The sequence below is a fragment of the Schistocerca nitens genome, chromosome 8 (genome assembly GCF_023898315.1).
Source record: "Schistocerca nitens isolate TAMUIC-IGC-003100 chromosome 8, iqSchNite1.1, whole genome shotgun sequence".
Taxonomy (NCBI): Eukaryota; Metazoa; Arthropoda; class Insecta; order Orthoptera; family Acrididae; genus Schistocerca; species Schistocerca nitens.
The window spans coordinates 177,072,788-178,197,684 of record NC_064621.1 but is presented as its reverse complement, the minus strand read 5'-3'; the positions used below and the strand labels follow the sequence as shown (position 1 = coordinate 178,197,684).

Sequence of the window (1,124,897 nt, the reverse complement as noted above, 5' to 3'; positions counted from 1 at the left end):
CTCATGCACAGGCCAAGCGACAGACACGAGGTGATGATGATGATGGCGTGTGACGGGGGCCTCCCGTTGGGTAGACCGCTCGCCTGGTGCAAGTCTTTCGATTTGACGCCACTTCGGCGACTTGAGCGTCGATGGGGATGAAATGATGATGATTAGGACAACACAACACCCAGTCCCTGAGCGGAGAAAATCTCCGACCCAGCCGGGAATCGAACCCGGGCCCTTAGGATTGACAGTCCGTCGCGCTGACCACTCAGCTACCGGGGGCAGACAGGCATGAGGTAACGCCCAACTGGTAAACAACAGACCTAACGCAGAGGTAACACGGTTACGACTTTAACTGACCAAGGCTACTAAGGAAAATATCGTAGTCTATGCTTACTTATGATAGTCTACGTTAGACTACGGTAGTTTTGCAACTCTGCTTGCGCGTCAAAACAAGTCCTAACGGTTCTAACGTGACCATCGATACCAACGGTAAGACATGTAGAGCTCATATATCGTAGCAGGCCGCTAGAGAAGTCCAAACTAAATGGCCCAGCTCACTGGCAACGTAGAGTATCGTGCGGTAGTTTCTTTCCTGCGCTTTAAGGGGAAGAATGCTGCAACAATCCATACAGCTACATGTATATATTTGGTCCCTGTTCTTTCAGACATGCCCAAAAGAACAGGCGACATATGCAATGATGAGCCAAAAAATTGTGACCATCTACTTAAAAGCGTGTTGATCCATCTCTGGAACGCGATTCAGCAGTGATTCTGAGTGCCATGGATTCAACAAGTACTTAACGGGTTTCCAGAGGTTTCTGGCTCCAGATGCCTACGCACGGGTCAGACACTTCACGTAATTACGGGCGATTGGTTTGTGGGCATGGATCTGGCGCCAAATAGCGTTCCAGTTGAGTTTCATCCCACTCAGATAAGCCGAATTTGATAGCCAAGACATCAACTTGAATTCACTAACATGCTTCTGAAATCATTGCAGCACGATTCTGGCAATGTGATAGGGACAGTTATCCTGCTGAAAGTTGACAAACTGCTAATTGGATTCTGTCTAGGGTTCTTCGGCCGACGTTCATCTAACGATTTTACTGACGTTTCGCAAGCACGAATGGCTAGCATTGTCAAAGCTTCACCCTCCATTGCCGGTGGTGAACTGGAGCCGAGCTCGCGGCCGCAGACTAAATGTACCTGGCGCGCCAACGTCCGAGCGCTTCTCCACGGTCATTTGCGGTGCGGTTCTCCTCATGCCACCTGCGACAGTCGTTCGCTGCAGTACGGGAACCAGGATCCGTTTACCTTAAGGCTTTCCTCTTCTTGTTGAAACTGTTCGCGTGCTTTTGTATTTCTACAGCTTCTCTGAACAAGCGCGTGTGATAGTGCTTCTCTGCAGCCAGAACTTCCGTGTCGGCGAACTTTATTACGTGGTCGGTCTCACTCAGTGAGTGCTCCGCCGCGGCCGATTTCTCCACCTGCCCCAACGAACAATCTCGCTTATGTTCTTTGATCCTGATGTTGATTGATCGTCCAGTTATTGCGACATAAACTTTTCCGCATGTGCATGGTATACGGTATATTCCCGACATTTCATGTAAGTCCCTTTTCTCCTTTGCCGATCTAAGACACTCTTTGATCTTCCTTGTCGGTTTGAAAATCGTCTTTACGCCGTGTTTGCGCAATATACGGTCGATTCTGTCCGTCACTCTGGGAATGTATGGCAGAAAGGCCGTACCCGACTTTTCTTTTTCTGATTCCTTACTTCGCCGAGTGTTTGGCTCTGTTACACTTCTAATATAACTTGTGGAGTGCCCATTGCTCCTCAGAACGCTTTCCAGGTGTTGCATTTCGCGTCTGAGGTGCTGCGGCTCACATATTCGTCCTGCTCGCGTTACGAGCGTATTAATCATGCCTCTTTTCTGGCTCGGGTGGTGGTTTGATAGATTGTGCAGGTATCGGTCCGTGTGTGTCGGTTTTCGATACACGTTGTGTCCCAGGTTTTCGCCATCCCTTGTGACCAGCACATCTAGAAATGGTAGTTTTTTGTCCTTTTCGACTTCCATGATAAATTTTATGTTGGCGTGGAGGCTGTTCAAGTGTCTTAGGTAATCACCGAGCTGTTCTTCACCATGGCTCCACACCACGAAAGTATCATCGACGTATCTGTACCACACCTTAGGTTTGCAAGTCGCCCAGTCCAGTGCCTGTGCTTCGAATTGTTCCATGAAGAAGTTGGCCACCACTGGACTGAGAGGACTACCCATGGCGACGCCTTCCAGCTGTTCGTAAAAATCGCCATTCCACGTGAAATAGCTCGTGGTGAGACGTGCACCAAACGACATCCTGGTCAGCTTCGATGTTGTTTCTTTGTATATGAAAGTGCCTCTCAGTGACGCTCTGGAGCACATCGGTTCCATTTCCCCGCAAGACATCACAAAGCTCTTCCATGCATGTCTCACCACGAGCTATTTCACGTGGAATGGCGATTTCTACGTACAGCTGGAAGGCGTCGCCAATTGGCAGTTTGTCAACAAGTGGCCACGAAAGCCTTAATAATTTTGTACTGCTGGAAGTTGTCACCGCTGTTGAAGAAGACATGAAACATAGGGGATTACAGGTGGTCCCTAATAATGTTCACGCAGTCCGCTGCTGTCATTGTACCTTCGTTTACTACCGCAGGTCCCACGGATGCATAGTTGAATGCCGCCCTGTTGTGTGCATAGTTCCCCGTAGTCAGTGCATACACAACTTTCCCACTAGAGCGCGCCCCGCTAAGCACAACTGCGCAGGCGCAGCGCTCGTCCGTCTCTGCACTACGAGATGGCGCTGCCTTAGAGACGGACCAAATTCTGCTTCCGCCGATCCGCGCATTAATATGTAACGCAGCCAATGAGATTGCTGCTAACGTAGAACCTTTTCTTCTCGCGGATCACACTCGAGCAGTGATACCTGAACACGCGAGGTATTATAACGAGTCTACAGACCTCCGCTTAGTCAGTCTGCATTTGTCTGCACCAGTCTGTACCAGTCTACATTAGTCTGTACCAGTCTATAGTCAAGTTTCAGTCTGCACCTAATAAGATTACCATATTCCTGTACATAGCCATGAAGATAAATGTATAGACACTTTGTCAAGTATCAGAGATATGTGAGAATAAGATTAATGTACCAAGACCAAAGGAACGTCAGATTGTCAATTGTAAATATCATCTAGAATCAAGTTACGTAATGTTTATGCTTGTTATTATTTTAATAAATGAGTGTGAAAATTAATCAAGTGCTGTTTAAAGTTGGTCACCGTCAATCTGCTACTCTAAGCGTGCAAGTGGCATTTCTATCGTCTGACCTAATGACAGAAGATAAACACGCCACAATAAGACCACGAGACATATTGCTGTCACTCGCCTACTTCGTTAGAGCGACAAGTCAAATAATCTGATGGTGTGTGTACCGAAGGTCTTACAGTACGCACACCACACGCCCATAACACAATACTGCTCCCACCGGCCTGCTACGTGGCACGCTGCACGTTTCGAGCAGCTGTTCGCCTTAAAGACGGCATACCGGGACGCGACCATAGACCTGGTTTAACGATAAGCGGGATTCATCCGACCAGGCGACACGATTCCATCGTTCCGCGGTCCAATTTCGATGATCCCGAGTCTACTGTAATCACAATTGGCGATGTTGTTCGGTCAACATGGGAACACATAGGGATCCTCTACTGCGAAACACCATGCTCACCACTATGCACTGAACGGTGTACTCCAAAACACCTGTGCCTACGCTAGCACTGTACTCTGCCGTCAGATCTGCCACAGATCGCCGCCTATTCTGTTTCAGTGGACAACCCCCGATCCCTATATTGCGTGACGAAGTATGGACGTCCAACTTCTTGACGTGGTTTCAGGATTCTTCAACCACGTTCCACAGATGCTCACGACAGTAACACGTGAACAGCCGACCAACTTCGCTGTTTCCCAAATGTATGGTTCAAATGGCTCTGAGCACTATGGGACTCAACTGCTGAGGTCATTAGTCCCCTAGAACTTAGAACTAGTTAAACCTAACTAACCTAAGGACATCACAAACATCCATGCCCGAGGCAGGACTCGAACCTGCGACCGTAGCGGTCTTGCGGTTCCAGACTGCAGCGCCTTTAACCGCACGGTCACTTCGGCCGGCTCCCAAATGTTTGCCCATTAGTACTGGGCCACAATAACCTGAGTTTTCTCAAAGTCACTGAAGGTGGAGGATTACCGATTCGCGACACTTATCGTCGCTAGAATGATTTCGTATTCGTCTCTGCTCCTCTCATGTACTTCTCTTACAGCGTCACGTGCCCTCAGCCTCACCAGGCGGCACACAACGTCGTGGTGGGCAGTGATCAGGTTTTCGCTCATCGGTGGAAATACTAATCAGACAAAACATTATGACCACCTGCTTAACAGCTCGTTTGTCCATCTTTAGAACGAAATACATCACTGATTCTGCTTATCAGGGATCCGACTGTTTGTTGGTAGGTTTGTGGAGGTATGTGGCATTAGATGGCACAGGCCATGATTTGCGTATGCAGTAATGCCACCCATAGTGAGCCAGATGGGTCCCATAAGATTTACATCAGGCGAATTTGGTCGCCGAGACATCAACGTGAATTCACTATAATGCTCCTTAAACCATTGCAGCACGGTTCTGGCTCCTAGACACTGACAGTTATACTGTCGAAAGATGACATCGCCGTCAGGAAAGACACCAACCATGAAGGGATACTGGTGGTTCGCAGCTGTAGCGTCTCTTCGATTACTACCACACATCCCATGCACGTGGGGGGGGGGGGGGGGGGGAAATGTATCCCATAGCATAATACTGATTCCACCAGCCTGCGTCCGTGGCACGTTTCGAGCCGCTGTTCACCTAGATGATAGCCTTTGTGGAGACCAAAGACTTAAAGTAGTATAAATGTGATTCACCATACTGTCGAATTCCGACGGTCCCGTGCCCACTCCAATCGTAATTGACGATGTTGTTGGATCAACATGTGAACACGTATGGTTGCATAGATCTCTGTGTTCAACAATGTGCAATTAACGGTGTGCTCCAAAACACTTGAGCGTGCACGATCATGTGCTCTTTCGGCAGAGATGCCACAGATCGCAATCTATCCTACTTTACAGAGCAGCCAAACGTCCGAACCCCACGTTCTGTGAAGAGTTGTGGACGTCCGAACATTTAGCACCTAATGGTAGTGTCACTGACATTCTATCTCTTTTCGTAGCTGCTCGCGACAGTAGCAAATGAACATTCGACGAGCTTCGTCGTTTTCTAGACACTCGTTCACAGGCTCTGCGTAATAATCTTGTCTTTGTCAAAGTCGCTTATCTCAATGGATTTCCCTATTCGGAAACCCATATCTTCGCTAGGGTCATCCTCTGTCCGGGTGTCTGCTCCGCCTTTTGTTACCACATCACGTACCCACAAGTCACAACGCCACCAGGCGGCATTGAATGTCGTGGTGGACAGTGATCATAATATTTTGGCTGATCAGTGTACAATCACGGCGATTGTGGCCAACGGTCCCTTCGGTGCAGATGCTCACCAAGCTGAGTCTCTTACGGTAATGAGGCTAATGAGGGGGCACAACATCTATAGTGTGTTGTGTACGTTGAGAATTTGGGTCTGACAGGTGTGCTAGGGTAGTCCATGCAGTCATGGTGACGAATGTCTCTCGATGCCGTAGTGGTCAGAGCATCTGCCTAATAAACAGGAGACCTGGGTTTGAATCCTGGTCTGCTACAAACTTTCAGCTTGCCCCCATTGTATAAATTAATGCCCATTGGCTACTAGTGTCTTCAGTTATTTTTGTGTCTTAATCTATATAGAGATGGTGGAATTGTGTGGCAGCAGTCATTAATAGGGGGCAGGAGGGGATACCTACTCCCCCTAAAATTTAGAGTACAAAGACTTTATTCGTATATTGAGTAGATAACTATATAGTCTCTAGGATAAGATAAGTTTTTTGTATCACTGATAAAATTTTGTTCTTGTGGTACGGCATGTCTCGAAACTGACCAACTCATTTATAACAAAAAGGAAAATTTCAGAATTTTGCCTCCCACCATGGAAAAGTTCCTGCAGATGCCAGTCATTATTGCAAGAAACCATGTTTAGGTGAAGTAGACACTGCCAGTATACCTGAACACTGAACAAAGACGGATGATGTGGTAGAAAATGACAGACCATCTCTCTCTCTCTCTCTCTCTGAATAACGAAGAATCACCAGACCAGTCGTGGTCCAGGTACTCAAAGACCGCCCTATCAGTATCGAAGCAATAGTAGAAAACAAGTCACGGATCAGTTTTCAACAACTTTCTCGACATTGTAGGCATGACGCAGGTCTCCACCTGTTTTGTTGAGCGACTACTCACACCTACTCAAAAAGCCCATTGTTGGATGACCCATGTATTGTCACATGTGGAGAGTGAAATGAGATATCAGAAAGACAGCAGATTTGGTTTAATTACCTTTTTTATTCCGCCCCTCAGCTGTAGTACTTCAGGAACATCTTGGTGGAGGCGCGCAGTTGCCTCTCATGTGAGACAATAGACGTCCAGTATTGATGACAAAGCAATCTGAGAGTGTCGTCACACGAATTCCCCTGTCAGCGTCGCCTCCAGCTGCAGCTGTGATGACCATGGCAGCGGAGCTGACAACTATGTGATGGCGACCTTGACCTGCCTCTCTGCTCTGGCGGCAGCTGCTCTTGTGACTCAGGGGAGGCTGCTCCATTGCTTGGTCGAACAGTGGACCCTGTACCTCATTCCAGATTGTCACTCCACCTGTCACAGACTCATCGTGAAGGCTGTGACACTGAGACGAGAATATTTTGGTACAAGAATGGCTGAGTATTTATATGCTCCAGACTTCGTTCGTTCAGGGCTTAAGGTATGTTCTCTAAACACTTTCGTGGTGGCAAGTGAGGAAATGCTTCCGACCTTCCGCTAGCTAGCATACTTGGCTGTTTCTATACCGTGCCCAGCTGGCTCAGCTTTGCAGCTCCTGTCGGTCATGTTTTGCTTCGCAGTCCATAACACTCTTGGCTGCCTGTGGCCAGCTCTGTTGTAACTTACTTCCGCTCTGGCGTACCTTTTGAAGGAATACGGTTGATACGTTACATTGCTCTCCTTTCCATCAAGACCTGGTCCTTTGAGTCGAGCAAACACTACCCTTTGTCTAGAGCTTCTAGAGACCAGTCCTTCTGGTCCTCTTTCATCTCTTAAGAATTATTCTAACAGTTGGTTTCCTTAATCCTATCACTCAATCTTACACATTTATACAGAGCCCCTTGCCCTGCTCCTTAACTCAAACATCATGGAACTTGTTTCATTACTAGGCTTTTTGTACAATAAATTCTAACTCTGTATTCCAAACTTACAAGATAAAATAAATCAATTATCCTTAATATTACGCCCTTGTGCGCTCATCCTCATTCTGCTGCTTTTGTGCTTGGGATATCCAGTCCACTGGAATCTGAACCATAGCTGGATCTGAATCCAGTCTTGTGCTTCGTCTTCTACATACCAAAACAAGGACTATGCTCTGCATAACAAGTGGAGATCTGATGGTTGGTTTGTCAATAGTCAGTGTCGTCTCTTTCCAGTACCGATTTTCCCGATATAAATTTACATGATGCAATAAGGTTTCCAGGGAGACTCGTTCCACCTGCTGGTTCAGAAGCGTATTTATAGACCGCATTAATTCCGGCCCTAGAGTTTGATTTAAGCTGGTTATATTTGTGGTAGCTAGCACTTCCATGGATTCCTTTGGCCAATACAAACGAGGCTGCGAAATATTCAGATGAGTTATCCATGAAATCGTGGCGGGGCAGGTGGAAAGTAGGCCCCATTATCTCGCACGCTGTTCCATTTAATATCAAACCACGCCCGTTTAATTCTAGCCTCTTTGCTGACGTAAGCTTCCCCTTCCCAAAATAACTAGCCACTACTACCGTCGATGGTAGAGTACAACCAATGCGCCTCGACCTGCTGAAAGTACAATTCCGGCTCGTTCACTTCTTTACTGCGTTGCTTTACCTCCTTTTATCTCATTAGCCATTTCACTGCACAGGAATCCTGCCCCTCTCTTATTACATTACTCGAACAGATAGCAATTTCTCCTCGGTAAAATTTCTGTAACTTTGCTTCCTCCATTTCTCCATAGGGTATCTGCCCTCTTCTTTTGCAATTAATAATGGTCGCTGCGTTTTTACTCTTACAAATTTCTTCAATATCTCCCACTTGACATACGCACGAACTGTGTAGCATTCATAACATGCTTGTTTCCTTGCCACTGGTATAGAAACGGAAATGTAAACTTTCGCTCCATCAGCTCTCATCGTTACTGTGGCTGCCTTCAAATAAAAAGGAACGTTTTTGTGCTCTGGCTGTAAAACCAACCCCAACTTCGCCGGTAGTTCCTCATGTACTTGCTTAGACCCTCTAAATACTGCTCTGGCGACAATAAGTTTACCTGCAGCTGACCTCTTAAGCCTGCTGCTTAGCCTCCTGTAGTTCTGTTACTTTCCTTCTGCTTTCCAAACATTATCTTCACGGATTGCAACCAAGACTTCTGTTTGGGTTTGCAGTTCTCTGATATTCTGATTAACTTCCTCTTCCACAGTTCTGGCAAACCGCATTACTTCTCCAGTCAGTTGTTGTAGCAGTCGTCTGATATTCAATACGTCCTTCTGTAGACTTGCAACCTATACCTTTCTCCTCACTATCCCTTTCCTATCTGCATCTCCTATCTCTATAATAACTTGCGGACTCCCTTGAAAAGGTTTCAGCCACCCTACATGTACAATTGTCTTTCTCTCCGCCAAATGAATCCTACATTTACTGGTGATGTAGTCTCTACCACTTGGTATGGCACCTGATACTCGGCAAAAATTTTCTTTGTCTTTCCCTTCAGCGTAAACGAAGTTGATGGCATGAGCCACTGACCAATCTGATACGTGCCAATCTTGCTGTACGCCCCACTGCTTCTTCCTGTTTCTTAGTGTTCGTGTTTTTGCCTCTGTACTCTATTCCATATTTCCCCAATCACTCTGGTAAATTCCTTAACAGACTCTTAAGTTTTCCCTTTTTTCGTTTTCAGCATGTCGAATGGTGATGGCATTTTACGACCATATACAACTCCATATGATGATAATCCTGTATTCGTAGGCTGTTTTGAGTTGTAGGCAGAGATGAGGTGCTTCAAATAGACATCCCATATGGTGCTATGTGAGTCAACATAGTATCCAAGCATGTTCCCGATTGTCCTATTCACTCTTTCAGTTCTTCCATAGGCTTGTGGATGGAGAGGACTCGTCCTTAACTTCTTCACATTCAATAAATTACATAATTCTTTGAATAGTTGTTCAGGCGCTTCAGAATCCTACCATTCAGAAGTGCTTGCGCCACTGTTGCTGCCTGCTGGTTTGGCACCACTACCATTTACAGGTATCTTGAAAAATTATGTACGATTGTGAGTACATACTTGCTCCCAGCAGATGTTTTACTGAATGGACCTAAAACACCAATCCCCACAAATTCGACAGTGGTACGAAACTTCCTGGCAGATTAAAACTGTGTGCCCGACCGAGACTCGAACTCGGGACTTTTGCCTTTCGCGGGCAAGTGCTCTACCATCTGAGCTACCGAAGCACGACTCACGCCCGGTACTCACAGCTTTACTTCTGGCAGTATCTCGTCTCCTACCTTCCAAACTTTACAGAAGCTCTCCTGCGAACCTTACAGAACTAGCACTCCTGAAAGAAAGGATATAGCGGAGACATGGCTTAGCCACAGCCTGGGGGATGTTTCCAGAATGAGATTTTCACTCTGCAGCGGAGTGTGCGCTGATATGAAACTTCCTGGCAGATTAAAACAGTGTGCCCGACCGAGACTCGAACTCGGGACTTTTGCCTTTCGCGGGCAAGTGCTCTACCAACTTTTTTTTATTTTTATTTTGTTTTGGGCAAGTGCTCTACCAACCTTTTTTTTTTTTTGAACGCACGACGCTTGCCACTATTTTTTTTTTTTTTTTTTTTTTTACAAACACTAAATGAAATGCATCCTCTGCCAAAAAGAAAGAAAACAAAAGATTTTAAAACAAATCACAAATTGAAAGGAACAGGGATGTGGTTTTTATTTATTTATTTCTTTATTTTCAAGAAGGATCACTCTGTTAAAAGGAACATATAGACCATTTCATCGTATAGTATGTGCATTACATAGTGAGTGGTGAGAGAAGCGTGAGGTTCATCATCAGCTGTCAAATGTGCACACCGACTGCACCCGGCACATTCCAACTGCGTGGGGGGTCAAGGAAGACTGCCTGAAGATAATTGGCAAAGGTTTTCCGATAGTGGGACCATCTATGAACCTCACTGTGGGCTTGCTGCAAGAAATACCAAAAGTCAAGTCGCGACGTGGCAGTATCCCCATAGAGGTACGCGATCGTCCAACCTTTGATCCAGATGATCGACTGTGATTTAGTCGCCGGAAAGTAGTCACTCTCCGGATGTAACAAGGAAGCAGTTGTAATATGTTCGGGGTCACACGGAGGTAGCAAGCCACCATCTGTCTTCCTAGGAGCCAGACGTCCTCCACCGCGATACAAGTTAAGCGGTGATGGTCGTCATCCACTTGGTGACATTTCGGGCATAGTGGAGTGTCCACTAGTCCAATTGCATGGAGCCGTTGGTGGGTGTTGAACTTGCCACAGGCGACAGAGAACCACATTGCCCGAACGAAGGTAGGAAAGAATTTTTGGTGCACATGTCTCCAAATCTTCGGCCAATGCAACCTGGGGTGTTTCAGTTCCGTTACATTACAACTTATCCGTCGTAGCAGCCAAACATAAAAATCCTTCGCGCATGGCGGTCTCGTGCGCGGAAGCTCGTCTCTGATATAACTAAGTTCCACGATAAATGTTGAGACATGCGCAAAATGTGGCGTAATGTTGCCCACCGCCACCGGAGGTGTGAGGGACGCTGGAACCAGGAGATCCAGTAGGCGGGATGTAAGGGAATCACGCCCGCTACGCCATTGCTTATACATCGTGGCTAGAAGGAGCGCCGTCGCACGGCAGTGAACATTCGTAAGTCCGAGTCCCCCCTTGTCCGTAGGGAGAGTGAGCGTTTCGTATCGCACCTTGAGGGGCGATCCAATCATCACGAAATAGCCTAGTGCTGATTGAAGTCGACGTCCGAGCGTGAGTGGTAGGGGCAGGATCTGCGAAATATCCACCATTCGAGAAACCACATAAGTGTTCAGGTACTCGACTCGCTGCAAAGGATCAAGGCGCCGTAGGAGATGTTGTCGGACCATGGTACGTGTTGTCTGTAACATACGTCGGTAGTTAACTGCTGCAGTATGTTTTACAGATGAGGTAAAGTCTATGCCGAGATAACGGAATCGTTGCACATAAGGAAACGGACTGATTTCTTCCGGCGTAAGGCCCCTTCCCACCGGCATTGCCGCCGATTTGTTCATGTTCACTGCACTACCCGCCGTCACACTGTGGTCCAACAACAGTTCAAGGACCGTCTTCACCTCTTCCTCAGAACGAACGAGCAGCAGGAGGTCGTCCGCATAGGCACGACATTTGAAGGTGTAGCCCCGTAGTTCCACTCCAGAAAGAGAATTGGTGAGCCTCCCAATTAATGGTTCCAACGCTATCGCGAACAGCAGCATCGAAAGAGGGCAGCCCTGGCGAATGGATCGTCGAATTTGAATGGGCCCTGCTATACGCCCATTAACCTGTACCAAGGATTGTGCGCCCCCGTAAATCCTTCTAATGAGACCAGTAAAACGGTCTGGAAAACCCATTTGTTCCAGTACAGCATACAGATAGTTGTGGCGCACCTTATCAAAAGCACTGTCAAAATCAACCGCCACCATCGCCGCTTTAAGCCGGCACTCCTCCGCCAGCGCTATCACATCACGGCATTCGCCAGTAGCTGTTTGCACATTCACCAATCCACCCGGTGTCGTCTGTTCCGGAGAGAGAACGCTACGAATTAATATACGACATCGGGACGCTAGCAACCGTGCAAAGATCTTATAGTCGGCATTAAGCAGGGTGATGGGGCGATAATGTGTGGCCGTAATTCCTGGCTTCGGTTTATGTACTGGCACCAGGAGGCCTTCCATAAAAGCCGGTGGAATAGGCGCATCGGAATTTAACATCTCGTTGTACATTTCCGTCCATCGCGGTGCCATTTCGTTGCGAAATTCGCGATAGAATTCAGCAGGAAGCCCATCAATGCCTGGGGACCGATTCAACGCACCTTGTGCGATCGCATCATGTACTTCCTCACAGCTAATGGCTTCCAGTAAGGTTCCCGCGGCTTCCACCGTCAGTGTACGGGAGACGGACGTGGCTATACGGTCGAGGTCATCGAAAGAGGCTGCTTCTTCCCGATAGATGTGTTGGTAATGGTCGACGAATGCAGAGACAATGTCCGCTTGACGCGTCACTCTTCGGTCTTCGCGGGTGATTAACTCCCGTACCAAAACGCGTCGTCGGTGCTTTCGTTCATTCACGACGTGGTGCATGGAAGGAATCTCGTGCCTTACCGTATCGTGACACCTGGCACGCACCATGGTTCCCTGAAGATGTTTCCGAGCTAAAGCCACTAGTTTAGCTTTTATCCTTTTGCGTTCGATCCAGATGTCCTGTCCCGGCGGGCCATCATCCAGGTCGCGCAGTGCTGCAAAATAAAAGTCGGTGGTACGGCGGCGCCATTCTGCCATTTCCCTGCTATATGAGATGAACGTACGGCGAAGTGCCGGTTTAGCACAAGTCAGCCACCAATCAAGTTTCGTCGCATACCTTCCAACCCTTCGCTCGCACATCGTCCATGTCTCAAGGATCCGTTGACGGCATTCAGGATCATGTAGATGTTGAATGTTTAGTTTCCACGGGGCCTTACTGTTCCACACCTCTCTACGGGGAAGAAGCACCGTACAGATGTAAGCGCTGTGATCGGAAAATGCCAATGGCCAGCGTTCCGCGTCCTGGACATCATTTGCATGAGCCCGTGAGATATAAATGCGATCTAATCTGCTCGCCGAATGACTTGTCACATAGGTGTATCCCGGTGCAGCTCCATGTCGTAATTCCCACGTGTCACTAAGTACAAGGTCGTTGACAACGATTCGCAACTCCTGGCTGATGTTTGCTTGCGGCCATTGGTCTTTCTGGCTGAGAACACAGTTGAAATCTCCACCAATTATTACACATTCAGAACGTCCATGGAATAGTGGAGCAATGTCTTCTGCATAAAATCGCGCCCTTTCCCGCCGCCGATTGTTTCCCGACGGTGCATAAAGATTGATGATGCGTGTCCCAAACGTCGTGAAAGCCATTCCCCTGGCCGACGGAAGATAACACACGTTTTCCACTGGGAAGCCATCTCGCACGTAAACTGCCACCCCACTCCCATTGTGATCTCCATGTGACGAATAGGATTGGTAGCCTGCGATGTATGGAAGTGCAGCTATGTGGACTTCCTGCAGCAAAGCAATATCCACATCAGATGCCCAAACCGTTTCCTTCAATAGGTGTATTTTGGCCGGTGAACGCACATCATTGATATTTAATGTCGCAATACGGTTCGCATGGCGTTGAATCCCACTCTGTCGAGGCGCAAAAACATCTCCCTGCACCGGCGCCGGGGGTTGAGTGAGAAGACGTTCTCTCGCCCCTCTCCCTTCACCTTCAGCAATTATTAGTCCGTCTTCGTGAGTGCCGGCTGCCTCTGTATGACGTCCGGCGCCTCCTCAATATCCTCATACCACATCTTTTCAGGCTGTGATAAATTCGTGTCCATAGCCACAGCATCTGCGTCTGGAGAGCCAACTGGCTGTGATTTCTCTTCAGCAACACCACGTACCGGTACCGTCAATGTGACAGACCGCTGTGGGTCGGATCGAACAGTTCCCAGTGCCTCATCCTGTTTCGTAGAGGCTGTTGTGTCGTCTTGGTCCACAGGCACATCGTCGTCGGGGCAAGGGGAGTCATCCCGAGGAGATGTCGTGCGACGCCGCCGTTTCCTCCTTTTCGGGGAACGCTGTTTGCGTGATCTTCCGTCCGTGTCCTCAGATTGCAGGGAATCACGGCTGCCCGAAAGAAAAGCATCCGTAGGAACTGGAAGTGTTTCTAGTCCCATCGTTGAACTTGGCGGGAGTTCGGTCGAAACTAATGACGTCGTCTCAGAGTGCGTTTCAGACGGAACAGCATCCGTAGTGGCTGGAACTGCTTCTTGTACTATCGGTGTGCTTGGTGGGAGTTCGGTCTCATCTGATGTTGTCGCCGTAGATTGTATGCTCGACGGAGCAGCATGCTCTGTCATCCCGACGTCTGCGACAAGGTTTCGGAGAGTGCCATCTTGATCTTCCACCGGGGCTGTGTCCTTTCGGTCATCAGCGGACGCAGTGAGGGCTTTGGCATAGGTGATCGGTAGTACTGTCATCGCCGGCGACGGCTCCCGCACATCTGAAGGCAGTTGCGTAATCCGGCGTTGCATACAGTTCGACCTGAGGTGTCCCTCCTGGCCACATCCAGAACATGTACGTGGTTGACCATCGTAAATCACCACCGCCCGACAACCACCAATTGTCAGATAGGACGGTACATGCTTCTGAAGATCAATAGTGATCTGCCGCACTCCGTTAACAACGGGGTATGTGGCGAATTGTGTCCAGCGTTCTGCTGTGTGACCATGTACTGTGCCATATGGCTTAAAAGCCTGGATAACTTCGTCAGCCGGGAGCTCAAATGGCAGCTCAAAAACACGTATTGTCCGTATACCCAGACCAGCATGTTCTACAGTTACCGTGCCGACATTCCCGTCACTACGGCAAAATCGGAGACCTGCTTTTGTCGCCTGTAGAATTCTCTCACACGCCGCGTCATTTACCATCTTAACATACACCGTGGGACTAACGATGGATAGGTGAATTCCGATAATATCGTTTGGCGGTATCTTGACGTCCTCTCGAATGAATCGTTCCACTGCTAAAGCCTTTGGTCGTTCGTAGTCTTTGCAGAAATTGAATCGTAATGTAGTTTTCCTGTACTTGTTCGCCATGATCGTTGTTACTAGCCCGCGTGCAGACTAAGTCCACAAGTAAACAAACACTCGCACACGCCGCACAGGCGGAAGTATCGGACCTCCGCTTCGCACGGCTGCTAGCGCCGAACTACCAACTGAGCTACCGAAGCACGACTCACGCCCGGTACTCACAGCTTTACTTCTGCCAGTATCTCGTCTCCTACCTTCCAAACTTTACAGAAGCTCTCCTGGGTTGATCTTTACTTATAATATGACTTCCTAATATGCTACTTATAATGTGACTACTTTGATTTGCTACCACTTCCACCACAAAATTACACTTTTCTGTACTCAGTATTAACTTTGCTGCTTTTAATATTAGGAATACTTCCCTCAATCGCTGCATACGCTGTTCCATATCACTCCCATAGACGATTATGTCGTCGAGATACACTAAGCACTGCCATGGTTTTAACCTCTGAGTAGTCTGTCCAACAATTTCGGAAACGTTGCAGGTGCATTTTTTAATCCGAATGAGAATCTTCTGAATTGGATAGTGTCCCCACAGTGCCGAAAACGCTATCCTGTGTCGATTCTGTGATGTAACCTCTATCTGGTGATAACTCTCCAGATCCACTGCTGAAGTACACTTGCGTTGCCCTAAATGATCCAAAGTTCCTGTTATGTTTGGCAAAGGGTAGGGATCCATTATGGTTTTCACAAGTAGATGTTTGTAATCACAACAAAACCTTTGTTTTCTTGTTACATCCGTTGATCCATTGACTTTTTTTTGGCATGACGACTATTCTCCCTCTGTGCTTTATTACTTTCTTCAATTATTCCATCTTTCAGCTGTTTATAGATAAATTTCTTCAAGTTTCTAGATATTTTGTATGGTTTGCCGTAGACTGGTAATTCATTTCCCATTGGTATGTGGTGCTGTGTAATATGTGTAGCTGGTAATGGAAATATAAATCCCTACATTCCAAAAGTAATTTTTCCAAGCATTAACTATTGCTTTCCTCTAGGTGCTTCACTTTTCCTCATAATGCAGTTTCCAGTGATTATCCGTGGTTGACACCCCTTGTGACCCAATCGTCTTCCTCCAGGAAATTTATATTAGCAATTAAGAACTTCTATGTCCTCTGTGCGAAAATTATCTATAGAAACAGGTACCTTCTTTTCACCCTTTATTTCTTGTATTCATTCAGTACTTCTTTTAACTAAGCAACCCACCTAACCTAATACTTCGTTCTCTTGTAACAGTTTCGCCACACACAAAATTCCTACTGCAAGCTAGACTCAGTACTACCCCAAAGTGATTTCCCAGTACACTTAGGTACACAATTGTGCACATCAAGTCTTAGTATGGATGTTCACAGTTTAATTGTATCATCCTTCACAACAGACTCCCCTCGCAACACCACTACACTAGCAATGTCTCATCTAACTGAAAAATTTTTCCCTGAGGTTCCACCCTACATTGTTGAAGATTGATTATGGCCCAACTCTGATACAAGAAATCCAATCCTAGAATCATGTCATAGCCCTCACTCATGTGTAGAACAATCTCTACACATTGTAGGCAAAAGGCATCCAGGCAAAAGTCTACGTCCATCCATCGTAATGGTGTGGTATCGTTGTTCTCCACTGAAACTGAACCATATCCATGAAAAAGTCTTTGTCCACCGACCCTAATGGCGTGACATCTTTGTCCAACAATCGACGCAATCTGTACTGTGATGGGTTCCATTGCTTCTGTTTCACCAGACCACTGCTGACGACTGACATGCTCCCCTGTGTCCATTAATATTGTGCAATTCTTTTTTCCTACTATTCCACTTTACACACAATCCACCTCTGCATACGATTTCATAGCATCCAATGTTACTGAACATGGCCATAGGTGCACCTGGGGTTCCCATTGGTGTTTAACACTTTATTCTTCCCCAGTCCTCTACTTCTAAAATTATTAATTCCTCTTGCTTTATTTGGATCAGCCTGAGGCTGACGACACTGCCTCCTTACATGACCCATTCGCCAACTCCTGTAACATTTTATACTAGCTGCTAACATCGTCCATTTACACTGCATTCCAGTCGACAACTTGATAGTGGCAGGGCAAGGGTAGCATCACCCCACACTGCATTGCTGCCAAATTTATTCAAGATGGTGGATCCAAGATGTCGATGAGAGATATGGCTACATTGCAATGACGTCAAATTTTGGCGGGAATATAAGTCAATTGGACTACATCCACTAACCTAACCCACTGCCTCCCCTCCCCCCTCCTCCCCCACCACTCCCCCAGAAAATGGTGTGAAAATTTTGGTGGCAAGAAAGGTCAATTTGGCTCTCTTGACTAACATAAGAAAACAGCAGGAAAATTTTGGCGGGAAAATAGATCACGTGGCGTACCTCCATTAAACTAAGTCATCCAACCACCACCTCTTCCTTCAATGGGCATAAGTCTTTATTTTGCATGCAGTGTTTATTTAAACAGTTTGAGTTGTCATAGATTGTAGCTCCATCCAGTGTGCTCACGATGAGGTCCAGAGTCCAACTGACCTAGTACATAGTACCGCCACCAGAGGGCACTGTTATCCCATGGTGGTCTGGGTAAAAATGGTGGGAAAACGACTCAGTCTGTATCCAGATGCTGGAAAGAGGAAGGAGGGTACTTTATTTATTTTCAGTGGGAAGTTGGAACAATTTATTTAGGGATGGATTTCATACAGTTTATTTATTATGCTGATACAAAACACTCGCCCTGACGTGCTTGGGATCACAATACATAGCCTACAAACTTGCAAAATATTCGTAAATTACCGAAATAATGCAGTACACTGATGTACAGACATGCAAACAACTCGTAAATTGTAAAAATAATACATGTATAATACTCACAGGCTCACTAATTGCAAACTGTTGAAATAATGCATTGCACAGCCTATGTATATGTTCGCAAAATAATGCAGTACACTTATATACACACACGTTCACTATGAGTAAAATTGTCAAAATAATGCATGTATAGTGCTATGCAAACACACTCACAATGCTTAAATAGCCGAAAATAATGCAGTGCGCAAACACTCATTGCACTTAAAAAAGCTTTCGAAATAAGAAATTCCATCACAATGTGTCAGCATTCTGTTCCCTACAGAGCTCCAATGTATGCACATCAGGTTGGCGCGAACATGCTGGTCCCACATGCAAGACATGTCTGCCCACGCACGTGTTTACCGTAGCTGATACAAAGCTTTTGTACGTATGGGTCAAGCACAGGCCTAATTGCCGAGTGAGGGATGTTTGATTAGTGACTCACCATCGCAAGCGCAGCTAAAAGGATCTCAGTGTTATATTGACATCACATGTCGATGTAAATAAGAGTCAAGTGTCAATGTCATAAACTGTTAAGTGTCGCAGAAATAGTTAATGACCACTTTTGTTGTTGTAGGAGCTATTGTGGTATATCACCTTGTCTGCATGGAAATTCTTGTCCTAACAGGACGTGTTTATGGAAATAGCCCAGAATAACACCGGCATTCTTCCTGGTGGTCCTAACAAGGCACTCCGTCCATCATGTGTTCCCCTTCCTGGAAATCGTAACGTCCTGCTTTCAACATACATCTCAGAAATGGTAAACGTTTTCACCGCTAAAAGCCTTCATCATGCCTGTGCAGAGTTGCGAAAACACCGTTAATCATCCTTGTTGTTCGGAAAGAGAGCACTGTCTAAGCACAGACCAAAAAATCAGAACAATCACACATACAGAATTCGAAGCACTGTCCTACAAAAGAGAAATATGGCTAGAATTTTCGGTGTCCAACAGCTGCTGGTCTGGAGATGTTCTAATGCCACAATGGCGGATGAGGAACAGCATCACACCAGTGATGGATGGTCTGCTCCAACTTGTCTTTGATCACTTGAACAAAGAGGACGTTTCTCTCAGAGCTTTCCATAGATACCGTGTCCCCATCTTGTTCAAACCATTCTGTAGAGGCTTCTGTGCTCCAGCACAAAGGATGTCTTGTGAATGAATGGAGCATTCTAATTGGCTCTTACTGAATTTACCTGCCAAATTACAGATTCTGCCGGTGTGGGAGCACTGTCCACCATTTCTTCAGCAGCGAGACTTTCAGCAGCAAAACTATTTTGTATAGATCACCATGTCGCAGTGACAGTTAAAGCTTGCAGAAGTGGTCTACAGATCGTGAAATACAGAAAGACACTCCCTGAATTACACTGCTCTGCCACTGTCGAGGAAAGCTTGAATATTTCAGCTTGAAACCGATCTTCAGCGCAGCTATATATCACCACATATCGTGTCGATGTAGTAAAAACACAATTCGTATCCTGCGCCATACAAAAACATCACTTCTGCATCCTGCATATGGCTGTAGACCATCAGACAGTCGTACATATACCACAAAGACAGACAGCATTAGCGCATGGGCCGTATGCAGTCCTCACAACACAAGCTCGGTAGGTCAGACACTGCAGCTGAGGATCACAAGTCATCTGCCCTCACACACACACTGGCCCGACACGTGAACACAGCGCCCTCAGTGGACTGAAGCTACTCTCCAAACTGTTGTACAAAGGCTGGGTCGCTTCCCCTTGGCACAGAGGCATTACTGTTTCTGGCCCCGATCTGCTTGCTTGCTTGCTTGTTTTCTACACCCACCTCCAGACTATGGGGTTACAAGAACATATGTATTTTCACACAGTTTGCCAGAATATCATACCATTTACGCGATACATCTCGATATCAAGCACATAGCAATATCGCTTGCATAGCAGTATCGCATGCACAGTATTATTCCGAAGATATAGACAGGACATTATTTCTCTAGACACCCGAAACTTTAGAGAGCTCTAACGTGCTATAATCCACTAACTAGAAACGTCTCTTGTCTGAGAAGATCTTTACTTGAAAACTCGAAAAAAAATGGAGAAAATTGATATTTCCACTCGTGAATACCAATGTTGGTGATATAACAGATTCCAAATCATCCTTATAATTTACAAAGTCAACTACCTCTCTTTCACGTGCTCGATGCACACAACACACACCCCAATCGATGTTCTCTCAACCAAATAAAGACAGGAAATGTGCAGAATGAGACAACCGGAAAATTTACATGAGAGGGAATAATGGTCCAGCGCAAACACATGTCCATATTGAATCTTCTCAAATTTCTATGGCGAACAATTTCGATCATGAAGGCTGTCCAACACATACTATTAGTTCGCTATTCAGTCGTCTACAGGGTGACATCATTAGGTTAGCTACATTCATATACCCCAACTGGTCTTTCCGTTCATGTGGCTCCATCCGTTGGCAGGAAGCATGAATTATTCCCACCACAGGCCACCGCCGCCACATACTCCTCGCACACCAGGTAGAATCGTCCTAGGAAACTGGCCTCATATATATTTTATCCCTGTACTTACAATTAAATATTAGCATCACACTCTCAATTGGTCGACATTCGACAATAACAAAGTATCGGAAATACACCCTGCTGTTGGCAGTGGCTCTGGAAATATAGATATCTGTACCATTCTTATGACTTGACGTACTTTTCCAATTCAAAAAAAAATCTTTCTCTCCATTTGCGCTTATTGCAGCATTCCACATCAAATCCATACCTTCCTTATGACTGGACATAGTGATTTTCTTTGCACATGCTGGAACACACACACAAACTTTATGAGCCTGATGCTCAAGGTGAACTTATGACACATCCCTTACTACTAAGTATAATACTTCACCAATAACTGATTGCTGGTGAACGAAACAATACTGAGCGAAAATCAGCGATGAGTGGATATATCGTGTAAGTTTTTCTTGCGAGTTGTACCGCAGTGTCTTAGAAAGAGAAACGTAAATGCCTTACAAGCCACCGGAATTAAAAACACGATCGCAACGGCTGTGTTAAACACGATCGCAACGGCTGTGTTACTGTCACAAGCGATCGTGGTTCTACAGGTGCTCACAAGTATCAGTAATGATATCCATGTTAAAAACTATACAAGAGTTATAAAACGAGGTATGGCATTACCTCCGAATGAAGTGGTTTTTCCATACAAATACTGCAACACTGAATATAGACGACGATCGCTGGAGCGTATATTACAAACCGAACGTGCAGTTACATGCCACCGACAGTGAAAACTCGTAATAAAATCACCGAATTTAGAAAGTGAAGCCGGTATTTGCAACTCCCTCATACCAGCGCTAGATATTTCTCCAGTATTCATAACACATTGAGTCCTGATGCCACACCAGAGTTCCTTCGACATATCCATTTGGTTATAGGTGATGATTGTTTGAGAATGATCCCATACAGTACATGGTGTGTTGACTGAGGTCGTAAGAAGTGTACACTAGCTTTTCAGATCTATAGTGTTGCGATTTTCAATAGAAATTCTGTCTGTGATCTGCAATCAAGTCTTTCCATCCAACCACATACCTGCGTTGGACCCTATGGAGGAGTCCTTTAATGAGTACAGACACTAGTGAATCATATTTCTGGCACTCTCATACATCGAAACGAATCACCTTTTTCGGACCTGTCTGTTACAGTAAAATTCCAATGTGGTTTTAGACAGCATCTTGCCACTGCTCCTCAGCCTCTGCCGTGCCACCCCTGCAGCTTTGCGCATGTGATCATTCCAATTTAGCCGTGCAGAGGTCAGAGAGAGCTATATCTACCACATTCTGCAATCCGTGTAGAAACAGACTAAGCTGAGTTAATGCTATAGGACTGTGTTTCCACCACTCGCTGGAATTGGGGACGTTCTCGTAGCTCTGCCAACCGTGTACAATGTGTAAGGTCAGCGTCAACGCCTGCTACTGCAACACAAATAATTTGATTGACTACATGATCCTGCCCTAATTCTTAGATACCTCCACTACTTTTCCTTATCAAGTCCAAAAACCGTGCCAGAGTTTCCTTATTTCTCTTACTTATTACCCCTAATCGTTCCCTTTGGTGACTGGCACTATTTCTTTTCTTATATCTCAGAACTGACTCTTTTCTCTAAATCCTTCTAATGTTGTGACCCCCTTAAGGGGCTCCGGAACGCCCTATACTTGCAATGTTAAAATAACGCTTATAAATTACATCTTTCCTCACAAAGTATTTGAGGTAGGAAGTTGAACTTTTTACAGATTATTTATTGAAATATGGGCTACAACTTAACACAGGGATTTTACAAAATTTTAGTTCAGTTATTAAAGATGATTTTTTTTCAATTGTAATGAAAATTCACAACATTTTTTGCAATTTTTATTTATATATTCAAAAATATACAGTTTTTTGGAAAAAGGCTGTGTTAAATTATGCAGAAGGTACTGTGTAACATTTACTGAAAGTTTGAAACAAATATGTTTGGAAGATCCTTAGAAAACGTAATTAGTATGAGAAAATAAAAGTTTTGTGAATCGAGCGACAAAGATTGGATTAACTTTTTAGTGCATTCCAGGTCCATAGGATGGATTATCTTCATCCTCTGCAAACTCCTCCTCCAGCTTCCTCTTGTTCCTCCTCCTGTTTTTCCCACGCCCGGGTTCCCGGGTTCGATTCCCGGCGGGGTCAGGGATTTTCTCTGCCTCGTGATGGCTGGGTGTTGTGTGCTGTCCTTAGGTTAGTTAGGTTTAAGTAGTTCTAAGTTCTAGGGGACTTATGACCACAGCAGTTGAGTCCCATAGTGCTCAGAGCCATTTGAACCATTTGAACCTCCTCCTGTTTACTGTTGCTTGTATTTCTAGACTCTTTACAGCCCTGTCTGCAGCCCGAAGGCGTTCCTTGTCTAAAGAAAGCATCGCTCGTACCATGTTAGAACCTATCTTCACTCCCATATTTCTAAATACCTTGCACCTTACAATGTTGCCATCATTGAAAGTCGCAACAGCATCATACACACCAAAGTGAAGTGTTTCTATTCCAACAAATACAGTCTTGGGGATTCTCGACCATATAACACTATTTACACTTTCATTGGGGTTTTGAGTTTTTCCGTGAATACACTTTTTCAACAGTTCAGGTGCTGCTAAGTCTCTGAAAATAGGTTTTATCACCTCCATTATTGCATGAGGCACACTATGCTTATGAGTGTACACTTCACCAGTTAGCAATCCTTTGTTATATTTACACCAACTGTCTTCTTCTTTGGGACACAAGCTATGTTGGAGATTTTCATCGTCTTTATTGTTTACAGTAATAACACATACCTTTGGCTTTCCAACATTTCTCCTTTTTTTAAAAGCCTTCAGAGGATTTCTAATAACTTTACTTTTACTCATTATTATACTTCAACAAAACAGAGACTCAAGAAACAGAATTAATTACGAATATTTTCGAGATAACGACAGAGTAAATAAACATGAAACAATCGACAATCACACCAGCGATATATATTGAACCATCACAGGTTAGCCACAACACATACTTTATCTCACATCACTAAAATGTACCTGATGAACACGGACGTTAATAATAACACCATTTGACAGCAGTTTAACAGCGCCACAGTGGGTCACGCCCATGTAGAACACATTTCAAAAAAAATTTAAAAATAGTTGTAGTCTTCGGAATTGAATAAATTATATATCCATTAAAAGGTAATAGTCTGCAGATTCAGAAAACGCAAAAAAGTAAAAATTGAACTTTTCATGATTTTGAGCCTTTCCGGAGCCCCTTAAGAGATTCTGTATACCCTACATAGCAATTAACTTCCTCTGTTAGTCCCAATTTTGCAAAACTCAGTAATTTCTTATCAGATCAACCTTCCACCTCAGCCAGATTTTCGAGGTCTCCCACAAAGGCCTGCGCATCCACGATTGCCTCAGCAGAAAAAGAAGCAATTAAACTTGCTGCTGATAAATCTACACTCCACTGTGACGATCACGATTCTACCGACCGATGCACTTCTGTATTACCTGCAGTAAATTGTGCTACATTTTCTAACAATATGTTTACTGCTTCCAGCTCTAACACAATTTTCAGCTCTGGTTCTGTCAAAGTTTTGTCCTTGATAACACTCATTTTGAGAACTAACACTCACAAGACAAGAAAACAAAATACATAAAGTCTAATGGTGATCCATCTCAACTCCCACCAGTGCCTAGCCACATGCCCCCAAAGATTACATGTATAACATTATAATGAAACTGATTCCATACATGGCGCTGAGTGGCCCTCAATGTTACCTCTAAAACTGTGATTCTCTGCTCACAATAAATTCTACTTTACAAAAATGCATGACCATCAAATCTTTTGTCTGTGACCAAAATACAATCAAAATTTTTGTACTCACCATAATGTACGGTGTAGATTCAAATGCTGGTCTAAGAAGGGGAAGTAGAAAATCTGACATCAGTGTTACATGACCCATGGATTGTAAACCGTGGAGAGTGGAATGTGATGTCAGATCTACAATAGATTTGGCTTAATTAATTTCTTTATGGCCCTAGGCCATAGTACATCAGGAACAGCTGGGTGGAGGCGTCCAGTTGTCTCTTTGCGGGACAATAGACGTCTGGCATTGCTGAAAGTGCAGTGAGTGAGTCTAGGCATGGCATCACTCGAGTGCCCCCGTGAGCGACGTCTCCAGCTGTGTCCATGATGACAGCACAACAGTGCAGCTGGCAATTATGCAGGGGCTGCTGTGACCTCCCTCTAGCATACAGGGGGCTCTCTGTTCTTGCGGCCGCTATTCTCGTGATTCGGAGCAAGCTGCCCTGTCCTGTGGTCGAACAGCAGCCCCTGTACTGCATTCTGGGACGTTGCTCCAGGTGTCACAGGCTCGTGATGAAGGCTGTCATACTGAGACGAGAATGTTTTAGAATATGAATGGCTGAGAACTTACACCCCCCCCTCCCCATGAACCATGGGCCTTGTCGTTGGTGGGGAGGCTTGCATGCCTCAGCGATACAGATGGCCATACCATAGGGGCAACCACAACGGAGGAGTATCTGTTGAGAGGCCAGACAAACGTGTGGTTCCTGAAGAGGGGCAGCAGCCTTTTCAGTAGTTGCAGGGGCACCAGTCTGGATGACTGACTGATCTGGCCTTGTAACACTAACCAAAACGGCCCTGCTGTGCTGGTACTGCGAACGGCTGAAAGCAAGGGGAAACTACGGCCATAATTTTTCCTGAGGGCATGCAGCTTTACTGTATGGTTAAATGATGATGGCGTCCTCTTGAGTACAATATTCCGGAGGTAAAATAGTCCCCCATTCGGATCTTTGGGCGGGGACTACTCAAGAGGACGTCGTTATCAGGAGAAAGAAAACTGGCGTTCTACGGATCGGAGCGTGGAATGACAGATCCCTTAATCGGGCAGGTAGGTTAGAAAATTTAAAAAGGGAAATGGATAGGTTAAGGTTAGATATAGTGGGAATTAGTGAAGTTCAGTGGCAGGAGGAACAAGACTTTTGGTCAGGTGAATACAGGGTTATAAATACAAAATCAAATAGGGGTAATGCAGGAGTAGGTTTAATAATGAATAAAAAAAATAGGAGTGCGGGTAAGCTAATACAAACAGCATAGTGAACGCATTATTGTGGCCAAGATAGACACGAAGCCCATGCCTACTACAGTAGTACAAGTTTATATGCCAACTAGCTCTCCAGATGATGAAGAAATTGAAGAAATGTATGATGAGACAAAAGATATTATTCAGATAGTGAAGGGAGACGAAAATTTAATAGTTATGGGTGACTGGAATTCGAGATTAGGAAAAGGGAGAGAAGGAAACATAGTAAGTGAATATGGATTGGGGGTAAGAAATGAAAGAGGAAGCCGTCTGGTAGAACTTTGCACAGAGCACAACTTAATCACAGCTAACACTTGGTTCAAGAATCCTGGAGATACTAGAAGGTATCAGATAGATTTTATAATGGTAAGACAGAGATTTAGGAACTAGGTTTTAAATTGTAAGACATTTCCAGGGGCAGATGTGGACTCTGGCCACAATCTATTGGTTATGAACAGTAGATTAAAACTGAAGAAACTGCAAAAAGGTGGGAATTTAAGGAGATGGGACCTGGATAAACTGACTAAATCAGAGGTTGTACAGAGTTTCAGGGAGAGCATAAGGGAACAATTGACAAGAATGGGGGAAAGAAATACAATAGAAGAAGAATGGGTAGCTCTGAGGGATAAAGTAGTGAAGGCAGCAGAGGATCAAGTAGGTAAAAAGACAAGGGCTAGTAGAAATCCTTGGGTAACAGAATAAATACTGAATTTAACTGATAAGAGGAGAAAATATAAAAATGCAGTAAATGAAGCAGGCAAAAAGGAATACAAACGTCTCAAAAATGAGATCGACAGGAAGTGCAAAATGCCTAAGCAGGGATGGCTAGAGGACAAATGTAAGAATGTAGAGGTTTATCTCACTAGGGGTAAGATAGATACTGCCTACAGGAAAATTAAAGAGACCTTTGGAGATAAGAGAACCAGTTGTATGAATATCAAGAGCTCAGATGGAAACCCAGTTCTAAGCAAAGAGGGGAAAGCAGAAAGGTGGAAGGAGTATATAGAGAGTCTATACAAGGGCATTGTACTTGAGGACAATATTATGGAAATGGAAGAGGATGTAGATGAAGATAAAATGGGAGATATGATACTGCTTGAAGAGTTTGACAGAGCACTGGAAGACCTGAGTCGAAACAAGGCCCCAGGAGTAGACAACATTCCATTAGAACTACTGACGGCCTTGGGAGAGCCAGTCATGACTAAACTCTACCATATGGTGGGCACGATGTATGAGACAGGGGAAATACCCTCAGACTTCAAGAAGAATATAATAATTCCAATTCCAAAGAAAGCAGGTGTTGACAGATGTAAAAATTACCGAACTATCAGTTTAATAAGTCACAGCTGCAAAATACTAACGCGAATTCTTTACAGATGAATGGAAAAACTGATAGAAGCCGACCTCGACGAAGATCAGTTTGGATTCCGTCGAAATGTTGGAACACGTGAGACAATACTCACCTTACGACTTATCTTAGAAGAAGGATTCAGGAAAGGCAAACCTACGTTTCTAGCAATTGTAGACTTAGAGAAAGCTTTTGACAATGTTGACTGGAATACTCTCTTTCCTCTCTTTCAAATTCTGAAGGTGGCATGGGTAAAAAACAGGGAACGAAAGGCTATTTACAATTTGTACAGAAACCAGATGGCTGTTATCAGAGTCGAGGGACACGAAAGGGTAGCAGCGGTTGGGAAGGGAGTCAGACAGGGTTGTAGCCTCTCCCTGATGTCATTCAGTCTATATAATGAGCAAGTAGTAAAGGAAACAAAAGAGAAATTCGGAGTAAGTATTTAAATCCACGGAGAAGAAATAAAAACTTTGAGGTTCGCCGATGACATTGTAATTCTGTCAGAGACAGCAAAGGACTTGGAAGAGCAGTTGAACGGAATGGACAGTGTCTTGAAAGGAGGATATAAGATGAACATCAACAAAAGCAAAACGAGGATAATGGAATGTAGTCGAATTAAGTCAGGTGATGCTGAGGGAATTAGATTAGGAAATGAGACACTTAAAGTAGCTATTTGGGGAGCAAAATAACTAATTATGGTCGAAGTAGAGAGGATATAAAATGTAGACTGGCAATGGCAAGGAAAGCGTTTCTGAAGAAGAGAAATTTGTTAACATCGAGTATAGATGTAAGTGTCAGGAAGTCGTTTCTGAAAGTATTTGTATGGAGTGTAGCCATGTATGGAAGTGAAACATGGATGATAAATAGTTTGGACAAGAAGAGAATAGAAGCTTTCGAAATGTTGTCCTACAGAAGAACGCTGAAGATTCGATGGGTAGATCACATAATTAATGTGGATATACTGAATAGAATTGGGGAGAAGAGGAGTTTGTGGCACAACTTGACAAGAAGAAGGGATCGGTTGGTTGGACATATTCTGAGGCATCAAGGGATCACCAATTTAGTATTGTAGGGCAGCGTGGAGGGTAAAAATCGTAGAGGGAGACCAAGAGCTGAATACACTAAGCAGATTCAGAAGGATGTAGGTTGCAGTAGGTACAGGGAGGTGAAGAAGCTTGCACAGGACAGGGTAGCATGGAGAGCTGCATCAAACCAGTCTCAGGACTGAAGAGTACAACAACAACAACAACGAGAACTTACATGCTCCAGACTATGTTCGTTTAGGGCTTAAGGCACGTAGTTTATTCTGTGGTGGCAAGTGAGGAAGGGCTTTCACCCTTCCACTAGCATATTGCAGCATCGGCTAAACAGCATCCAGCTTGCTCTGCTTTGTGATGCCTGTCCCCCGTTTTTTGGTTTGCAATGCATAGTACCCTTGTCTGCCTGCATCTCGCTCTGCTGCAACTCACTTTTGTTCTGGAGTACTTTTTGACTGAATATGATCGATACACTACACACTGAACTGAGGCATCAGAGGAATATTGTAGCCATGTTAGGAATATTCAGAGGGTGCTTTAGCCTTCTAACCATTATGGACGAGTGATGAATATATCATTATGACAGTGAGAAAAAGGAGCAAAGCAAGCAATTATAACATGTGGATTCTCTACAGCCAAAGAAATATCGATCACACAATAACTACAGCGTTTGCTACTAAGAAAGTATAGCACAATCTCAAAAATAATCTTGAACAGAACAAATGGATTACGAACATAAGAAGACATCCTTGGATGTGAAATTTATACATCAGATATATTTATCCATGTAAAAAATACAAAAGGGGCTAGAAACATTGTTTGATTTTTGTGTTAGTAGCCCTGAATTTTGAAAATTTAATAAGAAATTCTATAAAATTAAAAACGTTTCTGAGTCTTGTCAAGAACTATATCACTTTCAGGCCTCCTGCCTAATCATTTTCCTGTTACTGAAGAGTGACTCACATTAACTGTTATACTTCAGAATCCTTTCTTTGTTTTAACACTACTGTTTGCACCCATCACAGCAGTTTCTGCATAGGTAAAACACAAACCTCTAGTGTGACATCTTGGATACTCTAAATAACGTTTTGCAACTTAGGATTTCTGTCTGGCTATTATATCATCTAACTATCCATCGTATTTGCCACAGACATTTTGAAGCTGTTGAAGAGAAACTTTATAGCTAGAAGACTCACATATCTCTCACAATGCATGTGCAACACAATGATAATCATTCATCAATAATTAAGTTTTACAACACCAAATTTAAAATTATATATGTTCTGTTTCACAACGAACTTATGAGTCTGTTTTAATATGTATATTATACAATTCTCGTCCATAACAACAGAGCAAGGTTCAAAAATAAACCATAATCATAGTCTGAGAAGTGCAGTGTGACCAGTGTATGGACACAATTCAAAATACATGAAAAATACATTCACACGTGAAATATAGTTGTGTAGTACTGCTACAGCTGGACCTAAAGATTCATAAAAGGTACCTAATGCCTTGTATGGGACTATTACATGATCGGAAAATCACCTGTATGGCATATTAAAAGAAAATAAAATGAGTGAGATTAAGGCTATTTAACGAAGTTGACCTTTAGTCACATCAACAGACATTTAAAATATCAAAAATTATTTTATCTCATTTACAGCAGTAACTTTGTTATTATTGCATACAGCAAGTGCTTCAGTTTTTAAAACAGTCTTTTTATGGCTAAAGGAATTGTAAGAAATTTTTTCCAGAGATTTAAGTCAATGTTCCAGAATGAGATTTTCACTCTGCAGCGGAGTGTGCGCTGATATGAAACTTCCTGGCAGATTAAAACTGTGTGCCCGACCGAGACTCGAACTCGGGACCTTTGCCTTTTGCGGGCAAGTGCTCTACCAACTGAGCTACCGAAGCACGACTCACGCCCGGTACTCACAGCTTTACTTCTGCCAGTTTAGGTCAATGTTGTTACTCATCAGATACTTCATATTACTGAGCAAGCAAAGAAAGTACATTTTGCAGCGTGAATCAGCCATTTTTACTTAAATTTAGCATCAAATGAAGTTAATTTTGATTTTCCAAATAGTTTAAACGTTACTAAGTTTATTATTGTTAAGTATAATTCATGATTCTCTCATAATTAGATATTTTGAATTTGTTTAAATTCTGAATTCTCAATTCTGGACGTATAAGGTTGGCTGATATAATTATTTTCACTAATTTTATAGATCTGAATGTTTACTAGATCAGTTGTGAATTATTCTAAGGCATGTGGCATACAAGCAGCACAGTTCTCCCACTCTCCTCCTCTCTGGTAGCACTGTTTGCAGATGAATATTGCACTTGAGGCAGAATTTACACTGTGCCAGCAGTCTGGAGTTTCAAGGTTAGTGCACTACCTGCCTTTCTTTGCTGTATGCATCACATTGTGTGTGTGTGTGTGTTGATGAGTGGGAGGTGGGGAGAGTGTGTGCATACATGCATGCATACTTAGTTTACAATGATGGCATTAATTACTTCTAACTTATTCATTTAAAATCCATATAAAAATTAAAACAATCCTATCTTAAACATTCGAAAGAGTTCTGTATTTACACTACAGTTCAGAAAATGTATCTTGTATTATTTTTGAATCCATCAGCAGTTGTGATATTCAGTCTATCAATCAGGCACTGGAAACTGTCTAATTCAACAATCTCGAGAAAAATAGCCTTATTCTCTAGGATCTTGTAAAGTCTCTCAGGAATATTAAACTATAGTACTCTCTCTTGACAGGATACGTAAATCGACATTGTGTTAGTGTATCAGCTACTCCCAAGGAGATTTGATTTAAGGGAAATGCATTCTCAACTGTCTTGTGACCTAGGGTCTCATTTCCCATCCCCACCATTAATGTAACAGATCCTTCATCTAAATATTTAACTAGCACTTTGCATATTTTTTCTGTACAGTAAAAAACTTTTTACCCTTTGGCTCCACTTTGCATCTTTCTACTGAATTAAACACTTTTTCACTTGAATTAAGAAAATGGGAAACATAATACTCACTAAGTAATATTATAAACATGTCATCCATTGTTTCTCATTCTTAGTGTCGTTTGTGTTCAGCTCATTATCAGCTACTTTGCATTATGTTCAAACTGAGGACCTCTCTGATATATCTGACTTTCGCTAAATATTACACGATTATCCTCTTCTTATTCGATTATTTTGCTCTATTTTATATGTTAGTTTACAATTATGTGGAACAGTAATAAATAATACATTAGATTTGCGATGTAAAGTGAACTGTGCTACTCTAACAGTACAGTTTACAAAGTTTTGCACAAACATACACACTGAAAAACATCTGATACTATAAACGTGACTCCAAATCACATTTTCCTACAACAGTCACTAGTAATAAAATTATGTTGTTAACATATTACCATGACCAGATTGTATCTGATAACAATGTTTATTTCAGCTGGTAAAGCAGTCTTCTAGAGAAAGAAGCCTAACAGTTATTTAGACATAGATATCAACTGTCTAACATAAAAGTAACTCATATAGCTCAGTTTAGAGCTGCAGCTCTTCTGAGCCAATGAAATAAACATTTGTGTTAATTACTGAGAAAACTCAAAATTTGTTGGTTGTGTGTGCTCAATGAAAATAGTGAATGTATAGTTTACTGATGTGTAGGTAACATAACTTTTTTATTTAAAAAAATCTGTATTTCCGTTTTTTAGTAAATGAACAGGATATGTACCAATTAGTGTTAAGCTTTCTAAGAAATGAGGTTACTAAATATTATTAGATTCTACTAGAGTCTTTCATACCAAGATACACTTGTGCATAACAGTTTAGATAATGCATTCATTTTACTTTCTTCCTAAGTATCTGTATGTGCATTCATATTTTCGCTCTTACTTTAGGTTTGAGGAAAATTATATTAAAAATTAATTGACCTGTTACTTGCAGCAAGATGAAACTGTTTAACAAACTAAACTGTGGTTTAAATATGTCATAGATCATCAGCAGAGTACGTAGTCTGCCCAATAGAAGACATTACTTTCAGTTGGTATAAAATGCTTGGAATATAACTGGAATTAAAACGGAGCTTTTTTTTTTAATTTCGCATCCTTCCATATCTACAGAAGTAGAACTGCAAAACAACTGTAATGACACGATATACGGTTGTAATGACATGAAATTCAAATTCTTGCCATTACATATGTTGAAACAAACAAACAGAATGAAGGAGTTGTTGAATATTTGCACATGTCCATTATATTTTACAATTTACACACACAAAAATCTCTGTTATCAACAAAAAGAAAATTATGCTTAAATACAGGGTGTCCCATAAAGAATTACCCAATTTTAAATACGAGTAGAATTATTTATTAGGAAGAAGGGCTTAACACCAACAAATTGCGTATTAAATTACTCAGAAAAGACAGATGTTTATGAAAATCCATCATAAATGTTCAATATGTCCTCCATTGGCAACACAGATGACATCTAGCCGATAGCCGAATTCACCCCAAACTGGGCATAAGGTGTCTTCTGTCACTGAAGCTACAGCAGCTGAATTTCTGGTTTTTAGTTCATCAATGTCACGAGGTAAGGGAGGAATGTAAACACATTGTATAACATATCCCTACAGGAAAAAATCACATGGTGTTAAGTCAGGGGACCTAGGAGGTCAAGAGTGTAAAGCTTGGCCTCGCAGTCCTGTACGCCCTATCCAACGTTGAGACACATTGGCGTTGAGGAAACTGTGCACGTTGTTCTGCCAGTGCAGTGGTGCTCCATTTGCTGATAGATGAAATTTTCAGAGTCAGGTTGTGGGAACAACCAGTTCTGTAGCATTGCAAGATATGATTGTCCTGTTACGGTCTCTTCCTCAAAAAAGTAGGTCCATAATCCTTGCTTTGCGAAACAGCACAAAAAACATTCACCTTTGATGAATCAAGTTCCTGTTCAATTGTTTCATGAGGACTTTCGAGCCCCCATACACGCACGTTATGACAGTGAACCTGACCGCTAATATGAAAAGTTGCCTCATAGCTGAATATCAATTGTGACATAAAAGTGTCATTTTCGATGCCCTCTAGAATAGCATTGCTAAAGTCCACTTGCTTCACTTTGTCAGTATCTCGAAGAGCTTGTACCAGTTGTTATCGGTGTGGTTTGAGGGCTTAATGACGCCGTAACACCACTCTGTCATGCATGGTAATGCAAGTTCTCGGCTAGCACGACACATAAACTTGCGGGGGCTCCACTCAAATGCTCGTTGGATTTGTTCTACTGTTTGTCCACGAACGTGTAGCCGGCCAGGACTTTTGCCTTTGCAGAGGCACCGTGTTTCTTCAAACTGTTTATACCACCGTCGAATGTTCTTTGGTGATGGTGGTTTAGCACGAAATCCAATCTGCAACGCCCTTTGAAGTGCGATCACTGAGAGAGTACGACTAAATTCAATAACACAATACGCCTTCTGTTGCGCGGAGACCATATTGCGCGAGACTGGCTGAACGCTCCAGCTCAGCGCTCGTAGCGACATCTAGCGGATTTTTTTCCGAAACTCTAGGCCATGCCGATTACATCTAGCGCTGTTACAGTTACCTAGTGACATTTGTCACAATATTATTACAAGTTAAAATCGGGTCATTCTTTTTGGGACACCCTGTCTTTTATTCCCAAGTATTCAGTTTCCCTGATAAAGAAACTGCAACTATAGGATATACCAGGATGTGGTAATATATTTATCTAAAGAATTATATTCAGAAAATATGAGCATGTGTAATGGAAAAACTTCCTTAACCTATGCTACATTTAGAGTATCTAAGACCAATTTCTGTTCAGTGTTTAATCAAAGAGTACTGAAAATATGACATGTAATATTATATATCAACGGAAAATGTAGCACTTGAAGATTTAGATCATATCCAGAGAAAAATGCTATGCATTTTATCATATTAACAGAATCGTCCGTCGGTTCTTGGTAGAACAACATTATAATAATAAATGAAAAGCACCAGTTTGCATTTGTTCTACAATATTACTTTTATTGCTAACCGGTTTTCGGCTTACAAGGCCATCTTCAGACAATTACTGAGCATTATTACCAAAGAAGTTAAATGTTAACAGAGAACATTGGAAGAGAAGTAACACATCTAGAGTGAAGTAGAAACATGCAGTAAGTTACATCTTTGCAATGAAATAGTAAAAACTAAATGGTACATAAATATCAATGGAGTTGACAGGAAAACCTTTAGCACAAAATAGGAATAGCATGCCTACATAACAGTTTCTATTAAGAAACAAAAGTAATAAAATAAGATAAAATTAGTACTAGACAAGGCTGCATCAACAGGTATGAAACATGGAGAGTGATACACAACAAATTAAAAAAGAAGAGAGAGTTTTTGATGTAAATATGGAATACATAAGGAACTTAAGTAATATCAATAAGATAAACAGAAATTAATAAATGCAGGAAAATTGAGGTGTTTGAGGGAACCTACAGTTTGAGAGTGTGGTGGTACTGCATTTTAACATTAACATTATAATCAAAGCAGTGGCTGTGTACAAGTTTTCATTAAATAAATGAGCAAAGTAAAATATGAACAGTATTTGATGAGACAACTACAATGGGAGTTAAACATGGATAGTGACACAAGTACAAGTTAAAAGGAAACCCTTAACTATTGAAACTACAGCCTATGTGGAATACAAAGACAACTGCAACAAATATAACAAATTAATGACTACAGGAAAATGGGAATATGTAGGAAGAGAGAGTGTGGGAAGTAATGAACAACAAAGATGATTATATGAAGTTTAGGAGAGGGGAAGTGTTGAGTTGTGTCTGGTCATTTAGGATGAGATCTGGACTGTGAGCAAGATGTTTGTTAATTTCCAGGGCTTCCAGCAGGTTGAGTTTATGGCCTTTGTTTGCTAAGTGAAGTACATGGGACACTGGCTGGTAGTTGTTACCCTCACTCAGTACATGCTCAGCAAATGCAGAGTCTGAATTCTGCAACCTCCATCTGTGTTCATGTTCAGCCAGCCTTGTTGATATGTCTCTGTCTGACTGACCAATGTAAAATTTGTCACAATCAGAACAGGTGATTTTGTATACCCCACTGTTGGCTAATAACTGCATCTTGTCTTTGCTATTAAAAACACACTGGGCTGTAGTGTTCCTGACGTAGTAGGAAACCCTATACTTGCAGGATTTCAGTGCTTTGGCTACAGTCTGTGATACCTGACCTAGAAATGGTAGTGTACACCATTTCTTACAGACAGTGGATGGGGAAGCAGGTGGGGCATAGAGGAGGGGTATAATTTTCCATTTTTGTTTCCTGTGCAAGATATGGTCAATAAGAACTGGATTGTAGCCATTGGCTGTGGCAATAAATTTTATTATATCTAACTCTGCTTTAAAATCATCTCTGGACATGGGGATAGATATGAGACACTGTACCATTGAGTGGAAAGCTGCATGTTTGTGAGCTATGGGGTGTTGTGAGCAAGAAGGTATTACTGTGTCTGTAGTTGTTGTTTTTCTGTAAATTTTGAAACAATGTGTGTGTGTACTGATGTCAATGGTGAGATCTAAGAAGTTTATGGATTTGTTGCCAATTTCCGTAGTGAACTGGATATTTTTATGTTGACTGTTTAGGTTTTTCAAGAATGTGTTGAGTTGTCTTGTAGTACCAGTCCACATACACAGGACATCATCTACATATCTAAACCAGTATTTGATGTTTGCACTGAAAGGTTCTGTTTTTAGAAAATTTTGTTCAAAATGGTCCATAAATATTTCAGCCAACAGTGGACTAAGAGGGAAACTCATAGCTAAGCCATCTAATTGTTTATAAAGAGTGCCTTGGAACTGGAAATAGTTCTGTGCAAGGCATGTCTGTGTGGTCAGTCTCAAGTCATTCAATTCCACAGGATTGACATTAGACTTGTACATCAGCTCTGTCAGAGTATCAATACATTCTACTACTGGTATGTTAGAAAACAAACTGCTGACATCAAAGGATACTAATTTATCACTGTGTGAGGCAGATATAACATTTAACTTCAATGCTAACATTTAACTTCTTTGGTGATAATAATCAGTAAATGTCTGAAGATGGCCTTGTGAGCCGAAAAAGTAATATTGTAGAACAAAAGCAAACTGTTGCTATGCATTTTCTTAGTATTTGATTTAACTGACATATTACAATGAAATTAGGCACAAGATTAAGCCTTCATTATTCATATTCCCAATAACATTTGATACACTCAAGAGATTTTAATATGTGATGTATCTAATAGTTGTAAAATTTAATTTGATTACTGATGATTTTTTTTAGATTCTCGTAAAGAATTTTACATACTGCGCAGTCAGTGTTTCCTGGAGGCCAGTGAAGGCAGGACATACTCTTGCAAACTGCACCTTGTGTGTCTGGTTTAAGATAAATACTTGTACACGAAATAAATGGCCAGTTTATTGGTACAATCTACCTGGCACCATTAGTTGTGGATATTACATGGACCACCTTCCCTAGTAGCCTTTTTTAAAATATTCACAATGTTCTATGAATGGCAATACTTTGACTAAGAACATTGTGTTCATGCATGAAGAATTACTGTAGCAATTTTTAGTTGCAACCATAAGCTGTGAACCCAGAAGCATTGTTAACTAAAATGAGATGTTACCAGTTGTCAGTGGTGTTTTCATTCATCAGTTTTCAGTTCTATGACTGAATTTATTTTAAGCCTCTATTACATTACAGCAAAAACTGTTGAATAAATAACACAAAGTGTATACTTATCATATAACATGTCCATCAGTTTTAGAATGTAATTGTCATTGGCTAGGAAGTAAAGTTTCAAAAGGGAATTTTATGCTGAAATTCACATTTTTATTGACATCATTTCAGAAACGACTTACTCAGAAGTACATAAACATTTAGATGTGAAGCTGCTTTTTAGAATGAGTGCATTCCCATGGCCAGAAATCAGTTTTTTTCAGATCTCTCCTTGAGATACAGCCAACCTAACCTTGAGGAATAGACATATCTTTTAGCTGTAGCTTTGATTATGTCAGTTACCTACAATTATGTTTGAAGTATAAATGAATTTAAACAGAAATTCTCGACAGCGCAAAAAGAACTTCACAAATCAAGGGTGAGCCATAGATGAAGATTCTACTACAGCTACAGTACATCCGCTAAGAATTATTTATATTAAAAATAATTCACCAGATGATAAAGCCTACTAGTCAATACCTACCATATATTCACTGGTACCACTTGTAAGTAATAGTTATGCTGCAGTTCCATTCTCTGACAATACGTCTTTTAAAGTCAGTTTTTGTACTACGGTTTGATTCATATAGGACTACTTAATCAATTACATAAAAGTAATTTGTTTCGATTCTACCGCATTAGATAGATATCACCCGGAACTACAAGTAACTGTAGGATAAGTAAAGGCATTGCTTAAGCACCAATTTTGTAAGTGCATACATAATTATTGCAGATTTTCACACACGATTTGGCGACCAGTGATGGAGAGCCTTCTTCTTTGAAAGTGCAGAATTTTTTGAAACCCATAACTCTTTGATTATGATCTCTTAGAAAGTGTTCTTAAGCAGAAAACTCTAACGAAGCAAACCTCTTTATTGATGCATATTTTAACACAAATACAGCCACATGTAAGAGAATATAAAATCTTCCACAATAACTGTCCTTTTTAGTCTTCTTCAGTTATGTAGGGAGAGGCCGGAAAGCAAGCCACAAGCCACCCTTGTTGGCAGTCAGGACAGACTTGGGGTCCATTTCGATAGATGCGGGGGTAAGTGGCGTGCAACATATTTCCAGACTGAGAACTATGGCCGCCACGCCCATCTTCACTTGAGAGAGTGCGAATCGCTGACCTGCAAAAGTTTCATTGCACGTCATACAGCTACAGTCTCCAGTTACACAAACATATAACGAACATCTTACTACATATTACGCAATATGTAATTTCAACAATACCAATTATACTGCTGCAGACTTTTTTGTGACTAAAAGATTAGGTGGTAAAACATCTCGTTCGGAATTAAAATTATGTGACATAATTTGAGACTGCCACATAAAATTACATAGCTTGAAAAGTGCCAGGGAATAATTATATACTGCTCTGTACATTTCGTTAACATACACAGTGGTATGGCAAAATACCATTTAAACATTTATAGAACTTATCGACTTCACACCGTAATACGTAGGTTGGAACTTAAACAGTGGCAACTATTTATTCACAACCGATACAAAAGAGTTACATGTTTGCACCTGTTACTGTCCTTCAATGTAGTCACCAGCGATGTGTAGAACCCGTTGCCAGCGATGTGGAAGGCGTAGTATACCATCAGCAGAGCCTGTTCTGTTGATGGTGCGATTGGAACGGTCTACTGCCTGTCGAATCTATGGAACAGTCCTGAAGCGAATGACACGAAGTGGTTCCTTCATCTTCGGAATCAAATGAAAGTCAAAAGGACTTCAGTCCGGGGAGTATGGTGGATGGTACAGTACTTCTCAGTCCCATCTACCGAACGGAGCAGCCACAACTTGCGCTGTATGCGGCCGCGCATTGTCGTGCAAAATGATGGGTGGGTTGCGCAGAAGGTGTCGCCTCTTCTTTCGCAAAGCTGGTCGTTTTTGGGGCATCAACTGCGACCACGCGCATACAGCGCAGGCTGTGTGGCTGCTCTGTTCGGTCGATGGGACTGGGAAGTACTGTACCATCCACCATACTCCCCGGACTGAAGTCCTTGTGACTTTGATTTTATTCCGAAGATGAAGGAACCACTTCGTGGCATTCGCTTCAGAACTGTTCCAGAGATTCGACGGGCAGTAGACCGCTCCATTCGCACCATCAACAGAACAGGCTCTGCTAACGGTATACTATGCCTTCCACATCGCTGGCAACGGGTTCTACACAACGCTGGTGGTTACTTTGAAGGACAGTAACAGGTGCAAACATGTAACTCTTTTGTATCGTTTGTGAATAAATACTTTAGTTGCCACTATTTAAGTTCCAACCCTCGTAGTTATTTAGTGTAACTACTTTCGAACTGCTGAAAGTCTACTAACAATTGGACGATCAGAAAGCTTTCTTTCGAGGCCCGTAGGTTCCAGAATCGGTATGGCAGTGAGGCAAAATCGCGTGAGCGTTGAGACAATTACCCCACCGACGCACCAGATCGAAGATCTGCCCTGCTGCTTGAACATGTCCATAACTGCCCGCTGCACACCCTTGTCCGACAGGAATCGTCGACCCGTCAAGGCCTTATTTAAGACACCAAAGGTGCGATAATCTCATGAGGAGAGGACTATAGAGCACGTACTAAGGTGTCACCCACTTGTCCGTAATGGATGAGGCTGGCCTCCCAGATAGATCGGCAACTTATGTTGAATCGCGACCAGCAATCCACCATTCCACAACGGTGGCTTTCGACAGATATGGTGCCCCATATACACTGTTCAATTTTTCAAGCACGTTGGTCCTGTCTGGACTCATGTAGTAATAATGTCGTCACAGTTTGCGTTTCCGCATTTACCGCACGCTCGTCAGAAGACATTAGTACCAACTAATCCATCTAATCCATCTAATCTGTCGATGCTTATATACCCACATCGGAGTCGCGCTACGTTGCAAATACGATGAAGCAACGTGCTCAGACGGAAACATTTTGATCATCCCGACCACACCCGTAAAGTTCAGCAAAGGACAGAGAAAGCCTTTACCATTCTGCAAAGACAGCGCCATTCGGTAAGCTGATCTGTCGCTGCAATTCTTGCCACATCAGACAGAAAAATAATTCACATTAGGATACCACTATCCTTAGATTCACACACTACAAAAGGATGTGCGGCATTCTGAGGCTATCATCCCTAGCAGGCTTTCAACAAAAAGGAAAATTTAAGCGATAAACCTCGCCTCTTCAAATTTAAGTTGATGGGCTTCCTAGCTACCTACCCATTTCATTCTACACAGCAGTGCTTCCTAGTAGTTCACAGTGTTTCGCAAACGTGAGCTACCCACATGGCAAGACAGTTTTCTCTGATCTACGGAAATAATGACTCTTTCCTTGAGTAAGCAGCTTTTCTTCTGAAGGTCCCACGATTTTCCAGAGAGCCATTAACGCATCTCCTCTGGCATTCGGGGAGGTGAGCCTGCCCAAAATCGAATCCCTCTCGCTGGTTAACTAAGAGGGCTCGTGAGCCGACCAGTCTGTATGTAATTTTTAGGAGATTTTCCACATCCAACTAAGTGAATACTGGGCTAGTATCCACTTTCGGCCAAAGACACACCCTACGGAAACATTTGGAAGAACGTTCTCACACTTCTAGACCAGACAGATGACGTACACAGATTCCGCCTAGGGGGGGGGGGGGGGGGGGGGGTAGGGGAAAGGTGGCATTGTAAAGGGCTTCCAGAGAACTGTCACTAACAATGATAGGTTAATAAATGTCACTTGCTGGGTGCCAGGAAGTGATGTGTTGTTGTTCATCGGTTAAAATCTGCAGGGCGAAAGGCACGATTTCGCATCTCAGAATGTAACAAGTTCTGTCATCACGAAAGGGAAACAGGTAAGTAAGACAGGGACTGAGTCTATCCCCCGTGTTGTCCAGTTTCTATACTGAGAATTCTGTGATGGAAACGAAAGAGAAATTCGGAAACTGAATTAAAGGTCAGGGAGGGTAAAGAAAATGTTGTAAATGTGTTAGCGACGGTATAAGACCTGGAAAGGGTCACAAGTTAGTTGTCACTAGCAATCGTTAAACTTTCTGTTGCCTAGTGTAGTGAACTTGTGCATAGTACTTATGAGTCATATGACACCAGTCGTTTGAGGTTATGTTTTTTCTTGTTTTCTGAGAAACAATAAATATAAAGTTAACTGCAGAACATCGTGTATTTGTTTTGCGAACACAAGTAAAAGTGACTATTGTCACAGTGATGCTTGTGATTTGTTTGTGGAACGTTTTGCATCATCCAACCACCATCTCGACATGGTATCCGCAAATTAAACTTAAGATTTGAAGAGACTGTGTGGGTAGCATAGCTTCCTCAATCATGTAGGCCACAGTGTGTCACTACAGAAGGGAATCTTAATGTTGTCACGCAATGTTTGGTGCAGTCTCCGACTAAATGTTAAAGGTAGGCAATCAAGGAATATGGAATAGCAGCGGCAAGCCTACGAAGCATTGAGGAGAAGCTGAAGTTGAGACTATATAGACATATTTTACTGCAAGGCCTAAATGAAGATGATGTGGACAGGTATATGGAATTCTGCGAGCTGTACACAATCCGGCAAGAAGCCTATCCCGAGTCTTACAAAAGCATTGTTTGGAGGGAAAATTCTACTTTTAAGATGAATGACATAACTGTGACTATCGGGATTTTTTGAAGGAGAATCTTTGTCGTTTTTGTGCCACTTGTGTTTATTTTTCTCGTGATTTCTGTTTTATGCTTTCCTTCTTGGTTGCACCTTTACGGAAATACGTTCAAGGTAAATCTATTTATTGAATAATAAATTGTAATGAACAGAAATCTATTGCATTGTGCCCTTTCACCTTAATCACAATATTACATTTTAATAGCTCATGTCACTGAATAAGCAGTGACATTTAGAATAAGAATTAGCTGGCTTGGCCACGACATGTTCAGTCGCCATTGTGGCCATCTCATTGAGATAGCAATTGTTTACATGTACTACATAGAACCTGCTTGTTTTATACTGACGAAGTGAACAGAAACTCCTGCACATGTAAGTTTAAATTCCACGCTCATTAGGTTCTAATTAACCAAGCCTGTTAATTCAAAACTTCCTATTCAAAGCACTAACTGACAGCGTGAGGGAAAGGTACTTTGCCGTAAGAAATCTGTAATTAACAATTTCAAAAAAATGGTTCAAATGGCTCTGATCACTATGGGACTCAACTTCTGAGGTCATTAGTCCCCTAGAACTTAGAACTAGGTAAACCTAACTAACCTAAGGACATCACAAACAGCCATGCCCGAGGCAGGATTCGAACCTGCGACCGTAGCGGTCTTGCGGTTCCAGACTGCAGCGCCTTTAACCGCACGGCCACTTCGGCCGGCTAACAATTTCAATGTAGACTTCTCTTTCACTGATGTGGCTCGCGTTTTATGTGATCTGAAACGACAGTTCATTAATGAATCAGTCCGACTTTGGACATTATTTAGTCAAAAAGATTTTTTGTAATTTTTTGCTCAGATAGCATATAACAGGCGTTGCATGGCGCATGCGGGCTGCAGCCTCTATTGGCGTTTTGGTCGCCTCCTGCTGCCTGCCTTCTGGAAAACTGTCACATGTGTGTTAGACACCTTCGAAGCAGTGATACGATGTTGGCTGCTGACACCACAGGTGTTAAGCCTCGGTACAGCAACCGAGCGAGGTGGCGCAGTGGTTAGCTGGACTCGCATTCGGGAGGACGACGGTTCAATCCCGTCTCCGGCCATCCTGATTTAGGTTTTCCGTGATTTCCCTAAATCGCTTCAGGCAAATGCCGGGATGGTTCCTTTGAAAGGGCACGGCCGATTTCCTTCCCCATCCTTCCCTCACCCGAGCTTGCGCTCCGTCTCTAATGACCTCGTTGTCGACGGGACGTTAAACACTAATCTCCTCCTCCTCCTCGGTACAGCAGGAACAAGATGGAGCACACCTTGACTATGTTGTTATTATGAGAGACTTTGTAAATAAAAACTTTGATGACTGGACTGGCAGAAGAGGTACTACTGAATAACTTGTACGATAACCAGATACCTCACCCATGTATTTTTCAGTCCGGTGGCGTCTAAGAAAAGAAGCTTACTTCGTCAAGATTTGTGATTTTGACCGTTAGAAAGAACGAAACCAATCATAAATTTAAAATCTATAGCAATGAAAGATCTGCGAGAAAGTTTTTATATTAGTGTTCAGAAGATGTAATATTTGTTTAAACGGAAACCGCATTGAGCATCTTTTGTAGGTCCATTGAAATCTACGTGTATTGATAATAAATTCAAATTATCATTTGTTCAGTATTACTGCACCAAATGCATTTTTAACAACTAAATTAATAGCCCACCCAGTATAACAAACGACGTAGAAGCAACTGACATTTGAAGTTCCAGAAGTTCATCATCTGTCACATGATGCGGGCAGTGACACTTGAAAACAACGTGTGCAAGCTCTGCGTGTTCCACACAGCGTAGGCACGGGGACTGCACAACAGGACAAGACGACGAGTTCACCAGTGTCCAGCAGAGCGAGGCGTTTGCGTAATCAGGGTCCAGCAGCAGAGGTTGGTGGGAATATGGATGCTTAGCGTAGTTGGTGTTCACGTGCTTGAGGTGGCTGCCCAAAAAGGACTGATTTTCACCTATTCCCGTACTCTACATCTACATAATTACTTTGAAATTATCGGTCAAGTGTGTGGCAGAGAGAACATAGAACCTTTTTTAGACTATATTCCACTTTCAAATAACATGTGGGGAAAATGATGACGATCAAGGAAACAAAAGAGCTGGCCATAGTAAAATCTTAGCAAATGGCTGCCTAACACAGTCAGATTGTGGATGTAGCATGAGATCGTTGCACTCAATGAGTGAACGAAGGAAAGAAGAAAGGAAGATTAGGGTTTAAGGTCTCATCAACTTCAAGGCCTTAAGACATGGAACACAACCTCGGATTGTTTCGAGAATGGGAAAGGAAATCGGCCGTGCCCTTTGAAAGGAACCATCTCGGCATTTGCTTGGAGCTATTTATGGAAATCACAGGAAACCTAAATCAGTGTCATTAGACGCGAATTTGATCCATTGTATTCCAGAATGCGAGTCAAGTGAGCTAACCACTACACCAACTTGCTCATCTGAATGAACTCAGGTAGAGTGCGTACATGAGCAACATTATTATGTTTTCGTCAAAGTGGTGAAAAGTTAAAGTTACTAACTGCAGAGTGGCAAGTACCCGTAGCAAAACGCGTGCACGACGGAGATGAAGCTGCATTCGTGGATCTGTATCGAAGCTAAGAGCGTCTGGAAGTGGTGGCACTCAAACATTTTATGGCTTCGAAGGCGCCACCTTCAAATAAGCTTCTGACTCAAATAAATAGGGCACTGTTAATGATGTGAAGTGCTGGAGACCAAAACCTAGCTATTGCGACATAGGGAAGCGGTGCGGTCTTTTGCCAGAAGAGATTTCACGTTCCGGATCAGTTCCAACTGTCGAAAATCGGTCATTACTGTATTCCTGCGCCTCGACGAGGAAGACACTACTGTCAGAAACTTGAAGAATTTTTAACGGTTACCTCGATTTTGAGTATCAACTTCTGTCAAAACGACTTCGGACAAAATCCATCTTCAGAGTTCACTTTCTCTGTTTCTTAGGAATTTTTATAATTTCTCTTTTATTTTTAAATATTTCTTAATGAGTTAAATCACAAACTAAAATTAAAGGAAGTCAAAATAAAATTCAAAGCAGAGAAATGAACACACCGGTGGGCTGTTCATTATCAAAGGGCCATAAATCCATAATTATATTATTATTATTATCAATTATTATTTGTATATTTCTTTATTTGTGGCGTATGGTGGGCACAAAAGCAAGCGTTCCAACAAGTAGTGATGCTGTTGTTTTAGAGAGAAATTGGAGACTAACTTCACGCAATTAAACCCATTTTTTAATATTGTTGCTTTCCATTATCTTCTAAAGTTTTTTAAACATGAACTGAAAGTCCAAATTAAAATCAAAGTGAAAGCTTAAAAGGCATTTGAGTAAAACACCTGTAGCAATTATTGGAATCTGTAACGTCTAATGAGAAACAGTTGCGTAACAACGAGAGATCACAAAAAATCATTTTATCTGCTGTGTCCTCCAGAAGACAGTAACACAGCTGTACACAAAAGAGCGCCCAACTGCCAACAACTCAGGCAGCACTGTCTTAAAGTTAGCGTCCACAGAGGGCGCCACATGGCAAGGACTATAGACACAAATAACTCCCAAGCGATCATCAATCTGCCTAACGCTGATATAAACAGACACTCTGCTCCACTCAGCATCCTCGCAGTATCAACAGTACTTCAAGACAGCATCAGAAACATGTCTACAGTCACCCCAAAAAAGAGCCAAGTGGACATTCTATAAGTCATTGTAGTTATCGTTCATTGGATTCAGGACTTGACCAGAGTTGAAGACTGATCCATGCAAATGAACTTTAACTATGTCAGACAAGAGTTAGTACTGTAAATTGTTACCAATCCATATTGCCAACATTTTTGTCATTGCTATTGCCTAACTCTATCTGGCTCTGTGACGAGAGTGTACAGTTGCTGCATGCAAGCAAGCTACCTACTTTCGGTGGTTGTGGGTTCTCTCCATGTCCCATATTTATGTCTAACGTGAAGACTACTGGGTGAATATAATAACGTCACTATAACCATATCATAAGTAGCATATATCAAGACAAATGACGACACACTGAACTTACCTTTTAAAAACACAGCACTCAGTCTAGAAACTCACCCAAACAGGAGCGTGGTCCCATTCCAAAAGGTGTGAACGCTATCGTGGATAGTCGGTCCTTGTTGTCTGAAGAGAAACGTTCAGGATCGAAGACGTCCGGCTCTGGGAAGTAGCGAGGGTCGCGGTGCAGGCCCAAGATGGATATGACCACAGTGGAGCCTGGCTGTAACGTTACGGAGCGGCCGGCAGGGGTCGTCAAGGGGTAGGCCGCCGTGCACGTCTTCTTCAGGTCGAATCCAGGTGGGATCAGCCGCAGGGTCTCTGCACATGGCAGGTGCAGGTTTGAACGTGACGCCACAATCACACATAGAGGCTTGACTTTACAGGAGGTATTTGAGACTGGACACAGTGGCTGTGTCAGACGGACAGCGGGAAGAAACTATGTTTGAGGGAACTTAAAGTTTTGGACAATGCTGAGCAACACTGCCAACATAGACAACCATCTGCGAGGCCAATGTGTAGAAACATGGGACTAGTTGCAACGGATCAGTTTCGTAGACCTGAGGTGGGCGCTACACACTTCTAAACAGTGTCTGAACACTGCAACATAGAAAACTGTAACACAATGTGTACTGCACTGAACTCCGATGTGGCATCTAGATCTGTACATCTTGGTCAGGCGATGATCAACAGCATGTACAATTTTTAGAAAATGCGCAATATTGTGCTGTCTTCAATAATGTTATATTATTTTGCTCCTGGTTTCGGTACTGAATCATCTTCAACGGCATCTATGATGATTTGCTGACGTTGATGATGTTTCAGAACCGAAACCGGTAGAAAAATAAAATAACATTATTACAGACAGCACAGCGTTATGCATTTTCTAAAAAAAGTCTAGATCTGTCTTAAGGGAACCAAAACTTGGTAGACGACGAAGCTCTTTTTTCCACTTGCTGTTGTATCACTCCCTCACCCCACGTTGCGATGTGACTGTTTAAAACATATTTGTAAATTCAAAAACACTAATGTAGCAACATTAATTTCTGTGGAAATGTATCTCGAAGGATAAATATTTGCCAGATACAATAATTTTAATATTTTGTTTTAGATGAACATAACATATATTCGTAGTTTCTCCTCGTGTAGTTCACAAATAATACCCATAAAATGTGATTCTTATAGCTTTTTATATAAAATATGTACATATAGCCCCCCATGAACCATGGACCTTGCCGTTGGTGGGGAGGCTTGCGTGCCTCAGCGATACAGATGGCCGTACCGTAGGTGCAACCACAACGGAGGGGTATCTGTTGAGAGGCCAGACAAACATGTGGTTCCTGAAGAGGGGCAGCAGCCTTTTCAGTAGTTGCAGGGGCAACAGTCTGGATGATTGACTGATCTGGCCTTGTAACATTAACCAAAACGGCCTTGCTGTGCTGGTACTGCGAACGGCTGAAAGCAAGGGGAAACTACAGCCGTAATTTTTCCCGAGGACAAGCAGCTCTACTGTATGATTAAATGATGATGGCGTCCTCTTGGGTAAAATATTCCGGAGGTAAAATAGTCCCCCATTCGGATCTCCGGGCGGGGACTACTCAAGAGGACGTCGTTATCAGGAGAAAGAAAACTGGCGTTCTACGGATCGGAGCGTGGAATGTCAGATCACTTAATCGGGCAGGTAGGTTAGAAAATTTAAAAAGGGAAATAGATAGGTTAAAGTTAGATATAGTGGGAATTAGTGAAGTTCGGTGGCAGGAGGAACAAGACTTTTGGTCAGGTGATTACAGAGTTATAAATACAAAATCAAATAGGGGTAATGCAGGAGTAGGTTTAATAATGAATAAAAAAATAGGAGTGCGGGTTAGCTACTACAAACAGCATAGTGAACGCATTATTGTGGCCAAGATAGACACAAAGCCCATGCCTACTACAGTAGTACAAGTTTATATGCCAACTAGCTCTGCAGATGATGAAGAAATAGATGAAATGTATGACGAGATAAAAGAAACTATTCAGGTAGTGAAGGGAGACGAAAATTTAATAGTCATGGGTGACTGGAATTCGTCAGTAGGAAAAGGGAGAGAAGGAAACATAGTAGGTGAATATGGATTGGGGGGAAGGAATGAAAGAGGAAGCCGCCTTGTAGAATTTTGCACAGAGCATAACTTAATCATAGCTAACACTTGGTTCAAGAATCATGAAAGGAGGCTGTATACATGGAAGAAGCCAGGAGATACTGACAGGTTTCAGATAGATTATATAATGGTAAGACAGAGATTTAGGAACCAGGTTTTAAATTGTAAGACATTTCCTGGGGCAGATGTGGATTCTGACCACAATCTATTGGTTATGAACTGCAGATTGAAACTGAAGAAACTGCAAAAAGGTGGGAATTTAAGGAGATGGGACCTGGATAAACTGAAAGAACCAGAGGTTGTAGAGAGTTTCAGGGAGAGCATAAGGGAACAATTGAAAGGAATGGGGGAAGGAAATACAGTAGAAGAAGAATGGGTAGCTCTGAGGGATGAAGTGGTGAAGGCAGCAGACGATCAAGTAGGTAAAAAGACGAGGTCTAATAGAAATCCTTGGGTAACAGAAGAAATATTGAATTTAATTGATGAAAGGAGAAAATATAAAAATGCAGTAAATGACGCAGGCAAAAAGGAATACAAACGTCTCAAAAATGAGATCGACAGGAAGTGCAAAATGGCTAAGCAGGGATGGCTAGAGGACAAATGTAAGGATGTAGAGGCTTGTCTCACTAGGGGTAAGATAGATACTGCCTACAGGAAAATTAAAGAGACCTTTGGAGAGAAGAGAACCACTTGTATGAATATCAAGAACTCAGATGGAAACCCAGTTATAAGTAAAGAAGGGAAGGCAGAAAGGTGGAAGGAGTATATAGAGGGTTTATACAAGGGAGATGTACTTGAGGACAATATTATGGAAATGGAAGAGGATGTAGATGAAGACGAAATGGGAGATAAGATACTGCGTGAAGAGTTTGACAGAGCACTGAAAGACCTGAGTCGAAACAAGGCCCCGGGAGTAGACAACATTCCACTAGAACTACTGATGGCCTCGGGAGAGCCAGTCATGACAAAACTCTACCATCTGGTGAGCACGATGTATGAGACAGGCGAAATACCCTCAGACTTCAAGAAGAATATAATAATTCCAATCCCAAAGAAAGCAGGTGTTGACAGATGTGAAAATTACCGAACTATCAGTTTAATAAGTCACAGCTGCAAAATACTAACGCGAATTCTTTACAGACGAATGGAAAAACTGGTAGAAGCTGACCTCGGGGAAGATCAGTTTGGATTCCGTAGGAATGTTGGAACACGTGAGGCAATACTGACCTTACGACTTATCTTGGAAGAAAGATTAAGAAAAGGCAAACCTACGTTTCTAGCATTTGTAGACTTAGAGAAAGCTTTTGACAATGTTGACTGGAATACTCTCTTTCAAATTCTGAAGGTGGCAGGGGTAAAATACAGGGAGCGAAAGGCTATTTACAATTTGTACAGAAACCAGATGGCAGTTATAAGAGTCGAGGGGCATGAAAGGGAAGCAGTGGTTGGGAAAGGAGTGAGACAGGGTTGTAGCCTCTCCCCGATGTTATTCAATCTGTATATTGAGCAGGCAGTAAACGAAACAAAAGAAAAATTCGGAGTAGGTATTAAAATTCATGGAGAAGAAGTAAAAACTTTGAGGTTCGCCGATGACATTGTAATTCTGTCAGAGACAGCAAAGGACTTGGAAGAGCAGTTGAACGGAATGGACAGTGTCTTGAAAGGAGGATATAAGATGAACATCAACAAAAGCAAAACGAGGATAATGGAATGTAGTCAAATTAAGTCGGGTGATGCTGAGGGAATTAGATTAGGAAATGAGACACTTAAAGTAGTAAAGGAGTTTTGCTATTTAGGGAGTAAAATAACCGATGATGGTCGAAGTAGAGAGGATATAAAATGTAGACTGGCAATGGCAAGGAAAGCGTTTCTCAAGAAGAGAAATTTGTTAAGATCGAGTATAGATTTAGGTGTCAGGAAGTCGTTTCTGAAAGTATTTGTATGGAGTGTAGCCATGTATGGAAGTGAGACATGGACGATAACTAGTTTGGACAAGAAGAGAATAGAAGCTTTCGAAATGTGGTGCTACAGAAGAATGCTGAAGATAAGGTGGGTAGATCACGTAACTAATGAGGAGGTATTGAATAGGATTGGAGAGAAGAGAAGTTTGTGGCACAACTTGACTAGAAGAAGGGATCGGTTGGTAGGACATGTTTTGAGGCATCAAGGGATCACAAATTTAGCATTGGAGGGCAGCGTGGAGGGTAAAAATCGTAGAGGGAGACCAAGAGATCAATACACTAAGCAGATTCAGAAGGATGTAGGTTGCAGTAGGTACTGGGAGATGAAGAAGCTTGCACAGGATAGAGTAGCATGGAGAGCTGCATCAAACCAGTCTCAGGACTGAAGACCACAACAACATGTACATATAGATGACAAATATATAATAAGAAACAAAACATTGTTCAATGTTGGTTTCTGTTTGTAATTAGCTGAAAGTAGAATTGAAAAATATGTCTACAGAAACAGAGAAGAAACCTATAAATTGCAAAAATTAGTTCTCTAATAAAAATATCTGGACGATTTTTTTACTTAGGTGTTCATATTGACAAGGCTCATTGTAAAGTAAGCCTCCCTTCTGATTTGTAAGCCTGTGTACTGTAAAGAGTAAGTGATTCGCCAGAAGGTAAAAAAAATAAATAAAATAAAAGGGTAAAAAAAATTGTCACGACGTGAGGAGTAAATCTACTATATTACACTCACTCCCCTCGCATATCAATTTTGATCGTACTTAAACTTATCTGTTAAAGAAAGACACTAGTATAGGAACTTGTCGAGATATGGGAAGCCCTTTCTCAGTGTGAAGATTAAAAGCTGGTAAGAGAGATGTTTGGTAGACACAGGGAGCCAGAATTCTCGGATCTTAGCGGTGATGAAATAAAACACAATGAAAACTATAACTGAATGCCTGTAATAGCGGCAAAAACAAAATGAGCCACTGGAAAACTCAGAAAATTAAAGGGCAAGTATTATTAACGTTTCAAATCGAAGGTGTAATATATAGTCACAGTTGTCTTGTAATTCTTAATTTAACTGAACGGTTACATAAAGCGAATGCACTTGAAGACTGGAAATAACAAATTTTCTATGATGCAGATTGAGAGGTTCATACGTCATACACAAAATTTTTGAAAGAATAACAACGTTAAAGTTTATGGGTAAATTATCAGATTAATCTTTGAAGAGGATGGAGATTACATTGCAGAGGACGGTGAAGAACTGAATAGTGAAGAAGAAGATCTTATGAAGTTTATAAAAAAGAAAGGGTCAGAAATAGGGGTGAGGCTAAGTGATGCCTAGGTAAATAGTTTAACAACCTTGTTGTGGCATTATGTAGATGTATTTAGTGGTGTTTGAGGAGACTCAAATTTTTTCAATGTGTTAATTTTATATAAAACACTGCTAGAAAAAAAAGTGCGACAGCCTCAAAAGTTGCCATTTTACTGACAAGTGATACGACAGGTAGTTCATCATTGTAGTAGTGCAAGTTAGATAATTCGGACCAAATGAAACATACATGTTACAGTAAAGAGTACTCAAACAGTCGCATCAGTACACAGCGCACCCCTCACCTGGTGACAATGCAAGCGTGTATTCTCGCATGCAAATGATCGTACAGGTGCCGAATGGCATCCTGCGAGAGATTTTCGCAAGCACCTTGAACCTTTTGTTGCAACTCGTCAGTCGTTCTTGTAGGCTCTGGAGGACGAGTGAGTTTCCCTTTCTCTACATCACATACGTGTTCAATTGACGAGACAGCTGGTGATCTTGTTAATAGGGAGGTAGTTGTAGACAGTGCAGGGCATAGTGTGTCGGAGTAGCCGTATGTGGACGCCCATTTTCTGGAAGAAAAATTGCATCATCTTTCTGTCGAAGAAATGGCAGCAGCACAAGAATAATACCGAGTGCAATGTAGTGGCCACTGGTTACTTTACCTTGCGGAAACACCATATGTGACCATGAAGCCTTGGGTTCGGTTGTGTGTCGTAGGCAAATGCACTCCCAAATAGGCCGTTCCTACATGTGTATGGCCATCACTAAAGTACAAAAAGAACCTCTGTCATCACTGAAGAGAAAAGAGTGCCATTCCATTCTCCGTCGACTCTTTCACATCATCAGAGTAGCGGTGCTTGACGTTGTCATAGTGTCAGTGTTAGCCTGGTCACAGGTACATATGATCTTCGTCCTACTACAAGCATAGGGTTTCCAATAGTCCTTAATGACACATCACATAGAAGGTGTGCGCAGATTTCTTCGCTGGATGATATTCGGTCTGCCACTGCTGCTCTCAGAATGCATAGATCTTGACATGCGTCTGTACTACACGGATGTCCAGAACCTGGTCTTTGGGTGTGGGAATGTTCCACAGATCACTGCAGAGAGCAGTGACACACCACTGATACATTGTACTCAATTGTGCACCAACCAGTCGACACGTCCGTCCAACTTCTCTCACGTTTGTAATGCGACTCCGTTCAAATGATTGAACTTTTTCAATAGCAGTACATACTCACTGACGGGGCATGATTGAACCCTAAAATGAGTGTTGCAAGCACTGTTACCACTAAATTCAGCACAGTTACTGCTTGCAGAGGGCGGACAGACAGGCCTCTAGAACGCCATCTGATCGCTGATGACTGTGACAGGTGGATCACTAACACTAGAACCTCTCAGTATGCACATATTGTATTTTGGTGCCATTGAACTCATTCCTCCGGCAGTGTAATGTTCAAACTGCAGAAAGCCTGTTGCTGGATAAGACATTCGAAAAAGGGAAAGAACTGGGATAATTGAAAGAAGTACAAGTGAGATAACACTTCTTCAGTAATTGTCGCAAAATGTGGCTTCAGTATCAAATTACTCATACATACAGACGTATGAATACACACGTATGTTTAATGATGAATATAGATGAGTTATTACATGATTTTACGTGAATTACATTGATATCAAGCCTATAACAATTGCTTTTCATCAACTACTTGGTTCCTGAATCAAGGAAATATGTATTTTCTGTATTATAGTAAATGTTGTCAATACATCTACATCTACATTTATACTCCGCAAGCCACCCAACGGTGCGTGGCGGAGGGCACTTTACGTGCCACTGTCATTACCTCCCTTTTCTGTTCCAGTCGCGTATGGTTTGCGGGAAGAACGACTGCCGGAAAGCCTCCGTGCACGCTCGAATCTCTCTGATTTTACATTCGTGATCTCCTCGGCAGGTATAAGTAGGGGGAAGCAACATATTCGATACCTCATCCAGAAACGTACCCTCTCGAAACCTGGACAGCAAGCTACACTGCGATGCAGAGCGCCTCTCTTGCAGGTAGAGCTTGCTAAACATCTCCGTAACGCTATCACGGTTACCAAATAACCCTGTGACGAAACGCGCCGCTCTTCTTTGGATCTTCTCTATCTCCTCCGTCATCCCGATCTGGTAAGGATCCCACACTGATCAGCAATAAGTATAGGTCGAACGAGTGTTTTGTAAGCCACCTCCTTTGTTGATGGACTATATTTTCTAAGGACTGTCCCAATGAATCTCAACCTGGTACCCTCCTTACCAACAGTTAATTTTATATGATCATTCCACTTCAAATCGTTCCGCACGCATACTCCCAGATATTTTACAGAAGTAACTGCTACCAGTGTTTGTTCCACTATCATATAATCATACAATAAATGATCCTTCTTTCTATGTATTCGCAATACATTACATTTGTCTATGTTAAGGGTCAGTTGCCACTCCCTGCACCAAGTGCCTATCCGCTGCAGATCTTCCTGCATTTCGCTACAATTTTCTAATGCTGTAACTTCTCTGTATACTACAGCATCATCCGCGAAAAGCCGCATGGAACTTCCGACACAATGTGCTAGGTCATTTATATATATTGTGAAAAGCAATGGTCCCATAACACTCCCCTGTGACACGCCAGAGGTTACTTTAACGTCTATAGATGTCTCTCCATTGAGAAAAACATGCTGTGTTCTGTTTGCTAAAAACTCTTCAATGCAGCCACACAGCTGATCTGATATTCTGTAAGCTCTTACTTTGTTTATAAGGCGACAGTGTGGAACTGTAAGTGAAGGAAAATAGCATCTACCTGGGAGCCTGTATCTAATATTTTCTGGGTCTCATGAACAAATAAAGCGATTTGGGTCTCACACGGTCGCTGTTTCCGGAATCCATGTTGATTCCTACAGAGTAGATTCTTGGTTCCTAGAAACGACATGATACGCGAGCAAAAAACATGTTCTAAAATTCTACAGCAGATCGACGTCAGAGATATAGGTCTATAGTTTTGCACATCTGCTCGACGACCCTTCTTGAAGACTGGGACTATCTGTGCTCTTTTCCAATCATTTGGAACCTTCCGTTCCTCTAGAGACTTGCGGTACACGGCTGTTAGAAGGGGGGCAAGTTCCTTCGCGTACTCTGAGTAGAATCGAATTGAAACTTCCTGGCAGATTAAAACTGTGTGCCCGACCGAGACTCGAACTCGGGATCTTCGCCTTTCGCGGGCAAGTGCTCTACCAACTGAGCTACCCAAGCACGACTCACGCCCGGTACTCACAGCTGTACTTCTGCCAGTATCTCGTCTCCTACCTTCCAAACTTTACAGAAGCTCTCCTGCGAACCTTGCAAAACTAGCACTGCTGAAAGAAAGGATACTGGGGAGACATGGCTTAGCCACATTCTAGAATCGAATTGGTATCCCGTCAGGTCCAGTGGACTTTCCTCTGTTGAGTGATTCCAGTTGCTTTTCTATTCCTTGGACACTTATTTCACTGGGTGTTGTGTGATGTCCTTAGGTTAGTTTAAGTAGTTCTAAGTTCTAGGGGACTGATGACCATAGATGTTAAGTCCCATAGTGCTCAGAGCCATTTGAACCATTTGAACACTTATTTCGATGTCAGCCACTTTTTCGTTTGTGCGAGGATTTAGAGAAGGAACTGCAGTGCGGTCTTCGTCTGTGAAACAGCTTTGGAAAAAGGTGTTTAGTATTTCAGCTTTACGCGTGTCATCCTCTGTTTCAATGCCATCATCATCGCGGAGTGTCTGGATATGCTGTTTCGAGCCACTTACTGATTTAACGTAAGACCAGAACTTCCTAGGATTTTCTGTCAAGTCGGTACATAGAATTTTACTTTCGAATTCACTGAACGCTTCACGCATAGCCCTCCTTACGCTAACTTTGACATCGTTTAGCTTCTGTTTGTCTGAGAGGTTTTGGCTGCGTTTAAACTCGGAGTGAAGCTCTCTTTGCTTTCGCAGTAGTTTCCTAACTTTGCTGTTGAACCACGGTGGGTTTTTCCCGTCCCTCAGTTTTACTCGGCACGTACCTGTCTAAAACGCATTTTACGATTGCCTTCAACTTTTTCCATAAACACTCAACATTGTCGGTGTCGGAACAGAAATTTTCGTTTTGATCTGTTAGGTAGTCTGAAATCTGCCTTCTATTACTCTTGCTAAACAGATAAACCTTCCTCCCTTTTTTTATATTCTTATTAACTTCCATATTCGGGGATGCTGCAACGGCCTTATGATCACTGATTCCCTGTTCTGCGCTTACAGAGTCGAAAAGTTCGGGTCTGTTTGTTATCAGTAGGTCCAAGATGTTATCTCCACGAGTCGGTTCTCTGTTTAATTGCTCGAGGTAATTTTCGGATAGTGCACTCAGTATAATGTCACTCGATGCTCTGTCCCTACCATCCGTCCTAAACATCTGAGTGTCCCAGTCTATATCTGGTAAATTGAAATCTCCACCTAAGACTATAACATGCTGAGAAAATTTATGTGAAATGTATTCCAGATTTTCTCTCAGTTGTTCTGCCACTAATGCTGCTGAGTCGGGAGGTCGGTAAAAGGATCCAATTATAAACTTAGCTCGGTTGTTGAGTGTAACATCCACCCATAATAATTCACAGGAACTATCCACTTCTACTTCACTACAGGATAAACTACTACTAACAGCGACAAACACGCCACCACCGGTTGCATGCAGTCTATCCTTTCTAAACACAGTCTGTGCCTTTGTAAAAATTTCGGCAGAATTTACCTCTGGCTTCAGTCAGCTTTCCGTATTTATAACGATTTCAGCTTCGGTGCTTTCTATCAGCGCTTGAAGTTCCGGTACTTTATCAATGCAGCTTCGACAGTTTACAATTACAATACCGATTGCTGCTTGGTCCCCGCATGTCCTGACTTTGCCCCGTACCCTTTGAGGCTGTTGCCCTTTCTGTACTTGCCCGAGGCCATCTAACCTAAAAAACCGCCCAGTCCACGCCACACAACCCCTGCTACCCGTGTAGCCGCCTGTTGCGTGTAGTGGACTCCTGACCTATCCAGCGGAACCCGAAACCCCAGCACCCTATGGCGCAAGTGTGTTTCCCTTTGGCTTAAGTGTGTCAGTATCAGAATTTGTCAATTTCTTATACTGTGTATTTAGACAGTAACCGAAATCAAAGTTAACTATTTATTTAGCTCACATAAAGTATCTAATGAGTATTGCGAGGAGCATTATTCTTTCAGGAGAAAGATTTGTGTTAAGTTAGGGAACGGAAGAGTGGTTTTAAAACTAGAGAAAAGTAAATCTGCCTTGAGTGAGTAAAAATTTTTAGATCTGCGCTTCACCAAGACTAGTGTAATTTCTGATACAGATAAAAATAGAAGCAGTTAATGAATTTTTAGAACGTTCGGAGAGAAAACAATTACAATACCTTTCATTAGTCGATTTTATAGAAAACATATAAGTGGATAGTGTATGAATGAACTAATTTATACTATCTTTTGTAGAAATATGTTACATGGATGTAGGATCCAAAATGTTAAGCGACTTTTGAATCCATAAAGCCAGCTTTGTGTAACGGACGTTATTTAGACCTTACCTAACATTGTCACCTTTCGTATCTTGCGACTTTAGCTATTATGGTTTGGAAGCTTATTAAATTTAAGGAGAAGTCATAAATGATGAAAGTAGACAGCAATCTATTACTTTTTTTGGTAACTCTTAAAGCACAGAGAGTGTTCCTTTCTGTACACTGGGCCTTCATTATGTTTAAAAGCTATTTAGTACGACATGAAACTATAGTTTATTCTGATCAAAACGCATTTAGTTATTTGCAAGGACGTCGATTGGATCACCGACGCTTAATCATGTGGATCACCTTTCTTTCAACAACTTGATTATGAAATTAATTTGTAAAAACTTTGGAAAGTGTAGTTGCTGATGCAGTCACAATTGCCAATGGGGGAGACTGAAACACAGATAAAATTCTTGATAAAATCGTAGCTTACACTCATAAAAGTTATGTTCGTTATGGCGTGTAAAACTGTTTGTATAAATTTAAATAAAATTTGTAGGTTTACGGTACGACAAAGAGGTAACGAAGCAAATGTCGTAGGGAAAGATAAGTAATAGGAGTTGCCAGCATTATTATATAAAATAGAATTCCCCAAAAAAACCATTAACCTAGTTATCACTGACGTTTTATGGTCCACTTTAAAGTTCGAAACGAGGATACAACGTTATATTTCACGTAGTGGATTTATTCACAAAGAATGCCATATTGTATGCAATTAAGAAAGCCACAAATGAACCTTATATTAAAAATAGGAAAATTATTTTGTTCATGTGGAAAGCTATTGTATCAAAATAGTGGATCGCTTACGTGTCAAAAACGTAGAACCCAGTGATTGAAACAGAACATGAAAAGCCGCATTTAAATTTCACCATCCACATAGTAATACGGCAGAAAAATAGATGACACAACTAGGTGGACTTGTAGAATATATTGTACTCAAAAACACCCTACTCGGATTTATTATGTTATCGATTCAAAGATAATATGGATAGTTTACATTACATCCCCACAGGAATTTCGCCATATGCAAACATTTTTGACAAAAGTCTATAAATATTGTCATTGAGATCATTCAAAATGCACTGTGTTCACCTACTTTTGCACAAGAGAGAGAGAATTCGTAGTCAAAGGAGTGTGAAGAAGCAGAGGGAGACTAGGACAAGGAGACCTGATGCTAGTGTAAAAGTGAGCCAGTTTAAAGATGGAAACCTGGTATTAGAGAAAACACAAGAGAAATCAGTGATCATGGTTTACTGTCTGTTATCATTACATAAAATACCAAGTGGAAATTACTCTTTCAGACCGTCGTCGGGTGTTTCCAGCTGACGTTTTATCTGATTGTGCCAGACAAGAGTCATTTTTAAAAACAGGAAAAAAAGTTATCACTCTACATGGAAACTTACGTGACACTGAGAAGCAACCACTTGAGTGCGAGGTCGAAAAGGCCAATGATTTTTATGGCATTCGACGCCCCACGTATTGTCTACTACTCAACCACAATATTAGCTGCTAATGACAACTGGGAGTGGCACTGGAGGCAGCTAACGGTGAGTGCAGCACGAGGCTAAGGGGCTTAGTTGAACTGCTTAGTCGACGAGTAACTCACAACAGTGCTTGTAGTGGTGTTGATACAAAGCAGAGTAATGACAACGGTAGACAAAGCAAATATTGCATTACATCTACATCAACAGTTGCCGAAGTTGACATTTCGTCAGAAAGGGATTTCGCAGAGTGAGAAAGAAGTGGCGGTTGAAATATTGATGTTCCTGCAAGATGATCCAGTGACATGTATGGTGTCGTACACGCTCGACTGTGCGGAGGGTGTACATGAGGTTTACAGTGATGACGATACGTGCTTAACAGGTGAAAGTGATGAAACTTCCTGACAGATTGAAACTGTGTGCCGGACCGAGACTCGAAGTCGGGATCTTTGCCTATAGCGGGCAACTGCTCTACCAACTGAGCTACCCAAGCACGACTCACGCCGGCGTCTTCACAGCTTCAATTCTGCCAGTTTGGAAGGTAGGAGACGAGGTACTGGCTTGGGTAGCTCAGTTGGCAGAGCAGTTGTCCGCGAAAGGCGAAGGTCCCGAGTTCGAGTCTCGATCCAGCACACAGTTTTAATATCAGCGCACACTCCACTGCAGAGTGAAAATCTCATTCTGGAAACATCCCCCAGGCTGTGGCTAGGCCATGTCTCCGCAACATCCTTTCTCCCAAGAGTGCTAGTTCTGCAAGGTTCGCAGAAGAGCTTCTGTGAATTTTGGAAGGTAGGAGACGAGGTACTGGCAGAATTGAAGCTGTGAAGACGGGTCGTGAGTCGTGCTTGCGTAGCTCAGTTGGTAGAGCTGTTGCTCGCGAAAGGCAAAGGTCCCGAGTTCGAGTTTTTGTCCGGCACACTATTTTAATCTGTCAGGAAGTTTCGTATATCGCACACTCTGCTGCAGAATGAAAATCTCATTCAGGTGAAAGTGATACTGACACAGGTATCGAGCCCAATAGTTCACCCACAATGTCACACAGGCAGCCCCAAATCCCGTCTCCATGGTTTTTGCGCATTTAGAGGATGCTCGATAGAATTTACAGGATGTGCATGATAGTAATTTACTACGTTAAGCACATCAAAATGTGAGCGACATAAAGTGAGTTTAAGGGCTATAGTGGATGGTTGCATAACTTCAGACAGTGCTACAGAATTGAAAGACGTAAGATAAAGAAATTTCAAACAAATGGTCAAGTTGACGATGCTCAGAAACTCAGGAATAGGCCCGAAAATTTGTCGATGAGATAAACAAACTTATCCCATCGTTTAGTATGGAATGTTTTTCCAGTTCCGACCGGTCGAGATTTGAAGAGGAAATGTATATGAAAGGAACCCTGGAAACTAGAAGTACCAAGAGAGTTGTATCAAATTGTTGTGTACATAGTTCCGCGTAGTCAGTGCGTACACAACTTTCCCACTAGAGCGCGCCCCGCTAAGCACAACGGCGCAGGCGCAGCGCTCGTCCGTCTCCGCTCTACGAGATGGCGCTGCCATAAAGACGGATCAAATTCTGCTTCCGCCGATCCGCGTATTAATATGTAACGCAGCCAATGAGATTGCTGCTAACGTAGAACCTTTTCTCCTCGCGGATCACACTCGCGCAGTGATACCTGAACGTGCGAGGTATTATAACGAGTGTCCAGACCTCCGATTCGTCAGTCTGCATTAGTCTGTACCAGTCTATAGTCAAGTTTCAGTCTGCACCTAATAAGATTATCATATTCCTGTACATAGCCATGAAGATAAATGTATAGACACTTTGTCAAGTATCAGAGATATGTGAGAATAAGATTAACGTACCAAGACCAAAGGAACTTCAGATTGTCAATTGTAAATATCATCTAGAATCAAGTTACGTAATGTTTATGCTTGTTATTATTTTAATAAATGTGTGTGAAAATTAATCAAGTTCCGTTTAAAGTTGCTCACCGTCAATCTGCTACTCTAAGCGTGCAAGTGGCATTTCTATCGTCTGACCTAACGGCAGAAGATAAACACGCCATGATAAGACCTCGAGACATATTGCTGACACTCGCCTCCTTCGTTAGAGCGACAAGTCAGATAATCTGATGGTGTGTGTACCGAAGGTCTTACAGTACGCACACCACAAAAATCAACTAACATCAGTGCCTGAACGCAGTTGTTATCACAGCGTTACAACAAAATGATTCTTTTTGCATTCTTTAAGAGTGTATATCTAGCCGTACATCCTGTACAGTTTGTACCTCCCATGGAGTACGCCATCCATCTTGGTGGTGCGAACCTTAGTAATCACTGTGCCCCACCATTTCTCATTGGGTGTTCTGGTGGAAGCTAATCTTGAGTGTAGACGATGACCGTTTTGTGAAATGTGATACATACATCTCATATAAGGTTGATCTCTGCACTTCCCGGACACTCATTTTCTGTCGCTCTCCAATCAAAATACTGAGTCGTTGGCAGCTTACATTTTTCCTCTCATAGTTGTTAACAAGATATTATGAAATGAGCCCTACTAAAGACTGAACATGCGACCTCGCAATAAAGGGGTTCCTTGTGAGTCGCTCAGTCCTCAGAAAACTAGTCAAGTTTCTTGATAAAGAATTGATCGCACAGCAGAATTTAAGAAGATGGTGTTTGATGTCGAGAGAAAATTCATCGATAAGCGCCCTTCATTTTCTGTAGACTACTGGTTATCCTTTCAAACAATATCTATGATCGAAAATTTTATACAAGATTAAACCCTTCATTTTAATAAAAAACAAACTATTCATTACCAGAATGAGATTTTCACTCTGCAGCGGAGTGTGCGCTGATATGAAACTTCCTGGCAGATTAAAACTGTGTGCCGGACCGAGACTCGAACTCGGGACTTCTGCCTTTCGTGAGCAAGTGCTCTACCATATTTTTTTGTGTTTTTGATCGTTGTGTTTGGTCGTTGCGGACGTCACATGACATCCTTCAAGATCCTTTGTTGGTCGCTCCACTCAGTGTTTTTTTTTTTTTTTTTTTTTTATTGCAGAGGCCAACTAGCTCTCTGACCGAAGACGCTGACCTACCGTGCTGGAGCTGAGCTACCCACGCATGACTCACGCACCGTCCTCACAGCTTTACTTCTGCCAATACCTCGTCTCCTACCTTCAAAACTTTACAGAAGCTCTCCTGCGAAACTTGCAGAACTAGCACTCCTGAAAGAAAGGATACTGCGTAGACATGGCTTAGCCACATCCTGGGGGATGTTTCCAGAATGAGATTTTCACTCTGCAGTGGAGTGTGCGCTGACATGAAACTTCCTGGGAGATTAAAGTTGTGTGCCGGATCGAGACTCGAACTCGGGACCTTTGCCTATCACGGGCAAAGCATGCCGCAATATCCTTCCTTTCAGGAGTACTAGTTCTGCAAGGTTCGCAGCAGAGCTTCTGTAAAGTATGGAAGGTAGGATACGAGGTACTGGCAGAAGTAAAGCTGTGAGGATGAGGCGTCAGTCGTGCTTGGGTAGCTCGGATGGTAGAGCACTCACGAAAGGCCAAGGTCCCGAGTTCGAGTCTCGGTCCGGCACACAGGTTTAATCTGCCAGGAAGTTTCAAACTATTCATTAAAAAACATAAGTTGCTTATATCAAAGTATTCATTTTAAAATTCTCTTAAATTTACATAATTTTTACATACTAAATTCGGAACACTCTGGATATGTCCCCTACGTATACTACGTGAAGACAAAAGTGATAAGTGTAGAACCAAGGTAAGGGAGGCACTGACCTGAGATGACCATGTCCAGGTAAGTGGCCTCTTGGATGACGTCGTAACCCAGCTGCCCTCCATGCTCGCTGAGAGCTTCCTGCAGCTCCTGCCGCAGCCGCTGCTGCACGTCTGGGTGGAGCGCCAACTCGTACAGTACGAACGACATGGCCGTGGAGCTGGTGTGCACGCCGTCCGTCATGAAAGTCATTACTTGCGCCGCTATGTCCAGATCCGTGAAGACTGCAATGGCATGACATCGTGAGCTACGTGACACATTAGTTTCCCAACAGACAAGCATGAAACCGTCGGATGAAGTCACTTTCTGCTGTGATTAGTAAACTTCTTTGGTTGTATAGAGCATATCAAAATTGAAGACGCAAAAAGACAATGGCACAAGATACTACAGGCGAAATCTACTTTGTAACCACGGGTCTGCCGGCCGCGGTGGCCATGCGGTTCTAGGCGCTGTAGTCCGGAACCGCGCGACTGCTACGGTCGCAGGTTCGAATACTGCCTCGGGCATGGATGTGTGTGATGTTCTTAGGTTAGTTAGGTTTAAGTAGTTCTAAGTTCTAAGGGGCTGATGACTTCAGATGTTAAGTCCGATAGTGCTCAGAGCCATTTGAACCACGGGTCTGTAACAGAAAAGTCTGCGAAGTAATCGCGAATTTGTGGTTACCTATCATCATTGTTTGCAAACACAGCCCTAGTCAAGAAATTGGCAAGGCTTAGAAAAATTTACTGCACAGTTTCGTAAAGATAAGTTGTTGTTACTGAATGTTGAATAAAGTCCTACTTTCGCATATTATAGTGTCAGAAGTACCAGGACACAGACTGTGCTGATTTAAAAATATAAATTTTTGTATACTTGAGTAATTGAAAGACATATAAACGTGATAAAATGAACACACAGGGAAAAAAGAGTAAGAAATCAATATTTACATAATACACACAATAGTAAGAAATCAATATTTGCATAATACGCACAAGAGTAAGAAATCAATTTTTACATAATAAACACATTTACACTAGTTGTGTCCAGTATTTGGCAACACTGACTGCGTTGCTATAAGCCAAGGCCAGTTTCAGTCCTGTGCAAGAGTATGGGCAGAGACTACACTTCAGGAGACGGCTTGTAGTTTGTTCACCTCCACACGTACACAATGTGTCTCCGCCTTGAGCGATGCCCCATTTCTTCAAGTTGTCCTTCGTTCTTGCAACGCCGGAGCGCAGTCTGTTCAAGGAATTCCATGTTCACCATCCTTCTTGGTGACCAGGCGGCAGAGTTTCTTCAATTACGTCCCGCTCTGGATGGACACGATGTCTTTTTTTCCACAGCTCAACCCTGGCTATACTTTGGTCTGTGTCAATTGGAACAGAAGACTAGAAAGTTCTTCCTGGACTTCAGTCGAGGTGATTGGCGGCTGATGCTCGTGCAAGGGGTGGAACGGGTTATTGCAGACCTTTTGCCTCTCGTTGCTAGCAGCTATCTCTATCGGGTTGGGCTATAACTGCAAGTGTATACAGCTTCTGTATTGGCATTGGCTTGAGACAGCCCGTGATCAGCCTGCAGGTTTCATTCAGGGCGGGGTCCACTTTTTTTGCATGTGCAGAATTGTACCACACTGGAGTGGCAGTGCAGTAGTAGAGTGCCAGGGGAGTTGTTCTTACTGTCTGGGGGAGGGCACCCCATCCAGAACAAGTCACCTTGCGCAGTAGGCAATTTCGCGATGGAACCTTGGCTTTAAGGTTGGTGCAGTGTGTCTTAAAGGTCAGGGAGCGGTCAAAGGATAACACCAAGGTAAACTGGAGCACTGTAGTGTTCCAACTCAATTCCATTCCAGTTCACATGCAGCTGCCGGGAAGCTTCTCTGTTCTTCAGATGAAAAGCACATGTTTTAGTTTTTGATGGGCTTGGCTTGAGATGGTTTCCCTCGTAATATTCTCAGAGAATCTTCAGAGCAGCAGTGAGATTTTCTTCTTACCCTGAGTTTCCAATTCCAGGTCGTCTGCATATAGGAAGCTTCTTGAGAGGAAGTGGTTGGTCATTGGTGTAGATATTAAACAGCTTTGGTGCTGAGACACTGCCTTGCGGGAGCCCATTCTTTTGTATTCTCCATCTATCCGCCTGCCTTGAAATTCTACAAAGAAACGTCGATTCTGCAACAGCGTGACAATGATTTGCGTAAGCCTGAAGTCCATGGTAAGGTAGTAAATCTTCGTTAGGATGATTTGATGTTGTACAGTGTCATCGGCTGAAAAGAGATCGACAAAGGCCACTCCAGTGATATTTCCTAGCTGAAGACCATCTTCTACGTGCTGCCCCACCCCCCCCCACCCCCCGCCCCCATGAACCATTGACCTTGCCGTTGGTGGGGAGGCTTGCGTGCCTCAACGATACAGATAGCCGTACCGTAGGTGAAACCACAACGGAGGGGTATCTGTTGAGAGGCCAGACAAACCTGTGGTTCCCGAAGAGGGGCAGCAGCTTTTTCAGTAGTTGCAGGGGCAACAGTCTGGATGATTGACTGATCTGGCACTGTAACACTAATTAAACCTGCCTTGCTGTTGTGGTACTGAGAACGGCTGAAAGCAAGGGAAGCTACAGCCGTAATTTTTCCCGAGGGTATGCAGCTTTACTGTATGATTAAATGATGATGGCGTCCTCTTGCGTAAAATATTCCGGAGGTAAAATAGTCCCCCATTCGGATCTCTTGGCGGGGACTACTCAAGAGGACGTCGTTATCAGGAGAAAGAAAACTGGCGTTCTACGGATCGGAGCGTGGAATGTCAGATCCCTTAATCGGGCAGGTAGGTTAGAAAATTTAAAAAGGGAAATGGATAGTTTAAGGTTAGATATAGTGGGAATTAGTGAAGTTCGGTGGCAGGAGGAACAAGACTTTTGTTCAGGCGAATACAGGGTTATAAATACAAAATCAAATAGGGCTAACGCAGGAGTAGGTTTAATAATGAATAAAAAAATAGGAGTGCGGGTAAGCTACTACAAACAGCATAGTGAACGCATTATTGTGGCCAAGATAGATACGAAGCCCACGCCTACTACAGTAGTACAAGTTTATATGCCAACTAGCTCTGCAGATGACGAAGAAATTGATGAAATGTATGATGAGATAAACGAAATCATTCAGATAGTGAAGAGAGACGAAAATTTAAGACATGGGTGACTGGAATTCGACAGTAGGAAAAGGAAGAGAAGGAAACGTAGTAGGTGAATATGGAATGGGGCTAAGAAATGAAAGAGGAAACCGCCTGGTAGAATTTTGCACAGAGCATAACTTAATCATAGCTAACACTTGGTTCAAGAATCATGAAAAAAGGTTATATACATGGAAGAACCCTGGAGATACTAGACGGTTTCAGATTGATTATATAATGGTAAGACAGAGATTTAGGAACTAGATTTTAAATTGTAAGACATTTCCAGGGGCAGATGTGGACTCTGACCACAATCTATTGGTAATGAACTGTAGATTAAAACTGAAGAAACTGCAAAAAGGTGGGAATTTAAGGAGATCGGACCTGGATAAAGTGAAAGAACCAGAGGTTGTACAGAGTTTCAAGGAGAGCATAAGGGAACAATTGACAGGAAAGAAATACAGTAGAACAAGAATGGGTAGCTTTGAGGAATGAAATAGTGCAGACAGCAGAGGATCAAGTTGGTAAAAAGACGAGGGCTAGTAGAAACCCTTGGGTAACAGAAGAGATACTGAATTTAATTGATTAAAGGGGAAAATACAAAAATGCAGTAAGTGAAGCAGGCAAAAAGGAATACAAACGTCTCAAAAATGAGATCGACAGGAAGTGCAAAATGGCTAAGCCGGGATGGCTAGAGGAGAAATGTAAGGATGTAGAGGCTTATCTCACGAGGGGTAAGATAGATACTGCCTACAGGAAAAAAGAGACCTTTGGAGAAAAGAGAACCACTTGCATGAATATCAAGAGCTCAGATGGAAACCCAGTTTTAAGCAAAGAAGGAAAAGCAGAAAGGTGGAAGGAGTATATACAGGGTCTATACAGGGGCGATGTACTTGAGGACAATATTCTGGAAATGGAAGAGGAGGTAGATGAAAATGAAATGGGAGATATGATACTGCGTGAAGAGTTTGACAGAGCACTGAAAGACCTAAGGCGAAACAAGGTCCCGGGAGTAGATAAAATTCCATTAGAACTACTGACAGCCTTGGGAGAGCCAGTCCTGACAAAATTCTACCTAGCCGGCCCCGGTGGTCTCGCGGTTAAGGCGCTCAGTCCGGAACCGCGCGACTGCTACGGTCGCAGGTTCGAATCCTGCCTCGGGCATGTATGTGTGTGATGTCCTTAGGTTTAAGTAGTTCTAAGTTCTAGGGGACTGATGACCACAGATGTTAAGTCCCATAGTACTCAGAGCCATTTGAAAATTCTACCATCTGGTGAGCAAGATGTATGACACAGGCGAAATTCCCTCAGACTTCAAGAAGAATATAATAATTCCAATCCCAAAGAAAGCAGGTGTTGACAGATGCGAAAATTACCGAACTATCAGTTTAATAAGTCACAGCTGCAAAATACTAACGCGAATTCTTTACAGACGAATGGAGAAACTGGTAGAAGCCGACCTCGGGGAAGATCAGTTTGGATTCCGTAGAAATACTGGAACACGTGAGCCAATACTGACCCTACGACTTATCTTAGAAGCTAGATTAAGAAAAGGCACACCTACGTTTCTAGCATTTCTAGACTTCGAGAAATCTTTTGACAATGTTGACTGAATTACTCTCTTTCAAATTCTGAAGGTGTCAGGGGTAAAATACAGGGAGCGAAAGGCTATTTACAATTTGTACAGAAACCAGATGGCAGTTATAAGAGTCGAGGGACATGAAAGGGAAGCAGTGGCTGGGAAGGGAGTGCGACAGGATTGTAGCCTCTCCCCGATGCTATTCAATCTGTATATTGAGCAAGCAGTAAAGGAAACAAAAGTTCGGGGTAGGTATTAAAATCCATGGAGAAGAAATAAAAACTTTGAGGTTTGCCGATGACATTGTAATTCTGTCAGAGACAGCAGAGGACTTGGAAGAGCAATTGAACGGAATGGACAGTGTCTTGAAAGGAGGGTATAAGATGAACATCAACAAAAGCAAAACGAGGATAATGGAATGTAGTCGAATTAAGTCGGGTGATGCTGAGGGAATTAGATTAGGAAATGAGACAAAGTAGTAAAGGAGTTTTGCTATTTGGGAAGCAAAATAACTGATGATGGTCGAAGTAGAGAGGATATAAAATGTAGACTGGCAATGGCAAGGAAAGCGTTTCTGAAGAAGAGGAATTTGTTAACATGGAGTATTGATTTAACTGTCAGGAAGTCGTTTCTGAAAGTATTTGTATGGAGTGTAGCCATGTATGGAAGTGAAACATGGACGTTAAATAGTTTGGACTAGAAGAGAATAGAAGCTTTCGATATGTCGTGCTACGGAAGAATGCTGAAGATTAGGTGGGTAGATCACATAACTAATGAGGAGGTTTGAATAGAATTGGGGAGAAGAGGAGCTTGTGGCACAACTTGACTAGAAGAAGGGATCGGTTGGTAGGGCATGTTCTGAGGCATCAAGGGATCAGCAATTTAGTACTGGAGGGCAGCGTCGAGGGTAAAAATCGTAGAGGGAGACCAAGAGATGAATACACTAAGCAGATTGAAGAGGATGTAGGTTGCAGTAGGTACTGGGAGATGAAAAAGCTTGCACAGGATAGAGTAGCATGGAGAGCTGCATCAAACCAGTCTCTGGGCTGAAGCCCACAACAACAACAACATGTGCTGTGTCAGGTTAAAGGTCTGTGTACGTCAGTTCTTTCCTGCCCTGAATCCATCTTACTGTAGGATGAGAAGAGGTTCGTCCAGTACTGTTATGCGGTTAAATAACAGTCATTCGAAAACCTTGTAAAGATGGCACAGAAGTGATATTGGCCTGAAGTTCTTTGCATCTATTGGCTGCTTTCCAGGTTTCAGAACAGCAACAACTTCAGTCTTCCTCCAGATTTTAGGGATTTGGCATCGTTCCAGGCAGTTGTTGAAGAGCTGTAAAATCCATTGCTTGGTAAGGTTTCCAAAGTGACGAATCTGCTCCATACGCATATCATCCGGTCCGGCTGCTTTGCCTGTCTTACTATTTTTATGGCGTCTTCCAACTCTTTGATAGTGAATGGGTTGGACAAATTAGATGTTTTTTTCTTCGACATTTCTTTCAAGCTTCGATATTAGAGTTACATGTTCCGACTACAGTACGCTCGCATATCAATACCACCCTACAGGCATTTCACAGTTGGCAACGAAATAGCAAGTGTCCGTGAGACGGCGACGGCAGTCGCGCAGGATCTGGCGGTCCCAGTGGTGTACACCCACTGAGGCGTGGCTCCAGCGGCTCTGGACTACGAGCACACTTTGCCATCGCACTGTGGGACTGCCGGCGCCAGATGCTCACCCCACTCGCACGTGGAGCCTTCGCGCTATGACGCCATCGTCTGTGCTCAGTATAGCGAGCCTCATCCTAGCTGCCATTGATAGCTGGACTCTGTTTCTTGCTCCAGTAGTTGTAACGAGTCTTCGTATTCTTGGAGAAATACAAGTAAATCTTCTGTTTGTTGTGTTAACTTACAGTATTTGCTAACCATTTCTGCTCCTGTCCAGCTTTCCTACAACGACAGTTGCCGCGCCTCTCTGTACGAAGTCGTACCCAACACATACGTATTAAAGGGTGTGTTCAATGTGTCGATCTTACAGCTGAATGCAGTACTGTATCCGTATTTGGTATCGAATTACTTCGAACACCTTTGCGTGATTTAAAAATTATTGATGAAGATTTACAGTTTGCTGCTCCAGTTCTTTTTTATTTTGTCTCACAGTAGAAATAAAATTTGCTGATGCTCTATCATGAATGTACCACACGCCCTGACGTTGCTCAAAGGAAATATCCCCAAGTAGTCCTGGAGAATGACGCAACTGTGCTTCTGCCGAAGTACGCAGTACCTTTTCGACAACGCTACCAGTTTTGTAACTAGGAAGAGCTTACAAACAATGAAGCCAACTATCTCTCAAAACGTTCATTTGGAGGCCCATGATACGTTTTGACTTCTAGTACTGTATATTTCCAGTTGTCTCAATTTCTGTCGTTAATATTGCCATACCATTTAAGTGTGATTGGTCAGATTCGACTTTTATGTCATTCTCAAGCGAGCATTTTACATAGCACCAATGAATTGTATGTATGAATGCCTTGTGCAAGCTTCCGGATTGACCTTTAGTTCTAAAATGGCCATTTGTACGTAAAATCACAGTGGATAACATACTCATCCAAACAGTTCATCGAAGCACCAGAATTGTATGTAATGGAGTGTTTGAAAGTCTGTATCTACGAATGCACTAACACGTAGTGTGATTCCGAGCCGGCCGCTGTGGCCGAGCGGTTCTAGGCGTTTCAGTCTGGAAAGGCGCGACCGCTCTGGTCGCAGGTTCGAATCCTGCCTCGGGCATGGATGTGTGTAATGTCCTTAGGTTAGTTAGGTTTAAGTAGCATTTGAACCATTTGTGATTCTAAAAAATGGATCAAACTGCAGAAGGCGACTGCTGAAAAGATAAAGTACAAGTAAGATCTAATGAAGATTTTGACTATGTGATTTCCAAATCACAGGCAGTTATATTCATATTATTCAGCACTCTATACATTGTCTTCCAATGGGACGACACGCTGAGGTTAACTGTTTCCTATTATTGCAATCGCCTCGCTCCGTTGTCTCCTTATTGTCTGATTCCTCCATAGACTGTGTGGTAGACGAGGAGCCATAATTCTAACAGGAAACAAATCAAATGCTTTTGCATATTGAAGGAAATCCCAAAATGAAGCGGGTCGAAGTCTCTGGGGGTGGTCTTACAGAAGGATACTGAAAATTAGGTGGTTCAATAATAAATCTGAAGGTTCTCCGCAGAACAGACAGATAAAGGTGTATAAGCAAAACACTAATAACGGGAAGTAACACGACGATAAGACACATGTTAAGAAATCAATGAATAAGATTCATGGTACAGAGGGAGTGATAGGGGAAGCACTTGAAGGAGAAGACAAGGACTGGAATAAATCCAACAAAGCATTGAAGATGGATGCACATGCTGCTTTGAGATGAAGGTACTGACACAGGAAAGGAAATCGTTGGAGACGACAGTATCAAACTCGTCAGAGTACTGATTATGCAACGAAAGTGGAACAGTGGAGTAATAGTTTGTATGTGGTCCGATGAACCCTATGACAAGCACTTAAGTGTGAATTGCAGAGTAGTCATGTAGATGTAGACGCTAATGGCAAGTGACGGGGTGTTACAAGGCTTCACTATAACATTGACATGTTACCATCCTGTTCTCTTATTTCCTTTGCTCGACAACTGGCCCATAAACAGTTTGCAATATTGTTTTGGTGTTTGGGCGAGATAGGTGCGTTTGTGGGAAATGGTGATTATAGAAATCACGTGCGTAGTGTACGTACGCCGTATGTGGAAGAGCATGTCTGATCAACAGCTGTACCATAATCAGACAGATAGACCAGCATTATGGAGTAAGTCAGACACCGGTATCACTTGAAACACGGGCAGGGATTCATTGCGGACGTACTTTCCACTACGGCAACGGGTTTTTCACCATCTTGCCACCATCTTAGATCTCTTATAATTCATTCTGTTTACGGATGATACTGATTTACGAGAGACGGTATCAAGCACCACATCACTGATGCATGTCTGCACATGTTGGCAACGAACCAGCGGTACCAGTTTGCCTTGATATGTGGAAGGAATTATTGGTCACATCTAGGTACAACATATTACTCTTCAATGGTGAGGTGCACCTGCACTTCTTGTCAGACATACGAGGCCTGTTCAGAAAGTAATCTCCGATTGATTGCCAAATTGAAACCACACTGAACATCAGAAATATTTTACTTGTAACAATTAACTACACCTTTCAGCTACTTCTCTGCGTAGTCGCCGTTCTGACTTAGACTTTTGTCATAGCGTTGTACCAACTTTTCAATAGCCTCATCATAGAAGGCAGCCGCCAGTGCTTTCCGCCAATTCTCCACGCTGGCCTACACCTCGTTGTCTGTGTCAAAATGTTGTCTTCAAAGACAGCGGTTCATGTGACCAGAGATGAAACTCAGGGGGAGACAATTGCGGACTGTATTGTGGGTAATCTCACATTTCCATTTGAAAACGATGCAGGAGCATCTTCATTGCCCCTGCAGAATGCGGCTGAGAATTGTCTTGAAGAAGAAACAGCACGACAGTTATGTAATGTTAGCTGCATAGCTTCAGGCGAAATTTCTCACCAGGCCCTCGTACTTGGCGGCAGACACTATTTTCTAGACATCTTTACGCACTCATTGCGAGCTCAGAAATGAGAAGAGCGACGTGATGCTAACTGGGGTTATACTAGAGACACTACCCAACACATCTGTGCAAAGCTTTATCGGATTTTCATAGTCGTTTCCATTTCGCGACCGATCGGAGCTTACTTTCTGAACGCCCCTCATATATTCACTCCTTGGTGAAACGAAGGCCTTCTTGCGAAGAACAAAAGTAGTATTTATTGAGGCAACCTCGCCGTGGGAGAAACAATGCTATTGTAGAATTTGTGTTCGCAACTGATAGCGGTTATAAGCGAGAGTAATACTCCACAACAATTACCTGGAGAAGAAGTTTTGCTTGTAAAGTTTGTCAGTGCTGCCATACAATCATTGTTTCACACAGTCGCAGTATAGAAAAGGCTAGTCAAGAAAGCAGCGCAGGTTAGCTTTTAGTGGTCTGTGGCTTCAGTGATGGAGCACTCTGTTCGGTAGGGCGAAGACTTTTCTTTTTAGATGGGAAACGGAGAGGATAGAGATACCATCATGGAAGATCAAAACTGAAATGACCTGAGGGACATTTGTACGCCGCGCCTTGCAGGTACGAGCACAGTGCTCCGTGGCCTGCGTCAGTTCGACTGTTACGGTCATTGCGATGATGAGATACACATACGCTTTAGTCACTGACAATGAGCATCATTTCGACCAACACAGAAAAGGCTACGTTCGTAAAGTTCTGTTTAACTTCACTTATCTTTGAATAATAGTAATATTAACGCAGGATATTTGTGGACTGTGATTCGTTAACCACTATGGTGGTAAAGCCTTACTCCTCACAAGGCGCCTCGACAACTTTTTCCATGATGGATAGATTGTTAAGACAGTCCAGTTCCATGTAACAACCAACGCAGCCCAAACAACATGTGCAGAAACTTGGACAAAGTACGAGGTGCATTCAAGTTCTAAGGCCTCCGATTTTTTTTCTCCGGACTGGAAAGAGATAGAAACATGCGCATTGTTTTAAAATGAGGCCTCGTTCATTGTCAATACGTCCCAGAGATGGCAGCACCGTACGGCAGATGGAATTTTACCACCACCGGCGAGAATGAGAACTGTTTTAAATACTTAAAATGGCGACGTTTTCCTTACTTGAACAGCGTGCAATCATTCGTTTTCTGAATTTGCGTGGTGTGAAACCAATTGAAATTCATCGACAGTTGAAGGAGACATGTGGTGATGGAGTTATGGATGTGTCGAAAGTGCGTTCATGGGTGCGACAGTTTAATGAAGGCAGAACATTGTGTGACAACAAACCGAAACAATCTCAGGCTCACACAAGCCGGTCTGACGACATGATCGAGAAAGTGGAGAGAATTGTTTTGGGGGATCGCCGAATGACTGTTGAACAGATCGCCTCCAGAGTTGGCATTTCTGTGGGTTCTGTGCACATAATCCTGCATGACGACCTGAATATGCGAAAAGTGTCATCCAGGTGGGTGCCACGAATGGTGACGGACGACCACATGGCTGCCCGTGTGGCATGTTGCCAAGCAATGTTGACGCGCAACGACAGCATGAATGGGACTTTCTTTTCGTCGGTTGTGACAATGGATGAGACGTGGATGCCATTTTTCAATCCAGAAACAAAGCGCCAGTCAGCTCAATGGAAGCACACAGATTCACCGCCACCAAAAAAATTTCGGGTAACCGCCAGTGCTGAAAAAATTATGGTGTCCATGTTCTGGGACACCGAGGGCGCAATCCTTACCCATTGCGTTCCAAAGGGCACTACAGTAACAGGTGCATCCTACGAAAAATGTTCTGAAGAACGAATTCCTTCCTGCACTGCAACAAAAACGTCCATTCGGGCTGCGCGTGTGCTGTTTCATCAAGACAACGCACATGCACATCGAGCTAACGTTACGCAACAGTTTCTTCGTGATAACAACTTTGAAGTGATTCCTCATGCTCCCTACTCACCTGACCTGGCTCCTAGTGACTTTTGGCTTTTTCCAACAATGAAAGACACTCTCCGTGGCCGCGCATTCACCAGCCGTGCTGCTATTGCCTCAGCGATTTTCCAGTGGTCAAAACAGACTCCTAAAGAAGCCTTCGCCGCTGCCATGGAATCATGGCGTCAGCGTTGTGAAAAATGTGTACGTCTGCAGGGCGATTACGTCGAGAAGTAACGCCAGTTTCATCGATTTCGGGTGAGTAGTTAATTAGAAAAAAAATTGGAGGCCTTAGAACTTGAATGCACCTCGTATTCACATCACTCGTAGCGCCATTGCGGGTAGGCTGGTCCATTCGAACGAGCGCGGCAGCCCATGATGTGGCGTGTGCTGGACGTGGGTGTCTCTTGGATCACTTGCTCTAGGCCACAAGGCATTATGTAGTCCAGTGGAATGCACTACTACCCATAGTGCTGTATTGTGTGAAGAGAGAGCTTCCAATGCAGAATCCAAGTACTGCTGGACATATGAACAATGTTTTTTCTATTTATTACCCTATCAGTGATAGACTTCCACAGTTCGTACCCATCGTTAAAAATCACTGAATATAGTAGAACAGAAATGACGACAGAAGAAAGGATAACATCCTTACTCTTCCTAGCCAACAGGTTGCAGATTATATGACAGAACAACGTGATAGACTCACCATACGTGAGCACTTACGCACAAGTCACACTAACACTCAAGAAAGAAAATAGAAGTAATCCGCTGAATTGCAGACCTATATCGCTAAAGTCGATTTGCTCTAGGATTTTGGAACATACACTGTAGTCGGCCGCTGTGGCCGAGCGGTTCTAGGCGCTTCGGTCCGGAATCGCGCTGCTGCTACGGTCGCAGGTTCGAATCCTGCATCGGGCTTGGATGTGTGTGATGCCATTAGGTTAGTTCGGTTTAAGTAGTTCTAAGTCTAGGGAACTGATGACCTCAGATGTTAGTGCTTAGAGCCACATATACTGTGTTAGAACATTACGTGTTCTCAAATAAAACGATTTATTGACAAACAGCCAACACTGATTCAGAAAATATCGTTCTTGTGAAACGCAACTAGCTCTTTATGCATACCAAGTAATAAGTGTTACTGACAGGGGATGTCAAATTAATTCCGTACTTTTAGATTTACGGAAGGCTTTTGACACTGTACGTCACCCGGGACTTCTAATCAAATTGTGAACTTATTGACTATCGTCTCAGTCGAGATTCCTGTCATAAGAGTCACAGATCGTAGTAATTGACGGAAAGTGGAAATTGGAAATTTGTGGTAATGTCTTATCAGTCCCTAAGCCTACACAGTACTTAATCTAACTTAACTTACGCGATGGACACCCAGACACCCATGCCCGAGGGAGGACGCGAACCTCCGACGGGGGGAGCCGCACGGAGCGTGGGAAGGCGCCCAAGACAGTGCGGCTACCCCGCGCGGCTGACGGAAAGTCATCGAGTAAAACAGAAGTAATATCTGGCATTGCCCAAGAAAGTGTTACAGGCCCTCTGCTGTTTCCCATCCACACAAACGACTTACGAGACAATCTGAGTAGCACTCTTAAATTATTTGTAGCTGACGCTTTTACCGTCTTGTAAAGTCATCAGACGATGAAAACAGATTGCAAAACGATTTGAACAAAATATCTGTTCGATGCGAAAAGTGGCAATTGACTCTAAATAACGAAAAGTGTGAAGTCATCCGCTAAATTTCGGTTACACGGTAAATCACACAACTCTAAAGGCTGTGAATTCAACTATATACTTAGGAATAACAATTACGGGTAGCTTATGATGGAACGATCACATAAATACCGTTTTGTGTAAGGCACACTAAAAATACACTGAGAAAATGCAACAGGTCTATTAAAGAGACTGCTTACATAACGCTTGTACGTCCTCTTCTGGAGTGTTGCTGTGCGTTGTGGGACCCGCATCGGGTAGGATCGACACAGGACATCGAAAAAGTTCAAGAAGGGCAGCTCGTTTTGTACAGGGGAGTGAGCGGCACGGATATGAATCACGAACTGGAGTGGCAATCATTAAAAGAAAGGCGTTTTTCGTTGCGGTAGTACCTATCTTCTCATGCAATTTGAATCAAAAAAATTGGTTCAAATGCGTCCCCTAGAACTTAGAACTACTTAAACCTAACTAACGTAAGGACATCACACACATCCATGCCCGAGGAAGGATTCGAACCTGCGACCATAGCGGTCGCGCGGTTCCAGACTGAAGCGCCTAGAACCGCTCGTCCACTGCGGCCGGCCCAATTTGAATCAGCAACTTTCTTCTCGGAGTTTGAAAATATTTTGATGGCGACCACCTACATAGGAAGTAATGATTATCATAATAAAATAAGAGCAATCACAGTTGTTCGTACAGAAAGTGCTTGTCTTCCTGCACTTTGTTCAGGAGTGAAAAATGTAAAGAAATATCTCGAAGGTGGATCGATGATCCCTCCGCCTGGCACTTAATTGTGAACTGCAGGGTTATCACTTAGATGTAAATGTAGATGTAAACGTGCAGCATAAAAAGCTTCTTAGGAATGCTGTAGAGTGTAAGGACCAAGATTTACACTCACAGGTTTTGTCGGCGAGCACCTGCCCCGCGCCGTCCAGGTATCCCTTGGTCTTGAGCTCCACCAGCATCTGCAGGTAGTCGTTGCGGTAGACACCTTCGTGCTGGCGGCGGGCCACCGTCTGAGACACCACACCGCGCAGGAACTTGTCCACTTTTTCCGGCACACACCTGTCACAAACGCCCTAGTATAACGCTGGATGTGTAAAATGACCACGATGCTGTTTCGTTAAATAAGTCTGTTCACATTGTCAGCCAGCAGATACACAATCTGGTGTATATTGTTTATTTATGTTAGGGACTAAAAACCCATGAAGTCAACATCGCACTTGCAAACTTCTTTATTTGGACTGATTACTAGTGTCGGTTAACAATCTAGCCATCTCGTGACCTAATAAATAAAACAGACTTTTTTCTCATTTTAGCAAATACAGCAGCTTACAGAACTGCACATAATACTGTATGTAGCAAGGTTTAAGAATATACAGGGTGTTTGGGGAGGAAAGGCAATATTTTAAACAGTGATAGTATAAGTAATTCTGAACAAAAAGTGTTATATGAAGATAGGTCCTCAAATGCTTTGTTAGGAAGGTATGGGTATTGAAATGAACATTAATTATGCAAAATTGATGTGCATAACGTGAACGTATACGCTATACAATTGTACCGTAACGCCATTTACTTGCAAACAATGCACGGGTACATGCCATGTTTACGCTATGCAACCTACCACGTTTTATGATCATGTGACGTACGCAGTACGTAGTACAATAACCAGTTGTGCCGTGTAAGCCGTGTTGTGTAGTGTACCGGCGACGGATCAGTTAGATGTGTAGTGTATGGTGTTAACTGTGTTCGTACAAGTGCTGCTAACAGTGCCACACGTCTACAGTAATGAGGAATACGCAGATATGGTGTATGTTTATGGCTTCTGCGACGGTAGTGCTACCGCTGCGAGAGAAGAATACCACAGGCGCTTTCCGACTCGACGATTACCTGATCGCAGGGCGTTTACCAAAGTGTTTATCACTTTGCGGGCAACAGCCTCGCTTCCAAGTAGGGATTTTTCGTCCGAACGTGCACGTCAACAAACTTTGCAAGAACAGGAAGAAATTATCGGAAGTGTTGAGCAAAGTCCCAGTACGAGCATGTGAAGAACGTCCCTGCTTATGAATGTCCCACAGACACGTGTATGGGAAACATTACATGCGAAAACTTGTATCCATTTCACATATAGAATTACAATGTCATGAGCAAACCTTAAAGTTTTTATTTCTTCTCTTTCTACTCCAAATTTTTCTTTGATTTCCTATACTGCTTTCTCAACGTACAGATTGAATGGCATTGGGGATAGGCTACAACCCTGTCTCACTCCCTTCGCAACCACTGCTTCCTTTTCATGCTCCTTAACTCTTATAACTACCGTCTGGTCTCTGCAAAAGTTGTAAATAGCCTTTTGCTCCATGTATTTTACCCCTGACACCTTCAGAATTTCAGAGTATCACAGTCAACACTGTCAAAAGCTTTGTCTAAGTCTACAAACGCTATAAATATAGATTTGCCTTTTCTCAAGCTATCTTCTAAGAGAATTCGTGGGGTCAGTATTGCCTCGCGTGTCCCTACATTTTTCCGGGATACATACTGATCTTACCTTATATGGAAAAGAATCGAAGTGTCAACTGAAGTTCAATTTTACCTCAATAAAAATATTACCGACATAAACAGCATGGCGCTATAAGCAACCCATGTTTACGCTGAATTCGGTGCCTCCTCTACTGGATAATGTGAACTCCAGTCAACAGAGTTAAGTCATGTATTCATTTTTTACGACGATAAAAGCTTAATGAAAGTGTACCACAATAAGTATTTACCACTGTGCTACTTTTAATACGGCCAAGAAGGAAAACAATTTCAAAGTTTACATATTGCTTTGGACAGACTTCCGGTACTAGTACTAACAATAAACAAAACTAACACTTTTATGACTTCATGTTTGAATGAGCAGTCGTACCTTAGGCGGAGAAGAGACGCCAAGCGGGGGCAGACATAGGCTATCATGAATCTGATGGCGCTGTTGGTGTTGGGCTCCAGAATCAAGTTGAACATCTCCAGCATTTCAGATTTTTGGTCACTGAGGGCGCCCCCTTTGATCCCCAGCGCACAAGAAGTCACTACGTCAGTCGTGTATCGCAAACATATCTCGTGGGCCTCCACACCATCTGAAACAGAAAAGCCCATGGCGCCTGTAACGGAGAAACCACGTCAACATTGCACTGTCCAAGCAATCCGTGGACAAATAGCGGTAGTTATATTGTTGCGACAGATAACCAAATGGGGTGTATAAGATGGGCGCTATGATGGATAGGTGCTGAATAATTTCTATTTTTTAAAAAGGATTCATGTTATCTGTTCAGTTTTATGAACATTAGACGTTTTCTAACATCTATTCGTACATATTTTACAATTCTGTTGCCCAGTATAAAAAAGATTAAAATGCAATTGAATTTTGTACTCTAATAATAATAATAAGGAAAACAACTTGAAAAAGATTCTGGATATCTAGGCGACAACAACATTTAGGCTCAGCAAGTGTGTAATGTAATGATTCATAGTAACTGTCAGTATCATCAGCTTTAATGCCAACAATATCATCATCATCAGTGTCGCATTTCATCATTATCGTCATGATCCATATCGTTTTCTTTAGTGTTATCACCACCACCACCTTATTTCAAATTCATTTATTAAAGCAGTTTTTAATATAAAATAACTGCCTATATCAGAAGATAAAACAGTAAAGCAAATCTTTGTACAAGACAAAGGTTTCTTTGATAGTTGTAATATATTCCTAGGCACACAGCCCTGTTGGAGGGAGTAATCCCTCGCCTTCTTTCGACCTTAAACTGACTTATATACTTATATGGATCTGCAGCCGTCTAGAACCAAATTATAATTATATATTAATACCTTCAGCTGCTGACGGTCGTTGATATATATCAACGGGGACAGGTGAAAATGTGTGCCCCGACCAGGACTCAAACCCGGGATTTCCGGCTTATATGGCAGACGCTCTATGCATCTGAGCCACCGAGTGCACAGAGGATAACGCGACTGCAGGGACTATCTCACGCACGCTTCCCGCAAGACCCACATTCTCACCTTCTATGTCCACACACTACATTCGTAGTGTCCCTACTCAACACACTCATTACTCGTGGAAAACATTCTTACCAAGTCCCGTAAGAGTGTCTGTTCCGAAAGAACAGACACCATATCCATATAAGTATATAGTTCTGGCAATACCGGCATGACCTTCCTCTTCTGTGCGGATGCACACGTATTACCCGAGCTCTACATACAAGGTGAGACTGTAGGCCTCGCGGGAGGCGTGCGCGAGATAGTTCCTGCAGTCGCACTATCCTCTGTGCACTCGGTGGCTCAGATGGATAGAGAATCTACCATGTAAGCAGGAGCTCCCGTGTTCGAGTCCCGGTCGCGGCACACGTTTTCAGCTGTCCCTGTTGATATACACTCCTGGAAATGGAAAAAAGAACACATTGACACCGGTGTGTCAGACCCACCATACTTGCTCCGGACACTGCGAGAGGGCTGTACAAGCAATGATCACACGCACGGCACAGCGGACACACCAGGAACCGCGGTGTTGGCCGTCGAATGGCGCTAGCTGCGCAGCATTTGTGCACCGCCGCCGTCAGTGTCAGCCAGTTTGCCGTGGCATACGGAGCTCCATCGCAGTCTTTAACACTGGTAGCATGCCGCGACAGCGTGGACGTGAACCGTATGTGCAGTTGACGGACTTTGAGCGAGGGCGTATAGTGGGCATGCGGGAGGCCGGGTGGACGTACCGCCGAATTGCTCAACACGTGGGGCGTGAGGTCTCCACAGTACATCGATGTTGTCGCCAGTGGTCGGCGGAAGGTGCACGTGCCCGTCGACCTGGGACCGGACCGCAGCGACGCACGGATGCACGCCAAGACCGTAGGATCCTACGCAGTGCCGTAGGGGACCGCACCGCCACTTCCCAGCAAATTAGGGACACTGTTGCTCCTGGGGTATCGGCGAGGACCATTCGCAACCGTCTCCATGAAGCTGGGCTACGGTCCCGCACACCGTTAGGCCGTCTTCCGCTCACGCCCCAACATCGTGCAGTCCGCCTCCAGTGGTGTCGCGACAGGCGTGAATGGAGGGACGAATGGAGACGTGTCGTCTTCAGCGATGAGAGTCGCTTCTGCCTTGGTGCCAATGATGGTCGTATGCGTGTTTGGCGCCGTGCAGGTGAGCGCCACAATCAGGACTGCATACGACCGAGGCACACAGGGCCAACACCCGGCATCATGGTGTGGGGAGCGATCTCCTACACTGGCCGTACACCACTGGTGATCGTCGAGGGGACACTGAATAGTGCATGGTACATCCAAACCGTCATCGAACCCATCGTTCTACCATTCCTAGACCGGCAACGGAACTTGCTGTTCCAACAGGACAATGCACGTCCGCGTGTATCCCGTGCCACCCAACGTGCTCTAGAAGGTGTAAGTCAACTACCCTGGCCAGCAAGATCTCCGGATCTGTCCCCCATTGAGCATGTTTGGGACTGGATGAAGCGTCGTCTCACGCGGTCTGCACGTCCAGCACGAACGCTGGTCCAACTGAGGCGCCAGGTGGAAATGGCATGGCAAGCCGTTCCACAGGACTACATCCAGCATCTCTACGATCGTCTCCATGGGAGAATAGCAGCCTGCATTGCTGCGAAAGGTGGATATACACTGTACTAGTGCCGACATTGTGCATGCTCTGTTGCCTGTGTCTATGTGCCTGTGGTTCTGTCAGTGTGATCATGTGATGTATCTGACCCCAGGAATGTGTCAATAAAGTTTCCCCTTCCTGGGACAATGAATTCACGGTGTTCTTATTTCAGTTTCCAGGAGTGTATATCAACGCGCGTCAGCAGCTGAAGGTATTAAATATAATTATAATTACAGTGACTCACCCAGCCAGCTAGAATTTAAAATAAATAAATGTCTGCGAAAGAAGGAACACCTCCTCATCAGTGCATATAACCCGAGCAGATACGACGTGTAACTGTCTATTGGCAGCTATGTGATATGCCTAGTCTGATGTATTGTTTATGAAATAGGGAAACGCACGTTTCATAATGTTATCAAAGTTTCCGTTTTACGGAGTCGACCGCTGCGCTCTTCAAAACCGAATTACGCAACGTACTGTACATGTGAACTCTTTATTGACATTTAAAATTATTTATTCAGATCTGGTTTAATTATTTTAAACGCTGTTGCACGATTAGAAAAGCTTGAAGCAAGTACGATCTGAGCAGTTAAAGTCACCACTCTAGAAACAGTTCATGATATCGTCAGAGGAGGTAGGAAACCAACTGCGCCTAAGACAGCTGAATCGTAGATGTCTCAGGTGATCAGGTACGTTACACGATACGCGGAAATGTGATCATGGAAAAGACTGTGCTTCGGTCAAAAGTCAGAGCGGTATATGGAAGTACAATTTAACGATATACTCTGAACAACATTGTGATCATATCCGTGTCATTGAGTCAAACGTTTATTCATAGCCGCACACTTGGCTCCAACCACAACTTCTGGGAGTTCTGCAAATAACTGTCTTGTTGGGCACAAAGATGATGCACGCAGCTTTCCGAAATATCGACGTTTTAAACGTGTTTGGTAACTAGGACAAAAGCAGAACCTCAACGCATCGTTGTTATGAATCGTTATTGGTTCGTCTAAAACAAAAGTTGATCAGAAATGGGCCAAGACTATCGAACATAGAAGATTCTACGGGACAACACAGTGGCAGGCAGAATGTGTAAAATGCATCAACTGGGCTTTGAATTGCTCCCCCCATTCACCGGACTTTCCTGATTCAATATCATTTCGTAACTTGATGATTTACATTGTAGGAATAATACTCATTAAATGGGGAGGCTATTACAGTGCAAATGGGGATTTTGCGAAGTCAAATAAATTATTCTTCACTGGTACGACTAAACTGATATCTTGCAGGGTTTGTTGAAGGAGTCATTAAATTATGTCCTCCCCAGGTAGCTGCGTGGTCAGCGTGACGGACTATCGTACTAACGGGCCCGGGTTCGATTCCCGGCTGGGTCGGAGATCCGCAAGTCGCCGAAGCGGCGTCAGCTCAAATGACTTGCACCAGGCGACCGGTTCACCCGACGGGAGGCCCTAGCCACATGGCATTTACACTTACATTAAATTATACAAAAAATAACACTTATTTCTTTACCAGGAATCGATCTCTGCCCGTTTTTTAATATCAGGTTAATCTAAGTGTAATCACTCTTTTGTTATTTGCGCAAAATGAGTGTCGTTTCTCTAGTGGACGAGACCAGAAATGTTCTCCGCTATCGTGTCTCGTTACTGTGATACTAGCATAAAGTGTTTCGGTCTATTTCTAAACGCAGGGTTGAGCATCATGCATAAATTTTAGGACAGCTGTTTCGAGAGGTGGAAATCAAGAACAAAGAAAAAAGTTTTAATTTTATAGAGCGTTACGGACAAGACACCAGAACCTACGGATGTCTTATTATTGATGAGTATTCTGAGTGGCGTGTGGGTTGAGAAACAGGGGGATATTTGGAGAGGACGTTTGTAGAACGTGAATTCTGAGGTATGTCTGTAAAAGTACACAGACGTAACGTCTCTGTACTATTCCTTGGCATCCAAGCCGATGCATTAATAATCTGTAAAATTGCTTTGAACGAACATTACACATAACATTGAGTTGACAAAAGCCATGAGATACCTCCTAATATTTAGGCGGATCGTCTTTTGCCCGGCGTAGTGCAGTAACACGACGTGGCGTGGATTCAACAAGTCGTTGGAAGTCCACTGTAGAAATACTGAGCCACTCCTCCTCTATAGCTGTCCATAATTGCGAAAGTGTTGCCGGAGCTGGATTTTCTGCAGGAACTGACCTCTCGATTGTTTCCCATAAATGTCCTATGAGATTCATATCGGGCGATCTGGGTGGCTAAATCATTCGCTCTAGTTGTCCAGCATGTTCTTCAAACCAATCGCTAACAACTGTTGCCTGGTCACATGCTGCATTGTCATCCATAAAAAATCCGTCTTTGTTTGGGAACAAGGAGTCCATGAAAGGCAGCAAATGGTCTCCAAGTAGCCGAATACGACCCCTTAATGATCGGTTCACTTGGAGCAGCCGATGCCGGCCATTCCACGTAAACACAGCCCATACCATTACGGAGCCACCACCAGCTTGCACAGGGCCTTGTTGACATCTTAGGTCCATGGCTTCGTGGAGTCTGCGCCACACTCGAACCCTACCATCAGCTCTTACCAACTGACATCGGGACTCATCTGACCAGGCCACCGTTTTCCAGTTGTCTAGGGTCCATCTTCGGAAGAGGCACTGCAGGCGATGTCGTGCTGTTATTCGGGAGGACGATTCAAACGTGTCCGGCCATCCTGATTTAGGTCATGTGTGATTACCCTAAATCGAATAACGCAAATGTCGGGATGGTTCCTTCGAAAGAAGACGACCGCTTTCTTCCTCCAACCTTTCCTAATCCGACCTTGTGCTCCGTCTCTAATGACCTCGTTGTTGACGGGCTGTTAAACACTAATCTCCTCCTCCATGTCGTGCTCTTAGCAGACATTCGCGTCCGCCGTCTACTGCCACAGTCCATTAACTCCTCATTTCGCCGCACTGTCCTAACAGATACGTTCGTCGTACGTCCCACGTTGATTTTCACGCAGTTGTTTTTAGCACTGACAACCCTACGCAAAAGCCGCTGCTCTCTATCATTAAGTGAAGGATATCGCCAACCACATCGTCCGTGTTGAGAGATAATGCCAAAAATTTTGTATTCTCGGCACATTCTTGACACTGTGGATACTGGGTTATTGAACTCCCTTACGATTTCCAAAATGGAATGTCCCATGTGTCTACCTCCAACTACCACACAGAGTCAGTTAATTTCCGTCGCACGTCCATAATCGTGTTGGGAACCTCGCATTTATCACGTAGACAGATCCGCCAATGCACTGCGCTTTTATACTACAGCCATCTGCATAAGTGCACATTACTATCCCATGACTCTTGTCACCTTAATGTATAATACATACAGGGTGTTTCAAAAATGACCGGTATATTTGAAACGGCAATAAAAACTAAACGAGCAGCGATAGAAATACACCGTTTGTTGCAATACGCTTGGGACAACAGTACATTTTCAGGCAGACAAACTTTCGAAATTACAGTAGTTACAATTTTCAACAACAGATGGCGCTGCGGTCTGGGAAACACTATAGTACGATATTTTCCACATATCCACCATGCGTAGCAATAATATGGCGTAGTGAAATTACCCGAAACCTTTGACAACGTGTCTGGCGGAATGGCTTCACATGCAGATGAGATGTACTGCTTCAGCTGTTCAATTGTTTCTGGATTCTGGCGGTACACCTGGTCTTTCAAGTGTCCCCACAGAAAGAAGTCACAGGGGTTCATGTGTGGCGAATAGGGAGGCCAATCCACGCCGCCTCCTGTATGTTTCGGATAGCCCAAAGCAATCACACGATCATCGAAATATTCATTCAGGAAATTAAAGACGTCGGCCGTGCGATGTGGCCGGGCACCATCTTGCATAAACCACGAGGTGTTCGCAGTGTCGTCTAAGGCAGTTTGTACCGCCACAAATTGCCGGCCGCGGTGGTCTCGCGGTTCTAGGCGCGCAGTCCGGAACCGTGCGACTGCTACGGTCGCAGGTTCGAATCCTGCCTCGGGCATGGATGTGTGTGATGTCCTTAGGTTACTTAGGTTTAAGTAGTTCTAAGTTCTAGGGGACTAATGACCACAGCAGTTGAGTCCCATAGTACTCAGAGCCATTTGAACCATTTGAACCGCCACGAATTCACGAAGAATGTCCAGATAGCGTGATGCAGTAATCGTTTCGGATCTGAAAAATTGGCCAATGATTCCTTTCGAAGAAATGGCGGCCCAGACCAGTACTTTTTGAGGATGCAGGGACGATGGGACTGCAACATGGGGCTTTTCGGTTCCCCATATGCGCCAGTTCTGTTTATTGACGAAGCCGTCCAGGTAAAAATAAGCTTCGTCAGTAAACCAAATGCTGCCCACATGCATATCGCCGTCATCAATCCTGTGCACTATATCGTTAGCGAATGTCTCTCGTGCAGCAATGGTAGCGGCGCTGAGGGGTTGCCGCGTTTGAATTTTGTATGGATAGAGGTGTAAACTCTGGCTCATGAGACGATACGTGGACGTTGGCGTCATTTGGACCGCAGCTGCAACACGGCGAACGGAAACCCGAGGCCGCTGTTGGATCACCTGCTGCACTAGTTGCGCGTTGCCCTCTGTGGTTGCCGTACGCGGTCGCCCTACCTTTCCAGCACGTTCATCCGTCACGTTCCCAGTCCGTTGAAATTTTTCAAACAGATCCTTTATTGTATCGCTTTTCGGTCCTTTGGTTACATTAAACCTCCGTTGAAAACTTCGTCTTGTTGCAACAACACTGTGTTCTAGGCGGTGGAATTCCAACGCCAGAAAAATCCTCTGTTCTAAGGAATAAACCATGTTGTCTACAGCACACTTGCACGTTGTGAACAGCACACGCTTACAGCAGAAAGACGACGTACAGAATGGCGCACCCACATACTGCGTTGTCTTCTATATCTTTCACATCACTTGCAGCGCCATCTGTTGTTGAAAATTGTAACTACTGTAATTTCGAAAGTTTGTCCGCCTGAAAATGTACTGTTGTCCCAAGCATATTGCAACAAACGGTGTATTTCTATCGCTGCTCGTTTAGTTTTTATTGCCGTTTCAAATATACCGGTCATTTTTGAAACACCCTGTATTTAGTTCCTATCGATATTATTTCTGGAGAAGACTGTACAGAGAATTTCGATTTACAATGTAACAGTAATTACATATTTGACTTGCGTTAACATTCCAACTGTCAATGAGGTAGGTGAATTTTGTTTAATATTGTTCGTTGAATTTGTTCAGGACAGACGTACGATGACACCCGTTCAGGTTCTTCGCTAATGTGTTCACTCAGTTCTTTTTTTTTTTTTTAATTGCAGGTGATAGCCAATCCTCTGACCGAACACACTGTACTACCGTGCCGCCGGCTGCCATTTGACTCTCCGCGCATGGCTCGCAGACACATCCAAACTTCCATATGTCGTCAACAAACTATACTAGTACATTCATTGTGTATATTCCCGTACAAGTGAGACATTTTACTTGCAAGTCGCTGGCCCGGTATCGGCAGATAAATACGATATTGCAGTGCCTGTTCTATTCCGAATTACCATACAATGTACCTTCGGACGTGCATGCATGGTTGGTGAGAACAGTGTCGCACTTCATCCAAGGATTCTCTTTTACGTTCCTCGAACATTTCTGTCACACCTTGGTACTGGCTCGTGATACCATTAAAAGTGTAATGGGAGCTCCACTGTTAAACGCAGAAGAGAGAGCGCATATGTGGAAAGAGTACACTAAAGACCTATACGAGGGGACGGAACTGTCTGATATGATACAAGAAGAATTTGGAATCGATATGGATAATTTAGGTGATTTAGTATAGCAGTAAAGAAACAAAAGAAAAATTCGGAGTAGGTATTAAAATTCATGGAGAAGAAGTAAAAACTTTGAGGTTCGCCGATGACATTGTAATTCTGTCAGAGACAGCAGAGGACTTGGAAGAGCAGTTGAACGGAATGGACAGTGTCTTGAAAGGAGGATATAAGATGAACATCAACAAAAGCAAAACGAGGATAATGGAATGTAGTCATCGGGTGATGCTGAGTGAATTAGATTAGGAAATGAGACACTTAAAGTAGTAAAGGAGTTTTGCTATTTAGGGAGTAAAATAACTGATGATGGTCGAAGTAGAGAGGATATAAAATGTAGATTGGCAATGGCAAGGAAATCGTTTCTGAAGAAGAGAAATTTGTTAACATCGAGATTTAAGTGTCAGGAAGGCGTTTCTGAAAGTATTTGTATGGAGTGTAGCCATGTATGGAAGTGAAACATGGACGATAACTAGTATGGACAAGAAGAGAATAGAAACTTTCGAAATGTGGTGCTACAGAAGAATGCTGAAGATAAGGTGGGTAGATCACGTATCTAATGAGGAGGTATTGAATAGGATTGGGGAGAAGAGAAGTTTGTGGCACAACTTGACTAGAAGAAGGAATCGGTTGGTAGGACATGTTTTGAGGCATCAAGGGATCACAAATTTAGCATTGGAGGGCAGCGTGGAGGGTAAAAATCGTAGAGGGAGACCAAGAGATGAATACACTAAGCAGATTCAGAAGGATGTAGGTTGCAGTAGGTACTGGGAGATGAAGAAGCTTGCACAGGATAGAGTAGCATGGAGAGCTGCATCAAACCAGTCTCAGGACTGAAGACAACAACAACAACAACAACAACAACAGTATTAGAGTCAGAATGTAAAAAGAGTCTAAAAGACTCAAATAAGGCAGAAGGCATAGATAACATTCCATCGGAAATTCTATTCAAATTGGAGCATAGAACCTATGAGACAGGAGATGCATCATCAGACATTCTGAAAAATATCCTCCACAAAATTCCAAATATATCAATGGCAGATAAATGCGAAAACCATCGCACAATGTGCTTAGCAGTTCACCCATTAAAGATGATGACAAAATTAATATACAGAAGAATGGAGAAGAAAACTGAGGATCAGTTAGGTGATGATCAGTTTTGGTTCAGGAAAGGTAAATGTACCACAGAGGTAGTTTGCTGTTGATAATGGAAGAAAGACTGAAGGGAAATCAAGACACGCTTGTCGGCCTATAAAAAGCGTTAGACAGAGTAAAGTGTTTAAAGACACTAGAAATCCTGAGTAAAGTAGGAGTAAGCTACAGGTAGAGTAAGCTAAGGGTACCAATGAGACTGGAAGACCAAGATCGAAGTGCTCGGATTAAAAGCTATAAGACAGGGATTCAGTCTTTCGCCCCTACTGTTCAGTCTATACGTCGAAGAAGCAAGGATGGAAATAAAATAAAGGCTCAAGAACGGAATTAAAATTCAGGGTGAGAGGATATCGATGATAAAGTTCGCTGATGACAGTGCTGTCCTTAGTGAAAATGAGAAAGAATTACAGGATCCGTTGAATAGAATGAACAGTCTAATGAGTAAAGAATATGGGTTGTGAATTAACCGGAAAAAGACAAAGGTACTGAGACGTAGCAAAAATAAGAATAGTGGGAAACTTAACATCAAAACGTGATCGCGAAGTAGGCGAAGTTAACAAATTCTGCTACTTCGAAAGCAAAGTAACTAACGACGGACGGAGCAGGCAGAATATAAAAGCAGATGAGCACTGTCAGAGAGGAATTCCTGGCCGAAAGAAATCTACTGGTACCAAACACAGACCTTAAGTCGAAGAAGAAATTTCTGAGAATGTACGTTTGGATAAAAGCATTGTACAGTAGTGAATGGGAAAACCGAAACACAAGAGAATCGAAGCGTTTGAGTTGTAATGCTACAGAAAAATGTTGAAAATTAGGTAGCCTGATAAGATAAAGAGTGAGAAGGTTCTGCACAGAATCGGAGAAGAAAGCAATATCTGGAAAACACTGACTAGAGGAAACGACAGGGTGATAGGACATGTGTTAAGACATCAAGGAATAACCTCCATTGTACTATAGGGAGCTGTAGAGGGTGAAAAGTGCAGGGGCAGACATAGATTGAAATAAAATAAATTAAAAAAAAGGCTCCACTGACGTGTTACGACACTGGCTGCACTTCTCTAAATTAGTTCTGTGTCTCTTGTCACGTCTACTTGATAATGATTCCAAACGCTGGAGCAATATTAACATACTCTAGAATTGGTCGCTATTAGCGTCTTGCCTTGTATGCGATTTCTTTTTCAGATCCGCTCCATTTTTCCAGAACAGTGCCAACAAATCTAAGCCTATCATTCTCCCGCCCTAATACTGCACTTACGTCCGTCCCCGTTCTTCTTACAATGAAGAGTCAAAGATACTAGTACGCCTACCTAATATCGTGTAGGGTCCCGCAAGCACACAGACGTGCCACAAAAAGATGTGGTATAGGCTTGACTAATGTGTCAAGTAGTGCTGGCGGGAATTGACTCCATGAACCCTGCACCGCTCCCCATTACTCCGTAAGAATACGCGGGGGTGGAGATCTCTTCTGAGCAGCACGTTGCAAGGCATCCCAGATATGCTCAATAATGTTCACGTCTCGGGAGTTTGGTGGCCAGCGAAAGTGTTTGAACTCAGAAAAGTGTTCCTGGAGCCACTCTGTAGAAATTCAGGACGTGTGGGGTGTCGCATTGTCCTGCTGGAGTTGCGCAAGTCCGTCGGAATGCACAATGGACATGAATGGATGCAGGTGATCAGACAGGTGCTTACGTATGTCTCACCTGTCAGAATCGTAACTAGCCGTACCAGGGTTCCCATATCATTCCAACTGCACACACCCCACATCATTACAGACTCTCCACCAGCTTAAACAGTCCCCCGCTGGCATGCGGGGTCCATGAATTCATTAGGTTATCTCCATACCCGTACACGTCCATCCGCTCGATACAATTTGAAACGAGACTCGTCCGACCAAGCGACGCGTAAAGCTTTGTGTCGTACTGTCATCAAGGGTACACGTGTGGGCCTTCGGCTCTGAAAGCCCATAGCGATGATGTTTCGTTGAATGGTTAGCACACTGACTCCTGTTGATGGCCCAGCATTGTATCTGCAGCAATTTGCGGAAGGGTTGCACTTCTGTCACATTGAACAATTCTCTTCAGGAGTTGTTGGTCCCCTTCTTGAAGGATCTTTTTCCAGCCGCAGCAATGTCGGAGATTTGATGTTTTACTGAATTCGTGATATTCACGGTACGCTCTTGAAATGGTGATACGGGAAAATTCCCACTTCATCGCTACCTCAGAGATGCTGTGTCCCATCGCTCGTGCACCGACTAAAACACCAGAAACTTAAATCTTGATAACCTGCCATTGTAGCAGCAGTAACCGATCTAACAACTGCGCCAGACGCTTGTTGTCTTATATAGGCGTTGCCGACCGCAGCAGTGTATTCTGCCTGTTTACATCAGGCAGAAATTTGAATACGCATGCCTGTACCAATTTCTTTGGCGCTTCAGCGTATTATGACCACCTCCTCCTCCCGCCCTCCCAAAAAAAATACCTACATAGTATGACCCCCCCCCCCCAAATACTTACATGATGTGGCGTGCTCACGATGTTCACAACTAATTATGTTATCGCTTATTATCAGATTCTTCCTCTCTTACAGGCATTATCTTCCATTTATCGACTTTAAGAGAGCTGCCATTTATTAGATCAAGTGGGATTTCTACGTTTCGTCCAACGATCTTATCCTCCTGTGGACAAAAACATCATCAGCGACCAATATAGTGCTACTGATAATCACTGATAAATTGTTGTGCCGTTATACGACACGTTCTTTATAACAACCTGGCGTCGTTCTATTGAGTGCTTTAAAGATGATCATTGGTTCTGCGTCTGGTGGTGAACGGCATGCGAGTTAGCCTTGTGTTGGCCTCCGAATGGAAAGATTCTTTTTACAGAGAAGGAACACAGTTTGGCAAGTGGCTAAAACGTGAAAAACATCGAGAGTGCCATTGTACTACAACGAAAGGTGGGCTGCTTATTACACACTGGTTTGCGAAACTTAAGGACGAAAGTAACTTTCGTAGTTGTGATTGGTCAAAAGTAAAAGATGCAGGACTGCACCGTTTAGTACTAATATTTCACCGAGCGAGGTGGCGCAGTGGTTAGCACACTGGACTCGCATTCGGGAGGACGACGGTTCAATCCCGCGTCCGGCCATCCTGATTTAGGTTTTCCGTGATTTCCCTAAATCGCTCGAGGCAAATGCCGGGATGGTTCCTTTGAAAGGGCACGGCCGAATTCCTTCCCTAATCCGACGAGACCGATGACCTCGTAGTTTGGTCTCTTCCCCCCTAAACAACCAACCAACTAATATTTCATTGGTTACGATGTATATCAGTCAGTCAGACGAAAGTACGTTCGCGCGTATTTTATGAGCTAAGAGAATTGCTTTGTGGAGCGTAAGTACAGTTCAGATCTCAGATGTGCCATGTTCGATCGTGGATGTGTGAACAGAGGCGAAAATTTTACGGAATAACGGATGAAACATGACCGTGAAGTGTCGAAAAGTGGACGCGAACGTGTGAAAAAGACGAACACATGGAAGTCCGACCTTAATATGTAAACTGTGAGTTTTGAACAACGAAAATTCGCATGTCGTGTCGTACAATGCATGCCAGCAAACTGAACATTCGTAGTGGTCAAACTGTGTAATATTTGAGCGAGCATTCAGCCGCAGAAAATCTGTTTATTATTCCATTGTGTAAAGGGTTTGGTTCATTATCAAAAGCAGGCTGTTACGAGTCGAGTGTGATTGTCTGTGAATGACGAAACTGTAACTTAGGATTAGCACTGGCTTGGTGGTATTTTGTGTCAAATAAGTAACAATATATTGAAGTTTTTACTTGCAAACTGCCTTTCAATTAATCGCTCAGCCAACCTGATACTGAAAAACATTTGTTGCACCCGTTGGATTCGTATAATTCTACTGGTTCTACTACAGATTGTCAAGTAGAAGAACATCATTCGTTTTTAACAGGGAGGACGTGGGTATCGGATTGCAGAAGAAGAAATTTACAACAACATGAGTGGACTCTTTTTGTAGAGGTAGCAAAAGTAACCCCGCCGTTACAACACCAGACGTTATTTTCACTTCTTTTCAGCATTTTCCATCCATTATAACGTATTGGATTCTATTGGTCAAATATTTATCGAACCAATCATATATGTGTCCATCGTTTCCAGACCAAGGCCGAAAATCCGTCTCTGGCGCCCAAGTCGTCGATGTGACGTCAAAGCCTTACATTCCACCTTTGCGCAGGCGCTCACCGTACAAAAGAGGAAAGATTGAAAATTGTACCAGTTGTTTGGTAGTCATGTCATTTTTTTCATTTTTTGTATGTTATCGATATGTACGAGGGCAGTTCAATAAGTAATGCAACACATTTTTTTTCTCGGCCAATTTTGGATGAAAAAAACGGAAATTTCTTGTGGAATATTTTCAAACATTCCCGCTTCGTCTCGTATAGTTTCATTGACTTCCGACAGGTGGCAGCGCTGTACGGAGCTGTTAAAATTGCGTCTGTAACGGATGTGCGTTGCAAACAACGGGCAGTGATCGAGTTTCTTTTGGCGGAAAACCAGGGCATCTCAGATATTCATAGGCGCTTGCAGAATGTCTACGGTGATCTGGCAGTGGACAAAAGCACGGTGAGTCGTTGGGCAAAGCGTGTGTCATCATCGCCACAAGGTCAAGCAAGACTGTCTGATCTCCCGCGTGCGGGCCGGCCGTGCACAGCTGTGACTCCTGCAATGGCGGAGCGTGCGAACACACTCGTTCGAGATGATCGACGGATCACCATCAAACAACTCAGTGCTCAACTTGACATCTCTGATGGTAGTGCTGTCACAATTGTTCACCAGTTGGGATATCCAAAGGTTTGTTCCCGCTGGGTCCCTCGTTGTCTAACCGAACACCATAAAGAGCAAAGGAGAACCATCTGTGCGGAATTGCTTGCTCGTCATGTGGCTGAGGGTGACAATTTCTTGTCAAAGATTGTTACAGGCGATGAAACATGGGTTCATCACTTCGAACCTGAAACAAAACGGCAATCAATGGAGTGGCGCCACACCCACTCCCCTACCAAGAAAAAGTTTAAAGCCATACCCTCAGCCGGTAAAGTCATGGTTACAGTCTTCTGGGACGCTGAAGGGGTTATTCTGTTTGACGTCCTTCCCCATGGTCAAACGATCAACTCTGAAGTGTATTGTGCTACTCTTCAGAAATAGAAGAAACGACTTCAGCGTGTTCATAGGCACAAAAAACTGAACGAACTTCTCCTTCTTCATGACAACGCAAGACCTCACACAAGTCTTCGCACCCGAGAGCTCACAAAACTTCAGTGGACTGTTCTTCCTCATGCACCCTACAGCCCCGATCTCGCACTGTCGGATTTCCATATGTTTGGCCCAATGAAGGACACAATCCGTGGGACGCACTAGCACTACGCGGATGATGAAGAAGTTATTGATGCAGTACGACGTTGGCTCCGACATCGACCAGTGGAATGGTACCGTGCAGGCATACAGGCCCTCATTTCAAGGTGGCGTAAGGCCGTAGCATTGAATGGAGATTACGTTGAAAAATAGTGTTGTGTAGCTAAAAGATTGGGGAATAACCTGGTGTATTTCAATGCTGAATAAAACAACCCCTGTTTCAGAAAAAAAATGTGTTGCATTACTTATTGAACTGCCCTCGTATTTCTGAGAGAGAACAAATTATATTACTGTTAAACAATCCTTGGTCTTATCGTGGCACAGTCATTTCCTCGGTGCATTCCGATACTTGATTGAAGTGTGGTGGATGATGGACGTATTCAGTAGTGCAGTGTTGAATTGTGATGGTATCTGTTAGACGAAGAAATATTTATTGTAAAGGAGAGCAAGGATAAGAATGGCGTATACATTGAAAGGTGAAATGTATATAAATTTTGAATAATGTAACTTTTTTGAAGACAAGAAGTCGAGTTAAGACTGCAACACTGGAACACTGGGCACCTAATTTGTGAAAATTATTATTGGCATCTAGTTAAATTTGTTCCCTTGTTCAGAGCTGAGAGAAAGACCACCCCAGTTCCCTGAGTCATAGATTAACATATTAACCAATTAAACTGTTTGGTTTTTGTAGAAATTCTCTGTTAACATTGTACCTTTTTTAAATCATTGTTCACTTTGTTAAGCATAGTATTGTTCAGACCAGTGTTACGTGTTCACGCGAAGTTTTACTCTGTCATTTTGAATACATACTTCATTCTAAAATCGGTGTCTTGGAATATCATTTCATAGGAATCGTTACTCTCCCCATCTCACTGCTCGTCATTACGCCTTACCACATTCCGCCATGTGGTATGCAATAGTTTGAATATACACTACTGGCCATTAAAATTGCTACACCAAGAAGAAATGCAGATTATAAACGGGTATTCATTGGACAAATATATTATACTAGAACTGACATGTGATTATATTTTCACGCAATTTGTGTGCGTAGATCCTGAGAAATCAGTACCCAAAACAACCACCTCTGGCCATAATAACGGCCTTGATACGCCTGGGCATTGAGTCAAACAGAGCTTGGATGGAGTGTACAGGTACAGCTGCCCATGCAGCTTCAACACGACACCATAGTTCATCTAGAGTAGTGACTGGTGTATTGTGACGAGCCAGTTGCTCGGCCACCATTGACCAGACGTTTTCAGTTGGTGAGAGATCAGGAGAATGTGCTGGCCACGGCAGCAGTCGAACATTTTCTGTATCCACAAAATCCCGTACAGGACCTGCAACATGCGGTCGTGCATTATGCTGCTGAAATGTAGGGTTTCGCAGGAATCGAATGAAGGGTAGAGCCACGGGTCGTAACACATCTGAAATATAACAACCACTGTTCAAAGTGCCGTCAATGCGAACAAGAGGTGACCGAGACGTGTAACCAATGGCACCCCATACCATCACGCCGGGTGATACGCCAGTATGGCGATGACGAATACACGCGTCCAATGTGCGTTCACCACGATGTCGCCAAACACGGATGCGACCATCATGATGGTGTAAACAGAACCTAGATTCATCCGAAAAAATGACGTTTTGCCATTCGTGCCCCCAGGTTCGTCGTTGACTACACCATCGCAGGCGCTCCTGTCTATGATGCAGCGTCAAGGGCAATCGCAGCAATGGTCTCCGAGCTGATAGTCCATGCTGCTGCAAACGTCGTCGAACTGTTCGTGCAGATGGTTGTTGTCTTGCAAACATCCCCATCCGTTGACTCGGGGATCGGGACGCGGCTGCACCATCCGTTACAGCCATGCGGATAAGATGCCTGTCATTTCGACTGCTAGTGATACGAGACCGTTGGGATCCAGCACGGCGTTCCGTATTACCCTCCTGAACCCACCGATTCCATATTCTGCTAAGAGTCAATGGATCTCGACCAACGCAAGCAGCAATGTCGCGATACGATAAACCGCAATCGCGATAGGCTATAGTTCGACAATTATGAAAGTCGGAAACGTGATGGTACGCATTTCTCCTCCTTACACGAGGCATCACAACAACGTTTCACCAGGCAACGCCGGTCAACTGCTGTTTGTGGCCCGCATCTCGTGGTCGTGCGGTAGCGTTCTCGCTTCCCACGCTTGGGTTCCCGGGTTCGATTCCCGGCGGGGTCAGGGATTTTCTCTGCCTCGTGATGGCTGGGTGTTGTGTGCTGTCCTTAGGTTAGTTAGGTTTAAGTAGTTCTAAGTTCTAGGGGACTTATGACCACAGCAGTTGAGTCCCATAGTGCTCAGAGCCATTTGAACCATTTTGCTGTTTGTGTATGAGAAATCGGTTGGAAACTTCCGTCATGTCGGCACGTTGTAGGTGTCGCCACCGGCGCCAACCTCGTGTGAACGCTCTGAAAAGCTAATCATTTGCATATCACAGCATCTTCTTCTTGTCGGTTAAATTTCACGTCTGTAGCACGTCATCTTCGTGGTGTAACAATTTTAGTGGACAGTGGTGTAGTTTGGAAATTATATTTAGAAAAAGAAACCTAGCTCAGCCGCTGCCTGCTTGCTCTTTGCTGTTGTGCTTTCGACAACTCTGCAACAATGTTGTCAAGACGCAAGGTAAGTGGAAATTCTGATTAGGGCCAGATAATTGTTTTACCTCAGTCGCGTATTTATCATAAAGACAAGTTGTATTCACACCAGTTAGAGTTCACTTCAGTGAGCATATGAGTTTAAGTTGGATAACAATTTGTGGGGACGTATTCTTGGTGATACGTAGATCTTTGGGTTAAAGTTGGGCTACATCTCAGACAGAAACAATTGTGGTGTGAAGGTTACACAGCTACTGAAGCTACCTCCGCCAGCCTTGGAGTAGTCCTTGAGCACCCGCACCAGGTCGTCGCACACTTCCTTCATCAGCAGGAACATCGGCTTCAGGCGGCTCGCCGTGAAGGATGGACTCAGCTGCGAACGTAGCTTCCTCCACCTGTCAACAACCGCGCCTCTTAATACAGTGCTGCCACGTCAGCGCCCAGGTAATACTGTGAAGGCAAACTCTGTACAGCGTCAGACATAAGGTGATATCAGCTTTTCAGTTAGACATAATAATGAAAAAGCAGGAGACAAATAATCATAACAGAGATGCTGTTACACGCAACATAGAAAGTAAGAGAACAAAGGGCATCATAACACTATTCTGTGCTTCAGTAGAGACTTTGTTTCCTTTATTTATCTGTTATTTACATTTCCACCCTAGAAGGACGGATTAGAAATGGTCAAATTGCCGCTCTTCAGACTTTCATTAAAATAATTAAACATATTTGTAAGAGTGAATATGAATAATCTTTATGATAGGATGATGTGTGAGATGTTGAGACGTATGAGGATTGTGGAGTGATGGAAACCTGGTTAGCATTTTCTAGGTAAGGAATTCTGGTGCAGTTGGAATTGCATAGGAACTGACTTGAGAAAGGATGTAAATGAGTATTGGGAAGGGATATACACTCACGCTCATAAATTAAGGATAACTGCTGAATGTAGTGCCACACATCGTGGCACTACACAAAACCGGCGCTAATAGCTTAGGCACATAGTTACACACGACACAGGTCTGTAAATCCACAGTATCGGTGATAAGTTGAGAAAACCGTCCCGAAACACATGTGCTACAAAACGCCACTGTTTCCTACGCATGTACCCCGACATCAATATGGGATATGATCACCATGCATACGTACACAGGCCGCACAACGGGTTGGCGTACCATGGATCAGATGGTTGAGCAGCTGCTGGGGTATAGCCTCCCATTCTTGCACCAGTGCCTATCGGAGCTCCTGGAGTGTCGTAGGGGTTTGAAGACGTGCAGCGATACGTCGACTGAGAGCATCCCAGACGTGCTCGATGGGGTTTAGGTCTGGAGAACATGCAGGCTATTCCATTCGTCTGATACCTTCTGTTTCAAGGTACTCCTCCAGGATGGCAGCTCGGTGGGGCCGTGCGTTATCATCCATCAGGAGGAAGGTGGGACCTACTGCACCCTTGAAAAGGCGGACATACTGGTGCAAAATGACGTCCCAATACACCCGACCTGATACAGTTCCTCTGTCAAAGACATGCAGGGGTGTACCTGCACCAATCATAATCCCACCCCACACCATCAAACCACGAGCTCCATACAGGTCCCTTTCAAGGCCATTAAGGGGTTGGTATCTCGTTCCTGGTTCACGCCAGATGAAAACCCGGCTAGAATCACTGTTCAGAATACAGCTGTACACGTTCGTGAACATAACCTGGGACCACTGTTCCAATGACCATGTAATGTGTTCTTGACACCAGGCTTTACGGGCCCTCCTGTGACCAGGGGTCAGTGGAATGCACCTTGCAGGTGTCCAGGTGAATAAACCATGTATGTTCAGTCGTCTGTAGACTATGTGTCTGGACACAACTGTTCCAGTGGCTGCGGTAAGGTCCCGAGCAAGGCTACCTGCAGTACTCCGTGGCCATCTGCGGGCACTGATGGTGAGATATCGGTCTTCTTGTGGTGTTGTACACTGTGGACGTCCCGTACTGTAGCGCCTGGACACGTTTCCTGTCTGCTAAAATCGTTGCCATAATCTTGAGATCACACTTTGTGACACACGGAGGGCCCGTGCTATGACCTGCTGTGTTGACCAGCCTCCTGTCGCCTTGATATTCTACCCCTCGTAACGTCATCAATATGTGTGCTTTGAGCCATTCTCAACACACAGTCACCATAAGCACGTCTGAAAACGTCTGCACACTTACTCGCTCCACCGTACTCTGACATACACCAACACGCTTCTGCGTATGTGGACTGCTGCCAGCGCCACCGTGCAACGACCGCAGGTCAAATGCACCGCATGCTCATACTCCAAGGTGAATTAAACCAGCAAACCGACCACCAGAGCATTGTTTCACCATGTATCAGCATTATACTTAATTTACGAGCATGAGTGTGCATGGAAGGAGATGGATTGGATTTCAGAGGTATGAGGAAAGAAGGGTTAAAGTCTTTATTTTAAAGTCAGGTTAGGTTATAGTTGATGGGATAGACAGATCTCAGATTTCACGGTCTGGGCGGAGAATCAGGTTGAAAACAGACTGGTATGTGATATGGAATGTGCAAAGATGCAAGCAGTGAAGGATAAGACAAGAGGCTGTAGGACATGAGGGAAATTCCCAGCTTTGTTGTTGTGTATAACTTTACTGTGGCGACACAGACTTGGTTCAAATGTCATTCTTCACCAAAATACGTACGACCATCGCATCATTGCTTTTCCATTGGTAATTCGGCAGAAAGCCTGAGCTGGATTTCTACACAAATCCTCTGCAACATCTCAGGCCTAATTCTTCAAATATGGCGGAGTTCTTGAACAGAGCTAAGAGAGTGTAACCATTAAAGTAAAAACGCTAGCCTTAATAAATCCTGAAAGGAAAAATCGGGATGCACCACTTCCGGTAAAGCAGTTGTGCATGCAACGGACGCGATTCGGCATATCAACTGCACTAGAAATCGATCCCAATGGAAACCTCGGACATGGTTTAAGGTAATGCGTGGTGCGAAAACCAGCAGCACGGGGAACGCCCTGTGAAGCCATGCACAAAGTCTATGCTGTACAGTCCGTTAGTAAAAAGGTGTCTCACTTGCTGTACATCATATCTGACAATTGTGAACGCCATAGCAATACGGATGTTTTCAATAAAAAAATAAAAAGAAAGTTAATGCCGCTCGCAAATTGTGGTACTTTACTAACCGTTGAACGATAGTTACATAATGCGGTTGTCATAGACTTCGATAATCCGAAACAGTACATGCAGCGAGTACGTTAAGTACTTACAGCAGACTGATTCGGTGATAAGTTTCGATGTGAGTCAAAACTTAATGTACTTTGTTGATGGATAACCAGAAGAAGCTCGGCTAGTCGTCAAGTTTCTAATCGTCGAATTAGAATTACACACAACTGAAATGTTGTAATGCTCCTGTTTGTTCCCTTTGCCTTCCAGATAACTTCCTGACCCCTCAGACATATACACAGTGGATAAGATGTCCACCTAGAGACGTACTTGGGGTCGATATTAACTCTACTGACGGTATTTTCAGACGTCATTTAGTGAAGTTGATTGTTTTGATTCAAGGAGCAAGTGATCTAGAGTGGCTTGTTAGCGAATACCTTTGGCTGAAAAGTGATACAATGAAAGTCTCTAATGAAGAAAAGGAAGCCACGTGAAGTAAATGAAATACAGGAGATTCGAGAAGATAATTGCATTTTCATCAGAGAGCATTTTATGAATTTGTGCTGCTGTAAGGCAAACATATCACTTCTTCTAAAATTCCAGTGAGAGACTCGAAACGTTTAAAACAGAACAAGACGCTGGTTTGATTCAGTATCTGACAGGACGTGGTTCATATCCACACTATTTACAGGAACCAAGATAGCGGATCAAACCAGTTATGCTTGCTGACCCATTGGTATAGCTGACCATGTCCTGTTGGAATCACCTGTTAGTGAGTCCTTGATGGTATAAGGGAAACAGCAGCTTCAGGGCAATCCATTCTACAAGACATCGCAAGATGAGGTCAGGTCGGCTTCTTGCACGTAAAAGAGAGCACGCTGACCAACAGATGCCTGCCCAGGGCAGAAAGCTATGAATGGCGTAGAAAAAAGACGGCTCGACAACAGGATAAGAACAAACCGAATGAAGGGGAAACGCGCCAAGTAAGCCGTCAGATGGCTTTGGATCCGAAACCCAGCACTCTTCCTGTACGAAGGCAATTCTGAAAGAGAGACTGAATCTCCAGTACCTAATGAATCGCAGAAGTGGTGAAACGGTAAATACGTCGGTGCCTATTAACTTGTTTTCTGAACTATGAGGTTCCTGAAGCTAGTTTGAATAGGAAAGTGGAAGTAAAGTAGCCTTGCTATTGAGACTGCTTAAGATTACCAAAAAATTGTCATAGTAATTGTCGGTTCCTTCACCTGCCTTAGCAATAGTGACAAATCCCTTTCTTATCCTCTCTTGTCTTTTCTGTTCCTTTTTTCCATTTTCTCTCTACAGGATGAACCAGAACTCCACCGACAGAGGCGGTATTGTGGCCCAAAACAAGAAAAAAATGCCTAGTAAACATGGACTCTCAGATGCATACCTCCAGAGCTTTGAGTACCAGTTCATCTTCCCTACTGTATGAAATAGATATACTACGGAAAGTTATTTACCCTCCATATTCTGAGAGATGGTAGGACGGACGAAAACAAGAAAAAAATTTCTAGTAAACATGGTCTCCAAAATTCGTACCTTTAGATCTTTGAGCTCGTGTTGATCTCCGCTACTGGGAAACGCATTTCCTCTACTGAACAAGTGCTCATAGCTCTTAAGACAATCATTTTTAGATTCCATGTTACTGGAAATCTTTTCTTGCTTTGTTCCATACTACCACTCTGAAAGTTTCACGGCGGAGTTTCGGATCGCCCTGTATATCTTACTGTTTATTTTTATTAGTTTTTTCAATATCATTATTGTATTTTTACTTCGTAATATTAGATGTTTCTATGGGATAAATTTGTTACAGTTAAATTAAGTTTTACATACCCTTAGAAAAAGTAAGTATAGTTCGGTACACACTACCATCCCAGTCGTCTGCTGGAAAGGAACGAAACTAAGGCAACATACCGAAAACTTGGAGAAACAACAGTACAAGTGTACACGTATTCTACGTTACTTGTACAAAAAAAATTGTATGAGGAATCACAATAAAAATCAAAAGGCTATGATTCCGATCACGAATCGGACGCAGGACTATTTTTGTCACTTATCAAGTTCTTCGCCTTGCCAATGACTTGTTCATGTAGAATATGTCAAATTACACCATAGCCTAGAGTTCACATTAAACTGTAGGACCATCCTTTACTGCTTCCGTAAGTCACTTCAGAGGTAAGAGGAAGGCAACGGCATACAGCCTCCAACAGGACTAAGTTCAGTAAAACAGCATAGTGTTCAAAACAACCTTAAGTTGAAAACAGTTTGTGGTGCTTCTCCTATTTCGTGGTACAGGAATGAACAGGGTGTCCCAGGGATAGGGCAGGAACGTTCATTTGAAGAAAAATATTTCATATGGACATATGCCCTATTTCGCATGGTTTACGAGATAGAACACAATTGATGTGCATTTGTTTTTTGGTTAGTGCCGCACACTTCAGCGTCTTACCCCCTCCCCCCCCCCCCAGCATCTTTGACGTTTTATTGTAGCCCAACCTATTTCGTTGCCTTCAACCTTTTTGCTCGAAACGTCCTTGTGCCATTAAACTTGAACACGTAGTTGTCTATGGTCTCTTGGAGTGAAATAGTGCGAGGGGTTGAATGCATCAGAGACAAGCATCAGTTAACTGTGTTTGTACACGCGCCGGCTAAAATGCCACACATCTGCAAGAATACGCAGATATGGTGTATGCTTCCGGCTTCTGCGATGGTAGTGCTACTGCTTCTGTCGAAGGATCCCGTCGGTGCATTTCTGACACGCTGAATTCCTGATCGTTGAGTCTTTACCATATTTCCAGTACACTGCGTGAAACAGGTATTCTTCCAAGTTCTCATTTTCCCTCTGAACTTGTAGTTCAACAACCTGTGTAGTAACACCAACACATTGTTGAAATGGTGCAGCGGCAGTCCTGTTACAAGCACACGTCGACTTTCTAAGCGTGTCATTGTCTCACGAACACGTGTACCCAGTTCACATTGGTGTGACGCCACACGACTTTAAATTCGTCACAGGTTAAATAACAGTTGTCGTTTGCTTTCATTAACACACTATTCACTAAGGAAGCCACATTTTTTTTTTTCATCGGTCTTCTGACTGATGCATTTCTCTCCTGTGCCACCCTCTTCATCTCAAAGCAGCACCAACCTACGTGCCGGCCGTTGTGGCCGACCGGTTCTAGGCACTTCAGTCCGGAACCGCGCTGCTGATACGGTCGCAGGTTCGAATCCTGTCTCGGGCATGGATGTGTGTGATATCCTTAGGTTAGTTTAAGTAGTTCTAAGTCTAGGGGACTCATGACCTCAGATGTCCATTCGCCTTGTCAGTGTTTTCCACATATTCCCTTCCTCTCCGATTCTGCGCAGAACCTCCTCATTCCTTGCCATATCAGTGCACCCAATTTTCAGAATTCTTCTGTAGCGCCACAGCTCAATTGCTTCGATTCTCTTCTGTTCCGATTTTCCTACAGTCCATGTTTCACTACCATGCAATGCTCTGCTCCAAACGTATATTTTCAGAAATTTCTTCATCACATTAACAGCTATGTTTGATACGACTTCTCTTGGCCAGGAATGCCCTTTTTGCTAGTGCTTGTCTGCTTTTGATGTCCTTCTTGCTCCGTCCGTCATCGGTTATTTTGCTGCCTAGATAGCAGAACTCCTTAACTTCATCTACTTCGTGATCATCTATTCTGATGTTGTTTCTCGCTCTTCTCATTTCTGCTACCTATCATTACTTTCGCCTTTCTCCGATTTACTCGCAATCCATATTCTTTACTCATTAGACTGTCGAGTCCACTCAGCAGATCATGTAATTCTTGTTCAGTGTCACTCAGGATAGCAATGTCATCAGCGAATCGTATCATTGATACCCTTTCACCCTGAATTTTAATTCCACTCCTGAACAATTTCGTCATTACTTCTTCGATTTACAGATTGAACAGTAGGGGCGAAAGACTACAGCCCTGTCTTACACCCTTTTTAACGCGAGCGTTTCGTTCTTGGTCGGCCACTCTTATTATTCCCTCTTGGTTCTTGTAAAAACTGTATATTACCCATCTCTTCCTATAGCTTACCCCTATTTTTCTCAGAATTTCGATCATCTTGCACCATTTTACATTGTCGAACGCTTTTTCCAGGTCGACAAATCCTATGAACGTGTCTTGATTTTTCTTTAGTCTTGCTTCCATTATTAACCCCAACGTCAGAATTGCCTCTCTGGTGCCTTTACGTTACCTAAAGCCAAACTGATCGTCATCTTATACATTCTCAATTTCATTTTCCATTCTTCTGTATATTATTCTTGTCTGCAATTTGAATGCATGAGCTGTTAAGCTGGTTGTGCGATAATTTTCGCACTTGTCACCTCTTACATTCTTAGAAATTTGTGGATGATGTTCTTCCGAAAGTCAGACGGTGTATTGGCAGACTCATACATTCTACACACCAATGTGGATAGTCGTTTTATTGCCACTTCCCCTAATGATTTTAGAAACTCTGATGGAATTTCTGCTACTTATCATTACTTTCGCCTTTCTTCGATTTACTCTCAATCCATATTCTTTATTCATTAGACTGTCCAGTCCATTCAGCAGAGCATGTAATTCTTGTTCACTTGTGCCTTATTTGATCTGAAGTCCTTCAAAGCTCTCTTAGATTCTGATTCTAATACTGGATCCCCTTCTCTTCTAAATTGACTCCTGTATCTTCTTCTATCACTTGACAAACCTCCCCCCTCATAGAGGCCTTCAATGTACTCTTCCCGGCTTTTCTCTCTCTTCTCTGCATTTAACAATGGAATTCCGGTTGCACTCTTAATCAATAACACACATAATAATCCGCAATGGTCGCAGGAAAATCCACACGCTACAATTGAAACCTATTTCCAGTTCGGTCTTCGATTAATGTTTGGTGCGGCACGATCGGTAACATGTTGATATCTCGAGTCAATTTAAACTAGCGAATGACGGAACAGAATTACTTCTATTTTTGTAATGTTTGTTTGTTGAACACCTGGAGGACGTTTCTTTGGCCACGCGGACTACAGTGCACTGCCAGCATGACGAAGCTCCTCCATATTTTACCAGACAGGTGAAGGAACATCTCAACTGCACTTACGCTAATCACAGACCTTATGCCATTAGATTAATGTTTATGGAGTTGGGTGAAGTCTGAGGTGCACAAACGGATGATGAGATGAACTGTTTGGTCGCATCATGGATAGAGCAGTCCTCATTAGGGAAGTGTTCTCCCAAGAGTTGCATTGAAGTTGACAGTGGGATATTCGAACAGTGAAACACCTCTTATATGACATGTTCGATAATGCTTAGAGGAGAATGAGTTAAACATACATATTTTTCAATTGTTAGTTTGTAAAGCCCATTTTGTAATGTCTTCTAATTGCTGTACATGTTTACATGTGTCAACCTGACGATATATTGAATAGTAAAGAAAATAAATAACAATGTACATTAAATATGTTCTATTTCAGAAATCATTCAGAGTAGGGCATATTTCTGAATGAAGATTTTTGCTTCAAATCCTGTGATATCCCTGAATATTGACCATTTGTCCTGGGCATCCTGTATTTAAATTGCCTACTGTCTGTCCCCACACTCCCAATCCTGAGAACTCAAAGGGTAAATAACCTCTGAATCAGGTGAAACTACCCAGAAAAATGGTCCACAGATAACACCCAAATTCCCAAATAAGGGCAATGGACACTTAATTGAAACTCTCAATGTTTTGGTCCTGGATCTGCACCTGATTACATACACAGTTAAAGTTCTTCCCTACATGAAATCTGAAGTACAGAGTTCTCCAAGGTTCTATCGCTTCCTGTGGTATCATGTATCGATACCACCCCACAGGCGCCATAGCAACGGAATTTATAATTTCCGCCTGATGCCGACAGCGGTCGCTCGTGTCCCGGCAGACCAGTCATGCCACACCTCCAGCAGCTTCGTATTCCGAGCGCCCTCTGCCGCCACAATGTAGGAGAGCCAGTTGCTGCCCTTCTCCCAACAAGGGCTTCGACACTATCGTTCGCGCCTCGTCCTGTGATAACTGGACTGTTTCTTGCTGTATTACTTGTAATGAGTCTTCGTAGATCTGGAGAAAGTAAGTAAATCTTCAGTTTATTGTGTTAACTTGTTCGTCCGCAGCTCGTGGTCGTGCGGTAGCGTTCTCGCTTCCCGCGCCCGGGTTCCCGGGTTCGATTCCCGGCGGGGTCCGGGCCTTTTCTCTGCCTCGTGATGACTGGGTGTTGTGTGATGTCCTTAGGTTAGTTAGGTTTAAGTAGTTCTACGTTCTAGGGGACTTATGACCATAGATGTTGAGTCCCATAGTGCTCAGAGCCATTTGAACCATTTTTTTGTTAACTTGTTTTTTCATCATTTCTGCTGCTGTTCAGCTTTCCTACAACAACAGCTGCTGCACCACTCTACAGCTCACCTCGCCTCACCATTATTATTAAACACAGTTTTCGGAAATGCCTTCACCAAAGAAGACGAAGTAATATTCCTGAATTCCAATCAAGAACAACTGCCAAAAGTGAGAAACATAGAAGTAGATATCCTCGGAGTAACGAAGCAGCTTAAATCACTTAATAAAGGCAAGGCCTCCGGTCCAGATTGTGTACCAGTCAGGTTCCTCTCAGAGTATGTTGATAAAATAGTTCCATATTTAGCAATTATATACAACCACTCGCTCACAAAAAGATCAGTACCTAAAGACTGGAAAATTGCTCAAGTCACACCAATACCCAAAAAGGGAAAGTAGGAGTAATCCGCTGAACTACAGGCCCATATCACTAACGTCGATTTGCAGTAGGGTTTTAGAACATATACTGTATTCGAACATTAGGAAGTACCTCGAAGCGATTTATTAACACACAGTCAGCACGGATTCAGAAAATATCGTTCTTGTGAAACACAACTAGCTCTTTACACTCATGAAGTAATAAGTGCTACCGACAGGGGATGTCAAATTCAAATTGATTCCACGTTTTTAGATTTCCAGAAGGCTTTCGACACCGTTCCTCACAAGTGTCTTCTAACCAAACTGCGTGCCTACGGAGTATCGCCTCAGTTGTGCGACTGGATTCGTGATTTCCTGTCAGAAAGTTCGCAGTAATAGACGGAAAGTAATCGAGTGAAACAGAAGTAATATCCGGCGTTCCCCAAGGATGTGTTATACGCCCTCAATTGTTCCTGATCTATATTAACGACATACGAGACAATCTGAGTAGCCGTCTTAGATTGCTTGCAGATGTTGCTGTCATTTAGCGTCTTGTAAAGTCATCAGATGATCAAAACGACTTGCAAATTGATTTAGACAAGATATCTGTATGGTGCGAAAAGTGGCAATTGACCCTGAATAAGGAAAAGTGTTAAGTTATTCACATGAGTACTAAAAGAAATCAGTTAAATTTGATTACGCGATAAGTCACACAAATCTGAGGGCTGTAAATTCAACTAAATACTTAGGGATTACATTTACAAACAACCTAAATTGGAACGATCACATAGATAATATTATGGGTAGAGCAAACCAAAGACTGCGGTTCATTGGCAGAACACTTAGAAGGTGCAACAGGTCTACTACAGAGACTGCTTACAACACGCTTGTCCGCCCTATTCTGGAGTATTGCTGTGCGGTGTGGGATCCGCATCAGGTGGGACTGACGGATGACATCGAAAAAGTACAAAGAAGGGCAGCTCGTTTTGTATTATCGCGAAATAGGGAAGATAGTTCCACAGACATGATACCTGAACTGGAGTGGCAATCATTAAAACAAAGGCGTTTTTCGTTGCGACGGGATCTTCTCATGAAATTTCAATCACCAGTTTTCTCCTACGAGTGTGAAAACATTCGGTTGGCACCCACCTAAATAGGGAGAAATGATCATCACGATAAAACAAGAGAAATCAGGGCTCGCACAGAAAAATTTAAGTGCTCATTTTTCCCACGTGCCATTCGAGAGTGGAATGGTATACAGACAGCTTGAAGATGGTTCATTGAACCCTCTGCCAGGCACTTTATTGTGAGTAGAAGAGTAATCACGAAGATTTACATGTAGATGTAGATTGTGTACAAAGTCGTACACAACACTTCCAATAAATAAATATGATTTTCAGTTTATATAAGTATTTTTAAAAGGATCATCTGTTGTGCTTATTACTAATCATCACACCAAGTACTACACTTCATTGCTCTCACACAAATATCCCTAAACTACTAAACAGAATGAAGAGATACCGAAACACTCATTCATATACAGGATGTTCGGAAATTCGCGTTGCGAACTTCTAGGACTTGTCGAGGGGTGTGAGTAGGTAATATTTTGAATTTCAACCCCGTCCGAAAACGTACCGTTTTCGTGCTACAGTCGCTTGAAAACATGGGGGTAACGCGTCCACTTTTACGGGTAGTTGATTAGGCATACTCTATAGCTGAGAGGTTTGCCCTCTGTAATAAGAAACTGAGTGAACGGATCAACGATGAACTTGAACAGGTGTCATGGGACGTCCACAACGAACAATAACGAACAAAAAAGGCAGTCTGGTTTTGGCAGGGCAACAGAGCAGACGCTTCCGTGTTTTCCGTGTGCGGAGCGCGAGCTCGCCTTGTTTCCATTCTGACGGCCGTTGCTTAAGTGCCGGCTTTCCGTATACGATCCACGGCGATCCGTTACCGTAAATCTACACTCCGATTTACTTTCTGCAATGATTGTGCCGACCCAAAGCACTCGAGGTGGAGCGTTTTCTGCAAGAGGAAGTGAAGATACCGGCGACCGATATTATCGGAATACATTTGTCGATCGTGAGCAGCACTGTCTATGTTAAAATCATTAACGACGCTCGCCGGTCTGAGTGGCCGTGCGGCTCTAGGCGCTACAGTCTGGAACCGCGAGACCGCTGCGGTAGCAGGTTCGAATCCTGCCTTGGGCATGGATGTGTGTGATGTCCTTAGGTTAGTTAGGTTTAAGTAGTTCTAAGTTCTAGGGGACTGATGACCTCAGAAGTTGGGTCCGATAGTGCTCAGAGCCATTTTGAACCATTAACGACGCGGCGTGCGAACACATCCTACGTGAGACCAAACAGGGGCTCCGCTTCTGTAATGCCGATGGCAATGTAGGGGCGGTAACCGTCGACCACGCGGGTTTAGGTAAGCGTACGATACGAATTTCCGAATTGCCATTCGAACTTCCTGCAGAGGAAGTCGTCGCGGCACTCCGAGCGTACGGCACAGTTCCTGGCCACACTGCAGAGAAGTGGACACAGTTTTTGACAGCCGGCCGCGGTGGTCGTGCGGTTCTGGCGTTGCAGTCCGGAACCGCGGGACTGCTACGGTCGCAGGTTCGAATCCTGCCTCGGGCATGGGTGTGTGTGATGCCCTTAGGTTAGTTAGGTTTAAGTAGTTCTAAGTTCTAGGGGACTGATGACCTAAGATGTTGAGTCCCATAGTGCTCAGAGCCATTTGAACCATTTTTTTTTTTTTGACATACCCTGTCCTACACGGCGTCCGACAGGTCTCCGAAGCAACGTCTAGTCCTAAGACGGGATGCCGTGCAATAATTATATAAGACGGCCAGCCTCGGACCTGTTCCGGATGCGCCAAAGAAAGCCACCTTAGATCCGAATGTCAACGGCGTATTACGCAACTTCCAGCTGCCGGAGGACTACCCCCGTCGCATCCTACCGTGCTACCGGTGACCTACGCTTCTGCTCCTCCTTCTCCTACCGCTTTTCGACGCCACCGTGTCGCCACAAAGGAGCCCGACCATACCCCGACGGAGAGCGCCTCGGACGGCCCACCGCCTCGGCCGGTCATCTACCCCGCTCCGACGGAGCCGCGCGACCGGCCGCTGACCCTACCTCGGCAGCACGATGGAGATCGACTCGTTCATCGTCCCTACGGCGGCCTTCCCTCCAGAGCGACGCGACTCCCTTCCTTCGGCGGACAAGGAGGCTCGCATTAGGAAACAACGTTATCCGAAACGTTGCAAGAGGAGGCGCCGCACCGTTTCCGACCAACAGGAAAGTTGCAGGTCGAGGATGACGCAACCATCGATCCGCACGACTACCCCGAAACCGCTACTGACGACGAAGATGTTATGAGCGCGGAGGCATCCACATGTGTGCCTGCGCCCCTCTCCCCGATGCCCCATGCGGGCGCTGAACTGCTTACTGGACGTAGCACAGCCGAAACTACACCACAAACCACTACATAATCTTCTGCAGACAAAATGGACGATACACCAATGCCCGCCTCCACGCCGTGGCACGAGGAGGAGGTCGGGGAGTGGGACCTGTTACGTGATCCTGCGCCGTTGGGGCCAATCCACCAATCATAGTCTCCCCAGAATCCCCTGCTGGCGAGCGGGACAACGTTCCACTGCGACGCCCACACCGTTGGGCTGACGCCAGAGTGGACCAGCCTCCAGCAGCCCGCCACCATGCCTACCAGATAACAATATCCGTTCCATACTCTCATACTCTCCTCAGAATCCCCTGCTGTCGAGCGGGATAACGTTCCACTGCGACGCCCACACCGTTGCGCTGACGCCAGAGTGGACCAGCCTCCAGCAGCCCGCCACCAGGCTTACTGGATAACAACAATATCCGTTCCATATTCTCATACTCTCCCCAGAATCCCCTGCTGGCGAGCGGGATATCGTTCCACTGCGACGCCCACACCGTTGCGCTGACGCTAGAGTGGACCAGCCTCCAGCAGCCCACCACCAGGCCTACCGGATAGCAACAATATCCGTTCCAGGGGGAAAATCAGCCTTATGCAGGAAATGTTCTGCGGTTTTGATACTGAATTCGCCCTTCTGCAGGAAGGTCACTTGTCCAGTCTCCTAGATATCAATGGCTATACCACACACGTCTCCGCGAGTGATCCTATGGGCCATGGAGTGGCCACCTACGACCGTCGTAGCCTTCCTTCCATCAACGCGGGGCGTGGCACTCACTGCCTTGGAGACACGCATCATTCATGTCTACGCTCCTTCAGGCACCGACCAACGACATGAACTGTGCCAGTTTTATTCAGAGGAAATCGCCCCCCTGTTTTCAGGGCAATACGACCACTGCCTACTAGGAGGTGAGTTTAACTGCGTTCTGCACCACAAAGATCAGGTTGCACACTATACTATATGCCAGAAACTGTGCATAGTGGTGCAGGACCTCCTGCTTCAGGATACCTGGGAAGTTCAACATGGCGACCGTTCTGACCATACCTTTCTTACCAGCCATTCCGCAACCCGTCTAGACAGGATATATGCCTCACAGACTCTTAGATCTGCAATACGGGGCGCCGAACGCTGGCTACTAGCCTTTACCGACCATTGCGCTAACATCTGCATGGTCCTCCTTCCGCCGCAATCTGTATGGTGGGCCGTAGGCCATGGAAACTAAATACTTCTCACCCGCATGACCTGACTTGTCGCGAACAAGTCACTGAGACATAGACAGCCTTCCCCGCTACCGCTCGACAATGACATGGTGGATGGACTGCGCCAAACCAGCGATCCGGAGGACACTGATGAGATACGGGGAGGACATAGCTGACTGGCATCGCAACACTGTTGACTTCTATTATGCGATTCTCAGAGATCTGGACACTCAGCCACCAACCCCAGACAACCAATTGGAACGGCAAAGAACTAAGGCGAGGATAACTGCGCTGGTACGCCGGAAATTGCAAAGGGTGGTGATACGGACACGGCTCCACAATCATACAGGTTTGGAAATTCCATACATGCGTCATATAGTGTCCGACGATCGACGACGTCGTCGGCTGATCATCAACACTCTGACCACGCCTCATGGCCCACAGATGACCAATCAGAAGGACATCGTTCATGCATTCGTCAACTACTACCGCCATAGAAGATGCTGATACTGAAGCAGACGATTCCATTTTCCATTACATCACTTGCACCCTTCCCCACACGGAAGCTGACAGTGGCGGTCACAGGAGACGAAGTCGACAACGCAGTCGACAAGGGTGCAGTCAACAGATCGCCCGGCATTGACGGCTTACCGATTGAATTTTACCAGGACCTCATGGCACCGTGGTGGACGACCATGTATCAAGTACTGATGACATCTGACCAAGCAATCCCACCCGCCTTTGTTGAGGGCATCACCATTTCAATCCACAAACCAGCCCGTGGTTCGACGGTCATTAGTTACAGACCGCTCACCCTACTCAATGCCGATTATAAGATTTTCGCTCGATTACTGGCAATGCATCTCCGAACGAACAATACTCCCTCATATCCTCTCTCCAGAGCAAACGACGCCTAGGGGACGGGTTAACATACAGACTGCCACAGGGGAACGCCGCGTCTTAACTGCGATGCCGGCGGCCTGCGAACTCCGTGCAGCGGTTGTCGCTATAGACTTCGATAGTGCCTTCGATAAAGTGATCCATCGTTTTCTGTTTCCGGTATCAGCCCGAATGGGCATCCCCACGAATTGATCATACGTTATGGGGCTGCCGCTGTCAGTGCCATGAATGTCGCCAAATCATCAGCCATGTACATTGGACGAGGCCTCCAGCAAGGTGAAGTGGCACCCCTGCTTTCCGGTACCTGGGCATTACCTTTACCCCCACGGTATCACGCACAGCGGCAACGAATTTCCGTCGCCTATTACACGTCATCCGCAGAACCTCCTGGGCCGCAAGGACACACTTCAACGCGTCGAGTTTCTTAATCGTTTTGTGGCATCAAAATTGGTCCACATCGCGCAGTTTTTCCCTCTGCCGTCGGCGATTGGGTGCAACCTTCAGGCGGCCTTTGGCTGTTATCTCATGGCTGGTTCCATGAAACACTTACCCTGCCCCCATGGGGCTCAAGCTGCGGCCTTGTATATGAGTACTATGAGAAGACAGTGCCTGAGGTCCTCCTACCTGCTTCCACCTCATCGCCAGTTAAAAGCATTTATACATGGAAATCAGATTAGTAACATTTCAGTTTTTAGTATTTTCAACTTATTTCGCCAGGGTAACAATTCTTGATTCACGGTTATATGACAAGATCTATACTTCTCTCCACCATACGTTTATTGTGCACCACATAAAATAAAATCTATCTCTGTAAATGAAAGACATTATTCTCGTTTCGAGAAATAATCTCTTGCGGGAGAGAGAAGAGTAATATTTATTTTTTCAAGATTAAAGATTATTTTTCAAGCAATAAATTTAAAATTAAATTACATCCAGAAACCGGAGAGACAATATACATTCTGAGCCATTGACAGTTTTAGAAATGAGTAAGCCTTCTGTGTTATTCCTTGCTATCATCGGATAGTCAGGAAATTATCTACTTTGTATCGTTCGAGCTTGGTAGAATTCAACGCACTTTACAGCAGTGTTGCAATGAACTGTCAATTTTGTCAAATGGTACCAAACAACAATGATTGAAGATAAGAATCGCTACCTTACATCCATCTAAATGGATACCAATGCAAAATCTGAAATTTCACGACAGATTAAATCTGCGTGCCGGACCGAGACTCGAACTCGGGACCTTTGCCTTTCGCGGGCAAGTGCCCAACCAACTGAGCTACTCACGCACGACTCACGAGCTCTTCTCACAGCTTCAATTCTGCCAGTACCTCGTCTCCTACCTTCCAAACTTCACAGAAGCCACAGCCATGTCTCTGCAATATCCTTTCTTCCAGGAGTGCTAGTTCTGCAAGGTTCGCAGGAGAGCTTCTGTAAAGCTTGTAAGGTAGGAGACGAGGTACTGGCAGAAGTAAAGGTGTGAGGAAAGAGCGTGAGTCGTGCTTGGGTAGCTCAGTTGGTAGAGCACTTGCCCGTGAAACGCAAAGGTCCCGAGTTCGAGTCTCGGTACGGCACACAGTTTTAATCTGCCAGGAAGTTTCATGTCAGCGCACATTCCGCTGCAGAGTGAAAATCTCATTCTGAATGCAAAATCAGTCTGCACGTTTTGTAAATACAGATGCTGTGAAGCAGCACAGATGTTAACGCAGAGCGAGCTGTAGCCAATTACAAGTACAATGAAGTATGCAGTCAAGAACGTTTATACTTCTCCACGAAACAGTCTAATTTAAAAGATTTTCAGTTAAACGTATTATTTTGTAGGCGATACTTACTTTTCGCCTTTCAGAAAGAATGGATTCCTCGCGAACAACGGGTCGAGGTTCTCGTCGACGCGGGCACTGTTGTCGTGGAAGGATGGGAAGTCCCTGACGAGCATCGTCCTCGCCAGATCAGCATCCCTCACGAGCAGCAGCGGATCCCGCAAGCGGTAGAAGCCGCAGAATGGCTGGCCTTCCATCTGGCTGTAGCAAACAAAAGGCTGCACACTTCAGTTACCTGGCGTTCTACTTGCTATTCGGTCACTTGACCCTGTAGTGGAACAACGATGTGAAGGTTGCACAGGATCATCCAGGATCACCCAGTGGTTCTCAGTGTATAGATGTAGTGGGAGATTGCCTGACCCGACAGCGTCTGACTAGGAACGTACAGGGAAACCAGAGAAATTAAGTGTAATCTAATAAAAGTAACGTGTGTGTCTCCTGCGAAACTAAACTCCGTCCGAGCAGGCCTCGGAAGATCTAACGGAACCGACCAACAGTCATGTCATCCTCAGCCAACTGTCTCGATCGGATGCAGATATGGAGGGATATGGTGTCAGCACATGGCTCTCTCGGCCGTTACCAGTTTTATATACGATACTGCAGCGACTGCGTTGTTCAGAAGCGCGATGCAATGTTCTTCCGGACGTGCATGCATGTCCACAGGAGCAGACACTGCGGCGACTACAGCCACTATGAAATACACTAAACGCATTCGCAACCGCGAATATGGACAACCATCAACTGTGTACTGGAATGACGACTGAAAATTTATGCCGGACGAGGACCCGGAACACGGATTTTCCCCTTACCGCGATCTGTCGCCTTATGATTAGGCTACCATGCACGCTTCACGGCCTGACCTGAACTTCAACTATGCGTCTACAGCCTGCACTCATAAATCCATTACACACTCCTGGAAATGGAAAAAAGAACACATTGACACCGTGTGTCAGACCCACCATACTTGCTCCGGACACTGCGAGAGGGCTGTACAAGCAATGATCACACGCACGGCACAGCGGACACACCAGGAACCGCGGTGTTGGCCGTCGAATGGCGCTAGCTGCGCAGCATTTGTGCACCGCCGCCGTCAGTGTCAGACAGTTTGCCATGGCATACGGAGCTCCATCGCAGTCTTTAACACTGGTAGCATGCCGCGACAGCGTGGACGTGAACCGTATGTGCAGTTGACGGACTTTGAGCGAGGGCGTATAGTGGGCATGCGGGAGGCCGGGTGGACGTACCGCCGAATTGCTCAACACGTGGGGCGTGAGGTCTCCACAGTACATCGATGTTGTCGCCAGTGGTCGGCGGAAGGTGCACGTGCCCGTCGACCTGGGACCGGACCGCAGCGACGCACGGATGCACGCCAAGACCGTAGGATCCTACGCAGTGCCGTAGGGGACCGCACCCCCACTTCCCAGCAAATTAGGGACACTGTTGCTCCTGGGGTATCGGCGAGGACCATTCGCAACCGTCTCCATGAAGCTGGGCTACGGTCCCGCACACCGTTAGGCCGTCTTCCGCTCACGCCCCAACATCGTGCAGCCCGCCTCCAGTGGTGTCGCGACAGGCGTGAATGGAGGGACGAATGGAGACGTGTCGTCTTCAGCGATGAGAGTCGCTTCTGCCTTGGTGCCAATGATGGTCGTATGCGTGTTTGGCGCCGTGCAGGTGAGCGCCACAATCAGGACTGCATACGACCGAGGCACACAGGGCCAACACCCGGCATCATGGTGTGGGGAGCGATCTCCTACACTGGCCGTACACCACTGGTGATCGTCGAGGGGACACTGAATAGTGCACGGTACATCCAAACCGTCATCGAACCCATCGTTCTACCATTCCTAGACCGGCAAGGGAACTTGCTGTTCCAACAGGACAATGCACGTCCGCATGTATCCCGTGCCACCCAACGTGCTCTAGAAGGTGTAAGTCAACTACCCTGGCCAGCAAGATCTCCGGATCTGTCCCCCATTGAGCATGTTTGGGACTGGATGAAGCGTCGTCTCACGCGGTCTGCACGTCCAGCACGAACGCTGGTCCAACTGAGGCGCCAGGTGGAAATGGCATGGCAAGCCGTTCCACAGGACTACATCCAGCATCTCTACGATCGTCTCCATGGGAGAATAGCAGCCTGCATTGCTGCGAAAGGTGGATATACACTGTACTAGTGCCGACATTGTGCATGCTCTGTTGCCTGTGTCTATGTGCCTGTGGTTCTGTCAGTGTGATCATGTGATGTATCTGACCCCAGGAATGTGTCAATAAAGTTTCCCCTTCCTGGGACAATGAATTCACGGTGTTCTTATTTCAATTTCCAGGAGTGTATATATTTCAGTACAGGGGAAACACTTTAGTTGAAAGTCGCTTCCCTGATGTCGGTAAATCAATGTGGTATTGCAGTGCCTGCGTTGATCGGAAGTGCGCTGCATTATTCCTTTGGACATACCTTCATGCTCATAAATTAAGGATAATGGCTCTGAGCACTATGGGACTCAACTGCTGAGGTCATTAGTCCCCTAGAACTTAGAACTAGTTAAACCTAACTAACCTAAGGACATCACAAACATCCATGCCCGAGGCAGGATTCGAACCTGCGACCGTAGTGGTCCTGCGGTTCCAGACTGCAGCGCCTTTAACCGCACGGCCACTTCGGCCGGCTTAAGGATAATGCTTATATATAGTGAACAAGGCTCTGGTGGCGGTTTGCGGGTTTAAATCACCTTGGGGTATGACCATACCATGCATTTGAGCTGCGGTCGTCGCACGGTGGCGCTGACAGCAGTCCACATACGCAGAAGTGTGTTGGTGCCTGTCAGAGTACGGTGCAGCGAGTAAGTGTGCAGACGTTTTCAGACGTGCTTATGGTGACTGTGTGTTGAAAATGGCTCAAAGCACACATATTGATGTCGTTATGAGGGGTAGAATACCAGGGCGACTGGAGGCTGGTCAAATACAGCAGGTCGTAGCACGGGCACTCCGTGAGCCACAAAGTGTGATCTCAAGATTATGGCAACGATTCCAGAAGACAGGAAATGTGTCCAGGAGCTACAGTATGGGACGTCCACGGTCTACAACACCACAAGAACACCGACATCTCACCATCAGTGTCTGCAGACGGCCACGGAGTACTGCATGTAGCCTTGCTCGGGACCTTACCGCAGCCACTGGAACAGTTGTCTCCAGACACACAGTCTACAGATGACTGAACAGACATTATTCGCCCGGAGACCTGCAAGGTGCATTCCACTGACTCCTGGTCACAGGAGAGCCAGTAAAGCCTGGTGTCAAGAACACAGTACATGGTCATTGGAACAGTGGTCCCAGGTTATGTTCACGAACGAGTACAGCTGTATTCTGAACAGTGATTCTTGCCGGTTTTTCATTTGGCGTGAACCAGGAACCAGATACCAAGCCCTTAATGGCGTTGAAAGGGTCCTGTATGGATGTCGTGGTTTGATGGTGTGGGGTGGGATTATGATTGGTGCACGCACACCCCTGCATGTCTTTGACAGAGAAACTGTAACAGGTCAGGTGTATCGGGACGTCATTTTGCACCAGTATGTCCGCCTTTTCAAGGGTGCAGTGGGTCCCACCTTCCTCCTGATCGAGCTGCCACCATGGATGTGTACCTTGAAACAGGAAATATCGGGCGAATGGAGTGGCCTGCCTGTTCTCCAGATCTTAACTCCATCGAGCGCGTCTGGGATGCTCTCGGTCGACGTATCGCTGCATGTCTTCAAACCCCTACGACACTTCAGGAGCTGCGACAGGCACTGGTGCAAGAACGGCTATACCCCAACAGCTGCTCGACCACCTGATCCAGAGTATGCCAACCCGTTGTGCGGCCTGTGTACGTGTGCATGGTGATCATATCCCATACTGATGTCGGGGTACATGCGCAGGAAACAGTGGCGTTTTGTAGCACATGTGTTTCGGAACGGTTTTCTCAACTATTACCAATACCGTGGACTTACAGATCTGTGTCGTGTGTGTTCCTTATGTGCCTGTGCTATTAGCGCTAGTTTTGTGTAGTGCCACGTTGTGTGGCACCACATTCTGCAGTTATCCTTAATTCATGAACATGAGTGTACATGCAAGTCTGAAGGAACAGGCATTGCGGCGTCTGCACACGTTATGAACCACATTAAATGTATTCGCAGTTGCGAACACGAACAACCATCAGCTGTATACGGGAATGACAGACAGTCAAAATTTGTGCAGTGACTCGCGCACGGATAGCTAACGCAGTTAAGGCGACCGCTCGCGTTAAGACGGAAATCCGAGTTTGAGACCCGGTCCGGCGCAAATTTTCATTGTCGTCATTCCACTATTCAGCTGATGATTGTCCATATTTGCAACAACAAATGCATTTAATGTACTTCGTAACGACTTTAGATGCCGCAGTGCCTATTCCTTAGGATTTGCATGTTAGAAAGAACATGGCATCGTACTTCTGAACAACACCAGCACTGCAATATCGTATTTATTCGACGACACCGGGCAAGCCACTTCCATTTAAAATATCTCCCCTGTACCTGAAAATACATAGTGGATGTACAAGTGCATGTTACAGACACATGGTTGACTACGAATGGAGGTTTGGGTCAGGCCGTAAAGCGTGCCCTGGTATCCTAGGAGCAAAGCAATGCCCGCGATAAACAGGAAGTCCGGGTTCGAGTTTCGGTTGGTTCGCCACAGATTTTCACTGTCGTCATTCGATAATACCACTGACGGCTGTCCATATTCGCAACTGCGAATATGTTTCATGTTGTCACCGATGGTGCTCAACTTTGGTGATCTGACGGGAAGCGGTGTATCGACCTGCGACTAATTACCAGGCCTACTTTCACTTTTAGCTAACAGTCTAGCCCCAACAGATGCCATTGCCATCATACATCCGGCCCCGCCCCTTGCCCCACATTCAAGCAATTCGGAAGGCTCTGGTGTCGAACACCTAGATGACAATTTTCTTAAATTTTGTGCTATTTAAGCGATATTACGCAGTGCAAATATCTATATACAGCTAACGAGGATAACACGGCAAGTGCCATAACCCGATTTGCCAGACACTTCGCTCAGTGGAAGAGGGATTTAAACAAGTGAACGTGTATCTCGGCTTATCCGTAGATACTCGACCGTTTCTGAGGAAACGACAATCGAAGTTTTCGAGGTATTTTCGAGGTACATCATGTGGTCTTCGACGCTCGATAAGCTCAGGCGAAGTGGTGGCTCAGGGGCTCTCTGCCCCATATTCGCCGCTGTCGACACCGACATGCACCGTTTCGTTTGTGATATGGCTGCCCACTGTTGGTTCCTCACACGCCGCCTGTTGGCATCGTTGTTGCGACGGACGCCTCAGTCCGTAGAGCCCACCGAACCGACTCATCCTGACATCACTTACTACCCCGCTACTCGACATAATGCCACGGTGTAGGTTAAACGCATGGCGTTGTCACACTTTTTTAGTGAGAGTTTTTTTATTTTTGGCACCATTCTAACGAGCAACTACGCGGTTTTACAGTGCGAGGTGTTGTACGATTCTCTCTTTGCGATTAGTTGGAGTCGTTGTTAACGCATCCTCCAGCGCATTGGGGTACACTGGGTGTGAAAAGAGATTGAAGGTATGGCACAGGATGGACTGATGTGAGACATCAACAGTAATTACAGAGTATTTAATCCTAGATGAACGAGAAGACGACCTTGCTTAAATTTAAATAATTAAATTAAATAAAAGGAAATATTGTACCCTTTCCCTTATTCCTCCTTCTTCTATAGAACGATCGAAGGCTTGTTTCGTTTCTCTTCGCGAGCGGAACTTAAAGTGCTGGCAAAAATCCGTCGTCGTTAGCTTTTAGGGCGAAAGTGACGGTGGTATTAGATATTGTTTTTGTTTGTAGGTTACATTTTTGGGGTACTATGGGTGATAGAAGCGAACTTTTGAAGTGGAAGTGGTCTAGTGGAAAAAAAATGTTACAAAAAACAGTTGTTAGCGTCGCGGCTTCTTAGTTTTGCGCCCAGTGTACGAAATTCGATCAGTACATTAATTTTTGTTTTTCATTTATATATCCATATGTGCAGAAGAATACTACACAAATCTTTTCCACTGCATATTGGTATAATGTCGTTCTTATCGATGTGCTAACTGTTTGACAGATGAATGACTTAAACAAAAGAACAAGAGAATTATCTGAAATTGTTTTCGGTGAAATACCTGTGTGTACCTATACTCATAATCAATTGCAAGCGCCAGTTATCGGAAAATTGATTCGTTATGCTTGGTCCGGCGCGAAATTATTGCCAACGCGCGAAGTCTTCACCAGTGTTAACGACGTTTGTTTCCCGAGAGAGATTCATATGACGAAATGTCACTGTGATAAACCTACTTGGCGCGATCCTCGTGGTTTCTGGAATATCTCTGTTTCGAAGGGAATGCATCAAATCTTCCTGAATAATAAATATATGAATAAAATATAATAAATATAAATAAATAAATAAAATATAAATGAGAATTGATATGAGAATGAAATATCGAAATACGGGAATTTAAGAAGACTGTAACCATTCAGTATACCATACACACACACACACACACACATATATATATTATATAATAAATATGTGACACATACTGTGAAATCCAGTTATAATTTTACAATTAATATGACGACCTTGTATCATTCGTGCAGTAACCCTCTAAGAACATGGGTAGATAAATGAAAACAATGAAAACAATTTTTTTTAAAAACAATCAGATTTCGTTCATGGGGCGAAAAATCAAGAAGCCATTACGTTAACCACTACGCCACCATTTCGCGTGAAGATATTGCGCGGTAAGAGCCACATAAATGACCACAAAAATAGCTCGAAAACTTTGACCATCGATTTTTCAGAGACGGTCGAGTATCTACGGATAAGCGTAGACATGTGTACGCTTATTTCGATCTCTCTTCCACTGAGCAAAGTTCCTGGGAAATCGAGGGTCGGCACTTGCCTTATTCTCTTCGCAGGTGCAACTATCATATCCATCCATCTGTCCTAAGGTTTTGGTTCAAACCCCATCATGTGTAGTACACTTAAATGTCGACCGATTTGAATGAAAGTTAGCCGGGCATCTGCAGCCCTCCACCACCCCCACGGCCTCTGGCCTCCATAAAGCTCCCCCCTCCCCCCATAAGCCATCCGCATTTGAGGTCATAATGCCCTCACTGACACTGCTAGCATGGAGATTCGAGCCTGTCAGGTGTAAAAACACGATATTTTTTCTACATGTGATTTCTATGGCATCTATGGCATCTATGGCGACAACTACGATTGTGTTACACCTGATCCCATGGACCAATACATGCAGCTCGATAGGCAAAAAATCCCAACTTACTTTGTGATCTGACTCCATTTTTTTTTTCTTTTGCAAACTGCGCTTTCTTCTTATACGAAGCAAAATGCGTAGTCTTGGTTTAATCCTCCTTACATACTCCACATTCAAAGATACCAGCACTTCCTGTAGCATATGACTGATAATATACAGGGTGAATCACCTAAAACTTGCACCGCAACTTCGGGTGCGCAGAAGGGAAGTGTGTTAGTATCGTTGCTGATCATGACGTAGGTTAATGACCTCACAGACATTATTAACAGTAAAGTCAGAATTTTTGTAGGTGCTGCAGTTACCAATAGTTAACTACTGTCTGAAAAGAACTGCGTAAATGTTCAGTCAGAAACGGTACATTTCCAAAGATCGGCTTCTCTTCATAATATTATGTGTATCATGTATTGAACCGGGGACCTAGAAACGACGGAGAGACTTCGTCCCCGCCGTATCAGGCCACAGCAGTCAACCCACCCCACCGCCGCCTAACACCGAACCCAGGATTTTTGTGTGGTTCGGCCCCCAGTAACGTCCCATACCAGACGAGTGTACCCCAAATGTTTGCGTGGTAGATTAATTATGGTGTATGCGTACGTGGAGACAACGTTTGCACAGCAGTCGCCTAAGTAGTGTAATTGAGGCTGAATAAGGGGAACCAGCCCGCATTCGCCGAGGCAGATGAAAAACAGCCTAAAAACCATCTACAGACTGGCCGGCACACCGGACCTCGACACTAATCCGCCAGACGGATTCGTGCCGGAGACCGGCACGCCTTCCTGCTCGGGAAACAGCGCGTTAGGCCGCGCGGCTAGCTGGGCGGGCTAAATGTTGCCTACTCACTCCCCGCCATAAGTCCTAGAAGTTTGTTTTCCGGACACCCTGTATACTTTCCTTACATCATTGCTTAACCGCGTCACCAGCAGGCGGCATTCAGTCTCGCTATGGGCAGCGATCATAATGTTTTGACTCATTGGTATATCAAACTTAATAATAACTGTGAATAAAAATTAACCAACTGACATAGAATCAGAGTAAGTTCGTGGTAATGCAGGACACCACAAAACTGCAACATACAAACCCACGGCAGCGACATTCCCTTTCCTCGTCTGTAGGTTACAGACAATCGTATGCTTGGGACTAACATCGTAGTTGGTGGTGTGAGAGATGAGAAAAGACAGCTTGACCGAATGGCGCCGAAACTCAATTTAGTGGCCGAACTGAGGTGCGAGGCGAGCAGCAGCCTGCCACCGGTACGTTAGACTCGGGCACGTGTAGAAAGTAGTTAATGAGCCTTCTGATACATTCTGCGCCGGTAGAGGTGCAATGGGGACGCTGTGCAGGTAAAAATGTTGAATAGAAAAAATGGTTCAAATGGCTCTGAGCACTATGGGACTTAACTTCTAAGGTCATCAGTCCCCTAGAACTTAGAACTACTGAAACCTAACTAACCTAAGGACATCACACACATCCATGCCCGAGGCAGGATTCGAACCTGCGACCGTAGCGGTCGCGCGGTTCCAGACTGTAGCGCCTAGAACCGCTCGGCCACTCCGGCCGGCCTTGAATAGATTTATTCCAATATTAAAGAGATTGAAGTCTGCTACAGCGAGTGTTAATTTACACACAAACGGAAGTTCGTCTGGTAGTCTAAATGACGCAACAGTTAGTGTAACGCCGAAGTCTAGAGACAGAAAAATCACTGCCATAAACTCGCAAGGATAGGAAGGAAAACCTTCATAGGCTGCTGATGGACAGTGACGATAATATCTAAACACAGGTTCGTCATCCAGAACCTATGAACAGATGTGAACCGAAAAAATGAATATTTGTTGCACTCGAAGGAACATAATGCCACCCTAGCTGCAGCAGACAAAACTGTGCATCCGACTGGTACTATGCGCTGAAGTTTGCATGACTGTGGTATATAAGGTGTCACAAACCTTTGGAGTCAAAACTATACAGGTAGCAGATGATCCCAAACTGAGTACTTCAGGATAAGAGGCAATAATAGGAAATTAATATGTCAGGTACTGTGGAATATTGAATGACATGTGCGTGTGAGTACGCTTAAGTAAACTGGTTTTGTTTCATCGCGCACTACTGCCTGCTGGGCCTTGTCTCCGAAAACTCCACTCATTTGTCTGGGATGTGCTCATAATGGAGTACAGCACTCATTATCTTTCATTACTAGGGGTCTAGGGGCAACGTCTTTCATTAGTAATCATAACGTTCTTGGTCGCGTGTTCGAACCCCGTCACTGCTTAAATTTTGAATAAAAATCATCAGCAATCGCGGCCGAAGACTTCCGACATAAGAAGTCACCCTCATTCGGCCAACAACCTTGTGGCCTGTAACTGAAAAAGTGTCATGGTGACCTCTCCATTGCCAAAAGATTCCGGATTAGTCCCCCATTCAGATCTGCGGGAAGGGGCTTTCAAGGGGAAGGTTACCATGAGAAAAATATTCAGCAGTCAACGAAACAATAGCGTTCTACGGATCGGGGCATGGAATGTCAGAAGTTTGAGCGTGGCAGGTAAGCTAGAAAATCTGAAAATGGAAATGCAAAGGCCTAATGTAGATTAGTGGGTATCACTGAAGTGAAAGGGAAAGAAGACAAGGATTTCTGGTCAGATGAGCATAGGGTAATATCAACAGTAGCAGAAAATGGTATAACGAGAGTATGATTTGTTATGAATAAGTAGGTTGGACAGAGAGTGAGTTACTGTAACCAGTTCAGTGACAGGGTTGTTCTCATTAGAATCGAGAGCGAGCCACCATCGACAATAATAGTTCACTTACACATGCCGAATATGAGGAGATAGAGGAAGTGTGTGAGGATACCTAACGAGTAATTCAGTAGGTAAAGAGAGATGAAAATCTAATAGTCCTGGGGGTTGGATGCAGTTGTAGGGGAAGGAGGAGAAGAGAAGGTTACGGGGCATCAGTACCATCACTTATTAATTTATGTGGTATATATCTGTCAACTGCTGTCGAAAACATTCCACAACTTTTCTACACGTAAATGATCAGATCGGAAGGAGTGGAGACTGTCTCTTAAAAGGGCGTTAAGAGCATTTTTATCGGATTTTTTAAACAAATATACTTTGCGTTTCTTTTTGATGGTTGTAGGTGTATTCAGCCTAGCAGCAACTGCCTTGTGGTCGCTAATCCCTGTATTCGTCATAATACTCACTATTTGTCCATGATTATTTGTTGCTGAAAGGTCAAGTATGCTTTCGCAACCATTTACGCTTCGAGTGGGCTTGTGAACTAATTGTTCGAAATAATTTTCTGAGAAAGCATTCAGTACAGTTTCGGATGACGTTTTATGCCTGCCGCCGGCTTTAGACGTATAATTTTTGCAGGATATCGAGGATAGATTGAAGTCACCACCGACTATTACTGTGTGAACGGGGTACTTATTTGAGATGAGAATCAAGTTTTCTTTGAACTGTTCAGTAAATGGCTAAAATGGTTCAAATGGCTCTGAGCACTATGAGACGTAACATCTATGGTCATCAGTCCCCTAGAACTTAGAACTACTTAAACCTAACTAACCTAAGTACATCCCACAACACCCAGTCATCACGAGGCAGAGAAAATCCCTGACCCCGCCGGGAATCGAACCCGGGAACCCGGGCGTGGGAAGCGAGAACGCTACCGCACGACCACGAGCTGCGGACAAATGGTTCAAATGGCTCTGAGCACTATTGGACTTAACTTCTGTGGGCGTCAGTCCCCTAGAACTTAGAACTACTTAAACCTAACTAACCTAAGGACATCTCGGCTATCCTGGCGGGTCCTCAGGCAGGATTCGAACCTGCGACCGTAGCGGTCGCGCGGTTCCAGACTGTAGCGCCTAGAACCGCTCGGCCACTCCGGCCGGCATCTGTTCAGTAACTATATCTTCTGAGTCGGGGGTCGGTAAAACGATCCAATCAATAGTTTAGTCCGATTGTCAGGTATAACCTCTACCCATACTATTTCACACGAACTATCTACTTCAGTTCCGCTACAAGGCAAACTACCTCTGACAGCAATAAATACTCCATCACTCACTGTATTTAATCTGTCCTTTCCGAACACTGTTAGATCGTTTGAAAAAATTTCGGCTGAACTTATTTCCGGCTTTAGCCAGCTGTCTGTACCTACAACTATTTGAGCTTCAGTCTATTAGGGCTTGGAGCTCTGGTTCTTTCCCAACACAGCTACGACAATTTACAACTACAATACCAATCGTTTCTACAACTACCTTACTGTGTTTTACCAGCCCACTTTTAGACGGGCGCCCCTTCTGTGGTCCCCTGAGACCCTCTAACAACCTAAAAAAACCGCACAGTCCCTTCCACACAGCCCCCGCTACCCGTGTGGCCGCCTCCTGTGTGTAGGACTCCTGACGTATTAAGCGGAGTATCAAAGATAGTTATTAATTTAAGGAAGAAATTTCTGAGAATGTACGTCTGGAACATAGCATTGTTTGGCAGTGAGACATAGTCTGTGGAAAAACCGGAACAGAATAGAAACATTTGAGACGTTGTGGCACAGAAGAATGTTGTAAATTAGGTGGACTGCTAAGGTAAAAAATGAGGTTTCCCGCAGAATCAGAGAGGAAAGGAATGTATGGAAAACACTGACAAAAAGAAGGGGCAGGATGGTAGTACATCTGTTAAGATATCAGGAAATAACTCGCTTTATACTAGGAGCTATAGAGGGTAAAACCCGTGGAGAAAGACAGAAACTGGGATGAATCCAGTATATACTTAAGGACATAGGTTGCAAGTGCAAGAGTCTGAATGAAAAGGTTGACACCGGAGGGGAATTCGTGACGTGCAGCATCAAACCAGTCGAAAGACTGATGGCTCTAAAAACAAGTTATCGACGGTGTAGCGTTCAACAAGCTGTAACAACGTAAATTTAGTAGCCAGCGCCATAAGATTTATGAATGTAAAATTGTATCTAGTCACTAGTATATAATATAATGTACTATAGATACTATAATGCAAACTGCCAGAAAACTGTCAAAATATCTGTTGCCATTATATTCATGTATATAGCGCTCTCTCTCATAATTATTTTTGCTTTGTTTCGTCTTTACAATATTTAACAGAATTTGAGAACAAACATATTTTGTTTGTGAGACAGTGCGTGTGGTGCTATATAGTCTCTGTATATTCAAAGCTTAGGAAAGCGTTAAATATTGCTTATTATCCGATGAAATATGGACTTCTTCAAAATCATCGTGACAGTCTTTGGATTAGTTTCATATTCGTAGATATGTAGGCAAAAGGGACAACCATCAATACAGAGGCATATGTGAAGACTCTCAACAGACTCAAAAACCATTTCTGGCGTGTTCGGTCTGACAAGGTTCCAAAAGGAACCTTGCTCCACCATTACAATATTCGCCCACACAGAAGTCTCTGAAGCCGAAAACACATCCCCAAATTGAGTTCGACATTTTCTCATTCACCCCATAGTGCAGAACAGGTGCCATCAGCAGATCTCCACCTGTTTGAATCCCTCAAGGCTTCTCTATGTGGTACAAACTTTTAAGAAGGTGAGAGCATAATTCGTGCAGTGAAAGCATGACTGTGAACGCAGGAGATCTTTGACGAACAGGGAATATATGCTCTTACACAGTGCTCACCTAGGTCCATAGAGCATGATAGAGCCCGTGCAGAAAAATAAAACATGTAAAAGTAATGGGGGCATTTGCTGCCCCTCTCCCCCTTCCGAACACAGAGTTTTTATTCATTACTGCATTCTGTTACACTTTTAGAAGTGATTCCCGTGATTCCGGTAGACCTCTCCTTTAAATAATTGTACCAGTACAGAATTTAGTTCTTGTGATATGCCACACCTCGGAACTGATTGACTCATTTATATCAAAAATACCACTTTTAGAGTCTTGTAGAAATTTCTACTGACGGACATGTACACTCAATATGCGTGAATATTCGATTACATAGTTTTGGTGTTTCGTTGACCTTACTTGTATATGTCTCTGATGACTTCGGTGACGTGTTTCCTGCCGAGAATGGCGTCCTTCATGTTCCCAAATGGCACCGAAGGCTCTGGGCAGGGCACTCCCAGACTCTGCCAGTATCCATAGTTCCACGACAGGTACTTCCATAGGAGCCACACCGTCAGAACAACGAGGGCACCGGTAGTACACCAGTCCATGGACATAGCGCTCGCTATCTACCAGAAACTGGAAAATAACAAAACAAGATAAGTATTATCAGTCATTCTTCTTTCATTACAGTTCATAGTGAGAAGGGCTAGTCCACCCAATGCGCATCGCTAGCATTTCCGTGAACAGTTGAGTAAGAGCTGATTTTTAGGGAGCAGTTCCTTACCATACAAGTCACAAAAACCTCTCGTCGAACCCCTAACACATTCTAGCTGTATATCTCATCTGACAAACCATTCCAGGCGGCAGTAATGGAAACCTCTGTGCGAGCTCGAATCTCTCTAATTTTACTTTCTATGGAGGCTTACCAGGAATAGTTCTTCAAATAAACCATCCACGACTAGAACAGGAAAAGGCGGAAGCAACAATCACGCACAAAGTTTCCTCTGGCACACACCGTAAAGTGGTTTACAAATCAAATGATTCAAATGGCTCTGAGCACTATGGGACTTAACATCTGAGGTCACCAGTCCCCTAGAACTTAGAACTAATTAAACCTAACTAACCTAGGGACATCACACACATCCATGCCCGAGGCAGGATTCAAACCTGCGACCGTAGCGGTCGCGCGGTTCCAGACTGAAGCGCCTAGAACCGCTCGGCCACTGCGGCCGGCAGTGGTTTACAGACGGCACATGTAGAGGTAGAGATCTGGAGAAAGGACTGGCTAGTGCAACAGTCAAACACCCTCTCTATCGAGGCAGATGAGCACAGCACAGGCAACATACGGTCTTGCGTTATCTTGCTAGAATATAGCGTTATGAAGACCTCAAAAAAGTATACTGCTCGAGAGTACAGTACACAGAAGTACAGCGAAGCAGACACACACTCTCGTACTTTGTCAGAAAGCGTGAGAAAATCAAAGTACATCTCTCATACTTCAAAGAAATGTTGGAATTGTCAAGATATTATAAGCTAGCACAAACAGTCCAAAAGAACAAATAAGTGAGTAATCCATACGCAACAGCAAAGTCAATATATCTTATAACAAATTCAGCGGAACAAACAGCTTAATAAACTTTAGCGAAGTGTCTTGGCCATGGCTAGCGCCATCCTTAAGTAGCAAGGGGTAGCGCACATGTCATACCACGTGGCTTCAGCACACAGAGGTCTCAGTACAGAGAGCACAAACCACTGTTGCCATGAGTCGCCTCCAGCTTCTTCATTTCCTCGTCACTCGCTGTGTGAGACACCAAGCCTCTCATTCGTGTAACTGACGTGTAGGGCTGGTAATGTCCAAGGCATTACTTGCCTGCTTGAACCAGGCGTGGGGGGAGGGGGGGGGGGGGGGCATTGGACTGGGAGGACAAGGATCAGCCTCCCTGAAAGCCTACACCTAAACAAATCTCAGCTTCCACTTTGTCCTGTGTAGTTCTTCGCTTCATGGATGGGGTTCGTATTGGCATGAGGTAGAAGGCAGAGGAGACTGTCAATGCCAGCTAGGACGCTATGTAATGAGGTGGCAGCTTTGGTGGATGGTGGTTGGGCATCCGCTGTGTCATAATTTTCCGGAGGAGGTGGGGGGATGGCGGTCTCTCAGATGACACGGGGGGATGGTGGTCTCTCATATGACATGGCCAGATCTGATTACAGCTGGGGATCAGATAGTCCCGCCAGCTGCTATCTCAAACATTTTATGCCCCCTCTTTCCAATGACAGTACCTGGAGTCCATAAAGCGAAGAGTATGGGGCCCAGCCAAGGAAGCCCAGGAAGCTCTCGGAGCCTTATAATGTGCCGTGCCTGCACCCTTCTAGCAGCCATTCTGGGCTATGGTCATTGTCAGGGGTGGGCCGCTATGTCACGAGGAAGTTCCTGAATGTGCCCCCTGCTCTTGTTGTTGTTGTTGTGGTCTTCAGTCCTGAGACTGATTTGATGCAGCTCTCCATGCTACTCTATCCTGTGCAAGCTTCTTCATCTCCCAGTACCTACTGCAGCCTACATCCTTCTGAATCTGCTTAGTGTATTCATCTCTTGGTCTCCCTCTACGATTTTTACCCTCCACGCTGCCCTCCAATACTAAATTGGTGATCCCTCGATGTCTCAGAACATGTCCTACCAACCGATCCCTTCTTCTAGTCAAGTTGTGTCACAAGCTCCTCTTCTCCCCAATTCTATTCAATACCTCCTCATTAGTTATGTGATCTACCCATCTAATCTTCAGCATTCTTCTGTAGCACCACATTTCGAAAGCTTCTATTCTCTTCTTGTCCAAACTATTGATCGTCCTTCCCGGCGGGGTCAGGGATTTTCTCTGCCTCGTGATGACTGGGTGTTGTGTGATGTCCTTAGGTTAGTTAGGTTTAAGTAGTTCTAAGTTCTAGGGGACTGATGACCATAGATGTTAAGTCTCATAGTGCTCAGAGCCATTTTTTTTTTATTTATCGGCCACGTTTCACTTCCATACATGGCTACACTCCATACAAATACTTTCAGAAACGACTTCCTGACACCTAAATCTACACTCGATGTTAACAAATTTTTCTTCTTTAGAAACGCTTTCTTTGCCATTGCCAGTCTACATTTTATATCCTCTCTACTTCGACCATCATCAGTTATTTTGCTCCCCAAATAGCAAAACTCCTTTACTACTTTAAGTGTCTCATTTCCTAATCTAATTCCCTCAGCATCACCCGACTTAATTCGACTACATTCCATTATCCTAGTCTTGCTTTTGTTGATGTTCATCTTATACCCTCCTTTCAAGACACTGTCCATTCCGTTCAACTGCTCTTCCAAGTCCTTTGCTGTCTCTGACAGAATTACAATGTCATCGGCGAACCTCAAAGTTTTTATTTCTTCTCCATGAATTTTAATTCCTCCTCCACACTTTTCTTTTGTTTCCTTTATTGCTTGCTCAATATACAGATTGAATAACATCGGTGATAGGCTACAACCCTGTCTCGCTCCCTTCCCAAACACTGCTTCCCTTTCATACCCCTCGACTCTTATAACTGCCATCTGCTTTCTGAAAAAATTGTAAATAGCCTTTCGCTCCCTGTATTTTACCCCTGCCACCTTCAGAATTTGAAAGAGAGTATTCCAATCAACATTGTCAAAAGCTTTCTCTAAGTCTACAAATGCTAGAAACGTAGGTTTGCCTTTCCTTAATCTTTCTTCTAAGATGAGTCGTAGGGTCAGTATTGCCTCACGTGTTCCAACATTTCTACGGAATCCAAACTGATCTTCCCCGAGGTCGGCTTCTATCAGTTTTTCCATTCGTCTGCAAAGAATTCGTGTTAGTATTTTGCAGCTGTGACTTATTAAACTGATAGTTCGGTAATTTTCACATCTGTCAACACCTGCTTTCTTTGGGATTGGAATTATTATATTCTTCTTGGAGGGTATTTTGCCTGTCTCCTACATCTTGCTCACCAGATGGTAAAGTTTTGTCAGGACTGGCTCTCCCAAGGCTGTCAGTAGTTCTAATGGAATGTTGACTACTCTGGGGGCCTTGTTACTACTCAGGTCTTTCAGTGCTCTGTCAAACTCTTCACGCAGTATCTTATCTCCCATTTCATCTTCATCTACATCCTCTTCCATTTCCATAATATTGTCCTCAAGTACATCGCCCTTGTATAGACCCTCTATATACTCCTTCCACCTTTCTGCTTTCCCTTCTTTGCTTAGAATTGTGTTTCCATCTGAGCTCTTGATATTCGTACAAGTCGTTCTCTTTTCTCCAAAGGTCTCTTTAACTATCGTGTAGGCAGTATCTATCTTACCCCTAGTGAGATAAGCCTCTACATCCTTACATTTCTCCTCTAGCCATCCCTGCTTAGCCATTTTGCACTTCCTATCGATGTCATTTTTGAGATGTTTGTATTCCTTTTGCCTGCATTTTTATATTTTCTCCTTTCATCAATTAAATTCAATATTTCTTCTGTTACCCAAGGGTTTCTACTAGCCCTCGTTTTTTTACCTATCCTCTGCTGCCTTCACTATTTTATCCCCCTGCTTTAGTCACCCATTATTGTATCGGCCGTTAAAAATTGAATTTTTCTCGAATTGCTTTGTTTTTCGGAAATCCTGCTCATCCAAAACACCTTCCTGGAGCCTAGTGGCACTACACCGTGCGAATCACTCCTTAATGTATTTGTTCACGGTTTAACTGGTTTGTCTTACACACTAGACGCACGCACCTCGTGACAGCTCTACACTGGCAACAGCTTTCTGTCGCCGAAGGTTAACTTTGGTGTGATGTTCAGTTGGAACGTTTACTTTCAGACTCTTGTTGTATCCTTCACCCACTTCATGCTCATCGTGTGCATCAGACTTCGGCTGTGCTGTAAACAGGTCGCTGTGCAGGTCAGCTGCTTGCCCTGCAAGGCTGTGACTCATTACTTGCCCTCGAGCTACTTCCCGAACTTCTGGCGTTTCACTCTTCAACAGATTCAGTCCTCTCGACTTAATTTCCCACTCTACAAACTCGTCTTCTCTTCCTTTTCATCTGTTCACAATGCTTCTGCGGAAACATTTGCGTCTATACCGTTTCTGCCATAACATTTTCGACACAACTGTCAATAATTTCTTGTGTATTCCCCGTAGAATCTAAAACAATAACATTATCTGCAGTTCCTATTTGGACGATGTAAAAATCACCAGCATATTCACTTCTTCGTGCATCTGGCCCAGGCTCTATGGCCTCAGCACAACATCCATCATCGCCCAAAGGGGGAGATACTACTCCACTTAAACCACCCATGTTGCTATCCCCACACTCAGTCACTTCAGTAGAGCCCACACTCAATCCTGCTACCTCAGACTCCACAGTTCCCCTGCATATCGAAGCTGGTACTTGTACATTATTCTCTTCAACGTCAACAACGTGATTATTATGTGCATCGCGTGAATTTCCACGAATTTGTATTATGCCATCATCTACAACTGCTTTTATTTTCCCACTAAGGAAATCATCCACCCATCTGCTACGTTCTTCCCTACTCCTTTGAGGACCGAATGGTTCAAGTACATTAACGGTAATTAGCAGGAACTGGTAAACTATCCACAAGCCTGCTCTTCTCCCTTTCAGCTTCCTCCTTGTCCCTCCTCTCTGCTTCTTCTGTTTCACTTCTCTCCATAATTAACATAATCCGCACATCTTGAGGCCCTTTTTCCATTACCCAGTCCTCCTGCTTTCTCCGCATCTTCTCCCTATACTCCGGAAGTTTGTAATAAGCTGCTTCCTTCACCTCAGCATCATCTAATCTCCTAGATCGCTCTTTCTACTCCGCTAGCCTCTTAAAATTCTCGATACCTATCCTGTGGTAGCACATTGCATTACTGGAAACCCTGCTCTTGTGGTGGTGACCACTATATGATTACCTCTTGTCAGTTACACAACCATAAACGAGGAAACAGAAACCACTTAAACATACCACTATCCTAACACTTAAATACTGAGCCATATTCCTTGCTCTGCGCGAAACAGACTCAAATCACGAGAACACTTAATAACAACACTGTCATATTACTTCTTATAGTCACTTAACAACTCTCGCCTGAGAGGCTGCTCATAACCGCTACTACACATCGAAACAACACCAAACTTAGCTACACCTCCTGAATCACCATAAAAACAATAGGCGATGAGCCATACCTCTTGTTCATGATACCCATATTGCCCGTAGTAACCAACTGAAAACTAACACATTTATATACGAAATGTACACGCAGTTGCAAAGAGCTGTGTAAGGGAATGACGACAAAGAAAATTAGTGCTAGATCGGGACTCGAACCTGGATTTCCACCTTTAAGCGACCTGTTGCCCTAAACGCTTTGGCTGTCCGCGTACGACTCACAGCCTAACCCAAACTTTTGTATGTCGTCGTTCCTGCATCACAACCTGTACGAGTACATACATTATGTAATTCCCATACAGGGGAGGGCATTTTAATTGAAAGTCGCTGCCTGGTATTGGCGGATAAATGCTACACTGCAGTGCCTGTGCCGTTGTGAAGAACGATCTTCTTAACAACACAGACACTGCAATATCGAACTTATATTCAAGCTTCCTCCAAATACCATCTGCGTCCACCTGCCACACACTCAACTTAACAAGTATGTCTCTACCCCTGATAAAACCCACTTATCTGCCATGACATCGCAGTGGAACAAAAATAAAATAAAAAGGCTTCAACACGCGTCGACGAATCTGCACCCATGCAGCGGTAAAATCATCTTCTTCATCCACGGATGTCGGTTGTAGGCATTGTTACTACCACCGCTGTCACCAGAAGGTGCGGTGACTGGCTCAACGATCCCCTGCTGACACCACTCTGAAGAATGGCGTCTCCTTCTTTGGTGAGAGAAGACTGCTGATACCGGGATTTGACCCGTTGCTCTATGGCAGGAGTCGGAGGCGGCAGACGCTATTCTATTAAAGTCCTGGGAAGCGAACTCAGTGCTTCCGGCAGCAAGTGCGTACGGCAGGTTGGTGGTGATGTGGCACTAAATTCCGTGAGGAACTTAGTACTGGTGGCAAGAGGCGCATCCCGGTCTTGAACTCAGGTGTGCTGTTTGCGATGCCCAGTCGTCTCGGCTGTCCAATGTGCTGGTGGTGCTGGACTCCAGCGACGACAAGTGCTTCTGTTTCAAAATTCAGACATATTTATATCGCTCCGAGGCGCATTTGTGTCACTGAAACCTGACACCTAGTCACGTCGCCTGTAACAAGAGACTTGTCCTGGTGTGGTGACATCGACCCACCTGCTTCGGTCATTTTTCTCCTGGGCACAGCTAACCTCATCTCGCAATCCCCTTACATGTATCTTATTCTGACTCACATGTCGCAACACCGTGGTTATCGGCCTGCAGCTGCTAATGCAATACTACTTCTCATTACTTTTGCTAAAAAGCTGGATACACAGTGATCAGGTATTAAACGCCGCTACAGCGGCAGAAATCGTTGAGTGCAGATGACACGAATTGTGGGCATTGTCTGACCTTGCTTTCTGTAAGCACTTTAAACTGCAGAAATTGTGGAGAGGGCCCAGATCATGGATTTGTAGCTGTTTCGTCTGGAGACGTAAGAGACAGTATCCACTACCAGCAGCCAAATTGCCATCTGGAATACAGCAAGATTGTCCTTGCTTGGTCCTTGGCGGAAGGAGGGGAGGGGAGTGCTTGATACTGGGTACAGATATGGCAAGACTAGATTACATATTCGTTGTCACGTCTGTTCATCACAAGTGAATGTAAAGCTAAACCAACATCTTGGTACAAAACACATCCCAGTGCAATAGGTGGATCAACTGGAGAATATAGGGTCAGAGGGTGGAATGGGTGATGACGATTTATTTTGTTTGCTTGGTGGTCATGAAGAGTATGCTATCCGTGACACTGAAACGATGGTTGTACAGAGAACTTCCTTGCACACATCTCGTCTGACAAAGCAAAATTCGTTCACTTTCCTGACACCTTGAATATAGAGTGTCAGGGAACCCTCGTGAATCTAATGGTCAAAAGTGCCACACACGGGAAAAGCTACTAAATCGCTATTTGACAGATTATGAATAAATGAAGAAATATCTATACCAACTAAATTATAGTGGTGCATTATATGGTACAATAATTCAGGAGGTCACACTATCTGCTAAAACAAATTCGATGATCGAGCAATATTCATTGATTTATTAAATATGTGAAATATGTGGAAGTAAGACCTTGATGGTTGTTGTTACGGCATAAAGTCAAGCGCCGGCACGCCATTCGGAAACGAGAGAGCAGAGGGGGGCTGTGAAGAAGACGTCAGCCAATGGCACCCTTGCTGACCCCTCTCCAGGACGATAACGCGACGGCAGCGGCCTCTATGCGAAGAGGACATAAGCGCCGGGTCTCCCACTTCTACAGTAGCATCAAGATTAGGCACTTCAAGACCAGCTACTCAGGAATTGTACATACAGAAGAACATTGTTTATTTTATCTGTCGCCTTTTGCTTGCGACACATCTGTTTAACACGAAGTTAAGCATTGTAATGTACTTTTCGTAATAAAACTCATTATTACGATGTGCCTGAATTGTTGTCTAGCGATCCGAGAAGCAGGTTTCCTAGAAACCCCATCTTTGATAACTAGGCAGGATTCAACAGTTGTGGTTAAGGGAACAAACACAATTACCTCTCTCATGACTCAATGACTCATATTCTCTCGACCTTAACTGTTAAGATGCGTGATTACTCGACTCAAACAGTACAAGGTGAAAAGGCCAAAAGATCATTAAATCAAAAATGGTTCAAATGGCTCTGAGCACTATGGGACTTAACTTCTTTGGTCATCAGTCCCCTAAAACTTAGAACTACTTAAACCTAACTGACCTAAGGACATCACACACATCCATGCCCGAGGAAGGATTAGAACCTGCGACCGTAGCGGTCGTGCGGTTCCAGACTGTAGCGCCTAGAACCGCTCGGCCACTCCGGCCGGCAAAGATCATTAACTACTCGCCTAAACTCTGTGGTCTTCAGGAAGACATATTACTGTTAATCTAGCACCACGTTTCCTAACCTGAAGTCTAACCATCCTATCGCACTTTGGTGTCTCAAACTTCACATTACACGGTGTTCTCACCACAGCTGGTTCGATTATTGCATTCGCAACGAGGTCACGCTGCTGTAAGTCATGCCCTCACTTCGTGTGCGAGCAGCTTGTGCAGACTGGCTGCTACCCAAGGATGTCTGCACAAACCATTAACGCTAATGGTCAAAGTCCACTGCACTGCCCAGTGCAGGATGGAAGAATTGTATCTCGAATCAAGGCAAGCTACAGCTCACTACCTAACTCTGAATAAGAACAATTAATCTCTACAAACCAGACTATACTCCTAAGAATTCTGTCGCAGAATAAGATACCGCCTGAAACAAATGCATGACCAAACTTACCCCTCCAGCTTCTCGTGGCAGGTGTCGAGTTCCTTCCCCACATGAATGTAAGTCAGAAGACAAACATCTATCTTTAAGTGTTCTATGCTTTCATGAGACTCTGAAAAAGACATTACCCGTCCTCAAACACTATGCTTCCGCATTCCCCAGCATCATTTTTTTAGCAAAAAAAGTTTTCTGGCGTACCTCAGCCAGCTCAGCGCCGCTGAATGGACAGTTTTGTCAACCAGAGGTTCTATCTGCATTGGTCACTCCTTGTTTCTAAACAAAAGATATGAGTGATGCGACGTCCCGTGCCGTCTTCAGACACAAATGGGCACCACAGCTCCCCAGTAAGTGGCCCAATCAGAGGTCGCCATCCCATGCGCTCACTCTGTCACGATCCCACACAGGAAGCCCATTGTAAATTCCTCTCTTCCCACCAGCATGTGACAACTTCTGACGAACGCTGACCTGCTGCCGACTCTACCACATGCATACACTAATACTCACCAATGTGTTTTTTGTGCTATCGTGTATCAATACCATCGCACAGACGTCTGAAAGTTGGCGACGGAATTGTAAGTTTCCATCAGACGCTGATGTGGAATCCGGTGGCCCGCTGAACCACACCCCCAGTGGCTCTGCCCTTCGCGATATACAGGGTGTTACAAAAAGGTACGGCCAAACTTTCAGGAAACATTCCTCACACACAAAGAAAGAAAATATGTTATGTGGACATGTGTCCGGAAACGCTTACTTTCCATGTTGGAGCTCATTTTATTACTTCTCTTCAAATCACATTAATCATGGAATGGAAACACACAGCAACAGAACGTACCAGCGTGACTTCAAACACTTTGTTACAGGAAATGTTCAAAATGTCCTCCATTAGTGAGGATACATGCAGCCACCCTCCGTCGCATGGAATCCCTGATGCGCTGATGCAGCCCTGGAGAATGGCGTATTGTATCACAGCCGTCCACAATACGAGCACGAAGAGTCTCTTCATTTGGTACCGGGGTTGCGTAGACAAGAGCTTTCAAATGCCCCCATAAATGAAAGTCAAGAGGGTTGAGGTCAGGAGAGCGTGGAGGTCATGGAATTGGTCCGCCTCTACCAATCCATCGATCACCAAATCTGTTGTTGAGAAGCGTACGAACACTTCGACTGAAATGTGCAGGAGCTCCACACATGCTGTGTTGTACTTGTAAAGGCACATGTTCTAGCAGCACTGGTAGAGTATCCCGTATGAAATCATGATAACGTGCTCCATTGAGCGTAGGTGGAAGAACTTGGGGCCCAATCAAGACATCACCAACAATGCCTGCCCAAATATTCACAGAAAATCTGTGTTGATGACGTGATTGCACAATTGCGTGCGGATTCTCGACAGCCCATACACGCTGATTTGTGAAAATTTACTATTTGATCACGTTGGAATGAAGCCTCATCCGTAAAGAGAACATTTGCACTGAAATGAGGATGGACACATTGTTGGATGACCCATTCCCAGAAGTGTACCCGTGGAGGCCAATCAGGCGCTGTTAGTGCCTGCACGCGCTGTACATGGTACGGAAACAACTGGTTCTCTCCATACAGTGACGTGGTCAACGTTACCTTGTACAGCAGCAACTTCTCTGACGCTGACATGAGGGTTATCGTCAACTGCACGAAGAATTGCCTCGTCCATTGCAGGTGTCCTCGTCGTTCTAGGTCTTCCCCAGTAGCGAGTCATAGGCTGGAATAATCCGTGCTCCCTCAGACGCCGGTCAATTGCTTCGAACGTCTTCCTGTCGGGACACCTTCGTTCTGGAAATCTGTCTCGATACAAACGTATCGCGCCACGGCTATTGCCGCGTGCTAATCCATACATCAGATGGGCATCTGCCAACTTCGCATTTGTAAACATTGCACTGACTGCAAAACCACGTTCGTGATGAACACTAACCTGTTGATGCTACGTACTGATGTGCTTGATGCTAGTACTGTAGAGCAATGAGTCGTATGTCAACGAAAGGACCGAAGTCAACATTACCTTCCTTCAATTGGGCCAACTGGCGGTGAATCGAGGAAGTACAGTACATACTGACGAAACTAAAATGAGCTCTAACATGGAAATTAAGCGTTTCCGGACACATGTCCACATAACATCTTTTCTTTATTTGTGTGTGAGGAATGTTCCCTGAAAGTTTGGCCGTACCGTTTCGTAACACCCTGTAGAACGGTCAGTGGCAGCGACACAGCCCACTCGTACTTAGAGCCTCTTAGCTATGACATCATTGTTTGTGCTTAATTTAGAAAGCTTCAGCCTTGTTGGCATTGTGATAGCTGGACTCTGTTTCTTGCTGCATTATTTGTAATGGGTCTTTGTACACTTGGAGAAATACAAGTTAAGTACATAATCTGCTTATTGCGTTAACTTGTTCGCTAACCATTTCTGCTCCTGTACAGCTTTCCTACGAAGGTAGCCCACTTCTGCTCACCGTTGTGTACGAATTCGTGCAGAACAGTTTTTCTTCACTATGACGTCAGAAACTCGGAACACTCGACTTTGACGTTCGAATATGTAGTCCATCCGACCACAGCTTGAGGTATGAAAACAGTCCAATAGTGAGTACTGATTATCTGGGAATGTTTCAATAGCAGGTCTATAGCATCGTGGACAAGGACCTTTCAAGATTTTTTGAGAAGGGAAGAACAAGACGTTAGTGAAACTTCAGTCCATGATTATCGGATAGCTACCTACCTTACTGGTCAATGTCGCTATTCACGGACGATGTTATTAACATTTATTTTTAGCAAAAAGTATTTTTTGGCATCCCTTCAGCCAGCTCAGCGCCGCAAAAAGGTTAAAAAAATTTGTCAAGAGCGAGTAGCACTCACTGACTAAGGATCCCGTACAAAGTTAATATTACATATATAGTTCATCCATCTTGAGTATCGACAATTCCAAGGTCGTTTCAAAATCTCTACAATAGTTCCTAAGATTATCTAGTACACACAAACACAAGCGAGTGGGGGGCTTCAGTTTACATATGTAGAGAGAGAAGTTTTAATAAAACATATTTTATTTACTTACTAAAACATGACTACATCTAACATTTTATGTTTGCATGCAGTAATGTTCCTCTGTTATGCTTTTGACGGATGATGAATGTAATGTACGTTCAAATGGCAAAACATATTTTTGTGTGATATAATTATAGTTTTCATATTTTTTTACTTTAGCTGTACTTTGAAACCTTGCTTCACACTGATTTTCATGATTCTAGGTCAACGGGAAGTTTTGATGAGTGAGCTTTCGAATATCAAAATATGTTACATAAATGAAAGACCCTTTTGATTGCATGGACTTAGATTACAATTTTTACGCCGCCAAGGGACCGTAGACTTTAATGCATGACATAAATTTCAGCTTGATACACCAAACTGTTCCAGAGAAGAAGGGTCTTAACAGACGAACAGACAAACAGAAGGTTAAAAAAATAGACAAAGATATTTTTTCGTTTGACGTAATTACAATTGGCAATCTTCGGATTTTTCCTTACTTGCACTGTGAAACCTTGTTTCTCGCCAAATTTCATGATTGCAAGTCTACGGGAAGTACCCTAATGGTTTTTATGCGTGAGTTTCCGAGTATTGAAAATATGTGGCAAAAATCTTTTTATTGAAGTGACACAGAAGCTTAAAATTTTTACACCTTCAAGAGACCACAATCCTTAATTTGTGACATTAATTTGAACGTGATACATTTACCCCTTCGTGAGAGAGAGAGAGCTCTTAACAGTCGCACAAACAGACAAACAGGCGGAAGGACAACAAAGCGATCCTATAACGTTTCCCTTGAGGCACAGAGCCCTAAAGAAAACTGAAAATATATGCGGACATATTCGTGGACGCGAGTGTGTGCAGTAAGAATAGTTAGGTGCCTACATCATCTGAAACGTCGAAAAAAGTGTACATGTTGGCGAAAATAAGAGTGGATGAGGAAGAACAATCCAATGCGAAATACCTCTGCAGTAAGCAGTCTGTCTTCATTTGACTGGGAATTAATTACATGTGGTGTTCCTCAAGGTTCCACTTTGGGTCCATTGCTTTTCTTGTATGTATTAATGACCTCTCATCTGTTACATTGCCAGATGCAAGGTTTGTTTTGCTTGTAGATTATTCAAAGATTGCAATAAGTAGCAAATCAAGTACAGATTTAGAAATAGCTGCTAATCAAATTTTCACTGACATTAATAAGTGGTTTAAAGCTAATTCTTTGTCATTAAACTTTGAGAAGACATACTATATGTAGTTCACAACCTGTAAGAGATTTCCTTCCAGCATGAGTATAACATATGAAGACATCTAGATCGAAGAGGTTGACAGTGTTAAACTTCTGGGATTACAACTCGATAGTAAATTCAGTTGGGAAGGGCATACCACAGAATTGCTTAAGCGCCTAAACAAGTCTGTATTTGCCGCGAGAATGATGTCAGATGTGGGAGATATCAATATAAAAAACCTTGCATATTTTGCTTACTTTCATTCTGTCATATGGGATCATATTCTGGGGCAACTCATCAAACCGAGCAAAAGTTTTTAGGGTGCAAAAGCGTGTGATAAGAATCATTTGTGGTCTAAATTCAAGAATATCTTGTAGAAACCTGTTCAAGGAATTTTGTATTCTATCCACTACCTCTCAGTATATTTAATCCTTAATGAAATTTCTTCCAAGTAATACATCTCCATTTCCAACCGATAGCTCAGTACACAGTATCAATACTAGGAATAAGAAGAATCTACATAAAGGCCTGAAATCACTTACCTTGGTCCATAAAAAGGGTCCAATATTCAGGAACACACATTTTTAATAAATTGCCAGTAACCATTAAAAACTTGGTTTCAGGTAAAACACAGTTTAAACAGAGTTTGAAAAACTTTTTGGTAGGTAACTCTTTCTACTCCATAGATGAATTCCTTAACAGAGACTGCTGAGCCAGCTTAAGTAAAAATATCAGTTAGATTTCAATTTTGACAACACTTGGTCACAGCAGTCAAGATTGGGTATTTTGTGTATGATAAATTTATTAATAGTGGATAACAGTGTTTCATGCTGACAGTGTGTTAATTCTGTAAATATTAGTTGTCACAGTTTACTATATTGCATTAACTTATTTTCGACTATCTCCTGACAAATGATCAGGGTAGTAAGTATTATATTCAAATGTTTTATGTTTTTATGTCATACTTTCTGACATGTTCCACACCCACGAGAATCATCTAATTTTTTGGGTCTATGGAACGAAAATTGAATCTAATCTAATCTAATGAAGTTTTTTGAGCTCCTCTCGTGTGCCCAGACTTATAGGAGGCCTTGAATTGCCGTGGAGACGGAGAAGACCGTTCGCACTTTCGTGGCGACGAACACGCTGAAGTCGTATCTTCAGTTTGCTGAGGGTATCAAAATATACTTCCAAATGGATCGTTGCACTACGACGGAGGCAATCAAACAGAATAACCGCTTCAAAGCCCCACATGACTATCGGGTGAGTGTGCAACTTTGAACTTTTTCTTACGGAGGAGAAGTGGTATGACGCCACTCGGTGGATTGCCGTTTCGTTCCCGGTTCGAAGTAATGAAAACGTGTCTCATCGCCTATGACGATGTTCGACAAAAATTGCCCACGATCAGCCTCGTAACGCGCTACCACTTCCGCACAGACGATCCTCTTCGGTCTGCATGGTCTTCTGTTAGGCGGCGAGATTCAAATGGCTCTAAGCGCTATGGGACTTAACATCTGGGGTCATCATTCCCATAGACTTAGAACCACTTAAACCTAACTAACTTAAGGACATGACACACATCCATGCCCGAGGCAGAATTCGAACCTGCGACCGTAGCAGAGGCGCGGATCCGGACTGAAGTGCCTAGAACTGCTCGGCCACAGCGGCCGGCACTAGGCGGCGAGAAATCCAGCGGTCACGGTCCTTTGAGTACCCCAAGTGCTGAACAAGTGTGTCGGCATTACCAACAGAGACGTCCAGTTGAACAGCGAAGTGTTTGATTGTGATCCGTGGACCACATCGAATGAGAGTGTCCGCACGTTCCGATATTGCAGGAGGTGCAGCTGTATGTGGCCCGCCGGCACGCGAGAGATCGGACAGGTGCACGACTTGTGGCTATGATGACAGACGAGGCATCCCAATGAGTCACCGTGCTCTTATTCACTGTCAGGTCTCCATAGAGATTCTGCAAGGGCCTATGAATATCTGCGATACTTTGGTTTTCCGCCAAAAGAAACTCAGGGACAGATCTCTGCCTGGAACGCGACTCCGCTACAGATGCCATTTTGAAGGCTACGTGTAGCACCGCCACCTACTAGAATTTCATGAAACTATAGCGGATGAAGCCGGAATATTCCACTATGTCCCAAAACAAATTCTCCATTTTTGCAACCCAAATTGGCTCAAAAAAATGTGTTGCACTACTTATTGAATGCCCGTCATACGTTGCAGGACGCAGCTGGAGTGGAAATACCAATGACGCAAAAGCAAGTGAGATGTATTTTCACACCGCCGCATCTCGTCACATAAAACACTGATTTGAGTAATGAAAGAGGCGAAGACCCATTTATTTGCCTGTCACGTCACTCGGCTGAAGAGTGGTGGATAATGTCGCTAACAGCCCTCCCCTGCCCATATGGGACGAGGGAATGAAATCACAATAAAGGAGAAAAAAATATTTGCCAATGTATAATATTTAGCTACGCATTTTAATTATGTATTTTGACGATTTACAGGGAGAAATGAATCCAGCGTCACTGACGCGCCTAAGAGACTATAGACTAATTCAGCGTGCATGTAAAAACATCGATATTAAGGACAGACTTTGAAGACATTTGAATATTACAACAAAAACAAGCGCGCAACCAATCGTCCACTACCGGACGATATTACGCTCTTTTTATCTCCTGTATAATACGGACGCAACATAAGATTTGTAATTTGTTTAAATCTATTGAGAAATACGGTTACTTTGTTCCATGTGAGACTAGTATGTGTGAAAAACACAGAGATTAATGAATTGTCATTTCTACGTCATTTCTAAACTTTTCAAACCACTCAAGCTCTGTCATTGTTATTGACGTAAGCGTTAACATGTTATATGTTCACCTCTCAAATTGCACCTCGCTCGCACAAAGCCTCGCTGTTCCACAATGGTACGCGACACTTTCTAAACGGGAAACGGAGCCACACAAGTATATCTTGCTTTCCCTTCTCAATCTGATGCTTAATAATAATAATAATAATAATAATAATAATGTTTCCTTACATCAGATGATATTTCAAATATTTCCTTACATCAGACAAGGCAGAGCCATTGCAGAATCGGTGGGCCAGTTATTTACACCTGAGCCGCCGATTTATTGTGGCTTGTGTTACAAAAACCGACGCAGTAGCAACACAAGTACAGTGAAAGACAGTATGAATACTCCTTTTTTGTAGTCAAACGTATCAGTCTATTTACTACCAGTACTGAGGAAGGATCTACGTTGGTCTACGAGTCTACATGCCTCAACTGGCTCCCCGAAGTCTGCTGCTGCGAGGCGTAGCTCTGGCATAGGTGTCATGTCCTTTGCTATGGATTTAGAGCACTCTTAACTGGTGGGCCACCTGCCGGCCCTACTTAAGCTGCTGCTAGCATCCAAACTGCAGGTCTCTGGCTCATGTCTGGGGCTAGGTGGCCACTCACCCGCCGTCACTTGGGCAGACAAATTCCTGGCTGCCAGCCTGTGCTCGTGGGCAGACGTTGCTGTGGTGAGCACCCCTTCTACCCTGGGTCCACGTAGTGTTCTCGCGCGCCACGGCGAGCCCCAACCACAGCTACTTGGTCGCATCTACGCAACGCAGCTGCCGTATTGGAACGCCGACTTGGTAGTGTCGAGGGTATTGCCTTGCCGTGGCGTCATCGCTTCCTCGCCTGCACGAGACCGCAGTACAATGGGATGAGCACGACATTTTCCGCGTCAACTTATAAGACTATGTTTATGGTTCATCTAAATTTTTCAATTTTTTTGCTTTAAAATTTTCACATATTGGTACCATATTTTCCGTATATGTAAAGTAAATTGTACCATACTGGAGATCGAAGTTCTTTGCATTGTATGTGAGTAATGTATGTATAATGCTATGTAAATCGTTTATTACGTTAAATTATTTTCTGATGACATTTTGTATTTAAAAATATGTGTGTGTATAAACTGTTCATGTTGATGTAAATTTGACAGTTGTAAGAAATGGTCACGCTTCGGAACAGTGTAAGAAACAGGTGTTATGTAAAAGCCAGTGTGATTTTGTTTCAAAAGAAAGTGGATCTGAGGAGTGGAAAAGGTGGCAAGAGCGCTACCTAGAGCAGGCGGGGGAAGTTAGTCACACGGTCTGTAGCCAGTAATGACTGAGGCAACACTTTTGAGGAGCAGAAGAAGCTATTCCTGCAAATTTGCACAAAAATGCTACGGATGAAGACTGCAAACGGCTTACCGCATAGCTGCGAGTTGTTGGGCAACTGTATGTAAAATTGAACGACGCCAAGAAGAGAAATTGAGCCCGTACAGCAATATACTATGGGAGTGTAGAAGCTATAATTGTTCGCCACACCCAAACCTTCAGCCACCAGATAAGATTTATTTATATTTTAGTTTTGTACAGCATGAACCATTAATTTAAACTGTGTTTTAATAATCATTCTTGAACTTTAAAGAAACTGATTCACCCTGTTATTTCATCCTAATAATACACCTATATAGGGTTCCTTCCTGGTAGTTGATTATTCTCAGTATCCTGTTTTACAGACTTATAAAGTGCCAAATTAATATAAAGAGGCACCATTTAAATTTTTTGTGTAAATAATGAGAAAGTTTTCTCAACTATTGCAAAGAGTTATAGTAAAAGTTTGCTTATGTAAAATTCACTCAGAGTGACGCAAAATTACTAAAATCTATTAAATAAATATACAGAGTTAGTTCAAATAGTAATAGCTTTTGAAAGTAAATTCCAGTAAGAAAGAGGATTTCTTGAAGTGAAATGTTCAGTATAAGAAGCTAAGTACACTACTGGCCATTAAAATTGCTACACCACGCAGGTGACGTGCTACAGACGCGAAATTTAACTGACAGGAAGAATATGCTGTGATATGCAAACGATTAGCTTATCAGAGCATTCACACAAGGTTGGCACCGGTGGCGACACCTACAACGTGTTGACATGAGGAAAGTTTCCAACCGATTTCTCATACACAAACAGCAGTTGACCGGCGTTGCCTGGTAAAACGTTGTTGTGATGCCTCGTGTAAGGAGGAGAAATGCGTACCATCACGTTTCCGACTTTGATGAAGATCGGATTGTAGCCTATCGCGATTGCGGTTTATCGTATCGCGACATTGCTGCTCGCGTTGGTCGAGATCCAATGACTGTTAGCAGAATATGGAACCGCTGGGTTCAGGAGGGTAATACGGAACGCCGTGCTGGATCCCAACGGCCTCGTATCATTAGCAGTCGAGATGACAGGCATCTTATCCGCATGGCTGTAGCGGATCGTGCAGCCACGTCTCGATTCCTGAGTCAACAGATGGGGACGTTTGCAAGACAACAATCATCTGCACGAACAGTTCGACGACGTTTGCAGCAGCATGGACTATCAGCTCGGAGAGTTGGCTGCGGTTACCCTTGACGCTGCATCACAGACAGGAGCGCCTGCGATGGTGCACTCAACGACGGACATGGGTGCACGAATGGCAAAACGTCATTTTTTCTGATTAATCTAGGTTCTGTTTACAGCATCATGATGGTCGCATCCGTGTTTGGCGACATCGCGGTGAACGCACATTGGAAGCGTGTATTCGTCATCGCCATATTGGCGTATCACCCGGCGTGATGGTATGGGGTGCCATTGGTAACACGTCTCGGTCACCTCTTGACGGCACTTTTGACGTCACATTTCAGATGTGTTACGACCCGTAGCTCTACCCTTCATTCGATCCCTGCGAAACCCTACATTTCAGCAGGATAATGCACGACCGCATGTTGCAGGTCCTGTACGAGCCTTTCTGAATACAGAAAATATTCGACTGCTGCCATGGCCAGCACATTCTCCAGATTTCTCACCAATTGTCTGGTCAATGGTGGCCGGGCAACCAGGCTTGAGGAAGGACACTTATGTTATAATAAAATATTTATAATAAGAAAAATTACTGAAACAAGTCGGGAATTGGGCTTAGAAACGCATTTAGCATTTACTGATTTTTGAGAAAGCCCTTGAGAAGGCAAAAAGACCCCTTTTGAGGAAAATATTAGAAATAAAATGTCTCCCTAAACATCTTATTAATACCATTAAGAGTCCATATGCAAATTATAAGTTCAGGTTTGAAAATGTCAGATCAAATGTTAGTAAATCAAGGTGTTCCATGAGTGTACAGTATACCACCCACTTTATTTAATTTATACATTGACGTCCTAATTATGAAGTGGAAAGATGAAAGGCACTTAGGAATTAAAATAGGGTCTAGTGTACCATTAACTACTGTGTTACATGCTGATGACCAGATAATTATACAGGAAACGGAAGATAATTTTTAAAGAACAGCATATAGGTTGATCCAAAATGCAGTGTATTACAACTCAATTAAATGTTCAAATAAGACAATGATAATGGCTTTCAAAGGAAAGAATTCAGTAAGATTGAAAATAATAATAAATGAGAAAATTTTAGAACAGATATCCCACTTCATCCATGTAGAATTTGATATTAGTTTTAACTGTGACAAAGACATTGAGAAGAACTTCAATAAACATCAAGTTATCTGCGGAAAAGTTGGAAGAACTGTAGCAAGAAAAACAAGAAAAGAAACACAAATGAAATCCTGTTATTTTATAGCTGTATCTACTCTTGTATTTGTTTCCGAATCATGGACAGTAACAAAACAAAGAAAAATCACATATACAAGCAAAAGAAATGAAATTCAAAAGATGTGTAAAGGGCTGTAATAAAATGGATAAAATAAGGAATAAAACAATAAGATCAGATTATAAATCGTTTCAGTTAACGACAAGATAGAAGAGAACAGAATGAAATGGAAAGATCATGTTGAAAGAAGGACAGAAAAGAGATTACCAAAAAAGGTGATGAATTATCAGCCAACTGGAAAGAGAGAACTACGCAGATCTCATAAGAGATGTACGGATGGATAATAGAAACCGGAACAGGTGATTACAACAACTAATCCTTGGAAGAAGATGATGATGATTAAATATGTAATGTGTAATGAATGTGTTCGAGAAACTCGAAATTTCATTAAATATGTTTCACATCAAATTTTGTTATTCATTATTTAGTTATTAGTGTCCTGATTGTAATGAAATTTTTGTATTATTTTAAAAAATTATTTAAAGAGACATGATTAAATTACGATGCTCATGAAGTATGCATAGTTTAAAATTTCCACACAGATGAAGTTTATTTGTATTAGCCTTGCCGTATCTCAATTGTAGCCTCCAATATTATATTGTTGTAAACCTAAATCTCAGGTTTTAAAAATTAATACTTTTGGCAAAATTAATGAGTTGATTGTAAAATTATTGTAACTAAAAAGTTCCTGTTTAGCGAAAATTCTCATGAGAAATGCGAGACTGTAAATAGGGATGTTGTGCACCAATTGAACAAGTGTGTGCTTAGCTTTCGATCTGTAAAGATGCTTTGCCACTCGTCTCATGATATTTGTGGTCTGTCTCACATGTCTGCAGAAGCTGTGTCGTGAACAGCTGGCCTGAAGCTAATAAATGACGAAAAAGGCGAAAAATGTGTTTCAGTCATCACATAACAAATCGACATTAAGGCCGTCAGGAGATGATGGGAGAGTTAGCTGGTGTGATGCGAGGTGCTACGAGTTCTGTGACGTCACTTCCTGCTATTCGAAGCTCACGAGAGAGACCAGATGTACCGCGTACGTCACAGCACGTGAGACAGGGGCCAACGAGATATCCAGGCCCTGCAATATACTTGTGACGTAACACTAGTGGGCTTGTCCGCCTCATTTCGGGATCGCTTGGCTCCACACAGGGCGCACGGGAAACCAATATTTGATTGGAAAGGTACTGACAAAAGCTCTTAATTTTTTCATGTACTTCCGAGAACTTGCATGCATTTAAGCGAGCAGTCAAGAAGTATTAAACTCGTCTGAAATAGTTAGTCGCTCCCCACCAGAGATGGCAGGTGACACTAGTAAGACGTGCAGTGTCATGTTCTGTGACATATACAGCCTGTCTTTCTCGCAGGATTCGACTTGACTCTTTCAGAGAAGTTTAATAATTCTGGACTGCTCGTTTAAAAGCATGCAAGTCTGTAATAGCACACGACAAAATTAAATCCTTTATTGTGTACCTTTTCGATTAAATATCGATTTACCATGGGCCATGTATGCGGCCGAGCATTCCCAAAGTGTGGCAGACAAGACGACTAGTGTGACGTCACAAGTTCGTTGCAGGACCCATATATCTCGTTGGCCCCACTGCTATTTCACGCTGAGGAACCATTTCGTCACGTAAAATACAAAATAAGTTCTGCAATATTTTGGCAACGTGCCACTTAAAGTAGAACCATTAGGAAGGGAGAACGCTCCCTATGTCACAAGCAGAAGGCCCTGTGTCAAACCGTATTTGTTGTGCATCTTCATGTTTCCGCGCCGCAAAGACTGTTCCATAAAATTTCAGGCACGCAGCCGCATAAATTCAGCTTTTTTTTCAGCATAAATTCAGCACTCCAGAAATTTTATGGAACTATATTTCTTGCGTTCACTAGCAGCCAGTATTCTGTGGCTTTTATGATAGACGTCATACCCTATGAATATATGCTGTTTCTAATGTCTCTAGAATGTCTAGAACAAATTGTTATTGATACGATTTGTTGTTGATGGGAAATCGCATACAGGTTGTTAAGGAAGTTTCGTATGTAGTAATTGTCACTTTGTAACTAGCGTGTTATGAAAGTAAGCCATTTTAAAGCACCGACCCATTGAAGATACGTGAAAACGTGTCGTTGTTGTTAGAATTTGTTATAACTGAGTTTGACAGAGCACTGAAAGACCTGACTCGAAACAAGCCCGCCAGAGTAGACAACATTCCATTGGAACTACTGACAGCCTTGGGTGAGCCAGTCCTGACAAAACTCTACCATCTGGTGAGCAAGATGTATGAGACAAGCGAAATACCCTTAGACTTCAAGAAGAATGTAATAATTCCAATCCCATTGAAAGCAGGTGTTGACAGATGTGAAAATTACCGAACTATCAGTTTAATAAGTCACAGCTGCAAAATACTAACGCGAATTCTTTACAGACGAATGGAGAAACTGGTAGAAGCCGACCTCGGGGAAGATCAGTTTGGATTCCGTAGAAATATTGGAACACGTCAGGCAATACTGACCCTACGACTTATCTTAGGAAATAGATTAAGGAAAGATAAACCTACGTTTCTAGCATTTGTAGACTTAGTGAAAGCTTTTGACAATGTTGACTGGAATACTCTCTTTCAAATTATGAAGGTGGCAGGGGTAAAATACAGGGAGTGAAAGGCTATTTACAATTTGTACACAAACCAGATGGCAGTTCTAAGAGCCGAGGGACATGAAAGGGAAGCAGTGGTTGGGAATGGAGTGAGATAGGGTTGTAGCCTCTCCCCGGTGCTATTCAATCTGTGTATTGAGCAAGCAGTAAAGGAAACAAAAGAAAAGTTCGGAGTAGATATTAAAATCCACGGAGAAGAAATAAAAACTTTGAGGTTCGCCGATGACATTGTAATTCTGTCAGAGACAGCAAAGGACTTGGAAGAACAGTTGAACGGAATGGACAGTGTCTTGAAAGGAGAGTATAAGATGAACATCAACAAAAGCAAAACGAGGATAATCGAATGTAGTCGAATTAAATCGGGTGATGCTGAGGGAATTAGATTAGGAAATGAGACACTTAAAGTAGTAAAAGAGTTTTGCTATTTGGGGAGCAAAATAACTGATGATGGTGAAAGTAGAGAGGATTTAAAATGTAGACTGGCAATGGCAAGGAAAGCGTTTCTCAAGAAGAGAAATTTGTTAACATCGAGTATAGATTTAAGTGTCAGGAAGTCGTTTCTGAAAGTATTTGAATGGAGTGTAGCCATGTATGGAATGAAACATGGACGATAAATAGTTTGGACAAGAATAGTGTAGTGGACTGACAAGGCAGCCAGTCCACAGTGAAGTAGCCGAAAGGGCACGCGTCAACTCACGCCGTCTGGCGTTAAGTCTGGAACAGGATTCGTAATGAATGTGATAAAGAAAAGAACGTAGCTACTAGAACACTTAACTTTTATATTGTCCTTTGGTATACAGCATTCTTGATGATACAAGTGAGACTATCTAGAGATACATGCAATGGTACAAATGGCGCCTTGCTAGGTCGTAGCCATTAACTTAGCTGAAGGCTATTCTAACTGTCTCTCGGCTAATGAGAGAAAGGCTTCGTCAGTGTAGTCGCTAGCAACGTCGTCGTACAACTGGGGCGAGTGCTAGTCCGTCTCTCGAGACCTGCCTTGTGGTGGCGCTCGGTCTGCGATCCTGACAGTGGCGACACGCGGGTCCAACATGTACTAATGGACCGCGGCCGATTTAAGCTACCACCTAGCAAGTGTGGTGTCTGGCGGTGACACCACAAATAGAATAGAAGCTTTCGAAATGTGGTGCTACAGAAGAATACTGAAGATTAGATGGGTAGATCATATAACTAATGAGTAGGTATTGAATAGGATTGGGGAGAAGAGAAGTTTGTGGCACAACTTGACTAGAAGAAGGGATCGGTTGGTAGGACATGTTCTGAGGCATCAAGGGATCACCAATTTAGTTTTGGAGGGCAGCGTGGAGGGTAGAAATCGTAGAGGGAGACCAAGAGATGAATACACTAAACAGATACAGAAGGGTACTGGGAGATGAAGAGGCTTGCACAGGATAGAGTAGCATGGAGAGCTACATCAAACCAGTCTCAGGACTGAAGACCACAACAACAACAAATACTAATTAATAACAGTTCGGCGATTAAAGCGTCTAGGGAACTAGAAACACGAAATTGCTGGACTTAGAATTAAATCATAGCGTAGTTGGCTGAGGCGTCATGTTATGGCACTGAAGATCGATCGGTAGAGGTTTCGCATCTTACCGTACACTTTTTTTCACCTTTGTGGTTAATAAAATATTGTGGAACTTCCCTACGAAATTAATGGAAATAATTTCTGTAATATTTGATGTTATGTAAATGTAAGTGTGCTGTCTGTCAGGAGTGAGTTTGTTGGGTTTGGTGAACTTCTGTCAGCTGATGTCCTTACCAGATGGACATGTATCTTCCGTTTTTGTTTTATTACACGTCCACGGATATTGAAGTTTTTATTTATGTATACCATAGACAGGAGAATATGACTAGCATAGGCTAAGAAAGGGAATGTGAGTTTTAATAGAGTTAACGCAGGAATTCTATGTTTGTCCATTTTTGTGAACAAACTGTATCGTTTTGCGAGCGAAATAAAGCCGACAACTGCTGCTGGAGAGCGCTGAGGACGCAATATCACGTTAACCAGTACGCACTGTGTGCCAATGGCGGTGTGTCTCGTGACGTTGGATATCCCATCTGTACGCATGTCAACGTTATCTGCTTCGTCCCATGTGCTGGCTGCATTAGACAATGAGCAGGTGGAAAGAGAGAAAGATAAGGAAATTTTGGAAATTTTTGGTAAGCTCGTATGGGACCAAACTGATGAGGTCATCGGTCCCTAGACTTACATACTACTTAATCTGACTTAAACTTACACTAACGACAACACACACACCCATGCCCGATGGAGGACACGAACCGCCGACGGGGGGGAGCCACTCGAACTGTAGCAAGACGTTCTAGACAGCACAGCTACCCCATGCAGCAGAAGGATAAGAAGACATATTTTGATTATAACTATTTCTTCCCAATAATAATTAAGTAGAGCAAGAATTATGAATGTTTACGCCTAAGCGCCTAATACATTTATTTTGAGATTTAACTTTGCTGCATACTCCAGAATGAGATTTTCACTCTGCAGCGAAGTGTGCGCAGATATGAAACTTCCTGGCAGATTAAAACTGTGTGCCGGACCGAGACTCGAACTCGGGACCTTTGCATTTCGCGGGCAAGTGCTCTACCATCTGAGTTACCCAAGCACGACTCACGCCCCGTCCTCACAGCTTCACTTCTGCCAGTACCTCGTCTCCTACCTTCCAAACTTTACAGATGCTCTCCTGCGAACCTTGCAGAACTAGCACTCCTGAAAAAAGGATATTGTGGAGACATGGCTTAGCCACAGCCTGCGGGATGTTTCCAGAATGAGGTTTTCACTCTGCAGCGGAGTGTGCGCTGATATGATATATACAAGGTTACTGGAGCATTTAAATTCACATATTTGCTGTCAAATGTACAATTTGGTTTTAGAAATGGTTTAACAACTGAAAATGCTATATTCTCTTTTCTCTGTGAGGTTTTGGACGGATTAAATAAAAGGTTGCGAACGCTAGGCGTTTTCTTTGATTTAACGAAGGCTTTTGACTGTGTTGACCACAAAATATTACTGCAGAAGTTGGACCATTATGGAGTAAGGGGAGTAGCTTACAATTGGTTCGACTCTTACTTTAAAAACAGAAAGCAGAAGGTAATTCTCCGCAATATTGAGAGTGGTAGTGATGTTCAGTCCCATTGGGGCACTGTCCCCAAGGGTCGGTGCTGGGGCCACTGCTGTTTCTTATTTATATAAATGATATGCCTTCTAGTATTACAGGTGATTCAAAAATATTTCTGTTTACTGATGACACCAGCTTGGTAGTGAAGGATCTTGTGTGTAATATTGAAACAGTATCAACTAATGTAGTTCATGAAATAAGTTCGTGGCTTGTGGAAAATAATTTGATGCTAAATCACAGGTAGACTCAGTTTTTACAGTTTCTAACTCATAATTCAACAAGAACCGATATTTTGATCAGACAGAATGGGCATATTATAAGCGAGACGGAACAGTTCAAGTTCCTAGGCGTTCGGATAGATAGTAAGCTGTTGTGGAAAGCCCATGGTTCAAATGGCTCTGCGCACTATGGGACTCAACTGCTGTGGTTATCAGTGCCCTAGAACTTAGAACTACTTAAACCTAACTAACCTAAGGACATCACACGCATCCATGCCCGAGGCAGGATTCGAACTTGCGACCGTAGCAGTCGCACGGTTCCGGACTGCGCGCCTAGAACCGCGAGTCCACCGCGGCCGGCGGAAAGCCCATGTTCAGGATGTTGTTCAGAAACTAAATGCTGCTTTATTTACCATTATAACAGTATCTGAAATAAATGACAGTTCAACACGAAAAGTAGTCTACTTCGCATATTCTCATACGCTTATGTCATAAGGTATTATTTTTTGGGGTAATTCTTCTGATTCAAAGAGGGTATTTTTGGCTCAAAAACGGGCTGTTCGAGCTATGTGTGGTGTAAGTTCGAGAACCTCTTGTCGACCCCTATTCAGTAGTCTGGGAATTCTGACATTGCCCTCACAGTATATAATTTCTTTAATGTCCTTTCTTGTTAGCAATATTAGTTTATTCCCTAGAGTTAGCAGCTTTCACTCAGTTAATACTAGGCAGAAATCAAATCTGCATGTGCAATGCACTTCCTTGACTCTTGTGCAGAAAGGAGTGCAGTATTCTGCTGCATCCATTTTCAATAAGCTACCACAAGAACTCAAAAATCTTAGCAGTACCCCAAACACTTTTAAGTCTAAACTGAAGAGTTTCCTCATAGCTCACTCCTTCTATTCTGTCGAGGAGCTCCTGGAAGAGCTGAAAAATTAAGCAAATTCCAGTTGACATTGTTGATTTTCTTTATTTAAAATTACGAATTGTCGCCTGAATATGTTACTTATATTTCATTATATCTGTTTCTACTATCATGTTATAATTTCATGTATTGACTCGTTCCATGACCATGGAGACTTCTCCTTAATTTGGTCCCGCGGAACAATAAATAAATAAATAAATAATTGAAACTTCCTGGAAGATTAAGTTTGGAAGGTAGGAGTCGAGGTACTGGCAGAAGTGAAGCTGTGAGGACGCGGCGTGAGTCGTTGTTGGGTAGCTCATATGGTAGAGCACTTGCCCGCGAAAGGCCTAAGTCCCGAGTTCGAGGCTCGGTCCAGCATACAGTTTTAAATTGCTGCGTACTGATTAGGTTGGAATATTACAGTACCCAGGTTCAAAACAAATTCTTGAATAGGAATGATAAGACACTTAGAAACCTGTAGATGTAAAGCTTTTAGCTGTAGATATTTAAAAGTCTGTGCGGATTTTATTCAAATGACAGGGTTCCTATCGCAATGATTATAGTTAATGTGGCCTATGGCATATGTAGCTAATTCGATAAACGCAGCTGCTTTAAAAAACCCTACAATGCGTCGGGTGGAGCGCACTTTGTTGCTCTTGGAAGGTAGCCACTTCCGTGCCAAAAGGAACTCTGCTCGGGCAGCCTCAGGGTGAGACAAAGACGGAGTCGCGAAATACTCACGTCTGGCAGCGAAAGCGACGGCCCTCACAGCTCGGCGCTGTACACTACTGTGTTCCCCGCCAGCGGCAGCGAAGCGGAGGACCTTGTTACGGACCCCTCGTTATGACCAATTGCGTCCGAGCGCGTGCACTAGCACCGTCTCACACGTAGGAGGCAGCTGCAAGACCAGGGGCGCATCCAGGGGGCCACTGAGGAAGTGGGGGAGGGGGGGAGGGGGGTGGCAGTAGGGGCAACTGTCCCACTGAGAATCCGTAAGTTTACGAGTATGAAAAAGGACCTGTATACGCAGCCGCCAGATTATGATGACCTGAAATACTTCGAAAATTATCACTAAGCAGCAGCAAGACCAGGGGCACATCCAGGGGGCCACTGAGGAGGTTGGGGTGGGAGGGGTGGCAGTAGGGGCAACTGTCCCACTGAGAATCATTTGTAAGTAGGCTGTTCATGTTTTCTTATTGGTAACGCCACGTAGCGCTCTGTATGAAAATCACTGGCTGTGCGGTGTGCAGTCTGTGGCTGGTTTGCATTGTTGTTGGCTATTGTAGTGTTGGGCAGCTGGATGTTAACAGCGCGTAGCGTTGCGCAGTTGGAGGTGAGCCGCCAGCAGTGGTGGATGTGGGGAGAGAAATGGCGGAGTTTTGAAATTTGTAAGACTGGATGTCATGAACTGCTATATATATTATGACTATTAAGGTAAATACATTGTTTGTTCTCTATTAAAATCTTTCATTTGCTAACTATGCCTGTCAGTAGTTAGTGCCTTCAGTAGTTTGAATCTTTTATTTAGCTAGCAGTAGTGGCGCTCGCTGTATTGCAGTAGTTCGAGTAACGAAGATTTTTGTGAGGTAAGTGATTTGTGAAACGTATAGGTTAATGTTAGTCAGGGCCATTCTTGTGTAGTGATTTTTGTAAGTCAGATTGCGTTGCGCTAAAAATATTGTGTGTCAGTTTAAGCACAGTCATGTATAATTGTTCTAAGGGGACGTTTCATATGTCGACACTTAGCCGGGGATACCTCACTGGAATCTTCTGATTTTTTCTTGTAGTTTGTGTAATTAGTGTAGCTTTTGTTTATTGCTAGCGCGTAAATATAGAGTGAATTTCCTTTGTAGTTGCAGTTTTTCATTGTTGTACAGTAAAACAGTTGTGGCATGCATGTAGATTTGCAGCAAGTATTTCGCAGCTGCGCTTGCAATTAACGAGATATTATTTTCAGTGCTACGTTAATGTGTTCTCTTATTTTTGCTCTTCAAATTGTGCTTTTCTGTGTTATCGTGTGAAATATTGTGACAATAATGGCGTGTGTAAAACGTAATACTAGGCTCCAAAGTGAACTGAGAAATGACAGTGAAGACGAAAGCAGTATGTTAGCGCCACCGAGTAATGAATTAACTAATGTTCAAAGTAGTAATTTGGTAATTGTGCATAGGGAAATGGAGCGGGCTGCAAACAATGGTGTAGACAGTGAAACAATTAGTGAACAGGGAAGCATTATCGATCGATCGGTCGGCAACAGCTTGCCTCAGGAATCTGGAATGACAGGACACAATCTTGCAAATACTGTAGATTCAGGTTTTGCGTCCTCACCGTTTTCTCAAATAAGTCAAGACACATTTTCTGCTTTTCAAACTGCAAATATTGCCGGTTCAAATGCATTGCCGAATAGCACTGAGGAACATGTTTCAGACACCAGTGCATTGTTATTACAATTAATGCATCAAATGGGACAAAAGCTTCAAAAGTTAGACATAATGGAACAAAATCTTCAAAAGTTAGACACAATGGAACAAAATCAGAGACAAACACAGCAAAAGCTTCAAAAGCTAGACTCAATGGAACAAAAACAGAGACAAACACAGCAACAGTTAGACATAATGGAACAAAATCAGAGACAAACACAGCAAAATCTTCAAAAGTTAGACACCACACTTGAACAAACACGTGAAGATTTAACTACTGAGTTACATAACATTGAATCGAAATGTCAAAAAGTCTGTAATGACGTAAAAACACAGATTTGTGAGCATTTTCAACCTATTTTTTCGCGTCATGAAAATGCATTACAGAATCACGAAGCAGTCATAAAAGAACTGCAAACTATTGTTCATGAAAATCATGAGACCTTGCAAGCTAAAACTGACTCAGTTCCATCTACCGATTCGGTTACGCAACTTGCAAAAACTCAAGAAAACTTAAAGGACACAGTAGATACTCCGAAAATTGGTTCAGAAAGACACATGGAGGAAATTAGTTCATTATCAGAGAAAGTAGTTGAACATTCGGATCAGCTCAATAATTTATCTACGAAGGTAGATGATAATCTGAATGACACAAAACCGGTAGTCTTTAATGACACAGAGGAGTGCGAACAAATTAAGAAATTCAAACAAAATCAGAAACAAATTAATACGCAACACCAAAGAGAAATCCGGGAAGTACAAGATCAGCTGACACAGGTAATATAAGAATTACGTATTTCAGAGGACACTCGCGCTCCAATACGGGAAGAGGGACATAGAAATACGGAACAGCCACAAAATAAAAACACAGGACACTTCGGAAATTATGAAAGAAATTGGCAAGGTACACCGAATTTTGGGATGGAAACGACGTAACGATGACCGCTGTTCATTACTACACGTAAATTCAAAACATTTAAGAATTCTGGCAACGACATTCATCCACAAGCGTGGCTTCATCAATTCTCTCATTGTTTTCCTCCCAACTGGTCATTAGAACACAGATTAGAATTTATGTGTGGCTACTTAGAGAATGAACCAGCTGTAAGAATGCGATCGGTCATTCACGATTGCCGCAGTGAAGGAGAGTTTTACCATGCCTTCCTCTCAGCATATTGGTCTCAAGCCACACATGACCGAGTAAAACATGGCATCATAATGATGAAACATTTCGAAGAATCTGAATTTTCCAGTCTTGTGAAATATTTTGAAGACACGTTGCACAAGAATCAGTACCTGTCAAACCCATACAGCCCCTCAGAACTCATCCGCATTTGCTTAATCAAACTACCTGAACATTTACGACATATTATTTTGGCAGGACGTTGCAAAGATAACATTGAAGCTTTTCAGGGACTGTTACAAGAAATGGAAATTGACACTGACAATCGCGGAACGCGAAAACAGGAACACAACAATTACAGGTCACATCCGTTGCAATTCCGTGATGAAAGAAATAATAACTGGACACGACGAGGCTATTCTCATAACACAAATCGTGACCAAAACAGACACCACCCGTATGACAACAACTGGCAGAGTAATAGTTACAGAGAAAGTTCGCATTTCCGTAGTAATGAATATGACAGAGACAATAATTGAAACAGACAATATGGTAACCAGAACTATTATTATCAAGGGTGACAGAGTAATTTCAGACGCAACAATTCAGCGCGCAGTTACGATTCAGGGAGAAATTCTCCGCCACGTGACCGACAAGAAAGAAACTGTGGAATCTACCGACATCACGACAGACGATATAATCATAACGACAGACCTGAATTTTATCAGAACTGGCGGGATTCAAACAGAGCAGGGTCCTCTCGACAAGGTGAATTTGTAGAAGTTAGGTCTCCTAATCCCAATAACGACGCGCGCCAACAAAGAGACAGACAATGACTCGCACCGGCAGGCAGCCACGTGCGCCGGCTGGGCTTGAGAAAAATAACATAGCTAACCTTGAGAAAAATTCCAGTGTTCCTTACCAACGTAACCACATGATAATTGCGTTGAAACTGAAACTCTGCGTACTAGGAAGAGTAAAGGTTTACACCACATTGCACATGTAAAACCGTTTATTGAAAGATAATCTGCCTTTTAACTTTGTCTTAGCCATAAAACTTTTCACTTTACATTTCTAGTATGCTTTGTCAGACTTAGAATCTGTTAACATGCAACAATGTTTGAAGTTAAATATCCAGTCAAGAACCAAGAGAAATTATTTAAACAGAAATTACGAATGCATTGCTATAGTGAGCAGACGACACAGTGTTGTTATTTGTACATTCTTGCTTGTTAGTTCCACGATCACGTAACGACTATAAGGATCACATACTTAGAACATATACCGGCAACGCTAATGAGATTTTCATGCAACATTTTGGTTTACTTGAAAAGACATTCTTTATTTCAAGAACTTTCTGTGGAATTAAAGATGACTTAGCATTTGGTTTCTTTGACAGGTACACGATTATATCACGACGCTACTAATGTGTGACACAATTTACATTGTTGCTTTTGTGCTGTATCTGCTTTATATCTGCACAGTTTTTTCTGAATTCTTCTGGAAAGTAAAACATGTTTTAGTAATAACTTTTGTGGTATAGCTACAATGAGACTGCCTTTTCCGTAGCACAACAATACGTTACAGCACAGTAGTTTCTTCATCACGGCAATAATCGTAATAACTAAGATATCTATACGCAAAGCATTTCACTTTTATTTATCATTAGCTAAGTACATTGGCTTCTGCAGAACCTAGCTTTCGGAGGACGATAACTACGACACTTCCACAGAGATTATCTTACAACAAGACGCACAGTTTAGCGCTACAGTACACGTATTTGAGTGATTAATTTTGTACTTAAATCATTTATTTTTAAAGATATTTGAAGTACAATGATACAAAGGTTTTCCGTGATACATTTCAGTCCATTGCTGTAATCTGTAACACCTGAGGGTATAATTACATTAATCCTCAGGGGGGTACACGCTTACTTTGTGTACCATGTGTTTGGCAAGCACAAGGAGCCCTGGCTAATATGGTATTTGCTTATACAACTTTACACTTCGGTACCATATTTCTCTAACACATAAATTACACAGCTATCTGATCATTTAACTGAGAGACAAACATTTTTTTTACTACATCAGTGACACATGTTTATGCAGTTACACAGTTGGATAATTTCATACTTATGAAATTGTATTTTGTCTGTGCTTTGTGAACTGTTCGTATATTTTCAGAACCATTGTGAATGATATATTTGATATGGGATCACGATTTTTATAGTACGTTTGAGGTAGATGACACTATTTAAATGAGCAGAGAATTTTCTTTAGGTTTTGAAATTATTGCAGAAAGCTACGACGTTTTCAAGATTTGACTGAGGTGTTATGATGTTATTATTACGACGACGATGTCTATTATGCTGCTGAGGTACGTTTATGATCAATAAGATGATGCTACCATATATGAGGAATTTGATTATGCTACGTATTTCTTATGATGAAATATTGAAGAAGTGTCGACGAATATGTATGTGTGTAATAAAGTAAGGAGTAATGAACAGTGGTTAGGGTCTCTGATATGTGAAAAAGGATGTTGGAAACCAAGAATCATACTTTAAGAATTATGAAATGTGTGTACATGCGTGAATTTATTACAATGCTGTCGAAAATTTTTTGGACACTGTTATATTTATAGTATTTTGTTTCTACACTTTTCTACTGTAATTTCTCGACTTGTGAAATTTTATTTGTATATGAGACTGTCACTGTAGTGCAAACTTGTGTCGTAAATATTTCGGTAAGAAAGTTAAGTGACCACCTGCACGTAATGCGTCGTGGGCACCCAGCTGCGCAACAATCGCCTGGAAAAAAGCCATTTGTGTGTGCCTTTCAGAGGCACAGGTGAAAAAAAAAATAGGGGCCATTATCATCACTATTGACATTCCTTTGTAGAAAGCATCGCAAATACCACACGCTCAAACTTGAAAACATATGATAACACTGTGGAGCTCTTAATTTATGATATTTACTGAAATGTCTAATGAAATGACGAGAAATATTTTATGTCTATACACCTGATTATGACTACTGTCTTTCTAGTTGAGAGATTTTTTTTACTACCTTATGAAATGCCATATGGCTAATGAATGATGTTTCATGCCTTCCTTTGTACATATTTGCTCATTTTCTTTAATATCTAGTTTCTAGCTGCATTGCAGCATTGGTTATTACAAAATTTAATAGATGTACTAATATCACTATTTTCTGTCTACAGACCCAGTAAAGAATACGTTTCTCATATATTTTTTTAGAAAATAGAGCACAAATAGACATTTCCCTTCACAGGAACTGCATAAATATTTTTTTTTTTTTACAATTTGGTAACATGTCTGCTAGAGCAAGTTACAGTGATGCATCACTCTAGTGTTAAGATGGGACATAGCTATTAAACATGGCCATTTTTACTGTAATATTTTTTCTGCTTGGGGTTTGTCATGTTTAGATATAAGTTATTGCACTTGCTGCTCCTGTTTGCCAGGCATAATGTTACTGAATTAGACTTTGTATTATGCTGTTAAGCCAGTTTTACTACGGATTTATTTTTCATGTTTGCTGCACAGTGCCTTATATTAGTTGTAATATTGCAATTGCTTTGCCAATTTCCATTTTTTTGTCATTGCTGTGTTAATTGTTTTGTGCTGCTGCATTGCCTCGTCCCTTAGTTTATGCATCTGAGCTCAGTAGATTTAAGTTAGCTTAAGAGGGAGTAGCCTATAAGAGAATGAGTTGCGATGAATTTGAAGAAATACACTGAGAGGTTATACGAGAAAAGTACAGAAAGCAGGTATAGATAGGACTTTTTGGGAATAATGAAGAACGAAGGGAGATCTCCGAGAAGTAAAGAAAATTTTGTTTGCAAAATACTGCAGTAAAACAAACCCTGTCCTTTCCTTGTGTTATCCCACTGTGTGTTTGTGTACCCTTGTGTATTTATGTTCTTCCTGTCTTTATATGTTTATCTGATAAGACTTATGTTGTAGAATTTTTCTAATACTCAGCTACATGAACTATGATGAGGAATACTGTTATCCTCAAATATAATTTGCATTAATAATATGTTATTTACTTTGTAAAAATGTTAGACATTATTAATTCTCTTCTGTTTTAATGCTCATGTGTGAAGTTGATGTTTCAATAATTATTCTCATCTTTTATGTATTTACTTATGTCATAATTCCTGTAACACTGATGTATATGTTTATTTCTATTCTTTTGTAAAGCCCCTATTACTACAAATGTTATCTGTATTATTATGTTTTTAATGATGTATTTTGTACCTTTGTTATTGTATTCTTATGTTATAAAATTGTAATTGATACCAGTTCATCAAATTAAGTAACTTGTAAGTTACATTTCACTGCACACATTTCTGTTGGTCATAGTATATGGACAACATGTGAGAAGTAGGGACTCATAGTGTTTGCACGTGTGTTAATAATTCAGCAAGGGACTGGATAACAGCATTGCTGGTTCTAAGGACAATTAAAAAAAAAATCTGTGAGTGAACAAGTGGTGGTTTATGGACTTGCTATATTGTCCGCAAGACTCTTCGATGGTGATTGTGCACCTGCACAGTCGCAACAGATGGTTGCTGGCTGTCTCTACAAGGACTACAGTGGGTCTGTATCGTTGATGATCCACCAATACCATTATTTCTACAAGGACTGCAGTGGGTCTGCACCTCTGGTAGCCCACCAATACCATAATCTCTACCAGGACTACAGTGGGTCTGCTGTGTGATGACCTACCTACCAATACTCTTCAAAATTTCGACTGACTCTGCTGTGGGTTTGCTCTGTTGTGGACCAATACCTGTCTGCATGTCAAGAGTCAGCACTGTCTTTCCGTTGGAAGGACAACACTACTTCTTCAAGACTGCATGGAAATCCACTACTTCCGTGTGCATTTTCTTTTATTGCTCAGACTTTGAGGAAAAAAAAACACTGCAATTTTACTGTGATGGATGATCAAGACTGTCTTTATGGACTGTGAGAAAATTTTAGCTTTTGACCAACATTGTATCAATAAGTGTGTGCATTTGATTTCTTTGTTATTGTAATTGTGAAAAAATTTTAACAAATATGTATTGGCCAGTGCCCAAAAAAATTTGTAAAATTTTTTGTGGGGAGCATGGGGGCTATGTAAGTAGGCTGTTTATGTTTTCTTATTGGTAACGCCACGTAGCGCTCTGTATGAAAATCACTGGCTGTGATGTGTGCAGTCTGTGGCTGGTTTGCATTGTTGTTGGCTATTGTAGTGTTGGGCAGCTGGATGTTAACAGCGCGTAGCATTGCGCAGTTGGAGGTGAGCCGCCAGCAGTGGTGGATGTGGGGAGAGAAATGGCGGAGTTTTGAAATTTGTAAGACTGGATGTCATGAACTGCTATATATATTATGATTATTAAGGTAAATACATTGTTTGTTCTCTATTAAAATCTTTCATTTGCTAACTATGCCTGTCAGTAGTTAGTGCCTTCAGTAGTTTGAATCTTTTATTTAGCTGGCAGTAGTGGCGCTCGCTGTATTGCAGTAGTTCGAGTAACGAAGATTTTTGTGAGGTAAGTGATTTGTGAAACGTATAGGTTAATGTTAGTCAGGGCCATTCTTGTGTAGGGATTTTTGTAAGTCAGATTGCGTTACGCTAAAAATATTGTGCGTCAGTTTAAGCACAGTCATGTATAATTGTTCTAAGGGGACGTTTCACATTTAGTTTACGACTATGAGAAAGGACCTGTATCGGCAGTCACCAGATTATGATGACCAGAAATACTTGGAAAATTATCACTAAAATAACCTGAAAATATCGACAGAATGACGTAAAAATCATATAAAACATATGTAAAGCGAGTTCTAAAATGAACTAGAGTAACGAAAACCTTTATAGTAGGTTGGAATTCAAATTTAAAAAAGGATAATTAATTTAAATACGCTATGTTTTTCTTTAAAAAATCTCATTCTTTTAAGATTTACGAAAGCTGTTGTGTAATCATCTCAGAGACGACAGAAAAAGGGAAATTAATGTTTTTACCGCTGTTCCAGTTGATCCGCATGTTAGCTCCCGTGCAATCGCACGAGAAAGTGGCATGAGCCAGGCAAATGTCCTACGCATTCTCCATCGACATAGGCTGCAGTCCTGTTACATCTCTCGCAATCAAGAGCTGCATGGAAACGATATGAGAATAGTGTGAACTTCTATAGATGGGCATTAAGACAGGATACTCCAGGTGTATCCTTTATCTCGTTTAGTGATGAAGCCACACTTACCAATCATGGCTCGGTAAAAATGGCTCTGAGTACTACGGGACTTAAAATCTGAGGTCACCAGTCCCCTAGAACGTAGAACTACTTAAACCTAACTAACCTAAGGACATCATACACATCCATGCCCGAGGCGGGATTCGAACCTGCGCGGTAGCGGTCGCGCGGTTCCAGACTGAAGCGCCTAGTACCGCTGTGCCACTCCGGCCGGCGGCTCGGTAAACCGCCGAAATATGCACTATTGGTCTGTTGACAATGCCTGTTGGCTTCGTCAGGTGGAACACCAGCGTCCATGGAATATAAGCTTGTGGTTGAAAACTAAGCAGTGAAATAGAGAAACATGTAAGGAGTTAAACAAAAATTCTTTTTTAAATAATCTGTCATAGTTCATGTTTTATAACAAATCTGACCTTTACTTATGAATAACACTCGTACCATGTGATACAAAATTCATTAGTACTTACATTTTGTATTGTTTAAAACGAACTAGCTTTTATTTTTGAAATACCTGCAAGTGTCTGAAGATAAAGCGAAGTTCAGTGAAAACAGTAAGACCTATCAAAAAAATAAAAACATGTTTTTGCTACTCCGCGCCACTTGTTAAGAGTATTCCAAATTAGTTAATACATCCTGTCAATCTTTAGTTTCTGCAGAGTTACATTGGATCACGAAGAGCATTTTCAGGTTGTTGCTGAGGATAGGTTCGTACCTGGAAAAGGTACTCTCTACATCACAGGAGCGTATTTGAAGGCGGCAAGGTCGCTGCATCCCAGCTTTGGTTCATTGTCTTCAACTGTTGTGGCATTCCCAGGAATACTGTCACTAAATTTGCACAATGTAGAAATCCAGCATTCTACTGGAGATCACTTTACGATCTGTTGTTCACTTGGTCAACCACATGACGACGAGCTCGATCCCAACTCGCTCCGCACATTTTCACAATATCCAGGGCGTCACACAGCTGAGTACCAGCAACTCTCAGTCGTGTGTTGGCTTTTGATATCACAGAAAAGCTGGCGTTGGTGTTTTCCAAGTTTCCAGAAAAGATATTTGTAAAGACCCTCTTCACAGTTTTAACAGCACTTGATTCATTGTTATCAAGATCACAAAAGATTGCCTTCATTTTGGTCTGAGTAGTGCGGTAATACTCAGCAGCATTAAGCCAAGAACCCCATCATTTAAGAACGGACTGAGGGAGGTGGGGCAGTGAAAGTGCTTGTTCCTTGAATTTATGCATTATTAGCGGAGCTTTCAAATAGATTTTCATGCCACAAGAAATTAGTTTGTTCACATCGGGGTAATTTGGTCACACCTCTTCTGCAACTCTGTGTAAGGCATGTGCAAGGCAAGCGACGTACGCTATACTGGGGCAGAAATCTGAAGTCCCCTTGGCCGCCTTAGCCTTGTATGAAGCACCATCTGTTGCTAGCAGCGAAACATTGTTCACCTCATCCGGTCACAGCAGCTTCATAGAGTTGTCGATCAAAATGGCAGTTCTCGAGTTGAAACTTCCTGGCAGATAAAAACTGTGTGCCGGACCGAGACTCCAACTCGGGACCTTTGCCTTTCGCGAGCAAGTGTTCTACCATCTGAGCTACCCAAGCACGACCACGCCCCGTCCTCACAACTTTACTTCTGCCAGTACCTTGTCTCCTACCTTCCAAACTTTACAGAAGCTGTTCTGCGAACCCTGCAGAACTAGCACTCCTGAAAGAAAGGATATTGCAGAGAGATGACTAAGCCACAGCCTTGGGGGTGTTTCCAGAATGAGATTTTCACTCTGCAACGGAGTGTGCGCTGATATGAAACTTCCTGGCAGATTAAAACTCTGTGCCGGACCGAGACTTGCCCGCGAAAGGCAAAGTTCCCGAGTTCGAGTCTCGGTCTGGCACACAGTTTTAATCTGCCAGGAAGTTTCATATGAGCGCACACTCCGTTGCAGAGTGAAAATCTCATTCTGGAAACATCCCCAAGGCTGTGGCTAAGCCATGTCTCTGCAACGTCCTTTCTTTCAGGAGTGCTAGTTCTGCAGGGTTCGCAGAAGAGCTTCTGTAAAGTTTGGAAGGTAGGAGACAAGGTACTGGCAGAAGTAAAGTTGTGAGGACGGGGCGTTAGTCGTGCTTGGGTAGCTCAGTTGGTAGAGCACTTGCCCGCGAAAGGCAAAGGTCCCGAGTTCGAGTCTCGGCCCGGCACACAGTTTTTATCTGCCAGGAAGTTTCATATCAGCGCACACTCCGCTGCAGAGTGAAAATCTCATTCTGGAGTTCTCGAGTTGTTTACTGTATCGAAAGTTTCACACGTTAGGCGGAACATTTCTCCAGCCATGTCAACTCTCAGAACACCAACAACAACGTTTGAAACATAACGCCCACACATATGGGTGCTTTTTATCCATCGACACCCAGACCTTTTGGTCAGCAACACTAATCCTTATTTTGTTGATAACCTCCTCGTAGCAAACGGATAAATTGTTCATTCTCAGTGTTGATTTACCTGGAACTGGAGTGTTCTGTACTTCTCCACGAACTGTCTGAAGCGAGGGTTCTTCAGCTTCTCCAATAGGATGTTGCAAGACACCGTCATCTCACACAAGTATCTGAAGAATGATTGCACTGTCGAAGGCGGACCTGTCTGCTTAAATAACAGCGTTTGTCTGCTTTCATTTTCAGCACGTCTCTTCACACAGCTGCTGTGGTTGAAGGTATTACTATGTTGTTGCCCATTAAAGCGCTTTTCTGCACTAAACTTAACTTCACATAGTGTACAAAAATGCATTTCCTTGTCAGTGCTAAAGAGCTTCTCTCCAAAATCAAGAACGAAACCTCGCAACTTCATGCTGTCGAAGCATTTTACTTTCGACATGTCGAACCAGACTGACTTTGTATTCAAACTGAGTAGCGTGAGAACGTGTGCAATGTTTATTACATCGGAAGCCGCCTTCGTTGGCTTCGAGAGAGTTTTGTCGACCCCTTATTTGTGACAATATCACCTGAAACATTGTAATGTGAGCAGCATTTCCATGTTTTTATTCTTGTGTCCTTAAATATAGGACAAATATATGGATTTTTGGCATAAGTTGGGCGAAATATTATCTACTATGGCAAAAGTTGTTGGCCTGAATATGATCTGTTACTAATTAACGATGTAAACATGAATTTTATGCGCAATAAAAATACATTTTCATACGCTACCTAGATTCGTGCATAAATTGTTGCAAATTTTATACCACAGTTCAAGAAAAAAATACGACTTGTCATTAGAGTCCAGGCCCTAGCCATAATACTGGATAGTCACTTGATAAAAAAAAATAAGCTAGCAATATTATCTGTCAAGTCACAGGTAGTGATATTTACTCGCATAAATGTACATCATCTTGCTGCGTAGATGAAGTTATGAGACCCTATGTGAATGTTATCTTGGACTACTGTGCAATTCATGACTGATATGGTAATCCCACATCAGACATCGCTAGAATGGACGATAAACGGGCATTGGCTCCTATTCCGCCACAATTCTCAGTCCGAATACACTGCTGGGGTGACATCAATTAAATTACGACCCAGTCTTCTCTCTCTATGATACGAAATTAGCCCTTGCCAACTTACACGCAATACAGTACCGTCGTGTTGCAGTCGGAAGGATACATTCCACACCAAAAAATGCTCTGCTCTTGGACGCAACGGAAATGCGTCTCAACATTGGCGCCAGTTTCTGGGGGATAAAATTATTTTATGAAGAATGCAGACACTGGACACCACCACTACTCAGAAGTTAAAGAGCTTTTTCGGAGCAGCTATTAATTCTCTCTTGCAACAAGAAGCGTGCTTTTTAACAGAACTGCTATTTAAAAGGCGTACGCCTTCTGACCCACTTCACCTCACGAACCAGTACTTCGAAAAACCATTTTGGCTAAATGGCTCTGAGCACTATGGGACTCAACATCTTAGGTCATAAGTCCCCTAGAACTTAGAACTACTTAAACCTAACTAACCTAAGGACATCACACACACCCATGCCCGAGGCAGGATTCGAACCTGCGACCGTAGCAGCCCCGCGGTTCCGGACTGCAGCGCCAGAACCGCACGGCCACCGCGGCCGGCGAAAAACCATTTTCTCAGCTGCTCACTTAGTGCGACATTCATTTGCTCCACCAAAAGTAAGACGCCAAACATTAAGACCATATTCACGCGGCCTTGAAAAACTGAGTGACCGGATGCGATTCAAACTTTCACTCAGAAACTATAAATAACTGATCTACCATATGTCCTTGCCTTTGTAAGTTCATCTATGTACAAGATGACTGAGCGACTTCAGCTGCTCAGTATAAAATGCAAAATTGGAAACACCTTCGGCCGTTTATACACATTGACACCGGTGTGTCAGACCCACCATACTTGCTCCGGACACTACGAGAGGGCTGTACAAGCAATGATCACACGCACGGCACAGCGGACACACCAGGAACCGCGGTGTTGGCCGTCGAATGGCGCTAGCTGCGCAGCATTTGTGCACCGCCGCCGTCAGTGTCAGCCAGTTTGCCGTGGCATACGAAGCTCCATCGCAGTCTTTAACACTGGTAGCATGCCGCGACAGCGTGGACGTGAACCGTATGTGCAGTTGACGGACTTTAAGCGAGGGCGTATAGTGGGCATGCGGGAGGCCGGGTGGACGTACCGCCGAATTGCTCAACACGTGGGGCGTGAGGTCTCCACAGTACATCGATGTTGTCGCCAGTGGTCGGCGGAAGGTGCACGTGCCCGTCGACCTGGGACCGGACCGCAGCGACGCACGGATGCACGCCAAGACCGTAGGATCCTACGCAGTGCCGTAGGGGACCGCACCGCCACTTCCCAGCAAATTAGGGACACTGTTGCTCCTGGGGTATCGGCGAGGACCATTCGCAACCGTCTCCATGAAGCTGGGCTACGGTCCCGCACACCGTTACGCCGTCTTCCGCTCACGCCCCAACATCGTGCAGCCCGCCTCCAGTGGTGTCGCGACAGGCGTGAATGGAGGGACGAATGGAGACGTGTCGTCTTCAGCGATGAGAGTCGCTTCTGCCTTGGTGCCAATGATGGTCGTATGCGTGTTTGGCGCCATGCAGGTGAGCGCCACAATCAGGACTGCATACGACCGAGGCACACAGGGCCAACACCCGGCATCATGGTGTGGGGAGCGATCTCCTACACTGGCCGTACACCACTGGTGATCGTCGAGGGGACACTGAATAGTGCACGGTACATCCAAACCGTCATCGAACCCATCGTTCTACCATTCCTAGACCGGCAAGGGAGCTTGCTGTTCCAACAGGACAATGCACGTCCGCATGTATCCCGTGCCACCCAACGTGCTCTAGAAGGTGTAAGTCAACTACCCTGGCCAGCAACATCTCCGGATCTGTCCCCCATTGAGCATGTTTGGGACTGGATGAAGCGTCGTCTCACGCGGTCTGCATGTCCAGCACGAACGCTGGTCCAACTGAGGCGCCAGGTGGAAATGGCATGGCAAGCCGTTCCACAGGACTACATCCAGCATCTCTACGATCGTCTCCATGGGAGAATAGCAGCCTGCATTGCTGCGAAAGGTGGATATACACTGTACTAGTGCCGACATTGTGCATGCTCTGTTGCCTGTGTCTATGTGCCTGTGGTTCTGTCAGTGTGATCATGTGATGTATCTGACCCCAGGAATGTGTCAATAAAGTTTCCCCTTCCTGGGACAATGAATTCACGGTGTTCTTATTTCAATTTCCAGGAGTGTTTTTGAATGTACCATAGAGGCAGTGGCCGTGTTGCAAGCCTCCAGATCGTCAAATCAGTTGTACTGAAAAACCGCTACGGTCGCAGGTTCGAATCCTGCCTCGGGCATGGATGTGTGTGATGTCCTTAGGTTAGTCAGGTTTAAGTAGTTCTAAGTTGTAGGGGACTGACGACCTCAGATGTTAAGTCCCATAGAGCTCAGAGCCATTTTTTTGTACTGAAAAACATCTCGATGATCAAATCTGACTCGTTAACTTTGCTATAAGCTCTCAACAACGAAACAAAACGGAGAGGCGATGCCGTTTATTTTATGAACGCAATACAGAAGGCTGCTGAGCTGCAGCAGTACGGACCTTTGGTGAACTTTCTTCGCATACCATTGCACCAAGGGCTTCTCTTGACAAAGGACACAATGAGTAGTAGGGAGATGGGGTTCCTGGTGCACTTTTGATATCAAATTGATATACAAATTAATTAAACTGATCAATTAATTACCCCTACCCCCCACCTATCACCAACCCTGTCCCCGGATGATGTCATGTTTTCTCCAGTTGACACGTGGGTCCCTGTGCCCTCCGCCTTACCACACCTCCCCCTCCCCCACATACCCTATTAGCGAAATTTGTCTGGAATTTCGAATTTTATTGGGAACTTCAAAAATGATGGGAATTTCTTCGTCCCAGGGATGTAATAATGTCCCACACCCCCCCCCCCCCCCTCCCACAGAAATTGGCAGGAAATTCCAATTTAGGTGCGATTTTTTTTTCTCCACTCATGTGACAGGAATTGGTGGGAGAGGTTCAGCCTATACTTAGCTGTCATTGTGGAAGCATCGCAATGTGTTAGATCAAAGAGGTGAATGTGAAGGATAAGACTTTCAATAGCTTTTTTACATGTACACATTCAAAAGAGGGATGGAAGACTATGATAATGGAAGAGTGTAAGAAAAAGAAGCAGAAGAATTCGGTTCAGCAGATTGTGACAATGCAAAGGGATGGAGCCAAGATGCATTTCACAACTGAAACATGCTCATACGCATGTGCAAACTGTCGAGATATTCCGCATGAAGCATTCACTCTTCCAAAATGGAAGAGGTGGGCAGATGATGCTAATTCGCTTCAGTTGAAGCATATTCATATATGTGGTATATACCATTGGAGGGCAAGGAAAGCGTTTCTGAAGAAGAGAAATTTGTTAACATCGAGTATAGATTTAAGTGTCAGGAAGTCATTCCTGAAAGTATTTGTATGGAGTGTAGCCATGTATGGAAGTGAAACATGGACGATAAATAGTTTAGACAAGAAGAGAATAGAAGCTTTCGAAATGTGGTGCTACAGAAGAATGCTGAAGATTAGATGGGTAGATCACATAACTAATGAGGAAGTATTGAATAGGATTGGGGAGAAGTCTGTGGCACAACTTGACTAGAAGAAGAGATCGGTTGGTAGGACATGTTCTGAGGCATCAAGGGATCACCAATTTAGTATTGGAGGGCAGCGTGGAGCGTAAAAATCGTAGAGGGAGACCAAGAGATGAATACACTAAGCAGATTCAGAAGGATGTAGGTTGCAGTAGGTGCTGGGAGATGAAGAAGCTTGCACAGGATAGAGTAGCATGGAGTGCTGCATCAAACCAGTCTCAGGACTGAAGACCACAACAACAACATACCATTGAAGTGTTTCAACTGCTCATCCCCGTCCACTTCTCCCTCCAGCAACCCACCCTCTTACATCATTCAATGATTTTGTAAATATATGAGTAGATCGCATATTAAGAAGAAGAGCGGATGCATAAAACCTCATACTGTACAGAAGTCCGCTTAGTATATAACGAGATGTCAACTAAGCACCGAGTCATCGAGGCACGAAAGGTTGTTCAACAGAAGTTACGGCTTCTGAGGTTGGGACATTTGAAGTAGGAGCAGACACTGCGAGAAAAAACCTTTCAACCAGTTACTCAATCTGTCGATGGAGTCTCTGCGAAATTCCATAACTACGACAATGACGCTATTGCTGATTTCATAAACCGTCACAGCGACACGAGGATAGACAAAATATTCGGTGTCGGGGATGAAAAACCATACATGTTGGGCACACAGCCTATAACTTTAACTGAGACCATAATACACACCGGCGACAACAGTTTCAAAGAAAACCCGGTCTACTGAACCTCATTTTCGTAAGACATACAAAAACTGTAAACTATTCACATAAATCTGGAAATGTATCGTGAAATATTGCTTTTGAGTAATCTGCATAAGAATGAAAAAAGCTGAAGCAATGTGAAATGCAAATTCATTATGAAAAGTATATAGGATGGCGAAAAAAGTAGCTTTGGTAATGGTATCGACATTCAGCACAAAAGAGTGAGCAATCGACTCCTGCAGTATATATATTCTGACGATCCCAATGAGCTACTAGATCGGCTACAACTGCTCGTAGCATAGCTGCCACTGGTAATAGGCTACAGCTAATTCGGATGAGGTTGTTTCAGTAAAAAGGACAGAGGTATCATCGAATAAGTATGGAGACTATAGTTCGAGAACTACTCAAACCACCGTGCAACAAATACTTCGAAGATATGTTATGACTAAAGGTTTGGACGACCTGTGGCAGTCGGATCTTGTCGAAGTGAGGTCATATTCACGTGTGAATAACGGATTCAAAGACGAGGGTTGGAACTTGAAAAGTGGCAACTATTTATTTACAGCTCGTACAAAATAGATACGTGTTTAAAAGTTTTACTGACCTTCTGAGTAGTCACCAGCATTGTGTATAACCCGTTGCCAGCGATGTGGAAATCGTAGGGTATTCTTTAACAGTGCCAGTTGTGTTGACAGTTCGAGCGGCATGGTCTATTGCCCGACGAATCTGTAGCAGTTCTGAAGCGAATGCCGCGAAGTGTTTTTCTTCAGTTTAGAAATCGAGTTGAACTCACGAGGGCTTAAGTCAGAGGAGTGCAGTAGGTGGTATAGCACTTAGCAGCCCCATCAGTCGAACAAATCAGTAACAGCTTGCACTGTACATGCTTGAGCATTGTCCTGCAAAATGATGGTCAGGTCCTGCAGAAAGTGTCATCACTTCTGTCTCTAAGCTGGTCGTAGGCTGTGTTCCAAAAATGAACAGCGTAGAGACAGAAGTGATGACACTTTCTGCAGGACCTGACCGTCATTTTGCAGGACAGTACTCAAGCAGGTACAGTGTAGGCTGTTTCTGATTTGTTTGGCTGATGGGGCTGCTAAGTGTTTACCACCTACTACGCTCCCCTGACTTAGGTCCTCGTGAGTTCAACTCGATTTCTAAACTGAAGGAAACACATCAGAACTGCTACAAATTCGTCGGGCAATAGACCACGACGCTCGAACTGTCAACACAACTGGCACTGTTAAAGAATACCCTACGACTGCCACATCGCTGACAATGGGTTATACACAATGCTGGCGACTACTTTGAAGGTCAGTAAAACTTTGAAAAGCGTGTCTATTTTGTACGAGCTGTAAATAAATAGTTGCTACTATTAAAGTTCCAATCCTAGTATATTGTAATGGTCATCGATACTTATAAATTTTCTTGGGCATTAGGCTTGAAAGTGGAAACGGGGAATGATGCCGTGCATGTGTTAGGGCGATTGCTGCAGATGGGGAAAAATCGAAACCGTGACAGTCCTCAAACACATCTCGGCTGCAAGTTTTACAGTAGATATTTCAAGACTGTGATGTCACCACTCGACGTTCACGCACCCGAAGGCAGTGCGCATCGTCTTAATTATATATGCGTTGTGGGCAATGTTGTATTTACCCGTAGGCATTTACTTCCAATTTTGTGTAGTGTGGTCAGAAACTTCAGCTTAGGATTGTGTCATCTTTATTTGCGGCCCGCCTGAAGGCGAGTATCGTAGAAGGTCTGGACATAATAGTGAAAGCCCAAACGTGGATGCGATTCAATCGTCACGGCTCACACAAAGGAATCGATATCCTCCCGCAAATTATTGCACAGTATAATCCGACCAAACATCGCATTATACACTCCTGGAAATGGAAAAAAAAACACATTGACACCGGTGTGTCAGACCCACCATACTTGCTCCGGACACTGCGAGAGGGCTGTACAAGCAATGATCACACGCACGGCACAGCGGACACACCAGGAACCGCGGTGTTGGCCGTCGAATGGCGCTAGCTGCGCAGCATTTGTGCACCGCCGCCGTCAGTGTCAGCCAGTTTGCCGTGGCATACGGAGCTCCATCGCAGTCTTTAACACTGGTAGCATGCCGCGACAGCGTGGACGTGGACCGTATTTGCAGTTGACGGACTTTGAGCGAGGGCGTATAGTGGGCATGCGGGAGGCCGGGTGGACGTACCGCCGAATTGCTCAACACGTGGGGCGTGAGGTCTCCACAGTACATCGATGTTGTCGCCAGTGGTCGGCGGAAGGTGCACGTGCCCGTCGACCTGGGACCGGACCGCAGCGACGCACGGATGCACGCCAAGACCGTAGGATCCTACGCAGTGCCGTAGGGGACCGCACCGCCACTTCCCAGCAAATTAGGGACACTGTTGCTCCTGGGGTATCGGCGAGGACCATTCGCAACCGTCTCCATGAAGCTGGGCTACGGTCCCGCACACCGTTACGCCGTCTTCCGCTCACGCCCCAACATCGTGCAGCCCGCCTCCAGTGGTGTCGCGACAGGCGTGAATGGAGGGACGAATGGAGACGTGTCGTCTTCAGCGATGAGAGTCGCTTCTGCCTTGGTGCCAATGATGGTCGTATGCGTGTTTGGCGCCGTGCAGGTGAGCGCCACAATCAGGACTGCATACGACCGAGGCACACAGGGCCAACACCCGGCATCATGGTGTGGGGAGCGATCTCCTACACTGGCCGTACACCACTGGTGATCGTCGAGGGGACACTGAATAGTGCACGGTACATCCAAACCGTCATCGAACCCATCGTTCTACCATTCCTAGACCGGCAAGGGAACTTGCTGTTCCAACAGGACAATGCACGTCCGCATGTATCCCGTGCCACCCAACGTGCTCTAGAAGGTGTAAGTCAACTACCCTGGCCAGCAACATCTCCGGATCTGTCCCCCATTGAGCATGTTTGGGACTGGATGAAGCGTCGTCTCACGCGGTCTGCACGTCCAGTACGAACGCTGGTCCAACTGAGGCGCCAGGTGGAAATGGCATGGCAAGCCGTTCCACAGGACTACATCCAGCATCTCTACGATCGTCTCCATGGGAGAATAGCAGCCTGCATTGCTGCGAAAGGTGGATATACACTGTACTAGTGCCGACATTGTGCATGCTCTGTTGCCTGTGTCTATGTGCCTGTGGTTCTGTCAGTGTGATCATGTGATGTATCTGACCCCAGGAATGTGTCAATAAAGTTTCCCCTTCCTGGGACAATGAATTCACGGTGTTCTTATTTCAATTTCCAGGAGTGTAAAAATCGATGTTCGTGATAATAGACTTCTAGATACATTATACAATCGTATTAAAATGCTAGACACACGCATACAGTAATTTAATATAGGTGATTCAGCTCTAGGTCTTATGCAGTTGAGAACAAATATACGTCAGACTGGTCAACCGAGATATTCAGTTTCCAAAGTCCAGAGAACAAATTCTAGAACCTACCTCTTAAAGGACAGCAGAGGTATTGAAACTGCTGGATGCCTTTACACAGAAGAGTTACAGAAGAGCTCGGAACCAGATGTGTATCTCGTAGTGAGGGTCATACGGCGTTGAGGAAATACAGCGTTAGTTAAATGGCTTGGTCTTCCCGCAACACAAAACACCTGGATCGACGCTGACGGTTTGCTGTATAACAGGGCGCGCAGACCGCAACCGCCTCAGTGGCATAACATGTGCGACAGGAGATGCATTGGAGGGGGAAACGGTATTCTCGACAAACTATCAGTCGAATTACACATTTCTGGATATAGTTATTGTGGACCTCAAACAAAACTTCAAAAACGATTGGCACGCTGTGATAAGGGGATACATCTGCTCGACGAAGCATGTATGGAACACGACCTAGCATATGCAGCAAATAATGATCGTCACACCGCCGATAGAATTTTAGCTGATAAAGCTAAGACAATACGTGCGAGAAGTGATGTTGGTATAGGTCAACGCACTGCAGCTTATGCAGTTGAGAACACTATACGTGGTAAAGTTAAGTTGGATTTGGGTGTGAAGAAGTTCAGCCAAGTTATAAGCTCTGCAGATAGGGCGCTAAGGAAGAAGATGACAACCAAACGGTGCACGAAAAACTGCATCCTGAAGCAGAAAGGAGAGAGCAAAAGAAAATCGATTAAAACACCCAGGACTCAACCAATACCCAAGACATCGGATGGAATTACTCCCTTCCTCATTCTTGCCATAGCCGGTCTCTTCGCAGTGGGATCACTGGGTGCGGTAGCTGCGGCTATTGCCAGAACAGTGAAGAACGCACGAACTCTCAGGAGCAACTGCAGGAGGCACGCAGACATAACCGAATGATGGAGGCAACAGCCATCTGAAAATGGCTACTCTTGAAACCATACAAGAAAGGACTAGGTCTCTTCATAAACAACAAAAAAAAGCCCTGCCCCCTAGCAGTCCTATCAGACAGGGCGCTTACGAATACAGATCTGATTAAGTTCGCTAAGCAGAAATTCAACATTTTGAGGTGTGTTTCTGCGGAATGCATTACCGAAGAGTATGTGGAAATCAGAAGAATGCGGAATTGCGAATCTAAACGTAGCATGAGGACCTGGAACTCACTGGGTAGTAGTATATGCTTTAAAAAAAAAAAAAAAAAAAAAATACAGAAATAACGTGTGCTGTTTCGACTCACTTGGCGACCTGCGCCTCCAAAAGAATTACGAGGGCGGTTCAGAAAGTAACCTCCGATTGGTCACAGTGCGGGTTGTGGAGGGAGTAGCGACGCCATCTGTGCGTTCACGCACTCAACAGGTCAGTCGGCATCAAGCCGTGGTCGAGTGAACGTTGTACGTGCGCTAGTTTAGTTTTTGTGGCAGTTTGAAATATGTGCTGCAATAGAAAACCCCGCCAAATGTGAAGTGCGTGCTGTCATAAGGTTTTTTACAGCCAAAGGATATTCTGCAGCAGCTATTCATCATGAGCTTTGTGCCATGTACGGACCAAGAGTTATGAGTGAAGGAGTTGTCCGTGAATGGGTACGTTTATTTAAAAGTGGACGAGAAAACGTTCATGATGAAGAGAGGAGTGGTAGACCATCATTGGTGACTGACGAACTCGTTCAGACAGTTGATGCAAAAGTTCGTGAAAATCGACGTTTCTCAATGTCGGAGTTGTCTACTGGTTTTCCACAGATTTCTAAGACTCTCTTGTACGAGATAGTGACAGCAAGATTGGGTTACCGTAAGTTCTGTGCACGATGGGTGCTCAAAATTCTTACCGACCACCACAAAACTCAAAGAATGGCCTCTGCATTAGACTTTCTGTCACGTTATGAGGACGAAGGAGAACCATTGTTAAACAGAATCGTGACCGGTGACGAAACCTGGATTAAGTACGTGAACCCTGAGACAAAAGAACAATCAAAGATGTGGGCACATTCAAATTCGCCTACCAAACCAAGAAAAGCCTCGCAAGATTTTTCTGCCAGAAAACTGATGGCAACGGTGTTTTGGGATGCCAAAGGGGTGTTGTTGGTTGAATTCATGGAACGTGGTACGACCATTAATCAAGACGTGTACTGTGAAACAATAAAAAAGTTACGACGGGCTATACAGAACAAACGCCGTGGTATGCTGACTTCCGGTATCGTTTTTTTGCACGATAACGCCCGTCCTCACTCTGCTCGCAGAACAACGGCCTTTCTTGAGTTCTTCAAGTGGGACGTTATCAACCATCCACCTTACAGCCCAGACCTGGCGCCAAGTGATTATCACCTCTTCATGCATTTGAAGAAATGGCTCGGGTCACAGCGGTTTGATGACGACGAAGAGCTCAAAGATGCGGTCACAGGCTGGCTCCAGGCACAAGCGGGTGATTTTTATGCAGAAGGAATTTCAAAGCTTGTGAAGAGATACGATAAGTGCCTCAATCGCTATGGAGACTATGTAGAAAAATAGTGCAAAGATGTAGTTGTAAGATGTATATATTAAAATATTTTTATTTAACTTGGTGTATTTTTTTTAAATCAACCGGAGGTTACTTTCTGAACGGCCCTCGTACAACGCACTTCACAGGCAGAAGACATGCGTTCTACAATTTTCGACGCTACAAAGGTTTTAATACTTTCCTGTGTGTTCTTCTATGCATCATGTTCCTTCTGACGATTACGATTGATATATAAGGACGGGAATTAAGCATCCATTCACCTGTTCATGTTTAGATGTAGTGTCATACACAGCGACTTTAAAAGAACGATCGCCTGTATTACGAGCGAATTACTTCCCACCAACTGATTTAAGCATTGGAGATTGGAGTATCGCGCTGATTGGACTAGATACATACAACACCATCCCAAATATCACAGAGAATAACAATAAACTGCGTCTGGAAATTAATGGTAAAAACGAAATTGTGGAAACTGAACCTGGTGTATACGATATTGACGATTTAAACGAAGTTTTAACACAGTTTAGAATAGGGATTGAGCTCCGTGCAAACATCAGTGCAATTAAATCTGAAATAAGGACGGTGAATACATCGATTGACATTAAGCAGAAAGGTTCAATAGGTCCACTACTGGGTTTCACGAAGGGACATGTTTTGAAGACGGTTCCCAATAAATTTTACAAATCTGATCAGACAGTGAATATTCTCCCTGTCAGTACATTCCGTGTTGAGCGTAACATTGCAACGAACTCATATCTCGACGATAGACTGGTTCTTTCAACTTATGGATTCTTCCCCTCATTTGGGACAGGATATAAGATTGTTGAAGCTCCTGTCTACGCCATATACCTTCCAATGGCAATTCAGACATTTGACTAGCTGGAGCTGCGTATTGAGGACCAGGACAACTAACTTATTGACTTTCATGGAGAGGAGATTGTTGTACGACTACATCTAAGACAAGATGGGTAAGGTATAAAACCAGCGCACAACACAGCACTTCGCAGAAAAACCGCAAGTTAAGAACAAGTGTGAAGTACGAGTTTCTTACATCTGTAGGCTTGAAACCTTGCAATGGCGTCGTCGCTTAGCATGTACCACCCAGTGGAACATCATGACCGAATCATACGCCAGGAATATTTCTCGCACAATCCTTATACTTCAACGGCGTTTAACAAGAATGATGAAATTAGGATTTTCATCCAGCTCCAAGACGCTTTGATTCCTCCATGCAAGAGTTTCTTGGATGTTGCTGGATCATTAAGAAAAAGGATGGTAGTCATACAGTGGGATCAAAGCTTACATGTATTGCTTTGGCATTCCTGTTCTAGGAAATACGATACGAACTTAATGGGGTAGGGATTGACGGTACACGTAATATTAACATAGCTTCATCCCTTATAACATATGTCTCATCATCACCGTCGAATTTGAATGGTTTAGAAAATGCAGGATGGTTCATAGACGAGCCTGTGGGCAGAACAGCAGAAGAGTAACTCCTATTTACTGCATGCGTACCTCTTATGCATACCTCTTAACGCTTATGGGGTATTTTGAGGATATGCAGCGAATTGTGATGAATGCTAAACAGGAACTTATTCTGGTACGGAGTGCAGCGGATAGCAACTCGCGCTCAAGGAGCTCAAGAGGAGAATCAGATCAATAAAATTATACGAAAAATGCCACACATCACTGTGGCAGACGCGGAGCATTTGAAAGTTTTAAAAGTTTTGAATACCGGTACATATCTGCCATTAACTTTCCGCTCATGGGATGTTTCTGAGCCCACTGCTACAGCCTGCGAGCAGACAGACATGGCCTATTAAAACCTCTGTGCGGCTGGAAACACCGAAATTCATCATATTTGAATTTCAGACCTATAGAAGGGGACACTTAGCAAATGATTCCGCCATATTTGACAACTGTAATTCAGCTAATGCCAGAGTCTACTTCCATTCAGAATTCTATCCATATGACAGTTTACTGCTATAGTGGGACCAGAATGTATACAGTCTAGCATTTGATGTGTATGCAAGGTTCCTTGCTTCTTACCATGAAAATGTTGAAGAGGAAGGATGCCTACTCAGTCCACAGGAATTCAAGGCGCTGGCATCAATCATCGTAATGGACTGGTTATGCATGACAAGACAATTAAATCAGGGCCAATATATGCACGAATCGAATTTGAGTACTCCTCAAATTTCCCAGAACACGTTGAAATGTAGGATATAGTTCTACATGATCGTGTGGTTAACTATTGCAGCGCGCAGCGTGCTGTATAAATAACGAAGTGCTGTGTCACAGCCAAAGGATTTCACAATGACAACTTGGAGTGTGGAAGTCGTTGCTGGCATTCATGGTTTCCATAATGATGAGTGCAGACAATTCGTATTTAAACATGTTGCATACACAGAACATGCTGGTACAATAGAGACATTCTCCGCAAGTATTGCATCACCTAGGCCTTTCAAGGACGTGAATTGTGCTAAAACACAGAGGAGTGCAAAGTGCTTAACACGTTTCTTCTATGGACTCCACTGGGACAATCCTGGTATACCTTATAAAGACATGATGACGTCACTTCGAATATTCGATCATCCTAATACCATCATACAAAAATCAAAAGCGAGGAGAAGATCACATGGATGCAGCGAATCTTCAAATTGGCATCCACTCAAGACCTGGACAGGTGCCCTGCTGTCCATCATCTCAAGACAAAGATGTGTGAAAATAGTGTTTTGTCTGCTTATGAAAATATAAAATTACTTTTAAGTTGGAGCAATGAAAATAAATGATTTTTTTACCTATGTTTTTCTTTCTTTCTATCTAGCTCCCATTTAGGTAGTCTGTAGATGTGCCCAGATCCTAAGTCTGTGGGTTTGTTCAAGCACAGGTGATATAATTTCAGACGTGTTTGCTATAGTGTATGTCCTTGAAAGCAGACACGGTCACGCGCCGCCTGTTCCCAAAAACCTATACATGTAGCACTACAGGCGAAATCCCATGAAACATTACACAAATTTTATTTTCCTCCATCTTAAATGTCACTTCACTCATGCTTCAAACTAATAACTTGTGCATGTTGCACAACCTTTATATGCAAATGTAAGGATTTGTGAAATAACAACAAAGAGGTATGGTAACGAATAACAGTTTTTCTTTATTCAGAGATAAATATTCACAATAGTAATACAGCCTTACAATCACAAATGTTTTTGTTTTTACAATATACGAACTAATACTGCTTTTAAATTCACTGCTCTAGCTGCTGTTTCAAATTTTTTTCATTCGCAGGTCTTTGTTTTACAAACGAGAATACTGGTTTGAAAAATTTTTTACTTTACATTGCAGTACTGATTACAGCTATTACAGAGGTACAGTTTGTCTTACACTAATGCTGTTACTAGTGAAATTTCACCCAAACAGAAGACTTAATTTAGATGTTGACCTGGCTGGTTTTAATATTTTCCACCTCAAGCAGCTGAAATAATTTAATGATACAATGAAGTGGATGACCCTAAAATGTTCATCCCAAACAGCTGCACTAAAATGAACTAGGTGGAACTCACACTTAAAACTAGTATGATTTGAACAGCTAGCAGTAGGTGAAACTTAAAAACTATTCCATTTACACCGCACTCACACAATCACCCACACACATGAAGTGCATTAGAGAGAAAATGCGGTAAATCCATTTTTTTCTTGTTTCAATTTTTAACTTTTTTGTTATTTTACTCCAGTTTTTAAATTTTTTACATATTGCACATTTTTAACATTTTTTATAATTTTTATAATTTTTTGCATCACATGGTGCTTATGTATTCGGGCACACATAGTATGCTACTTATTATGAAAAAAATAATAAACGGAATGTATTTACACACAGGCATACATATTTACACAGGCACCCACACTCAAATGTACTCACAAGCGGCACGGAAAAAATCACACATGCAACCACACAGTACATCAGACACATACAATATTTGCACTATGATATTCGGCACAAGCTCTCACTCGGCCAGTCACTCACCCTCTCTCATTCACACCGTCGGAGTCTACCCCCACCACCCACCCCCACCACTCTCGTACTTCAAGTGACACTCCAAAATATCTAAGAATGATACCCTACAGATTTCTCACATACAAGAGTTACTGCATGAACTGATGGAGACCAAGTTGAAAGTTTTCTACTAGGAATAATCTCTTTAGAAATATGGCTGGTTCACAGTGGAGTAGTCAAGCAGTAACAATTCGAACTTCCGTGTTATTTGACAGCTTCAACTTATGTTTGAAAAGAAATAGCTCTGGACCAGAAAAGGGATAAAATGGAGCAGGAGGTAGCGCAGCCATTACCGGACTTCAAATGCACATGCAAATGCTGAAATATAGGAAGAACTTTGTGAGATCATCAGATGTACTCACAACCACAGACGAAATAGCCAAGTTACTGCCGAAAGTGACAACCACCGTGTTCAGCGTGGGGCCCTGGAGCATCGTACTGCATCTGCAGCAACAATCTGAGCAGCAGTTGGCACCACAGAGATACAACGAACTGTTACAAATTGGTTACTTCAAGAACAGAGCAGAGCCAAACACCCTGTAACGTGGATTCTGCTGATCCCAAACAATCACCATGTGTGAATTCAGTGGTAGCAGACAAGAGCTCACTGGATGGTAAGGTGGAGGTCTGTTGAGTTTTATAGTGAAAGCTGGTTAGAATTCAGTGCCAATGGTGGGCTTGTGTTGGTTATAAGGAAGCAAGTTGAGGACCGACAACCAACTTGTCTGTGTCCTACACATACTGGACCTACACCTGGAGCTATGGCCTGTGGTGTGATTTTGTATGAACAGCAGAAGCACTCTCGTGCTTAGCCCAAGCAACCTGACTGAAGATTTGTACTTCCGTATGGTGATCTGACCTGTTGTGCTGCCATTCAAGAACAGCATTCCAGGGAGTGTTTTCCAACAGGATAACACTTGCCTACACACCGCTATCATAGCCCAACATGCTCTACAAAGCCTCGACATGTTGCCTTGGCCTGCTTGATCACCAGATCTGTCTCTAATTGGGCACATATGGGACACCATCGGACAACATCTCCAGCATCATCCACAAACACCATTAACCATCCCTGTATTGACCAACCATGTGCAACAGCCATGAACCTTCATCCCAAAAACTGACATACAGCACCTTTACAACCCAATGCATGCACGTTTGCAAGCTTACATTCAACATTCTGGTGGTTACACTGGTTATTAATATACCATAACTCCACATCTGCATTGCTCATCTCGCCCTGTTGTTAGCCCATGATCTTGCAACATTAAATATGTTACCTAGAGAAATGTATTCCCAAAATTATATTACTCTACATTAAATATTTTTTGTGTTCCCGTTTTTTGCTGTCATCGTATTTAATGCTTTTGGGTAGTTTTAATAAGCCACAAGTTAATGAGTCAATGAGACAATTAGAAAGGATTATGTCTAACAATCTCTTTTATTTTTGAGTTACTCTCAGTCAGAACACATCATAAGGCATACTCGAAACTAATTCAGTTCCTTGTTTCTATTTCATAGCTGTCATTGTCGAAAATCTACCTTCACATCTATGAATTTTGATTCCCACATTTCATTGCCCTGTGATATGCTTAGGTAGTGTATGTGTTCTGGTGAAATGACAAGCACCGGCATGATATTGTGTTTTACAGGGTTTTTAGCAACAGCAGACGGTGGGCGCGAGGCGAAATCGTCCGGCGACTTGGTGTTTCCATGTATCTCCTCAGGCCCAGACGGACTGCAGCGCTGACATCACAATCAACTTCGCCACTGTCATGTGCACCGTCATCCTTCTGTGTCTCTGAAAACTGCCTCCAGGTTCACGGATCCCGAGGACACGACGGCCACTACATCTGCCAGAGGGTGTCATTACGACACCGCAGGACAACCCTATTGAGCCTTCGCCTCCTCCGTCTGCTTTCGTCCTATTGATGAAGCTGGACCCACCCACACCACAGCAGCTGATGCCTTCTACATCTCGTTCTTGGCCTCCAGAGGTCGACACATGCCCTCCTGGTCGTTTTCCGGGGGCCGATTCCGCCAGAGCGAAGGCCGGATGGTGGGGTACAACTGGAAGCTTGACGTCCCCTGCAGCTACAGCTTCCGGTCCAGCGAATCTCCCACCGTCGTGCCTCCCCGCCGTTTTTGCCCTCCCTACACGACGGGTCAGTCGCTTTCGGGGAAGGGGAAGGAGGGGATGCAGGAATGTTCCGGTGTGTCGACAAGCGCCGGCACGACATGAAGAACAGAAGGACAGAGGGCTGTGAAACGACATCAGCCAAAGTATACTGACTATGACAACGCCAAGACAGGAGCGGCATTTATACGAAGAGAATATAAGCGCCGCGCCGCGCCGTGTAGCCACGGCCGGCAGTGGAAGACGAGCCGTCATACAACGCTACAGCAATGACTTATGAACTGATTTGTTTTGCTTCCAAAGAAATTGTACATACCGAAGGACATTGATTACTTGCATGTCGCCATTTGCTTGCGACGCGCTTTTGTGAATACCCAAAGTATTGTCAATATAACTTACTGTAATAACCTCCATTAATACGAATTATTTCAATTGTTGTCCAGCGATCCGAGAAAACAGCTTCTTAGACACTCTACAATAGACGAGTGGTTAGGATACTACAGTATGAACTCCGTCTCATATAAGGAAGGCAAATATTCACAGTGTGGGTACACGCTTACTACAAAACATGCTTCCCCTGCACTATTTCTCTTCTTAGCGGACTTAACTCCAACTGCAGTCCGCGTCCTCATGTAGAGTCAAACAAGTTAGAAAGTGTGCACTATACTTACTGTTGTAAATCACTTGATTGCTGAACTCCTTACTTCTGAACTGGCAGACACTGGAAGACTTCAGGCTGTTAATGCTTGGAGTCTGACCGCTCTAATAATAATAATAATGTTGTATGGTAGCCCTCGTGTATTAGTTTGGTGCATATGTTCGTAGCGTTTATGTTCTGCTTGATGGTATTCTGGTTGCTATGAGTTTATTTATTGATCGCCATCTTTTTAGTTCAGTGTTGCTATTTGAGTTTGCATGTTGTCACTTCATCATTTGGAGATAGTGAGTGGAGCTGTGGACGCTAGAAAATTTCAGACATATTCTTCCGTTTGAGTTCAGTAGAAGGGTGTGGCTCGAAGACTTCTTAAGTAATGGAACCCAGTACGTGTCCTCGATGGTGAGTGTTCATCGGAGGTGAGGGTATCATCTGGAGTGCCCCAGGGAAGTGTGGTAGGTCCGCTGTTCTTTTCTATCTACATAAATGGTCTTTTGGATAGGGTAGATAGCAATGTGCGGCTGTTTGCTGATGATGCTGTGGTGTACGGGAAGGTGTCGTCGTTAAGTGACTGTAGGAGGATACAAGATGACTTTGACAGGATTTGTGATTGGTGTAAAGAATGGCAGCTAACTCTAAATATAGATAAATGTAAATTAATGCAGATCAATAGGAAAAAGAATCCTGTAATGTCTGAATACTCCATTAGTAGTGTAGCGCTTGACACAGTCACGTCGATTAAATATTTGGGTGTAACACTGCAGAGCGATATGAAGTGGGACAAGCATGTAATGGCAGTTGTGGGGAAGGCGGATAGTCGTCTTCGGTTTATTGGTAGAATTTTGGAATGATGTGGTTCATCTGTAAAGGAAACCGCTTATAAAGCACTAATACGACCTGTTCCTGAGTACTGCTCGAGCGTTTGGGATCCCTATCAGGTCGGATTGAGGGAGGACATAGAAGCAATTCAGAGGCGGGCTGCTAGATTTGTTACTGGTAGATTTGATCATCACACGAGTGTTACGAAAATGCTTCAGGAACTCGGGTGGGAGTCTCTAGAGGAAAGGAGGCGTTCTTTTCGTGAATCGCTACCGAGGAAATTTAGAAAACCAGCATTTGAGGCTGACTGCAGTACAATTTTACTGCCGCCAACTTACATTTCGCGGAAAGACCACAAAGATAAGATAAGAGAGATTAGGGTTCGTACAGGGGCATATAGGCAGTCATTTTTCCCTCGTTCTGTTTGGGAGTGGAACAGGGAGAGAAGATGCTAGTTGCGGTACGAGGTACCCTCCGCCACGCACCGTATGGTGGATTGCGGAGTATGTATGTTGATGTAGATGTAGATGAAGGGTGACAGCAGCGGAACCAGCCATAACCATTTGCGCTGTGTATGGGGGTAATACCATTGAAAAAAGCGCGGCAAGAAAATGGTTTTCTCGTTTTAAGGAGGTTCGTTTTGACATTAGTGACTCCAAACATTCAGGGAGACCTTCCCAATGTGCATCTCTGCATGGTCGTCATCAATTGGCTCATGAACAACATCGACCATTACCATCCTCAATCGTTACTGGTGACGAGAAATGGTGTCTTTATGTTAACACAAGGAAAGGAAAGGACCGGTTGAGCCCACACACAGCAGCAATTCCCTGCAGCGCATCCTCAAAAAGTAATGTTATGCATCTGATGGAACAGCGAGGATGTGGTGTACTGCGAATTGCTTCCCGAGGTGTAGCAATCACTGATGACATTTACTGCCAACAGCTGAGACGTCTTGCAGACGCAGTCCAACAACGAAGATCTGGAAGACTGCGAGAAGTGATGTTACTCCACGACTCTGCTAAGCTGACAAAAGACACTATACAGCAGTTGGGTTGTGAAGTTATTCCACACCTACCTTACCCGTTTAATCTTGATCCCTCACGTTTTCACCTTTTCCGCTCTTTATGGAACAATCTCCAAACAACTTCCTTCCTGGATGAAAATGCGCTCCAAACATAGCTCGAAGTGTTCATCGCCTCAGAATCACGTGATTTCTACAGTCGCGGGATCTAAACGTTATCCCAGTGTTTCCAGACTGTTGTAAATAGTGAAGAACAATATATTATTATCGATAACTTCATAACCAATATTAGAGTCTTACAAAATTAAAAATAATTTAGTTTCATGATTGAAAACCAATCAAACTCTTTTGGTTTTTACCGCTCAGGTGGTAATTACCATCAGGTTACGGACTTTATTACAGTAAACAACACAAATTGTGACGTGACGCAACTTTTAACAATACAGGAATCTCTTCAATGCACCACGCCGTTGCGTAGCAATAGTTGGAGACGAGTCTAGTGGCGAGCAACACGAATGCTTCTGTCCCCATCTGCAAAACCATGAATTTCAGTAAGAGTGCCGAGCAACGATAGCTGTTAGAAGGTAAGCCAATAATAAGAATTTTATTTCTGCTAATCCTTGACACCAAAAACGCAAATGTCAAATCGATTGCAAAACATCAGTTCTCTCAGACATGTCTATTTAATGAATATGGAGGTCCTCCACACAGCAGTTTTAAACAGGATAATTTAATTTTGCCAACCAGTAATCCAGACTATTTATCACTGTTTGTCTGAAGCAGTTTGCCCTGGAGAAACATTAATTTTATAAGTCTTGTAAGTAACGGAATTTCGCAATACTAAATGTTACACACTCCCATTGAAGTTGCCATCTCAAGTATAGACAATGCTCAACAAGATTAATACATCACTACGGTGTCCTGAAACACACATTCATGCACATATCGTGAGAAATTATTTATATAATTTCGAATGCGTTACAGACGGATATCAGGCATTAAACCACGTTTTTTTGTCAGAACACTAAGTTACCTTTTAAAATCGTAGATGATTTATCAGTGGAATGAAATTCCATTTGAAAATGTCATCTCAGGTTATCGTCTTTGCGTCAGGCTGTTCTTATCATCAGTACGATTACAGTGTGCATTCATTTTCTTGACTTCTCGTCTTTGTAGTACTCACATGGTAGAGGTCGCTGGAATTCGAGCTGCTAATATGTTGTTTTTTCTCGCTGCCAACTTCGTCAGTTAAACCAGACTGTGTGGCATGGACTTGACGCTGTGGATTTCATTGTTAAATGCCGTGTCTCTTTATGATGATATGTAATTTCTATCGTTCACATGTGACGTCTTAGTCACTGTGTATCCCTTGACCTAACATAAGTAGTTTCGTCGCGGCGTGCACATTTAGACTGCTTCAGCGACGCAACAGTGTCTTGACCTTGCACCGTCCTTGATGCAACAGCGACGCCAATTCGCTGTGGTCAGTATTTCTTCCAGCGTGTGGCCACAGTCTAGTATATACAGTCGTGACACTCACTGCTGTGAAAGTTGTTACCATTTGACAGTTCAAGTGACACTAGCGCCCCTAGCAGCCAGAAAGCTCGCCTTCCTCTGACAGCAGACGCTACGTAAAAATAATGTTTGTCTTTAGTTCGTTTTGTACGTAATTTACAAAATAGTTAGTATATTTTTGCGTCACAAGTGTTAGGAGAACAGCGAGAGACATAAATGATAGTGAAATATAAGTAAACAGAGCACGAACTATTGAATGAAATGTCTTAAGCTGCAACATATTCTCGAATGAATACTTAAGAAGTAGCATAAAATCGCACTTATTCTACTGTAAGTAAGAGAATACACACTGTATATCCCACATATGAAGTATACAGATGCTCTTCCTTGTGTAAAAATGAAGCGACACATCACTTTCCATTATGTTCTGCTTTGCAGGAAGCCTGCTTCCAAAAATAAAATTTCCATCTTATTCTTTGTGCTGTCAGGTTATCTCAATAAAAAGCATGACTGTTTTAAAACTTTATTATACCCCATTGATACATTTGAAGAAAATAAAATTAAACAATTGAGTCAGTCCTAACATTTTAGCAACCCAATGAGCCAGCTTCATCACTCTTTTATTTCTTCTCTTGCTCCTACAGACTAAGACTTGATTCCTGAATTTAATAATGTAAAAGACCCTCACTTTCACAAACAGTCTTATTAACAGAAGCTTGGTTTCAGCACAGCACCCAGGTGGAAAATTGGGGATGTCCATCAACATGTTCACAAAGAAAGCACCACAATTACTTATGTGAGCATATTCATCAAAAGTAGAAGTCATCTTAGTCTCACAATGAGTTAAAAATTTTTGACATCTTCTGTACAAATAAATAGGCTTCCAAAGTTGCCTTCATAACTTTTAAAATGACAATAAACTTTGTCATTTGCATCTAAGTCTTGGCTGCCATCTACAAGTACTGTCCTACATTTATAACAGTCATGAATTGTAAGCAGTTTCTTTAATACATACCCAAACACGTATCTCATGCTGTCTGCCTCTCTGAGGTCTGTTTGGACTTCCACATTTGGTAGTCTGATCATTAAACTCGTGTCACTGACGTCCAACAGTGGTGAAACAAGTAATTTGGGCACTGTTTTCATATCCACTATTGTCTGACCCCAGTTGATCCCCTCACAATTGGATGTAGCTACACTGTGTGTGTTCATTAATTTGCTTAAAGCACAATTATTAAATGCAGCATAAAACTGTCATTGTGATGGGTTGTTACAAAAACCACCTTTATGCCTTATCACTGAGAAAACGTTTTCCAGTGGATCTTGATTAATTTTGCATGTTAATAAATATAACTTGGTTCCATCCAAAACATCATCAATAAACATGTTCAAAGCACTTATGTCACCCAGAAGTCCTTTAACACACTTAATCCTAGATGAAAAACCTTTCCCATCAACATCTACAAATTTCCATGACTGTATCCATGGCTTCGGTGTCTTTAATATTTCCAAATGTCTTGAGACACTTGTAATGCAGTTCCTTAAGAATACAAGAATACAGATGATGAAGAAATTGATGAAATGTATGATGAGATAAAAAAAATTATTCAGGTAGTGAAGGGAGACGAAAATTTAATAGTCATGGGTGACTGGAATTCGTCAGTAGGAAAAGGGAGAGAAGGAAACATAGTAGGTGAATATGGATTGGGGGGAAGAAATGAAAGAGGAAGCCGCCTTGTAGAATTTTGCACAGAGCATAACTTAATCATAGCTAACACTTGGTTCAAGAATCATAAAAGAAGGTTGTATACCTGGAAGAATCCTGGAGATACTAATAGGTATCAGATAGATTATATAATGGTAAAACAGAGATTTAGGAACCAGGTTTTAAATTGTAAGACATTTCCAGGGGCAGATGTGGATTCTGACCACAATCTATTGGTTATGAACTGCAGATTGAAACTGAAGAAACTGCAAAAAGGTGGGAATTTAAGGAGATGGGACCTGGATAAACTGAAAGAACCAGAGGTTGTAGAGAGTTTCAGGGAGAGCATACGGGAACAATTGACAGGAATGGGGGAAAGAAATACAGTAGAAGAAGAATGGGTAGCTCTGAGGGATGAAGTAGTGAAGGCAGCAGAGGATCAAGTAGGTAAAAAGACGAGGGCTAATAGAAATCCTTGGGTAACAGAAGAAATATTGAATTTAATTGATGAAAGGAGAAAATATAAAAATGCAGTAAATGAAGCAGGCAAAAGGGAATACAAACGTCTCAAAAATGAGATCGACAGAAAGTGCAAAATGGCTAAGCAGGGATGGCTAGAGGACAAATGTAAGGATGTAGAGGCTTGTCTCACTAGGGGTAAGATAGATACTGCCTACAGGAAAATTAAAGAGACCTTTGGAGAGAAGAGAACCACTTGTATGAATATCAAGAGCTCAGATGGAAACCCAGTTCTAAGCAAAGAAGGGAAGGCAAAGAGGTGGAAGGAGTATATAGAGGGTTTATACAAGGGTGATGTACTTGAGGACAATATTATGGAAATGGAAGAGGATGTAGATGAAGATGAAATGGGAGATAAGATACTGCGTGAAGAGTTTGACAGAGCACTGAAAGACCTGAGTCGAAACAAGGCCCCGGGAGTAGACAACATTCCATTAGAACTACTGATGGCCTTGGGAGAGCCAGTCATGACAAAACTCTACCATCTGGTGAGCAAGATGTATGAGACAGGAGAAATACCCACAGACTTCAAGAAGAATATAATAATTCCAATCCCAAAGAAAGCAGGTGTTGACAGATGTGAAAATTACCGAACTATCAGTTTAATAAGTCACAGCTGCAAAATACTAACGCGAATTCTTTACAGACGAATGGAAAAACTGGTAGAAGCGGACCTCGGGAAAGATCAGTTTGGATTCCGTAGAAATGTTGGAACACGTGAGGCAATACTAACCTTACGATTTATCTTAGAAGAAAGATTAAGAAAAGGCAAACCTACGTTTCTAGCATTTGTAGACGTAGAGAAAGCTTTTGACAACGTTAACTGGAATACTCTCTTTCAAATTCTGAAGGTGGCAGGGGTAAAACACAGGGAGCGAAAGGCTATTTACAATTTGTACACAAACCAGATGGCAGTTATAAGAGTCGAGGGGCGTGAAAGGGAAGCAGTGGTTGGGAAAGGAGTGAGACAGGGTTGTAGCCTCTCCCCGATGTTATTCAATCTGTATATTGAGCAAGCAGTAAAGGAAACAAAAGAAAAATTCGGAGTAGGTATTAAAATTCATGGAGAAGAAGTAAAAACTTTGAGGTTCGCCGATGACATTGTAATTCTGTCAGAGACAGCAAAGGACTTGGAAGAGCAGTTGAACGGAATGGACAGTGTCTTGAAAGGAGGATATAAGATGAACATCAACAAAAGCAAAACGAGGATAATGGAATGTAGTCAAATTAAATCGGGTGATGCTGAGGGGATTAGATTAGGATATGAGACACTTAAAATAGTAAAGGAGTTTTGCTATTTAGGGAGTAAAATAACTGATGATGGTCGAAGTAGAGAGGATATAAAATGTAGACTGGCAATGGCAAGGAAATCGTTTCTCAAGAAGAGAAATTTGTTAACATCGAGTATAGATTTAAGTGTCAGGAAGTCGTTTCTGACAGTATTTGTATGGAGTGTAGCCATGTATGGAAGTGAAACATGGACGATAACCAGTTTGGACAAGAAGAGAATAGAAGCTTTCGAAATGTGGTGCTACAGAAGAATGCTGAAGATAAGGTGGGTAGATCACGTAACTAATGAGGAGGTATTGAATAGGATTGGGGAGAAGAGAAGTTTGTGGCACAACTTGACTAGAAGAAGGGTAGGACATGTTTTGAGGCATCAAGGGATCACAAATTTAGCATTGGAGGGCAGCGTGGAGGGTAAAAATCGTGGAGGGAGACCAAGAGATCAATACACTAAGCAGATTCAGAAGGATGTAGGTTGCAGTAGGTACTGGGAGATGAAGAAGCTTGCACAGGATAGAGTAGCATGGAGAGCTGCATCAAACCAGTCTCAGGACTGAAGACCACAACAACAACAAGCCCTTTGATACTATATGAATTAAATATGTCAAAAATATCGTTTACTTTTTGGCAAAAATCTGCAGTAACAGTAGTAGATGATGATATGCTGCCACAAGTAACAAGTGTCTCAATGCCTGCTGCAACTACATGACTCAACACACGAACTGCAGTGCTTACCTTCATTTTTGAAAATGCTGGCAGTTGGACAGCTCTTTTAGTGAGCTTGGGGGCCAACTTGTACTTCCTTTCACAATCACTTGAGTACAACTGACGAAATGTCCTTCCGTGAAGCAGTGTCAATCCATCCTTCATCTGTTGTGTGGATAGTGTTATACCTGAATAGATTATTATGTATGCTTTTTATCAAGTGTGGGGTGTCATAAAAAAAGTAGATCTTACTCCCTTCGTGTACTAAGCATGGATTAACTGGTGTGATACCCAGTCTGTGCCTCCACTCCACAAAATTCGTGCCTTGGTCAGTCACTCATGTTTTTACAACCAAACCAATCTGTGTGAGTTTTTTGACAAATTCAAAAAATATGCGCATCAGATGGGTGGCTCCTACTGGTCCTTTGGATAAATAATATACTAATGGCTGTTTAAAATTTGAGAAGATGCCGTTAATCATTATAACTAATGCAGTATTGGCAACCACAGATGTACGTATGAAACCCATGTCCACAAATCCAATAACACGATCCCTAGAGCTGTCATATATAAAATTTTCCATTAGTGACATCTCATCCATAGACAAATTAACAATTATATCAGTTTCAGGTAACTGCTGCACTTTCTGCTTTAAAAGATGAAATAGGGTATGTTGTTATTTATCCCGCAGTTTAATTGTACACCTTCCACATACCTTTGTAAGGTACGTACTGATGGAAGGCTAAAACAGTGTGATAAAAAACTGTATGCCTGGGTACTATAATACAACAAACTAAGTGCAAATAATTTAGTTTCATCTTTCCATCTCGCACCACGTTTTCCATTCAGTGGTATACTGATTTGGCTTATCAATAAATCGAAAGTATCTTTTCTCAAGTATTTGGATCCAATACATTTTAAAATGTGCTTATCCTTTTGTACTTGTGTCCTGTGACGTTGTGGTTGCAGTTTATTCTTATGATGGGCACTTTCCTTGTCACGTAGTAATTTTGTATGAAGTCTAGTGATTTGCACGTTTTTACATTTCACACGATTTTCCAACACGCAAATAATTTCACGTAATCTAAGCGTTTCATCTTCAAAACATGTCTGTGTTGCAGATTCCGTTGTTAGTGATTTTATATATGTCTCTCGTGTAGGAACACTTGTGGTAGCTGTTTGTTCTGTGTCAGGAGACAGTTTTATTGTTTTGCAGTAACACTTTCACGTTTGTATAGCAATTTTCTCTTCATCGTCACTAGTTGTGGCTTATTCGGCACGTCAAATAACGTAGGAACTGCATTCCATACCAATCTCTTCTTTTCCGCGCTCATGAACTGGTTTGACTCGAAATGTATTGCGAAACACTTCACGTTATTGTGCAAATAAAGGACATCTTTTTGCAGCAGGTCCTGTCTTCTACTATTTATTAAACATTTCTTGCTCCTAAAAAAGAAAAACAAATTCAGTAATTCAATGCAGTTTAGAAACAAATCGTAAATAAAGACCGCTCTAATGTGATGTTTCATACCTCTCAGGGTCCTTAGGAAACCTGAAGAATGACAAATGTGGTGTCTTCTTCCTATTATTACTGCAATTTATTGCGCTACATACGTCGCCTTTTGTAAAAACTATGTGAAAAATGAATATAAACGATACTGTTTACATTTACTGAATACCGTATTTAGCAGCGTAGCTTCTCCACCGCTTGGTGCGCTGTTGTCGCGGTGTATAACAAAAATCAGCGAGAGTGTCACGACTGTATATATTAGACTGTGGTGTGGCAGTGTACTTGAGCGGACGGGATGGCGAAGTACTCGGACAATCGCCTCACACAGATTGCTGTGATTTTGTATGAAGAAGAGGCAAAACGAGCGAAAAAACGGAAGCGGGCTCATCAGACGTGGATATACAGAGTAACAGAAGGGGAATTTGCTACTATGTACTGTGAATTGACGGTCGATTGATCAAAGCTATATGAATGTTTCATAATGTCAGAAAATTCATTCAACTTACTATTGAACAGGTCAGAAGTTTATCTGAAAAAGCGAAGCATACGCTGGAGAAAAGCCATCACACCAAAGAACAGCTCACCGTTTGCTTGATGTTAGTTCGTCTATAATATAATTAACACACAAGTTGACAGTTTATAAGTCATTAAATATATGAAATTAACATTCATCATTATTGGCTTCTGTTGTATAGCCTTGAGTGTTTTTCTTGTGTTTCATTGATACTGATTCGTTAAGGCCAAGACCACATGTGAACTTTTCGTTTCTTATATCTTTTACCTTTCTTCCGACATTTGGCCGCTGGAAATACGCTAAACACTATTTCATTTAGCTATCGCATGAGGCGCAGTACGCTTTGTGGTGTCACCGCCAGACACCACACTTGCTAGGTGGTAGCCTTTAAATCGGCCGCGGTCCGGTAGTATACGTCGGACCCGCGTGTCGCCACTATCAGTGATTGCAGACCGAGCGCCGCCACTCGGCAGGTCTAGAGAGACTTCCTAGCACTCGCCCCAGTTGTACAGCCGACTTTGCTACCGATTGTTCACTGAGAAAATACGCTCTCATTTGCCGAGACGATAGTTAGCATAGCCTTCAGCTACGTCATTTGCTACGACCTAGCAAGGTGCCATTACCAGTTACTATTGATGCTGTAAAACATGTACCGTCAAGAGCGATGTTCACCAATTATGGATTAAAGTTAAGTATTCCACAGCTACGTCCTTTTTTGCTAGTCTAATTCCTTGACGTGTTCCAGACCTCACGCCAGCCTGCGTGAGCTAAAACGCGTGCCTTTCGGCTTCCTCTCATAGTGGGTTGGCTGTCTTGCCAATCCACAACACGCTTCACAAGATTGTACGAGAAACCTGCAAGATAAAGTACAGACAATGTGATGGGCGAATTGATGCCTAATCCAAAAGAGCAAATTTGGAAGAACATCAATAAGGATTTTTATGAAATGTGCAATTTTCCCAGCTGTATAGAAGCTTTGGATGAGAAACACGTTATTATTCAGCCTCCTTCGAAAACCGGTTCACTATTATTTAATTGAAAAAGACAGTCTCTATAATTTTGTTGACTCTTGTAGAAGCTCAATGTAACTTAATTGCTGCTGGGAAGAACAGTGATTTAGGGATAGGAGGGGCGGGGGCGAGGGGCCCAATTCACATTTTGGTAAAGCGCTTCAATAAGGTGCCTTTAATGTACCAGCAAATTCTACCATACCAAACACTGATACTCAAGTTCCAACGTTTTTGTACCTGATGAAGCATTTCCTATTAATGCGACCATATTCAGAGTATAATCTGAAAAATCGTAAGCGTAACTTCAACTCTCGTTTGAGTCGCGCCAGGAGGACATCAGAAAACAGTTTTGCCATATTGCCTCAAAAATTTAGACTTTACAATAGGCGGATTTTTTATTAAAAGATACAGTAGAACTATATTTAATTACATCATTCAGCAAGTGCATACGAGCAGATCACACATTACAAAATTTACAGTTGCAGGAGGGATCACAATGACAGACACATTTCGTGTAACAGAAATATTCACTGGGTTTCTGCTCAGTTATCAAACATCTACACATAAGAAAATGTAGTAGCTGCATCCAACACTCTCAAAACAGTAATTTTTTGTCTAACTTGCTTATATTCATTCATGTAAACTTGGAAATATACACACATTTAATTATTAGTTGTTTTTATTTACCCTCCTATTTTATTCCAGACTGTGTTCTTGAGCTCTGTGTTAATGATTGCTCAGGTTTTGGATATAATATAATGGAATGAACACACACACTTTATTGGAAATTAAATATCTGGAATGAACGAACATCCATCACCGCCAATCAAAACATGCATATAACAAATCAAATACCGGTATATGTTACATAAGTAAAGAAATAAGCCTCTGCTCTATGTGTTAGTTTATGCATGTGCAAAGCACGTTGAGAACAGATTCATTTAGACATGCAAATGAAATGCGACTCAAAGATGAAGATGCAACTAAATGTGAAACTGTCTTTCAGCTTCATTTTCATTTGGCAGGAGTATGAAAAAGCTGTTGCAATGAATAGGTGGACAAAGCGGCCAGTTGGTCTCAATCAGTAGAAGATGGTGTTTGTAATTCATTCACTGTAGCAGACTGGTGATAGATTCCTTCAAATTGTTACAGTTAAGGGTTGGGAGAAGTTGACTGTTGGCTTTGAGCAGTAGATGTTGTATTGTGATATCCACTCCCTGAGGTAGAGAGCTGAGAGCTACCGGCAGGAGAAGGTAGTTCAGAGTTCATTGGTACACAATAATTCAACAAGCGAGACAGCACCGGAATTTTCTGGTGATCCATAAGCATTTTGAACTCATATTTTTGAATAGCAGGATATATATCTGCTTTGGTGTAATTCCAGTAATGTGGCATAATTTTTTCAAAGCTGGAACAATTCCAGACAGAAAAGTGCCTATGGGGTGTAGAGATGGCTATGAAGGGCAGCCACACTTTCTTTCTCTGTAACGAGATAAGTAGTAGCTGCAGGGAAGGGTGGCAGTCTGTTGTTTTTTCTGGTGAAAGGTGGTTCTGCCTTGGTGTCAGTGATGGTCGTGTGTTGGTAGGAGAAGGCCAGGTGAGCTCCTGCAACCAGTCTGTCTGAGTACTAGGTACATTGGACCTATGCCTGGAGTTATGGTGTGGGGTGCCATTTCGTATGACAGCAGAAGTAGGCCTACTCTCGTGGTTATCCCAAGCACTCTCACTTTAGATTTGTACGTCAGTATGGTGACTCGATCTGTTGTGCTGCCGTTCATAAACATCATTCGAAAGGGTGTTTTCTGACAGGACAATGCTCGCCCACATACCACTGTTGGAACCCAACATGCTCTAAGATGGCCTCGTCAGTCACCAATACTGTCTCCAGTCTAGCATGTATGAGACATCATCAGACAACAACCGCAGTATAATCAACAAACAATAACCGGTCTGTATTGACTGACCAAGTGCAACAGGCATGGTGCCCATCCCACAAACCAATCTCTGGCACCTGTACAATGCAATACATGCATTTATGTATTCATGAACTTTCATAGCTCTACATTAATTATTTTTTGGTGCTGCAAGTTTTTTCTGTCAGTGTGTTTCTGTTGTCGATTATTATCATAAGCACCATCCTTGCCATTTAAAATTTCTTTATGTCTCTAATGGTTCGCCCATTCTTATACTTCACTCAACTTTCTAATATACGAATATTTTTGTAAACGTAATTGCTTTTGCTTCAAAAGTGAATGTGTTGAAGTTTTAGTGACAGTTTTGGAATTGGTTTCTTCTATGTTGGGAATAGTTTTACGCTTTTGATGATATATTATCAGGTCTGTGCAGTTTATTCTTAAGTACAGGTGTGATGGCCTATTTATGAGGTGTGTTTTTTGAGTAAGTACCATTTTGAAATTAATATAAGATGTACTAAGATATCTCAATAATTTTATTTTTATATGAAAGCCTGTACCTTAATCTACGCATTGACACCATTACAGTCTGATTCTTCCTTGTACTGAGTGTTTAAGATGCCTCCGATAATCGTGAGTCCTGCCGACTGTGAAGTACGGGCTGTTATAAGATTTCTTAGTGCTGAAGGCCTAAAAGCGATCGATATTCATCGTGAGATCTGCGCAGTTTACAGAGAAAACATTATGAGTGATGGAATGGCAAGAAAGTGGGTGAGAGCATTTAAAGATGGCCCAACAAATGTGCATGATGAACAACGGAGTGGGCGTCCTTCGGTCATTTGGTGAAAGTTTGATGCAGGAAGCGGACAATAAGGTGAGAGAAAACAGACGTTCTAAGATTTCCTCCTTGCAGGATGACTTTCCTTATGTTTCTCGTAGTGTTTTGTATGGCATTGTGACCGAGCACTTGAATTACCGAAAATTGTGCACACATTGCGTACCGAAAATGTTGACGGATGTGCACAAAACCAAACGTTTAGACAGTGCGTTGACTTTCCTTGAGCAGTACCACAACGATGGTGATGATTTCTTAAGCCAAATTGTTACGGGCGATGAAACATGGGTGGCCTACGTCACACCAGAATCAAAGCTACAGTCCATGGAAGTTGAGCAAAGGCCTCAATATTGACAGAAATTATGTAGAAAAGTAGATTAAGGTACAGGCTTACTAACCTTCAAGCAGCAACTAATGCAGAAACCTCACCTATCAACCATCCAGCAAAAATCCCACAATAGACTAAAACTGCTAACTGGCTGAACATAGAGAGACTACACCCCTCCACTGTCCTTCACATGTACAAATCCCTAATCTGCCCCATCCTTTGCTATGCAAATGTTGCATGGATATCTGCCCCTCCCAAGTTCTATAAGTCCCTCCAGATCCTCAAAAGCCATGCACTCAACTTCATTTTCCACATCAATTTACCTTCACCCACAAGGATCCTTTAGCAGCTCATCACATTCGAGCCTCTCCTCACTCACATTGAACGCCTCCAGTAATCGCACCCAGATAGCTGTAATTTATGCTAAATCAACACTAATCATACCAGCAAAGTTCTTTTGTTATTTAAACTTCAGGAGATTTCTCCACCACAGTAGTAGTTCACTATACTTCCATTTTAACTTCATAGTACTTTGTACATGTTCTTGAAAATTTTTTTCTAATAAGTGGTTTATGAATCTTTTACTCCACTTTAAAGAAGCTAAGTTGTTGTGACTCGCTGATCTTTCAAAGTGCCACCGCGCAGTTACGCGCGTCCTCTACATGCGGCACTGTCTGCCAGCCTTGCAGCAGCAGCACCACCTAAGTGGCCAGCCAGCCAGCGGCCACTAGACTCGGACTCAGTTATGATTTGACTGTTAAAGTGTACACACGTCTTACTCTGTTTGCTTGATCCATGACTTTCATGTATTGCGTCTTCGTTGAAATATATTTGTTCAACTTGAAGTTATAACACTAAGTAAGTGTGGAAGGGAACCTTTGTAATAGTTTTCTATCATGCTGTTGTAGGTTCACAGCTTGATTTTGAACTCACTTCTTGGTTTGCCTTGCTAGCACTGCAGCATGCATATCAGCAACTGGCTCTTACCCCATGTCATTAATTCTTCAAATATCATTCTGTCCCTATAAAATCAACCAACATCGCTGCCTAGGTGGTTGCTGCCATCCACGTCATCTTGCTTATGAAGTGGAAATGTTTCAAAATCTTCATGTCAAACAATTCTGATAAAGATAGATTGCTACACACTGAAAAGATGGCACATTGAGTTGCAGCCAAGCACTATACAAAGACTGTTACACACTAAGCTTTCAGCCAAAGCCTTCTTCAGAGAAGAAACGAAAACACACACACAAATTCACACAAGCAGGCACACCTCACACACACGTGACCACTGTCTCTGGTCACTCTGGGCAGACTGCAGTTGTGCTGAACAAAAGCATCAGTTGGGAGTGGAGCAGGGAAAGGGAAGTGATAACAGAGTATGGTTGGGGGGGGGGGGGGGGGGAGGTGTTCACAGAAGAGCACTGACAGTAGATTATCGTAAGTAGAGGCTGGGACAAATCTGCAGCACAGCCATGAACACCCGCTTGGCACCCTCCTATGCCAACCTGTTTGTAATCCATGTAGAGGAAACCTTCCCAGCCTCCCAAACCCCAAACCCCTGGCCTAGTTCAGGTTTATTGATACCATCTTCATGATTTGGACTCACTATTCTCAGTCCTTCACAACCTCAACAACTTCTCTCCCATCTGCTTCACTTGGTCCTCCCCAGCCCAACATGCCAACTTCCACATTAATCTCCTCTTCTCTGATGGCTCCATCCACACCTCTGTCAACCTTAAACCACCAACCACCAATTATAACTGCATTTTGACATATGCCATGCCAAAAACTCCCTCCCATACAGTGTGGTCACCCACAAACAGCATACCTGCAGTGACAAGAACTCCTTTCCCCACTATTCTGAAAGTCTCGCAAAGGCCTTGACGGACAGGCAGCACCCCTAGGCCTAGTTGACAAATGGATTTCACATACCATATCCTCACACACCCCCAATCCTCCCACCACCCCCAAGAACCAGCTACAGAGAAGTACCCCATTTGTCATGCAGTACCACTGTCGATTGGACCATCAAAACCAAATCCAGTGTCAGGGCTCCCCCCCAGGGGATCCACAACTCTTTTGTGGATACGTGCGTAGCGAGCACGGGACCCCGAGCTGATGTGGCCTTCCTTCCTTTCCGGGCTGCATACCTTCCCTTTCCGCATCCTTCCCCATCCCCCATCTTCGCCCCCCCCCTCACCTCTGGCTCCTTCCTTCCTTTTCTCCCCCTCTGGGGGAATGGTTTGTGCCTACGTCCGGAGACGGACGCTTGTAAATGTACCACATTCTTCGCCTTCCTTACTTGTAAGTCTTCGTCCTTCCTTTGTCCCTCTCTTTTCCTTACCTCTTCTGTCTACCCTTTTCTCCGCTGCGGCGTTTGAGACCTCTTCTTTCCTTTCCCTTTCCCTTTCTTTCTTCCTCCCTGTGCGTGTCTGAAGGCCGACCCACGCACTTCCATGCGTAGCCGGTGACGGGGTAACGCGTAATTCCCCGCCCCGGGTAGACAGGTAGGACATGTACGTACCCCCTGGTAACGGCCAGGCCCAGGGAGGGGTGATTACCCGAGCTGATACCTTCCGAAAGTGCCGATTGGTCCCTCCGTCCGTTTGTCGGGAGGTGTGACCTGAGGTGTGAACAATCACCTAAGGCGGGAGTGCCCTCAGAGAGGGCCCCCACAAGGGAGGAGCGCGCCATCGGAGACGCCGGTAATCATGGGGGATTCTTCCGCAATGGTTTCCTCATCTTCCACTATGTCTGCTCACAAACGTAAGTTCACTGAGTCTCAACCACAGTCAGTTCTTCCATCGTTGCCACAGTTCCTTGTTGTTTCTCGGTCTGACGAAGGTCACGACTTCTCCACAGTCAACCCCTTCATTATTCAGAAAGGTGTCGACGCAATTGCAGGTCCTGTAAGGTCTTGTTCCAGATTACGGAATGGCACCCTGTTGTTAGAAACACACAGTGCCCTCCAGGCACAAAAATTGCTGCGTACCTCATTACTACACACTTTCCCTGTCCGGGTGGAACCGCACCGTACCTTAAATTCCTCGCGTGGAGTCGTTTATACACGCTCCCTCGATGGACTGTCTGACGAAGAAATTCAGCACTACCTGTCTGACCAGGGCGTAACGGCTGTTCATAGGGTTATGAAAAGGGTTGACACGAAGATCATTCCAACCCGCACTGTCTTTTTGACATTTGACAAAGTGCAACTCCCATCGAAAATCAAAGCAGGCTATGAGATAATTTCCGTTCGCCCTTACGTCCCAAACCCTACGCGTTGCTATCGGTGCCAGCGCTTCAATCACACCAGCCAGTCCTGTTCTAATCCGGCCAAATGTGTTACGTGTGGCAGGGATGCCCATGAGGGTGCTTGTCCACCTCCATCCCCTCGCTGCATCAACTGTATGGGTGACCACGCTGCTTCCTCTCGAGATTGCCCCGTTTTTAAGGACGAAAAGCTCATCCAGGAAATAAGAGTGAAGGAAAAGGTGTCGACCTTTGCTGCTCGGAAATTATTCGCCAGTCGACAACCCACCGTGCCTCAGACAGGCAAATACAGCACTGTCCTTGCTTCTCCTCGGCCAACAAAGGAGGCAGCCACGCAGACTTGCGACCTCACCTTTAGTGCCACGGTCGTCCGATCGGCCAGCGCAAAGATCGCCCGTTCAACTTCACCACTTCCGCCTGCCCACTCTTTGGCTCACCCTTCGTCGGGTTCTGCTAAATCTCGAGCCCACAAGTCCGACACCAAGACTTCGAAAAAAGAGCATACTCGTGAAGAGTTTTTACGTACGGCAACTTCACCACCATCGGTTCCTCCTTCCTCTAAACCTCATACTTCCAAGAAGGCTACAAAGAAACCCAGTTCCTCTCCTTCTCCGCCAAGGCGTGTCCCATCCACAGCGCCACCTGGCGGAAATCGCCCTCGGCCGTCTTCTGTGTCGCCGAGGCGCACTGCTGGTGGCCGGTCAACCGGCCGATCGCTGGTGGCAGGAGCTGCTCCTGACCAACCTATGGATCAGGATCTTCCGCCTTCGGCTGAATGCCATTCCATGCTGTCGGTCGCAAGCTCTGAGCAGTCGTTGAGTTGACAGCACCCTTGGTCACATTCCTCCATTTTCTGTTCACCCTATGTCCATTATCCACTGGAATATCCGCGGCATTCGAGCCAATCGGGATGAATTGTCGATCCTCTTACGATCCTACTCGCCGGTCATCTTCTGTCTTCAGGAAACAAAGCTGCGTCCTAATGACCGCTTTGTTCTCCCTCAATTTCAGTCCGTCCGATATGACCTCCCCTCTGTGGAAGGCACTCCAGCCCATGGGGGACTCATGATACTTCTCCATGATACTCTCCATTATCATCCAATCCCCATAGACAGTTCCTTCCAAGCTGTCGCCGTCCGTCTTTCCCTTTCTGGATACACATTCTCTCTTTGTACTGTCTACATTCCATCGTCCACACCAATGGCGCGAGCTGATCTCCTTCATCTTCTTGGTCAGCTTCCACCCCCCTATTTGCTGGTTGGGGACTTCAATGCCCACCACCCGCTTTGGGGATCTCCACATCCTTGTCCACGTGGCTCCCTATTGCTAGACGTCTTCCACCAAGCGGATCTAGTTTGCCTCAACACTGGGGTCCCCACGTTTTTGTCTGCCTCCACGACAAATTTATCTCATTTGGACCTTGCGATCGGTACTGTTCCGCTAGCTCGGCGCTTCGAATGGTTCGCCCTTGATGATACACACTCGAGTGACCACTTTCCATGTGTCCTTAGGCTGCAGCCTCAACTGCCATATCTGCGCCCGCGACGCTGGAAGTTTGCCCAAGCCGATTGGACACTTTTTTCGTCTCTAGCGACATTCGATGACCGTCGCTTTCCCAGCGTCGACGATGAGGTCACACATATTACCGACGTTATTCTTACAGCTGCGGAACGTTCAATACCACGCACCTCCGAATTGCCCCGGCGCCCCCCAGTTCCTTGGTGGAACGAAGCATGCCGTGACGCAATACGTGAGCGGCGACGTGCTCTTCGCATTTTCCGTCACCATCCTACTTTGGCAAACTGTATCCGCTATAAGCAGCTCCGTGCGCGATGCCGTCGCGTCATCCGCGATAGCAAGAAGGCAAGCTGGCAATTCTTTATTAGCTCCTTTAACACCTTCACTCCCTCCTCGGAAGTTTGGAGTCGGCTTCGACGGTTCTCAGGCGCGCCTAGTTTCTCCCCGGTCTCTGGGCTCACTGTCGCGCATGATACCTTAGTGGACCCCGTCGCAATTTCTAACTCATTGGGTCAGCACTCTGCTGAGGTCTCGAGCTCTTCAAATTACCCGCCAGCGTTTCTCCCGAAGAAACGTGCAGCGGAAGTGCGACATCTTGCTTTCTCCTCTCAAAATCACGAAAGCTACAATGCTGTTTTCTCCACGCGGGAACTCCAACATGCCCTTTCTTCTTCTCGCTCCTCCGCCCCAGGATCGGATGGTATCCATGTCCAAATGTTGATGCATTTATCAACCCATAGTCTGCGTTACCTCCTTCGCCTTTATAATCGAATTTGGACCGCCAGTACTTTTCCCAGACGATGGCGGGAAGCTATCGTCGTTCCCATTCCGAAACCTGGAAAGGACAAACATCTCCCCTCTAGCTATCGCCCCATTTCTCTTACGAGTAGTGTCTGTAAGATTTTGGAGCGTATGGTGAATTACCGTTTAGCTTGGTGGCTGGAATCACGCGATCTTTTAACACCTGCCCAATGCGGATTCCGAAAGCATCGCTCTGCAGTTGACCATCTTGTTGCTCTCTCCACTTATATCATGAACAATTTTCTCCGGAAACGCCAAACGGTAGCAATATTTTTTGATCTGGAGAGAGCATACGATACCTGTTGGAGGACAGGCATCCTCCGCACACTGTTCTCTTGGGGCTTTCGAGGCCGGCTGCCCCTTTTTCTTCGCGAATTTATGGCAGAGCGAACATTTAGGGTGCGGGTGAACACTACTCTCTCCCGTACTTTCTCTCAAGAAAACGGGGTACCCCAGGGCTCCGTGCTGAGTGTTGTCCTGTTTGCCATCGCTATAAATCCAATTATGGATTGTCTCCTTCCTGACGTCTCGGGCTCCCTCTTTGTGGACGATTTTGCGATCTACTACAGCTCTCAACGGACCAGCCTTCTTGAACGACGTCTTCAAGGATGTCTCGATCGCCTCCACTCTTGGAGCCTCGAAACCGGCTTCCGTTTTTCTCCCAGTAAGACCGTTTGTATTAATTTTTGGCGACGTAAGGAGTTTCTTCCGCCCTCCTTACATCTAGGTCCTGTCAACCTTCCGTTTTCAGACGTCACTAAATTCTTGGGTCTTATGTTTGACAGAAAACTGTGCTGGTCCTCCCACGTTTCCTATCTTTCGGCTCGCTGTCTGCGAACGCTCAACACCCTCCGTGTCCTGAATGGTACCTCCTGGGGAGCGGACCGAGTGGTCCTTCTCCGCCTCTATCGCGCCTTAGTGCGCTCGAAATTGGACTATGGAAGCATAGTCTACTCCTCTGCTCGGCCGTCTATTCTTCGGCGTCTCGACTCTATCCACCACCGTGGATTACGTTTAGCGTCTGGAGCTTTTTACACTAGCCCTGTGGAAAGCCTTTATGCTGAGACTGCTGAACCTCCGCTGTCCAATCGGCGAGCGGTCCTTCTGAGCCGTTATGCTAGCCATCTGTCTTCCATGCCTGCTAATCCAGCCCATGACCCTTTTTTCGACGCCTCCTTTGATGTAGGGTATGCAGGCCGCTCCTCCTCCCTACTACCCCCGGGAGTCCGCTTCCGTCAACTGCTCCATTCTCTTTCCTTCCGCTTTCCTAAAACCTTCTTGACAACTTGGGGTACAGCACTGCCTTGGCTCCGTCCCCGGATCTGTCTGCTCCGTGATCTTTGTCAATTTCCCAAGGATGGTACACCTTCACTTGTTTATCGTCGGGCATTTGCTGCTCTATGTGCACAAATGACGGACGCCACCTTTATTTACACCGACGGCTCGAAAACATCGTTGGGTGTAGGGAGTGCCTATATTGTTGGCGACGCCCCAAATCACTTTCGGCTTCCCGACCAGTGTTCGGTTTATACTGCGGAGCTTTTCGCTGTTCTCCAGGCTGTCCACTACATCCGCCGCCATCAGCAGATACAGTACGTAATCTGCTCCGATTCTCTCAGCTCTCTCCTCAGTCTCAAAGCTCTTTACCCTATGCACCCTCTGGTCCACCGGATTCAGGACTGTCTGCGCTTGCTCCACCTGGGGGGCGTCTCGGTGGCATTCCTCTGGCTCCCGGGACACGCTGGTATCTGTGGGAATGAGGCGGCTGATATAGCAGCCAAGGCTGCAGTTTCTCTTCCTCGGCCAGCTATTCAGTCGCTTCCCTTCACCGATCTACGGAGCGGTTTATGTCGCAAAGTTGCTCATTTATGGCATGCGCATTGGTCAACACTTCCCCGCAATAAATTGCGGGAAGTGAAAGCCCTTCCTTGCGCTTGGACCTCTTCCTCCCGAACGCGTCGTCGGGAGGAGGTAATTTTAGCTAGACTCCGGATAGGGCACTGTCTTTTTAGCCATCGACATCTTTTAAGCGGCGATCCTCCCCCACTCTGTCCCCACTGCTCTCAGCTGTGGACGGTCAGACACCTTTTAATTGAATGCCCCTATTTTAATCCGTTACGCTCCCGTCTACAGCTATCGCCTGATTTATCGTTGATTTTAGCAGATGACACGCGCTCAGCCGACCGCGTTCTCCAGTTTATTAGTGACAGTGAAATGACGTCAGTCATTTGAAGTTTTATCGGGGGACCATCAAGCCCTCTCTGTAGTGGACTTTTAAGCCTTGTTTCTGCTTTTAGTGTCTCCAATTCTTTGAGTTTCGTTCCCATTTTTGCTGTTTTCCATTTTCGGCTTTTATTATTTCCTCAGTCACGGACCGGGCGCTACTGACCATAGCAGTTTTGCGCCCTAAAACCACAAAAAAAAAAAAAAAAAAAAAAAGTGTCAGGGCTCCGACTATCTATTATGCCCTGAAATTGGGTATATACTAAAGATCCTCCCCATCCATTCCAAAGGGGTGTTCCATTCCCTTCCCAACCTTCACAACGTCATAGTCCATCCCCATGCCACTCCCAATCCCAGCCCGTTGCCACAGTGACATATCCCCACGGAAGACCCAAGTGCAGGACCTGCCCAGTCCACCCAACCAGCACTTCCTGTTCTAGTCTTGTCACAATCTTATCCTACCCTGTCAGAGGCTGGGCCTCTTATGAAAGTAGCCACACAGCTCTGCTGCAATCATTGGACAGCTTTCCAGCCAGCTGTCCTCCAGAACTAATGGCCACTGCCAAACTGTGGCAAAGACTCTGCGGCACAATATGCGGCTGAACATAATGTGCTTGGTTTTAATGGCTGCTTCATAATCTGGGTCATCTGGATCTTCCCTTTCACTGTCAGCTTTTCTGAATTGCACAGATGGGAGTTATTCTTATAATACATTCTCCATTCCCATATTTATCCTGGCCTCAACCTAGGATAACCTATTGTCGCCATACTCACCACCCAACAGTTTCTGCCCCCTCAGTCCTCCCCATTCACGTCTCCTCACGTCTGCCATTCCTTGCCAACCCAAGCGCCAGTCTCTTCCCCTCTCTGCTCCTCCCCTTCTCCGCTAACCCCCCCCCCCCACTACCCCCTGACACTGCCCATGGTAGCCTTGTCCCGCAGCCTTTTAGCCCCTGCACAGCCTGACAGCACTCTTTTCTCCCCCCCCCCCCCCCATCCATACTCTGCTATCCCTCCTCCTCCACTTCCAACTGCTGCTTTTGTTCAATGCAACAATTGCAGTATGGTGAAAGTGGCTGGTGACAGCAGTCACCTGTGCATGAAGTGTGCCTATGTGTATTTTCCTGAATCAGCATGTCATCTTTACAGTGAGTAGCAACCTGTGCCTTTCATAATTGATATACCAACATGGACTTCCCATTTTTTGATTATACCTTTTGCAATGATTATCCAAGAGAGATTTCTCCTCTTACCACAAATGTCCCACTCAGTACTGTTACTGTACCAACTTGTTTTTTCTCTATTCCTTGCCTGATGTACTCATATTTCTAAAATCCATTTCATTAACTGTTGCACAAAGGTTGAAAAAAGGACATTATAAAGTTTTTCAGCAGAGTTTGTTGTGGACTCCTCCGCATACTGTGCCAAATTGATACCTAGCCCCTAGCAGTCACTGTCTCATTCATATACAGGCCTGTTCTACTGAGTAAGCACTTTCTCTATCTACTGTGTGTAACCAAAATAACTTCTGCACTTCTGCGAGTAATTTCATCACTCACTGCCCTCCACTAGAAGATGTTATGAGATGACTGAGGCCAGTATTCAAACTGTGCTCTCTCTGCCTCATCAACAGAAGGATAAGGGATAACTGGCATTCATGGGTAAAAAAATAAAAAAAAAATAAAAAATTGGTATGTTGTAATTATTAGTAAACATACAGGTCACAACTCATGTATTTTAAGCATATATTGATACAATGTCATTTTATCAAAATATTCTTGGTAATACACGTCCAGTTCTCACTACTCTTCATGTTATGATAATTATCAGAATGTTACATATTTCAATATGTTCAATGTCAAAGAAAGAAAGACACTTCTTTCCCACTGATAAATATTTTATCAGGTTGTGCACATTGTGCATACAGCTGATTTTATATAAATTAATTTCAATCAGTGTAAGTTGTATCACTGTTTGAAAACTGTAACCAACTAACAGCTCTTCCTTTATTAAACATGGAAATATTTTTTTTGTAAGTCAAAAAAATAAAAAATCTATAACGTATTACTGACAAGCAATTGAAAAACTTTACGGCATTTCCATCAAGTGAACTGCTCGATGAATCAAAGGTATACAACTCACAGCAAAATACTGTAGGGTAAACAAGAAATAGAATGGTGTCAGCAGGCAATAAAGGTGTGTGTACATAGTAAACTGTCGGGAGCAGATTTGCCCCTGTTAAACCTGATACATGTCAAAATATAAAAATCAATTTTTCATATGGAGCATAAAACTTATTCATGATGCCTTGAACATTAACCATAGAAAATCAACAGCTTATATTATACTCTGTTAACAGTACAGATTAAACTGACAAATGCAGAAAATTTACAAAACAAAAGTTCAACTTATACATTTCTGCTTTCATTTTATGAAGTTCACTGACACACTACTTGGCACCAGTCTGCTTTTTCTGCATATTTACATTTTTTTCTGCTGGTTACAGTACATTAACCTCTCTAGAAGGATGAAATTAAAAATAACGATGTTACTATATCAATACAGTGTTCATTATATGTACTGTCAAATAAAAGGAAGTCTGCAGCCTATAGTGAATACTTAATTGCACATTCACATGCACACAACTGAAAAAAATTGCAACCGTTGTTACTTCTGTACATGCTGCACAGTCTTATTCAGCAAGTATAAATCTTAAATCATCAAAAAGCTGGCAAATAATTTATTTGTCATTTAATATGTTGCTTCTCACACACACACACACACACACACACACACACACACACACACACAAAACCAACAATGACCTTTTTCTCTTCCATTCAGCATGTGTAAGTAAATGTGGATTTGAAAATACATTATACTATTTTATAAGCTGAAAGATTTCCAGTTTAATAAAAAGCATAAGACTTAATACCCTTATCATATGATAAGGGTTCTGATTCTAACCAATTAGTTATGCACTCACTGTGATAAATACACACCATTTGTGGTTTTTAGATGAACATACGACTGCTTCTTTCATTACTGAACAAAATATCATTAGTAAGACACCAATCTATGACACTCTTGAAGTGATGAATAAATTTGGAATGTATTGGACACTTACTGTGCCCCCAGCAATCTGTCAGGATTATAGCTAAAATCCTGCACAAATTATCTTATGAGTTTGTGAACATGTTCATAACATTTAAAGCTTAGTATACTGAGTTCCATCACCAGTTTTAGTGTTCTATAACACATAAATGATAATGCTATTAATGATAACAAAATGTTCTTTTAAAGCTTTGTAGATTTTACAATGCGTCAGAAGAGCATATATCAATAGCAGGAATTTTGAAGACATGACAACTAATTTTCAGTGATAACTCCATAAGTTAAATACAGAGAGATTATATTCAAAATTATACAAAATATGAATGATTCACACAACAATGTATAAATAGTTTTTAGATAAGGCATTTTTAAACATTTGTATAAAAATACTTTTGGTCATTCCACAGGTTAAAATTCACTGGTGAATGACATTGTGCAAGAAAATGGATGGAAGAATATTACAATGTAACATGTTAGTCTGCTCACATTTCTTTGAGACACTTAATATTAGCCAGAACCATTTATATATATGTTCGGAATAATAAATGAAAAATAATACTGTGTTCTACTGTTTATAGTAAACAGTTACCTCAAAAGTTAATATTTTGTAAACTATTCAGAATACTTTCTCCATTAAATCCTCACCTCACAACACAATGAAGATGAGACTACTCATATATACTAAATGTTCTAAAATTATTGTCTTTGTACATCTTCTCTACTAACATACAAATATGATTTAGCAACATAATTAACTTGCAATTATAATGTATAAATAAGTTTAAAGTAAGAAGTATACATTTATCTTATGGCATGTGCTGTACATTAGGCTGCTGTAACACTTTCAGTCATACAGAGATTCGTGTGTCACAGTTTTCATTTCTACAAAAATAAATACATTCTTTTACAGATTAATTATTTCATCCATAGTTTCATTTTATTTTCCTTTATAAAATGAAGGATTTCAAATCCTATGATGTAACTGTTGCCTATCATCTAATTTGAAAACTAAATTTTTAAAAATGCTGAAAGATCCTGCTATCTGGAATGATTACACATACATAAGAAATGATAATGTGGTTATCCCTTAAGGGACGGCAACCACATAACTAAACCAGACTCAAAGATATATTTCCACAACAACAAGTAGTACTAATTATAGCAAGAGAAGTTACATTTCAGCAATTAATACTGTTGCCTCCTTCATAAGCATCACTGTTACCCAAGTACAAAATCGAGTCACTGGTGGAAGACTGACACCAAAATGTACGTAAATGAAAGTATAAATATTGTCATCACTTTCAGTACTTTATCTCATTAATCCAGGAGCCTTGCAAATATTTTGGGCAATCAGCATGAATCTTCAGAAAGATGTGTCCATGAGAGAGACAGAAGGAATGTCAGCATACTTCTACGAGTAAAATGTGAGCACAGAGGTCTGATTTCCTCTGACCAACAGGAATGGAGGCATGTCTCTGGTAAGTACTTCCAACCATGCCATGTACAGTGCAGCAGAAACCACATTTTTCCTCGGCATTGGGAGAGTCCTGAAAATTTATATGTGAAGAAAAATATTACATTATATTTGTGAATATACTTGAATAGTGCAAAGATAGTAAAATGTGATACTGAAATACAATATGACATAAATATACATTTTGGTTTTCTAAATTATATTTTTAATGTATATAACTCAGTAGACCTTAGTTGACAATTATGACGTATGATATGATGTGCTATAAGGTAATTCAAAATTGTCTGCTAGATGAATCCCTTTTTACAAGGCGGGTGTTCGTAATCTGTAGGAAGAGGCTGCTTACCAAAGTGTAGAGCTATCAGCTAGGTGAAGGTGACAATTGCTGAACAAAGCAGACTTGGTAAGAGTCTTATAAATTCAGTTTTAATTCAGTGGAAATATGAAAGGTGTAGTGATCATGTGTGTCCTATCCTTTTCAAGTTCAGACTGTGATTCTGTGTTGTTGACAGCAGAGATGGTCAATGTGTAGTGACTGTTTGCTGTGCCTGTTTTTAAATCTACTGGTTGTTTGTGAAAGCCTTTTGGAAAGTAGTTGGATTGCTACAGGGCTTTGACTAGGGCTAGAGACAATTTTTAACCTGTCTTGCATGTGAGGTTAACCTAACTTATTTAGATTGACAGTGTATTGGTAGCAGTGCAGTGAATTAATCCAGATCCACCAACAAACAGTTGTGAGGAAGTTTACGGAGCAATACATCACGTAATATGTCTCACGTGCTGAATACCATGAAGAGTGCTTGGTCTCTGGCCACAGCCACGAGTGGTTCTTTGCCCAACAAACTCTAAGATGACATGCAAGAAGGAACAGACACAAGCAGACATATTTAAAGACAGAGTTTGGGCAGAGATGTCAGTCGAGGCAGAAGTGCAGAGGCAAAGATGTTGTTGAATGACAGGTGAGGTATGAGTGGCGGCAACTTGAAATTAGCGGAGATTGAGGCCTGGTGGATAACGGGAAGAGAGGATATATTGAAGAGCAAGTTCCCATCTCCGGAGTTCGGATAGGTTGGTGTTAGTGGGAAGTATCCAGATAACCCGGACAGTGTAACACTGTGCCAAGATGTGCTGGCCGTGCACCAAGGCATGTTTAGCCACAGGGTGATCCTCATTACCAACAAACACTGTCTGACTGTGTCCATTCATGCGAATGGACAGTTTGTTGCTGGTCATTCCCACATAGAATGCGTCACAGTGTAGGCAAGTCAGTTGGTAGATCACGTGGGTGCTTTCACACGTGGCTCTGCCTTTGATCGTGTACACCCTCCGGGTTACAGGACTGGAGTAGGTGGTGGTGGGAGGGTGTATGGGACAGGTTTTACACCGGGGGCGGTTACAAGGGTAGGAGCCAGAGGGTAGGGAAGGTGGTTTGGGGATTTCATAGGGATGAACTAAGAGGTTACGAAGGTTAGGTGGACGGCGGAAAGACACTCTTGGTGGAGTGGGGAGGATTTCATGAAGGATGGATCTCATTTCAGGGCAGGATTTGAGGAAGTCGTATCCCTGCTGGAGAGCCACATTCAGAATCTGATCCAGTCCTGGAAAGTATCCTGTCACAAGTGGGGCACTTTTCTGGTTCCTCTGTGGGAGGTTCTGGGTTTGAGAGGATGAGGAAGTGGCTCTGGTTATTTGCTTCTGTACCAGGTTGGGAGGGTAGTTGCGGGATGCGAAAGCTGTTGTCAGGTTGTTGGTGTAATGCTTCAGGGATTCTGGACTGGAGCAGATTCGTTTGCCACGAAGACCTAGGCTGTAGGGAAGGGACCGTTTGATGTGGAATGGGTGGCAGCTGTCGTAATGGAGGTACTGTTGCTTGTTGGTGGGTTTGATGTGGACGGACGTGTGAAGCTGGCCATTGGACAGGTGGAGGTCAACATCAAGGAAAGTGGCATGGGATTTGGAGTAGGACCAGGTGAATCTGATGGAACCAAAGGAGTTGAGGTTGGAGAGGAAATTCTGGAGTTCTTCTTCACTGTGAGTCCAGATCATGAAGATGTCATCAATAAATCTGTACCAAACTTTGGGTTGGCAGGCCTGGGTAACCAAGAAGGCTTCCTCTAAGCGACCCATGAATAGGTTGGCGTACGAAGGGGCCATCCTGGTACCCATGGCTGTTCCCTTCAATTGTTGGTATGTCTGGTCTTCAAAAGTGAAGAAGTTGTGGGTCAGGATGAAGCTGGCTAAGGTAATGAGGAAAGAGGTTTTAGGTAGGGTGACAGGTGATCGGCGTGAAAGGAAGTGCTCCATCGCAGCGAGGCCCTGGACGTGCGGGATATTTTTGTATAAGGAAGTGGCATCAATGGTTACAAGGATGGTTTCTGGGGGTAACGGATTGGGTAAGGATTCCAGGCGTTCGAGAAAGTGGTTGGTGTCTTTGATGAAGGATGGGAGACTGCATGTAATGGGTTGAAGGTGTTGATCTACGTAGGCAGAGATACGTTCTGTGGGGGCTTGGTAACCAGCTACAATGGGGCGGCCGGGATGATTGGGTTTGTGAATTTTAGGAAGAAGGTAGTGGGTAGGGGTGCGGGGTGTCGGTGGGGTCAGGAGGTTGATGGAGTCAGGTGAAAGGTTTTGTAGGGGTCTTTTGGACCATATGTACGGTGACAATGACTAATATTGTTTTCTTTCAGTGCAGATGAACACCATGCCTGATCTCTTACTGGAGTCAGGATCTGCAATTAGAAGATTCCTGGTAGGTGATGCTCTGTCAGTAGCATGTAGCAGGCTTGGAATTTTGGTCAGAATGGGAGAATGCTCAGATGGCCAAGGCAGTTAAGATGACAATTGCATAAAACAGGAAATCTGGGTCTGAGCCCCAGTCCAGCACAAATTTTCACCTGCTACCACTGAAACATTTCATTGTCCAAATGTAGCTAACATTGAAGAAACCTCTGAACATATGCCTACAATCCATAATCCAACCAGAATTGTACTAAAGCCTGGTGAAACTTTAACAGAAATGCACTACCAGCATCCCAGGACCTATACAGAAGTATTTCAACATATTCCATGCCTTTAGAAACATTATTTTCAATTTCTTAAGGTGTAATAACTACAACAGTTTATAACAAAAGATGGCCAGGAACTAAAAGTCTCTCTCACATTCAGAAAGTCTACTCAGTTGCAAAACCTGTGGACTGAAAATGTGTGGCGAATGGTCGAAATCAAGAAATGCTGATTTCTGTGTTGAGAAGCAAAACATCTGTCCCCCCTGCTCTAACACCTTAATTAGTGTTTGCAGATTGTGCACATTTCTGGGTTGAAGAAAGAGTAAAATACAGCAAAATCATCCATATATAACATACAATACACTGACTTCCTAACTGTGGATGCAATCAAACAATTATTAAGCTTTGGATGTAGTGTTATTGGTGGTAGTAACATGGTAGGATTGAAAAGGCAAGCTTGAAAGCCATCATTCTCTTGTTAAAAATGCTCCAACAGGGCTTACCCGACATCATAACACAATAAGCAATGTGAAAAAGAGGATTATGTATATGTTGAGAGACGTGTTTTGAATCCTGATTTTTGGAGCTACCGAAGGCTATGAGGTCACTAAGCTGCATAGAATGGCTTCTCAAGGTGGAAAAAAACCAAATACTTCCAATAGATATAGATTGCATATGAAAGATTGTCCAATAGCTGCCTCCAGCAGGTATAGATTATCAATTTTAGAATGATATCTCCAGTATCCAACCTGAAACTCATATTTGGGTTGACAGGAGTCAGAAACCCAAACAAGGTAGCAGTGTATCAATTGATCAATTTCCCTGAAATATTTCCTACATAGCTTTTGGGGGGAGGGGGGTGACCCTCTGATGAACACTTAGTTAAGTCCAGGTCCTCCCTTGTTTCAAGAGTGGTATTAGTACTGCATCCATGAGGTGAGGTAATCTCCTGTCTCCCTGATACATTGCACCTGTCAAACTCCACAGAAATTGTTGAAACAACAGTTCCTACTGGCTCTCTGTCATGACTGTGTTGACAGAAACCAGGATCCTGGCTGGCAATGGTGATCACTATAGGAAAATATGCCTTGATTGTCTGCAATATATTTATCTTACTGATCTAGAGATTACCATTTCTCATTATGCCAGTAACTCAGCACGTTCCACTTTGGGTATAATTCCCCCTTATAATCTCCAATATTAATGTTGACTTTGTAGAATGTAGTTCAGGAGTTCATAACACTGTCTCTTTTTGTTCTCCTTAATAATGCAGTGGCATTTGACTCTTGTCACTTGAATGACCGCAATATTCATTGCAATTGGTCAACATTAGTGTTGTTGCAAAACAGCACAACTGCATGTGATAGCAAAGTGGCACTTCTGACTTCACCAAAGACAGACACTCTTAACCCTTTTGTTGCTGTGGGCGTGTCCATCCGTATGCATCCTGAGCTGCCAACCTTTCACTGCTGCAGATGTGTTACTTCCATATCTCAGTGAATAAAAATGTTTCAAGCATTTATAATACTACCTATGTGCCTCATTGCATGCTATCATTGCAAGAAACCTTGTTTCGATATCTTGAATCATTTAGGAGATATGACATGATTTGCAACTGGAAATAAAACATATAACTCAAGAACAAAATGAGATATTGTTCTGCTCTCAATGTTAAATAAAATTTCAGTATCTTATGTACGTTTCATTCAGTGCAATGTATGAGGTAAAATCGAACATACACAACTTTTATGCAGTGAGTTTTTACATTTACACTTTAAAATTTCCTGCAAGTTTTTTACTTAATTTGATGCAGCGACAGAAGTATGATGGATAACAAAAAGAAATAGAGTTCTTCATTGAGTGAAGATATCAGACTGTAAGATGTGCAAAAATTAAATTTTTTCACTAACCAGTTTTTGAAAAATCTGATAAGTATTTCATATCACTGGAATGCCATCACTCAGCACAGGCACCAGGATTTGGTGAGCAGTACAGCCATAATAAAAGCGGCCTCAGCACAGTATGCAGAGAGGATGTCTGTAGCATCAAAAGGGTTAATAGATGGGCTAAAGTCTTTGGAAATGATTCATCATTGTCTCAGTGGATCACATCTGTAATGTGACCAAGACACTGTCTCAATGTTCCAAAACAGTTGTACTTGGCTGTGCAGTACCTGTTCAGCCTTGCTGGACACTCATAATAAAAGAGCTGTCTTGATACCAGAAACTTACACAGAAAGAACTGAGGAAAAGGTGCCTAAAAGTTTACATCTGGAGCACAGTGCTACATCTAAGTTAAAATTCAACTATCAGAAATTGGGAAAGAAGAAACTGGAAGCATCTAAAATGTGGTTATCAAAGAATATTAAAATTTATATGGTGAGATAAAGTACTAACTGAAAAAGTATTAAAACAATGGGCGAGGAAATAAGTCTATGAAAAAACCTTGTCAGAAGAGAGGACACGTTGATGGGACACATGTTACAGCACCCAGGAATAGTTAACCTGGCACTGGGAGGGGCAGTAGAGAAAAAAACAGTACGGGAAACCAAAACTAGTATATGTAAAACTGAATGTAGGGAAGATGATGTGAGTAATAATTACACAGAAATGAAAAAATTGCACAAGATTGGATAAAATGGGGAACAGTATCAGACCAGTCAAAAGACTAATGAGTTACAAAAATAAAAAGAAAATGTGATGTATTTTGGCAGTGTCCTTTTGGGCACAGCTTGATATGTAAGGTGTCTCTAGATCAGAAAGTAGTCAAGCTCAAATAGCAATCACTATCTACTGAGCAGTGTCAGTGAAGGCTGAGGGACATATGAAGAAATTGATAAGACAGAATAACCCTGTAGCAGTGCTGAATTCTGTGCTTATAAGAGACAAGGTTTTGAAATTCGTGAGGCTCTCAACAGTAAGATTTATCGGATGTTTATTACAACAATTGATACATATCCATGAAATGCTACATTGAGTGTTAAATTTTGGATCAGGTAGACTACACCTGCCATATGTAGTCAGATGCCATATTGATAAACCAAATTGACGATAGTCAAAACAGCACTTGTAATTGAGTTTGTAAAGATGAACGTTCAGGTTACTACTACTTACATTTTCAGGTACAGCTGTCGGTTTGGATGGACTAATCATCCAAGCTCTTTTAGTTGGCTGAAAGTGAATACCCTCCAACAGGTCACTCAAACTATTGGGAGGTTAGGAGAGTTATTAGTTTCATAAATGTCCCACAAGCAGCTAAGGAAGGGCAGTCAATATGGACAGAGCCCCAGAGGTTGTCCTTTAATGACTGTTTCACCTCAACAACCATCCACACCATTGAGTTCTTTTTATTCTTCATCCTCACTATCCTGTCTTTAAGCTGAGTTTCCTGGCTGATTCTCTAAGGTGTTCACCATTTGGAAGAGGGTGAGTTGGTTAGTTGGTGATGGTGCATGTGTGGCTTTATCAAAAATACCACAAATATATTACAATGTTGTTTCTGTTTGGTACACAAACAGAATAAACTTACTGAAACAGAGTAAACTTACTGACTGCCCAACTCACTGGCAGTAGCATTATGTTTTCAAGACATATAAATAAACAAAACTCAGATTTATGTTTTTAGTCAGTCTGATAAGAGTCTGTCAAATGCTTTTCCCTGTTTATGAACCACATCTGTATGATATGTCTTTTATTTTGTTTTACCCTTCCACTATAGCACTATGACAGCATTACCACCTAATATTTACAATGATATTATGAAAAGGATAAATTGCTACTCACCATATAGAGGAGATGTTGAATTACAGACAGGTGAAACTAAAATACTGATACACGCACACGCGCGCACACACACACACACACACACACACACACACACACACAGTCACGGGACAACTGATGCACATGTGACCACTTTCTATGGACGTTGAGCCTGGCCACAGTGGCCAGAGACAGTAGTCCTGCGTGTGCCAGTTGTGTTTGTGTGAACATGTGTGTGTTTTCTACTTCAGAAGGAGGCCTTCTGGCTGAAAGCTAAAATGTATGGCAGTCTTTTCACTGTGCCTGTTTGTGACTCAGCGTCTCTTCTAAATGGTGAGTAGCAATCCAACCTTTCCATAATATTGTTATTATTCCATCCTGGACTTACCAATTCAAATGTTTGTCATTTGTTGATGTAAAGCAATAAATGTATTTTTACAAATGAAGTAACATGACCTACTCATTATTTAAAAGGAGAAAGCTACTTACATTACAACTAGGTTAGCATCGAGAGAGTTTTCCATCGCAAGTTCCCGTAGACGAAGATGCCGGTTTGTTTTATCTGTCATCGCTATAAGCTCTGCCTCAGTGATGGAAACTGAAAATAAAAAGAAAAAATCATCACAAATTATCAAATAGGTCTGTAATAATTATAAAATCACTAGCTGTTATCCATGGTTATGCCACACGCACGTAATTTTGTTATGAGTGATGGTGTGTAAGTACGCAAGTAATTTATGAATATCTGGGTATATTGTGGTGTAGAAATGTAAGTATGTATGTATAAATGTATGTAGTGCTGGTGTGTAGGTACATAATGAATGTGTTTTCATTATTGCAATAAGTAAAATCTTAATTAAAAATATTAAAAACTACATTTTTTTCTCTTGCTTATCAGTTATTTATTGCATGATCTTAATTCAACAGAGTTCTATAAACAACATTTCTGGTCTTGCCATATTTTTCAAAACTGTAAAGATTTTGTTGGTTAGATACATGTGAGCATGCCATATAGAGTTGTCCACAACGAAAACAAAGGTTTTCTAAATGTACACATGGCAACTCTGAGTGTTTGTTCTTGAGCTTTATTTATGATCATACCAAAAGCAATTTGAGTGGGAACTGCAATCTTTCAAACTAACTAAAAGATGGAAAGAGTGTATAGAAACAGGAAAGATGGAACAACTTCCAGGTAGTGGAGAGGGGAAAAAAGTAGTTGTTACAGAAAAAGGAAAAAACTTTTAAAATGTCAGTGAAAAATATTCACAACAGAAAGGATCTCTTCCCCCTGACCCCCACCACTCGCCACACGCACATACACGCAAACTAAATTAAATACAAAATTAAAAATTATAAAATATCTGTTATCTACTACAAAATGGATGCCTGTTTCAAGAATTCAAGTTGTGCACTAAAATAACAAGATTTTCTATATTTATTAAATAACATTAAACTGACAAAGAAAACAGCAAGCAATTTGTAATGAATGGAAATAAAATGAACCACCAAGACTGCTGCAGTTGGTTATTTCTTTATTGTCACAAATGGTTTCCCTGCATTAAAACAGCATCCTCAGGTGAAAACTGTGTCACATTAGCGCACCAAGATGCCCCCAACATAGTCAAAAACCAAACCCTGAAGAGGGGAAGTCATCAAAATAAATAAAACAGGACAATGGGGCTTTTGTGGTGTTTGCATGCGTACAGCACAGGAGGAGGTCAGGTATGTACTTCCATTCACTATGAAGTTTAATTGCTGCGCCTGCCCACATTACATAGTTCTATGTGGAAATAATTTGACGTTTGGTCCAGTGCAAATTTTATAATATTTGTATGCGTAATAACGTCAGCTGCCCTCACATGTCTGTCTGTTCAGATACGAATAGCTTGTGATGTGCCGCCCCCCAGCCCTCCCAACTGCCCCAATGCACAATGACACGGCACACATAGTGTTGTTGCTGAACGGCACATACAGAGGGGCATGGGCAGGAGCACGAACCTATGAATCATGCTACTGAAATAGCTACGCATTATTCAACAGATTTAATAACTTTTTAACATGGTTTATGTTCACATATGTCAAAAAAGAGGTTTCATTCATTACTTCAGCCTCTTAGGGGTCTTTTTTTTTTTAAGTAGCTTGAGTTTTTCCAATGGGCCTCCACACCAAATTTCCTCAAAATCAGTTAGTGGTATAGTAATGAAAATGTAACAACAGAGTAACTTTCATACTTGTAATATTAGCATGGATAAGTGAAATATTTATTGAGAGAAAAGGAAAATTCACTTGAGAATATTATTAAATTATGAGCCAGAAGGCTGGGCATTACTTACCTTCAAGAGGCAAAATATTTAGTATTCCTAGCCTCTTCTTTTCACCCAAATAAACTGACTGAAATAAATCTCCGACAAATTTTAAATTTCTGGTTTGCTCATTTTTATATATCAGCATAACCAATGCTAGCACTGACTAGGATACATTAATATCGAATACCCAGTAAATAAACAGCTAGTTTGGAGTCAAATAAGAAACAAGATTTATTTCTTTTTCTTATGATTTATGTGAACCATCATTTCTCCATATTTTCATGTATCTCATCATACTTCCCAACCAGCATTATCAACAAAAAGTCAACTCTTTGCTGTTATTCATACTAGTTTTCTGTGACAGATATTTCCTTATAATGTGATTATGCTAGAAAGTGAGCATATGCAGGAGGAAGACAAGGAGGAGGAAGAGGAGGAGGGAGAAGGGAGTAGGAGGTGTGCCCGGGGGAAAAGGATTATGTGTGTGTATGGGGAGGGGGGGGGGGGGGGAAGGAATGGTTGTACAGCCTTCACTGGGTGGAAGAGAGAGTGGAGGGAAGGGGGAGAGAGATGTAATATGTAGAATGGTAGAATCATGTGTCTTTATTTAATATTGTACCACATGTTCTATTAATTTAAAAAGTATGTGATTTGCTTGGTTGATCTGATCATTTATGAGATGTTCAATTTTTGTTATTGTTTCATAAATTTTTAGATTAAAGTGTTTCATGTTGCTTATGCTTATGACTTCCATGTCTGTGTTTTTGATAGTAATCTTGTGATGGCATTGGAGTGAATGGTATGCAAAAGTTGAGTGATTTGTTTTTCACCTTGATGAACTCCACTTTTATGGAAGCCTTACATCGACACAACTAGTAACATCTGAGTCAAACCATGTAAGGTTTCCAAATTATTACCTCTGCTCCAAGGTTTCATCCCTGTGATCATTCCCATTCTAAAACCTGCCCCATGCAACCACTCACTGTCACCTACTCTGGCTCCACCACTGGTAAAACCTTCACCAACAAAGACAGTGCAAATTGCAAAATCATACATGGTGTTCACCAACTAACATGTGTCCACTGAACAGTTTTTTATATAGTCTAACACTGCCACTATTTTTGAGTGTTCTGTGGGAGCACAGCAGTGTGGCATTGCAGAGGCCTTGGGCAGTCAGTGAGTGCAGTATGTCCGCAAGCCAGTTATTGTGATGAGGTTATTTAAGCATTGTGTGACAGACCCGGCCCAGCACTGTGAACCTGCCAGTGAAGTGCTGAAACAAGGGTCCTACAGAATGGGCAGAGGAGATTTGAGGAAACAAGGAATAGGTTAAGGAGGGACAAAAAAGAAACAGAAGGAAGGGAAAGAGCGGAAGATTTGTGTCTCCTTTAACTATTCCCACGGAACGTTCAACTGATGTTACTATAGTTAAAGTCTATCAACTGTGTGAAGAGTAGGATGAAACCTAACAACTGGCGGGACAATATTTTAAGTGGAAAAATTAAGGTAACTAATGAAGAGGGTAATGATGTTGCACAGAGCTGGCCCTATGTGCAGAGTGCTAATGTTGTTGACATTAAGGTGAGTAACACAGGAAGTGTCAGCTCCAATATCAGTAGAATTATGGAATCTGAAGTAGTTATACTTCCAGACAAAGTGAGTTGGAAGAGGGGTGGGAGGTGGATGGGTGAGAGAAAGGGAGGGGGTGTACCAAAGTTACTAAGTAAGTGCATAGCAACATGGATGACTTTAAGTACAGCAGTACCTGCCCCACTAGTTGAGAATGGGTGTTGTTTAAAGGCTGTAGACTCTGAGCTTGATGCACAGGGAAGTGCATGTGCCACTGATTATCAGGTTGTGCAGAGTGGAACTGGAGCTGCTAATGTTACTGTAGATACTATAAGAGATGCACAAGAAACTGTTGATGTTGTGATGCAGATGATGTGGAAGAATCAGTGTAGATACATGTGTTTTCTCAGAAGCAGCAAGAGTAAATATGCTTGCAAAGTTTTCTAACCACGCGAGCAAGATGGACTCTGTTGACGGGACCTGCAGTTTGGAATGTTGTAGTAGCACAAACATGAAGTGAGAGCCTTGCAGAGCAAGCTGCTGAAGGGTGCTGTGAGCTGTTTACAGTGCAGTGCAGTGATGTGCACAACAAGCGTATACTAGGTATGAGGCAAACTTTCTGCCGGAACATCATTCCACAATTAACCTTTTGTGACACATGGTGGAACTTCAAGAGACAACATTTCAACTAGAGGAAACTGTGGGCTATGGATTACTGTCACAACTTTCACCCAATGTAACAAAATAACAAAGTATTAATTTGTATGGTATAATGTCGCAAGGCAACAGGAAGTTGCTGTGGGTGAGCAGGAGCAGCAAAAAGCCAAGCATTTCAGGAGGAATTCAGTCTGTGATTAGCACTACAGTGAGAGAGATAAGTGGAAGTACCCATCGATGTAATGTAAGTGGCAGTACCATATGTGATTCATGTGCAAGGATTGGTTTGGGAAATATCTTTTTAGAAAAACATAAGGGGAACTGTTGTCACAAGGACAAAGTGCCAAATGATTTTCCAAACCAATAGGTTAAAAAACTAACAGGTAGACTAAGGAGATGCCAAACATAAGAGTTTTATGGAGTCAAACCCTGTACTGCTGAAAGTAAATGCAATGGATAATTTAAAGAGAGAGCAAGACTTTTTCAGCATCATTCTTTGTTGTATAACATTTTAGTAGTAAGTAGCACTGAGAAATGTATGTCCTGCTGTTTAGTATGTTATAAGGCTACTGAACAGGCCATGAGGAGCTTGAAAAGTGTGGTAAGCTGTATGTGTAGAGTTGTCAGCATGACATGGCTAGCAGGATATTAGTAGCTGTATACTGTGTTGTCCATTCTCACGATAACTAATGGCCTAGTAATTAGTGTGACAAGTGTACTCTTGCAATGGTAAGTTAGGATCTAATGAACTAAACAATGTGAGGTAAATTTGCAGCCATTGAACCTTATGGTTCATGCAACGTAGCAATTTTTGTAAAAACTGTACACTGTTGACCATGCAGCCCATTCCAGTGTAGGTGGAAACATAGTAGGCAGCCGTTGAGAGAAGGATGTCAGCATGCCAGTTACTGCAATGGAGCTATTTACATGTAGAGAGACAGACCAGGCCCTGCACCACAAACCTGTCAGTGTAGCTGCAAGACAGGGGTCTTACAGAATGGGGCAAGCAGTTTCTCCACTGGCAGGCCACAGAAATGTTGCATCGGCACAACAAATGAGCCAATGTCTTGAACTGCACAATGGGTCAGCAAGCAGCCACCATTTGAGCCCAGCCAGCTGCCACCATGGCACCACCTACCAGCACCAAGCCTTTCTTCTGAGACTTGGTGCCATTCCAGTAGTAGGCCACTCCAAGCGCTTTCCAGCAGCAGCCCAACTCCTGCCCACGAGACATCAGATCGTGACCAGGGTGGCACAGCTGCTCTCCCTTCTTCACTGGTGTGGGTGCCCTGGCACCTAGAACTGCTGCTCACAAGGACAGGACTTCACACCAGGAGGCTGACATCCTCTGCAAGTGTTTCAGTTGCCTCCTGTACCACAGACACCACTCGCATGCAGCACAGCATGCCTAACAGGGACGTGTGCTGCTAGGTAGCTGTGGGCATCAGCATTTTGCGATGCAGAGTCATGACCTGATGGCTGGTCACCAGCCATCACTGCACCACTCGCTACAAGGGGCATGGCTACCACTCCGTAGCATCTGAGTAGAGTGGCATGGGCTGTAATAAAGTGATTAATAGTTGATATTGTTTTACTAAGCTGCTACCTGCCTGCATCCTCACCATGACCCTCTGCTGCTGTACAGTTCTACACAAAACTGCTGCCCAACCCTGCACAAAAGTGGGCTGACACCCTCGGGTCAATTTCAATAGGAATGTCCATTTCTAAACTAGCTGAATGCATGAATAGATGTACAACAACTGTTAGCCTTGGGTACATCCAATATCCAGCTAGTGAATATGTTCTACAGTACGACTCAAAGGATGTGATTGCTTCCTACACCAAACAGGCTATTTAGATCTTCTCACCAAATACTAGTTTCCCTGAACTCTGGAGATGGGAACTTCCCATTCTACAAATCCCTCCTGGATTTAATTTCCATTCCTACACTCTCCTTCTTTTCTTCATCATCATCCTCTTTTTTGTTATATATATTTTATGGATATTCTGTATACTGTGTTTCACTATTATCTTTATTGATTTTACTTTTTCTTCTTTGAGCTTCTCCCTTCCCTCTTTCTCGTTGTCTCCCCCTCCCAACTTCCTTTTATACCTAGTTCTGGACAGCACTATTTATGTCTCTTTTTCTCCTAATTCATCATTACTTACCATCTCAGGACTAAAGTTGGCACATTGCTCACCAATGTACAATGTTTGACCTCCTATTCACTCTAACGCCCCCTTCCCCCTTTCACCTTGGTCTCCCCTCATCTTCAAAGCCGATGGGCCCCTCCGATCCTGGGGACTGACTGACTGGTCCTTCCTTCTTAATATTTCCCAGCCTATAATTCTCTCCTCTGTAAGGATGAATCTATTAGCTCCAAAAGCTAGGATAGAGTCATGTACTTTTACACGTGTCTGTTGGCTCAAGTGAATTGTCCTTTGGATAGAAAAGGTTTGTCTTCTTTCATTAATTTTCCTTTATTTCCTTGGTTAGAAGAAAATAAATACAAAAATGACAAAAATATATAATAAATACTTACTGCCATCTCCACTGTCACACTCTTGATTATCAGGCAATCTGAAACTACTGATAAGGTCTTCGAAGAAGGCAATGGTAGAGTCCTTTGGCCTCTTGGTTATATCTGGGATTACTTTTAAATCAGAGTAATCAATTCTAAATTTTGCCAACAAACTTGCCATGCTGCAAATAAAATAATAGTTAATGAACTAATTTAAATCGTCACAACTCACTTTTAAAGAAAAATATTATTGTGGATATAGTCCTGGTGCAGCTAGCTTAAGTATTGATTTTCTGTATTTATGTCAAACAGGCTCAGCAGAAGACATGGTGGGAGTTCCCAATGGGCAAATAATGTCTGGGATCATTTAATCTGTTTTGATTTGGAACACAATAATAACTTTTGTCAGTAGGTAATGTAGGAAACTCTGATGACAGAGATAATTAATATTCACACCAATCAATTATCCCAAGGCAACAATGAGCCTGGACTATATAATACTCATGATTAAGCAGGAAGAGAGTAAGAGAAGGGAATCCAGTACTCACAGCAAGTTTTACCAAGTGACTGTTCACTTGGGAAGAGGGGACCTAGCAATAATGAAGTACATTCAGTTCCTTCCTCTCACACCCCAGAATACATCATTTCTTTTGCTATGTCCATTAAGTTATTTTGTTGAATGCAACTACTAAATTAAAGAAACAGCTGCAGACTGCGATTAGCTCACTATTTGGCAAATATAATGTGTACAAAAGACATTTTCTCATATTTTCACATCAAGAAAATTCATCACATTAAAATTTTAAAAAATTACAGTTAACATAAAATATTTACATCACTGTGAAAGTACTTTAAATCAATACAAGCACGCTCTACTAGGACTAACACTAGTAACAAATTTGCTGCTAATAATCTGAGTGATTAACTGCACTGCTAGACAGCTAAATAACACATGCTTGTACCAAGCTGTATTAAACAAAATGCACAGAATTATGAAAAATTGATGGCTGTTCGAGCAAGCGGCCCATTCTGGCTGAGAAAAGGAAAAAAACTTGGAAAACTTATAGACACAGGAGAAGTCAGCCAGGCCAACATAAGAGAGTGAAATGGACCATTTGTACTGAACATTTTAAAACTTGAAATCTTGGAGGTAATGGAAAGTGTAGTAAGCAAGTCTAAGGTTAGAGAAAATATGTCATGAACAGGATCAAAATAAATGAAATGAAAATGAAAGGCTAGCAAAACAAACAAAAAAAAAAGGCAAAATAGCACATATGCACCTACGTCACAAAAATCACATTGCAGACAGTGGTCTGCAACAGGATACTATATGTTGCCATTATACACTCTTCTTATGTATTCCTCCATTCTTACTAAGACTTTAGTAGTTTTTATAACATTATAAAAGGAAGAACAGTGATTATACATATAGTTACTTATTTCATTCAATTCTGTACAGAAAGAATAAAAACTGAGAGCAAATCTGGATAATATAGAACAGAGACAAGCAGAATAATCCTGGAATCTGGAATCTGAGGGAAATAAAGAAAGGTGGAAAAAGAGTGGTGAACATGATAGAGGGCACATGTAAAAATTATAAACATATTTTGAAGTCAGCTAAATGCTTTCAGCTACTTCGGTAGTGCAATAAAGAGGAGCTATAGTTATAATGCTTATTAAAAGTAATGGGTAAGAGTCTTTAAAAATAAAAGTAATTTTGCAATAACTTTGTTTGCCACCTAAAGACGTAAAAAGAAATACGATATTTAAAGAAATTAGTATGAAAGGGTAACGCTCAACATAATATGGAAAAGAAACTAATCAGATGCCTAGTAAAGCATCAAACCTTCTAAAAACCATTTTTTAGGAAAAAAGCCTAGGTGCTGGATAAGAAATATGCTCCAAGAAACACATATTTATGCAGTGCAGCTCCTTGTAAAATTAACAAATACATACCTCCTCTGCTCAAATTCAAGTTCACTCTTTTTATTTGCTAAAGCAAATACTCTCAGCTTGCATGCTGACCAGTTTCTTCGAGTTGAAATGATATACGGCAGTAGAAGAGTGAGACCTGCAAACATTAGAAGTAGTAGACACTCTCCAACATGGACGTAACTAACTGTTTCAATTAAAATCATCTACTAATTAGTACAAATCCCATTCCAAAATGAAAACATCAACCAAAGAAGCAACTGGCTCCACTGCAAATTAAACTGCCATCAACCAAAGAAGCTATTGTCTTCATTACACATTAAACCAGCAGTTATTAAGAGAAAACTCTTAGTAACTTCTCTAGGTTCTTTTTTATCCAATTGAGGTGGAACAGTGGTATGAGAAAACCACACACAAAGACAGATGGAGAGAGAGATGGCAACTAGCAACTACTAAATTACCAATTAAGTTACAGATATGAAATTATGTGCAAGAAATGATACTGGGCACATGTAGAAGAAGAGACATAAGTTTTTGTGCAGTATCGAACATTTTGCACAGAGCACCAGAATACAAATTACTCTGATGATAAAACTGCACTGTTGATTTACTGCAGCTTGTTACAATCTCAGACCAATCAGTTGAATCAAATGTTGTGTTATGTCAATTCTGATGTAAATTCCTGGCAGTGTGTGAGTTACTCAGTTAGCTGCTATTAAAATTCATAGATTATATGTATGAGTCATTGGAATGAACTAGATCACATCAGTTTTAGGGGAACCTAAAATTAATGTAGAATGCTTATGCATTTTGTACTCAAAATTTCGTTCACGGTGCTTTTGAAATTGTTGAAAGAAACAACTTTAATTTCATTTTAAAACTAATTTTGCTAGGTGGTGGTGGTGGTTAGTGTTTAACGTCCTTCGACAACAAGGTCATTAGAGACGGAGCGCAAGCTCGGGTTAGGGAAGGATTGGGAAGGAAATCGGCCGTGCCCTTTCGAAGGAACCATCCCGGCATTTGCCTGAAACGATTTAGGGAAATCACGGAAAACCTAAATCAGCATGGCCGGAGACGGGATTGAACCGTCGTCCTCCCGAATGCGAGTCCAGTGTGCTAACCACTGCGCCACCTCGCTCGGTCAATTTTGCTAGGCTTCAGAAGAAGTATGAGAAAAGACAAATGCTCACCATGTACAGGAGATGCTGAGCCACTGACAGCCATTTCTTAAATATTTTATCAACAATTTCCTATTATTATATAATTTTTTTGAGTCTAAATGACAGACAATGAAACTGATAACTGGAGGTCAGCTATCAAACTTGAGCATAAACACAGCACGTATTCACAGCTTCTCTATTTCACACAATGAATTATCAGTTATTGTAGGTAAATGTGGGGGTAAAAATTGTATGGGGGAGGGGAGGGGCAACAAGACTTGACTCCACTAATCAGATACAAATGAATGTAGGTTGCAGCGCAGGACAGACTAGCCCGGAGACTTGCATCAAACCAGTCTTTGGACTGAAGACCACAGAAACAAAATGAAAGGGAACCTTTATTTTTGTGTAATGTATCACAATACGAAAAAAAAAATTGTTGATACCCTAACACAATATAATTAGCAGGACAGGCACAACTTTGGAAAAAAAGTGGCACTTCTCTGATTATGATAATCAGCTGCTTTTTATTTGTTGCTGATGTCATAACATTTACATGTAATTGTCATAAAAATATCATTCACTTGCTGTAAGAACAGATGCAAACTGACAATGGGCACTGTTACCAACAGTGTAATTAAAACAGATTTTCAGTTTATAAATATACACCATAATATATTTTAAAATCTTTTTCGATGTACTTCATAATTGGCAGAAGTTTCCAATTTCTTGCTTGTGCCTTTTGATAGTTTTTAAGGACCTTTATTTAAGACTATGAGCACCAGTTTTGTGTGCTAGGCAAGATGGCAAAAACCACATGGAAATTGTTCTAATGAGTTATCATTGTAAATTTAATTTGCTATTGATAACCTCTAGCACCATAAAAGGCAGATGTTTGAGGTTGTCTCTGGAAGATGCTTAATTACTTGCTTTACACAATATTATTACAATCCAGTTTTGCAGAGTAACTGTTTGTTTGAGTGTGTCTGCAATGCTTCAGAAGGTAGTTCCATAGAACAAAGTCGAATGCAGCCAAAATTTTTATGCACGTCAGAATATTGAGAAACATTCACAATCGCAAAATATGTCAACTTGAGATTGTTTCAGATCATAACATCTAAAAGTTTTATAAAACGTGTTTCACTTAGTTCACGTCTATTAATATCTAATACTTATGTCTATTAATATCTAATACTTACACAAGTTCCTAATCATTATTTGTTTGAAACTGCATAACTATATTTTTTAAAGTTGGTTAGGTTAGGTTGTTGAAATATTTGTTGGGAACCAGGTACTGACATGGAGGCCTTGGTTAATATGTTTATGTCACTAGCAAAAATTACAGTTTCTGCACTTCCCTGTAATATCTGTGTTAGGACATTTAAGAAGATGAAGAGCAAGAATAAATAAATGCCAAACACTGTGTGGCTCCTCATTTCTATGTTCTCACATTCTGAGTTTAGTTTTATGTTTGGTACAGTTGTAACTTATTATCTTCATTATAACTCATTTTCTTATGCAAAATTATGCTGTTCTTCTTTTTAGTAGTGACTTCTTCTCAAAATCCGGGTATTACTTTTACGACTGAATCATATTGGATAATTCTACTCACCTCCATCATCATACAGCCACCACACATCAATTGTGCCCTTCTTCTGGTTCCTCTGAAACTGTGTGAGATTGTTCAACACATCTTTTGGTAGTGAATTGCCATCAGCACCTCTGAAACAAGACATACAAGTTTTCATAATGAATAATTTTTTTGGAGAAGGATGAGTAGAGGAGATAGATATACAGTGAAACCTCTTTATAACATTCCTCCATATAACGTTTTCCTCTATGTTACGTCCGTTTTTCTCGGTCCCGACTAAAAGCCCATATAAACAATGTTAAATTTTCCTCTTTACTGTGTTTCCTCTATATTACAATTTCCTCCATGTAACACTCATATTTTTGGAACCCCAGTCAATTATTTACCTCTTCATAACATTTAAGTGACTGGATCTAGACGCATCGTTTTCTGTTCTGTGGATTCACAGTTGGCACCGGCTCGGAAATCCCGCACTCAGAGTGTTTCATTTGTCAGCGGCAGAACCCGGTCATGTGATACGTGACGCACATTCCACTTACAATCTTTTTGGCGCCATTTCAGTTTCTCGGAGAATTTGATGCCAAAATGGTGAGTGCTGCAAGAAAAGTGCTGCTGTTTGTGGACAGATGTGCGGCACATCCACCAGATGTATCTTTCTGAGAAATGTGAAAGTATTTTACAGGCAATGAATTTAATTATGTACTCGTGGAGGGGAGTCAGTGCTGAGACTATTGAAAACTGTTTAAAAAATGTGGGATTCTGTCAGAATCAGATGGCAGCTCCTGTGGAAGATGTTGCAAGTGATTTGCAAGAGTTTTAGGAATTAATAGGCAATGATTCTGTCACTTTTGAGGGCTTTGGGGCTGTGGATTACAACGTGGCAACCACAGGAGTACAAAGTATTGAGGAGCTGACTGCAGATAGAAGCTTGGAGAATAATAGTATAGTGAAAGTGACAGTGACAAGGAAGATGACCCTGTGCCCTCATATACTAAGGCAGCTGAAGGCTTTAAAACATTTAGGAGATATATGATGACCCATAGACTTGAGGACAGAACAGTAGTTCAGCTTGATCATTTGGAGCAAGAAAAGATTGCAATAGTGTCTAGGAGAAATAGAAAACAAACAGGCGTGCTTGAATATTTTAAAAATCGTAGGTATGTGATTTTCAGGTTGCATAGGTTCCAAGAGTTTGTGCAAATTTAAGTTCCATTTCATAATTTAATTATTAAAGTAATTTTTTGTAACTAATTCTTTTTTTTAATCTGTACCATTTACTGTGTTTTTATGTAGTATGTTCAGTGTATCATAAACAAAATTTGGCTCATATTCTACAATTGAGTCAACTGAAGAACGGGATACCACCTGTCAGCTTTGGACAATGATGATGTCATATCTTAAGAATCTGTTATAACTTTTTACAGTACAAACTGATCCATTTCCTTTCACCCATCCACCTATTGGGCTCCATGTTTTAATCACAAAAAACTAATCATTTGTTACATTGATAATTTGCAATGAACATCATATTACAGTGTTGTGAAAATTTAAAATGTAATCTATGGCACCATTTGTCAAAGCTTATTAGTGGTATCCCGATCTTCAGTAATGCCCGATAATTATTATTTGGAAGCCTTCCTCTTTATAGTGTTTTCCTCTATACAGTGTTCAGAATTTGTGGTCCCTTGAAAAATGTTATATAGAGGTTTCACTGTATCAACATAATACCAACAATTTACTGTAGACATGCCATTCCATACACAGCATTAAAAATTCACTTATTTCATCATAACACTACTATCACTAATCAGCTACTGCACTGTTGAATGATAAGGTACACATTCTGCAGTTGAATACTGACAAGGGAATGGTCCAAGCTAACATACTGAAACCTGCCCTGAAATACAATGAAGAAACACAATGTCAAAATTTTAGCTGCTAGGACACACTGCAAATACTTTTTAAAAATGTTGAACATTGCCAAATTCATAGCTCAGCAGGTGGCTGGAGAAATATAAGTCCTACCGGAGCTGCAGCAGACAGTGGATGTGCAATATGGAAGGAACATAATCTTTATTGTCAAAACAGTGGTAGACAGATAACACAACACAATGCAATCTTAATTTGTAAAGTGAATTTCAGATTTCATTGATTGTTTCTCTGACACAATTGTTCACTGTTGCTATTTGCTCAAATTCTTGAGTCATTTAATATTCATAATAATTAGCAGATGCCTCTGTGGCACTGCTAAGAGTTAACAGTGGAGATAAACTGATTTAATTTTCTCTGTTTTCTTATCACATATGCTTGCTAATAGCATCTGTCTTCATGCAGGTTTCAGAGTTTCGCAGTACTGTGGAATCCAATTAATGTTTTCAACCTTGCAAAAATGAAATATAAAGAACTTGGAATGCAATTTATTAGTTGATTTCTTGCACATTCATTCAAATTATCTCAACATTTCATTAGAAATTGTGGAATCATTAGGGAAAAACAGGAAATAACTCTGATGATTTCATGAATTACTGTTTGAATGATGATTGTTCTACTTCTTGAATCCCAGAACAAAAAAAACAGCACCTTCCTAGCCCGAAGAAAACATGTACAGTAATAGCTTTCAGTGACAAGGTCAAGGCTGTGAATTTTTTGTTTAAATGAAGGAGAGAAAAACTATTAAAATTAAGCAATGTGCAAAGCCACTTTCATTTCATAAAATCTGAACACAAATTGTAAAAATGTGAGAAAGATTTACATTAAGTACAAAATATATGCCAAAACGAAACTTAACAAAAGTGTGAAAGAAAAACTATTCAAAAGATTTAGAACTGTTTCAGAGACAGTTTACAGTTACTGAGGGAGATCTGCAGGAATGAGCATTCTGAACTGCAAATGAGATGAGTATTACCAGTTCCAAGTGTCTTTAAACTGGCTGAAAGAATTCAGAAAATTATATGGAAAAGGAAGTTGCAAAATTACAAATTTTATTTCAAGTACATGTGTACAGATGTCATTACACGGCAATACTACAGAGAAATCCATAGCTGATAATTAGACGAAGCTTCTTGTTATCTCCTAAATGTTATGTGTAAAGCCAGTGTCAAGTTTCATGCAAGATCTGCATGAAGACTGCACTTTTTCATTCAAAGCGAATATAGGGCAATGTTTTTTGTGCAGTTGATGAATGCTATGATACATTTTTATACAACAGCACCAGTGATAACTATCAGTGGATTACTGTTTCCACAGCATATGTCTTCAGGAACCTCAAGTCAAATTAGGACTTAAAATTTTAAAAAGACTGTTTACTAGGAAAATCTTGTAATAAATGTAGAAAACTTGAAAAAATGAGAGATAATAATTTTCAATGTTACTTATGAAAGTCTTTTTATAAGTTGCAGAAAATAATCGATTGCTTTTTCTGGACTCTTGCCCTCGACATACTGGCACCTCAGTCTTTAGTAGGATGCTGAAAATACTTAAAACAATTTGGATTCCACACAGAACTAGAGTGTGATTCAGACCCTTGATGAAGAAATTTTTCAACCAAACATAGTGATTTTGAAAAGTGCTTTGTCATTTCATGTTTATCAGCAGAACAGTATTGTTATAGTTCAGTCCTTTTTGCATTGTCAGTTTCCATCATCACGTTTTATGAATTTGATCAAATAAGTATACAGCACAATATGCAGAACAATGGCCACAAACATTTCTTACTCCATTCCAATTCTGTCTAAATAAAACTAGTACTTGCTGTGAAGTGCTCAATGCATTAATTGCCCGGTGTAAGGTAAATGTCTGTTATCATAAACATCTTTTAAACACTTTAGCATTTTTGTGACTACACCAGAGAGTAAACAAGAACTGTTTCATTGTTAGTAAAATATACATTATTCAAAAAACCATCACAACTATTGTGCTATAGGAATTGTTGAAAAATATTATATGTCAACAAATTAAAGTTCCAAATGATGGAAGTCATCCGTAATGTAAGTCATACACTGCCTTATTTTCTTTCTTCTGCTACTCACTTACTGTAAAATTATATCTACAGCAGTTCAATTGTTGATATGGATGGCAAGTCACTCAACAAATTAATGCTGTGAGACATTTTTGGTGTGGTTTAAGTGCGTAAATTCACATGTGCATACCTTGTATTTCGAGCTACATTCTCTTGTCATGGGCGTGTCTGCTTATTCACCACTTTGTGTGCTAGGCAGCAAAGCCTGTACAAACCGCTGTTACAAGCAGTAATTTGTGTGGCAAAAATTAGTAAATTTCACATTTTTTAAAAACAGTGTGTCTTAGAAGCTAAAATTCCAACAATACATTTCTTTTGATGTATTCTTCCTGTGTGAAAACTTTCAGTGTAGGTTCTGACATGTAGGACTGGTCCGTTCCCTTGTGAGTGGTATCAGCATGTATCGTCTGTTACTCTGGTATTTGGAACTGACACAGGTACACTGCAGAACCTATTCATAAGCTGCAGTGATAAACCTGTCATCAATAAAATTTATCTGCTACACAATATGGATGTTACATGTCTTAAAAAAAAAAAAAAAGAGAGAGAGAGAGAGAAGAAGAAGAAGGATAACCTGAACACCACACAAAAAAGAAACATTGAAACCACTTGATGCCAGAAAATCCAGTGCTTGATTTGTGATGGTATGCACTGATACTCGATAATGTTATGTCTGATGAAAAAAATTACAACTGCAGATTTTTAGATGTGGTACAATGTAGCTTTTTTATCTATACAAATGTTGGATTCACACTTCTAAAATAAGCAGAGAAGCATTAATATAACATTTTAAGAAGTCTTAATTTCAAAAACAACCCTTCCCCCTGGAAGGTCACAGTACTGGAACCTCTTTTTTCACAAACGAAGAGTGAGAAAATCCGTACAGACTTTCATTAATTGCATGACATCATATATCGAGAAGTATAATAACACAGTCTTAACTCTGTGAGGAAACTGGAACAAGACATGTGGTACACTGAGTACTTTGGTGTTGTTGTGGAATCAGACAATAACTGTGGAGAAGATAAACAGTCATTTGCTCAGTAGGACTGTTTTTTTTTTTTTTTCTCTTTTTTTTCCTGAGATGGCATATAATATCATCATTCTCAACATTGATTAAGTGTCTGGAAAACATTTATTTTTATTGTTTTGTTATCACTGATTCACTTCTTGTTGTGGTCTTCAGTCCAAAGACTAATTTGATGCAGCTCTTCCTGCTAGTCTATTCTTTGCAAGTTTCTTCATCTATGCATAACTACTGTAACATGCATCCATTTGTACCCACTTACTGGCTTCAAGCCTCAGTCTCCCTCTACAGCTTTACCCCCTCACTTCCCTTCATTACCAAACTAATGATTCTCAGGATGTGATCCACCAACCAATCCCTTCTTTTGGTCAAGGTCTGCTACAAATTTGGTCTTCCACCCCCCTCCCCCCTTCCTCCTCATTAGTTATTTGATCTACCCATCTCATCTTCAGCATTCTTCTGTAGCACCACATTTCAAAAGTTTCTATTCTATACTGGTCTGAAGTCTTTGTTGTCTATGTTTCATTTGAGTCTAAGGTGAATTTTAGACATATAGCTTCAGAAAAGACTTCCTAAAACTTAAATTAGATTCAGTGTTAACAACTTTCTCTTTTTGCAAAATGCTTTCCTGGATTTTATATCAAATCTACTTTGGCCATCAATAGCTATTTTGCTGCCCAAACAGCAAATCTTGCCTATTACTTTTAGTATCTCATTTATTAATCTAGAGTCAAGCTGCTGAAAGAACATCTGTGACAGCTGGCAGCTATGTTGCCAATGTTATTACATGGCTGTTTGTTGTTATGCCACATTGGTCACCCATTGCTTGACTGTGTGTGACCTTAAGTTATAGGGGTCACAATGCAGAACTCTCACCATGGCAACTTTTATGAATTCCACAGCTCGGATTGGCACCATAGTGTCCCCTCGACAGAAAGCATTCCACATCCGTGAAGCATTTGGCTGTTCTTCCAGCAGCCTAACTATAATTCCCCCAGCTTCATCTGATTTGATTAGACAACATTCCATTATCCTCATTTTACTTTTGTTAATTTTTATCTTATAGCTTCTTTTCAAAACACTATACGTTCCTCTCTTTCCAGTCCTTTGCCATCTCTTAGAAAATTACAATGTCATCAGCAAATCTTAATTTTTTTTCTGTCTGAAATTCAGTCACCCCCTCCCCCCCAAATTTCTCCTTCTGTTCCTGCACAGCTTGCCTGTGCAAAGATTGAATAACATCAGGATGCAACCTTCTCACTACCTTCTAACTACTGCTTCCTTTCATATGCTTCAACTCATATCTACAGTCCAGTTACAGTACAAGTTGGGGATAACATTTCACTGTTTTATTCCTGCCACCCTCTGAATTTCAGAGAGTATAGTTCAATCAACATTGTCAAAGATTCTCTAAATATATAAATGTTGCTAACACTGGTGGACCTCTCTTCAACCTATCTTCAAAGACAAGTCATAGATCAGCAGTTCTACAGAACCTGAAGTGATGTTGCCCTAGGTCAACCTCTACCAGTTTTTTCCATTCTTTTGTAAATAATTCATGTCAGTGTTTTGCAACCATGTCTTATTAAACCAATAGTTCAATAATATTCACACTTGGCTTCCTTTGACATTGTAATTATTCCATTCTTCTTCAAGTCTGAGGGTATTTGGCCTGTCTCATGTTATGTGCTCCACATGGAAAATTTTTGTCATGGATGGCTCTCCCAGGGATCTCAAAAATTCTGAGGGAATGTCGTCTACTGTATCTCAAAGTATCATATCACGCATCTCACCCTTGAAACTTCCTGGCAGATTAAAACTGTGTGCCCGACCAAGACTCGAACTCGGGACCTTTGCCTTTCGCGGGCAAGTGCTCTACCATCTGAGCTACCGAAGCACAACTCACGCCCGGTACTCACAGCTTTACTTCTGCCAGTATCTCATTCTCCCATCTCACCCTTATTTACTTTACTCTCGTCTTTCTATAATATTGCCTTAAACTCATTTCCCTTGTGCAACCCTTCTATATCTTCCTTCTACCATTCAGCCTTCCCTTTTTTGATTAGTACTGGCTTGGCATTTGAGCTCTTAACATTCATTGATAGAGCTGTTTCTCTTTCCTCCGGCTGTCTCTGATTTTCCTATAGCTGTCATTTATGTTTCCTCTGGTCGTGCATGTTTATACAGCCTTGCATTTGCCCTCCAGCTATACCTGCTTGACAGTTTTGCACTTTTTGTCAATCGCATTGTTTAGATGTCTATATTCTCTTATACCTTCCTCATTTGCTGCATTTTTATATTTTCTCCTTTTGTCAGTTAAATTCAATATCTCATTTGTCATCAAAAGATTTATAAAGGTGTATATCCTTTTGGCTGTTGGATCCTATGTTGTCTTCACTATTTGATCTCCAAAAGCTATTTCTCTGTCTTCTATTTCAGGGTTTCCCAAACTGTGTTCTGAGAACACGGGTTTTCCACAGGAAGCAAATAAGTGCTCCATGAAAAATTATTAATATCATAACATTTTTAACGTTTTGATGATACTCATTTAACACATGTAAATTTCATAACCGACCACTGTTGATGTCACAAAACCTCATGTGCATGTGATTGCCAATAACATTAGGCATATTTTCCAGCTATGAAACTAGCATATATTGCGCTGCCACCAGTTTGGTCCCTTCTTATTAATAATTGTTGGCAGAAGTTGGAAGTCATCACTGTTGGAACAACTGTCAACCAATGTGATCCAACAGTGTCATTACACGCTGCATCTCTGCCTGCCCGCATGTCAAATGGATGTTCAAAATGTCACACCCCTTCTACACATAGAGTAACTGAGTTACAACAGTGTACATGTAACTTGTTTCATAATCATTACTACAAACAAGCACCACATTTCAACAAGAATGCATCTGTAATACACTTTCATGAAACCCAGCTGATATGTATGGTGTAGAATAAAGATGGCAGAAAGTCTTTTCACCACACATCCAACCCACTCAACTAAGACCGCTTTGGTTCTCTTTCCTCTGTTGTCAGCACTTTTCACAGCAATGGGCTAGTTGTCTTGGTAGCACAGTACTGTTGACAGCACTAATGACACATTCTCCATAAATCTGATTAAAATACATCAGTAAAATACTTCCTCTGTTGCCAGCATTCTGTGTAGCAACGGACAAGTTGTTTTGGCAGCACAATACTGTTGACAGCATTGATGATACATTCTTTACAAATATGATTAACATACACCAGTAAAATACTTGTTAAGTCTTCAGTATACAAACATCTAGAGGTGGAGGAAGCTAATCTGTAGGAATAACACATAATTCAAAAGTAAGTATGTGTTTCCACAGTCAAATTTTCACTCTGCAGTGGAGTAAGCACTGATATGAAACTTCCTGGCAGATTAAAGCTCTGTGCTGGATGGAGATTCAAACTTGGGATCTTTGCAAAGATCCCAAATTTAAGTCTCAGTCCGGCACAATTTTAATCTGCCAAGAAGTTTCATACCATTGTACACTCCACTGCAGAGTGAAAATTTCATTCTGGAAACATCCCTCAGGCTATGGCTAAGCCATGTCTCCACAATATCCTTTCTTCCAGGACTGCTAGTTCTGCAAGGGTCGCAGAAGAGCTCTGTGAGGTGTGGAAGGTAGGACGAGGTGCTGGTGGAAGTAGAGCTGTGAGGTTGGGTTGTGAATCATGCTTGGGTAGCTCAGTGATAGAGCACTTACCCAAGATGAAAGGCAAAGGTCCTGAGTTCGAGTCTCGGTCCGGCACACAGTTTTAATCTGCCAGGAAGTTTTAAGTATGCATTGTTTTATCAATTAAAATTAATCAAATCCCTGTATTTGCAATGCTAAGTTGAGCTTTGATGCCCTGCTTGTGATTAGTACCTGTGAAAGGAATGGACTGATAAGCTCATCTGAACCAAAATAAATTAATGTTGGAGTGGTAGTATAATTTTTTTTTTCACATTTTATTTTTCTTTTATACATGGAATAAGACGGGCAGCAGACATGTATTTTCATTGCATACATTTTTGCTTTAGTTCATATGTGCCATTACGAGATACTTCTTATTTTTTGATCATATCTGTTACAGTATTGACAGGAGATGGTGGTAGGGTACAGGAGACTTCGCTTCACTTGGTAAAATTGGCAATCTATACAACTAAAATGAGGCACTCCATGACCACATCATTCTGAATAAATGGTATGAAATAATAAAGACTGACTGTTGTTACATCCACAAATGCAGAGGACCATTTTCCACATCCCAGTATTAATTAATCTCCATTTGTTTGTAACTGTACTGTAGAAGTTGATGGAATACATGCCAATATGTTTGAACCATGTTTGGTGAACCTGAGTTACACCCACCTACACTCAGTGCTTTAAATGGCTCTCTGATTTTTTTATGTAATGTAATTGGGACTAAAATTTACACACATAGATCTAATCTCACAAATTTTGGCAAAAGAGTGAATTATGGTTAACTGTAAGGCTGAAAAAATGAAGCACCAAATAATTTACCAAAATTCCATATGAAACCCACTGAACAGTTTATTGTTTGGAGTAGGAATTAGTAAATAACACATTTATATATAATATTTCATCACTGTCTACTGCTGAGCTTCTGACGGTGCATACAGCCAAATAAATTCTTCAAGATGAACCAAATCAGTGGAAAATGTAAATGTGAATCAGCTGTTTCATGTTTTGATTCTCCACTGACTTGGTTCATGTTAAACAATTTTATAGTTAATAGAATGGTTCCTAATTTAATTTCATAAATTCATTTCACCTGAGAGCTGCATTTACTGTTGAAATGATAACACACACAATGACACGTGATAAAATTTTGTATCCTGAAATCACGTTTTCACACTTGCTCATAAAAATGATCAGGCTTACATATTGAGAAAGCTATCGGCAGAGAATGATGTTCTGAATTCGAACACAGCACATGCCAGTACACTTTTTGACTGCTGCAAACCTCAACAATCTAACGGATGTTGTACTATCATGATGAAGTCATGTTGAATGTGTCAATTGAGAGATAAATAATGTAGTGGGTATGTTTGAATATTAATGTTTCTGTGAAGGGCTTCCATGAAATTTGTTTCTGCCATTTGCAGTTAATACCACAACTGATGAGGCAGGAGCATGCCTGACAGATCACCACTGAAAGACAAACATAGCAACATCCCCCCCCCCCCCCCTCGTTTGTCTGTACACCATGTGGCAGATATGTTATTGCTCCATTTCCTGCACTTCCTTGAGGCTGAACTGCTACTTAGCATTGACACGTTACAGGCCTACATACTTTTGTTAATATGTTATTTAAAGCATAAAGAAAGCATTTCAACATAATTCTTTTTTTTTTACAGAATTTATATTATGCTAGCTGTCCGACGATTATAAGCGTCATATGCATTTATTGCAAACAGAGAAAGAATTAGAGTCTGAAAACACCAAAAGATCTATCAAACTGAGAAAAAGAAACAGAACTCATCTGCAATGTGGTGCTATGGAAACTCAATCCCATATAACAAATAAGTTTGCAAGGTTTAGAGGTGATGTTTTTATAGCAAACCACAAATAATTCCACATACTGTACAGAAACCTCGTGTTCTGAGCAATAAATGTAACAACAGTCAAATAAAACAAATACAAACAGTTCACAAATCCAACACGAACAGATCTTTCTCTGAAGATATGACATCTCATTACATTACAGATGTTTAATTGTGCAACAGTTCAAAGGAGAATCCAGGTTTGTTTGGACACGTTATGCACACGTATGGTGTATCCGTACGCTTGTCCCGTTCAGCACACTTCCTCATAACTTGCTTCTTCCCTTCAGTTGCGTCCCGCTTTTACACAATGCATGTGTCTTTACAATATTTGTTACGCACACCTTTTGCAACATCCATTGGTGGAAGTACTTCCTGAATTATTTGTATTCTATTTCTTTGGCCAGCGGATAGTCTCTTGGTCACATAAATAATATGACAACATCTGGTCCTGCCTATCGGTCCCAGGTATACAACTATTATATTTGATAATTGGCAGTGGTTTTGAGACTATTTGCTGGCGTGCATTCGACACATGTCCAATTGTATTAGGATATTCTGTGGAAATACAGGAGACCTCTCATCTATCCTTTCATTTGCCAATCATTACACTGTCCGAATAGCGTACAATAGTGTCTCCTTTCCCCAGTTTTGTGCATACCACATCTTTAGGGGTATTTCTCCTATTTACCCTTAGTGTCCTGGTGCAACGTGTTTTTGCATTCAACAGGGTTTTAGCTAAAGCACAGCTGTTGTAAAAATTGTCCATGTAAACGTGATGACCAACATGCAGCTTCTCTTCCAACAAATGTAATACTATCTTTTCAGCATGCCCTTTTCCCCCCATATCACCACGCATCCCCATGTACACAGCGCATTTTTCGCAAAATGCAGTGAGCGTAAGACGAGCAAATATCCGTCTCTGCCCATACTCATTGCAATTCCTCTATTTTCGAACAGTCGGTCTTTCTTCCAGTAGTCTTGTAATTGGGCATATTTGATATTACCCATATGTAATGAAATACCCAGGAAGACTAGTATTTCTCCTATACTTACATGTTTCCAATTACTAATTCTAGAGCCCCCTTTTGTATTTTCGCTCGTAAATATATTGTGTGCATTACTGTTTGTTTCATCCTCTACGAACTCCAGTATGTCATCTGTAATCAGTAGCCTAAAGAAATCCATTGGCGTATTGCCAGCAAGATTTATCTACAAACATTCTGCTTTTGTAAATGGATGATACTGCATTCCATGTGGTTCTACATGCCAAGTCGCACCTGGTTTGCTTACTTCTGCGAGCACGGGTTTTTATCATTGGTGATTTCCTTATCATCGTCATCCGTTTTTGTCAGATTCCAAACTGTCGCGAAATGTATACGACAGTTCTGCTTCCACACTGTCATTACTATGGTATGTTTCTGCAGTCTCCAAATTCCAGCCACCCTCCTCTGGTTCGTCCCCTCTCAACTCAACATCACTATCTTCTAACATGCTTAGTAACTCATGGTCAGTATATTGTTCACTCTTCCTAGTCTTTTTCGGGTTAGTAGGCCCCGGTATCGGTTGGTCCACCACCATTGCAAACAATGCCCAACACAGACGACTAAAGATGAAAACACACACCTGCAGACAGGAAAATGTTACGTGATATCTCGTTGGTTGCTTGCACTAACACGAGTGCACAGCCGAACAAACTAAAATGAGTACTCAGCTAGTGGACGCGCCACTTATAAGCTTTACCTGCACTGGCTTGTTGATCACGGAAACACTTGTAAGCATTGGCGGCACTGGCATGTTGATTGCGGAAACGCTTATAAGCATCAGCCAAAGCAAACGTGTTAAACTTTGGATTCATGTGTACTGCCATGTCAGAGGCTCCTGTGTTTTATGTCAAACAGAACTTATGAACAATTCTTTGACCCAGCCTAACTTTGGAAGCACTTAGAAACAATGCATGCTGATCATAAAGGAAAAGACATCAACTTTTTTAAAAGCCAGTGTGACTCAATAGAAAAATCTAAACATCAAATAATTACTTTTGCAAAAACCAAACATGAAAATGTAATTTATGCATCTCACTGTGTTAGCTGCTGTATTGCGCTTAATTGTTAAGTTCATTCAACTGGAGAAAAACTTGTTAAACCATGTGTAAAAGACACAGTGTAGTGCATTATTAAAGAGCAGACTGCCACAACAATAGAAGTGGTACAATTTTCTAATAATACTGTTTCATTACACATCAAAGCTCGTTTTGCTGCCACAAGGAAGGAGTTGATTTATCAATTTAGAGTTTGCAGTGATTATGCACTAAAAAATGGACAAATCCACAGATATCACAGGACTAGCTGAACTATTAGTATTTGTTCGATGTATATTTAATAAAAGTATTGAAAAAGATTTATTCATGACCACATATTTACATAAAAAAGCAACAGGTGAAGATATATTTCACTGAATTAATGATTACACTATAAAACATGAGATCATTGGAAGAAGTGTATCGATATTTGCAAAGATAGTACTTCAGATCTGATAGGAAAAATCAAGGGAGCTGTACCATTTATGATATGAGCAGCTACAAGAAGCAGCAGCAGTCATTGTATTTGCTTAGGCAATCTCTAGTAACAAAACATAGTGCCTAGTGATTTGAAATACATCTGAAATGCTCAAAATAATAAACTGTGTAAAATCTCAACCACTGCAGTCCAGATTGTTCAAAATTTTGTGCAACAAAATAGGTAGTGAACACAATGCACTTTTATTACATACAAAAGTGAGATGGCTATCCAGAGGAAAAGCACTAGAAAGGCTTTATTACTGAGTTACTGGACTCCCGTAATATGCAGCATAATTCAGTACAAAATTTTATTGAAATTTTAAGAAATCCTTTATTGTTGATAAAAGTTAAATATTTTGCAGACATTTTTACAAAGTGCAGCAAAATTAATCATTGCAAGGAAATAGTGTTACAATTTTTAATACAAGAGACAAAATTGAATCTTTTGTGAGAAAATTAAAATTTTTGATTTATTCAGTTCAAGAAAACAATTTTAATTGTTTTCTTGCATTATGTGGATGTTTGACTGAATTTTTTTTTTTTTTTTTAATATATGAAGTAGTTTCTAAGCTGTTCACAAAGCACTTACTTAACTTGGGAAAAACTCTTCTGCAATACTTTCCAAAGATCTGTGAGAATAATTCCAAGGCTCAAAATCCACTTTCCATAACAGCTAAGGCTTTAAGTGTAAGAGACTATAAAAATCTAATTGATGAAAATCTAATTGAGTTAACAAGTGACTCTAATATAATCAAAAGTACAAAGATTAGCCATTATGTAATTTCTGGGTAGATTTATCAGAAGAAGCTGAGTTGATTAGAACAAGCTATTATTGTTTTAATTGTGTGAAGCAGGATATTCTTATAATACGGCAATGCAACAAGAACGAAGTGCTCGTATTAAGAAGGGTGTAAGACAAGGCCGTAGCCTTTCGCCTCTACTGTTCAATATGTACGTCGAGGAAGCAATGATGGAAATAAAAGAAAGGTTCAGGAGTGGAATTAAAATACAAGGTGAAAGGATATCAATGTTACGATTTGCTGATGACATTGCTATCCTGAGTGAAAGTGAAGAAGAATTAAATGATCTGCTGAACGGAATGAACAGTCTAATGAGTACACAGTATGGTTTGAGAGTAAATCGGAGAAAGGCGAAGGTAATGAGAAGTAGTATAAATGAGAACAGCGAGAAACTTAACATCAGGATTGATGGTCACGAAGTCAATGAAGTTAAGGAATTCTGCTACCTAGGCAGTAAAATAACCAATGACGGACGGAGCAAGGAGGACATCAAAAGCAGACTCGCTATGGCAAAAAAGGCATTTCTGGCCAAGATAAGTCTACTTATATCAAATACTGGCCTTAATTTGAGGAAGAAATTTCTGAGGATGTATGTCTGGAGTACAGCATTGTATGGTAGTGAAACATGGACTGTGGGAAAACCGGAACAGAAGAGAATTGAAGCATTTGAGATGTGGTGCTACAGACGAATGTTGAAAATTAGGTGGACTGATAAGGTAAGGAATGAAGAGGTTCTACGCAGAATCAGAGAGGAAAGGAATATGTGGAAAACACTGATAAGGAGAAGGGACAGGATGATAGGACATCTGCTAAGACATGAGGGAATGACTTCCATGGTACTAGAGGTAGCTGTAGAGGGCAAAAACTGTAGAGGAAGGCTGAGATTGGAATACATCAAGCAAATAATTGAGGACGTAGGTTGCAAGTGCTACTCTGAGATGAAGAGGTTAGCACAGGAAAGGAATTCGTGGTGGGCCGCATCAAACCAGTCAGTAGACTGATTGAAAAAAAAAAAAAAAAAAAAAACGCAATGAAGACAATGTTCAGAAACAGGCTTGACACCCTACCAGATGTCAGAATTCAACTTTCTACTACTGTACCTGACAAGAAGAAGATTTGTAATTTAAGGGCACAAAATCTCTGAAGCTATTGAAAACTTGATTCCACTTTCTCAGAGTGTTCACTCTGGATTGCTGATTTTGTTCAACCTAAAAGTTGCATTCTGTTTGCAGCAGCCGGATATAGCGGTCATGTGTGCTTGTGTATGTGATTTCTTTTCTGAAGAAGGCTTTGGCTGAAAACTCGATATGTAACAGTCTTTTTGTTGTGGCTGTCTGCAACTCAACATGTCATCTTTATGCTCAGTAGCAGTTTATCTTTTTCATAATATTGTTGACATTCCAACCTGGACTTTTCACTGTTTGAAAGTCCACATCAGTATGGCAGGGCAGAAATTTGAAACCTGTTTCTTCCTATCAGTGTTGTATTGTGGTACATCATTTAATTATTCACCAGTTACATGAAAGACAATTCAGTTTCCACCACATTTCTTCATTATATCATCTATTTCAATGTAATACAAGTTTATTCGTTTTGGGTTACCATAGAAGAGTATTGTTACTAAAATACTGAAGCTTATTATATTCAAACTGAAACTGTATGTATTAACAATCACACTGTGTGTCAGTAAAACTTCATTATCCAGATATGCATGAGGGAATTTTTACCTGTAAAGATCAGCTTTTGATTCTCTCTTCTTCTTTTCCCGCACGCTTTCTGCTTTGTTCTTATTTTCATCATCATGATCTATTGTTACCACTGATGAATCTCCAACATTTGTGGCATCAGGGTTAGTGTTTATTTTTCCCTTCTTCAGATTGGGTGTTGGCGGTACAGACAAGTCACTTGCACTGCTTGCTGCAAAGCGTCAAAAGCAATCACAATACTTTGAGTGGAAAAATAAACACAAGGAGACTTTTCTAGTTTCCATAAATAACACAGCAACAGGTGAAGTACAACTTGTACACACAATATATATGAAAACACATTAAGAAATGCAAAGTTATCAATGGCGAATTTCCAAGTAAGACACCAGAAAGGCTCAGATAGTATTTCATAAAAGAATAATAACCCTTGACCTGTTTTTTTGCTGAAAATTTTCATTTAAGATATTTTCAATATAAAGAATGCAACGCATCAGTCTATAGGTATAAAACATATTCCATTACCTATAGTATTTTTACCCTCCAGCTGTTGCACTTATTAACAAAAATGAAAACTCTTACTGCTTGTATAAAACAACTTTCTTTTTGCTCATAATAGTTTAAAGAATCATTCTCAGACTCTCAGATAGGACCCATTATCATTCTGCAGCTATTGTGAAATATACTATTTCCTTGCAACCATCAGAAATCCACAAGCTGATTATTACAGAAAAGGACTCAGGTAAAGAAAAACCTAGAAACAACCAGAAAAGCATAAGTGATTTATCAATTTTTTATAAGTGCTGCAGTACTTCTTTCAAGACATGAGGGCCAAACATCCTTTGAGGAGCTATAATATAATTTGCTAATATGAAGCAGGGGTCCACATCAGACAGTACAATCAGATAACATAATACCAAGTCACAGGGTTTTTGATATATGTAAGCCCATTGGAGAAGCACCAGCAGGACAGATAACAAATTGAATTATCAACAGTTATTAATTTTCTACAAAAGCTGTTGTTGTTACAACTTGGATATATAGAAAAGCTATGATCACACAATTCTTTATTAAGCATTATGCATTTCAAAATTTCATCATCAGATAGAAGTTGTGGGATAAAGTGTTCAAAGAAATTAATGAGAACAAATCACTGCACAGCAGTGAGCAATAACAGAATTTTCAATTTCTACAATTAATATCATACATCTAAATCAAACTTTAGTGAATGGCTCATGAAAGTGAGCAAACAGACTGAATATAACACAGGTCTCCTCTCATATAGGCATACAAGATTTCATTTCTATGGGCAATGCTAGTGCCACATACCAGCCTTTGTTTACTTCTCAGATACCTTATCCCAAAGTCAGTTTGGCAATGGTTCTCTTTGAACAGACAGCGGCACTGTCAAATACACCTATATGAGATGGGATCTGCATTGCATCCAGTCTATAAGCTCACTTTAGTGAACCTTTTACTAAAGTAAATATGGGATTAATTGCAAAAATTGAAAATTCTGTATATGCACCACTCCTGTGCATATCTGTATTAGTATCTACACATTTATTTGTTGTCATTAATTTTTATCTGATGATGAAAGTTTCAATTGTGTGATCAAGACTGTTCCATATTTTCAAGCTTTGCCAAATCTGAATGGTCGCTTGCCTCTACCACAGCTGTGTTTTTTCCTATCATATAATGACTGTTGTTGTTATTGTTGTGGTCTTCAGTCTGAAGAATGTTTCAATGCAGCTCTCCACACTAGTCTATCCTATGCAAGATTCTTAATCTTTGCCTAACTACAGCAACCTACATCCATTTGAATATGATTACTGTATTTGAGCCTTCTTCTATCTCTACAGTTTGTACCCCCATCGACACTTCCCTCCATTATCAAACTGATGATTGCTTGATAACTCAGAATGCAACCATTCCTTTTCTCTCCAATTCAGATCAATACCTCCTCACTGGACATTCAATCTACCCATCTCATCTTCAGTATTCTTCCCTAGCATCACATTTCAAAAGCTTCTATTCTCTTCTTGTCTGAATTTTGTGTTGTCTTTGTTTCATCACCATACAAGCCAACACTCCAGAAAAGTATTATCATTTTAACTTTTCAAACATGGGTATAACCTCAAATGAATAATGAAGAGAAATAAAACTGAAATCTGTGACAAACTTCATTTTATAACTGCTAAGAGTAATGGCCATTAGTGTTTGCTTTAACTGAGGACCCCCCTTTCCTTTTATGTCCCCCCCCCCTCCCACCACCACCACTGCCACCCACCTTTCTCTTAAAATAAAATAAAAAAAGTGAAAGTTACTCTTCTACCCTCTGAGCTCCATTATGACACTTCGGCAAATGAAGATCATAAATATATATCACACATTTTCATCATTAGAATCCCACAAAATGACCAGTGGACACAATGGATAAAACAGTGAGTGAATATTCCTGTAACAAAATAGAAATTCCAGGCATTCATTCATGAACAATATGCCAAAAATCCTTACAGGAAGTTTACATTGCCAGACAAAATTCTTTGTAAGTTCATAAACTCATAAGCCATGTAAAGAATCATGAACATGAGCACATTGTCATGAAATGATCTAGTTCATGTATTGTGGTAAAAAGGAGGACAGAATATCTTGAATGAAATCTAATAAGTGTTTTTAACAGTATTATTATGAATGTTTGGAGAACTAACCTATGCTTACCCCTACATCTACGTACATACTCCTCAAGCCACTGTATGCTGCATGACAGAGGTTGCCTTGTGCTACTACCAATCATTTAATGCCCTGTTCCACTCACAAATAGAGCAAGGAAAAAAACAACTGTCTATTTGCCTCTGTACAGGCCCAAATTTGTCTTCTCTTTGTGGTCCTTACACTAAATGTACACTGGGGGCAGTAGAATTATTCTGCAGTCAGCTTCAAATGCCAGCTGTTTAAATTTTCTCAACAGTGTTTCATGTTTCATGAAAAGAACATGATCTTCCTTCCAGTTCACAGAGCATATCCGTAATAATTGCAAGTTAATCAAACTTACTGGTAACAAATCTAGCAGCCCACCACAGACTTGCTTCGATATCTCCCTTCAATCTGACCTCTTGGGAATCCCAACCACTCAAGCACTATAAACTATACTTACCCAAAATTCTCCCAATAAAGTTTCCTACTACTACCCTTATGTGCTCATTCCATTTCAGATCGCTTTGCAGCATTATGCCTAGATATTTAATTGGCATTACTGTGTCAAGCAGCATTACCAATGCTTTTTTTTAACATCATGGGATTGTTTTTCCCATTCATCTGCATTAGCTTACGTTTTTCTACATTTAGAGCAAGCTGCCACTCATTACACCAAGTACAAATTTTGTGTAAGTCTTCTTGTATCACTCAACAACAACACTATTCCATACATCACATTATCATCAGCAAACAGCCAAAAATTGCTGTTCACCATGTCCATCATATCATTTCTGTATGTAGAGAATTAGAGCAGTCCTGTCACACTTCCCTGAGTACTCCTGATGATACTCTTGTCTTTGATGAAAACTTGCATCAAGGACAATGTACTGGGTTCAATTACATAAGAAGTTTTCAAATCGATCACATATCTGGCGACCTGTTCCATGAGCTCAGACATTCTTTAGAAGCCTGTGTGAAAGACTTTCCAAAAACCTAGGAATATGGAATCTGCCTGTTGTCCTCCATCCATGGTTTGCAGAATATGTGAGAAGAGGGCAAGCTTAGTTTCACATGATCAGTGCTTTCTAAATCCGTGCTGATTTGTGAAAAGAAGCTTATCTGTCTCAAGGAAATTTGTCATAGTCAAACTCAAAATATGTTCATGAATTCTACATCAAACAAATTAAGGATAGGTCTGTAATTATGTGGGTCCACTTCTCATTTACCCTTCTGATATACAAGAGTCTCCTGTGCTTTTTTCCAGTCGCTTGGGACTTTGGACTGCATGAGAGATTCACAATAAATGTAAGTGAAGTGAGGGGACATTGCCATAAAGTTCTCTCCGTAAAACTGAATTTGGATTCCATCTGGACCAGGCAATTACAACTTCAACTCCTTCACTGCTCTATGCCAAGGATGCCTGTTGCTAACTACTTCAAATTGGTCAAGAAGTTAATGGGTACAAGCCTTGACCCACTTAGCGATTTTACATGGGACCAGAATTTTCTCAGGTTCTCGACAAGATCTTTTGATAAGGTATCTTTTTACAGACACACAAATTTCTCATAACTTTTGTTCACTGACATTTGCACATTCTTTTCTAAACCAAGAGTGCAACAATCCCTGCTTCCTCAGTATGTTCCAAACAATGTTATTAAACCATGGTTAGTCTTTGCCATCCCTGATCCACTTACTCGGCACATAATTCTCCAGAGAGTTATTTACAGTTGGTTTAACCTTTGCCCATAATTTCTCTAAATCCAACTACATGCTACTTCCATTCTGATGGACTAAATTGAGAGTATTAGTAATTTAATAGTGTGAAATATTCAATGAATAGGTACATTAAGCTGAAATTAAGTTTTCTGTTAGGGCACAAAAGTAATCTCAGATAATTCTAAAGTTTCATACAAAAAAAAAGTTAGTACGCAAATGCTGCTTTTAACTGAGAACAAGTTATGGTATGCAAAGAGTGAATACTGATATGTATTAATATTACAGAAGTAAGGACCAACATCTGAATACAGCATATTATCAATTTTTAGACAAGTTTCAGCTTATTTGTTTTCTCAGGTTTAGTTCCACAGTCCTTTGAAATTTCTTGATAGATGACATCATTTCTGCTGAGACTGTAGACTAGTTTATTTGGTCACTGCACCTACCTACCGTTTGTTCATCAGCATGAATCAGAACATGTACTGTGCTTTGTTTTGGAGGATACTGTGCTATTAGATACATATATTCATGAACTTGTCTGCTTAAAGATGGCTGCATATGCAAAAATGACCGACAGTAGTTTAAATAAAAAGGATGCAGAGTCTCAGCAGAAATAAAGTCTTCTTACAAAAAATTTTAATTTGTCTGACACCCATTCCAAATTACTATTACCTTTCACAATCTAAAATATATTTAAAACAATAACAATTAACACTGTCATATGTTTGTACTTCGTGTGACTAACAAGCAAGCGGTAAAATATAATATAGTTGCCATATATTATGCATGTGTTCCCAAAGTGTCGTAGGTGTCTCTTGTGTACTTTCAGAACATGCATGACTGATGAACATATTTTAAATTTAGTGCAATGGCTATGTTGTGTCAAATATATTTGAAAATGAAGTCAGGCAAAATACTAAAACCATTTTTTGCATCTATCCTATGTTTTTCCAAGTTAGAACACCACTTCATGTACAAACCATCATCAACTGTACATTCTGTACTCATCTCAAAATTTACCACCAAATAATGAAGATAAAATTGCTTTCTGTCATAGTAGTATCAACTATACCTCCTCCTGTCATCTTCTGAATGTGAAAATTATAACTTTTGGAGGTTCTATAAAAGTTTTTTTAAAAACTGTCTGGTGGTTTTGCCTTAGGACAATAGTACCACTAGTAAAATACTGATACAGGCCAATACCATCAAATCACTGCTTGCTGCAATTTCTTCTGAGATCAGACCAAAGCAACACCTCATCCCTGAGAAGTCATTTTCCAATGCTCAGGATTCATTGCTTTCCTGCCCATATTTTCAATGAGTCTACTTCTCTGTTTCCTCTTCAATCACATAAGTAGCACTTTTCCTTGACAACTGTGTGAATGTCTGTTAAGTGCATTCACCTTCCTGCTGCCATTGCCCACAGTACACCACCCTGTTTTGCTTTCTCACTTGCTGAATTTGCTTAGCCTCAACATCCAAGACTCCCTGATTATCAGAGAACCAACAGACTTTGCTATTTTAGTTAGCAAGTGGCTCTATTCCAAATAATGCCATCATCAACAGGAGTTCTTACTTGGATAACCTGCAAGAAATGTACACAAACCAAAACCTCTCAGTTTACACTTTACAGCAGCATGTTAAGGCTATCTAACCATTACATGCCAATCAACAACACCACATGCTGCCAGCCATCAGACTGCACCAGACAGTGAGTTATGGTCCAATGTTCAGTAGTTTGATGGCTGTGCTGTTCGGTTTTTATGAACTTACATCACATTCTGCTTGAATACATATTTGTCACTGAGAGGCAACATTCAAGTGCCACTGCAAATCAGTGTTATTATGTGTCCACTCTGGAATAAGAATATATGCATCTCATGACAAAAGAGCCATGTCAATAATAAACATAGAAAAAGAAACACTTTCCAGATTTTGGTTGGTTGATATATTTGACTCAACGCATCTGGGGTTTGCAGTAGCCACCAGAAAGATCGCGGCAGTGCACATCGGCACAGGGCGTCACGGACAGTAGTTGCCACAAGTAAAGTCCCGTCCAGCAGAGGGCAAGCGAGAATTCGGCCCACGCTTTCTGCCGGCACAACAACAACAACTCAGGCAGCGCGGGCCATGCCCAGTCAGTTTTTCATCGGGCATGCCTAGCAGACAGTTCCCGGTCTACACTATGTGAAGTGCGACGGACAACGTGAATCAAGTTAACACACAATTGGCAATGAGTAGGGTCGTTCTTTTGCGTGTTGCGTCGTCGTTCCGGTTTCGCAGCTTATCCACAGCATGGAGGATTTAGTGCAGGTTTTGGTTGAGCAGCAGACAGAGCTCATGGCAACCACGAAACAAGTGCTTCCGGCATTGCTCTCCACGCAGTCTGCTCCAGCGCCGTTCCCTCCTCCCTTTCCCCCGTATGACGAAATGGCAGAGGATTGCGACGCATATGAACATCACCTTCGGCAGCATTTCCAGGCATTTCATGTTGCCAATGTGGAGGTATCATGTGCTCTTTTCTTGTCTTGGATATCTCTCTTGCTGTATCAAGTTTTGAGGCAGCCAGCGCCGTTGCAGGAACCCTCGTCCTTGTCTTTTGACGCATTCTGTTCATTGCTGTCTTCATATTATCGCCGCCGCATGCATGTTTTGGCGGCTAGGGTCGAGTTCTATCAATGCAAGAAACAGCCCCATCAGTCTTACTGGGCGTGGGCCGCTACCCTGCACGGTCTTAGTCGTAAGTGTCATTTTGTCACAGAGCAGTCGCGAGAATCGTATGCCCACATTATGGTGCGCGACGTCATTGTTCGTTTGGCCCCTGATAGGAAGGTCCGGCAACGGGCCCCTTCCCTTGAGGAAGTACTGTCCATTGCTCAATCGTATGAAGTCTCTCACGCCGCAGGTCAACAGTTGGAAGCGTGATGCAACGTCGCGGCGGTTCAGGGTGGCGTGGCCGCGTCCACTGCATCCGTGGTGGACGACGTGCGATCGGTACAATTTGGCCGTTACGGCCGCTCCTGCACGGCGTGTAAACAGAGTTCCAGACGCTGGCCCGTTACCGTCCTGTGCGTCGTGCTCTATACATCATGATCGGTCAGAGGGCTCCCAGCGTTGGGCCGTTTGTCGCAAATGTAATAAAAAAGGACACATTGCTAAAGTTTGCCGCTCAGCCTCAAAAGAATCGAAGGAAGCAGGTACAGAGGACATGGACGTTGACATTCAGGAAGTTTCCCGGCCAGGCTCCCGATGCATCGGCACACAAACTCTTTATCGAGGTGTCGGTTCGGTCGCGCCGATTACAACTGCAAGTAGATACGGGCATGGCAGTTTGCTTGTTGAATGCATAAACTTGCTCTGACCTTGGGTCACCCCCGTTGGCACCAGTTTACCGGCGTCTCCGCGGTTATGGTAAACAGTTCATTCCCCTACTGGGTCAATTCACTACCGACATTACTTACAAATCAGTCACTCAGCCTCTTACTTTTATTGTTGTCAGTGATGTGAGCTCCGCTAACCTTTTTGGATTGGATGCCTTTCAAGCTTTCGGTTTTTCTATCGCAGACACCATACAGTTGGTCTCCGAAGACGTTCCCAATCAATCATTGGAATCTTTGACCTCTGACTTTAAGGATATCTTTGAGGAGGGCCTGGGGCGTGTTTCAGACTCTGAAGCTTACTTAACATTGAAAATGTCGGTTCGACCGCGTTTTCTACGCGCGAGGCAGATCCCCTTGGCTCTCCACCCTCAGGTAAAAGCAGAGCTAGACCGGCTGACAGCCCTCGGGGCCGTTCTTCCCATTTCTTCTAGTGATTGGGCTTCACCCCTCGTTATTGTCATAAAACTCTCGGGAAAATTACGCCTTTGTGGCAATTTCAAGGCCACCATTAATTCTCAATTGGTGGTGCACACCTATCCCTTGCCTCGTTCTGATGAATTGTTCTCTGACATGGCGGGAGGCCAATATTTTTCTTAAATCGATCTTTCGGAGGCTTATCATCAGATACCACTTGATGAGGACTCCAAACAGCTGGTGGTCGTCAACACCCCGTTTGGCCTTTACCAATACCAGCGGTTGGTTTCGGAATATCCAGTGCCCCGGCGATATTTCAGCATTATCTTGAGCATGTCACGTCGACAATCCCTCATTGTATTAATTACCTGGACAACATAATTGTCACAGGCCACAACACAAAGGAACACTTGCACAACCTTCGAACCCTCATTCTCAAATTCAGGTCTGTGGGCCTGTGTTGCAACCTGCGTAAGTCGAACTTCTTCCAACCGACCATTGAGTATGTGGGCTACACCATCTCTCGGCACGGCGTCCAGCTGCTAGGAAGTTTGGTCCAAGGTATCATCGACCTTCAGCGGCCCGTTTCACTGAAGGAGTTACAAGCTTTTTTGGGCAAGATTGCCTATTACCACCGGTTCATTCCCAGGACTTCCACCATAGCCCGCCCCCTGTACTGCCTTCTGCGCAAGGGTGTTCCTTTTGATTGGTCGCCTGCATGCGAGCACGTTCACCTCGTTGAAGGGCCTCCTCACATCAGCACCTTGTTTGGCTACTTTTGACCCCAATAAGCTGTTGGTCCTGGCTACAGATGCTTCGCAGTATGGGGTGGGGGTGGTCCTGGCTCCGAGCAGCCACTGGCGTTGCATCTAAAACTCTTAGTCCCATGCAGGCCCATTACTCCTAGGTGGAAAAAGAGGTTTTGGCCATTGTCTACACTGTTACCAAGTTTCACCCTTTCTTGTATGGCACGAAGTTTCAGTTAATCACTGACCATAATCCATTAATATCGTTATTTGGCCCCGCCTCTCAGATTCCGGATAGGGCAGCTCACAGACTGCAGTGCTGGGCCTTGTTCCTCTTGAAGTACCATTATGACATTCATTTTTGCCCTACTGGACAGCATGCCAACGCCAACGCTCTTTCCCGTCTTCCGATGGGCCCGAATACTAAGTTCGATCAGGAGGAGATTATGTGTTTTCATTTGGATGTGGCATCCCACCAAGCGGTTGATGGCTTCCCGATCACTAGTTCTAGAGTTGCCAGGGAAACGGCAGCTGACATGGTTCTCCGACAAGTAGTTCGCCTCGTTCAGCAGGGGTGGTCGTCCTGACTTCCAGGCTGGGCCTCGGACCCTCTTCATAATTATTTTGTTCTACGAGACTGCCTCTCAGTCTTCGAAGGAGTTCTCCTTCTGGCTACCGACGATACAGCTCCTCCCGTGGTTGTTCCTGCAAGTTTGCGAAGGGAGGTCCTCCCCTCATTACATGAGGGGCACTGGGGTGTTTCCCGTACTAAAACCTTGGCTCGCAGACGTGTATTGGCCCAGTACTGACAGAGAAATTGGGCACTTGGTGGCCGCCTGTTCCCAGTGTGCGAGCCAACAGGCGTCTCCCAGGTCAGCGTTCTCTTCATGGCCACCTGCAACCCAGGCATGGGAACGTGTTCACATAGATTTTGCGGGCCTGTTTCTCAATGGCTTTTGGCTCATTGTCATTGATGCTTATTCCCGATTCCCATATGTGGTTCACTGCTCCTCAACCTCTTCAGAAGTTGCAATCTAGGCACTCGCAAAAATCTTTGCTGTGGAAGGTCTGCCAGTCACCCTAGTATCAGACAATGGACCTCAGTTTATTTCACAGACCTTCCAGGATTTTTGTAGGCGCTTCGGTATTTGGCACGTTTGCTCTCCCCCCCTTTCATCCACAATCGAATGGGGAAGCACACATTTAAGACGCAGATGAAAAAGTATGTGCACGAATTTCCTGTGGAGGAGGCGTTGACGTTTTTCCTGACGGCATACCGGACCACACCGATGGGAGAACACAGCCCCGCAGAGCTCCTCCACGGGCACCAACCTAGGACTCTGCTGAACCTCCTCTGGCCTGGTCCTCACCAGTCTTCGCAAAATGGGGTACCCGGCTTTCCACCGGGTACGTCGGTCTGGGCATGTGGGTTTGGTCGCAACCCACGTTGGATACCAGTGGTGGTCCTGTGCCACAATGGCCGCCGTCTGTATACCTTGCAGGCGGGGGACCGGGAGGTACGTCGTCACCAAAATCAGCTACGTCCACGTTTGAGCACCTACCCTCCGACCCCTCAGGCACCGGCTTCCCCATTGCCGGCACCCGTGTTGTTTTCTCAGGGGATGCTACTGCCCCTCCCACCTGTGACTCTGCCACACTGTGATGGTTCTCAGCCTTGGCGGCCTCCAGTAGCTCCAGCACCAACATCGCCATCGTTAGAGATGCCCCGGCGAGAGCCGGCCCCCATCGCAGGCCCGGTTTCTCAGGAGGCTGGTTTACCTGTGGTCGTGCCTTCCCCATCGTCCCCGCCACTGGGTCTTGCCCCTCCCGAGGTGAAACAGGATCCGGAGTTCGACAGCTTGTCGCCTGTTCTGTCTCGGGATCCGGTGGTGAGACGATGGGGGCCTCTTCGTGTGGGTCACTTCCAACCGTATTCGAAGGTTCCGGCTCGAGGGTTGGCAGATCCCCTCGACTCCAGCACTCCAATGGACGTGGAGGTCATCGCTACTGCATGACGCTCCACCTTCCGATGCAGTGGATCACAGTGGCTTCACCTCCTGAAAGAGGAGGAGCGCAGAAGCCACCAGAAAGATCGCGGGAGGCGCACATCAGCACGGCGCGTCATGGACAGTAGTTGCCGCAAGTCAAGTCCCGTCCACTAGAGGGCACGCAAGAATTCGGCCGCGCCCTCTGCCGGTGGAACTACAACTCAGGCAGCACGGGCCGTGCCCAGTCAGTTTTTCATCGGGCATGCCTAGCAGACAGTTCCCGGTCTACACTAGGTGAAGTGCGACGGACAACGTGAATCGTGTTAATACAGGGTTACCACAGGACTGACAAATTTTCAAATCTATACAATGAAAATGAAGCTGAAAAAATGTTGTGTACCTCAAAGTAAAAAAAAAAAGTGTAAATCTGTGTAACTGCAAAAGAATGAAACAGCGCATACTTGCTGCATCGGAAGTTGTGTGAAGCTATGTGCAGATAACACTGTGGCTACAGGGAGGTTGCAATGCCGGAGGACTGTGGTGAAATGCAGGACAACCTGGAGAGGACTGCCAGTAGGTGCAGAGGCTGGCAGTTGCCAAGTTCCTCACAAAATCAAATGTCCAATTTCATGTGCCACTTTCCAGTGAGCAATGATTTCTTTCTCAGTGAAGAGAATCATTTGGTGAAACATGATCATTTCTGTTAACAGAAGCTCTGAGTCAAGAGCAGCTTTCCATTGCAGAGAGATAATTAACAACCAATAACAATGTGATATGGCCACTTGCATTCTGAATTTATGTGGATATTCCACGTGCTCAGTTATGCAGTATTGTTCCTCCAATAAAGATAAGCAGCTAGCATATAGGTGATTTAAAAGTCTCACATCAGGAATGACAGCATGATACTGGAGAAGTTTGCTGAGATTCTTCTTGGCCTTCCAGGAAATTCTGTATATATGAACATTTAGGTTTTATTTTCATGACACCTGTGACCAAAAGAGAAATTTGAAATTTATAATACTTTTGTTCAAATGAAGCATGTCATTAAAAGGAGTGTTGCATGAAATTCATAAACAAAATTCTCTTACATAAACCCACTACAAAACTTGTATTTTATATGAGTTGACTCCTACTTTTCCACTTTGCATTTCAAAGACGATGTATCACTGCTAACATTTGACAAGTCACATCCACAATTCCTGTTCCAGTGGTGTCCATCATTGATTGAAATAATAATGTATGAACATACTATGTACTAGAAAATGTTTGCAGTCTCCTTATGAAAATAAGGCATGTGGATTCTCAGAAAAAACCTGTGTGTACTGGAGAAAAATTCAAACTGCACAGCAAACAATTACAACAATTTTTGCTACTTCAAAAATTTCACATCCAGTAGCAAGACTGAGCCAGGATGTTTATTTTTTTTCATCAAACAACCACCATCACACTGGATGTATAATATATAATCAGTACACAGATTATATTACATTACTTTTCTCCTAAAAACAGTAACAATTAATTTTTGGACTTTTTCTCGATTTTTACAAATACACATATTGTAAATTCTGTTCATCCCATCTACCCCAGTGTTACTGGAAACAACATGAGATACAAGACATAAAATGATTAATGTTACTAAAAGAAGTATTTACCAATACAGATCATAGTTTTTAATTTTCAATTTAGTTGATTTTATATAAGGTTGAAATGATATTACATTAAGCATGTGCATGAAAAAATACCTAATTCTAATGCCAATTTGAAACTAAGCTGCTTTACTTCATATAACCAATAAAAATTTCTAAAGCTGAGCTCTGTTCAGTACTGTAGCCTATTTTCTATATACATACATAAAAATAAAGAAGCAAGCATGTATGTATGTCCTGCATGTCCTCCAAAACCTCTGGATCGATTTAATCCTAATTTGGCACACAAATAGCATACTTCAGGAGTATCAGCACTGTGGGGATTACAGTCTCCTAGCTCTTATAGGAGCACAGATGTGGACAAGAAACGGTTTTTTCAGACTATGACGTGTAGACTGACTTGCATGACAGGCATGTGTTGGTAGTATCAGCCTTCATTATCAAGCAGCCTACACCTCAAGGGCAAGAAGCACTTTACCCAACCCCAATGTGGAAGCTGCCCTGCACAGCTGGCATATTGTGCAGGAGTAGCCTTTTGCCGTAGTCCATCAGATCACCAGGCTTTTTGCCAATCAAAAATGTGTGGGACATGGTGAAACGACAGGTGCAGCAAAGTGGCTCATTGCCAACCATCACAGATGAACTTTGGAAACAGGTGAATGCAGCATGGATGGCTATACCACAGGATGCCATTCATGCCTTATATGTGTCAATGCCATCATGTACGGAACAAGTTGTCAGGGCAAACACATGGGTGGACACACGCTGAACTACTCAGAATTTCTGCACAACATACTAATGTACATGTCCTGTGAATATGAATGTCCTATCTCAAGTCGTTCAACGTGTTGTTTTTTTCTGATTGGATGTATAAAGCAGACTGTATGTTTGTGTGTATGTCCAGGATGTCCTCACAAACTCTTTAACTGATTTCATCCAAATTTGGTACACAAACCTCAAACTTCACTAGTATCAGCATTTCACAATAACTTCGTAGCTTCAATAGGATCAGAGATAGTGGAAAATGTACTTTTTTTCAGCCCCTGCCTTATAGGTTGCCCTGTGTGAGAAGCATGTTGTGGGAGTAGTATTGGCTTGCTTGTCGACCCGTTTTGCAGGGGCAACAAAGAAGGCTGATATGGATAGACGAGGGGATGGATAGGGAGAGAAGGGTAGGAGGGAATGGATAGGGAGGGAGGGGAAGGAGGGGATGGATAGAGATAGAGAGCGAGAGAGAGGGGGGGGGGGTTGCAAGGAAGAGATGGATGGAGAGAGGGAGCAAGGGGAGGTGGACAGAGAGAGAAGGGGAGGAGGAGATGAATAAGGAGATGGGGTAGGAGGTGATGGACACAGGGGGAGGAGACACACGGGGAGAGAGCAAAAGGAAGAGATGAACAGAAATGAGTACTGGAGAAGATGGATAGAGAGAGGGGGGAGGAGGAGGAGATGGACATAGAGAGGAGGAGGGTTAAAGGATGAGAGTATACACGAGGGTTGGAACTTTAATAGTGGCAACTATTTATTTACAGCTCATACAAAATAGATACATGTTTCAAAGTTTTACTGACATTCAAAGTAGTCACCAGCATTGTGTATAACCCTTTGCCAGTGATGTGGAAGTTGTTGGATACTCTTAGCAGTGCCAGTTGTGTTGACAGTTCGAGTGGCATGGTCTACTGCCTGACTTCATGGCATTCGCTTCAGAACTGCTATTAATTCATCAGGCAACAGACCACACCGCTTGAACTGTCAACACAACTGGTACTGCTAAGAATATCCTACAACTTCCACATCACTGGCAATGGGTTATACTCAATGCTGGTGACTACTTTGAAGGTCAGTAAAACTTCGAAACACGTATCTATTTTGTACAAGCAGTAAATAAATAGTTGCCACCATTAAAGTTCCAACCCTCGTATTAGAGGGCATGTTCTTCTGTCAAGACTACTGGGAAAGTACTGTTGGGTAGATGATCCAAATGGCCTGTACAGTAAATCAGGCTCTCAGATCTCTTGGGAAATGCCACAGAGCATGCTCAGTAGCTCGTTATCGATCATATATGTGGTGGACAATGAGTATGTGTTCACTTATGATTTCTAACTTTCTGTTGGTGATCATTCACTGTATAAAAGTTTATGTAGTTAATGTATGGTAGCTAATAAACAATCTGACCAGCTCTACATGTGAGCCTGCCTTTGATGTAATGTGTCTTTTGGATCCTTGGCCATTTGGATACTCCCAACTAGCACTAGTCTCCATTAACTCCAGAGATGGAAGCTTATCTCTAACATATATCCTCCCATTATTGCTATACTTAACTTCTGTTACAATGACTCGCTCCCCCATCCCAAAAAAATCCTTCCTCTAAAACAATTTTTAGGTCATAACCTACTTCTTTTTCTTATATATTCTTTTTCCACAGAGAAGTAGCTCTCTCTCTCTCTCTCTCTCTCTCTCTCTCTCTCTCTCTCTCTCTCTCCCCCTCCCATGTCTTTGTCTGACCTTTACTTATTGCTATATTGCCACCTTCCATCATCTCTGAACTGAAGCTGGTGCATTACATACTAATTTATCTTTGATCTTCAATTCTTTTGGATGCCTTTTACTTCATAGATTCCTTCCTTCTTCCTTATACAACATGACTTTTAGCTGGGCTTTCAGTTGTCTGCCACCTAAGCCCAACCTCCCCATAAGGATTTTCATTTTTATTCAAATATGCATTTCACAATCTCAAACTGCAACAACAAATTAATTCCATTTACATACATCTTGGAGCTTAAGACCAAAAATGATTGCTAATTAGCCTTTCATCAGCAAGTATGTTTATCAAGTAGGTTTATTCAATACATTTTAATGTTAGTTTATGCCAAGAACTAACACTGAAATCAAACTACCATAACCAGATATATCATATCATATGAAAAATTGAAAATCGGGTACTATTTGCTCCCCGCATTCAAAACACGAAAGATTTAATATCTTGTGCATAACAGTTTACACAGTACTGATACTATAAACTTTACTGTATTATGCGAGGTATTATTGTTATTTCACTCATGGTTATTAGAAAGAAGATCTCTGTACTTCATTTACACAATAATTATCAGGAAGATAGCGCAGCACTCAAGATATTATTAAGCCCACTATGCTACATTCGTAGAAATAACCAATAGCCTTAGCTTGAGGCTATGATAAGCAAAAACGAAGCATTTGTGAACTGTGCTAAACATTTTAGAACTACACTCTATGGTATAAATGTTGCAAGGAAGAGGCTGCAGGGCATGCACAGAAGCGTGTATATACACCGAACTGTTTTTGGAAGTGTGTGCAAAACAACACTAACATCTCTGTAACTTACCCCTTGACTTTGTTATCTGACGAATTCCTACACTGATAAATTTGTACAGATCTTCATTTCATTGAAACGGAATCAAGGAGGAAAAAAACAACATAACATATTAAATTTCACTAACATCTTATAACTTTTTTGGTAAATGAAATAACTACTTTTAAATTTTCAGCACACTCATTATCTGAAACACTACAAAGATACTATAGAAGGAAAACTAAAAATAGTGATATTTTTTGGAATAATTATGTGAAAAGAAAAAAATTAGAAATTTTATTCAAATAATTATAAAGTAAATAATATTCCATAATGAGAAACATTCAAAAAAATTTGAAAACATATATTTCAGAAAACCCACATAAAAATATGAACCAACCTTGTGAAATCTGAGGGAAAGACTGATTTCGAGGAAGACTTTCTTGGGAATTTTGACGCACTATTGAAACACCTTTCTCTGAATTTACACCATTGGCCATCTTCAACAAATCCTCTTCATCAGCTACCACTTTTGAGTAATCTAAGCCACCCTGTAGTCGTAGTATGGCTACTGCAATGTACATGTCCAGTGCCTTGCTGCAAATAATAGCCATACTTGATGTACAATTGCATCCAGACAGTTTTTATTGAGTCATATTGCATTAGCAGCATTTCATGTTCCATTAACGAGACCTAGGTTTAATTAAACTTACTGTATCACATTAAAATACATCACTAGTTCATTTCTATCACATTCTGTCCAATCAGCCTTATAACCCATCAATAGGATGTTGGGTTTCAGCTTCCCAACTCCAGATGATTGCAGTAAAGCTTTTGCTCCCTCTTCAAACTTCACTTCATCAATGTGTGTGTAGAAGGCTTTAATTTTATGTGATTTTAACCAGTTATGAGCTTTGTATGTCAACACATTACGCACTCTTTGACTCAAGGCATCCTGTAAAAATATTTTCAAGTGAAATTAGTTTATATGCAAATGGATTAATTTACTTAACTTTGCAACAATTTATTGTGCAATAGTCAGTGTTATAGGCAAATGTAAAAATATGAGATACAATATGCATATAAAGAGATAAAATGCCTAAGCTCAAATTTCTAATACATTATGAGACAGAACTGCTGGCTATTACTTACCTTAAGGGGGCAAAATGTATACTGCAGGCAAAACATATACTGCAGCCAATAGACACTAAAAACACACACAAATAAGGGACACACTACCTACCTTCCATAACTAATACAGGGATATGTTACGTTGGGGAAAGTTACAAAGGAAGTTTCTACCGAAGGACGAAACACACACACACACAGGATACTCATGCTCAGTGCTTAAGCTAGAGGGACAGTAGAAGCTTGAGACCTATTGAACGTATACGAACTTTACATGAGCCTATGCGCTACCCACCCTTCAACTGCAAGTACTTGTGACCCATCCTCCTTTTTATTACAAAGTTTCAATCCTAAAATGCCCATTATCCCAATGATGTTAAAATCTATTTAAAGATATGAAACAGAACACTCAACTTAGAAAATTGGTGAAATTACAGAGAGACAGAATGGTCTAGTAAATAACAATGCCGTTTTAGTTATGTCATGTTCCGTACATCATTTTCCCGATTATTTTATCGATATGATGTGGAACAAGTCAGAGTACAAGATATATATACACACATGAATAGTACTAATATTAATATTACTGAAATTTTTAGTTCTACACATGCAACTACATTTAGAGGTACTTTTTTTACCATTTCTGAAACAGAAACTCGTCCATGGAGTAGAAGTAGTTGTCCAAAAGAAATGATTTTAAGCTAGATATAAAACATGATCTGCTACCTGCCAGACACTTTATGTTGCTGGGCAAATGATCAAAGATTTTTCTTGGTGACTAATGTACTCCTTTTTGAGCAACTGACAGCTTCAATAACGGATAGGAAAGATCATTTTTCCCTCTAGTGTTGTACGTATGAACACCACTGTTCTTCATGAACTGAGATGGATTATTTGTAATGAATTTCATTAGCAAATATATGTACTCTAACTCTTTGAAAACGTGCCTTCATGATGTCCTCGGGTGACCACCACTAATTATTCTCACTGCTCTCTTTTGTGCAATCAATACTTTATGTCTAAGTGGTGAGTTACCCCGGAAAACTATTCCAAAAGACATTATTGAGTGGAAATATGAAAAGTACTTTAGGAGGCTGATCTGTTTATTGCCAAGACTAGCAATTATGCAAAGAGCGAAAGCAGCTGAACTTAGTTGTCTGAGAAGCTCAGTAATAGGCTTCTCCCAGTTCAAGTTGTCATCAATGTGAAAACCCAAAAATTTAGAGAAATTTTCCCTGTTAATTGATCCCTGTTCATATGCTACATCAATTGTTGGTATGACTCTATGCGGTGTACAGAACTGGATATAGTGAGTTTTTTTCAAAATTAAGGGAGAGTCCATTTTCTGAGAACCACTTAATAATTCTTTGAAAGGCATATTCAACAATATCTTCAGCTGCTTTTCCTGGAATGGGATTTATTATAAGACTTGTGTCATCTGCAAAAAGTATTAGTTCCGCTTGCTGAACATTAAGTGGGAGGTCACTCACACGAATAAGGAACAGCAGAGGACCCAAAATTGAACCCCGTGGGACTCCCTTTGTGATAACTCCCCATTCACTAGAATTTACCACCCTCCCAACATTATTTGTGCTATTCAGCACAACTTTTTGCTTTCTGTTCTTTAAGTATGATTCAAACAGCTGTGTGTGTAGCCTTCAATTCCATAAAACCTGAGTTTTTCTAAGAGTGTCACATGATCCACACAGTCAAGTGCCTTGGATAAATCACAAAAAATACAAACTGGTGATAATTTGTTATTTAGGGCTTGTACTATTTGATGGGTAAATGTGTAGATAGCATTCTCAGTCAAGCAACCCTTCCGGAATCCGAACTGTGACAAGCTGAGTAAATAATTTTCACTTAAATGTGAGACTACTCCTGAATACATAACTTTTTCGAATATTTTAGAAAATTAAGTCAGCAGTGAGATTGGTCTATAATTATTTAAGTCACTCTTGTCCCCTTTCGTATGAAGAGGTTTGACAATTGTGTATTTCAATCTGTCTGGAAAAATTCCCTATGCCAGCGAAGCATTACATATATCGCTAAGGACTCCACTTATCAAATTAGAACAACACTTCAATATTCTATTAGAGACTCAATCAACACCACATGAGCTCTTTTTTTCAGTATATTTATAATTCCCTTAATTTCAGTGGGGGATGTTGGTGTTATTTCTAAAGGCCTAAAGTACTGGGGAATGACATTTTTAACATATTTTTTTGTTTCTTCAACTGAACCCTTTAACCCTATTTTTACTGCTACAGTCAGAAAGTGGTTGTTAAAAATACTTGCAACTTGTGAATTATCACTCACAACATCATCATTTAGGTTTATTGCTATGGTGGGCTGTGCACTGTCAGGCTGCCCCATCTCCCGTTTGATAATATTCCATATAGTTTTAATCTTATTATCCGCATTATTAATTTCTGTCAGAACACATAAGCTTCTTGACTTCTAAATGCCTTTCCTTAAAATATTTAAAAGGAGAAAACTATAATCCTAGTTTTTGAAACTATGTATAAATTTACAAAGCTACTTAAAGTTTCGCTATTGGCACTACAAGAAATTTCAGTACTTCTCTACTGCCCCATTTTAATATACAGATCTACATCCATACTCTGCAAACCACTATGAAATGTATGGCACAAGGTACTTCAAACTGTATCAGTTATTAGGACTGCTTGCCATTCCACTCACAAATTGAACAAAAGAAGGATGATTGTTTAAACATATCTGTGTACACTGTAATTAGTCTATGCTTGTCATTGTAGGAAATGTAAGGGGGGGGGGGCACTGCCATGAGTGGTAATATAATATACCAGTGGTCATAGGTGTTGGAGCAGCACCTTTTTTAAGATAGGTAGGACAGAACGAAGTCAAGTTCTGAGAGAAGTAAAGATTGAAACAAACCTTCAGTTTGATAAAGAAATCAAACAGCATAATCCTGGCACATTGGATCAGCGAACACAGCTGTTTGTTAAAAATTTACAGCAATCGGCAGAAATTTTATTTCCACCCGTCATCTCAGTAAATGTGAAATGCCAACTATCTTTAGTGCATCAAAATATTCGATGGCTTAGAAATAAAATTAATGAACTACTTATGTGCATTAATGAATTAGAGTCATTGAACCCCGTTGATCATGTGACCCCTGGTATAGATATGTTAAACCTTACAGAATTAAAGTTAACCTCCTACTTCTGTAGACAAAAGATGGAGAAAGGAGGAGTTACCACATCTGTTAAAAACAGTTTTAAATTGTATTGACATTAATAAATTTTGCTTAGAGCAGCACTTAGAAGCAAGTGCAACAGAGATAGAATTTCATAATAGGTCCTGTGTAATAGTAGCCATATACAAAGCACCTTCAGGAAATTTCAACCTGTTTATAAACGGTCTTGAAGATTTATTATCGCACCTAAAATTAAAAAACAAAGAACTAGTGGTTGCTGGTGATTTCATATATATGTCCTGAAAAATACTGTCAGTGAACAGCTACTGAAATCAGTTACATTGTCATTAAATTTAATTTCTACTGTAAATTTCCCAACTAGCGTATACAAATGTTCTTAGACTGCCATTGATAATATATTTATAGACAATTCTAGGCAACTAAGCCACATTACAAAACCAGTAGTAAATGGGCTATCTGACCATGACATGCAACACCTAACATTAAGTTTTGAAAATTGTCAGGGTAAAACATCTATCAGAACTGAGTACAGAAGGCCAATAAAACAGTCAAAACTGAGAAATTTAGGAGATTGCTCAAAGAAATTAATTGGATGAATGTTTACAGCATCCAAGCCACAAATGGAAAATACAAAACATTCATTAATAAAGTTAGCACCTTATTTGAAAATCGTTTTCCCCTGAAGGTAACTCAAATTAAGCAGAAGTCTAATAAGAAACCATGGATCACATAAGGGATAAAGATATCATGTGAGACAAAAAGGAAACTCTATCTGATATGTAGGGACACCTTTGATACTAGCATTATAGCTCATTAAAAAAATTACTGCAAAATATTGAAGAAGGTTATCCAGAAATCTGAACACCTGGATTATGAGAAGATGATAAATACATCCAGCAATAAAATAAAAACAATATGGGATATAGTTAAGTAAGAGACAGGTAGGACAAGAAATGAAAAGGAACAAATAGCTCTAAAAATAAATGAAATCCTGGTAACAAACGCATGTTGTGTTGCAAACCATTTAAACAAGTATTTTGTCTCTGCTACTGATAGCATAGGGTTGTCAGGTTCAGTAAATAATGCAATGGAATATCTGAGACCAGTGCACACAAGCAGTCTCAGTAAAATGGAACTGACACTTACTTCACCCAAAGAAATATAGTCCATCATAAAGTCCTTGAAATCAAAGCATTCTAGTGGTTTTGATAACATATCAACAAAGTTAATAAAAGAGTGTTCATGTGAGCTTAGTCATATCGTAAGTTATTTGTGTAATCAATCATTTGTCACAGGAACATTCCTGGACTGGCTTAAATATGCTGAAGTTATACCTCTCCACAAGAAAGGGGACAAAAAATTGCCGTGAAATTACCGACCGATCTCACTTTTGTCAGCTTCTTCAAAAATCTTTGAAAAGGTTATGTTCAAGTGTCTACTTAAGCACCTTAGTGAAAATAACATACTGTCAAAGTCACAGTTTGGGTTTCTTAAGGGTTCTGATATTGAGAAAGCTATTTACACTTACAGGGAAAATGTCCTTAATTCATTGGACAACAAATTAGAGGCAACTGGCATGTTCTGTGACCTGTCAAAGGCATTTGACTGTGTGAATCACAGCATTCTTTTAAGTAAATTAAAATATTATGGCGTCACTGGTAGTGCTGCAAAGTGGTTTCAGTCATATCTTGCTAATAGAAAACGAAGAGTGTCATTATGTAACACTTCAGCAGTAGGCAATCAGACATCATCTGACTGCGAAGAAATTACATGTGGTTTTCCCCAAGGTTCCATACTAGGTCCACTACTGTTTCTTGTGTATATTAATGACCTGTCATCTGTTACATTACCAGATGCCAAGTTTGTCTTATTTGCAGATGATACAAACGCTGCAATAAATAGTAAATCAAATATAAATTTAGAAAGGGCAGCTAATCAAATTTTTACTGACATTAATAAGTGGTTCATAGCCAATTCACTGTCATTAAACTTTGAAAAGACCCACTATATTAAGTTCAGAACTTCCAAGAGATTTCCTTCTGGTGTGTGTATAAAATATGATGACATGGAAATAGGAGAAGTTGACAAGTGTAAAATTCTTGGGATTACAACTTGATAATAAATTCAGTTGGGAGCAACATACTAACAAACTGCTAAAGTGCCTAAACAAGTCTGTGTTTCCAATGCCAATGATGTCAGACATAGGAGATATAAATATAAAAAAACTGGCATATTTTGCTTATTTTCACTCTATTATGTCATGTAGTATCATATTTTGGGGTAACTCCACAAACAGCGAAAAAAAATTTAGAGTACAGAAGCATATAATAAGAGTAATGAGAAGTGTAAATCCAAGAACATCATGTCAAAACCTATTCAAAGAATTGGGCCTATTAACCACAGCTTCTCAGTATATTTATTCCTTAATGAAGTTTGTTGTAAATAATACATCTCTTTTTCCACCTAACTGCTTAGTACACACTAACAATACTAGGAATAAGAACAATATACATAAAAATTTAAAATCACTTACTCTTGCCCAGAAAGGAGTCCAGTATTCAGCAACACATATTTTCAATAAGTTACCAGCAACCATTAACATTTTAGTTTCAGACAAGGCACAATTTAAACATAATTTTTGGTGGCCAACTCCTACTCCATCCATGAGTTTCCCAACAAGTGCAGTAGACCATTTTAATGAAAATTTATTATATTTTAATTCTTGACAATACTTGGTTGTAACAGCCAAGTAACTACCTACTGCGTGAATGATGAATGTATGGAAAGCAGATGTAAGTCTTAAATCTGTAAATAGTGGAAGTTTAATTTTAAATCTTGTACATAATCTGACTGTTCTTAACTGAGGATCACTGAAATGAATAATCAACTTTAATTTTTGACAATACTTGGTTGTAATAGCCAAGAAACTAGCAAATGTCTGAATGATGGATTTAATGAAATCAGATGTAAGTATTAAACCTGTAAATATCAGAAGTTTAAATTTAATTCATGAACATAATTTTACTGTTTATTGTCTGAGGATCATTAAAATGAATAAAACTCAAGTTTTTCTAATTACATTTTGTAATGTGTTTATCTGACATGTTCCACACCCAGAAGAATTCCCTCTTTTATGGGTCTATGGAATGAATAATTAATCTAATCTAATCTAAATTGTGATAGATGTGTGAGGGACATGTAGATGTTGTACTACATTCCTAGATTCTCTGTTTAAAGCTGGTTCCTGAAATTCTATAAACAGGCATTCTTAGAATAGCTGGTGTCTACCTTCAAGCACATGACAATTAAACTTCGGCAGCATTTCCATAACATTCTCAAACAGACTTGTGATCATTCCCGCTGCCCTTCTTGGTACACATTTCATATGCCCTGTCATTTCCATGTGGTATGGCTCCCACACACTTGAGAAATATTATAGAATGGGTCACACAAGTGTTTTGTAAGCAATCTCCTTTGTAGACTGATTTCGTTTCCCTAGTATTCTATTAATGGACTGGAGTCTGACACCTGCCTTACCAACAAGTGAGCCTATGTGGTCATTCTATTTTGCAGCCCTACAAACTGTTAATGCAGATATCTGTATGAGTTGACTGGTTTCAATAGGGGCTCACTGATATTGCAGTCATAGGATACTAAGTTTTTTTCATTTTGTGAAGTGTGCGATGTTACATTTTTGAACATTTTGAGTTTTTGTCTTTTCTATAGACTTTCAGTAAACTTTTACTTCAAAATTATGATGCAAGAAACTCTCATTCCTTCCTAAATTAAACACAAGATATTTACAGCAGATAACACTCTCTTTACAATAGTCAAAGAAATCAGCTTCTACTCACTGAACAGAGGGAATCTTGAGATGGATAAAACTAAAATACAAAAGAGCTTCATCAGCCATTTAGCTCATTCATTGATATAATCAAGAAATGTGAAAACAATGAAAATTATTATTTGTCCTGGGAATGTCAAATCACTATTCACATACCTGAATGATATGACCACACATTAGTAGAGATAAATTTTTTGTCATAAGGTATGCGAAGTCTATCAGAGGTGGTCGATGACTGGGCATCGCAGATAGTACCAATATCTGAGGCCTATAATTCTTCACATGTTCTTCAACATTGTTCAGCTGCTGTACAGAAAGCAGGGCATTCTTGTATGTTTGTGCTTGGGTTGAAGAACCCCAGTTCACTTCTGCACACATGCAAATGACAGAATATTGTTAATGGAAAACAAACAAAAAATTAACAAGAAAGGTGTTAACAATAAATAAAACTACAATATTAATACTTAAAGAACCACTGAAAGCATTACAAGCACTGACTGAGTAAATTGATGTGTTATACCCCAAACGCAGTTTGAAAATGGTGGTAAGAAATGGATGTTTCAGTTTCATTCTAATCACTGGAACAAGGACACTCTCTGAAATAATACATTCTTCAAAAAAATGTTAGCAATGAAAAACATTTAACAATGAACTTGAGGCCTGAAACTGTCAAGAACTGATTGGAAAAGACTAAATACAACACGCGGGACATCTTTCTACTTTGAATACCAAGATCTGGGAGTTAAATATAATTTGTTAATGCTGCTGTTAGCCTATCCATGAACGCATAAGTGAAAAGTATAAATTCATTCTGTATAATGCTGCCTAAAGATAAAACTATAATTTCATGGAAAGGAAAACATATTAAAAGCAATTGTTATCTTTAATCATAAATTTAAAATTTTAAAAATGATGTTATATTTTGAGTGCTTATTTATAATTTACCTGGTCTTCGGTATGATACTATGAGGTATAAAGCCATAACACAAGCAAGTGTTATGAGCGCTGTCCACCAACTAATTAGAAACATGACACCCACACACAGAATAGCTCCCAGAAGGCTAAGCCACATGTTGTAATACTGTAGAAAGAGAGGGGCAAGCGTGTATTCATTTCAAGTACATGAGAGTATTTAATTAATTAATCATTACAATCTAATTATTTTAGCTGCTTCCTTACCCTAAATTTTGGCCTCCATCCAATTGGTTTGGCAAGTGAAGCATGAAATGTACTGAAGTTTATTAAAGCATAAGCTGCCAAAAAGAAGTTGGAGATCAATGGTGCTATAGCATTCAGTTCTCCTGTAATCAAAAGAAAAAAATTAATGAGGAATAACACCTGCTAATCAGAAACATGTGTGTAAATTAATCTTTACTGCCATCTTTGTGCAAAAGTAAAATGATATAGCACAAGCCACATTGTAACTAGGCTATGTTTAAAAAGGCTGAAAATATGTTGTTTTGTGCACATAGGAATTAACTTTTCGCCTAAAGCATAAACAAGTCATTTTTCAGAGAAAATATGAGAATAAAAAATGGATGCACAGAATTACAGATCAATAGTGTCAACATTTGTCTGTTGTCGGATCCTGGGGAATATTTTAGGATTGCACCTTAAGACATTACTGCAGGAAAAGAAGATTTTCTCAAAAAACTGACATAGGTTAGTGAAAAACCAATCATGTGTAAGACAACTTGCTTTACTCATAGATATTTTTTTTTTCAAATAACAGATGCATTTGGACCAGAATATTTCATGTACCTACACTTCCCAAAGTCAAAATCATTTGACATTGTACTACACTGTCAACCAATGACCAAGATATGACCATACAGATTATCTTCACAAGTATGCCAATTGCTTAAAGACTTTTTCTTTTTCCTAACAGAAATGAAAATATGTAATAGGGCTGCTAATAATCTCTCTCTCTCTCTCTCTCTCTCTCTCTCTCTCTCTCTGTGTGTGTGTGTGTGTGTGTGTGTGTGTGTCACCCAAGACATAAAGATGACCCAGCTATTCCCAAAGCTGTACTAGAGTAGCAATGAAGAAGAAGGTTGACATGGTGTGACAGTAATTATGAGAGGAGGTTTGAATAAGGAAGGAAGGAGAAGGATACGCAAACTATGCAAATATATGCACCTAAAGTTGGATATTCTATTAAAACAAGGAGAACTTTGAAGAGGGAATGCAAAGACAACTAAGAAGACAGAAGATGATGATATGGGAGCCCTAAATGCACATCTGAGCAAGGAAACATATTAGAATGAGGAGGTATTAGGAGTGGGAGGGTGAGGAAGGAGAAACGAAGAGAGTAGAAAATTGTTAGGCCTTCGTAAAAACAATGGGCAGTAGTAGACAACGCCTAGTTTAAGAAGAAGGAAAGTCTAATGTAGTGTAGTACAGCTATGATTAGTCAAGCAAATTTGTGGCAGAATATATAATATGTGACAGGACAAAAAAGAACAGTCACAGACATCAAGGTAATACCCTCTGAAGCCTAGGTAGCGATCACTGACTTAGTAGTGAAAGTTTGAAGGATTACAGAGGAAAAGAGGGTAGAAAGACAGGAAAGAAGGATAATAGTGTCAAAGTTGAAATAAGAAAAAGCCAAAGAAGAATTTCATAGAATAGTAAAGGGTGATGCACCAAGGGATGAAATTCAGTCAGTAGAGGAAGGACAGGATGGTTCAAAACAATTACGGTGGAAGGAGCAGAAGAACCAGTGGCAGGAAAAGGTGGAAAGAAACATCCTGGTGGAATGATAGAAAATGGGATGATGTTGCAAAGAAAGAGGAAGTATTCCATATATGGTTTCAGAAGAGAACAGAAAAACAAGAGAGGAAAGCAGTGAGTAAAAGAGAGTGGTAGCAGGACAGTAGAGGAAATGGATGGAAGAATGGACAAAAATGATGGAAGAGGACACTGACAGGAGTGAGAAGGCCTTCTATGGATTGGTTAAGGCTAAGAAGAGGGGCATGATGGAAAATGTTGGACTAAAGGAAAGGAAGTTGAGAATGTACAGGAAATTAAGGGAGGAACATTACGAAGAGTTATTACTTCCCAATGGAAATATGAAAGAGAAAAATGAGGAGCCAGGGAACGTAGATTACATCAAGATGGACCCAACCTGGATGGAAGTAGAGTAAGTGATAAATACCGTGAAAGGAAGAAAAACATCTGGACTGAATGAAGTAAGCATGGAGATGTTGAGAGCAGTTGGCATTGTTGGAGAGCAATGGCTATACTGGGTAATAAGAACAGTATGGAAAGAAAGAAGAACACCTGAAGACCAGAGAAAGGGAATCATAGTGCCAGTTTTTAAGAAGGGTTGCAAGAAACTATATCAGATTTCTAGGGGAGTTACTCTGATGTGTCATGCTGCAAAGGCATTTGAGAAGTTTCTGGAAAAGACAGTATGGAAGATAGTATGAGGAGGATAAAGAGAAACAGTATGTGTTTTAAAGTTTCCACATCCGATAATTAACATGTAATACACAATCAAAGCCAAGGTTGTTGTGGGCAGAGCACTATACAAATACCAAGAACCCCGAGCCAGAAATTCAATGTCGAAAGCAAGGCTGGTGTTCATATAGAAGCTAGGTGATATTTAATAGAACTTGTGCAGCCTACTACACAAGACTGACCCACAGTCACTTGATTAGCTCCATGTTGCTATCGGGGTGCCCCATGTGACCTCGTGACAGTGCCTCTGCCACACTGGTGTCTAGCTGGAACTCCACAGACTGAATGAGCAATGTCAAAGCCAAAGTGAGCTTCCTAGCAAGGAAGCCACCAGTTCTAGAGCTCTGACTGTATATAGCACAGTGTTGTCCTCACACCACTGCTGAGCATGCAGACAGAGAGGGCTGCTTGTTGACAGTTGCCAGCCAGGTGACTGCACTTACCGCAGACCCAGCAGTTTGCTGCACAGTGGATGCATTGGTTTCTGTTATGATTGCTGCACATTCCAGACAGGACTAAATCTTCTCTGATATGGAGGGGGAAAAAAAAAGGTGTGATGCTGATGAGGGAGCAGAATCATTGATATTTAAGTCTCTCAGGAGGCACCAATGATCTGGACGCTCGTGAACTTTGGCAGTACTTAGGAGCAGAAGTAGAAGATGGTGAATTAGAATCATCAGTCGATCAGTGTTTGTGAAGGTGACTAACAAACTGGGAAACCTAGATGTCATTTGCAGAAACCTGCTGAGCTTCCAAAGCACCTTGAAAGATTTAGCAATTTGGACTACCTCATGAACACTATGATCAGACTTGGCTAGAGCTTCTGCAGTGCTCTCCCTATCAGGGGTAAGGTGCCCAATTACTTTTCGAGTAAATGATCCAACATAGGAGACTTTACAGTTCTGACCACATGGAACTGCACTTATGTGTGAGACCCTGCACATCCACGTTGTTTATGACATTCTTTAACATGGAGCCTAGCCACAAGTTGCACCTGCTGACTGTACTATCTGATTAACAGAGCACAGAGAACACTGAAAGTTATTTCACTAAGGTTTAAGGGTGGTTTCAATTTTTCCATCACTTCATATAAAAGCAACTAGTACAAGACAAAAGCAAAGCACTTTCTGCCTACTAGAAATGTAATTAGCAAAAAGTGGAGTTAAAAACAATGAAGGTAGATTTCCCAGCTCTCCTGCGATTCATTAAATGCAGCAAACAGCAGTGGGCACAATGCCGCAACTGCTGTCTGATGTGTTTGTTGATACCGGACATGGGCTGGAGAAGACTGGCCTACTGCTCCTTGTGCTCTTGAGCCACATATCACCATAAATGTGACAGGGTGTGCCAGAGAGATGCTAACTGTAGTACCTAAGATCTGTATCAATATTCTCCACTGGTGGGGATATTGAAGTTTTAGACCAGGGTATGAAGATGGTAATGGTATAACAATGGATTTCCTGGACACTGGGGAGGTGTATGATCAACATCATGAAAGTGTGAGTCATGTAAAAGTAGGAGAGAAGACAGACTGATTTGAAAATAAAAATGGGCTGATGCAAGGGAGTGCACTATTCGCTCTACTTTTCATCACCATGATAAAAGAGATAATGACAGGAGTGACAGCATGAATAGGAGATGAAAATGTGATAGCAGTGATGTTTTCAGGTGATCTAATGGTGTGGGGAAATGGGAGAGGAGAGGTACAAGGAAGGTTAAATAAATGCATGAAAGTGGCAGAACAGTATGGTTTGAAATTTAATGTAAAAAAGTGTGAAATAATGGTGTTAACTGGAATACAAGAAGAATAGCAGTGAATATAAGTATTAGAGTACAGGCACTAAAGAGAGTGCAAAGTTTCAAGCACCTGGGACACATACCAGAAGACAGTGGAGGAATGAAAAGGACATTAGTGAAAGGGGAAAGCAAGCTCATGGTTTCCCGCAGATTGTAAGAAGACTGTGCTGCAGCAAGGATGTACCAACAAAAAGTAAGGAAACTGAGGGTATTATGCTCCAATACTCATGTACGTATCAGAAATGTGGCTAATGAAGAAAAGGCAGGTGAGCAAAATACAGGCTTGTGAGACGAAATTTCACAGAAGTGGAGTAGGACTTATCAGAATGAATAGAGTAAGGGATGATGTGCTGAGAGAAATTGTGAAAGACAAGCCTGTGCAAGAGACCACAGAAAAGAAAAGATTAACATGGTGTGGGCAAGTTGAAAGAATGGGAATTGGCTGAATACCAAGGCAGGTCACAAAATGACAATAGGCAAGAGACGTACAGGAAGATCAAAAGAGAGAGAAGGAATGTGTAATGAGGAGAAGAGAAGATTGGTACAGAATGAGAGAGAAAAATGGCATGGGGACAGGAAAAGATGGAGTGGCTTAGGTGCTAAACAGACCCAGCCAGGGCCTACAGACTGTAAAAGATGATTTTGATGATTTCTATTTAATGTACCAAATGATAACAAAAATAATATATAATAACTCATAAGAAAGAGAAAGAATACTATAGCATCCACTATTTATAGCAAACTTCTGGGGTCTATCACATTGTTTAAACACCCGGATAAGAAGTGATATGAAACAGAAAGCACATGTTAAATCAATGGTAGGATAGGTGGAGGAAAGTCTTACATACATGGGTACAATTCTGATAAAGTGTGGGACATTTTAAAGGAAACAGTATACAAGGCACTAGAATAACCACGTACAGAATATTGATACAGGGTTGTGCTCCTCATGATTCAGGCATGACAGAGACTCACTACAAAGATTCCAACAGGTCACCACAGCCCACACCAAAGAACAACAGGAATTCTCACAGATCTTAAATGAGAATCTTTTGAAAGAAAGTTGACTTTTTTTTTTTTTTTTTTTTTTTTTTTTTTTTTTTTTTTTTTTTTTTTTTTTTTTTTGCAAAACCCTGTTGGACATATGTGGAGAACTAGTGTTCAAGGTGGACTGTAAAACAAGTCTGCTGTCTGCACTGTATACCACATGGGGGGGCCAACAGAATAAGATGAGCAATATCACATACCACATCACGGAGATAATTCTTTCTTTCTTCATCAATATGGTGATGGTATGGGACAGAAGGATACTAATACTGGTATGAACTAATCTCTGTTATGCACTGTACATTGGTTTGCGGAGTATCATCATCAAAGGCCTATATTTCCTAATGGAAAATTCAAGTAGCATCACGCAGACATTTTTGTAGGTGACTCAGGAGTCCAGTGCAAAAGCCCACTTGATATCCACAGATGGAACAAGTGTGTATCACCTTGAAAGAGGGGTCTGATTAGATTCGATTCAGTTATCATTCCATAGACGCAAAAATGAGATGAATCTCATGGGCGTGGAACATGTCACAAAGTATAACATAAAACACATAGAACATTTGAATGCAATCCTCACTTCCCTGATCGTTTGTCAGGAGATTGTCGAAATATGTGAATAAATTACAGTAAACTGTAACTGCTAATATTTACAGAATTAATACACTGTCAAAATGAATCGTAGTTATGCACTTTTAATGAATTTATCTTACACAAAATACCTACTTTTGACTACTGTGACCAAGTGTTGTAAAAACTGAAATCCAACAAATGTTTTTGCTTAAGCTGGTCTAACAGTCCCTGGCAATTGTCTATATGCTCATTTTGCAGGTAAGTTGTGGTACTTACTGCCTCCCTCCATGAGTTTCCTCCATACGATGCAGCCTTCAGCAAGCTCCACCTATTTATCTCAGTAATATTAAATGTGTTGATGTTGCATTTGATGCAGTCCTTAAAGTGGAATACGGGTTTTTCAGGGTGTCTCTTGGCATATGCTGTCTCATTAAGTAGTGTGTGTCGGGGAAGATGAAAGTGATCCATGCAATGCAAATGTCCTAGCCACCATAGGCGGCATTCCTTGAGAGTGGCAGTGGTACTCAGTACTGCCATAGTATTCAGAACCATCTCATTTGTTACATGGTCCCTCCATGTTATGCCCAGAACATTTCATAGGCAGTGCAGATGATAGGTTTTGTTAATGTATGATGTCCACATCTCAGCACCATACGATAGGGTGCTCAGTATGGATGCTCGGTAGGTGAGCGTTTTTGTAGTTACCCTAAGGTGTTTGCTGTCTCATGCTCTTGTGCAGAGCTTTCCGAAAGTAGTCACCACTTTGCCAATTCTCTCATTCATTTCACTGTGCAGAAAAAGATCTTCTGACACAAGTGAGCTGAAGTATCAGAATTTGTCAACTGCATTCAACGAAGAGCCATCTAATCTTATGGCAGACATAGACATGTATCCTTGTGCTAACAGCCTTTTTAATATTCTCGAAGCTAGAAAATGCTTGCATGCAGCAGCAAGTTTTTTCACATGGCTTTGAAGTTTGTCTTAAGTATGTAGTATGAATGCTGCACCATCAGCAAATAAAAGGTTACTTACAAATAAGTCCCCACTATAGCACTTGGACCTAAGTAGCAAATATACACTAACTTCAAAAAAACCAGGATGGAATGTAATAATATTCTGAAAAGGATAGTTGCTACTCACCATACAGCAGGGATGCTTAGTCGCAGATAGGCACAATAAAAAAGACTGTTGGAAAGTGAGCTTTTGGCCAACAAGGCTTTTGCCAAAAATAGACAAACAACCTGTGAAACCAGTCTTGTGATCTACAAGTTAAGCTGCAATCACTGTGCTACATTCTATGTGTGCATGATAACCAACAAGCTGTCTGTTTGCATGAATGGCCACCGACAATCTGTGGCCAAGAAACAGCTGGACCACCCTGTTGCTGAGCAAGCCGCCCTACGTTATTTTCTTCATTTCAATGACTTTGGCCATATCTGTGTGAGTTGCAGTTGTGTGTGTGTCTGTGTGTGTGTGTTTTGTCTATTCATGACTAAGGACTTGTTGGCCAAAACCTCACTTTCCGACAGGCTTTTTATTGTCCCTATCTGCGACTCCACATCTACACTATATGGTGAGTAGCAACTATCCTTTTCATTATATATATATATATATATATATATATATATATATATATATATATAGAGAGAGAGAGAGAGAGAGAGAGAGAGAGAGAGAGAGAGAGAGAGAGGGAAACATTCCACCAAGCTTTCGCAACAAACTGTTGCCTCATCAGGAAAGAGGGAAGGAGAGGGAAAGACGAAAGGATGTGGGTTTTAAGGGAGAGGGTAAGGAGTCATTCCAATCCCGGGAGCGGAAAGACTTACCTTAGGGGGAAAAAGGACGGGTATACACTCGCACACACACATATCCATCCACACATATACAGACACAACCAGACATATTTAAAGACAAAGAGTTTGGGCAGAGATGTCAGTCGAGGTGGAAGTGCAGAGGCAAAGATCTTGTTGAATGACAGGTATGAGTGGCGGCAACTTGAAATTAGCGAAGATTGAGCCCTGGTGGGTAACGGGAAGAGAGGATATATTGAAGAGCAAGTTCCCATCTCCGGAGTTCGGATAGGTTGGTGTTGGTGGGAAGTATCCAGATAACCCGGACGGTGTAACACTGTGCCAAGATGTGCTGGCCGTGCACCAAGGCATGTTTAGCCACAGGGTGATCCTCATTACCAACAAACACTGTCTGCCTGTGTCCATTCATGCGAATGGACAGTTTGTTGCTGGTCATTCCCACATAGAATGCATCACAGTGTAGGCAGGTCAGTTGGTAAATCACGTGGGTGCTTTCACACGTGGCTCTGCCTTTGATCGTGTACACCTTCCGGGTTACAGGACTGGAGTAGGTGGTGGTGGGAGGGTGCATGGGACAGGTTTTACACCGGGGGCGGTTACAAGGATAGGAGCCAGAGGGTAGGGAAGATGGTTTGGGGATTTCATAGGGATGAACTAACAGGTTACGTAGGTTAGGTGGACGGCGGAAAGACACTCTTGGTGGAGTGGGGAGGATTTCATGAAGGATGGATCCCATTTCAGGGCAGGATTTGAGGAAGTCGTATCCCTGCTGGAGAGCCACATTCAGAGTCTGGTCCAGTCCCGGAAAGTATCCAGTCACAAGTGGGGCACTTTTGTGGTTCTTCTGTGGGAAGTTCTGGGTTTGAGGGGATGAGGAAGTGGCTCTGGTTATTTGCTTCTGTACCGGGTCGGGAGGGTAGTTACGGGATGCGAAAGCTGTTGTCAGGTTGTTGGTGTAATGGTTCAGGGATTCCGGACTGGAGCAGATTCGTTTGCCATGAAGACCTAGGCTGTAGGGAAGGGACCGTTTGATGTGGAATGGGTGGCAGCTGTCATAATGGAGGTACTGTTGCTTGTTGGTGGGTTTGATGTGGACGGACATGTGAAGCTGGCCATTGGACAGATGGAGGTCAACGTCAAGGAAAGTGGCGTGGGATTTGGAGTAGGACCAGGTGAATCTGATGGAACCAAAGGAGTTGAGGTTGGAGAGGAAATTCTGGAGTTCTTCTTCACTGTGAGTCCAGATCATGAAGATGTCATCAATAAATCTGTACCAAACTTTGGGTTGGCAGGCCTGGGTAACCAAGAAGGCTTCCTCTAGGCGACCCATGAATAGGTTGGCGTACGAGGGCGCCATCCTGGTACCCATGGCTGTTCCCTTTAATTGTTGGTATGTCTGGCCTTCAAAAGTGAAGAAGTTGTGGGTCAGGATGAAGCTGGCGAAGGTAATGAGGAAAGAGGTTTTAGGTAGGGTGGCAGGTGATCGGCGTCACAGGAAGTGCTCCATCGCAGCGAGGCCCTGGACGTGCGGTATATTTGTGTATAAGGAAGTGGCATCAATGGTTACAAGGATGGTTTCCGAGGGTAACAGATTGGGTAAGGATTCCAGGCGTCCGAGAAAGTGGTTGGTGTCTTTGATGAAGGATGGGAGACTGCATGTAATGGGTTGAAGGTGTTGATCTACGTAGGCAGAGATACGCTCTGTGGGGGCTTGGTAACCAGCTACAATGGGGCGGCCGGGATGGTTGGGTTTATGAATTTTGGGAAGAAGGTAGAAGGTAGGGGTGCGGGGTGTCGGTGGGGTCAGGAGGTTGATGGAGTCAGGTGAAAGGTTTTTGTATGACAAACGAATCTGCTCCAGTCCAGAATCCCTGAACCATTACACCAACAACCTGACAACAGCTTTCGCATCCCGTAACTACCCTCCCGACCTGGTACAGAAGCAAATAACTAGAGCCACTTCCTCATCTCCTCAAACCCAGAACCTCCCACAGAAGAACCACAAAAGTGCCCCACTTGTGACTGGATACTTTCCGGGACTGGACCAGACTCTGAATGTGGCTCCCCAGCAGGGATACGACTTCCTCAAATCCTGCCCTGAAATGAGATCCATCCTTCATGAAATCCTCCCCACTCCACCAAGAGTGTCTTTCCGCCGTCCACCTAACCTTCGTAACCTGTTAGTTCATCCCTATGAAATCCCCAAACCATCTTCCCTACCCTCTGGCTCCTATCCTTGTAACCGCCCCCGGTGTAAAACCTGTCCCATGCACCCTCCCACCACCACCTACTCCAGTCCTGTAACCCGGAAGGTGTACACGATCAAAGGCAGAGCCACGTGTGAAAGCACCCACGTGATTTACCAACTGACCTGCCTACACTGTGATGCATTCTATGTGGGAATGACCAGCAACAAACTGTCCATTCGCATGAATGGACACAGGCAGACAGTGTTTGTTGGTAATGAGGATCACCCTGTGGCTAAACATGCCTTGGTGCACGGCCAGCACATCTTGGCACAGTGTTACACCATCCGGGTTATCTGGATACTTCCCACCAACACCAACCTATCCGAACTCCGGAGATGGGAACTTGCTCTTCAATATATCCTCTCTTCCCGTTACCCACCAGGGCTCAATCTCCGCCAATTTCAAGTTGCCGCCACTCATACCTGTCATTCAACAAGATCTTTGCCTCTGCACTTCCGCCTCGACTGACATCTCTGCCCAAACTCTTTGTCTTTAACTATGTCTGGTTGTGTCTGTATATGTGTGGATGGATATGTGTGTGTGTGCGAGTGTATACCCGTCCTTTTTTCCTCCTAAGGTAAGTCTTTCCGCTCCCGGCATTGGAATGACTCCTTACCCTCTCCCTTAAAACCCAAATCCATTCATCTTTCCCTCTCCTTCCCTCTTTCCTGACGAGGCAACCGTTGGTTGCGAAAGCTAGAATTTTGTGTGTATGTTTGTGTTTGTTTGTGTGTCTGTCGACCTGCCAGCACCTTCATTTGGTAAGTATATATATATATAAACAAAGATGATGTGACTTACCAAACGAAAGCGCTGGCACGTCGATAGACACACAAACAAACACAAACACACACACAAAATTCAAGCTTTCGCAACAAACTGTTGCCTCATCAGGAAAGAGGGGAAGGAGAGGGAAAGACGGAAGGATGTGGGTTTTAAGGGAGAGGGTAAGGAGTTATTCCAATCCCGGGAGCGGAAAGACTTACCTTAGGGGGAAAAAAGGACAGGTATACACTCGCACACACGCACATATCCATCCACACATATACAGACACAAGCAGACATATTTAAAGACAAAGGGTTTGGGCAGAGATGTCAGTCGAGGCGGAAGTGAAGAGGCAAAGATGATGTTGAATGACAGGTGAGGTATGCGTGGCGGCAACTTGAAATTAGCGGAGATTGAGGCCTGGTGGGTAACGGGAAGAGAGGATATATTGAAGAGCAAGTTCCCATCTCCGGAGTTCGGATAGGTTGGTGCACACACACTGATATCGAAAACACTGAAAATGATATGATGGCCAACTTTTTGAATGATTATACTGAGAAATGTGTCTCTTTAAATGTGATTGATATCATCTCTTTATTTCTTCCAAGTCATTCCAACACAAACAATGAACCTCACATAAATTGTGTTGCTTTGCACATGATAAGGCAGTATGTGAATGAAAATAAACTGAAGGTTAACTTCCAGAGTAAAATACCACTCACACAGGTCTCTGCCCCCTAAGGTACAGACCACTGTATTCTAAATAAGAAGAAGTGCACTTGTTTATTGAAAAAAAGGAATATATCTACAAATAAGAATGCCATAACCTTCAGAAGCTCTGTGTCCTTGGTTGTATCACTTTAAAAATCTGATGTTTATGTGCTCAGTTTTCAAGTCATTTCAACTGAAATAAAATGAACCTCACATAAGTTGTGTTGCTTCACACATGATAAGGCAGTATGTGAATGAAAATAAACTGAAGTTTAACTCCCAAAGTAAAATACCACTCACACAGGTCTCTGCCCCCCAGGTACAGACCACTGTATTTTAAATAAGAAGAAGTGCACATGTTTATTGAAAAAAGGAATATATCTACCAATAAGAATGCCATAACTTTCAGAAGCTACTGTGTCCTTGGTTGTATCACTTTAAAAATCTGATGTTTATGTGCTCAGTTTTCAAGTCATTTCAACTGAGATAAAATGCTTGAGCTTTAAACAGCTGTCACTGCCATTGTCCTCAGGAGTTAAAACTTCTGACTACCAGGGTAAGTCTCATATACATGATCTCTCATGACCTCATTGTTGAAGGGATGTTAAACACTAATCTGTGATCTCATATACCGTATTTACTCGAATCTAAGCTGCACTTTTTTTCCGGTTTTTGTAATCCAAAAAACCGCCTGCGGCTTAGAATCGAGTGCAAAGCAAGCGGAAGTTATGAAAAATGTTGATAGGTGCCGCCACAACTAACTTCTGCCGTCGAATATATGTAGCGCTACACAAGCATGCTTTGTGGGCACAAAGATAAATACTGGCGCCAAAACCTCTGCATCAGTAAATAAATTTAAAAAAAAGGTAGAAGACGAGCTTTTTTCTTCTCCGCCCCGAGTTTCGACCACTGCATTTTCATACATTATCCAACGAAGTAAATACAAATTCCGTATTGTTTATCTTCGAATGTAGCAGAATTTCAATTTACTACGAAAATCCGACTGGCAAGACTGTTAGGGATGTTTGTCAATATGGCCAACTCTACGTTCCGAGTTTTTTCCTACCTGTGAGAAGAGATGGTTGCTAATAGGAACCTGATGAAATGTGAATCACATGCAGTATTCTCTTCACCATAAGAATAATACGAATATAAACATTTTGCCATGTATTCTTTCGTGTTTGTTGCTATCTCATTTAAATCCTGTCTGCGTACTAAACTACGAAACTAGAGTGAGACAACAGCAAACGCAGAAGAATATACGTATCGTGTCATGTTTATATTCGTATTATTCTTATGCCTAATAGTGATACAGTCAGAAATGAAGCACGGCAACTGACTAGATTTTAAATGTAAGATGACTAATTTCTGTGCAGAATTTGATGTACTAAAGAAGCGGCCGCAAAGATTTTCAAACGGAGGAAAATTTTCGCAAAACTCTCGTTCAGAACATGTTCTACCATACGCATGTTCTATCATACATTTGGTTCTTGTTGATCATTATCAAAGAAAGCAGCAGTGTAAGTAACAACAAATAGCAGTCTCTTGCCATTGTTTCGCTAATGAGACGATTCCTCTTTTTTTTTAAGCGGCGGTAGCACGCACAAAAGCAAGTCATGCCGCGAGCGGCGACAGGCCGTAAACACGCACTATCAAAATGTGACAAACAATGCATTACACAGTACAGTAATGCATTTTCAGTTTAGAGTGATGCAAACACCTATAACAAAGAAAACGGCACTTATCAGATCAAAGCAAAATAAGCAATGGATTCAAACCAGACGAAGCACGTGAAAAAGGAAGGGTACCCGTATAAATACGGACGGAGCGCCTGACACATAGCAATGGCTACCTGGTAAAGCTTAACTGCTAAGCTTACGACTCGAACCAAACTACTGTAGCTGTATCGTCTTTCATTCGACCTAAATTGTGTCTCATATTACAATGGACCAACTTTGTTTCGATTTGGAGGTGCGGCCTAAAACTTTTCTCTCCCCTTGAATTTCGAGTCTCAAATTTCAGGTGCGGGTTAGATTCGGGAATTTTTTTTTCCTTTATTTCGAGTCTCATTTTTCAGGTGCGGCTTAGATTCGAGTAAATACTGTATATGAAACAGCAGCATCCTGAATGCTGCACAGATGTACTGAATCAGTACATGCTCAGAAGGTGAGTTACACTGTCCATGATAACACCAGCCCACTTGGGTGCAATTATGTCAAAAGATGTGGGGAGCCTGCACCATATTCGAAACTGCCATTCCTGCTGACCTGTAACTCACAAGCATTTTCTTCTGATTCTGTTCAGGGCCCAAAATGCCTCTCCATGACCCACTAAGTGTGAACCCTTGTTCATCGTAATCAAATGTCGATTGCTTCTTTCTAGTGTAGAAACCCTGGCCCAAGATGCTCATCTCCGCAAATAATATTCTGGGGTCATTCTGTAGGTGATGTTCCGCCACAGTTGACTTGCCTAATTGTCTTTGTTTTACAGGACACTTACGTTCAGCACAGTGCTCAGTGACTGAGCACATGGTTTGTCCTATGTACACACTCTTACCTACATCTGCAACAAGGCAGTTATGTTTACAATGAGCATTGTTACTTGTCCTGTAGCTGAGAACAAGCTTCTATCTTTAAATCTACATAATAGGATAATTTGTGCAAACAATAGCTGAAAAATATGTTATCCTCATCATCAATTGAAGACATAAAGTCTGTAAATGAGTCTGTGATCATACTGTGGCACTTTATTTATAAAGGTCCATCTTGAACACACAGATTTTTATATTTCATTGCTACCGGTTTGGACTATTGCCATCTTCAGATCATAAAATATTCTGATGTAGGTTTCAACATCAAAATCTATACATGCATGTACATAGTACATCATCATCATCATCACTGTCATCATCACACCATCTTCCTTGATCTGATACGGTCTTGTGAAGTTCTCCTGCCACCTTTCTATTTGTCGACCTAGAGATCTTATATCAATCATCAGCTGGAAGTGTAGCAGATGTTTAAGACTTTAATAAAAGAATACATGACCCTACCCTGAACACTGATAGAGATCAAATGACACTGGTTTCATTACTGGCAAGAAATACCATCAAAGGGTAAACACACTGGGAAGTGAACATTAGAATTTCAAGATCTTTGAAGACTCCTCTGCAAAATGGTTTGGTACCTGTTTTACAACAGGCCAAAAACATAATTTGTTGCAAAAAGGAATAGGTATATCATCTCTTCTATGTATATAGTGGCCATGGACGAAGTTTATCTTGTACAAATTCACAAGCACCTGAACAGTTTTGCATACAAGAGTAGTATTGTTTTGTGTCTCAACAGTCTGTACAGTATATAATCATATTTGCATTTCATTAGCAACTACGATAATGGAATTAAGTGCTTGGTACCTGTTGTGATTGTTCCTAATAAGATCTTCTTTTGCAACTCACATCAATGCAAAGTGCACACAAAATTCCAAATAGTTTAGTTAGATATAAAGTTCTGCTACATATATTATTAATGAACTGTGACAAAAACTTAAAATTATTCTGTTCATACACCCAAAATGGTATGGTGCAGCATTTATTGAATCTGTTTAAATTCCACTACAATGTGTGTGAGAGAGGGGGGGGGGGGGGGGGGGGGCAGATGCGCACATGTGTGGCTGCACAAATTTGTGATATTTTTCCCCCTCTCCTCAAGAAGTCCTAGAAAGATTTAACCTCTACCATTAACAAATCTGATCTACTGAAACACTTACAGTCAGACAAATTATGGTCATCATGAGTTATAAATCTAATGTGCAGTTTTGATTAAGAATCTTCACAATATTATGCAAAACTTACATCACACTTCTTACATAATATTTAACAGTTGTGAAACTACAGAATTCATATACAAGTTAACAGACCAAACTTGAAAATAAGAGAAATGTTGTCCCTTCACAATTTTGGTACACATTTACCTTTCAGAAATAGAACATGAGATATTTACTAAATACATAAGTTATTTGAAGATTTTTTTAAAATGTTTGTCATTCTACAAAAGTACAAGTCTGACTCACCTACAAGAATAAAGGCTACTGCAATGAAAAATGTCAACACATATCCTCTAACAGGTTCATTGTTTTTTCCATATCCTCTTCCAAACCATGTAATGTAAGGATACAACTGATCTTTACACAAAGCTTGAAACACTTTTGGAGCTGAGACTAAACTTGCCAGAGCAGATGACAAAGTTGCGGCAAAGCAACCAGCATAAATAAGAGGTCCAAAACCAGAAACCAATTCCATCACCTGAAAAGGAACAGTTTTAATTTTCTGTAATACAATAGCATACTCGTTTCAATTGTAGCATTACTGTCAAATAATTCAGTTAAGATTTAATTCCTATTTCTGAAACACAGTTACTTGGCTATTTCTACATTTACATCTATAATCTGCACACCACTCTGAAGTGCATGGCAGAAGGTACTTTCTATTGGAGCATTCCTAATACTGATTTGACATGCTCAATCCGAAGATGCAATGATATAAGATCATTACTCATCTTAATGAAACAAGCATAACCAGTTGCAAATGTAACTGCCTTAGTCAGGTTATAATGTATTACAGTATCTAAATGTTCAATGAAGAATATGGTGCAGCCCTGTATTTTGTTCCTATAACATGTTACTGTGAACAGTTCAATGATAGGGTTGTTCTTATCATGATCAACATCTGACCAACACCAACAACACTATTACAGGTATACATGCCAAAGTTGCAAGCAGACGATGAAGAGACAGAGAAAATATATGATGATACTGAGTAGGTAATTCAGTATGTAAAGGGAACTGCTAATCTAATAGTCATGGGGGATTGCAATGTAGTTGCAGGGAAATGAGTAGAAGAAAGGGTTACTGGAGAATATGGGCTTAGGACTAGGAATGAGAGAGGAGAAAGACAACTTGAGTTCTGCAATAAATTCCACTTACTATTAGTGAACACACTGTTCAAAAATCACAAGACAAGGATGCATACTTGAACAAAGCCAAGAGATATGGCAAGATTCCAGTTAGATTACATTAAGGTCAGGCAGAGATTCTGAAATCAGATGTTGGATTGTGAGGAATACAGATCGCAACAGTCGTACAATCAGCTAAACAGCTCAAGCTTCCAAGTTGCTTACAAGAACAACATACAGATGAATGGAAAAGAAAATTGAGGACCTATTAGATGACAATCAGTCTGGCTTTAGGACAGGTAAAGGCAGCAAGAAGGCAGTTCTGACATTGTAGTTGATAATGGAAGCAAGAGTGAAGAAAAATCAAGACATATTATTCATAGGATTTGTTGACCCGGAAAAGCATTTTACAATGTAAAAAATGGTGCAAGATGTTTGAAATCCTGAGAAGAATAGGTGTAAGTTATAGGGAAAGATGGATAATATACAGTATGTATAGGAATTAATAGGGAACAATAAAACTGGGTGACCCGGAATGAAGTGCTCAGAGTAAAAACTATGTAAGACAGGTATGTAGTCTTTCCCCCCTACTGTCCACTCTATACGTCAAAGATGGAAGTGAAAGAAAAATTCAAGAGTGGGAACTAAATTCAGGGTAGAAAGATATCAGCAATAAGATTCGCTGATGACACTGCTATTTTCAGCGAAGTGATGAAGAATTACCTGATCTGTTGAATGGAATGAACAGTCTAATGCATACAGAAAATGGACTGAGAGGAAATCAAAGAAAGACTTTCAGTAATGAGAAGTAGCAGTATGGAGAACAGTGAGAAACTTAACATCAAAAATGGGTATCACATAGTAGACGAAGTCAAGGAATTCTGCTACATAGACAGCAAAATAGCCCATGACAGACAGAGTAATGAGGACAAAAAGGCTGACTAGCACTGGCAAAAACGGCATTCCTGGCCAAGAGAAGTCTGCTAGTATCAAACATATGCCTTAGTCTGAGGAAGAAATTTCTGAGAATGTGTGTGGAGCACAGCAGTGTATGGTAGTAAAACATGGACTGTGGGAAAACCAGAACAGAATTCATTCAAAGCATTTGAGATGTGGTGCTACAACAGAATGCTGAAAATTAGGTGGACTGATAGGGTAAGGAATGAGGAAGTTCTTCACAGAATTGGTAAAACATGGAATATATGGAAAACACTGACAAGAAGAACAGACAAGATGATATGACATCTGTTAAGGCATTAGAGATTTGCTTCCACAGAACCAGACAGAGCTGCAGAGGGTAAAAATTGAAACAGAAGACAGAGATTAGAATACATCCACCAAATACCGTAGAACCCCTATTTAACGTTTTTCTAGGGACCAGAATTTTTTAACCTTAAATGGCAGTTTACCTTAAATCGAGGTTTCGATAGAAAGCAAACCTTTTCCAGAACTCTTTGCCTGTATTGACATAAATTGCACCAACACACATAATTTGCACAATAACACCAATAAAACAAGGAGATACCTACCCTACACACTATACTGCAATTACAACTTTTTTTGTAGCACTAATACAGTAGTCAAAGATCGTAGTTTCCCAGCACACTACAAAATTTAAACATCCACAAAATACTTACACAATTACAGTAATATAATAAATCGAGTTACTTTTCCTATATGCCACACATGTTTACACAACTTTCACAGTGCTTCATTTTTTGATATACTTGTAATCAAAAATGATAGTCTGCTTTTTAGCACTGTTGGATTTTAGGTTCAAAATGTCCATCTCCAATTGATTTACTCTGTGTATAACAGGGTTGTCAACTTTAAATGCTGTGACCAATCTCCGGACAATGTCTATGCTGGCAGTAGCTTCATTGAATGAGGGTGTTTCCATTTCTTCATCCCTAACATCATTGTTTTCTTCGATATCTTCATCATTCTGCTTTACTTCATCTTCACAGATTTTCTCAACATCTCGGAGGCATGTAGTGATGGCATCACCATCACAAGCCACAAATTCATTAAAAGTAATGGGTAAATTGTTAGATACCTGCACCCAATCATGCATGTCCGCTACTGCTTTGTCACTGCTTTTGTCGTGAGTGCTCATTTCATTAAATTCAGCCTTATGAAAGCAAGTTGAGTTGGTTTCCTTAGTTACCATTTTCCAAGCTCCTTTGAGCATATGCATTGCTTGCAGGATGTTCAGTTTAAGCACTTCATTCCAATCAATAAAGGCAAGTGCCATAAGGACAAGAGCTTTCCGATACTTGCTTTTACGGCTATGAATAATCCCTAGATCCATGGGCTGGAGTCTGCTAGTGCAATTTGCAGGAAAGAAATGCACTTTCACATTCCGCAGAAATCCTAAGTCTGTTGGATGAGCAGGACACTTGTTCATAAAGAGAACAACCTTCCTGTTTCTACCACCCATTCGTGCATGAAAAGCTTGCAAGAACTTTTGAACAAGTTTGCAATCATCCAGGCACTTTTGTTGCTATAATACTTACATGGCAGCATAGCACTGTTCTTAAAGCAATGTAGTTTGTGGAACTTTCCAATTACTATGGGATCCAGTTTGTTGCTGCCAACTGCGTTGCTGCATAAGAGAACAGTAATTTTCTGCTTGCTCATTCTTCCTCCATAGCATGCTTCTCCTTTAACACTTAAAGTTTTAGAGGGCATGAGTTGGTAAAACAGGCTGTTTCATCCACATTGTACACATCCCGAGTTTCGAAACCATTCAAGAGGAGTGGCAGCTCCTCTTCTTTCCAGTGTTCAACACTTTCATTACTAACTGCATCATTCTCTCCACATACTGCCCTCTAAGTTATCCCATAGCGTTTTTTGAATCTATCCAGCCAATCATTTGAAGCTTTGAATTCTGTTAGCCCAAGTTTCCCTGATATCATAGATGCTTTCATTTTTATCAGTGCCCCATCCATTGGTAAATTTTCAGCACATGCTCCATTGCACCACTCCATTAGCTCTGATTCCATTTCTTTGTACAGCAACTTTTTAAGATTTTTTCTCTGCTTTCTCCTTATTCTTCAATATTCCTGACAATGAAGACTGTGCAAGTCCCAAGCGTCGAGCCATTTCACTTACAGGCACATTTGTGTTTCTCTCCACTTCCTGAATCAAGTTCACTTTCTCTGCAACAGACAGAGTTTTTCTTTTTGCTGCCATTGGTCCAGAAAATGCTTTTCTGTTGCTGGAACAAGCCGAAAGTTGTTACTTTTACTGTCTCCATGTCTTACCGAAGTTCAAAAGCAGACTGAAACAAACGTTTTTGCGAGCACTGCTCTCATTAGCTGGAGTTGTCAAAATGTAAAGCCACGCTTCTCAAGTTTCTTCAGAACGTCCATTTTTATGGTGTATATGTGAAGAGTTTTTTTTAATTGCTATAAATATTTGAAAAATTGCTAAATTCGCCCATGATAACAAAATTCCTTAACATTCATTACTCAAAACTAACACCATGGCTTCTGTGGTGGCTTCTAGTAGCAAAAGGCAGCAATAAAGGCCGCAAGTGCTTACAGTGGCAATTAGCGGCAGTTTTCGGAACTTCTTAGGCTTTGCACCCAAATGTAAAATGCAGGTGGTTTTTTGGATTCCAAAAACCAGAAAAAAAGTGCGGCTAGCGTTCGGGCTGCAAAAGCCACTATTGTATTGTTTTCAATATTTAATATTCCTAATGCTAAATGCAGATTTTGTCATAATGCGAATTACGTTAAATCGAATATAAAATTGCATTGCACTTATGGAGTAATTTTCAGGACTTGACATTTCTTCCATTAAATGCGGGTTTACACTAAATCGAGGTCACACAAAATTGGGGTTATACTGTAAATGAGAATGTAGGTTGCAATTGCTACTCTGAGATGAAAAAGTTGACACAGGAGAGGAAACTGTGATGGGCCACATCAAAGTAGTCGGAAGACTGATGCCTTTTTTTAATAAATAAGTGTATAAATAAATAAAAAATGTTTCAGGGTTTTGGCAATAATATACTGTTTTGAATTGACACTGGCCCGTTTTGATTAATAATATGAGTATTTCATTTTGTTCTGACTTAAAATATCAGTACATGCATAATCTGCAATTAATAATAACAATAATTCATTGTTTTAAGTCACGTGAATCCTCTATTTGTCATATGAAAGTGTGTTAATTAATACAAAACAGAGTTAAGATGATTGTATATTGAATAATTACTGCACACATGAAAGTATTCATCAAATTTCAAAATAAGAAAGACATTTCATAACATAAAAATTATATGTAAATTATGTGAAAATAATTTTGTATTTCAATCAATTTCAAGAAGATTGTTGATTCACTTGTCACACATATTCTGCAGAAAAGTTGTTCATGTGTAACAAATCTGACTGTAAGACACATATTGACTAATAAAATATTGTAAATATTTAGAATTCCAACTTTGTGTTGGAAAAAGGATCAGGAACTGTATTTAGTTTTATTATTTCTTTATTCTTCTGTCTTAGTTGCACTGACAATTTGGATTTATTGTGACTGGTTTTGCATATGCCAAATTGTTATCAAACTGTTATCTGAGTGGTTATGCAATGATTAATAACATTTGTACATTTTCAGCTATTTACATCTGTTCAACTTTGAACATTCTATGTCATTAATATAAGTGCCTACTATGCACTACACATTATAGAGGACTGTCCTTAATGTAAGCGCCTACTATACATTATACTGGAGTGCAAAGTGGACACTTATATTAAGGACCCAGAGAGCTCAAAGTTGAACAGTTAGGAGTAGCTCAAAATGTACAAATGTTATTTCATTGATCATTTTATAATCACTCACCTAATGGTTCATTAAGTAATGGACATGTCTGAAACCAGTCGGCATTAATCCGAATTGTCAGTGCAACTGATATGGAAAATCAAAGAAATAATAAGGCTATAAATATGAAGGTGACTATGACAACATGGCTTTAGTCTTAGTTTTAGTTCAGTTATGAATCATTCATAGTTCACTTACGTCTTAGTCTTAGGAGTTGTTTAATATTGTCATACTCTTAGTTTTGACTCAGTTTTTGTTTGACATAACATGAATTATTCAGTTTTTAGTGCTTTAACGAGTTTTTGTGGTAAACACCAGAAATGAAGTGAGGTAGAAATGTTTCAGTTTTTGTCTGCTCATGCATGAACATCCCAGGATCAGATCTCATCCCCCAAGAAAGCTAAGTATATTTTATTTTTTTTAAATTCTGCTCTGCAAATATTATTAATGCACTAAATTAGCAGTAATATTTTATACAATGCACATAATATATTCAGTAATGTCAAGCTTAACTGCAGCTTCTAATTTACGAATCCTGTGTGTGTGTGTGTGTGTGTGTGAGTGAGTGAGAGTTAGTTTCTGCAAAAAAGTGAGTTTAATGCCACACTCACCCTCCACCCCACACCTTGTCCTGCACTTTCACTACCACATCTCATTTTTTTTTTTTTTTTTTTTGTTAGTTGAAACATTTGATGATATTCCCCGTTTTGTTAACGTTCCACTAAGTCATTACAAATTTCAGTAATACTGAATTCTGTTCTGCTCTACCATAATCCCTACTGAATGTACTGTTTGATCTCCTGTAGTACAAAGCATTGCTATGTTTTCATTTCCATCTTACTTTCACTTTAAGTAGCATATTCTGTCATCAACATTTTCTACAAATTTTTTCTGCTTTTCAGAGCAGCTGTTACTATTCCAAATGTATACTGTAAGACCTTTCATGCTCTTCCATCTCTGTCACAAATGTGCAAGGAAAATAAGAAACCAAACTTCTAAAAACTGAAAAACTTACCCATTACAGACTACTACTCATTCACTAATTCAATCATTCATTTATCATGTTTTGTAGATACCATCAAGAAGGAAAACCTCCAGGAATGTGGAGCAAGTCAGTGTGTGCATCAACAAAAGACAAACAAATCGTAAAAACTTAACCTCTATTTCGTTTTAACCATAATCTATTACAATACTGCTTAATGCTATTCATGTTTATGCAAGTTAAATTTAATCAAATGAATTAGAGAGATAGAGGTCTTACTTTTTATAAAGAGAAAAGAGCTGCCTTGTCAGTTATATTAAATAGCTGTTGTTCATTTCATATTGTTACCATAATATTTACTTGATTACTTTGGAATTTTTCAAAGAAAGTAATCACCTGCATCTTTCAATATGATGAGTCCTGTTTACAGTAAATTACTACTTCTCACATTGCTTTACAACTAATGTGGCTAACAGAACTTTTGCATCCTTGAGTCTAGATATTCAGATAACTTTTAAAAAGGGTTGCTTGTGAGATATGTTTTTAAACTGGTTGCATTTCCCAACTTCTTGCTTTATGTTAGGTGGGAGCTTGTTGAACACTTTTGTACCGGAGTACATAAGTAAAAATTACTCTTTTGAATACATTGTTGTCATTTGGTCTTGGCACCATAACTGTTGGCTTAATAACCCATGAGATAAATGACATGTTTAAAGGTTCAGGCTAGCAAATCATACCACACTGTGATTACATAAGCACATTCCTTGAGATACTAACAGTTTCTGATGTCATTTGTGTCTTGTTAAATCTATAGTTTTTGTGACAATCCTACTCAACATTTAGTGATTTCCATCATACAGGACTGGCTAAAGTGCCTACTGATCTTCACTGATAATGAAGGCCCTATGAAAGATCAGGACCTTAGTGTCCCACTGATGTTACCACTATTAGAAATGAATAGTTGCTAATTTAGAGACAGGTGCAGAATGAAATGAACTGAGTCATGGTTGAAGGTCCCATCTTGAGATTCACCTCAAGAGGTTTAAACAAACCATAGGAAACATAATCAAGATGAACATACATAGAACTGCATCCCACTTCTCCTGAAGATGAGCCCACTGTCTTAACTGCTGTGCAACATTTCTCAGTTTGGCTGCTCATATCCTGTCATAAACTATGCAAGCAGCCATCACACATAACACTGCTGCCCTTGATGTGCCTAATACATTGGCAGACTTTGATGCACTTGTATTAGCTTGGAAATCTTAATTTGCTCCTATTCTTCCACTTATTCAACAAGCCTGAAGACCTTTTAACTGTGGAATTAAGATTTGACCCAAGCATAACATTTATGTTGTAAAATACTCTTTTTTCTAGCATGTTGTACACCATGGATCTTTTCATTATTTTGTTACTTATGTAGCCAATTTCCAGAGACAAGTACACCACACAAATGATGTACAGCCTTTCACTCTATACAGACTTATTTTTTGTGTAATAACAACTGACAACTGCAATGGCCAAATGATGAGCATTATTTTCTCACAAAAATCCATTGTCCCACTAAATAAGTGTTACACTCATGAAAACCAACTAAGTTTCTTTTGTTGTAGATAAAAATAAATATTGAAGGATGGAAGCTGGTACTACTGTTTACACAAGCTCTGTTGAAGATAACTACACCAGTTATCTTTGTCACATCTTATTAAATTCGTCTTTTCTCATAAGCAGTATGGGTCCTCACTTGATCAGACACATTGAGTGATATGGGATTCAACATAAGATGCTACTGCATAATTTGTGGTCAAAAATAACTTGACATCATCTTTCCTAACCTGTTGGTCACATACCATACACTTCAAGTATTTTTCACCAACGGGAATACATCCACATAATCCCAAACTGGATACTACAACAAATGTAAAATTTAATGAACTTGTCTACAGAATCAAAACTGTAGAAGTAAATTGTAAGTTGCAGGTGTCTTCTGCAACTCTTTTACATCAGAACCTATCATAACAATTCATTCATATTTTCAAACATATCAATTATTACTTAAGCCAAAAAGTTTGTTATCATCTCTGATGGGCACATTACAAAAAATATTGAATACAAGATCTGCAATATAATGTCTGCCATACAAGTTACACTAGCTGAAAATAAAATTTTTGTACTCACTGTAAAACTGTTTTGTAGCCCCCAAGCACACTCATTGCCAGTACAATTCAAAAATGTTCCATTTATATAATCTTCCACACTGCCTGTTGCATCACGGGCAACACAGGCTCCTGCCATAAATGCCATGAGCAAATAGGAGATACTTGTTATTAAAATAGAAATAAGTGTTCCCTTTGGAATTGCACCTTCTGGGTCCTGTAAAATGTTACAAGTAATTAGGTTTACTCCATGAGGAATATTAAATCACATGCATTAATTAAAAGCAAGAACAACAGAAGAATATTATCACACCTTTAAATCTCCTGATATATTTGCACCAGCCAAAATTCCAGTAGCTGCTGGGAAGAAAACGGAAAATACCGAAAAAAAGTTTTGCTGCATTCCTTCACTGTATCTATAATCTGGATAGAAGTTCTCCTGTATCAGTGAGGCTAAAACCAAGGAAAAACTTTCTGTAGAAAGTTATCTATGTAATTCCTGATTAGGGTTGGAAAGAGACAGGACAAAATTTTTAAAAAGAGAGAAAAGGTAGGAAACTGAGACTGCAAAGTATTGGATAACTACAATCCAAGCGTAACAGATTTTAAGTTGACACCACAAAACAGCACCAGCACAAATGATGAGTCACTGACAGTTACTATTAGACAAGTAGTTACCATATTTATCTCACTGTACTGCTGTTTTATGCTTCTACTTTTGAGTTACTACTATATTCAAGTTTTGTAACTATTGCATTAAATCTAACAAAAATACATATAATATTTCTTTTTACATCTGTGATCTTACCATTATATCCCAAAAAACCTTTAGCAATTGACTCCTCGTTCTGTGGTCCAATAAATGTTCCTATCATAAAATCGACAATGGCGACCAGCAAAATAACAAGCAGTACCAGCTGTGCCTGCAACAAAAATTCATCATTTCTCACTCCTTGTTTCTCAATCGTACAAAGTTTCATTCCTATCGAAATGCTTCACCTTAAGCTCCACACCATAATGGATTCATCAAACATCTACTTTCCTTCTTCCGATCTCTTTAATGGAAACACATTTTTGTTAACAATCTCTCCAACAAAAACCAACTTAAACCCGACACTGAACCTTGCCTCTCCCAGTTGATACCACCATCCGCCTGTGACCCTCCCCCTCTCCAACGTAACCACCCACTGGTTACCTTCCAGGAGTTCCTTGTCTCCAGCTTGTTTTCACCATCCTTCCCCAGAGCTATTCCAAAGAATGCAAACCTCTCAACAGAAGAAAGAACGACCCTCTGTAACCTCAAGACAGACCATGATTGAATCATCATCCTTGCAGACAAGGGTTTCATCACTGTCGTGATGAATCCAAGTGACTACCTGACAGAAGGCATCTGCCAGCTATCTGACTCCTCCCCCTACTAGTCCTGTCACACCGATCCCACTCCAGAAGTCCAACACAGCCTCCAGTCCCTACTCAAATCTCTAGGCCGATTCAAAAATCTTTCCCCTGAATCCATCTCCCTCCGTACACCCGTGACCCCCACACATCCACATGCTACATGCTCCCAAAAATCCATAAACCGAACAATCCTAGCCACCCCATTGTAGCTCGTTACTGTGTTCCCGTTGTTAAATCTCCACAATTGTCAAAAAACACCTCCAAGCAAGTGCCTGCTGCAGGCAAGCCAGTCCCATTAAAAGTAAAATCCAGTTACTGCAAAATGTTACAAGAAATCAGGTTTTCCCCATAAAGAATATTAAATCATGTGCATTAATTACATTCCAATACAACAGAGGGGTAATATCTCACTTCTATTCCATTTGCACTTCCTTAATTGTCAAACTCCGTAGCTGAGCTGTTGGAGTGGTTGACTGTCATGAAGGTGACCAGAGTTCAATTCTAGGTACAGTCAGGGTTCCTTGGTGAAAGGACTAGAACGGGGTCCACTCAGCATTGTGATGCCAGTCAAGGAGCTACTTGAGAAGTAGTGGCTCCTGGGTTTGCAAAGCCAGCAACAACTGGAAGAGTGGTGTGCTGACTGTACGCACTTCCACACCACATCCAAATGATGACATCGGCAGACGATCACATGGCAGTTGGTCAATACCAATTAACCCATATGTGTCCAGAATGATGGCATTTTCCCTTTTACTTCCTTCATGGACTCTTCAATCTTGATGCCACATATCTGTAGACCACCATCCACCATCCCCTGGCCCATACCCTTGCTGTTATCAAACACTACCTCACCCAACATCCCTCTGACTCCAAACAAATTACCTTATTCCTTTATATACCTAACCATTTACACCCTCACACATAACTACGTCTCATTTGAGGAGAATATATACAAACAAATCTGTGGTATGGCCATGAGCACCCACATGGTGCTCTCCTGTAGCCATCTGTTTAAGAGCCACCCAAAACTCAAAACAACTCCTCTGGTAAGGTTCACTGATGATATCTTCATGATCTGCACCCAGTGTTAAGACAGCCTATGCTCACTCTTCCACAGCCTCAACACCACCTCTCCCATTCACTTCACCTGTTCCTCCACACACTACTATAATTGTTGAGTTTTATCTCTCTGATGGCTCCATCCATACTTCTGTCCATATCAGGCCTACTAACCATTAACAATACTAACCATTAACAATACCTGCATTTTGACAGCTGTCATCTCCTCCACACCAAAAAATCACTCTCATATAGCTTGGTCATCCATGGATGGTGTAACTGCAGTGACAAGAATTTCCTTGCCCAGTATGCTGAATGTCTCACAAAGGCTTTCACAGACAGGTGCTATCCCCCAAACCTAGTCAGCAAACAGATTTGCTGCACCATATCCACACATGACCCTAATCCTTCCGTGACCCTCAAGAACCACCTGCAAAGAAGCAACTCCCCCTCCTCCCTGTTGCCTGCTATCATCCCAGATGGGAGCAGCTGAACTGTACCCTTGCCAGGGTTTCGACTATCTATCATCATGCCCAGAAATGAGGGATATCCTACTCTCAGACCTTCTCATCCCTCCAACCCAGGCATGATTCCTGCCCAGTTCATCCAGCCAGCACATCCTACTCTAGTCCTGGCACAGGACTCTCCTATCCCGTCAGAGGCAGTGCCACCTGTGAAAGCAAACAAATCATACATTTGTTCTGCTGCAATTTCTACATAGCATTTTACGGGACCCTCAACCAGCTGCCCACCAGAGCAAAAGGCCACCACCAAACTGTGACCAAGAACAGCGTTAATCATCCAGTGGCAGAACATATGGCTCAGCACAATTTGCCCAAGTTCAATGGCTGCTTCATAACCCAAGCTATCTGGATCCCCCCCTCTCCCTGCATCAGTTTCTCTGAGAATAGGAGTTATACTTGTAGCACATGCTTCATTCTTGTAATCCTCCTACTCTCAGTCTCCACAAGATGATTCTGTCAACCTCCTCTACCAAAGTCTCCCCTTCCTCTAACCTGTTAACCTGTCACCCCCTCCCAATCCACCCCTGCATGTCACTGTCATCATGCGCCACACAAACTCACCGGCTCTTGCGCCCATGTATCACATTGCTATCTCGTGCACCTGCTGCCTCTGTCTAAGCCATCCACCACCCTTCTCCAACCCCTCCTCCTCCCTCACTCATCCAAAAGCTAGCAAAGTTTTCATTCTTTTCTGTGTGTCTGTTGATGATTCAACACTTCTACTGTTTTGTGAGTGCTCCTGAATTTATTTTCATTTCACTAAAGAGCACAAAAATAGTTTTCACAAATACTTCTGAATTAGTATTTTTTAAACAAAAAGTAAATATGGTCAAAACAGTAAGCACATATATCTTACTTAAAAAGAGAATTAAAAAAATCTGAAAAAAGAAAACTCCAATAGAAAATACATTCTCAACAAAGGGCACCACTTAATTGTGAAAACACACACAGCTAAAAACCAAATGGAAGTACGGCACTCATACACTGTGCATATCCATTTTTTAATGAAGTGAGAGACAGAGATTGTCTACTACAGTATGTAAGCATGGAAAGAAATTATGATGGTCCTTACCTTCGCCTCCCATTCCATTCCAATCACAACAATGCAGAGTAGTAACATTATTGTTATAACACCAATGATACGCATATCATTTAGGCTGCCATCCACCATAGTGGCACCATGCATACTAAGTAGTCCAACCAAGGATTCACAGAATCCAACAACATACATTGCACAAGCAACAGCATTAGCTAACGAGAATATTAACCCTATCGATCCTCCAAATTCAGGACCCAAGGATCGTGATATCATGTAGTAGGTGCCACCTAGTGAAATAAAAAAATACATTCTACAATGAATTTTTATACAAAATATTCACACAAACATGCAGCTAAATCAGGAGAATTTTAAAAACAGTGTATAGTGAAATCAAATGAATATAGGATACAGACCTCCTTTTATAATTCCATTTGTACTAATGGCTGACATAGATAGTGATGTTAGTGTAGTTACTACACTAGCACAAATTATTATCAGCAGGCCCTGTCCTATAAATAGAAAATAAGACATGTTTTATACAGAATATCAATAAACTAAGAGTAATGAATATTTGTTGGTCATAAATTAATGAGTTCTACATAAATGACATTCAGACTCAGACAATGCAGCCAAAGTCTGCAGCTGAGATTAGTGCGACAGTGAATGAAATACATGAAGCTCCATATACAAGTACAGATCATGTCATCAAATGTTTGCATACCTGGTACAATTTAATCACATCAAAACGTCATTTAAATACAATAAATTATATATAATTTGGAAAATATAATGAACATGTTGATCTGAATTTGTTGTCAGGTTATGAAAATGGGGCAGTGCAATTTTAAATCTGAGATGACTCATATGCTTAGAGTTTATTCCCTCTCCGTTCTACATGGGGCATCATACTTTTTGTTCCACACAGTCATGCTATGTGGCCACCAAACCATCAACATATTTTAAATTATAATTGTTTCCACCTTAAAATACCATCGAAAGAAACAAAGGGTCTGGTAATATCCACAATATTCCATAATGACACACATCTTTTAAGTGTATTTTCCATTTCAATTTTGTCCGCTTTGATAGCCGAGTGGTCAGCATGATGGAATGCCATGCTAAAGGGCCCAGGTTCAATTCCCGGCAGGGTTGGAGAATTTTCTCCCCTCAGGAACTGGATGTTGCATTGTCTTCATCATCATCTCATCCCCGTCGATGCACAAGTCACCGAAGTGGCATCAAATCGAAAGACTTGCACCGGGTGACCGGTCTACTCAGTGTGAGGACTAGCCACACGACATCTCATTTCATTTCAACTTTGGTCCAAGGATAAATTACAATACTCTTGGGGAGCATGTAGAATGGAGAGGGAATAAACTCTAAGCATATGAGTCATCTCAGATTTAAAATTGCACTGCCCCATAACAGACATTGGTAGGGCTTTTATGTATATTTCTGGCTGGATTTACACTGCCTGACAAAAAAAGTAAAGAGTCCAGAAGACAACGTGAATTTTCACTCTGCAGTGGTGTGTGCACTGATCTGAAACTTCCTGGCAGACTAAAACTATGTGCCATACCAACAGATTTCTATCTGCCAGTACCACATCTCCTACCTTCCAAATTTCACAGAAGTGCTCCTACTACCTTGTGGGTATGTATTTAGAGTTACAATTCTCTGTGACTGGTAAAATGGCCACCACACTGCATGAGTGACATTCGTGTTTAGTGTTGTTACCTGGCCTAGTATATTGTTGTATCTGGCCTAGTAGGTGTACAATGAGGTGAGAAAAGTCATGGGATACATTCTAATATCATGTCAGACCTCCTTCTGCCTGGCATAGTGCATCAGCTTGAAGTGGCACGGACTCAACAAGTTGTTGGAAATGTCTTGCAGAAATACTGAGTCATGCTGCCACTGTAGGCATCCAATCCATAACTGCAAAAGTGTTCTTGGTGAAGCATTTTGTGCATGAACTGACCTCTTGATTATGACCCATAAACATTTAGTGGGATTCATGTTGGGCGATCTGAATATCCAAACCATTTGCTTCAACTGTCCAGAATGTTCTTCAAACCAATCACAAACAATTGTGGCCCACAGACATTGCACACTGTCATCCATAAATATTCAATCTTTCTTTGGGAACATGAAGTCCATGAATATATGTAAATGGTCTCCAAGTAGCTGAACATAACCATTGCCACTCAATGACCAGTTCAGTTGGACCAGAAGACCCAGTCCATGCCATGTAAACACAGTCCACACCATTTTGGAGTCACCACCAGCTTGCAGAGTGCCTATTGACAACTTGGGTCCATGGCTTTGTGGGGTCTGTGCCACACTCAAACCCTACCATCAGCTCTTATCAACTGAAATCAGAACTCATCTGAGGAGGCCACAGTTTTTCAGTCAACTAGGGTCCAACTGATATGGTCAGGAACCAAGGAGAGATGATGCAGGCGACATTGTGCTGTTAACAAATGCACTCGTATTTGTCATCTGCTTCCACAGCCCATTAACACTAAATTTCATTGCACTGCCCTAAAGGATATGTTCTTTGCACAGACCACATTGATTTCTGCTGTTATTTTACGCAGTGTTGCTTGTCTTTTAGCACTGATGCAAGCGCCACTACTCCTGGTCATTAAGTGAAGACCGCCATCCACTGTGTTGTCCGTCGTGAGAGGTAATGCCGAAATTTGGTTTTCTCAACACGCTTTTGACACAGTGGATTTCGGAATATTGAATTCCCTAATGATTCTCAAAATGGAGTGTCCTGTGTGTCTAGCTCCAACTACCATTCCACGTTCAAAGTCTCTCAATTCCTGTCATGTGGCCACAATCATGTTGGAAACCTTTCCACATGAATCACCTGAGTATAAATGACAGCTCTACCAATGCACTGCTCTTTTATACCTTGTGTACACAATACTACTACCATCTTTATAAATGCATATCACTATCCATTGACTTTTGTCACCTTAGTGTATCAGTGGCATTAACAGCATCATATGTTGAGTGAGCATTCTGAAGAGCATGGACGTGCTGCATACTCATCTGACAGCACCTGACCAAGTTCTGGACCTCCATTTGATCGGCTGGTGCAGTCACGCAAATCATGATATGTGGACTATTCGTCTCTACCAGTGGCTCGATGTCGGAATGCATAGTCCCAGTCTACCATGTCTGACCACCACAAGGGACGACTGCCACACTGTGCACCAAGCATATCTTAACTCTTTCACATCTGCACCTGCCATCTGAGAACAAGTGATGGGCTCCCTCCAACATTCTTTGTCATCATGCAACATTGGTCAGAGCATAGCAAGAGCCAGACTAGTGAATTACAGTCCCATGCATTGGCTGCCATTAACACCACAATTACAGACAATTGCTTTTGAAGTGGTGCTGCGAATGGGAAACATGGACTGCTAATCAGTAGTGTTGCATTGTGTTCAGCTCTGTCCCGGACTGTTGTCAGCGAGTATGGCGGCAACCTGGAGAGAGGTCCTATTCTTACAATGTTTTTGAGAGCCATTAAGTATAACTTCAGGTCATGAATGGTATTGATTGAGGAAACTCTGATGGCACAGCAGTACATTGTGGGCATGGGTCCTCATCTGTTACCTCTAATGTGACAGTATCATGGTGTCATTTTTCAACAGTACAATGCTCGTTCACACACAATGATAAGAACTGTCTGTGTGATGCTGAAGGGTCACCGTGGCCAGTAAGATCTGCAGATCTGTCGCCGACAGTACACATGTGAGATCAGCTCAGACGTCAACTCCATCCCGGTGCCACTAACCGTGGTATCGAGGACCAGTTACAATTATTGCTGACCAGCCTGCCTAAGGAGAGGATACAATAAATGGCTTTACGACACCCTTCCCATCTGAATCAGTGCATGCATGCAGACCAGATGGGGTTTAATCACTTGGCAACATTGTAAACAGGTCTTTTTGTTTTGCAGATAATAAACATGGCTGCTCTTTCAGATGAAGTACTGTATGGCATACATCAGCCATCGTCTTTCCTCTTTTGAACACACTGATATTTTCCATTCTTCTGTCTCAGAGTAAGAATTTTTTATAGCTATTTGCGATGCATGAGTATGAAGCATTTTGATCATGCTGCATTTAGAGATCTTATATGCCTGCACTGATATAACAACATTCAACAGATCTTTAAAATCAAAGAAGTCAGCTGTATGCATTGGAATGGCATTTGGACCTCTCGAGGTAAGCACTTCTTTGCACAAAGAGTATGCACTTTCTAGTAATGAACACATGAAACATTTCCTCCATGATTTGATACTAGGAATAAATGTGTGGAGATGTAACAGAGTATTGAGACCACAATAGCACTGAAAACACACTTTTGAAAAAATGGCACTTAGAAATTTTCCTTTTCCACTCTTCATATAATCACAGATATTGAAAGCAATAAGGCTGCCACATTAATAATTGATAGCATTCAACCATTCTATGTCCAACACACAATTCAACAATGCATTTCATGAGACATTGCTCCCATCATCAGTTTGTGAAAATATCCTCATGAGGCTAAAATACTAAAAAGTGTACCAATACATTTGTGGCATTCATAAATTAAAATGGAACAAAAACACATTGGACTGTGGGTCCTTGTCCTACATTAAAACTGTTGACTCCTGTCAGTAGTTCTCCCATCTATTGGCTCAACTGGAATGCTAGTCTGCCGGTCACCTTCTTTTCCTTATTTTATAAAGATCCATTCAGTCTAAGTAACTACAACAAAACAGTTGTTGCAAACCATAAGTACAAAACAGCTCATCTCCTTAAGGGCACAGAAGATGACTCAGAAATCCTGCATAAACAAAAGAAAGGGTGAAAATTTGACTTGCAGGAAGAATCTGACATTGCCATTTGTGAAAAGTAACATGACAATATTCTCAACATGAAAGTGAAAAGACAATGAAACGAGATTTCTTATTGTTTTTCAGAATTATTTTAAAGCAGATCCATAATTATAAATTTGCAATACTTCTTTCATGGAATAGCTAGAGACTGATGATCACAGATGACAATACGCAAGTAGCATCTTTCAAAATGAAGAACAGTAGGTGACCAATATAAGAGCAATTTGGTTGAGCTGATAGCTGTGCCTAAACAGTGATACCATGGACATGTAAGTTCACAATAACTCCTGGACAATTGTAAAAAAGTGAACTTGACCCTTTTGGAGCCTACAGCAGATCAGGACATGATCTGGTGCACACTGAATTGCGAGATTGGGACGACTGTTGATAGGAGTCATCAGTTTTCATATTAGATAAGAACCGACAGTCCAATGTGTTTTTATTCCATTTTATTTTATGAATGCTACAAATGAACTGGTATACTTTTTAGTGTTTTAGCTTCATGAGCTGAGTCTGGCAACCTGATGAGATTATTGTTCCTTGAAATGCACTACTGAGTAGGGCATAGAACATAAAATGGTTGGATGCTACCAGTCATTACCATTAACATATAACACCAGCTGCCTCACATTCTCAAAATGAATAATATTAAACAGCATTGCTACACCTGATACCATTCATACAATGTCTAATCAGTCCAAGTACCTTATAGGTCTCCCATAAAATGTCAATAGTATGACATCATTATCCCCACAATGCTCAATGAATTTGTGTTGTTAAACATGTTACACAAATACAAAAAACTCAAATGGAATAAATGTTAAAATAAGAATTTTATACACAGGTACTTCTTCATCCTCATAGGACATCATTAGTATGAGTTCCAGATAAAAATAAGCCAGAAATGATGAAGGCGCATGTACAGCACATTCAAAAAGATGTTTACAAACTGACATGGCACACTGGGCATACAACAAGGATAAGGTCACAAACTTCACAAGAGGGTGGTACAGTCACGAGACAGTGTTGCTATACAGACACAGGCAGAGCACAAAGAGACCTTCACCATTCACACTGTGGAAGTGTTGATACTAAAATGGCTAGCTATACATATTGCAAAATGGCCAAGATGCATTTGATTTATAGTGCGGCCAAATGCAATGGACAGGAAGCTGTGTGATTGTATCATGCAAAATATCCCGATAGAAAGGTGCCATGTCACACATTATTCACCACACTGCATCACCAAAAGTGCACTACTGGCTCACTGTGTGCAGGAGCTTGACACTGGTTCCAATGAACAACACGGCCAGTTGTAGTGGAAGAAAGCATTCTCAAAAGGGTATAGCATACAGCATCAACAAGTGCATGAGGTGCATTCGGCACCACTGTTATGCCCCAACCTTCCATCTGGTGTATTGTAAATGACAAAGGACGGCATCTGTTTCATTTCCAATGCATCCAGGCATTACAACTGGGGGACTACAATGAGCTCTTATGATTTGCATGAAAGTTTCTGCAGGTATCTGTTGCAAACTGAAGCTTCACAGCAAATGTCCTCTTCACCAATGAGGCCACATCCTCACTCGAGGATGTGATGAATGTTCACAATCCGCATACACGGGCAGATGTGAACTCACATGCTACACATATGCATGCCTCACAACATAGATTTACCTTTAACATGTGAGCTGTCATCACCAGAGACTGTTTATTCAGCCATATATTCTCCTGGACTGACTTGATGGTCACATGTATCCCATATTTCTGAAAGAGGTTTCTGCTGGACATGCTGAATGATGTTCCCATGCCTATTCATTGCTTCATTTGATTTCAGCATGCTGTGAATTTCAGCACACAAGTGAGGGAACATCTGCAGGCAAGCTTTCCCAGCCACTGGATTGGCTGTGATGGACGAGTCACATGTCCACCACAAGAACCCAAACTGTCCCCAATCAAATTTTTGCTGTAAAATATCTGAAGGGACTCATGTATGAAACACCTGTTACAGTGCCAGAGGACCTAGTGGCAGCAGGATGTCTTCAAGATACATCAGGTGTCCTTGAGAAGGTGTGGTAATCATCAATGCAGCATCGATTGCAGGCATGACTCAATGCATGTGGACAAAACTTTGAGCATCTCCTGTAATGAGTGTCCATTTGTAGCATGTGACTAAATAACTGTAACACCGTTCAGTAGCCCTGGATAGCCTTTGTAAACCCCGATTCCCATGTGATTATTGATCCTTCTTGTATGCCCAACATTCGATGTCAGTTTATAAACTTTTTTTTTAATCACCTTGTATAATATTGAAGTATTAATTACAAGTAAATGCCTGATGAAATGATCATAGCTTTGAAAAAAGGTTGAATACAACATATTGCTAGACTGCTAGAATGAAGTTCTTCTAGCACACAATAATAGAAAGAACTGATTCATATGATTTTCGGGACAACATAGTTAGAACACATTCAGATATTAAAATAGATAACAGTTTCAAAATCATTACCTGTACAACTAATATAGAGTAACTTTGACAGATTACATTACTTACCAATCCCCGCTTGTCCAACAACCCAGGAGAGACGCAAAAAGAGCATAACACCCCATATATTTAAGAGATTCCGGACCAGTACTCCTTGAATCCAACCAAACTTGACCTGCCCTTCCATTTCGCCAGGGAGACTGGTGGGTGGAGCTGAAGGCTGCATGGACAAAGAAAAAAGCAACTGTCATTGTTTTATCCATCACTGAGAAATATTTATATCATCTCACTATATAATTCACGTTTCACAAACATCATAGGTAGCCTCCAATGTTGTCTGAAAACTTCCCTATGTTTCTTCTCTTGCCCAGATATGATCTTACTTTCTCTTTATATTTTATTAACCTGTCATTCACACACTTTTTGCTGCAAACAAGATGTGTTGATTCTACAATTTTTCAATTGCTGTTGCAAAACTGCAAATATAGTATCACTGTACATAGCTTAGACAGACAAAAATGTTGAAAAGCCTGTGCTAGAGCACCAGAATGTTACAGACTTGAAAGCAGAGGAATTACAAAAAATAAAATAATATCAGATGCAGCAGTTAGGGTATTTATGCATATCAGATGCAGCACTTAAGGTATTTGTGCATCTGTGTAATCATAAAGAGCTGCACATTCTTCCACTGAACAGGAAGAGCAATAGATTGTTAGATAATGGTATACTCTAGACTTTTAGAGGGAGTCAAAGGGAAAAATATTTCTAACAGTGTTACAGCTTACAAAAATGACATATATGACCAAAAAAGTACTTTCATTTATAGAATGTGTCTGGATATAGGGATGGGGGAAGTTTACAGTTTGTGAATAACTGCAGTAATTCAGTTATGCATGATGTGATGACTACATCACCACATGTGAATTCTGATAAATAACAGTGAATCATAGTGCAAACCTGTAATGTAGAAGCAACTTCATCCATTTATTAAAGAACAGATTATGAAGGCTCAGAGTGCTTGTCTCTCAGTCTCAGATATAACTCCTGTCATAGATCTGACACAGTTGAAATGAACAAGAACTTGTCAACAGAGGGAAATGGATGTGAAGAGCAGCAAATGGCTGCTAGTCAAGAAATATGCCAGAGTCAGTAGTGACCTGCCACTGTGTACTTCCTGTCTCGCATGGTTTTGTACAACACAAAACACAAGGAGAATGCCAACAGACTGATTGGCAAACTAGAGCAATGTTGATTATTTTGATGAGTCATTGGTTTTAATATACTCTGTACTGGAGCACATACATTTCTTGGGTGAAGTAAATTAGGCCCTAGATGTATCATGAATTGTGTTGAGAGTGATGAGTGTTTGGTGAAGACTTGAGTACATTGCAAGAAGTTGGATCCCTACTATTTTAGAGGAATACAAAGCAATTTCATCACAACTTTGGAGAATTTATGTATTTGAGAATTTTGTACTACTTTGCATACTCTTGTAGACATCTGTGGTGGTGACGCATCATCTAGCCATTACATACACCCATCGGACTCTTAACTGCTCGACTATGGAGGCTGCAGGAGTACCTACGTGCTCTTTGGTAGGTATTTTGTCCAGAACAGATTTTTACTTGCAGCAGTGTATGCAACGTTTTGAGGACTCAAAATGTCCAGCCACAACTCAGGGAACTTCTTCACGGCTTCAACTATGTCAATGACCCTCTCCTACTTCCCAAACTTCACTGGAGCCCTCCTGCATACACTATTTGATCAAAGGTATTCCAATACCTATTCATGGACATTAATGTGGGGTTTGTCCACCCTTCAGCTTTATAATGGCTTGGACTCTACTGGGGACACTTTCAATGAGGTGTTTAAATGTCTGGGGGAATGGCAGCCCAATCATTCTCAGGACCCAAAACCGGAGAAGATATTGATGTTGGGCACTGGTTCTGGAGCACAGTTAAATTTCTAACTCATCGCAAAATTGTGACATTGCATTTAGGTTGCAACTCTTTGCATGCTAGTCCATTTCAGAATAATTATTTTCCACAAACAGTGCATCACAGATGGATTGTATTGCTGATACTATTATCACCTCCAAACTGTTCCCCTACTGTACACAGTATACAATGCCCTACAGTGTGTTCAAATTTTTCTGCATGTAGCATTTTCTTAAGCACAATAAGGAGTCCACACCTTAACCATGAAAAACATTTCAAGTGCATATCACCACAACTTCTGTACTTCACTGTTGGCAATACTTATGATGGCAGGTAATGTTCTCTGAGAATTCACCAAATCCAAATCTTTCCATCAGACTGACACAGGATATAATGTGAGTCACCACTCCAAATCATTCATTTCAAGTCATCCACTGTCCAGAGGTGTCACTCTTCACATCACCTAAATCATCATTTATCACTGCTTACAGAAATGTGTGTCTTATGAGGAGCTGCTTGAACACTGTACCCAGTTCTGTTTAACCCCCTAAGCGTCACTGTGCTAGCTGGACTGCTGGTAGCATTTTGGAACTTATTAGTGATTCCTTCCACTGATTTCATGTTATCTTTTACAACACCCTCTGCAATGATTGATCGTCACTTTCCACCAATACATAAGGTCTGCCAGCTCTTTCTTTACCTGTGATCGTTGCTTCACAGGCTCACTCAATGACATCACCAACAGTTGTGTTGGGTAGCTTTAGAAGGATTGAAATGTCCATGATGTATTTATTATTCAGATGACATCCAATGACTAACCCACATTCGATTCACTGAGCCCTCCGACAATCCATTGTGCTGTTACTGATTCTCTAGTGACAACACAATATTTACTCCTTCCTTCACACTGGTGGGTCCAACTCTCGTGACACCTACTGGACAATTCTGCATTACACAGGTTTTCCCGTACTTCTGTTCAGATAGTGTACTTCGATGGACTAGTATTCCTCAAAGAAAGGATATCGTGGAGAAATGGCTTGTTTCCACAATAAAAAGCAGCTGTCAGAACAGAAGCAATAAGGAAATCATGGCTCATTCCTAGACAGCTTAGTCAGTAACACAAAACACAAGGTTCTGGGTTCAGGCGTGTCTGAAACACAGTATTAGTCAGTCAGGCTATTTCAAAACATCTTTCGTCCTTTTACATAGTCATTATATGATTATTATTTTTTCATGTACTTTTAGGTGTTGTTTTATTGTGAATTTTGTGTGACATGAGGTCTGTGAGCACAAATTGGAGTAACTTTTTGCTTAAACTTCCTGGAATATTAAAACTGTGGACCAGATTATGACTAGAATCTTGGAATTCGTCCTGAGCTATCAAAGCACATCTCATGACTCACCCTAACAGCTCCGCAAAACTTCTCCTGCACATCTATTCCGTGGAAATGTTCATGGTCACTCTCTTGGCCAGGGCACTGCCACACGAGTATGGTCGAGAAAAATGTTTTGCACGTTACATGCCTACATTGTCAACAGCTGTTCTTGATAATGCCCCCAACATTTTGTTGCTGTGGGCAAGATGCCTACTATAGCAAAGTAAAGGAGGAGATGATTAGCTTCAGAATCAAAACTTTGAAGTAAGTGATAAATTTGCAAAGGTGGAGCTTATGGATCTAATAAACAACAGCTCCCCTATACGAAAACGATGAGCTGGCAAAAACATACAGCGATACAGTCATTACGCTGGCACCTTGTCACTGCCGTTTCAACCGAACAGAATTCGTCATCATCATCACCATCCTTTCAAGGATTGGGTTATCGCCTGTTCCTAACTCGCAAACAAAATCATTCCAATCTTCCAATATCTCATTTCCTATTCGGTTAGTGGTTCAGGATCTTCTGGGGAATTCTGTGACCTGGCTTTCATGAGGTGTCGTCTGCAATTTTCTCGAAACTTTTGAAGTTTTTCATTCATGTTGAAAACATTTAATTCTAATATCTTCATTTCTAATCATGTCTCTTCTTGTGCAGCCCTTCTTCCTCCTTCGGAACCTCAGCTCTGCTTTTATTTATTTATCTTTTAAACCCGGCTTTCAATTCAGTAGGATAACTCAGGAACTACCGTCACTTTAAAGATTTCATGGTGGTCTCTCTTTTTGTACTTTATGGCTCAACATTTTGCTGATGGTACCAGGGACAATTTGGATCTTGTGTATTAGATTTTGTACAGACCCAAATTAAAGGTTACGCTACCAGCAACAATAACAAAAGAAATTACAACTGCCCGCAGTCGAGGCACTCTATAACGAACTTCTTAGGGAAATCGGATCTGACGACTGGAAGAATGCCGTCATGAAATGGATTCGCATACTGTGAATATGTTTTAGCATCAGCTATTTGTGACAAATGAAAATATGTGCTGAACCGGGCCTCTCACCCGGATCTCCAACTTGTCGTGAGTGGTCGCCTTAACCACTTTGGCTATCCGAGAGCGCAACCAGTGCACTCCAGACCTCCGATGTCGCGCAGTCGCAATCCAAGTACTCGCACGTTCATGATACTAAGCATAGGACGACATATGGAGGTTTGAACAGGCACTGGAGCGTGCTCGGATAGCCGAAGTGGCTAAGGAAACCGCTCATGACATGTGGGAAATGCTGGTTAGAGTTCCGGTCCGGCAAAAATTTTCATTGATCACAAGTAGCTGACGCTAATACGAGGGCAGTTCAATAAGTAATGCAACACATTTTTTTTCTGAAACAGGGGTTGTTTTATTCAGCATTGAAATACACCAGGTTATTCCCCAATCTTTTAGCTACACAACACTATTTTTCAACATAATCTCCATTCAATGCTACGGCCTTACGCCACCTTGAAATGAGGGCCTGTATGCCTGCACGGTACCATTCCACTGGTCGATGTCGGAGCCAACGTCGTACTGCATCAATAACTTCTTCATCATCCGCGTAGTGCTAGTGCGTCCCACGGATTGCGTCCTTCATTGGGCCAAACATATGGAAATCCGACGGTGCGAGATCGGGGCTGTAGGGTGCATGAGGAAGAACAGTCCACTGAAGTTTTGTGAGCTCTCGGGTGCGAAGACTTGTGTGAGGTCTTGCGTTGTCATGAAGAAGGAGAAGTTCGTTCAGATTTTTGTGCCTACGAACACGCTGAAGTCGTTTCTTCAATTTCTGAAGAGTAGCACAACACACTTCAGAGCTGATCGTTTGACCATGGGGAAGGACGTCAAACAGAATAACCCCTTCAGCGTCCCAGAAGACTGTAACCATGACTTTACCGGCTGAGGATATGGCTTTAAACTTCTTCTTGGTAGGGGAGTGGGTGTGGCGCCACTCCATTGATTGCCGTTTTGTTTCAGGTTCGAAGTGATGAACCCATGTTTCATCGCCTGTAACAATCTTTGACAAGAAATTGTCACCCTCAGCCACATGACGAGCAAGCAATTCCGCACAGATGGTTCTCCTTTGCTCTTTATGGTGTTCGGTTAGACAACGAGGGACCCAGCGGGAACAAACCTTTGAATATCCCAACTGGTGAACAATTGTGACAGCACTACCAACAGAGATGTCAAGTTGAGCACTGAGTTGTTTGATGGTCATCCGTCGATCATCTCGAACGTGTGTGTTCGCACGCTCCGCCATTGCAGGAGTCACAGCTGTGCACGGCCGGCCCGCACGTGGGAGATCAGACAGTCTTGCTTGACCTTGCGGCGATGATGACACACGCTTTGCCCAACGACTCACCGTGCTTTTGTCCGCTGCCAGATCACCGTAGACATTCTGCAAGCGCCTATGAATATCTGAGATGCCCTGGTTTTCCGCCAAAAGAAACTCGATCACTGCCCGTTGTTTGCAACGCACATCCGTTACAGACGCCATTTTAACAGCTCCGTACAGGGCTGCCACCTGTCGGAAGTCAATGAAACTATACGAGACGAAGCGGGAATGTTTGAAAATATTCCACAAGAAATTTCTGGTTTTTTCAACCAAAATTGGCCGAGAAAAAAATGTGTTGCATTACTTATTGAACTGCCCTCGTACATATTCGCAGCATGTGGATCGACTTAATGATTTCCACAGCTGCAAACTGTCAAGCACACTGCATTGCATTAAGTGTAATTTACTGCATAAACACATACACTGTCGCCATTAATTATGGAAAGCAGTCAATCACATGCAGCACATTATAGAAAAAGCAAGGCAGACTGAAAGCTATTTTAAAAAACCGTTACAGGAAATTATGTCGTTAAGTAACGACAGTGATAGCGCCACTTCAAAAATGTCTGACACGGACGAGAGTAATGTCAACAGAGTTTCTCCATTGTTATCACAAAAAAAGATGCACAGGCTGGTTCAGTTGAATGTTCGTAAGTATGCAGTTACAGCATCTACATAGCAAAACTACGTTTTATTACTGCTATGAATTTTATTTATTACTATTAATAAGAAGGTGGTTATCAACAGCTGTGTCCGAATGAAATTCATCTCAGGAACTCAGTCTTAATTGCTCAAAACAATTTCCGCTCACTGCCTGCATCATTGTAATTGCTTCAATACTAAGGTAGTATATTTTGTTGTCACTATTCTTCTTACCAAACTGGTCAGTTTCCTGGTCTCGATTAACAGCCTTAATTCTCTTATTTTAAAAATAAGCAGACAGTTTGGTCAGAAAACGTAATAACATGTTAAGCATAAAGTATCGCTCCGCTTCTCTCAATGAAATTAAACGGACAACTGCTGATGGCCTCACGCCCTATTTAACTCAAATTATCTCGCGTCATAGATGTCCCAATGAAAATATGATGTATTCTTAAGATGTTCTTCATGTAATGTGTTCACCTAAATTCAATAACAAAAAGTTTCCCGCATATAGAAGATATATAACTCATTAGGAAACGCAATTTCGTACATTCATAAACTTTTTGGCCACAAATAAGACTAAGATGAAAACATAATGCAGAAATTCTAGAAGACATTGATAGCAGTTCCAACTTTGGAGATAGAACAGTTTGCGAGACTGAGCGAGTTGAATGAAATCTAATCTACGCGTGTGTTCTGTGAGGGTCGTGGCAACTCAGGTCCGTGCCATCACATAATGCTGCCCAAGTCTCAATGCTGTGGTAATTTAGACCGGACTATAGTAAGCGCTCCTTGTAAGTAGCGCATGAAATTTCTCTTCAAATAACATTTCATTTGTAACGAGAAACAAACCTACGTTTTCCGTCGGCACCTAAGCAGAGGACCTACATTTTCATTCCTTTACAGTGGTGCTATTACCGTGATGGTAGAACATGTGCGTAAAAGTGTTCAGAATATAGGAAGGAACATGATGTGACAACGAGAACTGGATCGAGCCTGCAGGTATGTTTAGCCTGCCTAAAGATAAAACGACTGGTAATGTAACGCAGCTTCGAGTACTAGTCTTGGCACAAATTATCATCTGTCTCTTCAGACAAATTTGGGGGTAGTCAAACAAATTAATTATGACGTCGGAAAAATCAAGTTACGTAACTAATCTTTTGATTGTTTGTAGGTACATATCTGTAGCCTTGGTAGATATTGAAATCCCTGCGCCAAAGAACGTAGCACGCCATTAGAGGAGCCAAAATAAAATGGCGCAGCCATTGAGAAACTGTCGTAAGGTAGTTAGTTTTCGCCACCAGCGGAAGTTTTTCACCTGTGTTTAAGCAACCCGGACTACTGAAGAAGGCATCTGGCGTAGCCTGACACGTCTGCAACATTTCCCGCTGCTATCGAAACTGAATTACCGCAAGATAGTTCACCTTTTTCAGCAGGCCGCGCCACATTGTTTTTTTCTCCCTCATCTACTAGTGTGCTGCGGTACCATGTGTACCAGCACTGCAGACATGTACCTAAAAACAAACACAAAACAATTTCATAACTATTTTTCGAGATAATAATTAAAACTTCACGATAAGCACCACATTATTCGAATCATATACTGCTTCCAAGATGACAACTGTAATGAAAATGGACTGTAAAGGAGACTATCGGATAAACGTTGGTGCACAGAGATAACAAAATGTTGTGAGATGCTCGCCTTCCAAAACTCTTCGAGGCGAGGACTTCCCATCAAAGTTCAACTTATTCGTATTTAACGTTGAATATGATAATGTTTGGGACCACAACGATGAAGTCACTACAACGAAACATCTGGAGATTTTCCTGGTAATGTTTTCCAGATTCCAACCATACCATATAACTTATGCTATAGGACTCGGCTCCCTTGAACTTAGGCTGGTCGAAAGAGTAAAAGGATGACTTTCGAAAAATATGGTTTGAAACGTAAACATCAATATCGGCAGTTTATGGTGAGACAGTAGCAACGTCAGCACAGCTGAATAAGAGTGATACAAATTCTTTGAAACCTTTTTAGAAATGCGCCAACTGCTCTGACACTCAATTAAGGTACTGTCCAAGGAGGATGATCTGATTAAAAAAGGTACAGTTTCGAATTACGAGGGCTGTTCAGAAAGTAATGCAACACTTTTTTCTAAAATTAGGTTGGTTTTATTCTGGATTCCAATACATCGTTTTATTCCCCACTCTTATGACTACAATACCTGTTTTTCAATATAATCTCCGTTCAATACGGCGGCCTTACGCCAAATTATTGGGAGGACCTGTATACCCGCATGTTCGACGTCGGGGCCAACGTCTTTCTGCATGAGTAACTTTCCCGGGAGAAGTGGCGCGACACCACTCCATGGACTGTCGTTTTGTTTACAGTTCGAAGTGAATCAATATTTTTCGCATGTGAGGATTTGCGACAAAAACTGCCACGATTAGCCTCGGAACATGCAACAATCAATTTCGCACATGTGACCCTTCGTTCCAATTTATGGTCTTCTGTTGGGCGGCTAGAAACACAGCGGGCACACACATTTGAATATCCCAACTTGTGAACGAGTGTGTCGGCACTGCCAACAGGGACGTCCAGTTGAAGAGCGAACTATTTGATTGTGATCCGTCGATCACCCCGAATGAGACTATCCCAACGTTCCAACACTGCAGGAGTCATAGCTGTGTGCTGCCGGCCGATGTTTCGATGATGACAGATGCCTCGCCCAACGACTCACCGTGCTTTTGTTCACTGCCAGGTTTCCGTAGACGCTCTGCAAGCACCTATGAATATCTGCTATACTCTTGTTTTCCATCAAAAGAAACGCAATGACAGCTCTGTGCTTGGAACGCACCTCGGGTACAGACGCCATTTTGAAGGCGACATATAGCGGCGCCACCTATCGGAACTTCCTGAAACTCTACCGGCTGAAGCGGGAATATTCGACGGTGTTCCACAACAAATTTTGCAACTTTTCAACCGAAACTGAAAGAGTAAAATAAGTGTTTCATTAGTTATTGAGCGCCTCTCGTACATCGAGCTGCTTCTTCAACAAAACCTGAAAGGTATTACGGATGCAACAACTTTTCTTTACATTTTCGCACTGTCGTGGAATGAAGCATTGAAACTGATTCTCTACGACGTACTTTCCAAACAGGACCAGCTAAATCAGAATAAGATCTTGACAAGACGGTTTGGTCTAAAATTACTTTACCGAATCAGATGTTCTTCTATGGGCGCGGGAGTCGAAAATCGGACTGTGTCATTTCTGAGTATGCTTTAGTAACGCCCCGCTCGCAAGTCCCACTTGGCTTCAAAGCCAACCTTTCAGCTTGTCTGGCAGAGTTTTCCGCCACATGCCAGACGATAATGGCGCGCCGGCTGTGAAATATTTGCACAGCAGGAAGCCATTAACACTTCCAGAATGCGGTCGCCCTCGTATTCTTTTCAGTGGGCTGAACTTCATATTCCTTTAAAGGCAATTGAGTACAACATTTCTTTATTGCGGAGCAAGCATATAAATCCTATGATTTCTGAGAACTAATTTCCTTCTTCGTAACGGCAAGAAGTTTCCTCTGGCAATATTCCCTGTACCCGGCGAGCCTATACTTCAGGATGTCTAATGATGACCTCTAGCGATTGCAGTCGGCATCACTTCGCGGAGGTCAGGGGCCCTGACAGTACTCTCCAATTATCAAATCATTAACAACAGCAGTCAGTTAACAAGCTACCCCATCCGAAAGGTTTTTATTTCGACTTACAACTTCTTGGACATAGTTCTTACCCCAAGCCATTCTTTCTGATTGCAGAAACGATAACATTGTGCAGTCCCTTATAGGAATACATTCCAACAAAAGAGTCGTCGTTAATGTATGATTACACGATTATCACTGAAAGCAGTCATATCCGTTAAACATCTGGGCGTATGCGCATAGAACGAAATAAAGTGTAACAACCACATAAATCTAAGCGTAAGAAAGGCAGATACTAGTCCGTGATTTACTGGAAGAACCCCCAGTTAGTGTAGACCACCTACGAGGGAGGTAGCTCACAAAACCATTATTTGACCGATACTTGAATACTGCTCGGCAGTATGGAGCACTTACCAGGCTGGGTTAATAGAGCCGGCACAGCGATCCTCTCTTTTGGCGAACAGACGTGGTCGACCAGAAATTTGGAGATGAGTGTGCCTAACCCCACTTCCCATGCTGTCCAACATCAGGCCACTGTTATATACGAATGCCCCACAATTCTGGATACTGTACGATTCAACGCGGCCAAATGGAGACCCACCATGAGGTCCATTTCAAACTCTGTCAAGTGCTGACAACGCTGTCTCACACGTGTACAAGGCTCCTGGTGTCATTCATAGTGATCACTCAAAATCTTATGATGTTCGCGGCCTTTCTATATCCTACCAGCGCTGGTAAAGACACTGGACACGTACAATGCTAATGCAATCTCGTGGCCACTCTACCTGTAACAAAGGACTCCAAAAATAATCATTTACAAATGCGCCGATGGTGTGTACGAATACGAAGTTAGATTGACATCCGACCCTGTGTTCTGGGTGTTTCACTGTTTCACCTTTTTCACACTGTACACTGAAGCGCCAAAGAAACTGGCTTAGGAATGCGTATTCAAATACAGAGATACGTAGCCGGCCGGGGTGGCCGAGTGGTTCTCGGTGCTGCAGTCTGGAACTGCGCGACCGCTGCGATCGCAGGTTCGAATCCTGCCTCGGACATGGATGTGTGTGATGTCCTTAGGTTAGTTAGGTTTAAGTGGTTCTAAGTTCTAGGGGACTGATGACCTCAGCAGTTAAGTCCCATAGTGCTCAGAGCCATTTGCACCATTTTGAGCAGAGATACGTAAACAGGCAGAATACGTCGCTGCGGTCGACAACGACTATATGAGACAACAAGTGTCTGGCGTAGTTGTTAGATCGGTTACTGCTGCTACAATAGCAGATTATCAAGATTTAAGTAAGTTTGAACGCGATGTTATAGTCGGCGCACGAGCGACGGGACACGGCATCTCCGATGTAGCGATCAAGTGGGGATTTTCCCGTACGACCATTTCACGAGTGTACCGTGAACATCAGAAATCTGGCAAAACTTAAAATCTCCCAAATCTCTGCGGCCGGAGACAGATCCTGCAAGAACGGGACCGACATTGAGAAGAGAATCTTTTAGCGTGACAGAAGTGCAACCCTTCCGCCAACTGCTGCAGATTTCAATGCTGGGCCATCAACAAGTGTCAGCGTGCGAACCATTCACCTAAACATCATCCATATGGGCTTTCGAAGCCGAAGCCCACTGTAGTAGCCTTGGTGACTGCACAACATAAAGTTTTACACCTCACCTGGGTCCGCCAACACCGACATTGGACTGTTGATGATTGCAAACACGTTGCCTGGTAGGACGAGTCTCGTTTCAAATTGTATCGAGCGGATGGACGTACGGGTATGGAGACAACCTCATGAATCGATGGACCCTGCATGTCAGTAGGTGACTGTTCAAGCTGGTGGAGGCTCTATAATGGTGTGGGGCGTGTGCTGTTGGAGTGAGATGGGACCCCTGATACGTCTAGATACGACTGTGACAAGTTTGACATGTTTGTAAGCATCCTGTCTCATCACCCGCATCCATTTATGTCCATTGCGCATTCCGACGGACATGGGCAGTTCCAGCAGGACACTGCGACACCCCGAAGGTCCATAATTGCCACTGAGTGGCTCCAGGAACACTCTTCTAGTTTATGGCTCCAGGAACACTCTTCTAGTTTAGACACTTCCGCTGGCCACCAAACTACTCAGACATGAATATTACTGAGCGTATCTGGGATGCCTTGCAACGTGCTGTTCAGAAGAGATATCCACCCCCTCGCACTGTTACGGATTTATGGACAACCCTGCAGGATCACGTTGTCAGTTCCCTCCAGCACTACTTCAGACATTAGTCCAGTCCACACCACGTCGTGCTGAGGCACTTCTGCGTGCTCGCGGGGGCCCTATACGATGTTAAGCAGGTGTACCAGTTTCTGTTCAGTGTATTACGAATACTGTGTGACGAACTGGGAAGCTAGCGATGCGGCACGGTTAATAAGGGGGAAGAGGGTTGGGAGGAGGGCAGGGAGTAGAATCAGACTTCTTCGTCAACAAGAGGTACAAACAGGTATCTTAACGAAATGTAACTCATCCGCGAAGGAAGTAGCTTATAAGGCGCTTGTTCGACCCAGTCTTGAGTATAGCTCATCTGTCTGGGATCCCTACCAGATAGGACTGATAGAAGAGATAGAGAAGATCCAACGAATAGCGGCACGTTTCGTCACGGGATTGTTTAGTAGGCACGAGAGCGTTACGGAGATCCTCAACAAACTCCTTTGGCGGACGTTATAAGAGAGGCGTCGTGCATCATGGAGAAATCTGCTATTGAAATTTCGAGAGAGCACTTTCCGGGAAGAGTCTGATAACATATTAGTTCCCTATACTTACTTCTCGCGTAATGGCAGGAGGAGAAATTCGAGAAATTTGAACCAAGACCGAGGCTTACCGACAATCATTCTTCTCACGCACTATTCTTGAGTGGAACAAGATTGGAGAGACCAGTTAGTGGTACAAAAAGTACCCTCCGCCATACACGTTTGCGGTGTATGATGCAGATGTACAACAGGAGGTATAAATGAAGATGGACAGGCATCGAGGACGAAACTTCAAGGTACGACATAGTCTGGTGTAGAAGCTGCCACATATAGACGACGGCCAGCAGTTGCGAGGTTTGGTGGCGGGCTGTGACGTGATGACTGCGGAGGAGTGCGCGGGTCAGGGGTCAGCAGCAGCAATTGTTCGGGTCACCAAGGCGCGCATAGCACAGGTGGCTGACTCACTGCCCCAACTTACGCCGACCACGGCTTTCTGGAGTACTTACGCAGGCAGAGAGAATGTTAATGCACTGGAAACGATGATTTGATCTAAGCTGACTCACTGCTGTCATTACCGCGTGGGTTATCGAGTGGTGATGCAACATAGCTTCGCCTTCGACTGCGAAAGGTACGACTGCCGATTGAAATTGCGCCTCCAGATCCGATAGTTTTCAAACGAATTGTTTATTCGGTCGAGCGACCTCGGGCTATCAAAAACGTACGAGTGACATTCAACAAGTCATGCAACACATTTTTTTCCTCCGCCCATTTCGGTTGAAAAAAATGCGGAATCTGTTGTGGGACATCGTTGAGTAGAATGTCTACGGAGAACAAAAGCACGATGAGTTGTTGAGCGAGGCGTCTGTCATCACTGCAAAAAGTTCCGCATAACTGCCCGATCTCCAGCGTGCGGCCGCCCGCACTCAATTGTGACTCCTGCCACTCAGTTGTGACTCCTGCAAAGTTGGAACGTGCGGACACTCTCATTCAAGGTGATCGATGGATTACAATCAAACACCTCTGTTGGTAGTGCTGGCGTACTTGTCCGCTCGTTGTGGTACGGATGGGTGTGTGCCCGCTGGCTACCTCGCTGCCTACCAGAAGACCGTAACGTGCTTCCGTCTATCTGGACCAATGAAGGATGTACTTGGCGGGAAGCAGCACGCGGATGACGGAGAGCTTATTGATGCTACGAGTCTTTGGCTCCGACCTCGACCAGTAGAGTGTTACCATGCGGGCATACAGGCTCTCCCAGTAAGGTGGCGCAAGGCCGTCGCTTTGAACGCAGCATATGTTAAAATGCAGTTTTGTAGCCAAAAGAGTGGGGAATAATATGGTGTATTGCAATTTTGAATAAAACCAACCTGCTCTCAGAAAAAAAGTGTGTTGTATCAGTAACTGAATGCCCCTCGGAACACCAGAGTCCAAGAGAATGAGTCGCGGAACTTCCACAATGTTTGTGCAACTTCGCTACTGTAGCGCTGCCAAGCGGCGAGCTTGTATAAACAACGGAGAATCGATTGTGTGTTGTGTACTGGAGTGGGACAGCACTTTCAAATGAAGCCTTATTTAGGAGCTTATTGTGGTGCTATGAACTGTAGCAGCAATCAGAAATATAATCCTCCAATTAACACTTTTTAGATTTCCATGGGATGCGGAGAGGCGAGTCGTGCTATGAATAACAAGTCCTCAATTTAGGATGGTTTGTTACGTGTTTCAGGCATGCGAGGTGATGTTTAACACATCAATCCACTCGTAGTGTTTTCAGAACTTCTGGTGCTACAAAGACTGGCAAGAATTTATCGAACTTTTCACGATGTTACTACTGCAGAAATGTCTGAATGTCTGAACGGTTCTTACATGCATATAAACATATCAGTCGAGAACGTTTGCAGTATTTGGCTTCGAACTTCAATTTCACAAAAAAATATATTTTTATCTTATTGAGTAATTACTGCATTGAATAAGAAAACGCGTAGTCCCTCTTGTAAGTAATTGTTATGGGTGTGTGTAAACTACCAAGAAATTGTTAAAATAAGCAGATCCAATGCTGAAACAAATAAATTGAAGTTATTTGTGAAATTATTGGCCTTCGAGACTTCGTGATTAATTTAGTGGAGGGTGATTGGATTCATTACTATATAGCAGATGAAACTCAACACGTCGTTCTTAACTAGAGGAAATAGAAATTCTAATTAATAAAACGAAACTTCCTGGGAGATTAAAACTGTGTGCCCGACCGAGACTCGAACTCGGGACCTTTGCCTTTCGCGGGCAAGTGATTACAGAGATAGACAGCAAGCCTCATCAGTTTCAATATATATATGTGGCGTTTTAATAGAACCTTAAGAGAACGAGTCAGAAAGAAAACAAAAATAATGTTTTATGCAGGTTTGACGGTGACGTATCTACTGCACAGGAGTGAAATTTGTCGTCTCACAAAGAATGATAAGAGCAAAAACCCAGGGAACTGAAATGAGATTTATAAGAAAAGTGTAAGGTTTCCCACGGCAAGACTAAATTAAGAATGAATAAATTAGATGAGAACTGAATGTTGAACGGATGAACAACAAACAGAGAAATATAGCAGCAAGTGGAAAGAGGACAGGAGCAGAATGTCAGAAGAAAGACTGGCGAAACAACTATTGAGATATAGGGCGACGGGTAGAAGAAACTCCAGAAGTGTGACCAAAATAAGATGGGCTGAGAAGACCGAACTGCAACGTAGCCTAATAGATGGAAGTTAAGACGATGATGAAATACGCAGCTGTAAAGATAATTTCGGGAGCACCCCAAGAGAGTGTTACATGCCCGTCACTGCATACAGTATTTTTAAGTGATCTAATGCATTGGCCAGCAAACACATTAGTCAAAAGAACCAAATACCAACATTTTATCTTTTGAGAGCCAAATTTTTTAAACTTCGACTATATAGGCACGTTCATTTTTATAAACTTAATTAGGGTACTGCTAGGCTGACTTTCGATAAAAAAAAATTAACCTATGCTCGTTGACGGAGGTTGACCCCTGCCAACTCTGTCATCGACACTCGTCTACCTCCTTTCGTTCATCCTCTCTGTATGTCCAAACAACCTGAGTATATCTTCCCCAATACTCGACACTTCATCATCTTTCACTCCGCAAATCTTTCTAAAATTAAATTAATACACTCTACTTAAAGCTTGAAGTCTTAGTTACACTATAGTTACATTCAACAAACCTTGATATCACACTTAATAACGATATTGTTTACTTATAAAATTAAATTATAAGGTATTCATAGTACTAAATTGTGAAAATAACTCTCAGTTTATATGATGGTGTTTTCAGTTTTAGACACGGTTGTTGTTTCTTATCAATAAGACGATTTCTCAATTTAATCTTGATAATATGGAATTGCCGCGCGCAGGGATGCAGATATTAACTACAGTTCTAGTGCTTCCAGCGGGGACACGCGCTCTGAAGTAATGTATTGTAAAACAGGATGCAAACATACGACTTGATGATACACGTTGGAACTTATCTTTCTGGATTTGTTTTCTCGTCTGAGGATAAAGACACGTAAACGCCAACTACTCAATAAGTCGTTACAGAGCTCTGGGCACAGATAAAACTACATAAAATAGCATGTAGAAATATAAGTAAGTAAAGGAGTCATATCTACAAGTACATTTATTTGTTATTACACAAGCTTATATTTCTTTGTCATTATCATCGTCTCTTTCACTTATTTTCAGCTCGGAACTCAGTTAATACTAAATCGTTTTCCAAATGATCTCTTGTGGGTTCATTATTAACATAATCATCTAATTCTTCTTTCACCCGAGTGTAAGCTTTTTTCACTCTTCTCGAGAAACAGTTCCATACTCTTCAATGGAATAGATATTCCTTCTACGGATTCATTTTGTGGAGCTATAAAAATTACCTCCAGTGTCTGACATCGAAGCGTTATCCCTCTCTCCCCCCAAAACTCACTGTCTCCAGTTTCGCAGACGCAGTGACAAGCAGCAAAAGCGATGCTGGTGGCAACGAGTGCGCCTCGTCTGGCAGCATCATGTACATTCCTGTGTAAAGCCACTGCTTCAAAATGGACTCTTCCAGGGCGAAAACCGACCTCTGCTTGTGGACCACGAAGTTTCATTCACACTGTACATGCGTGCCCACATGAGGTGTTTTGTAGAAGAACCTCACGCATGGGGCCAGAGGGCCGCATCTGATTCGCGAACCGCGATTTGCCGACCACTGACCAAGTGGATAACGCCGGAAGGTAGAGTCCGCGCACGATAATGTGGCCGATGTGCAGTGAGCAGTTTTCGTCCAAAGAGCTGGGCCAGTTCATTCCCTTGTTCGAAAGGGGAGGCTGACAGTGTCTGCCACCTTTCGGGCGGGCGGCGATTACAGAATCGAGGCACACGCCCTGCAATCTTTGCCAAACGACTTTACAGAAATTACACTACTGGCCATTAAAATTGCTACACCACGAAGAAATGCAGATGATAAACGGGTATTCATTGGACAAATATATTATACTAGAACTGACATGTGATTGCATTTTCACGCAATTTGGGTGCATAGATGCTGAGAAATCACTACCCAGAACAACCACCTCTGGCTGTAATAACGGCCTTGATACGCCTGGGCATTGAGTCAAACAGAGCTTGGATGGCGTGTGCAGGTACAGCAGCCCATGCAGCTTCAACACGATACCACAGTTCATCAAGAGTAGTGACTGGAGTAATGTGACGACCTAGTTGCTCGGCCACCATTGACCAGACGTTTTCAGTTGGTGAGAGATCTGGAGGATCTGCTGGCCAGGGCAGAAGTCGAATATTTTCTGTATCCAGAAAGTCCCGTACAGGACTTACAACATGCGGTCCTGCATTATCCTGCTGAAATGTAGGGTTTCGCAGGGATCGAATGAAGGGTAGAACCACGGGTCGTAACACATCTGAAATGTAACGTCCACTGTTCAAAGTGCGGTCAATGCAAACAAGAGGTGACAGAGACATATAACCAATGGCACTCCATACCATCACGCTGGGTGATACGCCAGTATGGCGATGACGAATATACGCTTCCAATGTGCGTTCACCGCGATGTCGCCAAACACGGATGCGACCATCATGATGCTGTAAACAGAACCTGAATTCATCCGAAAAAATGACGTTTTGCCATTCGTGCACCCAGGTTCGTCGTTGAGTACACCATCGCACGCGCTCCTGTCTGTGATGCAGCGTCAAGGGTAACCGCAGCCATGGTCTCCGAGCTGATAGCCTATGCTGCTGCAAACGTCGCCGAACTGTTCGTGCAGATGGTTGTTGTCTTGCAAACGTCCCCATCTGTTGACTCAGTGATCGACACGTGGCTGCACGATTCGTTACAGCCATGCGGATAAGATGCCTGTCATCTCGACTGCTAGTGATGCGAGGCCGTTGGTATCCAGCACGGCGTTCCCTATTACCCTCCTGAACCCACCGATTCCATATTCTGCTAACGGTCATTGGATCTGGACCAACGCGAGCAGCAATGTCGCGATACGATAAACCGCAATCGCGATAGGCTACAATCCGCCCTTTATCAAAGTCGGAAACGTGATGGTACGCATTTCTCCTCCTTACACGAGGCATCACAACAACGTTTCACCAGGGAACACCGGTCAACTGCTGTTTGTGTATGAGAAATCGGTTGGAAACTTTCCTCATGTCAGCACGTTGTAGGTGTTCGCCACCGGCGCCAACCTTGTGTGAATGCTCTGAAAAGCTAATCATTTGCATATCACAGCATCTTCTTCCTGTCGGTTAAATTTCGCGTCTGTAGCACGTCATCTTCATGGTGTAGCAATTTTAATGGCCAGCAGTGCACTTAGTAAAAAAATCAATTGTGCATTACTTATAGCTTTATACGTCAAGTTTATAATGACGTGCCCATAATTTCCTTAACGGTCATAGTTATTGTGGTATTTACATGGAAGTAACACACTGCGCGAAATTCGAAAAAGTTTGCAATGAGAAGTAGTGGTACAGGTTATTTTGTGTTTGGTGCAAATTACGCAATATGTTGCTGCGTATGAAATTTAGCTAACATATCGAATTTTGCTTAGACTTGGGTGGAGGTCTCTATCCGTCACCAACATCGAGAAAATTAATCTGACGTAGCACACTCATTTATGATCGCGCTGTGCCAGCGATAATGCCAGAATCAAATGTCTACAATATTCCTAATATTTCATAAACGGTTTGAAATATCGAAATGACATTTTGGCAAATTAAAGCATACAAAGACAAGAGTATTTTACCATATGGTTAATTACACTAACTACAGACTTTTTTTATGAAAGAATGTAATTTTTAGGGTCCATCGATAGCTGGTGAAGAGAGAAGTGCTATGGGTTTTGGAAAAACGTAAGCGAAGACATTACACGTTTATTTTGTACTCAGGATGTGCTTTTTTAGTAAGCTACTAACCTTACTTTTCCTCGGTTCCGCACTTAATAAACTTAATGGTTCTAGGTGCTTCAGTCTGGAACCGCGTTGCTGCTACGGTCGCAGGTTCGAATCCTGCTTTGGGCATGGATGTGTGTGATGTCCTTAGGTTAGTTAGGTTTAAGTAGTTCTAAGTCTAGGGGACTGATGACCTCAGATGTTAATTCCCATAGTGCTTAGAGCCATTTGAACCAATAAACTTAATAAACCACTGTTTCAGATTTCTCTCACGATTGCGTCTGCACAGCATGTTAGACAGGTGACACTATGTAAAAATTTTAACATGACAACAAGAGAAAAGAGTAGGTTTTATTCAAAATTCGCCACTCATGACACTTCTCTGAAAGTTACAAATTGTTAACACTCCAATGGAAAATAAATCGCTGCATTTTTAGTGGAATTATTTTTAGATACTAATCAAAGCAGAGGAGTCACATCTTTTTGAATGGTCTCGATGGAAGTCTGGGCGTGGAGGGGCTCTACTTAATACTTACAAGAAATGTGAGTGTCGTATTCGGTTTAGAGCAGCACTACCCCTCCAGCGCTCTGCATTTCCCCTACAGCACCTGCCTGTAACCCCTAGCAGTACTGCTCTCCCCACACACACCTTACCAACTGCGCGTCTACCAGCCACGGTATTCTGAACGGACTCTGAATGAGGATGTTCACAGGCGATGCAGTTATGTATAAGAGCGTAGCAACGCGAGAAGGATGTAGCGAACTGTAGGCAGACCTGCAGAGGATACAGATTGCTGCAGAGACTGGCAGTTGACCCTGTACATAAATAAATGTAACGTACTGTGCGTGAATAACCGAAGAGATACATCGCTGATTGATGAATCTTTGGTGAAAAATCGCTGGAAACAGTAACAATCCTAAAATACCCAAATGTAGCTGTAGGCAACGTTCTAAAACGGAGGACCACATAACAAAAATTATGGAAAAAACAAATGCCAGACTGAGATTTATTGAAGAATCTTAAGGGAATGCACTTTCTTCCGCGAAAGAACTTATAAATCATTCGTTGGACAGACTCTTGAGTACTGTTCATCAGTCTCGGAGAACCTTACCCCAATGAGTTAACAGAATAGAAGGAGAAGATCGAACGAGGAGTGGCGCGCCTTGTCACAGACTCGTTTAGTAACAGCGAGAATGTTTAGGAGATGCTCGACAAACTGCAGCGGCAGACGCTACAAGAGAGGCGTCGTGCATCAAGGAAAGGTTTACTGCTGAAATTCCGAGAGTGAGCGTTCCAAGAAGAGTCGGGCACCACTTCCTTCCGCCCACAATCGTCTCGTAAAATGACCAAGACGGGAACATCACAGAAATTGGAGCTCATACTGTTTACCTGCAGCCGTTCTCCACATGCGGCACTCGCCAACTGAACGGGAAACGATGGAAAGAATAGTTAAGTACTTCGAGTACCCTCCGCCATACACCGTAACGTGGCTTCCAGAGTATATAGGATGTTTCACAGCACCTGCTACAGGCTTCCACGGGTTGCAACAGGGACTTAGTAGATGAAGTTTTGATACGCAACTCATGACCAGAAACACCGTCTCGATGTACGAAGTACAGCAAAACTACTGCACACTGTAAGACAGAAATGAACAAAATAATTTTACAAAACATCTTTACGGGCCTTCAGTATAATTTCTTCTGTTGCTCACGACAGCTTCCCAACGTTTTGGCAACTTCTGTATTCTGGATAGGGGACCTTCGTTGTTGAGGTGTCTGATTACTCGGGGCACCTCACTGGAAGCTTCATCAGTTGAATCAAAACGTTTCCCACAGAGTTGTTCCTTCGATTTGGGAAACAAATCAAAGTCTGGTGGGCTTATATCACGGCTGTATGGTGGGTTCTCCTGTTCAATAACGTTGAGACAATTCTGAGATTCTTTCGCTACCTGCTTTCTGCTCTCCATTCAGTTGATGCGGAACCCATCTGGCAGCAACTTTTCTCATCTTGAACTTTTCAGTTATGGTTCTGTAAACTGAAGTGACGGACATTCTGGTCTCAAACACAATTTCCTCACATGTTTTTCGTCGATCCTCTCTCAACACTTCTAGTCGTGAACACACCAGTTTCTCGCAGACGTTGTTGTAGTTGTACATACATAGTATATGACGTCATAATTACAAGAGGAACTGAAGACGGCGCCCTTTGTTTAGTTTCTGTCCGTATCGTGAAGCTGTAGATTTGAACGTGATCCGATTTTCAAACATATTTTATGTCCAAACGGTATATTTCTAGACATCTGTTACTTGTTAAAACTTCATGTACTAAGTCCCTTGTAATAGAAATTTCTGAAACACACTGTGATAAGTATATGTAGCGTAGGTTTCGATGTTTAATGCGATTTGTTATCAGACTGTCAGTCAAAGGTACGTCATTTCTTTTTATTTTCAATACGTGTATTTTCGTTATACGAGGGCAGTTCAATAAGTAATGCAACACATTTTTTTTCTCGGCCAATTTTGGTTGAAAAAACCGGAAATTTCTTGTGGAATATTTTCAAACATTCCCGCTTCGTCTCGTATAGTTTCATTGACTTCCGACAGGTGGCAGCGCTGTACGGAGCTGTTAAAATGGCGTCTGTAACGGATGTGCGTTGCAAACAACGGGCAGTGATCGAGTTTCTTTTGGCGGAAAACCAGGGCATCTCAGATATTCATAGGCGCTTGCAGAATGTCTACGGTGATCTGGCAGTGGACAAAAGCACGGTGAGTCGTTGGGCAAAGCGTGTGTCACCATCGCCGCAAGGTCAAGCAAGACTGTCTGATCTCCCGCGTGCGGGCCGGCCGTGCACAGCTGTGACTCCTGCAATGGCGGAGCGTGCGAACACACTCGTTCGAGATGATCGACGGATCACCATCAAACAACTCAGTGCTCAACTTGACATCTCTGTTGGTAGTGCTGTCACAATTGTTCACCAGTTGGGATATTCAAAGGTTTGTTCCCGCTGGGTCCCTCGTTGTCTAACCGAACACCATAAAGAGCAAAGGAGAACCATCTGTGCGGAATTGCTTGCTCGTCATGTGGCTGAGGGTGACAATTTCTTGTCAAAGATTGTTACAGGCGATGAAACATGGTTCATCACTTCGAACCTGAAACAAAACGGCAATCAATGGAGTAGCGCCACACCCACTCCCCTACCAAGAAAAAGTTTAAATCCATACCCTCAGCCGGTAAAGTCATGGTTACAGTCTTCTGGGACGCTGAAGGGGTTATTCTGTTCGATGTCCTTCCCCACGGTCAAACGATCAACTCTGAAGTGTATTGTGCTACTCTTCAGAAATTGAAGAAACGACTTCAGCGTGTTCGTAGGCACAAAAATCAGAACGAACTTCTCCTTCTTCATGAAAACGCAAGACCTCACACAAGTCTTCGCACCCGAGAGCTCACAAAACTTCAGTGGACTGTTCTTCCTCATGCACCCTACAGCCCCGATCTCGCACCGTCGGATTTCCATATGTTTGGCCCAATGAAGGACGCAATCCGTGGGACGCACTAGCACTACGCGGATGATGAAGAAGTTATTGATGCAGTACGACGTTGGCTCCGACATCGACCAGTGGAATGGTACCGTGCAGGCATACAGGCCCTCATTTCAAGGTGGCGTAAGGCCGTAGCATTGAATGGAGATTACGTTGTGTAGCTAAAAGATTGGGGAATAACCTGGTGTATTTCAATGCTGAATAAAACAACCCCTGTTTCAGAAAAAAAATGTGTTGCATTACTTATTGAACTGCCCTCGTATCTTCTACTCGTTGATTACACAAGTAATTTGCGACAAAACTAGTTTTCTTATACAGGGTGATTCTCTGATGATGTTACAGACTTTCAGGGATGATGGAGACCGGTAAATGTATCAATATGACATAGGGGGTGCTGGTCCGAAAACGACTGAGTCGAAAATTATAAGTGAAAATCGTTCTGATAGCTCTGACAATGGAATACATGTGCCGGTACTTTTGTTGCTGTGATTGCATGGTAGCCAACTTTCAGAAGTGGTAGCATGGACCAAAACAAGAGAAAAAGTGTAGTAAACATGGGCTCTAAAATGCTTACCTTAGCCGGCCGGGGTGGCCGAGCGGTTCTAGGCCCTACAGTCTGGAGCCGCGCGACCGCTACGGTCGCAGGTTCGAATCCTGCCTCGGGCATGGATGTGTGTGATGGCCTTAGTTTAGTTAGGTTTAAGTAGTTCTAAGTTCTAGGGGACTGATGACCTCAGAAGTTAAGTCCCATAGTGCTCAGAGTCATTTGAACCATTTTTTGCTTACCTTAAGAGCAAAGAGCCCACTTTGATGTTCGATAGTGCGGAACATATCTCTTCTACTGCAGGCTCTTTGCTCTGCATATTTTTGGAGGAGGTAGTATGGACCAAAACGATAAAAGAAGTCACGTAAGTATGGGCTCTAAAACGCATACCTTGAGGGTTACGGGAACTGTTCAGTAGACGATATATTTCACAGCAGTGAATACGAAAAAGTGTTCATAGCTCTTGCGGTATGCACTTTAGTGCCCATGTATGCTGCACTTTTTTTCTTATTTTGGTCCATATTACCTCCTCCCAAAATATGGAAAGCGATGAGCTTGAAGCAGAAGAGTTGTGTTTCACAGTATCGATGATGAACAAGTGCTCATAGCTCTGAAGGCATGCATTTCAAAGCCCATGTCTACGAGATGTTTTTGGTTTTGCCCCATACTACTACCTCTGAAATCTGGATATCTTACGATATTAACAACAGTATCAGTACATGTATTCCACTGTCAGAAGTATCAGAACGAATTTTTGCTTATAACTTTCGACTCGGTCGCTTCTGGGTCAGAGTCCCTTATATCAAATTGATACATTTGCCCTTCTACATTATCCCTGAAAGTCTGTAACATCATTACGGCATCACCCTGTATAAATAAATAAACCTACGGATTATTCCAGTCTGCTCTTATTCAGAAATGAAAATTACTTAACTGCTGTACCCCATCTCCTAGGAAACAACTGTGCAGCTTCCGACTCTGACTTGGGTTCCGATAGAACACCTCCGTTCCGTCCCTGCCTTCGAGAATCACTCGCGCAGCATGGCCGCCAGACTGGATAAGGACGCAGGTCACTCTGTTTATGAGTGAAATGGCGGTTGCACGGAAGTAAAGACCAAACATTCCTAACGATTGTCTGTTCCAGCATTATGGAGCACACTCTAAGCTTGGAGGTAATGATATATCCGGTGCTTCTCTCAAAGATGCAGCTCGTGTTCAGTAAAAACAGTTTGTGTGAAATACACCTTTTTTTAAAAAAAAATTGCGCGCGACATTCTGAGAGTGGCAGATGTAGAGAGCATGTAGATTCCGTCCAGCTACGTCTGGGAAAGGCGTTGCACACTGCACCACATCGTCCACTGTTAACTAGGATGCGACGATACACAATAGCATCACGAATTTGTGATGGCTGCAATATCCACAAAACATTCACTGAAACTGAAACGACAAGCTACGAGAAACCGTTAAGAGACGGCAAGTAAGCCATTCTGGGGGTTTTTAGGGTGCAGGCATAAACAAAAGAATCAGATGAGTCGTAATGTACAGTTTTATTTAATGTATACCACTACATATGAAATATAATCACCGGACAACTGCGCTCTGAGGGTTCCACACAAAATTAAATGTACAGACAGTTCATCTATAGGTTTCGGCGAGTACGTTTGCTAGTATCAAACTGCATGAGGTAAATGGGCGTGTCTTTTGATTGCATTGACTTAGAAGCTTAAATGTCCGCAGCTCGAAGTCTTGCGGTAGCGTTCTCGCTTCTCGCGCACGGAGTCCCGGGTTCGATTCCCGGCGGGGTCAGGGATTTTTCTCTGCCTCGCGATGACTGGGTGTTGTGTGTTCATTATCACTTCCTCATCATTGACTCGCAAGTCGCCGAAGTGGCGTCAACTAAAAAAGGACTTGCAATACGGCGGCCGAACACCCCGCATGGGGCCTCCCGGCCAACAATGCCATACGATCATTTCATTTCATTTCAGAAGCTTAAATTTTTTTGACCACTTCAGTATTTGACATAAATTTCAGCTTGATACTTCTAACCGTTCTTGACAAAGAAAAGAAACCCAGAACAGACGGCCGTATCTTTTGATACCACTGAATTACAAGCTTAAATTTTTCACATCGCCAAAGGACTACAGACCTTAGAAACTGACATAAAATTCAACATGATAACTCTAGGCGCTGCTGAGAAAAAGGGGTCTTAACATACGGACAGACAGACACTGACTGACAAACAGACAGACGGTTAACAAGGTGACCCTATAAAGGTCCATTTTTAACGACTGAGGTACGGAGCTCACAGAAACAAGATATCCATACAGATGTACAAAATTAAAAAATCCTTTTATATACTGAAGTCCAGTCTCCTTATCCAGTCAAGGCTTCTCGGTGTGGCCTGGAAAAATCGTTTGGATCACCCAGATAGGCTCTCAGTTTACACTCATCTGGTTCGGTGCTCCACAATCACAGCTTGGGTTGGACTGCTTACCGCATTTGTGCAGTATGTATGCTCACAACCCGTGTCCTGTCGCATATAATTTATATTCCTCCAGAGATTCCGTGGGAATTCAAAACCATTATGTCCCTGTAGAGGGTCAAAAATATGTCGCACTTCAGATGGAGCATTCGCAGTCCAGGTTTCAAGCTATTGCTGTCGATGGTGGAAGCGATTTTCAACAAGCTGTTGTGTCAGTCATAGAAGTGGATTTATGAAACTGAATCAGTTTATTGTAAACCTGGGAGTATCTTCTTGGAAGATGAGGTGAAGATTATTCATTATTTTTTAATATTCTTTAACGTGACTTCTTGTTTTCTTAACAGAGGAGAGGCTATGTACCTGTGTTGGTACCAGGACAGTGGAGTAATTCTTATGCACCCATGTACCAATGTAAGAACATTTGTATTGAGCTGAGTGTCTTATTTACGTGAGACCTGTTCAGCAACACATCTGAGCACAACATTCAGCTATAGAAAACGCTAAACTGGAAGCAGAAGTTAGAAGCGTATCTGAGATGTACCCCAGTTAGTACTGCAGGGTTTCTGGGTAAGATTGTTTCGTGTGCTTATCTTCCATAAATTATTTCGGGATGTTTCCTGAAAGACAGTGGCCTATCAAGAATCAACCCAAGATAATTTGGGTGACTGTAGTAGGGAAGTACTGTGTCCTTCATACGGACCTCCAGTTTATAGTCTGCTGCTCCCTTGTGTAACCGGAAACTGCTCACTTCGGTTTTAGAACGTTTATTACGAGTCTTCACACGATGAAAAATTTATGTAGATAGTTGAGATCATCAGTTAGAGTATTTCAAGTACTTTAAATTCGCTGTGCTGAACTGCTAGTGCTAGATCGGCAAACTTCTTTGCGCTTGTTTTAGATATTTCAAAAATATAAAAGTTGAAGAGCACAGACGATACTACAGAACACTCAGATATTCCGTGACTTATTTCTTTGCCTATGAGATTATCCTTGCCTACCTTAAAAAATATTACTGATTAGTCTTAATGTGGTTTAGCAGGGGATGACTCTGATCAATTTTCATAAGAGCCCTGGTTTAGACACTATATCGTAAGCGCCAATCAAGTCGACTAGCACTACAGATGTCTACAGTTGTTTCTGGAATCGAGCTTCGATTGCGTAGTCACGCTCAGAATCCGGTCTGTGCAGCTCCTGTTTGGTCTGCAACATGCTGGTTATACAGGGATGTTTTCAATGACTCTTGTATCTATCATAATTAGCAGAAGTATCTCCAAAAGTTTGTAACAACAGCTGACAAGGGCTATTGGACGAAAAGTTTCTACTTTATCCGAAGGTTTCTTCGGTTTCTAAACAGCGATAAACTGAGTAATTTTGAAAGCTTTTGGTCGACATCCCGGTTTTGGGATCGATGTAAAATATCTGATTAGACGTAACCTAGTACTCTTCCTACAGCTAGTTAGAAACTCATGATGTATCCCAACAAATCCAGGTGCCTTACCTCTCATTACATCCTGGAGATCTGTTTCCGGTTCCTTCAGTGTGAAGTCCTGAGGGAATTTGAAGGGGTGAAAAGGACTGTAAGAGATAGAAATGCAATGGGGAACAGAGGTGCGAGCTGCACCATGATATTAAGAAAAGAGAGATAGGGGAGGATTTGTCTAGGTAGGCGAGACAGCATAGTATCAGTTGGAATTAGAGGTGAAATAGTGGCGTTGTTGTTGGATAGGACACACGTAAGCATTCGTTGAAGGTGAGGGAGGATGGGAATTCGACGAGACGGTTAGAGATCCATGTGGAAGGTAAAAAAAAAAAAAAAAATGCAAAGGAAAAGGTGGAGTTTATAGTATTCAAGGATGTGAGGAGCGGATATTCACGCAACACTGGCGTTGTTGAGGACAGCTTGGATCAAGGTTTTGTAGGCGTGAAGGATAGTGGAATAGTATAATTCCCATGTCTAGCTGGTCAGTAATTTTAGCTTTTTTGTGGTCTCTGTTCGATGGTTAGTAGGCGGAATTCCCATGTTGCCGGACTAGTGTTACCGCGAGGTATTTTAGTTTGTTGGAGGAGATAAGCTCGGGTTGCTTCGTACCAGAACTACTGCTTGACCTTTGAGAACGTTAGAATACGAACTTGTTCCTCACAGATGGAGAGAGCCTGCGAGAGCAAGATCGGACCCCAGAGTAAGACCACTGAACTTGGAGAAATTGCAGTACGGCGCGATACTAAAGAGCAGAAACGACGTCGCCCTTTACGAGAACACTTAACATTTAGCGCTGCCCGTCCAAGGCCAAGCTAGCGAGCTTTCATCGCTATCCGAATAACGCCCAGACGCTAGCCCCAATCACGCCCCTGTGGTTCATCTTGCCGCGTTACGAGAGCAGTGAGCGGGTTGCATACTCAGCCGGCGTTACTGCGATCGGCAGTTTCGCTGGCATGCGGATACAACAACGGTTATGACTTCGCGTACTGGTCCAGACATGCCCCTCAGAACCGATCAGCCGCCGGGTCGTCTTCTGCGTATAGCTCGCCACATCGACCGCACTTCAGTGACTGTCGCGGATATTTCCGACGGAATCGTAAAAACCCGCAACTCAGTCCGTGTGTTACCGGCGACACGAATGCAGATTGTCACCTTCAGTTCTCGGAACCGGCGATCCCGCCTGCCCAGGTGGGTACAAAGGAGCAGATTTCTGCGAAGGCCCACGTTGAGAAAGTCCCTACGTTGTACTGTGCTTTTCAACTTTCAGAAACTACAAGTACAGATAGTGAAGGAGTAGACCAATGACCATGTCGAAAAACTTATTCCAAGGCTAGCAATTATACGAAGAGCAAAAGAAACTTAGCTTAACTGTTTGAGAACCTCAGTAATATCCTTCTTTCAGTTCAAGTTATCAACAATATGTACACCAAAAAATTTGGAGCATGTTACCCCATTTACTAATGCCTTTTCACGTGATACATCACCTGTTGGTACGGTTCTATTTGTTGTACGGAACTGAAAATAGTGAGTTTTCTCAAAATTTAGGAATAGTCCATCTTCAGAGAACCATTTAATAATTTTTTTTGTATACCTTCATTAACAAGCTCTTGTATTGCTACGTCTCTGATGCATAATACAATAGTATCGTTTGAAAAAGTACTAATTCTCCTTGTTGAAATGGCAGGTCACTCACGCATACGGGGTGTTTCAGAAGTGATGGCCAATAATTCACACATGGAAAGTACAGGTCAAAAGTAACTAATAAGCTCCAATAAACACGGGTCCGCAAATCAACCGTTGCCGAGGTATCGGACTAATTCGAGTTGGGAACCAATTGTAAACGCCCTTGGATACCGCAGAACTTACGTTGGTATACCAAGATTTGGAATCGACTATCTCTTTGCGTATGCGCAAGTACTTCGCTTTTCCCCTTCGTGCACTGTGCCGTACCGGTCTCACAAACAGCTACCAACATGGAGGCACCATGGGCAAAGGTTACACCAATGAAAAGTACGCTGACAGGCACTTCACATATGGCAAAGTGAATGGCAGTGGCCTTGAGGCTGCACGATTATATGAAGAAGCTTTTCCTCTCCGCAGGCAGTCCGACAGGCATACATTTAGCCGGTTACATCGGTGTCTTAGAGAAACCGGGAGTTTCGCACACCATGTACTAGAAGGTCGACCCAGAGCCAAAACATCCAACGTTGAGGAAAGGGTGTTACGCTTTGTACACGAACGTCCGAGTACTTCAACAATGAGGATTGCTACCCCTGAGCGCGTCCTGAGTTATAACGGCGTTTGACTAATTTTACATCGGCAAGTACTCTATCCATATCATCTCCAGCAAGTGCAAGCCTGTCCGCAGCTCGTGGTCGTGCGGTAGCGTTCTCGCTTCCCACGCCCGGGTTCCCGGGTTCGATTCCCGGCGGTGTCAGGGATTTTCTCTGCCTCGTGATGACTGAGTGTTGTGTGATGTCCTTAGGTTAGTTAGGTTTAAGTAGTTCTAAGTTCTAGGGGACTGATAACCATAGCTGTTAAGTCCCATAGTGCTCAGAGCCATTTGAACCATTTGAACCAAGTGCAAGCCCTCAACAATGCAGACTTCCCTCCTAAGGAGAATTTCTGTCAATGGGTGCAACAACAGTGTACCCTGAATCCGCTGTTTGTAAGCAGTATTCTGTTCAGCATTTACCCTTGACGGACTTTTAACTATCAAACGGTCGCACATGGGTCGGTGTCGTCAGTCCTAACGCAACACACGTATCACATCAGCAGCGTTATTCGTTGAATGTCAGGGCAAGACTGCTCGGAGACCACACTTCCTACCACAGAGACTAACTGGACAGCAATACATACGATTTCTGCGGACTGTACTTCCAGATGCACACGATGATGGCCCACTGAACCAACGCCTGAACATGTGCATCATGCTTGACTGTGCTCCAGTACATTTTCATTTACGAGTGCGCCAGCTTCTAACTTGGACGTATGGTCGACATTGGAGAGGTAGAAGCGGGCCTTTGCCGTGGCCTCCAAGGTCACCGGATTTAAATCCCATGGATTTCTGTGTGTGGAGCCATGTCAGTAGCCTGTTCTATGCTAACGAGGTCAACTCTCTTGAGGATTTACGCTTGCGGATTGAAGCGGCCTGCCAGCATTTACAGAATTCCCCAGGACTGCCTGAGAAGATTTGCAACTCATTTCAGAGACGGGTTCAACGTTGCATTCACACGCATGGACATTTCGAAAACCTACTTTAACGTTTCGAGATGCCATGTGTTACTAGACATTGACGAAAATGTGTCGTATCTCGACAACTGCTGATTTGTAAACCCCTGTTTATTGGAGCTTCTTAGCTACTTCTGGCCTGTACTTTTCATGTGTGAATTATTGACCATCACTTCTGAAACACCCTGTATAAGAAATAGGAGTGGACCCAAAATTGAACCCTGTGGGACTCCCTTTCTGATTTTTCTCCTTGGTCACTAATATTATCTACCGTTACAAGATTGTCTGAACTATTCATCACAACGATTTTGCATTCTGTTTGATAAGTACGATTAAAACCAGTTGTGTGAAGAGATATCAATGCCATGAAACTCGAGCTTTTCTAAAAGCGTAACATGTGTAGAGAGCGAAACACTATCGAAAGATCAGAAAAATTACGAACCGGCGATATTTTATGATTTAACGCTTCCAATATTTTGTGAGTGGATGTGTAAATAGCATTCTCAGTTGAGTAACCCTTTTGGAATCCAAACTGCGTCTTCCTGCAATCGACCATACCAACTTTATGACGACGATGTAAACGAGTTTCAAAATCAAAAAGTGTACAAGAGTAAAATAATGTCTAAAAACGTCGCAGTCTAGAATATATTTCCGGCGAGACACAGTCGCAACTACTGAGATCCATCACCTGTTGAGCAAGCACCACAGTCCCCGGTCCGCAGAAAAATTACGAAACTCCGTTGACTGAGACCACACACAAAGGGACCCGGCCTCTGGGAAAATCTAAGGACAAGATCCGACGAGCGGGGCCTGTACATCAGTGCGAAAGGACGGGCCATATCCGGTAAAAATATCAGCGCAACTGTCCAATAGTTCCGGGTTCAAATGGCTCTGAGCACTATGAGACTTAACATCTGACGCCATCAGTCCCTTACAACTTAGAACTACTTAAACCTAATAAACCTAAGGATACCACACATATCCATGCCCGAGACAGGATTCGAACCTGGGACCGTAGCAGTTCCGCGGTTCCAGACTGAAGTGCGTAGAACCGCTCGGTCACAGCGGCCGCCAATGGTTCCGGTCCGTCACAGAAATCCGCTTGTGTATAGCTAGCTAATGGCGTCATTGAAATGCAGTAAGGAGTGGCATGGCGTCAGCATACTGCTTCCCCGACCTTGGATCCTCTACTTCTCACTCAAGTAACTCCGTAGTTGGCATCACGAGGGTGAGTGCACGCCATTCCAGTCCCCCCCCCCCCCCCCAACAAGGAAAGATTCCTGTCAGTACCTGTAACTGAATCCAGCTACTCTGCATAATAGCCAGATGCGCTGACAACTTAGCTACGGAGACTGACGCAGGTGCAACAATGGTTAAAGATAATATGGTGGGTCCAGTTGCATAGAAACACAATTTAAGGTTTTTCTTCGCAGGCGGCTATTTTAATATTTACCATGCATCTTATATTTAGTGTATACGTGCTATTTACTACGTATCTGATAAAAGTTATATACGAAACCGTGGAGCTCCCAACAGACTTCAAAAACGTACCACTGTGTCAATATAAAAAAAAAGCATTTGCAAACATGTGAACAATATAGGACCCTCAATTTGGAAATACACTGCTCGAAGATCTTGACCTCTATCATTCTAATGCGGACAGGAGGCAGAATAGATGCAATGATCGCGGGCAACCAGCTTGGCTTTAGAAGAGGTGAAGGCACACGAGAAGTAATACTCGGCTTACGATTATTAAGTCTTGAGAAAAAAGACTAGAGAACGGTCAACACACATATATTGCTTTCATCTACTTAGAAAAAGCGTTTGACAAGGTAGACACCGACAGCTTTTTAAGATGCTGAAGGAGATTGGCTTAAATCATAAGGACAGAAGAGTAATGCAGAGACTGTAAGGACCGATGACCTCACTGTTTCGTCCCGTTCCTCTATCAACCAACCATTCAGAGCTGTATAGCGAAGAAGTGGCTGCGATAAGATGCGCAGAACGTCAAGAAGGAGCTACTATTAAGCACGATGTACTATAGGCCTGCTCACTCTCACCTGTCTTGTTCAATGGACACGTTCGGAGAGCCATAGATTGAAGCTAGGGAGAAACTAGGAGCTATAGTAGCAATTAAAATTCATGATAAGAAAATAGACACGCTGAGACTTGCTGATGATATCGCCGTGTTAAATGCAGACGCAGAAAAATTAGAAGCGATGCTGGCCCAGATGGAAACCGCCCTCAGCTCTTTCTATAATACGAAAATTAATAATGGTAAAACAAAAATCTTAGCGGTGACCAGACTAAAGACCGTTGTCAAATGCTCACTTACCAATCAGAGACTGGAGACCGTCGAATCCGTTGCCTACCTAGGGAGTAAAATTACATCAGACGGAACGTCAAGGGAGGATATTGCTAACCGAATCCACCAGGCAAAAGCTGCTTTTGACAAGAGAAGAGACCTTCTCACATCCAGCAGCACAGACAAACATCTCAAGAAAAACCTCATAAAGACGTATGTTTGGAGCGTACTGCAGTAAGAAAGTGGAATGTGGAAACTAGGAGAAGCAGAAAAACACAAAATATCAGTCTTCGAGATGTGGTAGTATCGCAGAATTCTCAAGATCTCCTGGGTAGACAAGATATCAAATTCAAATGACTCCAAGCACTATGGGACTTAACATCTGACGTCATCAGTCCCCTAGACTTAGAACTACTTAAACCAAACTAACCTAAGGACATCACGCACATCCATGCCCGAGGCAGGATTCGAACCTGCGACCGTAGCAGCAGCGCGGTTCCGGACTGAAGCGCCTAGAACCGCTCGGCCACATGGGCCGGCGACAAGATATCAAACGAAGACGTTATCCACAGAGTGTAGGAAGAAAAGCCTTCTCTCCTGAAGGTATTCGAAAACGAAAGGGACGCATGGGTCGCCCGTCTGCTGAGACATGATGGTGTAATTAAAAGTATCACTGAAGGGACAGTAGAAGGGAAAAACACAAGAGACAGACCGAGACTATAGTTCATCATCCAGATCACGGACGATACCAGGTGCACCATCTATATCGCTCTCAAGAGGAAGATCGAAGACCAAAATGCATGGCGAACTGCTGCTAACAAACCTGATGCTCCAAGACCTAAGAAGAAGAAGAAGAAGATGATGATGATGATTAATCAATCTGCATTTTATCTTTGTTGAGCGAAGCAACGAATGTTCATATAGTTATTACCAGGCATTCAGTCATGGACTGTAACTTTTAGGTTATAGATAGTTTTGTTAATAATACAGCATCCTCAGTCACCAAACGCTTTACGGAATTCCAGCTCCATTCTCAAGGACTACAATGACGATATTTTGGCGTAACATCAGCTTCAGCTTACAACTTACCAGCAAATGATCGACGTAGTTGTTAGTTTAACGCGAAACAAAATCGTCCGGGACGAGAAAATGAAATAAATTATTATTTACATGATTAGGTTCTACGAGACTTTATACTGTTTCGGGTTCTTTAGTCGAATGACCGTACCCGGAAATGCTATGAAAGGATTTCACGCAGGGTGAATACCAATTGCAAATGGAGTCAACGTGGTTCACGCGGTGTCAGTACGTGGCTAACTTGGGTTTATATCATTAACACTCGCTGCTGTATAGTCTAGTATGTACGACATGTCACCGACTTATTTGAACTCCCTTACCAACTTGACAAGAAAAAGTTACAGCACTGCATACTATATCTTGCTCCAATTTTATCAGATTATAGCGAGGAATTGTATAGCAATACGTACGGAACTGCTTATTGCGAACAATGTCACCCACGGGGCGCCTTTGCGACAGGCGAAGACGGCCCAACAAACATTATAATGGCTCTTCCAACGCCTGAAAGTGAAATGGGAACAATGGTCTGTGTAACAGGCAATGTCTTACAAGCAAACACAACTGCATAGATTCAATTCCAGGGCGATTCAAACTAACACGGAGCCATTCGTTTGCAATCATCAGAACTCAAAGCGACCTGTACCCCTCAGCAGTCCTCCAACCATCCTGCTTGGCTGACAAGCAGGTTGCCTACATCGATGTAGATCTACCCGTAGAAAATTACTGCTACCTTCAAAAATTGTAACTGGTATATCGTCCGCGAAAACTATTTACTGTTCAGTCAGCTCTCAGTTTGACGCAAACAAGTACTGCTAACATATACCTATGTTCATTTGCATCGTGCCGAACATTCAATCCAACTTTTTTAAACATTTACATGACACGTGTTTTAAAAGGTCACTTCCCTGAAACAAAGAGTAAACCAGTGTGTTCATTGTCATTTCTTTTCTATTTCATTTCCTCACTTTCATTCGGAATTTTCATATTCGTCTGTAGTAACCTCTATGTCTATCGGTCCTAAAACTCTAATCTCCGTATTTTACTTTTAAATTTTTGGTTTAACAAATGGCTCTGAGCACTATGGGACTCAACTGCTGAGGTCATTAGTCCCCTAGAACTTAGAACTAGTTAAACCTACCTAACCTAAGGACATCACAAACATCCAAGCCCGAGGCAGGATTCGAACCTGCGACCGTAGCGGTCTTGCGGTTCCAGACTGCAGCGCCTTTAACCGCACGGCCACTTCGGCCGGCTTGGTTTAACATGTTACTTTAAAATATCTTACCTGTCGGAGAATAACACAGGAGGAAATTAGTATAAATGCACGTGGAAAAAACATGTTTATTTACGTAATTGGTATTGCACGCATTTTTGTACAGTTTACAACAAAGCAAAACAAAATGAATTCTCATTTCACCATAAGAATTAGGGCGAGTGCTTAAAAACTGAAAAAGGCAGTCTTTCGAGTTGGAAGGGGCGGAAGTTAGTATAAAGGCAGGTGCGCTAGATGACGCGTATGGTGGTGAATGTCAACGATTCGCTACAGTTACAGTCTGGAGGTGTGTCTGCTAATGTCGTACGGCAGTTACTGTGATAATGCCGAGTGGAGAGCCTCTGTCGGACGACAAACAAGCAAGTATTAAAGCGTACAAAGAAATGGACCTGTCTAATCCCCATATCGCTTAGAAATTAAGAAGTTCCAGTTGGTTATTGATCATTTTGTCAGATTTAGTGCACAGTATGGCAAAAATGGCAAATATGGCCGGCAACGAAAATACTCAGCCTCAGATACACGATTGATTCTGCGCAAATGCAAAAGTTACCGGCTTGTGTTCCTCTCAAATCGTGGCTGATCTGAAATTATTAGTCACTTCCCGACGCTTTAGACATATCGTGGCTCACGACGCGAATCTGGTATTCAAAATACGGCTCCATAAGCTACCTTTAAACAATGCGCGAGGTGGCTCGACTGAAATTTATCGAAAAAAATATGTCGTGTAGAGCAGAACGGAAAAAAAGCAATTTTCAGTGATGAGAAGAAGATTAATTTGGATGGGCTAGATAGTTTTCAGTATTACTGTATCTGGACAGCATTTTGTGCTAAAGGCGCGTCCAACATAGCATAGTTGCATCCCAGAATGAAGTCCGACGATTTTACAGGAATTCTGGATATTGAATTCTTTCGTATGTACGAGGAATTTGACGATGATAATCTACTATTCCAACACCAACGATAAAGTTGGGATTCACAGGTCTGCCAAGACAAAGTCGTAGTTTCAAGATGAGGGAATTCCACTTCTGAGCTGGCCATCAAGAAGTTCGGTTTTAAATCCCACAGAGAATCTATAGAGGATCCTAGCACGACGTGTTTATCGCAATGGACGACAGTTTGAGACTGTGGCTGAGATGAAAACTGCAATTCGAATGGTGTGGATCTCAATCTCGGAAAAGAAATCACTGCCCTTTTACAATCAACGTTTAAGATGATTTTCCCAGATATTAAAAACAATGGAGGTTTGACTAAATACTACGCCCCACCGAGCTGCCATCGTGGAGGAGCACCTTGAAACAGAAGATATGAGGCGAATGGAGTGACCTGCCTCTTCTCCAGACCTAAAGCCCATCGAGCACGTCTGCGATGCTCTCGGTCGACGTATCGCTGCACGTCTTCAAATCGCTACGACACTTCAGGAGCTCCGACAGGCACTGGTGCAAGAATGGGCGGCTATACCCCAGCAGCTGCTCGATCACCTGATCCAGGTATGCCAACACGTTGTGCGGCCTGTGAACGAGTGCATGGTGATCATATCCCATATTGATGTAGGGGTACATGCGCAGGGAACAGTGGCGTTTTGTAGCACATGTGTTTCGGGACAGTTTTCTCTACTTATCACCAATACCGCGGACTTGCAGATCCTTGTCGTGTTTTTCCTTATGTGCCTATGCTATTAACGCCAGCTTTGTGTAGTGCCACGTTGTGTGGCACCACATTCTGCAATTATCCTTAATTTATGAGCATGAGTGTACATTAAATCTATGTCTCTGTCACACAGTCTCATATATCGAGTTACTAGATTTCATATTCTGGACAGTATAGACTCACATAGATAGGGAGAAATAGTTACTAAAAAGTCCAAATACATAAATAAATTGGCAAGAACAGTAGTCAATGACCTAATGGTGAAAAAAAACTCTTTCTTCTGGAAAAAATATTACGCTACTCTATTAACCAGTGACGTTCAGCCATCAGCCTTCCATGACATATTGGCGTTGTAAAGAAACTTCTAAAGGAACTGCTATTACTGCACACTAGGTGCTAAAGAAAGCATGGGGCGACAGGTACAGTGATGTTGATTGAAATGCGTTTGAATGTCAAGAGGACAATGGATGAAGTCTTCAGTGACTATCGTAGTAGAATCTCACTGTAACATCTCTCACAAATAAAAAACATTTTGATTAAACCAGAGGGCTGTCAGTTGCACCAAAGTTACTGTCCAGACACCCGTGGACGACACAGTAACTGAAATTGACGGGACACAGTAACTGAAATTGACGGTAGCATAGCAAAATCATAAGTGCTAAACTCCGTTTTCAAATCTTCACTGAATAGGATAATATGGAGGTACAGCCACAGCACAATTTTTGCACCACTGGAAAGACGAATGATACAGATATTAGGCTCAGCGGTGTTGAGGAACAGCTAAAACCGCCAAAATTAGACAAGGCTCCAGGGTCCGACGAGATACTTATAAGAGTCTATACAGAACTTGCAGCTGTGTTAGCTTCAGTTTTAAACATAGTATACCACATATCTCTTGAGCAAAAAACTGCTCAGTGATTGAAAAAAAAAAATAACAAGTCACTCCTGTCGACAAGATGGGTGACAGAAATGATTCATAAAACTATTGCCCACATTCACTGATGTCCATCTGTTCCAGAACTCTATAATATATTCTGAGCTCAAAATATAATGAGGCACAATGTACTCTTGTATACCAACCCGCATAGATTCTGAAAACATTCGTCATGTGAAACTCAATACGCGCTTTTCTAAGACATGGACCAAGAAAATCGGAGAGATGCACTATTTCACTCAGTTTACTACAGAAGTACGATTATATAGGGAATCAAAATTTGTGACTGGCTGGAGGCGTTCTGGGTAGTCAGAAAGTAGCATCAACAAATATAGCAGTAACCTCAGATGTGACCCAGCGTTGTTGCTGTTCATATTAATGACCTTGCATACGAAATTAACAGCGACCTCATACTTGTCACAGTTGATGCAGTTATCTGTAATGAACCACTGTCCGAAAAAAAAAAAATAAATAAATGCAGAAATCAAATCTTGATAAGATTTCAAAGCGATGCAAAGATTGGTAACTCGCTTTGAATGCACACAAACGTAATGTCATTCAGTTTTCATAACATAAAAACGTGGTATCATATGACTACAGTATCACTAATTCGCAGTTAGAATGGGTCAATTCATACAAATACCTGGGTGTAACAATTTGCAGGAACATCATACGGAATGACCACATAGGCTCTGTCGTAGGTAAGGCAGTGGCATCCTCCGGTCCACTAGTAGGATACTTTGAAAGTGCTGTCAGTCTACAACGGGGACTGCTTACAAGTCCGCAACTCGTGTTCTAGTGGTTAGGTCGCTGCCTCTAGATCACGGGGCCATAGGTTCGATTTCCAGCCGGGGTATACATTTTCTTCGCTTGTGTTGGCCTAATCATTTCATCTCAAGTCGCCGAAGTGGCGTCAAATTGACAGACTTGCACCAAGTGCATGCCATACGGGGTCTCCCGGCCAATAATGCCATCTGATCATTTCACTGCTTAAAAATCATTAGTGCGTCTCGTCTCTTTGAATACTGTTAAAGTGTGCGGGATCCGTACCAAACAGGACTACTTCTTTCATCTTTTTCGTGGCCTTTAACCGTATCTTCACGGGGCAGGTTGTTAATTAGTGGATTTGGCAATATTAGCGATAGTGGGTGGCCGGATGCCCTTTCTGTCGCCACCCCTTTCGCCCTGGGACGGAATTTGTGTATCACACTGTCTGCGTCTAGTGCTATCCCATGTGTAAGTGTGCGAAAGCTTTTTAAACGGCTGCGAAACGTGTAATTGAGACGGTGCGTCGATACCAGCCTGATGCTCACATAGTCGGATGTGGAAAACTCCATGAAAACCACATAAAAGCTGTCTGGCACAGTGGTCCCCGTTATTGATCAGCCGGCCGGATTCGATCAGGGATCGGCGCGCATTCCCGCAACCCGGAATCGGATTGCTAACGCGCACGTTCGTACCAAATGGAACTAAGACGCGAAGACGGAAATAACCCAGTGAAGAGCAGGTTTGTTTGTCTCACGGGAGTGCGTTGCGGAAACGATGAAAAAACTGGATTTACTTGTTTCATTACTGATGTATGACTAGATTCTGTAAAAGTTACATTTGCGAGAAAAAATACGTAATAAAAAAGATAATGATTCCAACAGACACAATGGTTGCATACATATTACGACAGGAGTCGTGCTAAAAACAGTACTGGGAAAAATGAAGAGGACATCTGGCAAGCGACAGAGACTTGAGAGCTGCTCCAAACAAAACCTTGAGGTTTATAACTAAAATAACAAAACAACAACACGTTAAGGGGCCTCGTAGTTGTTTTCTACACTCTGTGCTAAGTTACTGCTGTAGAACAGGAAGAGTAATGGTCTCCGTACCGAGCCTTGAACATCTCAAGCTACAGAGCCAACATAATCTGATGGGAGTTTACTTCTGGTTATGCAAGAGAGTACAGCGATTGTCTGCAACTTCTCAAAGATATAAGACTGAAACAAATTCTCTGGTTTTACCCTAATTTTTCAGCTTCAGTCACTTTTATTTGTCAATATTTACTGGCCACTATCAGTTGCTTTACAATTAAGAGTATATTAGTTTTGAATTGCAGATTCCCTTGGCAAGTTCCATTTTCTGGGGGTGCCAGCGAGGTTATGTACCGAAAGATGTACTTATTTCAGTGCGCACCATTAAGGACGTTGGGTGTTTAAATCGTTACTTATATCTTTGCTGTGTATATACCTGTCTGACACACACAGCACAAGAATAAACACAAAGGCATCACTTCACACATCCACATATAGCTGTTTACATTCCAGAGGTTCTTCACTGCTATAAGAAAACTTATTTCAGCTGCTAAGGTAGTACACACACTAAGAATACAGACATTGTTGTATAAGCATATTTACATCGTGGCATGTTTCTAATTTACTATTGTCTACCTACTTCAAAGTCCATGGTTTAGCGGCCTACTTTTCCTACTTGCGTCCATTTCACGATATGACGTCTGTTACGTTACATGAATCTAACGACTATCAAAATGTCGGAAGAATCGTGAAAAAAAAAATCTCTTTTTTTTGGGAGCTTCGCTCCTTGATTCGGCATACAGTTCTCCTTACGCACGACATGACGTAAACTTTTTAAGGCGCAAGACTTGGCCGATTTGTTCCGTAACTTAACACTGAGGACAATACATTAACAGGCGAATCGTTCTCACCCGTGCGCGAGCATCGAATTGTATGAGGATTGCATTAACTTATAAAAGACGGCAGTTTCTGTCACCGTGACGGCAAGACGGTTACGAAGCCGTGGCGCCGCTGGCAGGAATATTTATAGGATTATTGTCATGTCCAACTCTAAGAATAGTCCCACGTCTGCGAGCGTGGCTATTCTCTGCGGACTTAATGGGACACCAGCTGATGCACTGGTCGGCAGCTTCTTTCAAGGCTTCAGTACCGGAACCTCTTCCACAAATAAGCGTTTCATCTTCGTTACGTAAACGGCACTCAACACAAACAGGTGGTTGTTTTGTGGTGTAGAGTTGCAATGGCCAGATAATCGTTGAAACTTGAGCAGTCTTCAAGTTTGCAGATGAAATCCCATGATAAGTGAATGCTTTGCTAAATGTACAACTATGAGGAATAGACTACCTGTTAGCTTGTCACGTTGCCCTTTACATGCCATGAAACATGACACCACTGCAAGTAAAAGTTTTTATACATACTCGTACAACAGAGGAAAAATGGGGGGAAAAGATAGAGAGAGAGAAAATGCGAGATCTTCCAGGCAACATTGTCAAAGTTAAGAAAGCACACTCTCCACAAGTTCATTCTACCGTGTCAGAGTCAAAAGCGCGAGCGAGTCCAAATAGTCAAATATTTTGCTTCTTCGCATTCTTTTTTAAAAAATTTTTTTAGCCGTAACTACATCACTTGACGCACAAACACACAGTCGCGCTTCACACCATGACCTTTTATACCTGTCGCTACAACCGACGGAATTACTCTAATTCACGTATCTCCTCCACACCAGAACGTACCAGACCACAGATTTTCATGATGCACTCTTCCGGTTTCCTAAATACGTACAACTAATGAGACAACACACTGTAGTAAGTGTCTCCAATGAAGCGATATTTTGTTGCATCCATCCACCCACTGAGATTGTAAGTACTGCTCCACTTTTAAGCACTTTATGGTTCCGCTGCTCCAGTTACGAATGACGTTCCTCCGTTTATCTCTTAGCTGTTAAAATGGCAGTTTAAGCGAAAAAAAAGCAATATTCCGATTTAGCCAGCCTTCGACGATGAGCTCATTCGATCGAAAATAAAATAACGCGGAACAAATACCGGAAAGAAAATAGACCATGACCTTTTCAAAGGAACCATCCCAGCATTCGGCTTAACATATTTAGTGAAATTTCACAAAACCTCAATCCGGATGGCTGGACGGGAATTTGCACTAGCATCCTGGGAGTTGTTTCAATGATCTGTTACAACAATAACAAGCGAAGAGGTGTGGCGAGAAACAAATTCAGTTCGTTTATGCCTTACGTTATGTATAACTCTCACATACAGAGCCGGAGAAATACAGTAAAATAGGCCAATCATCGAAATTACAGGAATACCAGTACGTTACAGTATTGTGTACTCCTATATTACAATACACATCACAGAGAAATTGTGTTTTGTAAACAAAACTGAAATTGTCCGGCTCCCCACATTTCCAACTGGAATGGTATTGGCATAGTTTCATTAGCTATAGCCTTTCCTTGCGGCATTGTTCATTTGAACAAAGAAGTAGAAGGAAGAAAGAGAGAGAGAGAATTTAAAGAAATGTTGACTCGTTTTCGAACATTTTTGTCTTTTTTTCGTTTTTGTGGCACTAAGTTGTTCAGGTTTTATCCGTGGGTCCTGTTCTAATTTCCTCTGTGTTTCATTTGACTTGCTGGTAAGATCATTTTCACGTTCCGGATATTCTTGCACAAAACAAGGAAAGAAGTATTGCAGCGGCAGAAATTTTGTTAAGATATATCTGAACTAAGATATTTGATCTACGTGTCCGTCTTGTGGCTTGGCCTATCTTTCCATGTACGCAATCGACTCCTCGAACGTCGCAACAGATTCTTATATAACTGTTCAAGCAGTTCCTGCGAGTATGTAAATTCTCCGTTTGCACACTGCCAAACACAGTTTTTGTACTGCACTGTCAGCAAGGCTCTTAGGTTCAGGGAGACCACAGTAGATACAGCCTAATAAATACAGCGCATTAAATAAAATGTCACATTTTCTTACAGAGGGGAAGTACTGACCAAAAGTAAATGAACAGGCCTGTAAATAGATCACCGAAACGAAAAGTTGTTGAGATATGGACCATCCAGTGCTATTACAGCCATTCGTCTGTAGAAAGTACAGGAGTGTTAGCGTTGATATCCAACATTCTTACATGTCTTTAACCCCTCCTTCTCAAGGAATCTCGTATTCATGTGAAAATACCTGGCTGGCTTCGGATTTGGGTTCATGTGCGGCACGCACGCTGCTCTAACGTGTGCACGCTGTCGATAAGTGTGGAATACACTTGTGCCTTCAAATTCCCCAATATCCCGAAATCTCAGGGATTAAGATCACAGAAATGGGGAGACCACGCTACTGGATATTCTCGACCAACTCAACGTTCAATATGTGTTTGTGTTCGGTAGTGTCGTAGGAAGCGCAAAAAATGGGCTGGTGGACCTTCGTGCGTAAACTATATCCGTTGTTTTCTCGCAAAGGTTGCATTCTCAAAGAACACGGGTAATTTATCACACAATGTGGTGGTAAACAGCACGTGTCAATTTCTTCATCAAAGTGTATGGTCATATGACAATTGTCTCTACGTTTCCCGCCCACACACTGAAATTAACGCAAAATTTATGCCCTTGCTTTCTTGATCGCTCGAAGATTTACTTTTGCTCACACGTGCTTATTGCGGTAATTTATTACTCTGGTCTTTAGAAACCGCACCTCGTCGGTAACTGGAGAATGCAAGCAGTCAGTACGCTACACGCGCTATGACTGATGTAGCAACAGATGTAGGTAGTATGACGGATATCAGCTCCACATCAGTGGAATAAGAGGCAAACATAAATAACCAACACGAAATAACCAATAAACTTCAACTAGGTGACATGCTAATCCGCAGCGTATTTAACTTTCTCGACACACGTAAAGTAACACTCATTTTAAAGGGTGCTTATTACTGGACATACGGGTATGATACTAGATTTGACCAATACTACGTCCTTTAAGAATATGGGATAAGCTTCTTAACCTAGCAAAATAAGCAGTACATCCTTTAGCTGCAACGATCTATGGTTCCCTTAAATTGCTAGCAAGCGACATACACCGATGCCTGCAACGCGCCTCTACAGTTATGTCTCTTCAATGAAGTGTTCGCACTTTCGTCATTTCCAGAAAGAAGTGAAATTGAAAGGCGTGTCCACTTTACTATTATGTAATTTAGTTTTTTTCTTAATTGACAGTCATCAAGGTGGCTTCACTGTCTTTTCAAGGGGGTATGACAAAATGTAAACAGGTCTTGTTTGTACGAAGAAGGTAAACTGTTTGCAGGATTGTGAATGTTTGATGAATCATTAACTATGGAATGAAATAGAATATCTCAGTTTTTATTCCTTTGCAATTTAAAATCTTCGAACATCAGGTTGAGAGAATTTAATATATATTCGCTGCCGTGAGTTTCAAATTCCAACTTAACACGTCCACTTTCTACAGCCCCCAAATGTGACTTGACTTCTTCACACAGCAACTTGCTGCCAAGTGCGAACAAGAAAGACAAAAAATCTAGTATACGTACAGGTGAAAGAATTTATTCATTGTCACAGTTATTCAACAGAGATGCCTGAAAATAGTCTTACGAAAAATTTAAGTATTATGAAAGTTTGCGTAAATATTAACCCGAATGGATTTACAAAATTAGCACCCTTAGTTAATTTTAATTATACAAATATGAAATATTCATGCAATGAAATGGTAGTTCACTAATTATAAAGATCGATTTTATACGAAGTTTAAATTTAAATTTATGTGGACAGATCGATACCCGCTGGTATCGTAGATTTCAAACTATGTAACGTGTGTTGAAGAAAATCAAGGCCCTGTCAAATACGCTTACGAAACGTTAGTGCTGAATTGTGCACTGAAAAACTACTTCGAGTCGGCATATTGACGAGGATCGTACAGCTCTTAAGCCTCCACAGTAACCTACTTTGTGTGTCTTCAACGGTCAAAGTTCTTTGTTCACACTCCTTTCTATTCCTTGAATCTATTTATCGACAGACTTCTCTACGTCTTCTGTTCGTCGGCCTATATTTAAATATATTTTTGGGTATTCTTTCTTATCCTATTCCCGTTAATTGTCCAAATCAAGAAAGTTGTCTGCGTTATATTTAATCCATTATGGTATCTGTCTTGTTGTGATATTTCTTGTACATCATCATTTGTTCTACATTCCAATATGTAATGTGCAACTGATTTACAATCTCTTTTCCTTTCTTATTAGTCTTTTGACTGGTGTGCTACGATTTCCTCTCCTGTACCTTCAATTCACACACACTGTCATCATTATTTAGCGCATATATTTCTGTATCTGTCTTCTCCAACAACTTTTACTCTCCACAGTATCCTTACATACCATGGAAGTTATTCCTTGAAGTTTTAATACATGTCCTATCATATTGTCCCTTCTCCTACTCATTATTTGCCACAGATTCTTATTCTGTGGAGAACCTTCTGTAAGACCATATCTCAAATGCTTCGATTCTCTTCCTCTTTGGCTTTCCCCAGTCCATGAATCACTTCCAAACAATGTTGTGCTTCACAAGGGCATTCTCAGAATTTTTTTTCCTTAAATTAAATCTTACGTAAGTGAACTTCTTTTGCCTAGGAATGCGCTCTTTGACAGAAAAATCTGCTCTGTCCTCCTTCCTTTGTTGGTTTGGTTGGGTTATTTTGGGGGAACAGACCAAACTGCGAGGTCATCGGTCTCATCGTGTTAGGGAAGGACGGGGAACGAAGCCGGCCGTGCCATTTCAAAGGAACCATTCTGGCATTTGCTTGGAGCGATCTAGGGAAATCATGGAAAACCTAAATCAGGATGGCTTGGAGCGATTTAGGGAAATCACGGAAAACCTAAATCAGGATGGCCGGACGCGGCATTGAACCGTCGCCCTCCCGAATGCGAGTCCAGTGTGCTAGCCACTGCGCCACCTCGCACGGTTCTCCTTGCTTTGTCTGCCATGTGTAATTTTGCTTACAGTGTAGCAGAAGTCCTTCATTTCGTGTACTTTGTGGTCTCCGATCTTAATTTTAAGTTTATTGTAGATTTCCCTTCTCCTGGTCCTCATCAGTTTCGTCGTTCTTCAGTTCACTCTGTAAGATAAGAGCGAATTTTATTTTATTTCCAGTTTTGCTATTCCACATTTGTGAATTGAATGAATCAACGCTGTAATACATACGGAATAAGGAGCGAGCGGTAGGCCCCCATACTGGCTAGCAGAGGTGGCTGGCCATCTGGCTCTTTCGTAGCCAGTGGGGTGAGGTGCCGATGCAGAAATCGCTCGTGACGTCAGCAAAGAGATACATACGCAGAGTACGTTTGTTCTGGTGCAAATCAAGTAACTGTTATTAAAAAATATTTGCTAACAAAAGTGCCTTTTGCCGCTCAAACATTAGGATGAGTCTACAGGTCATAAATACTACCTTTCAGTAATTTTACAATGATGTTAAAAAGAACGCTCACAGCTGGTAAAGTTCTTGTTTACTGGAAGACGGCCGGTTTCGCGGCTTTAATACGCATCATCAGGTGAACATACTGGTAAAAAGCGAAGTACAGTGTCACCACTTTTTGCGGATATTAAAATTAGTAAAGAAATTTTACAATGTCAGGTAATACTGATATTAATAAATAGATCAATAACTTTGACATAACCGAAGATGTACGATCTTATACAAACTTTACCGATTATACGCCCAAGTTACAGACAGGGCGCCATAGTCGGCCATCGTCGATATGATGTCTTTCGATCTAGTCATGCGGTAGACCATGTACTCGTACTGTTTGTATTTAGCTTATAATCAGTGCGAACAAATTCATTTTACGGTGTTTCTTAAATAAACACACCATATGGCATACCGTTAAAATTATTTGCACAAAAAACTTCTTCTCATTTCATTACGTAAAACATAGACAGTAGTATTGCACTTTCAAAATGCGACGGCTCTGCAAGGGTAGCTAAAACTACGAGAGTACCTCCACGTAAGAAGTGGGAAGAATTCCTACGCGGCGGCTCACTGAGTCAGTTCAAGGACAGACTGGCTTAATTATCGCAAAACACGAGTGGAAAAGCGTGGCCAGTTACACCCTCCCCCCCTTTATACCACCATCCACGGACTAACCGGCGAAACTGAGACGTTTCTGAACTTTTAGTACGAATGGTGTGGCTCTTGCAACTCTCAATCCATAGTGTATGCAATTAGTCCTCACTTTCGCTGAGGACAGCAATGTTATCAGCGAATATTATTTTTTATATTCTTTAACCCCTAATTTTAATTCCACTCCTGAATTCTGCTTTGTTTACGTCAATACGTCTTCAGTGTACATGTTGAATAGCAGCCCTTATCGACCCGATCCCTCCCTCTTCGTTTTCCATTCATATTGTACTCTCCCTCTAATGCAAAATATGATCAGCTTCCACACGGGTCTTGCGAATGCTAGCATAATCAGGCTTTAGCGTCGAGGAAGGTGTCTGTGGAGTGTAAATTCTCTCTCTCTCTCTCTCTCCTTTTTTTCCACTGTTCCACATCATTCGCCGTTATAAATTTAGAGCACAGTTCGACTGTTAGTGCGACAGGTATTTCCAGCTAGTCTTCCACTGTGGAGGAGGTCGGTACGAGATACAGGTAGCTGTAAGCTACGTACCAGCAGCGGGCCGGAGACAGGGCGAAGAGCTTCTCAAGGCACGGCACGTCAGCACAAGCGCCGTCGGCTCCCTCGTGGCGCTTATCTCTGCTTGCTTTGCGACTCGCATATGCTGATTATGTCTGACGTCGGGCTGTGCTTGCAGCCCAAATCCAGCCACGAGACCTTCAGCATACCTCTGCTGATATCTTTATTATTATTATTGTTATTATTATTATTTCCTGCTCTTTATTATTCCATGGTGCTATTTTCCATGTGGCAACTCCTAAGAACATTATTTTCCAATTCGCTGTCCTTTTCTGAGGCACGATTGTCATGAATTTATCCATCTTATTCCGGAGCTCATTATTATTTCCGCGAGCAGTGGTAGAATTTTTTTTTCCCAGGCAGGATACTAACATCATCCAGGAGCCCCCAACCTGGAGGCTTTTGTTCTTCGGAGAGTCCTTCGCCCCGGCCGGATTGCCTTCATTATAGCTCTCAGAGTCTCGCCTCCCTTGAAAGTAGTGAAGATGAAAACGGAAGACATTCTACGCTGATGATGCTCTACTGACAACAAATAATGAGGATAACTTATAAAGATTACTTCACCAATTTAATAAAACAGCTAAGCAATGAGCATGGAAATCTTATCTAAAAGAACTCTACCAAAGCGCCTTTACGATGTAAATTAGTAGGTGGTGTGTCAATTGAACAAGTGATGAGCTTTAATTATAGCTTTAATTATCTAGGTACTGTTATCACTAACTATAAAGGCTTAACCATGGAAATGAAAATTCAGGTAACAAAGGCAGTAAGGGTAGCCGGATGCCTGCAAAATACTGCATGGAGAAACACATTTGTGACAACTGAGGGGAAAATAAAAGCATATAAAACGACGGTGCGTCCTGTTTTGACATATGCAGCAGAAACTACAGCAGAAACGAAAAAGATAAAAGGTAACGGCAGTGGAAATGAAGGCACTAAGACACAGCCAAGAAGTGACCGTGTGGAACAAAAGAACAAATGTGTCGGTAAGGCAACAGTGTGGAATACAAAATATAAATAAATTGAGACTAGGACCCAAAAAAATTGGAAGGATCATACAGAAACGACAAGCGCCGCAAGACTGCCTGAAATTTGTAAACATGGGTGACCAGAAGGAAAACGACTACCCGGTCGGCCACCAAGGAAATGGAACACCAGTTGGTCCAGTACATCCACGGAATGAGGCACACAAACAAGGGCAACGACAGTAGCAGAAGAATATTATTACCATTAATATTAGGTATCTTAGATTATGTGCCCAGTTCATTTTTTTACAGCTGTATTACATTTCAAACGCTTACAGTTTATCGTCCTCCGGTTTGCACGCAGTCTGCGTTTCACACGTACTCCCGGTTGGACACACGTGGCAAGGGCTAGAACGTTTTACTTCACTTCTGTCTTGAGCATAGCTGCTCTAAATGCTGGCCGCTGCTTTTTAGCAATGTAATTTTACGATTTATCAAAATTTCATACTGATGAAGACATCCCTAGTAGGATCGAAGCCTAGATCAATGTACCTACCAGTTATGTGCAACCGGTTGGCTGAGTAACCCTATGCTGAAATTAGTATACGGTTGCTGAGTAACATCCATGATTAAAACTAAAAAAAAGTCATGATGATTAGATTTAAATGTCTTTGAAGCTGCCAGATAATTCGGTATCCTAGTTCTCTTCTTTTACATCTCTAACTGTGTCCAGGATATAATCGCCTTGTTTTCTCCTACGATAAGAGCATATTTAATTCTGGTTTCCAACTTTTACACTACTATAATTTTTGGATTAGACCGCCACAGCTTGGCAACCGATGTAGATTCGTGCGACGACTGATCTCGCATAGGTCTTTTTTTATCGTCTTTCGAACCATGTTACTAATATCGTGACAACGGATAAAACTTTCACAAACAACAGGACGCCACAAACTCGGTTGAAAGAATGGAAAAAAGTCAGAGTATCCTTGTTGGAAAAGCCACCCTGGCATTCGCCTGAAATGATTCTAGAAATCTACGGAAAGCCTAAAAAAAGGGAGCCCTCACATGGATTTGAAGACTTTACCTCCTGGATACGATCCGTTGTCTTTACGCACTGCGTCACATCACTAGAAACTTAACAGTCGAGAGTACTGGTGGAATATGTGTAAATGTCCACCAGACCTTCAGAGTCAATTTCTTTCAATAAAGAGCTTTCCCAGATGATCCTCATAAAAGACAAGGCAGTCTCCTACTAGGACTGTTGAAATTTTTAAAAATATCGGGAATTCGATGTATTGATATTTAAAAAATATCATTATCGACTCGCAATATACCACCAAAAATTATAGCTATATCTGAAGAACAAATATCGACGTACCTGCCTATAAATTATTGGCTGCACATTGTATATGTACCGCCACTTTTAGAGCTGTGTATTTAAATATTGATTTAATATTAGATATCCAAATCAACAAGCTAGCAGCCTGCCTATTTCCCTTAGAGCAAGACTTGAAAGGTAAACGGTGCACGATCATGCTTGGCGATAACCACTTTGCTAACTACAGTAACTGCATGTAAGTGGTACAATAAAAGGTGTCCGGTGGGTTCCTCGTTCAGTTTCGCCACATACCGGATTTTTTCGGAACACTTAATGTCGACTTCCCTGGTTTTTTTTTTTTTTTCAATTCTGCAAACGCCAGCGGCGTTGCAGCTGTCGTGTCAAAACTGCGTGGTGAAGCTAAACGTTGCAGTTTCTGTTGGTAGCGCCGAGAGCCGATTACACCATGTCCCCTCGCACGTCTCCGCCCACCACAACGACCAGTTTTGTCATTTAGATTTTTGTTCATCATTTTCATCAACTGTTTTTGAAGAATGTCGATGTTGACTTCCGGAAGGCGTTCGATACAGTTCCGCACTGTCGCCTGGTAAACAAAGTAAGAGCCTACGGAATCCAGCTGTGTGGCTGGATTGAAGAGTTTTTAGCAAACAGAACACAGCATGTTGTTATCAATGGAGAGACGTCTACAGACACTAAAGTAACCTCTGGCATGCCACAGGGGAGTGTTATGGGACCATTGCTTTTTACAATACATATAAATGACCTTGTAGATAGTGCGGCTTTTCGAGGATGATGCTGTAGTATGCAGAGAAGTCGCAGCATTAGAAAATTGCAGCGAAATGCAGGAAGATCTGCAGCGGATAGGCACTTGGTGCAGGGAGTGGCAACTGACCCTTAACATAGACAAATGTAATGTATTGCGAATACATAGAAAGAAGGATCCTTTATTGTATGATTATATGATAGCGGAACGAACACTGGTAGCAGTTACTTATGTAAAATATCTGGGAGTATGCGTACGGAACGATTTGAAGTGGAATGATCATATAAAATTAATTGTCGGTAAGGCGGGTGCCAGGTTGAGATACATTGGGGAGTCCTTAGAAAATATAGTCCATCGACAAAGGAGGTGGCTTACAAAAGACTCGTTCGATCTAGACTTGAGTATTGCTCATCAGTGTGGGATCCGTACCAGGTCGGATTGACGGAGGAGATAGAGAAGATCCAAAGAGGAGCGGCGCGCTTCGTCACAGGGTTATTTGCTAAGCGTGATAGCGTCACGGAGATGTTTAGCAAACTCAGGTGGCAGACTCTGCAAGAGAGGCGTTCGGTATCGCGGTGTAGCTTGCTGTCCAGGTTTCGAGAGGGTGCGTTTCTTGATGAGGTATCGAATATAATGCTTCCCCCTGCTTACACCTCCCGAGGAGATCACGAATGTAAAATTAGAGAGAGATTGGCGCGCGAACGGAGGCTTTCCGGCAGTCGTTCTTCCCGCGAACCGTACGCGACTGGAACAGGAAAGGGAGGTAATGACAGTGGCACGTAAAGTGCCCTCCGTCACACACCGTTGGGTGGCATGCGGAGTATAAATGCAGGTGTAGATGTGAAGTAATAGCAAACTAGCTGCGCTAAAAATTGTTCTTTAACACCCCCCCCCCCGTCCCCCCCAGCGGAATCGGAGTTCTTTTGTGCCACATATACTTGCTTCACACAGTCAAAGAGAAAGATTGGGCGTGACGAAGGCTAAAAAAGTAGTAACACTCCTTCACATACTGAAAGCAAAAGTATGTCCTACTACAATTTCAAAAGTTCAACTTTAAATATTTTCCGAAAATTATGAAAAAAAGTAATATAAAATAAAAATATCGGCGCTTGAAATTGATATATCAGCGGAAAAAATATTGCCCAAATACCCAAATATATCGATATCTTCTGTAAATAATATCGGTATATCGATATTTCACCAACAGTCCTACCTCCTACCAATGATACGACCATTCTGAATTCTGGCATGCGGTTTGCAGGTCCCTCGTGACCTGACCGTCGACGCGCCGCTGACAAAGTGGCCAGCGTCGGCGTCCCGGATAGGAGAGGGCAGCCACGCTGCCGTTGTTTACTTTTCTCGCGACCTAGCCGCAGGTACTTCCGCCGTGCCGCTCCGGTTGTCACACTTCGCGAAGCGCAACCAAGGCCGCCGAGGCCGGCCGCCGTCTGCGGTTGTGTTGCACTCTGACTAATGGCGTCATACGGCGAACACTCAACGCGGGGAACACGCGCGTGTTAGGGGAAAAGCGTCAGGCGGCGTTCACCTGCTTCTGTTGTCTGCCGACGATGGGGTCGATTCCCATCGACGGCAATTTCGGTGTAAACTACACTGCCAGAAAAAAAAATTAATGCACCCTTTTAGAGATTTCGAGTCAACTTAAGATTTATTGTTGCAACAGTGCATACGGAGTATATGAAATGATTACACTTACAAATGGTTCAAATGGCTCTGAGCACTATGGGACTTAACTTCTGAGGTCATCAGTCCCCTAGTACTTAGAACTACTTAAGGGGGGTAGGACGTCAAACGGGCGGACTTGGAGCAGGAGAGGTATCACAGGACATTTTTTTTAACAACCAGTGTCTATACTTTTACAATTAAATTCATAAAACTTTGTCAGCATCACCAGGAAGGATTCAGGATTCACACTCACTGCAGTGGAAGTTCGAAAACTAACGAAATAAATTTTTTACGTGTCAAATTTCACTTGCTAATGGCAGCATTTGTTGCTATAGGTGCACTTTTCTTCATAAGTTAGAGAGATTCTTCGATGAATTTTGCACAGCATGCATACCATACTTACAGGTGTATGAAACTCTAGAATTTATTTAATTTATGAAAAAACGAATGAGCTGTTATATTTTAAACTTCATGTGTAGAAAAAAACACAAATTTTATAGTTAATTACCTCAATTTTTACCACAGTTTTTAATAGATTTTGAAAATCCTAGAGTTTCATACACCTTTAAGTATGGTTTGTATGCTGTGCAAAATTCAACGAAGAATCTCTCTTACTTATGAAGAAAAGTGTACCTATAGCAACAAATGCAGCCATTAGTGAGTGAAAAAAATGATGAAATTTCATATCTAAAAAAAATTTATTTTGTTATGTTTTCGAACTTCCACTGCTGCGAGTGTGAATTCTGAATCCTTCCTGGTCATGCTGACAAAGTTTTATGAATTTATTTGTAAAAGTATAGACAGTGGAAATTAAAATGTCCTGTGGTGCCTCTCCTGCTCCAAGTCGCCCCGTTTGACGTCCTACCCTCATTAAACCTAACGAACCTGCGACCGTAGCGGTCGCGCGGTTCCAGACTGTAGCGCCTAGAACCGCTCGGCTACTCCGTCCGGCTGCTTACACTTACAGATCAATAGCACAAGCAGTTCTGAGGTACCATATATCGACCTATGCTGAAACACTCATGTTAGTTGGTGGTGTAGCTTCCACGGGCAGCAATGCAGGCGGTGACTCTGGCATCCAGTCGATCGTAGAAGTGGCAAATAGTGTTCTGAGATACGCTATGCCACGCCTGCTCGACCTGTTCACGTAGTTCTGTAAGAGTTGTTGCTTGACGAGTAGCAGGAGTCAGTTCAGACCCATCACATCCCACACGTGATCGATTCGAGACAAGTCTGCAGATCATGCTGCCTAGGGAAGTTTCTGCACGTCTTGCAGAGCACGTTGAGTTTCACGGGCAGTGTCTGCCAGAGCTTTATCCTGTTGGAACAACACATCACCTTCCCGTGGCAAGAACGGCAAAAGAACGGGTCTAACAACATTCTGCACGTACCGAGTGCTGATCAGCGCCCCCTCCAGAAACATCAAAGGCGAACAAGAATTGTAGCTTTTCGCTGTCCAGACCATAAGGCCGGGGTTTGGGCCAATGTGTCTTGTGCACCCTACGAGACAGCTTTAACCCAGTCTACATCGTATGTGCAAACCCCCATCACCTGCATGCAGACAGAATCTGGTTTCACCGCTGACGACCCTGGTGCGCCATTCCATCTTCCAAGTGACCTTCTGACAACACCATTCGAGCCGTGCACATCTAAACTGTGGTGTTAGTGGAGGAAAGAGGTGGGCGTGCCTGTAATCCCACTGCTAATAACCGTTTCTCACAGGTCCTGATGACACGTCTGAGCTCAAAAGCGCTCGTATCTAGTATCTGTACCACGTGCCACTGCTGTACATGGTCGCTTTCGTTCTTTGGGGTCCGCAGTGCAAAGTATGTCTTTTAATGACATGATTATTTATGAATAATATCCAACTACACTGCTATGTAAGTTGTTTATATTTTGTCTCATTCACAATGAGCCCATTTCCGCAAATTGCCATCGTTAGTTGCTCTGTAAATACATAGATGAGCGATGGTCTTAATATAATGGTTTTGTAACTATGATCTGAAAATTTATAATATGTCGTTAGGTGTTTTACCTTACATGTAACATCGCTGGTGTCAAGTCCTGTCTGTTTTGGGATTATTACTTTCTCCCAGGTGTAGAATGGAGATGTATATCAGATGTTACTTGTTTTCCAAATATGCTACTTTTCTGACAGTTGGTCAGCGATGTTACACGTTTACATAGTTACCATTATAAATAAGTGATGTGTGAAGTTCAGTTGTTTATTTTTTTCATATAGGTTTGTCTCTAATTGCCTTTTTGCCTAAAGTTAGTTTTAGTTTCATTTTGCATTTTTAATTTTTCGTAATAATTGTTGTTGTCTATGATTTATGACGGAGTTCTGTCTCTGTTTTACACTACTCATATTATCGCTGTTACTATGGATATGTGTTGTTTAGAGTCACTGATATTATTATTTTACCCGTTTTCCCGATTGATAATGTGAATAAAGTTTTCTATATACTTTTTGTGCTAAAGGTCAGTTTGTTCGTTCAGTAAATTTGTTGGGTTGCTGTATGCATCTAAATATATCTCTATTGCCTTAAGGATGTCCAACAATGTTCCCTTTTGCGTAATATGGAGGATTTCTAGTGCCACGTTTATGGGTTTTACATAATGTTTCTCTGCTAGGAAATGTTGAAAAAATTTGGATAAGTTGGTATCACTTTCTCTGGTGTGCTCTTTATATCTATATATATTACGCAAAAGGGAACATTGTTGAACATCCTTGAGGAAATAGTTTTAACTTTAGGCAAAAAGGTAATTAGAGACAAACCTATAAGAAAAAAATAATAATAAACAACTGAACTTCACACATCACTTATTTATAATGGTAACTATTTAAACATGTAACATCGCTGAACCACTGTCATCCAACAGTCAGAAAAGTAGCATATTTGGAAAACAAGTAACATCTGGTATACATCTCCCCTGGGAGAAAGTAATAATTCCAAAATAGACAGGACATGACAGCAACGATGTTACATGTAAGGTAAAACACCTAATGACATATTATAAATTTTCAGCTCATAGTTACAAAACCATTATATTAAGACCATCGCTTATCTGTGTATTTACAGAGCAACTGACTATGGAAATTTGCCGAAATTGGCTCATTGAGAATGAGATAAAATATAAACAATTTACATATCAATGCAGCTGGATATTATTCATAAATAATCATGTCATTAAAAGACATACTTTGCACAGCGGGCCCCAAAGAACAAAAGTTATTCTAGATAGCTTTCGTTCCAGGGGATCGAACTGGATACGTATCATCGTAACTAGCGACGAAACATGACGGATCCGCAGAGAGTAAAAGCATCCTGTGTCTTGATCTTTAACGTTAGTCAGTCTTGGACAATCAACAGGTAAAATTACGAGGGACGTCCAATAAGTAATTCAGCATATCTTTAGCTGCGGCCCTACGCCTTCTTACTGGGAGGGCCTCCAATACCCACGTGTTACCACTCTGCTGGTCGGAAGGTGCGAGATCCGCGATTTGGGTTGTATGAAGAAGAACAGTCCAATCAAGTGGATGTCAGCACTACCAACAGAGACGTCCAGTTGAGCAGCGACATGTTTGATTGCGATCCGGCGATCATCTCGAATGAGAGTGTCCGCACATTCCAACATTGCAGGAGTCACAGGAGGAAGACCGGACAGGTTTACGCGACGTTGTTGCGATGATGAGAGACGCCTCGCCCAACGGCTCATCGTGCGTTTGTTCACTGCCAGGTCTCTGTAGGCATTCTGCAAGGGATTATGAATATCTACGATGCTGTGGTTTTCCGCCAAAGGAAACTCAATGCTAGCTCTCTGGTTGCAACGCACCTCACTTACCGACGCCATTTTGAAGGCTACGTACAACACCACCACCTACCGGAACTATAGCGGGAATATTCGACGATGTTCCACAACAAATTTCGCCTTTTTTCAACCGAATTTGGCCGAGAAAAACAATGTGTTGCATTACTCCTCATAACACGTCTGGATTTTCGACGTTTGTCAGTCTGTGACGCTTACCAGGTAAGATTAATAGGAGAGCGGGAGAGAGAGAGAGAGAGAGAGAGAGAGAGAGAGAGAGAGATGCTCCAAACAAGAGTGATGGGATTCGTAACAGCTGCACTTAGTAAAAGAGCTACGTCTACAATTTCTTCGCTCCAGGTGGACTCACATCAGTACGTATGGAAAAGTAGAACCACAGCTTGGTATACTAGACTGGCGGTTCTTAAATTATCCGAAACAATGCAGGAGTCAGATGGCCAAGCCTCCATATGCCACGCCTTGAGGATGGTGCGCCAAGCAAACCACAAGATTACTTGACGAGCCACGAATCTAACCACATCTGGTTCGACCTCGACTCCCAGCTCTACTCCTTGAAAGTACCAGTTCCTAGGTATTGTTTTGTGCCTGCTAGCGATGTGTTCCTAAATAACATTCACAGTCAGTTCGGGAGAAGCCAAAAGTGATTTCATAGATGTATTACGTGCATAGCTCCTCCTTTCGACATTCAAATTTCTATAGGCGGCACCTTTACATGCAAAGAGGAGCCACGCTTTCAAAAAGAATCTTTATGTCCTTCCTGATGAAATTATTTCACATTCGACGTACGTGCAACTTTGAAGACTCACGTAACATATGTCTGCGTAGACGTGCCCCGACGTAAGGACGGGACGTCATGCATTCTGATCAGCTTTCTCAATATCCAACGCTTCACGCTGTTACGCAACGCCACACTCAGGTCAATACGATCGTTATGCGATTTGGTAGTCAAAGTGATTCCATCCCCTCGGGGTCAGTGACAAAACAAATGTAGAACACAGTTTTCTAGCCATTCATTGACGCGTCTCGTTCCTGTAGTAGTGCCGTCTATACCATGTTCTAGTCATTGTGCCTGTCAAACGAATAGCGTTAACGTGAGACCTACTACGGTCGACTGGGAAACGAGCAGGGTACAGAGAAAAAAAGAATACAGATGAGGACTTCCCGGCAGTGAAAACTTTTCACCTTGTCTACCACGACCAAGCGAGGTGGTGCAGTATTGAAAAAGAGGACGCTCAGCCCCCCTCCAGCTATTTACATTTCGATTTTCTGTAATTTCCCTAAATCGCTTAAGGAAGGGCCGATATAACCTTTCACGGGCTGTTAAATCTTGTCTTACTTCCTTCTAAATTTCACTGACTCAGATGTGGGTTCTTGGTGAAACACTGTATACTGTAGTAACCAAACGAAACACATTTTTAGCCTTGCTTCACAAACTTTGTAGTAATAAAGTCGTAGTAATGACCTACGTTTCGAGTTATGAGTCCATTCACCGAGCGAGGTGGTGCAGTGGTTAGCACACTGGACTCGCATTCGGGAGGACAACGGTTCAAACCGGCGTCCGGTTCAAATGGCTCTGAGCACTATGGGACTTAACTGCTGAGGTCATCAGTCATCTAGAACTTAGAACTACTTAAACCTAACTGACCTAAGGACATCACACACATCCATGCCCGAGGCAGGCTTCGAACCTGTGACCGTAGCGGTCGCACGGTTCCAGACTGTAGCGCCTAGAACAGTTCGGCTACTGCGACCGGCAAACCGGCGTCCGGCCAGTCAGATATAGGTTTTCTGCGATTTCCCTAAATCGCTTCTAGCAAATGCCGGGATGGTTCCTTTGAAAGGTCACCGCCGACTTCCTTCGCCGTCCTTCCCTAATCCGATGGGACCGATGACGTCGCTGTTTGGTCCCCTACTCCAAATCAACCAACCAATAAGCCCATTCTACGCCACACTGGCGTTGCAGTCGGGTGCATTGGGCGATGAGCCATCATTATCACGAGATATCACTCCGATCGTCAATTTAATATGGAAGAGATAACATTCATGCGTCTTGAGAAACTTTACTCTTGCGCACAGCTTAAATCGTTTAAGTTCTTTGAAAACGATGATATTCAGATGCCTATAATTGTTCTCTGAATTTTAATCACAGTGGCCTGAAAACATAACAGCCAGGCAAATCGTCCGGCCGTATATAATTACAATTACTGCTACCTCTGTGAAGCTGGGCGGATTGCTAGTCGATTTATAACCCTTTCGCTGTTACATACGTGAATTCTGCAAGCCGTGCTGAGCGCGGTTTTGTGCTCTACTGCTCGCCAAATGCTGCTCCCTGAGCTCAGGGGCGGCCTTCCGGCTGCTATGAAATAGTTTCCATCAGATTTTTAGAAAAATATTCAGTGGAAGAAATAGAGTTTTGCGCACCTTATCGTCTGATACATTCGCTCAATGAAGGACTGAATTTGATTTCGTTATTCGTCATAGTCATTGTGCTGCATCTAATTAAGGAAACTATTGCACGGAGTTTGCAGAGGTATGGATGCATTGCGTTAAACTTTGCGTATCGTTGATTTTAGCTCATACATTGCTATATATAGAATGTTGTTGTTGTTGTGGTCTCAGTCCTGAGACTGGTTTGATACAGCTCTACATGCTACTCTATCCTGTGCAAGCTTCTTCATCTCCCGGTACCTACTCCAACCTACATCCTTCTGAACCTGCTTAGTGTATTCATCTCTTGGTCTCCCTCTACGATTTTTACCCTCCACCCTGCCCTCCAGTACTAAACTGGTGATCCCTTGATGCCTCATAATATGTTCTACCAACCGAACCCTTCTTCTGGTCAAGTTGTGCCAAAAATTTCTCTTCTCCCCAATTCCATTCACTACCTCCTTAGTGGTGGCCAAGCGGTTAAAGGCGCTACAGTCTGAAACCGCGCGGCCGCTACGGTCGCAGGTTCGAATCCTGCCTCGGGCATGGATGTGTGTGTTGTCCTTAGGTTAGTTAGGTTTAAGTAGTTCTAAGTTCTAGGGGACTGATGACCTTAGAAGTTAAGTCCCATAGTGCTCAGAGCCAGCCACTACATCCTTATTAGTTATGTGATCTACCCATCTAATCTTCAGCATTCTTCCGCAGCACCTCATTTAGAAAGCTTCTATTCTCTTCTTGTCCAAACTATTTATCGTCCATGTTTCACTTCCATACATGGATACACTCCATACAAATACTTCCTGACACTTAAATCTATACTCGATGTTAACAAATTTCTCTTCTTCAGAAACGTTTTCCTTGCAATTGCCAGTCTACATTTTATATCCTCTCTACTTCGACCATCATCAGTTATTTTGCTCCCCAAAGAGCAGAATTCCGTTACTACTTTAAGTATCTCATTTCCTAATCTAATTCCCTCAGCATCACCCGACTTAATTCGACTACATTCCATTAAGCTCGTTTTGCTTTTGTTGATGTTCATCTTATATCCTCCTTTCAAGACACTGTTCATTCCGTTCAACTGCTCTTCCAAGTCTTTTGCTGTCTCTGACAATTACAATGTCATCGGCAAACCTCAAAGTTTTTATTTCTTCTCCATGGATTTTAATACCTACTCCGAATTTTTCTTTTGTTTCCTTTACTGCTTGCTCAATATACAGATTGAATAACATCGGGGATGGGCTAACCCCCTGTCTCACTCCCTTCCCAATCACTGCTTCCCTTTCATGTCCCTCGACTCTTATAACGGCCATGACAATGAGCAATTGACAATCGAAGTTATGAGCTACAGCGACTCGTGTGTAAACCAATCGAATCGGCCCCAGTCGTTGTCGGTTCACTGGGAGCAGTGCCACTTGCATTGCGTTGATAAAATATTTATCTGATAAGTACAGAGGGCCACTTTACTGCGCTATACACGAATTATCCACTGAACAGTCCTCGACGCTTGAGAGGTATATGGCTAGTGTTAAAAAACGAAATCCAGTATAGTGAACTAATCTGCTGTGTTTACCGTTAGAAACAATATGTATAATTTTAATAATAGTAACAATAACAAAACTTCTCAAACCGAATCCGCATCGTGCCACGCCAGACAATAGACAGTTTTAATAAGGGCACAACATTACATTGACTATGAGTAAGTGTCCACAGATCTGTTTCTTAAAAATTAAAAAAAACTAACTCATATCTTAATTAAAATTAAGGAAAGACTTTTTGATACTTTGAGATACTATAGAAATCTATACTACATGTGAGATGTTTATAGAAGATAGAGGCTTTAAACTTCACACCACACTTGTTACGAGTTACGTATTGACAAAATTGCGGCAATAAATCAATACGTATTATGATGCAGCATTATCTCACGTATCTCAGTGTTTAGGAAGTCATCTCTCTTGACCTCTCTCGTACAAGGATATATTCAGCGGCATATATGTATACTGTCAGCAAAATATGTTGCGAACAGAGTTAGTTGCAAGGAAGTAATAAATTTAAACGTCATGCGCGATGCGTCAGTTTTTCATGCAGCTCAGTGTTTATGACACCAAGTATCCTGATGTCATACAGTTATATAATTTTACAGTTACATTCAGCGGCATATGTGCATGGTCCCTGCAAAATGTGTTGCAAATAGAGTTAATAGAAAAGAAGTAATAAATTTAAAAATCATGCACAATGCGACAGTTTTTCACGCCTCTCAACGTTCATGACGTCCTATCTCCTGAACTTTTTGGTGGTGTCCTCATATACTTTTGTACGTGCATGTAGCGGCATGTGTGAATACTGCCTGCGAAATGTATTGCGAATACAGTTAATAGCACGGAAGTAATACATATAAACGTCATGCATATGTGGTAGTTTCTCACGCATGTCAGTGTTCATGACATCATATTTCCTGTACAATGATAAATAGGTGGTGCTTGGTCGCACGGAGATTGTTGTCCTACAGTGAGGGATATGTAAACCAAGTTTGCTTGAAATCGGTCCAGTGGTTTAGAAGGAGATGTGGAACACACACAAATGGTTCAAATGACTCTGAGCACTACGGGACTTAACTTCTGAGGTCAGCAGACCCCTAGAACTTAGAAATACTTAAACCTAACTAACCTAAGGACATCACACACATCCATGCCCGAGGCAGGATTCGAACCTGCGACCGTAGCGGTCGCGCGGTTCCAGACTGTAGCGCCTAGAACGGCTCGGCCACCCCGGCCGGCGGAACACACACACACAAACACCCACCCACAGAGATATATATATATATATATATATATATATATATATATATATATATATATATGTGTGTGTGTGTGTGTGTGTGTGTGTGTGTGTGTGTGTGTGTGTGTGTGTGTGTGTATTCCACACCTCCTTCTAAACCACTGGACCGATTTCAAGCAAACTTGGTATACATATCCCTCACTGTAACTGTTGGAAAGAGCACATTCGAGTTTTACATGGTTCCTGATAGGTAGCAGCAGTGTACTCCCACTTCAGTTATCGTAAAAATGGTGTCGGGACAATAGAAAGCGTTTTGCATTCTACGTTTTGCGCAGTAGCGGTCAGTAATAACTGTTCAGCGTGACTTTCGTACTAGGTATAGTGTGGATCCTCCTGCAACACAGAGTATTACGCGATGACATGAACAATTCCCAGAATCAGGTTGTTTGTGTAAAGGCAAATCCTCGGGCCGTCCCCGAGTGTCTGACACAGACATCATACTTTCACAAGGGAAATCCGTTCGCCGTGCAGCTCGACAGGTCAACATGCCCCCGATGTCCGTCTGGCGTGTGTTGCTTCGACGTTTACACATGAAACCATACAAAATTCAGATAGTGCAAGTTATTCGTGAAGGTGACAAACAACAACGTGTGGAGTTCTGTAATTTCGTTCTTGCCAAAATGGAGGATGACACTTTTCTTCCACGCTCAGTGTTTAGTGACGAGGAAACGTTCCATTTAAATGGAAAGGTGAACCATCATAATGTGAGAATATGGGATACGAAACAACCACATGAAGTTGTACAATATAAGAGGGACTCTCCAAAATTTAATATGTTTTGTGCAGTTTCACGGGAAAAGATGTATGGTCCATTTTTCTTTGCCGACAGCATTGTTACAGGAAGCACATGCTTGAGAATTTTTTTTTCCAACAGTTGGAGATTGATTCGAACGACTTTATTTACCAACAGGGTGTGGCACCGTCACACTAGTACCTGAAAGTGCGGGAATTTTTAAATCAAAGGATTACTGATCGACGGATCGGTCGCACTGGACCAAATGATTCTGCCTTACATTACTGGCCTCCAACGTCACCAAACCTGACTGTATGTCATTATTTTTGTGGGTGTTTATAAAAGACTCTGTTTATGTGTCTCCGTTACCAACAACAATGAATGAACTGAGACATCGCACAACATCAGCTGTGGAAGCTATAACTGAAGACATGCTCGCTGCAGTGTGGGAACAATTTGAGTAACGCGGCGAAACATGCCGTCCATCTCAAAGGAGGCATATTGAACACCTATGAATAGGTATGAAAAAAAAACTTTTTGAGTTTCCCATTCATCAAGAAACAAAATTCATTGTAAACGTTCATTAGTTTCAGAAATATAGACGTGACAAATCGGATGATTCTTTTTGATGCGTCCTGTATTGCAGCTCTAACCATTTACATACGCACTAAAGGGTGTACATGTACGAAATTACACTGGCAACCGACCATTTGTCCTGTTTCCTTTTTTTTGTGAGGCAGTGTAATTTAAATCAGACTATAACTTGAGCTGCTCCTTCCCCTCCCCGCCCCACATCCATAGAACGCTCTAGAGTAGCTTAACACATAATCGTGTGAGTGAGCTGAAACAGTTCGTAGACAAGTAGTGAGGTATAAGGAGGTATAGAAGTAGAACGACAACCAACTATGCAGGCTGGCTACGGTACTGTACGGTACGGTGCGTTGCGTGCCACGACCAATTTCCCAGACTCATGCGCGCAACTCATTACCAGCGGGTTAAAATTGTATCTTGATTTTTACCCTGTTCCACAATGCTTATCCGGGCCGCCCTGAATTACTCTGTACATTACGCAATCACGGCAGTCAAACGATACAACCGCCCCTTTACTGAGGCTGACAGTTCACCAAATGGACTGCCATTAGCCGGTGCTGTCGACAAGTAGAATCGAAAGCGGCTTTATACCAATGGGCGGTAAGTTGCGTGCGTGCAGCCGATTGCTGTAATTCTGATACGTGTTTACCTTTCCAATCTATCTTCCTGCACGTGATCCGACAAACGATGTTTCTCCAGCCTTCGCTCCGCTTACTAATCCAGTGAATCGGACTGTCTGTCCTGAGACGCACGTTTATTTCTACAACTACTCTGCTTATGTGTTTGCGCGGTCTCTGAAATGTGTATTGCTATCGAATACATTCCTCAGGTGTTGGTATCTTGGTTCAAATGGCTCTGAGCACTATGGGACTCAACATCTTAGGTCATAAGTCCCCTAGAACTTAGAACTACTTAAACCTAAGGACATCACACACACCCATGCCCGAGGCAGGATTCGACCGTAGCAGTCCCGCGGTTCCGGACTGCAGCGCCAGAACCGCACGGCCACCGCGGCCGGCTGTTGGTATCTGCCCCGTACCAAAAAAAATTCCACGCACGGTTATTGGCGTGTCTATGTATCATAGCAAACCATCTTGGCACAAGTAGATCTTTTGTATCTCTCAAGCCGAAGAATGCGAGAATTACGACAGAGTGCAGCAACTCTGTGATACATCCATGGTTGTTCCAGAACGTACTTACAAGAACATTTGGTACCTGCGGACCGTTGACTGCGCAGTGGTTTTTCCCAACTTCGACACTGAATACAACATAACGGCAATTGCAGTTGATGAAAAATTTCGTTTATTGAAGCCTTAAGCCTAGTTTACACGACGACACTAGGTTTCAGGCAACTGCGCTACCCACCACTACGCCTGCGCGGCGCGCGTTTGCGCAACTCATTGATGAAACTGAACGCTTTCGGCTTGTTCCAATTTTGGCGACACTAGAAGCGCGCGTCTTCGAGTTTAGGTACGTCTGTAGTGAGTAAACAAACTGAATGTTGAAGTGGCGAACGGAGGACACTGTTCGTTTTTTCGATAGCAATGCTTTGATAGATGTTTGTGGGATTTCAATAACGGTCGTTACAAAAACGAGCAGTGACATGTCCCTGCGCTTGGGGCCGTCACACACTATCTAAACACGGATGGGTTGCAACACCTGAGCTGCAGGCCACAATTCACTAAATTAGGAGTAGATATGGAACCAATAAAGAAACACACACGCAAGCAAAATACCTGGCTGCGGAACTGTACACGCCTCCAAGACAAAGACCCCATGGTTCCGAGTGGACAGATGCTTTTTTAAGGAAAACTATTGACTGGAGAAATGGCTACACATGTTTGGAAAGCTGAAAGAACCAATAAAGAAACACACACGTAAGCAAAATACCTACCTGCGGAATTGTACACCCCTCCAAGACAAAAACCCCAAGGTTCGAGTGGGCAGATGCTTTTTTAAGGAAAACTGTTGACTGGAGAAATGGCTGCTACACATGTTTGGAAAGCTGAATTCTTTGTTCAACATTAATTTATTCAAGACGTCACAGCAGTGCTTCCCATTCAGAAATTGTAGAACATAAGTTTAAATTTTACACGTTGCCACACTACAGTTCCATATTCAAGAGTGTAGTCTGCAAACCACTCTTCTCAATGCGGCCTGCTTCGAATAATTATTGCTGCCGGACTGCAGCTTTGCGTCTACAAGTATCAGTTCCCCAGCATATATGCTTCTCCTTGTTCTTGGGCAGTAAACTGCGGTTGGTTCAAATGGTTCAAATGGCTCTGACCACTATGGGACTCAACTGCTGTGGTCATAAGTCCCCTAGAACTTAGAGCTACTTAAACCTAACTAACCTAAGGAAATCACACACATCCGTGCCCGAGGCAGGATTCGAACCTGCGACCGTAGCGGTCGTGCGGTTCCAGACTGTAGCGCCTAGAACCGCTCGGCCACTCCGACCGGCAAACTGCGGTTGTGCACACTGTTAGGGAGCTGTTTTCCCCTGCCGGTTATGAATTTCACAGGTAGCTCTTATAATTTTATCAACTATTTGTAGGCGTAGTAGTGTCGGATTTTCATAAAAGCGAAATTTGGAAACCAGAGTTCCGGACGGATTTTTCACAACAGGGCGAGCTGTATTCTTTATCTGAAACACTTTTGACTGTACTCTTAAAAAAGCTTAATTAAACATTTTGTTCATATAAATGCATCATCATCAACTAAAACTGCATCTTATAACAGGCTGAGTAGTTCTGAACGTACTGCAGCAGTGTGATTCGTAATGTCAGTTACGGAGACAATGCTTCACGCATTACAGTACCTTCATTAGCTATTTTTTGTTGCATTACTAACTCTATTTAGAAAAAATAAGAAAACTGTTGTGGTGACATTCTAAGATGATTAAAATAACTTCTACTGTCTTCCACTACAGTTACTTTCAGTAAGGCTGAGCAAGCTACATGAGGTGCATTTTCAACTTCTCGCGGAATGAATAGTCCATTAAATTTCAGGCATGCAACCGCCAAATAAAATTTCCTCCACTGATATTTCGAACTCGTACCGACCGGCCATCCTCAGAGCGAGTCACGCCCTTATTACAGCCAGACAAGTCAGCTGTGGCTGAACATTGTATTGATACAGGGCATTCCTTGAATTACAGTGAAGATTTTAACACCCACCTCTTCCTTTTGGGAATCTGTCTTCAAGGAAGCTATAGAGATTAGTTTAGCCAATAATTTAATAAATAGAGATAATGGTTTTAATGTGGACAAAACATGGAATCCGGCTCTTGCGGTAATTAAACTGCATAGAAGTCGTCATGGTGTCACCGCCGCCGATTATACATCGATAAGCGAATCGAATGTAGAATGTCTGTACGCCTTCGCCTCAGACGGCGCATGTGTCTTCTTTGCCGCCGACGAGCATCTGTGACCCGCATGCGCAGTACCGCCGCGGTGGAGCATGTAAGGCCGCGCTTGGCATCTTGTCATCAGTCTCCTCCTTTTTTTCTTTTCCTTTCCTACCCCCGTTTTCCTCCTCATAGGTCCGGATCCCCCCCACACATCTGCCGCCGTGTCACCTCTATAGTGCTGTTACAAGTGAGTGTTCAGTGTTGTGCGTCCCCTATCAGTGTTGCGAACAGCCACCATACTGTCGCTAGTTGCGTTTTTTATCTCGTGCGAACAGAAACCAGACTGTCGCCGTGTTTTTTTAATTGTGCCTATCTACTTTGTGTCTTCATCCGCATCGTCACCGCAGCGTTTTTTTGTATTTTAAATTCCACAACTTTCCGCCGTTTTACAGTTTTTTACAATGTCACCGTTTTATCGCCTGTTTTACTTGTTTGTTTATATTCTTATTACGTTTTTTAACTTTTCTGTAGGCTGTAGAGCAGAATATTACGCTGCTACCAGCCCGCCCCTCCCCCTCTGGGGGGGGGGGAATCGAAATGTAATAAAGGAGAAAAAAAAACTTGTCGTCAGTCTTGTGACTCACTCTGGGGATGGCCGGACGATACGCGGTCGAAATATCAGTGGAGGAAATTTTATTTGCGCGGCTGCATGCCCGAAATTTAATGGACTAAGCTAGATGAGGTCTTTTCTTTACCCAGTTACGAACCCAAACGCGTTTCTAACTTCTTCCCTTACGCACTGATTTCATACAAACAACCCAAGCTGCAACCTACGTGCATTACCCATACAAAGCTTCAGCATCGGTGAATGGCTGCGTTTTGTTCCCAACGCCATTTAATAAAAGCATCCAGGACAAAATATTATTCGTCTACATGAGACATCACGCTACAGCCACTTAACATACATTGCTGCAGCATCACTGAATGGCTTCATTTTGCCGGCCGCAGTGGGCGTGCGGTTCTAGGCGCTACAGTCTGGAACCGCGAGACCGCTACGGTCGCACGTTCGAATCCTGCCTCGGGCATGGATGTGTGTGTTGTCCTTAGGTTAGTTAGGTTTAAGTAGTTCTAAGTTCTAGGGGACTGATGACCTCAGAAGTTGAGTCCCATAGTGCTCAGAGCCATTTGAACCATTTTTGGCTTCATTTTGTTCCCAACGCTTGGTTAACGAAAGCACTCTGGGCAAAATACCATTCGTCTGCATGAGACGACACGCTACTCCCATGTAACACCGCCTCTAGGCTTGATAACTGATTGATGATTAAATCCCGAGAAGCCGCCAATGTGCGGAGGGTGTTGATTGCTACGTTTCACCCGTCGTTCTAAATAGTGACAGAAATGTTCTCCGTAGTTAAGATCAGTTGAGGTGCGGTAAGCTGCCCGAGCATTCGTCGAACCAAGAACGTATGTCTGTACTAATTCAAACAAGGTTGGTGTTGTCGTGAAAGTCGAGAGCGTCCACAGCATGCTCATCGTGAAGACGTACAAGAAAGGGCAACGCTTGGTCACAGATAATGTTGAAATAAACATCCTGGTCCATGTTAACGGTGGCCTGAATGAGTGGGCATAGGTCATGGTAGGAAAGACATCTTCCACACACTGCGTGTGGAAGATGTCTTTGGCCTACTCTTCACTCGATGCCGTGCATCATTTTAAACGAGGCAAAACCGCGACTAATTAGCCACACAACTCACTTCCAGTGTGTGTTTTGTCTGGCAATGAAGGTGGGCAGTTGCTGTGAGCAACAGCCTTTTGGAGGTAGCTGACTCCGAACGCCCACTGCATGCAGTTAGTTCCCTTCTCAATGTTCGCTCGTACACTAGCTGAGGTGGAACGGCACTTACTGACTGCAGCAATTCTTGTCTGGTTCTACACCAATTGTCTCATCGTGCGAGACACTCATCTCCGGACCCTGTGAGTTAGGATTTTTATCACTGTTCTTAAGCCGTTTTATGTGGCTGTGAATAGTACACCACGTCCTGTATACATTGGGCAGTACACAGCGATGTGGCAGCACCAACCACTTCTACGCCCATTTAAAGCAACAAAATTGCTCATTTAAGATGGTGACTAATAATGTGGTCGATAAGCTTATGTTTGCCGCAGATTAAGCTGTTTTATTTCATCCTGCACATAGTTCGCTATGACAATATACATACGTTCATCAGTTTACAGCCATATATTGTAGGATATTCTGTTTCTGTCTCGTCCTCTTCCTGTATCGTGCCAGCAGTTGATCCACAACTTTAATTATTGATCATCATGGCTTTTTTTATCTCTGTGCTTGCATAAAATACGATTAACAGGATCTACCTCCTCAGAGAACTCAGTTATATGGCTGTGTTTACCCAAGCAAGTGTATTAGAGTTGTGGGAATATGAAATGACAGATATTTTGAGAAGAAAACAAAATCCCAGAAGATTGGAGTAAAGCAGTCATCTCTCTGTTCAACAACGGCAATCGACGGAAATGTGGGAATCAAAGAGGCATCACGATGCTGTCACACACCATGAAGCTGTTAGAAGAGGTCATAGAAATGGGACTTAGTAAGATAACAGATCCTTTGCTTGAAGAAGTACAACATGGATTCAGGAAAGATCGAGGTACTATGGATCTTATTTTTGCAGTAAGAATGCTGACTGAAAAGTAGTGGGAATACGGAAGAAATCATGTGATTTGTATTTGTGGATACTGAAAAAGCGCATGGTAGTGTTCGTCGAAACAAGATATGGGAATGTTTGGAAGACCTAAATATGCCAAAGTACCAAATTGATAAAGTCAAGATGCTATACCAACTGTGTTCAGATAGGCAACGGACGATCAGAATGGGTTGAAACAAATAGAGGTGTCCAACAAGGAAGTGTCCTCTCACCACTCTTGGTTGTAGTTCAAATGGCTCTGAGCACTATGGGACTTAACATCTGAGGTCATCAGTCCCCTAGAACTTAGAACTACTTAAACCTAACTAACCTAAGGACATCACACACATCCATGCCCGAGGCAGGATTCGAACCTGCGACAGTAGCAGTCGCGCGATTCCGGACCTTGCTTGTAGTAGTCACGAACAAGATCCTAAAAACTACCAAGAAAACGGACAGCAAACCAAATACCCTGGTTTTTGCCGATGATTTGATACTGTTGGGAGAGACAGAAGCTGAAGCACAGAACAAACTTAATGATTGGAACAACACACTCAAAAATTTCGGGCTACAAATAAGTAAAACAAAAACAGTAGAAATGACCATCAATAGACAATGAACAACCTCAAATATATTTGTAGGAGAAATCAAAGTACAATCTGTTTTCCATTTCAAGTACCTAGGAAGCATGATCTCGAAAGACAACATCATTAAGCAGGAAACACTCAGCATGACACAGAAAGCATCCAATTTAACAGTCAAATCAGAAATATTCTCTGGGACGATAAAATGCCACGAAAAACAAAAGCTACCATGCACCACACATATTTCGTACCAATCCTAACATATTGTTTAGAAACATGTACCCTACTAAACAAAGACCTCAGCAGGATTCAGGCAACAGAAATGAGATTCATTAGAACTATGGACCCAACAACTACAAAGGGCAAAATCAGGAATGAAGTGAATAGAAAAGTTGCTGGTATTGTGGTTCCTGTTATCAGCATCATAAAGAAACGCAGGCTTCAGCGGTATGGGCACATAATGAGAATAAACAGCGAAAGACCTGCCAAAAGGTATTTCAACTTGAACCTCGTAGGAAGAAGATCATGGGGGAGATCAAGAAAATTCTGTATAGAGACTGTAAGATCACATGTGGAGGAGAAAGAGCACAAACGGGAAGTTGTCCTGGAAGAGAAGATGGATGAAGACAGAAGGAGATGGCGAGCGCTTGTACACCACACCCAGGAGTTGATAAACGATGATATGATGATGATGATGATGAGATATTCTGTAAATTTGAACTCTGTGGATACCAGGTAATCGCTATTGTTCACATTATGTGTATGTCTATTGTATTTCAGCATTAGATTACCTTCTGTGACTGACCATTTCAATCACAGATACGTAGTGAATATAGGATTATCGCTACGTAACTGCAACACAGATTGCTCAGCCAATATTTCTATCAGAAAGTTAGAAGCAAATTTTAAGACCAGAAAACACACAATGACGAATATTTACATTCGATAATGAAGACTGTTATAAAGTGCCATATTTACAGCTTAAAGTGTTACAAAACGTAGCCATGATTCCATCGACTAACTAAACCGTGTGTAAGGCCGGCTACATCTGAATGAGGCCCTTCCTCCACTACTTCAGATAGCAAGCCAAACTTGTAAATACCCGTCACCTGAGGATAAGCCTGTCGTGATTCGAGAGCTAGCTAATTGGAGAATGAGCGTGATTTTAAAACAGCTTCATAAATTGACTGGGCGCAGTAACAATGCAAACCACCCGATGGTATAGAAAGTGCAGCTGGGAATAAAAATTAAATATTTTCTTCGCTACCTGTCAGCTGAAATTAGCACGTGGACTCTGTCGCTGGCGTAGTGTTTTTAGACGAATTCAGATACAACCTGTGGTACACCCATAGCCGTCTGTGTGCCAGATGTTACCATCATGAGCGCAATCTGAATTGTTGATCGGCAGGCAGAACGGACAAATGTCAAGTGTTGTGGTTTGGGCCACCATTGGATACATTAACCCCATCTACTCCGTATTAAGACCAAACCTCACAACAGCAGTTGGAAGTTTCAGGGCCCGAGATTGATAGCTTTCTTCAGGCTATCCCATATGCTGCTTTTCAGGTAGACAATGCTCAGCTACATGCAGTGGAGGAAAGCAGCAAGCCTCAATGGAAGAACGTCGGATACTGCTGCTTTTCTGGAGTACAATGGATGTAGTCGATTGCATATGTTTAGCACTTGTTTGCATCGCAACTACACCTTGCAGTCACATTACTGTGGCCATCTGCCAGAAGCCTGAATAACCACATTTTGAAGCGCGGACCGCTGCAAGACGGGCAAGAGGGGTGTCAATGGTTTTTTCTGGAAGGTATCAAGAGGGACGTGAAACTATGCAGACTACGGGGCCGTGCCTAGCTGCGCTTTCTCGGTTCAGGCTCCCTGGTACAAACAGTCCAATCGAGGTGGTCCCACAGATTCTCGACTGGGTTTTAAACCAGGGAGTATGGTAAATTCATCCTGGTTCTCTTTGAACCACACACGTACACTGTGAGTTGTGTGACACGCTGCATTGTCCTGCTGGTAGATGCCATCGTGCCGAGGAAACAAACTGGATGTACGGGCGCCTTCAGAGTGACGAGATCGCCCACGGAATGCCACGAAAACATTCCCCAGGCTATACGCTCCTTCCTATGGCCTGTACCCTTTCGACTATTGTTGCAGTCTATTTGCTTTCAGACGTTTCCAGCTGTACAAGCCAAAGGCCATCTGTCCGATGGAGCATAAAAATTATTCATCTCAAAAGGTCACCTGTCGCCACTCAGTGGACGTCCAACTGCATTCATCGCCGATGAACAGCAATGAGCATTGGTGCATGAACCAGGTGCCTGCTGCGGAGGCCTATACGCAGTAACGTTCGCTGAACGATCGCTGGAAAGACACTGTTGGCAGCCCTTGTCTCACGTGGGCGGTTAGTTGCTCAACAGTTGCATGTCTATGTCCCCGTACATGTCTCCGCAGCCATCAGTCATCGGTCACCCCTGTCATCTATGCCGCACGATGGACCACAGTTGCTTCGGTGCCGGTTTTGAATAAAGCCATTTTGCCATGCATGGTATACTTTAACCACGGCGGCATGCGAAGAGTTTTGGAAATGCTTTCACCCTTGGCCCGTAAGCAATGCTGATGCCCTTCCGGACGTCAGATAAAGCGCTCCGTTTCTCCATTACAACAACGACTACACTGTTTTCCGCGTCCCCCCCCCCCCCCCCCCCGCGACACGCTTTATATACCCTCCACTGCTAGTGCTGCCACATCCAGTGAGTAAGTTGCCGTAGCCCATTAACGCCAAATTCCGCCGCAATGTTCTAACGGATACGATCGTCGTAAGTTCCACATTGATTTCTGCGGTTATTTACTGCAGTGTTGCTTGTCCGTTAGCAATGACAACGGCACGCAAACGTTGCTGCTCTGTCACGTGTAGGCCGTCGGCCAGTGCCCTGTCCGTGCTGAGATGTAATGTCTGAATTTGTTATTCACGGCACACTCTCGACACTGTGGATCTCAGAATACTGAATTCCCTAACAGTTTCCGAAATGGACTGTCCCTTGCGTCTAGTTCCAACTACCATTCCGCGTTCAAAATCTGTTCATTCCCGTCGTGCGGCCATAATCACGTTGGACACCTTTTGACATGAATCACCTGAGCGCAAATGACAGGTCGCCAATGCACTGCCCTTTTATTCCTTGTATACGCGATACTGCCGGTTTCTGTATTTCTGCATATTGCTATCCAATGAATTTCGTCAACTCAGTCCTTGTTTCTGTTACAGCAATAAATTCATTTTTCAGTGGAAGTGATTTGTACCACCCCTTCGACAGCGCGTAGGTGTTAAAGCATTCGACCCATAACACTGGTCAACACTCATTTTCTTGCCAAGGATATTTGAGTGGCTTTAGGATGGGTTAGGTGCTGCTGAGGACGATTATAGCAACCATTTATGCAGTTTGGCTCTAGTTTTTGAGATAATGCATGATTTATTCAAAAAATTAGAAAAAATTGCTAATACTGAACTCGAGCGCTACAAACTACAATGAAAAAAGAAAATAATCTTTATAAATAGCTTCTATGAAAACCTGATAGGCATTTGTCCACGTATAAAACATAATTGAAAAGTTTCTCTATAAGTATATCATTTTCCGTCCATGACGAACCGCTTCCTGCACGCTTTCCTTTTATAGGTCTCTTCAGAACAGTCACGTTGCAGATTCCAGCAATAATCTGCCATCATATGCCTGTACCATCTTCCTTTATATCTTTCCTCTATTCCTTTCATATCTTGATGGAACCGCTCTCCTTGTTCCTCACTGAAATCACCTAGATTACGAGGAAATCGATCCAAGTGGCTGTGAAGGAAGTGCAATTTTATGCTCATGTTAGCTCCTAAGTTTTGAAAGTTAGTGAGCATGTTTTTGACCAGTTCCTCGTAATTGGGAGCTTTATGATTGCCCAAAAAACATTTTACAACAGCGACAAAACTGTTCCAGGCCGATGCTTCAGTGACAGTCATGACACTTGTAAAATTGGTATCGTTGATGAGCCTGCGAATTTGAGGACCATCAAATATTCCTGCCTTAAGTGTTTCACTACTGAGTCCAGGGAACGTATTGCAGATGTATGTGAAGCAATTACCATTTCTGTCTAAAGCTTTGGTGAATTGCTTCATTAGTCCTAACTTAATATGTAATGGTGGAAGAACAATCTTCTCCCTACTAACCAGAGGTTCATTAATGATGTTTGCTTCACCAACAGCCATATGTTCCCTTGGAGGCCATGTTTTCTGCTTCCAATGTTGGTGCTTTGCCCTACTATCCCACATGCAGATAAAACATGGGTGCTTTGTGTATCCACTTTGTTGTCCAAGCAAGAAGTTCACCATTTTCAAATCAACACAAATCAACCACTGGTGCTGCATATACTGAATTTTCTGCAGAACCATCTTGATGTTAGCATATGCTTCACAAAGTTTTGTTGAGTGGGCAATTGGAATAGATGCGTAACGATTGCCATTGTGTAGGAGAACACATTTTAAACTTCTAGTGGAACTGTCTATGAAGAGACGCCAGTCCTCTGGTCTATATTCCGGCAGCCCCAATTCAAGTAAAAGTCCAGGTATATTGCTGCAATACACTATAACCTCTTCTTGGTTGAAGTATGGAAGAAGGTTTTCCTCTCTCGTCCGGTAAGCTGTTATTTTAACACTTGGATGAAGACAGTTCTTATCCTTAAGCCTGGATGCTAAGAGTTCTGATGCTTGCTTTGAAAGATTGAGTTCTCGTATCAAGTCACTGAGCTCCTTCTGGTCGAACTGCTGGGGTTGTGTCTCACGTCCTTCGTATTCCGAACCACTACTTGTACATTCTTCGCCGTGCACATCGTCATCTGATGATGTTAGCGTGGGTAATGTTGTGAAGGTTGGTACAGGAACATCGTTGCTGTGCACCACCGGTCTTCTTGCTGACTCCAAATCGGGATATTCCCACTTTCGTTTTTTGAACCTATTAAAACCTTTCACATCAACAATGCAAAAATAGCAATCATCTGTATGGTTCTTCTGCTCTCGCCATACCATAGGCACTCCGAAGTTTAAGCTTTTCCTTTTTCGTTTTGTCCACTGCCGTAAGCACTCCACACAGCATTTACAAACTTTATGGGGTGTCCACGCCTTGTCTTGATCTCCAAGTTTAATTCCGAAATATGCCAGATACGCTTCCTTCACAAAAGGAGTGATATTCTTCCTGTTCTTTTGAAGAACGTATTCACCACAAATGTAGCAGAACTCATCTGGATGGTTCACGCAAAGACGGCGTGAAGAACTCATGTTTTCCTAAAACAAAATTGCACAAATACTACAAATTATGCAGAACTTTCTTGTATTTGCATGTCAATCACATCCAACAAACATCATTAATTGTTTTGTGTGAAATGAATACTCACCTCTTATTTGCTACGTCACGATGAAAAGGTTCTATCTCCTTGAAGCTGCACTGCACATGTGTGTGACTTTCGACCATCGCCATTTTTCGTGTTTACACTGAACGCTACCTATCGGCTGTTGCGGGGATTACCTCGGCCAACAAATGAATGTCGAGTACCGCCGAATTCAAATCTGCACAACCCTCAATATCTTCAACACACGCACCGCACAACAGGATTGAACACATGCTGACAGTGTGATGTTTGCATGATGTAATCCTCAACCACACAGATGCACTCCCTGAGCACAATTGTTTAGTAAAGATAGTACAATATCACTAATTAAAAAACAGGTAGCAAATACATTACACCATATATGGACCCTGCAGTCGATATTATCCACATGAAACTCTCATTTCCACAAATAACCTATATCTCAAAAACCAGAGCCAATTTGGAAAAAGTACAAATATACTCGGAATGAGTATCATAACAATATCCCATTTTCGTTCAAACTTCCCTGGCAACGAAAAAAAAAATTTATTTTGTAGAGCTGTGTAATTTTACGCTTAGTTTGTTTTGCTGGACGCGTATCAAGGCTCCTTTTATTTTCTCGCCAGTTCCTTTTGAGTTCTCGTTCAGCAACAAATCGATTCGCTTCCTAACCGAAATTCTAATATTTTTATTTCGTCACATGTAGATTGCCACGTTCAATTCAAATTTGTGCGAAGTGACTTTGCTTGTAAATTTCTTGTTGTGGTATTTTTAACGCGGATGCTTGCACCAGAATTTCTAAAAGACACGTTCGTCTGCGAAGGCACAAAGCGTGCCTTATAACGGATTGTTGGTTTGCAGTCGCTGACCGAATGCCCCTAGGCGCCGTGATCAATGGCTCCAGACTACGGGAGCAGCAAAAGTGATTACTAATTTTGCACCGCGGTTATAAACAGACTAGTGGTGGCTTTCAGCTATTCTCTCTCTCTCTCTCTCTCTCTCTCTCTTTCTTCTTCTTTTCTTCTCCTGAAAGCCACAGGCAGCCGGTTACTGCACCAGAGCAGCTGCACTTAATCTGACGTGCGGATTCCATCTGTGTCTGGCCCATCTCCCAGTCTCGCGAGATAGCACGAAGCTATTCGAATAGGCAACGTCTTTCTCCCTTTCTTACTTATTTCCCATGATCTTTTTACAATTCCGATTCCGGAGAAAGTATTGCAGTTCATGGAGGACGCCGGCGTTGCAAGTATGCATAGATGTGAATATTGGCACAGGATAGAAACCATCCTTTTTGTTTTTTTATTTTTTGAAAAATAGTTCGTTACTTTGTCTACAGGAATGTCTTCATGACGTAATTACTTGACAAGCTCTACCGACATTGCGGCATTTTTACGTACAGTTCCAGTTAGGCGCCGGCCGCTGTGGCCGAGCGGTTCTGGGCGCTTCAATCCGGAACCGCGCTGCTGCTACGGTCCCAGGTTCGAATCCTGCCTCGGGCATGGATGTGTGTGATGTCCTTAGGTTAGTTAGGTTTCAGTAGTTCTAAGTTCTAGAGGACTGATGACCATAGATGTTAAGGTCCCATAGTGCTCAGAGCCTTCAGTCTGGAACCGCGCGACCGCTACGGTCGCAGGTTCGAATCCTGCCTCGGGCATGGATGTGTGTGATGTCCTTAGGTTAGTTAGGTTTAAGTAGTTCTAACTTCTAGGGGACTGATGACCTCAGATATTAAGTCCCATAGTGCTTAGAGCCATTTGAACCAAGCCTTTGGCAAAGTTTTGTTTCTGTAGTAACACGTGGATTATTGCGCTACATAATTACTGGTATTTAAAAAGAATAAATTTTCAAAGATAAGCAGAAAGTGGATAACGACAGCAACTGGGTTGGGTTGTTTGAGGGAAGAGACCAAACAGGGAGGTCATCGGTCACAGCAACTGGCTTATCATGCAATCTTGCCACCGAACAGCCAGTAGACAATTGTGTAGATTTAACAATTGAACGCATTTTTAAAGAGTTAACAGCTACAAACAATGTCGAAACTGTATCAGTTATTTCCTGTGGTGGGATTAACAAACAAGTGCATGAGGGAATTAGGACAGGTCGAGAATAAACAGTTAACTGTACCACCAGCGTTGTGAAACGCAATGGAGAAGTTAGTACTGTACAGAACTTTGACTAACGCTTATAATTAAAGCTGCATGGCCCTCTAAACAAAAGACAGCGAACCAGAGAATACATACTGTCAATAGAGTTCTGGAGTAGCCACGAGTGCATCAAATACAGAATTAATTTTGGCTTGCCTTCATGCTGTGAAGTTCAAAAAATGCAAGGCCATAAGCTGTATAGCCGGCCCAGGTGGCCGAGAGGTTCTAGGCGCTACAGTCTGGAACCGCGTGACCAGTACGGTCGCAGGTTCGAATCCTGCCTCGCGCATTGATGTGTGTGATGTCCTTAGGTTAGTTAGGTTTAAGTAGTTCTAAGCTCTAGGGGACTGATGACCTCTGAAGTTAAGTCCCATAGTGCTCAGAGCCATTTGAACCATAAGCTGTACAGCTACAATGCCAGTTGAAATAGTGTGTTAAAGCCATCAAGTTTTCCGCGACGGAGTCCATACCTAAAGAGTTCTCGATTTACTTGCTGCGTCAAACTCAGGTAAAATGGAGACATCATTGAAAGCTTGGAATTTTATCCGAATTTGAAGCGGCAAGTAAAGAGAGAATTTTTGATGCGTAATAGTGTGTTCGTTGTTGCATGTTACTCGAAATTTAGCAATCAAACAAATATCGATCTCAGTAAGCGACTAATAGCCTTCTTCTCATTCTCGATTGCAATTGACGAAAATTATATTTTTATGTATAGGCGTGGCAGAATAAAATGTGCATATACTTTACTTTAAACAGATATTACAGTCAGGATTTCCTTATTGATCATTGGTGGATAAATCAAGTGTACCGTTCTCAGAATTATGCCTCAAATTCAGCAGCTGAGAGACTGCAAAGGACTTGGTATATTTGTAATATAAGTTAGAGACATCAGTGAAATGAAGGAAGAAGACTAGAACATGGTGTAGCTTCCTTCAACTGGTCGTTGGTCATTCAAGAGAAAGCCAATACGCAGACAAACACAGAGCCACTCAGGGAAGCAAGTAAGCTAGTACAAACAACTGAAGGCCGCCGGCATGCCACCGACCTAGTGCGTTCGCAGCCAGAGGTAAGTGCGCGTAATACTGCAACGATTCGAGATGTAAACAGTACGACGTGGCTTGATCACAGACTAATCTGTGATGCGTACCACATACCGGCTTTGAACCGGGCTGGTTACGGAGCGGCGTAGCATAATTGTATTGTGTTGGTGCATTAAATTCGTAACGTTTTTCCATAAATTCAATAAACACAATAGGCACGTGTTAACAGCGGCTTTAACGGCTCGTAATACATTCCACTTCGCTATTTACAATAGTGTGCCAACGCTGGGGTAACTTTTAGATTCCGTGACTGAAGAAATCACGTGGTTTTGAGGCGAAGAACTCGTCGAGCCATGTTCGGAGCGCATTTTCATCTAGAAAGGAAGTTCCTCATAGGTTGTTCAATAGAGGGCGGGAAAAATGAAAATCTAAGGGGGCACAAAATCAGGTGAATAGGATGGATGCGAAATGACTTCCCAACCCAGCTCCTATATAGTAGTTTTTGTCAGTCTAGCAGAAAGCGGGCAAGCGTTTATCATGGAGTAGCCTCACTTCACGCACTCCTCCTGGTCGTTAAAATCATCCTCCGCAAAACGAGGAAACCATTTCATTGCCGTGCTCCGTCAGTGCATTATCCCCATACACGACGCAAATGTTTCTGGCTGCCCCAGCTGCTGTCACCCCTCTATTAAACTCGAACGGAAGAATATGTCGGATGTGTTCCGATTTCTCCACTTGGCAGTCAATTTTCAGGCGTCCACTGCTCCATTCAGTATCCCCAGATGACAAAAGACACTTTTAAGTTCAAATTGTTCAAATGGCTCTGAGCACTATGCGACTTAACTTCTGAGGTCATCAGCCGCCTAGAACTTAGAACTAATTAAACCTAACTAACCTAAGGACATCACACACATCCATGCCCGAGGCAGGATTCGAACCTGCGAATGTAGCGGTCACTCGGCTCCAGACTGTAGCGCCCAGAACCACACGGCCACTCCGGCACACTTTTAAGTACCTGGCTCTGTCATCAGAAGCACTGAGAAGTATCTATTTATTATTTCTTAATGGTGCCTAGTTTTGAACACCTGTGTCCATTTTCAAACCAATCGTGCCGTAAATATGACAAATACAGGCGATAGCCCATGCACAGAAACTGCCCCTGCAGTAATCAAAGAGGTATACGGCTGTTAAGTTCAGTGGCTCAAATGGCTCTGACCACTATGGGACTTAACATCTGAGGTCATCAGTCCCCTAGAACTTAGAACCACTTAAACCTAAATAACCTAAGGACATCACACACACCATGCCCGAGGCAGGATTCGAACCTGCGACCGTAGCAGCAGCGCGGTTCCGGCGCTGTTAAGTCGACATCACTCACGAACAGGACAAGAAACAACATTGCCACAGTGCTCCACAAGCCCTATTTCATACTTTCAGACATTGGTTGCTTCCTGGAAATATTTGCAAATATCACTTTCTACAATCCTGAAGAATTTAAAAAAAAAAATCAGTAGTATCCTTTGTGAGTTAACCTCCGTTAATTCTTCATGCTATCGCTAAACTGCTGTGGAGCGTTTGCAATGAAACGTCGTGATCGGGGGAGGGAGGAATGGTGAACAGCATTTAGTACGTACAGAAGAACACGTGGATTAGTGAAAAGGACGTAAAAATGAATCCATGTAAATCTAAAAACATCAAAATAAATAAATTAAAAACATTGTATATAGATAATTTACATGAGATGCCAAGAATCACTACAGATCGACTGTCAAAAAACGTATAATTAAATAATTTTCTGTATATTGTAGACCACTGAAGATTTCTACTAATAAAAGGCGAAAGACGTTTGGTTCACACAAATAAAACATTCAGTTGCAAAAGACGGCACTTCTGATCTTTTTCGTGAGCACAACAACTGAAGTACCAAATGAGGAAAGTTAGCTGCAAATATTAACAGTATGATTCCCATTTGTTTCGTGCTTGACTAAACCGTTACAATCAGAACATTACTTTTTTTAAAAGTGGTGTATGTATATCGAATTTGGAGACTCTTCTTATAACGGGCGGACCTCTCGCGTGAGGGGAAGCAGTAGTCACGAAACAAAGTTAGCACAAGTATCGACCGGCACAATCTCCTTGGGACTCCTTCAGGCGTTATCATGCGCACGCACGCAGCTTTCGTGATTTCGCTGCGCCTCTTTCGTATTCCAGAGGATACCGCGAGAGTAGCGGCAAACCGACGCGACCGTCTGCGCTTTGCAGTCAACGCTGATACCAACGCTGCAACGAAACTACACTCATGCTCATAAATTAAGGATAATGCTGATACATTGTGAAACAACGCTCTGGTGGGCGGTTTGCGGGTTTAAATCACCTCAGAGTATGACCATGCGGTGCATTTGACCTGCGGTCATCGCACGGTGGCTCTGGCAGCAGTCCACATACGCAGAGGTGTGTTGGTGCATGTCAGAGTACGGCGCACAGAGTACGTGTGCAGACGTTTTCAGACGTGCTAATGGTGATTATGTGTTGCAAATGGCTCAAAGGACACATATTGATGACGTTATGAGGGGTAGAATACCAGGGCGACTGGAGGCTGGTGAAACACAGCAGATCGTAGCACGGGCCTTCCGTGTGCCACAAAGTCTGATCTCACGATTATGGCAACGATTCCAGCAGACAGGAAACGTGTCCAGGCGCTACAGTACGGGTTCAAATGGCTCTGAGCACTATGGGACTTAACATCTATGGTCATCAGTCCCCTAGAACTTAGAACTACTTAAACCTAACTAACCTAAGGACATCACACAACACCCAGTCATCACGAGGCAGAGAAAATCCCTGACCCCGCCGGGAATCGAACCCGGGAACCCGGGCGTGGGAAGCGAGAACGCTACCGCACGACCACGAGCTGCGGACGCTACAGTACGGGACGTCCACAGCGTACAACACCACAAGAAGACCGATATCTCACCATCAGTGCCCGCAGACGGCCACGGAGTACTGCAGGTAGCCTTGCTCGGGACCTTACCGTAGCCACTGGAACAGTTGTCTCCAGACACACAGTCTACAGACGACTGAACAGACATGGTTTATTCGCCCGGAGACCTGCAAAGTGCATTCCACTGATCCCTGATCACGTGAGAGCACGTAACGCCTGGTGTCAAGAACACAGTACATGGTCAATGGAACAGTGATCCCAGGTTATGTTCACGGACGAGTCCAGGTATAGTCTGAACAGTGATTTTCTCCGGGTTTCGATCTGGCGTGAACCAAGAACCAGATACCAATCCCTTAATGTCCTTGAAAGGGACCTGTATGGAGGTCGTGGTTTGATGGTGTGGGGTGGGATTATGATTGGTGCACTGGGACGTCATTTTTCAGATGTCCGCCTTTTCAGGGGTGCAGTGGGCCCCACCTTCCTCCTGATGGATGATAACGCACGGCCCCACCGAGCTGCCATCGTGGAAGAGTGCACTGAAACAGAAGATATCAGGCGAATGGGGTAGCCTGCCTGTTCTCCAGACCTCAACCCCATCGAGCACGTCTGGGATGCTCTCGGTCGACGTATCGCTGCACGTCTTCAAACCCCTACGACACTTCAGGAGCTCCGACAGACTCTGGCGCAAGAATGGGTGGCTATACCCCAGCAGCTGCTCGACCACCTGATCCAGAGTATGCCAACCCGTTGTGCGGCCTGTGTACGTGTGCATGGTGATCATATCCCACACTGATGTCGGGGTACATGCGCAGGAAACAGTGGCGTTTTGTAGCACATGTGTTTCGGGACGATTTTTTCAGCTTATCACCAATACTGTGGACTTACAGATCTGTTTCGTGCGTGTTCCCAATGTGCCTATGCTATTAGCGCCAGTTTTGTATAGTGCCACGTTGTGTGGCACCACATTCTGCAATTATCCATAATTTATGAGCTGCTGACAGCAAATATCAAACGCCACCCTCCCCTTTACAATAGTGAGTCTTCGGCTGACACAAGAGGTCTCGAAGGTAAGCAATATAATTTAATTGGGGGAACTGTTTACTTGAAATCACATCCATATCTTGCAAAACTGTTGTACAATATATTGGAAGTAATATCAAAAATAAATGTGGTGTTATACACTTCTAGGAGAAGCTAGAATTCCATTAGCACTCGCCAAAAAAATAAACACTTACATATACTGAGGTGAGCAAAGTCTTGATAGCGATATGCACATATACGGATGGCGGTAGTATCGAGTACACAAAGTATAAAAAGGCAGTGCATTGGCGGAGGTGTCACGCGTACTCAGGCAATTCATGTGAAAAGGTGTCCTAAGCGTTTATGACCGCACGGCGGGAATTAACAGACCTCGTTCGCAGAATGATAGTAGAAGCTAAACGCATGGGACGTTCCATGTCGTAAGTCGTTAGGAAATTCAGTGTTCCGAGATCCACAGTGTCAAATGTGTGTCGAGAATACTACATTTCAGGGATTGCCTGTCACCACGGGCAACGCAGTGGGAGACGTCCATCACTTAACGACCGAGAGCAACGGGATTTGCGTAGAGCTGCTGGTGCTTGAAATAACCGCAAGGGTTGGGTTGTTTGGGGGAAGAGACCAAACTGCGAGGTCATCGGTCTCATCGTGTTAGGGAAGGACGGGGAAGGAAGTCGGCCGTGCCCTTTCAAAGGAACCATCCCGGCATTTGCCTGGAGCGATTTAGGGAAATCACGGAAAACCTAAATCAGGATGGCCGGAAGCGGGATTGAACCGTCGTCCTCCCGAATGCGAGTCCAGTGTGATAACCACTGCACCACCTCGCTCGGTATAACCGCAGGAATCAATGTGGGACGTACGACGAGCGAATCCGTTCGGACACTGCGACGAAATTTCTCGTTAATGGGCTGTGACAGTAGACGACCGACGCGACTGCCTTTCCTAATAGCACGACATCGCCTGCAGCGCCTCTCCTGGGCTCGTCACCATATCGTTTGGATTATAGACTGGAAAACCGTCGTCTGGGCAGACGCGTCCCAATTTCGGGCAATAAGAGCCGATGGTAGGGTTCGAGTGTGGCGTAGACCCCACGATACCATGGAGCTCCATAATGGTGTGGGCTGTTTTTACATGGAATGGACTGCGTCCTCTTGTCCAAGGGAAGCATGTTCCCAAAAAATGATGGAATTTTTAATACGCCATGTTACGGGTCGCTACTGTTTGCTATTGATTTGAAGAACATTCTGCATATCTCGAGAGAATTATATGGACTTCCGGATCGCCCGACATGAATCGCATCGAGCGTTTATGGGACATAATCGGGTTGTCAGTTCGTGCAGAGAATCGTGTACCGACAACTCTTTCGCAGATATGGACGGCTATAGAGGCAGGATGGCTCAATATTTCTGCAGGGGACTTTCAACGACTTGTTGAGCCCATGCAATGAGCAGTTCCTGCACTACGCCGGGCAACAGGAGGTCCGACACGATATTAGGAGATATCCCATTACTTTTGTCAGCCCAGTGCGAACAAAACTAAATTAAACAGACCAGAAAATTGATAAAATTGTTTATTCTTACCGATAGTGGCATATTTTTAGAAATAGTCACTTATCTTCAACTAAATACTTAGGGATTACAATTACAAATAACCTAAATTGGAACGATCACATAGATAATATTGCGGGTAGAGCAAACCAAAGACTGCGATTCATTGGCAGAAGACTTAGAAGGTGCAACAGGTCTACCAAAGAGACTGCTTACACCACGCTTGTCCGACCTATTCTGGAGTATTGCTGTGCGGTGTGGGATCCCCATCAGGTGGGACTGACGGATGACATCGAAAAAGTACAAAGAAGGGCAGCTCGTTTTGTATTATTGCGAAATAGGGGAGATAGTGTCACAGACATGATACGTGAATTGGAGTGGCAATCATTAAAACAAAGGCGTTTATCATTGCGATGGGATCTTCTGATGAAATTTCAATCGCCAGTTTTCTCCTCCGATTGCGAAAACATTCTGTTGTTACCCACCTACATAGGGAGAAATGATCATCACGGTAAAATAAGGGAAATCAGGGCTCGCACAGAAAAATTTAAGTGTTCGTTTTTCCCGCGTGCCGTCCGACAGTGGAACGGTAGAGAGACAGCTTGAAGGTGGTTCACTGAACGCTCTGCCACGCACTTAATTGTGAATAGCAGAGTAATCACGTAGATGTAGATGGATATATTTTATTACACGTTGAGTTTAAGCGGTGTGGATGTTGATGATTACGATGAGTGTATAAATAATGCGATTGAAACAGAGATATACAAAGCAGGACGTCTTAAGGACAGTGCACTAATCCAAATTCCTCGAGACAGAACTGTTTGATGCATGACGAACAAAAGTCGCGACGATAGCGTGAGCTGGAGTTGCTTAAAATGTCACGAAATAAAACAAAAATTAGAAAGGAAGATCAATGTCTGACGCCCCGTCAACGGGAGGAAGGAAGATTGGGAATAACGTCCCGTCGACATCAAGGTCACTGGAGACGGCGTCCCTTAGGCGACTAGGTTTTTCAGAGACGGGCAGAAACTCGGATAGGATGATGAAGGAAGTAGACTCTGACCTTTTACAAAGGAACCATCTCAGCATTGGCCTCAATCAATTTACCAGATTTGCGGAACAGCTAAATCTGGGTAGCAGGACGGGGATTTGAACCTCTCTGCTATACAATGAGAGTGCGGCGATTTAAATGCTGCGCCTACTCGCTTGTTGATTACGAAACAAATGCAGCACGTCACTGCAAACCCTAGGCAGCAGGCAAATTGTGTAATTGGGCAGATGAAGTCATTTCCAGAAAAACTTCGTGTTCTGTACTCTGCTATTACAACTGAGCACATCTCGTAGATGAAAATTCCAAGACAGTTTGCTCCATACCATGTGACGAAGAAACAAAAGGGTCAAATATTTGTTGTATCTTTCAGTCACCCGCAACGTTACTACCGCAGACAGTACGTATTTCTGTCACATATCGTCACCACGTACAAACATTACGACATCGTTTCGAGAGGAAAGCACAGTCACATCCTAAAACTGCAAATAAGCAAATTCTTCTCAGTGGAAAAAAGAGAGAAGTACAAGGCCACACAAACAAGTCTTACGAAAGTCATAACGAGCTTCGTTTCCGCCTACAAGGGGTAAGAACTTGTTGATTTCCTGTGGCATGAGTTCCCATCTCCTCTTTTCCCTACTCAACACGCAATGCATTGATGACATACTGCATTCTCAACAGTGCGCAATGAAATCGGCAGGTGCGTCATCCAGCCCAATCAGAATACTGACACACGTTTTAGTTCAGTCGGCAAGTAGTAGAATATAGTGTGGAACACAAGTTTTCTAACTCGAGAGCCCTGTGCCACCTTGCTGAAACCGTGAAACCGCGAAATTTTTCACTTTTTCAACTTTTGTTCCTTGAACAAACAAATGACAAAAATCAGTCAGATCTGTCCTGTAGAACGTTATATTTCCTACAATTTGCAATGACTAAACGTCTTTTTATATCAGATACTTACCGCGATACAGAGCTATAATAGAACAGGAAATACCTAAAATCACCAAAAAACTACAAAAAGTGCACCTTTTAGCATTCTAACTTTAATATTACAACCTTTTTTTAAAGCATAACCGTACGTGCCTCTTAACGATCAATGTTATCAACCCAAGAAGCCTTTCGTGCATCAAAGGCCTGTTCGCTTCCGCCTGGTATGGAGAATTGGGTACACGGTGTCAGTGAGAGCACCAATGCGATCGGTCCGAAGCCTTCCGTTAGCGTGTAAACATAAAAGGGTCTTTCAGTTTACAGAACATGATGTTATGCACTTGGCGAGACGGACTCTGCTGAACTCATTGTAGTTGACGTTTACTGGCAACAACTCGAACTGTCTTGCGGCCGCGACTGAGAGGATGCGACAGAAATGAAGTGCTTGAATAGTCGTTGGACTACAAAAAATGCTCGCCCACACGATGCTAACACAACGGTTAGCGTTGTTGGTAGGATATTCCACAACCATCAAATTCTCTTGATTCTACGCCCTTTAACCGTCACAATTTTCATTCTCTATCCAATAACGACTCATGGGATCCTTCGATACGAAAGATAATTCCCAAACTTGGCTTTACGTCGTTTCAAACTACAAAACAGCACGGAGGTTAGGAGGCGGAGATACTACCTCATCGGTTGGAGCAACGGAATCATACAAACGCCGGCCGCGGTGGTCTCGCGGTTCTAGGCGCGCAGTCCGGAACCGTGCGACCGCTACGGTCGCAGGTTCGAATCCTGCCTCGGGCATGGATGTGTGTGATGTCCTTAGGTTAGTTAGGTTTAAGTAGTTCTAAGTTCTAGGGGACTTATGACCACAGCAGTTGAGTCCCGTAGTTCTCAGAGCCATTTGAACCATTTGAATCATACAAACTGCAGGAAATGATGCCTGAGAGAATAAGATGCAAAACGGTCCTACGGACATGTGCCTGGAAATGCATATCTGTGCTGCAGGGTATTTATTAACCAGCGGACAAATACTCCCATCTGAGCACCAAAAAATGCGAATATGTTCCTGTTTATTTATGGACTCAGACTGGAAAATGGAGCACCAGCTACCTCACTTCACCTTCCACAGCACCTTTCAAAATTTCCCAAAAATCTTGCAAGCGAACATACTCGGGCTTTTTTTTAACATGTAACTCACCTCAAACTCCCACAAGTTCCCATAGCTGTGCCTTCCTCATACCTATTAGTCCATCGCTGTAAGTCGCTCACATCCATCCAGGCCCAGTTGCCCTTTCTCATTCACTCATTCAGTCCAACTCATTACCTCTGTGTCTCTCTGTCACTGTCATCTGTGTCACAGCCACTTTCACAGGCTCAGTCTCTTATCATCACCGGCTCTCATCCACTTTCTCTTTATCTCCCCCTCCCCCCCCCCCTCCTTCACCCTTTCCTCGCACTGTTGTGTCATTACCGACTATGTTCACTGCCACTGAGTCCCTCTCTTTCTCACACATTATCACTGTCTCCTTCGCTCATTCTATGATGCAACCACTGTTTAGCATCTTCCAGTACTTATTACTTTTTCTTCTCTTTTCCACTGCCACACTCTTCTTCTCTCTTAACATAAAAAAGCGCGAATATGTTCGCACGGCAAAACTTTGGGAAATATTTTAAAGGAGCTGAGGAAGGTATAATGATGCAGCTGGTGCCTCACTTTTCAGTCAGACTCTTTTTAAATAAACGGTAACAATTCGCATTTTTTGCGCTCCGATATGAGCATCTTTCTGCTGGTTCCCTTCTTTTCTCTGCTGCATCAGGACATGAAACTCGTATGAAAAGAAATGTATTGGTCAGTTCAAATGGTTCAAATGGCTCTGAGCACTATGGGACTTAACATCTGAGGTCATCAGTCTCCTAGAACTTAGAACTACTTAAACCTAACTGACCTAAGGACATCACACACATCCATGCCCGAGGCAGGATTCGAACCTGCGACCGTAGCAGTCGCGTGGTTCCGGACTGCAGCGCCTAGAACCGCACGGCCACCGCGGCCGGCATTGGTCAGTAATTTTACATCTCGTGCAAAAAAATTTTGCATGAGCTTCAGTATTACAACACGGTGTTTCCAGGTGGAAACGGAGACACTTCACAGAATATTACTCTGTGTTACATCACTTTATACACTACGTTATCGCCTCACACCAGATTTTATGTGCGTAATTTTCGTGTGCAAGAAGGGTAAATTAGAATCTACGCATCTAGTAAACGGTAAAGAAATGAAGAAAATATTCAAGGTTCTTTGAGATCAGCACCTTAGGAATACATCGAAAAAATTACAGCCATTTGCTGCGAATAGCCGTCTCTGAATCCGCGTGTGGTTTTGGTAACCAAGAAAAAGGTTCTTGGGGTGTTTCTCGGTACGGATAAAGATTTTTGAAAACGGGAAGATGGCTCTTCTACGTAAACGCCTAGAGAATATACTGTTAAAATTTGAGCAATTTGCTACGGTTGTTTATTATTTAGATTTCACCTCATACCGGAATTTACATGTAAAAGTGGAGTAAATTTAAACCTCTGTATCTGGGAAATGGATACAGATATCAAGAAAATGTTCAAGGCTGTTCGAGACAAGGATCTTATGAATGCCCCGTAAAAATTTCATCCATTTGCTAAGCATAACCCTCTTGGAATTCTCGGCTGTGTTTTGGTCAGCCTGTGACGGGGAAAATATACACACATCAAAAAAAGTTTTGCATCACCTCGGTTCCGAAACCTGTACAGAAAATTGGAATAGAGATAAACATAAACATCATTTCCGCCATTTTTATTGCTCATGAAAACCACACATTGCATGTTGTACCACCATACAGCGAGACCTTCAGAGGTGGTAGTCCAGATTGCTGTACACACCGGTACCTCTAAAACCCAGTAGCACGTCTTCTTGCACTGATGCATACCTGTGTTCGTCGTGGCATACTATCCACAAGTTCATCAAGGCACTGTTGGTGCGGATTACCCCACTACTCAACGGCGATTCAGCGTAGATCCCTCAGAATGGTTGGTGGGTCACGTCGTCCATAAACAGCCCTTTTCAATCTATCATATGCATGTTCAATACCGTTCATGTCTGTATACGTGTAAGAGGTGGCTTAACCAAAACGATCGTAAGCACCTATTTCCAACAGGTGGTCGCCAAAAGAGCCACACGTTTGGTTAACACTGCAGACGGAGCTTACGAAACGAGAGGACACGGTAAACTGTAAGAAGTCGAAGTCATTTGGTAACGCCAACTGGAGATGCATGGAAAATCTGACACTGTCATCGAATAAAAATCATTTACTAACACTATCAACTACGTCTACATGATTACTCAGCGATTCACACTTATGTGTTTGGCAGATGCTTCACAGAACCACTTTCTGTAGTCGCTCTACTCTCGAATAGCATGTAGGAAAAATGGTCAATTAAATACTTTCGTGTCAGCTCCGATTTATGACGACGGTCATATCTCCAGAAATAATGGAAATCAACAGAATATTTTGGCATCAGGAGGAGAATGTTAGTGATTGTAATTTAGTGAAACGCTTTCGCCAGTCATTTCCGTGATACTCTCCCCCCTATCAGCTGCCCTTCTTTGAACGTTTTCGATGCCATCCGCCAATCCTGTCTGGTATGGATCCGATACCACGCAGCAACACTCCAGAAGAGAACTGACAAGCGTAGTGTAGGCAGTCTCTCTAGTAGATTTGTTGTACTTTCAATGTATTGGCGATAAAAACGGTGTCTTTCATTCGTCTTCCTCACAACGGTTTCTATATGATGGGTCCTGTTTAAGTTGTTCCTAATCGTAATCCCTAGGGGTTTAGTTCAATCTATAATCTTTTATTTTGTGTTGCTTATCATCTAAACGCAATTTATTGGAATATTTTTCGTACTCGTGTGGTGAGCTTCAAATTTTTTATCGTTCTAGGTCAAATACTAGATATCATATTTATTATGTCTAAATCATTTTGTAATTAGTTTAGATCCTGTAATGACTTTATTAGATGGTAAACGGCAGCATCATGTGCAAACAGTCTAAGTGGGCTGCTGCGATTGTCTCCTAAATTGCTTGTATAGATTAAGAACAGTAGAGCGTTTAAAACATCCCCTTGGATAATCCCAAACATCCCTTCTGTTTCACTACATGACTTCCCGTCAATTACTACGAACTGTAATCTTTCAAACAGGAAATCTCGAATACAGTTGCACAGCTGAGGCAATATTCTAAAGGTATGTAATTTGATTAGAAGCCCCTTGCGCGGAACGGTGTCAAAAGCTTTCTCGAACTCTATAAATACAGAATCAATTTGGGATCCCCTGTCGTTTGCACTCATCACGCGATGAATAGAGTACCAACAGTGTCTCACAATGACGGTATGTTCTGGATCAGTGATGGTTATGTGTCAGTAGAGCGTTTCCTTCGAAATGTTTCACAATGGGAGATGTAAGGGGAATGCGGCATCATCAGAGAAGAAGAGAGCTATAAAAAGTGACCTGAAGAGTCCACACGATGCAGACTACAGTTACAGAGAAGAATTAGATGAAGGGATAGGAGAACTAATTGGGAAACAAGAAAACGAAGTGTAGGAAAGCCTTGACCGTACAGAAGGTCTGTCACATAGAGGTAGATCATTCACTGAATGCCGACGTCATAATCTTCCCAGAAACGCGTTATCTCTGAGCACGGCTTCCGCGTCCATACGACGGTAAATAGCATACCTCGTTCCCTTGGACGTATCTTCTCAGAACCTTGGAGTGCAGGCGAGACGCGAATAACGTGCTTCGCTGAAGGCATTATGCACCTCGTGACTTCTAGGGAATGCGAGCTTTCCGGAGTTACCAGCGCAAGATCAACAACGGGTAACCTTACAGATTCTTTGGCGTTAGACGCACAGTCTGTGTGTAATCCTCACTCTGATGCGGGCTATGGCTATTCCCGCCTTCGATATCCCATTTGTCATGATTATAGTATGGTTTAACGCGTCCCATACGGGTTTCAAATCTGCTGTTCTGAATCAATTTTCAAAAGCAGGCATCTGAGAGAGTGTGAGCAACAATAGTCGCAACTTATTCTGAAGAAGCAAACTCTACAGAGGTTGGGCAATGGTTGTCAGTTACGTAAATGGTTCAAATGGCTCTGAGCACTATGGGACTCAACTGCTGTGGTCATCAGTCCCCTAGAACTTAGAACTACTTAAACCTAACTAACCTAAGGACATCACACACATCCATGCCCGAAGCAGGATTCGAACCTGCGACCGTAGCAGTCGCACGGTTCTGGACTGCGCGCCTAGAACCGTGTTACGTAAAAAGCTGCTATAATATCATCATCGCCATCGCGAAACGTTACAGGACATACGAAATGAATTTAGAAATCAATGTTTAAATCTGACAACCAGATCACAGCGTTCTGCGTCACTTAATTCATGTAATTCAGACAACCATTAAGAGCATGGAGAGGGCAGTTCTCCACAGAATGTCCCACTATCTGTTCCTCCGCATCACAGTCACATGCAGTACTTTCCTGATAACCTTATTTCTTCAACATGTTGCCACATATCCCTTGCCCTGGTCGGATGGCAGAACCCTGCAGTCACGTCTTGGGATATTGAATAAGGCGGGCGTTGTGGGGTCGGTGTCCATTCCAGCGTTCATCCCACTTCTCGGTGACGATCGAAAACGTCTGTGATCCGAAGATCGACCCAAGACTGCTTACATGACTTCCGGCATATAGCCATTGGGACCTGGAAAGCGCTACTTAGAAATGAGTGTGTTTGTGTGTGTGGCAAAATTAACTGTCACACCTAGAGAAATCACTGCTCGGCTGTGAAGGCGGTAGACTTCCACGTCATGTTTTCTTCGATACCTTGGAGAGGATCGTTTACGGACAGCTGGAAGCCGTGTTGGCAGCTGTTGACCAATTTCGTATGTTATTGGGCTCGATGTACTATTGTCCTTGCCCCCCCCCCCCCCCCCCCCGACAAGCGTGACTATGTGAAGTTTGATAGTTTTCCCTACAGCGAGTTTGACTGCATGAAAACTTGAGCTGGCACAAAACCTACATGCGAATGCAGCTGATGTGTTATTGCGTGGTCTGTGGATCTTTCGCAGCTGTATTTTTGTATGGATGTGGCAAGAAGTCCACTCTAGTACGACTGCAGGTCTGAGACACTGTCAACCGAGGGAATACATTGGATTTTCATGCGGGAGGACGACAGTTCGTATCTCGGTCGACTCATCGTGATTTAGGTTTTTTGTGGTTTCACTGATCGCTTAAGACAAATGTCGGTATGTTCCTTTGAGGAGGAAGCGATCGATTTCTGTCGCCACCCTTCCCCAAAGCCGGCCGGGATGGCCGAGCGGTTCTAGGCGTTACAGTCTGGAACCGCGCGACCGCTGCTGTCGCAGGTTCGAATCCTGTCTCGGGCATGGATGTGTGTGACGTCCTTAGGTTAGTTCGGTTTAAGTAGTTGGAAGTTCTAGGGGACTGATGACATCAGAAGTTAAGTCCCATAGTGCACAGAGCCATTTGAACCTTCCCCAAATTGAGCTTGTGCTCCGTCTCTAATGACTTCATCATCGACTAGACTGACAGTCTGTGTTGAGCACAGGATGCCATGTTACCTGCACTCGCTGCTGGCTGGGCTTCTACCAGATAGTCGCAGCACTGTGTGCTCCTCCGGTTCCAGAAGCCACCTTTAATGTTACGTAAGACGATTAGATTTCTTGACTGAAGATACCGGCACAATTCTTTAAGAATGTATTTAGAACATTGTTAGCAGCGTCACTTGATGGTGTTAAATGAAAGAGAGATATCAGGGGGAATGACCATAAAAATATTGCGATCGTAAAGGGAAATGACACACATAAGACTGATCGGGAGAATCCTGAAGAATTGTAACATACGAATGAAATACGCCGCTTACAAAACCTTCATACGACCAATGTCTGGGTATTGTTCGTCGTTATTGGACCCTTACAAAGAATGGTTCACGGGCGAGAGAGAGAAAGAGAGAGAGGGACGGGGGGGGGGGGGGGGGAATTCAAAGGGCGGGGGGGGGGGGGAATTCAAAGAAGATCTGCGCGCTTCTAGACGGGTTTGTTTAACACGCGCAAGAGCGTCACATAGATGTTCAAAAATCTCTTACGCGAGACCCAGTATGGAGAGTGCCTAACATGGTGATCAGCGGTGCTTTCAAAATTTGAAGAGTCTGCTTTCCAATGCTAGTACAGAAAATCAGAGAAATCTTTACTTCTGTAGCAATCACAATAAAAAATTACAAGGAAAAATGGATGAACAGAATACCGGTCGTACAGTGTAGGCTTTTACGTTCGGTACTGACATCACATAAAACTTCCGGGCTGATAGATAAGCCGTGGTCGATGTATAAAACTTTGTCGTCGACTGAGGAAGACATCTTCCGAAATAAAGCGGCGAGCTGCAACCAGAACTGGGGAGAGCGCAGAATATATAGGCGGTGTAGAGGGCACCATAGTGCACCGACTTATTTAAAAGATGAGGTCGACATTCAAGAAGAATGCTTATTGTAACAAGAAGATAGACTGAACACTTCGCCCTAGGAAGAGAATCACGATCAACGACGAACAACAGTGGCCCACGCCGAAAGTTTTCCTTCCGTTCATTAGTAAGATTACAGATCGCATTGGAAAAGTGTTGAGCAATAATGGTGTGGAAATTATCTTCAGACCCAACAGGAAGATAAAATAACGTTCATGATCGGCAAAAGATATACTACATCCTTTGGCTACACGGGTGTATATACAATTCCTTGTAGCTGCGGACTGATTTATATTGGCACAACGAAAGGAAGTGTCCCGTCTGGTTGAACATAAGAGGAACTGCGCCTGGGACATACGGATAAATCGGCAGTAGCCAACATGTTTAACGAGAGTATGACCATGAAATAAAATTCAGTGAGACGAACGTCATATCGAAAACATCGCATTGTCATGCGCGCATGTATAGAGAAGCTATTACGATTTATAAGCACCGCATTAATTTTAACAGAAAAGAGGAAGATGGTAAGTTAGATAAAATTTGGATGTCAACGTTGCACCGAAAGAATAACGATCGATCACTTTCAATCGAGAATGTTGGAATTATCAGAGATAATCTCGCAGCTGACGGGATGTGATGGACTGTGGTGCCCTCTACATCGCCCATATAGGAGGCGCTCCCTCCAGTTGTAGTTCTCCGTTTCACCACTATAGATGTCTCCCGCAGTCGGAGATGGAGCGTTAGGGGGAAATCTTATAAATTGACCACGGCTTATCACCCTGGAAGTTTCAAGTGAAGAACAAAAATTTATACAGGCACTGTGAGAAGGGGGAGGGGGTATTTGTAGTTCATGAGACTGGTAGTATTAAGCTGAGTTTGATGTTTTGGCATTAACTGAGAACTGTGAAAGACAAAAAAAAAAAAAAAAACTAGTTCACGAAGTAAATTTATATTGTAAGACATCTACAGTTCGTGTCTTTCACTGATAAATATGAAACTGTTCTGTAAGCAGCGACGGAAGAAAGCATTAATATGCAAGTGTATTTCTCTCAGAAGCCTTTTCATTTCCTATGGTCACCACCAACAAGTTATCCGCGTTAAAACGAAATGAAAAGAGCGATTACATGGTGCATTATCATCCATAAAAACTCCATCGTTGTTTGGGAACACGACGTCCATGAATCGCTGCAACAGGTCTCCAAGTAGCTATTTAATTCATAGCTATACATCGATGAGAAACGTAGGGAATGAAACAGAACGTTTTAAATAAAGAGTTTTACCTATTTTATGTATGTTCCATACGACTCCCGCTGGTCATACGGACAGCATCTAAGCGATAATCAGTACCACGCCGTACATTCTGAAGCATTTAAGCATGTGGGGAGCATCGATGCGAGCACACCAGTGAAGCACATATTAAGTTCTGAAACACTTTTCGGCAAAGGAGGGCAATACACTAAGTCTTCCACATATCCCAATAAAAAAAATTCTGGGGAGTCCGGGCCCAAAACACGTGGGCAGCTGCATCGCATAAGCGTCGTCATATTCGGACGATGCCGACTTAAAAATGTGCGAACCCCCACACCCTAAAAGGGGGATGCTCCGTCTCGCTGAAAAATGAAATTCGTCGGATTGCATAACACGCTATGACTCAGTTCAAAATGTTCAAATGTGCGTGAAATCTTATGGGACTTAACTGCTAAGGTCATCAGTCCCTAAGCTTACACACTACTTAACCTAAATTATCCTAAGGACAAACACGCACAACCATGCCCGAGGGAGGACTCGAAACTCCGCCGGGACCAGCCGCACAGTCCATGACTGCAGCGCCATAGACCGCTCGGCTAATCCCGCGCGGCTGTTAACTCAGTTATTGATCAAATGCGTCCGGGTATATATCTGTTATCGCTTACGACAAGGATTTGTTTCAGTTATGCATCGCGCCGGCTTACAATGAGGTGATAGAAGTAACAGGATACCTCCAAATAACGAGTCGCATTTCCTTTTGCCCGGGTTAGTGGAGCGACTCGACGTGGCATGGTCTCAACAAGTCGTTGGCGTCCCCGGCAGAAATAATGAATCATGCTGCCTCTATAGCCATCCATAACTACGAAAGTGTTGCGGGTGAAGCATTCCGTGCACGAACTGACCTCTCGATTGCAATCCACAAACGTTCGATGGGATTCATGTCGGGCGATCTGAGTATCCAAACCATCGACTCAAGCTGTCCAGAATGTTCTTCAAACCAACTCCGAACAACTGTGGCCCGGTGACATGGTACACTGTCATCCATAAAAACTCCATCGTTGTTTGGGAACATGACGTCCATGAGGTCTCCAAGTTGCCGAACATCCAGAGGACCCAGTCAGTTCCATGTAGACACAGCTCACACTATTACGGAGTCATCACCAGCTTGCACAGTGCCCTGCTGACAACTTGGGTTCATGGCTTCGTGGGGTCTGCGCCCCACTCGAACCCTACCATCAGCTCTTACAAACTGAAAACGGGACTCATCTGACCAGACGACGGTTTTCCTGCCATCTAGGATCCAAGCGATATGGTCACGAACCCAGGAGAGACGTTGCAGGCCGCGCGGGATTAGCCGAGCGGTCTGGGGCGCTGCAGTCATGGACTGTGCGGCTGGTCCCAGCGGAGGTTCGAGTCCTCCCTCGGGCATGAGTGTGTGTGTTTGCCCTTAGGATAATTTAGGTTAAGTAGTGTGTACGCTTAGGGACTGATGACATTAGCAGTTAAGTCCCATAAGATTTCACACACATTTGAACAAGAGACGCTGCAGGCCATGTCGTGCTGTAGCCACTCTGTTCTAAAGGATACGGTGGTTGCACGTCCCACATTGATTTTCGTGGTTATTTCCCGCAGTGTTGCTTGTTTGTTAGCAGTGACAACTCTACGCAAAGGCCGTTACTCTCAGTTGTTAAGTGAAGGCCGTCGGCCAGTCCATTGTCCGTGGTGAGAGGTAATGCCTGAAATTTGGTATTCTCGGTACACTCTTGACACTGTGGACGTCAGAATATTCAATTCTCAAACAATTTCCGAAATTGAGTGTCCCATGCGTTTAGTTACAATTCTTTTAATTCCCGCCTTGGGGCAATAATCACGTCGGAGACCTTTTCATATAAATCATCTGAGTACCAATGACAGGTCCGCCAATGCACTGCCCTTTTATACCTGGTATTCGCGATATTACCGTCATCTATACGCAGGGTGTTACAAAAAAGTACGGCCAAACTTTCAGGAAACATTCCTCACACACAAATAAAGAAAAGATGTTATGTGGACATGTGTCCGGAAACGCTTAATTTCCATGTTAGAGCTCATTTTAGTTTCGTCAGTATGTACTGTACTTCCTCGATTCACCGCCAGTTGGCCCAATTGAAGGAAGGTAATGTTGACTTCGGTGCTTGTGTTGACATGCAACTCATTGCTCTACAGTACTAGCATCAAGCACATCAGTACGTAGCATCAACAGGTTAGTGTTCATCACGAACGTGGTTTTGCAGTCAGTGCAATGTTTACAAATGCGGAGTTGGCAGATACCCATTTGATGTATGGATTAGCACGGGGCAATAGCCGTGGCACGGTACGTTTGTATCGAGACAGATTTCCAGAACGAAGGTGTCCCGACAGGAAGACGTTCGAAGCAACTGATCGGCGTCTTAGGGAGCACGGAACATTCCAGCCTATGACTCGCGACTGGGGAAGACCTAGATCGACGAGGACACCTGCAATGGACGAGGCAATTCTTCGTGCAGTTGACGATAACCCTAATGTCAGCGTCAGAGAAGTTGCTGCTGTACAAGGTAACGTTGACCACGTCACTGTATGGAGAGTGCTACGGGAGAACCAGTTGTTTCCGTACCATGTACAGCGTGTGCAGGCACTATCAGCAGCTGATTGGCCTCCACGGGTACACTTCTGCGAATGGTTCATCCAACAATGTGTCAATCCTCATTTCAGCGCAAATGTTGTCTTTACGGATGATGCTTCATTCCAACGTGATCAAATTGTAAATTTTCACAATCAACGTGTGTGGGCTGACGAGAATTCGCACGCAATTGTGCAATCACGTCATCAACACAGATTTTCTGTGAATGTTTGAGCAGGCATTGTTGGTGATGTCTTGATTGGCCCCATGTTCTTCCACCTACGCTCTATGGAGCACGTTATCATGATTTCATACGGGATACTCTACCCGTGCTGCTAGAACATGTGCCTTTACAAGTACGACACAGCATGTGGTTCATGCACGATGGAGCTCCTGCACATTTCAGTCGAAGTGTTCGTACACTTCTCAACAACAGATTCGGTGACCGATGGATTGGTAGAGGCGGACCAATTCCATGGCCTCCACGCTCTCCTGACCTCAACCCTCTCGACTTTCATTTATGGGGGCATTTGAAAGCTCTTGTCTACGCAACCCCGGTACCAAATGTAGAGACTCTTCGTGCTCGTATTGTGGACGGCTGTGATACGACACGACATTCTCCAGGGCTGCATCAGCGCATCCGGGATTCCATGCGACGGAGGGTGGATGCATGTATCCTCGCTAACGGAGGACATTTTGAACATTTCCTGTAACAAAGTGTTTGAAGTCACGCTGGTACGTTCTGTTGCTGTGTTTTTCCATTCCATGATTAATGTGATTTGAAGAGAAGTAATAAAATGAGCTCTAACATGGAAAGTAAGCGCTTCTGGACACATATCCACATAACATATTTTCTTTCTTTGTGTGTGAGGAATGTTTCCTGAAAGTTTGGCCGTACCTTTTTGTAACACCCCGTATGTTCATTTCGCTAGCCCATGACTTTTGTCACATCAGTTTACGATGCACCGTGCTTGTGCAACGAACTAAATTTCAATTCTTTAGGTCTTTTACCTCATGTTCTTAGCGCTGTACCGCTATGTACTAAATACACTCCTGGAAATTGAAATAAGAACACCGTGAATTCATTGTCCCAGGAAGGGGAAACTTTATTGACACATTCCTGGGGTCACATACATCACATGATCACACTGACAGAACCACAGGCACATAGACACAGGCAACAGAGCATGCACAATGTCGGCACTAGTACAGTGTATATCCACCTTTCGCAGCAATGCAGGCTGCCATTCTCCCATGGAGACGATCGTAGAGATGCTGGATGTAGTCCTGGCGCCTCAGTTGGACCAGCGTTCGTGCTGGACGTGCAGACCGCGTGAGACGACGCTTCATCCAGTCCCAAACATGCTCAATGGGGGACAGATCCGGAGATCTTGCTGGCCAGGGTAGTTGACTTACACCTTCTAGAGGACGTTGGGTGGCACGGGATACATGCGGACGTGCATTGTCCTGTTGGAACAGCAAGTTCCCTTGCCGGTCTAGGAATGGTAGAACGATGGGTTCGATGACGGTTTGGATGTACCGCGCACTATTCAGTGTCCCCTCGACGATCACCAGTGGTGTACGGCCAGTGTAGGAGATCGCTCCCCACACCATGATGCCGGGTGTTGGCCCTGTGTGCCTCGGTCGTATGCAGTCCTGATTGTGGCGCTCACCTGCACGGCGCCAAACACGCATACGACCATCATTGGCACCAAGGCAGAAGCGACTCTCATCGCTGAAGACGACACGTCTCCATTCGTCCCTCCATTCACGCCTGTCGCGACACCACTGGAGGCGGGCTGCACGATGTTGGGGCGTGAGCGGAAGACGGCCTAACGGTGTGCGGGACCGTAGCCCAGCTTCATGGAGACGGTTGCGAATGGTCCTCGCCGATACCCCAGGAGCAACAGTGTCCCTAATTTGCTGGGAAGTGGCGGTGCGGTCCCCTACGGCACTGCGTAGGATCCTACGGTCTTGGCGTGCATCCGTGCGTCGCTGCGGTCCGGTCCCAGGTCGACGGGCACGTGCACCTTCCGCCGACCACTGGCGACAACATCGATGTACTGTGGAGACCTCACGCCCCACGTGTTGAGCAATTCGGCGGTACGTCCACCCGGCCTCCCGCATGCCCACTATACGCCCTCGCTCAAAGTCCGTCAACTGCACATACGGTTCACGTCCACGCTGTCGCGGCATGCTACCAGTGTTAAAGACTGCGATGGAGCTCCGTATGCCACGGCAAACTGGCTGACACTGACGGCGGCGGTGCACAAATGCTGCGCAGCTAGCGCCATTTGACGGCCAACACCGCGGTTCCTGGTGTGTCCGCTGTGCCGCGCGTGTGATCATTGCTTGTACAGCCCTCTCGCAGTGTCCGGAGCAAGTATGGTGGGTCTGACACACCGGTGTCAATGTGTTCTTTTTTCCATTTCCAGGAGTGTAGTTATAGCCGTTTCTAACCGCTTACTCATTTTCAACTGCGGCGTACTTCGCCAGTACTGGGCAATTTATAACACTGAAATAATGCACAGTGGAAAAACGCACAGGCGCTACGTTTCCGATCGCGCAGTACGTTTGGCTCCCACTTTCGGTACCGGTCTAGCTAACAGACAAAGACCAACGATAGGCAGCTCTGATATATCGCCGCAGCAGCTGATGCGCTGGCCACGTGTCGCCGGTTAAAATAGTCCACTACTCATCGTTCCCAAAGGGCCCTCAGCCAGAATCAGATAAAGAGGCTTCTTCTGATCTACCACGTGTCGCAGGTGCAATAATACACTGCTTCCCGATCATGTCATTACATAAGACGTTGTATTTTCTTCAGCTGATTCGTTAACTCAAATTTGTACTTTAATGTATTATACTTAAATGTTCCCTGAGGCATTTAAGTCTCTTTTTATTATCTACGATAATGATCGAAACAGACTAAATGAATTGAAGTCTGTGTTGGGGAGTGCACCTAGCTTAAGTATTTCGTGCAGCAATTTGGCTATCGTGCTGCGGTGGTGTAATGGTTAGCATTTCTGCCTAGCAAGCGAGAAGTCTCTGGTTCGAGTCCCGGCCGCAGCGTAAATTTTAATTCATTTCGTCTGCTTCCATCATTAATGTATTGTGTTAAAACTCCCGTCGACACCCCATATGAGAACGTTAGCCAGTTTAGTAAAACGTAACGCTGCCATCAGGACCAAAGGACGGCACTTACAAGGGAACCTCCCCATCGCACCCCCCTCAGATTTAGTTATAAGTTGGCACAGTGGATAGGCCTTGATAAACTGAACACAGATCAATTGAGAAAACAGAAAGAAGTTGTGTGGAACTGTGAAAAAATAAGCAAAATATACAAACTGAGTAGTCCATGGGTCACATAGGCAACATAATGGACGATCTGAGCACAGGAGCGCCGTGGTCCCGTGGTAGCGTGAGCTGCTGCGGAACGAGAGGTCCTTGGTTCAAGTCTTCACTGGAGTGAAAATTTTACTTACTTTATTTTTGCATAGTCGTCTGTCCGTTCGTTCATTGACGTCTCTGTTCACTGTAATAAGTTTAGTGTCTGTGTTTTGCGACCGCATCGCAAAACCGTGCGATTAGTAGACGAAAGGACGTGACTCTCCAATGGGAACCGAAAACATTTGATCGCAAGGTCATACGTCAACCGATTCCTCCACAGGAAGACACATCTGATATATTCTATACGACACTGGTGACGGCATGTACATCACAAGACAGGAATATGTTGTCGACCAATCTAACTTGTACACTTGGCGAATGGGTAAAAAGATTCATCTACCTTGCCCGATTTAGGTTTTCTTGTGGATGTGATAATCACTCCCAAAAAAGTAATGAAAACATAAGAGTTTGTCACATAAACTGAAAATAAAAAATTAAACTTTACACTCGATGGAAGATTCGAACCAAGGACTTTTCGTTCCGCAGCTGCTCACGTTAACACGAGACCACGGCGCTCCGGAGATCCCATTATCCTTGACATTGCCTATCATCCCATGAACTACTCAGTTTGTATATTTTGCTTATTTTTTCACAGTTCCACAGAACTTCTTCCTGTTTTCTCAATTGATCTGTGTTCAGTTTCTCAAGACCTATCCACTGTGCCAACTTATAACTGAATCTGAGGGGGGTGCGATGGGAAGGTTCCCTTGTTAGTTGACCGGCCACCGCATCATATTCTGCCTAATGGCGTCGTTCGTTCAAGTGTGCAAGGGCGCAGGGTCAGCATAGCGCTCTCCCACCCACCGTCAACTTTCCAGACTTGGAAATGGTACTTATTCAGTAGCTCCTCATATGGAAATTACAGGCTTGGAAAGCGCTGATACGGAGGAGGGCTTGCTAAGTTCGTGGTAGAATATATTTATTCAAAGAATCATTCAGGCACTTGTGTAAGCTAAGCACAGAAATAGGCTGTCCTTTAATGACCCCAACACGTTCAACAATTTGTCAAGTTTTACTATGTTTGCCAAATATTCGACCGTGTACGCAGCTATCAGGTGTTTGTGCCTCTATTGTTCAAGAGTACGATACAATGCATGCATGCATGTCCGAAGGAATATGAACTGCGGCGAGTACAGCCGTTATGATAAAAATGGAATGTATTCGCAGTTGTGTATAATGGAATGACGACAATGAAGATTTGAGCAAGTGAGATTCGAACCGGATTTCCTACTTCTCGCGAGCGGTCACCTTAACATTGTCCGCCCCCGGTAGCTGAGTGGTCAGCGCGACAGAATGTCAATCCTAAGGGCCCGGGTTCGATTCCCGGCTTCGTCAGGGATTTCCTCAGCTCAGAGACTGGGTGTTGTGTTGTCCGAATTATCATCACTTCATCCCCATTGACGCGCATGTCGCCGAAGTGGCGTCAAATCGAAAGACTTGCACCCGGCGAATGGCCTACCCGACGGGAGGCCCTAGTCAGACGACATTTACATTTACCTTACCATTAGACTATCTGAGCATGACTCACGGCCAGATCGAAACTTCTATATGTCGACAACCACCTGTCTACAACCCGCACTCATCCGTGCGGCTGGTCCCGGCGGAGGTTCGAGTTCTCCCTCGGGCATGGATGTGTGTATTGTCCATAAACTAAGTTAGTTTAAGTTAGATTAATTATTGTGTAGCTTTAGGGACCGATGACCTCAGCAGTTTGGTCCCATAAGACCTTACCACAAATTTCCAAAAATTTTTCAACCCCCACTCATACATCCATTATGTATATTCCCATATAGTGGAGACATTTCAATTGAAAGTTGTTTGCCTGGTGTCAGCGAATAAACGCGATGTTGCAGTGCCTATGTTGTTCATAAATATGATACATTTCACCTGTATGGAAATATATATAACGGATGTACGAATGCAGGTTGAAGACTCGTAGTTGTCGACATATCGAAGTTTGGATCTCGTCGTGGGGCGTGCTTGGATAGCCTAATGGTGCATGCATGTCCGAAGGAACATTGCAACGCACTTCTGAATAGCACAGACACTGAAATATCGCAAAATCATGTTCATCCACCGACATCGCGCAAGTATCTGTATGGGAATATACATAATGAATGTACGTGTAAAACTTGTAGAGACATGGTTAACGACATATGGAATTTGGATCTTGCGATGAGTCGTGCTCGCATAGCCTAATGATGGTGATTTATGTAAGCATGATGATCAAGATGTGGACACGACACCAGAAACCTCTGACGGGAAACCGGATAGATGAACTGGCATTGTCTTCTCGTCTGATGCCGGTAGCAGTGACTTACATCTCATCATCGTTCGCCCACGTACGAAGCTTCCATACGTACACAGTGATGTACGTATGGAACTACCGACTACCAGGACGGCAGTACGAGATATGTACTGCATCTTGACTCGAGGAGGGCCGAGTAATGCCGTATAGAGGCAGCAACAAACTGACTTGGGCAGCTGTATCGCGTATAGCGCACCACATACACCTTGATACGGGGATGTTCACTGCATCAGGTTGTAAATCGGAAATATGTGACACGTGTCAGGTTACATACAATTCACCTGACGACTACGCCTCTGTGTCCACAGTCCAATGTTATAGACACAGATGAATATTGCCTGATATGCGGGCCTTCGGCGGCAGTATAATGTTTGGTTGAAAAAATGATCACCTTCCTCCTTCAGGTGGTGCCGCAAGCAATAGCACCATAGATACAACTTCTCCCAGATATGACATATTTCAGCGAACTAAGGCCAACGCAATGAGTTGGATTCGGTGTGTGACTATACCTTTTACGAGAGGGCAGTACGAATGTGCTAGCCTCTTGGGCCATACTACAAGAACGTCACTCACTGACTATGCAAAATCGGTGATAACGAACATATTACGCATTTTTTTAATGACTGCCTTGTTTGATGCCCCACCCAGTTGGAGTGTACCGTGTAGGAGAATATAATTACTAGATAGGATTAGGCCGAACAAGACCGAGCGAGGTAGCGCATTGGTTAGGACACTGGACTCGCATTCGGGAGGACGACGGTTCAAACCCGCGTCCGGCCATCCTGATTCAGATTTTCTCTGATTTCCCTAAACCGCTTCAGGCAAACGCCGGGATGGTTCCTTTGAAAGGGCACTGCATACTTCCTTCCCCATCCTTCCCTAATCCGATGGGACCGATGACCTCGCTGTTCGGTCTCTCCCCCCCCCCCCCCAAAAAAAAGACAACAACCAGCCAACCAACCAACCTAAACAAGAAAAGACCAGGCCAGTGGAGAGGATCCACACACCACACGAGGTACAACGGGATCGGCGAGAAAAGCGCCCACGAAGGGGGACATGGTCCTTTATTGTTCTGTACTGAATGAAGCAGTTTATGTTTATTATTTGTTAGAACATTTACGTAAAAAAAAAAGGAAACTGGCGTTGAAAAAGTGCGTTTTCCAGAAATATTTTACTTTGTAAGAAACATCGTCTTATTTTCACATAACAGAAATTTTTAATTGCCTTATCATTTTAGGCAACGGCCTTGCCGCAGTGGTTACACCAGTTCCCGTGAGATCACCGAAGTTAAGCGCTGTCGGGCGTGGTCGGCACTTGATTGGGTGACCATCCAGACCGCCATATTTCGGGGTGCACTCAGCCTCGTGATGCCAATTGAGGAGCTACTCGACCGCATAGTAGCGGCTTCGGTCAAGAATACCATCATAACGACCGGGAGAGCGGTGTGCTGACCCCACGCCATTCCTATCCGCATCCTCCACGGAGGATGACACGGCGGTCGGATGGTCCCGGTAGGCCACTTGTGGCATGAAGACGGAGTGTTTTTTTATAATTTTACCTGCAACTTTTTACTCATGTAGTACGCCTTTCTTTTTTCTTTTTATTTTTTTTTACAAAACTTTGTTCCTTCTTTCAAGAAGAGACCGAAAAAAGGTAATAAAGAAGTGGTCAGATCAAAAGGCAGAAAAAGTGGCCTGGGAAAAAAAGGTGACCGCTCGCGATAAGCGGGAAATCCGGGTTCGGGCCCCGGACCGGCACAAATTTTCATTGTCTCATTCCATTATATGGCTCACGGTTGTCCATATTCGCAACAGCGAATACATTTTATATAAACATAGAATGTGTTTGACAGAAATTCTGACTGACGGAAAATCTGACAAGATGTTGATATTTCGCCACATATGTTTCGTGAAAAAGAGTTACATTACCGTTTATCTCACTGTATCGTGCGCCGGCCGAAGTGGCCGAGCGGTTCTAGGCGCTACAGTCTGGAACCGCGCAACCGCTACGGTCGAAGGTTCGAATCCTGCCTCCGGCATGGATGTGTGTGATGTCCTTAGGTTAGTTAGGTTTAAGTAGTTCTAAGTTCTAGGGGACTGATGACCTCAGAAGTTAAGTCCCATAGCGCTCAGAGCCATTTGAACCATATGAACTCTATCGTGAGTTTCCACAACTACAGAAACTACGAACAAGAATAAAAACAAAATATCACTTGCTGTTACCACAATGGTATAAGTGTGGCATCTTTCTCAGTCATACGTTATGTAGGAAAATGTTAGGAAGAAAATAAATATTTTTACGCACAACGTAAGAGCGGGAGTGCAAAAAATTAAAAAAAATTAAATTTCTCCTGTTCTTCCACTGACGATGCAGGCTTTATATTCCCATGCTGTGATGTTTTAATCTGGGGCTGACGCAGATTCGACGTCTGGACTTAGAGAGGAGCAGTCGATTTGCGAGCAGATTGGACGCGCCAGGCCAGTATCCATCTCCGCTTACGAACTCATCGTACCTCATATTCCGCAACTGATGTTAAGTTTCACAGCACAACGGCGTACGAAATTCGTACAGGATCATAGGCTCGTTGTTTCAGATTAATTCGTCAGTCACAGTATGGTGACCTCTTGGCCATGATTATACACTTTTACACTTCCTGTTTCCTCACAAGTCAATGGAATCATCACCACCAATTTAATTTCGAAATTAGTAGTCAATTAACACAACTTCTTATCCGTTCGGTCTGGTCTGAGAAGTTTTCCCATCTTTTCCTTCCCGAAGATCCACAATTATTTCAAAATGGTTCAAATGGCTCTGAGCACTATGGGACTCAACTGCTGAGGTCATTAGTCCCCTAGAACTCAGAACTAGTTAAACCTAACTAACCTAAGGACATCACAAACATCCATGCCCGAGGCAGGATTCGAACCTGCGACCGTAGCGGTCTTGCGGTTCCAGACTGCAGCGCCTTTAACCGCACGGCCACTTCGGCCGGCTCCACAATTATTACGCGTTCGTATGTGTATGTGCAGCTATACATCAATGACGAGTATTTTGTCCTTATTTAATGCGAGCAATCATTTAAATCTGCAATCATTTAATGTATGTGATTAATACCCATTTTTTCAGTACAGTAGCAGATGTTCCCCATCACTACTTACTAATTATTAATGTTTACCAGGCCACACAGGTGCGATCCACGTGTTAGGACTAACCCTTTCCTTCTGTTTCCTCGCGCACGGTTTGTATCCATACACATGGGCCGTAGTGGTATAGTTGTATCTTCAATGGGGATATTCATTAGATGTCAGTGGAAAATCAGATTAACTTAAGGCTTAAAACTAATGGCCTCCTGCAACTGTTCTATATGTCACAGAGAATTGTGACTCTTAATCACTTATATAACTGCCCACGGTGTGTACTTATACTAAGCTGTACTGACATCCAGCGACGTCTTCTGGGTGTTTAACTTTTTTTATGACGCAGTGTATGTAAATCAGCTGGAGGACAACGTCTTTAACTCCGTATGGCTGTTCGCTAACGCTGCTTCTGTCTATAAGACGGTTGCTATGCCAGAGTAATACAGCTCAATTCTGGAAGACTTGAAGCGGATTGGCGATTGAAACACGGACGAAATTGACCCCGAAGATGAATGAGTTTAACCTATTGTGCATAAACAGGCGAAGACGTTCATTACTGCTCGCTCCCAATATCGGCGATAAACCACTAGAAAGCAGTAACAGTCGTAAATTACATAAAAATAAATGTGCGGGGGGGGAGGGGGGGCTAAAATGGAATGACCACGTAAAACTAATTGTAGGTAAAGCAAATGGTAGACTTATATTCATTGGAAAAATTTCAAGGAAATTTATTTGAACCATGAAAGAAGCGGCTTACAAAATTCTCGTTCGAGGGACTCTTGAGTATTTCTCGTTAGTCTGGGAACCTTATTAAGGATAAACGGCAAAGACAAAGAAGAGTCAACGAAGAGCGGTGTTTTTCGTCACAGGATCATCAAGTAAGCGCGAGAACATTGCGGAGACGCTCGACAAACTACAAAAAATGGTTCAAATGGCTCTGAGCACTTAACATCTATGGTCATCAGTCCCCTAGAACTTAGAACTACTTAAACCTAACTAACCTAAGGCTTAACATCTATGGTCATCAGTCCCCTAGAACTTAGAACTACTTAAACCTAACTAACCTAAGGACATCACACAACACCCAGTCATCACGAGGCAGAGAAAATCCCTGACCCCGCCGGGAATCGAACCCGGGAACCCGGGCGCGGACAAACTACAGTGACGGACGTTACAAGAGGTGTGCTGTGGAGAGGTTTACTGTTGAAATTCATGGAGTGTATGTTCCAAGAACAGTAGTGTGACCTATTGTTATGGCTCATAAATGTCTCGTAAAATGATTACCGGTACGGCGTAAGAGATATTAGAGATCATACGGAGGTTTATCCACAGTCATTCTTGCAATGTATCATTCGCGATTAGAATACGGAAGAGGGGTAATGGTAGTGTTACCAGGAGTATTCTCTGCTATACACTGTTACGTGGCTTGTGGAGTATAGATGTACAGGGGTGGACAAAAGTATGGAAACACCAAAAACAGATAATTACCGTGCCCAATACAGTGCAGGAAAAAGGCTGGAATTCAAAACAACATCCAGTCGTCTCGCAATGGATAAACATAGCCCCTGTATGGTTTTCAGGTGAATCTTATACCACTCTTCCAGCAAAATGATGGAATGTTCAGGTAAGGGAGATGGAGGTGGACAGCGATTACGTGCTCTTCTCTCCAAAGTAAAACACAAAGGCTCTATAATATTAATATCTGGTGACGGTAGTGACCAGGTGAGATGACCCAATTCATCCTCGTGCTCACAAAACCATTCATAGATGATGAGGGACATTTGAATACCGGCCCTGGCGTCTTCGAGCGCAGCATCACAATAGGGAATAAATATTGACTTTGAGTTGCACGCTACCAGTCAAAATGGTCACACAGTACTCGGCTGTAATGCGACGCTGGAGAGCAACCATGGCACCCAAGGAATAGAACGATATGACCTTCCAAATCGTCACCGAACCCCCGCCACCTTTCACTCTCGGAACGTAAACTCAACCAGAAGTTGGAAACAGTACGAAACAAGACTCATCCCACCAAATGACGTTATTCCATTGCTTCACAGTCTAGCTTTTATGGCTTCGGCTCCAGTTTTTCCTTTTAAGGAATTTTCCTTTTAAGGAAATCTTTATCAGTTTGGAATTGCAAAAAAAAAAAAAAAAAAAAAAAAAAAAAAAAAAAAAAAAAAGAAGTGGTTCAAATGGCTCTGAGCACTACGGGACTTAACTGCTGAGGTCGTCAGTCCACTAGAATTTAGATCTACTTAAACCTGACTAACCTAAGGACATCACACACATCCATGCCCGAGGCAGGATTCGAACCTGCGACCGTAGCGGTCGCGCGGTTCCAGACTGTAGCGCCTAGAACCGCTCGGCCACATTGCCCGGCTTGGAATTGCAGCTCACCCTGCAGTACCCTGCTTATCGAGCTCCCTTGTGTTCTTCTGGTGCTGACAAGGTTCGCAAGTGCGACACTCCGTTCTTTAGTGACTTTTATCGCTGTCGTCCTCTTATTTTTAGTCACTGTTCTCTTCAATGACCGTCCGTCACCATCACTCAAATACGCTTTCGTCCGCATCTTGACTTAGCGAACAATGTTTTCCCGCTTTCCCTGAATGCAGTATAAATCTTCGACACTGTGCCTCTTGAAAAACCGAACACTCCAGAACCCATGGTTACGGAAGCATCCACCATACGAGCACCAAAGGTTTGGCCACGTACGAATTCACTTAGCTTCGACAAAATGCACTCACGACTATACAGTAAACTGTTCTGACAGCGGCTGTTGGGAGTATATCGTTATATCAATGTATCGATTTTCTTCCAAAAATATTGATGTGTATCAATAACATTTTCTCCACACATACATCGATATAAAAATGGCAATTTCGATCAGCGATATTTTTATTTTATATTTTATTTTTTCACAATTTTCGGAAAATATTTGAAGTTGTTATTCTCAAACTGTAGTAGGACATAATATTATTTTCACCGTGTGAAGGGAGTCTTATTACTTATTGAGATTTCGTCACGTCCTATCTTTCTCTTCGACTGTGTGAAGCAAGTCTATGTGGTACTGGGGAATGGCAGTGTGAATGCAATAACAAGATTTCCGATATGAGGAAACAGCACACCAGTTGCGCTAATAAATAATTTTTAACGCAAATAGTCTGCTATTTCTTCAAGTCGACGTTCTTCAAAAACAACTGCTGAAAATTATGAACAAAAATCTAAATGACAAGATTGGTCGTAATGCTGACGTAATCGGCGCTCGGCACTACCAACAGAAACTGCAACGTTTAGCTTACCCACGCAATTTTGACACTACAACTGCTAGGTCGCTGGCGTCTGAAGAAATGAAAAAACAGCCAAGTGGACATGAATGAAGTGTTGCGGAGAAATCCGACGTTTGAGGAAACCGAACAATGGGCCCATCAGACACCTTTTACTGTGCCATTTACATGCAGTCACCACTGTTAGCAAAGTGGTTATCGCTAAGCGTGAACGTGGGTCGTTTTACTTCTAATTATTGCTCCAAGCTCTAAAAGCGGTAGCATTTGCAGTGTGCAGTCGATATTTTTATAGGCAGGTTCGTCGATATTTCTTCCGCACTGTCGCCTGATAAACAAAGTAAGAGCCTACGGAATATCAGACCAGCTGTGTGGCTGGATTGAAGACTTTTTAGCAAACAGAACACAGCATGTTGTTCTCAATGGAGAGACGTCTACAGACGTTAAAGTAACCTCTGGCGTGCCACAGCGGAGTGTTATGGGACCATTGCTTTTCACAATATATATAAATGACCTAGTAGATAGTGTCGGAAGTTCCATGTGGCTTTTAGCGGATGATGATGTAGTATACAGAGAAGTTGCAGCATTAGAAAATTGCAGCGAAATGCAGAAAGATCTGCAGCGGATAGGCACTTGGTGCAGGAAGTGTCAACTGACCCTTAACATAGACAAATGTAATGTATTGCGAATACATAGAAAGAAAGATCCTTTATTGTATGATTATATGATAGCGGAACAAACACTGGTGGCAGTTACTTCTGTAAAATGGTTAGGTTAGGTTAGTGTTGTTTAACGTCCCGTCGACAACGAGGTCATTAGAGACGGAGCGCTAGCTCGGGTTAGGGAAGGATGGGGAAGGAAATCGGCCGTGCCCTTTGAAAAGAACCATCCCGGCATTTGCCTGAAACGATTTAGGGAAATCACGGAAAACCTAAATCAGGATGGCTGGAGACGGGATTGAATCGTCGTCCTCCCGAATGCGAGTCCAGTGTCTAACCACTGCGCCACCTCGCTCGGTTACTTCTGTAAAATATCTGGGAGTATGCGCGCTGAACGATTTGAAGTGGAATGATCATATAAAATTAATTGTTGGTAAGGCAGGTACTAGGTTGAGATTCATTGGGAGAGTCCTTAGAAAATGTAGTCCATCAACAAAGGAGGTGGCTTACAAAACACTCGTTCGACCTATACTTGAGTATTGCTCATCAGTGTGGGATCCGTACCAGGTCGGGTTGACTGAGGAGGTAGAGAAGATCCAAAGAAGAGCGGCGCGTTTCGTCACAGGGTTATTTGGTAAGCGTGACAGCGTTACGGAGATGTTTAGCAAACTCAAGTGGCAGACTCTGCAAGAGAGGCGCTCTGCATCGCGGTGTAGCTTGCTGTCAAGGTTTCGAGAGGGTGCGTTTCTGGATGAGGTATCAAATATGTTGCTGCCCCCTACGTATACCTCCCGAGGAGATCACGAATGTACAATTAGAGAGATTCGAGCGCGCCCGGAGGCTTTCCGGCAGTCATTCTTCCCGCGAACCATACGCGACTGGAACAGGAAAGGAAGGTAATGACAGTGGCACTTAAAGTACCCTCCGCCACACACCGTTGGGTGGCTTGCGGAGTATAAATGTAGATGTTGATGTATCAATATCGAGAGCCCGTAATGAAATCTTTTTAAATATCGATATATCGGACTTCATATTTTTTTAAAAAATATCAACAGTCCTAGTTGTGACCACGACTGACACTTGCAACGTATTAAGAACACTGCACGGATGCCGATCATGTTTAAATACAGCAGAGCAATCTCCATGCTTGTCTAGCGTCTGCTTTTACGTTCAAGTATGTATTTCTCGTGGTGTTTCCAAATTTTTGTCCAAACCCTGCAGTTGTTGCCCTGCTACATGGAAACTGAGGTAAACCGGCCGCGGTGGTCTAGCGGTTCTAGGCGCGCAGTCCGGAACCGTGCGACTGCTACGGTCGCAGGTTCGAATCCTGCCTCGGGCATGGATGTGTGTGATGTCCTTAGGTTAGTTAGGTTTAAGTAGTTCTAAGTTCTAGGGGACTGATGACCTTAGAGGTTAAGTCCCATAGTGCTCAGAGCCATTTGAACCATTTGAAACTGAGGTAAGTTTACGGATGACCCTCCTGCGTTTCAAGGCTGAGAAACAGGCAGTTGCCTCTGATGCCGTGGAACAGGTAAGCTGTATTCGATGTACATATAGGGCCTTCGCCGGCCAACGAGTCACCGCCGGCCTGCCTGCTGTGTTACGCCAGTGATCAGGTCCCGCTTCTTCCCAGTGCCCAGTAGCGATAATGGATACACCGCGGACCCTCATCAAGACAACGGTCTGATCGCTAACGCTCCGTGAAACTGTGTGTCGTTAAGGTAATACGTGTGAGCAGCGTCGCCACTCGCCGCTCTTAAATATTCGTATTACCTCATCAGCCCTGGCCCGTTTATCCTTTCCCAGGAATGACAGCGTTATTTTTCCCCACTTCTTTTTATTTCTGAGAAACCATGTCCAGGTAGCTAAATATAAACACTGCAGCTTTCACTGAAATTGCTCGACCTAAAAAACTGTAGTGGGGACAGGCCTCGAAGAGTGCTTTATCCCTTCCTCCTCTCATTCCATATACATGAGCTCACAATTACAGGATTATCCCAATGCCAAACCGAGTAAAGAAGCCCAGTCACCATCCCGAGCAGAAAAGAGGAGTGACAGAAAGATTGCTGGACCAGCAAACAGGGTAGAAGAATCTGTGAGCCACAGTACTTGCAGGAAGAACTCGGTAATTTAAGAACTACTTTAAGGAGAAACAGTTACTCCGACAAGTAGGTAAATAGGGTACTACTTACTAAAAGATCTGGAGCTTCCAACGAAAAATAACCAACAACGAGAAAGTTTCCAGAATGAGATTTTCATTCTGCAGTGGAGTGTGTGCTGACATGAAACTTATGCTGATATGGCTAACCCATGTCTCCGCAATATCCTTTCTTTCAGGAGTGCTGGTTCTGCAAAGTTCGCAGGAGAGCTTCTGTAAAGTTTGGAAGGTAGGAGACGAGATACTGGCAAGCCGTGAGGACGGGGCTTGAGTCTACATCTACATCTACATTTATACTCCGCAAGCCACCCAACGGTGTGTGGCGGAGGGCACTTTACGTGCCACTGTCATTACCTCCCTTTCCTGTTCCAGTCGCGTATGGTTCGCGGGAAGAACGACTGTCTGAAAGCCTCCGTGCGCGCTCTAATCTCTCTAATTTTACATTCGTGATCTCTTCGGGAGGTATAAGTAGGGGGAAGCAATATATTCGACACCTCATCCAGAAACGCACCCTCTCGAAACCTGGACAGCAAGCTAAACCGCGATGCAGAGCGCCTCTCTTGCAGAGTCTGCCACTTGAGTGTATTAAACATCTCCGTAACGCTATCACGCTTACCAAATAACCCTGTGACGAAACGCGCCGCTCTTCTTTGGATCTTCTCTATCTCCTCCGTCAACCCGATCTGGTACGGATCCCACACTGATGAGCAATACTCAAGTATAGGCCGAACGAGTCTTTTGTAAGCCACCTCCTTTGTTGATGGACTACATTTTCTAAGGACTCTCCCAATGAATCTCAACCTGGTACCCGCCTTACCAACAATTAATTTTATATGATCGTTCCACTTCAGATCGTTCCGCACGCATACTCCCAGATATTTTACAGAAGTAACTGCTACCAGTGTTTGTTTCGCTATCATATAATCATACAATAAAGGATCCTTCTTTCTATGTATTCGCAATACATTACACTTGTCTATGTTAAGGGACAGTTGCCACTCCCTGCACCAAGTGCCTATCCGCTGCAGATCTTCCTGCATTTCGCTACAATTTTCTAACGCTGCAACTTCTCTGTATACTACAGCATCATCCGCGAAAAGCCGCATGGAACTTCCGACACTATCTACTAGGTCATTTATATATATTGTGAAAAGCAATGGTCCCATAACACTCCCCTGTGGCACGCCAGAGGTTACTTTAACGTCTGTAGACGTCTCTCCATTGATAACAACATGCTGTGTTCTGTTTGCTAAAAACTCTTCAATCCAGCCACACAGCTGGTCTGATATTCCGTAGGCTCTTACTTTGTTTATCAGGCGACAGTGCGGAACTGTATCGAACGCCTTCCGGAAGTCAAGAAAAATAGCATCTACCTGGGAGCCGGTATCTAATATTTTCTGGGTCTCGTGAACAAATAAAGCGAGTTGGGTCTCACACGATCGCTGTTTACGGAATCCATGTTGATTCCTACAGATTAGATTCTGGGTTTCCAAAAACGACATGATACTCGAGCAAAAAACATGTTCTAAAATTCTACAACAGATCGACGTCAGAGATATAGGTCTATAATTTTGCGCATCTGCTCAACGACCCTTCTTGAAGACTGGGACTACCTGTGCTCTTTTCCAATCATTTGGAACCCTCCGTTCCTCTAGAGACTTGCGGTACACAGCTGTTAGAAGGGGGGCAAGTTCTTTCGCGTACTCTGTGTAGAGTCGAATTGGTATCCCGTCAGGTCCGGTGGACTTTCCTCTGTTGAGTGATTCCAGTTGCTTTTCTATTCCTTGGACACTTATTTCGATGTCAGCCATTTTTTCGTTTGTGCGAGGATTTAGAGAAGGAACTGCAGTGCGGTCTTCCTCTGTGAAACAGATTTGGAAAAAGGTGTTTAGTATTTCAGCTTTACGCGTGTCATCCTCTGTTTCAATGCCATCATAATCCCGGAGTGTCTGGATATGCGGTTTCGAGCCACTTACTGATTTAACGTAAGACCAGAACTTCCGAGGATTTTCTGTCAAGTCGGTACATAGAATTTTACTTTCGAATTCACTGAACGCTTCACGCATAGCCCTCCTTACGCTAACTTTGACATCGTTTAGCTTCTGTTTGTCTGAGAGGTTTTGGCTGCGTTTAAACTTGGAGTGAAGCTCTCTTTGCTTTCGCAGTAGTTTCCTAACTTTGTTGTTGTACCACGGTGGGTTTTTCCCGTCCCTCACAGTTTTACTCGGCACGTACCTGTCTAAAACGCATTTTACGATTGCCTTGAACTTTTTCCATAAACACTCAACATTGTCAGTGTCGGAAAAGAAATTTTCGTTTTGATCTGTTAGGTAGTCTGAAATCTGCCTTCTATTACTCTTGCTAAACAGATAAACCTTCCTCCCTTTTTTTGTATTCCTATTAACTTCCATATTCAGGGATGCTGAAACGGCCTTATGATCACTGATTCCCTGTTCTGCACATACAGAGTCGAAAAGTTCGGGTGTGTTTGTTATCAGTAGGTCCAAGATGTTATCTCCACGAGTCGGTTCTCTGTTTAATTGCTCGAGGTAATTTTCGGATAGTGCACTCAGTATAATGTCACTCAATGCTCTGTCTTTATCACCCGTCCTAAACATCTGAGTGTCCCAGTCTATATCTGGTAAATTGAAATCTCCACCTAAGACTATAACATGCTGAGAAAATTTATGTGAAATGTATTCCAAATTTTCTCTCAGTTGTTCTGCCACTATTGCTGCTGAGTCGGGAGGTCGGTAAAAGGAGCCAATTATGAACCTAGCTCGGTTGTTGAGTGTAACCTCCACCCATAATAATTCACAGGAACTATCCACTTCTACTTCACTACAGGATAAACTACTACTAACAGCGACGAACACGCCACCACCGGTTGCATGCAATCTATCCTTTCTAAACACCGCCTGTGCCTTCGTAAAATTTCGGCAGAATTTATCTCTGGCTTCAGCCAGCTTTCTGTACCTATAACGATTTCAGCTTCGGTGCTTTCTATCAGCGCTTGAAGTTCTGGTACTTTACCAACGCAGCTTCGACCGTTGACAATTACAATACCGATTGCTGCTTGGTCCCCGCATGTCCTGACTTTGCCCCGCACCCGTTGAGGCTGTTGCCCTTTCTGACCTTGCCCAAGGCCATCTAACCTAAAAAACCGCCCAGCCCACGCCACACAACCCCTGCTACCCGTGTAGCCGCTTGTTGCGTGTAGTGGACTCCTGACCTATCCAGCGGAACCCGAAACCCCACCACCCTATGGCGCAAGTCGAGGAATCTGCAGCCCACATGGTCGCAGAACCGTCTCAGTCTCTGATTCAGACCCTCCACTCGGCTCTGTACCAAAGGTCCGCAGTCAGTCCTGTCGACGATGCTGCAGATGGTGAGCTCTGCTTTCATCCCGCTAGCGAGACTGGCAGTCTTCACCAAATCAGATAGCCGACGGAAGCCAGAGAGGATTTACTCCGATCCATAGCGACACACATCATTGGTGCCGACATGAGCGACCACCTGCAGATGGGTGCACCTTGTACCCTTCATGGCATCCGGAAGGACCCTTTCCACATCTGAAATGACTCCCCCCGGTATGCACACGGAGTGCACATTGGTTTTCTTCCCCTCTCTTGCTGCCATTTCCCTAAGGGGCCCCATTACGCGCCTGACGTTGGAGCTCCCAACTACCAGTAAGCCCACCCTCTGCGACCGCCCGGATCTTGCAGACTGAGGGGCAACCTCTGGAACAGGACAAGCAGCCATGTCAGGCCGAAGATCAGTATCAGCCTGAGACAGAGCCTGAAACCGGTTCGTCAGACAAACGGGAGAGGCCTTCCGTTCAGCCCTCTGGAATGTCTTTCGCCCCTTGCCACACCTTGAGACGACCTCCCACTTTACCACAGGTGAGGGATCAGCCTCAATGCGGGCAGTATCCCGGGCAACCACAGTTGTAGTCCGATCGGGGGATGCGTGGGACGAGCTGGCCGTCCCCGACAAACCCCCATCCGGACCCCCACAGTGATGCCCATTGGCAACAGCCTCAAGCTGTGTGACCGAAGCCAACACTGCCTGAAGCTGGGAGCGAAGGGATGCCAACTCAGCCTGCATCCGAACACAGCAGTTGCAGTAACGATCCATGCTAAAAACTGTTGTGCAAGGAACTTCTGAACTAATCTACAGAGAGCGCAAACAAATCGACAAAATTTAAACGGTTATTAAAATACAAGATTGCCTAGTAAATGCAGTAATGCTGCTACTTGCGCACTGCTGACACACTGCTCGGCGGCGGAAGGAGACTACGCGATTTTACACTATTCAGGTACTAAAACGCGATGCTACAACTCTCAAATACTATAATACGCCCGAAATTTATGAATTAAACAATGCAAGTACCAAAAACACGCAAAGAAATTAAGAATTAAACTATGTAACAAATGAGTGAGCTAGGAGTATACGACTTGCTGCTGCAGCTGCTTATCCAACGGCGGCAGGGAGCACACTGACTGTGACCAACCGACACTGGCCGTTCAAAACAAAAACAGAAGGCAAACGACTACGCGAATTTACACTATTCAGGTACTAAAACGCGATGCTACAACTCTCAAATACTATAATACGCCCGAAATTTATGAAAAACAATGCAAGTACCAAAAACACGCAAAGAAATTAAGAATTAAACCATGTAACAAATGAGTGAGCTAGGAGTATACGACTTGCTGCTGCAGCTGCTTATCCAACGGCGGCTTGGGTAGCTCGGTTGATAGAGCGGTTGCCCGCGAAAGGCAGAGGTCCCGGCTTCGAGTCTCGGTCCGGCACAGAGTTTGAATCTGCAAGGAAGTTTCAAATACGGGAAAGCTTTCACCTCACTTGCAAAAATGGTGACTCATCGCTTCAGGACAGTATCAAGAAGATACAGTGTTGACACAATATTTACACCAAATGAAAAACTGAAAACTGCAAACGACACACGCCTGCCACTTGCCACAGCAGGAGTATTCAGCATCCTTAGCACACGCGGGCAAGGGTGCAGAGGACCTACTAAAGTAGGGGCGGCGAGGTTTTCGGCTCGCAAGCCGTGCCTTCGCACGAGATCCACGGCGCTCGAACTAGCTGCACATTTACCCCACCCTCATGCTACGACACCTGAGCGCATGGAGGGGGAGAGGGAGAAATTACGAATACATCGCATTTAAATAGAAGTGCTGTCACACTATACAAAATGGTTTTACATTTCACATTTCTCAGCAACAAAGATAAAAAACAATACAAGTTTTCAGTAATATTTAATACTTCTTGGGGTACTAAAGACGCAATATAATTTTTATCTGGTACAAGCAGTCAGTATACAGAAAGACGCAAACAATTTCATAGATTTTCGTACTCAGGTTGCCACATAATCATCACTTAAATAGTTCCATAATTAAGAAAAGGTCTTTCAAATAGACGTGTCGATGGAATTATTGTAGCACTTTCGCAACCTTATTTTGGAGGCTTGTAAACGCTGCCTCAGAAAATCGATATAGATGCCCCGGAGAGCTTTAACGGAAAAGCACTTGCCGCGCGGGATTAGCCGAGCGGTCTCCGGCGCTGCAGTCATGGACTGTGCGGCTGGTCCCGGCGGAGGTTCGAGTCCTCCATCGGGCATGGTTGTGTGTGTTCGACCTTAGGATAATTTAGGTTAATAAGTACTTGTCATGAAAATGGGAATTACCTTGCAGGTCAATCAGTTACATCTGCACAATCGCAGGAGCACTTTCAACCGAAACAGCAAACGGTCTCGAGTATCCCCAAAAACTTTAGGAAACCATCCTTGTAACTATTTCAAAGTCATAATAAATTCTTCAAACCTCCCTTAACAACAGTGGGCTTAGGGAACTGGATTGCGTTTGCCAGACTGTGTCGTTTGCATAACGCGATTTCCTTTTTAAATTCACCCTCATCAAATCAGAAGTAAGTTGTTTCTCACCTAGCAATGTATTACTATGGGTAGTGTGCAGCTAAATCCACTTAAAATGGGAGGTTTCCAGACCATCCTGGTTGTTCTAATTTTCGTTGCTGCATTTCTTTTTCCATCATAAATTCAACAATAATGAGTTTTAAATGAAAAAAAAAAAGTTCGAGGCATGCCTATTTACTTAAGCAATGTACTTTTCACTAATTTATAAAGTCTCCATACTCCCTGTTCAGCTCCATCGAAAACTGTTGCAATTGTCAGTGAAGCAATGCATGGGACTTCAGAAACGTTACTATTCATACCACCAGTTCTTCACGTGCTGCATGTCTGCAAATTTAGGCCAAAGTGCTTCTTGATGAACATGACAAAGAATCCCGTGTGATGTCCTTAGGTTAGTTAGGTTTAAGTAGTTCTAAGTTCTAGGGGACTGATGACCATAGATGTTAAGTCCCATAGTGCTCAGAGCCATTTGAATCCCGTGTGTTGATCTTATTTTTTGCTCTTTCATTGTCTACTAAATTTTTACATGCTTTCTTCATGGTACTGTAATATTATTTCAGCGCAAATTTGCAGCACCCGTCGCTTATGTGGCTCCATAATACATACTAACAATTCTTATCTATCTCTTGTGCCATTTCCATTTATTTTTAAAGCCTTGTGACGCTAGATCACAAGACTGCCTCTTTTGTGCAAACAGCCACTGGATCTGTGAACGTCCTTCACACCACAAAAAAAACAGCGAGGGGTAAACACCCGTGACACCACGATTCTTTCGAGATGGAGAGGGTTGTGCCGACCGAAAAACGCTAAAACTCTGTACTAAATGAAATGTCGCACTGTACCGAGTGCCTCCGGAACGAACGCGCAAAGCCAAAACAGTGCGAGCCGTGGCCCTCACGCGGCCGGCTCTGAACTAAAGGAAGCATTAACGTCCGCCTTAAAGACACGTCTGATGACGTCACAATCCGATTGTTAGGTGGATACGTGTAAACAGTTCGGCATGCTGTGCTTGTTTGAGTTTCAAACTGGTATCTGAGTTTTTGTGGACCTTGATGACGTTTCCAGCACTAGGAGAAGAAACGTTAGGCTTAGAAATGGTCTAATGACCATATAAAAATCGTCATCAAGGGTGTTTTGAGCTACTAGCTAGTCTGCTGCCGAATCTGTTACGTCCATATTTCACCCGCTTAGCCACCTGCAGGGAGTGTGGAATACAGCAATCACAGTTTTACTCGAAATGTAAAGTTAGTGCACACACACATACTGCTCTGCCGTAATTTAAATGGTCTGTCCTCCTGTCATTATTATTATTATTATTATTATTAACAGTAACTGATGTTCTGCTCTAATTTGGTACACGAATTACACAATTTGTGTCGACTGAGGGCTTGAGAGGAAAAGCAATAGCGGCCAAATGGTGTCTAGGGGCACGAACTAGGAAGATTGCTGAGAGGAAAGAAAAAAAGATGTTTGGAACGGAACGGAAATAAACAGATGCGGCGTTTCTCGTAACACAATGGCCGACCCCACGAGTGACGGGGAATGTGAGCGTCAGAGGTCAATTAACGCGTTAAGAGTGATCATTTAAAGCGAACGGACGAGGCAGAAAGGAGCGCGGATCCGTCCGCGGCGGTTTCCACGTGGTTTTGGAGGGCGCTGTTGACACGTTCGTCGTTTCCTACGGGGATTTAGGCACTGAAACACGGAACACAAATCCTGTAATCGTCTTAGTTTACCGTATTTTCAGCAAATCAATTGCTGTAATCGTTTTAGTTTACCGTATTTTGAACAAATCAATGCTTATGAAACAATTAAATTACACGAGCCCTCACGGAAACTCAGACGAGGCGAGCAAATTCTTAGAAAGTCAAGTAGTTGAGCCCATATGTGGAGCCCGATACTTAATAAGCACCTGTAATGCTATGTTGAGAAATGTGGCTGTAGAACATGCTGATAGTACATAGTCCTAACTGCGTTCATTAAATTCAAAGACAAGACCAGAAAAACAATAAGACAAAGAGTTTATATACAGACAGTTCTTTCTAGTGGTACAAATGGAATACTTGTTGTCAGCATGTAGTGCACTCGAAAACACAACGGCTTATGTGATCAAACTTATCCTTGAGAAATTATTTGTTGGTACTTTCTTCCACCGACCGCTTCATTTATAATTATGAGAACTTGAATATGCTATTATTATAAGAGTTGAAGGGTATGAAAGGGAAGCAGCAGTTGAGAAGGGACTGAGCAGGTTTTAGCCTGTCCCCGGTGTTTTTCAACCTGTACATAGAACAAACTGTGAGAAAACCAAGGGGAAATTTGGAAAGGGAATTAACGTTCAGGGAAAAGGAATAAAAACATTGATCAATATTTTCAGGCGAATGCCAACAGCAATCACATACTTCAGAACACAGAGCTGTATTAATCTTTCTTTATTATTATTACCAGTTTCGGTAATATATAATCTTACCGGCAAGAAACATTACAGTTCCTGACGTGGGAAGCCACATATCAGCTATAAACTCTTAAAAGCTGTGCATCTTTAGCAAGATAGTAAATATTCCAACACAGAATAAGCAAAGACCCGTTAAACAGCAGTCGCAGTTTAATGGGTCATTGTTTATTTTGTGTTAGGATAATTTAGTGTCTTGCTAAAGACGCACAGTTATAAAGAGTTTATAGCTGAAACGTGATTTTCCATGTCAGGAATTGTAATGAAATGTAAGAAATATTAGTTATTTATAATCCGTCTTGATTGCAAAAATGTTTATTCACATGACCCGTTTCGGTTCCTCTAGAATCATCTTCAGATCTGCAATTTCGGTAACAGGAGTAAACCGTCCATACACAGCAACCAACACATGCTGCGTCACATTTAAAATGTTAGGAGCCTAATTAATTTTCAGCGTTATTTTGTAACAAAGCTTTTAAGTCACTTCCTGAAATTTTTTTTACAATTTCTCATGATTAAATTTTCGCTTAGACACAGTATTAGGTTCTAAACCTCTCCCGCAATTATAGGACACTGGATGACATAAGATCAAAAAGCTTTCTTAGACTGCGGCTACACACCACAGTGTAAACGTCAATCCAATGTAAACCAGTACTCTCCCTATATTATGTGTTTTCCTGAAGACTGCTCTCATACACCCTTCTTATTGAGAAGTCATTTTTTTCTGTAAATAGCTGTTTCACAGCTCTACTCTTTTTACAGTCGGGAACGACACACGGTTAGGATTCCTCCTTGAACTGTAGGTCTCCTTCCCCCGGTTGGATAACTGAGGTGTTGTCCGAAGAACGACGTCCCGTGGTAAAGCTGGTACCGCGCGACGGAACCACAAGTAAACATAGTCGCTGCCAGACGCAACGACGAGTGAGAGACGTCGCGTAGACACGCCAACAAGCGTTTCCATACGACATCGCTGGCGAAGGCTTACCTACGTCAGAGCTAAGTGCCGCTCGGCCCAGTCTGCAATCATCGCCGAAGACCACACTATCATCTCACTAGCGAGGCAGCAGTGCCAGAGTTGTATTAGACAGAACCATACAGCAAACTTATAGTCAGTTGTACTTTGAGAGAAGAGACAGTTATCTTGTACTGTATCAAATGATAAGTTAGTGTTCAGTGGCAGTAACAAGCACAAATGTCGTTCCCGAGGAAAAGAATTGTTTCAGAGAAAAGTGTTTTATCTTGTTCGACATATAATGAAGTGACCTAATATTTGGTGTGTATTGTAGTACCCAATCTACGTTCTCCAGAAGTACGAGTCTAAGAACCTACCACTGTGGCGACGAGTGTTATTTTGTGCGGAAGAACAGTAACTGGGATAGGTTAGGGACAGACAATTCGACAAAGTGGCGTCCAATTGAAAGATTTGTACCAAGCAGTTGAGCCACACGAAATTATTATTATTACTGTAGTATACTCTTCTTGAAATTTCTTTAGTCGCCTATTATGTCTGACGTTGCCAGATTGCACCATGACATCCTGGATGATCTGAGCGGCACTGAGCGCTTTAAGAACTGGACTGCTATTCCAAAACTAGGGTCGAACAAAGAAATAAAAGAAAGTAACTAGATGGAATGGTTTTCTACAAGCGAAAATTCGGATAAGGCCCGACACATAAGAATTCCATTTATAAAATAATGGAGAAGTCGCTTTACTGGCACTTCAGCATACCTTCCACCGAACACAGCCACGCAAAAAGGGACAGGGTACAAGAAACGAGGACGGGGAACAGAGAGATCGACAAAGAATTTGCAAGAACGGCTGCAGCAGGCGGCTGGCGCTAGCGTGCACTGTTCCAGTCCATGATAGCCGAGCAGGGAAACAGCAGAAGGGGACGTGGCCGCTGGAGAAGTGGGGAACGGGACGGAGCCAGTTCATTCCGGCTGAGTCCAGGGAAGGCGAGTCCTCCAGAGCCGGCCCCGTTCTTGCACAGCGGTATGTGGGGCTGGCCGGTGGAGGGGAAACAGTGAAATGGGACAGGGAGGGGGAGATCTGAACGCATACAGTGTCTAGGTTCGCGATGGTCTGACGACTACCAATGTGAGTGTACACAGTGGACCCTCACTGGAACGACAAAATTAAGAAGGTTATTCAGCTATATTTTCTGGATAGTTTGGTATAGTGGATCCGTTCTCTCCACTGGCTCGTTACAAGGTAACTGCATTTGGCGTGATTTTTTACCCGCGCTATCTTTGTTTCTCAACTGCACTGGAAAATATGTGCACAAACAGTGAAAACGTCGAGTGCACTATGTGTCTTGTTTGGAAATAAACTTGAACCATTCACTCACGGTACATAGTCGACAAAGCGTACCACTGACTCTCCTGTTGGGGAAACTAACTTCGCCATATAAATATGTACGAGGTTTGTCCGGAAAATACGTATAAAAGTTGAATCATAACTTTAATTTTCAATTATTCAGGTATTACAATATGGTCACCTTCAAAGTACTCGCCCTGAGACGCGATACACTTCTGCCAACGCCGTTTCCACTGTTGATAACATTGCTGAAAGTCTTCAGTTGCGATGTTGTGCAGTTGCGGTGTCATTTCCGCCTTGATGGCTTTACATCTCCCAAGTGCCACTCCCGAAGCACCATTTTGCATTTCGGGAACATGGAGAAGTCACACGGGGCTAAATCGGGTGAATAAGGCGGATGGTCTGTCACGGTGACTGAACTTCGGGCCAAAAACTCGCGCACAACGAGCGACGTGTGAGCGGGCGCATTGTCGTGATGAAGGATCCACCTGCCCCCTTTGGCCAACTCCGGTCGAACTCGGGCCACACGAGCTCTGAGACGCGTCAGAACTGCAACGTAAAAATTCCAGTTCACTCTCTGGCCGGGAGGGACAAATTCCTTGTGAACAATGCCCCTAGAATCAAAGAAAACAATCAACATTGTCTTCACATTGGACCTTGATTTTCGCGATCTTTTTGTTCTCGGTTCTCCTGCTAGTTTCCATTCCTTGCTTTGAGATTTGAGCTCCACATCGAATTCGTAAAACCAGGACTCGTCTCCAGTGATGACTCGGTTGAGAAAGTCCCCTCGTTCCTCTGCTTCCAACCAATCCTCACAGCACTCAACCCTCTTTGCTTTCTGTTCTGGCGTCAAGAGCTTCGGTACGATTTTCGCACACAATTTCTTCATTTCAAGTTTTTGTGTCAGGATTTCGCGAACGATTGTTTTGGGGATTGACAGTTCGTCAGCAATCATTCTGACTGTCAATCTACGGTCTTTAAGAAAAACAAGCCCGAATTCGTTCAACATTTGCATCGGAACTCGATGTCGACGGGCTTCCTGGGCGAGGGTCATCGTTCACTTCTTCTCGGCCATCCCGCAACCTTTTTAACCACTTGTTCACGGTTGGTTCCTTCAGAGAATTGTCTCCGTAAACCTGATTCAAACACTCAAAAATCTCACGGCCATTCTTGCCTAGCTTTGCAAAAAACTTGATGTTGACGCGCTGTTCCTCAATCAGAGAGAGCTCCATGCCGACGGCCGGTGAAAAAGGGTAACTGTCAACAAGCTGCCGCACACTCCTACCTTCACGCAGAGTGCTCTGACTCGAACTGAGCGTTGATGGGATTGATTACAGCAGTAGTCCCACCTGGCGGTGACTGCAACTTGTAACATAAAGACATTATTCAACTTTTATACGTATTTTCCGGACAAGCCTCGTACAGGCACATTCCAGTTAAATATACTGACATTATTATATCGCTGAGCAACCATGGAAAGCGATAGGGAAAAACGTGTTTGTAAAGAGGTTTGATAGCTTACTGTTCTTCTTAACTGTCGCTTTGGCCTGGGAGACCATATGCGTTCTCTTATTTCTTCACCAATCACTTCTGTTGCAGGTTTTCCTGGTCCATTCTCCTTTCCTGATGCACCTCGCCTCCGTGTCCTTATTAATAGCACTCTTCCACTTGTCCGTGGCCTTCCTCTGCCCTCCACGGATCTTGATAAGGCCACTGGCAGTACTCTTTTGTCTTCCATTCCAATTAGGTTTCCTGCACTCCTTTTCTTCATCCTTCAGCGAATATCGTCTTGTGAGAATAATCTTACCAGTTCTTAGTTTTTTAATACCGTACATTCCTGTGGCAGCCGGCCGAAGTGGCCGTGCGGTTAAAGGCGCTGCAGTCTGGAACCGCAAGACCGCTACGGTCGCAGGTTCAAATTCTGCCTCGGGCATGGATGTTTGTGATGTCCTTAGGTTAGTTAGGTTTAACTAGTTCTAAGTTCTAGGGGACTAATGACCTCAGCAGTAGAGTCCCATAGTGCTCAGAGCCATTCCTGTGGCCGTTTGTCCCTTTTGAGGCCAAATACTTATCTTAAAATCTTTCTCTCAAAGGCTATCAGTTTTTGTTCCACTGTCTCCGTTAATGTAAACGTTTCAGGTTCATATAGAGCTACTGGAAGAACTACACACTGGTACCGCCTGATTTTAAAATTTCTCGAAAATGCTCTACTATACAGCACGTCCCATAAGCCAAAATATGTTCTACTCGTATTTGCCGCTGCAATCCTTGCCCTATTGTCAATTTCGATTTTATACTGATCGCTGAAAATGCTTCCCAAATATTTAAATATGACTTGTTTTTTAAAAGCGACTTAATCAACTGGTAATGAGGTACCATCATCGGGCGCCTTGCTCACAACCATGCACTCAGTTTTCCTCCCATTTATTCGTAACCCTGCTTTTTTTGCAATATTTCTGCAAGAACTTGTCATGAATTGCAAGTCCTCTTTGCTAACACTTATTAGAACATCTTCCGCATATGCCAGACGACTAATCGTGTTATTAATCAGTCTTACACCCGATGGCTTTAGTTTTTGGTGTTCGCTATCTATTCTAAAATTAATTAAAAGTATTGGAAATTATGCGTCTCTTTGTCTACCCAGTTCTGAGTTCTAAATGATTTGAAATTCCTGTAATAATCTTTACTCTGCAATGGGCTTCCTCTGAACTCGTGTGTACGAGACGTAATTTTGTGGAAACTGTCTTACATTGGTGACTACGCCCCCATATGAGCTGTCATAAGCTTTTTTGAAGTCAACAAAAACCTTGTGAATATCAATTTTATGTTCCCAGCCTTTCTCGGCTAATTGTCTGAGCGTGAAAAGCTGATCTATAGTTGGTCTGTTCCGTCTGAAACCACACTGATACTCGTAGTCCCCTATAATTCCTCTGTCAATTTGGGGAAAAAGGATTCCCTGAGAACTCCAGGTTAAGGAGGAAGATGGTATCAAGAAGCTCCTGATAAATTAATGGTGAGTCGTAAGCGAGGGAGGGGGCAGAGCATACCACAATAATGACTTTTCTTTCCTCTCAGCCGAGCTATGCACCAGTCATAAGAAGCAGTTTCACCGCAGTTTGTAAACGTCTATAATTTATGTGGACTAATATTCATATAATTAACACCCTTTGAAATATTAAGTATTTCTAAATTTGTAATTAATAAAACTCAATAACATTCAATTTCAATGCAAGGTTAAAAACGTAGAATTCTCTGAGATTTCATGAAATTCCCTGAGATTTCCCTGATTGTTCCAAGTAAAATGTTATTTCCTGAGAATTCCAAGTTTTCTGGTAGAATCGCCACCCCGAGTAGAAAATGGTTCAAATGGCTCTGAGAACTATGGGACTTAACTTCTGAGTCCCCTAGAACCTAGAACCACTTAAACCTAACTGACCTAAGGACATCACACACATCAGTGCCCGAGGCAGGACTCGAACCTGCGACCATAGCGGTCGCGCGGTTCCAGACTGTAACGCCTAGAACCGCTCGGCCACTCCGGCCGGCCCACCTCGAGTAGACATTCAGGTAAAATTTTTTAGTTTATATTATGGAATGCAGTCGCCCTATATTTGTCATATACCAGAGGGTCGTTCTTTTCGTGCTTTCTTAGTACAGAACAGCTTATTTTCCGGCACACTAATAACAGTACGTCGATGACGCGAAAGTCGCGAAAGGACGTGACGCCGAACGATCCAAGTATCCACACCGAAGAAGACAAAGGAAAGTGCACACAATAAATATTCCACTGACGATATAGAAACATGTATGAACGTTTTATTAAACGACCATTTCTGTGATATTATGAACAATACAAAGAAACACCAACTTTGTGAAAACTTCGCAGCTTTTATCGCACAGAACAGGACTCCAAGGGTCGCAGGGGAAACTCTGAGATTTCATTTTGAAAGATGCATGAATGAGAGAGTCGTCATGTGTGATAACGAGACGACACAGTTTGAAAATGAGCATACTACTTCAAGCTTTTACGAAAAAATGATGCATGAAAGCACTAATAGCGGTCAGAGGTTTATTCAGCCGAAACTTCGCCTCATGCATATTCACTGTAAATAAATAGTGACGGAGTGATAGTGTGCAACGAGTATTGTTAAACAAAAGTGATGGGCAATGTTTAATTGGCATACAGACGTGACATTAATACCTTCGTGAGGACACTGTAATGTCCGCTGTTACTATATCCCCTCCCTGTTTCTCGGCGTAAACGCGATGGTGTAGCCAACCTGGCCGGATCTTTATTTCTCTTCGGTGACTAATACTTGCTGCTGCCAAAAGTAATCCCCATTTTAGTCTTCGCCTTCAGAAAGTTGCTGTGTACTGGAGTACGGACTACGGATGTAGATTAGGTCGAAGTTCGAAACAAATCTGGGCAGAACACAAGTTGGAAGAACTGTTTTTTCACAAATACGTGATTTTTTAAAAAATCGTTTCCCTGTTGCATAACACTTACTTGCTCCGTTCAGTTGATGAAAGCCACTGAATGCGATGTGCAGTGTTTAGAAGCTCAATTCGTTTTTAAATTTTAGTGCTGTCAACTGAGGAACGTATTTTTCATGTTGAGCATGTGTTTAGTGCAGGAGGCATTCGGTGAAAAATTCCCGGAAGCAGCTGTACCTCCTCGTACATTACTGAGATATTTCGAGATGCAGCTTCAGTATTAGATGCCGAACGAACTGGAAGACCACCTAAATTAAACGAACGGAGTTTGTTGGCTATTTCTGACTTTACGTAGCAGAGCCCAGCAAAATCACTAAACAAGTTGGCCCACGAAAAAGATATCGTGCTTGTAATCGCGTATAATGCGGATAATGAAAAGTGAATCCGTAACTGCAAACGGTTTACACATTCTATTCAGAGGAATACCAATGATATTCCTGATGTCACCTTGTATACAGACGAGGCTTGGTTCCACTTCTCTGGTCATGCGATCACACGAAACACGCAATTATAGTCAACGGAGAGGCCACGTGCTGTGCTCGAAAGCCATCGCGCGATCAGATAATAGGAGTGAAGCAATATCCAGAAGGCGCATTGTTCCACGTTTATTTTCTGAAAAACCGTGAACAGTGAACGTTATTGTTTAATGATCCACGATTCAGTGGCCAACTAAAGAAGACGAAATCAACTAGTCGTGGTTTCAAAAAGATGGCACTACTGCGCGCACACTGAGAACACTATGGGTCTTCTGCAAGAGCTTTTTGCTGAAAGTGTCATCTCAAAAAAGCCAAAGGCCCTCTCTCAAGACCTTACTCCACCAAACTGTTTTCTTTCGGGCGCAGAAAAATCTGCAGTGTGTCGCAATCGCCCAGACATAGCCCAATTTCCCACTAAACTGCTTCTAGCGTTACAGTCGTAAATCTACACTACGTTGCAATACAATACAGAGTGACAGCGACCGCTGATGATGGACGTAAGTACCAAATACGTCATAGGAAAATAATAATTGTGTATGACAAAGAATATCCAGCGAGTAAGTAACACTGTCGACTGAGAAACAATGAGGCCTTCGCCAGGATGAGAGTGCAAAAGATAGTCGGCTCGCACTGGTCGACCCGCATCTATGACAGTGCCGATGAATGTGACGACGTTATGAATCGCTAATGACGAACTGTGAAAGTGCCCGTTTATAATTTTCTGATGCTTACGTTTTGACGGTGCTTTGTGCGACGCTGAGAAAAAGACAAAGCCGCCGGTAAGGCTTCAACTGCTGGGCTATTAAGACGAGGCTCGTAACGGCAATCATACGTATGTGCCGCGTTTGCCGAGCGCTAGCATGAAACAGATTAATTTGTTTCCTGCGGTGATTCTCCTAAGGTGAAAATGGAATACGAGCCTTCTTATCTTGAAGTGAGATTGGATAGTGCGTCGAGAACGCGAGCTGTCTTTTCTCATCGCACACATCAGTCACACGCTTAGGTCACGCTCCCGAGATCTCTTTCTTTCAAGACAACTGGAAGTTTCTGAGTGGAAAAGTCCCCAACCAACTTATCAATTGTCGACCATACCTCCTATAAGCACTTGGACTTCCTGAATGAGTCCTTCGTGAAATTTCTCATCTGTTACACAAGGTTGGTTGGTTGTTTCGGGGAAGGAGACCAGACAGCGAGGTCATCGGTCTCATCGGATTAGGGAAGGACGGGGAAGGAAGTCGGCCGTGCCCTTTCAAAGGAACCATCCCGGCATTTGCCTGGAGCGATTTAGGGAAATCACGGAAAACCTAAATCAGGATGGCCGGACGCGGGATTGAACCGTCGTCCTCCCGAATGCGAGTCCAGTGTCTAACCACTGCGCCACCTCGCTCGGTGTGTTACACAAGACTTCGAATCCTATACTTATGATGATTTCCATGGAGAGAAGCATACTTTTACCATGATTTATTTCTCCCTACCGCAAATTCAGAGTAGGTGTGAAAGTAGCTCTTCAGTCGGCGTCACCTTGTGATCTAAAGGAAGCACGATTACGTTAAACATCCTGTTGACGACTAGGTCATCTCGAAAAGGAAAGAAAACGAGCGTGTCCTGTTCAATGGCTTTGAGCACTATGGGACTCAACACCTTAGGTCATCAGTCCCCTACAACTTAGAACTACTTAAACCTAACTAACCTAAGGACATCACACACATCCATGCCCGAGGCAGGATTCGAACCTGCGACCGTAGCGGCCGCGCGGTTCCAGACTGTAGCGCCTAGCACCGCATGATCACACCGGCCGGCCCTGTTTAGAGGAATCACGCCTGTATTCACCTTAAGTGGTTTAGGGTAACCACGGAAACGTAAATCTAGACGGCCCGACGGGGACTGGAACCGACGCTCTTTAGAATGCGAGTACAGTGTTTCGCCACTGTACCACCTCCCTCTATTTTGTAATCAGCGTCGAGTATGAAACACGTAGACTCGATCTCTTAAAATCTCTACTTCAAAAAGCAGGTGTCCACATTTATTTTTCAGTAAGGGTCCAGTACTTTCTTTAGGTTTTAAAGAATGTAATGTAGCGCCTGTCTTCTTCTAAAAAGTTGCCACTTACAGGAAATATACAGTTTGTGGATGCAAATGACAGATCTGTGGTAAATTTTTACATCAAAACAATTTGAATTTCATGGAAGTTTTCAATCTGTTTTTCATGCATTGTGGAAGCATAATACTGAAAATAACATGAAAACACACACGCGTGCTTAGAAAAGCAACACGTCGACATGATGGGCTCACATACTTTAAATTTGGGCAGAGTTGAAAAAAAAAAAAAAAAAAGGTATAGTCTCCTGATCCCGACCAGGGTTTTGGGAAGGTTTTCCTTGATTTTAAGGCAAACACTGGATATCTCTTCCCAATTACTCCCAAAAGGGAAACCTCTCCCAGCTCAGTTGAACATGCTTGAAAAGAACTGGATGCTCTAAAACGGACCGCCCTGATCACTTGAGTAGGGAATGAAATGCACGAAAAAATTCCCACAATCTGTTAGCCTTTGCAGAAAGTGGGTTCGAAGAGTCATATATGTTCCTATCTTTTTGTTATACGGTGTAGGCGGAAAAATAAATAAGATACGTTTCTGCCTCCCGACAAAGACTGGTTCGTAACTGTATTCGGAAAATAAAGACATGAAGCACAGAAAATTAGCTGTGTAAGTTTTGAGGACACGAACGTTCTTATCCAACGTCGTACAAATGTGTCGCTTGCTCTCTCAACTCCTGCACACGGCCCTTAGAACCTTACTGTAACCTGCATCACGTTCTCTACCGGAGCAATCCTTGGTCTCTGGAAACAAGTGGAAGCACATGGTGAGGTCTGTACAGTGCAGTGGAAGCGCTGAAGTCCCCCACCAGGAGCACGGAAACAGCTGTTGCGCGCCGCGCGTGTAGTCCTTATCGCCAAGTAAACAAATTTTTCGTGACAGCGCGAGCCGTCGTTTGTTTAGAATAGCGTGACACAGTTGTTGCACCGCCTGCCGAGGCGAAAAGAACAAAAAAGGACAGTGGAGCGTTAGGAACTATAAGAAAGGCAATATCTTTCTTTGGCATGAATTATCGTCGACGGAAATTCACTCTGAAGTTGGTCAAGATGTACATGGAATCGATTTGTGCAGTTCGGAAATTAAACGTGTCCACATGACGGAAGACACAAAACTGCAGTGACATCTGAATTCATTGAAAACGTAAATAATACAGTTTAGGCCTTAACGTGCAGCGCGCTACCTTGCATGACTAGCGCATGAGCGAAGCGGATTAATGATCATTGCCATCATGTGTGTGGCTTTTACACATGTAGGTAAGTGCTGATCTGCTCCCGCCTCAGGCAATGTGATTCGCAAATATGATAACATACAGAACGCTTGCACGATTCACAAAGTAGTGGCGCACACGAGTTCCATCCCTTACATTAACAGACGACTGTGACGTCAAAAACGGCACCCGATCAAAAAGTTACAATAAAACTCTGGGAGAGATAAGACGGTCAGCTATCAAAGATCAGCCAAGTAGCTGATATCGCAGCCATATCATAAGAAAAAGTACGGCAGAAAATGATTGACAAACAGAGCATTGTTTAAGATTGGTACAAATTTCTCTAAAGGTGAACAAAAGCAAAGGCGAAAACGGATATGCCATCGGAATGTTTGGACCGTTTTCAAAACCAGTGCAACCGGTTTCGTGAATGATCTGTGTCTTTGGATGAGACATGATCTAAAAACGAAATGACAATAAGAAACCATTGTCTCGACGCTGGATATCAGCTTCCACAAAAGGAGAAGCCGATTTCATCTGCTTGAAAGGTGGCCATTGCTTTCTGGGGCCCTTCTTGTTGATAGCGTTGCAAAGGGTAAATTAGTAACAGATGTAATACTGCGTAAGTTCCCTCGATCAAAAACTGTTGGCCATTGAAATTGCTACGTCATGAAGGAATAACACGTAACGTAATTTTACTTATTGCGTGTACGTAGCATAGTAGGAAAAATACATTGTTAAATTTTTATGAGATTTGGGGTTTTGCATGGTGAGAAATTTAGTACACGGAAATGTTACCTCTGACAGTACCAATGGCTCCAACCAGATTGGGCACGGAGTCGAACTGGGCTTGGAGGAGATATACGGGTACGTCATTCCATTGTTTTGTCTCCTGGGTACCGTACAATTGCTACGGTCACCCATCCATTGCCAGCTCTATTCTGATCATTATTTTGTAGAGTGAAATTAAAAACTCCTCCACAAAAAACAGAAGGGCCGTGCAAAAACACCGTCATTCCATACCTCTTTAACTCTGTACCGGAGTTCATCAATCCTACTGGTTGGCTACTGACGTCGTGCCAGTCTCTCGGCAACCCATGACCGATTGTTTCCAATGTATGACACACCTCGAGAACGTGCTGGCCAGGACAATAGCCGAAACCCTTCTGTATCAATGTTTGTCAGGACAGCACTGCCAAAATGTGGTCTTGCGTCATCATGTTGAAAGATAATGCGACGGTGACCACAAGGACAGAGCACAGCCTTCGTTCTCAACACGACAGAAATGTAAGCCTGCTGTCCAAATTACCGCCTATGCGGACAATAGGCGATCGTCTTGTGCACCCAATGGCAGCCCACGCTGGGCTTGTATGACGGCGACGAATGCAACCTGACAACGTACGTTCTCGTCAGAGTCTCCACACACGTATACGTCCACAGTCAGGCAGTATGCAAAACCGGGACTCTTTTTTAGAAGTCCGTATGGATCCTTGTCTTGCTGCAACAAGACCATTTCTTATCTCAACATACACAACGATGTTTTACTGGATTCCTGATACTCACGGTACACTCATGAAACGGTCGTGCGGGAAAATCCCCACTTCATCGCTACCTCGGAGACGCTATGTCCCATCGCTCGTGCGCCGACTATAACATCGCGTTCAAACTATCTTAAATCTTGACAGCCTACCATTGTAGCAGCAGTAACCGATCTAACAACTGCGCCAGACACTTGTTGTCTGGTTCTAGGCACTTCAGTCTGGAATCGCGCGACCGTTACGGTCGTAGGTTCGAATCCTGCCTCGGGCACGGATGTCTGTGATGTCCTTGGGTTAGCAGCGCCGCGTTCTGCCTGTTTACGTATCTCTGTATTTGAATACGCATGCCTATACCAGTTTCCTTGGCGCTTCAGTGTAGTTGCAGTACTGGCGCTGAGCAACAGTATCTAAATTGCTCAGTAGATGCACCACCGTTAATTTGTAAGGTTTCAGTTTCCGATTGTCACAGTCACTGACACACCTCCATGAAGAACTAAATGGCACGACGATTTTCTGGAACTTATTTCGAAGCCCGCTCCTGACTGATGAAGTTCGACACCGCCTCCAAAAATGTGACGTAGGGGAAGTCGGAGTACGCCTACAGTACGCTGAAGATCATTCTTCCGTCGAAGGAGAAAACAACATACAATGGCAAAAGCTTTCTGTATACGTATACGATTCATTTATAAACTGAAAAAAAACGAGTTTTATGTGGTCAAAGTGCATCTTACTACGAGCCTTGTAATTAATAGGTTGTTGCGGTTAGAGTAATCATTTCAGCGCAACGTGACACATAAAGGAGCCAGCAGTTCCGAGAAAGGATTGCGTTGTAGGTAACGCTCCTGACAGCGCTTACGAGTAAGTAATTCCGTAGCTGCTTGAGAAGAAAGCGACATTAGACACATCGTGAGGAATGAAGGGCTCCGATGAATATGTGCAAAGACGAATTTCCATGTGTCTCTTTACACATTACTGCGTCTCGAAAAGAGTACAAGTTAACTTGCAAACAACATTAAATGAAATCGCCAAATTGATGGTTAGACCGAGATTCCGATTCCGCAGGACGAAATCTTTAGAGACGAAGCACAAACTCGGAAAGGATAAGAATGTCGAAGGAAATCTGCCGTCTCCTTTTCACAGAAACCATCCGGGCATTTTAGAAAAACCAAGGAAACCTTTATCTCGATGGGGAGACGGGGATTTCAAACAGAAACCTCCTGGAAGAGTGTCCTCTGCACCTTTTAATCGATTGTCTTTTCAAGACAGTTGAAGCAATCCTTGAAGCAGCTGAGCTGGAGCAGTATCACGTTATGTGGCTCTGTTAAAAAGAAGGGATGGTTTCATAGTTTGTCGGACTTTTAGTTTATAATTAATCCAGTTTTCCCTCAGCGATACCACTCTCATCTGCACACGCAGCACTTAGACCTGCATACGTTCTTGCACATACTGAATTAACAATTATCTCTGCTCTCAATATTTACTTTGTCACATTTTTCCACATATTGCTTGCACAGTTCGTGTTTCTTTCCTTACGTCCTTTTTCTGCTTTGTCTATAGCAAAGGCATTGTTTCTCTTGTCAGCCAATTTTAGCGAGAAATGAGCTCGTGCGGCAACCGCAGTGAAATCCTCAATCTGAATTAAAGTTCCGCCTAACGACTGGTTTGAACACCACAGCGATTTTCAAGAAGTGGCCGTAATTAAAATACAAGCAACGAACACAACTACGACCGAAATGAAATTTTCACACCGCAGAGTGAAAATTTCATTCTGGAATCATCCCCCAGGCTGTGGCTAAGCCATGTCTCCGCAATAAAAAAAATGGCTCTGAGCACTATGGGACTCAACTGCTGAGGTCATTAGTCCCCTAGAACTTAGAACTAGTTAAACCTAACTAACCTAAGGACATCACAAACATCCATGCCCGAGGCAGGATTCGAACCTGCGACCGTAGCTGCCTTGCGGTTCCAGACTGCAGCGCCTTTAACCGCACGGCCACTTCGGCCGGCGTCTCCGCAATACCCTTTCTTCCAGTAGTGCTAGTCCTGCATGTTTCGCAGGAGAACTTCTGTGAAGTTTGGAAGGTAGGAGACGAGGTATTGGCGGAAGTGAAATTGTGAGGACTGGTCGTGAGTCGCGCTTGGATAGCTCAGTTGGTAGAGCACCTGCCCGCGACATGCAAAGGTCCTGAGTTCGAGTCTCTGTCCGGCACACAGCTTTAATCTGCCAGGAAGTTTCAACTACGACCGCTCCTCTGAACATTTTAAGATGGCGGCTGGCTCAGCTGTCGAAACGTTATGCCAAAAAATGGATTTGATATCTCGATAACAAACCAAAAAACATGCTGTTTATCAGTCACGACAAAAAAAATTTGGAAATCGCAACTATATTACAATACACACGGATTTAGCTATCCTTAATGAGAGACAAGTCAATACGCTAACTCTTCCCAAAGTGTGCCATTGGGTTTAGGTCGGTTCTAGGGACACGCCAGTCCTGCCGGACGGAGTGGCCGTGCGGTTCTAGGCGCTACAGCCGGGAACCGAGCGACCGCTACGGTCGCAGGTTCGAATCCTGCCTCGGGCATGGATGTGTGTGATGTCCTTAGGTTAGTTAGGTTTAATTAGTTCTAAGTTCTAGGCGACTGATGACCTCAGAAGTTAAGTCGCGTAGTGCTCAGAGCCATTTTGAGCCACGCCAGTCCAGTTCAGGAATTTTTGCAAACCACCGCCTTCCAGTTGCAACTTTATGGCAGGGTGCATTGTCATACAAACAACCGTCGTGTGCAAACGGATTCTCCACTGTACGCAGTGGCCTACGCAGCGCTGTAAAATGTGTTCGTATCATATCACATTTTGCGCTTTCTTAAGCGCAATACACATTCCGCAAGCCACTATATAGTACTAGGCAGAGGATACTTCGTGACAATATTAGCTATTTTATTTACTGTTCCATTCTCCTATGGTGGTAGAAAGATTTTCTACACGCCACTATCATCACCAAATGGCTCTGAGCACTATGGGACTCAACTAAAAAATGGTTCAAATGGCTCTGAGCACTATGGGACTCAACTGCTGAGGTCATTAGTCCCCTAGAACTTAGAACTAGTTAAACCTAACTAACCTAAGGACATCACAAACATCCATGCCCGAGGCAGGATTCGAACCCGCGACCGTAGCGGTCTTGCGGTTCCAGACTGCAGCGCCTTTAACCGCACGGCCACTTCGGCCGGCTAGGGGACTCAACTACTGAGGTCATTAGTCCCCTAGAACTTAGAACTAGTTAAACCTAACTAACCTAAGAACATCACACACATCCATGCCCGAGGCAGGATTCGAACCTGCGACCGTAGCGGTCTCGCGGTTCCAGACTGCAGCGCCAGAACCGCGCGGCCACTTCGGCCGGCCACTATCATCACCCTCCTCTCTATCTTCTGAATCTTCAAATTTTCCCTGCGTACCCCGTGATATTTGGGGAGTGCAGCCGGCCTCGTTTACTACTATTCACGATAAATCATCTCAATGCCTGCCAGACATCTTCAGGTGAGCCGTTCAAGTTACAGTGTTACACGAAGAAGCCAGCCGATGTCGTCGTTTTTTCCCTATTTATTGGCCTTTCGGCCTCTACCCATACAGCTATCTACAAAAAAATTTAATCTTTCGTACTTAGTTCGTACAATTTCTTAACATGCTTTTTTTTAGCCCGCATGGCTAGCCGCGCGGTCTAACGCGCTGCTTCCCGAGCGGGAAGGCGTACCGGTCCCCGGCGCGAATCTGCCCGGCGGATTAGTGTCGAGGTTCGGTGAGCCGGACAGCCTGTAGATGTTTTTTAAAGCGGTTTTCCACCTGCCTCGGCGAATGCGAACTGGTTCCCCTTATTCCGCCTCTGTTACGCTATGTCGGCGATTGCTCCGCAAACGTTTTCTCCACGTATGCTACGCCATCATTACTCTACCACGCAAACATTTGGGGCTACACTCATCTGGTATGAGACGTTGCCGGAGGGGGGTGGGGTGGGTTGGGAGCCCACTGGGGACCGAACCGCGCCGCACGTTGTGACCGAGCGGTTCTAGGCACTTCAGTCTGGAACCGCGCGACCGCTACGGTCGCAGGTTCGAATCCTGCTTCGGGCATGGATGTGTGTGATGTCCTTAGGTTAGTTAGGTTTAAGTAGTTCTAAGTTCTAGGGGACTGATGACCTCAGATGTTAAGTCTCATAGTGCTCAGAGCCATTTGAACCGAACCGCACAATAGCTCTTGGGGCGGCGGTGTGTGTGTGTGTGTGGGGGGGGGGGGGGGCACTGAGGGCTACGGCGGGACGAAGCCTCTCCCCGGTTTGGATACAATACAATGAAATGTTATTTTTAGCTGGTCACATACAAGATGTTTGCATGGAGAAATGGAACTATTTCGAACGAAGGCTCTGAATTAAGGCGGTGTGTGGTACTGCGTTAAGCCAATTAAAATAGAATAGATTAAAATAGTGAGAGATAAAACCTTAGCCGAAGGTACATACTGCATAATCAATAGATTTGCATTAGTGATAGTAGCACTAGCAACAGGTCCTAAAAGGGTCAGTTACAGTGAAGTGTTATAACTCGTGAAAATAATAAGCAAATTGATATCTACAAGTTCCCATTCTTTCTTCCAGTCCTTAATTGTTAGTCGTCTATATTTTTGTGGAAAGTCGTTTGTCAGTACTTCAGGATGCTTTACTCCGCCATCATACGCTGCCTATCTAGCCAGACTACCTGCAATTTCTTTTCCTTTTATCCCACAGCGACATTTCATTCAATACATTTGTTTTATGTTCAAATGTGTGTGAATTCCTAAGGGACCAAACTGCTGAGGTCATAGGTCCTTAGACATAAACACTGTTTAAACTAACTTATGCTTAGAGGGAGGACTCGGACATCCGGCGGGAGGGGCCGCGCATTCCGTGACATGGTGCCTCTAACAGCGCGGCCACTCCGCGCGGCCAATATATTTTGATATGGCGTTTATTGTTTAGTATTTCTCTCAATACAGATACTATTCTGTGTGCTATGGTGTGACTTATTTTCCACTGCTATTCTTAAGGAAGAAATGGCTGATCTGATATTTGACACAAAAATGTTATTTCTTTCGGACGTATATTGAAAACAAAGAAGAGCTTCCACAAGTAGTTCCACTGTCACGATTCAACACATGTGTGGCGAGTACCCTCATGAAAAGTTACTGGTGGAAAACGTCCAGCGGTTGCAGTCCCGAGCCGGCCGCAGTGGTCGAGCGGTTCTAGGCGATTCAGTCTGGAACAGCGCGACTGCTACGGTCCCAGGTTCGAATCCTGCCTCGGGCATGGATGTGTGTGGTGTCCTTAGGTTAGTTAGGTTTAAGTAGTTCTCAGTTCTAGGAGACTGATGACCTCAGATGTTACGTCCCACAGTGTTCAGAGCCATTTGAACCATTTTTGCAGTACGGGATCATCATCGAGCACTCTCTCAACTTACGCTCGTGATTCTTACGAGACATGTACGATGGTGACAGCAGAACTGTCCCACAGTCATTCTCGAACACCAGTTTCTCAAAATTTACCCTACAGAACGTCACCTTGCTGCCAAAGATTTTCGTTTACGTTCTTCGACAATTTACAGAGGGTGGCCAAGCATATGGAAACAGCACGAACACAACACATTACCATTCCTAATACGATGTATGAAAATCGTTCGCATCCAATCCTCTCGGAATGGATAAATACAAGGCCTGTATTATCAAGGGAATCTTATACCATTCTTCCTGTAAAACAGTACCAAGTTCAGCTAAGAATTATTTCGAATAGCGATCATGCACTCTTCTGTTTAAAGTAGACAGCAAATTACGCTGAAGCACCAATGAAACTGGTATAGGCATGCGTATCGCAACACAGAGATATGTAAATAGGCAGAATAAGACGCTGCGGTCGGCATCGCCTATATAAGACAACAAGTGTCTCGCGCAGTTGTTAGATCGGTTACTGCTGCTACAGTGGTAGGTTATCAAGGTTTGAGTTAGTTTGAACGCGATGTTATAGCCGGCGCACGAGCGATGGGACACAGCATCTCCGAGGTATCGCTGAAATGGGGATTTTCCCGTACGACCATTTCACGAGTGTACCGTGAATATCAGGAATCCGGTAACACATGATGCTGGCCGAAGTGGCCGAGCGGTTCTAGGCGCTACAGTCTGGAACCGCGCGACCGCTACGGTCGCTGGTTCGAATCCTGCCTCGGGCATGGATGTGTATGATGTTCTTAGGTTAGTTACGTTTAAGTAGTTCTAAGTTCTAGGGAACTGATGACCTCAGAAGTTGAGTCCCATAGTGCTCAGAGCCATTTGAACCATTTTTAACACATCAAATCTCCGACATCGCTGCGGCCGGAGAAAGATCCTGCAAGAACGGGGCCGACGACGACTGAAGAGAATCGTTCAACGTGACAGAAGTGCGACCCTTCCGCAAATTGCTGCAGATTTGAATGCTAGGCCATCAACAAGAGTCAGCGTGCGAACCATTCACCGAAACATCATCGATAATGGCTATTGTACCCTTGGTGACTGCACGACACAAAGCTTTACACATCACCTGGGCCCGTCAACACCGACATTGCCTGGTAGGATGAGTCTCGTTCCAAATTGTATCGAGCGGACGGATGAAGGGGTATGGAGACAACTTCATGAATCGATGGACCCTTCATGTCAGTAGGGGTCTGTTCAAACTGGTGGAGGGTCTGTAATGGTGTGGGGCGTGTGCAGCTGGAGTGACATGGGACCCCTGATACGTCTAGATACGACTGTGACAGGTGTGACGCGTATGTACGAGGTGCGGCTAGAAAAAAACCGGACTGATGCTGGAAAAAACATTTATTTACAATTATTTACAATTTCATGTTATCTCCTTCAATGTACTCTCCTCCTCGGTCTCTACACCGCTCCATACGAATTTTCCACTGTTCATAGCAATGCTGCAGATCATTTTCGGTAAGTCCATACATTACTTCCGTCGCTTTTTCTTTTACTGCTTCAACAGTCTCAAATCTAGTTCCTTTCAAAGCTGACTTGACTTTAGGGAAAAGAAAAAAGTCACAGGGGGCCAAATCAGGTGAGTAGGGTGGATGATCTAAGATGGGAATGTTGTGTTTTGCCAAAAACGTCTTCACTGACAACGCACTGTGAGCTGGGGCATTGTCTTGGTGAAGGATCCATGACTTTTTTTCTCCACAAATCGTTCCGTTTTCTCCGTACTCGTTCACGTAGGGTAGCCAGGACGCTAATGTAGTAATGCTGATTCACTGTTTGTCCCTCTGGTACCCAATCAATGTGCACAATCCCTTTGATGTCAAAAAAAAAAAAAAAAAAAAAAAAAAAAAACAATCATCATTGCCTTGAATTTCGATTTTGACATTCGTGCTTTTTTTGTCGTGGAGAACCAGGAGTTTTCCAATGCATCGATTGGCGTTTAGTTTCGGGATCGTAAGTAAAAAACCACGATTCATCGCAAGTAATAACATTTTGTAAGAAGGTGGGATCACTTTCAATGTTTTCCAGGATGTCAGAACAAATCATTCTTCGGCGTTCCTTCTGTTCAATTGTGAGACACTTTGGAACCATTTTTGAACACACTTTGTTCATGTTGAAACTTTCATGAAGAATCTGCCTAACACTTTCCTTGTCAACTCCTGTTAACTCAGACACTGCTCTGATTGTTAAACGGCGATCTTGTCGAACAAGTTTACCGATTTTTTCAATGTTTGCATCAGTTTTTGCTGACAATGGTCTGCCAGTGCGAGTGTCATCACTGGTGTCTTCGCGGCCATCTTTAAATCGTTTAAACCACTCAAACACTTGTGTTCGCGATAAACAATCATCGCCGTACACTTGTTGTAACATTACAAACGTTTCACTTGCAGATTTTCCTAGTTTGAAACAAAATTTGATGTTAACACGCTGTTCTTTCTGTACACTCAACATTTTCCGACGCACAGACAAAACGTCAACTACTTAAAACAGACGCCACGGGCAGACTGAGTGCAGGAGGCAGATGAAACTCGAGCAGTAGGCGGAGCGAGAGTCACGTGACAGGCCACGGTTTTTTTCTAGTCACACCTCGTAAGTATCCTGTGTCATCACTCGCATCCATTCATGTCCATAGTGCATTCCCACGGACTTAGGCAGGACCAGCAGGCCACTGCAACACGCCACACGAACAGAATTGCCATAGAGAGGCTCCAGGAACACTCTGCTATTTTAGCCACTTCCGCTGGCCACCAACCTTCCCAGACACAAACATGATTGAGCACATCTGCGTGCCTTGCATGTGCTGTTCCGAAGACATCTCCACCCCCTCGTACTCTTACGGATTTACGGACGGCCCTGCATGATTTCTGGTGTCAGTTTCCTCCAGCACTACTTGAGATGTTAGTAGAGTCCATGCCGCGTGCTCGCGGGGGCCCTACACGATATTAGGCAGATGTACCAGTTTCTTTGGTTGTTCAGTGTAGTTACTTTGGTGGCAGGGCGACAATTCATCCTCGTGCTCACAGAACCTGCCCTGGACGTTGCCAGATGTGTGAACAGGGACCCTGTGGTGCTGGAACATTGTTTCACCACTGTGGAAAAAACATGGGTTGGACCTGAACAGCCGAAATGTTCGTGTAATCCTTAGCAGTAATGCAACCTTGCACAGTAATCGTGGGGCCCATGGAATACCAAATATGACTGTAAACTTGGCTAGAACTTGTAAACAGTGTGCAACAAGGCTCAACCATTGCCCCATACTGCAGGTTTTATGGCTTCGCCACCACGTTTTCCTGATACGGGCATTTGTATCACTGATGAGTGGTTTTGGAATTCCAGCTCGCCCCAGAATTCACTGTTCCTGTTGCTCCCTTTGTGTTGTCTTGGCACTGACAGCGTTCGTGAGTGCGGTATTCAGTTCTGCAGTGACTTCTGCAACTGGTGTCGTTTTTATTTTTCGCCAAAATCCTCTTATGACCGCCTGTCACGAACACTCGACACACATTACTTTCCGCGTTTTAACTAAGCGGATGATGGTTTTCCGCTTTCCCAGTATGCGGCATAAATCTTCGATACGTTGCCTCTAGAAACGGCAAAACTTCGGCTACCTTGTTTACGAAAGCGCCCACCATGCCAGCACCAACAACTTGCCCACGTTCGAATTTACGTAGCACTGACGTAATGAACTCAGAGCTACACAGAACTGTGCTCTGACCAAGACTGACCCCTGCGACATATTGAACGCGATGCACAGGTGCCGCTCGTGGTGTAATGGAACAGCACAACGTACTGGTTTGGCTAGCATCTGCATTGATGTTGAAGCATGTACATCTCGCGGTGGTTCAATATTTTTGTCCAACCCCTGTATGTTCCTTTTTGGTATAGGTTCCACAGAGAATGGATCTCTGAATTCATTCGAGGTCTGTTCGTCACGCTTGATAAGGATACCACGCTGGAAAATTAGCATCTGGCGCACTAACGTCTTGCCGGGAATTTTCTCTACAAATGCACTGCACATTTCTAGAACCCTTCTAACAAATCAGCCATTCGACTTTGGTAATACTGATTTGACGTCGTAGGCGCATTTGATATCACTTCTTAGTAAACTCAGCAAACTAAGACTTAGTTGTTCCAATAGGCAGCACGCGAATCCTTCGACCTTTACTTGATTATTGCTCGTCGGATGGGATACGTACCAGATAGTATTGATGGAAGAAATAGAGAAGATACGAAGAAGAGAGGCGCATTTCTTTACTGGCCGATTTGCCAATCGGGAAAACTTCAAGGACATGCCATCCAACTCCAAATCCAGAGGCAGACGCAGCAACAGAGGCGTTCTGCTTCAGAGAATGGTTTACTGTTAAAATTTTGAGAGCGTACGTTTCCAGGACCGTCAACCAATATATTGCTTCTTCCCACGAGTATCTCCCAAAAATACCAAGAAGGTAAAATTAGAGAAATTGGAGCTCAGACGGAGACTTCCCGCGAAACATTCGCGACTGGAACAGAGCCCAGTGAGCTTGGCGAATACTTAAACGCTGTGCCATGTTCAGCACGTTCGCCACTACACTTGCTATCGGGTACTAATTCATGTCTTTGTATAACGTGTCCGGGAAGTAAGGACGAATTTCAATTTTGTTCCAATTTGTTATACGATGGTTGGTACCCGTGGTTTTTTCCTGTTTGTTACCTGCGATTCTTCCCCTTACTAGCCCGACAGCTTTTATGTGGTGAGCATTTTCGTCATGGAGCAGATGACAACTGGGCAACGTAACCAAGTGATAAAAAGTTATTACCAAAAAGAATGAAAGTCCCACGGCAACCGTTCGTGAATTGCGTGTGACACTCGGACATAATGCTGCTCCTAACGAATCATCGGCTCGGAAGTTGATCCGGACGTTTAAGGACGTGGGTTCTGTTTCAAACATTGAGAAAATAGGACGATCGCGTTCTGTTCGAACACAAAGTAAACACTGATGTCGTGCACGATAATTTGACCGGAAAAATCGGTTCACTACATGAAATCCTTTCAAAAGATCTGAAAGTGCATGCATATAAGGTTCAACTTATACAAGAGTTGAAACCTACGGATAATGGAAAGAGACATCGATTTGCTAAACGGGTCTTGGCTCGACAAGCGGAGAACGAGGAGAACTTAACAAAAAGAGTAATTTCCTGACATGAGGTGCACTTCCACCTCAGTGGGTAGCTACGTCAATAAACAAACAATGGTGCAAGTGGCTCTAAGCACTATGGGACTTAACATCTGACGTCATCAGTCCCCTAGACTTAGAACTACTTAAACCTAACTGACCTAAGGACATCACACACATCCATGCCCGAGGCAGGATTCGAACCTGCGACCATAGCAGCAGCGCGGTTCCGGACTGAAACGCCTAGAACTGCTCGGTCACAACGGTCGGCTAGTCAGTAAGCAGAGGTAACGAAAATCCACAAGTGTCTGTGGAGATGAGATGGATGCACAACGCACGACTGTGTGGTGTGGGTTCTGGGCAGCAGGAGTGATCGGCCTGTGCGTTTTGAAAATGACGAGGGAGCTGCCGTCACTGTGCAACCGTTAGCGAAACGAGCATTCTGATTGGTTTTTCCATCCTACTGATGAAAATGACGGGTTTTTGTTCCAACAAGATGGTGCGACATGTCACAGATCCCGTGATGTTGTTCTACTAAATTATTTTGTTCTACTAAATGAAAAGTTTCATCAGAAAATTATCTTTTTGCTGGCTACCATGAATGGCCTGCCAGAACATGCGATCTTACGCCTTGCGACTTCTTTTGTGGGCATTTGTGAAATCAAAAGTGCACGTGGACACACCACAAGCAATTCAGCAATGGAAGGATGAAATTGAAAGGGTTATTAACGGCATCCCACCAGATGTTCGTGAATGTGTCATCGAGAACTTCAATGAACGCACTGTTCGTTGATGCGCGACCTTGGGTTGTCACATGGAGGATATAATTTTCCATACATAAGTGGAAGAAGTTAATTAATGTACCTGTAAAAAAATAAATAATAAGCAAATTTAGTATGTTCCACACCACTATAATATTCGTCCTTACCTCCAGGAAACCCTCTATAAGGCATATCTAGCATATACACTACTGGCCATTAAAATTGCTACACCACGAAGATGACGTGCTACAGACGCGAAATTTAACCGACAGGAAGAAGATGCTGTGATATGCAAATGATTAGTTTTTCAGAGCATTCACACAAGGTTCGAGCCGGTGGCGACACCAACAATGTACTGACATGAGGAAACTTTCCAAACGATTTGTCATACACAGACAGCAGTTGACCGCACGTTGCCTGATGAAACGTTGTTGTGATGCCTCGTGTAAGGAGGAGAAATGCGTACCGTCACGTTTCCGACTTTGATAAAGGTCGGATTGTAGCCTATCGCGACATTGCTGCTCGCGTTGGTCGAGACCCAATGACTGTTAGCAGAATATGGAATCGGTGGGTTCAGGAGGGTAATACGGAACGCCGTACTGTATCCCAACGGCCTCGTATCACTAGCAGGCGAGATCAAAGGCATCTTATCCGCATGGCTGTAACGGATCGTGCAGCCACGTCTCGATCCCTGAGTCAACAGATGGGGACGTTTGCGAGACAACAACCATCTGCACGAACAGTTCGACGACGTTTGCAGCAGCATGGACTATCAGCTCGGAGACCATGGCTGCGGTTACCCTTCACGCTGCATCACAGACAGGAGCGCCTGCGATGGTGTACTCAACGACGAACCTGGACGCACGAATGGTAAAACGTCATTTTTTCGGATGAATCCAGGTTCTGTTTACAGCATCACGATGGTCGCATCCGTGTTTGGCGACATCGCGGTGAACGCACATTGGAAGCGTGTATTCGTCATCGCCATACTGGCGTATCACCCGGCCTGATGGTATGGCGTGCCATTGGTTACACGTGTCGGTCACCTCTTGTTCGCATTGACGGCACTTTGAACAGTGGACGTTACATTTCAGATGTGTTACGACCCGTGGCTCTACCCCTCATTCGATCCCTGCGAAATACTACATTTCAGCAGGATAATGCACGACCGCATGTTGCAGGTCCTGTACGGGCCTTTCTGGATACAGAAAATGTGCGACTGCTGCCCTGGCCAGCACATTCTCCAGATCTCTTACCAATTGAAAACATGTGGTCAATGGTGGCGAGCAACTGGCTCGTCGCAATACGCCAGTCACTACTCTTGATGAACTGTGGTATCGTGTTGAAGCTGCGTGGACAGCTGTACCTGTACACGCCATCCAAGCTCTGTTTGACCCAATGGCGAGGCGTATCAAATTTTAAAGGCCGGTAGTGTATTTCCTTACGATCGTAAATGCACGATACTTTTCCGCAGAGAACAGCATCATCAGCGAAATATGCGATACCGCTGCTGGCAGCTAAACTGACGCCACAAGATTTTCGGGTGCGACCGCTGGCAGCAGTCTTAAGAGCGAGACGATTGCGACAGGCAGCCGGCGAGGCACGGCCTCGATGCTGGCGAGCAGAGCGCTGGTCGCTGGCTGGCTGAGGCGCCGGCAAAGTCCGCCGCGGAGTCGTGCGGCGTGCCTACGCTCTCAGAGGCCGGCGAACCCGCCTCCAGGAAAGCTGCGAGTAGCCGTTAACACCGGAGAAAGCGTCACGACGGCGGCAATTGTTCGGGATACGTTTCAGGCCGATTCGCTGCACGGCGGACGCGTATTTTCTCCGCAGGTGAAGTAGATATGTTGGAAACTGTAGAGCAAAAAGAATGAACCCGGCGCGGAACACTGGCTAAGTGGATTCCAGTCGTCGATGAACGTTTACAGAGCTATCACTGGAGTTTATTTTTGCTCTTCTTACTCTGTCTGTAGACAAGAAGAGAATAGAAACTTTTCAATGGTAAATGCTAAAGATTAGATGAGGTGCTGACTTCCATTGGAAAGAAAAAAATATGTGTCATAGCTTTACTAGAAGAAGGGATCGGTAAACAGGGCATATCCTGAGGCATCAATTTAGTAATGCAAGGAAATATGAGGCACCAATTTTGTAATGGAAGGAAATATGGGCGCGCGCCTGTATGTGTCTGTTGGAGAGGGGGAGGGGGGGGTTGGAATGAGGAGGTGTAACTGCTGGACTGAAGAGGCAGACCAAAGCTTGATTGCTTGTTTATAGTAACCGCCTTTAAATGGACGTATGGATGTTGGTTCCAGCGGTTATCCAGAGATGAAGAGACTTCTGTGGGATACACTACTGTGGAGAGTTACATCAACACAACTGAATTGTAGTCACGATGCCGTAAAGAATTGCACAAGGTAATTGGAAGTATGTGCGATGTATGAATAAGGAGCAGTCAAATGAAAACCGAATACCAGCCACAGCGGCACCATGGAATAGTTCACTATGGGACTTAACATCTGAGGTCATCAATCGCCTAGAACTAGGAACTACTCAAACCTAACTAACCCAAGGACATCACACACATCCATGCCCGAGGCAGGATTCGAACCTGCGACCGTAGTAGCTGGATATACAGAGTTTTTCTTCTTGATTAATGTTTACATCGAATCTGGGCACGCCAAGTTCCTTCACTTTCATCCTAATCGTATGCTTCAAAAATTTACCTGACAAATTGTACCTTGAATTCGTATTGTGTTGTTTCTGAACCTGTGGCATGCTGCTGTTATTCGAAAGAAAGTAAAACTCACTGAACTCATTCATAATATATTCACAAAAAGAAACTTGCTAATTACGCAGGTTACGCACAGTCAGGAAGCAAGGAAAATGAAGTAATCGAAAATATTTCGCGCAAGGGGTTCCTTTCGCGCGCTTTATCCTCAAATCATTGCGGTGGTCGAGCGGTTCTAGGCGCTTCCGTCTGGAACCGCGCGACCGCTACGGTCGCAGGTTCGAATCCTGCCTCGGGCATAGATGTGTGTGATGTCCTTAGGTTAGTTAGGTTTAAGTAGTTCTAGGGGACTGATGACCTCAGATGTTAAGTCCCATTGTGCTCAGAGACATTTGAACCATTTTGAACCTCTAATCATTCCTGAAATCCTCGTTAGATGGTGATACTTATATTATCGTACTCTAGTGCACTCTGGCGAGACATTTGCAAAAGTAATCTAGCGGTGGATAGAATATCCAGTGGCAGAAATAAAAGAAAACTGTCTAAAACGCTATCAAAACAATCAGACAAATCGTCGATTAAAAATGCAACAAAGCATAAGAGAGATATATAGAGACAGGGATTCGAAACAAAGTTTCTGCAGTTTAGTTCATTCCTTTTTCGTGTAAGCATTGAAACGTGCAAATTGTGTGCAGATTGGTAGGACACCCTTAAGATGAAACACCGGAGCCTTCGAGACGCCCATAACGAGCTGTAGTCCGAAGAAGCTAAGCCCCCCAACCACTGCTACGTAGTTAAGCGGGATTTCAACGTGCAGCCTTAAGACTAGCTACTACTTGTTTGAAAACCATCCAGTGACATCACCTATTAACAGTTTCAAAAACGGAATTATTTAAATCCGTGTTGGAAATGAGCGACATATGTTTTGATAATTTAAATTCTATAATATTGTACTGAGAAATTTATTTTAACATATATTTTGGGGCGGCTCTCTCTCACAGCCTTTAACTGCGCGCCGCCCCTATACTAGATGTATCACGCATTAAAATAAAGCAAAAGTGGCTCTTTCACTAAAAGTTAGTTCTCATTTACTGTCTATATCCTTGACTGTGTTTTGAAACCTCTGCGGAGAACACATCGCTCCATTCTTACAAGACGCTCTTCCATTGTTCGTGCTGCGAAGCAAGACAATGCCTGCGAGTGACAAAGAGGTGAGGCCGACGCCCTAAAAAAATGTGTTCACAGATGCGCTTCTGGCGTCGCCGTAGCGTATCTTGACAGCAGCAGACGTGTCTCGGACACAGAGGTATGGCCTCGTCAGTGGTAGTGCAGGTACTCCATTCCGAGCGGCCACTATCGGCATTCCGAGATAACGCTTCTGACAGCCGCTGAGTACTGGATTAGAGTAGAAGTGTATCCATCAGACGGCGAGAGTGAACCACTTTCAAGCTTCTGTTTGAGTTGCAGAGATAGCCGTGTTGTAACGACTGTGGCGCGGTACATTCGCCACGTTGCGTTACAACACTTCCTCATGTCTTTATTATCCAAGAATTCACTTATCCTCATATATACATACACCGCGTTTATACAGAGTGAACCCGTGATGACGTTAAAAACCTTCAGAGATGATGAAGAAGGCTAAATGTATCATTGCTCAGGGCATTTTCGTTCCATCGTTACAACAACAAGAAAATGAGTTTTTCTCCCCAGACGCTTTTCGCTTTATTGAGGTAAAGCGTCATCAGTGGCTTGTAATTAAAAATATTTACAATTTGATTTGTTTGTAAGATAGGAAAACAGTCGTTAACAATTTGTTGGGTTTTACTGATTATGATCTCTGCTTGGTTCCCCGCCTACATCAGGATATGCCGTCTCGTAGCACGTATTTGATGTCTTTCTCCGTCAGACCCTGATACTTGTAGTCTACAACGAAAAATCTGAGTATAAGTTGTAGCTTCTAACGAATGAAAACGTGAAAGAGGTGCTAGCAGACTGCATAACCTGATGTAGGCGAAAAACCAAGTGGAAGTCACCGTTATCAAAAACCAAAAAATTGTTAACGAACTGTTTTTCGATCTTAAAAACAAATAAAATTGTAAATATCTTTAATTACAGACCACTGATGATGCTTTACCTCAATAAAGCGAAACGCATCTGGTGAGAAAGACACGTATTTTCTTGTAGTTGGAACCACGGAACAAAAATACCCTCAGGAATTGGAAAGCAACCACGGACAATATGGCCACACAAATGAGAAACTAAATGTGTCAAGGGTCACTGGTCCAGAAGTGACAGAGTCGAAAGTTATAGGCGAAAACCGTTCTGCTGCTTCTGACAGTGGAATACATGCAAATGTACTGTTGTTGTTAAGATTGTAGGGTAGACAACTTTCAGAGGTGGTAGTGTGGACCAAAACAGGAAAAAAAATGCCTAGCAGACACCGGCTCTAAAATGCATACTTTATGAGTTATGAGCTCTTGTTCATCGTCACTAGTGTGAAACAGTCCTCTTCTTATGAACACGTGCCCATAACTCTTAAGGTATGCATCGTAGAGCTCATATTTACTGGACTTTTTTTGGAACTGGTCCATACTACCTACTCCAAAAGTGTGGAACCAAAGAGCTTGCAGTGGAAGAAATGTGTTTCACAGCATCGAAGATGAACAAGTGCACACAGCTCTTAAGGTTGCATTTTGGAGCTCATGGTTACTAGACTTGTTTTGGTCCATACTACCATCTCTGAAAGTTGCCTACCGTAAAATCTTAGCAAAAACAGCTGTGGTACACTACTCCACTGTCAGAAATATCAGAACGATTTTCCTTATAACTTTCGACTCGGTCATTTCTGGTCCTACGTCCCTTACCTCAACTCGATAGATTTACCAGTCACCACTGAAAAATCTGTAACATCATCACGGTATCACCCTATATATGTAGGAGTTTGGACGCTGTGAAAGAACAGCCACGTTATAATCTGTATATATCACTGTACTTTCAAATACATTACTTTTAAATGCATTGAAATGAAATTACTTGGGTTTTAAACAACAGTTGAATCTTGTTAATGAGCAATAAAAGATTTGGATAGGGAAGTAATCAGCAATTAGCTTTAGGTTCGACATTGGACATATCGTTGAGGTTCTTGAACTAAGTATTTTGACACAAGGAACTAATACCTTGTTACAAAGAATAAAAACAATATTTTCATTTCGTTATTGATATTTTGAGTAGAATACCCTCTTGAAACTGTGAAGGTAATAGATATGAAATGTAGGGGGCGAAATGTTATCTACAACTGCAGGTATAAGAGTCCGAGGGCGTGAAGGGACCAAGTAATTGAGGAAGCAATGAGACAAAGTTGTAGCCTAATCCAGATGTTATTCAATCTACGTATTGTGCAATCTGTGAAGGAAACAGAGGAAAAATTTGGAATGGGAATTAAATTTCAAGAAGATGAAAAACAAACTCTTGAGATTTGCTGTTGGCGTTGTAATTGTCTCAGAGACACAACGGACTTGGAAGAGTTGTTGAACAGAATCGACTGTGTCTTCAAAAGTGTTTATAAGATGAATATCAACAAAAGTAAAACAAAAGTAATGAAGAGTATTCTAATTGAATTGGGCCTTGCTGAGGGAATTAGATCAGAAAATAGGACATTAGTAGTACGAGGTGAGTTTTACTATTTGCCAAGCAAAATAAATGATGATGGCACAAATATAGAGATACAAAATGCACATTGGGAATAGCAAAAAGAGCATCTCTGAAAAAAAACATATTTTGGTATTTAATACAAATTTATGTGCTAGAAAGTACTTTCCTGAAAGTATCTGTCTGGAATGTAGCCTCATACAGAAATTAAATGTGGACAACAGATCGGATAATCAATCTCGAGGTACTGGATGGAACTGGAGGAAAAAAATTGTGGTACATCTCGATTCACAGAACATTAGTCGATGGGACACAATCTGAAATATCAAGGAATTGGCAATTTGGCAGTCGTGCAAAATGTGGGAGGTTGGGGGGGTAAAAATTGAAGGAGGGGGCTAAGACTTTCGTATAGAAAGCAAGTTCAAAAGGATGTAGGTTGCAGTAGTTACTGAGATATGAAAAGACTTCCAGCAGATAAACCAGCGTGGAGATAGTCTTCTGACTGAACGCTACAACATGTCTAAATCCACTTGTTTACAACTCATAATGGAAAACAAACATCGTAGCATGTAACCACAACTTAGGGTTATGACCACACATCTTCAGGTTTAAAAAGGAACGGGAGTCATTGAAAAGGAACTGTCGAATTTTGTACATAAATGTTGTTTATACTTTGAGGTCGGTTGCAGACATAGTAAATAGTGCAGTGAGGTACGAAATAGTACGTTGAGGGTCACGATTATGAATGTTAACGGCATCAGCCTGTTGTCTCCTATGGGAGACAAATTTTTTTCCGGTGTGCTTTTCAGCATTGTTTGCGTAAAGTATTCGCTTCAGAATGGTCTTTGTCGTCCTTTTAAAAGATGTGCTAAAGTTCGGATGCAGAAATACAAGGGCTTTTTCCCCCCAACATCCCATCGGTCGCGAAATTAAAACCTCAGTGAAAATCCAACGAAGTTTTGCGCAGATGTGTTGCGCAGTGTCGCTAGTACGCCAGGCCAATCCTTCACATCGCACGTATCAGTTCTGAGAGCACAGTGAGATCGTAAATATGCCTAGAACAATAGAGCCGCCCGCGAAGTGTAAGTCTTTGCTGAGGGTTTCCGCCTGATTTTATGCAGCCCACATAACGTAACTGTCATGTATTTCCTTCAACATTCCACATACTGCAGGGGCAACAATGACACTCCGAAGCGTTTTTGATGGGAAGTGTTTGATCACCCACTATACAGCCCGAACTTGGCTGCCTTTGATTTTCATCTCTTCCCTCACGTGAACCGCTGGCTATGAGAATAGCATTTTGGCCCAGACGACGAGCTGCAGAACAGCGTAAGAAATTGGTGGAATGCACACGCGATTGTCTTCCTTGTAGGGATGGGAAAAACCGACTGGTTAAAACTGATACCGGTATTTTAGTTTTGAATACCCGTTACTTTCGGTATCTGTTTCGCATAGGTTATAACTTTTTTTTTTTACTTTTTTCTAATAAACGAGCAAATAAAACTGACATACCAATTTCCCACAGCAGCATTGTTAAAATTCTCCTTTTGAATAAAACTTTTTTTAGAAAGAGTGACGTTTAAGTTTCCATTGGTTTGAAATATTTGGTTATTATAACAAATGGGAAAAGTGATCAGTGCAATTATAATATCAACGTCGACAGTTACAAACTAGCAACAAACACATGATACAAGGATCGGTACAGCACTGTTGAAACAGTAATGTAGCTGTTGCCTTGTTGCGCGCCCTAACCTATGGTGGACGTGTACGTGCAGTGTGTAAGGCTTGTCCCCACCTGGCGTATATGGTAGTTCCTCACTTTTGACTTCCGACAGAACCTTGGTTATACTGCAAAATGCCACCATCAATTTTACAAATAGCGGTATCAGGTAAGTACATTGCTTCCCTTGCAGATTGAAAATTGGCGCTCGGCCGCTGTGACCGAGCGGTTCTAGGCGCTTCATTCCGAACCACGTGGCTGCTACGGTCACAGGTTCGAATCCTGCCTTGGGCATGGATGTGTGTGATGTCCTTAGGTTAGTTAGGTTTAAGTAGTTCTAAGTCTAGGGAACTGATGACCTCAGATGTTAAGTCCCATAGTGCTCAGAGCCATTTGAACCATTTTTGAAAATGGAAGTAGGTACAACAAATTTGAGAGATCGAAAGGAGAAAACATCCACTGGGTTCCTTGGAAGAGAAGGTCAATTTGACTGGTATTTTAATGACATGCTATAAACTTGATATAATGATTGTACTTTTAATTTTGTGGTTGTTTCACGGTGAAAAACAGATATCATCCAGAAGTGGGGATGCAGGGAAGTAATCAACTTGTGATCTTTCACTCTCGCTGTCGCCGCGCTCGTCTCAAATTTCGCCATCTTTGCTTGAGAAAATGAGGCCGACTTCTGCCACAGCCTCAACCCCATATCGATCGACATTTCATACTGCTTCACTTTCACAGAAATGTACCAATACTTTTTCGAAGTCTACGTTTATTGCTGAAAATAGCAATGATAAAAAAATGAAAAATCGGTTATTTCGGGTTAAAGAGGAGCCGTAAAAAACGGTATAACTAAATACCGGTTGTTTCAGCGATAACCGCCATCCCTAGCTCTACAACGAGGATATTGGAAACTGGTACTTCGCTACGACAAATGTCTAAGTCGGAGCGGCAACTATGTAAAGAAATAGCTGGAAAGTGTAGCTAAATGTTGCAAATACAGGGTTAGCCAGTGAAACGGGCAGATGAAGATGGCGTTGACAGCTGGAATGTGAGTGATGGGGGTAATGGTGGCCGGCTCAGTTCTACCACATGTCCCGCCATTTAGTTGCGATGGATCGTTGGACGGGTGAACATCGCGGCTACGTGGTTAAAGCGTATTATAAGAAGGGTGAGAGTTTGGTGAAAACGCGGCGACGTGCTTTTCGACGCCATTTAAACATACCGCGCAACAGGCCTGTTCCCTCGGATAACGCAATTCGTTCGTGGATAAATAACCTTGAACAAACTGGATCAACATCTAAAAAACGAGGTGGGAGTGCAAAAACCGTTCGAACCCCTCAAAACATCGCTGCTGTTCAACAGGCGATGCTCAGAAGTCCACGCCGATCTGCCAAACAACATGCTCTACCTCTTGGAATAAGTAACACTTCGGTGAGAAGTATTCTTCACCCATACAAAATACGGATTGTGCAATCTCTCAAACCAAGTGACTATCAGAAACGATTACAATTTTGTGAGGAAATGGCTAGAAGACTTGAGGAAAATGGCGACCAAGTAAACCACTTGTGGATGAGCGAGGAGGCGCATTTCCACCTCTCTGGTTTTGTTAATAAACAAAACTTAAGACACTGGTCTGAGGAAAACCCCGGCGCACTTCATGAAACGCCTCTTCATGCTCAAGGACCCAACCAACCAACGAACTCGCGCACGCGCGCCCTGACCGTGACATGGCTGGCCACAGTTCCTGTCGCGGCCGTCGGCGTCTCAGGGCGTTACCGCCGACGGAAGAGGTCGCGCCATGGCTGAGCTCGGGTCCGCAGCGCCCTCTACCTTTTGCATATAAGGAGGAGCGCTGGCCCCGAGACGGACAGTCTATTGTCGATTGTCTACTGCTAGCCTTTCGTGGAGTTTATAGCGGAGCCATTGCAGTGTGATATTTGTTATTGTATTCGACTAGGCTCAGTACACGGATTACTCTTGGATATTATTTGGACTTGTATTGCTGGTGCACATTTCGTCAGAAATAAAGATAAATTATCTCTTCATTCCAGCTGGCGCAATTCTTGTCATTAATTATTTTTCGGCCAACAGACATAGCTACATCCTGGTCACTACCCACGCTTTATACAATTTGTGGTGGCTGTCCCAAAAGTACCGCCGAGGACCTTGGGTTTGAGAGCCGTCACAAAAGATCCAGAACATTCTTACGCCAGAACTCGCCCGTTTTCCAGTGAATGAACACACAATGTTCCAACAAGATGGTGCAACAAGCCACACTGCAAGAGTTGCCATGAATGCTGTGAATGCTTTGTTTCCAGACGGCGTCATTTCCCGAAACGGGGCTATCCCTTGGCCCCCTCGCGCTCCAGATTTGACAACCTGCGACTTCTATGCGGTTACTTAAAAACAAGACTTTTTCAGAACGATCCACCCAGAACTATCCCAGCCCTAAAACAACGAATTCGGGACGAAATTGAAGGAATACCAGTCAATATGCTGCAAAATGTCATGGGAAACTTCCAGGCCCGGCTGCAGAAGTGCATAGATTCCAATGGAGGATGTTTGGCAGATGTTATATTGAAAAAATAAATTTTTCGCTTATTATACAGTGAATGGCTACCTTTTTACTTTATATTTATAACCATTAAATTAAAAAAATAAATTTTCTTGAAGAATTAGTTACTTATTTAAATCTCCCCGTTTCACTGTGAGGCGTAAGGCCGTATAACGATCCTGCCTTGGAGACGGTTAAGTGGGAGGTGTGTCTCAGAGCTGGATAGTGACACATGGTGACGTGAGACTGGACGTTCACGTAGTTTATGTATCAGCCGATAGAGGACAATATTGGATAGGGGGACTGTGATTTTAGTTTCGATTGTGCCCACTAGAGTGCACTAAAGTAATAGAATGTTTTTCATAAAGTGTTCTAGTATTTTCATAAAGTGTTATTATGTCTTTTTGTGTAAGTAAAATGTTATAAATGTGTTTTAGCAGTATGAATGATGCGTGAGTGTGGTTTAAGGTTAATATGAAGATAATTGTTTAACGAGTTATGTAGTAGGATTTAGTGTGGGAACATTTCGAAGAAGTATGGATATGGACAAAGGAGATTTTTGTAGAATAGTTTTGTAAAGTAAGTTTATGGTAAAGGGAAAGTTAATTCAGGTATAAATGACAATAGTAAATAACTTTATGCATAAGCAAAACTTCAGCATATTAAATAATTACGTCGGTAAAAAGTGCAGTCGTTAGGTTTACTATTTTGCGATTGGTTATTGATGAAAAGCGCGGACTGACGGGGGAGAATGTTGTTTTGCTATTGGCTGTTGAGTAAACTGACCAATGGTAAAGCAATGTTCTTCGCACGACTTTCTCTGCTGGTAGAGAAGACTGAGAGTATTCTAGAGAAGGGTGGGAGCCTAGCCATGAAACAGTTCGGACGTGTGAAGTAGTAGTTCCGATGGAAACGATAAGTTACCGGATCTAGCAGTGTTTCATACATCAAAAGTGTGGTAAAGTGACGGCATAATTATTCCGATGGGCGTGTAGAAATTTCGGAAATTTTAAGTGAATTTTGTGACGAAAAAAGACATATATTCCGCGTGGCGTATTGAGCAGGTCGGTGGCTAAGAACTGTGACTGCATTTGGTACCGACAGACTTAATACTTGGCGAGCATTCTCAATCAAAAACATTCAGTATTTTTGTAGCTATTACGTTTTCGGGAAATGCAACACCATAAACTTGGTAACGTGAGTGAAAGGGATTATGAGTGACAGTGTTAAGACTAGCACGGGCTTGGCAGTGATACTTGTTCACCTCAGTTTCAGAATATATTGAGGACAAAATTTCCAAACTTTCATTTGGGTGAAAACTTCCTCCCGAAACGTAGATTAGTGACTTAAATTGCACCCTGGTTCACGTCGAAGTACAGTAGGTTTCACTCGGTTTTCCTACTGATGATCTGCTGAGACAATGTTCACAGGTAGGTGCAGGTTCGTCGTAAAGGGACGGAAGGAACCTCGCCGCCGCAACTGGCTAACCCTGTAGAATATTTTTGATTTTCAGTGAGGTTTCCAATGCGCGACCGGTCGGGGGTTTAGGAAAAATATGTCCCTCGTAGCAAGAATGTTTCCATAATCTAAACGCAGAGCAAGCGAAAGGCGAGGAAGAGAAGGCGGGGCAGCGGGGCTGCGCAGTGTCAACAACCGGCCCGCAGCCAGTTTTGGGCGGAACGCCTTTGACGACATAATTGAGGCAGCAGGGCCGCCACGTCACGCAGATTGCGTACGCGATGCAATTCCGCGGTAACTGGGCTCCTCGGCTGCCTTGTGAGTAGGCTGTCGCAGCCAACTCAGCTCCGCAATTTGCCGAAAGTGGGCCGCCGAGAGCGTCGGCCGTCCAGCGGCTGCCATCGATTCAGTGGCTCTGCTGGGAGAGAGGGGGTCGAAAAACCAACCGCGATTACTGCCGGCGCAGGGCATATCCAGTAGAGGTGGGAAAAACCGTCCGGTTGAAACGCCTACGTATGAGGACGCTCTTCTGTGCCGAATGCAGGCCATTATCAAAGCTACGGTGTTATCGTGTTGTCTCCTGCGGGTGAGTAACGTTCTGTTCGGAGTGCTCAGTTAAGCATCTCAAGGAGCGACTGGTGGTGCCCCAGCCCTCGTGTGAATCGCAAACGCTGATCTTTCCACGTTGTCTGGATGCTAATAAACATGTACGCGACCATGACGAGCGTGCGAAACATTGTTACTCTCGATGCTGCGCCTCCGGGCTACGCAAGGGTAGCCATGTGACGTGGCCAGCGTGTTGCAGACGCTGTAAAACAGCGCGCTGGAGGCCATGAGGTTATGACGGTGCCCTGCTGTACTCACGAACACTCAGCGGCGTCTAACAGCTGTCACTCGTAGATCTATGAAAGATTTGCTATGCAACTACATTTATTTCACTTATTTGAGTTTACACTGAAATGACAGAAGTCAGGACACAGCGATAGGCGCATATGCAGACAGCGGTAATATCGCGTACACAAGGTACAAAATGGCAGTGCATTCGCGGAGCTGTCATTTGCAAAAAAAAATGGCTCTATGCACTATGGGACTTAACACCTGAGGTCATCAGGCCGGCCGAAGTGGCCGCGCGGTTCTGGCGCTGCAGTCTGGAACCGCGAGACCGCTACGGTCGCAGGTTCGAATCCTGCCTCGGGCATGGATGTGTGTGATGTCCTTAGGTTAGTTAGGTTTAACTAGTTCCAAGTTCTAGGGGACTAATGACCTCAGCAGTTGAGTCCCATAGTGCTCAGAGCCATTTGAACCATTTTTTTGAGGTCATCAGTCCCCTAGACTTAGAACTACTTAAACCTAAATAAGTTCAATATAAACACGAATTGAACTTTCGTGTTACAACTTGATTAGTTCGTTATTCAATTATAAACAACAGTTGGTTTACCAATGTTCTTCCACTAAATATTCGATGACATGGTTCATAATTATGAAAAACGAACAAATTATTATTTACAATGCTGTACGGCTTGTCTACATACTTCATTATGACATTTATGTCAGCCTCACGTGGTAGTAGCACCAACTTTGAATGTTAATGGTTGTGCTGGGTATGGATATCACATGTAGATAACTGACGAATTAGTGTGCTGGCCCAATGAGCAAGTCTGCTGTAAAAGCTTTCAAATTCGGAACGAATCTGTTCTAGAACTGTTCTGATTTCTAAGTCATTGTGGATTGGTGTGTTTCTAACGAACCACACAGCATTCAACATTATTCGCAATGTTTTATTTTGGATCTCTGAAATTTGTTCAAATGGCTCTAAGCACTATGGGACTTAACATCTAAGGTCATCAGTGCCCTAGACTGAGAACTGCTTAAACCTAACTAACCTAAGGACATCACACACATCCATGCCCGAGGCCGGATTCGAGCCTGCGACCGTAGCAGCAACGCGGTTCTGGACTGAAGCGCGTAGAGCCGCTCTGCCACAGCGGGCGGCTGTCATTTGTACTCAGTTCATTAATGTGAAAATGTTTCCGACGTTATTATGGCCGTACGACGGGAATTAACAGACTTTGAGGACGAAATGGTACTTGGAGCTAGAGGCATGGCCCATTTCATTTCGGAAATCGTTAGTCAAAAATGTGCAGAGAATACCCCTCACTATGGACAACACACTGGCCAACGGCCTTCACTTAGCGACCGATAGCAGCACTGTTTGCGTATAATTGTCAGTACTAACAGACAAGCAACACTGCGTGAAATAACCGCATAATCAATGTGTGGCATACGACGTACGTATCCGTTATGCCAGTGCAGCGAAATTTGGCGTTAACGGGCTATGGCAGCACATGACGACGCGAGTACCTTTGCTAACAACACGACATCGCCTCCAGTGCCTCTCCAGGGCTCGTGACTGTATCGGTTGGACCCTAGACGACGGGAAAACTGGTCTCGCCAGAAGATTCCCGATTTCAGCTGCTAAGTGCTGGTGGTAAGGTCCGAGTGTGGCGCACTCCCGACGAAGCCATGGACCCAAGTTGTCAACAAGGCAGTCTGCAAGCTGGTGGTGGGTTGTGTTTACATAGAATGGATCGGGCCCTCCGGTCCAAATGGACCGATCGTTGACTGGAAATGGTCATGTTCGGCTACTTGGAGACCATTTGCAGCCATTCATGACTTCATGCTTCCAAACAACGATGGAATTTTTACGGATGACAATGCGCCATGTCACCGAGTCACATCTGTTCGCGAATGCCTTGAAGAACATGTTGGGCAATTCGAGAGAATGATTTGGCCACTCAGATCGCCAGACATGGACATCATTGAATATTTATGGGACATAATCGAGGTCACTTCGGCACAAAATCCTGCACCAGCAACACTTTCGCAATTATGGACGGTTATGGAGGCAGCATGGCTCAATATTTCTGCTGGGAACTTCCGACGAGTTGTTGAGCCCATGCCACGTGGACATGCTGCACTACACCGGTCAAAAGGGGGTCTGATAGTATTTTACGAGTTATCCTATGACTTACTTTGTCTTCTGACGTCTACAAGCACTCGGGCACAGTTGTCGTCCGACGACTGAAACACCTCAGCAACATTGTATCCTCTCAACGATGTCTTCAGTAGTCAAATCGATGCCCACAAACACATAGTAAGAAGTATATTATATAGGTGCCGCTAATAAACTGAGTGCTCAGTTCGCAATCAGTCCTATTATAGGGTGAACTTGAACTTTACCGACGAAATTCGCGGAGGTTATTCGCAGATGTTTTCTGAATATTTTCGTATCCTGAGGTTAGTTCGGGGTATTTGCATTTTGTTTGATTTTCTACGCACATTTATCTTACTATCTGCGTCTGACTGAAAATATTAGCAAATCACTGTACATACCGACCGTACGCTTGCATACAAATATGTAGGAGTGTTAGGCTTTCACTAGTGTATGTTAGATGCAGGCACGTATACAATTGCCTACATGGGGTCCCAGGACGAATGGTCAGTATTCAGGGATATGACAAGAACGCTCATCATTTGAAGCAAAAAAGTCTAAAATGGATTCCTTAAGATCTTAAGATCTAACACATCTCTTCAGTGGCCAACATCTATGAACTAGCTTCCGTAGGATACTGTAACAGCGATGTTGTATCTGCAACCAAGAAATGGCTGGAGTCAGTTGGTAGTTGATTGTTGTAGACACAACATCGCTATTGCAGTATTCTACGGAAGCCAGTTTGTAGATGTTGGCCAGTGACGGGATGGTGTATACGATCAGAGTTCACCGCTCAGAGTCAGATAAGGCATGAAAATGGAATACTGGGTCACCGAAACTGGTTGCAATATAATAAAATAACACCAAACCAACGGGTGCGCGTCTTTCATTTTATTACATAACTGAACGGCTGAAGTTCCACGGACAATGTTCACAAAGATGGACATATAAAAATTTTTCGAGTTTATCCATTTTTATGTTTTCTGTCGTTTCTTTTTGCTTCTGTTGTTATTATTATTATCTTCTTGGAGATACGGTTCACCTATGCAACGAAACAAAAGGCTGTTTGTTTTTATACCATACGCGTTTTGCTTCCTTTTATTTACAACGCATGTGTCAGCAAGATCCCAAAAAATCGTCACTGAGAATGCTTCGTAAATAAGGTCCCGTACTCCGAGGAGCGTAGGGGACAATGCGGGAGACCCGCACAGATAAGGTCCTAGTGGTCGGAGGAAGGCAATGGCAAACCGAGTTGTAAACACTTGTGAGAAGCGACACCTGTGAGAAACTGGAATGTGGTGACACTTGTGAGAAATCCGGGATACTGAGGGACCGGCACAGGGTGTGTCGCAAATGCTGCGCCACTACCTGCTCGGCCACTACCTGCTGCCGCTTGGTGTGACTGAGCGCTCGGCTTGTGCCGGCCCGGGCAGCTGCCGAGGGACATTCACACTCCTGTGCAGCCGGTTTACATTATTTCAGAATTTTTTTGGGCAAGGAAGAGTGGCCTTAGTCAAATTAGAAATGGGAGCTGATTTTGCCCACACGATATCATGTCAACCGCCCGCATTTCGTGGTCGTGCGGTAGCGTTCTCGCTTCCCACGCCCGGGTTCCCGGGTTCGATTCCCGGCGGGGTCAGGGATTTTCTCTGCCTCGTGATGGCTGGGTGTTGTGTGATGTCCTTAGGTTAGTTAGGTTTAAGTAGTTCTAAGTTCTAGGGGACTGATGACCATAGCTGTTAAGTCCCATAGTGCTCAGAGCCATTTGAGCCATATCATGTCAACCGTTAGTTGCAGCACAGTTATGCTTAAGACCTTTTTCATTGGAATTTTTGTTCTGATTAATCTTACATTGGGCATCATTTCCGCTCAACTTCATGCCTAACGATGTTTACAGGAACTATAGAAACCGAAAATGCTTTCCATCTTTCAACCCCTCACCCAGAATTTGATATGATAGGAGTGGCAACCTTTTACCATATATTTAGAGGAGCCAACTAAAGAATTTGGTTCTCGGTAGAAACTTTTTTCTTTAACTATTTCGAAATAAACCTCAACTTTCCCGTACCACGCAGAGAAGTGTACTGAGGTCCAATGTGAGCCGTGCTAGCAATTAACATTAAGGAATGCAATTTATGTATTGAAACAAGATGTATTTATCGTCCACTCAAACAAACATTGTTTCTAAAATTCTCTACACAAAAATGCTCATTGCGATTGTTAGAAAAGCTACGACTTTTCAGACTTCATCAGTGAATCTTTTACAATTTGCAAGAGACATTTAGCTGACTTTGCGTCGTTTCCAGGGAACACCACGAGGAGGTAGTCTCTCTTCATCTCCTATTACATTTATTTACAATATTTACAGGATGATTATTTATTTACAATTTTTACAATAGGGCGATTGAGTGTTGCTGTAGCTTCAGCCATTTCCTTTTCATTGTAATTTCTGTTCATAGGCCACGCAAGTAAGAAATGATTTTATATTGCCGTCAACTTGCAAGTCTTGTAAGGGCCTTAGAAACTATCTCATCTGTCTTAATTGCGGACTTCTTTCTTCTTTTCCCACCTAGATTTAAAACTAGTCGTTCAAATCGGTACCCATGATATTCTCGTCCTCTCTGAGAATTTTTACTAAGGAGTAAAAATTTGGATGAACCTTCGAAATTATTGTATTTATCCTCCTATTCCATCCTTCTGAAACATTGTTGGTGCGGTGACGCCTTCCTGCGCAGTTCCATATATCCCTTGACAAGTCTACGTTATCCAGCCATTGTTCAACAAAACAGTCGTAAAAATCCTGCAGTTTTTCATTATCTGGCGTGCTCTCCTGAATGCATAGCCACCCATCATCTAACATGAGCAGGGGAATGTGAGCCAAAGCGGAACACAATCCTATGTGAAAACGAATTTCTTCGTTTTCCTTGTAGGCAGCAACAAGGCCGCAATTCTGCACTTGCCTCCACAAGCACTGATTGAAATGGTAGTTGCAGCCATTAATCTTTGCATCAGGAAACAAATGTGTTACTGATTGGATGATTGCAGCTTCAAAATCCATCATGATAGCTGTAAGAATCCATCCAGGTACGTTGCTCTTAACAGCTGTGAATAAGCGATCGTACGTTTCTCGCTTTTTATTGGGTAGAAAGGCGTACACGGTTGGAACTGTGTTTGTTTCCTCCTCAGAACTAGAAATATCGGCATGAACAATAAATAACTGTCCAAACTGCTGGCTGGAGCTTTTGAACGTTCCATCGACAAAGAACGAACTGCAGTCTGCTAAACAGGATTTTCCCCTTTCGCTGGGGAACACCAATATCCTATCGTTTGGTCCCGTGTTGTCATCTGCAAGTAAAAATTTGCTCCAATCATTCATTAGAAAATATGTTCTTGCAAAAATATTCCTGCAGCATCGGTCGGATCTTGTGTAGATCCCACGCTTTTTTGCCAGATGCGTTGCAGCGATCGTTTTGCACTCCTGCGTGACGGCGGTGATGTGACGATGTCGTATCCTTGACTGAACAGCGGCCCTACTTCTTCGGCGTAAACAGAGGAAACTGAAGTGTCCGTTTCATTTGCACGCCTTTTGGCGTTTGCCACGTGTTTTCGCACTTCATTAGCGGCGACGTCCGGAATATATGTATGGCTGCCTTCGCCTAAAACTAACAAGGGGAGGCCGCCAATTGTGAAATTCAGATTCGATTCATACTGCGCATAATAAAAGCTCATGGCCAGAGGTGTAATGTGGCAAAGCACCAAGATGCACTTCTCAGCCGTTGTCGAGAAAATCGACAGTTAAAAGAAACCGTTGTGGTGAAATACTCTCTACGATTAGTAATTTTCCACAGCGTCGTGGCGCAGCGGTAACCGCTCGGATTTGTAATCCGAAGGTCGCCGGATCGAATCTCGCACCATGCAAATTTTTTTTTAGTATTTGTTTTTTGTGGAATATATATCCCGGCAATCAGTTGCAACAATTATGCATATAATAAGTTGTTGAAAGTCGTTTGTCGTGGAAAAACTGGCGACTTCGAACATCATTATGTTTTCCGCAAACAAAGTTGTATTTCACAAATGTTATTAATTGTCTTCATAATGTTAACCACGTACAGTTAACGGAAGACGTAGAAACGATATTCCGAAACGAATACGTATAGCGTAAGTGAAACGTTCGAATTAGAATAGAGACCCCACGAACACAAATTCGCTGTGGCAGGTATGAAATATAAACTCTGTTACTCGCTCGTTACACTTGAAGGACGGATGTTGAATGGGCCGAAACGAGCCGCCGCATAACAGCGTAGTTGCCTGTTAACTTCGAAAGAAGGTAGATGCGGTCCCTAGCGCAACTTATAACATCGTCGAAAATCTGTGCGGACGGGTGAGCTTTGGCACGCCCTGTTAAAAAAACGGAAAAATGGAGGCGGTACAATTGGAGAGCGATCCGCCTTCACCAACATGAATAAGCAATTCATTAATAGTTTATATATATATATATATATATATATATATATATATATATATATATATATTACAAAAAAACTAATAATAAAAAAACTTGCATGGCGCGAGATTCGATCCGGCTACCTTCGGATTACGAACCCGAGCGCTTACCGCTACGCCACGACGCTGTAAAAAACTATTAATCGTAGAGAGTATTTCACCGCAACGGTTTCTTTTAAGTGTCGATTTTCTCGACAACGGCTGAGAAGTGCATCTTGGTGCTTTGCCACATTACACCTCTGGCTATGAGCTTTTATTATGCGCAGTATGAATCGAATCTGAATTTCACAATTGGCGGCGTCCCCTTGTAAGTTGTTTCTGGTGGATAGTCTTCCTTTATACTTCTTGTTTACGTTTACGCGCCGCCAATAAGCTATACCTTCATTGTTGGTATATTCCACTATATACTGGTAACCGTTATAAAACACTAGAGGCTTCCCTTTCGTTGACTTGGTGAATCTCATCTTTACAACAGCAGTACAGAACTGCAGTGCGCTACATGTTTGGTGTCCACAGCAGTACTGAACTGCGGTGCGCTACTTGTTTGGTGTCCCTGTAGACCGCCCGCTACCTGTTCGGCCGGGTCTCCTCACAAATGTCGCTCCTCACAACTGTCGCTCCTCACAAGTGTCCCAACCCCGTAGTGGGGATGAATGATGATGATGAACGCGACACAAAAACACCCAACCATCTCGAGGGAGGGAAAAATCCCTGATCACGCCGGGATTTATTACTTGCATAGATTTTATTTACTTGCATAGACGGACCACAACCCCAAGAATACAATGATAATGTACAGAAATTATTATGTTAGCGACGTCCTGTGCGCAATATTGAAACCATTCTTTCATCGGTTCAAAAATTGGTTCAAATGGCTCTGAGCACTATGCGACTTAACTTCTGAGGTCATCAGTCGCCTAGAACTTAGAACTAATTAAACCTAACTAACCTAAGGACATCACACACATCCATGCCCGAGGCAGGATTCGAACCTGCGACCGTAGCGGTCGCTCGGCTCCAGACTGTAGCGCCCAGAACCGCACGGCCACTCAGGCCGGCCTTTCATCGGTGAATAGCAACATAAGGGAAGATATTACTGTAGAAGACATGGCGATTATGACCCTTACGTTAGTACAAAATAAATTTCTTTGCTGTAAAAACACGGAAAATTTTGTTGGACCCATAAAGCATTGTGTGTTATAAATATTTCAATCAACAAATGGTCTAATTTTGAGAAATTATTTCCAAATGTTATACGTATTAAGGTACTGCTTCCATTAATATAGTAGGAAACAAATTTCTTTCAAGGGCTCAAAATCAAATGTGTTCAAATGTGTGTGAAATCTTATGGGACTTAACTGCTAAGGTCACCAGTCCCTAAGCTTACACACTACTTAACCTAAATTATGCTAAGGACAAACACACACCCATGACCGAGGGAGGACTCGAACCTCCGCCGCGACCAGCCGCATGGTCCAGGACTGCAGCGCTTTAGACCGCTCGGCTAATCCCAAGCGGCTCAAGGGCTCAGAGCTGACCAATAATCGGATGTGTTTTCGATTTCTGGGTTGGACAGAGAATGACGTCGTGTGGCTGAGTACTGTTCCCCAAGTTTGAGGGTGGCAAGAGGTAGGAAAACATAATCCACCCAAGAACATTCTCGAAGATGATCGATTTGGTGGTACAGTTGTTATTGTGCGGTTGGCATAATGTTGCAAGAGCATACTGGCCTCGAAATCTTTACACCTTTTAAACGCTTTACACTCAACGGACAACGTTATTGTGACACTGTACTCCTTCCCAGGGTGCGTCTTTTCGGGGGTGCATTCGGCCCTGACTTCATTTTTATGGACAACAATGCGCAACCGCATCGTACTGTGCAGATGGAGGACCACTTGGAACGAGAGAGTATTTGGTGAACGGACTGGTCTGTCCGTTCCCCCGACCTAAATCACATTAAGCATGTATGGGACGTGTTGGGAAGCGGTATTGGAGCACGTCCACAGGCACCAACACCCACCCAGCAGCTGTGAGCCGCGCTGCTGGAGGAATGGAACACGCTACCAGAAGAAATCCTTACCAACTTCGTGGCCAGCATGGGAGTAAGTTGCAGAGCATACATTGCCGTTCGTGGTGATCATTTACCCCATCAAAAACCATGTCCCGCCTTTTGTAATGTCCAGGGGAACATCATGAATCGCGGTGACGACAGTCTTTTTTTTTATCTCGCTGTGTATTTGTTTCGGTTATCGTCTGTACTATACCATAGCAGTTTTTTCTATGTGTGGTCCAAGTTTCATTCCTCTGTGTTACTTGGCAGTGACATTTTATGCGAAAGCTCTTTTCCTCCTAAAGTTTTCCACAGCAGTCTATTCTGCTCTGAATCCTGTGTACTGATTATTAGCGCCAAAAAACAATAACGCAATGTTCATAGGCTATGCTCGTTATTTCGTCCTCTCTTTCGTTCCCTCCAGTGTAAAAGCTTGTTCACAGAGACAAGGGAGTAGTAATGAACACTAACGAATTGTCTGGGAATGCTCGTTCGCTTGTGTTCGCCTTCATTCGCTCCGATGTACACACGGTTCAACGTAATCGCTTCAGCTCATAAGGTTTGCTCCCGTGTGAAAGTAACCTTATAGAGGAATCAAGCTGCTTGAAACTGAAGCACAGTGCAAGAGGAAAGCGTTTTAGTGGTGGGAGTAAGGGTGTGGCACCTGCAGACGCTTACTACAGCTAGAGGTCTCGTGGTATTGGCCGAATGCGAGCAGTGTCTCCCGCGCGAGCTTCAAATGCTCCCTTCGCAACTGTCAATCCTAAAACAACTTTTGACAGAGTAGAGGCAGACGCGCCGATGATCGTGGCTGCCCTCGAGCCGACGACCTCGACCAGCGCACCACGGTCGCCAGTTCCGACAGCCGACGGCCGGGATACTAGTCGAACGCTGCACGCAACCTCCCTGTAACCTCACATGGCCGACCTTGCTTCACAATAGGCCAGTCCCCCAGTGACACGCGTCTACGTACCAGACAACGGCGGTACTGTCACCGTTGCTGCCAACCGAAATGATCGAAACACGAGTATTCCGCAACACCACACCTGTCGGCAGTCATCAACCCTTTAAGCGTCAGAGCCGTCTTACCATGGACCAACGAGAGTGTGCCCTCGGTATGAGGCACTCAATGAAAGCGTGCTCTACTATGAGACGAAAAGTATTTCCCCTATTCTGTATTGATCACGGGAGAATTATAAAATGTAGAGTTACAGAATTTAATCCAGTCAATCTAAAATACAGTTCATTTCTGGTTTTATTTTACTTATTTTGTCCATTTCGACGATGTGTTTTCAGTGATACAATATACAAACATATCTTTACTCAGATGGTCAATCTCGGGAATATTTCTTTCGTTTCTAGAGTGTCGTCACACATATAATTTAAAGTTCACAGTCGCGTTTTTAGTCTATATTTCACGGGTGATATCAGGAACTACTGCAGAGCTTTTGATATGATTTTCACTAATAGGCTGATTCACGGGAAAGGTTTGTATACATAGTATATAAATATAGCAATGATGAGTGTTTGATATGCACTATGTGATCAAAAGTATCCGGACATCTGGCTGAAAATGACTTACAAGTTCGTGGCGCCCTCCATCGGTAATGCTGGAATTCAGTGTGGTGTTGGCCCACCCTTAGCCTTGATGACAGCTTCCACTCTCGCAGCCATACGTTCAATCAGGTGCTGGAAGGTTTCTTGGGGAACGACAGCCCATTCTTCACGGAGTGCTGCACTGAGGAGAGGTATCGCTGTCGGTCGGTGAGGCCTGGCACGAAGCCGGCGTTCCACAATATCCCAAAGGTGTTGGATAGGATTCAGGTCATGGGTGTTATTGTCGTGTAACCAGTCCGCCACAAGCCGTGCATTATGAACAGGCGCTCGATCGTGTTGAAAGATGCAATCGCCATCCCTGAATCCGCCATCTTCAACAGTTGGAAGCAAGAAGGTGCTTAAAACATCAATGTAGGCCTGTGCTCTGATATTGCCACGCAAAACGACAAGGGGTGCAAGCTCCCTCCATGAAAAACACAACCACACCATAACACCACCGCCTCCGAATTTTACTGTTGGCACTACACACGCTGGCAGATGACGTTCACCGGACATTCGCCATACCCACACCCTGCCATCGGATCGCCACATTGTGTACCGTGATTCGTCACTCCACACGTTTTTCCACTGTTCAGTCGTCCAATGTTCACGCTCCCTACACCAACCGAGGCGTCGTTTGGCATTTACCGGCGTGATGTGTGACCTCCCTCCTAACTGTCATAGTACTTGCAGTGGATCCTGATGCAGTTTGGAATTCCTATGTGATGGTCCGGATAGATGTCTGCTTATTACACATTACGACCCTCTTCAACAGACGAGGTTGGCCTGTACGCTTTTGTGCTGTACGCGTCCCTTCATGTTTCCACTTCAGTGTCACATCGGAAACAGCTTTCCTAGGGCTGTGAGTTCCACAGAGTGCCCCATCCTGCTCTCTCACGATGTCTAATGACTACTGAGGTTGCTGATAGGGAGTACCAGGCGGTAGGTGGCAGCACAATGCAGCTAATATGAAAAACGTATGTTTTTGGAGATTTCCGTATACTTTTGATCACATAGTGTATGTACTGCTCTCTGTACTATACTTAACTGGCGTTTGGAATGACGTCTCGTGGCAATGATGAGAGTTTCAAGTAGTAATCTACAGGGGATGCGGTATGTGGCAAGGAAAGCGGCAAACAGCCACCGCAACACGAGACAACAGCAAAGCTTGACCAGAGTCTACAAGATGTTCAGAAATTCCCGTTACAAATTTCTAGGACTTCCACATGGAAGTCAGTATGTTTTGAACTGGAACCCTTGTCCAGAAACGTACCATTTCCGTGCTACAACCATTTGAAAACATGTTAGTAACGGGATCACTTTTGCAAGTAATTGATTAGAAGTGACCAAATATAACACTTGTTTTTACAATCCCAAAGAAATTGCTCGACGGGTTCGTTTCAACGTGATGCAGAACAACCTTTTCCAATTTCGGTGTGCATCGTCTCCTTAGAGCACCACAGTCACGCCTGCTGACGGTGAAGGTACACTTCCTCGAAGTCGTGACGAAAAGAGTATGCGATGGAGTCAGAAGGTGGAGAATGATAATAAAGGTGACGAGCAGCTCTTGGGTTACCATTCAGAAGGTTTATGACGATGTATTCTGCAACTCAACTATGTTGCTCTAACACTCGCTCAGGCAGGTGAATCAGGCTCGAACCACGTCAGAGAGGTAGGACAGACGTCAAAAGACACCAGTGGATCAGACGTAACCGCCTCCCCCCCCCCCCCCACCATAACTACCCTGTTGCATACCTACCTATCAAACATGTATTCATACCGTACGTATAACTCCCACTGCGTTTTCTGTCTGTACGTAGAGACTACTCTTGGGAACAACTTAAGGATTTTGATACAGTTTCCACACTTACATAGACTGTTCCATGAGAAAGGTTTGGTGAATATAAATCATTATCGCTACTCCAGACACATCGTCCGGTCGTACATCGTCAGTGCTATCCGTGCGAAACCAGGAGAGGTTGCTAGTACAAAATAAAAATGAATACCAATAATACCGCAGAAAATAATGTGGCTCTACCATGTATCATATAGCACGGAAAAAAAGTTATGGTTGTACCTTTATGTTCCGTGTCCAACACAGCTAGGAAATACGTAGTTAATTTTCTTGCTTCTAATCCCGTGTTACCGAGCGAGGTGGCGCAGTGGTTAGCACACTGGACTCGCATTCGGTAGGACGACGGTTCAATCCCGCGTCCGGCCATCCTGATTTAGGTTTTCCGTGATTTCCCTAAATCGCTCCAGGCAAATGCCGGGATGGTTCCGTTGAAAGGGCACGGCCGACTTCCTTCCCCGTCCTTCCCTAATCCGATGAGACCGATGACCTCGCAGTTTGGTCTCTTTCCCCAAACAACCCAACCCTAATCCCGTGTCGTTTGTCCTTTCACTGTCACATTATTGTTTGCGAGTGCACCGAACCTTGCTTGCGCGAGCATATCCACACATCGTGAGGCCACACTATGCATCTATCGCGGAGACTTAAGGTTTGTCTAGCTTTGACTGCTACTAACCTGGGCTGAGGGTATTAATGTGAGAGTATTAAAGTTCATGGAGAAGGAATAAAAACATTGCACTTACAGGGAGACAGCAAAGGACTTGGAAGAGCAATTGAGTGAAATGGATAGTACCTTTAAAATCACAAACAAAAGTAAAACAAGGATAGTGGAATGTAGTCGAGTTGAATCAGATGGTGGTGAGGGTGTTTTATTAGGAAATTACAGACTTGCTATTAGCGCAGAAAAATAACTAATAATGACCGAAATGAAAGCTAACAATAGCAAAAAAGCTTGTCTGAAAAAGTAAAAATTGTTCATATCGGTAACAAATTTTTGTGTTAGTGTAGCCTTCTACCGAACGAAACGTGAACAATACGCACGCAGTTCAGTCAAAAAAAGAATAGAAACTTTTGAAGTGTGACACTGCAGGCGAATGTCGAAGATTATTTGTATAGATGCAATAAGTAGTAAACAGGGAATAATGAATTGAACTGGAGAGAAATCAAATTTATGGTCCAATTCTTCTGAAGGAAGGGTCGATTGATAGGACACACCCTGAGGCATCAAGGAACTGTGATTTAGGCACCAGATGGAGCTATGGGGGATGAAGGGTAGAAATTTTAGAGGAAGACAGGTATTACTATATTAAGCACGTTCAAATGGATGGAGGCTGTAGTTACTAAGATATAGAGAGATTTGTAGCGAATAGAGTAGTGTAGAGAACTGCCACAGAGCGGTCTATAGACTGAAGACCACCGCCACCATCCCCACCACCACCACCACAACCACTACAACAATTGCTACTATTACAAATATGACCACAATTAAAATGGCGTCGGCAAAACAACAGAACTTTGCATAAATGCAGGTGTGACCATGCGCTCGTCGTTGATTGTTTTGCAAATGAAGGTCCGTAGATCAACGGTTATTTGCTGAATTCAACGTTCCCCGATTTGTGCCGAACGTCAACGATTATTTTTTCGCTTGCGCACTACCTTGTGCCCCTTCTAAGTTTTTGTGTAACTTTTCTCTTACGAAGGTACATTGATTTACTCGTGTACAGTGGAAGCCAATCCAACCAAAAGCTGTTCATGTTTCTCGCAACGCATATCGTCCAAGAAAAATTTCTTTTTGATCCGCATTATAAACAAAATGCGGTGTACAGTCTACTTTAAAGAACTAAAAAAAAAATTAAAACAACAGTGCACTTTATTCCAGAGTGATATTCACTTGAAGGATGTTTGTTGACAGTGATAGCAAAATAAGAAGAAATCACTGTTTTCAGCCACAATTCAATACGACTGCTAAGTCGAACAGCGCTCATTGAAACTGCAACATCCGAACTGATTACTTCCGTCGGTCGCAGACATATCCCCAGTGCATTTAACAGTTTCGCCTATTGACAGCAGAAGCGAAAACTTGTGTATTCATAGAGTTAAACTAGTCTTCCTATTTGTCATTCATGAATGCCAGTCCTCACCTCCCGATCTGTCTCTATATTCTACAGTTTAGTAATAAATAACTATTCCAATCATAGTTTTACAAATGGCTCTGAGCACTATGGAACTTAACATCTGTGGTCATCAGTCCCCGAGAACTTAGAACTACTTAAACCTAACTAACCTAAGGACATCACACACATCCATGCCCGAGGCAGGATTCGAACCTGCGACCGTAGCGGTCACGCGGTTCCAGACTGAAGCGCCTAGAACCGCACGGCCACACCGGCCGGCTCACAGTTTTACAGACTGTCTGTCAGTCTCCCCATATGTTCTTACATTTACCACAAATTCTTTGTCATATAAAAGTACCATCAGTTAAGAGTGAAGCCAATATTAGTAGCACTATGTCCGTACAATATAGGAATCTTTCACACAATTGTGGGTTTACTCTATGAACTTACCGCCGAAATGAAGACATCTTAGTAAAATTGCGCTCACCTGCAACAAAAAATGTACGTTAGCACGTAGCACATACCTATGATAATATAACCAAAATAAAAGTCATAAAGTTTACAAACAGGTCATGTTACATGGTACAGCTCATAATGTCCTCATAACATAAATAATTAAGAAAGACATTGTCACTGTAAATTTGTACGGCTTATTTCCCTGTCCAACTACACTGGTTAGGTTTTCGTAAAACACATGTATCTTTTCTGTCACTTTCCAACAAGCTGAAAGTGGAATTGTTCAGAATATGAGCATGGGGCTACCACTTGCAACATTTATTTTATAATCATGGAAAGTTTCCGAAATTAATTGATTGAATCCGAGAGGTGCAGATTATCCCGCCTTGTTGCCGGACAGTCTTCTCCTATAGGCCTACAAAAACTCGTAGTTTAGTGTATGTACAGGAGTAACGTCGATGGCTGTCTCTACTAGAAGTAGAGTGTACCAGCTCGTAAATTTATACACTAATGTCTTTAAAAGTATGTTTGATTTTACTAAACATAACTTTCATCAAGAAGACATTCATATACTGCGTATCTGGAGTGTAAGAGAAGAGCAGTAGCTATAGTGGAGAGCAAAGACTAAATTCCAACTAGCAACTCCAGGCATTCATACAGAAGTCAGGTAAACAACTACAATGCCTATATTTTTAGGAAAATGGCAAACCTCCGACGTGTAACGCAAGATGTGAAAAGTTTAAAACACACAGACAAAATAGCGGAAAGGTACTCTCGATTGAAAGTTGTATAGAACAGTAGACTAGCAACTGACGACTGTTGTGGTCTTCTACACTACCACCAATGAAAGTTACCAGCCCTACACTCTTCGCAACACAAGTGACCGGTACATGTATTCAACTGTCAGAGGTATCAGAACGGTTTTCGTTTATAACTTTCGACTCGTTCGTTTCGGTACAGGGATTCTTCCTTGAAATTAATACGTTTACCGTTCCACATCGTCCTAGAAAGTCTGTATCATCATCACGAAATCACCCCATGTATACGTACATTTACAGACGCCCACGCCTATAACTTTGACGCTCTCTAGTCTCGTTGGGTGAAGTTTCCGGACATGGGTTCCTATTCAAAATACGATGTACTCACTCCCCTCTACAAGTCCTAGAAGTCTGTAACGGGAATTTCCGACCACCCTGTATAGGTTTTATGCAGTTGTACATGGTTTCAAAACAACAAGAAAGATTTTATACTACACTCCTGGAAATTGAAATAAGAACACCGTGAATTCATTGTCCCAGGAAGGGGAAACTTTATTGACACATTCCTGGGGTCAGATACATCACATGATCACACTGACAGAACCACAGGCACATAGACACAGGCAACAGAGCATGCACAATGTCGGCACTAGTACAGTGTATATCCACCTTTCGCAGCAATGCAGGCTGCTATTCTCCCATGGAGACGATCGTAGAGATGCTGGATGTAGTCCTGTGGAACGGCTTGCCATGCCATTTCCACCTGGCGCCTCAGTTGGACCAGCGTTCGTGCTGGACGTGCAGACCGCGTGAGACGACGCTTCATCCAGTCCCAAACATGCTCAATGGGGGACAGATCCGGAGATCTTGCTGGCCAGGGTAGTTGACTTACACCTTCTAGAGCACGTTGGGTGGCACGGGATACATGCGGACGTGCATTGTCCTGTTGGAACAGCAAGTTCCCTTGCCGGTCTAGGAATGGTAGAACGATGGGTTCGATGACGGTTTGGATGTACCGTGCACTATTCAGTGTCCCCTCGACGATCACCAGTGGAGTACGGCCAGTGTAGGAGATCGCTCCCCACACCATGATGCCGGGAGTTGGCCCTGTGTGCCTCGGTCGTATGCAGTCCTGATTGTGGCGCTCACCTGCACGGCGCCAAACACGCATACGACCATCATTGGCACCAAGGCAGAAGCAACTCTCATCGCTGAAGACGACACGTCTCCATTCGTCCCTCCATTCACGCCTGTCGCGACACCACTGGAGGCGGGCTGCACGATGTTGGGGCGTGAGCGGAAGACGGCCTAACGGTGTGCGGGACCGTAGCCCAGCTTCATGGAGACGGTTGCGAATGGTCCTCGCCGATACCCCAGGAGCAACAGTGTCCCTAATTTGCTGGGAAGTGGCGGTGCGGTCCCCTACGGCACTGCGTAGGATCCTACGGTCTTGGCGTGCATCCGTGCGTCGCTGCGGTCCGGTCCCAGGTCGACGGGCATGTGCACCTTCCGCCGACCACTGGCGACAACATCGATGTACTGTGGAGACCTCACGCCCCACGTGTTGAGCAATTCGGCGGTACGTCCACCCGGCCTCCCGCATGCCCACTATACGCCCTCGCTCAAAGTCCGTCAACTGCACATACGGTTCACGTCCACGCTGTCGCGGCATGCTACCAGTGTTAAAGACTGCGATGGAGCTCCGTATGCCACGGCAAACTGGCTGACACTGACGGCGGCGGTGCACAAATGCTGCGCAGCTAGCGCCATTCGACGGCCAACACCGCGGTTCCTGGTGTGTCCGCTGTGCCGTGCGTGTGATCATTGCTTGTACAGCCCTCTCGCAGTGTCCGGAGCAAGTATGGTGGGTCTGACACACCGGTGTCAATGTGTTCTTTTTTCCATTTCCAGGAGTGTAGTTTAGACGTAAGTGGCCCATACCAGCCGCAGGAGATGGGCAACCGCAAGAACAGCTTTGCTGACAAGAAGAAATGTGTTAAATTAGAATATAAATTTAAAACCTAGGACGTCTTTTACCGAAATTACTTGGCATTGTATGCAAGTGAAACATGGGTGATAAAATGTACAGACAAGAAGCGAACAGAGTTTCTGAAACGTGGTGCTACAAAGAACAGCTGAAGACTAGATAGCTAGTTCGAATAACTAATCAAGGACTACTCAGTCGGCCTCGGGAGGAAAGGAATTTATGTGATAAATCGACTAAAAAAACGGACACGTTGACAGGAGCCTTCACCTAAGAGCAGTTAACATAATGGTGGGAGACCAAAGGTTGTATATAGCACCCAGGTGCAAGTATGCAGATTGCAGTGGTTGTGCATAGATAAGAAGACGGTATAGACTAGAGTGGGGAATAACACCAAATGGAGCATTAAACTGAAGATTATAACCACGTAGCTTCTCTGATTTCGATGTTCATGATGGCGCGTGAAGACATCACATTCGCTACGAATGAGTACTAGAACTGGTTTAGGTTCACCTGTTTCATACTGACAGTCGGATAGCCACGGCTAATCTTTCGCCACCTCTCTACTTAATCTGTCATCGCTTGGCAGCGAGGCCCGAAAGGACTGCGTTGCCAATTAGACCCGGAGCTGCGTAAGGCTGTACGTGCTGCACGCCGCGTTTCTCTTTTTTGCGGATTGAATGTTCGTGTTGCACGAAACAGGGCTTTATACTCACGAGGAAGTAAGTGGGTAACAGCTTATAATCCGTTGCACTTGCTGGTCATAACAAATCAACGAATGGTTCTTAGCATTAATCTTTTCTTGCTGAGTTTCGAAATAGCCAGCGGATCTAGGCGCTTCAGTCTGGAACCGCGCGACCGCTACGGTCGCAGGTTCGAATCCTGCCTCGGGCATGGATGTGTGTGATGTCCTTAGGTTAGTTAGGTTTATGTAGTTCTAAGTTCTAGGGGACTGATGACCTCAGAAGTTAAGTCCCATAGTGCTTAGAGGCATTTAAACCATTTTTGAACAGCCGGTATGTCCATCTTTGGCACGGGTAACACTAGCGACGCCTCGTTACATGGAAGCAACGAGGTCTTGGTAGGTCGCTACAGGGAGTTGGCACCAAATCTGCAAGCACAAGTCACCTAATTCGTAAATTCCGGAGAGGGGGGACGATGAGTTCTGACGTCACCTTCAACCACATCCCAGATGTGTTCGATCAGGTTCAGCTCTAACGAGTTGGGGGGGGGGGGGGGAGTACATCAATTGGATCTATCACTGTGTTCCTCGAACCACTCCATTATCCTCCTGGCCTTGTGACACGGCGCATTATCTTATTGAAAAATGCTACTGCCGTCGGGAAACATGACCGTCATGAAGGGGTGGCCCTTGACCAGTGTACGATACTCCTTGGCCGTCATGGTGACTTGCACGTGCTACACTAGGTGCTCACGTGAATGTTCCGCAGAGCATAATGGAGCCGCTGGCAGTTTGTCTCCGTCCCACAATACAGGTGTCAAGGAGCTGTTCCCCTGGAAGACGACCGATTCGCGCCTTCCCATCGGCATAATAAAGACGTATAGGGATTCATCAGAACATGCAACTCCTTGTCACTGCGCCAGCGTCCACTGCCGATGGTCACGTGCCCATTTCACTCTTTGTTGTCGCTGTCGTGGCGTTAACATTGGCACATGAATGGGTCGTCGGCTGCGGAGGCCAATCGTTAGCAGTGTTCGGTGCACTGTGTGTTCGGACGCACTTGCACTCTGCCCAGCATTGAAGTCTGATGTTAGTTCCGCCACAGATCTTGTTATACCAGTCTGCCAAACCTTTGACGTCATCACTCGTCAAACGCGCTGGTGGAGAAATAGAGGGCGTTGTTTGGGGGAAGCGACGTCATCGGTCTCATCGGATTAGGGAAGGACGGGGAAGGAAGTCGGCCGTGCCCTTTCAGAGGAACCATCCCGGCATTTGCCTGGAGCGATTTAGGGAAATCACGGAAAACCTAAATCAAGATGGCCGGACGCGGGATTGAATCGTCGTCCTCCCGAAAGCGAGTCCAGTGTGCTAACCACTGCACCACCTCGCTCGGTGGGAGAAAAACAACGCCCTACCAAAAGAACTCCTTACCAACCTTGTAGCCGGCAGGAGAGCAAGTTGCAGAAAATGCAACGCCGTCCATGGTCATCAGACACCTTATTAAGAACCATGTCTCGCCTTTTTTAATGCCCAGGGGCCCACCGTGAATGGCGGTGACTTTTTCTTGGATAAAAGTGTTATTTCTGTTCGCCTCATCGTGTACTCCTTTTCGTTACCATCTACAGTACATCGTAGCAATACATTCTGTGTATGGTCCATGTTTCATCGAGCTATGTAACTTGGCAGTGAAACATCATGAGAAGGTTACGTCCATCGTAACGTTTTGTACGCCAGTGTAATTTTGCATTTCAAGATTGTTGTTTATTCTGTCTTCTGCCTTAGACGTTTTGGTGACGACGTATGACAGACTGCTTCAGTGCTGTGAAGATATTATTTTCACCGAAAGAAACGTAACTGGGATAACAAACGGAATAAATCATAAGCACATTATTACTCTTTAATGATGGCCGATGCAGACAGGATATTAATTGCAGACAGGCAATGACAGGGAAGGAATTTTCGGAAAAGAGGTATTTGTTAACATAGAATATAAATTTCATTGTTACGGAATCTGTTTCTGAAGATGTTTGTCTGGGAGTGTAGCCTTGGACGGTCGTGAAACACGGACAATAAACAATTTAGACAAGAAAAGAATAGAAGCTTTTGAGATGTTGTGCTATAGAAAAATGCCGAAAATCAGACGGGTAAATCGAGTAACTAATTTATGGTACAACTCGACTATAAGAAGGGATATGTTGATTAGGTTGATACGACGCATCGTGAGGCATCAACGAATCGTCAAGTTGGTAATGGACGGAAGTGTGTGTGTGTGTGTGTGTGAGGAGGGGGTGGGGTGGTTAAAAGTAGTAGAGGCAGACCAAGGTTTGACTAGTAGTAAGATCAAATGGACATAGGTTGCAGTAGTCACTGCAGAGATGAAGAGGCTTGCATAGGATATACTAGCCTGAAGAACTGCATCTAACCAGACACCGGAGGCCACGTGTCCTTTTAAGAGAAACAGCCAAAAAATAATGCTGAGGAACCTCCGAAATTATGTCGGTGGAGTTCGGGTTCATCCCGTATACATACAAAAACATCTATATACATCGGATAGGCATAAATCGGAGGTGGAGTGGACGCGATGACCTAGTATTTGAAAATAGCGAAAACGACGGAGATAATTATGATGGAGAGGAAGAACATGCGGCTGTGGACGCCTTGACAGGTGTGAAAGCCGCAGTATCGCCAGCAGGCGTACCCCGCGGCCCAATCTCGGACGAGTTAAGCGGGTGTGGGACGGCAAGCGTCCACGTGAGTGACGCAACGCTAGCGCAATAAGTGCCAGGACGTCCACCAATTACGTCGCAGGACCTCGTTAGCCCTGCGACCACCACCAATCACACGGGCTCGGGGACAGAGGGTACGTGACACGCCGGCCTCCAGCCGAGGGCAGCGCATTCGCAGCACAAGGAGCGGCTCTTGGCACGAGGCGGGTAGGTTACGAAACTGCAGGGAGAGAAACGTCTCCGGACGGCGGAAAGTGAGGAAACTTCAAGTTCATCTAGCGGCTCGTCAGAGGACGGAGCTGGAGGCAGAAAATGTTACCAGTGTTCTGCTGAAGCAGCGAAAGACATAACTGCTAAATTCAACGGGGTATTCAGAAAGTCTCTCCGCAGTGCCGTATGATTGCCGCGCGTGCCGTTTGATTGTTCGCCTGCCTGGGTTACTGCCCTTCAAGTGGACTCTCCCAACATTCCACTGTTTCGTTTATCTCAACCAGCGTCAGTAGTATCGTTGGTGTGTGTCGTTACGTGTTGTCGTGAAAGTTTAAGTTTAGTTCCTTTGTTCGTTTGTTTTTGTCACTGTTAAAATGCTAACCATTGAAGAACGTGTGTTTTTAGTAGAACAAGTTTTCAAAGCTGGCGGCAAATACACAGTTTCAGTTCGTCAAACATTTAATTCAGTTTTCCCGGAGACAACACTCCCACATCGCGATACTGTGCGAGATTTGATTAACAAATTTTGAAGTACGGGTTCAGTGACAGATGCACTGAGAAGTGGTCGTCGTAGCGTTTTGTCCGAGGATAAACTACTCGATATTTCCGATAAAATGTCCGTGAGTCCGAACAAGTCAGTAAGAAAACTCGCTCAGGAAATCGATGTTAGTGTCGGAACGGCTCACACAGCTGTAAGGTAAAAATTAGAACTTTTCCCATACAAAATGACAGTCGTGTAAGAACTGAAAAATACTGATCATGGCAAGAGACTGCATTATTGTCAATGGTTCAAAAATTTCGTTCAACAAAATGGAAGGGATATTTTTAATGAAACGCTTTTCACGGATGAACGTGGTTTCATTTATCCAGGTACATGAACTAACAAAATTCTCGTATGTGGAGTACTGCAAATCGATTGTGTATTCATGAGGAATCACTTCATTCTGTGAAAATAGGAGTTTTGATTCCAATTTCAAGACGTCGGGTTGTGGGTCCCATGTTTTTCAATGAAACAATAAACGCACAACGACAAGGCAGTGATATTCCGTACCCATTCATAGGACAACTTGTGTTAAGCGAAATACTGAACGATAATTTTCAACAAGATGGTGCAACCGCGCATACAGCTCGAGTTTCACTGTCACTGCTTGCTGATGTTTTTGGTAATCGCATAATTTCACAGGGACTTTGGCCTCCACGATCGCCTGACATAACACCACCTGACTTTTTCTTCTGGGGTGCAGCGAAAGCAACTGTCTATAAAAACCGTCCAAAATCCATCGAGGAATTGAAAATTGCAATATCCACTTTCACTGCTTCTGTTACAGAAGAAATGTTGCAGCTTGTGTTTGGAAACATGATTAGACGAATTAAATTGTGTGTTCAACAACAGGGGGGACACTTTCCACATTTAATGTGAAAATTTGTAAGTAGAAATTAATATTCAATAAATTAATAACTTGTATTTTACTGAGTTTCATTTCAGTATATTCACTGCCGCATACGGCACGCGCGGCTAACAATCATACAGCACTGCAGAGAGACGTTTTGAACACCCTGTATGTCTTTCGTCACCAGGATAAGCTATCGTTTGAATAAAAACCTTTTATTCACCACAACTTACAATCACAGAGACCATCATCAGCTGCATAAAACATGAAACCAAACGTGACTAATATCTACATATACGTACAAATTCTGCAAGCCACCGTATGGTGCATGGCGGAAGGTACCTTGAACCACTGCTAATGATATCCTTTCATGTTCGACTCGCAAACAGACAGGTAAAAACGACTATCTATATGAGTCCTAAAGAGCCGTAATTTCTATTACCTTCGTGGTCCTTACGCGAAACATACGTTGGCGGCAGGAGAATCGTTCTGCAGTCAGCCGTAAATGCTTGTTCTCTAAATTTTCTCAGTATCGTTTCACGAAAATAAGGTCTCTATTCCCATTTGCGTTCACGAATGATCTCCGTAGTACTAGCGTTGTTCAAATCTGCCGGTAACAAATCTAGTGGCTCGGCTCTGAACTGCTTCGACGTCTTCCCTCAAAGAGACCTGGTGGGGAACCCAAACACATGAGCAGTACTCGAGAATGGGTCGCCTAGTGTTCTATACCTCGTCCCCTACATCGATGAGCTGCATTTTGCCTATATCGATGACCTGCACTTTACCTATGTTAAGTACTCATAAAAGAAAATCCCAAAATTGTGATTCTACAAAAAATGGTTCAAATGGCTCTGAGCACTATGGGATCTGAGGTCATTAGTCCCCTAGAACTTAGAACTAGTTAAACCTAACTAACCTAAGGACATATCACACACATCCATGCCCGAGGCAGGATTCGAACCTGCGACCGTAGCGGTCTCGCGGTTCCAGACCGCAGCGCCTAGAACCGCACGGCCACTTCGGCCGGCTGTGATTCTACAGTATTAATTTATTTAATTACCCTGCTATTGTCCTACAAGGCTCTCATCAGTTACAATCTGAAAATCGCCTCAAGCTGAAAAAAGCTTAACTAAATAAATTAATACTGTAGAACACGGCGACCAACAATTTACGGCTGTCTGCTAACGATGCTGTGATGTACGGGATGGTTTCGAAGCTGAGTGACTGTATCAGTCTACAAGATGACTTAGACAAAATTTGTAGTGGGTGCGATGAATGGCAGCCTGCTCTAAACAACGTAGAAAAATCTAAGTTAATGCGGATGCATAGGAAAAACAATCTTCCGGCGATTTAAATACAGCATTAGTAGTGTGCTCCTTGACACAGTCACATCGATTAAATACAGGCATAACGTTGGAAAGCGACATGAAATGGAACGAGCACGTCAGGTTGGTAGTAGTGAATGCGAATGCTCGAATTCGTTTCATTAGGAGAAATTTGGAAAACTGTAGATCAGCTTCAAAGGAGACGGCGTATACAACGCTACTGCGACCCTTTCTTGAGAAGTGTTCGAGTGTTTGGGATCCCCGCCAGGTCGCATTAAAAGAAGACATTGAAACAATTGTGAGACATACTGCTAGATTTGTTACCTGTAGGTTCGGTCAGCACGCAAGTGTTCCGGTGATGCTTCGGGAGCCCTAATGGTAATACTTGAAGGGAAGGCGACGTTCTTTTCGCGGAACACTTGCTAAATGAGCAAATTTAGATAACCGGTTTTGAAGCTGACTACAGAACGATTCTGATACCGCCATCGTACATTCCGTTATTTTCGTTTACAGGTTCATACATAAAGGTCAATGGCCTACCTTGGATGTAAAGAAATAATCGTTCTTATTCGTGCAGTTGGATGTCTCTCATTGTTGTTGTTGTTGTGACCTTCAGTCCAGAGAATGGTTTGATGCAGCTCTCCATGCTACTCTATCCTGCTTCTTCATCTCCCAGTACCTACTGCAACCTACATCCTTCTGAATCTGCTTAGCGTATTCATCTCTTGGTCTCCCTCTACGATTTTTTACCCTCCATGCTGCCCTCCAATACTAAATTGGTGATTCCTTGATGCCTCAGAATATGCCCTACCAACCGATCCCTTCTTCCAGTCAAGTTGTGTCACAATTTTCTCTTCTCTCCAGTTTTATTCAATACCTTCTCATTAGTTATGTGATCTACCCATCTAATCTTAAGCATTCTTCTGTAGCACCATATTTGAAAAGCTTCTATTCTCTTCTTATCTAAACTATTTATCGTCCATGTTTCACTTCCATACATGGCTACACTCCATACAAATACTTTCAGAAACGACTTCCTGACACTTAAATCAATACTCGATGTTAACATATTTCTCTCCTTCAGAAACGCTTTCCTTGCCATTGCCAGTCTACATTTTATATCCTCTCTACTTCGACCATCATCAGTTATTTTGCTCGCCAAATAGCAAAACTCATTTACTACTTTCTGCGCCTCATTTCCTAATCTAATTCCCGAAGCATCACCCGGTTTAATTCAACTACATTCCATTATTCTCGTTTTGCTTTTGTTGATGTTCATCTTATATCCTCCTTTCAAGACACTGTCCATTCCGTTTAGCTGCTCTTCCACATCCTTTGCTCTCTCTGACAGAATTACAATGTCATCGGTGAACCTCAAAGTTTTTGTTTCTTATCCATGGATTTTAATTCCAACTCCGAATTTTTCTTTTTTTTTCCTTTACTGCTTGCTCAATATACAGATTGAATAATATTAGGGATAGGTTACAACCCTGTCTCACTCTCTTCCCAACCACTGCTTCCCTTTCGTGCCCCTCGACCCATATAACTGCCATCTGGTTTCTGTACAAATTGCAAATAGCCTTTCGCTCCCTGTACCTTCAGAATTTGAAAGAGAGTATTCCAGTCAACATTGTCAAAAGCTTTCTCTAAGTCTGCAAATGCTAGAAACGTAGGTTTGCCTTTCCTTAATCTATTTTCTAAGATAAGTCGTAGGGTCAGTATTGCCTCACGTGTTCCAACATTTCTACGGAATCCAAACTGATCTTCCTCGAGGTCGGCTTCTACCAGTATTTCCTAGCCGGCCGCGGTGGTCTCGCGGTTTTAGGCGCTCAGTCCGGAACCGCGCGACTGCTACGGTCGCAGGTTCGAATCCTGCCTCGGGCATGGGTGTGTGTGATGTCCTTAGGTTAGTTAGGTTTAAGTAGTTCTAAGTTCTAAGGGACTAATGACCACAGCAGTTGAGTCCCATAGTGCTCAGAGCCATTTGAACCATTTGAACCAGTATTTCCATTGGTCTGTAAAGAATTCGTGTTAGTATTTTGCAGCCATGGCTTATTAATCTGATAGTTCGCTAATTGATATCTCTCATACTGCCCCACAATCATTCATCATGAATGAGAAAGCTATGTAGCCTCTAAATGCAGTACATCTGAGCGAAATCACTTAAATTTTGTTGAGAGTATTTTCAAGGTCTAACTATTGTGTACTGCATGTTACATGGAGATTGGGTACCAGCACTGAATGTACCTAGAGGAGTGTGGGAAACCGCCTAGGAACGACACTCAGACGGCCCGCTTTAAGAGACCAGCAGTCGGTAATCTGGCGCACGCGTTCGATCCCTGTCTGGCTTCCCCGCCTGTCTCGTAAAACGCGCCACGCGTTAAGCTGCGTGAGCTGGTGTCATCTGTCAATTGTTGATGTGGTCTACAGTCCGAAGACTGGTTTGGCGCAGCCGCCCATCGTGTGCACGTCTCTCCGTTTCTGTATAACTACTACAATCTACGTCCACTTAAATCTGCTTAATGCAGTCAGTTCTTGATCACACTCTACGAGTTTTACCTCTCCACACTGCCCTGCATTACCAAATTAACTACGAGGGTCATTTCAAAGCTCTGCATACTTTAACACAGAATTGAAGAAAATAATTTACGTTACAAAAGATCTTTACAGGCCTTCCACTATTGCTTACGACAGAAGCAACTTCTGTATACCGCGTAGGGCTCCTTCGTTGTTGAGCTGTCTCGTTACTCGCGTCACCACACTGGAAGATTCATCAAATGTATCAAAACGTTCTCGGCGGCATTATTTCTTTAAGTTTGCAAACAAATCAAAGTCCGGTTGGATCATATCAGGACTGCATGGTGGGTGGGGAAGTATTTTCCCATCCATATTTGTCGAGCGTTTCTCCCACTGGTAGGGCAATATGCAGTCTTGAATTATCGTGCAGAATGAGAACACCAGCTGCAAGCAGGCCAGGTCATCACCGACGAATTTTCGGACGCACAGCATCTTGCAGAAACAGCTTGTAATATGCGCCTGTAACAGAAGTACCCTTGGGAACGCTGTTTGTAGCTATGACTGGATTCTTATCATATGCAAAGATCATCCGTTTCACCTTTGATTACTTTCGGCGTGGAGAGTCGAAACTTCTCCATTGTGACGACTGAGACTTCAGCTCTGGCTCAAAATCTCGTACCCAGGTTCCATCAAGTGCAACATTGCTTTTCAGAAACTGTTCTCCTTCTGTTCGATAACGCTGAAGCAATTCTGTTCTCTGGTCTTCACTCAGGTCATGCGGAACCTATCTGGCAAAAACTTTTCTCGTCTTTAACTTTTCAGTTACGGTTCCGTAAACTGAAATGACAGATATTCTGGGCTCATATGCAATTTCCTCATATGTTTTTCGCCTCTTTTCTCTCAAAATGTCATTAACAATAATCTCAAAGGTGTAGTCTGTTCCGCGCTGCTGCTACGGTCGCATGTTCGAACCCTTTCTCGAGCGTGGATGTATGTGACTTCCTTAGGTTAGTTAGGTTTAAGTAGTTCTAAGTCTAGTGGACTGATGACCTCAGATGTTAAGTCCCACAGTGCTTAGAGCCATTTGAACCATTTTTGTAGTTTATAGTCTGTAGCAGTTAATAGGCTTCCACTTCTTGGATTGTCCTCACTGCTTACCCGAACTCCACGGAAATGATTAGGCCACCGTGATACTGTGCTACGATCCACTACACTATTCCCACACACCTCAATCAAATTTCCATTTCTTTCCAAGTATGGATTCGATTGTGATACAGGAACGCTGGTCACTACGTGTAGTCCGATCTGACTCGGTTTCAGCTTCCAATTAAAAATGAATTACTCACGACACGGCCACGTGAACCAGAAAACACGTATATGACCACCACGCCTAAAGTCTCGCTCACAACGTACATGAATTTCTACTTGATCCCACCAACGTAACGGTCGCGCATGCGCAGTGTGCAGGACATGTGGAACGACCCTTGCATATCTTGATGTCCCATGATGTATTCCATTAACATACCATAGAGATCTTTTCTTCACGATTTCCTCTTCTCTACTTAATCGATATACCCATTTAACATCAAGTATTCTACTGCAGTATCACATTTCAAAAACTGTATTCTTATCTCTAATGTTTATCGTCCTTGTTTAAGTTACAAATAACGTTTCACTTCACATAAATACGTTCTCGAAAGACATTTACTGAAACTTTTTTCCAATGTTCTCGATTTTCTTTCCCTTCATAACAGCTTTCTTTCCTATTGGAAGTCAGTATTTAATAGCCTCTTGCTTTTTGCCGTCGTCGATTATTTTGCTGCACAACTTGAGTAAGCCAACTATTACGTACAGTATCTCATTTCTTAATCTACTTCCTCATCGTCATCTGACTACACTCTATTGCTTGTGTTTCATTATTTCTTATTAATGTGCATCTCATAACCTGTTTTGATGATAGTACACAGACCACTTAAGTAATTTTCAAAGTCCTTTACCGTCTCTGACTGAATTATAGTGACGTCGGCAAACTTGAAAGTTTTTAGTTCTTTTCCCAAAACTTCACATTTATTTCCAGTTTTGTTCTTAGTTTCCGTTACTGCTGGCTCAATGTACAGATTCAATGACACGGGCGGTTCTGCTGGCTCGGTGTACAGATTCAATGACATGGGCGGTTAGCTCAATCCTTCTCTTAGCTAAACTAGTGTATTTTTAATACTTTAGAATCATAAAACAAGTTTTTCCTGCCTTACGCGTTTTGGCAGTATTATTTACAACCCATCTTCACTGGAGTATAATACACAGACTTTTGTGATTAAGTCCGCAGCTCGTGGTCGTGCGGTAGCGTTCTCGTTTCCCGCGCCCGGGTTCCCGGATTCGATTCCCAGCGGGGGTCAGGGATTTTCTCTGCCTCGTGATGACTGGGTGTTGTGTGATGTCCTTAGGTTAGTTAGGTTTAAGTAGTTCTAAGTTCTAGGGGATTGATGACCATAGATGTTAAGTCCCATAGTGCTCAGAGCCATTTGAACCATTTTTTGTGATTAAACTAAACCTAAATGACGAACATCCACACCGCTGGAAGGTGATGTGCCTCTGTTCCCTTGCCCCTGCCCACACATCGCCTAACCTAACGTCTTGTGACTTCTCCTTTGGGGGTATATTAACCCTCGCGATACCAGGGTGGGGGGGGGGGGGCTTATTTAAGCCCACCTTTTGAAAATACTGAAATCTACTCAGGTATTTTATTTTTTAAAATTTTGTAAGAAATATTTATTGTCTTTAATGAAGTCTTCTTCCAGATCCTACGATTTTGATTAAGCTTAATCAGAAAATTTAAGTTTAAGGGAGGTGATCTTAAAGTCTCCCTCCCTTGGTAGTAGATGCGACTTCCCACAACGGTCGTCTTACTCCACAAATAATAGCATTACGAGGCCTCAGAGCACATGGACATTATATTTCTCTGGGTTGACAGCAACAATGGTCTCAACAATGAGTCATTTCCCTTTGGTTCTTTATTGTTTCCTGTTCAGTGACGCTTCGTAGAGATGGGTCGAACTCGTTCATTCCCGTGAAGTACTTCATTCATTTCACTCTTTGCCGTGAAGCGTTCAAATGAAGTAGTTCATTCATGAAGTACGGAAGCCTGGCGAAGTTGCCCAGTTCGCCGTTCAGCCGCGGCTACGCTCGCTTCGCCTCGCTCGTACAATAAAGCTTCGTAATACTTCATATTTTTACCAACAGATGGCCGAACTATGCAGTAACGTGCACGCAACGTTTTGCGTCTTACAGCGTCTAAGTTACCTTAAATACAGGATGGTCGAAGGGGACAAAGAAAAGATAAACAGAGAAGACTGTCACATATAAAGAAGGTATTACGTTTAATCTTGCTCGACGTTTTCTCATAAAGCGCCAAAAAGAGTCTTCATCTGCCAAGTGAAACCTTATTTGTTGTATTTATGGACTGAAAACTAGGGCTACCAACGAAATGCAGTTCAAGTTTATGTTCCTTTTAAAATTTAATCCAAAATAGAATGAGTATGTTTACCACTGTCACAAAGTCTATATACCTACGCTAAGTAATTATTCAGAAGTTTTCCTGGAGATTTTATTTTTATTGAGAATAATAACCCTCTAAATTCAAAACGTAAACTGTCACCTGTGGTCATTGGTACGATTTCAGGTAAAATCCCTCTTTATTTTATTCGAAAGCAGTTTTTGTGTCTGTTCACGCTTATACAATGGCTAGCAACACGCGATCGCGTAAAAGTAATGAAATTTGGGGTTTCTTCGCCGATTTAGGTTATGTGAAAGCAAAGTGCAACTGTTGTTCTAAGTGTATTTCACCGCGCGATTCGTCGACAGGCAGTACAGGGAGGATTGAAGTGAAGGGAGAATGAGTGACGTAGCGCCAATGTAGTGGGAGAGGGAGAGGGGAAGAGAGTGAGTGAACGAACTAGAAAAAAAGTGTGGAGTGTACTATCTGTGGAGAGTTTGAAGTACCAGTTCACTGAAATTGAGTGGTTAGTTCACACTTCACTGGAGTGAAGCGTTCATTTAAACGATTCATTCACGAGCTCCCCATCAATAACGCTTAGTACAGCGTGAGATACAACTGTGAATGAAAATGTATCGACACTCACTTTCTAACAGAGAAACATCACAGATTTTGGAAGAATCTACAGATTCTCGAATTGAATTTGATGAAACTGATGATGTAGTGAGAGAACCTGAAAAGGAATGTGTTGTGCGCGAGAATGTGGACAGTGATAAGAGTACCTACAGACGTTGAAGATGAACTGTGGGCACCAGAAACCGATGACGACGTAGCTTACGAGGTTAGTGACAAGTATATTACAAGCACTGGAAAAATTTATAGTTCCAAAGCTCTTCACATTAGATGACGAATAGCATAAAACATAGTGACAGAAAGAGAAGGCATAAGAGGCGAAGATAAAGTAGGAACAATAAGAGAATCATTTGAAGAGTTTTTGTCTACAAAAATCGTCTCCTACCTTCCAAACTTCACAGAAGCTCTTCTGTGAACCTTGTAGAACTAGCACTCTTGAATGAAAGGATACTGTGGAGACATGGCTAGGCAAAGCCCGGGGGATGTTTCCAGAATGAAATATGAAATTTTCCCTTTGCAGTCTGCGCTGATATGAAACTTCCCGTCAGATTAAAAGTGTGTGCTGGACAGAGACTAGAACTCCCTCAGGCTGTGGCTAAGCCTTGTCTCCGCAATATCGTTTCTTCCAGGAGTGCTAGTTCTGCAAGGTTTCGCAGGAAAGCTTCTGTGAAGTTTGGAAAGTAGGAAACGAGGTACTGGCTTAATTGAAGCTGTGAGAACAGGTTGTGAGTCGCGCGTGGGTAGCTCAGTCGGTATTTGCCTGCGAGAGGCAGAGGTCCCGAGTTCGAATCTCACTCCAGCACACAGTTTTAATCTGCCAGGAAGTGTCCTACATAAGGTATGGAACGAAGGTGACCACCGCTCGGAGGTGTGTCGTGTGATCAGAGGAGCACTCATAGAACATTCGTACCCTGCAGAATGAAAAGTTGACGGGTTTTCGGTTCTATTCACGCATCAATCTTATTTTTAAATGTATGATAAATACAGAACTTTGAAAACGAATGAATCGTTTATAGTAGCCCTGTACGTAACACATTAATTCATTTATTCAGTAATCAGACATTTGAACTGGTTTAAAGATAGAAATTAGGTTCTTATGGGGGATGGCGGGTTAGTGGTATCAAATATTGTAGGTTATTTCATAGCCGTCAGTGGCAGTAACAGCAGTATCAGTGCTATAAATAAAATAATAAATAAAAACCACTCTAGTTTTAATGCAGTGCCGAAAAGAGATGTACAATACTAATGCAGCTGAAATGAGACTGATAGTGAATACCGAGAAAACAAAAACAGGGTGACTCAATAGACTGATTCAACGAGAAGTTCTGGGGATCTCAACATCTCCAGTTCTGCACTTTTCGGTCTATATACTTAGACCACGGCCTTACGCAGACTGTGGAGCACTTGATGCTATACGGCAGCGATTCCGAACTTGGTGGGTAATTACCCCCTGAGGGGTCAAGTGAAATTTTCTGAAGGGGAAAACTAAATGATTCGATTCTGCTTCAGTCACGAAACTAAATTATTTTGAAAAGATAATTACTATTATCACAATTTTGTAAGGCTTTAATACTGATTTTCTAAGTTATCAATAATTACTTTTTCTCAGATAGTAGCATTAATGCCATGGAGGTTACAGGTTCCTCACATAGTCCACCCACTACACACACACGCTGTGCTTTGTCCCGTACATCGCTGATGATAGAAGTGAGACATATACATAACAAATGCTAAATATCTCAAGAAAATATCTTCTCCAAGTTGTAGATAGTACCTGCACTACTCCAGAAATTGCCTCATTACTCGCTTTCAAACAGATAAATGAATTAATTCACAGCACGACACTACAGTAACTTCATAAGGGCTACTACAGTGATGTACATAGTTTTATTATTATTATTATTATTAGTGGCTGTGGTCAGACACAAACCAATAACAGCCTGAAGTCGCCCAATTTCTGCCAGTTCAAAAGTAGGTAGTGCAGCAATCAAGTGGTTTACGAACAGTAAGTATACTACACACATTTTAACTTGGTTGATTTTAAATTGTGTTGCAGTGTGCAGGTCAAGCAAGTGCCGCAATGGAGAGGAGTAATGCAGGGGAAAAATGTTTTGTAACAGGTGTGTATAGTTGGCTTTCTTACCTGAGAAGTAGTTGTGGGTAGCACTTACGATGCACCACAAATTCCTTTGTTCATTCAAAAACACACACACACACACACACACGAACTAAATACCATTCATTTTTCATCATTTTAAAAATAAAAAAGTGTACAGGAAAAGCCATTCATTCTACAGTTTAGTTAGGTGCTAAAGTTGATGATAATGTGGGGGAGGGCGGGTGTACTAGCTAATGTCTAGTTGCACTCAGGGGTAATGGTCTAAGAAAGGTTGGGAACCACCTATGTAAGTTAGTCTCGTACCTACGCAACAGCGAGTGATATTCCGCTCCATATTCCCATAGGAGCGCTTCGAGGTCGATTATGCCCACTTTACAAATGAATCCCGAGCAACTTCCGTGTCCTGGGAATATTATACAACGAACACGCTGCGAGTTGAAGGTTATCCTGCTCACCGAAACGGAGCATGAAAAGAGCTTTGCATCTTCATACTGTGTACGTAACATCACTTTCCATGTGAACAATCCATCCTACACTGACTGCTCCGCGCAAGGGAAGGCTTTCGTAATTTACATGAATGGAACCACGTGTTACGAGGAAGCACCTTCATCAGCACCTTTCTTGAAACTAATACTGTATGTGGTATTAATGTAAAGTACCCAACGATAATAAATGTCTGGCACCGTGCTAATATCTTATTAAACCATGCAAAGAGTTTATTATTGGCTTGTAGATACAATCGCGGTCTTCATCCACCTGTATCCTCAAGAATGACCCTTTTTCGTTCTACGTATCTTGTCCGTCATAGGGAAATGCAGGTGCTTGAAGACAGTGTCACTGTAGTCAGTTAACACTACGAGCTTTGAAGTAGCACGGTGTAGTGAGAATGACTCCAATGTCTCTTAATTATAGAGTAAGTGTGACCTTGGGCGGAGGAAATTCTCAAAGCTAAAGTTTGATATTTTTTACTGTGTATTTAAATCTCAGGTAGGTGTCGCCAACGGTTTCAACTTACAACCAAACTACAAATCAGCTCATCTCTTTTCCTTTATTTTTCCTTTTTGTGAAGTAGGGTATGGTAAAATACTAGGAAAACAATTCGCATGTGAAATTAACTTCTCTACACAATCATAAGCACTTGAAGACGTTTCATAGTAGAATTGTACCACCCGTATGAGCTGAGACTGAAATACATAATAAAGGACATTTAGAACGAGATCACATGTATTTTGCTAAGGCATTACGCCTATACGCAGTTTGATAATTACCACAGGATTTGGACATGGAACGATGACCAGAATACAATTAGTTAGGATATTTAAATCTTTTTAACAGTAGTGCACCTGCATACCGTACGTAGCTCTCGACAGCTGAAGTGGGCAGCTACTTCCGCATCCAGTTGTTTCGGTAAACGTGATAATTGGTGCAGTTTCTTGGATTCTGTCAGGATCTCAGACGAAACAGAAAATTAATCTCGACCAGGTGACAAACAATCTATATTGTAGTGCCTGCTGTTTAGTTACGGCTACAACCAGTTTTCAGATCCAAGTATTACATGTCTCTAGAATGAAATTTTCACTCTACAGCGGAGTGTGCGCTGATATGAAACTTCCTGGCAGATTAAAACTGTGTGCCGGACCGAGACTCGAACTCGGGACCTGTTGCTAATGTTAGTGAGCGACAGTAGCCCTCAACGTTTCTGCTGTTAATTAATATTAGTGTTGTACATTCTTATTCTAATGTAATACGCCTAACTGCCCCTCCGGTATACTGAGGTGTTTCTTTAACCTAAAAAGCCCTTATACGTACGCTACAACTACTTTGCTAGTCAGGAAGCTACTTCCGAAGATCGTCATGTAATTGATGAAGACTGAGTCACGAGACTATCACCCGGCTCCAAACCACACAGGGATGATGAGACAAATCGCGAGTTGTGTTTTAGTCCGAGGAATGAGGCTAACGGCCTTCATTATTTTAGTCAGCCGCTAAATCCGAGCGACAGACGTCGACGGTGCCGACACGAACTACGACTTCCATACAGTCACAGTCACTGTTTTTTCTGGTTCCATAGCTGCGGGTCTCCTCCACATCTCAAACTCCCCCTCCAGGTACTCGCCAATCTACCTCCTCCTCTTCCTATCTATTCGCTATTTTCCTGAAGGGATCCATTAACAACCTTACACTGGTGCTCGCAATAACGAGGAATTCCTCTGTTCGTGCAAAACAGCATCTTGTAGGATGGTTAGCCTTATTCGCGACAGGTGGGGTGGCTTTAAGTAGCTCAGTCATAATTTCAGTAATGGCCAACACCTTATATGCGCTGTTAAGGGAATAGAAAAAGTCGTGTGGCCACTACGCACATATGCCTTTCGCGTCCGAGGCACCGTCTGCCGATCACCATGAGGTGAAGCCTAACGGCCCACTTACAGTGAAGTTGGGTTGGGTTGTTTTGGGGGAAGAGACCAGACTACGAGGTCATCGGTCTCGTCGGATTAGGGAAGGACGGGGAAGGAATTCGGTCGTGCCCTCTCAAAGGAACCATCCCGGCATTTGCCTGCAGCGATTTAGGGAAATCACGGAAAACCTAAATCAAGATGGCCGGATGTGGGATTGAAGCGTCGTCCTCCCGAATGCCTACAGTGAAGTGACAGAAGTCATGGGATACCTTCTAATATCGTGTCTGACCTCCTTTTGTCCGGAAGAGTGCAGCAACTCGACGTGGCATGGACTCACCAAGTCGTTGGAAGTCCCCTGCCAAAGTACTGACAAGGGAACCTCCCCATCGCACCCCCCTCAGATTTAGTTATAAGTTGGCACAGTGGATAGGCCTTGAAAAACTGAAAACAGATCAATCGAGAAAACAGGAAGAAGTTATGTGTAACTATGAAAAATAATCAAAATATACAAACTGAGTAGTCCATGTGCGAGATAAGCAGCTTTTAGAATAATGCCAGCTCAAGAGCGCCGTGGTCCAGTGGTTAGCGTGAGCAGCTGCGGAACGAGAGGTCCTTGGTTCAAGTCTTCCATCGAGTGAAAATTTTTATTTTCAGACAATTATCAGAGTTCAGGCACTCAAACATAATCAACTTCGCTCTCCAAACTTCCAGGACATGTTCAGATTTCCTTGGACATAAACAGGATTTGACGGTCTACACACGGAAAAATTTGAAAACGTTAAAAACATATGTTTTGAGAGAGCACAGAGGAAACTGTGCGACTGTGAAACTGTTGCATTCATTTGTTGCAGTTTATGTGACACACTCTTATGTTTTCATCACGTTTTTGGGAGTGATTATCACATCCACAAGAAAACCTAAATCAGGCAAGGTACAAGAATCTTTTTACCCATTCGCCAAGTGTGCAAGTTAGGTGGGTCGACAACATATTTCTGTCATGTGACGCACATGCCGTCACCAGTGTCGTATGGAATATATAAGACGTGTTTTACTGGATCAAATGTTTTCGGTTCCCATTGGAGAGGCACGTCCATTCGTCTACTAATCGCACGGTTTTGCGGTGCGGTCGCAAAACACAGACACTAAACTTGTTACAGTGAACAGAGACGTCAATAAACGAACGGACAGATCATAACTTTGCAAAAATAAAGAAAGTAAACTTTTCGGTCGAGGGAAGACTTGAACCAAGGACTTCTCGCTCCGCAGCTGCTCACGCTGACCACGGGACCACGGCGCTCGTGTGCTTACAGCCTCCTTTATATTGCCTATGTTGCCGATGGACTACTCAGTTTGTATATTTTGCTTATTTTTTTCATAGTTCCACACAACTTCTTCCTGTTTTCTCGATTGATCTGCGTTCAGTTTTTCAAGGCCTATCCACTGTGCCAAATTATAACTAAATCTGAGGGGGGTGCGATGGGGAGGTTCCCTTGTGAGCCATGCTGCGACTATGGCCGTCGATAACCGCGAAAGTGTTGCAGGTGCAGGATTTTGCATTCAAACTGACTTCTCGTTATATCCTTTAACTGTTCGATGGGATTCATGTCGAGCGATCTGGGTGGCCAAATTGTTCAGGCGTACTGCCCAGAATATTCTTTACACCAATTGCGAACAATCGTAGCCCACTTACATGGCGCATTGTATTCATAAACATTCCGTCGTTGTTTGGGAACATGAACTCAATGAATGGCTGCAGATGGTCTCCAAGTAGCCGAATATAACCATTTCCAGTCAATGATCGGTTCAGTTGGAGCGAAGGACCAAGTCCATTCCATTATGGAGCCATCGCCAGCTTGCACAGTGCCTTGTTGACAATTTGGATCCATGGCTTCGTGACATCTGCGCCACACTCGAACTCTACTATCAGCTCTTACCAGTGAAATCGGGACTCATCGGGACTCATCTGACCAGGCCACGATTTTCCATTCGTGTAGGGCCCAACCGATATGGTAACGAGCCCAGGAGAGCCGCTGCAGGCGATGTCGTGCTGTTAGTAAAGACACTCGTGTCGGTCGTCTCCTGCTATGGTTCATTAACGTTATATTTCGCTGCACTGTCCAAACGCACACGTTCGTCGTACGTCCCACATTGATTCTGCAATTATTTCACACAGCGTTGCTTGTCTCTCAGCAGTGACACCTCTACGCAGACGCCGCTGCTCTCGGTGGTTAAGTGAAAGCCGTCGGCCACAGTGCTGTCCATGGTGAGAGGTGATGCCTGAGAATTGGTATTCCCGACATACTCTTGACACTGTGGATCTTCGAATACTGAATTCCCTAATAATTTCCGAAATGGAATGTTCCATGAGTCTAACTCCAATTACCATTCCGCTTTCAAAGTGTGTTATAGTCATGTCGCCGGCTGTAGTGGCCGAGCGGTTCTAGGCGCTACAGTCTGGAGCTGCGCGACCGCTACGGTCGCAGGTTCGAATCCTGCCTCGGGTATGGATGTGTGTGATGTCCTTAGGCTAGTTAGGTTTAAGTAGTTCTAAGTTCTAGGGGACTGATGACCTCAGAAGTTAAGTCCCATAGTGCTCAGAGCCATTTGAACCATTTTTTTGTAGTCATGTCGGAAACCTTTTCACACAAATCACCTGAGTACAAATGATTGTTCCGCCAAACACTGCCCTTTTATACGTTGCGTATGTGATACTACCGCCATCTGTATATGTGCATATCGATATCCGACGGCTTTTTGTCACGTCAGTGTGTGGCACATTGGTACATCGAAAGGCGTAGCGGTGTCAGGTTGACAGGCAACGTCGACGGCACGAGGACAAAAAAATCTGATTTTCAGCATTTGATAAAATTCTTTGCCTGCTTTAAAATTTTTAAAATGGCGTCATAATCTACTCGTCAAGAGGTACCATCTTCCGTCAAAAGTCTACATGAGAAGTCAAGTGTTAAAGTTAGGAAAGATGTCTATGTCTTGTGCCAGCGTCCTCACGGCACGAAAATTACCCAGATTATATGCAACCAATACTTGAGAATGAGATCAACTAGCGACTTCCAACGAACACACCGAATGAGTTTGTTACTCTACAGCGGAGAGTCAGCTGATGTGAAGCTTTCTGGCACATTAAAACTCTGTACCGGACCGGGACTCGAACGTGGGACTTCGGCCTTTCACGGGCAAGTGCTCTACAGACCGAGCTACCCAAGCACGACTCACGACCCGTCCTCACAGCTTCACTTCCGCCAGTACCTCCTCTCCTACCTTCCACGTCAGCACGCACTCACCTGCTCAGTGAAAAATTCATTCTGCAAATATCCCCTAGTCTGTGACTAAGCCATGTCTCCGCAGTATCCTTTCTTCCAGGGGTCTAGTCCTGCAACTTCCGCAGGAGAACTTCTGTGAAGTTTAGAAGGTAGGAGATGTACTAGCGGACGGAAAGCTATGAGAACAGGTCGTGAGTTGTGCTTAAGTAGCTCGGTAGGTACAATACTTGCCCATTAAAGGCAAAAAAGTCCCGCCTTCGAGCCCAGGCCAGCATACAGTTTTAATTTGCCAGGAAGTATGTATTTTCATATACAATTTCAAATATTTTCGAAACTTTTTCTCTCTGGCATTCCGTACAGAATAGGAAAGGGATAAAAGTTTATCACTTACTGTATTTTCGCTGATAATGTGGCTAAATTTCAGCATGAGCTATGGCTTTTACTTTTTTGCTTCTTAACTACTAATTCGCAACACATTTTGCAAACTGTATCCACATATACTACTGAATTTATCAGCAGAGTTATATTATTGTACGGCACATCCATCGAAGACATTTCGTCATAACATTCAGATGCGTGAATAACTAGCTATTTTATACATGATAATTCGGTGGGGAGTAACTGGCAATTGACTATTATTTAAATCTAAGTACATGAAAGAATTTGGCGATTAAGACACTTAACTGGTGGTTCAGAAACGGACTTTTGTTCTGAAAGGGTGTATTCAAAAACACCTGTCTTCCCGTAGCGTGACGCAGAACGCCGTTCCTTAAACCACAGCCACCACATGCTTCCACTACGTTCACGAACGTCCGCTCTTCGTGGGACACACGCAATCGATCACCATACATGGCAAGGCTCGATGTCCTGCCACAAGCATACCGAGCCAGCTACCTGCATTGGGAGGTAGTGAAATATGCATCATATCCGCCGGATACGAGTCCTTGTATTTTTCCAGCTATTTCATCCTTGTGCAGTCTTTCGTTAGCATCAGCGAAACCACCTTCGTCGACGGGAGACAGGGCTACCAAGCAACAAATTACATCGAAGGTCTACATTATGTTTGGCATTGTGTGTGTGTCTGTTGTGTGTATGTTTTGTTAGATGTCGATGTAGAAAATGGCTCTGAGCACTATGGGACTCAACTGCTGAGGTCATTAGTCCCCTAGAACTTAGAACTAGTTAAACCTAACTAACCTAAGGACATCACAAACATCCATGCCCGAGGCAGGATTCGAACCTGCGACCGTAGCGGTCTTGCGGTTCCAGACTGCAGCGCCTTTAACCGCACGGCCACTTCGGCCGGCCCGATGTAGCAGCTGGTCCTGTTATCAGCAGTGCATAGTTTCTTCATAAAGTCAGATTCTCAGCTAAATAGTTAGTTGGTTGTCTGCGTGTCCTGTGAATCATACCCGTGGCCTCTCGCTGCATATGGAACACGTCTGTTTTACAATTACAGTCCATATTCTTAGGCGAAAATATGGTAACACGCCAACCATGACACCCTAAGGCTTTTACTTTCTTTCTGATGCTTTCAGTGAATTGTACTTACAAGGGGAGGCCGCCAATTGTGAAATTCAGATTCGATTCATACTGCGCATAGTAAAAGCTCATAGCCAGAGGTGTAATGTGGCAAAGCACCAAGATGCACTTCTCAGCCGTTGTCGAGAAAATCGACAGTTAAAAGAAACCGTTGAGGTGAAATACTCTCTACGATTTGTAACTTCCTACACTGTCGTGGCGCAGCGGTAAGCGCTCGGGATCGTAATCCGAAGGTCACCGGATCGAATCTCGCACCATGCAACTTTTTTTTTAGTATTTGTTATTTGTAATATATATATATATATATATATATATATATATATATATATATATATATATATATAAATATATAAATATAAATAAAATTCACAGCAATCAGTTGCAACAATTATGCATATAATAAGTTGTTGAAAGTCGTTTGTCGTGGAAAAACTGGCGACTTCGAACATGATTATGTTTTCTGCAAACAAAGTTGTATTTCACCAAATGTTATTACTTGTCTTCATAATGTTTACACGTGTAGTTAACGGAAGACGTAGAAACGATATTCCGAAACGAATACGTATAGTGTAAGTCAAACGTTCGAATTAGAGACCCCATGATATATATATATATATATATATATATATATATATATATATATATATATTTGAATTACAAAAAACAAATACTAAAAAAAAAATTTGCATGGCGCGAGATCCGATCCGGCGACCTTCGACTTACGATCCCAAGCACTTACCGCTGCGCCACAACGCTATAGGAAGTTATGCAGCGTAGAGAGTATTTCACCGCAACGGTTTCTATTAATTGTCGATTTTCTCGACAACGGCTGAGAAGTGCATCTTGGTGCTTTGCCACATTACACCTCTGGCCATGAGCTTTTATTATGCGCAGTATGAATCGAATCTGAATTTCACAATTGGCGGCCTCCCCTTGTTAGCTACGTTTAAAGTCTCTCTCTCTCTCTCTGTCTCATTCTCTTAAAAGTACACCCGCCCCCTCCACCTCCCCCCCCCCCCACACACACTCAAATTCACAGTACTAAAAAATAAGAAATTCAGCGTGGTCAAAGATTTGAACGAATACCTGAGTCATTTCTGTGCCACACTAAGGCTGGGTATGCATAGTTTAAATAATTTCTCCTTCTAGTGTTATATTTATGAATGATATTATTATTTTACATTGTGAACGACTGGTGACAACAAATCTTTTGTGACGCTATCGTCAGTATGACCAAAAGTTTACAGAGCCATCTACAAGAGGTTTTCGAGTGGCCACCACAACGTATTGTCCATATTATACGCTTCTGTGTAGCAAACCCTTTTTTCGTCAGTAATGAGCTACCCTCCAATATTGTGCCATTAGAAATTAGTGAATGAAATTAGGAGAAGTACGTCAACTGTCTGATGTTTATAACAATACCTCCACTAACAGTTAATTAGTTCAAAAATTATCACGTCGCGCACTCAAAGTATGATCTTTTTACAGAGCAACTAAAAGGTCTTTAATGTGGCAGGTATTGCTACATCAATTGATTACAGTCACTGAGGAAAATTAACAATAATATCACTTATCTTGTATTTGCAATCCAACAACGATTTCGCTCTGGCTTTGGCTCGTAATTAAAAATGTTGTGTAGGTAGCATGACTATCGCTGTTGGTGCGAAAGGCACTCGGATGTTCATTACGCCGACTTGAAGAACTTACGAAGACAATCTTTCAGGATTAATTTGATGATTTATGTTTTTCATTGCAATGTGCTTCATACTTTTTTAAACAATGGTCATTTGAAAATAATTCTTGATACTCACTTTTCACAAAATTCACATTTATTAAACTTTTTATACTTTTGCATGTTCAAACCATTACTTCATCATACAATTTCGCAGCTGTTACTGCTCTTAATAAAACTCACAACATTTTTCAATGTCCACAACTCAGACTCATCTTTTAATTTCCAACAAAAAGTCACGACTGTTCATACAACACAAATACTTGACTACTCTGTACGCTTCCGCGCCAAAAGTCACAGGCCAGCCTCAAAGATGACAATAAGTACAAAGATATTCACACTAGATATTATATCGATCTCATCATCTCAAAATATCGACGTACATACATATAAAAATGAAACCAAATTTGAATAGAGTGAAAAATATGAGACATTAGGTAGAAAAATATTCATTAATCTACGGTATCGAAAAATAGGGTTGGCGGGTGGTAATGGTTTCGCAAATAAAGAACCATTACATGTTCCTATCTAGAAAATCTGATACCTGTAACGCAAAATCTGCAGAGCTCACACATCGAAGAAGATCTGCAACATGTGACTTTCAGTTTAAGTTCTTACCAACAGAAGTACCTCAGAATTTAAAATACTCTGTTCCATTTGTTGGTACGTTTCCAACTTCCTTCACACGGGAAGAAGAATGGGGTCTACTAATGTTGAACATCGATCGCGCTATTTTTCTATTCCATACGACAGCCTGTGTGGTACTCCAAACACAATGCTCACCTGATGCGATGTAAGGAACTACTTTGGGAGATAACCCGTATGTTTGTGTCTTGCTTGTCAGCCACGACGTATAAAGTGCCGAACGTCTTTTGGAAATCGAAGAATATGGAATCTACCTGTGCATTTGCACCTGCTATTAAGAAGATGTTGCCAACGGCCTTGCCGCAGTGGCGACACCGGTTCCCGTCAATCACAGAAGTTAAGCGCTGTCGGGTTTGGCTAGCACTTGGATGGGCCACCGACCGCGTCTGCCGAACGCTGTTGGTAAACGGGGTGCACTCAACCCTAAGGAGGTAAATTGAGGAGCTACTTAATCGAGAAGTAGCGGCTCCGGTCACGAAAACTGACAACGGCCGGGAGAGCAGTGTACTCCATATCCGCATCCAGTGACGTCATCGGTAGAGGATGGCGTGGCGGTCGGTCGGTACCGTAGGACCTTCCGAGGCCTGTTGGGACGGCGTTTCGTTTTTATTAAGAAGATATTACGTCCACCGTAGGATTATGAGCGACGCTGTATAAGACGCTGTCCCAGAGGTCAAAGCGCCTGCAAACCGCTAACACTTGGCGACCGCTGAATGGACGGCAGCGGCTACTACATTCTGAGACCCGGCGCCGCATGCCGTATTCCGCGCAGGCCTCGTGTGACTCAGCGCCGGCCCGCAGCGGGCATTCCGGCACAGCGCCAACGAGTGCAGCGGTCACGGCCGAGCTCCTCGTACCCACTACGTGTAGGCGCCTCTCGTATTTGGAACGCTACGGAGGGTCAATATATCGTATCATTCCCTACATTTTTTATAAAAATTTCGCATGGATTTCACGGTCACAGACATCTTACGGGTATTCACAAAGTTTTAATCATTACTTCGAAAAAAAAAAATCAAGCGGCGACCATGAAATTAATGATGGTTTTATTCCTAAAGTACATATGCACCCTTAAGTACCAGACATTTTTAGGAGCGATACATGACTAGGTGGAGAGACACTGCATGCACTGTGGCTTTTCAGGAAATTTTCCACATCGATGTTCACCTCGTCGTCTTTCTTGAAAGCTGGCCAGTGTGGCCGAGCGGTTCTAGGCGCTTCAGTCTGGAACCGCGCGACCGCTACGGTCGCAGGTTCGAATCCTGCCTGGGTATGGATTTGTGTGATGTCCTTAGGTTAGTTAGGTTTAAGTAGTTCTAAGTTCTAGGGGACTGATGACCACAGATCTTAAGTACCATAATGCTCAGAGCCTTTTGAACCATTTTCTTTCTTGAAAGCTAGGACACGCAATGGTGTGTTTATCCGAAGAAACAGGAAGAAGCCACTGGGTGCGATGTCGGGAGAATACGGACATGAGGGACACGGATTGGGTTAGCAAAAAATTTTACAGCCCAAAGAAGCAGCATGGGCACTGTCTCATTTTCAGAATGTACTGAGGCATTGTCGTGGAGAAAAAATATCCCCTTCAACAGTTTTAGGTGACTTTTCCTTCAAATGGTTCAAATGGCTAGTATGGGACTTAACATCTGAGGTCATCAGAACAAATGGTTCAAATGGCTCTGAGCACTATGGGACGTAACATCTGAGGTCATCAGTCCCCTACACTTAGAACTACTTAAACCTAACTAACCTAAGGACATTACGCACATCCATGCCCGAGGCAGGATTCGAACCTGCGACCGTAGCAGCACCGCGGTTCCGGACTGAAGCGCCTAGAACCGCTCGGCCACTGCGGCCGGCCAGCATAAAAGGAAAACGTGGTGCCGAAGCCATGAAGCCTGGGTTACGGAACGATGGAAGAAAGCCATTTGGTCCGATGAGTCTCGATGCACACCGTTTCCCACCTATGGCCGACTTTACGTTCTAAGAGTGAAACATGGCTAGGGTTTGGTGATGATTTGGGCAACCATATCGTCGTATTCCCTGGGCCCCATAGCCTCGGTAAGGTCGCATTACTGCTAACGATTGTGTGATCATTCTGCTTGATTAGGTTCATCGCATAGTATAATGACTATTCATCAATCATGATGCTGTGTTCGCAGACGACACGGCCCCTGTTCACACAGCTCACATCGTCCAGGACTGATTTTATGAGCATGAGGATGCACTGTCGCATCTTCCCTGGGCACTACAGCCAACATATCTCAATATTATTGAGCCTTTGTGGTTCCCAATGGAGAGCAGTCACGCGACTGCTATCCACCTCCATCATCATTAGCTGAACTTGCCACTATTTTGCAGGATGAATGATATAGGATTTGGCTGAAAACTACACAAGACCCGTATTTATTCATTCCGAGACAACTGGAAGCTCTTCTGAACACCAACGGGTTTCCTAGGTCGTATCAGGCTTGGAACGTCTTGTGTTTTTGGTTTCCATATTTTGGTCCATCTCCTGCAAGTGACTGACGCAGAAAACTGTTTTCGTGCGAGTCCCAGAGACACAGTGACCGTACCTGGACAGGAAGGAAGGAAGGACAGAGGGACGAGGGTACAATCCTTGGGATGAGGAAGTCTTTGTAGTCTACATTTTATCTCGACTAAATGTGAGAACACTTCTCCTACGTTCCATTTTCATCATGCCACAACGCACACCTGTGTCTCACACACTACAGCACAGCACGGGTGAGCGATGACACTGACTGTGCTCCGTGTCTGGACTTCAACCACACCGTGCGGCAGCTGGCCTTCCCGCATGATGCAAGCTAGTGGAAACAGGTGGGGGAGCGCTCCTGCTGTTCGCACCTGCGACTTAATGGCGATGCGGGTGACGGCTCCCTGACTTATCGTGCAGGTGTCCAGCATTAGCGCCCACAGTGTCTGCCAGGAAAAAAAAATAAAAATAAAAATAAAAAAAAAGAGATGGATAGAAGGGCACGGGCGAGGATCTGTGCACAGTAGTCAACTTACGTTTACACGGTGAGACGAAACGATGGATTAAGGTCTCCGTGCGAGCAAGAGTTATTTTATCTAACTCGCGGCAACTCTCATTTCCAAAGAAACACCTATTTAATTGAGTCCACGTATATGCAGCAACTAAAGTCGGTAGTGATAATACTTCTCATAACTGATGCACAGCACTGTATATACACCTGGGCATATGTATTCGTACAACTGTCGCTCCTGGCTAAATGACGAATTAAGACTTATTGCATCACAATTGTTACTCACTTGAACCGTGTTACGTGTTACTTTGTAGGCTTAAGTTTATTAAATCTCTGGTTAGCAGTTTTATAATTGTTACTGCTTCTATGTGTCGTTAATAACAGAAACAAAAACTATTGGCATCCCAGTTTACATTGAATATTGATTTAGGAGCATAGCGAACCTTAGCTAACTGCGAGTACACCTGCAGCCTCACCTCAAGAAAAACGGATTTGCGATCTGAATGCAAGGGACAGCATCTTTTGAGGACACCAAGCAGATGGACAGTTTCAGAATCTCGGATGTGCCAGAGAACAAATAGCCCATTCACACGGCCTACATTCCGAGGAAGCAGAAAGGTGGAAGGAGTATGTAGAGGGTCTATACAGGGGCGATGTTCTTGACGACAATATTATGGAAATGGAAGAGGAGGTAGATGAAGATGAAATGGTAGATATGATACTGCGTGAAGAGCTTGACTGAGCACTGAAAGACCTAAGTCGAAACAAGGCCCCGGGAGTAGATAACATTTCATTAGAACTACTGACAGCCTTGGGAGAGCCAGGCCTAACAAAACTATACCATCCGGTGAGCAAGATGTATGAGACAGGCGAAATTCCCTCAGACTTCAAGAAGAATATAGTAATTCCAATCCCAAAGAAATCAGGTGTTGACAGATGTGAAAATTACCGAACTATCAGTTTAATAAGTCACAGCTGCAAAATACTAACGCGAATTCTTTACAGACGAATGGAAAAACTGGTTGAAGCTGACCTCGGGGAAGATCAGTTTGGATTCCGTAGAAGTGTTGGAACACGTGAGACAATACTGACCCTACGACTTATCTTAGAAGAAAGATTAAGGAAAGGCAAACCTACGTTTCTAGCATCTGTAGACTTAGAGAAAGCTTTTGACAATGTTGACTGGAATACTCTCTTTCAAATTCTGAAGGTGGCAGGGGTAAAATACAGGGAGCGAAAGGCTGTTTACAATTTGTACAGAAACCAGATGGCAGTTATAAGAGTCGAGGGACATGAAAGGGAAGCAGTGGTTGGGAAAGGAGTGAGACAGGGTTGTAGCCTCTCCCCGATGCTATTCAATCTGTATATTGAGCAAGCAGTAAAGGAAACAAAAGAAAAGTTCGGAGTAGGTATTAAAATCCATGGACAAGAAATAAAAACTTTGAGGTTTGCCGATGACATTGTAATTCTGTCAGAAACAACAAAGGACTTGGAAGAGCAGTTGAACGGAATGGACAGTGCCTTGAAAGGAGGATATAAGATGAACATCAACAAAAGCAAAACGAGGATAATGGAATGTAGTCGAATTAAATCGGGTGATGCTGAGGGAATTAAATTAGAAAATGAGACACTTAAAGTAGTAAAGGAGTTTTGCTATTTGGGGAGCAAAATAACTGATGATGGTCGAAGTAGAGAGGATATAAAATGTAGACTGGCAATGGCAAGGAAAGCATTTCTGAAGAACAGAAATTTGTTAACATCGAGTATTGATTTAAGTGTCAGGAAGTCGCTTCTGAAAGTATTTGTATGGAGTGTAGCCATGTATGGAAGTGAAACATGAACGATAAATAGTTTAGACAAGAAGAGAATAGAAGCTTTCGAAATGTGGTGCTACAGAAGAATGATGAAGGTTAGATGGGTAGATCACAAAACTAACGAGGAGGTATTGAATAGAATTGGGGAGAAGAGGAGTTTGTGGCACAACTTGACTAGAAGAATGGATCGGCTGGTAGGACATGTCCTGAGGCACCAAAGGATCACCAATTTGGTACTGGTGGGCAGCGTGGAGGATAAAAATCGTAGAGGGAGACCAAGAGATGAATACACTAAGCAGATTCAGAAGGATGTAAGCTGCAGTAGGTACTGGGAGATGAAGAAGCTTGCACAGGATAGAGTAGCATGGAGAGCTGCATTAAACCAGTCTCAGGACTGAAAACCACAACAACAACATTCCGAGGACAACTGGGGACAGTTACGTACTGTTGTAACACAGAGGAAGGAGCGCGCAAAGGGCATTTTGCGCTGGGTATTAACTGACATCAGATTCATTTGCAAAGCTTCCATCCTTTCTGTCGTATACATCCTTTCTGTCTTATACATCGCTAAAATGCGTAGTGGTATAGTAAATAAGCAGCTGATAAACTGTTGCGTGTACCAAAGCGACAATGCTCGTATCCCAGCACCCGAACGTAGTCCCACATGCACGCCCATGTACCTGAATTCTGTAGTGTCATACTGATTAAATCAATCGCTTAAAAATGTGCATTTGGGGATGGAAGTGATTCATAATTTATAAATGTAGAAGTTGTGTCCAATCCACAATTAATACTGGACCTCAGGCCAAGGTGCAGAATACATTAAATGTATTCGCTGTTACAAATAGAGAGAACCTTCAATTGTATAATGGAATGACAACAGTGAAATTTTGTGCCGGATTCGGACATGCATTTCCCGCTTTACCGAGCGGTCGCCTTAACCGCTTCTGGTCTTCGATCTACGACTTGATATTTTGAAAATATCGGGTATGCGATAGGTCGATATTTCAAAGGTCTCATTATAGACTCGATATGTCGAGGGAAGGTATCGATATATTATGGTACAATTATCGATGTAGGGACCATAAGAATATCGGCTTCACATTGTAAATATATTGCCGGTTTTCGAACTGCATAGTTAAGTATTGACTTATTGGTAGATATTCTGTACATCAGCAACCTAGCAGCCTGCTTATCCCCCTTAGAGAAAGAACTGAAAGGGAAAGGATACTCGTTCATGCTTGGCGATAATCACTTTGCTAACAATGGTACCTGCATGTAAGTGGCACAATAAAAGGTGTCCGATGGGTCTGTCGGTCGGTATCATAAGATATCGGATTTGTTCGAAACACTTCACGTCGACTTCCCTGCAGTTTCTGCTGGCAGCTCCGACCGCTGATTACGTCACCATTTCCCATCTTGCCGGCCGGGGTGGCCGAGCGGTTGTAGGCGCTACAGTCTGGAACCGCGCGAACGCTACGGTCGCAGTTTCGAATCCTGCCGCATGTGTGTGATGTCGTTAGGTTAGTTAGGTTTAAGTAGTTCTAAGTTCTAGGGGACTGATGACCTCAGAAGTTAAGTCCCATAGTGCTCAGAGCCATTTTTCCCCTCACACGTCTCCGCCCACCGCAAAGACCAATCTTGTCATTTAGATTTTTGTTTATCATTTTCAGGAAGTGTTTTTGAATAATCCCGATGGGAGGAAATCGTGCATTGGTGTGCTATTTCTTCACATCGGAAATCTTGTTATTCCATTCACCCCCCCCCCCCCCCAACAGTGCAATCGGATTTCTTCTTTTGTGCCACATAAACTTGCTTCACTCAGTCAAAGAGAAATAAATGAAAGCTAAAAAACTAGCAAGATTCCTTCACACAGTGAGAGTAAAATATGTTCTACTACAACTTCAAATATGTAGCCGCCCTTTGTGACCGAGCCGTTCTAGGTGCTTCACTCCGGAATGGCGCTGCTGCTACGGTCGCAGGTTCAAATCCTGCCTCGGGCATGGATGTGTGTGATGTCCTTAGGTTAGTAGGTTTAAGTAGTTTTTTAAGTCTAGGGGAGTGATGACCTCAGATGTTAAGCCCCATAGTGCTAAGAGTCATTTGCACCATGAAATATGTGCCGAAATTTGTAAAAAAAAATATAATATAAAATAAAAATATCGGCACTCGAAATTGCCGTTTTAATATGTATATACCGGGTGAAAATTCCGGCGATATATATGGATACTTCTGGAAGAAATATCGATGTATCGATTATTTTTTCAGCAGCCTAATCCGAGCAAGACCCACGTACAGACCCAATCTCCCGTATGTCATAGTTCATGATACACAATCTGCACTGGTACACATCACATAACGCCCGCACCGGCAAGACAATTTAATTGAATGACGCTGGCCTCATATTGGCAGGTAAATACGATTTTTCAGTGCCTGTGTTGGTAAGAAGAACAATGCAATATCGTAAGGCATAGAATGTTAATGATAACACATTGTCTAGGAATAAAGAAGATCCACGATTTTTCTAACGACCCACTTCCGCATCGGAATGTAGCCGAATTTCAGGACACGCGGGACTGAATTTCGTTCGCCATTGGTGGCAGCTTTGGGTGGGTCATATCAATGACAACGATCCAGCGAAGTGACCAAAAGTTGGAACCGGTTGTTTATCTACAGTAGGCTTCAAAATTTCTGTGCAATTTTCGTGTAGGAATGACAGTGAAGATACGACTGAGAGAACATCAGTTTTCTAAAGGTGAAGAGCTCCGGGAATTGCACCATGGTCAGCGACTTATGAAAGAGAGGACACGGTAACTGAACTGCAAGAACCCAGGGCCATAAGTCGTTGAACCCGGGACCATAAGTCGTTCACGCAGTGCAGCTGCCAGGAGATGGTCAACTGCTTGTATCTAAGGTCCACAGTTACCAACGGTTGTCAATGTACTGATTACGTCAATACAAGAACTAATGCAGCCGGCAGTGAGTGGCGGCGGAAAACTGGCGACCATCGAAAATATGACCACATCAAGCCGAAAGGTTGACTGCACCGTCACCCGCCCTTGTTCCTCATTACATCTACATCTACATGATTACTCTGCAATTCACATTTAAGTGCTTGGCAGAGGGTTCATCGAACCACAATCATACTATCTCTCTATCATTCCACTCAAGAACAGCGCGCGGGAAAAACGAACACCTAAACCTTTCTGTTCGAGCTCTGATTTCTCTTATTTTACTTTGATGATCATTCCTACCTATGTAGGTTGGGCTCAACAAAATATTTTCGCATTCGGAAGAGAAAGTTGGTGACTGAAATTTCGTAAACAGATCTCGCCGCGACGAAAAACGTCTTTGCTTTAATGACTTCCATCCCAACTCGTGTATCATATCTGCCACACTCTCTCCTCAATTACGTGATAATACAAAACGAGCTGCCCTTTTTTGCACCCTTTCGATGTCCTCCGTCAATCCCACCTGATAAGGATCCCACACCGCGCAGCAATATTCTAACAGAGGACGAACGAGTGTAGTGTAAGCAGTCTCTTTAGTGGACTTGTTGCATCTTCTAAGTGTCCTGCCAATGAAACGCCTTCCCCACAATATTATCTATGTGGTCTTTCCAACTGAAGTTGTTCGTAATTTTAACACCTAGGCACTTAGTTGAACTGACAGCCTTGAGAATTGTACTATTTATCGAGTAATCGAATTCCAGCGGATTTCTTTTGGAACTCATGTGGATTACCTCACACTTTTCGTTATTTAGCGTCAACTGCCACCTGCCACACCATACAGCAATCTTTTCTAAATCGCTTTGCAGCAGATACTGGTCTTCGGATGACCTTACTAGACGGTAAATTGCAGCATCATCTGCGAACAACCTAAGAGAACTGCTCAGATTGTCACCCAGGTCATTTATATAGATCAGGAACAGCAGAGGTCCCAGGACGCTTCCCTGGGGAACACCTGATATCACTTCAGTTTTACTCGACGATTTGCCGTCTATTACTACGAACTGCGACCTTCCTGACAGGAAATCACGAATCCAGTCGCACAACTGAGACGATACCCCATAGGCCCGCAGCTTGATTAGAAGTCGCTTGTGAGGAACGGTGTAAAAAGCTTTCCGGAAATCTAGAAATACGGAATCAACTTGAGATCCCCTGTCGATAGCGGCCATTACTTCGTGCGAATAAAGAGCTAGCTGCGTTGCACAAGAACGATGTTTTCTGAAACAATGCTGATTACGTATCAATAGATCGTTCCCTTCGAGGTGATTCATAATGTTTGAATACAGTATATGCTCCAAAACCCTACTGCAAACTGACGTCAATGATACAGGTCTGTAGTTCGATGGATTATTCCTACTACCGGACGAACGAACGAAGGAGGCTAATGCTGACGAAATAAAGCTCGGGTGAAGAGCCTGGTGTGAGTGTAGTGCAAAGGACACAGTATTTCGGCAATCGATCTTGCCATTGTCAGGTGTGCTGATGTACTGCCAAGGGATGGCAGGTGTGAGGTATATAACAGATTCCCCCTTCCCCTCCCTCGGGCGCTCTCACGGCCGTCCGCGCGGACCTACGAGGGAACACCCAGACGCGGGGCCACAAGCCGGGCGTCGAAACCCGGCGCCGACAGCCGAGAAATCGCCCGCGGTGCGGACGGCGGAGGCAGCGCCCGACGGAGGGGAAGGGGGAATCTGATATACGAGGTGCGACAATAAAGTAATGAGACTAATTTTCTTTGCAAGATGTGGCAACCCTGCAGGCTTGCGTAGGCACAATATCTTTTACCTCGGTCTATAAGCTGCTTCTAGTCCAAGCGGCACATCGATGCAAGTGCTCAGTCGTGAGTTGTGCTGAAATAAGTTAACACGTGTTTGTGCCTCTCGTCACGGAAATGGAACCGCATAATACAGGGTGATTCAAAAAGAATACCACAACTTTAGGAATTTGAAACTCTGCAACGACAAAAGGCAGAGCTAAGCACTATCTGTCGGCGAATTAAGGGAGCTACAAAGTTTCATTTAGTTGTACATTTGTTCGCTTGAGGCGCTGTTGACTAGGCGCCAGCGTCAGTTGATGCTAAGATGGCGACCGCTCAACAGAAAGCTTTCCACACTAACGGGAAAGTCAACCGTCACAATGTCTGTATATGGGGTACTGAGAATCCGCGGGAAACAACTCAGTATGAACGTGACTCGCCTAAGGTGAATGTTTTCTGTGCCATTTCAGCCAATAAAGTTTTTGGTCGCTTTTTCTTCGAAGGTGCTACTGTAACTGGACTACAGTATCTGGAGATGTTAGAGAATTGGCTGTTCCCTCAGCTCGAACAAGAAGCACAACAATTCATATTTCAGCAGGATGGAGCGCCACCACATTGGCACTTATCTGTTCGTAACTACCTGAACGTCAACTACCAGAGGCGATGGATCGGCCGCCAGGCAGCCCGTGACAGAGCACTTCATCACTGGCCTCCAAGAAGCCCTGATCTTACCCCCTGCGATTTTTTCTTATGGGGGTATGTTAAGGATATGGTGTTTCGGCCACCTCTCCCAGCCACCATTGATGATTTGAAACGAGAAATAACAGCAGCTATCCAAACTGTTACGCCTGATATGCTGCAGAGAGTGTGGAACGAGTTGGAGTATCGGGTTGATATTGCTCGAGTGTCTGGAAGGGGCCATATTGAACATCTCTGAACTTGTTTTTGAGTAAAAAAAAAACATTTTTAAATACTCTTTGTAATGATGTATAACAGAAGGTTATATTATGTTTCTTTCATTAAATACACATTTTTAAAGTTGTGGTATTCTTTTTGAATCACCCTGTATTATGCAACGGTATGCCATTTCTTTTTGCGTTAAACTGGGTGCAAACGCGACGACAACTTACGGTAAGCTTCAGAAGGCTTTTGGAGAGGAGCTCAAGCTTTTCGTTGGCATAAAATGTTTAGTGAAGGCAGAACGAATGTTGAAGATGAAAACCGCTTGGCCAGGGTGCGTGAACTCGTACGATCTGATCGAAGATTATCCGTGAAAATGATTGCAGGAGAACTGAACATAAATCGAGAAACGGTTCGTCTAATAACTGAAGATCTGCATCATGATAATGCGCCATCCCATACTGCTCTGTCAGTACAGCAATTTTTAATCTCAGAACAAATTTCAGTACTACCACAACCACCTTATTCACCAGATATCGCTCCATGCGACTTTTTTCTATTTTCAAGAGTCAAAACGACGGTCAAGGGACACCAGTTTCAAACAACACAAGATATCCAAAAAGCTGTGACGAGGGTGTTGAAGGATATTACAGGAGGTGAGCTCCAGAAATGTTATCATAAATGGCAGAAGCACTGGAAAAAGTGTGCTCAATCAGAAAGGAACTACTTTGATGGAGACAACACTAAACTTGATTAAAACGGTAAGCAACATTTTTTTCACATCACTCTCATTACTTTATTGTCGCACCTCGTATACCTCACACCTGCCGTTCCTTGGCAGTAAATTAGCACACCTGATGATGGCAACAAGGTCGATTGCCTAAATATTGTGTCCTTTGTACACTCACACTAGGCTGTTCACCTGACATGCATTTCATCATGAAATACGCCTGGAGAAATTGAAGAATCACAAGGCTAATGTTTTTCAATCCTCAACGTATTGCTCCGGTAAAGAACGTGACGACAAAATTAGACCAATTATAGCACACACGGAGGCATTTAATCAGTCGGTCTTCCCGCACTCCATACGCGATGGAAACATGAGGAAACTCTTACGCTGTACCAGCCTAAGTATTGTCTGCCATGCACTTCACAGTGTCATGGAAACAGAGATGCTTACATGGACGGCTGGTCTCACTGGACTGGATCAAGTTTCAAAAGATGGCATTAGAACGCCGGTCGCGAGAAACACGCGAAGAAGCGAAACTACGATGGTTTATGATTATGCGTACAGAAGAAGACATAGAGACAGAAATTAGCGAAACAATGGATATATCAGGCAATATATCATACACTCTCTTCACACTATGCGCAACATGAGTACACTTTGCAACTGGCAACAAAAATAATTAGCACAAACAACTAAAATCTTTTTTCAGTTGATTTTCCGTATCTCCTGATTCCTGACCTCTGGAAAACGCACAACTCTCATCTCACACAAGACTGCGTTCTACAGGCGCACGTGCGCTGGCGTTGCCAAGAGAATTGCGCAAGCGTTGAGAGTAAATGCGAGGCCCGGATTTCATTTTAGCTTTTTTAGATAACGTGCAGTGTTTCCACTGTTTAAGTGGTGCCGGGCATTTGTTTTCTTTCTCCTCCCTTCTTCTTACGATTCCTAGTAGATAAAGGAACGGCAGAGGCTGTAGTAAGACGTATTAGTCGTTGTCAACGGCGTTTCTTCGGATCGAGGATATAATTGCTGTTGTCGTGAAAAGTACTTGCACAGCTCTTTTTTTTTTTTTTAGTGACCTTTAGTTTCACGACCATACGGTCATCCTTATTTTACACTTGTTAAAAATAATCAGTTTCGAGTGTTACCTACGTACAATGGTACACATACTAACAGCAATATTATTGCAATTAAAGAGGGAAATCTAAACAAATTAGAAAATAAATAGCACTATTACATAAATTATAGTAAAATTTGCTGTATGTATCCACTACAGTGTTTATATCCATTTCGTCTTCTGTCGATTTGGGAAGATGGAGTCATTCCTACAGGCGACATCTTTTTTCGTCTCTGTTGTTATCCAAACTGATGCTGACAACTGGGAGTAGCCGTACTCGCAAGTGATCTTCTCTGACTCACCCCTGTTTCAAAATGCGCCTCTAGCTATATACAGCGGCAAAAAGCACATATACTTTATTATTCTTAAAGCTACGCCTTGTCGCTGAAACCATTCTTCTCTCTTTTTCACTGTCTTCTTCATTTATTGATAACCATGACATTTTGCTACCTGCTACATTTCTTTTACTATTTTCTTTCTTGGCCTCCCCTTGATTTCTTTCCAAACATTTTCCTTCAAGAATATTTGTTAAAAACTTATTGTCCCTAACCAACAACAAGAAAAAACACGACGCACCACGAAGCAATTACATGAATGGGACGGAAATCTATAGATGTAATGTACATGTACAGACAAACAAATTATTTAACTTTATCCATATTTCGCAGCTTCAAACGTGGCTGTGTTCAGTACACTGGATGTATGCGCCTCCAGTCGCAAGTTTTCGTGTTTTATTAAGTACACGATACATTTCGGAACCTGTGAGTCCATCATCAGGTGTAATTGGCCTTAATACATGTTTTATAAGTTACCTTCAATGAGGCGAAATGCATATTCCACATAATCCAAGAAAAGCGGGTTGGAATACTCTGGATAAGGTGGTCGAGCAGCTGCTGGGGTATAGCCTCCCATTCTTGCACCAATGCCTGTCGGAGCTCCTGAAGTGTCGTAGGGGTTTGAAGACGTGCAGCTATACGTCGAACGAGAGCATCCAAAGATGTGCGCCATGGGGTTTAGGTCTGGAGAACAGGCAGGCCACTCCATTCGCCTGATATCTTCTGTTTTAAGGTACTCCTCCACGATAGCAGCTCGGTGGGGCCGTGCGTTATCATCCATCAGGAGGGAGGTGGGACCCACTGCACCCCTGAAAAGGCGGACATACTGGTGCAAAATGATGTCCCGATACTCCTGACCTGTTACAGTTCCACTGTCAAAGACATGCAGGGGTGTACATGCACCAATCATAATCCCACCCCACACCATCAAACCACGAACTCCATACAGGTCCCTTTCAAGGACATTAAGGCGTTGGTATCTGGTTCTGGGTTCACGCCACATGGAAACCCGGAGAAAATCACTGTTCAGACTATACCTGGACTCGTCCGTGAACATAACCTGGGATCACTGTTCCATTGACCATGTACCGTGTTCTTGACACCACGCTTCACGGGCTCTGATGTGACCAGGGATCAGTGGAATGCACTTTGCAGGTCCCCGGGAGAATAAATCATGTCTGTAGACTGTGTGTCTAGACAACTGTTCCAGTGGCTATGGTAAGGTCCCGAACAAGGCCACCTGCAGTACTCCGTGGCCGTCTGCGGGCACTGATGGTGAGATATCGGTCTTCTTGTGGTGTTGTACAGTGTAGACGCCGGCCGCGGTGGTCTAGCGGTTCTAGGCGCTCAGTCCGGAGCCGCGCGACTGCTACGGTCGCAGGTTCGAATCCTGCCTCGGGCATGGATGTGTGTGATGTCCTTAGGTTAGTTAGGTTTAAGTAGCTCTAAGTTCTAGGGGACTGATGACCATAGATGTTAAGTCCCATAGTGCTCAGAGCCATTTTGAACAGTGTAGACGTCCCGTACTGTAGCGCCTGGACACGTTTCCTGTCTGCTGGAATCGTTGCCATAATCTTGAGATCACACTTTGTAGCACACGGAGGGCCCGTACTACGACCTGCTGTGTTTGACCAGCCTCTAGTTGCCCTAGTATTCTACCCCTCATAACGTCATCAATATGTGTTCTTTGAGCCATTTTCAGCACACAGTCACCATTAGCACGTCTGAAAACGTCAGCACACTTACTCGCTGCACCGTACTCTGACATGCACCAACACACCTCTGCGTATGTGGACTGCTGCCAGCGCCACCGTGCGACGACCGCAGGTCAAATGCACCGGATGGTCATACCCCAAGGAGATTTAAACCCGCAAACCGCCCAACAGAGCGTTGTTTCACCATGTATCAGCATTATCCTTAATTTATGAGCATGAGTGTAAATAAATTATTGCACGCGAAATCTGAGATGAAGAATGAAACAAGACCACAGCGCGTCGACTAGTTTCAATCTCTGTGATTGATGTCCTCCTTGTCGACGAAACGTTTTAACATTAGCTATACTTCCGCGTGTGGGCACCAGTGGCCTACGTACTTGGAATGTAAACACGTCTCATACGATGCAACCGCCGTCTCTGGCATACTCCAAGGCAAACGTGCGCTGCGAATAAACAGCGTAACGAGTCTGGTGTAAACAAGGAAGGAAGGAAGATTGGGTTTAACGTCCTGGCGACATCGAGGTCATTAGAGGCGGAGCACAAGCTTCGATGGTGTTAGGTACAGGGAAGGACATCGGCCGCGCCCTTTCAATGGAAACATCCCGGCATTTGCCTAGAGCGGTTTAGGGAAATCACGGAAAATCTAAATCTAGGTGGCCGGACGCAGGTTTGGACCGTCGTCCTCTCGAATGCGAGTCCAGTGTTGCACGATTGTACACACGAGTATGCCTGCGGCAACGGCCGTGCTTCACCAAGTCATCAGACTTTCTTCGAGTAGCCCAGCGTATGCTTGCTATTCTCGCTGTACTGTGCAAGTCGTTTTCACGCACTGGGCGTCCGGTAGAACAGCCCATACGTGCGAATGTGCGGAGAATGATCATCAGGTTTATATTCCCAGGTTGGCGACTGCCTTACTAGACGGCCAGCAGCTTCTCAGTGCTATGTATCTTGGACTTTATCAGCCATCGAATGTGGCAACTGCATCGTCTAGCATCATTTCCCTTCGTCCCCGTAAACGGACACATTTCCTCACAGATTTTAGCAGAGGCAAATTTTGAAATCTCGAAGACTGTAGCCATCCTAGCGCCCACGATAGTCCTTAATCAAATACCGGAAGAACTTATCGCTTCCTCAAAACGCTCTTTGTCTACTGACTCACTAATTCCATCACTACAGTGCAGCGAGCATTACGTGGCCAGAGTGACGAGTTCGGCATGATTCAGTAACCACTTAGCTGCGACGGGCAACGGCTGCAGGCTCGATTAAGATAATTTAATGGCACATGAAGCATGACAAAATCTGCAAATAGCGGTCACCGCTCAGCTAGGAACGGATCTTCCTCGACCATACAAATGTCGTGAAAAAGAAGTGTAAGTGTGGCGAGGGAGGTGGCTCTGTGGCGGAGATCCTGAAGAATTCGCGAAAGCTACGAGCTTCAAATCTCGTTCACTCATCCAGATTTAGTTTTCCCGTCGATACTTTCTATCCATAACTACCAATTCTCGGTCCTTTACCTAGCTCCCTTCCAGCAACTGACTAACTTTTCGTGCTGACTCGCGTTTTTGTCATCGTTCAGTAATAAAACCTCCGACTAGCTACATGCTATTGCACGGAAAGGTTTTGAGTACTGGTTGGAATATTTATTTATTTAATCTGTTCATACTGCAGCGATCGGGCCCTCTCTTACATCAAAACAAGATTTCATACACAGAGAACTTTTGCATTATAGTTTAATTGAATGGTAAGAATGTCACACATAGTGACAATATAACAAAAACAAATTTCGTGTGGCAAATGACCTGATGCAAATTTTTCTACTAAATGTCACTTCGGCGACGTGCGGGTCCCAAACCTACCCAAGTAATCAAACTTGGGAAAGGGGACGTACAGTTTAACATCGAATCCGAACCACGTGTCGTTTCTAGCGACTCCTCACATCTATGAGAGGTGAAGGATAGTTAAAATGAAGACTAAAAAGTCAATGGTCTGGGGATCGAGATTCCATTCCGCCACATGCTTTGCCACCTTTTTCCCCAGAATCGAAGCCCAGAATATTGGTACTAGCTCTATTACGTCATAATCCGTGGTCTGGAATACTGGCCCAGACCTGTAGATCATCAGAGAAGACAATAATAACAATATTGAACTAGTGAAAAGATAATGTGAACTAGTTTATATCTTACAGAAACATTTCGATCGATTCCACTGTCACTGCAGTAATTAAATTAGTGTTCGAAAATGTTCAAATGTGTGTGAAATCTTATGGGACTTAACTGCTAAGGTCATCAGTCCCTAAGCTTACACACACACACACACACACACACACCCATGCCCAAGGGAGGACTCGAACCTCCGCCGGAACCAGCCGCACAGTCCATGACTGCAGCGCCCAGACCGCTCGGCTAATCCCGCGCGGCAGTAATTAGTACTATAGTAACTAAGAAGTAATAATAATAATGGTAATGCTGTACGTCAGCCACAAAGAAAGATTGCGCCTTTTCATGGACGCATCAGTCCAATGTGATGGAAACACTAATGATAACGCAGGCCGAGAAGAAATTCAGATATAAGGTGCAAATTGATTCTCGACATTTTTTGACAAAATAGTATGAAATATAAGGATCTGTTAATCGAGGTCAGTCGACTTTGGAATAAGCTGATATGCCCACAATCACTGGTGCCCTGGAATCATTACCACATAATCCGAAGACATGCCGGTTTTTACTAAACACACTGAAATACAATATGAAGTACTGTTCGAAACATTTCATATCGTGCGTAAAGTACAGGGTTGTTCTAAATTAGTTACCTAAAAACAACGGTAAATACTTTCGGAACCACTGACTGATTATTATCCGTAAGCTCTTCAAATCTGACGCCGTGTTCTCAAGTTTCTACCGCACGACTCCAGATGTCACTACATTCGCTCGTTCTGCAGCAACAGTGCGTGATCCGACTAACAATGGAGACGTACAGCGGTGCGGAACGTGCTAAGGTCGGTATTACAGTATCATATTTCTTTGACAAAGAAATATGATCAAATATTCTTCAAATTTCTTGTGACAAAGATCTTTGACGTGGCGCTAAAAAGAGGTATTACATTGTCGTCACGTTTTTCATCAAATTTCAAGATGGCTGACAACAACGTGTTGGTATGCGCTTCAGTTGCTATAACTGCATATTAGTGCCTCAACTGCACTGTGTGTGAATTCGGAAGAAAAGCGGCGGAAAAAAGGAAACATACTTGGACGAAGCCATAGGTATTACGTCGAGATAGTAAAAGCATTCAGCAAAATTTGATACTAGAGCTGTTAGTGGAGAAACATACAAATTACTTACGAATGGATGATAGTGTATTTCAGAATCTGCTCAGTAAAGTAGTTTCTCATATTACAAAAGAAAATACTCTCTTGAGAAGTGCTGTATGTGCAGAAGACAGGCAAACCGTGACACTGGGATTTCTTCATACAGGAGAGAGACTAGTTTACAACACAGCACTGGAATATCACATTGCACATTAACCAAAATAATTCCAGAAAAATGTGAAGCGATTTATAAAGCACTGAGGGGCAATATATGAAGGTAAATAAATGTTTATTACATTGCAATCAGAACTATTTTTACTTTTGAATAATTTAATTAATGGGATTAGTGTTCCAACAACTACAAAATTAATAAAAAGTGCGAAATAGATTAAGCGCTTAACTTGTGGCATCCAGAATTAAAAAATAAATAAAGTACATTGGAAACCTACGAAAGAATTTTTTTTTTCATTTTAGAGTGTGACCACATCCTCTATTCCGGCTTGCTGAAAAGCTGCCTGGACGTTTCCAGACGTAAATATGTATGGCTGTAGTTGTGATTGTAGACATATAGTCGTCAGTAGCATATTCCACCTGCCCATGGTCACCCCCCACCCTAGTCGAAGCAAGTTTACAAAAATAAAAAAAAGAGTAGAAGGAACACACCAACTTTTAAGTCATGCTTACAAACACGTTACAGATAGTCAAATCGCTGAGGCGACGCCAACGCTCCAAGCGGTTACATTTCATATTGCAGTGAACAGAAGACGAACGACTTTTATGATCAAATCCAGGGCGGGGCCCTAGATTTAATCATATTTATTTGACGACGGGAGAGTTTTGAAAAGTTCACTATTACACCATAAAATTTCTTTGACATAAATAATTGACATACCAACTTTGACAAAGAAATATAATTGTGTAATACCACCTAAGAGTTTCTTGGTGTATCACAAACAGAATGATCCATTGCTTTAAGAAAACTCTTCAGAGTGGAGTATCACAAAGCTGCGCCTCGGGCAGAGACTATAAAACCATGATATGATCGGTTTGTGGAAACAAGTTGTGTGGCAATAATTGTTCTAAGAGACAGGTTACCTGCTGTCGTTTGGAGCTAGAAATGTGACTAGATTCTGATACTGTGAGAGAAATCAACCCAGACGCGAGTTTCTGCTTCGGTAAAAGGTTTAGAGAAAGCAGTTGTGAAATACGGAAGAAAAGGTGTTTTGCGTCGACGACAACGAGTGTTTCTAGTCGAGTGATCTGGCAGGAGGGTTAAAGTAGTGGAAGGAAAGGAGGGGTTGTATACATCGATCTGGCAGCAAAGCACGAGGGGTGTATAGCTATCTCTGCTTTGGATATGTGTACAGGAAATGACAAAACGTGATCAAATTGGCGAACGTCGAAGAAATATACACAGCTGCTTGTCAAGAGTTCCAAGTACAGTGATGTTTCCTGAGAAAATAATGGACGAATCATGTCAGTGCAGCCAACAATTAGATGTACGAGGGGCGTTTGAAAAGTCCGTGCAAAAATAAAAACTATTTACGTGTTTGGGGTAAACCTTTTTTATTTTTCGACATAATCTCCTTTTAGACTTATACACTTCGTCCAACGCTGTTCTAATTTGTTGATCCCGTCCGAATAATAGGAATTGTCCAAGTCTGCTAAATAGCTATTAGTTGCTGCAATCACCTCCTCGTTTGAATAAAATCTTTGCACCGCCAGCCATTTCTTCAAATTGGGGAACAAATAGTAGTCCGAGGGAGCCAAGTCTGGAGAATAGGGGGGATGTGAAACGAATTGAATCCTGTTTCCAATAATTTTGCGACCACAACTTCTGAGGTGTGTGCTGGTGCATTGTTGTGATGGAAAAGGACATTTTTGCGGTCCAATCGCCGGCGTTTTTCTTGCAGCTCGGTTTTCAAACGGTCCAGTAACGGTGAATAATATGCACCTGTAATAGTTTTACCGTTTTCTAGTCGATGAGGATTATAACTTGCGAATTCCAAAAGACAGTCGCCATAACCTTTCTGGCCGAAGGAATGATCTTCGCCTTTTTTGGTGCAGATTATCCCTTCGTAATACATTGTTTAGATTGTTGTTTGGTCTCAGGAGTATAGTAATGTGTCCATGTTTCATCCACAGTGACGAAACGACGCTGTAAGTCCTGCGGATTCTCCCTGAACAGCTGCAAACCATCCTTGCAACACTTCACACAATTCCGTTTTTGGTCAAGCGTGAGCAATCGCGGAACCATCTTGCGGATAGCTTTCTCATGCCCAAATGTTCATGCAAAATATTATGTACCCGTTCATACGAGATGCTCACAGCACTAGCAATCTCACGCACCTTAACTCTTCTGTCATCCATCACCATATCATGGATTTTATCAATGATTTTTGGAGTCGTGACATCCACAGGGCCTCCAGAACGTTCAGCATCACTTGTGCCCATATGACCATTCCGAAAATTTTGAAACCATTTATAAACTGTTCTAATCGAAGGTGCAGAGTCACCGTAATGTTTATCAAGCTTCTCTCTATTCTCCTGAGGTGTTGTGCCTTTCATAAAGTAATGTTTAATCACCACACGAAATTATTTTTCGTCCATTTTTTGACAGTCACTCGAATTCCTTGATTCACGCGAATACCGAACACAAAGAAATAGACCAATATGGCTGAAACTTGGTGTGCATTCTTTCCAAAGATGCTACTAACTAAACATGATCTCGATACGCGCTGGTGGTGCATCTCTCAGACTTTGCACGCACTTTTCAAACGCCCCTCGTACAAGTGTGTTCATTTCGTCCGAAGCTAATAAATGTTTTTAATTTTGTACTGCGTGGAGATTTGGTGTCTTGTTGAAAATTACGGATGTGTGTTAAACCCAGTTTCGATTTTACCGTAACTGTAATATTATTCATAGGATAATGTATTGGTGAATTTGGAGATGTGAGGGCAAAGCAACAGATAATAACAGATCTTGTTTATGAGAATAGTTGACGGGTAGAATAGAATGGACAGAGTACTGCGACATGTGTGATAGATTTAGTCACTCGTCGCCGAGTTCTCTGCTGCTCTGAATATAATTTACAACGGTCATTTTTTCACGTCTCTATGAGCGTAAAAAAAGACCGACACTTGTTATTTACAAACCTTCATCGTCAAAGTTGCCAGCAAGAGCCACTGAATCTAACAGTCCGTCGCGAGGTCGTGCGATCTGTCAGTATGTCACACTTGTGCGCGCAAATACCAGCGATCGATCGCTGGTCGCTTTTAATTCTCAAGAAATCTGATGAATCACATGCGAAGTATCGGCCATGTGTGTCAATATGATTTTTTTGTTTCGCTATGTCCACGTAAGGACTTCACATTAGAATTCGATGTGATTCAGGGAAGCTGAAGTTGGAGTTACCACCTTATTATGAAGGAATAAAAAAAAAACTACACTTTGATTTTGCAGTGAGCAGAATTCTGAAGCTTGTACTGTAGAAAGAGAAATTCACAGTAATAGTCTATACTAGACTCCAGCTGGTGATTTTGAGTTATGTATGAAACATCTAGACGCATTTTTAAAATTCTTATCTTCGAAACAGAATGAGATAATTTTAAATGGACATTTTAATATATCTGTTTATGGCATACATATTCTACAGGTGTAATTAAGTCCCATGTCTTTTCATATAACGAAAATTCCCCTTATACGATTTACAATAAGTATTATGGTAATCACCGGCTCTGCTGTTTTATAACGTATTTATACAAACATCGAAACTGCAAAGCCATTGAGTAAATACTTGCAATTAAACTACAGGACTAATGAATGAAAAAGAAGTGAGGACTTCATGAAACACAAGCTGGAAAGATGTACACATCACACTGGCGTGAATGAGAAATGTAATATATTCTGTTTTCTGTAACACAGCATATGGTTCCCCAAAGATTCCAAAACAAGTTAAATAAATTTCAGTTTACGCATATTTTGCTTGATATATCAAGCGACCGACAGATTGCGGACGATGTCGCCACCGATTTATCGCTGTATTGAACTTGCAAGTGACACATCCTGTACCTCATGGAAACAAGACGCTCCGACGTAATGTTGCAAAAGTGTGGAGAGATAAAGCGCCTAGCGAGTGACGGTTTGCTTGCTCAGATCTCAGTTCACCGGCTCGAGAGCCTTAACAAACACAGCGCTGCTCAGAAGATACCATTCTTTCAGCAATACTGTCTCTTACTGATAAAACACGCAGACTGCCAAGGCAGAAAGACAAATATTTCCCAAACGTCGGGAAACAAAGAAGGTAGTGATATGACAGTAATTCATGCAGTTTGGGGTCCATTACGTGCGGAGCTTATACAACAAAAGCATCCCAAATCCGCGAATTGCTCCTGTTAAGCCCAAAGTCCTTGAACAAATTCCGTCTCTGCAAGGTCGTGGAACAAAGCAACGGTATTAAGCAAATACAACTTCACTGTAGATTTCTCATTCTGGTGCTCAACAACGAAGATACAATTAGCCCACAAATGAAACTACTTGTGTATCTACGACACTGCATACGTCAACTTTAATTTTCTCCACATCGCATGGCGGATGATCAAGACGATACTCACTTCGATATTCTTCTTTTTTAATGTAATGAATCGAGTTTCTTTTTGTTCTAAGTCAGCAAGTGCACTTGTAATAGCAGGTAGAATTACGGTTTCATTAACATACGTTTTATGTAATAGTGGTCAGGCGAAACACGACATTATGGAATATTAATCTCACTTGTCTAACGATCACTTGTTTTACATCGACAAGTATTGATTGGATTTCCGAGAGGGAGACACTTGTACAAATCATCTAACGGCGGCTTACCCAAAAGAGATGTTTGTGCTACAAAACTGACAGCACTGAAAGTAAAACATAAAGTTATTTAATTAGTGTAATACTTCACGCTATCTTCTTCATGCATGATGCAGTTTTATTACTGTTTAGCGTCTGATTTTTAACAGGCTGCTAAATAAAGTATTTACCCCAATTAAAAGATTCTTGCAGAGATTTATATAAGTATTTCGTCAACTATAAAGAGTATCTAAGAACACGAATCTTATGAAACGTCATAAAAATAACCTATACCAACATTTTCAGCTACTACAGAATTTATGTCATAACATGAGGCTATAACAAAAAATGGCAGTTCCCTACTAGAAAAAATCTAATACCTGTCCAAATATTTTAATATTTTTACTCATCCATAGCACTAAAAATAATGTACACTAGGAATGCTATAGGGCTTCTGGAGCACTCAGCACTTAAATGCAGTAGAGAAGCATGTGATGCCACTGACTTCACAATCCAAGATGGCAACCACTTGACCTTGAAAAGAGCGAGTGTTAGTGTGGGATGTGGCAACTGAAAAGCATCATACATCAATTTAGATGCGGAAATAATTAATTTGATGGGCTTTTGCGTCTTACATCAAGCATGGTTCACAGATAGAAGGATGAACATTTACAAATGCTTCCATCTGTTAGTAACGATAAATAACACAAACATAAAGTAGCAGTTGATTTTATTTCACATTTTGAATTTTTGAAAAGTAGTGTTTGAAGTAAACTCATCTTCAGCAACTACATATTTCTAATTTATTAATTACATTGCATAAGTAAATGTTGATCTTTGACCATTTATGGAGAGCAATTTCATACTTCTCCTATAAGAGATCTCAAATATCACAAGTGGTATTATATGCTTGTGATGATAATTATAAGTCAACTAGCTTGAATGATGCATAGCCTCTGGAGCACGAAATTGTGCTTCAATGAGATAGATATCCCAGTAAATTCTGAGAATTCAACAGAACTCTCTCTCTCTGGGTCGCTGTTCTCTTCTGGAACAAAATCTAGATATTAAGAAGCAGCAGCTTGATTTATGTGTTCCTTAATCACACATGTTACACTGAGCTAAGAGAGTCAAGCAACACAAGACTTGTCGGAACAAGCAAAACTCTCAGGCAGTGAGTTCTGTCTTGCTGATACCTGCATACAAGTGCTGCTTTATTTAATTTATTGCTAAATACTATTGAACATGACACAAAAAATTCAGATCGTTCAGATACTTTTGAGCACCACGTAAAGCACTACTTTGAAATAATGCAAGTTACAGTTTTTAGGATAAATAGTTTAAACAACACGTAAAAAGGAAAACAAAATAAAATCTGAGAATTCAGGTACTTTTGAGCACCATGATGGGTAAATTGTGATTCGCTGTGACGTCATTGCCTTTGCCATGGAAGCAACCTGCACTAACGCTTACAATTTTCAAGATTAAGTAGCCGCCATCTTCGTTTGTAACTTCAATGATATCGCAAACTTCAATACCACATTTATGAGCAACGTGTTCCAGAAGCCCTATAGCATTCCCCCAATGTATAAATGGCACCCACGTGGTCTGGGAATAGAGGTTGGATTCCGAATGCAGTTTTCGTGTGCGTAATTGTGAATAATGTTCGAAAGTGCCATCTGCAAGAACGAATAGGGGCGCAAACCTGTAGTTCGAGTGAATTCGATACTTCATCAGATACACCTCTCACTTTTAGAACGGTCGAAACATACAAATTACTTCTACTTTATGGAATGATGTAGAGTAAAATTTCGAAAAAATTAGAAATTTTTTATTGCTTAATTTATTAGACTGTTTCTTTAAGAATAACATTGCAAAGTTTCATAATCGAATTCTGGCTAGAAATATGTTTTTAAAAAGTTTGTCTGGGCGTCTGCGCCTGACACGCCCCCTCTTTCTATGCTGTGATCCACACCTTCTCTGCGCTAGAAGGAGTTGTATCACCTGCCATGCCGGCCGGGTGGGCGAGCGGTTCTAGGCGCTACAGTCTGGAACCGCGCGACCGCTACGGTCGCAGGTTCGAATCCTGCCTCGGGCATGAATGTGTGTGACGTCCTTAGGTTAGTTAGGTTCAAGTAATTCTAAGTTCTAGGGGACTGATGACCTCAGCAGTAAAGTCCCATTGTCCTCAGAGGCATTTGAACCATTTTTAATCACTTGCGATGCATCATGAATGACTTCCTCATTCATTCTAGCACACACACACACACACACACACACACAAAAGCTAAATATCGTTCATGTTTCATCATTTTAGATGTAAAAGTGTTCTAAGAAAAGTCTTTAATTCTACATTTTAGTTAGCTGCTAAGGATAATGAAAGGGTGGGTGGGGGGTGGGGGGGGGCAGACAGGAGAGAGGGGCAGGGGAAGGCGGTGTACCAGCTAACGTCTAATTGCACTCAGGTCAAAAGAAAGGTTGGGAACCACTGTTCTGGGTGAATAGAGCCTGCAGTGAAATGCGATACTGTATGGGGAACCTGGTTTTTAGCTCGAACTCGAAGTGGGAAACATGACGTGTGTAATTAACTGAAGCTCCTGAAACAGACAGCAGGCTGTGAAAAGAGCTGGACCAGTGTCCGCCCCTCTATTAAAGGCTAGTACCGGACGCCGTCGCATCATCGCGGTTAGTGAGTGTAGTGGGCGGGTACTATATCGCTCGCTGGACGACGCTGACACCGCAACCATACGGTCGATAAGATGGAAGTAGCACTGCAACTAAAAGGCACACATACGCTTACGTTACGGATTTTCGAGACTGTGTTGAATGTGCGTTTTCACTTACATTGCGAAAGTACGTACCACACCATTACAGTCGTGTCATTTGGGCGCTAATGACCTCAGTAGTTGAGCGCCCTTAAACCCCACAAAAAAAAAAAAAAAAACAGTCGTGTCATTCTTTGAACTGCAGACTGCAGCTAGCAATCTGACACAATATACGAAGCGAAATGTAATATATATCTTGTACAGTAAACAGACGAAAACTTACAAGAGTCGAAGAATGTACAAGGGAGGCAGAACGAACAGCGTTGTAGCCTGTTATTCAACTTTTATATTGACTAAACAATGAAAGAAAGCAAAACGAAATTTGGAAGGGGAGTTATAATTCAGGGAGAAGAAATGAATACATTCAGATTTCCAGATGACGTTGTAATTTTTCCAGAGGCGGGAATGTACTTAGGACATCAGTCTAACAGAATTGATAGTGTCTTGAAAATATCATACAGGGCGTTAGGAAATTCCCGTTACAAACTTTTGGAACTTGTAGAGGGGATTGAGTAAGAAATATTTTGAATAGGAACCCATGTCCGGGAACATACCGGTTTCCGTGCTATAACCATTTGAGAACATGTTGATAACGAGAGCACTTTTACAAGTAACTGATTAGGCGTGATCCAGTACACTTGTTTTACCATTCCATTCATTAATAGCCAAAGGAATTGCTCTTGTACACGTTGACTGGTTCTCTTCAGCGCGATGCAGAACTACCTCTACAATTCGGATGCGCAGTCTCTCCTTGGATCACTAGTAACGCTTGCTGATAGCGAATGTATCCTTTCACGAAGCTGTGGCGAAAAGCTTATGCGATGGATCGGACGTTGTGGAGAACGATCTTGATCAAGACGACGAGCAGCTCTTACATTACCGCGAGCTTCACCATACAACATGTTCTTGTAGATCTATTATGCAAACACGTACTCAACTACGTTGCTGTCACACTCACAGACACACGAATGAGGCTCAAACCACGTCAGCGAGGTAGGAGGAGGAGGTTAGTGTTCAAAGTCCCGTCGACAACGATGTCATTAGACTCGGAGCACAAGCACAGATTACGGAAAGATGGAGAGGGAAAACGGCCGTGCCCATTAGAAGAAAACACCTCGGCATTTGCCTTAAGCGATTTAGGGAAAGCCTAAATCAGGATGGCCAGACGCGGGTTTGAACCGTGGTCCTCCCTACTGTGAATCCAGTGTGCTAACCATTGCGCTACCACGGTCAGTAGCGAGGTAGGATAGACGTCAAATGACATCAGCCCAGCCGGCCGCTGTGGCCGAGTGGTTCTAGGTGTTCCAGACATAAACCGCGCTGCTGCTACGGTCGCAGGTTCCCATCCTGTCTCGGGCATGGATGTGTGTGATGTCCTTAGGTAAGTTAGGTTTAAGTAGTTCAAAGCCTAGGGGACTGATGACCTCAGATGTTAAGTCCCATAGTGCTTAGAGCCATTTAAACCATCTGAACCACTTGAACATCAGCCCACCGACGTAACCACCCCCCCCCCCCCATATGACTACACTGTTGCATACCTACTTATCAAATACGTTCTCAAATTGCTGTAGCACGGAAACGGTACGTTTCCCGACTTAGGGTTCCTACTCAGAATATTATGTACTCACTTCTCTCTACAAGTCCTAGAAGTTTGTAACGAACATTTGGGAACAGCTTGCAGAAGATGTACATTAGTGAAAGTGAAACAAGGTTAATGGAAAATAGTTGAATTAAATGAAGTGACACCTGGTAGAATTAGGTAAGGAAGCGAGAATCTAAAGGCAGTCAGTATATGACTTTTGCTGCTTAAGCAGCAAAATAGCTGGCGATGGGCGAAGTATAGTGGATATAAAATGAAACCTGGCAACAACAAGAAAAGCTTTTTCTGAAAAAGAGAAATTTTTATCTCGGAACATAAATTTAACGATTAGGAAGGATTTACTGAAAATATGTGCCTGGACTGTAGTGAAATGAGGACGAGGACGCCAAATGCCACAAACAGAATGAAACTGGACTTTCTGAAAGTTATTCTTACGAAAAACGCTAAGTTGGTTCAAATGGCTCTGAGCAATATGGGACTTAACATCTGAGGTCATCAGTCCGCTAGAATTTAGAACTACTTAAACCTAAATAACCTAAGGACATAACACACATCCATGCCCGAGGCAGGATTCGAACCTGCGACCGTAGCGGTCGTGCGGTTCCAGACTGAAGCGCCTAGAACCGCTTGGTCACTTCGGCCGGCAAAACGCTAAGTATTAGGTGGGAATATCGGGTAATTAATGAATAGGCATTGAAACTAATAATGGAGAAGAGATGTGCGGGACATACTTAACGAAAGTGAGAAGAAGGGATAGGTTAATGGGACATATTCGAGACATCAGGGTAGAGTTACTTTGGTATCGGTGGGAAATGGGGAAGGTAAAATTTGTAGAAGACCATTGCTGGAAATACAGTAATCAGGCTCAAATAGATTAGAATTCAGTATGTCTGCCGATATGATGACATTTTGTGCAGTACCGAATAAGGTGGGAATAAGGTGGAGAGCTGTCTTCGGACTGAAGACAACAACAACCGATTTACGAAATCGTGGTCTTAAAGATGTGCACGAGATGCACTGCTTTTGAGAATGGAACTGTGGTCTTTCCCACTAACACTTCGTTTACTGCAGCGTAAGATATCTTAAGAGACTATGGAGACAGGTGGTTAAATTCTCCAACGCCTGTTGCCTCAAAAAATGAATATTTTTTACATTTTACTGGTAGCTGGGGCAGGATGGGCCGAACTGTTGATTCGTATCCACGCAACGCCCACCGCATCGTGACGTCATCCGAACGCTGTCGAAGGCTGCCAAGTCGAAGCAATGCTAAGCCCCTGAGCTCTTTCGGAGGATGAATTAGCGCCGTCCGCTTAATTTAACGCCCAGGTTCAACAACTCGTCTAATTGAGGGAAGCTGTGAGACTTAGTGTTAAATAAAGCAAATAAATTAGACAAGTACTGGGACTTGGTGTTAAATGTAGTAAATAGCGCTAATTCAACTGTTTAATGAGTTCCTAAAGCCACTTCGGCTTGAGTTGGCAGGGTTTAACAGCGTTCGCCGTCACGTCAATCTGATCAAACAACTGAACCGGTCTCTTGACGACATCTCTCACTGCATAAGGTGAAGCGTTAGGCAAAATAGTACTTAAAGCTATACGGGCTGACTACGTGATGATGTCACAAGTTTTCAGGGATGACGGTGAAAGGTAAATGTATCAATCTGAGGTTAGGGGACCTTGGTGCGGAAGCGACGGAGTCGGAAGTTAATAAGCGAAAAGTGTTATTATACGTCTGACAGAGGACGCCTTGTACTGAAAGCTCTTTGCTTTCCACATTTTGGAAGGAACTAGTGTGAACGAAAACAAGAAAAAAATTCCAGTAAACATGGGCTCTAAAATGCGTACTTCAGAGTGCAAAGATGAAAGAGTACTCAGAGCTCTTGAGGTATGCACTTTGGAGCCCATGCCTCCTGGACTTTCTTTTTTCTTCTTTTGGTCCATATTACCTCCTCCAAAAAATGGAAAGCAAAGAGCAGTAGAAGAGATCCACTGTCAGATGTATCAGAACGATTTTCGCTAATAACTTGCGACTCGGTCGTTTCCAGACCACGGTCCCTTAATTCGAACTGATACATTTACCCTTCTCCCTTATCCCTGACAGTTTGTGACATCATCACGGAATCTAGTACGTGAATATCGCTTGTGAAAGCCTTCACTGAAAGGTGCGTTTGACAAGTTCCGCGAGTTGAGCGATATCTAAATTGTGACGCATGTTAATAATATGTGAATGCGCATGCTCATGTAGAGATGTGTCCGGAAGCGTGAATAGGTGTCGAACGAACACAACTGAGGCGAATACGTCTGCTGCTGCCAGTCGAATATAGTTGTTTTAATGAATCGTGTCACTGAAACGGGACAACACATTAAACCAAGTTTTTTTTTTCTTTTTTCACTAGGCAAATTGTGAACAATGGCGATGGAGACGCTTAGCGACGCTAGCGCGAACCAGTAACAATGTGTTCAAGCCTGTTTCATAGGCATCGGCAAGCATTTAAATCTCGGGGCAGCAGCTCCAGAACAATTTAAAGACCGCAAGGCTTTTGTGATTACGAGGACGGCAATTGGGTTCCACTGGCCACTTTCAAGCCATTGTCAGCTGCCCCCTTAACTACGCTGTCCCAGAAACCAAATCCCCAACATACAAACGATGTCTTTTTAAGATCGAACGTGTTCGCCTCTCGTAAACAGTGGCCACAAGGAGAATATGCGGTCACAAAGTCAAAATAAATAAAAACGACAAATCATGAGGACAGTGGACCCTACGTGATGAATACGCTAGGAATAGATACTACTTGTGGTTTGGTGAACCATGTGTAGCTTTCACAAATAAAACGTTAATGGGACATTAAGCACAAAATTTCCTCTGAGCGATGCCAGGTAAGTACTGATATATTAATTACATTGTTAATGTTACTGTAGTTGTAGTATTAACTTTGTGTATGTGTTTTATCTGTTTCGTATCCATCATGAGAGACGACAAGATGTGGGTGTTCCAGCCGGCTACGGGCGTCGCAGCGTAGGAAGTAGCTGAGCGAAATTGCAATCCCACCGGCAGCCAGCTATCTCCCTACCGAGTTGTAAGACATTTTCGTGTTATTCCTTTGATTAAATTTGAAATAAAGTAAAATATTAAAATGTTGTTAGTAGTGTTGTATCTGAGCTGGTGAGCAGCTCACTACAAAGTCGCCTGTAAACAAATTTGTCCTATGACTAGTCGTCATTGGAGATGATTATGATGAGAAGTAATATGGAGATACGAAGCACTGAGGCATATACTGAAAAAATTACTATCAAGACTTCGACAGTTAATTTTCGCTGGGCAGAAGGACCGTTTGAAGTTTTAAGAGAAGAATCTAATACTTACATACGAACAATTTTAGGTGCGATTTATTATGAGCGCGAAGTAAATAAAACAATATCTCTTACATTATGGAATTTTGCTACTGTGAAACGTATGTAATTCGTAGCGCGGTTTAGGAGATTTGTTTGTTCATGAAAACTTTCGGTACGAGTTAGAGGATTAATGATTATGCAATAACATACATAGCTACGAAATCGGTGATCAGACTTCAGTGAAACATATTACGAACAGATTCCCGATTTCACAAACCGTAGTAAATATTCATACTGAAAATTATTAATAACAATTAAAGGAGAAACGTGTTTTGATGTTTGTGACCCACAACATAATCGCTAGCTGACTGTGCTATATAAATACATTTTTATGGGACATTGAGGAATGTTAAGGAAGGTGTATGCTTTATTTTACGTCTAAAAGACGGAGGGGATTAGTGTTTAACGTCCCGTCGACAAAGAGGTCATTAAAGACGGAGTGCAAGCTCAGATTAAGGAAAGAAATCGGCTGTGACCTTTCAAAGGAACCATCCCAGTATTTGCCTGAAGCGATTTAGGGAAACCACGGAAAACATAAATCTGAATGGCCGAACGCGGGTTCGAACAGTCGTCCTCCCGATTGCGAGTCCGTTGTGCTAATCACCGCACCACCTCGCTAGGTTCTAAACGACGGCTCAGTGTGTGATTAATTGATTGAACTGGCACGATGCCAGTACGCGAAAGCTAATTTGCATGTTGACGGAACCACAGATATTAATGAAAGGCTATAATCGATTAACAACAGCTTTTACTAGTTTTATTTTCTTCCAAAAATTTTCAATTACTATCCACGAGTTTCAACACACTTTTTACGTAAAGGAATTTTTCTTATTACTTTTGATTCGCGAAAGGAACTGCAGCCCACTAATTGGAAGAAGATATGATTACGAAGCGGAGGAGAATTGCCTGTTTGCATTAAAACTACGGATTCCGGTGTTATACGACTGCTTCTGGCTGGCAACAACACGGTCTGATAGTTATCAAATGAAGTTACAAGTTCTTATTCATTAGATAAATTTGTCGCAAGTATAAACGAACCGGAGGCTGTACGTGGAAGGGTGAATACGGTACAACGGACGTTGTTCTGCTACTGTTGCTATTCCCCACATACCCCATGGTAGAATTTCTGGTAGTAGTGTTCGGAAATCGTAGGCAGAAACATCGGAGACAGTGAAAGTTTGAGTCGCAACGTATTCAGATAGACAAATAGTCAAGGCGACTATTCTCGACAGAAAATCCGGGTCCGAATCCCCATCTGGCACCGATTTTCAACTGTCATTGCATGTTGTCCCCTACGAATAATGGACTTTTTGATGTGGGGTCGCTTGCCGCAACGTAGGTGCAATCATATCAGGGGGCATCTGTGGGGCGGCCAGTCAAACTTATGGTTGCCGAAGGGGGGCAGCAGCCTTTCCTGTGGTTGCAGCGACAATAGTCTGGATGATTGACTGATCTGACCTTGTAGCAGCCAACATGGCCTCGCTGTGGTGGTTCTGAGAACGGTTTAACGTAAGAGAAAACTAAGGCCGTTATTTTTTCCCCAAGATCGTGTACCTCTAAATATACTTCGTTCATCATAAGAATAAACCTGATGTAAACAAAATAATATAAACGCGATGACTGGCCAGAAGCCGTAGCACATGTACACTGGTGTTACGCTCTTGGAAGTAGGACCTACTTACGTATTAGATAACTTATTACTGTGTTATGTTAAGTGAAACTTAAAGATATTCTAATTTATCAACAGCAATCAATGATTTTCTTAATCATCAAGTGATACACGGGCTTTTAAAAAGTGACGAAAACCAGTTGTTCTTAACAGTTTTTACCAGTTTACAGTAAAAATCAGCTTTGAAGTTTTCCTAGGAACTGTACTTACAACAATTAAAACGCTTATTGAAACTGGATGCATAACTGAAATCAGTAACGTTGTAGAGTGGTAACATGGTACAGTCCGTGGATCAATAGTTCAATTCTTTCTGTGGATTTTTTTCGTTCAATTTGGAATATCTGTATCTTTTCAATGTAAAAAGTACCACTGCCTACAGTACGCTTTTGCATCACACTGCTCGCTCAGAAAAATTATCTTGTATTTAAGTTAGGAATTCCCATAACTCTCGTTTGTAATTACATTACTACGTTAGTTAATAATGAGAGCATATTATGCTTTCAGTCTGGTCTCCTAAGAAGTGTGCAGTTTTGCATTTACAACTTAAATGCCATTCGACGCCATATGGTTTCTCCGCTCGTCTCTTTCTATGTCTGAACTGCAGCCGCTCCCGTCACTGCAGGTTAGTTGCACCTCCTGGCTGACCAGCGCCGTCCAAGTAAAGGCGCAGGTAACGCTGTTGTCCTGTATTGTTGCTCAGTTGATGTGCGCGTAACACACAGCATAAAACGTGTCCTTATTATCCTTATTATCGTACTTCACTGTGCTCGAGGCAGGTTGGCTTCCGCTCCTCGTGAAACGAAATCCAATGAGATTCCAGCAAACGCTGAAGAATACAGTGTTAATGTTTATATCGGGTTTATTCTTATCATGAACACAGTATAATGCAGGGCTTAACAACTGGCCGGTTTTGAGCGCGAGTACTCGCGCCTGCTCAGGCACGTGCTCGCGAGCAGCAGCAAGGTCGTGAAGTAGGGGGGGGGGGGGGGAGGGGAAATGCGCGCGCACGTTTGAATAGGGCCGCAGCATGCCTATTGAATTCGCACCGACTGTGTAACGTTTAAAGTACTACCATCAGCTCTTAGCAGTCACTTCGCTGGTTAAGAATCATGTGAAGTCGCCGTTGTGTAGCCCCAACCATGTTTTCGCAGTTCAACCCCCATTGGGAGGAATTGCATCTGTTCACAGAAAAAGATGGTGTTGCAAAATGTTTAGTATGTCACAAAACGCTGAATTCTTTTCGAAATTTAATTTGCAGCGACATTATATGTCGTACCACGCGAAAGACTACGGACGTGGAAAATGTGATTGACCAGATCGTGCACAGGAAGTTATTAAACTTAAAAGGAAGCTATCCGAAGATCTGGACGACGAAGAAAAATCAACTGAGGCAGCTCTCAGAGTGGGTTACAAAATTGCTTTGCTTTTAGCAAAATCCCTGCGCCCCGTAACTGATGGCGATTTAATAAAAGAATGTTTGGTAGTTGCAGCGGAACATTTGTGTCCATCTCAAGTTGAACAGTTTCGGATTGTGCCATTATCTAACATGACCATTATGCGTCGCATACAGGACATGGCAGACGACGTCCAGAGCCAGCTTGCAAATATCTGTAAAGATTTTATGGCGTATTCTCTAGCTCTGGACGAAAGTGTTGATATCACTGGAACAGCGCAGCTTGCCATATTTATTAGAGGTGTTAATAGAGATCTTCAGGTGAGGGAGGAGCTCCTCGATGTAGCAGCCATGAAGAACACTACAACCGGAGGTGATATTTTAAGTAGTGTTGAAAATATAGGATTGTCGTGGAATTCTTTAGTTTCAGTGTCTACAGATGGTAGAGGCATACACTAAGCTAATAAAATTATGTGGCACGTGTACATTCTTCATTATTTGTTTCATTTGTCGCAGTAATAATTCGTGAGTGATATCCCTGCACGTGGCCGCGGATTTACATCGACTGGCGGCAGCTGTTGTGTACCCCACGTGACTCTCCCCACTCTCTGCTCTGGTCTGGTAGTGGGGGTAGCGTGCTCGCGCTGCTCCGTGCTCGCGCCTTGCTGCTCACAGCTTGCTCCGCGAGCACGTATGTTGTGAAGCCCTGGTATAATGGCTAAATGATGATAGCGCCCTCTTAAGTAAAATATTCCGGTGGCAAAATACACACATGTTCAGAAAAAACAGAACAACTTGAACGACTACAGATAGGACGTTCATATTCACAGGACATGTAGAGTAGTGTGTTCTGCAGGACTGGTTAGTATTTCAACCTTGTCGGCCCACGGGTTCAACGACAACTTCGATATCGCGGTGCAACACCACCTACCGGCAAAATGTGCCTGCCGCTGTCGTCACTATAAACAGAAAATAATGGATCAGTGAGACTTGACCAGAGGCGCAGGAAGCCTCACAGACGTTTGCCCGAACCGCACGTTAGATCAGAGAGTTTGAAAAAGGGCGCGTTATTGGCATGAGTGAATGTCATGCATACATGCGGGAAACGCTGCTCGTGTGGGACGAAATATTTCGGGAGTGCAACAGGTGTGTGCAGAATGGTTCACCGAAGGCCGTAGAACATGACGAGATGGTTCAGGTGGCGCCACCCAGACCACTCCCCAAGAAGATCGACACCTCATCCAAATGGCATTACAGGACAGATCTGAGCCCTCCTTGGCTCTGGCCCAACAGTGGGACACATCGTGCACTATCAGAGGTTACAGTCTACCGCGGTTTAATACGGTATGGATTACGTGCACGTCGTCCACTTCTCCGCCTACGTTTGACGAAAGTGCAGAAACATACCAGATTGCAATGGTGTATGGAACGACGTCACTGGGGCTAGGAATGGCATCAGTTAGTGTTTTCGGACGAACCCAGGTTCTCTCTGTTTGAAAATGATGGCCGCATTTTGATTTAGCGCAGACAGGGAGAGTGGCATCACAGTGACTGCACTTGCACAAGACATACAGTGGCGACTCAAGGCATTGTGGTGTGGGGTGCTATTGTGTACAACCAAAAATCACATGTAGTGCGTTTCCAGAGCACTGGAACCAATGTGACCTACGTGAATGATATGCGGCAGCCCGTAGCCATACCATTTCTGCACAACACAGCAGACGCCACTTTTTAGCAAGAAGCTCACGACCACATGTTGCCGCACGATCACATGTCTTCTTGGTGTCACAGGATGTCAGCCTTTTGCCCCTGCCCGCCAAATCACCGGACTTATCGCCAATAGAAAATGTGTGGGATATGGTGAAACGATAGGTGCAGCGATGTGGCGCAATGTCAAACGCCACAAATGAACTTTGGAACCAGGCGAATGCAGCATGGACGGCTATACCACAGGACGCCATTCGCGCCTAATACATGTCGATGCCATCACGCATGGAACAAGGTGTCAGGGCCCAAGGCGGACTCTGAGCCTACTAGGCTTAATGTACATGTCGTGTGAATATGAGCGTCCTATCTCTAGTCGTTCAAGGTGTTTTGTTTATTTCTGGACGTGAGTGTAGTTCCCAATTAGATCTTCAGGGATGATGTCGTCATCAGGAAAAACGAAACTATTGTTCTACGGGTCTGAGCCGGCCGGTGTGGCCGTGCGGTTCTAGGCGCTACAGTCTTGAACTGCGGGACCGCTACGGTCGCAGGTTCGAATCCTGCCTCGGGCATGGATGTGTGTGATGTCCTTAGATTAGTTAGGTTTAAGTAGTTCTAAGTTCTAGGGGACTGATGACCTCAGCAGTTAAGTCCCATAGTGCTCAGAGCCATTTGAACCATTTTTTACGGGTCTGAGGGTGGAATGTCAGATACCTTAACTGGATAGGTAGGTTAGGGAATTTAAAAACAAAGACCGGTAGGTTGAAAAAAATGGTTCAAATGGCTCTGAGCACTATGGGACTTAACATCTATGGTCATCAGTCCCCTAGAACTTAGAACTACTTAAACTTAACTAACCTAAGGACATCACACACATCCATGCCCGATGCAGGATTCGAACCTGCGACCGTATCGGTCGCGCGGTTCCAGAACCGCTCGGCCACAATGGCCGGGCAGGGTAGGTTGAAATTAGATACAGTGGGAACTAGTGTAAAACCGTGCATGTCGAACAGGGTTATCAACACAAAATCAAATAAGGGTAATGCGAGAGTAGGTCTAAAATATTCAATAAGAAAACAGGTATAGAAAAACTATGAGCCCGCCCACGGCACGAATCCGCCCGGAGGATTAGTGTCGAGGTCCGGTGTGCCGGCCAGCCTGTGGATGGTTTTTAAGGCGGTTTTCCATTTGCCTCGGCGAACGAAGGGCTGGTTCCCCTTATTCCGCTTCAGTTACACTATGTCGGCCATTGCTGCGCAAACACTGTGTCCACGTACGCGTGCACCATCATTACTCTACTAAACATTTGGGAGTTACACTCGTCTGGTACGAGACGTTCCCAGGGGGATCCACTGGGATCCGAACCGCACAATAACCCTGGGTTCGGTGTGGGGCGGCGGTGGGGTAGGTGGAATGCTGTGGTCTGTAGTGCGGTTGTGAACCACTGACGGCTACGGCGGGACGAAGCCTCTCCGTCGTTTCTAGGTCCCCGGTTCAATACACAATACACAAGCTGCTACGACCATAACAGTGAACGCCTTATCGAAGATATAATAGACATATAGCCAACACCCACCACAGCATATGCTAACCAGCTCCGCATTGATGGAGAGATGGAAAGAATGTCTGATGAGATAAAGGATACTGTTCAGGTAGTTCAGGGAGGCGATAACTTCAGTTTCGATGGGGGACTGGAAAAGCAAGAGAAGGAAAAATTGTAGAGCAACAAAATGACAATATGTAAATTGAAACGGCAACAGTGAACTGCAAATAAAATATTACAGTCGATAAACAAAACTACAGCAATGGAATACCAACATCCAGAATAAAAATGCTACCCTCTTACGCACCGACCTGATAACACAAGGGTAATGGAGTGTTATGTAATTCAGTCATGCGAAGCTGAGGGAATTCGGTCTAAGGCGCTACAGTCATGGACTGTGCGGCTGGTCCCGGCGGAGGTTCGAGTCCTCCCTCGGGCATGGGTGTGTGTGTTTGTCCTTAGGATAATTTGGGTTAAATAGTGTGTAAGATTAGGGACTGATGACCTTAGCAGGTAAGCCCCACACGATTTCACACACATTTGAACATTTTTTTGCTGAGGGAATTAGATTAGGAAATGAGACATTGTAGGAGATGTGTTTCGCTATTTTGGGAAGAAAATGACTGTTTATAGCCGAAGTAGAGAGGATATAAAATGCAGATTGGAGATAGCAAAAAAGCGTTCTGAACAAAATAATTATTAACAACGAATAAAAAATTTTACGTGTTAGGAAGTTCTGTGTGAAAGTGTTGGTGTGGAGTGTAGGCATGTACGGAAGTGAAACATGGATGAGGAACAGGTCCGCCAAGAATAGAAGCTTTTGAAATGTGGTGCTACAGAAGTGCCGGCAGCTGTGGCCGAGGCGCTTCAGTCCGGAACCGCGCTGCTGCTACGGCCGCAGGTTCGAATCCTGCCTCAGGCATGGATGTGTGTGATGTTCTTAGGTTAGTTAGGTTTAAGTAGTTCTAAGTTCTAGGGGACTGATGACCTCAGATGTTAAGTCCCATAGCGCTTAGAGTCATTTGAACCATTTTGCTACAGAAGACCGTGAAGATTAGGTAAACAGATCGAGTAACTAATGAAGGGATACTGAATAGAACTGTGGGGAAAAGAAATTTATGGCTCAGCTTTACTAAAAGAAGGAATCGATTGATAGCACACATCATGAGGTCTCAAGGAATCATCAATTTAGAAATGGAAGAAGAGTATGTATGTTTGCGGAGGGAGTGGGGGAGTGACTTATAGAGGGAGAGTAAGGTTTGATTACAGTAACGAGGTTCAAATGAATGCAGATTGAAGAAATTATGCAGAGATAAAGAGGCTAGCAGCACAGGATAGAGTAGCATGGAGTGCTGTATCAAACCACCCTGCAGACTGAATACCACAAAAGTAACATTAGACAACTATTACTTTTTAGTCAACGTTTCGATTAATTACAAAAGAAGCTTTCGCCGACGATTTCTAGTCGTTTAATAAGTGCTGCCGAAAGATATTAACACGGAAACACCACCAACTTTATCTCGTATTTTAAGTAGAAAAGAGCACACTTGCAAGATATCAGTCGCAGCAAACGATACCGCGCGAAAATTTCAGCCATAATTCTGATACCAAGCAATTATAACTTCCTGAAAGTACATCTTTTATGGTTTCGCGCGTATCGGTTGTTTGTCACCCACTCCGCTCAACTGGCAGCCGCCTATTGACCGAGCGTGAAAACAGGGTGATTCAAAAAGAAATAACTGGTTTCAGTCGTTTATTACAAACCAACTATGAAAGATAGAAACGCATTGGTCATGACATTGGATAGAGGAAGTTTGAAAATTTTATGTTCGCACCGTACACTCAACGTGAGCACCATACATTGCTAGAAAAACATCAAAACGGTAGTCCATTTCATTCCACACGCGAATCAACAGGCCCCTGTTCATTGAATTCACAGATTCAACAACTCGATTTTTCAGCTCTTGGAGAGTAGCTGTCATAGGTGGGACAGTGACTGTTTTGTATGTACCCCCACAGAAGAAAAACGCAAGGTGTGAGAACTGGTGATCTAGGAACAAGACCTTGTTTTCTACCTCTTCCAATACAACTTTGTGGGATGACGTTATTAAGACAACGCCGCACCTCAAGGTGAAAGTGAGCTGGGGTGCCGTCGAGGAGGAAACAACCAATTTTGCAGCATGTTCACGTACGACATCCTCATCACAGTTTCCTCCGCAAAAAAAAGTTAGTCCGCAAACTTTGTGAACAGAAACGGCACAAAACACATTCAGGTTCGGTGAGTCTCTTTCATGTTCGGCTACGACGACAAGGTTTTTAGAGCCCCAAATTCTTACATTACGGCAGTTTACTTTACCTGTTAGATGAAATGTCGATTCGTCCGAAAAGATAAGTGGTTCGGAAAAATGTTCTCTGGCGTATCCTGCAGAAATGAAATGCAAAATTCGTACCTTCTGCTATCGTCGCCGAGATGCAATAGTTGCAGTAACTACAACTTGTAAGGCTTCGTATGTAGGCGTCGTTTCAGAACACGCCACGCCACTATTTGAGGAAGCTGAAGTTTCTGGCCTGCCCGTCTTGTGGACTTTCGAGGACTCCGTGTGAACGCATCTCGGATACGCTCGACGTTTCCATCAGACAAGCGTGGCCGCCCAGTGCATATGCAACGAGCTTCAAGAATTTTGTATGCCAGTGCAGAAGCGGCTTCTTGCTGAATCGATGGCGGAATATACGTTGCACTTAAACAATGGACTGGTTCCGCGCAAATTCCAATACAAAAAATTATGTCTCTTGTGACGTAGTCGCCATGATGCGACAAATAACAACGGAGCAGTGTGAGAATTTTCAGTGTTCCTATACCCAGTGACGTGTGCAATACACTTCTATCTTTTAAAGTTTGTCTGTAATAAACAATTAAAATTTGTTCTTTCTCTTTGAATCGCCCATCTCTGTACAGCGAAGTAACAACCAGAGCCCATCTGTTTATGGGTTGTTGAAGACGAGGTAGACACGCTCTGCATCGCGGCGTAGCTTGCTGTCCAGGTTTCGAGAGGGTGTGTTTCTGGATGAGGTATCGAATATATTGCTTCCCCCTACTTATACCTCCCGAGGAGATCACGAATGTAAAATTAGATTCGAGCGCGCACAGAGGCTTTCCGGCAGTCGTTCTTCCCGCGAACCATACGCTATTGGAACAGGAAAGGGAGGTAATGACAGTGGCACGTAAAGTGCCCTCCGCCACACGCCGTTGGGTAGCTTGCGGAGTATAAATGTAGATGTAAATGTAGATGAAATCTTGTCCGAGAACACACTGTTCTACTCGAAAAATAGTAAATAACGCGAGTACGTAATACGTGAACCTCACACACATTTACGTTCACAATTATTTTAACAATAGAATGTATTGATATTGTGCGGCTATATACACACCTCAAAATCAAAATGGATAAACGAGAGCAGCTGAAGAGTTATTAGGATAGGAAGTTAATAATTTTCGATTTACAACTTAATCATGCCTATCGCACTGGAGATTACCACGTCTCCTGCAAGTGTACTTCGCTGTAACAATGCCCGCTTCAAAATCCGTAAGTAAATAACGATAAAAGCGATGTTAATAATTAAACAGCGCTACGCTACTGTTTTAATGACATATTAATGCGTTTCATTAATTTACACAGCACTGGTCAATCGCATCATAGCAGCGCGGGGTAGCAGAGTGGTCACGGTTCGAGTCCTCCCTCGGGCATGGGTGTGTGTGTTGTCCGTAGCATAAGTTAGTTTAAGTTAGATTAAGTAGTGTGTATGCCTAGGGACAGATGACCTCAGCAGTTTGGTCCCACAGAATTTACCACAAATTTCCAAAATTTTCGCATCATAAAAATGTTCAAAGTAAAGAGATGTCTGGCACCAGCTACAGGTTAGAAACCGCACACTTTGACACGATGAAGAAAACACGTTACCAATGTCAAAATAGTAATTCACAAATCTCTTATTCGTTCAACTTTATAGCACTTCACGCTCGGGCATTAGGCGGTGTACTTTCAGAAGGCCATGAATGCGCACTTCAGAATTACGGCCCAAATTTCGCGCGCGATCGATTGCTGAGGCTGGTGTCTTGCAAGTGTGGTTTTTTTCTCCTTAAAATGTGAGGTCAAGTTGATGATTTTTTTCTTGTAAGACGTTACTGAGAAGAGATTATAGGTATTTTATTTGGTCCTTTGTTTGTATGGGTTAAATGTGCCGCTCACCAACAATTTGAAATGCGCGGTGTATCATCATGGTGAAAATATTTCGAAGTTTGGAGTCTGCTGCGGCTACCTAATCGAACAACCGCGAAGCCATGAAAACGCAGACAGGGAGTGAATTTGTTTACACTGCATTCTGGCACAACGGATAGTTCGAAAGGGGCATTACAAGGGTCTTTGTGAGTCGTAATCCGTGGAGAACAACGGAGTACACAGACGACATAGAACTCGTTAGAAGTAATCTGTGGAGTGGACAGCAAAGACGGTCGCGGTAGTTGGTTGAAAGCCAAGGGGAGTCATGACAACAGCGTCTGCTCTTGTCGGGAAGAAAAAGATTTAGCGTTTTGAGTTAGTCCCGACGTCCCTAACGTTTAACGGTAGTGCCGTTAAAATACGACGATTGACCGAAAAGTCACAGCAGCGAAAATTTATGTCGTGCAAGTTGTCAACGTTCGCGGGGACGTTGATTCTTACGTTTCCTCTGTGTGCTCGTTTTCCCGAGTTTTTTTATCCAGGCCTTACTTTAAAATGGTTGCCATGCTTTCTAGGGCAAAACATTTTTAATATGCAGGTAATAAAAACGCCACAATATGACAAAAGAAGAGTTCAATATACAAACACGAACTGAACTTTCGTGTTACAACTTGATTAGTTCATTATTCAGTTTTAAACAACAGTTGGTTTACCAATGTTCTTCCACTAAATACTCGATGACGTGGTTCATAATTATGAAAAACGAACAAATTATTATTTACAATGCTATACGGCTTGTCTACATACTTCATTACGACAGTTATGTCAGCCTGACGTGGTAGTAGTACCAACTTTGAATGTTTATGCTTGTGCTGGGTATGGATATGACATGTAGATAACTGACGAATTAGTGTGCTGGACCAATGAGCAAGTTTGCTGTAAAAGCTTTCAAATACGGAACGAATTTTCTCTAGAACTGTTTTGATTTCTAAGTCATTGTGGATTGGTGTGTTTCTAACGAACCACAGAGCATTCAACATTATTTGCAAGTCTTATTTTGGACATCTGAAATTTGTTAGTAAGTGCAGATAGAGCACGTCCCTGTATGAGACAGGGATACAACACTACTGGTTTTACTATCGATTTCTAAAGTACGATTGAGAGATGACTTTCTTTTGTTATGCCTAAAGCTTTTTTTAACTTTTTACAGCTACTCTCTTTTGATATCTACATTCTATAATCCGATGTAAGCCGACGGCAACTGCGGTAAGAATACTTTTTTTTTCCGCCGTATGGCAACTGAACAAATATTATACCAGCAGTTATAGACAAAAAAATCACCTATTCTATGAGTATACAAGGTGTTTCACAATTCCTGTTAGGAATCGTAGGGAGGGCTTAGCAGATGAAGTTTTGCTGAAGAATCCATGTCCGAAAATGTACAGTGTGGATGTAAAGTACGTCTGAAGAACGAATCACTATCATATCCCCTAGTTCACGAAACGCACACAGTGGAGATAATGAACTCTGGCCCGTGTGCTCTACAGGAGGGCATGGTAAGAGCAGTGTTTGAGTACTCGTCGGCGTGTTCTCTTTTACCTGATGGAAGATGTCCTCTTCAAAGCCGGGTGTCACGTATGCATGGAGCACCCTCCCAGTTCCGAACTTACCACTTTCCCGCACCGTTGTTCTAGTCGTGATATCATAACTAAAACAGAGATTGAAGACCTCTTCACGGTTTGTGTGCGCTCTGTGAAGCGGAGATTTGAAAGTGATCGGACCTTCATTCTTATTTTACATCCAAACGGTACGTATCCTGACGTGACTTCCTTATCAAAACTTTATTTCAATAAAAGTTCAAATAAAACAACTATCTGCGTCAGTCACTCTTTTTGTTTCATCCCTCGAGGCGTTTCGCGAGATCACACGCTCATCTTTAGGTGGAATAATGATATTGCCCTACATTTTTTGTTAGCTGGATACAGTCAGTTTCTTGTTGTGTTTTCATTTTGCTAAAAAGACGTATACCACGCATTTGTTAGCGTAATATGACACTAAGATTATAAATTTTTCGCTGTAATAGAGTTACTTACAATCTTTTCCAGTGAACAGAAGCTTGCGGTTACTCACAAATATAGGGCACATTTTTAACTTAATTTGTATCACAGAACACGAACCAATAACATAAACACCCAAAGTGTCTTGTTACACGTTACTGGAGCAAAATGAAACTACAGCAAACAACTGGTTGTGTCCTGCAACCAAAAATGTGACATAATACGAGGATGAGTCAAATGAAAACCTTAAATATCTTTTTTAATATTATTTATTGCGCAGAAGTGGTACAAAGCTGTATCACTTTTCAACATAATCTCTCCCACGCTCAATGCAAGTCCTCCAGCGCTTCCTTTAGAAAAAAACATCTTTTGGTAGTCTGCGCAATCACTCATGCACTGCGTCACGTACCTCTTCATCAGAACAGAACTTCTTTCCTCCCATTGCGTCTTTGAGTGGTCCAAACATATGGAAATCACTTGGGGCAAGGTCTGGTGACTGTGGTGGATGAGGAAGACACTCAAAATTCAGGTCTGTGATTGTTGCAGCTGTTGTACGGGCAGTCTGGGGCCTTGCATTGTCATGTTGCTAAAGGACACCTGCTGACAGCAATCCGTCGCTTTGATTTGATTGCAGGCCGCAGATGATTTTTTAGGAGATCTGTGTATGATGCACTGGTGACAGTAGCCCCTCTAGGCATGTAATGCTCCAAAATGAGGCCTTTTTCGTCCCAAAATAGAGTCAGCATAACCTTCCCTGCTGATGGTTCTGTTGGAAACTTCATTGGTTTTGGTGATGAGGAATGGCGCCATTCCTTGCTCGCTCTCTTCGTTTTCGGTTCGTGGAAGTGAACCTAGGTTTCGTCCCCAGCAACGATTCTTGCAAGGAAGCCATCACCTTCTCGTTCAAAGCGCCGAAGAAGTTTTTCACAAGCATCAACACGTCGTTCTCTCATTTCAGGAGTTCGCTGCCGTGGCACCCATCTTGCAGACACCTTGTGAAACTAGAGCATGTCATGCACAATGTGGTGTGCTGACCCATGACTAATCTGTATGTCGGCCGGAGTGGCCGTGCGGTTCTAGGAGCTACAGTCTGGAGCTGAGCAACCGCTACGGTCGCAGGTTCGAATCCTGCCTCGAGCATGGATGTGTGTGATGTCCTTAGGTTAGTTACGTTTAATTAGTCCTAAGTTCTAGGCGACTGATGACCTCAGAAGTTAAGTCGCATAGTGCTCAGAGCCAACTAATCTGTAAAAATGCTGCAGTGTCATTCAGTGTCACTCGGCGGTTTTCCTTCACTATGGCTTCAACTGCTGCAATGTTCCGTGGAGTCACAACTCGTTGTGCCTGACCTGGACGAGGAGTATCTTCCACTGAAGTCACACCATTTGCGAACTTCCTACTCCATTCGTAGACTTGCTGCTGTGACAAACATGCATCACCGCACTGAACCTTCATTCGTCGATGAATTTCAATAGGTTTCACATCTTCACTACGCAAAAACCCCATAACAGAACGCTGTTCTGTCCTGGTGCAAGTCGCTAGTGGGGCGGTCATCTTTATACTGATACTGCGACGGTATGTGTGCATCTGCATTATGCTGCCACCTACAGGCCATTCTGCACGCTGTTTGTAGCACGCTTACCAACTTACAGGATAACGGCGCGAAATTTCAATTTGTTATTACAAATTTAAGGTTATCATTTGACCCACCCTCGTATCGTTGTTACACCTGAAGATGAGAGAGTAAACTCGCAAACGCGTCGAGCGGTGGAATAAAAAGAGTGAATGACGTAGATAACCGTTTTATTTAAACTTTTATTGTTATAAACAGTCGCAGTTCCTTACGGGGGTCCAACATCGACGACATAAAGAAAACTTTATCTCGTAAGTCTCCTTTACAACCCCTGAAGCTGTAATTGGACTAGTGAATCAGTGTATACATCATGTGGTTTTTTAATGGACAGTTACGGCAGGTAATTTCTGAGCCTCTGCTTTAGAGTAGGGCCTACAGTGAAAATTCGTGAACGACTTTAAACCGCCGCGGTGTCACCCGTTGTCTGCGAGGTTTGCTCCCCAGTCTGAGGGAACAGGCCGCCACAGTGGGGGGAGAACACGGCAGCAGCTGCGCCGCCAGACGAGGTGCTGGGTCAACCGTCTGCAGCCTGGGGCAGGTACAGGGCAGACAGCTATTGTTCGCCCCCTTCCCCTACTCCCGGCCCCCCTCGCAGTCCACCACACGAGGCTTCAGCAGCAGGAGTGCGAGGGGGAGCCGGTGCTACAGTCCGGCAACAAGCAGTCAAGCAGGAAGGCCGTCTGCTGCAGCCGCAGCCACCCGGGCGCAGCTCAGCTGACAAACGCATCGGAGTCGTTCCTGTCAGACTCACATCAGATACGCACACACTCACAAAAATGTCCTATACATTTGGTGCCCTGCAGATTGTAGAACTCGTAAATATGTCATTAACAATTAATTACACTACTGGCCATTAAAATTGCTACACCAAGAAGAAATGCAGATGATAGACGTGTATTCAATGGACAAATATATTATACTAGAACTGACATGTGATTACATTTTAACGCAATTTCGATGCATAGATCCTGAGAAATCAGTACCCAGTACAAACACCTCTGGCCGTAATAACGGCCTTGATACGCCTGGGGACTGAGTCAAAGAGAGCTTGGATGACGTGTACAGGCACAGCTGCCCATGCAGCTTCAACACGATACCACAGTTCATCAAGAGTAGTGACTGGCGTATTGTGACGAGCCAGTTGCTCGGCCACCATTGACCAGACGTTTTCAATTGGCGAGAGATCTGGAGAATGTGTTGGCTCTGAGCACTATGAGACTTAACATCTATGGTCATCAGTCCCCTAGAACTTAGAACTACTTAAACCTAACTAACCTAAGGACATCACACAACACCCAGCCATCACGAGGCAGAGAAAACTCCGGACCCGCCGGGAATCGAACCCGGGAACCCTGGCGTGGGAAGCGAGAACGCTACCGCACGACCACGAGATGCGGGCGAGAATATGTTGACCAGGGCAGCAATCGAACATTTTCTGTATCCAGAAAAGCCCGTACAGGACCTGCAACATGCGGTCGTGCATTATCTTGCTGAAATGTAGGGTTTCGCAGGGATCGAATGAAGGATAGAGCCACGGATCGTAACACATCTGAAATGTAACGTCCATTGTTCCGAGTGCCGTCAATGCGAAGAAGAGGTGACCGAGACGTGTAACCAATGGCACCCCATACCATGACGAATACACGCTTCTAATGTGCGTCCACCGCGATGTCGACAAACACGGATGCGACCATCATGATGCTGTAAACAGAACCTGGATTCAGCCTAAAAAATGACGTTTTGCCATTCGTGCACCCAGGTTCGTCGTTGAGTACACCATCGCAGGCCCTCCTGTCTGTGATGCAGCGTCTAGAATAACCGCAGCCGTGGTCTCCGAGCTGATAGTCTATGCTGCTGCAAACGTCGTCGAACTGTTCGTGCAAATGGTTGTTGTCTTTCAAACGTCCCCATCTGTTGACTCAGAGAATGAGACCTGGCTGCACGATCCGTTACAGCCATTCGGATAAGATGCCTGTCATCTCGACTGCTAGTGATACGAGGCCGTTGGGATCCAGCACGGCGTTCCGTATTACCCTCCTACACTCACCGATTCCATATTCTGCTAACAGTCATTGGATCTCGACCAACGCGAGCAGCAATGTCGCGATACGATAAACGGCAATCGCGACAGGCTACAATCCGACCTTTATCAAAGTCGGAAACGTGATGGTACGCGTTTCTCCTCCTTACACGAGGCATCACAACAACGTTTCACCAGGCAACGCCGGTCAACTGCTGTTTATGCATGAGAAATCGGTTGGAAACTTTCCTCATGTCAGCATGTTGTAGGTGTCGCCACTGGCGCCAACCTTGTGTGAATGCTCTGAAAAGCTAATCATTTGCATATCACAGCATCTTCTTCCTGTCGGTTAAATTTCGCGTCTGTAGCACGTTATCTTCGTGGTGTAGCAATTTTAATGGCCAGTAGTGTAGAAATATTGTATGGTGAACTTCAGCAAATGTTGACAACTACATTACACAATACACAGCTGTAACGGCACATTTTATTAGAGACGATCAATTTCCGTCTAGGATCAGACCATCAACGGATCCAAAAATAATCTCAGCTATGCATTTGCGTAATTAAGAGCAGCAGTATCAGACGTACATGGTTCCATCATCGATTCGTGTTAGCTGTATATACGAAACAAAGTGTCCATTTGAAATGAACATAATGCTACGTATTTATAGCTAATATCAATGATGGAACAATGTACATCCACTAACTGTTATTCCACTTAGCAAATGCAGCGATGAGACGACTTTTGGGTTCGATGATGGTCTAATCCTTGACCGAAATAGATCGTTTCTAATAAAATATATCGTTACAACTGTGCATAGCATAACGCAGTTCTTAATAAATAAGAGTTAATTGTTTGACATAAGCTGCTTGTTGCTAGCACTTTGTTTTATCGGACTAGTTCTGGGCGTTGTCCAACATCCGCAATATCTGTATTACAAAAGACACGTATTTCTTGTAACATGTTACAGATAATGTATATAGCAGTGTTTTATGCATAAGTGATTTTTGAGTTCACTGTAATGTACTTCCCTTACACATCATATTTCCTGGCGTACGCCAATGACAGTATTTCGTAATATGCTTCTACGATTGTATGATAAATATGCATATATGCAATCAGCATAAGCAATTTTTTTATGAAAATGCGCGCATTTCTCATTGGCAATTCCTGTACATTAATTACTATTTTTGGATGTAGATCTGCTAGCACAGACAATAGAAATTAGAAGTAGCATTATATAAGTATATTCTATGATGTATGACAAAAAATAATCTTTGAATGTACAGCAGTTGTAAGTCACAACTTCGTATATTATCGTAAAAAATACCTTATGCTGATTGTATATATAAGATTTTCAGAAATCCCTGTTTTGTGTTGACTGTAGCAGAGGACACATGGCAGTCCCTAGTGGCTTGCACCTCTGTTGCATGTTATTTTAATTCTGACTATCTGACGCTGTCAGGTATGACCGCAGCTTTCATATTTTTTTGGTACGTTATGCTGTAACATTTAATTTTAATTTTGTCCGAAGAAGGTGTCCCTTGTGACACCGAAACCTAGGTTACAAATTAATTGTGTTCGCGACTGAGGGCTGCGTTTTTCGTAATTTTGTAACGAAGTTTCACTTACAGTCAGTCATTTAATTAACGAGTAACTTCATTTAACTTTACTTTCAAAATTTAGTATTTCAGAACAAGTAACTGCAAACGCAGTGCTTTCTGATTCATTTATTTTCTCGTGAACTGTTGTGTTGTGGAAAAGGGTGACAATTTTCTGTTGCCACGCCATGCTTAATTTTCTTTGGCATTATTTTTCTTAGGATCCTGGATATTCATTGTCATCAGCATTTTTAGTATTACATATTACGTGGTACCTTCCCCCCCCCCCCCCCCCCCCCTGTGGTCCGTGAGCGGTCGCACTATATACCACCTATTTCAGAATTTATTGTGTTTAGATTAGGTTTAGAACAGATTCTTCCTTCAGAAGAGTTTGTACACTTTCCTCCTACAAACCAGTATTATTTTCCTTCGGCAGAGATTGCCTTACTCACTGTAAAATTTCATTACCCATACGCGATCATGGTCATTTATATCGCAATTCAATAGGCCGATTAGGAATGGCACTTCACTGGGCCGGACTGATAGAAGTCGGAAGGTGTGAGATCCGGGCTGTAGGGTGTAGTCCAGTGAAGTTTTGTGAGCTCCTCTCGGGTTTTCAGACTTGTGTGAAGCCTTGCGTTGTCATGGAGAAGGAGAAGTTTCTTTGCATATTTGTAGCAAAATCGTTTCTTCAATTTCCTGAGGATAGCACAATACACTTCATAGTTGATCGTTGCACCATGAGGGAGGACATCGAACAGGATAACTCCCTCAGACTCCCAGAGCACCGTCCCCACGAATTTACCGGCTCAGGGTGCCACCTTTCCTTCAGAGGAGGAGTCGCGTGGCGCCGCTCCATGGAGAGATGTTTCCGGTTCGAAGTGATGAACCATGTTTCATCGTCTGCATTGATGTTCCACAAGAAATTGTCACGATGAGACTCGTACAGCCGGCCGGTGTGGCCGAGTGGTTCTAGGCGCTTCAGTCTGGAGCCGCGCGACCGCTACGGTCGCAGGTTCGAATCCTGCCTCGGGCATGGATGTGTGTGATCTCGTAAAGTGCAAACAACTCCACACAGGTAGTTCTTCCTTGCTCTTTATGGTCTTCTGGTAGGCGGCGTTAGAACCTCCCTCATGGTGCAACGATCAACTATGAAGTGTATTGTGCTATCCTCAGGAAATTGAAGAAACGATTTTGCTACAAATATACAAAGAAACTTCTCCTTCTCCATGACAACGCAAGGCTTCACACAAGTCTGAAAACCCGAGAGGAGCTCACAAAACTTCACTGGACTACACCCTACAGCCCGAATCTCACACCTTCCGACTTCCATCAGTCTGGCCCAGTGAAGTGCCCTTCCTAATCGGCCTATTGAATTGCGATATAAATGACCATGATCGCGTATGCCTAATGAAATTTTACAGTGAGTAAGGCAATCTCTACCGAAGAAAAATAATGCCGGTTTGTAGGAGGAAAGTGTACAAACTCTTCTGAAGGAAGAATCTGTTCTAAACCTAATCTAAACACAATAAATTCTGAAATAGGTGGTATGTAGTGCAACCGCTCACGAACCACAAAGGCGGGAAAAAGGTACCACGTAATATGTAATACTAAAAATGCTGATGACAATGAATATCCAGGATCCTAAGAAAAATAATGCCAAAGAAAATTAAGCATGGCGTGGCAACAGAAAATTGTCACCCTTTTCCACAACACAACAGTTCACGAGAAAATAAATGAATCAGAAAGCACTGCGTTTGCAGTTACTTGTTCTGAAATACTAAATGACGGAAATAAAGAGAGAGAAAGTATTAGCTTTCACTGGAGTGAAATGTTGTTGCAAACTCCAGCGAACTGGAAAGAGTAATTATGCACTGTGTACACAAAAAAAGACCTTGTGATACTAATATAAACAGAAATATCCATTGAAAGAATCGTTTAAGATGAGTATTGGTGGACGAGTGTGTCGGCACTACCAACAGAGATGTCCAGTTGAGCAACGAAGTGTTTGATTGTGATTCGTCGATAGCTTCGAATATGAGTTCCGCACGTTACAACACTGCAGGAGTCACAGGTGTGCGTGCGGCCGGCCGGCCCACGGGTCCGGACAGGTTTGCGCGACCTTGTTGCAATGATGACAAACGCCTCGCCCAACGACTCACCGTGCTTTTGTTCACTGTCAGGTCTCCGTAGATGTTCTGCAAGTGCCTAGGAATATCTGCGATGCTCCGGTTTGCTGCGAAAAGAAACTCAGTGACAACTCTCTGCTTTGAACACACCTCCGTTAGAGACGCAATTTTGAATGTAACGTATAGCGCTGTCACATATCGGAACTTCATGGAAATGTAGGGGCTCAAGCGGGAATATTCCACGATGTCCCAATCTTTTCAACAGAAATTCGCTGATAAAAAAATAAAATGTAGCATTATTTATAGACCGGCCTTCGAATTTTATTACGAGCGCTGAAGATCAAAATCAAGAGTAAAAACCCTTGAATCATCAGCACCAGATCTTCGTCCTTCTTTGCGTGCATCTTTACGAACCCCGTCAACAGTGGAATAAAGAATAAGGTGTCACCAGATACTCCACACACTGGATACACAGAACATGTTGATATCGCCAATATGTATTTAACGCGGAATAGTGAACTGTATACTGACTACTGCGTGATACCCACGAGGCACAGGCTGGCAGTTATCTAAAATAAGGCGGGAGAAGTTTTAAAACACGCGGTGGTCGCGTGACGAGACAAAGCCTGAGTTAATAGCAGAAATTTTTCTGGCGTCAAGTTCCAGATTCATGACGGAAATAAAGAGAGAGAAAATATTAGCTTTCACTGGAGTGAAATGTTGTTGCAAACTCCAGCGAACTGGAAAGAGTAATGATGCACTGTGTACACAAAAAAGAGGTTGTGATACTTATATAAACAGAAATATCCATTGAAAGAATCGTAAGATGAGTAATGTATAGCGGCGAAGCGGCAACGAGAGACTATGGCAGTGAATAAGCCAGTGTTATCGAAATAACGTTCTCTGCTGGGATTAATTTTTGTGTTCCATATTTGTTCCATAATACGTACGGCAAAGTCATCAGAAATAAAGAGACACTATGCTTGTCAAATATATCGTCGTCTGCAGGTTGAAAACTAAAAGCAGTTATACTTATTATAAGTGAGACAACTTTCAAGTCAACCAAAACCATAATGTTTTAAGTCCAAGTAGACAAAACTTGGCATTTCCAAACAGTATTTAGAAAATGTGGTTATACTACGCCAAATCAATATTGATTTTTGTGGATTGATTCTGAGAGGATCAGAGGTGCAAAGAAATGTTCAAAATCTTCGTACCTGGTGAGAATCATCATGTGAATGGAACGGTCACGGAGGTCTAAATGCCGTTGTTACTGAAACGCACCAACCATGTTTACAGAGTTCAAAAATAAAATTTTGGCGACTGATATGGCGAAGAATCCTAGGAAGATTTGGTCTTACGTTAAGTCAGTAAACGGATGACAAATCATCTGAAGTCGCTCAGCAGTAATTCATGTATCGGAACGGGAAATGACAAACGTAAATAAACAATAAATGGGAACCATATCTATCGGATTCAATATCGCGTTATTGCAGTGCGAATCAGACTATTAATTTTTAAAATAGACTGCATTTCATTTTACAGATAGTTGCACAGTAGATTAATACGAATGACAGACTTCTGTCAAAAGGGTCTATAATATGTGTGTGTGTGTGTGTGTGTGTGTGTGTGTGTGTGTGTGTGTGTGCAAGGGCTTTATCGGTCAATTACAGAAGAATGGTAGACAAGAAAGTGCTCGAATTAACAAGGAGATAAGGCAGGACTGCAGTCTTTCTCCTCTACCGTTCAACCCGTAGATCAAAGTGGCAATGAAGGAAATATTAAAGAAGTGAGATTACCAGTCAGAGTTACAAGCTATTAACGGTAACATTCTTTAATTAGATTTCTATAAACAAAAGTGAGGAAGAGATACAAGAGCCGTTGAATGGACTGGCCTACTGAGGATTGAAAGTTAACCAAACAAGAGTATTGAAGGTAGCAGCAATGAGATCAGCGACAAATCTGACACGAAAATTGTGGTTCACGTAGTAGACGGTGTGAAGAAATTTTTCAATCTTGGATGCGATTCATCGCACAAGGGATGTAGCAAGGGCACAAAAAACAGTCTAGCACAAGCAAAGAGAGTATTCTTCGCCAAAAGAATTATTATTATCAAACATGGAGCTTAACTTCAGGACGAAATTTATGAGAAAGAACGTCTGGAACTCAGCACTGTGTAGAAGCCAGAAAAGAAGTTAACCGAAGCATTTGAGAGATAATGTGACACAATTATACTGAAAATGAATGGGGCTGAAGCTAAGAAATGAGGTAAAATCGGAGAAGAAAGCAATCAAAGCAAAACTGTGAAAAGAAGTAGGGACAAGATGACGGACATTAAGGAGTAACGTCCATGGTACCAGAGGGAGACGTATAAGGCAATAACTGTAAAGGAAGCACTGATTGGAATATACCAACCAAATAACTGAGGGCGTTGGGTACAAGTGCCACTCTGAGATGAAGAAGTCATACAAGTCATCATCATCATCATCACCTTCAGTATTTTGTAGCTCAGTCTGTTTCCAACATACGCCTCGCCATGTAATCCTGTTTTCCAATCATCTTTCTATGCTCACTCTGGTCCAAATTTGCCTCTTTTTTCAACACGCTTCTCCACACCTTTCAGCTGTCTATCTTTGGTCTTCCTCTTGGTCGTTACTTTGCATCTCTATTTAATTTATCCTCTTGTGATTCTCTTGTTTACCATTGTCTTTAATGGCCCATTTAGCCCTGATGTTTCTATTCTGCTCTGCAAAGGTTCGTCTTTCACTATTTCCCTTACCCTTTCATTCCTCATCTCTCCTTGTTACTCCTATCCTACTTCTGAGGAACTTCATTTCACATGCCTGTAATCTGGTTACTCTCTTCACTACACGTGTTTCAGATGCTTAGGACAGTGCTGGAAGTAGTAACTTCTATATACTATTTCTTTGCTTTTTGTGGGATGTCTTTGTTCCTAACCAGGCTCCTAACACTTCGCAGGAGTGCTTCTGCCTGTGTGTCACGTTCACAGATGTCTTTTTAATTGCTTCCATCTTTCTCTGTCACACTTTTCTAGTATTTCACAGTCTCCAACTTCGTCACCTGTTCAGCACCAATCCTTATTCCGTTAATTGGTCCATCTATCTTTCTATCCGTTACCAGAATCTCACGTTTGTTTGTATTAAATTTCATTCAATACCGTCTCACAGTTTCATTCCATGCATCCAGCTGTTCCTGAATGTCCTCCTCCTTGTTCCCCAATTCATCAAATCATCCGCGACTACCATTGCTTTTATCTTGTCTTATCCAGAATTTTCTGCCACCTTAGTCGTTATATCATACTAGGCAGTTCATACAAGTAAGTAGACTAAAAAAAACAGTACGTAGGCGATCACTGGTGTCAAATACGCTGCACTCTTTAAACCTGAAAGCCCTATCCCTCCCCCCTCCCCATGCTCCCTCCAACCTTATAACTTATATACTTATACGGGTATGGTGTCTGTTCTTTCGGACATGTCCGAGAGAACAGACACCGTAACCATATAAGTATGCAGGGTGTTACAAAAAGGTACGGCCAAACTTTCAGGAAACATTCCTCACACACAAATAAAGAAAAGATGTTATATGGACATGTGTCCGGAAACGCTTAGTTTCCATGTTAGAGCTCATTTTAGTTTCGTCAGTATGTACTGTACTTCCTCGATTCACCGCCAGTTGGCCCAATTGAAGGAAGGTAATGTTGACTTCGGTGCTTGTGTTGACATGCAACTAAAAAAAATGGTTCAAATGGCTCTGAGCACTATAGGACTTAACATCTGTGGTCATCAGTCCCCTAGAACTTAGAAACTACTTAAACCTAACTAACCTAAGGACATCACACACATCCATGCCCGAGGCAGGATTCGAACCTGCGACCGTAGCAGTCGCGCGGTTCCGGACTGTAGCGCCTAGAACCGCTAGACCACCGCGGCCGGCTGACATGCAACTCATTGCTCTACAGTACTAGCATCAAGCACATCAGTACGTAGCATCAACAGGTTTAGTGTTCATCACGAACGTGGTTTGGCAGTCAGTGCAATGTTTACAAATGAGGAGTTGGCAGATGCCCATTTGATGTATGGATTAGCACGGGGCAATAGCCGTGGCGCGGTACGTTTGTATCGAGACAATTTCCAGAACGAAGGTGTCCCGACAGGAAGACGTTCGAAGCAATTGATCGGCGTCTTAGGAAGCACGGAACATTCCAGCCTATGACTCGCGACTGGGGAAGACCTAGAACGATGAGGACACCTGCAATGGACGAGGCAATTCTTCGTGCAGTTGACGATAACCCTAAAGTCAGCGTCAGAGAAGTTGCTGCTGTACAAGGTAACGTTGACCACGTCACTGTATGGAGAGTGCTACGGGAGAACCAGTTGTTTCCGTACCATGTACAGCGTGTGCAGGCACTATCAGCAGCTGATTGGCCTCCACGGGTACACTTCTGCGAATGGTTCGTCCAACAATGTGTCAATCCTCATTTCAGTGCAAATGTTCTCTTTACGGATGAGGCTTCATTCCAACGTGATTAAATTGTAAATTTTCACTATCAACATGTGTGGGCTGACGAGAATCCGCACGCAATTGTGCAATCACGTCAGCAACACAGATTTTCTGTGAACGTTTGGGCAGGCATTGTTGGTGATGTCTTGATTGGGTCCCAATTCACCTACGCTCAATGGAGCACGTTATCATGATTTCAGACGGGATACTCTACTTGTGCTGCTAGAACATGTGCCTTTTCAAGTACGACAAAACATGTGGTTCATGCACGATGGAGCTGCTGCACATTTCAGTCGAAGTGTTCGTACGCTTCTCAACAACAGATTCGGTGACCGATGGATTGGTAGAGGCGGACCAATTCCATGGCCTCCACGCTCTCCTGACCTCAACCCTCTTGACTTTCACTTATGGGGGCATTTGAAAGCTCTTGTCTACGCAACCCCGGTACCAAATGTAGAGACTCTTCGTGCTCGTATTGTGGACGGCTTTGATACAATACGCCATTCTCCAGGGCTGCATCAGCGCATCAGGGATTCCATGCGACGGAGGGTGGATGCATGTATCCTCGCTAACCGAGGACATTTTGAACATTTCCTGTAACAAAGTGTTTGAAGTCACGCTGGTACGTTCTGTTGCTGTGTGTTTCCATTCCATGATTAATGTGATTTGAAGAGAAGTAATAAAATGAGCTCTAACATGGAAAGTAAGCGTTTCATGACACATGTCCACATAACATATTTTCTTTCTTTGTGTGTGAGGAATGTTTCCTGAAAGTTTGGCCGTACCTTTTTGTAACACTCTGTATAGTTCTGGCAATACCGGCCATGACCTTCTGCTGCTGTGCGGATGCACACATATTCCGCGAACTCTTACAGGACTTGGTAAGAATGTCTTCCACGAGTAATGAGTGTGTTGGGGTGGGAAACTACAACTGTAGTGTGTAGACATAGAAAGTGAGAATGTGGGTCTTGCGGGAGGCGTGCGTGAGATAGTCCCCGCAGTCGCACTATCGTCTGTGCCCTCGGTGGCTCCGATGGGAGCCGGCACGGTAGCTCAGCGTGTTCGGTCAGAGCTAGTTGGCCTCTGTAATAAAAAAAAAACTGAACGAATTTGAACAGATGTCATGTGACGTCCGCAACGACCAAATATAACGATCAAAAACGAACAAAATGAAAAAAGAAGAAAAAAAGATGGATAGAGCGTCTGCCATCTAAGCAGTCGATCCCGGCTTCGAGTCCCCGTCGGGGCACACATTTTCACCTGTCCCCGTTGATATATATCAACGCCGGTCAGCAGCTGAAGGTATTAAATTAATTCTAATTTCGTTACAACTTATAACTTGCTTGTGTCACAACAAATGAAATCATGACACTTTTTTCTTCGTTTCTTTTAGCAACCATATACACTACCTCCGTGATGGCGCTTACTTCATAAGGCAGCAGGTCCGGTAGTGAGGGTTATCAGGCCGTCACGCTCTGCTGTCTGCACGATATTTACCTCTGATAATGCAGGAGCAGATGGCTAGGGTGTCGCTCAGTGAATCCGAAATCCTGCGAGAACGTCGGAATGAAAAGGTTGTGTAGTCTAAACAAGACGCAAGTGTTATGGACGCAACAACGTGTGCTGGGATCAACGAAATTAAAATCGATTTTACAGTAATCTGTGTTTTTGTCTTATTACTTCCACAATGAAAGTTAACCAAAGAAGAGTACTGAAGAGTAGCAGAAATTAGATTAATTCATGAGTGCGGCTTAAAACACCTTACGTATTTGCACATAGTGGCAGCCCCAACTGCGCACTCAGTTGGTTGCTTGTGAGTAGGTTCATGCTAGCTGTCCATGATATCAGCGTTTTACGCGAAGGTTTTGGCTTCTACTTCAGCTGGCGGCCGCTTTTTGCGTTTTGGCACTCGTCACTTGTGCCAATATTTGTTTGCTACTTGCTATTGTTTGGCGGGCCCCGTGGCTTACCGAGCGAAATGGCGCAGTGGATAACACACTAGACTCGCATTCGGAAGGACGGCGGTTAAAACCCGCGTCCGGCTACCCTGACTTAGGTTTTCCATGATTGCCCTAAATCGCTTCAGACAAACGGCGGGATGTTACTTTTGAAATGGTACGGCCGACTTCATTCCCTAATCCGACAGGACCGACGACCTCGCTGTTTGACCCCTCCCCCAAATTAACCAGCCTACTGCCTGTCCCGTAGGAGCATTTGGTTTTCCCCTACAGCTTCGTGAAGGTATGGTAAGGGTGGAAAATTTCTTGGAAAGTGGAATATGTGTCGAAGCGCTGTATTCTGGATCCGCTGGACTGTCTCTACACCGGAAGCAACAGCAGCTAATTAATATTTTTTCTCACAATCACATGCATGTTACAATTGTTACACGTCTGCATTTCGTAGATTCGTTTTCTCTGCGCCCCCCCCCCCCCCCTCCTTTTTCGGCCTGTTCACCACATTCACCAGTTATGCTGTCCATGTAACATATATTATGTGATCAAAAGTATCCGGACACCCCCAAAAACATACGTTTTTCATATTAGGCGCATTGTGCTGCCACGCACTGCCAGGTACTCCATACCAACGACCTCATTAGTCATTAGACATCGTGAGAGAGCAGAATGGGGCACTCCGCGGAACTCACGGACTTCAAACGTGGTCAGGTGATTGGGTCTCACTTGCGTCATACGTCTGTACGCGAGAATTCCACACTCCAAAACATCCCCGGGTCCACTGCTTCCGCTGTGATAGTGAAGTGGAAATGTGAAGGGACGCGTACAGAACAAAAGCGTACAGGCTGACTTTGTCTGTTGGATGACAGAGAGCGCCGACAGTTGAAGAGGGCCGTAATGTGTAATAGGCAGATATCTATCCAGACCATCACACATGAATTCCAAACTGCATCAGGATACACTGCAAGTAGTATGACAATTAGGCGTGAGGCGAGAAAACTTGGATTTCATGGTCTACCGGCTGTTCATAAGCCAAACATCACGCCGGTAAGTGTCGAACGACGCCTCGCTTAGTGTAAGGAGCGTAAAAATTGGACATTGAACAGTGAAAAAACGTTGTGTGGAGTGACGAATCACGGTACACAATGTGGCGATTCGATGGCAGGGTGTGGGTATGGCGAATGCCCAGTGAACGTCATCTGCCAGCGTGTGTAGTGCCAACAGTAAAATTCGGAGGCGGTGGTGTTACGGTGTGGTCGTGTTTTTCATGGAGGGGGTTTGCACCCCTTGTTTTGCGTGGCGCTATCACAGACATTGATATTTTAAGCACCTTTTTGCTTCCCACTTTTTTTTTTTTTGTCATCAGTCTGCTGACTGGTTTGATGCGGCCCGCCACGAATTCCTTTCCTGTGCTAACCTCTTCATCTCAGAGTAGCACTTGCAACCTACGTCCTCAATTATTTGCTTGACGTATTCCAATCTCTGTCTTACTCTACAGTTTTTGCCCTCTACAGCTCCCTCTAGTACCATGGAAGTCATTCCCTCATGTCTTAGCAGATGTCCTATCATCCTGTCCCTTCTCCTTATCAGTGTTTTCCACATATTCCTTTCCTCTCCGATTCTGCGTAGAACCTCCTCATTCCTTACCTTATCAGTCCACCTAATTTTCAACATTCGTCTATAGCACCACATCTCAAATGCTTCGATTCTCTTCTGTTCCGGTTTTCCCACAATCCATATTTCACTCCAGACGTACATCCTCAGAAATTTCTTCCTCAAATTAAGGCCGGTATTTGATATTAGTAGACTTCTCTTGGCCATTGCTCCGTCCGTCATTGGTTATTTTACTGCCTAGGTAGCAGAATTCCTTAACTTCATTGACTTCGTGACCATCAATCCTGATGTTAAGTTTCTCGCTGTTCTCATTTCTACTACTTCTCATTACCTTCGTCTTTCTCCGATTTACTCTCAAACCATACTGTGTACTCATTAGACTGTTCATTCCGTTCATCAGATCATTTAATTCTTCTTCACTTTCACTCAGGATAGCAATGTCATCAGCGAATCGTATCATTGATATCCTTTCACCTTGTATTTTAATTCCACTCCTGAACCTTTCTTTTATTTCCATCATTGGTTCCTCGATGTACAGATTGAAGAGTAGGGGCGAAAGGCTACAGCCTTGTCTTACACCCTTCGTTCTTGATCGTCCACTCTTATTATTCCCTCCTGGTTGTTGTACATATTGTATATGACCCGTCTCTCCCTATAGCTTACCCCTACTTTTTTCAGAATCTCGAACAGCTTGAACCATTTTATATTGTCGAACGCTTTTTCCAGGTCGACAAATCCTATGAAAGTGTCTTGATTTTTCTTTAGCCTTACTTCCATTATTAGCCGTAACGTCAGAATTGCCTGTGTCGTCCCTTTACTTTTCCTAAAGCCAAACTGATCGTCACCTAGCGCATTCTCAATTTTCTTTTCCATTCTTCTGTATATTATTCCTGTAAGCAGCTTCGATGCATGAGCTGTTAAGCTGATTGTGCGATAATTCTCGCACTTGTCAGCTCTTGCCGTCTTCGGAATTGTGTGGATGATGCTTTTCCGAAAGTCAGATGGTATATCGCCAGACTCATATATTCTACACACCAACGTGAATAGTCGTTTTGTTGCCACTTTCCCCAGTGATTTTAGAAATTCTGATGGAATGTTATCTGTCCCTTCTGCCTTATTTGACCCTAAGTCCTCCAAAGCTCTTTTAAATTCCGATTCTAATACTGGATCCCCTATCTCTTCTAAATCGACTCCTGTTTCTTCTTCTATCACATCAGACAAATCTTCACCCTCATAGAGGCTTTCAATGTATTCTTTCCACCTATCTGCTCTCTCCTCTGCATTTAACAGTGGAATTCCCGGTGCACTCTTAATGTTACCACCGTTTCTTTTAATGTCACCAAAGGTTGTTTTGACTTTCCTGTATGCTGAGTCTGTCCTTCCGACAATCATATCATTTTCGATGTCTTCACATTTTTCCTGCAGCCATTTCGTCTTAGCTTCCCTGCACTTCCTATTTATTTCATTCCTCAGCGACTTGTATTTCTGTATTCCTGATTTTCCCGGAACATGTTTGTACTTCCTCCTTTCATCAATCAACTGAAGTTTCTGTTACCCATGGTTTCTTCGCAGCTACCTTCTTTGTACCTATGTTTTCCTTCCCAACTTCTGTGATGGCCCTTTTTAGAGATGTCCATTCCTCTTCAACTGTACTGCCTACTGCGCTATTCCTTATTGCTGTATCTATAGCGTTAGAGAACTTCAAACGTATCTCGTCATTCCTTAGTACTTTCGTATCCCACTTCTTTGCGTATTGATTCTTCCTGACTAATGTCTTGAACTTCAGCCTACTCTTCATCACTACTATATTGTGATCTGAGTCTATATCTGCTCCTGGGTACGCTTTACAATCCAGTATCTGATTTCGGAATCTCTGTCTGACCATGATGTAATCTAATTGAAATCTTCCCGTATCTCCCGGCCTTTTACAAGTATACCTCCTCCTCTTGTGATTCTTGAACAGGGTATTCGCTATTACTAGCTGAAACTTGTTACAGAACTCAATTAGTCTTTCTCCTCTTTCATTCCTTGTCCCAAGCCCATATTCTCCTGTAACCTTTTCTTCTACTCCTTCCCCTACAACTGCATTCCAGTCGCCCATGACTATTAGATTTTCGTCCCCCTTTACCTACTGCATTACCCTTTCAATATCCTCATACACTTTCTCTATCTGTTCATCTTCAGCTTGCGACGTCGGCATGTATACTTGAACTATCGTTGTCGGTGTTGGTCTGCTGTCGATTCTGATTAGAACAACCCGGTCACTGAACTGGTCACAGTAACACACCCTCTGCCCTACCTTCGTATTCATAACGAATCCTACACCTGTTATACCATTTTCTGCTGCTGTTGATATTACCCGATACTCATCTGACCATAAATCCTTGTCTTCCTTCCACTTCACTTCACTGACCCCTACTATATCTTCCCACTAATGAAGAGTAATTCGAGGATGGCGATTGCATCTTTCAACACGATCGAGCACTTGCTCATAATGCACGGCCTGTGGCGGAGTGGTTACACGACAATAACATCCCTGTAATGGATTGGCCAGCACAGAGTCCTGACCTCAATCCTCTAGAACACCTTTGGGATGTTTTGGAACGCCGACTTCGTGCCAGGCCTCACCAACCGACATCAGTAGCTCTCCTCAGTTCAGTACTCCGTGAAGAATGGGCTGCCATTCCCCAAGAAACCTTTCAGCGCCTGACTGAACGTATGCCTGCGAGAGTGGAAGCTGTCATCAAGGCTAAGGATGGGCCTACACCATTTTGAATTCCAGCATTACCGATGGAGAGCGCCACGAACGTTTAAGTCATTTTTAGCCAGGTGTCTGGATACTTTTGATCTTATAGTGTACTAGTCTGTGAGCATAGTCACTTGTACAACGATTTTGACCCATATGTTCTTATACTTTTAATCAGTGTGTATACCGTAATATGAGCTTCATTTGTTTTGAGTTTCTCTGTGAATTTCATTATGCTTGTGTTTTGGTACAGGCATGTAATTGCAAAAGATCAGATATCTTTGAAAAAAATCTTTCTTTAGCAATAAACTTTGGCTGATGTTGTGTCGATTATCTATCTAGTCTTCCCCGAGAAGTGTTGTAGGTCCTCCGCAGTTCTAGATCTACATAAACGATTTAGGCAACCCGCACTGACTGTTTGCAAATGACGCTGTCGTTTACTGTCAAGTACGATCATCAGAAACCAAAATGAATCAGAAAATGATTTAGACAAGAAATATGCATTTTATGTGGCCGTGGAGGTCTAACAGCGCCGGTACGGTAGCTCACCGTGTTCGGTGAGAGAGATGGTTGCCCTTGTGTAACAAAAAACTGAGTGAAGTATTCAACGTTCGACTTGAACAGGTATTATGTGACGTCCGCCCAGACCAAATTCTGAAAACAAGAACGATAAAAAAAAAGCGGACAGAGACTAGACTCCGGCCGTGGCGGTCCCGGGTTCAATCCCAAATAGTGGTGGGGTGTTTTGCTGGGTGCAGCCCATCCAGGACGATCCCAGGTCCACTCAAAGAGTATCAAGGATATTTCCTGGGGATAAAAGGCGGCTGGAGCGATGGTCCCGCCATCCGTCTACTACTAGTACACCAGCGAAGAAAGATTGTGCGCCACAGACCTTACTTTTAGTTTTTATCTGCTTGATGCGAAAGCAGGCAATTGACGCTGAACAATAAAAAAAATGAGATTCTCCACCTGCGTAATGTAAGAATTTGCCAAATTTCTGTTGCACGAGAAATAATACAAATCTAATGCGTGTAGATTAAATTAAAAACCTGGGGTTTCAAATGACACACAAGTTAAATTGGAACCGTCATACAGAAAGTGTAGTGGGGAAGGTGGAATCCAAGACTGCATTTTATTGGTATAACACTTAAAAGGTGCAACAAATCCACTAAAGAGAACGCCTACACTACACTCGACCATCCATATCTCTCGAGTAGTGCTACGGGTGCCTGCAGCTCGTTGTCTAGGCGGCACAGTAGCTCAGTGTACTTGGTCAGACGGCTAGCTGATCTCTGTAATAAAAACTGAGAGAAGTATTCAACGATAAGCTTGAACAGATGTCATGTGACATCCGTCCAGACCAAACGCCGACAACGATAACAAATGAGTTAAAAATTGTGGTCAGTGTCGTTGGCTTTAAATCGCGGGGCCCCGGGTTCGATTCGCGGCTCGGGGACTGTATGTTTGTGTTGTCTTAATCATTTCATCTCATGTTCATTGACACGCAAGTCGACTAAATGGCGTCAAAGAAAGACTTGCACCAGGCGGCCGACTAATCCCATACGAGAGTCTTCCAACCAGTTATGCCATATCGTCATTTCATTGTTTGCTGCACGGTACGAGATTTTTATCAGATAAGATTGACGAAGGAAATCGAAAAAGTCCGAAGAAGGGCAACGGTTTTGTATTATCGCAAAATAGAGGTGAGAGTGTCATGAATGTGACAAGCGGGTTAGAATAGCATTCAATAAAAGGAAGGTGTTTTTCGTTGAGGCGGGATCTTTTCAGGAAATTTCAAATCACTAACTTTCTCCTCCGAAAGCCAAAATATTTTTTTACTCTGATCTATCTATGAAGAAATGACCATCTGGATAACATAAGATAAATCAGAGCGTGCACGGAAGGACTTACCGGTTCATTTTTCCCCCGTGCTATTCGAGTGCGGAACGATCGAGAAATAGTCTTGAAGTGTTTCTATGAACACTCCACCAAACAGTTAAGTGTAAATTGCACAGTAATAATGCAGACGTGCACTGAAGAGCCAAGGAAACTGGTACACCTGCCCAATAACGTGTAGGGCCCCCGCGAGCACGCTGAAGTGTCGCAACACGACGTGGCATGGACTCGACTAATGTCTGATTCTTCAGAGGGAAATGGCACTCGGAAACCTGCAGGGCTGTCTATAAATCTGTAAGAGTACGAGGGGGCGGAGATCTCTTCTGAGCAGCATGTTGCAACCCAGATATGCTCAACAATGTTCATGTCTGGGGAGTTTGGTGACCAGCGGAAGGGTTTAAACTAAGAAGAGTGTTCCTGGAGCCACTCTGCAGCAATCCTGGACATTCGGGTGTCGCATTCTAGTACTGGAATTGCTCAAGCCACTGACGCAATATTCCGAAAACATTAAAGAAATTTTCTCCGCACTGCAAGAAAGTGATAGGCTTATTAAAAACGGTAAACCAAACGAGAAGCCAAAAAGTTATCGACCCAAAGCTTTATGTAGTATGCTACATAAACTCCTAGAAAGAATGGTGTACAATATATAAATAGGTCTTCGAAAATATACCTGTTGAACAGACCTAACTGTAGCTGCGTAGATCAAATCTTCTCCCTAGCAACCTTCATAGAAACTGGCTTCTAGAATTGATGAGACTCATCAGTCGCATTCATTGACCTGGCAGCTACCTATGATTCTGTCTGGAGGCAAGGTGCCATATTGAAACTTCTACAAGTCACCCCAGTCCTAAAAATTGGCAATCCCATCAACGATATCTCAGTAACCGATGCTTCGAATTATTAATGGGTAACAAGATGAGTTCACAGATGAAGTTAAACAATGGGCTATAGCAAGGATCTCTCGTGGCCCCCTCCTGTTCAGTTACTCTACATCAGATACGCCTGAAACCACATGAAAAAAGTTACGTATGCTGGCGCCTGGGCACTCGCAACGAGGCATAGAGGTCTTGAAGTTACCGAGTCCGTATTCAACAATGATCTATCAGCTATTGGTGAATATTTCTGTAAATAAAGTTTGCAGCCTAGTGCTGCTAGGAAGTCTCAACGTTTTACCTAAAAAACAAGATGGGAGAGAAAGAGCTCACGGTCCACCACGAAGGAAAATTACTGAAGCATAAGAGAAACCCAAAATATCTACGCTCAATTACAAACAGCATCTATTAAGAACAACTGCAAAAGTCAAAATTCGATATAACATCCTCCAAAACCTCTGTGGCGTATCATGTACTCTGTTGCGAAAGATTGTTCACCAGCTTCGATGAATAGCGCTCACGCAAAAGTTGTTGATACACAGCTCAGCCATACTACATATCCCTTAAAAAAAGAAACTGGTGCCATCAGACTCACACCTACTTTCTGGTTATCAATACTTAGCCACACATCACTTCCTTCTCCGCGGCGGGAAAGTGTGCTTGTACGGGAGTATAAAGAACTACAGAAAAATCACGACCTCCCCGTTCACGCAGAAATTCCAAGCACCAGCAAAGATGGGTTTCCCTTTCGTCACCCAGCCCTGGAAATCGCAAGAATGTTAGTTGGAAATGGCTTTAATACGAAACAACTTAAGTTGCCACGCACATCGACCCAGCCCCCTGGCTTTGAATTAATCTGGTTGGTTCTTAACCGAGAAAGAAACAACATTACAAGGTGTGCCGGTTCTCTTTACAATCGGACGAAAATCTTCAAGTTATGGCTGCGGTGCTGAAAAGCAGACAGCTCGTCATGTGATACAAGAATGTCCTCTGCAAGCTTTCGCTGGTGATCCAACAGAGTTTCTGGTGATGACCGAGGCATCAATGGGCTCTATATGTGGCCTGAATATTAGTTTGTATTTTGAGATAATCGTTATATTATTTCCTGTGATGCAGCCACACGCTAAATAAATAAAAAATAAATCGTTGTTCCAGTCAATGGCCGAACAAGTGGTGTAGCTATCTTGTAGCCTGTAAAAAAAGCAAAACGTGACTGCTTCCTCGCTACGAAAAAAGTGCTGCCGAAACGAGATAGCTACCGGTTAATGGTGTAATGTGATGGTACAAGTTGCGCGTGATCATGTGAGTCACAGTCAGTGTGACCACATGTGCCAGCAACTAGTGATACTGGCCACTCGCAGTTTGGCAAAAAACATTATCTCTACACGGACCTCAGACTTCGCGCGTCTGCATTTGCTTATAACTTGAGTTTCGCAATCTCATCGTTCGCTACTCCCAGAAATAAATGGGAACAGTTCTTCTTTTAATAATGTGTGTACTAGTCATGCAGAGTTCATTGCAGTTTACGTTGCAGATACCTGCCCGAAGTCGATTATTACACTCCTGGAAATGGAAAAAAGAACACATTGACACCGGTGTGTCAGACCCACCATACTTGCTCCGGACACTGCGGGAGGGCTGTACAAGCAATGATCACACGCACGGCACAGCGGACACACCAGGAACCGCGGTGTTGGCCGTCGAATGGCGCTAGCTGCGCAGCATTTGTGCACCGCCGCCGTCAGTGTCAGCCAGTTTGCCGTGGCATACGGAGCTCCATCGCAGTCTTTAACACTGGTAGCATGCCGCGACAGCGTGGACGTGAATCGTATGTGCAGTTGACGGACTTTGAGCGAGGGCGTATAGTGGGCATGCGGGAGGCCGGGTGGACGTACGCCGAATTGCTCAACACGTGGGGCGTGAGGTCTCCACACTACATCGATGTTGTCGCCAGTGGTCGGCGGAAGGTGCACGTGCCCGTCGACCTGGGACCGGACCGCAGCGACGCACGGATGCACGCCAAGACCGTAGGATCCTACGCAGTGCCGTAGGGGACCGCACCGCCACTTCCCAGCAAATTAGGGACACTGTTGCTCCTGGGGTATCGGCGAGGACCATTCGCAACCGTCTCCATGAAGCTGGGCTACGGTCCCGCACACCGTTAGGCCGTCTTCCGCTCACGCCCCAACATCGTGCAGCCCGCCTCCAGTGGTGTCGCGACAGGCGTGAATGGAGGGACGAATGGAGACGTGTCGTCTTCAGCGATGAGAGTCGCTTCTGCCTCGGTGCCAATGATGCCAATGATGGTCGTATGCGTGTTTGGCGCCGTGCAGGTGAGCGCCACAATCAGGACTGCATACGACCGAGGCACACAGGGCCAACACCCGGCATCATGGTGTGGGGAGCGATCTCCTACACTGGCCGTACACCACTGGTGATCGTCGAGGGGACACTGAATAGTGCACGGTACATCCAAACCGTCATCGAACCCATCGTTCTACCATTCCTAGACCGGCAAGGGAACTTGCTGTTCCAACAGGACAATGCACGTCCGCATGTATCCCGTGCCACCCAACGTGCTCTAGAAGGTGTAAGTCAACTACCCTGGCCAGCAAGATCTCCGGATCTGTCCCCCATTGAGCATGTTTGGAACTGGATGAAGCGTCGTCTCACGCGGTCTGCACGTCCAGCACGAACGCTGGTCCAACTGAGGCGCCAGGTGGAAATGGCATGGCAAGCCGTTGCACAGGACTACATCCAGCATCTCTACGATCGTCTCCATGGGAGAATAGCAGCCTGCATTGCTGCGAAAGGTGGATATACACTGTACTAGTGCCGACATTGTGCATGCTCTGTTGCCTGTGTCTATGTGCCTGTGGTTCTGTCAGTGTGATCATGTGATGTATCTGACCCCAGGAATGTGTCAATAAAGTTTCCCCTTCCTGGGACAATGAATTCACGGTGTTCTTATTTCAATTTCCAGGAGTGTATAATTATGGAAAGAGAGGTTACTTACTTAGTGTACGACGTTACTACGACCATACATTCAAAGAAAGTTTGTACTCACAAATATTTACGACATGGTAAATGTAACAGAGTAACATCTACATACATAGTCCGCAAGCTACCGTACGGTGCTTGGCTGAGGGTACCCTATACCACTACTATTCGTTTCCTTTTGTATTTCACTCCCGAATGGAGCTAGGGAAAAAAGAAATTCACGTTGGCGGCAAAGGAATCGTTCTGCAGTCAGCCTCAAATGCCTGTTCTCTAATTTTTTTCTGTAGTGCTCCTCGAAAAGAAGGGCGCCTTCCTTTCAGTGATTCCCATTTCAGTTCCCGAAGCATCTCCGTAATACTCGCGTGGTGTTCGAATCAACCGGTAACAAAACTAGCAACCCGCCTGTGACTTGCTTGGATGTCTTTCTTTAATACCACACTAAAACAGTGCTCAACAACGGGTCGCATTAGGGCCCTATACGCTGTCTCCTTTACAGATGAACCGTACTTTCCTAAAATTCTCCCAATAAACCGAAGTCGACCATTCTCCTTCCCCACTACAGTCCTTACATCCTCATTCCATTTCATACTGCTTGGCAACGCTACATACACAAACGAGGGGCGTTTGAAAATTCCGTGCAAACATAAAAACTAATTACGTGTTTGGGGTAAACCATTTTATTTTTTATTTTTCGACATAGTCTCCATTTAGACTTAAACACTTCATCCAACGCTGTTCTAATTTGTTGATCCCTTCCGAATAATGCGAATTGTCCAAGTCTGCAAAATAGCTATTAGTTGCTGCAATCACCTCCTCATTTGAATAAAATCTTTGTCCAAATAGCCATTTCTTCAAATTGGGGAACAAATAGTAGTCCGAGGGAGCCAAGTCTGGAGAATAGTGGGGATGTGAAACGATTTGGAATCCTATTTTCAATAATTTTGCGACCAAAACTGCTGACGTGTGTGCTGGTGCACTGTCGTGATGGAAAACGACTTTCTTGCGGTCTAATCGCTGGCGTTTTTCTTGCAGCTCGGTTTTCAAACGGCCCAATAACAATGAATAACATGCACCTGTAATAGTTTTACCCTTTTCCAGATAGTCGATGAGGATTATCCCTTGAGAATCCCAAAAGACAGTCACCATAACCTTGCCGGCTGAAGGAATGGTCTTCGCCTTTTTTGGCGCAGATTCTCCCGCGGTAACCCATTGTTTAGATTGTTGTTTGGTCTCAGGACTATAGAAATGCATCCATGTTTCATCCACAGTGACGAAACGACACTTAAAATCCTGCGGATTCTTCCTGAACAGCTGCAAACCATCCTTTCAACACTTTACAAGATTCCGTTTTTGGTCAAGCGTGAGCAATCGCGGAACCCATCTTGCGGATAGCTTTCTCATGTCCAAATGTTTATGCAAAATATTATATACCCGTTCATTCTAGATGCCCACAGCACTAGCAATCTCACGCACCTTAACTCTTCTGTCATCCATCACCATATTATGGATTTTATAAATGATTTCTGGAGTCGTAACCTCCACAGGGCGTCCACAACGTTCAGCATCACTTGTGCCCACTGACCACTCCGAAAATTTTGAAACCACTTATAAACTGTTCTAATCGAAGGTGCAGAATCACCGTAATGTTCATCAAGCTTCTCTCTAGTCGCCTGAGGCGTTTTGCCTTTCATAAAGTAATGTTTAATCACCACACGAAATTCTTTTTCGTCCATTTTTTGACAACCATTCGATTTCCTTGATTCACACGTATGCCACACACAAAGAAATAGACCAATATGGCTGAAACTTGGTGTGCGTTCTTTCCAAAGATGCTACTAACTAAACATGTCCTCGATACGCGCCGGCGGTGCCATCTCTCGGACTTTGCATGGACTTTTCCAACGCCCCTCGTATTTAATCGAAGTGACTGTATCAAATGTTCAGAAGTGTGTGAAATCTCCTGCGACTTAACTACTAAGGTCATCAGTCCCTAGACTGTATCAAGCAGCACACTACTAATAGTGTATTCGAACACCATGGGTTTGCTTTCCTACTCATAAGCATTAACTTACATTTTTCTACATTTAGAGCTAGCTACCGTTCATCACACCAACTAGAAATGTTACCTAGGCTAAGTCATCTTGTATCTTCCTACAGTCACTCAACGACGACAACTTCTCACACACCACAGCATCGTCAGCAAACATCCGCAGACTGCTGCTTACATTATCCGCCAGACCATTTATGTAAACAGAAAATAACAGGGATCCTACCACACTGCCCTGTGGCACGTCAGACGACACTCTTGTCTCTGATGAATACTCGCTGTAGAGGACAACATACTGAATTCTGTTAATTAAGAATCTTAGAGCCACTCACATACCTGGGAACCTATTTCGTATGCTTGTACCTCCGTTAACAGTCGGCAGTGCGGCACCGTGTCTAATGCTTTACGGAAATCTAGGCTTACGGAATCCGCCTGTTGTCCTTCATGCACGGTTTTCGCAGGATCTCATGGGAGAAAAAGGCAAGCTGAGTTACACACGGGCGATGCTTTCTAAACCCTTGCTGATATGAGGACAGAAGCTTTCCTTTTCCAAGGAAGTTTATTATATTCGAACCAAGAATACATACGAGGATTTTGCAGCAAACCGATGTTAAGGATGTTCATCTGTAACTTCGAGGGTCCGTTCTTTTACTCTTCTTATATACCTGTGTTACCTGTGCATTTATTATAATCGGTTGTGACTTTGTGCTGGGCGAGAGATTCACAGTGAATGAAACCTCAGTAAGGAGTCACTGCTGTAGAATTCTTTGTAAACCCGAATTGGGATTCCACCAGGACGTGGCGACTCATTTGCATTCAACTATTTCAGTTGCTTCTCTGCGTCAGGGATGCTTATTACTATGTTCTCCATACGGGAGCCGGTGCGATGGTCAAACGACGGTACGTCTGTACGATTCTCCCGCGTGAACGATTTCTGAACGATGGAGCTTTCGATATCCATTGGTCTCCCACATGCTAACTTCCGACTCTTCAAGCCTTGGGAATGACTCATGGGATGATTTAGTTCTTCTTTCAAGGCAGTGTCTATAGGACCTATGATGGGTTTGAGACTATTCTGTACCCACGCTCCATCACAAATAAAATACGTGTCACCTACTTCGCTACCAGTTTTCCAGGCAGGTTTACGGGATTTCAGCCTATTATAGCATTTTTCTTTATTTCCTGATGGATGGAATGTCAGCAGTCCTTCAGTATCCCGGGCCATGGCGTTTTGATCTGATGGGACTGGCTGTTGCTCAGCATGAATAACCGCTGGACAAGAGTGGAGTGGGAGTTAAGATCTAGAAGAAAGGGAAACATTTGGTCACCGAGAGTACTATAATGAATATGCTGATTATAGTTCACAGCAGTCTGACTGAGCCGGCCGGTGTGGCCGTGCGGTTCTAGGCGCGTCAGTCTGGAACCACGTGACCGCTACGGTCGCAGGTTCGAATCCTGCCTCGGGCATGGATGTGTGTGATGTCCTTAGGTTAGTTAGGTTTAAGTAGTTCTAAGTTCTAGGGGACTGATGACCTCAGAAGTTAAGTCCCATAGTGCTCAGAGCCATTTGAACCATTTAGTCTGACTGAGTGAGCCAAAGTGATAATACGAAAACGCTTGATTGAACCATGAGTGCAGTCGACACCTTGCATCATTTGAAAAGAGGCAAAACAGCGACTTGTTGCACGACGCTACACGACTCCAGTCACCTGTGGTCCAATTCCTGTATTATTTGATCCACTGAATACGTGCAGCTTTATATGGCGCTCTTTGCGATGGCCTTTTGATACGTACGCGACTTCAAATGTCCATTGTTTATAGTTGTCATCACAATGCTCTCCCTGAAATAGGATGAGCTGCGCCTTCATTCACCGGCAGCAGCAACTGCTGTTGAGTTTGAAACCAATTTTCACTAATTAGTCATGACACTCTTCCCAGATCCCTGACTGTTAGGATGTTTTTATGACCACTCCTCCTAAGCTCTGTGCAAGTGGTACAATTGGCTCTGAGCACTATGGGACTTAACATCTGTGGTCATCAGTCCCCTAGAACTTAGAGCTACTTAAACCTAACTAACCTAAGGACATCACACACATCCCTGCCCGAGGCAGGATTCGAACCTGCGACCGTAGCGGTCACGCGGTGCCAGACTGAAGCGCCTAGAACCGCACGGCCACACCGGCAGGCTGTATCTAGAAGTAACTGGGTATCAGTCGTATTCGGACAACACGATGTAGGACATCGTTAATCACGAAGCGGCTCTGAGACATTCACATTCAAATTTATATTAAATGTAAAAGTGACCACCATAATATTTATTCCATAACGTGATAGGAAAACCGTATTTGCTCTTATTTTATGTAAGAATCCTTATCTGTCCACGATACTGAAAATTCTAAGAGGGTGTCTAAGCTCATCTACCATTTCTACATTTCTCAAACGTTCTAAAAGGAAAGCAGAAGTTAGCAGACTGACATTTTCATTCAACTAACACGACTCTATACTAACGTAATACACTAGAATGAGTGTACGTGACACTGTCAGCGGCAACAACATGAAGTCATGTCGCAAGAATTGCCAATTCTGAGTTGATGATTTAGGAGTAGTAACTGTAACGGAACTCGTCCATACCACAATTCTGTTAATGTTACACTCCAAAATCTCTTCGATCTTGCATTCAGATGTAAACAATATTTATATACAATAAAAATAATCTTCTTCATGTTTGCTGAAGAACAATGGCAGCATACAGCTACCTTCATACGAAAATATTCATCGCTATTACGATCTAAAAGTAGTGAAATGCTTTAGCCTTGCTTAGCTAGACAGTATCTGAAAAAAAAGTCCACAACGGAAAGTATTCCTAATCAAATTTTATCTTAATCGATGAAGCAGTACTGGTGAAGTAATAAATATCTAATAGCACACTGGCTCACAATCTCTAAGCTGTAGTATAGAATTTAGTGCGACTTACAGAGACGATTCCAGAAACCGCAAAGATTGGATTCGCCTTACCTGAAACAGAGATAACAGCATGCAGTAGTAATACCAACACAAAATTCAAAGTTAAATTCATGGGTGAAATGTCATAATTATTAGCAGTGTTACTAGAGTTTGATCATATCCTTGGAAAAGTATTAAAGGACTGGCACGAACAAAAATCCATCTTTAGTAGTAACAAACCCACCGCATATGGCAGAAGCAGAGGAACGCTACAGACAAACCGCCTTTTAACAGGAAATGCTGCACCAAACTTTATTCATGATTTTTAAACAGACCGAAAGCAGATTGATTAAAAAAAGCTGCACATAAATACAGTAAAATCAAGCAATTCAACAATGTAGGTGCTTCTGCAATACAATCTAGAAATGAAATCGATAGGAAAGCTACTGAACTTACAAGTAAGTAAGATCATAACTGAATGGAGACTCTTATTTACAACAAGATGTGCGTCTACAAACATACAAAACGCTACAACTATATCATGAAGCAATGATGTCTCCAAGTACAGGAAACACGAGTTTTTTTTTCAAGATAGTACACAACGGAAAAATCGAGAAAATAGAAGGAAAAATCATATGAAAATCCATACGATGCCATTTATGACGGGCCATCATGTCAATCTACTCATACTGTTCCATCAACAAATTTGCTAGCAGATGTCCTTATAATGGCACGTGAGTTCTACGTAATATTCATCTTCAGCATCTTTTAGGTGCAGAAACGTTATCGGTGTACACACACACACACACACATATATATATATATATATATATATATATATATATATATAATCATCTGCTGCACGTTTTTGGCTTTGCCTGTTAATATTACTTATAAAGATTACTCGCATATCCTTTATAGTTTTCAGTCTCCAACGATTCTTCGTCCTGTTAGTGTGAAATGTATAGTAATTTTTGTGGCCTGTTACTGTTCATCCTTCTGACGTCCTCTTTCCATTTCCCAGTAGTAACGACGGAACAAGAATACCCTCACAAATTTCGTACTGTATTCTTCTATTTTTTAATTTAGAGATAATCACCATAATTCTGCACTTATTTATGTAATTCGCTTTCAGTGTTGCCTTGTGTATACTGCTAAATTTTTGAAAAATCTCATATCCGCTCTCTTGATTCTTAGTGTGTCCTTTTTTGTTGTTAACTAGGTTCCGGTTCCATACATTCCACCTGGGACCCACTATGTTTGGTAAATTTGTTACATTCTTTTGGAACTTTCGTCTAGCACTACGAGTCTTAAAGAATTTTAGTCTTATGTTAAAAATCAACTTCGTCTTCACGTGATGTATCGCATTCCAAATACTTAAAATTCGTTATTTGCTCTACTGTTTTAGAATTTATTACAATTTTGGACCTAAATGCCGTGACGTTTGTTTTGTTGTCAGATATAGTCTGTATTACTAATATTAAAAGAATAAAATTGTAGTTCACTTACTCAATCCAAAAGGAATACGTTTATGAGGATACAAAAAAGCACGGGTGATATACTACACCGTTATCTTACACTGACGATGTTCTCTTTATTTTGATTATCTCTGCGTTCATTTAAAATATGTTAAATGAATTAAGCCCATTGTGGCGCGCTGAGCTGATAATGCAGACGTGTGTGACGAAACACACAAAGTTCCTTTTAACAATTTCCAGCAGCTGTTGATGACAAATGGATTCATCTGCCAAAAAATTAACTGCATTTACAAGAAGCTATATGGAATCCCATATTGTATATTCATTCCGTCGCATCCATACAGATAGCCCATACAAGTTCCTCAGCGTGAAAGCGGTCTATGAAGTTTGAAAGGATAAGAGAAATGAGATCCGCATCCGCGGTGATTAACAACATTTTATAAAAGACTGTAGCCGGGTTGGCAGGCCAGAACTCTCAGGGTAGCCTTGCTCCTCGTCTGCCGAACTTGGCCGTCATAAGTTGCATTCCACTGACTAAAAACGTAGTGGCGGATTAAGAACACATTTTAATACATAGCTTGTCAAAAGTATAATACGTTCCGCAAGATACAACTTTCTGTCTAGTTCATGGAACGGCTTTTAAGAAATTTCCTGTGGTAGAGGAAGTCGTTTTACAAACGGTCGTCACGTAGCGGATATTGGTAAATATGTTGACTGTAATACTCTTTCAAATTCTGAAGGTGGCAGGGGTAAAATACAGGGAGCGAAAGGCTATTTACAATTTGTACAGAAACCAGATGGCAGTTATAAGAGTCTAGGGACATGAAAGGGAAGCAGTGGTTGGGATGGGAGTGAGACAAGAGTTGTAGCCTCTCCCCGATGTTATTCAATCTGTATATTGAGCAAGCAGTAAAGGAAACAAAAGAAAAATTCGGAGTAGGTATTAAAATCCATGGAGAAGAAATAAAAACTTTGAGGTTCGCCGATGACATTGTAATTCTGTCAGAGACAGCAAAGGACCTGGAAGATTAGTTGAATGGAATGGATAGTGTCTTGAAAGGAGGATATAAGATGAACATCAACAAAAGCAAAACGAGGATAATGGAATGTAGTCGAGTTAACTCGGACGATGTAGAGGGAATTAGATTGGGAAATGAGACACTTAAAGTAGTAAAGGAGTTTTGCTATTTGGGGAGCAAAATAACTGATGATGGCCGAAGTAGAGAGGATATAAAATGTAGACTGGCAATGGCAAGGAAAGCGTGTCTGAAGAAGAGAAATTTGTTAAAATCCGAGTATAGATTTAAGTGTCAGAAAGTCGTTTCTGAAAGTATTTGTACAGAGTGCAGCCACGTATGGAAGTGAAACACGGGCGATAAATAGTTTGGACAAGAAGAGAATAGAAGCTTTCGAAATGTGATGCTACAGAAGAATGCTGAAGATTAGATGGGTAGATCACATAACTAATGAGGAGGTATTGAATAGAATTGGGGAGAAGAGGAGTTTGTGGCACAACTTGACAAGAAGAAGGGACCGGTTGGTAGGACATGTTCTGAGGCATAAAGGGATCGCAAATTTAGCATTGGAGGGCAGCGTGGAGGGTAAAAATCGTAGAGGGACACCAAGAGATGAATACACTAAGCAGATTCAGAAGGATGTAGGCTGCAGTAGGTACTGGGAGATGAAGCAGCTTGCACAAGATAGAGTAGCATGGAGAGCTGCATCAAACCAGTCTCAGGACTGAAGACCACAACAACAACAACAACCATCGCGGTTTTAGAAGACGATGTCTGACCGTCTGATCGCCGTATTGTGCACTAAGCAGATCGTAACTCTTTCACATCCGTCTGCAACATTCCATGTAAAGCGCCACATTGTATTCAGAAATGAATCGCGTTTCTGCACTGGCCCGGATGACCATCGTTGGCCAGTATGGTGGCGACCTGCAGACAGGCCATCTTCTTCCAATGTTTTGGAGAGGCACAAGAATGCTACTGCTGGCGTCATGGTGTGGGGAAACATCAGGTATGGTTTCTGGTCACGGATAGTAGTGACTGAGGGAACTCTAATGACGCCACAGCAGTGCATGACTGACATCCCGCGTCCTCATGTGTTACTTCTGATGAGACTGTATCATGGTGTCATTTTTCAACAGGACAATGCTCGTGCACACATGACACATCTGTCTATGAACTGTCTGCGTGATGTAGATATAGTCCCGTGGCGAGTAATACCCTCAGATCTTTCCCCAACAGAACGTTGTGTGTGACCAGTTCGGACGTTAACCCGGAATATCAACGACAAGTCACAACAGCTGTGGGCCAGATAGGGTAGGTGAATCAGTGTATGTATCCAGGCCAGAGCAGGTGCACCGCTATACTCATAAGTGGGCTTATGCCGCCAAGATCTTTGTTAAAACCAATATGTATATGGACATACCCTGTTGCACAAGGTGCTTTATGTTTTTAAATATTTTAGTTCAAATATGGTTCAAATGGATCTGAGCACTATGGGACTTAACAGTTGTGGTCATCAGTCCCCTAGAACTTACAACTACTTAAACCTAATTAATCTAAGGCTATGACACACATCCATGCTCGAGGCACAAATCGAACCTGCGACCTTAGCGGTCGCGCGGTTCCACACTGAAGCGCCTAGAACCGCTCGGCCACATCGGCCGGCCAATATTTTAGTGATGACAAACCTTTTGTAATGTGCTATTTGTATCCACTTGAAATATCATGCGTGAGGTCAGCGTAAAATGAATATGTTTTACAACAAAAGAACCTGTAGATGACAGCATAGTCTGTCGAAACCGGTTGTCTTAAATAAAAAAAAATTGTTATGCGATCTTGGCTGTTGACTTTCAGTCCTCTCAAAATGAGAAAATTCAGCCAACGTCTTTGTACATTTGAGTCGATACTGTGATCATTGAAATAGCATTACATCCCCTCCCACCAGCGAAATTTCATTTCGTTTCCTCCTCTCCTTTCGGGTGCATCAATATTTTTGTTAGGCCCTGTATTTTCCTGACACTGTTCTCATTACTTTTTACCACAAAGTTATTATTAATACATGTACACGCATCGGTGCCGACTTTTATCCGCGAAGAAGTTAGTATTGTGGATATCTGTACCCTCACAGAACCTCGGCCTATGGGAGTTAGCAGTTGGTCCACGTACTTTTTGTTGAAGACGTCGCATCTAAAATGCCATCACTGTCGTTCGGCCCTTGAAAATACTCAGAAGTCAGTGTGACTGCACTAATGAGCCAGCAGTCTGAAAGCACTTGCAGCCATCTTCTTCGCGAGTGACTCGCGTTCCATTTTTACCCTTCCCGCATAGGTTGCAGGGATGTGGCTTCCCAGAAGTATGTCTGTATCAGTGCAGAGCAGTAACGCGGTGCTGTGCCGTGCTATCTCGCGAGGCGGTGTGCGCTGGCGTTCTTCTCGGAAACCGCGCCCACGCCGCCGTCTCGCCATCGGGCGGACGAAGGCGAATTGCCCACCGGCCTATACGGTTCCAACGCCGACTCCGGAAGTCTTAAGAAACGGAAGGCTAGGAGGACGAAGACAAAGGACAGGAAGAGCGTTACGCTTAATTCCCAGTGGTTACATTTATACCGGCCAAAAATTAGTCACCGTCAGGAAACACCACACTGATGCCGTCTAATGCCGCCTCTATCTCAACAGTTGCCGCAATTCTTCAAAAGAGAAAGTCAAAACGTTTCTCCAGATGTGCCAAATCCAGCTGAACCCGCTCGCCGATGATATTAAATCCTATACAGCTATCAAACGACGAGGATGTTGATTAATACGTTTCATCCAGTGTTCTAAATACCCCTAGCCATTTGAGTTGAAAACTTCCGGGCTTTGAGGCGTGGCCGATGTACAAAAATATTTGCTGACGTTTCGTCTCCTATTGTGAGAGATATCTTCGCAGATAAAACGATCACTGCATCAAGTGCTCGAGCCTTGCCCCCTCCCCGTCCCTAGTTTATAGAGCTGCATATAGAGGGCAGCACCATTCGTCACTTGTGCCGAATGTGTGGCGCCATCGTTGTCGATTGAAAGTAATTGATCGTCATTCTGTTGGCGGCAAGTCGACATCCATATTTTATATTTTATCTTATTTTCTGTTAAAATCATCGCAGTGTTTGTAATTGTGTTTGTAATTCTCTGTAGCCTCTTTATACATGTGCATATGACATACGTTTTCTTCGCTAAAAGGCTCATCTCACTGAATTTTATTTCATGTTTACCGTCTTGAAAACCATGTTCTGCTAAGGCCGATTTGTACAGAGAGACCATAACTGTAGGCAAAAATTTTTTCATTTAAATTTCTGGCGGAGAAAGTATTTAAATTGACGTAAACATATTTTTATGTAAATATTGGTAAATTTACTGGAAACATTATTGCAAACACTTGATAAAAATTAACATATTAATATTTTTAATTAACAACAACATTGTTCACTTCACATCAAATGAAAGCAGTAGTTTACAAAGCATATCTCTCACACAAAAATCGGTTTTTCAAAATTATTTTTTCGTAGATGAGCTGATAGATACCCTCTGGTATCGAAGGTTTCAAAATACGCATTATGCTTGATTACATGACATTGTTCATATATGATATTTTATATCTAACACACTGCGTTGCAATTCACTAAAATGGATTTTTCACTCGTTACGACGAGTGTAATCTCTTACTAAAAGTGGGCAAATGAAACATAATGTCCATAAACCAAAAGATACGAACAATGGAACAGATTTTTCAAACTAAGCCGGTTGCTGTTGCCGACTGTAAAAAATTACCGTGACGAACATTTCCATGGGAATCAATTAGAGTCCGCAGCTCGTGGTCGTGCGGTAGCGTTCTCGCTTCGCACGCCCGGGTTCCCGGGTTCGATTCCCGGCGGGGTCAGAGATTTTCTCTACCTCGTGATGACTGGGTGTTGTGTGGTGTCCTTAGGTTAGTTAGGTTTAAGTAGTTCTAAGTTCTAGGGGACTGATGACCATAGATGTTAAGTCCCATAGTGCTCAGAGCCATTTGAACCATTTTTTGAATCAATTAGAACCCTTTAAATATCTGTTTATTACAGCCACAACTAATAAATGAAATGAAATAAAGAAGGTATATCTCCAGAATGAGATTTTCACTCTGCAGCGGAGTGCGTGCTAATATGAAACTTCCTGGCAGATTTAAACTGTGTGCCGGACCGAGCCTCGAACTCGGGACCTTTGTTGTCAAAGGTCCCGAGTTCGAGTCTCGGTCCGGCACACAGTTTTAATCTGCCAAGAGGTTTCAAGGTATATCTCAGACAAATTCAGCGAGAAGAATAAACATTTTGATGACACGTTTCTTCATCCCTCCAGAGAACATGTGCTACGATTAACAGGCCATGAAGAGCGAAAGCCAAGAGGTGAACATAAATCACGTTTTGAGAGGTGAGAGAATTCTTCACGTTCATACCGTGGCAGAACTTGATACTAAACAGATTAAAATCACAAAAATCTAAAGTCGTGAGTTCATCTAAATATTTAGGGATTGCAGTTACGAACTATTTTAATTGAAACGTTCATACAGACAATGTTGTGGGTAAAGCGAACCAAAGACTGCGTTTTACTGGGTGAACACAGAAGCTGCAACAGATCTAAAAAGACTGCCTGCACTACGCTTGTCCGTCCTCTCCTGCAATACTGCTGCACGGTATGGGATCCGTATCAGATAGGATCGACGGAGGACACCAAAAGAACTCAAAGAAGAGTAGCTCGTTTTTTACTATCGCGACATAGGGAAGAGTGTGTCACAGATATGATACGGGAGTTGGAATGATTTTGCTGCGGCGAGATGTTCCACGAAATTTCGATCAGCAGCTTTGTTATCGAATGTGAAAATATTTTGTTGGCGCCCACCTACACAGGGTGAAAAAAACCATAGTAATAAAATATGACAAATCAGAACTGGCACGGAAAGATTTAAGTGTTCGTTTTGCGCGCACACTATTAGAGAGTAGAACAATAAAGAAATAGGTTGAAGATGGTACGATGAACCCTCTGCCAGGCATTTCATCGTGAATTGCAGAGAAGTGATGTAGTTGTAGATGTAGATGAATGCATCAAAGGAATTGACCACTTTCAATATAAATCATAGAATACAGGGGAAAAAAAAAACAAAATAGAAGGAACGTATTGAACTAATGGACAATGAAACAGTTCGAAAGCTCTTGTTGGACTATAACTGAAAAGTACGACAGAATAAATGGAGTCTCCATACGTGATAGGGGTGGAACTTCCCTTGGAGATGGAACAGACCTACAGACCTTAAAGATGACAACGAACATTCTCTATAATCTGTCAATGACAAGCACTTCCTCTGCAAATCGAACAGCAATATAAACCCCTTTTGCAGTCGAGTTATTGTTTAGCACACCAGGAATTTTCTAGTTTCACTTACGCGAAGACCGTGAAGCGTGCCATTATAGAGACGCAATTTAGTGCTACGATTTGATTATATCAGTGAGGAAGCCACTATCGCTCCAGGATTACCCGGACAAACCATACGAAAGGGAGGCTAATACAGGTATGCAGATGAAGAATGATCGCATCAAAAAGTTAGAAAGAGACATCAGGTAGCCCGTCAACGTTCAATTTTGGGAATTCTAGTGATCATTAATGACTCGAAAATGGTTCAAATTGCTCTGAGCACTATGAGACTTAACATCTGACATCATCAGTACTCTAGAACTTAGAATTACTTAAACCTAACTACCTAAGGACATCACACACACCAATGCCTGAGGCAGGATTCGAACCCGCGACCGTAGCGGTCGCGCGGTTCCAGACTGAAGCGCCTAGAACCGCTCGGCCACACCGGCCGGCAGAAATGACTCCAGCTGCTGTCAAAAATATCTCCTAACTTGGCCAAACGTGGCCCTGACTGTATGAGCTCATTTCGGATACGAGTGTGGCATTGTTTGGGCCAGAAAACAGCCGTCTGAAGCGGATATAGAGGCCGTCTGTTTGAAGTTGGCCGTTGTGAATAAATCAAGGATGGGGAGGGGCAGCTGACGTGTCGTGTAATGTAGCACTTTGCTTCATTCGGCGTGATATCCGACGGTGGCCCCGTCACTGGCAAACCGGTCAGACAGCCGCCGCAGACCAGGTCACGGCAGAGGTCTTGCGATTAACGACATGCCGAGTCATAAAATTTCCGCTGGTGTTCGCGAGAACAAACCCGATCGCTGTCCACGTGCTGAGAGCCGCAACGTTTTCCCGAGTCATGCATCGACTGCAGCACGAGCGGTCACAGTTCCTGTTCACGAGTCACAAACGAAAAGAACGAACGCGTAAAATTATACACAAATATCCTTAACATCTGTTTGCTGCAGAATCCTTGAACATATTCTACGTTCCAGTATATACTGGTGTCCTAATTAAAGCAACAAACTGCTAATTCCCCGTCCTTTGTCTAATTCACGATATAATCATGCGAACTGTCAACAGATGTCGTTACAGTCGTGTTCTGCACGGAAGATGGAATTCCGATCGACGGGCAACCACGCCGGCAATGACGTCACGGCACCTATCAAGCGGGTTAGTGTTTGCAGGGTAGTCCCACATCAACAATCGCTGTGTATGCAGTCACAGACGGTGCATTATAGTACAGAGAAAACGCCTACATACTCTCTGCTGTGGAGGGTCATAGGAAGAATGGAAGCAGCAGTGTCGCTCACTGATGGGGCCCGATGGCTTAATGTGAATCGATCCGTTGTTCTTCGGATGAGGCGACAATTTATAGAGAACGAAACTGTATCCTGGAAACCAAGACAGGGCCGACCACGTGTGACATTAACAAGAGTGGACCGTTATCTGGCTGTAAGGGCACGACAGTATCGCCTTACTACTACATTGCAACTGGCGTCTGACGTTGCAGCATCCCCTGGACGTGTTGTAGCGAACCAAACCGTGTAGCAGAGTGGCCTTTATTGTTGTAGACCTACTGTCTGTTTACCTCTGGCGCGTCTTCACGGAAGAGAACGTCTAGAGCGGAACCGTCAACATGCCAACTGGATGGTCGAATGGTGGGCCAATGTTCTTTTCACAGATGAGTCCCGATTTGGTCTGGAGAGTGATTCTCGAAGGATTCGCATCTAGAGGGCACTTGGAACACGATTTCGAGAGCCAAACATTGTGGAAAGAGACGATCCCCGGGTGGACAGGGATTACGTTGTCCACTCCAACACCTCTTTATGAAATTGTACGGCTGAATCAGCAAGATTTAACTGCTGTCAGGTACCGAGAGCAGACCTTGGGATCTCATGCGTTGCTGTTGCCAGGTGCTGTGGGCCACGACTTGGTACTGATGGACGATAATGGTCGACGGTAGATGTTGCACGCATGGCGTGGCATGCTCGCTCTCCCGATTTGAATCCCATAGATTATGTCTGGGACACACTAGGGAGACAGGTTGCATCACATCAGCATCCACCAACTACTCTCCAAGACTTGTGAGCAGTTCTGCAGGAAGAATTGGCGTTATTGCCTCAACATGGTATTGATGACGCCATCCACAACATGTCCCGTCGTTGTCAGAAGTGTATTGGTGCCATACGTGGTCACATCCCATACTGAATACATTAACCAGTTTTCGGAATGTGTGTGCAAATCCATTAAGTTTGAGAAAACGAAGAACATTTTTGTCCACCGTTATGGATGTTGCAGTTGATTATGTTTTGTATTCTTTACATTGTTTCTACTATACTATCACCTGTTTATACAGTTTTGTAGCAAAATAAACGCAACCTCGCAAAATTTCCCTTTGTTGCATTAATTTTGGACACCGGTGTTATAAGTTTACTTGAGAATGAAAAGTTTTTGTCCACCAATCACGAAGGATTTAGGAAACACTGCTCGTGCGAAACTCGGGTTACACTTTTCTCGCACGACATTCAACGAAGCATGGATGAAGAACAACAAACAGTTTCCATATTCCTTGATTTCTAGGAAGCATTTGACACAGTGCCCTAGAGTAAACTTTAACAACAAGTCTGAGTTTACGTAATAACATCTCAGATATGTGAGTTGCTCGGAATCTTCTGAAGTAATAGAACCCAGTGTGTTGTCCTCGACGGCGAGTGTTCATCAGTGAAAAGGGTCAGGAGTGCCACAGGGAAGTGTGATAGGACAGCTATTGTGGTCTAGATACATACATGATCTGGCGTACAGAGTGGGCAGCAACATGCGGTTGTTTGCCCATGACGCTGTTGTGTACGGTTAGGTATCGAAGTTGAGTGACTGTAGCAAGAAACAAGATGCTAGGCTGAATTTGTAGTTCGCGTGAGGACAGTAGCTTCCTCTAAATTATAGAAAAATGTAATTTAACGCAGATGAGTAGCAAAATTAATCCCGTTATGTTCGAATACACAATTAGTAGTCTGTTGCGTGACACAGTTACTTTGATCAATTATCTATTCTAGACAGAAAGATGCAGAGCCATATTACACTACTGGCCATTAAAATTGCTACACCAAGAAAAAATGCAGATGATAAACGGGTAATCATTGGACATATATATTATACTAGAACTGACGTGTGATTATATTTTCACGCAATTTGGGTGCATAGATAATGAGAAATCAGTACCCAGAACAACCACCCTTGGCCGTAATAACGGCCTTGATACGCCTGGACATTGAGTCAGAGCTTGGATGGCGTCTACAGGTACAGCTGCCCATGCAGCTTCAACACGATACCACAGTTCATCAAGAGTAGTGACTGGGGTATTGTGACGAGCTAGTTACTTGGCCATCGTTGACCAGACGTTTGCAATTGGTGAGAGATGTGGAGAATGTGCTGGCCAGTGCAGCAGTCGAACATGTTCTGTATCCAGAAAGGCCCGTACAGGACCTGCAACATGCGGTCGTGCATTATCCTGCTGAAATGTAGGGTTTCGCAGGGATCGAATGAAGGCTAGAGCGACGGGTCGTAACACATCTGAAATGTGACGTCCACTGTTCAAAGTGCCGTCAATGCGAACAAGAGGTGACCGAGACGTGTAACCAATGGCACCCCATACCATCATGCCGGGTGATACGCCAGTACAGCGATGACGAATTCACGCTTCCAATGTGCGTTCACCGCGATGTCGCCAAACACGGATGCGACCATCATGATGCTGTAAACAGAACCTGGATTCATCCGAAAAAATGACGTTTTGCCATTCGTGCATCCAGTTTCGTCGTTGAGTACACCATCGCAGGCGCTCCTGTCTGTGATGCAGTGTCAACGGTAACCGCAGTCTTGGTCTCAGAGCTGATAGTCCGTGGTGCTGCAAACGTCGTCGAACTGTTCGTGCAGATGGTTGTTGTCTTGCAAACGTCCCCATCTATTGACTCAGGGCTCGAGACGTGGCTGCACGATCCGTTACACCCATGCGGATAAGATGTCTGTCATCTCGACGGTAGTGATACGAGGCCGTTGGGACCCAGCACGGTGTTCCGTATTACCCTCCTGAACCCACCGATTCCATATTATGCTAACAGTCATTGGTTCTCGACCAACGCGAGCAGCAAAGTCGCGATACGATAAACCGCAATCGCGATAGGCTACAATCCGACCTTTATCAAAGTCGGAAACGTGATGGCACGCATTTCTCCTCCTTACACGAGGCATCACAACAACCTCTCACCAGGCAACGCCGTCCAATTGCTGTTTGTGTATGAGAAATATGTTGGAAACTTTCCTCATGTCAGCACGTTGTAGGTGTCGCCACCGGCGCCAACCTTGTGTGAATGCTCTGGAAAGCTAATCATTTGCATAGGCCAGCATCTTCTTCCTGTCGGTTACATTTCGCGTCATCTTCGTGGTGTAGCAATTTTAATGGCCAGTAGTGTAAATGGAACGAGCACGTAAGATAAGTCGTAGAATGGCAAATGGCAGACTTCACTTTACTGGGAGAACTTTAGAAAAGGGTGGTTTATCTATAAAGCAGATCGCGCATAGAATATATCGCCAAATCAAGATGCCGACCCTCCGAAGACACTGGATAAGGCAAAAAAAAAAGTCGCTATTAACCTTAACTTCTAGATGAACTACTTTAAACCCTACCAGCCTGGCGGTATTATAGTTTTTTTTTTTTTTTTTTTGTCTCTTGTCAAAGGTCGACCGTCACCTTCTTTTGTGAACTGAGACGCTGCAGTCCTCCGTATGTCAGAGTGAAATCGAAGAGAATGTAGTTACATCATAACCTGAATACATCTGTTAACATTTTAGCCCATTAATTACTACATATATTTATAATTCAGCCATCAAGCACATGCGTGTGCTTATTTAATCTATGGACGCACTGCGTCCTTTGCTCTACCTGATCACATTAACAGAAATGAAAAAATTCAGGGAACAAAAGGCAAGGGAAAAAAAACGGGTGTGGAGAGTTGCGTGTAACGACTGGCAACGCACACAAAGGCTGTTGACAGAGTGTTCCCTTGCCAAGGACTAACACATCTGCTTCACTGTTTCATCAGCTGCCCTTCTTTGATGTCTGTCCAGAGCAGTACTTAATGCAGACAACAACATGAATGTAAGACACAGAATTGCGGTGCAAATTCAAATGGTTCATAAGGACTATGGGACTTAACAGCTAAGGTCATCAGTCCCCTAGACTTAGAACTACTCAAACCTAACTAACCTAAGGACATCACACACATCCATGCCGAGACAGGATTCGAAACTGCGACCGTAGCAGCAGGGTGCTGCAAATCCTTTGCCTTTGAAAAACTGTGACTAATGTCACCAATCACCAACGTCTACAAGCTGTTTAACAACAACATGACACAGACTTCTGCCGACATCAAGATGAAACAAGGCAATGTATCAAGACATGGGACCGAGCGAGGTGGCGCAGTGGTTAGCACACTGGACTCGCATTCGGAAGGACGACGGTTCAATCCCGCGTCCGGCCATCCTGCTTTAGGTTTTCCGTGATTTCCCTAAATCGCTCCAGGCAAATGCCGGGATGGTTACTTTGAAAGGGTACGGCCGACTTCCTTTCCCATCCTTCCCTAATCCGATGAGACCGATAACGTCGCTGTTTGGTCTCTTCCCCCCAAACAACCAAAAAAACCCAACCCAACCCAAGACATGGGAAGAAAGTTTCGCCGGCTTTCCGACTACACGGGGTCGGCTTCTCAGAAATACCAAGCCACAACGAACTTCCACTTCCAGATACCACCAACGAATAAGGATAATTGTTAAAAACGTCCTACTACTTCTTCCACCGGTGATTATACGTTGCACCTTCCACTGCCTATGGTATCGTCCAGAGGTTGCGGAGCCGTAGCAAAGTCAGCAACTTGCACCGATAGTAGAGAAGTTAACGATGTCTCACTGCGTTCCGCAACGACGAATAGGAGGCGCTGGCATAGCCACGCCCTGTCTTCCAGCGCCGCAGCGCCACCGCATGAAGGACGATATGCAGCTGAGCACAGGAAGGCTGTGTCCCAGTTCGTGACCTCCGATCCGGCAGACAACATCAACTACTTGGGACACAAGTGTTACTCTTGCCTTAGACTGAACTGCCATTCTGAACTTTGTGATCTACTTGCTTCGAGAGAAGAGTTTAGTAAATGTGTGCGTCAACTGATGTTAATATTCAAAGACAGTTGTATATATTCGGCGCATTCCTTTGGCAATTGTCTGCATAAAGTTTAGTAAAGCTTTTTGTCAATCTTCCAATAAACTGAACTAATATTTTGTATGTTGTAGTTCCAGTCAAACCACAGTTATGACAGGACGATTGTAGTTTAGTCACGTCACAACATCGCCCTTTTACTTTTGACATCAGTACCAAACGATAACTGCTAGGGACGTATAGTACTAATTGTATTGTATTGTATAGCACTAGGGATCTAGAAACGACGGAGAGGCTTCGTCGCCGCCTTAGTCCTCAGTGATTCACAATCCCACAACAGGCTACAGCAGTCCACTCACCCCACCGCCGCCCGACACCGAACCCAGGGTTATTGTGCGGTTCGGCCCCCAGTGTACCCTCCCGGAACGTCTCACACCAGATAAGTGTAACCCAACTGTTTGCGTGGTAGAGTAATTATGGTGTACGCGTACGTGTAGACAGTGTTTGTGCAGCAATAGCCGACATAGTGTAACTGGGGCAGAATAAGGGGAACCAGCCCGCATTCGCCGAGGCAGATGGAAAACCACCTGAAAAACCATCCACAGACTTGCCGGCACACCTGACCTCGAGACTAATCCGCGGGGCGGATTCGTGCCGGGGACCGGCACGCCTTCCCGCCCAGAAAACAGTGCATTAGACCGCACGGCTAACCGGGCGGGCAGAGTACTTTTACTACATTGTACACTATTTTGCAGTATAATGTGCACATAGTAATTACAAAACAATGAAATGTTTCGTGGGTCTCTCAAGGGGGCGAGGTGACAAAGTGGCCAAAACACATGAGTGTTTGCTAAAATTACTCCGGTTCAAATTCTAATTTAAGTTACTTCAGCGCTAGGATCAAAGAGGCACAGCTAAATTGCCACCACCAGCACTGCCTGGCAATAAAGTGAGGCAACCAGAAGATATGGACAGGTGTCAACGCAACTTCGTTTACGTACATTCTATTGGGTGATATTTATATCATGAGAGTTGCAATACTCTGTGACTGGTAGAAACGCCACTAGAGGGCATTAGTGTAGATCGTCTTGAGCGTTGCTACCAAGTCTGGTATGGTACACAAGGGACATGAATAGTGTCAAATACTGGGCGATCACTGTGAAGGACACACAGATGCCGCATACTCGTGCGAGACAGCGTTATCAGACCCCAAAAGAGTTCGAAAGAGGTAACATTCCAGTTCTCCAGTTGGCCCGCTGGTCGAATCATTCAACTTTTACGGCATTCGGAATGACTGCATGGGAATGTGAAGGCACGTACATTCCCCATCAAGGTTCTGGACGACCACGTCTGACCACCACAAGGCAAGTTAGCCGTGTTGTGCACCAAGAATATCGCAGCCCCTACACATCTGCGTCTGCCATGCGAGAACAGAAATAGAGTTCCGCCAGCATTCTGTCATCCAGTACTTTACGTGGAAGGTAGCATCAGTAGGGCTAGGGAATTACCGTATCATGTTTAGGCTGCCGTTAACACCACAACACAAATGGGCACATTTGGAGTGGTGCCCATGACTGGGGAGCATCGACTGTTGATGAATGGCGCCGCACTGTGATCAGTGACGAACCGCGGTTCTCCATTGCGGATGACCAATGTCGCTGTGTATGGCTGCGACCTGGAGAGAGGTCCCATTATTCCTATGTTTTGGAGAGTTGTGGAAAGCCATCTAGTATGGCTTCAGTTCATGGCTGGTAGTGACTTAGGGAAACCACTTAAAAAGCACACTCAAGCTAGCCCATGTATTAGTATGTCGTCAGAAGATTACGAAACAGTATTTGTATTTTGTCTATGGTTATAGTTCCATAATTATCGATGTAATTTTAACTATTTTTAGTGAAATAAAAGTACTTAAAACAGAGTTTTTAAGATAAACTAGTTATCGAAATCGATGTATTTGGACTTAGTACTTTCACTGAAATACGTGAACTGCTTTAAACCCTTTTTTTCTACAAAAGTTTCACAATTACGATGAGCAATGCTGCGTTAACAATATTTGCAGGCTAATTTCATAGGAACTTGAGCCGTGGCGCCATTGAGTTAGCTGACTGTTCTGTCTGGCGCCACTGGCTCAGGTGTAGTATCGACTATCCCTCTTGCGGCCCCATTGCCAATATCTATGAGGAAGAGTTTGTATCTGTGGGTTGTGTCCTTAGAAGGTCTTTGCGTGCCGATATATATACAGGGTTCTCCGGCCCGAGCAGGCCCTTCTGTACCTTTTGTACACAGCGGACATGCCGCCGCCGCCAGCCCCCGTCCACCTTCTCCAGTTTGCCGATGACACCGCCTTCCTTGCCCTTGCCCCCACCCTGCAGCGCTCCCAACACCTTCTCCAATCCCATCTTGACCGGTTCACCGCTTGGTGCAACCAGTGGTTGCTCAAGGTCAATCCCTCCAAAACCCAGGCGATCATTGTAGGCAAAACCACCCCTTCCTTCCGCCTCCTTGATTTCTACATCACCATCTATTGCCGTCCTATCGCCCTCACTCCCACCCTTAAGTACCTTGGCGTCACCCTCGACCGTCGCCTCTCCTGGACTCCCCACATACGGACAATCCAAGCCAAGGCACGCTCCCGACTCAGTCTCCTCAAGCTCCTCTCCGGCCGTACGTGGGGTCTGGACCCCTCCACCATCCTCCACACCTATAAATCCCTCATCCGCCCTCTCCTTTGTTATGCCCATCCGGCTTGGATCTCCGCCCCCCCCTCCCTTTTATAAATCCCTCCAAATCCTTGAACGCCATGCTCTCCGCCTCGCCTATCGCATCCGTCTCCCCTCCCCCACGCGGATCCTGTACGATCTCATCCCCTTCCCCCACCTCTTCCTTTTCCTTGAAAGGATACGGATCCTGTACACCTCCCGTAAACTCGATCCTCCTCACCCGCTCGTCTCCCCGATCCTCTCCCACCCCCGCCCGTTGCCGCGCCTGTATTCCCACGTCCCACCCCGTCTCCATCTCTCAACCCTCCTTACCCTCTCCCAAGGTGGCTTCCGCCAGCTCCCCCTCCCTGATGATGTCCTCCTTCCCTGCATCTACCCCTCCTATCAACTTTGATCCTCCCCCCCCCCACCTCCTGTGTCCTATCCTTTAGGCACCCTCCCTCCCTCCCTTCCCTTCCCTTCCCTACTCTTTCCTTTCCCCCCTCCCTCCTCCCCTCTCCCCCGGGCTTCCCCTCCCCCTTCCTCCCTCCCCTCTTTCCTTTGCCCATGGCATCTCTGCTCTCCCCTCTCGCTCTCCCACTCCCCTTCCTCCTCCTCCTCTCTTGGCAGGTCCCCGGACTCGCACACGCATAGTGAACATTCGCGCGCCGGAGATCATCGCCTTCTGTGTCTCGTGTGTGTGACGTCGTTTAGTGTTTTTGGTGTCCGCCGTCCCACTACTACGTTCACTTGTGCCGTCGGATTCATCAGTGTTCTGTGCGCCGTGTCAACGTGTTTTCAGTGTTGTTATCGTCACGTGTGAACGACTCCGTGTTTTTTGTGTCTCTGTGACCTCTCTCTTTTGCCCGTCACTTTGTTCATTATCATTCTCCGTTTTTTATACTATTGTAAAACGCTATGGCTGAAGAGCGGCGTAGTGTGCCGCTGCCAGCCTACCTGATTTGTACAGGTTTTAAAATAACAATAAAGTAAAAAAAAAAAAAAAGCCCGAGCAGGAGGCGTGAAGTCTGGGGATTGGCGGTAGCGTCGCGAAGAGAGGTGGTCACGAGGTCCGAGCGGCTGAAGCCACGAGCTGCGCAAGGAGGGCCTGCGCAGAGCGAAGATACCGGAGTACTTCAGTAGGGTCAGCGTCGACTACAAGCAGCAGGCCGACGTTCCGTCGGTTGGTTGGCAACATTCGTGTCGACCGCTCGGGGCCTGGCTGCCCTCTTCTACCTGGCTTTCATCGGCACTACTAAGTAACCGCTGCGACGCACCGTGGATCCATGGAGCTGCTTGCTGTTAAAGGGTAGCAACATTCTGTAATCCTTGTGGTGATTTGTTTCATTGTCTACCTGCTCTCCTTATTATTTTCTGGCTTGTACACGAACCCTTAGAGTTTTAATATGGCGGCTCTTTGGTCGTAAATATAGACAGTAGTCCTCAGATTTAGTTATAAGTTGGTACAGTGGATAGGCCTTGAAAAACTGAACACAGATCAATCGAGAAAACAGGAAGAAGTTGTGTGGAACTATGGAAAAAATAAGCAAAATATACAAACTGAGTAGCCCATGCGCAAGATAAGCAACATCAAGGATAATGCAAACTCGGAAGCGCCGTGGTCCCGTGGTTAGCGTGTGAAACTGTGGAACGAGAGGTCCTTGGTTCAAGTCTTCCATCGAATGAAAAGTTTACTTTTTTATTTTCGCAAAGTTATGATATGTCCGTTCGTTCATTGACGTCTCTGTTCACTGTAAAAGTTTAGTGTCTATGTTTTGCGACCGCACCGCAAAACCGTGCGATTAGTAGACGAAAGGACCTGCCTGTCCAATGGGAACCGAAAATATATGATCGCAAGCTCATAGGTCAACCGATTCCTCCACAGGAAAACAGGTCTTATATATTCTATACGACACTGGTGACGGCACGTGCGTCACATGACAGGAATATGTTGTCGACCCACCTAACTTGTACACTTGGCGAATGGGTAAAAAGATTCTTCTACATTGCCCGATTTAGGTTTCCTAGTGGATGTGATAATCACTCCCAAAAAAGTGATGAAAACATAAATGTTTGTCACGTAAACTGCAAAAAATGAATGCAACAGTTTCACAGTCGCACAGTTTTCCCTGTGCTCTGTCAAAACATATGTTTTTAACGTTTTCAAATTTTTCGGTTTAGGTGTAGCGTCCCCACACTACGGCGCAGTTACCTCACATCGGACGGACGGACGGACAGATAATAATTGTCTGAAAATAAAAAAATTAATCTTTTCACTCGAAGGTGGTCTTGAACTCGTTCGGCAGCTGCTCACGCTAGCCACGGGACCACGGCGTTCCTGAGCTCAGATGTCCTTGATATTGCCTATCATGCACATGGACTACTCAGTTTGTATATTTTGCTTATTTTTTCAAAGTTCCACACAACTTCTTCCTGTTTTCTCGATTGATCTGTGTTCAGTTTTTCAAGGCCTATCCACTGTGCCAACTTATAACTAAATCTGAGGGGGGTGCGATGGGGAGGTTCCCTTGTAAGACACTAGTTGTCGTTTAAAAATTTGTCCCGCTATTATACTGCCTTTCCTTTCAGGGTTGTACCGGATCATTAATGTTCTAATTAATCAGCTCTTGGTCGTAAATACAGCCGCAAAATTACACTAAGGCACAGGTGGCCGTTAAACAAAAGGAGGACCTTGTGGCTAGATTTAGCTGTTAACCGGTTTAATTCTTTGATTGTAATTGCATTTCTCAGTCATTACTTATAATCTCAACAACTTGATGTATTAAGCTGTTCGTCTGTATATGAAAGACGGAGTCATTATTGGTGTATTTCAGCTGGATCTTGTGGTTTCGCCGAGTGAGTTCTCTAGTAATAAGTGTTCACAAGTAATATTTTAAGACGTTTCTTCAGAGCGGTCTTAATAACTGACAATCAGTTTAGCTTTGAAAACATTAACAGCCAACTGTCACCAGGGCTTTAGTCAAAGTAAAATTGTCTGAAGGGACGGATTGGGATCAGTCGCACCTTGGTTGCCGATTGAAATTAAGAGATTGGTTGCTTTGAAGTAAGCCTTATCATTGTCAGATTGTTTGCTAATCTGTTTACCTTTAAGCAGAGGTGCGCATCTTAGACCCGAAACTTTCGACGTACAGCTTTCAAATTGAAAGTTAAGTCATCTGTTATGAATTATTCAATCACTCTTGTCATCAATGGTGTTTAATATAGTTTTCATATGTTGCAGAAGGGCATCCGGCCGTCTTGTAATCATTGTCACATTGTCTGCTGTTTGGCAATACAGTACTTCAGACTTCTTTTGCAGATTTGTTCATTTTGTTAAAGAAAATTTTATGGTTAAATGCTTAGATTATCTGAAAAACACAGTTTATATATTGTTAAATAAACAGGTTGAGTGAAAAGAAAGTTATATTGGTGGATCCTTCCTTCCACGTTTTCCTTAGCCGGCCGTGGTGGCCGTGCGGTTCTAGGCACTTCAGTATGGAACCGCGTGACTGCTACGGTCGCAGGTTCGAATCCTGCCTCGGGCATGGATGTGTGTGATGTCTTTAGGTTAGTTAGGTTTAAGTAGTTCTATGTTCTAGGGGACTGATGACCTCAGATGTTGAGTCACATTGTGCTCAGAGCCATTTGAACCATTTTGAGCCATTTTTTCCTTAAGTCCAGTAAGTACCACGTTTCAGACCTAACTCAACAAAATGTATTATGATAAGCGAATTGCTTCAAAACCTTTTTTAGCTACAAAAGTTTCATAATTACGATGAGCATTGCTGTGATAGCAGGCTTTGCAACCTAATTTTATAGGAAGCAACCTCCACAAAACGTATTACGTCACCGTCAATTAAGAGGTAGTTCAGGTCTTCAACACATATTAGTAAATCTCGGTATAAGTTCTAGAAGAGAAACGAAATACGAAAACTTGAGCTAACGAAGAAAGCTGATATAAGTAATAAGATTTATATGGAGGCAGATAGTTTCAGTCAATTTCATGTAGTGACCGAAAGTGTCTTGTTACACTACATGAGAACCAACTTTCATAACGTAGAATTTGAGTTTATGGTTTACAAAGGAGAATTCATCAGAAGCAAATGATATGGAAATGACTGAGTGGTCGCAATCGAGCTTGGATTTCAAATGAAAGTTTAAGGTTCTAGAGAACTTTTCAAATCTCAAACACCTATGATGTACGTGTGCATACTGAAGCGAAGAATGAAAATTTTAACCAACACTGGGGGTCGAGCCCTGTCTCCTGCTCACAAGGCAGATGCGCTAACCACTACGCCACCCTGGCACAGCGGTTTTGTACAACTGCACGGATTATACTAGCACGCCTCCCTCCTCATTCCAAATTTCCATTCATGCCTCAGCCCACCGGAATTCCACCTCGACTCGATTTATGAAAAGTGCGGCGAGTTCAGTAGAAATATATGACAAGTCAACACAGGTATCGTACGCCTGATACAAAGAAAGTGTCGTCCAGCTGAAGAATTGATCTTCTGGAGATAATTCGTAGATTGAGTATAAAACGAAGTGAAGTGGTCGCGGTGTTTACTGGTTTCCGCCGATCAGATACCTGGCACAGTCGCAGCCTTTCACATACACTACACATCCAACACGGGTAACGGCGTGGAGAGACGCGAGTTCCATGACGTGGCCTTGCGTGCTGTCAGCCAGCTGCGGCATGCGTGTGTTCGGCCGCCTTCCGGCCGGGCCTTTCTCGCCCCCAGTAAAAAGCCACGCAGCGCTCGCTCCTCTGCCGAACACTTGCGCCGCTGCTTGCTGCTACGCCTCTAAACAAAACAAAATAAACAGCGATTCATATGAAGACAGCCGCATGTCGACGGAAAGTTTCCGTCGGACTCGCTTGCAGCGGTAAGTTGTGTCACCCACTTCCGACTGATTTTATGCAACCCGCCACGAATTCTGCTCCTGTGCCAACCTCTTCATCTGTGAGTAGCACTTGCAACCGAAGTCCAAACTTATCTGTTTATATGTATTCCAACCTCTGTCTTCCTCTAAACTTTTTACCCTTTTTAACATGTGTCCTATCATCGTGTCCCCTCTTCCTGTCAGTGTTTTCCATAAATTTCTTTTCAACATTTGTCTGGAGCATCACATCTCAAACTCTTCGATTTTCTTCTGTTCTAGTTATCCCACTGTCCATATCTCTAAGCCATACACGGCTGTGCTCCAAACATACATTCTCAGACATTTCTTCCTCAAACTAAGGCCTACGTTTGATACTAGCAGACTTTTCTTGGCCAGAAATGCCCTTTTTGCCGGTGCTAGACTGCGTTTGATGTTCTCCTTGTTCCGTCCGCTATGGGTTATGTTGCTGCCTAGGTAGCAGAATCCGCTACATTCATCTACTTCTCGATCACCAACTATGATATTAAGTTTCTCGCTGTTCTCAGTTCTGCTGTTTCTCGTTACTTCCGCCTTTCTTCGGTTTACTCTCAATCCACATTCTGTACTCACTAGACTGTTAATTCCATTCAGCGCGTCCCGTAATTCTTTACTTTCACTGGGTACAGCAATGTCGTCAGGGAATCTTATCGCTGATATCCTTTTACCATGAATTTGAATCCCACTTTGAACCTTCCTTTTACTTGGGTCTCTGGTTCTTCGATATCAGCCAAGCACTTCGTTCTTGGTCTTTCATTCTTATTGTTGCCTCTTGGTCCTTGTACATACCGTACATTACCCGTCTTTCTCCATAGCTTACACCTATTTTACGGAGAATTTCAAACATCTTGCACCGTTTTCTATTGTAGAAAGCCTTTCCTAGACCAACAAATCCTACGAATGTGTCTTGATTTTTCTTTAGTCGTGGTTCCATTATCAAGCGCAACATAAGAATTGCCTCTCTGGTGCCTTCAACTTTCCCAAAGCCAAAGAGAGCGTCATCTAACAGATCCTCAATTTTATTGTCTGTATGTTATTCTTGTCATCAACTTGGATACATGATATGTTTAGTTCATTGTGGGACAGTTACTGCATTTATCCGTGCTTGCTATCTTCGGGACTATGATATTTTTCAGGAAGTCAGACGGGATGTTTGCACACAATAGATTGCAACAAACCAAACTGAACAGCGAGTAAAGGTCTGCTCACCTTTTCCAGGCCCAAGTTGGCTGGAACAGTATGGCACATTGGCGCTTGTGTTTCAACCCTATGTCGCCGTACCAATACCGGCGCCTAATTGCAACTCGTGACACTGATACTACTAACAACGCAAATGCTGCAGCGCACATTGCCCATACGGTAATTAGTTTTGCTCTTCACTGGCACAAGCAGCGCACGTTTAATTACAACAATCCTGCAAATTCCTTAACAGAAAACATGTCCTCAGCGACCAAGCATTCTGCGTCTTTTCCAGCACGCACACTGACACAATGGATAAGGTACCACTTTGTTATAGTAATGGTGAAGGGTAGACAGTAATTTAAAAGAATCATCTAGAAGGATGGTTGTCAAACGAATTGACATACACTACTGGCCATTAAAATTGCTACACCCAGTAGAAATGCAGATGATAAGCGGGTATTCATTGGACAAATATTTTTCACGAAATTTGTGTGCATAGATCCTGAGAAATCAGGACCCAGAACAACCTCCTCTGGCCGTAATGACGGCCTTGATACGCCTGGGCATTGAGTCAAACAGAGCTTGGATGGCGTGTACATGTTCATCAAGAGTAGTGACTGGCGTATTGTGACGAGCCAGTTGCTCGGCCGCCATTGACCAGACGTTTTCAATTGGTGAGAGATATGGAGAATGTGCTGGCCAGGGCAGCAATCGAACATTTTCTGTATCCAGAAAGGCTCGTACAGGACCTGCAACATGCGGTCGTGCATTATCCTGCTGAAATGTAGGGTTTCGCAGGGATCGAATGAAAGGTCGTAACACATCTGAAATGTAAGGTCCACTGTTCAAAGTGCCGTCAATGTGAACAAGAGGTGACCGAGACGTGTAACCAATGGCACCCCATACCACCACGCCGGGTGATACGCCAGTATGGCGATGACAAATACAGCCAGTATGGCGATGACGAATACACGCTTCCAATGTGCGTTCACCGCGATGTCGCCAAACACGGATGCGACCATCATGATGCTGTAAACAGAACCTGTCGTTGTCTTGCACACGTCCCCATCTGTTGACTCAAGGATCAAGACGTGGCTGCACGATCCGTTACAGCCATACGGATAAGATGCCTGTCATCTCGACTGCTTGTGATACGACGCCGTTGGGATCCAGCACGGCGTTCCGTATTACCCTCCTGAACCCACCGATTCCATATTCTGCTAATAGTCATTGGATCTCGACCAACGCGAGCAGCAATGTCGCGATACGATAAACCGCTATCGTGATGGTACGCGTTTCTCCTCCTTACACGAGGCATCACAACAACGTTTCACCAAGCAACGCCGGTCAACTGCTGCTTGTGTATGAGAAATCGGTTGGAAACTTTCCTTATGTCAGCACGTTGTAGGTGTCGCCACCAGCGCCAACCTTGTGTGAATGCTCTGAAAAGTTAATCATTTGCATATCACAGCATCTTCTTCCTGTCGGTTAAATTTCGCGTCTGTAGCACGTGATCTTCGTGGTGTAGCAATTTTAATGGCCAGTAGTGTATTAAAATACTGAGGAATTATGAGGGTCGTTTTAAGTTCTCAGAAGTGTAGGTACTGCCAGAATGGCCAGTTGTGTTGAGGAAGTCAATACATATCTTAACGGGCAGGCCAAGAACTGGACAGACAAATATAGGTACAAGAAACGTAACTGCGAAGAAATCTTGGGTTACATAAGAAGTACTTCAGTTGAACGATCAAAGGAGGAAGTACAAACATTCTGAGTAAAAGACAGGAATACAGCAATATAAGTCACTTACGAATGAAATAAATAGAAAATACAGGGAAGCCAAGACGAAATGGCTGCAGAAAACTTGCGAAGAAATGGAAAAGCAACCGTCGTCGGAAGGACTGATTCGTCGTTAAGAAAAATCAAAACAATCTCTGGTGAAATTAAAAGCAAGGCGTCAACATTAAGAGTGCTATAGGATTTAAACTCAGAGGGGAAATGGCATATGTGGAATGCACTACGTGGGGGGAGGTACCGTCTGTTGACATGAATGAGAGCTTTGAAATACTTCCTTGAATCATTGGGGAAGTGGCAACCACGCTGTACTTCGATATCCTCGAGCCAGTAACGTGTAGGATGAATCCGTAATGTGGAGTTTTTTCTTTATTATTATTGTTATTATTATTATTATTATTATTATTAGGTCTGCGGTTGTCAGGTGGCTAAATTTAGTCGTTTTATTGTTGAGACAGCAGCAACTTTTTGTAATCGTATGTTCCGCTTGCAGAAAGTTCTGCCAAAGGTGGCCAAGTATGCCCTGAAGGAACGTTACACGTCGTCTCTTTCCTCGCGTGGAACGATGAACGCAAGAGAACAGGAGAGCATACGTCACAAACGACTGATCAAATGTAATGAACGTTGGCTGCCTGCGAGTGAGTGTGTGAATCAAGCTTGTGAGTCACCAAATGTTGTCCATGCCGGCTTTAGAGCTTTATGACACAACTTCGCTAAAAGAAAAGAACAGATGACAAGGCACATGAAGCATGCAGGGAAGTGAAAGAGTGGGGGCAGGGGGCGGGTAAAAATTGTAGAGAGAGATGAAAGCTTGACAGCAGTAATCAGGTTCAAATGGGTGTAGGTTGCTGTACTTATGCAGAGAAGAAAACGCTAGCACAAAACAGGTTAGTGTCAAGAGTTACATCAAACCAGTGCTCAGACTGGAGACGACAATAACAACAGCAACAACAACTGAAAATTGCTCCTACAGAATGCACGGAAGCTGCGTTATGCATAACGATTTATTGACACACAGTCAGCACGGTTTCAGAAAATATCGTTCTTCTGAAACGCAACTAGCTCTTTATAAAATGGTTCAAATGGCTCTGAGCACTATGGGACGCAACTGCTAAGGTCATAAGTCCCCTAGAACTTAGAACTACTTAAACCTAACTAACCTAAGGACAACACACACATCCATGCCCGAGGCAGGATTCGAACCTGCGACCGTAGCGGTCGCGCGGTTCCAGACTGTAGCGCCAGAACCGCTCGGCCACCAGCGGCCGGCAGCTCGTTATACTCATGAAGTAATAAGTGCTATCGATAGGGGATGTCAAACTGATTCCATATTTTTAGATTTTCAGGAGGCTTTCGACACCGTTGCTCACAAGCGTGCCTACGGAGTATCGCCTCAGTTGTGCGACTGGATTCGTGATTTCCTGTCAGAAAGGTTACAGTTCATAGTAATAGACGGAAAGTCATCGAGTAAAACAGAAGTAATATCCGGCATTACCCAAGGAAGTGTTATAGCCCCTCTATTGTTCCTGATCTATATTAACGACACAGGAGACAATCTGAGTAGCCGTCTTAGATTGGTTGCAGATGATGCTGTCATTTGCTAGCGTGTTAAGTCATCAGATGATCAAAACGACTTGCAAAATGATTTAGATAAGATGTCTGTATGGTGCTAAAAGTGGCAATTGACCCTGAATAAAGAAAAGTGTGAAGTTATTCACATGAATACCAAAAGAAATCAGCTAAATTTCGATTATGCGGTAAGTCACACAAATCTGAAGGCTGTAAATTCAGCTAAATACTTAGGGATTACAATTACAAATAACCTAAATTGGAAAGATCACATACATAATATTTTGGGTAGAGCAAACCGAAGACTGCGATTCATTGGCAGAACAGTTAGAAGGTGCAACAGGTCTACTAAAGAGACTGCTTACACCACGCTTGTCCGCCCTGTTCTGGAGTATTGCTGTGCGGTGTGAGATCCGCATCAGGTGGGACTGACGGATGACATCGAAAAAGTTCAAAGAAGTGCAGCTCGTTTTGTATTATCGCGAAATAGGGGAGATACTGTCACAGACATGATACGTGAATTGGAGTGGCAATCATTAAAACAAAGGCGTTTTTCGTTGGGACGGGATCTTTTCATGAAATTTCAATCACCAGTTTTCTCCTCCGATTGGAAAAAAATTCTGTTGGTACCCACCTACATAGGGAGAAATGATCATCACGATAAAATAAGAGAAATCAGGGCTCGCACAGAAAAATTTAAGTGCTCGTTTTTCCCGCGTGCCGTTCGAAAGTGGAACGTGTGACGTCGGTGGAATTCGTGACGTCGTATACAAAAAAAATTTACATATATATTTTTATTTTTAATTTATCAGCATGCTTCTTTCTCTCAGGGATATTGTCTTTTCTTGTCACTTTTACTTACGTGCCTAAGTAAATATGAAACGGGTTCTTGAAGGGCCTCAGTTATTCGTGTACCAACTTTAGATTTTGAACGCGATGACTGAAATATAGTTGCCGTTAACTGAATTGAATGAAATTTTGTTAACTTCTATTTATTGATTGCAAAGCAAGGCTTGAGAGAATTTCGATTGTTGCCGTGGAGCGGCCAAGATAAAACTTACTGAACTCATGGAATCTGTATAGTTTCAAAACATGAACTTTAACGTAAATTAATTATCTGTTGCAATTTAAAGAGGTTCTTATAACGAAATCTCTCGCATTTACAGTTACTGTTAAACACTAAAAAATAAATTAACACTAAAAAATAAATTAACACTTCGGCGCGTAATGGCGGACCAGAGGCTGCATTGGAAGATGAGCTTCTCGCAGCGCAAATTACTTAAAAAATGCTTATTAAAAGTAATTAGCCACTGCGAGCATTTGAGGTGACAACTATTACACAGAAATTCATTTTGTAATAATAATAACAAGTTTATTTTAGAAATAAATACGAATAACTTACATAAAATATGTGTAGCCGCTCAATGGCTGCCTTACGTATAGCGAAACAAAACAGTGTGTGTGTACCACAAAATACGTCCTTCCTCTTCGGCCGTACAATCGCGTCTCTTTCGATCCTTTTTTATTTTCATAGACATTAAATAAAGATGCTATCGCTGCATATCAGTTGTTTCAAGAACATTAACTATATCTTTTACACTAGTTGTATTCATAAAATCCGTAAACTATGATTTACAACCGCTAAAAATGTCAATATTTATGTGACGTTGCCCGCATCTCGTGGTCGTGCGGTAGCGTTCTCGCTTCCCACGCCCGGGTTCCCGGGTTCGATTCCCGGCGGGGTCAGGGATTTTCTCTGCCTCGTGATGGCTGGGTGTTGTGTGCTGTCCTTAGGTTAGTTAGGTTTAAGTAGTTCTAAGTTCTAGGGGACTTATGACCACAGCAGTTGAGTCCCATAGTGCTCAGAGCCATTTGAACCATTTGAACCATGTGACGTTCCGTCACAAACGGTAGAGAGACAGCTTGAAGGTAGTTCATTGAACCCTCTGCCAGGCACTTTACTGTGAATAGCAGAGTAATCACGTAGATGTAGATGAAAAAATTTGGGGCTGTTTCAACAGTGATATGAGCGATTAATACTAACATTAGTTGTAGCAAATACTTTGAAACACTGCGCTACTTTGCTGTTTTATTTTTCATTTTACAAAGAAAGAAGTAACGAACTCAGGACAGGAAGCAAAAAGTGTAATCGTCTCCGTGTGCGCAGTAGCGGAAGTCATAAAGCTGGCGTGGGTGGCAGAGTTGTAGATTTCATTGCCACCTCTTGACTTTTTTATGTGAGCGAGGTTAATGCCTTCGCGGGGAAACCGTAAATTCCTTGCGACGGCGTTCGTCTTTCTAAACGACGTTTGGCAGCGCGGCCGCGGTTACTAAACTTCGAAAGCGTATACGTAGTAGCTCCGCGCGTCACGCGCCTGTCAGCTCCCGGTTTCGTGCCACGTCTGGTATTGGCAAGGAGGGGGGTCTGCGTTGAAGGCCTCCTGGCACTGCACCTGCTGCTCCCGAGGGTTTGCGTCAGCTGGCTCTCACCAAACCAGATGACGTTGCGTTATTTACGTGATTACGACGGGAACGGTGTAAACACCGTGGGCGTTCAAAAAATGGTTCAAATGGCTCTGAGCACTATGGGACTTAACATCTGAGGTCATCAGTCCCCTAGAACTTAGAATTACTTAAACCTAACTAACCTAAAGACATCACACACATCCATGCCCGCGGCAGGATTCGAACCTGCGACCGTAGCTGTCGCGCGGTTCCAGAATGAAGCGCCTAGAACCGCTAGGCCACACAAGCCGGCACCGTGGTCGTTCCCAGCGACACACGTGGAAGTTGGTCCTAGTATATACACTACTGGCCATTAGAATTGCTACACCAAGAAGAAATGCAGATGATAAACGGATATTCAATGGATAAATATATTATACTAGAACTGACATGTGATTACATTTTCACACAATTTGGGTGCATAGATCCTGAGAAATCAGTACCCAGAACAACCACCTCTGGCCGTAATAACGGCCTTGATGCGCCTGGACATTGAGTCAAACAGAGCTTGGATGGCGTGTACAGGTACAGCTGCCAATGCAGCTTCAACACGATACCACAGTTCATCAAGAGTAGTGACTGGCGTATTGCGACGAGCCAGTTGCTCGGCCACCGTTGACCAGACGCTTTCACTTGGTGAGAGATCTCGGGAATGTGCTGGCCAAGGCAGCAGTCGAACATTTTCTGTATCCAGAAAGACCAGTACAGGACCTGCAACATGCGGTCGTGCATTATCCTGCTGAAATGTAGGGTTTCGCAGGGATCGAATGAATGGTAAAGCCACGGGTCGTAACACATCTGAAATGTAACGTCCACTGTTCAAAGTGCCGTCAATGCGAACAAGAGGTGACCGAGACGCGTAACCAATGGCACCCCATACCATCACGCCGGGTGATACGCCAGTATGGCGATGACGAATACACGCTTCCAATGTGCGTTCACCGCGATGTCGCCAAACACGGGTGCGACCATCATGATGCTGTAAACAGAACCTGGATTCATCCGAAAAAATGACGTTTTGCCATTCGTGCACCCAGGTTTTTCGTTGAGTACACCATCGCACGCGCTCCTGTCTGTGATGCAGCGTCAAGGGTAAACGCAGCCTTGGTCTCCGAGCTGATAGTCCATGCTGCTGCAAACGTCGTCCAACTGTTCGTGCAGAGGGGTTTTGTCATGCAAACGTCCCCATCTGTTGTCTCAGGGATCGAGACGTGGCTGCACGATCCGTTACAGCCTTACAGCCATGCGGATAAGATGCTTGTCATCTCGACTGCTAGTGATACGAGGCCGTTGGGATCCAGCACGGCGTTCCGTATTACCCTCCTTAACCCACCGATTCCATATTCTGCTAACAGTCATTGGATCTCGACCAACGCGAGCAGCAATGTCGCGATACGATAAACCGCAATCGCGATAGGCTACCTTTATCAAAGTCGGAAACGTGATGGTACCCATTTCTCCTCCTTACACGAGGCACCACAACAACGTTTCACCAGGTAACGCCGGTCAACTGCTGTTTGTGTATGAGAAATCGGTTGGAAACTTTCCTCATGTCAGCACGTTGCAGGTGAATGCCCTGAAAAGGTAATCATTTGCATATCACAGCATCTTCTTCCTGTCGGTTAAATTTCGCGTCTATAGTACGTGATCTTCGTGGTGTAGCAATTTTAATGGCCAATAGTGTACACGAGTATTTTGCTTAAGAGCTGGTACTGACACTGTAGGGCCGCTTAGAAAGGGTGGGAAAGGGGGAGGGTGTAAACTAGCCATTCAGATATATCTTTAATTTCCACCATGGTTATTGACAGAAGCTCACCACTTGCCAAGTGAAAAATAAAATAATATGCTGGGACTACATGCATTTTTCTGAAGATCTGCATAGTGACCAATTTTCCGTAGCTAAGCGTGTACTGTGGCCAGTGCCATGACAACATGACACAATGTCTGTTTTTCTGGTATCCGGACGCATTTTCTACGCATCTTCACATCCCAGTATCCGAAAGAACACAAGTGGTTGCAACAGCTCGTTCTGAATCGAACTCTGATATTAGACCAAATATAACGGAACAGATACAATTTTAAATAATATAACTTGATTAATTCAAAATTGTCGCAAAGGGATAGGATGACGGATGCTACCTTCGTATATAAAAGGGTTTAAAAGCCAATTTTATTTGTTGTATTATTATGCACGTCTTTTGAAGTAACATATTCTTGTTTGGGTGAACTCCTTTGCCACTATTCCAGAAGAGTAGTGCGGCCACTTTTCCCGATCGGATGCCGAGCCGACGCTGCTGATCCACAGAAGAAACTATCAGACTAAAATAAATAACAAGGAACTACATTACTAGGTCAAAGGACGTTGTTTAAACATTGACATTGTAAAAAATTATTACTTTCCATACAAGCTAGGTGACAAGAATAATATAAATAAGTCATTTCACATCAGATGACTCAAAAACAAAAACGGTTTTTACTGAAAATAGCGGAACGAAGTTTCTCTGTCAATGTAACTGACGTGTATATTAGAACTAGTCTGACCACTTCTCGGCAGGCAGCAGTGATGTACTGCGCATAAATTACGCAATGGCCACTCTTCCCGTTCTGACCACTTCGCCACAACTTCCCTTACCGATCTTACAAGGGAACCTCCCCATCGCACCCCCCTCAGATTTACTTATAAGTTGGCACAGTGGATAGGCCTTGAAAAACTGAACACAGATCAATCGAGAAAACAGGAAGAAGTTGTGTGGAACAACGAAAAAATAAGGAACATATACAAACTGAGTAGTCCATGCGCAAGATATGTAATGTGAAGGATAATGTGAGCTCAGTAGCGCCGTGGTTCCGTGGTTAGCGTGAGCAGCTGCGGAACGAGAGGTCTGTGGTTGAAGACTTCCCTCGACTGGAAATTTTAATTTTTTATTTTCAGTTTGTGACAAACTCTTATGTTTTCATCACTTTTCTTGGGAGTGATTATCACATACACAAGAAAACCTAAATCGGGCAAGGTAGAAGAATCTTTTTACCCATTCGCTAAGTGTACAAGTTAGGTGGGTCTACTACATATTCCTATCATGTGACGCACATGCCGCCACCAGTGTCGTATAGAATATATCAGATGTGTTTTCCTTTGGAAGAATCGGTTGATCTATGACCTTGCGATCAAATGTTTTCGGTTCCCATTGGAGAGGCACGTCCTTTCGTCTACTAATCGCACGGTTTTGCGGTGCGGTCGCAAAACACAGACACTAAACTTATTACAGTGAACAGAGACGTCAATGAACGAACGGACAGATCACAACTTTGCGAAAATAAAGAATGTAAACTTTTCACGCGAGGGAAGACTTGAACCAGGGACCGCTCGCTCCGCAGCTGCTCACGCTAACCACGGGGCCACGGCGCTCCTGTGTTCATACTGTCCATGATGTTGCATATCTTGCGCATGGACTAATGAGTTTGTATATTTTGCTTTTTTTTCCATAGTTCCACACAACTTCTTCCTGTTTTCTCGATGGATCTGTGTTCAGTTTTTCAAGGCCTATCCACTTTACCAACTTATAACTAAATCTGAGGGGGGTGCGATGGGGAGGTTCCCTTGTTAGTGTTAATTGGTAACCTACATAATTGAGTCTATTACTTAATAACAGTTGTTGTAATATGAGGTACGATCACGAATGTCTGCCAATTTTTTCGAATGTCCTTTTCTTCTGCTCATTGCATTGTATTACAACTCCCTAAATTTGATTTCATATTATCTGCTTCAAACATGTACCACATCTGAAGATGACCGCCTCTATAATGTACATTCACGAATCCATGCTACTTCCGTCTGACATGTCAACCACAGCAGCTGATCGTTGCTGGTTTAGCACGCTCTTAAATTGTCAGCATTGGAAGACAATAAAATATTCCCTCTCTCGCACCTACGAGGGTCACTTCAAAAGAAATGCACACTATTTTTTTAATCCATCTTTTATTCTACATGTTTGAAAGTTTTACAGTGTGTAGATACACCCTTTAGGAACAATATTTTAATTTCTCCACATAATTTCCATCCCTCTCAACTGCCTTACGCCATCTTGCAACCAGTGTCTGTATACCCGCTCGGTAAAATTCTGGACCAACCTGTTGGAGCCACTGTTTGGCAGCGTGCACAAGGGAGTCATCATCTCCAAACCTTGTTCCACGAAGAGAGTCTGTCAGTTTCCCAAAGAGATGATAGCCACATGCAGCCAGGTCAGGACTGTAAGGCGGGTGTTTCAGTGTTGTCGGAGTTTTGTGATCGTTTCCATGGTGTTTTGACTGAAATGTGGCCGTGCATTGTCGTGCAACAGCAAAGCATGCTGCTTTTGCCGATGTGGTCGAACACGACTCAGTCGAGCTTGAAGTTTCTTCAGTGTCGTTACATATGCATCAGAATTTATGGTGGTTCCACTTGGGATGATGTCCGCAAGCAAGAGTCCTTCGGAATCGAAAAACACCGTAGCCATAACTTTTCCAGCAGAAGGTGTGGTTTTGAATTTTTTTGCTTGGGTGAATTTGCATGATGCCACTCCATTGATTGCCTCTTCGTCTCTGGTGAAAAATGATGGAGCCACGTTTCATCACTTGTCACAATTCTTCCAAGAAATTCATCTCCACCATTCTCGTGCTGTTCCAAAAGTTCGCTGCATACCGTTTTTCTTGTTTCTTTGTGAGCCACTGTCAACATCCAGGGAACCCACCTGGCACAAACCTTTTTTTAACGCCAACACTTTCAGTATTCTGCAAACACTTCTTCCTCTATCCCAACGTAGCGTGACAATTCGTTCACCGTGATGCATCTGTCAGCAGTCACCAGTTCGTTAACTCTCTGCACATTGTCTGGTGTGTGTGCAATACGAGGCCTGCCGCTGCGAGGACAATCCTCAATATTGCCGTGCCCGCTTTCATCACGTAACCTGCTTGCCCACCGAGTAACTGTACTGCGATCGACAGCAGCATCTCCACACACCTTTTTCAACCTCTTGTGGATGTTTCCCACTGTCTCGTTTTCACAGCATTGGAATTCTATGACAGCACGTTGCTTCCGACGAACGTCAAGTGTAGCAGCCATCTTGAAGACATGCTGTGACGGGGCCACTCACGGGAACAGGTTGAACTAAGCTTGAAAACAAGCGGGAAGGATGTATCTACACACTGTAAAACTTTCACACATGCAGAATGAAAACTGTATTTTTACAAAAATAGTGTGCATTTCTTTTGGAGTGACCCTCGTATTAACGCCGCCGTGGACGCGGTACATACCACTCCGCCCCTGATGTAAGCGGAAAGCTTTACTTAGTTCACTGGCGCACTGATCAACACCAATTAAAATTAAGCACAACAAAATATTACCGTCTCTCTAAGGTTTCCGTTTGTTACTGAGCAAGAAAAATACTCTCTTAAGAAGCTCTTAATCTTTGCTGACGTATTCGGATACTGCTGTTAGTTGGTGGAAGAACTGTAAAATATGGCTGAAACCACGGGCCGAATGAACACTTGATTCGGGCCGCACAACCATTGATGTACACTGACGCAAAACTGAAAGTGATACGCCATGAACACCCGGACCGAATGTTACCAAAACGATAGTAGACTATTTCCACGCTGCGAGATATGTTCATGAAACTCCTAGCTGTTTTCAGTAGAGAGAACAATCTATTCGTACAGCTGAGGACTGGTGTAAGTGCATGACGGCAGTAGGATGTGCCTAATGTTACTGGACTTTCTTAGACGGTGATCGCAACACAGCATGCGCAGACGTGCACGTGTAGCTTATCGCCATCTCTCACACTCTGCGAAAGGTCGAATAATTGGCTTGAGGGACACGGGAGCATCACACCGACAGATCGCGCAAGACGTTTGACCGTCGTGTAGTGACTGCGGAAGGAGTCGCGTCGAGATGGAGACAACAGTGTGGTCAGAAGCACAGGTCCTTGCAGAAGGACTATACCACCAGAGGATCGTAGGAATGTTCGACTGAATCTGGCGAACACGAGGACGACAACAGCTGAAATCAGGGAGATGTTACAATCCTGGTATCACCATGAAAGTTCTGGAACAGAAATGAAGCTGGGTTGATATCTCAAATTCGCGTTCGAAGTTTAGCGCTCACCGTCATACCACAGATAACAGAGACTTGCATGTCCTAAAGCCAGAGTCACCTGGGACATTGAATGATGTTCTGTGGTATTCAGAGATGAATCTCTCTTCTCTCTGTGGCGGTAAGACCGCCGGCAACGTGCCCTGGACGAGTTGGGGAAAGGTAACGGGAAACAGCGATTCTGGAGTTCCATACGCCTCCAACTCCTGTAATCATGGCGTCGAGAGCTGTTGAATAAGACAACGGAAGTGATTTGGTAATTATTGAAGGGAGACAGAAATCTCGCCAGAATGTGGCGACCAGGGTAGCAAATGACATATTCCAGAAACGCTATGCAAGACCACAAATAGCTTTCACAAAACAAACGGCTAAAAGAATTACGCATTCTTGACTAGTCTGCATAGTTACCTGATTTATCAGCCATGAAGATGGCAAGACATACACTGTCATACCAAATTCCAGCTATCAAGTATCATAAACTGACATATCACATGTGTTTCGTGTTTAGCGTTAAACTTCTCATGATGACATACGAAAGCTGTTCGCTTCGACACCACAACGAATACAAGAATTTACTTGTGGTCATGAGGCTAACACCGGATATTGATTTTTGACGACAGTCATCTGTTCCGAGTGGAATGAAAGTTTATCTTCTACGAGGGCGTGCTGAGAAGTAATGCCACATATTTTTATGCTGTTCTCAATATCAGTTGATGTATTACATGTCATGCGCATTACCCGGTCGACTCTCCTGCTTCGCTGAGGCAATTAGCAACCCTCTGCCACTAGGGGGCTCTGAGCCCTAGCGTGTAACAAGGCGGTGTGTAACCTAACCATGTCGGTGAGAAACAGCGTGCTGTAATCGAGTTTCCAATTCGAAGAGTTCGTCCTCGCATGCAGTACCTTTTCCTTCGGCGTAACAATGCGAGACTACACACGAGTGCTACGATTTCTGCAAAAACCCGCTCCCTTTGGTTCACTGTCATCGATCATCCGACTGATTGTAATCTGTATCTAAAACTTACATAACACCATCGAGGAATTAATTTTTATAATGATGAAGCGGTGCAACCATAGGTGAGGTTCTGGCTCCGTCAACACAAACAGCCTACAGTGACGATATAAACAAACTTGTCTCTCATCGGGAGAAAAGTGTTCGTCGCCAGGAATATTATGTTGTGAAATAAATATGCAGACATGAATAATAAAGAAGTGGAATGTTAATGAAGTTCGTTTTATTTACAAGCTTTAAGGGGACATTGTATGTCCTATGCCGCCAATGTTAAATTATCGAATTTTGTGTCCCATTATCTTATAAACTTTTTAAGACACCAACTTACAATTTTCCATAACTATTAAATGCACCTTTCTAAATACTAGAATTATTACTAAAATTGTATTCTGGGGCATGTTATCTTGTTTCTCAAACACTCAATTTTTTGACAGAATTTTCTAAATAAATGAACATAAAAACAAAACAACTCAGGATATTTTGATTATTCTAGTTCCATACGTGTTGAATCTCACACTTCGCATGCTGTGAAAATTTCATATCTCTACCATCAGTACTTTTTTAGGAAACGGGTCATTTATTCCAAAAAATGTAGTTCAGAGATATTGAGGTTTAAAATTTTTTTATTAAAAATTCTTATACACACTTACATTTCTGCGTCTTTTATGCACTAGAATTGCCCTGGCCTATAGCCTGTGTCTTCACGTACACGAAGCTCATCCAGTTCCCGCAGTCCTTTACCTGTGTTCTGTCCAAATCTTATCCCTAACTTCTCCAGAACGTTAAGTCTATTATAGTTCCCACCATTAAAAGTTATTACAGCATAAGACCAGCAAATACATTTTAGGCACATGGCACCACACAACATTATTGAAGGACTAATTCACATTCTGGGTCTTCCCATGTAAACACTTCCTTAGTAGCTCAGGATTTGCAAAATCTCTGTAAATAGGTTTTAGTGGTATAATATCATTACGTTTACCGCTGTCACCCGTTTCTAAAGTTATTTGCCTTTTCGATGCACGCCGGCCGCGGTGGTCTCGCGGTTCTAGGCGCGCAGTCCGGAACCGCGTGACTGCTACGGTCGCAGGTTCGAATCCTGCCTCGGGCATGGATGTGTGTGATGTCCTGAGGTTAGTTAGGTTTAAGTAGTTCTAAGTTCTAGGGGACTGATGACCACAGCTGTTAAGTCCCATAGTGCTCAGAGCCATTTGAGCCTTTTCGATACACTAGGGGGCGTGGTCATTTCAGAAACACTATCGTGGTTTTCTTCACTGTTAGCACAGGCTTTTTCAAGTACTTCAGAAGAAAATGCAGTCTCACATATCTGTTACCCGCAAATTTGTGTTTCTTGAAGCTAGTTTTACGCTTAGTCAATTTATTTACGTATAAAAAGCAATAGAAGTTAGCTTACAACAAAAATAGCCGATAATCACACTACTTTCAACGAAAACTGGTATCAGAAGTAAAGGACTGATTTGTTTATTCGTAAGGCCAACTTCTGAGACGTAGCAGTAGGCACAAAACAAAGCAATTCACAGCCTTCTAGACTGTGCAGTTCCCAAGATATCACTGCTCAACTGTAGCAGTATATGTGTAGCCGCGAAATTTGACAGTCACACGTCAACATTCAAAATATTATTTGAGGGTCTTACAATTGTCTGATCTTAAAGTATTATATACCAAAATGTTCAGGAAAGTCCAAAGTACATTATGGAGTAGAAAACAGAAAATGTCAAATTTTTAAATGGTTCAAATGGCTCTGAGCACTATGCGACTCAACTTCTGAGGTCATCAGTCGCCTAGAACTTAGAACTAATTAAACCTAACTAACCTAAGGACAACACACACATCCATGCCCGAGGCAGGATTCGAACTTGCGACCGTAGCGGTCGCTCGGCTCCAGACTGTAGCGCCTAGAACCGCACGGCCACTCCGGCCGGCTCAAATTTTTAAGAGTTTTCACATACTGAGGGATTACTTTTCAGCACACCCTCGCAATAAAAGTTACCTGATATACATCTCCACGAAGTTTGGTAAATATAGGACTGGTGGTTCGCGATGTAATATTTTCCAATTTTTGCAGTTTGGCAGCTTAGTGTCACGCAGCGGTTTCATGTTTTATGTTTCCCATGAAGACACATGGATGCGTCGGAAGGGAAAGCAGCAGTATGCAGTAATTAACCAAATTCGAATGGCACAGCATGTTGAGCGACCTGAACGACCCCGAGAGATCGGTTCAACCGCCTACTTTTAAAGCTTTTCTGGCCAAGCGGTTTTAGGTGCTACAGCCTGGAACCGCGCGACCGCTACGGTCGCAGGTTCGAATCCTGCCTCGGGCATGGATGTGTGTGATGTCCTCAGGTTAGTTAGGTTTAAGTAGTTCTAAGTTCTAAGGGACTGATGACCTCAGAAGTTAAGTCCCATTGTGCTCAGAGCCATTTGAACCATTTTTTAAAGCTTTTCTTCTTTCGCGCAGTTTTCTTCCGCGAAATGTGACTCAATGTTGTGTCGTACGTGCACATCGTGACATAGGTGATTTTGATGAGTGAGTGTGCAGTTTTAGTATAGTTTTGGCGTTGTTGATGATGATGACAGAGAAAGGAGAGGGTGAAGCCCTGTGCCGGCACAAACACTATTCTTTCGAATAGCAACAAGGAGACCGCTTAGCATAATATCCGCTTCCGAAGGATGGGTCATTGTCAATAGCGCCATCCGTCCTTGCTCCGTGAGACATTGCGGAGAAATCTGGAATTTCAGGAAGGATAGCATAGGGACTGTTTATCTGGAACGGTACACTACCGCTTTTGCTGCCGTTTCCGCTCAAAGTCCAGTGATGACGATATCTTACACCACCAGAGTTCGACCGTCTACCTCCGAATCGCGCGCCATCTCACAACCGTACGTTAACAATCTTCGTCATGTCAGTTCTTTACTGCTTGCGAAAAAACTGTTACAGTTTTGTTTACAGTGAGAAGTCAGTTATGCTCTCCTACTACAAAAAAAAAAAAAAAAAAAAAAAAGGTTCAAATGGCTCTGAGCACTATGGGACTCAACTGCTGAGGTCATTAGTCCCCTAGAACTTAGAACTAGTTAAACCTAACTAACCTAAGGACATCACAAACATCCATCCTCGAGGCAGGATTCGAACCTGCGACCGTAGCGGTCCTGCGGTTCCAGACTGCAGCGCCTTTAACCGCACGGCCACTTCGGCTGGCTCTCCTATTACTTGGATATATTTTGGCACAAGAAGCAGCTTGTTGTTTGTAAGTAAGTTTGATGTAAACCGAACAGCAGAATTGGAATTAACGATACACGAGAATAATGGATTCTGTCTGAGCCTTAATCATCTCCCTGATCACAGCAATGTCCCAAGATCTCGGTGAAATTGGTGCAATACTGGCTAAAAGAATTCCGTGAGAACCAGTAAATTCCTTTCTTTTTTTGGGTCAGATCAAGAGTAGGGCAGCGTATTTCTTTGGCGGAGAAAGACTGCCAATTTTTCCCCTTCCACAATTGGCATCCTGTAACGGTCATCGTTATCAAGTCTTATTTTGTAGAACAGCAGTCTGCATTCAACTTTAGTGATGTGTAACCATTTGACATTTCTCCACATGAAAAGTTCACAGTCGCCGTCTGCTTTCAGTTGCTGTAAGTTGAATTTTTTAACTGGGCTGCAAAGCCTAGTAAGTTTTTTCTTGAACCAGTTCCTTAACAACGAAGGGCTGCATTTTACATCGTGGTCGTCTCAACCGTGCCCAGTCATAGGTATGTTCAATAGAGCCATTCTCTATTTTTCGACCAGACTGGGCAACATGTGACACCCCGTTTTCATGTCTCATGGCGGTAAAAATTTGTTATGACTTACACGTTCATTTTGTTTTGCGCAACACCCATACCTCAGTTCATGATTAGAACTTATTTTTAATTAATGTCTGGACAAATCATCCACTGCCATCAAATATCCTTAAAAAATGACATGTAGCTTATCAATTTCGAGTTCTTCATACTCAATGTACTTCACTAAAAGGCTTCTTTCGTTTTCAAATCTTACTAATTACTTGATTTGAATTAACTCTAACAAAGCAACAAGTAATCTATCTTCTGCTGTAGTCATTCATCTTCCACCACGTTTCAAATATTTTAACTGGAACTTTGCTCGGTATATTTCCTCTTCATTTCTTTCCTCATCCAGCCAGTGGCACGCTCTTCCAAGGTAGGCCAGTTTTCCACTTTCTTATTAAGTGATAGCTTCTTCTCATGCCAACTTTCCTTACTGCCTCCTTTGAAACAAAATTTTCTTATTTTCGTTGTATTCATAAACGTGTTCTGCAAGCGATCTGTGTCCCCCACGTTTATATCACCGCAGTGTTTGGATGTATACTATTATATTCTACATTATTGTGTTACCCTTCAATTATGCTATCTTTCTGTATTGCTGATAATCACTCGCGCATGACAATTACTGGCCGGCCTCTGTGGCCGAGCGGTTCTAGGTGCTTCAGCCCGGAACCGCGCGACTGCTACAGTCGCAGGTTCGAATCCAGCCTCGGGCATGGATATGTGTGATGTCCTTAGGTTAGTTAGGTTTAAGTAGTTCTAAGTTTAGGGGACTGATGACCTCAGATGTTAGCTCCCATAATGGTTAGAGCAGTTTGAACCATTTTTGAACAACTACGGATTTATAGTTTGCTCTGTTTCCCTTTGCTTGACGTCACGGAATTGTAAGCGTAAGTCACCTTGATTGGTCAAATAGAGAAGAGCATCTGAATCAAAAAATATCTACACGTTGTTTAGGGTCTACTAGCGAGAAAATAACTTGACAAAGGAAAAAGAGTTTATGCTCATCCTACTGCATTAAGAAGAAAGTAAATACCGTACGCAGGTATTTCTTTATTTTTTTACTTGGTGTCATCATCTTCCTCCTCCTCATCGGCTCCTTCTTCTTCTTCTTCTGCTTCTTCTCCTTTCGTGGGAATTAAATTCAGGATTTTTAGCTCACGATGAAAAAGTTATGTGAGTGGCATACATCAACATTGCGTATCGTATGCTCGTTGCTGAGTAGCGCTGACACAGATCACTACTTGTCCGTACGGGCTGTGCTCCCGGTTAACCAAGTATTGCGCAGGAAAGCGCGGGCTCACAGGAGCCGGCGTTATAGTTCTGTTGTACAATCATTAGTCTGGGCGTGAGAAGCTGTTCACATTACCCTTATTATTTAATCACACGGTATAGCGTGTCAAGTCTAAACAGAAAGGACATTACACACGATTTCCAACTGGCCGTTTTCGCCTCCGCAGTGGAAAGTGGGTTACGTCATTCACGATACGACTAGTTCTCTATAACCCGCACTGTTTCTCACTTTGCGAATATAAAGCACGTTTCATAGTTACATACGGTAACATAGGGTTAGTTTAGTACTTGAAAGTGATACGAATACGACCACGCCTTCAGACACAGAACATTTATTAATTTTTACTGGTTCAATAACCAGACAAAGAAGTACAATGTTACTTGGTTGGTTTGGTCGCAGGGAGTTGATAATGCTGTCATTTTGAGCTGTTCCACAATGGTTTGTACCTTTAACTTACTCTAAGACCAAGTTCTGAGTTCAAAATATCTGTTATTGCCAAGAAGACTGCAAATGCACCCTAAAGAAGAGAAAGTGCAACTTCAGTTAACTTTGCGTCTCTGTTTAATTTGACACATCGTTTTCTTTTCCAAGTATGCATTTCAAACAACTTTAAAGTTGTAAGTTACGGGGTCACTTTAGACTCCTGTTGAATCGGAAAGGTAGTTTAAGATCTTCGCACAAGCAAATGCAAATAATTTGAAGCCGGCCGGAGTGGCCGAGCGGTTCTAGGCGCTACAGTCTGGAGCCGCGCGGTCGCAGGTTCGAATCCTGCCTCGGGCATGGATGTGTGTGATGTCCTTAGGTTAGTTAGGTTTATGTAGTTCTAAGTTCTAGGAGACTGATGACCTCAGAAGTTAAGTCCCATAGTGCTCAGAGCCTTTTGAACCAGATAATTTGAGTGGAAAAACATTGCACTAGTAGACTGTCTTCTTAAAACAACGCAAATCTCATCAAAAAATCGGGGACATATTAAGTGCGAGGGATGATATTACCCAGGTCGTTTTGTGTAAACAAATGGAGGGAACTTCAAGGCCTCATGCATGGAAAAATATATCAGATACTGGAAATAACCTGAGCAAATACTTCACAAACTTCCACTTCCTACACAGATATCTGGTACGAAAATATTCCTGGTCGATATGAATCGCTGAAAGTACACTCTTCAGAGTTTTATGACTTGACTGTTTATTTAACTTGAGTTTCTGACAGTGATGTTGCATTCGTTGTAGCTGATTTAAAAAAAAATGGTTCAAATGGCTCTGAGCACTATGGGACTCAACTGCTGTGGTCGTAAGTCCCCCTAGAACTTAGAACTACTTAAACCAAACCAACCTAAGGACAGCACACAACACCCAGCCATCACGAGGCAGAGAAAATCCCCGACCCCGCCGGGAATCGAACCCGGGAACCCGGGCGTAGCTGATTTGATGCAATTAAAAAGTTTCATGAAGCCATCCATTGAAGTTATAAATCTATTGTATTGCAGTAAAAAAATCAAAAGACGCATGGAATTTTTTTTTGTTGAAATTTAATCTAGACTTTAATCTATATTTATTGATGGTACGAGAGTAGCATGCTGGTTTTTGGCTATGGTTTTTTGACATTATTGGACTAGTACATAAATTGAGCCCAGTTAATGGGGTCAAATTAGTACAACATGAAAAATATTTTACGCAGACATAGTCCTCTGAGCTACGGAAGAGGAAAGAATGAAAGATTAGGGTTTTACGATCTGTAGGCGGTGAGGTAATAAGAGACAGAGCACAATCCTGAATAGGGGATGAATATGGAAGAAAATCGGCCGTGTCCTTTTCAAATCAACCATCCCAATATTTGGCTCAAGCGCTTCGGGAAACCTTGAAAAATGTTAACTTGTAGAGCTGAACGGTGATGCAAGTCGATGATCGCCAACACTGGGTGACCTCGCTCAGTGACTAGGGAAAGGCTACTATCTGCAGAACCTACAACACAACATAATAGTTTTGCAAAAATTGAAATAGTCTACTTTTGGAGGAATTTCGCGACAAATAATTGGACAAAAAATTTCGTTTGCTTTCTGCATTGCATGTATTTGTAAAATTGTGACTGGTTTCGATTCCATTAAGCCATCTTCAGATCTAAGGACAGGGCCCTTTAAAAAGTGCGCCGGTTTTGATACTACAAATTATGAACTTTATATTTTCAAAACAGACAAACAAAATACGTCAACATGCTCCTCACATCTCCCCATTTCATCCATTGAAAATGGTGTCTTAGCATATCACCTAATACACCGCGCTGGAAATCAACAACTATGTCCGCCACGACAGTCTGACAAGAGTTCACTTGCATTTCGCCAACAACACGTCGAATTTCCTCCTCTAACTCGCGGATATTTCGGGAATTACTGACATACAGCAGTAATTTAAGACAACCCCCCACCCAAAAAGAAAACAACTCCAACGAGTTACAGTCACGCGGCTTAGAGGTCACTGTCGGTCACCATACGCGAGATGAGGCGATCCAGAAACCTCTCAGGGAGCTACCCAATTGTTTCGCAGGAAGTGTGACAGATGGCACCAGCCTTCTGAAACAATACCTCTTGAACGTCCATTCCATTGAAATGGGTTACGTTAACTGTCAGATATGGTCCTGAAACTTCCTGGCAGATTTAAACTGTGTGCCGGACCGAGACTCGAACTTGGGACCTTTGCCTTCGCGGGCAAGTGCTCTACCATCTGAGCTACCGAAGCAAGACTCACGACCCGTCCTCACAGCTTCAATTCTGTCAGCACTTCGTCTCCTACCTTCCAACCCTGAAGCTGTAAGGACGGGTCGTGAGTCGTGCTTGGGTAGCTCAGATGGTAGAGCATTTGCCTGCGAAAGGCAAAGGTCCCGAGTTGGAGTCTCGGTCCGGCACAGTTTAAATCTGCCAGGAAGTTTCATATCAGCACACACTCCGCTGCAGGGTGGCAATCTCATTCTGGAGATATGGTCCTCACAGATCTTGAAAAAAATGGCAGACGAGCCAGTCCACGTGACGGCCACAGCAAATAGTCAGTCGCTCTGGATGCATTTCCCTCTCTTTAACCATGCAGGGACTTTCTGACAGCCAGATATGCCAGTTGTGTTAATTCACAAATCGATTTAAGTTGAAATGCGCCCCGTCACTAGCGTCGATGTTCCTCCCAAAAGTGTCGACTTCACAGAAACCAGTCAAGAAAATCCCGCCAATTCTCATGACTGGCTTCTTTCAGTTGAACTCTGTAAGGATGGTACCGGAAATCATACCGGAGAATTTGTCGTACTGAAGAATATCCCGTGCCCAATTCTTGAGAACGGCGGAGAATCGACTTCATTGGAGTAACAGCCATGGCGTCACAGCAACATTTTGAGTAACAGCCATGGCGTCACAGCAACATTTTACCTAGACTGGCCACAACGAGGGCGCTCAGAACTCTTAACGTTCAGTATTGAACTTGACAGTAATTCTGAGAATTGTTGTTCATTCGGTGCTTTATTGCGCCCTAGAACAGCCGGAAGACGTCTCACAGTTGCTTAATAGCTTTCTCCGTTTTGATAAAACGGTAATTGGATTGTTTGGGGGAAGAGACCAAACAGCGAGGTCATCGGTCTCATCGAATTAGGGAAGGACGGGGAAGGAAGTCGGCCGTGCCCTTTCAAAGAAACCATCCCGGCATTTACCTAGAGCGATTTAGGGAAATCACGGTAAACCTAAATCAGGATGGCCGGACGCCGGATTGAACCATCGTCCTCCTGAATGCGAGTCCAGTGTGCTAACCACTGCGGCACCTCACTCGGTAAAACGGAAATGTTTTCAGTATTACTAGATGCTGCGCTACAGTAAACTGGTACGTGGTTAGACATACAACGAAGAAGTGTGAGGAATTCAAACTGGGGCAACAATCGGAATGTTTATGGAAACCGAAATTATACACAACAACCTGGTCAACTAACAAACAGAAATATACTGTGCGATTCGAAACTGGGCACACCTTTTGGAGAAACATTTACACTGAGATGACAGTCAAGATACTGGCGGAGCTGTCATTTGTACTCAGGGGATTCATATGAAGACATTTCCGACGTGATCACGGCCGCACGACAGGAATAAACAGACTTTGAACGCGGGATGGTAGTTGGAGCCAAACGTATGGGACATTGCATTTCGGAAATCGCTAGGAAATTCAGTATTTCGAGATCCGCAGCGTCAAGAGTGTGCCGAGAGCACCACATTCCACGAATTATCTCTGACCATCGGCAAAGCACGGGCCTAAGGCCTTCACTTAACGACCGAGAGCAGCGGCATTTGCGTAGACTTTTTAGTGCTAACAGACAAGTAACACTGCGCGAAAACAGCAGAAATCAATGTGGGGACCCCTACATCAGGTTGAAACCGGTTGGCGGTATAATAATAAGAAATGCGACTAAGACTGTTTTTAAATAATTGAGCACGACATCGCCTGCACACCTCTCCTGCGCTCGTGTCCATATTGGTTGGGGCCTAGATGACCGGAAAACTGTGGTCTGGTCAAAATGGTTCAAATGGCTTTAAGCACTATGGACCTTACCGTCTGAGGTCATCTGTCCCCTAGACTTAGAACTACTTAAACCTAACGACACCACACACACCCGTGCCCGAGGCAGGATTCGAACCTGTGACCGTAGCAGCAGCGCGGTAACGGAATGAAGCGCCTGGAACCGCTCGGTCACAGCGGCCGGCCTGGTCTGGTCAGATGAGTTCCGATTTCAGTTGGTAAGAGCCGATGGTAGGGTTCGAGTGTGCCGTAGACCCAACCAAGTCATGGACCTAAGTTGTCAACAAGGCACGGTGGAACCTGGTGGTGGATCCTTATGGTGTGTGATGCGTTTACATGGGCTGGACTGGGTCCTCTGGTTATGTTCGGCTATCTGGAGACCATTTGCAGCCATTCATAGACCTCATGTTCCGAAACAAAAATGGAATTTTATGGATGACAATGCGCCATGTCACCGGGCCACAATTTTTCGCGATTGATTTAGAGAACATTCTGGGCAGTTCGAGTGAATGATGCGGCCACCCAGATCGCTCGACATTGAACGTTCATGAGACGTAAACGAGAGGTCAGTGCCTGGACAAAGTCCTGCATCGACAACACTTTGACGACTGTGGGCGGCTACAGAGAAAGCATGGTTCAAAATTTCTGTAGAACATTTCCAGTGACTTGTTGAGCCCATGCCATGTGGAGTCGCTGTACTACACTCGGCATCTACATCTATCTCCATACTCCGCAAGCCACCTGACGGTGTGTGGCGGAGGGTACCTTGAGTACCTCTATCGGTTCACCCTTCTATTCCAGTCGTATTGTTCGTGGAAAGAAGGATTGTCGGTATGCTTATGTGTGGGCTCTAATCTCTCTGATTTTATCCTCACGGTCTCTTCGCGAGATATACGTAGGAGGGAGCAATATACTGCTTGACTCTTCGGTGAAGGTATGTTCTCGAAACTTTAACAAAAGCCCGTACCGAGCTACTGAGCGTCTCTCTTGCAGAGTCTTCCACTGGAGTTTATCTCTCGTCTCCGTAACGCTTTCGCGATTACTAAATGATCCTGTAACGAAGCGCGCTGCTCTCCGTTGGATCTTCTCTATCTCTTCTATCAACCCTACCTGGTGTGGATCCCACACTGCTGAGCAGTATTCAAGCAGCGGGCGAACAAGCGTACTGTAACCTACTTCCTTTATTTTCGGATTGCATTTCCTTAGGATTCTTGCAATGAATCTCAGTCTGGCATCTGCTTTACCGACGATCAACTTCATATGATCATTCCATTTTAAATCACTCCTAATGCGTGCTCCCAGATAATTTATGGAATTTTGTAGCTAAATGATAAGGGATCTATCTTCCTATGTATTCGCAGCACATTATACTTGTCTACATTGAGATTCAATTGCCATTCCCTGCACCATGCGTCAATTCGTTGCAGATCCTCCTGCATTTCAGTACAATTTTCCATTGTTACAACCTCTCGATACACCACAGCATCATCTGCAAAAAGCCTCAGTGAACTACCGATGTCATCCACAAGGTCATTTATGTATATTGTGAATAGCAACGGTCCTATGACACTCCCCTGCGGCACACCTGAAATCACTCTTACTTCGGAAGATTTCTCTCCACTGAGAATGACATGCTGCGTTCTATCTAGGAACTGTTCAATCCAATCACACAATTGGTCTGATAGTCCATATGCTCTTACTTTGTTCATTAAACGACTGTGGGGAACTGTATCGAACGCCTTGCGGAAGTCAAGAAACACGGCATCTACGTGGGAACCCGTGGCTATGGCCCTCTGAGTCTCGTGAACGAATAGCGCGAGCTGGGTTTCACACGACCGTCTTTTTCGAAACCCATGCTGATTCCTACAGAGTAGATTTCTAGTCTCCAGAAAAGTCGTTATACTCGAAGATAATGCGTGTTCCAAAATTCTACAACTGATCGTCGTTAGAGACATAGGTTTATAGTTCTGCACATCTGTTCGACGTCCCTTCTTGAAAACGGGGATGACCTGTGCCCTTTTCCAATCCTTTGGAACCCTACGCTCTTCTAGAGACCTACGATACACCGCTGCAAGAAGGGGGGCAAGTTCCTTCGCGTACTCTGTGTAAAATGCAACTGGTATCCCATCAGGTCCAGCGGCCTTTCCTCTTTTGAGCGATTTTAATTGTTTCTCTATCCCTCTGTCGTCTATTTTGATATCTACCATTTTGTCATCTGTGCGACAATCTAGACAAGGAACTACAGTGCACTCTTCCTCTGTGAAACAGCTTTGGAAAAAGACATTTAGTATTTCGGCCTTTAGTCTGTCATCCTCTGTTTCAGTACCATTTTGGTCACAGAGTGTCTGGACATTTTGTTTTGATCCACCTTCCGTTTTGACATAAGACCAAAATTTCTTAGGATTTTTTGCCATGTCAGTACATAGAACTTTACTTTCGAATTCATTGAACGCCTCTCGCATAGCCCTCCTCACACTACATTTCGCTTCGCGTAATTTTTGTTTGTCTGCAAGGCTTTGGCTATGTTTATGTTTGCTGTGAAGTTCCCTTTGCTTCCGCAGCAGTTTTCTAGCTCGGTTGTTGTACCACGGTGGCTCTTTTCCATCTCTTACGATCTTGCTTGGCACATACTCATCTAACGCATATTGTACGCTGATTTTGAGCTTTGTCCACTGATCCTCAACACTATCTGTACTTGAGACAAAACTTTTGTGTTGAGCCGTCAGGTACTCTGTAATCTGCTTCTTGTCAGTTTTGCTAAACAGACCCGGCCGAAGTGGCCGTGCGGTTAAAGGCGCTGCAGTCTGGAACCGCAAGACCGCTACGGTCGCAGGTTCGAATCCTGCCTCGGGCATGGATGTTTGTGATGTCCTTAGGTTAGTTAGGTTTAACTAGTTCTAAGTTCTAGGGGACTAATGACCTCAGCAGTTGAGTCCCATAGTGCTCAGAGCCATTTGAACCATTTTGCTAAACAGAAAACTCTTCCTACCTTTTTTAATATTTCTATTTACGGCTAAAATCATCGATGCAGTAACCGCTTTAAGATCACAGGTCCGACAGGAAATTGTGAGGTGTCCCATGACTTTTGGCAGCTCAGTGTGCTGCGCTATTCAAAACCGGCACGCTTTTTGAAGGACATTTACGTCGGCTGCGAGCCCATCAATTTCAATAAAACTTGTTGTGCAGTAGCTCGTGACCGTTGATATCCATCACGTGCACTAATATGGCCCAGACAGACGATGCAGACGCAGTGCGTTCCTGGGCACCGGAGGTGGGCTGTGCACCAGAGCGTGCTGCGTGCGGCGGGCACGCGAGCGCCTGCCCACGCCTAGGCCACGGCTGGCCTTGACCCAGTGTGCCACGGCTGCAGCCAGCCAGCGGGCAGCGGTCAGTAAGCCGCATTATCAGCCCTCGTTTGCGTCATCCGATCCCGCTGCTCCACGAGCTCCTAATTGGCCGGAGCCGATCACGGGCGCCCGACCGGTGCAGAAAAAACACCACTGCCCGAGCGCAAGGCGATCGGATATCCAATACTGGTACGCTGGTACAACATACCGGGTGATCAAAAAGTCAGTATAAATTTGAAAACTGAATAAATCACGGAATCATGTAGATAGAGATGTACAAATTGACACACATGCTTGGAATGACATGGGGTTTTATCAGAACCAAAAAAAAAAAAAAAAATACAAAAGTTCAAAAAATGTAGACAGATGGCGCTTCATCTGATTAGAATAGCAATAATTAGCATAACAAAGTAAGACAAAGCAAAGATGATGTTCTTTACAGGTAATTCTCAATATCTCCACCATCATTCCTCAACAATAGCTGTAGTCGATGAATAATGTTGTGAACAGCACTGTAAAGCATGTCCGGAGTTATGGTGAGGCATTGGCGTCGGATGTTGTCTTTCAGCATCCCTAGAGATGTCGGTCGATCACGATACACTTGCGACTTCAGGTAATCCCAAAGCCAATAATCGCACGGACTGAGGTCTGGGGACCTGGGAGGCCAAGAATGACGACAGTGGCGGCTGAGCACACGATCATCAGCAAACGACGCGCGCAAGAGATCTTTCACGCGTCTAGCAATAAGGGGTGTTCTTCTTTTGGTTCTAATAAAACCCCATGTCATTCCAAGCATGTGTGTCAATTTTTACCTCTCTATCTACGTTATTCCGTGGTTTATTCTCAAATTTATACTGACTTTTTGATCACCCGGTATTTTTCTTCCTTTCACGGTTCCGATAAGAGGGTGTCAGGATACAACAATAGCCTTGTTTCTATTTGCCGTTTACTATGAAATATTGCAGGAAATATTTTGTTGTGAAGATGATGTAGTGCCAAAGAGCAACACCTTCACTTCTTACACGTAAGTAACGACTGCACGTGTTGCGAGTACACAGATATATAAATAAAGGATGTAGAGCGAAGTGTGTCAGGTCAGCAGCTCGTATCGTGTGGGCGAAAAGATGACCCAAAAGAAATGTTTATTTTATAAATAAGAAGACAAATATTATGAAAAGAAGTAAACTAAAAATGGTTCAAATGGCTTTGAGCACTATGGAACTTAACTGCTGTGGTCATCAGTACCCTAGAACTTAGAACTACTTAAATCTAACTAACCTAAGGACATCACGCACATCCATGACCGAGGCAGGATTCGAACCTGCGATTTTAACGGACGCGCGGTTCGAGACTGTAGCGCCTAGAACCGCTCGGCCACTCCGGCCGGCAAGAAGTAAACAATTTAGACGTATATGAGTGTCAATAAGTCCTGCAAAATGTGTACGCGCGATCGTTACGGTGGTGGGATCAAGTAGAAATTCTTGTCAGTTGTGAGCGAGACTTTAGGCGTGGTGGGCGTATACGTGTTGGCTGATTGGCGTGGCTGTCCCGTGAGTAATTCCGTTTTAAAATGGAAGTTGAAATTGAGTCGGGTCGGATTACACGTAGTGACCAGCATTCCTACACCAAAATCGAATCTCTACGTGGAACGTACCCAATGGAAATTTACAACGCTTTGAGAGTGGTGTGTGGGAATAGTGTAGCGGATCGTAGCACACTATCACGGTAGTCTGCTCGTTTGCCTGAAAGTCGGGTAAACACTGAGGACAACCCAAGAAGTGGAAGGCCAACTGCAGCAGACTCCACCTCCGAGGTTATTGTTAATGTCGCTTTGAGAGAATATCGAGGAGAAACGTGTGAGGAAATTGCATTTGAGGCCAGAATATCTATCACTTCACTTTACGGAATCACAACTGAAAAGTTGAAGATGAGAAAACTTGCTACCGGATGGGTTCCGCATGATCTGAGTGAAAGGCAGAAAGAGGGTGGCAAAAGAATCGCAGAATTGCTTCAGCGTTATAGAATAGGAGGAGAACAGTTTTTCAAAAGGGTTGTTGGACTTGACAAGACCTGGATTCTAGATATCGAGCCAGAATTGCAGTCTCTAAGTCGTCACAATATAAAAGTTCCGACTCTCCAGTCCGAAGAAAAAATCTGCCGCCAACCATGAAGCGTGAAACTGATGATTATCATGGCGTATGACATGAATAGAGTCATAGCTTCAAAAAGACTGCCCCAGGAGACATCTGAAACACGCGTGTACTACAAGCTGTTTCTACAAAATATATATTGCCCGAAAATTTGTTAAAGAAGATCTGACAAGCTAGGTGGCCATGTCCTCATTTCACACGATAATGCGAGACCGCATATTGCCCTATCAGCGAATGAAACGTTCGGCAAAACTGGATTGGAAAATATTTCCCCATCCACCTTACAGTCCTGACATGAGCCCACCAGACTTTGATTTGTTCCGAAATCACGCAGTCGAAAATATTTTGTTAGAGTTCATGAAGCTTCCAGAGAGTAGTCCGACAGCTCAAAAATGATGGTGCGCTATCCGCAATACAAAAATGGTTCAAATGGCTCTAAGCACTATGGGACTTAACATTTGAGGTCATCAGTCACCAAGACTTAGAACTAATTAAACGTAACTAACCTAAGGACATCACACACATCCATGCCCGAGGCAGGATTCGAACCTGCGACCGTAGCAGCAGCACGGTTCCGGACGGAAGCGCCTAGAACCGCTCGGTCACAACGGTCAGCTATCCGGAATACAGAAGTTGCCAAAACGTTGGGAACCTGTCGTAAGCAACAATAGATATTATATCGAAGGCCTGTAAATGTATTTCATAAATTAAATTATTTTCTTCAATTCTATCTCACAGTGTGCAGAACTTTTTGAAATGACTGCCGGCCGTAGTGGCCGAGCGGTTCTAGGCGCTTCAGTCTGGAACCGCGCGACCGCTACGGTCGCAGGTTCGGAATCCTGCCTCGGGCATGGATGTGTGTGTTGTCCTTAGGTTAGTTAGGTTTAAGTAGTTCTAAGTTCTAGGGGACTGATGACCTCAGATGTTAAGTCCCATAGTGCTCAGAGCCATTTGAACCATTTTTGAAATGACTCGCAGAAATACTACGTATGACGGACAAATTATAGACTGCGATTGTGAATGAGTGCATTAATTTTTTAGAGCTATGAGAGCGATGAGTCATGAAATTCGACAAATTGCCATTGGACTTCGGTGAGCTCCAAAAAGAATTTCACTTGTAGAAACATTGTTCTTTCCGTACTTGTTAAGAAAAATTGGAGGCAAATTCCGCCTTATGTAAGACACGTTTGCTTAGTTTTGCTTTACTCAAAAACGTATCAGCAATTTCTTTGTAAGTTTTAATAGGTTTTTATTTATTTTCTTTCTCACATGACTGTCTCAGGTACGTATTTAGTAGTTTTGTATCTATCTCGAAATCTACAGTTTGTCGTGTTTCTTTATGGTGTGATCTTACTCCTCTTGTTTATCGTGAATTAAATGACACAACAGCAAAATACGTAAGAGTTTTAACATGTCATAAACGAAAGTAAGTTTAAGGTTTAACGTCCCGTGCACATCTTGATAATTAGAGATGGAGCACAAGCTCGGATTGTTTCAAGGTTAGGGAAGGAAATAGACCGAGTCCCTTCAAAGGAATCATACCCACCTTGCTCGCTACTCACAAACAAGGGAAGCAAGTCCGCATCATAAAACACGCTGTAGAACGCATGGTAGTTATAAAACTACCAAAATACATTAATAAGAGCGTCATGTGAGAAAGATAATAAGTAAAAAACCACTGAAGATAGTACAGGAAGTGTTGTAACATGTTTGAGTAAAACAAAACTAGTTAAACGGTGTCTTGCGTAAGGCGGAATTTCTATTCAGTTTTGATGTACATAATCCATAACTGCCGCGCGGGGTAGCCGAGCGGTCTAAGGCGTCTTGTCACGGTCCGCGCGGCTTACCCCGTCGAAGGTTCGAGTCCTCCATCGGGTATGGGTGTGTGTGCCGTCCTTAGCGTTAAGTTAGATTAAGTAGTGTATAAACTTAGGGACCGATGATCTCAGCAGTTTGGTCCCATAAGACTTTACTTCAAAATAAAGAAAAAAAAAAACTCATGGTGCTACACATTTTTCGTTCCACCTGATATATATTGTTGTTGACCACAACGCACAATTAAGAAAATCAGTTATCAACATAAATATTTCCATTCTCCATCGCAAAGTATTTTTATTAATACGTGACCGGCATCGATGCACAACCATCAGATATAAAATGCTGACTACGAAAATGGCTGTTTCCCGATTACCTTCTTCCTTCCGCGAGTCACATCTCTCCAATCAGTATCTCTCCTTAGTCTCGTGGTCTTCAGTATCTAAATCTACCTTAATAAGCAGTTATAGCTACTCCGTCTAGTTTTTCTCAAGGGCTACTAGTCTCGTTTATTTGTACACAACGCATCGGACGTCACTCCCACATTCACAGTATGGGCTGCCTGTTATCTTTATCCTGTGGAGAGTAGATCGCGGTAGGGTGGTAACCTACTTGTCCCTTTAACGAATGAAGGCTGCAATTAGTCTTATTCTTGCACAGGTGCAATCCTACCTGCTTGCTACCACCTAAATCCTGTCTTTTGACCCTCTCTAACAACCATCCCACTTCATTTCTCACATTGCTTCCTCCCCAATCCCATTTGCATCTAAATCCTTTAGCTAGGAAATTTTATCAAGCGCTCATCAAGGTAAACGTTTTTATTCTTATAAATGCGGTATATTTCTACGCCTCTTTTAAATATTTTATTTATAGGTTCAAGACAAAAGTAATATCAGTGTTCAAAAAGGGAGATAGCAATAACTGTGAAAATCATAGTGTGTTTGGCATGCTGGACATTGCATACAAATTGTACTCTGGCAGATGGAGTATTTGTGTTGAAGCAAATCATTAAAAGAACCAAGCGAGTTTAACAGAGATACCCACTTAAATATTCAAGGATTTTATAAAGGTACAGAGAATATCTGTGAAGAATAGTGAAAAAAGTTATCATTACTTTTGACAAATACTTGTACAAAGGTGCCTCAATCGTTCTTAGCTTTAAATGATTAATTAACAGCCTGTATTGACAAACACAGGCGTCAGGTACACTTCTCAACATATACGTCGACGATGCAATACGAGGATGTAAAGTCCATTTTACTGCAGTTATTCCGAAGAACAGTGGCACTATTTTATCCTACCACATTTATGAAGACGATGTCCCACTTTTGGCCGAAAAGGGATTTATTGGTTGGGGAAAATATGGAAAGTATATAATCAACAAGAAAATCAAAACCCCAACTTTAAAGGTAAAAGATTCCACAGGATAAAAAATTGTTGTTGATAATAACACATAATAAAAGATAAGTATTTAACTATTTAGGATGTGACATTACATATGAATGTGATTGAGATACAGAGAAGAAACTAGCAAAATTCGTAAATATATATGAAACATTCAGAAGTACCTTAAAAGCACTACATGTAAGGATGCTACTGAAATTTTGTAAGACGATAATCATTCCTACTTTACCGTATGGAAGTGAATCATGGCTCAAGCATAAAGGACAAGAGAATAAACTTCAGATAACAGAAATGAGATTTTTCCAAGCAGTAAAAGTAAAACAACGTAGTGGGTTACGAATTAAGAATGAACTGAACATCTGCAAATTAGGAAATAAAATCCATTAAAACAGAACAGAATGGAACGAACACATTATCAGAATGAGTAGCTAATCGTACCTCTGAAAATCTTGATATAAATCTAAAGGGAGAAAAATTCGACGAGGATCGAGAAATAGGTAGGTATCGAAACAGGCAAATGTCTAATCCTGCAAGTGTAGAAGAACAATATCACATAATGAGAAGTCAACGTAATATTCGACCTGTGCACGAGAATGGCATGTTGAATTGCTGCCAGCAACCCTCCCCCCTTTCCCCCACGCAAAATGAGGAAATTATGAACGGCAAATATGTAAAAATTGGATGAGGTAAGATTACTTCTGTAATGGCACAAAATTGCATTCAATTACAAGAAGAATGACTGGTGTCAGACATTACGGCTAGGTTAGCAAACCTTAACACGAATAGAGGTCGATTCAATACAAATTTAGCGACTAAAAACAGCTGTAGCTATTTAATGCTTAGCGACACATCGATATAAGCACTACAGAGAATGTAAAAGAAAGTTCATTTTTTTGCGTATTTTATAGTTGTTCTATATGACACCCCTTGGCCGCAGGGGCAATGGACAAGTGATAATCCATTTCACGTCGTATATTCTGCTGCATACGTGGAGATACCGACGTGATTGCATTGAAAATACAAACTTTTAGTTCTGGAATTGTTTTCGGCAAAGCAGGCGCATAGCCCCACAAAAAGTAATCCATTGGTGTCAGGTCCGCAGATCTAGCTGGCCAAGAACAGAACACAGCGTCGACATATCCAGTACGACATGACGGACACAACAGACTGGAAGACGATGATTTAGAAAATATGCGAACCTCCAAATTCCAATATCGGGGTGCTCCATCTTGCTGAAAGATGTAATCTGTAAAATCTGTATCAAGTTGTGGCACCAGTTAATGTCAAGCATGTTTAATTAAATGAAGAAAATAGAACCTTAGAGAAATTTTTTATTGACAATATCGCTTTCAAAAAATTTTTGTACCTGTTTCTACAGCTATAATTGTCATCTTCAGACATTCATAAACTTTTCTGGATGTACGTCACGTTCCACTGTGCGTTCATTACTCAAGCCATGTTAACATTTTAGTGGAGAATATTTTTCACATTTCACACAGGTTTTTAAAATAAAATTCCATGCAAGTTAGTTGCAAGTAAAAATATATACAGTCAAAATGCAAGTTGGCATGTCTACATATGTGGCATTCCTTTATTGCTTATCAGTTGTTAAAATCCACAATACAGAAAAAGTGCACATATATGCCAATATACATGACGATTGAAGCGCATCTTGGAACCTTCTCACTCGAAACACAAAGTGGAACTCAAACAAGTTTTGAACGCGATCTTGGCCATAAAAAATTTCTTTAAAGTACATGCAGATCGCTCCTTCTCATTCAATCGAAAAATGAACTGTTCAATTTTTGTGATGGCACTGAACGGAACACATTAACATCTGATGAGTCACGCTGGTGTTCAGTTACACACGAAAACTTTTCCGTAACAAGTACTAGCACGTTATGCTGGTTAACCTTGCCGCTTACATGGAAGGTTGTATCGTCGCTAAAAACGACACACGCAGCAAACATTTCCTCTTCTATTGCTTCCAGCACCGCTGTAGCGTAATTCGTACATTCGACTTACTCTTCGTTTACATTCCCCGGTTTCATTTTCATCTTTGGTCTAAGAAAACTCCAAACCGTTGTTTCTGGCATTTGTAGCTCCTTTCTGGTTTCATAATTCTATTACCGTGGAGGACGTACATGCGTAAGGCGATTGCTTCCAGCGTTTTGCGCTTTTTCGTTTGCAAAATCATCCTTATTACTTCAAACTGCCGACGTCATCTGTAAATGCAGTTGGCACCTGGAGGGGTTTGATCACTGACGAAATCTTTCCTGTAGTGTGGTGGCAGAACGGCTATTGTTAGATTCTAACACGCAGAAAGCATTCTCTACGAGATCGGCCATCTTCACGAATGACACGAATTTTTTGAAAGTTCAAATGTGTGTGGAATCTTGTGGGACTTAACTGCTAAAGTCATCAGTCCCTAAGCTTCTAAGCTTACACACTACTTGACCTAAATTATCCTAAGGACAAACACACACACCCATGCCCGAGGGAGGACTCGAACCTCCGCCGGGACCAGCCGCACAGTCCATGACTGCAGCACCTGAGACCGCTCGGCTAATCCCGCGCGGCCATTTCAAATGTGTGTGAAATCCTATGGGAATTAACTGCTAAGGTCATCAGTCCCAAAGCTTACACACTACTTAAATTAAATTATCCTAAGGACAAACACACACACCTATGCCCAAAGAAGGACCCGAACATCCTCCTTGATCAGCCGCACAGTCCATAACTGCAGCGCCTTAGACCGCTCGGCTAATCCCTTGCGGCGGATTTTTTGACTTACACATCAACGCGCATGCGCCAGCTTCCGAGTCACTGCGTCTGCGCATTCATCGAAATTTTGAACTTTCGTTTGCAATCCCTGTAATTTATGACGTAACGCTATGCATTACACAGTTACAGCCATTTGTAATCGCTGTATTCATATGACACTGCGCTGTGCGATAACCGTTAAACAACAAGAAGCGAACGAGTTTTGGGCTGCGGCCAGTGCTCTGGGAACAGTAACTCGCGCTGAGTTTGACGGTTAGCTGAGTGACACGGATATTCCGAGACGATGCGCCCCGGGGTTTCCACACCCACAGCTCGGCAGCCGGTGGCCGGTATCGCAGTCACGGCACGCTTTTAGCCGCCTCTCGGAAGCGAGTGTGGGCGGCGGTGGCGGAGCGTGGAGGCCCTCCGAGGCTGCAGACGCAGGGCTAGGCGTCTGGTCTGTGCTCTGGAGGGGCGCCAAGCCGGTCAACGGCTCGCCCCTCTCGCGACCCGCCACGCCCGTTCCGAGCACGCCAGCTATGCGGCAGGCGCCTGCGTGGACTCCAGAGAGGCGCCGCTTCTGGACTGGCTGCGCTGCAGGCCAGCCAAGCACTCCGCAGCAGACGGGGAAGGCTAGGGATCTCGGTACGTATCTAGAGCGGCAAGAATTTCTCGAGAGGCAAATTCTTCTTCCAGCAAACGAGCGCCCAATCAGGCGGCGCTAGCGCTGCGAGAAGCTGTTTGGCTTCGTAGCAGCCACGTGATACTACTTCCCTGTAATATCAATGACCACGACTACAATTTCTGGCGCTTTGTAGCGCTGCGGTCGTTCTTAGAGCCTTGATTGGGATATAGGAGCCACGCAATTAGATTCTGTGGAGTGAGTAGCTCTTGCTGTTATGCTGAATTCTTCGTGAACAACGAATTCCGTGGTTTGCAGCTTCTTTAGTGCATTTTCTACAAGTGACTGCTTACTCTCCCAATTATTACAAACCATAAGTAACAGTATAAGAAAAAAGCCTTTTCGGTCCTCAGATGTTTGTATTTATTACCCAAAAGAAGTTTCGCCTCTTTTGTCAAACTCATTTTAATGGATGTTCTTAAATGTTGCTGGGATAAATCAATAAGTATCTGCAATTTTGCTCTAATTGTTTTTAAGTTCCCAGAATCAGATTTTCGCTCTGCAGCGGAATGTGCGCTGATATGAAACTTCCTGGCAGATTAAAACTGTGTGCCGGACCGAGACTCGAACTCTGGACCTTTGCCTTTCGCGGGCAAGTGCTCTACCAACTGAGCTATCCAAGCACGACTCACGCCCCGTCCTCACAGCTGCACTTCTGCCAGTACCTCGTCTCCTACCTTCCAAACTTTACAGAAGCTCTCCTGCGAATCTTACAGTACCATCACTCCTGAAAGAAAGGATATTGCGGACACATGGCTTAGCCACGGCCTAAGGGATGTTTCCAGAATGAGATGTTCACTCTGTATCGGAGTGTGCGCTGATATGAAACTTCCTGGCGGATTAAAACTGTGTGCCGGACCGAGCACTTGCCCGCAATAGGCAAAAGTCCCGAGTTCGAGTCCAGGTCCGGCACACAGTTTTAATCTGCCAGGAAGTTTCATATCAGCGCACACTCCACTGCAGAGTGAAAATCTCATTCTGGAAATATCCCCCAGGCTGTGGCTAAGCCATGTCTCCGCAGTACCCTTTCTCTCAGGAGTGCTAGTTCTGCAAGGTTCGCAGGAGAGCTTCTGTAAAGTTTGGAAGGTAGGAGACGAGGTACTGACAGAAGTCAAGCTGTGAGGACGGGGCGTCAGTCGTGCTTGGATAGCTCAGTTGGTAGAGCACTTGGGAGCCGCGCGACCGCTACGGTCGCAGGTTCGAATCCTGCCTCGGGCATGGATGTGCGTGATGTCCTTAGGTTAGTTAGGTTTAGGTAGTTCTAAGTTCTAGGGGACTGACGACCTCAGAAGTTAAGTCCCACAGTGCTCAGAGCCATTTGAACAATTGGTAGAGCACTTGCCGGCCAAAGGGAACGGTCCCCAGTTCGAGTCTCGGTCCGGCACACAGTTTTAATCTGCCAGGAAGTGTTCTTAGGTTTGTTCTATGGCGTTGTGTGCTCACCGGCAGTTAGCTGGCATCGTTGTCTTTGCCTGCAGTAGGTTAAGGACGTTAAACCTACAACACGCATCTGCTCCAAAAGGAAGTGAGTCGACGCGGCAAACGCAATATTTCTTCTACATCTACATCTACATGGTTATTCTGCAATTCACACTTATGTGCCTGGCAGAGGGTTCATCGAACCATTTTCATACTACTTCTCTACCATTCCAGTCTCGAATGGCGCGTGGGAAAAAGGAACACCTAAATCTTTCCGTAGGTGGGTGTCAACAAAATATTTTCCCATTCGGAAGAGAAAGTTGGTGATTGAAATTTCGTAAATAGATCTCGCCGCAAAGAAAACAGCCTTTGTTTCAGTGACTGCTACCCCAACTCGCGCATCATATCATTGACATTCTCACCCCTATTGCGCGATAACACGAAACGGGCTGCACTATTTGCACTTTTCCGATGTCCTCCGTGAATCCTACCTGTTAAGTCTCCCACACCGCGCAGCAGTATTCCAGCAGAGAACGGACAAGTGTAATGAAGGCTGTCTCTTTAGTGGGTTTGTCGCACCTTCTAAGTGTTCTGCCAACAAAGCGCAGTCTTTGTTTTACCTTCTCCACAATATTGTCTATTTGGTCTTTGCAATTTAAGTTGCTCGTAATTGTAATTCCTAGGTATTCAGTCGAATTGACAGTCCTTAGATTTGTGCGATTCATCGTATACCCAAAATTTATCGGCACATTTACCTGTCTTGATTTATAACTTGCAGTATGCCTTTCAAGAAACGGCGCACTGACAATTTATCACATACACAGCACCCTTATCATTAAATGTCAGTTAAATACGCTTCAATGACATTAAGCCTTAAAGATGAACTATTATACCTAAGACAAAAAACAGAAATCGTACGTAGTGTAACGGATAGTGTCGTGCACGGCACAGTTAAGGACGTAGGACCACGTCGTTAACACATTCTGGGACGTTCTTATGAATGTATTACAAGTACGTTCTGTAATATTCAATGTTATGTATATTTACTTCTGATTAGAAAATGAAAAATGAAATAATTATTTGGCTGTTTATTTCCGCGACCTTGTCCTAATAACGTCGACGTCGATGGGACGTTAAATGTTTATCTTACTTCGTAACATAAAGCACAACAGTGGTACCATTTAATTTTGGATGTTCTGACGTTTCATGTATCTATAACATCATGTAATATTAACTGAAGACGCCTTTCACATTAAAGAAGGGTAATGAACGTGAACACTACAACACACCAAAGTCCTACAGTTAAAAACGAGTATTTACACAGCTACTGTGGAAAATGGCCACTCTACATAAAAATGTATCTACACTATTTAAATGGAGAGAATCTGCTTTTAACATGTAACACGAAAACGAAAGTCAGTCGATTGGGATATTACACAAAGGGTGAGATAATGTTGGTTTCAATATTTGCATACTAACTTACGAAAATATGATCTGATATTGCTTAAATTATGATGTGTGTGTTTAGGCAGGAAACTAAGAGGACAGCTTAAATACCTGTAAGTGAAAAAAGGAACATTCCTCCATGTCACACATATTTGGCTGTTCAGTTCCGAATACGTCGCTATACCGAAGGTGTGGTTACGCATGGAACCTAATCGCACAGCTTAAATTGCTGCGAGTTCTTCGTTATATTCTTCTGTGTCAAATATTTGAGAAAATGAGGGGAGAGCATGTTTTGCACATACGCAAGCTGAGGTGCTTTTTATGTCACTACCGTTTGGAGCAGATGGGTGTTGCAGATTTAACGCCTTGTGCGGTGAGTTGCGGCGTTATCACGTTAGTCCGCTTTGCGCTCTTGCGACGTAAAGATGGCGGCACCATTCTCTGTTTGCATCGTAAAAGAACAGCGTTGCGTAATCAGTTTTTTGTGGTCTGAAGGTGTACCAGTAGCGGAATTTGACAGAAGGTTTCAGCACAATACAGGGACACTGTGTTGTCACAGCGAGCCGCGCGTGATTAGCCGAGCGGTCTGAGGCGCTGCAGTCGTGGACTGCGCGGCTGGTCCCGGCGGAGGTTCGAGTCCTCCCTCGGGCATGGGTGTATGTGTTTGTCCCTAGGATAATTTAGGATAAATAGTGTGTAAGCTTAGGGACTGATCACCTTAGCAGTTAAGTCCCGTAAGAATTCACACACATTTGAACATTTTGTCACAGCGAAGTGTTTACCACTGGAGTGAAAAGTTGAAAAGTGGCAGAACGAGCGTGAAGGATGAGAAAACACCAGAGCGACCAGCTACAGCTACAAGTGATGCCAATATGAACAATCTGAATAACGGACGAGTGACTATTGACGATATGGCAAATTATGTGCGGAATAGTTATGGTTCTGCGTACGAAACGATGCACAACACGCTTAACTTTCACAAAGTCTATGCGAGGTGGGTTCCAAAACAACTCGACGAAGAGCACAAGCGTAGCTATGTGTGAAACTGTCAGCAGCTATCAGCACCTGCTATACCGCCATGATAATGAAGGTGAAACGTTTCCGAAACGAATTACCACTGCAGTTGGTCCACTTAAAAGATGCTTGAAGACACCATCGATTCAGCTTCGATCAACAGCCGAAGGAAGCGGTGCATACATGGCTTGCTGCGCAACTAAAATCCTTTTCTTTTTTTTCAGAGTATATCGCAAAGCTTGCGCAACGTAAGACCAAATTAATAAAAAAGCAGTGTGACTATGTTGAAAAATTATATCAATAAAAACCGTGTACTCTAGTTGTAACACATTATAAAAATTGATTGCAGATACTTACAGAGTTTCCCTCGTACACAGTTTTGGTTTGAAGGTCTTGTTTAGCTTCGCTCCACTTACGTATATCATCAGAAATAGCCCCTGCCGACGATGATGGAGATAGTCATCGTAGCTTTGGGGTTTTATCCAAATTTGGCGCGGTAAGTTTACCGATAGCATTTTATTCAAGAACTCCGTCGTGAAAGGCTTCGTAGTCAATATTGTTTTCATTTTTTCACCTGCGATGGTTTGGTGTACTTCTCCCTGGATTTCGTTCATTGCACTAATAAGAAGAAGAGGAGATAGAACTCCACCTTGCTTTAAAACAGATTCATTCCTACGAGTGTTTTGATGTTACGGTGGGTGTCTTCGCACAAATTCTTGATTCTTTTCGTAACTCCTCTAAATCGCAGCGGTAAATATGCAGGGATGGTTCCTTACAAAAGGACACGGCCTGTTTGTTTCTGCATCCTACCCCAATCCGACCTTGTCCTAATAACGTCGACGTCGATGGGACGTTAAATGTTTATCCTACTTCGTAACATAAAGCACAACAGTGGTACCATTTAATTTTGGATGTTCTGACGTTTCATGTATCTATACCATCATGTAATATTTCACATTAAAGAAGGGTAATGAACGTGAACACTACAACACACCAAAGTCCTACAGTTAAAAACGAGTATTTACACAGCTACTGTGGAAAATGGCCATTCTACATAAAAATGTATCTACACTATTTAAATGGAGAGAATCTGCTTTTAACATGTAACACGAAAACGAAAGTTAATCGATTGGGATATTACACAAAGGGTGAGATAATGTTGGTTTCAATATTTGCATACTAACTTACGAAAATATGATCTGATATCGCTTAAATTATGATGAAACCTATGTAAGAACTTTTGTATTCAAATAAAATCGTTCCAGACTTTATGTAGCGCGTTGAAAGCCGCGTCACTTCAAGATGTTTTGTCGTTTAGTAGTCACACCTGACATGTACAGTGTCCGAAGCACAGACGACGTTCCCGCGGATCTTCTTGGAACATCACAAGTAAGAACAAATTTGTACTCCAGAGCTGCGAGTTACGATGCCGCAGAACAAAAACAAATTGGAACTCCATGAGAAAACCATCGGCAACGTACCGCACTCTCCGTTGCCTGGAGATTGGCACGTTATGAGGCACCCCACGAATGAACTACACTAGTGGAAATCAGTGTAAAGGCATAGGTGTTTGCAGGAACATTAACAATGTCGGTTGGAATAGTTGTACACAATGTACACTCATGCTCATAAATTAAGGATAATGCTGATACATGGTGAAACAACGCTCTGGTGGGCGGTTTGCGGGTTTAAATCACCTTGGGGTATAACCATGCGACAATTGACCTACACTTCAGGAGCTCCGACAGGCACTGGTGCAAGAATGAGAGGCATACCCCAGCAGCTGCTCGACCACGTGATCCAGAGTATGCCTACCTGCTGTGCGGCCTGTGTACGTGTGCATGGTGATCATATCCCATATTAATGTTGGGGTACGTGCGCAGGAAACAGTGGCGTTTTGTAGAAGATGAGTTTCGGGACGGTTTTCTCAACTTATCACCAATACCGTAGACTTACAGATATGTGTCCTGTGTGTTCTCTATGTTCCTATGCTATTAGCGCCAGTTTTGTGTAGTGCCACGTTGTGTGGCACCACATTCTGCAAAAAAATGTTCAAATGTGTGTGAAATCTTATGGGACTTAACTGCCAAGGTCATCAGTCCCTAAGCTTACACACTACTTAAACTAAATTATCCTACGGACAAACACACACACCCATGCCCGAGGGAGGACTCGAACCTCCGCCGGGACCAGCCGCACAGTCTATGACTGCAGCGCCCTAGACCGCTCGGCTAATCCCGGGCGGCCACATTCTGCAATTATCCTTAATTTATGAGCATGAGTGTATATGCAATAATATGAAGTCCAGTGTACCGACTATTGGAACTCGGTATAAAGGCAGTCGGGTCTGAGCGTTGTTAGTGTGTTTGTACATGCCTTTACTACAGATAGGAAACAGACATCATTACTGACAGTGCGTGTCGTGCACATAAAACACGATTGTGACAATGCCACGCGGAAAACAGTTATCACTTGATAAAAAGGAAAAATCGGTACGTACAAGGAAGTGGTACTCTCTAATCGTCAAATTACCAAGAAGTTGTACTTTCAAGTATAGTGACTGATAATTCGTTAAGTGCTATGAACAGGACGTAAAATATGGGCAAAGTACAAAGTTATCTGAGGCATAGAAAGGGTTACTTTTGCGCGAAGCAAGCACAAGCCGATACACCTCTCAACGTGTTTCTGGTCTACAGTTGCTATTAACTGCCACACGCGTACGACAAACATCTTGCATTCAAGAAACGACTGCAAAAACCCGCTCCAACACCGAAACTTAAACAGGCTGGATTGGAATTTGCTGAAAAACATATGTCATGCATTTCAAAAAGGAATAAAGTTATCTTCATTGATGAGAAGAAGTTTAATTTAGATGGGCAGAATGGATTTCAGTATTAGTAACACGGTCTGCGAACACAGCAGCAGGTAAGAAACAACAAAATTTTGATAGTGGAAGTGTTATGATTTGGGCAGCCTTCTGCGCTAAAGGTAAGGCACGCATTGCTTGGATGAAAACTAGAATGAAATCTAACACGTACACTGTGATGCTGGAATGTATGAGGACCTAACGGACGGAGGTGTAATGCGCCAACAAGATACTGCATCTTTCTACGCTTCTGCCACAACCAAAACGTGGTCTGAAGGTAAAGATATCGATGTCTTGTCCTGGCCTGCACGTAACTCGGATTTGAACCTCGTGGAACACCTTCGGGAAGCACTTGTAAGGCGTGTTTATCGCAATGGAGGCAATTTGAGGCTGTACGTGAGCTGAAAAGAGCGTCATGAGAAGCGTGGGCGACAATTTCACGGCAAGAACTAATTTTTGAGGTAATTAGGAAGTACAGAGGTTGGAAAAAGTACTACAGATGCAATAACTCAACAGGAAGGTGAGTGCCTTTACATCAGTATACATCCAGGAAATGGAGAGGCCTTATTTTGTTACTCGTGTTATGAAATAAACTATGTAATTCCGTCACGATTGTTTATGTCTTGTATGTATCTACTACAAATTCTATACATGTATACTTCAGACATTGTACTATTACTTTCATTGAACCTGCCTTTATACTAGTTTCCGCTACTGTATAGTATCCTGCTGGCTTATCCCGACATTCGCGGTTTGCAGAAAATGATTCATAATCTTTCAATGCTGTCCCTTGATAAACCGGCTCCACAGACTGTTAATAGAAAATACATCCTGCGGGCTTGTTTCTTATCGGCTCCGTTATTTCTACGAGCTGCAATTTCGCAAACAACAGTCCACAACACTATTAGTCGCTGATACTGCGTGTGACTGTGTGTGTGTGTGTGTGAGGGGGGGGGGGGGGGGAGCGCGCTAGCGCCTTTCGTCCAGTTCGAATGCATATTTCACTGTTTACGGTGCTAAAAGCGGTTACACCGGTTGTACTGTATTCGTCTTGCGCAGCGGTTTAGCCTTGACTTTCACTACACATACAGAGCACTTTCGCTCTTAACTGGCATAGAAGCTACTTTCGAACATTTCTTCAATATCCATGCTGTAAGTGATACTGCCACAAGACGGTCTGACACTTTAAAACAAAAAAATACTTTTTCCTAGCATAACCAAAGAAATGTTTATGATTGTCTGCGCCATGTCAATATTGCGTCTGCCGCGTCGACTCACTTCCTTTTGGAGCAGATGTGTGTTGTAGGTTTAACGTTTTTAACCTAGTGTAAGCGAAGACAACGATGCCAGCTAGCTGCCGGTGAGCACACAACGTCATAGAACCAACCTAAGAACAATTAGAGCAAAACTGCAGATACTGCAACATTTAAATAATTCTTTTAAATTGATACTTTAGCCCAGGGACATCCTCTGAATGTCTTAAGTTGTATACTTCGACAGAATTTTCTCGTGCATAATTTTCATGTCAGAGACATAATGAATGTACTACTCGTACTTACATCTGTCTTCTGCTGGCGACGTTCTCAATAAGCTGTCTAAATATCTGTGGAGGAACAGCAGCCGATTCTCCCTGAAGAGGCGAAACCAGACAAGGTGGTATGTTGGACGCTACGGTCTGGAGCCAAGTCGATCTTCAAACTCACTTAACTTCAGATGTGTTCCATAGGGTTCAGGTTGGGACTCTGAGCAAGCCAGTACGCTTCAGGAACGTTATGGTCCACAAATTATTCCCTCGCAGAGGCTGCTTTATGGCAGTGTGCATTGTCCTGGTGACAAAATTTAAAGTGGTCAACACATTTTTTCGAACTCTTAGTTGTATGCTATATTTTTTAATGATTCTCAACGTTTTTGATCCGCTGATTTGAAATCTGTAATCGATTTTACTCTTCACGCTCTGGATTAATCAGAATTCCAGCCATTTGCGGTTAGATTAATTACTTACTTGTTTATGTCATGTTATTGTATCTTTCTTCTTTCAGATCTTATGTCATTTTATCGTGGCTACGAAAAGACATCAACGTACTTATGATCTAGACAGTTTCTGTTACATTTGTAAATACTACACCCTTATTCGTCAAAGCAGCAATATAACATCTTCTGTGAGGTAAGCTTTTAAAGCGTACATTGCACTCACTCTTGGCAACCAAAACAAAGTATGGACACCACATACTGTACATCACAATCGTGAGGAAACGCTGCGTGACTGGACCCAAATAATGCAAAAGGGTTTACGTTTAGAAATCCCCATGTGCAGTACATCACACAAGTGACTGCTATTTTTGTACCGTTAAGACAAAGGGAGCTGGTATGAAAAACAGTCATAAAATATCATATCTTAATGCTCCTAATTTGTCACAAAGATGAACATCAAGAAAAAGGTTGCATGGATGTCATCAGTGGTAGCAATGTAAAACTTTCTTGGCAATTAAAACCTGCTAACTATGAAAGTCTCATGGTGACATGCTGTCAGGATTTCATATCCTAGGGTAGAATATGATTATCAAACTCTATCTCCTATATAATCATCTTGATAAGTTTCCTGATTACTTAGGAGACTTAAGCGACCAGCAAGGTGAAAGATTCCATAAGGACCTCAATAATATTGAAGAGAGACCTGAGTCAAAACAAGGCCCCGGGAGTAGACAACATTCCATTAGAATTACTGACAGCCTTGGGAGAGCCAGTCCTGACAAAACTCTACCATCTGGTGAGCAAGATATATGAGACAGGCGAAATACCCTCAGACTTCAAGAAGAATATAATAATTCCAATCCCAAAGAAAGCAGGTGTTGGCAGACACGAAAATTACCGAACTATCAGTTTAATAAATCACAGCTGCAAAATACTAACGCGAATTCTTTACAGACGAATGGAAAAACTAGTAGAAACCGACCTCGGGGAAGATCAGTTTGGATTCCGTAGAAATATTGGAACATGTGAGGCAATACTGACCCTACGACTTATCTTAGAAGCTAGATTAAGGAAAGGCAAACCTTCGTTTCTAGCATTTGTAGACTTAGAGAGAGCTTTTGACAATGTTGATGGAATACTCTCTTTCAAATTCTGAAGGTGGCAGGGGTAAAATACGAGGGCCGTTCAGAAAGTAACCTCCGGTTGATTTAAAAAAATACACCAAGTTAAACAAAAATATTTTAATATATACATCTTACAACTACATCTTTGCACTATTTTTCTACATAGTCTCCATAGCGATTGAGCCACTTATCGTATCTCTTCACAAGCTTTGAAATTCCTTCTGCATAAAAATCACCCGCTTGTGCCTGGAGCCAGGCTGTGACCGCATCTTTGAGCTCTTCGTCGTCATCAAACCGCTGTGACCCGAGCCATTTCTTCAAATGCATGAAGAGGTGATAATCACTTGGCGCCAGGTCTGGGCTGTAAAGTGGATGGTTGATAACGTCCCACTTGAAGGACTCAAGAAGGGCCGTTGTTCTGCGAGCAGAATGAGGACGGGCGTTATCGTGCAAAAAAACGATACCGGAAGTCAGCATACCACGGCGTTTGTTCTGTATAGCCCGTCGTAACTTTTTTATTGTTTCACAGTACACGTCTTGATTAATGGTCGTACCACGTTCCATGAATTCAACCAACAACACCCCTTTGGCATCCCAAAACACCGTTGCCATCAGTTTTCTGGCAGAAAAATCTTGCGAGGCTTTTCTTGGTTTGGTAGGCGAATTTGAATGTGCCCACATCTTTGATTGTTCTTTTGTCAATCCAGGTTTCATCACCGGTCACGATTCTGTTTAACAATGGTTCTCCTTCGTCCTCATAACGTGACAGAAAGTCTAATGCAGAGGCCATTCTTTGAGTTTTGTGGTGGTCGGTAAGAATTTTGGGCACCCATCGTGCACAGAACTTACGGTAACCCAATCTTACTGTCACTATCTCGTACAAGAGAGTCTTAGAAATCTGTGGAAAACCAGTAGACAACTCCGACATTGAGAAACGTCGATTTCCACGAACTTTTGCATCAACTGTCTGAACGAGTTCGTCAGTCACCAATGATGGTCTACCACTCCTCTCTTCATCATGAACGTTTTCTCGTCCACTTTTAAATAAACGTACCCATTCACGGACAACTCCTTCACTCATAACTCTTGGTCCGTACACGGCACAAAGCTCACGATGAATAGCTGCTGCAGAATATCCTTTGGCTGTAAAAAACCTTATGACAGCACGCACTTCACATTTGGCGGGGTTTTCTATTGCAGCACACATTTCAAACTGCCACAAAAACTAAACTAGCGCAGGTACGACGTTCACTCGACCACGGCTTGATGCCGACTGACCTGTTGAGTGCGTGAACGCACAGATGGCGTCGCTACTCCCCCCACAACCCGCACTGTGACCAATCGGAGGTTACTTTCTGAACCGCCCTCGTACAAGGAGCGAAAGGCTATTTACAATTTGTACAGAAACCACATAGCAGTTATAAGAGTCGAGGGACACGAAAGGGAAGCAGTGGTTGGGAAGGGAGTGAGACAGGGTTGTAGCCTCTCCCCGATATTATTCAATATGTACATTGAGCAAGCAGTGAAGGAAACAAAAGAAAAATTTGGAGTAGGTATTAAAATCCATGGAGAAGAAATAAAAACTTTGAGGTTCGCCGATGACATTGTAATTCTGTCAGAGACAGAAAGGACTTGGAAGAGCAGTTGAACGGAATGGACAGTGTCTTGAAAGGAGGATATAAGATGAACATCAACAAAAGCAAAACGAGGATAATGGAATGTAGTCGAATTAAATCAGGTGATGCTGAGGGAATTAGATTAGGAAATGAAACACTTACGGTAGTAAAGGAATTTTGCTATTTGGGGAGCAAAATAACTGATGATGTTCGAAGTAGAGAGGATATAAAATGTAGACTGGCAATGGAAAGGAAAGCATTTCTGAAGAAGAGAAATTTGTTAACATCGAGTATTGATTTAAGTGTCAGGAAGTCGTTTCTGAAAGTACTTGTATGGAGTGTAGCCATGTATGGAAGTGAAACTTGGACGGTAAATAGTTTAGACAAGAACAGAATAGAAGCTTTCGAAATGTGGTGCTACAGAAGAATGCTGAAGATTAGATGGGTAGATCACATAACTAATGAGGAGGTATTGAATAGGATTGGGGAGAAGAGAAGTTTGTGGCACAATTTGACTAGAAGAAGGGATCGGTTGGTAGGACATGTTCTGAGGCATCAAGGGATCACCAATTTAGTACTGGAGGGCAGCGTGGAGGGTAAAAATCGTAGAAGGAGACCAAGAAATGAATACACTAAGCAGATTCAGAAGGATGTAGGTTGCAGTAGTTACTTGGAGATGAAGCAGCTTGCACAGGGTAGAGTAGCATGGAGAGCTGCATCAAACCAGTCTCAGGACTGAAGACCACAACAACAACATTTAACGAGTTCTCTCCGAAGCAGCCCACAAACGGAATAGCTTCAAACAAAAATTCCTGACTCAACAGAAAGCGTTAGTTAAGTCACTTTTATCAAACTGTAACCTTTTCATGATGGTACGTTTTTCACTTCGTACAACTTAACAGATTTAGTCTCTGTTTCTATTTTATTTGTATTTAATTTAATTTGTATTACCAGCTAATTTCAAGAGACTTAAATCGAATGTTTCTCTATGTACATAATGATTTAACGATATGAAATATTGACATTTTGCGGTTGCAAAGATACCTCAGATCTGAAATCTGCACCATCAACAACTGCTGATACCCGTAGCACTGTTGACCAGTGTTATCGTCATCTCCGAACTAAAGCTGTAAAATGTGTCCATATACTTCCGCATTTAGCGTTTTCTTAAGAACAAACAGGACACCACACCCTAATCACGAAAAATAGACCCACCTCCTCCTTACTCTAAAAAAAAGAATGGTCCAAATGGCTCTGAGCACTATGGGACTCAACTGCTGTGGTCATAAGTCCCCTAGAACTTAGAACTACTTAAACCTAACTAACCTAAGGACAGCACACAACACCCAGCCATCACGAGGCAGAGAAAATCCCTGACCCCGCCAGGAATCGAACCCGGGAACCCGGGCGTGGGAAGCGAGAACGCTACCGCACGACCACTAGATGCGGGCTCCTCCGTACTCTACCTTTGGCCCAACACATGATGGCAAGTAACGTTTTCCAGGCATTTGCCACACCCAAACCTTTCCATCGGAATGCCACAAGGTATAGCGTGATTGATCATTCGAAATCACTCGGTTCCAGTCATCCACTGTCAAGTGGCTCTATACGCCTCCTCAAGCGTCACTTAGGACTGGCGACAGTAATGTGTGCTTATGAGGAGCTGCTCGGCCGTTGTGCCACGTTCTTTACAAATCACTACGTACAGTCATTGTGCTAGTTGTACTGCTGGTAACACTTTGGAACTGACGAGTGATTTCGTCTCTTAATTTCATGCGATTTTTACAACCGCACTCCATAACGCTCGGCGGTCCCTGTCCGTTAGTACATGTGGTCTGCCTTGTCTTCATTCAGGTACGGTTCTTCTTTCGCATTTCCTCTTCACCATAACGTCACCAACAGTCGACTTGGATAGCTGCAGAAGTGTTCTAATGTCCCTTGTCGATTTGTGACCTACGTGACACCCAAAAGCTCTGAGCACTATGGGACTTAACATCTGAGGTCATCAGTCCCCTAGAACTTAGAACTACTTAAACCTAACTAACCTAAGGACATCACACACATCCATGCCCGAGGCAGGATTCGAACCTGCGACCGTAGCGGTCGCTCAGTTCCAGACTGTAGCGCGTAGAACCGCTCGACCACTTCGGCCGGCGACACCCAATGACTAGTCCATTTTCCGTCACTGAGTTCTCCTCACAGACTCATTCTGCTGTTCTGCGGTATAAGTACAGTCGATGTTTATTATTTCACATTAAAGCCTTTTTGTGAAAACAACTACAGAGAGGCTTTTCCTCTGCAAACTATACGACTAATTATCAATTTTAAATTTCATAAAAACAAAATAAGTTTCCTTGTTACTATAAATTTAATTTTTGTCCTACTTAGTGCAGGAAAATAGTTAAAGATGTAGTGAAGTGTCACAAGTTTCTATATCAGAAAAAAATTTTTGTATGTAAACATCTCGTGGAAATCGGGTTTTCTGCCGGATATCAGCGTCTTCCAAACACGATATTTCGACGTCATTACTTGACGTCTTCATCAGGTGTCACACCTGAAATTGACGTTCTGCCTAGTGTAAACACGCAACCATTTGACTACGTAGGCAGTGTCGTTCCGTCACACCTGATGAAGACGTCAAGTAATGACGTCGAAATATCGTGTTTGGAAGACGCTGATATCCGGCAGAAAACCCGATTTCCACGAGATGTCATCAAATCGCCGGGAAAGTGTAAGAAATTACATTTGTATGTAAAGTTGACATAAAAAAAATTTTGTATCTACAGTTGACTATCCTCTGTAAATTCTATGTGTCAAAACGTACAAATTGGATCTGAATTTTCTCCCTGTACGAACACCAGTTCTTTTTTAAGGTATACGATTGTCAAAGATGACAATACCTAATTACTGGTTTGTAAAAAAATGAAAAAATAACAATAGTTCGTTATTCCTATTTACTTAAGGCTTGGTTCAAAGCAAATATAAAACATCTTAAAAGTTTAGGCGGAACGGCACTGCCTACGTAATCAAATGGTTGCGTGTTTACACTAGGCAGAACGTCAATTTCACGGCACAACAATTGATCCTATTTCATTATAGGAATCCATTACGGAAGCTGCATTTCTATGACAGTGTAGCTCATGGAGTATTTTATTATATTGTTTCTTTGCTACCTCTCACTTGGACTTACTTCATGGACTTTTTTTCCCTTTAATGCATCCCAGATTACTGTGTTATCGTGCAATATGACATGCCAATGCCCTGATAACAACGTCATTATTCTACATGAAAAATGACAGAAATGGAAATGTATGAATATATTCTTAAAAAGTGAGACAACTCAAAATATCCTGACCTGCTTATTCAAAACTGACACAACGGTAGAAAGTAATTCTTCTAAAGTGAAACAGCTCAAAAAATCAACAATAGATCATCGCAAAAGGTAAAATCCACACAATAATCAATAGTATCTTATTTACTTGGGAGAGGGAACTGCGGTTAAATTAAAAAATTACTAACTTTTATGCCCATAGGACAGAATTGGAACCATTTCCATTTGTTCATTAAAACTGACGTAAATTGAAATTTCCAGAAATGATTATTCAGAAGGCAAAATCCGCATTATTTAGCCATTCTAGGCTAACCTTTATCAACTTTAATGACACAATCAAAAAATCAGGCTGCTTTTTTGTGACTTCTATCCACAATAACGACACAATTCAAAATAGTACAGTTTTGAACTTCTTAACAATATGTTGGCTATGGAATTCACTGCTAACCTAACAATGCGAAGCTTTTGTAGCTAAGAGCACGTTCTTATCCCAAACAATCAAAGTGACGAAACTGACCCATATAGGCCAAATTAAGAAATTATACAAAGACACTTTTGGTGCCTGTTCATGTATCGTTTATTCAACTCTGTCACAGAAACAAGTCAAAAATTGAACATATTCTAGGTGTGTCACCTTTGTAACAATGGTGCGATAAGTCGGGCCTGGTAGTCTAGCGATTAAGCGTATGCCTTGCATCCGAAAGGACGCATGACAGAATGGTGGTGGGACCATGGATTTTTTCAGTCTGCCTTTTAATCTAGTATTCCCCTCCCACTGATGTAGATATTCACCAGAAATGACACGTGCCTCGGATTCGAGTTTAACTTGTAGGTCCCATTTCCCCGGGTGGATAACTGGGGAAGATTAGGAACATGCAAATCGCCGAAGTGGCGTCCAATTGAAATACTTGCAACAGGTTTCTGAGTCACACGAAACTGTTATCACCATTAACTGTCCCAAATACAAAAAGCTCATCAAGTGGTTCAAGACTTCGTTGTTAATCTGCACAATTTTCTTTTCGATGAGTTTATGATTCAGTCTATTTCAACTGAGTTTCTGGCCTTTCGGCCTTGCAGTCTATGTTGCCGAGCACAAATGTAAACGTACGAAGTGTGACCAAAAAGCACCGGGAATATTCGTTTTTCTTTAAGTATCTTTACTTATTCATCAACATCAACTTTGGCCCCTTCAAAGTAATCCCCTCAGATATAACACATTTGTGCCAGTGCTTTTTCTAACCTTGGAAGCGCTTCTGGAACTCACTTTTCGTGATGGTGCTCAGCTCCTTCAGTGAATCTGTTTTTATCTCGTCAATGGTGGTAAAACGACGTACTTTCATGACTCTCTTATGCCTCGGAAATAGAAAGAAGTCACAGGGGGCCATCCATGTCCGGCGAATACGATGGCCGAGCAACATAACAGATTTGGCGGGAGCATTACCGTGATGTAGTTGCCACGATTGGTTTTTCCACAATTCTGGGTATTTTCTTCGGACTGCTTCACGCACACGGCACATAACTTGCACGTAATTTTCCTTACTGACAGGAGGACCACATGGCAGGAACTTGTAATAAACTACCCCATCGCAATCGAAGAAAACAGTAAGAAGAACCTTCACATATGACAAAACTCGTCGAATTATTTTCGGTCTTGGCTCTTCAGACAGTTTCCATTGGGGCGATTGTGTCTTGCCTTCGACGTCATACCCGTATAACCATGTTTCGCCACTTCTTTAAGAAGTTCTGGATCGTTGTCGATTTCATTCAGCAATTTCTGGGCCATGTCTATGCGACGTCGTTTTTGGTCAGAATTCAACAATTCGGAACAAACTTTACTGCTAAATGTTTCATGCCCAAAAGATCCACAAAAACTGTTTGGCATGAGTCAGAGGATACGCTGACGTCATCAGCAACCTCTCTGATGGTGATTCGGCAATTTTTCAGAAATCTTTTCTTTACTTCTTCCACATCGTCATCAGTAGTTTATGTGCTAGGGTGTCCACGGCAGTCGTCGTCTGCAAAATCTTCTCAACCATCTTTGAAATGTTTACAACACTCGTAAAATTTTCGTCTTACTCACAGCAGACTCGTCAAAAGCAACAGTCAACATTTCGTATGCGTACAGCACTTTATTACATTTTTCAAACAAAATATAATGCAAATTCTTTGGTTCATCTTTTCGTAAGTAAAAATTCGCCGAGCACTTGAAAGCTCGTATAATCTTTTCGACTGTTAACAATAAATTAATATTCAAAACAGCTGTTAAACCAAACATACACCAAGAACGTGCGTCTGCCAGGAATTTTCAAGACAAAAAAATTTTCGAAAATCGGATGTGTAAATCCCACGAAATTAAAAAAAAAATCTCGTTACATTTTGATCAACCCTCATATGTGTATAGCTATAGAAACCAAAGAGAGTTCGGCGTTCTAACGTGTCTGTAGACTAACACTACAAGAGTCACAGCTCCGAAAGCATTTTTTTTTTTCCTCTCTCTTTGCGTTTATGATACGTAGCACGTCCTATCCTCAGGCGGCCCCATCTGGCGTCTTGTCTGCCATTATGAGGGGTTACCACCAAGGCCTGCCGACCACCGGAGGGAACCGGTTTTGCATCCGCCTCGTCAGCCATTGACTCGGCGATTCGACGAAACCACTCATCCCGCCCAACGCCCCCCCCCCCCCCCCTGCCCCGCGAGGCCAAGACGATACTTCAGGACGCCATAAAGCCGCACCGTCCGAGACGATATCTGGAAAAAGAGGCTATTCTAGGAAAAGCAATAACGGCATGCACTGGACGCTAGGAACAGCTCTAAGGCCATGCGAAACTTCCACTCCAGTCTTACGACCTATTGCCGACAACGAAGCAAGCGCAGCTCAATCCATCTACAGAGTAAATGTGCTGGCATAATCGTGTAGCGCTGCAGCTACATAAATCGGTGAAAAGCTCTCGGATCTTTAGTGCTGAACTACTGTGACAAGATGACGGGCAGGACATTCTTTGAATAGTCACGGTATTTCAGCACTGCTACACGGTCGGAAACCTGAAAGCTTTTCATCTGCAGTATGCATCGGGAAAGTCTACAGTTGCACATGATATTGCGGTCTTCAGTCCGAAGACTGGTTTGATGCAGCTCTCTACGCTACTCCGTCCCTCGCAAACTTGTTTATTTCCGGATAACGACTCCAACCGACATCCAGTTGAACCTGGTTACTATTTTCACCCCTTGGCATTCGTCTACAATTTATTGTTACCCTCACACTTACCCCCATTAACAAACTGACGCTCCTTGATGCGTCAGGATGTGTCCTATCAAACAATACCTTCTTTTACTCAAGTTGTGCCATAAATTTCTTCTTTCCCAATTATATTCAGAACCTGCACTCGATCTACCAAGCTACTTTTCATCACTCTAGCCCACATTTCATAAACTTCTATTTTCTTCGTGTCAGAACTGTTTATTGTCCACGTTTCACATCCATACATGGCCGAACTCCAGACAAATACATTCAGGGGCCGGCCGCGGTGGTCCTGCGGGTCTAGGCGCTGCAGTCCGGAACCGCGGGACTGCTACGGTCGCAGGTTCGAATCCTGCCTCGGGCATGGATGTGTGTGATGTCCTTAGGTTAGTTAGGTTTAGTTCTAGGGGACTGATGACCTAAGATATTAAGTCCCATAGTGCTCAGAGCCATTTGAACCAATACATTCAGGAAAGACTCACAAACACATCAATTTATTATCCGGCTGTAGGATTTAGTAGTAACATATGACAATTTGTGCCGGACCGGTAGTCAGACCCGAAATTCCCACTTTACGCGGATAGTGGCATCAGCAACACTGGCTATTCATGCACGACTTCGGCCAGACTCAAATGCCCATACCTACTAGTGTCTATGTCCCATAGTGCTCGCATACAAATAGATTCCCGTACGGGGAAAGACATTATTTTTGCTCGCGACTGTCTTGCTTTGGCATCAAATACAGTGCGACAGTGTCTGTATTTTACAGTGTATGTGCAGTTTCATGCAATGCTCCTTCAGACATGCAAGGAACAGACACTGCTGACAATTGACACCCATATTAAATTACGAAATGTACTCGCAAATTGCGAATACGATTGTGCACCGGCTTCACGGTTTAATAGTAACAGACGAAAATTCGTGCCGGACTGGGATTCGAACCCGGATTTCCCGCGTTATGCCGGGGGTCACCTCAACTGCTTCGGTTATCCGACTACGCTTCCCATCCAATGCCAATTCTAAAACTGTCGCACATCACTTCCGCAGCGCCCCCTGACCACCATCCTTATTACTCGCAGCATTCGGTATGATTCAAAAAAATAAAATAAAATAAAATAGAAAATAAAATAAAATAAAAATAAAAATAAAAAATAATAAAAAATAATAAAAAATAAATAAAATGTTCAAATGTGTGTGAAATCTTATGGTGCTTAACTGCTAAGGTCATCAGTTCCTAAGCTTACACACTACTTAACCTAAATTATCCTATGGACAAACACACACCTCCATGCCCGAGGGAGCACTCGAACCTCCGCCAGGACCAGCCGCACAGGGTATGATCCCTGTCATAGAACCTAGTGTGCATCCACTCTGAAGATATCATAAAACGCCATTTGGGTGTACGAAGTGTAGAAGTATGAAACCCGAATTTGATTGCAATAATCACACGTCTGTTGTTTATCCAAAATAATCTCCATTGCTATTTATACATTTTCCCACGTGTCCGGCAGGCTATGAATGCCACGGCAAAAAAAAAAAAAAAAAAAAAAAAAAAAAAAAAAAAAAAAAAAAGTTTTTCTTCTGAAGCAAACCAGTCAATGAGCCACTTTAGTACATTTTCATACGATCTGAAGCGTTGTTGGAGCCAAGTATGGAGAATAAGTCGCATGCCCTAGTACTCGTATTTCCCAACTGAACGCATCGATCGTTTCCCTGACCCGTTTTGCTGTGTGTGATGGGGCGTTATCATGGAGCCTTATGACTTTGTGTTGCCTTTTTCCATATTCCGGTCGTTTTCCACGTAATGCTCCATTTAAATCGATCATTTGCTGTTGGTAGCGAACAGTATTAACGGTTCCACCAGGTTTTAGCAGCTCATAATAGATGACACCCTTCTGATCCCACCAAACACAGAACACTTTCTTCTTTCCAAAGCGATTTGGTCTTGCAGTGGATCTCGATGGTTTGCCTGGATTCGCCCATGATTTACGACGCTTAGGATTCTCAAAATATATTTATTTTTCATCACCTGTCACTATTCGATGGAGAAACGACTTTCTTTTGTATTTGGCGAGCAGCATCTCACACGTGGTCTTTCGATTTTCTTGCTGTCTTTCATTCAGTTCATGCGGAATCCGTTTCCCCAATTTCTGCACCTTTCCCGCAGCTTTCAACCGAAGAGAAACGGCTTTCTGCGTCACATTCAATTGTTCCGAGAGTTCCTGTTGAGTCTGAGTACCATCTTCATCCAAAAAGGCTTGCAATTCGTTGCCTTTGAACTTTTTCGGTGATTTCCCGCACTCGCCGTTTCTCACGTCAAAATCAGTGCTTTCGAATTTTTTAACCACTCGACGCACTGTGTTTCCCAAGGGCATGTTCGCCGAAAGCTCCGACAAGCACTCGATGCGATTCTGCAGAAGTTTTCTTCAAATATTAACAGAAAACCAATGCTGTCCGCAAAATCGAAGTTCGCAGGCACAAAACGCGACATGTTTACGGGTTTGAAACAGATACCGATGTATGGAACTTGGGTTACAGTGTGTTGACATTCTTCGTCAGCCGTTACAGGAAGCAGACGGCGCTGCAGACGCGGTGTCACAGGCCATACATTGACGGTTAGCACCTTCTATGGTGAAATTCCGGGTTGATACTCCTACAGCTGGTATGTATTACTGTTGTACGTGTGGTGTTTGTTCTTTCGGGCATTTCTGACAGAACAGACACCACGCATTGTAATAGTAACAATTATTTTACTTGGTTACTCTTCATCTTATAACCTCTTTTCGAGAAACTATCCGTTCCATTCAGCTGCTCTTCCAAGTAGTTTGCCGTATCTGACACAATTACAAATCTCAGATTTTTTATTTCTTCTCCCTGAAGTTTAATTCCCTTTCTAAATTTCTCCTTGAATATCTCTACTGCTTGCCTGAATAACATCTGGGATAGCCTACAGCCTTGTATCGCTCCTTTGTCAGCCACTGCTTCCCTTTCATGTCCTCCGATTCTAGAAACTGTAGTCTCGGTCAGTAAATGTTTAATTCCTGCAACCTTCAGTATTACAAAGAGTGCATTCGTGTCAACATTGTGAAAGGCTTTCTCTGAATTCTACAAATGTGGTAAACGTAGGTCTGTCTGGCTTATCTTGTATGGTAAGTCGTAGGGGCAGTATTGCTCACGTGTTCCTATATTTCTCCGAAAGACATACTGATCTTTCCTGCAGTCAGCTTGGGTGCTAAACAGTGCAAGCTCCACGCCAACAAACCATCGCTCCGTAATTTACAGGAATTTTGTGGTATCGTCCAAAGATCACGGCGCCACACCACAGTCGGCAACGCACATCCAGCGATGTCCCGCTGCAATCGGCAACTTCGACAGGGAGAGGCTAAAGAAGACACTCCCTCTCTCTCAGCACAGCAGCACCCTCACACGGAGGTCGAGCCAAGCTTGAAACCGCTCTGCCCCAGTTTGTGACCCTCAGCTAAAACAGTCAGTCAACATCATCAACTAAGACTAAAGAGTTATTCATGTCTCTGATGGAATTGTATTTTGAAATGTTGTGCTGCGCGGGATTAGCCGAGCGGTCTAGCGCTAGTCATGGACTGTGCGGCTGGTCCCGGCGGAGGTTCGAGTGCTCCCTCGGGCATGGGTGTGTGTGTTTGTCCTTAGGATAATTTAGGTTAAGTAGTGTGTAGGCTTGGGAACTGATGACCTTAGCAGTTAAGTCCCATCAGATTTCACACACATTTGAACATTTTTTTGAAGTGTAGAGCGCTGTACTTCAAGAGAAGAGTTCGTTAATTAGTGCATCACGTGATGCTTTAATAGTCAATGACTGCTGTAAAATATTAAGCACTCCAGTAGCCAAAGACTGTATTAAGTTAAATAAATCTTTTATCATTCCGTAATAAAGTGAACCAATATTTCACACTTTGCAGTTCCGATGAGCAATGCCCCCAGAGCAATCAAAGAACCCACAATTACGGCCGGACGACTGTAGTTCCGTATAGTCATAACAAATTGCATGACCTGTACTTAAGACATCTGGTGCCACATAACGCCAGAAATATACGAAAGACTCGCCGAATGCGTGACGTGCAGAACTGCAGTTGTATTGCGACCCAAACGTGAATGTACATGCTATTATCCAGATGGTCTTAACCCTAGGACGCCTAATTTTCTTATGTCCCCTGCTTTTTCCCAAGTAACTTTCATACTACATATTCCCTTTGAGTTATTGTTTGTTAGCTATTTTATGAAATGTTAGTGTCTATATATTTTATAGAAATTTCCTGCTTTGAAAGAAAAAATAAATAAACTTATTATGGGTCCAACAACGCCCCCCCCCCCCCCCCCCCCCAGGCTTCCATGCTATAGAAAATTTCCCTTAGTAGGATTTCGTTTTTCTCATCTCTACAACAATGCAAGTTAGTTTCTTGTTGGTTGATATTCACAACAATCCGTTTACTTTCAGAGGAAGTGATTGTTGATGTCAGTCTGTTGTTATTTATCTTGCAAACTTGCAGTGAGTTAGTGCAGTTACCAACACGTAGGCCTACAGTAACTTTGGTGTACTGTACAGCAAAAACCAAACCAAGTAAAAGCATACTGATGTTGTCAACAATGCACCACGATAAAGGCACTGTTGGAGGAGAGAAGAATAAAACCGAGATAAATGCATATTATAATTCCACTAAAGGTGGAATTTGAACCATTGATCAAATGGCGCGTATGTACACATGCAAGTGGGGAACAAAGAGATGGCCTCTATCTGTATTTTACTCTCTCATTTACATTTGTGCCACCATATTCATCCAGCAACATCCAAGATGGAATGAAAAGAAACACAACAAACGGAAACTTTATCTTCTGCAAGCTGGGATGGAACTAGTGAAATTGCAGGTAGAAGAAAGAAGTGCCAATGCAAGAGGGTTATCTAACCAAATTGTTCAATCAATGGAGACTATTCTACAAAAGAAAATCAAAGAAGTGGCAACAGAAGCACGTCAGCCTCCTGCAGGGAAAGGTCGGTGCCATGTTTGTATAAGAGAAGCTAAAACAAAAAAGAAGAAGTACAACAATATAAGTAAACCAAAACAGTATTGTGGACAGTGTCATAAACATGTGTGTAACACACATACAGAAAAAATTGTGTAATGTGTCTCTTGCCTTGAAGTTGAGGACTCAGAGTAGTCTATTGTATATGAACACATCTGTATTTTGTATTGTAATATGTCAATTTTTTATTCACTCAATCCAATATTTATAACAATTAACAACATTTATAAACGGATGCTTTAGTTAAAATACATAAACCATTTTGAAAGTTGTAATGTTTTGTCAGTAAACTCATTTAATACCTGTAGGCACGCCGAAACCCCCCCCCCCCCACCCTTAGGCATCCAAGTTAGAAAAAAAGGCTTGGGCGTCCTAGGGTTAATGCTTTAGCACCTCAGTATAACTCCCCCAATAGATAAAACAAGTTTCAGATTAAGAATTTCCTGCCAAGGCCATGTAGTCGGCATAAACACAGTTGAAGTTCTGTTCACAGGCTGATATCGACGGCTCTTTTGACGGCCGAAGACTCGCTACTCGGCGCTTGCAGCGAAGCACTGCAAAAACTGGCGCAGTTATGCAGCCCGTTATTCCTCCTACCTGGCAACACAGAGATGGCGCACATAAAAGTTTATGAACCGACTGTTTCATTGGAACGTCCACAAACAAGACGTGCTTGCAGATCGTACGACAGTGTGCAACACAGGCGGTGTGTTGACAGACGAGTGTCTGGCGCTGAAACTTCTACATCTAGGTTCGATCGCGAGACGATATAAAGAGGACGCGCTCATTTTAAATTGGCACAATATGCTTGCTCTTTCGTGGCGCCATTCAAGAATGGAGCAGATGATACCGACTGCACGAAAATTCTGACCGTCACATGAAGCACAGAGCCCTATTGTCAACCTGACAGGACGGTAGGCAAAAAATACATGGTGTTTATGGTGAAATAGATTTTTAGAAAGTGATAGTATAGATCAATTCCAACACATTTCATATAACATGTGTCCAGTTTTTATTGTTTGTAGTATAATAACCGCACCAGTCACAACAGAAGGCGATTTTATTTAATGGACGATCAGTTTCGGACTTGTGGTTTCAGGAGGTTTTACATCCAATTACATGTTTCAGTCCTAATGTCGGAGACCATAGTTTAAATAAAACACAAGTACCGTGAAGATAACTAAATAGATCCAACTGAAACAATTGGAAGTTGCTAAGCGAAATGTGTTGTTAAGTATTATAGCACCTACATACAGCTGGATCATTCATGTCGTTTCCACATTACATTCATCTCATTTTTTACAAAAGCTTCGATTTTTTTTACACATTTGCTGCATATTATACATCTTGGTAAACACTGATCCTTCCGTTATATGCTTTTGATACAGTAGACGTTAATAACTTCATAAGAACGTACACTCACAGCATCTAACGCTTTCGCATAGGAAAACAGGTGCTGTTTTCAAACGTTGTGGAGTGATATTTACAGAATCGTGTTTCTCGCACAACAGTATACAAGGTGTTCGCGCGTTGGACAACCACCAAACTTTTGCAGCCGAGAACAAAATACTAAACGTATTTATACGAATATACTCTGAATAAGTTGGATGCTTTACAAAAATGAAGTGATTAACCGCACAGTTCTTCCAACCCAGAAAAAATCGAAAAAAAAACAGCTAGTGATATCACAATCAGTTTCGACTTCTTAGCAAGTCATCATCAGATGATCTGACTACGTTATTATGTAAAGAGTTCAGTTGTTCTGTTACGAGGCCGACTAACACTTGGATCCTGAAGAGAAGCAGCAGTCTCTTCAGCAGTTGTAGCACTTGTTATATACTACTGGCCATTAAAATCGCTACACCACGAAGATGACGTGCTACAGACGCGAAAATTAACCGACAGGAAGAAGATGCTGTGATATGCAAATGATTAGCTTTTCAGAGCATTCACACAAGGTTGGCGCTGGTGGTGACACCTACAACGTGCTGACATGAGGAAAGTTTCCAACCGATTTCTCATACACAAACAACAGTTGATCGGCGTTGCCTGGTGAAACGTTGTTGTGATGCCTCGTGTAAGGAGGAGAAATGCGTACCACCACGTTTCCGACTTTGATAAACGTCGGATTGTAGCCTATCGCGATTGCCGTTTATCGTATCACGACATTGCTGCTCGGGTTGCTAGAGATCCAATGACTGTTACCAGAATATGGAATCGGTGGGTTCAGGAGGGTAATACGGAACGCCGTGCTGGATCCCAACGGCCTCGTATCACTAGCAGTCGAGGTGACAGGCATCTTATCCACATGGCTATAACGGATCGTGCAGCCACGTCTCAATCTCTGAGTCAACAGATGGGGACGTTTGCAAGACAACAACCATCTGCACGAACAGTTCGACGAAGTTTGCAGCAGCATGGACTATCAGCTCGGAGACCATGGCTGCGGTTACCCAGGAGCGCCTGCAATGGTGTACTCAACGACGAACCTGGGTGCACGAAAGCCAAAATGTAATTTTTTTCGGGTGAATCCAGGTTCTGTTTACAGCATAATGATGGTCGCATCCGTGTTTGGCGTCATCGCAGTGAACGCACATTGGAAGCGTGTATTCGTCATCGCGATACTGGCGTATCACCCGGCGTGATGGTATGGGGTACCATTGGTTACACGTCTCGGTCACCTCTTGTTCGCATTGACGGCACTTTGAACAGTGGACGTTACATTTCAGATGTGTTGCGACCCGTGGCTCTACCCTTCATTCGATCCCTGCGAAACCCTATATTTCAGAAGGATATTGCACGACGGCATGTTGCAGGTTTTGTACGGGCCTTTCTGAATACAGAAAATGTTCAACTGCTGCCCTGGCCAGCACATTCTCCAGATCTCTCACCAATTGAAAACGTCTGGTCAATGGTGGCGGAGCAACAGGCTCGCCACAATACGACAGTCACTACTCTTGATGAACTGTGGTATCGTGTTGAAGCTGCATGGGCAGCTGTACCTGCACACGCTATCCAAGCTCTGTTTGACTCAATGTCCAGGCGTATCAAGGTTATTTCGGCCAGAGGTGGTTGTTCTGAGTACTGATTTCTCAGGATCTATGCACCCAAATTGCGTGAAAATTTAATCACATGTTAGTTCTGGTATAATATATTTGTCCAATGAAAACCCGTTTATCATCTGCATTTTTTTTTTTTTTGGTGTAGCGATTTTAATGGCCAGTAGTGTATTATTATATAAAAGATTTAATAGCGCCTGCAGCTACCATTTTTTCTTCATTTTTTGTGATGTTGTACAATTTTAATATTAGCACATTTTGCAAGTATCCTGATAAAAAGTTAAACAGAGTAACAAATCAAATCATAATAATAATAACAACAATAACAGTTCATAACGCCTGTTGAAAACATGCCACGTAAATTGGAACCTTATTCTCAATCCGGAACATTTAAAATAAATTCTAGAAAGTCCTCGAAATTTTATATTGTTAAGCGAGAAGAAACCCTGCGCACTCAGTTTAAAGAGCACTCGGTGGTATGTGACAGTAGCCTCTCCACCTTGCTCAATGCAACCTTCCACGACCGCGTGTCTCTAGAGATTTTCCAGATGTATGGCCTGCAGAATCACCTGATATGAATGAAAGTGACATTTGGCTCTTGGTGTATGTAAAAGAACACGTTTGCCGGGGACACGTTCGGTCTCTACCTGATCTAAAGGCCACTATACAGGAACACAACGCTCGCACCCGGCGAACCGTCTACCCGAAGGGAGGTCGTAGTCAGACGACCGGAACTGCTGTGAGCAACTGTTGATCACGTCGTTTTACGGATGCAGCATCTCGTCGACGTCTCCAGTGCTCATACTGAACACACTGTGTAAGTGGTAGTTAATAATAAAATTAACATTATGGCATTTTCATTTGCTTGACTTTTCTGCCCTCGTCCCGTTTCTAATCCATTACGTATGGAAATATCATTCTTGCATTCAAAGAGGAATTATTTTTTCCCAGCGCAAATCGGTCCCTCATTAACGCATTAGCAAATCTACAAAATTATGCTGCCATACGATAATTATAGCCCACAACGGATCTTCTTGAGTAGCTGCACTTTAAATACAACCACTCGGTGTAATCATAAGATGTGGTGATATTATTATTATTATTGTTGTTGTTGTTGGTAACCATTATTATTGGTAATCATTTATAGTATTTTATCTTATTCGGCTGGTAAATTATATATCTTGGCCATTTTACACTGAAGAGCCAAAGAAACTGGTACATCTCTCAAATATCGTGTAGGGTCCCGCGCGCACACAGAAGTGTGGCAACACGACGTGGCATGGACTCAACTAATATCTGAAATAGTGCTGGAGGGAACTGACATCATGAATCCTGCAGGGCTGTCCATAAATCCGTAAGAAAACGAGAGGGTGCAGATCTCTTCTTAACAGCACTTTGCAAGGCATGCCAGATATTCTTAATAATGTTCATGTGTAGGGAGTTTGGTGGCTAGTGGAAGTGTTTTAATTCGGAAGAACGTTCCTGGAGCCAATCTGTAGTAATCTGAAAGTGCGAGGTGTCACGTTGTCCTGCTGGAATTGCCTAAGCCCGTCGAAATGCGCAATGGACACGAATGGCTGCAGGTGATCACACAGGATGCTTATGTACGTGTCACCAGTCAGAATCGTACATAAACGTATCAGAGGTCCAATATCACTCCAATTGCATACGCCCCACACCATTGCAGAGCCTCCACCAGCTTGAACAGTCCACTGCTGACATGCAGGGTCCATGGATTCATGAGGTTGTCTCTATACCCATACACGTCCATCCACTCGATACGATTTGAAACGGCCAGGCAACATGTTTCCAGTCATCAACAGTCCAATAGTGTTCATAGGCCCCGGCGAGGCGTAAAGCTTTGTGTCGTGCAGTCATCAAGGGTACACAAATGGGCCTTCGGCTCCAAAAGCCCACATCGATGATGTTTCGTTGAATGGTTTGCACGCTGACGCTCGTTGATGGCCCAGAACTGAAATCTGCAGCAATCTACGGAAAGGTTGCACTTCTGTCATGTTAAACGATTATCTTCAGTCGTCGTTGGTCCCGTTCTTGCACGATCTTTTTCCGACAGCAGCGATGTTGGAAATTTGATGTTGTACCGGTTTCCTGATATTCACGGTACACTCGTGAGATGGTCGTACGGGAAAATCCCCACTTCATCGCTGTCTCGAAGATGCTGTCTCCCATCGCTCCTGCTCTGACTACAACACCACTCTCAAACTCACATAAATCTTGACAACCTGCCATTGTAGTAGCCGTAACCGATCAACTGCGCCAGACGTCTTCCATAGGCGTTACCCAAGGCACCGCTGTATTCTGCCTGTTTACATATCTCTGTATTTGAATACGCATGCCTATACTAGTTTCTTCGGCGCTTCGTTGTATTTAACCCATCCCATCACCCTAACTCTATATGAAGAAAAATTATAGACACCTGCGTACATCACTTTTGTATGTCCAGTAGACTATCTCTGTATGCCTGCTATCTACGAGTAGTTCAGTATAAGTTTTTTGTAATAGCAAATTCATAGTGGCATGATCACATTTTCCATGGTGCGGTCATGTCGTGCATTTGGAGTGCGATGGTACGTGGAAATGCATGTCATTATAAAGCTGTGACATAGTAACCGTGCTAGTAATGCTGTTCTTAAGTCTTTACAACGTTGCACTCATATTTACAATGGCAGTGGACGCCGTTCAAATAGAAGATGTACGGGGAGTAGTATGGCAGAATATATCACCGCTCGATTTCTGTACAGTAGTTTTTATTAATCTCAGCATATTTTATGATCTGTTTAGTTACTGCGTTCATCTTTTAAGTAATTATTAATTCACTGAGTTCCTGTCGTGTCTGTATATCACGGTACTTGAAATGGTCTAAGACAAAAATTGTACAATCGTATAACAAACAAAGAAACAATGACAGCTGCAGGTGGTATCAAATCATTCAAAGAATATACCCGACTTCAATGAAGATCAAATTATTATTAATTATTCTATATAATGCGAATACGGGGTAACCACGAACAATTCATCATTAACTCCACTGACGCCAAAGAAATGAATACACGCCACGCAGACATCATGAAGCAAGGTAATAACCGACAAACAAACACGGGCAATGAACCTCATTACCACAGCACCGTAGCGCTTCCTTTCAACAGTTGTCGCCAAATAAGACGTGTGTGTTTCTTGTTTTGATGGACAGAACGTGTGTAATACTCCGTTTGAATATTTATTGTTCGCTTTGCTTTACGGTATACGGTATTTACGACTGTCGAACCTAGTTAAGCAATGAACGTCTGACATCTGTTTTAAACGTCGCTGCAGCTTACAAGAGAATGTCTCACGCACAAACTCATATTCTCGATCCACAAACAGTTATTCAGTTCGCATACTTGTTAACATCTCGCAGTATACTCAATGCCTGCATAGGCCTACAATACAAGAATCAACAATAACGTGATGCTTACCGTTTGTAGCTATATAAGCTGTCAACATTCATAATACATAAAACCAGTGCTCACCTTTGGTTGAATATTTAAAGTAGTACACTTGTGAGCAAAACTGTTGCATCACCATGCTGGATTCTGTGAAAGAAATTGGTTTTCGGTCACGACAAACAACCATGTTATGTAAATGGTTTAAGTTTTACACCAGTAAGAACTGCCGTTCATACAAAACCTTGTTTCAGAAGCTACTATGGGCTGAAATAAGAGCTGCTATAAGAAACTCTTGATTCTACATCGTGACTTGTAGTCTGGCTGACTGCAAACAGAAGTACAGGAGATCTACTCCAGAATAAAACGGGCCGTTCTCTTAATATAATCAATCTCGAGGCCGCCTGAAGAAGTATTGGAAATAAGATGAACCAAGATCGTACCGAAAGGAGATCGTGGTTTTCCATTCACTAGTGCCATCTACAAATATCGCAAACCCAGAGAAGTTTATTGTAACTAGCATGAATTTATAACCAGTCTGCAAACGTTGGGGGAAATTAAAATGAATTTACGAGAGATTTACATTTTCCACAACAATAATTCCATAAACTGTTCAAGATGCTTCATTGACATATTGAAACTTTCCACTCAGGAAGATAAACATCACTGAGTTCTACCTCGGATGGTCACAGGACACATATTCTAGTATGCGATAGAGATGTCACTATAAACTTACCGGCCAATATCAGACAGAAAATAAATACACAAGCACAAGTGCTCGGAAATATGTGCTAATTTTTCGAAAACTGAATTATAAACTCAGTGCGACAAGAAACGTTATTTATAAATGGAAACTTATTTCCTTATGGTTATCCTGGTGGCAACAATAGGGACAATCGTCTATTACAGATCTACAACTTTACTCCATACTACTACGAAGAACGATTCAGTATTCTATTAAAAAAGCCAGGACGTATGTTTGTGAAGTCAAAAAGCGAGAGATACGAGAACCATGTCGAAAGAAACTGATAATAAAGAAAGATGCTCTAAAAATGATTTATAGAGGCAGTAAGCGAAATGGGACATTAGGTTAAGTATGTAGAGGAAAATACACACCGCACTTCCTCCTGTTGGTTGTAAAACTGCGTTGTCCTGAAGCACTCACCCGTTTAGCCACTTTTATAAAATTTTAGTGCATTTCATTCGTAAGTGGCCCGTTTTCCAGCTGTCTATTATCTCATGTTAACCCACTTCTCCGAAGTTATCACCCGTAAGACACTTGAATTTTCGCTGTGCTCCCACAAAGCGCACGTGTCTCTCTGTTATCTCTTCGCTTCTTCTTCTTCTCCCTGGCGTTTTCCCGTCTAATACGGGGTCAGCTTTTTCAGGGTAGGGCATTCATGTGGCCGGACGCCCTTTCTGACACGCCACAGTCGTTAAGGTAAGCTAAGGTAGGAAAGTTGTGGGCGGCATCTGCCTGTGAATCGTGAAAACTTTGTTCTGTATGGTATCGTTTTTCAGCTGGTTGCGTAATTCACTGTTTGTGTATTGTATTATCTGAGACAGAAGTCGGGGACAAGCCCAGCATTTACCCTAACGAGCGCAGGAAACTACAAAGATATAGCTAAAAACCACTCACGTTGCTCTGTATACCAGCCCACACTCTTATCGGTCGCCCGCATCCGATCCACGCCCCCTTCACAGAAGCTATCCCGCCGCGCGTTACGCTATAGGAGCAGGTCTCTTTATCTCTTCCGCGAAACCTGTATCTTTAGATCATCCTATGGAAAACATTACCTCTAGATGTGCATGTGCATTACCGGGTGTTAGATCGTTCATTCTCAACTGATTCATGTCAACTGCTGTGTTTTATCACAATTATCGAGTGGTAACGAAATGGAGCACTTGTTTCAATGACTGTATCGATTGCTGTCTTTATCTGGAAGATAAAGCGTATACCCACGACTGCCGATTTCACGTTCAGATATAGATTTCTCTGTGATGTCAAGTGCCGCAGCTCAATCGTACTAAACTAGTCCTGCTATTTTTCTCCAAGACGTAATTCTATTGCCCAAAGGTTACTAGGTTATTTTACGAGACCAATTGTACTCATTGCTAAAGATGAACAACACGCAAATAATACCGATGTTCTAATTCACACGTACTTCGTCTTAATTCCACTACCTACTTCTGTGAGCATACCATGATCATCAGGTCCATTTCACTCGGTTTACATCGTTGATTGTTTTGTAGCACGCTCATATTATTTTTGGCGGACAGCAATGGAGCAAATATGTAACGCTTTGTCACTGCCGCGTAACATTGATAAAACTCGCGTTGCCTTGCAGGAGTTGGATAATACTTTTTTTTCTTCAACTGTGCAGTGACAAGAACATGTCAGTTATGGCAGTTGTAGGTGACATTATAATCTGCTGCGTATACAAGACAATAAACACAAGAATAACATCTTCGTCCCACTGTTGCCTCCCAAAAAGGCGTTATATATGTATGCCTCAAATGCAGTTTGAGATGTAATCTGAACACATTTCACCTGGTAATGTTTGCACGATCATCGAAACACGTAGTGACTGAAGCAAGAAGTCGTTGTTACTTGTTATTACTTGATTATTCATAGCCGTCGACAGTCAATTATGAACGAAATACTATTAAAGATCAGCAGTTAAATACATAAATGTACGACATTTAAAATTTAGAAAGCATTCTGTAATTGGAACAAAGCAACGATCGGTACAAAACGCTAAAAATCAAATAAAAACAGTCTCGATTGCATTTTCAGTTTTTTATTCGTTAGCGACCGGTTTCAGTCCCTTCCTCAGACCATCTTCAGGCTTTTCCCCGCCATCATGGATGTTGGTGGCGGCAGACGGAGCGAGATCCGTAAAACTAAGGATGTTCTGACTTCTACGGATCTCGCTCCGTCTGCCGCCACCAGCAGCCGTAATGGTGGGAAAAAGCCTGAAAATGGTCTGAGGAAAGGGCCAAAACCGGTTGCTAACGATTAAAAATCTGAAACTGCGATCGAGACTGTTTTTATTTGATTTTCGAAAGTAACTCAATTTCGCTGGCGACAGACATAATTAGACTGTGTAGAAATATCTATGACTCTTACGGCAATTAAAGTAGCAACAAGCCAATATTATTTGATCTACTTATTCAGAACACAGCCATTAATGGTTTTAGAGAAAGAAAGAAGATTGACGTTTAATGTCCGGTATACAAAGAGAACATTAGAGTAGGAACACAAGCTCGGATAGGACACGTATGGGACGGAGAACCCGAATCTGGATGGCTGAATTGGAATTTACACTACCCACTTCCAAGATGAGGGTCGAGTGTCTTACTATTGTCCCATTCCGCTCCGTACCGGAGTCGAACCTGAACGGCGGAACAAAGAGAAAGTTTACTCGATAAAGATTACACATTTAATCCATCTGATAGAACCCATTACCTGTCAGTGTGCTAAAATCGACTGCAATTCAGACCTATTCCATCGAGTCTACCTTAACCTTCCAAAGAGCATCAAATTACGTACTGAAATGCACGGAGATCATGTTGAAAATTTAATGTATTAAAATTAAGATGGCTAAAATGCGCTTTTTTTATTATTTATTAGAATTCCCTATGTTCCCAGACTTTATGGACAACCTGCAGGAAAAACATATGCCACGCTGAGATAAGTTGGGATAATCGTAAGACAATGTAATTCTCCCATGAAAGAAGATGCTTACAAAACACTTGTGAGACCTATTCTTGAGTATTGCTCATCAGGAACGTTACCAGACTGGCTTAATAGCAGAGAGAGAGAAAGAGAGAGAGAGAGAGAGAGAGAGAGAGAGAGAGAGAGAAATAAGCAGAAGATCCAACGAAGAGCGGACAATTTCGTCACGTTACCGTTTAGGCGTTCGCCGAAGACACTGATGTCATGCGCCCAGATAATTCTACCACCATCCATCATCGTTCAGTCGACGCTGGACTGTTACGAGGATGCGCAACAAACTCCAGAGGCAGACGCTGTAGGAGAGGCGTTTAGTGTTGAAATTCCGACAGCGTACTTTCCAGGAAGAATCGGGCAATATTTTTTTCCTTTCATATACATCTCGCGAAATGATCATGACGAGGCGAACAGCCTCGCCTCCTTGATTACACCGTTTCTCATCAGATTACCAAACGTAAGTAAGGTCTGGCGTGGTCAGTATTTGGATGGGTAACCCTCTGGGTACATCACGTGCTGTTGGCCGTAAAGACAAAGGCAACAGGTATGGCGGCATTAAGTTCCTCATCACTAGATTTTGCACATAAGTCCGGGATTAAATTCCAAACCTCTCCAAATTGTCTCATGAAGTAAGGGCATGTGACAATGCTGATGGTGACCCGTCCGACGGATGGGGACGTTAATCTCTAATAACGGCGGCCCCTTTGGATATTCGAGAGGAGTAGGTGTTGCGTAGGAGCAGGTTACGCCCTCTCTCTTCTTTCATCTTCACGCAACACAGTCACCTAACTTATCAGATACACTAAAATTCAACAACTCTCAAACGACGCGAAGGAAGGCTGCCATTATGCACCCAGGATCTAGTGGACAACGTCGGAAACTCCATAAGAAGGTTGCCCTACATGGTCTTCCAGGCCAACAATGCCATACGACGTGTTTTTTTTTTTTTTTTTTTTGACGAGAAGACCACAGAAATTTCAGATCATTCGGAAGTTTATTGAAAGCCCTTCTGTCCACGCGAAAGAACTTCCCCCCCCCCACCCCCGCCCTCCCCTCCACTTCTAACAGCCGTGTACCGCAAGTCACTAGAGGAACGGAACGCAGCCAAAACCTCTCAGACAAACAGAAGCTAAACGATGTCAAAGTTAGCGTAAGGAGGGCTATGCGTGAAGCGTTCAGTGAATTCGAAAGTAAAATTCTATGTACCGACTTGACAGAAAATCCTAGGAAGCTCTGGTCTTACGTTAAATCAGTAAGTGGCTCGAAACAGCATATCCAGACACTCCGGGATGATGATGGCATTGAAACAGAGGATGACACGCGTAAAGCTGAAATACTAAACACCTTTTTCCAAAGCTGTTTCACAGAGGAAGACCGCACTGCAGTTCCTTCTCTAAATCCTCGCACAAACGAAAAAATGGCAGACATCGAAATAAGTGTCCAAGGAATAGAAAAAGCAACTGGAATCACTCAACAGAGGAAAGTCCACTGGACCTGACGGGATACAAATTAGACTCTACACAGAGTACGCGAAAGAACTTGCCCCCCTTCTAACAGCCGTGTACCGCAAGTCTCTAGAGGAACGGAGGGTTCCAAATGATTGGAAAAGAGCACAGGTAGTCCCAGTCTTCAAGAAGGGTCGTCGAGCAGATGCGCAAAACTATAGACCTATATCTCTGACGTCGATCTGTTGTAGAATTTTAGAACATGTTTTTTGCTCGAGTATCGTGTCGTTTTTGGAAACCCAGAATATACTCTGTAGGAATCAACATGGATTCCGTAAACAGCGATCGTGTGAGACCCAACTCGCTTTATTTGTTCACGAGACCCAGAAAATATTAGATACCGGCTCCCAGGTAGATGCTATTTTTCTTGACTTCCGGAAGGCGTTCGATACAGTTCCGCACTGTCGCCTGATAAACAAAGTAAGAGCCTACGGAATATCAGACCAGCTGTGTGGCTGGATTGAAGAGTTTTTAGCAAACAGAACACAGCATGTTGTTCTCAATGGAGAGACATCTACAGACGTTAAAGTAACCTCTGGTGTGCCACAGGGGAGTGTTATGGGCCACTGCTTTTCACAATATATGCGGCTTTTCGCGGATGAAGCTGTAGTATACAGAGAAGTTGCAGCATTAGAAAATTGCAGCGAAATGCAGGAGGATCTGCAGCGGATAGGCACTTGGTGCAGGGAGTGGCAACAGACGCTTAACATAGACAAATGTAATGCATTGCCAATACATAGAAAGAAGGATCCTTTATTGTATGATTATATGATAGCGGAACAAACACTGGTAGCAGTTACTTCTGTAAAATATCTGGGAGTATGCGTATGGAACGATTTGAAGTGGAGTGATCATATAAAATTAGCTGTTTGTAAGGCGGGTGCCAGGTTGAGATTCATTGGGAGAGTCCTCAGAAAATGTAGTCCATCAACATAAGAGGTGGCTTACAAGACACTCTTTCGACCTATACTTGAGTATTGCTCACCAGTTTGGGATCCGTACCAGGTCGTGTTGACAGAGGAGATAGAGGAGATCCAAAGAAGAGCGGCGCGTTTCGTCACAGGGTTATTTGGTAAGCGTGATAGCGTTACGGAGATGTTTAGCAAAACTCAAGTGGCAGACTCTGCAAGAGAGGCGCTCTGCATCGCGGTGTAGCTTGCTGTCCAGGTTTCGAGAGGGTGCGTTTCTGGATGAGGTATCGAATATATTGCTTCCCCCTACTTATACCTCCCGAAGAGATCACGAATGTAAAATTAGAGAGCCACAGAGGCTTTCTGGTAGTCGTTCTTTCTGCAAACCATACGCGACTGGAACAGGAAGGGAGGTAATGACAGTGGCACGTAAAGTGCCCTCCGCCACACACCGTTGGGTGGCTTGCGGGGTATAAATGTAGATGTCGATGTATTCGCTAACGAGACAGGTGGAAGGGGGAAGAACATACTGTATCTCTGCCACACTCGGCTTCGCGAAATATAGTTGAAGACGTACACTTTTTGTTGTGTCATTTATACGTCGTTGCATACACTTATGCATGGAGTGGACAAAAATATGGAAACACCACAAACGGAATACATTATCATACCTAATGCGGTATGGGAAAACCGTTCGCGTTCAAAACAGCTTCCAGTCGTCTCGGCATGAATAAGTACAGGTCCTGTGCGGTTTTCATGGGAATCTTATACCATTCTTCCTGCAGATTAGAAGCAAGTTCAGGTACCGACGATAAGAGGTGAAACCGATCGCGCACCTTTCTCTCCAAAACAGACCATAAAGGTTCAAAAACATTGAGAAATGGTGACTGTAGTGGACAGGAGAGCCGCGACAACTCATCCTCGGGCTCACAAAACCAGCCCTGGCGATGCGAACAGTGTGGACCTGGAACACAGTATCACAATTGTTGAACAAACATTCTACCGTGGGATAACCCTGACCAGCCAAATGGTCACAAAGTGATATAACAGTGATGCGGCCTTGCAGAGTGACTATGGAGTCCACGGAATACTGCGATGTGGCTGCCCAAATCATCACCGAAGTCCCACCATGTTTCACCCTTGGGACGTAAACTCGGTCAGAAGCTGGAAACAGTGTGAAATAAGACTCATCCAACCAAGTGACTTCCTTCCATGGCTCCATAACCCAGTTTTTATGGCTTCGGCACCAAATTTTAATGTTACAGGCATTTGCATCACTGGTTAGTGGTTTTGGTATCCAGTTCGCCGTGCAATTCCCTGTTTCTGAAGCTCCCTTCGTGTTGTTTTGGCGCAGATAGGGTTCGCGAGTGAGTTCTACAGTGACTTTGCAGCCCTCCATTTTTCGTCATAATCCTCTTCAATCACTTTGTCCGCGTTGTGCCTTAGGAACTGATGTTTTTCTGCTTTCCCTGTGCCGGCCGGGGTGGCCGAGCGGTTCTAGGCGCTACAGTCTGGAACCGCGCGACCGCAACGGTCGCAGGTTCGAATCATGCCTCGGGCATGGATGTGTGTGATGTCCTTGGGTTAGTTAAGTTTAAGTAGTTCTAAGTTCTAGGGGACTGATGACCTCAGAAGTTAAGTCCCATAGTGCTCAGAGCCATTTGAACCATTATGCTTTCCATGTGTGCGCCACAAATTTGCGGTACGGTGCCTGATTACGGAAGAGCCCTCCACACGAGCACCAAACCCTGAATAAATATTTCATACTTCAGCTGTGGTCAAAGTTTATTCCCTGGGTGATGGCCTGTAGTAAACACAAGATAAAACATAAAAGAAAAGTCACTCGTGGTCTAGAGACTAACTGTAACAACACACTGTCCTTATTTTTTATGAAAAAAAGTATTTTTAATGGTTGAGAAACGCAGCTGGCGAGTCTCGACTGTTTAAATGTAAAGAAAGCTAGGGACGTGATGTGGAACGAAGATGCACTCGTCCCGAGCAGCGCGTGCTTCCGACATCCTTCCTGCGAGGCGGGCAGCACGCCTCTTCCTGCTATCAGTGTCCGCAGGAACTCGCTGACGTCACAGTCGGCGTCACGTTCAAACTGCGGTCGCTCCTTCGCTCCTGTGGTAACCAGTAACAAGCCAAATACAATTGCTTTCGTCAGTTTGGACCATTGGTAAAACACGCTTCACCTCCGCATATGCATTTCGTTCCCCTGGTCATGCTACTGGTGTCTGCCGAAACAGCAAGTAATCTTACTTCATCACAGAGTGACATAGCAGTATGTGTTTACTGCTGTATAAATGTGATACGTACTTAGAGGCGCGGTACATGAAAGGTAAAGCCTCTACATGGTCACGCCTTGTGTTTGACCGTATTTACAGTTTCCAGTTGTGGTCTTCTGTCCTAAGACTGGTTTGATGCAGCTCTCCATGCTACTCTATCCTGTGCAAGCTTCTTCATCTCCCAGTACTTACTGCAACCTACATCCTTCTGAATTTGCTTAGTGTATTCATCTCTTGGTCTCCCTCTACGATTTTTACCCTCCACGCTGCCCTCCAATGCTAAATTTGTGATCCCTTGATACCTCAGAACATGTCCTACCAACCGATCCCTTCTTCTTGTCAAGTTGTGCCACAAACTCCTCTTCTCCCCAATTCTGTTCAATACCTCCTCATTAGTTATGTGATGTACCCATCTAATCTTCAGCATTCTTCTGTAGCACCACATTTCAAAAGCTTCTATTCTCTTCTTGTCCAAACCATTTATCGTCCATGTTTCACTTCCATACATGGCTACACTCCATGCAAATACTTTCAGAAACGACTTCCTGACATTTAAATCTATACTCGATGTTAACAAATTTCTCTTCTTCAGAAACGCTTTCCTTACCATTGCCAGTCTACATTTTATATCCTCTCTACTACGACCATCATCAGTTATTTTGCTCCCTAAATAGCAAAACTCCTTTACTACTTTAAGTGACTCATTTCCTAATCTAATTCCCTCAGCATCACCCGACTTAATTCGACTACATTCCATTATCCTCGTTTTGCTTTTGTTGATGTTCACCTTATATCCTCCTTTCAAGACACTGTCCATTCCGTTCAACTGCTCTTCCAAGTCCTTTGCTGTCTCTGACAGAATTACAATGTCATCGGCGAACCTCAAAGTTTTTACTTCTGCTCCATGGATTTTAATACCTACTACGAATTTTTCTTTTGTTTCCTTTACTGCTTCCTCAATATACAGATTGAATAACATCGGGGAGAGGCTACAGCCCTGTCTCACTCCCTTCCCAACCGCTGCTTCCCTTTCATGCCCCTCGACTCTTATAACTGCCATCTGGTTTCTGTACAAATAGTAAATAGCCTTTCGCTCCCTGTATTTTACCCCTGCCACCCTTAGAATTTGAAAGAGAGTATTTCAGTCAACATTGTCAAAAGCATTCTCTAAGTCTACAAATGCTAGAAACGTAGGTTTGCCTTTCCTTAATCTTTCTTCTAAGATAAGTCGTAAGGTCAGTATTGCCTCACGTGTTCCAACATTTCTACGGAATCGAAACTGATCTTCCCCGAGGTCGACTTCTACCAGTTTTTTCCAGTCGTCTATAATGAAATCGCGTTAGTATTTTGCAGCTGTGACTTATTAAACTGATAGTTCGGTAATTTTCACATCTGTCAACACCTGCTTCCTTTGGGATTGAAATTATTATATTCTTCTTGAAGTCTGAGGGTATTTCGCCTGTCTCATCCCTTCGCCTGTCTTACCCCTAGTGAGATAATCCTCTACATCCTTACATTTGTCCTCTAGCCATCCCTGCTTAGCCATTTTGCACTTCCTGTCCATCTCATTTTTGAGAAGTTTGTATTCCTTTTTGCCTGCACCATTTACTGCATTTTTATATTTTCTCCTTTCATCAATTAAATTCAATATTTCTTCTGTTACCCAAGGATTTCTACTAGCCCTCGTCTTTTTACCTACTTGATCGTCTGCTGCCTTCACTACTTCATCCCTCAGAGCTACCCATTCTTCTTCTACTGTATTTCTTTCCCCCATTCCTGTCAATTGTTCCCTTATGCTCTCCCTGAAACTCTCTACAACCTCTGGTTCAGTCAGTTTATCCAGGTCCCATCTCCTTAAATTCCTACCTTTTTGCAGTTTCTTCAGTTTTAATCTACAGTTCATAACCAACAGATTGTGGTCAGAGTCCACATCTGCCCCTAGAAATGTCTTAAAATTTCAAATATCGCATAAACCTTGGCCAAGACAGCATCTTTCGTTTCGCCTGAAGTCTTTGGTCGTCTAGAACGAGGTTTGTCCCATACACTGCCTGTTTCTTCAAACTTGGTGATTAATTCCGCGACGGCAGTAAAACAAATAGGTTGACGACGAGGGTGTCGAAGGATAAATTCTTCCGCAATTTTGTAATGTGACCATCTTTCTCGTCCACTTAAAAGTACCAACTCCACTCCTTCTTCTTTAGACAGAGCCATCATTCGGTCTGGAAAAACAAACTTTATCAGAATTATTAGAATCTATTTTATTATTATTTATTTACTAATATTTATTAGAATTCCCTATGCATCCAAACTTTGTGTACAATTTGTTTTATGTGGTCATTGCACTTTACATGCCTCTACATGGTCACAACTTGTGTTTGACCGTATTTACAGTTTCCAGTAACTTGTGCCCAATAGTGTAAACGAATAGTAGTAGATTTCTTCGTTTATTTGTGCACAGTACTTCGCATTTATTTACGTTCAGGTTCAACTGCCCAGTCCCTGCACCAAAAATCAATCATCTTCAGGTCTTCCTGCATTTCGTTTCAGTCCTCTTCTTCTGCAACTTCCGACGTTGTCCAGTAGATCATTTTGATCTATATTGTAAGCAATAACGGCCCTATTACGGTTCCTCGGGATACCCCTAAATTACCTTTACATCTGTCTAGTTTTGTTCCGCCGTCTGAAGGTGAACCTGTCAGGTTCGACACCGGTATGGAGCGGGATGGCACAATAATAAGACACTCGACCCTCATCTTGGAAGTGGACAGTTTAAATTCCAATCCAGTCATCCAAAATCAGGTTTTCCGTATTTCTTCTTATATCGGTAAGGTGAATGGCCGGAATGGTTACTTTTAAAGAGCGCAGCCGATACCCTTCCTCCATACGTGTCCTATCCGAGCTTGTGTTCCGACTCTAATGTTCTCTTTGTATAGCGGACATTAAATGTCAATCTTCCTTCTTTCTCTAAAACGTTTAATAGCTCTGTTCTGAATAAGTAGTGTCTATGCTTCCATAACTGCCCTAAGATGCGTTATCCCATCTACATCCTCACTTCCTCAACGCTCGCAGGTTCGAATCCTGCCTCGGGCATGGATGTGTGTGATGTCGTAAGGTCAGTTAGATTTAAGTAGTTCTAAATCTAGGGGACTGATGACCTCAGATGTTAAGTCCCATAGTGCTTAGAGCCATTGAACCATTTGAAATAACCACTGAAAACAATGTTAATTTCTAATTGCACAACTAAGCGCTTGAGCTACGAGATCTACGAACGGATTTTTCCGAAGTCAGAAATACAGATTAATTGCGCGGAAATATATCTGCTAAGATCACACTTATCTCACAGCACCTTCATCCTATAAAACAGACGTGCGTCGTAAAACACGATAATAGCTTGAGCGTCGAGACTAAGATGACTTGTTAAGCAGACTGACTACCGGCAAACAAACTCGCGCAACGCATCTCATTACCACAACACTGCAGCGCTGCTTTTCAACGAGCGTAACCGATTGTGTGAAATGTTTTGATGTACCAGAGACGTGCAGCACTCGGCTCACATGTTTACTGTTCACGTTGGTTTGCAGCCTCTTTACGACCGTCAAACGTTGTCACGCAAATAACGCCTCAAGTCTGTAATGACAGCGCAGTTCATGAGAGAATGCACCGACAGGAAACCAGTCTCGTACAGGGTACAGCAAAACTTTAGAGTAACAGTTACGCAAGTGGTAGAGAATTCGGAACTAAGTACTGAATTTTGAAACGCTTCTTGAGGTCACCAGTGTTCTGACATTAGATGCGGCTTGTTGTGATTTACTCTCTTGAGCCAATGCCTGCATCTAACAAGGTGATCGTACGAACTTCCCATCGCCGATTTTATTCACGACATGGTGTGTAGGATACGACCAGGACTTCAACATATGTGAACGGGAAGACGAAACTCCCAACAGTTTCCGAGGAAATAGAGTTTGAAAACTGTACGCGTACTTGTACGCTTTATATTGTGCTGTTTAAGACTTTTCCTCCGACAGAGAGGACTGGATGAGTCATGGACTATGCGGCTGGTCCCGGCGGCGGAGGTTCGAGTCCTCCCTCGGGCATGGATGTGTGTGTTTGTCCTTACGATAATTTAGGTTAAGTAGTGTGTAAGCTTAGGGACTGATGACCTTAGCAGTTAAGTCCCATAAGATTTCACACACATTTGAACATTTTTTGAGGACTGGATGTCGCCGCGCTTTATGATTCGTCGACGATGACGTCACAATTGAATAATGAAAAAAACAAAGAAAGGGAGTCCCGTAATTCGGAAATTCTGCTCACACCCTGCTTATTATTAATGAAGGGCTATGCGTTACCAACTGACCTAGCCGAGAACAATGCACCGATCAACTACCATCTTCAAATATCTCTTCCTTACAAACGTAAAATGTGATGATTTATCTATTTGTTCGTAAGAAACAGCTGTCTTTTAGTAATGTACACAACGTCTCGCTCCATGTCGTAAACACTTTTACTCTAAAATGCGAAGCCTCGTTACACTAAGAGGTTGCGTGACGTGTAAATCTTCTGGGGCGACTCTCTTGTCTCAATATATTACCGCGCCGCGGCAAGTACACGGGACGCGTTTCAACACAGAAGCCATATTTCGCGCTGCACATCGGTGCGGCAGCTGTTTTCCACGCAAAAGAGGCTCGCTCTTTATTTACGACCTAATAAATATTGGCCGAGCGAGATGGACGACCTACGCGCACGAGCTGACGTCTGGTGGTCGGCGGTGTGGTTTTTCGGCGCATCGCACGCCGTTAGTGTCAGCAAAGCGACGCTGAAATTTCCGTGTCCAATGTACGGTAGGCCATGCAAACAGCTTAATCGTTCCTCTACGTGAAGAGGTGCAGCGTGATTCATTTCAGGCCCACTCCTCGCGAAAAGGTGAAAGCCCATTCCCAGCTGTATGCCTTGGAAACGAGCTCCCACTACCCTATTCACCGCAAGGAATAGGCGATAAATTGTAATTAAAAGATTATGTGCAATTTTGCTTATAATAGCTTATGCATGCGCCGATATTTCTTTCACGTCATTCGATTATTCTTAGTATTACGTATTCCTGTTTTTTTTCTGTTTTGTTTTAAAGCCTGTTTGGAAACGCACCCACTACCCTACTCTCTATTAAGCAGGATCGATTAATTACAATAAACAGATTAATATCATTTATTCTGATAATAGAATCGGATATGCCGATATTTCTTTCGCGTCAATTAATCTTATGTAATAGATTATCCTTACGATTAATTATTTCAGTTTTTTCTTTTTTTGTTTCAAAGCTTGTTGTCTATAGCTCCACTGAGGAAAAAATAAAGAGGAAGTGTATCCTGTTTCGCATAGTGTTGCTCGCAAATATCTAGGAACAGCGGCTTCCTCTGTTTATTCTGAAACACTGTTTTCTGACGCAGGGGACACATCAGTTCACTTCCTAAAAAAGTTCAACACACTATCTGTCTAAAAAAGAAATTACCTTTCTAATAAACATTAAATATGTATAAATTTCTGCTAAAAATAAAAATGGTAATTATCTATTTTATAAAACTGAGCACATATTGTTAGTTACGAAAAGAGAAATATAAGACACGATAGCATCGCTTTATTTCTTGTACAGCAAACCTTTTTATTGTAAAAAAATAATTTAAGCGGAATGCTTTATAGAACTAAAAATGAAGACGTAACATAAGAATGAACAGAATACTCGAATATTAGTATACAATTAATCGATCCATTTAAATAAATGAAAAGGCCGATTAATTAACTCATAACCGCCCATCCCTACCGATTGCCCTGCCCCGTGCCTAAAGCAGGCCTGTAAAGACTTAGGCCCGCCCTCGCTTTTCCGGGAGGGGATGAATATGGCTTCGGCCTTGACCGCGAATAATCTTTAAAGTTAGCGCGAGTACATTATGTTAGGATCATGTAGTCTTGAGACAGAGTATCAGGCACGGAAATGCGTACTGACGACAGAACTCCGGTCCCAGCGAGGCAAGAGCTCTCGCATTGGGATTAGTTTAAAACACGTGGTTTCGGAGAAAACGGCCGACTAAGCAAAGGGCTCTACACTTCACAGTGTGTGTGGTCAGGCTGCTCAATGACATTACGTCTGGCGTATTCATGCGTAAAGGACTTTTGAAACGTAGCAAAAAGCAGTCCCTTACAAAGGAAAACGCCGCCATACTGAAAATTACTAACTTCAGTAACCTGCAGTTACGACAGCAAAAAAAAATTTGGACAATACATCTATATTGGGGCATGTGTCTATTTGGTTTCTCTTGTCCAGCACGCAACAGATATAAAGTATAAATCACATTAAAGTCAAAATTAGTTATTTCATATAAAAATACCACTATTAGCCTGAAATGATTGTTAATCTCTAAGTAACCTAACTGAGGTGAGGTGATTATTGTTAGCGACCTCTGGAGGGTGTGACATCGTAATATCTCGGGCTGCAGTGTGACTTATTTGGTCAGGCTCGCTAAAGTATTTGTTCTAGTACGCAGAAGGAAGGTAAATGCGCTGATACAGAAATTTCACCTCTGCCGAAGTTACTAAATGGACTGATAAGAAATATGTAAAATTCTTATCGAAGATATTACCATTATTAGCATTTTTATTGTGTAGGTAGCGAGTTCAAAAATCTTATGGTGGAAAAAATTTCTCAGAATCCATGGATTTATATAAGCAAAGCCTACTTTGCCGTGCATAGTCATCACATTTACATACAACACCATTCATGTATATTACAAAAATGGGCATATGTACATGTGTATGTTCCAAACCAAACTTGGTAGACAAAGAGTGACAATTATTGAACTTAAAAAAAAAGAAAAAAAAGTAAATTAGTTACAAACTACGGCTGAACACACTTTACTCAAAATTTGACGCCACTGCGCATATTCGAAATTAGGTTATGATATGTTCGATATGCCTGCCATTATTGACGATGGTGTGGCGCAGACGAATAGTGAGATTCTGCATGACCCCCTGAAGTGTTGGAACATCGATGCTACCGATGGCCGCGCGAGTTTAGCCGAGCGGTCTAAGGCGCTACAGTCATGGACTGTGCGGCTGGTCCCGACGGAGGTTCGAGTCCTCCCTGGGGCATGGGTGTGTGTGTTCGTCCTTAAGATAATTTAGGTTAAATAGTGTGTAAGCTTAGGGACTGATGACCTTAGCAGTTAAGTCCCATAGGATTTCACACGTTTGAACGATGCTACCAATGACCTCCTGAATGGTTGTTTTCAGCTCAGCAATGTTTTTTTGGGTTATTGCTGTACGCCATGTCTTTAATATAGTCCCTCAAGAAGGAGTCGGGTGTGTTCAGATCCGGAGAATATGGCGGCCAATCAAGGCCCATGCCAGTGGCCTCATAGTACCCCAGAGCCAGAATGCGGTCCCCATAAGTGCTCCTCTAGGACATCAAACACCCTCCTGCTTCGATGGGGTCGAGCTCTGTCTTGCATGAACCACTTCTTGTCGAAATGTGGGTCACTTTGGGTAATGGAGATGAAATCATCTCCCAAAACTTTCACGTACCGTTCGGTAGTCACCATGCCATCAAGGAATATCGCACTCCGTAACTGCACACTGCAGTTCCCCGAAGTCACCAATTTTGCTTATATAAGAACCCATCCAAATAAAAAAGTCGGCTTCGTCGCCAAACCAAGCCAGCCAGCGCATAATAATTCCCATCATGCCCCACGGCCAACGGTGCAGTTTGAACGTCCTAACGCAAACCGCTCCGAAGTTATATGACGATTTTCTTTCATATAGCTCAATAATTTCCACCCTATATAGCTCTTACTGTCAGGCAGCAATCGCTGTGGGGGCAAGAACTATCCGTCTTAGTTCAGGAGATATGACATCATAAATAATGACATGAGTGAAAAACCGCCGCATCATACACGACCTTTAACTTCATTACTTATTTTCTACTAACTCTATTCGCAACTCATTTTGTAGACAGAATCCACATATGACGCTTTATGAAGCTACAAAATTATATCACTGTATGACACATAGATCAGGAGATACGACTTCATAAACACTGAGATGCTTGAAAAATTGCCTCATTATGCACGACAATTGAAATTATTGCTCGTTTGCTACTAACTCTATTCGCAACATAGTATCCACATATGCAGCTGGACGAAGCTACAAAAATACTGTATATCACTGTACGACACACAGATCAACAGATATGACGTCATTATCACTGAGATGAGTGCCGTTATCATGCATGAAGTTTTAATACATTTATTCGTTATTACTAGGACACTCCTACCGTCGAGTCAGTTTAAGGAAATCCCTGATACCTGTCAGCGCTTTTGACAGCTTTTTTACTGCGAAGCGCAAACGGCTGTAGGTGAGAACAGTGGCCATCTATAAAGCTATGAAGAGGCGTTGACATAGATACGTTTACAAAATCGCGTTGTAGACACCCGAAGCAGCTGCGTCCAGTTGCTTGAATATTTAACTAGAAATATTGTTTACAGTTAAGTTCTCAATAAAATAAACATTACGGAGAATTTGCATTCTACGTTTCTTAATCTGGATACTGTACTTGTACATTTGTACATTAAGCAAATTTTTTTGTACGACTCGATCTAAATTTCAAAGGTGTTTTCACGAATACATCGAAATTTTTCTCAATTTTACAGCAGGAACACAGTTCATTTGTTGTTTTCGTTTCTAATGTAAAAAAGTAAATGTCGTGTGACTAGGGCCTCCTCTCGGGTTGACCGGTCGCCGGGTCTTTCGATTTGTGGCCACTTCGGCGACTTGCGAGTCGATTGGGATGAAATGATGATGATTAGGATAACAAAACGCCGAGTCTCTAAGCGGAGAAAAATCTCCGACCCAGCCGGGAATTAACACTCTGTCGCGCTGGCCGCTTTTTTTTAATCTCATTTTGTTCTATATTGTTCGTAGAATTTGTTCGTGGCGGACGTCCGATGACACTCGTTCAGGTTGTTCGTCGACCCGTTCACTCAGTTTTTCTATTACAGCGGGTAGCTAAACCCTCTGACCGAACACGCTGAGCTACCTTGCCGGCTACCACTCAGTTACCGGGGGCGGACTTCGTTTCTAATAAAAATTTGGCAAAATAAATACCCTTGCAAAGCCGGCTTTGCCAGTTAATAATGATTAAAAAACGAGAGAGACAGTATGTAAGCTCCCCGGAGAAAATAGCGTTGTAGATCGCGGGCCGGAACTGGCTGTCCGCGACCGCATCCGGTTCCAATCCGGCCCGCGGAAGAAACTCGTGGGAGAGGAAGCGTCAACTCACACCGCACCGCCGCCAGGACGCTTTTTCGGATATTTCCGTTGACCCTCGGCTCGTCTCGGATTTGCAGCTTATGACGTAGACCAGTGTTATTTTGCGCATGCGAAGTACCATTTCGCCGGCGCTGGATACGAACAACACTCGAATGACCTGCCTGTCACCAAAAGTCGGAAAGTCATTCCTAATTGCTTTTCACTTCTATTCCCAATCTCATTGTCGTATTTTGTTTTTTTATGTTCTTTCTTGTATTAATATCTACCTCTTCTTCTATACTAATAATAAATCTGTAAAATTGTCGCCGGCCGGTGTGGCCGAGCGGTTCTAGGCGCTTCAGTCTGGAACCGCGTGACCGCTACGTCGCAACGCCCTGTGCGGCTTAAAGTCATTAGTTCCTTCATCTCTCCTTCTCATCCCATTTCCTTTCCACTCCTTTCACCCGAATTATCTATGCAATTCCTAGCCAACGATGAAACGCGCCACCTGGCAGCCTTGGGCGAAATTTTGTTCTCCGTGTGAGACGGGCTTTACAGGTAGCGAGGGCGTCGTGGTCCGCAGCGCAGCCACCTCTGGCCAGACAGCCGTGACGGCAGGCGGCGCCACCTACGGGCCGCCGCCCACGCGCAGAACAAAACACGCGTGACTCGACGAGAGCCACGGCCGCCCAGTTCCTTTTTTTCCCCTTCCCCTCCTCCCGGCACATTCTGCGCTTCCGCCCATTACGTCACGCGTCGGAAACATCGGCACTCCGTGGAATGTGAAAGAGACTTCTCAGGCCACGGTCAATACAGACAGCCGCTGTCCGCAAGTAGTCGCAAGTTTAGGACCACTATAGGTGTGCGGAGTTAGTGTCCGAATTCTGACAAGGGAAGCTCCCCATCGCACCCCCATCAGATTTAGTGGTAAGATAGCCCAGTAGCCCGTCAAAAGCTGAATACAGATCGAGCCTGAAAACAAGTAGTCTGTGTATTAAACTGTGAAAATAGAACCAATGCAGAAACAGTGAACGGTCCGAGGTCAATATGTGCTACGTCGAGCGAAGTTCACTAGCCACGGCGTCGTGGTTATGTGGTCACGGTGATGCACTGCGAAGGTGGAGAGCCGGGGGTACGAACCCCCCTCATTTTTTTTTTTTTCCCTCACAAAATTATGAGCTGTCCGTCCGGTCACGGCGTGTTTGTTCTATGCATCCAAGTCTATGTCTGTGTCGCAGTGTAACGTCCGTTTGCAACAGCGAGTTGTAAGGAAGGGACCTCCAGACGTACATACCTCCTATTTGTCCCACGTAAGTACCGCATACGAGGCATGTTTTTTAAGTAAATACAGTTTTGAAATTAAAAAAAGACGTGCTAAGATATCTCAATAATTTTATTTTAACGTGAAATCCTGTACCTTAATATAAGCACTGACGCCATTACGGTCTGATTCTTCCTTGTTTACATTGTGTACTGAGTGTTTAAGATGCCTCCGATAATCATGAGTCCCACAGACTGTGAAGTAGGGGCTGTTATAAGATTTCTTAGTGCTAAAGGCCTAAAAGCGATCGATATTCATCGTGAGATCTGTGCAGTTTACGGAGAAGACATTATGAGTGATGGAATGGTAAGAAAGTGGGAGAGAGATTTTAAGATGGCCGCACAAATGTGCGTGATGAACAATGGAGTGGGCGTCCTTCGGTCGCTAATGAATGTTTGGCGCAGGAAGCAGACAATAAGGTGACAGAAAACAGACGCTTTACGATTTCCTCCTTGTGGGCTAACTTTCCTAATGTTTCTCGTAGTGTTTTGTATGGCATTCTGACCGAGCACTTGAATCACCGAAAATTGTGTGCACGTTGAGTACCGAAAATGTTGACGGATGTGCACAAAACCAAACGTTTAGTTAGACAGTGCGTTGACTTTCCTTGAGCGGTGCCACAACGACGGTGATAATTTCTTACGCCAAATTGTTACGGGCGATGAAACATTGGTGGCCTACGTCACACCAGAATCAAAGCAACAGTCCATGGATGTTGAGCAAGGGCATCGTTTTGCTGCAAGTCAATGTCCGTCCGCATGTGGCGAATCATCCTCCGTACAGCCTCGATCTTGCGCCCAGTGACTACCACCTGTTCCTGCACTTGAAGAAACACCTGGGCGGTCTGCGTCTTCAAGACGATGACGAAGTCAAAACAGTGGTGATGCAGTGGTTAACAAGTCAGGCGGCAGACTTCTATGAAGAGGGTATTCGAAAACTGGTAAAACGTTATGACAAGTGCCTCAATATTGACGGAAATTATGAAGAAAAGTAGATTAAGGTACATGCTTTCATGTAAAAATAAAATTATTGACATATCTTAGCGCGTCTTTTTTTAATTTCAAAATGGTACTTACTTAAAAAAATACGCCTCGTACTATGGCTATTGTGTTCTGTTTTGGAACTTTTGGCTCTTGAATTCCTTTTTTGAAACATAGTTCGCACCAGTTTATTTGTTGTTTTCATTTTTGTGAGCGGTCTATGCGGCATCTCGCCTGCTCTCACTATTCATCAAATTTATTTGCGACGGTAATACATTCTTATCACGTGACTCATATTCTACAACCAATGTATAGTATGACAATAGCCAAGATTACAGAAGCAGAAGAAACACGTCAATGACCGGGGGGACAGTTCATGATTCCGTGAAAAGGAAAGGAGCAGAGGGGAGATTTGAACCTAGATCTCCTGCTTTGCAGTACAACACCATGGCCAAACAACCATGACGCAGCAGTTCTTTCAATGCGCTCAATGTTGCACAAACTGAGCTTCGAGCGTTCACTGTTTCTATTTTGCTTCTTCTTTTTCGCAGTTCAGTACACCTTCTTCCTGTTTTCAAGCTTGATCTGTGTTCAGTTTTTGACGGACTATTCACTGCGCCATCTCAGTACCAAATCTGTGGGGGATACAAGGGGGACTTCCCGTGTGAGTAACGTTGCCGCGGCTCGAGATCAACTTCGCGTATAGGTGCTTCTTCCAAACGTGTCGTTCTTTGTGACAGTGTGCTCCTATACAAAGAATGAATTAAAAATAAAAGAAACGAGTACAGATTCAGCAATAACCCTAGCCTATATGTTTCTTTTAATTTTTTTTAATTGAGTCGTAAGTCTTCATCTCAAAGTAGCAGTTGCAACCCAGTCGTCAATTATCTGATGGGTGTATTCCAAGCTCTATCTTCCCCCAATGTTTTTACCGTCTACAGCGCTCTATAGTACCATGGACATGATCCCCTGATGTCTTAACCCACGTTCTGCCATCCTGTCCCTTCTTGCCAGTGTGTCAGTATGTTCCTTTCTTTCCCGATTCTGCAGAGGACTCCCTCATTCCTTTATCTTATCACTCCACCTAATTTTCAACATTCTTCTGTAGCGTCACATGTCAAATGCTTCGATTCCCTCTTTTTCGGTTCAATGTCATACAAGTTGTCCAAACGCAGATTTCCAGAAATTTCTTTCTCTGTTAAGACCTATGTTTGACACCAATAGACTCCTCTTGGGCGACGATGTCCTCTTTACTTATGCTAGTCTACTTTTTATGTGCTCCTTACTTCGTCCGTCAAGGGATATTTTGCTTCCGAGGTTGCAGAATACCTTAACTTCGTCTATTTCATTCTTGTGCGCAACGTAGCTGTATGAGTTGTTACGCCAATTGTGCGACAATTCTCGCACTTAATCTGCCTTTGCCAATTCGGAACTGTGTGGATGATATTTTCCCGAAAGTCTAACCTCATTTCTGCTACTTCTCATAACTTTTGTCCTTTTCTGGTTTACTCTCATTCCATATATTCTGTACTGAATTGGATTGCCCATTCCTTTCGACAGAACCTGTCATTCTTCTTCGGTTTCACTGACAATAGCACTGTCATCAGCGAATGTTATCATTGAAACCCTTTCATCCTGAATTTTAATCCCGTTCTTGAACCTTTCTTTAATGTCTGTCATTGCTTCTTTGATGTGTAGATTGTACAGTAGAGATGAAAGACTGCATCCCTGTCTTTCATCTTTTTAACCCGAGCACTTCGTTCTTGGTACTCATATCTTTCTGTTCCGTCTTGGTTCTTGTACATACTGAATATTAACCGTCGTTCCCTATAGCGTATTCCTATTTTTCTAAGAATTTCGGACATATTGCACCATTTTACACTGTCGAACGCCTTTTCTAGATTGACAAATCCTATGAGTGTCTTGGTTTTTCTTCAGCCTCGCTTCCATTATCAAGCCCAACGTCGGAATTGCCTGCCTGGTGCCACTACGTCTTTCCGAAAGCCAAACTGATCGTCATCTAACAGATGATGATCCATCTGTTTTTCGTTCTTGTGAGCAACGTAGCTGTATGACCTGTTAAGCTGACTGTGCGATAATTCTCCCACTTATCTGCCTTTGCCATATTCGGAATTGTGCGGATGATATTTTTCCGAAAGTCTAATGCCATGACGGGAGTCTCATAGATTATACAAACCAAACTGAATAGTCGTTTGGTTGCCACTGCCCCTAGCTGTTTTAGAAATTCAGACTGGAATGACAGCCATCCATTTTGCCTTATTTGAATTCAATTCTTCCAGAACTCTTTTAAATTTTGACTCTAATAATGCGCCAATATGACAGCCATCCATTTTGCCTTATTTGAATCCAATTCTTCCAGAACTCTTTTAAATTCTGACTCTAATAATGCGCCAGTATGCGCAGTAGCCATCCTTCTCTATCCGTCATCATCTGTAACATTTGTCTGTAGGTTCTGCACTTCATTCCACTGATAACACTTTGTAATTTGAATGTTCTGACCCTGTGTCTTGACTTTTTCCCAGGATTTTGCTCCCAATATATTTTTATGAAACTGATGTGTCGAATTAAGTGTCCAATTAATTTATTTTTAATGCTCTGTATCCTGCCAATCGACGCCCTTTTCTCTTTATTCTGTTACTTTTTCATTAGATTTTCTTCGAGTCCAATGTGTTTTGTGGCTCTTCTCCATATCAATACCTCCATTGCTTCAATTTGTTTTTTACTTGTTTCCTCAGAGTTCGCCACTCACAGTCACAGCTTAAAATGCTCCAAATAATTGTCTTGATGAATTTTTCTCTTGTTTCTATATTAAATTGGTTGTTTGCCGATAAATTACTCTTATTTCTGAACGCTTGTTTAGTCACTGCAATTCTTCTTTTCATATCCAGTGTACTTTTGTTGTCATCTGTTATTTCAGTTCCCAAACAGCAACACTCATTTACTTGTATTTGTAATTTATCTAATTTAGTTGTATTTGTAATTTATATCCTACTTTAATGTTTTGCCTTACTTGAGGTTCGATTTATTAGTAATCACTAATTTAGTAGTGTTTGAGTTTATTTTTAGTTTTTGGCTGTCGAAGGCACTAGACAGAATTCTTGTCATTTTTCAAAATCTTATGAAGCTACCATATCATTAGCAAATCAGATAGCAAAACAAATCACACAATATGGCGAAATGACAGACGTTCTTCACGACACATAAATGTGAGTATGTTTAGTGCAGTGAAAGTGTATTGTGCTATAATCTAACAGATACACGTCGAAGGACAGAAAGAATTACGTAAACAAAATAGAATTTGACCACTGAAAGATGCTTTAAAGTAACGCGTTTCGTCTAAATAAGACTTTATTACAATTGCAAAAGACGGTATTTAATCTACACAACTTTGATATATTGTGTTTCCCATTGATTATGATCCTTTTAGTGTAGCTTTTCATTGTTCGTACTGCACATTCTATAAACAAACATGGAGAGAGGACAACCGTGTCGGGCAACTGTTCCTATCCTAACCTCTTTCTTAGTGCCCCTCATATCTATTTATGCACAGATTGGAAACCAGTCTTTTATCTCTTCAGTCTATTCCAATTTTATTCAGTTTCTCAAATAGTATCTTCCACTCCACTTTACCAGTGCCTCTGCTGTTCATTTCAATTCTTTTTGCGGAGCTTTGGCTAAGTAACCAGAAAAAGTAAGTGGTTCCCACCAATCTTCTATTTCGTTTTCTTTTTTTCCTTCTTCTCTTGCTCCTCTTCATCCTCACCCTTACTGTTGCTGGGCAGTATGATGCTCTTGTGGCAACCTTCCCTGATCTGGTTACTGTATTTGCCATTGTAAGTGGATGGATATGAAAACTGTTACATAATCAGTCTAGATATCACGTGTATCAAAAATACTGACAAGAGTACTTTATCGTAGTATGGAAGAGACAAATGAAATTATATTAGGAGAGGACCAGTTTGCTTTCAGGGGAAGCAGAGGTACTCGAGAAACAATTTCAGCAATGCAGTTTAATAACAGAGAGCAAATTTAGGGAGCACTACAGAACATAAAATTTAATTCGTAGATTCGGATAATTATTTTTAGAATATGGAACTAATCAAATGTTTTCTATTCTCAGGCTATGCGGCGTCAAGTACAGGGATAGAAACGTAATCCATTCTCTTAACGCAAAGCAGAATCGAGTGTTCACCGATACCTGACCTCGCACTCGAATTTGTTAACAGCGTATAGAAATAACTCGGAAACGGTCTCTCCTCTCGCCAGGTACACGCGTGTGTAACAAATAAATAAATAATAAAGAATATTTCAACAATTCAATATTGGGAATGAGATAGTGAGCAACACTTTCACATCTGGCACTGTGCTTTGCACAGTCGAAAAGTAGGTAATCTTCTCTGGAGGTCAGATATTTCGACATTAATTGTGCACAACTGGGTTAGGAATGCGGCCAATCAAAAGACGTCTCCCGTCAACATGGTTCTTCTGCCGACATCTGCGCTACGCGACGTCTCTAATAAGCACAACGCTTGCGGTCCAAATAGATGATTAATGAACACTGATGGAAAAGGAAAGAAAAACAGGACCGTTCTTTAATTGCACTGCTATGTTTGAAGGGCACGTGCAGTGTTGGCAAAATCGCAGAAAGCAACTCATACGGTCGTCCTTTTTAAGCATACTCGTCAAGAGACCACAATTTGCATGCTTCCTGTGCTGAAAAGCGTAGACAACTTTCGCCATTAATTGTTACGACAATGAGGAAAAAAATTTTTTTTTTGCTACATATACTTCATTTTATTATTTTGAGGTGCGATTCTCTCTCATGCATCACACCAATATCAGAGGTACAGCACTGTAAAATTACGGCAGATTACATTTTGTAACTGTATGTTCCTACACAATAAAGATTCCTTGCCCGTGTATGTTGTTATAAAGTGCTAATACACTCAGTTCCAGAGTGTCTGACTGTCCTCTTGCATCTGTATCTGATTTACACAGAGACGAGTCGGTGGTCGATTACTTCGTTTCATCGTCGATTCTGTGGCATACGACAGTCGCTACACAGCGGTCTGAAGCGAAGCCAGCTTACTCGTTACGCACGCGTTCTCTTTTTGACGAGTTCGTGTTCGCATTGTGTGTGGAAGATTGAGCAACTCAACACAAACATCATGTCAGATAGCCGCTGGGGGAAAATAAACACGCATCAGCATAATGGGAGAAAACGCTCAAATGCGGAGAATAACCAGCAAACGCCCTGACTTCCACAAAATACAGAAAACATACGAACCTAAGAAGCACGCACACACACACACACACACACACACACACACACACAGAGAGAGAGAGAGAGAGAGAGAGAGAGAGAGAGAGAGACACGAATTCACGGGAAACAAAGGATGCACGGTAACCGGAAAGTTGGCAGAGCTTCAGGCTACGTTTTACGAGCCGAACGGTTTGGTAAATGTCACCCGTCACAGGAATGACGACAAACGAAAATAAACTGACTAAAAAATTTTCACTGCTAATGCCAAAACAGGAACAGCCATAGCAGCTTACAACAACAGCCAGAACGTGACTCGCTTCAGTAAACACTGCAATATCAATGCATATGTCGACGAAATGCTTCTACGTCTGTGACAAACAATTACGAAATCTTATCTTAACTTTAGAGTACACTCCCATGGAAGATAGGAAAAATGTAAATGCGTCTGGTGACACTACAAGGAAAAACTAACCGTTTGGATGTAAATGTTTTTCTTAATCAAATGGCTGGGTTCAAATGGCTCTGAGCACTATGGGACTCAACTGCTGAGGTTATAAGTCCCCTAGAACTTAGAACTAGTTAAACCTAACTAACCTAAGGACATCACAAACATCCATGCCCAAGGCAGGATTCGAACCTGCGACCGTAGCGGTCTTGCGGTTCCAGACTGCAGCGCCTTTAACCGCACGGCCACTTCGGCCGGCGGTTTTCTTAATCCCAGCGAGAATGTCACTCGCTTGAATCAAGCTGCTTGGTCACGCTATCTTGCGATCTTTAGTAATACAAACAAAGAATCCATTTACAATACAGTAAACTTCGGAGTACAAATTCTCGCAAGACGAATACATGTTAGGAGAAGAAAAACTTCATAGCCAACCAAGATCGCAATAAAATACTGTATTGTTGATAACCGGTCTCGGTAAAACTATGTTACCACCATCAGATCTGTAATAACATTACGAAAGTTGCTACAAACTGTGCCGCGCTGGATTAGCCGAGCGGTCTTAGGCGCGGCAGTCATGGACTGTGCGGCTGGTCTCGGCGGAGGTTCGAGTCCTCCCTCGGGCATGGGTGCGTGTGTTTGTCCTTAGGATAATTTAGGTTAAGTAGTGTGTAAGCTTAGGGACTGATGACCTTAGCAGTTAAGTCTCATAAGATTTCACATACATTTGAACACATTTTTGAGCTACAAACTGTTATACAAATACTCACTGCCAAACTAACCCATAGAGGAACCAATGACAACATACCTTTGTTCAGGTTATTGTAAAGATCTTGTGCCATATGCATACAAAATCTTCCCACTAAATCTCCAGATGCATTCCATGTGACATGAATGATGTGTTGGCACGTCAAAAGTAAAAAAATTAAAATTACTACGAACACAAATCGCCCCAACATTGCAACCATATGATCACGCGTCATGCCTACTAGGGCGCCTCAAGACTGACTGTCAACAGCCAATGCCTCCAACTATTCTAATATTAATTATTTGAGCCCATGCTAGATCTCAGGCGTATCCCGTGAGTTCTTCAGAGTTCCATCAATACTGGATTGCCTTTGTGTAGGTTAATGGATGAAGACAGATAGCTACATGACAATTTTCCTAAGGATCGTTATATATTAATTCGTAATTTATATTCATATAATGAAATGAATGAGCTTTATTTGGTTACAGACGTCCATGTCCTGTCTCTGAAAATCAGGCATTAACTATTTTTACCGCTTTCTGTTGGTATGCCACATAATAATTATAGTCCTGATAAAGGTAATCACATCGCCTAATCTTTCCGTGCTCTAGGCATGGTGTGTTGCACCATAATAGTATAATTTTAAGATTAGTAGCGCTAGCCCCAGACTTTATATATTATATCCTAAAATTCTTTGGCATTCAGTCTAACTTCTTTTTAAAATGTTTAAAAAAATTTAATTTTCTTTATTAGCTATGCTGTCATAAAGGTCCTTGCAGTTTTGTGATGATATAATGCATTTATCGTAAATATGATGTATAGAATGCCCTAACTATGTTTTGTCAGGAAGATATCGTCAAGAATTTCTTTAGCATTTCAGAACCTTTTATATTTGGAAATCATGGTTGATTTTAAATTACGTATTTGACTTTTAATGGTAGAAAGTATGCAATGCAGCGACACTTTTCGAACTTTTTGTCAGTTCATCTCATGTTATGGCGCCCTAGTTTGCATGACGTGTGATCATATGGCTGCAATGTTGGGGCGATTTGTGTACATAGTAATTTTAACTTTTACTTTTGACGTGCCAATACGTCTTTCATGTCATATATTGTGCATCTGGAGATTTAATGGAAAGATTTTGTATGCATCTGGCACAAGATGTTTATAATAACCTGTACAAAGGTATGTTGTCATTGATTCCTCTATGGGTTAAGTTCGTAGTATCTGTATGAATTACAGATCTGATGATGGCAACATAGTTTTACCGAAACCGGTTATCCACAACACAGTGTTTTACTGTTATCTTGGCTACGAAGTTTTTCTTCTGCTAAGAAAGTAAATACAGATCGCCCCTTCATACTCAGTATGAGTAAATTAACAAATTCGTGTGGCGAATAATTACTTATTACCTTATTTCGTTTAAATTTTATGGGAAAAGTATCGAAAAATTTTATTTGTTTGCACTACTGAGCAAATATTTTCTGTGCGTTACACATACAACATAAACAGGGGTAGGAAACCAAACGAAATATAATTATTCTGTAAGAGAGACCTTCTAACCCTTACATTGAAACATCCCTGCAAACCTCCGAAATTTTGCTGATGGCGTTCTGGTTCGTCCTGAAAGCTGTGTCTCGCAACCTCTGCCACGTACTTAAGTGTGATCTGTAGGGCAGTCACGTAGATGTCGGTGTGGAAGATTAGGGTTTCACGCGTAGTCGACTAGAAGGTCAGTTGTACTGCAACTCGGGCTTTAAATGGAGCAGGATGAGAAATGAGATTGACCGTGACCCTTACAAACGGACCATACTGGCTGTAGCATTCGGGTCATCCTGGGGCTAGCCATAACAATGAAGGTAATAAATCACGGAAAAAGTGAATCTGTATGGGTGAACGGGGTTTTCAACTCACTGGACGGGCTTTTGACTCCGAATAGGAGTCCAGTATCTTAAGCGCTGCGAAATCTCATTTCATTCCGAGGAAAGTGAATGCATTTGAAAGTTTTTGGAATTTGCTTAAGTTTCTCACTGCGAAACGTAGTCCCGACATAGTAGCACGTATTTTTTTGCAAAAACTGCAGGAAAAAACCCTGTCATGCGCGCAAAACACCATTTAGACTGGATTTTCCATTTTTTCAGCGTAGGCTGCACTTTCATTCCGAAATAAACACTTCAGTAGTCAGAAATTAGTTAATTTCGCCCTCTTGGGCAATATCAGCCACATCACAACAAAAATTCTTTTGCTTACACCATTTTAAGATCCACACAGCACTGTGGGGAAAAATGATAACATGACATACATATATACATATTCTAAAGACTAATGGCTTGTCGGTGCAGCTAGTCTCTTCTGTCATTGGCTGTTCGTTTCAGTTCCATGTAGTTGTCACATCCTGTTCTCTTCTCGATGTCTTCAAATGCTTCTTCCTAAGTCGTCCTCTTTCCTTCTTTCGCAGCAATTTCTCTTCAACAACGTTAATGATGAAATTGTTGTACCTGGTGACATATCCAATAAATTTTATTTTTCTCTTTTTCATTTCCTTTAATAATCTTCTCTCTTCGTAGACTTACTTTAAGACTTTCAGGCTGGTTTTCCTTTCCGTCGAGCTCGTTGCAAACATTTTCCGCCATATTCAAATACCAGTAGCTTAAAGTCGATTCCTCTCCCATTTACCCAGAGTCCAACTTTCACTTCCATGGAGCAGTGAACTCTATACCAATGAAAATGTTTTTCTTAGCCATAAATGCATGGTTTGGCAATGCAATCCTTCATTTCCATTAAGCATATGTTGTCCTCTGTGAACATATTGCCGAGATAACAAAATTGTTTCACTTGATCAATTCCTAAGTTACTTGCTTTCATATTGCTTTTAATTTCTTCCACATTTTTCTGTAAGACCATTACTTTCGTTTTCGTCTGTTCACTTTTAACGTCCATACTTTAAGAGTGGCTGACAGGACTTGCAACATTACGATGTCATCAGATAATTTGATACAATGTATTGTTTTAGCATTGACTTTTACTCCCTTTGCCTTGTCCTTCACGACAGGAACAGTTTCCTCAGTGATCTCATTAAATACACATGGAGATAGAGGACATCTCTGCCTAACTCCTTTTCTAATGCTGGCCTCTTCCCCTACCGTATTCATATTTATTTCTGTTCTTAGGTTCTGATAAAGCTGGTTAATCATTCTTCTGTTCATCCAGTCCAGTCGTATTTTCTTCCTAGCTCTAAACGATAGGTCCAAGTTCACACTGAACATGTGTTGGCTTCCCAAAGAGAGTATCATAGCAGTATGGGCACACTTATCACAGATGTGGAGTCTATAAGCAAAATAGAAAAAGTACTAATGTTGCGCGGTTTTTATAATTATATCAGCATACATTACACATTAAAATACGTTACCGTAACTATTAAAGAGGAAGCACACGTGGCGCAGTCAATGTCTTAAAATCAAATAGGGTGCAAATAGGATGCGCGCCAAAGGACTTACACGACAACCGTATCTTTGACTGTCTAACAAGGGGTGTTTTGCTGAAAGAATGAATGTTCTACGTGTTTCAGAAAAATGACAGACTGCGAAACCGGCATACTGCCCGAAATTTCAACATCGCTGCGAGATCAGCGTTTTAACTACAGTGTAAATGGGAGGGTTACGTTTCTGTGCAGTTCATTCATGCTATCCAGAAATCAGTTTTAGCCATATTGCGTAACTGCATCTACATCTACATCCATACTCCGCAAGCCACCTGACGGTGTGTAGCGGAGGGTATCTTGAGTACCTCTATCGGTTCTCCCGTCTGTTCCAGTCTCGTATTGTTCGTGGAAAGAAGGATTGTCGGTATGCCTCTGTGTGGGCTCTAATCTCTCTGGAGGGAGCAATATACTGCTTGACTCCTCGGTGAAGGTATGTATTATTATTATTGGACGATGAAGCATCATTGTTGAAATGAGAAGTAGTAATAGTACCCAAATGGTATCACTTCAAGAAGCAGTACGACAAAATGTATAATAAAGTACCACTTACAGCAGGGATTCCGCAAATGATGGGCGTAGAATACATCTTACCTGAAACAGAAACAACAATAATGTAGCAATAACAGCACTGTACTAAATTAGCAACAATATTTACTTCTATAAGGCGCTGCAGTTTTGCAGCATTGAATTGTCTCCAAGAAAATAGTAGAAATGAATTTCATTCAGCACACAGGAACCCCAACCGAACTGCAACGTTTTAGCAATATATTTTGACATTCGCACAGACAGCACAAATGGATCTAATATGAATATAAAGCTGTTACTGGATTTTTTAAGTGGATGGGAACATGCGCTCCCCTCTATACAAGGGTGTCGTGGGGTTTCCTACGAGCAGTGGCGCACTAAACCTGTCAGAGGCCCGGGCCGGCAAAACAAATTGAGGCTCCCCTTGCTGCCCCCTCCCTCCTCCTCAACACACAGGAGTTCTCCGAGAGTTTCAAACGCAAACGGAACGAAGTCCCACTTTGCTTATCATCTTCATTTTGTGTCGTGATAATTTACGAGGTATAACGTTATTTTACGTAACACTGAAAGTGACTGCTCTTGTAATCTCGTTGCTATTATTTAATAGCTATGTTGCCCCTTATACGGCAGAAATCATTACATCTATTATTTATGTTTCGCAACTAAGTCGGCATAGAGCGAGCGGGGTGTATAAAAATGAATCCCTATTTCCCAAACCAAGAGGAAGTTACTGTCTACATAAAACTTCGTTCAGTGCATGGTGGAGGGTACTTTACTTACGGATTTCAACAAAAGCCAATGTTGGTCCGATCTTGATGAAATTTTGTACATTTGATCTTCAAATCCAGGAGAACATCACCGTCTACGTGAAATTTCATACGGTGTATGGCGGAGGGCACCTTACAACAGAATTACACACCGTTTGACTGATCAGCCTGGAAGTTGGCTCATGTATGTATGTTTTCGTAGTGATGGCATTTATACAAGCCAACGTATGCTGGACGGTGGAGGGTTGGCCTACCTTTAAATAAATTCAACATCGTTTCGTCAATCAGCATGAAAGTTGGCAGATATATGTATTTTTTCATAGACGGGGAAAGAGGAGGTACGGAGGCGGAGGAGGAGATATACGGAGAGAGAAGAACGTGATTGGGACGGGGGGGGGGGGGGGGAGGGGGGGAGGAGGTGCATCCAGAGAAGCGAGAGAAGCAGATTAAAAGAGAGAGGATCTAGGCGCTTCAGTCTGGATCTAGGCGCTTCAGTCTGGAACCGCGCGACCGCAACGGTCGCAGGTTCTATTCCTGCCTCGGGCATAGATGTGTGTGATGTCCTTAGGTTAGTTAGGTTTAAGTAGTTCTAAGTTCTAGGGGACTGATGACCTCAGATGTTAAGTCCCATAGTGCTCAGCCATTTGAACCATTTTTTGAATAAAAAGAGAGAGGGAGCAGCAGGTAAACAGACAAAGGGGGAAGGTGGTGAATGACTAATGGAACACTGTAATAAATACATAAATTAAGGGTGTTATTGTGAATTTGATGTACTATTAGAAAAATCGGAGGAGGAGGTGGACAGAGACGGGAAGATGGATGGAGAAGGAGAGGAGGATGGAGAGGAGGAGGAAGTGTTGTGAGAGAGGGGGGCAGATGGAGGATATGGAAAGAGAGACGGATAGGCGGAAGGAGGAGGTGGATAGAGAGACGAGATAGGACTAAATGTACAAGAGAGATGAGGGAAGAGGGAATGAACTGACATAAAACTGGGATGAATAAATATCCGGGCAACGCTGGGTTTACTGTTAGTAATTAAATAAAAGATTTACGCGACAATGGGCACGTTCATCTGAAAGAAATTACAGGATATTTTCCTATGGCTAGATGCGGCGTATAAAGTCTCGATAACTAGAGTGTTTTCTTGATGTCTACAGATCATAAAATTCGTTGCTTAATACAGATGACTCCACCAAAGTTCATCAAGTTGGAATTTTATCTTTATAAAATGAACTACATAATAATCAGCTGAAAATGCTCCTGTTGGAGCACAATAAAGGCAAATATGACCGTGTTTAAAAGACTCTGACAACCAGCTGTTTGAGTCCTCCTTCCACCTTCCTCACCAAAAATTCTGGAAGCTTCACAGGACGAGTGACCATGTTATGTAAGAAATTTACCAAGTAAAATTTCAGTTATGTTTAGTTAAAAATTCAATAAATAGCTGATTTTGTATTAGAACTTTAGAAATACCGTTAAAAGCGTACTTTTGTGAATGAAATCCGACAAATAATTAGTTTCGTATGACATATATGACGAAACTCCAGAACCGGCAAGTTAACTTTGCGAAATTATTGATGCTAGTAAAATGTGTGCTGAATTTACACATACCGTTTTGAAACAACAATATTTTTAAGGCCCACAGGAAACACCAGAATTTTTCACACAGAACTTCGCGGTAAATTTTTTATCATCCAACTTTTCGAATCTGTAGACCCTCTCCGTGGTGACGCTCGTGTTTCGGACTACAAATAAGTATCGTAACCGTGAACTTTCCGACTGACATGAAAATAAGAACACCCCTTCACATTTTATCCAGGCTTAGACCTGGCTAACGCACGTAGTACATAGGCATGTTTATTTTTTTCATTTTATTCATTTTTATTTATTTATTGTTGTTTTTGTTGTTATTGCTGTTGTTTATTTTTGTTGTTTTGTTGTTGTTCAACATTACAGTAGCAAATTGATAACCTTTTTTTCTTATCAATCGTAATTTATTATTCAATTTTTTGTAAAAAGGCTAGGAATTTTAAAGACCTTTTTAAATCTCAGGGTCTTCATATGTTTTCATAATGTCTTTTAATGTTTTGTCAAGATCTATGTACCTTTTCTTTCTTTTTTGAAGAGGTAGGTCAATGGAATCTTTTTTAACTTCAAAAATAGCATTCACTGCCTCCTCCTTTAGCTTTTGAATCAGAAAGTACCCATTTGGATGTTTCTGATTTATTGAGAACCTTCGACAGCATTCGTCATTCTGTGTCGTTGGTTAAAAACATTCCACATTTTAATAGGTATATTAGGATTTTCCATCCACTGATCAACGATATAGTCTGCAAATGCTGTGATCTCTCCGCTGGGCATTTGTTCCATTATTAAAATCCACGCTTCATCGACGGTGTTAAGTGGAAGATGTGCCACTGCAGCACACATGCGACAAAACAGTCGGACTTCCTCCCTATCCCTGTAGTCTTCCGTTAATCCCAGTTCCAGTATCTTCTTCCACAGACACTGGGTAAAGAGAAAATTACAACCGGAAAGTTGTGATTCAGGGAACACTGAATTCATTGCTTTAATTGTAGCCATTTCAAAATCTGACACTGCAGTTTTTGGTGACCACCCAGGCATCTTAGACTTCAACCCAAAAAAAACTCTTGTCTTTTGTCTGGCAACAAAGCAAACAGGAAATGTCTGGCAACAAAGCAAACAGGAAATATCTTAGTTGCCTCTTCTGTACTTCCGATGTCGACATGGACTGTGTACAATTGTTTGAACTGTGTCACTGTTTCGAACAGCTGTCAAATGTCCCATCCATAAGCACAGTTCCATTGTCACAAAGGATTTTCTCTGCTTCTTCACCAGCAAATACTAGAAGTCTCTTGCCAGGAACAGAGCCATCATCAATCTTCAAAAAACTATTACCTTCCGTTAATTTCAAAAGGTCTCCGCTAAGATGAATTTCCGAACTAGAGCCAGGGTTCTGCGTCGTCCCAATAGCTCCTCTTCTCGCCTTACACAATTGAGTCTTGGAGCTGTCATAATTCGGAATATATGCTACAAATTCTAATCTTTCAAATCTTGAAATTCCTGATTAAAAATTTGGGCTACAGGCACTGTCTTTTCTTCACGAACTCTTTTTTCTGTAATTATGTCTCCACATCTGTTTTATCAGGTGGACAAGAATGTTGTTGTTGAGCAACGATTTCACCATTTGCAATTTTTAAACGGCCTTTGCACTTACTCCGTTCATAATTGACGCACATTCAGTTCGTATATTCTTCATTTTTCCCATAAATACGGTAGCGATGACCATCCTTGATAAGACACGGCCTCCCTTTCGTTCTTATCACTTCCATCGTGTACACTGCATAGAACAGAAGTCGTATAGGAAAACACACTGGACGAAAGCTATCGACGACGACACAGTCTGAGAAACGGTGGCAACACCTGCACTGAGGGTGAGCGACTGGGGTAAACAAGCAGTGGGGGAGGTTCAGTTCGCAAACACCTCGTTAGAGAACCGGTTGCTCGGGACAGCTTCGCTACCTGCTGCAACCTTGTAGGAAACCCCACGATACGAAACCCCACGCAGCCCTATACAAGTTGTCCCAAGAGGAAAAGTGAATATTCGGGGATATGACACGAGTGATCACTCGAAGCAGAAAACTCCAGAAGCAGAAAAATCCAGTAAAATGGACTCTGAAATGTATACTGTACCCTTTATCATCTTGGATACTGTGAAACACACCTCTTCTCTTGCAAGCTCTTTGCTTTCCATATTTTCGGAGGAGATAATATAGACAACAGAGAAATAAAATCAGTATATATGGGCTCTAAAATGCCAACCTTAAGACCTATGAGCATTTCATCATCTTGGATATTGTGAAATATATCTCTTGCACCACAAGCTATTTGCTTTCCATATTTTGGGAAGACAACATATGAACAAAAATTAAATAAATAAAAAAGGAAAAATCCTAGTAAACATGGGCTCTAAAAGCCATATCTTAGGAGCTATGAGAGCACTTGTTCATCCTAGTTACAGTGAAAAACATCTCTTCTACTGAACAAGTGCTCACAGCTCTCAAGGTATGCATTTTAGCGTCAATGTTTACTAGACTTTTTTTTTTTTTTTTTTTTTGCTTCGAATGATAGTCCCTGAATACTGACCATTCCTCCTGGGCCACCCTGTATAGATGCGTCACATATTTCAGATGGCGTCGGCAGCGCATTTTAGGCCGAAAAGAAGTGCTACATTGGCCACTCCCAACATGACAGTGTTGTTTTCTCAAAGTACCTGGAAGTAAACCACAGCTTCATGGCCGAAACCGATAACTTCCTGTCGAAATTATACGCGTTTGTGTCAGAAAATACATTTAAAAAAGTATTTCAGGACTCACTGTCCTCTCCAGCACGACCGACATTCCATTCCTTCCTAAATTATTGTTCTGCCAGACGATGATGATGACGAGAAGGGAGAGGGTGAAATCCGGTGCCGGCACATAGCCAACTCCTCGCGAATAGCAGCAAGGGAGCCGCCAAGCTTAACGTCCTCCTCCGACGGACCGATCACCGTAACATCACAATCCTCACTTCATGAGACACTGCGGAGAAGTTTGGCATTTAAACCAGGGCATTGGCGCAAAGTCTGGTGATCAGGAACTTTACACCACCACCTCTCCTCCACTTTCTCTCTCTCTCTCTCTATTCGTTTAGTCGGTTCCGACTCTTCGTGACCCCATGAACCAAATCACGCCACTTTTTCCTGTCTTGCACTTTCTCCCGTAGACCTTCCAGGTTGGAACACATTGCTTCTGTGATGCCATCGATCCATCTCATCCTCTGACGTCCTCTTCTTCTAGTTCCTTCAATCTTCCCCAGCATTAATGTTTTTTCCAGCGAGGCATGCCTTCGCATTGTGTGCCCAAAGTAGGTCAGCTTTTGTTTTAAGATTAGACCTTCCAGGGAGAAATCTGATTTAATTTGCTCCAATATTGATCTGTTGGTTCTCTTTGCCGTCCATGGAACTCTAAGAAGTTTCCTCCAACACCACAATTCGAAGGAGTCAATTCTTCGCCGTTCAGCCTTTCTAATGGTCCAGGTCTCACATCCATATATCACAACTGGAAAGACCATAGCCCTCACAATACGGATCTTTGTTGCTAGTGTTATATCTCTGGACCTTATAACCTTGTCGAGGTTTGACATCGCCTGTCTACCGAGCAACAGGCGTCTCCGGATTTCATGGCTGCAGTCACCGTCAGCAGAGATCTGGGAACCGAGATAACTGAATGTGGTCACTACCTCCATGGTTTCTCCTGCTATATCCCATGAATTGGTAGGTGTAGTTGCCATAATTTTCGTTTTCTTCACATTCAGCATAAGACCAGCCTTTTCACTTTCGTCTTTCACCTTCAGTAAGAGTGTTCTCAATTCTTCTTCACTTTCTGCCAACAGGATCGTATCATCCGCGTACCTGAGGTTGTTTACATTTATTCCAGCTATTTTAATTCCTGTTTCTCCTTCATCTAGCCTCGCATTCCTCATGACATGTTCTGCATACAGATTGAATAAGTACGGTGACAGTATGCAGCCTTGCCGGACCCCTTTCTGAATCTTTATCCATTTCGTTGCTCCATACATAGTTCTCACCGTGGCTTCTTGGTCAAGGTATAAACTCCGTATCAGATGAATGAGGTGATCTGGTACACCCATGTTTTTCAGTACGTTCCATAATTTGTTGTGATCGACGCAGTCAAAGGCTTTGGCGTAGTCAATAAAGCAGAGGTACACATCTTTCTGGAATTCTCTCGCTTTTTCCATAATCCACCGAATGTTAGCAATTTGATCTCTAGTTCCTCTTCCTTTCCTAAATCCAGCTTGTTCTTCTGGCAGCTCTCGATCTAGATATTGGCGAAGTCTATTTTGTAAGATTTTCAACATAACTTTGCTAGCATGTGAAATAAGTGCGATTGTTCGGTAATCTGAGCATTCTTTAGAACTTTTCTTCTTTGGAATGGGGATGAATACTGATCTTTTCCAGTCTTCTGGCCACTGCTGCGTGATCCATATTTTTTGACATATTGAGTGCAACACTTTCACTGCATCCTTTCCAGTGACTATAAACAATTCTGCTGGTATTTCATCATGTCCACTAGTTTTGTTATCAGCCATATTTTCGAGGGCCCACTGGATTTCGCTCTCCAAAATATCTGGCTCTAGTTCAAAATTAACATTAACATCAGCAGTAGGAGCCCTGTCATGACGCAGTTCTTTCTTGTATAGGTCTTCTACATATTCTGCCCATCTTTCCTTAACATCCTCTGCTTCACTCAGATCTTTCCCGTTTCTATCTTTTATCATTCCAATTTTTGCCTGGAATTTTCCTTTAATTTCTCTAATTTTCTTATAAAGATCTCTTGTCTTCCCCATTACGTTACTATCTTCAACTTCCTTGCACTGTTCATTAAAGAATATATTTTTATCTCTTCTAGCTACTTTCTGAAAATCTTTATTTAATTCAAACATAGCTGATCTATCTCCCTTGATTTTTGCTTTCCTTCGTTCTTCTGCAACTTGCAGTGCCTCAACTGATAGCCATCTAGCCTTCTTACTGTTCCTTTTCTTGGGAATGTGTTTCTCTGCGGCCTCCTTGACAGTATTAGCTACTTCTGTCCACATCTCTTGCGAGCTTTTGTCCTCCAGCTGTAATACATTAAATCTGTTTTGTACCTCTACAGCATAGTCGGAGGGTATAGAGTTAAGGTCGTATCTGCAAGTTGGGATACTTTTTGCTACATTCTGAAGTTTCAGCCGAAATTTCACAATTAGGAGCTCATGATCTGATCCGCAGTCAGCCCCAGGTCTTGTTGTAGCTGACTGAACCGCGCTCTTCCACCTCTGATTACAAAGTATGTAATCAATTTGGTTCCGGTGTTGGCCATCTGGCGAGGTCCAGGTATATAGGCGTCGTTTTGGTAGTTGAAACAGTGTATTAGTAATTATCAATGAATTTTCTTGGCAGAATTCTAGGAGTCTCTGTCCAGCTTCATTTGTTGTACCAAGACCATATTTCCCTGTTATACCTTCTACAGCTTCATTTCCCACTTTTGCATTCCAATCTCCAACTATGAAGACGATATCCTTTTTTGGTGTTGACAGTAGTAATTCTTGTAAATCTCCATAGAACTGGTCAATAATTTCCTTTTCAGCATCGGTTGTTGGTGCATAAACTTGAATTACTGTGATGTTGAGGGGCTGACCTTGAAGTCTGATGGACATCATTCTATCATTTTTACATTTGCATCCCATCACAGCTTTTCTCACTTTATCACTAACTATGAATGCTACTCCATTACTTCTGTAGTTATCGTGCCCAGAATAATACACCATATGGCCATCCGAAGCAAATTCTCCCATGCCAGTCCACCTCATTTCACTTATTCCCAATATGTCGATATTAATTTTCTCCATTTCTCTTTTCACTATGTCTAGTTTTCCTTGATACATGGATCTTACATTCCATGTTACTATGCAGTGCTTCTCTTTGCACCATTTTACTCTTCGTGAAGCTCCTCTCAACCTGGTTCCCCCCGGAGATCCGATCGGGGAACTTGAAACTCCGGAACATTTTGAGCTGAGCGAAGCCATGGGGTTTTCTTGGGATAGTTCAGTGGTGGTTTCCCGTTGCCTTCCACTGTCCTCCAACTCCTATCTGCTCACCGACTCAGTTTCCCGCTGGGGTTGGCTACCCAACCTTCCGCTGAGTTGCTCGGCTTAACAGGGGCACCACGTGTAGGTAGGAAGTTGGAGAATTGAGGTGACAGAGGCTGTGAGAACTCTCTTGCTGAGTTCTTGTAATCGCGTATCACCCCCATTTTATGCCAGAGTCTCATGATGTCTGCAGAGACCCCCCCCCCCAGGTCATTTCCTCCACTTGCCGGCCCAATATTAGCAATGACGTCACATGACATCCGTTGAAGTTCGTTGTTGATCCCTTCACTCAGTTTTTTTTTTATCACAGAGACCAGCCAGCTCTGGCCGAACACGCTGAGCTACCGGCCCGGCACACACAGTTATAATTATCACTTCGAGAGGAAGTTTCGCATTTCAGAAGTTATGGACTATTTGAAACACCATCCCACAGTACCGTAGCACGCTGTTACAGGAGGCGATGCAAAGTTACGTAGCCCATTGATAAAGTGGGGACAAGGGGCTGTTATGGAAGTAGTGTTGGTTGCTTGGTTGATTTGGGGGAAGGGACCAAACAGCGGGGTCATCGGTCCCATCAGATTAAGGAAGGATGGGGAAGGAAGTCGCCAATGCCCTTTCAAAGGAAACATCCCGGCATTTGCCTAAAGCGATTTACGGAAATCACGGGAAATCTGGATGTCGGCTGCGGGTTTGAACCGTCGCCCTCCCGAATGCAAGTCCAGTATGCTAACCACTGCGCCACCTCACTCAGTTGCTAGCCGAGTCCGACAGCGCTTAACTTCGGGGATCTGAAGGGAACCGGCAGTTGGCATAAGCGCACTGTACTCCAAGTAAATTAATTCCTATTGCGACCGCTGGTATCCTCGTAATATAGGATGCAGTGGGGGTGGAAGCTTCCTGTTGTCCGAGATATTTTCTGCGGAATGCTCATATCTGCGGGCCAGCGTGTGGGAAAAAGTCAAAGCGGCAGGGAAGCGTGAGATTCTATTCTGGCTGCTGTCACCCCCTCGCGGCGTTGCCAAGCGCTGAGGGCGAGGCAGTCACAGCAGGGGTGGGAGTGAAGCACTCTGGCGAATGCCTCTGCGTGTCCGCGGCGTGGGATCCGTGGCTCTCGCGCCAGAGCACGTTAGACTTACATACAAGTCTTAATCAGCCGCGGCCAGCGACTCGCAAGGGCGCAATTACCGGCTCAATCAGGGCGGGACCTGACTTGTTTACTTCTGCCACGCCACGCACTCGGCGGCGGTACTATCGCCACGTCACTCCGCATGGCCTTCACGGCTACACTGTGTCACGTTAACGTACGTCATCCTACGACGTCAGCGTTTAATTATACACTACTGGCCATTAAAATTGCTGCACCCCGAGGATGAATTTAACCGACAGGAACAAGATGCTGTGTTACGCAAATTATTAGCTTTTCAGAGCATTTACACAAGGTTGGCGCCGGTGGCAACACCTTCAACGTGCTGACATGAGGAAAGTTTCCAACCGATTTCTCATACACAAACAGCAGTTGACCGGCGTTGCCTAGTGAAACGTTATTGTGATGCCTCGAGTAAGGAGGAGAAATGCGTACCATCACGTTTCAGACTTTGATAAAGGTCGGATTGTAGCCTATCGCGATTGCGGTTTATCGTATCGCGACATTGCTGCTCGCGTTGGTCGAGATCCAATGACTATTAGCAGAATACGGAATCGGTGGGTTCAGGAGGGTAATTCGGAACGCCGTGATGGATCCCAACGGCCTCGTATCACTAGCAGTCGAGATGACAGGCATATCATCAGCACAGCTGTAACGGATCGTGCAGCCACGTGTCGATCGCCGAGTCAGCAAATGGGGACGTTTGCAAGACAACAACCATCAGCACGAACAGTTCAACGACGTTTGCAGCAGCATGGAGACAATGACTGCGGTTACCCTTGACGCTGCATCACCGACAGGAGCGCCTGCGATGGTGTACTCAACGACGAACCTGGGTGCACGAATGGCAAAACGTCATTTTTTCGGATGAATCCAGGTTCTGTCTACAGCATCATGATGGTCGTATCCATGTTTGGTGACATCGCGGTGAACGCACATTGGAAGCGTGTATTCGTCATCGCCATACTGGCGTTATCACCCGGCGTGATGGTATGGGGTGCCATTGCTTGCTTACACGTCTCGGTCACCTCATGTTCCCATTGATGGCACTTTGAACAGTGGACGTTACATTTCAGATGTGTTACGACCCGTGGCTCTACCCTTCATTCGATCCCTGCGAAACCAGACATTTCAGCAGGATAATGCACGACCGCATCTCTGTACGGGCCTTTCTCGATACAGAAAATGTTCGACTGCTGCCCTGACCAGCACATTCTCCAGATCTCTCACCGATTGAAAACGTCCGGTCAATGGTGGCCGAGCAACTGCCTCTTCACAATACGCCAGTCACGACACTTGATGAACTGTGGTGTCGTGTTGAAACTGCATGGGCAGCTGTACCTGTACACGCCATCCAAGCTCTATTTGACTCAATGCCCAGGCGTATCAAGGCCGTTATTACGGCCAGAGATGGTTGTTCTGGGTATTGATTTATCAGAATCTATGCACCCAAAGTTCTAGTATAATATATTTGTCCAATGAATAACCGTTTATCATCTGCATTTCTTCTTGGTGTAGCAATTTTAATGGCCAGTAGTGTAATATATCAGAAAACAAAGTATACATCAGAGTAAGTAAGAGGGGTTTACGATAAGTAATGTAGCACATTTTTTTCTCGGCCAATTTCGGTTGAAAAAATGCGGAATTTGTTGTGGGACATCGTGGAATACTCCCGCTTCAGCCTCTATAGTTTCATGAAATCCCGGCAGGTGGCAGCACTATAGGTAGCCTTCAAAGCGATGTCTGCAACGGAAGTGAGTTCCACGTTGAGCTGTCACTGAGTTTCTCTTCGCGGGAAGCCAGAGCATCGCAGATATTCACAGGCGCTTGCAAAATGTCTATGGACTCCTGGCAGTGAACAGAAAAGCACGGTGAGTCGTTGGGATAGACGCCTCGTTTGTCATCATCGCAACAAGGTCGCGCAAACCTGTCCGATCAAGAGCAACGAAGGACCCTCTCTGCGGAATTGTCTGCGCGTTATGAGGCTGATCGTGAACATCGTCACAGACGATGGGGAGGTTATTGATGCAGCAAGACGTTGGATCCGGTGTGAACGAGTACTGTGGCACAATGGGGGCATAACAGGTTTTCCCAATTAAATTGTATAAGGCCGTTGCATTGAACGAAGACTAGATTGGAAAATAGGGTTTTGTAGCCTAAAGAGTAGGAAATAATATGGTGTATTTGAATACTGAATTACCCTAATCAGCTTCCAGAAAAAATGTGCTGCATTACTTACTGAAGGCCCCTCGAATATGATAGTATTAATAATGATGTGCGTTTCTAAACAAGATGGCACGGTGAAATATTCTAACACTGGCACGGAGATGTGGTTGGTATAAATGGGATATAGTTTTTATTATATTAACTAACACACTTAAATGCCTTGATTGCCAACTAACATGGAAATCCCGCCGACTAAGTATTCAACGAAATGCTCACAATGGACTACAACTACTAAAAATATTAACCCGTCGAAATGCTGATTACGCCCTTTCACAATCCTCCACAACTATAAAGCTTTGATCTGATACATCCTGTGTTATACAAACGTAGCATGGATTCCCACTCCTACAAACTTCTATCACGCACCGAGCGAGGTGGCGCAGTGGTTAGCACACTGGACTCGCATTCGGGAGGACGACGGTTCAATCCCGTCTCCGGCCATCCTGATTTAGGTTTTCCGTGATTTCCCTAAATCGCTTCAGGCAAATGCCGGGATGGTTCCTTTGAAAGGGCACGGCCGATTTCCTTCCCCATCCTTCCCTCACCCGAGCTTACGCTCCGTCTCTAATGACCTCGTTGTCGACGGGACGTTAAACACTAATCTCCTCCTCCTCCTCCTCTATCACGCCCTACAGATCCGAGAACGCCATGTGCTCCGCTAAGGCTTTCGCAGCCGCTTAATCTCCCCTAGAAAGAATCACCCATTAGATTACGAAGTTCTCCACTCTTATTTTCCATACAGAACACCGCCGAATATCCTACGTTACCCTAAAATTTGATACTAACTACCCTTTAGATTCCCCCTGCACACCGATCCAAATATTCTGCCTCGGCCGTTCGAACGCTTTCTCACAACGCCACCAATCCACACTCAACATCCGCCCCCAACAAAACTTTTAAAGATCTTCGTTTACCCGACCATGGAGTTCGCCCCGACATACACCCGTCCCAACCATATCTAGCAGAAGCCGCCTCTCCAACCCTTGTCAGGTCCTCTGTCCTCACCAGTCCCCTACACCTACATCCTAAGTCTTGGTTCGGAACTTCTTCGCCACCACTCTCCCAAATCTCTCAGCCAAACATCCATCAACGTAAAACCCATTCCACACCACTCAAAAACCTACAAATCCCACAATGCCCTTACCTCTCGCAGTCTACATAAGCTCAGTACTTCATTCACCAGCGTTCGTATTTTACATACACATCTGTACTCCACAAGCCACCTCAGGGTGTGTGGCAGAGGGTATTTTGCGTACCTGTGTCACTTCCCCCTTTCCGTATTCCAGCCGCGAATGATTCGCGGGAATAACGATTGCCAGTAAGCCTTTGTGTGACCTCGAATATTTCTGATTTAATTTTCATTGTCTTTTCGCCAGATATACGTAGGAAGAAGCAATATATTGATTGACTCTTCCAGGAAAGTACGCTCTCGGAACTTTAACAGTAAGCCACTACGCGCTGCAGGACGCGTCTCTTGCACAATCACTGGAGTTGGTGAAGCATCTCCGTGACGCTTTCGCTTACTAAATGAACCTGAACCAGAAGTGTTCCTCTTCTTTGGATCTTCTCTACTTCCTCTGTAAGTCCTATCTGTTACGGATCCTGTCCTGATGAGCAATATTCAAGTATTGGGCGAACGAGGTGTTTTGTAAGTACTTCCTTCGTTGATGGACTACATTTCCTGAAGATCCTTCCAATGAAGGCATCTGCCTTACCCGTGATTATTTATATGTGGTTGTTCTACTCATATCGGTCTGTACGCACACTCCCGGATATTTTATGGAAGTTAATGCGTCCAGTTATTCTTCTGCAAAGGTGTAGTCACACATTAATGTGTCGTTCTGCCTATGTATGCCCAATACATTCCATTTGTTTATGTTAAGGCTCAATTCCCACTGCCTGCACCGAGTTCCGTGGAGCTTCCTGCATTTCACTTTTGTAGCGCTGCGACTTCTCTTTGTACTACAGCATCATCCGCGGAAAGCCTCAGGGACCTAACGACGTTGTCCACTACGTCAGTGGTTCCCCACCTGGGGGAAATTACACCCTGAGAAGTAAAATGAAATTTTCTGAGGGGTACAAACCAAACGATTCGATTCTCTTTCAGTGACGAAACTAAATTATTTTCAAAAGTTCATTAATATTACAACAATTTTTTTAAGAGACTAATATTGATTATACAAGTTATCAATAATCGCTTTTTCTCAATTAGTAGCACTAATCCGGTGGAGGTTAGAGGTTCCTCACATTGTCCATCCACTACATACATATGTTATGCTTTCTCCCGTACATTGCTGATAATGAAAGTGGGTCATATACGTAACAAATGCTAAACATCTTAAAGGAATTTCTCCTCCAAGTTGTAGATAGTACCTGCAGTAGTCCAGAAATTTCTTCGAAACAGATAAATGAACTAATTGACAGCACGATACAGCAATAACTACATAAGGTTGTACACATCATTATCATTATTAGACTGCTTAGACACAAAGAATTACACCTTTAAGTCGTCCAATTTGTGCCAGTTCAGAAGCAAGGAGTCCCCCTATCAAGTGATCCACAAACAGTAGGTTTAGTCCACTCATCTGAACTTGTTTGATTTTAAATGGGGTTGCAGTGTGCAGGTCAAGCAAGTGCTGCATTGGAGAGGAGTAATACAGAGGAAGCTATGGAAGTAGGTTTTGTAGCAAATGTCTGCCCTCACTGTGGATAGTTAGGTTTCTTATCTGAGAAGAAGTTGTGGGTAGCACCAGCGATGCACCACGAATTCCTTCGTAATTTATCCTAACACCCCCCCCCCCTTCCCCCACGCACACGCAAACTAAATGTCATTCATCTTTCATCATTTCAAAAATTAAATTGTTCGAAGAAAAGTGTTTCTTTCTACAGTTTAGCGATGTACTAAAGTTGAGGATAACGTGGGGGAGGTAGGGGGGCAAATGGTTCAAATGGCTCTGAGCACTATGGGACTTAACTGCTGAGGTCATCAGTCCCCTAGAACTTAGAACTACTTGAACCTAACTAACCTAAGGACATCACACATATCCATGCCCGAGGCAGGATTCGAATCTGCGACCTTAGCGGTCGCGCGGTTCCAGACTGTAGCGCCTAGAACCGCTCGGCCACTCTGGCCGGCGTAGGGGGGCAACAGATGGAGGAGGAATACTAGCTAATGTCTGACTGCACTCAAGGTAATTTTGTAAGAATGGTTGAAAACCACTGTACTAGGTTATTTATATACATTGTGAAAAGTAATGGCCCTATAACACTCCCTGGGGATACGCGCGCAGTTACTTTTACGACTAATGACTTCTCTCCGTCTATGTTCTGTTTGCTAGAAACTCTTCAGTCCAGTCGCACAGTTGGTCTGATATTCCGTACGCTTGTATTTTGTTCATTAAGTGCCAGTGAGGAACTGTATCGAATGCCTTCCAAAAGCCAAGCAACGCGACATCTACCTGTGCGCCTGTACCTACAACTTTCTGGGTCTCTTGGACGAACAGAGCGAGCTGCATTTTCACACGATCGTTGTTTTCGAAACCCATGTTGATTCATACACAGGGAATTTTCGGTTTCCAGAAATATCATAGTACGCGAGCATAAAACATGTTCCAAAATTATACGACAGACGGACGTCAGAATACAGACCTACGGTTCCGCGCATTTGTTCGTGAGCCTTCTTAACAACGTTAATGAACTGCGCTTTTTGAAATTCATTAGGAAAGCTTTGCTCCTCCAGAGGCCTTCGGTATACAGTCAACAAATCAGACTAATATATTTTCATCTTTTAACCATCGAATTTCATTATCTGTGTTTTATTTTGTGAACACATTCATTTTTTCACACCATTTAAAATTTTTAATATGTTCTAAATTTTTAAAATCGTTTGGCTGAAGAGCGGCGAACTGTAATCGCAGGCATTCCATGTGCGTCGGCGGGGATGAAATCAACAATAAAGGAAAGAAACATACTATGTTGCTACTCGTTCAACAATAATTCAAGTCAAGTGCTCATTTGATGTGCGCAATAGTGTGCCCGTGTTCGGAGAAAAACACAGGTCACAGCCGTGTACAAAAGGGGTAGCAGAAGTGGTCCACAGAACTCCCGTCCTATCTCTTCGACTGTTGTAGAATTATAGAATATATTTTGAGCTCAAGCCGGCCGAAGTGGCCGTGCGGTTAAAGGCGCTGCAGTCTGGAACCGCAAGACCGCTACGGTCGCAGGTTCGAATCCTGCCTCGGGCATGGATGTTTGTGATGTCCTTAGGTTAGTTAGGTTTAACTAGTTCTAAGTTCTAGGGGACTAATGACCTCAGCAGTTGAGTCCCATAGTGCTCAGAGCCATTTGAACCATTTGAACCATTTTGAGCTCAAACGTAACGAGGCATCCCGAACAGAATGACCTCGTCCATGCCAACAAGCATGGATTCCGAAAACATCGATCATGCGAAACCCACTCGCACTTTCCTCACACGACATTCTGAAGACCATGGTTCACGGTAACCAGGTGCCTACTATGTGTTCTGGCTTCCGAGAAGTATTTGACTCCGTACCACACCAATGTTTGCTAACGGCAATACGTTCATCTGACACCAAATTTTTGAATCGACTGAGGATACCATGGTACTGAGGATGCAGCATGGCCGGCCGGGGTGACCGAGCGGTTCTAGACGCTACAGTCTGGAACCGTGCGACCGCTACGGTCGCAGGTCGAATCCTGCCTCGGGCATGGATGTGTGTGATGTCCTTAGGTTAGTTAGGTTTAAGTAATTCTAAGTTCTAGGGGACTGATGACCTTAGAAGTTAAGTCCCATAGTGCTCAGAACCGATGCAGCATGAGGTCGTGGACGCAGTCATCGACAACTGTAGATGTAGCCTAACTTCAGGCGTGCCCCAGGATAATGTATTATGTCTCTGTTCATTTTGTATATTAATGAGTTTGCAGACCGTATTAACAATTACCTCAGACTTTTTTCATATGATGCGGCTATCTGTAAGCCTAATGAAGTACTATCTGAAAAAGGTTGCATAAATATTCAGTCGGGTCTTGATAAGATTTCAATTTGGTAACTTGCTTTGGATGTACAGAAATATAGAACTGTGCACGTCACAAAATGCGGGAAAGTAATAACCTATGACTACAACATCAAAGAGTCACAAGTGGAACCAGACAACTCGTACAAATACCAGGGTCTAACAGTTTTAATGGATACAAAATGGAAAGATCACACGGGCTCAAGCGTAGATAAGACAGGTAGCAGAGTTTGGTTCATTCAAATTATACCGGAAAAATTTGTTATGGGAACAACCGAATGAAAATAATCTATTCTGTCAGTTGTTGGAAAACAATAGGTTCAGTCGATTGTAGTTTAATGTATCGGTTGGACTACGCATTAATTCTTTTAAATGAACCCAGTCTGTGGGACCAACCAAATGGAACATGACGACACAGTTGTTGAAGTTTTTCAATACTGAATTAATTATTTCCTTTCAGGTGAAACCAGTGTGTAGTAGTTTAATTACTTGAACTAACGCAAAGGTATGCAACTGGGCATATACTTACCCCCAGAGGGAAGCCCTATCGCCGTCGATGCGGGAAGACATCTCAGGAGATACGCCCAAGTTAAAATAAACATCGTACGTATTCATTTAATGATATAGTGAATGGACTAATTTACCTTCTCATTATTAAAACTATTTAATATATTGTTGTGAATCAAGTTGTTCCAGATGCAATTAATACATATCTAATGAAGCTGATTCATCGTTGGCGGTACAAAGTTTAGCATAAAAGTTCGCTTAAGGGGACGTGAAGAGGAAAGGAACTTGCCGAATTTTAGCGACTGTCCGCATTCCGTTTTACTGAAGTAGTGTAACGACGTCCACTAATAAAAAAATCATTTTAATCCAGTCCTTGAAAACTTATTCACCGATTTATTTGTGCGGAAAGTAAATAAACTGTGTAGAAAATTACGTTACGGGCTACGCACCAACCAATCATACCCATGCACGCAAAACTTATGACATTTCACAGCCTGTGAAAAGTACCAGTTATAGTATTTCACGGCTATGAATAATTACTATTCAAATTCACACACTGGTACTTCAGTTTTACAGTTTACCCTATCTCTGGCCATCACTGCGAGCAGTCTATAACCACGTTCACACCACTCCGGACCGCTGCGAGCTAGAATTGGCGTCGTCTGTTCCCTGGCGCATTTGATAACAGTGAAAAGATTCGGTCGTCTTGTCATTGTTGACTCACTATTGCTGACTGCACTACGTTATCGCCTGTCATCACTGTCACTGTCGTCACGATATCTGCTTTTTACTGAGTGCCAATAAGTAGCTTTTAGTGCAGTTTTTCGTCCATGTTTGTCAATAGACGTATCCTTGATAGTGAAATTTACGCCTGGAGCAAAATGCCGAAACGCGGGGAATGGAAGTAATCATATGACTGGATGAAAAGTGATTGTCACGCTAAATTCCGTGCAATATACTGAATCTACAAAGATGATTCATATTCTGAAACTACATTAATTACAGAAATTCAGAGAAAATTAACGAATGTGTTCACATATTTCTCACGAAAAAAATAATTTTGCCTAAAAAAAAAAAAAAGAAAAAAAATCATAAAGTCACCAAACGATTTCTCAAAAAATGCTTGTTATAAGTTTTCTGCTCACGTCATCTCAACATTTACTGGTGGAGGTTTATAGGTAATGGGTGAAACCAGCGCGAAGAGAAAGAGACGGCGTCAATAACATCAAAGAAAAAGTAACTGATCACACATTTAAAATGTAGCAGGACTTTTAAAACCAACCAAATATGCAAATGTAATGCCAGATGTACGAAAAATTCTTATTTATGTCAATAAACAAATAAATTTTCAAATTTCATTTCTGAAGTATACTTTTTTCATCCCTCCTTGAAATAAGATACTTTATTTGCCTCTAAAAAAGTTGGCAAACCTGGTTATGGTTCATGTGTAACCGGAAAGGCAGAAAAAGTAACTCGCCGGCCGCTTTGACCGAGCGGTTCTAGGCGCTGCAATCCCTAACAGCGCGACTGCTACGGTCGCAGATTCGAATCCTGCCTCGGGCATGGATGTGTGTGATGGCCTTAGGTTAGTTAGGTTTAAGTGGTTCTAAGTTCTAGGGTCTGATGACCTCATATGTTAAGCCCCATAGCGCTCAGAGCCATTTGAACCATTTTTTGTTTGTTTGAAAAAGTAACTAAAATCACTCAAACCCGGAGAGTAAGTGATAAACTTTCGTATAGCTGATGCGGCCGCAGAGATCAGTTTCATTTCGTTGTTTCATTCCACTGAAAGCGGCTGCACGAATAAACCGTTTTGCCATACGGTTGGTAAAAATAGTCGGTTGTCCCGTGACTAAGAAATTTGTAGTCACTACACAAATGAGACTGCCCACAAAACACTTGTGCGTCCCACCTTAGAATGTCAGACAAGTATGTGGGATCCTACTAAACGAGAGTAACAGGAGATATGAGCGTATTCAAAGAAGGGCAGCACGAGCGGTCACTGGTTTGTTTGACTCGTGGGAAAACCTTATGGGAATGGTGAAAAGCCTGAATCGGCAAACGCTTCAAGATGGATGACAGTTATGTCGTAAAGTTTCAGGAAGCAGTACTGAGTGCAGTATCTAGACATATGCTTTGCCCGCGACGACAAGATTACACTAATTACAACGCGCGTAGTGGCGTTTAAGTAGTCACTCTCCCTACGTTCCAAACGCGATTGGGACGGAAAGAAATCCTCTTATGTGGTACCCTAAGTACCCTATGCCGTGCACTTCACAGTTGCTTACAAAATGAGCGTGTAGACGTAGAATGGTTTCATTTTAAAAATGTATAATGCAGAATTACAGCAAGTTAAAGCATATAATAATAATTACTTGACAAATACGTTATGTCAAAATTTTACGAAAACCTAAGGAAAATGTTTTTAAAACCCCCACCATTAAAGTTGGAACGCCCTCTAGTGGGCGGTAGGGACCAGGTTCACTACCACTGAACTAGATGATCACTTTGTAGTCTATCTGTTAAGCTGTCCGACTCTTAAGACCCCTTTTTTTCAGGAAAGGGCAGACGTATCAAGTTTAAATTTATTGCTCATACTAAGGTCTACGTTCCCTTGGCGGTGTAAAGAATTTAAGTTTCTACGCCACTGCAGTCAAAAGATATGGCCATTTTTTGATACAAACTCATTCATCAAAACCTGATACTTCCCACTGACCTAGAACCATAAAATTTGGCAAGACTTAAGCTTTCCCAGTACAAGTATACAGGGAAAAATATGAAACTGGTTAATTCGCAATTGCACCACATAAAATATATTTCTGTGCCACTACAAACGTTGACTGCATTCGCAATCTTCAAAAAATCTCAGGAACTACAGCAGGGATTTTGATCTGAATAGGTTGAATAACTGTGCGAGGAAGACCTGTGTATATAATTTACAAATATTTTGTGCTGATTGGCTGAGGTGACAAGTACCCCGCTGCTACGAAAACGATGCCTTTGCCACCTAGCGGTGATAGGCGTAAGGTTGTCCGACTACTGCGCCATGCCGGCGGTAGCTAGCATTGCATGTCCTTTTGCAAACTGCTCGTTCTACATACAAACATACCATGACAGTCGATGCCAACGACACATACAACATTTCTACTGTTTCAAAGCAAAGTAATACTGGTAACTGATGCAGGATTGTACTTCCATTATTTGGGACGAGGTTCCGATATCCCATAAAACATCCGTTGGAGCATTCTACAGAACAAGTCGACATTTGAGTAACTAAAATAGCCCTATAACCGCTATACCGTATTGTTCTCTGGAGACATGCATCGAATCTCACCAGAAATTGCAACAGGGACGACAGCAGATGAAGTCAATGCATCTGCAACTGTCAATTAGCATAGCATGCTAAATTAATAGAATACATGAAAAATTAGAGTTTCGAATGGGTAAATATACAAAAAGTTTGAACTTAAAATTAGAACATTCTCAAAAGTCTTGGAATTCCCAGGACCAATATCTCTACAATATCAATATCGATAACAGGCAAAACTAGTCGAACTTCTCGATTCCCGGGACGGATGAATCTCTACAAACATATTGAACGGAACCCTCAGAGAGCGAGTAATTCATTTGAAGTTGGTGAACGTCTCTAGGGAGTATGATCCTTAATTCTCAACTGTTAAGAAATGAGCGTATGAATTAAAACGCGGCCGTATTGCTCTTGAAGATGAACGACGTGTAAAGCGTCTCAAAATCGCAGCCGTAGAAGAAGACACCAATTAAATGCTAAATCTGGTTTCAGTAGATAGGGGATTAATGAGATGGAATAGCTGACATCATAGGCATTTCCACTGAAAGGGTATGACATCTGCGTCCAGTACAGCAAGCCAGAAATGGACAGGAGACGTCTATTTCGCTTGCCGGAAGTATGTTTCCTCCGAGACAAAAGGAATTTTTTCCTGTTCAAGTGTGTGTGAAATCTTATGGGACTTAACTGCTAAGGTCATCAGTCCCTAAGCTTACACACTACTTAACCTAAAGTATCCTACGGACAAACACACACACTCATGCCCGAGGGAGGACTCGAACCTCCGCCAATACCAGCCGCACTGGCCATGACTGCAGCGCCCTAGACCGCTTTTTTCTTTTAATTGTTCTCATTTTGTTCGTTTTTGTTCGTTGTATCTGCTCGTAGCGGACGTCGCAAGACACCCGTTTCAGTTCGTCGTTGATCCATTAACTCAGTTTTTTTATTACAGAAGGGAGACCGCTCGGCTATTATTATCTCGAAAGTGTGAAACACAACCTGGTTTCCACTATTACAGGGCTTTTTGATCAACTGGGTAAAAATGCATCCGCAAAAAGGCCTGAATTGCTCAGTAAAAAAAAAAAATCGTTTTTCAATCGGAATAACGCACCTGCGCAGAAAGGTGCTTTGGCTACGCACGGATTGTTGCAATTTGTTCGCCCTACCCTTGTTCCTTAAATTTCCATCAATTCCGGGAGAGAGAAAGAAATTCCGGGAGAGTGGAGGAAAGCGTCATTTCAAGGAGCACTGCGTGATGCTAAATCCACCATGAGAAGCTACAACGAAAACAACCCAAAGTTTAGTACGAAGGACGAAGAGAATGCGAAGTAAAAGGCAACACGTAATAAAAATTGACCCAGAAGCAGGCTGTCCTGCAGTAATAACGTGAAATGGCTCCAGCAGTCTGATGCTGTGCAAAATGAGAGCAATGGACAGCTACTGAACGAGTGCAATTAGCTGTTGCGACATGTTCTCTTTTGCCCTCTGCTGTTAAATCTACTGGAACGAGGCAATCAAGTAATTATTTACTGGAACAACGTGATAATTTCGTCATAAGCAAATTATTTCGCTGTAGCCACTGCTAGTTCCATTACATCAGGGTCCTCAAGAAGTAGACGAGTGGCTTATATTACAGTGAACAGCACAGGACTTACCTTGGTAAGTTCATCGAATGCGGTGGTAACAAAAGCCCAATAAAACTAAGGAATTGAAATGTTAGGGGCATCTAACAGAATCAGTTGCCTCTTCTGTCAGTATAACATGAGAAACGCCTTGAACATATTTGGTGTGCATCGATGCAGTAAAACAATTCATTATGCTTCTTGATCACCACAGCATGTATGAAGAATGCCAGGTCTATGCTGTACGAGGTCTGTTCAAAAAATTCTGGAACATTTGCGACAATGGTACGTTGGAGCGAAATGCGGTTGGCATCCCTGCACACGCCTGTGTTTAATGTGTAACTTCCGGAAGTTTCACTGTTCTATGCCTGTTAGTTATTGTTCAGTGCTGTATTGAGTAGAACGTTGTGTCGTACAGTTTGTGAATTTCGAGATGGCAAAGTTAGAGTAGCAACGCGTCTGCATCAAGTTTTACGTGAAACTCAGGAAAATCTTTACAGAGGAACACCAAATTATACAGGAAAGCTCCGGTGATGAGTTCTTAAGTCGCGCTCGGTGTTCCGAACTGCTCACACGGTTTAAAAATGGCCGGACGGAAGTTGAAGATGACCGTCGTTCGGGGCACCCTTCGATGTCTACCAACGGCACTCATGTCAGGAATGTCAACGAAATTATGCGTGCCAATCGAAGACTGACTGTTCGAGAGATTGCTGAAGAATTTAACATTTCAGTTGGATCATGTCAGGAACGCCAACGAAATTATGCGTGCCAATCGAAGACTGACTGTTCGAGAGATTGCTGAAGAACGTAACATTTCAGTTGGATCATGTCATGAAATCCTGACACAGCATCTTGGAAAGCATCGTGTTGCCGCCAAGTTCGTCCCACGGTTCACGAATCAACACCAGAAAGACCTTCGCCTCGCAACCTGTGTGCAGTCTGTGAAGAGGTTTTCGACTGCGCAGAGAAAGAGATGTTCCTTAAAAAAATCGTAGCTGATGATGAGACGTAGGTCTACGGTTATGATGTTGAGACCAAGGCTCAATCTTCACAACGGGTCGAGAAAGGTTCTCCAAGACCAAAACATGCTCGTCAGGTCAGGTCAAATGCCAAAGCCATGCTGAAAGTTTTCTTTGACTTTGAAGGATTAGTTCGTCACGAATTCGTGTCACAGGGACAAACTGTTAATCGATGGTACAATCGGAACGTGTTGCGAGAAAATGTGAGAAGGAAACGGCCCGAAATGTGGTGAGACAATTCATGGTTCTTGCGTTACGATAACGCACCCGCACATTCGTCCCTGTTGCTGGGTGACTACTGCACACAAAAGCGAAATCACAGTGCTGCCTGATCCTCCGTACTCTCCAGACCTGGCTCCGTACTCTCCAGACCTGGTTCCCGCGGACTTTTTTATTTCCAAAGTTGAAAACACCGTTAAAAGGAAGAAGATTTGCAACGATAGACGAGATAAAATTCGTAGACGGCACTTTGCGCAATCCAGCAACAGGCGTACCAAAACTGCTTCCAGAAGTGGAAACGGCGTTGGGAGTGTTGTATCAATTGTGGATGAGAGTATTTCGAAAGAGACTGTGCACAATAAGTAAAAGATAATTTAAAAAAATGAGGTCCCACACTCCGAGGAGCGTAGGGAACGATGCGGGAGACCCGCACCGCCGACTAGGCAAGGTTTGCCATTGCCTTCCTCCGACCGTAATGGGAATGAATGATGATGATGAAGACAACACAACAACACCCAGTCATCTCGAGGCAGGGAAAGTCCCTGACCTCGTCGGGAATCGAACCCGGGACCCCGTGCGCAGGAAGCGAGGTCGCTACCGCAAGACCACGAACTGATAAGCGTAGAAAAATTTTGAGGTCAAAGTTTCGGAATTTTTTGAACATACCTCGTTTATTACAGCGAATAAAATAAGTGTGCCGCGTTACCCATTGTTTCATTTTCACTTTTTTGAACGTAAGGTGCTTACAAAAGTCGCTATCACGAGCTAGTACCTTTACGTAAAAAGGTCTCTGTCGCCATGTGCCGCTTTCGAATGAACAGTCTCATTCTGAAAAGAAGTGAGGGTGAAAGAAGCTGCGTTAACATATTGGCCATATGATGGTGACTAGTAGCCGCATTTTTAAGTTCGGAAGACCAGAGAAGACTGCGACCCCACATGGATTAAGAGCACGGTATGGTTGGCTATATGAAAATGACAAACGCCAACGCCAGTCATTTGAGAAAAAAATTGTTTACGATTGCGACTGAAAATCGAATTAAGTATTGTAAATACGGAATCCAAGCGTAGACCATTGCACTCATAACTGTTTGACAATGCAGAGGGCGAAAAAAAAGAGAGAAACAAACATTTTGTAGCATCACAGAATACACTGAAAAATCAGAGAGAGGGAGGAAAGAAGCTTTAGTGTTGATGTAAGTGATGTTTACAGAAGGATATGGAGTAAGGGCGCGAAAACTGAATGGGGTAATAAGTGCACAAAAAGATCTACCACAAACCTTGGAAAGAAGAACATTAATACCGAAACATTAAATGCGAATACCAACTTTTCTCTATTTCACATAGTACTCGTTTTTAAGGTTCCTTACCTCAATTTGTAAAAACAGAACCCTTCTAGCATCGCTTTGTTGTCCGTCTGTCTATCTGTCCGACTGTCAAGTACCCTTTTTCTCAGGAACGGATAGACGTATCAAGTTAAAATTTCTGTCACACGTTGAGTTCCATGGACCCTTTGAGCTGCAAAAAGTTTCTGCTTCTAAGTCGCTTCAATCAAAAGATACAGCCATTTATGTCACATTTTGATACTGGAAAACACACTCATCAAAACCTTATGGTACTTCCCGTTGATCTTGAATCATGAAATCTGGCCAGAAGCAGGGTTTCACAGAGCAAGTAAAAGAAAAAATCCAAAAATTGTTAATTTTTAATTATATAACACGAAAAAAATATTTTTTTGTCTTTTTTACCCGTCTGTCCGTCTTTTAAGACGACTGTCTCTCTGCAACAGGTTGCCGTGTTAAGTTCAAATTGATTAGTAATAATTTTATCTTGGAACTTTTCCACTTTTTCCGTGTTTGCGTAGAATATAGTTTGGGAAAATAAAGAAATAAACGAATAACAAGATGTTTTGCATCAAGGCGGACTCAATTTCTGATATTCTTGGTTTTCAAATTGATTAAGTCTATGGTCCCTTGGCGGTGTAACAGATTTAAGCTCCTAAGTCAATGCAATCAGCACATTCCGTCATTTATGTCACATATTTTGATGCTCGCAAATTCACTCATGAAAACGTATAGGGTACTTCCCGTTGATCTGCAACCATGAAATACAGGAAGAAGCAAGGTGTCACAATAGAATTAAAGTAAAGAATCAAGAACGTGTTAAATTGTAATTATATCACATAAAGAATATATTTTGCCATATGAACATACATTGCATTCATCACCCGTCAGAAGCATAAAAGATGAACATTACTGCATACAAACATAAAAAGTTTTAGTCGTGTTTTGGTCAGTAAATAAAAATGTTTTATTAAATCTTCGCTCTCTGTACTTATATAAATTGAAGTCCCCTGCTCCCTTCTTTTTATAGGTCCAGGCTAGTCTGAGGAACTACGACAGTGTAGAGATTTTGATACGGTCTTGGAATTGCCAGTGTCGATATCTGATACGGTCTTGGAATTCCTGGGACCAATATCTTGTCAGTATCGATATCGAAAACAGGCAAAAATCGTTGAGGTTCTCGATTCCTGGGATAAATGAACTATATTTATGCATAATCAAGTTTGTATGGAACATTTAGTGTGCGAGTCCTACTCATACTTTGCCATTTCTTTTTCTTTTTTTTTTTTTTTCGTCGCTACATGGATCCTTATGACTCTGCAACGTGGAAAGTTGTAAAAATATTTAATGCGCGGGCGTTCCTTATTTCCTCCTGAAAGTATGTCTAAACTGTTCTTCTTGTTGTCCGAAGACTAGTTTGAAGCAGCTCTCCCATGTTAGTGCAGCCCGCGGAAGCCACTTGCCGGCCGCTGTGGCCGAGCGGTTCTCGGCGCTTCAGTCGGAAACCGCGCTGCTGCTACGGTCGTAGGTTCGAATCCTGCATCGGGCATGGATGTGTGTGATGTCCTTGGGTTAGTTAGGTTTAAGTAGTTCTAAGTTCTAGGGGACTGATGACCTCAGATGTTAAGTCCCACAGTGCTCAGAGCCATTTGAACCGCCACCCAGTGGCACAATTCACGATGTCAGGACCAAGCTACAACTGTTGTGGGCCAGGTTGCCTCAGGGGAGGGCACGACGGCTTTTTGACACCATTCCCAACTGAAAATCAGTGCATGCATCCAAGCCAGAGCGGATGCAACGTTATGGTGATAAGTGGGCTCATACTGCCAAGATCCTTGTGACTCGATATTGTAACCTCTGAAATAACACCATGTGAAGTTTTATTTCGTGTCCTCCTCCCCTTCTGGGTGACTAACTTTTTTTACCAAGTGGTAGTACAGCAAAGTGCAAATGATGTCTTCTTCCGGTTTTGTCAAGTGGCGGAGATATCGCTATCGAGGATAAACGGAAAACTTCTAAACCAGCATCATCATGAGCAGCAGCCATTTGACATGCACTGGTCGATGACTGCCTCATCTAGACCTTTCCGTGGTTAACGGTCTTTAGCATCCGTGTTTTCGAATGTCATCTATCCAACTTTCGTTAGGTCTTCGTCTCGGTATTTCGTTACCTTTCGCAATCCTGGTCAATCTGCCACAAGTTCGTCCAGCCATACCCGTATGTACCACCCACCACTTTCACGTCATTTTCGTTACATTCATAAATATGTCATCCACTCCACTGCATTCTCTGATGTTTATTTACTTTTCTCTTTCAGTAAGTCCCAAAATGCACGTCTTCATTGTCAGCTGAGCAACCTTCAGTTTCTGAATGATTTTCGCATTAAAAGTTCAAATGTCAACGCCATGTGTCAAAACTGGTAATTAACGCTGCATGCTAATAGCAGCATGTTGATATAAGTCGTGTGTGAAGAAACTGTAATGAACCTGCAGATTTAGTGCCTTCGCCTTGCGATGTCTCTGACGACTGTGGCCCATGTGCCATCTTCTCGTTTCGAAACCGGCGCAAGGCCTTCGTGGTGCCTCGCTTAAATATTTACTGGGGCAGCATCGTCACGGCAGCATATTTATGGTTCTAATCTGTCATCTTACTCAATGCCGAGGCTTGGCTTGCACTAGATCACACCGGAACGTAGCGTAATAGGTATCATGGTAAAATGCTTAATCACATCTTGTATGCCGAGTAGCTCCATTTTATCTATGGGACATGTACTAATGAAAACTACAGGGTAGAGACTGGAAACCACGCATGGAATTAGATAATAGTTAAAAAGAAAACTGTAAGATTATCTCTCCGTTAATAGTAGTAGCTACATCCACAACTGTTGCATCATGTCCCAACAAAAGCTCAAGCAGGATTACCCACACTTTCATTGCTTTCAGTACATTCTCTCGGAGCACGAGTAAACTGTCTTATCAATGCACAAAGAATTGTTCGACTCCTATCCAAACTAGCACAAAAACGTATGAAGTAACAATTGATTCCAATACTACAGAAAGGAATGCTTTTAATATAGCCACTAATCCATCGATATAATCTTTAAATGATGAAATAATTAATAATAGGATTTCTTCTACGTTTATTTATTTATTATATTGTTTATTTAACACAAAACTTAATACAAGTGGAACGTAAATAATACAATGATACACAACAAAATTAAAAAAAAAAATCTTTCACACGAACGTCTAATCTTGCAATACACAGCATATAGGCTTGGGAGTCGTACACAGGCAACCGCCGCGGTTGTCGGTTGTGTGTGTGTGTGTGTGAGTGTGAGTGTGTGTGTGTGTGTGTGTGTGTGTGTGTGTGGGTGTTTGTCATGTGACCTGGTCAAATGACAAAAAGTTGTGCGAATGGATGCTGAGGGGATGATAAATTTCCTCAGTTGCATAGGGAATTGGCCCTCTTGCCGTGTTGTGGTCTGAGTCTATCCAAAAGAGCTCAAGAGGTTTTACTGATATGCTGTTCTCATAGAAATGATGTACAAATAAGGGCCCACAGTTGCGACACCCATATACGTAGATTTTAATAACCGTTAGAGTGTATACTTATTTTAAAAAGTTTTAAAAAAATGTGGGACAATACCCACCGATATTACCAAAATAAAATTAGAGTATTCCAGTGGTCTTTTTCCTCTTCGTGATTCTAGTACAAACAAACTTGTGTTAGTTCAAGAGCAAGCACAGTTTGAAAATTGTAAATCCAGGCAGTTGTCTGCTCCACGAGTCAGCACTAACTTGGGGAAAGAAAGAGAATAAACAAGTGCTTTGCATTCGGAAGAAGGAAGAGAATTATCAAATGGTTCAAATGGCTCTGAGCACTATGGGACTCAACTGCTGAGGTCATTAGTCCCCTAGAACTTAGAACTAGTTAAACCTAACTAACCTAAGGACATCACAAACATCCATGCCCAAGGCAGGATTCGAACCTGCGACCGTAGCGGTCTTGCGGTTCCAGACTGCAGCGCCTTTAACCGCACGGCCACTTCGGCCGGCGAAGAGAATTATCCCTCAAGGGTGGTGTTCAAAATACCGACCATGTGCTCGAATGCAATCTTCTAGTCTGCCATGTAAAGACTGATACACACGTTCCGGCAGTCACGATAAATTTCAGCCCAGGCAGCAGTAAAATGTAGTTTCACATCATGTGGCGTAGTCGTTCAACCTTTCAGTCTGGAACCAACCGGTTAAGACAAACTGCAGTTAAGTCGAATACTAATTGAGTACGCCGATATCTGAGGTTACCAATTACAGCAGCTATCCGCTTCATAACTGACAAATATGTGGTGAGTGTTTCTGCTATGCAGAAGGTCCGGCTTCAGTTCCCAGTACTGCCAGGAATCGTTTTTAATTTGAGATTGGAACATTTGAGTGAGAAGTGGTCACTCCAAAGTTTGGAAGCTGACCCCTCAGCCCTCCATACTGCATCCAAATAATGTGTTATGGCGGAGGGTGACAGAACGACTGGTCGATACGCTAGGTTGATAATTCCATCCGGAGCTGCGGAAGCCAGCTCGTAAGATGAAGAAGCCGCTTTATTCAGGCATACTAATGCAAATGGTAAGATGAAGTTGTATACCTGCACTGGCATCTTCATTTCCTCATGCTGAAGTTTGTGGATCTTTTGTGATAACTTTTAGGACATACAATGAAATGAACACCCTCTGTTTCATCTCCGCTACGCTCTTCTACATCTACATGACAACTCTTCAATTCACGCTGTGCCTGGCAGAGGCTTCATCCAACCACTTGCACATTATTTCTCCGGGCGAACTGCAATGTCTTTTATTTTGTTTCTCCCTACGTAGGTAAGCGTTAAAAAAACATTTCCGAGGAGAAAGATGGAGACTGAAATTTCGGGATAAGATCTCGCATATTCGAAAAATGCCTTTGTTTTAATGATTGCTATCCCAACTCATGTATCATACCCGTGACACTCTCTCCCTATTTCGCGATAACTCTCCCCTATTTCGCAATAGTACAAAACGAGCAACCCTTCTTTAAACTTTTTCGATGTCCTCTGTCAATCTTATCTGGTAAGGATCCCATACTGCACAGTAGTACTCTATCAGAGGGCGGACAAGCATAGTGCAGGCAGTCTCTTTAGTGGATTTGTTAAATCTTCTAAGTGCTCTGCTAATAAAATGCAGTCTTTGGTTTGCCTTCCCACAAAATTATCTATGTGATCGTTCCAATTTAAATTGTTCCTAATTGTTACAGAACTCATATGGATGACCTCATTGCCACTTTTCGCACCGTACAGATATCATGTCTAAATCATTATGCAGCAGGTTTTGATCTTCTAATCAGTTTACAAGACCATAAATGACGGCATCTTCTGCAAACAGTCTAAGAGACTGTCTCGTAAATCAATTACACAGCCGCGCGGGATTAGCCGAGCGGTCTAGGGCGCAGTCATGGACTGTGCGGCTGATCCCGGCGGAGGTTCGAGTCCTCCCTCGGGCATGGGTGTGTGTGTTTGTCCTTAGGATAATTTAGGTTAAGTAGTGTGTAAGCTTGGGGACTGCTAACCTTAGCAGTTAAGTCCCATAAGATTTCACACACATTTGAACATTTTTTTCATGCACACAGATTAGGAACGGATGAAGGCCTGTAACATTTCCTTGGGGAATGCCAGATATCACTTCCGTTTTACTCGACGACTTTCCGTCAGTTACTAATGGACTGCGATCTTTCTGGCAGGATATCACGAATCCTGTCGCACAACTGAGACGATACTCCACAGGCACGCTATTTGATTAGAAGCTGCTTGTGAGAAATGGAATGAAATGTTCAAATGTGTGTGAATTCCTAAGGGACCAAACTGCCGAGGTCATCGGTCCCTAAACTTACACACTACTTAAACTAACTTATGCTAAGAACAACACACACACCCATGCCCGAGGGAGGACTCGAACCTCCAGCGCGAGTGGCCACGCAATCAATAACATGGTCCCTCTAACCGCGCGGCGAAACGGTATCAAAAGCCTTCTGGGTATCCAGGAATATACAATCAATTTGAGATTCCCTGCCGATAGTACTCATTACTTCATGAGAATAAAGAGCTAGTTGTGTTGCAGAAGAACGATATCTTCTGAATCCGTGCTGACCGTGTGTCGTCAATAGATAGCTTTCTTGGAGGTAATTTATGATGTTCGAACAGAGTATATGTTCGAAAATCCTACTGCGACTGGACGACAGTGATATCGGTCTCTAAATCAGCAGATTCTCGTATTTCCTTTCCTGAGTATAGGAGTGATCTGTGCGACTTTCCAGTCTTTACGTACGGATCTTCCGTCGCGTGAACGGTTGTATACCTTTCCTAGGGATGGGACCGTTATATCAACATACTCTAAAAGCCATCTAACTGGTGTACTAGTTGGACTGGAAGACTCGCCTTTGTTAAGTGACTTGAGTTATTTTGCTACAATGAAGTTATCTATTTCTAACTCATGTTGGCAGCAGTTACTGAAACGAATTCTGGAATATTTCTTCGTCTTCTTTGGTGAAGGAATTTCGAAAAACCGTGCTTTGTAGCTCAGCTTTAGCGCATTGTCATCGGTGACATCACTACCGCTATCGCGCAGTGAAGGTACTGATTGTGTCTTGCCGCCGCTGTACTTTACGTACGACCGCAATCTTTTTTGATTTCCTGACAGATTACGAGACAGTTTATTTGCGGAAACTGTTACGAGCATCTCACGTTGAATTCACGCTGAATTTCGAACTTCAATAAAACTTCACCTAATCTTGGCGATTTTCCGTTCTTTTAAATTTGGCATGCTTTATTCGTTGCTTCTGCAACAGTGTTCTGACCTGTTTTGTGTACCATAGGAGGCTAGTTAAAGGGGTCAGTTCCGTCTCTTATTAATTTTTTGGGTGTAAATTTCCCAATCGCTGTCGACAGTATTTTTGTGAATTTAAGCCACATCTGGTCTACGCTTACATTGTTAGTTCGGAACGAATGGAGACTGTCTTTCAGGAAGGCGTCAAACGGACTTTTATCTGCTTTTTCAAACAGATATATTTGGCGTTTATTTTTGGGTTTAGATGTTGCGGTATCCAATTTCGCTGCAACGACCTTGTGATCACCAATTCCTGTATCCGCCATGACGGTTCCTATTAGCATAGTGGTTACTAAGAAGTCAAGCACGTTTCTGCAACTACTTACTATTCGGGAGAGCTCAAAATAATTTTCGGAGAAAGAATTTAGTACGAATTCTGGCAGTGTTTTACACCTAGCACCGGCTTTGAACGTGTAGTTCGTCAACCTATCGAGGGTAGATCGCAGTCAGCACCAACTATAACTATATGAGTTGGGTACCTATTTGAGATGATACTCAAGTTTTCTTTGAACTGTTCAGTAGCCGTATCACCTGAGTAGGAAGGTCGGTAAAAAGGCAGCGTTTATTAATTTATTCCGGTTGTCAGGTATAGCCTCTACCCATACTATCTACTTCAATTTCACTACTTCTAAAAGGAAGACTAAGTACGGCCAACTCTATGTCATCTATCCTTTCTGAAGACCGTTAGGTCCTTTGCAAAAATTTCGGCTGAACTTTTGTCCGACTTTAGTCAGCTTTCTATGCCTTTAACGATTTGAGCTTTGCCCGCATCTCGTGGTCGTGCGGTAGCGTTCTCGCTTCCCACGCCCGGGTTCCCGGGTTCGATTCCCGGCGGGGTCAGGGATTTTCTCTGCCTCGTGATGGTTGGGTGTTGTGTGCTGTCCTTAGGTTAGTTAGGTTTAAGTAGTTCTAAGTTCTAGGGGACTTATGACCACAGCAGTTGAGTCCCATAGTGCTCAGAGCCATTTGAACCATTTTTTTTTGATTTGAGCTTTAGTGCTTTCTATTAGCGCTTGGATCTCTGGTTCTTTTCCAATACAGCAACGATAATCTACTACTATAATATCTATGGTTCCTAGGTCTACACTGGTCCTGTATTTGAGCTGCTCCTTTGAGACTCTTTGTACTTCCCCGAGGCCCTCCAACCTCAAGAGCCGCGAACTCCGCTCCACACAGCACCCGTTATCCGTGTAGTGGAACCTGATACCCACCGTCCTATAGCACAAGAGGAGGAATCAGCGGCCTACACTGTCGCACAACTCAGCTCGGCTCTGTACCAAAGTTCCATGGTCGGTCCTGTCGATGATGCTATAGATGCTGAGCTCTGCCTTCATCTTGCAAGCAAATGACTTCAGATAGCCGCCCGAAACCAGAGAGAATCTCTTCCGATCCAATTCGACACTCATCATTAGTACCGACATGGGCCACCACCTGCAGCTGGCTGCACCTTGTGCTCTTCAAGGCGTCCGAACGTACCCGTTCCACGTCTGGGATGTCTCCTCCCAGTATACACGCAGAATGCACACTGGATGTCTTCCCCTCCTCGGCAGCTATGTCCCCAAGGAGCCCGATCTCGCGCCTAATACTGCAGCCCCCAACTATCAATAACCCCACCCTCTGTGACTGTCTGGATCTTGCAAGCTGAGAGTGTTGCTCTGAAACAGGACAAGCGGTTGCATCTGGTTCAGGTTCTATACACTGATCTGTCAGAACACTCTGATGATCAACCTCCTATCGATCTAAACCCGTCCAAGCGATAACAGCGGCGACTGGCGAGGAATGACTGCTAATCAGACGTACGCACGGAGCATTTAGTATCAGTGAGCGTCAGTGGCGGATACAAAAGGACTTCAAGGAGGAGGCGCTAAAGATATCTTGAGGTCCTTTTACTTTTACCGTGATAAAATATAATCAAATCACATGCAAAGCTTAAGAAAGGTTTATTTAAACTGATTATACAAGACAAAGCCATCTTATGATACAAAAAAGTTACAATGTGGTTCTCTTTCTTAAATGATGAATTCTATTCACCTATTCTTCCTGGCAAATTGGTTAATTACATCGTCTATAGGACAATCACCGTCAGGGTGAGTGTTCAAGAGAGCTAAGCCATTAAGTCGATCCTCTCTCATTGCCGACCTCCAGCTATGTGCCAGACAGAAAATACGATGACGCGGACGCACGTGCTACATAGGAAAGTACAACTACTCGATAACTCGATTCAGTCGAGTCGACTGACGAAAGAAACGGCTAACTGGCGGGGACGGCGCGGGTGGCAATGTGGGCGGCCCCGCAAGGGGGAGGAGATAGGTGGCGCCCCCCCCCCCCCCATATGTATCCGCCACTGACGAGCGTGCTGTTCGTGTGTAGAATGGGGAAGCGGCGCGATGTACCTGAGTTTGACCGAGGGCAGAATGTGATGGCGGGTCGTAGCAGGGCCGGCAACAGTGGCGGACGTTCCTTGGACCCCCACGTCCAACAGCCCCCCCTTCCCCCGTTCCCGACCCGCGCACAATGGCAACAGCCTCAAGCTGCTTGACCAACGCCAGCACCGCCTGAAGATGTGGGGGAAAGGTCATAACTCAGCCTGCGTCCCAACACGGCCACCACAGTCCCTATTCACACTAAAGACGGCGGAGCGGTACACTAGGCATTTATTAAAAGGCAAAACTGTGTCTACTAACCACACAAAAACAGGTAAGAAATATAGAATTAAAACACTAAACACAAAGTTAAATGGAAATGAGTCGCTTCTGTTGGAAGCTTTTACAAATATTTGACAAACGGACTCTGTACTTTAAACGCGAACATTTTCTTAAAAATGCACACACACACACACACACACACACACACACACACACACACATGTGCACACATCCTAATATTTACCATAAATATTGACAGCCGCCAAGAGTACAAGAGATTGACCTCATTCACAGATAATTCATCATACCAACAGCTGGTACCCCTTGTCAGCTTAAAACTGTATGTACATCAACTATTGGCACAAATGTATATCTATCTGCATATTTTATAGCATTAACCAATGTATTACCCCAATCTTTAGGCAGCTAATATATGCAACATGTAATCTTAAGACTCCTTGCCATGTAAATGTTTGCTCTCATATAATCACTCTTTCCTCTCTCTCTCTCTCTCTCTCTCTCTCACACACACACACACACACACACACACTTTCTCTCTCTCTTCCTCTCCTTCTGCCTCCAGCCCCTCACATCTGTTTATTAATCCCAATCAAAGAGTGTAATCTGTGTATGATTTTACTGCTGTAGCCAATATGATCATTGTAATTCAAGTCTGTAACATTTCACCTAATTGTTATTAACAAGTATGAAGTTTAAGCCATTTTAACATTTCGCCTGATTGTATAAACGAGTACGAATGTTTAGCTGTTTTAACTTTTCGAATTGGATTTATATACCACCTGAAGTACACACACATGTATTCGACACCTCAAAACAAACACCTCCAAATGCTTTAAACAATTATTCTGTAATAATGTTGTTACGATGTATATTCTTTGCACTTTGCGGTTATGTCTTCTCTCCTGCTATACGAACCTTGCACCCAGCTGATTCCAGACGCCATATTTGTTTACATATGTGGCAGTATACATGTGATGTGTTACGACAGCAAAATGAACCTGTGACCACTGGAGGTACACTAGTTTACTTATTTAATGTTTACCATTAGATATCAGTTTAATTTTTTGTCAAAAGTAATCCTAAACCATATTCTGAAATAGTGTCTTGTTTCTCCACTAGGCAGTGCCACAAGTTCCTCCAAAAATCGTAACACAACACACACACAAATGTAATACTAACTAATGTAAATCCACCCGATGATGGAGGTTTAAACCTTCGAAACGCGTCGTGGAAATAAATAAAACGGTGACTGGTAACAGTAAACTTGTTTCATTTAAGGACTCTGTACTCTCCTTTGGTGCTGCTGCGACGAGAGCAGCCTTGTCCGACATGAAGGAGCACACGTGGCACAGTGGTAGAAACCATCGACTCATACTTTGAAGAAGAAGAGTTCAAATCCCCATAGGGCCGTCCTGATTGAGGTTTTCGTGACTTTCTTTAATTACATCTGGTGAATGCTGGGACAGTTCTTTCCACAAGGCCGCAGCTCATATGCTGCTCCACACTGGCCCATGCTTTGCCTGTAATGAGCACAATGTTCCTTTTTCTTTCCACGATGATCCACAAAATTTTAATCATGAGGTAATTTACGATTTGTCTTCATCGATTTCGCCACAAATCATAATTGTATCATATTCATTACGTTACTTGAGATGATTCTCATTATTCCGGTAACCACCCGTACGTTGAAGTAACGACAATTACATCTGGGTAGCTGTATACCGCTGTGGGAGATTCCATAACCTGACTTTAGATGTGAGCCGCGGTGTGAGAACGCCAGATCCGTCATTAAGAGTGCAGTGCGGGACAGAGGCTGCGGCTAGGTTCCTTAACCTCCCGCTTCCGGCGGCCACAGGACCAGCAACGCGCACTTCCGCTTCCCTGGGACCCAGCTTTCTGGCTTAAGCTGTTCATCAGAACAGCGCAAGCGCAACCCGTCTGAGCAGTACACAAGTTTTGAGGGGGAAGGAGGCGGGGGAAAGAATTAAGTTACGTAGAAAGCAGATGGCAGTTATAAGAGTAGAGGGACATGAAACGGAAGCAGTGGTTGGGAAGGGAGTGAGACGGGGTTGTAGCCTCTCCCCGATGTTATTCAATCTGTATATTGAGCAAGCAGTAAAAGAAACAAAAGAAAAATTTGGAATCTGCGGAAAAGAAATAAAAACTTCGAGGTTCGCCGATGACATTGTAATTCCGTCAGAGACAGCACAGGACCTGGAAGAGCAGCTGAACGGAATGGACATGTTCTTAAGGGAGGATATAAGGTGAACATCAACAAAAGCAAAACGAGGATAATGGAATGTAGTCGAATTAGAATGGACAAGGTACAGGGACACAGTACTAGAAGTGGCTAAAGAATGTCTTAGAACAGTAGTGTGTAAAGGTAGGATGAAGCAAACAGCTTGGTGGAATGACACAGTCAAGGCAGCCTGTAAAAGGAAAAAGATGGCGTACCAAAAATGGCTACATACTAGAACTCAGGTAGACAGAGAAAGTTATGTTGAAGAAAGAAACAAAGCCAAACAGATAATTGCAGCATCCGAGAAGAAATCTTGGGAAGACTTTGGAAACAGGTTGGAGACTTTGGGTCAAGCTGCTGGAAAACCATTCTGGAGTGTTATTAGCAGGCTTCGAAATGGAGGTAAGAAGGAAATGACGAGTATTATGGACAGGTCAGGAAAACTGCTGGTGAATCCTGTTGATGCCTTGTGCAGATGGAGGGAATATTTTGAAGAGTTGCTCAATGTAGGTGAAAATACGATCAGTAATGTTTCAGATTTCGAAGTACAATGGGATAGGAATGATGATGGAAATAGGATCACATTTGAGGAAGTGGAGAAAATGGCCAATATATTGCAGTGCAATAAAGCGGCTGGGGTGGATGAAATTAAGTCAGAACTCATCAAATACAGTGGAATGGCAGGTCTTAAATGGCTACACAGGATAATTGAACTGGCGAGGGAGTCGGAACAGGTTCCATCAGACTGGACGAAAGCAGTAATCACACCAATCTTTAAACATGGAAACATAAAAGATTGTAACAACTACAGAGGTATCTCTTTAATCAGCGTTGTGGGTAAAATCTTCTCAGGTATTGTTGAAAGGAAAGTGCGAGTATTAGTTGAGGACAAATTGGATGAAAATCAGTGTGGGTTTAGGCCTCTTAGAGGTTGTCAGGACCAGATCTTTAGCGTGTTACGAGTAGAACAGGGAATTGTATCTATGCTTTATAGATCTGGAAAAGGCATATGACCGGGTTTCTAGAAGGAAGTTATTGTCTGTTCTACGACATTATGGAATAGGAGGCAAACTTTTGCAAGCAATTAAAGGTCTTTACATAGATAGTCAGGCAGCAGTTAGAGTTGACGGTAAATTGAGTTCATGGTTCAGAGTAATTACAGGGGTAAGACAAGGCTGCAACCTGTCTCCACTGTTGTTCATATTATTTATGGATCATATGTTGAAAACATTAACTGGCTGGGTGAGATTAAGATATGCGAACACAAAATAAGCAGTTTCGCATATGCGGATGACTTAGTTGTGATGGCAGATTCGATTGAAAGTTTGCAAAGTAATATTTCAGAGCTAGATCAGAAATGTAAGATTAACATCTCCAAAACGAAAGTAATGGCAGTGGGAAAGAGATATAAACGGCTTGAGTGCCAAATAGGAGAAACAAAGTTAGAACAGGTGGACGGTTTCAAGTACTTAGGATGCATATTCTCACAGGATGGCAACATAGTGAAAGAACTGGAAGCGAGGTGTAGCAAAGCTAATGCAGTGAGCGCTCAGCTACGATCTACTCTCTTCTGCAAGAAGGAAGTCAGTACCAAGACTAAATTATCTGTGCACCGTTCAATCTTTCGACCAACTTTGTTGTATGGGAGCGAAAGGTGGGTGGATTCAGGTTACCTTATCAATAAGGTTGAGGTTACGGGTATGAAAGTAGCTAGGATGATTGCAGGTACTAGTGGATGGGAACAATGGCAGGAGGGTGTCCACAATGAGGAAATCAAAGAAAAACTGGGAATGAACTCTATAGATGTAGTAGTCAAGGTGAACAGGCTTAGATGGTGGGGGCATGTTACACGCATGGGAGAAGCAAGGTTACCCAAGAGACTCGTGGGTTCAGCAGTAGAGGGTAGGAGGAGTCGTGGTAGACCAAGGAGAAGGTACCTGGATTCGGTTAAGAATGATTTTGAAGTAATAGGCTTAACATCAGAAGAGGCATCAATGTTAGCACTGGATAGGGGATCATGGTGGAATTTTATAAGGGGGACTATGCTCCAGACTGAACGCTGAAAGACATAATCAGTCTTAAATGATGATGATGATGCTGCGGGAATTAGATTAGGAATGAGACGCTTAAAGTAGTAAATGAGTGTTTCTATTTGAGGAGCAAAATAACTGATGATGGTCGAAGTAGAGAGGATATAAAATGTAGACTGGCAATGGCAAGGAAAGCGTTTCTGAAGAAGAGAAATTTGTTAACAACGAGTATAGATTTAAGCGTCAGGAAGCCGTTTCTGAAAGTATTTGTATGGAGTGTAGCCATGTATGGAAGTGAAACATGGACGATAAATAGTTTGGACAAGAAGAGAATATAAGCTTTCGAAATATGGTCCTACAGAAGAATGCTGAAGATTAGATGGGTAGATAGCATTACTAATGAGGAGGTATTGAATAGAATTGGGAAGAAGAGGAGTTTGTGGCACAACTTGACTAGAAGAAGGGATCGGTTGGTAGGGCTTATTCTGAGGCATCAAGGGATCACCAATTTAGTATTGGAGGGCAGCGTGGAGGGTAAAAATCGCAGAGGGTGACCAAGAGATGAATACACTAAACACATTCAGAAGGATGTAGGTTGCAGTAGGTACTGGGAGATGAAGAAGCTTGCACAGAATAGAGTAGCATGGAGAGCTGCATCAAACCAGTCTCTGGACTGAAGACCACAACAACAACAGTTAAAAAGTAAAGTCATATCCCATGAAAAGCTAGGAAACCAGAAGAGCACGTTCAGCCGTCTAACTGGAATGATTTACGCTACCCTTCGCGCCAGCACGGATCTTTCCTTCGCGAAGTATGTGAGCTGTGTGCGTAAGTGTACCTGCTAAGTACAGTGAGGTTACAAAAATCATGGGATAGCGGAACGCACATATTCAGACGGCGGTAGTACGGCGTGTAAAGACATTATACCAGGGTAATCCCAAAAGTAAGGTCGCCTATTTTTTTATAAGTACATAGACCTGTTTATTTCTACAATTGTTTACACCAGTTTACAGCTTGAACATTTAGCTATTTTTCGACATAATCACCATTTCTGTCGATGCATTCTTGCAGACGCTGTGGCAGTTTTTGTATGCCCATGTCAGACCAGCTCGCCGCCATGCTGTTCAGAAAGTTACGAACCTCTTCTTTCACCTCGTCGTCGGAGCTGAATCGCTTTTCGGCCAAATGTTCTTTTAACCTAGGGAACAGGTGATAGTCACTGGGCGCCAAGTCAGGACTATAGGGTGGGTGGGTGATTATGTTCCACTGAAAGTGTTGCAGGAGAGCAAAGGTTTGCCGAGCGATGTGTGGGCGAGCGTTGTCATGCAGAATGTGTACGCCCTTGCTCAACATTCCTCTGCTCCGGTTCTGAATTGCCCGTTTGAGTTTTTTCAGAGTCTCACAGTGCCTGTCAGTGTTACCTGTGGTCCCAGCGATTCAGCTCCGACGACGAGGCGAAAGAAGAGGTTAAAACTTTCTGAACAGCATGGTGGCTAGCTGGTATGACATGGGCGTACCGTCTACAAAAATGCATCGACAGAAATGGTGATTATGTCGAAAAATAGCTAAATGTTCAAGCTGTAAACTGATGTAAACCATTGTAGAAATAAACAGGTCTATGTACTTATAAAAAAAGTAGGCGACCTTACTTTTGGGATTACCCTCGCACTGGCAGTACATTCGTGGAGCTGTCGTCTGTACTCAGGTGATTCATGTGAAAAGGTCTGTCCTAAGGGGCCCGGGTTCGATTCCCGGCTGGGTCGGGGATATTCTCCGCTCAGGGACTGGGTGCTGCGTTGTCCTCATCATCATTTCATCCCCATCCGGCGCGCAGGTAGCCCAATGTGGCGTCGAATGTAATAAGACCTGCACCAAGGCCCCCGGATCTGCTCCGTAAGGAGCCTCCCGGCCGAAGATACCAAACGCTCATTTCCATTTTTTCTGAAAAGGTTTCCGACGTGATTATGGCCGCACGACGGGAATTAATTGACTTTGAACGAGGACTGGTTGTTGGAACTAGACGCATGGACAGTCCATTTCGAAAATCGTTAGGGAGTTCAATAATTCGAAACCTACAGTATGAAGAATGTGCCAAGAATACCACATTTCAGGTATTACCTTTCACCATCGACAGCGCGGTGGTTGACGACTTGCACTTAACGACTGAGATCAACAGTGCCTAAAATAACCACAAAAGTCACATTGGACGTACGGCAAACGTATCTGTTAGGACAGTACGGCGAAATTTGGTGTTAATGGGCTACGGCGGTAGACGCAGACGCGAGTGTCTTTGCTAACAGTGCGACATCGCCTGCAGTTTCTCTCCTGGGCTGGTGACCATATATGTTGGACCCTAGACGACTGGAAAACCGTGGTTTGATCAGACGAGTTCCGATTTCAGGTGGTATGGTAACGTTCCAGTTTGGTGCAAACCCTACGAAGCAACGTCAACTGTGCAAACTGGTTGTGGCTCCATAATGAGGTGGGCTGTGTTTACATGGGATGGACTGCGTTCTCTGGTCCAATTGAACAGGTGACTGGCAGTGATTACGTTCGGCTACTTCGAGACCGTCTGCAGCCACGCATGAACTTCATGTTCGCACACAACGATGGAGTTTTCGTAGGTGACAATGCGCTATGTCACTGGGCGACAATTGTTCGCGATTGGTTTGGCCACCCAGGTCGCCTGTCATCAATCCCATCGAATGTTTATGGAACGTAATCGAGAGGTCAGTTCGTGCATAAAATCCTACACCGGCAACACTTCCGCAAATATCGGCAATATTTCTGCAGGGGGCTTCTAACGACTTGTTGAGTCCTTGCCACCTCGAACTGCTGCACTATGCCAGGCAAATGGAGATTCGACACGACAGTGGTATCCCATGACTTTCGTCACCTCAGTGTACAGGTGACTGTAATTATGTGTGTAGTGTAGTGTCATGTTTCTGTTGGATATGATGAGAGAAGGGAGAGGGTGAAACTCGCAGGCCCGCACTAACATATTCCCCTCGAAGAGCACTAAGAGGGCCGCCGACGTACGGATCACCATTAAGAGTTGCATGCCCTCACCTCACTGCAGGACGTTCGGAATTTAATCCATGACATTGGCGCAAAGGTTGGAGATGAAGACTTCAGCCCCCCCCCCCTTGCCCCCACCCCTGTCCCCTCTAGCATAAAGGCATCCGAAGTACTGACCGCGCCCGACGGTGCCTTCTTAAGTTGGGTGACCTGACGAGAAGCAGTGTATAACCTCAGCACAGCCGTTGACGGCTAAGGAGCTGAATACGTTATACGGATCACAATCAATTCTACAGACACCGAGCGGTACTAGGCGCTTCAGTCCGGAACCACGCGACTGCTACGGTCGCAGGTTCGAATCCTGCCTCGGGCATGGGTGTGTGTGATGTCCTTAGGTTAGTTAGGTTTAAGTAGTTCTAAGTTCTAGGGGACTGATGACCTCAGCTGTTAAGTCCCATAGTGCTCAGAGCCATTTGAACCATTTTTGAATCTACGGAGGACAAGGATGTGGTGGTATTAAGCAGTCAGCCGCCGGGCCTGGAGTTTTAGCGGTAAAGCGTGTGCCTAGAAACAGAAAGGCGGCGGGATCGAATCTCGGTCAGATCAGAAATTTTCAGTCTGCTTTTAACGCAGTCTTCACCTCTGAGGATTTGCCAGAAACGACACGGCCTTTGGATTCCCTGTTAAACTGTAGATTCCCTATCCTCGGTAGGGTTACTCAGGCAGGTTAGGGACATACGAGACGCCGAAGCGGCGTTCAATTCTGTTCTAAAGGCTGAGAGTATTCAGTCGGCGGAGGAAAAGGACAGCATGAGGATGCATTGTCGTCGAGTAATGGCTCTGAGCACTATGGGACTTAACTTCTGTGGTCATCAGTCCCCTAGAACTTAAAACTACTTAAACCTAACTAACCTAAGGACATCACACACATCCATGCCAGAGGCAGGATTCGAACCTGCGACCGTAGCAGTCGCGCGGTTCCGGACTGAGCGCCTTAACCGCGAGACCACCGCGGCCGGCCGTTGAGTAATGCGACGTACTATGCGTCGTAAGCGTATTATATCACCCATACCGAAATTTGGGACCGATGGCAAAATGGATGACAAAATTTGCTAGTACATTTAACATTACTTTCGAGTACGGTCATACAGAAGAATCTGATAGTTAACTTTGAGAAACTGTTACACTATAATTACGATGGTGAAATCAAATTTTTTAGGAATATTTCTTAGAAATTTTGTAATTACTGAGAATAAGATGTATGTGTATCGCATACATTTGTGTAGAGAATGGTTTATGAATGACAATTAAGCAAGTAAGAAATTTTAAGAGGAGCACAGACCAATATAGAAACCAAGAGTTGCGTGTTCGAGTAAGTTCGGGTATCTTTCATTGCAAGGTTTGGATACGAGCCGTTACGTGTGGACTGTGTATTCCAGAAGAAATTTCTTGCGACTACAAAAGTGGCATGTTGGGTTGATTGAGAAAAGCACTGTGAAGCGCATAATACAGTACAGGGTTGATGGTGTTAGGGCAGCAACCAGCCACAAATTTACTTTCAGTTCCTTTATTCAAAGGAAACCGTTACCGGTTTCGAATCGTTGTGATTCATCCTCAGACGGTTTACACGCTTTCTTTATGACATTTGGTGTGTTTTTACATATTAATTGTCCTAAAATATAAATAAACATAATTATAAACACGCCACACACAGATGGTTGCGTTACATATTTTCGTTGCATGTGACTTACGGGAAACGTCGGTTTCGATTGTTTGTTTTCACAACATTCGTCCAACAGATGTAAATGCATTCCCACTGCATCCTCGTTGTTGCACACGTAAATAGTTCTCACTGTACACTTTAGATTTGTCGCTGAGATCATTTCAACCACGCACCACAAGTTTTGATACATACATATGAGTATCACAGATGCTATGATATATCGTAACATTTGACGATGATGTCCTATGTTTGGAAAGGATCATATATTCATTTACACAACTGTAATGCCTTTTACATTAGTACAGAGACATTGAATTTTTGAGTTGATATTGCTAAATTAATTATAAAGTTTTTTATATATATTTAGAACTGTGAGCACCATTTGTCACACGGCACACATCAAGTCTATAGCCGAGTTCTTCCCGAACGTAGATCAAGTGTGTCTTCAGTGATTGTAGCAACCGCTGCTTCAATCCGGTTTCTTAATTCAGGGAGGTCTGCTGGTAGCGGAGGCACGTACACACGATCCTTGATGAAGCCCTAAAGGAAAAAATCGCCGCGTACTTCGCTATGCCAGTGAGGTGGGGCACCATCTGGCTGGAAAATGAAGTTCTCTGGCTCATCTTCTTCCAACTGAGGGGAGAGACATTTCTCTAGTGTATCAAGGTAAGAAGTGCCAGTTACAGTAGGTTCATTTATCAACGTTTGGGAAGAACTCGGCTATAAACTTGATGTGTGCCGTGTGACAAATGGTGCTCACATTGAACATTTATAAGGTTCTTGGTAAAACTGTTTGAGTGATCTTTCATTTGACATATCACTGATAACTGTAAGTTTAATGTAATAAATATTATAAAGCGCTAAAACCCCGATATTCATTTATAAACACTCTGTATTTCAAGATACTAACAAGTTTTATTGTGGTGTGCGAGTATCAGATTTAGAACCTAAGCAGAACTATGATGTATCATCAGACGTGAAATAATTTTTGTAATTTACTGTAATTACTAATGTATATAACTTTTTTTAAAAAAAGAAGTCGAAAATAACATTTTAAATAAATTATGTATGTCTTGGCGTATTTTTTTCGAACGGGGACAATCTTCATTACTTTCCCGAACCTCTAAAGACAGCATTCCTCGCATCTAGCTACGACCAAATACAGGATGTAGAGTTAATGTTTTATGGAAACATAATAAGCTGTTCAGCTGCTATATTGGTGTTGGAGGAGATAATTACAAACTAAACTGCCAGGCACTTTTAAAACTCATTAGGAAAAGCTACAGGGTTTTATGCTAATGCCAATTATGAGTAACAACGGATGAAAACCAATAAGAAGCTATCAATATATTCCAGATTTCCAGAAAGCTTTTGGCACCGCTCCTCACAAGACACTTCTAATCAAATTGCGTGAACTTCTAATCAAATTACGTGCCAATACAGTGTCGTTTCATTTATGCGTCTAGATTCGTGATTTCCTGTCAGGAATGTCGCAGTACGCGGTAATCGACGAAAAATCATCCAGTACAACAGTAGTGATATCTGGCGTTCCCCAAGGAAGTGTTATACGCCCTCTGCTGTTCCTAATCTATATAAACGACTTAGAAGACAATCCGAGCAGCCCTCTTAAACTGTCTGCAAATGATACTGTCATTTACTATCTAGTAAAGTCAGCGGAAGATCAAAACCAATTGCAAAATGACTTAGACATGATATCTGTATCCTCCGAAAAGTGGAAATTGTCTCTGAATAAGGGACAGTGTGGGGTCACATGACTACTAGGCGAAATCCGTTAAATTTCGGTTACATGGTAAATCACACAAATGTAAAGGCTGCCAATTCAACAACAAACCTATGAATTACAGCTCGTCTTGTATACAAGAGATAGAGTGTTATGGATATGACACGCGAGTTGGGGTGACAATCATTAAAACAAAGGCGTTTTTCGTTGCGGCGACATCTTTTCACGAAATTTCAATCACTGAGTTCCTCCTCTGAATGTGAACTTATTTTATTGTCTCTGTAAGTCCATTTTTGTACAAGATGGTCGAGGAGCTTCGCCTGTTCAATATAAAATTAAAAACATCTTCAGCCGTCTATATTTTGAATGTATTTATTTATGCGAGCAGTTTCGGGATTTCACTAGGACATCTTCAGGCCGCTGTGTAAACACAACTATAGTGACAGTATAATCTACGTAATAAAAGAGGCGGTGTAAAATTTAAGAAATCAGTTATATACAGTGGTAATTTGTAGTAAACGTTAAAAAAATGAATTGTACAGGGTTTGACATCAAAGTCAAATATAAATTAAGGAATAAAACGAGAGATCAGCTGCACACTTTATGAATTGAAGCAAAGCAATCACTGCTGTATAGAGTCTTTTTGTTTTTTTTTTTTTTTTGTTTTTGCTTCTTTTTTTGTGGTAAGGTCTTATGGGACCAAACTTCTGAGGTCAACGGTCCCTAAGCTTACTCACTATTTAATCTAACTTAAACTACCCTACGCTAAGGACAACACACACCCATGCCCGAGGAAGGACTCGAACCTCCGACGGAGACAGCAGCGCGGACCGTGACAAGGCGCCATAAACCGCGCAGCTTCAGTGTACACTGACGAGTACAATGTGAAGGTAAAATAATTATTCGTATGTTGTCGTATAATAGTGAAATGAAAGAACATCTATTGCAGGGCAACCCTCGCGTTAACTATCTGTATCACCATCTGCGATATACTAATAGAACTGAATAAAAAAAATTGATACGTCAAAATAATATATCAATCACAGATTCATAAGGTGCCACTCATATAACAATAAAAACATTTTTAATGAAACCAACTGTGAAGCTAATGCAATACGCCTTAACGAATTCCGCCAACGTACGACGTATTAAAATATTTTAACGTCGCCAACCCATCTAGAATCATAAAAGAAGGCTGTATACCTGGAAGAATCCTGGAGATACTAAAAAGTATCAGATAGATTATATAATGGTAAGACAGAGATTTAGGAACCAGGTTTTAAATTGTAAGACATTTCCAGGGGCAGATGTGGATTCTGACCACAATCTATTGGTTATGAACTGCAGATTGAAACTGAAGAAACTGCAAAAAGGTGGGAATTTAAGATGGGAACTGGATAAACTGAAAGAACCAGAGGTTGTAGAGAGTTTCAGGGAGAGCATAAGGGAACAATTGACAGGAATGGGGGAAAGAAATACAGTAGAAGAAGAATGGGTAGCTCTGAGGGATGAAGTAGTGAAGGCAGCAGAGGATCAAGTAGGTAAAAAGACGAGGGCTAATAGAAATCCTTGGGTAACAGAAGAAATATTGAATTTAACTGATGAAAGGAGAAAATATAAAAAATGCAGTAAATGAAGCAGGCAAAAAGGAATACAAACGTCTCAAAAATGAGATCGACAGGAAGTGCAAAATGGCTAAGCAGGGATGGCTAGAGGACAAATGTAAGGATGTAGAGGCTTGTCTCACTAGGGGTAAGATAGATACTGCCTACGGGAAAATTAAAGAGACCTTTGGAGAGAAGAGAACCACTTGTATGAATATCAAGAGCTCAGATGGCAACCCAGTTCTAAGCTAAGAAGGGAAGGCAGAAAGGTGGAAGGAGTATATAGAGGGTTTATACAAGGGCGATGTACGTGAGGACAATTTTATGGAAATGGAAGAGGATGTAGATGAAGATGAAATGGGAGATAAGATACTGCATGAAGAGTTTGACAGAGCACTGAAAGACCAGAGTCGAAACAAGGCCCCGGGAGTAGACAACATTCCATTAGAACTATTGATGGCCTTGGGAGAGCCAGTCATGACAAAACTCTACCATCTGGTGAGCAAGATGTATGAGACAGGCGAAATACCCACACACTTCAAGAAGAATATAATAATTCCAATCCCAAAGAAAGCAGGTATTGACAGATGTGAAAATTACCGAACTATCAGTTTAATAAGTCACAGCTGCAAAATACTAACGCGAATTCTTTACAGACGAATGGAAAAACTGGTAGAAGCGGACCTCGGGGAAGATCAGTTTGGATTCCGTAGAAATGATGGAACACGTGAGGCAATACTAACCTTACGACTTATCTTAGAAGAAAGATTAAGAAAAGGCAAACCTACGTTTCTAGCATTTGTAGACTTAGAGAAAGCTTTTGACAACGTTAGCTGGAATACTCTCTTTCAAATTCTGAAGGTGGCAGGGGTAAAATACAAGGAGCGAAAGGCTATTTACAATTTGTACAGAAACCAGATGGCAGTTATAAGAGTCGAGGGGCATGAAAGGGAAGCAGTGGCTGGGAAAGGCGTGAGACAGGGTTGTAGCCTCTCCCCGATGTTATTCAATCTGTATATTGAGCAAGCAGTAAAGGAAACAAAGGAAAAATTCGGAGTAGGTATTAAAATTCATGGTGAAGAAGTAAAAACTTTGAGGTTCGCCGATGACATTGTAATTCTGTCAGAGACAGCAAAGGACTTAGAAGAGCAGTTGAACGGAATGGACAGTGTGTTGAAAGGAGGATATAAGATGAACATGAACAAAAGCAAAACGAGGATAATGGAATGTAGTCAAATTAAATCGGGTGATGCTGAGGGGATTAGATTAGGAAATGAGACACTTAAAGTAGTAAAGGAGTTTTGCTATTTAGGGAGTAAAATAACTGATGATGGTCGAAGTAGAGAAGATACAAAATGTAGACTGGCAATGGCAAGGAAATCGTTTCTGAAGAAGAGAAATTTGTTAACATCGAGTATAGAGTTAAGTGTCAGGAAGTCGTTTCTGAAAGTATTTGTATGGAGTGTAGCCATGTATGGAAGTGAAACATGGACGATAAATAGTTTGGACAAGAAGAGAATAGAAGCTTTCGAAATGTGGTGCTACAGAAGAATGCTGAAGATAAGGTGGGTAGATCACGTAACTAATGAAAAGGTATTGAATAGGATTGGGGAGAAGAGAAGTTTGTGGCACAACTTGACTAGAAGAAGGGATCGGTTGGTAGGATATGTTTTGAGGCATCAAGGGATCACAAATTTAGCATTGGAGGGCAGCGTGGAGGGTAAAAATCGTAGAGGGAGACCAAGAGATCAATACACTAAGCAGATTCAGAAGGATGTAGGTTGCAGTAGGTACTGGGAGATGAAGAAGCTTGCACAGGATAAAGTAGCATGGAGAGCTGCATCAAACCAGTCTCAGGACTGAAGACCACAACAACAACAACAACCCATCTAGGGAGAAATAATCATCGTAATAAAATGAAAGAAATCAGGACTCGTATGGAAGATTTAATTACCCATCTTTCAGTCTGAAGGTTATTCGATAAACCCTCTGCCAGGCGCTTATCGTAAGTGTGAATTACAGAATAGTCACGTAGATGTAGATTTAGATATCGTTTTCGCAACCACGCTGCGTACAGTATGGGAAAGAAAGGTAAATTTTCAATAACCCGCTCCACGATAAGGCCACCAGAGTGGGAGCACTATTACGGACTGGAAAAGGATGGGAAAGGAAATTGTTATTGCTTTAAAAAAGGAACGAACCTGACCAGGCACATAAAGTACCTGGATAATGTCTCGAAAACTTTGACCATCGTTTTATCAGAAATGGTCGAGTATCTACGGATAAGCGGAGACATGTGTTTGGTCATTTTGACCCTTCTTCCATTGAGCGACGTTTCTGGAGATCGGTTTTTGGTACTTGCCGTGTTCTCCTCGTAAGTGTATAAGCGAATGCAGTGAAACAGTGACGAATTGTCTGCGAATGCTCGTTCGCTTGCGTTTGCTTCTCTTCGCTCCGATGTAAACAAGGATTTGTAGCACAGTAACAAGTGGATATCAGATTTGTATGTCATTAACAGATCGTAAAATGCTGTAATCGATTTTCCTACGAAAGAGCGATAGAATGTACAACAGATATCCTTCAAATATTTACATAGAGCGCGAGTCACAGCTTCACTAAAAAACAACGCTGCTTGGCAATCGTATTGTGATTAAATTCAGCGTCATAATTATCCTCGATCGTCCAGCGGGTGCTGCACTTACGCATGTCACTCATATCTCTTTCGCGAGCGGTTGGGACACCGACACATTGTGCGCAGTGTGTGTTCATTCAGCGTACAACCAAGGCCGCACATGGCGTCTCATTTAAAAGTTTACTGCTCTGGCGCTGTCACAACGCCAATAAAAATGTCTTAACGCTCTCTGATGCCATCCTCCCTGGCCAGCTAACAATGGACATCTGCACTTTTTGTCAGCCAACACATATGGACACTGTTAAACAGTATTAAACGACACCTGCGTCCTGTGTACACAGGTTTTCTTTCGAAACCAGTGAAGACACATACGGTGCCTGCTTCAAATATTTACTCTGTAAGTTATAGTATAGCGGATTTATGGCCTCAGACACATCGAAAACAGGATCTAGCAGTTTGCCTAAGTAAATGTTAAAATGATATTTACGACTGTGGAAATACGGCCATCTCCTCGGCACATAAGCACAAGAGGACTTCAACAAGTAAGTAAGCTATAGGTTATTACGGCAGCTGCCCGCATCTCGTGGTCGTGCGGTAGCGTTCTCGCTTCCCACGCCCGGGTTCCCGGGTTCGATTCCCGGCGGGGTCAGGGATTTTCTCTGCCTCGTGATGGCTGGATGTTGTGTGCTGTCCTTAGGTTAGTTAGGTTTAAGTAGTTCTAAGTTCTAGGGGACTTATGACCACAGCAGTTGAGTCCCATAGTGCTCAGAGCCATTTGAACCATTTTTTTTTTATTACGGCAGGCCAAGTAGCACAATCATGTCTGACTCAATAAAGCTAACTGCTCAGATATAGCGAAACATACAAACGAAACCGGACACAATGTTGAAACAGATGACGATCTTAATGTACTGCATTCTTTAGAGAAGATCTGGAAAATGGACATCTTGGAGAAAATGGAAATTTTCATCTATAGCCAGCGGTGGAAAAACGAGACCCTGAATGAAAAGGTCGAGTTTGAGAGTTCACATTTCTTTCACGAACTTCAATTCAATACTCTTAAAATACAAAATTTCTAAAAATCAAGATTATATATGAATTTCGGTTCCAGCAACACCTTTGTAATTCAGGATGAAATTTTCACTCTACAGCGAAGTGTGCGCTGATATTAAACTTCCTGGCAGATTAAAACTGTGTGTCGGACCGTGATTCGAACGCGGGATCTTCGCCTTTCACGGGCAAGTGCTCTACCGACTGAGATAACCATGCACGACTCACCATGTTTCTACAATATCCTTTCTTCCAGGAGTGCTAGTTCTGCAAGGGTTGCAGGAGAGCTTATGCGAAGTTTGGAAGGTAGGAGACGAGGCACGGGCAGAATTAAAGCAGTGAGGACGGGTCGCGAATCGTCCTTGGACAACTGAGTCGGTGTAGTGCACTTCCCCGCAAAAGGCAAAGGTCCCGAGCTCGAGTCTCGGTGCAGCACACAGCTTTAATCTGCTAGGAAGTTTCGCCTTTGTAATAAGGCGTGCAGAAGACATTGCAAGTGACTGAGAACACCAAGGTCGAATATCGATGGTTGAATCGAAACGACATTTTTTTCTTTTTGACCGCCATCTTATTATTCTGCATTGTCGAGTTGTTTGTGAAATCTTGTTTCAAGCTACCTTCAGAAGTTTGCGAACAATGGCTAACAAGTTCAAAAGAGCAATGGAAATGGAGGTACCTGATCACATCACAAAAAGACAGACACGTCACGAGAACGAAGTGACTGATTATTTCAAATTTTCATGTGAATAACAGATCAACATACAAAGAGACATCACCTATTATTAGGTTATCCTTCTCTTTCTCCACGGAATGATTACAGCACAGGCCAAGACTCTACAAAAAAAACTTTAATATTTGTCTGCACTTGTGTTGAATGTTATTTTTGTATGCCACTCTAAAAAAATGGCTCTGAGCTCTATGGGACTTAACATCTATGGTCATCAGTCCCGTAGAACTTAGAACTACTTAAACCTAACTAACCTAAGGACATCACACAACACCCAGTCATCACGAGACAGAGAAAATCCCCGACCCCGGCTAGGAATCGAACCCGGAAACTCGGGCGCGGGAAGCGAGAACGCTACCGCACGATCACGAGCTGCGGACTATGTCACTCTAACCTGATGACGATGTCTAACCTGGAAACATGTTGCTAATTAAATAATATAAGTAGTCAGCAAATTTTGTGACTGGTAGCAGTATTTGTGAAATCTTTTCATTGTCACGGTCGATTGACAGTGAATATGGCTTCAGATTTTTCTGCTTGTCGTTCAGTTCATCGCCGGCAGAAATCCGGAAGCATTCGAGAACCACCCAGATGTTCTTTGAGCGTGCCGAAACAACAGAAGATGTGGACATCCCGTTATCGCCACGTCTGTGCACCCTTGATCAAACTGTAGGTACCACTGTGGAGTACTATGGCTGAACGCGCAACCGTATTTTGCCCATACACCCCCAGAATTTCACGACGAATCTGCGTGAAATTTAGATGTTGTGCCCACAAGAATCGTACTTCAATTTCGGAATATGTTTACACTCACTTCGCTAATTCACTCGCACAATGTGATGCATCTGTTATCCGAATCGCCGAAGGAGAGTCATTCAAGAAATCCGGCACACGTACTATCTTCTGAAAATGGGCCACTCTTGTTGCGCAATGGTCTTGGAGTGTATTGACTTGTGTAACCTGCTTTCTGAAGTCCCTACATACATGTCGAAAAACTACACTCGTCAAAAAAAGTTATGCTTCACCCCGGTTCCCAGAACTCCGGAAGATCGACATTGACTGTTTTTTTTTTTTTTTTTTTTTCTCCTGTGTAGTGTGGGCTGAAGAGATCATCCTTTATGACTTATTCTTCTAGGATGGGATGTAAGGATAAAAGGAAAACACTTTATTTATTACACATTCAGTTAGCCTTGGGCACTCAATGGGTCCTTTAGCCTGCTGTCTTTGGTGATGTCTATCTGCTGTGGAGGGTGAAATGTGTCTAGGCTGTTATGTGTGACGTTGACTGCGGATATTGTATCACAGACACAGTCCCTTTCACTGTTCATAGATGTCACTAAACCCGCCCAAAGATGTAAACAACCATGCATGAGCAGCACCTTCGCTATCACGGAATATCGCACCGATTATTCCGTGACTGGACATTGCACACCACACAATCGCCTGTTGACGATGAAGAGACTTATCGATCGCGAAATGCGGATTCTCAGTCCTCAAAATGCGCCAATTTTGCTTCTTGGTGAACCCATCCAAATGAAAGTGGGCTTCGTCGCTAAACCAAACCGTACTAATCCCCATCATGCCCCGCGGCCAACCGTGCAGTTTGAACGTCCTAACGCAAACCGCTCAGAAGTTATGACGATTTTATCTCATATAGCTCAATAACTGTTACCCTGTATTTTCGGATATAAAATGTTGGTAACTTACGTCCATACATAATTAGCGGTCGTTGTCACTGTATTGCATTGCAACGTGCTGCAGGTTTATGCCTCTTGTGTTATAAGCTAACTTGTGCTATAAGCGGACTGTATGTATGAGAACTTCAGCACGCCATAGCAACTGTAAAAATATAGCTTCTTTGGCCACCTGTCAAATGTGTCGATAAAATGTCAGATTATAAAAGTTACAAGTAAGGACCACTAACAACAAGAGCAAACCACAATAGCCTATTGCACACCTACACCACGTTGCAGTGCAGTACAGGGTGACAACGACCACTGATTTTCATACATACAGTCCGAAATATATGTGACACTGAAATAACGCAAAACTAATTTTACACCTCAGACCGGATTTTACGTGTACAAAAAATTTCCATGTGCTTCAGTACTACAACATGGGGTTTCCAGAACCATTCTAATAATGGAGACACTTTACAGCATATTTCTCCGTGCTGCATCACTTTATAAACTGCTTTTTCGTCTGACACCGGATTTTACGTTCGTATTTTACGTGTACAAGTAGAGTAAATTTGAAGCTCCGTATCTCTAAAATGGATAAAGGAATCAAGAAAAGTTTCAAAGATCTTCGAGATCGGATTATTTGGAATATTCTGTGCATAGCCGTCTTGGAATCTGCAGTTCGGTTTGCCACCCAAAACCATTTTTTTGTATATTTCTCGACAGCAAAGATTTTTACAAACGGGAATGTGTAACTTCTAGATAAATGAGAAAACACACCGTTAAAATTTGAGCAATTTGCTGCGGTTACTTATTATTTAGATTCCGTCTCACACCGGATTTTACGTGTGCAAATAAGGCAACTTTGAACCTCTGTATATCTGAAACGGATAAAGGTATCAAAAAAATCTTAAACGTTGTTCGAGAGCGCGATCGTACGAATATCTTGTAAAAATTTCAGCCATTTGCTGTGCATATTCGTTTTGGTATCCGCGACTAGGTTTTGGTACCCAAACATCATGTTTTGGTAGTGTTCCTCGATAACGGGTAACGATCTGACGACGAAAAAATGATGAAAAGCACTTTTTAGGTTTTCTTAGGAGCCGCCCATAAACTAAATGGTGCCTTCATAAGCCCCTTAGGGAGCACTGTAGACCACATCTAATGCAAAAAGAACCAACCGATTTGCTCCATTTGCCTAATCTGGAGAAAGAGCACAAAATTCAAACTTTGGCTTATACTGTGCGTTAGGTATAGAAAGATGATCCTTCTGTTGGATATAAAAATGGTTCCTAGCACTAGGGCTGTCCAAAACATTTGCCATAAATTTCTATCACAAATAGAATCCGAGGTATGAGCCTCAGACAAATCCCGTTTTTATGCGCGGTGTTTTGGAACATAATGGTGTCGCATGCGTTCCGATAGGAACTTTCCTATTAGGTAGGAGCATAACTTCATAGCGTTTTTGTTTTGCAATTTGGTATTCCGGTTGCCCTCGTTTTATGTTTCGATTGCCATTTTTTAACTGTAGTTCACTGTTGCTATTTGAGTTTACATATTTTAGTTTTTTCATTAGGAGATAGTGGGTGGAGACGTGGACACTAGAAAATGGAGTACAAAGTGAAGAAATCTGAACATTTCCTACATATTCTTCTGTTTGTGTTCAACAGAGGGGCAGCCAGAAACAGACATAATCCACAATGATTCACGTCAGTGCACTCGATGCTGTATCATCACTGTGACGAGAAATGGTGTCTTTACGTTAACATATAGAAAAGAAAGGAATGATTGCGCCTACACAAAGCAGCGACTCTCCGTACAAAGACCTGCGCGCATCCACAACAAATAATGTTACGCAGTTGGTGGAACAGCGCCGGTGTGTTGTGCTACGAATTTGTTCCCCGACGTGTAACCTTCACTGCTGACAAATACTGTCAACAAGTGAGACGTCTTCCAGACGCAGTCCAAGAACAATGACCAAGATGATTGTGTGAAGTGATACTACTCCAGCATAACATCCTCCTGCATTCTGCTGGACTGACGGAAAAGACTATACAGGAGTTGCGATGGCAAGTCATTCCGCACCCACCTTATTCAGCTGATCTGGCGCTTTCAGATTTTCACCTTTTCTGATCTCCATCGAACAACTTCCGAGGAACTTCCTTTCCTCATGAAAATCCGCTCCAAACATGGCTTGACGAATTCTTCGCCTCAAAACAGCATAGTTTCTACAGTCGCGGAACCGAAGAATCACCCCAGCGTTGGCAGACTGTTGTAAACAGTGATGGAGGTTATGTTATTGATGGCTTAAGTCGCTGTTACGTGTATCTGTTACGTTTATTAAACTTACGGGCTTATGAACCAACCTAATACTTTTGACTAACGATATATCCTGGTCACTTTTTTTTTTTTTTTAAACACAGCATATAATTTAATTAGGTGAATATGGATTGGGGGTAATAAATGAAAGAGGAAGCCGCCTGGTAGAATGTTGCACAGAGCATAACTTAATCATAGCTAACACTTGGTTCAAGAGTCATGAAAGAAGGTTGTATACATGGAAAAAGCCTGGAGATACTATAAGGTATCAGATAGATTATATAATGGTAAGACAGAGATTTAGGTTTTAAATTGTAAGACATTTCCAGGGGCAGATGTGGACTCTGACCACAATCTATTGATTATGAACTGTAGATTGAAACTGAAGAAACTGCAAAAAGGTGGAAATTCAAGGAGATGGGACCTGGATAAAACGACTAAACCACAGGTTGTACACAGTTTCAGGGAGACCATAAGGGAACAATTGACAAGAATGGGGGAAAGAAATACAGTAGAAGAAGAATGGGTAGCTTTGAGGGATGAAGTAGTGAAGGCAGCAGAGGATCAAGTAGGTAAAAAGACAAGGGCTAGTAGAAATCCCTGGGTAACAGACGAAATATTTAATTTAATTGATGAAAGGAGAAGATATAAAAATGCAGTACATGAAGCAGGCAAAAAGGAATACAAACGTCTCAAAAATGAGATCGACAGGAAGTGCAAAATGTCTAAGCAGGGATGGCAAGAGGGCAAATGTAAGAATGTAGAGGCTTATCTCACTAGGGGTAAGACAGATATTGCCTACAGGAAAATTAAAAGAGACCTTTGGAGAAAAGAGAACCACTTGTATGAATATCAAGAGCTCAGATGGAAACCCAGTTCTAAGCAAAGAAAGGAAAGCAGAAAGGTGGAAGGGGTATATAGAAGGTCTATACAAGGGCGATGTACTTGAGGACAATATTATGGAAATGGAAGAGGATGTAGATGAAGATGAAATGGGAGATATGATACTGCGTGAAGAGTTTGACAGAGCACTGAAAGATCTGAGTCGAAACATGGCCCCAGGAGTAGACAACATTCCATTAGAACTACTGACAGCCTTGGGAGAGCCAGGCCTCACAAAACTCTACCACCTGGTGAGCAAGATGTATGAGACAGGCGAAATACCCTCAGACATCAAGAAGAATATAATAATTCCAATCCCAAAGAAAGCAGGTGTTGACAGATGTGAAAATTACCGAACTATAAGTTTAATAAGTCACGGCTGCAAAATACTAACACGATTTCTTTACAGACAAATGGAAGAACTGATAGAAGCCGACCTCGGGGAAGATCAGTTTGGATTCCGTAGAAATGTTGGTACACGTGAGGTAATACTGACCTTACGACTTATCCTAGAAGCTAGATTAAGGCAAGGCAAACCTACGTTTCTAGCACTTGTAGACTTAGAGAAAGCTTTTGACAATGTTGACTGGAATACTCTCTTTCAAATTCTGAAGGTGGCAGGGGTAAAATACAGGGAGCGAAAGGCTATTTACAATTTGTACGGAAACCAGATGGCAGTTATAAGAGTCGAGGGGCATGAAAGGGAAGCAGTGGTTGGGAAAGGAGTGAGACAGGGTTGTAGCCTCTCCCCGATGTTATTCAATCCGTATACTGAGCAAGCAGTAAAGGAAACAAAAGAAAAATTCGGAGTAGCTATTAAAATCCATGGAGAAGAAATAAAAACTTTGAAGTTCGCCGATGACACTGTAATTCTGTCAGAGACAGCAAAGGACTTGGAAGATCAGTTGAACGGAATGGACAGTGTCTTGAAAGGAGGATATATGATGAACATCAACAAAAGCAAAACAAGGATAATGGAATGTAGTCGAATTAAGTCGGGTGATGCTGAGGGAATTAGATTAGGAAATGAGACACTTAAAGTAGTAAAGGAGTTTTGCTATTTGGGAAGCAAAATAACTGATGATGGTCGAAGTAGAGAGGATATAAAATGTAGACTGGCGACGGCAATGAAAGCGTTTCTGAAGAAGAGAAATTTGTTAACATCGAGTATAGATTTAAATGTCAGGAAGTCGTTTCTGAAAGTATTTGCATGGAATGTAGCCATGTATGGAAGTGAAACATGGACGATAAATAGTTTGGAGAAGAAGAGAATAGAAGCTTTAGAAATGTGGTGCTATAGAAGAATGCTGAAGATTAGATGGGTAGATCACACGACTAATGAGGAGGTATTGAATAGAATTGGGGAGAAGAGGAGTTTGTGGCACAACTTGACAAGAAGAAGGAAGCGTATGGTAGGACATGTTCTGAGGCATCAAGGGATCACAAATTTAGCATTGGAGGGCAGCGTGGAGGGTAAAAATCGTAGAGGGTGACCAAGAGATGAACACACTAAGCAGATTCAGAAGGATGTAGGTTGTAGTAAGTATTGGGAGATGAAGAAGCTTGCACAGGATAGAGTAGCATGGAGAGCTGCATCAAGCCAGTCTCAGGACTGAAGGCCACTACAACAACATAATTTAAGCCTGCGATGTAATGACAAGTCCAGAGGTTGACAGATGTGTGACAAGTATGAACATGTCACACCAAGATTCGAACCCGGAACTCCATCTCGTGTTTACAAGAGTTTACCCAAACGGGTCACTTAAGCGCGAGGCACGGTTGGTCCTACAGAGTTGGGTTCGGATCTCGCGCTGCCCCGAAGATTTTAAGACGCGGCCCTGCCAGAAGGGCCGGAATCTGTCGCCTGGTTCGCCTCTGGCGGCCGCAGCCACTCAGCAGAGTTCGTTAACACGCGCCCAGAGAGCACTGACACGCGGTGACCGGCCCGGGATCCGCGCGCTGGTCTCCACTCACCACGCTGGAGGCTGGCTAATGCGAGCAGTAGCGGCAGCGTTGCCCGTGCCAATTCAGGCCTACGCCGCTTTCGGGCGCAATTACAGCCGGAAATTGTCCCTGCCTCGGAAACGCCACATTTCCCCTACTCCTGTAACGCGAGCCGCGACTCGTCCCACGTGCACTTGTAAAGGTCACTGCCGTTAACATTGGCCCCCTACGCTACGTGCCCGTCCTACGCGAGGTGCGCGTCGCCCGTCCAGTTCCGTGGCGACTCGTAATTCTAAACGATATGTTGAAACTACAAACTTCGAGGAGATTTCAAAAATTAAGTTACATATACCGAACACTACACTATACTTCAATGAGACACAGATAAACGACACTGTCTTTCAACATAATCACCAATAGAGGTGGCAAAAAAAGTAACTGACAGAAATAACCGGTTACCGGGATGTAGCAGTTACTGTAATAACTGCTTATCAGATACCAGCAGTTATTAAAATAATTGCTTATAGTGCGTGGCACCATCTGTTTTTGGAAGTGTGTACTACACTTTGTCATTATCTCAGGTCTTACTCTATGGTCTGACCGAGGAGAAATGAACGGACCAGAGTAACTGACCATCTGTAAGATATTCTATAGCTCACGGAAATACCTGTCATGCTTCGCGCCATCTGTTATCGGCGTGTGTACTTTGGTTTCATGCTATCTAACAACTTAGGAATTCGTGTGACTATGAAATAGACGTCATTACACGAGTATACTTGTAAGTTAGTTTACTGTGGCCGTTACTTCTCGCTCACAGTTATTTTTCTGTGGAAGTTACGGGCTACCACTACAGGTAACCCCGAAGTTGATAACTAACGATGATATTACCGGAGGACAGATATTGGGGTTACACAAGTACAGGGTTATTCTGAATGATGGACTAATTTTCAAAAATTCGTATGTATTCAAATACAAATACAAAACGAACAAGTTTTATACCAATGAAAAGACGAAAGTTTTCGGCGGGCGGAAATGGTTTCAGAAGCGGCCGTTAGAATTCACGCGGTAATAGGGCCGTCATTCCATTCACTGTCAGTTGTGAGTGAGATGGCGACTGTGGGGTGCAAGGTTTTCTGCGTTCTTGAGTTTGCGAAAAGTGAGTCGCAAATTGCAGTGCGGTGGGCATTTTGTATCTAATTCGGTATTCAACCACCAACTCGCAAAAGCAATAGCCGCTGGTTTAAGCAATTTAAACAGACTAGGAGTGTGTGCAAAGGAAAAAGCACAGGCTGACCGCACGTGTCAGAGGATGATGACTGACAGATTCAAGAAAGTTTTGTGCGCAGTCCCAGTCAGTCTATCAGAATACCCCAACCAACTGTATGAAAAGTTCTGAGAGGCCGTTTGCCGTACAAGCCCTACCGATTACAACTTGTGCAGGCTTTCAATAATTAAAAAATAATTAATTACAAATAATTAAATTTATTAAATTGATATCAAACATTATTTAAAAAACTTTGGAACTTCCTCTTTTCATTGTTATAAAGCTTGTTCGTTTTGGATTTGTACTTGAATAAATACGAAGTTTTGAAAATGGGCCGGCCGGAGTGGCCGACCGGTTCTAGGCGCTACAGTCTGGAGCCGCGCAACCGCTACGTCGCAGGTTCGAATCCTGCCTCGGGCATGGATGTGTCTGATGTCCTTAGATTAGTTAGGTTTAAGTAGTTCTAGGGGACTGATGGCCTCGGCAGTTAAGTCCCATAATGCTCAGAGCCATATTTTTTAAAACGGGTGCGTCGTTTTTTCTCCCTCTCTTATGGTTTCCTCTAAATACATAATGGTAGACTATATCACATCCTTGTCTCAGGGCATTGAGACTGGCTGGGGCAGGGCGAATTTAGGACCCAAGTGACACAAGCGGCTGCTTAGGTCGCCAAGTGCAAAATTTGTGTACTAGGTGTATCGTAATTAACAGCGGAATATGACACGTACAGGGCGACTCAAAAGAATGGGAAATTTTGGAACGTGTTGTGGCAATGCTGCGAAGTAGGTTGCTTCGAATTACATACAGAATGCTGCTCGCACTGTCTTGTCATTTAGTAAACAGCAAACACGGAGGTATGGAACGGTGTGCAGTGTGCCTTTGCGGTAAGAGCATGTTACAAGAATGGAAGTGTGGAGGCCGCGCATTTGCGTCGACGTTTTCGGCGTCATTTGAGCATCGGGCGGCATGGTCGTGTTCCCTCAGCGCATGCAGTCAACACCTGGGTCCGCAATTTTGAAGCAACGGGTTATTCGCTGAAGAAGCCGGAGACACAGAACCGCTCGTGCGGGAGCCAATATTGAGGTTGTGCGAACTGCTTTCGTAAGAAGCCCACAGTGCTCTGTTCGACGTCAAGCGGAGTGTCCACGGCTGCATCGTTCGAGTGTCCAACAAATACTGAAAGTGGATTTAAAGTTCCATCCGAACAAGCTGCAGATCGTTCAGCGACTTCAACCTCACGATCTGGTAATGCGTAAAAATATATATTGAACGCATGTTCGCAAACGTGTCCGAGACGACAGTTTCATTAACAACCTGTGGATATCGGACGAAGATCGCTTCTACCTCTGTGACTTCGTCACAGCAAAATCTTCGTCAACACACGAGCGACCATTGCACTGTTGCAAGGTCATTCTATGTCACTGAGTGCCGTTATAGGCCCCTACTTTTCTGGAGATGATGATGGAGACGCAACCACTGGAACATCTATTCGGTATGCTGCCACGACGGAAAGATTTCTTGAGCATGAACTGCCCGATTTTCCGACCAGCAGCTGCATTCAACATGACGGAAGAACGGCACATGTGGCACGTTTGTCGATGGGAGCTGTGCGATGATTGTTTGGTAACCGCGTCATTTCAAGGCACGATGACCTGCCCTGACAGCGTGATCTTTTTTTGTAGGGCCTTCTTAAGAGCGTGGTTCACCGTACTAGACCTGATACTACCGAAAAACTTAAAGCAAGAATACGAGAGGAAATCTCCAGGCTTCCTATTGAAATGTTAGGTCCAGCCGTGCACAATGTGCCTATCAGGCTGCAGGGATGTGTGCGCCAAGGGAGAGCTCATCTATCGCATGTAATATTCACGAAATAAAACTGCGTGTGACATTCAACAATGACATACTCCGCTGTTCCTGATTTACATAAATGATCTAGGTGATAATCCGAACAGCCCCCTTAGATTATTTGCAGATGACGCTGTAATTTACCGTCTAGTAAAATCATCAGACGATCAATTCCAATTACAAAATAATCTAGAGAGAAATTCTGTATGGTGCGAAAAGTGGCAATTGGCACTAAACAAAGAAAAGTGCGAGGTCATCCACATGGGTACTACTAAAACAAATCCGACAAATTTTGGGTATACGATAAATCGCAAAAATCTAAGGGCTGTCATTTCGACTAAATACCTAGGAATTACAATTACGGGCAACTTAAATTGGAAAGACCACATAGATAATATTGTGGGAAAGCCGAGACGAAGACTGCGCTTTGTTGGCAGAACACTTAGAAGATGCGACAAACCCACTAAAGAGACAGCCTGCATTACACCTATCCGTCCTCTGCTGGGATATAGCTGCGCGGTATGGGATCCTTACAAGGTAGAATTGACGGAGGACATCGAAAAAGTGCAAAGAAATGCAGCACGTTTCGTGTTATCGCGCAATAAGGGCGAGAGCTTCACTGATATGATACGCGAGTTGGGGTGGCAGTCACTGAAACAAAGGCGGTTTTCTTTGCGGCGAGATCTATGGTATTTACGAAATTTCAATCACCAACTTTCTCTTCCGAATGCGAAAATATTTAGTTGACACTCACCTACGTAGGGAGAAATGATCATCATAATAAAATAAGAGAAATCAGAACTCGAAGGAAAGATTTAGATGTTCCTGTTTCCCACACGCCATTCGAGACCGGATGGTAGAGAAGTAGTATGGAAATGGTTAGATGAACCCTCTAGCAGGCACTTAAGTGTGAATTGCAGACTAACTATGTAGATGTACTATACACTGACATAAATAAATACGTGTAGAACAACTGTGCTCACCCTTTAATCTCCATTCCATAATTTCCCGTCCCTCTGAGTCACCCTGTATAGGTGAAAGCATACAATAACAGAAGCAATTATGTTCTAGTAGACGTGGATCCGAAAACGAGCTTTTTGCGACATAATTGCAAACAGCTTATTAGGCTAGCATTACGAAACATGTATCAGGTGCAAGAAACCAAACCGTGCAAACTAAATACATTACCAGCACACAGAAGCTTTGTGATGTCAGTAGGCAGGAAATGTCAAGTCAGTTGAGAGTTGATAAATTACAATGTAAACAGTGGCCATTGCGTACTTCACGCGCGCAGTGAAGCAAATGGACTAGTGGGCTAAACAGTAGGCCGAGGAAGCTGGAATTTGCACAAGAACAATGAGCTCCCAATCGAATTGGAAAGTAAACAATTACAACGTAAGAAGTCCCAGAACTTTCAGAGTGGTCCTTGTGAGCGTTTTCGTAAGTATATTACGAGCAATGGAATTTATTTGATAGGTGAAGTTTTTTTTCCATTGAATATTTCAGCGGTACCTTGTACAAAATTACTGTTTACGCAGTTGTTGCTCAAGACTTGTTAGGGGAGATGTCGCATGAGTGTAACCGAGAAAATATTTTCTTCGTAACCGCCGAACGACACTTGGGATCTCCCAATCATTAATGCTGTACGAGCTTTCCATAACAAATGAAACACCGGCGTCAGGTGAGTGGAATGCGGGATAGTTTCCTTTTTTCAGAAAGCACGTGAGAACAAAATGAAAGAAACTTGTACAAATGGTTCAAATGGCTCTGAGCACTATGGGACTTAACAGCTATGGTCATCAGTCCCCTAGAACTTAGAACTACTTAAACCTAACTAACCTAAGGACAGCACACAACACCCAGTCAGCACGAGGCAGAGAAAATCCCTGACCCCGCCGGGAATCGAACCCGGGCGTGGGAAAACTTGTACAGTTATGGACACTGGTCCCAAATAGTATTGTTTGAGTTCAGTGAGTAAACGAACGTTCAGCACGAGGACACGATAAAATCGATCGGAATGTATGCGAAGGAAACTGATTCTGCTATTCCTGCTTTCAGAGCCAATAGTGAAGCGAGTGAGAAATGGCTTGAGTGTTATTTCTATAAGTAGCGCTTTGTATTAATTCAACAATAAAACTAATAACATCGGTACATTGCTGAAGGATTATCGCAGAAGCGGCCGTACATGGAAGAAGGATTAGAACTATAAATGTGAGAAAGCGGAGGTGTAGCTTGCTGCTAAGCCCTCTAAGAAGATGCTGATGGGAACATCGATGGAAATCGCATGTCAGTAAGAGGTTAGAACAACAGGTGCGCAACATAATCCGGTGTTGGTAAGACAAGTAAACACCGGACTGGAGGACGTTCTTGGGCTAACACAACGCACAGTTCAAGTAATATAATTCTGTAACTTGAAAATGTTGTCACTGTATGTGATTTTCTCCAAATTCAGTTACACAGTTGATTACTTTTCTCATTTTTTTGAATCGTCTGTAGATACAACATGCATATTACAAATGTAGCTCTAGCAAAGCATTTTATTAAATCCAAAATTTTTCTTTCCTGTTGTTCTAATCGCTTATAATCCCAAAAAACTGAACGTTTACAAATATAGCTCTATCAAAGCCTTTTATTAAATCCAAAATTTTACTTTCCTGTTGCTCTGATCCGCTTATAATCCCAAAAAACTGAACATTATCTACTTTCTGAATTTTAGAGTTTGAATAGCTAATAGTTACTTGTATGTATTTAATGTATTTCAGCTATTTTTCATGTACCTTTGCCTGTTGGTACTTTAGTATATCATTGTTGTCCTCTCAATAAGAAGACTTTATTATTTTGTGACATACATTAGTATCATCTGCAAAAAATTCAAAATCTGTATCTTGTGGCGTTGCAAGTGGAAGGCCATTCACGTATATCAGAAACCGCAAAGGATCTTTTCTGACTGAAAGTAACTGCTATTATGCTATGGTCATGAAACTGATACACATTTATTTGTACTATATGCACACTCTGTCATGGTGCCTGATTGGAATACCTGAACCAACACTAATCTAATGTCATTGACGGTGTTGGCTACTTTTCTGTAGCCGCGTTAAGCTAGGAAATAACTTCATGATTAATATGTGTAACATGTCAGTAAATAAGATTATTTCATTTAAGTGATCGTTAACTTTTGTAAGTTGCTTCTGCTTTTGCAGACGCGGGTGCACTAAACAGTGTTATAGGCCAGACAGTTAGTTATTAGCTATATGTTCCATAGAGCTGTATGTTCCACAGATCATTTGAACTATTCTTTTATCGAAATTATGTGGAACGAGTCTGTTTAATGATATGTATACATGATTAGTGCTACCATTAATGAAAACATCATTTTTAGTCCTACTCATGCAAGTACACTTAATATTTTTTCTGGCTACCAGTTTTTAAACAGAAAATCGTCAATGGAATAGGAGTTGTCCAGGAGAAATGATTTCAAGTTAGCTTTAAAACTTTTCTTCGCTATCTGTCAGCCATTTTATGTTACTGGGTAAATGATCAAAAAGTTTTTGTTGCTGCACATGTAACTCCTTTCTGAGTCACTATCAGCTTTAAGATTAAGATCATTCTTCCCTCGTGTGTTGTAGGCATGTATATCACTGATCTTCTCAAACTGTGATGGGTTATCTATAAAGAATATCATTAGTGAACGTAATTATTGTGAAGGTGCACATAAAACGGCTAGCTTCTTGAAGAGGTACCTACATATTATTCTTGCTGCTCGCTTTTTTGCAATCAATCCCTTCTTTCTAAGTGATGAGTTATTACTGAGTGCAAGTATGCAAAATGTGTCATGAGTCTGATACCTTTGGTTCCAAGATTAGTAATTATATGAAGAGCAAAAGATCTAACCATACTCAGTAATATGCTTCGTCCAGTTCAAAATTTCATCAGTATGTACACCCAAAAATTTGGAGCATTCTGGTTTGTTTACAGTGTCCTGCTCAGTGCTACATCAATCGTTGGTATGATTGTCTGTTGTAAAGAACTGACTGTAGTGGTTTTTTTTTTTTTTTTTTTTTTTTTTGTAATTTAGTGAGACTCAGTTTTCAGAGAAACACTAAAAGTTCTTTGGAATTTATTATAACACTACAAAAAGTACTAATTTTTGGTGTTGAATATTAAGTGAAAAGTCATTCACATATATAAGGAATAGGAGTGGACCCAAAATTGGAACCTGTGGGATTTCCTTTGTGCTTTTTCCCCAGCCAGTAAATTTTTCTACCTTTCCGGCATTGTTGTATTATTCGGCACAACCTTTTGCATTCTGTTTATTAAGTACGATTCAGACCAGCTATGCGTAGAGCCACCAGTTCCATAAAACTTGAGCTTTTCTAAGGAGTATCATTATCTACGCAATCAAAGCCCTTGGAAAGGTCGCAAAAATTACCAGCTGACGTTACATAATTATTTAAGGCTTGTACTATTTGATGACTGAATGTTTAAATAGCATTATCAATCGAGGAACCCTCCTGCAATCCAAAATGTAAGATGCTAAGTAAAGTGTTCTCATTTACGGGCACGACTACTCTTGAGTACATTACTTTTTCGAATATTTTGGAAAAAGATGTCGGTAAGGAAATTATCTTGCATGGGGTATCATTCACAGCCATGTACCACGGCCTATGAACAGTGGATTTACAAAGGTCCTAACCGACAGGGAGTGGAGACGAATGTCCTGCCTTGTCGATGACAGTTGGTTTCAAACCCTGCAGGAACTGCTGCTGTGAATGGCTGCAGGTCCATCTCAACCAGTTTCCTAACGAAATCTGATACGGGAATTGCATGCAATGGACATCTGGAGTCGTGTACCTCGCAGACGTTCATTGCTCATAGTGACACATGAAGCTGCATGCCTTCGACGGGCCAAACAGCACTGAAACTGGTAAGAAGCTGGTTAGATGCGTGTAGTGTGGCCCGACTAGTCGCGATTTTACTTCTTTTCAAACATTAAAGGCGTAGATTGTAATTACACCGACGGCGCAAATAAGGTGTTCGGCTCGCAGACTATGGAGGGTGTCGTTCTGGCCAAAAGTGGTTCTTTGATTAACTGGGAGTGTTTTCATGCCGTGAATTGGCCCAACTCATTCAGGTTACCGTTAACACGAATGAATGTGTTTATCTTGAAATTCTCGGTGACGTCATTTCTTGCACGTCTTCATGATGAGAATGCTGTGGAGACTTCCCATCTTCCAAGATGAGCACAGCTTATTTAAAGAACACTCACACACACCATCGCACGTCGACTGGCTCAAAGAATCAACATGACTTATTCGCATAAAAAATGTATGGGGTTATTTGAATAGAGGGCGAAATGTAATAATCAACAACTTCGCAATTTCTTATTTCTACGCAGGCTTGTGAAAGACCCGGACATTTTTTAAAAAGGCCCAATCCCAGTGGGTTAATTAGGGTATTGTTGGGTTTTTTCGATTTTTTTGGTACTGGAAATTAAATACCTCAATATAAATTCTTAAGATTAGTTTATTAAAACACTGACACATTCTTACAACTACTTCATTCTAGATACGTAGAAATTGCAACAGAGCACTCTAAAGAAGTCCTTGCTAATATTATCAAAATCCTGGGTAAAGTTATTATTTATAAATATGTCAGACATCTTTACCAACAGTCAGAGGTTTCCAGAGCCCTGGACCTCCTTCAAGGAAACAACGCCAATATTACACAAGCTGTCGAACTATGGTTCGATCATGTAGAAAATCCTGGTGTGGAACTCTATACTAACACATTTACAAAAACGAAAGGAACAGGCATTACAACCCTTTCACTATCCTGCTAATATGTTAGATCCCTGGTTCAGAGAGAGAAGATTTACTGCTGAACAAGAAGAAAATGAAAAAAAAAAGTGGCTCATAGAGACGCATCCAGAGTGGTTTGCGAGTGTTAAGTCTTTTGGTATTGTTAGTACTGATTATATTCCTGCTACTAAGCTTTATGATGCAAGCGTAACACAATTCCATCCTAACAGATGTTGGAAAATGATAGAGCTGAAAACAGCAAAAAAATAAAACTTACCCATGAGATTTTTTACTTTTGTGAAAAGCCTCATTTCTTGCCCCGCCAGCATTGCACCCATTGGAGTATATTCTTCACCTGGGGGCTTGTTTGTCCAAAACTAAGAAATAATTTAGGAGCGAACAGAGCTGAGAAATCAGTGAAGATCTATAAATTTCATCACGCTTCGAAAAAGAACTAAACTGAAATTTACAGTCAATACGATTCGACACCAAGATGAAAGTTTTTTTTTTTTTGAGTTAAATATTATTTAATTGTGTACTTTATATTCCAAGAAAAGTATACACACAATATAAATAAAATAAATTCTTGTGAGAGTAAATACTTGCGTATGGCGCCTCTTTAAGGATTTGTAACATTTTGTATGTTAATTAAATTTTCATAATCAAATGTAATTCGGTTTACTGGATTTTTCGCGGTGTTTTAATGGGTTGGGTTAAATTACAACAACTCTACGCGACCTATTCATTCATCTCACCTGAAGCAACGTGTGGGCTCTCTTCCTCCCTGAATTGAGTTGATTGTCAAGGTCAGAGGCGGCGTCACGTGGTATTATCAAGCTGATTCCTAGCGGTGACTAATTTTTAGTAGCTTACTTCAGAAAAGCCGCCGGCCGCGGTGGCCGAGCAGTTCTGGGCGCTTCAGTCCGGAACCGCGCAACTGCTACGGTCGCAGGTTAGAATCCTGCCTCGGGCATGGATGTGTGTGATGTCCTTAGGTTAGTTAGGTTTAAAAAAATGGTTCAAATGGCTCTGAGCACTATAGAACTTAACTTTTAAGGTCATCAGTCCCCTAGAACTTAGAACTGCTTAAACCTAACCAACCTAAGGACATCACGCACATCCATGCCCGTAGCGGTTGCGCGGTTCCAGACTCTAGCGCCTAGAACCGCTCGGCCATCCCGGCCGGCAATTAGGTTTAAGTAGTTCTAAAGTTCTAGGGGACTGATGACCTCAGATGGTAAGTCCCATAGTGCTCGGAGCCATCTGAACCATTTAGAAAAGCCGCATTTGCCATTTCGAAAAGGCTGGGCGAAGGAATCTGAGAACTGCTTTGTGACCGTCGCAGCATTTGCCTGAGCCATGGGAAACGTGTATCAGCGTGGAATCGCATTCCCCTTGAATTCTACTCAAGCATATGAAACAATGCGCTCCCTCGAAGTTGCACAGTGAGATAAAAGAAGAATGAATTCCGAAGCGAGTCTTCAATTCCAAGAAGTTCGCAGTGCCTCTGCAGCTCTTGTGCCGCAGACCACACACCGGAATTCCGGCTACCGGAGCGCGACGACTCTCTCTCTCTCTCCCTGTGACACACACACACACACACACACACAGTCTCACGCGCCAAACCTGCTGCGACTTCCGCACGAGCAGCAAGTGGCTTCTGCAGGAAACGGCACGCGCAGCTGCAGACGACCGCTGCAATTTCCAAGGCGCACGGCTGTGTCTGCGGAAGAGCGGCAGCGCTCCGAAACGACCCGACTCCTTAAATGGCAGACAATATTGACTTACAGGCGATGAAAGGCTTCTCGGCCGCCAAGTCGAGCTGACTGAAGTGGTCGGAGCCACAACAGCAATTTATGACAACTGTCCCGACGCTAGCTTTAAGCATGTCACGAACTGAACTACAAAATCAGCCGCCCTCTCAAAAAAGATTTTTGTTACAGAGTGACTCAGAAGCCATATCCCATAGGACAAATTCGGTATTGGTGGAGATATGGAAAACTACAACGAAAGGAACGACCCCCCCCCCCCCAACGAAAGGAACGACCCCCCCCCCCCACACACACACACACTGACGAAATGATTAGTCGCATGCAGTGCGTAGTAAGACATGGCCAGTTGTCTGTGAGGCACTCGATCAGCGCAGTCCATCGGAAGGGTATTAAAGGGGCGCCAGTTGCCACAGCTACTTAGTGTTGTGCTGAGCTGCAGTGCAGTGACTCGTACAGCAATTTACACACATCAGGAGAGGCGGAAATAGTTTTCATCCATACGGCAGTCTATGGGAAGCAGCAGCTGAATACCACAGGCAACATCCAAACCAATGTAAGAGTTAATCAGAGGATGATTGGCCGTTTAATGGAATAGTTCCAGTCTGCATGCAGTGTTCCGCCACGAAACGATCCAGACGATCACGCACAGCAACAGGGGATACACAATCAGCAGGCGTACTCGTAAAGCGACAGTGAGTCCAACTCGGTCAACAGAATTGCGGCATCAACCAAGCCTTCGTGTCCAGGGTGCAGTTCTCTAATCATTTCCATCGCTATCGAATCCACTTCGTGTGAGAACTCCACAGTCATGATACTGGCAGGCGGCTGCTATTTTGTGAATGGTTTGAAGGAAGACGCACACACCACGTTGACTTTTTTTCACCGATGATTTTTCCATTTGAATAAGAGGGTCAATAGACATAACGCCTTCTATTGGGCAAACTACAATCCCCATCTCGCTGTCGAGGCACACGCTCAGAGTATTTCTAGATTAAATGTGTTGTGTGGCATACATGGGGATGTTCTCACTGGTCCCGTATTTTTTAACGGCACGCTCAATGTTGCACGCTACAGACATCATCTTCAGGAAACATTACTACCCGATTTGGACGATCTGCCTCTCGAATGGAGCTGCAGGTTTTTCTTCCACCAGGATGATGCACATCAATACTTCGGACGAAACGCCCACAGACTCCAGACCCCTAGAGGAGGTCCTTCTTGGGCTTTGGAATGGTAGAGACGGTCCAATGGAACGGTAACCATGGTCATCAGACCTGACACCACTGGGCCTTCTGGGGGCATCGCAAATCTGAAGTGAACACCGCAAGACACCAAGAACATTAACTGACCTGCAGGATAATATCACCGAAGTCTGTACAGAAATACCAACAGCGACATTGCGGTCAAGTGTCCAGCAGTGCCGTCTTCAGATGTGCCGTCTACAGGATGGCTCAGTCTGAACATCTTCTGCATTAGAGGTACGTACGAACAACTGACCAGAGATGGCGGTTGCATTGTATTGAATTTCGGGTCGTCGTTGACCGATGACGTAAATTTTGTTCGTACGCTTAAAGCACATTTTGAGCATGCGTTCGTCTCTTTGTATACTCACTATAACCAGTAATTATGACTTTGTCCTATGGGCCAAGACAACTGAACCACCGCTGTAGCCACTGTCATATTCCATAAGACTTTTGGATCACCCTGTGTAATGTGAGCCACCAAACCAATTAACCTCAAATATTTCTGGAGCTGAAAAGGAGTCCATTATGGTGGGCTGCAACAAAAGATGCATTGGAATAGAAGAGGAAGATATACAGATCAGTCACGTCAGCAAGACTGATGTCCAGCTCAACGACACAATAAGAATTTTCATTAGCACACGAAAATCAGCACCATCAGATCGCAGACGACAAAAGACAGTGGGCTGAAAATGGAGTAAGATACGCAATGGATCATTTCCTTTGGTCTTCAATCAACGAAATTCTTTCTCGCTTTTCACATACCAGGATTAAATCTAAAAAGCTTGTGTGGGATTCCAAAAATCTCCACTAACGTACTATTTTCAATTTAGAATAATGCCAGCGACCTAATTGGATACTTTTTGCAGTACAAGGCCCGGCGAATAGGGCTGACCCGACTGTAACATCATAGACATGCCGCTGCCAAGAAAAATTTGGAGCAGACTCAACCGCATCAGCACTAAGCATTCAAGATGCTTTATAAATGAAGAATCGTAAACAATCGTGAACCTGACTGTGGATCAATGGAGTAAACGGAAGACCAAATCATTTATAAATGCCCAATGAGAAAATTTCAAGATGACTTGAAAGATTTATGAAAGGGTCTCCAAAAGCTAGTTGTAACGTCCCCAGGCGCTGACGCTTTTTTGTTGTAGATGATACTAAGCAAACACATGACTGGAGCAGTCTTCAGCTGCGATACAAACCTTGTTTATGAATTTCTCGCTTAACTAGTTTTTGGTGAAAAAAATTAAGATTTTGACAGACAACTGTATCTTTCTCTGGCATTCTGGTTGTTGTAGTAGACAGACACATCTGTAACGTTTTAGTACTGAGCGATGCATTAACATTCTGAAGAAGCACCTATCGTCCTTCAAATAAACGAGATGATGATATAAATGTTTTATTTACGGATCGCGGCACAAACGAACTTCTGTAGCACTAAAGTTTTAGCACCACCAGAGAGCAGAGCCTCACCTGTTGTTTGCTGTCAAGAAGAAAGCGACGACAACGAGACAAGAGGTGAAATTTTAATTAATTTGCATCGAAGTCAGATTACATTAATTTAGAACAGGAGACCAGAGCCTCTAGCAAAGAGGGTCATAAGACCGTGGACGATTGAGCTCCCTGGACCGAGAGCTATGACAGAACTGTAAAGTTAATAACGTCTCAAAATTTTCAACTGGTCTAATTTTATACTAGTGTGTTAGTATTTTGAATGTTTGTTTTGTATTCCACTTCTCAGTTTTACATGTGTCTAATATTTCTGTAGTTTTACCATACAGTAAATAAAAAAAAGAAAAACATTAAAACACGGTAAATTTCCTGCCGGCCTGTCCTGAATGGCATTACAGGAATCTAAACTATACAGTTGTTAAGAATGAATAAGGAGACATGTATTGTCTAACTTTTTCGTATGCCACATAAACAAAAGAAACATCTGAGGTTATGTTGTTGTTATCTCAAGAAAGTGCACCTGGGTCATACGTAATCCATCACCATTTTAGTCAGTCATTTCTCCCCATTTACATGTCTTGAAAATGTCAATTGGTGACATGCTCAGTAGATTCCGTGCTAAGGATAGCACCGTTCAAGTATAATGTGCGGTTCTAGGTGATGATCAAATTATAATGAGGAGGAAAAGGTATCCACACAAACTTTTCTACAAACGGCAATATCCTGTATGGTTGGTGCTAGTAATTTTTCTATTTACGGAAATTCTCAGTTCTTCATCACATCCTCCGTATACAATACCTCTTACAAAGCTTTTTTTTTTTCAGTATCATAGCGCACTTGCCTTGATTTATTTTATTGTGTTCGTCAATGTAATCTAAATTGCTAAAAATTCTGTTGTTTCATCGTAAGTAAATATACTCTACAGTTTAGTGTAATTCTTCGTACTTGTTTATATGAACATGTGATTTACGCAGTACTTGCAGACTTCGATGCAGCAATATTTCTCTCTGTTCATTTTGTCACGACGCCCCCTCTCAGCCCCCCCCCCCTTTTTCCTTCGCCATCGAGACAAGTCGACACATGGGGACACACGATGCTGTGAATCGCAATCCGCACTAGCCTACGCGGAGCGGGACGGGGGGCGAAGGAAAACCATTCGTAACACGACAGTTCGGAAATTCGACGATCGCGAGCGTTGGAAACACTCTCCTGAGTAAAGAAGACAACTTCCGTGCAGTGTCCGGGTTTCGAACCCGGATCAGCTACTTGGGAAGCAAGGCGAGCGCGCACTTAGTATTTCATTATTTGGTCAGAATGTTTTCTCCTATGTTCCCTTTACGTTTACTAACTGTTAATCTTAAATAATGTCAATTATGTTACAAGTGCACTGCCAAAGACGACGTTATTCTGTTTCTGCGTCGCAGACTCGATGTGTAATATCTTTTTGACAGTTATTCACCGCCGGCCAATGTGGCCGAGCGGTTCTAGGCGCTTCAGTCCGGAACCGCGCTGCTGCTACGATCGCAGGTTCGAATCCTGCCTCGGACAGTTCTAAGTTCTAGGGGACTGATGACCTCAGATGTTAAGTCGCATAGTGCTTAGGGCCATTTGTTTTGAAGTTATTCACAAATATTCTTGCATCTTATACTGCATTTTGGTCGCACATGCTATTGTCGGCATTTCTCAGCCGTGACACTTTTATGACTGCAATACACATGCGAGAATTTTCTTTTCACCTGAAGTCGAGGGGACTGTAGTATACGATTACATTCACGACCGAATGAAGTAAAAGAAAGCTAACGTCCAGTCTACAATATAGTCGTTAAATATCGAGCATCTGCATGGTTGGATAAGAATGTGGCAGGATATAAGCCGTGATGCTTTACCATGCCGGCATCCAATGTTTACGAGGACAGAGCAGAAATTCGGCCACGACTAAGTCGAAATAGTGTAGGAATTTTTTTAATGCGACAATCGAATCGACCTTATAACAGAATAATGCCATGAGGTAGTGTACAGTCGATTGGCAACAAAGCAAACAATGATGGTAAAAAAGCAAATGGCAGTGACACATGCTATGAGCGAAGCGAGCTGACGGCGGTACTGCAAGACACGCATAACGGAAGGCTATAAACCACAGCCAGTAGAGATAGCAATAACGGCCGCTGGTACGCTATTGAAATCCACTGAATAGGAAAATGAGCAACGCAGTCTCTTAGAAGGTCGCGCGTGTGGTGGTGTTATGGTGTGATCGTGTTTTTCATGGAGGGGGGCTTGCACCCCTTGTTGTTTTGCGTGGCACTGTCACATCACAGGCGTACATTGATGTTTTAAGCACATCTTGCTTCCCACTGTTGAAAAGCAATTCGGGGATGGCGACTCTATCTAGCTTTGGGATGTTTTGGAATGCCGACATCGTGCCAGGCCTCACCGACCGATATTGATACCTCTCCTCAGTGCAGCACTCCGTGAAGAACGGGCTGCCATTCCCCAAGAAACCTTCCAGCAAGTGATTGAACGTATGCCTGCTAGAGTGGAAGCTGTCATCAAGGCTAAGGGTGGGCCAACACCATATTGAATTCCAGCATCACCGATGGAGGGCGCCACGAACTTGTAAGTCATTTTCAGCCAGGTGTTCGGATGCTTTTGATCACAAAGTGTATATTCCGCTCAACAGATCTTACGAGTAAACTGTCGCGTCTGTCAGAATTACAATGCCATGGGCAAAAAGTTTTCAATCATCCTCTCTGAATTTTAATTCATTTTCCAAATTTCTCGTTAGTTGCCTTTACTTCTTATCAAGTGAACAGATGGAATAACATATAGGGAGAGACTAAACCGCTATAGCTTGAGAAGACTGACATTGCTGACATTGATATCTCCCACGGCACAAACTTACATACAAGCTGAATATTCAAGTGCCATAACCCGACTTCCAAGTAGCTTTGCTCAGTGGAAGAGGGATCAAAATATGCGAACATGTGTCTCGGATTATCCGTAGATACTCGAACGATCGTGAGAAATACCTTTGAGTAATCTGAAAGAAGAAACGAAGCGGTGGCACAATGTGGGTAGCATCGCAGCTTCGCACTTCTGCGACCCGTGTTCGAAACCTGATTCTTTTTAATTTCATTGTATTTTATTTCATTTATCTATACATGTTCGTAGAAGGTTACTACACAAATGTTTCATATCAAATTTGGGAATGCAAGGGCGTTACGTTAACTGAAAAATTACATCTGGGTTTCACAATAAGTGTCATACATGTATTACGCATATGTGTATATTATTTTCAGGGTTTACAATCTTATTAAATTCTCATACTCTTATATTTTATTCTTATATCAATTCTTATATTAATCCTTACATTTTATTATTATATTTGTTCTCCAGGAAGATTACGTTCATTCCCTTCCATGAATCAATCATAGAAAGATCCAAAACATAGAAATTCCGAATACCATGAGCGTCGCGTTAAGGCAGATTTATCACAGTGACATTTCTTCGTACTAATCTCTCCACGGAAAAAAAAACGTCGTTAACATTACTGAACATTTCACACGTTGGCAACATTTGGCGCCAAACCGCGCATAAAGGATAATTTTTTTCCGAGAATTTGTGATTGGAAATGATTATAAATCAAGATACTCTATACGATTTTCACCGAAAACTAAAAAACAAAAACTTCTCATTCATTTACTTTTTTTAATTTAGTCACCAGACAGACAGTTCTTAGACGAGTAAGGACAACGTTATTTCAACATACATTGGAAAACATTCGCGTAGTAATCCTCTATGGCCACGGACAGATAAAAATAATAATAAAAAAAATAGTTTGGTTTCGAACACGTGGTGCAAAACTGTGAAACCACGATGCTAGGAACTGAGCCACCGCTTCAGTTGAACTTAGAACGCGCTAAAAGCCACCACATACAGTACCTCGAAAACTGTGACTGTCGTTTCCTAAGAAACGATCGAGTATCTACGTATAAGCTGAGACACGTGTTCGCCTACTTTGGCCCCTCTTCCACTGGGCGAAATTTCTGTGGAAATCGGGTTATGGCACTTGCTGTGTACTCCTCGCTAGCACAGGACCTACTACAATACTCGCAGTGTGCGGCAGAAACGTTCCGCACTCGCCGGACAATCACGGCGTAGGCGTAACTAAACGTGTAAACGCTACTGAATATTACGCACTTTCCGGCCCGCTATCCGTGACGGCATCGCTTAGCTTCCGACAGCTACGAGGAAGCAGAACACAGCCACACGCACTTTCTCAGTCGGGCGTGCGGTGGCTGGCCTTCCCCCGCGTGCTTACACAGGGAACACGCAGCCGGGCCTGCCCCTGACCATCACCCAAATGTCGACTTTCGAGAGCGATCTGCTCAGCTGGCAACGAATCATTCCTTACAACGGAAACTCCACACCGCACGCCCCTCAGATTTAGTCGTGAGAGGGCCCAGTGGACATCCTGTCAAAAACTGAACGCAGATCAAGATGGAAACAGGACGAAGGTGTACTGAAATGTGAGAGAAGGCAAAATAGAAACAATGAACGGTTAAAGGACTAGAGGTGCAAGACAGAGCAATATGGCTGAACAACGTCAGCGTGGTGAAGTGCTCACCAGTGTTGTACTGCCAAACAGGCGAGCCGCGTTCGAATCTACGATGTTCCAATTTTTTTTTCTTTTTTCGCTGTTCGCTGTTGTCAAATTTGTGTCTGTATCGTGGTGTAACATCCGTTTGCAACAGCGAGGTGTGACGAAGGGACCTATAATACAGTTGATTCTACACAACTACTATGGTTTTAGCCGAAAGGGAATGGCATTCGAATGGGAATCGCGAATGTTTGATGACAAGGCGGCAAGTCAACCGAATCCTCCACTGGAAAATACGTCTGGTGTGCCATACACGGCAATAGTGACAATACGTGCGTCATACGATATGGACGCACCTGATTTGTACGCCTGGTAAGTGAATGTGATATGCCCCCTTGCTCGATTTAGGTGTTCGTATGAATGTGATCACTCCCAAGGACATGATGAAACATAAGTTTGTCACATAAGCTGCAAGAAATGGACGCAACCGTTTCACAATCACAATGCTCTGTCAAAACATATGTTCCTAACGTTTTTGAAGTTGCGTTCTGTTTTGGAAGTTTTTACTCCTGAATTCCTTCGTTGCAACATAGTTCACACTCGTTTATTTGTTTTCATTTCTGCCAGATATCTATGTGGTATCTCGCCTGCTCTCACTATTCATCATGTTTACTTGCGACAGTAACTTATTCTTAGCACATGACATATTCTATAACCAATGTATAGTACGGCAACTGCCAAAACTACAGAAAGGAAACAAATTTTTCAATGTGTGTGTGTGTGTGTGTGTGTGTGTGAGAGAGAGAGAGAGAGAGAGAGAGAGAGAGAGAGAGAGAGACGCACGAGGAAGTATCGAACATAGCTCGTGCGTTTTATAGTCCAACACCGAGACCACTCAACCACGACTCCTCAATTTCGCTCAATACTGTACTTGTAAAGCTTGAACAGTTCACTGTTTCTATTTTGCTTTTTTTCACAATTCAGTACACCTTCTTCCTATTTTCGTGCTTGATCTGTGTTCATTTTCTGTACTATCTTAACACTAAATCTGAGGGGGGTCCGATGGGGAGCTTCCCTTGTTAGTGTAGCCTTACAGGGAAGTGAATGGACGAAAAGTAGTACAGAGAAGAAAATAAAAGCTTTTGATACGTGATCCTACAGAGGGATTCTGAAGATTAGGTAGATACATCGGGTAACTAATAAGGAGGCACTGAACCGAGATTAGGAGGAAAGAGCTTTATGGCAAAACGTGTCTATGGGTCTAGAAGTGACAACTCACTAAACGATAGGGAGTGTGAGATCATCTATAAGAGTACTACGACGGGCATTCAAAAATTAATGTAACACAATTTTTTTTCTCGGCCATTTTCGGTTAAAAAAGTGAGGAATTTGTTGTACATCATCGTGGAATATTCCTGCTTCAGCTCCTACTGTTTCATGAAGTTCCAACAGGTGGCGCCTTCAAAATGACGTCTGTAATGGGGGTGAGTTTCAAGCAGTGAGTTGTCACTAAGTTTATTTGTCGGAAAATCAGATCATCGAATGTGTTCACAGGCGCTTACAGAATGTCTATGGAGTCCTGGCAGTGAACAAAAGCACGGTGAGTGGTTGGGCGAGGCGTCTGTCATCGTCGCAACAAGGTCGCGCAAACCTGTCCAATCTCCCGCTTGCCGGTCGGTCACATACAGCTGTGACTCCTGCAAAGGTTGGAACGTGCGGACACTCTCACTCGAGGTGATCCGCGGATAACATTCAAACACCTCGCTGCACAACTACACGTCTCTGTTGATAGTGCTGACATACTCGTCCACCAGCTGGGGTACCCGAAGGTGTGTGATCACTGGGTTCCTCGACGCCTAATAGAAGACCATAAAAATTTTTCTCGAACTTCGTCACAGACGATGAACCACTGGTTCACCACTTCGAACTGGAAACAAAGCGTCAGTCCATGGAGTGGCGCCATACCACCTCTCCTCCGGTAAAGCCATGGTGACTGTCTTCTGGGACTCTGAGGGGGTTATTCTGTTTTATGTCCTCCGTCATGGTGCAAAGATCAACTCTGAAGAGTGTATATAGGCCATCCCAGCACGGTGGTGCAAGACTGTCGTACTGAATGGAGATTATGTTGAAAAATAGGGTTTTGTAACCAGAAGAGTGCGGAATAATATGGTGTATTTGAATCCAAAATAAAACCAACCTGCTTTCAGAAAAAAAAGTGTTGCAGACCCTCATAAAAGGACCAGTTAAATTTTAAACTTTGGTTACACGATAAATAATACAAATTTAAAGGCTGTAAATTCAACTAAATACCTAGGCATTAGAATTACGAACAACTTAAACTGGAAAGATCACATAGAAATTGTTGTGGGGAAGGCGAACCGTTTTATTGGCAGAGCACTTAGAAGATGCAACAGATCTACTAAAGAGGCTGCCTAAATTACACTTGATTTGTCTGTAATACTTTCAGGGCGTACTATGCGGTATGGGATCCTTACCGGATAGGATGGACGGAGGACATCTAAAGGGTTCAAAGAAGGGCAGTGGCCGGCGGGTGTGGCCGTGCGGTTAAAGGCGCTTCAGTCTGGAACCGCGTGACCGCTACGGTCGCAGGTTCGAATCCTGCTTCGGGCATGGATGTGTGTGATGTCCTTAGGTTAGTTAGGTTTAAGTAGTTCTAAGTTCTAGGGGACTGATGACCACAGAAGTTAAGTCCCATAGTGCTCAGAGCCATTTTGAAGGGCAGTGTGTTGTGTTTTATCGCGAAATAGGGGACAGAGTGTCATGGGGATACTTGAGTGGGGTGGTAATAACTAAAAGAAAGGGTTTTTCGTTGCAGTGAGACCTTTACACAAAATTTCCATCACCATCTTTCTCATACCAAAGCCATTTTTTTTTACTCTAATACACAGGGAGAAATGACCATCATAGTAAAGTAAGAGAAATGAGAGCTTGCACAGAAAGATTTGACGAGATTGTTGAAAAGATTTAAGAGTTTGATTTTCCCAAGTGATATTCGAAGGTGAAAGTATAGAGAAACAGTCTGAAAGTGGTTCGTTGAACCGTCTGCCAAACACTTAAGTATGAATTGCAGAGGAGTCATGCAAATGGACCAAGGATAGATCTTGCTGGACACGGGATACCCGAACATCATGGACACAGTTCACAGAGACACGTGGCAGGCGTGGAGAGGATTGTCCTGTTGAAAAACAGCACCTCTATACTGTCATACGATAGGCAACACATGAGGACGCAGGATGTCCGCGATGTACCGTTGTGCCGTCAGAGTTCCCTCTCAAACACAACCAGCCGTAACTTGATGTCATACCTGCCACTCTCCCACACCGATGTGCCTCTTCAAAACACTGGTACAATGACACCTCTCTCTGCAGGTCGCCGCGATATCCGCCGACGGTGGTCATCCAGGGTACAGCAGAACAGCGATTAATCGCTGAACACAATGCGACGCCATTCATCGGCGGCCCATGCTTCCCCTTCACAGTACCACTCCAACCGCAGCGATCTGTGTCGTGGTGTTAACGGCAGCATACACATGGGACGATAATTCCTTAGTGCGACTGCAGCTAATCTACGAGAAATGGTGCAGGACGGCATAGAACGGTGTAGGCAGTCCGTTATTTGTTCTCGGAGGGCAGGCGCAGATGTGAAGGAGCTACGATGTGCTTGGTGTACAATATCGCGATCTTTCCTGTGACGGTCAGCAGTGGTCCGCCAGAACCTTGACGACTAGTGTGCCTGTGCTCACATTCGCATGCAGTCCAACATCGGGCGACTATCACATCGGAATGCCCCACTAATCTGTATATTGCGCTGTCGACCAGCCCGCCAAATGGAGACCCACAGTGAGACCCCTTTCCAACCGTCAGGTGTTGGTTGGTTGGTTGGTTGGTTGGTTGGTTGGTTTTGGGGAAGAAGACCAGACAGCGTGGTCATCGGTCTCATCGGATTAGGGAAGGATGGGGAAGGAAGTCGGCCGTGCCCTTTCAGAGGAACCATCCCGGCATTTGCCTGGAGTGATTTAGGGAAATCACGGAAAACCTAAATCAGGATGGCCGGACGCGGGATTGAACCGTCGTCCTCCCGAATGCGAGTCCAGTGTCTCACCACTGCGCCACCTCGCTCGCCGTCAGATGTTGATAACGCAGTCTCACACGAGAAGGTGGCATCTCGCATCCTTCACTCACAGTGATCAATCAACGTCTCAAGCTTTTGACGCCCTTTATATACCCTAGCAGGCTTGGCAACAATACTAATGCTCTCTGCTGGCTGTTCCATCTGTCGCAAAGAACTGCAGCTCTAGTCATTTGCATACCCGCCGATGGTGTGCGTGGCCATGTCATCTGCGAGTATGCGTACGGAACGATTTGAAGTGGAATGATCATATAAAATTAACTGTTGGTAAGGCGGATGCCAGGTTGAGATTCATTGGGAGAGTCCTTAGAAAATGTAGTCCTTCAACAAAGGAGGTGGCTTACAAAACACTCGTTCGACCTATACTTGAGTATTGCTCATCAGTGTGGGATCCGTACCAGGTCGGGTTGACAGAGGAGAGAGAGAGAAGATCCATAGAAGAGCGGCGCGTTTCGTCACAGGGTTATTTGGTAAGCGTGACTGCGTTACGGAGATGTTTAGCAAACTCAAGTTGCAGACTCTGCAAGAGAGACGCTCTGCATCGCGGTGTAGCTTGCTGTCCAGGTTTCGAGAGGGTGCGTTTCTGGATGAGGTATCGAATATATTGCTTCCCCCTACTTATACCTCCCGAGGAGATCACGAATGTAAAATTAGAGAGATTCGAGCGCGCACGGAGGCTTTCCGGCAGTCGTTCTTCCCGCGAACCGTACGCGACTGGAACAGGAAAGGGAGGTAATGACAGTGGCACGTAAAGTGCCCTCCGCCACACACCGTTGGGTGGCTTGCGGAGTATAAATGTAGATGTAGATCTGGGTGCTGTACTTTTCTTGCCGGGCAGTTTAGGTTGCAGTGTCCATGCAGAGGTGAACAAATTAGTATAATACAGACTAGTGGTGATGCCAACGGTCTTGCCGCAGTCGTTAACACCGGTCCCCGTCAGATCACCGGAGTTAAGAGCTGTCGGGTTAGGCTATCACTTGGATGGGTGACCAGCCGGTCTGCCGAGCGTTGTTGGCAAGTGGGGAGCACTCAGCCCTTGTGAGGCACGCTGAGGAGCTACCTGATTGAGAAGTGGCGGCTCCGGTCTCGGAAACTGACATATGGCCGGGAGAGCGGTGTTTTGACCACATGCCCCTCCATATCCGCATCCAGTGATGCCTATGGGCTGAGGATGGTACGGCGGCCGGTCGGTACCGTAGGGCCTTCCTGGCCTGTTCGGGAGGAGACTAGTGGGGAGAGCTGCAACATACCACCTTTCGGGATGATTACTACATCATCAACAAATGGTTCAAATGGCTCTGAGCACTATGGGACTCAACTTCTGAGGTCATTAGTCCCCTAGAATTTAGAACTAGTTAAACCTAACTAACCTAAGGACATCACACACATCATGCCCGAGGTAGGATTCGAACCTGCGACCGTAGCGGTCTCGCGGTTCCAGACTGCAGCGCCTAGAACCGCACGGCCACTTCGGACGGCACATCATCAACAAGTTTCGCATGTGGTGAGTGAACATGACAGCAAATAATCGACTGAAACACACTAATTTTCCCACTTCTATGATTTCAAGCCCAAACAAATTAGTCATGTACACGACGCCGACGAAGAATACAGTACAACATGGTAGAGGCAACCCCCGTGTTTTTCCACAGCAACCATCATCTGCTGGGCACTCAGAATTTCGGTGGTACCGCAGAATTGAGCTTGGGAGACCGGAAATGTAAGGAGTAATGAAGAGGATGACAGCAGAAGAGAGGAAGCTTATCCTGCAGTTTCACAAGGTAGAAGAATCTCTTTAGGGCATGTATATAAACACAGGAAGCAGCCGAACAAACGTGCAGTTTCGTCAACCGGCTGGGACATCAAACCTTGCGAGTCGCGAAGATAGAATATACGGGGTGTCCCAGGAAGAATTGTCAGTATTCACGGACATGACAGGAGCGACCATTCGAAGCAAAAAAACTCTGGTAAATGTGGAATCTAAATGAATTCTTTACGAGCTATGAGCACTGCTTCGTCATCGATATTGTGAAACAAATCTCTAGCCGACCGGTGTGGCCGAGCGGTTCTAGGTGCTTCAGTCTGGAACCGGCCGACCGCTACGGTCGCAGGTTCGAATCCTCCCTCGGACATGGATGTGTGTGATGTCCTTAGGTTAGTTACGTTTAAGTAGTTCTAAGTTCTGGGGGACTGATGACCTCAGATGTTAAGTCCCATAGTGCTCAGAGCCATTTGAACCATTTTTGAACAAATCTCTTCTACTGAAAGCTCTTTGCTTTCCGCCGGCCGGTGTGGCCAAGCGGTTCTAGGCGCTTCAGTCCGGAACCGCGCGACCGCTACGGTCGCGGGTTCGAATCCTGCCTCGGGTATGGATGTGTGTGATGTCCTTAGGTTAGTTAGGTTTAAGTAGTTCTAGGGGACTGATGACCTCAGGTGTTAAGTCCCATAGTGCTCAGAGCCATTTTTTCTTTGCTTTTTATATTTTGGTAGGAGGTATTAGTCGACTATAATATTATTGCGCCTGGGAGTGTGGGCGCTCGGTCTGCTTATAGTGCGAGTTTTTATCGCGATATTTCAAGAGGACGCGCTGTACCACTTGACAGTATATGCGCACCTGTCCTGAAGGCATTCACAGTGCGATGCCTTTTACTTAAACACTACTGTACTTGTTTACTGTAACGTCACCACATGTTTCCGGCAACGGCCACTGAAGGTCAAGTATAATAATATCGAGGTTGGTCGCAGTCTGGACAGTAACAGCTCTCAAAATATGGAAAGGAAAGATCTTCAAGTAGAAGAGATTTGTTTCACGGTATCTAACATGAAGAAGTGCTCATAGTTCTTAAGGTATGCATCTTAGAGCCCATGTTCAATTATGCTTTTTTGCTTCGAATGATCGTTCTTGTCATATCCCCGAATATTGACCATTCCTCCTGGGACACCTAGCGCTACCGCCAACGGACCTGTGATACAGCTTGACTGTGCCAGTAAAATGAACGAAATAAGCCGCCAGGAGTCATTATTTTACCATTTATTTAAATGTCAGTAGCACCATACCGGTTTCGATCTCTCTTGCTCGTTCTCCTTGACGACACACGATTTAATGTAAAAATATTTCTATGTTTGCACTGGTGTCCCCCATGTACGTGTTTGTGTCATCGATCCGCCTGAACAGATTTTGAAGTGTGTTTGAATCTTACTAAGTGATTTGTGGTCTGCACACTGTGGAGGCTGGCGACGGTGAAACGGCAGTGGTCAGGTGGCTCCAGAGGCATTGGCGGTAACCGCGCAGTCTATGCGTAATTCGATTCAGGGCTCACAGCAGCTTGTTTACGTAACTCCACTGTGCGGCCGCAGGTGCTATCACAGGATGCACTCTGTGCGTCGTCAGGAATTCGAATGATGCGATTAAAATGCACAGACTGTTAGCCTTGTATCTGTGAGTACATCGTCGCGATGACCGAGAAATATGTGTTTTGTCTTTTCTCCTATCACCCTTCGTTTGACCCATTCGTCTAAGTTGCAACTAGTCAGTGTTGCCTTTGTGTGTACGATTGGAACAGGTTACTGAATTAGGTGGTCATTTAAAAAACAGTGACGGTATTTTTTGCGTTATAATATTAATGTGTGTCACTATACCGACATTTTTATTGCCTCTAGCACAGCTAATTTGCGCTCATTTTTGTCGCCCTTTTCTGCTGTCTACCTTTCACGGGGGGAATGTTTTCTGGTGCCTGGACTCATTTCGGGTATTTTTCTAATGATTTCTTTGCTGATTCGTTTACGTTCACACTAAATGCCGAAAACACTTTGCAGACCAGTTTTACTTGGTGCACGCTCTATGACCGTAAAAGCGTTATCTGCGTTTGTTTACTGTACCTGTGATCTCTGTCCTGAAGTATATTTTTTTACATACGTATTTTTTCAGAGTATTAAATATTTTTGGTTGTAGTCATTGTTATCGATGGTTTCGTTCCAAATTATTCCTTATAGGAAGTTCTGGCTATATTACGAGGTGTTGTGTGTCATTTTTTTCATTAACAGAGAACCAGCTGAATAAAAGTTGAATAAATAGTAAATGAAAAGTTAGGTATCGCTTCGTGTGTAATGACTCGTCCCTCCATCGTAGTACTTTTCAGTTCAACTCGTCGCATACGACCAAATCCATATAAAGGCTTCAAAAACGGCGCACAACTACCACTTTTAAGCCAGCTATTCAAAACGGAGTGTCGTTTAGATACTGGTTCCTGGTGCAGCGAACGTGACCAAACGTGGTCCTCGTACGACGCATGAATTCTATGACAGAGCGCTCGTTAGCACCCACACGCACGCTCGCAATGGCAGAGGTAGTAGGGAAGAGTTACTGTCCTTACCGACACTGTTGCTCAAAGAGCTCTCAGTCGTCCTCTACGGACAAACAACATCTAAGGAAGGCTGTCGTTACCTTCTTCGTCTGCCCTTTAACATTACGCTCCCCAGGTGGTCCATCATCAGCTAACTGTATCGCGCTGAGTTTCCGGCCGCGACAAACGACTTTCACTTCGTGACAGTCCCTTGCTTACTTTTATTGACATAAACTACTGTTTAAGGCCTACAGAAGTAAAACAAAAAGCAATGGACATAAGACTTAGGCCACAAACGTGGTTTTTATTAAAGCACGATGTGTTTCAAGACATCAAGGCCGGTCTTTTGGTAGTTAACATATTATTCAGTCATTATTCCTACATGACAGTTCCCACTGATCCTGTTAAATAAGTAATTAGTCTGTTGAGGGAGGGAATGTGACCAAAATAAATCGGTAGTAAAAAATAACACGTCTTCTGTTAGCAGTCGTGAAGACTTGCAGCACAGCTCTTTCATCACTTCTCAGAGAGCACCCAAACCAGTCTGGACAGTGTTTCACCGTCTCTTGGAACGCTACCAGTGTCCAAGACACCACTCTCGTACTGGGACTCAGTTTCACTTCAGCTTTTCCTTGGGGGGTATATACGGTATAGACAGGGTGATTCAAGAAACGTTTACAAACTGACATGGCACATCGAGCTTACAGCAAGAATCACTAATGACATGGGAAAAGGGAATCGCAAATGCCACAAGAGGGCGCTATGGTCACGAGTGAGTGTCCTCCTCACCGATGAGGCTGGGTTCTCACTTGACGGTGTGATGAGCGTTCACAACCTGCATACGTGGGCGGCTGTGAACCCACATGCTACACGTACATGTGCCTCACAACGCAAATTTATCCTTAACGTGCGGGCTGGTATTGTCGGAGACTGTTTATTTGGTCCGTATATCCTCCCGGACCGACTTCACGGTCGAATGTATCTCGTATTCTTGCTTGAGGTGCTGCCTATTGGCTGCCGCACTGGATTTCAGCACGATGGACCCCCGCGCATTTCAGCAGACAGGTAAGGGAACATCTGCAGGCAGCCTTTCGGGGCTGCTAGATTCGTCACACTGGGCCAGTCGCACGGCCGTCACGACCACCCGATCTGTCCCCAACCGATTTTTTTTCTTTTTCCAGAGGTGGTATCTGAAAGGCTTTGTGTATGAAACACCTGTTACATCGCCGAAGGACCAAGTGCGCAGGATTGTTGCACCAGTAGATGCCTTCGAGATACAGCAGGTATTGAGATGGCTTGTAGTGGGTGTCCATTTGTAGCACGTGACTAAAAACTGCAACGCCATTGAGTAGCCCCAGATGGCCCTTACGACCCCAGGTTCCTATGAGACTGCTGATTCTTATTGTATGCCCTTATTTTTTTAATCACCCTGTGTAACTTTAACCAAGTCCCAGTGTCTGTATTTATTCCTCGTTATATAGAGTGTTTAATAAAAAATACTGCAGTCTTGTAGGAGATAGCACTGATCAGAAGAAAAAAGGTTGGTTCGGTTGTTTTGGGGGAGAAGACCAGACAGCGAGGTCATCGGTCTCATCGGATTAGGAAAGGAAGTCGACCATGCCCTTTCGTAGGAACCATCCCGGCATTTGCCTGGAGCGATTTAGGTACGTCACGGAAAACCTAAATCAGGATGGCCGTACACGGAATTGAACCGTCGTCCTCCCGAATGCGAGTCCAGTGTGCTAGCCACTGCGCCACCGCGCTCGGTAGAAAAAAAGGCCTTAAAATACACATCCACAAACAAATCTCTGTTGAGACATGTACCATTTCACTTCTGTCGATGCTCAGTGGTGTACGCTGTCTTACTGTTGAAGTTCAGTCCTCATTTTTCAGTGATCCTGTTTTTCTCCATATTCAGCAAAATTAGTGCTGGTACCCGTTATAGTCCCTCATTGCATTCACTACTGCTTCCTACAGCAGCCATTATGTATGTACCGCACTGGGGTTCTACCGGTAGCAGGGCAAGGTTGCTAATTCCGTACTGGATGAATAACGTAAACATTCAAACTGGCTCCTATTTGTTTCATGCGGGAAATGTATTCTGTTATGGTCTAGAGAAAGAGTTTAATCGATAGGCCCATGCCATTTACGCTGAATGCCATCATCTGTATAGATGTTCAATACGTTACTGCAGCTATCTGCAGGCACGCCATTGCTGTAGACCTCACACAGTTTGCACGCCGGATGTGGAGAAGCGAGTTTCTTAGCAACAGGTCTGAGCGTGAGCTGCCATTCGCGTCGAACAATGTTCTTCTCAGATATGACTGCCAATAGTTGCTCAGGGTGACGTCGGACGTACTGGCGTGGTCTGTCTTCTTCGGTGGGAAAGGAGCCTCTAGCGTTCAGCACATTCGTCGTAGCGAGCTTAAGATCTCCTTCTGTGTAGACATCTTCTGGACTCGGTAGAGTGTTGAGATCAGCTAAGGGTTAGTATCGATGGCTGTCCAAGTCATCCTTTTTGTGATAAGGGCATGTCTGAGTGCCAGAAGTCGTGTACATCTATGTTGACGATTACGGGGACGTGGTCTGACGCAAACAGATTTCGGACTTCTGCGTCCCGGTGAAATGGCAGTGATAGATGTCGAATACGTCAGGGTGCCCTCGCCAGGGATGGTTCATTGGTTGGTGTGGTCCCAGCAGCCCCACGTGCTCTTGTCCAATGACATGCAGCGGTCTTCTACTCTTGGGGTTGGTGGTCCCAGAATTCCAGACAACGTGGTTCAAATTAAAGTTACATCTTAGTGAAAGCGTGCCTGTAAGTCGTAGCAGTGCTTCAAAATCAGTGGTAACCAATACTGTTCTTGGTGCTCGACAGCCTGATATGAATAATATTCGACCATGCCTGGTGGCGACGGTTACTGAAGTTACTTAAACTGTCGTTAAGTTGTGGTAGCTGCGGGAGGTGATGTTTAAGTGTAGAGCTTACATAGACTGCTGTACCACCGCCAGCCGCTGGACAGTCGGTGCAGTGTAACGCATATTTACTAGCTCTGGCGAACTCCTCGTTTCAGATTCGTCTTAGAGACGAGGTACACATCGACTCATTCGTCCACTAGGAACTGGCGAAATTCTCCTTGCTGCTCGTTGATTCCGTTGGCGTACCAAACAGCGACTGTTGGGTCATGATTTTCAGTGGCCATATCGTTCACTGGAGCTTCCCTGATGAGTGGAGCTGAAACCGGATTTGACTGCAGATTTAATCATCTACAGGAAAGAGCGTATCCTTTTCGTCAGCGTCTCCGACATTTGTTGCATCATGGCCGCCAGCTGGCTGAAATATGCTTCAGTGGTGATTGGAGCTGTGTCAGGCACATTTCCAACCGCTACGGTCGTTGTGGAGCGCTGAGGGCGGCTAATGGTGATTCGCTTGTGAGGTAGCGCAGCCCGGTCTGTGGCAGGACGTTCGTTACTGAGGCGACATCCTCGTTTTGTTTCTTGCGCCTGTCCGTTGTACTTTACATAGTCTGAGCCATGCACCGGAAATCGGTGTTATTTGGTCTGTGTGTTGGGTTGGGTTGTTACGGGGAGAAGACCAGACAGCGAGGTCATAGGTCTCATCGGATTAGGGAAGGACAGGGAAGGAAGTCGGCCGTGCCCTTTCAAAGGAACCATCCCGGAATTTGCCTAGACCGATTTAGGGAAATCACGGAAAACCTAAATCAGGATGGCTGGACGCGGTTTGGTCTATGATCTTCATATTGTGCCTTCATTGAGGTTTGCCTCTTCTTTGTTGACAAGATGGCGGCAGTTTAAGATACTTGCTTAGTAGTTCCGCATTGGAGGGCCGCATCTCTCTTGTGGAACGGGCATCCTAGGTAGCTGGTTAAAGAGTCCTCCTGCAATGCACAAAGACAGGTTTCTGAAGGCGGAGAGCCGACCGGTGTGGCCGAGCGGTTCAAGGTGCTTCAGTCTGGAACCGCGTGACGGCTACGGTCGCAGGTTCGAATCCTGCCTCGGGCATGGTTGTGTGTGATGTCCTAAGGTTAGTTAGGTTTAAGTAGTTCTCAGTTATAGGGGACTGATGACCTCAGATGTTAAGTCCCATAGTGCTCAGAGCCATTTGAACAATTTTTTTGAAGGCGGAGATCGATAGCGCACTTGCTGGTGTGGTGAGATTCTCCAAACTTCACGCACTTTGATGCCACAGCACAATAGCGAGCAACTTGCCGCAGTCCAAGCAGCGGAAACACTGGTAATGTCTCAGTTTAGCTCGTAACTACGCAGTTACTCGGAGGTCACGTCACAGTTGGTGACTTGATGTATCTTTTTGTTGTGCTCCGTGACAGGAAGTATTACAAGGGCTACCGGTGACTCCTTCCTAGTTCTTAGGAACTTGAGGCGAGACACCAATCCCACCACGTATTCGGCATCTTCCAAATATTCTGAGGTCAAATTGGAATAGGATTCCTGGAAATACATGCTTGAATGGATTCTCCTGAACAGTTGCGTATGTGCTGGAACAAATCTCTTCTCAGAGATTGCTGACGCAGCTGGATAGCTGTCCTCAGCTGTACGGGGGAAGATTTTGACGTATCTGTACAGGCGGTCGTGACAGACAATTAGTGGCCTTCTGTCTTCTTCTTGATGATGTGGTAGACATGCATGTATTCTTCATGGTACACTGGTAAGTGGCGTGTAGCAGTGCTGCTTAGAAGAGCTGCACGACTCAAATTTATTTTCCAGTATGACGACAGTATTTGTTGTGTATGGCATTGGTGGGGCAGTATGAAATTCTGCAGCTGGCGCTGGGTTTCAAGGACCCGCCAGAATCGATGGTGAGCCGGGTCTTCCCTCTGCTAGACTTTTTGCTGCTCCTCTGGCCGTCACTATTGGTTGAAAAGGTTTTCTTGTACGTCTGGATGCCCACAGCAGTAAAGGATTTCTTGTATGGTCTCTTTCGGCACTGACATCGTTGCTACATTCCAATCGTTGTTGCCGAAATCTTCGTGCGATTGGTGGAGTATGTAGCGCTGCCCGTAGTTGATCTCTCGATTTACTCGAGCTGCGAGAGGGAGTACAAGCCGAAAAATTCCGCGAGAATTTCCGAGGTTCTTCTAGGCAAATGCTCGTTGACTGAGGGGAACACACACTGGCGAGCTCAAGGGCACTTCAGAGGTGCTGCCGTCTGCTCATTATGCGTGCGCAGCCGCAGCCTCGTCTGCGATGAGGGGGCGACGAGAAGCACGCGGAGCCGCGTCTCTGACCGCTGCGTGCACCTCCAGCCGAATGTCCACCTGACGAATTTTTTCTTTAAGTGTAGTAGAGCTCCTCCACGCCCGCACTTTCGTGGTGATCATAACAAAACTTCTACAGTCAACTCTGTGAAAGGTTTAGTATTTCTATCTAGGAGTCACAGGATGCAGTGCTGTGATAGACTGTGATATTGCACGTACGTCTGAGTGCGATCATCCACTAACGCAGTCCCATCTAGGGTGAGATGACTGTCCATACTCTCTCTATCTACACTGGGGTGACAGAAGTCATGGGATAGCGATATGCACATTTACAGACGGCTTTTGTGCATTGGCGGAGCTGTCATTTGTACTCACGTGATTCGTGTGAAAAGGTTACCTATGTGCTTATCGCCGCCCCGCAAGGATTAACAGACTTTGAACGCGGGATGGTACTTGGATGTAGACGCATGGTTCAAATTGCTCTGAGCGCTATGGGACTTACCATCTTAGGTCATCAGTCTCCTAGAACTTAGAACTACTTAAACCTAACTAACCTAAGGACATTACACACATTCATGCCCGAGGCAGGATTCGAACCCACGACCGTAGCGGTCGTGCGGTTCCAGACTATAGCACCTAGAACCGCTCGGCCACCCCGGAAGGCAGACGCATGGAACATTCTATTTCGGAAATCTTTGTGGAATTCAATAGGCCGAGATCCACAACGCCAACAGTATGCCAGAAAACTACATTTCAGGCATTATCTCTCATGTCGATAATGCACTGAGCGACGGCCTTCACTTAACGACCGGTAGCAACGGTGTTTGCGTAGCATTGTCAGTGCTAACAGATAAGCAGTACTGTGTGAAATAACAGCAGCAATCAATGTGGGACGTACGACCAACATATCCGTGAGGACAGTGCCGTGAAATTTGGCGTTAATGAGCTATGGCAGTACACGAGCGATGCGAGTACCTTTGCTAACAGTACAACATCGCTTTCAGCGCCTCTCCTGGGCGCTTGAGCATGTCCGATGGGCTCTAGACCTGGTCAGATGAGTCCCAATTTCAGTTGGTACGAGCTGATGGTAGTGTTCGAGGGTGGCGCAGACCGCCTTGAAGCCATGGACCCAAGTTGTCAATAAGCTACTGTGCAAGCTAGTAGTGGCTCCATAATGGTATGGGCTGTGTATACATGAATGGACTGAGTCGTCTGGTCCACCTATACCGGTCACTGACTGGAAACAGTTGTGTTTGGCTACTTGTAGAGCATTTGCAGCCATTCATGGACTTCATGCTTCCGAACAATGGGATTTTCATGGATAACAATGCGGCCCGTCACCGGTCCACAATTGTTTGCGATTACTTGAAGCACATACTGAACAATTCGAGCGAACTGGGCCACACTTCGAACATTTATGGGGCATAACCGAGATATCAGTTGGTGCACAAAATCCTGCATCGGCAACACTCTCGCAATTATGGTTGGCTATACAGGCAGCATGGTTCAATATTTCTGCAGGGGCTTCCAAAGACTTCTTGAATCTACGCCACATCGAGTTGCTGCACTGTGCTGGGCAAAAGGAAGCCCGACACGATATTAGAAGGTATCCCATAGTCCCCTCAGTGTGCATATTCTCTCTACGCTAACGCAGCTGAACTACCGTCTCTCGGTCTGTTGTAGAAATACCGAGTTGCAAAATGTTTCCAACAGAACGAGTAGTTAACGGTTGTTGCAGGTGTTGACATTACGAAAAACGCAAATCACAGGCATGGCGTTATAACCCTTCTCTCTTCATGAGCTCTACTTCCAGGAAAACAGATTCAAAGTAAAAGATCTGATGCACCTAGCCCACGCTCATTGTCAGGGTCCTCAAAGCTATTTGTGCCATTTGTATTTGTTACTGACGAGATATCTGGTTTGTCTACGGATGAGATACACCCTTCATGTGGTAGAGCTTTATCTTCGGAAAAGTGTGTTACCTACCATGTGTGTAGACTAGAATAAATGGCTCCAAGCACTAAGGGACTTAACATCTGAGGGCATCAGTCCCCTAGACTTAGAATTACCTAAACCTAACTAACCTAAGGACATCACACACATCCATTCCCGAGGCAGGATTCGACCCTGCGACTGTAGCAGCAGCGTGGTTCCGGACTGAAGCGCCTAGAACTGCTCGGCCACAGCGGCCGGCTGTCTAGACTAGAAGACGCTTTATTCAACGTAAATCTGAAGTATTAACAAATAGGCAGAGCATCTTTAAATATTCAGCATCTCCAACGTGTGTACAGAATACTTTATAATATGTTGCGCTGTGCTTTACAATTTTGTCCACACTCGAAACCGCACTCGAACAGGGTACAATTTAAAAATACGTTACTATGCAGTGGTTTTAAAGATACACAATCTGGCAGGTTTACAAATGGCTGATAGAGTGCACCGAAAATAATTCGAAATAATTTAGCAGACTACTTCGTCAGCAGTACTGGAGAACATGAAAGACAGCATTTTCTAATTTAAGTTTGAAGAACTGATAAGAGCAACAAAGAAAATTTGTAACTTACTGTCGTCATTTAGCACGGAAAGAACAACAGCACATCAACATGATACACATGTTAGTGCGGTAAATGCAGTGCTGAAGATTAATAAAAAATATTACACGCAATACGATTTTATATCCTAGTGCATTCATAATTTTTGAAGGTCGATAAGACCTCATAAGATTTTGAGATGTGATAGAAACTGGGTTATTGACCTGAAAGGTGGATGAATAATTTTTTACAGGTCGATAAGGCCTCATAGGATTTTGAGATGGGAAAGTAATTGGGTTATTGCTCTGAAAGGTGGATGAAAGATGAACATCAACAAAAGCAAAACGAGGAAAATGGAATGTAGTCGAATTAAATCGGGTGATGCTGAGGGAATTAGATTCATTTTCACTCCTGTGGTGGCAATTCCTGTGTTATACAATCTACAAATTTCATTGCAAGTTTTAGAATTTTCTAATTTGTTTGCACAGTCAGGTATAGAACAGTCGCATTCCTCCACTTAAGCACTGAAACACTCTACGTGGAATATGGTCACTCTTTAATTCATCACCAGACTCCCACAAAACCCTGTACTAGACGATACAATAACTGTAAACAGTGGGTAGTAACAAAAGAATTGCTGACTTGACCATGTGGGCGGCGCTAAGGCTCCCATCTAACACTGTGTGAAGGGGGTAGCGGTGATTCATGTGAAAAGCTGGGCGGACCTGTTGGTCCAGCTTCCCAGTGGCCAGAAATCTTAATGTAACTGCCAGTCTATGTTCGAAAGTAAACGCAAATTAAGAACTGGAAGTTTTTTGCCATTATGAAATCCTGTGCAAAATATATATATATATATCTTAGTTTTATGGACTGCCTCATGTTTGTATCTTGTGCGTAAATATCTTTTTCAGTGATGGTGAGCAGCTTAAAACAAAATATTCTCTTCCATTCAAATGAAATTACAAAACGAATCTTGATGTTGAAATCTATATGATGAAGTACGTTACTTCAGAGTGATGGTAGTCAATGCAAGATCGAGAATATGGACACTGCGGATCCGCAAAATGATATTAGGTACTATATTTTAGCTGTGTTCAATTTAAGGGAAGGTTTACTATCTTTGGCCTGAAAAAACCAAGTTCTTTAAGAATTTTTTTTCTCGGGATATGTTATAGATATCAATGTCAAATTTTGTCAAAATGTTTATTGCTATTTCCTCTACAAACTGGATTTTTTTTCGAGCGGAAATGTCGAAGACCAAACGCGGAAGTGCCGTCGGAACGAAACAAAATTTCGATGTAGACCTCCACGCGCGGTATGTCACAGGTCAGCCGGCTCGTCTAAAATCAAAATTGCGTTGACGTTAGCGAATTATGTAAGATTCTTTATAAGTTATACTTCGATTAAGTTATTTGGACCATATGAAACAAAATGGGGGATATTTGGAAAAAAAAATGTTTTTTTTTCATCGATTTGTCGACTTCGTCGGCCAAGTAAAAATATTTATAGTTGATGGATCGGAATAAAAGTGGTACAACTCCTAGACAATTTAGTTAGCTTCGTCGGAAACAAATAATCACGCCAATTGGTTCAGTAGATTTGAAGTTACCATACAGCGCGATAGAAAAAAACGTCATTTTGAGAAAAACGCGTTTGAAGTTTTGACTACATATAAATGCAATATAATGCAACGTATGTTCAATCTGGTATTCAGGGTCCATAAACTAGTCCTTCCTCTTCCTCACAGAGGACGTTCTGCTCGATCTGGGCCATCCTGCGCTACTCCAGAGCCGCTCGTACGGCCGGTGACAAGCGGTTTTCGGCCGCTTGAATCCGGCGGTCGTCCGAATGCTTGGCGAACTGCATCGGATAGAGTCCCAGGGTGACGTCCATCGTTGTCATGGTCTTCAGAATTGCTGAATACCCTTCTTTGAAGCTGCTCACTGCCAGGAAAGTCGCAATCTCCACAGTCTTCGCACCAGAATGCAAATACTTGGGGGCTAACTTCCAAACACACGCGTTCAAACTTTCATTTGAATTTTGTGCGTTTCCTCCCAAGCACCAGTACAATAAGTCACCCTCCGAAAGAAGAAAACTGGTGCGCGAAAAAAGCCGATTTCAGGAAGGTGCATTTTTTTTTGTTCAACCCCGAATAACAAACATTTCCGTTCCGTATTCGGAAAAACCGTTTCAGGGGTGGATTCTGAACACTTTTATGGATCCAAATATGCAATTTAAAAAAAATCGATTTTTTGAACCAAAAGATAGTAAACCTCCCCTTAACATCAAAAATGGGCTGAAGACGGAATTGAGTTAGCTACGTATGTAAGATCGTTGTAAAGCATAATTTGCTGCACAGGGAATCGACGAGTCTAAGATTTTCTTCGCGATTTCCTCCGCTTTACTTCCACAATCTCTAACAGAGTTAACGAACAAAAAAAGCGTGCCTGAAAACCGAGAGGTCGCGGGATAGAATCTCGGTCGAACCTAGAAAATTTTTCAGTCTGAATTTAATCTAGCCTTCCTACTTCGAAGATATGGTTCGCATTGTACACTAACAAGCAGTCCCCTTTTCCCCCCGGTAGATTTCTGTGGTAGGTTAGGCACACGTAAACCACCGAAGTGGCGTCCAATTGAGACTTGCTTCAGGCCGTTAGGCTACGCGACATTAATATACCTCACTAGTTATGTGACAGCTACGGAGAGCCGAAGACTCACCCTAGCGTTACAAGGAAGACACTGTATTTCTGTTGCGAAAGGACGCATAACGTTCAATGTCAAGTGAATCACTTTAGCTATTTGCATCTGGTTGCACAGCCTCCCGTGTTTTCCTCGAGACTCCTTGACGGTTACGTTCCGCCCCGTTCCGTTTGGTGACCAGTGTGAATGCCGGCGTTTCAGATGCATTACGGAAGGTTTTAGCGCTCTGTTCCGTGTGAATCGACCTTTACGGATTCGTGCACCCTGGCTCTATAGGCAACCAGAAACGCCGGCCGCTGATGGCGGGACGATAGATAAGCCGCGGTCGTGCGCGCTGACCGTGATGTGATGTGATGTGATGCGATGCTGGCTCGTCATCCGCCGCCACACACGGAGAGCGCCGCCTAGCGGGGGCCCCGGAAAGCGAGACGCGGCCTCGAAGCGCGAACACAATGCGATCCGTGGGAGCTCAGCTGCAGTCGTACACACAACCGGCCGGCGCTGTACCGGCCCCCGTAAACAACACGTGTCACCGTGCGCTGCTGTCATTTCCGGGAGCTCGCGTGCACGGCGCTTCAGAACCAGTGCCAGTGTGGGCGAACGTAATGATGTTGTTGTTGTTGTGGTCGTCGTGGTCTTCAGTCTGAAGATTGGTTAGATGCAGCTCTGCCGCGCGGAGTGGACGCCCGATCTGCAGCGCCACGTCACGAATCACGGATAACGTGGTACCTCCCGCCGGAGATTCGAGTCCTCCCTCGGGCACGTGATTGTGTGTGTGTGTGTGTGTGTGTGTGTGTGTGTGTGTGTGTGTGTGTGTGTGTGTGCGCGCGCGCGCGCGCGCTGTTCTTAGCATAAGTTACTTTAAGTAGTGTGTATGTCTAGGGACCGATGACCTCAGCAGTTTGGTTCCTTAGGAATTCACACAAGTTCGACATTTTTTTTGTTTTTTTTTTTAAATATGCAGCTCTCCACCTTAGGCTGTACCAGTGGTCCCAATAGAAAAGGTTGTTATCGCTGAAACAACCGGTTTTCGGTCATCCGGTTTTCTTCGTTTCCATTTTAACCTGACGCCTGACGCCCTGGTCTCAGATATACGGACGGAAAAAGTCATCCCATATGATTCGAATATTGGCGTGATATGTGCTATACATACGAAACGGGGCATCTTGGAATGTACAAAAAATAAGTGAATTACATTACTGAACACCGCTTATAAATTATTCTCCTCCTCCTTTGCACCAGAGTAAAACCTATTGCACAAAAAGAACTTGGGAGATACCAGGAAGGCTTTAGATTTGGCAAATCAACTATTGATCAAATATCCACTCGGAGGCAGATATTGGGAAAAAAAATAAGAGAATACAATATAGAAACACATCATACACTTGCTTACTGTAACACTCTCAGTATCGGCCCAATACTTTTCCACCTCCGCAGATTCTAGGCAATTTTAGCTATCAGAATGAGATTTTCACTCTGCAGCGGAGTGTGCGCTGATATGAAACTTCCTGGCAGATTAAAACTGTGTGCCCGACCGAGACTCGAACTCGGGACCTTTGCCTTTCGCGGGCAAGTGCTCTACCAACTGAGTTACCGAAGCACGACTCACGCCCGGTACTCACAGCTCGAGTCTCGGTCGGGCACACAGTTTTAATCTGCCAGGAAGTTTCACATCAGCGCACACTCCGCTGCAGAGTGAAAATCTCATTGTGGAAACATCCCCCAGGCTGTGGCTAAGCCATGTCTCCGCAATATCCTTTCTTTCAGGAGTGCTAGTTCTGCAAGGTTCGCAGGAGAGCTTCTGTAAAGTTTGGAAGGTAGGAGACGAGGTACTGGCAGAAGTAAAGCTGTGAGTACCGGGCGTGAGTCGTGCTGCGGTAGCTCAGTTAGTAGAGCACTTGCCCGCGAAAAATGTTAAAAAATTTAAATCTCGGAAAATATCGAAAACATAAATACAGAATTATCACCATTTTAAGGCCATTTTGTCTTCTTTAACATGCAGCTATGAACAAAATCCTGTCTGATACAACATGAACAAATTATGTTATTATACTGCAGGAGTAGGTTTAATAATGAATAAAAAAATAGGAGTGCGGGTTAGCTACTACAAACAGCATAGTGAACGCATTATTGTGGCCAAGATAGACACAAAGCCCATGCCTACTACAGTAGTACAAGTTTATATGCCAACTAGCTGTGCAGATGATGAAGAAATAGATGAAATGTATGACGAGATAAAAGAAATTATTCAGGTAGTGAAGGGAGACGAAAATTTAATATGGGTGACTGGAATTCGTCAGTAGGAAAAGGGAGAGAAAAACGTAGTAGGTGAATATGGATTGGGGGGAAGAAATGAAAGAGGAAGCCGCCTTGTAGAATTTTGCACAGAGCATGACTTAATCATAGCTAACACTTGGTTCAAGAATCATAAAAGAAGGTTGTATACCTGAAAGAATCCTGGAGATACTAAAAGGTATCAGATAGATTATATAATGGTAAGACAGAGATTTAGGAACCAGGTTTTAAATTGTAAGACATTTCCAGGGGCAGATGTGGACTCTGACCACAATCTATTGGTTATGAACTGCAGATTGAAACTGAAGAAACTGCAAAAAGGTGGGAATTTAAGGAGATGGGACCTGGATAAACTGTAAGAACCATAGGTTGTAGAGAGTTTCAGGGAGAGCATAATGGAACAATTGACAGGAATGGGGGAAAGAAATACAGTAGAAGAAGAATGGGTAGCTTTGAGGGATGAAGTAGTGAAGGCAGCAGACGATCAAGTAGGTAAAAAGACGAGGGCTAATAGAAATCCTTGGGTAACAGAAGAAATACTGAATTTAATTGATGAAAGGAGAAAATATAAAAATGCAGTAAATGAAACAGGCAAAAAGGAATACAAACGTCTCAAAAATGAGATTGACAGGAAGTGCAAAATGGCTAAGCAGGGATGGCTAGAGGACAAATGTAAGGATGTAGAGGCTTGTCTCATTAGGGGTAAGATAGATACTGCCTACAGGAAAATTAAAGAGACCTTTGGAGAGAAGAGAACCACTTGTATGAATATCAAGAGCTCAGATGGCAACCCAGTTCTAAGCAAAGAAGGGAAGGCAGAAAGGTGGAAGGAGTATATAGAGGGTTTATACAAGGGCGATGTACTTGAGGACAATATTATGGAAATGGAAGAGGATGTAGATGAAGACGAAATGGGAGATAAGATACTGCGTGAAGAGTTTGACAGAGCACTGAAAGACCTGAGTCGAAACAAGGCCCCGGGAGTAGACAACATTCCATTAGAACTACTGATGGCCTTGGGAGAGCCAGTCATGACAAAACTCTACCATCTGGTGAGCAAGATGTATGAGACAGGCGAAATACCCTCAGACTTCAAGAAGAATATAATAATTCCAATCCCAAAGAAAGCAGGTGTTGAAAGATGTGAAAATTACCGAACTATCAGTTTAATAAGTCATGGCTGCAAAATACTAACACGAATTCTTTACAGACGAATGGAAAAACTGGTATAAGCGGACCTCGGGGAAGATCAGTTTGGATTCCGTAGAAATGTTGGAACACGTGAGGCAATACTAACCTTACGACTTATCTTAGAAGAAAGATTAAGAAAAGGCAAACCTACGTTTCTAGCATTTGTAGACTTAGAGAAAGCTTATCTTAGAAGAAAGATTAAGAAAAGGCAAACCTACGTTTCTAGCATTTGTAGACTTAGAGAAAGCTTTTGACAATGTTAACTGGAATACTCTCTTTCAAATTCTGAAGGTGGCAGGGGTAAAATACAGGGAGCGAAAGGCTATTTACAATTTGTACAGAAACCAGGTGGCAGTTATAAGAGTCGAGGGGCATGAAAGGGAACCCATGGTTGGGAAAGGAGTGAGACAGGGTTGTAGCCTCTCCCCGATGTTATTCAATCTGTATATTGAGCAAGCAGTAAAGGAAACAAAAGAGAATTTGGAGTAGGTATTAAAATTCATGGAGAAGAAGTAAAAACTTTGAGGTTCGGCGATGACATTGTAATTCTGTCAGAGACAGCAAAGGACTTGGAAGAGCAGTTGAACGGAATGGACAGTGTCTTGAAAGGAGGATATAAGATGAACATCAACAAAAGCAAACCGAGGATAATGGAATGTAGTCAAATTAAATCGGGTGATGCTGAGGGAATTAAATTAGGAAATGAGACAAAGTAGTAAAGGAGTTTTGCTATTTAGGGAGTAAAATAACTGATGATGGTCGAAGTAGAGAGGATATAAAATGTAGACTGGCAATGGCAAGGAAATCGTTTCTGAAGAAGAGAAATTTGTTAACGTCGAGTATCGATTTAAGTGTCAGGAAGTCGTTTCTGAAAGTATTTGTATGGAGTGTAGCCAAGTATGGAAGTGAAACATGGACGATAACTAGTTTGGACAAGAAGAGAATAGAAGCTTTCGAAATGTGGTGCTACAGAAGAATGCTGAAGATAAGGTGGGTAAATCACGTAACTAATGAGGAGGTTTTGAATAGGATTGGGGAGAAGAGAAGTTTGTGGCACAACTTGACTAGAAGAAGGGATCGGTTGGTAGGACATGTTTTGAGGCATCAAGGGATCACAAATTTAGCATTGGAGGGCAGCGTGGAGGGTAAAAATCGTAGAGGGAGACCAAGAGATGAATACACTAAGCAGATTCAGAAGGATGTAGGTTGCAGTAGGTACTGGGAGATGAAGAAGCTTGCACAGGATAGAGTAGCATGGAGAGCTGCATCAAACCAGTCTCAGGACTGAAGACCACAACAACAACATACATGACGTTTTCGTAAAATTAAAATAGCCACACATTCGTATAAGTACAGTAAATGAGTTCACAGATACATAATGATCAGTGCTGAATATTGTATACAAATACAATAGCACTTTCTACATGGATTTATACGAGATTTTCGTATGAAATATTTTAAAACAGGCTTCCATACAGAACGCCTCGCATTGATAACGAGTCTCCTTGCAAGATGCGCTCCCACTTTCTTTCTTTGATTTTGAAGAACGAACATAACTTACTCGGCAGGCATTTTTTTGGCTTGTGGTTGGTAAATGTTGCAGGAATTTGTGTGTCCGTTTTGGTTATTTGGAGCTGTTGGCAATCAGTTATCATTTTATTTGCCTGGAATGAACTGTGTAACAAAAATGCATTCGATACTCTTGCTAACAGCAAATGAAAAACCAGTTTCCGCTACCATTTTACAGTTCTGTGCCTGAGCACATTGTACTTCAGTCGCTTTCAAAGACACCTGTGCCGTCCAAATCATCTTCACTACATAGAATATCGACAGTGTCTCAAAAATTCTGCAAATCGGCAATTCCTTCGTCCGATAAACCACGGTGCGCCATTTCTCTTACACAGAATACCAATAATGTGCTCCATCCGCAGTCGAAAACAACCACCGAAATACCTCAGTTCAACCGCTCGAAACCTCAAAACAAAAGGTCAGATTGCCAAAATGGCAAGCAACACTGCCTACGGGAGACCAGGCACCTCTAATCTCACCAAAAAAATGGTTCAAATGGTTCTGAGCACTATGGGACTTAACATCTGTGGTCATCAGTCCCCTAGAATTTAGAACTACTTAAACCTAACTAACCTAAGGACATCACACACATCCATGCCCGAGGCAGGATTCGAACCTGCGACCGTAGCAGTCGCGCGGTTCCGGACTGCGCGCCTAGAACCGCTAGACCACCGCGGCCGGCTCTAATCTCACCCAACGAACAACTGGCCTCTGGAAATGAACTAAAATGGCCATTATGGAGAACCCTCAACCGCCTACGATCTGGGGTGGGCAGATGCAACGTAAACACGTGTAAATGGGGATACCGAGACGGGACGGACACGTGCCAGTGCGGACAGACCCAAACAATGGACCACCTCCTGGAATGCAGCAACATGTGGGACGTGTGCAGGAAAGAAGATCTGGCAAACGCTACGGCAGTGGCTGTTAAATGCGCTGAATTTTGGCGGGACGTGATATGATATATACACTATGTTTGTCTTCATATTGTAATATGACTCCCCATTTTGAGTTTGTTTCATTTATACATATGTGTATTGTATTTGTGCCCGCATCTCGTGGTCGTGCGGTAGCGTTCTCGCTTCCCACGCCCGGGTTCCCGGGTTCGATTCCCGGCGGGGTCAGGGATTTTCTCTGCCTCGTGATGGCTGGGTGTTGTGTGCTGTCCTTAGGTTAGTTAGGTTTAAGTAGTTCTAAGTTCTAGGGGACTTATGACCACAGCAGTTGAGTCCCATAGTGCTCAGAGCCATTTGAACCATTGTATTTGTACTCGTGTGTATATGTAATGTGGGTTGTCTATGGCTTGGACACGATTAAATAAAGTAAATAAATAACCGCGAAAACAAGACGTACATTTACGCCATCTGGCCGAGCAACTAACAGATAACGGTAGAAACATCGTACATCGATGGACAGTGGTGCGAAAACAACGCGCGGCGTTTTTTAATCAACAAAATACGCTGGCCCGTAGAACGCAAGGGCTTGGTGCTTTTGGAAGAGCGCGCGGCCCGTAGAATCTACGGGATTGGCGCTGAGAGAGTTAAAGCAGCATATGAGACTACAAAAAGAAATAAGCTTATTGAAGTCATGAATGACCTGGGCATACCACAGCATTTAATACGCCTCATAAGTTTAGCTATGGAAAAAGTAGTAATTAAAGTACGGATGCAAGGAAATTTAACATCAAGTTTTGAAATTAACTGTGCACTGAGGCAAGGCCATGCATTCTCATGTATGTTTTTTAACATAGCGCTAGAGAAGGTAATAAGGGCAGCGCAGATCAACACAACACACATTATACAATACAATGGTGCAGGTTCTGGCCTACGCATATGATGTGGATATTATTGCAAGAACAGAACTAGCTGCTAAAAAAACGTATAGGGCACTGGTGATAGCTGTAGAAATGGCACTGCAAGTGAGCAACAACAAAACCAAATACATGCGAATAATACAATCACAACTAAATACAATGTTAGAAATTGACCAGGCGTAAATAGGATCTGTTAGTGGATTTGTCTATCTGAGAACACTGGTAAATCACAGAATAATGTTAGTATGGAAATACAGCGGCGCATCCACCTTGCTAACAAATGCTTTTACGGGATGGCCCAACAACTTAAGTCCAGAAATCTGTCCAGAAAAACAAAGTGCTAACTGTATAAACCTTTAATACGTCAGTTATTAACATTTGGCTCAGAAACCTAGCAACAGTGTGAAGAGCTAATAGGATGGTTTGAACAAAAGGTGTTACGCAAAATCTATGGGGTGACCAATGAAGATGGAGCACCGCGTAGACGATAATATACTGAACTTCGGTTGTTATACAAAGATCTTGAAGTCATGAAGTTAATTAAAATAAACCGTATGAAATGGGTCGGCTACGTTTTCGGCATGGAACATAAGAACCCAACAAAAATAGCACTGCTGCAAAACCCAATGGGACTAAGAAGCGGGAAAAGACCAAGGCTTCGATACTTGGGTGACGTACAAGAAGATTTACAAATTATTGGTGTCAGGGGATGGAGATGCAAGACGCAGGAATGATGTGCTAGAATAGGCCAAGGCCCGCCAAGGGTTGTAGAGTCAGGAAGACGAAGACGTTCGACCAGATTGTTAAAACCTCTCAAAAAACCTTTTTGGGAATAGCCGATATTTTGTGAATCTTCAGGTTTTGGCGGGGCAAAGACTGTTCCATTAAGTTTCGGGTGTGCAGCCACAAGAATTCTCCTTCTTGTTCTTCTAATATTTCGGCTATATAACATTCAGCCATCTTCAGAATGAGCCGCAAGACTGCCGCTCCAGTGCTCGCTTCGTCCCTTTATGCTCGTGTACCGCGTACGCGGTTGCGCGGTACACGAGTGTAAAGGGAAGAAGCGAGCACTGGAGCGGCAGTCTTGCGGCTCACTCTGAAGATTGCTGAATGTTATACAGCCGAAATATTAGAAGAACAAGAAGGAGAATTCTTGTGGCTGCACACCCGAAACTTAATGAAACAGCCGATTTTTTACTGCTATTTATTCCAAGTCGTAAAAATAGACTTAAAAAAATCTAATGGAGGTGAAGGAGAACGAGATCTTTATCTATACGTGGTTGAGGCTGTGGCAGAAATCGGACTCACTGTCTCCAGCAAAGATGACGAAGGTGAAGAAGACCGGTGCGGCCGACGGCGAGAGCGAAAGGTCACAACCAGATGACTTTCCTGCATCGTCAGTTTTGGACGGTATCAATTTATCGTTCATAACCACAAAGTTCTGCCCATAATGCTCCAAAAGTTCTTAATTGGAGAGAGATCCGGTGGCCTTACTGGCTGAGGTAGGGTTTGGAATGTAGAAAGACAAGCAGTAGGAGCTCTCGCCGTGTGCGGGCGGATATTATCTTGCTGGAATTTTAAGTCCAGAGACGTTGCCATGAAGAGCAACAAAATGGGGCGTAGAATATAATCGAAGTACCGCTGTGCTGTAAGGGTGCCACTGATGACAACCAAGGGGGTTGTGTTACGACATGAAATGGCACCCCAGACATTACTCCTCGTTGTCTGGCCGTATGGCGGGTGACTGTCAGGTTGTTATCCCACCATTGTTCGGAGCATCTCCAGACACGTCTTCTCTGGTCTCTGGGGCTAAATTCGAAGCGGGAGTCATCAGTGAAGACAATGTGATCCCTTCACGGAAAGCCATCCTGGACTTACATTTCAGCAAGATAACGCCCGCCCGCAAACGGCGAGAGTTTCTACTGTCTATTTTCGTGGTTCCAAACCCTGCCTCTACCAAGAGCGTCGCCGGATCTCTCTCCAATAGAGAAAGTTTGGAGCATTCTGTGCAGGGTCCTCGAACCACTACGGGATTCTGACGCGCCAATGGGAGAGAATCTGGCACGACAACCCTCGGGAAGACATCCAACAGCTCTTTCACTCAATGGCAAGCCGAGTAAGCGTTATTCTCTTGTTCGATTTGTGAAGCTCCTTCTCTACAGTAAATCATAAAAAATTTTCTGAAATTGTAATCATTTGTTTTCTGTACCTATACGTCACATCTACCGATTTCCATCCCATTTGGATAATTCCTCCGTGATGATCGTTTCTTTTTCCTGAAAAGTGTATTTTTCCGGAAGATTTTCATTTTACACATGCTTAAATCCCGCGAGGAACAAGACTCTAATACTGACATTTTTTATACAACAGAGCAAGTTTTGATTTATGTCCTGCCCCAAGAACTAAATTGTATAGGAGACACAGAAAGCAGATAAAGAGCAAAATAAGGCACTCGATTATACAGCGCAGATTTCTTTTCTTTGTGAGCTCGCTGCAGTACCGAAAATTGGGAGAAAAAGGTGGAGTTCTGTGGCATGCAGACTTCCATTGCGCTTTCTTTCACAAAGTGTTGTCAAGGAGACTACGAGGGTTTTGGCTAATAACTGGGCAGCTAGAAGCCCACTACATAGAATACAAAAACATGTTTAGTACATGTACAACTCCTAGAGCAGATGTGTTATGCTGATATCTTTGAAATGTTCGTCTGTAATAGATTTTGGAATCATTTTATGAAGTTGGCAGCGCTCGGAACGCTACCTATCGATTACAGGCATTCGATTACAATCGACGAAGCTACTTCTATCAGTCACCCAGCCGAAAGTTTTCTTTGAACAAACATATACAATTGTTACTCCGAAATTATGTTCTATGTAATTAAATAGAGCTTCCATTGTCGGAATTGTTGTTTAGAGCCCTTTTACAAACATTCAAAAAAGATAAAATAAGATAAATACTTTTTGTAGTCAAGTTACTGGGCACGATGAGCTCTATCCCAGGTCCCATCCTGGCTTCACCAGCCCGTATAAGTTGTTACATACATGCATAAAAAACAATTGCTTATCCTCTTGAAGAAACAGCGAAAAACAAATGAAATTGTAAAAACTAATTTACAGAAAGTTTTAATCGACGTATTAAAAAAAAAACAGAGAAATTGAAGCTTTCATCAATAACAGACCGTGTCCATCATTCTATGGACTACTAACTGGATAAAAACGTGTATATTAATGTTTTTTAAAAAATGTCTTGCCTTTCAGATGACTAACAATTTTGCACAAATGCCTTGCTGCGACTGAATCAAGCATACTTACTGTACAATACGATCGCGTTTCTAGGAGCCCAGTCCAACGATCTACTGTGTAAAACCAAGTAGTCTCCACGCACCGAATATGTACCTAGCAACAGCGGGTTGCGGGAAGTCAACAGAAAATTGACTAAACACTTCTGTCCAGCATTGTTTGTCAAATGTTCGCAGCTGTCTTAATGTCTCATTTCAGCCTAAATGTCTGCCCTCATCTTTCATATGTTATCTAGGTAGGTAATTGTTCGTGACTACGTATTATTTACATTTATGTAGGCATATTGTGCAATTCGCACAAATATTAAAACATGGGAATATTAAGAAATGTACAGCGCAGTGTGACGAAGGTAGCTTTTAATTCGGAAACGGAAATCGTTTCGCTATAATCTGCAGCGACCATTCTCGTTCTATAGTGCGATACAAAACGGCGGTTCTAGAACTCACATTAAGCTGTTGGTAGCCGTACATTAACTGAAGTGCTTTTCAAGCAGCCTTGCAGGACTGAAGGTGTCGTAGGCACGGCTGAGGTCAACGAACTCTAGTTACCTGATCCCGCTCGAAACCAACCGCGAAATACTGTGTCAAGTTGAAAACCCGTTTAGGAGGCCTTTGGAGCTCTAGAACCAACTTTTGCAACACAAGACCAACTTCCAACTAGTGTGAGGCAATGTTCTATGCTATGCTGGGCTCTCTGGTTCCACCTCAGGCACGGGGCGGCATATGGCCTCTGCTCGTTTCTCGCCTAGACCAAGAGACTCCTGTACAGTTTCCGAAAGCATATAACCACCTTACGGTCCATTTACGTTTCTCCCGTAGGTCGGTACTTTCTCTTGTGACTGCCCAGCTACCTGATTACCCTACAATTTCTCGATAGCGCACCGAAATTCATTCACAGTGAAAGACGATTGAAAATCATCGTTCTCATTTACATTGCATTGTATGGTAGTTGTGGCACTGCATATCGGCTACGCCGTTATTTGGCCAGGCTGACATTCTTGTTGCTGTGTTTCACTGTTGTAGTTACTAATATGTTCCTAAGCACATTGGCTGCCCTGTTTGCTAAGAGGTTAATTTAAAAACAAAAATTGCCATCGTTCATTTCTTCGGACAGATGTCACTTCACCAATTCCTCCACTGCCTCAACCGCCTGGGATGAAGGAACTAATGAATATTTGGTATCTTCTCATTACACATCGAGATTCCAGAATACATATTGTTAATTGCAAAAGCCATGGGTACCTAGAAAGACTTTGTTAGCGCAACACGTGGAGCAATTTACTGGTTGGGGGACTTTAAATATGAAACTATTATGAAAAACGGACCACTCAGCTTCTTTAATTACTGCGTGTATCTGTTTACATTTATATCATTTTACCTTATATCATTCTAACTGTATGTTCCTTTAAAATGTAATTCTGTAAGCCAAACACTAAATAAATAAATAACCGCTGATTATAAGTAATTATCTACTACGTCTGTAAAGTTCCTGATGCGGCATTATCCTCGTCACACGACTGTTCAGACCCAGTACTAAATGCTGAATGACTATTTGAGGCTGATATCCGTTCGACGAGGAAGATATTAGAGAAAAGATCCGATTGGTCAAATGTGAAGGGAGATGTTGGAGGTAGCCTTTTCAAAGGAAGCTTCGTGGCGTTCACGAGAAGTGATTAAGGATCGAAGGGAAGTTGACCGAGCGAGGACGCACGTTGGTTAAGACGCTAGTCTCGTTTTTGGGAGTAGTAAGATCAAAATTTCTGACCGGCCATTCCTAATTTGATTTGCCTGAAACTGCTTGGGGGAAAAAAAAAAAAACACTAAAACTTTTAGTAATGAACTGAATAATCCTCGTATGAATTTGTGCTGTAACATATGATCTATTTTTAAATACAATCTTTTATTCACAACTGTCTTGATCGCATCTGGTGGATCTATGACAGTACACCGTTTGGACCCCAACGAGCCATCATCAAGATTAAAAGTCTAGAAAATACAAAAATATTATTAAATAAAAAGTTACGAAAGTATTAAACGTGCAAGATAAAGGGAGAAAAAAAAAAACAGAAATATACTCAGCAACTTGTTACGAAACTGAAACATAAACTCGTCATCTAGTACTCACGTCGTCACTTAAAATCTGCTGCTCTGGCTGATTATGTGATAGATGTCGACTTTACATGTCACTTTCGTAGCAAATTACAACGTACATTTGTATTTTTTCCCTTGTGAATAAAAGAGAGAAGGAAATCAATGGCATATAATAAATATCAACTTATTACCTTGCCTATGTGGTTTCCCGCTCTGCTTAAAGGGTACGTAAAAAGGCAATATCTCACCCTCTCATCCATATAAATAAACGATTCTCACGGATTATGATGAGCTGGATGTAGCGACATATTATCCACAACTCACAGTTCGCGAGGTCTTGATCACGAAACAACTGAAAGGCTCCCCTGGTCAAACGGCGTTCAACGTAACGAAATTTATGGGCTGAGATCTTTCTCGTTGAAGTGTTCAATCGTACTAAAAGTGGTCGGATAGAAAAGCTCTCGGTGTCGTATTTGTAGTTAACAAAGCTGTGTAGCGCCATGGCGCATACACGGTGAGCCCTGTCATTCCTGAAACCACAGCCATCAGATAGGCAGATATAAGTTTCCGGAACATCCGCTCGGGCCACCACCTACGCACTCCGGAGCACGACCGCTTGAAGATTGTACTCACAGCGGTTCGATTAGTTTCCATAACGACCTAATATATGGCGCAGAGAGAGAGAGAGAGAGAGAGAGAGAGAGAGAGAGAGAGAGAGAGAGAGATATGTTTGTAAGTCTGGGGTCGTTTGAGAGATGACTGTAACATCCCTTCAGGTAGTTTGATGAAACGAAACTACAGCATTTACATGAAAGATCCTAGCGGGAGTGTTGTATATACTTTGAGACAATTTAATTACACTGGCCTCCGTAGCCATATCACCGTTGAAGCTACTCTAATCTGATTGCACTCGACTTGGAGGTAGCTCATTCCCAGGCTGCTATTCGGCTGTGAAGCTAGTGATACACTGAACACTTGTGTCACAATAAAGATAGAAACACAAATGAGGATAAGAAACCAAACGAAATGTAAATACTCTGTCGCTAGTCAACGGAGACCGCGGGACCTTTTTACTTGTGTTTCAAAATTAATATCGGAGTTTTAAGCATTTATTGCATACAACTCACAATTATAAATAATACGTCAAGTTAATGAACGACTCAAAGAGTTTTTATTACATGTGTTCAATGTGAGCACCATTGTCTTACGGCACATATCTCATACGGTACACATCGAGTCGATAGGAGATTTCTTCCCAAACCTGTATCACTGAGTCTAGAATAACTGTTCAACAACTGCTTTCATCCTTAAGGTTTATAATTTATATAAAAACCAGCTACCAGCCACATGTATGGTTTACAAAGGTTTATTATCTTCAGACCATGACCGGTTTCGGATTTTCCTTTACAAATCCATCTTCAGATGGCAGATTACATGCATTCTTAGTTGGACCTAGTTTTGTTTGTGTTATTCGTTTGCTGCACTGGGAAAGAAAAGAAATATTTTGTTGTCATATCGGTAATGGTATTTTTACGAAAGATTTACTTCTTTTACAAGATCTAATTGCTCATGAGATGGTTTTTATAAACATTAGTAAACTTGCAGGTTAGTGTACTTACGAGCTGTGTAGTTCTGCCTGACGAAATATTCGTGCGTTTATGTTTTCAAACGCAAGCTTCATACACTTTTCAATATGCATTATGTGAGTGCTATTCCAGTCATGAGTTTAAAGTGACGCCCATTGACTGGAATAGCACTCACATAATGCATATTGAAAAGTGTATGAAGCTTGCGTTTGAAAACATAAACGCACGAATATTTCGTCAGGCAGAACTACACAGCTCGTAAGTACACTAACCTGCAAGTTTACTAATGTTTATAAAAACCATCTCATGAGCAATTAGATCTTGTAAAAGAAGTAAATCTTTCGTAAAAATACCATTACCGATATGACAACAAAATATTTCTTTTCTTTCCCAGTGCAGCAAACGAATAACACAAACAAAACTAGGTCCAACTAAGAATGCTTGTAATCTGCCATCTGAAGATGGATTTGTAAAGGAAAATCCGAAACCGGTCATGGTCTGAAGATAATAAACCTTTTTAAACCATACACGTGGCTGGTAGCTGTTTTTTATATAAATTATAAACCTTAAGTACAACAGCCACGTTTCTCAACATGTCGTCTTTCGACAAAATAGCGTGCTTTCATCCTGTTTCATCAGTCGATGATATTAGCCGGTAGCGGAGGCACGTACACATAGCCTTTACGAAAAAATCGTATGGCGTCAGATGGGGTAAACGTGATGGCCATGCAAAACAAGCTCTGTCCCCTTCGGCCAATCCAGCGGTCGGATATAACGTCGTTTAACCAATCGAGTACCGAGTTATGCCAGTGAGGCGGCGCACTATCTTTCTTCCAAATAAAATTCCGTGATTCAGCTTCTTCCAATTGAGGAAAGAGCCATAGTTCTAGCGCACCAAGGTAAGAAACAACCTCCACAGTTGCTTCACCGAAAGAGAAAGGCCCATAAATTTTCCGCCGATATATGCTACAAAAAACATTCATTTTAGGGCAGCCTCGTTGCAACTGCACTATCTCGTGTGGATTTGCTGACCCCGAGATATGCACATTGTGTGTGTTCAGATTTCCATTTTGCAGGAATATCGATTCATCACTGAAGACGACACGATCCAGAATATTTCATCGTCATGCAGCAACGTTTCGTTTGCAAACTTGGCACGTAAAGTGTTGTCTGTACGCTTCAGAGCTTGTAACAACTGCAATCGATGACAAGGTAATTGACAGCATCTCCTTAAAATTCTCCACACAGACGGTGCTAATTCATGTCTAACCGTCCAAACTGATTTCTTGGGGCCTCTCGTGAAAGACTCACTCGTTCAAGTTCTTCAGTCACTCTTGTGCCGTGTAACGAATGGTGCTCACACTGAACACCTGTACGGACAACTGAGTTGCTCTTTCATTTGATGTATTATTTACAATTGTGAGTTAAATGTAATAAACGCTACAACGACTTAAAACCCCAACATTCATTTTGAAACAACCGGTACCACGATACTCAGAAAATATCCCTGAACAACCTTAGTGTTGTCGGTGGAGTTCGGGTTCACCCTGTACATAGTCATATCCCATTTGAGAAACGATACAGTTGAAAATTTGGAGACTGAGTCTCAGTTTATAAATGCGGGTCTGACCCCAACGGATCGCCACTGTATGTGGGTGGCACTGAAAATCTGCCAGTGTAATGGCAAGGGTAGTGGACTGAGCCAACAGGGAAACCCAATGGAGGTCTTCGAAGCTGCCCGTCTATGCCAGAGACAGCAGGCAGCATAAAGGGTCACGTAGGCAACTGTTGGGCAGAAAATTAAATGTATAGACGCAAATGAACTCACCTTTTCTAAACGAAATGGTAGGATGGGAGACCGAGCATTTACACGCCCGTATACAATGGGCGTTCAGTAAGTAATGGAACACATTTTTTTCTGAAAGCAGATTGGTTTTGTTAAAGATTCCAGTACACCGTGCTATTTCCCACACTTTTGGCTACGAAGCCCTTTTTCCCTTGATATAATCTCCGTACAATTCGACGGCCCTACGCCACCCTATTGAGAGGGCCTGTGTGTCCGCAAGGTCGACGTCGGAGCCGACTTGCTGCATCAATAACCTCCACGTACTGTTTCCCGCGAAGTGCATTCTTCGTTGGGCCAAACAGATGGAAGTCGGAAGGCGTGAGATTCGGGCTGTAGGGTGGATGAGGAAGAACAGTTCAACGAAGTTTTGAGAGGTCCTAGCGGGTGCGCTGACTTGAATCACTTTTTCTTCTGAGTAGAGGTGGTGTGCGGCCACTCCGTGGACTGCTGTTTTGTTTCCGGTTCGAAGCTTTTTTATTTTTTTTGCTTGTTTTGTTTTAGGGCGCAAAATCAACTGGCGTCATATGCGCTCACGTGGCCGTTCGGTTCTGGGCGCTACAGTCTGGAACCGAGCGACCGCTACGGTCGCAGGTTCGAATCCTGCCTAGGGGCATGGATGTGTGTGATGTCCTTAGGGTAGTTAGGTTTAATTAGTTCTAAGTTCTAGGCGACTGGTGACCTCAGAAGTTAAGTCGCGTAGTGCTCAGAGCCATTTGAACGTCAAAATTATGGAACACGAAAACAGAGAAGAGTTAAAAAATGACTAAACCTCAACCCCAATTAACATAAGCGAAAACAGCTAAAAACAGGGACCTGGAGAAAGGGCTACTAAAAACACCATACAGAAGCGGAGCTCCAAAACTAAAAATTAAATGGCCTTCGCCATACTGCTTTGACGAATAGAAAGTAAAACGCGGTCTACAGCCCTCGTGTCACTTGCTAAAACAGCCGATAACTCAGACGGCAAACCCTTAAAAAAATGGACAGTTCGTCAGGAAGTGGCCGACAGTTAAAACTTGGGCGCCATGTGTACAAAGTGGTGGGGGAGCGCCACTTATCAAATGACGATGGCAGAAACGGCAGTGCCCAATACGCAACAGAGTTGAAATGACTTCCTCCCGGCGGGAGGGCCGAGAGGAGGCCGTCCAAGCCGCTGGGAGAGGCTTAATAATCCTGAGCTTATTCCCTTGAAGGGAGTACCAATGGCGATGCCAAAGGGACACCACCTCCTGACAAACGGCATTGGAGGGAATGTAGGAAGTAGTGGGCTCAGGTACGAGGACTGCAGCCTTGGCAGCAGCCTCGTTTCCTGGCAGACCGACATGACCAGGAACCCACATAAACTTCACAGTGGCTCCACCTAGAATGAGCAAGTGACAGTTTTCCTGGACCCATTGCACTAAGGAATGGGCGGTGTACAGCGCACATAGATTTTGAAGACCGCTGAGTGAGTCTGAGCAGATGGCACAAGTGGAAAGTCTTTGTCGCCGGATGTACTCTGTGGCCTGATACAGGGCGAAGAGTTCGGCTGTAAATACTGAGCGGTGTGCCGGAAGCCGATATCTAAAGACGTGGGCGCCAATGACGAAGGCACACCCGACACCACGGTCAGTCCAAGAGCCATCAGTGTACACAAAGGTATTATCGCGAAATTCCACGCAAAGGTCGTGAAACTGAAGGCGATAGAGCGAAACTGGAGTAGTATCCTTAGGAAGTGGATGAAGGCCAAGGTTAACACGGGCCGCTTCACGAAGCCAAGGTGGTGAAGGGTTCACGCCCAACGGAAACATCTTTTTCACTTCGGGCTTTTTACCACATAGTAAAATTAAGACACGTGCATTAAATAGGCTTAAATATCTCATGAAAATTCCCGCAATAGATCAGATATTGCTTAATTGTTCAATTTACAACAATGAACAAAGGAATCGACAGTTCAAATGGTTCAAATGGCTCTGAGCACTATGGGACTCAACTGCTGAGGTCATTAGTCCCCTAGAACTTAGAACTAGTTAAACCTAACTAACCTAAGGACATCACAAACATCCATGCCCGAGGCAGGATTCGAACCTGCGATCGTAGCGGTCTTGCGGTTCCAGACTGCAGCGCCTTTAACCGCACGGCCACTTCGGCCGGCAATCGACAGTTCAGCTGGATAGTAACTACGTAATGGCTGCTACACTGCTGTAGGACCTACATATTATTATTATTATTATTATTATTATTATTGGCAGTGGTCGGGCACAGAGTACTGCCAGCCTGATGTGTTTGAATTTCTGCCAGTTCAGAAGTAAGGAGTTCAGCAACAAAGTGATTTACAAATACTCCACTCATTTTAACTTGGTTGATTTCAAATGGAGGTACACGGTGTGGATAAAGCAAGTGCCGCAAGGGAGAGGAATGGTGCAGAGGAAGCATGTTTTGCAACAAGTAGCTACTCTCAATGAGAATAAAAAGCTTTCTTTTCTGAGGAGTTGTACAGGTAGGTATCGCTCGCGATGCACTGAGAATTGTTTGACCGTTCTATTGCACTTTCGGATAGTGACCTCAAAAAGCCTGGGGACCACGGTATTAGAGGCTTTTGTGACTGTGTGTTGACAGAAACAAAGCTAATTTGGGTAACATTTCGGCCTTTAGGACGGATGCTTAAGCTGCGGTCATTACACTTCGTGTGATCTCGGAGAGGTATCGACGCGCGTTACCGCGGCACAGAATCACTCCCTCCGTGAGCAGCCCAGTCCCTTTGCTCTTGATGGAGCTGTGTAGTCTACGGAGTGTGTCACAGTACACGTCAGTGTTAATGGTTTTCCATGCTTGAAGAATTCGTTGAGTATCGAACTTCGGACGTCGAAAAATTCGTCGAGCACCGTTTTGCATGCTGATGGCACAGTTTTGACTTTATAGGGAGAGATAACGACAATACGTTCGTGTTCCTAAACGGCTCAATACGTTATCCAAAAAGCGGCATATGCAAATTTCAACCGTTTTACGACGTTTCATACCTTTTCGTTTTAACACTCCTTATATAAGTAAACGTGTAAAAAGTAATTTAAATGATTATTTGGCTGAGTAGATTAGCGCTAGTCATAATTTGTTCTTAGTATCTTTATAGATGGTTCAAATGGCTCTGAGCACTATGGGACTCAACATCTTAGGTCATAAGTCCCCTAGAACTTAGAACTACTTAAACCTAACTAACCTAAGGACATCACACACACCCATGCCCGAGGCAGGATTCGAACCTGCGACCGTAGCAGTCCCGCGGTTCCGGACTGCAGCGCCAGAACCGCTAGACCACCGCGGCCGGCTATCTTTATAGAAGTGGCCTGCAGTAGCTGGTTCTGCCTGTTAGTACAGGCCACATACCAAGAGGGAATATGTGAAAGAATGGACGATGGGGACTTGTTGGCGAGTCATTTCGAATTAAAAGTTCGGTGTCTGTAATTACTGTGGAACACAGCTTAACAAGGAAAACTGTAAGCGGTCCTACCCTTGCCTCTTATTCAGAAGCGGGCTGCTAGATCCGAACACCGCCCTAGTATTACGGAGAAGCTTCAGGAACTCAAATGGGAATCCCTGGAGGGAAGGCGACGTTCTTTTCGAGGAACACCATTGAGAAGATTTAGAGAACCGGCATTTGAAGAAAGGAAATGACTACTAGCGGTAAAGAGTATCTTTCGCCACGCACCGCACGATGGCTTGCGGAGTATGTATGTACATGTATCGATAAGGGCAACGAGCCGGAAACCACCTATAATACATATACGAACCACTGGTGGCGTCTGATGACTATTATATGAGCGATGTCACTTTCGGAGGAAATGTTACACAAGCCTTTTACACTGACAATCGTATCTGGCACTTTAGACTGTGATTAGTTAAACTTCACCTAGAGTCACAACTAGTGGCGAGTCGCTACAATCACCTTCGGCTTTTATTGGTGAAGTTCCGGAAACGGTAACTACGAAGCTTTCAGCGAGCGCCAGCCATCCTTCTCGACTCACATTGGATTTTTTCTTCGATATTGGAGAAAACTGCCACTGCAATGAATACACCCAGCTATCTGATGCAGCAAATCGTTATTTCACTGGGACAGAAGTCAGTGGGCTGAAGGTACTTGCCTAAAGGCTGTGATAAGACAAGGGGGCTCAGCATCTCCAATCGATACTTCTGGGTGTTTGGTACCACACTGCATGCTACACGCGCATGTGATGGAAGCAGGTCACTCGTTACGTGTGATCAGAGAATGACCGCATGTTTCTTAAATTACAATGGGCACTGAGTACCCATTGGTTTATGGGATCGAAGAACAGTTAACGCTGAACGGTATACAATAACTTGTCGGCCACAAGTTATCGATGAAATTAGGACAAACAATCGATAACGTAGTATCATTCTTCATCACAGTGGCGTCATACAGCACGTACCAAGGGGGGTTGTTTGCACACAGTACTCGAATTCGATAGGGCGACGGTTCAAATCCTCTTCCGGCCATCCAGGTTTTTTTTTTCCTTTTTTCATGATGTACCTAAATTGCTCCAGGCAAATGCCGGGATGGTTCCTTTGAAAGGGCACGGCCGATTTCCTTGCCCATCTTTGACACAAATTCGAGCTTGTGCTTCGTCTGTAATGACCTCCATGTCGACAGGAGTTAACACCTCAATCTTTCTTCCTTCTTATACAGCACGTAAAACAATTGATTAATTATTTGACGGAGAAAAACATCGAATTAATGTGGCAGTGCCCTCATTCATCTGCTACATCACCTAACGGCTTTTTTTAAATTCCTGTCAGACATACATATGCGTGGACGGGTATTAACATCTCTAATGGACAAAAATAATCCCAGAACTGGTTCGAAAGAAAACAAAACCACACAAATTTTAAAGACGAACATTTGGATTGGTTCAAATGGCTCTGAGCACTATGGGACTTAACATCTACGGTCATCAGTCCCCTAGAACTTAGAACTACTTAAACCTAACTAACCTAAGGACATCACACAACACCCAGTCATCACGAGGCAGAGAAAATCCCTGACCCCGCCGGGAATCGATCCCGGGAACCGGGCGCGGGAAGCGAGAACGCTACCGCACGACCACGAGCTGCGGACGAACATTTTGATAAATAATAAAATTATCTGTAAAAAAAATTCAAAGTTTTAATAAAAACTTAAAAGGAAGCCCTCGTATTCAGCTGTCAGGCAAATGCTATGGAAGAGCATTATAAGGAACTTACTATCCATTGAAGAAACAGTTCACTTTATTTTAGCTCAGAATCCAGGAGAAATAACGCAACTGATTCCTACTAGATGGAACAACTACTGGATTATATCCCCACATTCTTGACAACAATAGTGTTGCGCCGTCACGTCTCCAGGTCTGTGGAGTATTCCAGTGTCTAACGTCGTGTTAACAAAATATCACATACTGGTTTTAATTTTTGTCTTTTGGTGCAAATCCTAGCATTTTGTTTTTCTGCAGGTAACGAAAAACTGCAAGGGGTAAGTCTTGTTGGTGAATATGACTAGCTTTTTAGAAAACTTGTTCCACTGTGAATCATATCGGCGGGAAAGTCAGAGAACAGCACTTAAATTGATGTCAGTTCAGTAACTTATCTTGACAACACTTTGCAGACTAACTGATGAATAAATCCATTATGATAGTTATTGGGGAGGAGTTTCCGATAAATGTAACTTAATTATGAATGTATCGATGTGATGACCAATGTATACGAAATACAACGGGCGTAGGCACATCAGTATCGTAACAGGTGCTACAAGTTCTGGAGGCAGCTTAGCTTTCCTGTCGAACACGGTTCCCTACCGGCGTCACATGTTAACAACATTCACCCGCACTTCACTTGCTGCGGAGAAAGCACAATGGAACTTCATTCGGGGCTGCCTAATTGTTGTCGCGTCGTCGATGGGAACTGAGGAATATTTTTTCGTGAGAAGATTACACATCGCGGTAAAGAATACAAATGCACAAAAGTTTAACTTACGATGTTTACAAGTATCAAAAAGTGTGGGTAGAGTTATTACCCTGCAATACAAATTACGAACAAGCAATCTATCCGCTGCTTCCCGATGTCACTGCAGGTACCGTAACGGCACACTTCCATCAACCATTTCTCTGAAAACGGCCAGTTTCTTGTAATAAAGTATTTAAAATATCTATTTTGATGCAGGATTTATCTCCACTAAGAGCGTTCGTCTGACGTATACCTCTTCCTTTCAAGACAGAAAGAAGTTGCTTCATGAAACCAATGTTTGCTTAGTTTAGAGCGTCCTACAATCCGTTGATTTCTCAGCAATACCACATCAGTAAAAATTAAAAAAAAAAAAAAACATGGTTGTGTCTTAGAGTAACTTCAATTTCTCACACACATGACATAAACGCACTGTTAGTCATAAAAAGAAACATTCTTACCTTTCCATGTCCATGTAACGTTGCATTGTGAAGTTCATCTAATGTTGGTCGGTATGCTGCCTGTATCGACATAATATTGCGGTAATTATCAAGTCTTGGCAGGGCTTCTCTCGTGAAGTGGCGAAAGCTTTTGGCATAGCGCGTGTCGTATCCAGATGTGTCAGAAGTATGAGACAGCAGCATGTTAGGTGAAGTTGGCCGATAATTTTCAAGCGAACCTCTTCTGGAATCGTCACCTTCTCCACGCAGTGGGTCACTCTCACCATATTCGTCGCCCTCTTCATTTTTTGAAGAAGAGCCATCAACTCTGTTCACTTGAAAACGAGTTCTTTTATCCATATCGCCCAGCTCAACACCCCAAGAATCTCTACGCGCATTGTTCAAAGCACTCTTTTCTGAAGGCATAATTAATTGCAAATTAAATTTAAAAAAAAGCACTACACAAGTTAACAGAAAAACTACAGATTCACCGGCTCAACCATGAGCACAACACGCAGCTGTCGTGCTCCACGAAGCGGCATGCGCATGTGGTCCGCGGAGCGCTGCCTTATAGGACGCCCAGAGCTGTTTAAAAATACGATCCCTCGCTCGGCTATCGATTGCTACGTCGAAATTGCGAGTGCAGATTTTCGAGTGCGATTTAATTTTTGCTATATAGAAAATATAAATATTAATCTAAAGTGAAGTATCTTTACTGAAGTCAAATATATTACAATATTAATATAATCCTTTCAATGTCGTCCTTGAAGACAACTTCGAAGGGTAATCGATAGTATAATAAAATGCTTACACCAAAGAGAGGATGTATTGTGTCTCTGGTTTACATCAGCTGACGTTGATTAAAAACAGTATGTTTACGATGTTCGTATGACGCGTGTGTCAAATGTAATCGGTGGGAATATGTGCTACGTATCAACGTTAACATTATTTTTTAGTGCATTTTACTCCCTCTTTTATATGCATCTGTCTGAAGAAATTAGCGTTTCCTCTTGCAGATTGGTAATGGCACCCAAAGGAAAATTCCTTTCTGTTAGTAACAAGATAGTAACTGAGGAAGCTTGCGCCAAATTGACTTCGCGACTAACGTGTTATAATGGACCGTCACCGTTCCATGAAATCTGGGCTGTGGTGATAGGTTCACCACCGAATGTTTATTAACTTTGTTCGAAGGATATGTATTCACACACACACACACACACACACACACACTTTGTACACGTTGAGCTATCACATTTAAGATTCAGATAATCGGCGATGTATTTTATAAGATACTACATGTTCAACAATGCACTGTAGCGTAATTGTTTATGTAAAGCAATTACAGCTGTTGGCAGTGCTGAATCTCAGACTGCTTATTATTTAAGATATAAGATACCACGGCAGTCGTGAAAATTGTGGGTGGGGACTTTATCAATTATTACTTTATTATTATTACTTTATTACTATATCTTCGTAGTTTACCAGCCATGGCTGGACAGACTGCGTCACAAATACAATGTTTATCAACTAACTCTTATACAACACCATATACAAAATTTATGTCACAAATAAAAGAAAATATTTATGCAGTGCACAAAAACACATAGAAATATAACTAAACAGGAAAGTAAAACTTCATAGCAGCAAATGAAAATACCATAAAGCAGAATGTTTACAAAACTTAAATTAAATGTGCAGTTAACTGACAACATAAAAAGGAGATTAAATTTAGGCAACATTATATATAAAACATAATATTTATTATTTTGTCCATTCACTAGAACCACCGTTGAAAAACTCTTCCAAGGAATATAGTGGATGTTGTTTCAAGTACTGAGCAATTTTCAATTTTTTTCCGAAATAATTCAGGTGGCAGGGATTTCACTTCTGGAGGCAGTTGATTTTACATTTTTAGGGCGACTGTTGGAAAGCTGTCGTGTGTGCTTGATAGGCGACACCTTGGCACTTCAATGTTCCTCTTACAGCGAGTGTCATGATTATGTATTTCTTGTCTTATGCTAAAATACCTTTGATTTTCTTTTATATAAATGAGGCAGAAAAACACATACTGGCTAAAAACAGTCATTATGCCTAGCCTGGTGAAAATAGGCTTACAGTGGTCCAGTCTTTTGCTAGAGGATATGATCCTGATGGCTTTTCTTTGTAATAGCAACACATCTTTGCAGCCTGAGGAGTGTCCCCACAACAACAGTCCATAGCTAATGTGGCTGTGAAAGAGGGCATGGTAGACCATTGTGAGAAACTGGTCAGTTATTACCCTTTTCAGCTTCCTCAGGAGGTATATCACACGAGAAAGTTTGGTGCATACATATGCAGTGTGATCATTCATGGAGAGTTTTCCGTCAATCTTGAAGCCCAGTAATCTGACAGTCTCCATGTTTTCTTGCCCTTCGATGTTGGTTGGACTGCATATCAAATGTTGGGTTTTTTCTTCATTGATCTTCATTTTATTTATGATGAAGCATTCTTTTATTTCTTCAAACATCAAATTTGATGCACCAAGAGCTTCTGCGGCTGTATGTCCTTTGGCAATAAGGGTAGTGTCATCTGCAAACTGCAACATTTGACTATTACAGCTCGTATCATTGACATATATGAGGAATAGTAGAGGTCCTAAGACTGATCCTTGGGACACTCCAGTTTTTGTTCAAGAGAAGTTGCTCCGTGCACTGATACTACCTGCTTTCGGTTTTCCAAATAGGATTGGAGTGTTGATAGAAGAACACCTCCAACACCATAGCATCTTAACCTGGCTATTAGTGTTGTGTGTCAGATGCAGTCAAAGGCTTTGCTGAGGTCACAGAGTGTCAGTGCCACTTAAATGTATAAATCTTTCAAACACTAAAAACAAAGACTAGGCAAGAACTCTTTCCCAACATCAATAACCGCCTCGTAGGTGGGGGGATAGCTACCATTAAATTTTCGGGTATGCATCTGGATGAAATTCTATAGTGGTGTGCCCATAGTATACATCTCACAAATAAGGGCACAGTTTGTTTAGCTTTACATCGAGTCTCATACATTTGGAGCATAGATAATGCTAAAGGTGCACATTTATAATATTTCTACTCTGTATTCAAGTGTGGCATCAAGTTTTCTTTTTATAAACCTGAACAATTGGAATAATTACAAAAATTTCAAGATGAATACTATCCAGACAATTGTTTCTTCAGCCAGACATTCATCCTGAGATGCTGACCTTACCTGGCCCTGTGATGAAACATTGATAACTGTGTGTGCAACAGTCTTCATGTTAAGAAAAATGTGATTAAGACAAAATTAAAAGAAGATAAGATGAGAAATAATTCTGGCTTCCATTCATACAGCACAGGGCCATTAACAATTTTTATGTAATAAGAGTTAATTAGACCATGCACAAAAACATGCACACAACTTTCTGATTCCATAAAAGCCATTAAAAAAAAAATTGTCCAAGGACTTTGACTCCAAATGGGTTATGTTCAGGTGCTCCTGCAATGTGATTACTAGGGTCAAATACAATAAGAAGTTACAGGATCTTGCAGGACAAACACTATAATGTCATAATTTACATCAAATGTGAATGTTCTCCGAAACTACGCAGTGTTTTTTTTCTGCTTTTTTGTACTGTGCCTCATATTTTATAGATTTATTGCATTGCTGTTAATTAACTTTGGTGGTTTTGCTACATGTTGTGTCATACAGTATTTAGATTTGCTGTATGGTCCTGCTCTGAAATATTCTTAATATTTATTCTTTATTATACTGATTGTGTGTTTGACAACATGCGTACTATGTTGCAGTGTATATGGATGAATAAATTAAAATGAAAAATAAAATAATCATCTGACCAAGACAAGCATGACATATACTTTTAATTACAAGCAATGTATTCATTTACTAATAAATATACACTGGAAAAAACACCATTTCTGTTCATATTCATTGGGTTTGTTGATTATCACTCGAATGTGTTATTGTTAAATATCTAAATTGCAATTCAGAAATAGTCATTTTTCATTTTGCCTTTTACAGATACATTAGGCATAACTCACCAGTTCGTCTCGTCTCTGAATATGCAGCATAATCATTTATTATGTATGCATGAAACCATATAATTTTCAAATTAGCTGCTTTTCTGTTATCTATACTATGTTTAATTTTATAGAACCTGAACAGTCGTTATTTATATTATTTCTAACAGGTGCTTCATTCTGTTAAAACATTTATGTCATTCTCTCAGAATATTCTCTTTCACAATTGGATGTGAAGAGTGTAGGCCTTATGACTGAATAAGTGATTCTAATAATATTAGATGCAGCTGGTGTTGTTCCAAGCAGATAATAATTTGACTTAAGCGACTATACGTCTGAGCAAAAATGGACTACCACTATAAGAAATAACAGCTGCTTTTATGAGAAATGATCTGCACAAATTTTTGCCACAAATCAATAAGCTAGTAGATTCTCAGTGTTCTTCCACTGTAGCTACAAGGAAAAATCAAAGAACAGGATCACCATCGACAGTGTCACATGCTTTCAGTCCATGAGACAGTGTAGAGAAGTTTAGAAGAATACTGATGCGAATTATGGTGATCAGAAACTATATGCCAGTGCCTGTTCTCTACTTGCTGGCCAAAAATTAGCAGTGAAAATTTTTTCACTACCAAGATAAAGCATCTCATCATGTTCTTGTAGCCATCTGAAGAAACCGGAAATCCAACTTGTGACAAACTTTTACTGTATCCCAGTAAATTTCAGGTATTTCACCACAGTTGTGACACCCTGGATATTAAGTCATCTACTGGTTGATAGATGGGTCCAACAAATGCAACATATTAGTTTCAGCTTCAAAAGTAATACAGTCTGAAGAGAGCATTTGTTCTACACTGTGTGGCCAGTCTCTCTGATTTCTTAAGAAATAATGAAATTCCAGCTATTAGTAGAACATCCATCCAAGGAATTTCTTGTTCAGTTTAATTGTTAATGCACTGTTTATCAATGTAGAAGATCCTTATATTAGTTACAATTTTTGTAGTAAGATCTGCATTGTCTGTTGAACTCTGAACAGCTGGAACATTTTCTCCTTGGCTCATCATTTCTCTGACAAACAAATCATTCAGTGTTTCCTTCTACATGATCATGGATGTTGTGAAATACTTTATGAAAAATTTCTGCCATATTTCTGACAGAACATGGCCATGCATCTGCATTGAAACTCAAAAGTAGGGCTGTCACTCCACATTATTTCTTCAGAAGTTTTTTCACTGTTTGGTTGTTCTGCACTGATAATATTACAGTACAAAAATCAATGAAAGTAAAAATTGTGTTTTTGCCCGCATTGTTGGTGTTGGAACAGACAAGGAGCATTTGACGTTTTCCTTTAAAGAATAAGGCTGCTGTGAATCACAGTCTTTGGACCAAAGTGCAGTCAATTTCATTCTAGTATTCACTTGAGAAGTATTTGGCAAAATTTATCTGCAAAAAGCAGCTACCACTGGTTTCTAGTTTATCATATGGAATGCTGCAGATTGTATTTGTTCGAGATTAACACGAGCTTTAAAGCTGGGAAGGTCTCGCATTGTGGCTTTAAATAGGTCCGACCTGCCCTTCTTAAATAGAAAGTTGTAATCCTTGATCTGAATTTTCCCACTGTTTTCAAATAACTTCATCGCCACTGTTTTCTGGCACCAGCAAAAGTTTGCTGTTGCAGCAGACTTTACATCTATTTAGCCAGCAAGTTTCACATCTATTTTGCCAGCAAGCAAAATTGATTTCCACATCTCTGAGTGTTTTCTCCCAGAAAGAGAGTGAATAGCTGTATAATCAGCATGTTCTGCTAAGCATGCCAAAACAGCCAGTTTCTTCCTCAGTGATTAGGACAACACATGTGTTGTTCTCCGTACAACCCTTTCCAGTGGCTGCAGACATTGACATGGACCACAGATCCTTGCGAGGATGTAGAGGGAGGCTGCTACTTAACCTTATCACCCTCTGCAGTCTCTTCCGATCCCTCTCATACTTTCAGAGTGTATTTTCTTGGCTTCAGTCATAAATTGCTTCTGTATCTTAATTGTGAGATCCACTTGTTTTCCTGTTGTTGAAAATCTAGATTTTCATACTTTAGTCATTTATGCATCTTCTGCATCTGACTGGCACCCATACTAGCAGTCGTTGACATTGTGTACCACCCCTAGAAAGAGAGGAAATATTATAACTGATAATTCAGTAGGTGGTCCGGGTATTATTTTCAAGAAAGCTTCAGCTTATTTAATGTTGAGGTTGCCCATTAGACAGAGTCTACAAAACAAACTAAAATAAAAAAAAATATACAATAATGAAAATTAATTATGGTATCAAATGCGTATGCACATATAAAGATATGGTTATAATAGAGGGAAACATTCCACGTAGGAAAAATATATCTAAAAACAAAGATGATGTGACTTACCAAATGAAAGTGCTGGCAGGTCGACAGACACACAAACGAACACAAACATACACACAAAATTCAAGCTTTCGCAACAAACTGTTGCCTCATCAGGAAAGAGGGAAGGAGAGGGAAAGACGAAAGGATGTGGGTTTTAAGGGAGAGGGTAAGGAGTCATTCCAATCCCGGGAGCGGAAAGACTTACCTTAGGGGGAAAAAAGGACAGGTATACACTCGCGCGCACGCACACACACACATATCCATCCACACATATACAGACACAAGCAGACATATGTCTGCTTGTGTCTGTATATGTGTGGATGGATATGTGTGTGTGTGTGTGTGCGAGTGTATACCTGTCCTTTTTTCCCCCTAAGGTAAGTCTTTCCGCTCCCGGGATTGGAATGACTCCTTACCCTCTCCCTTAAAACCCACATCCTTTCGTCTTTCCCTCTCCTTCCCTCTTTCCTGATGAGGCAACAGTTTGTTGCGAAAGCTTGAATTTTGTGTGTATGTTTGTGTTCGTTTGTGTGTCTGTCGACCTGCCAGCACTTTCATTTGGTAAGTCACATCATCTTTGCACATATAAAGAAATTTATAAAAAAGGATAACAAAAAAATGTAGTTGTCGGATTAGGATACACTTTAATGCGAGGCGTGTTTTTTTAAATAAGTACTCATTTGAAATTTAAAAAAATATGTGCTAAGATATCTCAATAATTTTATTTTTACATGAAAGCCTGTACCTTAATCTACTTTTCTACATAATTTGCGTCAATATTGAAGCACTTGTCACAACGTTGAACCGATTTCTAAATACCCTCCTCATAGAAGTCTGCCACTTGACTTGTTAGCCACTGCATCACCACTGTTTTGACTTCGTCGTCATCTTGAAGATGCTGACCACCAAGGTGTTTCTTCAAGTGCAGGAACAGATGGTAGTCTACTGGACGCAAGATCGGGGCTGTACGGAGGATGATCTAGAGTTTCCCATCTCAAAGATGTGATGAGATCTTTGGTCTGATTCGCCACATGCGGACGGACATTGTCTTGCAACAAAACAATGCCCTTGCCCAACTTCATGGACTGTTGCTTTGATTCTGGTGTGACGTGGGCCACCCACGTTTCATTGTCCGTAACAATTTGGCTTAAGAAATCATCACCGTCGTTGTGGTACTGCTCAAGAAAAGTCAATGCACTGTCTAAACGTTTGGTTTTGTGCACATCCGTCAACATTTTCGGTACCCAACGTGTGCACAGTTTTCGGTAATTCAAGTAAAAGAAACATTAGGAAAGTCATCCCGCAAGGAGGAAATCAAAGCGTATGTTTTCTCTCACATTATTGTCCACTTCCTGTACTAAACTTTCATTAACGACCGAAGGATGCCCACTCTGTTGTTCATCATGCATATTTGTGCGGCCATCTTTAAATGCTCTCACGCACTTTCTTACCATTACATCACTCATAATGTTTTCTCCGTAAACTGCACAGATCTCACGATGAATATCGATCGCTTTTAGGCCTTTAGCACTAAGAAATCTTCTAACAGCCCCTACTTCACAGTCGGTGGGACTCACGATTATCGGAGGCATCTTAAACACTCAGTACACAATGTAAACAAGGAAGAATCAGACCGTAATGGCGTCAGTGCTTATATTAAGGTACAGGATTTCATGTAAAAATAAAATTATTGAGGTATCTTAGCACGTCTTTTCTTAATTTCAAAATGGTACTTGCTTAAAAAACACACCTTGTACTTAATGTAACCCATAATACAAATGTGGTAAAAATCATTAAAATCATGGCATGATTAAAACATATAACTCACTAATAAAATAAATAAAAGAGGTGAAATTATTGAAGCATATGCACAAGAGGCAAAAAATATTGATATTTTCTGTCTTGTGGTACAAAAAAATTCTTAACTACTTATGGCATAACACTTGTTCATAGTTAAAATATCATTGTGTTGAACAGTGAAAATGTGTGTTCAAGTACTTACTTTCCATGAAGTATACGTTTCAAATTTCTAATGACTCTTCCTAAGTCCTGGCAAAGCCTCCAAAATTGATCAGTTTTTGCTTCCTTCAGAAAAACCTGCAGTTAGCCATCTTGATTCAGTAATACAAACACAAACTGCAAATTTTACCAAGTTTTTATTCAAACTATGAAATTTAAAGCTTAAAGGCACAGTATTAACACTTTTTGCTGTAACTTGTGAAAATGTTTTTTGGAGGAAAAGTCTGGTTTTCTCTGGCATGCTCCATATACATTTTTCAAAGGAGGAAAGAGAAAATGGTAATGGGAAGTTCGTGAGAGGAATTAACATCTGTAGAAAACTGGTTTATTTGAGAGTCTGTTACAAGAATGTTTTCCTGCCTGCAGTCTCTACAGGATAAAATGACTAACATTCCTCTGATCTTAAATTGGTTTCGAAACAACGTGTGAAAATTGGCTGTTTCATTGTTGCCATATGCTATCTACAGATGTTGAAAGTAATTAACTTACAAGCCATTATCAGGTGACAACTAATAACTGGCACCCAATTTAATGCTATACTTGGTTTTCCGCAGCTCGTGGTCTTGCGGTAGCGTTCTCGCTTCCCGCGCACGGGGTCCCGGGTTCGATTCCCGGCGGGGCCAGGGATTTTCTCTGCCTCGTGATGACTGGGTGTTGTGTGTCTCATCATTTCATCCCAATTGACACGCAAGTCGCCGAAGCGGCGTCAACTCGAAAGACTTGCACCAGGCGAACGGTCTACCCGACGGGAAGCCCTAGCCACACGGCATTTCCATTTCCATTTCTGCACAATATTATGTAAGCTCACTGGACATAGTATTAGTTACATCTACATCCATACTCCGCAAGCCACCTGACGGTGTGTGGCGCAGGGTACCTTGAGTACCTCTATCGGTTCTCCCTTCTATTCCAGTCTCGTATTGTTCGTGGAAAAAAGGATTGTCGGTATGCTTCTGTGTGGGCTCAAATCTCTCTGATTTTATCCTCATGGTCTCTTCGCGAGATATACGTAGGAGGGAGCAATATACTGCTTGACTCTTCGGTGAAGGTATGTTCTCAAAACTTTAACAAAAGCTGCATGGGCAGCTGCACCTATACACGCCATCCAAGCTCTGTTTGACTCAATGCTGACGTATCAAGGCCGTTGAGGTGGTTGTTCTGGGTACTGATTTCTCAGGATCTATGGACCCAAATTGCGTGAAAATGTAATCACATGTCAGTTCTAGTATAATATATTTGTCCAATGAATACCCGTTTATCATCTGCATTTCTTCTTGGTGTAGCAATTTTAATGGCCAGTAGTGTACATCCGCTCGGACGCGCGTCCCAATTTCGAGAACCTCTTAACATTTTACCTTATGGATGTCAATGTGGAGTGTACCTACATGGGAATTTTTAGCTATTTTATTTTTATTCCGCAGTTAGTGGGGTTAGAATTCAGTTATGCATATCGTAGTATAGAACAACAATGCGTGTTCACTAATAGCATAGGCGCCACCTTCTTTTATACGCCCGTGAAAGGGACGATTTAGTATATCCTTTCAGCATCAATGGCTTTGTCCGAGTCTGTAATTCCTCATCATTTACCCTGATGCCAATAGAAGAAAGTTATTAGGAGTCCAGTATGCGGACATAATTGCTGAAAGTTTTAAAACTGGCTAAAGTTTGGAAAACTTATTTCAAATGTGGGTTAAGAAGAGTAGGATTCCGTGAACTGTGCAACTGCAAAGGGTCGTGTTGTACGACTTGGCTGAAGCAAAGCCTGAATGAACATAGCAGTAAGTTGGGCACTGGATTACAACACAGTTCTGTTCAGTACACAGTATTTAAATGCTTAGATCCCACAGTTCGGTGAGCTTCGAAGATAAATTTTCTGTGAATAACTTTGGCATTAACGCCTTCTTTCTCTTGTCAAGCAAATGATCGACATTCATCATAGAAAAAGACAATTTTTTGTTCTTCGTACACCTTACAAAGGTAAAAGAGCATTACACATTAAGAGAGATACATCTGGAACGACTAAAAGACATCTGAGAACAAAGTGGCAAGACTAGACACTAAATCATAATTCATTGGAAGGTGTATTCTCATCTTAATTAGTCCGGGAACAGATGCTGATATGACACTGGTCTAAAAGTCTCGCAGACGATTTGCGACTAGGCTGTGTTCAACCAAGGGCTGTGCAAATTTTAAAAGGCGAACGTTGCCTCTTAATCGCCCGTTAGATGGCGCTATTCCAATGTGACTAACTACTATTGTTTTAAAATCTGCCATTTTTAAAACAATGGCAACTTAGGTCGAGTAGTCTGCTTCCAATGAGCTTAAATGCTCACTGTAAGTAATGTTGTGAAAAAATGAAATTTTCACCTTAAGGTATTCGCTGTATAATTTTTTTAACAATTCCGTGAAGGTTTATCTCAACACCACCTCTTGAATCGCCTGTCGTACTCCAAGCTGTCAACCAGTCAACCCCCACCCCTGATTTTTCAAGGATTCGACCTAACATGTATAAAACGTCACATTTCCTGAACCATGTGTCGTATGATGATATTATTTTGTCCGAAGTAAATTGACTGACGCAAATGTCTTTCTTCAGGGCTCCAAAAATGTGAAAATCACATGGGGAGTCAGCGGGATGGTATGGGCTTCTGAGCGAGACTTCTGCTGTGAAGTCTAAACCATCTTGGGAACATATGGGCAGGCATTATCTTGCAATGAATGATGCCATCTGTTAACATTCCTGGGTGCTCTTCAGTTTTTGCAGTGTGTCCATGTACCAGTGTGCATTATTTGTGGTGCTGTGTTCAAGAAAGAAAGTCAGTGAGCAACAGGCCCTTTCAGTCCAAGAGAAAGGCTATCATGACTTTCCCAGAGCTGGTGTGCATGGATTTTAATTTTTTTGGTGCGGATGAATCCATGACGCCATGTTTCATCTTCCATGACAATACCCAACAGGAAACCATATTCTTCAGCGTGGTTCTGTTCCAGGTGCTACCGTGGTGTCGACATTCTGTTCAACTTCTGTTCTTCCATCATACTGTGGGGGACCCACTACACGCACAATTTTCACCATTTGAGATGCTTTGTCTTGAAGTGAATGGTACCATGACTGATGCCCAACATGAGCCTAATATCTTCCACTACCTGCCACCAGCCATTTATGATGGTAACCTCCACCACAGTAATGACAGAAATGGGAATGGCTGACTGTTGTCCTTCAGTGACACTCAACCTTCCTGAAATCGTTCATACTGCACGAACAAATGCATTTGACATACACAGCACACATTTTGGTATGGTACTTCCTGACACTTCTTAAGCAGTCAAAAACCTCACTACGCCTTGGTGTTGCTATTTCTTGGCCTCCACAGAGAAGTTGGATACACACATAACTTGGTGACCTCACATCATACGCCTTCAACAGACAATGGCATGGCAGTAAACATTTGCACCATTCCTTCCATATTACCAATAGAAGCCACTTCTGTACACGCCTACATGCATTACCAAAATCTGCAACATGCTTGTATTTCCAAAATTTGTTCTTTATCTTCTAATTCCTGTCTTGTTTCTGACCATTTGTAACAGTCACACCCGAGTTATTTATATTAGTCAGTTGATGTTATTACTCCCATCCCAACTCACCATATTAAATCTTCATTTATAATACCAGTCACCATGTATTTTGTTTTACTGATGTTTACATTGAGACCCCATACTTTACACTCTGTATCCTCAGTCAGGGTAAAATTAGTTGAGCATTTTCAGATTTTAATGAGTAAACATGTGACGTAACCCAATTGTAAATTTAATTTCAGATGATAAATATTTCCCAATTTTCATTTTTATTTAAAGTTTGTGTATAACGTTGAATTGCATTTATTATTTTCAGATGTATTCCCAATTATTTAAAGCCATCCATAAAAAGTCTTAAGGTAAAAGATAGATTGATTTTTCTATATTTATGATCAGCAAATTAGGAGGTTGCGCTCTAACTACTTTCTTCTTGATTAGTCTTAGGCAGAAATGTATCAGTTTATAGATGTCTAACCCTGTCTTGACACTGACTCCATCATTAAATTTTATGCTTTAAAATTTTGCACAACTGTATTTGTGAAGGATTTTCCCCTGAATTTGACATAGGCTGAAATTTGTTGTAACATTGATTATGTACAGACTGGATTCTTTTACAGTTGTGTCAGGCTCTGTGTTATCTGCTACTCTCTGGGAACTTCCAATTGTCCACATTGTCTTACCATTGCATAAAAAAATGCCGGTAGCGATATTATTTGCCAGGGTGAAAATAGTCCCTCATTGCCTTTGAGTCAAACCATTTGAGAAATATCTCACCACCAGTCTTTGTAAACTAGTGGGGAAATATGCTATTCATGTGATGCAGTGTAATGGGGCATTAATTCAAACCTGTTCAATACTGAATGCTGTCTTTTACTTCCATGCACTGTGGAGACCATATTGTCAATCTATTACTGCTGCCATTCTATATTATTTTGACTTTACAGGGTACTAACTGGGGCTGTCTGAGGTGGGCAACAGACATTCTTTTGAACTGTGCACGAGAGAAAAACCACACACAAATTATATTTCAGATAAAAATTACTATAATAGTATTACAAAGATTCATGAGCATGATTTTACAGGTTTTTTTACAAAGTTTTTTTGAGCAGGGTTATTTTTGAATTATGTACATCATGCTTTTGTAGCATTTAGGAACACAGAGTTAAATTCCATAATTCCATTTACAGATGAAAATAGGTTCCGACATTGTAAAATTACCAACACACACAGGATACAACTAATTATAAAACAGTACTTGACTAGTCTCAGACAAACATTCCTATATAATGTTTATATTTCGCTTTCAAGCCATATAATTGATGTTAGGGATTCCTGTGTGTAAATCCAATATGCAAAGCAAACCATTCTCCCCACTTTCACTTCTTACAACAACAGTATAGTCCCTGACTGCATTTGTTCAGTGAATTGATTAAAAGGTGAACCATTTTAAAAGCTCTGTATAACATTTCCTGCATCCACAATATCCCATCTTGTTTATAGGCTGTCAATACTACACAGTTATACAAATAAAGGATGACTTAGCCAGTTCCAGCTTAGCTAAAACTTTTCGTATTTTGTTTCTTAACATGATCAGCATGTTTGTTTAGTGTGTAAACCACTGTTATCTATGAGTAAAATGTAAGAACTGATGACTGGTTACCCCGAACTAGTAAGAATGGGGGCATGCCGTTTGTTAGCGTTTCAAGCCAAGCCATATACAGTGCAGCAGAGACAGCATTTTTTCTTGGCATTGGAAGTGTCCTGGAAAATAAAAGATATTAATTAAAACTACTTTTAAACAAGTAGGTAGTAGTTATTTAAATAAGATTCAAAAAAGTAATGTTACCACACACGAGCAAATAAACATTCCAGAATCACGACACCTTGCAACAAGATTGTGGAAGGGGAAAGTGAAGTAGGCTATTGTATTTATTTATTCATTCATTCATTTATAAATTTTGTTCTGTAAATCTTGTCATGAAGCCACCTTGTCTTCAGACAAGTGGCATGGAGAAAGTTATTATATTAAAAAGCAGGCTACTTCTACAGCTGTACCCTACAAACCAGCTGGACTGGTTAACATTGTACCTTATGTTATGGTTTCTTCCTTTTAAATTCACATGCAGACCACAGGAAATGAGATTGCTAAAATGTCTTTGTGTGTGGCAGCCTATAATTAGTCTAATCGTGTCTTTGCTGTCTGTATGAATGAATGTGATACATATGGTTAAAAAACAAATTGCATTTTTATTCTGCTAACATTAGCAGAATATGAAACTGTCCTACCAGGAAATGATGGGAGAATCCATAAATATTCTTACATTCTTCAATTAATACTGGGTCTGGAAACTTTGTTTATGTGGGATTGTTTGGCATCTACCTTCAAGCACCTGTCATTTCCATGGGGGAGGGTGTCTCCCACGAGTCATACTAACCTGTGACCATTAGTGCTGTCATCCTTTCTATACATTCAATATTCCCTGTTGGAATATTTGCTATGGATCCCACACACTTTAACAATATTCTAGGATGGGTAGCACGCGTATTTTATAAGCAATATTCTTTGAAGAGTGATTGCATTTTCCCATCGTCATACCAGTGAACACAAGTCTGCCACCTGCTTTACCTACGATTGAGCCTGTGTGGTCATTCTGTTTTATAAACATACAAATAATTACACCCAGGTATTTGCACACATTGATTGCAAACTCGATTGTGACTCATTGGCTCAAGGGTGCTGATCCCACTGTTTTATTAAAAGCTCTGCATATTTTCTATTGGCAATGTTTTTACAGACTTGAAAAAAATCAATTTCTTTGAAAATTCCAAAGTCCTGTTTACAATAAATTACACCTTATCATAAACAGAACTATTTGGCACATAGCTAAAGGAATTTCTACTGCTACTGCAAGAAAACAGCCAGATGTTTAATTTCTATTGTGAGGAAGATTGTTCTGTGTGACAGTTCACTCAATAACATGAATAAAACAGAGAAAATTCACAAGCATGTAGATCAATTACTTAGAAGAAGTATTTACAGATATAATAATGAGTAAGTGAAATTACTGCATCTGCACAAGTTATTTCTTACACTTTTTAGCAGCCTATCTTCCCTTACATCGGACGATGTAAGGAACTGTCTGCAACAACAATTTAAAACAATTGTCTGTCAGCCACTTTTTATTTTTTCCCCAAGATGAGTTTCTAAGGCATACACCCTAATATTCAGGTGGTTCAATTGATTACATTACATTTGTATTTGCTGGCTGTAGGTACCTAACGTGGCTGGAAACCCGAGAGAATTTTGTCAGGAGCATATTGTGATGTGGACTAGGCAAATGCCAGTGGGCAGGAAATTTACAAATGGGGCATTTGTCCAGGAATTTGCCCAAAGCAGTTTTAAATGCCCAAATTCTGGGCATTGTAAAAGTATTTTTGAAGTTTTTAGTGCTGGAATGTACAGTGTGATTATAATTAAAGTTAAACTTTCAGACTGCTATAGAAATAACACCACTGGTCAGAATTATGTCAAATTGCAACGGAATGTTATCGGAGAAGGGGGAAAACATATAGCAGAAGAAAAATAAATAGTTACAAAATGTACCAATACATGGCACTGTAAGCATAATAATTTAATAATGGTCAACTATAAATGACAAATGAATCATACAACAATGCCTAAGGTGTACGTTTGATGTTAAACAAACTGTACTACTCAGTGTGCATGGTTGTACAGGTGTGATACTGTTAGTTACGTAAGATCATTCACCACCCATCGCATGGGAAAAATTGGCTTTTAATTGCCCTGAGGTCAAAAACTGCATAAAAAAAAGCATAAATCACATTGGTTTTTAATTGTTCTGAGGTCAACAATGGCATAAAAAGCATCAATCAAAATCAAATCAGTTTACTAATTTCTGTGTGACTGGCACAAAACATGTTCAATATGTTGTCCAACATTTTCTGCAACAAGTTGAATTCAAGAAACAGCATGTTACACAACTGACCAAAGTGTTTCCGGGGTCACATTCAGATTGTGTTGCGCAATGAGTGCCTTCAATGCAGCTAAGTTTGCAATCAGACACTGAACACAACATCTTTCCTTGACTTGCGCCATCGGGTGGTGGGTTTCCGGGCTCCGCTTAACAAGCCAAGAGTCCACTACACACAGGAGGCGGTTACACGGGTAGCGGGAGCTGTGTGTAAGGGACTGGGCAGTTTTTTAGGTTAGAGGGTCTCAGGGAACCACAGAAGGGATGTCCGTCAGAAAGTGGGCAGGTAAAACACAGTAAGGTAGTTGTAGAAACGATTGGTATTGTAGTTGTAAAACATCATAGCTGTGTTGGGAAAGAACCAGAGCTTCAAACTGTAATAGAAAGCAGTGAAGCTCAAATAGTTGTAGGTACAGAGAGCTGACTAAAGTTCAGCTGAAATTTTTTCAAACGATCTAGCAGTGTTCAGAAAGGGTAGATGAAACACAGTTGGTGGTCGAGTATTTCTTGCTGTCAGAAGTGGTTTGCCTTGTAGCGAAACTGAAGTAGATAGCTCGTGTGAAATAGTATGGGTAGAGGTTATACCTGACAATCGGACTAAACTATTCATTGTATCGTTTTACAGACAAACCCCCCCCCCCCCCCACGACTCTGAGGATATAGTTGCTGAACAGTTCAAAGGAAACTTTAGTCTCATTTGAAATAAGTACGCCGCTCATACAATTATAGTCGGCGGTGACTTCAATCTACCCTCGATATGCTGGAAAAATTATACGTTTAAAGCCGGTGGCAGGCATAAAACGTCATCCAAAATTGTACTGAATGCTTTCTCAGAAAATTATTTTGAACATTTAGTTCATGAGCCCACTCAAAGTGTAAACGGTTGTGAAAGCATTCTTGACCTTTTAGCAACAAATAATCCTGGACAAATAGTAAGTATTGTGACAAATACAGGGATTAGCGACCACAAGGCAGTTGCTGCTAGGCTGAATACTGTAACACCTACAACCATCAAAAAGAAATGCAAAGTATATCTGTTTAAGAAAAAGCTGATAAAAATGCTCTTTAACGCCTTTTTAAGAGACAGTCTTCTCTCCTTCCGATCTGATCATGTAAGTGTAGAAAAGTTGTGGAATGTTTTCAAAGAGATAGTATGAACAGCAATTGAGAGAGATATATACCACATAAATTAGTAAGTGATGGTACTGATCCACCATGGTACACAAAACGGGTCAGATCGCTGTTGCAGAAGCAACGAAAAAAGCATGCCAAATTTAAAAGAACGCAAAATCCCCAAGATTGGCAACATTTTACAGAAGTTTGAAATATGGCCCGTACTTCAATGCGAGATGCTTTTAATCATTTCCACAATGAAATTCTCTCTCGAAATCTGGCAGAAAACCCAAAGAGATTCTGGTCATACATAAAGTACACCAGTGGCAAGACGCAATCAATACCTTCACTGCGCGCAGTAACAACGGTGAAGTCACTGATGACAGTGCCACTAAAGCAGAGTTATTAAACCATGGTTTTCCTGAACTCCTTCACCAAAGACGACGAAGAATTCCAATCAAGAACAACTGCCAAGATTAGAAACATAGAAGTTGATATCTTTGGTGTAATGTAGCAGCTTAAATCACTTAAAAAAGGCAAGGCCTCTGGTCCGGATTGTATACCAGTCAGGTTCTGTGGTATCGATAGCTACGATGCCACGGTGTACATGCAAGTTTTTAGGTTGGCACTACGACATCAACACCGACGACAGTGCCCTCTAGCCGGTGCTGTGCAGATCTTTGAGCTCCACTCCAGATTCAACCAATTTGATTCAGTGGAGACGACCTAGGAACATTGTTTTCTACTTCATAGGGGGCTAGCAATTACAGACTGTGTTACTTCAGTTACTTCAATTATAGTTGTCCGACTATTAGTAGCTGTTAGAATTTATGGATGTACGGCTTCACACCTACGTGCTTATCTGTAGGCAAAGTTAAGTAAAGGTGATTTTAGTTCACACTGCAGTGCCAAGAGTTCTACCTCGCCTGCTCCTCCTAGCTCCCTACATTCGGCCTACTCTTCAGTTTTCAGGAGCAGACCCATATGCTGCCTTCCAGGCGGGATACAAAAGGTTCCTCTCAGAGTATGCTGATAAAATAGCTCCATATTTAGCAATTATTTACAACCACTTGCTCACAGAAAGATCCGTACCTAAAGACTGGAAAATTGCTGAAGTCACACCAATACCCAAAAAGGGAAATAGGAGTAATCCGCTGTATTACAGGCCTATATCACTAACATCAATTTGCAGTAGGGTTTTGGAACATATACTGTATTCGGACATTATGAAGTACCTCGAAGAAAACGATTTATTGATACATAATCAGCACGGTTTCAGAAAATATCGTTCTTGTGAAACACAACTAGCTCTTTATACTCATGAAGTAATAAGTGCTATCAACAGGGGATATCAAATTGATTCCATATTTTTAGATTTCCAGAAGGCTTTCGACGCCGTTCCTCACAAGTGTCTTCTAACCAAACTGCATGCGTACAGAGTAACGCCTCAGTTGTGTGACTGGATTCATGATTTCCTGTCAGAAAGGTCACAGTTTGTAGTTTCAGATGGAATGTCATCGAGTAAAACAGAAGTAATATCCAGCGTTCCCCAAGCAAGTGTTACAGGCCCTCTATTGTCCCTGATCTATATTAACGACATAGGAGACAATCTGAGTAGCCGTCTTAGCTTGTTTGCAGATGATGCTGTCATTTACCATCTTGTAAAGTCATCAGATGACCAAAACGAATTGTAAAATGATTTAGATAAGATATCTGTATGGTGTGAAAAGTGGCAATTCACTCTGAATAAGGAAAAGTGTGAAGTTATTCACATGAGTACTAAACGAAATCAACTAAATTTTGATTACGCAATAAGTCACACAAATCTGAAGGTTGTAAATTCAACTAAATACTTAGGGATTATAATTACAAAAAACCTAAACTGGAATGATCACATAATATTGTGGGTAGAGCAAACACAACACTGTGATTCATTGGCAGAACACTTAGAAGGTGCAACAGGTCTACTAAAGAGACTGCTCACACCACGCTCATCCGCCCTATTCTGCAGTATTGCTGTGCAGTGTGGGATCTGCATCAGATGGGACTGACGGATGACATTGAAAAAGCACAAAGAAGGGCAGCTCATTTTGTATTAGGCGTTTTTCGTTGCGAGGGGATCATCTCCTCCGATAGTGAAGACATTCTGTTGGCACCCACCTACATAGGGAGAAATGATCATCACGATAAAGTAAGAGAAATCAGGGCTTGCACAGAAAAATTTTAAGTGCTCGTTTTTCCCGCATGCTGCTCGAGAGTGGAACGGTAGAGAGACAGCTTGAATGTGGTTCATTGAACACACTACCAGGCACTTTATTGTGAATAGCAGAGTAATCACGTAGATGTGGATGTTTCAAATAGCCCCACAGCCAGAAGTTACATGGATTGAGATCAGGTGATTGGGATGGCCAGGCTGTAGGGAAGTTGGGGCTGATAATTCTAGCATTTCCGAAATGACGCTTCAGCAGCTGCTTAACTGGATTTTCAATGTGCAGAGGTGCACCATCTTGCATAAAAATGAACCCATCCACACTGTTGGAGAGCTGGAATGACATGGTTGTGCGAAAGACACTCATAGCGCTTACCAATGTTGTACAGGTAACAGGATTGGAAGCACCTGTCTCTTCGAAAAAATATGGCCCTATGATAAATGATGCTGTAAACCCATATTCAACAATTCTGTGTATTGACATATCCTTTCAGATGGAAGGGGATTTCTTGTGTCCACTAAATCTTCCACAACCAATCATTGTCCACTTCCATGTGAGCAAGAAATTCTAAAACAAAGGTCTCTCTTGCTGGTAGGTCAACAGGAAGCAACTCTTACACATGGGTAATTTTGAATGGATAACAAAGAAGGATGTTTCATTGGATTTTACGCACCGTGCTGGAGGATATGTACAATGTTCGGGCCATTCTCGGTGCACTACACGTTTGCACACCACCACTAGTCTCCTCCTGCTTTGTTGTGGCCACTGCTTCCACCGACACTGAATCAATTTTTTTCCACCCTCTACCAGGTTGCACACCAAAAGAACCAATCTTTTCGAATTTCCAAATCATTTTCTCCAGTCCCATGGCAGTAATCGGACCAACGCCTTTTTTCAAACCTTCAGTGTTCGGAACTTCTGCAGAGCGACGTGTGCACAGTCATCATTCTTGTAATACAGCTTTACAAGCAGAGCACGATCCTGCATTGAGACACTCATGACGAACGTTTGAGACACGAAAGGAGAAAAAGCTGTGTACCCAGCGTGTTTATACCAACTTCAATTGGTCATGTGCATGACAGGTGTTTTCACACTATTTTTTCTTCTTCTGCCGTATGTTTTCCCCCTTTTACTGATAATATTCTGTTGCAATTTGACATAATTATGACCAGTGGTGTTATTTCTATAGTGTTTCGGAAGTTTAACTTCAATTATAACCATCGGGTATAGTTTAGCAGTTAAAATTAGTGATGGGATGATAATCCCGATATTAAAAGTTAATAAATGTTTACACTTATATGTATGTTATTCATTGCCTTTATTACTAAGAATGAAAGGAAAGAAGAGAGCAGGTTTAGAGAAAACCTCTCTAGTCCTTTTCCTTCCATCCCTCTTTCTTACTCTTCAACCCTTCTGCCAGAAGGAGGCACTGGCTCTGAATACCTTTTTTTAAACAATTAGGAGCTAGACAATACCTCTAAGAAAGTCAGGAAAGGAATAGATAGCACCAAAAATACGAGTAAGAACACCAGTCAGACACTAGGACAATACACATTCCCTATTTTGGCACCATTTTACAGAAATTTGCTGATGTAAGGAAATAATATGAAGCAATAACTGCTTTTTCCCCATCAGGAATAAATTATGTAATAGACTGCCACACAACATGAAATCTAACAAAGACATGTCGAATCAGGTGTTTACAATACAAAGTGCAATGGATGCCCAGTAAAGTATGAGCATCAGATCAGATGGAGCTTCTAAACTAGATTTAACAATATTCATCCAGATTTTCCATTGTATAAACTTGATTTAAAGTATACGTAAATGCTTTTAGGTACAACACTTGCCCCGCCCCCCCCCCCCCCCCCACCCCCCCTCCTCCCCCTAGTAATCTTCCATTGCTACTCACACTGATGACAACAGGACACACTTCTGACAACACAGATAACACTCTAATAATACACAAAAAACTTAATGAAAACAGAGTTTGTTATTTTTATATTTTTATTTTTGCAATAATTATATTCTTAAGCAAAATGTTGTAAAGAATTAAGCATATTTGTTACCTATAACCTTGAGTCACAATGTAAGCTACAGTTGAGTTGTCATAACTTGATAAGTGGCTCGGGCATGGCAGCTTCACGCACCAACCTCAACCAATAATGCAACGCGATTATGTAAACGGGTCTATGGCAATGCTTCAGTGTTGTCACGGCTATCTAGACAGCTATTGTTTTCAACTCTTTAGTTGAAAGCTGGCAACACTGCTGTGTGTGGACAGGGTCCTTTTTATGCTGTCTCGACTATAGTGATAAATGCTCTTTGACTGTATATCTGTACAACCTCTGGACTGTTTATGTAGTAGTTTTGTGTATGAGAGACATCTAAAGATGAAAATGTACATTTATGATGAACCGCTGGGGTCTGTCAGCTAGAACATATTGTAAGTAGCTTTATTATCATATACAGTTTGTAGTCCTAATGTCATCACCTTTACAGATGCTGATTATACATTATTGGTAGCAAAATGTAACTCTAAATAAACAACTTGCTACATCCAGTGAATGAAAATGTGGTGTAATCCACTGAATTACCTGGGAGATTGGTGTGTATGCCACTGAAATGTGTTGTGGGAGAAAATAAAAAGTTACTGACACAGATAATTGTTTTAATTCTTCATAGGCTATCATTTCTTACATATTTCTAAGTTGATGAAAATGTAATGTATTGTACAGACAATTTTATTTTACATGTTACTGACTGTGGCAATGGGTAGGCTCATTTTTTCCAAAAGCACTGGCAAGAATTTTATAGCTACAAGGGAGAGCTGGTACTGCACCTTCAGTGTCTGATCTCTTTTCAGAGCATCCATATTTTAGAAGTGAAGGTCACAACAAGAAAGCCACATTTTCAGTCTTTAGCTGTCAGCACCTCACAAATTTCAATGAAGGAGAATTGGTGATGTGTGCTATAATCTCATAGCATCCTGTTGCAGTACATGCTTTGCTACAATTAAGTAGTGATCCGCCACTCGCAACATTCTGACACACTTATTCCATTACCAATAGCCACACACACTCCCTCCCTCCCTCCTCTCCCACCCCCTCGCCTCTTCGGCCAAATATACCTTTTGGAGGCCAGTTTCATTTTAACCATGTTTTTGTAATTTCCCAAATGAGTGAGGTGAAACATTTACTGCTGCTGCTATCCTTTTAATTTTGTATAGCCACGTTTCTGAGATTCTTGTCTGGCTCCCCTTACATCAGTTTCCTTGCTTTTGAATCTTTTCCATCTCTATCTAGTCTACTGCTGTTTGTTTTGACATCTCCCTTTTTTTAATCTTTCATGTCTTACACAAAACTTTGGCTGTGAAAAATCTCATTTCATTATCCATGTTATCATAGAATTGCGATTTTGGTAATTGATTTCAGCATACAAAGCCAACATTAACTGTTTATAAAGATAAATTTAGCAGCTGGCGTAAATTTTATACGAAAGTTGACTACTTACATAACAATTAGATTAGCATTGATAGAGTTCTCCATCATTAGTTCTCTCAGTCTAATATGTCTGTTGGTTTTGTCTGCCATTGATCTAAGTTCTTCTTCCTTAATGTGCACTGGAAAGAAAAGTAATCAGAACATATATTTAGTTATTTGCAAGTTCTGTAGATCATAGTTGCAATCTCTCATTATGACAGGAGCAAATCAGTTTTACAATTTTAGTATACTTTCTCGTGTGAAATATGCCAACATGCTGACTGTTTACATTATTTGCCTGTCCATTTATGCGAGTATAATGATACCACAAAAGTCTCAGTATAACATGTCTTAATAATAAAAATTAGCTAGAATTAAATTGTTAACATATGTGGAGATTACTAGTGCTTTCTCTGTTTATTCCAGGAATAATTACTATATTAACTCCATAGTTAATTATTGTATCTTAAAGCCTATGAATTGGTCTAAAGTTTACTACAAATTGTGGTGGTGACTGAAGAGGACACTGTTGAAGAAATGAAGAGGACACTGTTGAAGAAATGTTAGCAGACTGACGGGAGGGGTAGGTGGGATCAATATATACTACCTTCCAAAGTTCAAATAATAAATCAAGTATTACAAATAGTTCTGCTAGAAGTAAGTTCCAGAATGAAATGTTCACTCTGTGGCAGAGTGTGCACTGTTATGAAACTTCCTGGCAGATTAAAACTGTGTTTTGGATCGAGACTTGAACTCGGGACCTTTGACTTTCATGGGCAAGTGCTCTACCATCTGACCTACCCAAGCACGACTCATGACCCGTCTTCACAGCTTTACTCCCACTAGTATCTCCCTCTCCTACCTTCCAAACTTCACAACTAAGTTCATCTTGTGTTACAGCGATAGCACCAATGACCACTAAGAATAGTGTATAGAGATTACGACACTAGGGAAAGGTAACAAGAGAAGATTATTTGACTAAGAGCTTTACAATGAGGTGACATAAACCATGGGATAGTGATAGGCACATATACAGATGGCAATAGTATTGCGTGTACAATGTATAAAAGGGCAGTGCACTGGGAAAACTATCATTTTTACTCCCATATCAAAAGGTTTCCGATGTGATTACAGCCACATGACAGGAATTAACAGAATCTGATTGTGGAATGGTAGTTGGAGCTAGACACATGGGGCATTAAATTTCAGAAATAGTTAGGGAATTCAATATTCTGAGATGCACAGAGTCAACAGTGTGCTGAGAATCCCAAATTTCAGGCATTACCTCTCACCACAGACAACAAAGAGGACGAGAGCCTTCATTTAACAACCAAGAGCAGCACCATTTGCATAGAGTTCTCAGTGCTTAGAAGGCCAGCAACACTGTATGAAATAACCGCAGAAATCAATGTGGGACATATGATTGGCATTAATGGGCTATGGCAGCAGATGACCAGTGTGAGTGTCTTTGCCTAGATGATTGGGAAACTGTGGTCTGGTCAGGTGAGTCCCGATTCTGTTGGTAAAAGCAGACAGTATGGTTCAAGTGTGGTGCAGACTCCATGAAGCCATGGACCAAAGGCACTGTGCTAGCTGATGGTGGCTCCATAATGGCATGTTCAGTTACTTGGAGACCATTTACAGCCATTCATTGACTTCCACGTTCCCAAACAATAATGGAATTTATTTGTATGACAATGCTTCCTGTAATTCGGCCACAACTTTTCTCGATTGGTTTGGAGAACATTCTGGACAGTTTGAGTGAATGGTTTGGCCACCCAGATCGCCCAACATTAATCCCAACAAATATTTATGGGGCATAATCAAGCGGTTAGTTTGTGCAAAAACTCCTGCACCGGCAACCTTTTGCAATTATGGATGGCTATAAAGGCAGCATGGCTCGATATTTCTGCAGAGGAATTCCAATGTCTTGTTGAGTCCATACACATTGATTTGCTGCACTATGCAGGGCAAAACGAGGTCCAACATTATATTAGCAGGTATACCATGACTTTTGTTACCTCAGTGTATTATTTTAATTTAAAATTTCTTTTAGATATTTTACTTAAAACTACATCGATATTTTCTTTGTAAAATATCCATTTGATTGGCACCAGCTGCTCAGTATCTGCTGCTCATAGTTAACTCTGCAATAATTGTTGGTGGTCTTATTGTGAGTCTTCATTTATTTGGTAGACTCATAGCCACTGTTCCTGAAGGCCTTGTGTTGATGGTATAGCTCATGGGACAGATTATCAGCATCTGATATCATTCTTGCACAGTGCACCAGTGTTTGCAAAACAGTGCGCTTCTGTGCCAGGTGATGATGGCATGCAAGTACAGATTGGTGGTGGTGGGTTTTACATAGACACTGTGGCCAAGGCATCCATTTTGTTTGTGTTGGACCAGGACATCATCAAGGAAGAGCAATGCATCTCTACGAAGAGGTTTGTAAAAACTAGAGCTAATGGGCCAATCATTGCAACACCATCCATCTGATCATACTTGTGCAGTAAATAAGGCGACTTAAGAGTGTGCCTAAATAGCTCAACCACACCACTTACAAAGAGCTGGGATACTAGGTACAAACAGTCTCAGACAGGCAAATTTGTTAACAGTGCCACCCTAAGTCAAAGACGGTTAATTTGCCTGATAGAATCTGCTGATTTTTTTTAGTATGATGTTTGCAGTGACCCACATGTGGGGTGAGGAGATTGGCCAAGTACTTTGCCAGCTTATATGCTGGTGAACCAATGCTGGATACAATGAGGCAGAATGATGTCCCATCCTTGCAGACCTTCGGTAAAGCATAAGCAATTTGTGGTCGAGATGCCGGTCAGGCAAGTTTCTTGACCACACTGTCTTCCACTGAAGAGCGCTTGAGAAGTTCAGATGCTGGGTTGTGTGTGAGTTTCCAATAAGCATCTTTGTCCAGTACCACACAGATCTTCATATCATAATGTGCCTATTCCATAATTATGGCTGCATTCCCTTGTCAGCAGGAAAGATTACAATGCTTTCATCATTGTATAGTGCTTGCAGGCCATTGTGCTCAGCCATGGTCATGTTGGGCAGTGATAACTTGGCTTTTGTGAGAATATGGCTTGTTTCATGCCTTATATCATCCACTGTTTCATTTCAGAGCTTGCAACTGCCTGTTTGACACTGCTCATGGGACAGACAGGAATGTCCTGTGATGATGGTGCAGAATTGAGTCTTTTCGTAAGTGCCAACATTGCACCCATGTCGGTCTGTCTCATAGTCAAGTTGATGATGGGGCATTCTGAGGATCTGTGGTCTGCACCATGCTATTGTTAGTGGCACCATGCTACTGTTAGTGGCTGAAATTTCCTTGCTGCCTCTCTGCAGTCTGTTTCTGTGACGACATTTGTTAAGAAACCATAGCTGTGTTTTACTATTCGAAGTCCAAAGCCATGAGTGTCCTTGACTGTTGCAGATAGATGCAGATCAATCTCCACAATGGGCACTACTGACCAGTTGACAATCCATGCTACTGAGAGAAATGGATATTAGTCATTGGCACTCAGAATCTAGGTCCATGACCTTGAGTCACACAACCAAAGCAATGTGTAGAACACAAGGAGACTGATATTATACATATAGCATCATCCTACGTATCTTACTTTCCTTCTCTTTCCGTATGGTACGTCTCCGCTGACCCGCAGTTCTGGGTGACTTTCAGCAAACCTACCCCTTCTCCTAGACCTCTCCAGTTCTTTTCCTTTGGCTCAGAGAGCTTGCCAATCACATCAGTCTTTTATGTCTGTGTTCTGCCGCCACTTGGTGAGTAGATTTTTTAGCTATCCAGTTAAATAATAGTACTATCAACAAAGATTCATAGAAATTGTAAGAACTGAGTCTTTAGCTTCAATTTATTTTCTCCAAGCCAAGAATTTATGACTTGACCTGCACTGTTGATAGTATGATGTGTATGACAATGTTGTATGCATAATATGAGGCTCCTTGTGTTTTTAAAAGGAGTCTTTCCGTAACACAACTCATGGTCATGGACTTAGTTTATGTGCCTTATACATGCCATCTGACATCCAGATCCCAACAGAAAATAGTCCACGTAATATAATGAAGCCAAATTTGTTGATCACCAAGTGACACATCATATAGCTTTTTAGGAATCTCAACTTCAGTCCCTGTTTTATTGATAGGCCTAATAGCCACAAATATATACACTTCCCAACAGATATGCTGCCTCAGTTATTGGAAAACATCCCACTGCACATAAGGCAATCCAAGGTGTCTCTCATATTCCATTCAGATAATTGCAAACCTTAACAGAATATTTGCAGAGCATTGTGTTGTAACTAGGAACACAAGGAAACTGACAACTGCCAAAGAGATACAATGTACTGGGTCATGAAGTGATAACAAGTATACAGTGAAGGTATTTACATGTCACAAAAAACATTAACAACTGAGAGCCTGGAGGCCTGAGCATGTCCTTATAAAGATATTATCCCCAACAGGTGCTGCATGTGTACGGCAGACAAGGTGACAATGATTGATGACCAGGTTGCCACTAGCAACCACCTCTGGCAGTTGCAGGTGCACAGTTCGAATGTCAGTGTACACTACATTTTCCATAGTTTCCCAACTTACGACCGTTGTGGGCAGTAGGTGTACTAACCAGCTAGTTACTACATTACTCTTTCCTGGCATGGGGAAAGACCAGGCTGATGCTGTGACTGAAGAGACATCCATGTTGGTGGGATGGCATCCAAATATGCGAGAAGTACCCAATCTGTCTGAGCAGTGCATATGGGTGAAAGTGAATGGGAACAGGGCACCCCCACCAGCCACAGAGCCTGAGATGACTGGAGCATAGGATTGGTGACAATGGGGGTGGAAGCCCTTTGGACACTGGAGGTCACGATGAGGGGTGTCGGCATGGGCAGCAAGATTGTTGCAGACAGGAGGAGAGGTTATGGCGATGGAGGCCCGGCATCTGTCCCACCTGGCAGCAGCACCTGTTCAGTGCAGTGGGAGGTGCTGGCATCTGCCGCAAGAAGTAAAGCCTCTATTGGTGCTGATGAAGGCCAACCAGTGATCCAGGGTAGGCAAGCACAACCCAGTGCGTGCATAGCGATGGAGCGGTTAAGGCCAATGGTGAATGAGGCATAGAGCCCATGTTCCAAGGCAGGGGCCCTGATCCAGTAACGGTATTGTCCAAATGCCCTGGCATGGTGCAGGCTGCTGTGTTAGGCACAAACAGTGACACTACTGGCACCACGGAGGGAGGGAGGGGGGGGGGGGGAGACCTCCATGGCAGCAAGAGGTTGAGCTGCACTTCTGGCTGATGGCCATGCAGAAGCTTGGCAGGATGTTTCGACTCAGTTGGCTTTGTTCTGTAAGAGCTTAAAAAAATGTGAGAGCCTCTTTGGCTGAGAAATTGCCTACATACTTGTGCAACTGTCTTAAAATGTTAGACAAGTTGTTCCACCTCACCATTTGACTATGGGTGGAAAGGAGGTGCTGAAGTGACAAATGCCATTGAGTGTCTACCACAAACTGAGGACTATTGTCCAAAACCAGGTTGCAAGACAGACCATCTATGGAGAATTTCTTTAACTGAGCCTTGACAGTCATGTCTGCTGTCTCAGGTGGACAACGCATGACACAAGGAATTTGAGAAAAATCACCAGTTGCCAATAACCAGGAAGTGCCTAAAAAATACCAGCAAAATCTGTGGACTCCTTCCCAAGGTTGTGTAAGGGCTGGCCACGGCGAAAAAACAGTGCACAACACTGCCTGGTGATTCGAACACGTGAGCAGGCCATGACAAGGTGTTCCACTTCCTGATCTATGCACAGCCAAACCACATGATGGCATGCCAACAGATTTGTGCAAGAGTTCTCCCATGTTGATGCTGATATAACAACTGGAGAGGACCTTCTGCTGCAGAGCTGCTGCAATTATGATATGGGGCGTAAACCCTTCCATTGATAAGAGAATAATGCCATCCAGGAGGGAGAAGCGATGACATAATGCATAAAAATTACCAAGTGTATGATTTGCCAAAGCACCAGATCCACCACCATAGCATAGGCAACATGGGAACTGGTGATTGGGAAGCCATTCACTGACTGCCTTGCCTCCATATCCAGTTTAAAACGAAACAGTTCCTCCTGGTGTAATGAGGTTTAGGCCCCATAGGGAGCTGGGACAGAGCATCCACATTTGCATGTTGCAAAATGGGACAGAAATGGATCTCAGTTATTTTATTGGGACAAGAACAGAACTCAGTGCTGAAGTGGATGAGTGGTCTGGTCCAGTAAGAATGGCGGTGTGAAAGAATGCATGTAATTTTTTAAGGCTTATACAGTAGCAAGAGCTGCTTTTTCCACCTGAAAATAATGTTGCAGAGCTGTGTGGACTGAATAGCGATGAGCCAAGACTGACCTCATAAGGTACTCTGATACCTCCGTGGCCAGGACCAGGTGCTTGCCAGGTCGAAATGTTGCAAGACATGGTGCAGAGTGAAGGTTATCTTTAAGCTGCACAGAAAGTCTCTCAAATGGCAGATCAAACAAAAGGAACATGTTTCTGATGCAACAGATGCAAGGGGTGAGTGACAGTAGCCATCCTAGAAATAAACTTGTGATAGTATTCAACTTTGCGAAGGAATGCCTGGAGTCCTCTTATATTAGACAGACAGGCCAAAGCTGTTATGGCAGTGACACACTGTTCCATGGGGCACATGCCCTGCCAGAAAATTTCATGACCCAAATAAACAACAGAAGTCTGTAAAACGTGAGAATTGGTGAGATTACATTCAAGGCACATGGCACGTAGAACAGTAAACAAATAACGTATGTTATGTAGGTCATCCTCTGTGGTAGTATTCGCCTTGAAGACAGTTAATGCAATGACAGACAACTGTCATAACATGTTCTAAAGAACACTGAAAGATGGCAGGCACACTACCGAACCCGAACATTAGCCATTTATACTGATAAGAGGCCGAAAGGCGTATTAATCCCAAGCAACAATTTTTTGTGCTTTGTCCAGTGGAATCAGAAGGCAGCTTTAGACGATTTTTTGAAAAGAATTGGTCCCAAACCAATTTTTTTTTTTTAGCAACTCCTCCAAGCGAGGCAGGGGTTAAGCGTCTGAAACAGACTACGCATTAATGGTGACCTTGAAGTTGCCACACAGCTGAAGCCAACCATGTGACTTCTTTAAGATTGCTAAATTCATAGCCAATTTACTTAAAGAAATCAATCTAATCACTCCCAATGATAGTAAGCAGCCCAACTCCATCTTAACCTTGTGGTGTAAGGCTACTGGCACCATTTAGACCCAAAAAAAGTGAGGGCAGATTGAGGGTGATGTGTGCCATGAAATTGTTAGCACAACCTATTCCTGAGACAAACAAATCAAAAACTCCGAACACAAAGAATCCAATCCTTGATCTGACACCAGTTGCACCACACTGTGATAGAAAAAGCAAAAACAACAAAGATATCTAACCCAAACAAATTTTCTTTACTGCTTGGGGCAGGCCACCCACCTAGGCTGCATGAAACATGATTGCATCCGATTATGGTGTCTGCGTAAGACTCCTGAGATTTAGCCTTTGTGAACTGACACAAACTGACAACTGAGGCCATTAAGCTTGGCTGCCAAAGCTCAATACGATTGCTGTGGTTTTTTGTGACATGGGTGGAATTCAACACATGCAGGAACCACATGCGTACGCTTGCAGTGATAGGACAGCAAACTACACATATTGTTGAAAGAAAGCGATGCTAGTTCTTGCAGAGGAATTATGTAGCACATTAAGTGATACATATGAGGGTGTATCCACAATAAGAAAAGAACTTTACAGACCACCTTGTCAACCACTTTGAATGCCATGAAATGTTGGTAAAGAAGCCGCTTCTCATAAGCATTTTAGTCTTCTGCGGATCCATCATTTGGAAGTTGTGATGGATGAGGGGAATTGGAGGGTGAAAAACCAGCAGCTGAGCATGGGTCAACAAAGCCAACAACTGTTCCAACAGGGCCATATGCACCTGCTGCTTTGCAGAAGTGGTTTAAGTAAACCCTCCATGGAAGAGCCAAAAGGCAGAAAAACCACAGAATCTAAAATCCATGGAAATTCGAACCTCACTCATCGCCACTTGTGTTCTAAGTAGGAACACAAGAAAAAAACACTGCTGTAAAAAACCTAAAATTTAATGGCTCAGAGTGACAACAAGAATACAGTTTAGGTATTTACACATCTCTAAATCATTAACATCTGGGGGATTTTACAGACGCTATTCCCATCAGGTGTCGTCAAGTAGTTCTTCACATGCACAGCAGACCAGGTGATGGTAACCACCTCAGGTAGTTGCGGGTGCACCAGTTTGATTGTCAGCATGCTATACTCCTGTCACAGTAGCCCAACTTGAGTCTACTGTAGTTGGAAGTTGCAGTAACCAGCGGGTTTCTGCACATAGGTTTAGTCATGCGGCAAATACAAAATGGCCTGCAAGTTCACCAGACTTAACATATCTCTACTTTTTATCTATGGGGAAAGTTCTGCAAGGAAACACAGTTACTCCCAAAGCCATCATTGACCAATGCTGCAAATAAGGCCAGATGAAATTCAGCATGCATTACTGTCTGTCCAGAATCCATGTCTAGCATGCATCAATGCTTTAGCCTAGTTAAGCTAAAATCCTTGACCAAGTTGTAGACCTTGACTAGTAGGAAGTCCACATGGATATGTAAGTGCTATTTTTGTTCATCCAGATATCCGGATTGTATCCACAGCTGTCATGGAGGAACACAACAGTCACAATGATAAACAGTTTAACTGTACCAAAGTTACATGTTTACTTACCTGTGGTACAGTACGACAGGCGTTAGTGAGACCCCTTCTTCTGATAGTGGGGCAAGGTTTTGTAGTGCTGTTATCTTTTTACTATTTGATTAAGTTCCACAAATTATTTCAGTGTCCTCTTTAAGGGCTCTTTACAATGCCACAGAAACTGTATATAGTTCAATTAAATAATAAAAAGAAGTTGTACCATAGCTGACAGCTGTTAACATTAAAAATTATTTGCTTACTTCAGAAAATTTGTACACTGTTCACTGTAACTTAGCGCACACTGCACCTCAGTATTTTCACTCATTCTAGGCATATTCATGGTGGCTCACCTTTGTAGTACATACAAGGTAAGGTAACTGTTACTACCATTAGTTATTTTTGCCAGTGGATGTTTACTAAGTTCAAGGCAAATGCAGATTGACAACAACTTAAATACATCACTGTAAGCCAACTAAGGTAAAATGGTTTTTCACGAACACACACAAATTTATCTGTTAATTACCTTTACATGTTGCTATGAAAATTTTCTGATTGTTATTCTATATAACGCAATATAGCAGAGATACTGAGTCGCAGATAGGCACCACAAAAAGACTGTCACAAATAAAGTTTTCGGCCATTAAGGCCTTTGTCAACAACAGACGACACACACACACACACACACACACACACACACACACACACACACACACACACACACGACTGCAGTCTCAGACAACTGAAACCACACTGCAAGCAGCAGCACCAGTGCACGATTTGGTTTTGTTTTGGTTTAGGGCGCAAAGAACAAATGGCGGCATATGTGCCCAAGTCAAAACTATAGAACACACAAACTGAGAGGAGTTAAAAAACGACTATACGAGGTGTGGCTAGAAAAAAACCGGACTAGTACTGGTGAAACAATAAAACGAATTCAATAAGGCTGAAAGTCGCGTGGCCTGTCACGTGACTCTCGCTCCGCCTACTGCTCGAGTTTCATCTGCCTCCTGCACTCAGTCTGCCCGTGGCATCTGTTTTAAGTACTTGACTTTTGTCTGTGCGTCGGAAAATGTTGAGTGTACAGAAAGAACAGTGTGTTAATATCAAATTTTGTTTCAAACTAGGAAAATCTGCAAGTGAAACGTTTGTAATGTTACAACAAGTGTACAGCGATGATTGTTTATCGCAAACACAAGTGTTTGAGTGGTTTAAACGATTTAAAGATGGCCGCGAAGACACCAGTGATGACACTCGCACTGGCAGACCATTGTCAGCAAAAACTGATGCAAACATTGAAAAAATCGGTAAACTTGTTCGACACTTTCCTTGTCAACTCCTGTTAACTCAGACACTGCTCTGATTGTTAAACGGCGATCTTGTCGAACAAGTTTACCGATTTTTTCAATGTTTGCATCAGTTTTTGCTGACAATGGTCTGCCAGTGCGAGTGTCATCACTGGTGTCTTCGCGGCCATCTTTAAATCGTTTAAACCACTCAAACACTTGTGTTCGCGATAAACAATCATCGCCGTACACTTGTTGTAACATTACAAACGTTTCACTTGCAGATTTTCCTAGTTTGAAACAAAATTTGATGTTAACACGCTGTTCTTTCTGTACAGTCAACATTTTCCGACGCACAGACAAAACGTCAACTACTTAGACGCCACGGGCAGACTGAGTGCAGGAGGCAGATGAAACTCTAGCAGTAGGCGGAGCGAGAGTCACGTGACAGGCCACGCGACTTTCAGCCTTATTGCATTCGTTTTATTGTTTCACCAGTACTAGTCCGGTTTTTTTCTAGCCACACCTCATATGTCAGTCCCAATTGACATAAGAGAAGAAAGCTAAAAACAGGAACTTGGAGAAAGGGCTAAAAAAAGACACCATACAGAAATGGAGGTCCAAACCTAAAATTTAAATGACCTTTGCCATATTGCTTTGACGGATAGAAAGTAAAATGCGGTCAACAGCCCGTGCGTCATTTGCTAAAACAGCCGATAACTCAGACGGCAAATCCAAGCAGGAACGTAAAGAGTTAAAAAATGGGCATTCCATCAGGAAACGGCCGACAGTTAAAACTTGGGTGCAATGTGTACAAAGTGGAGGGGTAGTACCACTTACCAAATGATGATGGCTAGAAAGGCAACGCACAATACACAGCCTAGTTAAAATGACCTTCCAGTGGGAGGGCCAAGAGGAGGTTGTCCAAGCCACTGGGAGAGGCTTAATAAACCAGAGCTTATACCTGTGAAGAGACAACCATTAGGGATGCCAAATGGACATCACCTCCTGACAGACGACAACATGGAGATCTTCAGAGGGAATACAGGAACTGGCGGGCTGAGGTACGGGAATGGTAGCCTTGGCAGCAGTGTCAGCAGCTGCGTTTCCTGGCAGACTGACATGACCAGGAACCCACAGAAACATCTCAGTGGCTCCACCAAGAATGAGTAAGTGACAGTTTTCCTGGACCCATTGCACTAAGGGATGGGCGGTGTACAGTGCACATAGATTTTGAAGGGCGCTAAGTGAGTCTGAGCAGAGGACACAATTGAAAAATCGGAGTCGTCGGATGTACTCCGTGGCCTGATACAGGACGAAGAGCTCTACTGTAAACACTGACCAGTGTGTCAGAAGCCAATATCAAAAGACACGGGCACCAATGATGAAGGCACACCCGATCCCATTGTCAGCCCAAGAGCCATCAGCATAAACAAAGGTACTATTGTGAAGTTCCATGCGAAGATCGTGAAACTGAAGGTGATAGAGTGAGGTTGGAGTAGTGTCTTTAGGAAGCAAAAGAAGGCCAAGGTTAACATGGGGCACTTCATGAAGCCAAGATGGTGAAGGGTTCACACCCACTGCGAAAGTTGCAGGTAGTGTGAAGTTAAGCCGCCGTAGCAAAAGCAGACTCCAGGAGGTAACAGAGAAGAGGGACATGCCCCATACTGGTGATCAAAGAATCATCGAAGAAAGAGGGCATAGGATGGCAAATGTCTTGCATACATGGTGAGGAGAAAGTCATAGCAGTAGGACGGTGTTAGTTCAGCAGCTTCAGCATACAGACACTCAATTGGGCTAGTGTAAAAGGCACCAGAGGCCAAACAGATGCCACGGTGGTGGAGAGTGTTGAGACAGCATAAGAGGGATGGATCTGCAGACGCATAAACAAAGCACCCATAGTCAAGTTTCAAATGGACAAGGGACCGGTACAAACAGAAGAGGGTGGTTCTATCAACACCCCGGAAAGCACCATTGAGGACACGTAGGACGCTGATGAACTGCGTACAGTAGGCTGACAGGTAAGACACATGGGAGGACCAATAGAGTTTCCTATCAAGCATGAACCCCAGGAATCTCATAGTTTCAACGAATGGAAGGGCAACAGGCCCAAGATTTGTAAAGATGGTGGGAGAAACCATTTTCGATGTCAGAAATTCATACAAATGGTTTTTTCAGTAGAAAAACAAAAGCAATTGTTGACGCTCCAGGAGTAAAGATTATCAAGACATCGCTGAAGATGCAGCTCAGTGACACAGGTCCTTGGAGAACTGCAGTAGATAGCAAAATCGTCAACAAAAAGGGGGCCAGAGATGCGCGGCGGGAGATAGGCCATTATAGGGTTAATGGCGACAGCAAAGAGGACGACACTCAGGACGGAACCCTGAGGCACACCATTTTCCTGGATAAAGGTGTCTGACAAGTCAGAACTCACACACACCATGAAAACTCGGACTTTTAAAAATTCCTGAAGGAAACAGGGCAGGCAGCCATGGAAGCCCCACATGTAAAGAGTATGGAGGATACCAGTTCTTCAGCAGGTGTCTTAGGCCTTCTCCAAATCAAAAACCACTGAGAAATTCTGGGTGGACAAAATAACGAGATGGTCGATGGCAGAACGCCACACTCTGAATCCACACTGTGCATTCGTTAGTAAATTGGGAGACTTGAGCCATCATATCAGCCAGGCATGAATCATACATTCCATCACCTTGCAAACACAGCTGGTGAGAGAGATGGGGCAGTAGATAGAAGGAAGGTTTTTGTCTTTACCAGGCTTAGGTATGGGTATGACAGTGCCTTCATGCAAGCATCCAGGAAATGTGCCCTCTGCCCCGATGCGGTTGTACGTGTTAAGCAGAAAGTGCTTAACCGCAAGAGAAAGGTGCTCCAACATCCGAATATGGACAGTTTCTGGCCCTGGGGCAGAGGATCAGGATGAACTGAGAGCATGATGTAGCTCCCTTGTACTAAAGGTGGCACTGTAGCACTCAAGATTCTGAGAAGAGAAGGGTATTGCCTGAGGCTCCTCAGCTTGTTTCCAATGGAGGAAGGCATGGTGCTTGTGGGAAGACCTCGAAACATCTGCAAAATGGCTGCCCAGGGTGTTGGAAACAGCAATACGGACCATGATAACATCGTCTGCTACTGTCAGGCTGGCTGGAAATTGGCGAATTGATTGTGATCCCAGAGAGCCATCGGAAGTTGGCCCACACAACAGAGGAAGGGGTGGAACTGTTAGAAGAACTAGTGAATGAAATCCAACTAGCTTTTTTGCTGTACCGAAGGATGCAATAACACTTTGCATGCATCTATTTATAATGAATGCCGTTTTCCATCATAGGATGATGGTTAAAAATGCAGAGTGCATGCCTCCGTGAGATATTCCACCTGGTAATCACAACTGAGGAAATCTTGTTCCTTGAAGGTCACCAGAGAGGAGTAAAGCCACCAGTCAGCCTTAGTGAGCTGCTCTTTGGGTGTGCACGCAGGTGGGGTAGGAGTCAGCAAACAGATAGCACAGGGGAAATAGTCACTCGAGTAGGCATCAGAAAGAATGGATCACTGAAGACGATGGGCAACTGGGTAGTGCAGAATAGATGTGCAAGAAGTTAGAAAGGAAAGTGGGTGCTCCATTGTTAAGCCAGAAGAGGCACACCTCTGATAGGTTCTGGGAGAACCCCAAAGGAGATGATTCACATTAAAGTCACCGAGTAGCAGAAATGGAGGGGGGAGATAGCTGCCCAATAAGCTGAAGGAAAAGATGAACTGCAGCAACTTGAAGATGGGTAGACAGGGAGATGGGTTGACTTGAATGTCATCCCATATGAGCAGCATAACCCCTTGAGGTGGAACGCCGACCTCAGGGGGGAGGTCAAAACAAACCGGGAAGAAATGCAAAAGCTCAAAGTGATCATGAGGGTGCAATTTCATTTCCTGAAGGCAGAGTACAAGGGGACACTGTGATGCTAAAAGCACCCATAAATCCTCTTTGTGGCACCAAAGGCCACAAATGTTCCATTGGGGGAAGAGTCATGATGAGGAAGAGATGTAGGGGTGTCACCTCGGCAGCTACCATGTGAAGCCTGTGAAGATTCACTGCTACAGGGCACAGCAGCAGTAGGATCCTGCTCCATAGGGTCCACAGAAGCATTGGCTTGCTTGTGCTGACGGCCTGTGAAGTCCAATGCTGAAAAATGAGTTGTGGTGCACACTGGTGATTCAGAGGCTGGACGGGCTAAGGTATCACATGGCTACACTGTTGAAGAGGGTCTTGTGTAGCTAGTGGCTTCGCCTCTTCAGTCAGGCATCTGATGGCTTTGAACACAGCTGGACGCGGGGATGGTGAAGCTACCTTGACACCAGGTGATTTCACAACCTCAGAGCTGAATTTGAGGTTGCATGTCTGCGTGGTGATGTCCTTAATGGAGCAAGGGGTAACAAAAACAGAACTACAGGTGCCAGATGGGAGAACACAGGGTTTGAGACTAGTCAATAACTTGCAAGTGACTGAGTAAAGCACCTTTTCCTTTATCCGCATCTCTTGTACAGCCCACTCATCAAGATACATGGGACACTACTGAGAGGAGGTGGCATGGCCGCCATTGCAGTTGATACAGTGGGGAGAAGAAGGTGGACAATTGCCCTCGTACGCATCCCTACCACAGGTTATACATTGGGCTGGGTGTCAACAAGATATTCTAGTGGGTTGAAATGATGACACTGGTAGCAGCACATTGGGTTCGGAATATATGGCTGGACTGTGACAATTTCACAGCTTGCTTTGATCTGGGACAGAAGCACCACTCTATCAAAGGTGAGAAAAAGAGTGGGTGGGCACTAAGGAGGAATCTACCTGTTCATCACCTGATGGATGGCAATGACACCCTCATCAGAGAGCTAAGACTGGATTTCGGCCTCAGTTAAACTGTTGAGCAGCCTAGTGTAAATAACACTATGGGAAGAATTCAAAGTTCTATGGGCCTCGACACGAACAGGGTAGCAGTGGAGAAGCGAGGCTGCAGGCAGCAGTTGTGCTTGAGGTTCAGAAGTACTCTCAAAAAGAAAAGTGCCATTCCGTAAATGAGAGCAGGATTTCACAAGGGTGGCAATTACATCAACACCTTTCTTAATAATAAATGAATTTACCATGGCGAAGGACTGAACGTCTTCAGTGTGCGAGACCATGAGGAACCGTGGTGCATCGGGAAGGGTCTTTGAATCATTAGCCTCATTACATTTACATTTAATAGACAATGATTGTGAAGATGATTGGCTCATTGTGAGAAAATTCCCATGATTGCCAGTGTTTCCGATGGCATGCTCCTTCCAACTGTGGGCCCCCTTCACAAGGGGGCACACCCACCTTAGGTGATTGTTCACACCTCAGGTCACACCCCTCTGACATCCGACAGAAGGACCTATTGGAAATTTGGGATGGTTGCAGCTCAGGCAATCACCGCTCCCTGGGCCTGGCCTATACCAGGGGCTACATGCGAACCCTACCTGTCAACCTGGGCCTGGGAATTACACGGAGCTTCTGTAAAGTTTGGAAGGTAGGAGACGAGATACTGGCAGAAGTAAAGCTGTGAGTACCGGGCGTGAGTCGTGCTTTGGTAGCTCAGATGGTAGAGCACTTGCCCACGAAAGGCAAAGGTCCCGAGTTCAAGTCTCAGTCGGGCACACAGTTTTAATTTTCCAGGAAGTTTCATAACAGGATGTTATGTTTGGCAGCGCATCCAGCAACAGGGTGGTCCACTTGTTTCTTGGCCACAGTTTGTCGGTGGCCATTCATGAGAACAGACAGCTTGTTGGTTATCATGCCCACATAGAATGCAGCACAATGGTTGTAGCTCAGCTTGTAGATCACATGACTGATTTCACAGGTAGCCCTGCCTTTGATGGGATAGGTAATTTCTGGGACCAGACTGGAGTAGGTGGTGGTGGGAGGATGTTTGGGACAGGTCTTGCATCTAGGTCCATTACATGGGTATGAGCCATGTGGTAAGGGGTTGGGAGCAGGGGTTGTGTAAGGATGGATGAGTATGTTGTGTAGGTTCGGTGCATGGCGGAATACCACTGTGGGAGGGGTGGGAAGGTTTGAATCTATGTAACATTTATTTTTGAAGCACAATATTTCATTGCCACATCTACAATATGTTTTCTGCAATAAGAATTAATTTTAAATTAACCTACTACCTAATTTCCCGTTAAACAAAGTACTTTGAGCAGCACAGAATTTAGGTTTCTAGCAACATTGATGTGGAGAACTAATGAAGTTGGAGAAGGTCGTCAAAGTAATAAGTTTTAGTTTCTTTTATGAATCCATCACAACATTCTTGTAAGTTAATTTAAAGGAAACATAGTGAAAATCTAAATCAATCTGCCTAGATGTAAGTTTTATTCTACACAAGTGCTTTCCTTATTTTATTTCATCAACCCGCTACCAAGTATTTACACATCACTTACCACCATCTCCAGTATTATGATTATTCTCAGCCAATTTAAAGCCACTAATGAGCTCATTGAAGAAAGCATATGTTGATTCCTGTGGTTTTCTTGTTATATCTGTTATTACTTTCACATCCGAGTAATCAATTCGAAATTTTGCCAGCAAGCTTGCCATACTGTAAACATAACAAACGTAATGTATTTTAGAAGTTGAAATTTTTTGTTCATCATATAAAACATGCAATTAGCAAATGACTGTTCTACAGCACAATAACTGAACATTCACCATTCTTCATTAGCACATAACACTATTCTGAAGTACATACAAATAATCTGAATCAAAGCATCTTTTAATGTTTCCACCTCTTCCTTTGTTAACTAAAAAGTTATCACGCTAACTTGCCTGTTAAACATTTATATAGGAAAGGACCTGTTTGTGAGTATCATAGCAATATCTTAAACTTCTCAACATCTGCCACAAAAGTTATTCTAAACTTTGATATACACAAACTTATTGATCTATACAAGCATTTCTCAAAATTTTAATTATATACTTTTATCAATTTTGTACCACAAAAACAGGGATGGTTTTATTGTGACAAAAATGAAAAATAACAATAATTTGTTAAGGAAAATTTTATGTAGTCTGCACATTACTTCCAGCTCTAATTTAACCCAATTTACACCAGTGCTGCAAACAGTATCAATCGAAGCCTGGAATAATAGCAATTGTGTAGAACCCACAGCAAACAACTGTACTATTAAATCAGTTTTCTCGAAAGAGAGCTTTTCAATTTCATTTGCATCCAGGATTGCATATGCCAATTTTCAAGCTCCATCCCCTCCCCCACAATTCTCTTGCCCTTTCATCCTTTCAGAATAGTTTCAAATCAACCAACCCATAAAGCCTACACAGTGATCAGTTCATCTACATCTACATTTGTACTCCGCAAGCCACCCAACGGTGTGTGGCGGAGGGCACGTTACGTGCCACTGTCATTACCTCCCTTTTCTGTTCCAGTCGCGTATGGTTCACGGGAAGAACGACTGTCTGAAAGCCTCCGTGCACGCTCGAATCTCTCTAATTTTACATTCGTGATCTCCTCGGGAGGTATAAGTAGGGGGAAACAATATATTCGATACCTCATCCAGAAACGCACCCTCTCGAAACCTGGCGAGCAAGCTACACCGCGATGCAGAGCGCCTCTCTTGCAGAGTCTGCCACTTGAGTTTGCTAAACATCTCCGTAACACTATCACGGTTACAAAATAACCCTGTGACGAAACGCGCCGCTCTTCTTTGGATCTTCTCTACCTCCTCCGTCAACCCAATATGGTATGGCTCCCACACTAATGAGCAATACTCAAGTATAGGTCGAACGAGTGTCTTGTAAGCCACCTCTTATGTTGATGGACTACATTTTCTAAGGACTCTCTCAATGAATCTCAACCTGGTACCCGCTTACAACCTGGTACCCACCTTACCAACAATTAATTTTATATGTCATTCCACTTCAAATCGTTCCGCACGCATACTCCCAGATATTTTACAGAAGTAACTGCTACCAGTGTTTGTTCCGCTATCATATAATCATACAATAAAGGATCCTTCTTTCTATGTATTCTCAATACATTACATTTGTCTATGTTAAGGGTCAGTTGCCACTCCCTATCTGCTGCTGATCTTCCTGCATTTCGCTACAATTTTCTAATGCTGCAACTTCTCTGTATACTACAGCATCATCTGCGAAAAGCCGTATGGAACTTCCGACACTATCTACTAGGTCACTTATATATATTGTGAAAAGCAATGGTCCCATAACACTCCCCTGTGGCACGCCAGAGGTTACCTTAACGTCTGTAGATGTCTCTCCATTGATAAAAACATGCTGTGTTCTGTTTGCTAAAAACTCTTCAATCCAGCCACACAGCTGGTCTGATATTCCGTAGGCTCTTACTTTGTTTATCAGGAGACAGTGTGGAACTGTATCGAACTCCTTCCGGAAGTCAAGGAAAATAGCACCTACCTGGGAGCCTGTATCTAATATTTTCTGGGTCTCATGAACAAATAAAGCGAGTTGGGTCTCACACGATCGCTGTTTCCGGAATCTATGTTGATTCCTACAGAGTAGATTCTGGGTTTCCAAAAACGACATGATACGCGAGCAAAAAACATGTTCTAATATTCTGCAACAGATCGACGTCAGAGATATAGGTCTATAGTTGTGCGCATCTGCTCGACGACCCTTCTTGAAGACTGGGACTACCTGTGCTCTTTTCCAATAATTTGGAATCTTACGTTCCTCTAGAGACTTGAGGTACACGGCTGTTAGAAGGGGGGCAAGTTCTTTCAGCTTTACGTGTGTCATCCTCTGTTTCAATGCCATCATCATCCCGAAGTGTCTGGATATGCTGTTTCGAGCCACTTACTGATTTAACGTAAGACCAGAACTTTGTAGGATTTTCTGTCAAGTCGGTACATAGAATTTTACTTTCGAATTCACTGAACGCTTCACGCATAGCCCTCCTTACGCTGACTTTGACATCGTTTAACTTCTGTTTGTCTGAGAGGTTTTGGCTGCGTTTAAACTTGGAGTCAAGCTCACTTTGCTTTCGCAGCAGTTTCCTAACTTTGTTGTTGAACCACAGTTTTACTCGGCACGTACCTGTCTAAAACGCATTTTACAATTGCCTTAAACTTTTTCCATAAACACTCAACATTGTCAGTGTCGGAACAGAAATTTTCGTTTTGATCTGTTAGGTAGTCTGAAATCTGCCTTCTATTACTCTTGCTAAACAGATAAACCTTCCTCCCTTTTTTTATAGTCCTATTAACTTCCATATTCAGGGATGCTGCAACGGCCTTATGATCACTGATTACCTGTTCTGCACATACAGAGTCGAAAAGTTCGGATCTGTTTGTTATCAGTAGGTCCAAGATGTTATCTCCACGAGTCGGTTCTCTGTTTAATTGCTCGAGGTAATTTTCGGATAGTGCACTCAGTATAATGTCACTCGATGCTCTGTCCCTACCACCCGTCCGAAATATCTGAGTGTCCCAGTCTATATCTGGTAGATTTAAATCGCCACCTAAGACTATAATATGCTGAGAAAATTTATGTGAAATGTATTCCAAATTTTCTCTCAGTTGTTCTGCCACTAATGCTGCTGAGTCGGGAGGTCGGTAAAATGAGCCAATTATTAACCTGGCTCGGCTGTTGAGAGTAACCTCCACCCATAATAATTCACAGGAACTATCCACTTCCACTTCACTACAGGATAAACTACTACTAACAGCGACAAACACGCCACCACCAGTTGCATGCACTCTATCCTTTCTAAACACCGTCTGTGCCTTTGTAAAAATTTTGGCTGAATTTATCTCTGGCTTCAGCCAGCTTTCTGTACCTATAACGATTTCAGCTTCGGTGCTTTCTATCAGCACTTGAAGCTCCGATACTTTACCAATGCAGCTTCGACAGTTTACAGTTACAATACTGATTGCTGCTTGGTCCCCGCACGTCCTGACTTTGCCCCGCACCCTTTGAGGCTGTTGCCCTTTCTGTACTTGCCCGAGGCCATCTAACCTAAAAAACCGTCCAGTCCACGCCACACAACCCCTGCTACCCGTGTAGCCGATTGCTGCATGTAGTGGACTCCTGACCTATCCAGCGGAACCCGAAACCCCACCACCCTATGGCGCAAGTCAAGGAATCTGCAGCCCACACGATCGCAGAACCGTCTCAGCCTCTGACTCAGACCGTTCACTCGCCTCTGTACCAAAGGTCCGCAGTCAGTCCTGTCGACAATGCTGCAGATGGTGAGCTCTGCTTTCATCCCGCTAGCGAGACTGGCAGTCTTCACCAAATCAGATAGCCGCCGGAAGCCAGAGAGTATTTCCTCCGATCCATAGAGACACACATTATTGGTGCCGACATGAGCGACCACCTGTAGATGGGTACACCCTGTATCCTTCCTGGCATCCGGAAGGACCCTTTCCACATCTGGAATGACTCCCCCTGGTATGCACCCGGAGTGCACATTGGTTTTCTTCCCCTCTCTTGCTGCCATATCCCTAACGGGCCCCATTACGCACCTGACGTTGGAGCTCCCTACTACCAGTAAGCCCACCCTCTGCGACTGCCCGGATCTTGAAGACTGAGGGGCAACCTCTGGAACATGACAAGCAGCCATCTCTGGCCGAAGATCAGTATCAGCCGGAGACAGAGCCTGAAACCGGTTCGTCAGACAAACTGGAGAGGCCTTCCGTTCAGCCCTCCGGAATGTCTTTCGCCCCCTGCATAAATTATGCAACACCAGTTCACTGAAAATAGATTCAACACTACAATTGACTTACTTAGACTGTTTTTGGAACACTCGCAGTGGTCAGCCCCCATCAAATTAAAAAAAAAGTGATTGAAATTATCTTATTCATCCTCCTCCTCAATACTTTCCCTTGTGGTGGTGGTGGTGGTGGTGGTGGTGGTAAGTCTGGAGACTTGTTTGATACAGCTCTCCATGCTAGTCTACCTTGCAAAAGTATTAAACAATGGAAAATTCAGGATGGAATGTAACAATATTATGAAATGGAAAGTTGCAACTCCCATATAGCAGAGATGCCGAGTCACTGATAGGCACAACAAATAAGACTTTCATAAATAAGCTTTATCAACCAACCTTTTTTTATTCTGTGGCACTGCATTTCACTTCCATACAAGTCTACACTCTACAAAAATGTCGTCGTTGTTGTGGTCTTCAGTCCAGTCCAACAACTGGTTTGATGCAGCTCTCCATGCTACTCTATCCTGTGCAAGCCTTTCCATCTCCTTATAATGACTGCAACATACATCCCTCTGAATCTGCTTACTGCATTCACTCTTAGTCTCCCACATGCTTCCCTCCACTACTAAATTGGTGATCCCTTGATGCCTTAAAATGTGTCCTATCAACCAATCCCTCCTTTTTGTCTTGTTGTACCACAAATTACTCTTCTCCCCAGTTCTATTCAGTACCTACTCATTAATTATGTGATCTACCCATCTAATCTTCAACATTCTTCTAAGCAACACATTTCAAAAGGTATTCTCTTCTTCTCTAAGGTGTTTACTGTCCATGTTTCACTTCCATATAAATACTTCCAGTAAGGACTTCCTGATACTTAAATCTATACTTGATGTTAACAAATTTTTCTTCTTCAGAAATGCTTTTCTTGCCATTGCCAGTCTACATTTTATATCCTCTCTACTTCGAACATCATCAGTTATTTTGCTCCCCAAATAGCAAATTTCCTTTACTACTTTAAGTGTCTCATTTCCTAATCTAATACCTTCAACATCACCCGACTTAATTTGACTACATTCCATTATCCTCGTTTTGCTTTTGTTGATGTTCATCTTATATCCTCCTTTCAAGACACTGTCCATTCCATTCAACTAATCTTCTAAGTCCAACTGTCTCTGACAAAATTGCAATGTCATCAGCAAATCTCAAAGTTTTTATTTCTTCTCCCAGGACTTTAATTCCTACTCCGAATTTTTCCTTTTGTTTCCTTTACTGCTTGCTCAATAAACAGATTGAATAACATCTGGGATACACTACAACCTTGTATCACTCCTTTCTCAACCACCACTTCCCTTTCATGCCCCTCAACTCTCATAATTGCCATCTAGTTTTTGTGCAAATTGTAAATAGCCTTTCGCTCCTTGTATTTAACCCCTGCCATCTTTAGAATTTGAAAGAGAGTATTCTAGTCAACACTGTCAAAAGCTTTCTTTGTCTACAAATGCTATAGACGTAGGTTTGTTAACCTATCTTCTATGAAAATTCATGGGGTCGGTATAGCCTCTGTGCTTTGTCAAATTCTTCCCACAGTATCATATCTCCCTTCTCATCTTCCTCTACATCCTCTTCCATTTCCATAATATTGCCCTCAAGTGCTTCTCCCTTGTGTAGAGCCTCTATATACTCCTTCCACCTTTCTGCTTTACCTTCTTTGCTTAGGACAGTTTTCTGCCAGAATAGCCTTCCTAATGCTTAAATTTACCAGAATGAATTTTCACTCTGCAACACAGTGTGTGCCAATTTGAAACTTCTTGGTAGATTAGAACTGTGCGCTGGACTGAGAAACAAACCTGGGAACTTTTCCCAAACTGGCCAAATGCTCTACTGCCTGAGCTATCCAACCTTAGGTAGTTACACACTGTTTTAATCTGCCAGGAAGTTTCACTTAAATTTATAATCAGTATTAACAAATATCACTTATTCAGAACACTTCTCCTGCTATCACTAGTTTGCATTTTATATCCTCCTCTTCTTCCATTATCAGTTATTTTGCTGTCCAGGTAGAAAATACACGGGTTGGGTAACAATTTGGTAACAGTGAGAGAAATGTATGCTTGAACGTAAATGCATATGCTAGCCAAGTCTGCTGGTTGTGCTTTTATATTTTACCATAAATGTCACCCGTTCCATGTCCTCAAAATGTTGCAAGTGTCAGTCATGGTCAGAACACTATTCTGTGTAGTTGTGTGTTAGTTATGTCACAGCTAAATGGATTCAAACGTGGCAGGTTGTTGGTGTTTGTATGGTAAGTGATTTTATATCCAAGGTAGCCAAAGTGTTGGGTGTTTCAAGAGACACTGTATCAAAGATTTATACTGCATACAGGGAAAGTGGAAAAATGTCGTCTACTAAGTCAGAACACAGATGAATGTGTATGTTGATTAATCATGATGGATGGTCATTGAAGAGGATTTTTGTGAAAAATAAAGATAGCAACAGCTGCAAAATTCACTGCAGAACAATGTCGCACTTGCGAACGCTGCCAGTGACAAAACAGTATGAAGGGAGCTCCAGTAGCAGTAGGGTTAGCTGCAATTCCAAAACCACACATGTTGTTGTTGTTGTGGTCTTCAGTCCTGAGACTGGTTTGATGCAGCTCTCCATGCTACTCTATCCTGTGCAAGCTTCTTCATCTCCCAGTACCTACTGCAACCTACATCCTTCTGAATCTGCTTAGTGTAGGCATCTCTTGGTCTCCCCCTACGATTTTTACCCTCCACGCTGCCCTCCAATACTAAATTGGTGATCCCTTGATGCCTCAGAACATGTCCTACCAACCGATCCCTTCTTCTGGTCAAGTTGTGCCACAAACTCCTCTTCTCCCCAATCCTATTCAGTACCTCCTCATTAGTTATGTGATCTACCCATCTAATCTTCAGCATTCTTCTGTAGCACCACATTTCGAAAGCTTCTATTCTCTTCTTGTCCAAACTATTTATCGTCCATGTTTCACTTCCATACATGGCTACACTCCATACAAATACTTTCAGAAACGACTTCCTGACACTTAAATCTATACTCGACGTTAACAAATTTCTCTTCTTCAGAAACGCTTTCCTTGCCATTGCCAGTCTACATTTTATATCCTCTCTACTTCCACCATCATCAGTTATTTTGCTCCCCAAATAGCAAATTTCCTTTACTACTTTAAGTGTCTCATTTCCTAATCTAATACCTTCAACATCACCCGACTTAATTTGACTACATTCCATTATCCTTGTTTTGCTTTTGTTGATGTTCATCTTATATCCTCCTTTCAAGACACTGTCCATTCCATTCAACAGCTCTTCCAAGTCCTTTGCTGTCTCTGACAGAATTACAATGTCATCGGCGAACCTCAAAGTTTTTATTTCTTCTCCATGGATTTTAATACCTACTCCGAATTTTTGTTTTGTTTCCTTTACTGCTTGCTCAATATACAGATTGAATAACATCGGGGAGAGGCTACAACCCTGTCTTACTCCCTTCCCAACCACTGCTTCCCTTTCATGCCCCTCGACTCTTATAACTGCCATCTGGTTTCTGTACAAATTGTAAATAGCCTTTCGCTCCCTGTATTTTACCCCTGCCACCTTTAGAATTTGAAAGAGAGTATTCCAGTCAACATTGTCAAAAGCTTTCTCTAAGTCTACAAATGCTAGAAACGTAAGTTTGCCTTTCCTTAATCTTTCTTCTAAGATAAGTCGTAAGGTCAGTATTGCCTCACGTGTTCCAGTATTTCTATGGAATCCAAACTGATCTTCCCCGAGGTCGGCTTCTACTAGTTTTTCCATTCGTCTGTAAAGAATTCGTGTTAGTATTTTGCAGCTGTGACTTATTAAACTGATAGTTCGGTAATTTTCACATCTGTCAACACCTGCTTTCTTTGGGATCGGAATTATTATATTCTTCTTGAAGTCTGAGGGTATTTCGCCTGTTTCATACATCTTGCTTACCAGATGGTAGAGTTTTGTCAGGACTGGCTCTCCCAAAGCCGTCAGTAGTTCCAATGGAATGTTGTCTACTCCGGGGGCCTTGTTTCGACTCAGGTCTTTCAGTGCTCTGTCAAATTCTTCACGCAGTATCGTATCTCCCATTTCATCTTCATCTACATCCTCTTCCATTTCCATTTCCAGAACCACACATCAGCAATGCAAATACCTGTAATGGCAAAATGTGGTGCTGAGCAGTAAAATCTCTGCTGTAGAGCAAAGGAAGAATGTCATTTGGTTGGATGAGTCTTGTTTCACACAGTCTCCAATTTCTTGGTGAGTTTACATCTAAGAGTGAAGTATGTTGTGGGTTTGATGATGATTTGGACAGGCATGTCGTGGTATTCCATGAGCCCCATGCCGATCCCACAGTGCGGTGTTTGCTACTCAGTGGCGATGCTACATTCCAAGACAATAGGGCCCGTTTACACAGATCTCACCATTCATGACCATTTTTGTGAGCCCAAGGATGGATAACACTATCTCTTCTGGCTGCCACAGTCACCAAATCTCAATATTATTGATGATGATGGATGATGTGATTTTTGATGTGGGACATTCAGCATCATGGTCAACAGTGCCCTAATGAGAGATCAGCATGTCATTCTTGTGTGGGGTGGGGTGTTGGGGGTTGGATATGGCATGGGCTGTCCCCACATAGAGAATAGTTTATAGTACAGCACTTAAAAGATAAGGCTCGACAGTTCACAAAATTTAAGAACTCTTTAACACTGTATCAGTGTTGGCGAGGGTGGCGGGCAGACAGACAGCCAGACCGAGGGCTGCCCTGAGCCAGTATATAAGACATGTAGTGAAAACATGTGGAATCAAAAGTGGCACACCACAAACTTCACAGAATTATGGATCCTCTTGCTGGATGAGTAAACTGTGAGTTAAAGAACAAAGTCCTGAGCGCAGTTTGCTGAGCAGTACTTTCTGCCATGGTGAGGTTGGCATGAAGTCAGCTAGGACTGTGTGTTCAGTCAGAGTGACTGCAGTTTGTTTTCCACCAACAACAATTCAGTTTCCCCCACTTATGCATGATTTTTCTGTCAGACAATGAGATGATAGCATGCAAGGAGATGGCATATCAACATACAGCACCATCCCAACATGCTTCCTTGGCTGGTTTGTCAGCTGTATCATTTTCCTGCACCCCAATATGTCCAAAGATTAACTCCTAGCCATGATGTTGAAGCCACTGTAAGGAGTAATAGATGAACTGAATCAACTGGTCTACTGAATACATTTGGTGGACCACTTGTAGCGCCCTGAATAAGTCACAATAGATGAGAAAGCTTTTACTGTGATGCCTGTGAATCCACCAATGGTGAGCCGGCTTTCCTTTCCATGCTGCCAGCAGTTCAGTTGGTAAAGTGCACCTGTTGCCACGCCGTGGTTAAACTCTACCGTGTCGTGCCATGCTTTAGATGCACCTACATTCATTACCTCTCGTTGTAAAGTGATATTTTCTGGTGCTGAAGTGTTCTACAGTAATCACGTATTGAACTAGTGTTTTGTGTGGGTGTCACATTAATAAAAACAGTGCAGCACATCTGAACACGAGATTCGCAATAAAAGTGGTCGTACAAGAACACATTCAAAGGGTGTGAAGATAATGTTGTTCTGCATAATATTCCTCTGAATTCAACAATAGCAATGGACAATGTGCCATTCCACTCTGACGTGATGGATAAAGCTTCAACAATACATGGAGGAAAGTGAATATTTTGCTCTGGGTACAAAGAAATGTTCCGTTGGATAAAGATAAACATGTGTAAGGCGGAGATAATGGAACTTTTGTACAAACCAAAAACTCCACTCTGCCAGGTCGACAAACTGGCTGACGCTAAAGGGCATAGTTCATTAATGCTCATTTAAATCCGACTGAGAATATGAGTCTAGATGAAAGTAATGTGGCTGAGGAGACGTATTCATGAAGGATTATGGCAAGTTTTCAGTAATACGTAACTTCTCTTGTACTCTGTCTAAACACAGCAGAGTTTACAAATATTCAACTCACTACCATTCTAATGCAGCTTGAAATTGTGACAGACTCCTAAAACAGTGTGTTATTAAACTGACAACTGAGGGCAAGGCAGGTCAATAGTTATGAGGATGTCCATTGTCAGTGTCAACATAAACTTTCATCTTCTTCACTTATATTGTGGCAAAACCCATAGCAAATCTCATTTCAGCAGCTACTAATGGTCCTTAAATGTTATATTACTTCATCTAAAAAATCTAGTTGCTTGAATATTGGGTTAGATATGGAAGTTTCGCATATCACTCATATGGCAAAATACTCTCATCTTTGTGTGGTATCATTTGCCAAACACTTGTTTCAGTATCTCTGACCGTTTATGAGATCTGAGGTATTTATTAATATTTTATTCTGGTTTTTTCACTGACGCGTATGTTCATGACAGAGCGCTATTCATACATTCCATTTTCTCGACACTGGAGACAGATAATATCATGCTAAGTTTAAAGAATAATTAAATATGTTATCTAAATTCCATACAATCTAACACGCACTTAAGTTCATGGCTACCCATATTTTTCACTACAAATTCTACGAATTTTGCACATTAGTTTCCCTAACATCAAAATATCTCACAAACTATGACCATTAACGAAATGATAGGCAGTTCATTATGAAGCTCACGAATGAAGATGTAAGGAAGAATAAGAGTTTATTCACGAATAGTTTCCTTAAAATCCTTTGAGAAAGATCGCAGATAGGCCAGCTTGCTGTTCACGCACAATGAGCTTGAAGGGTTCCATATTCAGCACATGCTGGCAACTATGCTGCCCACCAGTTGCTGTGTTCTAAACTGTCAAAAGTTTTAACTAATTTTAAACACACTACAGCTTTCTTATCTGCATCAAGCTTAAAATCACTTTGAGCCTCTGAAGATGCCAGAGCTGCTGTTTGCTCCGTCCCTGGCTATGTAGATCCTTGACACAGTCTGTAGTATTTATCCCAAATGGCTTGGTCACATGGGGCTGATTTCTGAATAGCCACTCAAAACAGGTGTGTGACCACTGCACTAAATGATAATGACTGAGGCAATGCCGAGATTTTCAAGGGCTGTTGAGCCAGAATGAGATGACACTGAATCCAGAGTAGTCAATCAGCCTCTGCACAAAGACACTTAACTGGTCTGGTCCAAAAGGCTCCAGCCAATATCTGAATGCCATCATGGTAGACTACATCTAACATCTTGGGGTAGGAATAGGCATGGTAATGAATTGATTTTGTGGTGTTCCTATATTTTTGTCCACCCTATGTATCTTCTGATTTCAGTGTCTCATGTCCTAATTAATTCACCAAGCATCACCTGATTTAATTTGACTACATTACTCTCTATTACTTTAATTTATATTTATCTTACAAGCTCACTTGAAGACACCATCCATATGTTGTCTTCTCATGCACCACTTTAAGAGCTCCTCCTCCTGCTGCTGCTACATCAAGGAAGAATGTGCTACCAGTTTGTGGTGTTTCAGGTGCCATCACACTGTTCATGTGGATACTTGCTTTTCTCCAAAGAAGCCCATTTCCTGACTCAAGGAGTGTGACATGTACGATCCCGCACAACCAAGGGAAAATATTTCCGTTCTCCTGGATGCGAACTGCACATGACAATCATGGGATCCAAACCATCAGAAGCAGCAGTATCACGGATGAAGAACTGTAGTTTTGATTTCTCTTTCTGACAATTTGTGACACAAATAGCCATTATTCAAATGTTATTTCTGAATGACAAACTGGCTTCATGGTCTTTATGTGGTTGTGTTGAAATCCTAATCGCTTGTGTACTCAATCAATCATGTAGTATACTTCGTGCCACTTTCATTTTTTTTTTTATTTTTATTTTTTTTATTTTTTTGCACTGTCTTCATCTGCTGCTATTCAAACAGACTACAGTCTAGTTGTTTCCAGAGAGGTACATGAATTGCCATGATCTGTTCGTAATTGCAAGAGGAAGCTCATTTATCAAGCTTGTCTTAACTGCAAAATCGACACCACATATGAAATGATCTCTTTGTCTTTCCCTTTTTGAAAGTGCTTTATCCTGTTGCACTCACTGATCCTCCTATCATAAGACAACCTGGTTTCTCTCAGTGCAGCAACATGAATCTTATAACCTGACAATATTTAGCCTACATGTCACATGAAAAGGGCAGTGGTATGCGATAAAAAGTATTTGGACACCTATTAATGGACATTAATAGTGGATGTGTCCACCCTTTACCTTTATGACAGATTCAACTCTGTCGTGGACAGGTGTCTGAAGAAATGGCAGCCCATTCTGGATGCTAGAGTCTGGAGCAAAGTCGCCATTCTAACTCATTCTAAAGGTGTTCCATTGGATTCAGGTTGGGACTCTGGGTATGTTAGCCGATTTCAAGAATGTTGCGTCCCCAAACCAATGACTCACAGATGGTGCTTTATGACAAAGTGCATTCTCATGCTGATAGAATCATTTCATCTCTCAGCTGTTCCTCTATTGTATTCAGTTCACTATTGTGTTAGATGTATTCATATCCTTCCACATTTAATGCTATCTTAAACACAGCAAGGGGACCACTTCCTAACCATGAGAAACATCTCTTCCATACCCTAACACCACCGCAACAACAACAACAACAACAACAACTACTACTACTACTACTACTACTATGTACTTCATTGCTGGCAATGTATAGGACTGCAAATACTTTGTCCAGGCTTTCGACAATGCCAAACTATTTTGTTGAATTGCTACAGGGTATAGCATGATCGTCACTCCAAATCACTTATTTGCAGTCATGTACTGTTCAGTGGTGTCACTCCTTACACCACCTCAAGTGTTGTTTAGCACTGACTACAGGAATGTGTGGCTTATGAGGAGACGTTCAATCATTGTACTCCATTCTTTTTGACTCCAGACACACACCAACTGTGTTAGCTGAACTGCTGGTAGCACTTTGGAACTCATGAGCGATGCCTTCTGCTGATTTTATGTGACTTTTTACAATCTTCCACAATACTTGACTGTCCCTGTCTGCTAGGTGTTGGTGTAACTGCAATTGTTACTTCATATTTCTGCTTCTCAGTCACATTGCCAGTATTAAACTGATAGCTTTAGAAAAGCTGTAATGTCCCTGATGCATTTGACATTCAGGTGACCTCCAATGAGTAGTCAATGGTGAAAGTTGCTGAGCTCTCGTGACACAATAGTTCAGCTGTTACTGCTTCTCTGACAACATAATACTCCTCGCCTCCTTTTATATTGGCAGTCTGCCTGTCTTGAGATCTAGTGGTCAATTCCATACTGCATAGGTTTACGCAGATACTTTTGGTCAGATAATGTATGTCTGCTCATACACAGATGCAGGACTGTATTTCAAGGTGTAGACTACCTCAGCTTATCAAGAAGTTACCCACAGAGACTGTTAGTTGGTTGGTTGGTTGGGGTTGAAGGGACCAAACAGCAAGGTCATCAGTCCCTTGTTTCAGATGTGGTCCATTCAGACAGTTTGACATCTCAGAAAAGTCAGAACAATAAAAGGGTAAAGGCTAAAAAATGTGAAAGTGCAGTCGTGTAGTCAGTGGTAAAAAATAAATGAAAGAAGTCAGCAAGAGAGCAACCCAAAGGCTATGCTAGAGGCAGGAAATATCATACCTCTGAAGCAGTAGAGGCGCAAGATCACTTGCTATTTAAAAGCGTTCAACTGCTAGAATGTAGAAGTGCATATGGGAAAAGGAGACTATCTAATTCTAAAAATTGATAAAAACAGAGTAAAAGGGGAAGAAAAGAGGATCTTGGCCAGGGAGGGGAGTCGGGAATCCTCAAACACAGCTTACAGTGGGAGACACCCCAACCCTCACCACCCTGCCCAACACCAGAGTGAGATTAAAAACCTTAAAACTGAGAATAAAAACCACTTTCACGGAGGAAACTGAGAACCAGTTCAACCATCCAGGAATCGTCAGCCAACATTAAAGGTAAAGTGCGGGGAAGTTTGTAATTAGTACGCAGAGCCAAAAGAAGGGGACATTCCACCATATGTGAGCTACTGACTGGAAGGCTCCACAACTACAAAGTGGGGGTGGTTCTTTACACAAAAGAAAACCATGGATCAACCTGGTGTGGCCGATGTGGAGACGGCACAGGGTGGTTGAGGCCTTTCAGGAGAGGTGGAAGGAAGAATGCCAAGGGACTGGTGTCACCATAATCGCACGAAGTTTATTAGACAGGGAGGTAGCCTCCCAAGAGTTGGCCCTTGATTGTGAGATTTGATGTGAAGCCGTAAATCTGCTGCAGGAGGGGTTACAGAGAACGGGGGGTAAGTGACTGCTCCCCCAGCCAAATGATAAGCAAGCTCATTACCTGGTTTACCCATATGGCCAGGGACCCAAAGGAAGTCAACGGAACAAGCAGCACGGTGACGATCAGCAAGATGGTCATGGATGGCCAAGACCAAGGGATAGTGGGAAAAACACCAGTAAATAGCCAGAAGGCCACTCATTGAGTCCCTACATATCAAAACGTGGTTGTGTTGGGACTGTTTAATAAAGGTAAGGGCCTGGGAAATTGCCATCAATTCCGCAGTAAACACCCCACATGTAGGTGGCAGGAGACGATTTTCCGTGCCAATGGAGAACGTGAAGGCATATCTGACACAATCAGCAGATTTAGAGCCATCGGTGTAAAAACAACAGCATCCCGAAACTCCCATAAAATTTGGCGGAAGAAACAATGGAACACCATCGGGGGAATGGAATCTTTCTGACCTCGGTGGAGATGCATCCGAATTCGGGGCTGAGGAACTAACCAAGAGGGGGTGTTGGGGAGGGAGCGTGGGATACAGGACCAAGAAGGAAGCTGAAAATCACGGCGAAGAGACACAAGGTGGAGCCCAACTGGCAAACCCGCCTGAGGGCGGGAATCAGGTGAGTGATGTCCATGGTCTGGGAACAGGATATAATAGGAAGGATGAGTGGGAGAGGCATGCCATGTAGCTCCCTGGAGCTGCCGCTCTGCAGAGGCCATTAGAGAGGAACTAACCCAAATGCAGAAATCCCCTACCAAAGGACCGACAGAGCCCACAAGTCCAATGATAGCAAAGAGGAAAAGAAGTAAACTCTATACAGAACCCTGTGGGATGCCATTCTCCTGGGTCCATGGAGAACTAAAAACAGTACCAACACAAACCCTGAATGACTGGTGGGACAGGAAGTGGCAGATAAAAATCGAGAGTGGGCCCCGAAGACCCCACTGATGGAGGGTAAGTAAGATGTGATGGCGCCAAGCCGTGTCATAGGCCTTGTGAAGGTCGAAAAATACTGCAACCAAATGGCGCCGCTGGGAAAAAGCCTGCCAAACTGTAGATTCCAAGCGAAGTAAATGACAGAAACTGTCCCTCTTGGAAGCCACACTGATAAGGGGACAATAGATCCAGAGATTCGAGGACCCAATTCAGCCGACAGGCTACCATCCATACAAGTAACTTGCAAACAACATTTGCCAGATTAATTGGCCAATAGCTTTTGACAAACAGGGGGTTCTTACAAGGCTTAAGGACAGGAACCTCGATGTTATCCCTCCACTGAGAAGGGAAGTCACCCTGGAGCCAAATACGGTTAAACACTCAGAGAAGATGTTGCCGTTGTGGAGCACTGAGATGTTGAAGCAGTTGGTTATGAATGGAGTCTGGGCCAGGGGCTGTATTAAGGGAAGAAGAAAGTGCGGAAAGAAGTTCCCATTCAGTAAAAGGTTCGTTGTAAGATTCTGACTGACAAGGGGTAAAACATAAGGCGGAAGCTTCAGCCCGATGTTTCTGGTGAAGGAAAGCAGCCGGATAGGAGGCTGATGCTGATGCTGTTGCAAAATGGGTTGCAAGATGTTCCGTGAGAATCAATGGATCCATGCAAAGGTCATCTGGGAGGTGAAGGCCTGGGAGGGTGAACTACCGATGGCAACCTTGGAGAAAGCGAAGTGTAGCCCATACCAATGATATAGGGACAGTAAAACCGAGGGAAGAAGCAAAGTGTTCCCGACACATCCGTTTGCTCTGTTTGATTAAGTAACGGGCTTTAGTGCGAAGGCGTTCAAAGGTAATAAGGTTGGCAACATATGGGTGCCTCTTAAGTTGTTGCAAAGCTCAACAGCGATCATGGATGTCAATGGCAATGCAGTACAGCAAGGCTAGCAGTGCAAACAATCGCATCAGACACATCACGTAGGACGTCATCAATACAACCCGACAAAGAGGGATAAAACACGACCAAGGGATGATGAGCATTAAAATCCCCGAGAAGGAGGAAGGGAGAAGGAAGTTGATGAAGGGCAGTTAAGGCAGCAGGTGTATGAGTCCTGTCATGAGGGAGATAAGGATTGCAAACCGTGACCTCAGAGTCCAGGTGGACACCAACAGCAACCTCTTCCAGTGTAGTTTGAAGAGGAATCTATGTGCTAGCAACGCCTGTACGGACTAACGTACAAACGCCACCAGATGTCCACAGGGGACCGATCCGATTTCAATAGAAAACACAGAACCCACAGAGGGTCGGTGAGTGATTATCAGTAAAATGAGATTCCTGTAGAACCATACAAGCTGCAGAGTAAGAAAAAATAAGGGATTTCAACTCCAGAAGGTGACTGTCATATCCATTACAATTCCATTGGTGGTTGAACAGTCTAAAGCCAGTCATACCACTGGGTCACCACCTGTCACCGACAAGGAGGGGGGCGACATCCATGAACAACAGGTCAGAATCAGGTTGCAAAGCCAGGGATGGGACCTCTGGTGACACCAGATGCTCCTTGTCCCAGGACTTATGTTTCTTCTTCTTTTCTGTTTGAGATTGAGGAGGGCTGTGCGGCATATAGGAGCCAGCTGCAGCAAGATCGGGAACAGAAAGAGATCGGGCAATCTGGGGGCCCACGGACTGTGGTTCTCACGGTCGTCACATGGGAGCAGACCTTTGGCCTGAGAGGTGCCGGGAAGGGGTATCTTGGGCGGGGCGCCCTTGACGGCAGATGCCGAACAAGTGGGACACTTCTCCGGCTGGGAAAGGGGAGTGGTGCCCAGAGGTGAGGGTGAGGGAGCCGCAGGGGAAGGGGGGAGGAGAGGGGTTCCGGACGGGGGTAAGGAAGGGGGAGGAAGGGGTGAAGATGTAACCAAAGCATACCTAGACATCATGGACACAGGGGGAAGACATGCATACTTCTTACGAGCCTCAGTGTAGGTTAAATGATCAAGGGACTTATACTCCTGTATCTTCTTTTCCTTCTTATATACTGGGCAATCTGGTGAACGTGGAGAATGATTGCCATGACAATTAACACACACAGGAGGGGGAACACAGGAACTCCCCTCGTGGAGTTGACATCCACAGTCACCACAGAGAGGGGCCTGCAAACAGCGGGAAGACATGTGTCCAAAACGCAAGCACTTGAAACATCTCATAGGAGGTGGGATGTACGGCTTCATGTTACATCGATAAAACATAATCTTTACTTTCTCAGGGAGAGTATCCCCTTCAAAGGCCAGGATAAAGGCACCAGTATCAATGCGATTGTCTTTCGGACCCTTCTGAACACGCCAAACAAAGTTAACACCCCGCCGTCTGAGATTGTCCTGAAGTTCCTCATCAGTTTGAAGGATGAGGTCCCTGTGAAAAATCACACCTTGAACCATATTTAGAGACTGGTGGAGGGAAATTGACACAGGGATTGTGCCAAGATGGTTACAGGCACGAAGGGCCGCAAACTGGGCAGCTGAAGCAATTTTGATCAACAACGAACCCGACCGCATCTTGTTCAGAGAGTCCACTTCACCAAACTTGTCTTCAATGTGTTCCACAAAAAACAAAGGTTTGGTATTGGTGAAAAAATATTCTGGAGGTAAAATAGTCTGCCATTCAGATATCCAGGCGGGGACTACTCAGGAGGATGTTGTTACCAGGAGAAAGAAAACTGGCATTCTACGGATTAGAGCGTGGAAAGTCAGATCCCTTAATCAGGCAGGTAGGTTAGAAAATTTAAAAAGGGAAATGGATAGGTTAAAGTTACATATAGTGGGAATTAGTGAAGTTCGGTGGCAGGAGGATCAAGACTTCTGGTCAGGTGAATACAGGGTTATAAATACAAAATCAAATAAGGGTAATGCAGGAGTAGGTTTAATGATAAATAGGAAAATAGGAATGCGGGTAAGCTGCTACAAACAGCATAGTGAATGCATTATTGTGGCCAAGATTGACACGAAGCCCACACCTACTACAGTAGAACAAGTTTATATGCCAACTAGCTCAGCAGATGATGAAGAGATTGAGGAAATGTATGATGAGATAAAAGAAATTATTCAGATAGTGAATGGAGATGAAAATTTAATTATCATGGGTGACTGGAACTCTATAGTAGGAAAAGGAAGAGAAGGAAACGTAGTAGCTGAATATGGAATGGGAGGAAGGAATGAAAGAGGAAGCCGCCTGGTAGAATTTTGCACAGAGCATAACTTAATCATAGTTAACACTTGGTTCAAGAATCATAAAAGGAGGTTGTATACATGGAAGAAGCCTGGCGATACTGGAAGGTCTCAGATAGATTATATAATGGCAAGACAGAGATTCAGGAACCAGGTTTTAAATTTTAAGACATTTCCAGGGGCAGATGTGGACTCTGACCACAATCTATTGGTTATGAACTGTAGATTAAAATTGAGGGAAGTGTAAAAAGGTAGGAATTTGAGGAGATGGGACCTGGATAAACTGAAAGAACTAGAGGTTGTAGAGAACTTCAGGGAGAGCATTAGGGAACGATTGACAGGAATGGGGGAAAGAAATACAGTAGAAGAAGAATTGGTAGCTTTGAGAGATGAAATAATGAAGGTAGCAGAGGATCAAGTACGTAAAAAGACGAGGGCTGGTAGAAATCCTTGGGTGACAGAAGACATTGAATTTAATTGATGAAAGGAGAAAATATAAAAATGCAGTAAACGAAGTAGGCAAAAAGGTATACAAACGTCTCAAAAATGAGATCGACAGGAAGTGCAAAATGGCTAAGCAGGGATGGCTAGAGGACAAATGTAAGGATGTAGAGGCTTATCTCACTAGGGGTAAGATAGATACTGCCTACAGGAAAATTAAAGAGACCTTTGGAGAAAAGAGAACCACTTGCATGAATATCAAGAGCTCAGATGGAAACCCAGTTCTAAGCAAAGAAGGGAAAGCAGAAAGGTGGAAGGAGTATATAGAGGGTCTATACAAGGGCGATGTTCTTGAGGGCAATATTATAGAAATGGAAGAGAATGTAGATGAAGATGGAATAGGAGATATGATACTGCGTCAAGAGTTTGACAGAGCACTGAAAGACCTAAGTCAAAACAAGGCCCCGGGAGTAGACAACATTCCATTAGAACTACGGACAGCCTTGGGAGAGCCAGTCCTGACAAAACTCTACCATCTGGTGAGCAAGATGTATGAGACATGCAAAGTACCTTCAGACTTCAAGAAGAATATAGTAATTCCAATCCCAAAGAAAGCAGGTGTTGACAGATGTGAAAATTACCGAACTATCAGTTTAATAAGCCACAGCTGCAAAATACTAACATGAATTCTTTACAGACGAACGGAAGAACTGGTAGAAGCCGACCTTGGTGAAGATCAGTGTGGATTCCTTAGAAATGTTTGAACACGTGAGGCAATACTGACCCTACGACTTATCTTGGAAAATAGATTAAGGAAAGGCAAATCTACGTTTCTCGCATTTGTAGACTTAGAGAAAGCTTTTGACAATGTTGACTGGAATACTCTTTCAAATTCTGAAGGTGGCTGGGGTAAAATACAGGGAGCGAAAGGCTATTTACAATTTGTACAGAAAGCAGATAACAGTTATAAGTGTCGAGGGACATGAAATGGAAGCAGTGGTTGGAAAGGGAGTGAGACAGGGTTGTAGCCTACCCCCAATGTTATTCAATCTGTATATTGAGCAAGCAGTGAAGGAAACAAAAGAAAAATTTGGAGTAGGTATTGAGATCCATGGAGAAGAAATAAAAACTTTGAGGTTTGCCGATGACATTGTAATTCTGTCAGAGACAGCAAAGGACTTGGAAGAGCAGTTGAACGGAATGGACAGTGTCTTGAAAGGAGGGTATAAGATGAACATCAACAAAAGCAAAACAAGGATAATGGAATGTAGTCGAATTAAGTTGGGTGATGCTGAGGGAATTAGATTAGGAAATGAGGCACTTAAAGTAGTGAAGGAGTTTTGGTATTTGGGGAGCAAAATAACTGATGATGGTCGAAGTAGAGAGGATATAAAATGTAGACTGGCAATGGCAAGGAAAGCGTTTCTGAAGAAGAGAAATTTGTTAACATCGAGTATAGATGTAAGTGTCAGGAAGTCGTTTCTGAAAGTATTTGTATGGAGCGTAGCCATGCATGGAAGTGAAACATGGTTGATAACTAGTTTGGACAAGAAGAGAATAGAAGCTTTCGAAATGTGGTGTTACAGAAGAATGCTGAAGATTAGATGGTTAGATCACATAACTGAGGAGGTGGTATTGGATAGAATTGGAAAGAAGAGAAATTTGTAGTGCATCTTGACTAGAAGAAGGGATCGGTTGGTAGTGCATTCTCTGAGGCATCAAGGGATCACCAATTTAGTATTGGAGCGCAGTGTGGTGGGTAAAACTCGTAGAGGGAGACCAAGAGATGAATACACTAAACAGATTCAGAAGGATGTAGGTTGCAGTAAGTATTGGGAGATGAAGAAGCTTACACAGGATAGAGTAGCATGGAGAGCTGCATCAAACCAGTCTCTGGACTGAAGACAACAACATTGGTGAAAGCATCCTCATCAGTCATGGTGCAAACCAGATAGCGGGAGAAAGGTTTCGTTTCAAGCCGACCATCCTGACCCTCCTCCCAGGGGGGGTAGCCATTGAAGGGAAGGCCGAAAGGGCAGGAGAAGCAGCACTAAAAGAATCAGTTCCACGCAGAGAGACGTCCGCAGAAGAACGGCCGGAGTTCTGGACCCATATGCATTTCATTTGCATAGCGTCCACCCTGATACAACTCACTCCGATCAGGGGCTCTCCTCATGGGCACCACCCAGCTACAGCAAGGGCCGTCTGGCACGGCGGCCATTGCCTGGAGTTCCGATGCTCCAGGACGACAAGCAACCACTCCTAGGCTTACATGAGGTGGTCACAGCTCAGGGATCAGGAGTGTGATCCCTGTGTGTTCAGGGGGCTCATCCAAAAGGGTACATACCGACCCCACCACACGGGTTTACTACCGTGCTGACTACGCACCCTAGTAGCAGACAACGACGTGAAAGGAAAGGTGAAATGAAGTAGGAGGGCACACGTCGGAGACACTAGGTAAGGTGCTCTTCCCCAAATGGCTCACACTACGGAATAGAAATTTGTTAATGGAGGTCAAACCCCAGAGGGGGACCAGGGAATGCCAAAAGGATGAGGTGATTATGCAATAAAACCAAATCGCAAAACCAACATAACCAGGAGTATAGTGTGGCCAATATAAACAAGGACACCAAGAGAGGGAGAGGAGAGGGCGAAGAGGAAGGAGCAAGGAGAGCAAAGGAGGGGAAGGGTAAGGAAATGCAGCCCTGGAAAGGAAGGAAGGCTGCAATAGCTCAGGGCCCTGTGCTGGCCAAACACGTACTCACGAAAGAACCCCGAGCCCTCTGGGGGCACAGAGACTGTATTTTGAGCCCTTCACCAAGGCATATGTACACAAGACAGGTAATGCGAAACTCCAAACTTGCAAAGAACTACAGTATACAAGTATTAGGCCTTTGTTGCTAAGTTGTGCAGATTTTACAAATTTGACTTTTCTGTTCTGTAACAATTGTAGCTATAATATGTAAGGTTTCTATAGATACACTTCTCTCCGGAAGCTATTCGACTTTCTGTGAGGTTCAAAAATACTATCTGCATTACTATTGAGGTGACTGTCTTTGCAAAATTTGACCAGTAGTGAGATTTTACTGGATTATACGATCATTTAAAACTATTCTGCAATGGTCATCATATGGTAAATTAAATTTTTAAACTACATTATGCATGTTTACAAGTTAAGAGATCTGTGAAGTTTGGGGGTAGGATGAACTTGTGTTTTCAATACTGGACAGACCGAACTGACACAGATATAGATGATGTACTTGAAACCAAGTATTAAACCCCATAGCATACTTGCAGAAGTATTTGACGCAGAAGTTTGGAGTATAGTGTATCTGTGTGTTATGTATATCAGGCACACACTATTTGAATTTTACAGTAGCAAAATAGCACTGTGAACTACATGGGTGACAGAAGCCTCTTCATATCAACATCGTATTAGAGGCCCAGTTAGTGCGCTGTGAGATGAAAGTTAACAGTCAACCCTAGTGTCTTTTCATATTTATATTGGAGATGGTACAAGTAGTAACATTCAAAGTTAGCGTGATCGAAATTGAGCATGTGCTGTAATACTGTGCTAGGGTCACTATATTCCCTTAAACATGTGAAGACTTAATAGTCAACACAACACCTTCCATAATAGACTAAGCGAACTCAATGTAGGCAGTGTATCCCCATCTAGGGATTCGGAATGGGGATTTACCCCCTTGTACAAAAGGCTGAGAGGTTACTGGTACACTTCAGACAAGTAACAAAATGTTTTTGACATTGTGGAAATACAGAGATTATATTTTCAATTGTAACACAGTCCAATCCACAGTAACTTATTTTTGATTCTGATAACCAGTTTTGGTCTGTAAGATTACCAGGTATACTGGTATGTAATGAGTGTTAAGCTACAAATGTGTCGATAGGGAACATTTGTTGTGAACGAGCCTTAATTTTTTTTTGTTTAGTTGATATGACATCTGTCAAAGATATTTAGTAAAATCAAGTCATGGAACAAACTACAACATATGTTTTCATTGTGTTAACAATGTCGAATTTTGTACCAGAAAGTGATGATTTGCGGAAAGCATTAATTTTTTGTTTTCATTTGAAAAAAAGTGCTGCAGAGTCACATCGAATGCTTGTAGAGGCATATGGTGATCATGCTCTATCAGAAGCAACATTGAAAAGATGTTTTCAACGGTTCACAATTAACGATTTTGATGTAAGAAATGAAGAATGTGGAAGACCACCAAAAAAAGTTCGTAGACGCCGAATTGCAAGCAATATTGGATGAAGATGATACTTTGAGTCAGAAGCAAATGGCAGCGATGCTAAATGTTGCACAACAAACACTTTCTGACCATTTGAAAGCTATGGGAAAGATCCAAAAGTGTGGAAAATGGGTGCCACATGAATTGAATGAAAGACAGATGGAAAACCGAAAAACCATTTGTCAAATTTTGCTTCAAAGACATGAAAGAAAATCAATTTTGCATCAAATTGTTACTGGCGATGAAAAATGGATTTATTTTAAGAATCCTAAATGGGAAAATTCATGGGTTAATCTGGGACAACCGTCAACATCGACTGCAAAACCAGATCGATTCTGCAAGAAGACAATGCTCTGTGTTTGGTGGGATCAGAAAGGTGTGGTGTGTTATGAGCTTCTAAAACCTGAATACTAATCGCTACAAACAACAAATGATCAATTTGAACTATGCATTGATCGAAAAAAGACCAGAATGGGCCAGACGACATGGAAAAGTAATTTTTAACACAATGCACCTGCACACAAAGCAAAACTGGTTCAGGATACAATCAAAACACTTGGTTGGGAGCTGCTACCCCACCTGCCGTATTCACCAGACTTGGCCCCTTCTGACTACCATTTGTTTTCATCAATGGGACACACATTGACTGAGGAACACATCGATTCCTACGCAGAAGTCTAAAATTGAGTGTCTGATTGGTTTACTTCAAAAGACTAACATTTTTATTGGCGTGATGTCCACAAATTGCCAGAAAGGTGGTCAAAATGTATAGAAAGCAATGGTCAGTACTTAGAATAAAATGTTTTTACTTTTCAATTTAAAATTAGTGTCACAAAAAAACGCTCATTTCATTTCATACCGGTACAGTGGTATATTCAGACCAGGGTTTCCAGGCGACATGAGGAGCTGGTTCACGGAGCCACTGAGTATTACCTACTGTGACAGTTGCAACAGGTATCAGCAGTTACTACTCAGTAGCTATGTGAACTGGCCACCTGGAGCATCTGCTCTGAAAATGGTTTTATAGACCAAAACCTGGAATCAAAAATAAGTAAGTTATTATGACTTTGAGTACTTGTTATTGAAACAGGAAACTAAAGATAGTATATTAGCCACTACTCTTATAATTTATCACTTTATTTGGACTAAATGTAAATTCCTCGCAACATAAATCTTTGTATTGAAATTGCAGCATGAATAGAGGAAAATCTACTCAGCAAGAGGAAACACACACAAGATGTGGAATTGCATGAGCTTTCAGGGCCGGTGGCTCCTTCTGGCATGAGGGTTGAAGGGAAAGGAAAAGGGGAGGTTTGGGAAATGCGAAAAGTTATAGAAAAATTGCCCAGAACACTGGGCCAGGGGAGAGTTGTTGGGGAGAATGAGAAGAAAACATTTTCAATCTTTGACTAGTTTCGTTGATATAATGTTCATATCAGGCAGATCTTGACTTTGGCAGTGTGTAGACAACTGACAGCGGTCTGCACAAAGTCATATAAATGCTTTGTTTTGAAACATTAGATAGGAACATCAGCTGAGTAGTGTAAGAGAAGGCGCAGTGGCTGTTTCTTGGTTTTGTTTTGGTTTTAGGGCGCAAAACTGCTATGGTCATTAGCACCCGGTCCGTGACTGAGGAAATAATAAAAACTGAAAATGGAAAACAGCAAAAATGGGAACGAAACTAAAAAAAATTGGAGACACTAAAAGCAGAAACAAGGCTTAAAAGTCCACTACAGAGAGGGGTTGATGGTCCCCGATAAAACTTCAAATGACTGACGTCATTTCACTGTCACTAATAAACTGGAGAATGCGGTCGGCTGAGCGCGTGTCATCTGCTAAAATCGACGATAGATCAGGCGATAGCTGTAGACGGGAGCGTAACCGATTAAAATAGGGGCATTCAATTAAAAGGTGTCTTACCGTCCACAGCTGAGAGCAGTGGGGACAGAGTGGGGGAGGATCGCCGCTTAAAAGATGTCGATGGCTAAAAAGACAGTGCCCTATCCGGAGTCTAGCTAAAATTACCTCCTCCCGACGACGCGTTCGGGAGGAAGAGGTCCAAGCGCAAGGAAGGGCTTTCACTTCCCGCAATTTATTTCGGGGAAGTGTTGACCAATGCGCATGCCATAAATGAGCAACTTTGCGACAAACCGCTCCGTAGATCGGTGAAGGGAAGCGACTGAATAGCTGGCCGAGGAAGAGAGACTGCTGCCTTGGCTGCTATATCGGCCGCCTCATTCCCACAGATACCAGCGTGTCCCGGGAGCCAGAGGAACGCCACCGAGACACCCCCCAGGTGGAGCAAGCGCAGACAGTCCTGAATCCGGTGGACCAGAGGGTGCACAGGATAAAGAGCTTGGAGACTGAGGAGAGAGCTGAGAGAATCTGAGCAGATTACGTACTGTATCCGCTGATGGCGGCGGATGTAGTGGACAGCCTGGAGAACAGCGAAAAGCTCCGCAGTATAAACCGAACACTGGTCGGGAAGCCGAAAGTGATTTGGGGCATCGCCAACAATATAGGCACTCCCTACACCCAACGATGTTTTCGAGCCGTCGGTGTAAATAAAGGTGGCGTCCGTCATTTGTGCACATAGAGCAGCAAATGCCCGACGATAAACAAGTAAAGGTGTACCATCCTTGGGAAATTGACAAAGATCACGGAGCAGACAGATCCGGGGACGGAGCCAAGGCGGTGCTGTACCCCAAGTTGTCAAGAAGGTTTTAGGAAAGCGGAAGGAAAGAGAATGGAGCAGTTGACGGAAGCGGACTCCCGGGGGTAGTAGGGAGGAGGAGCGGCCTGCATACCCTACATCAAAGGAGGCGTCAAAAAAAGGGTCATGGGCTGGATTAGCAGGCATGGAAGACAGATGGCTAGCATAACGGCTCAGAAGGACTGCTCGCCGATTGGACAGCGGAGGTTCAGCAGTCTCAGCATAAAGGCTTTCTACAGGGCTAGTGTAAAAAGCTCCAGACACTAAACGTAATCCACGGTGGTGGATAGAGTCGAGACGCCGGAGAATAGACGGCCGAGCAGAGGAGTAGACTATGCTTCCATAGTCCAATTTCGAGCGCACTAAGGCGCGATAGAGGCGGAGAAGGACCACTCGGTCCGCTCCCCAGGAGGTACCATTCAGGACACGGAGGGTGTTGAGCGTTCGCAGACAGCGAGCCGAAAGATAGGAAACGTGGGAGGACCAGCACAGTTTTCTGTCAAACATAAGACCCAAGAATTTAGTGACGTCTGAAAACGGAAGGTTGACAGGACCTAGATGTAAGGAGGGCGGAAGAAACTCCTTACGTCGCCAAAAATTAATACAAACGGTCTTACTGGGAGAAAAACGGAAGCCGGTTTCTATGCTCCAAGAGTGGAGGCGATCGAGACATCCTTGAAGACGTCGTTCAAGAAGGCTGGTCCGTTGAGAGCTGTAGAAGATCGCAAAATCGTCCACAAAGAGGGAGCCCGAGACATCAGGAAGGAGACAATCCATAATTGGATTTATAGCGATGGCAAACAGTACAACACTCAGCACGGAGCCCTGGGGTACCCCGTTTTCTTGAGAGAAAGTACGGGAGAGAGTAGTATTCACCCGCACCCTAAATGTTCGCTCTGCCATAAATTCGTGAAGAAAAAGGGGCAGCCGGCCTCGAAAGCCCCAAGAGAACAGTGTGCGGAGGATGCCTGTCCTCCAACAGGTATCGTATGCTCTCTCCAGATCAAAAAATATTGCTACCGTTTGGCGTTTCCAGAGAAAATTGTTCATGATATAAGTGGAGAGAGCAACAAGATGGTCAACTGCGGAACGATGCTTTCGGAATCCGCATTGGGCAGGTGTTAAAAGACTGCGGGATTCCAGCCACCAAGCTAAACCGTAATTCACCATACGCTCCAAAATCTTACAGACACTACTCGTGAGAGAAATGGGGCGATAGCTAGAGGGGAGATGTTTGTCCTTTCCAGGTTTCGGAATGGGAATGACGATAGCTTCCAGCCATCGTCTGGGAAAAGTATTGTCGGTCCAAATTCGATTATAAAGGCGAAGGAGGTAACGCAGACTATGGGTTGATAAATGCAGCAACATTTGGACATGGATACCATCCGATCCTGGGGCGGAGGAGCGAGAAGAAGAGAGGGCATGTTGGAGTTCCCGCATGGAGAAAACAGTATTGTAGCTTTCGTGATTTTGAGAGGAGAAAGCAAGATGTCGCACTTCCGCTGCACGTTTCTTCGGGAGAAACACTGGCGGGTAATTTGAAGAGCTCGAAATCTCAGCAAAGTGCTGACCCAATGAGTTAGAAATTGCGACGGGGTCCACTAAGGTATCATGCGCGACAGTGAGCCCAGAGACCGGGGAGAAACTAGGCGCGCCTGAGAACCGTCGAAGCCGCCTCCAAACTTCCGAGGAGGGAGTGAAGGTGTTAAAGAAGCTAATAAAGAATTTCCAGCTTGCCTTCTTGCTATTGCGGATGACGCGACGGCATTGCGCACGGAGCTGCTTATAGCGGATACAGTTTGCCAAAGTAGGATGGTGACGGAAAATGCGAAGAGCACGTCGCCGCTCACGTATTGCGTCACGGCATGCCTCGTTCCACCAAGGAACTGGGGGGCGCCGGGGCAATTCGGAGGTGCGTGGTATTGAACGCTCCGCAGCTGTAAGAATAACGTCGGTAATATGTGTGACCTCATCGTCGACGCTGGGATAGCGACGGTCATCGAATGTCGCTAGAGACGAAAAAAGTGTCCAATCGGCTCGGGTAAACTTCCAGCGTCGCGGGCGCATATATGGCAGTTGAGGCTGCAGCCTAAGGACACATGGAAAGTGGTCACTCGAGTGTGTATCATCAAGGGCGAACCATTCGAAGCGCCGAGCTAGCGGAACAGTACCGATCGCAAGGTCCAAATGAGATAGATTTGTCGTGGAGGCAGACAAAAACGTGGGGACCCCAGTGTTGAGGCAAACTAGATCCGCTTGGTGGAAGACATCTAGCAATAGGGAGCCACGTGGACAAGGATGTGGAGATCCCCAAAGCGGGTGGTGGGCATTGAAGTCCCCAACCAGCAAATAGGGGGGTGGAAGCTGACCAAGAAGATGAAGGAGATCAGCTCGTGCCATTGGTGTGGACGATGGAATGTATACAGTACAAAGAGAGAACGTGTATCCAGAAAGGGAAAGACGGACGGCGACTGCTTGGAAGGAACTGTCTAAGGGGATTGGATGATAATGGAGAGTATCATGGAGAAGAATCATGAGTCCTCCATGGGCTGGAGTGCCTTCCACAGAGGGGAGGTCATATCGGACGGACTGAAAATGAGGGAGAACAAAGCGGTCATTAGGACGCAGCTTTGTTTCCTGAAGACAGAAGATGACCGTCGAGTAGGATCGTAAGAGGATCGACAATTCATCCCGATTGGCTCGAATGCCGTGGATATTCCAGTGGATAATGGACATAGGGTGAACAGAAAATGGAGGAATGTGACCAAGGTCGCTGTCAACTCAACGACTGCTCAGAGCCTGACCGACAGCATGGAATGGCATTCAGCCGAAGGCAGAAGATCCTGATCCATAGCTTGGTCAGGAGCAGCTCCTGCCACCAGCGATCGGCCGGTTGACCGGCCACCAGCAGTGCGCCTCGGCGACACAGAAGACGGCCGAGGGCGATTTCCGCCAGGTGGCGCTGTAGATGGGACACGCCTTGGCGGAGAAGGAGAGGAACTGGGTTTCTTTGTAGCCTTCTTGGAAGTATGAGGTTTAGATGAAGGAGGAACCGATGGTGGTGAAGTTGCCGTACGTAAAAACTCTTCACGAGTATGCTCTTTCTTCAAAGACTTGGTGTCTGACTTTTGGGCTCGAGATTTAGCAGAACCCGACGAAGGGTGAGCCATAGAGTGGGCAGGCGAAAGTGGTGAGGTTGAACGGGCGATCTTTGCGCTGGCCGATCGGACGACCGTGGCACTAAAGGTGAGGTCGCAAGTCTGCGTGGCCGCCTCCTTTGTTGGCCAAGGAGAAGCAAGGACAGTGCTGTATTTGCCTGTCTGAGGCACGGTGGGCTGTCGACTGGCGAATAATTTTCGAGCAGCAAAGGTCGACACCTTTTCCTTCACTCTTATTTCCTGGATGAGCTTTTCGTCCTTAAAAACTGGGCAATCTCTAGAGGAAGCAGCGTGGTCACCCATACAGTTGATGCAGCGAGGGGATGGAGGTGGACAAGCACCCTCATGGGCATCCTTGGCACACGTAACACATTTGGCCGGATTGGAACAGGACTGGCTGGTGTGATTGAACCGCTGACATCGATAGCAACGCGTAGGGTTTGGGACGTAAAGGCGAACGGAAATTATCTCATAGCCTGCTTTGATTTTCGATGGCAGTTGAACTTTGTCAAATGTCAAGAAGACAGTGCGGGTTGGAATGATCTTCGTGTCAACCCTTTTCGTAACTCTATGAACAGCCGATACGCCCTGGTCAGACAGGTAGTGCTGAATTTCTTCGTCAGACAATCCATCAAGGGAGCGTGTATAAACGACTCCACGCGAGGAATTTAAGGTACGGTGCGGTTCCACCCGGACAGGGAAGGTGTGGAGCAGAGAAGTACGCAACAATTTTTGTGCCTGGAGGGCACTGTGTGTTTCTAGCAACAGGGTGCCATTCCGTAATCTGGAACAAGACTTTACAGGACCTGCAATTGCGTTGACACCTTTCTGAATAATGAAAGGGTTGACCGTGGAGAAGTCGTGACCTTCATCAGACCGAGAAACAACAAGGAACTGTGGCAACAATGGAAGAACTGTCTGTGGCTGAGACTCAGTGAACTTACGTTTGTGAGCAGACATAGTGGAAGGTGAGGAAACTATTGCGGAAGAATCCCCCATGATTACCGGCGTCTCCGATGGTGCGATCCTCCCTTGTGGGGGCCCTCACTGAGGGCACACCCGCCTTAGGTGATTGTTCACACCTCAGGTCACACCTCCCAACAAATGGACGGAGGGACCAATCGGCACTTTTGGAAGGTATCAGCTCGGGTAATCACCCCTCCCTGGGCCTGGCCGTTACCAGGGGGTACGTACGTGTCCTACCTGTCTACCCGGGGCGGGGAATTACGCGTTACCCCGTCACCGGCTACGCATGGAAGTGCGTGGGTCGGCCTTCAGACACGCACAGGGAGGAAGAAAGAGAAAGGGAAAGGAAAGAAGAGGGGGTCTCAAACGCCGCAGCGGAGAAAAGGGCAAGGAGAAGAGGGAAGGAAAAGAGAAGGACAGAGGAAGGACAAGGACTTGCAAGCGTAGAAAGCATGGAATTTGGAACAGTTTCGAGCGTCCGTCTCCGGACGTAGACACAAACTATACTCCCAGAGGGGGAGAAAGGGAAGGAAAGAGCCAGAGGTGAGGGGGGCAAGATGGGGGACGGGGAAGGATGCGGAAAGGGAAGGTATGCAGCCCGGAAAGGAAGGAGGGCCACATTAGCTCGGGGTCCCGTGCTCGCTACGCACGCGTCCACAAAAGAGTTGTGGACCCCCTGGGGGTGCGCAGTGGCTGTTTTGAAGGAGCTGTTATCCTCCTGATGCACATACAGTATATAAAGTAATCTAGAAGTAACTACCATATTATCAGTGAGGTTAGATTAACACTCATCATAATTTGTTGCTAGTATACTTTGCCTGCAGTGACTGCTTCCAACTGTGAATGTAAAACATTCCTCCTTCCACACACCTGACGACTCTCCTTCATGATAGTATTTACTGAATATGATCTGTGACGACTTAATTCTCTTAGTTAGAGTAGTTAGAGGATTTGCAGCTGTTCCAAATCATATTTCACATCGGACTACACGCACGCACGCACGCACACACACACACACACACACACACACACACACACACACAGAGAGAGAGAGAGAGAGAGAGAGAGAGAGAGAGAGAGAGAGAGAGAAATCAGTGTGATAGTGGCATTTTTCTTACTATGAAGGAACCCAGTAACAGTGGTGTGTACTTCCATTTGAGAATGAGTCACAGTGTAGCCCCAGGTGCATTTCTCTCCCTCCCTCCATAAGGTGGGCAACATGTGACAACCTGGTCAGTATTGTTGCAAGGAAACAATATAGTAGCATGGTTGTTCTCATTTGGGGCATCACCAAGTTAAGAGCATTTACAGCAATGTGCCTATGTCACAATGGTCAGTGGCAGTCAACAAAGAGGACATTGTCACTTTTTCGTGATATGAATGGATCCGAAATGATTATTTGTGACCACTCTCAGTTAGCATGGTGAATATATGCCTGTAACATGAGGTCATTATGGTCCAGACTGGTCAGCACTCTTCCCAGTCTTCAGTTCAATAGAAAATGCACAGGCACACTAGGCAGCAGAGCAGCATAACACTTCTACTGAAAACCATGGAGAGCCTCCAGGGGACACTTCTGTAGCAATGGGAGTATTATCACAAGTCATAATAAATGACATGATCTACAGTATGAGGATCATTGTGCATCCAGTCCTGCCATGGGAGAGCATTACATCTTGTCTTGGACTGACATTCCATATACAACCAATAGTAATGAAGAACATGACAAATGCTACTTAAATTAAATATATACATTTCTGATAGTTACCAAGACAGGTTTTTCAGCACCACAAGTAAAGTACTCACTGTTGGGTTAGTGCAGGAAGTTGAAGTATAAAGAATAGTTCTAAACCACAACTTAAATATAACTTAGTTATATATCTTTTATATTTACAAGGAGGGGGCCCCAGCAGTTGGATTGACATTTTGAAAAAATCTATATGGTGATGTAGGCTGAGGTCTCGGGTATCACACCTTGCACCCATCCATCCTAGTTGGCCTTCATTCGTGGGTAATTGCCGAAAAAAAAATTTCAGAATTTCAACAGACTTGTTGCACAGTGTAATTAATGATTAGTTCAATTCTTGTCAAGTGTGTTTAAAATTATTATTTTTAAATTTTTATCAAAACAACTTTTCTAATAATTTTTACTCAGTTGAATGGGTTAAATGTAATTTTTTATTTCTAGTGCTCTGTTGTGCCATTTTAATCATTGTAATAATTGTTTAAATTGCTCTCATTTTTCTTGTCATCATTCGTTTTCCACTTGGTATCTTTGTTCGTGATTTTTTTTATGTATTAAAAATTCAGAAATTAACTAAGTTCTCATCCTGTATCTTTGTCCATCTTATGCATTCATTACTTCCATTCCACAGTTTGCTTGAATTTCATTTTATTTGTAATCCTTTCCTTCATTTAAATATTCATCTGTATTACTTTGTAATACAATAAGAATTTATGTTTTCAATGTTTGCAAGATCATTACCATCCAAAAAAATGTACCTCTTGTGTTGCAAACTTTTTTGACCCCATTGGACATGAGTATATACAGATTTCATCTTTTGTTTTTTAACCTATATATTGACAGTTTCAAATATTTAAATTACAGATAAATAAAAAGAATTAAATTTGTGTGCACAAAGAGTGCAAGAGTAAAAATCATGATAGGAAGAGAAAATGAGGGCAATTGAAGAAGTTAATATGATGGTTACAGTTATGTGAAAAAAGAAAAAAAAATACATTTAACCCAACCAAATTAATTTCAATACAGATTTTAAAACAATAAATTTCAAAGTACCTGGTGAGATTGGAAACCCCCAACCTTTTTCATGTGAGTCTGATACATCGATCGTTACACTGCGCAGGCAATCTGTTATACTATTTTTATTTTATTTTATTTTTTTTTTAATTCTGAAGGGCATTATACAAAATTAAAAAAAATTAAAAAATAAAATGTTTCAGTGATTACTCACGAACGAGAGTGCACCACAGTGAATTGCTGTGGTGTTTTAGCTTACATCAACATATAGATTTAAAAAAGTCGATCCACTGCTGGGGTCCTCTCCTTGTTAGTAGAACTCAGATATATCAGCACAGCAGTCATAAATACCTTCGCTGTTCCATTTCCAGTTCATCTTTTTTGTTTGCTAATGTGAATATCCTCAGCTTACAAGATGACCAATTACTACGAGTTGAAATGATGTAGGGCAAGAGGAGAGTGAGACCTGTGAAAAGTTCCAGCAGCTAAATGTATAATGATTTTCATAAACTCAAAAACAATATTTTTTAAATTGGCCCTTTAAAATGTATAAAATAAAATAATAAAAGCTTTTTATTGAAGTTTTATTAAGAGACCGTAAAGAGATAACTCTATAGGATATAGATTATTGTGTATTATCAAATTTAAATGTGTGTATAAATTGTAAAGACTTCTCTACATTTATCATCATATTTGCCAGAACTAGAGAGATTTTGGAACTCAAACATATTAACAATTGTATAACTTTTATACAGCAGAATCTCTGTCTGACACGCTAACCTTTGTAAGTAATATGTCCAGAAATGGAAATGGAACAATAACTGGTTTGCAGTAGCCTGTGAATAGCAAAACCTTCCACTTGCTATACCTTTCAATGCATGTGTGATCATTCCATTTAATGATATTCACACATCATGTTCAGGTATTTGTATTGAGCTACCCAGTCATGATTCATTAACTATATAAACAAATATCACTTAACTTCCACATTTAATCAAGTGTAGAACTGTTAAACAATGAAAAATGCAGGATGTAATAATGATAATAATACGAAAAGGATAGATTGCTACTCACCACATAGAGGAGATGTTGAGTTGCAGATAGGCACAACATAAAAACTGCTATACATTTGAGCTCTGAACTCTGCCTTATGGGAGAAGCAGTCTGCGGATGGTGGGAGTAAGGAGGAGGCAGGGGTGGGTTGGGAAGGAGGTGAGATAGCATCATAGAAGAGCGGAGAATGTGCAGTGCTGCTTGTGGGAGCATGCAGGGATTTGGTGGTGACAGGGTAGGGCTGCTACGTACAGTCCTGAGGTTTGATGGGGGACAAGGGGAGCAGAAAAGGAGAGAGGGAGAGCAGGGGGAAAACACTAGTTGGTGTGATGGTGGAATATAAGGCTGTGTAGTGCTAAGTGGGAGCAGGAAAGGGGATAGATGGATGATCGACAGGAACTAGTGAAGGTTAAAGCCAAGGGGTTTATGGGGATGTGGGATGTATTGCAGGGACAATTCCCACCTGAACAATTCAGAAAAGCTGGTATCGGTAGGAAGCTTCCAGATGGTGCAGACTGTGAAGCAGTCACTAAAGAGAAGCACATTGTGTTGGGCAGAATCATAAACGTCCAGCTGTCTCTTGGCCACAGTTTGTCAATGGCCATTCATGCAAACAGACAGCTTGTTGGTGGTCCTGCTCACAGAGAAAACAGAACAGTGGCTGCTGCTTAGTTTGAGGATCCTGTGACTGCTTTCACAGGTAGCCCTGTCTCTGATGGGATAGGTTGTGCTTGAGACTGGACGGGAGTAGGGGTGATGGTTGGAATTATAGGACAGATCTTGCATCTAGGTCTATTGAAGGGATATGAGTCATGAGGCAAGAGGTTGAGAGCAAGGGTGGAGCAGGGATGGGCTAGGATTTTGTGTAGGTTCAATAGGCAGCATAGTTCCACTGTGTGAGGAATGAGGATAGTGAGTACGATATTCTCTATTTCAGTGCACGATGAGAGATAGTTGAAACCCTGGTGGTTAATGGGGTTCAGATGATCCAGTCCTCCACAGTACTGAGCTACAAGGGGGTGGGGTACTAATTCGTGGCCAGATGGTGGTAATGTGGGAAGTGGGTGGATGAGTGGAGAGCCAAGGCAGGGAGATCCCCTTTCTGTACAAGGATGGGAGGGTAATTTCGGTCTGTGAAGGCCTCAGTGAGACCCTTGATGTATTTGGAAGACTGCCTGTCACTACAGATGTGACAACCATGGGTGACTAGGCTGTATGGAAAGGACTTCTTGGTATGGAATGGGTGGCAGCTGTCTAAGTGGAGGTATTGCTTGTGTCTGGTAGATATGGTATGGACAAATGTACTGATGTAGCCATGTCCTACATTTACCACACTTTCAGAAACTCACTACCACCACCATAAGGCATCATACATCTACATATACATTTATACTCTGCAAGCCACCGAACGGTGTGTGGTGGAGGGCACTTTCTGTGCCACTGTCATTACCTCCCTCTCCTGTTCCAGTTGTGTATGGTTTGTGGGAAGAACGACTGCCAGAAAGCCTCTGTACGTGCTTGAATCTCTTTAATTTTACATTCATGATCTCCTCGGGAGGTATAAGTAGGGGGAAGCAATATATTCGATACCTCATCCAGGAACGCACCCTCTCAAAAGCTGGACAGCAAGCTACACCACAATGCAGAGTGCCTCTCTTGCAGAGTCTGCCACTTGAGTTAGCTCAACATCTCCATAATGCTCTCACGCTTACCAAATAACCCTGTGACGAAACACGCCGCTCTTCTTTGGATCTTCTCTATCTCCTCTGTCAACCCGACTTTGTACGGATCCCACACCGATGAGCAATACTCAAGTATAGGTCGAACGAGTGTTTTGTAAGCCACCTCTTTTGTTCATGGACTACATTTTCTAAGGACTCTCCCAATGAATCTCAACCTGGCACCCGCCTTACAAACATTTAATTTTATATGATCATTCCACTTAAAGTCACTCCGCACGCATACTCCCAGATATTTTACAGAAGTAATTGCTACCAGTGTTTGTTGCACTATTGTATGATCCTACAATAAAGGATCCTTCTTTCTATGTATTCACAATACATTACATTTGTCTATGTTAAGAGTCAGTTGCCACTCCCTGAACCAAGTGCCTATCCGCTGCAGATCTTCCTGAATTTCGCTGCAATTTTCTAATGCTGCAACTTCTCTATATACTACAGCATCATCCGCGAAAAGCTGCATGGAACTTCCGACACTATCTACTAGTTCATTTATACATATTGTGAAAAGCAATGGTCTCACAACACTCCCCTGTGGCACATCAGAGGTTTCTTTAACGTGTGTAGATGTCTCTCCATTCAGAACAACATGCTGTGTTCTGTTTGCTAAAAACCCTTCAATCCGGCCCGGCCACACAGCTGGTTTGATATTCTGTAGGCTCTTACTTTGTTTATGAAGTGACAGTGCGGAACTGTATCGAACGCCTTCCGGAAGTAAAGGAAAATGGCATCTACTTGGGATGCCTGTAACTAATATTTTCTGAGTCTCGTGAACAAATAAAGCGAGTTGGGTCTCACACGATCACTGTTTCTGGAATCCATGTTGATTCCTACAGAGTAGATTCTGGGTTTCCAGAAATGACATAACACGCGAGCAAAAAACATGTTCTAAAATTCTACAACAGATCGATGTCAGAGATACAGGCCTATAGTTTTGCGCATCTGCTCTATGACCCTTCTTGAAAACTGGAACTACCTGTGCTCTTTTCGAATCACTTGGAACCCTCCGTTCCTCTAGAGACTTGCGGTACATGGCTGTTAGAAGTGGGCAAGTTCTTTCGCGTACTCTGTGTAGAATCGAATTGGTATCCTGTCTGGTCCAGTGGACTTTCCTCTGTTGAGTGATTTCTGTTGCTTTTCTATTCCTTGGACACTTATTTCAATGTCGGCCATTTTTTCATTCGTGCGAGGATTTAGAGAAGGAACAGCAGTGCGGTCTTCCTCTGTGGAACAGCTTTGGAAAAAGGTGTTTAGTATTTCAGCTTTATGCGTGTCATCCTCTGTTTCAATGCCATCATCATCCCTGAGTGTCTGGATATGCTGTTTCGATCCAATTACTGAGGTAACATAAGACCAGAACTTCCTAGGATTTTCTGTGAAGTCGGTACATAGAATTTTACTTTTGAATTCACTGAATGCTTCACACATAGCCCTCCTTACACTAATTTTGACATCGTTTAGCTTCTGTTTGTCAGAGGTTTTGGCTGCATTTAAATACTCCACGAGTCAGTTCTCTGTTTAATTGCTCGAGGTAATTTTCGGATAGCGCACTCAGTATAATGTCACTCTATGCTCTGTCCCTACCATCCATCCTAAACATCTGGGTGTCCCAGTCTATATCAGGTAAATTTAAATCTCCACCTAAGACTATAACATGCTGAGGAAATTTATGTGAAATGTATTCCAGATTTTCTTTCAGTTGTTCTGCCACTAATGCTGCTGAGTCAGGAGGTCGGTAAAAGGAGCCAATTATTAATGTAGCTCGGTTGTTGAGTATAACCTCCACCCATAATAATTCACAGGAACTATCCACTTCTATTTCACTACAGGATAAACTACTACTAACAGTGACAAACACGCCACCACTGGTTGTATGTGTCAGGTCCCCAGAGGATTTAATTAGCAAAATGACATAGCTATTCTTAGCAACACATTATGTAAAGGTTCAGAAAGTATTTATTATGCGGACGCCACGCAGTGAAACCCAGAGTTACGAAGCCATGGAAGAGAAAGTGTCACACAGTACAAATAGCCTGAGCTAGTAAACACGTCGAGGATATGAAGAACGCGTCTCCTGGACCTTGGAGGGCGAGAAGGAACTTACCACCCCGGGACTCTGCCAGACATATCGAAACCAATATAGGTCCACAGTGACGAAATGTCTGAGAAGACCGAAAAATAAGTTAGAGAAAGCGGATGCGAGGGCTGCGTCCGAGCAGGGCAGACCTTCAAAATGGGTATGGGTATTTAAGGGCATCCACGAGCAGCAAGAAGCAGAGTCGTCACAGAAGTTGAAGAGGGCACAAGCAGACGAGGCTCGGCAGCATCGAGAAGGTAGCAGCCGCTACTGATGAGTCTATAGGAACTGCAACTACGAGAAGACGGTGATGCTCTGGTGGAAGCAACTACAACTGTCAGTTCAGTAGAAGTTTTGCATTGGAATAGTCTTTAACAGGGACAGTTTGTCTCTGTCTCAAGTAGCCTCTACAATTAGTTTCAGCAATAGTAGGAACAAGCCACTGGCTGGTGCTTCTCTCCTGTGAGATAGGACAAGGGTCCATTATTTAAACGAAGAGTGAGGTAGTTCTCGTGAGTAGTCATTTCCGACAGAGTGAGAAGTGGAGATTCTGGCTGAATCTATAGAAGTGTTCAGAGTAAGGGGAAGGGTCTGACACCTCTCATGTCCTTTGTGATATTAGTTCAATAAATGGCATTAAAGGAAAATTCTCACCTTACTGTTTTGACAGTTCAGTGCTGCCAATTCCCCCTTATACCCACTACCTATTGAAAGTATTGTCTAATGTATCTACACCTCCTACACATCGTTAGACAATCCAGGAGATTCTACTCCCTCTCACCTCCGTAATAAAGGCTAGTTAAAGGGAACCACAAACCCATAATTGTCGTCAACATCCAAATTGCGCCACGCAGGCTCGACCAACTCTATATTGGTATCCGGGACGTGTGCCGGGATGCAACAGATGCAATCTATCCTTTCTGAACACCGTCTGTGCCTTTGTAAAAATTTCGGCAGAATTTATCTCTGGCTTCAGCCAGCTTTCCGTATCTATAATGATTTCAGCTTCAGTGCTTTCTATCAGCGCTTGAAGTTCTGGTACTTTACCAACACAGCTTTGACAGTTTACAATTACAATACCAATAGCTGCTTGGTCCCTGCATGTCCTGACTTTGCCCCACACTCTTTGAGGCTGTTGCCCTTTCTGTACTCACCTGAGGCCATCTAACCTAAAAAAACCGCCCAGTCCACACCACAAAACCCCTGCTACCCGTGTAGCTGCCTGCTGTGTGTAGTGGACTCCTGACCTATCCAGCAGAACCCAAAACCCCACCACCCTATGGCGCAAGTCGAGGAATCTGCAGCCCACATGGTCGCAGAACCGTCTCAGCCTCTGATTCAGACCCTCCACTCGGCTCTGTACCAAAGGTCCGCAGTCAGTCCTGTCGACGATGCTGCAGATGGTGAGCTCTGCTTTCATCCTGCTAGTGAGACTGGCAGTCTTCATCAAATCAGATAGCCGCCGGAAGCCACAGAGGATTTCCTCCAATTCATAGCGACACACATCATTGGTGCCGAAATGAGCGACCACCTGCAGATGGGTGCACCCTGTACCCTTCATGGCATCTGGAAGGACCCTTTCTACTTCTGGAATGACTCCCCCCGGTATGCACACGGAGTGCACATTGGTTTTCTTCCCCTCCCTTGCAGCCATATACCTAAGGGGCTCCATTACGTGCCTGACGTTTGAGCTCCCAACTACCAGTAAGCCCACCCTCTGAAACCACCCGGATCTTGCAGACTGATGGGCAACCTCTGGAACAGGACAAGCAGCCATGTCCAGCCAAAGATCATAAACATGAACAGACTTTAAACACAGTCATGAACCTTTCCTCCAAAATCTTTAGTCCCTGCAGAAGTATTGGCCCTTACCAAAGGCCTCATCTTTTGACCGACTCCCAAATTCAAGCATTCAGGACTCAACGACCTTCTCTCCTTGTCCGTACAGTGGAAACATTTTCACCACCAACCCTACCAATCAGACTCAATCTAAAGCTCATGTTGGACCATGCCTCACTCAATTCCCTACTCCATCCCACTGCCCCTGAAGCACCCCATTAACATTCCAGAATTTCTTAACCTCATACCTTGCCTCTCCTTTAAGAGGTAGGATTATAAGGTTGGGATCAGTTTTTATGTGGTGGATTGTGCTTTTTCTGTGGATAAAAACTGATCCCAACCTTATAATCCCACCTCTTAAAAAAGACTCCACCACTGTGGTTTTGAACCATATGAGATAACTGATGGAGGGACTCAGTCAGCTGTCAGATTTGTCCACATAAAAACCCTGCCACAGCAATGCCAGTCCAGAAATCTGACAGGATCTCTTGTCTCTCTTCAAATCCTTAGGCTCATCACAGAAACTGTACCTTGAGTCTCTCTCTCTCTCTCTCTCTCTCTCTCTCTCTCTCTCTCTCTCTCTCTCTCTCTCTCTCTCTCTCTCTCTCTCCCTCTCCCCCCCCTCTCTCCCCCCCTCTCTCTCCCCCTCTCTCTCCCCCTCCCTCTCCCCCCCCTCCGCGCCCCCCTCCCCCCCCCCTCTCCCCCTGCCTCTGTCTGCAGTCCTACCTTCTACATGCTTCTTGAAGTCCATGAACTCCGCATGTGCCATTGTTGCTGGTTACCGTGCCCACACTCTGAGAAAAACAAATCTGTGATAAAGATATGGGCACCCACATGGCACCATCCTAAGCCGAATTATTCATGGGCCCTCTAGATTAATTCTTCTGAATCAGCCAGAACCCCACATCCCCCACCCAGTTCAGATTCATTGATGATACTATTGTAGTCTAGACTGAGGGTGAGAACACTCCTTTTCCAGTCCATCCTCCATGCACTTCTCCTCTTCACTGTTCCCACATCAGCACTACATAGCCTTCCCCACTAGTGCTTTCCCCCTCTTCTACTGGTCTCCTTTTCCACTCCGCCACCCCCCCCCCCCCCCGCCCCTCCCATTTAAACCAAGTAGCAGCCTTGCCCTATCCCCATTATGTACCTGTGTACTTCCACAAGCAGCACTACACCTTCCCTTCCCCTCCCACCCCAACCACCTCTTAACCCCACCACCCACAAACTGCCTTTCCCACAAGGCACAATTGTTGTATGGCGTCTGGCCTCAGCACCCCAAGACATTGGTCATGTATGTGCGAGTGCATGTATTTTCTGCTTTAGAAGAAGGCCTTTGGCTGAAAGCTGAAATGTATAGCAACACTTTTTGTTGTGCGTGTCTGTGACTCAGCAGCTCCTCTATATGGTAATTAGCCATCTATCCTTTTCATAATACTGTCAAACTGTACATTTATCTATATATGTAGCCAGATAGCTATCTTTTTAACATCTTATTGTGCATTTAGAAAATATGAGTAACACTTCACTTCAGGTAACCAATTTATCTGCAAAAATAGCTGATTTTCCCACAATTGTGCTTTAAGATTAGCGAATACAGAGAAATTAGAGATAAAGAAAATAGGGAGGGGAATTATGTAAGAAAGACAGAAGTAAGACTGCAGTGTGACATATTAATTGTAGGAGATGATAGAGAAAGGAAGAAATAGGAGGCAGGCAAGGGAAATTATAGTACAATAAGTTAAGAGTGATAAACAGCTTATGTTTTAGGACAAATTTGCATTCCTAAAAACAGTATTTGTCATTTGATATCCATCCCTTTTCCTAATTTAAACATCCCAGACAGGTCGCCTACTGTAGGAAGTCCTTTTATTTTCGACTGTTTGTATCAGATTATTGTTATTGATCTCACAAAGAAGTTTTAATGCTTGCTTTCTTGTCCTATTTGTAATGTTTGTATTTAGTTTTACTAATATTTCTAGAATGTTTCTATCTTTACTTCCCCCAAACCAAACCAAGCACTCTCTCATCTCACAAGATACTGTTTCTCTTCTTTTATCTGAATCTAGTATTTCTCCTACACCTGCTAGACCTTGAGTTGTGTATCTGTTCCTTAAGCAGAACCCTGTAGCTTCTACAACTGAAGGATCAGCCTTTTTTTCCTGCTCACCATTACACAATTTTCACTGTTTTGTAAATGCAACTATACAGTCAAATATTCATATAAGAATTATATGGCATCTTATTTACAATTATTTTATTGAAGTGATTATTTTTAATTTTCTGCAATTTTACTTACCCCCATCATCATATAACCACCAGACATCAATTGTTCCATTATTCTGAAACTTTTGAAACAATGTTAAGCTCTCTAAAGTTTCTTTTGACAATTTCCTGCAAAAGATAAGAACACCTGTATTAAGAAGCAAAACACAAGTCACTGTGGATTTGTCATTTCAGTATTAGATTTAAAGTCAAATGTAGTTTTCTTCCATACTTATACAGATATTTTCCTCCATTGACACAAGAACCTCAATTTCCTTTAAATACAATGTCTGTCAAAGGTTCCATTTATAGGGTCTTCAACTGGGAAATGACTCTTGGAGAGGATCTGTTCCATAGACTTTTGTTTTTAAGTCTTAAGCAGAAACTAAATAGAACCCTAGAAAAGTGAGTGCTTTATTGACAGTAAAGGTAACCTGTCACTTTGTAATAGAGGCTTTGAGTGCTAAATAGGCACATAAATAAGATTTGGGAATAGCTTTTGGATAATGGCCTCCAAATCCTCCCTTCTCCTCCCCCCCCCCCCCCCTTTTCACTCACACACAGTGAATTCATTCTGGTAAGTTGATTGGAATACAAGATGAAATAAAAAGTGTGTATTGGGTGAATGGAGGGGAAGGGGCGGGGAGTGTGCACACACGTGTGTGTGTGTGTGTGTGTGTGTGTGTGTGTGTGTGTGTGTGTGGAGGAGGAGGAGGAGGAGGAGGGGGGGAGAAGATTTAATAGGAAGACAGTGGGTGCATATTAATAGAGAGAGGAATCTCAAGTGAAATCTCTCACTATCAGGTGAGAATGGAAAGGAAAGGAAAGGAAAGGAAAGAGAAACCATTGGAACTGGGCAGTCTCAGGCAACTGTAGCCATGGTGCAAGCAGCAGCACCACTGCATGATGGGAGTGGTGACTGGGTGGGGTTAAGGAGAAGGCAGGGGTGGCGAGGGGGAGAGGGGGAGAGGTAGTGGGGTAGGGGTGGCAGACAGTGAAGTGCTGCAGCTTAGATAAAGGGCAGGGGAGAGGTGGGGAGGGGAGGGTGTAGTGAAAAAAAAGGTAAGTGAAAAGACTGGGTGCAATGGTGGAATGAGAGCTGTGTAGTGCTGGAATGGGAGCAGGGAAGGGCTTGATGGGTGAGGACAGTGACTAACGAAGGTTGAGGCCAGGAGGGTTTCGAGAACATAGAATGTATTGCAGGTAAAGTTCCTGCCTGCAAAATTCAGATAAGCTGATGTTGGTGGGAAGGATCCATATGGCACAGGCTGCGAAGCAGTCATCGAAATGAAGGGTGTCATGTTTGGCAGCTTGCTCAGCAACAGGGTGGTCCTCTTGTTTCTTTGCCACAGTTTGTTGGTGGCCATTCAAGTGGACAGACAGCTTGTTGTTTGTCATATCCACATATAATGCAGCACAGTGTTGCAGCTCAGCCCGTAAAATCACATGACTGGTTTCACTGGTAGCCTTGCCTGCAATGGGATAGGTAATGTTTGTGACCAAACTGGAATAGGCGGCAGTGGTGGTGGTGGAAGGATGTATGAGACAGGTCTTGTATCTAGGTCTATTACAGGGATATGATCCAAGAGGTACGGGGTTGGGAGCAGGGGTGTGTAGGGATGGACAAGTATATCGCATAGGTTTGGTGGATGGTGGAGTACCATTGTGGGAGGGTGGGAAGGATAGTGGGCAGGACATTTCTCATGAGAAACCCTGCTCCCAACCCCTTACCTCATGGTTCATACACCTGTAATAGACCTCGGTAAGATCTGTCCCATGCATCCTCCCACCACCACCTACTCCTTTCCAGTCACAAACATCACCTATCCAATCAAAGGTAAGGCTACTTGTGAAACCAGTCATGTGATCTACAAGCTAAGCTGCAACCACTGTGCTGCATTCTATGTGGACATGACAACCAACAAGCTTTCTGTCTGCAGGAATGGCCACCGACCAACTGTGGTCAAGAAACAAGTGGACCACCCAGTTGCTGAGCATGCTGCCAAACGTGAAATCATGTCCATGACTGCTCACAACCTGTGCCATATGGATCCTTCACACCAACACCAGCTTTTCTGAAATGCGCAGATGGGAAATTTCCCTGCAATACATCCTATGTTCCCATAACCCTCCTGGCCTCGACCTTCATTAATCATTGTCCTCACCGATCCAGCCCCTTCCATGTTCCCATTCCAGCACTACGCAGCCCTCATTGCACCATCACACCCAGTCTTTTTTACTTCTCTCCTGTTCTGCTACCCCGTCCCCCCTCCCCACCTCTCCCCTGCCCATCGTCTAACCTGCAGCACTTTACTCTTTGCCATCCCTACCATATTATTCCTCTCCCTCCCCACCCCAGCTTCCTCCTTACCCGCACCCACTCGCCACTTCCATCATGCACTAGTGCTGCTGCTTGCAGTGTGGTTACCGTTGCCTGAGACTGCAGTCGTGTGTGTGTGTGTGTGTGTGTGTGTGTGTGTGTGTGTGTGTGTGTTTTTTTATGAAGGTCTTACTGGCCAAAAGCTTTAATTGTGACAGTCTTTTGTTTCTATCTGTGACTCATCATCTCTGCTGTATGGTGACTAGCAACTTTCCTTTTCAAATATTGTTACATTTCATTCTGGATTTTCCATTATTTGAGAGTAAAGGATATATTTAAAGTGTAATTCCATATTCAGAGAAGCTGGTGTTTGGGAGGGGCAAGGTGTGTCAGGGATCCAGATAATATTGGATAGACAGCTGTTTGGTGGTGATGCCATATGAAAGACTGTGCAGAATTTGCAACAGAGTTTTTATATGGCTTGGCTGCTTTCGCAAGTGACCCTTTATGGAAACCATCTGACTACAAGAGAGAGAGAGAGAGAGAGAGAGAGAGAGAGAGAGAGAGAGAGCACTTACTTGAATAAATCTGTTTGTGAGTCTCTTCTACTATCACTCTGCTTGTTGACTGTAGATTTGCTTCCATAATAATCAAATGGAGCTGCACTAATTATTGAATCTCTTCTGACATTCACAGCACCCTCAGCTAACTCGGTGTATGTGCTTATGCTATAATGTCTTAAGTGCTCTGTGAGTTCATTAACAGAGCTACCTGAAAAAAGGAAAACGAGTTCATTAGGTTCTGTAAAAAAGAAACCTTTCACTACTAAGGAATCCTTAACATGATGGTCATTGTGTACTATCTGGTACTTTCACTCATACCCAAGCAGCGAAACAACCATTCACTACAAATCAGTCAACATTGTTTTTCCTGAGAGTATCAAATGAATTAGTTGTGGATCCTATGCTCAATTGCTGCTAATTACAGAATAGAAGTAAGCCCAAAATCTGAAGCCATCATCATCATCATCATCATCATCATCATCATCATCATTATCATCATAATCATCCATCTTATAGATGGTGTGTAATATCAATTTGTTAACTGAGTGCTTGTTTACTGTAACCAACTAGCATCCAGACAGTACAGTAGGTAACAATGATAAGTTTTGGAGGTCAGCATCTGGCCCGACCATAAAGCGTTGGGCATGGGTTGGAGATGGTCTGCTCTGTGTCTGATGGTGCTAATAAAACATCAATAACAAACAACCATTTGTTGTTCCAAGATACACTGTGTCTTTGCTCACAGATGTATTGCTATGATTCTTTGATGATGATGATGATGATGATGATGATGATGATGATGATGATGATGACAACCAAAGTGAGAATGACAATGAAAATAGTGATAATATGCACACATAAATCAGTTCTATTAATAAATTCATCAAGTAGTTTGCCCTCAATAAATTATTTAGGTCCCTCTTAAAATGAACTTCATTAGTAGTTCAGCTTTTTATAGCTGTTAGCAAATTAGTGAAAATGTGTATTCCTCAGTAATGGGCACCTTTCTGGGCCAAAATAAGAGACTTTAAATCTCTGTGAAGATTATTCTCATTTCTGCTATTGATTCCATAAACTGAGCCGTTTGTCTGAAAAAAGAGGGATATTAATTTTTATGACATTTAACTAAGGAATAAATACTTTGGGAAGCAGTAGCTTATATCCCTAGTTTCTTGCGCAGGCCTCTGCAGGATGTTCTCGACTTAAGAGAAAAAAAAAAAAATTCATATTACACACTTTTCGACTCTGAAAATTTTATCTTGACTTGAGGAGTTACCGCAGAAAATGATCCTGTAATACACTATGAAACGAAAATAAAATAAATGAATAAATTAATGACTTGTGTAGGTGGAAAGTGGCTGAATGTCAAGGTCATCAGCCCATTTTTCCTTTAAAAATGGAGGACTAAAGATTTCCAGGAGAAGTGCTGCCAATTTGATTTTTGTGGCATTATCTAAGGCAGAGAGCCAGGTAAAATGCTGAAGAAAACAAAACATCCCCCCAGGTGTAGTCTGTAGTGAGAAGTGAACTTCCGCAAACTCACTGCCAGTCTTCCAATTACTATAGAATACAGGCATAATGTTCAACTCACTAAAAATTAAAATGGTAAATTAATACTGAAAGGTGAAAAGTGATAAAATGAAGTGGCCAAAAGCAGCAGGAGACACCCTGGTGCAATATTGCTGTTGGAGGTCAACTTATGCACCCATCTGGCAGCCCCTTTAACTGTAAAATACTGGCTGAAAGTTAACATCACAGGGTTTGTCAACCTTCATTTTTGGCTGCAAAGCAGTGGGCTCCCAACAGAGGGCCTTCGCAAAGACAATGGGATGGATTCTCTCTTTTTGAGGATGTGACTATGACTCGGGCACTTATGGCTGGTACACAGTTAGCAAAGGATAGTAGATTCTCTTTGAGGAGAAAGTATGCCAGTTACCTTTCTTGAAGATCAGTTGTCAAGGACACTCATTTGGGTAATGTTGTGGGCCGATCATTAGAATCAAGAAATGCTCACTCTCGAAGAGTTTGTTGTGTACTCTCCAATGGACTGAGGGGAAGAGGCTGAGGGTACAGATCGAGAGATTGTATATACAGTTCATGTAACACACTAAAATGAGTTGTTGTGCCATTGTTTTGTAAATCAAAATCAATGTTTGTTATTATTTGTTCCATTAGAACACCTCAGTCAGGTGGTTTATCACTGACACACAGTCAGTTCTAGGCATTAAAATTGGCTAGGAGGAGAAAAGGCAGAAGTAGATGACAGATCAGAACAGTTATCTCCTGATATGTCAGCTCCCTATTTGTAGGGAGATAGGCATTACAGACAGTAAAATCAATAGTTGCTGATGAGTCAAAGCTGTATGGCCAAGGTCAAAGAAACATTTCAGTTCCTGATGTTTGATGATGATGATGATGATGATTGGTTTGTGGGGCGCTCAACTGTGCGGTTATCAACACCCATACAAATTCCCAACCTTTGCTCAGTACAATATCACCACTTTCATGAATGATGATGAAACGATAAGGACAACACAAACACCCAATCATCTTGAGGCAGGTGAAAATCCCTGACCCCGCCGGGAATCAAACCCGGGACCCACTGCTTGGGAACAAGAATGCGGCCGCGAGACCATGAGTGGCAGATGTTTCATCTAGAGCTGAGATGGACATCTTTGGATGTACTCCTGGTGATGATGAGCCTTGCTGACTGATGAGTCAGAGGTCAGAGAGCAACATACATACTGTGCAAAGTGGTTGTAGTTAGGTTTACACATTATCAGCAGCGATCATCCGTGTCAGAGATGAAACTCAAGTACTTATCGTCAGCTGTCGAGGATAAAAACTATCAATTCTGCTGAGTCAATGACCATACAGTACAGAGTTTCATGGCTGCTTCCTATTTGTAATTAAACATGACTGTCTTAAGGCACATTACTAAATTAATTTTTTTTTGAAATTTATTTGACTTCAATACAGTAGCCAAGCAATAGTTGCAGTAAATTAAAGAAAGCGTACATGACTAGTTTCGGTGAAGCTCCATCACCAATGATCGCTGTGAAGTCTTCATCTCTACAGAACATTAAAATCTTAATGTCAGATATGTTGGATTAGGATCAGTGTTGTCCAACTACTTGCATAATGAACATGACAAATGAAAATCCGGTCTTATTAATCTCAGCAATTCTGCTGTTATTCTAAAACATACATCACTCAAGTGTGAGGTGGAATTGTTAAAGAACACACCTTGACGAAGTTAATGAAATAGCAGTATCTGTGCATGAACACTGTGTATTATTATCTGTACATACTGCCTCTAAACGAAGTGGACAACTCAGACAAAAATCTCTACACCTCCACATCTTAAAATTGAAAATACATAGCTTGTAATCTTGAACACAGTACCCAGTAGCACTTTGTTCAAGAAACAACTGTTTGCTAGGACCATACATATACAGCCAAAATCAAACAATGGAAAATTCAGGATCAAATGTGACCGTATTTTGAACTGGAAAGTTGCTACTCACCATATACCAGAGATGCTTAGACACAGATAGGCATAACAAAAGCACTGTCTCACAATAAGCTCTCGGCCAACGAAGCCTTTGTCAAAAATAGTGACAAGCAGGGCACCGTGTGGTAAAGGAACAGGAACTGTGGAGAGTTGGTGGAGGAAATGGTTGGTATCTTTCATGTAGGAGGATAGGTTGTGGGTATAGGCTGAAGGTGTTGATCTACGAGAGCCAAGATTCTCTTAATGGGGGCACAGCAACTGGCCACAATGTGGGGTCCTGGGTGGTTGGATTTACGGACTTAAAGTAGCATTTAGGAGGTAGGAGTGCAGGGAGTGGTAACAGTGAGTAGACAGGTGGACTCCAGGGAGAGGTTCTATGATTGGCCTAAGGATTTGAGGAGTGACTGGAGATCCTGCTGAATTTGTGGAATGGTGTCACTGTGGAAGGGTTTGTAGTTGGATGAATCTGACAGCTGGCGGAGTCCTTCTGCCAGGTAATCCTTGAGGTTCAAAACAACAGTGGCAAAGCCTTTGAAAGTAGGTGGGATTATAAGGTTGGGACAAGTTTTCAGTTGGTGGATTGCAGTTATTCCTGCGGATGAAGGTTAGTTTGCAACTTGAGGGATTGGAGGAATGCTGGTGAGACAAGGTTCGAGGTTAAGAAAATCTGGAAAGTTTGAGGGTGAATCACGATTGGAGGAGGAGTGAACTGAGTCAGGCAGGCTTCAACATTGGTCTTTGGTTGAGTTCGATTGGTAGGGTTGGTGGAGAAAAAGTGTTCCGCTGTAGGGAATGGGAGAAGGAGAGAAAGTCTTTAACAAGTCCTGCATGACTTAATTTGGGAGTGGAGCAAAAGGTGAGGCCTTTGGAAAGGACTGATATTTCTACGGGGTTTTTGTAGGAAAGGTTCATGACTGTGTTTCAGGTCTGTTTAGGTTTTGGATTCTCCTCTTTATTCCATTTCTCACCTACTAATTACACCTAATCCAATTATATCTGGCATCCTCCTCCTTCACATTTATCCACCCACAGACACGCAACCCACAAAGAGTTTTTGTTTTATATTTTTCTTTGATCTCTGTGTGACTTCACGCCAATTTTGGTTGGTTTTCGCCTTTTACTATAGACGTACTCCCAAAGATTTCTTCTTGTTTCTCCTTGCTTTATCCATTTCATCATTTTTGTGATTTTTCTCAGGTATTAGGGTATTTTTTGTGAATTTTTTCGGAGATAATTCTAGATTATTTACATATTTTTTTCACGTTTTTTCCACCACTGTGGAGCCTTGCTATTTCCATCTGGGTCAATACAGAAAAGTTTCCTTATCCCTAGTCATAGCCCAGTCCTATGTACTGTTCCTGAATTGTTGCTTGGCTCATGGAATTCCCCCAAATGGCCTGATTATCAAATTACCCACCTCTGGCTGTCACCCTTCCTTCCACCATGACCTCCACCTGTTCAGATTAAGCCAATTCTTATCCCTCACCAACACAGTCCTGCAAAATCATATAAATCAAGTCCAAACCTCCTTGCAATACCTTGTCTCCATCCGTAAAATTCTCCTTCTATACAATCCCAAATTCCTGGATCCCACAACACATTGAAACTTTTGCCCTCCAGAGCAATATGCCCAACTCCACCTGAAAAAACTCTCTACCCTGCTCACTTCCTCCTCTCATCTTTGACTACCACTGTCCAAACCTGCCCCATATCCCCTCATAGCTGACAAACACTGTCTTGCAGAACTATTACATACCCCACCCTTCAAAATTCCCTCCCACCATCACACAGAATCCAGACCCTAAACAGACCCAAAACACAGTACTGAGTCTTTCCTCCAAAACCCTTAGCACTGTAGAAGTACCAGTCCTTTCCAAAGGCCTCACCTTTTCCTATACTCCTAAATTCAGACATGCAGGACTTCTTAACCAGCTTCTCTTCTTCTCCTGGGCCGTACACTTTTTCACCACCAACCCTACTGATCAGACTCCACAACCTTATAATCCTCCCTCCTGACAAAGGCTCCACCACTTTTGTCCCGAACTGTAAGGATTACCTGGCAGAAGGACTCTGCCAGCTGTCAGATTCATCTAATTACAAACCCTACCACAGTGAACCCATTCCAGAAATACAGCAGAATCTCCAGTCTTTCCTCAAATCCTTAGATCCATCCCAGAACCTGTCCATGGAGTCAATGTCTCTCCTCACCCCTACCACTCCCCACACTCATATCTTGTAAATGCTTCTGAAAACCCATAAACCCAACCATGCAGGACACCCCATTGTGGCCAGTCACTGTGTCCCCACTGAGAGAATTTCTGCTTTCATAGACCTACACCTTCAGCCTATACCCGCAACTTACACTACTATATAAAAGATACCCACCATTTTCCTCACCGACTCTCCACAGTTCCTGTCCCATTACCATACAGTTCCCTGCTCGTCACTATTCATGCCACCTCCTTTACACTAACATCTGTAATGCCCATACCCTTACTGCTATTGAACACTATTTTTCCCAATGCCCAATTGATTCCAAACCAATGACCTCCTTCCTAGTTGCCATGACCAGCTATAGTCTCACCCGCAATTACTACTTCTTTGAAGGCATTATCTACAAATACAGGGTATGGCTTTGCACACCCACGTGGCAACATCCTATGTGAACATATTCATGGACCATCTAGAGGAATCCTGAACCCCTCCACTGGTTCAGCTTCACTAGTAACATATTTGTAATCTGACATGAGGATGAGGACACCCTATCCACATTCCTTCAGAACCTCAACACCATCATTTGCTTCGCCTGGTCCTACTCAACCCATTAAGCCACCTTCCTCAATGTTGACCTCCACCTCAAAGATGGCTGTATCAGTACCTCAGTCCATATCAAACATACCAACAACCACAATACCCCCACTTTGACAGCTGCCACCCATTCCGTACCAAGAAGTCCCTTCTATACGGCCTAGCCACCCAAGGATAGTGTATCGGTAGTAAGGAGCAGTCTCTCTCAAAATTCAAAATACACCCAGGGTGTCACTGAGGCCTTTGAAGGCCATAATAAACCACCTCCCCCCATCTTGTACAAAAACATATCTCCCTTGCTTTGCCTTACCTTTCCAGTCACCCACCACCTCCCATACTCCCAATGTCTGGCCACACAGGAGCATTCCCCTCATGACTCAGTACTAGCCAAGACGGGAGCAACTGAATTGCATTCTCCATCAGGGTTTCAACTGTCTCTCATCATGCCTTGAAATGAGAAATGTCCTACCCACTACCCTTCACACCATGGCCCCCCTCCTCACACCCTCATAGTGGTATTTTGCCACCCAACAAACCTACACAATATCCTTGTCCATCCCTATGCAACTCCTGCTACAAACCCCCTGCCTCATGGCTCATTTATCTGCAACAGTCCCCAAGTGGCATATATAAATCCTCGCACCACCACCTACTCCAGTCCGGTCACAAACATGACCTGTACCATCATAGGCAGGGCTACCTGTGAAACCAGTCATGTGATCTCCAACCATGTGAGCATGACAACCAACAAGTCCTACATGACATTCTTCATTTCAGTGACTGCTTCACAGTCTGTGCCATCTGGATTCTTCCCACCAACACGAGCTTTTCTGAATTGCATAAGTAGGAAGTCTCCTTGCCATACACCCTCCATTCCCATAAACCTCCTGACCTCAACCTTAGTTAGTCAGTCATTGTCACTGCCCATCTAGTTCTTTCCCTGTTCCCATTCCAGTGCTACACAGCCCTTTATTCCACCAACGCACCCAGTCTTTTTACTTCCCTCCTTTTGTTCCACCCCACCTCCCCCCACCCTCTCTATGCCACCCTCTGTCTAACCTTCCAATTGCACCTAGCTGCCCTACCCTCTCTCCATTTCGTCCCTGCATATTCTGGCAGCAGCACATTATTATCCCCCACATTTACCGTGCCATCCCTCCCCTCCCTGCCCCACCTCTTCCCTACTCCCATTCAGTTGCCTCCCCCACCATGCACTGCTTTTCATATTCGTGCTTCAGCTACCAGGGACTGTGGTTGTGTGTGCGTGTGTATATACATTTTTGTTATTTTTGTTGTGCCTATCTGTGACTCAGCATCTCCGCTACATGGTAAGTAGCAACCATCCTTTTCATAATATTGTTAAATAACAGCCGAGTTAGTCATATAGCAATCTCAGTTGTGTATGTGTCGTTGAAGCAAACAGCTGTTTTTTGGACATAGTGCTAATGAGTGTTGTGTTCAAGATTACGAATTATGTATTTTCAAATTTAAGACATGAAGATTTTTTCCTCAGAGTTGATCAATTGGTTCAGAGACAGTACATACAAATAATAACATACAGTATTCATGCATGGATGTTGTTATTTCATTAACTTCATCAAGATGTGTTCTGATACTTCAGTTAATGATTCCACCTCATACTTGAGTGATGTATGTTTTAGAATAACACCAGAACTGTGAAGATTAATAAGACAAGATTTTCACTTGTCAGGTTTGTTATGCAAGTAGTCGGACAAATCTGATCCTAACCCTAAATATATGACATTAAGGTTTTAATGGTCCGTATAGATAAAGGCTTCACAGTGATGAATTACAGTTATGTTGCTTCATGCCATTACTGCATAATGAGGTTTAATTTAACATGATAAATTCACAGTATTGTTTCCTATGACAAAGGTGTTGGGGTTAGATGTTACTTGTATTTCAGGTACTCGTAATTTATAGCAGACTTATTTCATACTCGGTACATTTGATAATGGTGACTGAGCTTCACAGAAAGTAGTCATATAAGCTTTCTGTAATTTACTGTGACTATGGCTTTACTCCTATACTGAAAAATAAATTTGAAAAACAAAAATTTCCTGTTGGAATTATTGTTATGCTTATATATTTCGATTTTTTCACTATATAGTTGTGCATTACATGGAATCTTATATATGCCACTTGCTGACAGAGAGGGAGTTTGTCTTTTACACATCAAAGAGCTTGATGTGTTCTCTTCGTTGGTCTAAAAACCAGTCTGCTATCATGTTTCTGTGATATTTTGCTGACTATCAGTTACTTTTTTGATAAAAGGGAGAGAAACTATATTCTTCCATCACTGTGTTTTATCATTATCCTTTTTCCTACTGTTATTCAGTCGCAGAACCCTATTTACTTGTTTATACGAATAGCCCTTCATCTCTAAAGCCTGCTTCATATGTTTTAATTTGGTGTCCAGGTTTTGCGGCATAAAAATTCTTATGGCTCTGTCAACAATACCACTATTTTGTTGTGGATGATGGTTTGAGTTCTTACGCAAATATCTATCAGTATGTGTGACTTTCCACATTTTCTAGAGCTGATTAAGTTTTTCCATATAATATTAGTGGTCACAAAACCTAATGCAACATCCATTCTGACATCAAGAACTTGCTCAAAGTTCATCATTCTATTAGAACTGACTGGAAGTAAGTCAGTCTAAAAAGAGTAATGCCTTACTTCTAGGCAATTCCAGAGGAATGATGAAGTTTATGAACACGTTGTTGGTGTTCCAATGGGTAAGCCATTGAATCCTGCAATCACTAATTTTCACAGGGAAAAATGCGAACACAAAACCATATTGATGATATCAGACTGATTGTGATACATTCATGGTTTGGTCACATGGTAAAAAGTTTTGGAGGAATTCTATACTTATTTGAATAGTATAAATCCAAAAATCCAGTTTTCCATGGAGATGGAGAAAGACAACGCAATATTCTTCTTGGATGAAAGGTTAAAACTTAAAGTGTTTCGGAAAGTCACACATTCACTTAGATATTTGCATAAGAATTCAAACCATCATCTGCAACAAAAAGAGAGGTGTTATTAAAAATCTTGTTGACAGAGCCATAAGAAATTGCATGCCAGAACAACTGGATGCTGAATTACGACATCTCAAGAAGGCTTTTGAGAGTAATACCTATTCAAGTAAACAAGTAAATACAGTTCTAAAGCGAACAACAGGAGGGAACAGGTGAACAATAAAAACACAGTGACTGAAGACTAAATTTTCTCTACCTTTTATAAAAAATAACTGTTCAGGTCAGCATGATTTTCCAGAAACATGACATCAGATCAGTTTTTAGACGAACTAAGAAAGTATGTCAAGCACTTTGATCTGTAAAGGACAAACTTCCTCCCCTGTCAGCAAGTGGAGTATGTAAGATTCTGTGTACTTGTGGAGAGGTCTACACTGGAACTACCAAGAGAAGCATTAATACAAGACTGAAAGAACATTAAAGTCTTTGCCTACTAGGCAGAACTGAAAAATAAGCTGTAGCAGAGCATGCACTTCAGTCAAGAAATCTACATCTACATGATTACACTGCAATTCGCATTTAAGTGCTTGGCAGATGGTTCATCGAACCACAATCATACTATCTCTCTACCATTCCACTTCCGAACAGCGCGCGGGAAAAACGAACACCTAAACCTTCCTGTTCGAGCTCTGATTTCTCTTATTTTATATTGATGATCATTCCTACCTATGTAGGTTGGGCTCAACAAAATATTTTCGCATTCGGAAGAGAAAGTTGGTGACTGAAATTTCGTAAATAGATCTCGCCGCGACGAAAAACATCTTTGCTTTAATGACGTACAGCCCAACTCGTGTATCATATCTGCCACACCCTCTCCCCTATTACATGATAATACAAAATGAGCTGCCTTTTTTTGCACCCTTTCGATGTCCTCCGTCAATCCCACCTGGTAAGGATCCCACACCACGCAGCAATGTTCTAACAGAGGATGAAAGAGTGTAGTGTAAGCTGTCTCTTTAGTAGACTTGTTGCATCTTCTAAGTGTCCTGCTAATGAAACGCAACCTTTGGCTTGCCTTCCCCACAATATTATCTATGTGGTCTTTCCAACTGACGTTGTTCGTAATTTTAACACCCAGGTACTTAGTTGAATTGACAGCCTTGAGAATTGTACTATTTATCGAGTAATCGAATTCCAACAGATTTCTTTTGGAACTCACGTGGATCACCTCACACTTTTCGTTATTTAGCGTCAACTGCCACCTGCCACGCCAACAGCAATCTTTTCTAAATCGCTTTGCAACTGATACTGGTCTTCGGATGACCTTACTAGATGGTAAATTACAGCATCATCTGCTTTCAACCTAAGAGAACTGCTCAGATTGTCACCCAGGTCATTTATATAGATCAGGAACAGCAGAGGTCCCAGGACGCTTCCCTGGGGAACACCTGATAGGACTTCAGTTTTACTCGACGATTTGCCGTCTATTACTACGAACTGCGACCTTCCTGACAGGAAATCACGAATCCAGGTGCACAACTGAGACGATACCCCATAGGCCCGCAGCTTGATTAGAAGTCGGTTGTGAGGAACGGTGTCAAAAGCTTTCCGGAAATCTAGAAATACGGAATCAACTTGAGATCCCCTGTCGATAGTGGCCATTACTTCGTGCGAATAAAGAGCTAGCTGCGTTGCACAAGAACGATGTTTTCTGAAACCATGCTGATTACGTATCAATAGATCGTTCCCTTCGAGGTGATTCATAATGTTTGAATACAGTATATGCTCCAAAACCCTACTGCAAACCGACGTCAATGATATAGGTCTGTAGTTAGATGGATTACTCCTACTACCCTTCTTAAACACTGGTGCGACCTGTGCAATTTTCCAATCTGTGGGTACAGATCTATCGGTGAGCGAGAAGTTGTATATGATTGCTAAGTAGGGAGCTATTGTATCAGCGTAATCTGAAAGGAACCTAATCTGTATACAATCTGGACCTGAAGACTTGCCCGTATCAAGCGATTTGAGTTTCTTCGCAACCCCTAAGGTATCTACTTCTAAGAAACTCATGCCAGCAGCTGTTCGTGTTTCAAATTCTGGAATATTCCATTCATCTTCCCTGGTGAAGGAATTTTGGAAAACTGCATTCAATAACTCCGCTTTAGCGGCACAGTCGTCGGTAACAGTACCACCGGCATTGCGCAGCGAAGGTATTGATTGCATCTTGCCACTTGTGTACTTTACATACTACCACAATTTTTTCAGATTTTCTACCAAATTTCGAGACAATGTTTCGTTGTGGAACCTATTAAAGGCATCTCGCATTGAAGTCTGTGCCAAATTTCATGCGTCTGTAAATTTTAGCCAATCTTCGGGATTTCGCGTTCTTCTGAACTTCGTATGCTTTTTCTGTTGCCTCTGCAACAGAGTTCGGACCTGTTTTGTGTACCATGGGGGATAAGTTCCATCTCTTACCAATTTATGAGGTATGAATCTATCAATTGCTGTTGCTACTATATCTTTGAATTTGAGGCACATCTCGTCTACATTTGCATAGTCAGTTCGGAAGGAATGGAGATTGTCTCTTAGGAAGGCTTCTAGTTACACATTATCCACTTTTTTAAATAAAATTATTTTGCATTTGTTTCTGGTGGATTTGGAAGAAACGGTATTGAGCCTAGCTACAATGACCTTGTGATCACTAATCCCTGTATCAGTCATGATGCTCTCTATTAGCTCTGGATTGTTTGTGGCTAAGAGGTCAAGTGTGTTTTCACAACCATTTACAATTCGCATGGGTTCGTGGACTAACTGCTCGAAATAATTTTCAGAGAAAGCATTTAGGACAATCTCGGAAGATGTTTTCTGCCTACCACTGGTTTTGAACAAGTATTTTTGCTAACATATCGAGGGAAGGTTGTAGTCCCCACCAACTATAACCGTATGAGTGGGGTATTTATTTGTTACGAGACTCAAATTTTCTCTGAACTGTTCAACAACTATATCATCGGAGTCTGAGGGTCGGTAGAAGGAGCCAATTATTAACTTAGTTCGGCTGTTATGTATAACCTCCACCCACACCAATTCGCACAGAGTATCTACTTCGACTTCACTACAAGATAAACCACTACTGACAGACACAAACACTTCACCACCAATTCTGCCTAATCTATCTTTCCTGAACACCATCTGAGACGTCGCAAAAATTTATGCAGAACGTATTTCAGGCTTTAGCCAGCTTTCTGTACCTATAACGATTTCAGCTTCTGTGCTTTCTATTAGCGCTTGAAGCTCAGGGACTTTCCCAGCCAACTACAACAATTTACAACTACAATTCAGACTGTTCCTTGATCCAAGCACGTCCTGTATTTGCCATGCACCCTTTGAGATTGCAGCCCACCCTGTACTTTTCCGAGGCCTTCTAACCTAAAAAATCGCCCAGTCCACACAACACAGCCTCCACTACCTGTGTAGCCGCCAGCTCAGTGTAGTGAATTCCTGACCTATTCAGTGGAACCCGAAACCCCACCACCCTATGGCGCAAGTCGAGGAATCTGCAGCCAACACAGTCACAAAACCGTCTGAGCCTCTGATTCAGACCCTCCACCCGGCTCTGCACCAAAGGTCCGCAGTCGGTTCTGTCAACGATGCTGCAGATGGTGAGCTCTGCCTTCATCTCATAAGCAAGACCGGCAGCCTTCACCAAATCAGATAGCTGCTGGAATCCAGAGAGAATTTCCTCAGATCCAAAGCGACACGCGTCATTAGTGCCGACATGTGCCACCACCTGCAGCTGGCTGCACCCTGTGCTCCTCATGGCATCCAGAAGGACCCTTTCCACATCAGGAATGACCACCCGGAATGCACACTAAGTGCACACTGGATTTCTTCCCCTCCTTAGCCGCCATATCCCTAAGTAGCCCCATTACGCACCTAACATTGGAGCTCCCAAATACCAATAAGCCCACCCTCTAGGATTGCCTGGACCTTGAAGGCTGAGAATCATCCTCTGAAACAGGGCAGGCAGCTGCATCTGGCTCAGCCAGAGACAGTACCTGAAACCTGTTTGTCAGACGCGCCGGGGAGGCTTTCTGATCAGCCTCCAGGGACGTCTTTCGCTGCCTGCCACGCCTTGGAACGACCTCTCAATCAACCACAGGCGAGGGCTCAGCCCCACTGCGGGCAGCAACCGGGGCAGACCGATCTGGGGACCGATGGGACGAGGTTGACATCCCTGTGATACCCAAGTCTGACTCCCCACAGTGGTGCCCATTGGCAACAACCTCAAGCTGCGCGACCGAAGTCAGTGCCGCCTGCAGCTGTGAGTGAAGGGATGACAACTCAGCCCTCATCCGAACACAGCAATCACAGTCCCTGTCCATTCTAATCGAAATTTAACAACAGTTACTGAAACACGAGTCTGTGCCTAAATAATGTAAGTGAAGTTATCCGAAACCTAAATTTTATCTACTATGACATACTATTATCCACAACTATATAGAGAATAAATTTAAATATATATAGTCATAGTGAATATAATAGAGGGAAACATTCCACGTGGGAAAAATATATCTAAAAACAAAGATGATGTGACTTACCGAACGAAAGTGCTGGCAGGTCGATAGACACACAAACAAACACAAACATACACACGAAATTCAAGCTTTCGCAACAAACGGTTGCTTCATCAGGAAAGAGGGAAGGAGAGGAAAAGACGAAAGGATGTGGGTTTTAAGGGAGAGGGTAAGGAGTCATTCCAATCCCAGGAGCGGACACACACACACACACACACACACACACACACACACACACACACACACACACACACACACACACACACACACCAATCCGCACATACACAGACACAAGTAGACATTTGTAAAGGCAAAGAGCTTGGGCAGAGATGTCAGTTGAGGCGGAAGTACAGAGGCAAAGATGTTTTTGAAAGACAGGTGAGGTATGAGTGGCGGCAAATTGAAATTAGTGGAGATTGAGGCCTGGCGGATAACAAGAAGAGAGGATATACTGAAGGGCAAGTTCCTATCTCCAGAGTTCTGACAGGTTGGTGTTAGTGGGAAGTATCCAGATAACCTGGACGGTGTAACACTGTGCCAAGATGTGCTGGCCGTGCACCAAGGCATGTTTAACCACAGGGTGATCCTCATTACCAACAAACACTGTCTGCCTGTGTCCATTCATGCGAATGGACAGTTTGTTGCTGGTCATTCCCACATAGAAAGCTTCACAGTGTAGGCAGGTCAGTTGGTAAATCACGTGGGTGCTTTCACACGTGGCTCTGCTTTTGATCGTGTACACCTTCCGGGTTACAGGACTGGAGTAGGTGGTGGTGGGAGGGTGCATGGGACAGGTTTTACATCGGGGGCGGTTACAAGGGTAGGAGCCAGAGGGTAGGGAAGGTGGTTTGGGGATTTCATAGGGATGAACTAAGAGGTTACGAAGGTTAGGTGGACGGGGGAAAGACACTCTTGGTGGAGTGGGGAGGATTTCATGAAGGATGGATCTCATTTCAGGGCAGGATTTGAGGAAGTCGTATCCCTGCTGGAGAGCCACATTCAGAGTCTGATCCAGTCCTGGAAAGTATCCTGTCACAAGTGGGGCGCCTTTGGGGTTCTTCTGTGGGAAGTTCTGGGTTTGAGGAGATGAGGAAGTGGCTCTGGTTATTTGCTTCTGTACCAAGTCGGGAGGGTAGTTGCGGGATGCGAAAGCTGTTTTCAGGTTGTTGGTGTAATGGTTCAGGGATTCTGGACTGGAGCAGATTCGTTTGCCACGAAGACCTAGGCTGTAGGGAAGGGACCGTTTGATGTGAAATGGGTGGCAGCTGTCATAATGGAGGTACTGTTGCTTGTTGGTGGGTTTGATGTGGATGGACGTGTGAAGCTGGCCATTGGACAGGTGGAGGTCAACGTCAAGGAAAGTGGCATGGGATATGGAGTAGGACCAGGTGAATCTGATGGAACCAAAGGAGTTGGGGTTGGAGAGGAAATTCTGGAGTTCTTCTTCACTGTGAGTCCAGATCATGAAGATGTCGTCAATAAATCTGTACCAAACTTTGGGTTGGCAGGCCTGGGTAACCAAGAAGGCTTCCTCTAAGCGACCCATGAATAGGTTGGCGTACGAGGGGGCCATCCTGGTACCCATGGCTGTTCCCCTTAATTGTTGGTATGTCTGGTCTTCGAAAGTAAAGAAGTTGTGGGTCAGGATGAAGCTGGCTAAGGTAATGAGGAAAGAGGTTTTAGGTAGGGTGGCAGGTGATCGGCATGAAAGGAGGTGCTCCATCGCAGCAAGGCCATGGACGTGCAGAATATTTGTGTATAAGGAAGTGGCATAAATGGTTACAAGGATGGTTTCCGGGGGTAACAGACTGGGTAGGGATTCCAGGTGTTCGAGAAAGTGGTTGGTGTCTTTGATGAAGGATGGGAGACTGCATGTAATGGGTTGAAGGTGTTGATCTACGTAGGCAGAGATACGTTCTGTGGGGGCTTCGTAACCAGCTACAATGGGACGGCCGGTATGATTGGGTTTGTGAATTTTAGGAAGAAGGTAGAAGATACGGGTGCGGGGTATTGGTGGGGTCAGGAGGTTGATGGAGTCAGGTGAAAGGTTCTGTAGGGGGCCTAAGGTTCTGAGGATTCCTTGAAGCTCCGCCTGGACATCAGGAATTGGATTACCTTGGCAAACTTTGTATGTGGTGTTGTCTGAAAGCTGACACAGTTCCTCAGCCACATACTCCCGACGATCAAGTACCACGGTCGTGGAACCCTTGTCCACCGGAAGAATGATGATGGATCGGTCAGCCTTCAGATCACGGATAGCCTGGGCTTCAGCAGTGGTGGTATTGGGAGTAGGATTAATGTTTTTCAAGAAGGATTGAGAGGCAAGGCTGGAAGTCAGAAATTCCTGGAAAGTTTGGAGAGGGTGATTTTGAGGAAGAGGAGGTGGGTCCCGCTGTGACGGAGGATGGAACTGTTCCAGGCAGGGTTCAATTTGGATAGTGTCTTGGGGAGTTGGACCATTAGGAGTAGGATTAGGATCATTTTTCTTCATGGCAAAGTAATATTTCCAGCAGAGAGTACGGGTGTAGGACAGTAAATCTTTGACAAGGGCTGTTTGGTTGAATCTGGGGGTGGGGCTGAAGATGAGGCCTTTGGATAGGACAGAGGTTTCGGATTGGGAGAGGGGTTTGGAGGAAAGGTTAACTACTGAATTAGGGTGTTGTGGTTCCAGATTGTGTTGATTGGAATTTTGAGGTTTTGTGGGGAGTGGAGCTGGAAGTGGGAGATTGAGTAGATGGGAGGGACTGGGTCTGTGTGCAATGAGAGGAGGTTGAGGTTTGCTGGAAAGGTTGTGAAGGGTGAGTGAGTTGCCTTTCCGGAGGTGGGAAACCAGGAGATTGGATAGTTTTTTGAGGTGGAGTGTGGCATGCTGTTCTAATTTGCAGTTGGCCTGTAGGAGGATGCTCTGAACAGCCGGTGTGGATGTGGGAGAGGAAAAATTGAGGACTTTTATTAAGGGTAGGAGTTGACGGGTCATGACGCCCAAGAACAGATACAAACTCAGCTCTAGTATGCTTCGATGCTGATGCAGTCTTTGCCAGGTCACACTCTATACTGTACCCAGGATCTCTGTCAATACTATTACCTGCCCCACCCTCTATAACCACAGTGTCTTCCTTAGTGAAATCTTTGCAAAGTGATACTAAATCCTCTGTCACCTGCTCCAGATCAGCACTAGGTTTAAAAAAATTGGTGACCTGATATTCTGACCCTAGTTCATCCTGAAAAAGTTGGCCAACACCTCTTCCATGGGAACTACCTAACATCACTTTCTTTCTCTTTACTGATTTCCCTACATTCTTACTTTTAGGCCTGTTCCTCCTGTTGCCTGTTGCCACTTCCCACCTCTCTTTACCCTTCTCCCTCCTTAACCTGTCAAGATCTCCCCTGGCCTTGTCTAACTCAGCCTGAAGGGTGGCAATTTTCCCCTCCTGTTCTAGTATCCTGCTATCTCTACTACAAATCCTACAAAACCACTGATGAGTCTCATTTACTTCCGCTATTCCAATGCTACTACAGTTGCTCACATGGAAAAAACTACAGCACCCATCATTCCAAAGCCCCGACCTAACAATTCTACAGCAAGTCAATCACATTTCACTCACAATAAACGTAATAGTTTATTAAGAATAAGTCAGTCAAATTACAGATGGTTCCACAAATTTGGCCTATACGCAACTGTGTGTAAGCAAAAACAACAGTGCAAAGTTTCTGGAATAGCAACTTAAACTTTACGTTACTTTCTGGAAATGCTAGTTAAATAATGAAGAGGTACGCTACAGTTAAAGTGCTGGAGAGAGCAAAGAACAACTATACGAAATTCTATAGATTGGCAAGTGGCGGGTGGAGAGGAGGGGTGGAAAGTATGGCATTATACACTCCTGGAAATTGAAATAAGAACACCGTGAATTCATTGTCCCAAGAAGGGGAAACTTTATTGACACATTCCTGGGGTCAGATACATCACATGATCACACTGACAGAACCACAGCCACATAGACACAGGCAACAGAGCATGCACAATGTCGGCACTAGTACAGTGTATATCCACCTTTCGCAGCAATGCAGGCTGCTATTCTCCCATGGAGACGATCGTAGAGATGCTGGATGTAGTCCTGTGGAACGGCTTGCCATGCCATTTCCACCTGGCGCCTCAGTTGGACCAGCGTTCGTGCTGGACGTGCAGACCGCGTGAGACGACGCTTCATCCAGTCCCAAACATGCTCAATGGGGGACAGATCCGGAGATCTTGCTGGCCAGGGTAGTTGACTTACACCTTCTAGAGCACATTGGGTGGCACGGGATACATGCGGACGTGCATTGTCCTGTTGGAACAGCAAGTTCCCTTGCCGGTCTAGGAATGGTAGAACGATGGGTTCGATGACGGTTTGGATGTACCATGCACTATTCAGTGTCCCCTCGACGATCACCAGTGGTGTACGGCCAGTGTAGGAGATCGCTCCCCACACCATGATGCCGGGTGTTGGCCCTGTGTGCCTCGGTCGTATGCAGTCCTGATTGTGGCGCTCACCTGCACGGCGCCAAACACGCATACGACCATCATTGGCACCAAGGCAGAAGCGACTCTCATCGCTGAAGACGACACGTCTCCATTCGTCCCTCCATTCACGCCTGTCGCGACACCACTGGAGGCGCGCTGCACGATGTTGGGGCGTGAACGGAAGACGGCCTAACGGTTTGCGGGACCGTAGCCCAGCTTCATGGAGACGGTTGCGAATGGTCCTCGCCGATACCCCAGGAGCAACAGTGTCCCTAATTTGCTGGGAAGTGGCGGTGCGGTCCCCTACGGCACTGCGTAGGATCCTATGGTCTTGGCGTGCATCCGTGCGTCGCTGCGGTCCGGTCCCAGGTCGACGGGCACGTGCACCTTCCGCCGACCACTGGCAACAACATCGATGTACTGTGGAGACCTCACGCCCCACGTGTTGAGCAATTCGGCGGTACGTCCACCCGGCCTCCCGCATGCCCACTATACGCCCTCGCTCAAAGTCCGTCAACTGCACATACGGTTCACGTCCACGCTGTCGCGGCATGCTACCAGTGTTAAATACTGCGATGGAGCTCCGTATGCCACAGCAAACTGGCTGACGGCGGCGGTGCACAAATGCTGTGCAGCTAGCGCCATTCGACGGCCAACACCGCGGTTCCTGGTGTGTCCGCTGTGCCGTGCGTGTGATCATTGCTTGTACAGCCCTCTCGCAGTGTCCGGAGCAAGTATGGTGGGTCTGACACACCGGTGTCAATGTGTTCTTTTTTCCATTTCCAGGAGTGTATCATTTTAGTAAACAATTACTACCTTGGCCGTTCCAGGTAATACATCACCTTCAGAAGCTGAAATGAAGGTTTTAATGTTCCTCTATTACCCTTTGGTCCTCATTAGAAGTGGTCAATGAAACGACACCCAATTTTTCGAAGCTTGCATGAAAATCTTCATGTATTTGTAATGTGAGATATTGATGAAAGATAAAACCTACGATCAAGTTGAGGGGCTTGGGAGCATGGGAGCGCGCGCGCGCGTGCGTGTGTGTGTGTGTGTGTGTGTGTGTGTGTGTGTGTGTGTGTGTGTGTGTGTGCGGGGGGCAGGGGGGGGGGGATGATAATGACAAGGTTGTCACTGAGCTTTACACAGGAGAGCAGTGCCAGTGCCTGTGACTGAGTTGGTGTTGATATTTTAATGAGGATGCAGTGGCTTTGTGTTTTTCTAATGTATGCCTCTTCTCAAAATTTTACGTCCGTATGTTTAACAGCAATCACCATCAGTTCTGAGGTGAGCACCTCTCACCATTTCTACTGCGTTTACTTTCCTCCCATGGGTGGCCAAGGAAGTGAAAACCTTTTGTGACATCGATCTGTTGTAGAATTTTAGAACTTCTTTGCTCGCGTAACATGTCATTTCTGGAAACCCAGAATCTACTCTATAGGAATCAACACGGATTCCAGAAACAGCCATCGTGTGAGACCCAGCTCGCTGTATTTGTTCGTGAGACCCAGAAAATATTAGATACAGGCTCCCAGGTAGGTGCCATTTTTCTTGACTTCCAGAAGGCATTCGATACAGTTCCGCAATGTTGCCTGATAAAGTAAGAGCCTGCAGAATATCAGACCAGCTGTGTGACTGGATTGAAGAGTTTTTAGCAAACAGAACACAGCATGTTGTTCTTAATGGAGAGACGTCTACAGACGTTAAAGTAACCTCTGGTGTGCCACAGGGGAGTGTTATGGGGCCATTACTTTTCACAATATATATAAATGACCCAGTAGATAGTGTCAGAAGTTCCATGCGGCTTAACGCGGATGATGCTGTAGTATACAGAGAAGTTGCAGCATTAGAAAATTGCAGCGAAATGCAGGAAGATCTGCAGCGGATAGGCACTTGGTGCAGGGAGTGACAACTGACCCTTAAGATAGACAAATGTAATGTATTGTGAATACATAGAAAGAAGGATCCTTTATGGTAGGATCATACGATAGCGCAACAGACACTGGTAGCAGTTACTTCTGTAAAATATCTGGGAGTATGTGTGCGGAACGATTTGAAGTGGAATGATCATATAAAATTAAATGTTTGTAAGGCGGGTACCAGGTTGAGATTCATTGGGAGAGTCCTTAGAAAATGTAGTCCATCAACAAAGGAGGTGGCTTACAAAACACTCGTTTGACCTATACTTGAGTATTGCTCATCATTGTGGGATCCGTACCAGGTCGGGTTGACGGAGGAGATAGAGAAGATCCTAAGTAGAGTTTCGTCACAGGGTTATTTGGTAAGCGTGATAGCGTTACGGAGATGTTTAGCAAACTCAAGTGGCAGACTCTTCAAGAGAGGCGCTCTGCATCACGGTGTAGCTTGCTCGCCAGGTTTCGAGAGGGTGCTTTTGTGGATGAGGTATCGAATATATTTCTTCCCCCTACTTATACCTCCCGAGGAGATCACGAATGTAAAATTAGAGATATCAGAGCGCCCACGGAGGCTTTCCAGCAGTCATTCTTCCCGTGAACCATACGTGACTGGAACAGGAAAGGGAGGTAATGACAGCAACACATAAAGTGCCCTCCACCACACACTGTTGGGTGGCTTGCGGAGTATAAATGTAGATGTAGATGTAAATGTACCTTTCCACTTTGAATCCATTCATTCTGTCTTGTGAGCCTGCTGGGGATTTTTAGCCATCAAGTGTGAATGTTTGGTCCTCTTTATTGCATGTGACTCCTCACTGTGCCATCCACTCCAATCAAGGGCTCTCCCCACGGGCACCATCCCACCACAGCCACAATTGTCTGGCACGGTAACTCTCGGTTCGGTCTTCCTGCCCCAAACACAACAGGTACATTTTCCTTGGTACACATGGGGAATCTGCAGATTTGGCACCAACAGTGCACTTCTTAAGTTGTTTGTGGGTTCCGACAATGGTGGTACCTGACAATGTTTCTGTAATGTAGTAACTGACATGTTATGTTCTGTGCACCTAATTTGACAACTTGCACAAAAGATGCCTAATAAAAAATTGTGTTATGGGTGGAACATGCACCATGTTGAGTCACCTTCCTCTTGCGGTCATAAAAACTGTAAAATTAAAATATATAAAAAATAGAAGAGTTACACTCAGTCCCAGGGACCAAACGTGTTTGCTGGGAAAGTGGGGGGAAAGCTGTAAGAGAAAGTTTAAAGAAGTAACCTTAATCATTGCTCAAGAGAAAAGTGAGGTGGTTTGACATAGAGTTGCCCTACAAATCAAGACAGTAAGAAAGTGCAGTTAGAAAATAGAACTGCAGCTCAGGAAAGGAAGGAGTACTGCAATGGCTCAGTCCCATGCCGCTTGCCACACACAACCCATGAAATAGTAGTGAGGCCGTGGTTAGAAAACAGCCAGAGAGTTACACTTATGTTACAGAAAAGGTAGTAACTTTGCACAGGCTCAGGATCCTCTGTCTGTTAACTGTCAATCACACATACACAAAACAACTTTTCTTCCCCCCTCCCCCTCCCCCCAACCATGGACTCATTTTGTAAATAACCGTTGGAATCTAGAAATTGACCTCCAACGGCAGTCATCAGTTTGCACTTCCTTCAAGTTTGTGAACAACTCTTTGCAGAATCTGCATAAGTTAAGTAATGGAGGAAAGATCAATGAAAAAATTTAAGTTATGCCTCCAGGCATGCTCAGGTAGTCTAATTATAAGGGTAAGGAAAAGCAGGGTATCTGGGCTTAGGTCCCAGTCTGGCACAGATTTTAATTAGTCACGACATTCATATCTGACATGGTAATAAAAAAAAAAAAATAAAAAAAAAAGAATTTTTTATGCCCCAGCATATTCTTTGCAAAAATGTCGATAAGGCTGGTATGATGAATGATTTTTTTTTTTTTTTGTGGTTTTAGGGTGCACAACTACAGTGGTCATTAGTGCCCAGACTAAATTATCAGTGCACTGCGAGGCACAATGTTAAAACAGCAACTAAAAAGGACAACACTATAAAAGGCACATTAACAGGCAAGGGATTAAAAGAAAACAGCATAATCAAATGTCCTTAGACAGGTTTCTCAAGTGGATAAAACGAAGAACGCAAGCAGCTGCTCCTGGGTCATCCAGTAAAATTTCATCCAGAGTACATGGCAGGCCGAGATCAATGCGCAATGTATTAAAATTCGGACAGGACGTTAAAATGTGGCGTACCGTCAGCAATTTCCCACATGGGCAGAACAGCGCTGGCGCAGCCGCCAGCAGATGGTGGTGGCTCAACTGGCAGTGTCCAATCTGTAACCGGGCCAAAACGACCTCCTCCAACCTAGAAGGGTGTGAAGAGGTTTCAAGGCCTGAAGCTTGTTTTCAGTAAGAGTAGAACTATCGGCATGCCACAGTGATAAAATGCGCTGACAAATGACCCTGCTAAAATCAGATGAAGGCACACAACAAGAAGCTGTCCGAGGCTGGAGGACTGCAGCCTTGGCCGCGGCATCTGCAGCTACGCTCCCAGGGATACCGACATGGCCGGGAACCCACATAAAGGTAACCGGAGAACCATCGTCCGCCAGCTGCTGAAGAGAGCGTTGGATCCGGTGCACGAAAGGGTGAACTGGATACGGATCACTGAGGCTCTGGATGGCGCTCAGGGAATCAGAGCAGATGACATAAGCACAATGTCGGTGGCGGCGGATGTAAAGAACAGCCTGGTAGAGGGCAAATAGCTCAGCTGTGAAGACCGAACAATTGCCATGGAGCCGGTATTTGAAACTGTGTGCCCTGACAATAAAAGAACAGCCAACACCGTCATTGGTCTTAAAGCTATCTGTATAAATGAAGATCGTATTAATGAACTTCAAACAAAGTTCAACAAACCATGAGCGGTATACCGAAGCTGGGGTAACCTCCTTTGGGAGAGTGCTGAGGTCAAGGTGAACGCGAACCTGAGCCTGGAGCCAAGGTGGCGTTTGGCTCTCGCCCACTCGAAAGGTTGCAGGGAGTGAAAAATAAAGGTGCTGAAGGAGGAGACGAAAGCGAACTCCAGGGGGTAACAGGGCAGATACATACAACCCGTATTGACGGTTGAGAGAGTCGTCAAAAAAGGAACAATAAGACGGGTGGTCGGACATTGATAATAGCCAACAGGCATACCGACAAAGCAGTATGTTGCGCCGGTAGGTTAGTGGCAATTCACCAGCTTCAGCATGGAGACTCTTGATGGGACTAGTATAGAACACTCCGATCACAAGACGTAACCCCCGATGTTGTATAGAGTTGAGGCGGTGTAAGATGGACGGCCGTGCAGAGGAGTATACAAAGCTCCCATAATCCAGCTTTGAGCGGACTATCGACCGATACAAGCGAAGTACCGCTGTGAACATGGAGGACATTGAGGGAATGGGTACAACAGGCAGCCAAATATGACACGTGGAGACCAGATAAGTTTCCTGTCAAATGTAAGACCGAAAAATTTTGTTGTCTCCATGAATGGGAGAGCAACAGGACCGAATTGTAAGGATGGTGGGAGAAACTCTCTGTAGTGTCAGAAGTTAACACAGACCATCTTCGTGGCAGAAAAACTGAAGCCATTGGCGACACTCCAGGAGTAAAGACGGTCAAGACAACGCTGAAGACAGCGCTCCAGGAAACATGTACACTGTGTGCTGCAGTAAATGGTAAAATCGTCCACAAAAAGGGAGCCTGATACATCAGCTGGGAGGCAATACATTATTGGACTGATCGCTATGGCGAAGAGAGTGATGCTCAAAACTCAGCCCTGTGGCACCCCATTCTCCCGGCGAAAGGTGTCTGACAGGACAGAACCCACACATACCCTGAACTTTTGATCCATTAAAAATTCACGAATAAAAAGAGGGAGGCGACCGCGAAGGCCCCATGTATGTGGAGAATGCCCGCCCTCCAACAGGTGTCATAAGCCTTCTCCAAATCAAAGAACACAGCCACTGTCTGGTGCTTCCGCAAGAAGTTATTCATAATGAAGGTCGACAAGGTAACCAGATGGTCAAAAGCAGAGCGGCGCCTACGAATTCCACATTGTACATTGGTAAGTAGGCATCGAGATTCGAGCAGCCAAACCAAATGAGAGTTAACCATTCGTTCCATCACCTTACAGACACAGCTGGTAAGGGAAATGGGTCGATAACTTGAAGGCAAGTGCTTGTCCTTCCCTGGTTTAGGAATTGGGACAACAATAGATTCGCGCCAGCATGTGGGAACATGACGCTCAATCCAGATGCGATTATAAGTATGGAGAAAAAAACCTTTACCCGCAGGAGAAAGGTTCGTCAGCATCTGAATATGAATAGAATCAGGCCCCAGAGCAGAGGACCATGACTGGGCAAGGGCACTTTCGAGTTCGCGCGTGGTGAATGAGGCATTATAACTTTCACGATTCGAGGAGCGGAAGTAAGGTGGCCTTGCCTCCTCTGCCTGTTTTTGGGGGAGGAAGGCAGGGAGGTAATGAGTGGACCTCGACACCTCTGCAAAAAATCGGCCGGAGACATTGGAGACATCTTCAAGGGCCACAAGGATGTCATTCGCGACTGTCAAGCCAGAAAGTGGTGAGTTGACCATAGTGCCAGATAGCCGGCACTGGCTACCCCAGACAACAGAAGAAGGAGTAAAACTGTTGAAGGAGCTTGTGAAAGCAGCCCAGCTGGCTTTCTTTAATAACACCATGACACTGTGCATGTAATCTTTTATAATTAATACAATTCGCCAGCGTAGGGTGGCGTTTAAAGATGCGTAAAGCACGTCGACGAGCACGTAAAGCATCTCTACATGCTGCGGTCCACCAGGGGACCGGTACGCGACATGGAGAAGTAGTAGTATGAGGGATGGAATATTCAGCAGTGAGAATGACTTCCGAGAGGTGTGTGACCTTCCTATCGCAGCTTGCGAAGTTTTGATCCTGAAATGTTGCCATGGAAGAGAAGAGCCCCCAGTCTGCTTTGTAGATGTTCCAACTAGTTGAGCATGGACATGGGGTATGATGCAGGAGATGGATAACACAAGGGAAGTGGTCGCTTGAATATGTATCAGGAAGAGCCTACCACTCAAACCAGCGTACAAGTTGGGTAGTACATATAGAGAGGTCTAAATGGGAATAGGTGTGAGTTGTGTCCGAAAGAAAAGTAGGGGCGCCAGTATTGAGGCAGACAAGATTGAGGTGGTTTAAAAAATCTGCTAACAGGGAGCCTCTCGGGCAGGATGCTGGAGAGCCCCAAAGGGGATGGTGGGCTTTGAAGTCCCCAGTCAACAAAAATGGTGCAGGTAGTTGAGCTATGATTTGCATCATGTCTGCCCTAGTAACGGCAGACAACGATGGAGTGTAAATGATACAAATGGAAAATGTGAAAGTGGGGAGAGTCATTCGAACAGCAACTGCCTGCAGATCGGTGTGCAATGTGATGGGATCATAGTAGATATCATCCCGGACCAGCAACATAACCTCTCCATGAGCCGGAATACCTGCCACAGGGGGTAGGTCAAAACGCACAGAGGCATAGTGTGCCAAGTCAATTCGATCGCATGGGCGTAACTTTGTTCCCTGGAGAGCTACTACGAGTGGTCAGTGCAAGCGTAGCAGCAACTTTAAGTCCTCTCAGTTGGAGTGAATGCCGTGAATATTCCAATGAAGAAGTGCCATCGTGAGAAGATAAAGAAAAAGGAGAAGCAGGAAGGGGTCACCGCGAAGGCCGCTGAGGGCCTTGCTTCGAGTGAGCACTGCTGCCGCTATCAATAGGCGGAGAGTCATCGTCCATTTTTTCAATAGGCTCATTGGTCACCATGTTAAGATGGCAGGGAAGGGGAGATTGCTCTGCTGGTGAATGGCCAGATGTTCGGCTACCAGCGGTGCGGCCAGGCGAAATGGATGACGGCCTAGGGGGCAACCGCTGGGTGGCACAGGAGAAGAAACATGCCGTGGCGGAGAAGGAGAACTTTGCTTCCTATGAGCCTTCTTGGATGGTCGTTTAGTCTAAGTACTGGGCGATGGCTGGGAGTTCGGGGTACGTAGGAAGTCTTCACGGGATGGTTCCTTCTTGAAGATCCGTGCATCTGACTTCTGGGTCTTAGTCTTGTCAAAAGCTGATGAAGGTGCTTGTGTCTTAGGGGTGACGGGAGGAAGAGGAGACGTTGACCAGGCGAGCTTAGCTCTGGCCGAACGGACGACCGTAGCACTAAAGGTCAGATCGCATGTCTGTGTCGACACCTCCCTGGTAGGCCGAGGAGAGGTGAGGACAGTACTGTATTTCCCCACTGGGATCAGCATGGGCTTCCTACTAGCAAATAGCTTGTAAGCAGCCGAGGTGGACACTTTCTCTTTGACCCAAATTTCCTGTAAACAGCGTTCATCCTTTTAGATGGGACAGTTGCGGGAGGACGCTGCATGGTCACCCTGACAGTTCACGCAACAAGGAGACGGAGGTGGACAGTCACCCTCATGGGCGTCCCTGCCACAAGTGACCCATTTAGCTGCATTAGAACAAGACTGGCGGGTGTGATTAAAGCACTGACACTGGTAGCAGTGTGTAGGTGTCGGGACATAGGGGTGAACAGAAATAACCCCATAGCCCGCTTTGATGTGTGATGGCAGCTGAACACTATCAAAGGTTAAGAAAAGTGTCCAGGTCGGTACAAGGTCATTGTCGACCTTTTTCATGACCCTATGGACAGCCGTCATGCCCTGCTCAGCGAGGAAAGTCTGAATCTCCTCGTCAGTCAATCCGTCGTCAAGTGATCTAGTAGATACCACACCATGCGACGAATTCAAAGTGCGGTGAGCCTCCACCCGGACAGGGAACATGTACAGGAGTGTGGCCCGAAGGAGTTTTTGTGCCTGAAAGGCACTCTCAGTTTCCAACAACAAGGTACCATTACGCATCCTGGTACAAGACTTGACAGGTCCAGCTTATGGCATCTACGCCCTTCTGAATAACAAAAGGGTTGACAGATGAAAAATCCTTTCCGTCTTCAGATCTAGAAACTTCTGTTTTTGGGCAGAAGTCGAGAGAGAAGAAGAAGCGAAATCCATTGCCGATTAATCCCCCATGATTGCCAGCATCTCCGATGGCACGCTGCTTCCTTGTGGGGACCCTCTCAGAGGGCCGCTCCCGCCTTAGGTGAATGTTTACACCTCAGGTCACAACTCCCGAGAAACAGATGGAGGGACCAATCGGCATGGTCGGAAGGTGTCAGCTCCGGCAATCACCCCTCCCGGGGCCTGGCCTTTACCTGGGGGTACGTGCGTGCCTTACTTGCCTACCCAGGGCACAGAATTACGCGTTAACCCGTCACCGGCTACACGTGCGAATGCATGGGTCGGCCTTCAGGCACGCACAGAGAGGAAGGAAGAATAGGAAAAAAAGGAGAGAGGGAGAGAAAGGGCAGACTGTCTCAAATGCCGAGGTGGAGATCATAGGGTGGAGAAGGAGGCAAGGAGGAGGAGGCAAGGAGGAGGAGGCAAGGAGGAGGAGGCAAGGAGGAGGAGGCAAGGAGGAGGAGGCAAGATAAAAAGTAAGGAAGACAGTGAGAGAGGGAGAAGGACAAAGAAAGGAAACAAAGAAAGGAAACAAACAAAGGAAGGAAGAAATCAGAATAAGCGAAAAACCAAAATGACCACAATTGTAAGTCGTTGAACTGCCCGTCTCCGGACGCAGGTGCAAACTACCCCCTTGAGGGGGAGGGACTTCTTTTAGTCGCCTCTTAAGACAGGCAGGAATACCTCAGGCCTATTCTTACTCCGGACCCGCAGGGGGGATGATGAATGTGCCAGCTAAGCTCATATTGATCCTTATGAAGGTGTGTGTGTGTGTGTGTGTGTGTGTGTGTGTGTGTGTGTGTGTGTGTGTGTGTGTGTGTGTGTGTCATTGACGACAAAGCACACTTTACTATTCAACTGGTCACTGGTCAAACTGAGTGTAGGTCTCCAACTTGCATTGTTATGACACAGTAAGAGAAAGGAAGAGCTTGTCAGTTATTCAGCACAAGGAAAAAAATAGCAAACTGCATTCTTCTCATCCACCGAGGAGACCAAACCAGTACCCAACTACTTTCAGCCTGCAGTAAGTCCACCAAAGCGGAAACATTTTCAAAAAGCAACTAACCGAAAATTGAGGACAATGATTATCAATGAATCTGTCATAGTTCATAAATTCACAACAGATTTTGAAACTTTTGTAATTCAATAAGATCTTCAGTTTATTATAATCCTGCAGTGTCGACTATAACTTCAGACATTCCCTGAAAAGCATGGATGTATGTTGGAAAGTTAATAGATTTGTAATCCTAACTGAAGATAAAGAGGTATGCATATGATATTTCATTGAACTGTTGAAGTTTTGATATATTATAATTTTATATTGGGAAGGAGAAACAGCGAGTTTTATTATCGTTGTCAATGTAAAATTCTACAAATAACTTATTAAGTTAACTTCCACATACTAGGTTACATTGTAGGCCTGTTAAACAAATAAATTAATAGTAATTTGACAGTTGCAGAAATGGTGATGTTCGCTAATGACACTAGCATCTTCATAAAAGGATACACCAATGATAATCTGCAGCAGTGTCTCTAGGAGAATAAATGAGACAGGAAAATAGTTTAGTGATAATGCTTTGATCATAAATAAGGATAAAATGGTATTGATGAATTTCAGTAATATTAAAAGTAAAGCTAGAAGAAGAGTAGAAGCCGAGTTAGGGAACTATGTTATTGCACAAGCTCCATACACTAAATTACTAGATATATGGGTGGATGAGCACTTGAGATGAGAAAAACATTTAGTTGTTTTGAGTAAAAAACTAAGTGAAAGCTGCTAGATGCTAAGAATGCTTCGGGACTGCTGCAAAACTGAATCAGTGCTGTGTGCCTATTATGCTTATATGAACAGTTTACTTAGATATGATGTGATGCGATCTTCTGGGGAAATACAGGTAGGGCAAAACAAGCTTTCAGATGTCAAAAAAGGGCTATTAGAATAATGAAAGGGGTTCCCTGTAGAGTGTCATGCAGTGAAATATTTAAAGAATTTAAAATAATGACTCTTCCTAGCTTATACATCAATTAATGTGTCAGCTTTCTGAAAACTCACCAGGAATTTTCAACATTAAATAATCAGGTTCATAACCATGAAGCAAGGAACAGATGAGTTTTATAGACACACCCACAAAGGAGCACTCTACCAAAAAATGTAAACTACCAGCCCAAAATACTTTTTAGTGCATTGTCTGCTACAGTAAAGAAAATTTAAGATTTTCATAAATTCAAGGTAGATCTTAAACAATTTTTACTAGCACATAGTTTTTATAACATTGAAGAATATCTGAAAATGGAAAAGTAATATTATTTATATATACTGATATAAAATATTTGTATTTATTATCCAAGTTTTTGAAACAAACTAAATATAAGAAATTATATTGTAATTGATCACACCCATACAATGTATATTGTTAACAGATGAATAAAGAGATTGATTGATTAATATTAGAAAGAAACAGTTTCATTTTGGCTTAAACCTGTAGTACACCTTTTTGGAGTTTTCCAGTTCACTCAAGAGTTATTGTTGCAACAGCACATATGGAGTACATGAAATGATTACATTTACAAATCAATAGCAGAAGCAGTTCCTAGATACCAGGTATTTTATACCTTTGCTGAAACACCCGTACTAGCACATTTTGTAGCCTACATGGGTGGCAGTGCAAGAGCTGACTCTTGGGATCTAGTCAATTGTATAGATGGTGAATACTGTCCTGGGATATATTATGCAATACCCCCTCAACCTGTTCACTTAGTTCTGTAAGAGTTGTTGGTTGAAGAGTTGCACAAAAGACTTCTCATCCCATTATATCCCAGATGTGCTCAATTGGGGACAAGTTCAGAGATGGTGCTAGCCAGCGAATTAAGTTTCCTGGACAGTGTGTGGGCAAGCTGTTGGAACAACACATCACATTTCTATAGCAAGAATGCCAAAATAATGTTTCTAATTCCCAAGCCCGATTGAAAAAGGAGGAGGGGGAGGAGTAACACCTTGTCAAAAAACCTTGGTTCACCTGGCCCGGGTGATAATACCTCATGAGGGCCCCTTGCCGGGGATATGGTGAAGACCTCAACAGCAGTGAACATGGAGATGAAGATAATCGGTACGATGGAACTAGCGGAAGAGGCAGCCAAATCCACTAGCGTCTGTTCTGGAATCCAGCAGGTAATGGTTAGTGTCTGTTCACCTAGTTGGTGTGGCTGCTCGATGCTCTTCTTGATCTCAATAATCAAGTCGTAAACGTGTGACCTTCATAGAAGATCACCACAAAACAAGTTTCAACTTGAGTAAGCATGATGGAACAAGAGGAAAGAAATCCACTACCCCAGGCATCATTCTCTAGACTGAATCTTCCTGGTCATCGGATTCTGGGGAACCAGGAACATCATGCACAGAAGAGTCGGAGCTTCTCAAAATCTCTAAGTATGGAAATTAAATGACAATAATCTCACACACGCAACCCACAGAATTATATCAAATATATGGGAAACTGAACAAATACCTGCAGAGTGGAGATGTGCAGTAATTCATCCTCTCCACAAAAAAGGTGCAAAAACCGATCCAAATAATTATAGGGGAATTTCAGTGCTCCCTGTAATATACAAAATTCTTTCAAAGACCCTGTTGAACAGACTAGAGGAACAAGCAGACCAGTTAATAGGGGAGTATCAGGCAGGGTTTCACAAAGGTCGGTCTTGCATCGAACAGATATGGAACTTACAAACAATTTTACAAATGAGAAGATGTAGAAATATTGTGGTAACTTTGGTTGATTTTAAAAAGGCTTACGATTCAATAGATAGACAAACATTATTTCACACCTTAGAGAAGTTCAAGATTGACAGGAAAACAAGGCCAATTATTCAACAGGCATTAACAGATACAACCTCCAAAGTTAAATTCATGGGAGAAACATCAGAAGCATTTCATATCTATACTGGTGTTCGCCAGGGAGATGGAACAAAGGTACTGGGAAAAAAATGTGAGGACATGGGAAAAGGAAGTAAAAGGAATTCAGCTTGGGATTAAAAAAGAGCAGAGAATTAGGGTGAACAGTCTGGCTTTTGTGGACGATCTTGCCATTCTAATGAACAATAGAGAGGAAGCCTAACTTGTATTGGAAAATCTACTCGAAATCTCACAGAAAACTGGGCTACAAATCTCATACGAGAAAACACAGTATATGGAAAACAAGCCTGTAGATAATCTCCTCATTACTACTCAATACAGGAAAGTGGCACAAGTTGCCCACTTCAGATATCTGGGAGAGATAATCCAACCATCAGGACTGAACTCAATAGCCAATAAAGACAGAATCTCCAAATTACAAAAAGTATATAAGCTCACTTGGAATCACTATAACAAGAAATTTATTTCTGTCAATGCAAAACTAAGCCATTGCAACACAGTAGTCATACCAGAAGCACTTTATGCTGCAGAAACTACAGTGATTCATGGTCATACTAAAATCAGAGAGATTGAAAAGGAGGAAAGAAAAATTCTGAGGAAAATATATGGACCAGTGTTTTGAGAAGGAATCTGGATGAAGAGGCCAACTAGAGACAGTTACAAAGACATAGAAACAATAAGACACAATTAGAAAGAGAAGGATGAAATTTTATGGACATATCAGCAGGATGAATAAAAGCAGGCTCACAAGACAAATGTTTGAGATAGTAAACAATAGCAAAAACAAGACGAAGTGGATCACTGAAGGAGAAGAAGACATTAAAGAACTGGGGATCACACAAGACAACATAAACAATAGAGAACAGTTTAGGAACATCATACAGAAACACACACTTAAACAAGAACATACTGAGAACTGAACAGGAAAAATATGGTCAGAAGAATACAAGAGAGAACACAGTGAACGTATGAAGAGAATTTGGGAAGAACTAAGAAAGAAGAGGAAATCATGACTCCTTAAGTTCAATCGCTCTCTCAAAAGGGAATAATCGAAAACGATAATAATAATAATAATAATAATAATAATAATAATAATAATCATAATGATGATAATAATAATACAGACACACAGAATGCTGGTTAGTGCTCCCTCCAGAAGTACCAAAGGTGAACGAGGATTATAGCTTATCGCACTCCATTCCTTAAGGCCTGAGGTGGGGCCTGTATCTCTTAGATGAATGCACTATACAGGACAGCACTCACGAGGTCTATGCTGTATGTGTAAATGACCATCATTTGCATACACTCAGAATCTGCTTTCATCACTGAAGATCATGGCATCCCATTCAATCTTCCACAAGATCCTTTGATGGTACGAGTCTAGCCTTATATGTTAATGCTGTGGCATGAGTGGAAGATGGGTTAGAGGTGTGTAGGTCCATAGTTCCACTGCTAATAACCAGTTCCCAACAGTTTGTCTTGGCACATCTGGGCTCACAAGCCCTTTTATCTGTGCTGTGGTTGCTGTACCAGCTGCCAATAATGCCCTTAATATATGTCGATCCTGGCGGGTGTCTTTGATGTGTGGACATCCAGAACCTCGTTTAAGGGTGTGAGAATGTTTATTGCACAACCGATGTAGCACGTCCAACTTGTAGGGTAGTTCTCTGAAAGGACCACTCTGCAACCAGGAAGGCCACAATTCGATCCTTTTCAGGCTCGTTCAGTTGGCTTTAGGAAGCACAAGAGCGTCTCTTGGTACAGTTACATGGTTACTTCACACATTTGCACCACACTGTGCCTTCTGACTGAGCAACCCTTATTAAAGGGTAGACATAGATGGTGCTCTGGTAGCTAAGCAACTATGCTACCTGTTGATGATCGATGTTGAAACCATCAGTACATCTACTATCCCCTAGGTGGTATACGCCGTTATCAGATCAGTGTCTTTCCAGTTGTACTTTTCTTTCCCATCAGTGTAAATACATGTCTAATTTTTAAAAGCAATGGTCTGTATCAGCCATGTGGCAACACAGCTAAGGAGAAAGTGTTGTTGCCCTGGACAGAAATTTTCTTGATCGAGCTGTAAGGCCTGAACAGTGCCATCATAACACTGGATGGAAGTTTGATTCATTACTCTGGCTGCGTGCCATACTTTGACAAACATAAAGAAAGGATGAAACTTTTAATATGTTGAATGCCCAGTCATTCAAAGTATGAAGGAACTTTGTGTTGATTTAACTATCAATAAAACCATTTCTTGAGAAGGAATGCCATTTGTTTGTATTCTTACTACCCTTGTTTTTTGGAACAGTTAACTGAACAATTCCGCATTATCACACAATATTATCCTATAATACATAAGTGAAGGTAACCATTCAAAATTTGCAAGCATTTCTGTGTGCAACCAAAATCCTCTAAGTACAAAATAGGCCGAACCAATTTGTTTGTGTGTGCATTTCTTTTCAGTGTTTATAATACACCTGGGCACCAAAGAATTAAATTTATAGAGTTTTATGACTACAGGTATTACTGGAAGTACAAAAACTTGTCTTTAATTTCTTACAATGAATTTTTGTGAGATTAAGAGAAAGTAATTTGTGTGTGTGTCTGTTCAACTACTTTTTCCATTTTAAATTTTTACAACGGTTATTAACAGAACTGAAAAGCTTATTCCTAAAAGTTCAATCTTTCACAAACCTTGAGAACATTCAGCGAACAGCTTCTGTTGAGCACTGTCTTGAAATTTTTCATTATCTTGTAAGGAAGTCCTATCTGGAATATCACCACTGACTCCATCCACGACATCCACAGGCTCACTTGGAACATTTGAATAACTGATTCCTTCTTGCAGTCTAAGGATGCACACTGCAATATGCATGTCCAGTGCCTTGCTACAAAGTGATAGTTACATTATACTGAGTATTGTATTTTTATTGTGCAATTTTGAATATTTTTCAAACTTGAAAAAATTACTGTTACGTACTGTATGACACTGAAGTACATAGAGAGATCATGTTGTTCACAGTTCTGCCAGTCTGCCTTATAACCCACCAGCAAAATGTTTGGTTTTAGTTTGCCAATTCCAGCTGTCTGTAATAAAGCACTTGCTCCATTTTTAAAATCTGTTTCATCGATATATGTGTAGAATGCTTTTATCTTGTTCAACTGGAACCAACTCTGGGCGTCAAGTATTAGTCTATTGGATTGTCTTCGATTCATTACAGTCTATAAACACATTTAGCAATGACACCAATGTATTTCATATAAACTTATAGATGCTTAAATCTTCAAGTACTAATAAATAATGAGCTACTTGTAACCATGAACTACAAAATAGAGTAACTACATGGAGGGGAGATTAGGAGGTAGGGCAGACAGAATAGACTGAAGAATTTTTTGTTGTTGTCCATTTCAGTAACATCCTTTTATTCAGGCCAAGTAAGAGAATGTTTGTCAATATGGTGTTTTACTCTTGATACTACAATGATTCATTTAATAAGTACCATATGCTGAACTGACTGGTTACCCTCTTAACTCAACCTGAGTACACGAAAAAATTCCCCTGTGGTTAATCTTCCTAATAGGTCAAGTAACTGCACAAATGTAACTATGTAGTGACAAGATGCGTTGCGCTATGACTATCTGATACAAATGTATATTGAAATTTACTATACTTGAGTGTTCATAGTCAAAAACATTTATTTTCTGGGATAAGAAATTATTATATTCTGAAGTACTGGTTACGTGTGTGTGTGTGTGTGTGTGTGTGTGTGTGTGTGTGTGTGTGTGAATCTCCACTTAAGGTCTTCTTGGCTGAAAGCTCATTTTCTGACAGTCTTTTTGTTGGGCCTATTTGCAACTCAGCATCTCCACTATATGGTCAGTAGCAACTATCCTTTTCACAACATTGTTACATATTTTTACATGTTATTCATGGTCAATAATAATGTGCTGATACTGATATATTTATGTTTATAATATCCTAACCACTGAAGTGCATGAGAGAGGGCACTTTCTACTCTATCACTTACTAGGGCTTTTTCCCTGTTCCATTCTTCTATGGAGTGGAGGAAAAAGATTGCTTAACTGCCCCTGTACATGCTGTAATTAGACTAATGGTGTCTTTGTGGTCCCATGGTCCCCATGAGAGTATATGGGGTGACTGTATATTTGTAGCTTCCTCACTAAATACTGGTTCTTGAAAACTTTTAAGTAGTCTTTTGTTTTGCTGTTTATGTCTATCTTCTAGTAGATACCAGCTCAAACTTCTTAGCATCTTTGTCACTCTATCCCAAGAGTCAGACAAATCTGTGACCATACATGCTGTCTGTCATTTTATATTTTCAATATCCCAATTGTTTTATTTGATATGTGTCCCACACACTAACAAAGATCTAGGATGGGTTGGACAAGTGTTCTGTAAGCCATCTCCTTTGTAGACCGATTGCATTTTCCTGGTATCCAAGCAATGAATCTAAGTCTGCCACCTGCTTTACTTCTGGCTGAGCCTAATTGACCATCCAATTTCATATATCCAAAAACTGTTACACACAAGTATTTTTATGAGTTCTCTGCTCACAGGTGCGACTTATTGGTATTTCAGTCATAGATTTTTTTTTTTTTATTTAAAGCAAGTTGTAATATTTGCACCCCTTCAAATTTTATCAAGATTTGACTGAATATCTGAGTAACTTTTTCCCTTCAAACAGGACTTCATTATAGGTATTGTCAACAGCTTTTGGTTTTGACTGAAATACTTAAAAGTATTACATACCTTAATGATATGACCACAGATCAAGAGCGATGAGTTCTTTGTAATGAGATGAGCAAAATGCACAAGTGGTGGTCGTTGGCTTGGTCTGCCAGTGAGTACTAATATTTGTGGATTGTAGTTCTTAACATGCTCTAAAACTTGATTTAGTTGCTGCACAGATAACAGAGCATACTTATAAGTCTGTGCTTGAGTTGATGAACCCCAGTTCACATCTAAAAAGAGAATGAAAACATAAAAGCAAGACAAGTACTTATTGTACATACCAAATTGAGGGGATTACAGAGCCATGCCATCACTATATTGGAAACTGCATAAATTCTGTGAAAATTCACTAAAACAGAAATGTTATGGAAAGTTTAAGCTACATAGCAATTCTTGCACGAACTGTGCCCTACAAGTTTGAATCTGGCAGTAACTTAATCCTTATACAGAAATTGCAGATACTTTTATGATCCTTTCATCGGGCTCTGTAGCATCAGATTTTTTCCTTTCTTGCTTTCCTTCTTTGCAGATGTATGTATTGTGTAGTACTATTATTGTGATCATCATATAAGGATGTTGACACAGACAGGTAACTTGGTAAAGAGTATAACAGGAGCCCTTGTAAGCACTCTGGACCCATTTCTAATAGCCTTATCATTGAGTGATAAAGCTTTTTCATATTATTATAGTACTGCTTAACACTTAGATGGATGCAAGTAACTGAAGTAAGTAAACTGTTTGATGCTGGTAACCCCAGTATCCAAAATTACTGTAGTTGTGGTTGTTGCTAGGCTACTCTCATTACTAAGAATTATTTTTTTGTAGTGTAACAGAGCACAACTTTTTTGACCTGGTGTTCTTACGCCAAGTTTTATCAGAATTGATTAACTCAGTGGTCGTGGGCAAGCAATTTCCTACAGACATGTTCACATGTTGCCTTTGATTGTGGCACCATGCACAATCATTACCCGGCTCCAGGGAGGTAGGGTCCCCTTCCCTATTCCTCCACTGGGGTAATTCCTGTCTGGTACATCCACATTGCGGGGGTGGGCATCCTACACTTCAGTAGGTTGGAGTGATAGGATGGCTGGGTTCACGCAGGGACCCAATCCTGTGGGGTATAACACGGAGCCCATGCCCAGGGTTACAGGTGAAGACCTTAATGGCATCGATGGCGGAGAAGAAAGACTTTGGAAAAGTGTAGCTGGCAAATGAGGCAACCCTCCTTTCTGGGGATTAAATGAGAAGGGAACCACTGGCTTGTGGTGGAGGAGAAACTCCTAAGGCTAGGTGAGACAACCCATGTTTTTGAAATTTAGTTAGGAACCATATGGAGAGTGCTAACATAGTGATGGGAGATTTTAATGCACATGTAGGCAAAGACAGAAAGGGATTTGAGCAAGTGTTGGGATGTTTTGGATATGGAGGTAGAAATGAAGAAGGGGAAAGACTCCTGGATTTGTGCCAGAGGAACGGAAAGAAAATAGCAAACAGCTGGTTTATGAAGAGAGAGTCATGTTATCGCCAGATACAGTTGGGATGGAAAAACCGAGAGTGTAGTTGATTATATTCTAGTAGATACGGAATTGGGAGAGAAAGTAACAAATGTGAAGGTAATTCCAAATTTGAGTGCAGATGTAGACCATAGAATACTGGTGGGATAATGGAAAATGAATCAGTGTGTGAAAAATAGAAAACAGAAGATAGTGATGAGGATACTGGATTGGAAACTGAAGGAGAGTGAAAGTGTGCGAAGTATAGAGAATTAATCTCACAAAAATTTCCAAAAGAAGTTTTCTGCAATGTAGAAAAAGAATGGAGTTTATTCAAAGACACTTTAGTCGAAGCAGCACAAAAAGGATGTGGTAGAACATCTGGAAAGGAAAAAGTAAGACAGACAAGTTGGTGGGATGATATCACAGTTAGAAGAAAAGAATGGAGCGTGGAGAAAGTGGTGGAAAACTAAAAATGACGAGGACCATAAAAGACATATACAGGAAAAGAAGAAGTGCAAAGAAATAGTGGAAACAGCAAAGAAAAAGGCATGGGAAGAGTTTACAAAAAACCTGGAGATACGAAGAAAAATGTTCTATATAATGATGAAAAATAAAAGAAAGGCTTCTGAAGTACCAGTAAAGATGGAAACAGAGGATGGTACTGCGATTTAAGATCCTGGGAATATAAAATATCTCTGGAAAGAACGTTTTAAGAAACTGTTGAATGCTGAGGAGCAGTTACATGAGGAAACAACAAATAATGGAGAAATTGAGAGCAGTTGGAAAGCAGAATTAGGACAAATTACACGGGAAGAAATGGAAATAGCTGTGAAGAAGATGAATGGGGGGAAAGCCCAAGGACCTGATGAAGTATCAGTGGACATGATAAGAGCAGCAGCTCCAGTGGGAATGCATTGGCTGTATAGAGTACTATCAAGTGTGTGGAGAAATAGTACAATACCTGACAATTGGAGAAGAGAAGACATTGTTCCCATCTTCAGAAAAGGCAATAAAAGACTTCGTAAAAACTACAGAGGAATAACCCTTTGAGTCATATGGCCAAGATTTTTGAAAGAATTTTAGTAAATTAAGTAAGTGAAAAGATAGAAAAGGAGCCGAGCGAAGAACAGCATGGGTTTAGGAAAGGAAGAAGCACGATCGACTTGATATTTTCTATCCGTCAACTTATGGAAAAAAGTTGAGAGTATAACAAAAGGGTGATAATGGTTTTTATAGACACAGAAAAGGCATATGACTCAGTTAACAGGGAAAGACTCTGGGAAGAAATGAAGAAGATAGATATAGAAGATAGATACATTAATGTAATAAAGAATGTACAGAAGACACAATTGTAGAATTAGAACACCATTGGGGAACTCTGAATACTTTGAAATAAGACAAGGATGTAAACAAGGAAGTATTCTATCTCCTGCACTTTTTAGTGTTGTGACGGAGGGAATGAATACGGCAGTTAAAGACATAGTAAAAGAAAAAGGCAAAAAAATGATTTTTGCAGATGATATGGTAATATGGGGTGATAAAGAGGTAGATGTCCAGTTACAACTTGATGTGTGGAAGGAAAAAATGAAAAGGTATGGATTAAAAATAAATTAAGATAAGAGTGAAGTAATGGTATTTGGAAGAGACAAAGGGATCAATGAAAATAGTTACTTTGAATGGAGAACCCCTCAAAGTGGTAGACAGTTTCACTTATTTAGGGAGTGAAATACCTAGTGATGGAAGAATAACTAACGAAATTAATAGGACGTTACAGAAGGGAGGCAATTTCTACCAAACAATAAAACACCTGATTTGGAATAAGGAAGTTTCAGAAAAAGCAAAACTCCTCATGTATAAAAGTTATTTCTTGCCTATTGTCACCTATGGAGGAGAAACATGGACAATGACAGAAAAGGACTGGAGCAGACTGCAAGTAGGAGAAACGAAATTTCTCAGAGCAGTTAAGGGAATGTAGACATTAGAAAGGACCTTAAACAAGAAAGTATGAGAGAAGGAATTAAAAAGAGAGAGATTAAGCTGGTATGGGCATGTTAAGAGGATGAGTAGGCAGAGACTCCCCAACATTATGGAAGAACTAAAAATGGATGGAAAACGATCTAGAGAGTGCCCAAGAACACGTTGGAAAATGGGAGTGAGAATATCTGTGGAAAGGAGAGGTGTGACATGGCAACAAGTGGAGGAAGGGAATTGGTGGGAGAACTGAGCCGAATGGAGAGGACTCATCAGCACCCAGACCTGGCAGTAGCTGGAGCAGGATACTGATATAGATAGAGGTTCACATTTTCTGCCTAATTTCTTATTGTTGGTCCCAGTATGAAAGATTAGTAATGCGAAATAGAATCCTGTTTGTGGTTTACAGTAATTTATTACGTAATGCCAACAAACTGTAATTACATCTTCAACAGTCTGATATAATGTCCATTATAATTATCCGGGCTGTTATGCCGTGGTCGGTTGATGAATTCTGAGGTGATTCCCAACGTTTCGTCTCCGACTGCGGGAGACATCTACAAGGGGGTCCGTAGCTTGATGGTCCAACACACACACTGGCTCTCTACTGTGTGTGTTGGACCATCAAGCTACGGACCCCCTTGAAGATGTCTCCCGCAGTCGGAGACGAAACGTTGGGAATCACCTCAGAATTCATCAACCGACCACGGCATAACAGCCCGGATAATTATAATGGACATGATATTTCCGGCCGTGAAAGTTTACATTTTGGAGTCTGATATAAGATATACTGCATATATTTTAAACAGAAAAATCATTGTCAGAGTTTACATACATACCCAAAGGTAAATACCAGTGTTAGTACTAACCATCACTGCACTCTCGATATCTGCAGACTAATGCACAATACTCTCCAAAAGGTTTATGTGATCAGAGTGGAACTTTATGTTAATTGCTCACTTTTCCACCATCCTTGTGACTTGCATAGGTTTTGTTTTCTGATAAGATGCCTCTTTCACAGTACTCTTGCGACCATAAGAAATTGTTACATGCAGCCTCCTGAATAATGGAGGTTAACATAAACTTGCATTCTCAGTACAGTTCAGTTCAGTAGAGCGCAAAGTACAACACATCCTGTGTAGACTGGCGGCAAGTCTGTCAATGCAGCATACACAGCTATTTCAAACTCAAACTGTGTGCATATTGTCATTCACAGGTAAGTTTCTTAACACTGGAAGTTGCCATCCAAATTTAAATGCACAGCATCATTTGAACATTCAACCACTATAATGAGGCAAAACATTAAGTCCTGCCTCCTAATACTTGCCCAGAGTCAACAACACCAGCTGATAACACCTAACTGTAAGTTATATCCCATAAGTACTCGGAGGAGAATTTAACAGTGCTGTACACAGACATTTTGGAGACAATTGGGTGAGATGTGTCAACAGACAGTATGCAATAATTTTCAGAAGAAATGTGGCCTCTGGGCACCCATTGTGAACTGACTGACAAACTGCCCCATACAACTGTGTGGACAGGAAGTGGGTAAGGAAACTTCTTGAGTAGATAATATTAGTGGAATCAGCTTCCAACATGTGTGTCACATACGGACTCCCCCAAGTTCAGCAGTTCTGTCATGTTTTGTGTCAGTGTCATCTATGACTATTGTGCAGTATCAAGACAGGATTCTTGAACCTATTGTTAAGCCCTTGAGTCAACATTTCAGTGATGGGTTTATCTTTCCAAACAATAATGCATTATCACACTGTGCTCATCTCAAGAACACTGAAATGTGTCAAACACATTCCTTGTATTTTGCAGTACATCGCTTCTTTATTGGCAGGTGTAAAGCAGTTGACGAAATCCACATTTTTTAATTAGCTTTACCTGGAGTTTGTTAAGCAGTATTGAAGTGATAGTTCAGCTCTAACTTAAATAACGTGTATGCAACACAGTGGTTTCATAGACTTCACATCATCTAAATACACTTAAGATTGATAATGCTTCAACCACGTGCCTTACAATGATTCACAATAATGCACAACACACACTCTCATTGTTGATTAAATGTTTTTTACTAAACTACAATGAGAGTTTTATTAATTTGATAGATTTAGTATTGATAAGGCTAACTGATATATTGCAAAGTTTTGCACTAGATAATAACTTTAAGATCACTGATCGTCTGACATAAATACACAAAATTAATTTCATTAACAGAGACAGCTATAAAAATATAAATTACTATGACATTACTACAAATTAAAAGATGCTAACATAATGCCAGCAATTTTACATCAAGTACTTTTTACAGAACCAACAGCTCTTTCTTTAAACATTTGTGAAGTCCTAGTACTGGTATTGTTTATGTACTGATGGTGATGAAATGTTTTGCAATTGAATAACTTCATGAAATTTTCAACAGTTCAACTGAAAAATAGTTAAATATAAGTTATCAAGAGTTTAAGTGTTAGTACTGCAACATTTATGTGCACATATACAGCTGAATGTTGACTACTTGTTGAATAAATACAATATGCGATATGGGCATCACAAACTCTGATTAACCCAGAATGACCATGGTATCATTATATTAAGAATGTGTGGACCAATTCTACTATGTTACAACACATTTCTATAAGGGGCAGGAATCAATGTACTAGCCTTCAGTGTCTACTGACACAAACCTGATTGAATATGCTTGGGATCAGTTGAAACATTGGAAGGCTCCAAATATATTACATGAGCTTAGGAGGACTGCCATCTAAGACTGGGATAGACTTGAGCTGCGATCTCTCCACCAAATTATGGACGGCACGCCCAACAGGATGCCATACATTCTACATTGCAAAAATGCATTGGGCAGAGTGGCATGGTACTCAATATTACCAAGCAACAGATTTTAACTTCATAGTCTTGCAGATATGTTCACTTTCAAACAGACTGCCTTTATTTTAATCATTGTTTCTGTAACAGGAAAGTTATTCTTTTACTTTTAGTTTTACAAGGCTTAGTACTCTTTCATTCCCTGCAACACTTTGAATATAAGTACACAAATTTCCTTACATACACAAGGCAGTGCAAAACTTTTTTTTGAACAGTTTAGTTTTGCAGATGGTTTGGTGACAGTTTAGAAATTCCACGAGCAATTGGTTGACATCAGCCGTTTGATTGAAATGTGACTGTCACACAGTTCTAGAATCATAAGCAGGTACTGTGAAGTTGAATGCTTTGTCAGAGAACAGGGATAATTCCTTAATGTATATATTACTGTTCATCAAAGTAGGTGCTAAGAAAGGGTCCCCTGAATGAACTGAACTGTGAAGGTGTGTAACAACACACCAGCAGTAAATAATTGCTTTCAGAGGGATACAGACAGAGACAACCTACTTACTTTTCTAGAAGTTAACATACATTGTATTAGAAATAAGATTTTAGAATTAGAACATTTATGTAACAATGAGCTTGTAGACATTATATGTGTATCTGAGATATTATATGTGTATGTGAGCACTGGTTAGCCCGAGAACAAATAAATATATTTGTTCCCCAAGGTTATGTTGTGGGAGACATGATATGAAGAAAACAGAGAAAGAATGGTGGGGCTGGAATTTTTGTCAAAGGAGGAATACAATTTTACAGAGTTGATGTATCTATGTACTCCTTGGAACTAAATAATAAATAAATAAACTAGATGGGCAGTTCAGTCATGTAAAACTAATGAATGAAAATATAGTGGTAGTTAGTCTATATAGGTCACCAGACATTTATGTAAATTTGTTTATTGAAAAATGTGAATTAATAGTAAGAGTAAGACAAGAATTGCTATCTGTGGTGAATTCAACGCAGAAATGGCAAACACACAGAGAGAGGTACAGAGTGTGAACATTCATAGGCCATACCTGAAATGCAAAAGATTCTATAAAGCTAAACAACTTCTGGCAAAAAAGCGAGCAGTGGAAAACTCTATATAGAAAGGGTTCCCAATAAATGCATGGCAAATAATAAAACACACACACACACACACACACACACACACACACACACACACACACACACACACACACACACCATCCCAAGAACCAACCAAAACGGAGTGCCTACTTTGTCACCTAATATCATCCCAGACTGGAGCAACTGAATTACATCTTTCATCAGGGCTTTAGTTACCGGGCATCATGCCCTGAAATGAAAGCCATACTACTCAATAACTTTCATATTCTTCCTTAAGTGGTGTTCTGTCACCCACCAGACCTCCACAACATCCTAATCTGTCTCTAAGCCACTCCTAATCTCAATCTTGAAGCTACAGGAATCATATCTGTGTGCAACAGCTGCCCAATCCAAGCACTGACAACTTCCTATTCCAGTCCTGTCACAGGCTGCCTGCCCTGTCAAAGGCCAGGCCGCCTGTGAAAGCAGGTATGTCATATAGAAGCACTGCTGCCACCGTTGCACATCTTTTTATATTACCAGGTAATCAATTGAGGACAGTGGGATAGCAGCCAGATATGAAGTACTTGAATAATGAAAATTCAAACCAACTGTTATATTTTAATTGAAACATTTATTCGAAACTGGTACTGTGTTTTGAATGAATGACGTTTGTATTGCAGTACAGCTGTTGGTCTCAGTTTTCATTATTGAGGTGCTTTTATATTGGTATGACTAGCGACCAGCTGTCCATCAAGATGGATGGCCATCTGCCAGACTGTGGCCAAGAGTATGGAAGACCCCCCATGTGCTAGTGATGATTACATGATTCTCTGTGGAAAATCCTACTAAGTGGCTGCGTCTTTCACTCTCTTCCCTCAGTCCACATCCTCCCACAAGCCTACTATCAAATTCCAGTGCCCCATCACAAACTTTCATCTCTATTAAATATATGAATAATTTCTTTGCAGAGCTAGCTGGCACAAACCTTTTGCTACTGCAGTGGGTTTGGCTTGTTACTTGTCTTTATTGCTATAACGCAGTCACTATTCTGTTCATAGAAGCTTACCCATGTCCCAATTTTCTTATTCACTGAGAAACATACTCCTACACTACCCTTATTCATTGTGGTGTTGACAACCATGTACTCATTTGTCTGTAAGTCTTGTTCTTCCTGTCACTACACCTCACCGATTACCATTATATCCAACTTTGATCTATTTAGCTCCATTTTAAATCACCTAACTTACCTGACCAATTAAAAGCTTTAACATTCCATCCTGAAACCTGTAGAATGCCAGATTTGTTTTTCCTGATGACAACATATTCCTGATTAGTCCCCACATGGAGATCTGAATGGAGGACTGTTCTAGAGCCCACGTAAAGTAACGTGGCTGGTAGATGTGCAGTTAACAGGGCACATGTGGGGAGTGGTGTGGTTGTGGTGGTGGTGGTGGTGGTGGTGGTGGTGGTGGTGGTCAGGTCCTATAGGGGAAACGCTGAGCACTGGAGGAGAAGTGCCGTTCTAAACTGAAGCCTGCACTCACATTTTTTGTAAATATTAAGTAGAGCCCCTCAACACACACACTTGCATGGTGACCATTCAAAATATCTGTCACCGCTGCTTTGTTTAGTATTTGAAAAGAATTCTGCTGAAAATGCAAAAATGCAGTGATTTATTTTGCCTAGGTTGTTAATCATTTGTAACTTTCGGAGTAGCAACATGAGTGGCAAATTTCGAGTTGAACCTACACATTTCTGTTGTTATCGCATTAAAATTTGTTTCTTTTGCCAAAGCACAGCAGAGTTTATACAAAATCACATCACTGACATGTTGTGCAGATGCAATTGTGAGAATATTCTGAAACAGTTATTTATTACGTGAGGAACTGAGGAAAAACTAAGGTCAGAAGCTTATTATAAAGCATATGCTTGGAACAAAAATTAATGTGTATGTCTTTGTTTATGTTGTTCAAAAACCCACAGCATCTCATCCACTATCAATGGCCCTTAAAAATTACATTCTTTCATCAAAAAAGTCTGTAGTTTGTGGAATAACATGGTAGATAACGAGATTTTGTATAAACCATATGGAAAAATACTCTCCTCTTTGCATGTCACCATTTGTGAAAATCCCATTTCAATATTTCGAACTGTTTATGAAATATGGGGGACATTTTGGATATTTCACTCTAGATGTATTGCTGACACGCATGGCAAATGAGTGTGCTACATCAGATCAATTTTCTGTTGATTGGTGCAGAGACCTCGACCCATGTCTAAAGAAAAATTCAATATGTTAGCTAAATTTCATATGGAGCAACATATTATGGAATTTGCACCAAATCCAAAATCATAGTGACTTCAATTTTTCATTGCGGACTTTTTCGAGTTTTGCACAGTGCCTTCCTTCCATGCAAATACAGTACTATGACCCCAAACAAAATGATGGGCACATCATGAATCTGACATATAAAGCTGTATGTAAGTAGCACAAAAATGAATTTTTTTACTGAATAATTTATGTAAAATCATTTGAGAAAAATTTCAGGGGGTGCACTTTTTTTCTGTTATTGCCAACTGGTCGAGAGGGAGCAAACACTGTTGGCCTCCCCCTCTGAACAAATGAACTAACAGATCTTCAGTCTGAAATTGGTCACTGCACATCAGCCACCAAATCCTGCACAGAGACTACTTCCAGAATATTTTCCTCAAGAGAATACATCATTATTGAGCCACATACACTAGAATTGCACGACCTCAGGAAAAATAGTGGCCATAGTTTGCCCTTGCTGTCAGTCGTTCGCAGTACCAGCACAGCTTTTGTTAATGGTATGAGGCCAGATCAGTTGATCATCCAGGCTGTTGCCCTTGCAGCTACTAAAAAGTCAATCTGCTGCCCCTCTTAAGGAACCACACATTTTGTTTAGCCACTCCAAGAGATACGCCTCCATCATGGTTGCTTATATGGAACAGCTGTCTGCATCAGTGAGGTATACAAGCTACCCTACCTCAGCAAGGTCTCCAGTTGGGAATGGAAGTCGTTACTAAGGATTGGCTAAAGAATCTTCATGCTGAGTGATACCAAACATTTCATTTTTGTAGAAAGGTGATGTTCACAGTTACCTTTGTTTTGCACAGTTTTCACAATTAAACTTGCTAAACTGACTTTTTCTGATTTTTATGAAACTCTCTTTCAGAAAACAGAATTTAAATTACCTGGATTCCTGTAGGAGACCACGAGATACAATGCCAAAATACATCCCAAGGTGATGAGAGCTGTCCACCAGCTTATCAGGAACATTATACTTACACACAATGTAGAACCAAGGAGGCATATCCACATGTTGTAATACTGTGAAGTAAAATGTTGAAATATATGTTACCAATATTAAATATACATTTATTTTGATTTATACACTCATGCAGGGAGCAGAAATTGTATACATACATTTATACAATGCAAATGGCAATTTTATCCTTTTCTTATATTGAAGTACTCACGAAAACATAGAAATAAAAATGCAGCAATTATAATATTAACAAAAATGGGGAAAAACAAGACTCACACTGGTTCTGGCAAACCATCCTACAGGGGGTTTTCCCAGTGCTCTAACCAGTTTGATTCAAATGGCTCTGAGCACAATGGGACTTAACTGCCGAGGTCATCAGTCCCCTAGAACTTAGAACTACTTAAACCTAACTAACCTAAGAACATCACACACATCCATGCCCGAGGCAGGGTTTGAACCTGCGACCGTAGCGGTCATGTGGTTCCAGACTGTAGTGCCTAGAACTGCTCGGCCACTCCGGCCGGCCTCAAACCAGTAAGAAGAAGACCTGGATAAAGCGGATGGAGGGAAGCAAGCTGGTTCAAATCCAGAAAATGGAGTACTGAAGAAGAAGAAGAAGAAGAAGAAGAAGAAGAAGAAAATAAAATCTTCTATGATGTGTAGACACATGCTCTGTGGTTCTTATTAGATGCAAATGAAGCAACAACATGAACAACAACAGCAACATCATTCTCATTAAATACATGCACATTTCGTATGCAGCCCTGAGAGGGGAAAGGCACTTTCATAAAAATAAAAATATAAGATAGTAAGCACCAAGTTAATTTTGAACATGACAGAGTGGGTGGATTTTCTGACCCAGTCAACCCTTTTGTGGGCAATTTTTTTTGTAGAGATTCAGTGAAGTGATTTTTTTTTTTTTTTTGGATATTGACCAAATTGTAGGTACCTCAAATTTTTTACCTCTTGGCCCATATTCCACTTGTTTTGTGGTTGAATGTATGTCTTGTGTATATGAGTCTGTTATTCCAGCATCCTTCAGGTCTTCTCACTTTCTGTGTACCCCAAGATCTGTTTGCTTTTTGGGTATCTGACACACACTTGATATGCCTGTCAAATTTCAGTACAAGTTTCTTCACATCATGTCCTATGTTACAGATATGTAACAGTATCTTGTGTACTTGGCAACCTGTGGCCTCCTCCTGTCGCATTGAGCCCTAGAATTTTTCTAATGATTCTTCTGTTTAGTTTCTTTGTATTTTCTTTCTGATCTGTGACTAAGGAGTTTCTGATGTGTACGTCGTTTCTGGTTTCATAACAGTGTTTTAATGTCTCACTTTCACTTTATGCAATAGGTGTGATTTATTTTGGATGTTTCCAGTCTTCCAGAATGTTATATTCTTCTAGACAGTGAATATTTTAATTTTTGACAATTTATTCATGTGATTTAGGACCAAAAACTGGTGGTAAACATTCTCTCCACTGCCATTTGAGATGTTATGAGTTGCCATTACATAACCTTTGAAATTCCATTGATGACACTTAACATGTGCAGAAGCCTACTCACTATGCACTGGATTTGAAAATTTGCCCATTTCTGCTCACTCCCAATAATGTATCAATGCTCAGTAAGTCAAAATAGTATATACTGTAGAAACAAAACAATGTGTTTCAACTTCAAAAGAGACAACAGTAGTGATCTCATGACAAACTGATGGTTGCAGCAGTTTTTATATAATTAGTACATCATGCTATGACAAGATGTCAGGTACATCCAGAAGCTAAGAGTGTAGTAAAACAATTAAGTTGGTGGTACATATGCCTCCTGCAATCCACAAAAAGAAATTTTAAGTTTGAAGGAAGTGTACTTTCCTCATCTCATGAAAAAATTACGTTGGTGCCAAGCACTCTTTTCGATGCAAAAGACATACTTCATGAAAATTAGAAGCTATACTTCATAACTAACAGAAACTGCAGCTGGTGCAGCAAACTATCACTAGATGCCAGGAGTGTAAGAAGAAGTACAACACACTTATGAAAGCAGTAAAGAAACACAGTTGATGGAAAATATACTCCCTACTGCCTGCAAAAAGCTTATGTACACTGAGAACATTTATGAACAGAAAAGTGTACTATGGAAAAAATAACTAACTCTTAATGACTCCAAGATAGAGTCATAACATTGGAAAATAGTAGGCAAGACTTGAGTAATTGAGGAAACTAACTAACAAGTTCTGGATGCTGCCTTTCATCATACGTGAAACCGAGGCAGTAAGACTGACTTCACGTGTTTGGAAACATGCAGCATCCTATGTCAAGGAAGGGTGTATTAATAGCTGGTGGTTAAAACAGGTGGTGAATAATGGCACCCAGTGGGGAAATCGCAGCAAGGGATGGGAAAGAACAATCAGTGCAGTCTGTGTGTGTGTGCGTGCGTGCCTGGAGTCCTCAAATCTGTTGAAGAGACTGTTCTGTCAGCTATTGAAGGACAAAGGTGCAGAATGTGGTGCATGTTGGAACAAATGATGCCCATCATCTATGCACAAAGTCCATACTTTGGTCATTCCAGTAACTGGCAGAGAAGGTTGAGAAAACCAGCCTTGCACACCGAGTTTCAGTAAAGCTTACACTCTGCAACATTGTCCCCAAAACTGACTGAGGCCTCCTCGTTTAGAGCTGAATGGAAAAGTTCTGTCACAAGCTAGGCTGCGACTTCCTTGACTTACACTGTACAGATAACTGAAGAGAGTCCGTAAATGAGTCATTGCACATCAGAGGCAGCTACCAGGTAGCTAATTGTGTGTGGGGGTGTATAAAATATTTTTTTTTTAGATTCGACAACTCTCCATACAGTCTGGATAATGATAGGTATAGGAGACCCTGAAATATCAGTGCAATATTCAAAGAAATCAGTACCAACTAAACAGTGGACTTGTACTCACCATGAAGTTCAAATACTAGGTCAGATAGTTCTGGGATTAACATATAGGCAGGCAATGACAATGGATCCTTTCTTTGTAGTAGCAGAACCATCAACGGAAATTTTTTTTTGCCTTTATACACATATAGCCTCTGGATTTTTCTATTGAACACTTGGTCCAAGTAATTCAGAATACCATTTCCTGTGCAGAAGTGAATTATTTGTGTCTCCAGTATGCTTCCTTGTTTCCTCCAGACCTGGTAAAGGCTTGAAATTTTTTCACCCATATTACACTCCTGGAAATGGAAAAAAGAACACATTGACACCGGTGTGTCAGACCCACCATACTTGCTCCGGACACTGCGAGAGGGCTGTACACGCAATGATCACACGCACGGCACAGCGGACACACCAGGAACCGCGGTGTTGGCCGTCGAATGGCGCTAGCTGCGCAGCATTTGTGCACCGCCGCCGTCAGTGTCAGCCAGTTTGCCGTGGCATACGGAGCTCCATCGCAGTCTTTAACACTGATAGCATGCCGCGACAGCGTGGACGTCAACCGTATGTGCAGTTGACGGACTTTGAGCGAGGGCGTATAGTGGGCATGCGGGAGGCCGGGTGGACGTACCGCCGAATTGCTCAACACGTGGGGCGTGAGGTCTCCACAGTACATCGATGTTGTCGCCAGTGGTCGGCGGAAGGTGCACGTGCCCGTCGACCTGGGACCGGACCGCAGCGACGCACGGATGCACGCCAAGACCGTAGGATCCTACGCAGTGCCGTAGGGGACCGCACCGCCACTTCCCAGCAAATTAGGGACACTGTTGCTCCTGGGGTATCGGCGAGGACCATTCGCAACCGTCTCCATGAAGCTGGGCTACGGTCCCGCACACCGTTAGGCCGTCTTCCGCTGACGCCCCAACATCGTGCAGCCCGCCTCCAGTGGTGTCGCGACAGGCATGAATGGAGGGACGAATGGAGACGTGTCGTCTTCAGCGATGAGAGTCGCTTCTGCCTTGGTGCCAATGATGGTCGTATGCGTGTTTGGCGCCGTGCAGGTGAGCGCCACAATCAGGACTGCATACGACCGAGGCACACAGGGCCAACACCCGGCATCATGGTGTGGGGAGCGATCTCCTACACTGGCCGTACACCACTGGTGATCGTCGAGGGGACACTGAATAGTGCACGGTACATCCAAACCGTCATCGAACCCATCGTTCTACCATTCCTAGACCGGCAAGGGAACTTGCTGTTCCAACAGGACAATGCACGTCCGCATGTATCCCGTGCCACCCAACGTGCTCTAGAAGGTGTAAGTCAACTACCCTGGCCAGCAAGATCTCTGGATCTGTCCCCCATTGAGAATGTTTGGGACTGGATGAAGCGTCGTCTCAAGCGGTCTGCACGTCCAGCACGAACGCTGGTCCAACTGAGGCGCCAGGTGGAAATGGCATGGCAAGCCGTTCCACAGGACTACATCCAGCATCTCTACGATCGTCTCCATGGGAGAATAGCAGCCGGCATTGCTGCGAAAGGTGGATATACACTGTACTAGTGCCGACATTGTGCATGCTCTGTTGCCTGTGTCTATGTGCCTGTGGTTCTGTCAGTGTGATGATGTGATGTATCTGACCCCAGGAATGTGTCAATAAAGTTTCCCCTTCCTGGGACAATGAATTCACGGTGTTCTTATTTCAATTTCCAGGAGTGTATATTAAAACCAATCAGCATTACTGATTTTTTCAAATCCTGTCAAACACCTATAGCACTGTGGGATGAGAAAGTAGGTCTGTACCACTTAGAGGAGTTAAAAATGTTGCCCACAATTCCTTATAGCAAATGGGCATCTCCCTTCACTGTTTTTTTTTTCCAAACAGGTGGTGTGTTCTGTATTTTTGGGGACTTTAAAAATACAGTAAATGCTCTGTCAATTGGGTGTACCCCCTTTGGTGTGCTGATGAATTATTTCCAAACTTGGAAGGTGGTCACTATTCATTTAAGTTTGGTTAAAGCCTTAAATTAAGTATTATCTTTAGCCAGAATGGCTTTAAATTGATGTCAGAGAATGTGGCACGCATTTATCATGTTCCTACACCAAAGAACATGAAACACCTGCAGGTTTTCATGGGGAAAGTTACATGTTATGCTCAATCTATCCCCCAAACTGCAGCAATAGCCTCGCCATTAAATCTGTTTCAGAGAAAAAGAATCACTTTCCAATAGTCTGGAGACTGTCACCAAACGTTTCTTAAGCTCAAGTAATGTGTCTAAACTGCTGTTGCCTGACAATTTATTGGCCTCATTTACCTCTTGTATTAGCCACCAACACATTACCATATGGCATTGAGGCCTTTCTACCATGTAAGCATGGGTTAGAATGGACTATCACACGTGGGCTTCAGTCATCTTGACATGATTGCCAGAGAGAAGATGTGGCATTGGTAATTATCTCTGGTGTCTAGAAGTTCCGCAGTTTCCTATATGGCAACTAACTTCATCTGGTCACAGATCATAAGCTGTTGTCTGCATTTGGCCCTGTGACAAAGTTGCCTGAACTGACCTCTCAGGTTAGAACACTGGGCTCTCTTCTAATCAAATTATGCTCTTCCATTCATTATCGTACCTTGCCCTAGAATGTGAATGTAGATGCACTGTGTGGGTACCCTATGGGTCCCAATGAGGACTTGCTTTAACAAAATACTGTTTGGTTTCACATTGATTTACATCTGGAATTGTCAGTGGAAGAGTTTCTCCATCACTTCAATTCAGTAATTGTTGCAGCAGCCACACTGAAGGACCCACTCTTGAGTGAGGTTTTCCAGTGTGTACAAATGAGATTACCATTAGTCCTTCCTTTGACAGTGTCAATTTGAAGGATTCTTCACTCTCATATATTGTGACTCCTGGAACAGTCCCCTCATGACATTTCCAGAATGGAGAATCTGGCCCAGTGACTCGCATTAGCCATGGGTTAATGAGAACATTGTACACTTGGCTCAACACTACCAAGCTTGATAGACATAGCAACCAGCACTGCCCCAAGCTGACCAACCTAAGCCTATGCAGTTGTGGAATCAGGTGCTTGTCGATTCTGTGGATCCATTCTGTGGGACCTTATGATTGATTTTAATAGATGCATATCCTCATTTCCCATATGTCATCACATTGCTACAGACCATTACAGAATACCACTAAGGCCCTGGAAACTATTTTTCTATTGAAGGTGTCCCACAAGCTCTCATCACCAATAATGGATTGCTGTTTGTATCCAGTGATTTTCAGCTGTTTTACACCCAGAATGCTTTGAAGTATATTACCGTACCTCCATTTCACTCTGTCTCTATTGGCATGGCCAAATGTTTTGTTTGAATGTTTGAAATGTAGTTGGAGGAACTATTGATATTCATGCCCATTGATTATGCAGTGCTTTTCTTTGTATCCTCTGCCAACCATTATCCATGATCATAGCCCGGCAGAACCCTTCTATGGACACCACCATCGTTCCTCGTTATGCCTATTGCAGCCTCTATTGATATAAGAGGAAGAAGCCACACCTTTAAAGGTGGGCATCCCCATCTGGGTGTGAATATTTGGATAGTAATGCTGGCTAGATATGTGGCTCCATTACTGCCCATCAAGGCTGCCAGTAGTTCTGGTGCCAACACCTCAAGGTATCCTTTGTGGGCACAGGAACCAATTTAGTTTGCATCATATGGAGCAGTCTCCACCTCCAGATCTGCCACAAAGGGTGGGTGGCAACCTGCTTTGCTCACTCCAAGGATCACCAACAACAAACACTGTGTTTCAGGCAGTGAACACCAGACATTTCAAGTTCTCCAGCCATCACCCTGTCCAGTCTACACAGGTTCTGAGGTAAGACCCCACAGCCTTCTCCAGAACTAGCACTAAGCCACGAGTCTGACCCACTGTCACCTTCTGCCTATCTGGTGCCGGACATGGAAGCAGCTCCTCTACCACCAGTGCATCTCTACTTTTACTGCAGGTCATGCCCACCTCTCCGTACCATAAACTGGCCAATGCAGTTCTGACCCTATGGGGCAATTCGAAGGGGGAGGTATCTTATAATTCCACTGGATGTATCAACAGACCAGATGATATAATTATGCTTAAGTCCTATGAGGCCACTAGGTATGGCCCAGAAAGATACTGATATGGTCCTACTCAAGTCTGTATTTATCGTTAAGTAGGAATAGGAGTGGGAGGGCTAGGCCAAGTTCCGGGGGATCAAGCAGTACAGGCTCCAACAGAGATAGCGAGTGGTGCACCTAAGAATAGGCAACTCTCTCAACCCAAATACACGACCAAGGTACAGGGTGTGGAACATCGGAAACCAATGTTGGCCCTGCAATGATCATAAATACTGACGTTTCTTGTCTTCCCAAACCTTAAGTCGGAAGAGTATATACAAAAGGATATACCAAAATTATGGTCACTATACAATCAAACCAACAACCAGGCCACAATTCCCAATAATTTTCAGACCTGTTGTATATATATATATATATAATTATTATTATTGGTGTTTTGCCCTTAAAGAGTGCATTTGGACTAAACTACATGGCCAGTTCCTTTTGCTGCCTTCCTTGCTGCCCAAACTTCCCTCATTCGCTCGCTATGTTTCTGTTTCCGGTCCTCTGTCCATGCTTCTTGTCGGCTTTGTGTCTTCGGCTTCATCTTGATTGCCTTTTTGGTTGCCCATATTTCTTTCATCTTCTGGCTGTGATCTTGCTTGCGTTCTTCGGTCCATTTTATGCCTGTTCATTTGTCACATTGTATCTCATGTAGTTTACTTTTCTTAATCATGTTTCTGAATTTTATTCTGTCGTTTATTGTTTTTGCTGTTATGTTGAGTTGGTTCAGGTCGTTTTCTACCTCTGCCACCCATTTGTTGTTTCTAGTGGTTACCCAGTCAAAGATCTGTTTGGTCAGCCTGTGTGATGGCATTCTGTATAGGTGTCCATAGAATTGTAGTCTGCGTTTTCTAATCTTTTCTGTGATTGTCTCCGTATGTTTGTACAGTTCCTCTGTAGGTTTCTTGATCCATATTCCATTGTTGTCAGTTGCACCAAATATTTTCCTAAGTATTTTCCGTTCTACTTTTTCTACTTGTCTGATACGTGTATGCCTTAGGATTAGTGTGGTCTCTGCTGCATATAGTGCCTCGGGGAGCACCACCGTAATTTGGCTTTTTGTGAGATAGACTTCTTGTTGCAATGATTCCACACTACTTTGTATACCTTGTCCAGTTTAGTCTTTCTTTCTTCGTTTGAGTCTCTGTTATGTCCACTCATTTGTAGTGTTTCACCGAGGTATTTGAAGTTTGCCGTTTTGTAAATCGTGCCATACTTTGTGTTCAGAGATGAGAGTTTCTTTGTGCTCATAAGCTGTGTCTTTTCGTAAGAGATCTGTAGTCCAGTTTTGGAAGCAATTTCGTGCAGTTTTTCAATAGCGTCTTTTGTTTCCTTTATACCTTTCGTGACAATCGCCAAATCATCTGCAAAAGCCAGGCATTTAATCTGTAGGTTTCCTAAGGTTATCCCCTATTGTGATGTTTCCCATTCTTTTATGATCTTATCTAAAACCAGATTGAAAAGGAGAGGTGAGAGGCCATCGCCATATATAGACACACACACACACACACACACACACACACACACACACACACACACACACACACACACACACACACACAGTGTCTGTGTATGTGCGGATGGATGAGCGCGTATACCTGTCCTTTTTTCCTCCTAAGGTAAGTCTTTCCGCTCCCGGGATTGGAATGACTTCTTACCCTCTCCCTTAAAACCCACATCCTTTCGTCTTTCCCTCTCCTTCCCTCTTTCCTGATGAGGCAACAGTTTGTCGCGAAAGCTTGAATTTTGTGTGTATATATATAGGGAAACATTCCACGTAGGAAAAATATATCTAAAAACAAAGATGATGTGACTTACCAAATGAGAGTGCTGGCAGGTCGACAGACACACAAACAAACACAAACATACACACAAAATTCAAGCTTTCGCAACAAACTGTTGCCTCATCAGGAAAGAGGGAAGGAGAGGGAAAGACGAAAGGATGTGGGTTTTAAGGGAGAGGGTAAGGAGTCACTCCAATCCCGAGAGCGGAAAGACTTACCTTAGAGGGAAAAAAGGACAGGTATACACTCGCGCGCGCACACACACACACATATCCATCCACACATATACAGACACAAGCAGACATATTTCAAAAAAAAAAAAAAAAAAATATATATATATATATATATATATATATATATATATATATATATATATATATATATATATATATATATATTAGAAAACAAACTATGTAATCAACCAATTCACAAGCACAGAGTACAACTGCTAGTGGCTGTAAAACATTTGGTAATAACAGTATTTTCAACTGTACACTGATTGAACACTCAACGGCACTCTGTCAAAAGGCTCTTGTTGTGGCTTGCTGCTTAACAAATTGTGATTCAGCGGTGCATGTTAATAACAACAGGGAATATCAACGGTGCTCTGATGAAAGGTAGTGATCTTGCCAAGTTATTAATAATCAGAGCAATGACGTGTTTGGTTAGAACAGTAATTTCAACTGTACGTTCGATGAACAGTCAACGTCACTCTGCTGAAAGCCTCCTCTTCCTGCTTGCCATTAAACAAATTGTCATTCAACTGTACACATTAACAACAACAGGAATATTCGGGGAACACAACAAGAAAGCCACGACAAATCCGCAAGATTCAAACTTGCAGATCAAGTTGACAATATACCATTTAACAGTGAACACACACACGCAACCACAGGCAGATTCAAACTGGCAAATAGTGAGCATCACTATCAGGAGGCAATCTTGCCTGTGCAACCTTGTGGGCAGCAATCCAACCTCAAAACAGCTCACCATATGATACAATCTCGCTCACGAAATATGGCCATCGACGCGAGCCACCTGCCACCAACTGCCTGTACGCTAGTACGTCCTCTTTCTCTGAAATCCGCCAGTGATCGCATGCTAAGCACCGTGACCCCCTCTGGCGATGTGCCAGAGAAAGGATAGCATGGCACAGATACATCAACTGATACCAGGTCACATAGCAAAACTCTTACTGCAGATTTCATGGCTGCTGCAGATTGCCATGGCTGCACTTGTCACAACCAGCCAATGTATACAACAAGCACTCTGGTGTACCAGTTGAGGATTAACCAGTGTTACATGGTGTTCTCATGGTCTGTGATTTGGACTTTGTTGTTATCTACTGTGATACTGTCTTTGCCCACTGTTCAACTGACAGTTGGGTTTTCAATGAGCGAGAGCTTGGCTCATAGTCCAGTGCTTCCCAGGCAAACCTAGAAAGTGTTCTCCTGCACTAACATGAGAGTTATTCAAGAAACTTCCAGAGTACTCCATTAGCCACAAGAATTTTTTCATTTTGTGTATTTCCAGAAGAGTCAGGAACTATTACTTTCTGTGATTTATTTGTAAATATTTTGTGCTTAATATGTTGTGTGTTGTAGAAGGAGACTTATGACAAGAGGTCTCAAGAAAAGGCTGAACCTGTTCCAATCTAACAAAACTCCAGGGTCCTGTGGAATATTGTATACTGAGTTAGCTCCTTTTGATCTATTATTTACTCCAGACGCCTTGAACAAAATACTGTACCCAGTGGTTGAAAGAAAGCACTCCACACACGTTTAGAAGAAAGGCACCCATTTACTATAGAACCTTAGAAAACACATCGAGCTCAAATTTGATAAGATATCTCTAACATAATGACCTCTTCCATGCCGGCCAGGACATATTCTGAAAATGTTCACCATGTGAAACCCAACTTCAACTCTCACTTTCATGCGACATCCTGAAAGCCACAGATCATGGTACTCAGGTACATGCTATATTTCTTGACTTCAAAAAAGCATTTGATTCAGAAACACACTTGCACTTATTATCGAAAGTACAGTCATATGGGAGTATCAAGCTGACTTTCTAATTTTATTGAAGATGTCTGGGTAGGGAAGTTGTGGCTTATTGTCTTATGTGGAGAGTCATTGACAGATGAAATAACTTCAAGGTATTCTCCAAGGAACTGTGTTGGAACACTTGCTGCTCAAGTTGCAAATAAATGGCATTGCAGACAATGTTAACAGTGTGGCGTTGACAGGTCACATTGACCACATAAAGCATGATCTTTGAACTCTAACTGCTCTGATGAGTCGTCATGTTAATGCTCCAGTCTGCCTTTGTACCTTGTACAGTGTACACATGTATCTTTCTTTGTGCTGAAACATATGTATGTATAGACATTTATAGGAACATTTTGTTGCGTGTACAGTTATCCGTATTCCCGTTTCCCATATTGGTGACCCCCAACATTTTTACATCTTCCACGACTACCATGCCGCCCGTATGGAATCAATAGGTTTTGCGTTCGACACCATAGCTGCCTCACCCAACGTTTTATACAAGGATTTGGAGGCTCAGCTACTACTACCAGGCCACTCCAATCCCCTGCCAATGGTTGTTTTGCCGCTAACGGACAGTGATTCACAATCTCCAATGAAGTTAACCTCAAACTTTGCAGCTCCACAATGGCCGAGTGTTACGCCGCTACCTCAAACAATGGAATCAGGTTTCATAGTCGCTGGACTGTGCACACCAACATGTGAAAGGTGAAGTGGACGATTTCCAGAACCGTGTTGCAATCCATCGCTCATGTAGTGTTCAAAGGGACCCAAATTCGCACACGTTCTTTGATCCTCTATGCGCTGCAACGTTGATTATGGTAGTGTCGTGTGCAACACTGCTATTCATGTAAAACACACGTGCGGTCAACTGCTATCAAGCTATGCCACGTTTGCCTTCCTCACAATTTAATAACTGACATTTTCATACATCAAGTTCACCAGGCTCAACCACCAGATCTGTCGCCCAGTTTCTTGACCGAGTGCATTTCCGATGTGCACAGAAAACTCTCGCTGTTGCCACACCAGGTGCCAAACCACCTGGTCTCTCAATTTACTATGGACATACGCTACATCAAAGGCACAGAAAACAACCCTGCAGATTTTTTTTTTTTTTTTTTTTTTTTTTGCAGATCAATACTGCCTCACGCATCGTAGATTTATCTGACCTCGCTGCTCTCCAGGCCTCTGATGAGGAATCACAAGCTCTCGTCACGATTTCTCAGACATCACTTGTGTTTACCAAAGCTAAGTTCCCCGACATTTTGGACGAAGTGTGGTGCGACTCTTCTACCTGCACTCTGCTGCCATTGCTCCCTCCCACATTGTGCCAACAAGCCTTCAACATCTTGCATAATCACGCCCGCCTGGCATCCGTGCTGAAATATATGTAAGTATAGACATTTATGGGAATAGTTTGTTGAGTATACAGTTATCTGCATTCCCGTTTCCCATAACTGTAATCTCTGACTTTCCACAGATGATGCCATTATTTAAAATGAAGTACTGCATGAAAAATAGCTGCACGAATATTGGGATGGATCTTGACAGCTTTCAAAGTGGTGCAAAGATTGGAAACTTGCTTTAAATGTATAAAAATGTAAAACTGTGCATGTCACAAAATGAAAAAAAACCTAGTATCCTACTTCCCCAAGGCGTTCGATACAGTTCCCCACAGTCGTTTAATGAACAAAGTAAGAGCATATGGACTATCAGACCAATTGTGTGATTGGATTGAGGAGTTCCTAGATAACAGATCGCGCTATTCGTCCACGAGACTCAGAGGGCCATAGACACGGGTTCACAGGTAGATGCCGTGTTTCTTGACTTCCGCAAAGCGTTCGGTACTGTTCCCCCACATTCGTTTAATGAACAAAGTAAGGGTATATGGACTATCAGACCAATTGTGTGATTGGATTGAAGAGTTCCTAGATAACAGAACGCAGCAAGTCATTCTCAATGGAGAGAAGTCTTCCGAAGTAAGAGTGATTTCAGGTGTGCCACAGGGGAGTGTCATGGGATCATTGCTGTTCACAATATACATAAATGACCTGGTGGATGACATCAGAAGTTCACTGAGGCTTTTTTCAGATGATGCTGTGGTGTATCGAGAGGTTGTAACAATGGAAAATTGTACTGAAATGCAGGAGGATCTGCAGCGAATTGACGCATGGTGCAGGGAATGGCAATTGAATCTCAATGTAGACAAGTGTAATGTGCTGCAAATACATAGAAAGATAGATCCCTTATCATTTAGCTACAAAATAGCAGGTCAGCAACTGGAAGCAGTTAATTCCATAAATTATCTGGGAGTATGCATTAGGAGTGATTTAAAATGGAATGATCATATAAAGTTGATCGTTGGTAAAGCAGATGCAGACTGAGATTCATTGGAAGAATCCTAAGGAAATGCAATCCGAAAACAAAGGAAGTAGGTTACAGTACACTTGCTCGCCCACTGCTTGAATACTGCTCAACAGTGTGGGATCCGTACCAGATAGGGTTGATAGAAGAGATAGAGAAGATCCAACGGAGAGCAGCGCGCTTCGTTACAGGATCATTTAGTAATCGCGAAAGCGTTACGGAGATGATAGATAAACTCCAGTCGAAGACTCTGCAGGAGAGATGCTCAGTAGCTCGGTATGTGCTTTTGTTAAAGTTTCGAGAACATACCTTCACCGAAGAGCCCAACAGTATATTGCTCCCTCCTATGTATATCTCGCAAAGAGACCATGAGGATAAAATCAGAGAGATTAGAGCCCACACAGAAGCATACAGACAATCCTTCTTTCCACGAAGAATACGAGACTGGAATAGAAGGGAGAACCGATAGAGTTACTCAGGGTACCCTCCGCCACACACCGTCAGGTGGCTTGCGGAGTATGGATGTAGATGTAGATGTAGATGTACAATATCAATTAATCATGTCTAGAATCTGCCAACTCATACAAATTTTCTAAATGATTTCATGATGCCTTCAGCTGACCTCCTCTTTATTTGATGTCCATCAAATTAATAAAATGTCAACTTAGGGTCAAATAAAGAGAACGTCAGCTGAAGGCATCACGAAATCATTTAAGAAATTCATCGCAGCTGCAGACCATATCACAATAAAGATCATAAAAATTTGTAGGGATATGAAATGGAACTATTCAAATAGACTCAGTCATAGGTAAAGCAGATTTCAGTTCACTGATAGAACACCAGACAAATGAGATCAGTCTACAAAGAACATTGCTCATCCTAGAACATTGCTGACATTTGTGTACCCATACTAAATAGACTGACAGGGGATACTGAAAGTATACAAGAAAGGACAGCACAATTAATGACAGGGTTATCTGATCCACAGCAGAGCACCTGGCAAACATTTTAAGATAGATGGAATTTACCCTGTGAAAGCCTACTTACGAAGTTTCAAGAACCAACTTTAAGTGATGAATCCAGAAATGTACTGTAAGCTCTTATATATTGCTCCTACAGGGATTCTGAAGACAAGATTACATCAGTTACAGTGAATAAAGAGGCCTTTAAGCAATCACTTTTTACCACACTCCACATGCGAAGGAAACTGGAATAACCACTAACAGCTGGCAGAATGGGAAGTACTCTCTGCCAGTGCACGTCAAAGTTGTTTGCAGAGCATGGATGTTGACATAGTAGCAGTTACCAAGTTTGTATGCACATGTATGCCCCCACCAGAGTCTTCTCTTCTTCATATTTCAAGTTCTTGCTGGCAATAAATTGCGCACAAGGAATGCCTCATTACAGAATTTTGCAGATTAGTTAAGCTAATGGTTTAGATACTACAGTTTACAATTTCACAGTTATAGGAGTTAGATTTTAGTGCATTTACAGCTTTATAAATATTACTGCAGCATATCCACACCTAGGAGATGATAAACAGAAATACTGAACCTGCTGATACCACACATTACTTTGACTTGTTAGGTGATCAAAATGGTGAACATGAAATACTCATTGAAACTCAGTATGTGTAAAATGTGAGCAATAAAAATAGTTATAATTTTTCTCACGACATAAAATTACAACTATCATGTTTCATTCTAACCTCTACCTTGGGCAATGCTAGAAATTAACCTATCACCACAACCTACAGCTCAAAACAATACTGTAGAAATAATTCCCTCCACCTCACCACCCCCCCCCCCCCCCCGCCTCCTCATGTATTACGTCACTACATCATTGTCATGGATCAAAGTTGACATCCAGTCTCTGTAGGTTCAGCCAACAAACCCGAACAAATAACAATAATAAAATATTAAACAGCATCATCAAATAAAACATGGGTAGTGGTTAAGATCTATAGGTTTATTAAATAAAGTAGTAAGTTTGTAACTTTATATTGAAGCATATGATTTAAAGGATGAATTTCAGTGAACACTAATGTCCATATTAACACTAGAACTTTGAAGGTAATCTAATGTACTGTTCTGAAATTTTATTTGTCTATCACTGCAAGTTTTTCTCATAAAGCTTAGATAATTTGCAACACTTTTCAACAGAGATCAAAATGTAGAAATTAGATTTGTAGCTACAATTATTGCTTTTCTTTCTCACTGTGTACATATAACTGTGGCAGCAGTAATTATTTTGATGTCTTAAAATTTCCTTAGAACTCAAGTCACTTGCTCAGTTGCCTGCATTTGACTGATGGTGAAGCTGAAAGCTTGCAGTCTCTGGCAGAACACTGTTCAGGAAAGAACAGTTATTTTCATGTTTATTACCATGATTTCTCAGACTAATGTTTTCTTTCCATTCTGAATTCCATATATATTTTTCATGAAGTTCATATGAGAAGCAGATTAGTATCTAATTACTACTTACATATTACCAACAGGGCATTTTTAGATTCTTACCCTGAATTTAGGTCTCCAACCAATTGGTTTAACAAGAGAAGCATGAAATGTGCTGAAATTTATAAGAGCATATGTTGCCAGAAAGAAATTTGATATCAGTGGAGCTATAATATTCAGGTCACCTGTAAATACAAAAGCAAAGACAAAATTATTTTAAAACTGACTAACATACATGAAACTAAGTCATTTACAATTCTTTATTATTCATTGACCACTCATTGTCATAAAAATACAATTTATAAAAATGGTATCAATTAATTTTTTTTTTTTTTTTACACAAAAATTCATACACTGTACTTCTACTTCTACTCAATATTCTTACAAACTAACAACAATATGAAGTGGATAGACTGCTACACGCCACATAGAGGGAGCTCTGAGTGGCAGACAGGCACATTTCACAATTATAGTAATATATTTATACATTCTTTCTAATCCAGTTTCTCTTAAAAACCAACACTGACACTATCTATTTCATAAAGTTTTGTTATCTTGTACAGTGGGTGTTTAAATAAGCAAACATGAATGCTAGCATTAAAAAAATATTAGATTTTTGAATTTCATTGAAATATTCCGAACACACTATGTTGTGTGTCTTTATGTAGTGTGTATCTGATTATCAGCATCTCCACTATATGGTGAGTGGCAACTTTCCTTTTCATAATATTGTTGCATTCCATCCTGGATTTTCCATTGTTTTATTTTTCCCTGATGGCTTTTCTTTGATCTTAACCCAGTGCTGTTTTCCTTTGTTTCTATTTTCTAATACATCATTGTAGTCAAGGCCCATCCTCCTTTCTCTTCTTTCCTGTGTTTCTCGTGTCACCTACAAACCACACAGCACACACTACTTACAAGCCACACCGTATCAATCGTCTCGGCTGCATACAACAGATGGCTACAAGACCACGCTGATTGTTGATGCTGCATCTTATGTCCCACATTACTCCCGCTAATATCATTAACCCTATACCTTCAAACTGATCACTCTCCTTTATTTTTGCGTGTTATTTTCTGCAACTTTCCGATGTCACAGGATCTTGTACCTCATCCTACAGACCCCCTCCCCACCCCCTCTTTCTCCGTTCTATCCCAGTTCGTACCCACTAATTCCACCTCACAGAGTCACATCTGCCATCCCCCTCTTTCACACTTATCCACCTCCAGATCTGCTAGTCACAGTAAAATATTTATTTATGTGTTTTCTTTGATCTCTTTGTGACTTCATGCCAATTTTACTGAGTTTTCGCCTTTCGCTAAGATTGACACCCTCAGATTTCATCTTGTTTGCATCCATTTCATCCTTCTTGTGATTTTTCACATGTATTTGGGTGTATTTTTGTGAATTTTTTTCTGATGTAATTCTATGTTATTTACGCAATTTTTCCACCACTATGGATCCTTGCTCCCTCCATCTACATCAATACAGAAAAGTTTCATTATTCTTAGGAAGAACCCAGTCCCACATACTGTACCTGCATTGTTGCTTGGCTCATGGGATCCCCTCCTCCAAATTACCCACCTCCGGCTGCTGCTACCTCTCCTTCCACAATGACCTCACTCTGTTCAGATTCCGCCAATCCTTAGCCCTCAACAACATAGTCCTGCAAAACCATAACGACCATGCCCAAACCTATTGCAGTACCTTCTCTCCATCTGCAAAATTCTCCTGCTATGCAATCCCAAATTACTGGAACCCATGACACATTGAAACTCTTGCCCTCCAGAAACTAGAGCAACATGCACACCACCACCTCGAAAAGCTCTCCACCTTGCTCACTTCCTACTCCTGCTTTGGAGTACCACTGTCCATCACCTCTACAACAACCCAAACCTCCACCACATCCCCTCATAGCTAACAAACCCTGTCTTGCAGACCTACTACACTTCCTCCATGCTCTAAAATTCCCTCTCATCACCACACAGAACCCAGAACCTAAACAGACCTGGCGGAAGGACTACCAGCTGTCTGATACTTCCACTTACAAACCTTGCCTCAGTGACCCCACTTAAGAAATAAAGCAGAATCTCCAGTCACTCCTCAAATACGTAGACCCATCACAGAACCACTCCCTGGAGTCCATCTCTCTGCTCACCTCTACCACTCCCCACATTCCTACCTTCTACATGTTTCTTGAAGTCCATAAACTCAACCACCCTGGATCCACATTTTGGCCATGTACTGTGCCCCCACTGAGAGAATCCCTGCTCTCGTACACCAAAACCTTCAACCTATTACCTGGAACCTATCTTCCTATATAAAACATACCAACCATTTCCTCTACCAACTCTCCACAGTTCCCGCCCCTTTACCACACAGTGCCCTGCTCATCACTGTTGATGCCACTCCCCTTTACACTAACATTCCTAATGCCCTTGGCCTTACTACTATTGAAAACTACTTTTTCCCAACACCCAATGGATTCCAAACCAACAACCACCTTCCTCGTCGCCAGGACCAACTATATCCACATCCACAATTACTTCTCCTTTGAAGGCATTACCTACAAACAAATCCGGGGCATGGCTTTGGGCACCTGCATGACACCATCCTATGCCAATCTATTAATGGGCCATCTAGAGGAATCCTATGTCTTTACGATCTGGATCAAGGGTGAGGACACCCTATCCACATTCCTCCAGGACCTCAACAACTTCTCCCCCATTTGCTTCACCTGGACCTACCTAACCCAACAAACCACCTTCCTAATGTTGACCTCCACCTCAAAGATGGCTACATCAGTACCTTTGTCCATATCAAACCTACTAACCACCAGCAATATCTCTACTTTGGCAGCTGCCAACCATTCTGTACCAAGAAGTCCCTTCCATACAGCCTAGCCACCCGTGATCGTCTCATCAACAGTGATGAGTGGTCCCTTTTGAAATATACTGAGGGTCTCACTTAAGCCTTTACAGACTAATTATCTTCCCAATGTTGTACAAAAACAAATTTCCCACCATCACCCAAAGTTCCACCGTCTGGCCACAGAGGAGCATTCCCCTCATTACTCAGTACCACCCAGGACTGGAGCAACTGAATTACATTCTCCTCCAGGGTTTCAACTCCCTCTCATCATGCCCTGAAATGAGGAATGTCCTGCCCACTATCCTACCCACCCCTCCCACAGTGGTATTCAGCTGTCCGCTGAACCTACATAATATACTCATCTATCCCTACACAGCCCCTGCTGCCATCCCCTTACCTCATGGCTCATACCCCTATAATAGACCTAGATGAAAGATCTGACCTGTACATCCTCCCATCACCACCTACTCCAGTCTGGTCACAACAATCACCTATCCCATTAAGGGCAGGGCTACCTGCGAAACCAGTCATGCGATCTACAAACTGAGCTGCAACCACTGTGCTGCATTCTATGTGGGCATGACAACCAACAAGCTTTCTGTCCACATGAGTGGCCACTGACAAACTGTGGCCAAGAAACAAATGGACCACCCTGTTGGTGAGCACGCTGCCAAACATGACATCCTTAATTTTAATTTCACGGCCTGTGCCATATATCATTCGTTCCCACCAACACCAGCTTTTCTGAATTGCACAGGTGGGAACTTTCCCTGCAATACATCCTACGTTTCTCTAACCCTCCTGCCTCAACTTCTGTTAAGTCACTGTCCTCACCCAATTAGGTACAAACATTGTGTAGAAGAAAAGAATCCTGACTGCTTGCAGATTTAATTAAAAGAGTTTTCATAATTAACAGCGTATGTGCAGCGAGTACAACAGCAGACAGACAACAGGAAACACACACACACACACACACACACACACACACACACACACACACACACACACACACACACACAGAGAGAGAGAGAGAGAGAGAGAGAGAGAGAGAGAGAGAGAGAACAATGTACCATAAATTACAAAAAATTTGGCGTATTAACACCATACAGTTTTACCTATGTTACTTACCTGTTAAAATAAAGCCAACAGCAATTGCAAATGTCAATACATATCCCCGAATAGGCTCATTATTCTTACCATACCCTTTTGAAAACCATTCAATATAAGGGTATAGCTTATCTTTGGCTAAAGCTTGAAATATTTTTGGAGCTGAAATCAGGCTAGATAGCGCAGAAGATAATGAGGCAGCAAAGCACCCTGCATAGATGAGAGGCCCAAATGCTGACACCAATTCGACAACCTATTGGAAATTTTGGGTATAAATAGCAATACTCATATGCAATATTTATTTTTGAAACATACAAATACTGACATTTCTATCTGTCACTTATAACAAATTTCTTATGTTTCTTGGAGTGTCAGTGCAGAATGTTTGTATTAGGTTTCACCCTAGCAATTTATTTATGGCTTAGTAAAGGGAAAAATGGCATATTGAGTTAAAGTATATTCTGCATTTATAATAGTTAAACTACTAATGACTTTTTTTTTTGTTATAGCTGCTTAGGAATTACTAGCTGTTAAGCTGTTACACATGGTTGCACTTGTATATCATTAGTTTTGTTATGATGAGAGAGGGTAAGTAAACTACTGTATGTGCAGTAACATCAGTGGCTCTCATGTGTGTGCCTGATTGGGTAAGGATCACTTGTAATGTGTGCCCTTTCCTTCAATGCCCACTATCTCAATTTCTGCTATTCCCCATTCTGTATATTGTTCCATAATTATAACCCCCCTCCCATATTCCCATACCATTCCATTATTCTGAAATTTATATTCCAGTTAATGCCTACTACATGTCTACTTCATTCATACTCAAATATTTGAAACTTTCCTTATCAATATGTTTTTCCTCAGGAAACATGGTAGTTTTTTTAAATACTTGGGAGGTCATGCATGCAAGTTAAAGACCAAACGTTGTGGACTTTCTTATCTTCTCCCAGACCAAGACTGGTTTCATTCCTGTGGTGCAGTGACCATGTGATTTCTGTTATGGAAGAAAGATACATCCATGCAAGATGGGTGCAAATTACGTCCCAACATTTTAGTTTATCAAATAAATTCATGGATCTCTCAGTCAAAGGTGTAATGGGGTCATAGAAAAATGCTAAAGGGAAGTTTTTGTAACATTTCAAACTTTCCTGGCAAATCTGTTGGCACCATATCACACTGTGCAAGTTCTACAATGTTTCAGAGTGACAGCTTCTTTGCCTCTCTGGATAGCAACTACAGGTGTCAATGCTGCAGTAACGGTCTTACGGAAGCTACAAGTTGTGCATATGTGTCGTAATAAGAATTATTTCCAGTTAGATGACAACAAACATGGCATCAACCTGGCCACTGCCATGTAATACATAAAAGATCACTTGACAAATGGTGCAAGATGAGCGTTATAAGGTCATTATTTGATGAATTGCTGTTGATTCTTACAGCACAGGTGTTACATCTACAACATATTGACATCATCAATGAAAACTTCTAGTAGTGTGTTTGTCCAGCAACCCCTCTTGAAAATAGGAATTATGTGCATGTTTCCCAGTTCCTTGAAATGCTTTATTGCTCCAGTGCTGTACAATAAACTACTATTAGAAAGTGAGCTAGTTCATTACATGATCTATAGAGAATTGTACAGCTATCTCACCAGGTCCTGCTAGCTTTCTTTGGTTTAACAATTTTGGTTCATTTTCTGTTGGTTGGTTGGTTGGTTTCGGGGAAGGAGACCAGACAGCGTGGTCATCGGATTAGGGAAGGATTGGGAAGGAAGTCGGCCGTGCCCTTTCAGAGGAACCATCCCGGCATTTGCCTGGAGTGATTTAGGGAAATCACGGAAAACCTAAATCAGGATGGCCAGACGCAGGATTGAACCGTCGTCCTCCCGAATGCGAGTCCAGTGTGTTCATTTTCTGTGTTGGACCTACTTTTGCCTGGGGTAGTGTAACAATTCCATGTGGTATGAACTCAACAAGTCATTTGAAGTCACTTGCATAAATAGTGAGTTATGCTGCCTACAGCTGTCCTGCATTCCAGTTTACTTCACACATTATCCTTTGTCCTTGAGGACTTAATGTCATTCAATTCAGTTACATGAATCTTAATTTTTCAGTTATTTCACACACTTCTCATTTCCTGTTCCTATTTCAGTTTCTCTGTCAAAAACCACATTCCCCTGCCTTTCAGTGCTTTCTTTTTATATATTTTAAGGACAGAATACATACTATGTTTATCTATTTTGTCCAGTGAAATCTCTGCAGTGCAGTAGTTTTACAAACTGGTGTCTGACTGAAATCTGTCAACATTTTTGCTGGACCTGGCATTTTGCACAATATGGAAATGATATCTGGCTGAAAACTTATTTATGGCAGTCTTTTTGTTGTGCCTATCTGTGTATCCTAACCAAAATTTTGAGAGATGTGGTGAAACAGTTCCTCAGCTACTGGGACATCTCAGATTCTAACAGAAAATTGATTTCAGACTCACATTTCTTATGTGTATGGGACGTTTTTATTCCCAAACTGTACATTTTTTCCCTGTGTAGTGAGAGATGCAATAATCATATAGCCTCATCATGAATAAAAAATTATCTTCTGAATATGTTTTTGAACATGTGTTTGTATTTCTTGTATATAAATGCAGGAAAGTTGTACAACATGACAATGTAGTAAGTGATGACTTTAAGAATTATGTGTCATGAAGGCAGAAGCCATTTTTAAACTGCTTAACTCTTGAGATATCACGTTCACAGTAAGCAATGTGCAATAAAAGTGTCTTAGAATATAACAATTTCACATTCTATCCTAAAATCCTTACTACAAAACCAATTTTATTTCTTGCATTAAATTTCAAATGGTACTGTCCCACCACTTTCCCATACGTTTAGCCTTTCTTGTACCTTCCCTCCTATTCCTCACACCATTAAATTGGTAAACACAATTCTCCTAGTTACACTGCCATCTCTGTCATTATCTTGTCCATAAAGGTGATGAAAAGTACTGGGAATAGTGCAGTCTTGCAGTCTCTAGCTTCAGCCCATTTTTATGTTCTAAACAGTTTCTCTTCTCTCCTACTTCTACAGAACTCACACATCTTTGATACATCTTTGATACATTTTCTTTATTCCTCTCATAGTCAGCCTTCCAGTTCTCTTTTTTTGAAGGGTTTTCCATATTTTGTTTCTTTTTACAAGGCATTCTCCATCTTCAGTTGGTATAATACATATTTAAATACTCAATTAGAAAATTTTTAAAAACATCAACTGCATTTTGGATAATGCAGGTGGCCTGTGCAAAAGAATTTTGTTTATATGCTACTTCATATCTATTACTTGTCTTATTCATTTACTTTTTGTTTTGTTTGTTGTTGCTCCTAAGTGCATCTAAGTGCAGTAAACAAACAAAATTATTATTTCACGCAGAGCAACTGCAGTGACCAAAATGAAGTTAATGTTTTTAACAATGTGCTAATTGAAGATTTAAATATTTATTACTACAACTGAAGATGGGCAAGGGCCCAAAATGTGTACTGGTATAAATACATAAAAAGTGGCTTGTTCCAAATTTCTTAAACTAATACACTCCTGGAAATGGAAAAAAGAACACATTGACACCGGTGTGTCAGACCCACCATACTTGCTCCGGACACTGCGAGAGGGCTGTACAAGCAATGATCACACGCACGGCACAGCGGATACACCAGGAACCGCGGTGTTGGCCGTCGAATGGCGCTAGCTGCGCAGCATTTGTGCACCGCCGCCGTCAGTGTCAGCCAGTTTGCCGTGGCATACGGAGCTCCATCGCAGTCTTTAACACTGGTAGCATGCCGCGACAGCGTGGACGTGAACCGTATGTGCAGTTGACGGACTTTGAGCGAGGGCGTATAGTGGGCATGCGGGAGGCCGGGTGGACGTACCGCCGAATTGCTCAACACGTGGGGCGTGAGGTCTCCACAGTACATCGATGTTGTCGCCAGTGGTCGGCGGAAGGTGCACGTGCCCGTCGACCTGGGACCGGACCGCAGCGACGCACGGATGCACGCCAAGACCGTAGGATCCTACGCAGTGCCGTAGGGGACCGCACCGCCACTTCCCAGCAAATTAGGGACACTGTTGCTCCTGGGGTATCGGCGAGGACCATTCGCAACCGTCTCCATGAAGCTGGGCTACGGTCCCGCACACCGTTAGGCCGTCTTCCGCTCACGCCCCAACATCGTGCAGCCCGCCTCCAGTGGTGTCGCGACAGGCGTGAATAGAGGGACGAATGGAGACGTGTCGTCTTCAGCGATGAGAGTCGCTTCTGCCTTGGTGCCAATGATGGTCGTATGCGTGTTTGGCGCCGTGCAGGTGAGCGCCACAATTAGGACTGCATACGACCGAGGCACACAGGGCCAACACCCGGCATCATGGTGTGGGGAGCGATCTCCTACACTGGCCGTACACCACTGGTGATCGTCGAGGGGACACTGAATAGTGCACGGTACATCCAAACCGTCATCGAACCCATCGTTCTACCATTCCTAGACCGGCAAGGGAACTTGCTGTTCCAACAGGACAATGAACGTCCGCATGTATCCCATGCCATCCAACGTGCTCTAGAAGGTGTAAGTCAACTACCCTGGCCAGCAAGATCTCTGGATCTGTCCCCCATTGAGCATGTTTGGGACTGGATGAAGCGTCGTCTCAAGCGGTCTGCACGTCCAGCACGAACGCTGGTCCAACTGAGGCGCCAGGTGGAAATGGCATGGCAAGCCGTTCCACAGGACTACATCCAGCATCTCTACGATCGTCTCCATGGGAGAATAGCAGCCTGCATTGCTGCGAAAGGTGGATATACACTGTACTAGTGCCGACATTGTGCATGCTCTGTTGCCTGTGTCTATGTGCCTGTGGTTCTGTCAGTGTGATGATGTGATGTATCTGACCCCAGGAATGTGTCAATAAAGTTTCCCCGTCCTGGGACAATGAATTCACGGTGTTCTTATTTCAATTTCCAGGAGTGTATATTCCAAAGCCACAGAGTTCAATAACTAGTAAAATGGATAAATTAATATTCTCAAATACATTGGCAGAATGACACTTCAAAGTGACTCCCCTATTATTTTGACAGTTTCCTGAAAACCACCTTAAAAATTGGCACTACAATTCCCTTTCTCCTGTCTTCAGGCGTCCTTCCTTTTCACAGTTTTCTTTATACTGTTACCTTTACAAGCATAGAATAAATATAATTTCCTAGTACTTTACGATACTTCTGTACAAGCAGACTTGATCTGAATGATAGTTATTAAGGAACAGAGTGTTGGACCATAGGTCTGTCCATTTTGGGAGTACCAAACCAATCAGTTTCTTCTGGGCAGCCAAATCCATTCTCATTGGAGATGGGCTGAAAACATGTAAAAGAAAGGAAGGCTAGAACTTGCTATAAAAGAAAAGTTAGTTACTAAGGGGCTCGAGGGAAATACATCAGCCCTAAGAATTGTCCTGTGGAACGTCCACCTTTTGCAGCTTATACCAGATGTCAAATATATGGAAGGGGTTGATAAACACACAGAAGTTTTATCAGTTGAAACAAGGCTTCCTGCAATGATATAAAAAAGCCAAATAGTATGTGGTTCCTAAACGAACAATTAAGTGCTGTTGCAAAGATGCACAGTGAAACAGTAGAAAATTTTGGGGATAGGACATAGAAAATTAATGTGCAGATGCATGTGCTGTGCGGATAATGATGAGACCGTTAGGATTAGAATCCAATAAGCCAAGCGTGGGGCACCGACACCTTCCTGAGGGGCTGTCACTCGATATGTCAAGATGGGTTTGGAGAGGTATCCCAAAAAAACTGTACACTATTGTCAGATTGTCTATGTAGTCTGAATAGATTGACATGCCAACAGGTGTACATGGAGGGGTATTTTCCACTGATGTATGAATGTTATAGATGTGGTCTGTTGCGGCACATCAAGAGGCATGGTCAGCAGCTTCAATGGGGTAAGAATGGTGTGGGTGGGCACCAATAATGAGATTGTAGAAGTAATGGTAGTAATGGTAGAAACAGATGGGGGAGAAGAGGATAGGTATTTAATGCTAGAGGGAGTCCCAAATCCACTAAGCTACCTTCCAGTTAGATTTTGATGCGACAGATACATATGCAAAGGCAGAATGTGGTATAGTAGGAATTTTAGGAAGCAGAAAATGTATGTTTACTTTTGGACACAGGGGCACATGTGTAAGTGGTACATCTGGACCTCATAGGTCAGAAGTGGTTAAACCTACTGAGCTATCGATTATGTGGGGGTGAGAGACAATGATATTAAGTCATTAGATTCAGCAGTATTAAATTTTCAGGTACGGGGTAGTTCAGTTTAAGTGATGTGTGCAAGTAATGCCTTACGTAAGCAATTTACTGTATGATTGCGCAGTCAGACTTTATGTTAGAACATCTGCCAAAACTGATCCCAGTGATGTGCAGTGCAACTTAGAGGGGCAACATTCTAGCTATGGGAAGTTGTCACCCGTATAGTACTGTCACAAGGTTCACCTGTGTCAAAGGGCAAACCACTTAAAATGCAAATGAAAATGCTAAAGCTTTATTTGCATGATGTGACAGAAGGCACCAGAAAGTTGCTTTGGCGAATGTAGAACCGGAGCTGCCCATTGATATGTGGTGTATAATGGAGCCACTAGACAAGAACAATATGTTGGACACACATCCGTATTTTGTGAAAAGAAGCATTATATGCATACTAAAGAGGTGGTAGGGAAGTGGTACCTGTGAATTTGGAGAATTTTGGCACTGATTAAGTAAAGCTAACAAAGGGACAGTTAGCAAATTTAGACCTTCAGAGGAACATGGTTGGGACAAGTCAAATGTTAACCTTGGCCAGATGTGGCCACTGCTAGAACTGTATCATGCAAGAAGGTAGAGCATCTGAAAGTAACAGAAAGCGTGAAGATGAAAATATTGCTATTAGATTTCGAGTGTATTTTACTGTCAGGGACCACAGCTGGTTATGCCTATAATGCAACATAAAATTCCAACAGAGAAAGATGCACCAATATCAGAAACCATATCATATACCCCAGAATTCACAGCCGATCATGGAGGATTTCATTAGCCAACAGCTAGCCCATGGAATAATGGATGCCATGGGATATTGTTTTCCTGTGCTACCAACAGACCACACACTCACCACAGCTCGCTACCACAACCCAGCTCTGCATAGAAGTGGCTCTGCACCTCAGGCCACTTCACATTTTTTTGATTTCTGACCACCCATCCTGCTGCCCAAAGTGACTGGTATATTGGATGTCCTTCCTGGAGGCTTCTTTGTAACCTGTATTTGCACTGATAACCAGACATCATTTTCCGACTCATGTTGCACAATCGCAACTTGCACATACATCTGCAGTCTCAGAGAGCTGAAACTGCAAAGCGAGCAGCAGCACTAGTGCATGATGGGGGTAAGGAGGAGGCTGGGGCAGGGAGGGGGAGGGATAGTAAGGTGGGAGTGGCGGACAGTGAAGTGTTGCAGTTTAGATGGAGGGTAGGAAGAAAGGTGCGGAGGAGGGAGGGGTAAGTAGCAGAAAGGAGAGAAATAAAAATAAAAGAAATTAAAAGACTGGGTGTGGTGGTGAAATGACAGCTGTGTAGTGCTGGAATGGGAACAGGGAGGGGGCTGAATGGGTGAGGACAGTGACTAACGAAGGTTGGGGCCAGGAGGGTTATGGGAACGTAGGATGTATTGCAGTGAAAGTTCCCACCTGTGCAATTCAGAAAAGCTGGTGTTGGTGGGAAGGATCCATATGGCACAGGCTGTGAAGCAGTCATTGAGATGAGGAGTATCATGTTTGGCAGCGTGTTCAGCTACAGGGTGGGCCACTTGTTTTTTGGCACAGTTTGTTGGTGGCTGTTCATGCGGACAGACAGCTTGTTGGTTGTCATGCCTACATAGAATGCAGCACAGTGGTTTCAGCTTAGCTTGTAGATCGCATGACTGGTTTCACAGGTAGCCCTGCCTTTGATGTGATAGGTAATGTTAGTGACCGGACTGAAGTAGGTGGTGGTAGGATAATGTATGGGACAGGTCTTGCATCTAGGTCTATTACAGGGGTATGAGCCATGAGGTAAGGGATTGGGAGCAGGGGTTGTGTAAGGAGGGACGAGTATATTGTTTAGGTTTGGTGGATGGCAGAATACCATGGTAGGAGGGGTGGGAAGGATAGTGGGTAGGATATTTCTCATTTCAGGGCACAATGAGAGGTAATTGAAACCCTGGCGGAGAATGTAATTCAGTTGCTCCAGTCCTGGATGGTACTGAGTTACGAGAGGAATGATACTCTGTGGCTGAATTGTGGGACTTTGAGAGGTGGTGGGAGACTGGAAAGATAAGGCACAGGAGATTTGTTTTTGCTCAAGGATGGGAGGATAATTACAGTCAGTGAAGGCTTCAGTGAGACCCTCAGTATATTTAGAGATGGATTGCTCGTCACTGCAGATGCGACAACCACGGGTGGCTAGGCTGGAGGTATTGCTGGTGGTTAGTAGGTTTGATATGGACGGAGGTACTGATGTAGCCATCTCTGAGGTGGAGATCAACATCTAGGAAGGTGGCTTGTTGGGTTGAGTAGGACCAGGTGAAGCAAATGGGGGAAAAGTTGTTGAGGTTCTGGAGGAACTTTACTATCCCTCCCCCTCCCCATCCCAGCCTCCTCCTTACCCCCACCCAGTTGCCACTCCCATCATGCATTGGTACTGCTGATTGCATTGTAATTTCAGTTCACTGAGACTGCAGATATGTGTGCAAGTTGCACTTGCGGAGTGTGAATGCGAGTGTCTACTGCTGACAAAGTATCTTAATCGCCAGAAGCTATGATTGTGTGAATCTTTTTATTGTGCCTATCACGGGTCAGCATCTCCACTATATGGTGAGGAGCAACTTTCCTTCTCTTATTGTTACAGTCCATCCTGGATTTTCCATTGTTTGATTAATGGAAATTGAGTTCTTTTAGCATATTGAGCATTTTGGACCTATCTTTTTTCATCATTTTCAGCAAGACTTTGAGGGCTCTGTCATTTCCAGAATTTTATTTTTGGACATTTTCATATTCTGGTCCTTTACAATGTCCCATGCTGAGCCAATCATATAGGACACTTCTTCAAATCATTGTTTTTATGACTTTATAAACAGACTGACTTCTCTACCCTCTTCTCTTTCTAACAGTAACTTATTTTAGATATCTTTTCTGTAATACCATTTAAAAGTCTCAATAATGCTTTAATCCATGAGTTGTTATGAGGAGGGAGCTGTTGGGAGGAGGTTATGGTAGGTGAAAGAAAAATCACTTTTATGAATTCATCTTCTTTTTAAGGTATCACATGATGGATGAGTTGGTGCATGGTCAATAACCAGTACTGTTTTCTTGTTTTTGTCATTCTTAACTAATATGCTTTTAAGGAGGGTACACCAAACTTCCATAAACCATTCCATGAAAATTGCACTCTTCATCCAGGTGAACTTTGTTGAGGTGTAAAAAATGTGTGTCACAGATACATTAACTAACATGTTTGAAACAATGTAGTTTCTTATTTTTCCTGACGATGAGCACAGGAAAATTGTGGCTACCAGTAGCATTATCACAAGGTAAGGTAGTAATATGATACTTGCTTTTTTTTAGGGCCAGGTGCAGCCAATTTTTTTGGTGAAGCTTTCCAATTGAGACCAGATTTGTCAGCATTGTAAATGTTTGAGACCATAATAACCTTCCCTCAATACATCCTTCAGTTTGATTTTGAAAGAATCAGCACACAGTTTTCCTCCTTGTATTTGAAGCTCATGAATGCCTTGTCCTGACTTTGAGCAAATTAACCAGCCAGTGCTTGCATTAAAATTCTAGTTTGTTGATAAACAAAGCCCATAACACAGTGTGTGAAAGATGTTCATTAAAATGAATTTCCTTTTCACATGGAATGGGACCAGAGATATGTTCTCCATGTGACTTTTTTTTTTTTTTTGTGCAAACCACTTGTAAACAGCAACATCTAGATACATGTTCATGGCAAGCTTCCTAGTTTTACAGCATGTTGACCCATCAATAGAATCAAGCTTACATACATAAAATTTACAGTGCTCTTTTTTCTTTCTTTCTTTCTTTCTTTCATATCCATGTGTGTCAACTTACCAACATTGTACTCGTTACATAAGTTGTTTGCAGATTCACTTTCCTCTAACCTTTTATTAACCTCTTTTTTATCTCTTATGGAAGGGACAACTATTTATGTCCAAGCATTGCAAGTTTGCTTTGCATGGCATAGTTGTCAAGTTACTGTAACAGAGCACAAATGATTGCTGTTGTCAGCAGCTTGATATTTGTGGGTTTGGAAGGGGGAGGGGGAGTGGATGAAGAGGAGGGAGGGAAGGAAGGGGTGGCAAGGGGAAGTTAGGGGGTGTAAGACTGTAGCTGTGGGGGTTGCGCATGCGAGTAACAGTTTGGTTGCGCAGTCATTCAGCTGACCCAAACTCAGATAATCAACGCTCTACTGCAATTTGTAAATTTCATCAAGAGACTAAAAGGTTCTTGGAAAGTGCAAATAAAGTGGACCCTATGACTGTAACACACTGTTACTTTTGAATTACATAGCTATCAAAACATGTAGCATTTCTTTCTTAGAGTGATACCAAATTCTAGTTTGTTAATAAACCAAGCTCATAAAGCTCACAGAAATCACTAGTCTGTTTTCCTGACACTCTCCTTTTCTCCTGAATATGCTTAACTTTTGTAGATGCATAATCTCATAACTTCAAGCACACCTTAACTTATGGTTCTCTTACAAATTGTTGCCCCCTCATTACCGAAGACATTATTCCCCGAGGCACTGACAGTTTTTTCTCCATCAGCTGTGAACTAATTTTCTGAATTTAATAAAATAGTAGGAATATCTAGAAGAGAAAAAAAAAAAAAAAGAAATACTTACTGTGAAACTATTCTGCAATCCCCACTTACATGTTCGACCAGTACAATTCAAAAAGGTTTGATCTGAAATTTCATGCACATAGCCACTTGCATCACGCACAACCGTGGCTCCTGCTATGAATGCCATGAAAAGGTATGAAACAGTAGTTATGAAAATTGAAAGCAGTGTTCCTTTTGGTATTGCTACTTCTGGGTCCTGTGGAAAATGCACTTCGGTATTATATGTGTATTTTCTAAAATGCTTAGAAACAAAACAAAAGGAAATTACCTTCAAGTCTCCTGATATATTAGCACCTGCAAGAAAGCCAGTTGCTGCAGGAAAAAATACAGCAAAAACAGAGAAAAACGTGTAGTCAACACCATCACTGACTCTGTAATCTGCATGCAAATTTTGCAATATTAAAGTAGCTGTAAGGAAATTATCATTAATCACTATTATAAATTAAATATTTGTCTTGTATCATAATTTTTAAGAAGGTATTTTATAACTCTAGAAGCATACGAGTTTATGTTTCATCACCATTAAATCCCAAAAATCCTTTGGCTATAGCTTCGTTGCTTTGTGGGCCAATGAAAGAACCAACTGTGTAATCAAGAATGGCTGCTATCAGGATGATCAGGAGACCAAGCTGAGTCTACAAACAAATGAAGAACAAAAATGTAAGTAATATGAGAAAAACTAAAATTATTAGTATTTTGATAAATAACAGAGATGCAATAGTTTAACTACTTATTCATATCCAAACCTTTAGGAAATTATGTACATCAAAAAACTAGTAAAACATATTTGACTAGTGCAGAAGCTTAAAATTTTTGTCACAAAAACGATGATATAGTAATTTTTTCAACTAACATAAGCATATGAGAGGGACTAGAGGGAGGTACAGAGGAGTGGGGGGGGGGGGGGGGGAGACTGTGGGAGGGAAGAGACTGTGTGGGGGGGGAAGAGACTGTGGGTTGGTGGAGGGGACGAGAGGGGAGGGGGGGGGGAGAAGAGAGGGAAAGAATTGGTATCCGGTAACTCTTGCTCCTGTTTCCAAAAGACCATAGTAGGAAGTCATTTGATTTCATTTATTCATTTACCCAGGGCTCATCTCTCAGTGACATAGGATTTGTTGTCATAACACAATGAAAATAAGTAATCAAAATATATACACACATAGAATATTTATGTATGTTTTCATGAGGATAGGACAGGCAGTCAGCTGTGGCTTTGCTGAAGAAACCACCCTGGCATTTCCTGATATTATTTGGGAAAACCACAGGGAACCTAAGTGGCCAGACGCATAATTCCTTTCTCCCAAATATGAGATCAGCACGTTAACAACTGTAGTACCTCATTCAACTGGTCCCCATTGCACAACTTACTTTCATTTACACACAGTTTGATTAAGATTATTCATAATATGAAACAGTTTTGATCTGCACACACTAACACCCACTTGTGACTCCTGGACAACTAATATGCTGCTATGCCCCTTGCCCTACTTGCAATCTATTCATTATACAGGCTCCAGGCCCATAGACAGACAACTATGCCTATGCGTGTCTTCATGTATCACACTAAATCTGTGTGAGAAAGTTGATCAGCATCTCTCCCTCCCTCCCCCCCCCCCCCCTTCCCAAGGAGAACAACAAGATTTTTTACTATCACACACTGAATATCTCGGCACTTGATTTTCTTATGAAAGTGTTACAATGTGATCATATACTGTAATGTGACAAGGTGGTGGTAGTGGTGTTTACTACTACTCTTCTAAGTAATCTTCAACTGTGTAGTTGCAGCGCTTATGAAGATTGTTTTGGCTGCCTTTTTAAACAAATGAATTTTAGGACTATCTTTTATCTCATTGGGCAATCCATTAATCAGTATATTCCCCCATAAAAAAATGCAGTTTTGAGATTTTTGTTTGTTTTTCCTTGTTAAATGTAGGTCCAAACTGGCTCTTGTTCCATGGTTATGTATACAAGTATTAGTGAGATACTAAGCAATGTTTTCCCCGAGTTGGATGGACTGGTAACTGTACTCAAAGATTTTTAAATAGTTCTCTACTATGAGCTTGACTAATACCAGCAATTATTGTTCATATAGCCCTTTCCTGCATTTAAAAATTATGTTCATGTTATGTGCCTTTGATTCCCAGCAAAGAATCCCGTAACTAATAACTGAATGTATGTAGGAATAATATGTCACCACAAGACATTGGCTGATGCATACTGATGATAGAATCCTAAGAGCATAACATGCTTATATTCTTTTTACCAGTATCTGTGTTCGTTCCATGTTAACTGAGAATATTCATCTATAAAATCTGTGTGTTTGTTACACAATCTGTAGATTTATCCTCTATGCTTTTCCCTCTTCATGCTGAAATACATACTGTGTTTTATTTGTGTTCAGTGTTAATGTGTTACATACTGTCTAATTGTCAACATCCTTAAGAATTTCATTTGCTTTCTCTCATAAGAGTTCTTGTGTTATCACCTAATATGATGTTGCTGTCATCAGTAAAGTGAACTTTTTCTGCAAGCCTTACACTCTTTGGTAAGTGCTTAACATGTATCATGTACATAATGGAACCCAATAAACAAAGCTGAAGGACACCTATGTTTATGCATGTTTTGTCTGACAATTGTCTTAGGAAGAAGTTATTGTCAGCCGATATGTGAAATGCCTTTTGCACCTGGTTGTCCAGACAAGACTGGAACCACTTGTTTGTTATTCCTTTTACATCTAGTGCTGCCAGCTTGTTTAGTAGTATGTTATCTCACCAGTGTCAATAGTCTTGAAAAAGTGTAAGCAGATTCCTGTAACACTGTTATCCTTGTCAATAGCTCTGAGTACCAATTTTGTGCACTCTAATGGCAGATACTATACTTTCTCCACTTTAGAAACCAAACTGTGATGTGTTAAAAACATTTCACTTATTTGTGTGACTGAGTCATCTTTTATAATTAACTCATTTATTTTTAAGAATTCAGACAGTAGTGAAACTGATGTATTCTTTTCAGTACTCCCCACATTATCTTTTTTTTAGTAAGGTCACAACTCATGGGTGCTTCAGGTACTCTGGAAAAATACTTGAACTAAAGGACTCCTTTCTTACATTTGTTAATGCGCATGCTGTCTGTGCACACTTTCAGAACATAGACAAGAATCTCTCCTAGGCCTTCTGGCTTCCTATAATTTCTGTACCATCTGCCTGACTTCAAGTTCTGTTGTGGAGGTCATCTTTATTGTGCTTTTCTGCAATTCACACATCTGCTGACAAATTTCTCTTAAGACAATTGCCAGAGAAGATATGCACAAACAGAAGTGTCTCTCAGCTTAGTGTATTGGTTCCCATTATTTCTGAAACATATATCAACTTACCACACAGTATAGGGGAAGATTTTTGTTGCCTCTTCTCTACAACACCAGAGAAGTAGTGACTTGCAAAATTTACCCTTTCTAAGGATTTTATGTTATTCTGCTCACATATTTTATTTGTATGTTGTTACACTTGTGTCTGCATTTTTGAGTACCGTGTTGTATAACACCTCAAACTATTTTGCTTTTATTTTATGCATGATATGTTATTTTGTTAATGGAAGATTTTTTTGCAGCAACAAGTACCCTCCTGTATATATTTCTGTATCTGTGATAGTAATATACGTGCTTTGGATTAGTATAGCATTTTTGTAATGAACTGAGAAATTTAAGTATCTGAGAGGACTTTCTAATACCCACAGTTAAACATCCATTTTCCTTAGCTGCCACTGTTAAAGTGGCTACTTTTGGAAACATCTTCTCAAAAATTGATTTAAAAAATGTGCAGAACGAGAAAACTTAGCATTTACATTGTTTTCAGTACAGTTTTCAGGTTTGATTTGCCAGAGACCTAGCAAAAGTATGTATTCTACGTTTCGAGAAGATCCTTTTGTGTATTTGCAGTTTTGTGGGTTTTAGCAAGCCAGCCCTTAGAGTTTTTATCTGATTATAATGACATGAGAGGCAAAAATCTTTTTACAATTTTCCCTATCAATATCTGTAAGTACATGGTCTAAGACTGATGATGAGCTTTGTGATACCCTAGTAGCAATGTTTACCATTTGTACCATACCAAAAATGTTCAATAATATATTATTATGTTGGGTTTCGGGGCGAGACTCTTTCTATGACTGCAGTTAATTTGTTGAAGAATGATTAACATTTTATGGATGTCTCACTTTGTTGGTTCAACACCAGCTAAACAAAATTTTTAGCTAGATTAATTGTGATAAGATTTTTGTGTCTTTAAAATGTGTGCCACCTCTGATATGAATACATGATACCCCACCCGGTACAGCTTGCACATTCACATGGCAGTATTACTGCAGGCTGTATTTCGTTGTCTCTACTCTCTAATGCATACCGCCATATGGTTCAAAGATTATAATTCGTCTTCAAGCTGGTGTACTTAATTTTTAATATACTGCATATTTTACTACAGAATAGATAATTCTTAAAAATATTTTGTGGTGTTTGTGTGTGCACTAAATTGGAAGAGATATTTTTAAGGAAGGGAAACCTGTTGCCATGATTTATCCTAATAAAGGCATAGTAATCTTAACCCATGACAATAGCTATCTGACCGTGTGTGGCCCCACATGCACTTGCTGTACTCTCAGTAATTAACTCCACCAACCATCCTTTCCCAGTTCTGTTGAGGCACAGATGGTGTTAGTGTAGCCTGTTCTCCTGATAGGCTCCAGCAGCACTGTGCAATGTGCATCCAGTTAGCAGTCATCAACACAATCTTCAGCACCATGTTGACTTGCCATACAGCACTGTCAAGAAGAGATCAATAATGCCGTCAGAGGCCCTTCGCCATGCTCAAATTGGTGCTTCCAGTAAGGAAAGCTATTGTATTCAGTTCACCAACTGTGTTGTATGCTCTGTCCCTGTACAAGCTGTTCCCTTCCCCACCCACTGATCATCTTTTGTGACATACTTACATAAAGGCTGTAAACTTTCATCAACTGATTTAGTCCAGCACTCTGCATCTGCATCTACATCACTTCTCTGCAATTCACAGTTACGTGCCTTTCACAGGGTTCTTTGAACAAAATTCAAACTGTTTCTCTACTGTTGCGCACTCATACTGCGTGTGGGGAAAGTGAGCACTTAAATCTCTCTGTAAGAGCCCTGGTTTATCTTATTTTATTATGATTATCATTGCTCCCTACGTAGAGTGGCAATAATAAAATATTTTTTGCATTCGAAGGAGGAAGGTGGTGGAGAAAGATCTCACCACAGTGAAAAACACTTTTGTTTCAATGTTAGCCACATCAACTCCCTTATATATGAGACACACACTGCCCCTTTTGCGATAATACAAAATGAGCTACCATTATTTGGATTTTTTCAGTATCTTCTGTCTCTGAAGAATTCCATATTGCACAGCAGTACCACAAGCATATTTTAGGCAGTCATTTTGGTAGTCCAGCTGCATCTTCTGTGTGTTCTCTCAATAAAATACAGTCTTTGGTTTTCCTTCCCCACAGTATTATGTAGTGTTCATTCCACTTCAAGTTGTTTGTAAACTGTAATTCATAGGTCTTTGGTTGAATTGACAGCCTTTTAGATTTGCGAGATTTATCGTGTAATGAGATTTAATGGATCACTTTTAGTACTTCTGAATATTATCCCACCCTTTTTCTTATTCGGTGACAGCTACCACTTTTCTCACCATGCAGATATCGCACATAAGTCATTTTGCATTTCTGATGATTTTACTAGATTGTAAATAACAGCATCATATGCAAACAATCTAAGAGAGCTGCTCAGACTGTCTTCTAAATCATTTACATAGATTAAGAACAGCACAGGGCCTATAACACTCAGCTTGAAAATTCTGTTACCTGATACTGTTTTCCTAACTTCTGTAACTGAGGACCTACACTTCTGCCATGACTGCTATCTAGCAGTAGTACTCTCTTCTTCCTAATACCAATGTTATTCCTAGCCTTTCTACTCTCAGACGGAGTCTGCAGCACATTTTTGACTTCTACACCATTTTGAGGCTCCTCTCCCCTCAACTGTGACAGTTGGTAGCCTGTAAGACAACAAATTTCAGACCAAGTCTTCTCCCTGCTAGCCTTCCTACCCACTGCCAGTTCCCAACCACTTCCTCCATCCCCAACACTGCTTATTGCTTTCCTTTATCCTCACTAGCTCTCTCGTAGCTTTTCTAAAGATACCAGTAAGATACAGCTACTCCTTTGCCACACCTCTATTAATCTGTTACTGTTGCATATTTTGCAGTTTTCAAAAAAGAGGCCTCAGTGGCCTCCCCAGAGTTCTCCCCACTACATTCTCCCTCAGGGAAGCCATTTGCTACAGGGAAAGACCTTTAATACCTAAAGCTAAAAGAATATTCAGAGATTTATTGTTTATTCCACAATGAAAGTATGTAACTTCATGATAATTTGTTAAATTTGCTACAAGTATGCATTTAGTAACATCAGGTGTATGTATGTAAACAAAATGTTGGACAGGTGTTGTACCTAATAAATTTAAAAAATGTGAGAGTTTCAAAACAAAATGCAGAAAAAAGAAAAGAAGTCAGACTTAGATAATGACTGTTGGAAATTCAGTGTACAGATAAATTGTCAACATAATAACCACTAAATATACTGAAAAGGTGTTCATAAAGATATCACCAAAACTACGAAAGAAATTTGGCAAGCAATAAATTCCAGAAGACTGGAAAAATATAGTAATTTACCCATTGCCCAAGATGGGGGACAGAACATATAGACTGAAGCACCAAAGAAACTGGTAGAGGCATGCATACTCAAATACACAGATATGTAAACATGCAGATTACGGCGCTGTGTTTAGCAATGCCTATATAAGACAACAAGTGTCTGGTGCAGTTGTCAGATCAATTACTGCTGATACAATGGCGGGTTATCAAGATTTAAGGGCATTTGAACGTGGTGTTATAGTCGGCACACAAGTGATGGGATACAGCATCTCCAAGGCAGCGATGAAGTGGAGATTTTGCCATATAACCATTTCATGCCTCTACCGTGAATATCAGGAATCCGGTAAAACATCAAATCTCCGGCAATGCTGCAGCCGGCAAAAGATCCTGCAAGAATGAGACCAACAATGACCGGTTCAACATGACAGAAGTGCAACCCTTGTACAAATTGCTGCAGATTCCAATGCTGGGCCATCACCAAGTGTCAGCAGGCAAACCATTCAATGAAACATCATCAATAGGGCTTTCGGAGCTGAAGGCTGACTCATGTACCTATGATGACTGCAGGATGCAAAGCTTTATGCCTCACCTTGTCCCGTCAACACCAACATTGGATTGTTGATGACTGCAAACATACTGCCTAGTCGGACTAGTCTCATTTCAATCATTTCAAATTGTATTGAGTGTATGGACATGTACAGGTACAGGTATGGAAGACCACCTCATGAATCCATGGACCCTGTATGTCAGCAAGTGACTGCTGAAGCTGGTGGAGGCTTTGTAATGGTGTGGGGTGTGTGCAGTTGGAGTGATATGGGACCCCTGATATGTCTAGATACAACTCTGACAGGTGGCATGTACATAAGCATCCTGTCTGGTCACCTGCATCCACACGTGTCCACTGTGCATTCTGACAGACTGGCAATTCCAGTAGGAAAATGCAACACCACCCAGTAGCAGAAAAGGAGAGAAATAAAAAGACTGCGTTGTGGTGGTGGAATGACAGCTGTGTAGTACTAGAATTTTTTTTTTTGTTTTTTTTTTTTTTTGTGGGGTTTAAGGGCGCTCAACTACTGAGGTCATTAGCGCCCAGTCACAGTTGTTAGAGCACATGGAATCTAGTAAAACTCAAGGGGAGGGGGGGACACCAGAAAGTCCTGACAAAGATGCAGATAAAAGACGTAAAAAAGTTAGATGTCTTTAGACAAGCCAGTCAAAGTTATAAAACGCAGAACACGAGCAGCTGCTCGAGCGTCATCAGCTAAAATATCCGGTAAAGTAGGTGGCAGGGACAGGACAACACGAGATTGACGAAAGCGGGGACACCACAATAAAACATGGCGCACTGTTAATGCTTGACCACAAGGGCACTGCGGGGCTGGGTCACTGGAGAGCAGGTAGCGGTGGCTAAACCGGCAATGCCCAATCCGCAACCTGGTCAGAAGGACCTCTTCTCGCCAAGATGGTCGGGAGGAGGATGTCCAAGCAGTTGGGAGCGGTTTTACTGCCCAGAGCTTGTTTCCTTGGAGGGATGACCAAGCATCCCACTACAACGACAAGCCTCTTACAAACAACCCCACGAACATCAGATTACGGGACACAATGGGAGGCTGGCCGAGGCAGGAGGACTGCAGCCTTGGCTGTAGCATCTGCAGCCTCATTCCCAGGCACTCCTACATGTCCGGGAACCCACAGAAAGCTGACAGGAGAACCATTATCAGGGAAAGAATGGAGGGACTGCTGGATCCGTTGCACCAAGGGATGGACCGGATAGGGAGCTCCAAGGCTCTGAAGAGCACTGAGGGAATCAGAGTACATACGATGAATGGCGGTGGCGGCGGGCATACTGAACGGCCTGATGGAGAGCAAAAAGCTCAGCCGTAAAGCTGGAACATTGGTCGAGGAGCCGGTATTTAAAGGTGGCGGCCCCGACGACAAAGGCACAGCCGACACCATCGTCAGTTTTGGAGCCATCGGTGTGAATAAAGGTGTGACCGGCAAGTCGAGCACGAAGTTCGACAAACCATGAGCAATACACTGCAGCCAGAGTACCCTCCTTCAGGAGTGAGCTGAGGTCGAGATAAATATGAACCGGAGCCTGGAGCCAAGGTGGTGTTGGGCTCTCGCCCTCTCTGAAGGTGGTAGGGAGGGCAAAATCCAATTGTCTAAGCAGGCGACGGAAGCGGACTCCAGGGGGCAGCAGGGCAGACACATACAACCCGTACTGACGGTCGAGAGAATCAGCGAAGAAGGACTGATAAGAGGGGTGGTCGGGCATTGACAACAGCCGGCAGGCATACCGACACAGCAGTACGTCGCGCCGGTAGGTCAATGGTAATTCGGCAGCTTCAGCATAAAGACTCTCAACGGGACTAGTGTAGAAGGCTCCGGTCGCAAGACGTAACCCCTGATGGTGGATGGAGTTGAGACGGCGTAAGAGGGATGGCCGAGCAGACGAGTAGACGAAGCTCCCATAATCCAGCTTCGATCGGACTATGGACCGATACAAGCGAAGCAGGACAGTGCGATCCGCTCCCCAAGATGAACCACTAAGAACTCTGAGGACATTAAGGGAACGTGTACAATGGGCCGCCAAATAAGAGACATGCGGAGACCAACAAAGTATCCTGTCCAATGTGAGCCCTAGAAACTTAGTTGTTTTCACGAATGGGAGAACAACGGGACCAAGATGTAACGATGGCGGAAGGAACGCTTTATATCACCAAAAGTTGATACAAACCGTCTTCTCTTCAGAGAACCGGAAGCCATTTGCCACGTTCCAAGAGTATAGGCTGTCTAGACAACGCTGAAGGCAGCGCTCCAGGAGGCATGTTCTCTGGGCACTGCAGTAGATCGCGAAGTCATCGACAAAGAGAGAGCCTGAGACATTAGGCGGAATGCAATCCATGATTGGATTGATCGCGATGGCAAAAAGGGCTACGCTCAAGACGGAGCCCTGAGGCACTCCGTTCTCCTGGAGGAAGACGTCGGACAATACGGAAACCACACGTACCCTAAACTTTCGATCCATTAAAAAGGAATCAATAAAAAGGGGCAGGCGACCGCGTAGGCCCCACCTGTGCATAGTGTGGAGGATACCTCCTCTCCAACAGGTATCATAAGCCTTCTCCAAATCGAAGAACACGGCTACCGTTTGGCGCTTTCGCAAAAAGTTGGTCATGATGAATGTCAACAAGGCCACAAGGTGGTCAACAGCGGAACGGCGGCGACGAAAGCCGCATCGGACATTGGTAAGTAGCCGTCGAGATTCAAGAATCCAGACTAACCGAGCATTAACCATGCGCTCCATCACCTTACAGACACAGCTTGTAAGAGAAATGGGGCGGTAACTAGAAGGAAGGTGTCTATCCTTCCCGGGTTTGGGTATAGGAACAACGACGGCGTCACGCCAACGCATGGGGACCTGACCTTTGGTCCAGACGCAATTGTAGGGTACGAAGAAGGAAGCTTTTGCCCACCGGAGAAAGGTGTGCCAGCATCTGAACGTGAATGGCATCTGGCCCCAGAGCGGAGGACCGGCACAGTGCAAGTGCACGTTCGAGTTCCCGCATAGTAAAGGGGGCATTATAAGTTTCCAGATTCAGCGAGTGGAAAGAAGGTCGCCGAGCCTCTTCTGCCTCTTTCCTGGGAAGGAAGGCAGGGTGGTAATGGGCGGAGCTTGAAACCTCCGCGAAAAACCGGCCGAAGGCGTTGGAGACAGCCACAGGATCAACAAGGACCTCATTACCTGAGGTCAGGCCAGGTACCGAGGAGTGGGCCTTAATGCCTGACAGCCAGCGCAGGCCACCCCAAACGACAGAAGTGGGAGTAAAACTGTTAAAGGAGCTGGTGAAAGAGGCCCAACAAGCTTTTTTGCTGTCTTTGATGACTCTACGGCATTGCGCTTGGAGTCGTTTGTATCCAATACAATTCGCCAATGTAGGATGGCGGCAAAAGGTGCGTAAAGCACGTCGTCGAGCACAGATAGCGTCTCTACAAGCCTCATTCCACCAGGGGACGGAAACGCGACGTGAAGAGGTAGTATGAGGAATGGAACGTTCGGCAGCATTGATGATAACAGCTGTGAGGTATTCGACCTGACTGTCACAACTGAGAAAATCGTGGTCCGGAAAGGTCGCCAGGGAGGAGTAAAGTCCCCAGTCAGCTTTTGGTATGTTCCAGCTCGAAGGACGTGGGGATGGGGTGTGGTGCAGGAGACGAACGACACAGGGGAAGTGGTCGCTCGAGTAGGTGTCAGAAAGGACATACCACTAGAACCGACAGGCAAGAGTGGTAGAACAGATCGAGAGGTCCAAGTGGGAGTAGGTATGAGTACAGTCCGAGAGGAAAGTCGGGGCGCCAGTATTGAGGCAGACAAGATTGAGATGGTTGAAGACATCCGCCAAGAGTGAGCCTCTTTGACAGGATGCAGGAGAGCCCCAAAGGGGATGATGGGCATTGAAGTCGCCAAACAATAAAAACGGCAGAGGAAGCTGAACAATCAGGTGCATCATGTCAGCCCGACTAACTGCGGATGACGATGGACTGTAGGTGGTACAAACTGAAAAAGTAAAAGCAGAAAGAGTAATACGGACAGCTATTGCTTGGAGTGGGGTGGTCAATGGGATGGGATGGTAATAGACATCGTCCCGAACGAGCAACATGACCCCACCATGAGCTGGGATACCGTCCACAGGGGTGAGGTCATACCGCTCCAAGGTATAGTGGGTAAAGGCAATACGGTCAGTCGGGCGCAACTTGGTTTCCTGGAGACCAAGGATGAGCGGACAGTGCAGGCAGAGGAGCAGTTGTAATTCCTCCCGATTAGATCGAATACCTCTTATGTTCCAATGTAAAAAGGCCATCGCTAGTCAAAAAAGAGGGGGAACGAGATGGGGGAAGAGCTGGTCACCTCGACGGCCGCGGAGGGCCAGGTTTCGAGGGAACAACGCTACAACCAGCAGGAGGCGGATCCTGTTCCATCGAGTCGTCGCCAGCTGCGGCCACTGTCCCGGGTAGTGTAGGAGGGGCAGCATCATTTGCCGACGAGAGGCCAGCTGAGCGCCTGGCAGCAGAGCGTCCCGGCGAAACTGAGGACGGCTGGGAGCAGCGACTCATGGATGGAGCGTCAGACGAAACGCGCCGGGGTGGAGAGGGGGATAGAGACTACTTCTTGGAGGCCTTCTTGGAAGTCCGAGAAGGCACAGGGATGGTGGGCTGGACCCGAAGAAGGTCCTCATGTGCGTGGTCCGTTTTGGTATGCCGGACCTCGGAAGCTGGGGTCCGTACGTTTCCCCGGATGGGGGGAGGAGGTGGAGGGGGGTCAGGATAGGGGTGAGGATACCGTGGAAGCAGTGGACACGACTGAGGCAAACGAAGTGGTCAATGTCATGGGATGGAGGCGGTCATACTTCTTCCTGGCCTCAGAATAAGAGAGACAATCCAAAGTTTTGAGTTCTTGAATCTTCTTCTCCTTCGGATACGCGGGGCAGTCTAAGGATCTAGGCAAGTGGATGCCAGGACAATTAACGCACCGACGTGGTGGGGTGCATGTATGTTCCTCACGAAGAGGACGTCCACAATCGCCACAAAGGGGCTCAGCCTCACACCATGATGACATGTGCCCAAAGCGCAAACACCGAAAACAGCGCATAGGAGGCGCCCGCCTGGAGCGCCACCGACTGTGTGGCGGAGGTGGTCTTTATAAGAATGGACCCAGAACGCATTTTACTGAGAGCCTCGATTTCCCCGAAGATGTCCTCGATATGCTGAACAAAGAACATGGGCTTGGAGGTGGCGAACGTCCCCCCGTCGGTGTGGGAACAGACCAAATAGCGGGGGAAGTACTTCGCCCCAAGCCGGCGGGCCTGTCCTTCCTCCCAGGGAGTGGCCAAGGGGGAAAGGGCAGGAGAACCAGAACCAGAGACAGTACCTTTCCTTTTAAAAGACTCGGCCGCAGAGTGACCTGAGACATGTTGACGTTTCATCTGCGAAACGTCCGCCCCGATACCACCCACTCCGACCAGGGGCTCTCCCCATGGGTGCCACCCAGCCTCAGCAAGGGCCACCTGGTAGGATGACCGTTGCCGGGATTCCTGATGCCCCAAGGAGACAGGCATCTACTCCTTGGCCGACGTGGGGAGGGTGCAGCTCAGGTATCGGCAGTACGATCCCTGTGTTGTCAGGGGGCTACAACCTAGAGGGTACATAACGACCCCACCACAACGGGCTGGCTACCGTGCTGGATTTCGGGTGCCATGGAAAGTCCATCATGATCGTAGGTGCAGATGGGGATGCACTATGGGCGTAACTTGTACAACCCATCAGGCGTTTAGGCCCAATTTGAGGAATAGTGGGTATGGTTACAACGCCGTTACAATGCTGAGCGCCAAGGTCTTAGTGCACTGAGGACCAGTGGTACACCACACAAGGCGTCCTTCCCCAAAAGGCAAGTACTTCTGTAGAATTTTGAAAAATGGAGGTCAAACCCCAAGGGGGACCATCACATGGAAGGCCGAAACGGTTGAAACTCCTTTTAGTCGCCTCTTACGACAGGCAGGAATACCTCGGGCCTATTCTTACCCCGGACCCGCAGGGGGCGGGGGGGGGGGGGGGGGCGGGGGGGGGGTGTAGTACTAGAATGGGAACATGGAAGGGGGCTGGATGGGTGAGGACAGTGACCTGTAACTCTCCTGGCCTCAGCCTTCGTTAATCACTGTCCTTACCCATCCAGCCCCTTTCCTGTTCCCATTCCATCACTTCACAGCCATGATTCCACCACTATATCCAGTCTTTTTATTTCTCTCCTTTTCTGCTATCCTCCCCCCCCTCCCCCCCCTCCCCCCCCCCTATCCCTTGCCTTCATCTAAGCTGCAGCACCTCACTGTCCACTATTGTTGGCAAAGGCATTAATGGCCGAAAGCTTTAAGTGTGAGAATCTTTTTATTGTGCCTATCTGCAACTCAGCATCTCCGCTATATGGTGAGTAGCAACTTTCCTTCTGATAATTTTGTTACATTCCATCCTAGAGAGCTTCTGTAAAGTTTGGAAGGTAGGAGACAAGGTACTGGCAGAAGTAAAGCTGTGAGTACCGGGCGTGAGTCGTGCTTCGGTAGCTCAGTTGGTAGAGCACTTTCCCGCGAAAGGCAAAGGTCCCGAGTTCGAGTCTCGGTCGGGCACACAGTTTTCATCTTCCAGGAAGCTTCATATCAGCGCACACTCCGCTGCAGAGTGAAAATCTCATTCTGGATTATAGAAATGTTTATCCTATCAACTGACAATAAATTACATTCATCCACAGTCATCATAAAAAAAAAAAAAACCCACACACACAACAACAACAACAACACCCACCCACCCACCATCACACTGCACGTTACATGAGAGAGAGAGAGAGAGAGAGAGAGAGAGAGAGAGAGAGAGAGAGAGAGAGAGATATTGGGGGGGGGGGGGGGGGGGGTGTTGGCTGACGAGGGAGGGAGGACCAAACAGTGATAGCAGAAAGTGAGAGAGGAACAACATCAACAGCACAGTGACAAAGAGTAAAGAACAGGAGAGGGGAGGGAGTTGGATGAGAGAAGTGGCCACCTCAGAGGCACTATGTATGACGGGGCCCCAGCACTGTCATTGACGCAGTTTGATCCTCATCTCATACCCTGATCATGACACAAGAATAGGGGAAACAAAATTGTACAACAGAACATACCGAATGTAGGGAAAAGTGGAGGGGGGGGGGGCGATCTGGCCACACAGAGGCAAGGCTGAAGGCCTCCCAAACCAATGGCAACACTAAATGAGGGACTCCAGCTCCAGGAGGACATTCAGGTACTTACAAGTGGGAGGACAAACCATTTTCAGAAGGAAAAACTGAGGGGAGATGTAACCACATGAGGTTGTCTGCTAACAACTGTGATAAGAGAGGGCATATTTAGTGCAAAGAGCCAGGAGGCAGGGCCAGCCCAGAAAAATATGGATTGTCATGAGGGAGGCCCCATAATTACAAAGGAGGGGGAAGGGGTTGGGGATTGGGCAATGGCAGCTAGTTACACAGGAAAAAAACCATGAGTCAGGCTGGTACGGTTGATATGAAGATGGCAGGGGATGGTAGATTCCCATAGGGAGAGGTGGAAGGAAGAACACCATGTAGCCAAAGACCCTGTAATTGTACAAAGGTTATTAGACAGGGTGGTGCTACCTGTTCCCCCAAAAGTTGGCCCACGGTTAATCAAAAAGGAATCTGATGTGAAGCCACAAATCTGCTCCCAGAGGGATCGCAAAGAATGGAGGGTAGGTGTCTGCAACCTTCCACCCCAACCTAACAATCGGCAAACTCATTATACTGTTACCCACATGGATAGGAACCCAAAGGAAATCAACCATTCAAGCAGCATGATCATGATCAGTGAGGTCATGGATGGCAGAGACCAAGGGGAGGCAGGAAAACACTGGGTTGTAGCCTGAAGGTGACTTATTGAGTCCACACACTACAAAAACTCATGTGAAGGAGGACCGTTTATTAAAGCAGAACACCTGAGACATGGCCATTAGTTCTGCACACTTAATACCCCATGGTGTTCCATGGCAACAAAAGACATGCAACTCTGAACAACTCGTGGGACTGGAAATGGCAAATAAAAATTGAGAGGGAGCCCTGAAGACCCCACTCAGAGTATTAGTAAGATGTGATGGCACCAAGCCATGTTGTAGGCCTTCCAAAAATCAAAGAAAACTGTGACAAGACAGTGATGCTGAGAAAAAGCGTGCCAAAATTAAATTCCTAACTGAAGTAGATGATCGATTGGAGACTGTCCCTCCTGAAAACCACACTAGTAATAAGACAAAAGGTCCCAAGATTAAGGGACCCAACAGAGCCACCATCCATTCCAATGACTTGCAGGGGGACATTAATCAGACTGATCAGCTGGTAACTATTGAGGTATGACAGATCCTTCCTGGGCTTATACACAGGAACCACAATACTGTTGCTCCACTGGGAGCGGAAAACACCTTGGAGAAAAACACAGTTATGCACCTGGAGGAGATATTGTCATTGTAGAGGATTGAGATGTTTAAACAATTGGTTATTGATGGAATTGGGGCCAGGGGCTGAAATGTGGGAAGAGGAGAGGTCAGAATACGTACCCCCTCAGTGCGAGTTTCATTGTCGGTTTCCACCTGACAAGGGGAAGCTTTAACCAGTTGTTTCAGGAAGAGGAAGGCAGCTGGATAGGAGGGTGACACTGATGCCATCACAAAATGGGTTGCATAGTGTTCCTCAAGAATCCAGTAATATTTAAAAAAAGGCCACCCGGGAAGGCAAGGCCTGGAATATAACACAGCCATTGGCAACCTTTGAGGGTGTAGAGTGTAGGCCACAGTCATGAAAAGGGATAGGAGAAGCTAGAGAGGAGACCTGTTTGCTCTGTTTGATGAAGTAACAGGCTTTGGCACAAAGGCATTTAAAGGTAATAAGACTGGCAAAGGATGGGTGCTGCTTAAAGCATAGTAAGGCTTACTGGTGATCACAGATGATTGAAATGACCTTGCTACACCACAGGAGTGGCTCGTGACGAAAGGGGCCCATTGAATGGGGAACAGTGCTACCAATGGTGCAGATAATCTTATCAGACACGTCACAGTCATGTACCACATGACAAAGAGGGGATTAAACACAAAGTGGGAGGTGTAGGGAGAGGCAACAGCATGATGGAAAGCCCAGCAGGCCTTGGGTTATTCATGTATTTGAAGTTATGAGTTATTGATAACTTGACATGCTTCACAGTTGGTGTAATTAGGTGAAGCAATACAGCATATGATCATTAAAGACGTGTTCATCATTCAGTAGCTGGAAAAGAAATTCCAATAACCAATACTAAAATGGGCATTAAACAGAGGAGGAAAAGAGGGGTAAGTTACTTAAGGAGCGCAGTTAGAGGCTCTAAGTGTAGGTAGCTTATAAGGAGGGGGAGAGAGACAAACCGTGACCACAGAGTCCAAGTGGACCCGGGCAGCAGCTGCTTCCAATACGGTATCAAGAGGAATCCATGTAGTAAAAATGTCCTTATGGACTAATATGCAAATGCCACTGGAAGCACTCAAAGGGCCAACCCAATTCTGACAAAGCACAGAACCTACAAAGGGTTGGTGAGTGAGCATCAGTAAAATGAGATTCATTTACAAAGACACAAGCTGTGGAGTAAAAGCAAATAAGGGTTCACAGCTCCGCAAGGTGATGCTAATATCTGTTACAATTCCACTGAATAAGTATGTAACAAGGATCTAAATGGGAGGTGAATGGGCCAAAGCCAGTCACGCCTGCATGTCACCATCCACCACCAACAAGGATGGGACAACATCCATAAGAAAGAGGTCAGACTCAGGTTGCTAGACCGAATTGGCACCAAAGGTGCCCTGACCCAGCAGTTATGTTCCTCTTCCTCCTCCTCCTCCTCTTTTGCAGGCCACGGAGGGCAGGGCCCAGAGAAAGAGAGCAGGTTTCAGCGCAGTCTGGAACAGAGAGGGTGGGTGACCTCAGGATGTGTGGACTGTGGGTCTAACTACCGTGTGGCAACAGTTCACTAGCCAGGGAGACACTGGGGGAGGGTGCCCCATCACTGGTAGATGCAAAATGCCAAACAGGAGGGACACCCCCAGAGTGGAGGGTGTGGGAACCACAGGGAAGGGGGAGAGGACTGGGATAAAGAGGAGGGAGGAGGGGAAAAGGAAATAACAGAGGCAAAGTTAGATGTCACAGACACAGGGTGAAGATGGTCATATTTTTGATGAGCCTCAGTGTAGAATAAACAACATTCCTGTACCTTCTTTTTCTTCATATAAACCAGGCAATCCAGTGAGCATGGAGAGTAATTGTCATGAAAATAAAGGAACTAGGTTCATTGAGTGGATATCCACAGTGACCACATAGAGGGTCAGCTATACAGAGGGAACACATATGCCTGTAACGCAAACATAGAAAACACCTCATGGGTGGCAGGACATATGGCTCCACATATCACTGATAAACTATAACCTACACCTTTTCTAGGAAGGTATTCTCCCCCTCTCAACTGCCAGAATAAAGGCACCAATATTGATGCAATTGTCCTTATGCCTGTCTGAACATGCTGAACAAAATAAGTGCCCTGCCATTGTAGATTGGCCTGGAGTTCCCCATCAGTTTGTAGAAGTCTGTATGAGAATGACACACTGAACCATATTCAAGGACTGATGAGAAGTAATGGACACCATGCTGCCAAGACGGTCAAAGGCACGAAGGGCCACTAATTGGGTGGCAGTAGTAGTTTTGTTCTACAGTGAACTCATCTGGTACAGCGGCCTTTGCCGAAAATTCCAATGCTCCAGAATGAGAAGCAACCACTCCTAGGCATACACAAGGAAAGAGCATTTCAGGTATTAAGTGTGATCCCTATGTTGCCAGAGACTCAACCGAAAGATTGTATAACCACTCTACCATATGGCTGGCTACTGTGCTGGCTATATAGTGTTAGAAGGACAATGGCATCAAGGGAAATATGGAAGACATACTGTCTCTTACACATTCTGAAGATGCTAAGTAAGTTGTCTTACGCCATTAGGCTCACACTATGGAGACAAAATTTAGAAGGGGAGGTCCAATCTCAAAGGGAGACAAAAAATGCCAAAAAAGGAACAAGCACGTAAGAGACAGCAGAAACCAGGAGGATAGCCGGGCTGACATAAGCAAGGACACCAGGAGACAAGAAGGAGAGGGCAGAAGGGAAGGAGCAAGGACAATGCAGGAGAGCCAAGGGAAAGAAAAATAGCCTAGGAAGGAAGGAAGGAAGGAAGGAAGGAAGGAAGGAAGGAAGAGCTGCAGTAGATAGGAGCCCTGTGTACACCTCACATGAAGTCACCAAAGAGCCCTGAGCCCCCTATGCAATGGTCTCATCAGTAAGAAGTCTCAGATTGCTACCCACCTTGTCTGATATTATTTTGGTGCATGGAGAATGGGAGTTTCTTGTTACACTTCCCTGATATTACCTTTGACTGTGATGAACAGTTACCATCCAGGATGACTTACAAGGTTTTATTACTCAGAAAGTCTTTAAGCCAGCCATATATTTGAGAACCTATTCCATATACTTGTACCTTTATTATTGGTTATCAGTGTGATAAGATGTTGAATGCTTTCGAGAAATCTAGGAAAATAGAATCTGTCGACTGGTATACGTCCATGGTTCACAGGATAGTTTGTATGGAAATGGCAAGCTGTTTTTTCCGTGAAAATTGCTTTTAAAAGCCATACATATCTACAGATAAACTTTTCTGTCACTATATTCAAGCTCACATTATGTTCAAGCATCCTGCACAAGATAACTGTTAGAATATGGGAGAAAATTTTGAAAATGCGTTCTTTTGCTCTTATTATGAGAGAAGCCCACACTTCTTTCCATTCGCTTGCAACTATTCTTTCTGTAAGAGATTAATGGTTGAGCATAGAAAGGGAATAATGTCACAGAGTACATTGTGTGAAACTGAATTGGTACTTAAGTCCATGCACGTTACACATTTACAACTGGCTCAATTGCTTCTCAGAACCAGCAGTGCTTATTTCTAGGTCACGTATTTCAAATTTTATGTGCTGGTTGAACAATTTTAACTCTATACAATATTTCTGTGTATTTTTTAAAATGTGAGCTTTAATGCTTTGAATTTCCTTTGCTACCTTCTTTTTCTGAACAACACTAGTCAATGTGTGACTGAGCGCAAGCTTTTGGCCTCCTTAGCAATTTTAGATAAAACCAGAATTTTGTAGGCTTCTCTGAAAGATCTTCTGTTACTGTATGATGGGAAGTTGTTATATGCACTGTGTGTACCTTAGAAGTACAAGGATTTCAAATAACTTTGGCTCATTATCATTTTTGCAGCCTTTCATGAGCTGAGTGTGCAACCATATGTTTCCTCAGTGTTTATTAAATTTTATTAAACCAGGAAAGACTTTCCTCATTCTTCATTGACTTACCTGAGGCATAGATATCCAGAGTGTGATGAATTGTGAGTTTAAAATTTGTCCACAACTTCTGTACTTGCAGCAGCATGCTGCAGCATTGAGCTTCACACCTCTCACTGAGAATTGCAATTCACTGTTGACACTCTTCTTCCTCAATTTATTCAGAGCAACAGATGGAGTTCCAAACCAATGTTACTCAGCACATCACTGAGGCACATGACCCTTTTCACTGACTCACTGAATTATTACATATGTTTTCTGAGAATTCTTATTAACACTAAACTCTTGATCACATGGATCATAATCTAAATTATTCCACATAGAAATAACATTTTCATCAGTGGCAAAATCTAGAACTCTGTATACACCAGTGCAAATTCAAACATAGTGTAGTGTTGCCTGGCAAAGGGATGTGTGTCCTGCTCACTGAAGATTACAACTGACAAGGAAACAACCACCTTGAGTACCATAGTATGCTAGTGGCTCTTCTGATCTGTAATTTATATGCACTTGTGAAGAAGAGGTTTTTGTGATTGTACTATATCTACAAACATACCCAGCAAACTGTTGAAGGGTATGGCACAGGATATTTAGGATGGTACCACATGTTACAGTTTCTTCCCTTTCCAATGACATATGAAGTGACTGCATAGATGCCTCTGTGCATGCAGTAATTATAGGCATCTGCAAGGGATGGGGTTGGGTGTGGTGGGGTGGGGTGGGGTGGGGTGGGGTGGGGGGGGGGGGTGGGGGCAGTGGCAAGTGGAGCACTTGCAGCTCCCCCTCCCCCTCTGCACTTTCTCTGGAATCTGGAGTACAGAGTTTTTATTCATTACAGAATTCTCATACACTTCAAGACATGATTTCCCAGAAGGGGATAACCAGCAATTCTCTGGGATATAATTTTTTTGTGTGACTTGTAAAATTTAATTCTTGTGGCACAAACTATTTCAAAACTGACAAACTATTATCAAAAGTGGCAATGTTAGAGTCTTCTTTTATTTATGACACAAGGATTGCTGAATGTGCTGAGCTTTTCTGACCACAGTCGTAAACATGTTGTAATCTGTTTCTTGCTCATTTTCCTACAAGAAACAAGCCATAGTACATTACTTCATTTCAATTATTTTTTATATTTATCTTGTGTCCAATGCTTTATGCGGGAAGGGAAAGGCAAAATTAAGAACATAAAGAATAATGAGTTAAGAATTCAAGGAAAACCATATTTACAAACAAAGTGATGATTGTTGCCAAGAGAGAACACGCATAATATGATTAAGCTGAAATCATTAGAATTCAGCTATGCACTATATAGTACCATAAAGTAAAACATTATTTTTTGTTATGTGAATGCCATGTTTTTTTCTAGTTTTAGGAATTTTGCCATTTGTACTTTCAGTGTTTCCTATTTCTTGTCAACAGTTGTTTCCAGATATTTTACCAACGTGTCTTATGTTGTCCAATTAGATGGTAACTGTTTTTGTATGTCCATCATACTCCCTAACTCTGGAGCTACGGATTGTTGACTCTGATAGAAGCAACCTAGCCATTAAACCTCAGAGGAAAAAGCTATCTTTGATTCAGTGTTATGATATAGATGCTGTCCACTCCGGTTCTTAAAAGCATAACAAAATATTAATTTTAATTTCTGGTTTTGTTGTACTGGGCTGTTACTTACATCATTTATTTATATCCCATCAGCAATATAATAAACAAACTTCGCTCTAATAGTGTTATGATTATTTTGCCCACCAGTTACTTACTGTTGATAGAATGCTGCTGATTAATTTTACAACCTCACTCTCCCCTAGAAGAAACTGGTATATTAAAACAAATAATGTTTATCTCACCTTGGCTTCCCATTCCATACCAAGAACAACAATGCACAACAGTGCAATTACTGTTATGACACCTGTAATTCGCATGTCATTCACTCCACCATCAACAATTGAGAGACCATAAGAATCGAGCAAATCGTTTAAGGATTCAGAAAACCCAACAACATACATTGCACATGCCAATGCATTTGCTAGTGACAGAATTAGGCCAATTGATCCTCCAAATTCAGGTCCCAGGGATCGTGATATAGTGTAGTACATGCCACCTGGAAGTTAAAGATGAGGAGGAAAATAAATGAATGATACACATTGTGCCTTGTCTGTAAGAAGTTACAAGCAAACATACCTCCTTTTATGATCCCATTTGTACTGATAGCTGACATTGATAATCCTGTTATCACAGTCACTGCACTGGTGCTTAGTATCAATAGCAAACCCTGCACTGAAAATGTGAGAATGAAATTCATTAAATCAGTTCCAGTATTTCAGGTCACACACATTGCATTACATATGGACTTTTGTATATTGTGCTAGCTATCTACAATACGCAATGATCATTTTGCACGATCAAAACTAACAAAGAGCAGTTTAGTTTTTCTAATTAAAACGTAGATAGAAAAACTTCATTCTTTGAAACATTGCTTCTTTTACAGTTATATCATTCAGTTGCTGCTCATATGTGACATTTGCATTCCGATATTATTTGTGGAAAGAACGCATTTAGCTAGGAAATCATAAGAGATTATTACATTAATAACATGAAACCATTATAGCCACGCAACTCACAACTGAGGTTCTCATACAATTTATAGAAGTAACAAAGGTTAGCTTTTGAAGTATTTTAATATATATCTGATTTTTAATTTTCTGGTCTTTATCTGAAGATTTTTGCAGAGAAATGTAGACCTAAATACAAAATTTCTGGAGAAAAATGTCTGTGTGAAAATTATTTTTAGATGCAATTTACAGTTGTACATATTATAATTAATCTAATATGGTTTTTTGGTTAGTTATGTATCCCCATCATGACACCACTATCAGTAAAATATATTCTGAAGACTACAACCTGGAGTTTTCATTTTTTAAAGACTACAGTCACTTTTAGAAGAAACAATATTGGAAGTGAGCTCACACCCATTTGCCAAATTAACTATCGATACTCAGGATAAGGAATGAATCGTAATAATGGATGATACACATGGGAAATTATGCTGACACTCAACAAACGTAGCTGCTATGTGCTAATATAGGTGTATATTTGGAAGGCAAAACTAGAAAGTCATGATTAAGAAGACCAATTAGTTTCTTTCCTGTAATTATTAAGCTTGTGAGATGAACTTCTGAAATGGTTCAGATCACTTGGACATAGTAAACACTGCACATTCAGTTTCTAAGACATATTCTGGACTCAGCTCCTTCATACCTTAAAATTTCACTTTTGAGTTGACTTCAGTCTAAATTCTAGTCCTAATTACAAGTATAAAGGTTGAGGGAGAGAAATGGCCTGAATCATGACTCCAGTATACAGATCTAGTGACGGTATAAAGCCTGGTGAGATAGCCAAAGGTCAAATTTGTTCTCAGAGGAATGGGAAGTTCACTAGTTGGTGGATAAATTTGATTACCAGTGCTCAACAGTGAAGACGTAACAGTCCATTTTTTAAAATAATAGGACGAAAGTGATATACTTTAAGTGGGTAGAACATGCTAAATACCTATAAAACTCTCCAAAGATATTAACACAGTAAGTTTATAGATGTAAAGTTCTGGAAAAAAATGTTTGCAGGTACATGTTAGTTGGTTTTCATACAGTTAATTGGATGGCTAAACTGGATTGCTGGCCATCACTTAGCTTCAGGAGATGAAGCGTTAAATACTGCTGATCAATACTCATAGAAGTACATGACACTATTCCAGCTTTTGTAACTATTAGTTCCTTCCTCATGGGGGCGAAAGAGTGATAGACTGGGGAAGGTTAAAAATGAAAGAGCAAGTCACTCACACCTGACTAAATTTAAGGAACTCTGATCGTAATGTATTTTGGGGTGACTCAGCCATCCTGAAACTCATTGGAAAAGAAAAGCATATAAATTATAAAAATGGATGTACATATTAATGTACCACATTTCCTCCTAAACCACAGGACCAATTTCAACCAAATGTGGTGCAGGTCTGAGAAGAATCACTGTGGAGGTAAGAAATACCCACCAAGAGAAGGGGTTGGGGAGGGGTGAAAAGCTTTGTAGCCCACAATGCGAGAATACCTATACCTTAGTTACGCAGTATTTGAGAATAAGAGCACTTTTAGACTTGCAACAAACTTTACACATAATTTCAAACCTTTAAAAAAAAAAAGATAACAGAAGTATTCAGCAATGATATAAATATGGCTTTTGGAACAGACAAATGTAAGAAAAATAGCATAGTCAAGGGAAAACACACTAAACAAGAAGATTACGTATTGGATAACCACAGTGACTGCATAGAAGCGATGGAAAAAAACAGATGCCTATAAATATCTAGGATACAGACAAAAAATAGGACTAGATAATACAAATAATAAAGAAGAACTAAAAGAAAAATATAGACAAAGACTAACAAAAATACTGAAAACAGAATTGACAGCAAAACAACAAGACAAAAGCTATAAATACCTATGCTATACCAATATTGACCTACTCATTTGGAGTAGTGAAACGGAGTAACACAGACCTAGAAGCACTCAATACACTTACACGATCACAATGCCACAAATATAGAATACATTACATACATTCAGCAACAGAAAAGTACACATTAAGCAGAAAGGAAGGAGGAAGGGGTTTTATCGACATAATAAACCTACATTATGGACAGGTAGACAATTTAAGAAAATTCTTTCTAGAACAAGCAGAAACTAGCAAAATACACAAAGCAATCACTCATATAAATACATCGGCTACACTACTGCAATTTCACAACCACTTCTACAACCCTTTAGATCACATAACATCAACAGATATGAAGAAAGTAAATTGGAAAAAGAAAACACTACATGGCAAGCACCCAAATCATCTAACACAGCCACACATTGATTAAGACGCATCCAACACATGGCTAAGAAAAGGCAATATATACAGTGAGATGGAAGGATTCATGATTGCAATACAGGATCAAACAATAAACACCAGATATTACAGCAAGCATATTATTAAAGATCCCAATACCATAACAGATAAATGCAGACTTTGCAAACAACAAATAGAAACAGTAGATCACATCACAAGTGGATGTACAATACTAGCAAATACAGAATACCCCAGAAGACATGACAATGTAGCAAAAATAATACATCAACAGCTTGCCTTACAACATAAACTTATAAAACAATACATTCCCACATACAAGTATGCACCACAAAATGTACTGGAGAATGATGAATACAAATTATACTGGAACAGAACCATTATAACAGATAAAACACCACCACATAACAAACCTGATGTCATACTCACCAATAAAAAGAAGAAATTAACACAACTAATTGAAATATCCATACCCAATACAAGAAATATACAGAAGAAAACAGGAGAAAAAATTGAAAAATACATCCAACTGGCTGAGGAAGTCAAGGACATGTGGCATCAGGATAAAGTTGACATCATACCAATTATACTATCAACTACAGGAGTCATACCACACAATATCCACCAGTACATCAACACAATACAGCTACATCCAAACGTATATATACAACTACAGAAATCTGTAATTATTGATACATGTTCAATTACCAGAAAGTTCCTAAATGCAATGTAACATACAGTTAAAAGCAAGTCACGATTGATCAAGGTCTGCGTCACTTTCCATTTTTAACCAGACGTAACGTCTGAGACAGGAAATAATAATAATAATAATAATAATAATAATAATAATAATAATAATAAACCCCGTGGAGGCCCGGGAAAAGAATAGGTCTCCGGTATGTTCTGCCAGTCATAAAAGGCGATGAAAAGAACAAACCACTAATAGGGCTAACCCCCCTTTTAGTGTGATTACTTGGTTCAGGACAGAACTAAAGAAGCCTCGGACAAGTGCCGTCATGGTCGGGGACGACGCTTGAACCCTATGCCCGCCCACAATGGTAATGACACTGCTAACCAACAGGAAAATGATTTAAATCCAAATAGAGGTGTTTTGCAGGATACGCTTCCTGCAACCACCCTAGAAGGAAAACAAAGACAGGATGAGATGGTCAGATGAAGTAAATCGACACCTCATGTTCTGTTATTACCAAGCAACAAACCTAGGAACCAACACAACTGGATACAGATCACAAGTATACACAACATTTCTTACCAGATACCCGGAATTAAAATTTTTAACAGAACAACGACTAGCTGATCAGATCCGTGTAATAATAAAAAATAACCGGATACCCCAGTCAGAAATAGAAAACATCAAACAACAAGTACAACAAATATTGGAACAAAGTAATGTGCAATTAGAAGAAGAAGAAAATACAGTAATGGACTCAAACACCCCAGAGAAAACAAACAAAGAACAAAATGCGTCAATTAAACAATCAGAGGGAAACGAAATCTTAAGACAGCCACCAGAACAAGCACAAATAGAACACGAAGTGACACACATGTTAGATATAGAAGAAAAATTTCAGCTGACATATATAGAATACAAAGACACAAATACAGACATTAGACCATTCTTGCATAGACCACCAAATAACCCACAAGTCGAAACAACAATAACAACTATCAACACAATCATACAGAACGAAATAAATGTAAATACAACTATGGAAGAGTTGCAACTACTGGTTTATGTAGGAGCACTCACTACACTAAATATACACACTAGGCAGAGATCAGAACCAACTAACACACAGAAGACACCCACAAAACTAGCATGGCAACACAGGCTACAGATCAGAATAGAAAAACTGAGAAAAGACATCGGACAGCTAACACAATTTATAAGAAATGAAATATCAGACAAAAAATGAAAAAGGTTAGGTAAAATCTCACAAGAAGCAATAGAGCAATTAGATGAAAAGAAGCAGAAATTACAAGCATTGGCCAAACGACTTAGAAGATACAAAAAAATTGAAAATAGAAGGAAACAAAACCAAACATTCAACACAAACCAAAAGAGATTTTACCAAACAATAGATAACACACACATTAAAATAGACAATCCACCAAACATAACAGACATGGAACACTTCTGGAGCAACATATGGTCAAACCCGGTACAGTATAACAGGCATGCACGGTGGATACAAGCAGAAACAGACTCATACAAGATGATACCACAAATGCCTGAAGTGATAATTTTGCAACATGAAGTCACCTGAGCAATTAATTCTTCGCACAATTGGAAAGCCCCTGGAAATGATAAAATAGCAAATTTCTGGCTAAAGAAGTTCACCTCAACACATTCACATCTAACTAAATTATTTAACAGTTACATTGCAGACCCATACACGTTCCCTGATACACTTACACATGGAATAACCTATCTGAAACCTAAAGATCAAGCAGACACAGCAAACCCAGCTAAATATCGCCCCATAACATGCCTACCAACAATCTACAAAATATTAACTTCAGTCATTACACAGAAATTAATGACACATACAACACAGAACAAAATTATAAATGAAGAACAAAAAGGCTGCTGCAAAGGAGCACGAGGATGTAAAGAGCAACTGATAATAGATACAGAGGTGACATATCAAGCTAAAACTAAACAAAGGTCACTACACTACGCATACATTGATTACCAAAAAGCTTTTGATAGTGTACCCCACTCATGGTTACTACAGATAATGGAAATATACAAAGTAGATCCTAAATTGATACAGTTCCTAAACATAGTAATGAAAAACTGGAAAAACACACTTAATATCCAAACAAATTCAGATAATATCACATCACAGCCAATACAGATTAAGCGTGGAATATACCAAGGAGACTCATTAAGTCCTTTCTGGTTCTGTCTTGCTCTGAACCCACTATCCAACATGCTAAATAATACAAATTATGGATATAATATTACTGGAACATACCCACACAAAATCACACATTTGCTATACATGGATGATCTAAAACTACTGGCAGCGACCAATCAACAACTCAACCAATTACTAAAGATAACAGAAGTATTCAGCAATGATATAAATATGGCTTTTGGAACAGACAAATTTAAGAAAAATAGCATAGTCAAGGCAAAACACACTAAACAAGAAGATTACATATTGAATAACCACAGTGACTGCATAGAAGCGATGGAAAAAACAGATGCCTATAAATATCTAGGATACAGACAAAAAATAGGAATAGATAATACAAATATTAAAGAAGAACTAAAAGAAAAATATAGACAAAGACTAAAAAAATACTGAAAACAGAATTGACAGCAAAAAAACAAGACAAAAGCTATAAATACCTATGCTATACCAATATTGACCTACTCATTTGGAGTAGTGAAACGGAGTAACACAGACCTAGAAGCACTCAATACACTTACATGATCACAATGCCACAAATATAGAATACATTACATACATTCAGCAACAGAAAGGTACACATTAAGCAGAAAGGAAGGAGGAAGGGGTTTTATCGACATAATAAACCTACATTATGGACAGGTAGACAATTTAAGAAAATTCTTTCTAGAACAAGCAGAAACTAGCAAAATACACAAAGCAATCACTCATATAAATACATCGGCTACACCACTGCAATTTCATAACCACTTCTACAACCCTTTAGATCACATAACATCAACAGATACGAAGAAAGTAAATTGTAAAAAGAAAACACTACATGGCAAGCACCCAAATCATCTAACACAGCCACACATTGATCAAGACGCATCCAACACATGGCTAAGAAAAGGCAATATATACAGTGAGATGGAAGGATTCATGATTGCAATACAGGATCAAACAATAAACACCAGATATTACAGCAAGCATATTATTAAAGATCCCAATACCATAACAGATAAATGCAGACTTTTCAAACAACAAATAGAAATAGTAGATCACATCACAAGTGGATGTACAATACTAGCAAATACAGAATACCCCAGAAGACATGACAATGCAGCAAAAATAATACATCAACAACTTGCTGTAAATCATAAACTAATAAAACAACACATTCCCACATATAAGTATGCACCACAAAATGTACTGGAGAATGATGAATACAAATTATACTGGAACAGAACCATTATAACAGATAAAACACCACCACATAACAGACCTGATATCATACTCACCAATAAAAAGAAGAAATTAACACAACTAATTGAAATATTCATACCCAATACAATAAATATACAGAAGAAAACAGGAGAAAAAATTGAAAAATACATCCAACTGGCTGAGGAAGTCAAGGACATGTGGCATCAGGATAAAGTTGACATTATACCGATTATACTATCAACTACAGGAGTCATACCACACAATATCCGCCAGTACATCAACGCAATACAGCTACATCCAAACGTATATATACAACTACAGAAATCCATAATTATTGATACGTGTTCAATAACCCGAAAGTTCCTAAATACAATGTAACATATACCGTACAGTTAAAAGGAAGTCACACTTGATTAAGGTCCGCGTCACTTTCCATTTTTAACCAGACCTATAAGGTCTGAGAAAAATAGAAACAATAATAATAATATCAATGTAAGACAGTTCAGGAGATACAGCATTGTAAACACTGAATGTGTGAAAAGCTAACACATCATGCAAGATGTTTAAATTTATTACTTCATTGCTACTATCTCTGTTCACTACACTTTCTGCAGATAGTATCCACATTTGCCACTGAATGTCCCTAAATGCAATATCATATACCTCAAGCTATGTGAAAATGCAGGGTGAAATTCACTAGACAAACAGGTGAAACAGACACACAAATATATTTGACATGTGCGTATGCAAGGAAAGACATGGGTAAGAAGCTCATCCCAAACCTATGGTACGATTTTAATCAAATTTCGTACACATATTACTTCCACCCTGGAAGTATATGCCGCAGGGGTAAGAACCACCAGCCTCCCACTGGGGTAAGTGTGATGACATCGAGAGAGGAGGAGGATGATAGACAGCAAGGGGGAAGGATGGAATAGGCACAAATAGGAAGGAGAGGAGGAAATCGACAGAGGTAGGGGAGGGGGGAAATGGACAGGGAAAAGAAAGAAGAGAGATGGACACACAAAGAAAAGGGGAGGGGATTAATAGGGAGAGGAAGAGGGGGAGATTAACAAAGAGGGAGGGAGGAGGAGATGGACAGAGAGAGTGAGCAAGAGGAGATGAGCTAATAGAAGATTCAAATTAACACACACCCAGGCAGTGCTGGGTTTCTCAGCTAGTCAACCAATAAAATTCAGCAAGCAGAGGGTGCTATGTCAAACAAAATTATTTAAAACCATTTCTAACAATAGTCCAGCTATCACCAAAAATTGAGGGTACATCCTGTTGTAGTGCAAAGGCAGCCCTTTTGTCAGCATATAAAATGTACAGAGTTAAAACATGACACTGCACAAGCACTGCATTCATGTGGGTTTTCCTGTCAGAGGAGGTGGCAGGCATCAAAGGGCAATGCCCAATCTTAAAAGCAAGCAAGTACTACTTTGTCCCTCCTAGGTAAAGATGTCACAACATGAAGGTTGGTTTGAGTGGCACAGTGCTTTGTTTTGCATAGTCCTATTAGAGTTGATTTGCCTTTTATCTCCTGCTAACCTTTGAACTGTCTTACTCAGATAGTCATAGGGGGTCCTATTACTATGTAACAGATTTAGAACCATGGTGCAACTTTGTACTTCTCTCACACGCAAATGATTGCCGAAGAGGAAAGAAAAAACATGTGAAAGAAAAAGTCCAGAGACTCAATGTAGGTAAAACTTTGGACCTTTGGACTTATCATCTGGCTCTTTACCACTGACCCAGTCCTGTATTTCAAGGATGTACGCCATGATCCCACCACGCTGTAGTATCCAGAAAAATACAGCCACAGTTTCCTCCTCCTCCTCATGTAGGGGAGTTATAATGACTTGCATCATCTGACACAATGTATTTGCTGGGCAGATGTGATGCATTGCCTACCAGACATGAAGGACATCTGAGCACATAAGTAAATTCCCATTGTATTAAACTCATAAGACTCTGTTTGCCACTTTAAGTTCAGCATAATACAATGAGAAATGCTTCAGTAGGCAATTTTGAATGGTGCAGTAAGTGAAAATAGGGAAAATGACAGAACACTCAAGACTTTTCCCCACTTTAGAAACATAGGTAAAGACCTATACACTCTCAGGACTCTTAAACTGTTACAAACATAAGGGAGGGTTCATTGTCTTCCTGTGTTCCACAATGTTCAAACTTAGCTTGAGTCTGATAAGCTCCTTTCCTGTTTAAGAGAAGAAATATCTAATACAAGTTCATCAACTTGTGCCTTTGTTTGAATAGCAAATTGTTTATTCACTTGATTGTTGTTATATGTTCAGTGTATATAGGTTGTGCTGCTAGATCAGTATGGTAAAGCAATTCTAACCCACACTCACTATGGTAAGCACTGCTGTATGGCAAGAGGCATCTTACCAACCTCATTACAGAAGTGAGGTGTAGGACTGCTTCAGTAAATTCCACAACCAATTTAATTCTCTTGTGGTGGACAGTGTTCAGGATCTTTAAACAGAGAGGTTTAGACAATCTCTCTACTATATGACCATGATGTCCACCCATGACAATTTTCATGACATACTCACTAGAATGCCCCAGAAAAGCTGCATCTGTCTACATACCAAGACTTTGAACACAATTTACCTGAACTTGCAACTGAGATACAAGAAATAGTGTAGGGGCATCCCCTGCTCCATTTTCTGACAATCAAAGAACTTCATGGGTTTAATGACAAACTTAGTCACTATAGTATACCCCTCAAAGAACAGAAAAGTAAGGACTAAAACAGCTCATGAGACTCCTGCCACCAGCGATTGGCCGGTTGATCGGCCGCCAGCAGTGCGCCTCGGCGACACAGAAGACGGCCGAGGGCGATTTCCACCAGGTGGTGCCGTAGACGGGACACGCCTATGCGGAGAAGGAGAGGAACTGGATTTCTTTGTAGCCTTCTTGGAAGTATGATGTTTAGATGAAGGAGGAACCGATGGTTGGGAAGTTGCGGTACTTAAAAACTCTTCACGAGTATGCTCTTTTTTCGAAGTCTTGGTGTCTGACTTTTGGGCTCGAGATTTAGCAGAACCCGACGAATGGTGAGCCAGAGAGTGGGCAGGCGAAAGTGGTGAGGTTGAACGGGCGATCTTTGCACTGGCCGATCTGACGACCGTGGTACTAAAGGTGAGGTCGCAAGTCTGCGTGGCCGCCTCCTTTGTTGGCCGAGGAGAAGCGAGGACAGTGCTGTATTTTCCTGTCTGAGGCACGGTGGGCTGTCGACTGGCGAATAATTTTCGAGCAGCAAAGTTCGACACCTTTTCCTTCACTCTAATTTCCTGGATGAGCTTTTCGTCCTTAAAAACGGGGCAATCTCGAGAGGAAGCAGTGTGGTCACCCATACAGTTGATGCAGCGAGGGGATGGAGGTGGACAAGCACCCTCATGGGCATCCTTGCCACACGTAACACATTTGGCCGGATTGGAACAGGACTGGCTGGTGTGATTGAACCGCTGACACCGATAGCAACGCGTAGGGTTTGGGACGTAAGGGTGAACGGAAATTATCTCATAGCCTGCTTTGATTTTCGATGGGAGTTGAACTTTGTCAAATGTCAAGAAGACAGTGCGGGTTGGAATGATGTTCGTGTCAACCCTTTTCATAACCCTATGAACAGCCGTTACGCCCTGGTCAGACAGGTAGTGCTGAATTTCTTCGTCAGACAATCCATCGAGGGAGCGTGTATAGACGACTCCACGCCAGGAACTGAAAGTACGGTGCAGTTCCACCCGGACAGGGAAGGTGTGTAGTAGTGAGGTACGCAGCAATTTTTGTGCCTGGAGGGCACTGACTGTTTCTAACAACAGGGTGCCATTCTGTAACCGGGAACAAGACTTTACAGGACCTGCAATTGCGTCAACACCTTTCTGAATAATGAAAGGGTTGACCGTGGAGAAGTCGTGACCTTCGTCAGACCGAGAAACAACAAGGAACTGTGGCAACGATGGAAGAACTGTCTGTGGCTGAGACTCAGTGAACTTACGCTTGTGAGTAGACATAGTGGAAGGTGAGGAAACCATTGCGGAAGAATCCCCCATGATTACCGGTGTCTCCGATGGCGCGCTCCTCCCTTGTGGGGGCCCTCTCTGAGGGCACTCCCGCCTTAGGTGATTGTTCACACCTCAGGTCACACCTCCCGACAAACGGACGGAGGGACCAATCGGCACTTTCGGAAGGTATCAGCTCGGGTAATCACCCTTCCCTGGGCCTGGCCATTACCAGCGGGTACGTACGTGTCCTACCTGTCTACCCGGGGCAGGGAATTACGCGTTACCCCGTCACCGGTTACGCATGGAAGTGCGTGGGTCGGCCTTCAGACACGCACAGGGAGGAAAAAAGAGAAAGGGAAAGGAAAGATGAGGGGTCTCAAACGCCACAGTGGAGAAAAGTGCAAAGAGAAGAGGGAAGGAAAAGAGAAGGACAGAGGAAGGACGAAGACTTCCAAGTATAGAAAGCAAGGAATTTGTAAGAGTTTCGAGCGTCCGTCTCCGGACGTAGGCACAAACCATACTCCCAGAGGGGGAGAAAGGGAAGGAAAGAGCCAGAGGTGAGGGGGGGGGCGAAGATGGGGGACAGGGAAGGATGCGGAAAGGGAGGGTATGCAGCCCGGAAAGGAAGGAGGGCCACATTAGCTCGGGGTCCCGTGCTCGCTACGCACGTATCCACAAAAGAGTTGTGGACCCCCTAGGGGGGGGTGGATGAGTGTGTCAGCACTAGCACTACCAATACACACATCCAGTTTAGCAGCCAGGTGTTCGTTTGTGATCAGTTGATCACTTCAGATGAGTGTGTCCACACATTCCAAAACTGCAGGAGTAACAGCTGTGTGTGGCCAGCTGGCATGCGGGAGATCAGACAGGTTTGCACAACCTTGTTATGATGATGAAAGACACTTCACCCAATGATATATCATGCTTTTGTTCACTGTCAGGTCTGCATAGACATTCTGCAAGTGCCTTTAAGTATCTCATGATCTGGTTTCCACCGAAAGAAACTCAATGACAGCTTTCTGGAATGCACCTCCATTACATACTCTATTTTGTAAGCTATGTATAGTGTCACAGCTCATCTGAACTTCATGAAACTCGGGGCTGAACTGGGAATGTACCAGGATGTCCCTCAACAAATACCACCTTTTTTTTTAACTGAAATTACCCGAGGAAAAATAATGTTCCATTACTTATTGAACAGCCCTTGTACAAGTGACTTTTGGTGTAACACTGGTAAGTGTGTCGATTACTTGCTGTTCATATTGTATGTTAATGGGCTTGTGGACAATATTAATAGTAATCTCAGATTTTTTGAAGTTATCTACAATGAAGTACAATCTGAACAAAGCTGTACATGAGTAACAAAGGGAGCACTCTTTTGTAGCTTGTACTTTGCAGTGGTGGGCCGATTGGGGGGGGGGGGGGGGGTTGAGGGGAAATGGCATGGGAATTCTGTTTGCGGACTAGGTCTGGGAGATGGTGGAGAGTCAGTGAAGGAAATGGTTGGTATCTTTGAAGTGGGAGGCTACATTTCTGCACACACCCCTAATTGTTCCACCACCACCACCACCACCACCACCACCAAGATCAGCAAGAAGGGCACACATGGCAGAGACAAAGAGGTGGTGGGAAAAAACTCCGAGCAATAGCCTGAAGGTTACTAATTGAGTCCATATATAACAGAACTCGAGTGAGTGATGACCATTTATTGAAGCAGAGAGCCTTACAGATGGCCATCTGTTCTGGAGTAAACACCCCACATGTGGCAGGCAAGAGATTGTGTTCTGTGCCAACACAAGAAGTGAAGGCATATACCACATGATCGGCAGATTTAGAAGCATTGGTGCAAAAAACACTAGCATCCTGTAACGCCCATAGTAATGTTCAGAACAAACAATGGAACACTATTGGATTGATGGTGGGTTTCAGACCCCGGAAGAGATTCATCTGAATCCGGGTCCTAAAAACTAACCAAGGGGACATGGTCAGGAGGGAACATGGGTAAGAGGACAAGGAGGGGTGATGGAAATCATGGTGGAGAGAAGCAATCCGGTAAACCCATTGAGGGCAGGCAGTGGGCGGGTGGGCAAGGAAGTGAAGGACACTGAGTTTATGAAAACAGCCAACCTTCAGATGATGGATATACAGCAACCAACTAAGCTTGTTGTCAAAAAGACGACCCAAGAAACTGATCTGGGAACCACAGTCAGGTATTGGGCTTTGAGGTAGAGCTCTGGAGCAGGATGGACGGTACGGCAGTAAAGGAAATGCACCACCCTCAATTTAAGAGGAAACTGTGTGACAGTGTTCACATGGAAGCACACCAGATGGCATCCTGAAGATGATGTTCCACAGAGGCCAGTGAGTGGGAACTAGCTCAAATACAGGAACCATTGACATACAAAGCAGGGGTGACCATCGGTTCAGCAGAGGCCCTAAGTGCATTAATAACAATGAGAAAATGAACACTTAACATAGAGCCTTGTGGAACACCATTTTCCTGGGACCACGGAGATCTGAGAACAGTGCCGACACAGACAATGACCAGTGGGATAGGAACTGGTGAATAAAAATCAGGAGGGAGCCCTGAAGACCCAACTTAAGGAGTGTAAGGGGGATGTAATGGTGCCAAGCTGTGTCATATGCCATATGGAGATCAAAGAAAACTACAGCAAGATGGCAGCTCTGAGAAAAGGCCTGCTGAACAGAGATTTTCAATCAAAGCAAACGATCAGTTGGAGACATACTTCCTGAAAACTGATCTGGTAAGAAGATAGAAGGTCCTGAGATTAAAGGAACCAATTAAACTGAGGAGCCACCGTCTATTCTAGTAACTTGCAGGGGGCATTAATCACGCTGACTGGCAAATAACTGTCAAGGGATGACAGATTCTTTCCAGGTTTAAAGACAGGAACCACAATACTGTCTCTCCATTGACAGGGAAAAATGTCTTTGGGCCAAATATGGTTAAACACCTAGAGGAGATATTGTTGTTGTGGAGCATTGAAGCTTTGAAGCAATTGGTTATGGATGTAATCAGGGCCAGGAGCTGAGTCATGGGAAAAAGAATGGACTAGCAGAAGCTCCAATTCAGTGAAAGGTTCATTGTATGATTCTGCCTGACATGGGCTAAAACATAGGTGGGAATCTTCAGCTTGCTGTTTCTGGAAGAGGAAGGCAGCTGGATAGGTGGCTGACACAGAGTCAATTGCAAAACGGGTCATGAGATGTTCCGTGACAACTGATGAATCTGTACAAAGGCCACCTGGAAGTGCGAGGTCCAGAATGGAAGACTGCCACTAACAACCCTAGAGGGTGCAGAGTATAGCCCACACCAGTGATGAATGGACAGAAGAACATAGAGAGGAGACACAGCATTCCTAACACACCCACTTGCTCTGTTTGATTAACAAGGGAATGGTCCAATAAGACATGTTTAAACTTACCCTGAATTTTTTTTTTTACACAGGAAGAAGACAACAAAAGAAATGCACTGTCAAAATTTTAGGTGCTAAGAGGCACTGCAAATCTTTTTTTTTTTTTTTTTTTTTTTAAAAAAAAGCTGAAAATTGCCAAATTTGTAGTGCACCAGGTGGCGGTAGAAATGTACACCCCTACTGATGCTGTATCAACTGTGCATGTGAAACTAGGCACACATACAGCCAAGGCTGGCAGTGCATTAGTAAGCAGGAAACATGACACAACCTGATCGTAATTTGTAAAGGATGTTTCAGGTTACCGTTCATTGATAGTGTCTGACACTACAGTACAGAGTTACTATTCTCTCGAATTAGCCACTCAAATAACATCTTTTACAAATTATCAGTTGCTTTTTGCAGTATTGGCAATATAGATAAAGCTGAATTAATATTTATTTTGCTTTCATAAGGCATGCCAGCTAATAGTTCCTTTCTTTTTCTTCCAGTTAAACGGTAACGTGGAATCCAATTAACATTCTCAATTTAGCAATGATGAAATATGAGTGTGGTTTCCAACCAAAATCACCTGCTTCTCCTGAGGATGTACATATGTGCCATTTGTTGATTGATTTCCTTGACATTCATTTGAATGATATCGACATTTCGTTTGAAATTGTGGATACTTTAGAAGAAATAGGAAATAACTATGATGATTCTATGAATTGTGGTTTGGACAACATCAGCTGCACCAGTAACAGTTCTGAAGAATACCTTCCAAGCCCCCCCCCCCCCCCCCCCCCCAAAAAAAAAAAAAAAAAACAAAAAAAAAAACCACATACTGCAACAGAAAAAACACGTACTGCAACAGCTTTCAGCAGTGATATATTGGTTAAATGAAGGCGGGAAAAAACACTTGAAGTTATGCTGTCTGCAAAAGTGTTTTTGTTTCGTAAAATCGGAGTATGAACTGTAAAATGGAAGAATGAACTACAAGTAAGAAATATGCACCAAACGGAAACCTGAAACCATCTGAATGAAAAACTGTTTGAAAGATCTAGAACTTCTCGTGAGAGGCTATGCACCATTACCGATGGAGATCTATGAGACTGAGCGCTCTGAATTGCATCTGACATGAACACTGCTAATTTCCAGGATTCGTCAACCTGGCTATGCAGGTTTGGGAAATCTTACAGTATAGGAAGTCACAAAATTACCAAGTTTATGTCATGTAAATGTCTAGAGCAGCTGCCAGTGATAGACAATGCTATATAGAAATTAAAAGCTGACATAAAGACTAAACTTGCTGTTATCCCCGCAAGTGCTGTTTATAATGCTGATCAGTCAGATTTCGTGAAAGAACTGTGTGCAGACGGCACTTTATCATTTTGGGGTGAAAAAAAGACAGAGATGGTTGCCCAATAAATGAACGCAATGACACATTCATATACGATAATACCAGTGATAAGTATGAGTGGTTTGCTGCTTCCGCAGCTGTATATCTGTCTTCAAGAACTACAAGGCGAATTGGAACAAAAAATCAGAAATGGACTGTTAAGTTGCAAAAATCTAGTAATTGACGTATCATAATCTGGAAAAATGGTAAAGAATAATTTTCAACATTTCATTCGAAACGTATTCCTACCAGCCGCAGAAACTAATTCATTGCTTTTGTTTGATTCATGGTCTGGACATAACAACGCCTCAGTTTTTTTTTGAAGGACAATGAAAAATCTGTAGATGTAATGTGGATTCCACCGGGAACTACTAGAATGATTCAACCTCTTGATAAAGCATTTTGTCGATAGTGGAAAGCATTTCTCAGGAAATTATCACACAACAAAATTTCCAATACCTCTCTCTCATTTCAAGTTTATCAGCAGAACAGTACTCTTAAGCTCCAGTTATTTGTGCATTACCAGTTTTCTTTGCCACACTTTATGAATTTGATCAAGTACGCCTGGTATGCAGCACAATATGCAGAACAATGGCTGGGGCCATTTCTGACTCCATCCCAGTTCTGTCTAAATAAAACTAGTGGTAACTGCAAAGTGCCTGACTGCATCAGTTTTTCATTTGTCCGGTGTGCCTGGTCCAAGAAAGATGTTTGTTTTTGTCATTCAATAGACACTTCGTATTTTTGTGACTACTACAGGGAATAAACCAAGAACTGTTTCACTAACAACATGCAAACATTATTATAAGGAATGGCCAACAGAAATTGTTATAAAATGTAGTACTGCAAGATACACTTCATTTCAACAAATTACAAGTGCTCATTGATGGAAGTCATCTGCGACATCGAACACTGCCATGATTTTATTTTCTCTGCTAGCCACTTTTATTAGGCGTACATGTGCAAGAATTGATCTGTCGATATGAAGTTATTAAAAAAAAAAATAAATAAAAAAAAAAAAAGATTGTATAGTTTAAAGACAGGGCTTCACCAGAGCAAACAAGCTAACACACATGAGCAAAAGAGAATTCTGTCTGGTATACCCGGTAGGCCTCTTGCAGGTCTTTCAACTGGACACCACGGCAGCCACTTTCGTGTCCCTAACCTTCCCCATTAACCTGATTGGAAAATTGAGACTTGCAGTTTAATGTGGAGTCCAAACCATATGTCTTTCATGGCCACTCCAACATCTGTGAGAAGTGAACACACTGTTAAAAATCATAGTGAAAAAGTTGTGATCTGAATGGGATTTGATCCCATGCTCTGGATCACGAAGTGCATGCTTTGCCACTAGACCATTTGTGTTTTGGGAAAAAAATAAGAAAGAATATGACCACTGGACCTTACAAGTGTAGTGGAAATGCTAGCTCTGTCACCTCTTGAGATGATGCTTGATGTCAGTAATTAGTGTTCTGTTTAAAAAATTTCCTCTCAATGGTAATGAGAAACCAGGGAAGAATGGCAGCCAATATACAAGGAAAATTTTGGACCAGCACTAAGGCGAGATGGAGATGCAATTCCATGACAAGCGCATGATCTCCACACATCACACTTCCATACAAATTGAGACACTTAAATTCTTCCTTCCATGCACAATAATCCTCACTGAACAGCAAAGTTTTGGATTGTGGTTTTAACAAGATACAGTTGTATCCTGTACCCTGAATATTAGCTCCAAAAACTAAAATTTAATAGCATAGTGTTCATAGGCATTGTTTGCTATCTCGTGTTGTCTTCCATTCCCTCTAATATAAACGACTCTACTCATATACAAGCAAACGGTAGCGAATTTTCTGCAAGTGCTCATTCGCACACGTTCACTTCAATTCGCTCCATTGTAAACCAGGTTTCAGGTGCTGAAAATTGGTTTCTGTGAACTCCAGATATTTCCGCTATACAGTGCTGCGTGAGTGATTTGCCTAGTCACGTGCTTGGCAGTCAAGGCTGTACAAACTGCTGTTATAAGCTGTTCTTTGTGTGGCAAAAATGTTTAACTTCAACGTTTTTTACAACAGCCTCTTAGCAGCTAAAATTTTGGCAGTGCATTTCTTTTGTTGTCTTCTTCCTGTGTAAAAAATGTCAGGGTGGTTTTGCCTCATTGGACCATTCCCTTGTAAGTAAAGGGCTTTGGCATGAAGATACTTAAAAGTAATAAGACTGGCGGAGGTCAGGTGCCACTTCAAATGTCGCAAGGTGAAATGATGATCAAAGATATCTGTGGCAATAGCTGCACTTGACCACGGAACTGGCTAACTGTGGACCTAGCCTGTCAATGGAACTGCAATGCCAGTAGTGCAGATTATTTTAGTGGACAGATCACAGATGAGTTCATCAATACAACATGACAAAGAAGGTGTAAACACAACCTGGGAATGATGTACAGGCCAATTGGCATGATGGAAGGCTCACTGGGGTAACTGGATCATCGAGAGGCGAAGAAGGGAACAAGAGGATCAGTGGGAAATGATTATTATCACAGAGATCATCAAGTTGGTTGGTTTGTGGGATTAAATGGACAAGACTGCTACGGCCATCGGTCTCTTTCTCCAAAACTTAAAAACACCCACACAGAATAAAAACGACAATGGAAAAGACGACAGACGTCACAGGACAAGAAAGACTTAGACTTAGAGGCCAGACAAAAGGAATCAAAATTACACAGAGTGTGACAGTAGTTGGCCGACCATAGAGACAAAAAAGGAAAAGCCAACCACCGAGAAACACACTAAAAACTCAGACTAAAATCATAGGCCAAAGGCCAGAATCAATACAAAAAGGACAAACACTTAGATTAAGGGATAAAAGCCCCCTGCCCAAATAAAACGCAAAACTAAGCCTGCCATAGCAGTGTCATCTTTTAAAAGGGCAGGGAGCGTATCAGGCAGCACAAACGTCTGCCTGAGCACAGTTAAAAGGGGACAGGCCAACAAAATGTGGACCACTGTCAAAGCCGACCTGCAGCGACATAGATGTGGGTCCTCATGACACAGGAAACAGCTGTGTGTCAAGCGGATGTGGCCAATGCGGAGCCGACAAAGGACTGCTGAGTCCCTGCGAGTGGCTCGCATGGATGACCACCACACGTCTGTCGTCTCCTTGATAGGATGGAGTTTGTTTGGCGTGGTCAGGTTGCAAAGTTCAAAAACTTTGCGGTGTAAGATCGCTCGCAAATCAGTCTCTGGGTGGCCAATGTCCAGAGGTGGTTTACTGGTGGCCTGTTTGGCCAGGCTGTCAACATGTTCATTGCTGGGTATCCCAATATGGCCTGGGGTCCACACAAAGACCACAGAGCGGCCGCAACAGGCAAGAGTATGGAGGGACTCCTGGACAGCCATCACCAGACGAGAGCGAGGGAAGCACTGGTCGATAGCTCGTAAACTGCTCAGGGAGTCGCAACAGATAACGAAGGACTCACCTGAGCAGGAGCGGATATACTCTAGGGCACGAAAGATGGCGACCAGCTCAGCAGTGAAAACGGCAGCCAGCCAGCAATGAATGTAGTTCGTAGTGGTCCCCTAGAGTCAGAGCATAACTGACACGACCAGCAACCATCGAACCATCAGTGCAAACGACACCAGAGCCCTGATACGTGGCAAGGATGGAAAGAAAGCTGCGGCGGAAGGCCTCCGGAGGGACTGAGTCCTTCGGGCCCTGTGCCAATTCGAGCCGAAGGCAAGGGCGAGGGACACACCACGGGGGTGTATGCAGAGGGGCCCGGAAAGGAGGTGGAAGAGGGAAAACCCGAAGCCCGGAGAGAAGCTCTCTGACGCGGATCGCGATCGTACAACCCGACCGGGGCCGACATTCTGGGAGACGGACGACTGACTGTGGGAACAGAAGACGATGATTAGGATGCCCAGGCAAGCTACAAACATGCGTAGCATAAGCGGCCAGTAAACGTTGGCGCCAGAACCGCAGTGGAGGGACACCTGCCTCCGCGAGTATGCTGTCCACAGGGCTGGTCCGGGAGGGGGGCGGGTTCAGCAGCAGACAGACCATGTGCTTGGAGGAGGTTGGTATAGAGGGAGATGCCATCAGTGATGATAAGCAATGTGTGTGGTGGGACTGGGACAGGCACAGATTTCAAATTTTCTAGGAAATGGTTAGTATCTCTAATATAGGATCTGAGTCTTTGCGCTATGGGTTGCACATGCTGATCAACTAAGGCTGATATATGTTTGGTGGGTGCTTTAAAGCCAGCAACTATAGGACGGCCAGGATGATTAGGTTTGTGGATCTTAGGAAAAAGGTAAAATGTGGAGGTGCATGGTTTGTGTGGGATAAGAAGTTCTATGGCTTGAGGTGTAAGTCCTTGTGAGGGGCCTGAGGTTTTTAGGTGGGACTGCAGGCCAGTTTGGATCACAGGGATGGGATCTGTATGGCAGATGCTGTATGTAGAGATGTCAGACAGCTGGCGTAGACCTTATTAACAAATTCCTGTTGGTCAAGTACCACAGTGGTAGATCCTTTCTCTGCTGGGAGGATAATGGAGTCGTCAGCTTCTAGGGATGAAGAGTCTGGAGTTCCGCAGAGGACAGGTTAGGACCAGATTGTAGGGACCTGAGGAAAAGTTGTGAAGCAATGCTGGTTGTGAGAAATTCTTGGAAGGCTTGGAAGGGACGATTCTGAGGTAGTGGTGGTGAATCAAGTTGGGATTGTGCAAGGTAGGGTTCAGTGACAAGTTTGCTGTTGGAAAAGTTTTGGGGTTGGATTGCAAAGTGATATTTCCAGTTAACATTGTGTGTAAAGGAAAGTAGGCCCTTCACCAAAGCACCATGGTTAAATGCAGGTTTAGGGCTGAAAGTGAGCTGTTGATCTCATCCTCACTGAAGGCCAGCTACACACTTTTGTCCACATCAAACCTACTAACAAACAACAGTACTTACATTTTGAGAGTTGCCATCCTTTCCATGTCAAACATTCCCTCCCATACAGCCTTGGCATTCGAGGCAAATGTATTTGTTCGGATGCAGACTCTTTACAGCAATCCACCACCACTCTCACTTCAGCCTTCACTGGACATAATTATCCCAACAGCCCAGTTTGAAAGCAGATTTCCCGGGCCATCACATCCCATCCTGGACTGCTAACCCCGCCTACTACGGAGCACACCACTTTTCACCCAGTATTATCCTGGTCTTGAATGTATCAGTCAGCTACTTCACAAGGTCCTGACTTCTTAAATTCATGTCCTGAAATGAGATCAGTTCTGTCAGATTTTGCCTGCCACACCTAGAATAGCTTTTCATTGGCCTACCAATCTCTGCAATATCCTTGTCAGACCCTACACTCTTTCTGCACCCATCTACCTACCCTATGGCTCCTACCCCTATGCATCCTCCTACCACTATCTATTCCAGCCCTGTGACTGTCAAAACATATACTATCAAAGGAAGAGCCAGCTGTGAAACAACAGATCATATACCAGCTGTTATGTAGACACTGTTTGGCCTTTTAGATCAGTAATACTGCTGTCCAGTTGTCAGTCAGGATGAATGGGCATAGGCAGAGGCAACACACAATATCCTGTTGCAGAGCATGCTGTACAACATAACAGTCATGACCTTGGTGCCTGTTTCACCACATGCGCCATCTGGATTCTTCTCCCAGACACCAATTCTCAGAACTCCACATGTGTGAGCTAGAACTACAACATGTCCTTCGTTCTCACCAACCACCTGGCCTTAATTTATTTTAATTTCTTCCATTTCAGCATTTATTCACAGTAACCACTTCCTTCTTCACTCCATTATAGCTTTCTATATTTTTTATTTTCTGACTTGTCTCTTTTTAGCTGTCCCCCGTTGCACATTAAATATGTTTCCATACACAATGGAAGTATAAGGTTCCCAGAGAGTAGTGGTAGTAGTAGTAGTAGTAGTAGTAGTAGTAGTAGTAGTAGCAGTAGCAGACACTATTTTTCATTGTTTGAAGCATGCTAACATTAATAGTAGAGCAGGTGCTACTGCTCAGAACTGTGAAACTTGTTACCATGAGGGATACACCGCCAAACAAATTGTTTTAATGGAAAAAAATAGCATTCTAGTCAGACTTACCAATCCCTGCTTGGCCTATAACCCATGAAAGGCGCAGAAACAACATTATTCCCCAAATGCTGAGAAGATTGCGAACCAGGACTCCTTGAATCCATCCAAATTTAACTGGAACTTTCATGTCTTCGGTTGAGGCACCAACAAATGGTTCTATTCCCTGTAAAGTAAAGGAAAGATTTTTTAAAGAATATCTTGAGTCAGTTTGCCATACCTCAGCAACTGTTCAGAAATGATTACTTGATTAATTGCAGAAAGAGTATAGTAATTCACAGATAAATCCTGACCTCTTAATATATTCATTTTTCTCCATTTATAGTCATCTGTATTACTAAAATTGATCAAAGGGACACAATTGTACCCAAATGGATTAAAACTGGGTTGAACAATGAGTTAATCCTTGATAGTTCAGCACCAGAAGTCCTTTCAATAATGTTTGGACTTTTCCAAACAATATTTCAAACTTCTACAGACATGTTTAGGTCAAAAAAAGTGTCACCCACTGTGCACTCAGCTTCTTCATTATCCACTTTATTCAGTATTTAGTGTCTTCGTTTGAGACAGATTCGAAAAACTTGCTAGAACCAATGGAGCCCACTCTCAAACAGATGACATGATCCAGTACTAAGCATCATCATATTACAGACAATTGTTACTTATTCCCACAAATAATTTAGTGACCCCACTAAGATCAGCTGCTACAGTTCAAACAATAATCACTACATGCTTTAAGAATATATGGTTATTGGGTCTCTATGCCATACTGATTGTGAACTAGGACATCTCCAATAATTCTATTTAATGTTGCTGTGACTACTGAATGTGTGTGTGTGTGTGTGTGTGTGTGTGTGTGTGTGTGTGTGTGTGTGTGTGTGCGCGCGCGCATTGTCTCTCAGTTTGTGTGTGAAGTTTGCACTTGATTCGGCCACTAGAGACCACCTGGCCTGCTGGTACAGAAGCAGCTGCACTCTCTGTTAGAGATAATGACTATACAGGCTGCAGCACAAGCCTCCGACAGCCACTTGTGTGTCACCTGTTTTCTGTGCTTTGTCTTTCACATGTTTATGTTTTTCATGTAATAAAGTTATGGTGTTCTTGGGTTAGAACAAATGTGTGTGCATACTCTCCACTAACTGTATTCTCTTCTGTTCCTGGTACTGATTTGTACACTGATTTAGCACTGGTTTTGGCTACCTGTGATGATGTATGCATTCAGATGAATGTATTTTTGTGCATTCGTGTATCATTTGTAATGTGCAGTATGATATCTGTTCAGCAAAAATAAAATAGTTGGAAGAGGTAATCAAGACTCTACAGGAAACAGTTTTCAACTGAAATGCAGAAGATTATGTTTAAGCTGTTAAAACAACAAGAGATACAGCTATCTCAACATTAAACACAACTTAAAATTCAAAATCAGCAAATTCAGTTGCAACTGTTGCAAAAACAGCATGAAACACAGTAAAATGAAACATCCTGTCTCTAAATTTGTTTTCTTTCTGAAATTTACTTTCAGACTACAGTTGCTCAAAAAATATCAAAATTGCTTCAAAGGAAGTGTTTTCCAAATTTTTATTATGCAGACAATAATTTATGTTTTCCAGTTGTAACGAAGTAGGGTTGCCCACTGATATCCTGTTTTGGTTTTACACTCCTTCAGTAACTTAGTTAAGCAATGAATTTCTTCGCCCCCCCCCCCCCCCCCCCACAAACTGCTCAGATTCCGACTACAGATTCTGTGGCCTTCAGCCTCATAGTACAGAATTCAGAAATAGTTTAAATAACATTCACCTTGTAAAATCTATTATTTCAGTACATTCTAACATCTATTCTGAAAGTAATGAGCTAATCAGTTTTATTGGAAATGCATACTATTAAAAGTTATGAATAATGACGTATATTGTGCAATACATGTTAAGTAAAATTCGAGTGAGCTAATAGATCAAATTCAGCTATAAGACTGCATCCAAAAGAAAGCCTAAATTTTACTGATTCCAGCAAAGTGTTTCAATTAACCTAAAGTCTATTAATTAAATAGATATTAAGACTTAAAATCTGTAGCCTGTAGGACTTTCAGTGCCAATTGTGACCAAACTACCAAATAATTCCAAGATCTGTTTCGATACTTTTGCTACCTATATTTTCCTACGTAAAATAACTCCAGTTGCAACTTAGTAAGTTCATTAAGAATTAAGTAAATTTGAATATGTAAAAATTATTGTTCAAAAGGGCTGCCGTGGTTATAAGTCGGAAATTCCCACGGCAGATGCATAAGTTAGTTCCATGTATTTAAATTGATACAGCTCACTCATGTTATTTAAATAATAAAACCCAATAGTTAACTTCAAAACCAGTTAGAAAGGATCATTTTAACCCTGGGAAATTATAAACTATCATATATTAATGGAAATAGTCAAATATTCAAGCGCTCGTCTATATAAGGTCCGAGCTGGTGCAGTTTTCAGCTAGTTCTCGGTCAGATTCTCTTGGAGCTAAAGTGCGCAAGTCAGTTAATTTTTCCAGTCGTACCAAAAAAGTGTAATTGTGAAAATTGTTAAATACTGGAAAACTTTTGACCTACCTAATGTGAGAATTAAGTGTAAGAGGCCTGGTCACATGAATATTGTGTGTGCGAGTAATAACAAATAAATCGTACTGTGGTTGACATAAATGTTCAACAATGAATACGATCTTGACTTTTGATTTTGGATAACTTAACCGAGGATCCTGGCTTCTTAATTTCAGTGTGATTTAGATGAGACGGACGCAGCTACCGGGAAGACAATATTGAATAAACAAAGTAAGGTAGGTCGAAAACACTGCGCACTATCTACTGGGTGAGGAAATGTTTCAATACCGGTACATCCAGTTGTGACGTGAACTAGCAAGAGGCACTAATACGAGGAAACAGCCCGGCATGTTACACAGTCCAATGGTGTAGTTATTTTTATTTCACAGAAGACCTTGAATTTCATAGCATCACATGCTTTGCTAATACACATTTGCTGGATGGACAGATGGATTTGAAATTATTGGGCATCGGGCCATTTCATGACATTGTGGTACTGGTGAATGAAGAGTACTCTTGTTAATATGAAATGCAAATGTCATAATGGTAGCCATAGCACTAGAAAATGTCAAGTTCAAGTTAGATCTAGTTAAATTATTGTTACATGTTTTAAAGATAATAAAGCAGTGGAAGTCAGTGAGGAGGGTTGATTGCAGGACTAAAAGGCTGAACAAACCACTGGAAACAAAACAAAACAAAATTCAATGTAAGAAGGAATTCTGTATCAGTCTCTAATAGAATTAAGTTGTCAAGAGCAAAACAGTAGTACCTGAAAAGAGCACTGGCACAGATGACCTTGGGATTCAAGGAGTCAGATGAGGTGGCTGTTGACCATGTGCTTGAGAGTCTTAACCCATACAACTGGTAAGGGCTATCCTCTGATAACTGTTAGGGTTGGTACGATCCTTGCCTGGTTTCCATAATAGAATTAATATTGCCTCCTTCCAAGTTGTGGGGTGCTGACCATCAAACCAAATCTGACTGAAACAGAGAGAAGCTAGCTTTGACTTCAGGGCAAAGATGGAGCATGGCATAATGAATCTGACCAGATCCAACAGCAGCATCCCTGGCCAGACCAAGCCGACTCCAGTTTCCACATGATAAGAGGCAGAGCATCCTCATTTTCACAGTCCTACAAAACACCTAGAACACAGTAGTTTGTCTGGATGGTGCAGCAACAGTAAAAAAGTATCCAAGTAAACTCGGGGCCATGTCTTCAGGCTTGTCCACCAAGACCACAAGGGGAGGTGTATTGCCCTTGTCTGAAATCTGCCTCATTGTCTTCCAAATTTGCACATGATCCACCATCTTTTGGTAACCGTTCTGTTGTTCAAAAACAGCCTGCTAACTGTATCACAGCCAGGTTGCCCTTTGAACCAACCATTTTAACAGTGTCCTGTCTAACACCATTCAAGGGGAAACAGTCACTGGAATGCAAATCTGTGGGCAGACAACATATTGTACTTTACTTCAATGACTGCTTTGCAGTCTGCAAAGCATTGAGGAGCAAGAACAAAGCTAAATGGCTGAAAATGACTATGTAGTTGTGGAAAAGTGTGTCATCTGACCAGAGTTCAAAAGGCAGATATTCTTTGCATGTTTGTTGTTGCTTTAGGTGCAGCAAAGGCTGTGGCTCCGTCATAGCCAAGCACGAAATCACCAGTGACCTGGCTTGATGGCCACAGCCCACTTAATGGCCATTGCTAAGAATCCTGGTGCTCTTAAGAGACCGGCACTTACTCATTGGTATGTATGGGGAAGTAACAGCCGTGGCATCAACAGTGCATTCTCTGTGTAGTCTGGGGTCTACTACTGTTTGGGTACCAAGTATCTGATGAATACGTCCTTCCCATATGTACTAGCTACCATGCTGGGTAGGACCAAACACAAGTAAAATAGTGGGAAAAGCTAAAACTGAAGTTCTACATACAAGCTAGATTGTCAACGGGGAAACTGACTCACAGGCCAATACTGCAGCACAGGGAAAGATGGAGTACTGCAATTGTCTGTGGCCCCCAAGCTTACAACACACATACTCTGAAGTGTGTTTTAAGCCCCTCAGGACAACAGAAAAGGTGAAAGGTGGGAATGGGGAGGGACATTGGTGTAGAGGTGGGAATTGTTGATGTAGTGCTGCCTGTGGAGGCATGCGGGGATGTGGAGAAGACTGGATGGTGGGCTGCTAGCTGCAGGTTCATGAGAGCTGTGTTTATGGTGACAGAAAAATTATGCATGTGAACCTGTTATGGCGTCAAGTGCCGGCACGCCAATCAAGAACGATAGATAAGAGGAGGCAGTGAGAAGATGTCGGCCAATCGCACGCTGACCAACCCCTCTCCAGGATGACAATGCGATAGCAATGGTCCCTGTACAAAGAGAACATAAGCACTGCGCCCGACTGATTGTGGCCAATTCAAGGGTAGCTTCAAGACTAGTCATTTCGTTTGTACTATGTAGCATTGTCTATACTGAAAAAACTTTATTATTTTGTCTGTTGCCCTTTGCTTGTGACACATCTGTGTAACACACAGTTAAGTATTGTATTTGTTCATTTTGTAATGAAATTCATTAATACAATTTGTTTGAATGTTGTCTAGCGATCCGAGAAAGCAGGTTTCCAAGACACCCCACACTCGACGATTACGCAGGATTCAACATTTGAACATTTGATGACTAGGCTGGATTCGACAGAGCCTGTGAGAATTGGTGAAGGGCGGGAGGCTGGAGAGGCAGAAAGAAAGGGGATAAAGGCAGGTATAGCACAGAAAGTTTAGAAAGTTAAGGTTGTGGCTGGGGGTGTTAGGGGGAATGCAGGGCACGTTGCAGAGAGATTTACCACCTACACATTTCAGGAAAGGAAGTGGTGGGAGGGTCAAGATGGGATGGTATAAGCTGCAAAGCAGACATTGAAGTCAAGTACAACATGTTGTGCAGTATGCTCTCATGCCTCACTTCCTTTGCCTTGTATATTTAAAAAATAAATAACTAGCCTAAAATTAAATAAAAATAAACTGAAAATTAATTCTGACTTCCATAATACAAGGCAAGAATATATAACAACTTCCATGTAATAAAAGAAGGAGGCCATGACATAAAAAAACATGAACACCATTGGTATTAGACTATAAAACAAGTCTCCTGATGCTATAAAAGCAATCAAGGAGATAACTGTGTTCAAGTACACAATTTTCAAATATCTATCTAAAAAGTGTGTCTATGCTCCACCATCTGAATGTGACTCAGATTCCATCTATTCAGGGTTTCAACCAAATATTTCTAGAAGGTGATTTCCCTTCACAATGGGGAGACAGTATCAACCCTCTCTTTAAACCAGGACAAAAATTCATCACAGCTACCAACCTATTAGCCTCACCAGTGTTCTCTGCAAACTGCTGAAAGAGTGGTAGCCCAAAGATTATGCTAGTTTCTCGAATAATGCAACATTTTCTGCCCCTGTCATTTACAGGAGGGACAATTCACAACTAACCATCTAGTTAGGTTGGAAAGGCAATCTGAAAGGATTTTTCTAAATGCCACCATATCATTGCACTCTTTTTCAGCCTATATAAGACACATGACACTGCTTGGCACCATCAAATTTTACTCACTCTCCATGAATCGGCCTCTCAAGGCTGCCACCAATTTTTATTCATCAGTATTCATCCCACCAATCATTTTGGGTTAGAACTGGTATGTCGCTGTGGCTCCCCATAAGCCCAAGAGAATGACACCCCTCAGAACTCCATTCTGAATGTTACACTTTTCCTTACTGCCATCAATTGGTAGTGACCTTCGTTGGATTTCAGCACTGTTTGCCAATGATTGTTGCAATTGGTACAGCCCCCAATTCCATTTTATATCTCCAAGTTGTTGGACCCAGGTATTTAAATGAGGTGACCCATTCTGATTGTGACATTTATATTCTGGTCACAAAATGCAATGTTTTGGGTTTTATGACATGCGCAATTATACATTTGTCAATACTTACGGCAAGTTGTCAACCCTTCTGCCATACTGAAATACTATCCACTTCTAAATATTTGTGCATATTTTTCTCACATCCTTCATTATAGATGCATAATCTGGAGAGAGGGGGAAAGAAAAACAGAGTGAGCGGGGCACACCCTTCATTACTTCTAAACCTATTGATGACCCAAGATCTTAGACAACATGCAGTGTCTTCTGTAGCAAGACATTTCATACATTATTTCACTGTAGTTACATTCATAAGCACTGGTGTGGTGCTCAGTTACCATTTCCAAGATCCATGCTTGTCACAGACAGCCTTTACACATGACCAGAATTTATTTCAATTGACAGATTAGTGCATTTGATTTATCATCATTTAACACCTATTGTTGAGTAGTCACTCTTTATTTAGAAGTTTGTACACAGAGACTGTATAACATTAGGAATTATCCCACAAGGAACATATGTACCCATTGTGAGGTAACAATTACGCTTCTAAAATTGAGCCACAGTTTATCTACATGCTCCGACAAAGAGTTAAAAGTTTCAAGATCCTCCCTGAGACTTCAGTATTGCACTTTTATCTAGTTTACTGAAAATGTAAATCATTCTTATTGTTTTAGTTGATCTTTGCACTGTGGTAATCATTGTTGTTAGACACTTCACACTGCCACCAATACCAGATTGTCTGGACATTCTCGAAGGGGTCAGGCCCGTTTGTTGTCATTGGATCTAATATATGTGTTTTTCCATCATGAGTGTGCTTCAGAACTACTTTTATCTAATTCAGGTAGTTTTTTTAGAGAAGACATTATTTTTTAGCTACTTATTTCAGCCTCGGGCCACAAAAATTGTATCACCATCAGTTTTTGTTACTACCAAGTCATTATCAGACAATTCTGAGATAAGATGAAACCAGTGATGATACTACACATTTACCACACCATCTCCATTTCCCTGAGGTAGTATGTATAGTCTGTGCATTTAGTTTGTTTTGCAGGATGTAACATCACTCCCACCATTTACGCAACTGCAATTATCCCAATTGATTATTGGATGATTTAAGTCTCCTCCATTGATGACTTCATAACTGGCCAACATACGTACTAATGAGTTGAAGTTCTCTGTAAACTTTTTGGTTACATCTGTATGTGCCTGCTGATCAATAAAAAGATTCACTTGTAAGTTTAGGTCCAACATTTATATCAAGTCTTGCACAAACAAACTCATGTGCTTCAACTTCTGCCTTGATGGATTTTAAGTTTGTCTACTATGACAGTTACAATGCCTCTATTCTTCATTAGCTTATCAGTTCAATATGCACTTCCATTTACACGAAGAATAACCCTGCTCTCAATTTATAGGAGTGCTTCAAACCATGAAATTGTGAATGCTTTGGCAGCTTGTCATTGCAGAAAGAGATAGATAGATAGATAGATAGATAGAGAGAGAGAGAGAGAGAGAGAGAGAGAGAGAGAGAGAGTGTGTTATTGTGTGGGGATTTGTTGTAGGACTCCCCTTGATAGGTCAGGGGTGCAATCCACAAAGGAAGCAAGCTATTCTGGTAGTAGATTACTTTTTGGTGTGCACATGAGGGCTTTTTAGGCTAGGCAGTAGTTTGAGGTGCTCTGATGAACACTTGCCAGTTGATATGCAGCAAGGCAAGTCAAACAGCTTTCAGAATAAAGACACTTTGACTGTCACAATTTTATCAGTGAACTGTCGAAGTATTCGTAATGAAGTTCCCAAATTTACTGCCCTCCATGAAAGTTCTTGAACTCAAATTATTCTTGGGACTACCAGCTGGCTGAAACCTGAAGTGGAAAGCTCTGACATGTTTAGCAAGTCATGGAATGTATGTTGGAAAGATGGATTAGAGGCCATTGGAGAGGGAGTGTTCATTGCAGTTGATAAAGATATTGTCTCTATTGAGGTCAAAGTTGAGAATGACAGGTGTAGGTGAAACCAAGTTAATTTTTTGATTTTTTTACTGACCTTCCGATTCTGCTGGGACAGTTCTAGAGTCATTCAACAAAAGTCAACAGCCAACAGTGCGTGTGTACCCAGATCTTGCAATACTGATTGGAGACGACTGTAACCTACCAGGTATAGACTGGGATGTCCGTGGGTGGGGTGTTCCAGACAGATAGTCATGAGAAATACTTTTTAGCACATTTTCTGAAAATTCTCTTGAGCAGCTAGCTTGGCAGCGCATCACAATGGAAATATCTTAGACTTTGTAGCTACAAACAGGCCAGACCTTATCAACAATGTCAGTATAGAAACTGGTATTAGTGACCATGCCATTATAGCAACTATGATCACAAAAGTTAATAAATCAGCCAAGAAGGCTAGGAGAGTGTTTCTGCTAGATGGAGCAGATAAGCAGTTAATAACATCTCACTTACACTGTGAATTGGCATCACTGTGAATTGGCATCACTTAGTTCCAGTATGATGGATGTGAAGGAATTATGGGCAATGTTTAAGCAGATCATAAATCATGGTGTGGAGAGTTAGGTACCTAGTAAATGGTTAAAGAATGGAGAAGACCCACCATGGTTTAATAAGAAAATTCGGTAGATGCTGAGGAAGCAGAGGTTGTTGAACACACTGTTCAGAAGGGAATGCATAAATGATGACAAGCGAAAGTTAGTAGAGACTCGTGCATCTGTTAAAAGATCGATGCACAAAGCATGTAACAACTATCACTGTCACACCTTAGCAAAAGCTCTGGCAGAGAACCTGAGAAAATTCTGATTGTATGTAAGGTTTCCATTCAGTCCCTTGTTGGCAAGTCTGGTGTGGCAGTTGAAGATAGCAAAACAAAAGTTGAAGTTTTAAATTTCACTCTCAATAAATTGTTCACATAGGAGAATTGTACGAACATACCGTCATTTGACCATCAGACAGAATCCCATATGGACAACACAGTAATAAGCAAACCTGTTTTAGAGAAACACTTGAAAGATTTGAAAGCAAATGGATCACTAGGTCTGGATGGAACCCTGTTTAACTTTACAAAAATTACTCTACAGCATTGGCCCCTTACCTAGCTTGCATTTATGGTGAATCTCTTGCACAGAACCAAATCCCAAGCAACTGGAAAATGCAGGTGACTACAGTATGTAAGAAACATAAAAGAATGGACCTGCAAAATTATAGACCAATATCCCTAACTTCTGTTTGCTGCAGGATCCATGAACATATTCTCAGTTCAAATACAATAAACTTTCTTGAGTCTGAGAAGCTTATGTGTATGAATCAGTTTGGTTTTAGAAACCATCGCTCTTGCAAAACTCAGCTTGCCCTATTCCCACATGATGTACTGAAAACTATGGATGAAGAGCAACAGGCAGATTCCATATTTCTAGATTTCTGGACAGCATTTGACATGGTGCTCCATTACAGGCTTTTAATGAAGGTCCAAGCAATGGAATAAGTTCACAGACGTGTGCATGGCTCGAGAACTACTTAAATAATAGAACCCAGTATGTTGTCCTTGATGGCAAGTGTTCGTCAGAGACAACGGTGTCATCCATGGTGCCCCAGGGAAGTGTTATAGGGCCACTGTTGTTCTCTATATACATAAATGATTTGGCTGACAAGATGGGCAGCACTCTGTAGTTGTTTGCAGATGATGCTGTGGTGTACGGCAAGGTATCGAAGTTGAGTGACTGAAGGAAGATACAAGACAACTTAGACAAAATTTACAGTTGGTGTAATGAATAGCGGCTAGTTCTAAATGTGGAATAATGTAAGTTCATGCAGAGAAGTACGAAGATCAAACTTCTAATGCTCAGATATAGTATTACTAGTGTTCTGCTCGACTCAGTTACGTCATTGAAATACCTGGGCATAATGTTTCAAAGCAATATGAGATGGAATGAGCATGTGACAACTGGGATAAGAAAGGTGAATGGTCAACTTTGGTTTATTGGGAGAATTTTAGGAAAGAGTGGTTCGCCTGTAATGGAGACTGCATGTAGGGTGCTGGTGTGACCTATTCTTGAGCACTGTTTGAGTGTTCAGGATCTGTACCAAGTTGAATTAAAGAAAGGCATCAAAGCAATTCAGAGATGGGCAGCTAGATTTGTTACCAGTAGGTTCGAACAACACGTAATTGTTATGGAGATGCTTCGGGAACTTAAATGTGAATCCCTGGAGAGAAGGTGATGTTCTTTTTGAGAAGCACTATTGAGAAAATTTAGAGAACTGGTATTTGAAGCTTACTGCCAAACAATTCTGTCACCAACATACATTGTGCCCAAGGACCAAAAAGATAAGATACGAGTAATTTGGGCTCATACTGAGGTATATAGACAGTCGTATTTTCCCCTCACTCTATTTGCGAGAGGAACAAGAAAGGAAATGACAAGGGAAAAGGTACAAGGTACTTTCTGCCACACACCGTACACTGGCTTGCAGAGTGTATGCTACCTGGGACATGAATCCCTAATGCATTGCAGATCTATTTAGGAAGGAGCCCACAGGTCTCATTATAAAGAGTAAAATTTGCTGAAATATGCCTCAGTTTTTATTGCATTGTGTATTCTTTACTGTATTTAAGTCTATGTTTATATGATAACAGCTGTACAAGATTACATTATATCTGGATTAATAGATGGTATGAAATATTGACCTGAAGCTTTTCAGTGGAGCCACAATTTGTATCTTGATTGCTCAGCTTGTAGAATATTACCTGCAGAAGACAAAGAAATGGATGTTTATTCAGTCCTACCACAGCTCTAATCCATAGGAAACTTTAAATTGTACAGTCACCAAAGATACAGTCACCAGAAGAAACACAAACTAGATATAATATTGTCACAATTCCACAAAAAACAGTCATTAGCAATATAGATTCTAGTCTATGTAATATCTCCTGAGTTTGTTATTTGTTCTTAAATGGCAGTTTAATTGTGAGCAATGCACCCCATGCACCACTTTGTCTACTGGTAACATACCCCAAACTTTTGCAGTCATTATTCCATGTTGAGTGGCAGCAGCGTCACATTGATATGAACACTATGTGTGCACCCTCAGTCATGGAAGCTGGTTCATTGTAATTAATAATTCAGAAATAATCTTGAAGAAACTAATCTGCTTGGGGTATTCAAAGACACTCAGTATTACATAGGATATGTATGATGTGGTGGTTTGGAGGAGGAAGAAAAAACATACACTCCTGGAAATGGAAAAAAGAACACATTGACACCGGTGTGTCAGACCCACCATACTTGCTCCGGACACTGCGAGAGGGCTGTACAAGCAATGATCACACGCACGGCACAGCGGACACACCAGGAACCGCGGTGTTGGCCGTCAAATGGCGCTAGCTGCACAGCATTTGTGCACCGCCGCCGTCAGTGTCAGCCAGTTTGCCGTGGCATACGGAGCTCCATCGCAGTCTTTAACACTGGTAGCATACCGCGACAGCATGGACGTGAACCGTATGTGCAGTTGACGGACTTTGAGCGAGGGCGTATAGTGGGCATGCGGGAGGCCGGGTGGACGTACCGCCGAATTGCTCAACACGTGGGGCGTGAGGTCTCCACAGTACATCGATGTTGTCGCCAGTGGTCAGCGGAAGGTGCACGTGCCCGTCGACCTGGGACCGGACCGCAGCGACGCACGGATGCAAGCCAAGACCGTAGGATCCTACGCAGTGCCGTAGGGGACCGCACCGCCACTTCCCAGCAAATTAGGGACACTGTTGCTCCTGGGGTATCGGCGAGGACCATTCGCAACCGTCTCCATGAAGCTGGGCTACGGTCCCGCACACCGTTAGGCCGCCTTCCGCTCACGCCCCAACATCGTGCAGCCCGCCTCCAGTGGTGTCGCGACAGGCGTGAATGGAGGGACGAATGGAGATGTGTCGTCTTCAGCGATGAGAGTCGCTTCTGCCTTGGTGCCAATGATGGTCGTATGCGTGTTTGGCGCCGTGCAGGTAAGCACCACAATCAGGACTGCATACGACCGAGGCACACAGGGCCAACACCCGGCATCATGGTGTGGGGAGCGATCTCCTACACTGGCCGTACACCACTGGTGATCGTCGAGGGGACACTGAATAGTGCACGGTACATCCAAACCGTCATCGAACCCATCGTTCTACCATTCCTAGACCGGCAAGGGAACTTGCTGTTCCAACAGGACAATGCACGTCCGCATGTATCCCGTGCCTCCCAATGCGCTCTAGAAGGTGTAAGTCAACTACCCTGGCCAGCAAGATCTCCGGATCTGTCCCCCATTGAGCATGTTTGGGACTGGATGAAGCGTCGTCTCACGCGGTCTGCACGTCCAGCACGAAGGCTGGTCCAACTGAGGCGCCAGGTGGAAATGGCATGGCAAGCCGTTCCACAGGACTACATCCAGCATCTCTACGATCGTCCCCATGGGACAATAGCAGCCTGCATTGCTGCGAAAGGTGGATATACACTGTACTAGTGCCGACATTGTGCATGCTCTGTTGCCTGTGTCTATGTGCCTGTGGTTCTGTCAGTGTGATCATGTGATGTATCTGACCCCAGGAATGTGTCAATAAAGTTTCCCCTTCCTGGGACAATGAATTCACGGTGTTCTTATTTCAATTTCCAGGAGTGTAGTTTTACAATTATGAAAATGTGACTTTTGTTTCTCACAGTCAGTTTTAACAGAAAACTGAGCAGCAAAAGCATGAATTAGAGTGTTTTTCTGACATGTGCCAATCAGGGCATTTAAAACATTATACAGATTGTTTCCTTGCAGTTCTACTCATCATGAATTTACACATTTCACGCCCTCTACCAGCTCACACTGACCTTAGGCAAGAGGTTTACTATTACTGCAAGATTCTAATGATACTCACTGGAAGTCTTTTCACCACATTATTTGAAATTGATAAGCCTATGGGAAATAACACACAGTAGTAAGATGTACTAGTGCTCACAGAACCAGAGCAGGATGTATCAGGCATTCCTCACACAAGAATATGGATATACCTCCATCTTGCATCATAAAATCAGAATATTTAGGCAGCAGCATATGATCACTAGCAAGATCTGGGGCTTATAGAAAGTCCCATGTTTCTTTAGTCTTAGTGTTATAAAGCACCATAAGTGCCACTGAATGTAACAGAATTACTGACTTCTCCAATCACTGCTTTCTTAGACTTCTCAAACTTTCTAGTACAGTAATTAGTAACCCTACAGCTAAATTATTTTTGTAGGTTTCTAAAAGCATTTATACAGCATTACTACTCAGAGCTGACATTTAACCATGTGACCATTAGAAACAGAAAGAAACATTAGAAACAGAAAAAAAAACACAGGTGTCTCAAGAAACCTCTACCAAGGTGTAACTTTAAACGCTCATATTTCTCCGTTTTAACAACAGTAAATATTAACCTGTGATTTTGTTACCTATTGGAAAACTCAGTTGAGAGCAAGCTTCAAAATTCAGAAAACATTTTATTGGATTTTCATGCATTGTTGTGTAGCACGATGGCTTCAAAGTTCAAAAGTGATTCAAGTAACCCCAGAAGATGGTAGTTTTTTCTATACAAGATTAAATATGCACTGAGTGTATGATATGCATGCATGATCACAGGTGTTCACACATGCACAAGGGGTATCTTGTCACCACCACTTTTGAAGTATCATAGGCCAATACAATTTTGGATGGATGGATTGATAGGGTTAAAAGGACCAAACTATAAGGTCATTGGCCTCTTAATCCTTTGTGTGTCAAGCTGAGAATAGCTCCAGAGAGGAAGTACACAAAATACAAATAAATTCAATTGTATCCAAGAATCAAGAAAATCAAGATATAGTAGCAAGCAGAACAGAGAGGTGAAGATGGGAGAGTTGCCCCATCCAGAAAGCAGCTGGAGGCCCCCGAGACATGTTATGCGATCAGAGATATCCTCTGTATCGGAGCTTCCACAACCTCCTTTACCACAAAAAAAAAAAAAAAAAAAACTAGCTAAATGGACAAGATAAACTCTTAGGAAAGAGAACAATAATGATGAGTATGTCAAACATTGACAGATGTGAAAGAATAAGAAGAATTTTAGATGGGAAAATCACGGGCCAGAGTAGACATTGGCTCCTTGGGTTGAGGCAAATGACAGGGAAATTCTATCCTTCAAGTAACCGATGAAACTAATAGGCCCTATGTCACAGAGAAGTAACTACTACTTTCACAGGTAAAACTTAAAACCAAATCAGCTGCACTGGTATCATATTCTAGCACCAGAAATAGTGTGCTAACAAGTTTAAGGTTTTGCTGTAAGATGGCCAAATCAGGGGAGTCCAGTACGACGCGGACCACTGTGAGACAGGCACCACACCACCAGTTGTGTGGATCCTCACATTGGAATGAGGCAAATGAGGAAAATGTGAAGTGACAGAGGACAGCAGCTTCCCTGTGAGATTCACAAAGGGAAGACTGTCACATGTTCATGGTCGCCTTTATGGTTTGCAGTTTATTCAGAGAAATAGGTTACACTAGTCTGCATTCCAAGTCTCCAAGAAATGTCGGCATAGGGCTGATCAAAGGTCCAGTTTTGGTGCCCCCATCTCTAAAGCAGGCATCGTGCTAGGCAACTTGGCCAGACGGTCAGCATGTTCATTGCTTGGGATCCCAACATGACCAGGGGTCTATACAAAGATGATTGACCTTCCAGCGTGGTGGAGGTCATACAGGACATCCTGGAAAGTCACAACCAACAGGTCTCGAGGATAGTACTGGTTCACAGCCTGAAGACTACCGTCATTGCTGATTAAGAATGACTCACCAGTACAAGAACAAAGTTGTGTGAGGGCTCAAGCTCTAGTCACCAATTCTGCAGTGCTCTCGCTGCATCCATTCATCAGGGAGCATAGTTCACTGCATCTTGGATGTGTGTAGGCAAAACCGGTTCCTCAGTAGACTGTAGAGCTGTCTCTGTATGTCACATCTGAGCCTGGAAATGCATCAAGAACATCCAGAAACAGGCAGTGAAAAACCATTGGGTCTTTCGAGCCTTTTGGTGTAAAGGAGTGGCAAAGGAAGAACAGTGGGTGGGGTATACACCATGTGGGCACATGTGATTTCTCCCTGAAAAGAGGTGGTAATAGGGAAATATGGAGTTGAGGGCAGAGACTGTAAGTGAACTGTGATCATGATTCCAGGCCTTGGCCTTTGTTGTGGGAGGTAGATCTCTCTTTCAGGAAAAAGGACATGGTAGTTCAGATGCTCGGGGGAGCAGCATATGTGTATTGCATAGTTATGTAGCAATTGTCAGTGCCTGATCTATAGGGGGGGGGGGGGGGGATGCCGGACTCCATGAGTAGGTCATTCGCAGGGCTGGTCCAAAAGGCACCTGTTTCAAGTCAGACCCAACAATAGTGGATCTAGTTCAGCATCTACAATGCTGAAGTCGATGCTGAGCTAGACATCAGGCTCCCATAATCAAGATGCAATAGGATAAGAGCTTTGTAGAGCCACAGAAGTACAGAGTGGTCTGCACCCCAGGTGACGTTATTGAGATAGCAAGGGACATTAAGGTGTGACCAGCACATTTCCTTAAGATTTGGAAGCCACGTCAACTGGGCATCAAAGGCCAATCCGAAAAAATGGTAATATTTCACCACATTAAGCATTTGGTCATCAAGTTAGGATTCTGTTTGGAGATGGATGGTACAATGGTGACAGAACTGCATGATATATCTCGGTAGTGGAAAACTGAAAGCCATTTGTTAGAGCCCAGGACTGCGCCTTTTGTATGGATCTTGCAGTTGGTGTTTAGCAACACTCTCCATTGAGGAACAATAGTAGATGCAAAGATAATTAGCATACAGGGAAAGTTACACTGTAGACCCCAAAGCTGCAGTTAGATGATTGATAGCTACCAGAGAAAGGGGCACACGCAATCAAGTGCCCTGTGGTACCCCATTCCCTTGTATAGGTGGAGAACTGTGGGAAGTACCAACTTCAACCTAGAAAGTAGTAAGGCGAGACAAGAACTTCCACACAAAAGTCAGAAGTTGGCCCAAGAATGGAGGATAATGAGGATGTGATGATGTAAGTCTTATGCAAGTCGAAGAAGGTAGGGATAAGAAGTCGATGCCGGCAAAGGCTGACCAAATGGTAGACTCCAGGTAGACCAGTTTGTCAGCAGTAGAGCAACCTTGGAGAAAACCACCTTGGGATGGAGCAAAGGACCACAAAACTCAAGGTACGAACACAGCCATCAGCTCACCATGCGTTCAAGCAAATTGTAGAGAACATTAGTGAGGCTAATTGGGCAATAGTTGTCCATCTCAAGGGGGAGATTACCCAGTTTCAGTACTGTGATGATCACACTTTCTCATCACTGAGAAAGGGACTCACCCTCACTCTAGGTAAGGTTGAAAAAAAAAAAAAAAAAATGGCAAGGATGTAACATCGGCAATATATTGATAACTGTTTGAGCATTTGGCCAGGCTTGTGGTCTGGTCCCGTAGCCATGTCAGGACAAACGGCTAGGGCACTGAGGGATTCCCACTCACTGAACAGAGCACTGACAGAGTCCAAGTGATGGGTAGTCAATGGTAAAGAAGTTGCTCTACCCACAGTTCAAGGACACGAAATGCAGACTGATAAGTCTCAGATACAGAGGGTCAAGCATAATGAAAAGCAAAATGTTTGGCATCATCATCTAGATCAGTGTCTACCTCAGCTTTCACAGAGATACCATGTACTCCTGTGGGGTACTGGTGCCCATAAACATAAATTTTCACATAAACCTGTGAAGGAGGGGTACATTGTCCAGTGGTACCAACATACTACTCCAAACACACTTTTTTGTTGTTCTATGTGGTGGTGGACCTGGGCACAGAGCCAGTTAAAGACAATAAGGTGCTCAATTGATTGACGTTGCTTATGGTGTTTGCAAGCCCATCTGCAATATCTAATGGTTACAGTGATTTTGGGGAATCACTTAAGGTACTGTCTTCTGATGGGACGATCCCAAGGAAGAGGGGATTGCCAAGTGAGCTGCCAACAGAATCTCTGCAGTTGTGTTCTGGACAACGGCATCCACACCTCCCACCTCCATGTGGCAGAGTGCAACGGATGACAGCAATAGTGAAAGGATGCTGATCAGATTTAGAGACAGTCCATCTGGGTGGATACCCAGGCGAGGGACACCAAGGGAGAATAAAAACGAACAAAACATGATTACTCTCTCATGAGTCATCACGGACTCTCCACTGGATGGACGGGAGAAGACCTGGGCTGTAAATGGAAATGTAAGTGGCCAACTAGCACCCATACGCCACACTGGAGTCTGTAGGAACACCAGTATTCACGAGGCAAAGATTGAGCTCTGTGATCAAGCTTTCGGCAGCTTTACCATGACCGGTGGTCATAGTTCTACCCCACAAAGAATTGCGGGGATTGAAGTCATTGTACATTAGGAAGGGTGGGAAGAGCTGAGAAAACAGTGCAGACAAAGCACTCTTGAACATTTTGTTGGGAGGGAGACACACATTACAGATGGTAATTTCCAGGTGTCTTCAAATGAACAGCCACAGCCTCTGAAGTCATATTGAGTGGCATGTGTTTTCTGTAGATGGAGTCCTAAAAGTTGTTCATAGTGAGTGCAATTCTAGAATGGCCCAGACAACTGCAGACAGTAGGGGTCTGCATTGCTGCAAAACAAATTTCCTGGAGGGTGAGGGGGGGGGAGGGGGGGGGGAAGGTGAAGAACGTAAAATACGTCATAACTTAGCCAAGCAGTGGAAAAAACCACTACAGTTCGACTGGAGGACCACTATCAGTATCCTGTATGGGTATGAAAGGACCAAGGACTCAGGTCATGCCCCAGTGTTGCCTGCTGACAGTGGTTGTGAAGATACCCATTCAATGCACATTTGTTCTGAATCAGGGTTTGCGTGTTTGGGGAAAGGCAGGATGGGAGGAAGGCACCAGGAACACTGCTTCGGATGAACATGCAGAACATGCTGGGTCTGGCAGCACAGGATTATCAGAATACCTGTCTTTTTGGAGGACTGTTTCTTGCCGCCTTGACATTAGATGATTAAGAATTGTGTAAGAGCTTATGTGCCCCAGATTCTGAAACAGAAGAGGAGTGCAAAGTCCTACAACTTGCAACCTGTGCCTCTTTCAGCCACTGGCTGGCATCCAGTTGCAGCAAAGCAGTAAGAGGAGGACCTTCAACCACCAGGGGAGTGGATGTAGTTGAGTGGTTCCAAGGGCTAGATGTAGAAGACATGGAGGGCAATGGCACAGTCACTAAAAGAGGATGACATCATCACAGCAGTAGCATACATCGTCTTAATACGTGTAGGGATGTAGGCAATCACATTTCTTCTTAGTCCTTTGGTATGTGAGGCAGTCAAGTGTCTTATTCCTGGATTTCAAACAATGGAAAATTCAGGATGGAATGTAACAATGTTATGAAAAGCAAAGTTGCTACTCACCATACAGCGGAGATGATGAGTCACAGATAGACACAACAAAAAGACTCACTTGGTTACAGGACCATTATGTACCTCTGAATGTGCTGGTGGGTGTCGTTTTTCTGCAAAACTCTGCAGTCATGCTCTAGATATCACTGTAGATGTAATTGTAGACACCATACGCAATGCAGCAATCTTAACTATAAATGTAAATGCGGAATGTCAATAAAATGCTCCGAGCAGTACGAATGACTGCAAAACGCACAGTGAAGAAATGCAAGTTGATCGCATGGCGTATTTGCACATTCTATAATATCAGTGTTGAACGCCACGTCAATGACACTTTTGAAGTTGTTCACTGGTTCGCCAATATCATAGCCAGCGTTCTGCCACGTATAACGAAGCATTGGTCTGTATACTCCTGCAGATAACTGATTGTAAATGACAGAATGCATATTCATGATAAAGAATCATGTTGTGCAATTTCGGCTGCATATTACTGGAACGTAGTACTGGAACGTAGTCTGTTATTCTCTTGGCATATATTTTAAATTGCCTGAAGAAATATACATCCAGAGGTTGTGCATATTTTGTAGTTTTAGGCAGAATGATTTTAAAATCTACATGTTTTCCACCAGATGCTTCCAGTAGTACTCGTTCATCCTTATGTCCAGACCAGGAGCCACAAAGTACTAGTGACTTTCTCGACAAATGTGGATTCAAAACTGACAGAAAAAATATCCTCAGATGTTGTTTCGTCATCTTCCCACTCACACTTGCATCGACGACGACATTTAGAGGGCACCATGTTTCTATTTCCCTTGACACGCGGGGTTCAAACTTTCCACTGGATTCTTGGAAGCATATATAGAGTTTGTCTGCCAATCATCCGCCCATTGATATAGCAACATCGATCTTGTAACTATGTGTTACACAGTTAACTGATTGCAACATCGAGACAGTGTTTCTCTCCCCTTTCATGAATAGTGTTCTGTCACAAGAAAGTTCATAGTTCAACTGACTCTGATCACAGTTACATACAGAAGTAATACTGATGTTTTCTCTCGTGATATGCTCATTGACGTCAGCAACAAATGTTTGAGCTCTTTCAATCAGCTCTTCTTCATCATCCCTATCTTTTCGTGCCCAATGTTGTAAATGCCAATAACAAATGGCATAACCGCATTCTCGCGTTTCATCGAATTTTGCTATTACACGCTCCTTGATGGTCTTGAACAGCAGTGTACGATTTCCTTTGAAAACTGTATTTCCTTCTTTTTTCTTTGCCACGTAATCCAGTATGCTTTTAATATTGCTTTTAGACTTCAGTTTAGGGTATCTTTTCAGAAGCTTGTTGTATGTGTCGAAACCTCTTACGTGATAATCATCATACATGTTCTCCAGTGTGCTGTCATCAAACGCCATGATGATACTTGCAACTTTAACCTTCTTCTTGGGAGACGGTTGGTATTCACTGTCACTGCTTCCATCGCCTCTTCTCGCACTTGCCGTAGCACTACCGTTTGCAATGAGTTGTTCGTCTTTATCATCCCTATCATCATGTGTTAGTGTTACAACAGTATCTGTTTCTAACTTATGCTCATATTTCTGCACTATAATAGATACCAGAAAACATGCAAATGATTCATCTTCTACACCAATACCATCTTCACGAAGAAGGGTTCTTCGTAACTTCATCTCAACGAATCGCAATACATTATCAGGATTTATTACCAATCGCGGAGCCATCTGACGCTTCAATACACAAATAATGTCACAAAACGCAACTTCAGAGGCACACTGCACTGTCCCTACTGGTCCCGACTGGCGTACCGGCAGGTCAGTGTGCAATGCGGCATGGCATACGCAAAGGCCTCTAACGGACGACTGCAGAGTTTTGCAGATGCGGGAGTATCACTAGTGCAATAAGAGACCTTTACATTATTTCTCACATGATTTTAGTGTATTTGTGTTTGTTCGAGACCAAGTACTTTCCAGGTCAGTTTACTCCTCCATCCAACCACGATCCACCCCCACTGCCCCCAAACCACCCCGTCAACTTTCCAGAATTTCTTGACCTCGAACCTTGTCTCACAATCTTTTCCCAACTCCTTCAACATGCAAACTAACATTACATCTACAGAAAGAACCGCAGTCCACTATCTAAAAACTGATCCTGGCCCTACAACCCTACCTGCAGACAAAGGCTCCACCACTGTTTTGAACCGCAATGATTACCTGGCAGAAGGACTTCACCAGCTGTCAGATACTTCCACCAACAAACCTTGCCACAGTAACCCTATTCCAGCAATATCTCCAGTCACTACTCAATTCCTTAGGCCCATCCCAGAACCTCTCCCTGGAGTCCATCTCTCTGCTCACCCCTACCACTCCCCGCACTTCTACCTTCTATGTGCTTCCTAAAGTCCATAAACCTAATCACCCAGGATGTCCCATTGTGACTGGATACTGTGCCCCCACTGAGAGAATCTCTGCTCTTATAGACCAGCAGCTTCAACCTATTACCTGGAACCTAACCACCTATATAAAAGATACGAACCATTTCCTCCACCAACTGTCCACAGTTCCTGTCCCTTTACTACACGGTGCCCTATTCGTCACTATTGATGCCATCTCCCTGTACACTAATATCCTCAATGCCCATGGGCTTACCGCTATTGAACACTACCTTTCCCAACACCCAACGGATTCCAAACCAATAACCTCCTTCCTAGTCGCCATGACCAACTATATCCTCATCCACAATTACTTCTCCTTTGAAGGCATTACCTACAAACAAATCCGGAGTGCAGCTATGACACCTGTACGGCACCATCCTGTGCCAACCTATTCATGGGTCATCTAGAGGAATCTTTCCTGAACACCCAGAATCCTAAACTCCTCACCTGGTTCAGATTCAGTGATGACCTCTTTTGCTATCTGGACCGAAGGTGAGGACACCCTAACCACATTCGTCCAGAACCTACACAACTTCTCCCCATTTGTTTCACCTGGTCTTGCTCAACCCAACAAGCCACCTTCCTAGATGTTGACCTCCACCTCAAAGATGGCTACATCAGTACCTCTGTCCCTAACAGAACTACTAACCACCAGCAATACCTCTATTTCGACAGCTTCCACCTGTTCCATACCAAGAAGTCCCTCCCATACGCCCTAGCCACCCATGGTCGTCACATCTGCAGTTATGAGCAGTCCCTTTTGAAATATACCGAGGGTCTCACTGAAGCCTTCAGTGACCATAATTATCCTTCCAATCTTGTACAAAAACAAACCTCCCGTGCCTTATCTTTCAAGTCTCCCATCACCTCCCAGAGTCCCACTGTCCAGCCACAGAGGAGTATTCCCCTCAGTAACACCCAGGACTTGAGTAACTGAATTACATTCTCCAGCAGGGTTTCGGTTACCTCTCATCACGCCCTGAAATAGAAATGTCCTGCCCACTATCCTTCCCACCCCTCCTACAGTGGTGTTCTGCAGTCCACCAAACCTACACAATATACTCTTCCATACTTACATAACCCCAGCTCCCAATCCCTTACCTCATGGCTCATACCCCTGCAATAGATCTTGATGCAACATCTGTCTCATACATCCTCCCACAACCACCAACCCCAGTCCAGTCACTAACATCACCTATCCCATCAAAGGCAGGGCTTCTTGTGAAACCAGTCATGTGGTCTACAAGCTAAGCTGCAACCACTGTGCTACATTCTACATAACCATGACAACCAACAAGCTGGCTGTCTGCATGAATGGCCACCGACAAACTATGGCCCAGTAACAAGACCACCCTGTTGCTGAACATGCTGCCAAACATGATATCCTTAATTTCAGTGACTGCTTCACAGTCTGTGCCATATGGATCCTTCCCACCAACACCAGCTTTTCTGAATTGTGCAGGTGGGAACTTTCCCTGCAATACATCCTATGTTCCTGTAACCCTCCTGGCCTCAACCTTCGTTAGTCACTGTCCTCACCCATCCTGCCCCTTCTCTGTTCCCATTTCAGCACTACACAGCTCTCATTCCACCACCAGTCTCTTTATTTCTCTCCTTTTTCACTTCTTCCCCCTCCCCCTGCCATCAGTCTAACCTGCAGCACTTTTCTATTTGCCACCTCCACCATACTATCCCTCCCTCTCCCCACTCCAACCTCCTCCTTACCCCCACCATCATGCACTGGTGCTGCTGCTCGCAGTGTGGTTTCAGTTGTCTGAGACTACAGTTGTGCAGTTTGTGTGTGTGTGTGTGTGTGTGTGTGTGTGTGTGTGTGTGTGTGTGTGTGTGTGTTTGTTTTGATGAAGGCATTTAATGGCCAAAAGCTATAATTGTGAGAGTCTTTTTTTTGTTGTGCCTGTCTGCAACTCAGCATCTCCACTATGTGGTGTGTAGCAGCTTTCCTTCTCATAATATAATTCCTGAATTTTCTTTTCTTGTTTGAAACTGGTACAGTCTAGTGAACAGGGGGAATGGTGCTCCCCATAGCTGACACAGATTGGGGGAGGGGCACAAGGAGCATTTGCGTGCAACTGACAGCCACAATCTCTACAGACGGCACTGGCACTACAGTGCCAAGAAAGCATCCAAATTGCATGCATTTGTAGTACTGCTTCGGAGGAGGAATACACAGCTCAACATCAAAGTGCCACACTATCATTTGATCTTCTCAGGCAAAGAGTCACCTTCAAAGGGGAAGATGAGGGCTCCACTATCCAATCTGTTGTCTTTTGTCTCCCCATGGACACAACAGACAAAATAACATCTCATTGTTCCAAATCAACACGCAGCTTGCCATCAGTCTCAGTGGGAAATGATACCCTATACCATATTTAGACTTTTAGGGGGATACAGTAGAAGGACTGTCATCCAGTTTCTTGCAAGTGAGTAGCACCCATGACTGAGCAGGCGAGGCCATTTTAAGCAGAACAGAGCCACTTTTCATTCCTGAAATCATTGCCACTTTGCCTGTCCTATAAGTGTTTGATGAAGAACAGTGGCTTTGCATTGATAAAGGAAACCCCATCTATCTTAGAACAAACCAAGTATTTGGGGCAGTCTTACTCACCTTGTATCTGAGACCAGTGTTCCTCCCATGGTGTAGCTAGGGAAGTATTCATTGAACAACCAACAGCTGAATGCCCAGTTGACTGTTTCCTCATTCCATCAGTTTTTTCAGTCAAATGAAACAACAGATCGAAACTAGTATGTGGCCACGTCACTCACCAGGTTTGAGTAGTTTTCCTTAACTTAAGACAACCGACTGACAAGTATCTGTTGGTTACATCAGTCGAATGAATGTTTTCACTGATTCTCTGGGTTTGAATGCTTTCTCTTACATACTTTTGCACACTTTTCTGGGCTAAGGGGGGATGGAGGACACAATGGTTGTTGGGGCACTGCCACCGTAACCACCTCCTGCTGCTGCCTCCAGGGCTGGGGCAAGGGCCACAGCCGGTGCAAGGAGGTGGAGTGGTGGCCGGTGGAAGTGCAGTATTGTTGGCACCTGCCTAGTGGCGACAGGCTACCTCCTCTCACTGCCTGTCACCGTGGCTGTGGTAGCAGCAGGACACTGATGTGGAATGTGTGGGACACTCGGGGGCTACATTAAAACGGTTTTTAATTACTGGACATCATCATACCTTTTCAGTAAAATGGAATGCAAACAGTCACAAAAATTTGGCATGCATCATTTTTCTTCATGTGCACCCAGGAAAACTTTTGTGCTTGCTGAACTTTGTACAGCCAATGAAGCTTTATTAGTTGCTTCTTGCTGATTATATCTTGATGAACTTAATGCACAGCAGTCGTTTTATCAGTTTTAAATGGTGAAAAGAAGAATTAGTCTTTCAGTACATAATTAAATGAATATGTATAATGTTTATTTTAACTTGGGTGCACCCACTGAGATGTCTTCATGTACACTTGGTGTGCAGCTTCCTTCTGGGGGTCTGTACACTACAGTTTGTACTGCATATCACAGCTTTACTTCATCTACTGAAAGTGCTACAGGCTGGTTTCATTTAAACTCTGTTAACTAAACCTCTAAACAGTGGTTTCAGTTGAATGAACGAATGAATACATGCCTCAATCAACAGAAAAACTAAGGAGGGATTTCATTCGAAAAGGAAGAATGAATAACTCAATCAATACACAAAACACATTTGAATTCCGTCAACTGTTTTTTTCATTTGACTGCCCGCAGAGACAAGTTTCATGCGAAAAAAGTAATGAATAATAATCCAACCAATACCTAAAAATACAATTGACTGATTCAATTGTTTCCATTCAGTTGCTCCCTTAGACTGGTTTATTCAAAAGAATGAATAAGTAATTCAACTGATACATAAAGCTACAACTCAATGTGAGTTGATTGTTTTCCGACAACTGAGTGAATCTATTGTTTTCATTTGGTTTTCCCCATCACTATAGGGAAGGAAACATTTTGGAGTCACACCTCTCTGCATTGTAATATATCTTGATTTCAGGAGAGTGTGCTAGGGTCATGTAGCAACCAGCAGAAAAAAAAAAAAGTAATTCTCTTCATCTGTTAATTTCTGCCATGGTACCACCCACTCCCAATGGGAGTTTTCCCCACAGGTGCCACCCAGCTACAGCAGCAGTTAAGTTACAATTACAGTGCCGGTAATACATTGCCTGGAGCCGCAAACCCCAGCCATTATGGGTGCATATTCCTTAGCTTGTGTGGGGATTTTCCCAGATGAGGTGCAAACAGTGGAACCCCTGCACTGTCAGGGGGCTACCAGTAGTTGATGGCTCCTCCTCCCCTCCCCCTCCCTCCCGAACTGAATGGCTAGTACTGGGTATTGGGCGTAGTATTCTTGCAAGAAAGGAGGGTATGAAGAAAGAATGGCACAAAGGTAGAATACATTTTGTGCCGGGCAACCTCTCCTACACTATCCACATTTCTGTAATATTTTGAAAAGCAGCAGAGACGCAACAAGGAGACCAGGTAATTGATAATAAAAAGTTGTAGAAGGCTGGAAGGTAAGAAAATGAGCGTCCAAAACACAAACCAAATCCAAGCACACCCGGAACCAAGATAATCATCCAATGGAAAGGTAGAGAGAATGAAAGAATAGTAGACAGACAGACTTGCAGCACAGAAAGGGAACTAGCACTGAAAGGACTATTCAGCCATGGTGACCAAGCAGGAAATCAAGAAAGAGATGCAAGCCCCATGGAGGGATACAGCTTTGATCGCCTTGGACTTCTGATGCTTCACATCAGTTGTCATACACTGCAGCCTATGTATTCTATTTTTACATTGCAAGATGGCAATACACATTTTTGTCTGAGGAGTACCCTGTCCACATCCTACTGAGGTTCTGTGGATAGTAGTGCATCTTATTTCTGTATTTTACTTTCCTTATGAAGATCAATTGCCAATAATGAGGTTAAAAGACTACCATCAAGTATCACTACTCTCTTAGTAATAGTAAATTTCTTGCCTCAGGTCACTGTTAGCTGCAGAGGTAGTGAAATCCGTAAAGTTATCATCAGCATAGGCAACGATGTGTAAGTTTTAAACTCTCTGCCATGCTTGTTCTGATCGGTAAATGTCAGAAAAGTCAATTCATGTCATGGCCGTTTACAGGTTTTCTGTTAAAACTGACTGTTAGATACAAAGCAAAACATCACTTTTCATAATTATCGTTTTTCAAGCGATTTTCCCCTAATAATCGCCAGATCATATATAGCCTATATAATAGAGTGTATTGTGTATTAAAAAAACAGTTTATTTTCTCAATTATTTTTTTTAAATTATTTAATATAATGAAACCGTCTCCGTGGCCGAGGACGCGCACAGAATGGAAATATGTATGTGACGCTACTGCCACATGAGTAGCAATATCTACTACCCGTAACTTCCCATTGACACCGAAGCTGATAAACTCTGATACGGCGTAATTCGTTTATTTCTTGACACCAGTTCACTTGCCACAGATTAACGACTGCCGCCTAGCGACTGCCGCTCTAAATAATATTCTGCTTTTCATTAGTACCTGACACATTCTTCTAACTGATGTAAACAGTTTCGAAATTTTTTGAAAGGTTTCCGATGTCTGCCGCATATAAAGAAGCAGCACTGCAAAATGACAAATATGCCGCCTAAGATGCGTAGCTACCTGAAGTAATATTTTAACGCATATAAATTATATTTTGTTGCCGATTAGTGTTCCATAAAAGACGTATATGAAACTTTCCTGTTTTTAACCCGCCCGCCATAGGATCTATCGGCAGCGAGGCGCACAGCACATGCCGAACAAGTATCGACTTCCGGTCGCGTTTGCACAGGCATCGAAAACTTACACCATCGCCCTTTGGGGCGGATTGTCTGATGGCCCTGTATTCAAGTCGGTTTCAACTAAAAGTATTTAGATCTAAATGTGTTTGTACAGATTTCAAGTCGCAGAAATGTTAAGAAAGAACATAGTCCTAGAGAAACTGAGCACGCAAGCGGATGTCCGCAATCATTCGGGGGCGTTAAACCCGCTAATGAAAGTGACGTCGAAGTGTCGTTCATTAGTAAATAACAAGTGAAACTCCTTTTAATTAAGATGACACGGCGCCTTAAGTTACAAGTGAAACTGAGACAACTAGCAACTGGAAAGAGGTCTCCAGTGATAAGAGGTCATCACTGGCATATTCTTACTGTATTTCTAAAATCACAATTCCGGAATTTTTTAACTGCATGATTGCTATTGACAATACCCTGACTACGTCGGGAAAGTAAGGTTTGTATCTAAGGAATTCTGTGTTTATTTTTTGAGTTAGTTAATGTTTTGTACATGGAGAGCTGCATCAAACCAGTCTCAGGACTGAAGACCACAACAACAACAATGTTTTGTAAGTCACAGGTGCTGTAAATTTTTCTTTTTTGTTAATTTTGTTAGCCGTCTTTGTTTTGCTATATTGAAGTAATCATTCAGTGATTGTGTCGATACAAACACTTTGTATTTACATGGGATTTTAAGTAAGTCAAGAGTAGCTATAACTCTTGAGAGGCACTAATTTTCATTTCCCCTTCATTCTACTTTTCACACATAATTATAGAAACAAAAATTATCACGGTGCTGAAATTAAAATACTTTTGTAAATATTGACTTTTCTTCAGTGTTATGAACCTGAACCCGTCCGTACTCTCCGTTAAAATGCGAAACTTCAAATGGTGCTGTGCTATCTTATTACAAATAAATTTTTAAGGAATTTGAGTCATACACACAAAAGAGGTTTTTGTCTGGCCATGTTGTTCCAGAATCAAGCCAAACAGCTGTCATCCCATGGCTCCGTCCCAAATTTGTTAACGACTTTCTCCTGGTTGTAAGACAAGGCGAGTACTGGAATTGGAAAGCCTCCCCCTAATATTCGAAATTGGTCCTCACTGCCGTACTACCAACTAGCATGGTATTGACAAGTCAGTGACAAGTAGGAAAGATATTTAAAACTGTGTACCAGTCTGGGACTCGAATCTACGCCCTTGCCATTTCCAGTACCATCACTTTTACTCTGTCAGTAAGTTTAACAGCAGCATACTGATGAATGGATATACGCAAATCCGACAACGCATTCACGTTCAACTTCACACAGAGAAATGTTAAAAAAGCTCGATTAGAGGAGAAAAGTACAGAAAACATTTAATATATGCTAACAGTTTTTAATGTACCGAAGCTTTTCGTATGGACTCACTCCAAACATTTTTACTGCAAAACTGTTACAAGGATTTTATATTCTTTGTAACCATTCTGATTCATCTAATCATCCCCGACCGGGAAAATGTATCTCTCTTCCACTGTTAATGTGCCTTTCATTTCCCATACTGATACTCAAAGACGTCCACAAGATGAATCTGAGTTGACGCCTTCACTGGTGGAAATTGTCAGCACGTCTAGAAACAGGAAGGTGACGATGTAACGCATTAGCTCCGGTTTCGAATATAACGGAGCTATCACATGTTTTCAACCTCGAAATAAAATTTTGTTTTTACCTATATGCAGACATGACGTACAAAGGAGGAAATCTTGCAGTCTATGAAAACAACCGGGGCTCGAGTGTGATATTTTCCTTGTCTTGAGATGTTTTAAGTGAGCACTTTTCAGCTACGCAGTGAATTTTATGAGTGTGATGACCAAAAAATAAATAAAACGATAATGCAGAGCACTTATGGAGTTGGAAGGATAGGACATTGTGTCTCCTGTGACCGATGTGGTACAATCATCATTCAGACAATTTGTGGTGACTACGGACCGTACTGCAACTAAAATGTCTAGAAGACTGCTTCACCTGTCCTTGACCGAGGCCACTATTTACAACTAGCTTCTCCGTCGGAACGGCTCAATATAGTTTCACAACGAAACTGCGCAGTAATGAACGTAAAAGGGATATTTCGATCCATTCAATGGGAGGCAATGTGGCAGATGTAATTCATTGAAATGAACTAGTTCAGTGGGCCTTGATGTTGCTGGGAAACTATCATGTTCGCAGGATCGCTCCTGACGGATATTCAAGATTAACTACACTTTTGTAACTATTTTCCAAATTGTTGGGTAACTCATTGCCAAGATCTTAACTGTTTACGATTCATTAATCCTTGAGCTATAAGAACTTTTCCTTTGCCAGGCGAAGTCCACGAAATCTAAATTTATCTTCTTAGCCTCCACGTCAACTTTGAATGTGGTAGTGTACCCCGTGCTTGTAGTGGCAATGATCTGTGGTGTAGCCCGAGGTCTATGTTAGAAGGTGGTAATCATCTTGTGAACAGGCAAAGCCAACGAATGTGAATGCAAAATAAGGATTAGGGTAATGGAGTTGTCAGTAACGTAACCTAAAGTCTATGTTTACTTCATATTCAACGTACTTTTTCACTATGAAAGCTAATATTGTAAGGTAAATTTCCACAGAGTATTTTTATACATATCTAAAAGTATTAAAAATATAAGGCGGTCCGCTACTTAACTGTTACCCAATTGGTTGGTCAATGGGAATCCATAGTACCTGCAGTGGGAGCGTGGAGAGATGCGAAGAAACAGTTAAAACTCTGTATCGTTGTGAGAGAAACCCTGGACGCGTAAATAAACGCGGCGGTTTTAGCGCCGCCAGACGATATATTACAGCAAGAAAGCAGCTCGCTCAGTAGACAATTAGTAAAACATGGTCACATAAATAAAATTAAGGGCTTACGAAAAAACCTTAAATAACCGAAACAGGTATTCCTACCTTGCCCTCTCCCTGAACAGTAGCATTGTGCAACTCGTCAAGAGTCGGTCTGGAGGCTGCGTGTATTGACATCACATTTCGATAATTTTCGAGTCTTGGAAGAACTTCTCTTGTAAAATGACGAAAACTTTTTCCGGGGTTCGAATCATTTCCAGATACATCAGAAGAAGGCGACGAACTATTATCTGGAGAAACGGACAGGTTAGTGTCTGTCGTAAGAGAAGCTGAACCATTTTCACGTAGCGAGTCTGTTCCACGATAACGGTTACCTCTAACATATTCCGCTAATGTAACGCTATCAACAGGATTCACTTGAAATCGTGTTCGTTTCTCGGCGTTTCCTGTCTCAATGTCCAATATTTTTCGCTTTCCTTTATTCTCAAGTTCCTTCGATGACATCCTGATAGACTCAGCTGTATCACCCAGGCGAACAATACAACAAATAGAAGCCCCATACAAACTGTCAGTCACTATTTATGCGCAGGTCGCAGCTTCTGTTTCGCGCCAAATGGGCAAAACCCTACCGCTAAACAACTTTTGCATGCAGCTCGGACTGCTCAACTGTTCGATAGGTCGCGCCAGTGTCGATTACAAAAGTACACGCGCAGTAATTACATCTTGTTTCTTGATAATTTGGTTTGACAGAATCAGCGGGCTGTTGAAAGTATATGAGATAAGCATTTCCATAAAAGCACCTGTATTCGCCGTAAGGGAGACAGTTGTTATCACAGAATTTGCATATTGCAGGGCAGAGACTGGTGTGTGCTGTTGACGATTGTTTAACATAGAGATGGCGTTTACATTATGGAACTTGTTTGAAGCCTCACTACTCTGCTTAAACGCCGTGTGTATCTTGCACGAAGAGAGATTTTTGGCAAAGAGTGAGTAATGAGTATGGTTTTTAGTGCTTGGACATTATGAAAGATGGTGGAAACTGACGTTATACGTAACATGAAAGTTGTGTTATGATTTGTTACTTGTAACTAGAACTGTAAAAAAAGGGAAATATCCAAATAACTAACCCAATTCGCGGTCATATGATGGATGAACTTAACTCCACATAACCTATAATTTAGTCAACTGAAGAGAAAATGTGGCACAGTCAATTTGTGATGCATTTCTTCTTTATTTTGGTATTACTTCATGACGTAAAAAGAAAGTTAAAAAAAAAAATTCTTCCAGTGCTTTTCCTAACCCAAAATTTTCTCTACTGCTCTCCACTCTGTCTTGTTACTATGAGATAAATATTTTCAGTATTGCTATTCATTTCACTCTTTTTGTGTAGTGTATGTCTTCTTAAAAATTGCAACTTTTTGGCTGTGTAATTCTCATCTCAATATGTCGTACATATAACAGGCACATAAAATTGATACGAAATATTACCACGAGTGTTAACGAAAAGCATAATAATAGTTTTAATAGTTCATAGTCGCTTCTACACCGAAGCTATGGGAGCATTGTCTTATTGTGCCGAGTCTAAATTTTTGAATGGTAAAATTTATTGTACTTAAAGCTATTCTGTCATGCTGTTGTCAGATATGATGAGCTGCTTTGTGACAGCTCTTTTATTTTTTCCCCTCCCTTTTGTTGTTCCTCTGTCTTCTATTCTCCAGTACCTTTTGAGCTGTATTTTTCTCCTGTGCTTGATGAAAATGAGAGCTAGCATTTTGCCACTATATTTATTACTAGCCATGAACCTGATTCTTGGAAATACAAGAGATGCATAGTGCTACACTTCCCCTCCCCTTCCATTTTTCAGTTTGTATATGTAAACTCACAACCATGCTGTTACCTAGCAACTTAACCTAGGCCTTGGGCTAAGCTAAAGATCAGTCTGTTACCGCTGTTAGGTTCTTTTGCATTCATTTTCATTGATTTCGCCAAGTAATAACTGAAATGTTAAAATACACCCCAAAAGTTGTGTGTGTGTGTATGTGTGTGTGTGTGTGTGTGTGTGTGTGAGAGAGAGAGAGAGAGAGAGAGAGAGAGAGAGAGAGAGAGAGAAATTGTGGGTTGACCTTTCTCTTTTTGGGGGGGAGGGGGAGGGTAATTGAGGATTGTCCTGGATAGTGTTTATAGGACAGAATTTGGGAGGAGATGGTAGTGGTAAATGAAGCCTGTGGTTATGTGTGTATATTTAATGTTATATTAAATGGTCAGTCAGTTTAAAGAGTGTGTGGTTTGCCAAGTTGGTCTGTTCATTTGTGAGTTGTTTCTTTTCTGTTATGGTTTTTTGGATGTGGTAGTTTTCTTGTAAGGTGAGGGGTGTTTTTTGTTGTTTATCCTTGTGATTTTCACGACTGTCTCTTGTTGCAATTTTATGTTTGTGTTGGTGCAAGTGCTCAGCAAAAGTTGACTGATTTGTCTTATACTTCCATGCTCTCACATGTTCTTTGTATCTGGTATAAAATTTCCTCCTGGTTTGACCTATGTATCTTCCATCATATGTATTGCATTTCAGTTGGTATATTCCTGATTTCTGATATAGATAAATTTGTCTATTGTTTTTGGGAAGTGTTTCTGAATTGGACTGTTGGTTTCGTGGACTATTTTTTATGCCTTGTTTTTTGAAAATATTGGATATTCCGAGTGTGTATTTGTGGTTGTATATCATTGTGTACAACCGTTTACTTCCAGTTTCTTTCACACTGCTCATAAAAGGTCTAAAACTTAATGCCACCATACAAATAGTCAAAACTACAGAGAAAACCTCACAGTTGAATCAGAAAGCATTCTCACACAGGAAAACGGAAACGAAACAAGTGATCTTAAACATTGGTCTGACATAAGAGCTTGTCAATAATAACATCAAAAACATAACAACTCAGATGAAAGAAAACAGAGGAAACCAAAACAATACAGATTCCATAATACTAACAAAACTCGGAAAGAAACTACAGGAACACCTCACCATCATCACAAGGGCAGATAAAGGAAACACAGTGGTTCTCGTAGATAAAGAGCAATACATTAGTGAGACACAAGAATTCACCTCAAAAAATAAAATTATAAAACTAAAATCAGATCCAACTTTCAAATTCCAAGCTAAGTTGAGAAACACTCTGGAAGACATTGAACATACAATAGAAAACAATGAAAAAAGGAAATTGCTACAAACAAATCCCAGTGCACCTTCCCTCTGATGCCAACCAAAGCCACACAAGAAAGATCTCCCCGTCAGAACTATAAAATATTATAGAAACGCACCCAATTACCAACGTGCAAGAGACATGTTGAAAACCTTGTCAGAAAACTACAATTTACAAGTGGACAGAATAAGAAACACAGAATTGATTCAGTACATAAAAAAAAAAACATAAAAGTTCCATACACAGCCACTCTCCTGTTACTTGATGTAGAGAATATGTATTCCACTATATCAATAACTGAAACAAACATCTTAGAACAAAATCTTAAGACACACAGTACACTTCCACATGAATGCATCAAAGATAGTCAGGCTTCTTGGGCTAATAACAGAGCAGAACTATTTTCAGTTCAATAATGAATTCTATTTACAAAGTGAAGGATTACCAATTGGATCTCCAGTGTCTGGAACAATAGCAAACATATTTATGAACCATGTAGAACAGATTATATTTAATAAAATATTGCCAAATAGGTACAACACCCTATACTGGATTAGATACATGGATGACATCTTGTGCCTGATGGATGAACGAAGCAATAAAGTTTACGAGTTACACACAGACATAAATTCTGTTCATAAGATAAATTTTACAATAGAGAAAGAGTGAGTAGGCAGTTTAGCTTCTTGGACATCACCAAAAAGTTTCAAAACCACCAACTCACATTTGACATATACCAAAAACTGATAATATAGACACAGCTTTACATGAGAAATCACAACACCCCAGTTCCCAAAAGCAGGCAGCACTTAGATACATGGTCCATACACTAATCACAGTACCATTAGATACAGACAGTTACAAAAAAGAAATGAATACCATAACACTAATAGCCACAAACAATGGATACAAAGAGAACTTATTAACAAAGTTGAACAAGAAAATCAAGAAACAGAAAAGAACAAACACCCAGCTGTCATAAACACAGGGGCAAAATCACCTACAAAAAAATACTAAAATACAAGAATAGGAACACCACAGTGTAAAAGAAACAGAAAGTAAAAGATTGTATGCAATGACATACAACCACAAATACACACACAGAATATCCAGTATTTTCAAAAAACAAGGCATAAAAATGACCCACCAAATCAACAGTTCAGTTCAGAAATATTTCCCAAAACCAATAGGACAGACTGATTGTATATCAGAAATCAGGAATATACCAACTGCAATGCAGTACATGTGATGGAATATACACTACCGGCCATTAAAATTGCTACACCAAGAAGAAATGCAGATGATAAACGGGTATTCATTGGACAAATATATTATACTAGAACTGACAGGTGATTACATTTTCACCCAATCTGGGTGCATAGATCCTGAGAAATCAGTACCCAGAACAACCACCTCTGGCTGTAATAATGGCCTTGATACGCCTGGGCATTGAGTCAAACAGTGCTTGGATGGCGTGTACAGGTACAGCTGCCCATGGAACTTCAACACGATACCACAGTTCATCAAGAGTAGTGACTGGCTTATTGTGACGAGCCAGTTGCTCGGCCACCATTGACCAGACGCTTCCAATTGGTGAGAGATTTGGAGAATGTGCCGGCCAGGGCAGCAGTCGAATATTTTCTGTATCCAGAAAGGCCTGTACAGGACCTGCAACATGCGGTCGTGCATTAGCCTGCTGAAATGTAGGGTTTTACAGGGATCGAATGAAGGGTAGAGCCACGACTTGTGGCACATCTGAAATGTAACATCCACTGTTCAAAGTGCCGTCAATGCGAACAAGAGGTGACAGACGTGTAACCAATGGCACCCCGTACCATCACGTCAGGTGATACGCCAGTATGGTGATGACGAATACACGCTTCCAATGTGCGTTTACCGCAGTGTCGCCAAACACAGGTGCGACCATCATGTTGCTGTAAACAGAACATAGATTCATCCGAAAAAATAACATTTTGCCATTTGTGCACCCTGGTTTGTCGTTCAGTGCACCATTGCAGGCGCTCCTGTCTGTGACACAGCATCAAGGGTAACCGCAGCCATGGTCTCCGAGCTGATAGCCCATGCTGCTTCAAATGTCGTCAAACTGTTCGTGCAGATGGTTGTTGTCTTGCGAACATCCCCATCTGTTGACTCAGGGATCGAGACGTGGTTGCATGATCCATTACAGGCATGCAGATAAGATGCCTGTCATCTCGACTGGTAGTGAACGAGGCCGTTGGGATCCAGCATGGCGTTCCGTATTACTCTCCTGAACCCACAGATTTCCATATTCCGCTAACAGTCATTGGATCTCGACCAATGCGAGCAGCAATGTCGCGATACGATAAACCGCAGTCGCGATGGGCTACAATCCGACCTTTATCAAAGTTGGAAACGTGATGGTACGCATTTCTCCTCCTTACACGAGGCATCACGACGACGTTTCACCAGGCAACGCCGGTCAACTGCTGTTTGTGTATGAGAAATTGGTTGGAAACTTTCCTCATGTCAGCACATTGTAGATGTCGCCACTGGTGCCAACCTTGTGAGAATGCTCTGAAAAGCTAATCATTTGCATATCACAGCATTGTCTTCCTGTTGGTTAAATTTCGCGTCTGTAGCACGTCATTTTCGTGGTGTAGCAATTTTAATGGTCAGTAGTGTACATAGGTCAAACCAGGAGGACATTTCACACCAGATAAAAAGAACATGTGAGAGCATGGAAGTATAGGACAAATCATTCAGCTTTTGCTGAGCACTTACACCAACATAAAATTACAACCAGAGACACAGACATGAAAATCATAAGGATAAACAACAAAAAACACCTCTTCACCTTACAAGAAAACCACCACATCCAAAAAACCACAACAGAAAAGAAACAACTCATAAATGATCAGACCAACTTGGCAAACCACACTCTCTTTAAACTGACTGACCATTTAATATAACATTAAATACACACATATAATCACAGGGTTCATTTACCACTACCATCTCCTCCCAGGTTCTGTCCTATAATCAGTCCAGCATGAATGAAAAGAAACGAACAGACATAAACACTGTTACTGTGCGGAATGAGAAACTGTAAAAATGAAGAGTAAATAATGCAGTGCAAGAAAGACTGCAGAATGGCAAAAACTACAAATTGCAAATGGGAATTGAAGTCTTTTGACGTCAGCCCCAGCTAGTGAGGAGGGAAGGGGCAGAATATGTAAACTAACTTGCACACCAACTTTACAAACAAACCACTGTTTTTTAACCTAAAAGAACCAGAAGTTTACAAACCTATGTATCCAATTTGCAGAATAACCGCGGAACATGTTTTATAAATAAAAGCGAAATGTGTCTGGTGTGATTCTTTTTTAATTAAATTGTAGCCAGCTCGAGATGGGTAACCAATAGCAATTGAAGGTTTTCTTAGTTGAAGCAGTGGACTAATTTCTAAAAGCAGACAAGTAACACTGTGTTCCAACATATTACAGATACGCTTTTTGAATACATTATTCATAAATAACTGGGCATGGGCAAAACCGAGGATTGCAATATTACCCATCAACTTTGACTCGTGCCATCATCCAAGATGGCAGACATCACTATTCCTAGCGAATACAATATGACGACCATAACATCTTTCATTGCACATGACAGACACACAAGTAATACAAGAAATATTCAATTGCAGAAGTGCAATGAAACTAATGGGACAACTGTGGGTATTGATGGTTTTGTGGCAGAGAATATCAAATATATGACAGTCCTAATAATGAAGTCATAACATACCAAAACAATTACTAATACAAAAATTAAGGCCGCAGAGTCCTCAGCAGTCAAATCGGGGGGGGGGGGGGGGGGGGGCACAGAGTATCAGCAATCAACAGTGTTTCCCTTGACTTTTATAACTCAGACAAAGTTCATGAACTTGCGCAAAGCTCCAAATCTTGGTACCAGAAACTTCACTTGATTGATTTTATCTTAAATGAAGTCCACGATACCACAAACCCATAAGTGCTCCAAAACGTGTATCAGAAATTCCACATGACCTACGTAGCTCAAATAAAATCAATGAGATTGCAAAACCACATCCATCTTGATAAGTCCAGTATCCAACACTACTTGATCCTTATAGCTAAAACAAAGCTTGTGATACCACTGGCTCGCCTCTGTGGGTAAGACAAATTCGACAGTACCTACCAATTACAAGCCAACACAGATACAAACAAAATAAAAAATCATAAAAACTGTATGTACACCAATTTAGATATTAAAAAAACACAATAATGTGCATAAAAACACTTGCCATACATACAACAACAAAAAATGAAAGCATAAAAACATACTTACCAAGCTGGCTGCACACAAATCTAACAATAGCAAATATATATTAATACAATCTCTTTGGATGGCCAGCCTATACTTCTCAGATCAGGAACTCCTCCAGACAGAATGCCATATGTTGAGGCACTGACGAAGCCACGTATTGGCACCTGCTCCAAGGTGTAGCAACTTTGGTTAGTCTCATTCCTTCTCTACAAGCATATCACTTCACATACTCTAAAGTTCAACTGACTATAAATTATGTGAGGCTCCTAAAATAAAGCACTGAATTCCCCTATATTTGTGTTTCATTTAGTTGTTGTTGCATTATAGTTTAGTGAATGATTCATACACTGATTCCTCTCTTGAGTGTATACAATAAAAGTGTTATGAGCCTTAAAGGACTACATCCATCTTCAGACATCTCTCAATGATGGCAAAAAATTTACATTATATTAATTACAGAGCTCAGTGACAATGTTTATTATTGTTATTATTATTGTTGTTAAAATGGAGCACAGGGTGCCTGTCATCAGTATGGATTCCATCATCCTGCAGTTGTTTTTGCCACCAGTACATTGTAATGATTGACCTTGCGAAACCCCACCTCAGTATAAAAGTGCAAAGCCACTTCATCACATTCTCTTATATTTCACGTGAAACAGAAAACAAAATTGGATGAATATTTTGGATTAAAATTAATATAAATACATATAAATGTAAATTTATAAATATTTACCTGGTGCCAATCAGATGGGAAAGATGTCAGTGTTACTGTCAATATTTAAAACACTACTAGGGTGCTATCCCAGTATGACACGGTCTTCAAATTACTTGAAAAGTATCTTACATCCATATGATATTGTCCCAAAATGTAACTGACCCACCTCCCTGCTGAGCTGATGGGACCACATGACTGAAACATGTTGGAACATGTTCTCCTCCACATCCTTCTACAAAAATTGTAATAGATTCTATTCAAAATGTTTTTACTTTTTAGAAAGGGCTACCTATCAAAGTTATTAGTTACAAACTTTTTTGAGCCGTTTATGTTTATCGTTTGACTTTAGTTTGCTTTTATCTCCAACATTCTCAAGTTATTTGGACACACTATGTGAATGTTGCTAATTCTGTTAGTCTTTAGTTGATCTATACTATAAGTATTGTTGGATCTGTGCAACAGATATCGTCAGTGTAGACATGCACTTTGATATTTGGCAGTATAGGAAGCAGTAAAAACTTTTTAGCTTTTGCATTGTTGACATCAGATCTTGGGGCACTTAATACTAGAGAATCATAATTTTAATTGGCATACGGTTCACTACTCAATGGTGAATGCAGAAAGTTGGAACAATGAGATAGGTACTTGAACAGGGCATTCAAAATACTGTAAGGAACTTTTTAAATTATTGTAAATTGTTTCACCCTATATGCACCACTTGGTGTCTTTCAAAATCAGGTTACAGTATCATTATGTGTGACAAAAAGATTTGTTGTGGCCTGAATGTAAAGGTACGTAAAAAGGTCAGTCAGCTTTTCAGGTAACTGATAATACATCTTGTATGTCAAAGTGTAAAGGTAACAACGTAGAAATTGGAAGAAGCTAAACGAAAATGGCATCTGAGTGGGGAGAGTTCTGGCTGCCACTGACAAAATGAAAATGCTATCATGTTGCAGTTAGAAATAGAAAGCCCTCAAGGAAATGAAATGGTGATATAGTCTGGTCTGCTGTGTGTAGGTCTGCTTATGTGACAGTTTAGAGTCTATGCTAGGTGGCAAAGCCTTTACACATCTTTAAGTACAGTATTCAGGAATTTTGAAACTGGGTGTTTAATTGATTATGGCATATCTTGCAGTTGAATTCTGTCCATAGAGAGTCATGATGGGCTCCTATTATTACCACAGCAGCCTCATACACTCTTAGTAACCACAGTGAAATCAAAAGCATTGTGCAAACAGTTCCTCCAGCTATAATGTACCTGTAAGATCTCAAATGCTCATTTGAGCTTGAATTGTTGTTGTTGTTATTATTATTATTATTATTTACATAGGCATTATCTCAGAATTTGGTCATTTCATTAGCTCTATTCACTACTCTTCTTCACTCTGTTGAAGCAACCATCTGTTTTAGACATTTTACTCAGTTTCTCAAGTTTGACATCAGGTCAGACTTGTGACATGTTTTGAGAAAATAAGAGCATGCAGAACAAGGATTTTAAAGTGAACGTCTACAATGTAAGTCTGTACCGTCAGAATGGAATTAACAGTGCACTTCCCATGGAAACAAAATCTTGACAATGATATTTTAAAGAATTCTGCATTTCATTAGCTGTTACTATTTTCATCCTAATGTTAATGAATTCATAAAATGTCAGGATGGTGATTAAATCCTAAAGGGAGACACGAATGCAGTTGTAAGTGAAGGTAGAGAACAGAAAACAACTGTGATCTTAAAAAGCAAAATGGGGGGGGGGGGGCGAGATATGTAAAATTCTGGATGACCATTATTTAATCATTGTGAATACACCTTATGAGAAACCCTTCTTGAGAAAAGTGTGTACATGGAAGGTTCCAAGTGATCAAATAGACATCTTAATGACTATATTATTGTAAAACAGACTCTCTGGGGACAAAGTAAGGGCTGCAGCAGTTATCAAATTGCTGTAACCTAGTATTTGAAATTGCAGTAGACAATTATGGAATTAAAGGAAAAGCACCTGAAATGTTAGAAACAAGTCAAAGGAACATCAAATTCTGTAGCGAGAGCATGTGGCGAAAGAAATGATTCCATTTAAAGAAGTTACTTGTGTGAAGACCAATTAAATGATCTTACAAGAGATATTATAAATCCAGTAGTAAAACTACTTCACGTGAAAAAAACCATATCAGAAGCAGCCATGGATAAAGAGAGATACTTGAATTATTAAAGTGCACAGCAACAATACAGTTCGTTCAGAAATGAAAGTATAAATGAAATTATCCGGAAATGAAGAATAGCTAAAGAGGAATGGATGGAAGGGAGATGTTGAGAGGAGGATAAAAAAAAAAAATAAACAACTAAAACTCCATCCGAACATTGATTAGTTCGCAGGTAATGGGACAGTGGAAGCTGAAAATAGGTGAGGATATGAAACAATACCTGTAGAAACATCGTTATCCAGGAGAAATTTGGACTCACATTTGGGAGGACAACAGTTGAAACCTGCATCCGGCCATCCTGATTTAGGTTTTCCATGATTTCACTAAGTCAGGCAAATGACAGGATGGTTCCTTTGAAAGGGCATGGCTGACTTCCTTCTCCATCCTTCCCCAACCCAATGGGACAGATGACCCTGCTGTTTGATCCCCTCCCCTGAATCTACCAACCAACCAGGAGAAACTAGGCCAGTTGGAAATGAGAGCAAGTTGCAAGAAGATTATAAGGGAGATGAAATACTCTGCATGAATTCATCAAGAACAAATGCCAGTGTATTGATTGATAAATACCCAGAGGAGCTCAGGCCAAAGGCAGAGAAAGAACTGTTCAACCTCATGAATAAAATTAATCTAACTAGGGAAGTTCTATCTGATACAATAATTCCACTTTCAAAGCAAGCAAGAGCAAGCTGATGTGAAAATTACCACAGCTAGTCCAATATCACATTCAAGACAATTCCAAGAGTACTTTATCAAATATAGGAAATGAAAATTAAAAGTATATTAGAAAAGGATCAGTTTGGTTTCTGGAAAAGCAGGTGTACTGAAGCAGCTAACTTAGGACTGTGGTTGCTAATAGAGTGGATTTAGGGGGGAAAAAATTGTAAAATGAATTTGTAGATTGGGAAAATGTGTTTCATAGTGTTAAAGGGAATGAAATGTTTCCCATTCTTAAGCAGTTTGGTATAAACTACAGTTCTAGAAAGGTGGTTCCTTTCTATATGTGAAGGAAACTGGAATTGTAAGCACCAGCGGAATTGGACAAGAGACCAAAATCAGGAAAGATGTAAGACAAGATTGCTCATTATCACCACTGATTTTTAATTTGCAACTATAAGGGGATGTGGGGGATGTAAAGGACCATCTCAATGTGGGTGAAAAAATCTGAACAGTAAAGTTTGGTGATGACATGCCAATAGTTGCCAAACGTGGACAAGAACTGAGTTGGGTAGGTCATTAAATGGAGTATATTCTCATTGCTGGCCATAAAATGTACGAGAACAAAAAGAAAACTTAAGTATTGATGTGTGAAGTAGGCAGACATGTTTGGAAACTAAACTTTAAATATGGATTCCTGAAGAGGAGGACAAATTTTGCCCTGTCTAAAGTAAAATAAATAAAGAAGGAAAAGACAAGAAAGACATAGTAGCAAAAATTGCCCAAGACAAAAGGGCTTTCTGCTAAAAGAAACAGCCAGTAATGTCCGAAATTATAAACTTACAGACTAAGAAAAAGAAAAAAGCTGTATTTAGCACAACTCTGTATGGGTGTGAAACAAGGGCAGTGCAGAGAACAGAAAAGAGATTATTAGAAACGCTTGAAATGTGGTGTTACAGTGCAGGTGGATTGATGAAGTAAGGAGTGAAATAGTCCTGAAAATAGTCAACAAGAAAAAAATGTTTACTGAAGAACATTGAATTAGAGAGAATGGTTGGGCACATATTAAGATTTGAGTTGTTACTGAAACACTTACACTGAAATGAAGGGGACAGCTTGCAAGTGACAATATGTTGAGGTCAAAACATTCTTATGGATAACGATGACAAACAAGCCATTTTTGTCAAACTGGGAGTTGACAGTGCCGATGGTGGGAAGGTAACAGGAAAGTGATCAAAGACTAAAATATAATTAAATACTGAGCAGGATGTGTTTTATTGTTGGTGTTGTTTAGGTGTGTGTGTGTGTGTGTGTGTGTGCGCTAGTTAATAAATTTATACTGTCACATTTCCAAATCACTTGTGGTGTATCTGTTAATAAGATTGTAAATTACTTTCAGTTGGCTGGAGTGTGAATCAAAATGTCCAGGGGTTTGGTGAACAACCTACAGTAAAATCACAGATTTTGAACCTTATTCGTTCTGTGAGGCTTGTAATGAGAGGTAAATATAAGTGGTTTTTTTCCAGTAATATTTTGGATATAATCATAATTAAAATTGTTTTTTATAATACAAGGGTGATTCAAAAAATGAAGTAACAAGTCCTCTGAGAGTCATTATGTTTGACTAAGCATTTACTCCACTGCTATATTTATCTATTGGACCTGGTATAAAATAAATCAGGATCTAGGTCTAGGATCCACTTAACAGCAGCCTCTTGAATTTTGGCATTGGTACTTTCTGTGGAAACGGGCCTAGTGCTTCTTTAACAGTCCAGATACATAGGAATCACTTGGTGTAAGATATGGGCTGTGTGGATGGTGTTCAGTATGGCTTGTGAGAAATGTTGATCTAAATCACACATAACTGAGGCTCTATGCAGTCAGGCAACAGCACTAATATTTTGGAAAGCAATACCTGTTTACTCTGAATGCTGTATGCAAACATTCTGGTACTGAACAATAATAGGTAGCTTTCAGTCACTCCATGTGTGTCCCAAAGCACTGTGGCCACAATTTTCTTTGCTGAAACTTGTTTTGATCTTAATGGGGGATGGAGATCTCTCCGTGTCATTGATGTGTTTTTCCAGGTGTCACACAATGTACCCACATTTTGTCCCATTTGACAATACAGTGCAAGAATGGAACACCTTCCGCATGAAAATGCAATAAGTGATAAAAAGACAACACTATTGTATTGGTGTATTGTCATCCGAGAGTTGCTGCAGTACCTATAAAGACCGCATCTGGTAGTACAGTATTTTGTGCACAACATCCAATACACTGCCAGTGAAGAGATTCAGTTCATGTGCAATCTGTGCCTCATGGCTGTGATGATCAGCTTGAATCAACCCTTTAAAAATGGTCTGCGTTGTCACCCAAGGTGGATATGCTGATCATTGTGTATCTTGCATGTCTGTTCTGCATTTATCAGATTTCTTTCACCAAAACCTCACCTGGTTTCATTTCATTTCATTGCACTTGCCCAGAACACTTCCTCTAGTTGGTGATGAATTGCAACTCCGAACTTTTCTTTAAACTCAAATGACGGCCAGAAAGTACTACCATATTAATCAATCTACTGTGTTCTTCTCTGTAATGACAGCAGCTGGATACAGTGTATCACAGGGTTAGTCCTTAGTCTATTATTGTGTTTTAGTATAGACAGATGCTGTAAAACATAAGAGCTGATATGATGAAAGCATTCTGAAAAAACATTTTGAGAGAGAGATGATCATAACCTAAAAAAAATTATCCACTTATGTCATCATTGAATAGAAAGATCTGTAATAACACCTGCTTTCAGTGTAATAAATAACTCATTAGGTTTTGCCTCTCAGTATTAACATGAGAAATTAAAAAACAACCAAGAGTATCAAATGTGAGGCGTGTTAAGTTCCTAGTGCAATATGGAATTATCTTTTGGGGAAACTCTCACTGTAGCAGTTGCACTTTAAGTATACTAAAAGATGCTGTTCATGTGTTATAAAACAGACAGCATTAGTGTATTCATGGTATTGAGTAGAGAAAAACTTCTTAAAAACTCTTCTGTATGTTGAAAGATGGATATACAGTAATTTACCAAATGAAATTCAAGAATTAGAAATATCAAGAAATTTCTATGTGAATTAAGAAAATCTATTTGAAAAAGCTTGTACAATTAAAAAAAATCATCAAATGACTCAGGCTACAAATAAAAATTCTCTTACGTATTTATGCTTGATAATTTGTGCTTAATGTCTTTTAATTTCTGAAAGTGTGTATTTATGAACCTTCAGCATTATGCAGGAAGAATCTCTTATAATGCACTGTAGATTAGTTTGTACATGTGACTCAGTATTGCCAGTTGTGGCTCTTTGCAAATGTACTTGTTGTATAGTACTGAAAACATTACTTTCATTGACACTGTTTTCCCTTCATTTCACTTACTGTCAAGAAAGGCAGCCAGCTCACAGATTTTATCACTTACTTTTATATTTAACTGAGATAAGAAACAACGAGTCCATCAAATGTTTTACTTATAAATTTTACAAGGAAGACATATGCAATAATACAAAGTATACAAAAGACCTTACATTACATAACTTTAACTAACTGTATGATGACAATGCAAAATTGTTTCAACAATTATGTTTAAAAAATGTCTGGTATGATGAAAATGATAGTAGACTATTCCATGCAGTATCTGTAACAGATAGACAAAATAACAAGAATAGATATGGACAACTGAATTACATACTTTCATTAAAACTGTTATTTGTAATTATGTCAAAGTTGTGGCAAGAAAGATCCTTTATTTGCAGAGACTAGTTTTGGACATGATTTCCATTATCAAAATATTGCCTTCGTTAGAAACGAACATTTTTTAATCCTAACTGTCCAGACAATTTTGCATTATCATACAGTTAGTTAAAGAAAGTAATGTAACATAAAGTTCTTTTGTATACTTCGTATTACAGCATAGGTCTCCTTTTGAAATTTATTTCTTACTATTTATGTCTCTTCAGTTAAATATAAAAATAAATGATGAAATGTGTAAGCTGTATGCCTTTCATGACAGTAAGTGAAATGAAGGAGAAACAGTGTCGATGAAAGTAATGTTCTCAGTATTACAGGTTGACAGAAATGATCGCTCAGACGATAAGGAGCAAACATGATTATATGGATATACGGTTGGAAATGCATTCCAAGGGAGATACATCCACATGAAGATGTAGATAAAAGATCTTTTTGACGGTGTAGATTGAAGTTGTTGTAAGTACACAGGAGTACACATCAGGGAAGTGGGAATGTTCTGTCTGTACTAAAGTTTTAGCTCCAAACTCAGGAGGGCAATGAGGTGGAGAACAGTTGTGTTGTAGCCACATTACCCTCCATACCACCAAAGGCAGAAAAGACGGTGTCACCTGCAGGAAGTGCATATAAGTCTCGCCTGTGAGGTGGTTGCCAGTAATCCTCAACCACACTATGAGGCTACACCATTATTGATAGTTTGCTGCCACCATCCCATGGGGATCCTCTATAGCTCCAAGGTAGGTGTTGTGAAGGTTGATGATACCACACCTCAAAAAGGTAGCCTAATTTGTGAACAGGATGAATGACAGAAATCACAGCACTGCGGTGATGTGTACAATGGGCCAGTGACAAAACTGTTACTGTGGGGCCCCGTAGGTAATAAGGTCTCCGTGCATTGCAAGTGATACAGATTGTGGCAGTTGCGGAGAATGCTGGTGGACCACCTGCCTGGTGCTGATAGGAGGATCACTCTCAAGGTTTCTTTAACTTCACCTTTGTGTGAGTAGAATTCCTTTGGAACACGTTTTCAGCCATATGCCCATATAACGTTTTTTGCTCTTTATCCACTCTGGCATCATTTCCTATTCTCGTTCATCAAAATCATACCATTTAGTTAACATTTTTTTGAAGCTGAGAAGAAATTGGCAGAAATTGAAATGGGTAGGAAAAATGAAAGATGAGTGAATATCAGGAGGGATTGGGAGAGAGAGGGGGGGGGGGGGTGGAGATATGCTTTGAGATAACGGGAGTGTGATCTTGTGTAGTCGTAATTCACCTCCCCACTAGTGGCCTCAAACTCTTTGACTGGTTTGAGGAACCAATCACTGCAGCATTTTTGTTTCCCTTCCCCATGCTGCAATCGCCCCCCTCTCTCCCGCCATTTGACTGTAGTGTTTCAGGAGGGAAACAAATATTTTAGATGGTGGTAGACTAGATTAATACTAATAAAACATTCCTTGTATGTCCAATTTTTATTGATTAGGGAGATACAGCTGTAAAACACAACCCAAACAAATACAGTAGGTGTTAAGCAAAAGCAAATGATTAAGATCAAAGTTGATTTCCATAAATTTCACCTCTGACTTATGAGCACTTTCATATGAGCACTTTCATATGAGCACTTTCATATGAGCACTTTCATATGAGCACTTTCATATGAGCACTTTCATATCAGCACTTTCATATCAGCACTTTCATATCAGCACTTTCATATCAGCACTTTCATATCAGCACTTTCATATCAGCACTTTCATATCAGCACTTTCATATCAGCACTTTCATATCAGCACTTTCATATCAGCACTTTCATATCAGCACTTTCATATCAGCACTTTCATATCAGCACTTTCAGATTCTCGTCTACTCCCCAGGGGGCACGCCACTCTTCAGCGGGTTCGTGCTTGGCTACTATGGGTCCCGGCCTTTGCAGCATGTTTTCCCTTCCATGCTGCATGTCTATCCTGTTGCTGTTCTTTTTCCCCTCCTTGAACATGCTTGGGCTGTTTTTGGAAATGTAATCTGCATTTTCAGTAGTCAATATTAGAACACTCTCCACTGTTTTTATTCCTTTTTCCTTTCTTCGTTCAACTTCTCTCATCCTTCCTCCGCTTCGACGTTTGAGGTTCCTCTTTTCTTCTTCCTCCCTGTATGCTCCTGAAGGCCGACCCACGCGTATTGATGCATAACAGGTGAAAAATGAAATGTCGTGTGATGAGGGCCTCCCGTCGGGTAGACCGCTCGTCTGGTGCAAGTCTTTCGATTAGATGCCACTTTGGCGACTTGCGCATCGATGAGGATGAAATGATGATGATTAGGACAAAACACAACACCCAGTCCCTGGGCGGAGAAAATTTTTGACCCAGCCGGGAATCGAACCCGGGCCCTTAGGATTGACAGTCTGTCGCACTGACCACTCGGCTACCGGGGCCGGACATGCATAACAGGTGACAGAGTAACACGTAATTCCCAGCCCCGGGTCAACAGGTAGGGTTTGCATGTTCCCCCTTGTACAGGCCAGGCACAGGGATGGGTGATTGCCTAAGCTGTGACCTTCCCAAATTGCCAATTGGTTCCCCTGTCAGGAGTTCGTGAGGTGTGATCTGAAGTGTGAACAATCACCTAAGGCGGGTGCACCCCCCCCCCCCCCCTGTAGGGTGTCCCCAGTTGGGGGAGCATGTCATTGGAGATGCTGGCAGTCATGGTGGATTTTCTCACAATGAGCCAATCGCCTTCACTGTGAAAGGCTACAATATGTAAATGGAATGAGACTAACAATTCAAAGACCCTCCCAGGTGCACCACGGTTCCTCGTGGTTTCACGTACTGAAGACAGTCAGTGTTTTGCTACGGTAAATCAGTTGATTATTCGGAAAGGTGTTGATACAATTGCTGGCTGTGTAAAATCCTGCTCTCGTTTGCGCAATGGCACTCTGTTTTTGGAGAATACTTCTGATTCTCAAGCACAACAACTGTTCGTGTCGAGGCCCATCAAATGCTCAAACCCGTGGTGTTATTTACACTAGGCTGCTCAATGGTCAGACTGAGGCAGAAATCCAAATGTACCTCTCTGATCAGGGTGTCTTTGCAGTCCATTGGGTGATGAAAAATGAAAAATGCCTCATTAGTGCCCACACACGCTCTCTTTCTCACTTTTGATAGAATTGTTCTTCAGTCAAAGATCAAAGCAGGTTATGAAGTTACCACAGTCAGACCGTATATTCCGAACCTTATGTACGGCTATCACTGTCATCATTACAACCACACTCAAGAATCCTGTCGACACCCAGCCAAATGTGTAACCTGTGATAGAGATGCACACGAGGGTGACTGTCCGCCTCCTCCTCCCCGCTGCATCAATTGCAATGGTGACCATGGCGCCTCCACCCTCTATTGTCCTGTGTTTCTCAATGAGTGGGCTGTTTAGGAGATCCGGTTGGAAGAGAAAGTGTGCCTTATGTGGTCACTAACAAGTTGTTGGCTAGTCGGAAACCCTGCTTTCTACCATCTGGCACCTACCGTACTGTTCTTGCTGCATCTCACTCCACGCAGACATGCGACCTCAGATTTAACAACTTGGTTGTGAAATTGCCCAGCATCATACTTGCATCATCATCTCCTCCTCCAGCTGCGCAACATGCCACCAAACTTTTGCCTCACAGGGCGAAGTCACCAGCCAGACAACTGGCAGACCGGAAAGGACAGAAAGAATACTCGTGTGAAGACTTCTTACATCCCTCTAGCCAACCAACGTCCAAGTCATCCTCTGCCAATCGGAAAGGCTCCAAGAAGTCAAACAAACAGTCTTCTCCTTCGCCAACGTGAAGGTGCCCTTCGATGGTGTCGCCATGTTCGCCCTCAGCCAGCCACCCTCTGTGTCACTGGTGCACACCACCAACCATTTTTCTGTCCTTCACTCCACAGGCTGACAGAAGGAGAATGCCGATGCTTCTGTAGATCTCGTGGAGCAGGATCCTCCTGCCTCTGTGCCCTGTAGTAGCGAGTCCTAGAAGGTTAGCACTCGGCAGCCAGAGAGGGGAGCTGTTGAGGTGACACCCCTTCATTTTTTGCTCATCATGACTCCTCCAATGGACCATTCGCAGTTCTCGGTCCAACAAATAGGGTTTACGGCTGCTCTTAGAATTGCAGCGTCTGCTTGTACTCTGCCTTCTGGAAACAAAATTGTGTCCTCACGAATGCTTCAAGCTCTTGCATTTCTTCCCAGTCCATTTTGACCTTCCCCCTGAGGACGGCATTCCATCTCGTGGGGGAGTTATGCTGTTCATACAGGATGACATTAATAGTCAACCCATCTCCCTGACTTCCCGCCTTCAAGCTATTGCAGTTTGCCTTTTCCTTCCTCTCTTGACCTTTTCCCTTTGTACCGTTTTCATTTCTGTCATTCAGTGTCACCAGGGCAGATATCCACCAGTTTATTCAGCAGCTACGTCACCCCTTTCTGCTGCTCAGTGACTTTAATGCGCAGCATCCTCTTTGCGGTTCTCCTAGAACATGGCCGAGTGGTGCCCTCTTGGCTGACCTTCTCAATCAACTTAACCTCTTCTGCCTTAACACAGGAGCACCCACGTTCCTTTAAGACTCCACACACACTTATTCCCATTTGGACCTCTGCTTCTGCACTGCCCAGCTTGTCCATCGTCTAGAGTGGTCCATTCTCTCTGACATGTGCTTGAGCGACCATTTCCCATGTGGTACCCATTTGCCGACTCCTACCCCACCTACATGCATGCCCAAATGGCAGCTTACTAAGCCCGAATGGAGGCTTTATTCCTCCCTGGCAACCTTCGACAAATTTTTCCCCAGTTGTGATGACCAGGTAGAATATCTTACAAACATTTTCCTTACTGCTGCATGCAGAACGTTCCATTCTTTGCACTTCCTCTTTACCTCACCAAGCCCTGGTCCCTTGGTGGACTGAGGCTTGCTGTGACACAATTTGCTTGCAGAGATGTGCTCTCCGCATTTTTAACGGTCATCCTATGATGGCAAACTGCATTCAATATAAACAGTTGCATGCACAGTGTCGTCACGTTCTTTAGGATAGCAAAAAGCTAGCTGGTTCTTTTAACTGTTCCACACCCTCTTCTGTCGTGTAGGCCAACCACCGACGGCTCTCTGGAACCAAGAATCATTTCCCAATTGTCACCCTGACAGTAGCACGTGATGTCATCACGGACCCTATTGCTATCTCCAACACCCTGGACTGCAATGTTGCAGAGATTTCAAGGTCCTGCCGCTATCACCCTGCCTTCCTCCATCGGAAATGAATGTAGGAGGCTCAGGTGATACCATTCTCTCCTCAGAATCGTGAGTGCTACAATGCCGCCTTTACTATGAGGGAGCTAGATCATGCTCTCACTTCATCCCTATCCTCCGCCCCAGGGCCAAACGACGTTCCCATTCGGATGTTGCAGAACCTTTCTGTAGTGGGAAAGCACTTTCTGCTTCATATGTACAACCACATCTGGGCAGAGGGCACATTTCCCAGACACTGTCGTGAAGCCACTGTCATACCCATACCTAAGCCCAGTAAGGACAGACACCTTCCTTCTACTTCCCACCTCATTTCTCTCACCAGCTGTGTTTGCAAGGTGATGGAACGTATGATTCATGCCTGTCTGGTATGGTAGCTCGAGTCTCGCAATTTAGTAACCACTGCACAGTGTGGATTTTTGAGCATGCTGTTTTGCAGTTGACCATCTTGTCACTTTGTCCACCCATGTCATGAACAGTTTTCTGTGGAAATCCCAGACTGAGGCAGTGTTTCCTGATTTGGATAAAGCTTACGACACCTGCTGGAGGACTGGTAGCCTCTGTACTCTCTATATGTGGGGTTTCCATGGCCACCTGCCGCGTTCCCTTTAGGAATTTCGAAAAGACAGTTTTCAAGGTACATGTAGGTTCTGCCTTGTTGGACACCGTTATTGAGGAAAATGGTCTTACTCAGTGTTCTGTCCTGAGTGTAATCCTCTTTTCTATCGCCATTAACCCTGTAATGGCCTGTCTCCTGCCGGGCATTTCTAGATCCTTTTCATTGACGATTTTGCAATCTATTGCAGTTCTCCATGGACCTGTCTCATTGAGTGGCAGCTTCAGCTATGTCTCGATCATCTTTACTCATAGAGCATTGACAGTGGTTTTCGTTTTTCCACTGACAAAACCATTCATATGAATTTCTGGCAGTGCAGTTAGTTTCTTCCACTGTCTTTACATCTTGGGCCTCTTGCTTTTCCATTCATGCAGTTCCTGGAGCTCATACTTGATAGGAAACTTTCTTGGTCCTCTCACATGTCTTACTGGGCAGTCTGCTGTATGTGGTCCCTCAATGTCCTATGTATCCTCAGTGGTACTTCCTGGGGATCAGACTGAACCACCCTCCTCCATTTGTGCTGGTCCCTTGTCCATTCGAAACTAGACTACAGGTGTTTTGTTTATGCATCTGCACGTCTGTCCATCTTACACCTTCTCAATACTAACCACTATCGTGGCATCCGTTTGGCCACTGGTCCCTTCGGCAGTAGCCCCGTAGAGAGTCTGTATGAAGAAGATGCTGAACTACAGCTATCCTACCGCCGTGACTTTCTCCTCAGCAGATATGTATGCAGTTTGTCTGACATGCGTGGGCGCCCATCCTATGCCTCCTTCTTCGATGAATCCTTTTGTTGCCAGTATGGGGCATGTCCCTCTTCTGTTACCTCCTGTAGTTCGCTTGTGGCTTTGCTCCGGCAGCTTAACTTCATGCTATCTGCAAATTCACCACCTTGGCTTTGTGCGGTAGCCCACGTTCACCTTGGCCTTCATTCACTTCCTAAGGACACTACTCCAGTCTTGGTCTATAGCCTTCAGTTTCACAACTTATGCATGGAACTTCGTGATAGTACCTTTGTGTACACTGATGGCTCTCGGACATGACCGTGGTGTCATGTGTGCCTGTTTTCATTGGCAATGACGGTTTTCGGTGTTGGCTTCTGGAACATTGCTCAGTATTTACAGCAGAGCTCCTCACGCTGTATCAGGCTGTGCAGTACATCCGGCAACACAGGTCTTTATATAGCATCATCTGCTCTGACACTCTGTGTCCTTCAAAGCCTCTGTATGATGTACACCATTCATCCCTAAGTGCAACAGATCAAGGAAAGCTTTTACTTGCTCATTCTTGATGGGCCACTGTGATGTTTATGTGGGTTCCTGGTTATGTCGGTCAGAGTGGAAAAGAGGCCGCTGATATTGCTGTGAAAGCTGCAGTCCTCGTACCTCAGCCTGCTAGTTCTTACATTCCCTCTGATGATCTGTGTTTTGCTGTCTGTCAGCAGAGGGTGTCACTTTGGCATCAGCATTGGTCCTCCCTTCATGGGAACAAGCTCCAGGGTTTTAAGCCTCTCCCAGTGGCTTGGACTACCTTCTCTGTGCCCTCTTTTCGTGAGGAGATCATTCTAGGTAGGTTGTGTATCGGGCACTGTCTCTTTGGCAATCACCATTTAAGTGGTGCTCCCCCACCACTATCTACTCATTGAGCTCAACCATTGTTTGCCCACCATTTCCTAACAAAATGCCCTTTACGTTCTTGTTCACATATGTCATCTGTGTTATTGGCCGTTTTAGTGAATGAAGCGTGGGCTGTCGACCGCATTTTACGTTTTATCCTAGCAATGTTGCGAAGGCCATTTAATTTTGAGTTCAAGATCTCCACTTCTCTCTGGTGTATTTTATAGACCTTTCTCCATGTCCCTGTTTTTAGCTACCTTCTCTTCCATCGATTGGGATTAATATGTAGTCGTTTTTAACTCCTCTCTCTCTCTCTCTCTCTCTCTCTCTCTCTCTCTCTCTCTCTCTCTCTTTTTTTTTTTTTTTTTTTTTTTTTTTTTTTTTTTTTTTTTTTTTTTTTTTTAAGTGTTCTACAGGTCTGACATGGGCGCAAATGACCCTAGTTGTTTCTGCACCCTAAAACAGAGATTTTTGTGTAGCCGTTCTGAAGATTATCTTGGCATTCTTTTATGAGGACAGCACTATTCATAATCTGAACACTCTTGTCTCTCTTGTTTGTTGGATTCCCCTTTCAACCATCCCCACTGGCTAAAAGCTAATGGGGTAAGTTTAGGGGAGCTTGGTGAACAAGAAATGTGTACATTTGTGCCAGTCCATCTTCTGGTGAATATTAGGTTTTGATGGTGTCACCTAACAACTCGAATGTGCTGGGGCCTTGTCATGCTGGAAGAACATAATTATCCTTGTAGCCAAAGAAACCTCTTCCATTAACGCTGGAACAATCCAGTAGAATTAGCTGATGAATAACAATCACACTTGATAAATTCAGTTACGTAAATTCAAGCATAGCTGCACAACTTTAACTTTAAACAAAAATGACAATTGATAAATGAAACCATAGTACTTGGAGTACCAATACACAATATGGAAACTTACCTCTGTAACCAGTACAAACTAGATTTTATACAGAATGTTTTATTCAAATTAGTTTATACTACCATCACCTTTACTATTCTTCCTGAAACAGCTTGTAGATCTCTTCAGCTGATATTGATCTCAGTCTTACTTTTTTACATTAACACTTTTGGATTGGTCTCTGTGCTATTACTCTGCCACATATTCAGCATATTAAAGTTTGGTTTGACTCCCTTCTTTCATCCACAATTAGTGATTTTGGTGACTTATGGAGGGAGTTGCCTGTTCAAGTAATGTGTGCTTGGATTTAAAGTTTTCAGTAGTTCGAATCAATTTTAACCACATTTGTCTGTAAGTATTTAATGTAAGGGTGCTCAGGAGCTGGTAGTTCAGTGACCCAAAACCATTCATAAGCATAATCACATTCATTTTTCCAAATCTGACAATAGTTTGGGAGGAACATCTTTTATAGAACCCTGTCTGTGATGTAGAACAGGTACCTTCACTTTCTTACTATATGGATAGTTACTTTGCCCAAAAAGTAAAGGACTAGCCATTTTGAAATTGTGGAGCCCTAAGGTACCCAAGAGAGACTGGTACTTGCACTGTTCATGCTGAGGCTCTACTTCCTTGTGCAAGCCAAGGAGAGTACGCAGATTATTTATTTATTTATTTATTTATTTATATCTTCCAAGGATCATCTCACAATGATGTAAGAGTTGTTATGGTTGTACAGTAAGAGTAAATAGCTCAAAATATAGATATCTATGGAATACTTTAATATGCTCTATAAGGATAGGACAGTGGTCGGCCATGACCTTGACGAAGGAACCATAATGGCATTTGCATGAAGTGATCTTGGAAAACCATGGGAAACCCGGATGAGGATGGCTGGACAGAACGAACGCCATCCTTTGAATATGTAAGTGTCTTTAACAGCTGCACTATATGATTCACTCGGTCTGTTATACGATGTTGTTAGATTTACACACAACTATATTCCGATCATTAGTAATATAATAACATAGCTTTGCTCTTCACTGCTGCACACAGTAAGGACACCCATTCAGGTATGCTCCGTGTTTCCTCCCCGTCATCGCCTCTGTCCATCGAGTTGGGAAAGGGGGGGGAGGGGGTGTTCAGCAAACATTAGTCATTACTACCTGATACATGACATTCTTGCAAAAGCAATAAACTGTGCTCATGTATTGAAATGTGACAAGTTCTGTAGTTAACCCCTTTGTTTATTACTCCTTACTCTGAGTCCTTCAAGTAACCTTTAATTGTGTAGTATGCAGTGGTTGTGAAGAATGTTTTAGCCGCCATTCTGAAAAGACATATTTCAATAATCTTTCATTTCCTTGGGCAATGTATTTTAAAATTTTATGCCCTGATAAAAAATACTGTATAATGCGTTTTTTTTTGTTTATATATAAAAAATTGTAATTCCATACTGGCTCTAATTCCACAATTATGTGTTAGTGGGATAGTTAGCAGCTTTGTGATCCCAGATATGCACCACATGTTGGTGGGTGTACTCACTTGGTGCAGTAAGGATGCCCAGCTTTCTGAAACAGTGCTTTACAACATGCCTGTCTACTACTTCTAGTTATTATTCTTATGGGCCTTTATGAAGTTTAAATATTGTATCCATGTTTTGCACTTTCAGTACCTAGAAAGACTTCCACAGCTAAGAATTGAGGGTACATAAGACTAGTATGTCACCTCAAGACATGTCATTTACAAAATGATGATAAAATTCTAACAACATAACATGCTGACGTCCTTTTATCCAGTATCTTTTATGGCACTGGGAGTCCTAACAGTGACCATTGATCCAGGTGGACACTGCTGTGGGTGGTGAAGTTTCTGGTTTGTGCAGGTACCTCTCTTGGATTTAAACTATATGATATCAGTGGATGCCCATCTGCTGGTGCAGCTGGAGACTGTTCATCCAGATCTGGCATCACAAGACGAGAGAATTTCACATAGGACATACTCCTCTCAGAAACTAGTAGACCAGTGAACTAGCCCTACTCAAATGAAAATAAAATTGCACATTAGCCTGTTCAGTAGACTGATTGCCCGCCGAATATGAAATACAAGCTGGGAAATCCTCACAATAATTCAGATTTCCTAAAGAGGTTAATGGTTGGCACATTAATAAATATGGACAATACACCTACCCTATATAAACAACATATGATCGAACAGCAATTCAGTTTTATCCCATTTCATTTTTGCTACCCCAAACTCCCAGTACCTAGCTGTATCACAATGGAACTGCCATGGATAGCATCCTCTTCTGGCGGAATTCAAGAAACTAGTATCCATCCCAATGTGCATTCATTGATTTATACTTTTTATAGGAATCACAACTAATTGCTTAACATCTGTCGACAGTTCGACAATGCTGTGTGTCCAGTAAAAACCTCACAAATATAGAATGGTCCACCACTCAATCTACAGTGAAAAGGTACTGCTGGCATGTGATCTCAAAGCATATTATTAGAGTACACTTAATTACAGTAAGAACAATGTATATCGTCCACTTGATAGAAATACACATTACAAGGATTTTGGATTGGTGGGCAGTGCAAATATGGACAACAGAGCCAAAGTATTTGTAAAACTCCTTTATTACCTAGATGTGTGCCTGATGAACAATGAACAGCATCTCACCTTGTAGTGTTGCACGTGATACATTCAGTCTGTAGTTGCTGCCTGGAACCAATGGACAGAGGCACACTCATGATGATCTGAGATAAATATCCCATCGTCTTGTTGATTCCACATTTCCAATTTACCAGTGTTTTTTCACAGTGGTCCTTGAAAATTGCAGACTTGCACGCACACACCTCTGCTGCGCAAGTCGTGCTAAACAAAATGTATCGAGTGCAAGACTCTGTGAATATCATTCTTCAAGCTGCAAAAATGACAATGCCTGTATAGTCTGGATCCACTAAATCCAAGTTGGTTTCCTGGTGGTTGCAATAAATATCTGACACAGCTAAAGATTGGTGATGAATCTACAGTAGTAGATGATGGCCCTCAACTATCGGCTTAATCCTATTTAAAGTAACGAGGATGAGATCATGGTGCTCTGCCAAACAGTAGTAAAAAATCTTTTGGCAGCACCATTTTGGTTCACTCACTGGACGTATTCAGACAGTTCAACTTCAGGACAACTTGAGGGACCCAGTCAATATTTACGAAAATTGAAATATCTCATACTGATACCCATAAACTCGCTGAACCCCCTAATGACACATTACACATGAATGACGACATAAGTAGGACATTCAGCAGTACATATACAGTCTTCTTGCGCACAAATTATCTTGAAGTACACAACACCAATTCCAGTGATTGAGAACTTAACAGTCCTTTAGCACTATGTGGAGACACACCACAGGGCCAGGTCCATTACATTACCAGATGCTCCAACACGTTACTAACAAAGGGAAATCAGATGTGCTTATGTTATTCAGAAAGATGTGGCAAGAAGTATTTTTTCATACCTACTGGAAGGAAAGAATAATTATAACAAGTTTGAAACATACTGGTAGTAAGAACTCTGAGTAAGGATAGTTATTGACTAGCTGACGTAATGGTAACTCTGTGCAGATTACTGGAGCACATGGTTAATAATACATTCCTGACGCCTGGAAAGAATTCCGGAAATCACTGACCTTAACCTGACTAATGGTTTAATAATGAATAGGAAAATAGGAACGCGGGAAAGCTACTACAAACAGCTTAGTGAACGCATTATTGTGGCCAAGATAGATACGAAGCCCACACCTACTACAGTAGTAAAAGTTTATATGCCAACTAGCTCTGCAGATGACGAAGAAATTGAAGAAATGTATGATGAAATAAAAGAAATTATTCAGATAGTGAAGGGAGACGAAAATTTAATAGTCATGGGTGACTGGAATTCGAGTGTAGGAAAAGGGAGAGAAGGAAACGTAGTAGGTGAATATGGATTGGGGCTAAGAAATGAAAGAGGAAGCCGCCTGGTAGAATTTTGCACAGAGCACAACTTAATCATAGCTAACACTTGGTTCAAGAATCATAAAAGAAGGTTGTATACATGGAAGAAGCCTGGAGATACTGACAGATTTCAGATAGATTATATAATGGTAAGACAGAGATTTAGCAGCCAGGTTTTAAATTGTAAGACATTTCCAGGGGCAGATGTGGACTCGGACCACAATCTATTGGTTATGACCTGTAGATTAAAACTGAAGAAACTGCAAAAAGGTGGGAATTTAAGGAGATAGGACCTGGATAAACTGAAAGAACCAGAGGTTGTACAGAGTTTCAGGGAGAGCATAAGGGAACAATTGACAGGAATGGGGGAAAGAAATACAGTAGAAGAAGAATGGGTAGCTTTGTGGGATGAAGTAGTGAAGGCAGCAGAGGATCAAGTAGGTAAAAAGACGGGGGCTAGTAGAAACCCTTGGGTAACAGAAGAAATATTGAATTTAATTGATGAAAGGAGAAAATATAAAAATGCAGCAAATGAAGCAGGCAAAAAGGAATACAAACGTCTCAAAAATGAGATCGACAGGAAGTGCAAAATGACTAAGCAGGGATGGCTAGCGGACAAATGTAAGGATATAGAGGCTTATCTCACTAGGGGTAAGGTAGATACTGCCTACAGGAAAATTAAAGAGACCTTTGGAGATAAGAGAACCACTTCTATGAACATCAAGAGCTCAGATGGAAACCCAGTTCTAAGCAAAGAAGGGAAAGCAGAAAGGTGGAAGGAGTATATAGAGGGTCTATACAAGGGTGATGTACTTGAGGACAATATTATGGAAATGGAAGAGGATGTAGATGAAGATGAAATGGGAGATACGATACTGCGTGAAGAGTTTGACAGAGCACTGAAGGACCTGAGTCGAAACAAGGTCCCCGGAGTAGACAACATTCCATTGGAACTACTGACGGCCTTGGGAGAGCCAGTCCTGACAAAACTCTACGATCTGGTGAGCAAGATGTATGAAACAGGCGAAATACCCCCAGACTTCAACAAGAAGATAATAATTCCAATCCCAAAGAAAGCAGGTGTTGACAGATGTGAGAATTACCAAGCAATCAGTTTAATAAGCCACAGCTGCAAAATACTAACACGAATTCTTTACAGACGAATGGAAGAACTAGTAGAAGCCGACCTCGGGGAAGATCAGTTTGGATTCCGTAGAAATACTGGAACATGTGAGGCAATACTAACCTTACGACTTATCTTAGAAGAAAGATTAAGGAAAGGCAAGCCTACGTTTCTAGCATTTGTAAACTTAGAGAAAGCTTTTGACAATGTTGACTGGAATACTCTCTTTCAAATTCTAAAGGTGGCAGGGCTAAAATACAGGGAGTGAAAGGCTATTTACAATTTGTACAGAAACCAGATGGCAGTTATAAGAGTCGAGGGACATGAAAGGGAAGCAGTGGTTGGGAAGGGAGTAAGACAGGGTTGTAGCCTCTCCCCGATGTTATTCAATCTGTATATTGAGCAAGCAGTAAAGGAAACAAAAGAAAAAATCGGAGTAGGTATTAAAATCCATGGAGAAGAAATAAAAACTTTGAGGTTCGCCGATGACATTGTAATTCTGTCAGACACAGCAAAGGACTTGGAAGAGCAGTTGAACGGAATTGATGGTGTCTTGAAGGGAGGATATAAGGTGAACATCAACAAAAGCAAAACGAGGATAATGGAATGTAGTCGAATTAAGTCGGGTGATGTTGAGGGTATTAGATTAGGAAATGAGACACTTAAAGTAGTCAAGGAGGTTTGCTATTTGGAGAGTAAAATAACTGATGATGGTCGAAGTAGAGAGGATATAAAATGTAGACTGGCAATGGCAAGGAAATCGTTTCTGAAGAAGAGAAATTTGTTAACATCGAGTATAGATTTAAGTGTCAGGAAGTCATTTCTGAAAGTATTTGTATGGAGTGTAGCCATGTATGGAAGTGAAACATGGACGGTAAATAGTTTAGACAAGAAGAGAATAGAAGCTTTCGAAATGTGGTGCTACAGAAGAATGCTGAAGATTAGATGGGTAGATCACATAACTAATGAGGAGGTACTGAATAGGATTGGGGAGAAGAGGAGTTTGTGGCACAACTTGACCAGAAGAAGGGATCGGTTGGTAGGACATGTTCCGAGGCATCAAGGGATCACCAATTTAGTATTAGAGGGCAGCGTGGAGGGTAAAAATCGTAGGGGGAGACCAAGAGATGAATACACTAAGCAGATTCAGAAGGATGTAGGTTGCAGTAGGTACTGGGAGATGAAGAAGCTTGCACAGGATAGAGTAGCATGGAGAGCTGCATCAAGCCAGTCTCAGGACTGAAGACGACAACAACAACAACAACAACAACAACAACAACAACCTGACTAAATTATGGTATATACTAGTTCTGGCACATAATAGCAGAGTCTGGCCCTCTGTGAGAGCTGAGAGCTTTCTTTACAAGCCTCATAGACAACTTTCAGATGAAGGTAGGTATTTTTCCTTGAAAATAAGCCATCAGCATCTTCTAGTTACTTACAGGATTGAAAAAAGTTGAATGCCAGATCATCCTCTTCCAAAACACTTATGTCCATGTGTTAAGTTTTTTTTAAAGGGTCTCACATAAATTTTGTTTTGCTGATTTTAGCTAACATGGGGAGAGTCTGACATGTGGGTTCACAATTTGGGTCAAGTTTTGCAAGGATATTCTATATTGAAAATAGAGAGACACATGTTTTGGCTTTTTGCTAGACATTCCCTAATTTTGAACAAATAGGGATGAAATTTGATGACAGAAAACCGTATATTTAATGCTATACATAGAAAGAACTTCTAAAAAGCAGACATGTTTCATTACTATAATTTGGTGTCCAAAGTTAATAATGTTAAAGTTATTAACTTTTTGAGTTTTCATGCTATAACTTTGGTGCACATCATTCTGTGTATGTAGCAGAGTAAGGTCAGTGGTTGTGCGCTCGAGGCAGTATATTCCCAAACTGCTACCCTGTACTCAATTTTTGGCTGTGGCTTTTTTTCCATTCGATATTTTTTTGGTGTACCTGATAATATTCTGATAACCTGAATACTTTTCTTTGCCTTTTGTTTTTAAATAAAACATCAGGAGATCTGATTACTAATTAGATAAGTTTGTTGTTACATTACATCCTGGATTTTCCATTGTTGAAGTTTATATAATGTATTGACAGACCCTCCTGTTATAAGGAGCTCTTTTACCCTCTCATCCACAATCTTATCCTAACATTAAGTTCCTTCATGATGTAGATCCTGCCCAGTTGTTTTGCTGGACATCAAGCATGGCATTAAGGGTTTACATACCTCCTCTTCATTCTGCTCAATCCTTTAAGAATATATATCCTTTGCGCAGATCAACACAGATAGCTCCATAGATTGTGTTAAGTTGGGCCTTCAGATGCACATAAGTTTTTTAACCTCATTCTGTGTTGAAGGATTTTAGCATTTATACAGTGAAATTGACAGCTGCGTTCCAAGCCCTCACTTACATCAAAACTCACTCCGTCTATGAAATTCATGTATGCAGTGACCCTCAGTGCTCCTATATAGTTATTGTCTTCCTTTGTATTCAGAATGATGGCAGCATTCTTGGAAATGCTGCAGAGATGAGCTTAGTTAAGCAGCTGTTGAAACTGAAACACACACTACACACACTCTCAACCCCTAGAACTGATTTTGTGATTAATTTACAATCATCCTATGTTTCTGCTAGTATGGGGAAAGTGTGTTGGGTGTGTTTTCTGCCGTAAGTTTCTTTCACAGGGGAGCCTTTTGATGCACCTTTCTAATACTGGCATCATTGACACCACCTTTCTGTTAAACTTCTGGGCGTTGTTTTTTAGGGTGCGAAAACAACTGAGGTCATATCTTTAGAACACCTGTAAGAAAAAAAGTTAAAAATGACTATACGTTAAGCCCAATCGACAGAAGGAAGGAGAGCTAAAATAAGGACTTCCTCTTGGAGAAAAGTCTACAAAATACACTGTAGAGACAAAAGGTTCCAAAAAAGATTAAATGTTCTTTGCTGTATCACTACAACAGATAAAAAGTAAAATGCATTGGACAGCCCATGTCCTGTTCGCTAAAATGGCCGATAACTCAGTCGGCAAACATACACTGGAACATAAGTGGTTAAAAAAAAGGAAATTGGGTCAGGAAATGGTGAAGTGTCAGAAGTTGATGACAATGAGCACAAAGTGGAGGTGGATCACCAAGTAACAAAAAGGCAGTGTCCAATATGAAACCTAGTTAAAATTATGTCCTTGCAACATGAGGGCCGAGAGGTGGTCAGCCGAGCTGTTACGAGAGGTTTAATTCCCCGGAGCTTCTTCCCACGAAAAGAAGACCAGTTGTGACACCAAAGTGATACCATCTGTCAACATATGGCAACATGGAGACCAACCAAAGGTATGGAAGAGCTAGCAGGCTGAGGTAGGACTACTGCAGCCTTAACAGCAGTGTCAGCAGACTCATTTCCAATCAGACTGACGTGACCAGGAACACACATGAACATCACAGTGGCTCCCTCAGCAGTGAGCAAGTGGGAGCTTTGTTGGACCTGTTGCACTACGGGATGGACTGTGTACAGCATACAGAGGCTCTGAAGGGCACTGAGAGAATTGGAGCATATGGCAGTTGAATAGCATGTCACCATACGTGCTGGGAGGCCTGGTAAAGGGCAAAGAGCTCTGCTGTACAAATAGTGGTGTTCTGGAAGCCATTACTGAAAATGGTAGGTGCCAATGACAATGGCACACAAGACACCATGGTTGGTCTTGAAGTCATAATTGTACATGAAGTACACCAAGTAGCATGAAGCCAAGGCAATGTGGGGTTCACACCAACTGGGAACAAGGCAGCCAGCACTGAAGTTCAGCTGGCAGTTGCGGGACTAATAACCTTGTCTTTAAGTCTCATTAATCCACATTCATTTATTCTTGAGTTGCCTATCTTAAATGTTGTAAAGGTAGAACAGTTTGTGTTTTATTTGGATACCTGGATATAAAGACTTCTTTGCTGCACGTTGTCATTTATCATTAAATTTTGTGTAATCCATACATATAACAAAAGCGTGTGTGTGTGTGTGTGTGTGTGTGTGTGTGTGTGTGTGTGTGTGTTTTCTCCGCAGCTCCTCCTAAACCAGTGGACCAATTCCAACCAAACTTGGTGTGAATGTCTTCTATTGTCAGCAATAATCGCTCTGGGGGCAACCACCTATCTACCATAATTCAGTCTGAGATATGATCTCATAAACAATGAGATGCATGAAAAATTGCTGCATTGTGCATCATGTAAAAAATTTATCTCTGATTTGCTACTAGCTTTGTTCACCAACACATTTTGCAGCCAGTATTCACATGTGCCCCTTTTAATGTTACTTCATCCACCTGTCCTAATACCTTTTGGGTATGACCAGTTTCTGCTACTCGTCTTCTACCCTAAAGTGGGCGAAGTGAAGAAGGCGTAGCTGAATTAATTGTACTTAGCTTTTTGATGTTGAAGTTTTGACAATAGTCTCCCAAGCTGCCACGTCTTCTTTTTGTGCAAGCTTGTGAAAATAAGTTCTGGTAGTAGTTTAAGTTGACGTTTGCCTTTAAATAATCTTGGCCCTGATTTCGTTTTCTACCACAAGGTTTAATTCAAGATGCTGATATACTTTCACAACTGATTTAAATATTCACATATATTAGTGATGACAACAGTTTACAGAGTGACCCTCAGCATACATCCGCTTCCCAGCATCCATGCCAACCAAATGGAAATGGTATACTTAATTTGATTTGGCCGTGTTTTCAAGTGGCTGGTTTGCAGTTTTTTTTTTTCTACAAACATTAAATCTGTTGTATGTTCCGTATCAGGATTTGCAAATAATAAAAGTAATTTTGGTGTGAATAGTTCTGAGTCAGCTAGGCTGAATTCAAAATTATGATGCAATTTTCATATTTCAAATTTGTCTATTTTGTATTTGGGATAACTGACAAAAGCTACGAAGCATTTCAGTGTCTTTTGGTGAGTGTACTTACAAAATTATATCATTGTATGACACACAGTTCAGGAGATTTGACATGTTAAACACTGAATTGCGTGAAAAAAAATTGCATCATGCATGAAGGTTTAATACATTTACTTTTTAGTACTGAGACACTCCCACAGTCAAGTCAACTTAAAGGAAATCCTGACACCTGGCAGCACTTTTGATAGCTTTCAGTTGTGAAGTGCAAAATAAATGTAGATGAAGACAATGGCCGTCTTTAGAGCTATGAAGAGGCGTTACCATAAAGACATTAGAAAATCACATTGTAGACCTGCGAAACAGCTGTGCCCAGTGTACAGAAACTATTTCATATTTTCAAAAGTGTTTTCGCAAATACATGGAAATGAAAATGTTTCTCTGTTACATCACAAACACAGTTTATTTTGTTTTTGTTTCTAATAGAAAATTGGCAAAATGAATACCTAACATTACCGGCTTTGTTAGCTAGTACAGGGCTATTACAAATGATTGAAGCGATTTCATAAATTCACTGTAGCTCCATTCATTGACATATGGTCATGACACACTACAGATACATAGAAAAACTCATAAACTTTTGTTCGGCTGAAGCCGCACTTCAGGTTTCTGCCGCCAGAGCGCTCAAGAGCGCAGTGAGACAAAATGGCGACAGGAGCTGAGAAAGCGTATGTCTTGCTTGAAATGCACTCACATCAGTCAGTCATAACAGTGCAACGACACTTCAGGACGAAGTTCAACAAAGATCCACCAACTGCTAACTCCATTCGGCGATGGTATGCGCAGTTTAAAGCTTCTGGATGCCTCTGTAAGGGTAAATCAACGGGTCGGCCTGCAGTGAGCGAAGAAACGGTTGAACGCGTGCGGGGAAGTTTCACACGTAGCCCGCGGAAGTCGACGAATAAAGCAAGCAGGGAGCTAAACGTACCACAGCCGACGGTTTGGAAAATCTTACGGAAAAGGCTAAAGCAGAAGCCTTACCGTTTACAATTGCTACAAGCCCTGACACCCGATGACAAAGTCAAATGCTTTGAATTTTCGGCGCAGTTGCAACAGCTCATGGAAGAGGATGCGTTCAGTGCGAAACTTGTTTTCAGTGATGAAGCAACATTTTTTCTTAATGGTGAAGTGAACAGACACAATGTGCGAATCTGGGCAGTAGAGAATCCTCACGCATTCGTGCAGCAAATTCGCAATTCACCAAAAGTTAACATGTTTTGTGCAATCTCACGGTTTAAAGATTACAGCCCCTTTTTCGTCTGCGAAAAAAACGTTACAGGACACGTGTATCTGGACATGCTGGAAAATTGGCTCATGCCACAACTGGGGACCGACAGCGCCGACTTCATCTTTCAACAGGATGGTGCTCCACCGCACTTCCATCATGATGTTCGGCATTTCTTAAACAGGAGATTGGAAAACCTATGGATCGGTCGTGGTGGAGATCATGATCAGCAATTCATGTCATGGCCTCCACGCTCTCCCGACTTATCCCCATGCGATTTCTTTCTGTGGGGTTATGTGAAAGATTCAGTGTTTAAACCACCTCTACCAAGAAACGTGCCAGAACTGCAAGCTCGCATCAACGATGCTTTCGAACTCATTGATGGGGACATGCTGCGCCGAGTGTGGGAGGAACTTGATTATCGGCTTGATGTCTGCCGAATCACTAAAGGGGCACATATCGAACATTTGTGAATGCCTAAAAAACTTTTTGAGTTTTTGTATGTGTGTGCAAAGCATTGTGAAAATATCTCAAATAATAAAGTTATTGTAGAGCTGTGAAATCGCTTCAATCATTTGTAATAACCCTGTATATTATAATTACAGACATGGATTTTTTGTAATTGTAGGTACCAATTTTTATGTTTGGATGTAAAATTCAGTGTGGAATCTGTTGAACTTGTGTGATTTTGGAACCTCCCTTAAAGATGTTTTTGATTAGCTAATTTGAAGCAATTTTTAATTATGTGTATTGTTTATTTCAGTTCCTTTAATTTTCCTCAACATCATAACAATAGTAATAAAGCTGCTTCTTGGATGACATTTGATGGAAATGTAATGACGTGAAACATCTGAACTGACTTGTGTGCAAAAGAACAGTGCTTTTGGGAAATGGCATGGATTGCAGTTTGTGTGTATGTTGAAGCTAATGATCCATATAAGATGGACTGTTGTTTCTGTACAGCTGTTGTTTTGGTATAGCTTATTGAAAATTTCCCTTTTATGAATAAAGATATTTTTATACTTAAAATATTCTTAAGCTTGCCTTCCTACATCAAGTAACACATAAGAAAGAGATTAAGTGATTAAAGTTGTGTAGCTACCCTTTAATGTGTACTGGGACAGGTAAGATTCCATGCTATATCTCAGTTGCTAATTTTTTTCAGTTTTGTGTGTAATTTGTATAGCAGTGAAACAGTGTGAACTCACAGCAGGTGAAAAGAAATACATTTTACATGGAGGAGAAGACAAACTATTTATTAACAGCAAAAATGTAGACTATGATGATCATGAAAGAAATTTTAACAGAAATCCAGGATGAATGTAACATTATTAGTAGAGCTGCTGAGTCGCAGATAGGCACAACAAAAAGACTGTCAGAAATGGAGATAGAATGAAAACACACACACACACACACACACACACACACACTGCAGTCTCTGGCTGCTGAGGCCACACCAGCCTCAGCAGCCAGAGACTGTGTGTGTGTGTGTGTGTGTGTGTGTGTGTGTGTGTGTGTGTGTGTGTGTGTGTGCGCGCGCGCATGGGGGGGGGGGGGGGTTACCTCTGACGAAGGCCTTGTTTGAGCTCATTTTCTGACAGTCTTTCTGTTGTGCCTATCTGTGACTCAGCATCTCCACAATAAGGTGAGTAGCAACTATCCTTTCCATGAAAGAAAGTTCGATACTTGATAATCCAAACTTAGTGGGTCTCTGACAAATCGACCGCCATTTAAACTAAAAAATGCAATTTCAATTCAATTTCTTGGATATTTATTGCTTTTAGTTCAGTCAGTACACAGTTGCACCAAATTCCCTGTAAGTGTGTAAGAACTAGGCGCTAAACTGATGATTGGAGGTACTACAAACCATTGTTGCCAAGATGTACTATTTGTGACAAAAGTTGATTTAAATCAACTTCAAATGAACTAGTGACTTGCCCATAACTTCACGAACTCAGCACTAAGTCAACTATTAACTGCTAAGTACTGCACCAACTGTATTTGAAAGTAAGTTCCATAGCCTGACTTAAAAATAAGTATATCATTTAGGAAACATTATATAAAAATGTCCTCGTCCTAAGTGCTGATGATGAAAATACACCACTGTTAAACAAGCTGGAAATAACCATAAGTCCTGACTGTCTAACATACAAAAAATTCAAAATGGCTGTCAGCGTATACCACTGAAATTTGAAAGCTCCCTGTGAAAGCCTGCAATCACATATATCACACCTCTATGGGGAGGATATACAGCGCAGCTACATCACACTGCAGAAATTATGGATCAAGAAGGGGAAGCTGCTCAGAAGGTTAGTCTTCTTACTTCGGTATTGGGATAAGGAAGCCACCAACAGAAAAGATCGCAAGAATCCTGAAGAAGTACCAAATGAAGACACGTCTTTCACACAACAAAGAAAACCAAGAATATTCTTGGATCGACCAAAGAGCCTCTAGGACTGATGACACAGAATTGAGTGCAAATGTGGGACGCAATACATAGGGACAGACACAATGCTACATCTCAGTTCTGCATGAAACATATAAAAAACTTGCGTCTTGGGCAGGTAGACAAGTCTGCAGTGGTAGAACACACCTTCATATTAAATTTAGCGCTAACAGATTTTGGGACTCAGTAATCAAGAAGGCAATCAAGGACCAGCTACACAACATATGCCTCCCTCCCCCCCACCTGACTGTCAACATTGGTGCCAAGCATGCCATGTGATTCTGCTGATGCATTATTGGCTGGCAGGTGTGATCGAACAGCGGTCCAGCAGCTATAAAGGAATGCACCAGACAGCATCCCAACACTTTGCCTGAAGATGATGGATACAAAATCCATTAAAATTTTGTGACAAAACGACGACGTCACTCAGCTAACAACCCGAGAAGATTTCATAAGACATTAAAAACTGACACAAAATAAGCTTATTGACAGATGGATATTCTGTTAGTGCCCAGACACTCCATCACATAATTTATACCAATGTTGGAAAAAAACGGAAGTGCTGTGCAAACTATTTGTTAACACATTTGTGACGGGATTATTTGTGGTATCGATTATTCAGCTTTTCTTTCCTTTACACAGTTTTTCATGTATTGTGTAACACACAATTACATTTGATAAAGATGTGAGAAGTTTAAAGGGAGATGGGAGATAAACTACCTATGCCGGATTAAGGTGTTTCTAAAACAGAAATTTTGTGTTTTGTTCATGCTGTATAGAGTTATTCAAGAGGCAACATACAGTTCATTAGTAACTAATCATGAGGACTTTTTTAATGTTTGTTAGCTATTCCATGTGGTTGCAATAAATTCTCTCCATAATATAGTTCAAACTTCTGGGTAGCTAGAATAAGCACATCAAACAGAATGAAAAGTTGGTCAAATAACAATATAGTGGAACAAATTTTTTAATTTTTTTGTTACTTCCAGTCTTATACATATATATTTATAGCACCTCTCTACCGAGCGAGGTGGCGCAGTGGCTAGCACACTGGACTCGCATTCGGGAGGACGACGGTTCAATCCCGCGTCTGGCCATCCTGATTTAGGTTTTCCGTGATTTCCCTAAATCGCTCCAGGCAAATGCCGGGATGGTTCCTTTCAAAGGGCACGGCCGACTTCCTTCCCTAATCCGATGAGTCCGATGACCTCGCTGTCTGGTCTCCTTCCCCAAACCAACCAACCAACCAGCACCTCTCTAAAGGAACTACTACTTATTGGTGCATGAAAAAGAAGATAAAAAATGACTAAATGAAAATTCAGACTATAAATATTGCTGAGTGTTGGTGATGTAACTTACTTGTTAACTGTTTATATACCCACTCTTGCATTTGATTTCTGGAGACTGCAGGAGATATTCTATCAACTAAATATCGTTGGCAGCATATAAATTGAAACTTTGACAGAAGCGGTGGCATATTATTCAAAACTCTCATACACTTGATAGAACGTCTGAGAATTTTTTTTTTAAACTGATGGGCAAAATATTTGAATAATGCATCACAAACAAAACAGATCTGTAAAGTTCTGAATAGTCAGAGATGGTGGAAAATGGAATAAATCCGGTATATGTACTGGATTACTGGCCCATGTGACCCTAGTTTGATAACAACACCTAAAGAGTATTATCTTAATAAGAGTACAGTCAAAACATCTGGTTGTATTTAGGTACCACCAGTTTAGACAGTGCTTTCAGACGTTTATATCATACTGGCAATAGCTGTACCCTGTTTCTGAGAATGTTTTTAAATGAAAGCACATATGCCTGTTCAGTCATTCAAAACATTTAGATCCTGAAGCCCAACAAACTGAATTTGAAGCTGGAAACTAGCCCTCTACATCATCCAGCTGGTCTTAAACTACTGCACCTAGGGATACTTATCTGTTTACTCACATCTTCAATGGCTTGCTCTTCCTCTTACTTCTCTTTTCTACAATAGTTTCCTTTCTGTCATTCTCCTGATCTGTCAGTCCTTCAGTTTTCTAAGACAAAATTAATCATCATCTTTCTTAGTTTCAAAAAAAGTTCTGTCTTTGTGTCTGTCAATCCACCCCTGTTGTGACATTACACTCAGAAATGCACCTCAGGTACCTGCTGCACCATACGTGACATGACACCATTGGACATACTGTCGAAGATGGGAGTTGCTGACCCAGGAAATTCTGGTTCACACCACTGCAATCTCACAAGGTACAAAGAAACAAGATACCTCACATCCAACAGCATAATATGCTGAAGAATTTGATACTATTTACAAAGTCAATTAAATATGTAATTCAGTAAATGAAAACGAAGGATAAATTCCTTACAATCACTAACCCTTTAACCAAATGGAGATCCAGTGATCAATAATTCTGTTTTAAAAGCCGACGAGATGCATCTGTGAGGTATCCAATTTTATTGGCAACATCACAATTTGGCAATAAATTCAATTAACAATCACGCATATTATGTCATCAACATATCGGTACCCAGTATATAACTTTGTAGTTTTTTGTTTTTATAACGTGTCTGAAGATCATGTTCTAAAGGTTGTACATAAATATGTTAGCTAGGAGGCCACTCATTGGTGTTCCCATTGGCAGTCCTACATGTTGAGAATAAAATTCTTTGTTGAACACAAAATAAATTTGTGATGTTATGGTGTTAAGTATGGTTGTTATCTCTCTCTCACACACACACACACACACACACACACACACACACACACACACACACACACACGCACGAGAGAGAGAGAGAGAGAGAGAGAGAGAATTTGTAAACGAAATTCAAATTTGGCACCAAACTCACTGATGAACACTGAGTGGGCTGGGACACACCACCACCATGATTACAGTGTGTGTTGGTGAAGTGTAATGTGCTTTTTGTGACCAAATTTCTAAAATTACGTGTTATATTTGTGTGCTTCACAACACCTCATCAGGATGCTGAGAAAAAAGGACTTGCCACACAAAAACGTAAGTAAATACGAATATATGTGCGAAATATCGTGCCAAAATAAATTACATTTAAAGCATAAAATTGATAGGTTAACTTCCAACAAAATTTCTCATCAACATCGCTTGGTTGTAGATGACAAGCTACCAGTATGAAATAATGTGCAAATGGTCCTGCAAAGCCATGCAAACTGAATGTAAAGGTATTGACTAACAGAAACAAATAGTTGTTTGAACTAAATATTTCTGTAATTTTGTAATCATTTAGTAAAAATGTTCACATTACAGATTAACTATAACAGAAACCCAGCGATGATGGCACAGAGGTGCTGTAACATGTTTGGAATCTTTGAAAAAATGGTGATTTGCATAACTGGCGGACCTTCATCCAACATCTTTAACTGCAAACACGAAAGATACAACAGCTGCAAATCTAAATGATGAATATTCTAAACCAGATTAATGTCAAAGACATTGGATGGTAGTTTTGTGGACCACTTCTGCTACTCTTCTTGTAGATGGGCATTACCTGTGCTTTCTTCCAACTAATGAGCAGTTTTTTGTTCAAGGGATGTACAGTTGATTATAGTTAGAATAGGGGCTAACTCGGCTGCAAATCCAATATAGGATCTGATAAGGACCTCATTAGGCCGGATCCCATTAGGCCCTGGAGCCTTGTTAAATGTTAAAAGATTTCACTTGTCTTTCAACATCACTGACACTAATACTGACTTCACTCATCTTTTCAGTGGTACGAGGATTAAATTTGGACAGTCCTCGTGGGGTTTCCTTTGTGAAGGAATGTTTGAAAACAGAATTAAGCATTTCAGCTTGGTACCCTCAATTTCAGTTCCTGTCTCACTTGCTGGGGACTGAATTCCAACTTTGTTGCCACTGATAGCCTTTACATACGACCAGAATTTCTTTGGGTTTTGTGAAAGATCATGTGACAATATTTTTGTACAGTAGTTACTGAAGGCTTCATGCATTGCACTCTTGACAGCTAAACATGTTTCATTCAACATCTCTCTATATATAGTCCTATGCTTCGTTTTACATGTATTCTGCAGTAGTATTTCATTAGAAGTTTCTTTACAGCAACTGTATACCACAGATGGTCCCTCTCATTATGGATTGTTCTACTGGGTACACGTGTATCCAGTGCATGGCCAACTATTCTTTAAAACTTGAGCCGTAGTTCCTCTACATGCTCCTTTCTGGATTGAAAGATCCTAGTTTCTTAATGAGATATGACAATTGTAGATAAAAAATCTGTTTACTGAACATATGCATCTTTCTGCTTGTTTTAACTGCCCTTTGTACTTCGATAGTCATTGTAGCTGTAACTGTGTCATGAATACTGATACCAGTTTCAGTGTTCACATCCTCAAAGAGGTTGAGTATGTTTGTTGCCATTATATCAAAGATATTTCCATCATGAGTGGGGCTCTGAACAATCTGTTGTAGGAAGTTTTCAGAGAAGGCATTTTGTAATGTCTCACAGGATGTTTGTTAAATGTCCTCACTTCCCTTTGAACGACTACATAGATGGTACCTAACATACAAAGCAAATACACTCATGGCACAAAGAACATCTAATAAAAGTAGTCTTCGTGCAACTGCAGTGTTGCTTCCAAACAGGTGGCATAAAACAGATTTTATTTGTACTTAAAAATATTTCTTTTTTAGGACTTACTTTTAATGCACACCACACATTCAATAACATTGTCTGAAAAGTTGGATGCTGAAAGTTGATCATGAATTATGATATGAATTGTGGTTGTGCAATTCCAATTGGGCTTCCAGAACACATTGAAATTTTAAAACCTCCAAATAATGTTCTGTACTGTGCCTCACTGTGAACAAGCATCACACGATCGGCTGGTCTGTGGACCCTCGTGATGAATTCACAGCAGTATTACTGGAAATTGTTTACATACAATGAGGCCTAAAATTTTAATTCTTTACCAAACCAATTTGTTTGAAATATTTATTTGCCTACCCAGGGTGGTGATTCTTGAAGAAAACCTGGAATTCTTGAGACGTGCTACTTTTATGAATATTATTCCAAATAAATTATATAGATGCAAGGTTGAATGCACATGTTGCACCAACAATGTTGATCCAGTCTGTGGATCGATGAAATAGCATTGGAACCAGCATTGGCCCTAATCTTGGTAAGACTTCTTTGCTTGTTGGTATTTTGACCAAACAACATGGGGCATTGGGGCCAAAATAGATAATGTGACCACACATTGTTGCCAGGGTTGTTTTGGTTCTTGGTTGTTTGCTTGCACTCACAAATTAGATTCTTGAAATCACTGTCTTCGCTAACTTTCAACTGACTGTCACCTTCCAACTTAACTTAGACTAGTTTATACATAAGCCAGTGTTCAGATTTATCTTGGATCATGTGCATTATAATTAAGTCCTAGCCACAACATCATTACATTATGTGTGAAGACTGACATCCAGTATCAGTAGGTTCAACCCGACTGTGTTCATGAGAAGAGAGAAGAAAAATTGTTTCAAGGAAGAGAACTATTGCTGTGTACAATGTATTAGGTTGGTGCACAAGTTCATAGTGTTTTCCATGGGTTTAGTAAACACAACAGATTCACATAACAGTGTCATAAGTCGTCAATAATACATTCTCCTTCACTATTTACAGCACACTGCCAACACTGTTGATTCTGTGACAATAGAAATCTCATGGTTTTGAGGCAAAGAAATTGTTGAGCCACGTTCGGAGTACACACACTCTTCCTGGTCGTTGTTCTTGGATTATATCTGCAAGACATCTCGGCTGCTAATAATAAATGTCAGCAGTCATGGTTACACCGAATGGAAAAACTGGTAGAAGCGGACCTCGGGGAAGATCAGTTTGGATTCCGTAGAAATGTTGGAACACGTGAGGCAATACTAACCTTACGACTTATCTTAGAAGAAAGATTAAGAAAAGGCAAACCTACATTTCTAGCATTTGTAGACTTAGAGAAAGCTTTTGATAATGTTGACTGGAATACTCTCTTTCACATTCTAAAGGTGGCAGGGGTAAAATACAGGGAGCGAAAAGCTATTTACAATTTGTACAGAAACCAGAGGGCAGTTATAAGAGTCGAGGGGCATGAAAGGGAATCAGTGGTTGGGAAAGGAGTGAGACAGGGTTGTAGCCTCTCCCCGATGTTATTCAATCTGTATATTGAGCAAGCAGTAAAGGAAACAAAAGGAAAATTCGGAGTAGGTATTAAAATTCATGGAGAAGAAATAAAAACTTTGAGGTTCGCCGATGACATTGTAATTCTGTCAGAGACAGCAAAGGACTTGGAAGAGCAGTTGAACGGAATGGACAGTGTCTTGAAAGGAGGATATAAGATGAACATCAACAAAAGCAAAATGAGGATAATGCAATGTAGTCGAATTAAGTAGGGCGATACTGAGGGAATTAGATTAGGAAATGAGACACTTAAAGTAGTAAAGGAGTTTTGCTATTTAGGGAGTAAAATAACTGATGATGGTCGAAGTAGAGAGGATATAAAATGTAGACTGGCAATGGCAAGGAAATCGTTTCTGAAGATGAGAAATTTGTTAACATCGAGTATAGATTTAAGTGTCAGGAAGTCGTTTCTGAAAGTATTTGTATGGAGTGTAGCCATGTATGGAAGTGAAACATGGACGATAACTAGTTTGGACAGGAAGAGAATAGAAGCTTTCGAAATGTGGTGCTACAGAAGAATGCTGAAGATAAGGTGGGTAGATCACGTAACTAATGAGGTATTGAATAGGATTGGGGAGAAGAGAAGTTTGTGGCACAACTTGACTAGAAGAAGGGATCGGTTGGTAGGACATGTTTTGAGGCATCAAGGGATCACAAATTTAGCATTGGAGGGCAGTGTGGAGGGTAAAAATCGTAGAGGGAGACCAAGAGATGAATACGCTAAGCAGATTCAGAAGGATGTAGGTTGCAGTAGGTACTGGGAGATGAAGAAGCTTGCACAGGATAGAGTAGCATGGAGAGCTGCATCAAACCAGTCTCAGGACTGAAGACCACAACAACAACAACAATGCATGCATTAAGTGACGAAGTGCAGAAGTATCCAGTGCTGTGGGCTACTCATAATTAGGAATAAACAGATGCAAATTAGCGTGCTTGGAAGACGTTTAGCAAGTTTTAAGGAAGCCAACTAAGTATGAAAATGTAGTTTCATTCACTATTTTAGGAATAGTTAAGACTGTAGTATTAAGACGGAACTACGTCTGTGCAACTTCGTTTTCCTTGTTATGAAAGATTATTTGGTGTTTTCATATTCTCCTCAATTTTAGTGGCAAAAAAATTCTATTCACCAAATAAGTAGACAGATGTGAATAATGTGGCCACTACTTGTTCTTCGCTGCTCAAATAAACAGTAAATCTCTATATACACTCCTGGAAATTGAAATAAGAACACCGTGAATTCATTGTCCCAGGAAGGGGAAACTTTATTGACACATTCCTGGGGTCAGATAAATCACATGATCACACTGACAGAACCACAGGCACATAGACACAGGCAACAGAGCATGCACAATGTCGGCACTAGTACAGTGTATATCCACCTTTCGCAGCAATGCAGGCTGCTATTCTCCCATGGAGACGATCGTAGAGATGCTGGATGTAGTCCTGTGGAACGGCTTGCCATGCCATTTCCACCTGGCGCCTCAGTTGGACCAGCGTTCGTGCTGGACGTGCAGACCGCGTGAGACGACGCTTCATCCAGTCCCAAACATGCTCAATGGGGGACAGATCCGGAGATCTTGCTGGCCAGGGTAGTTGACTTACACCTTCTAGAGCACGTTGGGTGGCACGGGATACATGCGGACGTGCATTGTCCTGTTGGAACAGCAAGTTCCCTTGCCGGTCTAGGAATGGTAGAATGATGGGTTCGATGACGGTTTGGATGTACCGTGCACTATTCAGTGTCCCCTCGACGATCACCAGTGGTGTACGGCCAGTGTAGGAGATCGCTCCCCACACCATGATGCCGGGTGTTGGCCCTGTGTGCCTCGGTCGTATGCAGTCCTGATTGTGGCGCTCACCTGCACGGCGCCAAACACGCATACGACCATCATTGGCACCAAGGCAGAAGCGACTCTCATCGCTGAAGACGACACGTCTCCATTCGTCCCTCCATTCACGCCTGTCGCGACACCACTGGAGGCGGGCTGCACGATGTTGGGGCGTGAGCGGAAGACGGCCTAACGGTGTGCGGGACCGTAGCCCAGCTTCATGGAGACGGTTGCGAATGGTCCTCGCCGATACCCCAGGAGCAACAGTGTCCCTAATTTGCTGGGAAGTGGCGGTGCGGTCCCCTACGGCACTGCGTAGGATCCTACGGTCTTGGCGTGCATCCGTGCGTCGCTGCGGTCCGGTCCCAGGTCGACGGGCACATGCACCTTCCGCCGACCACTGGCGACAACATCGATGTACTGTGGAGACCTCACGCCCCACGTGTTGAGCAATTCGGCGGTACGTCCACCCGGCCTCCCGCATGCCCACTATACGCCCTCGCTCAAAGTCCGTCAACTGCACACACGGTTCACGTCCACGCTGTCGCGGCATGCTACCAGTGTTAAAGGCTGCGATGGAGCTCCGTATGCCACGGCAAACTGGCTGACACTGACGGCGGCGGTGCACAAATGCTGCGCAGCTAGCGCCATTCGACGGCCAACACCGCGGGTCCTGGTGTGTCCGCTGTGCCGTGCGTGTGATCATTGCTTGTACAGCCCTCTCGCAGTGTCCGGAGCAAGTATGGTGGGTCTGTCACACCGGTGTCAATGTGTTCTTTTTTCCATTTCCAAGAGTGTATATCGCTATACTACTTAATCTACATCCACTTAAAAATAATATTTCTGTAAGTTAACTTCAAATTGACTAATAAACTACTTAAAATTGTACATCAATGCCTGATTTAGAAACCCGAAGGAATTGTTGTAATAAACGCTACACCATTCTGCTGGCTAAATGAATGAAAGTAAAATGGCGAACACAATTCAGTTAGTATTGTAATTTCTTTTTTTTACCTGAAACCGTGCAAACACGTTGTTTGCTAAATCAGTGGGGGTATGGAAGATGTCTTTGAAATGAGAGGGTGACCGATATTTGTTGCTAGATGCTAACAGATAAAGAAATAAAGATAATCCTATATCGTTCATGATGGACTTGATCAGGAATCTGCGACTGTTTTTGATGACTAAGACAAATTGAAATAAAGTTTTCTGTATCAGTCACATTTTATTTTCGAGAATTTGCACCCTCATCTTCAGGCGTATACTGTTTGTAAATACTTTGTCTATGCCAAATACAGTAGAGGGTCGATTATCCGAACGTCGCTCAACCGAACGACCGCTTAACCGAACTGTGTACTCGCTCGCACCTGTTACTCTCCCACGCTACCGTCCATCATCCCCCTCACTCCCAAACCTAGTTTCCCACAGTTTCCCAGAATTGTTGCGTAAGTTATTGTTAGAAAGAGAAGAGGATGGAGAAGAAAGTCTCTTAAGAAATCATAAGAATATTGACTTGAAAGACGCGTCCTACATGATCAGCGCAGCATGGAATAGTGTAAAGGAAGAGAATTTGAAGAAAGCCTGGAATAAAATTTTGGACCCAGAAGAAAATTCACAAGGTATGATTGAAAATGACGAACAGAATGATATGTCCGAAATTCTCGGTATGCTAAAAGAAATAGATTGCCACGAATGTGATGAAGAAGACGTTCATGAATGGATGAATATCGATGATGCAGATCCAGTACACCAAATCATGCAGGACAGCGAGATTTTAAACGTCGTCACGGATAAAGATGTGACGCCGCCAGCATCTCATCAATCAGTGCTCCACAAAGTGAAGATGAAAGTATACCAACAGCTTCTGAGGAGTTCACTTGTTTAGATACTGCCTTGCGATGATTTGAAGCCCAAGATGAAAGTGACCAGTTTCAGATATCTGTAATGAAAAAAGTACGTGACTTAGCTGCTCGTAAGCGTGTAGGCTTGCTTAGACAGACCAAAATAAAGGATTTTTTAACGTTCATTTTGTATACTGTGTGTATTGTTCATGCAAAATGCGTATGTAATATGTATATATTTTTGTTTAATAAACTGTGCCACATACTATATATTCCTACTGAAGTTGCCTTTGTATGTTACTTTGCAATACTAAAAGAGATGCCTGTTTTATGAATAAATTTACTGTACAGTACTTCTTTTTGGCAAATAAATACGTACAGTTCGATTATCCGAACAAACCAGTTTTCCGAACACCCATGTCCCCCAATTACTTCGGATAATCGACGCTCTACTGTAATACTAAACTAATCATCATTAGTTTTATTTACAGAAAGTACTCACAATAACACACTGAACAACTCTTGCAGTACTCTTATTGAAACGTGGTGCAGTATTCAAAGAATATTTATTTCTCATTAGCGTATTGTAGCTATTTATTAGCAGTGTGCCGCCGCTTTCAAGGCACGCTTCCTTCAGAAGAGTTAAAGAAATCGAGAAAGTGGTTTCCTATTGCGGTGTTCTGTTTTGTACCTGCAGGAGTAGTTTTCTCAACAGGTTTGCAGCATATGGTGTAGGCATCCAAAATTTCTTCTAGTGACCGAACTGTTGCTAGGTCACCTATACATCAGTGTGCGATTTGCAGGGGGGAATGGGGGGTATTTCCCCCCCTCTGCATCAGATCATCCCCTCCTCTGGCTGTAGTTTATGCATCCCAACCTGGGATGTTTATTTCCCACGCACTGGAGTAAAACTTGACATATAATTTAAATTTGTGGTGCTGAACACTGAAAGTTTTTAATACGGTCTTACTATTAATACTATTAATATGTTTGCTTAAAATTTTGAAAAAGTGTTATGTAGTAGTTAAGCATTTCAAAACATTTAGAACTAAATCATCATTCTCATGTTGTCATTGTTGCTTTCGTCTAAGGTGCGTCATCCGTTTACTTGCGAGCTTGCGAGGGAAGTAGTGTGTCAGTCACACCGGAGCAATCGTACCGCAGAGTTGGGTGATTTGGGGGCTGAAAGTCCCACCCCGGGCCCTGACACAGGGTGGTGACCGGCCCGGTGCCTGTGCGAGCAGTTACCATTAGGCCACCTTTTGGCAACGGTATGGCGCGGACTAACGCGCCTGGGACGAAATAACACATTACTAAATAACGCACCATCGTCTGCTTCTAGTTCCTAGGATACTATTTCGTGGACCTTCTTTAAATACTCTTCTCTTCCGCCATCCTTTTCTTTTCCTTTGGCTTTCATTTCCGTTGTTAGCTGCATGTGCAAGTACCAAGTAGGCCGCCGCTGCGATACTTTATAATCCTTTATATTACAAGACCGACACACGTGTGGCACAAATTCTGTTGCTTTGGTATAAATTAACCTGCCGCATGCAACATACGCCGCAAGATGTTGCCTGTTGTAGCATGCTACAAGACGACGCACGCCACATTTCCGTAGCATGCCACAATGTTGCAAGACGCCGCCCCAGCGTAAACGAGGCTTTAGAGCCAGGTCTGTATTGTATGGTGGATGTGATGTGCTGCGTACGAAACTAAAACCTGCAATCAGATCCAAACGTCGTGGAAAACTGTGAAGAGGTGTCATCCTGCAGCAAGATAACGCTCGCCCATATTCTGCTAAACGGACAGCCGACGCAATAAAGGAGTTGAGATTCAAGGTGCTGGAACAACCATCATACAGTCCAGACCTGGCTCCAAGCGATTTTCACATGTTTGGACCCTTAACGGAAGCACTACAGGGGAGAAGATTTGAAAGTGATGAAGACGTCATTGCTGCGGTGCAAAATTGGTTACAGATGCAACCGAAAAACGTATTTTCTGAAGAAATAAAAAAAAGCTCGTAAAACGTCGGGAAAACTGCATTGAAGTCCAGGGAGGTTACATACGAAAATAACGCATGTTTCAGTTTTCTATCAACAGAATAAGTACAGCTTTTCACAAATGTGCCTTTACTTTTTGAATTCCCGTCGTATAACTGTATGTAGATGATTTTGTAAATAAGCTTTACCTATAATGTACTTTGAAAGATATAACAATGGATGGCTTTTCTGATAGTGCATACGCGTGAATAGTGAGTTTCGGCATTAACATCTATTTATAAATAACTATTTAACCATGGGTAACGCCATAGTCCAAGCTAGTAACATATGTAATTATACTAACCCCCTAAGACATCCCCACCACTGGTAAAAGCACAAATCGCACACTGCCTTTACTGCACATTGTTGTTGTTGTGGTCTTCAGTCCTGAGACTGGTTTGATGCAACTCTTCACGCTACTCTATCCTGTGCAAGCTTCTTCATCTCCCAGTACCTACTGCAACCTACATCCTTCTGAATCTGTTTAGTATATTCATCTCTTGGTCTCCCGCCCGCATCTCGTGGTCGTGCGGTAGCGTTCTCGCTTCCCACGCCCGGGTTCCCGGGTTCGATTCCCGGCGGGGTCAGGGATTTTCTCTGCCTCGTGATGGCTGGGTGTTGTGTGCTGTCCTTAGGTTAGTTAGGTTTAAGTAGTTCTAAGTTCTAGGGGACTTATGACCACAGCAGTTGAGTCCCATAGTGCTCAGAGCCATTTTCTTGGTCTCCCTCTACGATTTTTACCCTCCACACTGCCCTCCAATGCTAAATTTGTGATCCCTTGATGTCTCAGAACATGTCCTACCAACCGATTCCTTATTCTAGTCAAGTTGTGCCACAAACTCCTCTTCTCCCCAATCCTATTCAATACCTCCTCATTAGTTATATGATCTACCCATCTAATCTTCAGCATTCTTCTGTAGCACCACATTTTGAAAGCTTCTATTCTCTTCTTGTCTAAACTAGTTATCGACCATGTTTCACTTCCATGCATGGCTACGCTCCATACAAATACTTTCAGAAACGACTTCCTGACACTTAAAACTATACTCGATGTTAACAAATTTCTCTTCTTCAGAAACGCTTTCCTTGCCATTGCCAGTCTACATTTTATATCCTCTCTACTTCGACCATCATCAGTTATTTTGCTCCCCAAATAGCAAAACTCCTTTACTGCTTTAAGTGTCTCATTTCCTAATCTGATTCCCTCAGCATCACCCGACTTAATACGACTAAATTCCATTATCCTCGTTTTGCTTTTGTTGATGTTCATCTTATATCCTCCTTTCAGGACACTATCCATTCCGTTCATCTGCTCTTCCAAGTCCTTTGCTGTCTCTGACAGAATTACAATGTCATCGGCGAACCTCAAAGTTTTTATTTCTTCTCCATGGATTTTAATACCTACTCCAAATTTTTCTTTTGTTTCCGTTACTGCTTGCTCAATATATAGATTGAATAACATCAGGGAGAGGCTACAGCCCTGTCTCACTCCCTTCCCAACCACTGCTTGCCTTTCGTGTCCTTCGACTCTTATAACTGCCATCTGGTTTCTGTACAAATGGTAAATAGCCTTTCGCTCCCTGTATTTTACCCCTGCCACCTTCAGAATTTGAAAGAGAGTATTCCAGTCAACATTGTCAAAAGTCTACATGGTTCCTACCCCCATGAACCATGGACCTTGCCGTTCGTGGGGAGGCTTGCGTGCCTCAGCGATACAATGGCCGTATCGTAGGTGCAACCACAACGGAGGGGTATCTGTTGAGAGGCCAGACAAACATGTGGTTCCTGAAGAGGGGCAGCAGCCTTTTCAATAGTTGCAGGGGCAACAGTCTGGATGATTGACTGATCTGTCTTTGTAACACTAACCAAAACGGTCATGCTGTGCTGGTACTGCGAATGGCTGAAAGCACGGGGAAACTACAGCCGTAATTTTTTCCGAGGGCATGCAGCTTTACTGTATGGTTAAATGATGATGGTGTCTTCTTGGGTAAAATATTCCGGAGGTAAAATAGTCCCCAATTCGGATCTCCGGGCGGGGACTACTCAAGAGGACGTTATTATCAGGAGAAAGAAAACTGGCGTTCTACGGATTGGAGCGTGGAATGTCAGATCCCTTAAACAAGCAGGTAGGTTAGTAAATTTAAAAAGGGAAATGGATAGGTTAAAGTTAGATATAATGGGAATTAGTGAAGTTTGGTGGCAGGAGGAACAAGACTTCTGGACAGGTGACTACAGGGTTATAAACACAAAATCAAATAGGGGTAATGCAGGAGTAGGTTTAATAATGAATAAAACAATAGGAGTGTGGTTAAGCTACTACAAACAGCATAGTGAACGCATTATTGTGGCCAAGATAGACACGAAGCGCATGCCTACTACGGTAGTTCAAGTTTATATGCCAACTAGCTCTGCAGATGATGAAGAAATTGAAGAAATGTATGATGAGATAAAAGAAATTATTCAGGTAGTGAAGGGAGACGAATATTTAATAGTCATGGGTGACTGGAATTCGAGAGTAGGAAAAGGGAGTGAAGGAAACATAGTGGGTGAATATGGATCGGGGGAGAGAAATTAAAGAGGAAACCGTCTGGTAGAATTTTGCACAGAGCATAACTTAATCATAGCTAACACTTGGTTCAATAATCATAAAAGAAGGTTGTATACATGGAAGAACTGGGTTTCCATCTGAGCTCTTGATATTCGTACAAGTGGTTCTCTTTTCTCCAAAGGTCTCTTTAATTTTCCTATAGGCAGTATCTATCTTACCCCTAGTGAGATAAGCCTCTACATCCTTACATTTGTCCTCTATCCATCCCTGCTTAGCCATTTTGCACTTCCTATCGATCTCATTTTGAGATGTTTGTATTCCTTTTTGCCTGCTTCATTTACTACATATTTATACTTTCCCCTTTCGTCAATTAAATTCAATATTTCTTCTGTTACACAAGGATTTCTACTAGCCCTCGTCTTTTTACCTACTTGATCCTCTGCTGCCTTCTCTACTTCATCCCTCAGAGCTACCCATTCTTCTTCTACTGTATTTCTTCCCCCCATTCCTGTCAATTGTTCCCTTATGCTCTCCCTGAAACTCTGTACAACCTCCGGTTTAGTCAGTTTATCCAGGTCCCATCTCCTTACATTCTCACCTTTTTGCAGTTTCTTCAGTTTTAATCTGCAGTTCATAACCAATAGATTGTGGCCAGAGTCCACATCTGCCCCTGGAAATGTCTTACAATTTAAAACCTGGTTCCTAAATCTCTGTCTTACCATTATATAATCTATCTGATACCTTCTAGTATCTCCAGGATTCTTCCATGTATACATCCTTCTTTTATGATTATTTGAACCAAGTGTTAGCTATGATTAAGTTATGCTCTGTGCAAAATTCTACCAGGCGGTTTCCTCTTTCATTTCTCTCCCTCAATCCATATTCACCCACTATGTTTCCTTCTCTCCCTTTTCCTACTCTCGAATTCCAGTCACCCATGACTATTAAATTTTCGTCTCCCTTCACTACCTGAATAATTTCTTTTATCTCATCATACATTTCTTCAATTTCTTCATCATCTGCAGAGCTAGTTGGCATATAAATTTGTACTACTGTAGTAGGCATGAGCTTCGTATCTATCTTGGCCACAATAACGCGTTCACTATGCTGTTTGTAGTAGCTTAACCACACTCCTATTTTTTTTATTGATTATTAAACCTACTCCTGCATTACCCCTATTTGATTTTGTATTTATGACCCTGCATTCGCCTGACCAAAAGTGTTGTTCCTCCTGCCACCAAACTTCACTAATTCCTACTATATCTAACTTTAACCTATCCATTTCCCTTTTTAAATTTTCTAACCTACCTGCTTGATTAAGGGATCTGACATTCCACGCTCCAATCCGTAGAACGCCAGTTTTCTTTCTCCTGATAATAACGTCCTCCTGAGTAGTCCCCGCCGGGAGATCCGAATTGAGGACTATTTTACCTCCGGTATATTTTATCCAAGAGGACGCCATCATCATTTAATCATACAGTAAAGCTGCATGCCCTCGGGAAAAATTACGGCTGTAGTTTCCCCTTGCTTTCAGCCGTTCGCAGTACCAGCACAGCAAGGCCGTTTTGGTTAGTGTTACAAGGGCAGATCAGTCAATCATCCAGACTGTTGCCCCTGCAACTACTGAAAAGGCTGCTGCCGCTCTTCAGGAACCACACGTTTGTCTGGCCTCTCAACAGGTACCCTTCCGTTGTGGTTGCACCTACGGTACGGCCACCTGTATCGCTGAGGCATGCAAGCCTCCCCACCAACGGCAAGGTCCATGGTTCTTGGGGGCAGGTTACTGCACATATAGTTTTTAATGTTACTTTGGCTTTTATTAATGTATATACATCTGTAGCTGAAGCTTATATTAGTGTATGAGTCTCCAGTAGCGAGTTAAAAATGAACAGCTGTTGTTGCAGAGGCTGTTATAAAAACAGATTGGATGGAACTGCGAGATGCCCAAAGGAATGCCCTTCGAAGCAGAGATAAAAAAGTGGCAAGCTACAACAAACCTGAAAACCTCGAAGTACGAGAAAGAAAGGGAGTTTTGCCAGCTCACAGCCTGTGAGTATTAAAATTATTTTTGAACTGATATTTTTAAACAGAATATCCCTATCCCGCCAGAATTTGTGGTCTTGCATTAAAGTACAATGTAGGAGAGTTATTGCCTTGGTAGGACCTTTTTAAATAAATAACTGAAAGGCATATCCTCTGGTGAAAGTAATTTTTGATTTGATTGTTGAAACTAATTTGTTTCATGCATGGCAGTAATATTCCTGACTATGGATGACACGCAATTTCCTGAAAATCAAACAAACGATAAACCCAAAGGAGTCGACAAAGTTCTGAATTTTCTTAAAAATAGACAGAAAAACAAACCTGTTAATTCTGTCCCTGATGAAATAAATTTGTTTCTTGGCAGCATATCAATAACAATAAAAAAAAAATGCTTCGAAGGTTACAAAACAGTGTGCAAAGAGAAGTTTTCAACGCAGTAAACCGATCTGAAGACGAAACTGACTCACTGATGAGTTTAATAACACCGGTAGTGCTCCGAACTCTATCTCCATTGCTGTCTTCAAGTGCCTCCTCTGGCAGCTTCACATGGTCAGATAATAACTATTCTAACGATACTTCACCGTAAAAATGATGGGTCACTAACAGAAAATGTCGCATTGGTCCGATCATTGGAAGAAGACACAATCGTTGATTTATCAGGGTGGAGTATTCAGAACAAACAACTGAAATCAAACTTTAAATACAAAGCGGAACTTCACGAACTTTAAACTCAAACTGAAAATATTTCTTACGCAAATTTTTTTGTGGTAATGGCTTGTTAACATACGTGCCGACAAATATACTCATGTAATGTAATTGAAATGAACATATACTTTTACTCCATTTCCTACAACATTATACAAATAGGCTACATTTCTGTTTTGACATTGCAGATGAATAAAACTTCATTAAACTGTTCATCAACTTAAAATAAGTTTTAAACTATTCATCGTCAAGATGCAAATCTTGCCTTAGGTGGCGGTATTTGCCATATACTGTTCTTCTAGCATTCATCGGATGAATCCAATACAACAACAGCAGTTCACCATCACTATCGCTACTTGAACTACGCTCCGCCCACAACACGCTAGAGCTGAGATCTGACTCACACCACGGCTCACTGCACATCATTTCTAATACCATCCACAAATTGCACTCAAATTAGAAAGTCGTCTCAGCAAATGAGCACATACAAAGATGGGATAGAAAACGTAGCACATAATACATAGCTTTCGGTTTGAAGGGTACTTATCTCGAGTCGGAGACGTGCTTCGTACTGCGACGCCTTCCGAAGACGTGGGTCGAGATACGGTACGCCAACGTGAAAGGATCTATAAAGACATGACGTGTCGTTTAAGTGTCGGTAATGGTACTGCGACGTAAGGCTGAAACACAAGCATCTTTGTGCATTACAGTTGCAGACAGTCAACATGGGTCTGGACAAGATAAGCAGGGCTTTGCTGGTAAAGCTGTTTTGTCAAAACGAGAGCAGTAGTGCTGATGCTCTTCGCGAGTATGGACGCATTAAAGAGAAGTGGGGAGGTCGTCTTTCCACACTGCAATTGAAGACATGATTCGAAAGCTGGAATGAACTACCGATATGGGAATTGCTCCTGGGGGGAGAGGCCAACTTCGCCACAAATTGTTGAAGAAGTTAACCGTTTCCACGACGGAGAATGCTGGACGCAATGTGCGATCTTGAAGCAGTGTCATAACAGTTGAACATTCCATGGCCCACCATTCGAGAGCGCTGAGAACAATTGTCAAGTGGTATCCGCACGAACTTCACATTACTCACCAACTGTTGTCACGTGATGCAGACATTTGAGTAGGCCTGGAACACAAACATTGGATAAACTAACAAAGGTTACTCTCTCATGTAGAAATTAAAATGTGTTTCTTCCAGTGGTTTATTCGTTATTTCTCTTCTGCGTGCCCTTACAAATGTTTCTACAAATTTTCATTGTCTTACAATCACTCGTCTCGTCTTCCTCGGGGGCCGTCTCAAGTGGCGAAAGTTTAATTACAGCCACCCTGTACGAGGACCGTCTTTGGCTAAGGGATAAATTAGCCACAACTGCAGTCCATTACTTCAAACAACGATAATATACTGGTGTGCTTAGATTAGGTAAAGCAATTGACAAGCTTGCTTGTTAATCGTCAGCAGTAAGGAATAAGGAAATGAATAATGGTACCTGTTAGGCGCAGGGATGGGAGGCTGACCAAGTACATTCAGTGCATATCTCCCGTGCCTCACTCAACGTGTGTTAGACGTTGTTCTGAGAGCCACTGAGTGAACAAGTTGCAGACTGAAGACCATCATTGCTCACGGAACCTCAATGAAGCTCATAATACTCAGCATTGACCTCAGAAGAGAGAGTAGTCCCCTGGTTGTGAGTCGAAGACTTGAATCTCAGACTTGGAATGTTCTTTGACAAGCTAGGCTGCGACATCCTACACTCACACCATAAGATTGATAACTGTAGACTCCCCCTTAAACGATCATGGGTGCAGTACATATCATAGGCTGCCACACAGGTAGCTGACTGTGTGTGAGGTAAAAACACTGGTTTTTTGGATAAGCCAACGTCCAACCAATTTAGATAATGATAGCTTAAGGAGATGTGCAACGGAGATCTAACTACTGGACTTCAGTTGGACCGATCAGGCATTGAATTTCACAAAACGCTTCCTAGCAATTCTCACTTAGTGGCACATGAGGTCAGTGACTGTGGGACGAAGGTTGGTGTGCAGGTATGAACATTGGGGTAAAGTTTAACGAACTGAATTGAAACTGAGAGGACATTTATTTACAAAGTGAGACGTACTCCTGAACTGCGTTAACCATCGAAAACATGTATAATCCTAACACTATATTTCTGTAAGAACAAAATGTATTATTTATTATTATTATTTAGCAAGGATTAGGCTGGGATGAGAGGCAGCATGGATGCACATACGCTACCATGCAACGTTTCAGAAATTTACACAATTGCTGAATATGATATTCACCATTTGATAGCCAAATTTGATTTGTCAAAACTGGATTTTGTGTCACAGCGGAAGGGAAACACGAAATGTAATGAGACTCACGATGCATGAAATGAATCACACCTATGTGAAGAACAAGTTCTAACCCGTCTCAATTTGGTTAAATGATAGTAAAAGTATCACTTGTGAGAAACGCATAACGCTTCTAGTAAATGACTTTCATGTTACAGAAAGTTGACGACACGGAAAACCCGACCTAACTCCCGTCCAGCATCACCACCCAAGTGCGCACAGAAGTGACATATCCTGCTCGCCACACAGCGGCACAACGAATCGTCTGCGACTCGAATCTTCCCTGACTCGGCAACTTCTTCCCAAAACCGTTCTGCCTCGACTCCAAGCACAGAGACCGAAAAACCGGGAGGTACTGAACTGTCCAACGAACAAGGCAAATTCTTTAGTGGTACCAAGCATCTCATCCAGTCAGAGGACTGTAGAGACGGCGCCTTTTTTTCGTTTTCAAAAATTTTTTGTCGGTTCAGCATCTGAAATTTGAGCGAACGTGTCTCTGGGATGTGGCTCTGAGAGAGACAATCGCGAGGGCACCCATTACGAAAACTCATGCAGATAATACCCCGACGCACCGCCTGAGTGGCGCCCTATGTCAACTGTGAAAGTTGGACTTACCTGGTGTCCCCAGGTCTCTGCCGCAAAGCTAAACCAAGAAAGTCCCCCTAATTCACCGAACTGCATGCGTTTGTAACCACACTCACATTCATTCAATCCAGGGATCATCTGTGTTTAAGACAGGTGGTTACAGGTACGCGGTGTGCAAAATATCAAATGTAATACTGTCGGGAATAAAACACTGTTTCGGTTGCCGGGTGATCTTCCACCATGACCTGGGAAAATAGGACAAAACACAGACAGGGAAAAGATATTCTACCAAACTTGATAAAACCACAGAACACTAAAACCATGAAATTATATGAAAGGTGGATTTCAAGTGTGTAGCGAACGCAAAAGCTAATGGGAAATAGAGGTGGTATACTCGTCGCAGTTGGCAAGAAACTGAAATCCACCGAGACAGAGATTGACGCTGTATCCAACTGTTAGGCCAGATTCAGTATCAAGGGTGGGCATAAATTTATAATTTGGTTCCTACTACCGACCACCAGATTTACCCCCAGATGTAACCGAAAAGGAAACTTCAGCTCGTTAGCAAATATATTCCACATCATACTGTCACCACTGTAGGATGCTTTAATCACCCAACAATCGGTTAAGATAAATTGCAGCTTCGTGGTGAGCGAGAGAAGCCAGCCTGAGAAATAGTACTAAACATTTTCTCTGATAACTACTTGGAACAAATAGTGCGGAAGCCTACTCATTACGAAAATACGAGGATATGATGACAACAAGGAGACGAGACCCCTATGCAGACGTCCGTATGACGTGACAATGAGGCGGTTGTTGCAACTATGATTTTTAATGTACAAGCGATAATTAATACAAGCAGAAATATCCACGTTTCCAGTAAACTAGATAAAGAGGCAGTAATAGCGTATCTCAAGGAAGAGGAATACGAAACATTTAGCTCTGGGCAGGAGAATGTAGAGAAACTGCAAGTTTAGAAGAATATTTGACCGAGAACTGTTGTATATATGCCACGCAGAACAATGCTGGTGGAAAGAACCCTTCTATGGCCAACATCTACATCTACACCTTCACTCTGCAAACCACCGTGAGGTGTATGGCAGTACGTAGGCGCCATTGTATGTGTTATTAGGGTTTCTTCATTTTCCATTCACGTATGGACTGCGGGAAGAATGATTGAATGTCACTGTGCGTGCAGAAATTATTCTAACCATAGCCTCACGATCCCTGTGTGAGCTATACGTAAGGAGTTGTAGCACTGCATATCCCTAGAGTAATCATTTAAAGCCAGTTCTTGAGATTTTGTTAATAAACTTTCTTGGAATATTTTAGTTCTGTCTTCAACTGTGCGGCTGGTCCTGGCGGAGGTTCGAGTCCTCCCTCGGGCATGGGTGTGTGTGTGTTTGTCCTTAGGATAATTTAGGTTAAGTATTGTGTAAGCTTAGGGACTGATGACCTTAGCAGTTAAGTCTCATAAAATGTCACACACATTTAAACATTTTAGTTCTGCCTTCAAGAGTTTGCCAGTTCATTTCCTTCAATATCTCTGTGACACTCTCCCATGGATTAAACAAAACTGTGACTATTCGTGCTGCTCTTCTCTGTATACGTTCAGTATCCCCTGTTAGTCCTATCTGGTACGGATCCCACACACTTGAGCAATATCGTAGGATGGGTTGCATGAGCGATTTGTAAGCAATCTCTTTTGTAGACTGATTGCACTTCCCCAGAATTCTACCAATAAACCAAAGTCTACCACCTGCTTTACGCATGACTGAACCTATGTGATCATTCCATTTCATATCCCTACAGAGTGTTACATCCAGGTATTTGTATGAGTTTGCCGATTCCAACAGTGACTCATTGATACACTCCTGGAAATTGAAATAAGAACACCGTGAATTCATTGTCCCAGGAAGGGGAAACTTTATTGACACATTCCTGGGGTCAGATACATCACATGATCACACTGACAGAACCACAGGCACATAGACACAGGCAACAGAGCATGCACAATGTCGGCACTAGTACAGTGTATATCCACCTTTCGCAGCAATGCAGGCTGCTATTCTCCCATGGAGACGATCGTAGAGATGCTGGATGTAGTCCTGTGGAACGGCTTGTCATGCCATTTCCACCTGGCGCCTCAGTTGGACCAGCGTTCGTGCTGGACGTGCAGACCACGTGAGACGACGCTTCATCCAGTCCCAAACATGCTCAATGGGGGACAGATCCGGAGATCTTGCTGGCCAGGGTAGTTGACTTACACCTTCTAGAGCACGTTGGGTGGCACGGGATACATGCGGACGTGCATTGTCCTGTTGGAACAGCAAGTTCCCTTGCCGGTCTAGGAATGGTAGAACGATGGGTTCGATGACGGTTTGGATGTACCGTGCACTATTCAGTGTCCCCTCGACGATCACCAGTGGTGTACGGCCAGTGTAGGAGATCGCTCCCCACACCATGATGCCGGGTGTTGGCCCTGTGTGCCTCGGTCGTATGCAGTCCTGATTGTGGCGCTCACCTGCACGGCGCCAAACACGCATACGACCATCATTGGCACCAAGGCAGAAGCGACTCTCATCGCTGAAGACGACACGTCTCCATTCGTCCCTCCATTCACGCCTGTCGCGACACCACTGGAGGCGGGCTGCACGATGTTGGGGCGTGAGCGGAAGACGGCCTAACGGTGTGCGGGACCGTAGCCCAGCTTCATGGAGACGGTTGCGAATGGTCCTCGCCGATACCCCAGGAGCAACAGTGTCCCTAATTTGCTGGGAAGTGGCGGTGCGGTCCCCTACGGCACTGCGTAGGATCCTACGGTCTTGGCGTGCATCCGTGCGTCGCTGCGGTCCGGTCCCAGGTCGACGGGCACGTGCACCTTCCGCCGACCACTGGCGACAACATCGATGTACTGTGGAGACCTCACGCCCCACGTGTTGATCAATTCGGCGGTACGTCCACCCGGCCTCCCGCATGCCCACTATACGCCCTCGCTCAAAGTCCGTCAACTGCACATACGGTTCACGTCCACGCTGTCGCGGCATGCTACCAGTGTTAAAGGCTGCGATGGAGCTCCGTATGCCACGGCAAACTGGCTGACACTGACGGCGGCGGTGCACAAATGCTGCGCAGCTAGCGCCAGTCGACGGCCAACACCGCGGTTCCTAGTGTGTCCGCTGTGCCGTGCGTGTGATCATTGCTTGTACAGCCCTCTCGCAGTGTCCGGAGCAAGTATGGTGGGTCTGACACACCGGTGTCAATGTGTTCTTTTTTCCATTTCCAGGAGTGTATAATCATAGGGTACTACGTTTTTTCATTTTGTCAAGTGCAAAATTTACATTTGTGAACATTTAGAGCAAGTTGCCATTCCCTGCGCCATGTTGAAATCTTATGAAGATCTGACTGAATATTTATGCAGCTTCTCTCAGATAGTAATTCATTAGAGATGACTGCATCATCTGCAAAAAGCCTGATTTTACTACTGACATTATATGTTGTATGTTGTTAACATACGACAGGAATAGCAACGGTACCAATATACTTCCCTGGGGCACACCGGAAGTTACTTCTACATCTGGCGGTGACTCTCCATCCAAGATGACATGCTGTGTTCTCCTTACCAAAAAGTCCTCAATCCAGTCACAAACTTCTCTTTATATCCTATATAACCGTACTTTTGACAATAAGCGTAGGTACGGTACTGAGTCAAATGCTTTTCGGAAGTCAAGAAACACTGCATCTCCCTGGTTGCTTTAATCCAAAGCTTTCAATATATCATGTGAGAAAAGTGCAAGTTGGGTTTCACATGAGCGATGTTTCCGAAATCCACGCTGGTTGGCACTGAGGAGGTCATTCTGATCAAGATACCTCATTATGTTCGAGCTCATAATACATTCCTGGAAATTGAAATAAGAACACCGTGAATTCATTGTCCCAGGAAGGGGAAACTTTATTGACACATTCCTGGGGTCAGATACATCACATGATCACACTGACAGAACCACAGGCACATAGACACAGGCAACAGAGCATGCACAATGTCGGCACTAGTACAGTGTATATCCACCTTTCGCAGCAATGCAGGCTGCTATTCTCCCATGGAGACGATCGTAGAGATGCTGGATGTAGTCCTGTGGAACGGCTTGCCATGCCATTTCCACTTGGCGCCTCAATTGGACCAGCGTTCGTGCTGGACGTGCAGACCGCGTGAGACGACGCTTCATCCAGTCCCAAACATGCTCAATGGGGGACAGATCCGGAGATCTTGCTGGCCAGGGTAGTTGACTTACACCTTCTAGAGCACGTTGGGTGGCACGGGATACATGCGGACGTGCATTGTCCTGTTGGAACAGCAAGTTCCCTTGCCGGTCTAGGAATGGTAGAACGATGGGTTCGATGACGGTTTGGATGTACCGTGCACTATTCAGTGTCCCCTCGACGATCACCAGTGGTGTACGGCCAGTGTAGGAGATCGCTCCCCACACCATGATGCCGGGTGTTGGCCCTGTGTGCCTCGGTCGTATGCAGTCCTGATTGTGGCGCTCACCTGCACGGCGCCAAACACGCATACGACCATCATTGGCACCAAGGCAGAAGCGACTCTCATCGCTGAAGACGATACGTCTCCATTCGTCCCTCCATTCACGCCTGTCGCGACACCACTGGAGGCGGGCTGCACGATGTTGGGGCGTGAGCGGAAGACGGCCTAACGGTGTGCGGGACCGTAGCCCAGCTTCATGGAGACGGTTGCGAATGGTCCTCGCCGATACCCCAGGAGCAACAGTGTCCCTAATTTGCTGGGAAGTGGCGGTGCGGTCCCCTACGGCACTGCGTAGGATCCTACGGTCTTGGCGTGCATCCGTGCGTCGCTGCGGTCCGGTCCCAGGTCGACGGGCACGTGCACCTTCCGCCGACCACTGGCGACAACATCGATGTACTGTGGAGACCTCACGCCCCACGTGTTGAGAAATTCGGCGGTACGTCCACCCGGCCTCCCGCATGCCCACTATACGCCCTCGCTCAAAGTCCGTCAACTGCACATACGGTTCACGTCCATGCTGTCGCGGCATGCTACCAGTGTTAAAGACTGCGATGGAGCTCCGTATGCCACGGCAAACTGGCTGACACTGACGGCGGCGGTGCACAAATGCTGCGCAGTTAGCGCCATTCGACGGCCAACACCGCGGTTCCTGGTGTGTCCGCTGTGCCGTGCGTGTGATCATTGCTTGTACAGCCCTCTCGCAGTGTCCGGAGCAAGTATGGTGGGTCTGACACACCGATGTCAATGTGTTCTTTTTTCCATTTCCAGGAGTGTATGTTCTAAGATTCTACAACAAATCGCTGTCAAGGAAATTGGATGGTACTTTCGTGGATTACTTCTACTATCTTCTTGTAGACGAGTGTGACGTGTGCCTCCTTTCAAGAACTGGGCACGGTTTTCTGTTCGAGGGATATACTACAGATTACACTAAGAAGAGGGGCAAACTGAGCCGCAAATTCAGTACAGAACCTGACAAGCATTCCACCTCGTCCTGGAGATTTGTTCAATTTTAACGAGTTCAGTCGTTGCCCAACACCACTCACACTAACACTTATTTCATTCATCTTTTCAGTGGTACGAGGATTTAATTTGGGCAATCCTCCTGGGTTTTCCTTTGTGAAGGAACATTTGAAAATGGAGTTAAGTATTTCAGCTTTTGCTTTGCTACCCTCAATTTAAGCTGCTGTCTCATTCGCCAGGGACTGGACAGCCTTTCCATACGACAAGACTTTTTTTGGATTTTGTGAAAATTCATTTGACAATATTTTGCTACGGTAGTCACTGAAGGCATCGCGCTTTCTTGACAGCCAAACGCGTTTCATTCAGCATCTCTATATCTATAGTCCTACGCCTTGTTTCACACCTGTAGTGCAGTAATCTGAGCTTCTTCAGAAGTTTCTTTTCAGTGACTGTATACCATGGAGGTCCCTTCCCATTATGAACTGTTCTACTGGGTACATATCTATCCAATGCGTGGTCAACAATTCTTTGAATGGTTCAAATGGCTCTGAGAATTATGGGACTTACCATCCGAGGTCATCAGTCCCCTAGACTTAGAACTACTTAAACCTAGCTAACCTAACGACATCACACACATCTATGCCCGAGGCAAGATTCGAACCTGCGACCGTAGCAGCAGCGCGGTTACGGACTGAAGCGCCTAGAACCGATCTGCCACAACGGCCGGCAATTCTTTGAAATTTCAGCCAGAGTTCCTCCTACAGGCCGCATACGGCCCCCTAAGGGATTTCATTCGGCACGCATTTAGAAAGTTTTTGTTAAAGTAGCGCGCAATTCTTCCCGCTCGTTTAAATCTAAGAGAGACCGCTAAGAGTATTGCCTTCACTTGTTAATAAATAAAGAGATGCAAGCAGGAGCCCTCTGCCTTCAACTGACAGCGACTTCTGGCAGTGCTGTTATTTCGAGATTCCTTTCTTTCGAATAAGTGTTCAATACGTCCAATGAAACTAAAAACAGAAAATTAGATAGTGAGTGTCCTATCTTCAATACAATGTGGGCTGTGAAATGTTTCGTTATAGAGAAAGAGAAGCAACTAATGTGTGTTATCTGTAACAAAATTATTGCTGTTTTTAACGAATATAATATTCGTCAGCACTACGAAAGAAAGCACGGTGCACAATTCGATAAATTCAAGAACAGTGTACGTGGACATAAACTCTTAACATCGAAACGTGGACTTTGTTTTCAACAAAAACTTCTAGGAAATGTGTTCATGAAAGTGATGCCATTACGAAAGAAAGTTTACGAATTACCAGTAAAGTCACCAAACAAGGCAAACCATTCACTAACGAAGATTACATAAAGAGATGCATTTTAATTATTGCTGAAGAACTCTTTCCTGACAAAACTCAACGATGTGTAGCAATGACTTTTTCAGGTAATACTGTGGAGCGTCGAACTAAAGATACTGCTTGTCATTATTAAATCAAATACAAGAAAAGGCGTCTAAGTTTGCGTAGTGCTCAATAGTCCTCGACGAATCTACAGATATCTCTGACACTGCTAAGTCATTCCATTAACGCAGTCTTCGAAGTTACTCAAGACTAGCGCATCTGATTTCCTCGTTTGGTGAGAATATGTTTCAAGGGGTGAAGCTGAAATGTGTTACATCAGATGGGGGAAGAAATATGTGTGGTAAATATGCAGGTTTCGTCGGAAAACTAAGCTCAAGAGTGTGAAGCCAATAGTGTTAGCAAACCCTTGACAGTACATTGCGTTCTTCACAAGCAGATAGTTGGGTATATCGTTTGTGATGAAGCCTGTAATTTCTTTCGTCAGTTTCATTCGATATCATGGACTCAGACACCGTCAGTTCACATCTTTCCTAGAAGAGCTATAATCTTTATCAACTGATAGTCCATACCACTCTGCAGTACGGTAGTTTACCTGTGGTAAAATTTTCTGAAACTCCTTTATTTTGAGAACAGAGGTTGAAGTGTTTCAGAATGGGTCGAGAATAATAATCCTTTGTAAGTCCTATTGGATAAAGGATGACCATGGAAACTAACTTTATTGACTGATACTATTCTCCATCTGAACAAACTGAATTTTAGTAAAATTCAAGGGAACGATAATAGTATTTGTGACCTTTACACTAATTTTAAAGTTTTGAGACAGAAACTGATACTTTTCGAACACAAGCCAGACGGAAAGTTTTATTACACTTCGCCTACTGCCAGTCGTAGAAGGATGAACACGTTTCAAGTTTTCCACTCCTGTTTGCAGTGTTATTTCGAGGTGATCTGAAGAAAGAGTGCTCCTCCAGGGTCTCCGATTTAGATTGTCATTCCAAGGAGATCCAAATTTTCCACAACCCCTTTTCTTGTGAAGAGGAAGATTTTCAAGCAGCACTGCAAGTTTAAATCACTGATATGCAAACTGACGACAGCATGGAAAACAAGTTTAAAGAAGAAAGTCTTGTTCAGTTTTCAAACATTTTTCCAGAAGAGAAGTACCCCAATATCGAAGACTTTGCATGAAGTTTGTTATCTGCAATTGACACTATTTATTGACGCGAAGAAAAATTTTCCTTGCTGAAAGTTACAAAACCCAAATACAGACGTAGCGTGATCGGCAAAGATTTACGAGATATTTTGCTTCTACAGCGTAGCCACAATTTTCAAACATTTTTCCAGAAGAGAGGTACCCCAATATCGAAGACTTTGCACGAAGTTTATCTGCAATTGCCACTATTTATTGACGCGAAGAAAAATTTTCCTTGCCGAAAGTTACAAAAGCCAAATACAGAAGTAGCCTGATCGACAAAGATTTACGAGATTTTTGCTTCTACAGCATAGCCACAATTTGAGGAAATTCTGGGTTCAGAAGACAAATTTCATACCTCTCACTAGATGTACTAAAGAACTTTCAATAAGTATGCTAAAGTGTAATAAAGTGTGTCTTAGTTTTTCATTGACTGTTGTATTTATTTTCTTAGAAAATGTGTTAAACGAGCCGGCCGATGTGGCCGAGCGGTTCTAGGCGCTTCAGTCCGGAATCGCACTGCTGCTGCGGTCGCAGGTTCGAATCCTGCCTCGGGCGTGGATGTGTGTGATGTCCTTAGGTTAGGTGTAAGCAGTTCTAAGTCTAGGGCACTAATCACTATGTTAAGTCCCATAGTGCTTAGAGCCATTTGAACCATTTGTGTTAACCGATTCCCACTGAGATTGAAAACTTGATGTGCGGGCCTCATGGTCTAGAAGGAGGGGCGTGCAATAAATAATGCAACACACTTTTTCCTCGGCCAATTTCAGTTGAAAAAAGGCGGGATGTGTTGTAGGACATAGTGGAATGTTCCCGCTTCAGCCCTTATAATTTCATGAAGTTCCAATAAGTGGCGGCGCCAAACGTAGCCCTCAAAATGACGTGCGTCCCAAGCAGAGAGCTGTCATTGAGTTTCTTTCGGCGGGAAACCAGAGCATCGCAGATATTCATAAAAGCTTGCAGAATGTGTAGGGAGATCTGGCAGTGAAGAAAAGCATGGTCAGTCGTTGGGCGAGGCGTCGGTTAACATCGCAGCAAGGTCAAACAAACCTGTACGATTTCCCCCATGCCGGCCGGTCACACACACCGGTGACTCCTACAGTGTTGAAACGTGCGGACACTCTCATTCGAGGTGACCTGGCTGCACAACTGCACGCCTCTGCTGGTACCGCTGACACACTTGTCTATCAGTTGGGGTACTCAAAGGTAAGTGCCCACTGGGTTCCTCGCTGGCCAACAGAACACCACAAACAGCAACGAAATACCATCTGTGCAGAATTGCTTGCGTATTACAAGGCTGACTCGGACAATGTTTTGTCGATCATCGTCGCAGGCGATGAAACATGGGTTCGTCACTTCGAACTGGAAACAAAACGGCAGTCCTTGGATTGGCGCCATACCACCTCTCCTCCAAAGAAAAAGTTCAAAGCCGCACTCTCGTCCAATGAAGTCACAACGACAGTCTTCAGGGACTCTACGTGGTTATTCTTTTTGATATCCTCCTTCATTGCGCAACGATAAACTCTGAAATGTACAGCGATACCTTCAGGAAATTGAACGAACGACTTCAGCATGTTCGTCGCCATGACAACGTAAGGCATCACACAAGTTTGTTCACCGGAGAGTGTAACGCCGGAAATGCATATCCTCCTATTTACATCTATTGTACTATAATTTTTCTCCTTATTTTGTTACCTGAAGATATGACATTTCTGTATCTTTATATATTGTAATTGTTTTACTATTTATGTTGATGTATAATTGGTTTGTTTTGTAAATACTGTTTGTATTTTTACACTGGGTCTTGCCTAGGGAAAACTATGCTATCCAACGATTACATCGATAGGTCATGTGGAGAACCAAAGTGTTTAGGATATTTGGTAGTGTTAACTCTGCCGCGTGGAGCGCGGGCAGAGCAGAGTCTGGCTGGAGTAGGGCGGTGGAGCAGGTGTGTTGAGTGACGCTCCCGCGAGTTGCTGCGCTTCCGGGGTTTGGCAGCATGTAATTGCGCTCGACTTGCTATGATAGTTTCTGGCACGGTGTCGTGGACGGGAAATATTAGCAGGCACACATCAAGAGCCCGTTTGCCTGGTGACCATGTCGAGAAGAAGGCGCGCCAACGTCCAGCTTCTGCAACAGCTACGGTCGACAATGAGTGATTGTCGTCACCTCCTCGATCGACGACTTCAAACCTTCAATCAACCAACAAGGAAGACTGAAAGCACGTAAAGTTTTAGAACTGTATGGCAGACCTCAGATTTTCAAACTCTTCCATTATCACCACTAAAATACAGCAACTTAGCATGAACATTTGTTGCTCATTGTCCCAATTACATTACCAAGCAGGGTCCCTTCCTTTTCCAAAATGAACTCGAGTGTCATTGAAATTCAAACGCCAGCATTAAAGTAATATCATTCGATTTCACTGCTTTAATTTCAAAGTTAAGTTAGGGTATTCATAGCTGGCTACAATTTTTAGATTACACAAGCACAAATTAAGAGTGCGAGTTTTGTTACCATGTTTTAGCTTACCTGCGACTGCAGCTCAGCTTGGTACGTACTAAATTTTACTATTGTTAATTCTTCAGAATAATTTAATTCAAGTTCAAAGTTAAATCTCTTATTTCTAAATTGCATAGATTCTTGTGCTTTTGAAATGGTTCAAATGGCTCTGAGCACTATGGGACTGAACATCTGAGGTCATCAGTCCCCTAGAACTTAGAACTACTTAAACCTAACTAACTTAGGGACATGACACACATCCATGCCCGAGGCAGGATTCGAACCTGCGACCGTAGCAGTCGCGCGGTTCCGGACTACAGCACCTAGAACCGCATGGCCACCGCGGCCGGGTTTTGAAATGATTGTTGAGGTAGCCCAAGACTAACCTTATTTTACTGAATTTCGTAGTGCTTCAGAAACAAAGTTCACTATTAATTTCAGTCACTAAATTAACTTTCAGTTTTCCGGTTTTATTAATTCTTTTGCTAAATTAAGTCAGAGTGTAGCGAAATTTATTACTTCTGACAAACATTCAGTTTTCACACAACACGTGTCAACCTTCAGTTGCCACGCTTTTAGTGCTAATTATATGTGCAATAACCTTTCTTTTTCAGTTATTGTAGTAGTTGTCCATAGGACTGGCGACCGTAATTTTCCCCAAATCTCAAATATCTAATTAACGCCAGTCAATTGTTACCGTAACGACCGCACATTTACTTTCTTTATGAACTTTACCCCTTTCGAAATTAATTTCCACCAGTTTTATTCACATTTTTCCTTTCATTAAGATGTAACCCTTTCCTCCCTCTTTACCGACCGATTAGCTTCGGTGACGATTGCTTTCCTCAAATTTCCATTAGGTACACGCGGTTTAATTTTTCACTGTCATTAAGGTCGATAAGTGAGGGGGAGGTTACAAGAGGAGCTTACAAAACTCCACTGGCCGGCCTGTTCATCCACGCAACAGCCGGAATCTCGCACCTTCCGACTTCCATCCGTTGGGTCCAATGAAGAATGCACTTCATCAGAAGCAGTACGTGGATGAATGGGAGGTTACTGATGCAGCAAGACGTTGGCTCCGACGTAGACCAGTAGGGTGGTACCACGCGGGCATACAGGCCCTCCTAGTAATGTGGCATAAGGCCTTCGCATAGAACGCAGATTACATTGAAACGTAGGGTTTTGTATCCAAAGGAGTGGGGAATAATATCGTATACTGGAATCCTGAATAAAACCAACCTACAGTAAGGAAAAAAAAATGTGTTACATTATTTATTCAATGGCCTTCGTAATTTGGAGACAGCTGCTCTATTGTATACACTCTCTGTATAAAAACTTTTAAAGAAATATCAACTACTGCGTGATAGTTGTAAGCAATGCACAAGGCTATAGATAGATAGATGCACGATGAATCGCTTTTTGATATCAAAAAGCCAATTCCTGTAGCCTTCAACGACTATTGTAGCAGAATATTATTGGAAGATCTTGAGGCATTATGCCTCATGTCGACAAATATTTTACTAGATTGCATCACACACTGCAGAACGGCTTACGCTGCTGTACACCAGAAAGCAATCTGGATCGGTAGCAATCCCATTCCTTGAAACGACATACGGTTACGGAGTGTGAGAACAGGACGCGCAAGCAGGAGCCGAGTCGTACTGGAGCTGAAAGAGAATGCGATGACCCGCAGTGCGAAGCTTGACTAAAAACACATAAGTTTGTTTATTAATATTAACTGTTTAAATGTTTATATGTGGCTCCAGCAGGACTGTCGACATTATCCACACTGACGGGTTTCTTAACCATGATATTAGTAACTCCAAAATCGAATTCACCTTTCAATTAGATTTTTATGTGAGATTGTCAATGATTGGACGATTAAACCGACCAATCAGAAACTAGTCCTGTGCAGACAAGAGAACAACAGTGAAGCTAGTTCACTAGGCAGTTCATGACTAGCTTTCATGCGGCTGGTATGTGCGTTTTACAAATTCTGGTATTATGTGTATTAAAAAGTGCATAAGTCACTAAAAACCTCACGGGATTAGCCGAGCGGCCTGGGGCGCTGCAGTCATGGATGTGCGGCTGGTCCCGGCAGAGGATCGGGTCCTCCGTCGGGCATGGGTGTGTGTGTGTTTGTACTTAGGATAATTTAGTTTAAGTAGTGTGTGTAAGCTTAGGGACTGATGACCTAAGCAGTTAAGTCCCATAAGATTTCACACACATTTGAACTTTTTTTTTTATTTTTTTTTTTTACTAAAAGTTCCTCGGAGAACGCTTATATACGAATTCACGGGAGTGCGACTTCAGACTGTGTTTCAATTCGTGTGGAGACAGTTTTATGAACCTCAAATGGTGCTCGATATGTGATGACTAGAATTCGTGAACCTTAATTCATGTAATATCCTGATATTGGGTCCAAACACTGTTTCTCCTTGATTTTTCTATTAAAATACAAGGTAGCATCCCATTATTTCGAGACTTTCATTAAAATAGCGTTGTGATTTTCTCGCTTGCCATTTCATTATTCGCGGTCGATTGTACACTCATGTGGTGCCACGACTGGTGGAGAATACGACCAATTGGGACATCGAGACAACTTTACAAGACATGAGGTAAGCAAACCTCTATACGATGAATTAGGTAACTTGCAGCTGTGCTGGATTTTTCTTGTTTCTAGTTAGTCAACGTGTCCCTGCACATGCAACAATTCGCGAGGAACAACTTGCACTGTTAACATGTCAGTTAGGAAGGGGCAGGAACCGCTATAATCTATCACGAAACCTGAAGAAATTCTAGTCGTATATAAAGGCTGTTGCTGACACGAAGGTTAGTGTCCAGACACTCATGTACGACACAGGAACCGAAATTGAGAGTAGCAAAGCAAATGCAAAAATAATGAACACCGTTTCCACATATTTCGTTACGAAGGATTGTACACGAGTACTGTCCCTGTTTATATCTCACATCAATTCAAAGATGTGTGATACAGATATAAGAATAAGTGGCGTAAAAATCAAACAAGGCTCGAGTCCCAATGCAATCTTTGTCAGATTCTATATAAAATTTACAGCCGAGTTGACTTCCGTTACAGCTATGTTATACCGTAGAGCCCTCGAACAAAAAGTTGTGTGTAGTAGTACGATAAAACAGCTACACGAACAGAAGCAGAAACGATACACAAAACTGCTGTTCACTGTTATTGACGTCCATGTTTTGTAGAATCTTAGAGGATATTGAGAACTCAACCATGATGAGGTGTTGCCTACCAACATGTGTTCTACAAACATTTAGGGGCGATGTATAGGTTTTGTTTCATCAAAAATAATTGTCTCTGTCAGTTTTTCTGTTTGATCAGGGTAATCCCCAAAACTACCCGGACGAATTTTCAGGGGTTTTTCGCAGGTAACTTGAGTGAAGTTTGGGCAACGTATAGGCTTTATTTAATCAAAATTTGATCACAGAAAAGAAAGATATTGTGATTTAAATTTTTATCTAAAACCGTGTTCTCCGCTTAGTAGCTCGGATGATTGATCATCGTGGTGTAATACACCAAAGAACCAATAGATGTGCTGTTAGTTTCATAAGTTTCACACTATTCCAAAGAACCAATAGAGAGCGTAGTTAGCTTTTTAAGTCGGTGGCAGAAGTATTTTCGGAAGTTTAAGTCAGTGACAGAATTGAACACTGTAATCTTATCTTTATGAATACAAACTAACATTGAATTTATCTAGCTAGGATATGTGGATTTAGTGTTTTCGTTTTATGTATTAAAAACTTGAAATTGTTTTGCTTCTTGCATTTGGTTTTATTAGTATTGTTTGCTAGGAAAAAAAGTTTGCTTTGTGATTTGAGTGCCTACCGATTCATTACATTTTGATTTCGCTTTGTTTACCCATCCTGTTGGTAAATGAAGACATTCGAGTCAGAGACAAAAGAAAGTTCTCAAGCATATCGAGATATGTGCTTCCTGTAACTGCGTTCTCGGCAAAGAAAAGTGGACCATACACCTTTTCCCGTGAAACTGCAAAAACAGTTGGGTCTATGAGTACACCAGAAAGGCTAAAAGACTAAGGATATGCAGTCTCAAGAATCCAGTGGCGATAGTGAAGGGAAACTTGCTGCACCTGGAGAACATCAGGCTTTAACTCGCGCTTTGGAAACTCCCTCCCAAACTCTGATCGAGAGCGTCACGCATTATTTCAGTTCTCAGAACCCTTCACCTCCAGAGGCTAGAAGATACTTCTTATCAATGTAATATCGTAGAAGCGGAAATTTTGATGGGAAGTGGCACAGACATGCGAGCTTTTATAGCCTGAATCATACTTTTTCCAAATAGTTCATCACTTTACTTAAAACGTGTACAATTGTAGGCGCTCGTATGTTATGCCACGACCATAAACAAAGCACAAGGCCAGACGATACGCGTTGCGGGCATGGACATTACTGCCAGTTGCTTTTGACATAGCCTTCTCCTATGTTATGCAGTCCCTAGACGATCAATAATATTGCGCAATATTTCCTGAAGCGTAGTAATATTGAACGTGTAAGTGTGAGATTGAGAGATTGCGCAATACTACTGAGAATATCAAAAATTCCTGAAACATTTTACGCTGTCCGGAAATATAGGGTGTATCAAAAAGAATCATCCGATTTGGCATGTCTATATTTCTGAATCTAATAAACATATAAAATGAATTTTGTTTTTTGATGAACGGGAAACTCAACAAGTTTCATATCTTTTCATAGGTGTTCAATATGCCTTGAGAGGCACGGCATATGTCAATGCGGTATTCAAATTCTTCCCACACTGCAGGGAGCATGTCTTCAGTTATAGCTTCCACAGCTGATGTTGTGCGATGTCTCAGTTCATTCATTGTTGTTGGTAACGGAGGCACATAAACAGAGTGTTTTATTAACCCCTCAAGAAATAATCACATACGGTCATGTCCAGTGACATTGGAGGCCAATAATGTAAGGCTGAATCATTTGGTCCAGTGCGACCGATACATCGTTCAGTAATCCTTTGATTTAAAAATTCCCACACTTCCAATTGCCAATGTGGCGGCGCCCCATCCTGTTGGTAAACGAAGTCATTCGAGTCAGAGACAAAAGAAAGTTCTCAAGCATATCGAGATATGTGCTTCCTGTAACTGCGTTCTCGGCAAAGAAAAGTGGACCATACACCTTTTCCCGTGAAACTGCAAAAAACACATTAAATTTTGGAGAGTCCCTCTCATGTTGTACAACTTCATGTGGTTGTTCCGTACTCGATATTCTCACATTGTGACCGTTCACCTTCCCATTCAAATGGAATATTGCCTCGTCACTAAACACTAAGCGTGGAAGAAAACTGTGATCCTCCATCTTGCCAAGAACGAAGTTGCAGAACTCCACACGTTGTTGTTTGTCACCGTTATGAAGAGCTTGCAGTAGCTGAATTTTTTATGGTTTTGTGTGTAAACGTCGACGCAACACACGCCAGACGGACATCGGGGACATGTTGAGGTGTTGGGCTGCACTGGCGAACTGATTTATAAACTGTGGTAGATGCATTCGACGTGCGCCAGACACTAGAGGACGGCTTTGCCTTTACACAACCTGTTTCTAGGAATTGTTCATCCCATCGCCTAACACTCTGTGCTGTAGGAGGATCCACACTATACCTAGTAAGAAAATCACGCTGAACAGTTAGTACTGACCCGCACTGCGCAAAACGTAGAACAGAAAACGCATTCTGTTGTCCCGACACCATTTGTACTAGAAGTCGGCATACACTGCTGCTACCTAGCGGGAACCATGTAAAATTCGAGAGTTTGCTCTTTCCAACAGTACGTTGTTCATACACGTATCTCAGATAACATAATAGTTATGATTTTTTTGAAATCGGATGATTCTTTTTGATACACCCTGTATTGTGCCATATCCTTTACAGTGTATCCCCTGATGCAGGCACTTCGGTTCACTCTTCATTGTTGTTATGGTGTTGAAAATGGGTTCAAAACTACACGAAAGAGCTTTATAATTAGTGTGTAGTCAGCACTGTGTCGGCTCCCACTTTTTTCTTTTCCTCTCCTCCCACCTTTTTCCCCTCATAGGTCCAGGTCCTCCCCCCCCCCCTCTCCCATCTGCCGCCGTGTCACCTGTCTAGTGCTGTTATAAGTGAGTGTTCAGTGTTGTGTGTCCCCTGTCAGTGTTGCGAACAGCCGCCATACTGTCGCTAGTTGTGTTTTTTATCTTGTGCGAACAGAAACCAGACTGTCACCATGTTTTTTAATTGTGCCTGTCTACTTCTTGTGTGTCTTCATCCGCATCGTCACCGCAGTGTTTTTATATTTTAAATTCCACAACTTACCGCCATTTTACAGTTTTTTACAATGTCGCCGTTTTATCGCCTGTTTTCATGTTTGTTTCTATTCTCATTCTGTTTTTTAACTTTTATGTAGGCTGTAGAGCAGCATATTATGCAGCTGCCAGCCCGGCGCCCCCCCCCCCCCCACTTCTGGGGGTGGGGGTGGGGGTGGGGGGAATTGAAATCCAATAAAGAAAAAAAAAACAGCATTGTGGGATGTGAGAGCAGATGAGTACAAAAACAGAAATATTAAGGATGAATCGTATGATTTGTTGCTTAGGAAATATAAGGAAAGGCCATGAACGACAATGTATTTTTGAAAAAAATATTAATGGCGAATTATAAATAAAGTGTATATGGATATTTGTGTGTGTGTGTGTGTGTGTGTGTGTGTGTGTGTGTGTGTGTGTGTATGTGTGTATTACCTACCCGCAAATAATCTTTTAATGCACGTATTATTTTCATGGCACGTTTTCATAACTACGTATCAAATACTTTAAGGTGAGATTACAGTAGTCGGTTGGTCCCGGCGGAGGTTCAAGTCCTCTCTCAGGCATGGGTGTGTGTGTGTCTGTCTTTAGGATAATTTAGGTTAAGTAGTGTGTAAGCTTAGGGACTGATGACCTTAGCAGTTAAGTCTCATAAGATTTCACACACATTTGAACATTTTTTGATTACACTTGTAATCTTCGAAAGAATTACCAGTGGAAAGAAGTTGTTGCATAATAGGTAAAGGCTGACTTAGTGGAATTACGTCTCTCATTATAGTATTTTGTTTTTTGATCGTGGGAATTTGAGATTGCGTTGAAATTTAACAAGGAGGGGAGACGGGGAGTGCTGCATCACTCCAAAATTTGTGTTTTTGATAGAAAAGAGCTGGTCAGTTTTGACACAGAAAACATATATCCCAGGGAACTGTTGATTATTCACTCAGTGTTTGCTACACGAACATTACTTCAATACCCTACGTAGAACAACAAACGAACGACTATACAGCAATTGCTAACACAGTTTCACCGAGATCAGGCATGTGTGCCACGTTTGATTAAACGAGAGGTTTAACAGAATCACAGGATATCACTTCTTGAAGTGTATAAGAATTTTGTAATGAATGAAAATACCGTACACCAGATTCCAAGAGGGGGAGGGAGTGAAGGAGGGGGCAAATGCCTATGTTTGGGGACGCGTAAGCGTGTTGACAAGCATTTCTAGTGATGTATCAGTTGCTGGACCTGCAACACACAAAAAGTTATGATGATCCTTTTTCTTCCACCTCATTCCTGTCAACAAGTTTTTGTGAGTGATCGTCGATGCTCCTGGACCCAATCTTTGATACACCTTTTTTTCTGCTTGTAACGAAGTAGAGCAATTATCACAGCAACAGCGTCTTTATCGTCAACCGCCCAAACCACAATATTATTGAGCAGTGTAGGGAGAACGTCGATAATATTGCACAATATTATTGAGCAGTATTCTTGACCGTCTAGGCGCCGCTTTAGTGAAGCAAACAAGCTCTTCGTTCATCTCCCCAACTTACTACTTTAAACGTTGTGTACAAAGAAGCTTTAGAAGTCAAAAATAAATTCTACCCATAAGATGTCTCAGGCACAGCTCTAACTAAATACTCAGGCAGGGCCTGGTTTCTCGGCTATATTACTAAGCGACTGTACCACAACCCAGAGCGAGATTCCAGTTGCAGGTGCCCATATAGCAGCAACAAAAGTTTGATTTTCAATATTCTGCGTAATTATTGCCCGAATTTAAAATTTTAAAATGCTGTCATAAACTTCTCGTTAAGAGGCATAATCTTATGTTAAAAGTTAAACACAATAAGACAAGTATTACAGTTAGAAACTCTGTATTTGTCTTGACGCATCGTAACCGATGGCGTGCATATACACAGATTTCATTCATCTAATATGTGAGAATGAGAGCATTTAACGACTTCCAACAAACTTTCAACATAATTTCAAACCTTTACGAAACTTTTCCTCGCTGACACCACAAAATGATCAAAGGACAAAAGTTTCTCGCTTATTACATTTTTGCTGTTAATGCAGTAAAACTTCAGCGTCAGACATGACGGTCTAATTTGTTATTTCTTTACTAACGACTGTATTCACAACACAGTTTGCAGACAGTATGCACATGTACCACTGAATGTATCTGTACAACACACAGTTCAGGAGATATGATACCATAAACAAAGAGATGCTTGAAAAACTAGCTCTTGGTTAAAATGGAGCGCAAATTTCCCACAGTCTGTTGATCCATTGTTTCATAAATACAGTACTTCGCGACTTCTCACAAACTTTGAGGATAACTTCAGACCTTTTCAAACCCTTTACTCACTAATATGAAGCAGTTTTATACACGGGAGTTCGATTGTTTAAGGCACCGGGGATTTACTGGTAAAACACTAAAACAACTAAATCACCGACGTTTCGGCCTCTTTGCGGCGCTTTACTTCAGGGCGACTATATCTGCATCAGAATAACGTAGTGACTGGCAGCTAGTTGTTTTCAGGACAGCTACCATATCAACAGCTAATCAGAGCACGAGTTTGGTCACACGTTCTGTCCTGTGCCCAGCTGTCATATTAATCTGATGCCTCAAATGGTTCAAATGGCTCTGAGCAGTATGGGACTTAACATCTATGGTCATCAGTCCCCTAGAACTTAGAACTACTTAAACCTAACTAACCTAAGGACAGCACACAACACCCAGCCATCACGACTGATGCCTCAGCTGACTGTCACAAGTCAGCAGCAGACGGCAAAAATTATTACTGTCTGCAGCATTGTAATTTTTCTTACGTGCTTTGTTTCTGAACATGAAATACTCCTGTTGCGTAATGTGTGAAGCTATCTGTAAATTACTATGAAAGTGATAAGTCAATTATGACACCGCAAAGTGAACTCAATACTGCACGTTAATGGTGAACGTGAACGTATTGAGTACTGAACTGCACACCTATTCTGATTTTGTCCATTATAAATGGTCTTTTGAAAGCCCGCGTCTCTGAAATCAGTGGGTTTGCTTATAAATATCTTTTCTGCTACCAGTCACGATTTCCTTTTATTAATATTTTACACAGTGAAAACTGTCCCCATCATAGCCCAAAAAGACGAATATGTCCTGGAGAGAGTTAGGGATGTAAAAGAGGGTAACTAACTTTCCGACTTATCTGGCAATTTCAAAGACATTTAAATCAAAACATCTTGACGTATTCGCGTCTTTTATGTTTTAACCGTGCTTACCCAGCGTAGTGACCTCCGTTAGCTGCAAGATTTTGCCACCTGAATAAGTTCCTGACCCTGTGCCCAAAATCCCCACGTTTCGCCAGTCATAGTAAACAATATATAATATATGGCTGAAAAGCATAGAACTCATATAACAGCAAAAAATGTTTTCCGGGGGGATACAATTTCTGAAGGTAGATTTGTTCCTGGGAGGATGACATCATGCATCACATTTCTTTACCTTACATAATGGATTATATAACATGACATGGGTACGAATATTAATAATTAAAACATCGTGAATATATCAAGTGTTTTCATTTAAATGCCTTTGAAGCTCCAGAAAAGTCGATAAACTAGTTCCCTTCTTTTACACTCCTAACTGCGCCCAGGATATATTCGCCTTCTTTTGTACTGTAATAGGAGCATTTTTCATTGTGTATTAACATAAACATTTGATTACTGTAGATGGAGGCAAAAGGAAACGAGACAGTTGGAACAAAGAGTAAGTAAACTCTTTATCATTTCAAAAGTGATCGCCATAAGTGTTGATACATTTATTTCGTTGTGAGACAAGACGGTCAGTGCCTTCAAGGAAAAATATTTGTAGTTGCCTATAGCAGCATGATTGTACCCTCGCGTACACCTCTTAGTCCAGAGCAAATCGCCGGCCACGAACGTCTTTCTTCAGGGCTCCAAAATATGGAAATCTCAAGAGGAGAGATCGGCGCTCAATGTAGGACGTGTAAGGGTTCCCAGCCAAACTTCTTCAACATAGTCGAAACAAGCTTGGCAACAGGTGTGCGGCAATTTGTTGACAGGTTGTTTCGATTACGCTGAAGAAGATTCGCTCGGAAGCCCTTACACATCCTCCATGAGGTTCCGATCTCTCCCAATGCGATTTCCATACTTTTGGGGCCGTGAGAAAAGACTTTCGTGGCCGTAGATTTTCTTCAGACGAAGAGGTGCGCGCCTGGGCACATTCATGGTTCTGTAGCCACCCACACTTTTCCATGAAGGCACTGACCAAAACTTCGGCTTGAATTACCAATAGCCAAAAACTGAATGGTGCTCGCCAATCTGGTTTTAACTACTCTAAAGTCTTTCATGTTGATATTGATCTTACCAGTTCTCGCACGAATTGCTCTTAAATCGTATGTTCAAAATTGTGTTCCAAGATTCTGGATAATGTACGAATGTTTATCCAGCGTCACTTCACAAGCTGAAGTATCGGAAGCAGTTCGCTCATAAGTCCAGACTTAGGCTGAAGGCCTTAGTGATGAAATATAAACGTTAATATTCAATCGGAAGTAGTCAAAATAAAGCAGTAAAGGTCGACGGCCGATACCACTGACTATTCCATCGGTCGGCACACTCTGTTGCGGCATGGCAGCATATGTAACGAAGGTTCCGATCGAGATGCTGACTGAAGAATTGCAAGTGCAGTCAGAATCTGGTCCAGAGATCGACAGAAGACGCCTGGAGCAGCTTGTGCCTCCATAAATATCCATGCTGCGTAGAGATACTAGAGGAAATATTTGCGATCACATGGTCCACGGAGGCAAACAGGTCCAGAAGGCCACCGACCTCTGGTGGCGCTCGATCGGCTGCCTGCATGATTGGAGCTCTGTCGTCTGCTGATGTAGCCC

At 42.8% G+C, this 1,124,897-nt stretch overlaps 4 protein-coding genes and 2 non-coding genes across 8 annotated transcripts; 2 read left to right on the top strand and 4 right to left on the bottom strand.

Moving 5' to 3' along the window:
- Positions 1-29,879: 29,879 nt before the first annotated feature.
- Trnal-caa (transfer RNA leucine (anticodon CAA)) lies at positions 29,880-29,954 on the bottom strand. The gene has a single exon. It is a non-coding gene; the product is annotated as a tRNA-Leu (tRNA).
- Positions 29,955-37,687: 7,733 nt separating this feature from the next.
- Positions 37,688-154,086, bottom strand: LOC126199353 (probable cytochrome P450 6a20). 2 transcript variants are annotated; one of them, XM_049936213.1, is made up of 9 exons: positions 153,950-154,086; positions 126,264-126,482; positions 112,912-113,100; positions 95,863-95,993; positions 77,763-77,970; positions 75,756-75,922; positions 61,825-62,046; positions 45,599-45,859; positions 37,688-37,960 (listed from the first exon to the last, which is right to left on the bottom strand). In XM_049936213.1, the coding sequence occupies exons 2-9, from the start codon at positions 126,458-126,460 to the stop codon at positions 37,791-37,793; spliced, it is 1,545 nt and encodes a 514-aa protein (XP_049792170.1). In that variant the 5' UTR covers positions 126,461-126,482; positions 153,950-154,086; the 3' UTR covers positions 37,688-37,790. The 2 variants fall into 2 exon arrangements, with proteins under 2 accessions (XP_049792170.1, XP_049792171.1); XM_049936214.1 differs by lacking the exon at positions 112,912-113,100.
- Positions 154,087-165,134: 11,048 nt separating this feature from the next.
- On the top strand, positions 165,135-165,209 carry Trnas-cga (transfer RNA serine (anticodon CGA)). The gene has a single exon. It is a non-coding gene; the product is annotated as a tRNA-Ser (tRNA).
- Positions 165,210-206,947: 41,738 nt separating this feature from the next.
- Positions 206,948-810,814, bottom strand: LOC126198529 (bumetanide-sensitive sodium-(potassium)-chloride cotransporter). Its single transcript, XM_049934924.1, has 19 exons — positions 810,286-810,814; positions 304,901-305,051; positions 297,857-297,952; positions 297,477-297,730; positions 294,232-294,346; positions 293,737-293,876; positions 293,446-293,640; positions 284,578-284,809; positions 269,270-269,391; positions 269,036-269,171; positions 268,247-268,458; positions 260,633-260,874; positions 260,320-260,516; positions 244,032-244,221; positions 228,340-228,449; positions 225,592-225,706; positions 223,657-223,817; positions 217,071-217,179; positions 206,948-209,885 (listed from the first exon to the last, which is right to left on the bottom strand). The coding sequence occupies exons 1-19, from the start codon at positions 810,688-810,690 to the stop codon at positions 209,750-209,752; spliced, it is 3,318 nt and encodes a 1,105-aa protein (XP_049790881.1). The 5' UTR covers positions 810,691-810,814; the 3' UTR covers positions 206,948-209,749.
- Positions 810,815-823,405: 12,591 nt separating this feature from the next.
- On the bottom strand, positions 823,406-1,046,199 carry LOC126198980 (bumetanide-sensitive sodium-(potassium)-chloride cotransporter-like). The gene is made up of 20 exons (XM_049935645.1): positions 1,046,015-1,046,199; positions 1,015,801-1,015,954; positions 993,979-994,074; positions 993,645-993,898; positions 972,596-972,710; positions 972,344-972,483; positions 972,077-972,271; positions 961,131-961,362; positions 957,194-957,315; positions 941,334-941,469; positions 930,730-930,941; positions 928,939-929,180; positions 928,653-928,846; positions 894,614-894,806; positions 891,750-891,844; positions 883,091-883,205; positions 849,670-849,827; positions 843,040-843,048; positions 833,117-833,225; positions 823,406-824,049 (listed from the first exon to the last, which is right to left on the bottom strand). The coding sequence occupies exons 1-20, from the start codon at positions 1,046,084-1,046,086 to the stop codon at positions 823,914-823,916; spliced, it is 2,979 nt and encodes a 992-aa protein (XP_049791602.1). The 5' UTR covers positions 1,046,087-1,046,199; the 3' UTR covers positions 823,406-823,913.
- A 346-nt stretch (positions 1,046,200-1,046,545) lies between these two features.
- On the top strand, positions 1,046,546-1,081,521 carry LOC126198981 (immediate early response 3-interacting protein 1). Of its 2 annotated transcripts, XM_049935647.1 has the most exons (4): positions 1,046,546-1,046,678; positions 1,046,762-1,046,895; positions 1,058,393-1,058,494; positions 1,081,256-1,081,521. In XM_049935647.1, the coding sequence occupies exons 2-4, from the start codon at positions 1,046,805-1,046,807 to the stop codon at positions 1,081,309-1,081,311; spliced, it is 249 nt and encodes an 82-aa protein (XP_049791604.1). In that variant the 5' UTR covers positions 1,046,546-1,046,678; positions 1,046,762-1,046,804; the 3' UTR covers positions 1,081,312-1,081,521. The 2 variants fall into 2 exon arrangements, with proteins under 2 accessions (XP_049791604.1, XP_049791603.1); XM_049935646.1 differs by having other exon boundaries at positions 1,046,581-1,046,895.
- The last annotated feature ends 43,376 nt before the right edge of the window (positions 1,081,522-1,124,897 follow it).

What these genes read in the sequence shown, in the direction of transcription:
- LOC126199353 (XM_049936213.1), bottom strand. Translation starts at nt 126,460, where the DNA reads ATGTCCATGGACTGGTGTACTACCGGTGCCCTCGTTGTTCTGACGGTG. An exon ending in GGTGCTCGCCGACAAAACCT is followed by an intron (nt 62,047 to 75,755) that starts GTGAGTGTAAAT and finishes ATGCCATTGCAG; the next exon opens with TCTTCACGGATCTGGACATA. An exon ending in CCTGGACATGGTCATCTCAG is followed by an intron (nt 45,860 to 61,824) that starts GTCAGTGCCTCC and finishes TGCCATGTGCAG; the next exon opens with AGACCCTGCGGCTGATCCCA.
- LOC126198529 (XM_049934924.1), bottom strand. Translation starts at nt 810,690, where the DNA reads ATGCCTTCAGAAAAGAGTGCTTTGAACAATGCGCGTAGAGATTCTTGG. An exon ending in GAATGGAATGGGAGGCGAAG is followed by an intron (nt 294,347 to 297,476) that starts GTAAGGACCATC and finishes TTTTTGTTGCAG; the next exon opens with GCACAGCTGGTACTGCTTGT. An exon ending in ATATATCAGGAGATTTAAAG is followed by an intron (nt 293,641 to 293,736) that starts GTGTGATAATAT and finishes AACATTTTACAG; the next exon opens with GACCCAGAAGGTGCAATTCC.
- LOC126198980 (XM_049935645.1), bottom strand. Translation starts at nt 1,046,086, where the DNA reads ATGTCAATACACGCAGCCTCCAGACCGACTCTTGACGAGTTGCACAAT. An exon ending in TGTTGGCTTTATTTTAACAG is followed by an intron (nt 957,316 to 961,130) that starts GTAAGTAACATA and finishes TTGTATTTACAG; the next exon opens with GTGACCTGAATATTATAGCT. An exon ending in GGTCTCCTACAGGAATCCAG is followed by an intron (nt 930,942 to 941,333) that starts GTAATTTAAATT and finishes TTCTCTTTTTAG; the next exon opens with ATGTGAACTGGGGTTCATCA.
- LOC126198981 (XM_049935647.1), top strand. Translation starts at nt 1,046,805, where the DNA reads ATGGCGTTTACATTATGGAACTTGTTTGAAGCCTCACTACTCTGCTTA. An exon ending in AGAGAGATTTTTGGCAAAGA is followed by an intron (nt 1,046,896 to 1,058,392) that starts GTGAGTAATGAG and finishes AATTACTTTCAG; the next exon opens with TTGGCTGGAGTGTGAATCAA. An exon ending in TGTGAGGCTTGTAATGAGAG is followed by an intron (nt 1,058,495 to 1,081,255) that starts GTAAATATAAGT and finishes TGTTTATTTCAG; the next exon opens with TTCCTTTAATTTTCCTCAAC.